This window comes from Antechinus flavipes, chromosome 1 (assembly GCF_016432865.1).
Source record: "Antechinus flavipes isolate AdamAnt ecotype Samford, QLD, Australia chromosome 1, AdamAnt_v2, whole genome shotgun sequence".
NCBI lineage: Eukaryota > Metazoa > Chordata > Mammalia > Dasyuromorphia > Dasyuridae > Antechinus > Antechinus flavipes.
Window position 1 is genome coordinate 48,918,990 of NC_067398.1, and position 1,065,017 is coordinate 49,984,006.

Sequence of the window (1,065,017 nt, forward strand, 5' to 3'; positions counted from 1 at the left end):
AAGTTATATGGATGGTTCAGTGGTATGTATGATATGTATTCCCTCCTTTCAGGTATCATCATCAGATGATGATAATAAAGAAAACATTTATGTAATCAGGTTTGCAAAGAGCTTTACAAGTGCTATTTCATCTTATCCTCACAATGGTTTTGTGAGATATAGATACTTCCATTTTACCAATGAGAAAACTGAAGTAGAAATTAAGTGACTTGACCAGGGTTACACAGCCAGTAACTTGGATGAGGTTGAATTTGACCTTGAGTCTTCTTAGCTCCAATTGTTCTATCTGCTGGCTGCCACTGAACCAGTATGAGCCAGAAAAGTGTTTGAATTTGGATCTAAGAAACTAGAAGCTCCACCCCCAATTCTTACCAACAACAATCACTTACCAGCTCTCAGAATATTCTCTCATTTCTAAGATGAGAATGTCCCCTGTGGCCCACAGGAGCCCTTTGCATAAAGTTCTCCTACTCTGGACTTAGTTGGAGTCCAGATTCATTCTGAGGGTGGCCTGATCCCAAAGGAAGGGGATAGGGCTTCTCAACCTCTGACTCCAAATGTCCCCACCCAAGTTCTGGGCAAAATCTCCCAAATCATTTCACAAGCATGTACGGAGCACTTACTGCCAGACCATCTTGCCCAACACTGGGGATGTGAAGAAAAAAAATAGTCCCTACCCTCAAGGACCTCGTTCGAATGAGGGGACAACAGGCATATAAAGGAGCACACAGATAATACACACAAAGTAGATGGAAGGGAAGAAGGTACTGGTAGTGGGGGAGGGGAGGTCCAGACTAGGAAAATTGGTCCAGACAGAAGAAATGGCCTTTGATCTCAGTCTTAAAAGAAGCCAAGAATCTCAGTAGTGAAGGGGATGAGAGAGCATTCTAGGGATGGGGAACAGCATAGAAATGGGTCACAAGCAGCCAGTATGACTGGATCGAAGAAGGTGTGGGAAGGAGTAATGTGCAAGACTAGAAATATCACAAGGGATCAGGTGGATCAAGTGCTTTAAAAAACAAACAAGAGAATTTATATTTGGTCCTAGAGTTAATAAGGACCAACCACTGGGCATTACCAGACTTGCACTTTCAGAAAATCACCTTGACATTAGCATCCAAGATAGATTAATTATAGAAAGGAAAAGCTGAGACCAGGAAGCCATCCAGTAGCCCAGGTGAGGGGTGATGAAGGCCTGAACTGGTGTGGTAGCAGTATAAGTGGAGAAAAGTGAAGTATGAAGAGAAAGTAACTGGTTTGAACCGGGACATGATGAAGAAATGAATTCAGCCTACCACCTTATGAGAAATGAAGAGATGGCTGGCAGGAGTGAGGAAGACTTATGTATAACCTTTCCTAGGCTGGAAGTCAGTAGGTGGCAAGAAAAGGACGAAGCTCAACAGCCCATGTCACTGCCAGAGATAGTGCTTGGGGGCCAAAGGCGAGTCCTGATACATTTGGCTTCCATTTGTGGTCTTGATGGACTTTCCCTCTGACCTCCTGGCTTTGAAGGTGTTCTTTGGGTGTGGGACCTAAATTTTGCCATCTTGTTTTTATGAATAATGGGAATTGGACTGCTAAATTAATCCTTGTTGCTTAAAAAGAGGTTATAAACCAAGAGAGAGGTAAGAGCTAGAGTAAAAGGGGTTGGGAACGATCACAATGATAGAAGGAAATCAAGCAGAAAGTAGGAGGTGAGTTATTTGAGGAGATGGTGTTCCCCTTTCATTAGGGACCTTGAAGGGCATTCATAGGCTAGAAAGTGTCCAGAGAAGGATACATAGGATGTGAAAGAATATGTCTATAAGGGTTAGTTGAAAGACTTGGAGATCTTCAGGTTTGAAAAAAGAGATTCAAGAGACACATAATAGCTGCCTTTGAGTAATTGAAAATCCTATGGGAGACAGATCGGACTTGTTTGGCTTGACCTGAGAAGGCAGAAGGAAGAGCAAAGGGTAAAAGTTACAAAGAAACAAATTTAGTGCTAGGGGAAAAGAAGACATCCCTTTACTCAATATTCATTTATTCAAAGTGCTTACTACATTCTAAGCACTATGCTAGGTGCTTTGGATACAAAGAAAAATAAAACAGTGCCCACATTCAAGAAATTGGGAGAAAAACTATCTAAGTGTAGATAAATACAAAAAATATATACAGAGTACAAGTGATCCCAGAAAAGGGAGGAGGGTATCAGGATAATCCTAATTGCTGATTCTTAAACTGAAGGCTAAAGGAACCCTAATACAAGAGCTTGTGTAAAGAAAGTTAGAGATTCTTTGTCAGAGGTAAGGATAATAGCTCCAAGGCTATGGAAAAGTCAAAGGAAGGGGGACATTTGGGTGTTTTCCTAAAGAAGAAAGGACTTCTGTCTTCTTTGGGAAGAAATAGGCAGAGGATATGTGATATTTGGGGAGTATGTTAGGGATTTTTGTTGTTTTGTTGAGGTAGAGGCTGAATTTGATGGCCATGGAAGTCACTTCTAATTCTGAAAGTCTGCAATTCTGAGACTGGAGTGTGATGAGATAGGAGGAGCAATTTAGAAACCTTGCAGAGAAGGAAGCTCCAGGAAAAGGACATTATTTATTTCTCTTGTTTTTCTGTTAGACATTAATTAATAAATAACCTAGGGTGCACCTACCTACCATGATAAAAATCAAAATGTTGAAAGAATCTATTCAAGGGGCAGCTAGATAGTGCAGTGGATAGAACACTAGTCCTGGAGCCAGGAGAACTAGGGTTCAAATCCTACCTCAGAGATTATGAACCTGGACAAATCCCACATAATCCCAATTGTTTCCCAAAAAATCTATTTATTTTTTGATTGAAAAATAAAGAGCAGAGCCGTCAGGTCTGTATGAGACAAATTTCAGTATTTTCTATGATTATATCTAGATCTCAATTGTGTGAATAATGAAATTCCTGAAGTGGTCACATTATTTTAATCCAAGATGTATATTTCTACTGAATTAGAACCAATAATCTTTTCTATTTATATAGTATATATCTTGTATATCTTTTTTTTGTTTGTTTGTTTTGTTTTGTTTTGTTTTGGCTGAGGCAATTGGGATTAAGTGACTTGCTGAGGGTCACATAGCCAGGAAGTGTTAAATGTCTGAGGTCACATTTGAACTCAGGTCCTACTGACTTCAGGGCTGGTGCTCTATCCACTACATCATCTAGCTGCCCCGATTCTGTCCTCTTTAGAATAAAAAAAGATAAGCTTTCTGCATAGGTTGGGAGCGGGGAAGTCATGTAAAAACAAATGATGTCCTTTGAAAGTACTTAGGCAACTATTGCCTATGACATCTCACTGTGGTACAGAAATGATCTTGTTTCCCCCCTCCCATTTCCAGGGACATTGTTTATTTTACATCCCCCCTCCCATTCTATGCAGAAAGCTTATCTTTTTTTAACAAATAATTTAAAAGAGAACCAAAAAAGTAGTTTAGCAATTATTTTTTTGGCAAAGTCCAGCAACTGGATATTAACTTATGCCAATAGTAAATGTACTATTTCACTCCCAAGATTCCTCATATCTGCAAAGAGAGGAGGAAGGTGCCTGTTATTATTTTTTTCTTTTGGACTAAGCTTGGACCTTGACTTTTTGAAGTCTTTGTCAATAGCAGACAATTACCCGACAGACAATGTAAACTAGACAAGGTTCAAGCGTGATGCACACTCTACCTGTGTCTGAAGAGAGGTTCAAACCAGCTCCTTTTTTTTGGGGGGGGGGTCAATTGAGTTTAATTGACCCCAGAGTCACACAGCTAGTAAGGAAACACAACTAATATGTGAGGTCACATTTGCACTCAGGTCCTACTGACTGCAGGGTCAGGGCTACATGCACTCTGCCTACCACCTAGTTGCTCCCCAGACAAGCTAATTTGTCTTTATGGGTTTTTTCCACTTAATAGTATTTTATTTTTTCTAATTACACATCAAGATATCCTTCAACATCCACTTTTGTAAGTTTTGAGTTATAAATTTTTTTCTCCCTCTTCCTTCCCAACACAGCAAACGTCAGATATAAGTTACATATGTACAATCATTTAAAATATTTTATATTAGTCATATTGTAAAAGAAAAATCAAAACAAAAAGGAAAATATCCCCAAAAGTGAAAATAGTGTGCTTCAATCCACAGTCAGTTTCTGGATGCAGATAGCATTTTCCATACAAAGTCTATCTGTCCTGGATCACTATTGCAGAGAAGAGCTAAGACTATCACCGTTGATCATCACACAGTTTTGCTGTTACTGTGTACACTGTTTTCCTGTTTCTGCTGACTTCATTCAGTATCAGTTCATATATGTCTTCCCAGGCTTTTCTGAAATCAGCCTGCTCATCAGTTCTTAAAGTATTCCAATACATTCAAATACCACCTCTTATTCAGCCATTCCCCAACTGATGGGCATTCAATCAGTTTTCAGTTCCTTGTCACCACAAAGAGAGCTGCTACAAACATGTTTGTACGTGTGGGTCCTTTCCCCTTCTTTTACAATTGATCTTTTTGGGATTCAGACCCAGTAGAGACACTGCTGGGTCAAAGGGTATGCACAGTTTTATATCCCTTTGGAGATAGTTCCAAATTGGTCTTCAGAATGACTGGATTAATTCACAACTCCACCAACAACAAATTAGTGTCTCAGTTTTCCCCTCCAACATTTATCACTTTTTCCTGTCATCTTAGCCAATCAGATTGGTTTGAGATGGATCCTCAGAGCTGTTTTAATTTGCATTTCTCTAATCAACAGTGATTTAGAGCATTTTTTCATTCGACTATAAAACCAGTTAATTTTGAAGGGATCCATCACCGGTTGATTACAGGATGATGGATTTCTCACCAAGAAATCACAAAGAAGGTGCTGGGCTGAGTCCCTAGAAATACAGATCTTTTAAAAGTACTTCAATAATTATAACAACTGACATGTATTTTGAGTTTTGCAAAGAGCTTTATCTCATTTAAGTTTCATAATAATGTTGTGTGCCAGGTATTATAGTTATCTCTTCTACATCAAGGGGATTAAGGATGCATTCCCCATGATCTGGAAAATCTGATAACAAGATTTGACCCTCCCTTTGGACCAGAGAAGTCTGAAGTATTATGATATTAAAAGATAAAAGTATGCTGATATTATACAATACTATACATATATATTTTATACATTTTTGAGTTCCTAAACTTTTTCTGTATCATCTGCTGGTTTTCCAGTGTTATCTTCAGCTTCTGAAAAACACTCCCAGACTCCCATTTAATTTCTTGTGCCAGCTCACAATATATCAAAACCACAATGGGGAAAGTCATAATGTGGAAGAGATAACTGTATAATTTCCATTTTATAAATGAAGAAACTGGGGCTTTGAGAGCAGGTATGACTTACTTCAGGATCCCACAATTAGTAGCATAGAAGGTGGTGTTCAAGTATACCATACTTTAAGGATGAGGATTTAAGGATGAGTAAGAATCCAGACAATGAGGGTTGGGGGAAAGGAAAATGATGTTCCAAGAACAGAGGGAACAAAATAGTGGAAGACTGAGAGAGCTGGGGAAAACTTCTCTCATGCTATTGTCCCTGTCTCTCTGGCCCAGCTGTTACCTGATCTTACACTGCCCTCTTCCAGCACTCTGGCATATTTCTGTTCCTTCCAAGCTCAAGCTCAGCTTTTATCTCAATTTCCTTAGCTAAAGATATCCTCTCTCCTCCAATTTTCAGGGGTCCCATTACCTGGTTCTCTCTTTACTGTCTACCTAACAGTTCATTTCTCAGTATTATCTCCATATTTCCTCAGTAAGATATAATGGCAGTAAAGGCAGTAACTATTGGTTTATCTCCATATCCCCAGCATCCAACATAATGCTTTATACATTATATATGATAGGACTGGAGCTGGAATTCATAAGAATGAGGCATTGTAGTGAAAAGAAACTTTTATTAATACAGATTCACACCTTCTCTGCAATTTAATATGTTAGGAAGAGGTGTCAAACATTGGTCCAACACCCATAGCACTATTCAAAACAAGCTAAACTAGATTAAAGTAATTGGGAAAATTGCGGGGAGGACTGGAAAAATTAAAGAAAACTGAGAAATATTAAACTAAATAAAAATACAACAATATATAATGTCAATATGTGTTTTTTTTTAAATAATAACTTTTTATTTTCGAAAATACATGCAAAGCTAGTTTTCAGCATTCACCCTTGCAAGACTTTGGGTTCCAAAATTTTTTCCCTTCCTTCTCCCATCCTCTTCCTCTAGACAGTAAGTAATCCAAAATGTTAAACCAGTGCAGTTCTTCTATAATATCTCCATACTTATCATGCTGCACAATATGTGGCTTTCTAAGTTAATATGAAATCCACAGGCCTCCTTATGGTTTAATGGTCACTATTTCCATTTAAGTTTGACACCATGGGTCAAAGTTACGGTGGGCATCGTGAGATTAAGCAATAGCCAGCTGAGACTTGATCCCAGGCTAACTCTATCCCCTAGGCTATGCTGCCTGTGCTATGAGTATTACCTGCAGTAGACATTTCATGAAAGTTTGTCAGATTGAATGAAGAAACTGAGACTGAGACAAAGTGATCTGTTCCAAGTTCCAAGGCTGGTGAGTCACAGAACCACATCTCCAGTTGAACTCTCCTGAAGACAAATCCACTGCTATTTTGACTCTCCTTTTCTGCTCATAGTGTCTGTAAGCTTCTAGGGACCAAAAAGGGAGTACAGACATGGCATTAAAAGGCAGCACAATCACTAGCAAAGCTTGTATTAGTTGGAAGGAAGGAAGCAATGTTCTATCATTATTTGATCCTGGCAGAAACCTCTGCCATTATGATTAAGACTTGAACTCAGGTCTTCCTGACTTCAGACCCAGCCTTTTATCCTGTATTACTTAGCTGCCAAGAAAGGTTCATAAAATTTAGCATGGCATCCTTGGGATAGGAAGTATATATTTTATATATTTTGTATATGTCTTATTGATTGAAGCAACTTATTCCCTCAACTTAACTTTGTTTTTTTTTTTAATTTAATAGTATTTTATCTTTCCAATTACACGTAAAGATAGTTTTCAACATTCATTTTTGTAAGATTTTGTTATGATTTTTTTCTCCCTCCCACTTTTACCTCTCCTCTTCCCAAGATAGCAAGCAATCTGATATAGGTTATACATGTATAATCATTTTAAAAATTTTCACATGAGTCATGTAGTGAAAGAAAATTAGAATAAAAGGGGGAAAACATGAGGAAAAAAGCAAAGAAGAAAAAATATGAAAATAGTATGCTTTAATCTATATTCGGTCTCCATAGTTCTCTCTCTGGATGGGGATGACATGTTTTATCCCAATAGACTTATCCTTTTACAACTCTGGAGAAACTAATTAAGAAGGTATTCAGCAAGGAAACTAACAGCACTAGAATAGAATGAAAGATTTTATAATATAGGCAGTTCTTTTTTGAATTTGAATTCCAGAGCTCTACTCATTTGAGATTATTTAAAAAAAAAAAAAAAACAGGAAAGAGCAAAAAGCCCTGATTCTATCATTGATAAGCTGCATTAATTTAGCTAAGTTACTCTCCTTGGAGCCCCAACTATACACAGAAAGAAGTTGTATTAGATGATTCTAATGTCTCTTCTCATTCTAAATCTGGCCATTTAGGGTAACTTCTTCCTTATGGAGTGGTAGAAATTAATGGTGTGCCTCTTCTATCCCTAAACCAGCCAACTTCAAAAAATACTTTCCTCCCCCTATAGTGCTAACTCTTGTTACTAGGCAACCTATTACTAAATTCAGAACAACTGATGTTTCAAAAGCTGTTTCTGATACTAAAAATGATTTGGGGCAAGTTATTCATCTATAAAATGGGATATGACTATCTGTTCTGCCTCTCTCTTAGGGTTTTAGTGAAGATCAAATTATGTGAAATCCTTTCAAGTCAATGCCATTTAGTGATCAAATGAAGGGAAAACTGGTCTTTTTTTTTTTTTTTAGCCTGGAAAAGACTCAGGAGAGAATATGTTAATGGAGAGATTCAGGCTAATTCTTATAGGCTTGTGATGGAGAGAGCCATCTGCCTTCAGAGAGGACTATGGGGACTGAATTTGGATCACAACAGTATTTTCATCTTTTTTTTTTTTTTTTTGTCATTTGCTTGCTTGTTTTTTTCTTTCTCATTTTTCCCCCTTTTGATCTGTTTTTTCTGTGCAGCATGATAAATGTAGAACTATACTTAGAAGAAGTGCACATATTTAATCTATGTTGGATTACTTGCTGTCTAGGGGAAGGGGGAACTAAGGAGGAAGGGAGAAAAATTTGGAAAACAAAGTTTCTCAAGGGCGAATGTTGAAAACTATCTTTACATGTATTTTGAAAAATAAAAAGCTATTATTAAAAAAGAATATGTTAGCAGTCTTCTTCAAATATTTGAAGTGCTGTCATTTTGAAAAGATTGTACTCTTGGGAGAAGAATTTGGAACACAAGGTTTCGCAAGGGTGAATGTTGAAAACTATCTGCATGTATTTTGAAAAATAAAAAAGTTATTATTAAAAAGAGACTATGTTAACAGTCTTCAAATATTTGAAGGGCTGTCATTTCAAAAAGAGATTAGACTCTTGGGAGAAAAATGTGGAACACAAGGTTTCACAAGGGTGAATGTCAAAAACTATCTTTGCATGTATTTTGAAAAATAAAAAGCTATTTTTGAGAAGAGAGAGAATATATTAGCAGTCTTCAAATATTTGAAGGATTGTCGTTTTGAAAAGAGATTGGATTCTTTTGGGTTGGCCAGAGGGAAGACCTGGAAGCAGATTTAGCTTTGTGTTATGGAAAACTGAATCTGAAATGTAAGTTTGGAAGGGATCTTAGAAGTCCATGCAGTCCAAACTCCTGAACTTAATAAGAGGAAATAGATCCAGATAGTTAATAGATTGGAGGCCTCTTGAACTACTCCTTTCTACTTCCTAATAACCAGAATGATGGCCTAGTGAAACTAGAAACCTTTTTCTCCCTGAAATCTTTAAGCAAAGGCTAAAAAACCACCTGCTTTGTGCATTGAAGAGGAGGGGTTTGTGTTTCTGTAATGGTCTGGACCAGGGGACCTCTGGAATCCTTCTAGTTTGGAGATTCTGGGAGGTAAGATTGGCACTTTATAAATCACAGGACTGAGGGAATTAATTGTGTGTTCTTAAATTTTTTTCCACTTTCCACCAGCATTTCCACCTGAGAAATTTTTACTTGGCCATAGATATTCAAATCAAACATTTAACGATAATAAATCATAATTTTAGGACCCTTGAATTCAATGACACCAGCCCCTATGGAGTCACAATCTCCACAATTAAGAAGCTTTGATGTAGTCTCTCATTTAAAACAATTATTGATGTTCTGTTTCTACATCACCTAAGTGTACTGACAATCCCTTTTCCCACCTCCTAGAAAATCATCACTTGTGACAACGAATTTTCAAGTTTTTCCAATTTTTTTAAAAACATGGATGGCGCTTAGGATGAAAAATGCTATCTACTTACAGAAAAAGACCTTGTGGATTCAACACAGAATGAAGCATACTTTTTAATTTTCCTTGGGGGTTTTTTTGGTCTGTTTTCTTTCAAAATATGACTTCTATAAAAATAAATTTTGCATGATTGCACATGTGAAATCTATATCAAATTGCTTGCTTTCTCAATGAAGGGGGATGGGAAGGAGAGAGGAAGAGGATTTGGATCTCAAAATTTTAAAAGATCAATGTCAAAAAAACTTTACATGTAATTGGGGGAAAAATTTTGAAAAAATTAAATGAATAAAGTAAAAACAAAACAAAACAAAACAAAACCCATGGTTTAATCTGCTTTCAGAGTCCATCAGTTTTTTCTCTGTGAGTGGACAGAATTTTTTATTATGAGTACTTCAAAATTGTGTGACAACAAATTTTAAAGAGGAAAAACTTCAGCAAAACTATACTGAAAAAAGTCTTGCCATCTTATACAGAGTTCCATACTAACAGTCCCCAATCTGGGCAAAAAAAGGACACAAGCCAAAAACCCGTATCAGTGTTTCCTAATTATCCTGTACATAGCTTGCTTTGATTACATGTTTTCTCCCCCATTAATCCAGGACTGCTTAACCCAAGAAATTGACCCTGGGCATCTAGATATATAATATAGGTGTACAAAACAAATATTTATTAATAACAAATCATAAATTTATTTTGAAACAGTTCTTTGATATACACATATCTATACAGTTTTACCATTTATTAAAGATGAAAATATTTGCATACTGAGATGGACATGCTTGTTTATTTTTACATAAAGAATTAAATGTTGGTTGAATATTGGATAACTTTTTACTGTTTTTTTGGCCACCCCCACATTTAGTGACTTGAACCCCCTACGGGATTGCGAGAGTTTCGGAAGGACAGGGATTCTCTGGCCCCTTTTTGTCCTCGCAGCACTTCGGCACACAGTAGGCGATTAATAAATGCTGCGTGACAGGGTCAGCCCCGTTATTGTTTACGAACAGGCAGCGCTGCTCTGTCTGCCCAACTAGTGACGCGACTCTTGGGTGGCCTTTGAGGGGGGGTTTAGGGCAGGCGCTGCTAGGTGACTCGGCCAGGGTCACACAGCCAGGCTGCGGTGGAGGCAGCTTGACCCCGGGGCTCAGGGACTCAAACCACTGCGGCTTTCGAAGGGCACCTTGTGAGCGAGCTCCAAGGTTGGTTGCACAACTTTTTCCAGCCCTTTGAAAAGACGCCTCTGCTCTTCGAACTTAGAGGCCAAGGTTGCCTGGTTGGGCCGGCGCACGCGCGCTCCCCCTAACGGCCTTCAACAGCTGGGCCGCACTCCCACCCCACCTCCCACCACCCCCACTGGGCTCAGGCGCACGCGCAACCCGCCTCCCTCCGAAGTTCTCTGCAGAGGTAGGCGGGGGCGGCCGTTCGGAGTGCGCACGCGTATTGCTGCCGGCTCCTCCATCTTCCGGGGGCGGGCGGGGCGCGAGCCAAGAGCGCGCTTCCGGCGTGGGCGGCGCAAGCGCGCTGGGTCGGGCGGGGGCCATGGCGGGGCAGGAGGATCCGGTGCAGCGGGAGATCCACCAGGACTGGGCGAATCGCGAGTACATCGAGATCATCACTAGTAGCATCAAAAAGATCGCGGACTTCCTTAACTCGTTCGGTGAGCACCTGGGAGGGGGAGTTAGGACTGGGAGGAGTCGCCGAAGCGACTGCCCCTTGCCCCCAACCTGCACTCCCTCTAGCCACACCCCGCCCTCGCGCCGGTCCTACCCCCGTGACCTCGACCCTGCGCCCCCCACCCGGGAGTGTGGGGCGCTCTTTGGCAGTCGGGTCCACCGGAGGCGATCCCTTCCCCCCACCTCGAGCGCTTCCGGGCGGAGGGCGAGAGAATCCCCCTGATCACTCCGAGCTGGGAAGCGGGGAGGTCATTGGTGAGGCCGGAGAGACCGAGATTGACAGGCTGCTGCCCCTGCCTCCCGGGGCCCCCAAACCGAGAGGGGGCGACGATCCTGTGGCCTCGGGACCCACAGCAGAAGTGGACGGACCTCCGAGGGGCCGGGGGCTGGGGGAGGGACGGGAAAGGCTCCTGGCTCGGAACTGATTCTCTAAGGAGCCCCCAGAGAAGCGGGCCATGAATGAGTCCGGGCACTTATTAAGCGCTGACTATGTACCAAGTCGTGGGGTCAAGGCTAGCCGGCTTGGGGAGTCAGATGGCTAAGGGCCAGCGGTCCCTGTGCCTCTGTTGTCTTTGCCTTTGAGCCCGAGGCCTTCCGTGGTGTTTCTGACTCCAAAGTCTGCTGTTTGCCGAGAATTCAGAGTGATGGGACACGTTCAGCGGGAGGCCTGGGCTTCCTGCAGAAGGGGGTGGGGGGTGTCTACAAAGACCTGCCCTGGGAAGCTTGTCGTCTATAAGGGGAGATTAGAAATTTAACTGTCAGCCTCCAGGACTAGTTAAAGTGATGCAAGTGGGAGCGGAAGGCAGAAATGATAGCTCCGTTTCCCGTGGAATAGGGATTAGACTTCAGCAATTCAGTTCTGCCGGACTGCAATAACCAAGAGCCTCGCCGATCTTGCCCTCAAGGAGCTTACATTCGATTGGGAGGATACAACATAAATAGTAGTTTGATGCGGCTTCACTGAGGAAGGGGCCCCTGAGTTGAACCTGGAAGGAACTTAAAGTTTCCAAGTAAGAGATGAGGAAGAAGGCACTGCAGGCATGAGAGTACATTTAGGCTGAAAATAAAATGAAGAATTTGGGGAACAGCCAATAGTCCCATATGTGGCAGGCATACATGGAAGGGTGGGCAATGTAGGATATTCTATGCTAGGCGGAGGAAGTAGTATTGGATCAGGGGAATAAAATGATCAGACTTATTATTTGGGCAGCTTATGTGATTGGAAATCAGACTGAATGGAAACAGAATTAGAAATATTCAAGCTGACAGGTGAGAGGGGCATGAGCTAGGATGGCAGCCGTGGGAGTGCAGAAGGAGGGAGTTGCAGTGGGGATAAAATTGGTCAAACTTACTTGTCAACTGATTGGACATGGGGCATAAGGCAGTGGAAGAGTTTAAAAGCCAATTGTGATGACATGAGTTTTATATGTCTTTAGCAGAAATAGAGAAGGTTGAAGGAGGGAGAGTTTTACTGGGTAAATATAAAATAATTTCATTTTGAACATATTCAATTTGCCTTATCAAAATAATATCCTAGTAGGTCAGTTGATAGTGTGAAATTGTGGAGTTGAAAAAGATTAGAATTAGCTGTATAGATTTATCATCCCAACAGAGGTAATTGAATACCAGGAAGCCAGTGAGATCACTAAGGGGGAAAGTGCAGAAAGATAAGAATAGGAAGACCTACTTTTGGAGAGGTGGGAAGTGAATTGCTTATTCAGCAGAGGAGTTTGAGAAGTAGTCGGGGGGGTAGGAAAAATGATGTCACCAAATCCAAGGGAGGAGTGTTTTTCTAAGTTAGAGGGAGTGAGTGATAGGTTAGCAATATCCAAAAATTCAACAAGATGGACTGAAAAAAGACCCTGAGATTTAGCATTTTGGAGAGAAGCAATTTCAATTGAGTGGTGAGGTGAAGAATGAATGGGTGGTGAGGTAGTGGAGGTGGCAGAGGAATGTAGCAGGACAGGATGGTGGAGATTGGGACATAGTCATAGGCAAGTGGAAAAGGATCAGTAGTTACTGAGAGCTTGGATGAACAGGAAAGAACTGGAAGAGTTGGAAGGGGATCTGAGATGGGCAGCTAAAGTGACTGGAGCTGGGGGAGGAGAGACCTGGGAGGACCCCAGGGCTTCTGAGTAGGGAAGGCAAAGGTACTGTACCATGGTACTGACCCACCCCACCGATCACTTTTCTCAATAAGGTACCGTCAGCCGAGAGATGGGATTGTGGGTATATGTATCTGGCTTAAAGAAAAAGGTTTGGAATATATCCTGTGTGTTGAGAGTCAGAAAAATAAAAGGATTGCCCTTTGGTTGTGAGTCTGATTTAAGATTAGATCACATGAATTTATAGTGGAGTCAGCACCCTTAAATAGCTTCCTCCAGTGGCATTTAGCTCTGGAGAATGAAGAAAAGGCAAGTAGATGGAGGAAATAGTTCAGGGTTGAATGTTGGCAGGGCCTGAAAAACAGGTAGACAATGGGGACAGTGCATATTTGAACTAATTACATATAAGATCAGGATTATGAGGGCAGGAAAATGAGGGCAGACAATGATGGAATTGGAGAACAGCAAGGAATTGAAAGTCCTGGAGGACTGAATAATTGGTTTAGGAGAAATGAAGTAGATCAGGAGATTATAGTCAGAGAAGAGAATGTCAGTTTAAAATCATAAAGTAAAAACAGGCAGAGATATAATATCAGTACTATGCCCCAAAGAAATCAGAGGAAAAGGACTCATATGTGGATGCAGATTGACTTTTTTTTTTTAATGGAGGAGAACCTTGGCCAATGAGACAATTTATTTTGCTTGACTACATGCTGGTAATAGCTTTTGCTTTTCTTGTGTTCTTATGGCAGAAAAGATGGGGAGAATAGAATTTGGAACTGAAAAATAAAATGGAATTGAATTTAAAAAGAAGAAGCACTTATAAGTGATAGTAAACTCTTAGGTATAAACATCCTAGAGGATGGCTAAGATAAAAGGAAAATTTAGATCATGGGTTAAGGAGGCCCAGGTCATATTAATATGCATATTGAAAATAATAGCACCTACCTGATAAGGTTGTTATGGGGATCAAATGAGATATCTATTAAAGTTCTTTTTATAGTGCTTAGTATGTAGTAGGTCCTATATAAATGTTTATTGCTTCTCTTTCCCCCACCCAGTAGGTCAGTTTGACCTAGGTATGACTTACTCTCCTGAGTTTCTTTACTTTGGAGAAAGGTGAGGAATGGAGGGTAAAGACTTCATAGACCTAGAGGCAGAAGGAACTTGAGAGGCCACCTAGTCCAACCCCCACATTTTACAGATGAGGAAATCGAGGCCCAGAGAAGTTAAATGACTTGCCCACAGTCACACAGAGAGTAAGTATCTGAGGCTAGACTTGAAACCAGGGTTTTGGATTCTTAGTATGTAATACTTTTTGTAGCTATCTCTGGTCTTGTCCTCTCTCTGTTAGACTACTTTAGGGCAGGATCTTGTCTGAGCTAAACTTTGTCTCTGCCCCATAGAAGGATACTTAAATGTTTGTTGATCAGTTACCATATTGGAAAGAAAGGAGAATTGTCAGGGTTGTAGATAGTCAGGTGGCCTTGGGAATGGTGCCTTTATATGTCCTGAGAAATCTAGGAAGTGGATGCTGCTATAGAAAGCATTAATCTCAGAGAGCCCTGCACCAGAAATCAAAAGGTTTGGGTCCTTCTAATCCTACATTGGCCACTAAGTAGCTGTTAGAAACTCCTAAGGCACATTATATTCCCTATTGGGGCCGGTACCTCCTGTAAAATAAGGAGTTGGGAGTAAACAATTAAAAAGGTCCCTTGTTGTAATGTTCCATGGTTTTTAGAATTGAAACAAGTTGAACATTCCTACCCAGTAGAGTTGAGTTTAAATCAACTTAGAAAGTTGAAGACTTTCTAACTTTTCATGTTAGTTCCTGACATCTTGGCCTTCCAGTGTCATTTGGGGAATTGAAACTAATACATTTCCTCACATCATGTTTGGACTCAAAAATTTCTTAAAGGCTGAAGAACTCCCATGAAAGATCAGAAGAATCTGATCCTTGGGAGATATAATTCTTTTTTTTTTTTTTTTTAAACAAGGAGACCTAGAAGATTGTTTTTTTTTTTTTAAGTCATGGTTACACACATAACTGTGCTTCCAAGCTGTCTGATAGTAAAGCATTTTGTATAAATCAAGAGGCCCTTTTTCTAAAATTTAATAATAACCTGACACTGCTGTTTGTCACATTTTATTCACCAGCCTTGTGTTGAAATTTAGCATCAGATGTGGTGACATGATTTCTGCACTGATGAGTGCTCAAATCACAGCCATTTTATTCTTAGTTGAAGTAGCACACCATATTTGCTAAATTTAGAAATGAAGAGTCTTATGACCAATTATATTTTAAAGAAAAATATAGGCTTTTATAGTTTGGACCTAAGATTTATAGTGGAAACATGTTTTAAAAGATCCATAAATCAGTAATTGTATACTTTGATTGCCTCCCCCATACTAAAAATGCTCTTGCTGTACTTGTCAGTTAAATGAATTTACCTATAAGAGTATATTTCGTTCTAATCCTTAGCCATCAAGATGGCATGACTCTGGGCCCAGTTTGTGTGCTTACAACTTGATGAAATATGGATTTTGTGATTGGGTGTGACAGATGGTTCAGGGAAGCAGTAGGAGGCCCCATCCCTTTTGAGAAGGTGGCTGTATAATGCTTTTATGATCCAAGAAATCATTGCCCTCTCCAGAAGGAAGGCTATTAGGGTCCCTTGCTTTTGAAATAGAAACCAATTTTCCAACCTAATTCTTGGCTTTCTGAGCTATATTCTTTCTGTTATAAATTAAAGATAATTTGAATAAATGTCTAGTGGGGCTTAGGAACAAGACAATAATTTCTACACATCTCTTTCTTCTGAAATGGATTTTCTGAGGAGACCACAGAACTACCAAATAATATGGTTGCAATTTATATAATGCTTTGAGATTTACAAACTTCTTTCCTCAGAGCAACCCTGTGAGCTAGAAAAATGAAGAACTGAGCTTTAGAAAGTTTAGAGGACTTGACTAAAGTCATATAGTTGTTAAATGTTAGCATTTGAACTCAGGTGTTAATACCAGATCCAATACTCTTTCCACTCTTCCCCCACAGGGGAAAAGTTTCTAAAGATCTAAGTGTGGTAGAATCTAAATGTTCTTCACCATCTTTGAACACATTCTAGATTAAGAGTGTCTTCTCTAAAGTGACCATCTGAGTTCCAGGTAGGATCTGACCAGAGCAGACCAGAGCTCTCTTATCCTGTACACCATGCCACTGCTAACACAGCCTGAAAAGGCATTGGCATGTTGGGCTTCTGTATCATGATGCTGTTTCCTATTGAACTTGCCCTTTTTCCTTTCCAATCCAGAGCTCATTTTCGTAGGCAGAAATTAGCTAAGCAGAATAAGGGTTGAGTACTTTTATCTTCTTTTTGTTATCCCTTAATAGCATCCCATTCATCTGTGCTTTCTTATCCTTTCTTATGAGATTCCTTGACTTTTTATTTGTTCTCCATTACCTCCCTTTTTTATCTTATTTTTTAAAATGTTCTATTGGTAGCTTTTGCATTATCTTCAATTTCTAAATGGCATTCCTCTCCCATCTAAAGAGCCATTCCTTGTTAGAGGAAGTAAAAAAAGGAAGAAAAAAAATCTACATCAGTTTGTTTCCTTTTTTCCTTACTTCAATTTGTTTTCTTTTTGCATTTTCAGAATGTAGTTCTTGAGCGCTTCCTCTCCCTCCAATGCTGACTTTCTTATGGCCTAAAATTTTATAGGGAACTTTCCTCTTATTTTGCTAAGACTTTTGAAGGCTGTCACTTAGAAATTCAGGAAATGGGTCAGACCTTGGCTCCATTTGTTTATGCATCATTTCTGTTTCAGTATCTAGCAGTCATACTCTACTAATTGATGTAAATTTGAAAAATAAATTGGGTCTTGAAATATAGAAGAAGAAAGGGGTGAAAAGAACACAGTTGAATTATCTGGAAATTCAGATTTGTACCTCTGCTCTGCCACTAAGTGGAACTATGACTATGAGAATCTTGGGTAACTCATCTCATCTTTCCGAGCCTCATCTTCCTCAGAGGTATCTTTAAGGAAGAGAGAGTAGTGGACTAAGGTGCTTTCTGTTCTTAAAAATAATCTTTCCATTGATTCTTCCGAGAACATTGTTCTTCTGGGCCCTACAATCTAGAGTTACTTGAGATTTATTATCATGAGTTTAAAAATGTCATCTTTCCCTCTCCTGTGCTATTTCCCTGTCCTTCCTTTATCCTCAGTTGCAGCCTTTAACTTGTGAGACTTCTCCTGTCTTGAATGCCCATTAACTCTCTTGTCTTTTGCCATCTTGAATAGGAATTTCAGTTGCCCCAAACTTGGTGGGGGGCATTAAACTGTGTAACTATTAAGATCTCTTTGCCCCTGGGCTTTGCTTTAAATGTGTGTTCTACCTGAGGTCTCAGTTCCTCTTTTTGGCTGGGAGGTGGGGCTGGGAGGTGGGGCTGGGGCCGGTTTGAGTCTTTGTGTTGTGATAATTGACTTTGAACCTTCCATATCCTTTTATTAGATATGTCCTGTCGTTCAAGGCTTGCAACTCTAAATGAGAAATTGACAGCCCTGGAACGAAGAATCGAGTACATTGAAGCAAGGGTGAGCCTGGCCAGACCTTTTCTTGAGAGGGGGCAGAGATGCCCAAGGGAAAAGCTTGTTTGGGAGTTCTGCAGGAGGGGGACTAGATGTTCCCAAATCCTCGTAAACTGAGTTGTGTCTATTTTTCTTTGACAGGTAACAAAGGGAGAGACCCTTACCTAGACCAATGCAATATACCTGCTGGACAGTCGCCTTGGAGAACACTAGCCTGTGTGGGAGAGGCGCCAGCAGACTCCAGCTCCTTCCTGACTCCTTACAGAGTGCCAGGGCTTGTTCTTGCTTTTCTGTTTTTTAAAATGTGGCCTTTGGGCTCTACCATTTGCATCTGTGGGTGTGTGGAGTGGGGGAGAAGTCCAGGGGGAACTCTCGGAAAAACAACATTGGGCATTTTACTTAAGTGACTTTTTTTTACTTGGAGATATTTGTCAAAATGGCTGAAAAGCTGGAAGTTTGGGACCCTCTTTAAGATGTCCTTATCCACCTCATCTTCAGTCCCTGTCCCCTACAGCTTCCCAGGTGAGAGATGGCCGAACAGCATTTCCACCAGACCCACATTGTCGTTTCGAGAAGGGCTTCGTGTTCACTGCCCATTGTTAGTGGGGGTGCTGAACTCCATGCTGAGGGGGAGCAGTGTTGAGGTTGTCCAAGCTGATGCCCTCCGTCAGGGCGCATGAGCTGCCATAGAATGTCCTTACTAATCCGCCAGATTTTCTGTCCTTTTAAAGGAGATGGGGCTGGGCTCTCACATGGCTGGAGGGGCCATTTTCAAAGTCGTTTTCTTTTTTGTCATGTGAGATGTCTCTGCCTGTCATGTTTTCCCAATAAACTTCTCAACTTTATCTGATTGATGTGATTGAACACATGAAGATGGAAGTAGATCCGGCACCGCCCCTGCTCAGAACAGGCTTCTCTGGGTGGTCTCCACAGCCACAGCCAGGGCTCAGAGCTTCCTGAGAGGGCTGTCCATGGTGCCATGGGAGGAGCTCGGAATTTGGAGTCTCAGGAAATGGGTTCAAATCCTGACTCTGACATGTGCTTATTACTGACCTCTGTCAAGTTACCTACCCTCTGATTTTCCAAATGTCAGGCTTTGAATTTGATATGATCCCTGAGGTTCTTTCCAAATCTAAATCAGAATGCAGCAGTGCTATTTCCTGAAGAAAGTCCCTTCTCTGATCTGAGACCTTGTGAGATCTTTTTATTAAACTTGGAAATAAGTCTAGTTCAGGGTAGATAGAACTTGCAAATGTTTTGTTTCGTTGTTGCTATTATTATTAAAGAAGCAGCTTGGTCTCACAGCCAGGATGTCCTGACATGTTAGTCATGTGATCTTAAGCAAGCCCTAAATTGCCCATTTCCTCATTTGGGAGTTCTCTGGACCAGTGAAATCACCAGGCCAAGCCCTTCTTCCCAAATACTGTTTAATTGCTGTTTGAAAATTACTAGAAGCAAAAAATTAACTTTACAGTAATTTTACTTCTTTATTCCTACCTCCTATGACCTTAGGAATTAGGTTGTGAGTGTCTAGTGCCACTAGTTCTAGGGGGTAATGAGTAATGCTAGCTAAGTCTATCTAGCAGGACAAGTAAGTATGTCACATATTCATGACTACCTATTTTAATTTCCTGTTGCCAGTATTTTACTTATAAACACATAAAAGACTTTAAATTTGTTTCCAGTGAACCACCGAGTGGTCTACTGTGTTCTGCTGCTAATAGTAACTCATTGAATATAAACAGAGTAACCTGCTCTGTTTTCTTTTCCCTGGGTTTCTACTAATTTTTCCTAGAATTTTTCAAAATAAAATACCCTGCCTGGGCCATCATTTACTCCCGATGCCCATCTTTCACACTTCTTGTGAGTAGGGATTTTATTTGAATTCGTATCCTCATGGCATAGCTTGGTGTTTGGCATATGGTAAATACATTTAATAAAGGCCTTTCCATTTATTCAAGTGACCTAAGACATGACTTGCCATTATGCCTGTGCCTATCTTTATTATTTGGGCAACTCGGTGGTGAAGAGGAAAGACTATCCATCTTGGAGTCCAGAGGACATGAATTCAAGTCTGGTCTCAGACACTATCTGTGACTTTAGGGCAAGTCAGTTCATCCTGTTTACCTCAGTTTCCTCATCTGTAAAATAAGCTGGAGAAGGAAATAGCAAATCATTCTAAGTTTGAAATGGGTTTAAAACAACTAAAAGTTTTCAAGGTTTAGGAGTTTGCCCTTAATAGACTTTTGCATGTTCTATTTCTGCTGTCTAGTGTCACTTGTTGGCAGCCCTGGTCATAGGACTTTTTGAAAGTCTCATTGCAGTTTTTAATTCTCCTGAAGTATGTCTTTTAAATTGGGTTTCCAAAAGACTTGTGTGCACTCTTAGATTCTGACCAGCTCTCCCTGGCCTGAAGGTGTTGGAACAAAGCCTTCCACCTTTAAAAAGGCCCAGCTTGATCAGGGCAAGGAAATGCTATCCTATTTGTAAATCACTTGGGAGTGTCCATGGGTGTTATGCTAAATCAATTTTCCTTACAAAATCCTAGGTTTTTCATCCTATTATTATTTTAGAAGAGCAGCCTTTCCACCAACAAATGATTATAATCAAATTGGACTTTTTACTGAGTCATAGTCCTATGAAAGTAGCAAATGAATACAAAGTGCAGAAATTCTTTCTTGACCACCTAGTGTAGTAGAAAGTTTCAGAGAACTGCCTTAAAATACTTGGATGGATGCTTTATTTTTCAAGAGATTTGGAACTTGGGAGTTTCTTTGCCTGAACAGTTTTTAACCCTTTGTAGATTAGAGGAGCCTTTAACCTGTTCTATTTTTCAAACATAAGACTTGAGCCAGACTACAGGAACGGGGAGAAATAGAATACCCAGTCATACAAAAGGACTAAATACTAACTTCTCAACATGTTATTACTCTGACTTCTGAATTTTTATATAAAGTACAAAAATAAGATTCTCATGGAAAATAATAAATTCAATGTTCTTTCAAAGATCTCTCCCAGAAATTACTTCTTTGATACAGATGCCCCCTAAAATATGTTCCCATTAATTGTATCCTCAGTCATCTGATTGATTCAGGAAACCATGTTTGACAGATTAAAAGTTGGAGATTCACTTGCTAATCCTAAAGAAATAATGGCCCTTCCCCTCTAAGATGAAATGATGAGAAAACCAAATAAACTTAGCTTCCTTCTCTAGAGAGAGCAACACAGGCACAACTACAAATAGTCGCCAGCTCCATTTGTCATCACTTGCTCTTAAAAAAAACCTAACAATTAGAATTTTATAGCCAGAACTGACCCTAATTCAAGGCTACCTAATGACTGGTCTCCAGGATACTTAGCCTATCTACAATTTGCAGTTATCTATCTTGCAATTTTTAAATCGGCTATTTAATTCTTTTTCCATAGAAATTACTTTTGGTATATTTTCTGGCACTCTGATAATCTATTATTCCCAAAGATGTATCTTGAAGAGGTTTTTTTTTTCTTTTTTTAAAGAAAGAAAAAAACTTTGCGAAGTGTAGCTCATTGTTTTCCTAGGGGAAGTCTTCATTTGAGAGAACACCACAAACATTTCCTGTTTTCAGTCTACGAGAGAAAGATTCAGGGGTGGAGTAGATATCTACTCTCTTACCTCCTTTGACTTAATGGAGCTAGTTTTATTAAATAACTCCAACCATAATTTGTAATTTCTGTCCAGATTTATCATCTATCAGGACTAGTCATCTCTATGCCTCATCTACCATTACTTTTTAAAAAAAATTAATTTTAATACACATTGCTTTATGAATCATGTTGGGAGACAAAAATTAGAACAAAAGGAAAAAGCTGTGATAGAGAAAAAGAAAAAAAGAATTGAACATAGCATTTGTTGATTAACATTCATTCTCCATAGTTCTTTTTCTGGATGCAAATGACATTTTCTATCCAAAGTCTTGGGATTGCTTTGGATATCATTACTTTTCTTTCAAACCCTTTTGATGTCCAGAATTAGTAACGAGTAAGGAAATTGGAAAGATTGTAGCCCCTCAGAACATGGCCAAATTTTGGAGGGCTAATTGATGTGGATTTTTCTTGAGAGATTTCTGGTTTTCCTTACATCTTGCACTTCAGAGAATCTCCAAATGTGTCAGGGAAATAAATTCTTTGTCAGATCTATTTAAATACTTCATGTAAGGCAGATTGGGTTTTTTGGGTTTAGGCCTTTCAGTGTTGCTGCACAGTAGTGAAATCACTACAAACTTAGTTCTTTTCACTAAGGTTTATTATGCTGTAACTAACTCATACTAATCTCTTTTGATTTGTGAACCAGAATGTCCATTTATTTAGACAACTTAAACAACCATGAATTCTAAACCCAGTTAAGCAGGTTTCTCATTCTGACATGTTCATCCAGGAGCTTTTGTAATTAGCTGGGGTGTGTTCCCCAAAGTGCTGTTGTCCCCAGTCCATTGTATCCAGATTTTTTATTTCTAAGACATTATTCTGTAGATAGGTCCCTTCTGCAAGCTTTTCCCAGATTTCACCTTAACTTGTCCTTGTTTTACATAACATTTGTATGCAGGGGTATTTTTGAAACTATCAAGAGCTTTCTTCAGTCTCATTTTCTTTCTTTCTTTTCTTTTTTTTTAATATAACTTTTTATTGACAGAACCCATGCCTGGGTAATTTTTTACAACATTTTCCCTTGCACTCACTTCTGTTCTGACTTTTCTCCTCCCTCCCTCCACCCCCTCCCCCAGATGGCAAGCAATCCAATACATGTTAAATATGTCAGTATATTCTAGATCCAATATGTGTATGCAGAACCAAACAGTTCTCTTGTTGCATAGGAAGAATTGTTTTCAGAAGGTAAAAATAACCCGGGAAGAAAAACAAAAATGCAAACAGTTATATTCATTTCCCAGTGTTCTTTCTTTGGGTGTAGCTGCATCTGTCCATCATTGATCAATTGAAACTGAGTTAGATCTTCTCTTTGTCAAAGAAATCCATTTCCATCAGAATACATCCTCATACAGTATTGTTGAAGTATATAATGATCTCCTGGTTTTGCTCATTTCATCTTTAGTCTATTTTCAAGGATTTTTTAAGCTATTGTGTACCAAGCACCGTGCTATGTGCTGAATTAGCTATTTCCTTGCCATTTGTCACCTCTTTTTCTAAAACAGGCCTTCTTGAGTCTTTCATCTTGACCTAGAAATCATATCCATTAACCCATTTATGCCCATGCTTTACTGCTACCTTTTATTCATTTCTATCTTCCATTTCTTACTATGAGATATATTCACACAGTTTTTACATTCATTGTCACTCACTTGGATTTGTAACTAAGAGGTCTTTGCCACCACTTCTGCTTTGAGGAGCCCCACAATCTGGTCTCAAATTTCCTCCAACTTTTTTGGTTGTGGAGATCACTCTTGAACTCAAGCAATTGTTTAACTATTGTTTCTACCTTTCAGCCAGATCTTAAACAAAGTGGGGAGGAAGGGGAGAAATCCAGATAATAGACTTTTCTCTCAAGGGGAGCCATAAAAAAATTCACTATTTTATATTTGACTTCAAGGGAAAAAGAAAAAAAAGACCCAGGTTCACATCCCTACTGCTGTCATATGACCTTTCTTCACCTTTCCTTTCTTTCGCTTTCATGTGTGAATTAGATAATTCTTACACCTATCTATCTCACACAATTGTGGACTTCACATAAGATTACAGATCTGGCACTTTTAAGAAGCTATAAAGCCTACAGCAATGAACTAAAGAAAACTCCCCTGTATTATTCATGTCTGCAGCCACCTTTATTTATTTATTTTTTAACAATTATTTTTGGTTTATTGATTTAAGTCAAAAGACAGAGATTTTGGCTGAGCAGGAGCATTTTTCTATTCTTAATTAGTGTCATGATTCCCTAGTTCTTATTGACAAGTCAGTTTCCCTAGTTTCAATGTTATTCTAATGCTGCTCTCCCTTAGTGTACTGTTTAATTTTCTACAAAGAAGCTCAATTACAGAGGAAGGAGGAAAATAGAAATATCCAACCCTTGTAGTCTGACAGTTTCCTCATTTGCTTGCCTAATAGGATGGATTGATTTCTGTTTGTTGGCCATGGAGAACTGGAGTAGTAAATTATGCAGCCACCTTTATTGGAAAAGATATAATGACTTGCCTAAAGTCATTCAGTCATCAATGAATAAAGGACTAGATCTTGCTTTTCCTAACTGCTCCAGGTTAGTAGACTGCCTGATGTGCAGATCTTCCATTTTCCTAGCCCAGAAGGCATTCAGTAAACAGGAAATTTCAATCATGTTCAAAGCAGCAGAGATTAAAAAAAAAATTTCTTTCTCCAAAGAGCTTAATGAAACATTGGGCTCTTAACAGTGAACCCTTGGAAGTCACCAGGGGTGAATGATGAGATTTTACTCTCTTACTCTGGAAAGGTAGGTCAGTACCAGTGATCTGATTCTGAGGGACTTTGAAGCATATCCTGAAACAGATTTGAAAGTCTAGGTCCATGGACCATCTGGCCTTGGGGAGGAGATCCTCTGGAGCAGGGGTGACCTTTATCCAGGGCTGTTTAAGCCTTCAGTAGTATTTTTTTTTCCAATTACATGTAAAGATAGTTTTCAGCATTTTTTTAAGATTTTGTGTTCCAATTTTTTTCTCCCTTTCTCTTACTTCCTCCTTCCCCAAGATAGCAAGCTATCTGATACAGGCCATAGGTGCACAATGCTTTTAAACATTAGTGGTGCTTAAGCCAAAAATGGATTATGGAAAGGAAAGGGTATTTGGCTTTTTTTTGGAGATTTTTGTTAACACTGATCCTCTGCTCCCTTGACTCTTTCTCCCTTCCTCCTTCCTACCCCTTTCTTCCCTTCCCCATTTCCTAATCCATCACCATTTTTCATACTGTGTGGTTCAGAAATGGTGAGGGGGTCACCATTTAATAAAAAAAGCTGGAGAGATCGCTAGAAGCAAAGCAGTTTATTATACATTCTCGGGAGAAGAGCCTCCCACCCATGGAGCAGACAATCTAAGGGAGGAAACACCTTCTAGGGCAGGTTAACACTTAATCCCTAAGGCAAATACCCTCTCCCACCACTGACCCTCATCCCCATTGGCTGAGGATCTTAAATTCTAAGCTCGGGAACTACCCAATAAATTGAACTTGATCAGTAAGTACATAGTTGCCCATATTTGACTGAAATAGGGAGAAACTGATGTCATGGGAGGATAGCGGGAAGGGGATTTAGGTATGCCCTTGATTCAATCTTCAAAGTCCTTCAGGCCATTGCAAACTCTAAAGTAGATGAAGCCTTACTCAATTTTCACAACTGTCTCGAAAGATCTCACCTCATCTCGTTCAAAATTCTTGTCACTAGACTGAAAAGTCATGTGATTAATTTTAAGGCCTTATAGCTTTTACATCTCATGGTTTCCCTACATTTGGCTCAAAGACTGTACTTAATGTACATCTAGGATTGATCATCAGTCATCAGGGATGCTATTGCATTTACTTTGTGTTTGTGTGTCTCTCTTAAATAAGTCCTCCATCTTAAAATGGGACCTCTTCCACTCTGGCTTATGGTGAGAAGATGACATCAGTCTCCTGTTTACTCAAACACTTCCTGCACAGGACATGGAGAAATTTTAAAGTGGGTCAATTCAGGCACAGAAGGTTGCCATAGAGATTGAGCCACAAAACCTTTCAGCATTTGCATGTCCGGCCTTGAGCTTTTTCTGCAAATGTATAAAGGGATATGGAATCTTTTTCCTTTCTGCTTAAGCTCCATGAGTATATATGTAAGGGCATCATCACAATCCTCCCCCTGGTCAAGAAGAGTTGGTCTATTCAATAACTTCACTTTTTGTGTCTGCTGTGCTCAGCTTTTAGTAAGCACTTTACAAATGGCAATGAATTAAAAAAGGGCTTTCATTGTGAAGTGCATGTGATAAACAAAAAAGGGCTTTCATTGTGAAGTACATTTGAAGTCTTCAGTTTCTTCACTTGGAAAATGGGGCTAGAGGTATTGGAATCTATGGACTATGTGTTCCATAGATGGATTTCAGGGCATCTACATACTTAGATGGGGGAAAATATTTTCATTACCCTTTAGTTTCCTTTGTAATCCTTAAACTATTAAGAAGGGTTCATAGGCTTCAGACTATCCAAAGAGTGCATGACCCCCAAAATATTTAAAACTCCCAACCTAGATCATCTGAAATATCACTTTCAGTTCTGAAATGTTGAGTCTGAAGAAATCACTGTATATCAAAGTTGAAGGACCTCAGAGGAAATGGAATCAAATCTATCTGAACAAAAATATTCTCTACGGCAGAGAGAATCATGGTTGAGAATAATAGAAAAGTTGGAAGCCTTGGGGAAGAACTTGAGATACCTGTCTGGGTGATCCAGTTCAGGATGTCAGGTGTTGTCACTGTCAAATTTCAAATAATGTCTAGATGTTATCCCCATCAACTGATGGATGTGGGATAGGAGCTCCCAGAGAATCTAAGGCTAGATATATAGATCTAGGAATTATCTGCATGGATATGATAACAGAACCCCAGGAGCTGATGATAACAGGAAACCAGATAGAGGGCGAAGACCTTGATCCTTTTGTGCTTGAGGAGGAATTGAGGGAGTTGGAGGAAAAACAGGCGCTCCTTTTGCAGTGTTTGAAGCAGCTACAGTGAGGAATAAAAGAGAAGAAATGTGTTCATGTGTAGGGGAAAAAAGGTAACTCCCTTTAGAGAAGCTCTAGTTAGTGGAAGACAGTTCCAACAGATGGCAGCATCTCTGTGGAAAAGTAACTTTTAACGGAGAAATAGAAGATGGGGGCAGGAGCCTCTTGGGGGGAGAGAACAGTTTTAGATAAGAAGGCCTATTTTTCTTTCTGAGAGTTGGAGATATAACAGATTTTTCAGCCAGGTTGCAATCCAAGAAAAGCAAATTTGACAGTCCTTTCAAATATCAGTAGAATGAGACTCTATAGAAGATCATATCCCTGAAGTGTAAAAAAAGATTTCCCTTTTTTTATTTTACTTTGTTATCCTGTCCTAATTAAAAGCATTGCGATTTAATTTGCTATTTAATTATGATGATAAAAAAAATGCTGTATATTTTAGGCATAAGTCTGTCAGAAATTTTTAAAAATTTAATATTAAATCATTTATAGCGTAGATGTCTGGCTGGCAAAATATTTCATTATACTTTTATTGTGCACCAAATATTTGGTGTAGTCTAAACAAGGACAGCATGCAGGCATTCTTCCTCAGCCTTCTAGTTCTGCACACTAAACCTTTTTCCCATTATACAGATCTGCGATGATATATTTTGTAGTATTTCTACACAATTTTTGTTGGTTATAGGTCTGCTTATATCTATCAGGAACTTCTCCATTGCCTTTTGAGAAATTACAACTTCACTTCCTCAAAGATTATGATATTTCCACAACTCCCAGGCATTTGATATCATAGAAGAATATTGATGTTAAAGAGATGGAACTAATTTAGGGAGAAATTTGGGACACTTTTCTCCTATTTGAGCACTTCTCTATCCGCTTTGCAGAATCCTCCTTCAGAGGTATCCATGGGTATCTCACGTGTGTGTACATATGTATGTATATATTGTTTCGTTGTTGCGTTGGTGTTGCTCTGTCCAAAAGTCGGTCGCTCTATCGATAGAGCATCTAGCTTCTCTCTCTCTCTGTCTCTGTATTTCTCTCCCTCTCACTTTCACTCACTCACACACACACAACCTATAACATTTCATTCAATCTGGAATTGAATCTTTTGGTTAGAAAGCCAAAGGAGACTACTTCCCACCTGGCCGGGGACTTAGAACCTCCATTCCCAGAAAAGTCCCCTTACGTAGACGTGTATGTGTATCTTTTAGTGAAAGGAGTTTCCACATTACATTGATGAAATTAGGACCAAGAAAACAACAAAAACCAAACCCAAACCGCACAAGTGATTGGGGGATTTTTATTTTATTGGAGCACTCCCAGTTGAATAATTTCTCTTTCCTTTCTCTGTCATCCCGCTTGATCAGAGTGAGGTAGTGCAATAGAGCTGGGGAATGTGATAGGAGCAAAAGAAGGAGGACCCCAAAGACCTCGGTTTGAATGTGCCACTTTCCAGCTCTGGGTTCTCCGGGAAGTCACATCCCCAGAGCTTAGTACAGTGCTCGGCACGGAATGAGGACTCCGTAAAAAAGCCAGGAAGGGAGGGCTTCATTAGAAGGGGAGCCCCTTCCGAGCAGGGTTCCCCCCTTTCTTTGTATCCGCGGCGCTTGGCACACCTCGGCACTTAAAAACGCTAGCTGGGTACTTCGCGGTGCCCGAGATTAAGCCTGAATCCTGCGGCTCCTGAGCTTCCGAGATGGCTTAGGAAATGCACTAACCAATGCACTGTTAGCTTGGGTCACTTAGTAAGGCTTTTTGACTTGAATTAGCTTCTGAGTCGTACAAACATGTGAGAAACAGGCTGCGGGGATCAAGGATCCAGGGCGAGCTCGAGAGCTTAGGGGACATCCAGCTTTCCGAGCCCAAAGCCTGCTTCTGACCCCGCCCCCGCCAGGCGGCTCCGCTAGCTCGGCCCACACGCAGGCGCCCTCCTGGGCGAGGCTCCGCCCCACACGTCAGACACGTCGGGACACGTCGGGACTCGTCGCTGCTGCGCTCCCAGAAGGAAGAAGCGGATTTGAGGGCCGGTGGCCTTTGAGACTTGCGGTCTGGCGTCACCTCCTCTCTCGCTCGGTCGCGCGGGAACGGAGGATGCCGTGGGAGCCACTCCAGGCGGTCTCCGGGCCGCCCCAGCTGCGCTCTGTGAATACCCGGCAGCCCTCCTGCGTGATCTTCTGTAACCGCACGCGCCGCCAGGTGCTCCCCTTCTGGGTCAACTTCGAGGGACACCCGACGGCCTACCCGCTGTTGCTGCCTGGCACCGGCCGCAGGATAAACAGCTACCTCGGTGCGGGGCCGGACGGGGCGGGTGTGAGCTTGGGAGTGGGACTGCGCGATCCTGAAGCCCGGCCTCTGGACCAGGGTGGAGTGAGGGGGGCCCGGGCCCCGGGGGCCTCCCCCTATTTGTAGCTGGGCTACAGAGGGCCATCCTTGCGAGCTTCTGTGCTTCCGGGCTCCCTGGTGCCCCGGCCTCGGGGAGCTCACCGTTAGAGCCCATGACAGTTTTCTATGGCAGAAAATGTAGTAGGTAGGGACTAATGTGCGCCGGGCTCCGTGCTGGGGAGAAAAGCTAGAAAGAGAGCGGGTCCTCCCCGTGGGGGGCGGGCACACGTCCACGCCAGCCGGCTTGTCACGTTGTACTTTTTATAAACATGAAGTAGTGGAAGGGAAGGTGGGGCGGGCCCGGATGGAGGCTTGCGGGAAGAGCTGTGGGGAGCACCGGGCGCAGCGGCTCTGACCACTCCTGCTGTGACCACCGTATGAAAGAAGGCTGGGGAGGGGAGAGGTCCTTTGTTCTAGTTTGAACCTAAGCCTTGGAGTGGGCTTTGAAGTATGTATTATGTTGAATTGCAAATTTTAAGTAGCTTAAGTGCTTCCGCGAGAGCTTAACTTAAAGTGCCTCGGAGAAGAGGGAGGGGGGCTTGTGTGGGCCCAGACCACTTGTGCCAGGATTGGGGCCTGCGTAACGGGGTGTTGCTCAATAAAAATAGGGAGGAAAGGGAGTAGCAGTTGTGCTAGTTGTTGGTCACGTTTGAGAGAACTCGGACTCCCGGTGGGAGATGGGCGATCCGATTTGGAGCAACCCGCCTCTTGTTGGTCAGTCAGTTTCGGCGGTGGCTGTGGCCCCTTTGTAGTTGGCCGTTCCTTTTCCAGGGCATTTTGCAGATGAGTCGGGTTGCCAGAATTAAATCACTCACAAGTGCCCAGGCAGCTTTTGAACTCAGATCTTGACTCAGACTCAGTCTTTTGAGCCATATAGACTTGTTTCGAGTCTAATCCTTGAGCCTGTGGGGTCCAAGCCCTGGAATAGATGGCTATGGGTGATGTGGAAGAAGGGCCCAGAGTCACAAGCCGGAGAGCCAAGTGTCTAGGTCAGCAATGTTGGAGAAGTCGGAGAACTTGTCGGCCATTTCATTTGGCAGTCAAGATATTAGTACAGTTGGAGAGAGCAGTTTAAGTTGACCAAGGCCCCCAGGCAGCAGCCAGATTGTTAGAGGTTGAGAAATGAGGGAGCCGTGAGAAATGGAAGCCAGGAGTGTAGACAGCTTTTTCTAGGTGTCTGACAGAAAAGGAGGAGAGAGAAGAGAGCCTGAGGCAGTGCTAGGGTTTAGTGAGATTACTTAGGGTGGGGACTTGCTTGGACTTGCTTGGCTCCGGGGTTGGGAAGGAGACATTGAGATAGCTCCACACCCCTCTCTGCTGTGGAGGCCAGTGGACAGAACTAGACCTATCTGGAGCATTTCTGTACTGACAAAAAGGATGGTTTTTTTTTTTTTAACACTAATTGCCGTCTCCCTGACTGTTCTGGACTTGTTGGTTAATTCCTCTGATTGCCATTTTCCTTTCTTAAGCGATTTTCCTCTGCTCTGCTACTTTTTGAACCTTTAAATTTGCTGCTTTTTATTTATTTATTTATTTTTAACGGGCTTTAGTGTAGTTCTTTCTTGTTGGTTTTTATTTTTAGCCTCCTTTATTCTTATGTAGTATTCCTCCCTGTACTTCTCTGATTCACCCATAATAGTAATCTGCAATTGTTTGGTGCTTAAGTAGCCTCTATTCTTATTCTTTATTTGAATTAGGGGAACAGCTTCCTATAGAAATTTTACTGGCTTCTTGCTTGTCCTTTCTTCTTGATGCCATGACATGAAAGTGTAATGGATTGAAGTGAGGAAGGATTTTGCAAAGTTACCTGTCTTTTCTTACTTTTTCCTACTTTACCTACTGTTCCCCTCCAAAGCCATGTAGGTCACATTATAGATCGGGAGGATTGAAGATGGCCTTGGATGTAGTGGGAGACCTTGGCCTTGTTAAGCTGAGGTCTTCAACTGGTCTCCATTTGACTGGGACAATGCTCAGTGATTAAAGGAGGGGAAAATATAACACAAGTCTGTGCAAGGATCAATGTTGAAAAGTTGTCCGTGCGTGTTTTGAAAATAAAAGGCTTAAAAAAAAAGTGCTTTCCTTTCACAACATTCCAGTAAGGTAGACAGTGCAAATATGATTTACCTGTATTTTACAGATGAAGAAATGAGCCTCGAAAGCTAAGGGAATTTCTCAGAGTATTTCAGAAATATTGATTGAGGAATCCAGATTTAGGGTTCTTTCCACTTTTGGAGTAGAAGCCCTTGGGAAGAAACACTTACAATTGCTTGTTTGCTAGGTATTGTTTTTAGAATTTTTCTGGATTGGATAGGATTGGGAGGAAGTGCTGGGGTTTGTGCCTGTCTCTGCTGTTTGACTAATTTGTTGACTGTGGGCTTGGGCTTTACTTTTTCTGAGTCTGACTACCTTATCCCCTTGTAATGCTGGAGAAACTGAGGCAGAATAGATTAAAGAAAAATTTGATTATTGGAGAGTAAATCCATTGACTGGATAGGACTCTCAAAGTATCTAGCAGTGAATGTCAGATACAAGAGTCTTTCATAGGGTAACAAGAACAATGACATAATGGGGGAGGCAACGAGAATGACAATGAAAGGGAGGTACCTTTCATTATTTCAATATCTGGAGAGGCTCCTGATATTCTAATGATGTCTAAAATGGATAGACCTTTATCCCATCAAACATTAAGAGGGAATGTTTATAGCCTGGGGTTTTGGAGCAGAGTAACTGAGGTAGGACAACTTCAAGGAGACTGTGGCATAACATCATAAGTAGGTTTTTGAAGTATCCCCCCAGATATTGAGTTTAAGTGATGTCCCCAGGCTCACCTGCACCAATGAAACAAATTGTTGACTTCATAATTAAGCATAGTCACACTTAACCAGCTTTTTTGCTTATTTTATTATAGGTCATTTTTGGTTATTCAGAGATGCAAATACGGGTGATGGACTTCTTGTTAACCAGACAGAGTTATTTGTGCCATCTCTCAACGAAAATGGACAGCCTGTTTTTGCCAATATCACACTCCCAGGTAAGATGTAACTTGCCTTTTTTAAAAGCTCCTTCTCTGCCATCCAGAACTTCTCCCACATAGCCCCTAGCCCTTTTTCCCTTCTTTTGAACGTATTTCTATGTTTGTCATGTTGTGTAAGACAAATCAAACAAAAAGGGGAAAAAACCATGAGCGAGAAAAAGCAAACAGACAAAAAAAGGTGAAAATACTATGCTTTGATCCACTTTCAGTCTCCATAGTTTTCTGGATGTGGATGGCATTTTCCAGCCCAAGTCTATTGGAATTGTCTTTTTGTTGTTGTTGTTGTTGTTAAATATCTACAAAGATATTTTTCAATATTTATCTTTGCAAAACCTTGTGTCCCAAATTTTCTTCCTCTCCTCCCCATCCCCCCTCTCCAAGACAGCAAGCAATCCTGTATAGGTTAATCACGGGCAGTTCTTTTAAACATATGTGTGCCCCCAAAAAAAAAAAAATTAAAAAGGGGAAAAAAAAGCAGGAGAAGGAAAAAAACCACAAACAAATAACAGTAACAAAAAAAGGTGATTTTGATCCACATCTATTGATCCCCATTTTCTATCTCAAGCCTATTGGAATTGCCTTGAATTTTACCTGGTTGAAAAAAGCCAAGTCTATCATAATTGATCATCACATATCTTGTTACGGTATACAATATTCTCTTAGTTCTGCTTATTTCACTTAGCATCAGTTAATTAGTACACACTTTCCAGGCTTTTCTGAAATCATCCTGCTCATCCCTTCTTTTCTTTTCTTTTTTTAAATAGCTTTTTATTTTTCAAAATACATTCAAAGATAGTTTTCAACATTCACTCCTGTAAAACCTTGTATTCCATTTTTTTTTCTCCCTTTCTTCCCTCCATCCCCCTCTCTGAGATAGCAAGTTAGTTAAACATGTGCATTTCTTCTAAACATTTCCACATTTATCTTGCTGTACAAGAAAAATAAGAACAAGGTGGGGAAGGGGAATAAGAAAAAACAAACAAGCAAACAACAACAAAAAAGGCAGAAAATACTATGTTGTGATTCACATTCAATTCCCATAATCCTTTCTCTGGATGCAAATGACACATCTTATGACTTCATCACAAGGATATTGGAATTGGCCTGAATTGCCTCATTGTTAAAAAGAGCCAAGTCCATCAGAGTTGATCATCATATAATCTTTTGTTGCTGTGTACAATGTTCTCTTGGTTCTACTCACTTCCCTTAGCATCAGTTCTTGTAAGTCTCGGCTAAGCCTTCCTGAAATTAGCCTACTCATAGTTTCTTTTTTCCTTTTTTTCAATATTAAAAAAAAAATAATTATTTATGTTTTACATGTATATTAACTAAATACATATTTCTTTATGAATCATGTTGGAAGAGAAAAATCAGAACAAAAAAGAAAAACACAAGAAAGGGAAAAAAAATGACCATAGTATGTATTGATTTACATTCCATCTCCATTGTTCGCTCTCTGACTGCAGATACTTTTTCTCCAAAGTTTATTAGGATTGCCTTGGATCATTGAACCACTGAGAAGATCCAAGTCTTTCATAGTTGATTATTGCATAGTCTTGCTGTTACTGTACAATGTATTGCTGGTTCTGCTTGTTTTGCTCAGCGTTTGTATAAATCTTTCCAGGCCTTTTCTAAAATTAGCTTATCATTTTTTATAGAAAAGGAATCTAATTGAATGAATGCCCATCAATTGGAGAATGGTTGGGTAAATTGTGATATATGAATGTTATAGAATATTATTGTTCTGTAAGAAATGACCAGCAGAATGAATACAGAGAGGCTTGGAGGGACTTGCATGAACTGATGCCAAGTGAAATGAGCAGAACCAGGAGATTATTATACATTTCAGCAACATTACTAGATGATGATCAGTTCTGATGGATGTGGCCCTCTTCAACAGTGAGATGAACCAAATCAGCTCCATTTGTTCAATAATGAATAGAACTAACTACACCCAGCAAAGGAACTCTGGGAAATGAGTGTGAACCACTACATAGCTTTTCAGCTCTCTTTCTGTTCGCCTGCATTTTTGATTGCCCTTCACAGGTTAATTGTACATTATTTCAAAGTCTGATTCTTCTTGTGCAGCAAAAACTATGGATATGTTTACATATATTGTATTTAACATATTTAACATGTATTGGTTTACCTGCCATCAAGGGGAGGGAGATGGGGGGAAGGAGGGGAAAAGTTGGAACAAAAGGTTTTGCAATTGTCAATGCTGAAAAATTACCCATGCATATATCTTGTAAATAAAAAGCTATAATTAAAAAAAAAAAAGAAAAGTAATATTCTATTACTTCCATATATTATAACTTGTTCAGCCATTCCCCAATTGATGGGCATCTACTCATTTTCCAATTCTTTGCCGCCACAAAAAGAGCTGCTACAAATATTTTTGCATATGTGGGTCCTTTCCCCTCGTTTATGATTTCCTTGGGATGCAGACCCAATAATAGCTCTTCTGGGTCAAAGGATATACCCAGTTCTATAATCCTTTGGGCATAGTTCCAATTTGCTTTTCAGAATGATTGAATCATTTCATAATTCCACCAACAAGGTATTTTTAAAAATAGATATAAAGCTTTTTATTTTCAAAACATAGTTTTCAACATTCACTCCCATAAAACCATGTGTTCCATGATGTTTTTTCTTCCCCCAACCCTAGATGGCAAGTAATCCAACATATTATTCTGTACATATATCCACAATTATCATGCTACACAGGAAGAATCAGATCACAAAGGAAAAAAATGAGAAAAGAAAACAAAACGCAAGCAAACAACAACAAAAATGAAAATATTATGCTGTGACCCACATTCAGTCCTCAGAGCTCTCTCTGGCTCTCTCTATCACAAGATCATTGGAACTGGCCTGAATCACCTCTTTATCGAAAAGAGCCATGTCTATCAGAATTGATCATCGTATAACTTCCAAAAATGCATTTCTGTCCAAGTTCTCCCACATCCCCTCCAACATTCATTATCTTTTCCTGTCATCTTGGCCAATTTGAGAGGTGTGTAGTGGTATCTCAGAGTTGTCTTAATTTGCATTTTTCTAATCAATGGTGATTTAGAGCATTTTTTTCATATGACTATAGATGGTTTAATTTCATCATCTGTAAATTGTTCATATCCTCTGACCATTTATCAGTTGGGGAATGACTTGTATTATAAATCTGACAGGGTTCTTTATATATGAGACCTTTACCAGAAACACTGGCTATAAAATTTTTTCCCCAGCTTTGTACTTCTTTTAATCTTGTTTGTATTGGTTTTGTTAGTACAAAAACTTTTTAGTTTAATATGATCAGAGTTGCTTCTGCAGATCATTCTTAAAGAACAATAATATTCCATAGCATTCATATATCATAATTTATTCAGCCATTTCCCACTGAAGGGCATTCACTCAATTTCCAGTTCCTTGCCACTACAAAAAGAGCTGCCACAAACATTTTTGCACATATGGGTCCTTTTCCTCCTTTATGATCTCTTTGGGATATAAGCCTAGTAGAAACACTGCTGGGTCAAAGGATACGCACAGCTTTATATTCCTTTGGGCACAGTTCCAAATTGCTCTCCAGAATGATTGGATCAGTTTGCAACTCCACCAACAATATATTAGTGTCCGCTTTCCCACATTTCCTTCAACATTCATCATTATCTTTTTCTTTCATCTTAGGCAATCTGAGAGGTGTGAGGTGATACTTCAGTGTCTTAATTTGCTTTTTTCTCATCAGTAGTGATTTAGAGCATTTTTTTTCATGTGACTAGAAATGGCTTTAATTTCTTCATCTGAAATTTGTTCATATCCTTTGATCACTTATCAATTGGGGAATATAACCCCTGGTTTAAAAAAAATGAACCCCATCCCTAGAAGATCACTTCCTATTGCTTTTCTTTTTTTTTTCACCAGATTCTTGCCCAGCATTGTCTAATATGCAGTGTGTCCCATTTCCCCATGTTCCACTGCTACTCTTCTCAGTCTTCATATCCTTTTTCTGTCTGGAGTTTTGGTTTGGGGTTTGACATTGTCAATCTTGTCTCTTTGGACTGGTCTTCTCTACTGAAAGATCATATTACTGTCCACTGAGTTAGTGTGGTTGGAGCCCAGCTTGCTTTAGGTAGTCTTGGATGTTTTCCTCTTAAGGGGCCATGGATATGGTCTTCAGATTTTTTACTGGTCTGGAGGGACTTGCACTTATATCCCAGACATTGCTTCCTTGTTGCCTGAGGCATCAGAAGCCCAGCCTATTGGGATGGGAGCACCTGAGTTTTATCAGAATTCCTAGCATCCTCCCTGTCTTTGTAGCCCAGAGTGGGGTTGCCATGGTGAATGTGGAGGCAGAAAGGAACAGTGTCTATTTTACTATTTTCATCTTTTTAAAAATCTCTGGTTGGTAAGTCAGTTTGTTTTTATTGTTTTTCTAGTCTGTCGCTATTTAATTTATGTCCCAGTTTATACTCTGAATCCCTCTGCTGGCCTGAGCCAGGTCTGGCTAAGACCAGGAGGCATTTCCCAAGACTGTGTCCTAAGTCTTTTTCTTTCTGTTATTTTAACCTTAGTACCAAATAAAATACACATTTCCATAAAACAGACTAGAACTTAAAAATGATTGTCCGTGAAACTACAAGTTTTTGTATTGTGTTACAGGTTGTTTTTCTTATTAAGTGTATAATTTTATCCTGTAGCTTTTAAAACTGTCTGGCCTGTCTGTGCTTGCTTTTTTCTCTTCAAAGCAGTTTTTTTTTTTTTTTTTTTAAGATGCCTCAATGACCTTCCATTTTCTCTTCATTTCCCACCCATCCTTCTAAAAAAGTAGAGGGGGTAAAGAGGAAAAATGTTGGTAATTGAACAGAAGGAATGCCAGAAAGAATATGAGCAAAAGTAGGACAAACTTGAAGGTTACTTGTTAAATTTCGAGTGGAGTGAGGAAGATGAGCTTTTCAATCTGGCCTTGGACGCTTCCTGGCTGTGTAATGCTGGGCAAGATGCTTAATTCTAGCTTTATTTTCCTCGATAGTAAAGTGAAGATAGGATAATAGCACCTACTTCGTGCCATAAGTCCTCACATTGATTCTGTCTTCAAATATGGGCTGTGTTCTACATCTTTGTCAAGATATCGATGTTTTAGAATAAGGGGTAGAAATAACTACATGGAGTTTCTTTTCCTTTATAGCCATGTATAAATCTCCAAGTGGTTGTCATTATTTGTTCAAGCTATTTTTTTCCTACATTTTCCTTTGTTCATTTGTCTCATTAGCTTCTTATTTGACTCATCATTTGTTGAATTTTATCCATTCACACTCTAAAAATAGATGCAAATGAACTGAGACACCTCACTGCTAGCCTCACTTAGCTTTTTATCTGAGGGATGTTTTTACATCACCTACCCAAGAGTTTGTCTCTAAATTTTATCTGCAAAATTTCTTTATCTACAAGTCCCTTTTTTCTGTTCTGTTCATCAGTCAAATTATTAGCATATGGTAAAGGACAGTGCCGTGTCTGAATTGCCAATTTGCTCTGTAGAAATTCCATTTTCAGGTACCTTTAAAAGCGCCTGTGTTTTTGTAGGTTAGATTTAAATAGCATACCAATGCTATGTGAACTGAATCCCTTACAATGAGTTGTCACTGAAGTTTTGTTTCCCTACAGTTTACACACTGAAAGAGAGATGTCTTCAAGTAGTTCGGTGTCTGGTCAAGCCTGAGGACTACCGGAAACTGGACATCGTGAGGTCACTGTATGATGATCTGGAAGACCAACCAGATATCCAGAAGGATCTTCGGAGACTTTCACTGGAGTACCTTGAGAATCAAGTGGATGGAGACTGAGAGGGGCATTCCTGAGTTTGTGCTGTGGAAGGCAGTGAATGGTTTTATCTAGCCATGGTACTGTGACCTCCTGTCCATTTCAGAGTATTTTGTTCTCAGGAAGTAAAATTTCATTCCAATGGTAGATCACATTTAAACTCTGTAATTGAGATGGTGAGCTGTCATTGGATTCTCTAAGCCTTGTGATGTTCAGGAACACAACATTCATTTTAATGAGTATTCTCCTCTACCTTCTGGTGACTTGACTATTGTTCAGTGGTCTAAATGCTCTAACTAATAAGATGCAAACTTTCCTTAAGAGGTATACCCTAAAATTTTGGACCAGATAACTGTTATAGTATCTTCCAGCTCTAAATATATGATCTACTCTGGTTTATGAAGTTAAGACTATGGCCTTAGAGGACTTTGGCTTAGTTTAACCCAGTTCTTACTCTGTAAGGCAGTATTTATTGTACATACATAATCCATTTATTTTCCTTTGTGGAAAATGAGGATTTATCTAGATGAGTTGTATTGGACCTGAAATATAGAATTAAAAAACATTTATATGAAAAAATTTATATGAGAAAATTATTTTATATGAAAAAAATCAAGAGGAATGTTTATGGGAGATGATTAAGTATCTCAGGATTGTTCATATTTTGTTGGGAAAAGCATATTACTAAATACTAAATAGCTTTTAATAACGAGTTATTTATTTAAACATGTTGGGGAGCTTTTTGTAGATGGGATTGTAAAAACTAAGATTTTCATTTTGTGAAGCAGTCACCTTTTAGAGGACACTTTTAGTAATTTTGTAAATTTTTTCAAAAAAACAGGACAACAGTACTGTGTGTTTCTAAACTGTGACTGTCTTGAATTATGGGTTGGTTTCTGCACAGTGAACAAAGGGGTGTTATCAATATTTGTATTTCATTCTAGCCTTAAGAAACGACTGTGAAGGCAAGAACTTCATAGAACTTTGAATATTGTTTGTAGTTCTCTTTTTTATGATACTATTCACTGATACCATCATATTTCACAAAGTACAATATTTTAATCATCCACTGTAATTTTTCTACCTGAGAAAATGCTTTTGTATTTGTTTTTATACTGTGAGTTTTAAAGGGGTGTGTGTCTGTATGTAGATGGTGAATTTACCTCAATTTATCTCTTATAACTTCTTTGTTGTGAATGTGACTTAATTTCATTAACTTCAGACCTTCTGAGAGACAATCCATAAAGGTTAATGTTGGATTTTCCCTTTCCCATGGTAATGGGTCACCAAATACTGACTGTTGGACCCAGAGTTCTTGTACTCTTAACTTATCAGGGAGTCAGAGTAAGAATCAAAGGCCAAATGAAATATCGAGAAGTCATTCCACCATAACTTCATCTTTAAGTCCTAGAGCACTTTGTTTCTAGTGTTTCCTAATCTTTCTCATTTTCTTTCGTGTCTAATTGTCTTTTTCTCCCTATGGCTTACAGCATGAGCTGAAGATACTAACTCCATGCATTTTAGAGGTGGGAAGTTTGCAGCACTGGTGGAAAGGGCAGAAATATGCATGTTAAAATGGGTAGGGATCATTTGGGGGTCTGAACCAAGATCAGTGAGTTTTTTTCTTAGTTTCCTTCTGACAGTGGGGCATGATGAGTTCAGGACACCGACAGGCTCTAGACAAGTCATTTAGTGGCCTCTGTGCTCTGGGCAGCTAGGACAGTGATAGGGAACGCCATGGCCTACTCTCTCATCTTCCAAGCCCTACGTCTTGCCTCCAGCTCAACTCTCCCCTCTCATATTCTCTTAAAGCCTCTATCTGATATTAGTCCTTCCTTTACAATGATTTTTTTTTTCTTTTGTGGAATCATACAGTTTAAATATAATTTCTGATATGGGCTGCCCAAGGAACACCGGCTGCCCGGCCATGTAGCATCATCTGTTTGTATTTCTGTGACTCTTATTGTTGTTTTTATTGAGATTGTTCAATTTTTGTCTTGTCTAAAATTTGACATTTAACAATACTGAGCAGAATAAAGAGAATTGGGTCCATGGACAGACCCTTCTTTTGTTCTTTTCATTGTTATAGTCATTATTATGCACATTCTTTTTCTGTTTCTGTTTATTTCCCGTGATTTTAAATCCTTCATATTTATATTCCATCCGAAGTAGTACTGTTTACAAACTGCATCTTTTATCTATCCATGAGCAACTGTTTTATTGTTTATTGTTTACTGTGACAAAAAAGTCACATTTTCTTTGGACTCTTAGTTACACTTAGCTCAGGACCCTATCTTTTTAACACACCCATTCCCATTCTTTCCCCACAGATTTCTGTAAATATGACATTTCACAGGAAGAGCTAAGGGTGTCTTGAAATGAGAAAGATTAGGAAATGCCAAAGACGGCAAATAAGGTGTGAGTATACACTTGTAAATGAAGGGGAGGCTAGAGATGAAGTGGGAGGTCTAGCCAGAGAGTAATGAAGGTCTGCTTTTCACTCAGCCTTCATGATGTCTGTGCTCTGGACAGACCGGTGGTTCTGGCTTCCTGGTACTTTGTGTCCTGTTCATTTCACTCAGCGTCAGTTCGTGTAAGTTTCTCCAGGCCTTTCTGAAACCATCCTGCTGGTCGTTTCTTATAGAACAATAATTTTCCATAACATTCATAACTCACAGTTTATTCAGCCATTCTCCAACTGATGGGCATCCACTCAGTTTCTAGTTTGTTGCCACTACAAACAGGGCTGCCACAAACATTTTGGCACATACAGGTCCCTTTCCCTTCTTTAGTATCTCTTTGGGGTATAAGCCCAGTAGAAACACTGCTGGATCAAAGGGTATGCACAGTTTGATAACTTTTTGAGCATAGTTCCAGACTGTTCTCCAGAATGGCTGGATGTGTTCACAACTCCAACAACAATGTATCAGTGTCCCTGTTTTCCCACATCCCCCCCCAAGATAATTCCGCATTATCTTTCCCTGTCATTCTAGCCACAGATTACATTTTTAAAAGCAGAATTGGAATGAGCAGAATATAGAGTTAGATGGTTTTATATTGGTATTTTCTGAAGAGCAAAGGGATCACTGTTAGAGGCCAGCACTAATTCAGGCCCTTTAGTGACTCAGAATGAGATCCTTGTAGATTTCCTTGTACATAGTTAACAGAAGCATGTTTGCTTAAGGCTACAGCAACTCCCCTGCCCATACTATCAAGCCTGAAGGAGGGGCCTCCAATTTCTATTTGATTTTTGTGTTTTGGATCCCAGGAAGCAGCATCAATGAGGCTCAAGCTATGTGTCCCAGCCAATTAAGACGGTGGAAGACTGAATACATTTTAAGGAAAAACTTAACAAGGGAGAGTGCCTGGCCGTACCAATCTTAATCTGTGCTACAAAAGCAGTCATTGTGCAAACTTTGGCACTGCTTAAAAGAAATTGATCCATGTGAACAGATCCAAGTACATGACTGAACAGAAGCAAATGAACACAGTATAATGTTGAATAAATCCAGTGACCCCCTCCCCTATTACCTTAACTGGGATAAAGTCTTACCATTCCAACAAAAAACCTGGAAAATTTGGAAAGCAGAATGGTCGAGTTGAGATAAATATCCATATCTCCCACCATATACCAAGATATGTACTAATTCCAACTGGATATATGTCTTAACAGATAAAGGTCATAAATTAGAGTAATAAAAAATGAAATGGGGACAGGTATGTGCGGAGAGTGACTGGGATGGCCTCTCCCCATGTGGACTCCTCCTGGGAGTCATGGTAATGTCTGATGGGAGTGACTTAGAGAGTCCTGACCATATATGTAGCCTCTTAACTGGCCAGTCTGCTAACCGTGTGATCAAGCCGCTCCTGCATTTGTCCATCACTGTTCTTTCTTCCTTCATAGGTGAAGGGCTTGAAGGGTCCAACCAGGAGACTTTCAGACAGACTGTCAGACAGCATCTGGGTTTTTCAATCAGCTCAGTGTCGATAACCTGTGGAGCAATAAGTGGAATTTGGGAATGACCTTCAGGATCCAGCCCACGGAGGCAAAGATGAGGATTTGTATAATTCTTGCCGCCTCTGAATGTGAGCTTGGTGGGACCAATGTTATATTTTAAAAATTTTGTTGAGTGGTTCCACTGCCCTTAGTGACTGAGATGGGATTTGGAATATTAGTTCCCATGGTGTTTATATTTTTATTTTTGCTATATCTTAGAAGTAAATATCCCTTTGTAAAAAATAAGTGATGTTAAATGGTTAAAGGGAACTGGCAAAAGTTATCACTGTTGACTAAAAAACTAGTTGAGTCTTTAAAAATACCCTAAAAGTCCTCAGTATTTTCCCTAGAACCTCAAAGGTGAAGTGCACCTGACCTGCCTCTGGGAGAATGATGTAAGAATTTTTACATGAATTTTCACAATTATACACAGGGCAAGAGGTCACGATCAAATAAGGAATTAGGAGGATCCCAAGAACAGAAGATAAAATTGATAATTTTCATGAAAGCAGATATACTTTTTTCATAAGTGAAAATCAATGCAGTTAAAATCAGAGGAAATAGTTAACATTTGCCTGCAGGAAAAGAATCTTTGCAGCTTTTTTTTTGGAAAAAGTTTTCATACTAAATCAGTGCATTGACAATCCATGATTCCAGAGGATCAAAGATGAAATATGCCCTGTGCCTTCTGCCAGAAATGGCTTGACTTATTGGGGTGGCCATGTGATTGCTGAGAAAAGGTTGGGTGTGAGAGAGGTTGTGGAAGTAGAAACTGCAACGAATAGAGTTTGAACCTCACAACATCCCTGTAAAGTAGGTATTATCTCCATTTTACAGATGAGGAAATTGAGCTACTTACTTAGCATCCCACTCAGAAATAATTGAGACAGAATTAGGATTTGGGTATTTTTTACTTCAAGTCCAGTGCTCAGTCACCTTGTCCCTAATTAGAAGAAATCATGTACTCACCCTGGGATTCAGGAGGCTGCCACCAGGGGCCTGGGATCCTAATGCCAATATTTTTGGTTCCACCCCTCAACTCCAGAACAACTCCAGGGAAATCTCCAAGACAAAATTTAGTTAGGAGCACTATCTTGTTCAGTCATTTCAATTGTGTCCAATTATTCCTGATTTGATTTGGGGTTTTCTTAGCAGAGATACTGGAATGGTTTGCTGTTTCCTTCTGGTCATTTCACATATGAGGAAACTAAGGCAGACAGGGTGAAGGGACTTACTAAGGGTCTCACGGCTAGGGAGTCTCTGAGGCAGGATTTGATCTTCCTGACTTCAGGCCTGGCACTCCCCACTACACCACCTTCTGCCTCTCGGGGCTTACCTAGAATCTCTCAATAGGAGCTAGGATTTCTGTAGCCCTTAAAGATTGCCAAGTGTTTACACATATCATCTGATCCTTCCAACCACCCTAGGAAGTAGATGTTGTCACCCTCATTTTACAGAGGAGGAAACTGAGACCTGCAGAGGTGAGGTCATGGACTCAGGCCGTGCAGCCACCATGTGCCTAAGGCGGCAGTCAGGTTTGGGTCCCCTGAGTGTCCCCGAGGCATGCACTGACAAACGGAAGAACGTCATCTCACACTCCTCATTACACTCCCTACCTTGGAAGGCAAAGGCCCGTTGTGGGGCTGTGGAAGGTACTGCTTTGGCCTCAGGCCTGCAGTCTCTGAGTAACTCGAGGCAAGGTCTGGTCAGTGGGGAGAGACTCCCTTTAGTTTTGGAGCTACAGAGTGGCCTGGGGTCATCTTCAAAAACTCCACATAAACCAGCTGCTGGCCACTCTTGAATTCAGGATGTTTTTGCCAACACTGGAAAGCCCATTTTAAAAAAGTTACTCTCTTTTAAGAAGTTTCTTTTGTTCTCATTTTAACAAACACCAAATAAGATGACCATATCCATATCCACAGTAGAGCAGAGAAAGAAATTTGACATTTAACTTTCAAAACTGTCGTACTTAGCTATGATGCTTTGTGTTCTCTTCTATACAGTTAAAAAAAACTTCAATGCTCTCTTCTTTCTTTTGCAATTCTGTTCCTATCTTCAGTCTTCTTTCAACTCCAGCTGAAAAAAACCTTTGTAATAACTATATAGTCAAACTAAGCAAATTCTCACATTGGTCATGTCCAGGTTTTTGTTTTTGTTTTTGACCAATCCAAAGAAAACAAGTCACCATAAACTTTTCAACCCCAATTTAAGGAGAGGGTAAAGAACAGACATCTCTTCAAACAATGCCCCATTTCCCATCGAACTGTACTCATTTTTGGATGATTGCTACATTATCTTGTAAAATCTAATTAGTCTTGGTACTCACACCTCATAAGTACCTGCAGTGCTTCTTATTGGAGGTTGCAGCCATGAACTCCTCATGCTCCATTTACTTAGAAGTGGAACAAGATGGATGTCTCAATTTCCACTGAGCTGCACTCATTTTGGTTTCTTTTGTTTTCATTTAGGAATTTTTTTTTTTAACTTTTCCATCATGTTCTTGTACCAAGTGACTTCTCTTCCCTCCCTTCACTCCCTTTTCCAACTTTCTTTTGTGTTTTGTCTTCCCTCATTAGATTGCAATCTCCTTGAGGACAGGGATTGTTTTTGTCATATTTATATCCCTAATGCTTAAAAATGTTTATTGACTTTGAATACTATATCCTGAAAAAAATTCTATGCTGCACCCTTCAAGATAGTGATAGTTAAATTGAACAGTTTGAGTGAAAAAGCTTTTAAGGATATTCCCTTCAAAATAACCTTCCATAGTTTCTGATTTTGTTTACTCTTAGGATCCATGAATCCAGCAGATTCTCTTCCATTCACTCATCCATTTCTCTTTGGAGATGTTAGTCAAATCAAATTTTTACTACATAGGGAGAAATCTCAGGATGCAGGTGCTGTAATGCATAGTGGATCACAGGTACACAGCTTACTTGGCAGAATCTAACTTGGTTCAGTTTAATTCCTAAATCTGACTTTATTCTTGGCACCATCTTGCTTTGTTTCCAGGTCATGGAGGCTATCTGAATCCCTTTATTATGGAGTAAACAAGGAATTTTCTAGGCATTGTGTGCCTAATGACACATCATAGATGCTTAAATGTTACATGACTACTATGCCCAGAATTTCTTGAATTTGTTTCATTTCTTAATGTGGTGAATTATTTTTATTTTGAAATTTTTTAATTGATGCATTAAAAAAAAGAATTATTAAATATTTCTCAAGATGTTCTCTTTTCTTTTAATTTGCTTTCAAATTCTAATAGTATTTTCTTTTTCAATTACATGTAAAGATAGTTTTCGATATTCATTTTTTTAAGATTTTGAGTGCCAGTTTTTTTTCTCTGTTTCTTCCTTACCTTCATCCTCCCAAGATGTCAAGCAGTTTTATAAAGGTTATGCCTGCAGTCATTGTTTTTTAACATATGTTCACATTAGTCATGTTGGGAAAGAAAAATCAGGACAAAAGGGGAAAATCATGAATAAGGGGAAAAAAAACCAACAAAAAGGTAAAAATAGTATGCCTCAATTCTCATTCAGTGTCCATAGTTCTTTCTTTGGATGAAGATAGCATTTTTCATCCCACATCTATTAGAATCGTCTTAAATCACTGTCCTGCTGAAAAGAACTACGTCTATTATAGTTGATCATCTTACAATCTTAATGTTATTATGTACAATGTTCTGGTTCTATTCACTTTACTTAGCATGAGTTCAAGCCTAAAATCAGCCTGCTCATCATCTTTTATAGGCTAGTAATATTCCATTATATACATATGCCATATCTTATTCAGCCATTCCCCAGTTGATGGGTATCCCCTTACTTTCCAATTTGTTGCCACCACAAAAAGAGCTTTTCCTCCTTTTATGATGTCTTTGGCATACAGACCCAGTAAAAGCACTGCTGTATCAAAAGATATACACAGTCTGATAGCTCTTTGAGTATTGTAAATTATTCACCAGATTGGTTGGATCAATTTACAACTCCACCAACAATGCATTGGTGTTCTAGTTTTCCCAAATTCCCTCCAACATTTATCATTATATTGTCATCTTAACCATTCTGATAGCTGTGAGGTATTATGTCATAGTTGTCTTAATTTTTATTTCTATAATCAATAGTGATTTAGAACATTTTTTAATCTTCCTGGATTTAATTTCATCTGAAATTTGTTTATATCCTTTGACCATCAATTGGGGAATAACTTGTAATTTTTACTCATTTCTCTACATATTTTAGAAATGAAGCCTTTATCAAAAACACTAGCTAAAAATTATTTCCTAGTGTTCTGCTTCCCACAGAAATCTTGGCCACATTGATTTTGTTTGTGCAAAACCTTTTTTAATTTAATGTAATCAAAATTTTCCATTTTGCATTTTATTTTGCATTAATGTTCTCTATTGTTTAGTCATAAATTCTTCTTTTCTCCAAATATTGGCTAGGTAAATTATCCCTTGCTCTCCTTGTTCCCCTTCTTTCAGTGGAATGTTTTTGTATAATTAATAAAAACATTAAGGTGGAATTGACCAATAAAATGACATCATCTGACAATATATGCAATGCTTTGCACCCATACTCTTTCATCTCAGTAGCAGGAAAATGAGGAAGAACGTGTGTTTCTTCATCTGTATTCTGGAACCAAGATTACCAATGTTGGTTGCCTTTTAGTGGCTTTTGTTTATATTAATTGCAGTGGTGTGTAATGTTCTCTGAGTTCTATTTTCTTTGACATCCAGTCCAATTCAGTTAACATTTATTAAGTACCTATTTTGTATCAGACATGGTGCTAAATGCTGTGGGTAAAATTAATAATAAAAGATAGTCCCTGTCCTCAAGGACCTTACAAATGGAGGGAGTCAAAACAAAAGAAGTTCAGAAAGGGAGCACTTGCTTTTTTTTTTTTTTTTTTTTACTTGCTCCCACACTGTACTGCTATGCATATTTGTTATACATTTAAGTCTCAGATAATAAATTCAATAAAGTAATCACATGTATTTAAATTAAAAATATTTGATTTTATCAAATATGGTAATTGTTTTAGCCTAACTGGAGATCATTAGTCCATATCCAAATAATGTTACCACTTCATGGTTGACTATTTAGAACCTAATAGTATGTATGAGATTTTCTAACCTTGCTTAAGTCAAAGGGTTTTAGGATTACCTGTTCTCTTTAGCTTCTAATCTTGATTAACTCCAAGATTCTGATCCTTTCTTACCCTCAATTTTTTTCCCCCCAGTCTTTGCTTTCAAGTTAATAGGAGCCAACTATTATGAGCTCTGTTTTTCAGTTTCCTTCTTGCCCATCCAGTGTAAAGCTGCAAGCTACCTTCCTAAAACATTGACCTTATCTATGGCTCCATATATCTTTCCAACTGAGGACAAAGGTTTTTTACTCACGGGGGTTGTCCTACTCTATAAATCATTATCCCAGTCATTTCCTCAAAACAGGAGATAGTAGGTTGTTAATAAGCTGGCTTGAGAGCAAAGAAGCAAAGGAGATTGAAACTTCAAGAAGTCATTTGACTTGTGCAGTAGTCAAACTAGTAAGCAGTAATAGATCCCTCACTCCGCCATTCCCTTCTCGGATTCCCTCCATCTTTGGGGTTCAATATTTTGATTCGCTTTCTGTTATGGCTTTTAGAGACGGCTTGGTGGCAGTGTTGCCCAGTCTGGCTCAGCTCAGCCAACTTCCTGGAAAATTGCAGCTAGTTAGCAAAGAAGCCTTTACCCTTGAGGCTCCTCCCCTGAATCTAGAAGCTTGGTGCCAGTTAATTTCTGACTCATACTGGGCTGAAGCTTTAGCCTCGAAGACATCTTGTTAACAAGTGGGAACTTACAACAGACCACAGAAAGCTCAACGCCCTGCTGTTAACAAAGGGGACACCCTGTTTGGTCTGGGAGGCAAGAACACATCTGAGGTCCCAGCAGGCTGATGGCTGGGGAGAGGAAAAAGTCTTGGCCATAGCAGACTGTAAACTACTGGAAGCAGGGAAAATGGCCTTGCAGCCACCTCTGCTGCCACCCCCACCTGCTCTCCGGAGCCCTCGGACTTCCCGATATATCTATCAGCTCCCTTCTTGGGTGCTGGAGGACTTCTGCCATAAGATGGACAGCCTGAGTGAATGGGACTGGATGCAATTTGGTGAGAGCAGTGTCAAGGGTCCCTGGGGTCCCTGGTGAGACTGGAGGAGGATGGGAATCCTGGGAATGGCTGGGCTGACAAGGTACCATGGTCTCAGGGGATTAGCTGATGGGCTCATCCAAGAGCACTCGCTCTATCTTCCTCAGGGAGCACAGGAGTTTGAATTGGAAGAGACATTAGTGATGGTCTAGTTCTATCCTTTCATTTTATAAAAAAGGAAATGGAAGCTTCCATAGAGTGGGAAAATGAGGAATCTGAAACCAAGAGAGGTTTTTAACAGGTAGTCCATAGAAGAGTAGCAATTTGAGCTCAGGTCCTCTGCCTTTTCGGCTCACAGCACTTGTCACTTCCTTATATAAGTTTTTTTCTTGTTTATTCTGCCTTTTAATTTTGTTCCATATAACACAATATCATGGACAAAACTTCAGAATGGTAATCATATTTGGGTTTTTAGCTTTTTGCTCCTCTATAATATGAGGAAGTTAAACTAAATTTTTTTTTTTTTTTTTTTGGTCTCTTTCATTTATAACGTTCTTTGATTTATTTGCCTGTCTAATGATGAATGTATCCATGGAGGCAAAGAGCTTTGTTCTCGAGTAAGGAGAATCTAGGTACAAGTCTTATGGCATATATATATATATATATATATATATATATATATATATATACTATCTAGTAAGTCTGGCCTGCCACTTAAGCTAGGCAACTCTGCATATAGTAGAGAGAGCCTTACATCTGAATGCAAGATCTGAGGTCAAAATCTACCTTAGACACTTCCTCACTGATTGTATGACTTATGCATAAGTTACTTAACTTTTTCTCAATTTGCCTATCTCTAAATGGGGTGGCAATAACAGCATCTAACTTACAGAACTAGTGTGAGGTTCAAAGGTGATAATGTAGGCAAAGTTCAAATGCCATAAAGTAGGTAAAGTGCTTTACAAGCCTTTACATAAATGCGAGTTGATATCATTATTGTTATTTTCTCCCAGACTATAAGTTAATATAACAACCTTTATTGGTGGTGGAAATTTTCTCCTCTGGGCCTTTCCTATTTGATAACATCATAAGTCTAGTCCAAGAAAAAGATATGTCTTAAGGTACTAGTCCTGTGATATTAGTAGGTATTTTTTTTTAGTGCTAAGTGCTGAAAAATTGTTTACTATTACTGCTTCGTATCATGGTAGGAAAAGGAAAAGAAATGAGAGTGTATACAATTTTGCTTCCCTTGTCTTTGGGAAAGGCACTGTAAATGTGCCCCTCTCTGTGCTGTTTCCCCAAGGATGGTGGGACATGAATTAGGTCTGAGGGGAAGTGAATCACAGACTTATGAGAAGAGAAACCAACCACCTTAGAATCTGGTAAAGATGTAGGCACTTGGTACCTTCCCATAAAGAAAAAAAAAGTACCCGAGAAACATCTTTCTTTCCTGCCTCTTAGATTTACCATACATTACATGGTATTTTGGTGTATAGATATAAACAAGGTTATCCAGAGTATTGAGGTTATCAGTATATAATCTGGGCAGCTAACTGACACAGTGGATGTAGAGTCAGGAAGGCTCATCTTCCTGAGTTCATATCCAACCTCAGACACTTATTAACTATGTGACACTGGGCAAGTCAGTTCATCCTGCTTGCCTCAGTTTCCTCATCTGTAAAATGAGTGAGAAAAGAAAATGGTAAGTCACTCCGGTATCTTTGCCAAGAAAACCCCAAATAGGGTCACAGTTGAAAGAACTGAACAACAATAATAATAATAACAAAGAATTAAGTTAGATAAGAGGTGGAACATCTTCTTTGGAAGGGTTATTTTATACCCAAATGTGTTACTTGTTAAAGACTCTGAAATCTCCTTAACTTGGGGTAAGGTGTGGGGGAGAAAGAGTCTTTAAAAATAGGCACATTTTGTACTCTCATTCTTGCTCATGTGTTTGGATGCTTGTGTATGTCCTTGGAAATGAAAAGAGTTTAAAAATTAAAAGAGACAAGCATCTCTTGGAGTTGGGGCTATTTTTGATGAAATGCTGAAGAGGTGCTGGATTTTTGTCTGAGTTGGGCTAGAATGCAGACTCTGATTTGCTAACCACAGAGTCTAACAAAGTTAATAAAGCTTTGGCTTCCTTGGATCATAGATTCTCAGTGAAAGAAGATCCTAGAGGTCACTGGTCTAACCCCCTTCATTTTTTACACACTAGGAAATGGAAAGTCACACAGATATATGCCAGATATGGAATAGAAATATCTTTCTGATCTATATCTGCCATATAAAAGGTATTTAATATATTCTTGTTAGTTATCCAATGAGGAGTTTGGATTAGTGATTTCTAAGGTTTCTTTGAGTCCTAATTCATCTTAGGAGTTTTTAAGCAATCCATTTTAACCCCCCATTCAGGGTGGAACCTTTTCTCCAGTGGCACTGACAGGGCCCAGCTTTGTTTAAAATAGCCAGTGTCAGGGAGGCAAGGAGATAGAAGGGATGGCTTCTCAGGGACATCCTGAGTTCTGTCTAGGACTTGTGAACTTTATGGAGGGAAATAAATTTTCTGTGCTTATGACCATGAGTGGGCACTTTTCATTTATAGATGAAAAAGAGGGATATTCAATGAAACTTTGTCTTGGGTTCCCAGCCTCAGCTAGGGTTCCATTCACAATTTTCCTAGATAATAATAAATTTATTATGCTACTGACTGGGGCTGAGGGAAACCCCATCACCCCCAATAGACGCTTGTTGAAAACTTCCTATATGTTAACTTTTTTTTTTTTCTCACTGTGCTAGTGCTAGGAATACAAAGGAAGGCAAAAATAGCTTGGCCCTTCTCTTGAGGAGTTTATCACACACCTAATTCTAACCTCCCTTGAGATTTCTCTCAAGGAAATAAAGTGCTTTCTTTTTCTTTTTCTTTTTTTAATAACTTTTTATTGATAGAACTCATGCCAGGGTAATTTTTTACAGCATTATCCCTTGCATTCACTTCTGTTCCAATTTTTCCCCTCCCCTCCCCCCCCTCCCCCAGATGGCAAGCAATCCTTTACATGTTGAATAGGTTACAGTATATCCTGGATACAATATATATGTGCAGAACCAAACAGTTTTCTTGTTGCACAGGGAGAATTGAATTCAGAAGGTATAAATAATCCGGGGAGAAAAACAAAAATGCAAGCTGTTTATATTCATTTCCCAGTGTTCTTTCTTTGGGTGTAGCTGCTTCTGCCCATCTTTGATCTGAATTAACTCTCTTTATCGAAGAGATCCACTTCCATCAGAATACATCCTCAAACAGTATCGTTGTTGAGGTATATAATGATCTCCTGGTTCTGCTCGTTTCACTTAGCATCAGTTCATGTAAGTCTCTCCAGTCCTCTCTGTATTCATCCTGCTGGTCATTCTTTACAGAACAATAATATTCCATAACATTCATATACCACAATTTACCCAGCCATTCTCCAATTGATGGGCATTCTTTCATTTTCCAGCTTCTAGCCACTACAAACAGGGCTGCCACAAACATTTTGGCACATACAGGTCCCTTTCCTTTCTTTAGTATCTCTTTGGGGTATAAGCCCAGTAGAAACACTGCTGGATCAAAGGGTATGCACAGTTTGATAACTAATAAAGTGCTTTCTTTAAGTGATTTAGTGACTTCTTGAACCCCACCCTTATGATTGACAAGGGCCCTCAAATCCTTGTGAGCCCTCTGATTTTCAGAGGACCATGCTGGAGGCTCCAGCAGATAGAATTCAAGTTCCTATCAAGAAATCATAGATTCACTCCTAACCGCTTCCCATCTCAATGACTGGAGCTCTTTCTTTACTGTCTCACTTCTAGCTTGGGGGGGGGGCAGGAAATGGGTTAAAAGAAATTATAGGACTTGTGGAAGTCTGTCAGGACTCGCGGTGTTCCTTTAAGATTCTTGTTCATGATAGCTGATTTTCCCGCCTTCGATGATGATATGACAAGTTTCCACAAAGAGGTCGGTGTTTGGGTGATTCGGGGCTAAGCCAGTAAGCTGGATTCTTGGCACATCATTTCCCCTCCCTGTGCTCTGAATTATTTCTTCACTTCTGGGTGGAGAGGAGGGGTGGGTGAGGCAGCTGAGCCAGTTACTGCAACCTAGGACCTGCCACATCAGCCTCCCCGAACAGGGACTCTTTTTCTGCCATAGACAGCTTTCAAGGCTGGCATGAAGAAGTCTCCGGCTACCCTTATTCCCACTGCCAAAGATAAGAGCTCGCTTTTGTTAAATGCCGTTTTTATGAGGATAATAAACATTATTAGTTTTCTCAGTAGACTCAATTTCCAGTATACTTTGGTTGAGCACAAGTTTTTAGAGAAGAGTAACAGGGTGTGTGGTCTGGTGGTGGTAAGGAGGTTGACTTGGAGCAAAAACACAGATGGGGCACCAGAAATTGGGTTTAGAATTAGCCTCAGTGAAGCCCTGGATTAGAATTCTGATTCTGCTATTTACAACCTGAGAGACCATAAATAAGCTCTTTCCCAAATAGAATTATATATAGTTGACATTTGTATAGAATTTTATCTCATTTATCCTCATCACAACCCTGGGAGATGGGTGCTATTATTATCCCCATTTTACAGATGAGGAAACTGAGGCACATGAAGGTTCCATGATTTGTCCAGAGTCATATAGTTTGTAAGTGTCTGGGGTAAGATTTAAACTAAGGTCCTGATTCAGCTGTCTATGTACTCTGCCATCTAGCTGGTGATTTAGAGGGCTGTGCAGAACAGTTAAAATCTCTTAGTCCCTGTCCTAGAGATAAGGGAATTAAGGTTCCTGGAATATGAAAAGAAGGAATTTGGTGAGTTAGAAAGGCACACAGAACTGGGATTATAGAATCTTAGATTCAGATTTAGAGGGAACCTTAGAGGCCATTGTATTTAAACCTCTAGTTTTCTTTTCTTTTATTGGGGAGAAAGTGAAAGTGGTAAAAAGAAGGGGATCAAATTATCATTAAGAAAATAAAGAAAAGAGGGTCATAGTTTTTAAAATTCACAGCAGAAAATGGAAAAAAAAAGCAGAATAGCTTTGAAAATTACATGTTGAATTATATTTAAAAGAAAAGCAAATTGTATAGAAGAGAGATTTTCAGTTTTATATACAATTCTTTTAAAATTCTACTCTGTATGCAAATGCTTATTGATGTTTTAAGTATGGAATAAAATAAGATATAAAATGAGTTAGTGATTGCTGGAATATTGGGAGTCCCATCTAAATAGAAATTCTCTGATCTCATAATTATACACTAAAGTATAAATATCTGATAAATTTATCTTTGTGGTTCCATCATTCAATAAGCATTTATTAAGGGTCAACTATGAAAAGTCTTGGACAAGAATTGGTAGAATGAGATGTTTTGGAAGGTTTGCAGTCTGCATGGGGGTGGGGGAGGGAGTCATCACTTTGATGTGAGTGGGTACTTTATTTTCTTGGTGCTGTTAGTGACTTTTTCATTTGATTATAACATAACAATCCTATGAGGTAGATCATGTAAATTTTTGGAATGGGCCTGGGATTTTGTTGGTATGGAGAACTCCCAGTGTGAAAACTACTTTTATCAATGCAGATCAGCCTTTTAGGCAGAGGTTTATAGTCTTGACAGAGTATATCTGGAAGTACTAACAGCTGTTAAAAAAAAAAAATCACTGGCAAAATTTGAATCCAGGACCTCTGACTCCTAAGACTGCTCTTTTCCATTGTGTACCACTCAGCCTGTTCTAGCCTCAGTTTTCTCACCTGTAAAGTGGAGGTAGTTTTTACTTCTCAGGGATGTTATGAGGATTCAGTGAAATAATATACCCAAACATTATCTTTGAAAATTTTTGTAAGCATTATATAAATCATGATGATGATAATTCCCTGGAAACTCCAGATTTTTCTCCCCAAGCTGAGACAATCTTTTGTGTCATAGTAAGAAAGTCTTCCTTTTAATTCTCTTTCATATTTTCCCCCAAACACATGAAATCAATTCCAAATCCAAACTGTGATCTTGGTTAAGGACTTAACCTTAATGAGCTTCAGGAAACTTTAAATAATAATAATAGCTTTTTATTTTTAAAATACATGCAAAGACTACTTTCACCATTACTATTCAATAATGTATTAGAAATGCTAGCTTCAGCAATAAGAGATGAAAAAGAAAGGAATTAGAGTAGGTAATGAGGAAACCAAATTATCACTCTTTGCAGATGATATGATGGTATACTTAGAAAACTCCAGAGAATCTATTGAAACGCTATTAGAAACAATCCACAACTTTAGCAAAGTTGCAGGATACAAAATAAATCCACATAAATCATCAGCATTTTTTATACATCATCAACAAAATCCAACAGCAAGAGATACAAAGAGAAATCCCATTTAAAATAACTGTCGATAGCATAAAATATTTGGGAATCAATCTGCCAAGGGAAAGTCAGGAACTATATGAACAAAACTACAAAACACTTTCCACACAAAGTCAGATCTAAACAATTGAAAAAATATTAAGTGCTTCTAGATAGGCCAAGCGAATATAATAAAGATGATAATATACCTAAACTAATCTATTTATTTAGTGATATACTAGACTCCCCAAAAAACTATTTTAATGACCTAGAAAAAAATAACAAATTTCATCTGGAAGAACAAAAGGTCAAGAACTTCAAGGGAACTAATGAAAAAAAATCAAAAGAAGGTGGCCTAGCTGTACCTGATCTAAAACTATATTATAAAGCAGCAGTTACCAAAACCATTTGGTATTGGCTAAGAAATAGACGAGTTGATCAGTGGAATAGGTTAGGTTCACAGGACAAAACAGTCAATAACTATAGCAATCTGGTATTTGACAAACCCAAAGACCCCAGCTTTTGGGATAAGAATTCATTATTTGACAAAAATTGCTGGGAAAATTGGAAATTAGTATGGCAGAAACTAGGCATTGACCCACACTTAACACCGTAGACCAAGATAAAGTCAAAACGGGTTCATGACCTAGGCATACAGAACGAGATTGTAAATAAATTAGGAGAACATAGGATAGTTTACCTCTCAGACCTGTGGAAGAGGAAGGAATTTATGACCAAAGAAGAACTATAGATGATTATTGATAACAAAATAGAAAATTTCAATTATATTAAGTTAAAAAGCTTTTGTACAAATAAAACTAATGCAGACAGGATTAGAAGGGAAGCAATAAACTGGGAAAACATTTTTACAGCTAAAGATTCTGATAAAGGCCTCATTTCCAAAATATGTAGAGAATTGACTCTAATTTATAAAAAATGAAGCCATTCTCCAATTGATAAATGGTCAAAGGATATGAACAGATAATTTTCAGATGAAGAAATTGAAACTTTCTAGTCATGAAAAAGTGCTCCAAATAATTATTAATCAGAGAAATGCAAATTAAAACAACTCTGAGTTACCACTACACACCTCTCAGATTGGCTAGGATGACAGGAAAAGATAATGACGAATGTTGGAGGGGACGTGGGAAAACTGGAACAGTGTTGCATTGTTGGTGGAGTTGTGAATGGATCCAGCCATTTTAGAAAGCAATTTGGAACTATGCTCAAAAAGTTATCAAACTGTGCATACCCTTTGATCCAGCAGTGTTACTACTGGGCTTATATTCCAAAGAGATACTAAAGAAGGGAAAGGGACCTGTATGTGCAAGAATGTTTGTGGCAGGTCTCTTTGTAGTGACCAGAAACTGGAAATTGAGTGGATGTCCATCATTTGGAGAATGGCTGGGTAAATTGTGGTATATGAATGTTATGGAATATTATTGTTCTGTAAGAAATGACCAGCAGGATGAATACAGAGATGCTTAGAGAGACTTACATGAACTGATGCCGAGTGAAATGAGCAGGGCCAGGAGATTATTATACATTTCAACAACAATACTAGATGATGATCAATTCTTTTTTTTTTTTTAATAATTTTTTATTGATAGAACGCATGCCAGGGTAATTTTTACAGCATTATCCCTTGCATTCATTTCTGTTCCGATTTTACCCCTCCCTCCCTCCACCTCTTCCCCGAGATGGCAAGAGTCCTTTACATGTTGAATGGGTTGCAGTATATCCTAGATACAATATATGTATGCAGAACCAAACAGTTTTCTTGTTGCACAGGGAGAATTGAATTCAGAAGGTATAAATATCCCGGGAAGAAAAACAAAAATGCAAGCAGTTTATATTCATTTCCCAGTGTTCTTTCTCTGGGTGTAGCTGCTTCTGTCCATCTTTGATCAATTAAGGCTCTCTTTATCGAAGAGATCCACTTCCATCAGAATACATCCTCAAACAGTATCGTTGTTGAGGTATATAATGATCTCCTGGTTCTGCTCATTTCACTCAGCATCAGTTCATGTAAGTCTCACCAGTCCTCTCTGTATTCATCCTGCTGGTCATTCCTTACAGAACAATAATATCCCATAACATTCATATACCACAATTTACTCAACCATTCTCCAATTGATGGACATCCTTTCATTTTCCAGCTTCTAGCCACTACAAACAGGGCTGCTACAAACATTTTGGCACATACAGGTCTCTTTCCCTTCTTTAGTATCTCTTTGGGGTATAAGCCCAGTAGAAACACTGCTGGATCAAAGGGTATGCACAGTTTGATAACTTTTTGAGCATAGTTCCAAATTGCTCTCCAGAATGGCTGGATGTGTTTACAATTCCACCAACAATGCATCAGTGTCCCTGTTTTCCCACATCCCCTCCAACATTCCCCATTATCTTTCCTTGTCATTCTAGCCAATCTGACAGGTCTGTAGTGGTATCTCAGAGTTGTCTTAATTTGCATTTCTCTGATTAATAATGATATGGAGCATATTTTCATATGTCTATAAATAGTTTCAATTGCTTCATCTGAGAATTGTCTGTTCATATCCTTTGACCATTTATCAATTGGAGAATGGTTTGATTTCTTATAGATTAGGGTCAGTTCTCTATATATTTTGGAAATGAGGCCTTTAGATGATGATCAATTCTGATGGACGTGACTCTCTTCAACAATAAGATGAACCAAATCAGTTCCAATTGATCCACATTCAGTCCCCATAGTTCAGGTAACTCTTTAAAACTAGTTATAAGGGTCAGCTAGGTGGCATAGTGGATAGAGCATCAGCCTTGAACAGGAGGACCTGAATTCAAATGTGGTCTCAGATACTTAACATTTCCTGGTTGTGTGATCCTGGGCAAGGTACTTAACCCTAATTGCCTCATTTTAAAACAAAAAACAAGCTAGTTGTAATTGAGTTGGATGTAGGAAGTTGCCAGAGAGAGGAAAGCATGGGTTGTTGGTGAATATTTTACATCATTAATTTGATAAACTTCAAAGTTGATGGAAGGCAAAAAAAAAATTTTTTTTCTTTCCTTCCTTCCTTTCTTCCTTCTTTCCTCCCTCCCTTTTTCCCTCCCTCTCTCCCTTTCTTCTTCCTTCCCTCCCTCCCTTCCTTTTTCCTTCCTTCCCTCCCTCCTTTCTTCTCTTCCTCCCTTCCTCCCTTTCTTCCTTCTTTCTCCTTCCCTCTCTTCTTTCCTCCTTCCCTCCCTCCCTCCTTCCTCCTTCCCTCCCTCCCTCCCTCTCTCCTTCCCTTCCTCCCTTTGTTCCCTCTATCATGTGCTAACAGCTCAAGTTGTTGTTTTTTAATAGTATTTTATTTTTCCAAAAACATGCATAGTTTTCAACATTCACCTTTGTAAATCTTTCCAGACTTTTCTGAAACCATCCTGCTGATTATTTCTTACAGGATAATAATATTGCATAACATTCATATACCATAACTTATTCAGCCATTCCCCACTGATGGGCATCCACTCAGTTCCCAGTTCCTTGCCACTACAACAAGGGCTGCCACAAACATTTTTACACATGTGGGTTCCTTTCCCTCCTTTACGATCTCTTTGGGATACAAGCCCAGTAGAAACTTCTGGATTAAAGGGTAGGCACAGTTTGATAGCCCTTTGGGCATAATTATAGTTCCAAATTGTTCTCCAGAATGGTTGGATCAGTTCACAGCTCTACCAACAATGCAATAGTGTCCCAGTTTTCCTGTATCCCCATCAATAATTATCATCATCTTTTCCCTGACAGCTCAAATTTGAAGTTTTTCATCCATGCTAGATATTGATGTATGTTAATGTGGTAGCTCTTGCAGTCTGTCATTAGATCAACATTTATTAATTGTTCCCTATACTAAGCTTTGGGGATACAATAAACTAATCGATTATTATTATTTAAAGTATAATTTTTATTTTAATTCATTGTATTTTAATTTTGGGTTCTGAATTATCTTTCTCTCCCCTGTTCCTTACCCATTCATTGAAAAGGCAAGAAATACAAAACCCATTACAAATATCCAATGAATATTTATTAAGAATTTACTACTAAGTTAAAAAAAATTCTCTATTCTGAAGGAACTTAAATTCTAATAAGGAAAACAGCACATAAAAAGGAGCTGTTGGCACTGCAAAGAAAGAAAAATAAATTCTCTTTCCCCTAAGGAGCTCACATTTTATTAAGGGAAACACCATACAAATGCTCAAGTGCAGATGAGATCTGCGTAATGGAAAGAAGTCTCAGAGTGAAAGCACTAGCAATGGGAGTTAACACATTTGCATTTTACCACGGACCTCCTAGAGACCTAGTAGCTTAACTTAAAGAAATAAATCCAAATGGCATTATTTCAGACTCTTTGGCAACTGAATGGGGAGAGGAAGATTTGATGGAGATGGATAAGAGGAATGACATATACTGCCTTCCATAGAGTACCATGCAGGCAGATACTTAGTCTTTCTCTGAGTAAAATCAGCTCTGTTTAGTTATCTAGATAAAGGTCATTCTACCTGGCAGGGGGCATGGCTGACTGGGAACTCTCTCTGTTTACTGTTTAGCCTCTTATGTGATGACTGACCAGACCCAGTTGAGGAAGATCAAGTCCATGGAGAGGATCCAAGGTGTCAGCATCACCCGGGAGCTGTTGTGGTGGTGGGGGATGAGGCAGGCCACAGTGCAGCAGCTCCTGGATCTCCTGTACCGACTCCAGCTCTACCGAGCAGCACAAGTCATCCTGGACTGTGAGTAACAAACAGGCACCCCTGCCCTGCCCTGGCAGGCTTAGTCATGCTGTGGCTGAGAGTGACTTGGATTGTCTTATTTCCCTCGTCAGCAGTTCCCCCAATTGCTCCTCAAGGGACACGACCATTTTCATCATCATTCACGTTGATAGACAAATGAATTCCTTCAATATAGAGGGGAGATTTGGGGTGTGATACCCTGTGATCTGGAAAACGTGTATAAGAATATTTGGCTCTTTCTTTGTACCAAAGAAGTTTGAATTTTTTCTTTTTCTTTTAATGGGTGTTTAGAGTAGCTTATTGCAAAATTTGGGTTATTTGGTCATAGGCTCCATATCATCTGTGGTTTTTGGAAAACTCCCCAGAATTTCTATTTAACTTCTTCTACTGACCATGATGGAGAAAGTCAATATGTGGAAAGGATAACTATAGTACTTTACAGTTTAAAGATAGTTTTTCTCAAACCATCATACATATAGACAGTGTGAATGGAGCATAGCAGTGAATTGCTTGGAAACACAGCTGTTGTTAAATTGTTTTCTCTCATGTTTGACTCTTTGTGACTCCTTTTGGGATTTTCTTGGCAAAGATACTGGAAAGGTTTTCCATTTCCTCTCCAGCTTATTTTGCAGATGAGGAATTGGTGATGAACAGAGTTCAGTGATTTGCCCAGGGTCACTCAACTAGTAAGTGTTGGAAACCAGATTTGAACTCATGGAGAGAGGTCTTCCTGACTCCAGGCCTGGTGCTCTTCCCACTGTACCACCTAGCTGCCCATCTAGCTTGTTCCCAAGATGAAAGTTCCCAAGGGACTCATCAATGGGAAAAGCAGTCTATTTTGCTTCTGTAGAAAGAGGCAAAAAGAATCTGCCTGCCCTTTTTGTAGTGTCAAGAAACTAGACACTGAGCGGTGCCCATCAGTTGGAGAATGTCTGAATAAGTTATGGCATATGAATGTTATGGAATATTATTGTTCTATAAGAAATAATCAACAGGATGATTTTAGAGAGGCCTAGAGAGACTTACATGAACTGATGCTGGGTGAAGTGAACAGAACCAGGAGATCATTATATATGGCAACAACAAGATTATATGATGATCAATTCTGATGGATGTGGTTCTTTCCAACAATGAGATGACTGATGCCTGTTCCAATGGTTTTGTGATGAAGAAAGCCATCTACATCCAGAGAGAGGACCATGGGAACTGAGTGGAGAACACAACATAACATTCTTGCTCTTTTTGCATTGTGTTTTCTTACTCATTTTCTTTCCTTTTTGATCTGATTTTTCTTATGCAGCAAGATAATTGTGTAAATGTTTATATATATTGAATTTAACATATATTTTAACATGTATAACATATATTGACTTGCTTGTCATCTAGAGGAAGTAGAACACAAGGCTATGCAAGATCAGTGTTGAAAAGTTATCCGTGTATATGTTTTGAAAATAAAAAGCTTTTAAAAAAAAAAGGAATCTCCCCAAAGCTAATAAATACTAGAGCCCTTTCTTCCCTTGTCTAAAGACAAGACCAGACCTCAGATCCCAGACCTTACTGCCCTTTTCTCTATCATTTCCAGTTTTATCTTCTGTATTTTTTCCACTAATTTAAACTCAGAGTAAAGGATGATGTTTCCAGGAAGTCATAGGTAAAATACATATATATTTCCTGGTTCTCTGTGTCTCTTCCATTAGCATAGATAAATGAGATAATTACATTAATTCATTGATGCTTTGGAAAATCCTGAGACACTGGCCCAGAAGAAGGAGATGTAGGAAGAAGGAGGGAAGGTTTCTTTTTTTCTTTTTCTTTTTTTAATTAAAGTTTTTTTTTTTTTTCAGAATATATATCTGGATAAATTTTGACATTTATGGCTACAAAACCTGTGCTTTAATTTTTTTCCTTCCCTTTTTCCACCCCTTTCCCAGTCGGCAAGTGATCCAATATATGTTGAACATGTGCAATTCCACTACATATTTTCACAAATTTCATACTGCTCCAGAAAAATTAGATGAAAAGGGGGAAAAAATGGGAAAGAAAACAAAATGCAAACAACAACAAAAAAGAGTGAAAATGCTATGTTGTGAACCACACTCAGTTCCCATAGTCCTCTCTCTGAGTATAGATATCTCATTGGAACTGGTCTGCATCATCTCTTGTAGCATCTGCCACCATGTACATTGATCTCTTAGTTCTGCTCACTTCACTTAGCATCAATTCATGTAAGTCTCTCCAGTCCTCTCTGAAATCATCCTGTTGATCATTTCTTAAAGAACAATAATATTCCATAACACTCATATACCATAACTTATTCAGCCATTCTCCAACTGATGGGCATCCACTCAGTTTCTAGTTCCTTGCCACTACAAAAAGGACTGATACAAATTGCTCTCCAGAATGGTTGGATTCCTTCACAATTCCACCAACAATGTATCAGTATCCCAGTTTTCCCATACCCTCTCCAACATTTGTCATTATTTTTTTCCTGTCATTTTAGCCAATCTGAGAGGTATGTAGTGATATCTCAGAGTTATCTTAATGATCAATAGTGATTTGGAGCACCTTTTCATATGATTATACATGGTTTCAATTTCTTCATCTGAAAATTGTCTGTTCATTTCTTTTGGCCATTTATCAATTAGAGAATAGCTTGAATTCTTATAAATTTGAGTCAATTCTCTAAATATTTTAGAAATGAGGTCTTTATCAGAACCTTTGGAGGTAAAAATGTTTGCCAGTTTATTGATTGAGGAAAGGTTTCTTAATGAGCCCCAATTAATACATGTGTAAGGTCATTGTGGTGCCTCAACAAGCTGCCATCCAGTTATTCTGATGCTCACATCTATACTGATGTGTTCATGATAGTTGTTGGAGTAATTTGTCACTGACCTCCACTAAATAACATAGTTAAAATTAATGAGTCTTCAAGAGAGAGAGGATGAACCCATGATTGTAATGATAGAGATTTTAGACATCCATCAAATAGATGAAAGTTTTGGGGTTTGGGGTTTTTTGGGGGTGGCGAAAACTTTTAGAATTCTTCAACTTATAATAAACCTGAAATTAAACAATTTTATTGATGAATTTTCAATGGCTATACCATCTTCTCCTGGAAGAGTCTATTAGTAACAAAGAAAAGCAGTCAAACAAAATTGGCCTATGTGAAGTGAAATGATGTTAAATAGTATTCATAATGTCATAATTTGGTCTGCCAATTTTCCATCCATTCATTTTATTTCTATTAATTTTTGATACCATAAAAATGCTGAAAGGAATATTTTGTATTTATATATATATATAAAACAGAAAAAATATATATAGGTAATGTAATTTTTTCTGTCTTTAATCTTATTGAGGATATATACCCATTAGTGGGACCTCTAGGTCAAAGAGAATTTAAACAGGTTTTTGACTTTTGTTATATGGTTCCAAATCTTTTTCCAAAATGGTTAGACTGACACATAGCTCTGCCAGCATTGAGTTAGTGGGTTTCTTCCTCTAATATGTTTTTATCTTTTGTCATCTTTCTTAATTTTCTGGTTACTAGGTGAAAACTCAGAGTCATTTAGATTTTCTTTTATCATTACTGATTTGGAATGATCTTTTTTATGTGGTTATTGAGAGTGTATGCAATCTTTTCTTTGAAAACTATTCAACTTTTCTTTGGAACTGGTGCCTTCTAGAAACCATCCCTTCTTGTTACCCAGGGGTTCACCTTCAGAAGGAGGAAGTTGTGTGTCCTTGGCCCCATCACCTACATTCTTTGAACCTCAGTTTTCTCTTTTGTTGAATGGCTCCTTTTTAACTTGTTGAACCAGCCCTTCTGCCTCCAGCTATCTCAGAGCTTCGGAATTCACAGCTGACCAGAATCACTTTATGTGCTCTGGAGAGACAATAATGGAATATTGATAGCGATAACTGACATTAAAGTTGTGCTTTAGAATCTGTATATGTGCTACAGTGAGTCCATAAACATTCATTAAGGGCCTGCCACTGGGCGAAATGCTGGGGTTGAAAAGAGAGACACAAGACAGCCCCCACCCTCATGGTCTGATGGGAGAGACAACACACAAACAACTGGGGACTGAGTGAGGTGATGTGCTATGGACAAGCTGTGTTGGAGGTGGTTGTTTTATCTGAACCAAGAACAACCTTGGGATAATGACGAAGTGGGGAGAGCAGTCTACTTTGAAATAAAAGTGTGGCAAATTCACAATGGCCATTCTCTTTGGCAAAAAGCAGGTTTATTTAGGGGCAGAGGTTACAGACAAAAATAATTGGTTAAAAAAAAAAAGGCATCAGGAGTAGCAAATACGAAAGAAAGTTGGGAGAGCATATAATTAGTAAGAAAAAGGCAAGTTCTCCAGGGGAACTCACAATGAACCAAGAGAAAGGAAATACTCCATGAGGGTAGGAGTAAGCCATTAACTGGCTGGGTAGTCTCAAAGGTTCCATTAAAGGGGAAACAATATGAGGGGAGAAAAGAATAGCTCATAGTGAACTTAGTCCTGAAAAAATTTAGCAAAGATATTCATCATGAGCAGATCTTTTTATAGGGGAAATACAGCCTTGGGGTTTCTCAGGAAAGTAAAGGCACAAACTTGGAGGGAGGATCAAGAGCTAGATGGAATATACTTGGCAGACCAGGTCCCAGACCTGCCTAAGATATGCTGATTTATATCTCAAAGATACCCAGAGTTGGGGATAGTCAATAGGGGTTAATAAAGAGTTCCTTCCTCATAATCACTGGATACAAACAGGATAGTCTGGGAATTTAATTATATCTGATAATAACTGGTTGGGTTTCTTCCTGATGAGAAGAGAGTAAATCACATCAATAATACTATGTTCAGTTTGCAGATGAGGAACATAAAATTCACAGAGATCAAAGGACTTGCTCAATTTATTTCATTTTAATATTGGGGATTTTAAAATTATTTATTTATTTTGGTGATGGTGGTGTTATTCAATCATATCCAGCTTTGTATCCTCATGGACTATAGCACGCAGGTCCTTCTATACTCTACTATGTCCCAAAGACTGCACAAAGAAGTGCTCAACTTCACTTTTTCCCTCACACCGTCCATCCATCTCATCCTCTGCCATTTCCTTTTCCTTTTGCCTTCAGTCTTTCCCTACATCAGATCTTTTCCCAATGAGTTCTGTTTTCTCATTATGTGGCTAGAGTATTTAAGCTTTAGCTTCAGTATTTGCCTTTCAGAATAGTCTGAATGAATATGGTTCAACTCAACAGATGTTCAGTGAACATCAGCTATGAGAAAACCATTCTGTAAGCCTTAAAGGACTATTAATCAAATATTTATTATTTTTTATTTATTTTATCTATTTATTGAGCACCTACTGTATACCAAACATTGGGCTACAAACTAGAAACACAAAAATGAAATAGTCCTATTTCTCAAAGAGATTACATTGTACTACACTGATCTTTGTATGTATGCATCCTGATGTGTCTGGTACAAAGATAAGTATAGACACAAAATATACAAAGTAAATACAAAGTAACTTGGGGTGGGTATAGGACTGGGGAAAGAGAATTGGGAAGATCTATGGGGGACCTCCTGGAAAAAGAAGTTTCTAAGCCGTGCTTTAAAGCAGTGGTGTCAAACACATTGCAGTCAACCTCCCTCATGTAACTGAACCGAATTAAAAAGTAATACAAAAGTATTTGACAAAATAAAAATTATAATAAAACATAGATAACATTATATATTAAAACTAAGTAAATATACAGCTACAGAATCCCTAATACAGATTAGTGATTATATTTCTATTTGAATTGAATAGCCCCCCTCTAAAGGGAGCTGGAGGTTGTGTGCAGAGGAGATCCAAGCATGAAAAGCAGCTTGAGCAAAGACAGAGATGAAATGACATATATGGGGAGAGGCAAATAGATAAATAGGGCCCAGAGTTACTAGCTTACCAGGGACTGGATTCAATCACAGATTTCTCTTGGCCTCAGGTCCAGCTATGTTTTAGTCTATTGCCTCATTGAATTATGGAATTTAAAATAGAAAAATAATTTATATAGCATCTAGTTCAACCCCTTTATTTTATTAGTGAGAAACACTGAGAGTCATTGATAGTAAGTAATTCATCCAGGGTCTCCTGTCTGCAACTTAGTCCACTTCTGTGTATCTCATTACAGTCTCTCAAGCTTCACAAGCTTAGAATAAAAACAGTCACTTCATCTATACTATATATAAAGAAGCCCAAAGACATCCTAATAATAATCGCTCATGATCTCGTTTTTATTCATTCATTTTTTAAAAAAAATACACATTGCTTTATGACTCATGTTGGTACAGAAAAATCAGAACAAAAGGGAAAAAACCATGCGAGAGAAAAAGAAGTAAACAGCATGAATTGATTTACATTCAATCTCTATAGTTCTTTTTCTGGATCCAAATGACAGTTTTCTATTCAAAGTCTATTGGGATTGTCAATCATGATCTCATTAAAATCTCATCCTTGAGAGAAAGGTGCTATTATTATCCCCATTTTATTGTTGTGGAAGCTGAGGCAAATGCAACTTGCCCAAAAAGGGACTTGCCTAAGATCATACAGCTAATGAGACTGTCTGAGACTGGGTTTGAACAGAGGACTTAATGAGTCAGAGCTCTGTCAGCTGGCACTGCCTCTTTCCTTACACTAATGAATACACTCTCAGGTTGGCAAGAGAATGCAGCCAGCTGTCTGTCCCCTGACAACCTGCCTTAATGCAGGCAGAACAGCTGAATGGCTGCTGGTTTGCCTTCTCAAAGGGAACCATGATATCAAGGAGGTAACACTATGTAGGGCTGGACAAGGTCTCACTTTCCCATCCAGAGACATCTGGGTCCAGTGGCAGGATCAGGAGGCCAGAGATAGCCCTGGATGTCGTGGGAGCCCTTAGCCTTTTTAAAATCTCTCCCAGATCTCACTTTGACTGAGGCCATGCCCATTGAGTGATTAAAGATAAATAAGAAATGAGACAGAAAATGCCCTCTGTTACATAGTCAAAAAAGAAAAGAAAAGAAAAAGAACAGGAAAAAAAGAAAGAAGGAAAATAAATGTAGGGGAGGAGTAAGACCCTTAGGGTTTCTGGCCAAAGCAGTAATATTACTTTGTTGAGATTGTTGGGAAAGGGGGGACTCCAAAAGTTCCCCAGACCACTGTTATGAGGTGTCTTAAAAGAATTTGCAGGCTTGAATCCATCTCCTAATCTAGGGGCAAAGTTTTATTGCAATAGTAATTATAACACCATTACAAAAAGCAGGCTAGAATTCTAAGGGAATTTCAGCAGAGAAACAGAAGAAGAGACTTTTATACAGTTTCTACCATAGTTAATGCTAATTCTATGGCTCAAGGGTAGGACTAGGGAGTAATGGTTCTCCCTGACCAGATTATTACTGACGATTACCAGTCAGCAATGATTTGAGGAGTGCTCTTATTGTCTCAGAAGTTTGATATATGGGAGTTTCCTAAGGCCAGAAGCTATGTGACTGAGGAGTAGTCAAACAGATTGGGTGTGGGGGTTTCCTGAGGCAGATTCCAAAAATAGAAGATTTAGGACTACTGACTTATTGTTGAACAGAAGCCCACCAAGGTCAGGGGACCACAAAATCATATTACATTACTTTCACTCTGACCCATACAATGACAATTGGGGCTTGACTTGGCACCTATTGTCGATCCATCAATCAGTCAGTGAGAGCCAGAGTGATTTGGGTTTTGTGACATTATTGAGAATCACTGAGAGGGCTGATTGCAAAGTTAGACCTGTGGCAGAGCATTCCGAACTCACATTGGTCTGGTCAGCCACAGTTGGACACACTGTAACTTGATTCTTACCTGGTGATGTCATTTTGGAGACTTAGAGAATAAAGAACAACCACCAACCATATTGGATAGTAGGCTGTTGCTGTTGCTTCTGCTCCCTAAATTTGAAGTAGTGTCTTTCTGGGGCATTTAGGAAACAGAAGGAATATGACTGCTTGTCAGAGTTGGACTACACCTTGGTACTTCCTTTTGGTGAATTGTGTGAGTTTCAAGTTAAAAGTCAGGTGATAGAAATTAGTGTTATTTCCTGTGATAGTGATGAGTGGATGTCATCAACATTGTGAGAATTGGATGAGGATTATGAAATTTAAATCAGAAAAAATAAATTTAAGAAATGTGGAACAAGGAACTTTGGGAGGGAAAGTATAATTGGGGTGGAGACTTGGAATAAGAAACATGTTGTAAAATGTAATTAGAGGTGAAGATTCAATCACACAAGTAGAAGGGAAGATGTAATTAAAGATTTACATAAAGGGTGATACTATAATTATATTTTACAGAGAATGAAAGAAGTTATGACCAAATAAGAGATAGAGAACATTATAAAATATAAAATAGGTACTTTTGGTTGCATTAAATTAAAAAAGTTTTGCACAAACAAAATCAATACAACCAAGATTATTAGAAGGAAAGTAGGAAGATGAGAAACAATTTTTACAGGCAGTGTTTCTGATAAAGGCTTCATTTCTCAAATATAGGGAGATAAGTCAAATTTATAAGAATATAAGTCATTCCCCAAAGAATTTGAACAAGCAGTTTTTAGATGGAGAAATGAAAGCTGTCTATAGTTATATTAAAAATGCCCAAATCACTATTTTAAAAATTGTTTTTTTTCCCCTAATTATATATGTATATTTATCTTTTAAATACACATTTATGGATCATGCTAGGAGAGAAAAATCTGAACAAAAGGGAAAAACCACAAGAGAAAAAAAGCAGAAAAAGAAAAAAAAAGTGAACATAGCACGTGTTGATTTACATTCAGTTGCCATCGTTCTTTCTCTGGATGAAGATGGCATTTTCTATCCCAAGTCTATTGGGATTATCTTGAATCACTGTATTGCTGAGAAGAACCAAGTCTTTCATAGTTGATCATTGCACAATCTTGCTGTTACTGTGTATAATGTTTTCCTGGTTCTGCTTATTTCACTCAGCATCAGTTCATGAAAATTTTTCCAGGACTTTTCTAAAATCAGCTTGTTCGTCATTTTTTATAGAACAATAATATTACATTACTTTTGTATACCATAATTTATCCAGCCATTCTTAACTGATAGCCATCTACTCATTTTCCAATTCTTTGCTCCCACAAAAAGAGCTGTTACAAATATTTTTGCACATATAGGTACTTTTTCTTCTCTTCCTTGGGATTACCTTAGGATACAGACCTAATAGTTATACTGCTGGACCAAAGGGTATGCACAATTTTATAATTCTTTGGGCATAGTTCCAGATTGCACTCCAGAATGGTCGGATCATTTCACAACTTCACTAACAATACATTAATGTCCCAGTTTTCCCACATCCTCTCCCATATTTATCATTATCTTTTCCTGTCATTTTAGTCCATCTGAAAGGTGTGAGTTGTTATCTCAGAGTTGCTTTAATTTGCATTTTTCTAATCAGTAGTGATTTAGAGCATTTTTTTATATGACTATAGATGGCACTAATATCATCTTCTGAAAATTGTCCATATCTTTTGATTCAAATCATTATTCAAATCACTCAACTATTCTGGAGAGCAATTTGAAACTATGCCCCAAAGGCTATTAAACGGTGCATACCCTTTGATTCAACAAAATCACTACTAGGTCTATATCCCAAAGAGATTGTATGAAAGGGAAAAAGACTTTTTTGTACAAAAATATTTATAGCAGCTCTCTTTGTGCTGTAAATAACTGGAAATTAAGGGAATACCCATCAATTGAGGAGTGGCTAAACAAGCTGTGGTATAGGAATGTATTAGAATACTATTGTGCTGTAAGACATGATGAGCAGATGGATTTCAGATTTACTCAGATGCTGAGTAAAGTGAGTAGAATCATTGTACATGTAATAGCAACACTGTATGATGATCAACTATGATAGACTTAGCTCTTCTCAGCAATACAGTGAGCTAAGATGATCCCAGAAGACTAATGATGGAAAATGACATCCATATTCAGAGAAAGAACTATGGAGTCTGAATGCAGATTCAAGCATATTATCTTCATTTTGAAGAGTTTTGGTGACTTTACCCTTTTGTTCTGTTTCTTCTCTTACAACATGACTAATGTAGAAGTATTACTATGACCCATATCAGACTGCTTGCCATCATGGGGAGAGGAAAAGGAAGGTAGGGAGAAAAATTTGTAACTCAAAATCTTATCTCTCCAAAAGAGTAGGTGTCATTTTTTTCCCAGTGAGCGCAGATTCTCAGGTAGATACAAACCAGGTTGCATTTGTTTTGAGACTCCTTCTGTTCCTTAGTCTGCCTCATGGAGGACATGAAACTTTTACTGTTCTATTATTGACTCCTTAGTAAGTAAACTTCGAAGATGGGAAAAGAACTGTTTCATAAAAGGAGGGGTAGACTGGCAGAACCTAAACATATTGTTACTTGATATTTGGGGCACCCCTCAGCCAATCCTGAAGTAGGCAACATCTGTTTTCTGGTTTTCCTCAGCTCTTTTCCAAAGTGTAATTCCTCCCCCTGTTTGCCATATGTAGGCTGCTTTTCCTGAGATGTCCAAGGCCCCTCATTCAAATTCGCTATTCATTCAGCTCTCTATTTTGTGTATCTATTTTATATACTTATATCTCTGCAGTCACATAAAAATTTATCAGGCTAAAAGAGATCTTGAGTGGAAAAAATTTTTAAAGTCTTAGATTATGATGATCTCTAAGGTCACTTTTGGCTGTAATTATAAGGTTGCTTCTGAACAAATCATATATAAAGTCATCAACTACAAACCATTTACAATTTGTTTAGAAAGTGTTCTTGATCAAAAGAAGAAAAAGGTTCCATCACAGTATGATTTTAAAGTTACAGTTTGGAACTTTTCTCTAGGTGTAAATGATTCCATTCTTTGTTTTCACACAGTATTTTCCCAGTAGCCCTACCATTGCCAATTTCTTTCTTTGGTGCCCTTCCTGTCAAGCATTCCCAACTTTTGGCAGTACAGAAAAACTACATGCTATATGAAAACAAAACTGCTAGATCACCTTCTGTTTCTAAAAATCACTAACATTATTTGCAGAGAAAAAGTAGTGTCTATTTTTTAAAAGAAATTTTTTAAAATTGTCTTCAGTTGGTATGTTTTGGGGGTGTCTTATTTTTAGGTAGTTACACTGTTAGGATGCTGTTTTCAGAACCTGAAAGTAATTTGTATAAGAAAGTGTTCTCAGAGTATTAAAAAACAAATTTCATCATTTGCATGATAACTCAGGCAAAATATTAACAATAATCTTCAGTTTGTTTCCATTACCTTTTCTGAACTCTCATCTATAAATAGTCAGATTTTGTAGCTATTATTATTTATATAGGGCAACTAGATGGTACTTGATAGTGCACTAGGCCTGGAGGCAGATCTAATTCAAATCCAGCTTTAGACACTTAATAGCTGTGTGATCCTGGGCAAGTCACTTAACTTTGTTTGCCTCAGTTTCCTCATCTGTAAAAATCAGTTGGAGAAGGAAATAACAAGCCACTCTAGTGTCTTTGTCAAGAAAACCCCAGAGGATCATGAAGAGTCAGTCATGACTGAAAAATGACTGACCAACAACAGTTCTGATCTCCAATCATTGTTTGCTACATGAACTTTTGAGTGGCCATAGCCACAGACCTTCCCATCAGGGAGTCCTCATATCTGAGTCTATTCCTCCTTTGGTCTAGCGGCTCGTTTGGTGAACGAATTTGTTTACAGACCTGGGGTGAGGTCCTGCTGCCAGGACCAGAGAAAAGCAAAGACATTGGCCACAGGTGGGATGAATCAGAGGCTTATGGACTTTGGCCAGATATCTCAGGGAGAGCCAAGGGGCCAGGACTGGGGAGTGAAAGGTGGGAGCCACAAGGGCTCTGTTTGTAGGTGCAGAGTGAAGAGAATGTCATTTTACTCTTCCATAGTTTCCATTAGCCTCATGGGCTTCCTTCCTTTTTTTTTTTTTTTCTTCCTGGAGAGGGCTGTGACCTCATTACTCTAGGGAATTTAGGATGGAATAGGGATGGGTAGGCTGAAAGGAAACAAGAAAGCTATAATGCTTCTTCCTGACCTTGACCCCTTTTTTCGGGGAGTAGGTGATCCTGACCTCATGCTCATTATCCAAGGAGAGTTAGATCATAGGAAATGTAGTAAGACATCTGCAGCCCTTCTGCAAACTCACTGCCCCAAAATCCCCTTGATTGAAAACCTGAAAATACCTGGAAAGTACCTTCGCTGGAAAATCATATAAAGCTTTTCATTTCCTTATTTGGAGCTCAGGCTTTGGTGTGGTTTGGTGTGGTGTGGTGAATGTGTGTGTATGGCAGTGATGGTCATCCTGTTCCTCTAATATTTGCATGAAAAGAGTCCAAGACTTAGATTCTTATAATCTAGGTAATTCCACTTTTATCTTATTTTGGAAATAGAATTATTGACAATTTGAAGAATGTAGACTAGGAATTCTTTTGTGTGTGTGTGCCTGGTGAAACCTGTGTACCTTTTTTTAAAATGATGTTTTTAAATATATAAAATACAAAGGAAACCATTTATATTGAAATACAGTTATCAAAACAAAGGTGTACAAAGAAATAAATACAAATTATATACAAGTTGAACACAAAATAATTTCAATATGGGAGAGGAATACTAATAACTGAGGAAAGGAAGAAAGACCTCCCATGGGAAGGGAATCTGGAGTAGTGAATGGTACAAAGGATTCCAAGAAGTAGAAGTAAGAGGAGGAACATTCCAGTTATTGAATTTATTTTTCAGTTATTTGGTCAGTTGTATTTGACTCTGTCTGACCCCATTTGGGGTTTTCTTGGCAGAAATCCTGGAGTGTTTTGCCATTTCTTCTCTGGCTCATTTTACAGATGAGGAAAAAGGCAGACAGGATCATACGGCTAGGAAGTGTCTACAGTGGATATTATCAGTGGAATATGAGGAAGGGGAAGGACATTTACCAGTTGTGTGATCTTAGACAAGTCACTTATCATCTCTGACTCCCCAAAAATCAGTTACCAAGGATTGGAGTTTGGACTTATACCTGGGAATCCCACCCTAACCTATCCCACTTTCTTGTATTTACCCAGGCTTTTCCCCATCTTTGTAACTCCCACATTGAGAACATCCTGCTCAAGTCCAATGGCATCTCTTCCATGAAGCCTTCCCTTACTGCTGCCCCCCAGAGTCATCTCCAACCCCTCAGATTTCTTGTAGCACTTGGTTTGAACCTCATCCAATTTCTACTTCCTAGGCTTTTGTGAGGACCCTTTCCTCTCCCCTATTATACCATATGCTTCTTGAGGGCAGGGGCTTTCCATGCATGGAGCGTCTAGGAAATGGCAAAATGGATAAACTGCAGGGCCTAGAGTCTGGAAGGTTCATCTCCCTAAGTTCAAATCTGGCCTCAGATACTTACTAGCTGTGTGACCCTGAATAAGTCACTCGCCCCTGTTTGCCTCAGTTTCCTCATCTGTAAAATGAGCTGGAGAAGGAAATAGCAAAACCACTCCATTATCTTTGTCAAGAAAATCTCAATGAGTTCATGAAGAGTCAACCATGACTGAACAATAACAGTAACAATAAAATATTGAATGGAATGGAATTAGATTGGGTACTGAACCCAATCCTGGTGTTTTTCCCACTAATTGGAAGAAGTCCCAACAAAACAGTGAGAGGGCAGGGGGTAAGTACCAAAAGCTGCCTCTTTCCATTCTCCTTGTCATTTTTTCTCCAGTCCAAATGTCATGAGCCAGTGTTTGGCCTTTAGTCTTGTCTTGGATCTGCTTTTCCCCTGGTATTTAGCTATTCAGCAAGTGGTCTGATTTGAATATTTCATAACAGAAGGAAGGTGGTTTTAGTCTCAAGGGACTTTTGACTGGATGAATCAGAAGAAACGTATTTGGGTTATAGCCAACAGACTGGTAGCCAGAACTCTCTTAGGAAATTTTCAGACATTTCTTTCCTGTTTCCTGTTTGTGTCACTGATCCTTCTTCTGATTGCATAACTCTTTACAGAGTTTCCAGATTTCTTCTTGAGAAGGGGAGAAATAACATTTCCTTCCTGAGGGTAAAATTTCATTCTATGGAAACTTTTAGCTAATTATGAATGAGAGTAAAATAATAATTTCATTATGTTTTGGCTGAAAAGTCTCCTAAAGAGCAGCAGGTCCAATCCCTTCATTTACAGATGTTATTCCCTCCATACTTTCATGAAGGGAAAGTAAGTGGTAGAGCTCAAATTTGAACCTAGGTACACTCATGCCTAAATATCTCATTCTGCTGTCTCTCTTTCACTAGGAAAAGTAAATGAAGGTGATAATAATGGGTGACATTTCCACAATATTTTGCAAATGTAATTTATTTATTAAACTATATTTTATTTTTATAATTTATTCCTTAAAAACTGATATAGATAATGTAAATATTATTTGTCCCATTTTCTTAGATGAGAGATCTGAGACACAGAAAGGTTAAAGTGATTTGCCCATGATTAGTCATCCAAAAGTATTGGATTCAAGTCCAGCATTTTTCCCATTATACCTTTATTCCACTTTCCATATTAGTACATAATTCAAGCATTCTTTATACATGTATGTTTTTTCTGGTTCTGAGACTGTGTAATTTTAGATAGGACCCTTTCCTTCTTGGAATTTCTCTTTACTTCATTTCAATGTGTTAACCATTCAGTCATCTTGAGATAGTATGGATTATCATTGTTCACTTGTGGTTTTGTTTGGCAGAGATACTGCAATGGTTTGCCAGTATCCAACTGGCAACTCCTTCTCCTACTCATTTTTACAAATGAGAAAACTGAGGGAAACAGGGTAATGTGACATGCCCAGGGTCATACCGCCAGTAAATGCCAAAAGCTGGATTTGAACTCAGATCTTCTGATTCCTGGACCTGTGTTCTATTGATTTCATGAAAACAAATAAACATGGATTTGATGTTAAGAGACCAGTATCTGAATGCTGGGTTCAGATTCAGTAGCTACATGTAGCCTTTATTATTTGTCATTTCTGAGCCTCAGTCCTAGCTGCATTTTATATCAAAAGATAGTTGTTGTTGTTTTTTTTTAGCCATGGCATTTAATGAAATGTTTAGGGGTTATGACTTTTGTATCAATGGAAAGAGGAAGAACTCATGTAATGAAGTCATGGCTCTTTTCTAAGTTTCTGTGCTAAGTACTAGGGAAAGGAAATGGAAAGATATTGCATAAGACAGTCCTATTTTCATGGAACTTTTAGCAGAGTAGGCACAAATGACACTTAGACAAATAAACATAATAAAATGGAGAACAGAATGCTTTATCAGTCAGTCAACAAGCATTCACTAAGTCCTCTGCACTGTCAACTGGACCAGAGTCTCTAAATTCTGGGTGACCAGAGCTGAACAAAGCAGACTAGAGACAGGAGAGCCAGGAATCAAACCGAAATTTAATTATCTTTCAGAGGGAGGAAAACCCTAGTAAGCAGAAGCCCCCTCCCTGAGAAGGAGGATTTAATTTGCTGGGGTTGGGGCCATTTAGATACATAAAAGGGGCTGGACCATAACACAATCATTCTTAGGTCTTGCCCAGGGTCACACAGCTAATAAGCGACTGAGGAAAGACTTGAACTTGGGTTTTTACAAACCTATAAAGTGAATACTTCAGTGTTCTTCTTCTTCCCATCTTACAGATGAGGAAATTGAGACTCATAGATGTTATTGTGAGAAGAGTGCTTTGCACTATGCAAATATACATCAGATATTTAAGACCAAAGAGCATAATGCTGTTCTTCCCCCTTCCCTCCATTGCCCTCCCTGTGCCCATCTCACACCTGGAATTCCTCTTCTCTCCTCTTGGAATCCCTGGTCTTTTTTAGGACTCAGCCCGGGCACCACCTACTAACTTTATTATTATTTTTTAGCTATTTTCTGAATGTATACATGTGGATCTATTGCCTCCCCCATTAGAATTTACATTCTAATTGCTCTTGGAGGGCAGAGATTATCCTTTTGTCCTTCTATCCCCAAGCCTGGCCTATAGTGGGTGCTTAATAAATATTGAGGGATGGTTGGTGCTTTAAGATTACAATGTACTTTTCCTTTCTCCTCTGAGGGGGCTATTCTAAGTATGATATTCCCATCTGTATCACACACATACTGTACATATGATATTTTAGATGAGCAAATATTTTAGTCTCAGGTGAAAGATGAACAGTTTATGGTGACACTGCCAGGATATATCAGAAGTGGGACTGAAGCTCATGGCTCTGGATCGGATTCTGGGTCCAGTGGTTTTCCCCAAAGGCTCCAATGAAGGACTTACGAGAAGGATTTCTCTTGTCATCTCCAGTACTTACTCATGCTGGGACTTCCAGTGGCTCATCTGATCTCTCTGGGAGTTCCGTTCTCATAGAACTCCTAACTCCCTTAATTCCTCTCCAAGAATTCAAGTCAACAGCCTGTGACCTTGTCTGCACTATTTGGATTTTCATCCAGAAACTTTCCTTCGGATTCAAAGCTCCAAAATGGGCTTACCCAGCTCAGGAGGGCCCAAGGAGAGCCTGCTCTGTGAAAATCCCTTTCCTTTCCAAAAGTCAACTATATACTAAACCCTTCTTGGTCTTTTCATTAAAGTAGACTCCCTAAGGATCACTGTCTGCCAGGAAGTGTTTACTTGGGCTAGTTGTTGCGAGGGGGGGGGGAAGAGGGGAATGTGTGTATATTGCCAAGAAAACCCCCAAAGGGATCACAAAAAGTAAAATAGTATTGAAAAAAAAAAAACCAAAACTGGGCATCCAGTGGCTCAGTGATTAGAGCACTAAGCTTGGAATCAGGAATATTCTTCATGAGTTCAAATCCAGTTTCAGATATTCACTATGTGACCTTGACCTTGAGCAGATTACTTAACGCTCTCTGCCTCAATTTCCTCACCTGTAAAATGAGCTTGAGAATGAAATGGCAAACCCCTCCAACATCTTTGTCAAGAAATCCACAGAATGGGGTCACAGAGAGTTAGATGTAACTAAAGCAAACCTAGAACAGCAACACAATTTCTTTTGAAATTGTCTAGAATTGAGATTCTTCACTAACTTAAAACATGTTCTATTTCTTCTTTCCCAGGATCTAGCATAGTGCTTTCTACATATTAGGCACTTAATGACTATTTGTTGAATGAAGACAGAAATTTCATGAAAGGGTCAAGAGTAAATTTTCCTTCTTAGGAAAGACAATAGATAGTTTAGGACTCCACATTTGTTATCGGTTGTCCCATCTGTAAAATGGGGAGAGATATTTATGTTTCCATGTTTCTAAGATTTTAGAACTGGCAGAAACCTTCATGAAGATCTAACATGATAGCTTAATTCATTCTTTTTTTTTTTTTTTAAAGCTAAAAATATTGAGACTCAGAGAGGAAGAGTGATTTGTCCAAAGCCCTGTAGTCCCCATAGCCCGAGGCAGACTTCAGACTAAGATCAAGGTCTTCTGACTTGTAGCTTTGTATTCTTTTCAGTGTATTCTTTTTCTGAACTGAGAGCTATTACACTTGTAGTGTGTGCTTGTTCTTTTATCTGAAAAGTTAATCATGCTCTACAGAATTAGGTAAATAGTGCCTGGGAATCAGATGTTGTTAAAGAGACTTAGAGAGCCAGTGTGTCAAGAGAGGACAGAGCCTTAGGCTTCTAATTCAGAGGCTCCAGCCTCAAGCTTCTACCCCCAGTCTAATCCTCAACTTACTATATTTATGATCCTCTCTGAGACTCAGATAGCAGCCCTCCAAGACTTGGATGGATTCCTGCCTCAGTGGAATGAGTTCCCCACAAAAACAAAATAACAACAACAACAACATTTTAATATATAATATAATAAAATAATAGTGGTTTAACATATACAATATATACATAATATTATATAGCACTTAAATGTTTGTTTAAAGTGCTTTATTAAAAGCACTTTTCAAAATCTGAGATCTTCAGGATATCGAAGTAAAGGTCTTTACTTCTAGTTCAATTTTCTCATTTATGAAAAAGTCTTGGAAAGGTGTGAGTGGCAGAGTTGGGCTTAGAACTCAGTCTCCTGGGTCCCAATAAGGGCAGTCTTTTCTCTTTTATCATTTGACTCCTCTTCAGTGATATAATGAAAACCCCTTCTATTTTCTCTCGGATTTAGGGGGCGCCGTTCCTGAAATTGCTAGTGCTTCGCATGTTCTTCCTGACTCTCTGCCACCTGAGAAGTCCTCAGTATCTTCTTCAATAAGAAAACCAGAGGAACTCCAAGAACAAGGCCCTACAAAACCCTCAGGATTGATTCCTTTTTCTAGTTCAGGTACTTCTAGGAACGGTATGTGGTGACCTAGGATGAAAGCAGGTTTTTGAGGGTGTGGAGTCCTTGGTAGAATCAACCTGGAAAAGGTCAGCTCTACATTCAGCCGTGCATTTCATAGTTACCAAGAGCGTCCTCTAGACAAAGTACTGGGCCAAATCCTCGACCTCACCCAGGAATTGGAACGAGGTGGATGATATAACCGTAATAACTAATCTTTTTTTTCATTTCTGAGAAGGTTACTAAATTAGTAATTTATAGATTATAGATACTATGCTTAGGGGAATGCTATAAATACAACTTAGATGTTTAGCAAAGAATTAGATTTAACATCTTATGATACTTTTGTTGGACACAGTGGAAAGAATACCTGACCTGAGGTCAGGAAGACTCATCTTCCTGAATTCAAATCTCTCCTCAGATACTTACTGGATGTGTGATCCTGGCCAAGTCACTTAGTCCTATGTGCTTCAGTTTTCTTCTCTGTTAAAAATGAGAAGAAGACATTTTTTTCCTTTTTTGATCTCATTTTTCTTGTGCAACAAGATAATTGTATAAATATGTATGCCTATATTGGATTTACATATATTTTTGCCACATTTAACATATATTGGATTACTTGCCATCTAGGGAAAGGGGTTGATGGAGGGGGGGAATTGGAACACAAGGTTTTGCAAGGGTTAATGTTAAAAAATTATCCTTGTATATGTTTTGAAAATAAAGCTTCATCAAAAAAAAAAAAAAAGAAAAAAGATAGATAGCAACCACATTAGTATCTTTGTCAAAAGAATCCCAAATGAAATCATGAAGAGTCAAACATGATGGAAAAAATGACTGAACAACTGAACTGATATTCTTGTGGTAAAGTTGAAGATGAGTGCACCAGAGTAGAGGTGTCAAACATGGGGCACTGGGCTGTGTATTCCAAATGGGGCTGAAATACGTAAGTGGGAAACACTTGGCAAATTTATTTGGTAAAATAGATAATGCTACATTTTCAAACTAAAGCAATATACAGCCGTAGTGATACTTATGTATACATTAGTGGCCCCGGTTTCCTTTTTGAATTTGACATCTAGAGAATAATGTAGTTAGTGTCTGAGCTAGAATGGCACAATAAGACTGATTCAGAACTCAGTGAGGAGTTGTTAGTGGTTCCATGGCAGCTCAGTGGCGTAGTGGATGGAGCTCTGGCCCTTGAGTCAAGACAGTCTCTAAATTCAATCCAACCTGACTCTTACTAACCATGTAACCCTGGGTAACTCACTTACCTTCTTTCTGCCTTGAGTTTCCTCATATACAAAATAGCCATAATAATAGCAATTTCCTTTTAAGATTGTGTGAGGATAAAAATAAGTCAGTAATTTGTTAAGTACTTTGCAAACCTGAAAGCCCTATATAAAGGCTAGCCCTATAAATTGGAAGGAACTCTGCAGTGGCATGTCCCAGGGATCTGTGCTTGTGAATTCTTTGCTATCTATCTAGGCAAACTGTATCTGTAGTCTTCCCCTCCATTTACCAATTTAGTAAACTTGATGGAAAAGAAAGGAAAGTTTAGCCAATATTGTTATTCCCATCAACCTCATTGCTATTCATCGAATTATATGCTTGACACTCTGGGTAATCAGTGGCTTAGTTAAGCATATAGACAACAGCCTTCTCATATTTGCAGATGGCACGAAGCTAGGAGGGATAGCTGGAACACCAGGCGCCAGTGTCAGGGTCCAAAGTTAGTTTGAAATCCTAGAGGATTGGACTGAACCCAATAAGATAAAATTTGTGAGGCATAATGCTTAAAGTCAGCAAAGTGCTTCACACATTTTATCTTGTTTAATCCTCTCATGACAGGGATGTGATCTGTTTAACCAAGTCATTGATATAAATGACAAATAGGACAAGGACAAGTACAGATCCCTGAGGTGTGCCACTATAATCTTCCTTCCAAGTCTGCACAGAACTGTTAGCAGTTATTTACCTCCTGAATTCAGATGGCAACCATTTCTGAATCTGTCTAATTATACAAGGCTCTAGTGTACATAGCTTCTTCTTTTTCACAAAAATATCATGAAATGCTTTATCAAGTGCTTGGCTAAAATGTAAAAACTGTTTGTAGCATTCTATGTCTAAGTAAGTTATGTCTGCAACATTCCCCTGATTTGCCTGTTTAATAATCCTATTTTAAAATGATTAGTAAGACCTGGATTTATAAAAACTATTTAAAATTTTTTTTTATTTCCTTTCTTGGTGGTTTACTTTAATAATAGTTTCTAGAATTTTGCCAGGAGTTCACAGCTTTATAGTCTGCTATTTCATTATTTGGTTTTGTTTAGAAAATGTGAATTAGAAATTAGGAAACATGAGGTCACATTCAGGGAATGGAGAGTAGTCCAGCTGAGCTGGATTGTAAATATGTCAAGAGGAATATTGGCATATAAGCCAAGGAAGGTAGGATGGAACCAGATTGTGTAGAGCCTTAAATACTAGGCTACCAAGATTGGATTTGGTAGCTAATGGAGAGCCAGTGATGTTTTTTGATGAGTAGAATGATGAAAACTGTACATTTTGAAAATGGTTTTGGCAGCCATATATAGACTAACAGAGGTAAGGGATTAAATGCAGGGAAATTGGTTAAGAGGCTATTAAAATAGCCCAATTTTGAGTCAGAGGATCTCTATCAAAATGATGATAGAGTTAAAAGGAAGAGAACAGATATCAGACATTTTTTAGAAATAGATTGGACAATGCTTGCTAACTGGTAAGATCCAAGAGATGATTGGGAAGGGGCTAGGATGTTGGATAGCTGGGAAAATGGTGATACCACTAATGACAATGGGGAAGGCTGGAGAAAGAACATTTCTGGGGGAGGTAGATGATGTGATCAACCTTAGATGTGTTGAGTTTGAGGTTCTGGTAGGTCATTCAAGTGGAAATATCCAAAGTATAAGTGGAAATGAGAGGCCAAAGTTCAAGTTAGAAGTTGGGATTGGAAGTATAGATTTGGGAGTCACCCAAAGGCCAGTGGGAAGATTTGAGATGGCCAAAACATAGTGTACTGAGGAAAAGGAAAAGAAACGTAAAACCAGAACCTTGAGAATCACCTATTTATAGTCATCTGGAAGAGGAAAAGGTCCTTGCAAGAGAGGAAGAAGGAAAACCAGAAAAGCACAATATCATGGAAACCAAGGAAGAAATCACTCTATAGCTAGAAAAAAAAAGTCAAGGAGAATTAAGACTGAAAAAAGACCATTGGATTTTGTATTTGAGTCTTTAGGGACCTTTAAGAACAAATTCAATAAAATAAGTTGAGGGTAGAAGGAATAGATAACTTTTGGGATCTTTGGTTAGTCTTAAATTTTTATTGGCCATTAGATGGGGCATTGGATAGAGTGTTTCTTCTTTGACAAATCCAATTCCATGTAGGCTGATGTGAATAAATATGATTTATATAGTCATATTTCCTTCATTCTTTATTTCAGGGCCAAGTCCAAGTGGATCCACAAAGCAAGCCCTACACATTCCTTTTATTGAAGAGGACCTCCCTCATTCCTTAAAAACAAATCCTTCTGCTTCATCAGATATGAAGGTAAAATTCCATTTTATTCCACTATAGCAGTTTTCACAGCTAATGTCATATGTTATTTCTCTCCACCAGAAACATTATTCTCAAAAAAATCTCACTAAGCCTGGCTTAAATTAGTGAGATGTCTGAGCCATATATTTTTTTTTTTAAAAGGAAATCAGTTTTGAGTATTTGGGAGTATATCACATAATTAAGATGACCCAAATGGAGGCCTCTAGAGGACCTGCTTTGATACCCAGATAAGAACCCATTTTTCAATTATCCAATTCTCCATGACTCCATTTGGAATTTTCTTGGTAAAGATACTTGAGATACTTTCCATTTTCTTGTTAGCTTATTTTACAAATGAGGAAACTGAATTAGACAAGGTCTTGCCTAGGGTCACACAGATAGCAAGTGTCTGAGACCAGATTTGAACTCAAGAAGATGGGTCTTCCTGACTTAAAGCCTGGTACTCTATCCATAACCAGTTCTTCTCTGTTCATTATTATTTACCATCATCATAATAGATTCTTCTTTGTTCATTATTATTACAGCAGAACCCAGGTCTTTTTACTCCTAAGCTAATCTAGTTCTTTATATCTCTATAATAAGGAGGCTGACATTATTGAATGATTCTCCAATCCTTAATTTGGAGATTTGAGTGATTATAAATTTGTAGAAAGTAGATCTTTCTTGAATAATTCTATCCAGTCTTTCTCTTAACTCACCGGCCTATTTTAAGAAAATCTCTTTTGTAAAGTTAAGCCTCATGAATTCCATGCCATACTAAATCAGAATTCTTGATAATTTCAAATGCTAACTCAATCATTGTCTGCAAATTATTGCTAAGTGCTTAGAAACAAGTTTTCTTAAAAACCTCTTCTTTGCAGTCTTATATTCCATTATTGATTTGTTTAAACTTTCTTCTTTTCCTCTTCCTCCTCCTCCTCTTTCTCTTTTTTTGCTACGTTTGGTCATTCAGCACATGAGTTCTGAATTAATAGTGCTTGAGTTGATAAGATTTTATAGCACAGTAGAAACTTGCTTAAATAAGATGATAAAGTTGCTTATTGGTATATTAGATTTATTAATAACTCTTTGTTTTGGCAGAAAAGACTTATTAACATCCAAACAAAACACCTGTACTAGGATGTTACAGTAGATCTAGAGGACTGAACTTTGGGAAGACCTGAGTTCAAATTCTATCTCAGATACTTACTCATTGTGTCAGTTGACCTTTCTGTTTCTTCATCTGTAAAATGGACATAATAATATCTACATTACTTGTTCAATTGTTCTCCAATTAATGGACATATATTTTGTTTCCAGCTTTTTATTATCACAAGAAGAAATGCTATAAACATTTTTGTGCACAAGAGTCTATTCTTGCTAACCATCTCTGGATAATTTAGGAAATTTCTTGCTTTATAATCCTAAATAGTTCTTTAGGATGGATTTCTAGATGATATCTTGAAAAGAAAAATCTTAAAAAGTTCTTAAAAGGATTTAGTCATAGGATCTTGGAGTTGGTCTAGTTCAACTCTTCATGTCATGATAGAGGAAACAAAAACTCATAAAAAGAAAATGATTTCCTCAGGATCACCATAGTAGTAAGTAGGTAGTATATCTTGGGTTCAAATCCTTATATTCTGACTCCAATCCAATGGGTTGTTTGTTTGTTCTCTCTTTGTCTTTCTCTGACTTTGTTCCTCTGTCTCTCTTTGTCTCTCTGCCTTTTTGTTCTTCTGTCCTTTTTTCCTCTCACTCTCTCTGTTTCTCTCTCTCTGTATATATATATATATATATATATATATATATATATATATATATATATACATACATACATATATATGTATATCTTTGTCTCTGTTTCTCTTTCTTTTTCTTTTTCTTTTTATGTCTCTCTCTCTTTCTCTGTCTCTTTTCTCCTCCCTCTCTTTCTCTGTCTCTGTGTCCTTCTGTGTGTGTGTGTGTGTGTCTGTCCCTGTCCCTCTTTCTCTCTCCACTGCTATCTCTGCTGGTTTGTGCTCATCAAATCTTAACATCATTTAATGATACTGACCTTGCGTTTTCCTCCAAGAGGCTACATTCTACAGATCCAGGAACATTCCTGGGTCAAGAGTCAGGAGATTGGGTCCTGTTCCTTTCTCTACTAATATGAGTGTGATCTTGGGCAAATGACTTCTCTTTTGTAAAATGACTAGGTTGGATGTGAGAAAACTGGGACACTAACACATTGTTGGTGAAATTGTGAACTGATTCAACCATTCTGGAGAGCAATTTGGAACTAAGTCCAAAGGGTTATAAAACTGTGAATAGCCTTTGATCCAGCAGTGTTTCTAGGGGGCTTATATGCCAAAGAGATCTTAAAAAAGGAAAAAGGAGGGCAGCTAAGTGGTGCAGTGGATAGAGCACCAGCCCTGAAGTCAGGAGGATCTGAGTTCAAATCTGACCTCAGACACTTAACCATGTCCTAACTGTGTGACTCTGGGTAAATCACTTAACCCCAATTGCCTCAGCAAAAAAAAAAAAAGAGAAAAGGATCCACATGTGCAAAAATGTTTGTGGTAGCACTTTTTATATTGTCTAGAAATTGCAAACAGTGGATACTCATCAATTGGAGAATGGCTAAGTAAATTATGGGATATGAATGTTATGGAATATTATTCTTCTGTAAGAAACAATCAGCAGGATGATTTCAGTGACTTATAGGAACTAATGCTAAATGAAATGAGCAGAACCAGGAGATCATTGTACATGGCAACAACAAGATTATATGACAATCTGGCTCTCTTCAACAATGAGATGAACCAAATCAGTTCCATTTGTTCAATAATGAAGAGAACCAGCTACATCCAGCGAAAGAATTCTGGGAAATGACTTTGAATCACAACAAAGCATTTTCACTCCCTCTGTTTTTGTCCGCTTGCATTTTTGATTTCCTTCTCAGGTTAATTTTACCTTATTTCTAAGTCTGATTTTTCTTGTGCAGCAAAATAACTATATGGATATGTAGACACATATTGTATTTAACATATACTTTAATATATTTAATATGTATTGGTCTACCTCCCATCTGGGGGAAGGGGTGGGAGAAAGGAGGGGAAAAGTTGGAACAGAAGGTTTTGCAAGGGTCAGTGCTGAAAAATTACCCATGCATATATCCTGTAAATAAAAAGCAATAATTAAAACAAAACAAAACAAAAGATTATATGATGATCAATTCTGAGGTTTTGTAAGGATCAATGCTGAGAAATTATCCATGCATAGGCTTTGAAAATAAAAAGTTTTAATAAAAAAATGAGTAGGTTGGATTAGATCATTTAAGCTCTAAGCATACCATGGGGTGACTGGTTAAGGTGTTTCACCCTCCTTGTGTGGAGAACAGGCTTCATGATCTGCTTATCTCTTGTTTTGGGATTCATAGAATTGCCAAAGCTACATTCCTCAGAAAAAATCTCTTGTGAGTTTAAATGGTGAGAGCCTTTACTGGACAGAAATGGAAGTGATCAAGGCCACCAATGGATTTAGTCAAGATAACAAAATCAGCGAAGGGAGTTTTGCTGATGTTTATAAAGGGCAACGACACAACATGCTGTATGCCTTTAAGAAGCTTCAAAAGGCAAGTATTTGTCTCCCTGATTGCCATGCAGGACAGCACTGGAGGGGGGAGGGCTGGGCGAGGTGGTGTTCAACACTGGACGTGCACGTGGGGAAATTGGTTTTTAAAAGTATTACATGTAAACTGTTTTCAACAGACTAGGTGCCCAAGAGACATATCCATCGAGAGTTTCTTCCACATGGAAGTCCAGATTTGTCTTAGGTAAGTGTTGGGTTGGAAATAGCTTTAATTAAAATTGCATATCTATAGTAGAGTCATAGAGATGAAGTCAAGTATAAACCTCACTTCATCTGACCCCTCTCTCTTACAAAGGAGGAAACTGAGCATTAGAGGGGAAAGTGGTTTATCCAGGGGACTGGAACCAGGCTTCTTGAATCCCTGTCATCTGTATTGTTTCCTGTGGTGTCATGCTGCCAAATCATTCAATCTAAATACTCCAAAAAACATTGGTTAAGCCACTGGCAAATGTTGCTATAATAACAACAATAAATATAATAACTATAACAATATATAATACATAACTATAATAAGTTTTAAAATTAATCTTAAAAATTAAGACCTATGAATCATATTTAAATGTGATTCTGTAATGTCCAGATTAACTCTCTGGAGGATCTCGGGATCAGCCCAAGTCCTTGATCTTAGTGAAGGAGGCAGGAGGGTCACGTGGCCGGTCAAAGATGGAGCCTGAGTCTGGAGTCTGGCGTCTTCTCTTGTGTCTGTGGCTGTCTGAGACTCCCTCAGATACTCAGTACGATTACATCCCTACAGCACCCTGAGCACACTCAGCCATTACATCACCATAGAGAACCATTATCTCAAACTGAGTAGGTGCTCAACCACCAGCACCATGCTGTCCTTGATTCAAGTAAACCTCTTCAGAGTTCTGGCCCTCTACACAATTCTAGACTTTTAATCTAAGGATTTAAAGCTATTCACAAGATTTTTATTTTTTATAGTGACTTGTAGTATTAGTCTCATTTTACAGATTGGAAGAGCAAGGCAGAGAAAAACCCAGTAACTTGCTGTGCTTGTAACAGCAGAATCACAGTAACTTTTTGAAGGTGAACAGCTGACTTGGCTGGATTGATATCTAGCTGAGAATGAATCTACCATTAAAATAGAATTTAGGGCTGGTAAGAATATTAGAAACATTCTTATTTTGCCTTTGACCTGTACTGGCCAGGGGGCTTTGGGCAGTTCTCATTTCTCAAAGCCTTTGTTTTCTCATATATCAGATGAGTCTAATAGTTGTAGTCCTTAGCTCATGGGATTATTAGGAAGTTCAAATGAGAGAATTAGCTGTAAAGTACTTTGCAAACCTTAAAATGCCATATCAATGTCAATGATTATTAAATGACTTAATCCCCATATAATTGTTATTAATACTAATAAAATCATAGTATTAATTAGTTTCATGTTTAACAATAAAATTGATGATTATCTATGTGGTCCTTAACAGTTTACAAAACACTTTACTTATATATCTATATACTTTACATGGAAGTCATTTATGTTCACATATTTTGTCTATATGTTCATTCATACTACAACTCATTAATGAAAATAGACTTTTATTTATTGCATTGTGGTTTACAAAGTGTTTTCTAGTCTTTGTCTCATTTGATCCTGTTAAGCAGGTGGTATCAGTATTAAGTTATAGATGATTAAGCTGGAGGTGGAGAGGAAAATAGATAATGACTTGCCCATAGTTACTTGGCAAATTAGCGGCAGAGGGAGACTAAAACCCAGGCCCCTTGACTCTGTCCAGTTCTCTTTCCACTGTAGTCAATGATATACTTCACGTATTTCTCTTCCTCTTGAACACTGCCAATCGAATGTTGTTTTTTTTTTCTTGAAGATAATAGCAGGATAAGATGCAAATATGAGTGTCCAGGACATCTTTCATTCCTTAGGATTTTCTGCACGTTGGCAATGGCTAGGGAGTGAGAGCCCACTTTGTAAAACTGGCTCAGTCTTGGGAAAGGGCTCCATAGGGTATGGAGTGTTGGACTCAGAATCAGGAAGAGCTGAGTTTAAATCTAGCCTTACATGCTTAACTAGATGAGTGACCCTGGGCAGGTCACTTAACTTATTTGCCCATTTCCTCATCTGTAAAATGGGGATAGTAATAACACTTGCTATGAAAAGAAAAACGAAATGATATGTATAAAGCTCTTTGTAAACCTGCAAGTCTTATATAAATGTCAGCTACCACTCGTAAAAGTTCAAAGTCAATTAAGGGCAGATTTAGATCTCCTCTAAGAAAAACTTCCTGACCATAAGAGCTTTCCAAATGAGGAAAGATGGCCTCCCTTGGGAGGTGGAGGTCTTTAGGCCATGCTCAGATGACTCCTTCTTGCTGTGGTGGTGTGGGAAGCTTTTTTTTTTTTCCTGTATAAATTGGACTAGATGGGCCTTTCCATCACTGAGATTCTGTCATACTGTAATGGAAACTAAAGAACTCGTGCCCTCTCATTCTCCACATGTGGATTGTGTTTGTTTTCAGGTGTTCTCATCCAAACATCTTACCCTTGCTCGGCTTCTGCACTGGGGAAGTGTTTCACAGCGTCATACACCCTTACATGCCCAATGGCTCTCTGGAGGACAGACTCCGCTGCCAAGTAAGGGCCTCTAGGCTGGAGTTTTGTGTCCATTGTTTCACCATCATTACTTGGCTTTTGTTTCAACTCTTAAGAAAATGTCCAGAGCATCACAAACCAAACATCATGCAGATGTTTTCCATTCACTCTTGTTACTGTCTGTGGATCCTCAATGGGTTGTGTTGTGATCTTTGTTGCAGAAGGAATATATCTATCAGTGACTCAGTCTCCAGGAGAAATATCCTGGTAAAGAATATTTATAGAATAAACCCCAAGAAAAATAAGGAAAGCAAAAATAGTATGCTTTGATTTGCATTCAGATGCCATCAGTTCTTTCTCTGGAGGTGGTTAGCATTTTTCACCATAAATCCTTCAGAATTATCTTGGATCATTATATTGCTGAGAATAGCTAAGTCCTTCACAGTTGGTCATCATTATAGTATTGCTATTTATGTGTAAGATGATTTCCTGGTTCTGCTTACTTCATTTTGCATCAGTTCTAAGTCTTGGATTAGATAATTTCTAAAGTCACTTCTAGCTCTGATGTTCTGTATTCTAAAGTCTTCAGCAGCACTAACATTTGGGGTTCTAATAATATGGGTTCTAAGGCTTCATTCAATTCAGGCAAGTCGGTGTTTTAAGGTTCCCTTCCAATTCACATATGCTATGTTTTGTTTTGTTTTGCTGAGACTATTGGGGTTGACTTGCCCAAGGTCACATAGCTAGGAAGTGTTAAGTGACTGAGGTCAGATTTGAACTCAGGTCCCCCTGACTTCAGGGCCAGTGCTCTATTATGCCATCTAGCTGCCCCAACATATTCTGTGTTTTATATCCCATGTTCTATGTTCTAAAGTCTCTCTTCACTCTAACCTTATATAATTCTATGAATTACATAGATACTAAGTACCTGAGGCTGGATTTGAACTCAGGTGTTCCTCTCTTCAGGCTTGCCATTCTATCCACTGCACCATAACACCTTGATGTTTTGAGGGACACTAAAGAAAGGAATTAGGATTGTTCTTATATGGATTTTACTTTTAGGAATAACTTACTTGATTATTATAAATATCTAAATTAACTATAATGAAGAAAGATGCTATCTGCATGATAAATAGAATTATGAATAGAATAATTTAACATACATATATATATTCACACATTTATAAGTGTATATATAGTTATGTTATTTGTGTCTAATAATAGCCATCTCTTGGGTGGGGGGTTAGGAAAAAAAAAAAAGAAACGTACATCATAATTTTGTTGTATAGGAAAGAATTAGAAAACTGCATGTTCTATTTGTAGTTTTATGTATTGTACTGTTATGGAACTGTTTATTTTATTCCATAAATTAAAAATAAAATTTATATTTCAGTTAAAGTAAAAAGGCCAGAAATAACTAATTTTCTTCTCTTTCTTTAGGACAATACTGCTCCCCTTTCTTGGGAACAGCGGATCAGCATTTCCTTAGGATTTCTTGAAGCCATAGAATACTTACATGGTCTCAAGATTATTCACGGTAATATCAAGAGGTGAGAAGATGAAATGATAAAATAAATTAGTGACTGTTTCTGAATTTGATTTCTTTAGTATCCTAATTTGGAATGATTTAATTCAGGGCAAAAGCAGTTTTAGGAGGTAATGCACACAAAGATAGTTTACAACATTCATCCTCACAAAATCTTTGTTCTAAATTTTTTCCCTCCCTTCCATTAGATGGCAAGTAATCCAATATATGTTAAACATGTGCAGTTCTTCTATACATGTTTCCACAATTATCATGCTGCATAAGAAAAATCAGATCCAAAAGATTTTCAAAAAATGAGAAAGAAAAAAAAATGCAAGCAAACAACAAAAAAAACCAGTGACAATACCAGGTTGTGATCCATATTCAGTCCCCACGATCCTCTATCTGGGTGCAGATGGCCCTTTTCATCACAAGACCTTCGGAACTGGCCTGGATCACTCAAGTGCCTTTTTTGTCTTGCTCAAAAGGATAACTTTTGCCTCTGTTTGATCTTCCATAGCTCCAATGTTCTGTTGGAAAGAAACTTTGCCCCAAAGCTTGGACACCCAAGGATTCGACTATCCTCTGATGATAAAAAATCCTCCTATACCATGATGAACACCCAGCTTTTCCAGGCCTTGACTGCATATGTCCCAGAAGATTTCATCAGAGTGGGACAGCTCACAGAAAGAGTTGACATCTTTGGCTGTGGAATAGTAAGTTTTCTGTTCTTTGTAGGGCTGGGCTCTGTCTAAGTTTCTTTCTCTTGCCTGCCTTGGACAGTGTGGCAGAGTGGATTGAGAGCTGGGCTTGACACCAGAAAGAATTGCATTCAGATCTTACCTTTGACATGTATTCGCTGATTGAGCTTCACTTTTATGTGCCTTAGGCAACTTAATTACTAAGTCACAGGTTTTTCCCTGGAGGGAAAGAATGGGGGGCAACAAGGTAATAATCAATAAGATTGATAGCTCATTCTCAATTCCATGGATGGTCCATGGCCATTCTTGGCGGTGTGTGGGACCGTTCGGGTGCAAGACCCCCTTCCTGATCCAATTAACTAATCATCAGGTACATCATCAGGTACAAAGAGAAAACATTTATTTAATCCCTGCAGGGAGAGGCCCAGACACACACCTGGGAGATATCCCATGCTCCCGCCATGTGCTCCTGGAACCTGACCTGCTTCCCACTTGTCCAGGCTTTAAAAGCAAAACGCTCAACCCTTCTCATTGGATAGACTAACAGGATGTAACCATCCTTGACCAATGATCACTAATGCCGGCTGCCTCCCACAGATCATGTCACTTCCTGCAACTTCTTGTATCTCAGGTTCAAAGTTCATTCCTCCACAGAGTAAATGACCTTCCCAGGGTCTCATTCTAGGAGCATGTGACTCAATATGAGAAATATATCATCTGATCAGTCCCGTTCAGTGGAAAATTTTGTCTGATCAACTTCAATAACGAATAGACCAGCATTCTCCTAAAGTGATCCCCTAGTGGTGGTCCTCCCCAGCGGCAGTTCACAGGAACTAGAAAGAATCTAGGGGCCGACAATAACAACAGCCGGCATTTATATAATACTTTGAGGTTTGTAAAATGCTTTAAATGTTACCTCATTTAATCCTCAAAACAACCCTACGAACTAGGTGCTATTACTATTCCCATTTGATAGATGAGGAAACTGAGGCAGACAGGCAGAGCTAATCAGTACCTGAGGCCAGGTCTTCTTGGCTTCAGGACTAGCTGCTGTGCACTGTGACACTTTGGAACACTGCACCAAAGTGCTTTCTGAAGGCCTGAACTGTGCTTTGTATTTCTGGGCATTCCCAACAGTGCAAGAAAAAAATGTATCCTCACCGGCATTTAATCATTGATTTGGATGGAAATGGGCCTACTAAATTTTAAAAAAGGGTTTTATTTGTGCCTTTTGTCTTCATGTTGTTGTCAGTTCTCTCCCAATCCTATTTCCTGTATTTGAATACTCCCTAATAACAAAATAAAATACTTAAGCAGAAACAAGAGATAACAATGGTAATTTGTGCAACATTTTGCCCTTGGACTCAGTAATGAGGAACATTTTGGAAGGGGAATCTCTCTGAAAAAAGATCTTTGTGTACTTTAAAAATCATATCCCACTGCCTACTGTATTGTAATAAGTCTTTGGCCATAAAGATAAAAGAACAGATCCAAGTTCTGGGTTCTTGTCTTGCTTTTGTTGTAACCTATGTGTGTCTTCCAGTACTGAGCTTTAATTCTATTCAGCAAGAGTCTGATGAATACTTAGACCTTGCTTAGGAGAAACCAAAGAGACAAGAGCCATGGTCTTATTGTCAAGGATCCAAAGGTTTTATTGGCACAGGCAGGTCAATTTTGGTACTATTTTACGAAATTTAATATATAATTAAAAAAAAAAAAGTTATACTTAATAGCTTACAGTTTTGCATGTAATTTTTTTGTTCCTTTAACATGAAAATATTTTTACTTATGAGTAAGTTGATTAAAATAGGATATTTTGAAAGTAGATCCCATCAGAGAGGTGAAACAAATAGATGAAAACAGATCACAATTTGGGATAGAAAATTAATAGTGCTGGTCTCAGATTTCACAGAACGGAGGCAGAAGGGTGGTACAAGTGAGACTAGGGCTGAGCCTCGAAGGCTGGGTGGGATTTGGTCAGACCAAAGGGAAGGAACCCAACATGAGAGTAAAGGCACAGAGATGGGTGCTAAGCCTGAAGCGCCTGGAGCAGCCAGGAGCATGACTTATTACAGAAGTTGGTGCTGAAGAAGGATAAGAGCTAAGATTGGCTAGCTAGACTGAGGACAGATTTTGGAGAACCCTGGGAATGAGGTAAGGAGTGTAGCCTGTAAACAGTGCCACTAAAGGCAGTGGGGTACAATGGAAAGACCATTGTTACAATTAGAAAACTTGGCTGCAAATCCTGCCTCTCTCACTTCCTACCTGTATAAACGAGTCTCAGTCTCCTGATCTATAAAATAGGTCCTTCTAGCTCTAATCTATGATCCTATGAAGATTTCTGGGTGGTGGAGTAACCTAGTGAAAGGAGTGCTTGAAGGAAAGGTGAGTCTGGGAGTGACGTTCAGTATGGATGGAGTCCAGCTTTGGTAGCCCCATGAACTACAGGGTTGGAAGGCCTTTTAGGGACTATCTTAGTAGTAGCCTAAGCACATAATAGTGGCGGGAGTACTAATGACTGTACCACCTAATTTCCATGATCATATACTGGGAATCAATGCAAATTCAGCAATCATACACACAGAGAGGCTATTATCATTAGGAATAAATGGTAATGCTCTTAAATAGACTATGTAGATAAACACACTCAAGACCCTAATACATTGTTCTCTCTAGGTGTTAGCAGAGATTCTGACTGGTATCCCAGCGATGGATAAAGAGAGAACTCCAGTTTATCTGGTAAGGCACTGAGCACTGGTTCAGCTGGTAAGGCCACGTTCATAGGCTACATCTCCTTGTGGGCCCATTAATAACCTTAGCCTGAGGCGGCCTGGGGATGGGCAGGGTGGGACAGAGAACACGTGTGTTCTGTCTGGGTCCCTCAGACATGCCAGTCGAAGGCTAGGGCAGTCTCAGTCACATGTGGAGCCATTTGCAGAAAACTCCTCGGGCTAGGTCTTCTCTTAAGCATTAAATACAGCAGAGTTCTGGCTAGTCTGATCTCTGAGGAATACTCATTACCTGTTCTTCAATTTAGTTTTTACTGATGTGCATATGTTGTGTCGTCTTATAGGACAGAAGCTCTTTGAGAGTTAGTTTTTGTTATATTCACAGTATCTAGCACTGGTGCCTGGAACATAAGAAGTACTTACTAAATGTTTGTTGGTTATTTGATTCTTAAATACCCTTATTCAAGGTCATCCCATATTTCTCTATCCTTTGTTTTGTTGGATTTCCCTATTACTGTGATAAGTTTAGAGGTTCTGGGCAAATGTATCCCCTTTCTGGGGCAACAGCTAATCCAAAAATCCCTGCATTATTGACTCAGCCTTTATATACAAAGGTCAGCACTTCATGGTGTTGCAGTGTATATTTCTCTGGTTTCTTATAGATTTTGTCTTTGAGCAGTTTCATTTTTTTCTTCCATTGGGATAGATAACCAAAACACTTCCTCTCCTTGGCTGGCACCAGTGTTGCCATACATTCTGTCTTAGGGCTATTAGCAAGAAGCAGCTCTTTCACCACCTAGATGGGAAGAAAATTGTTAATTTCTCTCCATTATTGCTATCCATAGATCTCCCCATTTGCCCCTAGCTTATAATGTAGCATTTTGGAAGGATCAGGATGTGGCTAGTGGTCAAACAGAAACTTCTTGTTGTCTAGAGCAGAGATTTTTTCACTGGTCTCCATGATGGGACATCTAGGGTTTTATGAAGTTCACTGGGTTTTGGTCGAATATATGGCAAGTAGAGTTTAGTTTTGGGAATTTTTATGAAATAGTTGAATTATTTCCATCCCTATACATTTTATATATGTGGGGGGATAGTATTTTTTTAAGGAGAGGAATTGTATTTATTTATTTCGGTTATATATGTGCATTTTTTTTACATATGTCTTTATGAATCATGTTGGGAGGGAAAAATCAGAACAAAAAGGAAAAACTATGAGAGGCAAAAAAAAAAAAAAAAAAAGAAGAAGAAGAAAAAGAGGAAATAAAACCAAACATAGCATGTATTGATTTACATTCGATCTCCAAAGAGGATATTATTTTTAAACATACTACCTTACATTTCTGTCTCTAAATTTTATTCTTCCCTTTACCCTGTGTGGTGGTAAAGGGCTCAAGGACAAATCAAGGACTGTCCCAGGAAGCGACCCTAAAAAAGTGGTGTAGGTAGAAAATTGATAACATTTGTTTTTCCATGATATTGAAGTTTCATAAATTGCTTTTTGAAAAAAAAAACTCTCAAAACCTGAAAATATTTGAAGTCCTTTCTGCAGATAGTTTGGGGGGAATTTGTGGTTAACCATTATCAGCTCACATGAGGATCTCTTCTTTCCACAGAAAGACTTACTCATCAGTGAAATCCCAAGCACCAAAGTCCCACTGTGCTCCAAGAACAAGTGTGTGGAGAAGTTGGCTGCAAAGGAGATCTGCCAGAAATACCAGGATGCCCGAGCCGGGCACCTGCCGGAGAAGTGTGCTGTGGACTTCGCCACAGCTGTCTACCTCTGCCTGCAGAAGAAGAGCCCCAGCCTGACGCAGGTAGGACTGGGGTCCTCCCCAAAAGTCACACTGTTGACCGGCTGGATAAAGGGAGATGGGACGACTTGTCTAAGGCCCTGCTCCTTGCACTACCTCACATGAGGAGCCGACCAGTGAGCGTTTCTCCTCCCCACAGGTGCGTGCTGCCATGGCAGAGGTGGAGCGGCAGGTCAGAGACCTCCAGGGACCCCGTGACGCCGGCAGTGACTGGAAATTGAAGAGATCGGGGAACACCCCGGAAGAAACGGATGATGTCGAGGATCTTGGCACAGAATGCTCTTCTTCGGATGACCATGACGAGAAGGGGCTCTGGGCAGGGTCAGAGTGCGGGGAGAGCTCACTCTATGTAGGGGCAGAGGCGGCCTTCTCAGGGCATCCTCCAGCTGGTAAGAGCACAGGAACCTTCTCCCCTCCTCCCCATCTCAGGATCACCCACCTCCCTGCTCCAGACTCAGCAGAAGGGGCCTTGTAGAGTCCCTTGCCAGCCCTGAGCGCTGCTGCCTAGGACTGCTAGAGAATCGTGCCCGAGAGTGGGGTCTTTAGGCCGTGAGGACGGTGAGGGCGAAGAAGTTTGTCTGCACTCCTTCTCCATTTTCATTGGGATGCCTTACTTAAAATTCCCTTCCCTACACATGCACCCAGGGCTCTCCTGCCTCTGTGGGCAGCCTCTGGTCATCCATCTGCTCTAGAACTGTTCTCCAGTCCTTTTTTCTTCTCCCTTTCCCTATGTGAAAAACAACTGTTCTTTGACCTATTACTATTAGGGCCTTCTAGGTAATTGGTTAAATTAGGCAAGCTAATTCTTGCTAAGGTGTTGATGACCGATCAGAAGGCTGAACGTCTTCTCTGGCCCAGATGACATTACCATTTTTACCAAAAATGTTCTATGCTTTAACCCAAAGGAGAGACACTAACAATGTCCACTAAAGGAAATTTTACCCAAATTAGGCCTACATTTAGATCCAACTTAATTTTTAATTCTTTAGCCTACCATGTTTTCTTCAAATTGCACTAAGATTTTTGGAACATCCTCTGGGTGTTTACATATGTGTGTAAGCATATATATGTGTATATATGTATACACACACACACATATGCACATACACAGCTTCATGCAGAGGCACACAAATATATATACATACACATATTTTACACACATATACATACATCCACACACATACGAAGTGATTTAGGTAGGGATGTGGATAGGACACTTAGCCACAAGAGAGATTAGAAACTGTCCAGTTATAGGGAACTGACAAGGGAAGGTGCTCATTCCACTTTTGGATAGATGTAATTGTTAGGAAGTTTTTCCTTTATTCAGATGAAATCCACCTCTCCATTTTTAATTCTGCCCTCTGGGGACATGAGGAATAATCTCAATCTGTCTTCCACATGACATCTCTTCAAGTATTAGTTTTTGTTCTTCAAATATTGTTTTGTTTTTATGATCCTATTAAGTCTTCTCTTCTCTAGGCTTATTCTCTAGTTTATATTAGGCAGTGAGCACCCTGATCAGATCATATCTGAAGCATTCTGGGCACCATATTGTACGAAGGGGCTGAATGAGCTGGAGAAAGTCCAGAGGAGGGCTGGCAGGAGGGACTGGCCTTGTGTTCATGCTTCATGGAGACTGGCTGAAAGAAGTGGAGAGTGGGATTTCAACAAGAGAAGAGTGAAGGGGGGGATAAAGGAGATGGAGGGGAGGGAGTAGGTTATAGTCTCTTCATGTAGCTGAAGGAATGTCAGGTGAGAAAAAGTTTAAGTTGGGTTTTTTTGGCCTCAGAGGGTAGAATAGGAGCGACAGGCAAACATTTTAAAGAGGAAGAATTTGCTTTTTTTGGGGGGAAGGGGGAAGGCAGTCAAGGATAGGTGACTTATCCCTGATCATGCAGCTAGTGTCATGTGTTAGAAGTTGGATTTGAAGTCAGATCCTCCTGATTCCAGGGCGGTGCTCCCCACTGTGTCACTTACCTTATGAATTTGCCTTATTTTAATGAAAACCTTCCTAAGAATAAGAACTTTCCCAAATGGAACAGTGAGTTTCCTTCCCTGGAGGTCTTCAGGCAGAAGCTGGAGTCAATTTGTGGAGAGGGTTGGAGGAAACCTCCTTTTTCAGGGATGACTTGCCTTGGTTAGCCACTTTATAATTACATGATCTTGAGTCACTGATGACAATTTTTGAGCTGGTGGGAGGAGGGAGGGGGAAGAGGAGTGACAAAATCTTTAAAAATGTGGATTTTCTCTTCTTTTGCTCCTATTCATATTAATTTCCCTTTGATGTTAGCAACAGAAAATTCTTGGGAAGTTGAAATCAATGATGCTAAGAAGAAATTGATGGAAAATATTTTGCTTTATGAAGAACAGCAGTTAAACAGCGAGGAGCTATTTGGATCTTTTAAGCCATAAATTAGGTGACAAATTAATATGGGGAAAAAGAAGTGAAAAAAAGAGACAGATTGGAAATATATGAGTTCTTTGTGGATAAAGACTTTCAGGACATAAGAGTGGGTGAGAGGATACTTTTCGTAGATGTGCTAAAGCTTCTGCTTTTAAAGACATAAAAATCTACCTGGTCTATTAGCCTTCCATAATCGGAAATCTGAGCTTTGAGCTTCAGAACTGAGATGATGGGAACAGAATGCTTGAAGGAACCTGTGAAGGGACAAGGAAACGATGGAACCTCCTGTCTAACTTTGGAAAAGTTCTCTGTATCAAAGAACACTACGAATTCAGGGAGTTTGAGTCTCATTAACCAGGGTACCTCTTGGTGAGTCACAAGCCCAGAATTTATCTCTGAAAACCCAAAATAGACCTGAACTTGATCTAGACTTCCTGGAGCACCAGAGCGGAACTGACTGGGTGTCCCCCTGATTCTGGAACGTTTGAGACTCTGCTGAACGTTGCCTCCAAGTGGGGCAGAACCAATCCAGCTGCCTTTTCAGAATGTGCAAGAATTCTTTCACTGCTCCTGGCCCTCATAACATGGCACCTGATTCCATATTACATGTGAACACTTTAGATGCTGAACATGAATCAAATATTTATTATTTGCTATTAGCTTTGACCTGTGCAACGGACGATCCCTCTACCTCTGCCCCCAAGGGACATTACTGATGCAAAGAAGAACTACACATTGTAGTAAAGATCTTTTATATTGAGAATAATATGTTATTTACTTTAGAGTCAGAGGCCTTGGGTTTGAGAGCTGGCTCTGTCACTGACCTCTGCCCTGGACTTCAGTTTCCTCATCTGAAAAATGAAGGCGTGGCAGTTGTAATTGCTAAGATCTTTTCCAAAGCCGGTGTTCTAACTCCTAACTTACTGCCTTTTGCAACATTTTGATATAGCATACTTTGAGAAGCATGGGGGCATGGTAGAGAGAGGGCTAACTAACCTTGAAGTTGGGAAAATCAACTCAGTCCCGGTAGATAGGTGAACTGTTAACAAGAGGGAAGTCACCCTAAGTGTCTCTGGAGACATGGTCTCCAAGCTGTTTTGATCCCTGTCAGCAAAAATTTTTGATTTCCCCAATATATATGTATTTATTTATAAATTGTATACATCTATAACTTATTCTATTATGTGGAAAGGGTTGTATGTAAAACTGTGAATCTCTATTGCATAGAGCTTGCATAGTTACAATAAATTCAACATGTATCTTTTAAAGATTTTCTGCTTGTCAGAATTCCTTCCCTGTGGATTATGTTCTTTTATATGCATTCTTTTGAAAACTTCTTTTAGAATTTTATTTTTCCAAATATAAGCAAAAAAAAAAAATACACAATGATCAATTCTGGTGGACATGGCTCTCATCAACAATGAGATGATTCAGGCCAGTTCAATGGCCTTGTAATGAGGAGAGCCATCTGCACCCAGAGAGATGAATGTGTGGACCATAATATAGCATTTTCACTCTCTTTGTTGTTGCTTCCTTGCATTTTGTTTTCTTTCTCATTTTTTTTTCCTTTTTGATCTGATTTTTCTTGTGTAGCATAATTATGGAAATATGTATGGAAGAAATGCACATGTTTAACATATATTGGATCACTTGCCGTCTAGGGGAGGAGATGGGGGGGAAGGGAAGGAAAATAATTAGAACATGAGGTTTTGTAAGGGTGAATGTTGAAAATTATCCATGTATACATTTTAAAAATAAAAAACTTTAATTAAAAAAAAACAAATATATGCAAAGATAGTTTTCAGCATTTAGCACCTTGTGTTCCAAATGTTTTTTCCTCTCTTCCCCTTTTCCTTCTCTCTAAGACAGCAAACAATCCAATATAGGTTAAAAATATGCAATTCTTCTGAACATATTTTCATATTCATCTTTTTATATGTATTTTTTTCTTTTCTTTTCTTTTTTTTTTTTTAGTGCTGAGGCAATTAGAGTTAAGTGACTTGCCCAGGATCACACTTTATTTGTATTCTTTAACAAAACAAAAACAAAAATTCCAGTGACCCTCTTTTTTTTCTTTTTTTTTGGGGGGGGGGACAAATATTTTGTTGATTTTCTCATTTCCCACCTACCCCACCCCAAGACAAAACATAAATTTTTTGTAATAATGTTCAGCTAGGAGCAGTTAGATGGTGCAGTGGGTAGAACACTGGCCCTGAAGTCAGGAGAACCTGACTTCAAATCCAGCCTCAGATATCTAACACTTTTTAACTGTGTGATCCTGGGCAAGTCACTTAACTCCACTTGCCTCACCTAAGTTGGGGAATGCTCTTTCTAAGTGTGGATAGAGGAAAGTTTTTCAAGGTGCATATCATTTTTGGACAACAAATTTACATGAAAATGGAAACATTTCTAAACTTTTGTTTTCAAAATGTTCTCTTTGGAATAAGAGTCTCTTTGAAAAAAACTTTTGGGACAGCTAGGTGGTGCAGGGGGTAGAGCACCAACCCTGAAGTCAGGACGACCTGAGTTCAAATATGAACTCAGATACTTAATACTTCTTAGCTGTGTGGCCCTGGGCAAGGCACTTAACCCCAATTGCCTCAGCAAATATATATATATATATGTGTGTATATATATACATATATATATATAGGGAAAAAAAGTTCTGTGTGGAACAAAAGATTTTCATTGATTCTGATTCTATTTTATAATTGAATCTATTCAATGTTATCCCCAACATGTTGTAAAATTGCCAAAGCTACATTTCTTTGTCTCTGAGTTTAGAAGTTTAGCTTTCTTCTCTGAATTAAATTTTTAGTCTCATAAATCATTTTAATCCAAAAAAAAGGGGAAAAAATTGTATTGTTGGGCTCCCCATGTACAATTAATGGAGATCTATCATCTTGCCAACAAGCCTTGTAAGATACACATGACTAATAGAAAATTTGTTATCTCTGCCATATTGGCTGTTCTTCAGTGGGCTGCTGTCCATGCAGGTGGGATACCACCTGTGAGTTTTCCATAGCAACAAAATGGAGGGAGATGTTGCTAGGCCTGAATTCCAGACTCAGACCAATTGTGTTGTTTTCCATCTTCAACCTTTTCTTATCTGTAAAATGAGGATCACAACAGCACCTACCTTCTGGTTGTGAAGATAAAATGAGATATTTGTAAAGCATTTTGCACCTCTTAAATCACCATCTGAATGCCAGCTACCATTTCATAATTTCCAGTAACTACTGGAGTTACTCTAGATGGTTTGGAGATAGGTAGACAGAGGCCCCTTCTAGGGTTAGGAATTAGGAAGACAAGAACAGTAGAAGGTCTCGATCTCTAGATCTTTCTCCAGAAAGGAGATCCAAAGTCCCCTGGTTGAGTAAGGGACAGACAGGCCAAGAGCTTGAGAGAAGAGTCCTTTCTTTTAATTTCTGATTTAAAAGGCTATCTTTGGCTCCAGGCTTTCTTCAGAGAGGCCCCTGGAGGGAGTGAAAGCTTTGAAGAACTGGTGCCTAGAGAATTTTCCAGTTTCCAAAATATTAGAAGGAGAGGCTCATACAAATGCCCAGGCCTCACACCCTGGGTTACTCTAGATGACCAAAATGGACCTTCCATTCACCAGGACTAGGTTATAGGGAAGTCTGTTTCACAAAGAGAGCCTGTATATTTTGGGAACTAAATTTTCTGTATGTTAGAAATATACTACACAGATAAAAAGAACTTAAGTATATGGAGTTGATTTTACAGAAAGACATGGCTGTGCTTATAGAAAATAAGCCTTTTATTTCCTATCCCAAAGCACGAAGCCCTCCCTCAGCACCCTACCCACTGAGAAGTTAATAGACTTCCTGGTCTTCCTTTTGCATGTTCCTCCTTGGTATGTTCCTTATCATATAACCCATGTCTAAAAATGGCAGAAAATGCCTCCTTTGGGGAAGAGAAATTAACTAAGTAAGCATGCTCACTCAGTGCTCCCTGTCACTTTTCACCCACTTCTTGTTTTTGGTTGATTTTTATCCGTTTATCAGTTCAGTGACTCCATATTTTGTTTTCTATGTGACCTTTCTCTGCGTCCTTTTATATGGAAATACAATTCCACAGGTTGCTCACACTATGTAGTGACCAAGGCACATTAGAATGTACCCCTATGGCAAATAGGGGATAGCAGAGTCCAGAAGATTTGTTGACTTCTAAGAATCAGAATTTGACTCATTGATTCATAGGGTACCTTCCTGCTGGGACAGAGAGGTGGCCTGGCAAGGTTCTTAATAAATGCTTGTTTCCTTCTTTCCCCTTCCAGCTTTAAATTCATGATGCTGTGTCTCAGAGCAGACCACCAAGATTACAAATCAGACTTATCTCTGTGCCAAGCTACCACAAAGCCCCAGGGCATGGAAGGATGAGGTTTAACAACATCACAAATTCCCGTTCTGTTTGTCACCAATGACTTTGTAAACCCCACTCATTCATCAGAAGATTTAGGGTTTGGCAGGGTATGGGACCTTGGCAAAATGATTTAGAGGGTGATTCTTTCAGTTTCTGCAGTTTATTCATTAAACTCAGATTTGTTGTTCAGCCATCACACATATTTTGAGCACCTATTATGTTCTAGACATTATAGTACTAAATACTGTACAGAGAACTGAGAGCATGGTCCCTGTTCTCAAGGTGTTTACAGCTTAGCTAAAGAGACACAAGATGTATAACCTTCATTCCAGGGTATTAGTTAGGAAAAATCCAAATTAAAATCTGGGATTTTCTTCCCTTCTCCTTCATGTGATTTTAACCTCCCCCTGGAAATCTGGGAAAATCCTGAGGTTATTATCACCTTGTATCTGTAAGTATTTCAATTAATTTCCAGAAAATTTCACTAGGTACCATTATGGAGGGTACCTCACCTGAGTCTTAACATAATACTGCTATAGGACATGCTGAATAAATGTTTGTAGAGTCACAGAATGTCAGGATTGGATGTTTGTTAGGGTTGGAAGGGCCTTAAAAGGTACATGGGCCAAATCCTCCTTAAAAGCCAATTCCAATGATCTTGTGATAAAGAAAGCCATTTCCACTCAGAGAGAGAACTGTGGGGACTGAGTGTGGATCACAACATAATTTTTACTTTTTTGTTGTTTGCTTGCATTTTGTTTTTCTTATTTTTTTCCTTTTTGATCTGATTTTTCTCATGCAGCATGATAATTGTGGAAATATTTATAGAAGAATTGCACATGTTTAACCTATAATGGATTACTTGCTGTCTAGGGGAGGGGATAAGGGGAAGAGAGGGAAAAATTTTTTAGAATACAAAGTTTTACAAGGGTGAATGTTGAAAACTTCTATGCATATATTTTGGCAATAAAAAGTTTTAATAAAAAACAAATCCTGTCTGAAAAAGAATCCTTTTTAGCATTTGAAGCCTTTCCATCAAGGAGAATCCATTACTTCCTGAGATATTACATTCCATATTAGAATTTTGAAAGGGGACAGCTAGTTGATATAGTGGATAGAGCACTAACTATGCAGTCAGGAGGACCAGAGTTTAAATCTGGCCCCAGTCACATAACACTTAACATTTCCTGGCTGTGTGACCCTGGACAAGTCATTTAACCCCAATTGCCTCAGCAAAAAAATAAAAAATAAAAATTTGTTTAAAGTCTATATTGGAACAGAAGTTTTTGCAAGGAACAATGTTGAAAAGGCTTTTGTTTTGTCAATAAAAAGCTATAATAATAATTTTTTTAAAGACTATAAAGAGAGCTATAATCTAACTATATCAAGCCCAAATTTGCTTTGGTACTTTCTCCCTGTAGCTTTACTTTTGCCTTTTTTAGGGGCGGCCAAATAGAACAATCCATCTATCAATAAGTGTTTATTAGGCCTACTGTGAGCCAGGGTGCTGTGGTAAATATGGGGAGGATACAAATGCTGCTCTTTGAATTTTCAGGAATCCTGATGCTAACTTCCATTCCCATGAGTTTCTAGAAAAAGGCTTCATTTTCTCCTCAGAGTTTTAGGGGTATCACTGAAAGTCTTTCTTTTTAAATAAAATAAATTTTTAATTGATGTTTTCTATTTCTTATATCATCATAGTTATCCCAAGTATCCCTTCTCTTACCTTCCCCTAGAAGTTGATGGAGGATTGTGGAATGACACTGTAAACAAGAAGGAAGTAATATGTTCACTGAGTAGCTGATAAACATATTGCCTTCCAATAAAGCTTTATTGGCCTGCTGGATATTTCTGGGAAGGTGAACTCAACTAAAATACCTTAAAAGAACCCAAGGAAGTAACATTGGCTGATGCATTTCACAACTAAATCCTGCATATCATCTGAATTTTTGTGGCTGCTGCTAGTGCAATCAAAGTCACCAAACACTAGAGCCCCTCAGCATTCACTGGGTAGAATTCTCTTTCTGATAAGAAAATATGAATACTGTGTCCCCTAGTGTCCCCTCTTAAAGTGGTTGCTAAGGCACAGACTGAATTTAAAACCTGGAAAAAGGAATTTTCTGTTCAGCTAATATTTACATAACAAACTTGGGAAGTAATGACTTGATGCTGCTATAATTAATAGAAATAGAGAAATCCGGGGAGGGGTTGTAGGAAAGGGGGTTGATACAAAACACAGTTGCAATGAGAGCTTCATGAATATTCTTTTTTAGGTTATTACAAAACATATGTATGGGTAAATTTTCAACATTGACCCTTGCAAAACCTTGTGTTACAAATTTTCCCTCCTTCCCCCAACTCCCTCCCCTAGATGGCAGGTAATCCAATACATGTTAAATATGTTTAACATGTTTTAAATCCAATATATGTGTGTGTGTGTATATACACACACACACACTGCACGAGAAAAATCAGATCAAGAAGGAAAAAAAACTGAGGAAAAAAACCAAAATGCAAGCAAACAACAACAGAAAAAGTGAAAATGATATATTCTGGTTCACACTCAATTCCCACGGTTCTCTCTCTGGGTGTAGATGGCTCTCTTCATCACAAAATCATTGGAACTGGCATCAATCATCTCATTGTTGGAAAGAGTCACATCCATCAGAATTGATCATCGTATAATATTGATGTTGCCGTGTATAATGATCTCTTGGTTCTGCTCATTTCACTTAGCATCAGTTCATGTAAGTCTCTCCAGGGCTTTCTAACATCATTCCCCTGATCATTTCTTATATAACAATAATATTCTATGACATTCATATACCATAACTTATTCAGCCATTACCCAACTGATGGGCATCCACTCAGTTTCCAGTTTCTTGGCAATACAAAAGGGCTGCTACAAACATTTTTGCACATTGGTCCCTTTCCCTCCTTTAAAATCTCTTTGGGATATAAGTCCAGTAGTAACACTGCTGGGTCAAGGGATGTGCACAGTTTGATAACTTTTTGAGCATAGTTCCAAATTGCTTTCCAGAATGGCTGGATCCATTCACAAATGAATTATTACTTCTTAAAAATAGAGGTAAACAAGGTTTTTTCATGGGTCAAAATATATATTCAAAGCTAGGGGATCCCATATTTTACTGGAACCCTTCCCTATACCCTCTTAATTGTAGTGCCTCTATTCTGTTATTTCCTATTATCTTAAATGTGGTTTTCTTTGTATATATTTGTTACTATTGTCATCTCCCCTCTTAGATCTTTGAGAACAGGGACTGTCTTTTGCTTGTTTTTGTATCTCCAGTGCTTATTGAAGTGCCTGCCATTTATTGGGTGCTTAATAGATCTTGACTGACTAACTGATCGATATTGTTTCCTTGTATTAGCAGCAGACACAAAAATTCATTCAAAAAACCTGTTCTATTTGCTTAACCTAAAATAGTGGAAAGAGCCCTGGCTTTGGGATTGGAATATCTCACCCTTGATACACACTATATATGTGACTTTAGGGAAATCATTGAATCTCATTTTCTTCACCTGTAAAACGAGGCTTCTGAGGTCCCGTTCCATTATTCAACTGAAACTGCTCCCCAGAATTAACAATGATTTCTTTTTTTTAATAGCTTTTTATTTTTCCAAATACATCCAAAGATAGTTTTCAATATTCACCTTTGCTAAACTTTGTGTTCCAGATTTTTCTCCCTCCCAAAGACAGGAAGCTATGAAATATTGGTTAAACATGTGCATTTCTTCTAAACATATTTCCATATTCATCATGCTGCAAAAGAAAAATTCTATCAAAAAATAAAAGAAGAAAAACATGAGAGAAGCAAACAACAAAAAGTGACAATGTTATGCTTTGATCCACATTCAGTCTCTACTGTTCTCTCTCTGGATGTGGATGGCACTTTACATTCCAAGTCTATTGGAATTGCCTTGAATCACCTCATTGTTGAAAAGAGGCAAGTCCATCATAGTTGATCATCACATAATCTTGTTGCTGTGTACAATGTTCTCTTTTACCAATGATTTCTTAATTCTTAATTCTATCAATCTTTTTTCAGTCCTTATACTTCTTGACCCATCTGTAATATTTGCTTTGTTGACTACTATTTCTACTAAGTATACTCTCTAGAATAGATTTTCATGGCCCTAATTTCTGTTGTTATTTCTCCTACCTGTCTCCTTTGTTGGTCTTTCCATTAAGCCATTACTACTAATTATAGGTGCACCTCAAGGCTCTATACTTGGCCTTCTCTTTTTTCTCTATATTATCTCACTTGGTGATCTCATAAGTTCTCATGGGTTCAACAATGATTTCTTTGCAGCTGACTCACATATTTATTATTCTACTTTCTCTTCTGTGCTCTAGTAATGGAAGATAATTGCATATTTCATATTTCATAACTTGCTTAGCCAATTGTTAGTCATTCTCCCCTGGGTTTTGCTATCATGAAAAGAGCTGCTGTGCATGGTTTTTTTTATGTTTAGATCCTTTTCTTCTTTCTTGGAGGGGTGGGGGGAGAAGAGAAGGGAATAGACTTAATTAGTTCTCTCATCTCAAGATCTCTTTCACACTCCAATTCATTCCTCAAAGTTTGCAAAATGATTTTCCTAAAGTATAGATTTGATCATGAAACCCAGGGGCTTCCTTTTACCCCTGATAATCCTCTTTTAAGAATATAAAGTTCAGGGCCAGCTAGGTGGCGCAGTGGATAGAGCACCAGCCCCGAAGTCAGGAGGACCAGAGTTCAAATCTGGTCTCAGACACTGTCTAGCTGTGTGACCCTGGGCAAGTCACTTAACCCCAGTTGCCTCAGCAAAAAAAAAAAAAAAAAAAAAAAGAGAGAATATAAAGTTCATCACTTGGCTTCTACTTTTCCAGTGTTCTAACACCTTTTCCCCTTCCATGGACTATACAATCCCATCAAAGACCTATTTGCTATTCTTTACATATAACAAATGTCTCATCTCCAATCTCTGTATCTTTGGGCATCTCTCTCATCCCTGAAATACCCTTTTTGGTCATCTCTGTCTCTTAGCATTCCTGAAGAGTCTACTCATTTTTATTTACTCCTATTCCAAACTATCAAAACAAAGGATGAAGAGCACTCCAAAGATAATTTTCCTTCAAGACTTAGTTCAAATGCTACTTTCTATATTAGGCTTTTTTTTTCCTTTAATATTCCCCCCTCTTTCCTTACAGCTGCTAATGCTTTCCTCTCCAAGGTTACCTTGTATATCTTGTATTCTGTACATATCTTGTGTTCATATTGTCTTCCTTATTAGAATGCAAGCTCCTTGAGGACAAGGACTGTTTTAGCTTTTTCTTTGTATCCCCTGCACTTTGCACAGTGCCTAACACACAGTAAATACTAAATATTTATTGTTTGATTTTGGTTCTACCAATTACTATGATTCTCACATAGAAAATCTTTTACATCAGACGAAACTACACATACATACATTTTAAGGGAAGGGAGAAGCAATAGAAGATCTTATAAAATCTTTAGTAAAAGTTCTTCATCCTTGGGCTGAGGCACTGTCAAAATGTATGTTAAACTTAACAAATAATTGATAAGTGCCTGCTATGGGATGCAGGGAGGTAAGATTAGCATCAGTAGTTAATAAGTAGTTTGGCATATCCCTGGAGGAACAAGGTGAACCTTTCTCTTCTAGCTGCCTCCAAGCAAGATGTGAACTTTCTAGACAAAGTACAAATTATCTTTGGAGTGCTCCTCATCCTTTGTTTTGATAATTTGGAATAGGAGTAAATAAAAATGAGTAGACTCTTCAGGAATGAATTCATATACCTGAATTATCTGGAAAAATTCAAAGACTTTGGCATCCAAGAGTCAGCACCAGAAGGTAGGCAGAATTATCTCAGCAGGGACCCATTTGTTCATGGAAGCCATTTACCCCATTTTTTTCCCTCTGGTTGTGAATCACTCTGACTGGTAGAGTCCTAAGTGAAGGTGTGACCCAAAGAAAGTGGTTTTCGAGATTCTGGAAATGGGGTAAGAAAAGAGATGTTGAAGGAGCTCGAGAATTTGGACTGAGACAGATAAGAAAAATGCCCACATTTCAAGGGGATAGCAGAAATTGAGAGAAGACTGACAGGAAGGTAATAGAGGAAATAGATTGGGAAATGGGAAGAAGAGCAGGGCTTTGGAGGAAGGACATCACGTGCATTGAAAACTGAACTCGGGACTCAGGAGCTAGGTTCCACGTCCCCAGTTCGGGAACTTATTTGGATCTTTTACCCCTCTCTATAACTCTGAGGGGTTTCTTTCTGGACTACAAGCTCTTTGAGGATGGAGACATTTCATCTTTGGAGTTACAGTACACAGCAGGTGCTGGATAAGTGCTTGTAGAAGCAAGTGATGTGACTGGAAAGCTGAGGAGGGCAGTAGCAGAGAGAAGTGGGGGATGGGGCAGCAGCGGAGAGCGGTACCGGGAGTGGGGGGCAGTAGCAGAGAGGAGTGGGGAGCCCCAGCAGAGAGGGATGGGGTGGAGCAGCAGTCGAGAGGGATGGGGAGTGGGGGCGGCAGCGGAAAGGAGTAGGCAGTTGGGAAGTAGCTGCAGAGAGGTTGAGGCAGCAGATGCTGCAGCGGAGCGGGTGCTGCCCGCGAGGGGCCGGGGGAATCTTCCTCCGCGCAAGCCCCTCTCCCCGCGAAGGGATGCCCTGGACAGCTCCTCACCCCTGCGGCGCTCCTCCCCCTCTTTCTTCCTCAGTAACTCACTTCCCAGCTCATCCAATCACCGGGCGAGCCTCCCCCGCCTGCTCACGCCCCTCTGCGCAGATTCTGGGGCAGGCCTGAGAGCCCGAGGACGCTGGTTCTCCGGGGCCGGTGCTGCGGAGCCCGTGAGAGCCGGGGACCGCGCGGGGGGAGGGGAAGAGAGAGGCAAAGGGGCGGGAAAAGGCCGGGAGAAAAAGGGCGAAGGGAGTAGGAGAGGGAGGACTACGACCATAGGGAGCCTGCGCCCCGAGCGCGGCCTAGGGGGGCGTGGAGGCAGAGCCTCGACCTGGCCATGCGCGGCATCGGCCACGCGGGGCGGCGAGGGACGCGCGCGCTCGGGCGCGTGGGAGGGGGAGGCTGGGCTGAGGGAGGCGGGATCGGTAGGCGAGCTTCCCCGGGCCACTGTCCATTCCTCGGGGCAACCCTACTGCTGGGAGCCCCGGTCCGTGTCCGGGCGGCGGCGGCGGTGGGCCGCCAGGGCTCCCAGCTTGTTCCCGCAGCCCAGGCAGCCCGCCCCTGGGCCGGGGTCGCCCTTGCGCGGGTTCTTGGGGCCCGGGCCACGGATAACCTGTTGGTCCCGCGTTAAACTTGCAGGTGCTCATGGCGTCCGATCGGCTGCGCAAGGTCAAGTACCAAGGGGGCAGTGGCTCCTACCCCAGCAAGCGCAGCTGCCGGGAGCGCGAGGCCGCCGCCGCCGCCGCTTCCTCCTCCCCCTCCTCCTCCTCCTCCTCCTCCTTCTCTTCTTCCTCCTCCCTTTCTTCCTTCTCCTCTTCCTCCTCCTCCTCCCCTTCCTCCTCCCCTTCTTCCTCCTCCTCCAGGACTTCCCCAGCCGCTTTGGACGCCAAACCTCCCCCTCCTCCCGGCTCCAGCCGGCAAGGCAAGGGCAAGCCTCCCCCCGGGAGAGGGTCCCGCGTCAAGGAAAAAGTGACCCCCAAATATATACCTGGCTGGAAGTCCTGCGACCCTCTTGGCCAATCCAACTCTTCTGATTCCTCAGGTGCAGGTGGGGCTAGCGGCCGCCCCCTGCCAGGCGAGAGGACCGAGAGCCTCCCCACTCCCCTACCTGGCGGCCCCTGCGTCCAAGAAATGTGCACCTTACGGCGCGGAGCTTCCCAGCGCAGGGTAAGTGACACGGCGTGCCTGTAGAAAACGACCACACTTTGGGGCCCTTGGAACCCTTCAGAGACAAGAGTCTACCTTCCCAAGGGTTTTGGAAGGAAGCAAGAAAAATGCCTTTATTAGCCAAGCATTTTACAGCTGTTAGCCCTTTGGAGCTTCATGGCAGCTCTAGCAGGAAGGCGCTATTGTGAGCCCCATCTTACAGTGGAAGAAACTGACACAGAGGTTAACCGGCGCGCCCAGGGCCACTGAGCTAGCAAAGTGCCCCATGCTGGGTTTGAATGCAGCGTTGCTGCTCAGTCCATCATGCAGTGGTACTTCCTCTGAGACAGAGTAACTGGAATTACTTTGGAAACAAAGTAATTAAGACTTCTGAACTCCAGCCACAAATGCAGAGGATAATTTAATTGGTGTTTACTTTTAAAGTTTGGGTACTTTGACAAGTTGAGCTTTTCCTTTAGAAAGATTGGACTCAGGGCTTGGTTGGCAGGCGTTGTGCTGAAGAGAGAAGTAGGGAGAGGAGAAGACCAATTTTTTTACAGTATTATTATTAGCATTTGGCCTTTTATTTATTTATTTATTTTTGGCCAGGCAATTGGAGTAAAATGACTTGCCCAGGATCACATAACTATTAAGTGTCAGTTATCTGAGACTGGATTTTGAACTCAGGTCTAACTCCAAGGCGCAGTGATCTGTCCACTGCACCATCTAGGTACTCCTTAGCATTTGGCTTTCTTATCTTTCTTGTATAGTGAGATATCTAGTTGCAGTAGATGGAGTGCCCAACCTAGAATCAGGAACTTGTGACTTCTAATCTGACAGTAGATGTGACTGGATAAGTCTTAACCTCTGCTTCAGTTTCCTCATCTGTAAAATAGTAATAATATATTAACAATACTAATTATAATAATAGCATCTACCTCCCAGTCTCATTATTGTGAGAATAAAATAAGGTAATATTCGTGAAATTCTTTACAAACCTTAAAATGTTTATAAATATTAGCTGTTATTATATAAAGCCTATATTGGTCTGTTTAACAGTCTGGGACCTCAAAGAATTGTAACCATCTGATCTGGATGGTTACTATCTGAACTGTAGGAACATAGATTTTCCTACTTACCTTGTAAGGTTGTTATAAAGCTTATTCTTTAAGCCAGAGGTGTCAGAGTTGAAGCCCTGAGGCTTCAGAGACAAAGAAATGTAGCTTTGGCAATTTTACAACATGTTGGGGATAACATTGAATAGATTCAATTATAAAATAGAATCAGAATCAATGAAAATCTTTTGTTCCACACAGAACTTTTTTTTCATATATATATATATATATATATATATAGGGGTTAAGTGACTTGCCCTGGGTCACACAGCTAGGAAAGTTGTATCTTGAGACCAGATTTGAACTCAGGTTCTTTTGACTTCAAGGCTGGTGCTCTATTTACTGTATCACCTAGCTGCCCCTTGTTTATATTTTTTTAAGGTTAAAATAAGGCTGTATTTTGTAGCTATTTCTTTTTTACTTTTCCAAGCTCATGAAAAGATAGTTTTCAACATTAACCGCTGGGAAACCTTGTGGTTTTCTTCCCCCTCCCATTTTCCCTCCTCCCCTGGACAGAAAGCAATCCAATTTAGGTTAAACACGTGCAATTTAGGTTAAGCACGCATATTTGATTAGAAAATATTTAACAAAATAAAAACACAGTAAAACATAATTACATTTTAAAACTGTTAGCATGGATCCTTCTATAATGTCCCTATTTCTTGCTAAGTTTGACCTTGGGGCACCTCCCCCTCAAATTAGAAAGGGTGGAAGGTGGATTTAATGAAGATTGTTTCTCTTATTTGATAATGCAAATAATAATCTTTGGCGGTAACCCTGGGTGGGGGTAGATAATCCCTATTTATTCCTTCCACTTGTTCCAGGAATGACCTGAACTACTTAGTTTAAAATTATTTGGGATTGAAGGACTTGGGTTAACTACATCCCACTTGCTGATCCCTTCCTATCAATGCAGCTCACTATATGGCCACCCACCAGGATTGCCTTTGCCATGAAATGTGGGAACAAGTAGGAAATTAAGAGAATTAACTAAGTGCATTAATCCAAAAAGGGTTGCCAAACACTTCTTGTTGAGTCTTCTGGATCCTCCTTCACCTGGCACTGCAGTAGGTACCATGTTCTTCCTCTGCGCCCTTCAGCATCTTTTTAATATTGTCTTACCCTGTACCCTTTGTTTGTCCTTTACTCTCAAAGAGGACAAGTGACATCATGAAGATGATATCTTGACCCCTATAGAGAGTGAGCTCCTTGAGGTCAGGAACTACCTTCATATATATCAGGGGCTGATAGGTAACTCAATGGATAGAGCACTGGGCCCAAAGTCAGGAATAACTGAGTTCAAATCCAGCTTCAGATACTTCTTAGCTGTAAGACCCTGGGCAACTTACTTCATCCTGTTTATCTTAGTTTCCTCATCTGTAAAATGAATTGGAGAAGGAAATGGAGAATTATTCTAGAATCTTTGCCAAGAAAATCTCATGGACAGTATTGGCAAACTAGATTGGTATCTACCATTTGAACAAGAAAAACTTTCTGATTTCAGCTTCAGTAAGTACTCTTATCTATTGCATACCTGCTTTGGCTGGCCTTGATTTCTCAATTGACCCTTGAGTACATGCATTTATCTTTAGGACTAAATCATTCAAAAAAATAAGTTTTTTTGATATCTCTTTTTAAAACATCATAATTTCCTGCAATATTCTTTGTCTTCCTAAAGTTATTTTATACAAATGATATTTTTTAGAAACAAAAAATATAAAAGAGGAAAAAAATCAGCATAACTGATAATAGCATTAACTCTGAAAAGATATGCAATTTGCATACTCATAGTTCTCTTATTTTTGCAGAAATTGATACAGATATTTTCTTATATCTCCTCTTTGAAGTCATGCTGATTCTTTCAATTTTGCAGCATTCATTTTTAATTGTTTTGTACCTGTTCTTTCTATTTACATTTGCCATAGTCATCGAGTATATTGTTTTCTTGGCTTTGCTTCATAAAGATATTCTCATGCCTCTCTGTATACAATATATTTGTCATTTTTTATAGTACAGCAATAATATATTACATTTATGTACGATAGTTTGTTTAACCTTTTCTCCAATTAATGGGTATCTACTTTGTTTTAAGATATTTGCTACTACAAAAAGTGTTGCTGTATTTTGATAAAATATGAGCACTTTCTTATCAGTAACCTCTTTGGCCATGAGAATGGTAAAGGAATCTCTTGGGCAAAAAGCTATGGGCATTTTAGTCACTCAATCACATATTTACAAATTGCTTTCCTAGCATTTTATGAATCTCAACCAAATGATATAGATAGGATAAGTATTATTATTCCAATTTTGCAGATGAGGAAGCTGTCACAAGATTAGTGAAGTAGCCTGCTTAGAGTCATACAGCTAGGTCAGTAGCAATCAAAGTTAGAATTTACATTTCCATGTGGATGACATTTATGTCTTTGTGGTACTTGAATTATTTCTTTCTGTCTGTTTACAATATTTTTCCTGGGTTTAATTTTCCTAGGAATTTGGGTTTAATATTCCTAGGAGTTTTCATTTTGGGATCTCATTTAGGAGGTGATCAATGAATTCTTTCAATTTCTAATTTCACCCTTTAGTTCTAGAATATCAAGGCAGTTTTCTTTGATAATTTCTTGAAAGATGATGTCTAGGCTCTTTTTTGATTATGCCTTTCAAGTAGTCTAGTCATTTTAAAATTGTCTCTCCTGGATTTATTTTCTAGGTCAGTTTTTTTCCCCCCCCAGTGGGACATTTTACATTGTCTTTTCATTCTTTTGGTTTTGTTTTATTGTTTCTTGATTTCTTATAAAGTCATCAGCTTCCCTAAATGCACGCTCAATTCTAGTTTTTAAGGAATGATTTTCTTCAGTGAGCTTTTGTGCCTCCTTTTCCTTTTGGCCTGTTCTACTTTTTAAGTTTTTTTCTTCAGTGAATTTTTGTGCCTCTTTTTCCATTTGGCCAATTCTGCTTTTCAACACATTTTCCTTATTGGCTTTTTGCACCTTTTTTTTTTTGCCATTTGGCTTAGTCTGTTTTTAAGGTATTATTTTCTTCAGCATATTTTTTATGTTCCCTCTTTTTTTTTTACCAAGCTGTGGATTTTTTTTTTTTTTTTTTTTTTATGATTTTCTTTTATCACTCTTATTTCTCTTCCCATTTTTCTTCTGTCTCTCTTACTTGATTTTCAAAATCCTTTTTGAACTCTTCCATCACCTGAGAGTAATGCATAATTTTTGGAAGCTTTGGATGTTGGACCTTTGACTTGTTATCTTCTGTGTGTTTTGATCTTCACTGTCACCATAATAATGTTCTGTGGTCAGAAGTTTTTTCTGTTGATTGCTCATTGTCCCGGTTTGTTTCTTGACTTTGTTAAAGTCTTTGTTTCTTGATTCTTTGTTAAAGTGGGGCTCTTCTGCTTCCAGGTTAGAGAGTTTGTTGTCCCAAGTTTCAGAGGTTTTTATACAGCTGTTTACAGACACATTTCTAGGGACCATAAGTTTTCAGTTCTTCCAAGCTGATGTGATCTAAGGAGAGGTCTTTACTCCTCTTTTTGCCCTGGATTTGTGAAGAGGCTTCCTGCTCTACTGTGGCTGAAACTCTGGGATGTGAGTGCTCCTTTTCCTGGGACTGCCCTCGGACTTTGGCCCAGATTTGAGTACGGGCAAAGAAAGCAATAGAGTGTCCTGCCTCAGTGCCATCCAGAGGCCCCTGTGATCTCTTCCTGAGCGGTTGCCCTTACATCTGTGGAGTGTGTTTCAGAAGCAGAGTCAGCGGCTCGCTCCTGGTTTTCTGGGGCCAGGGTTATGCTGCCTTGGCCTACCCTGAACTGTGCTGTGCTCTTAAAGGTGCAGCGGACTTTTCTTCCTGACCTCCTCACTTGTCTTTGGCTGGAAAATGATTCCACCCTTCTGTGGATTCTGCCTTTCTAGGAATCGTTTTATGGCCTTTTTAAAAGGTGTTCAGAGGGGTTTGGTGGAGAGCTTAGGCATCTGTCTGCCTTTTGTCTGCCGTCTTGGTTCTACCTCCATTTTACATCTTCTGAGTCTACGTCGTCTTCTAAATTCTCCATCCCTGTTACTCACTGCACCATTCTTTCTTTTCTAGGTTTTAAACTTTGAAATCATGCATGATTTCAACTTCTCTTTTTCCCCAATGTGTTAAAACCTATGATTTCTTCCTTGAGGAGGTACTTGTACTTTAAGATAAAATTTTCCAAACAAATGATTCTCTAAACTGGTACAAATGTATAATGTGTGAGTAGGAAAAGTCTTCAAATTGCTTCTTCTGGCTCTCCTTTCTTTCCACTAGCACACATGAAAAAGAACTGGAATCCAGAAAGAATTGGCAATCTGCTTCTGAAAATTGCCAGTCTTCTCCCTGACTTAGTTGTCTCTCCTCTTCCCTCTACCTTCCGCTCTTTCTTCCCTCCCCAACCCACTTCTGTGTATTCCAACAGTAACCTAATTGTCCTTCCTATTCCGATGTATTCTACACATCATCATTAAGTTTTCAAAAGCAATTATTTATCTTTTTAGAGATATCTGCCTGTCACTGCTCAGCTCTGCTTCATTTAAATCCAGTTCAAATGCTCCAACAACAGAAGTAAAAATTTAAAAGGCAAGACACCCCACCCCTTTCCTATTATTTTCATGTCTTCCCTGGTGGAGCATCAAATCGTGTTAGTATTTGTTGAAATGAAGCCAGATTGTTAAAGTTGTAAACTGATGGAACCATTCTGGAAAGCAATTTGGAACTATGCTCAAAGGGCTCCAAATGGTACCTTTTGGCCTGGAGTTCGTTGTCCCAAGTTTCAGAGGTTTTTATACAGCTGTTTACAGACACATTTCTAGGGACCTAGAGTCTGAATACCAAAGAAACCAAAGAAAAGGGGAAAGGATCTATATTTAAAAATGACAAGCAGGATAATTTTACAAATATCTAGGAAGATTTACATGAACTGATGCAGTGAAGTGAGCAGAACTAAGAGAACATTGTATATAGTAAAAGCAATATTATAAGATGATCAACAATTCTCATCAATATAGTCATCCAAGACAATTCTAAGGCCTTATGATGAAAAATGCTACCCACCTCCAAATAAAGAATTGATTGAGTCTAAATGTAGATTTAGATACTATTAAAGGTACTTTTAAAAAATTTTATTTTCTTGGGCTTTTTTTTTTTTTTTTGACCTATTTTCTTTTGTAGTATGGCTGATATGGAAATATTTTTCATGACTGAAACTTGTATAATCTATATCAAATTGCTTATTTCCTCAGGTTTAGGGAAGGAGTAGAAAGAAAGAGAATTCAGAATTTTTAAAAATGAAAGTTAAGGTTGTTTTTACATGTGATGTTAAAAACCATATGTAAAGAGAAGGGACAAGGAAAGCAATTTAAAATTCGAATTCTTGGCTTTTAGATAAAGCCTATAAAATAAATGTTGCTAGGCAAGATGACACCAGTTTTGGATGTGAAGGGGACAGGAACCACAGTTCTCATTAGAATTGTCTGTGGAAGAAAAAAAAAAAAGAACACACTGATAAAAAGTCAGTATAAAAGCCCCCCAAAATCCCACAAAACAAAAAAAAGCCATATATAATAAGTTAAAAAAAGAAGTGTCAAAAGAACACAACTTTTTTCCTATTGGAGATGGAGATTGTGGGCAGTTGTTGGAGTACTTAGTGTTATTAGAAGAAAAAATGAGAATTAACAACTCCTGTCACTTTCTCTTGGCTCTTTCTTTTTTTTGCCCCACCTCCCCTCATTTTTTTTTTTTATTTAAAGAAACAGAATAAGAAAAAAGAAAATCAGAAAAGGAATACAAAACAAAATAAAATAAAACAAAAGAAATATTATCATGTACTCTGCAAAACATCAGGGGAAATACAAAATATATAACAACAGATTACCAATTCATTGGTAAATTATAGTCACAAATGTCCATCTTTTCTTTACTTCCTTGTGAAGTGTTCTTTGGTTCTCTGCTGTGCACTTTTTTTACTTTATTTTTTTCTCCCCTTTCATCTCCCCATCCCTAAGCAGATTATAGTTAAGAAAGACTATATTTATACATTTGTAGATATGCACTTGTGCACACACACCCACCCACACCCACCCACCTCTCCACACCTACATACACATATCTTTTCTATCCCTACTGACCCTTTGCTTTAATTCTGCTCCTAACTTGCCTTACTATTACTTAAGCTCCCCCCACCCATGGATCCCTTCCTTGTCTTATTTCGTCACCCTTAGCTTCCCCCATCTTTATCTTCCTCCCTCATTTCTTTACAGATTTTGGACAGTGCCATACCCTTTATGGTATATATGTAGTGTTGCTTATTTAATTCATTTCTGATATGAGTAGGTTTTCACTATGAGTCCTTTCCCCTCCCCCACCCCCATGTCTGTATCTACTCTCTCATTTGTATGATATTACTATTTTTTACACTAACTCTGTCCCAGTCTTTCTTTTGAGCTGCCCTATTGTTGATTTTAATCTTACACATATGCTCTACATTTCCCATGTAAAAAAAAAATTAATCCATGTTGAGTTCCTTGAAATTAATCTTTGATATTGGCTCTTATATGTTAAATTTTCTTCTTTAATATAATAGTTCTCCCTGGGAGAAGGAGGTTTTCTGGAGGCAGCCTTATTTTCAGTTAAGAGTAAATAATCACCCAAAACGCAGCCAGGTGATGAAAGTTCAGATCTTTTATTGTCTCCAACATAGCCCGGTTAGCTTAGAGGCCTCTCTCTCTGCTTGGTTCCAAGAGCTCCCTCCGAATGTCTCCAAATCCAAGTCCTTCAGCCTCTGCCTCTGCTTTCTTCAGCCTCCGGCCAGCACAGAGATGGAATGAATCTCTTGTCTCCTTCACTTGGGGCTCGGCTAGCTTTCTGGCGAGTCTTTCAGACCAGCTTGGTCTCCGTGGGGGAAGGGCAGGAGCCCAGCCCCCACCGGGGTGTGAGATGAATCTGGTTGTGCCTCTGAGAGCCCTCTCAATCTTCAGCTCAACTCTCCCCGGGAGCCTCTGTCTGTTTTATATGAGAGAGAGGAATTGTGGGATGCCAGAGAGAGGGATTATGGGTTTCTCCCATAGTGCTCTCTGGCCCTAAGAGCAGTTAACTGTGTGACTCTCCCATACTTGTGAACTCCAACGAGTAAAGGTGTAAACACAAGCATTGTATCAATTAGTTCTACTTAGTACCTTGTTTCAGGTTCTGGCCCAAAACATCAACTCTAACGAGTTAGCAGTTTGTAAAGATTCCAACAGACACCTACCTACTTCTAACAAATGATTAGGCTTCCATAATATTTTGGGCTTTCACCATGGATAAAATTCTTATGATAGGAATACATTTTAGATTTTTTTCCTTCTCTTGTGCAGGTTGATCCCAAGAATGAATCCTATAGCTCTGAGCTTGCAGCTGAAGTCCCGAGTCATAATAATTCTGTGGAGGAAGCAGGGGGAACCCAGAAGACAAGGAGGAGAGTCAAAGACCAGGGGTCCACAGTGATTTACCTGAAGGCCCTCCAGGGCATTTTGGGGAAATCCATACCAAGAAAGAAGAAGAAAGAAGCTGTGGAGCCAGAGCAAAACCAAGATGCCAGCCCCAGAAGCGGAGAAGGACCTGGCAAGAAGAGCAGTGGGGTTTCCCTTCCAGTTAAGGAAAAGCAGCTTCACCTGTCAGAAAGCACCCGGGAGGAAGATGAAGCTGCCAGAGGGAGTCTCGGTAGCATCACGACAATTAAGGACTCTGAAAGCACCTCAGGTGAAAAGCCACCTGGGAACCTGAGGACAGTTGCAGAAAAAAGCAGAGAGTCCCACTCAGAAGAACAGAGGGTGAGTAGGACTCACGTTGTCTTCTTTTTCTGTTCTTTGATTAGGTGACATTGGGGTTTTTTAAGTCTGATATATTCAGTTCAACAAGCATACTATGTTCTAGCATCAAGAATACTACAAAGATAACTATGAAATATTAGTTACCCTCAAGGAACTTAGATTCGACTGGGAGAAGGGAACATTATGCACACTAATAAAGCAAGCATATACAAAATAAATGTAATAGAAGAGAAAAGTGTGTGTGTGTGTGTGTGTGTGTGTATTTGGAAAGGGGGAGGGCTGAATCAGAAAGGCTTAGAATAATAGGTAGCATTCCAACTGAGCCTTGGAGGGAGCATTCTGAGCATGAGGTAAGGGGAGAACCCTATGGAACATGGGATGGAATTTTCTTGTATGGGGTATAGCGAACAGGTAAATCTGGCCAGACTGTAAAGTATATGAGGGGTAATAATGTCTAAATCTGGAAAGGGAGACGAATAGGTGGAATAGAATTTTTAATAGACTGGTAGTTTTTTGTTTTGGGAGATGGTGCTGTTTTCCTAAGATTCTTGGGCTTATGTACCTGCTTTTAGCTATTTTTTTCCCCTAGTAAATTTATTTATTTTTAATACATTGTTTTATGAATCACATTGGGAGATAAAAATTAGAGCATAAAGGAAAAACCATGAGAGAGAGAAAAAAAACAAAAAAGAAGTGAGCATAGCATGTGTTGATTTACATTCAGTCTCCATAGTTCTTTTTCTGGTTGCAGATGGCATTTTCTGTTCAAAGTCTATTGGGATTGGTTTGGATAACTGAACCACTAAGAAGAACTAAGCCTTTAATAGTAGATCATTGCACATTCTTGCTGTTATTGTGTATAATATATTCCTGGTTCTGGATGGGACTGGTCTCTTGCTGCTTCAGTTCAGCTGGCTTGCCTGGGTATTAATCCCTACTTCAGGCCAGGCCTGATTTTGGCTGATCTGGCGGTTCAGACTTTTAGAATACCAATAGGACATCAAACTGGGTGTCTCCTTGACATCTCATACTCCCATGTTCTATCTGAACTTATCATCTCTTCCCCCCCAACCTCCCCCTTTCTAAACTTACTCCTAAGGCTGAAGACCTCACCATCCTGCTGGTCATTCAGGCTCACAGTCTAGATGTCATTCTCAATTCCTCATTCTCATTCCCCATCTCTAAGTCTGCGACCAAGGTTGTGAATTTTACTTTTCTAATGTCTCCTGTGTTCTCTGCCTTCTCTTCTCTGGCACTATTATTATACTCATGACCTTATCCCCAGACTGCTGAAATTGCCTGCTGGTCAGTCTGCCTCCAACAGATCTTCCTACTCCAGTTCATCCTCCTCTCCGTGGTCCAAGTGATCTTCCTAAAGGGCACATCTGACCACATGTTTCCCACTTAGTAAGCCTTGATGGTCCTTCTCATCTTCAGTATCAGTTATAAAATTCTGTTTGGCTTTCAAAGACCTTTTCTTTATAGATTCTCCTCTTCTATCTTTCCAGTCTTGCACCTTTTCCCTCCTCCCTCATACTTTTCAGTGTGATGACACTGTATCTTTGCTGTTCCTTGAATAAGATATTACATTTCCCAAATGGGTATTTTCAACAGCTGGCCTCCAGGCATGAAATGCTTTTCTTCCTCATCTCTACCTCATGGTTTCTCAGGCTTCCTTTGAGGCCCACTTATAATTCCACCTCCTACAGGAATCCTGTCTTCATTCCCCTTAATTTTAAGGTTTTCCCTGTTTATTCTTTCCCATTTATCCTTTCCATAGCCTATCTTTTTATATATATTTATTGACATGTTATCTCCCCGCTAAATTATGAGCTCATTTAGTGCAATGACTGGTACATAGTAGGTACTTAATAAATATTTATTGATTAAATGACATATGAGACCCTTGTCTAACACCTGAACGAAAGGTGGTTTAGCCACAGCAGAGAAACAGTATTTAACAATGATACATTATTCTCTCCTTTGCTTTACTTCTTTTTTGGATGTCCTAGTCTGTCAGAAGCTTGATGGAGGAACTTTTCTGTGTGCTGACTTGTTATATTTAGTCCACCAGGAAGCTCTGTGAGTGTCCTGAGCCAAAGTTACAGGGTCAATCAAATCTCAAGGATGCTTTCGATATCTTTTATGCAAAAACTAGCCTGGACCACATGGCCTTTATTCTGGTCTCTTTCAGTTGTTAGCATTTTCTTCCTTCCAAACACAGCTTTGAATTTTCTTATCACATATTCTTTTATTGGAATGTAAAGTAAGCTTCTTTAAGAACTGTTTAATTTTTGTCTTTGTGTTTCTAGTGCATAATTCAATGCCTGGCACATAGTAAATGCTTAAGATTGAACTGAATCAAATTTCTATCCTCTTTAAGGAGTCACCATCAAAAAGGGGAATTATGAAAGGTCATTCATTCTTCCACTGGTAGCAAGGATGGTGCTAGGCAGAATCTGACTATAGTTTTAATCCCAGATCTTGCAAATTTGCTCTGCTCTGTTTCATGGGCACAGACTACACATTTAGTTCTGTCTAGTTGTTTGTGAACTCCTACCGAGAAGAAAGATAAAGAGCATTTTTGTCCCTTGTGCCAGGGGGATTTGGTGGCCAAGAAAGTGAATGGTTCAATTACAAAGCCGTTCTCCTTAATTATAGTTTTTCTGCACAGTTAACAGCAATGTTGGGTAGTGAATAAATAGGATAGACATAGCTCTTCTCAGCAATACAGTGATCCAAGAAAATTTTAAAAGACTCATGATGAAAAATGCTATGCACATCCAGAGGAAGGAACTGATGGAATCTGGATGCACATTGAAGCATACTATTTTCTTTTTTCTTTTTTTTTTTTTTTTTTTTTGTGTGATTTATCCTTTTGTTCTGTTTCTTCACAACATGACTAATGTGGAAATATGTTTAACAAAATTGTAAATTTATAGCTTATCATTCTGCTTGTTGTGTTGGGAAGGAGCAAAGAGAGGGATGGAGGGGAAAAAAATTTTGGAACTCATCTTATTGAAAATGAATGTTGGAAAATATACATAATTGGGGAAAAAATACTATTTACATTATAGTCTATAGCATCATCTTCATGAAAGATAAGTAATTGTATCCATGATTATTTCTGTTGTCTTCCACAGCCTAAAGAGAGGGAGGTGGTGATAGAAAATCCTTCTTCAGAAAGTGACTGGTCAGATATGGAAGATATTCCCACCATTGGGTTCTCCCAAGAGGATTCTGTTTCTTTGAACATCTCTGTAGTTTCAGAACCTTCATCTTCCAGTACTGATTATGTCATGTACCCAGCTCACTTGTATGGCAGCCCCTGGTGTGACTATGCTAGTTACTGGGCTGGCAGCCCCAAGCCTTTCTGTTATCCCACCACCAACAGTATTGATGATGGTTTGAACGTAATGGGAAGAAATAAGAGCCAGCTCAGTGATTGCTCTGCTGAGATTGCGAACAGCAACTGTAGGAATGCTGCTGAGGACGGGGAAGTGGTGGAAGGGAGACTCCAAGAGTCCTCTCAGACATGGGAACAAGAAAAGGTGGGGGAGAAAAGGACATTCCGTGAAGAGGCGCCTGGCTTTTCTCGAGAGCACACGTCCGACTCCTCCTACCAGGGAGGCTGGGGGAGCCAAGGTTCTGTGGGCTTCATCGACACCCACTGTCACTTGGACATGCTTTATTCCAGGTTGTCATTCCAAGGAACTTTTTCAAAATTTAGAAAGATTTATAGCAGCTCCTTCCCAAAAGAATTTCAAGGTTGCATAGCTGACTTCTGTGACCCTCGTACCCTCACGGATTACCTGTGGGAGGATCTGTTGAAAGAGGACCTTGTCTGGGGGGCCTTTGGTTGTCACCCTCATTTTTCCCGATACTACAATGAACGTCAAGAAAGAAATCTCCTTCAGGCCTTGAGGCATCCCAAGGCTGTTGCATTTGGAGAAATGGGACTGGATTATTCTTATAAATGTACTTCTCCTGTCTCAGATCAGCGAAAGGTAAGGGGACACCTTTTTTGGTGGTTGTTTCATAAGCCTATACTGAATTGTGATGTTAATAGCTATAATTGTTTCTATGATAAATGTTTGCGTAGCACTTTTTATATATTATCTCATTTGACCCTCACAGCAACAGGCTGTCATATTTATCACAGGTGTTTATATCCACAATACACAGCCACTTGTGTGGGGGAACACCAGTCAAACCCAGACCGTTCGTTTGACATCAAATTCGTTATTCTTCCTACTGGGCCCTACTGCCCCTGGAAACTGGTCTTAGCAGCCATCACAATGTTGTACGTTCACTCATTTTACTTTGATAGCTGTTCTTTTTCTTTAGGGAAAAAAAAGGATTGGTGAAGAAAGGGAGGTGCTCACAATATGTATTACCTTCAAGGTGTATTCTAAACTGATACATTACCCTTACAGTTTCGTTCATTAGAGGCCTGGCAAGCTAGGGGATTGAAAAAGCTAGTCGTGTTTATTTTTCCTTTGGAGGATGCGCTGGTACCTGAATTAAATCACTGGAAGTTATTCTTTATTTGCAGTTCTTTATATTAAGAACAGTCACCAACACATTCAGTACTTGAGATGACTTGGGCCTTTTTCCTGAGAAGGTGTGCCTGTTGCAATGGATTACAGAGATGCAAGGGGCCTTTCAAGATCTAGTCTAGTTAGTTTCTTAGACTATAGCATCTTCACATTTTCCAAATGCTTTATATATCTTCTTTCATTTTATCCTCACAGCAGTACTGTGAAGGAAGTGTTTGGATATTTTTATCCCATTTTACAGACTAGGCAGCTGAGGCAGAACTTGCATCTGTTTTTTCCACTGCTATGAGGCTAGGTGCTATGAGAGCTCTGCCCTTGGAATCGGGGAGACCTGAGTTCAGATGTAGTCTCAAACACTGACTGGCTCCATGGACCTGCACAAGTCACAGAACCTTTGTGTTCCTCAATTTCCTCAGCTGTAAAATGGGAATAATAATTGCACTTACCTTCCAAGATTTTTTTGAGGATAAAATGAGATCATGTTTGTTAAGCACTTGGTGCGGCACTTGTCACTTAGTAGGTGCTATAGAAATACCAGCAATATTTTTACCCCACACCGCTTCTCACGTTGTCAGAGCGAGAAGGCTTAAGATCAAACAGTTAATGACAGAGCTGCTCAGTCCAGTGTTTTTTCCTGTTATTCCCTCTTGTTCTTTTTTTAAAAATAATTTTTTGTTGATTTTTCTATTTCTTACATCACCTAGTATCCATGTATTATTACTCCCCCTCCCAGAGAACCATCCTCAGTAACAAATAGTACTTTTTTGAAGAAAAGAATCAGTACAATTAATCAAGACATAGAATAAGTCTGAAAGCATATGTACTTCCCCTCACATTATATATGTATGTATGTATGTGTGTGTGTGTATATATATATATATATATATATATATATATATATATATATATATATATATATATGTATGTATACCTCCATGAAGGGGTAAGTTGAGATAAACTCATCTCTTCATTGAAGTCCTGCTTAACTTCATAATTTGTTACATTCACTTTTTTTTTTTTTTTTGCAAGGTAATCTGGATAAGTGATTTGCCTGGGGTCACACAGTGTCCATTGTTTGAATCTGTATTTGAACTCAGGTCTTCTTGACTCCAGGGCCAATTCTGTATCTGCCACCCAGCTGCCCCTGTTATATTCACTTTTGATTTTTTTGTGTGTGGTTGTTCTTCCCATTTACATCATTCTAGTCACTGTGCATATATTTTTTGCTTGCTTTACTTTACTTTGCTTATTTTACTCTATATAGATCATATAGATCTATGTTTTGTAAAGTTTTTCACATTCATCATTTCTTATTGTACAATAATATCCCATTGCATTCACGTGCCACAATTTGTTTAGCTATTCACCAATTCAGGGGCACCTACTTTATTTTCAGTTTTTTTGTTACCACAAAAAGTGCTGCTAGAAATATTTTGGAGTATAGGGGAACTTTCTTCTTGTTAATAGATTTCTTGTGGTATAAGCCCAGTGGGGTATGCTGAAGTCTCAAAAGGTATAGATATTTTAGTTACTTTTGTCATTTTTGTCAATTTGCATGATATGAGGTAAAACCTCAAGGTTGTTTTGATTTGCATGACTCTTATTGATAGTTTGGAACATTCTTTCTTCATATGATTATGGTTAATGGTTTGCAATTCTTTCCAGAACTGTTTGTTCATATTCTTCAACCATTTATCTATTAGGGAATGGCTGCATTTCTTTGTTCTTTAAAAAAAATTGGATACTCTTTGCATACTGTTCTGCCTAGTTTCAACTCCATGGAACAAGATGCCCTTTCAAGGTTAAGCTCATCACTTCTAATCTCAACATCATCATGCTGCTAGCTCAAGTCTTGACTGACATCATCTTCTTTAGCCCCTTCTCCCCCAGAAAAGAAAGATAAAGCCCTTGGAACAAATAAATATAGTCAAGCAAAACAAATTCCTGTATTGGCCATGTCCAAAATATGTATCTCATTAGCACCTTTAGTCTGCCACTAGAATTCCTCATCTTCATTCCTCTGGAATCATGATTGTTCAGAGTTTTTACATCTTTCAGAATTCATTTTCTATAGTTCTGGTGTTATAGTATAAATGAATTTTTTTCCTAATTCTACTCATTTTGTGAGATGTATCTGTCCATACATGTCTTTCTGGATTTCTCTAAATCTTTCTTAATTTCTTACAATATCACAATATTCCATTACCTTCATAAGTCATAATTGGTTCAGTCATTCCTCAGTTTATCACATCCATTTATTTTCCGCTTCTTTGCCATTACAATAAGAGCTACCATTGATGTTTTTGTACATATAGGACTTTTTCTTATTTTTTAATTTTTTTGAGTACAGGCTTAGTAGTGGTGTGATTGTATCAAAGGGTATGCATTATTAACAACTTTTTGGGCATAGTTTCAAATTGCTTTCCAGAAGGGCTGATCCAATTCACTTTTCCAACAATCAGTGTGCCTATTTTCTTATAGTTCCTCCAACATTTATTTTTTCTTTTTGTCAACTTTGCCATAAGATGGTTGTGAAGTGAAACCTTAGAGTTGCTTTAATTTGCCTTTTGCCAGTATTGATGATATGGAGTATTTTCTCACATAGCTATAAATAGCTTATATTTTTTCCCTTGAAAACTGCCTTTTCATATTTTCATATCTTTTGACCATTTATGAATACTCATAATTAGAAATTTGAATCACTTTCTTGAAAATGAAACAATTATCAGAGAAATTTCCTGCTAAGATTTTTTCCCCAGTTAGCTGTTTCCTTTATAGTTCTGGCTATTGGATTTGTTTGAAAGGTTTTTAATTTTATTTAATTTTTATATATTATATATATTTAATTTTATATAATCAAAACCGCCCACTTTATCTTCTGTGATCCTTTCTGTTCCTTGTTTGGTTATGAACTCTTTCCCTAATCACAGACCTGTGAAATTCAAACAAATTCATTTGTTTATGATGTGACATCTATTTAAATCACTGTCCATTTGGAGCTTATCTTGTTATGTGGTGTGAGGTATTGTTTTGAACCTAATTTCTGTCAGACTTTTGAACACTTTTCTTAGAAGTTTTTTTTTGCCAAATAGTTAATCTTTATTCTAGTAACAGGAGGTCTTTGGTTATGTATTTTATCTGTGCTACTAATACAATCCCTTTATTTTTTAACCAGTACCAGAGGTTTTGATGATTTCTATTTTGAGTTCTCAATTTGAGATCTGATATTGTTAAGACCCATTCCTGCCCACTTTTTTCACCTTTTGTCATGATTCTTGACTTTTTGTTTCTTCAGATAAATTTTGTACCCTCCCTCTCCCCCTTTTTGGTTATTATTTATTCTTTTTTCACTGGGTTGATTTCATGAATTTGATGATCTCCAGAAATTTATTTTGCAAGAAATTAACCTTGAAACTCCGATCTCTTTAGCACTTCCATCCTGGGACCCTCCCTTTTTCTTGGAGGGAAAAGTAGAAGTTGGTAGAAGGTGTTCCTCTTTTAAAGCTTCCCCCAAAATCTCTATTTGAGGAAGACATTGAAGACATTCACCTTATCATTTCCCAGCTGGCAGCTCTCCTGGTTTTTATAGTTTCCAGAAATGAATCATCTTGTAAGATGTTTATCACCTCTAACATACTTCTTCAGACCATTACCCACTTCAACTGCAGGGCTTCATAATGGTCATTCCCACCCACTCCCACTATTTTCAATTTCTCTTTCTGTTTGTTCCCCCTCATTACATTGTGAGCTCCTTGAGGGCAGGGGCTGTCTTATACTTTTCTTTATATTCCCCGTGATTATTAACACATTGCTTGGCATTAAATGTTTATTAATTGTCTCTGAGTGTAGGTCTATAAAGTAATTTTTTGGTGCTTTCTGTCTCTTTTAAAGAAGAATAAACAAAGAGGGGCAGGAGTGGAAGGCATTTCAGCAAACTCAAAAATATCAGTGGTCTAACTGTATGAAACATTCCACAACCAGTAGTTACCCCTGATCCTTAATATAAAAGGTGTATTTTCTTGTGTTTTTGCTGATGCTAAGCTTGGTTAGTCTAATGGCAAAATATTTGGTTTAATTTTGGATTTTTTTTTGGTGATTTACTGGTTTTTGTGTAGTCTCTTTATAAAAGTTTATATTTTTCTTTCACTTCTTTATATGTAAATTAATAGATCATTCCCTGATCAGTGGCATGCTTTTATTCTTAAGTGTGTTTCTTTAAGCTCTTACACCTAATTTTTTGAAGTAGGTCTTGGATTCAGAAGAAGAAATTAAAGCCATCTATAGTCATATGAAAAAAATGCTCTAAATCACTATTTGAGAAATGCAAATAAGACAACTTTAAGGTATCTGTCAGGTTAGCTTATAGGACAGAGGACAGGAAAAGATAACGATAAATGTTGAAAGGAATGTGGGAAAACCAGGATGCATTGTTGGTGGAGTTGTGAACTGATCCAACCAGCTACCATTGAAGAGCAGTTTGGAACTGTGCTCAAAGGGCTATCAAACTATCCAGCAGTGATATCCCTAAGAGATCATAAAAGAGGGAAAAGGACCCACAAGTGCAAAAAATGTTTGTAATAGCCAGGAACTGGAAATTGAATGGATGCCCATCAGTTAGAGAATGGCTTAATAAGTTATGATGTGTTAATGTAACAGAATACTATTGTTCTGTCCGAAATGATGAACAGGCTGATTTCAGAAAAGCTTGGAAAGACTTACATGAACTGATGCTGAGTGAGGCACACAGAACCAGGAGAACGTTGTACACAGCAAGATTGTGTGATAATCAACTATAATAGACTTAGCTTTTCTCAGCAACACAGTGATCCATGCATTCCAATAGACTTGAGATGGAAAATGCTATCCACATCCAGAAAGAGAACTATGGAGATTGAATGTGGATTGAAACATACTATTTTTACCTTTTCTTTTTGTTTTGTTTTCTTTCATTTTTTTCTTTCTCATGGTTCTCTTCTGTTTTTTTTTTTTTTTTTTTTTTTTTTTTGTTGTTGTTGTTGTTTTTTTTCTGAGGCAGTTGGGGTTAAGTGACTTGCCAGGGTCACACAGCCAGGACGTGTTAAGTGTCTGAGACTAGATTTGAACTCAAGTCCTCCCGACTTCAGGACTGGTGCTCTATCCACTGTACCACCTAGCTGCCCCCTTCTCTTTTGTTTTGATTTTTGTTTCCCAACATGATTCATATGGAAATAATGCTAAAAATGATTGAACGTGTATAACCTAAAAAACAACAAAAGAATTAGGTTTTAGAGGTTTTAAGTACTACTTAAAAATTCTGGTCATTAAAACATCTCTGTGTATATCTGTATATCATATTATTTTTTTAGTGGGATGGACTAAAATCTGCCTATCAGTCACTACACTGTAGGTCCTAGCTGTGTTTAAAGGTGTAGCTGATCTGTTTTTAGAAGTGTTATTTATGTTGGATGGAGCAGGTATCCCCCAAATAGCTTCTACATCTTGCTTTTTACCTTTCAGGTATTTGAAAGGCAATTGCAATTGGCTGTGGCTTTGAAGAAACCCTTAGTGATACACTGCCGAGAAGCAGATGAAGATTTACTCTCGATTATGAAGAAATTTGTGCCTGTTGATTATAAAATCCATAGGTAAAGACATATTAAGAACCCTGGAACTGTAATCCAGCTACAGTTAAAATTGGGGAACTTCAGATTCATGTTCTCCTGGGAAGATTTGGAATTTCCAAATGTTTGGAATTTGGGCCAAGGTGGGGGAATCAGGCTGTAGAAGGGTTCGCTCTTAAACATCACATCTGTGGCACGACGAGGAGGTGTTCATTCTTGCCAGAAGTACTTCAGTACATTTTCTGTTGACTATTTTTCTGTTTTGGGGTTGGAAAGTTCATTTCCCGTTTTTAAAAATTCATTTTTGATAAAATGCAGGTCCCTGGTTCTCTCTATAGGAACCAAACCAGCAAAAGCAGAGAGGAAGAACACCTCTTGGCTGCCCTTAGGAGAAAGTGAGAAAGGGTTCTCTGTGTTTGAGCACACTCCGGTGCAGTTGCAGAGTGAAAAGCGTCCAGGACTTTCTGAGTCGCAGATGGTCCTGTGGTGGTTTTCGTGTGGCTGCTCTCTGGCAGCGGGCACGCGGGTCTCTGACTCTCTGGCGTGGTTTTAACCCTTCTCTTGGAGAGACTTAGTTAACAGAGCGCGAAGGGGAGACCTTGGAGAGGTTGTGGCATCGAATAGGAAACCGAGCTGCAGGCTCAGCGTAGGTTAGTCATGGCGCTCTGAGCGAAGGGGAGAGGAAGCCGGTGGCGGAGGAGCTCATTCCCTCTGGCCTTCATCGCACACCTCGTGGCTGGTGTGGGCGCTGCCTCTCAGATCGGGCCCTAGGGAAGGCTTTAGCCAGGGCGCTTCTAAGGGCCTGTGTGCCTAAAGTGTGAGGAGGGGAAACTCAGGAAGAAGGCAGGAAAGGAGGAGGCGCGGATGGCCGTGAAGCGGGCCCGCTCACAAGTCTCCTTGGTGTGGCCCTTCCCCGCTCTGATTTCCTGCTGGGACACAGAGTTCCAGGACACGGTTAGTGAGTCTGTCAGGGAGAAGACTGACCGGCGTCTCCTTTTCCTCTCTCCCCAAGGCACTGCTTCACTGGTAGCTATTCTGTCATTGAGCCCCTGCTGAAGCACTTTCCCAACCTCTCCGTGGGATTCACGGCGCTTGTCACCTATTCTTCTGCCTGGGAAGTCAGGGAAACATTGAAACAGATCCCTTTGGAGAGGGTCATCGTGGAAACGGACGCTCCCTACTTCCTCCCTCGGCAGGTAGAGCTGTCTGTGGGGATCCTCGGGCGGGGAGATGGAAGCCGACCCAGGCGCGTTCCGGGGAGGTGGGTCGGAACTGGTCTTGCCCCACAAGGGCCGCAGAGAGAGAGCCCCAGGGACCTCTGAGGACCCCACTCTGGGACCTTGCAGATCTCTCCTTTTTGTTGCTCTGCAGAACCAAAAGGCCTAGGGGGAGGAGAAGATGAAGGGCAACCACTCTCTTCCCTTCCACCCACCTCCTGCTGCAGGCAGTGCAAAGTCCTACCCTGTAAAGGGTAGTCCAAGGAAACATGGGACCCTGCCTCTCACCCAGAGCCCCACATGACCTAGGACTCTCCCTGCACCTGCAGGTAAAGGGGTCTCTAAAGGGCAATCCCAAAGAGATCCTTGCTGGGGAAAGGGTGTGGGAGGGGGAAGGAGCGGCCGGGAATCTTAGTTACTTGAATGATTCAGAAAACAAACGGTTGTTCTAATCCCTTGGTGTCTTCCAGGTCCCCAAGAGCCTTTGCCAGTATGCCCACCCAGGTCTGGCCCTTCACACAGTTCGAGAGATTGCTAAGGTCAGAGGTGAGCCACTCTCCCAGACCTTGGCCACCTTGCGACAGAATACCAGCCGCCTTTACAGCCTTTAAGAGAAGGCAGGGGACCTTAGGGTTCCAGCAGTCTGCCCCAAATTGTATTTTCTAAAGTTCTGTCTGCATTTTTCCCAGTACAGAGAATGTAAACATAGGAGATTACCCTTTAAGCCAGATTTGCCTTGAGGTGAACTTTGTGGCTCACAGCCTTTCTCCTCCTCCCCTCACACTTTCAGGGAGACCCGGCCACAGGGCCCTGCATCGCCCAGTGTGCTTGGACTGTGACAGGGCTGTCTGGGAAGCCTGGTGGGTGCTGTGTCGGGGGAGGGGGCTTTTCTTAGCAGATTCACGGCTGGAGTTGTCAGGGTAAACAGGAAGCTGGCTTGCTAGCTGGCATGCCCTGGGGGGAGGGGAGCCTGCACCTGCCGGGGCAGAGAAGGTCGGGATGGATCTCTCCGCACTGTAGTCTGTGGTTAAGCAGCATGAAGTTTTTCAATAAAGTCACCTTCGTAATCAGGCCTGTATGGGTAATGTTGCTAATTTTCTGTTTAAAACACACTAAAACAGGAGCGTCCTTCTGAAGGAAACAAACTCTATGCGCCTGTTTGGAGACTTGTCTTCTCCTACCGCTCTACTGAGAGGCCTCTGAGAGCGTCCTCAGATAAGATGCCGCTTTTGGTCTGTGCTTGGCTCTCTCCTGGGCTCAATTATTGAGCGATAGAAAGGTGTGCAGATGGCCAGTAGTGATCGTCTCGGCTAGGAGACACTTGGAGGACACCCCCCAGGTTTTGCATGGGAGGAAACCCAAGGGTGAGTTTTGGGCAAATTTAAAAATGGTTGAGTTCAGTTCTCCATAGTGTCTGTCGATTGGTATCACTTTGGGTTGTCTTGGCCTCCAGTTCCCACCTTTTTCATAGAATATGTATTGGACTAGTCATGGGGATGAAATGTAGCTTCCGATGGATCTGTCTGTGGCAACTGCATTTTGTTCTCAAATCGAGTGGTGAATAACTTCTCCAGATGTTTGTGTCTTCTCAGTGGGTTTTTCCATGTGAAACAAACAGATTTGCTGTCTTTTTGTTTTTGCTGAAGCAGTTGGGTTAAGTGACTTGCCCAGGGTCACACAGCCAGGAAGTGTTAAGTGTCTCAGACCAGATTTGAACTCAGGTCGCCCTGACTTCAGGGCTGGGGCTCTACCCACTGCGTCACCAGCTGCCCCTGATTTGCTGTCTTTAAAGCATAGAGGATGTACTGAAGCCCATTCTGTCTCCTGAACTTTTTTGGGATGTCAATATCTCTTCCATCTCACTGTTAGACTGTGAGCCTGCTGGGCCAACGATAGTGTAGTTCTGGTTTTGTATTGTGCTTGGCCCCATTGTTTGGTGTTCACTTAAGGTGCGTTCATAATGGGCTCCCTAAAGTTAAAATGACTGGGGATTGTGTCATGTCCACTCTAAATTTAAAAAGATCTTTGATCTAAACCCCTCTTCAGTGAACAGATTGGTCAGGCCTAATTACTCTGTTACTTAAAAGAAAGTTCAGTTAGTTGCAATGAGCTAGCTTTCACTTTATTTCTGATATCTCAGAAAATAGGTCGAGTTGGAAATGTTGTTGATTTTTTTTTTTTTAAGTCATCACGTGTAGTATTTCCTCCTCTTTTTGGTGCATTCACCATTGTCAGAAGATTTATATTCTGTTCCCACATGTGCCAGCTTGTTTTTTACCATTCATTACCTACTCTGTTTCTTATTTTTATCATATGGAAAGTTAGAGTCGACCCTGATCTTCCTGACGGGATTTGGGAGCTAGCCCACTGTTTTAAAAATGCTTTTATTGTCACCCAAGTGAACTATGAATACTAACTAATCTCTACCAAATGCAAACTCACTGTTTTACCTTCTATTTAGCATTTTAAGGGAATTGCTCCCTAGATCTGAAATGAAATTCGAAATTGAGCAGGATTAAAACAATGAAATGAATAGAAGTTGGCATTCCCATGCATTTCCCCCTTCAGGGAAAGGTTCAGGATTATTGTTTAACAAATCCTGTCTAGAGTGTCGCTTAGCTTTTGGAGGTTGGCAATAGTGGGCATTCTTTTCAGCCCAGCTTTTGGAAAGGCACTTCTCTCAGTTGTGCTGCCAGCAGATCCAGCAAGTTTTCTGATTCATCTTTCCAAAAATAAAGTGATTCTTGAGCTGTCTTCCTTGTTTTCCATGTTGGTTTTGACTGCTCTAAGTTGATGTGCAGAGATGATACCTGGTTTTATAACTCAGGTTGGAATGGATGAGATAGCATTTCATAGGATTCAGAGCTGGAAAGAACCTTTTGAGCAGGAGTTCTTTTTTTTCCTTTTTTTTTTTTGAGCAGGAGTTCTTAATACTCGGAAGGTCTGGCAAAATTGATGGTCCTCTTATGCATAAATAGGTATAGAATTATAAAAGAAACCAGTTATATAGAAATAATGTCAGCATTTTTTTTCCATTTATTTATTTTACAAAAATGTTTTTTATAAAAAAGTTCACAGACCCTACATTAAGAACACTGCTTTATAAAACTGTCTAAGCCCTTCATTTTACAGAGGGAGAAACTGAAGCCAAAAGGTGAAATGAATTATCATAGTAAGGAAGGAAAAGTGGGTGTGGCTTTCTCTTTTTGTGTCAACTTTATATTACTGAGATAAGATCTTAGGACATCCTGTTAGAATTTTAGTTAAGCTTGAACAGGGACAAGAAGCATTAACCATAATTTATCTTAGAATAGTAAGGCATTAAAGAGAATCCTTTTCCCTGAACACCAGTCCAAGTTGGACAGATTCACATTTGTGATAGTGTAGGGGAAGAAAAATGGACAAAATAAGCTCCCATTTTCACCCAGGTGGTACCCTCTTTTCTGACTGGAGGTGATGTGGATGGAGAATATTTCAAAAAACCGTCTTTGTAGCCTTGTTGATGCCTCCTGAAAAGCATGGAAAGGACATTTTTATAAAAAATGATGCTTGGAATTATTGGCATCTCATTGAGGACATGCCAAAGCTGGAAGGGCCCTTAGAGATTATTGAGTCTGGCAGCCATGTTTTATGACAACCATTGGGAGAGTATTAATCTGCCCCAGGTTACGTGGATAGAAACTGGAGTGGGGACACCACTTGATTTCTCTACTGCTGGTGACCTTAAACTGTTTTATAAATTACTTTGGCTTATTACCTGAAATTCTGGTCTGTCCCTATTGGTTATGAGGGAAAAGAATTGGGGCGAAAGCTCGACAGAGCACTCTTGAGGTGGTTGGTGCAAGGTTTGGAAGCTGAACTTCGGAGCATCTTAGCTTGCCTACTTGGTGGCAGGATCAGGGCTCAGGCCCGAGTCTAGTCTGCTGTCCACCATAGCAGACCTCATTATTTAACCATTCTGTTGCTAGCTTTGCTCCCTTTTTGGTAGATCTGTGCCTTTGAGTCCTCATTCATAAAACAATCCATGGTTTGGGGCTTTTAAAACTTTAACTTTGAGGTTAATGGCGATAGGATTTAGAGCTGCATGAGACCTTAGAAGTCATCAAATGCAAGTTTCTCATTTTGTCTATGGTAGAACTTTAGAGAAGGAAAGAGATGAGCAAGCAGCAGAGGTAGAACTCAAATCGGGGTGCCCTGCCCCAGATCCAGTTATTTATGCCACAGTCCTGGTTTTCCCCCATTCCCTACCACATCTTACTCTCATCTCCACTTTGGCTACCTCACTCAGGTCCTGACAAACTGGACCCTTGGGCATCCTGAGGCCCAGGATAAGCATAACCCCAAATTGTGCAAGGTGCAGAGGTGGCTCAGCAGTCCTATAAGCACAGGTAGAATGGTTGTTGTGCATCCCAGTACCAAGGAAGGGCCTCTTTGTATCTTCTTCCTCCACCTTTGCTAGGATCCATTAAATTCTTTCAAAGGAATCCAGGTCATTCCACAATGATGAGACTTCAAATGCGGATCTCTTTGAGAGGGGGCATTTGATTGTTTTTCACATAACTAGGATGAAATAGACTAAAATTTTATTTTTTTTTAACAGAGAGCAGGAAGGTAGATGTTGATCAGTTGCTAAAACAAAGGAGGTTGGAGAACATGACCTTTTTTTCTGTTCGGTTTATGATTGATTCAGGCTGGGTGGTTATGGGGGAAAATATTAGAAAACAGTTCCTTATTCTTGGGACTAAGAGGATGGCTTGGAGTTACTGAAGCATGTCTCAGGCTGCTCAGCAACACAGTAGCTTCATTTACCTTATATAGTCAGCAGCAGGCTGGGGTCTTCAAGACCTGTACTTGGTTTATGGTGTCTTAGTAGATAAGAATGCTGGACCCTAGAGTAAGGATGACCAGGGCCAAATCCTGTTTCAGACAGTAATTGTGTGACTCTATACAAATCATGTAACCTTTGTGAACCCAAGTTTCCTTTTCCATAAAATGAGGTTAATTGTGATTGTTGTGAGGATCAAATGAAATCGTATTTATAAAGCACTTTGAAAACCTTAAGGCATTGTGTAAGTGGTAGTTATTACTAAAGGCCTGTATAGCTTGTGCGAGGGTCCTTTCCAGAGTGGGATGCGCCCCCAGTAAAGGTATAGAATCTTTTCTCATCCCCTAGACCAAAGCACTATTTGGAGATTCTGTACTCTAATGAATTTAGTGCTCCTTATTCAGGTCAAAAGTTTTGCAATCTAAGTTTGTCTTTGACCTTGTTCCCTCAATTTATTTCACTACAGACAAGTATTCTGTACAAGTTCTATTAACTTTCTTTCCTTTGGTGGTCCACTCTCCCCGCAAGTGCCCCAGATCTCTGTCCTGTTTCCCCATACAAATCTGTTCTTTGTCCTTGATTCAATCTCAAATACTCATATGGCTGTGATATTATCAATTTGGAAATTCCCTCCAGAGGCACAGATTGCAATCCTATCATGTCTGCCCTTCGCATGAAATTAATTCTTAACCACTTCCTTCTCAGAGTGCAACATAGGGGTTCTCCTAGCTGGAGTCCTTCACCTTCTGAAGTGGAGAGGGTATGAGTGGAGCATTTACACATTTCACTTGCCATCCTATCTGTCCTACAAGAGTACCCCATCTTTCCTCCTATTGAATAATTTGTGATGACTTCTTTTGATTCCTGTTTTGTGTTCCTCAATGTTATTTGTCATGGCCTGTTCCCTCCCTTCCCTGTTCCCACTTCCAAACTATTACCATCTGTGATATTGAGGTGTAAATGTAGAAACCTTCAAGATACCAGTTTCTTTGTTTTTGAACAGCAGTGAGGTCCTTAAGTTACAGAGTCAAATAAGCAACATCCTGTGAATAGGCAGGGTGTGTTTTGGACGATTGGAAGATGGTCTAACTTATATAGTATTTAAAGTGTATGTAGCATTTACTGAGTGTTTGAAGTTTGGTGGAGTGTTAGTGTTTAAAGGCTAAGGAAGTTCTCACAATCCTGGGGAAGTAGATCAACTATTATCCCTTTTTTTAAAAATGGGAGGAGGGGCTCAGATTCCTTCCATTGCAAAGAATGGAAACTCCTTCATAACAGATCTGTAATTTATAATCTTGAGGGTTGAGTGGGGTATTACAGTATGTATCAGATAAAGGACTTCAATCTAAGTCTTCTTGACTTTGACTGCCTCTATTATGTTACCATCCCCATTTAACAAAACTAAGTGAGGATAGTAGAGATGAAATAATTTGGGCAGGAACTCACCACTAGTAAGTGTATGAGCTGGAATTCAAACCCAGTTTTCCCTTGACTCCAAGTTCAGTGCCTTTTGCAATAAATCATTTTAGGACAGAGAGCTGGGAGGGCACTGGCAATTCCCTTAAAATCTAATCACATATGTGACCTACTTAGGCCACTGAGATTAGGGGCATAACTAATGGCTATTGAACAACAAAGCTCACTGGCCATCAAGTTCAATATTAGAAAAGCTTCAATATGGACTGTGATTTGCTGCCAGAAGATAGAGAGGGAATAGAAAAGTACAAGGAGCTAGGGTAGGTCAATTCTTTTTTCATTTGACTTCCATATAATTTCAGAGAAATTTATAGTCATCCCTTGTGGTCTGGTAAGCTGTGACATCAAAAAGACTTTCTCAGCTGCGGCTTGTGAATAGTCTGGTGAATAATCTAGAAACAAACCTGTGCACTCTGGAGAGTTCTAATATTTAAAAAGAATCCCACTCAAAGGGGATCCCATGTGAAAATACTCCCCACCTTTTGAATTGTTAGCCTCCGGTTAGGGTTTAAAAAAATTTGGATTTTATCTAGTTTGCACTGAATAAGCACTCCTCCCTCACAATGGAATATGTCTTCCTGATGCTATTGACCCAATGCTTAGATTCTTTCCCAAAAATGTACTTGTCTATGGTGAAATAAGTTCCCTTTTTTAGGTCTTGGACTACAATGGGAATTTTATTTCTCTCCCCAGCATATAGTTAATACACAGATAGAGGAAGTTGTCAGGGAAGCAAATATGAATGCAAAACTAGGAATGATGCATGTTGGTTAGAAAAATGTGTGGGCTCATCTTTCTCTCTCTCTCTCTCTCCCATGTCAGTTTTCTCCTGTATTTCCTGAAAAAGAAAGAGAAAGTAGGTCAGATCAAATAAAAATCCCCATGTGTAATTCAGCTTGCTGATGCAATTACAAAACAAACCAAAACAGCAGTTTCCTCTCTGTATAATAGCTATCATTTATAGAGTGTTGTAAGGTTGGGAAAGTACCTTACACATGATCTCTTTTGATCGGCATAACAACCCTTGAGAAAATACTACTATTGCTCCCTATTTACATATGAGGAAATGAAGTTGAGAAGAGCTTAAGCCATTTGCCCAGGCTTACACAACTAAGTGTTTGAGGTGGGATATGAACCAGGTATTCCTCTTCCCAAATTCCACATTCTTCTTATTTTACCAACTGGCTGTCAGATTAGAGAATGTTAATAAAGAGTGCTTTATGGCTGGTGAAGTGCTTTATGAATGATTTTATTTTATCTTTATAACAGTCTTTCCTACTGATGAGGAAACTGAGATGCCTCACAGATTATATTTGTTCAGGATTACAGTGTTTTAGGCCAAATTTGAACTTGGATCTTTTACTTCAACTCCAGTCTTTTCTCCATTTCACCATCTGACTGCCCAAGCAAGCACCTCAGTTTTATCTAGTTGAGAAGTGTAGGGACTAATCAAAATCACCCCTAACATTCACATAGTCCAAAGTGCTTTCACAGCTATCATCAGGACGCTTAGCAAAACTGTGAGCTTTTAATCACTGGACACATTGAAGTGGGGAAGAAGGTTGGATGGCTAGTATTGGATGGAATGACTTGGAAGGAATTCTTGCACTTGTGAATCTCCAGAGTCATCTTGGTCATTAGGACTCAGGAATAATAAAATCAGAGATCCAACAAAAAGTCCCAAAATTGGACAGGAAGAGGAAAAGCTAAATGAGTTATCCAAATGACTTTGAATTATAGCTTTATAAATGCTAATTATTGTTACATGAGTATTTGTATAATAAGTTTAAGCTATTTTTTAGAAAAAGAACTGGATATGCCATTTTATTGGTAATGGAACTCCAGAATACAGAAATTCTTATCATTCAGCTCTGCAATTTCTAGTCAGCTGCCTAGAGCCTAGGAGTGAGTTTTGGTGACCTATTCCCCTTAGTATGTATGAGAATTGAGCTCTATACCCTGGTCTTCCTGACTCTGAGGCTTTCTACTTACTTTTCCACCCTATCTCTTGAGAAGCTAGTCCCATCAATTCTTATTATCATTATTAAATATCCCAAAAATGAGCCCAATCTGATGTAAGGTTAAATTAGAGACTTTGATAGTGAGAACTGAGAGGCTAAACTTAAATTTTATCTGTTTCCTCATCAGTAAAAGGGGAATAATAATCACATGCTCTCTTCCTTATTTCACTGCGATGTTGTAAGGATAAAGTGATATATAATGGAAGGCAAAGTACAAAAGCACATCAGAAAAAATTGTTAAGAGACAGATGAGGGTGATGGAGCTGGACTGAGGCTACTCTTGGGAAAAAGTGCCCTCTGCTGGTATTGGATATAGCGTCAAACCCATCTCCCCCTACTCCCTCTTAGCTCCTCAAAACGGGATGAGGAAGGTAATTTTATTCTTAGGGCACAGCAAGGCAGGAACTGCCCAACTCAGAATTTTTCACCACTAGTCACATAGATATTTAAGGGGTATTTTCTCTAAAAGTTCCCTATTAAATAATGGCCTAGACATCCTTTATCTTTAAGAAACTTGAGGTATTTCAGACCACACCTGGCCAGGGTGCTGAAAAGATGATGCCAGACCTACTTCACAGTTTTGGTGAGAGCCACCCTGGCCCAAACTGTTCTTAAAACGAGAACCCCACCAGAGGAAGCTTATGCTAGCATTTATATAGAACTTTAAGGTTTGCAAAAAAAAAAAAGTGTTTCACACATGTAATCTTATTTGATCCTTTTTTTTTTTTTTAATTTGATCTTTAACCTTGACCACCTTGAATGAGAGGTGGTCTTCTCTACAACCCCCCTGTCTCACCAGACAATGGGAAATGCAGGCACAAGGTCAGATTCCTGGCGAGTATTTGGGCAATTGCATAGACTTGTGGCTTCCTTCTTTCCCACCCAGCCTTATCACATATTATTTTCTTCCTTGCATTCTACTCTAGCTACACTGAACAACTTTGTACCCCAAAAACCTTGGGCATCCTCCTATTCCCTTTATTTATTCACATTGTTTTCTGGTCCGAGTACCCTCTCAGCCCCAATTTGCCCAACAAAGCTCTCCTTTAAAACTCAACCAACTCATATGCCATTTCCTTTAGGAAATTTTCTCTAATTTCCCTTGATAAGTGAGGATTTCCCCCTGCAGACTTTGTACTTCTCTAATACATGTTAGGTATTGGTTGTGCCAAAGTTTTCTGTGTAATGAGTGTTGAAGGCTCTCAGAGAATATCTCTGTGTTCTTAAGTGGACTGGTGATCTGTTCCATTTCACCATCATGAACTTCTAGAAGAGGGCTCCTTATTGGTGGGAACAGCTTCCCCCCTTCTCCTTATATGTTTGTTTTATCCCCCACAATTGGCCTAAAAGCTTATTGAGGGAAAGAGAAAGACTGAAACCTTCTATTGTGCCCTGAGGCTTACACAGTGTTCTGTATTCTGTAGAAACTTAATACTTGAATGTTTAAATGAATGACCAAGGGCTTCAATTAACTTTCCTCCTTCCTCATCTGTGGGAGTTGAATTAGAAAATCTCTTAAGTTTCTCTCCAGCTCTAAATTTTGTGATCAAGTGAGATCATTACTTTCCTCCTTCCCCACCTGTTGAATTAGAAAATCTCTTAAGTTTCTCTCCAGCTCTAAATTTTGTGATCAAGTGAGATCATATGTATAAAATGTTTTGCAAACCTGAAAGCCTAAATAAATGCTAGTTGTTGACCTTATTTTGTTGTTATTGCTTTCCTATATTTAAGAAATTACCTTGGTTCTCTTCCAAAAGGATCTCCTGTAGTACCTTTTCCAGGGCATGACCATACTGACGATACTGAGCCTCTGCCACTTTAATTCCAATGTCAAAGGGAGCGTTGAACTATAGAAAGGAGCCCCCCCCCCCAAAAAAAAAAATAGGATTAGAGATAAATAGGACTTTCCTTGTTGCATGCTTCTTTTAGGAAGATTTCAGCAGAGAAATACTCTTCAAAGTCAGATTCTTTCTAAGAGCATGGACATTGGAGAGGGGAATATAGACTAGGGACACAGAAATCACTAACACTAGTATTGAAGCAGAAAAATGTTAGACTAGTTAAGTGTCTAGGACTCAGACACCTGAACTATTCTTCCTTCTTCCCTTCCATCCTAGGAGTCTAAGGCTTATCCCCCCTCAGACTTGTTTTCAGGATCAAGAAGTTAGCTAATAATGGCTTAAGCTGTCCACTCTTAAAGCACCCCCTACCCGTCCAACCAAGGCTATTCAAATTGTCTAAGCAGATTCTGGAAGATAAAGAAATCTTCAAATCAAAGGAATAAAAAATGGTGGAATTTCAGTCACTTTGACTATAGGTAGGAAATATATTTTTAAGCTGGGTGTTTTGCTTAGTGCTTTTGAAATCTCACTGAAATTTAATAATCAAGTCTTGGGGTGTGAGGTGTGAAATCTTTGACACCTTTTCTTAACTCTTTTCTCTCTTTGCTTATCTTTTTTTTTCACTCACCCTCCCTTTTTTTCTTTTATTCTTACCCAGATTGCTTCTAATGTAGCAGGATTTCTTGGCCCCTTGGTTTCCTTCTAAGCCAATGAAGATCCTGAGAGCTTGGTCTAGACTCCAAAATACTGAACAGACAATCTGGCTTTTTGTTACTGGTGACACAAATCAAGTCATTGAATTTGTGACTCAGTTTTTCTATTTCTAAAATGGAAAAAAATTAGTGCCCAATCCTTGCCAACGATGTCAGGAGATGAATTGGAGCTTAAAAGCGTCCAGTGTAGCCTTTTCTTTAAAAAGGAGGGGGAAAAATCTAGTTGTAGCTTTGTCATAGAATTATAGACTTAGTTTCAGAGCTGTTCTGATCAAGATCTCCTAAATCAAATATGGGATAGGGTGGGGGTAGAAATACCTTATACTGAATGCCTAAAGAATAGGGTCTTGTTCACCAGGTCTACACCAGATGCATAATACTCCATTGATTTGCTATCTCTTGGACATTCCTCAATGTCTAATGCCTTGATTAGTGAGCTGGTGTGCCATGTAGGAGCTGGTTTGATCCCTGGAGGTCCACATCTCCTGTCTAAACTCCCTACTGCCTTCAATTCCAATTTCTTGATTTTTGGAGAAGATTGATCCACATCAGTGCCATCCCACCATTATCACAGGACTTTGGAAGTTAGAAGTCCAAACAAAATGGCCTTTCTCGAGATTGGCAAATTTGTACTTTTTGATTCTCTCATTCTGAGGATTTAAAGTTGCAAAAATTACCTTTCTCTGCTGAATTCTTTTGAACTTTTGTACTTAACTCAATCCTATCCTAACTAATCTCTTCCCTCCTTTTCCATTGTACTTTCTACCCCCACATGCACATCATGAAAAAACTTCCCTTCAATCCTTAATGTCTCCATCTAGCTTTCATAGAAACCAGGGTGTTCATGGCTACCACACCATGCTGCTTGGCTCTTATTTCATGTCTCCCAAAGAGCAGTTGACTACTCCTTTCTCTCCATTGCTCCTTCCAGATTCTCAATACAGATTTCTTCCTATGAGCTTTACTTCATCTGTTTAGAGTATCCCATTCAGATTCTCTTTGCTGTGACTTACTTAAAACTAGAGTATTCTTCTTCTCAAGTTCAGTATATGCATCATTTACCTCAACCCTATCTTCTTACCCAAGGGATCCTATATACATGTTGGAGGTTCCTCAAAAATATTGGTCTCTGAGTTAATCAACTATCTCAGTTCCTGTTATCTACAGCTTTATTTTTAGCCATCCATAAAAATGGCCACTATTGATCTCTCTACCATCTCACGTTGGGCCACCTCTATTTTCAAATTGTGAAGTTTTACTCTCTGATCATAATCTCTTGTCCTTCAGTCTCCTGCCGAGTTACTTCTAAATCTGTGATGGATCATTTCTGCATTCTCTAGCCTATCACCAAATCCATCTCTCTTATATGGCCCTATTTTTCCCTTCTATGTGATTAACCCCATTATTTGTAGTTAACCAACTATACTTTTGATTCTTTTGCTTTTCCTTTGCTTTTAACAAGTGATGTGTGATTTGATCATCTCTTACCGTGTTTGCCTTCTCTGCTCAATCTCCTAAAAAGCTAACAGCTGGAGGAATAAAATCACATCACTGTGCTGACTGGGCCTACTGTAAATTAATTTTATTTCATCTCAATGGAACCCTTATTGTTGCATGGCAAAATGTGCATTCTCCTTTGTTTCTGTATACCATTCTCTACTCTGTGAAGTGTTCAAACCTTTTTTCAAAGCCCTACTGACTCCCAATATTCTCCCTGATTCGTGCACTTCCTACTTGAATGAGAAAATAAAAGCAAGTTTCCTCATGTCCCCTACTCCACTCATCAAAACTCCTCTATAATTACATCCATCCTCTCATCCTTTGCTCTTTTTTTCTGAGGAAGAATTGGTCCTTTTCTTTGTTACAGCCAACTGCCTGTTGATTCTTGCCTCCAAATACATTCCAGTCCCTGGCATTCTGAAAAATCTTCATTTGACTCTGCCCTCCATCTAACACAATCATCTCATCTCTCCTCACTCTTCCAAACTATGTGAAGAAGTTTTTTCTTTTTCTTTTTTTTTTTTTTTTTGGGAAAGAATTTCTAATGGAAACAAATAGCTCACTGGCTACTTCTGTTTCCTCACTACCCACTAATTTCTCCAACCCTCATAATCTAACTTTCCATCCTGTCATTTCTTAATTTTCTCTCCTAGATCTGTTCACCACCAAAATGTAGCAGCCTGTTCTCAATCCTCCTCCTCATTGCTTACTCTGTAGCTTTTTATCCCACTGACCATCCATTCCTACGGGATCCTCCCTCAGCTTTTGTGACATTCCTCTCTCCTGCTTTGCCTTCTCCTTGTCTGGCTGCTGCAGCTCAGCTGCCTTTGCTCAATCATCCTAGCAGCTCCTTCAGTCTTTTCTATCTCCTCTCTCCTTTGATGAGCTCATCTCCCATAGCTTCAAGGAGCATCTCTATAGAGATGACTCCCAAATCTGTGTGTCTAACCTTAATATTTCTCCTAGAGAGTTAACTCCTGCTGGATTCATCTACCTGGATGTCCCCTAGGATCTCAAACTCAGTATATATAAAGTTGAATTTACTATCTTCCCTAAACCTGTCCCTCCATCCAAACTTCCCTATTTTGCCCAGGTATACGGCCTTGGAATTGTTCCCTCTCATTCTCTGTAGCCTATCAGGTACCAAACCTTAACTCTCCATCTCTTAACATCTGTAACCTCTGCACTTCATTTAGGCTCTCATTGCCTTCTTCCTAAACAACTGTACCAGCCTCATAATTGGCATCCCACTTTCCGGCTTCTCCCCTGATTAAACCATCCTTTCTTCATGGCCATGAAAAGAATCTTCCTTAGTTAAAGGATCTGGTCATGTCATCCCCTCCTTAAAAAACTGCAGGGGCTTCTCATTGTCTTTGGGATAAAATACCAACTCCTAAACTTGGCATTTATAATAATGTCCTTCGAATACTATTGCCATCTACTTTGCCACACTCATTTCAAACTACTCTTCTCAAATTCTGTGTCCCAGTCAACTGGACAATTGTTTCCTGAACCCCTGCCCATACGTACATAAATGGCCTCTTGGCCAGACTATACCCATTCTCCATTTATATCTCCTGGACTCTTCGCTTTCTTAAAGTCTCATCCTTCCCAGATCTCTCCACTTGTTAGTTTTCTGTCTCCATAGTTTCCCTGTACCATGCTTATATGTGTAGATAGATCTCCTCTACCTCCAAACTCTATCCTCCAGTGGCATGTAAATGCTTTGAAGGCAGGAGCTAAGTAAATTTTTTGGGAGTATTATCAGTGACTAGCACAGTGCCTTGTACATAGCAGGCCTTTAATTAATATTCCCTGACTTGAACTAATAGCTTTTAGAGCTAGCTGGTCTCTGTGGAGTAACTGCTCAGCGTTCTGTGATTGTTGGTATAGCTGGGAGCAGAACACAGATCCGAATTGTGACAAACTTTCTGTCCTTGAGTAGGAGTGAAGCATTGGACAGTGTGCTTTCCAGGACCTAATTATTCAGATCAAATCATTTCATTTGTTCCATCTCCAATTGGCTTATCAAAAGCAATTGAATGAAAAGGAAGTATCCGGAGATTGGGATTCTAGCCCCACTCTGCCACTGACTCTGTGATCCTGGCCCTTCCTAGCTCTGGGCAGCAATTTATGGATTAGTTGACCTTTGAGACCTGCAACTCTGCCATTTTGTGTGTAGGTTAATGGATGTTAATGTTAATGGAGAATATGTTAATGGATGATGACTAACCATCCTCAAATGGAAAGAAAAATGCAATGAGTCCATCTGGCATTTAGTCGGAGTCCCTGGAAAGAGGCCTGATCAATAGCATTGTGTTATAGTGGAGCAAGAGAAGGAACGCCGAGCTAGGAACTTGGAGATGTGGCTTCTAGGTCTGGTTCTCTTGCTAAGTCAGTGGGTGATTGATTATAGCTTGTAGCCCGGTGGCAGGGACTCACATTATTGAAAAAAAAAATTACTATGCTAGAAATCTGCTGGTGCCCTCTGTAAAATAGCCCTTTCTTACTTGTGTGTTGTGTGTGTTTGTGGGTGGGGGTTAATGTTCGTTTGAAAGTCCCAAGAGCTAGAAGAGACCTTTGAGAATCACCTGGTTCATCCTACACATGGGGAACCCAAGGGGAAGAGCCAGGACTAGGAACCAGGTCTCTTGATTTCCAGTTGAACTTTGCAGTGAACGCTACCTCTTGAACCTAGCAATGCCTGGCCCTCCAAATGAGGTCCCTGAGAGCAGGGACGGGGTCCCGTAAGTACCTCGCTCACAGTGCCTGGATTCCTAACCCGTTCCTCCTTCCCCTGCGTCCTCTGACCATCATCAGATCAAGCACCAACCTGGATTTCCAAACCCTTCTCCACTCCTCCGGGCTGGCTGAAAGGGTCTTCCATGTCTCGGGGCTGAAGTTTGGCAGACGGCTTTTTGGATTCCTTCCGCTGTGGGAAAGACACACAATGTTCCTTCAGGGAAGGAGCCCCTCTGATTCTCTCCCTTGGGTTCCTTGGTGGGTGGAGCGGGGTGAGGGGTTTGGGAGGGATTTGAGAGGAAGCGGCTCAGAGAGGTTCGATGCCTTGAGAATATTCACACAGTCACAAGAGCAGAGCCGAGACAACAGCCCTTTATGGGTGAATACTGGCCTGGGTCTTGGGGTGCTCAGGGCTCAGGAAACTGGAGCCCGCCCAGGCCACATCAATCCAGAGCACACTGAGGAGGAGCAGGCTGCCGATGGCCACCTTGGGAAGCATCTTCTCGGAGGGGACAGGAAGCAGCCAGGGCCTGAAGAGAGAAAGGCAGCAAGACGGCATCTCCTTCCCACTGGCCAAGAGACCCCTGGGCCAGCCGTTCTCAGACTTCACCCACTCACGACCCCTTTTTGCCTGAGAAATGTTCACATGGTCCCGGGTGTATAGGTATATGTAAAATCCACATTTCCTGATAATAAATCCTAATTCTGTGATCCCCACATTCAGTTATAAGACCCTACATTGGGTCAGAAGCTGCAGCTTAAGCTTTGCCCTGTATGACTGCTCAGTGGGCAGCCAGCCTGGCCCCAGGACCCCCTACTCTCAGCCCCTCTTCTCTCCTTTGCCCCCACCTTCTGTGCTTACGGGCCAGTTTCTTTTATTTCTGCCTGATTTCTTTTAACTGGATAACCTATGTCCCTAGAGAGATTTGCACAGTGATAGAGTTAAAGCTGGAAGGGACTTCAGAGGTGTTCCATCAAGTCTGGGGTTCTCTCATTTTTCTTCCCTTCTCCCTGACTCCATTGTACAAATGCAGAAACTGAGGCCCTGGAAAGTTAAGTAAATGGCCTAAATCAATCTGCCAAAATATTCTTAGCAAGGCTGTTAGGCTGGCAGCCTCAGAGGGGAGGTTGAACCCAGATCATGGCTCTCTCGTGCTCAGGCACCATGGTAGGACTGGCACTGAAACTAGAGAATTTTTTTCCTAGTTCTACACAACAATTTCTCCAATCTTATAGCTTCATCTTCCAATCTTTAATAAACAACAGCAAAAATGATAGATAACATTTATGTAGCCCTTACAGTATGCCGGGTATTATCCCATCTAGTGAACCTGAAGGGTAGGTATTATAATCCTGGCGTTACAGAGCTAGGACCTGAGGTCACATTCGAACTCAGACCTTCCTCGGCTGTGGCTCCGCAGTGGCCTCTTGCCAAGGTGGTGTGAGCCCCCACTGGGGAGTGGGAGGATGTTTCTGGAGCCCTTTAAGGGTCACAAAACACTTTGCATGAGTAAGCTAACGAGTAGGGATGGTTCCCTTTTTGTGGACCCGTATCCTCGGCGCCCAGCCCAGCACCTGAAACACGATGGGGCGTGATAAATGCTTGTTGGTTAATTTAAACAAAGGAAGGGGGTGGGGGGGAAGTTTTTATGGCTTGAGAAGACAAGGCTAAGTCCTGTGAGATGATCGGTATGGAGGTCAATGGCCTCATAACCAGAGAAAGAGCGTTTGGGCCCGATAGGATTCAGAACTAACTTAATGTCAGGGGACCCAGAACTCCCCCCGACAGAGCCCACTTTAACTCAGGCTGGGCAGCCCAGGGCCAAACTCTTTCCTTCCGTCCTTTCCTTCCCTCCCGGGGGAGAGTGGCCCAGGATGTAAGGGAGGGGGCTCTGCTCTGCCCTGCTAAAGAGAAGCCGGGTAGCTCACACCCTGGGCAGGCCGGGGGGGTCTGGTGTCCAGGCAGGGAAAGGAGTCACGGGGCACTTTCCTTCCCAGAGGGAGGGTTACCCTGGGACCTCTAGGCCCGAGACCGGGCTGGTAAGGGGATGGGCAACAGCGACAAAGCCCAGAAGTGCTCTTTGATGTCCCCCTCCTCCTCCACCCCATCTTTGCCCCTAGTGCCGGGATTCCTAGTGATGGCTCTGCATCGTGTCCACCCACCAGTCTGTTTTATAGATCAGGAAATTCCCGGGGCAGGAAAGCAGCTTGGCCAAGGTCCGTGCCGTGAATTAAACCTGCAAAGAAATAAGCACAGGTAAACTGGTCAAGAAATCCTAGAATGGCTTTCTCACCTGCGGGATCCTGCCGAGGACTGGCCCCCTTCTATTCTGGGCTCTTATATAGCGGGACTAGAGTTTGTTCTAAGCCAACGCCCCGACTCGGCCCTGAGACGGGCGCTCTGCAGAGATGTTTCCTGCACCCTGGAGACTGCCCGTGCTCACGCCGTCATGGAAATCAGTAAGGGAGGCCAGGGGGTCTGGAGGAGGACTGGGCGGTGCGGGGGAGGCGTCCATTCCAGCTGTCACCAGAAAGCAGAAGGGGGGGGCGGACGTGCCATCCGTCCCTGGGAACCAGGACACCTGGACCCACTCCCATCTGGGCCCCCAACTTGCTTTATGGACTTTGGATCAGTCCCTCTTCTCCTCTGCAATCTAGTTGCTCCATCAGTTAATCCATCACCGCCTCCGTTAAGCACCTACTGTGTGCCATGTCCAGTGCTGAGAACACAGTCTAGTCTCAGGGAGCCACTTCTATCTAGTCTCAGGGAGCTACTTCTAACGCAGGGAACCTCGGCACAGGCAAAATGCAGACGGGGTGAATAGAAAGGAGCCTCAAAGGGAAAGCGCCGGCTCTGAGGAGGCCCAGGAGGCGTTGGGGGTGTCTGGAAGGGAGCCGGGAAGGCAGAGGGGAGAACAGGAGGGAGAACCAGGAAGAGATGGAGGGGGCTGGGGCTGAGGCCGTTGTGCCTGGATCGGAGCTGGATGGGTGTCCTGGAGACTAGGGGCGAGAAGGAAGGAGACCCAAGTATGGAAGATTGGGAAGGCTGTAAAAGGAAAAAGGCTTTTGTGTTTGGTGCCGGAGGCCGCGGAGCCACTGGCATTTACTGAGCAGGAGGGGCTGGGCTCAGACACCCTGGGCAGCTGAGCGGAGGGTGGATGGGGAGGCGAGGGGGATGGAGAACGGCCGGCCAGTCCAAGCAGGGCCCGGGACCTGGGCAGCCGAGGGGACTCTGAGTGTCCAGGGGAAGAACCTGTGCATCCGGACAACCCTCCCCTCCCCCCGCCCTGTCAAGTTTTTAACCTTCTTGGGTGGTATAATTTCCATTTTTAGTGCCAAGAAGTTACAGTGACAAAATAACAGTAACTAGTTTTTATATCGTGCTTTATAAATGGCACCTCATTATGTTCTCACAGCAACTCAGGGAGGGAGGTGCCCTTATCATCATCCTCAGGAGCCCCTTTTGGACCAAACAGCTGTCGGGGGTCTGAGGCTGGACTTGAACTCAGGTCTTTGCTTATGCTGCCAAATGACGCTGTTTGAAAAGTGCTACGGGGGCCAGCCAGGGGGCGCAGTGGGTAGAGCCCCGGCCCTGAAGTCAGGAGGCCCTGAGTTCAAATGTGACCTCAGACATTTAACATTTCCAGGCTGTGTGACCCTGCGCAAGTCACTTAACCCCAATTGTCTCAGCAAAAAAAAAAAAGCGGGGGAGTGGGGGGGCTATGGAAAGGCTCCAAGGCCGCCTGTTTCTGTAGAAAGCAGTCCTGGTGCCCCTTTGGTGCACGAGGCAGGATTGTCACAATCTTTTTTCTGCCGTTGTCAGGGGAAGGGGCGTGGCCTGGACTTGGAGGAGCTGGGTTCAGATGCTGCTTCCGCTCTTTGCTTTGTTGGCTAACCCCTTGGAGCATCTGACAGATTAATTTGATAGCGGGGCGGGTGGGGGTGGGGGAGGAGGCGGCCGCCGTGACGCCACGCGCCAGGCTGAACGTACACACGTCAGGTTGGGCGTGACTTCAGAGGACTTGTCAGGCGCCATTTATGGAGCCCTCGTTTTGTGGGTAACCGAGAGGAACTAGCTGGCTCAAGGTGGAAGTGGCGGGATTTGAATTCAAGTCTTCGGACTATCCAGTGCCTCAGGAAATAAAGGGCGAAAGCTGCAAAGGTTTCATAGGCTGAGGCTTTCAAGCCCCTCCTCTGGGACTAACAACGTCACCTTTCCTAATTATAGACTCGGGAAAGTGGGACCCTAAATAAGTATCCCCCGCCCCTCCCCGCCATGGCAGGACAGCTCCCACCTCGGGCTGTTTGTCCGTGTTTCAGAAGCACAGAATTTCGGAGCTGGAGCGGGATACATCTCTCCAACTGGACGAGAACCTTATCCCACCCTACCCTACCAGCAAGTGGCCGCTCACTCTTAGCTTGGAGACCTCCGGGGACGGGGAGCTCACTCCTTCTCAGGGCAGCCCATTCCTCTTTGGGGTGCTGAGGAAGTGTTTCATGGCCTCGGGTCTCCACTTGTCTCTGCGGGCTTCCCTTTTATAATGCGCTCTACAAACGCCACCTGTCCCATGGCCTCTCCCCAGTGCTCACTGACTAGCTGTTGTCATTGCTCCCCTCCCCCCCCCCCCCCCCATGAACCAGCCGCTTCCGGTTCTCTCCCTACCGGACCCATTTCCCCCGGTTCCCCCGTCCCGGTCCGCCTTCTCTCTTTCCGTGGTCTCAGTGACTCTTAAGGCTCCGGTGCTCTCTTTTAGGAAGGTGATTTGTGAGTCTCTGTGTATCTGACAGTTGTAACATCTTTACTGGAATTTCAGTTTGCACTTAGGGCTGAGGGACATCCCCACGTGGACGTCCCATAAATAGCTAGAACTCAGCATGTCCAAACCAGAACTATTAGTTTTTCCCCCGGACTCCGCTCCTCCTTCTGCTTTTCTTTTTTTTTTGGTTACCACATCCCCTCCCCTCTCTGCCAGACCCCGTCCCCAAATCAAAGATTTATAATCAGAATTCTCCCCTTTCCTTCGTTTCTTATACACAACCAGTCATCGAGTTCTGTAATTTTTTACCTTCTGGTAATAATAATAAAAACCCTCCATTTTGGGGGCCTATTCTCTCCTGGGGCGGATGGCTCAGCACCCCTGTCCTGCCCCCTCCTGGGATCTTCCATGCTTGCCGAGAAGTGGCTTCTGGGGCCCCATGTCTGTGACGTCAGAGGTAGAAAACCAATCAGCATCGGGATCCTCCAACCCTCAGCCGCCTTCTTCCCTTGTGGCTCCTTGGCGTTCTTCACATCTTCGGCAGGGGTGGGAGGAGGGCTCATGAAGGGCCCCAGGACCAACCAGAACACGTTTTCTAGAGCACTTGCCCGCCCGGGCTCAGGGCCTGGTGACCTTGGCTCTGCGCCAGCCTCCCCTTGCCCATCTCCAGGCCTTCTCCACCGCGCAGGACCATCCGGAGTCAAGTGACCGCTCTCCACCGAGCTGACCCCAGGCCGGCTGCGAGCCTCTCGCTTCCCGGGTGAGCCTTCCAGGGCAGCGGGCAGGGGGCAGTCCGGGAGCCGTTCCCTTTTTTGTTTCAGGCTGTTACTCCATGTTTTCTCTCCGAGTCCTGGGGCGGTAAGGGGACTGTGACCTCCTTGGTCCTGAACCTGACATTTCTCTTGGGGCCGTAAAGCTTAGAGTTAGCAATTCACTTAGCCCCGACCTTACCCACACCTGAGCGGGACAGGGAGCTGTGGGACCTTGGTGTCCATTGCTGACAAGGACCACAACAGAGGTCCTGTGACTAACTCAGATGGGAGCCTGCCAGAGGGCGGAGAGGTGGGTTCCGCGCTGCCTCCGACCCTGGGTCTGAGAGCAGAGACGGGTCACAACCCCTCTGAGTCTCAGCTCACTCCCCCATAAAACAAGAACGCTCGCGCTCACCGCACAGGGACCATTGTGAGAACCAAGAGATGGTTTATGAAAATGCTTTGCCAAAGGGTCTATGCCAATATCGGGCATTTTTACGATTCCCACTCTTGGTGACGGAGACCTAAGAAAAGACTTCAGCTGAACCTTTATTACCTTCCCCTTTCACCCTGTTGCTCCTGGGTATCATTGGCCCAGAGACAGCCCATGTAGGAAGTCAAGATGGCCCAAACACAAGCCCTTTGCTTTCACTGGCCCATGTTCCCTGTGAAAAAAACAAAAAAACAAAGTCTCCAAAGTCCCTGTGTCCCCAAATGAATGCAGAAGGTTGGAATGCAAAATAATCCTGGAGGCTGAGCATGATCATAAATAAAATGATTGCCCCTAATTGCTCAGACTTCACACAGAGCCGTAAACATTTAAGAGTAACCTTTATAAATAGCATCACTTGATGTTATGTCCCCTTCTTTCCAGTTACATAAACAGCATCTTCACTCGGGCCCTCTGGACCTTTCCCCAGGACATCTCTGATAGGCTCCTATCACAGTGATTATTTACGTTGTGTTCCAGTCTCTCCCTTCCCCAATTTCTTCTTTACCCAACTGCCAACCCATCCATCCTTCAACAAAACAACTCTTAGCGCCAGGTACTGGAGCCTGCCTCGAATGTGCTCCCCCATCACCTGAGCCTTTCAGAGTCCTATTCCTCCAAGCGCCCAAACTCTCCTTGAGAATTCAGTTAAATCAGCAGTCCTGGAGGCTGAGCACGATCATAAATAAAACTACTGCCCAGACTTAATACAAATTCATAAACATTTAAGACTAACATTTCTAATAAAGGTTGATATGCTGAACTCAAAATTTCTTTTTTTTCTGCTGGGGCAATTGGGGTTAAGTGACTTGCTCAGGGTCACACAGCTAAGAAGTGTTACGTGTCTGAGACCAGATTTGAACTTAGGTCCTCTTGACTCCAAGGCCGGGGCTCTATCCATCTCACCATTTAGCTGCCCCTGAAGTCAAAATTTCTAAAAAACCTGGAATTAACAACTTACAAAACAGATATTAAGATGAGGAAATAAAACTGGGAAGAGGATGGGTGGATATGTCATCCCTGTTGACCCATTTGCTATGGGGATTGTTCCAAAGAAGCTTTCTTTTCACTGAACCTCCCCAAGATGACCTTCCGTCCTATACTCTTATTCAATGACAGAATGCATTCATGTTCTATACCTGTACAGTAGAAGGTTACACGTAAAAAAATATCAGGACTTCTCAGGACTATTTCTATCTGAACTTCACATTAAAATAAGGAGAGAGAATAGTAGTAAAAGTTCACATTTACATAGGACTCAATAAGCTTTACACCTATAATCTCATTTGATCTTTTTTTTTTTTTTAAGCAACCCGGAAAGGTGGGTGCTGGTTTTGTTCCTACTTTTTCAGCTAATAGGCCCTTAGCTCCTCGTGCTGGAGAATGGGGACAATCAGGTACCATCGCCCTTGTATGGGGATTGCTTATTAGGATCCAGTGAGATAATCCATGTGAAAATAGAAATAAACCTTATCATTATTGGGTAGCCTCTTATCTCAGATTAGTTTATTAGATCATCCAGTTCTCCACTGGAGCTCTGAGGAGATGGGAATATACGGTGGGTACTTGGAATAATGTGAAAGACTGGCCATACAGAAGGGTCCAGCAAGAGCTGGCAAAGATGGGGACTTTAGAAACCAGAACCAGATGAAGGATGGGGAGTTCGCTGAGAAAGGTTGGGGGAAGAGGTCTGGAGCCACTGGTAAGACATGACATATATGGCTCACCTGCATATCCATCTGCCTGGGGCCAAACCTAGGCCAGAAACACTTGTCTTACAGGAAACAGGCATGGCAAGGCCTCTGGGGTAACTGCCCCCCAGCTGGGGAATGAATCCATCCTCTCTAACCATGGCGCACATCTCCCCAGCGTGACCACCAGTGTTGATTTTAGGTAAATACCAACCACTTTATCTTCATGGAAAGGAAATGCTTATGTAAGAATGTGGAAACTGCCCTAGTCACAGGGCCCATCCAGTCTGTGATGAGACAGGCAGGCAGCCAGAGAGCAAGTACCAGTAAAGGGGTGGGCTCCATGGGCCACAAGAAGGTGGCTTCTGACTCTCACTCTGATTTTCTTTCTTTATAAAAAGTACCCAGTGCAATTTCTGAGCCTGAGCTAGCTTTGAGAGAAGAAATACAGTGCAAAGATCAGAAATACAGATCTGATTCAGATCATCTGAGAGGAAGACCAGTGAGACTGAATGAAAAGTCCAGAGTATTGCATATTTTTTCTTTTCTTTTTTGAAATAGTTTATTTTTTCAAATACATGCAAGGATAGTTTTCAGCATTTACCTTTGCAAAATCTTGTGTTTCAAATTCTCCCTCCTTTTCCCCCTCCTCCCCTCCATTCCTTTCCCTGGACAGCAAGCAATCCAATATAGGTTAAACATGTATTGTCTATTCTTTCAAGAAATGAAGCTTCGTTACTTAAGTATTTTTGTTACTCCTCTGAACTTGACAAACACTGAATAAATCACGTCGAAGAAAGAAAGAGGATTATAGATGAATCTCTCTTAAATTGAACTTACTTTCACTTAAGTCTGCATAACTTCAACATAACAACTTCCTGAAGCTCTCTTGCTTGGGTTTTCTTCTTGTTTTCTTTCTGTCACTGTGCTTCAATGACTTTTATTTTTGGCAGCTTGACACAAAGCTCTCTCTTCCTTCCACCTCCCCATCCTCTTGATGGGGAACAAAAGGAAAACAAAAGCCTTGTTAACAAGAGTGCACAGCCAAGTCCAAAAATGTGCTCCTCATTCTGCGCCATGAGCCCATCAGTCACTTCTCTGTCACGGGGGGGTGACAGGCTTCTTCCTCAGCCCTCTGGGCTTGGGATTGATCATTGAAGTCCTCACAGTTTTCAAGGCTGTTTTTCTGCCTGAGATGTTACAGTGTGCATTTGGGGAGTTTTGCTCATTTCATGGGTGGCAGTTCGTGCAAGTCTTCCCAGACTTCACTGAAACACCCTTTTGTCATTTGTTAATTCCATTATGCATATGTGCCATAACTTATTTGGCTGTTTCTCAGTTGATGGGAACGCTCTTAATTCTGGGTTTTGCTCTAATAAAAAGAACTTTACTTCTTTTAAATATAGATATAATCAGTCAGCAGCTAGTTTGCAAGGGTCTAGCTCTTCTATTCCATTTTGGGTGTATGTGTCTGTGTGTCCCTTAGAGCCTGGAACAGGGCCCTATTCAGAGTTAGTGTTCAATAGGTCTGGTGATGTATAAGATACTCATCAATCCTTGTTGACTTCTTAATTCTTGTCTACAAGAACTCACTTTATTAAATTGGTGAGAATGATTTGTAATCTCTGGGTTAGCAGGGCACCAACCCCTAGAACAATGGATCTAGGTGCATTTTGGGAGTGTGGTGTGTGTGTGTGTGTGTCTGTGTGTCTGTGTGTGTGTGAAGAATACAAAATCTCTGGGTGCAGGTGGTTCTCTAATGTGGCAATTTCCTCCTCCTAGAAAGGGCAGGGTCCGAAAATTTGCTTCTGTCCTGGCTCAGATGCAATTTCAGTGTTTTGCTTTTTTCCTGTATGGGTCTCTCTGAAGATCTGAGTGTCCTCCAGTACCTCTGTTATTTCTCATTTCAATCCCAAAAGACAGTTCAGATGTGTGCAGTCCATCAACGCTAAAGGGTTAAATTGATGCTGTTGTTCATTGCTATTGCAACTTGGGAGCTGGGAGCATGACTCAAAAATAGAACAAAAGCTACATTTAGTAGAGCAATGAGAACCCAGAACAAGACTTTACAACTTGACAGGAAGCAGTCAGAGATGGCTTTGCCCACAATAGTCATTAAATTGTTCATATATAAATGAGGCAATGAGATCCATAGGCATAAAGAGATCACTTTAATAATCCACACAGGAAAAACAAAGTAGATTGTTCCATAAGAGAACAGGGAGCCTATTGAATTTTAGTTTTTACCTTGATAGCCATTCCCTATGGACAATAGCAGGGCTCAGAATAGAATATGAAGAGTGTGTTGAATCACATTTAGAAAATGATTTGATTTTTTAAAATCCCCAATTGATTCTCTGCTGCCAAAGCTCATCTTTTAAAAACCAGTATTATTCTCTCAAATGAGGCTGTAAATTATGGAATACTACAATCTCTCAAAGAATCAGATTTGTTTGGAGCAAGAAAGTGATAACATAAGGGATATACACAACATTTTCATCATTGCTGCCCATCAGAGGCAAGGGATTCGGAAAGGAAAAGATGGTCATTCTGTTAAGCACTGATTAAGCCCCTCCAAACCCCCAGGCACCATGGTAAGCATGGAAACTGAAAATGTACAGAAAAATTAAGACATAGTTCCTGTTCTGAAATGAAAGAGTTCACATTCTAACAGGAAGAGAGAACGTACAAATAACCATGTAAGTATAGGATATATACAATACAAATGGAAAGTAATCTCAAAGGGGAAAGCTCTGAAAGCTGGATGAGAAAGGACGCAAAAAAAGGCTTCTCATGCAAGGTGAAATTTGAGCTGAATCTTGAAGAGATTCCAGGCAGCTAGGAATTGGAGGTGAGGAAGAATGAGGAACAATTGGTGAAAAGGCATGGAGTCAGGATATCAATGCTGTTTTCAAAGAAGAGCAAGTTTACTTTCTGCAATCCCATGTTTATGTATTCTCATTTTTTTATTTTATGAGAAATACTAATTCCCTATTTTTTCCTCATTTTTTCACCCCCCCCCTTTTTTTTTTTTTTTGCTTAAAACCAACAAAGCAGAAAAACTCCTGTTCATACCCATTGTTTGTACAATTTGTCTCCTATGATCCTTGAAGATGCTAGGATTTTTTAAAGGACATATTTCTTCTTCTGAATCAGCATGGAAATAATCATGATTTAATAAATGCAGTCACTACTTCAAATGAAGTATGTCTAAAGTGCTTAGTTCTCCCTTCCCTTTCCAGGTTTCTCTTGCTTCCAGCATTTGCATTTCAAAGTTTCTGTTTAATTTTTGCCTTTTCACTAGAAATACTTAAAATCCCATTCTATACAAGCCCCCAAAAGTTATATTGAGTTCTTTTCTTTCTTTTTCAAAGATAAATCACCCTGTTGTAAGCCTTTATCTTTGGCCTTCTGGAATGCTGTGTATCAGATTTTTCTTGCCTTTCAAGTAGTTGCTAGTAAGTCTTTTGTGATCCTTACTGTGGTTCCTTGGTACTTGAATTAAAAAAAATTTTTTTTTCTGGTTGCTTGCTATTTTTCCCCTGACTTGTGTAACATGTGTGGTTTTTTTTTTTTTTTTGGTTGTTTTTAGCATAAGACCATTCAATAAGTGTGTGGGATGGCCATTCAGGAACCTCATACCTGTCTCTAGAGTGTGTAAATAATTGACCTACTAGCTCTTGCACTAGCTGGTCTAAGTTTATGGCCAAGGCCCACCACTACAACAAGATTACCATAAAAATCTTTTGAGATCTTATAGATAACCCTATTGTGGAGGAATATACTTCCCCTACTCACTGTTTTAGCTCTTGCTTTCCACTACTGGGCTTTCCATTTACATAAAACAAGCCACACACAATGATGAAACATTTAGTTCTTAAATATAGCCACTTGCTTAGCAATAAGGCAAAAGAAATAACAAAAAAATGTCACAGGTATTCAAATATAAAACTAAATGCAGAAATAACATATATCACAATCAGCACATGATTTAGGTCATGACTCTCCCATTTTTGCACTGAGTGTCGGTTGGGGAAAGTGGACACACTCAAGTTGCTAAGGAGTCATATGAAGAAAACCCAAGTGTTTTAAGTCATAAATCTGAAACTATAAACCGCAGCTTTTTCTTTTTTCCTAGAAACAGTCCATAAGTAAATATAGTTTCTGTGTTGAACAGATGCTTCCACTGATAAGCTGAGTTGATCCACATTGTATTTGACAAACACATAACTAGTCAGCCCATGGAGTGAATTCTCTATTTTTCTGTTTCTAAGCTGTTTCTTTGCTCAGCCGGACTCACTCATCTCGGCAACATGTGGCAATGTTGTGCTTCTGTTATAATCCTGACAGAGGCTCCCATGGGATGGGTCTCCTGCACAGCACACCTGAGTTCCCCACCTCAATCTCATCCAGGTATTGAGTTAATCTTGTCTCCTCTCTCCCACTGTGGACTCCAGTGCTTTGGGGAGAGCCAGGCTGTGTCTCCCTGCATGATGACCAAAGGGCTCTGCTTTTCTGCCCCTTGCTTCTGTCTAACCAAGGCCAAGTTTAGGATCTAGCTTCTGGCACTGGAGTGTTAGAATTGGCGCTGATCCGTCATGTCCTTATTCAGAATGCTGGCTGGCTTTAAGTCCATTGCACTCCTCCACTTCACTTCCATTTTGTGGCCTGGATATCCAAGTTTGTTCCTTGTTTCCTTGGGACCATTGTTTTGGCTCCATTTCCTAGCTTTCAGGGTTTTGTTTTTGTTTTTTTGCATTTATGTAAACTTGCATTCCTATTTAATCTCAAACTGACTCCATTGTCTTCTGGTTGTCTTTCTGTGTAGTTATGGACTGGATGGAGGGAATTATTTCTGTTTCTTTCTGTTTTCCTTGATCGCTGGTCTTTCTGGATCTTTAAAAAAATTTTTTTAGGTTTTGGAGAGCTGGATTTCTGTACAGCTTTTAATGTCACCATCTTAACCAGAGGCATAGCTAATGGTTTTTTGGATTTGTCTTAATGAAGTTAGAACAAAAGGGAAAAAAGAACCCATGAGAAAGAAAGAAAAAAAACCCCAAACTAAAAATAGTTTGCTTTGATCTGCATTCAGACTCCAGTTCTTTCTCTGGATGTGGATGGCACTTTCCATGCTAAGTCTTCTGGTATTGTCTTAGATGATTGAATTTCATAGCTGATCATTTACAATCTTGCTGTTGCCCTGTACAATGTTCTCCTGGTTTTGTCACTTCACTTAGCATCAGTTCATGAAAGTCTTAAATCCTGCTCATCATTTCTTACAGCCCAATAGTATTCCATTCCATTCATTCACAACTTGTTCAGCCACTCCCCAATCAGTGGTTTTCCCATTCTGTGCCACCATAAGAGCTGCTCTAATTATTTTTGCACATATGGGTCATTTCCCTTTTTGATGATTTCTTTGGGATTCAGTTTGAGGAGTGATATTGCTGAATCAGAAGGTATGCACAGAAATGTAGCTTTTTAAAAGTTGCCTCCAGGAGATAGAAATGAGGTCGGGTACAAGAGGAACACAAAAGCCCGGTCCAGCAGTAGATCTGGGGGGGACTGGGTTTTGCCGTTGGTTGCCTGGGGAGCCTTGGGCAGATGGCTTGATCTGTGTCTGTTTCCTCATCAGTAAGGTAGAGGAAATGGACTAGATGGTTCCTGAGGTTGTTCTAGCTCTTCCCTTGCTTCCTGCCCCCCAATTATGAGATGATCTTGGGAGGCAGCCACGACTCACTGCACCTTTATGGTGCCAGGTCACAGCCTCCAATACTGGTCCTGTCTCATGATGAGTGAGGAGGAGTTCAGCACAGGGAGCGCAGCTTCCTCTCAGGCCTTTTCGTCTCACAGCATTCTGCAATTCCTGCAAGGAAACTCAAAGGCCACAGGTTGGATTGCAGCGGGCTGCAGAACGTGGCAGGCCGACACATCCGGTGCAAAGGGAAGCATGCTAAATTTGGAGTCAGAGGAACTGAATTCAAATTTTGCCTCTGCTACCTGTGTGACATTGGAAAAATTACTCAGTCTTCCTGAGCCTCAAATTTCTTCTTTGTAAAATGTGTCATTTGGACTAAAGGACTTGTAAGAGCAGCTAGATGGGTTCCATCATAGTGTATAGTGCTAGGCCTGCAGTCAGGAAGACTCATCTTCATGGTTACACTGTGTGACCCTGGGCAAGTCACTTAGCCTTGTTTGCCTCAGTTTCCTTATCTATAAAATGAGCTGGAGGAGATAGCAACTCTTTCTAGTATTTTTGCCAAGAAACCCCCAAATGGGGTAACACAAGTTGAACATTTTTCTAATGACTAAATTACAACTAAAAATACTTCTAAGGAGGCTTCTATCTTTAAGTCTCTGATCTTATGGATAAATGGAAAGATGGCCCTGAAAAAACAAACAAAAGGGGCCAGAGGTAAGTGGTTAAAAAAAACCAAACAAACCAAAAAACCCCACTTGTAAAAGCATATTTGAAGCAGAACAAAATACAGCCTTGAAGGTTCTCCTTGGACAAGGTGTATCTCAAAATTCTACAAAGGCCATGAGGGATTTAAGCACAGAAATGGTAATGAGGCCAGTTGGGCTCCGAGTCCACACAGGTCATTCCCCTGTCATGGCGCAGAGGCAGTGATCCCTAAGACCTCACTGCCCACCAGAGTCCAAGTTAGAAGTGACCCTCAAGTCCAATGCCTTAACAGATGAGGAATTGAGGCCCATGGGAAGGGATGTGAATTGCCCAGCCTCCCCTGGCAGTAAAATGCAGAGGTGTGAATGCAGGCCCTCTGACTCCAGAGCGAGGGCTTTTCCCATCACACCATGCGGACACATGATCACCGATTTTGTTTTCTGGGAGGCTAAGAGGAGGAAGCCAGTAAGAGTGGCCCAAGCCTGAACCAGGGAAATACAGAGAACTGTTTCAAAATAGTGGGGAGGTAGCGGCCCAATGTGTCCTGAGGGTGAGCAAATCACCCAACTGTTCTTTAAGACAAAGGTTCTCAACTTGGAGTCTGAGAGTTTAAAAGATTTTATTGAGAGTTGTGTTTCAATCGAATTGGTTTCCTCTGTAAGCCGATGTGTTTTAGGCATTTAAACACTGTGCTGACATGTGTAAACTACATCAGAGCGCTTGCCATCTCAGGAAGTAAAGAGGGAAGGAAGGAGAGGGGGATAGAATCTGGAATTCAAAACTAAAAAAAGTTTACAAATGGTTTTAACTCATAGACCCCCACCGTGCTGAAAAGGAGTCTGTTTGCCCAGAGTCCATAACACCAGAAAGGCCAAGAAGCCCTGGGGTAAGACTATTAAAGGCAAGGCAGTTGCAGATCTGCACAGGAAGAGGAATCCTCCTCAAGCGGGAATTCCCAGTGCTGATGAAATGATAAGTCTTCATTTCTGAATAAAAATATTTTCAAAAGGAGAAAGTTCTAGGCCCCTTTGCTCCTCAACTTGACCTCATTCAGCCTCCAAGGTCAGGATAGTTGATTCCTCCTTCAAAGACCATTAAATAACTTCCCTTTTGGAAGGATGAACGATTGAAGAGCTATTAGTACCACAAATGATTTTCTGCCCCAAGTGAATGTGAACCTAAGGTGCCAGCCGTGTATCTTGCTAGATTCTTTTTCCTTCCCCTTCCCTCTCAACTAGTTATAAAACAAAAAAGGAAGTATGTGTTTGGTGTTATGTTATGCCTTTTATGTTCTTCTTAATTTGGAAATTTTGAGTTGTCAAGTTTCAGGTTCTCTTTTTATCCATTTCCCCACAAGGACACCTAAGCAGAGTTTGGATGTCGGGGTAAAATTTAATTTGATCAGGATTGCCAGTGGAGCTGAGGGGGCCTTGCCATTTCCACCAATTCCAGGGAACCTGCTCAGAATGCTTTTCTCTGGGCAATCATCCATTTAGTTCATTTTATTCTCAAACTAGAGTTAAGAAAGATAACTGGGAATTGACTCCATCTTGTGACTCAATTCTACAATTAGTTCAGTTCCCTTTCAATTCAGTCATGAATTTGAGTCCAATTTCTGTCTTGTAAGAACTTTTTTGCACTGCGTGACTGGGAAGCTAGACTACTACTACTGCCTGTTGAACTAAGGGTCTATTTTATGCCGACCAGAAACCCCAGTCAGATCCAAAGACTTTGGATTTCAGGTTTTCTGACAATTAAAAATCAAGCAACCTGTGGGTCATATCTGAAAACTGGCTCTGTCCTGATCATTCAGTATTCTCTTTTCCACACTGAATTGATTGTTTTCAGACATTCAGAAAAATGAGAGCCCTTTTTCTGATTTCAGGGAATTGTACCTGTTCACTCTCCCCTTTCCAACTCCAATTAGAAATCAGATTACCTGATCTTGTATCCTGATTTATACAGTTTTCTTTTAATGCACACAAATCTGTCTTGTCTTGTATTTGGGGTCTAGTGCTAAGCAGAGGCAGCTTGGGGCTGATTTGTTATGCAGTTGCCATGCACTGCTTAATAAAAGGAAATGCTTGGGAGCTTGAACCTCTTTTCCTAGTTATTTCAGATTTCACATAACCTGTGGGAAGTGGAATGGGTTGGGAATAATTTCAAATTGGTTCGATCCATTTTGTACCACAGATTGGAATGTATACAGTTATTTCAAAAGATCCACTATATCATGGGTGGGGCTGCTGCCTCCAAGGATGGGGACCAAAGCCTCCCCTCTCCTTAGATAAGAGGCTAGTTCCTATGTGGGGCCTGTGATAGGGGCCTTCTCAGCCAGGGCCCTGCCAGGTGTGTTCTGCTGCGGGATTCTGGAGAAATTGGGATGACTTTGGCAGCCTCAGACAGAGGATTCCAGTGGAGAACAACTGGCCCGGCCAATTGTCCTGCGGCTGTCTCATTACATTGGTCCAGACCTCCCCAAAACAATCACCAAGATTCCAACAGGAGGTATCAGCATGGGGTCGTGAGAACACGCCAGGCTACATTTGGACCTTCACTGTAAAGGGAGGCTTTGGTCCCGTGGCTGGTGGAGGTGCCAATTTAAAGCTGGTGGGTGTAGATATGGACAATGAGGTGGGCTCCTTCCCACACTTATTTACAAAGGGAAAAGCTCTGTTTTTCTTATAACCACATAGGAAGCATCCATGCTGTACCAGAAAGAGGCCTGCCTTTGAGCCAGGAGTGCTGTTTGAACCAGCCTCCGTCAGTTATCAGCCATGAGACTAAGCCTCAGTCTTTGTAAAATGGAGATGGTATTTGCAAAAGACCCCAGAGGGAAGTGTACAATTTACACGAAGTAACTTGACAGCATTTCCTCAATGGGAGTCGTTACACAGAATAGGGTCTGACGGCTAGACTGTGAAGCTGTTCCAAGTCTAAGTGCCCGCGGTTTATCCTCCTGGGTCTCCTGAGCCCTGGGTGCAGGGCTGGAAATGGAGGAGGTGGCTCTCTCAGTACTGGGGTGGCTGGTGGCTTCTGGCCGACTCTGGGGTGGAGCCAGGGCATCATCCCAGAACCTGAACTTTGGGGCTTAGTGGCGAGTCTTTTCTGAGCAGCAGGGAGAGAATAACAGATGAAATGTCCTTCAAAAAGCTCATGATAATGACTGTGTTCTCTCCTTTGGGTAGTATAGGACATAGGAAAGAGCTTGGGATTTAGGCTCTGGGTTTGGATTCTCACGTTTCCCGTTAGTGTGAGAACATGGGCAAAGCACTTTATCTTCCTAAACTCCAATTCCTTCACCTCTAAAAATGAAAATGAGAATCCCTCATATCTCAGGATTTTGAGGACCCAAAAAAGTGGCAGATGTGAAAGTCCTTTGTAAAATCTAAACCGATAATCAAAAAAAAGGGAATTATTGACTTTATTTAATTATTTTGAAAACAATCCCACCTCCCAACACAAACCCCAAATTCGAGGGGTACACAAAAGTAGCAGATAAAAAAAATATTTTAAAATGAACTACTTTGAAGACCATTTGTAATAATTTCTCTTAAAGTATAAGCGCTCCGAACCAGTCAAGTCAACTTAGAGACCATATCAAATCATTTTAAGGCAAATGATCAATACTGTGGTTGTATCTATTTGTAAGAACACGTGATCTTATTGAATTTAAAATCATCTCATTTCCTTTCCCAGTTTGAGGGAGCGTGTGCAGCAGCTGACCCGTGATGTAGCAGATCCAGAGGTCATGGCTGTGGATAGCTGCCTTCCGGCGCCCCGGCTGGCCGATTCCTTGCTGTGTCTGTCCTGCCAGCACCGCCTCGGTCACTGCTCATTTTGCTGGCCCTCTGTGATCGAAGACACCGAACCTTGGCCTTTGTTGACATCACTGATACACATCCACTGTCCATCAACTGATTCCTTCCACAGAGTAACCTGAAAGCAAAAGGCCTCATCATCACAAGGTAAGTGGTTCAAAAAAAAAAAAAAAAACCAAACAAACCAAAAAACCTCACTTGTAAAAGCATATTTGAAGCAGAACAAAATACAGCCTTGAAGGTTCTCCTTGGACAAGGTATATCTCAAAATTCTACAAAGGCCATGAGGGATTTAAGCACAGAAATGGTTCTATTCAGGGCTCTGCTGTGCTCCACATGTATGTCATGGGAGTCTGGTGAGAGGGGGAGGGCCTGGATCTTCCAGGTGAAAGTTTCAGGTGATAACGAGCTGCACAGGACATTTAAAAAGGACTTTCCTAATGACAGTAAGATAACTTACAGGTGATTCACAAAGCTGCTTCAACAAAATACAGAACACTTTGAAAGATACTGGTTTAACTATCCACAATGGACAGGACAAAAGCATATTGCTTAAAAAATATAAAAAACATCTATTAGATAAATGTGTAATATAAACAATAGCAGAAACAAAGTTTATAAAGTGCTCTGATAAAGGACAATGACACGACAGCTAGAGTATTGGCCTGAAGTCAGGATGCCCCAAGTTCAAATTCGACCTCAGATACTCACTAGTTATGTGATCTTGGGCAAGTAACTAAATCTTTCTGCCTCAAGTTTCCCCACCTATAATGTGGAGATCAAAATAGCACCTGCTCCATAGGGCTGTTGGAAAGAAGTATTTGTAAAGGACTTAGCCCGGTGTCTGGCACAGAGCAGATGAAATGTAAAGCTTAATTCCTTCCCTTCCTTGCATTATACACGTCATCCCATTTGGTTCTTCCCATAGCCCTGTGAGGTAGGGGGCTGACCATTTAAACCCTGCTGCTTTTCCTGGCACTTTAGGACATCTGCTTCCTTTAAATGAGGAGGAGACAGCAGAGCGCACAGGAGTGCAGAGAGCAGGAAGACCCAGTCCATGTCCCTTCTTGGCCCCACAGGATGCAGGAGCACGAGGCACGTCCTATCACCCCTCAGGGCTCTGGGCAGTCCAGGCTCAGAGAAGGGCCAGTGGTTCCACCCCTGGACTCACCCCCAGGTCCCCACTACGCACCTCAGAGAAGGGTTTCAGACACATAATAAGTTGCATAGGGAGCACAGGGATAGACTGGATTTGGAAAATAATGTCATACTCAATGACAAACAGCTCACCATTGCAAGAGCCCGTTTGTCCATGCTTTCAGTAACACTGACTACAAACTGGAGAATCACAGCTACGTGTAACTTCCAGGGGAGAAAGGCCCCGAATCCACGGGCCCATCCTGCAGTTCTCCAGGCCCTTCCTTCACCAGGCAGGCCCCTCCACTTTTCTATAGTTTTAACTGTCAGGAAGTTTCCCCTTCTATCAAATGTATGATTTCAAAATAACAAATTATAAGTAACATCAAGGACAATGGAGAGATGCACAGCGAGTGTGAGTCTGAGGATGTGCCAGTGTCAGTCCACAGTCACCTGGGATTGGCAAGGATCCACAAGATTGCCTCTAGCCCTGGTTTGTTCTTGGTGGAAGATTTTCTAGGCAAACAGTACCAAGCACTATATAGAACAAAGTATGAATTCAGGGTTTGTGATCCATTTGGTGAACAAAGTCATGAATCTTTTAAAATAAACATTTGAAAAAAATGCAATCTAAGGTTTTTGTTCCTTTTTTCTATTTGGTAGAAAGGAAGTGACCTAAAATAGCAGTGTAAAACTCTAGAGAAACAGGGGCCCAGGAAACCATAAGAAGGATCCCTGTGGACTGTAGATTGAACCAGAAAGTCATTTATTAACAGTATATTTTACTGCATATTTAATATGTTAAATATTTCCCAATAGCATTTTAATCCGGTTCTGGAAAGAGCAAACCAAAAAACATCTGCTTCCACAAGATAAGTTTAAGCTGCCATCCTCTAGGAATGGAAAAATTCAGTTTCTAATCTTCTCATTAAGTTTTTTTCTGGCCAATTCTAACTTTAATGACCTTTTTCCATTATGAGTTCAAAGTATTTTTTTTTTTTTTTGGGGGGGGGATCATTTTTCTGGTGGAAAGTTTGTTCAGTCTTCACAGACTCTAGGATGTTTTGCATCTGTGAGATGATCACCAGGCAAGTAAAGGGGGTTAAAAGGAGATAACCACTAAAATAATTTATTTAGCATATCATAGAGTGCTTTGTGAGCTCTTTGAGGTAGAAAATGGAAGGCTCAGAGAGGAACTTTACCACCATCAAGTCCAGGGGTTCTGAACCTGTGTCATGGAGCTTTCTGTCAGAATGTTTTAAAATTCCTAAAAATATACAGAAATCAACTATGTTGAAATAAATTATCAAAATATTGAAAAAAGTTTATGGGTCCTTGATATTGACTAATACTTCCCCCCTTTCCAGATAAATGAGTCTGTTATTATAGTGCTATTGAACTCTTGTTATTTAATGTTTCACATATGTGTATCTTGTTTGATTCCAAAAAGACTTCTGCCCCTAACTTGTACCTCTCTCCTTATGGGTCCTGCCATCACTCTGGTTTACTGAGCTTACAAGCCTCTCCAGCCACCTGCTAGTTCAAGCCCTGGATTATTGCTATGGTTCCTAATTTTTCTCTACCCTCTCCAATTCATCTTCCATAGCTGTGAAGTCCCAGTCTGGCCATGTCACCCCTGAGGAAGAAGCTCCAGTGGCTCCATCTTGTCTGTTGGACATGAGATGAACTCTCCTGTGGGGCATTTAAAGCCCTCTGTAGTGTGGCTTCAACCTTTGGATTAGGCCCGTACTTCCCCCCAACTCACCCCATGGTTCAGTTGGGCTGATCATTTGCTATTCTTCATGTTTTTGGTTCAAGTCTCTTCCTCTTTCCTCCCTGGCACCTTTGTGAGCCCTACCTCTCTTCAAAGCTCGATTTAAGTGTTACCACCTTCTGAAGATCTTTCCTGCTTCCTCCATTTGTTAATGTGCTCTTCCTTGTAAAAGGACTTTTAAGATTCTGCATTTATTCACCTGGATAAATCCTGTTCTCCTGCCCCTCACTCTCACAAGGACTGTCAGCTTTTTGTTCCTATCCCTAGCTCAAAGCAATGCACACACAGTAGCACTTGATAAAATACTTGTTGAATTTAATCAAGAACATGGCACAAGGAAGGAAGCAGAACTAAGAAAACAATGTTGCACAATAATGTCTTTCTGAAATTCAGAGTGTATGTTCTCCTACTCAATAATTCTGCACTTGGTATCTGGTACACAGAGATGCTTAATACATGTTCATGTGACTCCACAAAATGACCTGCAAGGGCTCTCCACATACAAAAGAAAGTCCGTCTATTTGGGTGAAAGGTGGCCTGGAACCAGGGAGAAAAGGGAGCCAGGGAGGCCCTCGTCCAGGCTCATGGTGCCACAAGCCTGTCTTGGGAAGTGGAGGGGAGGGAAGGAGAGAGAGTGACTGGTACAGAACCAGGGAGAAGTGGCAATCTCCAGGAGAGACCGATCCAAGAGAGGGACAGTCTGCGGTACCAGTGACCTAAACAAAAAAGCAGAGGTAGGAGTCTGGATCTTTGTGGTAGAGAGGGACAGTGTGAGCTCAGGAGAGAAGCCAGAGCTGCCCAGGAGTAGGACCACTTGTTGTGCATGAGAACTGATGGGACTGTCGGGCACCAACACGAGCCAGGCTGGGGCATGAGGAGAGGGCGAGAAGGGGACGAGGCTGTGGGCTGCACCACGAGAATGGAGGGAGAAGAGGAGGCTGAGGACAGAGTGTGGAGATCTTGAGTTCGGGGCTGGGAAGATAAGGAGCCAGTGTAAAAAAAGGACCATGTGTGAGAGGCAGGAAAGTAGTCTTTATAAAGCCCAGGGTAGAAACCATTCAGAGGAGGGGGTGGTCAACAGTGTCGAGTGCTACAGAGGTCTAGGAGGACAAGGGCTTAAAGATGGCAGATCTTAAAAATAACTTTGTTCCACTAAAAGTTATTGAGAAGATCATTTGGTTTTTTAAATGAATGTTTCCATGCTGGTTTCAGTAACAGACATCTGAGGTTTGACCCAGCTGAAGACCTACTTCTGCATAGCCTGCCCCAATTTTTCTGATCTGCAGCTACCACGCTACTCTGACCAGAGAAGTGGATCAACAGCACTCATGCTAGCACCAAGTCACAGTCTGTCTGGTATTAATCTTTAACTGCCTCATGTACGTATGGCGTGGCTTCTTGAGAATGTGAGCTCAATGAGCAGGAAGCACATTATATGTTGTATGTATAATAATACTTCGGTGTTTCTCACCTTGGATACAGAGAATATGCACAATTAAGGCTTTAATAAAGTTAAAAATTTGCCTTCTCAGTGTTAGTCCTCCTCTCCCCCCATCCCTTTGGTAGTTTCTTTTTTCCCTCACGGACACATCTGCACCCTCCTTGCTGGCTCTAGATAAAATAACGGGCATTGCCTCAGACAAACTGAATTGAAGATCTCAGCTTAAAAAGGCTGAGGTCTCCCACTACATCCTGAGCCATCTCTGGCTTCCTGATCTGTATCTGACCCAGAGGGAACTGGAGGAGAAGGCGAGGCAGGAGACCTTGCCCAGCCCTCCCTCTCTTGAATCCAGTTCCCAGCATGTCATGGCAGCCCTCCCTAATGTCCTGGTCCTCTGGGAGAATGAAGGACAGACAAGACAGAATCAGGAAGCCATATCTGGATTGAAGACCAATGCTGCCCTCTCGTGGTCAGAATCCAGATCCTCCAGTCTTGGAGGAGGCAGACATTAATTTCCATTTAGGTTTTTGTCAATTCAAAGTCTTTTCTAAACACAAATCAGCTCCACAAGAGGGAAACCAATGGGTTTCCATCATCCATGATGATGAGAGGGACTGTAGGAAGGCAGACAACTACAAAACGTCATTAATGGAGTTGTGCCTTGGTCCAAACATTCAGGATAAGCAAGAATGTCTTTTAATTGCGCAAACTTTTTAAATCTCAAGATCCCAGAGCTGTGCATATTCTTCAAGGTCAAAGATAAAAAAGCCTCATATAAAAAATAGTCACAGTGGCAGGATTTTTGTGGCAGCAAAAAGCTAGAAACAAAGTGGGCACCTGCTGACTTCATGTCTTAACTGTAAAGAGCATGACGGAATATTGTGCCACAAGAAATGGCCAATATGCAGAATTCAGAGAACCACGGGATGGAAGACTTGTATGAGCTGAGATGGAATGAAGGGAGGCAGAAAAGGAAGCACAACATACACTGTGACACAACACTCAAATGAAGCCAAACTCTAGGTAACTGTAATGTCCAATCTTGGACCTAGAAAAGAAAGAAATCTCCCTCTCTGCTTCCACAGGAGTGGGTGTGGGCCCCATATATATTATATGTATCCTATCAGTGGGTTCTGCTTCCCTGTTTTTCTGTATCACACAAATGTGAGTGTGTGTTTTTAAGAGTGAAATGACTGATATAAAAACAAGGCAGCAGTAATTTCTTTCTTAAAGAATCACTGATTTTTCCTTATCCCAATTGAGAGGCTTCTCAATGCAAGAGCTGCAGAGTTTCAAATAAAGACAGCACTCACTTTGTTGTCTCCTCCTGAAACAGCCAGGATGTTGGCTGTGATCGACCAGCTCACGTGCCACACAACATCATTGAACTTATGCAGTAATCTGGGAGACCATGTATTTCCAGAAGCATCATCGCAGGTCCAGATGAACACCCGACCGTCCTGGAGAAAAGTGCAGGTTAGCCTTGGGGCTCTGTGGATGGCGGGGAGCTTGAGGCAGCCTGTGCTGGGCATCTGTAGCACCCCCCTCATAGTGGGACAGGCCCAGGCTTTCACTGGGGCTATTACTCACTTCCCTCAGGAACTTAAATTTTAAAGGACAGGAAACCAAAAAAAAAACCAACCCCCAAAGACCCATCTTTTATGCTGACAGCCCAAACCAGTTTTACATAACAAAAATGGGTAAGTTTTCAAGCTCAGCTCACCTCTCAAAGTATCCAACCTCGGCCAATTTAAGACTTTTTTGCCCTTAGGTACCAGGCCCAACCTCCCTCCACTGCCCCAAAGAAAGCTTCTCTTCAGACAGGGCTACAAGAGCTTCTCCTATTTTTTCCTTTGTTGTAGCTGACTCCAGTTTTCCTCGGTACAGTCTGTTACCTCTAAGTTTATACAGATCAAAAAATTGGACAAATTTACTTCCCTGCTTATCTGTTAAATCCTTTTTACTCTTTATGAGAATTCTTTCAAAAGAATTTTCCCAGCTGATTTGAGTTTAACTGTCTAGAACAACAAGCTTTATTAAGCATTTACTATGTACACTGGGCAGACACCAAGGATACAAAGACAAAGACGAGATCAGTATTTTGTCATAAACTGAGGACAAAAGAGAAATGACACAAAGAAGAAACACCACATGTATTCTAGGTTCTGAAGGAAAATGGTCACATGTCTTGAATGGCACTGACTACTACCCTCCTGCTGCATACAGCAGGAACTCACCTGGGAGCAGCTGGCGATGGTGCTCGTCGGCAGGCCAATGGAGGGGGCCCAGGCTACATCTCGGACCCAGTCGCTGTGAGCTTCCAGCTTCTGATCCTCCTTCCACTGACCATCCTCCTCCTCCCTAAAGCAAAAACAGGAGAGGGAGTAAAGCAGCTCATGGCCTGCTTTTTTCCAGGTGATCACTGATGCTTCTCAGAACTGGACTGTACTCAAACCTACTGTTTTTTTTGAGTTGAATTCTGAACATTCACTTGGGGGATGGCGAGCTCTTTATTCTTTTGAGTATTAAGGTAGCACAGTACATGAGAACACTGGCTCTGGATATCACAGAGACATGAGTTCAAAACTTGCCTCCAACACCCAATAGCTACAAGACTCTAGGTGAGTCATTTCACCTCTATTTGCCTCAGACACTAAGGATATCTCTACCTTCTAGGGTGGGTTATGAAGATCAAATGAGCTAACATACTTTATAAAACACTCTGCAATTCTTAAAGAGGTATACAGATTCTATTACAATTATTTTGATTTCCTCCTCTCAATCTGTTGAAATTTACCTAGTGATTAGGTAAATATTACCAAATGTCTTAAGATTATGAAGATAGATTCATTTCAGAATCCTCTGACACAGTAAGGGTTTTAAAGGAAAACATCTGAGACATAACAAGGAGGCAAAGAAGCAAATCTTATTTAAAATGAGTTGGCTATACTAGCTGGTGTCTGGGGGAGCAGCAAGGGCTCTGTCTTTAAGACACACCAAAGACCTCAAGTTCCCCAGAGGGCCCACCTACTTCCATAGTTTGACCAGGTTGTCACAGCCTCCCGAGGCAAACTTCTTGATGTAGTTTGGCTTCTGCCCAGATGGCTGGTCTACCAGGCTCCCAGGTATGACAGCAGGAGCCCAGCTCACAGCATTGCAGCCAATCTGAGCAGAGAGGAAAGCAAGACGTTACTACTTGGCTTTCTATCCCACAAATCAAGAGGATACGTTCACTTGCAAGGAAAGATGAGCTACTCTTTGAGGAAGATTCAGAGCACAGACTTTCCTTAAATTCCAGAAGCCAATTTCATGAGATAATCCGACAGGATCTAACTCAAGAGAATATTTATTTAGTGCCTATTATGTGCAAGGCACTCTGGTGGATGCGGTAGACAAAGACAAAAACGGTCCTTGTGCCTAGGTACACATAAATAGATTAGTGTAGACATGACTGATTGAGAAAGGAGAGAGCACAACTGTGGAGCTCAGGAAAGGTTTCCTATAAATCTTGAGTTAAGCTAGGGACTCTAATGGAAGTGCATAGAGAGTCAAAGCAGAGAAATTATCCCAGGTTCTTTAGAATTTTCTAAATGGACACATAGTCCTCTCCTGGTAACAAGACTCTCAGGGCTTTTACATGAGGGCAAGGTTTGAAATGGATTTAGCAATCTGCAAAGAAACCAAGGTTTTGGCCACGTGCTTTAAGATTTCAGCTAAGCTTTTGTTAGTTGAATTTAGAGTAATGAAAATCTGAGCTTGACCTGTTCTATTCCCTTTGGTTTTCACTAGGGTTTGTGGCCGATTGCTTCTTGGACAATGTTCAAAGGCCTCGAAAAGGCAGTTTTCCAAAGATAAGCTTTCAACAACAATATGAAAGATTGTATCAAATCAACAATTTTAAGAGAAAGGCAAATAAGAACATTTCTGAGGCTTCACTTCTCTGCTATGTAATTGACAAAAATGACAAGATCGGAATGGGAAGTATTGGTGGGGCTATAGGAAAACAGATGACTCTATAAACTGGTCTAATCATTATGGAAAAAAAATTTGGAACAACACTAAAAAATTCAAATGTACATAATAAAGTATACTGGTACTTTCTTACCAGAACCATGCATCTATTCCTGTTTTGTCAAAGACAGGGAGAAGTCTTGTATATACAGAAACAGTTGTGGCACCTCTTCTGATTTCAAAACTCTGATCAATGCAGTGAACTATTGGGACTTCAGAAGACTTTTGGTGAGGCATCATTCTTCCTACTTCTCCATGGAAAAAGGGTGGCCATGTGTACAGAATGAGGAAAAATGTTCGGATGTGGTCAATGTGTGGATTTGTCTTTCTCAAATGTAAAAGGGAAAGTTCAATGAAGGCTGGGAGAAGAACAATGAAGTGAGCAGTGGTACATAAAAAAGCTTTTAAAAACATTTAAAAAGAAAAAACAATTTTTTGTTTTTTTCCGGTGTTTTAGCTTTAGTGCTCTGGAGTAGAGGGAAATGCCAGTGGCACACCTGGGTGCAGCACAAGGTCGCCAGCCTGTGGCACTGCTTCAGAGAGGCCCTGTGGTGAGCAGCTGACGCCAAGCCCCCTGCTAGGCCACTTGTGAGTCACTGCCTATAAGACTGGCACCACATGTTACCCAGGCTGATGGGCACCAGGCCCCAACTACTGGCTTGAGAGAATGACAATTCTCTATCATGCTGGCATCGGAAGTCCTCAGTCTCCTGGATAAACTTGATGAGAGAAAAGGAAACCTCTTTCCCCTGAGCTGGGGCCATGGTTGCCCCCTGCTACTCTGGAGCGGACCCACGTGCACCCTGCCTATAGCTCCGGCACTTACGGTGTGGGCGTTGTTGATCTTCTTCACTTCCCACTGTCCCTCGCCACTGTAGCTCAGCAGGGAAATGGCCCCATCGGAGCTGCCGCAGGCCAGGAGGAGCCCGTAGTCGTGGGGGGCCCAGCACACGGAGTTCACTGTTAGAGATGGTGACAGTGAGGGATAAAGAGCGTCTCAGGAAGGAGAATTAACCAAGACGCGCCAGAGAAAGTAACTAAAGGCCAGCCCTCGGGAAGCACTAAGAGTGGGACAGGAGAGAATGCCCGGCCCTGAACGTCTGGGACCACAGCACCACTTCTCGGCAGCTACCACCTTCCCCTCTCCCCCCTCCACCCCTCCTACCTGAAGAGTCATGTCCTGTGTATTCATATGTTTTCTCCCATGTGCCATTTTCTTCTTTCCAGATGATGACTTTCCGGTCATAGGAGCAGGAGGCTAAGATGTTTCCATACATAGGATGAGCCCAGGCCACTTGCCACACGGGGCCTTCATGACTAGGAGAAAGGTCCATAATTTATACATCGCCAAAAGTATCATCGCATTTTGGAGCTAGGAGGGTCCCTAGAGATAATTTTGTCTGTGGTTTCTGTCCTATGGATACAGGTGTGAATCAAATGTTATTTGTTCTTAGCTCTAACAAATAATATGGATGACTTTTTCAAATTTATGTAGATGCCATTATAATTGATAAAAAATGAATTTATTTTAAAGTGTTATCAAATTAAGAGAAGCCTCACTGAATGCTAACAGTATAATTAAATATGAGGAATGTAACATCTTTTAAAGTTATAAATGGGGTTTGAGGCATTGTAGTAAAGGACAAAGAGCCAGGGACTGAGAATCAAAGGCCCTGCATTCTCTCTTGACCTCAGTTTTCCTCAACAGGAGAAGGTTTGATTTAGATGATCTTTGAAGTTCCCTCAAGTTCTCAATCCATGATTTGATATATCTGATCTAGTCTGTCCCCTTTAATTTACAAATGCAAATACAGAAGCCCAAAGATATACTTATTTGTTCAAGATCTCACACAGGTAGTAGAGGGTAAAGTTGAGACTGTTGGTTTTTTTTTTTATTGTTTTGTTTTTTGTTTTGGCAAAAGGTAGATTTATTCAGGGAAGAGGTTAGACAAAATGAAAAGATATAATAGATGCATATAATATAAATATGAAAAAAAGAGTTGGGAAAGCATATAGTTAGAAAAAAGACAGGTTCCCCCACAATTAACCAGAAGAAAGGAAACCATTATCTGACAGGTTAGACTGAGCCAGTAGAGGGAAGACACTATAAGGGGAGATAAAGAGAATACCTCAAAGTGGGCTTAGTGAGATTATGTTTCTTGCTTTTCAGTAGGTAGAGGATCCCAGGTTTATAATTTGTACCATCCACTCTCCCTACATACCTAATTGGTTGCCAGATCTTTTTCACTCTCTTCCATACTTCTCCTATCTATCCCCTTCTCTCCATCTTACTAAAACTCTCATCACTTCTTACTTGGCCTATAATATAACAATCTCCCAACTGGTATCTGTTTTCAGCCTTTCCCCTTCCCAAATCATTCTACACATACTTAGTAAAACCATATTCCCACTGACTATGCTACTCACATATTCATAAATCTTCAGTGGCTTTCCGTTGCCTCTTAGATAAAACATAAACTCCTCACCCTGGCATTTAAGGCCTTCCACAATCTGGCTCCAAAAGACTGGAAGCCTTTTTTCTAGATTACACCTCTCCATGGGCTGGATGTTCCTGGATTACTTTCTGTTCCCTGAATGAACTGAATGCCATTATATCCTGTTTCCATGCCATCCATACCATAATCTCTCTCTGAATACAATTTGCTCTAATCTCTGCACCTCAGAATCTGCTCTTTCCTTCAAGCCTCATCCCAGAAGAGAACCATCTTCTCTGTGAAGCCTTCCTTAACCCTTTCTCCTGCTTCAATCTTGTCTTTACTTATCAGTTTACATGTTGTAACTGAAGTCCTCGAGGGCAGAGACTGTTTCATTTTTACCATTGTACCCCCAGTGCCCATCTGGTGAAGTGAATTGCTACGATGGCTCATGGGCTCCACTGCTTGGGCCCAAAGTGAGGCTAACCCCAGTATCATCAGCCTCTATTCCCTCTCTTACTGGAAGTTTCAAATCCTAGGCAGCTGTTCTCCCTTTTGTTTATTAGGCTAATAGCTCAACCTAAGCCACAAAAAATAAACTGATAATTAAATTATGAGTAGATTGATTTCTACTACCATTGATGTTCCTACTAGTGTTGGATCGAATACAGAAGAATTACTGTTGACTCTTTTCTAAACACAGGCATAAATACCAATTTGTTGTAAAGAATAGTAGAAAATAATACAAGATTTGGTACTAGCAATCAGTGGTAATTCTTTATTTTGCTTTATTTTTTAAAAAAATCATGAACTTAGCATTTCAGTTATAAATTCCGGAAATCAAGAACCCTCCTCGACTGTCTGAAGGCACATTATCCAACTTCATTGTGCCTTATTTTCCCCAAATGACTAACTCCTGCTTTATGAATCAGAGCATGGGATCACAGATATCATTCTAATGATGCCATTTCTTTTAAAGATTTTGAGATAATGCTGGAAATCACTTTGGATAAATAAGGCTTTTAAAGGCAGATAAGTTCTGTAGGATGATGACCTCCTCTACATTCTCTCTGATACTCAATAGATTCTGATAAAGCCTGGACTGTTATTTCATTTTCTAAAGTCTACTGTATAAGATCTGAGCAACAAAATCTTGTCTCTTCCCCTTCCTACTCCCACCCTCAATTTTTCTCACTGGATACACTCACCCTCTCAGGTCAGCAATAAGAATCTGACCCCCATTCCGTACATCAAAGATTTTGACAGATCTATCTGATGAGCAGGTGGCCAAGCGGGTGCCATAATAGTCCATCTGGGCATCATGCTGAATAGAGAACAGAGAAATGAAAAGAGATGTAGACTCTGTGGGTTTATTCATGATTACTAAGACAGAGATTTTAATTGAAAAAACAAAACAAAACCTCAAAACATTACTCAAACCAACTCAGTCCCAGAGAAATTAAGAAAGGAAGTCAGGTTATACTACATGAAAATTATAAACTTGTTCTCCAATATAAAATATTCTTCTTACAGTGACAAAGTAGGTTAAAGATACAGCTGAGATTAAATACTTCGAAGTCCCTTTATACCTTGTCAATTGAATACATAGTTGCATTTTTCTGGTGTGTATCCTGACCCCACCACAAGAAAGCTCTTGCGAGGGCAGAGATCCTGTCTTATACAGAGGACATAGATTCAAAATGTTTGATAAAAAGTTCCTGAATCTGAAAAGCAGGCTAGAACAGCTCTCATTCCTTCCTATCATCTTAAAACATCCAAATACCTTTGGTGTTCCTATCTTACAGAATGTTTCAGACACCATTAGAGAGAGAGAGAGAGAGAGTGTGTGTGTGTGTGTGTGTGTATACTGCTGTGCTGTTGATTTCAAGTAACTCTCTGCTTCTTGTAATAACTAGATTTTTTAAGATTAATTGAGTTTATTTATTTCATGCTAATATTCTGTCCCAGCTATTTAGTATAGCTGGACCTTAGGAAGTATCCCAATTCCTCTTTAAAAAATCAAGGTCCAATCTCTTATTTCTCCCAGGTTCTAGCCAAATCTGGATTCTAAGTCATTGGGCTAGAGAGTCTCCTTTCTGAAAATTGCTTTATAGCTTTCACAGACCCTGAATACGTGGCATCACAGTTAGCCAACAAAACAAGGGAGGTCTTGAAACACTTTCAGTGAAGGTTTGGAAAAAGAAAAACAACTTCCAATTACTGTGTGGTCTAATAGACAAATTGCTGAACACTGGGATGAAAAGTAACTGCCTCTATACCAATTCTTAACCTGGGATCTGTAAGCTTTCAACTGTAATTCAACGTCACAGGTTTCCTTTGTAATTTTTCATAGTTTTTTTTATGCATTTAAAAGCATTATTTTGAGAAGGGGTCCCTAGGCTTTTTTATCAGACAGGGGCCAAGGGGATCATGACACTTAACAGTTAAGACCTCCTACTCTATATTGACACAACAGCCTGTCAAACAATGGGAGCATTTCTGAAGAAGACTTGTTACTCTAAGAAAGGCTACAGCCTTCTAATGGTGAAATACCAGAGTTAGGCAAATTCTCCAAAAAACAAAAACATCTCTCCCCCCACATTTTGATTCATAAACTAACACATCAAAACTGCACAATTAAAAATAAAAATTGTGCTATCCCACAAGAAAGTCAGTTTTTGATTTGTTTCAGTAACTGTTAAATATAACACTCACAATCATGTCCTCATGGGAGGTATCCACAGTGTTAATGACCGACACCTAAAAACCAAACATGACATTAAATTAATAATGGCAATTAGAAGCAACCTCCTCAGAAATCAGATCCAATATTTCCATTTAATGGTCCCATTCCCTTTCAAAATGTTCTCAACATAAACTAAAACAATTATAACTTATGGTCATTTCCTCCATCATTAAGCTTCTGTAGCACTTTCTGTACAAGTTGGATCAGACTTCTTGCACTTTCCACTGCAGGGCCACAATCCTATTGGGGCTGCTACTTAACATCCCATTTCTGACTTAACATTGCCATTTAACACGAGTTGTGTTATCTCTGCTAAGTGGACTGGAGAGCACATCTGGATTAGGAAGACTACAAGATGTCTCAGTCTATGATGCTCAGGGCCATAGCTTTCTGTTTCTGACCACCCCCACAGGAGAACCATGGCCTCCTGTGAATTTCAAGGGTACTTTCTAACTCCTATAGAGCTTGTGACAGCTTCCCTTATATGAATCACTGCTGAGTGTGTGATCCTTCAAGGGTAAGCATTCTCCTCATTTGTGTTTTACATTTGCTCATCTATGTGCATGTTAGGTCTCCTCTTCAAAAGAAGGTTATGTTTCAAGAGGGGAACTTTTTTCCTTAGTTCAAACAATGCCTGGCCCACAGCAAGTTCTTAATAAATGCTTCTTGAATTGAATGGAATTCTCCAGTAACCTGAAAATTCTTTTTGGACAGGGACTGTAACCACAAAATATTATAGATATAGCAATTACTAATAATGGACTATCAATACTAATACCAGAAGCACTGAAGTATGACCAATATTAAAATATTATGAAAAGCATATATTTAGAAGATATTTTAATTTCATCCACTTCAACTTTTAAATCCACTAGAAAAATATAAGATTTAGTATTCTTTATTTAAAAACAGTGAAGGCAGAGGTAGGATATAAGCAAAATCTATAATAGTACCAAGTAAATGAATGGAATGAATAAATTTTTATCAATCTTCAAAAAACCAGAACCATGGGCCAATTCTTGAAGCTTACAAGAGGGAACTACAGAGCAAATAAAATAGCTGGTCTAATAATGAGTTGTTTTGGCCAAGGGCTTTCTCTTTTGCCTGGAATAGCCTTCTCCCCTGCTTTGACTACTGGTCTCCCTGGCTTTAAATTCCAATTAAAATTCCACCTTCTACAGAAAGCTTTCTCCAACTCCCTCTTAATCTTGGTGCCTTCTTTCTGTTAGTCATTTCTAATTTCTTTTGTATATGGTTTGCTATTTGCCTTGGGATTGTGACCTCCTTTGAAAGTAGAGTTTGTCTTTTGCCTCATTTTGTATTCCCAGCACTTAGAACAGTACCGGCACAAAGAAGGCACTTAAAAGTTTATAGATAATCGAAATAATTCTAAAGGATAAAAATACAATTTGAAATAATGGCTCCACTGATGGAGGACTCGATGCATTTTTATGGTTAAATTATGGATGTTCAGAGTTGATTCCTAAGCCTTGAAGCCTAACTGAATGCAGGGAAAACAAGGACCGCTTCCCACTGAAGTTGGGGCGGGGCGAGCAGCCTGGGAGACTCGCTGCTCCTTAGGAGGCACTGAGGCTCGGGGCCAGCCCAGCGCTGCTTCACGGCTCCGCCGATGGCCTGGACTTTGATAAACGCCACGAGGCAGGGCTCCCTCATAAAAGACGGGCCCGGCAATGCCCTTGGGACCCGAGGCAGAGAATCGGGAATCCTGGTGCTACAGGTGGCCTCTCAGGTCCCACCAAATGTTGAGCCAATTAGACCTGGCGACAAGGTCAGTGCCATCTTCGGGGCTTGGTGGGCCTGTTTCTAATAATGATTTTCTTCCAGGGCTACATCCGGGGCTCCAGACAAGGTATCCCCAAAGTCGTAGTTTAAGCTACAGAAGCCCGAGGCAGCACCAAGACTTTTGGGACGCCACAGATACTTAGCAGAAGCCATTTACTCCCCCTTGAGGCCTTGGGCTTCTCCCATCTCAGCTTTAGGACTAAAAGGCGTCCCATCACCTCCCAGGCCAGCAGGAGTCGGGTCTCTTACCTCCCCGCCCTCGCTCCGGGGCGGGGCTTTATCTCTGCCCCCTCCCCAGAGTTTGCCTCCACGGCTTGGTTCCCACATTTACTTTCCCGCTCCCCAGAAGGGCCATAAGCCCCGGAGACCTCGGTCCGGGGGTTTCTTTTGGGTCTTCAGCCTCCACAGTGGGGGGTTTCATCGGACGCACCCACGTCTCTGCTCCGCGGACCCCAGAGCGGCCGGGAGCCCCGTTTAGCTCAAATCCCTCATTTCAGAGGGTCAGCTCCGGGGGTCAGGGAAGCTTTCGCCCTGCTGGTCCCGGGCAGAGGCCGTCGCCCCGACATGGGGGCGGGCCCGGATCGCAGCGGGGTCAGGAGCCAGGCTGGCCGGCCTCCAGTGCTCAGCGGCTCCTAACACGGCCTGCGGGTTTCCTCACACTCCGGAGGGGCTTCAACTCCCGGCACCGGGGCTGGGGGGAGGCGGGAGAAGCGGTGCCGCGGACCCGCGCATTGCCTCTTACTCCATATCCCCTCCGCACCCTCTTCCCCATCCCAGGTCCACGCCAGGAGCTCTCATAACCCGGCTCGCCGAGCAGAGGACTCTTACCATGGCGGCGGCGGCGGCGGTTCCCGGGCTCGGACGTGGCAGCTCCTCCCGGCAGCGGCGGCGGCGGCGGCGCCCTGGACGGGTCACTTCCGGTGCGGCTGTCAGAGTACCCGGGAGACAGAGCCGGATTTGTCCAACCTGGAGAGACTTCCGGAAGAGAAACGGAGGCGGCGCACAACGATTCCGGGAATCTTAAGCAGGCGACCCTTCTGATGCGCAGGCGCCGAAAGTTTGACTCGCCAGCTGGGGCGGAATCTTGATTGGTTTCCATCGATCTCTTTAGCGATAATAGAGTTAGAAAAGAGGAATTTAGAACCTAGTAAGGAGCCCTAGAGGTCATGGACTCGTGGTATTAGACAAGAGGAAGGATCCGTCATGGGCTCATGGACTTAGAACCCAGGAAGGAACCTCAGAGGTCATGGGCTCATGGACTTAGAACCCAGGAAGGAACCTCAGAGGTCATGGGCTCATGGACTTAGAACCCAGGAAGGAACCTCAGAGGTTATGGACTCATGGACTTAGAACCCAGGAAGGAACCTCAGAGGTCATGGGCTCATGGACTTAGAACCCAGGAAGGAACCTCAGAAGTGATGAGCCGGCTCATGGACTTAGAACCCAGGAAGGAACCTCAGAGGTGATGGGCTCATGGACTTAGAACCCAGGAAGGAACCTCAGAGGTGATGGGCTCATGGACTTAGAACCCAGGAAGGAACCTCAGAGGTGATGGGCTCATGGACTTAGAACCAGGAAGGAACCTCAGAGGTCAAGGGCTCATGGACTTAGAACCCAGGAAGGAACCTCAGAGGTCAAGGGCTCTGGACTTAGAACCCAGGAAGGAACCTCAGAGGTCAAGGGCTCTGGACTTAGAACCCAGGAAGGAACCTCAGAGGTGATGGGCTCATGGACTTAGAACCCAGGAAGGAACCTCAGAGGTTATGGACTCATGGTCTGGTAACTCAGGAAGGAACCTCAGAAGTCATGGGCTCATGGACTTAGAACCCAGGAAGGAACCTCAGAGGTGATGGGCTCATGGACTTAGAACCCAGGAAGGAACCTCAGAGGTCATGGGCTCATGGACTTAGAACCCAGGAAGGAACCTCAGAGGTCATGGGCTCATGGACTTAGAACCCAGGAAGGAACCTCAGAGGTCATGGGCTCATGGACTTAGAACCCAGGAAGGAACCTCAGAGGTCATGGGCTCATGGACTTAGAACCCAGGAAGGAACCTCAGAGGTTATGGACTCATGGTCTGGTAACTCAGGAAGGAACCTCAGAAGTCATGGGCTCATGGACTTAGAACCCAGGAAGGAACCTCAGAGGTCATGGGCTCATGGACTTAGAACCCAGGAAGGAACCTCAGAGGTCAAGGGCTCATGGACTTAGAACCTAGGAAGGAACCTCAGAGGTCAAGGGCTCATGGACCTAGAACCCAGGAAGGAACCTCAGAGGTCAAGGGCTCATGGACTTAGAACCCAGGAAGGAACCTCAGAGGTCATGGGCTCATGGACTTAGAACCCAGGAAGGAACCTCAGAGGTCATGGGCTCATGGACTTAGAACCCAGGAAGGAACCTCAGAGGTGATGGGCTCATGGACTTAGAACCCAGGAAGGAACCTCAGAGGTCATGGGCTCATGGACTTAGAACCCAGGAAGGAACCTCAGAGGTGATGGGCTCATGGACTTAGAACCCAGGAAGGAACCTCAGAGGTCATGGGCTCATGGACTTAGACCCAGGAAGGAACCTCAGAGGTCATGGCTCATGGACTTAGAACCCAGGAAGGAACCTCAGAGGTTATGGACTCATGGTCTGGTAACTCAGGAAGGAACCTCAGAAGTCATGGGCTCATGGACTTAGAACCCAGGAAGGAACCTCAGAGGTCATGGGCTCATGGACTTAGAACCCAGGAAGGAACCTCAGAGGTCAAGGGCTCATGGACTTAGAACCTAGGAAGGAACCTCAGAGGTCAAGGGCTCATGGACCTAGAACCCAGGAAGGAACCTCAGAGGTCAAGGGCTCATGGACTTAGAACCCAGGAAGGAACCTCAGAGGTCATGGGCTCATGGACTTAGAACCCAGGAAGGAACCTCAGAGGTCATGGGCTCATGGACTTAGAACCCAGGAAGGAACCTCAGAGGTCATGGGCTCATGGACTTAGAACCCAGGAAGGAACCTCAGAGGTCATGGGCTCATGGACTTAGAACCCAGGAAGGAACCTCAGAGGTGATGGGCTCATGGACTTAGAACCCAGGAAGGAACCTCAGAGGTCAAGGGCTCATGGACTTAGAACCCAGGAAGGAACCTCAGAGGTGATGGGCTCATGGACTTAGAACCCAGGAAGGAACCTCAGAGGTGATGGGCTCATGGACTTAGAACCCAGGAAGGAACCTCAGAGGTCATGGGCTCATGGACTTAGAACCCAGGAAGGAACCTCAGAGGTGATGGGCTCATGGACTTAGAACCCAGGAAGGAACCTCAGAGGTGATGGGCTCATGGACTTAGAACCCAGGAAGGAACCTCAGAGGTTATGGGCTCATGGACTTAGAACCCAGGCAGGAACTCAGAGGTCATGGGCTCATGGTCTGGCAACTCAGGAAGGAACCTCAGAGGTCATGGGTTCATGGTCTGGCAACTCAGGAAGGAACCTCAGAGGTTATGGGCTCATGGACTTAGAACCCAGGATGGAACCTCAGAGGTCATGGGCTCATGGACTTAGAACCCAGGAAGGAACCTCAGAGGTCATGGGCTCATGGACTTAGAACCCAGGAAGGAACCTCAGAGGTGATGGGCTCATGGACTTAGAACCCAGGAAGGAACCTCAGAGGTTATGGGCTCATGGTCTGGCAACTCAGGAAGGAACCTCAGAGGTCATGGGCTCATGGTCTGGCAACTCAGGAAGGAACCTCAGAGGTTATGGGCTCATGGACTTAGAACCCAGGATGGAACCTCAGAGGTCATGGGCTCATGAACTTAGAACCCAGGAGGGATGCTTGCTTTCCTTGGTTCTCGAAGAGGACCAACATGACATCACTGTGTTAGTCTGACTCTGGCTGATCAGACCTACATGAACTCAGAATGAGCTGCCACATATCAGACATAAATAGTTCCTATGGACATTTGATGAAGCTTCTCCAACTTTTGCTTTTCTTCTGAGCTAATTCCATTCTGCTTTGCTTATAGCGCAGAGCACCTTTTCTGACGAGGGCACACCATGCCAGGCGTTCTGTGCCAGTGCCTCCCATGTTACACGATCAATTGTAAAGTTTTGAAAAGAGATCTTGAAAAATCATAAAAGAGGGGAAAGGATCCACATGTAGCTCTTTTTGTGAGGCAAAAATTGGAAAGGGAGAGATGCCCATCAGTTGGAGAATGGCTGAATAAGTTATGGTATATGAAAGTAATGAAATATTATTGTTCTGCAAAAAAGATGAACGGGCTGATTTAGAAAGGCCTGGAAAGATTTATAAGAACTGATGCTGAGCAAAACAAGCAGAACCGGGGATATGTTGTACACAGTAACAGCAAGATTATGCTATGATCAGTTATGAAAGATTTGTTACGTCTCAGTGGTTCAGTGCTCCACGGCATTTCCCAATAAACTTTGAATAGAAAATGTCATCTGCATCCAGAGAGAGAACTATGAAAACTGAATGTAAATCAACACATGCTATTTTCACTTTTTTTTTTCTTTTCCTTCTGTTTTTTTCTCATGGTTTTTCCCTTTTGTTCTAATTTTTCTCTCCCAACATGATTCATAAAGAAATGTATTTTTAAAAAATGAATGTACATGTATGTATAACCAGAAAAAAATAACAAAAAAAGAGATCTTGAGAGTGTCCTTGTATTGCTTTTTCTGACCATCTTGTGAGCACTTACCCTATGTGAGTTCTCCATAAAATAATCTTTTTGCCAATCATGCTAAAAAGCAGGGGAGCAATTTGGCATTTTGCATTTGGTATTTTGAGCTATGTGGCCAGCCCAATGGAGTTGTGCTTTCTGCATTGGAGTTAGAGTGCTTGGTAGTTTAGTTCGAAAAAGGACCTCAGTGTCTGGTATCTGAACCTACCGGGTGATCTTCAGAGTCTTCCTAAGACAATACAAATGGAAGAGATTCAGTTTCCTAATGTGGCACTAACATACTGTCCAGGTTTCACAGGCATACAACAGTGAGATCAATACAATGGCTCTGTAGATCTTCAGTTTGGTAGTCAGTCTAATATCTTTCCTCTCCCACACTTTCCTTCAGAGTTTCCCAAACATTGAGACATGCATGTGTCAATCTCATTATCAATGTGGACATCTCTGGAAAGTAGATTGCCACAGCATTTAAAATTTCAAAAGTATACTTTTCAAGCATTCAAAACTTCTGCATTTACTATAACTGATGGTTCCACGTAAGGATGTTGTGGTGTTGGCTGATGGAGGACCTGTGTTTTCTTGGTGTTAAACGTTAGACCAAAATTAACATAAGCAGCAGAAAATCGATCTATACTTTGTTACATCTCAGCTTCAGAGACTGCATTGAATGCACAAGCATCTACAAACAAAAAATCATGCACCAACATTCCATTTTAGTTTTGGCTTATAGCTTTTTCAATCGAAGAATTTGTCATCAGTGCAGTAGCTGACTTTGATTCCTTGTTTGTCCATGTAAGAAATCTCAATAAGTCTTGGCCATGTCCTTGGAGTATCTGTGATTGTAAGGAATCTCAATGAATGTCATCAGGTCCCTATACTGAGCACATAAGAATGTGCTTGCAGTTATTTGATAAGATACTGGGAGGCATAGGGAGAGCCGGCTACTTTTCTTTGTGCTTGATTTAAGACCTTCCTTTGAGCTTCAGCATGTGTTTCATCCTGGAAACCTGGCCAATTCCCTGAGTGAAACCAGCTGGCTTAAAGGAATGAATGAACTACTCTCCCTGGTGGAAGCCCCCATATTTGGGAAGCTGTTCTGTCCAGGGGATCATCTATCACTAATAAACTCGGCTCAGTGCCTTTTTTGTTCTCAGCCTATATACCCCATAGTGGGGTAGACACTTTGGAGCTTCATCCAACGAGGGGACGGTCTTGTCTGGGATTTTTACCCTCTTCAGGTGTATTCTGACCAGCTGCATAATTTGGGGCTCCCCCAGCCTGAAGAATCAGAAATTGATGTTTCCCGAATTGGTGATGATGTATGTTATGTGTCTGTTTTTGTTATTACTGTGGTAAAGGCGCCTGTAAAGTTGTTTCTCTATTACAAGTTTCCTTTTGTCTGTTTGAGTCAAGGTTCTAAGCAGCAATACACTTGTACGCAACCCTTTTAAATCTGTGCCTGTTGAATATAAATTCTGAACCTAGATTACCTTTACAATCCACATTGAAGATGTTTGATAACAGAGCTGAAAACATCATGCTAAAAAGCAGGGGAGCAAGCATGTTTTACTTCATTGGTGAGCACTGTCCAACGTTCAGAACCCGGGCAAGCATGCTATTGTGACATTGACCTACTATACTGATGGACTTCTCTGAGCAACCAGATTTTGACATAATTTTCCATAAGCCCTCATGACTCAGATCTATGAATGTTGTATACAGAACTCTGTTCTGCTCCTGGCATTTCTTCTGGAGTTGCTGGGTGGCAAACACCATAATGGTCTGCTTTTTGGTATCTTTTGAAGGCACACTGGCTCAAATAGAAATGGATCTGTGGCTGTTTATTAACTTAGGAAACCACAAATTATTATTACATATGTTAAATTGTATTTTTATTTATTTCAAATATCTCACACCTCTGTTCTAATCCTGTCTTCACCGAATGCATTCTCAAATCACCTGGGATTTGACAAGTGAAAAAAATCCTAGGACATTGGAAATTCTGGGCCGTTACACCACAAAATGAAATGACAAGGAGATAATTCTAGTTAATAGTGAAGGAAGAGAGGTATATGTGTATATGTATATATGTATTTCAGGGTGGGGTGGGATTGAAAAAGGAGACCAAGATCTGAAAGATTAGGGCACGAATTGGGATTAGTGGAAGAGCATCCTAGAGAGGAGATTATGCCTTCTTTGAAAGGAATAGATTTTGAGAGAAGAACCAGATCTGCAGAAGGAGAAAGTGCTTAAGAGGACTTAGCACAGGACTGAAGGAGGAATATAAGATCTTGAGATTGGAGATGCTGCTCTGAGAGAGGTTTTGGGAGACATGAGAAGTCCCCTACTTCCTCTTCCCTCTTCTCCTCAAAAAAAAAGAAGAATTCTACTTCAATAGAATAGCCCAAGATGCTAAGAATAAAGACTATAGTAATACTGAAAGCATCCTGGTCCTTTTAGGCTAAGCTCCATTATGTGCCATAGTCCTCAGCCTTGAAGTCACAGAAACTTGATTTCATTAGCCAGGACTGATTAGATTCTAGTGAATTGAATCTCACCAATCCAAAATCACAAAGAATCCCAATTGGCAATGGATTAATTCACTGATTAATGGGGTATATGTCTGGCCTGGGAACTTGGATTAGTTGTTTGTATAGTAGGCAAGTCCAGTCAGGATCAAAATTATAGATGAAAAATCTGTTCGTAGAGTTTCTTACAGAATTAGGCCAGAGAAATTCAGATGCACCTTAGATGTGCTATGGTAGAAACAGCAGCAGATTTAGAGTCAGATGATCTGGCTTTCAATTCTGGATCTGTTACTTAATGTCCGTGTGAACTAGGGCAACGTCATTGAAACTCTTTGGGCTTCAGTTCCCTCATTTCAAAATGAGAGGGTCAAATTAAATGATCTCTATGGTCCATTGTAGCTAGACATCTATGATCCACATTTTGATCTAGCTATGTAATCTGATGAATGGGGCAGCTAGGTGATGTAGTGGCCTGGAGGCAGAATGACTCATCTCCCAGAGTTCAAATCCAGCCTCAGACACTTATTCACTAGGCAAGTCACTTTATCTTGTTTGCTTCCATTTTCTCATCTGTAAAATGAGCTGGAGAAGGAAATGACCAACCATTCGACTATCTTTGCCAAGAAGATCCCAGAGTTGGTTGGACATTACTGAAATAACTGAACAACAGCAACAAAAATCTGACAAATTGCTTTCTCCAATATAGGTCCTGATGATATAGCTCCCCTGGGAAGGACTGAAGATCTTTACTTTCCAGATCTCTGATTCTCCTCTTCTGAGATTCTATAAAACTAGGACTTTTATCTTTTCTTTACGACTCTGGGACCTGAAGATACCAAGGTTCAGATGACTTTTCATTTTGTGAGAAGATTGATTTAGGTCAAATGAAAGGGAAAGAGGAGGTGAGATGTTTGGAAGCACAACTCTGGTAGTTTGTGACTCTCCCTTTGAGACCGCAGCATCCTTGAATGGATAGGCATCTATTCCCTTATTTATTGTCTCAATCTTGAGGAAGACTCAGCCATAATTCTTTTTAAAACTTCTTCATATCCCAGATAGCCTATGACTCCCATGGGTCTGTATGAAATTCTAACTTTCTTCCATAAATTTCATTTTGGAGCTGCAGAGAAGGAATGTGAAAGGAGAGCAGAAAAACAGGGAAGCTCAAGGTGGAATGTGATAATATGGGACAAGATAAAGAGAATGGCCAGAAAGAGAGCTAATATGCTAATGTGAGTGTGGAATTGGGCTGGGCTCAGTTTGATAGACAGAAGAATTCCCCTTAATGGATTCTGACTGCCAGTGTTAGAAACCCTTCTCTACTATCCCTCTCTCAAACCTAAAGTTTCTCAGCCAAGTGACTGATAAATTAATTAATGATAAAATAGTAATGGCTGATAATAGATTATTGTGTTAACCAGTTCCCAATCCCTTAAAATTTTAGGCTATTATTGGAGAGATTTGGGGCAGAGTGACATATTGCTGTCTTTCTCCTCTGCAGAGGATCAACCCTGTACAACATGAAATCTCTTCTAAGTCTTTTTAGTTACATTAAACATTAAAGTGAAGTCAGAAAAAAAAAAAAACTCCAGCAACACAAAACCAAACTGAATGAGTTTGAATTTTCCCAATCTTATTTGCTGGCCATTTCCTTTCATTGTTGTATTGTTCTTTTGCCAATCAACTCTTGTATCTTGAATCCATATAAAGAAAAATATTGGGAACAAGCAATGACTTTTTGACATCTTTCCTTTTCCCCTTCTTCATTTGTAGCTTTCATTCCCCCCAGGATAGCATCTAATTATTTCTTCAATAATCATGTCTCATGGGTTCTTAGGAAATTTGAGAACTTTGCTTCCTATTATGTATTCCAAATTAGTTTCTCTTCAGTTTCTGGGCAGTTTTTTTTTTTTTTTTTCTGGTCTCTTCATTTCAGGCTAAAATTAGGTCTATGAATTGAGTGCTAAACTTTTCAAGATTTCATTCACTTCAATTAACTTCCTTTAGAACTCTCCTTGGCTTTGTAAATGAGGTCTTAACGAATACTCAGGCCCTTATGTTGCCTTTTGGTGCCTATAATGGCTCTGACTCTGAGAGATTTTATCTTTGGTCCTAAAACCTAGGGGTAGCTCTGTCTTCCAGAACAGAGTTTCATCCAAAGCAACCATGTTTCCCAGTGTAATATCTAGCAACATCGACTCCCTGGAAAAGCTACCTCAAAGTCAAGATAAATCTGAGTTATTATCTATTCAAAACCACAGTAAAAAGCCCCCATTAAAAAGTTTCCGTTTAAGAATCAATAAGAGGATGCAATTAATTTAAAGCAAAAGCATTTAATGAATTAGCATAGTAAGAAAAGTACTAGTAGAACACTCTTTCCAAAAATCTGGGGCACTTGATTCCACAAATGCTATCTGTTGCAAGAGTGGATACACATAGAGGTCAAATATGGACACATATATAGAGAATGGGTCCAAGACACAAACATGGAGAGGCGTAGTAAATGTTAGAGTTGACTACAAATCCAACACACTTTCTACTGCACCAGGCTGTCTCTGTCCTTCAGGAGTCCATTGTTTGAGTTGATCAGTCAATGGTCAGTCAACAAGTATACATACAATATGCTAGACACTGCTAAACACTAAAGACATGAAGAAAGGCAAAAAGTACCTGTTTTCAAGAGCTCACAGTCAAAGGGGTTCTGGGTTCCAAGATTCTGAGAATTTTGAATGACTCTGTGAAATAGAAACTGACTAATTTAAGCTTTTTGGTTGGTTTACTTGGTGAACATGTCCTTAAACATTCATCTCTTTGCTGGAGGTTGCTAGAAGTTGAGATAGTATTAACCAAAGCAGGATTTATGATGACTTTTGCTTCACCAGGAATGAGCCAAAAGAGACCAAAAAGTCTGCAGGCTAATTGGAGAAGCATCTTCTTCATTCCCACTTGGAAACATGTCCAATATTCACTTGACATTCTTGGTTGTACTTCCCTATAATGTTGGGCTCACATATAGGCAGATAGACAGTTGCCTACTTGGTATGACTTCAGGGAAACCAGGAAAAACTCCTCATCTGAAAAATGATACTTTCCTGCTGGTTTGTTGGTTGAAGGGAAAGAACCCTGGGCCAGTGAGTATAACCCAAGCCCTCATCACCATATCCCTGAGCTACTGCAGAAATCTCCTAATTGGTCTTTCTGCCTCCAGTATCTTCCCTTTTCCAATGTATCTTTCACACAGATACCGAAAGAATATTCCTAAAGTATAAGTGTGATCTTGATATAACCTTACTTATGGATCTTTAGGGTGTTCTTGTTGTCTTTAGATAAACTCTAAACTCTTCTGTTTGGCATTTAAAGTCCTTTACAATCTGACCCTTGCCTATCTTTATAGATGGATATTACAACATAGTATAGTATGGGGCATATAGTAGGTGCTTAACAAATACTTGTTGACCGATTAACATTACTGCCTTAAGAGTCAGACTGGCTTATTTTCTCTCCCCCATTTCTGTTCCTTTACACAGGCTGGAATGCCCTCCTAGCTCACTTTTGCATCATGGAACCTCTAGTTTTCCAAGGCCTTTTCTGATCCTCCCAGTTAATGTCTCTTCTCTTTATTCTTTTGTATTTAAATTCATATAAATAAATAAATATATGAATTGGGGGGGGATATTTTTTGAGCAGAGATTGGCTCATAATATGCATTTAATTAGTACTTGTTGAAATCAACTGAATTGAATCGGAAAACTGGAGTCTGGTCTTATCTTTGTGACTATGTGATCTTGAGAAGAAACTTCATTGAATCTTTTCTCATCTGTAAAAGGATAGATAATCTCTATATCCAAAATCCTGTGATTCTGTGATGCTTACAGTGTCATAATTAGATCTTTGTTTATTTGGTTTAGTATCTCAGGTTACCCTCTAAATGCACATATTTTTCAGTGGATTACACTTTGTGAAGCAGCACTCATGAGTTTAGTAATCCTTTTCACTTCAGTGTGAATTGGTTCAATCAGAGCTTTTCCTGAGTTTAGGTCATAATAAGGAAGGAAAATAGTTTATGAAAGCTCCTGGTGGTTGTGTGTGGGGAGATATAATGGAGTTTTCTCTAGGAGGTAGCAAAAAGGCAAATGGGGAGGCTGGGAATCTGGAAACCAACTCTATTTCATGATGATTTTGCCCTTGTCTGTGCTATTCTTTTATTTGTCTGCTTTAACCATTTTTAAATTTCAGCACAATTCCCTAAATAGTAAGTGTTGAAGTTTCTTGGTTAAATTTTTAAAGAGTGTTATTTGGATCTACAAAGAGAGTATCTTATCGCTTCTAGTCAATTACATAACCTCTCTAGGTCTCAGTTTACTCATTTGTAAAATGAGGGGACTGGACTAGATGAGATTTAACATTTTTTCAGCTCTAAATTAATCAATGATCTTTTTCACAATTAAGGTTTAAAAAGTTCTTTAATCACAACAACAATCCTGTGACTGATACTCCACATGTTCTTACCTCCAATTTACAGAAGACTGAACAGCTACTGAGAAGCTTGGTAACTTGCTCAGGGTTATACAGCTAGTAGGTATTAGAATCAGAATTTGAACTCAAGTCTTCTTGTCTAGAATCCTTTTCCCACTGATTTTTTGCATTTGATTTTATCCCCTGGAGTTTCACTTCTCTCTTCTGTACAATGAAAACGTTAGACTAGAGGATTCCTAAAGTCTCTCCTAAATCCTATGATTTTAAGTCCAGGCTTGAAGATTTAGTTTATAAGCATCCTCAGGTGATCTTAGATTTTTAGCATCTGCTGAAATGACTTGCACATTAAAGTCCTAGAAAGTGTGCATCTGTGTGATGGGTAAAGACAGAGCCTGTTTCTGCTTCCTTGGTAGCAGCTGAGATCTCAGAGAGCACCATCACTTGGTGGCAGGCTTTTACCATGTTTATCGATGTGGATGTCCTCCATTATATTAACTAGCTCCAAGAGCTAGCCTTGACAGATGACTTCTGGGTTCACCCATTTTCCTTTCAGTGTCTTCCTCTCTGCCTATTTGCCTATCCCTGTGCAGTTTCCTTCTGGCCTGATCTCCCAGGATGTGTGCTTGTATATACCACCAATTCCTGGGAAGACCTTGTGTTCTGTACCTTTCCTTTATATCTTTCCCTCTCAAGATATTACTGCCTTCTAGTATCAAGTTTAATGATGCCATAAAGAGGCAGTGCCATATAGCAGAAAGACCACTAGATTATGAATCAGGATACTAGGGTTCTGAGCTTAGATTTATCATGTATATAGCCTGTATGACTTTCATTTCATTCTTGGATCTCAATTTCTTTATCTGTAAAAATTAACCAATAGTTGGACAGGATACAAAGTTATTAATGATTTGCTAAATTCGTTTGTGGTGGTTACAAAGTATAATGTCTTTCACAAGTATTAGTATTTTAACAGGTAACAGAGACATTTTAAGCCAGTAAATGAAACCCTCATTAGTTTAACAAAATTAAAAGAGACTTTTGGTTTTGAAAATATCTGTGTAAGGCTGAATGTCCCCGTTGACCCCACACTGATCCTGTCTCCTTGATAGTGTCTGGAGGATATCCTTTCGCTGAACACATAAGTGGTCTACTGACAACACTTCAGAGATGATTGGTTGAGTCAAGTGTACTCTGCATGGATAACATCATGAAGAATAGAAAAGAAAGAGAAAAAACAAAGAATTTTAAAAGCTTCATAGTAGATCACAGTTCACATAACCCCCTCCCTCTCTCTTCTGTAAAAATGGAAGGAAAAAAATATATTTTCTCATCTCTTCTTCAGGATTAGGATTTGTCAATCTAATCACACAGTATTCAGGTTTTTTTTCCTTTCCATTCTTATTGTGTATACCTTTACTTCATTTTTCATCAGTTTATATGAATCTTTCCATGCTTCTTGGTGTTATTTATATTCATTTTTTAATTTCACAGCAATATGTCATTATATTCATGTACTAAATCCTTCTCAAATGAGTGTTATCTTCCAAGCCAGTTATTTTAAGAGGCTAGGCTTCTGTTTCAGGGCGGCTGCAATAGATCAAATTATTTTGGAATAATCCCCTATTTGGGGATTGTCCTGAGGTCACTTTATGATCCCCTTGAGAAAATCAGTCTCAGTTTATAGAGCCAGTTGCTATCCTATTTGCTAGGCTAGACTCCAAATGACTTTTGTCCAAAAATTGCTCCTTGAAGATTTGCTACCTTTTGAGTATACTTAAAGCTACAGGCTTTAAAGTGTTCAAAGTGCTGGAGGCAGTTTCTAAAGAGAGATTTCCCATTATTTGTGACACAGTAGGAAGTGGCATCCTAATGGGGAAAAGGGTATAGTCTTCTATGATGATTATTTTGAAGGGAATGCACTTTTTTGAATGGTTGGTTTTAATATATTTGTTAAATTATAATTTGTAGTAACATTTTGTTTAAAGAAGTGCCAGGCAGTGTGGCACAAGAAAAGTTTTTTTTTCTTAAATTAGGTATTGTTTTGATACATTTTATAGTCATATTGAAGTTCTGGATAACCTTCCTCCACATATAGATTCCTCCTTTCAACAGCAGCAACAACAACGAACAGTTAAGTAAAACCAACCATCACATGATTATGTCTAATTGTATGTAGCACTCCATATTTGTAGTTTCCTACTCTATATTGAAAAAAAGTTAATTAAAAAAATGAAATGAGAATACTAAAAGAAAAAAATTGGAAAAAATGAGAGCTATGGAAGAAAGAATTTAAAAAGGAGTTAACAGTTTGGCAGAAGAAGTATAAAACCTTGCCTTAGCAACAGATTCCCTGAAAATTAAAAACCAATGACTCTATAAGACAACAAGAAATATTAAAATTGAAATTTTAATATTAATTTTTAAATATACATTATTATTAATTTAATAAATTACATTAAATAAATGTTAAATAGAAAAAGTAAGACATCTCATAGCAAAAAACAGCTGACCTAAAAAACAAATTTAAGTAGAACAAATTTAAGTACTTTCAGTATTACCTGAAAATTACAACCCCCAAAAAACTTTACACATCATATTTGAATAAATTTTAAGAAAATTGCTCAGATCTCTCACAATCAGAGAGCAAAGGGGAAATAGAATTTCCTGGTTCAACTCCTGAAAGAAATCTCAAAATAAAAATTTCCAGAAATCAAAATCCAGAGCCCCTAGTTTAAAAAAAAATGCTGCAAGCAGCCAGAAAGAAAACATTCAGGTACTTAGGAGCCACAGTCAAGATCACAAGTGATTTAGCAGTTAACCACTATAATGGAACCAAAAATATTTGAATATGATATTCCAGAAGGCAAAGGACATAGGCTTATAGCCAAGAATAACTTACCCAGAAAAAATGAATATAAAAGGACTTCTATGCATTCCCAGTGAAAAGACCAGAGCTGTGTAGTAACTTTGAAGTTTAAAAACAAGAGGCAAGAGAAACTTAAAATGGTAAAGACAATGAAATGATCATAAATTATGTTCAAAGATAAACTGGTTATGTTCTAATTTAGGAGATGGTATATGTGTCCCTTTTGAACATTGTCATTATCAAGGGTCATAAAGGGAGTCTAGACAAGACCTGGTGCTGTTATATCTTTATGATCTCAAGAAAAGAGAGAATACATTGAAGTGGGTGGAGGAAGAGAAAGGAATGTCAGTGAAAATTGTCCTACATAATCTGAGTATACAAGTAGAAGTCTATAAATATAAGGAAAAAGTGGGGAGTAACTGATAATTGAACCTCACTATCACCTAAGGTTAGGAAGAGTATACACTTAATTGAGTATAGAAATATATTTCGCTTAATAGAGAAATAAGAGGGAAAGGGGAGAAGGGAGAAAGGAAATTAGAGGGAGTTTAGAGTTAGGGAAAGGTTAGTTGTAAGCAAAAAATATCTAAAACTATATGAAAATATTTTTTAACTTTTCTGAGGTGGCAAGAATGAGAATCTGATGGTGTGCCCATCCACAGGGCACACCTTCAGATGAATGAGCAAGTTTTAGTATATGTACATGATGGAATACTATTGTGTTGTAAGAAATCAATCAATAACCCTTTATTAAGTGTCAGTTATGTCTCAGGCATTGTGCTAAATACCAAAAAATTGTCCCTGCCCTTAAGCAGTTAACATTCTAATGGAAGAGGCAATGTACAAACCCATATATACAAATCAGGCTAAATACAGGATAATTAGGGGGGAAACAATGAACAGAGGGAAAGTACAATAATTGAGAGGTAAGGAAGGGCCTCCTGTAATAGATGGGATTTTAGTTGGGACTTCAAGGAAGCCAGAGTTAAAGGGAGTGAGCCTTCCAGGCATGGTGGACAGCTAGAAAAAATGCCTGGAGACTAGAAATGAAGTATTTTGTTTGTGGAACATCCGGGAAGACAGTATTCTTTGACTGAAGAGTACATGGTAAGGAGAAAAGTGTAAGACTAGAAAGTTAGAGGGGCCTAAGTTATCAAGACCTTTGAATGCCAAATAGAGCATTTTATATTTGATTCTGAAGGTGATGGGGAGCCATACATAAGCATGGTGATGATGTGTCTGAACTATGCTGTAAAAATATTGCTTTGGTGATTACATGGAGGATGGATTGAAGTGGGGAGAGACTTGAGGTAGGGAGACTCACAGGATCTATACTCCTGTGAGCAGAAGAGAATGAGTAAAGGTGCAGCCAGTACTGGAAAGGGTGGTTAGGGAGGCATATTATTTGGGGGAACCAGGTTTCAGTAATAGCTAGTCGATGGAAAGAGTGAGAAAGGAAGAGGTTTAAAATGAAGGGAAACTTGTTGCTGCCTATAGAATGGGCATTCCAAAAGGCACATGGGAAAGGCTGAGTGGAGTTTATTTGAAATTTTGGGTTGAGGTGGATGGGAATAAGAATTCAAGTGTTGGGAAATGAGGTTTGTTGTGATGCTCTATTGAAGGCTCTTAATTGAGTGGATGACCCCTACTCTTCCTAATGGAATTTAGGATGCTACCATTAGCATCCAATTTCCATAATTGGAGATTAGACTGGAGGTAAGTGGAGCATGAGATGGGAGGCACATGGCCAGATGGTCAGGTGGGAGATCTCCCTCTGAAAGGGTAGATTTTAGGCAGGAAAAGAGCACAACAGGAGACAGAAATGTAATCTCTACAGAAGTCTGTTCCCCACTGACTCACCTCTTCCTTTTATGTCAAGGGACACACGTCCACTGGGGAGGTCAGACTGGCAGGAAAAGTTGGAGTTACCTTTTCCTAGCATGTATGGAAATTGTTGCTTTGGGGCAGATGGAAAACTTTCAGCTTCATCCCCTTGCCACTTTCCCTCAGGCGACATTCTGTGCTAAGCAGGAGATGGAAAGCTAAGGTAAAATGATGAAAGGAATGATTTCAGGGAAGCCTGAGGAGATGTACAAAGTAAGGCAAAATGCAATAAATAGAATCAGGAGAACGATTTATAAAATGACAACAATATTAAAAAATAACAATATTTTAAAAATTGAAAGACTTAGTAACTCTGATTAGCATAATTTAAAAGCATCTACTACATTCCAGCTTCAGTGGGAAGCATTTGAAAAAAACACATATTAACTCATTTGATCTTTATAACAACCGGGTTGTGTTTTATCTACTTCACTACCCAGTTGTCTATGAGGTCTGAGCCTGGAGTCAGGAAATCCTGAGTTCAAATTCCACCTCAAACATTACCAACTGTGTAACTCTGGGCAAGTCATTTAATCTGTTTGCTTCAGTTTCCTCAGCTGTAAAATGGAGATAACAACTCCCTCTCATGGTTGTTGTGAGGATCAAATGAGATAATATTTGTGAAAAGTATTTCCCATGCCTGGAACATAGTAGGTACTTAATAAATGCTTATTCCCCTCCTTCCTTATCTGTGTCAATTTGCTTCTTTCAGCAGAATGTAAGTTCTTTGAGTTCAGAGATTGTTTTGTTTCTGTCTTTGTATCTACATTTCCCAGACAATGCCTAGCATTTAGAAGGAGCTCAGTAAAATACTTGTCAAGATGTGTGGAACTGAACTAAGTGGAATTGCTTTCTCTCTCTGTCTTCCTCATCCCTCCCCAGCTGTGTCCAGGATTCCAACCTCAGTGTCCTGAGGACGCTTCTATTTCTATGTTCTGCTTAGAGCTAAGAAAAACAAATCGTTTTTTTTTTTTTTCCTGTGGCTTTTTGAAAGTGAGTGTATTTCTTAGGCATGATGCCAGGTGGATGAGTATGGAAATCCTGGGTTGCTATAACAATAAAGTTTGCTATAATTTCCCCCAGAACAGTTGCTCTGGGAGCTCCTATCTGTCAGCGGTTGATTCGCACCAAGCACCATCTGTAGCATGCGCCCCATAGAGCAATTTGAAACCCAATATTGGCCCAGTCCTTGAGGCTCTCCACCCCCTGCTCTGTCTCTATTGGAAATCCAAACGGTCCCTTTCCCAAAATAACCAAACTCCCTACTCTGGCATTCAAGGCACTCTACAATCTTTTCCAGCTCCATCTCTCACTGTACCCTTATATGCACTCAACTCTTTTCACTGTCCCCCAGTATGTCTTAAGACATTTCTGCTTTTAGTCACAGTATTCCCTCTCTCCTAGGAGAATGTCTTCTCTCTTCTTCTACAATTGAATTCTACCATTCAATTCAATTCAACAAACTTCAACTATGTACAAGGATCAAAGAATCATAGATTTAGGGCTGAATGGGTCCCCCAGTGTAAAGGGCTGGATCTCTGAGCAGATGCACTTAGATAACCAAGCACTTAGGGATAATTACTTATTGGACAATACTCTATTAGCATGTGCTTGGAAAATGGCCCGCCCCACCATTCTGTGCAGGCTTGATCTGTTGGTGTATAGAGAGATTGGAAGGAGGGATTGGAGGGTGGAATAAGAGTGACTGCTGGCTGGATTTGTGTGGCCATTCCTGTCATGTCTATAAAGAATAAAGATCAAGGACTTTTGCTTAGCCTGACTCCTGGCTGATTTTAAAGTATCCAGGATGCTAAGGCAGTCATCATACCCCAGAGCTCAATTAAGTATCAACTATGCACAGGATCAGAAGATCATAGATTCAGGGCTGAATGTGTCCTTCAGGGCTCATAGTCATCCACAATTAAGTATCAACTATGCGCAAGGATCAGAGGATCATAGATTCAGGACTGGATGGGTCCTCCAGGGCTTGAGGTCATCCAGTCTAACTCCCTCATTTTAAGATGAAGAAACTTATAGAGAGGTTAAATGATTTGCTAATAGTCACAGAGGCATAAAATGCCATTTCAGATCTTTCTGATTTCAAGTCCTAGCTCTATCCACTGTGAGAAAGGAAAAGAGAGGGAAAGGAATAAATATTTCTATAGCACCTACTATGTGCAAGTATGGTACTAAGTACTTTTTATAAATATCTCATTTGATGTGGAAATATGTTTAGAAGAATTGCACATGTTTAACCAGTTCTGGATTACTTGCTTCCTTAATGGAAGGGGAGATATGAAACACAAGGTTTTGCAAGGGTGAATGTTGAAAACTATCTTTATATGTATTTTGAAAAATAAAAATCTATTTTTTAAAAAAGAAAAAAATGTCATTTAATCTTCACAACCCTGGAAGGCAGGTGGTATTATTATCCCCATTTTACCATTGAAGAAACTGAGGCAAACATGTTAAGTGACTTGCCTAGAGTCACACAGCTAGTTTATGTCTAAGGCTAAATGTTCCTAACTTGGGCTCAGCACTCTATCTGCACCACCAAAACTATCTCTGCCACCATGCTTTTGGCTGTGCTAGACATTCGAGACAAAAATCAAAAGCTTAATAGTTTCTGTTGCTCGGGGAGTTCCTAGCCCTGAATCTTTGGTTCTTGAGCATCCTTGTGCCAAGCATCACCTGTAGCATGTGCCCCATAGAACAATCTGATCATTTAAGAAGCTTACTGGGGAAGCTTATTATTGAGCTTATTGTTTTACTGGGAAGATGCAAAATGTACACAAATAATTATAAAGTTAGTTAAAAGTAGTGGGAAAGGGAGAGGAATCGGAGAAAACTTCATGGAAGAGCTGACATCTGAGCTGAGTCTTGAAGGAATACAGAGATTCTAAGGAGAGATTTGGAAGAAGTGCATTCAGGAGTGGGGAGTAGCCTGGGGTATTGTACAAGTAATAGTATTATATAAAAGTGGGTAGGTAAGGGTCAATTGTAGAAAGTCTTAAATAACAGAATAAGAAGTCCTTATCTTATCCTAGAGTCTGGTCAAATGACTGTTCTTTATGGCGAATGGGTGGAACATAGATTGGAGAAGAAAGAGTTGAGAAGCAGGGAGACCCATTAGTAGACTAATGTAATAATAATTCAAATGAGAGAAGATGAGGGTTTGAACTTAGGTGGTGACTGTGTGAATGGAGCAAAAGGATGAGCTCCAAGACTTGGAAACTGATTGGATTTGGGGGATGAGGGAGAGAGAAGAATGAAATCTCAGTGACGTGGAGGATGGTGGTACCCTCAGTGGAAATGGGGGAGTTTGGAGAATGGCATCTTTGGGGTGGGGAAGAGAATGAGTGCTGTTTTTAGGCATGTTGAGTTTGAGATGTCTACTTGGCTTAAAAGAAAATGTATTTCCCAATCGGTTGTTGACGCAAGACTGGATCTCAGGAGAGAGATTTGACCTGGGTAAACAGTTTGGGGAATCATCTGTGTGGAGATGTTAATCATACGGATGGAAATGGATGGAGCTGCTGAGAAAGAAAGAAGAAAAAGAAGAGATGAAAACTCTGGTTAGCACTTTGGGGGAAACCCACACTTGGAAGGTGGGAGGTAGATAGTGATCTAGCGAAAGAGCCAGAGAAGGAAGGTTTGGAAGAGTAGGCGGAGAAACTCTAGAGAACATTGTCATGGGAGCCAAGAGAGGATCCAGTAGGAGGGGGAGCATGGATAACAGTGCCAGAAGTGTTAGAGAGGTCAGAGAAGATAAGTGCTGAGAAAAGGCCATTGGATCGAGCAATTAAGAAAGCATGAATAACCTTTGAACAAGCTCAGCTGAGTGCTGGAAGCCAGATTGCAAGAGGTTGAGAAGAGAGTGGGTAGTGAGGAAGTGGAGGCAGGGAGTATAGATGATTCTTTCTAGGAGTTTGAGAGTAAAAGGGAGGAAAGATTTAAGGAATATCTTGGTTTGTTAACTCTTATTGAGGTTTCTGTTAACATAGCAAGCAGTTACTTGTGAATCCCCCAAGCACTGACTCACATCTCAAAGAGATAGAGAGAATGAGATAGATATAGAGTTATTTATACATAACAACATATAGAGATATAAGATATATATTTTTGAGGTTTCAGTTATATATCTTATATATAACCATATACATGATTATATATAACACATATATATCTATTATATACATTGATTTACGTGTGTCTCTATGTGTATATATAGATGTATACATATATATAATATAAATGTACAGACATAAAATTATTATTCAATTGTTTCAGTCATGTCTCATTCTTTTTTAAAAAAATTAATTATTTTAAATACACATTGCTTTATGAATCATGTTGGGAGAGAAAAATCGGAGCAAAAGTTAAAAACTGTGAGAGAGAAGAAAAAAAACAGAAAAAAGAAGTGAATGTAGCATGTGTTGATTTATATTGGGTCTCCATAGTTCTTTTTCTGGTTGCAGATGACATTTTCTATCCAAAGTTCATTGGGACTGCCTTGGACCACTAAACCACTGAGAAAAACCGAATCTTTCATAGTGGATCATCATGCATTCTTGCTGTTACTATGTACAATGTATTCCTGGTTCTGTTTGTTTCACTCAGCATCAGTTCATGTAAATCTTTATAGGCCTTTCTAAAATCAGCTTGCTCATCATTTTTTATAGAATAATAATATTCCATTATCTTAATGTATCACAACTTGTTTAGCCATTTCCAATTGATGGGCATTACTAATTTTCCAATTCTTTGCTACCACAAAAAGATTTTCCACAAACATTTTTGTACACATGGGTCCTTTTCCCTTCTTTATGATTTCCTTGAATACAGACCTAGTAATGGCACTGATGGATCAAAGGGTATACACAGTTTAATAGCCCTTTGGGCATAGTTCCAGACTGCTCTTCAGAATGGTTGGATCATTTCAAAACTCCACCAACAATGCATTAGTATCCCAGTTTTCCCACATCCTCTCCAATATTTATCATTACCTTTTCTTGTCATTTTAGTTAATCTGAGAAGTGTGAGGTAGCATTTCAGAATTGTTTTAATTTGTATTTCTCTAATCAATAGTGATTTAGAGCATTTTTTCATATGACTATAGATGGCTCTAATTTTACCTTCTGACATTTTTTTGTTCATATTCTTTCACCATTTATCAATTGGGAAATGACTTGTATTCTTACAAATTTGATATGGTTCTTTATATATTTTAGAAATGGGATCTTTGTCAGAAACACTAGCTGGAAAGATTTTTTCCCCAACTTTGTACTTTCCTTTTAATCTTGTTTCTGTTGGTTTTGTTTGTGCAACCCCTTTTTAATTTAATGTAAACAAAGTTGAGCATTTTGCCTTTTTCTAATGTTTTCTAGTTCTTCTTTGGTCATAAATTCCTCTCTTCTCCAAAGGTCCGATAGGTAAATTATTCCTTGCCCTCCTAATCTGTTTATGGTACCATCCTCTATGCCTATATCATGTACCCATTTTGACCTTATTTTGGTTAGGGGTGCGAGATGTAGGTCTATACTGAGTTTCTGACATATTATTTTCCTTTTCCCCAGCAATTTTTGTCAAATAGAGAGTTCTTATTCCAGAAGCTGGAGTTTGGGGGTTTATCAAACACTAGATTACTATAAGCCTTGATTATTATGTTGTGTGTATCTAATCTATTCCACTAATCCACTACTCTATTTCTTAGCCAATACCAAAATTTTTTTTATTATCATAGCTTTTTATTTACAAGATATATGTAATTTTTCAGCATTAACAGTTGCAAATCTTTTTGTTCCAACTTTTTCCCTCCTTTCCCCCACCCCTTCTCCCAGATGGCAGGTTAACCAATACATGTTAAATATGTTAAGGTATAAGTTAAATACAATATATGTATACATGTCCAAACAGTTATTTTGCTAATACCAAATGGCTTTGATGACTACTGCTTTAGCCACCATCCTTACTCTTTATAACCACATTAGGGTTTTCTTTGCAGAGATATAGGAAGGGTTTGCCATTTCCTTCTCCAATTCATTTTACAACTGAATAACTGAGGCAAAGAGGATTAAATGATTTACTCAGATTCATACAGCTGGTAAGTGTTTGAGGCCATATTTGAACTCAAGTTCTCCTGACTCCAGGCCTGGCACTCTATCCATTGTACCACCTAGCTGCGCTAGTCTATTTATACCCAGATGTTAATAATAACAGCTAATTAGTTAATGTTAATATAGCATTTTACATATATTTCATTTGATCCTCACAATAACCCTCTGAAATTGGTGCTATTATTATTTCCTTCTTACAGATGAAGCAATTGAGCCACATAGATGGTTAAATTATTTGCCCAGAATCCTAAAACTAAATGTCTGAGGCAGGATTTGAATGTAGCTTTTTCTGATAGGTTTTCCTTCTTTCTGCTGCATCACTAGTTGCTTAAATTTTTAGTGACCTATTTCTCTAAATGAAACACAAGCTTCTCGGCTTGGCATTTAAAGCCCTCTACAATCTGCTTTCCGCCTAACTTTCTAGGCTCACTTCATATCATTCCCCTTTACAAATTCGAAGTTCTAGTCATGATGACGAGTTTTCTGTTTCTCTAACTCGGCATTGTTTCTCATACTTCGGTTTGCTGCACAGGCTGTATCTGATGGCTGGAGTGACCTCCCTCCTTTGAAGCTGTCCCAAGGCTCAGTGGAAGTGCCATCTCCTCTGGAGACCCTGGTGGAGTGTAAGGTCCTTAGGGACAAGGGCTATTTTTCATTTTCCATCTCTGTATTCCCATTCCCAGCATGGTCCCTTGTCCTGAAAGGAGCTCAATAAATTCTTGTTGAATTGAACTGTTGAATCAGTTGGGGTTCTAGACCAGATATCACATAGGTCAAGAGAATGTCTTTCCCGGGCTGCTGGGATCTTGGAAGCTGTAGCCACATTTTGTTTTTTCAAACATTACAGTTTGCCCATTTATTAATGCAATCCCACTTGCCCTTGTAGATTATTAGAGCTAGGCAGAGTTGTACCTGAGGCGGGGGAATGGGGCTTTGTTGCAAGCACTGGCACCTGGAGGTGGATACTAGTTCCTTACTGTGATAGTTCCACTGTTGTGTCTCATGCATGATCCTCTGTTGGATCAAGTTCCTCCAGACCAGAGGGAAGGCAACCCCAGAAGAAGGCTCCGAAGCTTGGTCACTAGTGACATAGGGTGAAGGAAAAGGGAAGGCCGTAGCCCAGCCATTCATTGTTGCATCTAAGATTGTACTGTCTCCCCTGCTACGAGTCTTCTTCCTAGATTCTTTGGTTGGTCAAACTCATATTCTCTTCCCTAATGGGATTATCCCTGTCCCTGTAATTTTCTGCCCTCCCTTTCTCTGTGTCTCCTGAAGCACTCCCTTATTTTCAGGTTCCTCTTCATTTGGATCACTTCCTCTCACATTCCTTCCATCTTTCTCCCTTATTGAAATCCAAGTTTTTCTTGAAGCTACAGCCTCTCTTTGTACCTGGCTGCTCCTTCTCTTACATCCCGTTGATCCTCAGGGCCGGGAGCTGAATTTGGGATGTTCATTGCTCCCACACTGAAATTCTTTTGCCACCATTCCCCAGCAACCACCTCTCCTCCTTGAGAATTTGCTCTGGCCTGTTCAGTTCCTTTTCCCTTGTGATCCATTCTAGGACATTGCTCTTCCTTTCCAGTAATTTCAGTTTTCTCCTACTCCCAGTATCCCAAACTTCTACTTCCTTATCTCCCCAGCAGAATAGAAATTCCCTGGTGCTGGAACAATTTCACTTTTGTTTCTTTGTCTTCAATGCTTTGCATAGTACCTGTGACACAGCTGGCTCTTAATGTCTGATTATTGATCGATTGATTTCTTTATTCATCCCTAGGAGATTTGACTGGCCTTGGCAATGAGAAGGCCTCCTTGGGCCTCTGAGATTGGAGCAAAGGAGACAAGGGGGAAGAAGTAACAGAGTGTAGGGGAGATGAGAGAGCTTGCACCAGTTAGTTTGATTTTCTTATTCAAGTAGGAGGTGAGATCATCTGTTGAGAGAGAGGGGGTGGAGGTGGTTGAAGAGCTCGAATTTGGAACAGTCACTGTGATGTGAGAGTGGATTGAGAGGGGAGAAAGAGTGATGGAAGAAAACAGGTTCCAGTTGAGATTAGGAATGTGAATGTGGAATGGGTGGAAGCGTGGTTTCTTCCAGGATTGTAGAACAGCTTGGGAGGGGGGTAGAGAAGGAAACTCTGTCAGTGACCCTGTTCCTGGCTTCGATTTCTTAGGCTGTTGAAGAGGATGTGGCCTGCACGGGTGCTCAGTCCTGGGAAAGCTATGTGTGACCCACTCAGTCTCTCACTGGAAGACTAATGTTATATTTGGGGTTGCATTGATCAAGAGTCTTATCTGATCTTAACATGTGCAGGAGGGACTCTTTGTTGGAGAAGGGTTTTTAAAGCTGCTTTTTGAACCTGGCAAAGCATTGAGCCTTATTAGGCCTTAACCTAATGAACTGATTCAGTCATGAATTTGGGCCCTTCTGGACCAGAACATCTACCCTTCTGGGGCCAGGGTGGTACCATAGGAACTAGACTGTCAGCTTAGCTGAACTTACTGGACAAGGCCCACATAGACTCAGTCATTCCAGTTAATTCCTCAAAAATTGATCACCACTGACCACCCGATACCACATGGGTACTGAGAAACAAGTGTTTCTGGTCAAAGCTGAAAGTATATTCCACTTAAAATGCCATTGCATGTGCTCTCTCTCCCCAAGAGTCTCTGCCTCCTTGGAAGCCTGCAATGAAATTCCTTGTGTTGGAGGAATAGAAAGAATACTGGACAGTGCCCAGAGTGATGGACCTTCTGGGGTCATGGAAAACCTGAGTTCCAATCTAGCCTCTGACTCTTCCTAGCTGTGTGACCCTAGGCTACTGACTTAATGTTTTTTTTTTGCCTCATTGATTCATCTGTAAAATGGGGATAATACTTTTCCTCTGCATTGTAATACTTTTCCTTTTGGTTGTAAAGAAAGTTTGTCGAAAACAAGTATTATTATAAAAACATGAGTTATGATTGTAAAGTATTGAAAGAATAGTGAACTGTTACTATTATTATTATTGCTATCGAGAAATTGTAAATTGATTCATCTGATGATTGGGCAAAACTATCAGAATCCATCTGGTCACATCAGTGTTAAATGCTAACAAGTTCCCTGGGTTGGAGACCAGGTAATTTTAGGGAAATTGTCCTACTTTTGTAATTGGTTCCCAGGGCTCTTCTCAACGATTATTAAAATACTGACATGAAATCTCACTGAGAAATTGCTTCAGGTCCTATATTTATCATTGGTTTCTCTGTGACAAGCAGAAGCCTTTCCACAGAACGTCATCTCTGGTACGTTTGAAGGTCAGATAATTAATTTTCCTCAGCAAGCCTCAGATTTGCAAAGGGAAAAGGGGCCCAAAGCACATTCGTGCCTCATTCACAAGGTACAAGCATCTCTTGGTTAACAGGAACTCACATCCCAGAGTTGCTAACCTGAGGAGTCTGTGAATTAAGCTGTATGTTCATTCTAGAGAAACTCCAAATTGGGGTGGGGAGCAGGGTAGTTAAGGCTCTGATTTGTGCCTAGAGTCCAAATCTCTCATTTTACAGAAAAAGAAACTGAGGGTTTATTCAAGGTCATAGGGAAGTAAGTAATGGAGGCAGGGTTGGATTTCATGTTTTGTGACTCTGAGTTTGGTGCACTTTCCACAGCACTGAGCCAAGGCCTAATAAAGATCAGTACCTTCCTAAGTGCAACAATGATTTGTGGAGCAGAAAGCAGCCTTAGAGGCCCTTGTCCAACAAAGAGTCTCTCCTGCATTTGTTAAGATTATATACAAGACTCCTTGATCAATGCAATCTTAGATATAATTTTGTTCACCAGCTATTATTTGGTTATTATATGATATAATAATAATATAATTGTTATATATTAACAACAGAATCTGATTATTATGTCAGGGAGGTGTGTGTTGACAAAGATTTTCCTGCTATCTGTACAGAGTCCACATGGAGGAGGGATTCCCTACAGAAATTGCCATTAATGGGCAAACCCAAGTTCCCCACCATACTACAGCCTGCCACCTGTAGCCACCGTATAGGGGGGCAGTCCTTGAGGAAAAGGGGTTTAGCATCCTTGCTACCCCACCCCCGCCAACTGCCATGTACAGGCAGGTAAATCCACGAGTCCTTGGGAACAACAGGACCTACCAGGTCACTGTCCCTGCTTCCATCTTGTCCTGTGATTAATAATCAGGAAAACGAGCCTTGTGGAGATGTGGAGAAAGGCAATTTCCTTTGCAGGAGCCTCAGCAGCCATGGTCATTGAAATTCTGGGAAAAAATGTCCTCATTACCAAAAGGCCTTGCCAAGTGGCTCAGTATCAGAAAGTGAGATAATGTTGAAAACAACATTAAATAAAATGGAAAACTACAAAGGCTAAGCCTCCTCTATGGGTTGTCTCTCCCTATTAGAACATGAGCCTCTTGAGGAGAGGGACTGTATTGCTTTTTTATTTATTTTACCATAGAGTAAGCGCTTAATAAATGCTTCTTCATTCGTTCATTCATTCACAGTAGAGCTCTTCAAATGTTCCTCTTTGCAGATATCTTCAAATGTCATCACAGATAAATCAATAACAATTAATTCTAGCCTCAGACACTACAGGACCTTTTCAGTGGAAGCCAAGGCCAGTTGAAGGAGACTGGCTTACTAATCCATATGAAAGACACCAAATGATTGAAAAATATATATATTGCACAGTTTATAACGTACAGCTGGATGAACTATTGACTGAGCTGAGCGATGAAATGCAGCAACTAGACTCTGGACTTGAAGTCAGGAAAAAGTAAGTTCAAATCCTAACTTTAGTCCTTACCTGTGGTCCCTACCTCAAAGGATTGTTGTGAGGTTCAAATGAGAAAATACACATAAAACACCTGCAGACTCCAAGGGGCTGTTTTTTCCTCTCTCTCTAAGCCATCTATATCCTATCTAATCCACTCCACCTCCCTGTAGCAGAGGATCTTAACCTTGAAAAATTGTAGTCATCTCTTATGAGCACCTTCTCCCTAGTTTTATATTTTGTTATTGTTTTTCAGTTGTGTTCAACTCTTTGTGACCTCATTTGGGATTTTCTTGGCAAAGATACTGGAGTGGTGTGCCATTTCCTTCTCCAGTTCATTTTACCAATGAGGCAATTGAGGAATAAGATAAAGTGACTTGTCCAGAGACTTACAGGTAGTAAGTATCTGAGGCTGGATTTAACCCATGAAAATGAGTCCTCCTGACTGCAGAAATCTAAAATAGTTACTTTAAATCAATTCAAAATTACCCTCTACTCTCTCTTCCTCCAGTTGCTTAAAAAGAGGTAGTTTTATCTCTTGACTGCCCTGATAACTCTTCTTTGGATCCCATCATCTTCCATCTTTTCTGGAAACTTGTATTTTCAATCATCTTCTCCCTTCCCCCTCTAGTCTTTAATATTTCCTTATTCACTGGTTTCTTCTCTGCTACTTACAAATGTGTCCATTACATTAAAGAATCATCACTGGATCTTGCCTTGCCCTCAAACTATTTTCCTATGTGTCTCTCCCTTTCACAGCCACACTCATAGATAAAAATCTTTCAGAGTGCTGATTGAGATGCATATTTTTTGGACGTGGACGATGTGGGAATTTGTTTTACTTAACTATTCATCTTTCTTAAAATTAATTTTTGTTGTTTTCAATTAAGAAAAATTGACCTCTCCCTTCTCTTCCTCCAATTGAAAAAGAAAAACAAAAATCTTGTTATAAATATGGACTAAACATTTAATTGATTAAAAAATTAGTTACGCTTATTGCTTCCATTTCCTTCATTTCCCACTTCTTAAACTCTTTCAATCTGCTTTCTGTCCCTACTTGATTCAAACTGCTCTCTCCAAAGTTCCCAATGCTTTCCTTTTTTGTTGTTGTCCTTTAAAATTTTTTTGGTTACTTCGGTGGTGATATGGATAGCGCACTGAGCCTTGAGTCAGGAAAGCTCATCTTCCTGAGTACAAATCTGGCTTCAAAAATTTCCTAGATGTGTAATTCTGGGCAGTTACTTAGCCCTGTTTGCCTCAGTTTCTGTATCTGTATCTGTAAAATAAACTGGAGAAAGAAACAGCAAATTACTCCAATATCTCTGCCAAGAAATCCTCAAATGGGGTCTCAGGGAGTCAGATGTAACTGACTGAAAAATGACTGAACAACAACAATTTTATTATCTTGTTTTTCTCTCACCTATATTTTTCTCTACCCCCAGTCTTCCCCATGCTCTCTCTCTCCCAGAAAGCCATCTTAGTGTCATTAGAACCAAAAAAAGAACTTAGATCCTCTTCAACAAAAAAAAAAAAAAAAAAAAAAAAGAGAGGAAAAAACCCAACTGCTCAGCAAAACTAATGAACACTTGGGAAAAGTCTGACATTATCTGCCTTTGGTTCCCCCCTTGCCAAAGAGGGAAGTGCCTTCTCATATCTTTTCTTTGGGGCCATGCTTGGTCAAACTAATTTCACAGTATTTAGCTTCAATTGTTTTGCTGTTATTATTGTTCCTCACTTTGCTGCAGTCATATAGATTATAGTTCTGGTTCTGTTTGTTTCTTCATAAGTTCAAGCAAGGCTTCTCATGCTCCTCTGAATTCTTAATATTCATCATTTCTTATGGTGCTGTAATATTCCATTACATTCTCAGACCTCAATTTCTTTAGCCATCCCCCAGTCAGTGGGCGTCTACTATGCTTTCAATTCTTTGCTACCATCCAAAGTGCTGCTGTAAATACTTTTGTGTATTTGAGACTTTTCTTTTTATCATTGACCTTTTTGGGGTAACAGTGAAATCTTTGGGTCAAAGATTATGGGCATTTAAGTCATTTTCTTTGCATAATTACAAATTGCTTTACAAAACACTTGGAACAATGAATGGCTTAACCAACAGTGGATTAGATTGCCTGTCTTTCCCCAATCCTTCCAACAATGACTGTTCCTATGTTGTTGATCTTTGTCTAAGATGTGGGCATAAAACGTCAGAGTTGTTTGGATTTTATTTCTTTTGTTATTCATGATTTGTGACATTCTTTTCTATATTTGTAATAGCTTGCAACTCCCCTGAGAATTTTTTTATTATATTCTATGATTAGTTACCTATTAGGGAATAACTTTTGACCAGTGATCTCTTAATTACCAAATCTGATAGCTTTTTCTTGGACCTCATCCTACTTGAACTCTGTGTAGCCTTGGCCATTATTACCTTCACCACCTCCTAGTAGGGGTCCTCAAACTTTTTAAATAGGGGGCCAGTTCACTGTCCTCAGACTGTTGGAGGGCCGGACTATAGTAAAAACAAAAACTTTGTTTTGTGGGCCTTTAAATAAAGAAACTTCATAGCCCTGGGTGAGGGGGATAAACGTCCTCAGCTGCTGCATCTGGCCTTCGGGCCATAGTTTGAGGACCCCTGTTAGATTTTCTCCTCCTTGGATGTAAGTGACTTTGGTATCTCTGATTGCTCTTTCTCAGTCTTTCTGGCTGGTTCATTGTTATCACGTCCCCATGGGCATGCCCAGGACTCGGGCCTATGTATGGGTGCTGCCCAGGACTCTGCCCATAGGTCCTATTCTCTTCCCTCTCTACAATTTCTCTCTTGATTTTCTCATCAGATCCAAAGAACTCAGTTATCCGTTTCTGAGTTTATCTTTTATCACCAGCCACCTATTCAGAGTCGCCAACTACACAGTTTGTAGGCATTTTAAATTTGTTGTTGTTGAGTTATTTCAGTTGTATCTGTTATTCTATTTGGGGTTTTCTTGGCAGAGATACTGGAGGGATGTGCCATTTCCTTTTGCAGCTCATTTTATAGATGAGGAAATTGAGGCAGACAGGGCTAAGTGATTTATCCAAGTGATTATCCAATCTAGTAAGTGTCTGAGACCAGAATCTCTCTGGGTCTCTGTTTCCTCCTCTGCAAATTGGAAGGATGATCTCTCAGGGACTTTCCAGTTGTAAATTCTAGGATCCAGTTCTCAACTCTACAGATTCTAGCTGGAACACTGAAACTGAGCTGAAACAGTCCTTCTCCCCTCCCTTAACATTCCCCTTAAGTCAAGTCCACAAACATTTGTCAAGAACTTGCCATATATGCTATATGCCTTATATTACTAGAAGCACTGTGCTAGGCACTGGGGATACATATATAAGCAAAAAGTCCCTGCCCTTATGGAGCTTATATTCTTGGGGGAGGAGCTGAAAAGGGAATGAGGGAAAAACAACACATGAAAGGGAACTGAAAAGCAGTGAGCAAGGGGGGAAAGTTCTGGTGGGATGGTGGTCATTCAGAAACAGGTAAGAGAGGGATGATGAACTACTGACTCGAGCCCTTCCTCAAAATGGAGGCTCCAGGAGGACCTCATTAAGAGGTCTAAAGGAGCTGAACGGTGTTCCAGGGTGAGAAGGCCATGGCGGGACTAGGGCAACTCAGTGTACAAACTGCAGCTAATCACTGAGGCCATATTTCCAAATTAAATTCTAATTCCACTGGGTTTTCTACTGCCTTAGGTGAAGCTCTTTTAGCTCTGACCTCAGAGATGAGCTTCTTTTTTCTTCCTTGGCTTATTTGGGCACATTTCTGTCCCAATTACAGATCTGCCATCACCTGTGTCAGGGTGTAGCCATATAATACCCAGAATAGTAAGAGACTAGATCATCTAGTCCCCAAGAAAAAAAAAGAGCAGAATGTCACAAATTCAGAGATATAAGATATATGCTTCCCTTCCTAACTTGCCACCTTTTCCAATTAAAATGTAATCTTTTGAGGACAGAAACTATCGTGTCTGTTTTTATTTGTATTGTCTATAACACAGATTGTGGCACATAATGAGCACTTTATTTTATAAAGTTTATAAGAACTTATAAGCTCTTTCTATCCATTCATCTATATCAGTTTATTTGTTTATCCTTTTATCATCTATTTCTGACTTTTTAAAAATAATTATTTTATTTACCTAAATATATACAAAGATAGTTTTCAACATTCGTCTTTGTGAAACTCTGTGTTTCAAATTTTTCTCTCTCCTTCCTCCACATTTCCTCTACTCGGGATAGCAAGCAACTTGATATAGATTATACATATGCAATTCTTCTAAACAAATTTTATTTCCTAGCTTCTTAAACTATGGTTTGTGATTCCATTTGGGGATCTCATAATTGAATGGGGGGGTTGGATAGTTATGATTTATTATCACTAAATGTTTGATTTGTATATCTATTTTATATACCTATTTATCTGCAGCCAAGTAAAAATTCTTGGGTGAAAAGGGATCGTGAGTAGAAAAAGTTTAAGAAGCCCTGATCTATCTATTATCAATTTGTTTATCTTTAATTATTTCTCTTTTATCTATTTATTTTTTATTATTTATTCGGAAGCTCTCTATTGTTTACATTCTGCCTTCTTTCTATTATCTATCTATCCATCCATCTAACCTATCCATCAATCTATTCTTACTTGGGAGAATCAAGGATTTGAAATATTGGAAAAAGTATTGTCTTTGGAATCCAAGGATCTGGGTTCAAATCCTGTCTCTGTCATTTACTACCCTTATGTCTTTGCACAAGTCACTTCATCTATTTGGTTTTCAGTTTCCTCATCTGTAAAATGAAGGGATTAGTCTAGATAATTTCTAAGATTTCTTCTAAGATTATATGTCTAATTCTGTGAATGCTAGTGCAAATGTCTTTCCATTTTGCCAAGACAACACAATTTATTTCCATTTTTCACTTTTCACTTGATTCTAAGACCTTTTGTTGTTGTTGTTCAGTTATTTCAGGCTCATTTTGGCTCCATTTGGGGTTTTCTTGGCAAAGAAACTGGAGCGATTTGCCATTTCCTTCTTCTGAGACCTAGCGCAAGAATATAATAGAGCTTTGCCACCTGCCTCCCCTCCTACTCCCTTTCTGATTGTGCTTCTTACTCTCTGGATGCATTTCACACCATTCTGGAACCCTTTCCCTAAGGTCCTTTCTTTCATATTTTATCTCTCTTTGATGTGTTTAATTTTCTCATTGTGGCCAGAAACTCTTTCTTTCTGTCTTTATTTGTATATTGATTGTGTAGTAGAAACACGGAATAAATGCTTACTAAATCCTCTTGCCTTATTTTCCCTTGCCTACCAACAGCCTTTCTGCCCTCAGTCCTGGGAACGTCTAGTTTCAAATTCACCATGTTTTTGCCTCAGAGATACAGAGGCAGGTTTTTGTCTTGGAATATGGATAGTGCTCGGGATGTCCTAGCCGGGACTGGAATGATTAGGATGATTTTCTGCCACTTTAGATAAGTAGTTTGTACCTTTGCACAGTCAGTTTACTTCACAAACCTGCCAGGAAGCTAGTCTGTCCTCAATTTGAATTAAGTAATACGGTGGTAGAGTTTTCAAATAAAGACACCTCAATCTTACTGCTGGGAAAAAAATAGGCCTTTCAGATGCTAAAATTTCCCAAAGTTAGGAAATAGCATCACTGATCCCAGAGGGGAAGTAAATTGTCCTGGAATAACCCCAATTGCCAAGAGAAAGCCAGCTCTTGGTAAAACTGTGAAGGCTGGAGCCTGTTTTTTGGGGTCCCTGCCTCCTTTTTTTTCTGTGTCCTTCCCCTGTCTCTATACCCCTTTGAGTGGTCTGTCTTCTCATGTTCCCAGGATTTCAAAGCTGCCCTTGTTTTTCCTTTCAAGGAAGAAACAAACTGGTGAGTGAGAATCCTAGAATGTGAAAACTAGAAGAGATCTTGGGGATAATCTAGTTTGGGGGTTTTTTAACTTTCTTTGTGTCAAGGACCCCTTTGACATTCTGCTGAAACTTATAGACCCCTTATCAACACATTGTTTTTCAAGGAATAAAATTTTTTAAAACATAGCATTTACAAAGGGAATCAATTACGCTGAAACAAAGTTATCAAAATAATAATAATTTTTAAATAGTTCAGGTCCCCAGGTAAAGAATCCTCGAATCTCATCTAACCTGTTCTCTTTCCATTGTGCCATCCAGTCCCCTTTGCAGGCAGGACTACTTGGATGGCTTTCTGCCCCAGCTGTCTGAGTTGGGTCAACAGCTTGGTGAATTTCCAAGAGATGGGGAGGACCCACTTGTGGCCTGGTGAGCTTGTCAGCCAGTCTCCAGGGTGAATGAGTCTAACAAGGAAGCAAACATTACAAAACCTGCTGTTTTGGTACCTTCATTGGCAAAGTCAGCAGGAAGAAAAGCACCCAGTTTGAGTTGCCCTTCTGTAATGTTAAAGCAACCGGTCAATTTGCTTAATTCAGTGGAAAAAGAGGCTCACCAATTCATTGACTTTATAAACACCTACCCAGCTAAAAACAAAACAAAAAACCTGCCTTTGAATTGTTTACCTCAGGTTGTGTGGCTACTGGATGTAGCCATGGCTTTTGGCACTGCTTACTCACCAGCACTGTGATTTTGAGCAAGTCACTTCTCTCTGGGCCTCTACCTTTGTAAAATGAATATTTCTTTGCTTTATTTTTAACGTCTCATAGGCTTTACTTTTTAAAAAGGCATTTATTTATTTTACAAGCATTTGTTCTCTCTCCCTTTCATTGTCCCCTTTCTTCCCTACCATGTAAAAAAAAGAAAGAAAATGAAAAACCTTATAACATTTATATGGTTTAGCAAAACCATTTTCCATATTGACCATGTACAGAAATGTGTGAATGAGATATTTTGAAAGGTCTCTTCTAATTCTAAAATGTATAAAATATCTTATAAATTAATATGTTATATAAATGTAATTATATATAAAATATAAAATAAACTGGCTTCAGGCTATCAGAATGACCTGCTATAATAATCTGAAAGTGGGGAAAAAAGTATTAGGTTTTATTTGGCAGTGGGATAGGATGGAGAATGGCCTTCCATAGCAGAAAGGTCATTAGGGAAGGTTCCATTGTAAAGCATTCCTAGATCCCCACTTTCTTTGGTAATATGTTTAATTAATTTCTTCCAGGTATTCAAATGGATCAAACAATGAACATATACATATATGTGTATATATAAAGCTAATCTTTGACCCAAGTTCAAGTTTTGCCTTTGACACATACTGACTTTGACACACACACAGACACACTTAAGTCACGATATTCTGAGAACTCTCTAAAACCATGATATATAGAAAAGGTGCTCATTTTCCTTGATAGAACTTCCTCATCTGGGAGTTGCCAATGTCGATGCAATTATAGGTCCAGTATTTATATCTTTCCACTGTTCTAGCTTCTGGGGATATGATAACAAATACGAAATAGTTCCTATCTTCAAAGTGCTTATATCCTATTAAAGAAGGTAACCTGTACAGATTTGAGTATAGATAAAATAATTTTCTTGGTGGATATCAGCATATGGAAGGATCAGAAAAAGCATTGTGAAGGAGGTGAGATTTGATACTTGCCCCTCTCCATCTTGTTCCAATCAGTAGAGATGACCCTTAAATAGATTGAGGGGCTGGTTTCCTATCATAGGTATAATACAGATATGTGGGGCTTTCTGTATATAGAGAGGCAGATGTCATGGATAATTATGATCTGTCTGGCCCACTTTTGCATATCTATACTACCAGCAACCTTAAGGGAAGGAGAGAAGACATGAAGAGGTAGAATCCAGGACCCAGAAACTTCAGAACCTGAGTGAGTGATCTCTCCTGTCTCTAAAAGGTATATCTATCTGCCGTCCTTCAAATATCTCTAGGGACACAATGTTTGGTGATTCAGAATGAAAGTTGCTTCCCGGATTGCTACTTAAGGGGAAGGGTAACTCTTAGCTTACTGTTACCAGTTTTTAGTCCCTTCCAATCAAATATTGGTCACACAAAAGACTATTATGAATAGCAATAGCAAGTAATCTCATTTATCTAAACAAATATGAAACAGAAATGGAAGAAATTCTACAAATTAGAATATTACTTTCCTCTCTCCCTCCCTCATGAGATTCTCATCTGGGAATAACATAAGTTCTCAGGTTAAAACAGAAAAAAGAGAAAAGTATCATCTTTTGAAGAGAGCCATCTACACTCAGAGAGAGGACTGTGGGAACTGAGTATGGACCACAATATAGCATTTCCACTCTTACCGTGGTTGTTTGCTTGCACTTTGTTTTCTTTCTCAGTTTTTTTACCTCCTTGATCCTATTTTCCTTGTGCAGCAAGATAACTGTATAAATATGTATACATATATTGGATTTAACATATATTTTAACCTATTTAAATGTATTGGATTACTTGCCATCTAGGGGAGAGAGTGGGAGGAAGGAGTGAAACATTTGGAACAAAAGGTTTTGCAAGGGTCAGTGCTGAAAAATTATCCATGCATATGTTTTATAAATAAAAAGCTTTAATTAAAAAAAGTATCATCTTTGGAAAATCCAATCTCAGTAGTCTAGGACTGTAAACCCTGAAGATCAAGTTAAGTTACATTAAGTCCAGTGATGGATTCAGGAGTTTTTTATATTTTCCCCTGTTGAGGAGTAGAATCATCCATAAGCACACCTTTGATGTTGTCTCATGACATGAAGTATCCCTGGTTTCTTGAACACTATTCCAGGGAAGCTTTTCTAGGTTGATAGAATCTGCCCGAATTTGAATTTGAGTACAGTGATTTAAGATTGTGTCTACTGTCTGAAGGTCAGCCTAGCTAAGTACATAGAGGTCTGCCACGAATAAGCTGGAAACCAGGCAATGAATCATTTGGCTCTGGCAACCCTTGAATTAAAACAAATATCCTTTAATCCTGTGTGTCCCTTTTCTATTTCTTCAGTAAAAGTGGCAGAAAAGGGGGCAGAGACTGCTAAAAAGGATTGTTTTTAGATTGTACACATTAACTTTTGGTATTTTAAATGGGAGCTTCTTCAGTTACCAATGAGTTGGTATACTACAGGAAGATATGAATCATATCAATATTGACCTTCTTACCATAAATGGAATCATGAGGTAATGGAAGAATGAATAAGCAAATTATGTTGTAATCCAATCAAGAAAGCTCCTGAGTCCCCACATTTGGACTATCTAAATATTACAATATATCGATTGGATACAAATAGATCTGATAGACAAATTGACCCTGCCTGGCTTTTGTTTTGTATTTTAATGTCCCAGTAGTAGGAAGGATGAGAGTATATGTCCAAGAGAAAGCAGATCTCTCCACTAGAAATAAGTGGCTCAAAGCACTTAGTGCAAATGGCATTTTATAATGAGGGATAGACAAAGACACACTGGTGAACTTCCAGAAATCACTAGTCTGAGATAAAGAAATTATCTTGTTTGTATGAACATGTCCATTCTATTTAAGTAAAGAGAAAGGTGCATTTTGAGTGACAAAATGCCCCTATTACTCTGTGATCCCACTCTACAAATTAACACTACTTACTCCCAATCGATTACTACTATCAATGTTACTCCTTGGGACTTGAATCCTGACCAGCCTGTATGATAACTAAAGGAGTTGGTAGAGTTGATTTTATTGTGTGATATCTTTAATAATAATAATATTTTTTAGCAAGGCAATTAGGGTTAAGTGACTTAACACAGTGTTAAGTGTCTGTGGCCAAATTTGAACTTGGGTTCTCCTGACTTTAGGGCTGTGCCATGTAGCTATCCTGATGATCTCTTAATAATTAAATTGCATTTTTTCAGTCCTTGTCCTTTGTAACTTCTCTATTGCATTTTGACACTGTTAACCACCTTTTCCATTTGAATTTTTTTCTGTGGATTTTTGTAGCATTATTTTCTCTTGATCTTTTCCCTATATATCTGATTGCCCTCTCTTAATTTCCTTTGCTGGATTGTAGCAGGTGAAAGAGGAAATGACTGAGAAAACAAAGATTTAAGCTTTAGAGTATATTAATTTATTAAACAATTCCTGGCAATTGCTCAACAAACCAGGAGCAGTAGCCTTCCTCAGTTTTGGCACTGGACCCCAAATATAGGGGGAGACAGATTTTTATACGTTAAAAATAATCAATCAAATATGGTCAATTAAGTAAAAGGAAATGACTAACCACAACACAATGTAAAGTAATCTGATTTCTAAATGGAAGAATGATTAGGGACTTTGCAAGATGGGAGAGGAATAGTGAACAAGTACAATTCCCTGAAATAAAAAAAAATAAGGGTCCCACTTTCCCCAAATGCCTTTGAATAATCAAAGGAATGTGAGAACAATAGCTATTTTCAGATAAGACATTGCTTAAGATGTATAATTGTGAAAATTACTTGCTCTATCTTAGCATCTGACTAGATTTATGGTCAGTATAACTTAGGTCTTTAGTTAAGGGTCTCTAAGTAACAGAGAGAGGTACTCTAACTTCCCAGACATATAGGACTAGGTTCAAATAATGTAATAAGGTCCTGTCACAATTCCTACAAGAGAATACAATTTTGTTTTTTTCCAGATGAGATAGAAATTGGACTAAATAATCAAATAGAAAGGAAGCTAGCTTCAGAATTGAGTCACAAAATGGAGTTTGTGTATTCACTCAATTCCCACCACCACTTGCTGCTCCAATCCTCTTAATTTCCTAGATTTGCCCTTTTTTATCCATGAGGTAGTGGTCATTCCTCACTGATCATGAGTCATAATCACAATTATATAAATCAAGTTGCAGATCATACTATTTAGAGATTGCTAATTTTGAGATGAGAGATTTACATGTCATAAAGCAACCAAGAAAACTTAAATTTAAACACAGTGAAATAACAGGATAAAGTAATAAAATAAAGATCATCAATTGACATGAAGTCTTCTTGTATCCTAATAATACCCTCACTGTTTCATTTCATATTTTGTCTTGAGTTGTTTATTCCTTAATCTTCTCTTAGACATTGTGGAATGCACCTTGTTCTCAGGGCAGCTCTGAAGGGAGCCCTGCTTCTTTGGTTCCAAATCACTTGTAAAGGCTCCTAGATAATTCTGCTATAATCTGCTAATAAAAAAAAAAGACTTAATATATAATTTAACACAATCTCTTAAATCTGGTTCTTCAGATTTGAAACTTCAGAAAATTTCAGTTTTAATATACAACATGCTGGGTTTTTTATTATTACCTAAACCTTGTACTTGACATAAGAATCTTCAAAAATTTAAAGAGTTTAACTGGAAAATGAACTCTCGTGTCTTTTAAATTATCATATAGACACTTTAAAATGGAAAAGCAATTTTGTTTTTTTTGCAACTATCAATGCATTTTTATATGTAAAATCCTTAATCCAATTTTAAGAACTTATTCCTAAAACATAAAGTTTGAATTTCCATGTTAGTTACATCTGGAAGCCAATCATATGTTTATGTATATAGTTTTTAGAAAAAACAGTCAAGTATTATTGCTTTCTTAAAATTTACTATTCCATTTAATTCAAATATTTTTACATTACATCTTTGTCTAATTGTCTTTTTGGAGGATATCATCCCAATATTATAACTTGACCACAAAAAAAGAGTAAAATTATTAGATTTTTTATACTCATATAAGATCCTGTATAGCATCTTATTTTAGTAACTCAGAAATGTTCCACTATCAATCAATTAATTAATAAACTTAGTATTGTACTTATAAAATTTCTACTGCCCTGATTATAAAAATTTTCTGTAAAGGGAAAAGGGGGGACATAGTTATGACAATGTCAAAATTTATCCCAAGAAGAGCACAGACTTAAGTCACATATACAATAACAGGAGAAAAACTTCCTTAGCTCTGATTCCAGGCATGAGTCATATCTTTCAGCCAATCATGTAGTCACAGAGTTTCTTTCTTTTCTTTCTTTTTTTTTATATAAAGATTGTATTTTATTTTATTTTATTTTATTTTAAATAACTTTTTATTGATAGAACCCATACCAGGGTAATTTTTTACAGCATTATCCCTTGCATTCACTTCTGTTCCGATTTTTCCCCTCCCTCCCTCCACCCCCTCCCCCAGATGGCAAGCAGTCCTTTACATGTTGAATAGGTTACAGTATATCCTGGATACAATATACGTGTGCAGAACCGAACAGTTTTCTTGTTGCACAGGGAGAATTGAATTCAGAAGGTATAAATAACCCGGGAAGAAAAAAAAAATATATATATATATATGTATATATATATTCATTTCCCAGTGTTCTTTCTTTGGGTGTAGCTGCTTCTGTCCATCTTTGATCAGTTGAAACTGAATTAGCTCTCTTTATCGAAGAGAACCACTTCCATCAGAATACATCCTCATACAGTATCGTTGTTGAGGTATATAATGATCTCCTGGTTCTGCTCATTTCACTTAGCATCAGTTCATGTAAGTCTCGCCAGTCCTCTCTGTATTCATCCTGCTGGTCATTTCTTACAGAACAATAATATTCCATAACATTCATATACCACAATTTACTCAACCATTCTCCAATTGATGGACATCCTTTCATTTTCCAGCTTCTAGCCACTACAAACAGGGCTGCCACAAACATTTTGGCACATACAGGTCCCTTTCCCTTCATTAGTATCTCTTTGGGGTATAAGCCCAGTAGTAGCACTGCTGGATCAAAGGGTATGCATAGTTTGATAACTTTTTGGGCATAGTTCCAAATCGCTCTACAGAATGGCTGGATGTGTTCACAATTCCACCAACAATGTATCAGTGTCCCTGTTTTCCCACATCCCCTCCAACATTCCACATTATTTTTCCCTGTCACTCTAGCCAATCTGACAGGTGAGTCACAGAGTTTCAAAAGCTAGACTCAAGATTAACTAGATGGGCAAATTGCCTATTCAGAAAGGAGATAGCACAATGGAGAAACTGAGTCAAGGGGTTCCCATTTTAGACTATGTCAAGGTCATTTCCCCAGCTTTCCATTGGGACAGACATATATCCACTTATATCAGGTCTCAGATTACAGCATATGCAGTTTTCTACTATTGACTTCATGACAAGACAACATCCCTGTAATCAAAACTCAAAACAATAGTAAATGGTAATTTCAAGAGTTTTTACCTCATATAGCAAAATTTCACTATCCATAGCTTAGGGCTTAAATATTATTAATTTCTCATGTTTCCTTAACAGTTACATTTTATTTATCCTTTACTTATAAATTAAAACTATTCACATTATAGGCTTTCAGATATACCTTTCAGACCCCTCTTTTTCTCATTTTAGGGAATTACATCTACTTTCCCCCTCCCAACTTGGAAAGTCAGTAATCATTCTTCCAATTAGAAATCAGAGTACCTAATGGATTCTAGTTAATTGTTTCCTTTTAGTTAATCAGTCTTATTTGATTGATTGTTTTTAATATATAATATAGATAATATATAAATATAATATTTATATAATAATATAATAAATATTATATAATAATAATATATAATAATTTCCTCCTTCTATTCAGGGTCTAGTGCCAGAGGAAGACTAGAGGTCTCAGTTTGTTGAGAAATTTCCATACATTGTTTAATAAATTGTTATTCACAGAAGCTTGAGCCTTTGTTTTCTCAGTCATTTCATCTTTCATCTGACATAGGATCATTATGCATATCTTACCCCTGAAGCATGGATTGTCTCCCATAGCTTTGTCTTGGGCTGTCTCTTCTCTCTACATTTTCCCTTGATGATCTCACGAGGTCCCACAGATTCACTCTCAGACATATATCCAACACTAGTATCTATCCTGAACTCCTGTCCCAAGTCACAAACTGCATGTTACTTTCAACTATATGTATATCTTGATCTTCAATAGAATGTAAATTTTTGGGGACAGGAACTATTTCATTTTTATATTTGTATCCGCTGGTGGCTAGCAGAATACTTGACATGTAGTAGAAGCTTTATAACTGTTGCTTGATCAATTCTTTTACATTATTAATAGAATCACAGATTTGAATCTGGAAAATTGGACCTGAAAGGTCTAATTCAGCCCCCTTATTGCTAGATGCCTGATTGCTGTTTGCCACTGACAGCATTTCAGGTCTATCTTTCACTTTTATGTCTTTATACAGGTTGCCCCCTTATTGCAATTCCCTGCCTCCTTCATCTGTTTTCTTGGAATCCATAGTTTCCTTCAAGACTATCCAAGTACCCCCTCCTACATAAAGCCTTTTCTGATCTCTCCCCTGCCTAAATTTAAAAAAAAAATTCTTTATTCTCTCACCTCTTACTTCCATATTTAAGTCCTTAAGGGTATTTAAGGGTGTTTTTGGTAATTGTTTCCCCCATCTGGCCCAGAACTTAATAGAGCCACTTACTAAATATTTGTTAAATTGAACTAAATAGAACCAAGTTATTTCACTTAGTTTTGTCCAGGGTCACACAGACAGTAAATGGCAAAGCCAGGCTTTAAAACAAGGAACTCTTGACTTCAAATTTAACACATTCTCCTTCAAGGGTCAGTCCTTTCTCTCCCTCTTGTAAAGAAGATGATTTAGTCTCAAGGTAAGGAAGAATTTCTGAACCAGTTCAACAACCAGCTTTTAATAGGTGCCTACTGTATGCCAGAAACTGTGCTAGAAATCTGATCAGTCTTCATGGGCTCAATTGTCCTCTCAATACAGATGATTCCTATATCTATATTCCCAGATGTAGTATCTTTCCTGAGGTTCAGTCCAATATCATTAATTACCTTTTGGACAACTCTACCTAGATATCTCTTGGACATCTTCAACTCGATGTGTTCCAAATGGAATCTATTTTCTTCCCTCCCTTCTCACTTTTAATCCCAACTCTTGCTCAAACTCAGCTCATTCTGAGCTTTAATACTGTTGATATAGTGTTGATTTGTAAAGGACCATGATACACTTCTATCTTCATCCTGTGTTATCTGTCCTTGTATCCATCTTCTAAACATAGTAGAGGAGGGGGTGGAGCAAGCTGAGATAGCAATTCACTTTTCTTAGTGTACTATCCGCTCAATATGTTTATACTGTGATAAACAACAAAAAAAAATGTAATTTTAGGCTACATTAAGAGAGACATGCTATTTCTGGCTAATGAGGTGACTTCTCTATCCTAGTAAAGCATAATTTGAGTATTATGTTCAGGTTCTGGACATTACCATTCTTCCAGTCACCCAAGTTCCCAACCCAGGGACCATCCTTGATACCTCATTCTCTTTTAACCCCATATCCTCTTGGTTGATAAATCTTGTTGATTCTGCATCCTCAACATCTCTCAAATCCATTTCCTGTTCACTCATGCCATAACCACTCTCTTTCATGCCCTCATAACTTCTTGCTGGAAGGATCACAATAATTTCTACTCCATCCATCTTCCACACAACAACCAAACTGATAGTCTGATCTTGTCACTTCTGGGCTCAAGAAGCTTCAATGGCTCCTCCTTGCCTCCAAGATAAAACAGACTCATTTGTTTGGTATTTAAATGGTAAATATTCTATTTGTTATTCTATCTTCAGTTTATCTTCTGAGGTTGATTGCATGTTCTTCACTCTCATGTACTCCATACATTAGTCTATTTGCTATATTCTCTCTCTATAGAACTTCATGTTTTGCCTTTGTGTTTTTGCATACTATTCCTATGCCCAGAATGCTTTCCCTTTTTACCTTCACTCCTGGAACTCTTACCTCCCTTCAAAACAGCTCAAGTGCTATCTCCTCCAAAGGGTCTTTCATGATTTTCCCAGGAGTTAGCTTCTTTCCCATTGAATCCCTGCTGAAATCACATTGTATTTACTTTGCATGCTTCCTCTTTTTACTTATCCGTGCACATGTTATATTCAACCAGTAAAATGTAGGCTCTCTGAGGGCAAAGACTGTCATATTCATATTTTTGTATTCTCAACACAGTGCTCTGAATATAGAAGGGATAGTATAAATGTTCAGAGATGAATTAATTGGTAAGTTGGAGAATGTCCAGAGTAGGGTAACAGGATGATGAACAGCTCTGACATTATGCCATCCAAGGATGGTCTGAAGGAATTGGTGAGGTGTAATCTGGATAAGAAGCCTTAAGGAGAAATGATACTGTTTTAAAGTATTTTCTCTGCTTGGTCCCAGAGGACACAACTACAGCATGTGGAATTTGCAAAGAAGCAGATTTAGTTTCAAAGTAGAAAGAGTTTCCAAATCAATTCATCAACCAACTTTTAGTAAGTGCCTACTGTGTGCCAGGCACTGTGCTAGGAGACAAAAAGACAGTGCCTGGAGACAATTCCTACTTATAAGGATCTTGTATTAGAATATAAAAATATGAACTATAGTAATGTACTTGAATAATATATTTGAATGATAACACCCGCACTATTCTTACATCTCAGGATTGTTGTGGGGATACATCTCTTTGTAACTTGCCAAGTGATGAGTCAGTCTCTTATAATCTTGGATTGTTCTTGAATGGCTTAATGTATGTCAGCCTTAGTACCATCTCTTGCTATAAAGGGGTTTGTTCCTTTATGCCAAAGATTATGTTTTTTATTTGACCACTATGGCTATCATAGAACTTGGCTTACATTAGGTTCTTGGGGAGAAAGAGGAAAGAATATTTGTTAAGGGCCTACTATGTTCCAGGCATTGTGCTTTCCAAATATTACCTCATTTGATCTTAGTGCTTAGTAATTATTGGATGGCTCGATCCATTTGAAAGTCTGTGCTTACATAGCACTTAAAATAACTCAAGAATTAATTGGAGGAAAAATGAACACATAGACTGTTGTTGACGATGGTGTGGGCAAGAAATAGAAAAGGGTAAGTGATTCTCTTCAAACATATCTAAATTGCTGTCCATCTGGTTATTCAAGTCGCAGCTAGTCATAATGGTCAGTGGCTAGACAAATCAATTAACCTCTCCGTGCCCTGGGCCATTCTCTAAAACTATAAATTAGGGGGTGGATTAATTGTAATTCCATGTTGTTGGAGGATATTTCCTCATAGAGTGTTCTTTATACTGCCCAAATCACAGATTAACACTTGAAAAATAAAATAATTAGACAAATGGCCACAGAGCAGAATTTAGGAGATATCCCTCATCCTTCCCCTCATTTCTGCTGTTAGTCTCTTTCCCATTATTGTTAACTAACAGCATGACACCAGCACCAAATACACAATCAAGATGGATCTGAGAATTTCTACCAGTTCAAACGTTACATAATACGTGGCTTTTTTTTTTTTTTTAGTTGAAATGTAAGCTTTGCAAACCAGAGAATGCTTTTTTAAAAGGTCAGCAAGGTTAGTCAATGTTTTATTTTCATGCATATTTATAAATGTTGAATTTCACTTTTCTGTTCTCGAAGTTTCCATGTGCTTGAAAACATGCATAATTCATCATCCTGCTCTTTTTTTGTAAGTGTAGAATAAATGAGCTGATTAAAAAATAATAAAAGGGGAGCTTGCTGAAGTTTCATGTCATGCACAGCCAACAGTGGGGCTTTGCCTCTGCTAAAACACCAGAGTAACCAAAGCTTTGCTTCCAAGGCATTCTGGGGCAATGGAAAGAGCAGTGGATTTAAAGCTGAAGGCCCTAACTTTGAATTTTGACTCTCCTTTATTAGATGTGTGACCATAACTAAGTAACTTCATCACTTAAGTTTCAGCACAGCAGAGACAATCATGCTGGTACTGCCTGACTCACAGAGTTGTACAAGTTATAAGGTAAAAGCTGTACAAGTTACAAAATGTAGCATCATAATAATAGCACCCAGCATTTGTATCATGATTTGCGGTTTGTAAAATGCTTTGCAAATATCATCTTGTTTATTTCTCACAACAAACTGGGGAGGTCGGTGCTATTACTACCTGAGTTTTGCAGACAAAGAAACTGAGGCAGGCAGAGGTTAAGCGATTTGCCCAGTGTCACACAGTTCGTGTCTGAGGTTAGATTTGAACTCAGGTGTTTCTGATTCATTCCTCTATCCACTGGACCATGTAGCTGACCTGTTTAGTCTTTAAATGTGAACTACTATTAATGAAAAGGAGATTCAAAGAAGGGATAGAACCACTTCTTGGACGAGAAGGGATGAGAATAATGGATGGCAGAGTCTGCTTTTAAAAAAGATCTTGATAAGTCTTAACGCAGGGCAGAATTTAATGAGATAAAATTGAATAGGAATAATGTGAAAGATACAGAGTCTTAGCCTTTAGATGGCACAGTGGATAAAGTTGGATTTGAGGTCAGGAAGATCTGAGTTCAAAGTCTGCTTTATTTGTATACAAGCTGTGTCACTCTGGGCAAGTCAATTTACTTTCTTCAGCCTCAGTTTCCTTATCTGTAAAATGGAATAATAAGAGCATCCACTTCTCCGGTTTGTTACAAGTAACAATGAGATAGCAGAGGTTCAGGGCTTTTCAAACCTTCAAGTGCTACATAAAAGCTAGTTAGTTCTTTCATGTGGCTTCAAAAATCCATTTCACAAACCCACAAACCCAGCAGATTGTCATATAAAATTTGGAGTCTTTGGTCCATTGCAAGCACAGCCTAAGTCTATGGTGTGATGCGGCAACCAAAGAAGCTAGTGTGATCTTAAGCTAAGAGACACAATGTCCACATATGGGGATCATCTGCCTCTAGAGTATCATGTTCAGTTCAGTGGTCAGCATGTTTTTGCTTTTTAGGAAGGGTATTGGTAAATTACTAGTTATAAAGTAGTCGAAGAGGAATAGAATGGGAAAAGGTCGGGGGTATTAAAGAGGGAAGTGAGAAGGTGATGGTAGAGGTGGTCTAGAATATTGCCATATTACCCCCAAACAGGTGCCTCCCCCTTTATGTGCTATCTTTCTCAATTAGAATGTAAGCTCCTTGAGCATAGGCACTATCTTATTTGTTTGTATCTGGAACCCAGTGCTTAGCACACAGCAGGTATTTAATAAATGCTCCACCTATCTAGTTACTTCTACTTCCCACCTCTCTCTCTCCTATCTATTTATTATCTAAATATCTATTCATCTACCTATCATCATCTAAATACCTTTCTATCATCTATCCATTTATTTATCATCTAAATACCCACCTAAATATCCATCATCTCTCTATCATATATTTATCCATCTATCATCTAAATACCCATCTAAGTATCTATCATCTATTTATCTGTCTCTGCCTGTTTACTAATACAACCTGTACAAAGGAAATAACTATAAAATAATACAAAGTAATACAAAATACTTTCAAGCAGGAAAATATTCTGCCAGTTGTGGGACTTGGGGGAAGAAACCTCTTAGGTAGGTAGTGATATCTAGCCTGGATTTAAAGGAAGTTAGAGTATGCAGGATGAGGTGGATATTAAGATAAAGTTCAGTCCAGACGTGCAAAGATATGCATCCATCTCTCCTCCTCCCGCCAAGTCTTCTTTTTCCAGTTTAAACATTCCCAATTCTTTCAACTGATCCCCATATGACATGGCCTTTCCTTTTCTGACTACCATTTCTTGAATATTTTCCATCTTATCAATGTCTTTAAACTATGGTGCCCCCAACTGAACACAATACCTCGGATTAATCCTGACAAGGCCAGAGTAAAGTGGGATTATCAATTAATTCTCTATTCCTGGAAGTTGTGTTACTATTAATGTAACTCAAGATATCTGACTAATTGCTCTATCCATTGAGCCATGTAGCTGACTTGTTTAGTCTTTAAATGTGAACTATTAATAATGAAGAGGAGATTCAAAGAAGGGATAGAACCACTTCTTGGAAGAGATGGGATGAGAATAATGGACGACAGAATCTGCTTTTTAAAAAGATCTTGACAGGTCTTAACATCTGTGACAAAATTAGCATTTGTTGTTGTTGCCACCTCCTACTGCTGATACACATGGAGCTTGTAGGCTCCTAAAAGCATCAAATCTTTTTCAGAACAACTGCTGACCATGTCTCTCCTGTCATGTATGGTGAAAATGATTTTTTTGTACCCTAGCATAATACTTTACATTAATCCATATTGAATTTTATATTAATAGATTTGGTCCAGTGTTCTAAATGGTCAGGATTTCTTTGGATCCCAACTCCATCATTTAGTGTCTTTTCTTTCTCTTCAGCTTTGTATAATTTGTAAATTGGTGACTCAGGTCCCAGGAAGCTAATTCTTCCCTCCCCACAGGAGGAGTCATTTGGAACCAAGTGTACCTCCATCACTGATATCAGTGTTAAACAGTATAGGAGCAAGTACAGATCCCTGGAGCACATTTCACTGGAAAGAGACCTCCTGCCATTATGATGTTAAGCCACCACCAACTACTTTTTGAGTCAGGCCATGTAATCAGTTTGAAATCCATCCAATTGTATCATCTTCTCACAAGAAGAGAATGTAATACTTTATTAAAATCTGTCTCATCAACTCATTGAGTAAATGAAATTCACCCAAAATTACCTGTTCTTGATGAAGACTTGCTGACTCTTTGAAAGCACTCCTTCCTTTTCTGGATGTTTGCTAAAGGTCTTTTTATTGATCCTTTCTAAAATTTTTCCAGGATTCAAATTCAAGCTCATTGGCCTATGGTTTAAAAACTGTTCTCCCCCTTTTAAACATCAAGACAGTTGAAAAAGACAGAAAATTAAATTTTGCTCTAAAACATGAAAATTATGGAAACCTCTATATGATTCTGTGGCTTTATTTCCAATTTGGGAGTCAGGTTCCTCTCTCCTTCCTCCCTGCCTTACCACTCCCCCTCTATCAATCTCTTTCTCTTCCCCCTTCTCGCTCTCATTTATTTTTCTCCTTCCCTCCTTCCCTCCTTCCCTTCCCTTCCCTCCTTTCTTCCTTTCCTCTCTCCTTTCCTCCTTCCCTCCTTCCCTTCCCTTCCCTCCTTTCTTCCTTTCCTCTCTCCTTTCCTCCTTCCCTCCTTCCTTCCTTCCTTCCTTCCTTCCTTCCTTCCTTCCTTTCTTCCTCCCTTCCTTCCTTTCTTCCTCCCTTTCTTCCCTCCCTCTCCTCCCTCCCTTCCTTCCTCCCTCTCTCCTTTCCTCCTTCCCTTCCTTCCTTCCTTCTTTCCTCCCTCCCTCCCTTCCTCTCTCCCTTCTTCTCTTCCTTCCTTCCTTCCTTCCTTCCTTCCTTCCTTCCTTCCTTCCTCTCTTTCTTCCCTCCCTCACCTCCCTCCCTTCCTTCCTCCCTTCCTTCTTTCCTCCCTCCCTCCCTTCCTCTCTCCCTTCTTCTCTTCCTTCCTTTCTTCCTTCCTTCCTCCCTCCCTCCCTCCCTCCCTTCCTTCCTCCCTCCCTCCCTTTCTTCCTCCCTTCCTTCTTTCCCCCCTCCCTCCCTTCCTCTCTCCCTTCTTCTCTTCCTTCCTTCCTTCTTTCCTTCCTTCCTTCCTTCCTTCCTTCCTTCCTCCCTCCCTCCCTCCCTCCCTTCCTCCCTCCCTTCCTCCCTCCCTTCCTTCCTCCCTCTCTTTTCCTCCCTCCCTTCCTTCCCTCCCTCTCTTTTCCTCCCTCCCTTCCTTCCCTCCCTCTCTTTTCCTCCCTCCCTTCCTTCCTTCTTTCCTCCCTCCCTTCCTTCCTTCCTTCCCTCCCTCCCTCTCTCCCTCTTTTCCTTCCTTCCTCCCTCCCTCTTTTCCTTCCTTCCCTCCCTCCCTCCCTCTTTTCCTTCCTTCCTCCCTCCCTCCCTCCCTCCCTCCCTTCCTTCCTTCCTTCCTTCCTTCCTTCCTTCCTTCCTTCCTTCATTCCTTCTTTCCTTCCTTCCTTCCTTCCTTCTTTCCTTCCTTCCTTTCTTTTTTTTTTCTTTCTTTCTTGGCAATCAGGGTTAAGTGACTTGTCCAGGATCACATACATAGCTTGTAAGTATCTGAGGCCAGATTTAAATTCAGATCCTCCTGACTCTATGGCCAATACTTTCTCTAATGTAACACCTTGCTGGTCTCCATAATTGGATCTTTCTATGTGAATGCTTTCTCTGTTTCACATTGTCATAAGCAACATACACTCTAGCCACACACAATGTCCTTATGCAAAGAAAACAAATAAGATATTTTCTAAGATCCACTTAAAGGAGTACTTGACCTAATCCCTTCTTCCCCATGAAAGTTCCAGATCATTTCTCAATGTATGAACTTCCTCCTGCTATGTTTCCTGCTTCTTCTGCATGATGAAAAGAGTGAGAATGGGATTTATGCATCTAAGGCTCCTTTTCATTCATCAAGGCCCTTAATAAACTGAACTAAGGAAACTAGGAAAAAAAGAGTTTACTTCACCAGCTGATATAGCTCTTAAAAGCTGCTCATCTGACTGAGTGCCTTGGAATCTGTCTCTGTTTAAGATCTGAATCCCAGCCCTGATTCCTGGTAGCCATAATATAGGCATCTTGCATCTTTGCTTTGTATCTCAACAAAAGACATCTTTTGTATCTCTGGTTACAGCAGGGAGAAGCTTGAATCACTCCCGTTATTGTGGTTGTATCAGAAAATATCAACTTAAGCACAGCCAAGCAGGGAAATCAACCAGCAGGCTATCACAGTAATCAAGGTGAGAGGTGATAAGGATCTGAATTAAAGTTGTGTGAATTGGGAGAAGGGCTTGTGTACAAGAAATATGGAAGTAGATATGGCAAGTCATGCTAACAGGTTGGATATATGGGGTGAATAGGAACCAGGAGTTGATGATGACTCTAGATAACCTGGGTGACTTGAAGTATGGTTCTGCCCTCAACTTGAAGAATGGTAAACTGCAAAGATGATGGTAAACTCAACAGTAATAGGCAAGTTGGGAAGATGGGAAAGTCTTAGGGAAAAGATAATAAATTCTGTTTTGGACATACTGAGTTTAAGATTGCTACAGGATGTACAGTTCAATATGTCCAAAAAGCACATGCTTGACCATAGTTCAGGGGAGAGACATGGGCTGAATTTATAGATCTGGGAATCATCTGCATTGAAATGATAATTGAATTCATGGGAGATGATGAATTCAACAAGATAGAATAGAGGGAAAAGAAAAGGACCAATGTAAAATTTACCCACAAATTTATAGTTGTACAAACTCAAACAAACAACTCTTTACAAATATTTGGAGGTTATTACTTGCCTTGGTGCACAAAAAGGTCTGTTTCAAGCCAAAAACAAAGAAAAGGAAAAAAGGTGAAGATAAAAACAAACAATGAAAAAATTTTAAAAACATATAAAGAAAAAAGAAAAAAAACCCCTGCTTTTTGAGGCAGACTGATCCTAAATGAACTCCTTGAGTTCATCATGGTTATCCCTTACCTTCAAGTAAGAAATCAAAATATTTGGTGTGAAAATTCTCCTAATTCAGAGGTTCTTGACATTATTATTAAAATTATATTTTATTTTCCTCAAATACATGTTAAACTAATTTTAAACATTTTTTAAAAAAGTTTCAAGTTTTGAATTTTATGTCTTTATTCCCTTCTTTTCCTCCCTCTTTTTCCAACATTGTATGAAATCTGATATTGGTTATACATGTAAAATCATGTAACACATTTCTATATTAATAATTTTATGTAAGAAGGCTCAGAAAAGAAAAAAAGAAAGAAAAAGGAAGAGGGGAAAAGTGAAAAACAGTATGCTTCATTCTGCATTCAGACAATATCAGTTCTTTCTCTGAAGATGGATAACAGTGTTTGTAATGAGTCCTTTGGGATTGTCTTTAATCGTTGTATTGCTGAGAATAACGAAGTTATTCACAGTTCATCACACAATATTGCTTTTACTCTGTACAATGTTCTGCTCACTTTATTTTGCATCAGTTCATGTAAATCTTTCTGGGTTTTTCTGAAGTGATCATGCTGGTTGTTTCTTATAAAACAATAAAATGTCACAATCATTTATCACAACTTGCATTCCCCAGTTGATGCACATAATCTTCATTTCAAATTCTTAGCTATCACAAAAAGAGTTGCAATAAATATTTTTGCACAATATTTTGTTGTTATCCCTTTTAGATTTTTTTTTGGGGGGGGTAAGAGAACTAGCGGTAGTATTACTGGGTCAAATGATATGCACAGTTTTATAGCCCTTTGGGCTAAGTCCCAATTTGTTCTTCATAATGGTTGGATCAGTTTACAATCCCATCAACAATACATTAGTGTCCCCAAAACCTCCCCAATACATTAGTGTTCTATTTTTCCCATATCCCCTCCAATATTTGTCATTTTCTTTTATTTGTCAAATTAGCCAACCTGATAAATGTGAGGTGCTACCTCATAATTATTTTAATTTGCATTTCTTTGTGATTAATCACAATGAATCAATAGTCATTTAGGACATTTTTTGTCATATGTCTATAGATAGTTTAGATTTTTTTCTGAAAACTGCCTATTTATATTTTTTGGCCATTTATGAATTGATGAATGACTTCTTTTCTTATACATTTGACTCAGTTTTCTATATTTTTGAGAAATGAGGCTTTTATCAGAGATACTGTGACAAAATTTTCCTGTTTTTTGCTTTCTTTCTAATTTTGGTTGCATTGGTTTTGTTTGTACAAAAAATTATTAAATTTATAATCAGAATGTGTATAATAAACACTTTTGATGTGGTTTCCTTATCAGAATAATGATTTTTTTAAAAATTCATAATGGAAGGAAATGTTAAATTTCAGTTAGAGGTTAATGGAAATGAAGGTGCAATTTTTTCCCCATCCAACTTCAAACATCTCATGAAATTTATCTAGATACCCATAGGCCCATGTTCTCAGGTTTGCACCCCTTCTAATGACTCTCTTTATCACAAATAATTTATAAATATCTCCAGTGCATTTTTAAAAATCATAGGACATTCTAAATGAAGGTTTGTACAAAACTTCTTTAATGGGTCCCTGCAATAGACAGGGCACCTCAAATTGCTCCAAAGACTCCCTGCAACATAGAGAACATTTCAAATGGAGATCTGAAGCAATCCTATGCTATAACAAATAAGCTAGCTAAAAGAAATTCAATAAACTCAAGAAAAGCCTTAAAGATGTATAGGGTTCCCAAAAAGGTATTAAATAGGACTGACTACTTGGGGCTTCTAGGCCATCTAAGAAACCTTATACTACAGACCAGAAGTCCATTAGGGATCTTAGATAAGCTGTCTGGATTCTTGACAAAATAGGGTAAGCAATCTATGTTTGCTCAAGAGTGAAATTAGAAAAAAAATTAATGGAGGAAAGTCCCCATTGACTACATTTCTAGGCACTAATATTCTAGTGCTGTGTCATCCATACTGTTGATACCAGCTCTTATGCTCATAATGGACACAGTAATATAATTGATATAGTAATGAATCTTTAACCATGCAAAAGTTATTTCAAAGCAACTGGTCTAACTTCACAAAGGGAACACATTGAAAAACTACCCAATTACAGTCTGAAAATAAACAAGTAACCAAAAAATCCTTTTTTCTCTTCTATTATATCCTTGCAATAGAAGGGAATCAAAGATTCATAGAACACCACAGATATATCTCAGGTAAATTCCCAAAGTGTAACTCCACCTTCATTTCCAAGAGTTATACTGACTGGAACCCATTCACACAGATTAAATGATTTTTGGGATAACTCTTACGGTTCAAAATACTCTGGTGTTTTAACTCTCCTAAGATGATAGCTTATAAGCTCTGATCTTGACTATCCTTTATCTTAGCCAAAAGACTCAATTAGTGAAAGATAAAGACTTCCTTTCTTCCTTCCTTCCCTCCTTCCTTCCTTCCTTCCCTCCTTCCTTCCTTCCTTCCTTCCTTCCTTCCTTCCTTCCTTCCTTCCTTCCTTCCTTGTTATAGACTGACTCTCCCAGTCTTTTTGAACTCTGACCCCACTACTGATTCTCATGAGAATTTTTACCTACTCCATTTCTGACTTGGGCTGCTTTGACTCTCCTTAATCAGCTTGCTTCTAGGGGCTTGCCATATTGGTACCAGATGTCATTTGGATGTGTCAGTTGGCTTTAGGCCACTATAATTTGGAACTCTCCAGTTCAAACCAACCAGCAATCTCAATCTCATCTAGGGGCAGGGATTTTAGAAATGAACAGCCATGCCCCGCTGCAGGTGTTTTCTAAAACTATAGATTTCAGAAGTACTGTCCATCTGCATGGTTGGAAAGAATTTCATATAAAAGGTCCCTATACTAAAGAAATCACATATTTGGACCAAACTATAGAAATGTGTAAATAGCAGGAGAATTTACTCAAAAATTAGAAATGGAATTTTATTACAATAAGTGACACATGTTTTTGTACCTAGATATGTTTGGTTTTTTAAAAAAAATCTCTACTCAATACTATCAACTTCTGTTGTTAGGTGCATAAGGATTTTTAAAATAAATATTTGTATTTTTTTTAAGTCCTCAAAAAGATAACACTAATCACCTTATGGTAGTCAAGTGGGGATAAAGGTAAAAATTGCAGAAGTAACTTAACAATTTCTTTGGAACATACTCTAAACCCTCAGATAGTAATGGGAACATTAGAATATTTTCTTCTAGCTGATTACAAATTTGTTTATTTTAAATGTTCTCTTGGGTATTTACTTTAAATCTCTACATTTATAACTGCCTATGTTATTTTTTCCCCCTATAGTTACAGTGCTTGCTCTCCTACAATCCTCAGGGATATCTTCCTGTTCTCTTTGATTTCTTAAATGGCCAATGGCTCTAAGCTGATATCTGCCAATTCCTTTTATAGCCCTGGGGGCTTGTCATCATTCTTTGCTGATTTGATGCATCCAGTTTGCAGAGTACTCCCCAACTATTTTTGTTAAAGTTTGATTTTCCATCTATCTATTCCAATTAGCATTTTCCTCCAGTCAATTGCTCCCATCTGATCTTTTCTCAATAGACTGAAATTTAAAAAAAACAAACAAAACACACACAACACTTATAGAATCCACCTTTTTAACCTCCTTAGTCATTAATTTTGCCTTCCCCCTTCTCCACCCCTCTAATCTTCCAAGGAAACACAATTTATATTTAGAGATGGTTTTTTTTTTTTTTGGGTGCTTTACGTTTTTTGCTAGTATTACCTCCTTTCAAACATTGACTTTCTCATTCTTGTCTTGATCATGAAGATGTTGTTTCTTTTCATCAATCAGTGATTAAAGAAACATTTGCTGAATACTATGTGGCCATCCTTTAAAAGTTATTAAAAGAGAGGTTAATTAAAAGAGGATTATAAAGTAATAAAAGGACAGCCTTGCTATCGTAAGGATCCAGATAAGATTGGATAACATGAATTTGCAAAATACCCAATCAGCGTGGTTGGAGACCTCTTTCCAGCTTTATTTATTGGCTGGTAAGCAAGAGAAGAGTAGGAAGATGGGGAGAGAGATACAGTGCTGAGAATTGGCAAGAGAAAAGTGACAGTAAAACAAGGGATAACAGATCCTAGGGCAGAGGCCAGCAGAGAGCTGAAATAGGTGATCTACTATTGGGTTGAGATTAGAGAGAAAGGAAAGTGAAGTCAAAAAGGGATAATTAATGGTTTGAAAAGTCTGGAGATATCCCTCCAATGGAAGGATTAGAGGCTTCATGAGCAAAGAACACATTTACAAGAGGAGAAGTGATGGGAAAGGTTGGAACAAAAGGGGATTTTGGTCCAATGTTGAAGTTTCTCATAAGGGAGGCGGAACACTTGTGAGTGATGGCAAGATCTAATGTACAAACATTCCTATATAAGACTGAAGTTCAGGGAAGGGACTTAAGGAAGTTAAGAGAAAGGGAGTCTTAGGTAGTTTGAGGGAGCCTTATAAATGGGTATTAAAGTTTCCTAGTATAAGGGCAAAAGTTGGTGAACAAAGGGAGATGATGAACTGGAACTGAACTCCTTGAGAAAGAAGGGGAATGACTTGAGGATGTGCATACAACAGCTAATTTGGATTGGGTGGACAATTTTAATATAAAAGTATAAAAAATGACGAAGAACAAGAATCAGAACAAGTAGTGGTTAGAGTTCTGGTCTTGGAGTCAGAAAATTCCTAGATTCGAATCATTTAACCCTTAATGGTTATATGACCTTGGGCAAATCAATTATCAGTTTCTTCATTTGCCAAAGAGGCTGATAATAGCACCTATCTCATAGGACTATGAAGATCAAAAGAGATAATGTATGTAAAGAGCTTTGAAAATCTTAGAGCACTATATGAATGCTAGCTATTTTTGTTATTACTAAGAGAATGACATAATATAACATGTAATTAAATGCTAGAATATGTGGGATCTGTGGGTTGGGGTTCTTAGGAAAGGCTTTATGGAGGAAGAGGGAATTGAGAAGGCTCTTGAAAAATGGGCAGAATTGAGATGATCAGAAAGAAAACGGAAGTCATGGGAGCCAGGAGAAACAACCTAAAAAAAGCACAAAGGTGAGAATGAGTGAGTGAATGTGGGTAGAGACATAAGTCATAAAAGATGAATGATGGGGAGGATTTTCTGTCAAGATGGCAAAATGAAAGATTCCAAAAGAGCCAAGTTGCTAAGATAATACTAAAAAAACCCCACAACAATAAAGACACCCAAGAGAAGAAAAATGACTTTTAAAAAGCACATGAATACAATATGAGAATCTACCAAAATAGAAAATGAGCAAAGCAAGATGAGCATGGACATGATTTAAAGGAAACAACCAAAATACTCCAGAATAACTAAATACCTAAGTAGAAGAAATAACACAGATTTTAAAAAAACCCAACACAATGCAAGATGTCCCAAGAGACATTCTCAAGTGGGTAAATGACACTTCTAAAGAATGTGAGCAAGAATTAGCACTGACAAGAAAAACTACAAAGGCATATAGACCTGCCTGTAAAAATTAAAGAAGTAAGCCAGAAGAGACAAGTTGGGCCCAGGTGATAGGAGCACTTTCTCAATACTGGACTGAGGAATTGAACTTGATTTAACAATCAATAGAAAGATTTTTTTTTCACCCTAAACTTTGACAGTGAGATAGTTCTTTGGCATCCCACTGGAATTTTAGGAAAATAATTGGGCAACAGAAGATTTGAAGGAAAAGACCTGTATTTCTTTGTGTGTATATCAAATAATACCAACAGTTTGTTCATTCAATCACCTTGACCTGAAATTTCCTTTTATGTTATCAATCTATCAATCATTCAGTCAATCAATAAGCATTTACTGAATGTCTACTTAGTGTATTAGGCATTGTGCTAGGTCTTATTGCTGTGCCTTGCCAATCTACTCCCTTTAGATAGATCGATTCCCAAATATATTCTGAAAGTGGTGAAAGACTCAACATACAATAGAGAAAAGCTTATTATTGTGTATATGACTTCTTATGGATTTGGAGCAATCTGCTTTAGTCTAGGCCCACAAAAATTTACTAAAAATCTGCCATTCATAAAGAATGAGATTATAAATAAATTAGAGGAACATAGGATAGTTTACCTCTCAGACTTGTGGAGGAGGAAGAAATTTGTGACCAAAGATGAACTAGAGAGCATTATTGATCACAAAATAGAAAATTTTGATTATATCAAATTAAAAAGCCTTTGTACAAACAAAACTAATGCAAACAAGATTAGAAGGGAAGCAACAAACTGGGAAAACATTCTTCACAGTTAAAGGTTTTGATAAAGGCCTCACTTCCAAAATATATAGAGAACTGACTCAAATTTATAAAAAATCAAGCCATTCTCCAATTGATAAATGGTCAAGGGATATGAACAGACAATTTTCAGATGATGAAATTGAAACTTTCCACTCATATGAAAGTGTTCCAAATCACTATTGATCAGAGAAATGCAAATTAAGACAACTCTGAGATACCACTACACACCTGTCAGATTGGCTAAGATGACAGGAAAAAATAAGGATAAATGTTGGAGGGAATATGGGAAAGCTGGGACACTGATGCATTGTTGGTGGAGTTGTGAACGAATCCAACCATTCTGGAGAGCAATTTGGAACTATGCTCAAAAAGTTATCAAACTGTGCATACCCTTTGATCCAGCAGTGTTATTACTGGGCTTATACCCCAAAGAGATACTAAAGAAGGGAAAGGGACCTGTATGTGCCAAAATGTTTGTGGCAGCCCTGTTTATAGTGGCTAGAAACTGGAAAACGAATGGATGCCCATCAATTGGAGAATGGCTGGATAAATTGTGGTATATGAATGTTATGGAATATTATTGTTCTGTAAGAAATGACCAGCAGGATGAATACAGAGAGGCTTGGAGAGACTTATATGAATTGATGCTGAGTGAAATGAGCAGGAGATCATTATATACCCCAACAATGATACTGTATGAGGATGTATTCTGACAGAAGTGGATTTCTTCAACAAAGAGAAGATCTAACTCAGTTTCAATTGATCAATAATGGACAGAAGCAGATTCACCCAAAGAAAGAACACTGGGAAATGAATATAAACTGCTTGCATTTTTGTTTTTCTTCCCGGATTATTTTTACCTTCTGAATCCAATTCTCCCTGTGCAACAAGATAACTGTTCAGTTCTGCACACATATATTGTTTCTAGGATATACTGTGACATATTTAACATGTATAGGACTGCTTGCCATCTGGGGGAGAGGGTGGAGGGAGGAAGGGAAAAAGTCAAAACAGAAGTGAGTGCAAGGGATAATGTTGTAAAGAAATTTTTTTATAAAATAAAAAAATAAAAATCTGCCATGTACAAACACTGGACTGGACACTGGGGATATAAAGACTAAATGAAAAAAAATACTCCTTCAAGCAGCTTATTAAAATGTAAGTTCTCTTACCCATTAATATAACTTTTAAATAAAAAGCTATTTTAAAAAAAGCTTTAATAAAAAAATGAAAAAAAAAGTAAGTTCTCTGTGTATATGTCTTCAGCATAGGGTTGGGGGAGGCAATGTCAGGCAACGCAATATATAAACTGAAGCAGATAACCAGAAATAGTTGAAAATAGAGATTAAAAAAATGTTCTGGAATAGATTTTCTACCTGAAAAATTGTTTGTATCAATGAACCTATATAGAACTGGGCCCTTTGAGACCCTGTAAAGAAATGGGCTTTGACCGTTGGAGCCTGGATAATATCAAGAATGACTTGGCTAATGTCCAGAATTCTCTGTCTTAGAATTCTTCAGATTTCAGCAGCTCGAGCCAATAATCCCAATAATGGCTGGCCCTTAATGGTATTGACTGCATTTCTGGTTTTGGCTCTCACATGGACATCAATTTAGGGTCTGCATTGCTAAGAAAGGCGCAGTGAGAGCGTATACCTAACGCTTCTCCAAACTGAATCTTAACATCTAAATGATTAATGAGCACATGCTGGAAATAGTACCTGATTTTCCCAGTGCCTGTAGGATGCTTAAAAAATCTTTTTTTTTCTTGCCTTTTCAGCAGTTTTAAACATTATGCCAAGATTGAGACGCAGGTTTTATTTTTGTTGTTGTTGTTATTAGGATATATCCATTACCTGTTATAAACAGATTTACAGTGACTTGGAACTACATCTCCTGTCTTTATATAAGTTTTATTTTTTTTTCTGGTTACAGTGAAAAGAGTACTGCCCTAAGAGACAGTCCAGAATCTAGTTTGTCTTGTTGTAACTTTTTGTGTGACCTTGGACAAATTATCTGAACCTACCTGCTTGTTGGGTTATTGCAATGATCAAATAAGATAATGTATATGAAAGCATTTTGAAAAGTTATAAAGCATTAGATAGATGCAATATTATTTGAATCATTATTGAATCTGAAATTCTTTAGCACATAAAAATTGCATAGGGCTGGTTATGTGCTTTTAGTCTCATAAATGTGTCATAAGGAGATATAAATTAGCCTAATATCTCTCATTATGTCTGAGGCCCTGAGTAGATTACTCTGCTCAGTCATGATGACCATGCTATGTACCCAGCATCCTATACAACAAGGACAAGTTACTTTTTGAATTTGGGACTGTGTGACTCTGAACAAGTCATTCTGTGAACATTAGTATCTTCATCTGTAAAGTAAGGAGTTTGGACCAATTAGCTCCCAGTGTCCCTTCCAACTCTGTATTTATGATTCTGTGACTTCTCACAGTATCAGAAAGTGTGACAGTCAATCACACAGCAGGAACCAATGTTAGACAGGATGTGAGTATTCCCAGTGGCTCAGATGTAATTGTTTGCACCTATAACTGAGGCTGAGGAGGGGCAGGGCTACAAATGTGAAGAACTAGGGAAAGGAGGGCACTCCTTATGTACTGGAAGAACTTTCTTTCCTTGGCCACCTTTTAACAGGTGTGTGGTCAGAGGTGTTCTCAGTGTAAGGGAGGACCCAAGTATCATCTTAGGGTGTGACATCAGAAGGATACTGCGAAGTATCCCAATTGAGGTTAGATTCCTCCCTGTCTAGGGGCTGGATTGCAGGGCACCCTCTGCCTTTCCAAGCCTTATATGTACATACTTTTGATAAGTTCATGACTTCAGCACTATCTTGGAGACTCTAGCTCTGACTGATTGTCTCATCTCTCATTTCACTGATTATCACTTGACTTTAGCAACTCTCTGTCACTGATTGCCTGGTCCTGACTCCCATCCACTTGACTGGTTCTTTTCTTGAAGCCCTGTATAGGTTTGCTCATTCTGGGTTTCCCCCCTCTCTGTGGCTAATCAGGGTAACTTCTGTCCTTCAGATCAGCCTGTAGGGACATGCATCTCAACCAGAATATCATTTCACATGGTAATTGTCCAAAAGCTGGCATATTTCGGGCTATGAACCAGCCATTTGTTCCTGCTGGGGACTTCTGGGAGAACAGAGCTGAGAGCCCTGGAATGCAGGAATGAGGTAACAGAGCCATCATTAGTGTGGGATGATTAGGATTTTGCCTTAGCTACTGATGCGGTGGGGAGGCTAAGAGGGGCACCCTTCCTCCTTATGAAGCACCCTTCTTTACACCTGTTCTAGAGTTCCCATGGCTTCTATCTTTCACTTAGATTTACAATCATGTCCTTGGACCTCCCAATAACCTACTCCCCGCCTCCCATAACTATTGCTCCTAGAATCCTGTCACTAGCATGCTCCTTTTTGGGGGCTCATCTAACCTAATGCAGAGTGAGGGTCAGATTCTTTGGGGGGTAAATTAGCCCCTCTCCCAGCATGAAGACAGGGAGATAGTGTGATAAAGTGGCAAAAACAATTGATTTTTAGACAGAGGATCTGGATTCTCTTTGTCACTTTCTGTGTTGGACAAATCCCTTCACTCATTTGAATATAATACAAGAGGGGTTAAATTAGATGGCATCTGAGGTTTCTTTTAGATCTAAATCTATACTATTACTGGTACCTACCCTTCTTCTGACTCTGCTGCCTCTTCCTTCCCTGCTGTGATGTCCTCTTCTTTGACCCTGAAATATTTCTGATCCAGGTACAAAATTTCTAATTCTGATTTGAGGTGTGTATGGTGGGGGGAGTTATCACCCAGCACTCAAAGATTCTTGGGACGCCAGTGACATGGATGAATGTAAGACTTTTCCCTGAAAGGAGAAGCTTAGACTCATCATTCTTGTATGATTAAAAAGATTGAACACTGAAGTGCTTGTAATAGTAAGGGACCCCTCTAGAGACCTGTTTTATTGCTCAGGATAGGAAGTATTTGAGAATTGTAGACTCTTTTGGGAATCCAGAAATCACTTTTGGCTGAAACCATTCTCCCTTGTTTTCATAGCATCTTAAACTTGAAGTATTTAAACATCCGCCTCTAATTTGTCTCAAAGCTTTCTGAGCTTCAACCCAAGGGTTTTTCAGGATGAGGTATGTTCTACCTCAGTTGGCAATATCTGCTAAAAACACCAAACTAGGCTAATCCTTTATTTTGCTAGGCGTATTTCTTTAATGCTTTTAATGTTTGTAAATGTTGTCCTTCTATATCCTCTTACTCCCATGATATAACTAGGCCACATCCTTTTCCAATTCTATATTTCCTGGATGATATTATTTTTAACATGTATTTTTTTAAAGAAAAATTCTGAATTAAACACCTTTCCTTCTTCTAGCAAATGAATATTTCTATATAAAAATGTAATGGGAATCTGCTTCATTTATTCACAGACGCTATTGATTTGTTCTACTGTTGGCTTCTGCACTCTCTCCATGTGGAGGAAGCAAGGGAACTATGTAGAACTTAAAAAGAGGATTATGTGAGACTACAAATCTTTGTTATATACCAGCTTGTTTTTTTTTTTCTTTCCTTTCCTTTTTTTTTTTTTTTTTTTTTAGAAAAAGTATGTAATAAATTCAACATGCTATTTGGAAAACTGTCCTGTTCATCTGTGTTTCCTTCTGAACTTCCTTCTGTTCTGTTTTGTGTATTTTAAAAATGCTTTATTGCTCCTCTTTTTTCCCCTTCTTTCTTTTTTTCCTTCTTTGGACAGTTTGGTGTTCTAACACTTACAGCTTATATAATGTCACCAGAAGAGCCTGGATATATACAACACATACAAATAGCTATACATATATATCCATATGCATGCATATCTAGAAATACCCACTTGCATATATAGCCATATATACCTTTGTATATATGCACGCAAGCATGTATTTTGGATTAAAAACAGCTTGGGTTTATTAAAAGTGGTACATATTTTCTCAGATGCAATCCAGCCTTCTGTCTTTCTCCTAACCAATTGTAAATTCAACTAATTGTCCATCCATATTGAATCCCTGTCCTTAACTATATATGTCCTGATGTACTAATGAATAGATTAAGCATTTACCTATATGTTGTAACACTAGACATTGGGCCTTTTGCATCCATTTGGTTTTTCCTTTGTGGAGAAGTAATCCTTCTTCTCTTAATGATCAAAATTATTTCTCTCACCTTTTAGGCTCAGCTCCTGTCCCATTGCTATTATGGATCATTGATTACTGTAGTATTTTCTCTGGGGCCTTTGGAATCAGAGGGCTGGGATTTGAATCTTTGCTGTTCTCTTTCCTGCTTGTGTAATCTTGTGAAAGTCATTTCTCTTATTTATGCCTCCCTTTTCTCTATCTCTTTCTCTCTCGTTCTTTTTTGTGAGACAATTGGGATTATGTGACTTGCTCAGGGTCACACAGAGGCCTCCCATTTCTCATCTTTAAGTGATTTTTGTTGTTGTTATTGTAGGCTGAGAAGACTTGGTTTGCATCATGCCTCCATAGCAATTGGCTGGTAAGTTGAAATATGGGTTACTCACACTCTTTGAACCTTGAATTTTCTCATCTGGAAGATGAGGATAACAATATCTGGATAATTCAGGGTTTTTGTGAGGTCTAACATATGGTGATGTATCTTTATTTCTTCTTGCGTATGCCTCCTTGAATGGAAATGGCTTTTCCCTAATCATGCTTGTCCTTCAAAAGTTTTACTCAAGACATACAATTTTATTTTTTCCTTATTCTTCCATATGCCCTTCTTTTTTTTTAAACAACTAGGATAAACCTTAACAATCATTTAGACCAAGTATCTATTATGAAATCTCTAATTTCCTTTGATATCCTTGTATTTAAAGGTAGCATGGTATATTTGATAAAAAACTAGCTTTGGAACCAGAAAAACCTGTGTTCGTGTCTTGCTTTTGACATACTGCTTGTATGAAAGTCATTTACCCTTTCTGACAACACTCTAAGACTATAAGTTGCCAAGTATGTGCTCATCTGCATTGATGGAAGGTATTTCCTTGCCTATGTCTTCCCTAGAAAAATGAAATTATAGGTCCAGTTCTTATTATCTTTGTATTGGGCAGGACTATAGATAACGACCCAGAAGACCCCAAACTGGATGAGATTAACCAGTCATATAAATTCAGGATTATCTATTTTTGTTTTGTGGTTCTATTCTTTCAGCTTTATGAATGAAAAATTGAAAACAAAATGAGTTTTATCTGAAATAATAATAATAGCTAGTATTTATATAGTGCCTATTATATGCCAGTTAATATCTTAAGCACTCCATATATAGTATCTCATTTAATCTTTTCAACAACCTTTGGAGGCAGGGGCTATTATTAATATTCCCATTTTACAAATGAAGTAACTGAGGCAATGAGGGGTTAAGTAACTTACTGAAGTTTCCATAGCTAGTAAGTGTTCAAGGTTGGATCTGACTCCAGTTCATACCCACTGTGCTCCTAGACAACTTAAAGTCTCAACACTCAAGTTCATTTAAATTATTAGATGTTTTCTCGTGGCATTACTCTTTTAAAATCTTGGTCTTCAATGTCTTGTTAAACCTTGATAGTTCTATTTCTAAAATCATTTTCCTTTATGCAGAGGAAGCAAAATAGTTAAGTAATTCTGTTTTCTCTTTGTTCTGTGTTAATATTATACCATCTGCCATAATCAGTGGGCTTATTTTCACTTCTAGCTTCAAACATTTCTTAAAAAGTGATTCTTGTTGTCCTTAACATTTTTTTGGTTCTCCCTTCATCCTCCTCTCTGCCAGCTAATTGATATAATTGTAGAAAGTAAGGGACAGATAACAAAAGTCACATGGCAATAATTTGCTGATGGAGTACTAAGATATATCTATGCCCCATTGTTCCATTTTTTAAAGTATGAAGGAATTTTCTGACTTAATTGGAAATACAATAGGAAAAGATTGTCTCTGAGCCCTGAACACCTTTAAAAAACTAAGCCAGTCAAACCCTTAAAAGACAGCTGAGGCTTCAATGTATCTTTTAGATGCATCCAGAAGGGAGCAGAAACACATATCATTTAAGAAGACCAGACACAGAGAAAGAAACATTGTAGGCATGAAATAGCTTCAAGCAGTGGCAGTAGAGAAGAGAGCCGATTGTGGATTTAAGAGAGAATGAGTCTCGGCGGCTAAGAGTCAATCGGCAGAGAGGAACGAGCCCTGGGAGCCCAGCAGAGGTTCACAGGGAGGAAAAGCATGAGCAATCCATGAGAAGAGAAAATAAAAATCATCAAGGCTTTGTGGAAGCATTAGTTATCTTGTTACATAAGTTTCCTACACATATGTTTCATTACCATTGAACTCTAAATTCCTGCTCATTGAATATATTGCATTTGTGGGAAGGTGCGCTCCAGGCTAATGCAGGGAATGTTTTGCAATTAATCTTTTTTATTTTTATTTATTTATTGATCCTCTGATGCTATTTTATTAATTGCCATAGTTTTGGGTTAACCATTTCTGTTGCTGATTATTAAAAGTAAGCCCATTCATGTAGACTCAGGAGCAATATTTTTAGTCATATGGACCTATACACTCCATTCCAGAATCTATGAGAATAGCCTTTCTCTAGCAAAGTAGCTCATAAGATACATTTAGGTTGTCTTTTTTTCTTTTTTGAAAGCCTCTTTTTAAAGTAATCTTTTCTGGTTAATTAATTAATAAAAGCTTAGTTAATAAAAACTTAATGAATACCTATTTCAGGTGAGAAACTGTACTAAGTATAGGGGAAACAAAGAAAGCAAAAGGCAGTCCTTGTCCTCAGGGAGCTTACAATTTAATGGTAAAACAATAAACTATATACAAACAATAACTATATACAAAGCAGACTATATACAGGATAAATGGGGGAAATCAATAGAGGGCAGAGATAAAAATTAAGAGGAGAGGTATAGGGAAATGCTTCTTGTAAAAGACAGGATATTAGTTGAGACTTAAAAGAAGCCAAGGAAGGCGGGATGCAGAGTTGAAGAGAGTGAGCATTCCAGGCATGGCAGACAGCTAGAGAAAATGTCCAGAGCCTAGAGATGGAGTATTTTGTTTGTGGAACAGTGGAGGCCAGTGTCATTAAACTGAAGAGCGTGTGGTAGGAAGTAAGTATAAGAATACTGGAAAGGTAGGAGAGGCTTAGAATGTCAAACAGCATTTTGTTTCTAATGTTGGAGACTACAGAGAGCTACTGGAGTTTGTCGAGAGGGGTGACATCATTGGATCTATGCTTTGGGAAAATCACATTAGTGGCTGAATGGAAGATGGATGAGAATGGGCAAAGATTTGAAGCAGGAGGACTTACCAGTGGCTATTGCAGTAATCTAAGTGTGAACCTATGAGGACCTACACCAAGGAGAGGGCAGTTTCAGCAGAGAGAAGGGACATATGTGAGACATGTTGCAGAGGTGAAATCAATAGACTTTGGCAATAGCTTGAATATGGGGGATTAGAGACAGTAAAGAGTCCAGGATAACTTCCAGATTGTGGGTCTGAAGAGCTGGGAGGAGGGTGTTACCCTGTATGGTTAAAGGGAAAGTTAATAAGGAAGATAAGAGGCAGCGGCAGTTTAGGGGGAAAGATAACAAGTTCTCTTCTGAATATGTTGAGTTTAAGATGACTAATGAACAAATAACTTGAGATGCCCAACCAGCATTTGGAGATTTAAGATTGGAGGTCTGCAGAGAGGCTGAGAAAAAACAATGGAGAAGAGGATGAATGACAGTATCAAAGACTGCAGAGAGGTTAAGAATATTGAGGATTGAGAAAAGACCCTTAGATCTGACGATTAAATCATTGGAAATTTTGGAGAGAGCAGTTTCAGTTGAATGATGAGGTCAGGTCAGAAGCCAGACCACAGAGAATTAAAAGAAGAATTGAGAGGAAAGGAAGTGGAAACACCTATTAGATGACCTCAAATCATTGGAAGCAGTGATAAGGGTTGATAGCTAACAAGGATGAAGGAAATGGGAAGGAAACCATATTACCACAGCAAAACTGCCAAAGTTCCCCAGAACTTTACCTGGCCATTCATCTTTATTCTTTCATACTCTATCCACTGTGCCACCTGTGTATTCCACCTTTATTATCTGTTACAAATACTAAGATGACGTGGTCATTTCTTCTCCCTCTCCTCCCCCTGCAAGATTTCTGGATACTGCACTTCACAAATGTTTTTCCCAGAGTGGTCAGAATTAAATCCAGAATAGCAATTCCCCCTTAAATCCGCTACATTCTGAAAGCTGGAACTGTTGGCTAGGCAACTCAAGAATTAATCATTTCCTCTACTTTTGGTGGAATGAAATGAACAAAAGATATCAGAATCATTAAAATCCCCCATTACTGCCCTATTTTGTCTTGCACTGATTTTCTATCTTATATTGGGAAGATAGTTTCCCTGCCTACAGATTCCTTCATTAAGCCTTCCCAAGACTACTTTGGTCAGTGTTGATCTCTCTATTCTCTGTGCTCCAATAACATTTAGTTTGTGTTTCCTATTTTTAAAATATTTAATAAAAATCTGTTAATCAAACATGGCTTTCTCTTTTCTAATTGTTTCACATATGGTTCCAGAAACATTCTGTTTATTGCCTGAGAATCATATTAAACTGAGTAAAGAGAAGTTCATGTCTGCTAAAAAAGAAAATGTGTTCTTAGACTAAAAAGAAGAATAGTGTTTATAATCAACAGTCAGGTGATATACAACTACTATATTCTGCTCTATTCAGACCCCATCTGTGCTCTATGTTTAGTACTGGATGGCACATTTTAGAAAGGACATTGATAAACTGGAAGATAGCCAAATGTCCATGACATCACATGAGGATTATTTAGAGTAATTAGGGACTTCTACCTTGGAGAAAAATTTGAAGGGACATTCCAGTTTTGTCTCTCAAATGTCAAAAGGGTTTTCATTTGGCAATCTTTCTTCCTTCCTTCTTTCCTTCCTTCTTTCCTTCCTTCCTTCCTTCCTTCCTTCCTTCCTCCCTCCCTCCCTTCCTTTCTTCCTCCCTCTCTCTCTCCTTCCCTCTCTTCCTTCCTGCCTTCCTGCCTTTCTACCTTCCTGCCTTCCTTCCTGTCTTCCTTCTTTTCTCTTTCTTTCTTGTCATTCACAGTTGATCACCATACAATGTTGCTGTTATTGTGTTTTAGTTCTGTTTACTTCATTTTATATCAGTTCATATCTTTCCAGGTTTTTCTGAAAGCATATGGCTCATTATTTCTTTTTTCCCCTCAATAGTATTTTATTTTTCCAAATATATGTAAAGATAGTTTTCAACATTCATTTTTGTAAGATTTTGCATTCCAAATTTTTTCACTCTTTCCTTTACCTCCCCTCTTGCCAAGACAGCAAGCAATCTGATATAGGTTATACATATACAATACTTTTGAACATATATCCATATTTGCCATGTTGTACAAGAAAAATCAGACAAAAAGGAAAAAACACAAGGAAAAAAAGCAACTATGCAAACAAACAAAAAACTGAAATTACTGTGTTTTGATCCACACTCAGTCTTCATCATTTTCTGGATGAGAATGGCATTTTCCAGCCCAAATGTATTGGAATTATCTTGGATCACCAAATTGCTGAAAAGAGCTCATTCTATCACAGCTGATAATTATATAATTTTGTTGTTCCTATGTACAATGTTCTGGTTGTGTTCACTTCATTTTGCATTAGTTCACGTAAGTCTTTCTAGGTTTTTCTGAGAGCATACTGTTCATCATTTCTTATGTCACAGTAGTATTTCATTACATTCACATTCCATAGCTTATTCAGCCATTCCCCAATTAATGGGCATTCCCTTAATTTGCAATTTTTTTTTGTCACAGCAAAAAACCTGCTATAAATATTTTTATACATATAGATCCTTTCTCTCTCTCTCTCTCTCTTTCTTTTTTAAATATCTTTGGACTACAGACCTAGTAGTGGTATTGCTGGGTCAAAGTGTATGTACAATTTTATAATTTTTTTAGGCATAGTTCCAGATTACTCATGGAGACATTTTCTAACAATTACAGCCTTGTAAGGTCTCAGGAGATAGTGGTTTCCCATTCATTATAAATTTAGTGGAGCAAACCAAGTACTCAGATGAGAAATTGAGTTAACTTGAAAGTCACCAATTTTCTTTTTATTAAATCCTGTTGGCTAAATGTTTTGTGGGCATTTTGAAATCAACATGCCTAAAATGGAGCCTAAGATCTTTCCTTCCAAACTCATCCATCTTCTTACCTTTCCCTATTTCCATTCAATTCAATTCAGCAAACATTCAGTAAGCATGTCTATGTCCCAGGAACTTTGCTAGACCACGGGTTATGAAGACAAAAACAAAACATGCCATCTATGAATTCAAGGAGCTTCCATTCCATGGGGGAGAAACTACATGTGAATAGAAAATTAAATGTAAAATAAAGTATAAAATAAAATTAAATATAAAATAAAGTTTGGACAAGGGAAAGTAAGACATTTGGACTGAGGAAACAAGATAGCCTTTCTGTAGAAGATAGCATTGACCTGAGGTTGATATTAGCTGGGTATTCAGGGAAGGAGAGATAAGGAAGAAATACATTCCAGGCAAGAGGGAAATATATCCTTTACAAAAATGACAAAGGCATGGAAATATCAAATAGGCCCGATTTTTAAAAGCCAAACAAAGCTAAACCTAGTGTCAAGAAGGAGACACTAGATTTCTTGTAACCCAAGTTTTTTACCCTGGAGTCTTTCTTAATCTTCATGCTCCTCAATTCATCATATAATTAATTGTCATAATTGTTCTACCTCCATAATAGACTTCATTCTCTACCTTGTAGAATACCTAGCTTCCTTTAAGATGTAGCTCAAATCACACCTTCTGAAAGAAATTTTTCCCTTTCGACCTTGTTTCTAGTGACTTCCATCTATTTTGTTTCTTGCATTTGGGATGTCTTTTTTGCCCTTGTGACAAATATGTAAACTCAAGTAAAAAAAGTTTCCCACATCAAAAATACCAAAACCTCTCAATCTACCCCTTGTGTACTCTTTGTCAGGAGTTGGACAACATGTGAGCCTTCTGGAATTATGTTTGGTCATTGCATGGATCAGAGTTCTTAGTTCTTTAAGAGTTGCTTTTTTTAAAAAAAACAATATTATTTTTATTGTATACTTTGTTCTGGTTCTGCTCACTTCATTCTGCATCAGTTCATAAAATCTCCCCAGGTTTCTTTGAAACCATCCCATTTATCATCTTACAATACAATGGTATTCCATCACATTAGTATATCACCATGAGTTGTTTAACTATTCCTCAATTGATGGACACCCCACTTACATTTCCAGTTCTTTACCACAAATATTATTATACATACAAGTGCTTCATATATCAATTTCTGTATATTATCTTGTCTATTTGAATGTAAGCTCGAGTGACAGGATCTTTTTTTCTATTCTTTTCTTTTTCTTTGTGTCTCCTTAGCAGTGTTCAGTATAATGCCCAGCCTTTAGTAAATACGTAATAAATGCTTGCTGTTTGATTAGATTGTTAATAGGATGGAAGCCTCTAGGAAGGGCTAGAGACTTCAATATAAGCTGCCATAAAAACAAATTCCAGGCACAATGGTTCCGTGGATTGCTACTTTATCCCTTGTCTCTGGTATTTCAGGGATTTTATAAATGTGAACTACTTATGAAGTTGATAAGCTTGGAGCCCCCAGGCTAGAGAAGAGATCTTTCTCTCTTACAACCATTGAGTGAAAGTAGCTATTCTATCTTAGTTCAGCTAGTCATAGCATTTCCCATCAACCCCTTCCCCCATCTGCTTGCATTCATGTATAAATAAGACATTCACAACAAGTGAATGTCATGATGAGAGGAAGATCAAATCCAAATAAAAGAACAAAGATTAACACAGCTAGGAGGCCTATCTGCATGGTTACAGACAGTGTTCACTCTTTCAGAGTGGTGAAGGGAGTGAGGAGATGGAATAGAAGGGAGAATTGGTAAGCAGTTTTTGAGCAGTTCTTACAAGGTGTTAACTCACTAGTCCTGTGAATTAATGCTTTTATTGTGTTTCCTGCAAAGCTGAGGCTGACAGTTTTCTGTGCTCATTCCCTTGTCTTGAGATACAGACTGTGTGACATAATCAAGGACCATGTCAAACTACTTCACTCCTTTCCCAGAGAAAATCAGTTTTCTCTCTTCCCTTCTCAATGCTTTTCAATTCTTTCACCTTGACATTCAATATCTGAAAATTCCAAAATGCTTCGCAAGTCCTTGGATGCTTCATCCTTGATACAAAAAAAAATCTTCTTTGCTTCGGCTATGGGGTTTTGGCTGTCATACATTATCTAGTCCAGCCCCCATATTTTATACCTATTTCTTTGCTCCCTTTTCACAGCATCCTAAAGTCTAATTTTTTGTCTGCATGCCTTTGTAGAAACTATACCTCATGCCTGTAATGCTCTTCCTCATTGCTTCTGCATCTTGGAATCCCTAGATAGTTTTTAGGACTCAGTTCAGGTGTCAACTCCTACAGGAGATGTCCTTTTTAAAAAAATTAATTTTATCATTCTTTTATTTCCATTCTGTTATTTTCTTTTTTTTTTATTTTCAATAGTATTTTATTTTCCCAAGTACATGTAACATTCACTTTTGTAAGATTTTGAGCTCCAAATTTTTCTCCTTCCCTCCCCCAAACAGAAAGCAATCTGACATAAATGATACATGTACAGTTATTTAAAACATTTTTATATTAGTCATATTGAAAAAGAAAAAAAATCGGAACAAAAGGGAAAAACCACGAGAAAGAAAAAGCACACAAAGGAAAAAGGTGAAAATATTATGCTTCATTCTTCATTTACTCTCCATAGTTCTCTTTATTCAAATGGCAGTTCAGGAAGTCTTTCTTAATCTTCCTTTCATCCCTTTGTTAATTCTTTTCTCTTATCTAAATGACTTTATATCATTTGTTTTTTTACTTGTGACTGCTTGGAAGGTAAACTTCTTAAAAAGAAAAAGACTGTTTTTTAAATTTTGTTTTGTTTGTCAATGTATTCCTAATGCCTGGAGGAAGGACTTGTTCACTTAATAAATATTTGTTAATATATATTTTTTTAATTTTTAAATTTTGTTAAATTGAAATAAATAGAATGAAGACCCAAAGAAGGAGAGTGGTTTGTCCAGGGTCACAGAGATAGTCGTAGAAGCAGGATTTTTAATCTTTGCCTCTAAATCCAACATTCTTTCCTTGAAGTCAGTTTCTGACCTTTCTCTCTTTGCTACACTCTTGGGATTGCAAACATGTCTACTATGTAGGTGACTCTCAGATCTATATTTCTAGTCTTAGTCTTTCTCCTGAGTTCTATGATCACTTGCTTCTTGAACATCTCTACCTGGATATCACATGAGAATCTCAAATTCAGTTGTGCAAAGTAGAATTCATTATCTTTCCCTCTCAGCCTCTCCCTCTCCCAAATTTCCCTGTTGAAGAACCCCTTGTGCTGTAGTCATACTCAATTTTACCTCCTTACAGCCATCAATATGTATGGTCAATTTGACTTCCAAAGCTGTTCTTTCATGCATCCCCTTCGTTCCCCTGAGAGCTACCATTCTAGTTTAACCCCCCTCATTGTTCACTATGGCAATAGCCTCTTTGTTGGATTCTAGTTTCCGTTGTTTCAGTCTGTCTTCTCTCTCATCCATCCTTTATTCAGCTGCCAAAAGAATCATCCCAAAGCACAAGTTTGACTGTGTCACTCCTTTGCTCCAGAAATATGACGGGCTCTTTTTTTGCTACTGGGATAAAGTACAAATCCTTCAGCCTGATATTTGAAACCTTTACAATCTGGCTCCATCTTACCTTTCTAGGCTTATTCCTCTTTACTCTCCTTTATGCACTATACACTTTGTCTGCACTAGCCTGCTCTCTCACAGGCACTTTCCCACGTTCAGAGGGCTTTCCTCCATATTCCCCTCTCCCCTGCCATGCCTTACCCCTACTTCTTAGCATCCCTCCTTCAAATCTGAGCTCATGTGCCTTTTTCTGTGAGCTGTCATTTGATTTCTTTAGTTTGGTGGCTTCTCCCTTCTCCTAAAATAATCATCTTACATGTTCACATATTGCATTTCTCTATCCACTTGTATTTCTTCCCACAACTCTCCCACCCCTGCCCCCAACATGAGCTCCTTAATGGCAGGGATTATTTTTCATTTTTTCTTTATTTCATCAGCAATTTAAATTTTTTTTCTTGTTTTAATTTTTTTGGGTTATACATGTACATTCATTTTTTACATATTTCCATGAGTCAGATTGGGACAGAGAAATCAAAACAAAAGGGAAAAAACACAAGAAAGAAGGAAAATAGTATCTTTTGATTCACATTCAGTTTTTGGATGCAGATGGTGTTTTCCATCCAAAGTTAATTGGGATTGTCTTGGATCACTGAGTTGCTGAGAACAGTTTTATTGTTGCTGTGTACAATTTCCTGGTTCTGCTGGCTTCACTTAGCATCAGTTCATGTAAATTTTTCCAGACTTTTCTAAAATTAGCCTGTTCATCAAACCAATACTATTTCATTATTTTCATAGATCATAACTTATTCAGCCATTTTTCAGTTGGTGGGCATTTATTCATCTTCCAATTCTTCCCTTCTACAAAAAGAGAGCAGCTATTCTAAAAAAAATTCACATTAGATGAATTCTCTAACCTCCTCTGCCCTTGTGAAATTATGGGGAGATATGGAGAGGAATCATACATGATGGGCAAGGCACAGATGGGTTGCTAGCTATATCACTGATGGGAACATTTATATTTATGAGATCATAGGTACCTCTGAAAATAGTGCCTTGTAAGCAGTTAGCCACTTGTTAAATGCTGTTGGTGGTCCACTTTTAGAGAAGTTATTGACTAGTCCAGCTAATTTTTAAAACAATTTGGAATTATGCCCCAAAGTTACTAAACTAAATACACCCTTTAACCCAGCATTATCATTAGATCTTTGTTTCTGAAGAGACAAACAAAAAGGAAAAAAACCCTTACGAACAGATATATTTGTAGAAGCACTTTTGAAATGGTAAAGAACTGGAAACTATGAGAGTGCCCATCAATTGGGGAATGACTGAATAAGCTCTGGTAGTGAATAACCTGGTATGTGATTTTGGGGTTTCAACTGATAAAAGTCATACTATTGGGGTGAAAGTCATTCCAAAGTGTGTATGTGGGGCTACTTTGAGAACACTGTGCTTAGCAAATAACTTTGTATGTGTCTGGGAACTGACTCAAACTGATCAGCACATGGCCTTGTGGGGTTCCAAATGGACTGAAAGCCAAAATAAGATTATAGTAACTAGGTGCAAGTTATAGCAAGACATAATGAGGACACTGTGACAGAAAATAATCTTCACTACCAATATGTCTACTATGAAACCTTGGGTGTCTAGGCTTGCCCTGGGACCCAAGCCCAAAATTAAAACTGCTAACTAAGCATATTGCAAATCCCTAATGACATATGTAATGATACTTTGCAGCAACTCCTCCCTTTGTTTGAATTCTATAATTATAACAGGACTTTTGGGGGATCTTTGTGGAGATCTACTGAATATTCTACACCCCCCCCAAGTTTGCATGGTGGGGATCTGAGATACAATGAATTGTCTGGCAGCTGCCCCCAGATACCCCCCATCACCATGTAAATAACTCATTATGATTATTAAACTACTTGCATAACCACTTCTGGCTGTGGACAATTGCAGGAGAGTAGAATCCCTGGCTTTGATTTTAGGGCAAAGAGGTGACTTAAAATTTGCTGCCATGGGACAGACTGCAAGACACAAGAGGTTTACAATGATAGCATGGCTGGGAGACCTAGTTATCCCTCAGGGAAAGAGAAGAGTGCTCCCCAGAGACAATTCAGAAAACAACATATAAAAACCCTGAAGTCTGAGGCATCACTCTGCACACCTGATATAATATAAACCACTAAAATGATGAGGAAGCAAAAGAGAATAAGCCCAACCACAGATAGTTACTATCAGGTTAGAAAAGATCGAGGTTCATACTCAGAAGAATATAGTGAAGTTAAAAAAGCTACTCCTTCAAAGAAAAATGTCGAATGATTTCAAGTCTAAAACAAGCTCTTGGAAGAACTTAAAAAAGGACTTCAGAGATAAAATAAAAGAGGTTGAGGAAAATTTGAAAAAAAAAATAAGAGCAATATAAGAAAATCCAGAATATTATTAAAATAAAGTAAACCAATTTAAAAAAAGATCCAAAAATTTAAGGAAGAAAACAATACCTTCAAAACTAGAATTGGTCAAGGGAAAGCTAATAAGATAAGACACTATGAAATAATAGAACAAAATCAAAAGAATGAAAAAAAAAGAAAAGAATGTAAAATAATTTCAATGGAAAAACTACTGATCTACAAAACAGATCAAGGAGAAACAATATAAGAACTATTGAACTATCTTAAAATTATGACAATAAAAAAGAATTCAGATATATTACCAGAAATTATTAAGGAAATTATTTTGAAGTTTCAAAATGAGAAGATAAAATAAAAATAGAAAAAAAATCTATTAATACTACCTGAAAGAGATCCCAAGATAAAAACTTATGGGAACATCATAGCCAACTTTCAAAGTTTCCAGGTTAAGGAAAAAATATTACAAGCAACAAGAAAACAGCAATTTAGGGGCAGCTAGATGACTTCCTAGCTATGTGACCCTGAGCAAGTCACTAACCCAATTGCCTCAGCAAAATAAGAAAAGAAAAAAGAAAAAAGCAATTTAAATATTATTGAGGTACAGTTAGGATAATACAAAATTTAATAGCTTCTACCTTAAAAGACCAAATAGCTTGGAACATTATATTTCAAAGAGCAAAGAAGCTGGATTTTCAGTCAAGCGTAACTTACTCATCACTCCTACTAGTGGATTGAAGGTAGTGGTGGGAGATTATGCAGTGAGCTATAGTGCTGACAATAAGGAGTAACAGCAAGAATAAGACAAGTTTGATTGATAGCGTATTCCACGATTGAAATATGGGCAGTATAGGTACATGGTCATGCTCAGAGACCAACTGATTCTGGAGTGAAACAACGCTGGGATTTTGCTGTGGCTGAGATCATTCTGAGGATGAGTGCAAAGGATTGCTGTTATGCCAAATTCAGAACACTGTCTGCTTGTTGGGCATTAGCTCTGGAAAACAATAGGTCTCCTAATATCTTGACAAAACTGATTCTCATTGGACCTGGATTAAAGAAGAAATAACATACATATCTTCTAAATTTATAAAGAAATAGGAGGTTGAGGATAATGACAAGATAAGGAAGATTTTAGAAGGTTGTATAGATCAAGAGGTAAGATAGTGAGGAATTAAAAGGATTAGGAAGAGATTCTTAGAGAGCTAGGGAGATTAAGGAATAGAAAGGTCAGGGGAGAAGGTAAAGAAGTTATTCTCAAAAAGTGTGCAAATTAGGGAGGTAGTAGTTAAATATAAATCTGACATGTGAGGAAGGATAGATTAGAAAGAGAGGTCAGAAGGATAATAGCGAGGAAAAATAGCATATAAGGAAGTACACAACTAGTAATTATACATCTTTGAATGTGAATGGGATGAATTTACCTATAAAATGGTAAATAAATAAAATGGGAAATGGATATCAGAATGGATTAAAAATCATAATCTGACAATAGTTTGTTTACAAGAAACACATTTAAAAATGAGAAATACACACAGAATTAAAATAAAGATCTGGAGAGGAATTTTTTATGCTTCAGCAGAAGTAAAAAAAAAAAATAGACAAAGCAATCATGATCTCAAAATAAAGCTACAAGAAATATAATTAAAAGAGATAAATAAGGAAGCCACCTTATAATAAAAGGTACATTAATAAAGGAAACAATATCAATACTAAATCTATATGCCCCAAACGCTGTAGTATCTAAATTTTTAAAGGAAAAGTTAAATGAATTACAAGTGTAAATAGATAGTAATACTGTAATAGTAAGGGACTTTAACCTTCCTTTCTCAGAGTTAGATAAATCTAACCAAAGAAATAAGAACAAAGTTAAGGAGGTGAATAGGATCTCAGGTGAGCTAGACATGATAGCTGTCTGGAGAGATTGAATGGAAATTGAAAAAAACCTCATTTTCTCATTGATACATGATACTTTACAAAAATTGACCATATTAGGACATAAAAACTTCATAGTTAAATGCAGAAAAGCAAAAATATTAAATACATCCTTTTCAAGTCACAGTGCAATAAAAATTGCATTCAATAAGGGACCAAGGAATTACAGATTAAAAAATAATTGGAGATTAAGTAATTAAATTTTAAACAAACCTATGAGATACAGCAAAAGTAGTAATCAGAGTAATATAGCTCTAAATGTTTATTTCAATAAAATAGAGAAAGAGAAGATGAGTGGATTGGATATGCAATTTTAAAAACCTAGAAAAAGAACAAATTAAAACTCCAGTTAAACAACAAATTGTAAATCTTAAAAATTAAAGATGAAATTAATAAAATTGAGTGTAAGGAAATCATTGAATTAGTAAATAAACCTAAGAGTTGGTTTTATTAAAAAAAATAAATAAATGAATTAATATGATTTTTAAAAAGCGAGAAATCCAAATCAGTAGTATTAAAAATAAAAAGAGTGAATATACTTTTAATGAAGATAAAATCAAAGCAATTACAAGGAGATATTTTATCTAATTATATGTCAACAAATTTAACAATTTAAGTAAAATGGAATAACATTTACAAAAATATTAACTGTTTAGAGTAACAGAAGAAATAGAATAGCTAAATAAACCTGTTTTAGGAAAAAAGTAAACAGACCTTAAATGACATTAAAAAAAATAAATCCACATAAATCATCAGCATTTCTATATATCACCAACAAAATCCTGCAAACAAAGATAGTAAAAGATACCCCACTTAAAATAACTTTAAACAATATAAAATACCTGGGAACATACCTACCAAAACAAACCTAAGAACTACATGAACATAATTGTAAAATACTTTTTATACAAATAAAGTCAGATTTAAATAATTGAAGTAATATTAATTATTCATGGGTAGGCAAAGTCAATATAATGAAAATGATGACTTTACCTAAATTAATCTACTTATTCAATGCTCTACCAATCAAATTACCTAAAACTATTTTACTGAACTTGAAAAATAATAACAGAATTCATTTGGAAGAACAAAAGTTCAAGGATATTAAGAGAATTAATGAAAAAAAAAGGTAAAGGAATTTTAACAGTACCAAATCTTAAACTATACTATAAGGCAATGATTATCAAAAGTATCTGGTACTGACTAAAAAAATGAAAAGCTAGATCAATGGAACAGTACAATATACAATAGCAAATGAGTATAGTAACCTTATGTTGAACAAATGTAAAGGTTTAAGCTTATGGGATAAGAATTTATTATTTGGTAAGAATTATTGGGAGAGTTGGAAAACAGTCTGGCAGAAATTGGGCATAGAACAATATCTTATACCAATTACCAAGAAAAGATCAAGATGGATACATGAACCAGATATAAAGGGAACATTCTAAGAACATAGAATGTATTATCTATCAGACTTATGGATGGAACAATTTACAAGTAAACAAGAGTTAAAGAGCATTGTGAAGAATCAAACAGATAATTTCAATTACATTAAATTTAAAAAAGTTTTGTACAAATAAAAACAATGTAGCCAAGATCAGAAGGAAAACAGAAAATTGGGAGAAAATTTTTATAGTTTTTCAGATAAAAATCTCTTATTTCAAATATATAAAGAATTCTATTAAATTTATAAGACTAGAAATCATTCCCAGAATGATAAATGGTCAAAGGACACGAATAGGCAGTTTTTCTACGAAGAATCAAAACTACATATAATCATATGAAAAAGTACTCTAAACAGTATTGATTAGAGAATTACAAATTAAAGCAACTTTGAAATAGCATTTTATGCCAATCAGAGGGGCTAAAATGGTAGAAAGGGAAAGCAACAAGTGTTGGAAAGGATATGGAAAAACTGGGGCACTAAATTCATTGTTAGTGGAACTATGAACAGATCTAACCACTTTGGAGAGTGATCTGAAATTATGCCCAAAGGGTAATAAAATTGTACACTCTTTGATCCAGCAAAACCTTTGGTAGGTCTGTTTCCCAAGGTGATTGAGAAAAAAGGAAAAGAAGTTGTGTTTGCTAAAATATTTATAGAAATTCTTTGTGGTGGTAAAGGTTGGAAATTGAAAGGATGCTTATCAATTGGGGAATGGCTAAATAAATTGTAGCATATGATTGTGATGGAATACTACTTTGATGGAAAATCTTGCATGAAATAAAGAAGAATGAAATGGGCAGAACCAAGAGAATGTTGTATACAGTAACAGCAACATTATTCTAAAAACAGCATTCAATGACTAAGTGATTTTGAATATTAACTCAAATAGAAAGGAATATGCTATCCACATCTAAAGAAAGAATTGTTAATAGTAATATGTATAGTATTGTTTTCTGTCTTTCTGTCTCTATCTCTATTTCTGTCTCTCTCTCACACACACATGCATATGTGCACACACATTTGTGTCTAATAGTAGTCTTCTCTATGGTAGGGTGGGGAAGAAGAGAACCCAAAAAACCTTAGAAGGAAGCAAGAAAAGCAGGATAGCTTTGAAAATGATCTATAGTATATATTAAATAGTTTTTTAAAGTAAACAATTTGAAATGGAAATTCATGGTTTTATACTGAATATTTTATATTGAATCTTTTATGTTGTGCTGTGCACATGAAAATTTTTCTTTTTTTGTATTGAAGTTCAAAATGAATAATAATAATAATAATATTCTTGTCCATGTGGATTGGGTCAGGCTGTAATGCACAGCCTGAGAATTAAAAGCAAACTGAGAGGATTGACCATGCTAGATAGTGCCTGAATGCTGTACACACACAAAGAGACACACATTTTTAGGTTGGACCTGGGGCTGCCTCATCCCAGCTTTTTCTTTCTTTCTCATTCTCCTTTTTTTCATCTACCACTTTATTTCTTCCCTCAGCCTGCTCTTCGACATCATCCTCTAATTTCCAGTCCTTATCATTACCTGGAGATCCCAAATATAGATACTAAGGTTCTACCATACATCCTATACTTTCTGTCTCTTGTCTCTGTCTCTGTTTCTATCTCTGTTTCTGTCTCTCTCTCTCTTATTTCAAATATAAAGAATTCTATCAAATTTATAAGAATAGAAATCATTACCACAACGATGTCTCTCTCTGTCTCTCTCCTCTCTTTTTCTCTCTCTCCCCTCTCTCTTTCTTTGTTCCCCTTTTTGCTATTTTATTCAGAGAGTTTATGTATTTTTATGATGACTTTTCCTTATCTCTCAATTGCTATTTTCCATTATCTCAAACTTTCTTGTAGTTTCATTAGTTTGTATGTTGAATGGACTCACTTTTATATTTATTCTGTGAATACTTATTTACAACTTGTTTTCCTTATAAGATGTAAGTTCCTTTCAGGTAAATTTTTATATCCCCGCAGGGCCTCAGACAGTGATGTAGGTGCTTAAAAAGTGCCTGTTGATAGGTTGATTCATCTAAGCCTGTTACAGTGGAAAATTTGAAGCTAGAATCACAGTCCCTAGATCTAAGTCCATCTCTTATGCTTACTAACTGTGAATTTGGGGAAATCCCTGGATCTCCTTAGCCTTCAGTTTGTTCAACTATAAAATGAAGAAATATGACTCTGTGATATCTTCTAGCTCAAGGTCTGTGATCCTATGTTACTTGTTTCCATGTGACTCCCAAACCCTAGACTCCAACCCATGAGTATTTTAACCAAGTATACTGTGTCTCAAGAAGAATTTAGCTTTCTGTGACTTATTTTTTAACAGTTTATATATATATATATAGCTGCTCCAACAATTTATATTTTTGAAGTACAATTAATAATTTTTAAGATTTTAGTTTTATTTTCTTTAGTTTGATGAACAAAAAAGTATTTTATTACTGTGCATTCAATAACTGTTCACCTTAAAAAAAATTATCCAGATGTCCACCCTAATGAAATGTGCTGTACATATACTTATGATTCAATCCTGGTCTCTCTTCTGAGCACCAGTCCAATATTTCTAGCTACTAGCTGGATATTTCCATCAGGAAGTTCTATAAGCATGGCAAGTCTAATATGATTAAAAGAGAAATTATCTTCCTGCCTGAAGTATTCTTCCTTATTGCTACTTGACCCTATCTAAGTTATACTAGAAACTATTAGACAATCTCTTATTCCTTTTCCCTGAACTCTCATTGCCCCCAACTTCACCCTAAGTCCAATCACTCACCAAGTGCTATTGATTCTTCTTTCATAATCCCTCCACAGCCATCCTTTATTCTATTGGGGATTTTAGGATTAATGTTAGGTTTCCCAAGTTAGAAGTGAATATCTTGCCAGATCCATCAATTAACCAATCAACAAACGTTTATTAAATGCCTACTATATACCAGGCCTACTATACTAGGTGTTGGGGATACAAGTACAAAGAGTGAAATGATGTTTCATCAAAATAAGCTTACATTTTCATGATGGAGACAGCAAAAACACATACAAATACACAAAACATAAATATAAAGGAAATAAGTATAAATAAATACAAAGTAATTAAATATCATACAGTTTGGGAGGGAGGATATTAGCAGGTAGGAGGATCATCAGGAAAGGCTTCATGAAGAAGATGGTTCTTGAGTTACATTTTAAAGGAATCAGAAAACTCTATGAGGCAGAGTTAATGTAAAACATTGTTTTGTTTTTGTACTTGCATCCTAAGGTCTTAGTTTCCTTATTTATAAAATGGGAATAATAATAATTGAACTATCTACCTTAGAGAGTTGTTCTCAGCTTTGCAAGCTATCAAGTATTATTAAAAAGGTGATTTCTTATTATAGATTCAAACAAAATGAAATGATAAAAATAAAACAGAAAGCTGACAAGAACAGATTGTTTTTTGGCACCTTAAACTTAAGCATGCAATTTAATACTGAGCTCGTAAGTGTATGCGATACTAGTGAGTTTATAACTATTAGGGAGTTACTATACCTAGAATCTAGAAAAGGAGATGAAAATAAGAAGGACCCCTGAAAAATGAAAGTTAAGAGATTTTAAAAAATAAAATAATTATTCACCATAATAATATAATTATAAATTATAATTAATTATTTTTAAATAATGAAGAAGGATAACACAAAAGGAAGACTTTATGTACACAGGCTCAAAATGAAATTAGAAATCACCAGCAGGATGAATACAGAGAGGACTGGTGAGACTTACATGAACTGATGCTAAGTGAAATGAGCAGAACCAGGAGATCATTATACACTTCGACAACGATATTGTATGAGGACATATTTTGATGGAAGTGGATTTCTTTGACAAAGAGACCTAACTGAGTTTCAATTGATCAATGATGGACAGAAGCAGCTACACCCAAAGAAAGAACACTGGGAAACGAACGTGAACTATCTGCATTTTTGTTTTTCTTCCCGGGTTATTTTTACCTTCTGAATCCAATTCTCCCTGTGCAACAAGAGAACTGTTCGGTTCTGCAAACATATATTGTATCTAGGATATACTGCAACATATCTAACATATATAAAACTGCTTGCCATCTGGGGGGTGGAGTGGAGGGAGGGAGGGGAAAAATCGGAACAGAAATGAGTGCAAGGGATAATGTTGTAAAAAAATTACCCTGGCATGGATTCTGTCAATATAAAGTTATTATTAAATAAAAACTTAAAAAAAAAAAAAAAGAAATCACCCAATCCAACTACCTCATTTTGCATATTAAAAAAACTAAGACTCAGATGGAACAGTGATTAGTTCAAATTTAAATTACTGAGACTCTAAATCCAATTCTCTTTCTATTATGCCATGATTTTTCTGTTCAAGCTTTGAAGCTATGTAGAATCAAGAAACTAGTCCACAAGTAATTAAATATTTATGCCCAAGGATGCAGCTTCATGCCACATGCTGTAGATGATAAAGATATACTTTAAGATGTAGTTGTTGCCCAGAAAGATCTTTCAATCTCGTAAGAACAACAGAACAATGAAAGAAAACAATCCAATTGTGGGCTCAGGTCATTGTAATGTCTGTTCTAGATAAATATTTAGATGTTCGATGGTCTGCCCTTCTGTTTGCATATCTAATGTTTTCATCCACTTGATTTTTCTTGTGTAGAAAGAGTGAATTCTTTAGAGGGATCCTGGATCTTATTTAGAAAGTTTAGCAATGTTTTCTGATTTGATGCTCTTAGAAGTATTTGTATTTCAAGGAGTATTTCAAGTATATCAATAGGGAATCTTCAATTTTAGCTCTGCCTTGGACATTCTTCATGAAAGTGAAGGGCTCACATAGATCTGATCTTGCTTACTAACTAAAAAAAAAAAAAATCACTTATTCCTTGGCTCATTGTGTCCCCCTGCTCTTTCCCAGTTTACCCAGGACAGTCAAGCATCATGCCTGTGATCCTGTTTCCTTTCATTGCTTTTGTTGTTCTTATAAAATCTAAGTAGAAACTGGGTTAGATAGATTGGAGGTAGCAAAACCAATTAAATGTCTATTGTCTTAATCCAAGATAAAGGTGATGGGGGCCCAAACTAAGATGGTAACTATGTGAGATGAGAAGGGAGATATATCCAAGAGATCTGGTGAAAGTTGAAATGAATGACAACATTTGACAACAGATTGAATATGTGGGTTGAGTGATAGTGAAGAGGCTGAGGTTGCAAGCCTGGGTGACTGGAAAGCTAATATTGTTCTCAACAGGTAAAAGAGTTTAGACAGGAGAGGCTGTAGGAGGAAAGTCAAGGAGGCTTATTTTGAACATAATGAGTTTAAAATGACCATGGAACATTGTTTAAGGTGTTCAAAAGAGAGTTACAGGAAACCAATTAGAGTTAGAGCCACAGATCTGAAAATCCTCTTCAAAAAAGATAATGGAACCTGGGAGAGTTGTTAAAGATCACCAATTGAGATAATATAGAGGGGAAAAAAAGAGAAGAGGGCTTAGGGCAAGAGCCTTGGGGAGGATGAAGGATGGAAAGAGAGGGAGACAATACCTAAAGTTAGTGACCTGAGTAGATAAAAGATAAATACAAGGTAGTGTTGGAAAGGAGAACTTTGATAGCTGATATCAGGAAAAGCAAAAGGAGTTGCTTGATCAACTAAAGTCTAAGCAGAAGTATAGAAGGGAGAATATTCTAGACAGGGGGACACAGCTAGTACAAGGCACAGAGATGGAAATGTAGTGTTGTATATGAGGAATAGTAAATGGTGAGTTTGGATCTTAGAAGAGGTGATATAAGAAGACCATAAAGACAGGAAAAGGCCTGAGGCTTTATATACTAATAGACGTGTTTATATTTGATCCTAGAACTAAAAGGGAGTCATTAGAGTTTACTAAGTAGGGGGATGACATAATCAGACTTTACACTTTGGGGAAAAAATTCGCTTTGGTGGCTGAGTGGAGGGTGGGGTGTATACATGCACACAAATGTCTATAATAAGTGAAGCAGTTGAAGGGTGTGCAAACAACAAGACTTGTGAACGAGGAACTGAATTCATTGAAGGTGGAGGGAAAGTTATTGGTATCAGTAAATAATGGCTACTGGAATCTGGATTAGGTGATGAATTTGGATTCCAAGGACCTTAAATAAGGAGATTGCTCAGTGATAGGGTTAGAAGAAGAGTCTGGAAGTGGCAAAAGATAGAAAAGAGGTATTCTGGCCCTCAAACTGCAACCATTGATTTGAGGGGTGAGGGAAAGAATGACAAAGCAGACAAGCCCTGAAAGGGTGGCTAGGGATACATTGTCACTGAGAGGAATCTGTGTCTCAGTGATTGCTAAAGGACAGAAGGAGTAGGGGAGAAAAGGAACCTTGTTAATTTTGGAGAATATGTCCCAAAGGGCAGATCCCGAGTGGGCATTGTTGGTAGGGTTGAAATGGATGAGAATGAGGGGCTATACATCTGAAGTTGGAATGTTTTTTTCCCATTTAGATCAATAATATCGATAGGATGGAGAGAATAAATGATAGGAGCATGCTAACATTTAGGAAATGAGTGCAGGTAGAGTATCAAAGAAGTATTGATTTAGGAAGATGATCAGAAGGCACCAACCTCACTTGCCTGGCAATGGCAGGCATGAGCAGGGGGTGGTACATTTCCAGCCTGGAGGCTCCTTGGTCTTGATAAGACATGATACTTATTAGTGTTGAGACCTTTGGCACATCTGGAAATCTAGGAAAGATGCAGGCAGTGGTGTTTCCCAGCTGGTGGAAACCAAAGGAAAATAACAGGAGATTGTATGTTCCAGCCCAAACTCAGGCCAGTTGATTTAAAAGAAAATCAACCAATACGCATTTATTAAACATCTTCTATGTCATCAAACATACAATGAGGAAAAAACATTCCCTGTCTTCAAAAAGCTTCCATTACATCAAATATTGAGATGTATAACTTCCCACACTCAAAACTAAAGAAACTTACTTCAAATAACCACTATCCACTTATTGGACCTTCATTTTTACATCATCCAGTTTAGAATCAGTGCTTTTAATTCCCTAGTCGTTCTCAAGTCAATAATTTTGTCTTTTCACCTAAGGAATTATGGCCTTCATTCAACACTCCTCAGGCTCCCTCCTTCACCTTCCTCAAGGTAGACAAACCCCTAGAGCTCACCCCTTGGCAGTCTCTTTACCAGTCACTGCTGGGAAATCCCAGGATTAAAAGTTGGTGGAATCACAGACCTAGAAGGGACCTCAAATATCATCTACTTCTACCTCTTCCTCTTACAGTTAATTTATCTTGGGCCGGGTTTCTTGAAAGGACTGGACCAAGGTCACATAGGTAACTGGTACCCCAATCAGGCACAGAGATCCCTGGGCCATGTTTATATGAAAAGGTCTACCCTTTTTCCCTGCCCCTGCCCTATACTCGGAACTGACAGTGAAAGTTGAATTTCTTTCTTTTCTTTTCTTTCTTTCTTTTTATAAATCCAATAAATAAATAAACAAGTAAACATGATTAATTGATGAAATGGAGGAGACCAAGGAGGGGAGGGGAGTCAGATGGCCCAGCTTCCTGGTAGAGCTCAGTTTTCCAGCTTCAAGGGGTAGCATGGAGGAAGCCTCTTTACAAAAAAGGTTCATCATTGTGTCGTTCCCCCCTCCTCCCTTTTGCCGGGCTCCCCCCTTTCTTTGGGAGAGTCCCGCTGGATAGGAGGGGTTGAGGGCAACCACCAATCTGGGGAAAACCTGCCTCCAGTTCCCAGTTCTATTATGTGGGAGTCTGGGCCCCCTCTCCCAAGATCTCTGGGAAGGATCCTCCCCCATATCCAGCCCCGTCCTTCCCTTCTAACTGCCAGGACATTTTTCAGGAGGCTACAGCGACTCTTGTCCACCCTTTTTCTAAGCCTGGGTCACAGGTGCGTGAGGGAAGCCTGGGATGGGGATGTTGTGGGGGCAGCATGGGCTGAGTGATAGGGCATCAGCATGGGGACTGCCCATCCATCATCTTTTCATCCTCCAGGCTAGGCCAGTCCAGGCCAGTGGTTGCTGGGACCCGCCCCTAAGTCCTCGGTACTGGTAGGGGGTGAGCCTGAAGCTCCAAAGCCTGCAGGGGGCTAGGGAAGTGGCGGTGGTTGGGGGCCGAGGGCAGCTGTGAGGCTCGATCCGGCCAACCTCAGCTCTCTAGCTCTAGGGTGGGGGAGGTAACCTCCTTCTCCCGTCTTCCTCCCCCCCTCCAACTCCTGCCCTATCTCCCGCCCCCCCCCCACTATCAGCTCCAGTTCTAAACACGTGGGGCCAGCTCGGGTTAGGGGGTGGCGAAGCTGGGTCCGTCAGTATTGGGGCCCTGTGGGGTCCTAGCGGTCCGCCCGGACTTTGGAGAGAGAAGAGAGCTAGGGAAGGAGAAAGAGTGAGAGGAGGGAGGGAGGACCCGCGTCAGGAGGAGGGGAGAGGAGGGGAGAAGAGAGGAGAGGAGAGAGCAGTGCGGCAGCTTGGGCGGCCTCGGCAGCGGCAGCGGGCGGCGCAGCGGAGCCCGAGCAGGAGGCAGCCTCGGGGGCGGACCCCCGAGGGGAGGGCGTGGGGGCGCGGGGCAGCGGCAACCGAGCCAGCAGCCCGTGGAGCAGCCGCAGCCGCAGCCGCAGTCGCAGCCGCAGCCGCAGCCGTAGCGTCGGTCCGCCGGTCCGCACGCCCGCCTGCCCGACCGCCCGGGCACTGGCTCAGGGTCCGGACGGCAGCCGCAGCCGCAGCAGCCCCAGCAGCCCCGGCAGCGGCCGCGGTACCGCCAGCAGCGGCAGCGGCAGCCGTAGCATCCCGCCGCCCGGAACCCGCTCAGGTGAGGCGGGGCGGCTCTCCGGAGGGCCCACGGGCTCCCGCCACGACCCCTGGCCGGCTCCGAGCTGGGGCTCTGGGGAGGGGAGGGCTTGCATCTCTCCTCCCTCTCCCGCCATGGTTGTGCCAGGCCGGAGCGGCCAGGGGAAGGGAGTCCGGCGCAAAGAGGGAGCGCGGTGTCAGCTGTGACCTTGAGCCGGCGGCAATGGGGAGAGCACGGCCAACAGCCGAGGCTGGGCTGGCCTGGGCTAGGGATGGACGGACTGACGGATGGACGGGAAGCACGGGCGGGAGGTGGATGGGAGGAAAGGCAATAGCCCCAAGGAGCTGGGGTTCCTGCTGCCTAGGCACGAGAGTGGGGGAGAGATTGAATTAGAGGAGGGGGTATTGGGGCGTCTTATGTGTCGGAAACTTTTCCAGCACCTGAGTCGCAGCTTGAAAAGGGGAGGAGTTTGGAAAAGGGTCGGACCAGGGACACTTACACGGAGTTGGGGGAGGGGGTAACCCCTTGTCCCTTCTCTGAGCTCAGGCTCAGGGGGACGTCACTGCACAGAAAGGCTTCGGTGACCCGAGAGAGAAGGAGACGGGCTCTTCTCTCGGAGGGCCACAGGAGCATCGGCGTCCACAGAGAGGGAGGAGACACCTCCAGCGTTCTGGCCGTCTCCCCCGCTCTCCCTCCCCAGAACCCCCTTCCCCGTGCTAGGGGGTGTCCGAATGCTTGCCTCGGCCGCCTGCCTTTCCCCGGGGATGGGGCGGATGTGTGTGTTGGCGGAGGCGTTCTCCCTGGTCCAGAGACCATGACCGCTGGCTCAGTGGCTCAGAGGGGAGATGCTCTCTGGCAGAAAGGAGCAGGGGCGGGACCTCGTCTCCGCTGCTCCTCGGAATCCTAGTCCTTGGCCTCTTCTGATCATCCCGCGGGACTCTATCCTCTTTCCCTTCGGAGTTTTGCGGGTTCCGTCTCGGCAGGGTGGGCTGACCCCGCGGGCTTTCTGCAGCTGGTTGGATTCGGATCTCAGATCCTCTGGACACATTCTCCCACCTGGAAGTCTAAAATTCTGTCCCTGCTGGGGTTTTTAGCTTCTCTGCATTGGGTAGCTGCAGTTGGAAATCTCCGCCAGGAAGTGAATTAGCTCCTGGGTTGTCAAGTCTGATTTTTTTTTCGTGCTGAATCAGAACCTTGTCCATTCCACAGGCCCTTGAACTTGTCGTTCATTAAAGCATTCGAGTTATTAAGAGCAGCTTGTGCCAGGCGCTGTCTTGCACTGGAGATGTTGTGCCCAACTGGATGTGAAACCTACATCCTCTGGGAAGGTGCAAATACCCTGAATCAAGGCCAGGGCCTGTGGATCTTTATCCGTAGGACTATAGAGCTGGAAAGGATCTAGATATCATTCTAGTTCAATCCTCTCTTTTAAGGAGGACGTTTTTGAGGCTCAGAGAGCAGAAGTGACTTTTTCCAAGGTCATTCAGTTAATTTGTCTGATGGCATGGGATTTCCCTAAGATAAGGTAAGTTGGGGGTTTGATTTGGCTGCATATGAAGCTTAGTGTTTTTTTTTTTTTAAAGCCTCCCTGTCTAGTAGGGATGGGAATGAAGACAAATCAAAGGGCATAGCTTAATGCAGGGCTTGATTTAGAGACATTCTAAATGGGGCAATATTAAAAAGTAAAGGGGAGGAAATAAGAGTAGGATGTCCCCTGACAGGAGACTACTGGATCAGGGAAATCCTGGCCAGCTAATGCTGTCTAGACTGTCTGGCTTATGGCTAAGATTGGAGTGCATCTCTATAATATGTACTCAGTTGCTTTGAGAATGAGAGATTTCACCCAAAATATTTAGGCCAAGACAACTTCCACCTCCCACCTTCCACCTCCCAAATAAATCAGAAAGCACATCTTGGCTTTTCTTCAAGAAAGTTAAGTCCTTCCATTTTCCATCTCCTTCCCCTCTTCAATAAGAAGTAAGGACAAAGTTGGGAAAGGCATGGAAAGAATCGCAGTTCCTGGATACGGTTTCTGGATCTTCCAGAAAGCCCAAACAACTGACCAATACTTGAATTTCTGGTTGTTTCCCCTCTTTATATTCAATTTAATGTCCTGTCTCCTTTTTGTCTTTCTTCCTTTCCTCCCTCCCTCTTTCTTTCTTTCTTTCTTTCTTTCTTTCTTTCTTTCTTTCTTTCTTTCTTTCTTTCTTTCTTTCTTTCTTCCTTCCTTCCTTCCTTCCTTCCTTCCTTCCTTTCTTTTTCTCTTTGTTTCTTCCATTTTATTATTTATTCCTTGACAGCTTTTCCTTTTCCCCCAGGGGAACCAAAACCAGGGATAATATTTGAGCATTGTGGACAACTGTATTGGGGGTTGATTCATAAGAAAGTTCAAGAAGGAATAGGACCTAGGCTCTCAAGGACAGGATCTAGGCAATTGGCTATGGTTGAAGTAGAGGACACATGAGACTGAAATTTATCTAATTCACCTTTGTTTGGTTTAAGCCTGGACTTCACCTTGGTCTTCAGTTTCTGATAATTTTATGGGTGAAGGCAGTGGAAAGTACTGATTTCTCTACTGAGAAGGTTGCTGTGGTCCAGGTGATATATATATCCCCCGGAGGATGGAGTGGAACCAAAGCTAGGAGAATTAGAGTGAAGATGGTGATTAATGTGACATTGGTGGATAGACCCCTTGGCCCATGAGAAAGCTCTGCTTATTCTGGTTAACTTTCTTTGGTTATTTGGTGTTGGTGATCTCAGTCTTTCAGGTCAGTGTCAGAATTTTGAGAAGAAAGAAATGTCCTTTGTCCAGAGGTTTCCGTCTCATTCAGTTTGGTGTGAGCTGCAGAGATTTATACATTTCTACTTATTTGTATCTAGATTTCCTCATCTGTAAAATGATGAGTTTGGAGCAGATACCTAGCTCTGAGTTCCCTTCCATTTCTAAATATCTCTACAGTTTAGACTTTTTAAAGGAAAGGAGTAAAAGAGGCAGACCCAGTCCTTTGATTTCTTTGGTATAAGGTTCTCTCTATTGCCAGAGATCAGCACCAGTTTAGTAACTTAGATCCCAGTGAGATTCCTGTTTCCTGAAACCAGTCAGTAGCTAAGAAGTACTCAATACCAGATCAGGCCAAATAGAACAACTTGCTTTTTAGTACCCATGTTAGAGATACCTAGATTCTTCCTCACTGAGAATTTTCTACACTAATGAAAACACAGGTCTAAATCCCACCCCACTCCATACATACATATCTACCTGTCTGTCTGTCTCTCTTATCTGTCTGTCTACACACACACACACACACACACACATATGCATACCATATACACATGTATATATGTATAATATATACATTAACATATACACTTATGTACATTTAAATATGTGTATCTGTATATATTTAAATCTCACCCCACGATATATACATATATATAGTATATGTATATAATATATACACAAATATATTATAGATCTATTTTAAAATTATGTGATGTCATTAGTGTTGATATTTCCTTCATTAACACAGATTTAAAGGCCTTCCCACCTTAGTGAAAGTGATAGGAGTGAATGGCTGCTAAGATCCCTTCTTACTCTACATGTATGATCTTATGATTCGCTGCAGCTGAGTCCAACCTTCTGGTTGGGAACTTCACTAAGTTTGTCCTCAGAATTCAGTCCTTGGACCTGGGCTTGTAGGATCGAGCACAGTGAGACTCTGTTGGCGTAGATCGTATTTAGGGAACTTTAGGGGGTCGAAAGACAGGTTTCTTTGTGTATATATTTGTATACGGCACTACTGTTTTTCATAACAACATTTCTGTGCTACCAACTTCAGTTGATCATGGATAAAGTAGATGGTAGTCCATGCAATTGGAGGAGGAGGAGGCAATAGAAATAGCAACCTTTCCCTTCCAATCCACTTCCTTAGTTCTGAGAAGAAAGATGCCTAGTGGGAGGGGAAGAGGTCTGTCCTTGACTCAGTGGGGATATAAAGAAAGGCAAAAGATAGTCCCTGTTTTTGAAGAGCTCACAGTATCATGGTATGTGTGTGTGTGTGAACAACATGCAAACAATTATGTACAAAAACAAGCTGTATCTGGGATAAATGAAAATAATCAACAGAGGAAAGACACTAGAATTGGGGGACAATAACAATTTATTTTTCTACAGCTCTTTAAAGTTTACAAAATGCTTTCCCACAAAAACCTTGGGAAATGTGGATAGTGCAAGAATTAATATTCCCTCTTTTCTGAAACTGATATCCACAAAATTTAAATAAGGAGGTTGAATTATTAGTAATTGTGTTAACTGGGATATGCACCCAGTCTTTTCTAGCTTCAAATCTAGCTTGCTCTTCACTACATCATGACTGCTGTGGGTGTGTCTGAGGGTTTCTCTAGGCACCTGGGGATGAGAGGAAGTGATGAAAAAATAAGTGTCTGAGGATACATAATGGTATATGTAGAACAGAAATCTCTGATGCCATCTGCCAGAAAAAGAAATATAGTAGTATTGGATTTGTAATTCAGAAGATCTGAGTTCAAATCCAGCCTCATACGTTGTTAGCTCTTTGACTTGTGGAAAATCAATAAACCTTTCCCTGCCTTAATTTCTTTCTCTATAAAAAGGGGTTAATGACCTTACCTACTTTATAGGGTTTGTTGTGAAGCACAAAAGAGATATCAGATATCAAGTACTTTGTAACACTTGAAATGATATGAAAATATTTATTATTATTATTATTATTATTATTAAAAACATCCCAAACAAGGCTTTGGGGAGTAAATTGCTATCTGGCAACGCTTAATTACTCTATTTTTCTTTTGGCTCCAGGATCTTTGTACTTTCTGGGGAAAGGGGATTTGATTGTTTAGATGGAAGTGAGGGGAATACTGGAGGTGGAGGGAGGTGAGCAAAGTTGAGGGATAATTGCTACTTGAGTTGTAATTATCAGCAATTATCTTTGTTCTTTCATCTTCCTGGTACAATGGAGACAGCACACAATCAGACAGAGCAGTGGGATTGTGTTCTAAAAGTTCACCTGTAAGTTGGCTTGTTTGGAACCTAGAAAACATTCTCCCTTAGAAACCATCTTATAAATGGTAGTTAGGTTCCCAGATGATCTGACAGAAACCTGAACTCCTGAGTGGGAGCATCAAGGTGTGATGGAGAGCTGACTTGCCAGTCTGGAGACCCGTGCTTTCCCCCACTCCCTGGACCTGACATTAACCTTGTGGTTTGGGACAAGTAATTTTGCTCTAATGGGCCTCAGTTTCCTTAGCTGTAAAATGAAAAGTCCAAAATCTTTGAGACCCCTTTCAGTCCTAATGGTCTGTTAATAATTTTATCTATAGAACTATAGTTCTCATGGAGAAAATGCAGCCTAAATTCCATGTGGGAAATCAGGAAACTGGGGAATCCATTTTTCTCTTTCTGCTCTCCCATGGTGAAAACCAGCTTTTTCTTTTCCTCTTCTTTCCAACATACAGGAGTTTTACATTTTCCCCAGCTTTGGTGAAAGGACATTCCTTTCTTCTATATCTCACCATCCCTTTTAGCAACAACTATTAAGACAGGGTATAGAGGTGAAGAATTCCTACAGGGAACTGTGGCAATACCTGTGTGACCTTGTTCAAGTCACTTAACTAACTGTTTTGGACCTCAGTTTCCTCATTTGTAAAATGAGGGATTCATCCCAGCTAGAAAGCACTTGCACAGTATTATTCTCCATGGAAAATTTGTTGTAATGAGGTAAAAAAAAAAAAAAAACAAAAAAAACACTCCTACTATGCTAACTTTTGGGTCTGGGAATAGAGAAAACCTTTTCTAATAGGTTTTTACCTTGATTTGAGAGGAAGTAGTGAATTTGCTAAGCAAATCGATTGTATTAGCCAGGAAACGTTAACCTACTTAAAGAGTATAGACCTTTAATGGCAACATTTGAAACAATGAATGTGTTAATTATAAATGCATTCTTATCTATTTGTTAAAACACTTATTCTCCAGCCTCTTTTTCCTGGGGTCAGCAGTGTGACTGCTCTTACTTGAAGATAATAAAATGGAATTAATTTAATAACATTGTATTACTCAGAACTTTCATTAATTCAACCCACCTTTTTCCCTCCCTCTCCTTCTCCATTAAAGGGAATTATTGAGGCTTTACTTATCAAAAAACCCTGAAGCCAGCAAAAAGAAGGAGAGAGAGAGAGAAAGAGACAGAGACAGACACAGAGACAGAGACAGACAGACACAGAGAGAGACAGAAAAAGACACAGAGAGAGACACACAGAGGGAGACAGAGAAACACACAGAGAGAGAGAGACAGAGACAGAGAGACAGAGACAGACAGAGAGGAGGGGAGGAGAGAGGAAAGAAGGGAGGGAAGGAGGAGAGAGGAGAAAAAGAAGGAAGGATGGTAGGAAATCTTGGAATCTTGCAACTTAAGACAAAGGAGCAGAGAGGTAAGAGAAAGAAAGCTTGGGAGGATTAAAAAAGAGGAAGGAGAATTCAGATCAAAGTCAGAAAGATGAGAGAGAAATGAGGAAGAAAAAAGGATGAAGCAGGGGAAGATCAGAGAGGAAGAGATAGAATGGAAAAAGAGATGGAATGGAAGAATGTAGCAAAAGAGAATATTATCATCTAATGCAATAGATGTCCTGGGGAAGAGGACAAATTTAGGACAAAATTAGCCTCTGACTTTATGGGATTTATAATTCTGGTAAGTAAGAGGCTAACACGGAAATAGATAAATATACTGAACAATCACAAACATATTTTAGAAGAAGTGTATGGATGAAAGTCAAGTCAATGTCAAGAAGCATTTATTAAGTGTTTGCAATTATAAAAACTAATATCATCATGACATTAATAATTATAAATGCATAGTTTATTATAATTATAATATGAATATATTTATCATATCACTATGTGCCAGACAATAGATTAAGCACTGTGGATACAAAGAAAGGGAAAATCCAATGTCTTTCTATTGGGAAACAACATGCAGACAATTGTGTACAAACCAGATATAGACAGGACAAATTGGAGATAATTAACAGGGAATGTAGTAGCATTCAGGGGGTTATTGTAGAAGGTGGGATTTTAGGTGGGACTTGAAGGAAGCCAGGGAAGCTAGAAACCAGAGATGAAAAGGGAAGGCTTGCCAGGCATGGGGGACAGTTAGTGAAAATGCACAGCATTGGAAGGTGGAATGTTTTATTTGAAGACAAAGAAATTGGTGCCTTTGGATCTCAGAATAGGTAGTATAGTGAAAATATAGTGTAAGGAGACTGGAAAGGGAGGAGGGGGTCAGGTTATGAAAGGTTTTGAAAATCAAACAGAATTTGATATTTGATCCTGGAGGTGATAGGGAGCCACTGCATTTTATTGAATAGGGAAATTGATATGATTAGATCTGCACTTGAGGAAGATTAATTGGACAGTGATGGACTAGAATGGGAAAAGATATGAGGCAGGAAAACCAATCAGCAGTCTATTGCAATAGTCGAAGTTTGAGGAGATGACAAACAAAATAATGATAGGTAAATAAAATTATAAAATGATTATACAGGTTCTGAGAATGAAGGTCTTTATATATTATTATATATTAATTATAAATTATATTTATATTATATATATTTATAATTACATATAATTATAAAAATATATATTGTATATTAATTTTCTAAATCATGATGACTATACTTTTCGGTAGTTCAGCATAAAGTGTGTATGTATAAATAATTTTACATAAATGATTATTTTTACAAAATCAACTAAATTTTTAGTTTTTTTCTTCTCGCTTTGTTAGAGGTCCCTTTTAGGTAATCATTTCCCCTGATTCCGCTTGCTACTTAAATTTTCCCTGAAATCAGAGGCTATGTCTGTTATGGTTACAATGGTTATATATAATTATATGTGGTTATAATGTGGTTATTATGAAAGCCACCACCAAGGTGTCTACCATGTGTATATCTGGCCATATAGGGTGTCATCTCACACAATCTGAGCCAAAGCTACTAGGTTTTATTTCCCAGTAATTGGGGACTGTGCCGCCAGGCTCTACTTCCCCCTTCTGCCTTCCCTCTAATGGCTAGGACCTCTAAGATCACCTCCTCTTTCCATCCATGTTTCTTGTGTGATGTTGTCTCCCATTAGAATGGGAGCCCCTTGGGAGCAAAAGTAAGGCTGTGGTTTTGTCTTGAACACAGTAAGTACTAAATAAATGCCAATTGACTGACAAGGCTGAGGTTTCTGTTGTTTTGTACAAGGGCTCCCTTCAACTTTTTTCCCAGGGAGTGTTCCCTTTGCCTTCTCCATCCACTGAGAGTCCTTGGTTATTGTGCCCCCTGTGTTGTGTGTGTTGCTTAGTGGGAGGCAGCAGAAGCTCTGGACAGAGGACTATGGATTGTCTACAGACTGGCAAGAGAAAGCCCCTTATGGCCCACCAGATATTGTCTACTCTTCAACTTGGCCTTCAAGGCTTTCTGCAATCGACATTTCTATCTTTATGTGATTCACTATCTCCCTTTCAGGTATTATGAACTAGACAGTATGGAATGTTTATCGTCCCTTGTGTTGTGGTTTCCTGTGTCTGTTCTTTCTTTTGTTCTCAATGTCTTCAGTACCTCAGCTACTCTTCTTTCCTTTTCTATCTCCATTTATTTAAGTCCTTTCCCTTTTTCATCCTCAGCAGTCATCTATTACATGAAGCCTTCCAGTTGAAAGTGAACTTTCCTTTATTTCAGATCTGGTATAACCTTTTGCATTTCATGTTTTCTATTCTGTTTTCATCAGTAGTTATTGCATTTTATAGTAAATCTCTCTCTCTCTGTATGTGTGTGTGAAAGAGACACACACACACAGACAGAGACAGAGAAAGATGCAGAGTGTGTGTGTGTGTGTGTGTGTGTGTGTGTGTGTGTATGAGAGAGAGAGAGAGAGAGAGAGAGAGAGAGAGAGAGAGAGAGAGAGAGAGCAGATGGAGAGAGAGAAAGACAGACAGGGAGAGAGACAGCAGATGGAGAGACAGAGACAGATAGAGACACAGAGAGATAGAGATAGAGAGAAATAGAAAGATTGAGAGGGAGAAAGATGGAGGGAGTATGTGTATGAGAGACAGAGCTAGAAAAAGACAGACAGAGAGAAAGAAGAGAGAGAGACTGAGACAGAGAAAGAAAGAGATAGATAAATGGATAGAAAGATAGAGAGAGGGAGTGAGTATGGATGTGGGGGTGTTCTTCCTACTTCTCTCCCCTACCATTAAAGTCTCCATTGGGCCAGAGAATGTGTATTAAATGTGATATCTAACCCTGAGGCTAACCCACTGAGTGCTGGATTTGTAGTCAGGAAGACCTGCATTTGAATCCTGTCTCAGATATTTCCTAGCCTTGCGATTCTGGGTTAGTCACTTAATTTTTCTGTGCCTGATTTTCTTCATTTCTAAAATGAGAATTTTATTAGTTCCTATCTTCCAAGATTGATTGAGGATCAAATGAAATAATGTATGTTGAACACTTTGCAAATTTTAAAGCATGTATACATGCTATTATTATTGTTACAAATTTTATTATTAATATTATTATTGTTATATCATTTCATCTCTTGTATCTAGCATCAAGCTTTATAATTAGTCTGTGTGTACTAAGTAATAATTGAATTAGTGACTTTTATGTTATCACCAATGTAGAGATATATAGGAAGTAGGATTTATAAGAACAATACAGGTAGCCCCCAATGGTTTACAAATGCAAATTCTCATGGACCTCAGTATTTTGCCAGCTGGTCTTATTGCCTTAGTCTGTGTTGGGCTAACCAGAAACTGGGCAAAGATGTTTTAAGTTCTATATGGCCTGGTCCCTGCTGGGAAATTAGTGGAAGAGATGATATCTGACCTTGTTCCCAGGTGCTTGAGCAGCAGATTAAAGAGGAGACATTTTGTTCTCCCTCCAGGAGTTTATGACTTGGGAGTTTGCAGAAATAGGAATGTGCTGAAGAATAGAGCACACCATAGGAGGAAGCAGCAAGGTGGGGATTTTGCTAGTGAGTTAGAGAAAGAATCAGGCTCATTTGAAACCTCTCACTCAATACAGTAAGGCATCTGGAAACCAGGGAAAGGGCAGAATAGTTTGTTTTTGGGGGATGTTTGTTGGGCCTGGAGAAGATTTGGGGAACGTGATCATATTGATCATAGATTCAGAGCTAGAAGGGACCTTGGAAACTTCCTAGTTCCTTGTTATACAGAGGGAGAAAACAGGCTCAGAGAACTTAAGTGATTTGCCCAAGATCATATAGATAGCAATGTTTATATACTATATATAGTATATAATATATATTAGTTGTTAATTTATCTATATATAATCGTGGTAGGATCTGAATTCAGGGTCAAAGGCAGCACATTTTATACTCTACCATGTTGCCTCTTTTGGTAGTGGTCTTTAAATATTTGGAGGCATGTATTTTTTTAAAAAATAAATATTTTTATCTTCTCCCTCATTACATGTTAAAACAGTTTTTAACATTTCCAAAAAGTTTTGAGTTCCATATTCTCTCCTTCCCATCTTTCCCTCCCTTTTCATAGTCAGATAAACTCCCCCATCAGTGGAGGGTTTTCAGACAGAGACTGTGGGATGTTCTGTCTGAGATGGTTTTTGGAGGGGGATGATTCCTGTGGTAGGTAGGAATTTGGAAGGAATAGCCTCTAAGCTCCCTTTCAAATCTGGAGCACTGCCCAGAATAGGGTGGGTCTTGAGGTATAGTTTAATTAAATGAAGGGAAGGAGACTTGGGGTGGGTGAAGCTCTGAGGAATTAGTAGGGAGTTGCCTTAGTTACATGGGACAGCAGAAGGAGAGTTCTGGGGCACAAGAGTGACAATCGACAGAAAGAAGAGTCATCTAGACTGGACAGAAGGTGTAGGATTGGGCTATGGTAGCTACTGAAAAGGGATGGGTATGTTAAGTGTTAGCTTAGGAGAAGAACTGAGGATAACAGCAGATTTTCCTCTAGGGGGTAGTGGGATGTCTCTGTGGAGACCTAGATGGTAGTTGAAGTGACTAGCTTGGCTATTGAAGTTAGTCTGAAGCTCACAGAAACAAGCAGTCAACAAATGTTATTCAGTTGGGTCTACTGCCTTCAGAGAGTCTGGTTGGTGAGATGAAAATGGTCATGAAATTCTGAGGAAAATAACCTAAAGCATTTATAGTGCCTACTATGTTCCAGGTTGTATGCTGGTTGTTGTTTAGTCATATTCATTTCTTCTGGCAAAGATACTGAAGTGGTTTGCCATTTCCTTTTCCAGCTTATTTTACAGATGAGGAAACTGAGGCAAACAGAGTTAAGTGACTTGCCCAAGGTCACACATTAAGTCACAGACACACAATCTAAGTAAGGTTAGATTTGAACACAGGAGGATGAGTCGTCCTGACTTTAGCATAGGCTTTAGCATTCTATCCACTGTACTAGCTAACTGCTCGCAGACAATACACATAGACTAGACAGTATTTTATTGTGGCAGGAGTTCAGGGAGGAAGCTTGAAAAATTCCCTTGAGCAAGAATTTGGGGAGGTGGAGGTCACTGTAAGTTAGGGGAATCCCAGGAATGGAGCCATAGGGGCATTCTTTAAAAAAAAAAAAATAATAGTTTTTTATTTTTCAAAATACATACAAAGATAGTTTTCAGCATTCATCCTTGCGAAACCTTGTGTTCCAAATTTTTCTTCCTCCCTCCCACTCTCCTCTAGAAGCAAGTAGTCTAATATAATTTAAACATGTACAATTCTTCTACATGTATTTCCACATCTGTCATGATGTGCAAGAAAAATCAGATCAAAAGGGAAAAAAAGAGAGAAAAAATCCCAACCAAACAAACAACAATAACAACAAAAAAGTTAAAATGCTTTGCTTTTCCATCTCAAATCTATTGGAATTGCATTGGATCACCTCATTGTTGAAAAGAACTAAGTAATCACAGCTTATCATCATGTAATCTCATTGTTACTATGTACAATTTTCTTTTGGTTCTGGCTCACTTCAGTCAGCATCAGTTCATGTAAGTTTTTCTAGGTTTTTCTGAAATCATCTTGCTCATTATTTCTTATAGAACAATAATATCCCATTATCTCAATATACCATAATTTATTCTGCCATTCCTCAACTGATGGGTATGCATCAGTTTCCAGTTCTGTTCACTACAAAAGGCTGCTACAAACATTTTTGCAAATGTGAGTCTTTTTCCCTTTTTTATGATCTCTTTGGGATACAGATGCATGGGGGCATTCTTAAACCTATTTACATGATAGTGAGGAGAGTGCCTTAGTGTAAGTAGTGTAAAGTGAGGATGGGTGGGTCAGATTATTAATGGAGAGCCTTGAATTTGATGAAGTATCAAAAGGGAGCTATTTTAGGATTTGAGCTTAGGGATGATATAAAGAATAGAATGAGAATGGAGAGGACTAGGAGTATATGGAAAAAAGCCATGGATTTGAAATCAAAGGATCTGAAATTTTGAACAATTTTCTCTTTATAATACCTTCATCCTTTCTGGCTTCACATTTTATATCTGTATAACATAGCAGGGTTGACTTAGATCAGGAGTCTGTGAACTTAGATGGGGAAAACATTACATCAATATTTCTTTATAATTGCTTTCTTCTATAATCCTACATATTTTATTTTGTGTATTAAGAACATGATTCTGGGGAGTTTGTAGGCTTTATCAGATTGTGAAAAGGGGCTATGACACACAAAAAAGTTCAGAATTTCTGATTCACTTGATAGTCTTTAAGGTCCCTTTAAATTTCAGATCTAAAGAATAATTGTAGGGAATCTGACTTGCAGAGAGACCAGTTAGGAGCATTGTAGTGATCTAGAAATGTAAAGCCAACTTGGGGACTGGACTTGGGGGGTGCCAATGATAATGGGATGTGAAAGGAGAACAGCCATTATGAAGGAAGAACAGATAATGTTGATTGGCTAAATAAATATAAAGAGAGGGTTGAGTCAGTATGAATGGGGAAAGAAAGAGATTGATGGTAAACCTTTTTAAACCAAGATGGTTTTGATGACTGTTGTAGTAATATAGTTTGAGGTCTGTAAGTGCTATTCTCTCTTAGCTTTTTTCACAATTTAACTTGATATTCTAGAGTTTTATTTTTCCAAGTGAATTTTGCTAATTTTTCAAGTTCTGTAAAATATCACTTTAATAATTTGATTGGTATATTATTAAAACTGCAAATTGCTTTTGATAATGTAATTTTTGTTATATTGGCATGGCCCAGTCATTAGCACTGAATATTCCAGTGCCATTGGTTGTTCTTTATTGCTTGAAGGAACACTTTGAAATTGAATCCATATAAGTATTTTATGGACTTTTTGTAGATTAATATTCAGAGATTTTAGGTATTTTATAGTTATTTGGAATGTCATTTCATTTCCATGATTGTGTCTTAAATTTTATTGTTATATATAAATGTTGTTGATGTTTTAGATTTTATTTTTTGGCCTCTGAATTTGCTGAAACAATTAATTTATCTTAATTGTATCTTTGCTGGCTCTCTAGGATTTTCTAAGTAGATTATTGTAGCCTCAATAAAAATTGTATCTCTTCTTTATCTACATTTGCATCTTGAATTTTTTTTTTCATTTTATTTCTGTTGCTAGTATTTCTAGAACTCTCAAATCATATAAAATGAATATCCTTGCTTTGCTTTTGTATAATTGGAAAACCTTCTAGTAGTTCCTCAGTGCGTGTGATATTTGTTTTTGGTTTTAGATGTCTGTTTTTATGAAATTTAAGCATAAATGACGATTGTACTTTGTAAAATGCTTTCCCTAAATCTACTGTGATGATCACACAATTTTGGATGATTTTGTTTTTAATATGTTTAATTATGTTGATTGCTTTCTTAAGATTAAACCATTCTTGGTTTCTTTGTATAACCTATTTAGTCAGGATGAATGATTACTTGGATAAATCAGTGTAGTCTATTTATTTAAAATTTTTGAATCTATATTCATAGATGGTCTCTGTTGGTCCATAATTATCTTTCTTTGCTTTATACTTTCTTGTTTTAGGCATTAGGATTATCTTTGTCTCATAGAAGGTAGCTTGCTTCCTTTCTCTATTTTTGAAATTAATTTGTGAAGCATCAGTACAAATTATTTAAAAATTTTGATAGAATCCTCTTGGGAATCTATCAGAACCAGGAACATTTTTCTTTTGTAGTTCCTTTAAAACTAATTGTATTTCCTTTTCTTTGATTGAATTATTTAAGATCTTTATTTGATTTTCTGTTTGGCTGCTTTTTATTTTTGAAAATGGTCCTTTATTTCTTTTGATTCTCAGTTTTGTTAACATATAACAGTATATAAAATTTTCTGTCCTGTTTTGAAACAGTTTGGATAAAGGTCTATCAATTTTATTAGTCTTTTCAGGGAACTAGATTTTAGTTGTTTTAACATTTCTTTATCTTATTTTTTGGTTTGCAGTTTTAAATTTTTTAATATACCTTGTTTTTTGCTTTTTTTTTTTGGATTTATTTGTTGGCTTTTTTATTTAATATTCAAAATTGAATATTTGTTTAATATATCCCTTCTTTTTCTAGTTTGTTAATATGTTTGTAGGAATATGATTTTTTTCCCCTTGAGGGCTGCTTTAGTTACATTTCAGACATTTGGGTATGCTGTTTCATAATTATATTTTTCTTTCACATAAATATTAGTCGTGTCTGTGATTTTCTTAATTCACTCTTTATTTAGGAATTCAATGGTAAGCTTCTATTTGGGTCAGTGTCTTTTGTCTGTGCTCCTTGAATGTATTACTGTTTTTATTGTGTTATGGTCTATAAATGATGAATCTGCTATTTCTGCCTATTTATTTTTGCTTGTAATATCTCTGTGGCCTAATACACATGGTTATTTTTTGTAAAAGTTTTTTTCATGTAGTGCTAAGAAATACATATGATCTTTAATAGTTTCATTTATAAGATGTCATGACTTTTTTAGTTCTAGTTTCTTTAGCAATTTCAATTTTATAGTTTCCCTATTGTTTATCATTCTGTTAGACTTATTTAAAACGAAGAGACTGACATTGAACTCTCCTGCCACTATTGTTTTATTGTCTGTGCTATTTTTGTGGGTCAGTTAATTTTTCCTTCATGAAGTTAAATGGTAGGGCTTTTAGAGGATGTCTGTTTACTCTTGATATTCTTTTGTTGTCTATGATTTGTTTCGGTGTAATGTAGTCTTCTTGCTTTTCTATTTTTAATTTTTGAATGGTTTTGTTTTGTTTGATATCATGATTAAAACTCTTATTGTTTTGGATTTACCTGATACATAGTATTCTTTGAATATGCTTATTTTAAAAGTGTGTTTCTTGTAAGCAAGTAGATTATGAAGTTTTGTTTTCTTATCCAGTCTATCAATCTTTTTACTTTTATTGGATAGTTTCAGCCATTCACATTTGAGTTATGAGATTTAAGTTTATATTTACCTCTGTCCTTAAAATTGCTCTTTTTCAAATGAAGATTTTTTTTCTTCTCTCCTTCTATAAACATGGTACTTTGTATCTTTAGTTATTTTATCTTAATCTACTTTGAGGAAACCTGAATCTCACTAGATTTCATCTCCTTATTCTCAGTTCTTCTATCCCTTCCTATTTATTACCTTGTTGTCTCTAATTTTGAAGTTTTATTTTACTTCTTAGTTCCTTTTTTCTTAATATTTAGTTATTTATTTTTTCCCCTCAAATAAAGCCAAGTAAAATCTTTCTCTCCTTTAACTTGTTTCATTTGTTTAAAAACTTTTTTTGTATTTTTTCTAAAGGAAAAAAAAAAGGATTTTCCCCACCCCCTTATTCTCTTCATTATTTATTATCCTTTTTTGTCTTTTCTCTACTTTTGTTCTTAGTTTTATGGCCATTATACTTGTTTAGTTTTCTTTTGTAAGTCTCTGCATTCCATATGAAATTAATGCTTCTAAAATACCCATTTTGAGTTCTCTCTTCTAAATTGTTTCTATATTTTTGCCTTGCAGATCTTTCCCTGTAACTTCCTTTTTCTGTTCAGCTTCACTCATAGAAATATCAATTTCTGCATGTCATAGGGAGGATATTGCCCCGTGGTAGGAATTTTCCTATGTTCCTGATTATGCAGTTTGTTGTTAACCTTTTCCTTTTCTGTGGTCATTCCTCCTCTCCCTCCCCTTTTGCCATGAAATTTTGTCCTTTGTGTCCATACCCTCCCACTCCTCTGGATGTCTGTTAAGCCCTTTTCCTGAGGCAGGATGAATCACTCTTTTTTTCTACACACCAGATCTCTTCAGATTATACATATTGTGAGATTTCTATCTCCCTTTATAGTTGATCTCACTTCCTCAATGTGTGCTTTCATCAGTGGTACCCCCTCCCATCACTGAAACAAAATTGCCATTTTAATCTTTCCCTTTGCCTCTTTGCCTATTCTCCTCTAAGGCTCTCTTCTTCATCTTTATATAATATTTTATTTTTTTCATATTAAAACAATTAAAAAACTTTTTGGATAAAGTTTTGAGTTTCAAATTCTCTCCTTCCTCTCTCTTTCCTTTCCTTTCCCCTCCCTGAGAGGGGCAAGCAATCTTATATAGTTTTTAAATGTGCAATCATGTAAAATGTATCCACATTAGTCATTTTGTACAAGATCTCTTCTTCTTGAGAAGATTACAGGAGTTACTTTCCCTTCATTATTAACTTTTGACTTGATTACAGTTTATCATCTATTTCCTCTGTTTTTCCCTCACTTCTCTACTATTATCCCCTCTCCAATTCTGTAGTTGTAACCTGTCCAATTGACCTGTAGGAAGTGTTTTATAAGATTTAGTCTGGGATGTTGCAGATCTGTATTTCCCTCATCGCTTCAGTTAGCCTTTGCCTTTTGCCCACCTCTCCTCTCTTACTCTTAGAAAGAAATCTCCATTGCTGTTTTGTTGTAGGGTTACTGTACTTGCTTACCTTTCTTGTATTTCTCTTGCCTGGGGTTCTCCTCCAGTTTTAAATCTAGGATCAAATGTGCTATTTCTAGACCCAGCTCCGTAACAAACTAGTTGTGTGACTTTGGACAAGTCATTTAAATCCCGGCCTTCATTTCCTCATGTGTCAAATGAGGGGGTTGGACTCAGGTCTCTTCCTGTTCTAAAATTGGCTCATGTGGAAGGGCGAGGCAGCTGTGTAGGAGTGGGAGTCAAAGATGACTCAAGATTTTGGGCCTGGGTGGCTGCAAGAATGGTGATGCTTGTTTGAGGGGGGAGAAGAGATGGAGGAAGGTGAAATGAGGTGAGGCAGAAACGGTGGAAAGGGAGGAAGAAGGGAAAAGGAGGGAGGGTGATGAAGGGATGACAAGACTGGAGAGGTCATCAAAGGGAAGACTAGAGCCCAGATGGTTTAGTGGTGGGGAATGAACAGGGGATGGCCTTGTTCCAGTGACTTTCACAACTAGGTGGTACAGTAGGGGAGTCTGAATCCTCTCATAGACATTTACTAGTTCTGTGACCCTGTCCAAGGGATGTAACCTCTCTGAGCCTAAGTTTTCTTAGCTGTGAAATGGTGATAAAACACTTATCTCAAAAGGTGGTTGTAAAATCTGATTAGATATTACATATGTGCATTTGCAAACATTAAAAGTGTTTTAGAAATGCTAGCGGTTATTATAATGATTATTACCTGACAATGTGAGAAATATATATATGTATGTATGTATTTAAAAGAGAGAGCCATTGAAACTCAGACTGATGTTTAAGACTTAGGGGGCAAGGGTTTGAAAAGAGTTCAACGATTGAAATAGAATTTACAAAAAAGTACTGTGAGCACCACAATTATGCTAAGGAATGAGGCTATGAAATCCCCTTGAAATCTATTTTTGGTGGCAAGGTTTTATAACCAGAGTCAGAAATTGAGTGGAAGTGTGTAGGAGGGTGACTCTGGAAGGTTTCCATTTTTGAGAGTAGGGGAAAGAATATTTTTAACTCCCAACTCTGAAGCTCATAGGGTACAGCTGGAGAGAAGTCAATTTCTTGTTCCAGGTTCCCCTCCCCACTGTCATGACACTCGGCTTATCTAAGACAGCAGTTGTACCCACTTAAGCATCTCCCTCAACTCTTGTCCTAGGTGGGGGGGAGTGATGGGCTGTTTCCAGCCAGGTAGCCTACCTGGTAATTTCTGCTCAGGTGATATTCAAGTTGAAATTGTGAAGGATTATAGATTCAGAGCTGAAAGAGACTTCAGGGGACCAGATGCCCAAGCCTCTGATTCTGAATCCAATGCTCTTTCCATTGCTTCTCACCTCTTCAGATGAAAGGACTGTGTGGGGGAATCTGTTTGGAGCTGAGCTTACCTATGTGTGTAAGTTTACTTGAAGAAATACTCTTTCTTTGGGAAAAGGTGTCTAGTGTGTCCTAAGTGCTGTGAGGCTGGGCAAGTGTCCTGGATCGGAAGGCCAATTTGTATTTTTAGAATAGGTTATTTGGGGATAGGAAAAATAGAAGCCTGGTAAGGAATTTGACCTTTGCAGCTAGGTGGAGTAGGTACCTTTTTCCCATTTTGCAAATAGGAAAACTAAGGAATGAGGCTGGTAGGTGGTGATAATGTCTGTTGCATCACCCAGCAGAACTAGGAAAAGCAAAATCACTGCTCTTGATGTAGCTCACTGGATCCTTTCCCTTCACTTGGACATGTAGGATTCAACATGCTCCCCATATGCCTCTAATCTGAGATCCATGAACTTTAAAAAAATGGATAAGCAAATTTCAATATATTTGATTTCCTTTGCAATCTATGTATTTTATGAATTTTAAAACAAAATTCTGAGAAGGGGTCATCCAGCTGTCCAAAGGGTCCATGACACCCTAAGGGTTGTGTCAGATTATCCTTGTCTATCAAACTTTTTCTTTCAATGCATGTGGAGAAGGACTCTCTACTGTAGCTTTTTGTATTGATTTGAATGAAGGGCAGAAGAGGTAATTGAAAACACTGAGAACCTGGCCCTGCTTGTCTCTTGAATCTTAGCCTGCTCCCTGATCTTGCTCTTACATATTCTATTTGTCCCAGAGTCTGCAGGAAGCCATAGGGTGAAAGTGGGAGGAGAAAGGGGAGAGAATACCTTGAGAGGAGGCTAAGATCTGCCCTTCTCTACTTTTCTTCCCATTCCTGGGAAAAGAAGTGAGCCAGCAGGGGATCAGGAATATAGGATGACTCTTTTTTTCTTTCCTTTTTCTTGGAGTTGTCTTTCTCTTTTAAATGAGATAATAATTTCTTCCTGGAGAAATGAGAGTCCAGGATAATGGTCCAGTATCCAAAGAACTATTTTTTTTACAACCTATATGAATTCTGATCAAAGATTTTCATTCCGCTTTTTAGTCATATTATAATAAATAATCCAAAGTGGAATTGGCAATTTTATTTTATTTAGCATAACAAAATTGTGTACAAAAGTCACTTTCCCTGGTACAGGAATTTTCTTTAAAAGGACGATTATTCAGTTTTTCTGTGTAGATAGAGGTTTCCCCTCCTAATTTTTTGCTGGAATGTTTCAAAATTTAGTTGTTTGTCCTTTGGTTGGTCATTTTTACTCAGTTTCCTACTCTGAAGAAAAAGTGAGGTGGAGAGGAGGTAGTTCAGTGTGAGAGAAAGAACAATGGGATTTGGGGTGAGAGGAGTTGATTTTGGATCCTGGCTCTCCTATTTAATTAGACTTAATGGTCTTGTATCATTTGATTCTCCTCATTGAAATCTTATTTTTCTTATTTGTAAAGTGAGCAGTAAATGAGGTGATCTCTCAGGCTTTTCAACACTTTGATGAGTTGATTTCTCAGGATCTATTACCTTTTGATGAATTGACCACTCAGGATCTGTGACCCCTTGATGAGCTGATCTCTCAGGATCTTTTGATTAGTTGATCTCTCAGGATGTGACCTTTTGATTAGTTGACCTCTCAGGATCTATGACCCTTTGATGTGGGGACTCTCAGTCTCCCCACCCCGCTTCACATCTTGGTAATCTCCAAAGTCCCTTCTAGTTACAATATTCTAAGATTCTGAAAAAGATTCAGGGCAGTTCATCTCCTATCTCTGTGCCTTTACTTGTCTATCTCCCATTCCTGGAAGATTCTGCCTCCATAGCCTTTTCCTGTCCTTCAAGATACAGCTCCAGTCTTACCTTCTGTTGCAGACTTTTCCCAGCCTTGCCAATGGCTAAGGCCTTCCTTTGTGACATTTCCTTCATCAATTCTGTCTGATGTAGTGTCTATGTGTGTTTATATTGTGTCCTTCATTAGTATGTGAGCTCCTTGACAGTTTTTTAAAAATATGTGCAATATTTTAATATTACAGTTTTTTACTTCTATTTTTGTCTTTCTTCATATATCCAGTGTTTAGTTGTATGGTGTCTGGCATATAGTAAATACTTAATAAATACCTGTTGACTGTCTGATTGACCTGGCCCCCATCCTTTTGTTAGACTCTGAACCGTTCTTCACCCTTATTTCTCCACCGCTCTCCTGGCCTGGATGGCACAGAGGAAAACTTAACATGACAGAAAGTCAGTTTTTTTTTTTCTATTATTTCCCCATATTTCTACTTTAACTCAAAGCCACAATGTTGACCTTTTGTAGTACAAACAGACCTTCAGCATAGAAGGGACAGAGGCTGGTTTAGGGGTTCTGATTTTCCATGGAAGCCACAGCCCTCCGTTGCTAGTTCTGTGACCTCACCTTGCTCACCCCATCTATTTCCCCGGCAGGTCCTTGCTAACATTTATTACTTGCCAGCAGAAAGGGGCCATGAGGTCGAATGCCACTTAGCTTCAGGCGGGTTCTCTCCCTCACTAGTGGGTTAGTCCAGAGCAGCACAGAACAGAAATAAATGAATCCCAGGCTGGGGAGAGGAGGGAGACGAGAGCTATGGCTATTTTCGGTTCTCCGGGGCTGTATCTGGGTTCTAACTTAGTTCCCATCTTTGAATATAAATTGAATTCGTGTTGCTTCAAGTTTTGTTTTGGCAGCAAGTTGAGGGCACAAGTTGGTAGGTAATATGTAAGTTTATAGGTTTAAGATTTAACTCCAAGATTCTTCGTCCAACTTACATGATTCATAATAAGCCTTCTGTTTATACAAATATAGCCTAGTTTTCTCCCACCTTTCAAGAAGAGGCAGGCTGCTTCCTGGAAAGAGCATTGTTTCTAGCAAGGAGGAGATTTGGAGTCTGGTTCAAGAAACTGTTGTGTAATCTTGGGCAACTTTGCTTAACCCCTCTGTGCCTAGAATGGGAGACTCAATAACTACTCTGTCATCTAGGAACAGGCAGTGTCTGGATGAAGGAATTAGAAGGAGAGATATGAAGATTTTTGGAAAGGAGACATTCACAACCCCAGTTTCATTGATGATTTTAACCATTAATGGGATGGTATATCCTTCCAGAATCCTCAAGTGGGGGTTTCTATTTCATTCTTCTCTCTTCTTCCTCAAGCCCTGCTTTCTGGAATTAATCAATCACAGGCCAACTTATCTATTCCATAAGCTATTCAGAGCTGCCATCTGCTTCCTTCTTGCCCATGACATGCTCACCCATTCTACTTCCTTTCTTTTATTGCTTCTCATGTGGAACTAATAGAGTAGCCTTTTAATTGGTCTCCCTGATTCTATTGTTTCCCCTTTCCAGTTTATCCCCTTTGCACAGACTGATATTCCTACAGTACACTTCTAACCATGTTACTTCCCGGCCTGGAGGGGTAGCCTAGTAACTTGCTCATGCCTCTTGGATAATATATGTACTCTTCTGAGAGCCATTTAAAGCTCATCCATAATCTGGCTCCTGGCTTCCTTTTCTTTACGCTGTTGCTGGTGTACTAATACGCTGTTTTTTTGGGACAAAATAATGATAGCTGATATTTAGGTAGCACTTTAAGGTTTACAAAAAACTATCTACATTTTCCCATTGGAACCTCTCAGTAAATCAGATGAAATATGTATCTTGTTCTATAGATAAAGAAACTGAGACTGAGTGTACTCATAGAAACTATAATAATAATAAACATTCAGCAAGTGTTTTATATTTGCTATCGCATTAGGTTTTCACAATAACCTTGTAATGTAGGTGTTGTGATCCTCATTTTACTGATGGGGAAACAGAAAGCAGACAGATGAAATGACTTTTCTGAAGTCACACAGCTTGTGTCTTACTGATCACTGTACCACCTACCTGACAGGGAGGATTCAAATCCAGTTTGTTCCTGGATTTCATACAGAGTTTAGTCCTCATTTTTTTTGGAAAATAAAACTTAAAAACGATCAGCAGAATGATTTTGGTGAGACCTGGAGAGATTTACATGAACTGCTGCTAAGTGAAATGAGCAGAATCAGGAGATCATTGTACATGGCAACAAGAAGATTAAAAGAAGATCAATTCTGATCTGATTTTTCAACAGTGAGATGATCCTGATCAGCTCCAATGATCTTGTGATAAAGAGAGCCATCTATACCCAGAGAGAGGAACTGTGGGAGCTGAGTGTGAATTACCAACATAGTATTTTCACTCTTTTGGTTTGCATTTTGTTATCTTTCTGATTTTTTTCCCTTTTCGATTTGATTTTTCTTGTGCAGCAATGATAATTATAGAAACATGTATAGAAGAACTGCACATGTTAAACATATATAGGATTACTTGTTATCTAGAGGAGGGAGTTGAGGGAAGGGGAGAAAATTTGGAACACAAGGTGTTGCAAGGGTCAATGTTGAAAAATTATCCATGCATATGTTTTGAAAATAAAAAGTTTTAATAAAAAAAAGAAAGAAAAAAAGAAAATAAAATTTAATTGGTTTTGGTGGTTAAACATCAGCAACTGATGTTTTTTGATATGTTTATTTTAACTTAAAGTTTTTTTCCCATATTAGAGAGGGGATAGTGAAGAGGGCATTGACTTAGTCTCTAACCTATCTTTTCAGATTTATTTGATGTAATTGTCCTTCATTCAAGGTGTCCCCAAGTCTTAGTATCGTTTTAAGCTATTACAGCTTAAGGCTTTTGGGATACCCTGTATGTTCTTTGTTCTAGCCACACTTGCATATTTGAAGTTACCCTCAACGTTACATCTCCCACCTCTGTCTTTTTGCACGGGCTGTCCTTCCTGCCAGGAATGAACTTCTTCCTCACTTCTTCCTCTTGGAATTCCTGGTTTCCTTCAAGGCTCAGCTCAAATTCTTCCTCCAGGGAAGCCTTTTCTGATTCACTCCTTCCACAAATAATTATACACCTGTCTAGGTGTCCACACTGACTTACTTACATGGTGTATCATGTTCCTTTTCCCCTGTTAGATTGTAAGCTCCCTGAGAGGAGACACTGCTTCCTATTCCTATTCCTAGGAGACTAACCTCCCATAGGATGTGCTGACTCTCAGATGAGAGAACTGCTTTTACCAGTGCTGGTCAGTAATCTCAGAACACTGAAAGATTAGGTGACTTTCCCAGTGTCATGCAGGTAGGACCTGGACGCTCTTTCTGGGCAGTATCTTTATATGTATACTTCTCAATCTGGACATGCAGTAGTATGTGCTTCCTCCTATAGGAAGCTTTTCCTCTTGCCCCCAGGACAGTGTCTTATATGTAGTAGGTGCTTAATAAATGCCTATTGAATTGGATTAGAAATCAGAGCCTAGGTTTGTTTCCTAGTAGAAATCATCAATATAGTGTCGCTATGTTTAGTGCTAGGGTTTTTTTTTTTTTTGTTTTTTTTTTTTTTGACAGCAGGGATTCTCCTGGCTGAATATAAGCTATTTGGTCATCTGAGGTCTCAGGTTGTGAGCTGGGAAACGGATGAAAAAGTCGATGTTTGTTTGGGGAGCTGCAGAGCCGGACCTCAGAATGTGAAAGCTCAGGAGTGAGCTGGACGCATTCTTCTTGAAGAGATCTCTCTGTGATACCTGCAAATGTTGAAAGGAAACACTCCAAAGGGTCCTGAGAAACACCCGGGCTGGGAGAAGCCAAAATGATCACATTCCATCTCCTAGGGAGAGATAGCCGTGGGCTTATTTGACTGTGGCCATGGTGCTGATATTTAAGCAGAGGACTGACGCTCAAGGGGCAGTGAGATTGGCCTGCCGGAGGCTCTGGGCATGGGGAGGAATGTGCTCCCGCTCACCTCTGCCTTCTCTAGTCCCTGGCTTCCTGAAGGCTCAGCTTGTGAGCCACCTCCTGCTGGAAAATCTTCCTAACTCCTGTATTCCCTAAATAATAGAAATAATAATGTGGTTATTCCTTCCATATCTCAGGGGTTAGGGGTGCAGCTCCCCCACAGTCTGGAAAATCTGCATTTTCTCTCCTTTTGTCCCAGAGAAGTCTGAATTATTATAGTATATGTCATTATATATATATGTATATATATACATATATTATAGTATAAAATAAAATATGTTGATATTATACACTATCATACATAAATCTTATGTATTTCTGAGTTTCTAAACTTTTTCTATTTTGTCTGCAGCTTCTGAAAAAGTCCCATTAAATACCCATTTATTTATTTATTTTGCTGAGGCAATTGGGAATAAGTGACTTGCCTACAGTCACACAGCCAGGGTCTGAGGCTAGATTTGAATTCAGATCCTCCTGACTTCAGGGCTCGTGCTCTATCCTCTATACCAACTAGCAGCTCCCCCCATTTATTTTCTTATGCCCACCTGAGACATATCAAAACCATGATGGGGAAAATCACAATGTGGAAGAGAGAACTATATAGAGAGGGATAGCGACTGGACATGGGTTTTCCTTGGTACTGGGGACTCTCAGATGAGGGAACTCCCTTTACCAGTGCTGGTCAGTCCTCTTAGAGCACTGAAAGATTAGGTGACTTTCTCAGTGTCACCCAGGTAGTGTATGTCATAAGAGGACCTGAACGGTCAGCTCTTTCTCTACTATGCCATGTATATCTCTCAATGGAAACGTGCAATGACAAAATGAAAATTTGAAGAAAAAATGAAAATAGACTCTGACCTCAAGAATCTTGCTTTCCATCTCGACCCATCCTTCGATGCCTTTAATATCCCTTTCACAGACTCCTTGACAAGAACAATACTTACCTCACCTGTACACTAAATTGTTGACCCAATTGGAGGCAGTGTGGAGCAATGAGTAAAGAGCTAGACTTAAGACTCCTGGGCAAGCCATTTTACCTCTTTATGAACCTGATTTCTTTACCTCTAAGATGGGAATAATAATAGCTGATGCTTATGAAGATCAAAGGAGATGTGCTCTGTAAATACCAGGTATTATTAGGTGGGACAGTGCTTTGTAACTTAGGGACTGTCTAGCACTCATCAATGAGAAAGAAAGAATGGAGAAATCAATGAGAAATGAAGCCCTCTGGAAAATAATGGCAAACCATGCACCAGTGTAATCATTTAATCAACAAGCATCTGTTAACAACCTATTGTGTGCCAGGCACTGTGAGGTAGCCTTTGCTATTTTGGGACTAGATACTAATGGTGGAGGGGAGGCTGAGTTCCAAGACTGGGTTCAAGCCTGGCGTATGACTGTTTCCTAATCATCTGTCTAAGACTATAAATTACAGAAGGGTTCCCACACTCAGAGTCACCCATTTCTCTTCTCTCTCACATTTCTATTTCCTTAGGACATCTCATTCAGTCATTTCAATGTCCCATGAAGTAAGTATAATAGATAGCCTTGTCTCCATTTTGCAGATAGGGGAGACTGAGGCTCAGAGAGGATTTTGTGAATTTCCAAGGTTCTCACAGCTGGGGAATATCAGAGGAGAGATTTTAATTCGGGCATTTTTTTTTTATTCTTAAGTCCACCCACTGTTCTTTCCACTAATTCTTACTGCTTTTTGATCTGCATTTCTTCAGTGCTTTTCCAAAACAGCTGCCTGAAAAGTGATAGGAACAGTTAGTAGACTAGTTGAATAACTGATTTTATGAGTAGTTCTCTCCCATCACCCTTTTCACTGAAATAATTTGCTAGTGATAAGAAAGTACAGCAACAGATTAGTAATACAACCTAGGGAAAGGCTGTTATTGGCATTTGGGCTTAGCTAAGCTAACAGAAGGACCAGAGGAGCAGTATTAACTGTATCCAGCAAAATGACTTCATGACTCGTTTCCAGAAATAACAAAATTCCTCTAATTCATCCAACACTGAATTCAGGAGAAATAGCTCATGTTTCTTCTTCATTTTCCCTCTCCTAGATCTGCTGGCTCTGAAAAGGGTTGGCTTTTTAAACACACACACACACACAAATAGACACAGACACACACAGAGCTAACGAAAATACCCATACTTGGGGATTGTCATTTTACTGAGAGTTCTTGTTAAAGGAGGAATGATGTTGCCGAGGTCAGTGCTAAAAATGGGGTTTGCCCGCATCAGTGCCCCATAGATAGGAACTGGGTTTATTCTGGGCCGTCTATGGAATGTTCATGGATTTGGGAATTTTCCAATGCAGCAGTGAGGACAAAGAAGAGAAACAACTGGTGTGTTCTTTACAATTCAGGTAGAAGGAGTATTTCTCTCTGTGTGTACATGTATGTGGGTGTGTATACATGTATTTGTATGTATATTTATATATGGAATGATCTTGGTCCAATCCATTCCATAAAAATGGGATTTCATGGTTTTAGACCCACACTGTGCAACATGTCACTGGGATTGACAAATTAAGAAAATATCGATGGTTATATGGTATAATTACTTTTAATTTGGGGGGCACTTTAAAAAAGAAAAAATACTGAGCCATACCAAGTCAGAGAAGTCTCAAAAGTCATCTTATTCAATACATAGGAATATAGTTGATATTCATACACATCTCACATGTATACACATCCTTGTTTTGGATCTGTGATTTTTATCAGTGATATCCCGGTATCAAAACTCCTTTCAAGAGTGCTGATGGACTACTCCTCTGTAGCTTACCATCTGAGAGAGTTTGCTTATGGCCCTGAGAAGTCAAACTATTTGTCCAAGGTCATGCAGCTAGTATATGCCAAAATGACTTTGAGGATGGCAGAGTGGACAGTTTTGGAAATGGGAAGATTTGGATGCAAAGTTTGCCTTTGGTACATAATGGCTGTATGACCATTGGAAAGTTTATTAGACTCTTGAGTTTCAGAAGAATAGCATTAGTTGAAGCTCTTTCAATAATGAGGCGTTTCTTATATGGAGCAGAAGTTGATTAATTGCTAATTTTCATTCTCCAACATGAGTATTCCTTATATTAATGAAATCATAGTTCTGTCTATGTCTCTATCTTCCTCCATCTTCTGCCATATCCATATATATGCACACCATAAACACACACACACACACACACACACACACATATACATAAATGTATATTTGTGCACAAATATATGTTGTTGTTCTTTAGTCATTTTTCAGTCATGTCTGACTCTTTGTAACCCCTTTTGGGTTTTTCTGGACAGAGAGATAGTAGGATGGTTTTCCATTTCTTTATCCAGCTCATTTTCCAGTGAGGAAATTGAGACAAACTAAGTTAAGTGACTTGCCCAGGATCACACAGCTCGTAAGCATCTGAGGCTGCATTTAAACTCAGGTCTTCTGACTCCAGGCCTACAATGTGCCAATTAGCTGTTTCCCTCACTTAAATCCAATTCATTAGCATGTTATGGTATCACCTCCCTGTTATCATGGTCTTCTGAGAATGAAGGACAAACAACAACAATAATAACAGCTGCCTTCACAAATAAGTAGTGAATATATGTCTCTCTCTCTCTATTTATATATACATACATACACACAAATAAACATGCAATATATATGAAAAATTTTGCTATACATTTACTTAAGCTGTATAATGACTTACAAGTTATTTAAATTTTCAGAAACTCAGTTTCCTCATCAATTGGATATGCAAAAAGCTATAGGACTTCAGAGAGTTATCTTAAAAGTCAAATTATATATATATTTGTAGCTCTTAAAGTACTGTGTTGTCTCTTTGTTGGCTGGTTATTACCATTATATTATGTTATAATTTTAATGATAGCATTATAATATTTAATATAATAAATAACATTTAATAAATATTTAACATATTGTAGTCCTTCTATAATTTACTTAAGGAAAATTTTCAGCTTGTTAATTTTCCTACTTTTAAAGTTGGAGTTTATTATTTGTAATAGTTTTTGTTTTTCTTGTTTTTCTTGATGAGGGGAAGGGAGGCAGGAGGAAGAGAAGGCCAATCATTAAAAATAAAATACAATTTTATTTTAAAATAAAAAAAAAATTTAAAAGATTTAATAAGAAACGAATTTTGCTTTATATAACTTTGGTTAGTGAATGGAATCTGAGCTGTTGGCATTTTCCCTTCCAAGGTTACCTTGTATCTGTTTTCGGTATGTTTTGCTTATACCCACATACATACATGTAACCTTCTTTACAATAGAACCTTTTTGAGGAAGAGGATCCTCAATTTTGATTTTGCACACTTACTAGCTGGAACATAGTAGGTATTAAAAAATAATTAATGGCTCATGTAATCATAAGATTTTGCACTTTACTCAGATCCTCACCTTTCCTTTTCATATAATTCTGGAGTTGGAAAACACCCTAGAGCTCTCTGTCCAGTGGACAAAAGGTCCTATATCTCAGAAGTCATTTAGTCTCTGCTGAACATCTCCAGTGACAGTGAAGTCATGGTTCAACTCTGTTAATTTAAATACAGCAAATATTTGTCAAGCTCTGACTTTGTGCAAATCATCATACTTCTTTTCTCCCCCTGCCCCCTGCCCCAGTCCAAGTATTTAAGAATCCATTCTATCCCTCTTTTATGTTTCTGCATCAGTTTCACTGTGGGAAGGCAGCATGCGCTGTTCTCCATGATGGTAATGTCTAATAGTTGCTAGTTGATCTCTGTGTTGTCTTTTTCATTTGTTCTGACTTCCTTTTCAGAGAACTAAGTGATTCTCCCACCATCTTTTTCCTGAATTAGGTGAGCAAGTTCACTTTCATATAGGTCATTCCCTTTTTCAGGAGGCATTTTTTTTTCAGAATAAAGTATCCTAATCTTTTATCACTGGTCTCATTCTATGCTATATTCTTATGATGCATCCATCCATCCATCCATCCATCCGTCCGTCCCTCCATCCATCCATCTATCCATCTATCCCTCCATCTATCTATCCTTCCAAATATCTTTCCACCCAACATTTATTGAACACTTGTTCAGCAGGAACTGACTGTATTTAGAAAAGCAGGAGTCTGATATTAGAAGACCTGGGGTAGGATCTGTCCCTGCTACTTGCTAGATTTATGAAAATCACCTTGGAAAGTCACTTTTCTGGGCCTCATTTCCCCAGGTCTGATATGAAGGGTTTGGACTAGATGGTCTCCTAGGACCTTTCCACTCTAAATCTCTCAATTCTTTGGAGTTGAATTTGGAAAATTCAATTGAGTTTGGAAAAAAGAGATGCATGTTTGTGTATATGTATATACGTGTGGTTATTGTTTTCACATATATGGAAGAGAACTTAGACTTATTCTATGTGGTTTTAGAAGTCAGGAAGTTATAGGGAGGCAACCCTGTAATGATTATGGCCATCTTCTCAAATCCATTTTTTCTCTTTGATAGTATTTTGTTTTTCTAATTACACGTAAAGATAGTTTTCGATGTTCATTTTTGTAAGATTTTGAGTTCCAAATTGTTTTTTTCCTCTCTCCCTAAAACAGCAAACAGTTTGATATAGGGTGTACATGTACAATATTTCAAATGTATTTCCATATTAATTATGTTGTGAAAGAAAAATTAGAACAAAAGAGTAAAACTACAAGAAAGAAAAGCGAACCTCAAATCCATTCTGAAAGCAGGCAAGGTATAGATTGTAAACCTCTTTGACTTTCAGAGGTGGCCAGAACTGACATAGACTTCCGTTTTGAGGAATAGTTGGATTGCTCAGTGTTCAAAGCACATTACAACTCTGTGCCTAAAAGTAGTTACACCATGCTGGCACAAATCTTCCTCTGCCATATGGACCTCAGAGTCTTTTGGGGCTGAAAGGTTGTCTAATACAACCCCTGACTGGATCGGGATCCGCTCTATGCTCTCTTTCCTGAAAAGTGGTCATCAGACTCTGCTCAAAGATTATTAATGATGGGGACCCCCAGCTAGATTTCTGCTCTTTCTGCTGCCCTCTAATGGCAGGGGATGGTAGGGATAGATAAAGAAAGCCAGCAGATGATGGAAGAGGAGAAATGTTGAGGCTTTTTATATATTAAGATACCCACAAAAACCCTTGGAGCATAAATAACAACATTGTCTTGACAGTGGTAATAATAGTCTTTATGACACTGGGGCCTTCAGTCCAGATTTGCTTCAGTAGTGCTCCCCTGCAAGATGCAAGGTAGTTTATTTCCATTATTAATTCATGTGACCTCTTCCCTGGCCTTTTAGAATGGCCATGCCATCTTAAAGAATGGCTCAGAGGGTAAATGCAGACCTAAGTGGTTTCCATATCTGCATAAGGAGGGCGAAGGCATTCATAATGGCTTCTCTGTGCCTGTTTAAATTGAGGCAGCAAGCTAAAACCTTTTCTGGGTTGGGGCCCATTATCTCTTAACTGCATTTCCCTTCCCAATCAAGCTAAGTGATCAATCATCCCGTCAGATTTAGCTGAGAAGTTAATGGCATTCCTTTTGGTTAGTAAGCATTTTGCGTACCATGGTTTGTGTAAAATAGGACTTTGCTGGTTTGGATGTTGTCTCTGACTGTAGCTGGGACAGTGAGTGACAAATGAGATAGGGGTGGCTATCCATTTTTGGTTTTGGTGTTGTTTTATTGTAATCTCAAACCAGATTATATACTTTTGTTGGGTTTCCCTGTGCGTCAAGGTTACCTGGCTTGAATTGACAATGATAAATGGTAACAAGAAACAGAGGTAGACTCATTTCTGAATAAATGTTGTAGCGTTCAGGACTTAAAATAAATTGTACTCTGTAATGGAAATTTTTTGGGAGGGGGAGGAGGAGAAAATATACTTTCATCCCTATTTCCTATAAAGACCCATCATAGAAGGATAAAGTCACTCATGTTTCCATCAGAATCATAGCATCCTAGATGCCTTGCTTTGCTATGTTGTTGCCCTTTTTTTCTGATGAGGAAACTTCAGCCCAGAGAAAGGACTCATGTTAAAATGGCAAAGAAAAATCAATTTTCTTGATTTCCAGTCTAGGTTTCTTCCTATCTAACAGCCCAGCACCTTTCTGGCATTCAGAGGGGACTTCAGATCCTTTTGACCCTTCCAGTAAATAAATCTTTCTGCAGATATCTGTTCCTTTCAAAGCATTTAGGAAGAGGAAAGTTTTAGATTGAATATTATTGGCACCTTGGTTCATTGGCTCACCCAGATATAGAAGTAGAATGTGCTTCTTCTTCTTCTTCTTCTTCCTCTTCTTCCTCTTTCTCCTCCTCCTCCTTTTTTTTTTTTTTTTTTTTTTTTGATGAGGCAATTGAGTTTAAGTGTCTTGCCCATGGTCACACATCTAGGAAGTGTCAAGTATCTGAGATCAGATTTGAACTCAGATCCTCCTGACTTCAGGGCTGGTGCTCCATTCACTGTACCACTTACTTGCCCTGAATGTGCATCTTCCAAGAGTGATGACTGTCTGCCTGGCCTCTGGGTTACAAGTCTGCAGAATATATTAAGATTCTGCTTTGGATCCAGGAGGCAGCCCATCCAGTTAGCTGGATATGTGTGCTGGTAGGGTTGAGGAGGCTTTCTTTGCTTCGTTTCTGGTAGGTCTCGTGTGGCACATAGATTAAATGTTAGATATGAAAGGGACTGTTGGAGAGCTCTTCCTCCATTTTGCAGAAGAAAAAATGAAGGTTCAGAGAGTCACTCAACAAATCTAGTCCTTTTCAGTTATCAAGATGGTAGAGTCCTGCTCTATCCCTTTCTCATTGGCTCTGCCATGATGTTTTTCTATTTCTGAGCACTGCAGGGCAAAGAGATTTCAGAAGACGTGGGCTTTTTTGGATCAGTCCCTTACTGATGATGGCTATCTTCTTAAATTCCTCTTGGAAATAGGAAAGGTATAGATTGAAAATAAGTAGACTTCCTGTGCTACCTCTTTATAATGCAGCTTGCCCATCTTTAAAATGAGAAGATTGGATTAGAGGATCTCCAAAGGTCTTTCCAGCTGCAAATTCTCTGATCCTGATGTTATTTGGAACAAATCTAATTTCAATGGACCTAATTCTTAATTGTGGAGTGTTTTTTTTTTTTTTAAGTTTGTAGATAATTGGAAACTCATGATGTTTCTTCTGTATGCAAAGCTAGACACCGTGGGAAAGAAGAAAAGTTTCATCTCATAGTCTAGCTGGGAGGACAGGGTAGGACACGGTATCCATGAGACTTGATTGGAATTCATGTCAATAGGACTTTTTATTAGGGACCATCTATGTTCAAAAGATCATGGTAGGTTTTGGGCAAGCAAAGACAAACACAAGAAATAGTCCCTATTCTCAATGAGATTACATTCTACTCAACATGTCTATTTGGCCTCCATGAAACCTCTGGTTGGACCTGTCAGAACTTGGATTCAGCTGCAGTATTTAAGAACCAAGGGATCAACAATAACATAAAGGAAGAAGAGGAAGTTATAAAGTGGAGCAGGCCATGGGATCAGGAAAGTATGAGCTTAAATCTAGGCTCAGATATTTACTAGCTATGTGATTCTGGGTAGGTCACTTAACTTTTGTCTGCCTCAGTTTCTTTACCTCAAATGGGGATAATAATAGCACACACATCTCCCACGATTGTTGTGAAAATCAAATGATATAATGTTTGTAAAGTACCTGGTACACAGTAGGCACTTAAGAAGTCTTTCTTCCCTCCCTTCCTTCCTTCCTTCCTTCCTTCCTTCCTTCCTTCCTTCCTTTTTCTATCTTTCTCTCTCTCTTTCTTTCTCTCTTCCTCTTCATCTTTCCCCTCTCTCCTCCCTTCCTCTTTCCCCTCTCCCCTCCCTCCCTCCTTCCCAACTTCCCTTCCTTCCTCCATTCCTTCTTCCTTCTCTTCCTCCCTCCCTTCTTCCCTCTCTCTTTCACATCTTCCTTCCTTCCTTCCTTCCTTCTTGTGCTGGAGCTCTGCCCCTAATAGGAGGGACCCAAAGCAGTGTGGGGAGCTCTCTGTCTTTATACCTGTGGCAATGCCGTCCCCTGTGGCCCTGACAGTGAGAGGAAACAGCAACAATGAGACAAGTCTGATTTACTGCAGGGCTTAATGATCGGAACATGAGTATCATAGTTGCTTGTTCAAGCTCAGAGACCACCTGATGCTGGTGTGTGAAACACATCTGGGATTTTGCTGTGACTGAGATCATCTAGAGGGTGAGCGCAAAGGATTGTCACACTCGAAGAGCTTGCTGGACCTTAGCTCTGAAAAGCAGGGTATCTCCTAATGTCTTGACAAGCTGCAGCCTTCCATTCCAATCTAGCCACCTTGTAAAACTCCCACAGACCTGGGGGCGGTGGTGGAGTTGGCCATGTGAGATAGATCATTATCCAGGAGAACAGGTACTTTGGCACTGAGCCTTCAGCAGGTATGCATGCCGTGGTTATCATAATGAGCTTCCTGGCATGTCCTTTCTACCTCTCCCTGCCCCAAACCCAACAGCTCCCTCCTGCTCAGTTTGGAACCCTGGGAACTCAAGGTGGGGATTAGCCAATTGTGCACCAGGAACTCAGTAGGAGGCGAGAAATCTCCTCCAACCCATTTCTGTTAGTGCAGCATCCATTTGCTTTCTGCTTGGTGACCGCAATTGAATGGCTTTTGAAGCTGAGCTGGTGAAAACAAGTGTCACTTTACAGATTTTGTATAAATCTGTCAGTGACCTTTAATAAAAATTTATGACCCTAATAATCTTGGTCAGTATTACTGTAGTCATATTACCACTCACAGGTCAATAATCAGCAAAGCTTTGCTGTGTAATGACAGAGTCCTGGGGAAATGCCAGAAGTTTGGCTTGAAGTGATGGCAGTGGGGTGAGTAATTATTAATCTGAACTGCTGAGAGGTGAATGCAAAACTTTTTTTTTTTTAAACACAGCACTTAGCACAAAATCCTAGAAAGATCAGTAGTCAGAGGATGGTCCAACTTGAAAGGCCATCAATAACTCCTCTTCTGGCTACAGAGCTTGATTTGTGAATATGTAAAAAGCTAGGTGGTGCAGAGGACAGAGCACCAGGCTGGAGTCAGGAAGTTCAAATCCTGCTTCAGATATGTACTAGCTTATGAGCCTGGGTAAGTCATTTAACTCTGATTACCTCAGTTTCCTCATTTGTAAAAATGGGCTGGAGAAGGAAATGACAAACCATGAAAATATCTTTGTCAAGAAAACCCCAAGAGGAGTCATAAAGAGTAATTGAACAGCAACAATATTTTCCTTTTTGAAATTTGCTTTCTTCACTCTTCATCACTTCATCTGAGTCCTTCCATGTGTTTCTGAAATCTTTCACATTCATGATCTCAATGGCTCAGTAATAATCCATTATGTCTATATACCAAAATTTGTTTATCTATTTTCTACCACTTTTATATGTTGAAAATCTAATCTGCTTGGGTGATATAATGATAGTAGATAAGGGACCTGTGTTGGAGCCAGGCCTCTGAATCTGCTAATGGGATCATGGGCAAGTTACTCAGTTCTCTAGGCAACTTGAGAATCCAGAGGGCCTCAAACTACGGTCACGGGCCAGATGCAGCAGCTGAGGATGTTTATCCCCCTGATCCAGGGCTATGAAGTTTCTTTATTTAAAGGTCCACAAAACAAAGTTTTTGTTTTTATTATAGTCTGGCCCTCCAACAGTCTGAGGGACAGTGAACTGGCACCCTATTTAAAAAGTTTGAGGACCTTATATAAGGTATAAGGGAGTGGCTCCTGATCTGCACTGATGGAGGGAATTTCCATAGTAGGAATTTCTTATATCAGGTGAAATTGTAGGTCTAGATCAAAATAACCTGAGCTTCCAGGAAACTCTTTTCTTTGGTTATAAAGTGTTGATTAAAGGGATTTTATTATTCTTTCTCTCTCTCTCTCTCTCTCTCTCTCTCTCTCTCTCTCTCTCCCCCCCCCCCCCCGAGGCAATTGGGGTTAAGTGACTTCTCCCCCATCACACAGCGAGGAAGTATTAAGTGTCTGAGGTCACATTTGAACTCAGATCCTCCTGATTCCAGGGCTGGTGCTCTATCTACTACACCACCTAGCTGCCCCCTCTTTTGTTATTCTCAATTATTAAAAAAATAACTAAGAATTTGCAGAAGGAAGAAAAGGAAGCATTTATAGAGTATTTACTATGTGCAAGGCACTGTGAGAAACATTTTACAATTATTATTTCATTTAACCTCTTGACAATCCAATCCAGGTGATGTTATTACCTTACTGTTATAGTTGAGGCTTGTTGTTCAGTCTTTTCGGTCATGTCTGACTTCATGATTCTATTTGTTTTTTTGTTTGTTTGTTTTTTTTTTTTTTTTTGGCAAAGACACTGGAATGGTTTTTGCCATTTCCTTCTTTTGCTCTTTCTGAAGTTGAGAAAATTGAGGCACACAGGATTAAAGTATTTGCCTTATATAGTACAGCTAGTAAGTGTTTGAGGCCATATTTGAACTTCTAGACTGGTACTCTACCTACTGTGCCTCTTGGTTCCAGGGTTATAGCTGAGGAAACTGAGGCAAACAGAGCTTAACTGACTTATGGAAGAGAACAGAGCTAATAAGAATCTTGTGGCTGAATCTGAACTTTTCTTCCTGACTCTAGGCTCAGAATCCCACCCTCCCTGCTGCCTCTGGTAACTGTGGTTCTACTTTGTGTTCCCAAACTCAGAAACTAGAAGAGAGTTCCTTTCTAGCGAAAGGAGCTGAAGCTATGTCCAGCTTCTGTTCTGGGCATCTATTCCACATGTTTGCATTTCTTTCTCTGCAGAAAACTCATTATTTTAACTGGTGGTGATATAATATGTTATCATGTAAGATCTTGAAAGGATTGCATGCACAGTTCACCATTAACACCGGGGATACAAGGGTGGCCTAAATTGCTTTGAGGAAGCATTGCCAACCCACCAATACAGAAATTTGCATGGATATTGCTAGTTAACTAACACACGCTGCTTTCCAGCGGCTAGGTTACCTTGGAATGAGGCTTCTTGGCTTGTGAGATCATCAAGGGCTTCTGAGAACTCCACAACTGGTGTGAGGAAAAAAATATTTTAGGGTTCCTCAGAAGAACCCCAAAGTTATCAGGATTTTTATTCTTCATGCAGGTAGACTGGCAAGCGCTTTCATAGGTGGTTTTTTTTTTTTTTTTAATTTTTGGCCCTTGCTTTTTCTGTCTCCTCAGACTTGAAGCTGTGAGTTGTCCTTAGTAGGGAATGGAATGAGAAAGAAAGGGAAAAAGCATTTATTGAATGCTTACTATGTGGCAGGTACTGCACTAAGTGATTTACATATATTACCACTCCAATGTGCCATGATCACTTTTAATATAGAAATGAAGAATGCTAGATTCTCTATTTGGTTAGCAGTAGGCTGCTAGGTGGTACCATATTGCACAGAGCCCTGGGCCCAGGAATAAGAAAGATGAGCTCAAATTCTACCTCAGACACAGTTAACTGTGTGACTCTATGCAATTTGCTTAAATTATTTGCCTCACCTTCCTCATCTGTAAAAAGGACTTAATAGCACCTACTTCTCAACATTTTTATGATAATCAAATAAGATAATATTTATAAAGTGCTTAATACAATGACTGGCAAATAACTGCTTAGGACAGCTAGGTCACAAAGTGGATAGAGTCAGGAAGATTTGTCTTCCGGAGTTCAGATCTGACCTTAGATACTTTCTAGCTCTATGACTCCAAGCAAGCCACTTAACCTTGTTCCCATCAGTTTACTCATCTCTAAAATGAACTAAAGAGGGAAATGGCAAACCACTCCAGAATTTTTGCCAAGAAAACCCTAAAAGGAGTCACAGTCAGACAGGACTGAAGTAGCTAAACAGCAACAATAAATGCTGATTCTCTTCTTCTCTCTCTCCTACCCCTTCTCTTGCTTCTCTAACAAAAGAAGGGAGATATTTTCTTATATTTCCTTTGAATTCAAATTTAGTCATTATAATTACATAGTGTTCAGTATCATTTTATTTTTCTCCCATTTACATTGTAAATCAGTATTGTTCTTCTGGTTTGACTTCATTCTGCGTCTATTCATGTGTATGTACCTTCCCATGTTTCCCTGAATTCCTCGTGTTCCTCATTATTTACACTGTATTGATATTCTATTATTTATTTACCACAATTTGTTGAGCCTTTCCTCAGTTACTGAGCACCTACATTGTTCCTAGAGCATTGCTGGCACAACAAATACCACCATGACTATTTTTGTATATATGGGAACCTTTGTTTACAGCACAACCCTTTAAATATGAAAGACAGAAAAAGAGAGAGAGAGAGACAGACAGAGAGAGAGAGAGAGAGAGAGAGAGAGAGAGAGAGAGAGAGAGAGAGAGAGAGAGAGAGAGAATTTTGCAGGTATGGGGACTTGATCCACAAGGCAGTCCTTTGTCACATTCTTTCCAGGAACAATGGTAGTATTGATTTTATTATTTATGTAGCTAATATTGATTTGATTCTGTCATATAGCCAGATGGATTAGTGCATAATGAATTTGGAGGTAGGACGAACTGAGTTCAAATTGTACTGCAAACACTGCAGTGACAAGTCACTTAACCTTTGATTGCCTTAATTTTCTTACCTATAAAATGGGCTTGCTAAATAATACCTGCCTCTCAGGGATTTTACGAGAATCAAATCAAATAAGATAAGCTATGTAAAGCACTTTGCAAACCTTAAAGCATGATAAAAATATTAATATTATTATTATGCCGAGAGCAAGAGAGTGGGTGGAAGGAAGATGTAGGCTTGGCAACAAGGTAGATGGCAGAATGATTCAGATGGATGACTGAATTACATGTGAACAAAGAGCTTTGTTTAATAGCATTATCAAACTGTTATTGTTACCCCAGGCATTATTGTGCCCACTTTGCAGATGAGGAGAATGGTCTTCTTGTCTCCCATGGTGTGGGATCAGGAGTTTTATTAAATTGTGTGAGATAGTTGGCTTTTTTTAAAGCCTCTCTATTGCACCATTGACTATCGTGGAGGTTGTGGTCAGCTCCTACTCTAATTTCTTTTTCATGTGAGGTATTGCCAAGTTAGAACTCTCTTTTCTGGGATTTCTATAGTTTTTTTTTAATCTAAAGCTAGAATTTTACTTTTATCTCCACTAGGTTAAATTTTGTCATCTTGGTTCTGGTCAATTGTGCACTGAAACTAGATTTTGTTCTCAGATAGCTTTACGTCATCTTAAGTTGGAAATCACTCTAGTTGGGGAGACAACATTACAAGGATCAGAAAATAACAGAAATATAAGGAGGCTGATCTAGAAGATCCAGTGTAAGGTCAGGAGATATTCGAAAGAACGCCTTCGAGGAGTTTACATTGGTTCTAGGGATCCACTGTCTCTCATGTCTATTTAAACAATAAAGGACAGGGCTGGATTTTGAAAATGCTAAATTCTCTTTGCTGTAAGTAGGACACTGGTAGATGTATGACTTGCCCAAAGTCATACAGTTAATGGACACAAATTGTTGTGAGGGTAAAGTCTGGCAATCTGCAAAATGCCCTCTTGCTACTATGTTATCAAGATGCTATTCTCATGATCATAACTGATACTTATATAACACTAGGTTTGCTACCAGCTTTACAGAATGATCTCACAGTATGTTGAAAACACTGAAAACTCTCAAGGGCTATGTAAATGAAGGGATTATGGTGATTGTATTATTGCTAACAACATTTATTAAGCACCTGCTGTGTACCAGGCATTATATTAGGCTCTGAGTTACAAGCATCTATTAAGCATCTGCTGTGTACCAGACACTTTGTTAGACTTTTGAAAAAAAAATCCCTACTCCAAGGATGTTACTTTTTATTGGAGGAGACATGTACATATGCATGTTTGTGTGTGTGTGTGTGTGTGTGTGTGTGTGTGTGTGTGTATGGTATGTGGGAAGGAGGTGGGCACTAATAATTGAGGATCAAGAAAAACTTATTGGCAGGAGTTCCTTGAGCTAGAGCTTCTATGAGGAGGAGGCAAGGAGCGAATGCATTCCAGGCGTGGGGGAATGACTATCACAAAAGTGTGGGGACAGAACTATATATGGACTTTGAAGAGATGGAGAAGGGGGATAATGTCTGAGTCCAGAAAAGGAGGATGAGACTGGGCAGGGTCATAAAAGCCAAACAGAAGAATTTCTATTGGGCCCAAAAAGAAAAGGGAGGCATTAGACTTTTGAGTTTAGGGGAGTAACGTGGTCACTGAAGATGAATCACTTTTGGCCTCTATGTGGAGGATGCATTGGTATGAGGAGAGACTCAAAGCAGAGACATTGGTAATATATAGGTGCAAGGTGATTAGTCCCTGATTGTGTAGATGTCTGGGCTGTGTTGGTGCTTAAGGTCCTCAGAGTGTGGCTTTGCAGTTGGGGGATTTGGGGGACAATCTTTAGATCTTGTACGACATGGCTCCTTCTATCCTATTCCTCGTCTGTGTGATTTTGTTAACTTGGGGGCTCCCTCTGCTGATACAGATGTCAACCCTTCCATGACTTATTAGATGGTCTTCAATAATAAATGCTTCTTTATTGATTGATTGATTTAAAAATTGCTGAGCCAAAAAAAGTCATTACCTTGCAGCCAACCTGGTAATGAGTTGCTCTGGATTTATTGAGGTTGGGCTGTGGATGGCAGACATATAATTTGTCACTAGGCTCAAACTTGAAGTCTTTCCAGCTTGGTTGGATCTGCTGGCATGGGCTTTCAGAACAGCTGAGGGTCACCTCCAAGCTGAGATAAGTCCCAATAAGGTGAGACCGTGGTGCTGGAAATGAAGTAGTGTCAATTGTTTTTCAACTATGCCTATTGCCAGGGGATGGAAGCCACCCCAGATTTGATAATGTGGTAATTGAAAAATTTGGTGTCCTAGGATATTCTCTATTGTTCTGTTTTTCAGAATTGCTTCATAGAGGGATCCTTTTGATTAAGGTAGTCCTTTGAGGCCCACAGAAATTGGCAAACATTTATTAAATCCCTCTTATGTGTCATGCAAGGTGCTGCAGGTACAAAGATAAAACAATACTTACTGTTAGGGAGCTCACATTCAAGCATGGGTCCTAGACTCATTGTATGTTCACATGTTACAGGTGCTTAGATATAGACAGTCTAACCCAGCACTCCCTTTTTATAGGGAATGTGTAAAGCATCTTGTGCAAGCCTATGCAGCTGGTTAATGGCAGAGCTGGGACAGAACCCAGTTCTTTTGTTTTTCAGCCTTTATCAGCCTCTCCACTTTGGTTCTTCCTTTCCCAGAGTTCTAAGAATTATGACTTGAGGTCTTCAAAATATATGAATCCATGTGGAGGGAAGAGGTTCCTATTTTATCTGGGAATGTTCTATTAAGATTAAGTACCTACTGCATGCAAAATACTGTGCTGGTGTTAGGGAGTTATGTCATAGACTGCTCCCAAAGTTCTGTAGCACAGATTTGTAAACTAGGGTTTAGTGCATTTAAAAAAAAATAACTATTTCAATATAATTGATTTAATTTTAGAACTTTATATATTTTATTTTATGAATTTAAAAATATTCTGAGAGAGGTTCATAAGTGTCCACACTAGAATGCCCAAGGTCCGGAACACACAAAAATGGACAAAATTCTTAGGTCTTATAAGACCTTTTGGCATCCTAATGTGGATACTTGTGTCAGGAGGTTTTAGTACCTTGGAAAGACCACTGGTTTGGGATCCAGGGATTCTGGATTTAAATCTCATTTCTGATACTTACTACCTATATAGTTTCTGACAAGCCACTGCACCAGCCTTGGTTTTACTTTCCTCATGTCCATAATGAAAGCATTGGACTGGATTTTTTTTTTTTCATCTCTAGAGTTGTGATTCCTATTAGCCTATAAATAATAGAGCTGTGTGTGTGTGTGTGTGTGTGTGTGTGTGTGTGTGCATGTGCGCACGAGAGAAAGAGAAAGAGAGAGAGAGAGAGAGAGAGGAGAGAGAGAGAGAGGAGAGAGAGAGAGAGAGAGAGAGAGAGAGAGAGGAATGAGGGAGGAAGGGAGAATGATGTAATCTCTACCATGGGAAGACTTTAAGCAGATGTTGACCATTCAAGCAGATGACTGTCAATTACATTCAACAAGGATTAAGTGTTTACAATGGACCACGTATTATGCCTGGTTGTAGTCATACAAAGGCAAATAAAGTAGTTACTACCTTTGTGGAGCTTACATTCTATTGGGGGTGTGCATAAATTTATGCAGATAAGTAAATACAGTAGATCAGCAAATAGAGCACTGGGCCAGGAAGAACAGAAGTCAAATCCAGATTCAGACACATCTTACCTGTGTGACCCTGGGCAAGTCACTTGATCCTGTTTATCTCAGTTGCTTATCTATAAAATGATCTGGAGAAGGAAATGGGAAACCAGTCTGGTATCTTTGCCACGAAAAACCCATACAGGATCATGAAGAGTTGGATACAACTCAGCAACAACATAAAGTAAATACAAATTAATTTGAGAAGGGAAGAGAGCCCTGTGAGGATCAAGAAGAGTTTCCTATAAGAGGTAGTCTTGAGGAAGGTGAGGATCTCTAAGGGGGAGGAGATGAGGAGCAAATGCCTTTTAGGCAAGGCTATTAGCATGTGCAAAGTCATGGAGGTTGGTGATAGAATATCAAGCTCTTGGAACAAGAGTAGACCACTTTTATTGAGTACCATGAAGGGAAGTCTTATGGGTTGTCTCCAAAGGCTCTATGAAACCTTTTTTGGGAACATTAGGTTACAGTGGGAACAATAACATGGTACCATTTACAGACCAGTCTTGCCAGGAGGAATACAAAGAAAGGCAAAAACAGTTCCTGTCCTTGAGAAGCTTACTTTCTAATATTCAAGACAACATACAAATAATTATGTGTATATGAGATATATACAGGGTGACTTGGAGCTAACTTAATAGGGAAGGCATTGGCTTTAAGGGAATGCCATTGAAGGTTCTATTCAGGATTTGGGATTATGACTCTTACTTTAGAGTAGTATTTCTGGATGAAGTCAACGGAACTAATTACTCAACCGCTCCAAGTATATGTTCAACCTGGATTAACTACTCCCATGTTCTTTGTTCTTGCCCCCTTTAATTCTGTATTAGTAGTCCAGTGAAGCCATAAAGCTACAAGTACGCCAGTCTGTGAGTTAGTAATAGCCTTTCTCATCCATTAGGACAAATGTTCCACTCACTAAAGACAAATGACATAGTATAAAAGAGAGAATGGAGACTGGATGATCTCTAAAGTCCATTCTCCTCTGATAGTTTCTGGTTCTAAAAAATCATTCTAAGTTCTGTTGACTCAGTTTAGGAAGTGGAGGAGACTTAAGGACAACCCTCTTGTGACTGTCATTTTGGTCTAGCTTTATCCCTGGTTTAGGAAATTCCCCAATCATCCACTGAATCCCATTGGTTCCAGAGAGGGAGAAAGAAAAGCATCCACAATGAGCAGAGGCAGAGGAAGGCTTCTCTTCTATTTTTCTTGTCTTTCAGGACCAATATTGTTGAAGGACTTCTGTTTTCCTCTCAGGAGTGGGTTGACCTGGATGATCTCTGAATTTCTTTCTACTCTGTAGTTTTGGGATTGGATAGAAAGGAGAAAGGAGAGAAAAGGTATTACACTAAAATGTAAGAGTTGACTGTATGCTTAGGGTCTTTATTCCCTTTTAGCTTCCATCAGTGGAACTACATGCTTTTCTCCCACCCAGATGTCTCCTACCCATTCCTTCAATCTCTGATGCTAGAGAGTCTCGAGGAGGTCACTCAGATTCTTATAACCAAGTCTTTCAACCTCAGTGTTATCTATGAATCCTCACTTATTCATTCCCTTTATTTTTGATTCTATCTTCATAATATCTATTGCATATTCCCCTTTCTCTTTCTCTACCACTGCCACCAGCCTGAAGTAAGCCTTCATCACTTTATGTTTGGATTATTGCAGTAATCTGCTGTTGGGTGGGTCTGCCTTCCATAAGTCTCTCCCTATTACAGTTCAGCATCCTCTCAGCTGTCAAATTTTTCTTCCTAAAACACAGATCTCACCGTGTTATCTCTCTAGTCTAAAATCCAGAGGCTCCTTGTTACATCCAAGATCATATCTGAAACTCTGATTGGCTTTAAAAGACTTTCATAATCTGTTATTCTCTTACCTTTCCAGTCTCTTACCCCTAATTTACTCCCCTTCCCACTTTATGACTTAGTGACACTGGCCTTCTAGCTGTTCCTTGCACAGGAGAATCCATTTCCTTTCTCGAGGCAATGTCATTGGCTGTACTCCCAGCCTGGAATCTTCCCCCTTTTCTCCATTTTCTGGCTTTCCTCAAGCCTAAAATCCTATCTTTTACAAAAAGCCTTTCCCTACTGCCCCCACCTCCCCCCTTAAAATGGAGTGCCTTCCAATGCTCTAAATCATTATTTGTTAGAGAAAATTTAAAAACTCTAATATATCACTTTCCACCTATTAGATTGGCTAATTTGACAGAAAAAGGAAAATGATAAATGTTGGTGGGAATCTGGAAAAATCAGGATACTAATGCATTATTGGTGGAATTGTGAATTGACTCAATTATTCTGGAGAGCATTTTCCATGAAACCTTTTGACCCAGTAGTATTGCTACTAGGTCTGTATCCCAAAGAGATAAAAAATGGAAAAAGACATATATATATATATATATATATATATATATATATATATATATATATATATATATATGTATATATATATATATACATATATATATATATATATAACATTTATAGTCAATAAATCCAAACATATTTTGGTTGAACAAATTATGGCATGTGATTATGATGGAATGCTATTGTGCTATCAGAAGTGATGAACAGGATACTCTAAGAAAAACCTGGAAAGACTTACACGAACTGATGCAAAGTGAAGTGAGCAGAACAAGGAGAATATTACACACAGTAACAGTAACAATATTATAATGATGAACAACTATGAATGACTTAGCACTAATCAGCAATACGATGATCCAAAATATTACTGGAGTACTTAACGATGAAAAATGCTATTCACCCCCAGAGAAGGAATTTAGAGATTCTGAATGCAGATTTGAAACATATTACTTTTCACTATTTTTTTCTTTATTTGTTCATGTTTTCTTTCACAACATGACTAATATGGAAATATATTTTGCGTGACTGCACATGGATATATCAGATTGCTTGTCTTCTCAACTGGGGGCAGAGGAGAGAGAGTAGAGAATTTGAAAAGCAAAATTAAAGAAATTAACATTAAAAATTATTTTACATGTAATTGGGGAAAATAAAAAAATATATAGATATAAGTAAAATAAATATATAAAATATAAATTAATTATAAATAAAATAAATATATAAGATGTAAGTATGAAATACAAATAAGATAAAAAAAACAAAAACCCTTGTTCTTTCCCTCTTATTGATTACCTCTAATTTATTTTGTCTGTGACTTGTTTATACATAATTGTCTACAGATTCTCTCTCCCCTTTAGACTGAGTTTCTTGAGGGCAGGGTCTGTTTTTTTGCCTTTTCCCTTAGCACTTAACATAGGATCTGGCTTATGGGTAGTTGCTTAATAAATGCTGGTTGAATGCTCAGGATCTTATGGCATAATGTAGCTGAAAGTGAAAGCTCTTTGAACATAGAAAGTGAGATGCTGCCTCTGCCTTAGGTGAACTAGATCCCTAATTGGCACATTTAAGGCTTCTATCTCTAATAGAGGAAAGAGCCTTGAAAAAGATTCAGGGGAATTGGGTTCAAATCCTGGCTCTGTTCCTTCTCGCTGGTGTAACTTAGTAATTCATCTCTCTAGGTCTCAGTTTCCTCATTTGTAAAATAGAGGTGCTGGACTAGATGATGTCTAAGGGTCCTCTCAGCTCTCAGTCTCTGATTCTGATTGCGTGATGCTGGCAAAAGCCCTTCCAGAGCCAATTGTCCCGCAGTCGGTGACACTGCCTTGAGATCAATGCTAAAAGAATGGAGATGCTCAGCAGGAGAGTTTGTGCAGACTTGTTCAGGAATAGTTATCTTCCCTTGGAATCTGTCTGATCCTGGGGAGCCCTGGCTCTGAATATACAGCATGACTGCTGTAGCCTGCCTGGGGCTGGCAAGAGACTGCTTATTCTTAGCCATTTGGGTCCTGCCTCTGATTTGAATCTTCATTTCCTTGAATCAATCAGTATTTATTGAACACCTGCTCTCCCTCAAGGCCCTAAGCTGGGCCCAGATTTCCCTGGACAAACCAATTTATCCAGAAATCTTTGCTGAATTGTCCTTATTTACTGTCTCCAAAGTTTAGGAAAATATTAACCCTATATTCTAGACCAGGTGAAATGAATGGCATTTTCTACTCCCCTTCCTCTATTTTTTATTTTTGGTTATCTCTCCTGTCTTTGAGAAGGAAGCAAAAGGAAAAAAAATCATAAAAAAACCCCATCCACCCACCCCAGGCTCACAAAAATGTTTTGGTGAAATAGGATTAGGTCTTAAGTCTCTGAAAAGCTTGTGGAATCATGCAATGTGGAGGAGAGCTGTTTAGCCTACATAGAAAACAGCATCACATGAATAAGAAATCATTCAGACCTTCAATTCATGTGATGCCCTGTTCTAGTTGGAGACAAGTCTGGAAGAAAAGGTACTGGAGTTTTTAATGGGTAAGTAGCCCAGTCCAGGCCCAACCGCTGGGTGATGTCAGGAAGCTGAGGGTTTTTTGTTTTTGTTTTTGTTTTTTTGATTGAAAGAGAAGTAAAAGAGATGGATAGAATGTGGGGGTGTCCCAATAATTTGCTCTGATTGGGTTAAACCCATCAGCCAACAAACGTGCTTCCATTGGCTTCTGTAGCCAGTCCTTTGTAAGTCCCTGTAGGGGTAGGAAATATGGTCTTTTGCCCTTGAGAGAGACAAGAATAATTTAACAAGTATGAAACCATAGGGAACAATAGGACTGTGTTGCATGATAAGGGAGAGGGCAATGTGGAGCAATGGAAAGAACAGTAAGAAGCATGAGACCTGGATTCTACACTAATTGGGTATTTGTGGGCAAACTTTATTCTTCTCTTTTTGAGCAGTTCAGATGGCAGAATTAGCATATGGGGGAGGGGTTGGTGTTTGCTTTGTTTTTGGCAAACTGTATGATCTGAGAAGATACAAACCATGTCTGCTGGTGACTAGGTGGCTCAGTGGATAGAGCCATTTTATAAATGGTCATTCCTTTCTCCACAATAGGTTTTTTTCTCATTATCCCTGAAAGCATTGTTCAAATTATAGCTTGGAGGTGACTTTGGGTTCTCAAAGGCTACATAAATGGATTAAAATCACTTAATCAATAAGTATTTATTAAACACCTAGTAGGTGCCATATAGATGTTATATATGTTTATAGATGTTAGATACTGAATGGTTTGAATCTGAGATTGACTTGACTTATTTGGAAAAAATTCCTCAGTAGGTTGACTGCAAGTGATAAAGCTTTTTTGACCACAACAATCCTTGAAGACCATTTTCCAAATCAGAGAGGTAATGATTTATATCAGTTGTGGGAATATCAACATTAATGAAATCAAAGGCTACTATGTATTATAGTGGATCTAACTTTCTGTGGAGCACATCTTCCAAATGTTAGGAAAAGAAAAGAAGGGGAAAACCATCTATTAAGTGCTTGCTATGTGCCAAACCCTGATAAATACTTAAAAAATATTATTTTAGGGGGCAGCTAGATGGTGCAGTGTATAGAGCATCAGCCCTGAAGTCAGGAGGACCTGAGTTCAAATCTGATCTCAGATACTTAACACTTTCTAGCTGTGTGATCTTGGGCAAGTCACTTAACTCCAATTGCCTCCGCAAATATATATATATATATATATATATATAAATTTTACTTGATTCTCCCAACTACCCTGTAAGGTAAGTACTGTTATAATCTCCATTTTACAGTTGAGGAAACTTGAGACAGAAGTTAAATGGCTTGCCCAGGATTTCACAGCTAGTTTTTACCCACTGCTGAGGTGGAATTTAAATCCAAATCTTCTTGGCTCCAGACCCAGTCTTCTAACCATTGAGTGAACTAGCTGCCTAGGAACTAGAATTGACCTGGCTTGGAGATTCTTCCCCACTTGATGGTTCTTAGATTAACCAAAAGGAGTTAGTTTAATATAGAATTTTACTCTCAGAAATTTAGATATTTTTGCTATATTAGAATGTGATTGTGCTTTTTTGGTGGATGACGCTTTCCCTAGAAATCCAGTCTTTATCTATTGGTTTTTATTCAGCACCCACTGGATAGGAAATTCCTAAACTGAACACTTTGGCCAATTCTTAGCTCTTGCTACTGGAGGGCACTAGAATAGTTAATCAAAGCCAGGAGATAACAGAAGAGTGATGTGCACTTGAATATAAAAGGCTTCAAGATTTCAATGGAGCTGTGATCTTACTGGTGGAAATATCTCTTCTAGTGACAATAATTGTAATCTTTCTGTCCCCGTCCTTCCTGTGTTAATCTCACCCATATCCCACAGTGAGCTCTTCCAATGTTCTAGAGAGTCTTCTTTGAATTTTCTTGATGTCATATGGATATCAGCAAAGTACATAGACTATCCAATGGCTATCTCTTTTTCTTTAATTTAAAAGTTTACTGCTTATTGATTTTAAACATTCCTTTTTTTAAATTTTGAGTTCCAAATTTCCTCCCTTTTTCCCACCTTTCCAACACCAGCTGAGAAGGCAAGCAATATGATCTCAATTATACTTGTGAAATCATGCAAGACATATTTCCATATTAGCCATATTGCAAAAAAAGTGAGAAAATTGAACTTCAATTTATACTCAGAATCTATCAGCTCACTTTTTGGATGTGGCTAGCATTTTTGTATCATGAGCCTTTTATAATTGTCTTGGATCATTGTATTGATTAGAGGAGCCAAACATTTCACAGTTGATCATTACAGCATTGCTGTTACTGTGCACAATAATCTTCCAGTTCTTCTCACTTTACTTTGCATAAGTTTATATAATTCTTGCCAGGTTTTTTTTCCTCTTGAAGCCATCCCTCTCATCATTTCTTATAGCATAATAGTACTCCATCATAATCATATGCCATAACTTGTTCAGTCATTCTCCAATTGATGAGTATCCCCCCAATTTCCAATTCTTTGTCACCAGAAAAAGAGTTGCTATAAATATTTTTGACATAAAGGTCCTTTCCTTTTTCCTTTTATCTCTGATACAGACTTAGTAGTAGTATTACTAAGTCAAAGGTTACATACAATTTTACAGCCCTTTTGACATAATTCCAAATTGTTCTCCAGAATGCTTGGATCAGTTTACTATCCCATCATAGTGTAACTATTTTCCCTTATCTCCTCCAGCATTTGTAATTTCTAATAGGTGTGAGGTACTACTTCAGAATTGTTTTAATGTGCATTTTTCTAATTAATAGTGATTTAGTGCATTTTTATATGACTATAGATAGTTTTGATTTATTCTTCTGAAAACTGCTTCTTCACTTCCCTTGACTGCTTTTTAAATTGGAGAATGACTCATTTTTTAAATAAATTTGAATCAGTTCTCTATATATGCAAAAAAATGAGGCCTTTATCAGAGAAACTTGCTGTAAATTTTTTATTTTTGATATTACTTCATTTTCCATGGTACTTTTAAACAAAATGTAATTTCCCTGTTTATCTCTTTTAATTAGGTTTATTTTTGCTTTTGTATTGTCTGAGATTATGATTGCTGTCTCTGCCTTTTTAACTTTAATTGAAGTGTATTAGATTTTGCTCCAGCCCTTTTTTAATTGTGTGTGTCTCGTGTGTCTCTTATAAATAACATCTTATTGGATTCTGGTTTCTTATCCATTTTACTATCTGCTTTCATTTTATGGGTGTGTTCATTCCATTCACATTGACACTTAGGATTGAATATGTGCACATACATATACATACATACATATATATTCTTCCCTCTTTGAATCTATTCCAATAAGAGTGAGGTTTAAGCATTGCCCATTCTCATTCCACCAATTTTTTTCCTCCCAATATAAAAGATCTTTCTTGAACACCTTTTTTATGTAAGAAAATTTCTCCATTCCACCTCTCCCTTCTCTATTCTCTTAGTGCATCCCTCTCTCTTACCCCTTCATTTTTTTTTTCCTGGAGATCATTCCAACATAATCAATTCACTCCTATGACCTTTCTCTATGTAAATTCCTTTTTAACAATCTTAAGTTCTTAAGCATAACATGAATCATTTTTCCATATAGAATTGTAAACAGTTTAACCTGATTGAGTCCCTTATGATTTCTTTTTCATGCTTACCTTTTTATCCTTCTCTTGCGTCATGTTTTAATATAGAATCTTCTATTCAGCTCTGGTCTTTTCATCAGGAATATCTATTTTTTCCCTTGAAAAAAATATTGATAGTATTCTTTGCCTAAAGATATATCATATCATTTCATGTAGAAGCCACTAAATATTATTTGAACCTGACTATGGCTCCATGAGATCTGAATTATTTCTTTCTGGTTGCTTGCAGAATTTTCACCTTAATTTGAGAGCTCTGGAATTTGTCTGTAATATTCATATTATCATTTTGGGGTCTTTTAAAGGAGGTGATTAGTAGATTTTAAAAAATGTTATTTTACCCTCTAGATCTTAAGATATCATGGTAGTTTCTCTTTCCAAATTTCAAGAAATATGTTGTCTAGTTTTTTTTTTTTTTTTTTTTTTTTTTTTTGATCATGGCTTTCAGGTAATCTAGTAAATTCTTGACTTATCTTTCCTCAGTCTATTTCCCAGTTGTTTTTCCAATGAGATGTTTCACATGTTCTATTTCTTTTGAGTTTGATTGTTTATTGATGTCTCATAGAACTATTAGCTTCTAGTTGACCAGTTCTAATTTTTAGGGAATTATTTTCTTCAATGAATTTTTGCACCTCTTTTTTCATTTGGCCAATTCTACTTTTTAAGAAATTTTTGTGTCTTTTTTACATTAGACCAATTCTGTTTTTTTCCAAATTATTTTCACCACTAGTTTTGTGCCTCATTTATCAAATTGTTAATTCTCTTTTCATAATTTTCTTGCATCATCTTCTTTTCTTTTCTAAATAATTTCTTTACCATTCAACTCATCTCTTTAACTCTTCCAGGAATTCTTGTTGAACTTCTGTTCAGTTAACATTTTTTTTGAGGCTTTCATTGTAACTGGTTTTTATGCTATTGTCTTCTTCTGAGTTTATGTCTTGGTCTTCCTTGGTCATTTCCATTTATCCTCCATATCTGTACTTGTAGTGGTCAATACATTCTTAGGAAACCCACACTAACTTCTAATATAGGACTGCTTTCCTTTCTAAATTTGCTTTCAAAAAATCTTGTTATTAATATAGTTTAGGGTTTTGTTAATGTTCAATATGTATTTTTGTATGAATAACAACTTTTCTCCAACTGATATCCCTGATCAAAAGAGCCTCCCTTCTTAGAAAGATGACAAATACCTATCTAAATTAAATTCCTTCTATAATGGTACTTCTCTCTTTCATTGATTTGGAGATAACAATTAAGTATTTTTGTTTAGCTGGATTCCTCCTACACTTTTCTCTACATAGAAGAACAAATAAAGCAGGATTCTGCTACCTACATTATTTAATATTAATGAGAAATTGAAAATAAGATTTGGAGGTCATAGAATCATAGAATTTTGAGTTTGGAAGAGATCACTGACAGTTGGTTGACTTGAATTCACAAGAAGAAACTTTTTCCTGAGGTTGTTCATCCATTTCTAGATGGCTCTGATCATTGGGAAGTTTTCTCTTTGCTTTTACTAAATTTTGTTTCTGTTACCTCCTATGTTGCTCTTAGTTTTGCACTCTGTTGCCAGGCAGAACAAGTCTGAGTTTGATACTCTGAGTTTTTCCATTTGACAATCCTTTAAAAATTTGAAGGTAACTATAATCCTTCCTTTCAACTCTTCTTTAGGCTTTATTCCCATAATAATGAGAATAACAGGCATTTTTCATTCCCTTAATACTGGAAAAAATGGAAGTGATATATGTTTATTGAACATCATTTTGTGCTTGGTCATTGTGTTCAACAATGATGGAGTTACAAAGAAGCAGTAGATAAGGAGATTTTTCCAAGTAACTTATAATGTATATGGAAACAGATGATAGAATTAGGAAATTATAGAAAAGATGGATACAGTTAAAAAGGGAGCTAATGTTACCTATAAATCCACTTGGACCAGGAATTTTTTTTCTTATAGTTCCTTTATGACATTTTTCAGTTTCACTTTCTAAAACGGGCTGTTCAAGATCTCCATTTGTTATTTTGTTAATATTTGTATTTTACATTATGTAAATGATTGTCTTAGTTTTAGTATATAATATAGACAGAAAGTCCTAATGATTCTTTTTCTTTTCCTCTGTTGTGAATTCAGCTTGTTCATTTTTAATTTTAGTCATTTGATTTTATTCTCTTAAAAAAATCAGATTTAGTAAAACTTTATTGATTGCATTAGTGTTTTAAAAGTATGAGCTTTGAAAAGGAAACTCTTAGTGAACAAATCTATAGCAACATATAAAAACTATTAACTATGATAAAGTCGAGTTTATATCAGGGATATAAAGATAGTTAAATACAAAAGAAACAATATAATCTTACTAAAATAAAAACAAAAACCCATGATTACATTGAGAGATGCAGGATAATGCTATGAGAATAGTATAACATTCATTATTGCCCCCAAATGCTGAAAATATAAAAATAGAAAGACCATTTAAAGTATGATAAATAGGTTCCTTAAAAAACCCAAAATCAAGCATTATTTTCTATAAATAAATAGTAGAAACTTTTGCAATAAAGACAAAAATTCTAAATTTGAAGTGATAGCTGTGGAATGAAATTAAAGGCATAGACATTGACAAAGAGAAGACAAAATTATTCCAATTTGTGATGACATGATTTATTTAGAAACAACTAGAGAGAAAATAATTGAAATAAGTCCACTACAAAGTAAATTCATTATACCAAGACCATTTCTATATAGCAATAACAAAAACTTAGGAGGAAAGATGGAGAAAACTGATTCAAAATTATTTAAACATGTCTAAAAATATATGGGAACTCATTCTGTCAAAACACTCTCAAAACTTATAAAAATATGATTACAAAATACTGTTCTAGAAACAAAGGAAGACAAGTAATTGGAGGAGTATTCATTGCTCATGGTTGAGCTGCACTAATATAGTAAGATAGTAAAAATGATTATATTATCTAAGTTAATTAGTATCAAACTGTCAATTAGACAAAATAATAGCAAAATTTATTTGGAAGAACAAAAAGTCTAGCCTCCCAAGGGAAATAATAATAATAAAAAAAAAGAGATTGAAGCATGGGAGGAGGAGGATGTAGCAATTCCATATTTCAAGCTATATTTTGAAGCAATTATTATCAAGATTATTTGGAATTTGTTAAAAGGTAGAAAAATAGAGAAATCTCTTTCAGAATGCCTAAAATATCTGGAAATTGGTCAAGACATTAACAAGTTACAAAAATATAATAGAAGAATTCTCTTTATAGGAATCAAGAAAAACTTAAAGTAATTGGAAAACTATTCATTGCTCGTGGTTCTATTGAACCAATGTAATAAAAATGTTGTGTCTAAATTAATTTGTAGTTATAATGTGATACCAGCCCAACTAACAACCAGATAGAATAATAGTAAAAATCATTTGAAATCAGAACAAGAAGTCAAACAACTTATGGGAAATAAAGAAAAAAATGGAATAAAAAGCATTTCCAAACTTCAAACTGTACTGTGAAGAATAATGATTAAAATTATTTGCTACTGGTTAAAAGATAATGAAACAAACTAGACAACAAAGAATCACAGCTAAGAATCACAATTAAACTCAACATCCCAATGTTTAATAAACCTAAGAATATAAACTTATTGGGGAAACATTTCCCATTTGACAAGAATTATTGGGAAAATGGGAAGGTCCTTTAGCAAAAAATAGATTTAGACCAGCATTTACACCATATATTATAAGAAGTTATAATTGATTATGCTAATTAAATGTTTAAAAACTCATATGTTAAAAATATAGCAAGAAAATTAGTCACTTTTTCCCAACCATGGATAGAATCCTTAATAAAACAAGAGATCATCTAACCCATAAAATAGGCATTTTTAATTACCTGATTTTGAGAAGTATTTGTATAAATAAAATTTATTCAGTTCATATAAGAAGGGAGACAATAATTTTTTCACCAAATATATTGAATTTTTAGATTCTCTGTGACCTCATCAGTTTGGAAGCTCCCTTCAAGGATGTATATTTGAACACATTCAAACCTACCTATCCTATGAAGCTCTTGTTCAATAATAACTACTTTGGAATTCCTTGTTGGTGATATATCAGATGTCTATAGATTTGATATTTAAGCTACATTGAACCACAAATATATTAGACCAAGTGTCATTTCCCAATAAACAAATGATCAAATTAGAGGTATAGATAATTCTCAGTTCTCTTCTCAAAAGAAGAAGAGCAGTACTGTGTTATGATGCATGTTTGTAGACTTTGGCAAGACTGAAGTTGATGGATCACTTGAATTCAGAAGTTTTGAGCTTCAGTAGGGATAAAGCCCATCAGATGTCTGCACTAAGTCTGAACCAATATAGTACTCCTTTTGTAATTGAGACACTCCCTGACCAAGTTGGAAGTAGAGCTGGTTAAAGCTTCTATGCTGATCCTTAGGGGGGTTGGACCCCTGAGTGGTCTTTACATTTTCAGCCTGGAAAAGATAGGGAGATCCAGTTTTGAAAAATAAGAATTGTAAACTCTTCACAGTCATATGAAAGAATCTTCCAAATCACTAATAAAAGAAATATATATCAAAATAATTCCATGGTTCTATCTCAGTTCAGTGAAGATGAAAATAATTAGGACTATTCCAGTATTGGAGAGGCTTTAAGAAGATTGGCATATCCAATGTACAATAAAATCCCTTGTGTTGGTATATCCCTATCAATCCAGGGGTGCTGGATTTGTGAATTGGTCCAGCCATTCTGGAAACTACTTTGGAATTGTGTTAAAAAATAGTGATTCAGATGTTCATATCTTTTGACCTAGAGATCTCACTGCTAAAGGGAACTCATGGAGCAAATGCAGCAAAGAAACAAAGACAAAAATGAGTTCAGATGGATTGGGGAATGCTGAAAAATTGTGGTATATGATTGTTTACAGTTGGTAGCCAGTTTCCACCAACTGCTCCTATTTATTTATTTTGTATATGTTCCTTTTTGACTCATCTGGGAATCCATTGTATGCTTCAATGGAATATAAGCTATTTGAGCACCGAGTCTGTCTCATCTTTGTGTTTAATTTCAATTATATGGCACAATTCCTGGTACGGAGCTTATGTGGAATAAATGCTTATTAATCACGTTTATTTATTGAATTTATCTTGCCCTTATTCAAGTACTATCTTGTGACATTTTTGCATTGATATCTTTTTTTTAATTATAACTTTTTATTGATAAAACATATGCATGGCTAAATTTTCAACATTGATCCTTGCAAAAACTTCTGTTTCAACTTTTCCCCTCCTTCCCTCTACCTCTCTCCCCTAGATGACAGATAGTCCCATATATGTTAAATATTGCATTGATATCTTGAAGCAATCCTACCCTCCCCCTTTTAAAAAATAGTTCTGACTTGCTCTCTAACCAACATTGTAAAGTAAGGCACTCCTCTCTGGGTCTTTCCAGACTCTGAGCGTCTTTTTCTCTCCTCCTAGATTGTATGTATGTTCTTTGAGCATAGGTGTCATATAAGATGTCCCCAAAATTTTAATGTGGTTTTAAGCTTGAGTAGCTTTAAACTGTAATAAGATTTTTGGGACACTCTGTATCTATCAGTCTATTATTACATCCCTTCCCACTTTCCACCTCTCCCCTGTATTACATCTAACAGGCTCTAAATAAATGTTTGTTGACCAATGGAAGAATTTATTTCCTTCTCCAGAGCTCATGCCTGGAGTTTTCACTACCCCTTCTCTGCCTGTTCAAGTGTCTCTTTCAAAGCCCAGCGTTAAGTCTCTTTTCCCCTAAGAAGTCTTCTCTGACCCTCGGAGCACGTAGTGATCTCTCATTTTGAGCTCTCATGGCATTTGTTTATTTCCTGCCCCACTCATGTTGGTACTTAAGCTGCCTTGTACTGGCTGTTTGTCAGCACATTTTCATATGTTCCCCATCTCCCCACCCTCCAAGTCTCCCAGTGAAATTGTAAACTTCTTGAGTGAAGGAACAGTGTCCTCATCTAGCCTCTTATATCTCTGAAAGGTCTTAGCCTAGGGCTGGGTACTTTGGGAGCTCAGTTAATTCTTGTTGAATTGAATTGCTCTAAGCAATAAACCCTTCTTGGGATGGCATATGAGGTAGGAACCAGCTGATTACAGCTGGGCTGGAAATGGGGAAGGAGAGAGGAAGGTGGAAGTGAGGAGGAATAAAGGAACATCCAGCCCTGTTATGGGCTTCTGCCAAATCATGATCACAGTTCTAGAGTTGGAAGAGCAACTACTCCAATCCCATCATTTTTAGATGAGGAAACTGAGGTAGAGGGAGGTGAAGTGACCTTCTTGAAGGTCATATAGATTTGTATCAAAAGGGGGATTTGAATCCCAGTCCTCTGTCCAGAGTTAGTGATTTCTTTGTTGTACCATGTTGCCACCATCAGATTGTAAAGCAGAACTTAAACTTTTTCCCCTCATGGAAATTTTTACGTGACCCCAGTTTATAGGCATATAAAATAGGAATACAAATAAAATATTTGCTGATGAGAAATCATAATCCACCACATTCAGTTACAAGACCCCAAATGGGGTCATGATCCACAGTTTAAGAAGCTGGGGAATAGAGGATGCTGGATTTGGATTCACTTCCCACCTCTGACACTTATATGACATAGGACAGACAAGTCTATGGACAAGAATAACGTCTTTGGGCCTCAGTTCCTACATTTGTAAAATGAGAGAAGTTGGGTTAGATGACCTATGGTCATCTCTGAATATATATGTTCTCATCCTCATTTGCACTAGCTACCTGTTTCATTTTGGACAACTTATTCATCCTCTTTGAACATCAGTTCCCTTATCTGTAAAATGAGCATGGGACCTGGCTGCCTTTTAGTTTCTCTGCCAAAATCTCTAACCCTGTGCTTATCTCTAAGAAATCTCAGTGTCCCTCTGGTTTTCCCATGTGGCTTCCCTTCTCTCCCCATGCCCCGCAATGGGAGGCCCTCCTGTTGCCTGGGTTTCCTAGCTCTTGCTGAGTCACTGTGTCTGCTGACAGATGTTGGCAGATGCTGGCTAAGTTGTTTTCTCTGTTCCTTCCCACCAGTAGATTTAAGGAGACATGAGTGTCTTTTTTGAAGGTACTGTTGATTAGTTGCATAAATGATGAGAAATGAGGATCTGGAGCAAAAGCTGCCTTTTCTACTAAGACTGGATAGCCAAACTGTTTCCCTGAAGTTCCTGCCTTAGGTGGGGTTTGGTGCCAGCAGGCAGAGGTGTGCTGAAAAAAATATTGGCATTAGAGTCAAAATGGAAATGCTGGCTTTCCCCTTTATTAGTTGCACAAATCTTATTAAACCTCATTTTTCTCTATAAAATAGGGCAAATAATTGTTCCATCTATCTCCTGCACAAAATTATAAGGATCAGAAAGAATAATGAATTGTAAGGACTTTGGACCATTTTTTGGGGGAAGGAGGATTGTGTCTGCAACTGTGGTTTCATTAGTGAAGGCAAAGACCTCCAAAGATACCAAATGTCATTCAATATAGTCTCTATAACTTATATTCTTGTTAAGTGACTTGCCCAGGGTCACATAGTCAATATAGATGAGGGTATGGCATGCGTTATTTCTTGCTTTAGAACAATAATAACAACAGCAATAATAGCTAACAATTAAAAAAGATATAATATAAGATATATATAATAAAAACTCTATACAAATAAATAAGATATATATTGTATTTAGGATGTCCAGATTGGTCCAAAGATAACATAATAGATGAGGCTGAAACCATAAAAAAAAGTCAATTATAATAAGAGTGATGATGATTGTAGCTACCATTTATAGAACTCTTTTAAGATATGCAAAATGCTTAATACATGTTATCTCATTGGATTCTCACAATAACTGTAAAGTAGGAATAGGGATGGGACTGGACTTATTGTTTCATTGATATAGGGAACTATCAGGAAGGAATTCCTGATACCAGGGATGATCAGTAATTTCTCTGCATGTGAGAATCTTAGAGAGTTGTCCTATGAGTCCAGAAAGGCAAATGACTGGCTCAACATCACATGAATAGGAATAGCCTGAAGAATTTCAATTCAGGTCTTCCTGTTTACAGGTCTAGTGCTCAATCCATTGTGTCACATTTATTAATCTGCTCCAGGAAGAGTTCTGTTCAGGAGTTCAAATCTGGCCTCAGACATTTACTAACTGTAAGACCCTCATCTAGTCACTTAACCCTGGTTGCCTCAGTTTACTCATCTGTTAAAAAGAGCAGGAGGAGCAAATAGCAAACCACTCCATGGCAAAATACTTCTTTTCCAGGAAAACCTCAAATGGGGTCATGAAGAATCTGATATGATTGAAAATTACTAAATAACAATAACAATAAATGTGCAAGTTTTAGGGTTTTAGGACTGAAATGATCTCAGGTATCTTACACTCTACTGAATATAACTAAATATAACAAATAAGTAAATGTGAAATATGAAAAAAACAAGTAAAAGAATAGTTTTGAGTGTGGGGAAATGAATAATTATAGGAAGTGGCTCTTGAATTGAGACTTGATGAAAGATAAGCATTCTAAGAGATGAGGATAAGGGGTAGTAAGCATTTTAAATATAGGGGACAGGCTCATGCAAAGGCAAGGAAGTGAGAGCTTTAATATCATGTCTGGAGAAAAACAATTGCTTAAAAATCATAGTTCTAGAGCTGACATAGGAAAACTTCTAACACCAAGTAAGTTTTCTCTGCTTCCACAAACATTGAAAAGTGGCTCACATATTCTACCTAGAGGGACAAGGAGGAGTATTGTTTGGTTTGAAGGCAGATTCATGAAAGGAAATCCAAGACCCCAAAAGGATGGGAAGCATGATACAGAGTGAAGATACTTGGAGGGACGAATCAGATAATACATCATTATTAAAGCAGATTAAAGCCCACCTGAACAGAAAAGTTAAATTGAGCTTAGTGAGCGGCCAGATCATAAATCTGGCATGGAGGAATGATATGGTGGTGATGTGTGACTTCAGTTAATTCTACATCTGCTCAAGCTAAAGGCAGAAGAATTAATAATTTAAAAAACATTATTGGAGTTCTGATTTTATCCATGTAGGAAACTCCTAGTGAGGGTATTCCTTTCATCAATGCTGATCAACAACTGCTCTGCAATTTATAGTCTTACAGAGTTAGCTTTCCTCTGTGATCAGAAGGTGAGATGACAGGAGGAACTGCTGTTCTGGACTAGATCCTAAGTCTTAAGAGGAGCCCTTGGAAGAAGGTGAATTGATAGAAACTTTGGAGAAAAATGCCCTCTCTATTAAGTTCGGCACCCTAGGTTTTGGGAGAAAATATTTCAGAGAGCTCAGATTGGGTGGAGAGATCTTAATAAAATTCTGCAGAAAAACTAAAGTCACTCCAACAAAGGAGAAAAGGGACAATTTCTTTAGAATCTTAATGTGGATGTATAGGGAACTTACCAATCACTTTAGTTTTTTTTTTTCTTTTTTAAATCTTATGTGGAAAATGGAAGCAAAAGCACGTGTTACAAGAGTAGTGTGAACCTGCAAAAAACTACAAGAAATGCTAAAGTTCAGAGGAATGTTAAAGACAATAAACAAGTTATCAATGGATTAGTATCATTATGGAGAAAAGAGCTCTGATTTTTTGCCTGAGGAATTTGTTCATGGTCCTATGCTAGTTACCAAATTGTTATCAAAGACTTAGATAATGACATAGATGGCATCTTATCAAATTTGCAGATGACACAAATGTCTAAGACACATAGCCAACATATTTGGTGACAGGAACTAAAAAACCTCAACAATCCTCAGTTTCCTCATCAGCAAAATAGGATTTATAATAGTATCTAATTCTCAGGGCTGTTGTAAAGAGTAAATGAGATCATAGTTATAAAATACTTGGCAAATGTTAAATCACCCTCAGTCAAAGACCACCTATAACTATATAACATATAACCATCAAACCGTAGCTGAACAAAATTTCTCTGGGTAGCATCCTCAACAAATGGTTGGCCATCTTCGAAGAACTCTGGAGAGGGTGGGCTGAAGCAAATAGGGTGATATGTACCAGAGATAAATGTAAAATTCTATACTTAGGTCCAAAAATTATAGCTTGATATGGCATAACATCATAGATGTAGGGGAGGAGGAGATCTAAGAATCCAACCTTGTCATTTTACAGATGTGGAAAATGAGTGATTTGTCTCAGAACACACATTAAGTGGCAGAATCAGGATTCGAATTTAGGTTTTGTGACTCCCTCGTTCAGAGTTCTTTGAACTATATACCACACTACTTCACCTGAGAAAGATGGCTTTTAGTGGGCTGTGTGTTAAGGTATAGAGGGAGGAGAATAAGAAGGGAAAAAAAATTTTTATTAAATAAATTAAGCAAACAAATAAACAAATAAATAACTAGAGAGATGAACAAACAAACAAATAAACAAAATACCTACTATGTTCCAGGCACTGTGAAGTGATTTACAAAATATGATCTTGTTTTATCCTGTGTCTACAGACAGCGCTGAGAAGTGGGTGCTGTAGCATTCTCATGTTACAGCTAGGTGGTGCCACAGTGCACAGAGCGCTGAGTCTGGAGTGGGGAAGACTCATCTTCCCAAGTTCAAATCCTAGTTTTGACATTTTCTAGCTGAGTGATGCTGGTCAAGTCATGTCCTCTCTGTCTGTCTCAATTTCCTGAGTATCCTAGTAGGATATTAGTGGCACTTACTTCCAGTTATTGTGAGGATCAAATGAATAATATTTGTAAAATGTTTAGCAGAATGCCTAGCATATGGAAAATGCTATATAAATGCTTATTGTCATGAAATACTTGTAGATTGATTGTTTAATAGTGAATTCAAATATTTGAAGACGTATTATGTGGAAGAATCATCAAATCTTTTCTGCTTCCCCCCAGAAGCCTTGGAGCAGTGAAGGAAGTGTCTGAGAAGTAACTTTAGGCTGGATGTCAGGAAAAGTTCATATTTATTAGAACTGCTTTGAGATGTAGCTATCTTCTCTTGAGGTCTTCAGGTGAAGATGGAATGACCACTTATTGGGGATGTTACCCAGAAGAATCTTGTTAACTTATATTTGATGGTTATATATTAAAAGTGGCCTTTGATTGATGATGATTTAAAGTTTGCCAAAAATTTTACAACTGTGATCTCATTTGATCTTCACAACAACCTGGGAAGTAGGTGCTATTATAATTCCTAGTCTACTCATGAGGAAATTGAGGTACCAGTTGGAGGGGACTTGCCTAGGGTCACATAGTAAGTGTCTGAAGCCGGATTTGAACTAAGGCGTTTCTAATTCCAGGCCCAGTGCTTTATCTATTGCACCCCTTAGTTCTCTATTAAGTCCCTTCCAACACTTTCCAACTCATCACTTCTGATATTCTGTGATGCTGTTAACCTGAGGCAATTTAAGTAGCCAGACAAGAAAAGCAACCTCATTACCCCACATTATCATACTCTGTTGCAGATGGTTAAGTGATAAGATTTACCAGCTTAATCAACGCAATGGATTTTGACTAAAACCCCAATCCTCCCTTGCAGTGTGATAGTGGTCACCACTGACAATAATCAAACAATTCACTGCAGGCTCTTAAAGGAGTTTCCCAAGAGGCTTTGTTATAAATGGATCATAGCATTAGTAGCTGGAAGGATTGTTGAAGATGAGTTTAGTCTAACTTTTCTGTTTAGAAATAAGGAAATGGAGACCTAGAGAAGGTTAGGGACAACAACCCAAGTTCACACAGATTCCAAGTAGCTAAGTCAGGATCTGAAACTAAGTCTTGATACCCAATTCAACACCGTTTCTACTTCACTGTGTCATATCCAAAACTTTTTGAAAAATGCCAACCTTAATGGAGTATGATTCCTTCAAGAGCGGGGCAATGCTCATTCACTTGTGAAATTTCTGATATTTCCTCCCAAAGGGTCCCATCTTTAAAAAATTGTTTTCCAATTAACAAGCATTTATTTTTTTCTTCCTTCCATCTACCCTGTTCCCCATTAAAAAACAATCAACCAAATTCTAGTAATAAATATGCATAATTGAACAAATTCCTTCCTGCATTGGTCATCTTGCTTAATACCATCTTGTTAATGCTTCCTTCCTAGGAAATCCCAGGGCAGGAAGATGTGATCACCTTGATGAAAGTGTGAAGAAAGGGCAGAGTTTGAGGGAGATTTATTGTGCTAACTAGAGAGCACTTGATACTTTCCATCATATATGTAAAAGTCTACCTGCTGGAGACATGATTGTGTTCCTTGGACCTCCGGTGCTTTGGAACAATTTTATTTGCCTTGGGATTGAGCTTAGTATTTCTTTTCTCATGGAGGCTTTTGGTGGTTGGGTCTGAGGTCAGCTCCTGGGAAATCAGAAAAACAGACTGGTTTGATAACCAGCAGCTTGGGCCTAATGCTCTTGATTCTGCATGACCTATAGAGAGTGACCCGGCTTAACCCACTTAATCGGGATTTAACAGGCAATCTGTGAGAATATTTATTTCACATTTTGGATATCCTGGAAGAGCAGTTGACTCAGAGGTTGGAAGAGATAGGTCATAGGATCCCGGATTGAGTGCTAGAAGGGACATTAGAGGTCACCTAGTCCAAGCTCCTCATTTTACAGGAACTTATACCATGAGAGGTCAGGTAACTTACCCAGTTTCACATAGCCCGTGTCTATTGTTCGTGCTTTGTTCTTGAACACCAGGGCATCAGGGAGCTGATGCCATGACATGCAAGTGAATTGGATTTAAGTAACCGTGCAAGGTCACCTGCCTCACTTTCCCCTCCAGAGCCAACTGGGTCCAGTGTCAAGCCCAGGATCAGGAAACTGCAGATGTCTCTGTATGCAGACACAGCTGGTGGCATTTGAACTCAGGTCTTTCTATCTTCCTGTTCAGCACTCTCTCCCATGTTATATAGTTTGTTTCTCTCTCAGCTCATCCTCTCACCCTCACCAGCCCGTTGTCCAGCCTGTCCTTTAAATGCTATATTTTGGTGAAGGAGGGAGGAAACAGAATTTGCCAACAAAAATGGCGACTACGCTACAATTTATAGCTTAAGAGAGTTGATTAGAGGCTTGAGAAGTTAATTGACCTGTCCAGGTTTGTGTCAGGGTGGAACTTGAACCCATGATTCTTCATGACTACAAAGCTATGTCTCTATTACTGGTCTCTGTCCAATCTATCCTTTACATCATTGCCAGACACATTCACACATGTCAGATTTCCTGTTCAAACCCTCTTCCATCATTCTTCTTTGACAGGCAGGTTTTTAGAAAGCTTTGGAATTAGCAGAGTCTATTTGAAACATGAGAACTGATGCTGGAATCTTAGAATGTGGATTCAATACTGCCTTTGATGCTTACTCCTTGTGCATCTGGGTCAAATTACTTAACATATCTAGCCTCAGTTTCCTCAGTGATAGCAGGAAAGAGAAGGATGGCCAAATGGTTTCTGTGATCTAGTTTTATATTTATGATTCTCAGACTCAGATAAGAACTTGCTGAGTGATCATGGACCAGTCATCTTTCCCCTCAGAACCTCATTTTCCTCATTTGTCAAAAAGGGAAATAAAACTCTGTGGGTGTAAATTCTGTGAGTTTTTATACTGTAGAGAGTTTTATGAAGGTCAAGGGAGCTAATGAATGTAAAGGGCTTTACAAACTACAGGGCACTGTAACGTCAGCTTTTCTGACTGATATATTCTACCTTATATTATTAGTTTTTTCTTTTTAAGCCATGCCCTGTCTTCCTAAGGAAGGCATTGCTTCACAGGTTTAGAGCTGGAAGGAAGTCAAAAGTTGAGTTGAACTTTTTCCTTTAAGTCCTGAAAATGAAGGCCTAAACTGATCAATGGCTTTGGTCTAGAACATTTAGGAGTCCTCAAACTTCTTAAATAGGGGGCCAGTTCATTGTCCCTCAGACTATTGGAGGGCCGGATTATAGTAAAAACAAAAACTTTGTTTTGTGGGCCTTTAAATAAAGAAACTTCATAGCCCTGGGTGAGGGGGATAAACGTCCTCAGATGCTGCATCTGGCCCGCGAGCTGTAGTTTGAGGACCTCTGGATAATATGGGAAATATTTAGGAGAGCTAGAATTCTACCCCAATTCTAAATGCAAGCAATTTTTTACTGTGTCTCTTTACATCCCCATGTAAGGACAAGGACCATTGGAATCACTTAACATAGTGTCTCAGACTCCTTTGGCAGTGTGGTCTAATCTGGAACCTTTTTCTTTTCTTTCTTTCTTTCTTTCTTTCTTCCTTCCTTCCTTCCTTCCTTCCTTCCTTCCTTCCTTCTTCCTTCCTTCCTTCTTCCTTCCTTCCTTCTTCCTTCCTTCCTTCCTTCCTTCCTTCCTTCCTTCCTTCTTCCTTCCTTCCTTCCTTCCTTTTTTTTTTTTAAAGATTTTTATTTTCAAAACATACGCAGAGATAATTTTTCTACATTGATCCTTGCATAGCCTTGTGTTTCAGATTTTCCCCTCCTTCCCCCCACCTCCTCCCTTAGATGGCAAGCAATCCAATATATGTTAAACATGTTAAAATATATGTTAAATCCAATATGTGTAAACATATTTATACAGTTTTCTTGTTGTACAAGAAAAATCAGATCAAAAAAGAAAGAAAATGAGTAAGAAAAGAAAATGCAAGCAAACAATAACAAAAAAGTGAGAATATTTTGTTGTGATCCACATTCAGTTCCCAGAGTCCTTTCTCTAGGGGTAGATGGCTCTCTTCATCACAAGATCATTGGAACTGACCTCAATCATCTCATTGTTGGAAAAAATCATATGGAACTCTTTTTCAATATTATTTTTAAATGTATAAGATAAAACAAAGCTTTACAAAGGAAGTCAAAGATTAGTGAAAATAAATGTTTTTTTCCCATCCAAATTCCCATCCCTCCCCCTTCTAGAAATACACATATGTATGTGTCTGTGTATATATATATATATATGTGTATACACACACACACACACACACACACACACACACACACACACACATATATATATAAACCCTAAATTAAAAAAAAATCCCGTGGAAAGGGACCTGTATTTGCAAAAATGTTTGTGGCAGCTCTTTTTGTAGTGGCTAGAAACTGGAAACTGAGTGGATGCCCATTAATTGGAGAATGGTTGGGTAAATTGTGGTTTATGAATATTATGGAATATTATTGTTTGGTAAGAAATGACCAGCAGGAAGATTTCAGAAAGGCTTGCAGAGACTTACATGAATTGATGCTGAATGAAATGAGCAGGACTAGGAGATCATTATATACTTCAACAGCAATACTATATGATGATCAATCCTGATGGATGTGGCTCTCTTCAACAATGAAATGAACCAAATCAGTTCCATTTGTTCAATAATGAATAGAACCAGCTACACCCAGAGAAAGAATTATGGGAAATGAGTGTGAACCACAACATAGCATTTCCACTCCCTCTGTTTTTGTCCGCCTGCATTTTTTATTTCCTTCACAGGTTAATTGTACATTATTTCCAAGTCCGATTCTTCTTGTGCAGCAAAATAACAGTATGGACATGTATACATATATTGTATTTAATATATACGTTAACATATTTAACATGTAGTGGTCTACCTGCCATTTGGGAGAGGGAGTGGGGGGAAGGAGGGAAAAAATTGGAACAGAAGGTTTTGCAAGGGTCAATGCTGAAAAATTACCCATGTATATATCTTGTAAATAAAAAGGAATAATGAAAAAAATATATCCCATGAAGTCTCCAGTTTAAAAAAAGTACTTTCTCATCCCTAGAAAGTTCCCTGTGCAGAATTGTATGATAGAGATGATACTTGACTAGTCAGTCTGAAGACATTTCCACAGCTCCCCTTTGCCCTCCATAGCATCCCGATTGGTTTCATTGACTTCCATAATCTTGCTCTGCTTTTCCTTCTGAATCTTCCCTGTCTCTAGGCTCCACTCCTTTTATGGACCAGAGGCAGCAATAGCCTTTCAAGCCATCTCTCTCTATTACTACTCTTTCCTTCATCTCATCCACCCTTGGTCTCTATCCTGCATGCTTTTGTTATTCCATTGCCTCTACTTAGGCTGTGCTTCCCTTCCTTTTCCTCTTTTTGTTTCTTCATATTTATCTTTCAGGGCCCACTTAAAATCTCACCTCCTCCAAGAAGATTTCCTTGACTCTTTAGCCTCAAAGTTCTCTCCTTCCTCCCAGTTCCTATACTACATACACTCTCTTGGGACACTGCAGGCCCTAAATGTTACTGCCCAATGTTTTTATTGAACTGATTAGGTGCTTTTCAAAGGGCAGGGACTGTCTTACATATCATATTTTTAATTTAAAATTTTTATTTATATCATTTAACATCATCTTTATTTCTTTAATATTCACTTTTCTAAGACTGAGTTATTTCAACATTCACTTTTGTTAGATTTTAAATTATATAATCCTCACTTCTGAATATATTCTTGGTTCCTTCTCTACCCAAAGAGCTATCTATCCCTGGTAATAAAAAAGGAAAAAAAGACAATATAGTCAAACTAACAATATATCAACCACATTTGACAGTAGATGCAAAATATGAATTACTTGTCCAATACTTGTTGAATTGGGAAGTGGTATGGTACAGTAAAAAGAATTATTAATTTAGGCTAGAGTATCTAGGTTCAAATCTTGATCTCTTAATCTCTGTGTGAGTTTGTGCAAGTTGATCAATCTTTACAGACCTAAGTTGCATCATCTGTAATATTATTTGGGCTAGAAGATTGTTTCCCTTCCCTCTCTTGATTCAATGCTCTTATTTATTAAAACTCACACCTCAGAGACTAGCTGGAGTAAAGTTCACTTCCCTTGGATTCAAGAATCTTAGTTTATTTTCTTACCTTTGACTCTTACCTTTGGTTTGACAACAGGAAAAATTACTTAGCCTCAGTTTCCTTATTTGTAAAAATAGGGACATTACTATTTCTAGAATATAATCAATCAATCTCTGCTTAACTAAGTTTTTCAGAGATAACTTTAGTATTTTACCTTCAAAAGGCTTGGAGAGATCCTGGTAAAAAGACTTCCAATGTAAAACTAAGAAGTGTCTCGAAGTAAACTGCTTGGAAAATATGAGTGTCTCTGACATATAGGAGCTAAAGTGCTATGAAGTTTGTTTCTTCTACATATTTATAATCTAGAAGGGGGTTATCCATAAGGAACCTAGAACTAATGATCAATTTAGATTAAGTAAGCAAACAGTAGAAACTGTTTAACATATCATTGTAGGTTGGAAAATTTAGTACCTGTTGTAAACCTAGCAAGACATGACCTGATAGTTAGAATTATGCATCAGAAATTAACTGTCTTTGTCTAAAGAATTAGTGGTCTTAGCTTTATCTATGATAAATCCCTTGCTAACTCTTATATTTGGTTATTACTTAACTTTTAATGCACATATTCTTTTTCCATGCAGGCAGGGCAAGATAAAGCAAGGTAACAAACATTTCTTAAGTCTTCCATATATCAGGTACTATGCTAAGCTCTAGAGATACAAATACAAACAAAAAAGACAGCAAGCTATAGATTTCTTGAGGGTAGATCCCATGGCTGGCAACGCAGTAAACAATAAATACTTCTTGTTGCTTTGTCAAATATGCCCAAGAATTCAACAAATAAACTCTTCTTAAAGGAGACCATTATCATTATTATCCTTAGAATCTGAGACGTGACATTGATTATCAATCCATATGGATCATTGATCTATAGTCACTTAAGTACTTAAAAACATTGTTTTTAATAGCTGTAACTCTCCTATATACTCCTAATATCCCAATTATATTGAATGAAGATCTCTTAAAATACAGAGAAACCCAGGAGAATGAATAAAAATCATGAGGTGTTTGATACTGCTGTGGGAGTATTCCCAAGAACCTTTGGATGGAAATACAAAAAATAAGCTGAGATGCCAAATTTATTACCAAAAGCAGTTATTTTCTTCACTTAGACAACAGTCCTCAGAACATTCAATATAAAAGAGTAATAGCCAAAGGGTGACTTTCCCCAGGACCATTACTGTCTGAACATCATTGAAAAAGATGTTAGAAGAATGATTTTAATAATGATAATGATTATGACACATGGCTTTACCATTCATTTTCCACTTCTTTTGTCTTGGATCTTTTTGGTTATTATTATTATCTTAACTAATAGCTAATTTTTATATGTTAGCTCTTTTTTAAGGTATGCATGCCTTACAGTAGATTATCCATTCCCTGATGGCAGGGACTCTGTCTTAATAGGACATTGTAGGGGCATCTAGGTGGTGCAGTGGTAGAATACCAGCCCTGAAGTCAGGAGGACTTGAGTTCAAATCTGGTCTCAGACACTTAACATTTCCTAGCTGTGGGACCCTGGGCAATCACTAACCCCAATTGCCTCAGGAAAAAAAAAGGTCATTGATTCTCCTGGAGCATTTAATATAGGGAAAGCCACATAGTAGGGCTTCAGCAAACATCTATTAAATACATACTTTAGTATAAAGTTGATGCTCAATAATTCATAGAATTATAGTTCTAGAAATTAAAGGGACTTCAGAAGTCATCAATTCATCTTATCATTTTTCAGGAAATTGATACTTAAGGTTGTTAAGTCATACAAGTGATTCCGAAGTGGTTTTCAAACCCAAATCCTTTGCCTGCAGTGGCTGCTGTGCACTGTGCTGTCTCCTCATTGTAATTGCTTCAGAGCCCAGCCCAGGAGTTTGAGACAAAGTGAATGGTCCTGAAACAAGAGGCCCTTCAGAGACAGCCTGGTCTTGAGGACTATTGAAATCTGAATGAGCTGGAGCAGAGGCAGGCTAGCTCCTCTGGGGGTTTTCAGATCACAGTGGCTCCATGTGCCTTCTGAGTTCTACAGGTTTGGCCTTGGGAGAGAAGGAAGCAACCTCAAGGGAAAAATGTATTTCTTCCCTTTCTCCTCTTCTGTCACCTTGCATCAAGTGCTGATCCCATGTGCCATTGTGCATTTGAATGATTAGAAGAGATTGAAATCTTATGGGAAAATGCTGGGGGACTTTAAGATGCTCCAATAGGTATCACTTGCAGCCTGGTTCTTTTGAATTCAAGACCCTGGATCCCATTTTCATTCTAGCAGGAGACAGGGATCCCTGCAGCCTTCGGGGGAAGGGAGCAAATACCTTATGGTCAGGGTGTGTTCATGCAAAGAGCAGTGGGTCCCAACACAAGCACATTCCCTGAGTGTTCCTTATGTTAAATTCCATTCTCCAACTGATAAATGTTCAAAGGATGTGAATAGACAATTTTTAGATGAAAAAACTGAAACCATTTCTAGTCAGATGAAAAGGCGCTCTAAATCACTATTGATCAGAGAAATGCAAATTAAGACAACTCTGAGAAACTACTACCCACCTCAGATTGGCTAAGATGACAGGAAAAAATAATGATGAATGTTGGAGGGGATGTGGGAAAACTGAGACAGAAATGCATTGTTGGTGGAGTTGTGCAATTTGGAGAGCAATTTGGAACTATGCCCAAAAGGCTATAAAGTGCATACGCTTTGACCCAGCAGTGTTTCTATTGAGCTTATGTTCCAAAGTGACCTTAAAGGAAGGAAAGAAACCTATTTGTGCAAAAATGTTTGTGGCAGCCCTCTTTGTAGTGGCCAGAAACTGGAAACTAAGTGGATGCCCATCAGTTGGAGAATGGCTGAATAAATTGTGGTATGTGAATGTTATGGAATATTATTGTTTGGTAAGAAATGACCAGCAGGATGACTTCAGAGAGACCTGGAGACACTTACATGAATGATGCTGAGTGAAATGAGAAGAACCAGGAGGTCATTGTACACGGCAGCAACAAGATTATACAATGATCAATTCTGATGGGCATGATTCAAGCCGGTTCCAGTGATTTTGTGATGAAGAGAGCCATCAGAGAGGACTGTGGGAACTGACTGTAGGTCACAACATAGCATTTTCATTCTTTTTGTTGTTTGTATTTTATTTTTCTTTCTCATTTTATTCCATTTTGTTCTGATTTTTCTTGTGTAGCAAAATAATTGTATACATATGTATACCTAGATTGGATTTAAGACATATTTTTACCATGTTCAATATATATTGCATTACTTGCCATTTAGGGGAGGGGGTGGGGGAAAGGGGAGAAAATTGGAACACAAGGTTTTGCAAGGATCAATGTTGAAAAACTATCCATGCATATGTTTTGAAAATAAAAAGCGTTAATAAAAACAACAACAACAACAAACCAAAACAAATCCTGAAACTTCCCCAGATACCATGCTCACCTCCATTCACCTCTGGTGCTTTTGTTTGTAACTCACATCTATCCTCTCCTGTTTTTAGCAAGTGCTCTAATAATGCTAATAATACCTCACATTTAAAAACCGCATATATTATATTTCTTTTTTGGTTCTCAAACTCTTATGGGGGAAGATAATACAGTTATTATTATCATCCATATTTGACAAATGAAGAAAATGAGATGTAGAGATGGTGAGTTATTCTCCCAGGGGTATATAGTTGCTATATAGTAAATGGGGAAGCCAGGATGAGAATTCAGAAATCCCGGACCCTGAGGAGTGGAATTGTCAGTTGACAGGGCAAGCTTGGTTCTCAGCTGTATATGCTGACTTAATACTCTCTATATTCTGGTAGAGTGATATATTCTCTATATCACTGCCTTGAGGTGCCAGTTGTGAGGGTGTTGCTCTGAGATTCAAGGAGAGACTTTTGTGGCAGAAGGACTTTTGTCTATTTTGCTGTCATTCTCACCTTCTCACTCCTATCCACTCCAGTCTGTTGTCAAATTTTCCCATGTCTACCTTCATGATATTTCTTGTATATGTCTCTTTCTCTGTAGCCACATAGATGTCACCTGGTTGCAGGCCATCTTCACCTTACATTTGGACTGTTGTAGTGACATTCTAATTGGTCTCCCTGCCTCCAACTTCTCCCCATTCCAGTACCTCCTCTCCTAATCTTCCAGGATGATCTTCCTTTTTAAAAAAAATGAACTAAATGAAAAATGAGAAAAAATAGAATAGAAAAAAGACAGAAAAGGAAAATAACAAAACAAAACAAAACAAAACATTGTCATGTGTCCAGCAGAACATCAGGGAGGAGTCAAAATATATGACAAATTTCCATTTCAAGAAAGCATATGTTGTAATAGAAGAAATTATATTCACGAGTGTTCATCTTTTCTTTGCTTCCTGGTGGGTTATTTTTTTGTTCTCTGCTGAGCAATTTTTACTTTATTCTTTTTTCCCCTTTCATTTCCCTCACCTCCCCCAAGCAGGCTACAGTTAAGCACAGATATATTTATACATAATACATATATATATGCATATACATACACATTTAGACTCACTCATAGATCCACATACATATAGGTAATCTATATACACACCCATATAGACCTATATGCATATGTACTCACATGCATATGCATTTAACAATATGTAAACATGCACCTAAAACAATAATAATATGACTGACATATTTCTTTCTTGATTGAATCTTTAGGTTTGATTTTAAGATCAGTGATTACTAGATTTACTTTTTTTTTTTTTTGTGGTAAATTCTACACTCGATTCTTGTTGTAGTGTTTCTATATTTCTCTTATTTTCTCTCCCTTATAACTCTTGTACTTTAATTCTGCTCCTTAACTTACCTAGCAATTACTTAATCCCCCCCACCCATGGATGCCTCCCTTATCTTGTTTCCCCTCCCTTTCCTTCCCTTTGTCCTATTCCCATTAATCTATACCCCTATCTAGAATGATCTTCCTAAAGCTCAAGTCAAACCTAGCTCAGCATAGTTTATAACCTCTCACTTCTTAGGGGCACATACGTTTGTGTTTCCTAGCATGAGACTGACCTTGCCTCCTAATTTCTTCTAAATTATATCTAGTTAGTTCTGGTGTTCTTTGAGAGGACATGTTGTCTAAGCTATGGTGGACATACAATGGATTACCTATTTTGCTGCATGAGTTAATTCAGAATCACAGATTCTCACTGCTCCTGATTTGGTCTGATTAGGGCAGATCATGTTCACCTTTCTCTTATATAGTAGGTTTCTACTAATGTAGTGTAAGACTACATTAGCATTTTAAGTTGCAATGTTCCATTGCTATTTATACTGATTCTGTTGTTTATTGAAACCTCCATATTTTTTCAGCATACTCTATTTATTGTTTCTTTCTTTCCTTTCTTTCTTTCTTTCTTTCTTTCTTTCTTTTTTTCTTTCTTTCTTTTTTTCTTTCTTTTTTTCTTTCTTCTTTCTTTCTTTCTTTCTTCTTTCTTTCTCTCTCTCTCTCTTTCTTTCTCTTCCTTTCTCTCTCTCTCTCTTCCTTCCTTTCTCTCTCTCTTCCTTCCTTTCTCTCTTCCTTCCTTACTCTCTTCCTTCCTTCCTTTTTTCCTTCCTTGCTCTCTTCCTTCCTTCCTTCCTTCCTCCCTCTCTCCCATCTTTCCTTCTTTCCTTCCCTTCCTTCCTTTCTTTTATTTCTCTCTCCCTCCCTCTCTCCCTTCCTCCTCTTACTTCTCTGCTCCTTTGCCTTAAGTTCCAAGATTCTAGCATTTCCTACCATCCTTCTTTTTTTTTCTCCTCCCTTCCTCCTTCTGTCCCTCTGTCCCCACCTTCTTCCTTTCATGGATGAAGCAGTGGACCTGGCATAAGAAAAACCTGACTTCAAATCTTATTTTATTACATTTTTTTGTTTCAGTTTTTTAAAATAGTGTTTTTTCTCCAATTGTATGTCAAGACAATTTTTAGTATTAATTTTTACAAGATTTTGAGTTCCACATTTTTCTCCTATTCTTCCTTTCTTTCCCTCCCCTATTCCTTAAATGGTAGGCAATTTAATATAGCTTATACATATGCTATCATGTAAAACATATTTCTGTATAAATCACAGTTGTGAAAGAAGAAATGAATCAAAAAGAAAAGAACTACAAAAAAGAATAAAGTGAATGAAAAAAGTATGCTTCAACTGTATTCAGAGTCCATCAGTTCTGGGTGTAAATAACATTTCCTTTCTTGCGTCCTTTGTACTTGTTTTGGATCATTTGGCTGCTGAGAAGATCTGAGTCATTCATAGTTGATCATTGTACAGTATTGCTGATATTGTGTACAATGTTTTTATGCTTTTATCATTTCAATTTGTATAAGTTCATACAAGTCTTTTCAAGTTTTTCTGAAATCTGTCTATTGGTCATTTCTTATTGCACAATAATATTCCATTACATTCATATATACCATAGCTTATTCTGCCATTCCTCAATTATAGTCATCTTCAATTTCCAATATTTTGCCACCATGAAAAGGACTGCTGTAAATGTTTTTGTACATATAGGTCCTTTCCTCTTTTTAATTATCTCTCTGGAATACAGACCTAATAGTTGTATTGCTGAATCAAACAGTCCTAGTTTTATGGCCCTTTGGGCATAGTTCCAAATTGTTCTCCAGAATGGTTGGATCAATTCACAACTCCACCAACAGTGCACCAGCATCCCAGTTTTCTTACATCCTCTCCAACATTTATAATTTTCCTTTTCTTCTCATTTTAGCCAATCTGACATGTATCTCAGAAGTAGTATCTCAGAGTTATCTTCATTTGCATTTCTCTAATCAAATGTGATTCAGAGCTCTTCTTCATTTGCCTATAGACAGCTTTGATTTCTTTGTTCTGAAAACTGCCTTTTCATAGCCTTTAATCATTTATCACTTGGGGAATGGTTTGTATTCTTATAAATTTAACTTAGTTTTCTCTTTATTTGAAAAATGAGGCTTTTATGTGACATACTTACTATAAAGATTGTTTCCCAGGTTTCTGCTTTTCTTCTACTCTTGTTGCATTGGTCTTGTTTGTTACAAAAGCTTTTATTTTAATATAATCAAAAGTATCTATTTTGCATTTCATAATGCCTATAACTTACTTAATTTTTCCTTTAAGAATGTGGATGCTACATATTTGGTGCATATATATTTCATGTATATATATGTTTGTTCTCTCTTTCTTTTATCCTTTCCCTCTTCATCTTGCTTCTATCATCTTCTCCAAGCTGCCCTTCCTTCTGTTAGTTCCCAAGCCCCCTTTACTTCATTTCCTCCCCTCCTACTTCCCTGAAGGTAAGATAGATTTCTAAATTCAACTCATTGGCCAGTTCCAATGGTCCTGTGATGAAGAGAACCATTTGCACCCAGAGAGAGTACTGTGGGGACTGAGTATGGATCACAACATAGTATTTTCACCTTTTGTTGTTGTTTGCTTGATTTTGTTTTCTTTTTCTTTTTTTCCTTTTTGATCTGATTTTTCTTGTGCAGCATGATAAACACAGAAACATGTATAGAAGAGCTTGCCATCTAGGGGAGGGAGTGGGGGAAAGGGAGGGAAAACATTGGAACACGAAGTTTTGTAAGTGTGAATGTTGAAAATTGTCTGTGCATATGTTTTTTTTTTTTTCTTTCAAGTATTTTTTTTTAATTTTTATTTAATAATTACTTTATATTGACAGAATCCATGTCAGGGTAATTTTTTTACAACATTATCCCTTGTACTCATTTCTGTTCCGATTTTTCCCCTCCCTCCCTCCACCCCCTCCCCCAGATGGCAAGCAGTCCTATATATGTTGGATATGTTGCAGTATATCCTAGATACAATATATGTTTGCAGAACCGAACAGTTCTCTTGTTGCACAGGGAGAATTGGATTCAGAAGGTATAAATAACCCGGGAAGAAAAACAAAAATGCAGATAGTTCACATTCGTTTCCCAGTGTTCTTTCTTTGGGTGTAGCTGCTTCTGTCCGTCATTTATCAATTGAAACTCAGGTCTCTTTGTCAAAGAAATCCACTTCCATCAAAATATGTCCTCATACAATATCGTTGTCGAAGTGTATAATGATCTCCTGGTTCTGCTCATTTCACTCAGCATCAGTTCATGTAAGTCTCGCCAGTCCTCTCTGTATTCATCCTGCTGGTCATTTCTTACAGAACAATAATATTCCATAACATTCATATACCACAATTTACCCAGCCATTCTCCAATTGATGGGCATCCATTCATTTTCAGTTTCTAGCCACTACAAATAGGGCTGCTACAAGCATTTTGTGTGCATATGTTTTGAAAATAAAAAGTTTTAATAAAAAATTTGACTATGTATATTATTCTCTCTTTGAGCTAATGCTGATGAAAGTAAGGTTCAAGCAATGCCCATCACCCATCCTCCCACCTTTCTCTCCACTCTAATAAGTCTTTCATGACTTTTCATATGAAATAATTTACTTCATTCTACCTCTCCTTTTCTTCTGAACCTAGTGTTTTCCTCTTTCTTATCCCTTAATTATTTTTTATTTGATCTTCTCAAATTCACCTTATACCCATATCCTCTGTCAAGATATGGATGTCCTAATAGTTTTGAAATTTTTAAGAATTACAAGTATCATCTTTCCAAGTAGGAAGGTAAACAGTTTAGCTCTTTTGAATCCCTTATGTTTTCTTTTTTCACCTTTTTGTCTTGGGTCTTGATATTGAAGATCAAATTTTTGGCTTATTTCTGGTCTTCTCTTTATGAAAGGTTGAAATCCTTTTATTTCTTTGAAAGAACATTTTTTCCCCCTTGATGTATTATTCTTAATTTTGCCAGGTAGGTGATCTTGGGTTGTAGTTTTAACTCTTTGCCTCTAATCTTTTAATATTGCATTTGTTAAGTCCTATATAATCCTGATTGTGGTTCCCTGATACTTGACTTGTTTCTTTCTTGCACTTGTATTATTTTTTCCTTGACTTGATAGTTCTGAAATTTAACTATAATGTTCCTTGGAGTTTTTATTTTGGGATCTCTTTCCTGAGGTGATTGGTGGTTTCTTTCAATGTCTATTTTATCCTCTGATTCCAGGATATTAGGAGAGTTTTCCTTGATAATTTCTTGAAAGATGCTGTCCAAGTTCTCCTTTTGATTATGGCTTTTAGATAGTCAAATGATTCTGACATTGTTTCTCCTGGATCTATTTTTTGAGTCAGTTGTTTTTCCCATGAGGAACTTTACATTTTTCTTCTATTTTTTCATTTTTTTGGATTTGTCTGATTCTTGCCCAATTCTAATTTTTAAGAAGTTATTTTCTTCAATCAGTTTTTGAACATTCTTTTCTAGATAGCCAATTGTACTTTTTTCGAGTTGTTTTTTTCAGATATCTTCTGAATGTATCTTCTTTTCCATCTGACCAATTCTACTTTTTCAGCAGTTATTTTCTTTTTCCAAGTTGTTGACTCTTTAAAAAAATTCTCTTGCATCACTTTCATTTTTTTCCCAATTTTTCTTCTATTTCTATTATATAATTTTAAAATCTTTTAAAAATCTCTTCTATGAGTTCTTTCTGGGCTTGAGATGACTGTTTTTTTGGGGGGGGTTTGTCCATAGATAATTTGACATTGTCCTGTTCTGAGTTTGTGTCATCTTCCTTGTCATTATAATAACTTGTGGTCAGATTCTTTTTGTTGTTTTTTTTGCTCATTTTTTTTTTAATAACTTTTTATTGATAGAACTCATACCAGGGTAATTTTTTTTTTTTTTTTACAACATTATCCCTTGCATTCACTTCTGTTCCGATTTTTCCCCTCCCTCCCTTCACCCCCTCCCCCAGATGGCAAGCAATCCTTTACATGTTGAATAGGTTACAGTATATCCTGGATACAATATACCTGTGCAGAACCGAACAGTTTTCTTGTTGCACAGGGAGAATTGAATTCAGAAGGTATAAATAATCCGGGAAGAAAAACAAAAATGCAAGCAGTTTATATTCATCTCCCAGTATTCTTTCTTTGGGTGTAGTTGCTTCTGCCCATCTTTGATCAATTGAAACTGAATTAGCTCTCTTTATCGAAGAGATCCACTTCCATCAGAATACATCCTCAAACAGTATCATTGTTGAGGTATATAATGATCTCCTGGTTCTGCTCATTTCACTTAGCATCAGTTCATGTAAGTCTCGCCAAGCCTCTCTGTAGTCATCCTGCTGGTCATTCCTTACAGAACAATAATATTCCATAACGTTCATATACCACAATTTACTCAACCATTCTCCAACTGATGGGCATCCATTCATTTTCCAGCTTCTAGCCACTACAAACAGGGCTGCCACAAACATTCTGGCACATACAGGTCCCTTTCCCTTCTTTAGTATCTCTTTGGGGTATAAGCCCAGTAGAAATACTGCTGGATCAAAGGGTATGCACAGTTTGATAACTTTTTGTTGCTCATCTTTTTTAACCTTCCCCCTTTCTTTTAAATTTGAGCTCTGCTACCAGGGTAGGAGTGTCTCAGGTTTCTTATGTCAGGACTTGTAGACCAGTGGTGCTATACTGATATTGTCCCGAGGTATATGGAGGATTCTCAAATCTGGTGCTGTGCTGAGGGGATGGGGTTGTGGGTGGTTGGTGCTACTAGAGGGTTAGGGGTCTGGCAATTTACCTGATGCTGAGCTGGGGAGAGTTGTAGCAATTTGCTGCTTATATTGCCATCTTGGTTCCCAGGAATCACACCCTGCTTTCTAAACACTTGCCTTATACTTGTGCAATTGATTTTTTGAATCCCAGATACAGCACTTTCATTTATCCCTCAAATTTCACCTTATTTGATTTGACCCATTTTTCTAATTGTTGAGATATTTTGGAATTTTGACTTCAATATCTATGTTGTAACTATCTTTCTTTCCCATATGGTAGTAATATCTTACCTTCAAAATTAATTACAAAGAAATTCAGAGATAAGTAAAATTTCATTGTTGATCAAGTCTTTGATTTTACCCCTGTCTTTCCTATATCCTTTTATTTCCTAATTTGTCTTCATTATATTGATGTTATTTCCTTACCTCAACCTCTGTGGACAGACTTTGATAAACTTCTTTACACTGAAGGGTAACAGAAATTCGAGTTAATGCAATGTCTTTTTTTTTTCCCCCTGTAGAGGTGGTAGTTGCATTTTGATAGGAAAAAAAGCTTTAAGCCAAAGAAAGAAAATTCCATTAGCATGATTATCATCATGAGGACATACATGCCCTGGGGAGGCTTTTTTTGGGGGGGTGAGTGGGTGGGAGCAGTCTTATTGGTGTCTTTATCACAAGTGTATACTTTTACTTACACAGGAAGACATAGATGGATATATATTCTTTCCTTGGAGCAACCCTAAATCTATCTGGCTTAGAAATCTGTCATCATGCTTTGAAGCAGAGGGATTTTGCAGACATCTGTGGAGTATCTTGATAGCCATCCCAGCCTGTGATTTTGGGATCCCCAAAAGGATAGTCTTTGTAACTTCTATACACTATGAAGGGCAAAACTGAATGTATTCCTCAGTGAAAAGCTTCTGGAGAGTCTATTTTATCTAAGTAAGATTTATTCTATTGATCAGAGGCAAGAAGGCTGATTTTGTTAAGCTTGGGCTAGTTAATGGAAGCTGTCTTTTGGTTATAGAAAAGTCTGTGTTGTCCATCAGTGTGGAAAAAAAAATGTACCCGCAGCCCATTCTTTCTGATCACAGAGGTAGATTTTCCCATTCAGTGAAAGATGTGGTCTGTGGTGGAATCACTGCAGCATAACTAGTCAGGAGAGTTAGAATAATGTGATGAAAGAAATGCTGCAAGAGGAGGCAGAGAACTTAGCATCTATTCTCCTCCTCCCTACCCCTCCATCTGGCTTTGTATTGTTGGGCAAACTCATTTAACCTCAGTTGTCTCATTTGTAAAAGGGGGATAATAATTACTTATTTTAATGTTCTGAAAGAGGACTGAGACTGATGCCCTTTTGGAAGTAGGCAATCTGATTCTATGTCATTCTGGGGCACTCTCTTAATCATGGTCACAGATCATAATGCTACCTTGGTTCTTTGTGCTTCATTAAAACCATTCTGGATTTGGAGGTAGGAGAATTGGGTATGAATTCTGCTTCTGCTATTTTCTACCTGTGTGATATCTTGGAAGATAAATTCTCCATCTTTTATCCTCATTTTCCTCAAAGAGTCATGTAATAGGAAGAGAAATGGTTTGCAGTCAGTGGATTTGGGTTCAAATACTAACTTGGACATAATCTGTGTGACCATGGCCTCAGTTTCCTTATCTCTTTAACAAAAGATTGGATTGGAAGACCTCTAAGGTCTCTTATTAGTGCTAAATCTAATAAAAATATGAACCCTAATCCCATCCCTTGTTGGTAGAAAGAGGTAAGGTTAGAATGGGAGAGGCAAGATGTTTATAATAGATAACTGGAGTATCTGTCCAGAAAACATTCAGGCTGGTGTCCCTTCCTCCTTCCTTTTCTTTCTTTCTTTCTTTTTTTTTTTTTTCCTCTGACTCTGGCTCAGCAACCAGGACGGCCAGATATCACAGGAAGTAAGTAACTAAGTCTCCAGATGCTAAGGGAGGAAACTTCACTTGAACAGAGGGAGTCCGGACCTGCAGATACCTCTGTTTCCTCTGTGGCCTGTAGCTCTGGGGGCTTCCAAGTCTTGGCTGCCGCAGTGCCATAATATGGAGACTTCTTTCCCAGCTGATCACCAGGGGGCTCAGGAGAGCAATGCAGACCTCTTCCATCAACTTGTCAGGCCCGGCCTGAAAGAACAGCCAGTCTGTTGGTGAACAAGTGAGAGGTAGTTTGTTTTCCTCTGGCACTGGCCTGCATCAGCACTGTAGTGAATAATTAAATCCTGCCCAGCTAAGCTCAAACCTTGTATGTGGTGTTTGAGAGACATGCTTTTAAGCTGCTTGACATTTACCTTTTACCTTATTTCTCAACCTCCTCTTCACCCTCCATCTTTTGCCATAGAACCAAACTGATAGGATTAGAATATTTAAAATGGAGGGAATCCTTGGTATCATAATCTAAAGGTCAATTGGTCCAACTGTTTCATCTTATAGACCTTATAAAGACACTGAGACCCAGAGATATGAAATATTGTAAGCTCATAAACCACAAGATCATAGAGCCCTTCATTTTACAGATAGGGAAACTGAGGCCCAGAGAGGTTAAGTGAATTTACTGAAGGTTCACAAATCATAGTTTGTAGATCTAGATCTTAAAGGGATTTTAGGGGTTATCTAGTCCAGCTTTTCATTTTATAGATTAGGAAAACTGCAGTCTAGAGATATTAAATGATTTGCCAGAAGTCACAAGGGAAGTAAGGGACAGAGACAAACTTTGAATGGAGGGTTCTTTTTACTAATATGCTATCTGAATTGAACTAAAATTTTTCAGTTGGGTTCTCAGTTGGCTTGAAAATGTTAGAGCTGGAGGAGATCTCGGGGGCAGTCTAGTCCAGCCCACTTACTTTACAGAGAGGTAAACTGAGGCTTAAGGAGGGAAATGATTTATTTAATCAGGGTCATAAAGCCATCATAGCCAGGAATATGACCCCGTTCTTATTTGGTACTCCTCTTACAGTGTTCAACTTAAATATTTCCTTTGCTGGATTGCAGGCCAATCTTTTATCATTCATATCTCCTGGACCTGGGATGATATTTTAGCTATGTCATGAAAGTGCTAAGGGCAAAAGATGTGGTCCCATGGAATTGTCTCTGTAGGAAAGAATAACAGGGGAATTCAGGACAAGGTATTTAAATCCTCTTGCCATCTTCTTGACAATGTTGTGTTCAATTCTAAACCTGTCAGATTTGTTATTTTTAAAAAGGGTGGTGTCAGAGCAGTGTTTGGAAGAGAGATGTTTTTGTGCCTACTTGTTTAGATTATAAAAAAATTCAGATTCATTTTGTGAAGGCAAGACATGGAGTTCATGGTAAATGGATTCACCTGTGTTTATTTTAGAGGTCATGTGTAAGAATGAAGGCTTGCTTTCCCTGCCTGTCATTTTACCTGATGAGACATGGAAAGGCTCCTTAAAATGCCTCTGTATGTCCCTCATTGAATCCACAGAATTGCAAACTCTTGGAGTAGGAAAGATCTCAGAAAACACCTAATTTGTTCCTCACTTGCACAAGACTCCTCAATTTCATATCTAACAACTGCTCAATCAACGTTCAGTAATACGGAATCCTGTGCTCTCTTCTCCAAGGCAGGCTGGTCCACTTTGAGAGTGCTCTAAGTGATAAAAACAACAACAACCCCCACCCCCCCAACCTCATGTTACCAGGAAGTCTAAAGTTGCCTTTGTGCAGCTTTCACTTATTTCCCTAGTTCTATTCTCTCAGACAAAGAACACCGAGTCTATTCCCTTTTCCACACAATGGCCATTCAAATGTGCCTGACTTCATGTCTCCATGAACCATAACATGTCAGTCCCTTCTATCCTCTGTTATCTCTTGAAATCTGTCCAAATTTATATTTGTTATTTCCATGACACTATTTGCCCATCTCATCCTCTGCTGTCCTAGGAAATAGCTAATATATCTCTCCTGAGTCTTCTCTTCACTAGACTAAAAATCTGCAGTTTCTTTAATTGCCAAATGGTAAAATTTGAAGGTTGAGGTATGGAGAGCCAGGAGTGGACCTTAAAATCTCACTATTAAGGATTCTTCTAGGTTGGAGATTCTTAAACTGCAATGTATGGGATGAACTTGTGCAAAGTGTCAGATATGGGGTCATGGTGATTTAGGTTTCAATTGTGCCTCTCATAATATATTGACCATGTACAAGTCACTTAACCCATTAACCTTATTTTTCCAGGCAGCTCTAGGGCCAGATGTTTGGGTCTATCATCAAAAGAACTTGTTCTGAGAAAATGGGCTCCATTTTCTTGATATATTCTCTACTAATCTTCACCTCAGTGTTAGCCCAATGGCCTCTTTGAAGAACTCACTTTGTCATTTGGTGGAAAGGGTATATAATATTAGAGAAGGAGGTTCTAGGGCCTGGCTTGGCCACTAATCAATAGTGTGAGCTTGGAAAAAACATTTCCTCTGGCTGAGATTCATTTTCAAAATAGGCGTGGAGCTGTGGGAATGGAGGCAGTCTCTACATCACAGGCACAAACCCCAAATGCCCTGTTATTAACTCATATTTATTTAGCATTTTATATTTTAAAAACATTTTTTATTCACATCAACTTTCAAAGTAGGAAGTGAATGTAATGTTATCTGCATTTTATAGGTGAAGAAATGGAAACCCAGTGGGGTAAAGTGTTTTGCCCAAGGCCATCTAGCCTAGACAGCTCTAGGGTTTGACCCAAGTTCTTTGGATTCACAGTCATTATTGTTTTTTCTGCCAAATCATTAAAAAAATTTTTTTTCCAGCCAGGTCAACAGAAGAGAAACTGAGAAAGATTCAATGAAGTTGGCAAACTCAGTTTTAACTTTGCTTTTCCTGTTCGTCCATTGATGGGAAAAGGCAGAAAAGCTTTTCTGCTTCTTCAGTTCTCAGACTATGTCTCAGTTGAGATTCAATTAGCCTGAAGGACAAAAAGGTTCTTTCTACACCTACAGAAGTAGCAGCTCTTGCTGTTAAAAGCGGGTTGTCCCTCCCGAAGTTTGGATTCTGGTATCCATGGGTCTGACTTCAATTAGTCTTTGGCCTGAACGGCTAGAAACTCAGCACATTCTCTTTCCTTCATTGCTAAACCCAATTTTCGAAAGGAGAGCATTCTGACATTGCTGAGATTGCTTCTGTGTCCAGGAGTGCTGAAAGTATTCTGGCCTGGCAGGATTACTGAAGCTTCACCTCGGGCAGTAAATGAGGGTCTAAATGTGTTTCCAATATGGACATTAAGAGACTTAGTTCTTCAACTTCCCGGTTTAATATACATATGTCTATAAACTGTAAGAGGATTTTTGCTTGAACATATCATAGAAGAATTTTGTTTAAATGAATTTATGCAAGGGATTAGTAGGCTGGGACCTTGGGTGCTTTCTGACTATATGGCAAAAGGAAGATGAAAGGGCTTTTTAAAGTGATTTTTTAAAGGAAGAATTTTTAGTAACACTGCCTTTTCTGAAACACAAAAGAAGACTGAGAAGTCCCAGAAATACAAAATTTTCAAGCTGGAAGGGATTTTAAGGCTCATATAATGCATCTTTTTCATTTTATGAATGAAGAAACTGAGGCACATAGAAGTAATGTGATTTCCTTGAGATAGTAAGCTAGACTCTATAGTCCTTGATTTCTAATTTTCCATGACATGGTACTATCTTCTCCTTTTAGGGGCATTAGGGGCAAAATCAAAAATGAAATATTTGTGTCCTTGAGCATTGATACATGTTGCCGTTGCAGATTACAATTTTCTTCATCTCATACTCTGGGATTCATTTTCATGGCCTTCTTTTAAATCCTCTACGAAGGATCCATCCAATGCATCAATGCAGGTATCTTCCCCTGCTTTTTTTTTTTTTTTTTTTTTAATATTGTCAGGATACCAGTACAGCCCTTGAATCCATTATTTCGTGTCTCTCTTTTGTGCCACTTGACTGGTCTCACCTCCTTTTGTCAGTTACACGCATTTTTAATGGTGTCTGATTTGTCACTCTCACCATTTACCTTCGATCACCTCTAATCTTGATTCTTTTGAAGATTGTAGAGTTCCATGATTCACAGCCTATTAGCATCTCTGGGAGAATATTAATGGAAAAAAGTCGGTCCTTTGTGTGTCAGAGCAGCTTAGTTGGAAGTGCTAGCTAGTTTCTCAAATGTGACCCAGCATGATCTCCTCCCATTCAATTCTGGGTTCATTGTCCATCATCAGTGTCTGTCTAAAATTGATGCACTGAAGGATTGACTTAATAATTGTCCATCCATCATAGCCTCCTCCCCACCTTCTGCTTATAAGAAGAGGGACACTCAAGCTAAGATGCAGTTACAGAATTTACAAATAGCACCTGGGACAAGAGTAGATTAAAAAGAAAATTCAATAAGATGATATGATTCATGAATCATATGGCTGTCAGAGTAATATTTCTAAAGCATAGGTTCATCCATGCAACTCAATAAACTGATGATTCCCTATCACTTCTGGAATCAAATAAAAAACATCTTTGTTTGGCATTTACAATCCTACATGCGGTGTTTCCAACTTACCTACGCAGCCTTATCATATATCTTCTCCTTCATGCCCCTTGGCCAAGCCAAACTGATCAAGCTGTTTTTCAAATAGGACACTCCAGCTCCCATCTTTGTACATTTGTGCTGGCCTGGAGTCTATTTCTTTATCCCCTTTGCTCCCTAGCTTCCTTCAAAGCTCAAGTCACATACTTTAACAGGAATTGTTTCCTAAAAGATCCAAGAATTATTTTCTGAATTATCTTGTATTTCTTTTGTATAGATTGTAAACTTTTTGAAAATCAGGGACTATTTTTGGCCTTTTTTGGGGGGATATTTGGGGAGGGGTATCCTTAGAGAACAATCACAGGGGCCTTTTAATTTTCACTTTCTCTAATTCTAGGCTGGGAATTTGAATGGGGGAAACTCCATGTTCCATCTCCCTTGGTTCTCTGGCCTGAGCTCCTCAGGAGGAGGGGTCAGCAAGGCTTTGGGGGAAGGAGACACATGCAGAGCAGAAAAATCTCCATCAAAACCCACAGCCTCTAGATGATTGCTTCTCCTACCTGCTTATCAGCCCATCTCTGGAGATGCACATGAGTCTGTTTCCAGAATCTCCCCAGGGTTTATGTGAGTCACTGTTGTGGGACCTGGATCATTGAAACCTTCCTGAGGCATTCCCCCTCTATCCCCCTCCACCCATTCTGGAATTCTCAGTCCCCTGGATCTCCAGGGTTGTCTCAGGTCTAGTGCCAGAAATTCTCTCCTTGTGCTTATAGCAGATTGGAAATGTGAGGGGGATGGAGCTCATGGGAATACTTGGAATACTCTGAAAGATACTCTGAAATATCCTTCAGATAAAGGGGCCAGGGCCCTTCTACCCACCAAAACCCAAATCACCAGCTCCCCCATGGCAGTACCTGCAATGATAGAGTCTGATTTTGTTCCCTGAGAAGGGAAAAAGGAGGAGCTGAGCCCAGTTTTTGGTTTAATTTAGTTTTTATCCTGCTGCTGCTTTAGATTCAAGGTAAAAACTGGGGTTTTCCATCTTAGCTTGAGCCTAGGGGCGCCTCCCTCTCTTTTCTCTCCTATGCCAGGCTATATTAGGCAGGAAGGGCCAGTTGTCAGGTACAATAATTTTCCCTCTACCCTAACCCCCCATCTCTTTAGGCATGAGTCTGCTTCTGTGCCAGGAGTCAAAGACAAAGCTTCAAATCAATTTTTTTGATTCATCACAAATTTATTTAACTCCTACTATGTACCAGGGACTTCAATGAGAGAAAAAACATTCAGAGGTTTTCAGGAAATTTATATTCTATTATGAGAAACAATTTGTAATATGTCAAAATAAACAGAACAAATGCAAGATAATTCTTAAAAGTTTCTCCCCTTGAGATGTTTTAGATTGACATTGAGTCATTTTCAGTTGCATTTGACTCTTTATGACCATTTGGGTTTTCTTGGCAAAGATACTGAGGTTTGCCTTTTCTTCTCCAGCTTATTTTAGACATGAGAACACTGAGGCAAGTGGGGTGAAGTGATTTACCCAGCACCATACAGCTCATAAGTGTCTAAGACCAGATTTGAACCCATGAAGATGACTCTTCCTGCCCACATGATCAGCACTCTATTCACTACACCGCCTAAGCTGCTCAAACATTTTAGGTACTTAAATGGTATAAGATGGGAGAGCATCTGACTTGAAGTTTGAAATTTCCTCAAGTACTTACGATCTATGAGTGACCTTAGGCAGGTAGCTTAGTCTCTTCCAGGTTATATTTCTTTACCTGTAAGATGGGGATAATAAGAGCATTTTCCCTATTTCACAAAGTTATTTGTAAGAATAAAATGACATATGTGGATAAATATGTTTTACAAATCTTAATGTGCTAGGTAAGGGTAGCTATTATTGTTATAACTATAAGATACTGAGAGGAAACAGCAGGTATATAGCTATGTAAAAATAAGTTGTGTGCAAAATGAATATAATAATAATAGCTTGCATTTATCTAACTCTTTATGGTTTGCAAAGCACTTTAGATGTTTTATTAGATCAGATGTGAAGCAGATGTGTCCGGGTTTATCTTATTTTGGATTCATTAGCCCTGATTGTGCCCTTCCCCAGTCCAAAAATCTTTGATGACTTCCTACTACCAGAAGAATTAAGTTCAAATTTCTTATTCAGTATTAAAAATTCTTCCCATTCTTATCCCAAACTGTCATTTCAATCATTTCTCGGGCTGTATTAATGCTCTCCTTCAGTCGGGCTGGTCTATTTATTCTTCATTCTGTAGTCATGTCTGCCTCTGAACCTTCTCTTAAGCTTGTACCTCTTCTTCAGTATCCATTCTGCTTTTTAAAAAAAATCTGAATAAACCCAGTAACTCCTTGGAGGCCCTATTAAGTCCTTCTTCCTCTATGTCGTCTCAGTCCTTAGGAATGTATCTCACCCTCCCTTAGAATCCTGTAGCCCTTGGGTTCTTGTAGGCTGCCTTATCTCTTGGGTTGTTAGCAAATTTTCATAGATTTAGAAAGGCCTTTCCAACCTGTGATCCTATGAATATCAACATTGGGAGGTGCTTTAGGTATAGTCCTATAATATAGTATTATTATGTATGTAATACATAATAATAATAATATAGCCTCTTTTAGGGAAAACTGAGTCTCACAGTGAAAATCCATAGTTTGTATAGGGCATTTCTTATATGTGGAGGGGAGAAATGGATTTTTGTTTTTGTTTTTGTTCCAGTAGTTTTTCCATGGCCCGCAGGTATGCTAGGTGGAGCAGTGAATGGAGCTCTGGGTCTGGAGTAGGAAAACGAGTTCAAATCCACCCTCAGAAACCTATTAGCTATGTGACCCTGAATAAAGTATTTAACCTTTATTTGCTTCAGTGTCCTCAGCTTAAAATAGGGATAATAAAAGTACCTATCTTTCAAGTTTGTTGTGAGAATCAAACGAGATGTTTGTAAAGTGTTTAGCACAGCACCTGGTACATAGCAGGGGCTTAGAAAATGCTTATTTCCTTTTTTCTTCCTTCTCCTAGCAGAACTGTTTGCACATAGTAAGGGCTTTATAAATATTTCTGGAGTAAGTGGTTCCTTGGTTTTGGGAACAGGTATCTGCATTTTCTTAACTGGCATCTAAAAGGTTAAGCTCTTACATACAAAAAATGTGCCTCACCTCACAACCTCCCCCAGGAGAGAGAAAGGCAACACATTTATTATTTCCTTATCTCAGGCCTCTCTCAGGTCTGCTGCCTTCTGCTTATTACTTTATTGAAAGGAGTTCACAATCCAGAAAAGAAAATTCTGATTTTTAATGGATGAGATCTTCAGGGTAGGGTCCACAGACAACTAATGAGATCTGTCATGAAAAAACTTTGCTTCTTAACTGTTAGGTTTACTTAGACTCATAGAATGTTAGAGCTGAAAGGGATAATCCAACCTCCTCAGATACATATGGAGAAACTAAGGACAGGCTGGGAAGGGAGTGAGAAAGGGGGAATGGTCTCTTAAGCTCTCTCTTCTGCTAGTATTTGAAATTCCACTATTAAAAGATTTACTTCCTTTTTGGCCCCCACTAATGGGTCCTTGGGGTCAAGCTAGGGGATGGGGGGAGAGGGAAAGTACCATTAGTCACTATAAGCTTACTACACTGGAGAGAGGTTTAGGTGATGGAGAGAACAGGGAGTCTGTGAGGGGAGAAATGAGATGCCTCTGATTTAGCCTCAAGTTGGCCTTGTGGACAAAATGGGCAATGGATTGGACATGAGGTAGCACATTGAAAAAGCCTTATTTTTGAGGAAGGAAAATTTTCTGTGCATTTAAAGAGGTTTTGATGGTGTCTCTGTATCATACAATCATATTATATATTTAATTTAATGTAAAAACATTCTAAAGAAATGTTTATTAAATAAACGTTGTTTACAAAGCTGTGCTAGATGTAAAGTTTCCATAAGACATTGTCCCTGTCCTCAAGAAGCTTTGTTCATCAATAATCCATAGTATTACAGCTATTCAGGAAGATTTTGATAGAGACAGAAGAGTAAAACCTGCTTCTTCTGTTCCCTGTCCTGGATTAGTGGAATCTTTTACCATATGACCACCATTACTGCCAATTTTCTCAAGCCATGATGTGACCCCCAAATGTTCTGATTCAATGGTGCTTTCTATGTATAGTGTGGATATCAAGTTCAACCACTTGCCCTTTAATTTCTATGAGTCACATTCAAAGTGCAAAAACTTCTCTGTCAAGCTACCTCTCCCCACTCTCTCATCCCAATTTAGCTCAACTCTATCCTTTGCCAGTCCTTGTGTTCTGTTCTCCCCTTGTCCTATGCCATAATCTACTTTTTAAAAAAATACATATTAGGGGCAGCTAAATGGTACAGTGGATAGAGCACCAGCCCTGAAGTCAGGAGGACCTGAGTTCAAATCTGATCTCAGACACTTAACATTTCCTAGCTGTGTGACCCCTGGGCAAGTCAATTAACCCCAATTGCCTTAGCAGTAAATAAATAAATAAAAAAATAAAAAATAAGTTAAAAAGTAAATATTTTATTTACATACAAAAATTTTAAACATTTGTTTTTATATTTTTTTGAGTTCCAAATTCTCTTCTCTTTCTTTGAGAAAGCAATCTATTGCTATTATCTCTGACTAATAGCTTCTCCTATTTGCAAATATCTTCCTCTCATATTCTTTCTGGCTTCCTATGCTCATTTCAATTCTGAACTCTGTAGTCCAAGTGCTGCTCTCCTGCTTGGAGATTTCCATATTTGTAATGATGGCCACATGAATATTTTTGTCTTTAATTTAAAAGTTTCCTCATTATCCATTTTCTTTCTATCTCAGCTATAGACAGACACGGTAGATCTGTTTTGTCCACTAACTCTACCAGCTCCACATTTTGAATTCTGAAAATTTTCTCTCTTGTTATATTCGTCTTTTCTTCTCTTTCCCCCTCAGCTTCACTTTTTCTAAATCTATTATTCGTTCTTAACACAATCTCTAGCCTTTCTATTTCCTCTTCTCCAATTCCATCATTCCTGCTGTCTACAATTTTCTTCTTTTACAGTCATGACCCGGTAGTTAAGTGGTTCCATTATGTACTGACTTAAATCTCTTACTCCTTGTCCAAGCAAAATCCATATCCTGTCAGTAATATTTAACCTTGGCAATATTCAGCTCTGGGTTACTCTTCAATTCACCTTATTTCCTTCCTCTACAATCTTTTCATTGTGAAACACATCTGTTCCTATGGATCCAATGACTAGTTCTACATTTATATATTTCAAATTCTAATTTAAGAGCTAATGTGTCTCCTTAACTCCAGGCCAATGTTATCAATTGCTTTCTGGGCACCTTAGCCTAATAGATTGTGACAACTCAGATTCAAGATTGTCAAATTATCACTCATCATTCTCTCTCTCAGACCTACCCCTCTTCCAGATTTCCCATTTCTATTAAGGAATGTTACCGTCCTTGTAATCATCCATATTCATAATCCCTGAATTGTCCTTAACCTCCCTCTCTCTCATCCTTACCCTGCAGAGGCACCCCCTCATGAAATCCTGTTGATTCTCCTTCCACAGCATCTCTTGGGTTAGCACTGATAGTCTTAATTCAGTCCCCTGCTTTTTCTTTTCCCAAACAGTCCTACAAAATAATCCAGCAGAGCCCTTGCTCAGATACAGATCAGGTCAAAGCTTTCATGCCCATCAGCAGTGAGATCAGGCCCATGAATGGTTGCTGTAGTTCAAATCTGGGTGAGATGCAGTTAAAAAAGAGACAAAAGCCAAAGCACTCCTTATTCCACAGAGGTAGGAGTGTGTGTGTGTGTGTGTGTGTGTGTGTGTGTGTGTGTGTGTGTGTGTGTGTGTGTAGGGGTGGTGGAGGAGCAACAAATACATGGAAAAGTCAATAAAAAAAGCAAATAATGGTATAATTGGGTAGGTGGGTGGGAGATGAAGAAAAGCTTGATGTTAAGAGGCGGCTCTTGAGCTGAGACTTGAGAGCAGCTTCTAAGAGGGGATTCTAAGAAGCAGAGATGAGTATGGAGAGCTTTCCAGGAGTGGGATGAGGTGTGAGGCAGGGCCATCTATCTGAAGGCACAGGGATGGAAGATGAAATATCACGTGCTGGGAACAGAAAGTAGGTCCAGTTTGTCTAAAATATGGAGTTCATAAAAGAGAGCAATGTAAAAGAAGTCTGAAAATAGAGGATTGAGCCATCTTGTGGAGAGCTCTGAAGGTCACACAGAGGAGCTGGCTTTTTATTGGAGAGCAAGAGGGAACCACTTGAACTTGTTGGATACAGGTGTGATGAGGTCACATTTATGCTTCAGGAGTAGGACTGGGATTTGTACCTAGACATCCTTCTATCTTTCCATTTGCCATACTGCATTGAGTTGGGGAAGGGAACAGGAAGAGGGTGCCCTTCAAACCCCTGTGATTTGTTCCTTACGGATGACCTTTTCTAGATGGAACCTGAAAATCCAGCTTTTCCTATGGATTCTTGTCTTTCTGCTTCCCAGAGGCAGAGCAGTCAGGACAAAGCTCTCTTGATCAGAATGTCTGTAACTCAAACTGGGTCGTTATTTATTCAGCCTAATCTTCTGCCCCTTGAATGCTCTTGAATGGCCAGCTTCCTTAAGGGATATTCTTCAAATCCCAACTCATGAGGAAAAGTAATCTGGAAACCTAAGGCCATTCTAACTGGCTAGTTTAGTAGATCCTCTGGGGGCTGGCCGCCATCCAAAAAAGGTACTGTCCTTTTCTAGTGTTTCAAATCAGGGACACCTTTTCTCTTCCACTTTACAGGCTGTGAACAGAAACTCCTGCATTTCTTTATCTCTCAATTTGAGTGTGGCTTCAAGGGCATTCTCTGGGCTGGTCTCATCCATTCATCTGAATATTTATGGGGCACTTACTATGTATAAGCTCTGATAGGAGTCACGAAGAATAAGAAGGCTCAGTATGGGCACTCCTTGAGTGCCCATATATAATTTAGTAGGAGAGATCAGACATGCATCTGGGGACTTTTTTTTTTAATTCTTCTTTAGTGCTTGGGAAAAATTGAGGGAAATTTTGCTTTTCTTTAGCTAGCAGTGAGAGAAATCACTATTCCCTTGACTTTGGTGCTTCTAGGGCACATTTGTTGTTCGTTCATTCCAGTTGTGTTCAACTCTTCATGATTCCATCTGGAGCTACTGGAGTGGTTTATCATTTCTTTCTTCAGCTTATTTTACAGATGAAGAAATTGAAGCACACAGGGTGAAGTGACTTGCCCAGGTTCATACAGCTAGTACGTGTCTGAGACCAGATTTGAACTCAGATATTCCTTAGTCCACTACCAGAACTATCCACTGGGATTCTATTAAAAGGGGCTGCAAAGTCTTGGGATGCTCTGTGCTGGGCCTTTGATGATCTGATTTGGCTATCCCAGCTTCACTGTGTGATCGGGGGCAAGAATTTAACTCTTTGAGTCTAAGACTTCTCACTTGTAATTTTCCATATTTCAAAGGGTGGTTGTAGGGGAATGTTTTTGATACTAAAATGCTCTAGGAGTATAATTGAATAACAGAGATATAATTATCACTGTGTTGGAAAATTGTATGAGAGTTCAGATGACATCTACTTTCAAAACCACTTTTTTTATAGTATGTAGTGTGGCAGAGCATGTGCAGCCTGGCATAATGACCTGAGTGTTGTTCCTGGAGTCAGGAAGTCAGGTTCAAAATTGACTTCTTACTCTTAATTGCTAAATGATCTTGGCAATCTTACTCAGCCTGTTTTTCCACCTGTAAAATGTAGTGTAATATAAAATGTAAAAAGTAATACCAGTATTACTTGTTTTGTAAGGCTCAGCCGAGATGTCTACAAAGTGCTTTGTAAACCACAAAATGCTAAATGAATATCTCTCCTCCTTCACATTTCCCTCGTGCTCCTTTTCTTTTTTCTCCTCTTGTCCTTCTCTTTTTTCTTTCTCTGCTTCTTCCTTTCCCTTTTCTTCCTCCTCCTTTTCTCCTTCCTCTTCCTCCTTTTCTTTCTCTTAATCCTCCTATTCTTTCTCCTTTTCTTCTTCTTAAAAGTCTTCTTCCTCCTCATTTCCTCTTCCTTTTTTTCTTCTACCTGTTTTTCCTCCCAGCACCACCATCACCACCACCACCACTACCACCATCATCATCATCATCACCACTATCAATACAACTATCACCACCATCATCATCACCATCATTATCACCACTATCAATATAACCACCACCACCACCACCACTGCCACCACCATCATCATCATCATCACCACCACCACCAATACAACTACCACTACCACCACCACCATTATCATCATCATCACCACTATCAATACAACCACCACCACCACCACTACTGTGACCACCATCATCATCATCATCATCACCACTATCAATACAACCACCACCACCACCACCACACCATCATCATCACCACAATCAATACAACCACCACCACCACCACCACACCATCATCATCACCACAATCAATACAACCACCACCACCACCACCACTACTGCGACCACCACCATCATCATTATCATCATCACCACTATCAATACAACCACCACCACCACCACACCATCATCATCACCACTATCAATACAACCACCACCACCATCATCATCACCACAATCAATACAACCACCACCACCACCACCACTACTGCCACCACCACCACCATCATCATCATAATCACCACTATCAATACAACCACCACCACCGCCACCACCACCACCATCATCATCATCATCATCACCACCACCAATACAACTACCACTACCACCGCCACCACCACCATCATCATCATCATCATCACCACCACTATCAATACAACCACCACCACCACCACCACCACTGCCACCACCACTGCCACCATCATCATCATCATCACTACTACCAAAACAACCACCACCTTCACCATCCACCATCACAAGAGTAGTCTATGGGCCATGGTCTCATTACTGTCTATTTAGTCTTAGGCACATCACTTCTCTGGGATCCAGTTCCTCATTTGTCAAACAACAGGATTGGATTAGATAATTTCCAATTTTAAGCCCATGATCCTATAATTTTAAACTTTCTCAGTGGTGACTTTAATTGAAATTCAAGACTCTGATTGAAATTCAAGCTGAGCAAGACAGAGCTCTACCACCAAAGAAGCTCAAAATCATATTACATTTAAATCATTTGGTAAACACCATTTATCCTTAAAAATAGACTGAAATAAAGGGCAGGGACCAGTCAGTGTTCTAGAGTGATGGGTTCCAGGGAGGTTTGCTTCTCATTCCAATAGCATCACTCTGAGAATCATCAATTTTGTCTGGGAAAGTTGTGCTATGTGTTAGAACTCATTGCATTTGGTTTGTAATTTAAAAATATATAATTTTATCAAATATATGTAGGCTTTCTTAAACAAAGTTCAAAAGGCCTACATGCTACCCTATGATAATTTTGCTCAATAGAACTGACAGATTTATGGCTTCCTCTTTGAAATAAATCACTTATTAGGTTATCATTAAGTGTGATAGAGACAAATGGAATGGTTGTTGTCGTCTAGACATTTAAGTCATGCCCTACTGTTTGTGATCCCATTTTGGGTTTTCTTGGCAAAGATACTGGAGTTATTTGTCATTTCCTTCCCAAGCTTGTTTTACAGATGAAGAAATTGAGACAAACAGAGTTACATGGATTGCTCCGGGTCATAGAACTAGTAAGTGTCTGAGGCCAGATTTGAATTCAGGAAGAGTCTTCTTCACTTCAGGCTGGGTACTTCAGGCTGTGCCACCTGACTACTCTAAAATGCAACTGTACTTAGAAACAAAACAGAGACTTCAATGGATTTCTATCCAGTCTGAGATTATTGATCTCTAATTCCCTGATGAGTCTACTCTTTTTAACTATAAATTTTCTGGGTTGAAAGGGATCTTGGAGGCTAATCCATAACTCTCTAGGGAATTCTATTGAACTTGTCAGAAGAGGGCATTGGATGACCATCTTTCTCATCTCATCATCTTCCCTCATTTTGTGATGTGACATGTTATCCTAGGTGGAAGTTAACTTCTGATAAGTCCATGTCTTTTAGGCCAATGCAGAGAGTTTGACTTCTGGAAACATTGCTTGGCAATTTTGACTTCACTTGGAGTTGGCTAGAAATAATTAGTTCTAAGGGATTTCAATGGCAGGGTAATTTTTCAACAGCTGGTTCTTTTGGCAGGTGGTTCTTCTCTTTGGAAATTCACTATCTAATAAGGGTTTGGTTTCCAGACTGGGACAAAAGGAAGCTTTTTGTTATTGTTCTCTTAACTTCCTCCCAGGAGAGACAAAACTGGAGAAACTTGGGTAGGACAGGAAGAGATAAGAGCACTAGAATTGATGTTACTTCAGAGGATATGAACTTTCTCCCATTCTCTATTGGTGCACAAGGTATGGGTATCTCTTCATAAAGAGAAAAGAGACCTTGTGGAAAAGTGGTGTCTAAGATGGGATTAATTTTTCAAAGTCTCTTTCCCCATGAATTTATCTTTTCAATGGTCAATACAGTTCAATTATTATTTATTGATTACCTCCAATGTATAAGATTCTAGGGATAAAAAGACAGAAAAGGAAATGGCTCCTGCCCTCAAGCTTATTTTCTATAGAGGAGCTACAACACGTACACAGAATGCTCTATTTGTACATGCATATACTCACACTCAGCATTCACATATACTCCGGTGAATTGGCAGGTTTCATTAGTAATTAGCATATAGGCTGCTTTGCTTTGCAAAGGATTTAGGTAGAAATTTTTTTTTCAAAACACATTTTTCTGCAATCTGTTGATATGGTTAATTTGTTGTGAGCACATTTTCCCCCCATGTGTTTTAGAGCAAAACTAGACTTGAGGTTGACCTGGTTCATTGTCATCATTTCTGAATCATCCAGAGTACAGATTCAAGAGGTGTGACTGTACTTTGTAAGTCAGGTTTCTACCGAGAAATGGGTCTTCAGGATTATCAGGGGATCATGGCCACCACAGTGTCTGATGCCTAGTATCCTTCAGCAGAGAGTCTGGTATGGCGAATGGGACCATTTCTCTTAGAGGTCTTTCAATTCCATGAAGGGAGTTCTTGTCCAAATTGCCAAGGCAAGATCTCTGCAATAGAGAAGGAATCAAATTCATGTTACCTTCAAAATTATGCTTAAAAAAAGAAACTTAAGGGGAGCATGAGACATTTCCTTCTACCCCTCTCCCCTAGAAGGTGTTGTTTAGTTCTTTCTGTGACTGTTTATGGGGTTTTCTTGGCAAAGATTTTGCTTGATTTGCCATTTACTTCTTCATCTCATTTGATAGATGGAGAAACAGGCAATCAGGCAAGCAAGGATAATACAGCTAATAAGCGTTTGAGGCCAGATTTGACTTCAGGAAGAGGAACTTTTCTTGTTCCAAGCCCAGTGCTCTATCCACTCTCCCTCTTCTACTAGTTCTATAATTTCAAAGTTTTGTCATTTCACACAACTTTTGTAGAAGTTTTGTAGAAGATAGGAACATATTTTATTGAATGTGGACCTTGAATGTGGAAGGTACCTAATTAATTTCTGAATGAATGAAATCTCAAGATAGATAAAGCAAAACACTCAAATCTCTATCTCTAGGCTTGAGTCAGTGCTGGCTGATACTCATTAGTGAGGGCACAGCCTGCTAGTTGGGAATGCTGGAAAAGTTGACTCAGAGCATCCAAGTCTGTCTGTGGTCTTTAGGTTCTTAGAATCCATCCTAGCCTTGCTGAATTCCCATGTTTCCTGGACCAAATTAGACTTGATCTTTAACCCAAAGGGACAGAATTAGAAAGATCAGTGCAGACTGCAGAGAGGCAGATATAGTTCTGGATATAAGAAAACATGGTAATAAGATTAGAGTTGACCCAAAGTTATACCTACTTTTATAAATAGTGAATGCCCTGTCATTGGAGGCCTTCAGAGAGGAGCCAAATGATTGTTTTTACATGATGGATCAGAGGGGATGCCTTTTTAGGTATAGTTCAGACTAGTTGGCCTATGAAGTCCTTCCCCTAATGATGTTTTAAAGAAAGAATATATTTACAAAGCAAACCAATTATATTGAAATATAGATGTAATTTTTTTGGTCTATGGACTCCATGCTAATATTGTTACCTTATTATACATCACTTGACGTCACACATTCTATGTGGTCCACCCAAAGTGGCCCAATTGTTCCTTATGTGGGGCACACCACCTTCCCTTTTGGTACCTTTTCACTGACTGTCACAAATGCCTGGAATGCACTCATTGCTCACTTCTACCTCCTATGCAGTTCATTTATGCCAAATATATGCATGTTGTCTTCCACAGAGGGATTGCAAGTTTGAGATCAGCCTGTTTCTTTCTGTCTTGCTTTCCCAGCAAGTAGCACAGTGTCTGACATGATAGGTGCTTAATAAATGATTATTGATTGAAAATTGAGATTCCTGTTCAAAAATGAATTAGACTAGATGGTTACTGAGGGCCTTTAATTCTCAAATTCTGTGATATTAGAGAATATCAAAGATGGAGTTCTTTGGTTGATGGTGATACTTAGGTGCTGTCATGGGAATAGAAAAAAAAAATACCTGTGTGTTCTGGGACTTGCATTTAGATGAGCTGGGTTGGAGTGATGTCTAAGGCTTCTTAGATGTGGGATCCATCTCTGAGCCCCAGTTTCCTCATTAGGAATGAACGAGATAAAATGAGATCTTTCAAGATAGTTGTGAAAATCAAGTAAGGCTTCATCTATTTCCAAGTTTGAGTAGGCCTGAAGGACTTTAAGGTCAAGGGCATACTTAAGTCCCCTTCTTGTTATCCTCCCTATTTCAGCCAAATATGGGCAACTATGTACTTGTTGGCCAAGTTCAATTTCTTGGGTAGTTCCCGAGTTTAGAATGTAAGATCCTCAGCCAATAAGGATGAGGGTCAGTGGTGGGAGGGGAGATTTGCATTAGGGATAAAAGCGCCGACCCTACCCCCTACGGTGCTTCCTCCCTTCGACTGTCTGCTCGATGGTGGGATGCCTGATTCTTGCGAGAACGTAAATAAACTTTGCTTTGCTTCTAGAGATCTATCCAGCTGTTTTATTAATGGTTTCTGACCCACACAGTTTTGGGGGCTCGTCCGGGATTACACTACTTGTGGTGAGTAGGTGAACCCTTGGGGTGCTGGCGGGGTGGCGCCCTGCCCTGATTTAGGCAGCCTGCTAGCGTCCAGGGCTTCTCCTTACTCCCCAAGGAAAGTGGGCCCGAAGTGGAGAAACTCAGAGCAAAGCAAAGGGAGAAACTCCGCGGTAAAAATCCCGACCGGTCGGTGGAGGACAGATATCAGTCAAGCAATTTGCTGCGCAGCAACCCAGAAAAGGTAAGCCCCCTGTGAGGCCCTGAGTCTTAAACTCGGAGGGGTCTCTGGACAGGAGCCTGTGAGGCCTGGAGTCTTAAACTCTGGGTTTCTAGACAGGATCAGTTAAGCCCCCTGTGAGGCCCTGAGTCTTAAACTCGGAGGGGTCTCTGGACAGGAGCCTGTGAGGCCTGGAGTCTTAAACTCTGGGTCTCTGGACAGGTAGGCTTGGCTAGGCCTTCTAGGATGACTGGAGTCAATTGGCAACAATTGGCGTGTTTGGGTGTTTTTGGAATTTAGACTCCGTCCAAATTCAATGGGTGTGGCCCAGTCCCAGCCAGCCCTCGAGGAGAGAAATGAGAAAAATGATCAGAGAATACCGGTAGATAGTCCCTTGGGAAACAAATTAAGTAATTGGAACAAACTGCCAAAATATAAAGGAAAAAGCAAGAAAAAGATGATAAGGTATTGCTGCTTTGTCTGGGGTGACAAAGATATTGGTGGAGGCACTATTTGGCCTAAATTTGGCTCCCTTGAAGATTGGGTGTGCCAAATACTGAATTTGTATGTTAATAACAAAGAACCTGTTAATCCAGAGGAGGTTCTATATGCAGGACTATGGCTTTCCGGGGCTTCTATAAGAGTGGAAGTGTAAAGGACACGAAGGAGGAAACTTTAAAGACCCAGCAATGGGACGCATTGTTATCTCTCCCTCCTCCATACTTACCCCCACCCCTAGAAGAAGCCATGGTCTTAGGATCTGAAAGGTAAGAAGAGGACTTAATCCCATCAGCTCCTCCAGGGCTCCTCAGGGCACGGGAGGATTTAATTCGATTGACCCCACCTGGACTCCGAAAAGAGTCATTCTCCTCTTTAAGAAAGGAATTAGATCAAATTCAAAGAGATATCCGAAATCATCCTTTGCCGGGAACTAAAACCCCAAGTCCTAAATTATATCCCTTAAGAGAGGTTCCTTCGGCCCAGGGAGGTATAGGATTTGTGAATGCTCCCCTGAGCACCGCAGAAGTCAGGGCCTTTAAGAAGGAAATGAGGTCCTTGATAGAAGACCCCACTGGACTAGCAGAACAGTTTGATCAATTCCTGGGCCCTAATCTTTTTACTTGGGGAGAATTTATGTCAATTTTGAATGTTCTCTCCTCACTAGAGGAGAGAGGACTAATTAGAGGTGCATCTATGAAGGAGTGGATCAGGAGAAACCCTCCAGCTGCAGGAGTAGTTTGAGCTAACCAGAAATATGGTTAGCAGATCCCAATTGGGATCATAATCACCCTATACATCGGGGAAGTATGTGGGATTGAGAGAGTGTGGCTTCTTTCCTTTCCCTCCCATGGGTCCTGACTGCAGCAGGGCCACGTGGGACCAAGGGAAAGAAACTGCTATTTGGTGAAAAATATAGATTATTAAAACAAAATGCTGGTAGTTTACCTTAGGGGAGGTTGGGATTGTATCTCCCTACTTAGATGGTGTGTGTTCTAGAGGTATTGGGTAATTTGTAACTGAGCTATGCCTTAAAATTTGTCATCTCTGTTGGGCAATTATAAGTTTTATGAAATTTGGTTCAGTTATTTGAGAATCTTGGAAGTTTTAAGTTTTAAAGACAAGAGACAAGAAAGATTGATTTGCAAAAGCAATCAATAATTTAAATGGAGCATCTAGTATTGGTTTGGGAGTGTTTAACTTATGTTGGAGAAGGTTTAAGCAAATAAGCTTTGGAAGGAGAGAGATGGGACAGGAAGAGATGGTGGGAGAGAAAAAGAGAAGAAAATAGCTCTCCAAAAATGGGGAAGAAAAAGGCAAATTCCCTCGTGAATCTGCCATTTGCCATGGGAGAAGGAGATATAGCCCATGAGGTTGGGGCCTATCTTGAGCTGGCAGATTGGATCCTGGGGAAATGGCACCCTAAAAAAGGTTAATTGAGATAAGTTAGGGTTGGGAAGCATGGTGGAGTGTGGGAAGAGTGGCCACATGGAGAAGGGACCCTGTCAGGTGATCTAATCCCCCTTCTCCATTAAGTATAGTGGCTACAACACCTTGCTGGTTCGGCTATCAATTGCTTCTACTGTAAAGGAACAGCCTATATTTATATGGTATTAATAACTGAATATTTTATTTTATTTTTTTTAAGTCTGCTCTAAGAAGTTTGTTGGAACTATAAGTTATCTGAAAGTGATTTATTTCTACTAAGATTCCATCTGTCTAAAGCAAATTATTTAATGCTTATTTACGTGCATGGTAATCTCCTTGTTTAAGGAAGATGATAAAAAAATTACTAGAGCAGGATTTTAATTTGATCTGATAATTTGATAGTGTTATTTCCAAAAATTCTTTATTTTAGAATGAAGAGAGTATTGTTATATCTGAAAGATTTAAGTTTCTTTTATGTGGAAATGGATGCACAACATGTGATTTAGAATTGTTTTTCTTTGTATTTGAGTATTTTAAAGGCAAATGATCTGAACTATCTACTTAGGTAAGAAAGATAGCTGTATAAGCTGTAAACCCTTTAATGTGATTCTTGAGAACTAGATTCATCTGAAGCCCTTGATTAATAATTGCTGTAGAAGATAAAGTCCTTTGGCACTGCAGCTAATATTTGCTGGGAGTTTTGAATTCAGGTGTGACTGCATAGGTCAAAAGGTGGAATGGTTAAAACTTAAGGACAGTTACCTGAAGTAAAACTGCATTAAATAGATATTTTAATTCGGGGCCAGAGTTTGGTTGCTGCTATTAATCTTTTAACCTTTTTACTTCCTGGGGCTAGAGTTTCTTTATCTAAAGGTTTACTTCACCCAAGTACTTGGAGCCGCTCCCACCTTGCCTTTTGAGAAAGCTGGAAATCTCATTGCCCTGATTAGGCTAAGGTTTAGGCCTAGAGCCTTTTACATTGTGTGTTAATGAAGGGCAGGGCTATCTCTGGAACCCTAATCCTAGGCCCCTGATTTACTTATCAGATTTATATTGTCAGATGCGTTTTTCATGTTTTGCATGATCATGGGGGGAGCTATATGGGAAGAGAACATTTGACACCCGCACAATTCCCCATTAAATAGTGGAGAAAATGAAATGAAGGGGAATTCACTCTAGGTGAAGGGAAGGAGGCTTATAGGATCAGCTGCCCATGTTGCATTGCTGGAGCAAAGGCTCCTGACCAGTGGCTTTCCTTTCTAAAGTATTAGATCCGGTAGCCAAAGGATGGCTGATCTGTGTAGCAGCAGTAGCTGCTACCACTCTCTTGCTAGAAGAGAGTAGGAAGCTCACCTTTGGAGGCAGTATTAGAGTAAGTCTCTCACACCAAGTAAAAACTCTTATTAAATCAGAGGGCTGGGAAATAGCTCACAGATTTCAGAATGTTGTAATGTTGATAATCTTAACCCTGCCTCCTGTCCCCAGGAACAGAACCACCCCTGCAGAGGAATATTGTTGTTAAGAGTTAAATCGATTTTCAAATGAAAGTAAGAGGATTCACAAGACTCTCCAATGCCTGGGGGAGTAAATTGGTTTGTAGATGGATCCTCTAGAGGGTAGATGGGAAAAGGAAAAATGGGTTTGCTATTGTGAATGGAGATAGGACTTCCACTGTTACTATGTAATGCCAGAGAAACTGAGGCAGGAGAGAGATTAGAGAGTTTTTAATATTTTATTAATGGGAGAGTAAGATTGACTGGACAGGACTCTCGTCTCAAATTATCCAGTCAGACAGAGATAAAGATATACTGGGACCAAGGAATTCATGTTGGTCCCAGGTCTGGAGGAGACTATCATCTCAAAGAATTCAGCGTCCAGCATCCACAGCCAGCCGCCATTCTCCAGCAATGAATGGAGAATCTCTAACCTTTATATACCTTTTAGAGACAAAGAAGAGGGAAAAAGAGTGGGAAAAGCCCAGCTGGAAAAGACTATGAATTAAAAAGGAACCCAGAGATAAAGATGTCAGTGAAATATCTTGGAATATTTTAAGGGATGTTGTAAATTTCTCAAAGACAGAAGATAATCAGGAAGTCTACTCTCTTGTTTATCTTACTTGGGCTAACAATTTATATCCTTAGACTAATTGGTCCTCAGCCTTCATGGACCAGAGGGAGATTTACAGCTTAGGGGAGTAATTAGGGAGACTGAGACAAGGGAAACTTGTACAAGGAAACTGAGTCAGGACAGTTAAAGAAAACTGTGGCATAACAACTAGAGGCAGTCTGCCTGCCCATTGGTCGGCTCAAACTTGTGAATTGTATGCCTTAAACCAAGCCTTGAAGTTATTGAGGGACCAAGATGGGGATATATATATATATATACTGATTCGAAATATGCTTGGGGTGTGGTACATGTATTTGGAAGGATTTGGGAGGAAAGAGGATTTGTAAAGAGTAAAGGAGAAGAACTGGCCCATTATACACTAGTTAGAGAGGTACTGGAAAACATTCTGGCCCCTAGGAATGTAGCAGTAATACATATAAAGGGACATCAGATGGGAAGCTCTTTTGAGGCAAGGGGAAATAGATCAGCAGATGAGGAGGCCAAGGGAGCTGGAGACCAGGAGATTTCTCATGATGACTGTGATACTTGTACTTCCCCCTAGTCTACCCTCTCCCAGTTTTACTAGAAGGAAAAGAGAAGGCCTTGACTCTCGGAGCAGTTGGGAACTCGGAAGGACGATGGCTCTTACCTGATGGCAGAGAGGTACTGACCAAAGCAAGTATGAGGCAGGTCCTTCAGCAACTGCACCAGGGCAGTCTCTAGGATGTCCAAAACCTGTGATGCTGTGCTGACAAGGTATGTTCCCCTGGCCTATATACAATGGCCCGACAACTGGTGGATGGCTGTCTTGTTTGTCGAAGGACTAACAAGGCTGCTCAACGCCAGATCCCAAAAGGGGGACGACCTCCGGGAATCAGACCATTCCAAAGCATCCAGGTGGACTTCACTGAGCTGCCACCAGTGGGTCGCCTCAAATACTTGCTGGTCATAGTGGACCATCTGACCTCATGGGTGGAGGCATTCCCCTCAGCCTGAGCAACTTCCTCGACAGTAAGGTCTTATTAGAACCAATTATTCCTAGATATGGAATAGTGGGGAGGATAGACTCGGATCAGGGAACACATTTTTCTGCCCAGGTGTTGCGGAATGTGATCAAATCACTTGGGATCTCCACACCCCTTGGCATCCTCCCTCTTCTGGGAAAGTAGAAAGGATGAACCAGGAAATAAAATGGCAACTGACTAAATTATGTTTAGAGACCCAATTACCTCTTGCTCTGGTCAGAATCAGAACCAAGCCATGTAGAGAAATTGGGCTTTCAAGTATTGTACGGTCATCCTCTCTAGGCTTGTCCTATGGGAAACTGGGACCCTATCAGAGACAAAAGGATTTATTTCTTAAGAGGTGTTAAATCACTGCTAAGACATTTACAAGAATTTCAACAGAAGGGTTAATAGCTCAGACTCCTAGGTTTCCCTCTTCATAGAATTCAGCTGGAGATTGGGTGTTAATCCATTCCTGGAAGGATGAGAAGCTGACTCTGCTGGGATGGACTCTGATGGACCCTACCAGATAATAGTGATCTCTCGGACACTGCAATTCGCACCCGGGAGTGAGGCTGGACACACCACACCAGAACAAAAGGACCTGTGGCGCCACCTTTATCTGAGTGGACAGTTGAAGATGGGGAGACCTCAAATTACATTTGAGGAGGGGACTTCCACTGAATGGGACACATTCTGAATCCAGTGCGCTGTAATTGTATGACTTTTCTTACATTAATTACTTTGGGAAATTCTCATGGGGTTTTCCTGAGCTTTGGGGTCTGCCTATTTCCTCATGATAGCCATAGAAACCAGACCTTTATCTTCCAGAGATGAGAACCAGCTTCTCCTGCTTATGCAGAATATAGGGAGAACTTTTAATTTATCAAATTGTTGGATCAATTGGTGGATCCCAACGACTGAGCTAATGGCCATGGGAACTTATACTTTTTAAGCCCCGCCTGGATCCTTAAATTCATAATGGGGCTGATTTTTGGAACTTAGAAGAGAAATATCAGTGGCCATTGATAGAAGATAGGATTTGTTAAACAGGGAGCTGGGAAAACAAGGACTTTTTCTTTCCTTATCTTGTAGTGGACACAGCAGTTGTCAAATGGACATTGCAGTCGTCATTTGGAGCTCTTGGGAGCTCTGGCACAATTCCTCAGGAATTGCTGTGGATTGACAAAGGACTTCCTTTGTCTGCTCTGTCTCTAGGAGACACGAGGGAGGCTGCAAAGATTTGGAAAACTTAAATTTTTACTTGTCTGACATCAATGGGTTGGTATCATGTCACCGCAGGGACACCTGGGAAACATGGGATTGTTTCCCACATTTTGGAATACCTCTAACCCAATAGGTCAATGGCCAGTTGCCAGTTGTAGGAGGAAGGATCAGGGTTTATGGAAATGTCAGTATGTCACCTTTGTAGGGGAAGATCCTCTAGGGATGAGGGACCAGCAATATTGCCCTTTTACAAGGAATAGTTCAGACATATTTTTGAGGGAACAACCTATTCTAATGGGTCATTATTAGATCTGTGGCTTAACTGCTTATACTCTCCTACTTGGACTAATAAGACCAAAATTTTTCTTTCTTCCTGAATAGGCAAACGATGATTTGGGAAGAGAGAAATGGGGTTTAGACATCTCCATTGGAGAGGTATACCTCCAGACTGGAGATGCAAATGGTTGGGGTGATTCCTGGCCTCTAGAAAGAATAGAGTATGAGCCAGCCACTTGGGCTCAAGATGGAAGTTGGGGATATAGAACCCCAATATATATGTTGAATAGGATAATTAGACTTCAAGCAGTTGTAGAGATTATTACTAATCAGACGGCTGAGGCACTAGATCTTTTGGCTGACTAAGCTATTCAAACCAGAGAAGCTGTTTTACAACATAGACTGGTGCTGGATTATTTGTTAGCTGAGGAAGGGGGAGTCTGCGAAACTGAATTTATCAACATGTTGTATAAAGATTGATGACAATGGAAATGTAGTAAAAGAAATCACTAAGAACATTAGGAAACTTGCTCATGTTCCCGTACAGACCTGGACCTCACCGTTCAATACTTCTTGGTGGTCCTGGTTTGGAGGAAGCTGGTGGAAACAGCTCCTTTGGTTTGGCCTCATAGCACTCAGCAGTGTTATATTGCTCCCTATTTGCATACCTTGTTTGATCCGATTAATAACCAGAATAGTCCAAACCTCATTATCTAGAATGATTAGGTTGGAAGAGAAAGCTGAAGGGTCTGTTAGATTGATGGTGTTAAAAGGACAAGGATGGGAACCAGTGGTCCAGGGGGGCAGGCAGGAACCAGAAGGGGATGAGAAATTCGATAGAGAATGTGAAGTTATGCTACAAGAATTTGAAGAGATCTCAGTGTATAAATAAGAGGGGGGACTGAACGAGATAAAATGAGATCTTTCAAGATAGTTGTGAAAATCGAGTAAGGCTTCATCTATTTCAAAGTTTGAGTAGGCCTGAAGGACTTTAAGGTCAAGGGCATACTTAAGTCCCCTTCTTGTTATCCTCCCTATTTCAGCCAAATATGGGCAACTATGTACTTGTGGGCCAAGTTCAATTTCTTGGATAGTTCTCACGTTTAGAATGTAAGATCCTCAGCCAATAAGGATGGGGGTCAGTGGTGGGAGGGGGAATTTGCGTTAGGGATAAAAGCGCCGACCCTACCCCCTACAGTGCTTCCTCCCTTCCACTGTCTGCTCGATGGTGGGACGCCCGATTCTCGCGACAACGTAAATAAACTTTGCTTTGCTTCTAGAGATTTATCCAGCTATTTTATTAATGGTTTCTGACCCACACAGGAATAATATGATGTTTGCATTCTATACCTCACAGTGCTGCCATGAGAGATGTGCTTTGCATATTATTAAATGTTATATAAATGTGAGCTATAATTATTTATTTATAGGTAGAATGATGTAAGTGAAGGGCTTTCATCTGTTTGCTAATGTAGATGAAATTTTAACAAAGGCGACATCCTAGAACCTGGGTCCCCTTAGCCATACTTCACATCAGGGGCTGGGGTCTCCTTTCTACCCTAATTAAAAATTCAATAGCTTGGACGGATAGCTCATCAATATTTCACCTTGCACATTCCCCCCAGGAGAAGTCTGTGAAACTCTTGTTGAACCAGGTCTGTCTGGGAAGACCCTAAGGACTCGATACTCTTGTCTAAATGGGTCATAGGTATCTTGTTGACAGGTGTGTAATGGCTAGTCTTGAAGGTGGGTGGAGGGGGAGGTCTTAGCTCCTGGGAGTGGAGGGCAATGAGTTTCCCAGTCATTGGATGGGGGTTGGTGGGGGAGGGAGGAATCACACATAATAGGAGACTGAGACTAAGCTATCTGCATATCAATGTCATGGTGGAGTAAGTGAGTGAGTCTCTTTGAGGCTCAGAGCTACTAAATGACAGGTCAGAGAAAAAGCAAAGCATTTGCTAAATAATAAATAAGTAAATACTCATTAAATAAAAATGGGGTAACTCTATACATCCATCCCCTACACACCATTGGTCATCCTAGGCCAGGCTATTTATTTTTGTTCATGTCCTAGTCATTAAACCAAAGGGGACAGGATTAGGATAGGGAGGCCAAGAGGTCAAAACTAAGGCATAGTTCCTGGGGGATAGAAAAGTTATTCTGGACAGGATGAAAATGAGAACCAGGATGAGCCCACCAAAGGGAACTGGAGAACAGATTACATCTATCTATCTATCTATCTATAAAGCTCAGATGGAGCTGACAAAGATGGTAGTGGGTGTCTTGGAAAGGTCTCTGACTTTGAAGTCAAGTCCTTGCCTCTGCCTCTTAATTAAGCTGTGCGATCTTGAATTAATCACCTCATGTCTTCAAGCCTCAGTTCCCTATTCTGTAAAAAACAAAGTGCACAGGTTATTACCTCCATTTTAAAGAGGAGGACACTGAGGTTCTGGAGATTTAAGTGATTTGCACAGCTAATAAGTAGCTGAATCTGGCCCTGAACTTAGCTTTCCTAATAATAATTAGAGACTCACTCTTTCCCTTCTAAATTGGAATGGACTGCCTCAGGAAGTAGCAGCTTGACCCTCAATGGGAATCTTAAAGCAAAGCTGGATGACCACTTATCCTGTATGTTGTAGATGGCTTCCCTGATCCATTCCAACTCTGAAATTTTATGACTCAACTATCTTTAAAGTCCTTTCCAGCTTTAAATCTCCGATCTCAAGTCAGGTTACCATGGTGTTTTTAACACTCTGTTGGATGCTTCAGTCATATTTCTTTTTGACCCTACCAGCAGTGACTTTCTGGAATTGAGTTCTTTTATGCATCATCCAGAGATTTTTGGAGAGCTCACTTGACATTTACCTATTACTGTCTGTAGGTTACCCCCAAATCATAGGCTTTGTTAATGCTTGATTCAGACATATTTCTTCTTAGGAAGGGAAAGAAAAGGGACTGACTGGTTGTATTGTCTGCCATGCTCTGGGATGGATGTGTATTTTTCTTATAGCTGTAGTACCCAAATAGGCCCCCCTCATATGTGAGTGCCCAGAAAATGATGCCATTTTCAAGGCACGTGTTTCACAGCATGTTTCTATGTCAGTACCTGTTCAAAACTATAGCTCATGAATGGTAACCCATTTCTTGACTTTTATCAGCCAATTAGATAAGAGCAATTAACTTTTTTTTTTGGTCATGGGCTCCTTTGGTAAGATCATAAAGGAAATGAATTCTATTGAAATATGTATGTTGAAATATTATGCCAACTTCTGAAATGCTTAATGAATATACTATTAAGTGCATTGAAATATAGCAATCAAAATATTAAAGAAGACAGTTAATCAAACTGCATAGCATCATGATAAGATCTGTGGACAGATAGGATGCTACATCTGTGAAGGAGGGCGAATTCCCAAAGAATCCATGTGAACAGGGAATACGCAAATAAAAAACATGTAAGATGAGAGAATACACACAAAGAACATACATATAAGAAACTCCTATTGCCAGGGCAGCTCATGCCTCCAATGCCGTGTAATCCCTCATGGATTTTTTGCTCCACTCTCTGCTGTATGTTACCTCTACTGTGCCTCTTTGGTTTTTATTGGGCATTGCATTGTCTATACTGTTGGACTAGTCTCATGATTGTTGAACTATTTTCTGCCACCATCTATTAATTCTTGAAATATTCAGCCTCTTCTGGTCTCCGCCCCCCTCCCCTTTTAACCATTTGATGAGATGTAGTGGTTAGTAAGCCCTTCCTTGACAAAGAAAGAAAAGCTAAAGTTATTTTGATGTATAGCCCAAGTCTAGGAGCCAAAATATAATAACTAATAGAAGCTAGCCAAAGTTTTTATATTGTCTTTTATTTATTTTGGACAATTTTATTCTGATGTTGATTCTCCCAAAAGTATTGGGCCTCAGATAAGTAATGGACTTGGGGTTTGGAAATTCCATTGAACTCCTGCTAAAGTTCTTATTGTCAGTCTGTGTCCCTGTAATACATTTGGGAGATTGCACCTCCAACTCATTCCCCACCTACATCCTCAGAGCTGTGTGAGGGATGGGATCACCTCCCACCATGTTTCTGTTCAACATGCAAATGAACCTGAAGCAGTAACAAAATCATTGCTTTTTGATCTAGTTCAAGTCAACATAAGCATCAGTTCTATCCCTATTTAATCTTTATGCAGCAGTAGCAGCAACAACAATAATCACCTTGAATCAGGAAGATTAGTTCAAATACAACCTCCCAATAGCTATGTGATCCTGGGCAAGTCATTTTATCACTATCTGCCTCATTTATCTCATTTGTAAAATGCAGATAATAATAGCACCCACCTCTCAGGATTGTTAATATAATATTTGTGAAGTACTTTGGAAACCCGAAAAGGGCGTATAAATATTAGGTGTGATGAAGAGGATTTATTATTTACATGATACTATTTTCACAATATTTTGGGAAACAGAATCAGAGAGATTCAGTGAGTTATTCAAGTTCACATGAATTGTAAGTGGGTAACCTAATTTTCTTTGCTTTCTGTTGCTAAAATCAACTTTCTGCCCTGGTTTTTACTTTTCCTACCTTGCTTTTTCTTATGTTCTCCCATGCTTGACTCCTTCTCTGACCTCCCCTATTTCTGTTGAGGACACTACAACCTTTCTGTTCACCTTGGTTTGCTCCTTGCAGTGACCCTCACTTCTTCACTTTTCCTTAGCCTCTCTAGTCAAGCAGTCGTCAAATCATATTATTTCTTTCTCCTCAATATCTGTCTTATCTGTCCCCCTTCTTGCCTTTAATTGTTCTTTGATCCTCATTTTTCATCTGGGTTAGTGTAATGGCCTCCTAACTGATCTCTGTTTCTAGTCTCTCATTTATCTCCCAAACATTGGCCAAAGTAATCTTTCTAAAAAACATTTCTCATTATGCCATTATCATCTTCAGGGCCTTAAAAATTATTTAATTTAGTATTGAAGAGAAGAAGGAGCAGCTTGGTGGTACAGTGGGTAGAACCCAGACCCTAGTGTCAGGAGGGTCCGGGTTTAAGTCTGCCTTAAGACACTTACTAACTGTGTGATCCTGGGCAAGTCACTTAACACTGATTACCTCCAAAAAACAAACAAAAAAATAAATGAATACCAAAGAGAAGAAACTGAGACTGAAAGAGGTCAAGAGAATTATTTAAGGTCGTAAAGGTAGCAATTAGAAAGGTTAGAATTTGAATTGATGTCCTCTGAGTCAATGTCAGGAAGGAGAACTGAACTGGAGGACCAACTGTGTAAATGGGAATAAGATACCTAAACCTCTCCAGAACTCTCACCTGAAAAACAGGGTTTTTTTTTGTTCAACCGAACAATAACCAAAAAATAACTGCTGATGTCTCTTCCATTTCTATACCTATGATTCTTTCATTCTACATCTATGATCCTTTCACCATTATTCACCAGTATTCTTAATATTTACTGAATTCTTATGTGATGTGGGAGATGAATTATGGTATGGCATAATGGGAAGATCCTGAAATGTCTGGGCTTCCATTCTGGCTGGGGGAGGGAGGGAGGGAGAGAGAGAGAGAGAGAGAGAGAGAGAGAGAGAGAGAGAGACAAAGAGAGACATACACATAGAGACAGACAGACAGAAAAAAATAGGAGGAAAGAGAGAGAGAGGTAGAGAGAAGAGAGACATATACAAGAGACGAGACATGAGAGGAAAGATAGAGACACAAAGTCAGAGAGACACAGAGAGACAGAAAAAGATATTGAGAGGGAGAAAAAGGGGAAAAAGTGTGTGAGAAAGAGAGACAGAGACAGAGACAAAGAGAGAGACAGACAGAGACAAAGAGAGACAGAGAGAAACACACAGAAAGAAACGAGAGAGAGAGAGAGAGAGAGAGAAGAGAGAGAGAGAGAGAAAGGACTTTTTCCATGAATAAGAATGTTTCCCCTACTGTACAATCACTCAGCCTTTTCTTGAAGATTTCCAGGAGCAGGAGCCCATAGATCTGGAGTCAGAAAACCTGGATTCCAATCCTGCCTCTGTCACTTGCCTCTTGAGAGACCTTAAAACAAGACACTTCTTTTCTAGGAGTGGTGGGTGTGCTAGACTAGACTTCCTGAACCCTATTGTCTTGATATTGTCTCCCCTGATACTAATATTGTCACTAATAAGTTACTCAGGTCTTCCAAGCCTTGAATTCCTCATATTTAACATGATGGCTCCTCATGTTATTTCATGGTCTTGTTAGGGATTCTGGATGAGATGATGCATCTCAGCAACTGATTCAAATGCTGTGCAAATGTGGGTTCTCCTGGCAATATTAACCATTGTCTCTTGCTGGTGTTGCCACTAGGGACACTGGGAAATTGGCCAAATTATTCTGTTCTTGGTACAAATATTTAAAAGTGAGAGGTCCTTTCTCTTCAAGTCAAGCCGGATCTACTTTAGTTTAGTTTGCTCTCCCATGACACCAATCATTTTCCATGTTGTATTTGTGAAGTAGAATATAAGCTCTTTAAGATCAGGGACTATTTCATTTTTGTATCCCTTCTGCCTAACTCAGTGTCTTGCACTTAGTAGGGGCTTAATAAATCCTTGTTGAATTAAAGTGAATCATTTCCATTTCTTTGCTCTCTCCTATTAGTTTACAAGCTTCTGAGGTGAGGGATGGTGTCTTATTTGTCATTGTCTCCAACAGTGACTTTGTACCTAGTCAGTATTTAATAAGTGATTGTTGGATGAAAGAGTGAATAAATAATAAAGGGATGAGTCTGGAGTCTCACTTCCAATAACATAGTCTTCACATTCTTGTTTGCAGGTTGCAGTGTACCTGGAGATTGGACACATCGGGGAAGGATCCAAGACACCAGGTGAGAGTTAGAGGAGCCGTTTCCCAGGAGGCCATCGTAACTTGGAGCAAAATCCAACTTTTGCTTTATAAAAACTTCATTCATTCTGTATTCATGTCTTCATTCTTTGTTTGAACAAACCAGTTTTTATTGAAAGAATTGAGCAAGATAGAAGATGGGTAATGGCGGTGGGCTTGGCCCTTGCCATAAGCAGAGTGGGTGGCCATCACTTTGGGTATGATTTAGGGCGAGTGTCAAATACTCTTCCTCCAATCATCCACTAGCCTGCCACCCTCCCCCAAATCTACTTTTAGAGTCATTCTTCTGGGTTAAGACAGTGAAGGCTTCTGCAAATAGGTTATCTGGGATGAGTAATGTTATACCATCATTACCCATTTACTCCCTGGTAAGGATCAATTTATCAGATAATCTGTAGCAGAGAGAGAGGAGAATGGGAATGAAATCCAGATTAGGTAAATTTTGACTTTGTAATGCTATGTGGATGGAAGGGCTGTTGTGGAAGAGGAGGAAGGAGGGAGCTTTGACTTTGAGGAATAGAGATTCACTCATGTCAGTCTGACTTAACTGTTTTTAGTGAGGGCCTAATCATGACCATTTTTTCTCAAGTATTGGATGGGCAATCTTCCCTGCAATATCTGTCAAGCAGGCCTTCTCAGTTTCCTGTGAGTCTCTGGAGTCCATAGACATTGCATTATTTATCCTCATTGAAAAACCTCCTTGCTGTCAACAGCCAAGTTCCTCACATTCCCTTTAAGAGACTCAAAGACAGAACAGACTAGATACATGTTTTTCCCCTGTGTTAGGTTAGCTTTGTGGGTATCTTACCTAGTTCAGAATCAAGTGTGGAAAGTAATTGGGGCGAGTGAGCCTTCACTTCGAGTCTTTAAAATTTAAATGATAATTTTAGAACTATGGTAATGTTAACTTTGCAACTGTAATCTTTAAGAGGTGCAGTGGGAAGGCTTTATCACAGAATTGCCAAGGCTGGACAGTGCCTTGGAACAACTAATCCAACCCCATTTCAGAGAGCAGGAAACAGGAGCCTGGAGAAGGTGAATCACTTTCTTTAAGTCTTTAAATAGAGTCCTAGGATTGGGGTTAGGAGACAGGCTGTCAGGTCCCTGCAGATTCTGTGATCTAGAAGAAAAGTCGAAATATGGCCTTGATCTTTGTACCAGAACTACCCATTGCTGGGTGTGTTCTTTTGTGTCCCAGATAGTGAAGTAGGGCTTCTTTTGCTTTTAGTGCACACCTACTAAATAAACATAGAGGCAACAGTGTATGGTGGAAAGGGTACAGGATTTGAAGCTATAGGATGTGTGCTTAGATTTAAAGTCTCCTATTGTTATCTTTGTTTTTCTGCAAGTCTCTGTATTTTCCCTAGGCTCAGTTTCCTTCTCTGTAAAATGTGGCCGTTGGACTAGATGCCCTCTAAGGACCTTCCTAGCTTTAAATCTGTAATCATTCAGTCTCTGCTTGAAAACATTAAGGGATGGCAAATTCTCATGCTACTTGGCTATAGATTAATTGTTAGTGTTTCCTAACAGTGGCCAATATTCTTTCTATTGTTCTGAGGGAGAGGTGAGGTTCTCACTGTTTATTAACCTTTTGGGGCTTCACTGAGTTGTTCCTTCAGTAGCGTGACAGAATCATGCTCTGTGTTTCCCCACTCTGATCATACCTTCTAGACTTTGTGCTGCAGAGGCATGGCCTTGGTGACTCTTTCCCCCAGGGTCAAATGTTGGGGAACAGTAACAGGGACTGGACTTGGATTTCATCAGTATAGAGAATTCCCCCCGCCAATGCAGCTCTCGCTCTCTACAAAGTTAAACTCCTCTTCCAGGATCACACAGCTACTAAGTAGCTTCTCCTTCTCTCCATCCTTCTCCTTCCCCGGCAAGGCTGTCTGCCCTGGAGCCATGTCCTCATCACACTGCTGGGTGACTAAGGAAGAAATCATGAAGCGATGGGAGGAATTTCTATACTGGGAGAAACTGTCAAGATTTTATAGGGAGTTTCCATGTAAAGTACTTACTGAAGATAAAAATATCTCCCCGAAGACACATTCAGGAGCTCTTGCTACCACCCTACGCACATCTCTGGCTTTTCAAAGTGCTATCTCATCTCCCATCTTACTGGATCCTCCCTCCTAGCAACTTGGTGGAGGAGGCAGGGCAGGAATTATCATTCCTCTTTGACAGCAAAAAGAAAGGAAAGCTCAGAGAGTGGAGTTATTTTTCCAAGGTCACACAACCAGGGAGTAGCAGAGCTGGGACCCAACTGAATCTCTTGTGCCTTCTGGACTCTGTTCCCTCTGCTTCTGGCTGTGTCTCCCATACTAACCTCAGCCTGAGGTAGAAGGGACAGGTTGGCTGAGAGAGTTTTCTCTTGAACACAGTGATTCGATTTAGAGTGACTGTCCTTGCTGGACACTCATATTAGGAAGGTTATCTATAGCACAGGTGGTTATGGGAAAAAAGAGACCCAAGGCTCAGATCCAATGATCTCCGCACAGGGGATTCTTAGTGAAGAGGATTTAGCCTTTTTTTCCTTTTCCTTTTCCTTTTTTTTTTTTTTTTTTTTTTTTTTTTTTAGTTTGGTCTCTGAAGATAGAACTAGAATCCTTATGTGGAAGAAACAGGGATTAAGATTTTAGCTCAGTCTAAAAAAGACATTTATTATTAGTATAGTAATTCACAAAAAGGAGTTTAATTATAATTATGACATTTAAATTAGCATTGCTGCATGGGGTCATTCTCCCCTTACCAATTTGCATTTGCAGGTTTGAATCCTCCAGAGAGGCAGCTGATAAATCATGTTCTAGTGCTAACCTTTGTAAGTAAAGCCCTCGCTGATGTGCTTCCATTAATGTTCATTGAGTTGATTCAGTGAACTCTTAGAATTTAGTTAAATGGAATAGCAAGAGTAGTAGTTATACATTATGCCTAAAAAGCCAGGTCATGCTCTTATCAATATATGCAGTGTTTGAGGAAAAGTCTGGGTGCAAATGGAAAGCACACTCACAATGAGATGTGCCGTGAACACCTACAGCTGAAGCAACTCAGAATTCTGAAACTGCAGGATCCCAAAGTCCCTTCTGCCTCTGTAAATGTGGGTCTGCAATGTCTTTTCATGCCTCTAAACCATAATACACAAATTTACTACCAGGCATAGTTCAGTGCTTTATGGATGGTTCTGCTATTGGGTTGGGATGACCTGGGCTAATTCCTCATGGAGAACAGCATTTCAGTTGGAAAGGTTGATACCCTGGACTTGCTCAACTGTTTTTAGGATGGGATACTTTGGGCCAGGATGAGCTGTTCCTTTACTCAATTAGGTTTACTCTTTGTTGGAAGCTGTATTCTCTGACACTTTTTATGTCTTACTCAGCTGAAGCCTTCAACTTAATGTTTTATTCGTTCAGAAAGGGCAAAGATACTTAGCTTACGTTTGGCAGAAGCTATTCTATTTTTAGTATCTTGGATGGGCTCAAACTTTTTTTTTCCTTTTTAGGAAGCAGATAGTAATGCAGAAAACTATAACTTTTCCTTTTCTTGATATCTCTTCCTGGTTCAGGGGTAGACCCCTAGTGAGTTATCTCATTTTAATTCACAGTGACCACCCAGTACATTTCCTAAGTATTTTTCTCAACAGACTATGGCCATTTGTCCAATATTCACCAATTAGCTTTGGAGTTCAGGATTCCCCAATTATTTAACTCTTAAGTCTCTCCTTCTGTCCACATGCAAATGAGTGGCTGGTGAAAAAAGGTATCGAGGCAATCTATGTCCTGCATGCAAGTCTGTTTTCTCTGCTGCTTTCCTGGCTTTGCAAATTAGTTGCTTAAAGACCCACAATTTCTCTGTCCCCTCTACTTAGAAAGTATAAATTTGTTAAATTCTGAAGGAGACATCCCCTTAAATTTATATACTACTTCAAGATTTGGGAAATGGGCTGTCTTGGATGATTGCAAATTCCCATCACTGGAGGTCTTCAAGTAGAGACTGAATGACTGTTTACCAGAGATTCAATAGAATTCGAAATATAAGTTGGCATCTGCATTTTGTTTTTAAGATCTAAGTTTATAGGTCATGTGGTGTAGTGAAAAGAACATAGATTCTTATGTCAGAGGATCTGAGCTCAAATCATACCTCTTCAGTTTACTACCTGAATGTCTTTGGCAGATCACTTAATCCTGATAAGCCTCTTTTTTTTTAACCTGAAAAATGAGGATATTGGTTTGGGTACCCTCTTAATATCTCTGATTTTATAATTCCATTAATTCCTACATCTCTTAACCATTCCCCAGTAAGCTAGGACTTTAATCTGCTCTTCTCCTGGACCCATGGGGTTATTTTTGCTCCCCCAATATTCCTTTTCTATCAGTTTCCTCATCTTGTTTATTGGAGACACTGGGTATTTCAGTGGCTAGGGTGCTGTTGTTTAGAACCAGGAAAACTTGAGTTCAAATCTAGCCTCAGACACTTACTAGCTTGGTGACTCTGGGCAAGTTGTAACCTTTACTGCTCAATTATAAAATGGGGGTTTATGATAGTACCCACTTCTCAGTACCTAATTGTGAGAATCAAACGAGATAATATTTATAATGTTTAGGATAGTGTAACATAGTGTTTCATAAGTTATTATTTTCTACCTTTTCCTTTCCCTCATGCTTGCAAATGGAATTTTTTGTTTAGTTTTTTCTTTCTACTCATTTATTCATTACCCTTGCTTAGAGCTTCATCTCCTCCCACCTGTGCTATTGTAACAGTTTCCTAATTGATCTCCCTATGTATCTACCCTCTTCCCTACATCAATTTATCTTTCACACAGCTGCCAAAATAACCTTCTTTCCCTCCATTTTCCCATTAACTTTTTTAAATTAAAGTTTTTATTTTCAAAATATATGCATAGATAATTTTCAACATTTAGCCTTGCAAAATGTTATTTTCCATTTTTTTTCTCCCTCCCTTTCCTCCTCCCTAGATCTTCTAGATAGCAAATGATCCAATATATGTTAAACATGTTCAGTTCTTCTATACACATTTCCACAATTATCATGTTGCACAAGAAAAATCAGATCAAAAAGAAAAAAATGAGAAAGAAAATAAGATGCCAATAAACAACACCAAAAAAGGTGAAAATACTATGTTGTAATCCAGACTCAGTCCCCACAGTCTTCCTTCTGGGTACAAATGGCTCTCTTCAGTACAGGATCATTGGAACTGGCCTGAATCATGTCAGTATTGAAAAGGCCATCATAATTGATCATCATATAATCTTGCTGTTGCTGTGTATAATAATCTCTTGATTCTACTCACTTTACTTAGCATCAGTTCATGTAAGTTTCTCCCAAGCCTTTCTGAAATCCTGCTGATCGTTTCTTATAAAAAATATTTCATAACATTCATTTACCGTAACTTATTCAACCATTCTCCAACTGATGGGCATCCTCTCAATTTCCAGTTCCTTGCCACTACAAAAAGGGCTGCTACAAGCACAATGTTTACCATGTTACCAACCATACTCAGAAATCTTGAGACATCTGCCCTTGTTTCTAAGAAAGTTTCACACTCGTTAGCTGGGCATTTAAAGCTTTCCATTTTTTGATTTGATCCTACTTCTTTTCTTTCTTTTCTCCTCTATACATTTGATATTTTAGCCAAATTAGACTCTTAGCTGTTCTCTAATGTCATCCTATATTCTACTCCCTCAGTTCCCATGTTTGGAATATACTCTATCCATATCTCTACCTGTAGAAATAATTTCCCTTTAAGGGAAGGATGCTCAAGTTTACCCCCCTCCATAAGACCATTCTTGGAGTTTACCCCATTTCAAATAAAAGATTGTTGTCTGTATCTCTACTTTGCTCTTAATCTATTCTTCATAATGTCTTACTAGTATGCATTTCATCCCTTTTATTAGAGTATAAGCTCTTTGAGAGTTTATAATTTTACAAATCTTACAAAGACTGTACCATTTTTCATCTTTATATTAATCAACTTCTCAAAAAGCATTTACCAACTGATTAACATATGTTAAGCACTATGCTAAGTGCTTGGAATACAAAGACAAAGTAAAAATTCTCCCTGCCTTTGGAGATCTTATATTCTAATTGGAGTTATATGTGCTTATAGGTATATACAAAACACATATAGATTAGACACAAAGTCAATTTAGAGGGGGAGATATTAGCATTTTGGGAAGACCTGGAAAGACCGAAAGAAATGTTAAATCTGAGTTTTTTTTTTTAATTTTTAAAATTAAAAAATGTTTAAATTAAATTGATTTTTAAAATGCTGAGTTTGTAATGAAAGTCAGGAATTCTAAGAGGTGATGAGAAAGAAGAGCATTCAAGTTCTGGGAGACAGCCAGCATGAGAATTACAGGTGAGAGATGGAACATTGTATATGGTGGAACAGTAAGACAGTTGACTGGACCACAGCATAAGTGAAGGGAAGTAATGTGTAAGAAGGCTGGGGAGTTAAATTAACATAAGGGTATAGAGGGTTTAAAATACCTAAAGTTTGTTTTTGATCTTAGAGATACATTGAGCAAAAGCTGTAATTTCATCAGTGGGAAGCAGCATGATGTTGTGCAAAGACCACTGTGTTTGGAAGGGTTTATATGACCTTGAACTTCCCTTTTCTGGACTTAGTTTCTTCATTTAGAAAAGAAAGGAGGGGCAGTTAGGCGGTGCAGATAGAGCATCACCCCTGAAGTCAGGAGGACCAGAGTTCAAATCTATCCTCAGGCACTTAACACTTCCTAGCTGTGTGACCCTAGGCAAGTCACTTAACCTCAATTGCCTCAGCAAAAAAAAAAAAAAAAAAAAAAAAAAAAGAAAAGAAAAGAAAAAAGGGATTAGATTTAATGATCTAAAGACCTGTTCATGTCTAAATCCTGTGATTCCAGGGTCAGTAGCTTAAGATTTAAATAACTTTAACCTGTCTAGATTTAAATCCTATGATTTAGTTACAGTTAGGAAATATTCAATAACTTGGTTGACATTCTAGATGAGTTGCAGTCATTGTAAAAATTTATTATCTATAGGCTAATCTGAAGATCACCATTTTTACTCGTAGCCAGACTGGGGCTTGGACAACTGACCTATCCTGCGTCACATTAATTTGTGATTAATATAGAATATAGAATTTAAAATGTAAAAAAAAAAAGAAGAAAATGAAATATCACTTTAAAAAGTTTAAAACAAAGAAAGAAAAACCCCTTGGATTTAGTTGTGATTGGTAGAAAGTGCAGTCCAGTTACCAAATCTCATCTCTAAAGCTAATTAGGTGTGAGAAAGAGGGGATAAGTTATTCACCTTCCCACTAGCCCCAAGAAGTTCTCTGAGACCATAGATAATGGAGAAGCCGCTGATCTTCATCACTGGAGGGAGTTTGCACTCCAGGAGCTCCCTGTGTTGATAGGGTCTGAAACAACAACAAACTGAATTCAGATACGGGGACTTTGCATGGTAGAAATTCCCTCCCCTGATTAAGCTTGGCAACCTTGTCTCAGATGCCATTGGACCTGGCGTAGGAAGACCTGAGTTCAATCTGGCTCCTGACACCTATTAGTTATGTAACCCTGTGCAAGTCACTTAACATGTCTCCCTCAGTTTTCTCAACTTTCAAATGGGAATAAAAATAGCACCTCCCTTCCAGGGTTGTTGATCAAATGAGATCATATTAGTCCTTAGGTACAGTGGGACACATACAATTGTTTCTGGGCAGCTAGTTGGTGCAATGAATAGAATGCTGGGCCTGGAGTCAGGATGACTCATTTACCTGAGTTCAAAATTGGCTGTAGACACTACAGTATGAACCTGTGTAAATCAATCACCATTTGCCTCCGTTTCCTCATTTATAAAATGAGCTGGAGAAATAAAAGGCAGATCTCTCCAGTGTCTACCAAGAAAACCCCAAATGAGGTCTGAAGAGTTAGACAAGACTAAAAATGACTGAAGAGCAACAAAAAATGTAAATATTCATTCCCTTTCCCTTTCTTTCTTACCTCTAACCTAGTCTTAGAAATTGCACTGACAGAGAACTCTGCCCTAACTATATTGCTAGTATATTTAAGGCTAAAAGGATTCTAGATCTACAATTAGGAAGGAGGCCTTTTAGTCTGAATTCCTCCTTCTACACTTAAGGAAACTGAGGCCTGTTGGCATTAAATGACTTGTCCAAGTTCATATGGAGATAAAGCATCAGAGGTGTGATCCCAGCATTTTATATACCGTGGCAAGACTTAAAACCAGGTGTTCTGGACTCCAGGATTGTTATTCTATCCACTGTGCCACCCTCTCTTTTAAAACTACCCCTGCAATCACATCACAAAGACCAACAGCAGAGATGGCATAGGATAGAGCTAGGGAACTTGGTGTTGTCTTTCTTGATGACAGGAAGGCTTATTTGATAGGAAAGAATTTCTTTCAATTCTGAGCTTTCCTCCTGGGCTCTGCCCTGGAGGTCAGGAAGGATTGATGGAGAACTGAACATATTTGTAGCTGAGTTGTACAAGATGAACAAAAGTCATTTGAGTAAATGTATCCTCGTTGGTGCAGGACAGCACATTAATTTTTTGTGTGTGATTTTTTTTCCTCTGCTGCACCTCATCAAGCTAAGATAGCTTTCTTCTTTTTTTTTTCCCCTTGGGTATTTTTTTTATTAAAGCTTTTCATTTTCAAAACATATGGATGGATAATTTTTCAACATTGACACTTGCATAGCCTTGTGTTCCAAATTTTCCCTACTTCCCCCAACCCCTTTCCCTAGATGGCAAGCAATACAATATATGTTATACATGTTAAAAATATATGTTAAATCCAATATATGTAAACATATTTATACAATTATCTGGCTGCACAAGAAAAATCAGATCAAAAAGGAAAGAAAATGAGTAAGAAAACAAAACACAAGCAAACAACAACAAAAAGAGTGAAAATGCTATGTTGTGAACCACACTCAGTTCCCACAGTCCTCTCTCTGGATGTAGATGGTTCTCCTCATCACAAGATCATTGGAACTGGCCTCAATCGTCTTTCTGAGATAAGCTTTCAAACCAGCACATTTTATAGTTGAATAAAGTGCTAGGTCTTAAGTGTATCTCCAGTAGCCTCATTACAAGCATAACAGTACAATTAGTAGACAAAACAACAGGAATTCATTCTGGTTCCAAATACTTTTCTTCTTCCCTGCTTGGATTTTATATTTTGAAAGCTCTTCCTTCCAATCCTCTTGAAGATTATAAATATTTGGTAAGATAACATCTATTAACATGTGCTCAAGATTTTGGGGATCACATCCAAGTGATTGCTGCCCACAGTTAAATATGTGAAAATGGTCTGGTTCCAAGATATTGTACTTAGGTAGGTAGGTGGTGCAGTCGACATTGAGACAAAATTCAAATTTGACTTCAGATACTTCTTCACTATGTGACCCTGGCCAAGTCACTTAACCTTTGCTTCTCTCAGTTTTCTCATTTATAAAATGGAGGTAAAATAGGATTGTTATGAGGGCCAATTGAGATAATATTTGTAAAATGCATTGCAAATGTCAAGGAACACTAAATGCTGGTTATTATTTTCATTGTAATTATTAATATTGGTATTTTTCATCTCAACTCAAAAAAGATAGTAAGATGTTGATATATAATTTTAGATAGTTAGTTGTCCAGTCATTTCAGTCATGTCCTACTCTTTCTAACCTTTTTTTCAGTTTTCTTCACAAAGATATTAGAGTGATTTGCCATTTCCTTCTCCAGATCATTTTTACATATAAGGAACAAGGTTAGTAAGTATCTAAGGCCAGATTTGAAGTCAAGAAATTGTCTTCTTGACTCCAAATCTGATGGTCTATTCACTGTGCTATCTAGCTACCCTATAATTTTGGTTATTAGGTCATATTTGCAAGGTATTTGGTAGGCCCTAAAATTTTATAGCCTGTGGCTTACAGCAGCCAAAATTGTCTACAGTTTCTACTATTTCTTTGCATGGTTGATATTAATCACCAAGTTGGACTCCTTAAGAATATACCTTGGTAATTTCTGGGCCAATAGCTTAGTCTTGAATTGCTCTCTAGTGTCTCTCTGTTTGCATAGACATCCATGTCACTCAGCTATTTGTTCAAATCTTATTTGTTGACACATTGGATGATTTCATGTAGCTATCACCTATAGAGTGCTTTTTAATTTCACCTTCTATCTTGGCTGTTTTATAGGTTTCATCTAGAGGTAAACCATGTTCAATTTCATTTGACAAATTCTATGATGTGTACCTTATTAGCCTTTATGATTGCTCTGTGAAATGATTTTTTGGTTCCAAAACTCTTTCTATAGGTTTTGGACTTATTTTTTATCTTCTAACATCAATCCTCCTTTCCATTTTGGTGAATAGTGTTAACCTTTCTATAGTTAGCTTATGGGGATTGTTTTGGTGTCTTATTAATACCACATGGATTTTTTTTGGGGGGGAAATTTTACTAAACTGTTATAATTTTACAGTAACTAAAAGAATTATCATGTAGATGTCAATTGCTACACGTTCTTCTTATTTACCTTTGATTTTAGGATGCCTGTAAATCTCTTATCATGGTTAGCCACAGTCTTCTCCTTGATGTCTTTATGCTTGATGCAAATTGCTTGGAGGAAAACAAGGTATTTTTAGGTATGATGTCCAACTATTGGTTCAATATGACTTTTAGATTAAAGCTTAAAACTTCTAGTTTATCATTAAGAATTTTATAGTTGTGTCCAAATGCCATTTTAATATCATTGGAGATGTCCCATGAGAAAAAGGAGCTATTAAATTCTTTTTGGTTGGAGGCATAGGGCTTGTTTCTATCCTTGTACATTAAGCAATTAAAGATGTTTTCCTTCAATGCCTCTTTTAATTTTACAGTCATACTTAGTTTTATTCCGGAGAGATGATGATAAACTTAAGGCTAGGCAAAATCTCAATGAACTAAATTGATCATCATCGTTACTAACATTTATATAGTGTTTTATGGTTTCCAAAGAACTTTACATATGTTATTTCATTTAATCCTCACAATAACTCTGTGAGGTAGGTGCTATTATTATTATTGTTGTTGTTGTTGCTTGAAGAACTGGAGTAGGGAAGATGAAGGGAATTATCCCAAGATACACAGTGAACCAGCATCAGGGGAAGGATTTCAACTTAGGACTCACTCTAAACCTAGTTCTCTACTTATCCCACACCACCCAGTTATTACAGTCTTTTCCTCTCTCAGTTCTTTGGTCTCCCTTTTTCCTCTTCCTATTCCTCTGTCTTCTTAAGTAGACAAAAACCCTTTCAAGATCAAGAATCATGTTTTATACTTTTTGGGGGGGCATTTCCAATAGGGCCCTACCATACACATTATTACTTAAGTGCTCAGTGGTTGTTGGTTGTTGTCCTTTGTACTTGAAGAAAACCAAACAGCATGTCTGACTGTGGCTAATCAGACTAATACCTGTTTGTAATGCTCTGCCATAGGTCAGACATAAATAATCCATATGAACACTTGGGGTACATTCTCTAATTTTACACATCTTGTATTTCTTTTGGGCTAATTCAACTGTGCTTTGTTCATAGAGCACAGAACCTTCTCTGATGAAGGCATGTCATGCTGGGCGGTCCTGTGCCAGTGTCTCCCATGTCATACAATCAATTCTAAAGTTCTTAAGAGAGACCTTGAAAGTGTCTCTCTTTTTCTGACTACCTTGTGAGCACTTGTCCTGTGTAAGTTCTCCATAAAATAATTGTTTTTTGGCACATGTACATTTGGCATTTGAACAATGTGGACATTTCAGTGGAGTTGTGCTCTCTGTGGTAGAGTTGGAATGCTTGGCAGTTAAGTTCAAGAAAGGACTTCAATGTCTGGTATATTATCCTATCAGGCAATCTTCAGAATCTTCCTAAGACAATTTAAATGGAAGCAAATCAGTTTCTTGGCAGGGTGCTGGTAAACTGCCCAAGTTTCAAAGGCACATAATTATGAGATCAGCACAATGACTCCATAAATCTTCAACTTTCTGGTCAGTCTAATACCTCTTCTCTTCCACACTTTCCTTCGGAGCCTCTGAAACTCTGAGCTAGCTCTGGCAATCTCATTATCAAACACTGCTTTATTAGCTATGCTGTGTTCTAGCTGACTTTTTGCTTCAATTTGCCTTTAGGAAAATGACCTCATATAATATTAATGCATATTATGATGTTAATGTATTCATTTCTTATTCCTTTTATCAGAATATATTTGAGAGACAGCATGGTGGGGCAATCAGGTAGAGCAGTGAATAGTGTGTTGGGTCAGGAGTGAAGAAGATCTGAGTTCAAATGAAGCAATAGACATTTACTAGTTGTGTTACCCTGGGCAAGTCACTTAATCATGTTTACCTCAGTAAACATATGTACATAAAATATATGTAAAATCTATATAAAATGAGTTGGAGCAGTACTTTTCCAAGTATTCTAGTACTTTTGCCAAGACAACCCAAATGGGATCATGATGAGTCAAATATGATTGAAATGACTAAACACATGAACACACATGGTGTGGTAGACATATTTAGAGTCTTGAAGACCTAGGTTCAGGTACTATCTCAGACGCTTAACTGTGTGATTCTTGAAAAGTCACTTAACTTACCTGTTGTCCTAATGTTTTTATTTGTAAAATGAGTGAATTGGACTCTGTGGCCTCTAACTTTCCTTCCAACTCTTAAACATATCATCCTCTAATTTGAGTCTTCCTTTGATATGACAGTATCTTTATCTCACATGAGAATAGAGTATGACATGTGATATTAATTAGGAGATTATGGGGGCAATTACTTCTTGGGGAAAGTCTTGTGGAATCTAGGTATAGAGCCAAGCAAACATAAACCAAAAGGCAGTTCATTATTAGTACTTTCTCAGAGTTCTGAAATCCAGTAAATTAAATAAATATAAAACACTTTTGCAAGAGTGCAGATTCAGCACATTAGGTTAAAACTGGATGGGGAGGCAAGACCCTGACAGTAGTGGAGAGCTGACTTTTTGGTATGTTTCATCTTGTTTTCCCAATGTGTTAGCACTTTAGGCCAGCTTTGTACATTTCCCAGCCATATCCTGCTCAGAGAAACCATCATTGTATCATCACAATAAGCTATACCATGTAGTAATAAAAGTTTTTGTTAAGTACAAGTTTGTACTTGATTTTCTGTGTACTAAAATCATTTTAGTAGCATTGAATATTAATTTACACTTGGGTAAATTTACATGATGTCAGAACTCCCTTTGAACCGTTAATTTTGGATAATTATTATATTAGGGTAACATTAATATTTTTGTTCTGGGTCAAAATGCCCCTATTTGGGACTTTGTGTGCTCCACATAATGATATTTGGGAAACATTCTATTTAGCTCTGAAGGTTCATATGCAGAAAAAAGACCCATTTGCAAATGGAGTAGCTATTGACAACTAAGATCAGGAGACTGTGGCAATAATAGTGATGTAAGTTGATGAGGTCATAGACCTGCTTTTTTTTTTGACTGAAGAATTAGAAAGGAAGGGGGTAAATAGAAGGGGAAATTGATAGTGTTTGGTGACAGATTGGATGTGTTCTACTGAGAGGATGAAAAGTAACTGTAAGGCTCTGAAACTTTATGAAGCTAGTAATCATGTTGAAAGAGTAATCTCACTTTACTCAAAGAGAGGATGTTCTCAGATGCATATATTTGAGTGGATGCTGCCCAGATATTACTTCACAGATTCAGCCTTGCTTATGTCCTTCAGTGGTCCTTGTGCCCAAGGATTTATTCAAGAAATTCTAAGCATGACCTGGCATGTAAGATATTCCGAGGGACAAATGATATAGACACATAGGAAAAGCCACATAAGGGCAACATACTACCAACAAAGAGGATTCATCACTCTTTTCCTTTGAGATGAAATTCTCAAGAGTATGATGGTTCAGCCTCTGAACAGCAGCCCAGAAGTACTGGCTCTCCTCTTTTTTATCTGCTTATTATAGGCAGGCTGAGTGCTACAATGGTTCTTGTTATTACCCAAAGCTCTTATTTTCCAACACCATAGCTCAACTGCCTTGCTTTCCTTTTTGTGCTTACAGAAATAACACTACTGAAGAAAGGCCTGAGAGTGTATGCAGTATAATCAGCAAAAGTTGGAACTTCTCAATTTTTGTTTTTGCCTGTATTATAGCTTATATACACACACCACTATCTTCTCTTCCTCTGCCGTCAGCAGCAACTGTTGCATTGAAAGAATAGTTTATTTACCTAATATGCACAGGTGTCAAAATGCCTGGGGCTTAGATGAATCAGCACCTTGGCCAGTGATCTTCTCTGGGGATCGGCTGGCCTCGTCAGCACCATGGCTAGCAGCCAGCTTGCTGCTTCAGACAGCCTAGGGGACATTATTGTTCCTTAGTGATCATCTTTATTAAAAATTCTTTATTGTTCTCTGAATATAATCACCAACACCTGACAGTTATATAAGACTTTAAACTTTTCACATCTGTTATTTTATTCCCACAATAATTCTGTGAGATTGGCAAAGCAGACATAACTACTTAAGTTGAAAGTAAGCTTCTAGAGGACAAGGATTGTTTTATTCTCATCTTTATATTCCTAATGTAGCATTTTAAATGTATTTTATTTGTTCATTTTTCACTGGTGAAGGAATCTCTTGGTGAGTAAATTTCTTCTCTTTGTCCAAACTGACAGCTTCTTTGTAGTTTAGAATCTTTTATGTTGCTGGGGGGGGGGGGCACTCAGAATTTGTCTTTCTCCACATCACACAGGCAGAATGTTTCAGGGCTAGGACCTGAACTCAGGTCTTGACTCTGAGCCTGGCACCTTATTCATTATGCCATATTTCTACTTCTTATTTTTATGCATAGTAAATATTTAATAAATGTTTAATTAAATCAGAGAGAGATAAAGGTAGAGAGATTATTGTCGCAACTATTTCAGAAATGGAATCATGGACATAGGACAGTTGCATATGATAATATCATTGGATAGAAGCAGCCTTTTGTGAAAAGGAAGATTATGGGAGTTGTGGAGTTTATTAACTGGGAAGCCAACATGTACTAAGGCATAACCATTTTGTTTTAATTTGAATACTTAAATTTAAAAGAAAACAATCAACCTTCACAGTAAATATATATATTTAATTGGTCATTTTGTGTAATTTTTAAAAGCATATTTCTTTGTTTTTTTATTTTGAAGAAATTTTGTTTTAATGGGTAGCACCTATATTAGGACCAACATGGTGGTGCCTTTTGCAAAACTCCAGTGATAGATAAGTCGATTATTCACATTGGTAAATAGATTTTGCTTACTCTGGTGAAAAAAGGCCCTTTACACTTAAATACTCCCTTGGTCTTTTCCTCCTGATCTCTTTCCAAACTCCAACATCTGATTATTCTCACTTTTCTCCACCTTTTTTTTCTTCATGAGAGAGCACTACTAAATGCTGCTAGAGGAAACCATACAACAACATGGACTTAAATCCATTATGTATTTACACCATCATATCTCAACTAGGGTCTTACTGTTGCACAGGAATTTCTTTAATCTTTTCAGATTGATTCATCATTTCCATAGCATCTATTACAAATTTCTCTCGAGTCACCTATACTGTTCCCTTCCTCCCTTCTCAGAAAAAGACCTTGCTTCATGTTTCATCAAGAAAACTGAGTTATGTTTTGACTGTTTTCTTTTTAATTCCAGATCTCAACCCTGCTTCAACATCACCTCTTCTTCTTTCTTTCTTTGGTCCAGTCTTAAAGGATGGGTAGTTCTACTTGAATTTGTAAATGCTATATTTGTGTTTTTAAAAAATCATTTCTTCCATTTTCCCTGGGATCTCACTCCCTTAGATCATATTTTTGTAATTTTTAATCTTTCTTTAGTCATTGGCTCATTTGCTACCTTGAAACACATTCAGATATCCCACACCATTAAAGAATCTACCATCTCTTCAAGCTATTGCTCTCTCTCCTTACTTTCATATCTACACACCTAGAAAAAAAACCTGTATAAAATCATTACCTTAATTTCTGTACTTCCCATTTGCTTCTCAATCCTTTACATTCTAACATGCCCATGTTGCCAATGATATCTCATTAAATTCACTAGTTTTTCTCAACCCTCCTTTATTTCTCTGCAGTGTTTGATACTATTTCCTCCTCCAGATGACTCCTCTTCCTAGACTTTCCCTCTTCCATGAATTTTCAACTTTTCTCCTGGTTCTCCAACCTGAGTAGCATCATCTTTGTCTCCGGCAGCTGGGTGGCACATTCAATAGAGAGCCAATCCTGGAGTCAGGAAGACTCATTTTCCTGAGTTCAAAATCTGGCTTCAGACACTTATTAGGTGTATGGCCCAGAGCAAATCACTTTATCCTCTTTGCCTCTATTTTTCATCTGTAAAATGACCTGAAAAAACAAATGGCAAACCACTTCAATATTTTTGTCAAGAAAACTCAAAATGGGGTCAGGAAAAGTCAAATGTTACCATACTGTCTTTTGAAGATTTTTTTTTGATTAATTAAGGCAGCTAGATGGTTTGGTGGATAGAGCACTGCTGGACCAGAGGCAAAAAGATCTGGATTCAAATTCAGCCTCAAGCACTTATTAACTGTATGACTTTGGACAAGTCCATTATGAATATAAATACCTGTAAAATCTCACATATTTTATTTGGTGAAATAGTCATCAAATAAGTCGAAAGTAAAATTCTTCTACCTGTAAAGTGGGACAGTAATTGCATTTGCAAAACATTTTGCATATGTACATATATAAATGCATACTATATACACACTTTTACAATATAAATTTATACCTATGTTGTTTATAAATGTCCTTATAAATGTATGTATATTGGTATATATAAAGACACATGCCTACTTGTGTGTGTGTGTGTGTGTGTATGTGTATATATGTATATAAACATATATGCACATTCATATATGGCTATATAAATGTGTTGATTGATAATTAGGTCATTAAGACCTAGGCCAGACCATGAAAATTCCAGGGATTGTGGGGGTGGGGAGGCATGTCAGTAAGCAAAAGTTGGCATCTGTGGGTTTTTGAGTCAACTTAAGGCTCCACAGTTGAAACGTACACTTTTTCATGAGATATTTCTTCAATATCAACAACTGCAGGCCTTTGGGGCAAGGTCATGCATATATAAGGGTATTCATTCTCTTCAAGATCAGATCTGGGAATCATCAATATCTTTGCTGATCCCATGTGCTGTGAAAATAAAGTATTTATAAGGTAATATCACCAAATAAAATATGTGAGGAGATTTGACAGGCATTTATAAGCACATTTGAATTTAGAAGTACAATATAATTTAGATATTATCTGGGTAAGGACAGTTAAGTAATTTGCTGAAAGTCACACAAGCAGTCATCTGAAATTTGAATTCAGGTCCTCTGGCACCAAGTCTGGTCTTCTTTCTACCATCCCATAGATAATCATAATTTCACCAATGAATAAGGAGACCTTATTTCTTCCATTAACCCTTCTCTTGGCCATCAGAAAGAGGGTCAGATCCAGAAGCTTAAATGTACTGGTTAAACAATTGTAGTTTTTGGTCAATTCCTTAGAATTTTGGGGGTTTCAGCACTTGCTCCTTGAGTTCTGATTTTTCCTATATGTAAATCTATCTGCTTCTCTTGGGTTCTGGTGTAGCTCCTGGAGGGATCTGAGTGGGAGGATGTATGGCATGGTAAGATGTGTGGTTAAAGGGGTTGAGCCAAATAGAATCCAGTTACATAATCCTCTGCAGTCATTTTGAGAGGTGTCTTATGATAGTTCATGAGGTACGACACAGCTCCATCTAGGGTTTTTTTGGTTGTTGTTATTTTTTGGTGGACTTGTAGCCTGTTTCTAAGGAAAGAACCTTAGAAATCAATGGGACTAAGTTCCGATGATGAGGAAAATAAGATCCAAAGAAATCAGGTAGGTCTCTCAGAATTCTTTAATGCTGGTCGTGCTTCAGTCTGAATCTCCATCATATACTCTGTAAGAGCAGCAGACACCAAGGACAATGGAGAAATTCTAGTAATAATGCAGAACTGGGAGGAAACCAGCATTTTTGATTTATATGAATAAATACATAAAATTCTAAGATGATACAACTTTGCCCTTTTTTATTGGACCTGGTTCACTAGGAAATCCATTCAGGTGGATTGGAGACCAAGTGAGCTTTCAGTCTGCAAAGATAATGTCTTTCACCTGATTTTTCAAGGGAAAAAGGCAGGATTAAGTCAAATTGTGCCAATTCTTTGTGAATCTAGTGGCAGATTGCCCTGGGAAGAAACCCTAAGGAAAAGTTATGTCTAGAAATCCATCCTCAACTCTGAATCTTTCCTTTTGGCTAATATGAAACTGTTTTGTGTTAAAGTGGTCTAGTCTCTTACTATTAGTGCAAAGAATCCTTACATATAGAAGGAATGATGCCAGTTGGGATTCCAGTCATTGGTCGGAGGGGCTAGAAGCAGTGAAGACCCTCCCCCTACTTTAAAGTCTGGCTCAATTGGACTTCTCATTATTCTTCTATTGTAAGATTCTACCTCCTGTCTCCATATCTTACCTTGGTCTGTGGTGCACTCTCTCCTCAATGCCGTCTATTAGAATCCCTAACTTCCTTCCAAGTTTATAAATTACCTCTTAAATGAGACTTTAGGTTCTGGTGTAGCTCCTGAAGGGATTGAGTGGGAGGATGTGGGAGAATTTCCAAGTCACCAGTCTCCAATGAGACCTCTAAATGAGACTTCCTCCAGCTGCTATTGCCCCCTAAAATATAGTAAATATACATTTATTTTGTATTTAATTTTGAAGATTCACATGTGTATATTTTGTTTCCCTGATAGAATGTAAACCCTTGAGAGCAGAGACTTCCTTCAGCTGCTATTGCCCTCTGAAATATAGTAAATATACATTTACTTTGTATTTATTTTTGAAGATTCAGGTGTATATTTTATTTCCTTGATAGAATGTGAACCCCTTGAGAGCAGGGACTATTTAATTTTGACTTTGTATCCTAACAAAATGTCTGAATTACAAACTTACTAAATGCTCCTTGGTTGGTTGATTGAGCTAGAGAAAGGTATCTTGTAGATTTTTCTCTTAAGGCAACATGTTATCTGGCAACATAGAGAGGAGTGTCCCTGCTTACCATTGGCCCTCTTTTCCCCTCCCCATCAAGGCTAGTTAGGTCAGGACTGGTCCTGGAACTTCTGAAATCCTAGCACAAGATGCCCATGCACTGTAATTCGCTAAGCCTTAACACATTTTATTTTATTTTATTGAATTTTTATTTGATAATATTGTTTTGGAAAAACCTCAGACATTAAATATCTGTTTTAGATGGGCTAAAGGGGAGGAAACAAGCATGTACACTGAGGCCCTGTGTTAACTGAAGACCGGAGAAGAGGGAAATTGCAAGCGTTCCTACATTCAAAAGCTCAGTGTGTGAAGAGGAAGTATAGGATCGGTTAGGAGACACAAGCCCACGAAGTATTGATCTTGGGATTGGCTGTGAGAGGAGTGAGCTTTCTTCCTGTCTGAAAGTTCTCTCTCTAGAGACTAAGATGTGTGCCTCGTGCTGACCACTGACATTCACATAATAGACTGTCCAGTGAAACTGATTGGATTCTGCAACTAGCAGTGTTTGGGAGAAAAATGCCATGTTTTCTTTGACCTCTTTTTTCCTTCCCTTTCATCTTTCTCCTAGTTTCTTTTTCATTGTTCAGTTAAAGCCCAGGGTTGCCTCATATGCTACTATACAAACATTCTTCTTTGAACTATTTTTTTGGGAGTATTGTGAAGCAATTGGAATTAAGTGACTTTCTCAGGGTCACATAGCTAGGAAATGTGAAGTGTCTGAGGCTGGATTTGAACTCAGGTCCTCCTGACTCCAGAGCTGGTGCACTATCTACTAGGCCATCTAGATGCCTCTCCATTGAACTATTAAATAGATGTCTGGAACTTTTAGCCATCTGGAAAGAAGAACCACATTGAGAGGACAACTAAGAAGAAACCTTTCCTTCCAGGATGAGCAGCGACAAAAATGGGCAAGAAGAGGCAAATGTTCTTACCTAGCCTGTTATTTACAGCACTATCTATGACTTTGGGCAAGTATGTCATCCCTTTCAGGCCTCAATTTTTCCATTTATAAAAAGGAGTTGGATTGGGTGACCTAAACACTCTTTCAGATCCAAATTCCTTTTTTTTTTTTTAAACCTGAGTTATTGTGATATCCTTCTTACTAATCATCCTTCACCCTTGCAACCCTTCACAGAAGGGCCTAAGTCATTTTCCTAATGCTTTGATCTTAATATACCACTCTTCTACTCTAAAACCTAATGTGGCTCCCCATTGCTTCCTGGATAATATTTAAACTTTGGAATTCAAAGCTCTCCATGATTTAGTTTCAATCAGCCTCTTTGGTTTCTCTTCTCTTTTTTGTCCTTTTAAAGGAGATATTTGTAAATCACTCAGCATGGCACATAGTAGGTACTTAATAAATGCTTGTTTTTTTCCCTAACCCTTTCTTGTATTTTTTTAAATCTCTGTCTTTGTTCTTTCTCTCAGCATAGCTAGAACAGACAATCTTTGTCTGCTGAATTCTTTCCTTCTTCCAGAGGCTAACTAACATAGGTATTACTTCACTCATAAAATCTTCCCTGAACCATCCCCTTTCTAACTTCTTTAAGGTAATGATGACCTCTCCTTCCTCAGATTTCTCATAGCACTTGGCAAGAGGCTTTCCCATGCACTTGACTCACTCACTCATCTATCACTTATTTGTCTGGCTGTCAGGCTTCTCAGTTAGATTGTGAAATTCTGGAGAGTAGAGGTTGTATTAAAAAAAATTCTTTGTATCTTTGTATTTGTACTTTGCAGGTAGTATGGACTTTAAGATAACCATTGAATGGAATTATGTTTTTTAAAAGGTAAAATAGTGACTTATGTACAAACTTTGTTGTTTGGCTCATGGACCAGAAGAGATGGTCCCAATGTCTCCCAAGTTCCAAATTTCTTCAGTGTATGAGGCTTATCTTTCCTTGGTTAACAGTAATAACAGTTGAGTCCCTTTAAGGTAGAAGTTAAGGATTATTGATTTAATCATTGACCCCATGACAGCAGAAGTGGTAATTCTGATTAGAAGTAGAGAAGAGAGGCAGTGTGGTACAGTGGGTGGGGAATTTAACCTAGAGGCAGAAAGACCCAAGTTCTTTGGTATGACCAATTTTGTGACCCTGGATTGGTTGCTGAATTTCTCACTGTCCTGGCAACTCTTTATTTTATTTTATTTTTTTAAATAATTTTTTATTGATAGAACGCATGCCAGGGTAATTTTTACAGCATCATCCCTTGCATTCATTTCTGTTCCGATTTTACCCCTCCCTCCCTCCACCCCTTCCCCGAGATGGCAAGAGTCCTTTACATGTTGAATGGGTTGCAGTATATCCTAGATACAATATATGTGTGCAGAACCAAACAGTTTTCTTGTTGCACAGGGAGAATTGGATTCAGAAGGTATAAATAACCCGGGAGGAAAAACATAAATACAAGCAGTTTATATTCATTTCCAGTGTTCTTTCTCTGGGTGTAGCTGCTTCTGTCCATCTTTGATCAATTAAGGCTCTCTTTGTCGAAGAGGTCCACTTCCATTAGAATACATCCTCAAACAGTATCATTGTTGAAGTATATAATGATCTCCTGGTCCTGCTCATTTCACTCAGCATCAGTTCATGTAAGTCTCGCCTGGCAACTCTTTAAAAGCTATTTGTTGCAGAAGAGATGCTTGCCAGCATTAGTGGAGGGAATTTCCTCACTTGGAGTTCCTTATCCCAATAAAGTCACAAGTCCAATAAAACAAATAAACAAAAAAGAAGTAAGGAAAACACCATATCCAGAAGTGAGAGAAAAGTGCCAGTAAATCATAGAGAGGCCAGAAGGTGGGAGAGAAAACTCTCTAGCTTGGACAAGAGAGCAGTCTGGGAACATTCCATAAAGGGGCAGGCAGTTCTCAGTATGTAGACTTCACTATACAGGTGGCTATTTATTGCAATAATCCTGCAACTATCCAAAATTGGTTAAAAATAAGTTCTGTCATATAACAGTTCACATTTTTCTAGAATGCATCAAGTTCTACAAAGCTCTTTTCAATCAACAAACCTGTGAGGTGGGTAGAATAGTGGATGTTATTCTCATCCCCCATTTAACAAAGGAGGAAACCTGGATGCTTTAGAAGCAATAGTGACTTGCCCGGGCTAACTTAGCTAGTAAGTGTCTGAGTCAGTATGTGCTTTGTACTAAGGGAGAAGAGGTGATATTCTTCATTGTAGGATGGTTTCCAATAAGAATGGTTAAAATGAATGAATGAATGAATGGAAAAACATTTATTAGGTTCTTGCAATGTGCAAAGCACTGTAAATTAAATCTGAAAGGTTTAGTCCTTAAGGGGTTAACCTTCACTCCTCCAGAAACCCTCATTGAACCAGAACACCAATGCTACAAGGTACAGAACATTTTCATTTTCCAGGGATGACTTTTGGTTTGGCCTTCATCGGGGGAAGACATATTTCTGAGTGAGTTACATACTTGGATGGATTCTACACTTTTTTTTTTCTTTTGGAGCCCCGAAGAGACTTGTAGTAGCAAGAATTATTGATGCTGAGAACCTTTGCGCTCGCGTTTCTGCCAATGCTGCAGTCCTCAGCGGAGGCGGCTGCGGCGGCAGATTCCCATCAGCCTCACAGGGAATTAGGAGGGCTGCATTTTCTCCTTCACTCCTTCAAGCCCCTGGTCTGTCTGTGGAGCTGAGGGAGGGGAAAGGAGAGGAGAAGAGAGGAGAGGAGAGGAGAGGAGAGGAGAGGAGAGGAGAGGAGAGAGAGAGAGAGAGAGAGAGAGAGAGAGAGAGAGATTGAGAGGCTCCTGCGGCCAAGGATGTGGATAAGCTCTGCTGTGCAGGGTAAGTGGAGATGTGGCCGATTGCTACACCCACCTGGGAAGGGGGGCTGCTGGGTAAGAATAATACCCCCCAGAAAGAGAGTGGGGGAAAGGAGGTTGAAGCTGCTTATGTTTCAACTGGTTTTGCCGGCAGGGGGAGGTGGAAATTGTTTGGGAACAATGGTCTGGTTCTATCACTAAGGCAGTGTGACCTTGTAATGACCTTCGGGGTCTCAGTTTCTGCCTTTGTCAAATGAGGGATTAGGATAGAATGATACAATTCAATTAAATTCAGCTTGGCTAGCATCTCTTAAGGCCCTACTCTGTGCAAGGGACCTTACCAGGGAATCCAAAGCCAAAAATGAGACAGTTCCTGTCTTATTTAAGTTCCCTCCCAGCTCAAACATTAGATCTGAGTACACATTTATTGTAATTTTATAGATGGCCACTTGATTTTGGCTCATACACACTTTGAGTTAGTGTAGCATTTTGTTTAATGAATGTTTATGTTATTTCCCACCTCAGAGGGGAGGCCTTGGAAGGAGTTTGTTTGATGTGGTTTTACCTTGTGACTGTGAAACCTATAGTACTCTCATCAGGGATGGGTACTGAGCCAGGGTTGGACTAATGTTTTGTTTTTTACAATCAAGGAGCTTAACATTTCCAAGCAGTTCTTTCACACCAAACATCAACTGAATACCTACTGTATATTTGCATTCTCCTTATGCTAGGTGAAAGCACTAGAAGGGAGCTTGAGGTCCTTCAAACCTCTGAAAATTTCTGGATAGGCAAACTGAGGCTCAGAGAAGGGAGATATTTGGTTTAAGGTAGCTAATGATAGATCCAGGATCCCAGCCTAATTTCTTGGGATTCCAATTCTAGCTTTCTTTCTTTTGCATCATGCTACCTTTTGGAGACTCTATAAATGGACTCCATAAATACTTAAGTTAATTGGATTCCATGTTGGCCAGCAGTCTGATAGGTGTGGCCATTTTTGGCCCAGACTTAAAATTTTCTGCTTGTTCTCTGGGCAGCTATTGCAAAATATCAGTTCTGGGGAACTAAAACAACTCCAGGGCATAGTAACCCTCCATCTGATAGAGGGCACCATATAACTTTTCCTGATTGGGGGATGATGTGGAAACCAGGGACTGTGGAACTGATAGAAATCATATAGGGGATCTTGAAATGGAAACTGGGAGCCATGAGATGGAATTGGGGGTTCTCCAACCCCAACTCCTAGACCAGGACATAGCTTTCAGATTTGGATAAAATTGAAAAAAGAGGAAGAATGGAAAAGGATTCATAATCCCTTGCCTGCTCTAACTCTTTATATTTCTCTAATTCAATTCAATTCAGCAAAATTAAAAAAAAACATTTTGTGTCAGCTCCTTGGGATAAAAAGATGAAAAACAATAGCCTCTGCTTTCCAGGGGGCTAAAATCTATAATAGTGATGAAGAAGGAAATGTGTAAAAAAGCATAATGCAAGGCAGAGTAAGTAAGATAGGGACAAATGAGAGGGACAGTGTTCTCAGAGACAGAATAAAGGGGGAATTTGGGAAAAAGCAGGACAGGCTTCATGAAGGAGGAAACATTTTCTATTCATTTGTATTCTAATTCTTTGTCTTCTCCTTTACTAGACTCTTAAGCTTCATGAAGGTCTTATACTAATATATTCTCTCCTTTTCCCCTCTTGAATTTGGTGTTAATGGTATTGATCATTTATAATTATTGTATCACAAAACATGTTTGAAATGGTATACACACATGTGTGCATAAATATATATGTGTATATGCATACACACATATATACATACATAAGTATGTGTATATATGTATTTTACACTCATAAGAACATGGTCCCTCAAGAGACTTAGAGTTGTTTTTGTCTGAACCTCTGATTTCATTACTGTACGGAACTCTCCGTATGGAAATTCCCTTCAAGATGGCAGATAGGCAACTCTTCTGCAACATATTCTTACCTGTTGCACTGGAGAGTTAAAAGACTTGTTCTAAAATATCCTACCTATGTTGCAGAGGCAAAATTTGAACCCAAATCTTGTTTTCAAAGCTCTCCCTTTTTGTTCTACTTATTTTCCCCAGTTGCTAAATAAATCTTTTAAAAATGGTCTAGGGAATCCTTCCCTCCCCATAGATAGCCACCTCCCAGCCCCAGACTCAAGCCAATTTCAAGGTAAGGTGACTTCAGCTACCTAAAATAAGGCCCCAGGGTTTGAAACGTAGATGAGTCTATTTTACAGTAAAAACAAAGAAAGGGGAAGTCTGTTTTAACCCTGGGTTTTTATCTCCTCTCATGGGATGCTGGGAAAGAGAAGCCAGCAGGTAGGTTCTTGGAATTTTCCTCAGTGAAAGAGAGAATGAATATGCTGCCTAGGAATGCTAAGATGAAGGGAAATATTCCTTCTTCATCTTTCTGGCACTGGTTCCTGTGGAGGTCTGCTACAGAAGATGAGCCTTGCAAGGCAAGGGGCTGCCTGGTGACATCCTTAGCAATTGATGCCTGGGGTTTTCCCATAAGGTAGAATCACCTCTTTCCCTCAAGCTTCACCTGCTCCCTCAGAAGCTGTCAGGCTTTCTGGAATTTTTATTAAGGATTTCAGGGCCCTGGAGATACATTTCTGAGCTAACTGTGACAAGTTACCCAAAGAGAAACTTAGTCATTCTGCTTTTTATTTAAAGGTCTGGCAGGAATTAGCAAAAGATCACCCAGGAGGCAAAATCCAACTTCTGTCTCTCATTAGTTGTGTGACCTTGGACAAGGTACTTCTTTCTAGGCTTTGGTTTTCCCCAGCAGATAAATGCAGCAGTTGGACTACACGAATTGAAGTTATAACAGTCTATGATTGTATGAAATGTTTTCCTACTTTAAAATTTGGAGTAATTATTGAATAGGGAGAACATATACAAGCCTAGACTAGGGGTCTGGAGCTTAGCTTCTAAGAGCCCTTCTGCTGATGATCCTTCGTTTGAGGATGATGGGCTATATAACTCTCATATTTTATCAGCACTGGGTCTGTGGTTGGTGATGGCAGCAAAACACAGAAATAAGACTGTAAACTGGGACCCCAAAAGTCAGGGAGTAAGTGAGAGTCTGGTTTGAAAGTAGATCAATAGTCAGGAGTTCAGAAATACACAAAAATGTCTCAGTGAATTTACGGCTTGTGAACTATATGAACTGACAAGAACAAGGAGGATTCTAAAACTACAATTCTTGTATAAAGTTAGCCATATCAGCTGAAACCTTCAGGGTTAGAGGGCAGCTAGTAGCTGTGAGCATCGTAAGGTGACACTTCTCCTTCCCTCCTTATTCCAAGGCTATTTCAGTTAGGTGTGAGCAAGATAAGAAGGATTACTGTGATAGTTCCTGACCCTTGACATAATGTAGAGAGAAACCAGCCTCATTAGGAGGTGATTTTTTTAATTAAAGCTTTTTATTTTTCAAAACATATGCATGGACAATTCTTTAACATTAGCCCTTGCAAAACCCTGTGTTCCAATTTCCCCCCCTTCCCCCCATGCCCTCTTCTAGATGGCAAGTAGTCCAATATATGTTAAGCATGGAAGAAATATGTTAAATCCCATATATGCATACATATTTATACAGTTATCCTGCTGGACAAGAAAAAAAGAGAAGCAAAACAAAATGCAAGCAAACAACAACAAAAAGAGTGAAAATACTATGTTGTGAACCACACTCAGTTCCCATAGTCCCCTCTCTGGATGTAGATGGCTCTCTTCATGCATATGTTTTGAAAATAAAAAGCTTTAATAAAATTAAAAATAAAAAAAAAACAGAAACCCAGTCTTAATGAGCAGATCCAGAAGTAAAATATAGTTTAGGCTAGGCTCTGGGGAGTAAACCGATGAATTACAAAAAAAGAAAAGGACTTTGTATCATTTAGGGATAGGAAGAGATCATGGTCCATACTAAATTTTTTTTTCTCCTTGTTTTCCTCTTGGGTTTTGTGCATTTGGGGATTTCAGATTTTGGCTTTTTGAGGGGGTAGGAGGTATCATAGGCAGCTGTAATGTTCAGGCTAACTTTCTGGAGGTCTTTGGAAGGGCCTTGGTCTCAGCAGGATAAACACCACAAGAATGGACAAGAATAGAATCCAAAGTCTTTATTGTCTCTTTCACAGTCTGTCTGTCATAGACTGACCCAGTCTCAGTCTGACCTAGTCTCCTCCAGCAGTCTGACAGTCTGCCAGTCTCAACCAGTCTCCCTCTCTATCTGAGTCTGACTTTGTCCCTAGTTTAAGTACTCTATTACAATTACATCATTACAGCATACTGAGTATATGTGAACTAGAGAACTATTATATCACCATACTAAGTAGTAAGTATATATATGAACTAGAGAAACATTATCTCATCAATTCCATTGAGTTAACACCTTGTTTCAAGTATACTTCTCCAGAGTTCCCTTTCTATAGGCAGCAATGGAGATGTTTGAAGTTGAGAGAGTGAAATTGATCCTTAACGGTGGAACACAACATGTCAAATAACATCTATAGTTCCTCTCAGCTCAATTCTTCTATTGCCTCATTTAATGTAAACAGCATGCCATTAGATAATTTTAAAAAGTGGGTATTGACCTAAACAAATAGATCCAGAGAAACCCTTTTTTAACCTAAGATTTGTGGCAATCAAATTGATGAGATTATGGGCCATTTTCAGAGATGGGGAAATAGCCTTGTTATTCAGAACCCTGGTAATGGGATTTTTTCTTATAAAAAAGGAAAAGAGTTGCTAAGCAGATTGATAGTTTAACAAGCCTACTTTAAAACAGGTTTTCAGAGACATCATTTGCATTTTAACAATGAATGTGCAAATTATAAATGGTTCCTTATCTATTTTTAAAGCACTTAGAGATTCTTTAAGACATATAATCCTGTCTTGCAACCTCCCCCCTCAACATACAGTCAGCAGTGACATTCTATAGGTACATGAGAGTAGGAAACTGCATTGTTTTAAAGGTGCTCTATTACCATGTCTTATCATCAATTCAGACTAGCATCTTTTTCTTCTCAATTAGAATGAATTAGGGAGGTTTTTGCCATGGACTTAAAACTTTGAAGTTAGAATCAGGGTGAGTCACCCGTGGGTTTAGAGAGCAGAGAGGGAGGCAGGAAAGGAGGAAGAAAATTGAGAAACTCAGATAGAGGGATGAGGAGGAGAGAAGGATGAAAATGCAGAGTAAAACTTAAGTGATATTCTGAATGTCGCCTCCTTGGAACTATACCTTCTGGGCTCCTACGTAGTTATATCATTACCTAAGTGTGTTGTTGACTAGGATTCTCTCTAAACCATATTTGGATGGTTTATGTATGGAGTTTGTGTTTACTGGCCAGTCCAATGATACATTTGGTTTTGTTAAAAGTATTTAAGTACAATAGCAGTTTAAAGGAAATGCTAATGTAATATTCCAGTCACAAACCTTGAATTGATTCTCTCATAAATTCATATGTGCACAGTGGGAAGAATTGATCTTTATGGAGATCACGTATGGGGCATCCACATGTAGGTGACTAGGACATTTACATGAAAGGATATACATATTAAAAATGTATCTGATCAGAGCAAAGGTATGAAGGTTAACTCATGTCTCCAACACTGAAAAACTGCTCTGAAAAATAAAATAGCAGCTTGAAGTGAAGGAATAGAGTAAATAGTGTAAGAAGCGGGGAGTTGGAAAAGATGTAGAGGGACTGAGAAGGAAAAAGCAGGAAAAAATTAAGTTGGGGAGACCAATAAGTCAAAAGGGGAGAGGAAAAGGCTAAAAGTGTAGATCACTGAAATGGGATATGCCTCAGTTAAAATAATTTTAATGTCCATAAATAATAATATGTGATTTTTTTTTTTTACCTTCATGAATATGTTCTTAAAATAAAAGCATGGAGAGAAACCATGGGGGATGGTAGAAAGATTGGGGAAGGAACAAAAGACAAAGTATATGATGAAAGGATATGGCAAGGTGGGAACATTAAAGATAAACCAAGTGGGACAGTGCACTGGCCTGGGTCTTAATTCAGCTTCTGTCATCAGCTCACTATGCAACCTCAATCCAACATGGTCCCTTTCTGGTCTTCAGTTTTCTTGTTCATGAAATGAAATGGTTGGGTAAAATCAGAGACTTCAAAATTGGTGGATACCTGAGGTGCTTGCAGCCCCCCAAATTGTATTGTGTACTTCTTTTTCTGTGTAGACAAACGGATAATCATTTCGATAAATCTTTGTTTGAAAAGAAACAAAGATCTAGAGAATGTAGTAGAAATAGATTAGTGGCCAATCTTTACCTCCCCTCCCCCAACACAGTTTAAACTAAGGATCGCCCTGAAAATGCCTTCCAGATTTGAACTCCTATGATGTCTGTTACCCCATTTCTCAGGAGAATGGGAATGCTCCTGGGTACTAGTTACCATAGATAACTGTCAGTCTGAGCAGGTCTAGTTGAGATGGTCCAATTTCTGCCTGTTTAACTATTTGTAATCTCTCTAATGCCATATAAATTAATTGCCTCCAGAATGAATAACAGGGGCACCCAAAATTTGGAGGTTGGGAGTGCAAGTGAAGGAAAAGAAAATGTTTATTTCTACTACCTTACCATGGGGCTTCAGGAATGGGTGGGCTGCTGATGTTGGGTTAGAGTGAGTAGAGCATGATCTGAAGGCCTGACTTTGTTCTAAGAAGGGGAAACCAGGAGTGCCCTTTGCTGCACCCTTCCACCCCTTCCATTGGAGCTCCTTTTCCTTGAAGTCATGATAATAATAATAAAATAATATATCTTTCTCAAGACTCCTGGTTCCCTTTAAAAGCAGCCAGCCTGAAAGATAGTCAGTCACATCTGACCTCAAGCACTAATTGGCTTGTAAGCACTTGATCTGTGTCTCCTAATGGGCAGGAGGGATTCACAACTCATTCATCATTCATCCTATAGTCAACAAATATTTTGGCACCTTTGTGCCAAAAAAGGAGGAAAACAAGATGATCTCATTTTACAACCTCCCAGTCTTTACTATGGGGTTAGATGGTGAAGGGTCTCTTTGGTACAGGTGCACATTGGTCTCTAGATCCTCTGCTGGTGGCCTTCCCTCCCTTTTGGTATATAGTCAGAAGCTCTTGGTCAGATGGAGAGTTACTAAAGATTGATTATGAGCAAACTGTGCCCAACATTTAAGACCAGGAAGAGCAGAAGCACCTCAGAGATGACTATCTTCACTTAAGTCCCCTTGCCAATCCATGGAGTGCACACGTGCCCAATGAGGGAAACTTCTTCTACTAATACAGAACAACTTTTCTTTTGCAACGTGTAGTCTTAAAGAGTTGCCCAGGACAGTGGGACTTGTCATTGTTCACACAATTATTATGTGGCAGAGGTGGGACTTGTCCCAAGGTCTTTCCAATTTAGAGACCAACACTCTCTCATATGCCATGTTTCCTTTCCTCTTTAGGAAAGTTTTCTTCTGGAAAATATTGGAAGGACTGGCCACTTTTCCTGGGTTACTCTAAGCCTCTGATATCATCTAAGTAGTTTCCCCACCACAACCTCCCCTCTGGGTTCACCTTGAAGAGGGTAATAGTTAGCATGTCAGGGCAGTAGTGGGAGATTTAGAAATTTGAATGGTAAATAATTGAAGTTTATCTGGTTTCTGAAATTAGAGGCATGTGGGTAAATCTGCTACAGTTGCTTGTAAGAGGAATCTGCTTTAAACCATGAATGAGGCTTTTGTATGTCCTCACTCATTTCTGTGTAATCTGTGATTCCATTTTAATGAAATACCCAGCTGTTTGGCTCCACTGGACTCCTGGTATCATGTCTGTGCACACTGGCTCTGGGGCATGTGGTTGATGGGGACAGGAATACTTGGTACCTGACTCTGCTGAGCTGTTCTAGGTCAACCTCATTCACTTTGGTTTTCCCTTTGGTTTCTGTTAGTAAAGGACACAGATAGGCAATCAGTGATCTCTGTCCCAGAGAATCTTCAACAACTGGCTAATGTCCAGAAATAATCTAATGTCCAAAATTATCCTTTGGAGGTCTGGATAATGTCCATTATAGTGGAAAATTCCCAGTTAAGAAAGTGAATATGACATTAATTTCATTACTTCTTTTTTTTTTTTTTTTTTTTTTTGACTGAGTCGTGGGTGAAGGATTTCTTTGTTTTCAACTGAGATCCTTAGTAGGACTCAGTAAAGAGTTAAGAGTTATAGAGTATCATATTTGGAGGTTGCCTTAGAATCATTTATTGGAACATCTTATTATTCAAAGGAAGAAAAGATGAGATAAGGAAAAGTGACTTTTTCAAGTTCATTCATGCAATAAGCCAAGTCTAGACAGACCTTGAGTCCCAGGGGGCTGTTCTTTCCAACACGCCACCAGTCTGCAATGCACTCTCTCCTTACCTCTGCTTTCAAGTTCTGGTTCTCCCACCTCCTTTAGAGATCAGCTCAAGTCTTCCTTCCAAGGGAACTGATTTTTCTGATTCTCCTAATTGTATTGCCCTCCTCCTACCATTACTTTGCTTTATTTTGTATCTATTTATCTGGGTTTGTGATGTTTTCTGTGAAGATAAGCTCTCAGAAGCGGGTTTGCTTTGTTTTTGTCTTTATAGCTATCCTCTCTCAAATAATAAATACCTAATAAGTAGCTACAAATTGATTGATGGGTCACTAGTGAATAGCACAGTAAATAGAGCAATGAACCTGACATCAGGAAGACTCATTTTCATGAGTTCAAAATCCAGCCTCAGATATTAACTGCTTGATCTTGTGTAAGACGTTTGCCTCAGTTTCCTCATCCATAAAATGAGCTGGAGAAGGACATGGCAAACCACTGCAGTATCTTTGCCAGAAAAACCCCAAATAGGGTCACATAGAAAATGATTAAAAATGATTAAACAATTGCTTGATAACATATATCTCTTGCATTTTTTATTTTAAAGGATTATTGAGGTATTATTTTTACATCTCTTTCATTTTCAGATATATCCCTTTCCCTTCCTCTACAGAGAAAGTTACTCCTGCAGGAAAGAATAAAAAGAGAGAAAAAAAGACAGTTCAGTTTTCAACCTACATACTGCTTTCATTTTAACCATATTATAAGTTAGGTAGTGCAAATACAATGTTTTGCAGAAGACATAAATGAGGCTCTGAGAGGTTCAATGATTTACTCATGGTTACCCATCTAATAAGTGTTTTGGGATGAGATTTGAACTTGCGTCTCTGCAGTCCAGCCCTCCATTTGCTGCATCATGATGTCATCCAAGAGACTGGTAGTTTTCCCCTTTTTCCTCTGTGAGTTTCATCTTTTCTTCCTCTGTACAATAAGAGGCTCCAATAAATGTCTCTAATTCAACTTCCAGGTATGAACAGCTTTTGATTCTGTGTTCTGATGGAGCTGTTTATGTAGGCAGCCAGCATCCAACCCCCCTGCAGTGCTAATCTCTGCTTCTCGCCTCTTTTTTGAGATCCTATCTAATGGGTATGTGCTACTGTTTGGTGCAGAGGCATTTTTTGCTCAGTAGGGTGGAGGGCACATGGTGGAAGGGATCTAGAGAGCAGCTTGGATTTCAACACTGACTCAACCCTATGCCTAAGCTTGTTCTTTGCCCCTTTCAGCTTTCTACTCCAGCATGTGGCTTGGATACATTTGGGAAAGCATGAATAAAAACCACTGAGATCAGTTATACCCTTAAAGAATGCTCTCTATGTCTTAGCTCTCTGATTTTTATGTGCCAACCATAAGAGAGGTCAGCATTCTTATTACTTGGGGGTAAATATTTTCCAGGTTTCTCCCCTTTTTTGTTCACATCCCATTTAATAAGGTTAAGTGACAATTTTTATATATCCAGTGAGTATACTATTCATAAGGGTTTTCAGGGAAATCACTCTGGCTCTCATTGATTGGGAACAAAAGGTCATAGGCCAATTTGGTTTTAATTTTGGCCCTGATTGTGATGTTCTCACCAGACTCTGAGAGCATTCCCTTTCTAGACTGATTCCTTAAAAAAAAAAAAAAAAAAAAAAAAAAACTAGGTAAAAGAAGCCATTCTCTGCCTTCTTTTTACTTAGCTTTAATCATTGAATGGGCACTGTCTCAGTCAAAATAGCACTTGTTGAAGACCTTAAGCTTAAAAAGGCCAAGGTCTCCCATTTCACCTATGGCCATCTCCAGTCCTCCTGATCTATATCTGGCCACTAGACCCAGATGACTCTGCAGGGGAAAGTGAAGCAGGTGACTTTGCCCAGTCTTCCCTCACTTAAATCCAGTGCATTTACATGCTATGATATCACTTCCCTGATGTCAGGGTTGTCTTTGAGAAAGAGGATAAACAACAACAACAACAACAACAGGAAGGGCCAGTGGAGATAGACTCCCAGTTGTGGGATCCTCATTTCTTTAGGGAGTAAAAGTCTTCCAGGGAAGACGTGGAGACCAAGATGGGTTATGAAGAATGAGGAAGATTTGGAAAGGAGGAAGAAGGCATTCTAGATGGAGGGAAGAGTCTAAGTAAAAGCTCAGGGGTAGGAAGCAGTAAATAAGGCATGAGGAAGGAAGGTATGAGCTGCAGGTGAATTTATACAAGAGAAGGAAGTCCCCCAGGGAGCTAAGACTTAATCCTGGCAAAAGCCCCTTTATTTTCTGGGGTAAAAAGAACAGAAAGGCCCAAACCAACATTTTTATGTGACCCTCTTAACTGGAAAACATACAGATTATAAGATCTACTTCTCATAGCTTTGTCTTGCCAGATGGTCTTAGAAGTGAGCAGGATGTAGAATTGAGAAATCAGAGTTTTAATTTTGTCATTGAAACAAACTGTTTGACTCTGGGCAAGTCATGTAGCTTTTTCAAATGAATGGAATGACACTTATTAAGTACTTAATATAGACAGAGAGGCAGCTAGCCCAAACATTACACTTCTGAATTATCATTCTGGATCAAAATGAGATAAAAGAGGGATCTGGTAAAGAATTAATTTCAAAATGTTCTTTACTTGAGCAAAATTAAAAACTAGAGAATGCAGTGTATCTGTTCTCCAAGTCAATAAAAATCAAATGCCTATACATTAAATTCCATTTTCTCTCAAGTGGAAATAGACAGTCACTATAATGTTTTTGAACCTTTGGCTTCTTTAGTGTCCTAACAGAATTTGTCTCCTACCAAGCCCCCCAACTCCTTCTCTCCCATCCTTCAAGGTCTTAACCAAACTCCACTTCTTTATGGCCATCTTAACCCTTTTGGATCTTTAAGATACCCCATATTTTCAATCAGTTGGTTCTTAGCATATATGCAACTTTGCTTGTATTGCTAGTTAGCTTTTTTGGTGATAGCTCTTGTTGCCTCAAATTTCCAGGGGCCAGGGGAAAGGGAACCAGATTTTGCTGACTTTTTGTATACTCTTAATACCTTTAGCTGGCACTTTATCACCATTTGTTCACAGATTGGTTGATTTTTTTTAAACTCCTAAGCCCTATTAAGATTCTTTTGGCTGGTTTCTCTCTCTTTTTTAAGCTAGGAATTAATTTCTAGACTATTTATTGCCACTTGAAGACTGCAAAAAATCTATTTTTCCATTTTGGGAGTGTACATTGCTTGAGAAAAAAATGTGTGTGTGTGTGTGTGTATGTATAGGAGAAACAAACAGAGATAGAGAAACAGTAAGATATTGAGAGAGAGGGATAAAGATAGAAGGAAAGAGAGGGACAAAAGGAGGAAGAGAGAGAGACTTATTTTGAAGCAACCCTTTGAAAATACTGTGTTTGAGGAGAAGAGTTTCTGTGTCTTTGAGGCTTTTCTGGATTGTTACAATCTTTATCTGGGAATTAAACCTTTCTCAACTATGTGTTTCTTTTCCTCTCTTGGGTAGACGCTAGTATCACACTGTAGGCTTTGGCTCTCAAGGGACAGCAGTCAAGAGCCCCATCAGAAAGTGAGTCAAGTCCCTACTTCAGAAGGCTGATTTTCTCTTGAGTCTAAATGGGAGAACTGTAGCACAGTTAGTATTTAGAGGAGCTTGGTGGGATCAGTTTTTCCTTTTGAGAGCCATGAATGCTTTCTGAATAATCAAGGCTATATGACCAGTTCACTTAATATTGGGTTACCCAATAGTTTGATCTTATATTACTCTCCCTTGCCTTCTAAGGGCCTAAGCCATTGAATTCCTCTTGTGAACAACCCTGATCTGTGAAATCCCTTCTGAAAGATGTACATATACCACACATATGCCATATACATACATCCAAATCATATAATCATTTAATTTAATTAGGCTTTGTTGTTTGTCTTCTCAGCTAGTTTTTAATGGGTCTATCCATACCATATACATATATATATACACACAGATATTTAGATATATGAACATGTGTATACATAGATATATGATCAAAAATCTCCAACAAAATATATTTTCTTTAAAAACTCATCAAATGCCAAGCAGCATCTTATTGCCTTATAAGTTTATCAATTATCGGGAAGCTCCATTGATCGATCATTTTGAGTATTATTTATATATTGTAATTTGTACATGAAGGGGAAATGTCAAAAAAGTATGTATTTGGGCCCAGTGTGAGCTTAAAGCTGTACTGCTTCTTAAGTTGGGATGAGGTCTTTCTGGGAGCCTTGCTTTAGCTGGAAATCTGACCTCAGCTGGAGGGGGCACACCGGGTATTTGATAAGGGATATCAGGAAGGAAAAAACAGGAACTGAAACCACAGAATCCAGTCATGGATGATACAGTCACAAATTCAGGGGCAATTGGTTAGGTGTCTGGTAATCAGGATCCACAGAATACTAACAGACAAAACCTGAAATCCAGAAATTCAAGATGGGAGAGTCATGCACAGCACAGTTCAGACTATGGACTCCGGTCCTAATGGTGGACTTTTTGGTCAGTATTTTATCATTTCATATATGAAGTCCTACTTTTTACTACTGATTTGTTGTATAAAGTTGAGCAAGTCATATCTGCTCCTTGGGATTTGTTGTTGTTTTTTTTTAATCTGTAAAATATGGAGTTTTGACTACATGCATTTTAAAGTCTGTTACAATCCTAAATCCTCTAATTCTAAGTCAGATCAGGATTTTTTAAAGCCTTTTTTGTGTCATGTATCTCTGGTGAGGCCAATGGAGACTCTTGTCAGAATATTTAAATAGTCAAAGAGAATATTAATATTGAATTTCAGTTTGTTATAAGTAAAAATAAAAATATAATCTTATCCAAATTCATGGATTTCATGAAATCTACCTATTGATCTTTGGGTGGATTTCCTAAATTCTACTCACAAATCTGTGAGTGTCTATAAACCACAGGTTAATAACTCTGAGACTAGATGATCTCTAGAGCCCCAACTCACCCATTGATGTAAAAATCCTGTGCAATATTGTGATTCCTGAATCCAGGATCATTTTGGTAAGCCCATGAAACTCTAGCCCTTTTGAGGTCCCACTTGCATGGAAGGGAAGCAATAACTTTGGAACAGTATTATAAAACACTTTTAGCCTGATCTTGACAAGGGAGAAGATAGTATTAGACCTGACAGTTTTCACCCAGTAACCACTTAGAGCTCTCCAGGGTCCTGATCCTGATCTCTCTTCAAGATCAGTTTTCTTTCTTTTTTTGAAATGGGATTTCTAAATATGTCAAAGTGGGTAAACACTGTGGTCTTAAAGGGCACTGGTAGTCCATGATCAGTGACATTAATCTCTAACATTTACATGGTGTTTTAATGTTTACACAGTGTTTTATATTCATATGCATTGTTTCATTGAAGCATCAAAAGAACTCTGTGAGATTGGTATTGTTTTTCCTATTTCACAGATGAAGAACTTGAGGCTCAGTGAACTAAGTGATTTGTCTGGGTCTACACAGCTAGTGCCGGAGATATTATTCAGACACTTTTTTGGCTCTCCACCTCAAATCCTTCTCTTTCCCCATTCTATGATGTTGTCCCTTGAATGTCAGGAACTAGTGCCCTATAATCAAGTTATTATCCCAGTGACTTAGCATTGCCTCTGCAAAAAACCCTCCCAGATAGCAACAGATAATGAATGTCAGTCTTCTGGCCTTGTTTCTGAGGGCCCTCACTCTGTGGACTCTGGGTTACTATAAACTTTGACCTTTTCTCTGAATTTAGTTCTCCTTAACCTCCTCCTATTTTCTGCTTCTAATGTATTAGCTTATGCCTTGACCAATACAGGTTCATTCCAGGATGCTGTTTGCCAGTCCCTTGGTGCTAATGGGCCTGGGATTCTATCTCTAAGATGGAAAATTAGCTGCCATATTGGGAGTTCTAGGAGGGTAGAGGGTAAGTAATTCTTACTTATCTTTCTGCTCCCCTGTAGAGCCTCAGCAGAATTCTGTGTATAGATGAGATGCTTAGTCAATGGCTGGCCCCTGTAATTGCATTAAATGTTGACTTGCATGTAAGAGGACCTTGGAGATGAGGTGAACTGATTTTTAAAGGAAACTTTTAAAGCCCACTCTGGGATAGGGAACATGTTGTTCCTTGCCCCCTGTGATGTTGGAAGAGGAAAGTGGCCCCTTCCTTCCCAATTTAAATACATTTGTTTCTTAGCAACCACCTGCCCACAGCCTGGCTTTTTACTACTCAACTTGCCATCAGCCATAGAAAGCTACTCAGAGCCTGCTCTCTAAAAGGGCAAGAACAAAGCAGTTCCAGAACAACATAACAGGATTTAAAAGCAAAAATTTAAAGTGGCTTACTCACCTCCCTTCTCTTCCCCAACTCCTGCCTCCCTTTCCCAAGGCTGGGCTTTGTGGGTTGTTAGCAGTAGCACTTTCTGGGGAAACAGTTAAAGTTATTTCCTGGGCTTGAGGAGCTGTTCGTATTTACTAATAGAAGGTAAGTGGTCTGAAATTTTCTTATTTCCAACTTTATAAATACAAGATGGGGAAGCCATGGCTGGACTGTAGTGCATCTGAAAAGGACATGGGATTTTTAGTGGATGGCAAGCTTAACATGAGTCAACAGGATCACATGACAACAATGTGAACTAGTTCTTAGGTTGCGTTGCGAGACATGGCATCTGGCAATAATGAGCTCATTTTCCATTCTCTGTTCTACCCCTGCTCAGCCTACTCCAGAGAACTGTGTTCAGTTCTAAGGGCAACATTTTAAGAAGATCATTTGAAAAACTGGTGAATGTTCAGAGGAAATAAACCAGAGTGGTAAAATATCTGAAGTTAACGAAATCTGAGAAACTGAGGGAATGCTTAGCTTATAGAAAAGAAAGGTCATTGGAACCAGCTAGTCCTCTTAGAGTTTTTGAAGAAACACAGTATGGAAGAAGACATATCTAGAAGCAATAGGTAGAAGTTATAAAGAGACAAATTTAGGTTTGTTTCAACTACCCAAGAGTGAAATGAGTTGTCATGGTAAGTGGTAAGTTCACTTTCATTGAAGGTCTTCATGTAAAGTCTAAATGACCATATGTTGGATGTGTTGTATTCTTTTGGGAGTCTAAGTTGGACTAGGTGGCATTTAAAAGTGACTTTCACCTCTAAAATTCTCTGGAAAAAATTACTCCACCCAATTCAATACAACAAACATTTATTAATCCCCAAATATGTGCAGGGTAATGGACATTCTGGATTCTGGATTCTGGATATGATAAATAGTTGATACCATCCTGCAGAAGGACAAGATTCTAGAAATGCAGAAGTCCAGAAGGGCAGTCAGGTGGGAAATGGATACATGACTTTACTGACTTTGACTGATTACTGGGAATTCAAAGGCAAAAACAAAATAGTCCTTTGTTTTATATTTGTATCCTTAGAAAGTCCTGATTGATCTCTTAGTTATGTACAAACTACACTAGTCGACAACAAAGTGAAGCCACATCGATTCCTCACTTTAGTTCTTTCCTAGTTGCTCCCTGCATTAGCATATAGGCATTTAGTAGGAGTGGGGAGGTAGGCAGTTATGTGGTTTAATGTTAATAATCTCACGGATGTACAACTTTGCTGCCTTATAGACTCACTGTTAGAAACCATAGGTAAAGAAACTTTTTTAATGTTAAACATGGTAAAAATGTTAAATCCAATATATTCATACAAGAAAAATCAAATCAAAAAGGAAAAAAATGAGAAAGAAAAGAAAGTTCAAGTGAACAACAACAAAAAGAGTTAAAAAGCTATGTCATGATCTATCCTCAGTTCCCACAGTCCTCTTTCTGGGTTTATATGGCTCTCTTCATCACAAGATCATTGGAACTAGTCTGAATCATCTCATTATTGAGGAGAGCTTTGTCAGTCAGAATTGATCATCATATAATCTTATTGTTGCCATACACAATGATCTCCTGGTTCTGCTCATTTCACTTAGCATCAGTTCCTGTAAGTTTCTCCAGGTATCTCTGAAATCATCCTGATGATCATTTCTTGTAGAACAATCTTGTAGAATGTTCTTCCATAACATTCACATACCCTAACATTTTCAGGCATTATGAGCATCCACTCAGTTTCCAGTTTTTTGCCACTACAAAAAGAACTGCCTCAAACATTTTTGCACATGTGGCTCCCTTCCCCTCCTTTAAGATCTCTTTGGGATATAAGCCCAGTAAAAACACTGCTGGATCAAAGGTAAAGAAACTTTTTGTAGAGTCTCTTGGCAATATGAAGAAAAGGGGATTGAAAGGTACTTGTGGTGGCTGAACAAAGACTGGAGAATAGTTTTGAGCACTCCTGGAGAAAATGCTTAATACTCCTTCACTAATGTCCCACTCTGCCAGCTTGTGATGGGGATGGAAGTGAAGCTGGCTTCTTTAGGACTGTATCTGATCTCTTGTAGGTCTTAAAAACACTTTGGATGTGAGACTTATGATGAGTTATATGTCTTTTATCTGTGGGTGAGCTGAGCTGAGATTGAGGAGGCTCACTGCCATGTTGGCTTCAGGGAGATAAAGTTTTGGGCCAGAGGAGCCCTCATATTGAGAGTGATGGAGAGAGTTCACCAACCAATGAAATTTCAGATTCAAAAAGAGTTGAAATAAGAGGGAAATGAAAAACTCTACATTTCCAGTACAGAAGGTGATAAAGGAAAGATTTCTCTTTGATGAAATCCTTCCCCTGACCCCAAGCTTATCTTTGACCCATTCTCATTTTAAGAAAAAATCTTAAAATTATCATGGTCTTATATTTATTTAAACTTGTGAAATGGAAGGATATGTCATATTGCCTTAGTTTAGTGATTCTTTATCATTTTCTCCACTTACTTTATTTATCCTTGCCTCTTCTATCTCTCAGTTCTTATTCTTGAGAACTAATAACAATAATAATTAACATTTCCCTAACTTTATAAAGTTTTTATGCAGTGAATAGAGTATTGGGTTTGGAATCAGGAAGTCTTGTCTTTCTTAGACAATTACTGTGTTACGCTGAGCAACTCACTTAACCCTAGCTGCCTCAGTTTCTTCATCTGTACAGGGAAATGGCAAATAACTTTTGTATCATTGCCTAAGAAAATCCCAAATGAAGTCACAAAGAGTTGGACATGACTAAAACAATTGAACCTGAACAACAAAAGTTTTCAGAATACTTCATGTATATTATCTCATTTGACTTTCCAAGAGTCTTGTAAAGTAGTTGCCCATATTTTACAGATAAAGAAACTGTGACACAGAGAGATTAAGTAGCTTGCTCAGGGGTCACACAGACCCAAGAGTTTGAAGCAGTTTTTGAATCCACTTCTCCTTGATTCCAAGTTTAGTAGTCTATCATACCACCTAGATGTACAATTATTGAAGCACTTCTACATTTTAAAAATCATATTTGACATTCATAGAAAATACAGTTCTACTCTAGCCAGGGCTACCTGTTTGCTAGCTCTTCTCCAAAAGTGATGAAAATGAATCTGAGAGTTTCCATGACTTGAAGCCAAAAGTCATGTAGCCAGTAAAAGAAAGCTCCAAGTCCAAAACCTTTCTCTTTACCATTCTGCTTCTTTGTTTACATTTAGAGACCTAACGGAGGAAAGTGGAGTAAGGGAACACCTTAAGGAATCAAATTTGTTAAAAGTAGAAGGGAAAATTCTTACATAATCATACATTCATTGCTTGCAAATGTGATTGCTAACTTTTTTCTCTTTAGTCAGCTAATATTACTCCATGCTTAGTTCATTTTCTCCTTCTTCTTCTTTTTAATGGTTACAGGTAAAATCTGAAGAAATATAGAAAGTTCTGTGTAACAAAGCTATTTCTGTCCCCCTTGATATGACCCACAATAAGTGTTTTGTTGCTATGGTCACTGAAGACTCTTTCTGACAAATGCTTTCCCCATCCTCCCCTATGGACAGTACTAAGAAGCACCTCGCAGGATGAAAAGAAAAATATGTTGGAAACCTCATTTCATTATGCAAATGTGGGCTATGGGCAAGTGGTTCTGGACCTGGAGAAGAATGACCATCTCTTAAAGGGATGAAAGACCCAGCAATTAGATCTTATTCAAGTCAAGTCAAGCAAGCTTTTAAGTGTTTACTGTGTGTCCATATGATGCTCAGGTCTAGGAACAGAAATAGAACAAAAAGAAAGCCATTGACTCTCCTTAAGGATAGAGAAAATAAAAAGTAGCTTAAAAGTGTATGTGGGAGGAGCTGCTACCTGGAGGATGGTGGAGAATAAAATTTGGAGAAGCAGGAGAGGCATAAAGGCATGAACCCGGGAGACTGGTCTGGACTCATCCTTACAAAGGAGATTCTGGAAGGAACTGGCTGACCAGAGGGAGGGCTGTAGGATTTGTGGACTCTTGCAGTGAGAGAAGGATAGAGATATTTCCCCCTACCATTTAACAGTTGTCTGATCTTGGATAAGGAATATGAATGTTTTTCCGTTTTCTTATTTGCAAAATGAAGATGATAATTTTTGCATATTGTATAATGCACAAAGACACCCTGGTTCTCATCAAGAGCAGGAAAGGGTTAGAAATCAATTACTTTGAGAGCAGAGATGGAGTCTTTTTTTGATCTTTGTGTACCCAGGACCTAACACAGTGCCTGGCACATAGTAGGTGCTTCATGAATGTTTGTTAATTTGTTCTCTGATGGGGCCAGGTTGTGTGGTTCTCCCCTATAGCACAAAATTAAGGAACAACTCATAAAATAAACCCTAAGATTTCCAGGAGAGCAGGACAGGGAGGATGGGGAAGTTTATCACTTCCTCCCTTTTTCCATTAAGTTTGTAACAAGCCAAATCACTTAACTTTTCTGTATTTTCATCTGTAAAATGAAGGGGTCCCTTCATTAGGTTTTTAGCTGAGTGATCATAGACAAATCACTTAATCTTTTTGAATTTTTCTTTCTTTTATAAAATAATAATACTAACTCTACTTGTCTCATAGAGTTGCTGTAAGGAAAGCCTGCTGTAAATCTCAAAAAAGTCATGTCTTGTTCAGTTATATCTGACTCTTCATAACCCCATTTGGGGTTTTCTTGGCAAAAATATTGGACAGGTTTGCCATTTCCTTCTCCAGCTAATTTTAGAGATGAGAAGACTGAGGCAAATAGTGTTAAGTGACTTGCCCAGGATCACACAGCTAGTAAGTTTCTGAGGCCAAATTTGAATTTAGGTCTCAGAGACTCTAGTTCTTCTAGGATATTATAAACTCAGCCTTCTCAGGATTTCTGTTGTAGTGACTTCCTGTGTTGGAAAGTTCTTAAAGGGGTTTTAAAATCTTTAGCCATGGTGCTTTACAAATCAAAGAAAAATGAAAACTCATTCTTAAGCCTGTGAAACTAGTAGTGAAGGAACAGAAAAGAAAGTAGTGGGCGATAAAGAAATATAGGTTTCTGCCCATCTAGAAATCTTAGTATTTATATCTATTAAATCATATGAGACTGTTTTATGCATATACCAAGGGTTTCCTTGATGAAAAATGTGATTGTTTTATAATTAACCAAGCAATAAGCACTTATCAAGAATGGACTATGTGCCAGTCACTGTGCTAGCCACTAGGGCAACATAAACAAACGAAGCAGTTTTTCCCTTCAAGGAGCTTACATTCTAACAGAGGAGACAATGATAATTATTCCTGAACAAACTGAAGCATTTCAGTATTGACTGTAATTCTTACTGTAATTGAAATCAGAAGACACAAAGAAATTGAATTTTAATGTAAGGATGGTATGCTAATTTTTTTGAAGAGAAAATTGGTTTCATTATGTTTCAAAAGTATTGAGAGAAAATTTTCATGTTGTTGCTGTGCTAGTTTCTCTTATAATTCTTATAATGAACAGAAGCAAAAAGACTACCAGGCAGATAATTTAGCTAATACATCAACAAAGGATCATTGATTAAGAGCTAGATGGGATCATAAAATCCTGCTGTTCCAACTTCCTCTTGCAGATGAAATTTTTAAAAATTATGCAGATTTTGACAAAATTCTGCTTATCAAGGCAACATATAACTTGCTAAACTTCAGTGTAAAGGTATATACAAAGGATAATGCAAAAATATATAGAAAATATAGTTGATTGTGCCCAATAACAAAAAGATTGTGATGATCAACTATGACGCACTTAACTCTTCTCAGCATTGAGATGATCCAAGACAGTTTCAGTAGACTTGAGATGGAAAATGCACCCAGAGAGAGAACTATGGAAACTGAATATGGATTGAAGCATAGTATTTTTATCTTTTTTGTTTTTTATTTGCTTTTTCTTTCTTGTGTTTTTTCCCCCCTTCTGGGTCTGATTTTTCTTGTACAAGATGACCAATATGGAAATAGATTTAAATGTATTGTATATGAACAACTTGTATCAGATTGCTTGTGGGAAAGAGGGAAAAATTTGGAACACAAAATCTGACAAAAATGAATGTGGAAACTATCTTTACATGTATTTGCAAAAATAAAGTATTATTTAAAAAAAAGAAAGCATGGTTCAGGAATAATAAATGGAAGAGATCAAAGATTTATAAGCCATTCAGAAATCTCATGACCTTTTAAATACTTTGTTCAAGAAGAGGGTACACAGAGTTTGAGTCAGAAGGTATCAGACATATGAAGTACTGAAAAATATCACAAAAATGAACTCAACTGTTTCTAGATGAAGAAGAAATGACTGTCGATTATGACCATTTCCTTTCCCCTCTGTTTGGAGTACTGGATGGTAGTGTGCTAAACTCCTCTCAATGTCTTCCTTTATAGCAGTAGAAACTACAACTCAGATCACTCTACCTTTCATCTGCTGCCCTTCCTGGTTTCAGCTTCACTTTATGAAACAAGATGCCCTTGCTCTGAATACTTTATAGTCCTGTTCCTCCTCTATGTTTTCCTGCTTCCTGGTTTTTTTTAAATTTTGTTAAAGCTTTTTATTTTCAAAACATATGCATATGTAATTTTCAACATTTACTTTTGCAAAAACTTATGCTCCAATTTTTTTTCCCTCCTTTCCCCACTATATATAATCCAGTATATGTTAAACCTGTGCTATTCTTCTATGCATATTTCCACAATTATCATACTGCACAAGAAAAATTAGATTAAAAGGGAAAAACAAGAAAGAAAATAAAATGCAAGCAAAATACAACAAAAAAGGGTAAATACTATGTTGTGATCCACATTCAGACCCCACAGTCAGAAGACTCTGGGTACAGATTCCTGCCTTCCTTTTTGTTTTGTTTCTCTCTTTAGAATATAAGTTTGTTGAGGGCAGGGACTGTCTTTCTTTTTATTAATTGTATCATTAGCCCTTAGCACAACATCTAGCACATTACAGACCTTAATAAATGTTAATTGTATTGTATTGCTGACAGGTTGGTTCATTCCATTAACTGGTTAAAGTAAAGGTCAAAGTAAAAATCACATTAGCAGAAAGGATAAAAATAAGAAGATATTTTATATAAATATTACAGTACCAGTTAAATTGTACCAAAAATGTACAATACCAAATAAAATTACAGTACCTAATAAAATATGCTGATGCTGCTGAGAAATTGGAAATGGGTCAAAGTAAAAACATTGACTTTGAATATCAGCCTCTCTTAAGACAAAGTTTAATTAATGAAAAGCTGTTAATTCAAGAAGAAGGTCCCAGAAATGACTCCAAGGAGCTGCAATCATCCAGTGTTTCTGGGATATGAAACATAAGGACAACACTGATTTGAAACGCAAGTTCATTTATAAAGCATGAAGGGGGGGTTATAATAAAAAACATCGCCTTTTAAAACAATGAAAAATGATGGAAGAAAAACAAGGTTGGAGAAAATTTAGCATGGGATCCAAGTAAGCCAAATCATCCAAGGAGAATTTTTAGATGAAACTGGCAAACAGAGCCCAAACTGAAACAAATCTACTAGCATTTCTATAGCAATCTATTCTCATTGTCAATGACATAGAACTAACAACATCAGCCAGTGTGAGTGCTATATGAGAAAGTGGGAAGGGCATTAAAGATAAAATTGGGAAGAGCAAATGGGACTGGACTAGTTATACACAGATGAAATTGTAGCTGGAGGGAACATACTTTTGAAGGCACTGATTTAAAGATATGTCAAAGAAGGAAAGAAAAAAAATATAACAATAATGGAAAAGTGGAAAAAATTTTCCTAGATGGTATTATTATCTTCAAAAAAGATATCTGAGATGACATCAATGACTACAGATTTTATACCTTTTTCATATTTATCAAAACTTTATGAATATATTTTATGCATGTGCCAAGGTTTCCTTGATGAAAAATGAGATGATAACAGGTAGGGTTTTTCAAACCATTCTTCTCTAGGAGACCGCATTTTCACAATCTCATAATTGACTGAAAGACACATAGAATACATGCTTTTCTTTTGTTTATTTTTTTAAGTGTTCGACTTAAAGGTATTTGCCTATGCATATGTCAAAATAACATAAGCTTGATTCCTGGATAGCTGCAATCATAGAGGAGCTAACTGTTTAAAAATCTATCAATATTGACTGAGAGAGACAGAAACTTTTCATTATTATAGAGGTTGCACTGGATAAAGTTTGAACAGAAGAAAAATACCTTTTAGATGATGAAGTCCTTCAGATTTTTTTAAATGGACAACATAGTTGTATCAAATTTTCTCAGTGAAATTCATGGCCACTTAGTTGAGATTAGCCTAGTGATCCACACAGGAAAAAAACCACATCAATAAAGAATATCTATTGTTTGGATTATGACTGTTAGATGGACAGGCTATTGGTAATAAATCTGGATCTAGAATAATAGGAAGATAGTGGACTAATCATATATATTAGAGATAGAAGGAAACGAATAATATATAGAGAATGTTACCCACAAAATATCAATTAATCTAGGGTAATCTATTCCTCACAAGTGTTGGCAAGAAAGACACATATGGGAATGTCTGGTCAAATACCATAACATCCATCAGTAATGTTATGTAGTTAAGAGTCATGGAGTGCTGGATTTAGAATAAAAAACTAGGATTCAAATCCTACCTCTGCCAACAAACTGCCTGTAAGACCTTGGGCAATTCACTTTAACCACTCTGAACCTCAGTTTCCCTGTGTGTAAAATAAGGAAATTGGAATAAATGACAGCAAAGATCCCTTCCATTTCTAAATCTATACTTTTACCAAACTCTGAATGAGAATTGTTTCATTAGTAACCAAAAGGAATTTGTGTTATATGAGAAAGTGGAAAGGGCATTAAAGATAAAATTTAGATTTTAGATGAAGTACTCCCTTGCCCTCATCAAGTTTACAGTCTAGTAGTATTTCTTAAGTCTTCTCAAGATAACTGTCTACAAGTAGAATTTACTTGCTCACTCTCTGATATTCTGTGATCTTATCATTAATGGGAACCCCTAGGGGAGTATCTACTCTACATCACAGAGGGAGTATCTACTCCCTCTACCAATGAGGAATTCATCTATAATTCAGAATCAAGAACTAGAAAGATCCTCAGATGACATTTAGTCTAAATAGTCCATTTTACAGATGAGAAAAGTGAGACTTGGGGAAGAGAGGAAAGAAAATGAAGGAGAAAGCTTCCTGGGGCAGAAGCTAGGCCCTTTAGCACAAGAGAACTTCCACCATGAACAAAACATTTATTCTCTTTTTTATATATAGCTTTTTATTTACAAGATATATGCATGGATAATTTTTCAGCATCGACAGTTGCAAAACCTTTTGTTCCGATTTTTCCCTTCTCTCCACCCCCTCCCCCAGATGGCAGGTAGACCAATACATGTTAAATATGTTAAAGTATAAACACATTTATTCTTTGGGGGTTAAACTTGGTCTTCTTGGGGAGGGGTATCTTCTTAGGAAATGTAAACCACTCTTGAGGAGAAAGTTTCTAAAGTTTTTGTATGATTGAATGTTTTTCTTTTGTCCTGCTCCATGTTTGAAACAGTTAAATTATGTCTAGTAAGGAAGGCTTGAGATGGGAGGGCCACAGAGTCTGCTGGGTGGGGAGGGGAGGGAGGAGAAGGTGGGCTTCTTTTACCTTTTCATGTGTGGTTCTGCCCTGCAGATCCTCCTTGGCTCTTCTTTCCTCTCCTGAGAGCTGAGCTCTTCACTAGAGGCTGTTTCATAATGAAAGCCTGGGAGCACTAGGAAACTTTCTTTCTGGACTTAGCCTGTTCCTTGTGAAGTCTGATGAGAAAGTATGAGCTTTGAGCTAAGCTAATCCCTTTTTATTGGCATACAGAACCAGCTGGGCTTTGAATGCAGGGTTACTAAGTTTCTTATAAAAAAAGCAACCCCAAGACCCCAAAACAAGATCATATCCAGCCCCAAGCCCCAAACTACTCCCACTCACTTTTTTCTTGTGGTCTAGCTGGCCTGGGACTGGAGAATAATCTTTCATCTTCATGGTATCTGTGTTTGAGGAGAAGAGTGAGGCAAGAAATTGGTGGTGTTGGAGTGAGATAGGAAGAGTTACTGGGTTGAGCATCCCTCTTTTCAGGTGATTTTCTGATGTTTATCACTTGTGTAGAACATGGCTGCTGGAGAACTGGAGGAAAGAGTATTCTATTTAAACCCCAACTGTGTAGAATGTAATGTCCTTGAGGACAATGACTGATTTATTACTTATGTCTGGCAGCAAGCATTTGCCTGATGCATTGTAGGTCCTTAAGATTGCTTATTGATTAATTTATTGATTAAATTCCTTCCCAAGCTGCTTTACTAGACTTCTGTTGGGGCAGTCTCTGAGTTTTAGTTTTCTCATTTGCAAAATGAGGTTAATAATGACTTTACAACCTGAAGTATCTTGGCTTAGTGGCTGAAGAGAACTAGTATTGATAGTCCAAAAGACCTAAGCTTTCAAGTCTAATCTTTGACTTATATGAACAATGCACAAATCATTTAACCACCTAGTACTTCCAGAGAGTTGAAATGACGTTGTCTAGTTTCAGAGGATCTGGTTCATATCTTGCCTCTGATATTTACTGCCTATGGGGAAATCACTTAATCCTCCCTTAGTCTCACTTTCCTCATCTATAAAATGGGCTATTTAGACTAGATGTCAACTGAGGATCTTTCTTGCTCTAGATTCTAAGTTATAAATGAATTCCTTATTGGTAGAGAGAGTATCTACCCTGGGAGCTCCCATTACTGATAAAATCACAGAAAATCAGTGAAAGCAAGCAAATCCTACTTGTAGCCAGTATCTTGGGGAGACTTAAATACTACTAGACTGTAAACTTGATGAGGTATTTCATCTGAACACTGTATCTTTTCCATCAATGAGCATCCTGTGGCCAGAACCCTATGCTTCCAATCTCTGCATTACTCTTCTACAGACATTATTCTCCAGCCAATTCACTTGTATTTTCCAGACTGAGATTTAATCATAGAAGCTGCCAAGTATGTGCTTTCTCACATATTCTCCCATTTAGTTTTCACAATGACCTTTAGAAGAAGCATTTTTATTTGGGGGGCTTTTTATTAGGTAGTTAAATGACTTTTCCAGGGTTGCATTGCTCATAGGTGTCAGAGACTGAATTTGAGACCCCGGATCTGACTCTGATTCCAATAAAACATACAAAAAGAAACCAAAACAAGGTGATGTGGACTCTAATGTGGTGCTAGAGTCTGGGAAGCCAAAGGCAAAGTCAGGAGGGGAATGAAAATTGGGCCTCTCCTCAAAATGGAGACTTCTATAAGGAATTCTCCAGGGGAAAGAGGGGGCCAATATGTCAGAAGGGGCTGTTCTAGGATAAAGAAGCTCAGATACTAAAGGAATTCTCTTATTGACACATAGCAAATATTTAATAAATGCTTGTTGCCTTGGGGAGAACATAGGAGTTCTTCAAGCCAGAGAAGAATTTGGGGGCTTAATTTCAAGTTAGAGAGTGAACACCTATAGATAATAAGGAAGCTATCTCTTGGTGGCTGTACCACTAACTAGCTATTTGATTTTGGGTATGGAGAGGAAGTTTGGTTAGTAGCAAGAACATTTTGAATCTTGAACCAGAAGACTCAGATTCAAATTCCTGCTTACTACCTGCATAACTTTAGGCAAGTTGTCTTACCCCTCTAAGACACTAATATGTGGGGGACGGTTTAAATGACTTCTAACAGCTCTTTCAGCTCTTAATTATGTGTTCCTATGATCATATCACTGGAATCCTTGCAAACATGAACTATAAAATCAGTTTCATACCATTTAAAAGCTCAAATGAGCTAATAGAAATCAGAGCACATTGTAAATAGTAAGTCACTGGGCAGACAGAAGAGTCTTTTATTGTCAAAGTTAGCAGAGAGATCATTGAGAGCTTATGTATGGGGTCAACTCACTCTGGTGTGGAAGGACACAGATTCTATCATATTTAGCCCCTTCCATGTGGTGTGCTCAGCATTAAATGGGGATTTTTTGAGTGTTGGGCCAGCCCTGTGCTCCCCTCTGCCTTCTCTGCCATCAAACTGAGACCTCTGATCTTCCCATGTCCCATCTGCCAGCCTTCTCAGTCACTGTAATGCACTCAGGCCAAGCCAAACGTGGTTTTCATTACTTTTCATTTCTTTCCTGCTACCGGCAAGCAGCGCCCATGAATCCCTATGGATATTTGTTCCCAGTCTCCTCCTTTCTACTTTTATCAGTCCCGCACCAACTCCAAGTTACTGGGCCTAGAATTGCCTGAATTTAAGATGCTGAACAAATCCTCTGTCTGTTTTAATTGCTAATCTCTCCACGTTTTCCCAGGTTTAATCTGAGTTTGCAACTCTCAGCTCCCAGCCCAGTAGTTACCTCCTTCTTCCTGAGCGCTGAAGCTCTTTCATTCCCCATCTGTTGCAATGCTTATTTCTAGGCATTCACTTTGGAGCCCACTCTCTTCTCTGTCCCTACCTCTTTACTGCTAAGGACTCCTTTGCTGTCTATAGGATAACACTTCTATTTGCAGGTGGCCATATGGGACACAGAGACAAGGCTTTCCTTCAAGCAGGGAGGCAACACAGAATCACATAAAGATTTTAGGACTGGAAGTTTGGACACATCCTTTCTGGCAAAGTTTTGCAGCGGATAAAAGTTGGATTTGGTAGGGAGATACGAGTTTGAATCTTGTTCCAGATTACTAGCTATGTCACTCTGGGCACATTACTTACCTTTCAATCTTATTTTCCACATCAGTAATGTGGGGATGATGATAATAGAACCTGCCTCACAGGGTTGTTTGAAGTTCAGATAAGATATTTATAAGCATCTTAAATAGTACAAACCTTAGAGTTCAGTATAAAAGCTAGATATCATCATCATCATTATTATTACTAATAGTCCCAATTTGACTATCTATGTTACTTCAGGCAAATCACTAATTTCTTATCACCTATTATATTATAATCACAGTCAAAAGAGGACTGACTGTGAGACCTGTTTTGATTATAATGTGTTCTGGTTCTTTCAATATTAGGTTTTGTTTAAATTTATTGCATGGGAACCGAGAAAGAAAGAAGCTTTTACTATGTTAGGAGGAAACCCTTAAAATTTGGGAAGAGGATGAAGAATGAGGGAAAGAGATAGAGAAGGACTAATTAATTGTAGAATATGAGAACCAGGAGATTGCATGTTTTGGAAATCAAGGAAAGGAAGAGTGTTCAGAAGGATGAGGTGTTCAGAAGGATGAGGAAGTCATTGATTGATAAATGTTGCAAAGGTGATAATTGGAAAAAAAGATAATCAGAACTGACAAGTAGGTCACCATGACCTTTGAAAGATCAGTTTCACTTGCATGGTAGGGATGGGTGCCAGATTGCAGTAGGTTGAGCAGAGTTGCTAGTGAAGAGTACACATGTTGGGTGTAGACAACTTTTCCATTGAATTTAACAGCAAATAGTCAAATAAGAAAAGGAAAGTAATTGGTTGGGATAATAAATAAAAGACAATAAAACATAGATAATGTTTGTATATGATTTTCTAAGTCAGTACATAGCCCACAGGGGTCCCTATGTATGGGTGAGTGGTTTCTATTTTATTTTAGTTCTATTTGATACCATCGGTGTTGAATCTTACTGAAAATTGACTCAATAGTAGATCTGGGAGATTTAAGTCCTTCTCATATTCTCACCCATATGGCATTGGATACCATATAAAATATAAAAATAAATCAGGATCCCTCTTGAACTAGGACCAAAATCATCAGATTGAAAAAAAAGTTAGGTCAACCCCTTCATTTTTTTTTCTGTCCAGGGTAAGCTTTTTGATGGCAAGGACTGTTTGCTTTTTATCTGTATCTGCAGAACTTGGAATTTCCCTAGTACATAGTAGCCATTGAATACATTCTTCTTGATTGGTTTATTGGGGAAACTGAGGCCCAGACCCAGGGAGGGGAAGTACCTTGCGGAGGAGCACCTCCTCAGTGAGTGACAGAGTCAAGTATTGGGCCCTTGTCTTCTGACTTTCAGATCTGTGCTAGAGGGTGACATGATGAGATTATAAAGAAGGCAACTTTCCCTTATGACATGAGCACCAAGTCCACATTCTTGAAAGCTCTCAAAGAGCTATAAGAATGTGACTTGTAATGCCACAGATCCTTTGTACTTGTGGGAGCCTTGTCAGCACGTAGTAAGAGGGCTAGAGGAGGATTTGTTGCAAAGTCATTCGCTCTCGTGGCCTAAGTGAGTTAATAGAACTTTAATCCTATCTGGATGGGGAGATGCAAATTCATATTGCTGAAGTGAGAGCTCTTTCCCAAATGCAGTTCTCTAGCCTCTTCTGGGCTAACTTCAATTCAATTCAACAAATATTCATTAATAACCCTGGTATGAACAAGGCACTTGGTACACAGAGAATAGCTAGCATTTATCTAGACTTTATTTAATCTATTATCTGATTTGATCCTTGAAACAACCTTGTGAAGCAGGTGCTATTATCACCCCCATTTTGCAGATAAGAAAGCTCAAGCCCATAAAAATAAGAGACTTGTCAGGATCACCCAGCTAGTAAGTATCTGAGTCTTCATTTGAATTTAGATCTTTCTGATTCCCGGTCTTATGCTCTACCTTGGGTCCTGTCAACTTGCTAGACCTCATGATATTTATTTGCCATCTGAGCTGTTTCCTATTAGATCTGAGACTTTGATCAAACTTGCTTCTGATTTCAAAAGATTGTAACCTGAATTTATTTTGTCTTTGTCAAATCCCAATTCAATTAAAGTCAGCAAAGGAAGGGGAATGAGAGAAGAAAGACCAATGGGTACTGGTTAGTAAATCAACAAGCATTTGTGAGTGTTTACTGTGTGCCAGACATTATGACAAGCACTGGGAATACAAAGACAAAGCAGAAATAGTATACATTCTAATGGAGGAGGCAACATATTTATGTATATATACATATATAAAAATGAATATATAGGATACTTACTAAGTAGAGGGAAGGTCAGTTTTATTTGTTTGTAGTTTGATATAATTTTACATAAGTTATGTAAAACCTTTCCATATTAATCACAGTCATGAGAGAAAATACAGATCAGAAGGAAATAATTATGAGAAAGAATAATTTAAGTGAAAAAATGCTTTCATCTGTTTCATGATGATTTGTTTCAGACTCCATCGATTCTTTATCTGATTATGGATAACATTTTCTTTTATGAATTCTTTGTACTTGTCTTGGATTCTTTTGTTGATGAGAAGAGCTGAGTCAATCATAGTTGTTCATCACGTAATGTTGCTGATACGGTGTATAAGTTTTCCTGGTTCTGTTCATTTTACTCTGTATCAGTTGTACAAGTCTTTCCAGGTTTTTCTAAAATCTGATTTTTCATCATTTATTATTGCACAATAGTATTCCTTTATATTTATATACCACAGCTTATGTATTCCCCAACTGATGGGCATCCCCTCAATTTCCAATATTTTGCCACCATGAAAGGGCCGCTATAAATGTTTTTGCACATGTAGATACATCCCTCTTTTTATGATCTCTTTGTTTACAGGCCTAGTAGGGGCATTGATGGGTCAAAGAGTATGCACACTTTTATAGCCTTTTGGGCATTGTGTTCCAGCTTTTCAGATTGCTCTTCAGAATGGTTGGATGACTTCAGAACTCCACCTATCTTAGTACATTAGTGTCCCAATTTTCCACATCCTCTGCAACATTCATCACTTTCTTTTTTGGTTATATTTACCAATCTCATAGATGTGTGGTGGTATCTCGGAGTTGTTTTAATTTGCATTTCTCTAATCAAAAAGGATTTAGAGCATTTCTTCATTTGTTTATAGACAACTTTGATTTCTTCACCTGAAAATTACCTATTGATCATTTATCAACTGGGGAATAGCTTGCATTCACATAGATTTGATTCATTTTTCTACATTTTTAAGAAATGAGGCTTTTATTAGACATACTTGCTATAAAGATCATTTCCCAGATTTCTGTCCCCTTCTAATCTTGGTTTTTTTTATTTGTACAAAAGTTTTTTTGAATTTAACACAATTAAAATGACTTGTTTTACATTTGATAATACTCTCTATTTCTTGCTTAGTCATGAATTTCCCTCCTTCTCATAGATTTTACAGGTAGACTATTCCTTGCTCTTCTAATTTGCTTATGGTGTCCTGTATTCTATTTACCTCCTTAGTTTCTTTTTTGTTCATTTTTTTGGTTAGATTTATCAAGTTCTGAGAAAGGACAGTTGGGATCCTCCGATAGTATAGTTTTGCTCTCTATTTCTTCCTATAACTTGCTTAACTTCTCTTTTAATAATTTCAACATATATGTTGAATATTGATATTACTTCATTATCTATAGTGTCTTTTAGCAAAATACCCTTTCATTCCTTATCTCTTTTAATTAGGCCTATTTTTGTTTTTACTTTGCTGAGATCAGGATTGCTAACTCTTTTAAAAAAAACTTTAGGTGATGTATAATAGATTCTGCTCCAGTCCATTAGGACCTTTATGTTTGTCTCTCTGCTTTAAATGTGGTTTTTGTAAACAATATTTTGGAGGATTCTAATTTTTATTCATTATGTTATCTTTTTAGTTGTTTTATGAGTTAATTGGAATTAAATGATTTGCCAAGGTCATGCAGCTAGTAAGTGTCAAGTATTTGAGGCAGGATGTCAACTCAGGTCCTACTGATTCTAGGGCTATACTCTATCCATTGCACTACCTAGTTGCTTCTGGAAGGTCACTTTAAAGGGTAAGGATCTAATATCTGGAAGTGACTGCAAAAGAGTTCCTGTAAAATGTGGCATTTGAGCCAAGCCTTGAAGGAAGCCAGACATTTTGAGAGGCATTGGTGAGAAAGAGCATTCTAATATAAAATCAGAGATGAGAGATAGAACATCTTTTGTGATTAATGTGTATGGCTGGTCTGTAGATTATGTGGATAGTAAATGCTAGAAAAGTTTAATTTGATTTTAGAGGTAGTGGGAAGCCACTGGAGGTTATTGAGTGGGAGATGATGTAGTTAAGTTTAAACTTGCCTGAAGTTTTGAAGGAGAATCACAAAATCTCAGTGCTGAAGAGAGTTTATCACCTCTCTAGTCCAATCTATCTCCAAATAAGAATGCTCTATAAGTGATCAACCACTTTTTCTTGAAGACCTTCCATATGCCCCTACCTCTCACCTCCAGAAACAATACATTCTATTTTTGGAGAGTTGCTATTACAAGTTTTTCTGTGCTACAGAATCTACATTTACCTCTCTCTAGCTTTCACCCATTCCTCCCAGCTCTGTTCCCTGGGATCAAGCAGGAAGAGTCTAATCATTTCTCACTAATAAGTTTTTGTAAGTATTGATCTTTTTTTTTTTTTTTTTTTTTTTTTTTTTTAATGATATCGCCATGTGAAGGAAGTTTGGGCTGAATTCATCCAATTTCCTCTTAGTTCTCTCATTTGAATTGAAGTAAAAGGACCAAAAAAGGATCTTTTAGTATAAGGGCTCTCCAAAATTGTTCCCTAAGGGGCTGTTTTCAAAGAGAGTCAATGTGAACATTGTGAAAAGAGTAATAAACTTGAAATCAGGAAAGATTTGCTCTCAAATCCTACCTTAGAAGCTTACTAAATTGTCAAGTTATTTAAGATCTGAGCTCCATTTGTGAATAATAATTAACACCTGTAGTAGAACCATAGTTCTAGTTCTGGAAGAGTCCTTAAATAATTGGAAAACTCTAGCTGGAAGGAATCCAATTCCCTCTTCTCCCAACTCTGCAAGGTTTCCAGATGAGGACAGACCAGAGAAGGTAAGGAGTTTGCTTGTAAGTTCCTGTTTTCCCTGTTGATTTACTTACTCATATTCAAGATCTTTGTGTTTTCTTCTTCCCAAAATCTTTTATAATTTTTGTCTCCTTTCCTCCACCTTATTTTCATCTATTGCTCACTTTATGAACTCCTTCTCAATGTGGTTGCCTTCTTTTACAGTGGGCAATTCATGGTTCCCCAATCTAGGTCTCTGCCTCAGGTGACTTTTTTGGATGATCAAAACTTGTCCCAGCTGGATGCTGTGCTTTCCCCCTCAGGCTTCATGTAATGCTTCCATGATCGCTTGCCCCTGCAATCCCCTCACCTTGCTGTCTTGTCCTGATGTTTTATCCCACTCCCTCTGTTCCTTAGTTTTTTGGTCTAGAACATGTAGTTCCTGATGATGCTACAGGATTGCTCCCTTAGGCACCAGAAGTTCAAAGTTTAGAAACACTAGTCCCAGGCAGACTGGTGCACTAGGACTGTGGCTGGGCTGACTTACAGCTAAGGCAAATTTCCACACCCTGGAACTGGAAACGTGAAACATGGCACTGCAAAGGGGGCAGGAGGTTGGGACTGTGATTGGTGTGGGAGTAAATTTTGTTGTAAGCTTGTCATGTCCTTAGGTTTACCAGTGTAGCCTCACTCCTGGCCACACTACTAGAAGAGGAGAGATGCTGACCGAGCATAGGGTCAGTGAGCACCAGCTCATGGTTTTTGGTTTTTATTCAATTTTTTGGATTCAGGGTGTCCTAAACTAATGAAGACAATTGAAGTTGCTTTTTTGGTGCATTGTACTGCAGAAATTCGAGGGATCAGAGAAAATATTTAGTCCTCCATCTTGTTGCTCGTGTGACCCAAAGGTCCAACAGTATTCTTTTAAGCAAACTGAGTGAGCCAAAGGAGGTATGAGAGAACCACTTTCCCCAAAGACATCAAATATGAGCTGTGTCAACTGATACTAGCATTGAGATTTCTTGTCTAAATAAATATCGATTCACTCCTGTTGTGTACAGTTTCCAAGCAGCTTTTGCAGGCTGGATGAGGTCTTGGGCTTCCAGGTTTAGACTAAGCAGGAACCAAATAGGTCATCTTGTTTAACACCTCACTTTACAGATAAGGTAACTGAGAACCAGAGAGATTCAACCCATGGTTGAACCCATATCTCAAGTGAAACTTGAACCCTGGGCTTCTTAACTCCCAAGTTCCTTTCTGCTTTCTTTGTTAAACTATAATGTCTGTCTTGATTATAGGGATTCATTGCCACAAACTTGTTTGGAATCGGGCAAGGATGAAAGCCAAAGTCAATTGAGGGTATTTAGAAAGGATTTTGTCTTCAGATTCTCCAAGTTATAAAACATTTTAATATTTAATGATGTAAATTAACAAACTCTGAAAGCTTTTATGGATCATGAAGGGTTTAAGGTTGTATATTCTGCATTGAGAGAATCTAAGTTAAAAAATTAGCTTTCAAAGCAGATCAATTAGGGGCTGATTGTTTACTTCAAAACTGCAGTGAATCCTTTTTATTCTAAATGGCAAGCTTCTCCAGTGCATTTAAAGATTTATTTGATTTACATGTCACTTACTTAGAACCAAAGTCTTAGAATGTGAGAGCAGCATGGAAAAGTAGAAATCTTAGGCCTGTGCATCTGTCCATTGTGTGAAGTGCACTTGATTCCACAAATGCATTATCTTGGGGTCATTTTCCACTCATCTTTCCTCCTCCCCTTTACATCCCATACATCTGCAACTTGTATGTATTCCCTTTCAATGTGCCAACTGCATTTGCATTTTTTCTATTGCTGCACCTCTTCCCAATTACAAAAGCTCAGGACTGGAAGTTATAATAAAGATTATTAAGCTTAAAATCTAAATCAATGTGAAATTCTCCTTTATGTCCCTGAGGGTTCGTGGTAACTGGAACACTTCTAGCAATGAAGAACTCACTGTGGAAAGGAGTTGTACTGTAATGGGAACAGCCTTAGATGGCCCCAGAGGAACCAAGTCCATGTTCATGCTTCCTGCTTGACTTGGAGATGATTGCATTAACTTTTTTTTTTATCAGTTTCCTCATTTGTAAAATTAGGTGATTGGATTAAACTTTGAAATCTTCTGCCAGGTCTGTATCTAGAATTCTATGAACCTTAAATGCATCTGTTCCATCACTGGTCAGATATCATAACTCGGAAGTTCTTGATATTGGGCTCACTTCCCAGAAATTTCTGCCCTTTAGTTCTAATTCTTCCCTCTGACTGCACAAGTGATCTTTTTGGTTAATACCTCTTAGTTGATCTTTAGGCAATATGGTAGCTTTCTCTTTGCTCCAAAAAGGATTGTTGAACCCAAATGTTAAGGTTGGAAAGGGGACCCCAAAAGTTTGGGGTCATAGACCAGTATCACGAGGTATCTCAAAGAATTTGCAGACTTGAACCCATTTCCTAGTAAAGGGGAAAAGTTTTATTGTAATTGTAACAACATTACAAGCAGAGTAAGTTCCAAAAGAAAACAGTAAGGAAACAAAAGCAAAGAGACACATTTATCCAGCTTTCTAACACTGAGATGCTACTTTTGTGGTTCAGGGTAAGAGCCAGAGAGTGGTCTTCGGAGTTTGGTTCTCACTGACCAACAGCTTATCAATCTGGCATTTAGCAACGAATTGAAGAGTGGTCTATTCACTATTGTCTCAGGAGTTTGATCTGTGGGACTATCTGAGGCCAGAAGCTATCTGACTGAGGAATAGTCTATTCAGAATCAGACAGATTGGGTATGGGAGTTCCCTGAAGCAGACTCCAAAGCCAGAATATTTAGGACTGCTGACTTATTTTTTTTTAATTTAAATTTTATTTTATTTAATAATAACTTTGTATTGACAGAATCCATGCCAGGATAATTTTTTTACAACATTATCCCTTGCACTCGCTTATGTTTCGTTTTTTCCCCTCCCTCCCTCCACCCCTCCACCCCAAGATGGCAAGCAGTCCTATATATGTTAAATATGTTGCATTATATCCTAGATACAATACATATTTGCAGAACCGAACAGTTCTCCCGCTGCACAGGGAAAATTGGATTCAGAAGGTAAAAATAACTCGGGAAGAAAATCAAAAATGCAAATAGTTCACATTCATTTTCCAGTGTTCTTTCTCTGGGTGTAGCTGTTTCTGTCCATCATTTATCCATTGAAACTCAGTTAAGTCTCTTTGTCATAGAAATCCACTTCCATCAGAATACATCCTCATACAATATCGTTGTCGAAGTATATAATGATCTCCTGGTTCTGCTCATCTCACTCAGCATCAGTCCATGTAGATCTCTCCAAGCCTCTCTGTATTCATCCTGCTGGTCATTCCTTACAGAGCAGTAATATTCCATAACATTCATATACCACAATTTACCCAGCCATTCTCCAATTGATGGGCATCCATTCATTTTCCAGTTTCTAGCCACTACAAACAGGGCTGCTACAAACATTTTGGCACATACAGGTCCCTTTCCCTTTTTTAGTATCTCTTTGGGGTATAAGCCCAATAGAAACACTGCTGGATCAAAGGGTATGCACAGTTTGATAACTTTTTGGGCATAATTCCAGATTGCTCTCCAGAATGGCTGGATTCGTTCACAACTCCACCAACAATGCATCAGTGTCCCCGTTTTCCCGCATCCCCTCCAACATTCATCATTATTTTTTCCTGTCATCTTAGCCAATCTGACAGGTGTGTAGTAGTATCTCAGAGTTGTCTTAATTTGCATTTCTCTGATCAATAGTGATTTGGAACACTCTTTCATGTGAGTGGTAATAGTTTCAATTTCTTCATCTGAAAATTGTCTGTTCATATCCTTTGACCATTTATCAATTGGAGAATGGCTTGTTTTTTTTATAAATTTGAGTCAGTTCTCTATATTTTGGAAATGAGGCCTTTATCAGAACCTTTAATTGTAAAGATGTTTTCCCAGTTTGTTGCTTCCCTACTAATCTTGTTTGCATTCGTTCTGTTTGTACAAAGGCTTTTTAATTTGATATAATCAAAATTTTCTATTTTGTGATCGGTAATGGTCTCTAGTTCATCTTTGGTCACAAAATTCTTTCTCCTCCACAAGTCTGAGAGATAAACTATCCTATGTTCCTCTAATTTATTTATAATCTCGTTCTTTATGCCTAAGTCATGGACCCATTTTGATCTTATCTTGGTATGTGGTGTTAAGTGAGGGTCCTTGCCTAATTTCTGCCATACTAATTTCCAGTTATCTCAGGACTGCTGACTTATTACCAGAACATAAGGCACCCCCCCCCCAAATCAGGGGACCACAAAAATCATTGTTGTCTCCCCTAGAAGCTATATTACATCACAAACAGTGATAGATAAGAAAAAAACATTTGACAAGGACCATTGTTCTTTCTAATTGAAGGAATAATGAGGACACTAATAAAGTAATAAGAACTATTTATTCTATAGAGTGCATTATGAAGGTATTGAGGAACCTGTTAAATCCTTATCATTGTTGTTTCTCAGCATTGGCAGTTCTGTAATCTTTTGTGTCAGTGGCTCCTTCCCACTTTGAAGACCTCTTACTTTTTTGATTTGTTGCCTCTACTCAGATGACCTGGGAATAGCTATGTCTTACACTCCCCACAAGGGTAGCCCTCAGACTACCTTATAAGCACTCAGGCTCACAGAGCTATAAATAAAATAGTGTTATTCACAAATTGAACATAGAAAAGACTCACTTATTTTTGAGCTTGTAAAAAGTTAAGAATGACCCTCATCTTTTTCACTTATACAGTATTTGATTTACAGTATTGATGAGACCCTTCTGTACCCAGGCTCTTCTCTGGATCCCTTTTATACCACACCCTCTTTCTCTTATAGGTTTTTTCCCCAGGTGCTAACCTTTGTAGCTTCCCTGAATGAGATAATGATTATTTGCACGCTTTGCTCTCTTCCAAGGTCTGCTTTCTGTGGCACTGCTCCTTTATTAGCTTCCACACTTCTTTCATAATTTAACAGGTCCCAAGAGGACCAGCCTTCAGCAGTTGCCCTCTGGAGCTCCTGCCTTAGAAAAGTGTGGATCCCATAGTCCCTGCCTTCCCACAGAAAGGATTCCACAGGGGACTAAAGGAACCCACAATAAATGAACACTCAAATGAATTTCTTTTTATATCCCATGTTTGTTTATACTGAATCAGAACCCTCCCCTCTTCCAAGTTTCCCAAGCTTTCCTCTCTGGTTACTACTTCCTCCTGAGCCTGGGGTTGAAAGGGATACTTCCAGCCTACTAAACGCTTGTCTTTGCTGTGCTCATCTTTCTCTGGTAATTAGGCTGGGTTATTCTGATGCCTTGGGGGCTGCTTCCTAAAAGAAAAAAGAAGTTTTAGGGGAGAATTTCCCTAGAAGTTCTCATTATAGCTTTGTGCTCTAAGAAGGATGATTTTTCAGTCAGTTACAGTTAAAAGGCCTTTTCCTCAATGATAAAGCATTTCACTTTCTTGTTGATAGATTGAGGAAAAGCATAGATAGATCTGTTTTTTCTGCCTCATGTTTCTTATACTGGAGTAATTTCACGGATTTAAAACCAGAAAAGTAAGGTGACAAAAATGATGTACTGGATTTCTCCCTTCCCATTTTGAGATGGAAATGGAAGAAATTGTTTTCTCTATGTAGGTTGCCTTTTGCCAGTGGATACTCCCCTTCTTTGAAATAAGAACCTTCCTTGATGCCAACTGAGATCTCCTTAAGTCGGGGTCCTCAAAGTGTTATATGAATTGAAGCCACTTGTCATTTCCCGAAAACCTGATTTGGACAATAAAGTCCTTGGACAGTGTCAGGGATGGGTTTGCCAGGAAAGGGAGACTATGAAGGGAAGGCTTTGTGTGTGACACTGTGGGGTCAGGAAGAGAGTTATGACTAGAAGTTTCTCTCTACCCCAAATTTGAATCCAAATAATTGAGGAAGAGAGTAAAAGACTTGAAGATTAATTTGTACATTCCTATCCTAAATACAGAAGACTTTCATCTTGTCCAAGGAAACAAAGGGTTAAATTAAAGGCATATAGTTTTAAGAGATTTGGATTTGGGAAGCAAACTTTTAGGAGGGAGAAGCATAATTCTTGAGATGGAAGAAATTTAGGGATTACCTATTCCAACTACTGCATTTTACAGATAAAGAAACTGAGACACAAAGAGGTGAAATTTCTTCTCCAAATCACATAGATGGCAAGGAGTAGAGAGCTGTTATTTGAACCCAAGTTCTTTGACTGCAAGTTTAGTGTTCTTTTTCCTGTTCCATTAAAATTCAAATTTAATCATTTATGAAATTCTTGCTATTATTAAGACTGTAAACAGGGGTCCTCAAATTTTTTAAATAGGGGGCCAGTTCACTGTCCCTCAGACTGCTGGAGGGCCAGACTATAATAAAAATAAAAACTTTGTTTTGTGGGCTTTTAAATAAAGAAACTTCATAACCGTGGGTGAGGGGAATAATCATCCTCAGCTGCCGCATCTGGCCCGCGGGCATAGTTTGAGGACCCTTGTGACAGGTACTGGCTTTACAAATTCAAATATGAGACAGTTGCTGTTTTCAAGCAGCTTATGTTTTATGGAGATGATATAATGATCAGAGGATCACTGAGTTAGAGCTGGAAGAAGGTTCATTGAATTAATTTCTTTCATTTTATAAAAGAGGAAATTAAGCTTTATGTGATTACCCAGAGTACCAGAACTTGCATATGAGGCAAGAGTCAACCCATATCCTCCTATCTCCATAATCCATTGCTTCATTCACAATGTCACACTGCCTTTCTAAGTGACTTGTCTCAGGTATCCATTAATAGTAAAAATTATTCACTGGAACAAATTTTGTAAATTACACTCATATCTTTGGTATATTTGACAGATGGAGAAACCATTGAGTGCACAGGGAAGTTTGTAGTTCATTGACAAATATTTCAAGTGTTTATTTTGTGCCAGGCACTGTGCTAAGTGCTGGACTACAAAGAAAGGCCAAAGACAATCCCTTGCTTTCAAGGAGCTCACAGTCCAACATAGAAGAAAACATGCAAATAATTAACTACAGCCAAGGAATAACAGTATAAATTAGGAGATAATCACCAGAGAGAAGGTGCTAGAATTCGAGGGGATGGGAAAAGGCTTCTATTAGAGGGTGAGATTTTAGCTAGCTCTTGAAGGGAGCCAGGAAGTAGAGATGAGGAAGGAGAACATTCCAAGCACATGGGGCTGCCCAGGAAGGTGCCCAGGGTTGCCAGAATTCACACATCTTGGGGTAGGGCAAGAGTCAGTTCAGATCTTTGGATGCTTCGGCTCATTGATTCTATATCCTGTGCTGCCTCTGAGCCTGGAAAAGCCTTCCAGGCAGATGTTCTGGAACTACTAGGGACCAGCATAGCCTAAAGCAGGAATTCTGGCCAAAGCTTTTAAGCCAGGTGACTTTTCAGTAGGATTTGTAGCTGGCCCTGGTCTCTGGTTTCTATATTCTGAAATTTTGCTGAGGATGTACTGGTCATGGCAATATTAAATAGCTGACACTTATGCAGTGAGGTTTTACACACATGATCTCATTTGACTCTCTGTTGGTATTATTGTCATCTCTGTTTCACAGATGGGAAAACTAAGGCTGGGAGAAGTTAAGTGACTTGACAGGCAAGAGTCACACAGCTGTTTCTACTAATTCTTAAGTTCAGAACTCTTTCCATGATGTCTCATGGTTCTCTTAGTAACTGGTAATTGAAAATATGAATTTGCAGCAATTTGAGAAGTGTGGTTGAATAATAAAAAGGTAGAAGGAGACAGAATACTTGCCCTGTTAAGTCTGACCCTAGCCCATGTGTGTGTGCATACATGTTTATATATACGTGTGTACATATATATGTATAGTATATGTATATATGTATGTATATACACATATATCTCAAGACCATGAATAAGTCACATCATTTCTCAGAGTTTTAGTTTTTTCATCTGTAAAATGAGAATATTAATACTTCTACTACTCACCTTATAGGATAGTTGTGGAGAGAGTACTTTGCAAATTTTGAGGAGATTTGTTCCCCAGAATCAGAAGGGACTTCTAATTCAGGATCCTGATTTTACAGACTAGGAGGCTGAAGTCCTTGGAGTTTAAGTGATCCAAGGTCACAGAAAATAGTTAATGTCAGCAGTGGGATTCAAACCAGGCACTCTGCCTGCATAGGCAGAGTTATTATCATTGTACCATGAGAATAATACCTATCCTTTTTAATCATTGGTATGACATTGGTATGACTGGTTGACAGCATGTAGCTTTAGCAGAAAAGGCGCCGAACTGAGAAAGAGTCTCGTTTCAGCACCAATACCATAGGACCGAGGACCAATTACTTTCCATCAACATATAGCCAGTTCCTCATCTATAAAAGGAAGCAGTTGCGGCTACGTGATCCTGAGGCATCTTCAGTCATTAATATCTTGGAATTCTCTGAGTCATCTGTTAGTGGAGAGAAGGCTCTTTCTTACCTTGCCCAATATGGGCATTTGAAAATCTAAGCCAATTTCTGCTCCTTGGATGTGCCTTGCTTCTGAATATTTCCTGCTCTGGTGGGAATCATCCCAGTGGGATGCTGTGTGATCAGTAAAGAGAAGGTGAAAATGACCTGTCCTGGCTTCATAGGTATAGTGTGGTATATGATAAAAGGCTAATAGAAATGGTAGATTCTGGGAGTGAAGAGGGGGACCATAACTCTTCAATAGAAGGGACAGTAATGATTTTTTTCCTGGAAAGCAATTTGGAACTATGCTTCAAAAGTTACTAAATTACACCCATCCTTTGAGCCAGAGATACTATGACAAGTACTGTACCCACATTTCCATTAAGATGTCCAATCTCTAGACAACGATTGTGATGAGAGCATTGGATAATCAGAACTGTTCATGGTTGTATAATTCCTGTATATAAATTATTTCCTTTGAGACTTTGTGGTCAGAAATGGAGGTAAGTGCTACATCCATTTAACAGATAAGGAACTGAATCTCTGAGATTTGCTGTGACTTGCCCACAGTGACACTGCTATTGCTGTGGCCCATCTCTGACTCATATTCAGTTCTTCTGACTCCCAAAAGAATTCATCCTTTTTTTTTAAACTGCATCATAAGCACTATATACAGGGATGTCTGGTATGATTTGAGAACCATACAAACAAATCATTTCCTCTTCTAAGCACATTTTGTCTTCCTTACTAAAATTCTCAACTTCTCAGTTTATACTTCATTGCCAGCATTTGGGTCAGGAAAAATTGGATTCAAATTTTGTTTCTGACACACTGTCTCTGTCACCTATGGATAAGTCATTTTTTCCTCTCCAGGTTGTTAAGAATAGATGTTGCAGAACAGGAACCAGTCTTCACTGAGAGAAGGAAACTCCTTGTTGAGTATTCCCTTTATAAAATCACAATCTGGAACCAGAGCAAAAAAATTGTGCTTGATACTGTGTTAGATTCAAAGATAAAAATGAAAAATCCCCTGCCCCTAAGAAACTTACTTATTATTAGGTAATAGGTAATGCACACTGCAAAATGTCCTGTTTGTGTCATACAGCTAATGTTTGTGTACTGATACATAAAGCAATTTCGGGAGGAAGAGAATCCTGAGTGTTGGGGAAAATAATCTGAGAAGGCTTTGAAGGAAGCTAGGGTTATAGAAGGGAGCATTTTCTGGTTATGTGCAAAGGCATGAAATGGAAGATGGGGGGAACTGCCCCAACTCACTGGGCTAAGGAAACCTTTTGAGATAATTGTATTTCCACTGCTTCCAGTCATCATTGGTTCTGAACCAGAAAGGACCTTCCTTTCTGCAAAAATGCAGTCATTTTTGCATTGGCCAGAAATCCTGAGGGTCTTCTCATACCAGATTCATTCATTTATTTGTTTGTTTAAATGTTTTTTAGATTGTTTAGTTTAATACTATAGTTTGTAACTGAGGAAACTGAGCCTAGGAAAGGAGATGGGTGACTTCCTTCAATTCACATGAGCAGTATGAGGCAGAGCTTCTTTAGCTATAAAATGCTAAGCAGAAGGTGGAGCTTCAAATATCAAATGAAGAGAATTATATGCCTCCAAATTACACTTTTTGATAGTGACAGGGAAACCAAAAGTGGGAAAGAAAGAAAAAAGAAATTAGGTGATTGTTGAGTCAAAGAACATTAAAAATCTCAGCTAGGGATCAGCAATCCTTCTGTTTTACAGATGAGGAGCCTGAGAATTGATTGGTCCAAAGTGAAAGAGCTGGAATTAGAGAGTTTGTCCTCTTCTCTTTAGAACCTCCATTAGAAAAGGAGGAAATGTGGATGCGTAATATAAGGGTTAAGTCAAAGCACATCCATATCTAAACATCTCTCTAAAAGTTGAAAACAAACAATTCCTTCGCCTTCCTCCTCTGGAGATTTGACAGAATAGTCTGGCGCTCAGCAGTTGGAGAAGGTTTGAGTGTGGCTGGAGTCAGGGGGATGGACAGCTCCTGGACTGGAGGCCTTGGAACTAAGTGAATTGGGAACGGGCGCAGGAGTCCTCCCTAAGTAGCACTCTCTTGAGGAGTTCCCTTGAATCTAGGGGAATTCTTCTTTTCTTAAATGGACCTAGACAAGTATGTGGTTTCCTGGAGCTTGCCAGGAAGAAGACTGCTCTTTTGTGCAGAGTTTTGGCTGGTGAGACAAGGACTGCATTATCTCTTTGGCCCTGGCTAGCTCTCCTCCCCTTGTGCGTGATGCTTTTTTTCTGTTTTTCCTGATAAAGGAGTTTTGTTCTCCTTAATAAAACAATCCATTTTTAAGTCTAGCGAGTTACAGAGAACTAATTAAGAGATGGGGCTTCCACAACATAAGGCAGGCTTCTGGTTTCCGGAACTCTGTCTGGCCCTCTTTGCCTTTGGGATTGTGGCTTTGGGTGTTGGTATAACTCTGGGGGACCAGGAACCGGTTTTTGGCTCAAGGGTGGGGATGGCACAGTGTGCCATAAGCCCTCGGGGAAGCTTGGGTCCTCGTCTGTGAGTTGGTGAAGATTAATTTTGAAGCTGAGCTTTTTTCTTTTGGATACCAGAAACAACTACTTCCTTCTCTTCCTCAGCTAGATGACTCAGTGAATAGAGCTCTGGGCTTAGAGTCAGGAACCTCCCTCTTTCCTTTGCTCCCTTTGTCCACATAAGGATCATACTCTTATCTACAGATGCTCTTAAAGCTTTTTTTTTTCTTTTTTTGTAACTCTGAACCTTTCTAAGATATCTTGACATCTAGTAGTTAGATTTCTTTCTTAAGGATCAGATCTTAAACCCGATCCAATCTGATTGTCGTTGGTCACCAATAGGTCCTAGGACAAGCCCCATTTGGTCATTGTTTGGGTCCTGACTGACTCATATCTGCATTGGCCAGAAATCCTGAGGGTCTTCTTATACCAGATTCATTCATTTATTTATTTGTTTAGATAATTTTTTTGGACTCAGTAAAAGTCCATTCTTTGCATCAAATGCTATATAGCCTTAATACTCATTGAGTGCAGCCTGAGTCAAACTGAGACCTGTTGAAGACCTCAGCTTAAAAAGGCCAAGGTCTCCCTTTGCATTCCAATTGTCTTGATTTATATCCGGCTACTAGACTCAGATGGCTCTAAAGGGGAAAGTGAGGCAGACAACCTTGTACAGCCCTTTCTCATTTAAATCCAATTCACTTATATGCCAAGGTATCACCTCCCTGATGTCATGGTTCTTTTTGAGAATGAAGGACAAACAAAAACAGATACTAAAACCATATGATCCTGAGCAAATCACTTAATACTTGGATTAAAATCCTGCCTCAGATACTAGCTGTGTGACCCTGAGCAATTTATTATGTACTACTTATGTAAAATGGGGATAATCACAGCATCTACTCCCAGGGTTGTTGTGAGGATCAAATGAGATAATATTTGTTTATCAAATGTTATTAAATAAATTATAATATTAAATTAAAATATTAAAGCACATAGCACAGTGCCTGACACAGAGTAGGCATTTAGTAAATGAGTTTCCTTCTTTCTTTCATAAACAATCATCGATTTATAGTTGGAAGGGACTTTAGATAGACCAATGAATCTAACTTTCTCATTTTATAGATGAGGAAAGTGACTAAGGCAGAGATAGGTTTACTTACTTGCTTGGGGTCATACTGAGCTAGTAAGTTTATGAGACAAAAATCAATCCAGATCTTCCTGATCCAAGTCTAGTGTCTGTCCCACCTACACTATGTTGTCTCTCAAATCTGGTAGAAAGAATTGAGACTGTGAGTGAAATCTTATTACATGTTATTCTCTCAGATCGTCTTTCTCCAAGCTGAAACAAAAATCCAGAGAGAATACAGTGCAGCCAATAACCTGGACTTTTGTTCTTGCTTTATCTACTTGTTCCCCAAAAAAGTGTTTCCCGAGCACTTAAGTGCTTATTCCTGTGGTAGGCAATATGAGTTGTCAGTGATCAAGACATGATCCTTGATCTAGTCTGGGAGATGATGAGCATGATGAGGATTTGAATCCAGTTCAAATACTTTAGACTTACCTCTAAGTCCAGCCCTTTATCCACTATATTCTCAGCTCTATGATGGTGAGTGTTTCACTCCCCAAAGCCCCTCTAAGGGGGGAGGAATAACTACCAATTCTAGATGGCCTAGAAATCACCCTCATCACTGAAGTAATAATTGTTGCTCTCATCTTGCTAGTGTTTTATGGTGACGCTCTCATTTGAGCTTCAGATCCCCTCTGGGAAGTCACAGTCCTCAGGGCTACACTTTGAAGGTCTTCCAGCACTATCCCACGCTTAAACAAAAGTTCACTCTAATGTCGCTGATACGTGGTCTCACCCCAAATCTGCTTGAAGATGTTGACTTGGAAATGTTGAGCCCACTACTTCCCCAGAATTCCATTCCAATTCCAGACAATTTGAAAAGCTCCCTTTATATTAGGCTCCAATGCAACTTGTCCCATTTGCTTCTTCTTTTGCCATCTGAGGCCAAAAAATTTTGTCTAATCCCTTGTTCTTTTTAATATTTGAAGCCCTTTCTCATGGGCCCATATTTCATCCAATAAGAAATTCCTGATGTGGAAACTCTCTGCTGATGCAGATGGCCCATTTATCTGCTACTTACAGTCCTCAGCAGTTGCCTGGGGATCCTGAGAGTTCCAATGACTTGCCAGTAGTTATATAACTAGTATTTTCTTGAGATAGTTAGCTCTTAGATTCAGGTCTTCCAGAAACTTAAAGCCATGCTTCCAACCATTGGACTATGCTACCTCTCTTTAAAAGCAAAACTTAAATCACTCACTTTTGATAATAGTTGTATATGTATAGAGATTATAACCCAGAGCCTGGTTTAATAATACCTGATTTATCTTTAAAAACAGCAAATACTAGAATTTTGTATATCTGCATGGGTATGATTTCAGAACTGTCAAGATAGAAAGCTGCATGTTTTCTGCACTATTGCTGCTATTCCTCTTACCATTTTGGAAATTACCCTCAGAATGACATGTGAAAAACTCTAGAAAAATCACCCTATACTCCACTTTAATGCTTTATTTTTGAGGGGCCCCAAATTTTACTCCTCTTCTCCTTATTATTTGGTTAACAAGAGTAACTAGCAATAATCATACAATTTAAGATTTGCAAAGTATTATCCTCTATCCTCACAACAATTCTGTCCTTCATTTTATAGGTATGGAAACAGGTTGAGAGAGGTTGTGTTTGCCCAGTTAGAATCTGAGGCAGGATTCAGACTCAGCTTTTCAAGTTTTGTGCTTTACATACTATGTTACCCACATTCCCAGTGACTTCTGATTATTTAAAAAAGTCAAATCTTTTCTCTTTTTAAGACCTCAGTTCATTTATCTATAAAATGAAGGGCTTGAGCTAGAATCCAAAAATGTCAGCCTTATGGTGAGTAGGTAAAATGTCAGCAAAAACTCCAGAGTGCCACTGATTAAAATGTAATTGGGAAATGTTTAACAAAATAAATGAAAAAAAAAAACAAGATAACATAGAGAATTCTAGCTTGTGATTTTCTATGTGTGAAAGGTAGAGATATGGACTAGATAAGAGGTTCTTAGCCATTTTTGAGTCATAGTCCCTTTGGGGAGTTGGATTGAGCTTATATTTTGTTTCCTACATTAAATGAAGAAAATAGTAAATTTCAGTTAGAGTTTAGTGAAAATAATTTTTTTTCAATTCTCTATTTTTTCCCCATCCAAATTCATAGACCTTGTAAAATCTATCCATGGATACCTTTGGGATGGGGATGTATCCTGTGGACCTCAGGATAAAAATCCCCAGTGGTCTCAAAAGTCTTTATAATCCTTTCCAGTTCTTAACTCCTATAATTCTAAAATGGGTCATTGCAACCTAGAACCTCGCTAACTTTGACATTTTTTCATCTAAAGTAAAAAGCCCAAATAGAACCCATAATTTTTGAAGGACAAAACAACTTTTTATCAAAGTTTATAGGTTGAATTATCCCACCAAAAATGCCCCAGGGAACTAATTTACTATGTGTTAACTTTAAGAAATTTTTTTGGTGTCATTAATTTCTTCTTTTCCTGGCAGCTTCCTTGGTTGACCCCTCTTTCTATGATTAACTGGGAAGTCTCTGCCTGCTTTTGTAGGAGCAGGTAGAGTGTCCTAATTATTGCTCAGTAGAAATGGTTTCAGTTGGGTTTGAGACTCATGTAGGAAATTAATGAAGATCTCTACTTGATGGTGAGGATATTCTGGTGACAAGTGCTCTACGGAACATTCTTTGGGGAGGAGAGAAGGCAGTTTCTGCTCACAATGTCTGTCATATTGGGCACATGCAGAAATTGCCCTGAATGACTTCCCCAAGTGTTTCAATCTTCTGGGCACACAGCCCAGGGAGATCAGACAGAACGATCATGCTCACAGCAGCATTTTTGCTGATAGGTAATAACTAGGAATTCAGTGGATGCCCAGTGATTAAAGACTGGTTGAATAAATTGTAGTATATGAATGTAAAAGAGTGTTATTGCCATGTAAGACAATTAAAAAAAAATCAAAGGTATTCAGGAATTTGTTTGCTTCACATTTCATCCCATTGGTGTATCAATCTATGTGATTGATCCTCACAATAGCACTGTGAAGTTCGTGGAAACAGGTGATGTTGTGTCGCCAGGACCGCCCAGGTAGTGAATGGCTGAACTGGTTCTGGCCCATTGGTCTTTGAGTTCCCATTTTAGTATTCTTTCCAATATAACTTGTGGTCTGTTTCTACTTTCTTCCTCCTCAAAGAAGACTGTACTTTAAAAATATCTATTTTTAAATTTTTTTGCTCAGGAAAAATCAGAAACATTTAAATTCATAAAGCATATAAGTTTTTATTAGATAAACTTCTGTTATTTAGCTTTTGCCTTTCTTTGTACCCTTTGTATCCTCACACACAGTAAGCATTTAATAAATGATTTGTTGACTGCCTAGAAAAGTATATATTAACTTGAATGAAGTTCAAGTTAACAAAATCACAGAATTGCCTACTTTCCTCATTCTTTACATTTCCATTTATAGAAATTTATAACATGTAGTTATACCTCCCTTTCCCTTTTCTTAACATGGATGGATTTACAGAAAGCTCCTCCAGTTTGAAGTACTTTGTGGATCAGAATCCATTTTTAAAAAGAGCTTATGTGCATCAAGGATGGATCACCAGATAACATATTAATTTCAATTCATTTTATATTTATCATATAATATATTGTATATTCATTTTATATTAATATTGTTATCTATTTTAGAAATGATACATTGTTCTGCTTAGTTTTATTATTAATTTCATTTACATTATTATTGTTATTGTGTCTGTGATTTCCTGGTTGAGTTTATTTCATTTTCTATCAGTTTACAGATGTTTTCTCTTGTTTCTCTAAATTCTTTATGTTTGTTGTTAATTTTAGTGCAGTAATATTCTATTCATATACTGCATTTCTTAATCATTGGATACATGCTTTGTTTCTAGTTATTTCTTTCCAAAAAAAAAAAAGGGCTGCTAGGAATATTTTGGTATAAATGAGAGACATTCTTGTCTTTGATCTCCTTGGCATATGTGCCCAATATTGGGATTTTTTGTGGTTAAAGGATATAAACTTTTGTGGTTTTTCCCCCACATAGTTTTTCCAAAATGATCAGACCAATTCACAGCATCACCAACGGTGCATTAGTGTGAATATCTTCTAACATCCCCTCCAACTGTGACTATTTCTATCTTTTTTCATCTAGCAAGAGACATTAAATCAAACAGCATACCAAAGTAAGGAAAAAGACTCTCCCCAGGAATATACTTTTTTGTAGCTTACTATACCTTAAAGGAGGGTAATTCACACATGGAAAACATTTGACTAGTAGAAATATAAAAAGATTTGATTATGGCTATTTGCTTAGAGCTGTTGATACCCTCTAATGATGCATTCCAATCTGCTAGGTGACTCCTTTGTCTGTCCTTATTTTCTGATAATCAGCTGCTATTCATCTTCCTTTCTGTAGAGGGAAGGGTCTCCACTGTTTTGGTTGTTATTGTCGTACATAACCCCAGGGCTAATTTTAGCCCTTTTGGGATCTAGACCTAGCCAGCAGTACCAAGTCAGCTAAAGAAGTTTTCAGGCATTCTTAAGAGTCTTCTGTGTTTGCTTTCTTTCTTTCTTTTTTCCACCTGGGGTTTTCCAGTCTATTTTCTTATTTGGGTTGTGGCTCAAAAATTCCTTTTTACTTTCATCACACCCTTAGGTCAGGAGACTTCCATGAACTCTTCTTGCCAAAGGCATTAGGTGAAACTATGATGAAGGGATTTCTTTTAATTCACATAATGCCTGTGATTATCATGCAAAAAATTCAAAAGCAAGTATCAGTATAATGACTGGGATTAGTGGAGTGTGCAGCCTTCACCTTTCTTTTAGGAACAAAAAGTGATATCTTCTTTACATGATGGAGACCTCTTGTTAGAAACAACCCTATAATGGGGATATAGAAATGATTTTAGGACTCTTGCCTCAGGTAGGGTTGTGCTGTTTTGCTTCTTCCTGTAGATGGGGCAGATAAGTGAATTAGCATTTTGTCTTTCCTTCTGGAAGCTGGGATGGTGTTTAGTTTTTAGCTCAGTGTTGTCTCATTGACTGTTCTGGCTCAGTTGGCCATCTATCCAAACTGAACATTTCTCCATCAGGAGGGAATCTCTTTGTCACAAAATTCCTGACACCAAGGGAGCTGTGGAATGGGTTTGGGAATTTGATAAGGAATACATAATTTTCCTTGTTCTTGGTCCTTAAAGGAAGGAAGGAAGGAAGGAAGGAAGTAGGGTTTACCTGAAGGGACCCCTGTTTCCAAACAGTCACTGCCTGGATCAGATAAAGTGAGAAGGAATCTGATGGCTAATTTTTCTTGCCCTAGGAATCTGCTCTGGGGAAAACTGGAAGGCCAGGTAGCCACGCCTGGTTTTCTCAATAACCATCCTTTAGATCATTCACTGTTGCTGAATTTTTATTTATTTATTGTCCTCTTCACATTGTAAGAGACTTAGGAAGAGCTTTATTTGGTGATAGAAGAGAGAATGGGATCAGTAGGCCCTTGATTTAGAACTGGAAGCAATCTTAGGGACCATATAATCTGTCCTCTTCATTTTGTAGATGTAGAAAGCAAAGTAACCAGTTATATGATTTGCCCAAAGTCACACAGGTACAAAAAGTGGGGGATCTAGGTTTTTTAATTCCAAATCTAGACTCTTTCTATTGTTTCACACTACCTAAGCAAAAGAAAAGAAGATGTTCTTTTGACTAGTTATAAAAAATAATCTATGAATCCCTTTCCTTCACAAAGCCACATTGAAGCTTATATAGAGAAGGGAGCAAGCATTTTAAAGTGGCCTCTATATACTAGGCATATACTTTACAAATATTTCATTTGATCCTCATAATGACCATAATATTTATTATGATCCTCATTTTACAGTTAGGGCAACTGAGGAATATAGAAATAAAATGAATCATTCAGTATCACATAGCTAGTAATACCTGAAGTTGAATTTGAACTTGGGTGAGATCTTTGAAAGCATGGGATGTCTTACTTTTCTATTTTCCTAACACTTAACCCAGTGGTTTGCACAAAATGAATGCTTAATAAAGCTTTCCCCCTTCCCCTTTCACTCCATTCATTCATTCATTAATTCATTCTTCTTCAGATGAAGATCCCCATGTCCTTTGGAGAGTAGAGTGTTATTCCCCCATGGTTCCTTATGCAAATCTCTTCTTGAAATCAGGGGTGTGTATTTATCAAGCACCAATGATCCCCCACTTTGTCATGCATAAATTTCCTTCTCTCTCTTCATACAAGACAGAGTGGGAAACCTTCACCCTAATTCCCTTTAGGAACAAAAATTGATGTCTTCTTCACAGGATAAAGAGCTCTTGTTACAAGGAATCCAAAAATGGGGATATAGAAATGATTTTAGGACTCTTGTTCTTCCCTAGAAGTCATCACTAAAATCTAGGATAACTACATATTGGGTATGAGGTAGAGGGAAATCATTAAGCAAAGGCTAGATGGTTGGGGGGCAGTAAAGATGGGGTTGGTGCCTCCAAAATCCTCTCAACTTCAAGACTTGAGATTTGAAATTCTTTGATATTTTCCACTTGGGGATGGCTCAAATTATTTTGAGTTTTTCTTTACATCAAACTTGCATTTCTAACTTTTGACCACTGTTCTTACTTCTTCCTACTGGGAAGAAACAGGACAAATTCAATTTGTCTTCTGCATGAAAGTACTTCAGATACTTGAAAACAGCTATTTATGGCCCTGAGTCTTCTCTTCTTTTGGCTAAACATGCTAAATTCAGTCCAATACCTTCATTTGAGAGAACAGCAAATAGGAGCTGGGAAAAAGTAGGTCATTCTCTGGAAGTCCCTAAATAGAACCCTGGGCAGGGTGTTGAGAGAGAAGCCCTAGTCTTGTTTTTGCTGTTAACTTGCCAAGTGACTTTGACTAAATCACTCCTTCTCTAAGTATCAATTTCTTCATCTGTAAAATAGATGAGCTTCAAGGTCCCTCCCCCTCTCAATCTCTACTTTTGGATAGCTCTCATTGCTAGGAAATTTTCTTTGATATCATTCCCAAATCCATCTCTCTAACTTCTGCTCATTGATGCTTGTTCTGTCTGCAGGAACCAAGGAGAAAAATCTAGGGCCCTTCTACTGGGCCTTCTACCGGAAAACTCATCAAACACTTGATTCTGTTGTGTTCCTCCAAGGAATCTCTTCTCTGCTCAAAACATTTTAAGTTCCTTCATTCTCAAATGATATAAAGTGAAGGTCATTCACTGTCTTGGTTGATGAAGCTTATAAATGATATTCTTTTAAAATTAATTTAAAAATAATAGCTTTTTATTGTCAAAGTACACGCAAAGATAGTTTTTAACATTCACCCTTGCAAAAACTTGTTCCAAATTTTCTCCCTCTCTGTCTTCTACCCCTTCCCCTAGACAGCAAGTAATCCAATATGTATTAAACATGTGCAGTTTTTCTATACATATTTTCACATTTATCATGCTGCACAAGAAAATTCAGATTAAAAAAATGAGAAAGGAAAAAAACCTAAACAACAAAGGTGAAAACACTCTGTTGTGATCCACACTCAGTTCCCACAGTTCTCTCTCTGAATGCAGATGGCTCTCTCCATCACAAGTCTATTGGAATTGACCTGAATCACCTTGCTGCTGGAAAGAGCCAAGTCCATCACAGCTGATCATTACATAATTTTGCTGTTGCTGTGTACTATGTTCTCTTGGTTCTACTCACTTTATTTAACATCAGTTTATAAAAGTCTCCAGACCTTTCTGAGATCATCCTGCTGATCATTTCTTCTAGTAATGAATGATCTTAAAAGGTGATGCCTACAATTGGGCCCATTGCTCCAGATGTATCTGGCTCAGAGATGAGACCAGTGGGATTATCTCCACCCTTATTCTAGGGACTAATCTTTCCTTAGTACGGCCCAAGATCATATTAGTACTTTTTTGTTGTCTGCTATATTGTACTGCTAACTCACATAGAACTTGAGTTTTTAAAAATCCCCTAATGTTTTTTTTTTCCAGACAAATGACTATCTAGCCATGTTTTCTCCATCTTGTCCCTAGGAAGTTTTTTTTTTGATCCTAAATATGACTTGACTTTTATCCCTATTAAATTTCATCTTCTTAAATCCAGCCTAGTCTCCTAGCCTGTCAAGACCGTTTTGGAACTTGACTCATTCTTCTAAGATGTTAGCTCTCCCTTCCAGTTTTGTGTCATCTGAAAATTTCATATTTATGCCATATATGCCTTCATCCAAGTTACTGATAAAAATTCTCCAGGAAGCTTCATAGAGTGGGAAGAGGTATGAAAACTTAGGTTTGGATCCTTCTGGCTCTGCTGGTATTTGGAGCAAGTCTTTTCTTTCCTTAGCCTCAGTTTACCATCTATTGGGCTAGAACAGGGGTTCTTAATCTGGTGCCCACAGAGTCCCAATGATTCTGAATGTAGATGAGAAAATTACATCAGCATTTTCGTTTAACTGGATGCCTTTGTAAATCCCTATATTTTATTTTATGCATTAGATTAACAACATTTTTTTCCCTCTGAGAAGTTCATAGGTTTCTGCGCAGACCAAACTGGGTCTATAACAAACTAGGTCCTTTCCTCAAAGGGAACCACATTAACCAAACAAAAATCTGGAGGAAATAGAAAATTATTCTGCTTTCCAATTCCTTTCTTCTGCCAAGCCAGGGAACTTCAATGTCCTTCTTATTTCCTAACCCACAACTGGAAGAGAATACATCATCTCTTAGTCTCAAGCAAGGTGGGAGCCTCTGCAGGGCAGATTTTTCTGAATTTATTGCCTGCTTGCCTCACATGCTTCCTGGTTTTAGCTTCACTCATTCATTAGCAGAGTTCAGAGACCCAAATGAGTCTGAGATTCTGAATGTATGTGAAACTTCATTCCTTCAGTTTTCTTCTGGGTTACAGGGGGCATGGGAAAATGTCTTGGAATGTCTCTGTCTCTCTGTGTGTCTCTGTCTCTGTGTGTGTGGCTCTCTCTGTAGCAGTGTCTCTGTCTCTCTCTCTCTGTCTCTCTCTATCTCTGTCTTTTAAAGTCCTTAATAATCTGGCTCTGTCCTAGCCATTCTAGTCTTCTTATACCTTACTGTCCTCCACAAGCTCTGAGATCTAGTGACAATGGTCTCCTGCTCCTTCCTTGCATATGACATTCCATTTCTTGACTCTGGAGGCAGTTCCCCTGGCATCCCCTATACCCAGAAGGCTCTTCCTCCTCATCTCCACTTTCCTGACTTCTTTCACATCTCAGTTAAAGTTCTGCCTTTTACAAGAAGCCCTTCCCAATTTCTCTTAATGTTAGTGCTTCAGGGCCATCTCCAGTCATCTTTATCAATATCTGGCCAGTGGACCCAGACAACTCTAGAGGAGAAAGTGAGGCAGGTGACCTTGCCCAGCCCTCCCTCCCTCAAATCCAATTCATTTGCAAGTCATGGCATCACATCCCTGATGTCATGGTCATCTTTGAAATGAAGGACAAACAGCAACAATATTGCTAATGTCGCTCTCAATTATTTCCTATTTATCCACTGTATATCTTCTTTGTACAAATCCATTTGCATGTTTTCTTCTTCTCGCACCTTTAGATGATGAGTTCTTTGAAAACAGAGAGAGACAAGATAAGGAGACATGACAGACAGACAGACAGAGGGAGAGGAGATGTGACAGACTGAGGAAGAGGAGATCCCACAGACAGATAGAGGGAGAGGAGATGCCACAGACATTTTTCCTGTAGTCTGATTGTTCTTAAGTCATTTGCATAGAGAACCCATTTCTCTTTTAAATTAGTGCAAACATAAAAGTAGAGCCTCAATTTTCCCACTTGTAAGATGAGAAAATTGTATTAGGTGACCTCCTAAATCCTTAGGATTTAGCTCTGGATTCTATGATCCTTTGAACTGCACTTATCTTTCCAAAACCTAAAAATTTAATTTCAGATTTTCCTAATGAAAACACCCATAGGATAGCATGATTTTTGAAAGAGGAAGGGATTCATGAAGATTTTAAATCATGAGATCTGAGTCTTGAGTCTGATTCTGATACCAACTTTTGTGTTGGGGGAAAATCACTTAGTGTTTTTGGGTCTCAGTTACCTCATCTGTAAAATAGGCATATAAGTAAATATAAATAGCTATAAGAAATGCCTCTTGAAAGGGAAACACTTTTTAGACTATAAATTCCAGAAGTATCTCTTAAAGTCCAGTTTAGAAGATGCTGTGCCAGGCTTGGGTGACATGAAAATAAGTGTAACCATCCTGCTTCTGCTTCTTTTTTTTAAAAAAATTATTTAATTTTTAATTTATGAGATAAAACAAGAATTTCTGTAACATAGTACAATTAAAAAAGATTGCACATGAAAATTCAAATCTATTATATACACCTTGCTATTCCATTTAAATATATAATAAAGTTATCATGTAAATTTCTTTCTTTTTCTTTAATTTCCCTCTCAGCCCCTTCTATTTTGTTGAGGAGGGGGACTTTTAAAGGAAGGTTATAATATAGACACAGATCATTATTATACAAAGCAGGGTGTGATCAGGAAACAGGAGCAATTTAAACCAAGTATTCTAGAAAAATATGAGGAGGAAGAGAACCCATTTAGTTGAGATAAAATCTGAGAAGGCTTCATAGAGGAGTCAGCTCCCAAGCTGAGCTTCGAAGGAAGAAGTGAAGAATTCTGAAATGTAGAGAGGAAGGAGGAGGGATTTTCTCTTATTAATTTCAACATCACAGCAAAACTGCTGTATTCAGAGGTGGAGCCCTGATTCAGGAAGCAATTAACATAGATATTCAATCAATTATTCATCATATTACAGATTTGTGGCTGAAATCAAATTGTTCGCTTAATATCTTTATTTTCTTTTAATTAACCCTAATCTGAAAGAATAGTTAAGGAGTTTTCATATTGAAATATTTGCTTTAATTAAACTATAAATACCACTTTGGGTTGCTGGCTCCCAGAGAGGGCTGGCTGCACATGGAAGAGCTTATTTCTGTGGTATGGTTGGGAAGGGGGATCTTTGGAAAACTTCTGTGGAAAAAAGTCCTGACATGATTTTTTGTGGACTATACTTGTGATTTTAGGGTGGAAGCAACTATGGATATGGGAATTCTTTTTGCCATAAATAATCCATTCCTTCTGTGGTAAACTTTGCCCTTTGGGGGTTTCCTAGTAAATTGTACACAATCCCTTGAGAGCTTCACACTTTAGTGTAAATTTGGTGAGAGAGGAACACATTACTGAATCTCAGGATTAAGGGTTTTAGAAGGGAAATTGAAGATAATCTAATCCAATTTCCTCATTTTATGAGAAGGAAACTAAGATCTTGAGCCGGTCCAAGGTCACACTGGTAAGAGTTTAGGATTTGGAAACCATTGGTCTTTCCTAGGACATAAACTAAGACTTTCTTAAAGACTATAGACTTCTGGGGAGGATTCTGGGAAGATGGCAGAGTAAGTTGGTAAATTTTAAGCTCTCCTGATTTCCCCCACTAATAGAACAAATTTGCTACTTAGGGCAAACATAAACTTGTGAAGAATCGAGAAGACTTGGGGCAGAACTGGGGTCCACTTGATACAACCTGAAAAGATCTGAAGAAAGATCCCAGGCTGGGGATTAACCTGTTTGAAGTGCAAATACCTCTGGGCTAGCTCCTCAGAAACACCTAGCAGGGACCCCTTGGGTTAGCTGGGTATGGCAGGAGCCTTTTTGGGAACCAAGACTTTCACCTCCCTGACTGTTTGTAGATTTGGGGGTTGAGTTCGGGAAGACTGAGTGAACCTTGACTGATTGGGAATGCCAGGCCTAAGTGTATGAGACAGTTCTGAGTGAGAAGGAACCAACGCCTCTGAGTGCAGACAGAGATAGTGGGGCAGGAGCACTGATGACTTGTAGCAGGATGGAGCCTTTGGTTTGGGGTTCCTTGTCAGAGTGGAGAGCTGAAGAGAAGCTTGAGGCACCATCCCCCACCCCACAATTAGAAGTGCTTATACTAATAACTCTTATTTAAAAAATGAACCAGCAAAAGAAGAAAGAATCCCATAATTGAAATATATTATGGGACAGGGAAGACTGGGATTTATCTTCAGAGGAAGCTGCTTTACTTAAAAAAAAAAAAAAAAGCTTCTACTCCCAAACAGAACATGAAATGGCTCCCCGTCCAGAGAGGATTTATAGAAGCACTCAAAAAAGAATTCAAAAATCAAATGAGAGACATTGAGGAAAAACTAACGGGAAAAAAAAAATCAAGAAGCTTATGGGAAAAAGTTAACTAACTAGAAAAAGATGTACAGAGTCTCAAAGATGAAAATGATGCTTTGAAAATTAGAATTGGGCAAGGGGAAGCCAGTGAAGATATGAGAGACCAAAAAATAACAAAACAGATCATAAAGAATGAGAAAATAGATCAGAATGTGAAATATCTTCTAAGAAAAATGACAGATCTGGAGAACAGATCAAGATAAGAAAATATAAGAATAATAAGACTGCCAGAAAGTTCTGACCAAAAAGAGAACCTTGACACAGTAATGCAGGAAATAATCCAAGAAAATTGTCTTGGAATTATAGAACATGAGGGGAAAATGGAAATAGAAAAAAATCCACTAATCACCATCTCAAAGAGATCCTGTGTGGAAAACACACAAGAATATTATTGCCAAATTTCAAAAACCTCAGATCAAAGAGAAAATTTTGTAAGAAACAAGAAAAAAAAACCAATTCAAATATGCTGGAGCTACAAGTAGAATTGTACAAGACTTATCAGCAGTTACAATAAAAGATTAGAGGCCCTACCAACAATCAAAAGAACTAGGCCTGTGGTTGAAAATATCCAGCAAAATTATCCATAATCTTGAATGAGAAAAAATGGACATTCAAAACTGAACTTGGGAGACTTCAAGAACTTTTTGGAGGCAGTCCAGAGATCAACATCCTTGTACAGATTTATGTGATCTAAACCCCTTCCTAAATATGACTCCTCAAATCCTTCTCCCAGAACCTGTCTTGTTTCTCATACTTTATAGAAAACTGAGCTGGATTCTTTGGGGAGATGAGGTCCCCTGTTCTGGTACGAGTGCACCCGTGATTATTCTGCTTTCTTTGGCTAATGTATTTATTCCTAAAACTTTTTTTTTTTATTGCTGCAAATGTAAACTTTTTTTTTTTCATTTCTTACTCTTCCTGCTTCACCAAGGTACAAGAGAGGAATATTTGAGGGTAGATAAAATTGATTTCATGCCTCAGCACTTTGTCACATGCTTTGGTCTTACAGGGAAGATATTTGCTAAATTGAACTGAACATCTTTATACTTCTGACTCTTTTCTTAGGCCAGACATGACTTCCTCTTGTTATATTGACTGACAAATGAGAACATTTGGGTTTCATCCACACAAGTGTCACAGAAATGACTTTTTGAATTCTCATTGTGTTTAGAAGGGATTGGGATCCATTGATCTACCATCTCCTGCAGGAACACTGGAGAAGGAAAATGTCAATTACATCCTTTTTTAAATCTATGATCATACAATCCCATAATCCTTTTTCTTTTCCCCATTTGCCTCCTCCATAATTTTATCCAGGTGAAATCAAGCTAAAGGAGTATCAAAAGCATCTTAGAAGAGAAAAATAAATCAGGTAAAGGCAGCATGGTGGTGGTTGGGGGAATAAAGCAATGATGGAGCCTGGTTTCTTTGGTGAGCTCTCTCTCTCTGAGGAGGGAAGAGACGGAAGGAAGAGACAGAGGGAAGAGAGAATGTTTCATTCTGCCTCTCAGCAAAGGCTATTTCAGCTCAATTAAGGAGAAACTTAGCTTCTTCCCTTTCTAGTTTTCAGGGATTGATGAGGAAGTTGTGTTTCCTTTAGTAGGCAGAATCTCCTAGCAGGCTTTCTACTTTACTAAGAAGATTGGGGGCATCTGTGGAGAAAATTGAGGCCATCCATTAAGAAGACTGGGGCCATTTGTCTTGAGTGCGTTCATCTAACATCCCCCACACTTGAAAGTCTCTCACCCATGCTCTTCTCTTCTGCTTTGATCTCAGAGGATGAGGTGGCCCTCCTCCTCAGCAGCCTTGATCCCATCCCCTCCAGTAGTCTCTGTGACTTGGCTCCATTAATCAATTCCTCTTTCTCATGCTTATCTGTAGTCATTCCCTCTCAGGCTTTTCAGGCTTCCTATGAACAGACTCAATTTTCCCTTGATCTAAAAATAAAACATACAAACTTTCTTTTGCCCTGGATTTCTCCCAGGTGGCAAGTGGCTTAATTACCAAGCCCACATCTCTTTCTCAGTCCTTGTTCTCTCTTTTTAAATAGTTCTATAGTATTTGAAACCATTGATTTTCCTCCCTATCCCCGCCTTCTGGATACCCCTTCTGCTGGATTTGGATTTTAGGGGGTTGATCTCTTCTCATTTTCCTCCTGCCTATCTGATCCTTTCATCTCAAATCTCCTTCACCGAATTATCATCTTTTACTCTTATAAGTGTGGCTATCCTATAGGAAGGTTTTGTCATAAACTTCCTCCTTCACGGTTATGAGAAGAGAGAGTGGGAGAGGAAGAAAGGAGAGAAGGTTTGGGAGAGACAGGGAGAGGAGAGACTGGGAGAGACAGGGAGAGGAGAGATGGGGAGAGATGAGGAGAGAGGGGGAGATGGGGACACAGACAGAGAGGGACAGGGAGAGATGGGGACACAGAGAGGGATAGGGAAAGACGGGGACACAGAAAGGGAGACAGAGAGGCACATTGAAAGGGCCAAACCCCTGGAGTTCCTAATACCTCTACTGCCTGCTTAGATGAGGTGGGGGTCAGGGGACAACAGGATATAGAGCTGTTTTGACAAGAGGAAGTGTCACATTTTTCTCAGAGAGGTAATCAGGGGAGGGGAGAGCATTAGTGAATAAGAGCTTTGAGGTGGGGAGAAAAGATAGTTTATGAGAGATGGGCCTCATTTTTTCAGTGAAAGAGATAGTAAGTACCACTGGTGTCCTAAAATTGCCTGTCTTTATCTCTTAGTGAACTCATAAAATCTTTTTCAGCCCACCTGCAGCCTCCTATGTGGCTTCCATTTTATATGTATGAAGATGCATTTTTGAATTTAAGTGTACGAGTTTACCTTTCACTTTTAATCTTTTTTGTAGTTGTTGTTGAGGCAGTTGGGGTTAAGTGACTTGCCCAGGGTGACACAGTTAAGTGTCTGAGACCAAATTTGAACTCAGATCCTTCTGACTTCAGGGCTGGTGCTCTATCCACTGCACCACCCAGCTATCCCCTTTTCTCTCGCTTTTAATCTTAATAGATTTAGCCCAAGGTTTTTGCCTGTGAAGACCTTTTGGATCCCTATACCTGTCATCTGTTGCATCCCTTCCTAGGTTTGTGCCATCAGAGAATTTCTTAATTATGTTATCTAAGTCTTCAGTATGCTTATTGATGAAGTGAAAGAAAGATAATGGAAAGGGATAATGGAGATCAAACTTCAAATTTAAGGTCAGAAGAGCTAGCTCTGCCATTTGGTATCTCTTTGATATGCCTTTGATATAAGTAGCAGAGGGCAAAGTATAAATCCCTAGGCACTCAACTACAGACTTCCCTCCAAGTTGATATGAAACAATTTTAGAATTTAATTTTCATGGTTGCCAGTTTTGTCTCCAAACTTGTTATCTACTGGTAGACAAGGCCGTGTACCAATGGAAACAGAGAAACAATGGAAACCAGTTTGGATTAATCAAATATGATTAATCAAAGATGAAGAGAGGACAAAGATGTGAATACAAGTCATTCGTCTTGGAAGTCTCATTGGGTTAGATCTGGTTCCTGTATGGATGTCTATCTGGAAACATCAGGGTTTTTTTTAAGGCTTCTCTCTATTTGTTGCCAAGTCATTTTTAGTTATGTCCAATTCTTTGTGACCTCATTTGGGGCTTTCATGGCAAAGAGACTGGAGTACTCTGCCATTTCCTTCTCCAGCTTCCTTTACGTATGAGGAAACTGAGGCAAACGGGATTAAATGATTTGCCCAGAGTTCCATAGCTAGTACATGTTTCAGGTCAGCCCTGCTGTCTATCCATTGAGCCACCCACCCATCTTGAATGGTATGGTTAAAAAGAAGTCTTGAGTTTTGACTCTAATTCATGATCTGCTTGTAAGCCTACCTGTGTGGCCCTGGGCAAGAATCATGGAAGCTCTCTTTTAGTTTCCCTCATTTCTAATATGAAGTAGTTCCACTAGGTGACCTCTAAATTTCACAGAAATATTTTACAACTGGAAGGGACTCTAGAGACCATCTAATTTAACCCTCTTATCTTTACAGCCTATGATCTGATGATCTCTGAAATGTTACTCTAAGTCAGTGGGAACATCAGAATTGGTTTGCAATAATCTGATTACAGAGAGTTTTCCAGGAATACAGCTTGGGTGTAAAATACCTATATAGAGGACACAGATCCCAACATGTTAACTTGCCACAGAATTCCTAGGGTCTTACCCAAATTGCAGAGGCAAAGCCAGAAAAATGGAGGTCAGGGTCATCATGTATTGGAAGTACGATGGATACCCCTTCATTTTCTTTCAGGGGATGTACGTCCTTACTCTTTTGTTCTATGTCTACCCATGCTGAGGTTAAAAGAGACCATAGGATTTAGCACTGGAAGTGACTTTAGAAATCATCCAATAAGACTTGCTGATTTTTATCGAAGTGGAAATTAAATGCCAGAGAAGGAAAGATCCTAATGATTTTAGATAGTACAGTTAGAAATCTTCAGATCCAAAACTGCAGCATCTACTTCATATAATGGATACTTTAGTTATCCAAAAACATAATCTTTATTCTGAGTAGAGTATTTATTCTGAATTCTTGGCTGGGGCAGCCCTAGGGGCTGTTCCCTCTATCTCTTGTCCTTGAGCCCAAAGCCAGATTTAAAGATCTAGTCCCCAATATTCTTCCCTCTGGTGCCTTTAATCATTATACCCCTTGTAGTAGAAGGTGTCTCCCAAGTTAAAAGAGTATTCTTTTTCTTCCTTGTCTTCCACTGAGAAGTCTTGACTGTGTAAAGGCTTATAAAGCCTCTTCTTTCTTATCCCCTACCACCTAAAAAACTACCATTTCTCTATTTTCTGATTTTAGCATCCAAATGCTAACACTATTGAGGCATCCCACTCCAGTATTGTCATGTCTGCTCCAGTGTGGGGCACACTGGTTGTGTTTTTAGTGACACAAACAAACAAACAAAAAAAAAACAGTTCAAGATCCCTGCTCTAATGGATTTCTATTTTTGATCAATATTGGAGGTGGGGTAGGGAAATGCTACCCAAGGGTTGATCCTGGTATAAAGATTTTCAGTAAATTTCCAAAATGGTTTACCTCCATTCTAGACTGTGATTTGGGAAAGAATGAAGTATAGATCAGTTCATTTTTATTTTGTAAGGAAGTAGGGACAGAGAAAAGTCTTAAATGGATCTGTTCATTGACCTAGTATTTTATATTTAGACTTGGTTTTCCACATGTAAGCATTGACTCTGGAAATTTGGAGGATCCAAATGTATTCTCTCGGGATACAGGAAGCTGTGAAAGATTCTTTAGAACTGAACCAGTGGGATATAAAGGGTGGGTGAAAGGTTATTGAGGCAACAGAGTCGTGGCTTTAGGAAAACTATAGGTTTAGTTCAGATCTAGAGTTAGAAAGAACTGAGTTCAAGCTGGCTTCAGGCACTTCCTAATTATGTGAGCTTGGGCAAATCATATAACTTGTTTGCCTCAGTTTCTTCATTTGTAAAATAAGTCCGAGAAGGAAATGGCAATATCTTTACTAAGAAAACCCCACATGAGGTTTTGATGAATTAGATGGGACTGAAAAACAAGTGAACAATAATAGCTAGCATCTAGTAGGTGGTTAATAAATGTTTATTCCCTTCTCCCTTCAAGGGATCCATGGACTTGGATGGGGAAAATATATTTTAATTTCTACTAACTTCTAATTGAAATTTAGCATTTTCTTCAATTATGAATGGAGGCAACAAAATAGTATTCTGAGTTGGGGTCCATAGACTTTATTAGATTGCCTAAAGGTTCACAACATAAAAAAAAAGATTGAGAATTCTTGATCTACTTCAGTCCTCTTAGTTTACAAATGAGGAATAGAAAAGTGTATTTGACTTTCATAAAGTTGGATTAGTTAATGAAAAATCTGAGATTTTAACCCAGGCTCTCTGAGGCTAAAACCAATACTCTTCCCATGACCTCACTAATGAAGGGACCTTTTGTAAATCATTTCCAAATCTTTCTGCAAAATAAAGATAATAAAACTCGCCTGAAGCCCATAACTGGAATACCTCAATGGTCACTTGAAGGAATTTTCTCTTATCATTTTGACTTTTTATTGGTTCTGTCCTGGGCGGTGGGAGAAATTAGGCTGAGGAAGAAAAGACCAATTTTCAAAGCAGCAACTCAATTTTACATCCCTTTGGCACACCATAATTCTGCTATCATCTCACTTTTCTTATTTTGTTCTGTTTCATAGCACCTCTTTATTTGGGTGAGTCCAGGTGTGTCATCCATCATTTCTTTATTCAAGTCTAACCAAGCCCGCAAGGATTTGTTTAACACTTAGTCTGTACCAGGCACTGTGCTAGTTCAAGGACATCATTCTAAGGGGGGGGGCCCATAGATTTTATTAGATTGCCTAAAAAGTTCACGATACAAAAAGATTGAGAATTCCTATTAAGTCCAAAGCCTCTTAATGAAAGATCAGGGACTGTAGAGGGACCACTGGAAAGGTGAAATTTGGAAACTTGTAGTAAAAAGACCATTGGCATGGACCTCAGGAATGAATTCTAGTCTCAGCTCTGCCATTATTAAGATTTATGACTTTAATCAAATCATGTTCCCCCTTTGGGTCTCAGTTTCCCCTTCTTTGCAACCAGGGGATTGGGATTTGAAGCTCTCAAAGATCCCTCTGAGTTCTCATATCCTGTTACTCTGGGTCTCTACCAACATTTTCAGTCTTTAGAAGTGAATTTTAAAAAAAAGAATCTGATTTCCAGTAAAAAACAAAAATAAAAACCATGGCTGTCTTATCACAATCAAAGACCAATTCAGGATCTGCCTGATGAGGACCCCTCCTTCTCCCTCCAAGGGGATCATTTCTCTTGCAATCAGTTACTGGAAGGTGGGTAGGGATAGGTCTATACTCAGGACTTTTGAAAATCAATAGTCAAGAATTTAAGTACCTACTCTAACTAGTGACAAAATCCTTTTAGGTACTACAAGAGTTGAATTTTTCCCTATGAAATGCAAGTTTTCAAGTATTTGAACATTGGAGATCTTTTAGGTTACCTGTGAGCACATGTATTTGTCTTACATTTACTAACTACTCTTCCCTCCCTCCCAATTTCCATGTTGGAAACTACCCCTCCTTCCCCCCTCCCCCCCTTAACTATATGTTGCCTAGAAAGCATTTGGAAAATCCTGCCTTGTAGGTGTTTGCATATTGAATAGTGGAAAATACTGCAAGTGGAAAGAGATCATTTTAGGGTTGGGAATAAATGTATAAGGCTTGATGTCCACTGTAGAGTAATTTAAATGGCTATTAAGGAATGTGGTCTGATCTTATCAGGGAAGTCATGCATGATTCTCCAGTTTAAAATGAAGACCAAGTGTAAATGAGACAGTTTCTTCTGAAGGTAATTTTTACCAAGGAAGGCCAGTTTGACATGAAGATAAGTAGAGGTCTGGTTAGCTTGTTTCCAGTAGTGGAAATGAAGGGTTTGAGAGCAGCCTTCATCTTGAATTTAATCAATTACAGGAGCAGGGAATAAACTCCCTCACCCACCTTTATAATCTTGGATGGTAAAAAAAGACGCAGGGCAGTGTTGGACTTTGGTTGAGACCTCATTTCTAATCCCCTACTTGTGTGAACCTTGCTGATCCTCAGTTTCCTGATCTGCAAAATGTAGATAGACAGTTTCTATAATAGTTATCGCAAAGGGGATTTGTGGGGGCTACATGAGATTGTTTGCAAAGCATTTGCCAATTTTAAAGCACTAAATATAAATGACAATAGTAGTTATTATCATTACTCCTATTTTTCCTTCTTTCCCTTTCCTTTATTTTATGTTCTTCTTATATGTATGCATGGTGGAGGTTTTTCCTTCTTTCCCTTTTCATTACTCCATCATCTTCTTCTTATATGTGTGCATGGTGGAGGTAATAGTGAAATTAATTTTTTTCTCTTCTGTAAGATCACTCAAATTTCCTTACCATTGTAGGCTGCCTTGTAATCTCCACTCCTCTCCTGGGGAGTGGGGGGAAGGCTGAATGCTCAGTTTTGTTTTGAGGATCCCATTCCATTAAAAAATGTTTTTCACATGTGGGTGGCCACAGTACTCCAAAGTCATGATTTGAAGCTGGAAGGAGATCTTTGAGGACACTGAATCCAAACCTCTCATCTTAAAGGTAAGAACATTCAGAGCCAGATGAGGTGAAGTCTTCAAGCTCATAAGTGTCTGGAAGGTAAGATTCAGATGTAGGCCTGATTCCAAAGCCAGTATTTCCTTCTCCTTCCTCATTCTCTTTCCTCTCTTCCTTCATTCTTTGCTTCCCTCTTTCCTTTACCCTTCTTCTTTTTCTCCTTTCCTTCCTCCTTTTACATACCTCCTATACATACCCCTTACCATCTGGGTTATGATGGTCAAACCACTTAATCTCTCTAAAGCTCAGTTTCATTGGCTGCAAAATGAAGCTATTAGACTGAATGATCACTAATACTTTTTCAGCTTTAAATCTATGACTCTCCAATGACTCTTGGATTTGATGATTCTAAGAATGGAACTAGAACATCTTCTTTCTCCCTTCCCTTTCTCCCCCCCCCTTTTTTTTTTTTTAACCATCCAACCCTTTCTCCTTTCCTTCATTTCTTCTTCTCTTCCCCTTTTCCCTTCCCCTTCCCTGTTTTCTCTATTTTCTTTTCACAGACATTATTATAATAGACTGAATCTGTTAAAAAAAAATAACAGGCTTTCATTATCTCTTCTCCTCTCTTTTGTCTCCTTTTCTTCTCCCTCTTTTTCTTCTTCCTCTCTCTTTTCTCTCCCTTTCTTTCTTCAATACTCCTCCCTCTTGTTTCCACCTTCCTCTCTTTCCACTCTTTGTGTGCCCTTGCAGACATTATTCACTTGATGCAGGTTCTAGAAACTGAACTGTAGATTTTCTCACAAGGGAACAATAGACAAGAGTCTACCTTTGGTTTGGATACCTGAGGAAAAGAGAAGGAATCAAGTTTTTTTTGAACATCCTGACTTATTTTGTCCCTCCTATCACTCCTATTGGTGGCAGTTAGATCCAGAAGACTCTATTCATGCTTACAGATAGGAAGATTCAACTAACTGAGTCTCATTTACTAGCTGTGTAATTCTGGGCAAGTTACTTGAACCCTGTTTGCCTCAGTTTCTGTAAAAGGAGTTGGAGAATGAAACGCCAAATCACTCCAGTATTTCTGTCAAGAAAACCTCAAAAGGGATAAAAAATAACAGAAAAAAAAGCACACAACAACAACAACAATAATATATTAGTATATACAAAACAAAAAAATGTTTTTCTCCCCAAGGGGAGGCATCTGGAGCTCCCAGGGAAGGAGAGTGAAGAAGAGGGAAATCTTGTTGAGCTGATTCTTGAAATAAATTAAGGATCCCAAGAGTCATCTGAGATGAGGAAGAAGTTTCTTTGGGCTGATTGGGATTTTATTTTCAGTTTTCATTCGATTAGAGATGGGAAATTTTTGCTTCTGTTTCTTGGCAAGGGACCTTTTGATCTTGTATTTGGAGGGATGACATGGTGATGAGGTGGCCATAATATATGTGCCATTATGGTGAGAGGAGCAAAAAGCTTTTGTTCTCATCCCCCTACCACATCCTGCCAGTATGAATGGCTATTCCTTAGTCCCCAACTTATTAAATTGTAGATCATGATCTCATATAGGTGCTTGTAACTGAATGTGGGAGTCATAAAATTATGATTTATTAGAATTAATGTTTGATTTGTGTATCTATTTTATATACCTATATACTGGGATCATGTAAACATTTCTCAGATGTAAAAGAGTTGCAAGTGGAGAAAGTTTAAGAAAGCTTGCTTAGATAGAAGCTTAGATTTTTTTCTACATGGCTCCAGATACAGGACCAATGGGTAAAATTTGCAGGAAGGCAGATTTGATTCTTAAAAAAGAAGAAAAAAAACTTCCTAACAATTTGATTTGTCCAATAATAGAATAGTATTAAACTTTTTTCATGGGAAGAGCTGAAGCAGAAACTGAATGGACACTTGTAGGTATATTGTGGAGATGATTCCTTTGCATGCTGGGAGGTTGGAGAGAGACAACGTGGAATGGTAGACAGAGTCTGGGGTTTGGTATCAAAGGATTTGGGCTCAAATCATTACCTTTCTCTACTATTTACCACCTGCATTATCATGGTCAAGCCACTTAATCTCTCTAAGCTTCAGTTTCAATGTCTGTAAAATGAAGCCTTTAGTGTCTCTGTTTAAAGTGGACTGATGAGCTAGCTAGTGTGGATGGCAACCTTGTACTGAGTTTGGAGAATGGGTAAGTATGAAGGCCTAAAGGAGTGCCTGTACAGTGAGAATCATTCAATCCTGGACTGTGCCCCTGATGGTGATGGTAGGATTTTTCTTCTCCTTTCCTTGGTTTTAAAACTAGAAGAAGTCTCTTGTCAGAGGATGGAAAACCTTGATGACCACTTGAAACTCAATAAAGCCTTAATGTTTCATATTTCAAGGATGATTACTCCCTGTAGTGATGCAGTTGCAGCTCATGCTAAAGCTAAAAAAATTTAATCCTCCATTGGCATTTAATGATGAGTCTCTCCAAATTTTCCAAGGATATTCCTTGGACAGAGAAACAAACAGAGTCCATTGCCAGGCTCATGTTTGAAGCCTTCCCAGCATGGTAGAATCTGCCAGTTCTTGGAATCCCTGCCATAGTCTTCAAGATTCTATGGTTCCTCATGATGAGGCCCTGGAGTAGAGTTTATACTGTGATAAAACCTTAAATACTCTACCTCCTCTCTGCCACATTGCCATTTTCAGTCCCTACCAGGAGATGACAACTGCAATTGTTATAACCCTCAATTGTTGCAACAAAATAGCAATACTATGGCGTGCAGGTGTGCTGTGAAGCACATGAGCGCTGAACCCTGGAAGAGGATAGAGGAAGGCTAGGGGCAGAGACAAAAGCAGATTATCTGTGAAGAGTGGGGAGGATGGTGTGGAAGCTCAAACGAGAATATGAGACATCAAGGACAGGAGAAAAATAGGGAAGCACAGGTAGAAGTAGAGGAATAGAGATAGAGGATTGGAATCAACAAAGGAGGAGACATCGGGAAGGTTAGGAAAATTGCAAAAAGGGAGGGAGAATGAGAAATATAGGCAGAGAAGAGAAATGAATGGGTAAAAAAAAGCAAGGGGAGACGGAGCATTAAGATGGGGAGAAGAGAAAAAGAAGGGAGAGAGATGGTGATTAAAGACAAGGGTCATTACCATATGTACCTAGGTGTACCATATGCCTCTAGGATTTATTAATAGAATCTGGGAGGTGGAAGAGAATGTATTGGTCACCCAAGCAGGCAATCCTTATCCCTAGCAGATGGTCAGCCAACTTTTGTCTGAACATTTCCAGTGAGAGAGAGAGCTCATTATTTTGAACGGTAGAACTCTATTAGCAGATTCTTATGTCAGGCTAAAATCTGCCTCCCTGTAACTTTGACCTACTGGGTTTGTTCTCCCCTCAGAAATTATACAAAACCATAGTATTCAACCCTGCAAATATTGGAAGACACCTCCCTTGTTTTTCCAGTCCCCCTTAACTCACCTATATCTTGTCTTCTCCAGACAAAACTATTTGTTTCTTCAATTGTGCTTCATAGGATAAGATTTTCAAGTGACTCCCCCCCCCCCATCTTGATTTTCCTATCTTTACCTGTTCCCAGGTGGTTATTGATACTCATTACATATGGCACCCTGGATTGAATGCACCATTTCTGCTCTAGTCTGACTAGGGGAGAGTACAGAGCCATTAGCTTGCATTGATTAGGCTTGGGATATTTCGAGAGGCAAATGTCTCCATTGTAGCAAATAGTATCTTTGTGATGCTGGAAAAGTCACTTAATCTGTCAGTTTTGGAGACATCTCTTTAAGACTATATAGTCTTTGCAGTGAAGGCACAGATCTGCGTTGGTGGAGGGAGTTTCTGACCTGGGATTGACTCACCTGGGAGTGAAATCCCAAGTCCAATTCTAGCCATACCACTTCTATCAGTGCAGCCTCAAATCGTATTGGCTTTTTCTAGGGACCACATTTCATTGTTGGTATGAGGATTGCTGAGTAATGGAAAGGCAAAATTTAGTGAGAAGCCTTGAGTTTTAGTCTTGGATTTTTAATTTCTAGTTGACTTGGAATGAGTCTCTCAAACTCTCTCAATTTTATTTTCCTCATTTGTAAAATCAGCATGATAATAACTTGCTCTATCTAACTTGCAATTGTTGTGAAGAACAAATGAGAAATCATCCTTACATAAACCCGAGCTGTTCTTAGAGATCTTTCTCCTATTCCCTTGTTTCTTATCTGGCATATATTGTCAGATACGCCTATTCCTGGCAGGCAGGGTATCCTATTTCTAACTTCTTGGGATGAGTGCTCCCTAAGGTTCTGGCCCTTTGCCTTTTCATTCTTCACATTCTCTTTGGCAATCTCATTCACTCTCAAGGCTTAATTGACCTCCTCTGTGCAAATGAATCTTAAATCTTTTGTCTCCAGCTGTGACCTCTATTCTGTATTCCAGACCCTTATTACCAGTTTCCTATAAGATATTTCTATTTGGACATTCCACTGGCACCTAAGACTCAACAAAATGAAATTAACTTTGGTGAAAGTACTTCATATCACAAAAAGTGAAACTGATTACATTTAACAAGTCTTCAACCTGATCCATTTAGACAAGTTACTGATGTTGAGATATGGGGGCTAGATGTGGAATAAATGACATTGACATCAATTATAATTCTTCTAGGCAGAAGTTTAACAAATATAAATCAATTGTCATATTTAGGATACCAAGAGAAGCTAAAAACTGCCATAGTCAACAAATCCTTAACCTATTTTGCTGAGTGGAGAGAAGTGGCAGCAAGGGCCAATACCATTTTAGACCAGTGGTATCAAAATTGTTGCAGGTTCCATATTGACTTAGAAATCCACAAAGTTGTATTACCTATGTTGTATTGTATTTTTTAAAAAAATTGTTTTGTAAGACATTCTCCAATTTCATTTTAATCTCCTTTAGGTGATACTCAATAGCTTTGAGTTTGACATCTCTGGTTTAGATTATAGACTCATTTAAACAATCTTGCATAGAAGGATGGCAGAAGATTTTTAATGCTATCATCTCATAAAACCCTGAAAAAGAGACAAGAGGGGAAAAAAGCATTTTAAACAAAGCTTAATGAGAGACAGACTTTCCCTTCTGAAATAGTCACTTAGAGATCAAATTGAAAGGAGAACAAATAGGTGAAAGGTGGAAAAGATCTGGAAACACAGATTTTATTCAAACTCTTTTCACCATCAAACACAATAGTTATCTTGTGTGGACTTTTGCCATCATTCTGCCTGATAAGCTTCCAAAGAAGGCAAAAGAAAATGTCAATGAAGAAGACAAAGATGGGAAAGGCAGCCTGATGAGATCAACCACATGTTGGGGAATTTGAGGCAATTCCGAAGGAGGAAATGATAATAAAATTATGGTAAAAATTTCAGATGGATGTTAAAATTACAAAAATATGATGGCCAGTTGAATGTCAGTAACCAGCAAAGAAGTCAAACGGTATTTTTTTCTGTGAAATTTTGTGAGTATGACATACATATTCATCCACAGCTTTCTTGAAAGATGATCAGAGGGGAGAAAGCAGACAAGTAATAAAGGTATGGAAGTTTGGAGGCAGAAAGAGTTCATATTCAGCTACTAATATCGAATGTTTGAGGGAAAGGAATAGTATTTATATAGCACCTACTATTGTCCAAGAACTATGCTAAATGATCTCTAAGAATTTTTAACAAATATCTTATTTGATCTTTACAACAACCTATAAGATAGGTGCTATTAATATCCTCATTTTACAGTTGAGGAAACTGAGGCAAACAGAGGTTAAATGGCTTCTCCAAGGTAGCATAGCTTGTAAATATCCAAGGTCAGAATTGGACTCAACTCTTCCTAATTCTAAATTTAGTTCTCTATTCATTGAACTACCTAGATACCCTCTGGAACCCTGGGCAAATCATTTAACTTTTCCTAGCTACAATTTCTTCACTGTATAATCTGAAATTGTACTCAGTGGGCTTCTAATGTCCCTTCCAGCTCTTAATTTATGATCCCATCATCCTTTATTCCATAGTAGATGGCTTTTGTCATTATATAATTGAAACTGACCTAGAGAAATCAAAATGTTGTGCTGATTGTTATCATCTCTACTCTCCCTGCACTCCTCATAATTTCTTGCTATTTACTTTGGATTGAGTTATTAGTATATATGCTGCTTCACCCTCCTTACCTTTGCCCTCCCCAGGAGAAGGACTGAAAACTTTTTGAGGGCTGGGACTATTTGGCTTTTAGTATTTGCAAGCACAGCTATTCCTTCTGATCAGGTGTTCAATAAATGCTTGTTAAAATAAATTTAGCTGACTATAAAAAATTGGCACTGAAGATCTAAATAAAACTTTAAAGACTTTCCTCCAACAATATGACTTTCATGCTCATATCAGAAGGATAATAGAGTCTTGGAAAGACCTAACAGAGAGAATCTTATTCAAGAACGTTCTAATTATGAAAATCCAGTGAGGCAGAAAGCTGGGGGATACTTGTTGGCTGAAGGTGTCCAATCCTGTCACAGAGGAAATCCAGCTCAGAGTATGCCTTAAAAATAGATGCTTTGTGAATCCCAGTGGCACCTGGATATTGTACTTAATAGTATAATTGTACTTATTAGATTGAACCATAGAATAATGCAGAGTTTTCCAGATGAGATCTACAACTTCTCACTAGAGTTTGGTCCAACTCTCCATGTTTGGGAAAACTAATTGGATAAAAAAATGCTGATTTGCCAGAAGATAATTTTAGTTGAACAGCCAACTAATAGAGCTTTTCCATTAATACGTACACATGTACCTAGATAACACACACATAGACACATACACATATTGGGCAAACACTGGAAATGGACAATAAATAGGTTACGAGGGTTGAAGAAGAGAAGAAGGGTAGACTGGATTCACTCTGGGCTACTATAAGGTTCTTTAAGTGACCCTAATATTTCTCCTAAAACAAAGGCTCTTTAATTCCAGTTTCTTATGTTGATGGTGGATGACTTTGAATCATGGGAATTCTTCAGTCTTTGAATAATTGAAGTTAAGAATCACCCAAAAGTCAACAGAAAGGCTCATATAACACATCATCAACAAGAAATTAATTACACAGGAGATGTGATGGAAAGTATATCATCAAAAGAATATGATTACAATAAATCATAATTCATGGACTAAAAGTGTACAGAATAGACAGATGAGGATGGGTTATAATATGATTAGAGGAAGTATCCATATCTATGAAATCCCAGCTGCCTTGGAGTATTTGGGTTATGATATGTTAGGGTGTAATTGCCTTTATGACATATTCATTGTATATAGCTAGATTTCTTCCTATAATATTGGGACAAATTGGCAGGTCCAAAAATATTGTATGAATACAGTATTTTAGAGTACTCAAGTGTCACCCCTTCTATGAAGTCTTCTTTGATCTGTCCTTATCAATAATGATCAATAATGGCCTTTCTTTCCTAGGCTTTTTGTATAGCCTATTGTCTTGTACCTCTCTAATATACTTTATATGTAATGTTGCATATCATGAGGCAGGCAGCAATGGGAGGAGTGTAATACTTACAGTCTGATGTTGAAGATTCAGATCCTGGCTTTCTACCTGTGAGAGCTGGAGCATACATTCTATGGGCCTCTGGCTGGTTCTTTCCCAGTCCTTAGCAAACTGCTGTGTATATCATAGATATTTAACAGATGATTGTTGAATGCAATTTTAAAAATTGGTCTATTAAGATTTCAGGATTGAGGAATGGAAGTGATCCAGAGGCCACTTAAATCCAGAGTTTCTTATCCATTTTTGTGTTATGGATCCCGTTGACACCCTGGTAAGACCTATGAACCCCATCTCAGAAGGATGTTTTAAATGGTTCAAAAATAAGAGAAAAAGGTCTTGTTATAATAAGAGAAAAAGTAATTGTTAGACACTTACCATAAGCTGTCTTTCATTCTTTCATTTGCTTGTGTTTTCTCTTATCTTCTCAACTAGATTGTAAACTCTTAGAAGGAAAATCCTATCTTAAACATTCTTTTTTCCCCCTATATATATAGCAGTGCTAGACATTTGGTAGGCTCTGATAAATGCATGTTTTTTTTTTTTTTGATCATATAAAATAATGTATGTCAAATGCTTTGCGAACTTTACCATGCTATAGAATTATTAGTTAGTTGTTTTGTTTGCACCATTATCTGATTCCCTTTTTTTTTTGGGGGGGGGGGGGCTGGAGTTCATGCAAAAACGATCCATTGAAAAGTTGTTAGGCTGCTGTTATTTTTTAATATTTAACATTATTTAGATTTTTACATGTGGGTAAAATGAGTCTTGAGATGTCATCATCATCTCTATGTTCTCTTAGGAACTCTATTTTGTTATCTTTGTTAACTTTGTGGCATCTGTACATTTAATAAAGGTGCTCTCTCTACCTGTATCCAAATCTCAATAAAATGCTATGTTCTGACTTGAACTGTATAGGAAAAGAGGGAAAATATGGATAGATGAATTGAAAGTCAAGTTGGCACGCATTTATCAAGTGCTTACTGTGTGCCAGGCACTATGCTAAGCTCCAAAGGAAGAAAATTGGGATGAGAGAGAAGGCAATGGTCAAAGCAGAAGTTAAAATGTCCTGAGTAGTTATATCCTCTGCTTTTTTCTGTCTTCTCTTTCTTTTCTTCTCCCTTCCTCTTCCTCTCCCTTTGCCCCATCTTTGACAGCTGCCAACGGGCTGATGGATACATAGCAAGAAGAAACCCGAGAAGATAGCGGGGCTGTTATATCTCTTGCTATGCAAAGGGCATGGGTTCTCGTCCTTCTTTCTACTATGGCTTAGATGAGCTTCGGGTCAGACTATGGGTAATTCATTGCTTCCATGTTACTTACAATGTGGAATTTTGTTCTAATTACACTCCCCCCTTTTTTTTCTTTAAAAAAGAGTTCAGAGTAACAAGTAAGGCACAAAGATAAATCCTATTATATTTGGAAGACTGGTGCCATTGGCTTTTGAATGCCTACTTTCCTTGGATCTTATTGGAGAGCTAAGTGCCTATCTTCACTGTTACACAAATATTTCCCAGCCTGCTCTTGAAATCTGTAAGTGCAGGAAAACCTCATTGGGAATAGGCTAGCTTCACCCCATTAAAAAAATACTCTAGGCCCAAGTCACATGCCCCATCTGTTGCATCAGTACTTGCAGAAAATCTCCTTGGACCCTAACATCACTGTGCCCCAGGAGATGCTCCATTTTTGAGGAAGGAGAGGTTCTGGCAACCCTCTTCAAATGACAAATATGTGGCTATTTGTTAAAGGCATCAAAGACAGACAGCTGCCTCCATTTTCTCCTTTTTCAATTCTTTTTCAATTTGTCACCAGAAAGCTTCAATTAGCTGTTAATGGTCATTAACACCTCCCTTTAACATCTTTTTTAAAAAAAATCTCCCCTTTATTAGGGACCCAGGACTCTGCATTCATCAGCTTTGAGGCGAGGAATATTTGAAACTGACTGATTCTGAATCCTCAAAGCTGGAGGATTTCCTTCTTTTAAGGGTTACCCTTGGCCCCAACACCAGCCAGCCTTAGATTGTGATTCCACTGAAAATGCTTTTCACGTGTTTGTTCTGAGGCACAGCTGTTCCCTTTGAGCCTCTCCCGTGTTATTATCTACCGAGTTTCTATATCTTATTGTGAAAATTTAATTGCCTCTTGTATTGAATGGGTTCAAACCAGCTGTTCAGGTTTTGGAAGTCAGTGCTAAATGTTCCAAGATCAAGAGGACTGGCTTTTTTTGAGAATGTCTTAAAATTTAAGAACTTTTCTCTTCCCAGTGGGACCAAAATCACCATGCTAAGCATCTGAGTGCTGAACAGCAGTCTATATTAAAATTGCTTGTTTCCTTCTAGTATTCTCTGATCAGAATGATGCTCTGAATTTTGTTTTCCTTACAGGGGCAAGATAGGGTATCGATAATGTAGCATCCCCAGGAGGGCAGGTGGCCAGATGGCTGCTCATAGGCCTTTGTGGTCTCCCATCCTAGGGTATCTTTCACTGTACACTTCCTATGTACTCCATCCCCTTCATAACTCTCTGGGCATAAATATGAATTTAGGATTTAAAGGGGCTAATCTTGGTGCCCTTGACTTACAGCTGAAGAACAGCCACGTGGAGAGATTGTGTGATTTGCCCGGATTCACAAGTGTTGCCAGTATCACAATGGGGATTTGAGACCAGATCCTAGTCCGGTAGCTTCAAATCCTTTGCTCTTTACATTATACCACCCTGTGTCTTGAGTCATGAGGCATGAGGTTTGCAGTGCAGCAGAGGCTGAGAATAAGCCCATCTCTGTTTGCTCTTATCATTTTCTCCATGGATTATGAAAGTCATTTCATTGATTGTTTTTATTTCAGTTTGGGTGAAAGAATTTGGGGAATCTGAATCACAGAATTTGAGGTTTGGAGGGAATTTTAGTGTCATCCAGTCTACCTTACACACCAAAAGAATCCCCATTATTAATGTCTTTCTTAAACTGTGACGATCATAACGGAAGATAACATTGTAGATTTGATCTCATTCTAACACTAGACAGAATCTATGATGTGCTAAAAATTCCATGAATCTTTTAAATTTATTTTTATTTTTTATTATAGCTTTTTATTTACAAGATATATGCATGGGTGATTTTTTAGCATCGACAGTTGTAACATCTTTTGTTCTAATTTTTCCCCTCCTTCCCCCCACCTCCTCCCCAAGATGGCAGATAGACAAATCAACTAATTTTTTAAATTAAAGCTTTTTATTTTCAAAACATATACATGGATAATTTTTCAACATTAACCCTTGCAAAATTTTATGTTTCAAATTTCCTCCCTTTCCCCCATCCCCTCTCCTAGATGGCAAGTAATCCAATATATGTTAAACATGTTAAAATATATGTTAAATCATATATATATATATATATGTACATATATATATATTTATACAATTATCGTGCCGCTGCACAAGAAAAATCAGATCAAAAAGAAAAAAATGAGAAAGAAAACAAAATGTAAACAACAATAAAAAGAGTGAAAATGCTATGTTGTGATTCATATTCAGTTCCCACAGTTCTCTCTCTGGGTAGCTCTCTCCATCACAAGATCATTGGAACTGGCTTGAATCATCTCACTGTTGAAAAGATCTATGTCCATCAGAATTGATCTTTGTATAATCTTGCTGTTCTTATGTACAATGATCTCCTGGGCCTGTTCATTTCATTTAGCATCAGTTCATGTAAGTCTTCCCAGGCCTCTCATAACTTATTCAGCCATTCTCATGAGGTTTTTTTGGACTTCTTATTGTGTCGTCCCAGCTCCATACTGTGTGCCATTGTAGGATCAGTATAAGACAAAATCTCTGTCCCTCAACATCTTACCAAACAGTAAGGAAGAATATAGGAGAGAAGGAAATTAAAGGGTTAATGATTAACAGAGCTAATAAATGCTCAGGAAAGACTGAGGATGGGGCTATGTGCCAATATTAGAGAAAGCTACATGAGGTGATAGGATTTAAGCTGGAATGGAAAGGATTTGAATAGAAAAAAGGGGCAATTCAGGTGGGGAGAGAAGCAAGAGCAAAGGTATAATTGAAGGAATCACTACCTTGTATTTGGGACAGTGAGAAGGGAAGTGTGACATGGGCAATTGATCGTTTTGAAAAGTAGTAAAATCTAAAGAAACATAAGTAGATAGGCTCAGAAAGGAGAGATCTTTGAATGCCAGAATGAGGGTTTGGAAGATAAAAGATTAGCTCTTTATTAGGTAATTCTTTGTTTAATAATCTACCATATACATAACAGTCTGAGTGATAAAAAGATAAATAAGATAAATCTTTCTCTCATGGAGTTTAGTGGAAAAGTTTTATAATCCATGAGATCTGACCAGTCTGTGATTCTTTAGTATTCACAGTCAAAGTCAAATAACTAGTCTGCTGAAGGCATTTCTTCAAAAGAATTGTGAGCTAGACATATTGATTCCTGACTATCCTTTTCTGTTTTCTTTTTCCAGTCTCTCAATGGCCCCATTCTCCAAGCACCCAATACTCTCTTGTCTAGTCCCTCTTGTCTGGGAGGAAAGTAGATCAAACTTATTTATATCAAACATTAGTAATAGTTTATATCGACCTCAGAAACATTTCTATTTAAGGAAGGATATGGGGATCAGACAAGGCTTAGCCAAAAGAATATCTCTCAAGTGGTGAAGTGTTGTGTATTCTGTATGTGTGTGTACATATGTATGTTTGCCTGTGTCCCTCAAATCACGTCGCATTGGCAACTTTATCCCCAGTACTCAGGCAATAAGAAACCCAGAGAAGGTCAAATAATAAAATAAAAAGAAAGAAATTCTGAAACTGAAACTGGACATCAGAAAAGAGAGCTTTAGATTCCCTGGGGCCAAGGAGGACAAATCAGAGGAGGGAAATTTTCTTGCTTTCTCCCTGGGCCTTTCATAGGTTCATATGGACATCTAGTAAGAGGTCTTTGAGACCATCTAGTCCAACCATCCAATTGTAGAGATGAAGAAATAGTCTCACAGAAGTGAAGTCTAAGATATTAAGGAGGAAAATCATAATTTGAACCCAAGTCCTCTGATTTCAGATCCAATTTTCACTGTGTCATTCTGTTTACTTACCTTTCTTGGGTTATAGGACAGGGTAGAGAAAAGGTACAATGACACTTGCCCATGGCAAAGTTGTGAAGTTGTTGAAGTTGGTCTTTCTTATGCTTCCTATTCAGCACTCTCCTCTGCCCTCCTGCTGCCTCTCCCTCAAATCTAGAACTGGAAGACAATTCAGAGGCCATCTATAAAATTCCCTTTTCTCCTCATTTTACAGATGAGACCTGGGGAAGTCAAATGACTTGCCTAAGGCCACATAGATAAATGTAGCTTGGTTATGAACTCAGATCCCCTGACTTGTTGGCTCTATGCTCTTTCCTTTTTAATAGCTACAGGCATTTTATAATAATGAATTCAAGGGACTCCTTCTCCTACTAGCATTTTATGAGAGATCCTTGAACTGCTGAAAAATATTTAAGATAAAAATACCTGAATTCTGAAATGTAAAATATGAGATGATCTTTGGGAGGCATTCTTTGGCAAGGAAGTTTTCTTGGTCCTCTTCAGTGGAAATGTAAGTCACAGCCTCGTGCCTATGTAGCTAAGGCTGGCCTTCCATCTTTGAGTATGGCAACCAGTTATCCAGAGGTGACCATAAAAGTTTCTGGGTTAAACCTAATTCCTACTGCTTGCCTTGGACATTAGGGATGTGATGCCATGACATGAAGGTGAATTGGATTGAAATGAGGCAGGGCTGTGCCAGGTCACCCCTCTCACTTTCTCCTCCAGAACCTTCTGGTCCAATGTCAAGATATACATCAGAAGGGGAGATAGCCCCAGATGCAGTGGGAGATTTTTTTTAAACTAAAGACTTTAATAGGTCTCAGTTTGTCTGAGACAACCACCCATTCAGTGCCTCGAAATCTGCCTTTGAGAAACCTATGTTCTATATTATATCCACTTGTTATCAATTAAACTTAAGCAATACTTTTGATTTCTTGGGGAACAGAACAATGATTATCATCATAAATGGAAAGAGCATTGGATCTTGGATTGAGAGGATTTGGGTTCAAATTTCGTCTCTACCATTTGTGTAAACATGGGTGGGTCATTTAATTTCTCAGGGCTACATTTTTCTTCATCTATAAAAAGGGGGTGATTGAATGAGATGATCTCTGATTTGCCATCTAGCTTTAAATCTGTGAGTAAAGGAAATAAATGCTAGTTCTAGATATGGCCTTCATGCAATTGAGAATGAGCTAATCCTAATTTCTGAACCAAGAAAAGACTGCCTGCCACATTTTGAATGCCAAAGGGTTAGTAATTGACTCAGCTTCTAAGAGTCCAAAATATGTTTCTAAAACCCAAGTTACTCCTTCACACATATGGAAAACCTTTAGAATTCCAAAGGAAACTGAGCCTTCACTTCAAAAATAAACTACAGAGTGTGAAAATGAAAACAGACCAACTCTGTCCCCATGTGGAAGGGACATTTCTAATCTGCTATGCAAGGAGATTATCATTTTAAAGGGCAGTGTTAACTTACTTTGCTACCCACAGCTCAGATGAATAACAAGTATGATATAAAATGGATTTTTATCTGAACTGAGACGACTGTCTCTTTTTTGCCTTCTCTCTTACCTGAAATCTCTACTTACTCCCCTCCTCTCTTTTTTCCTTTTTACCTTTCCTCTGAGTCTCAATTTTTACATGCTTTGCAGTAAGTTATCAGGTTTTGATTCATGAAGGAAGACAACTTGGGGCAGCTAGGAGGTTTGGTGGATAGAGTGCAGGTCTAGAGTCAGAAAGACCCATCTTCCCAAACTTAAATTTGATCTCAGATACTTACTAGTCGTATGACTCTGGGCTAGTCACTTAACCCTATTTGCCTCAGTTTCCTCATCTATAAAATGAGCCAGAGAAGGAAAAGACAAACCATCTTTGCCAAGAAAACCCTAAATGGAATCATGAAGAAAACTTCAAAGAGTTGGATATGACTCAAATAATGGAACAATGACAGTAGAAATTCAATTTGGCTGGATCAATTAGGATAGAATTTATTTGCATTGTATATTATTGGGCTTGGAGTCAGAAAGAGCTGAGTTCAAGTACTGCTTCTAATCCTGTATATTCTGGGCAAAGTAATTTAACCTCTCTCAGATTTTTTCCCTCATCTGTAAAGTGAGGGGTAACTAGGTAGTGCAGAAGATAGAATTTTGACTACGGGACCTAGAAGATTGGACTCTGAATCCTGCTGTAGACACTATCTGTGTAACCCTAGTCAAATAATTTAATCTCTTTCACCTTCGCTTTTCTCATCTATAAAATGAGGTGATTGAACTCAGTGGCTGCTAAAATCCCCTCAATGCAGAATCTATGATCTGTGAAATCACTCAATCTTTCTAGAGGTTTTATTTCTTGATCTGTAAAATGGGATCTTATAGAATTATATATTACAGAATACATAAAGATACATAATTATATGAAGTAGGTACAGGGTGCAATACTTAGCATTCCAGGTTGTTGTGAGCTTTAATTTGCCCTTTACAAATCTTGAAACATTGACTATGTCATTGTCAGCTATTTGTCTTCAAGAAATAGCATTTTCATTATTTTAGATGGTTAGAAAAAGAACTGGGCTGCTCATATGGGGAGGGTAAGCAGTGACAGATGGACTGCTCATGCAACGTAAAAAAGCTTCCAGCATATTGGATAGATCCTCTATGGCGCATCAATGGAATGGTGTGGATAACAATCACATTAGATCAGTCATGGCTGCATCTCAATTCATACCGAGGGAGGGATTGCCCACACCAATTAGGTAACTGAAATGCTGACATATCATTAGGATTATTTGGTTCAATCTGTAAATAGATCCATATGGCCACATACTCTCTTGATGCACATCCCCTCCCATCTGTGGCTTCGTATCGTGAGTAATTCTTGTTTATACCTTTATAGAAATACTCTTTAGGCATTAGAGACCTTCCTCTTTTCCTTTTAAGAAGCATTATGTAATATTGGTTGTCTATCTCTCATCTTCTGTTCTTGACATTTGACTGGCTTATATCCTTTTCTCTAAGAGTATTCATCTGGTACAGTTACCAGATCTTATTTGGTAGGCGATCACTATTAATAACAAGAATGACAATAATAATGGACATTTATATAACATTTCAATGTTTACAGAGTACCTTAATCAAATTTTCTTATGACCATTTTTATCCTTAATGATATTTTTGACACCATTTAACTTAATTAAATCCACTGAATATTTATGAAACAATTTCTAGGTTCAGATCTCTGCCCTAGGTAGTGGAAATAGAAATCAGTCTTTCTGTTTGGTGGGTAGAAAGCTTGAAAGATATTCATTCTCATCTCAAGATCTCATCTGTATTTATTAGGTACTGAGGCCTTAGGGGCTAACTTTAGTGCTTCCTCCTCTCATTAATGAAGAGTCCAGGGCCCTCTCCAGTTGTCCTGATCTATATCTTGTCACTGAAACCAGATGGCTCTGGAAGAGAAAGTGAGGCTGATGACTGCACAGCCCAATTCATTTGCACATCATAACATCACCTTTCTCATGTCAAGCAAGAGCAAAGGACAAACAACAACTGAGGAGTCCACATAACTAGAGAAATACTAGCAGATTGGTTCCATTTTGTCTCTTTGTTCTCTTCCTTTTTGGTTGACCTGGTTTATGTTGATCTCATGCCAACCTCCCTATAGACTTGTTTTCTCTGTGGTTGCTTTTCACCTTTTTATAATGAAGCTTTGTCAGCCACTTTGTTGTATCCATTTATCTTCTTTAATTCACAGAGGCAGTTTCCTTAACTTATTCATTTTCATGTTTTTTTGAGGCAGGGAGTGGGAAGAATATCTTATTTGTTAGCTCTATTATAACACTATCATTTTCCTAATTTAATTTTTATAATTTTGTGTGGACTTTGACCTTTGCTGGAAAGAGCATAACAAAAGTAATAATAATACTAACATTAATGCTATCTAATATTTACATGGTACTTTGATGTTTACAAATGATTTTGCATTTATTTTCACATTGGATTCCCATAACAACATACCTGTGAGATAGGTACTATTTGTTATCCCCATTTTACGGATGAAGAAATTGAAATAGACAGAAGTTGTGTCTTAGCCATGTCCACACAGCTGAGGCAAAATTTGGCCAGGGGTCTTCCCGATTCCCTGTCCAACACTCTATCCTTTATTCTAACTAGTTATATCATAGACACAGACGAATGATTCTGAAATGATTGCTATATTTGTAACCAAGCAGGCTCTGTACATGATGCCCTGATTTCACTTTTTGTGATGTAGTTTCATACTCACTCTACTTCCTAGTTTCTTTTTGTGTTGAAATGTCATAGATGGTCACTGGGGTCTCTTCCAATTCAGAGATTCTATGACTCTTTGATTTTCTTCATATTTAAGGCTTTTGAATAGTCTATAAGACTTTGTGTTCTTTCTACTTTTGCCCTTCAGCCTTATTTTCCAGCATAAGATAGTGGGTTTTTTTTTGTTTGTTTGTTTTTTGTTTTACTTCATGACAGTTTGAGACATCAGAAGATGAGTTGGTGGGAGAATTTGATTGCTAAGTTTGTACCTTTGGCTCCTGCTGTCAAACATACAGACACATGTTTTGCTGTCCTATAACTAAAATATTTCCCCATGCTATTTCACATGTCTTATTGTTATATCAGCCATATGCCTGAGCCCCTTGAATACCTCAAACCTTCTAGAAAGTACAACATTGTTACCGATTTCCCATTTAAATTAAAATTTGGGCTTATTTTTTATATTCCTATTTTCTTTATAGCTAATAATGCCAATTTTTCTTCATCACTGGAAAGACAGATCATTTATTAAACACTAGCAATGTACCAGACATTATATACTAAGAAATGGGCATACAAATACAAACAAGCAAGATGTTTCCTGTCCTCAAGCTGTTTACATTCTGAGGAGTCACAGAATGGAGCTCAGGGATGTGAACATATGTACTTCACATGATGTAGAGAGGTCTAAAAATGGTGAGAGAATTAAGCCCCAGGAAGAGAAGTTAAATGCTGGCTTATCAGAACCAAAGCACTCAGGGTTTACCAGTAGGGACAAGGTGAAGATGCTGGTCGAGTTAGAAGCAATATAGTTTGGAAAGGCTGCAAAGTGGTGAGAGGACCTGCAACTCCGCAAGATAATAATTACCCACAACCCCCATCAGATACTTTCCTCACAATGCCCCTATTCAGTTTGTAGTGCCATTATGACTTAAATTTTTTTTTGATACTATTTGTTCTTAGGTTACTTTTCCTCTTGGAACTTATCACATTTTACTTCCCAAACCATTCTTTGTAACAAAGAATTTTTTTTAAAAATTTAAAAAAAAGAAAAAGAAAAAACAACTTCAAGAAGCAACTACTACATCAAAATAATCTAATGGCATTTTTACATTTTTGTCTGGAGATGAGTTTCTTGCCCTTATAATTACACAACATTCAGGATCCTCTTCCCCCTTTCTATTTACATTGTTGCCACTGGGTATATACTTTTCCTGATTTGGTTTCCATTCTGTATCAATTTATATAAATCACTTCATGCTTCTCTGAAGTCATCATTTTTTCATTGTATTGTAATATGGACATTATAACAATGTTCCACATTTTATTTATTTATTTCTTAACTGACAAGTATCTCCTTTATTTCCACTTCCTTTTCATTCCCCCAAAATTGTTGCTCTGAATGTTTAATATGGGATACTTCTTTTTGTCTTTGACCTTTGTGACTCATATGTCTAGAAGTGGGATAGCTAAGACAAAGAGTACAGAACTTTTACTCACTTTATAATTCTTAATTGCTAACAAGGAAGTTTGGACCAATTTGCAGCTCTACCAACAATGTTATCAGTGTACCTGTTTTTCTATAGTCTTTTCAACATTGATTCTTCCCATCTGTTGTCATCTTTACCAGTCTGATGGGTTCAAGATATTTGCATTTCTTTACTCTTAGTGATTTGACACTATCTTTCATAGGATTGATATAAATACTATAAGTGTCATCTCTATTTTGCAGAGGAGAAGCCAAGTCACTTGCCCATCATCTTTCATAATGAGTGTTTTGCTGAGATTCAAAGGCAGATTTCCTGATGTCTAAGTCACCAAACTGAGACAGACTAGCCTAGTAAAAAACAATGTGTCTAACTAGAAGCTGAGAAAGGACAGATTATTCCCTCCAAGAAAAGGAAGTTTCAGGGGGCATCACCTTTCCAGGTCAGAGAGAAGGTAGTTCCAAGACTTGATAAGCCCAACAGAGAGCTCCATCTAAGGAAAACTTCCAGCAATATGGTTTCCAAGGGAAATGATAACCTGAGAACCATGTACAAGGAACCTCTGAAAATCTTTTTTAGTTACTATGGCTTGAGCAGACTGACAATTAAATAGTGCCCTCATTCACACAAACTCTGTTATAGTTGAAAGTACTATTTAATCTAAACAATAATTTAGTCTTTATTAGTGAATCTGTTTGGTGAGGAAGTGTTCAGAAACCATGGATTACAATGTCATAACAATTAGTCACTGGGCTTCCCCCTCCCCGCCATGATGACACTAACACGATTTTCTAGTCTGATGTATAGATAAGCATCTTTATGGGAAACTCTTCTGAGTCTGGCTTGGATCAGTGATAGTTTCTGAGTTGGTATCTTTGAGAGTTCAGAGGAATTGGTTCATTCCTTTGGCCCTTAGCATGGCTTGGAAATAGCCTGTAGATTTTATAGATTGACAATGATTTTCTGATAGAACTGATGAATGGGAAATGGGATGTGTCCAGATTAGAACAACAATTATTTCTGAATATACCAAGCTTTTAGATTAGACTCAAAAATTATGAGTAATAACACAAACTATTTGGTGTACCTGATAGGTTTGTTGCTTTCATCACTGGTGGGACCTGGGAGAAAGAAGTCTCTATATTTGTTTCCCAAGAGATAGATCCTCATGTTTCTATTTCAGAATGGCCAAAGAGATATTTTATGGAGCATCATCATATTTTGCCTCATCTAGGATCATTCCTCTAATTGCCTCTACCTCTGATGGATTGGATTTCCAGAGGTCTGCTCCCTACTTTTCCCCCTCTTGGCTCTAGATATTAACTTGAGTGTTTGAGAGAGACTTAAGAGCCCCCATCAAGTGTGTTCTTCATTTAATACCAGCAAATCAAATTTAAAATTAGGTTTCAGAAACTAATATTTACTAAAGGCATCTAGTAAGAACAGTTTGTATATAACGAATACTCCAAAAAAGTCTGGAATTTCCCACCAGGACACTCAGAGTATAAGGAAGGATGGATTCACATATAGGGAGCATGTGAAGTCCAAGTTAGCTCCCTGTTGACCTCAACATCAGCCAAAGTCAGGATCAGCAAAAGTCCTTGGTCTTTAGGGGGAGAAGTAAAGGAGATGGACAAAACTCCATGAGGCTTGCCACCCACCTCCTCTCTCCGACTTGTCCTCCTGCAAAGTGAAACTGGCTTGTCTTACTCCACCCCCTAATCCCACCTACAATTGTCTGTATACACCAAAAGATCAAGCCAGCACAGAATAGTGAGAAGGGCCATTTTCCAAGCATGTGCTAATAGAATATTGTCCAATAGGTAATTAGCCTTAAGTGATTGGTTGTCTGATTCCTGTGTACCTAGGCAGAGTTTCAGCCCTTTACATCTCCCACTTTCTTTTGTTTTACAACACAGGTGGTCATGCCATCCCTGACTTCTCAGGGAGGTGAGAACCCCCAAAAGGAGGTGATCATGCCTTCCCTGATTTCTCAGGAAAGGAGGTGAAAACACTAAAAAGGAAGTGATCACACCCACCCTGACTTCTCAGGAAAGGAGGTGAAAGCACTAAAAAGGAGATGATCACACTCTCCCTGACTTCTCAGGAAGAGAGATGAAAAACACCAAAGAGAAGTGGGGAGTCAAGCCAGATATTGCTAGCGGGTTTCTGGGTTGAAGGGTCTTACTAGAAACAGGTATACACAAACCCATCAGCATGGAAGGTATTACATAAGCACATAGCAATAAAGCAGAGGGTATCAGTGATGGCTTTCCCCACAGCTGGTGCGGGCTCAATGTGGTGTAACAAACATGAATTGCATATGCAAGTAGTGATATAACAAACAATTTAAATCAACATGTTGTTGTAAAAGATTTCCAGAAGTGCTAGAAGGAGGATATGTAAACAACAATCACATATACGCCTTCTTCAGCAACCAAGAGATAGTCCAAAACCAATCTATTGTCCACTGCTTCACATGAAGTCCTGCAATAGTCTTTTGTGTTAGGGAATCCAATGATTCCTGCAGATTTTGAAGTCCTGCAACAGTCTTATCATTTTTCAGAAAATCCAATAATTCCTGAGGGTTTTCAAGTCCTACAACAGTCTTATCATGTCTCAGGGAATCCAATGATTCCTGAGGGTTTTCAAGTCCTACAACAGTCTTATTATGTCTCAGAGAATCCAGTGATTCCTGAGGGTTTTCAAGTCTTACAACAGTCTTATCATGTGTCAAAAAATCCAATAATTCCTGAGGGTTTTCAAGTCCTACAATAGTCTTATCATGTCTCAGGGAATCCAATGATGTTGGAATTTTTACAAACTGCTAACTCATTAGAGTTGATAGATTATTGATCTGCTCTTACAAGAAGATGTTTTGGGCCAGAACCTGAAACAAGGTACTAAGTAGAACTAATTGATACAATGCTTGTGTTCACACCTTTACTCCTTGGAGTTCACAAGTATGAGAGAGTCACAAAGTTAACTGTGTAACTTTGTGAATTCACACCTCCCTTAAAGCTCTTAGGGCCAGAGAGCACTATGGGAGAAAACCCATAATCCCATTCTCTCAGAAGAGTCATATATATGCCAGTGAAGAGTGATTCGAGAGAATATTTTCCACTTGGCTGGCTGGTGACGGAAGAAGAGTTTTCAGAGGAAGAAGCTACGAGTTGAAAGTTCAGCGGAAGATTGAGAAGGCTCTCTCAGAGGCACAACCAGACTTCTGTGGTGGCTGGGCTCCTGCACCTCCCCCACTGAGACCAAGTTGGTCTGAAAGACTCTCCAGAAAGCTAGCCAAGCCCCAAGTAAAGGAGACAAGAGATTCATTCCATCTTTGTGCTGGCTGAAGGCTGAAGAAAGCAGAGGCAGAGGCTGAAGGATAGAACCTTTGGATTTGGAGACATTCGGAGGGAGCTCTTGGAACCAAGCAGAGAGATAGGCCTCTCAACCAACCAGGCTATTTTGAAAGGAGAAAATAAACATTTGTATTTTTACCAGCTGGCTGCATTTGGGGTAATTATTGATCTGAACTGATACTAAGGCTGCCTCCAAGAAAACCTTCCCCGAGAAACCTGCCCACTCCCCCAGAAAGAACCATCATCATATATTATATATTTTAAAAGAAGAGAAAAGAACTCCAACACAATGATTCCTGAGGGTTTTCAAATACTACAGCAGTCTTATCATGTCTCAGAGAATCCAGTGATTCCTGAGAGTTTTCAAGTCCTACAACAGTCTTATCATATCTCAGAGAATCCAGTGACTCCTGAGGGTTTTCAAGTCCTACAACAGTCTTATCATGTCTCAAAAAATCCAGTAATTCCTGAGGGTTTTCAAGTCCTACAACAGTCTTATCATGTCTCAGAGAATCCAGTGATTCCTGAGGGTTTTCAAGTCCTACAACAATCTTATGTCTCAGAGAATCCAGTGATTCCTGAGGGTTTTCAAGTCCTACAACAATCTTATGTCTCAGAGAATCCAATGATTCCTGAGGATTTTCAAGTCTTACAACAGTCTTATTTCTCAGAGAATCCAATAATTCCTGAGGGTTTTGAAGTCCTTTAACAGTCTTATCATTTCTCAGAGAATCCAATGATTTCTGAGGGTTTTCAAGTCCTACAACAGTCTTATCATGTCTCAGAGAATCCAATGATTCCTGAGGATTTTCAAGTCCTACAACAATCTTTTCATGTCTCAGATAATCCAATGATTCCTGAGAGTTTTGAAGTCTAACAATTTTTGATGTCCATGAGTCAAATGCCATAACTGCCATGCTCTTTCAGTGGTGGGCACAGTAAGCAATGGAACCACCCGATGTTTCTTGGGTCTTCTCCTTTGTTTCAAGGGTCTGCTCCATCTCTCACCAATGGATAAGGTGAATACAGCTCGTTGGCACCCATCTGATTCCTTCTCCATCTATAGAGATATAAGCAAACCCTCTCCCCCAAGCAGTTAACCTATCTGGTTCCTTCCATTCACCACTTTCTGGGTCCACATCACCTGGCGATTATCTAAAGATAGAGGAGCTGCTCGCACTGGATACTGCCTTTCCAATGGGTTATAAAACCTGTCTGCCGGAGCCAGTGCATCTTTGTCAAAAATCAAGAAGTTAATAGTATAAAGAGCTAGATTTAGAAGTTCTCTAGTAACTCTAGAGTTACTCCCCCTCTCTTTTGTTTTTGGAGGAGTGTCTTAATGTCTCTGTTTCTCCTCTCTACTATTACCTGTCCTCGAGGATTGAAGGGTATGCCAGTAGTGTGTAACATCTTATACTGTGCACAAAAGTGTGCAAAATGTTTAGCAGTATATGCAGGTCCATTGTCTGTTTTTATTGCTTGTGGCACACCAATAATTACAAATGCTTGTATAAGGAATTCAGTGATCACTCAGGCAGTCTCTTTTGCTGCTGGTATTGCAAAAGTAAATCCTGAAAAGGTGTCTACCACAACATGGATTGAAGACAGATGACCAAAAGATTTATAATGGGTCACATCCATTTGCCACATTTCATTGGGTCTTAGACCATGAGGATTCTTCTCTGGAGGCAGTGTAGGAGTGTGGAAAGGAAGGCAAGCTGTACAGGCTTTTACTTTGCTCCTAGCTTCCTCTCTTGTTATTCCAAATTGTAAAGGTAAAGCTCAAGCAGCCTGATGATATTTAGAATGAGATTCTTGGGCTTCTTGAAATAAAGGAGTATTGGCCAACATAGTTAGAAGGCTATCTGCCTTTGAATTGCCATCAAAAATAGGACCTGGAAGTCCACCATGAGAGTGGACATGCAAGATGTAAATCTTACCTGGATGCTTTCTCACTTGCTCTTGAAGTTCCTTAAAGAGCTGATATATATTAGAGGTTATGAATTTTATTTGGGCTGTGGCAATTCTTTGTACCACACTTACTGAATAGGCCGAATCAGATATTATATTTATATCTCCTGGATAATAAGTAAGAGCTAGATTGATTGCATACAATTCATTCTGCTGAGTGGAGTTCTGACTACTCTCTTCATAGTTAAGTCATGAGAGTATACAGCACAAATATGTTTGGATGCATCTGTAAAGATAGTTGGTCCTTTAAGAGGAACTTTAGAAATTTTTTCTTCAAGAATCCATGACCAATTATGTAATAGTCTAGTTATCTTTAATGGAGACCTGTGTATAAGATTTGGAGCCGAGGCCAATAAAATGTGCCACTCTGGGATGGTTTCACAGCACACATTAATTTGTGCATTAGTATAAAAGGTGTATATCTTTTAAGGTCTTATCCCAGATAATTGTACTGCTGGCTTAATGGCCTATAATAAAATTCTAGCCACAAGCACTGGGTAAGGAGTAAGGCTTTGTTCTGGTTGTGCTGGGAGGTTCACCCACTCTGTCATACTGTCTCCGTGATGAAGGACTGCTGTAGGTGCCTCTTTTGTAGCAAAAACTGATATTTCCAAGGGTTTTTGAGTGACTTTCAACCACATTGGATAAAGCCAGTTCAACTTCTCTCAAAAGCTCTTGGGCTTCTTTTGTAAGCTGGCGTGGTGAGTTTAAAGCACTGTCTCCCCTTAAAATGTCATATAATGGTTGTAATTGATAAGTAGTCACATCTATCACTGATTGTATTCATTGGATATCTTCTATCAATTTCTGAAAGTTATTTAAGGTGTTTAGCTTCTCTGTTCTTAAGGAAAGTTTTTGTACTGTAAGTACCTTAGGATATACTTCATATCCTAAATATTGAAAAGGAGTGTGTCTTTGAATTTTTTCTGGAGCTATATGCAATTTGTAGTATCTTAGTGTTTCTATGGTCTTTTATAGACATGCTTCTAACATTTGTTCCTCAGGTGCACATCCCAATATATCATCCATGTAATGTAATAACATTACTTTTGGAAATGTTTTTCTTACTGGAATAAGAGCAGCAGCAACATACTTTTGACACATAGCAGGGCTATTTTTCATTCCCTGCGGCAAAATTGTCCATTCATATCTTTTATAAGGCTCAGCTAAGTTAATGCTGGGCACTGAAAAGGCAAATCTTTTCATATCCTCTTTATCTAGAGGGATAGAATAGAAACAATCCTTAATGTCTATAACCCAAAGAGGCCATTTTCTAGGCAATTGAGTAGGAGATGGAAGTCCAGGCTGAAGAGTTCCCATAGTTTCCATCTGTTCATTTACCTTTCTTAAATCAGTCAATATCCTCCATTTCTTTTTTTACAACAAATACTGGGGAATTCCAAGGACTTAGAAAAGGTTGTAAGTGTCCTTGGTCAAGTTGCTCCTGTACTATATCTAATAAGGCCTGAATTTGATCACTAGCTAAGGGCGACTGTTCTATCCACCCTGGTGTATCATTTTTCCATTGGATAGGAACAGGTGAAAGAGTTGGCAGGCTTTCAACAGCAGCCCTACCTAAAAACCAAAGTATTCATTTGTAATCCTAATTGTTGTAAAATGTCTCTTCCCCACAAATTGATGGAGATGTTTCAACTATAAAAGGAGTAAAAACTCCTGTTTTGCCTTCAAAAGTCCATCTCAAAGGGATAGTACTAACTGCAGCTGCTATTGATCCTCCTACACCAGACATGTAGATGTCTGTCTTAATCTTTGGCCAGTGACTAGGCCAATTGGTACCTCTAATGACTGTATGATCTGCACCTGTGTCTACTGATCCTTCTAATGGTATGCCATTTATATAGATAGTGAGCTTAGGTCAGTCAGTTGTCATGGCTGCTGTCCAGAATATTCCTGAATTCTGTTGCTTGGAATCAGAATCTGGGTGACCATCACCAGGTTGCTTATTAGGAGTCTGTATCAGTAAATCTGATGCTACTACTTCTCCTGGGTGATAAGTCACACATTGTCTACCTGTATTAGTAACTGAGATATTATCTACACATTCCCCAGTTTCCCACATCAGGATATAGATGAACACTGTGTTTTGTAAGTACTCTCAGGAGGTGAAATGGTCAAACCTTTGTGCCTGGAGGCAAGGGATCCATAGGCCAGAGAGGAACAGATTTCAGCTCTTCAGGAGGTATCTCAGTTGTCCCAGCTGCATACAACTCTATTCTCCCCAATTTTAATCCCTTCTCCCATCAGATTGCTTCCTGGCTGATTGGTCATGTCTGGGTATTGAACTAATAAAGGCTCTCTTGATGTGGCTGCCATCATGCCCCAAGTATTTTTTGTTTTGGGCCCTGGGGCTGGACCCCCCTCCTGTTTCCCTGAATCAATCTACATTCTAATGCTCAATAGAAACCTCTGTTGCATTTTGGACATGGGGTTTTGGGTCTTGTTCTCTCACCCTGTTTTCTCACTCTGTCTCTATGCCAACATTGAGCTTTCAGATGCCCTACTTAACCACATTGAAAGTATTGACAAGTCTCTTTGGAAGGCCCTTGCCAGAAGGAACGCTGTCTTCCCATGTTGGGATTTTGGGAAGTCTGCATTATAGCCTGGCTATAAAAGGCATTTATGCCCACTGTGGCACAGTGTCTTATGATCTCCTCTAAAGGAGCATCCTTGCATAGTCCTAGTATAATTCTTTTACAATCCTCATTAGTATTTTCTTTAACAAGTTGCCTTATCATAATGTCTGTTACTGCATTTTCACCATTAGTTCATATGACAGCTGTCTGCAAATGTCCCACAAAATCAGTAAAGGGTTCATTTGGCCCTTGTATTATTTTTGTGAAGGCCTCTCCCTTGTCTTGCTTACCTGAGATAACATCCCATACTTTGATAACAGCAGCAGCAATTTGCTCATATGCTGCTATGGAGTAATTAATCCATACTGAAATGTCTGCATAAGAAGCTACACCTGTTAGTTGGTCACAGGTGATTGATGTATTAACTCCAGTTTGCCTTTTTCGTTAGGCTTGTATCCTACAGAGCTCACTATATTCAGAAAGCCACAACAAGCTTTGTCCAGGTTCTAGGCATATCCTTGCTATAGATTTTCAGTCCCTAGGGGTTAAGACTTCATAAGCCAAATTCTGTAATAACATCTTAGCATAAGCTGATGTAACCCCATAAAGAGTGCAAGCTTCTTTTAGGTCTTTGAGGATTTCTAGATCAAAAGGAGCGTATTTTCTACTTTCTTTACCTGAAGAGTTAAACTGCTGAATCACAAGATACATTCTATTCTCAAATCAGCTATAACCTTCCCTTCTTCTGTGGCTTTAAGTAGTGCCTTTTGTAATCTAGTCATAGGAGGGGGTGATTCCTGGGGGGGAGGTGCTGGTAGTATCACTGCCCCTCCCCCCACTTCTCCTCCCTCCATCCAGAAGATGGAGTTGATGGGGTTGTGTCAAGGACCTGCTCTGGTGTAGGCAGAGTTGAAGCTGAGCTGTGAGAGAAAATCACCATGCCCTTCAACCTCACTTAAGTCCTCAAGCCCTCTGGCAATATTGCCATTAATCAGTCCTTTGTCCTTCTCTTTTCCCTCACACTTCCTCATCTGACTGTTCTTAAAACTTTTCTTTTTTCTATAACTTGCAGGATTCTTTAAGGCCAATTGTATTATGTTGTATATATAGCATGTTTCCTTGGAAATTGAATCAGGACCTTTATCATTGTAGTATTTACATAGTTGATCTCCTACTAGTTCCCAATTATCTGCCCCCATATCTTCTTCCTTTAAGAACCAAGGGGATGTGAGTTTTAATGTAGCCAAGAGTGTAGCAATCTGCTTCCAAGTTACAATTAAACCTTGTCTCTTGATCAATTAAGTATGCTTTCTATAGCATCCCCTCGGGGTGGGGTGGGCACGGGGATGGGGAAGAATCTTTCTCCAATATCTGCCCCATTTCAGCCAGAAAAGGTTACTAGTTTAGCCCTTAACAAAGTAAGTTCCCTGTTTGTCTATTAAAATATTCACCCTATTTCCTGGTCCCCGGGGACTTCTTCAGTGGAATAAGGGTCTTTGGTCCACACATTGGGTACCAAATGTGAAGTCCGAGTTAGCTTCCTGCATACCTTAGAATCAGCTGGAGTCAGGATCAGCAAAAGTCCTTGGTCTTTATGGGGAGAAGTAAAGGAGACAGACAAACCTCCACGAGGCTTGCCACCCACCTCCTCTCTCCTCCTTGTCTTCCTGCAAAGTGACTCTGGCTTGTCTTACTCCACCCCCTAATCCCTCCTACAATTCTCCATTTTCCAATCATATCTTAATAGAGTATTGTCCAATAGGTAATTAGCACTGACTGCTGGGTTGTCTGATTCCAATGTACCTATTCAGAGTTTCAGACCTTTACAGGAACACATATAGCAAAAGGGATAATTCACAACTGTAAGATGGATAGAATTCTTTTGTTTTTCTGTAGAGTTCTCAAGAAGTTCCCTTTAGGTGCAGCTCTCTCTTGGACTTGTGGAGTTGCCTTCTCTCTGCCCTGGAAAGGTCAAATTCCCTGAAGATTCTTCTCATAGCATCTCAGCTTTCAGCTGGACACATTGTTTACTACTAGTCTCATCTGTTTCATGGCCCGATATGGTCAGCGGTGGTAGGGAGCAGGAGAAGGACATTTTGGGCTCCCTGCTCCCATTCCCTTTTGCTCCCCTAGTGTAGAGACAAAAGATTTGCCTGCACGTGTTGTTCCCAAAGCTTTTTTCTTCAGATACTAGAATCTCTACTTTGATCTACATACGTCCAGAAAACTGTCTCCTCATTTTTTCAAGCAATTTCCTGTGCTAAGTAATGTCATCTGATTTATCTAATTTCTCAAAACCCTTCACTCCTTCCAAATTGATTAAGGTCTTGTTCTTATCTAATTTATCCTTTTAATTGGTTGATTGATTAAATTAATGAGAAGTCTAGGCTTTCTGTGATTACATTAATTTGGATAAGGGCTTGTGGATTATCCCATATCCCTTTACATAGTGGCATCATGGATTTAGAGCCAGAAGAAATCAATAAATCCCACCTTCTCATTTTCCAGACGAGGGAACTGAATCGTAGAGAAGTTAAGTGAATTGCCAAAGTTCATACAGCTAAGGAGTAATTGATATAGGGTTCAAACCTAGATTTTCTTCCAAGTCCAGCACCATATAAACTATATATCTCCTGGAAGGGTATAAGAGTCTTTTGTTCCTTACAGCCTCAGCTCCCTCATCTCTAGAGTGAGGATTTAATAACAGCATCTACCTTTAAGAAATCAAATGAGATAATGTATTTAAAATGCTTTGCTATCCTTAAATCATTATATGCATGTTAGCTATAATAAGGGTACTTATTATGTAGGGTGTGTGGGTTTGGTTTATATATGGTGATCTGTCCCTGTCCTTACATGGTTTTCCCCACCTCCAACTTCTACTGCCTAGGGATAGCTGTGCTGATATCCATTCTTTTCCCCCTTCCAAAATTCCTTTTTTTCTCTAGTTTTTTGTTTGTTTGTTTGTTTTGCAGAGCTTAGTGAACTGGATCAAAAAGTGACTTGCAATCTCTGGACATCTTTCTGGGGAGGTGTTGTCATGTGGCAAATGCCAGTAGCATTAGAAGTTAGAATACTTGGGTTCTGGGCTGGAGAGGGGCTGCCACTAAATAGGTAGTTAACCTCAGTCCCCACCATTCATTGGCTTTGGAGACACAAGTGGACCTTCCACTTTATAAATAGAATCAGCTAGGGCTCAAAGAAAGTGATTAATTATCCTGTGATCAGATCTGAGATTATGCACCAGATTCTGTGATTCCAGATTCTACACTCTCCTTATGTTGTACCATTCTATTTTGTCTTAGCTCCTTATTTTTTTAATGGAAGGGAATAGGACTTGATGGCATTGAAGTCCAGGGCCTATATGGCTCCAACCTTCAAAGTCCTGTGAGTCAAGAGGCTGCAAATGAAAGCCCAGAAGCATCTGTGGAGAGTATTTTAAGGTGAAACAGCAGAGGAGTTTGTAAAGTCTTTTTATAAGTCTTCCGAAGTTCACACTTCCCAAAGCATCTGTGTTCTCACCAGACTCTTTATTTACCTCAGTACCAGCGACATTTTGAGTCCTTCTTTGGCAGAATGGGTTAGACAGGAGAAGGGCAATTCAGACCAATTTGTAGCTCCTCTTGTGTGAGTTTGAACAAAGCAACACACTGATTTTTCTGCTGAGAAATGATTGTTGATCCTTGATGTTGAGGTCTGTCTGCCTACATCTTTGTGGCTTATAAATAGACCTGCAGGAAGGCAGGAGTTGGATAAAAGCAGAATTGCTTTCTGTGGTCATTAATGATTAATTTTTCCAGGAGTGGGGAGTAGGGAGAGAAGAAATTGATTGGGAGAAGACTGCATTTTTTCTCTTACCCTTTTATGCTTCACATGCACTGAAAATGCACAGATGAGGTAGTGAATGGAAACTGGAACATTTGAAAGATCCTTATAACCATGACATTAACACACATACACACGCACACATTATTGCCTTGATTAGGTAATTTTTTCTTATTAAAGCTTTTTATTTTTCAAAACATATGCATGGACAATTCTTTCACATTAGCCCTTGCAAAACCTTGTGTTCCAATTTTTCCTCCCTTCCCCCACGCCCTCCCCTAGAAGGCAAGTAGTCCAATATATGTTAAACATGGTCTAAATATATGTTAAATGTAATGTATGCACACATATTTATACAATTATTGTACTGCACAAGAAAAATCAAATCAAGCCAGTAAAAAAAGAAGTAAAATAAAATGCAAGCAACAACAAAAAGAGTGAGAATGTTATGTTGTGGTCCTCTCCTATGGCTCTCTTCATCACTGAACAATTGGAACTGGTTTGAATTATCTCATTGTTGAAGAGAGACTAGGTAATCTTTTAGCAATTAACTTCCTTTTAAAAACAACCTAGGTATGGAGGGATTATGGAGGTTGGGGAAGTTCCTTTTGGTTTTTAATATCTTTTTGATGCTTGTTATTTTGATAGTATCACTGTTTCATCCCAGTTCTCTCTTAGAGAACCTTCTTCTTAGAACCCTCCCTTATAATAAAGAAAAAAGTTAAATAAGTCAGATGCACATATTGAAAATAGACAGTGTATGCAATTTTTTAATTGTTTTTTTCTTATATATAAATATTTTATTTTATTTTATAATAACTTTATATTGACAGAATCCATGCCAGGGTAATTTTTTTACAACATTATCCCTTGCACTCGCTTCTGTTCCGATTTTTCCCCTCCCTCCCTCCCCCCTTCCCTAGATGGCAAGCAGTCCTATATATGTTAGATATGTTGCAGTATATCCTAGACAGTGTATGCAATTTTTGATACCTGTAAGCTACCATCTTTCTATTAAAATGAGTGGAATGTTTTGCCATCGGTCCTTTCAAATCAAGATTGTTTATTTCATTCATCTGAATTCTGGTCTATTTTAGTGTTATTTCTTTTACATCTTGTGATCCTTGAGTATAGTATATTCTTCTTCCCTCATTCTGCACCTGTGAATACAGGTTTCCCCAAATTTCTCTAGATTGTTCATATAAAGAATTCTCTTATTTGTTTCTTTAAAGGAATTCCTAGATGAATTCCTATTTTTGTTTCTGAGGACACAGTAGTATTCCATTGCATTGATGTGCTCTGGTGAGCTTGTTTACAGCCTGATTTGACATTTAAGGATGTCTTGGGTGGGTGACTGAAAATGATGTGGCTGTGTAGACCATTCTCAGAGTGGACCATTGTAGACTTAGTGGAGGTCAGATGTGGCAGGTTTGTCTGACCTATGGGGAGGGAGGGAAACAGGGGAATGACCTCACAGATGTATGAACCATAGATCATGAGATGTGGAAGGGAACTGAGGGAATCTTGTAATTTTAATTTTACCCATGAAGAAATCAAGATATTCATGTCATTGAAGTAGATACAAGTCTCCTCCTGTAGAAATTGAGAGGACCAAGGGATCCACAAGATCACAGGAGCTAGAGCTGAGAGAGACCTTAGAACTCCAATATTCTCATTTTATAGATGAAAAAAAATTTAGAAAAAAAGGAGCTGGCCTAGGCCACAAAGATGGGAAATAGAGAAGTGAGAAGGTAAACTAGAGTATTTTTTTATGTGAAATCTAATGCTTTCTGGTATAAAGTTTATACCATACTGAGATGAAACCCTTCCTCCTGGAATACTCCTTCAGATAAAGACAGAATTTACATCCTTAGAAGTATCCCTGTAATTATTTCTTCCACTTGTGACAAAATTTCTAACAATGGAGTATGATTGTTATGTGTCAGAAAGTAATATAAGCATCACTTTCCACATGCCCTTCCGTCTCTTGCTTTTCCTCTCATTTCTCTCAAATTTCTCTCTCATTCATTACTATAGTTTGTCATCTCCATCATCTCAGTAATGTATTTCTTATTTATCTCTATATATCTCTTGTCATCTTTTTCTCCCTTCCCTCTTCTTCCTTTCCTTATTCCCTTTCCTCTCCCTCTTTCACTTCTTCCTTTACTTTTGCTCATTCCTGCTCTCCTTTTTACTCTTCCTTTCCTCTTTCTTTCACTCTCCCTTCCTGCCTTTCTTTCTCCCTCCTTCTGTCTCTGTCTCTTTCTCTTTCCCTCCTTCTCTCGTCTCCTCTCTCTCTTCTCTCTGTCTCTCCCCTTCTCTCTGCCTCTCTGTCTCTGTATCTTTTTCTCCCTTCATCCCTTTCTCCCTCCCCCTTTCTTTCTGTATGAGCACTACAAAAACCATGGAGAGGCACTGTAAGTCATGAATCCCTGCTATCCAGTGACTACTAGAAGTTAGGAAGGTTTTAGTTATTATTGTTTTGTGGTATGGGCTGAGGGGTGTGTATGTGTAGGTTTTAGAGGCAGATTTCACTTTTCTCTGGCTTTCTTACTGTCAGCCATGCATCTGATCAGCTTCTTTGTGGATAATCAGGTGGACAGGCTGGGGTTTCAAATCTTGTGGTTGCTGGTGATTGGTAAATGATAAGACTAGAGTTAGCATACTCCAGGGTATGGAAGCCAACGGAAACAAATATTATTGAAGGGGAAGCAGGATACAGTGGAGAGAATTTTAAGAGTTTGATTCACTCCAAATTGGATGAGCATTTATGAATTGCCAGGTGCCACATGGTTATAAAAACAAGGGGAAAAACAATGCTGTCCTTACTCCTTTGTTGTTGTCCTCCTGTTGATAGGTTCGGTCATTTGAGGAGTCCTCGTGACAGCTATGTTCATCTCTAAACCTGCTCTAGCCTTGACTCACCAGATTACTTGCAACCATACACTCTGTTAACGAACTCGTCATGTATGCTCTTGTGATATCAAGTCTCCAAGTTGGGCTGGTTTTGCGTCTAGGCTCTGACATTTCCTCTCTGTGACTGTGAGCAAAGTTCTTTGAGTCTTGGTCTTATCATCTGTAAAATGGGCTTATGGATATTTGTATCACCTCCCTTATAGCATTTTGAAACAATGAAGTAGACCTGGAAAGCATTATGGTACAATAGAAAGAGCAGTAATCTGGAATAAGAAATTCTTGTTGTTCAGTCTTTTATTCCGTCATTTCCAAGTCTCCAGGATCCCATTTAGTGTTTTCTTAGGTCCTGGACTGGCTTGCCATTTCTGTCTCTAGCTCATTTTATAGATGGGAAACTGAGGCAAAGTTAAGTAGCTCGCTCAGGGTCATACATTAGGAAGTGTCTGCAGCCACATTTGAACTTATGAAACTGAATCTTTCTGAATTCAAGCCTAGAGCTCTGTGCACTATGACACTACCTAGAAGTCCTGTGTTCAAATCTCATCTCTGCTACTTGCTGCCTGGGTGACCTTAGGAAATCGCTGAAATACCAAGCAGTTATTAAGCTCCTATTATATACCAGGCACTATGTGTTGGCTGTATAGTGATGAAAATGAAGATAACAGGGAGATGACATTGTATAGAGGGGTCTGATGTGTAATCATGTCATTTAACCTTTTTGTATCTTATATGCGACATCTGTGAAATGAGAGAATTAGACTAGATGGCTTCTGGGTCCCTGACTTTAGATTTATGATTCTAGCCATGTGATCTTGGACTCTTCTCAACGTCAGTTTTCTAATCTGTGAACTGCTTGAATCCTTTATAACTTTTTTTAGGTCATCTGTTTCTTTTGTCTGCAGGATGGCAGCTGGGTCCCCCAACAGATTCGTTCTGGCACTGGTTTTGCATACATCTTTATAAATGATCTGGGCAATCAGATCTTCATGTTTGCAGATGACTTTGTGAGCTTGTGAAGTCAGAGCCAATGAATTCCTGAACTAGGCAATGCTAAGCTTATGGAGACAGGTCTTAGGAAGATTTTACAAGGTTGTGGGAGTGGGCTGGAGAGAGATGAGAGGGCCTCATTGTGGACTAGGGTAAGAGAATGTGTTTGGGGGAAGCCAATCCCAGCTATCTCTTGTGGTCCAGTAGACTCTGTGATATGGCCATGGGAAGAGTCACCATGGAGTCTTATCTTGTAGGTGTCTGCTCTTAGTCAATCAGGTCAACAAAATGCTGGCAGCATCAAGAAGGGAATTGGAAATGAGATGGGAAATGTTATTATCCCTTTGTAGGAAACTATGATGCCTTGGAGTCATTTTTTGGGAACCTGCATGCAATTGTGGTTTGTTTCAATTCAATTTAAGTGTCTATTGTTGTATTTAAGATATTGTCCTGAATGCTTAGGTTACCAAGACAAAAATATTTTTTGTTTATCTTTTTAAATTTTATTTGTTTATTTAATATTTTCCTCCAGTTACATTCAAAATAATTTTTTTTTAACATTTGTTTTTAAGATTTTTGACTTCTAGGTTCTCTCCTTTATCCCCACTCACAATTAAGAAACCACATGTAAAGTTATATAAAACATTTTCATAAAAGTCAAGTTGTGAAAGAAAACAGAAAAATTAAGTTAAAAAGAAAGAGAGAAATAGAGAATGTTTCAGTCTGTATTCAGACACAATCAGTTCTTTCTCTGGGTATGGATAGGACTTTTCATTATAAGTTCTTCAGAGTCATTGTGGATGATTGTACTACTGAGAATAGCAAAGTCGTTTACAGCTGGTCATCCCAGAACGTTGCTATTACTCTGTATACAGTATATTTTACTGACAAAAAATATGAAATACTGCCTTTTCTCAAGGCGTTCTTTACATTTGTAAGATGGTAGGCTACATTAGTGTTTTTTGTGTTAAGAGTTTTTTAAAAATAATTTGAATATAGAGAGAACATTAGCAATCTAGGGGATCATGCAAAGCTTTGAGGAGAATGGGGCATCTGAGTGGAGTCTTGAAGAAAGACAAAGATTATGAGAACTGGAAATGAGATGGGCACACATGCCAGGAATAGGAGATGTTTATGCAAATATATGGGGGAAAGAGATGGAATGCTGACTTTGCTGGTGATTTAGAACAGAGATACATACAAATATGTGGCTGCCTGTGGCTCACAATTCTCCTGAGTGTAGCCCAAACCAGATTAAAATGCAATTGGGAAATATTTAACAAAATAAATAAAAATACAACCCCAAATAGGTAACATTACTTTTCATAACTGAATCAATATGTAGCTCACAGGGATGCCCATTTCTGTGTATGTGATCCCCATTTCTATTTGATTTCAACACCAATAATGTAGAGTATCAGAAGGGGCTCAATTGAGTCTGGAAAAGTGAAAGTGGGTGGAGGTTATGGTGGGTCATAAACATTAGGCAGAGGAATTTATATCAAGTAGTGATGCTGTATCTCCTGACTCCTATTTTTCAAATCATAGAAGGTTAAATCTGGAAGGATCACTAGGATGAATATCGGTCTAGAAGAAGAGGTTTATATGTATTTATATATATATATATGTATATATATATACACACATACACACACATGTATATAAGGTGTATATATACGTATATATAAAGTATACCATGTTACAGAGGAGAAAACAAGCCAATTAGAAATATTTTGTCCAGCATCACGTGGCAAATTAGAATGATTGTCTAGCCTGGAACATGTCTCCTGTCCTGTTTGTTCAGTACTCCTTCCATGGTACTGTTCAAATTAAATGGTCAGTTTCATCTTTTTATTATCATCATTAGTGATTTATAAGCAACGTTGGACCTTTGAGAGAAGGTCCCCTGTAAGCCATTCCAAGAGCAAATGGGCTTGGAGCTATAGTCTTCTGAAAGAAGGAAGAGAAAAACAATCCTGCACTTTTGGAATATCATGTTTAGAAAGCCTATTTTGTTTAAAACAATAGCTCTTGGTGAGATCCTCTGAGTCTTAGCAACTACTCAGTACATAGTAACAAGCCCAGGGATTTTATAGTTATATTTATTTACCAAACAGAAAATAGTATTTCTAAAAGAGAAAAATCAAATCCCTTCCAAATAACTGCAAGCCCTGCCCACAAAATGAGCAACTCATCTAAGTTCTTGCTCTTGGGCAAACTCTACCATATGATAGAGGAAATAGTAGCACAATTACCACCATAACATGTTATACCATTGAGTCTCAATCAAGAAGAATTTTTTAAGCTCCTACTATGTAACACTATGCAGCTAGGGCTACAAAGACAAAAAATGAAATGGTTGTTCTCCTCAAGGTATCTATATTCAACCATGGGAGGGGTTGTAGCAGTGGTATATTTCTCTTCCCCGCTCATGTATGTATGACTGATTTTTAAGTTTGAACTGTATTATTAACATTTTATCCATCGCTTTTTAAACAAGAAATAACACCTTCATTTGTAGTGTTGCCTGATTTCTGCAGTGTAAATGCTCACTTTAAATATTTAACAATTGGCCCTTGAACACTCCTATATAGAAGTACATACAAGATGTATTTAGAATAAAGTAATTTTGAGGAGTCTTGGTGACATGATTCCATAGGGAACCAGGAAAGGCTTCTTGTGAGAGGTGGGACTTGAATTGAGTTTTGGAGGAAATCAGGAATTTTCTACAGCTCAATCAAGGAGAGAGAAGATGCTAGGCAGAAGGGACACCTTATCCAAAGACATGGAGATGGGAAATGGAACATTGCATGTATGGGATGGTAAAAAGTTCAATTTGGTTAAACCAAAGAGTTTGTGAATCTAGACCAAAATGAGTATTCTAGTATTCTCCCAACCCCAAGTTTTCTGGATCCATGTATAGTTTGTTTACTCTTTGATATTTTATTCTCCCATAAGAAGTAACCTAGGCTGTTAAATTCATACATTAATATTTTGGTGGATCTCAACAATGTTAGTACTCCTTCCAACCCTGTGGCTTCCATCTGACAATCTTGTCTTTATCTTTCAAAGGATAGCTATCCAATTTGGAGTCTTTCCTCTTAAGCTTTTAACATTCTCTAAGTACTAGTGTAGCAGTTAGATTGTTATCCCTTGCCTCTAGTACAAGTTTCCCATCTCTATATCATTAATTATCTTTTGGGAAAGATCTCTTACTCGGCTTCTTGGGTTCAAATCACTACTGGTCATGTGCTGCAATTTGCTTATAAACATGATATAACTCCCCTTTGGGTCACCCACAATTTTTAATCTTCAGAGATTATCACATTTCTTGTTCCAAGGACCTACAGCATCACCAGAAGAATAATTTTTTTTTTTTTTTTTTTAGGAAAGATAAGGTTCCCCCCCCCCCCCTTCATCTTTGTCTTGTCTTCTGACATACAGGCATAGAACTGGATGGGATCTTATTAAATTTAATCCCCCCATTTTATAGATGAAAAAACTGTACTCATGGAAGTTAGAGAGTTGGCTGTGGGGTAGATATCAGATGCAGAATTTGGAACTCACCTTCCTATTTCTGGTGCACATTACTATTGTTTGTCTTTTTTTTTCCAAGAGGACCGTGACATTAGGAAGGTAACACCATTACATGCAAGTGGATTAGATTTAAGGGAGGGAGGGCTGTGCAGGGTCACCTGCCTCACTTTCCCCTCCAAAGCCACCTGTGTCCAGTGGCAAAATATGGATCAAAGCAACTGGAGATGGCCATGGATGAAGTGGGACACCTTGGCCTTTTATAACTAAGGTCTTCAACGCATCTCAGTTTGACTGAGGTAGTCCCCATTCAGTGATTAATACTAGGTAACAATTGAAGCAAAAAATTACCTCTTTCACCTAGTCCAAAAAAAAATAACACTTTATCCATGATAATGGCAGCTATTATTAATCTATGATCACTGCAGAAGCGCCCTCTGCTGACAAGGTATAAGAGCCCTACTGGGCCATTTCAATGGGAATATTTGGATTATCCGTGAGAACCTGAATGAGAAGGCTGGCCTTGTGAGTGGAGATAAGATCTGTCATAGTTATGGAAGCAATATGTGAGAAACAAAAAGAGACAAGATTTGGAACTCTAGTGACTAGAAGGATGATGGTCCCCTCAAAACACATTAAAGAATTAAGAAGAAGAGAGGGATTTAGAGGGAATGATAAGGACCTCCGATTTAAGCATGTTGAGTTTGCCTGTGGGCTGTCTAAGAAAAACTATCACAGATGATTGATGGACCATTTAACTTCTCCACTCCTATCTGATATCCCACAGAGTTAATAGTCAGCTGATGTGTACCCCACCCTTCTCCATTCCAAAGGAATCAGTACCCTACATGATGTGGGACTGAGGGAAGGAAGAATCTTAACACAGGACTTTCAGAAAGCTTAATAATCCTCCTTCAGAATACCCTGTAACTATTAAGCCAACAAGCTTCCTACAAAAATGGAGCTATCAATGGTCACCCTGCGTAAGACCCACAATGGATTCCTGCCTCATAGCCTTTTGCCTCACTGTGTGAGCAACGAGCCTTAACTGTGGGTCAAAAAGCGGGTATCCAAGAGAACTTTGTTGTCAGGCTTGGTTTTTTCTTTTGGAGAATATAGTGTTTATGGGACTGCTGTAGGATATGACTGCAAATAATTGGGCTGGGACTCTGGTTTTTAAAAAATGATGAAGAAAGAGACCAGAGGCATATACAACATCATTAAGCACTGTGGATTAGCTCTTCGACTGATTTGGAGGAATAACTATTTTGTCCTGTACCTTCTACTGGGAGACCTCTATGTAGTTTAGTGGGTAAAGAACTGGATCTCCAGGCAAGAAAACATGAATTTGAATTCTGATTTAGGCATTCATAATATCTTCCTTCCTTTCTAGTCTTTGTAATCACTCTCTCCCGGTTCTCCTCTTCCCTCTTAGCATCCTTTGCTAGATCATTTTCCTTGTATGGGTAGACCCAAGGAGCCAGTCATGTGCACTCAGTATCCTCCTTATCATATCTCTGTTTTTAATTATTAATTCCCTAACATACACAATCAGCCTTCATCTCTTTCCTGTGATCCAATCCTATGCCATTAATACAAACTGGATATTTTCTTCAGGCTAGGTACTGATTTGTTTTGATTTTTGTATCATCCTAGCTTAGTGCCTTTCACATAGTAGGTGCTTAAAAAATGCTACTTGCATGAATGATTGAAATGATTTCTCTTCTGTCATAAATAACAATAAACATATGAAACTACTGTCTTTTTCTATAATGCTTCTATTTCATGCATTTTTTCCCCTCTGGAGTTGCTTTTGATGTTTATTTTTGCCCAGGATCATCTAAAAGTGATAGTTATGTTGGGGAAATGGGGAGCTCCTGTACAACTGCTGACCCAGAATAGGTGCTTAATAAGAACTAATGGACTATGATTGACTCAGACAAAATTCTTCTGACTGCCAGCTAAAGTTACTTTCCCTGGTGGCCACTCATTGGGAAGTTATATCTCTCTGATCAAAGGTCAAATCCTGGAAGACTGAAACTTGAGGACAGGGACTTTTAGAATCATATCTCCAGGGCCTTCCATGTAGTAAACACTGCACAACTGCTTGTTGACTAATCGACTGATTTGGAGGAATAACTATTTTGTCCTGTACCTTCTACTGGGAGACCTCTAAGTAGTATAGTGGGTAAAGAACTGGATCTCCAAGTAAGAAAACATGAGTTTGAATTCTGATTTAGGCATTCATAATCTGTGTCATTTACCTCTCCTACTTTCAATATTTTTATCTGCAAAATGGGACTTGGGATTACTGTAAAATTCTAATATTATAACATATACATACATGTATGCGTGTATATATAATATGTGCATATATGTAGATGTATATTTGTGTGTATGTATGTTTGTATATGTAAATATATATGTATATATGTGTGTGTATATATATATATATATGTATATATATATGTGTGTATATATATATATGAATATATAAAACCTCTCCAGTATTTTTGCCAAGAAAACCCCATCACAGTATTGGCGTGCTATGGTCCATGGGTTATGAAGAGACAGACACGACTGAACAGATTGAACAACAACAAGAATAGAGATCACTTTGTCGTGTTCAGTCCCATGTAAATATTAGTTATTACATTATTACTCCAGTGGAAAGTCTTGGTTAGCTCAGGAGTTTGTGACGATGGCTCAGGCATCCCAGGGATTACACAACCACACTACATCTCCCAACCTGAGCACATCCCAGGATCTCAGGGCCTCCCACACCATTTCTCTGGACTCGAGACAATCCTCTTGTGCAGTTTTCAAAGGTTAGGTTATAATCACTTGCTGGTGAGGGGGTTAGTCTAATTAAAGATATTCACTCCACACTCCACTTAGCACAGACTGAAAAGAATGAGACGCTGCTCTCCCTTTTCTATAAGTAGCAACTCCATGGGCCTCAGCTGTCAGAGTCCTTGATAATACCTAAATGCTTTCACTCCTACACAGCCCCCCTCCATCCACTGTAAATGCAGTGAGTCATGGCCCGGGAGCATAAAGACTTTCGCTCCTATTATGCAGCAGAAACCAGAATCTGCTTGAATTTCTGCAGAGCCATCTTTGGGATCCCTGACGAGCTCTGGTGGAAGTGTGGCCCCCTTGTACTTGTAGTAAAGTGCTCAGTCAACCTTTTAAATGGATAGTTTGCATTTGGTTACAGAGAAAGGCTAGTAAATATGAGACTTTTCATTCCTCAGGGAATGAAATAATTGTAATTGGGAGTAATTATGTTCAATTGCTGGGCTGGAAGTTGGAAGTCAGTTTAAAAAAAAAATCAATTTCTAAATATAAGGCATCCTAAAAATAGAGATGAGTTTTATAGCAAAACATTTCCTTTAGAGCGGTCCCTTGTTTTTAGACCCAGGCAGAGGGAAGTACATTTGTATAATTTGTCATTTCTACCCTCCATTCCCCTCCCCTTCAAGGGCCTCACCTCCCATTTCCTGAGGATGTAAAGGTACTTCTAACTTTGGGAAAATCTTGGCAGCCTCAGTGAATGAACTGAGATTTTCTAGATCATATGTTGTAGTGGAAAGAATTCTGGTTTGGGGATCTGAAGAGCTGGATTCAAATCCCAGCTCTGCCTCTTATTAGCTATGTGACAGTGAGCTTGTAATTTAACTTCACTGGGCCTCAGCTTCCTTATTTGTAGAAATGAAATAATTAGATGAAATCACCTCCGATACCTCTTTCAGCTGTAAATCTGTGTTTCTAAACTGATGACTTCTTGCCTGGAGAAAAGAAAACAGAGAGGATGTATAATCATTGCTTTCCAATATCCAAGAGATTGAATACACATAAATAAGACATTAACTTTATTCTGAGTGTGGAAGTTAAAGGAAAGTTAAGAATTAGAGCTATTCAAAATTGGATTGGACTACCTTGGGAGCCTATCTCCAAAGGCCTTTATGGGAAGCAGGCTTACTATTCTAAGATTTCATTCCTCTGCTTAGAAAAATTAATAGCTCTCTATTTCCTCTAGGATAAAATACAGACTGGTAAACCTGACACTTGAGGTCCTTCACAATCTGACTTCAACTTTTTTTTCCTGTGTTTACATTATTTCACCTGTGATGGCCAAGCTGGACACCAAGCTTTATATTCCACCTTCTCCCATCTTGGCAATTGCATCAGCCAACCTTTTTCCACACATATGTTCCTTCTCCTTTATCTGCCTCTTAAGATCTCTATTTTTTTTTTTTTTTTGATTTATCTCAGGGTCCACCTTCTCCATAAATTAATTCTCTGAGTCAGTAGTGGGATCTGTCATCTTCTATTCTTATCTGGATATGGGCTCTATCCCCTTCTTCCCAACTAGAAAATAATCTCCTGGAGAGTAGAAGTCATTTCATTTTTATTTGTGTGTCCCCAGCACTTTACGAGTTTGATAAATATTTGTGGAATTGAGTCTTTGAAGCTCACTACCTATGTGGCTTCACCCAAACTGCCTCAGTTTTTTCATTTGTATTAATAGTCACTGAGTTCTTTTTTCTGCCCTTTTAAAAAATTCTGTGAATGATCACTCTGGAGGATTGGAGGAGTGGGGATTTTTCCAATGGATAGGTAATTGGTAGATATTAGACCAGAGATTTATAACCTTCTTAGTTTCATGGAGGACTCCTAAATAATTGAAGGAAATGTTAAATTCTAATTAGTGAAAATAATGATGCATTTTTCCCATCCAAATTCACAGATTTCTCCTCCCCCCCCCCAAAAAAAAATCTATTCATGACTCCCATGGGTCCTGGTTAAGAATCTTGCTTTAGAGAATTTATGAAGTGCTTTTAAATGCTGAGTATATATGATTCTCCAAATTGAAAGACAAACATGTATATGTTGCAGCTGTCAGAATGTTTTGGCCTTTCCCACTGATAGCATAACTCACTTAAAAAGGAAGGATTTATAGTCAATCTGCTGCTGATTTTCCTTTTATAAAATAGAACTGCCTGTGGGTTTTTTTCTCAATGAATTCACTGAATGAACCATTGTTTTGGTCCATATCATGAACACACTCCCTGCTCTTCAGTTTGACTAATTGTCCTCTTGACTAATTAAGAATCATGAATAGATCCAGATGAGGTTACCCTGGGGTGAAAATGAAAAGCATTTGCATTATCATTTGAGTGGATTTTCATGCCCTCTAGATCACTCTCTGCTCAGTAGAATGAATGACTTTGGTACCTTTACAAATTCTGATAGAAGGAAGCTTGGCAGACGCAAAAGACTATCCCCAGATCCATCCTTGTGTCTGGCAAGGTCTAGGGGGCATTTTTCAATGTACCCAGCTATTGTTTATTAATTTTTAGTTTGTAAATTTCTTCACAGGATCATAAAATTTAAGATTATATATGTAGAGCTGGAAGTCATCTATGTCTAGTCTAACACCCAAATTTTACAGAAGAGAAAACTAAGTTTCAGAGAGGTACACAGACTTAGTTAGGGTCACACAGTCCTTTACCACCTAATTCAATGCCTTTTCTACTATAGCAACCTTTTCTCTGTGTGGAAATTTATCTTTAGCCTCTTTTCTCCCTTTTCTAATCACACATACAAATATACCCCCTCTGACCCCACAAACTCATGGCCCATTTTGACTAGGTGTTTCTAAGGAAAGAACCTTAGAAATCATATTCCCTTATCTAATTTTTTTCAGGAGTATATATTTTCCAATTAATGTAAAGATAGTTTTCAACATTCATTTTTGTAAAACTTTGTGTTCTAAATTTTTCTCCTTTCTCTTCTCTTCCCCCTCTCCAAGATAGCAAGCAATCTGATATAGGTTAAATATGTCCCTCACCTCATTTTATTTTTTGATTTGTTTTATTAATCAAAGCTTTTTATTTTCAAAACATACGTATGGATGATTTTTCAACACTTACACTTGCAAAATCTTGTGCTACAAATTCCTCCCCCCATTTCCTCTCTAGATGGCAAGTAATCCAATATGTTAAACATGTGCAATTCTTTAAATGTTTCCACAAATATTGTGCTGCACAAGAAGAATCAAATCAAAAAGGAAAAAATGAGAAAGAAAACAAAATTCAAGTAAACAACAACAAAAAGAGTGAAACTGCTATGTTGTGATCCACATTCAGTTCCCACAATCCTTTCTCTGGGTGTAGATGGCTCTCTTCATCAGAAGATCATTGAAACTGACCTGTTTCATCTCATTGTTAAAGAAAGCCATGTCCATCAGAGTTGATGGTCATATAGTCTTGTTGTTGCGGTCTATAATGATCTCCTGGTTCTGCTCATTTCACTCAGCATCAGTTCCTGTAAGTCTCTCCAGGCCTTTCTGAAATCATCCTCCTAATCATTTCTAACAGAACAATACTATTTTATAACATTCATATGCCATAACTTATTCAGCCATTTCCCAACTGATGGGCATCCATTCAGTTTCCAGTTTCTGGCCACTACAAAAAGGGCTGCCACAAACATTTTTGCATGTGCCTTACCTTATTTTCAAGATGACATTGATATTAAATAAAGTGACTTCTTTGGGGCTAGGATTCAAACTCAAGTCTTTTGGCTCCAAGTAGACTGTTCTGGCCACTCTACTTTTTTCAAGTTGAAGGAGGGACACCTTTAATAAGAGTCATTCTTCAGACCTCTAGGATCTGGGCTGGGGTATCACTCCTTTCTTGAAATGTGGTTTGTGACAAAGTCCCCACTGGTTTCAAACATGACTATTGGCTAAATTATAGGCTCCATTCACTCAAAAATACACTTGGCTGGATGGCAATCAGCATGGTACTAGTCCTTGAGTTTATGTTATAAGAATATTGATTAAAGAAATTAGTAAGCTGGAGAGGAGAAGACTTGGGAAACTGGATGCATGTCTTCAAGTATTTATCAAATGGAGAAAGGATTAGATTTGTTTTGTTTGGACCCAAAAGGCAAAATTAGGAGTGAAAATTATAAAGAGAGTGATTTGGACTACAGGTCAGAAAAAAACTTTCTGCCCGTTAAAGTTGTGGAATGGAATTTTTGGAAAGGTGGTATTTCCCCTTCTTGAAAGTCTCCAAATTAAGTTTGGTAGGTCACTTTTGGGATATGTTGTAGAGGGGATTCCTTTCAGATATGGCCTGGCCTTGATGGCAGTAGGAGTCCCTTTCATATTTAAGTTCTGCGATTCTGTGATTGAACCAAACATAATGCTATTAAAATAAATTCTCTTGGTTGTTAAATTATTATTGTCTTATAATTTTATTATGATTAAATTATTATTAAAGTAAGACTATTATCCTATTGTCAAATTAATGTTTTGCAGAGGAAAATTAAGGTTGGAGAATTTTAGGTTTGCAAAGAACATCAGAGGACATTTAGATACCTTTTCTCCTCAACCTGATGCAGGGATTTTCAGAGCAGTGATGTGACCTTTTTTATATCATGGATCTTCTTGGCAGCCTAATGAAATCTATGGATCTTTTCTCAGAGTAATGTCTTTAAAATAATTGAGGGAAATGCTTAAATTTCAGTTAAAGGTTAATTAAAATAAAGATGTAATTCTTTCCCTTCTCCTTCACTCCCCCATCTTAGTTCAGACTCCTTAGAAATCTAAGTACCTACTCCCTGGGTTTATGGACCATAGATTAAGAATGAACTCCTATTCTTGATGAACTCAAAATAGAAGGAGGGCATGAAACCATATGGAAGAATCTATTTGGACTACATATTGACAGTTCAAAAATGTTAAATGTTTCCCAATTAAATTTTAATTTTGTTTGGGCTTTATGAGGAATTGTGGAACCCTGTAAACCACCTATTTGACACCCTTGATTATTTAGTCTTTAGTTGAAAATTTCTGTTCCTGGGAAGCTCCTTTCCTCTTGAGTCATTGAACAGATCTCATTTTCAAATGAATTCAAATCAACAAATATTTGTTAAATGCTTCTTAGATATAAGAAATAGAAAGATAAAAAAAAAATCATGTAGTCTCTGACTAAGGTAGAGTGGAAAGCATATTAGCTCTGAATTTGGAAGACCTGGATTCAAATCCTTTTTCTGATGCTTAAACATGGTTGATCAAGTAAATAATTTAATTATCTGGTAAATGACAAAGATGGACTAAGTGACTTTTGTGGTTCCTACCAGCTCTTCATCTATGATCTTCTGATGAATTTCAAGAAATTGATAAATGTCAAGAAAATATAAAATTTCAAGAAATTTATAATCTGATAGGAGTCATGGAATATGTGCAAAAATAGGTATGCAACTGAGTTTGGTGGTAAGTGAGGTAAAGTAGAGATCATGCTGAGGGAAAAGGGAAGACTTCATGAAGAAGCTGTTACTTAGAACTAGTCCATGAAGGGAGAAAGATTTCAGTAGTCAGAGATTGGAAGAATTGTTATTTGTCCTTTGTTCTTGAATAAGACCATGTCATCAGGAAGATGACACCATTACATGCAAGTGAATTGGATTTAAGTGAGTAGGGCTGTGCAAGGCCACCTGCCTCACTTTCCCCTCCAAGGCCATCTAGGTGCAGTGGCAAGATATAGATCAAGATGAATGGAGATGGCCCTGGATGCAATGGGAAACCTTGGCCTTTTAAAGCTAAGATCTTCAACAGGTCTCAGTTTTGCTGAGATTGCAACCACTGAGTGATTAAGGTTAGGTATCATCTGAGGCAAAGAATCTCCTCTTTCACTTAGTCAGAAAAAAAATCAAAATAAGTAAATAAATAAATCTGGGAGGGGAAGACCCTCAGAGTTTCTTGCCAGAGCAGAATTGATTTCTACTTATTTTCATTCTGAGTCAATCAGGACCTAAATACTGACCAAATGGGATTTGGCCAGGGATCTGTTGGTGGCCAATCAGAGATGGGAAGGGAGTGAATATAGAGCATCAGAGATAACCTAAGTGAAGACAATTTGAATTTGAGAACAATCAGTATAGTTTGGAACCTGGAGTGTGTGGAAGTAATAATGAATAGGATAGAAAAGAAAGTTAGAGGTACCATATGGTACCTCTTCAAAGCTACACTGAGAAATTTATATTTTACCTGGAAGGTGACAGAAGACCACTAAGGCCTTTTCAGTGATTTCTACTTTGAAAGGATCATTTTAGGAGCTATATGAAGATGGATGGGAAAGAAGGTTGTACAGGAATGTAGGGAGACTGATTTGGTGGCCACTACAAGACTGCGGGTGAGAGGTGATGAAGGCTTGACTAGATATGGAAATGGGAAACTTCATTGAGAGTGTAATTTGATAAATGATGAAAGATAGTGGGTGACTCATTCTCCACTGGCTAGAACCCTCATTTACTTTAGATTCCCGAGGTCTTATAAGAGAGAGACTTTGGAATAGACATTGGTTGGGTCCAAGAAAGGAGAGAGTGATTACAATGCACTTCAAGTCAGCTTTCCTTCTTGACATAAATAGTTGGTTTAATTATTTTATCTCAGTAGTTTTTGAGGGAAGCTCTGGCTTCTGGCACATTAATTGCCAATACTGCTTTAAATACATCTGGCTGCAAGAACAAGACAGAGCACCTTCTGGGATCACTGGGCATAACCATGCCATGTCACTAGTATGGACTCTCTCAGTACTGGGACCTAGCCCTGATGCTTGGTAATAGGATATAATTGTAATAATCTATACTTTGGTCCTGAGGGCAACTTGTCAGGGCAGAAAAGATGAGGTTCCAGGGGTAGAAGTTTAATTAGTCTGAGGAATCTGGCAGATGATGTCTATCGAGAATTAGGTTCAAGGACAAGCTCTTCGCAGATATAGGGGAAGATTTATTGTGAAACAGAAGGAGCTCTTGCATAAAATACTGTAAGCCTGAGAGGAGGAAAGAAGTATAGAGTACAAAGAATTGTATTTAAAGTGGATTTTGGTTTAGGAAACTTGGGTTTGAATTTTGGTTCTTCAACTGAGAACCTACGTCCCAGGGCAAATGTTTTAACTTCTTGGGGTCTTAGCTTCTGCTTCAGTAAAATGAAGGCAGTAGTTGTATCACTTAATAGAGAATAGGGATAATTTATTTTGAATTAAAAAAGTATTTTAGGAGATCATCTATTCCTACCCCGTTATTTTATAGATAATCTCTCTAAGGATCCTTTCAGATCTAAATCCAATATTCTTGTGCTCTCTGGAGTTCATTTGTTACCTTTTCCTTCCTGTTGTATTAAAGCATCTCACCCTTGTCTGCCCAACTAGACTATAAGCCTTTGTGGGCAGGGACTGTATCTTATCCCTCTTATGTTTCTGGTATCTAGGAAAGTGATTGCTGTCCTGTCAAAGTCTAATAGTTTGTGGTGGTGAGAATAATAATAACCATGGTTCTGGAAGTGGTGGGAGCAATTTGGTTTCCCCAGGAAGCCAGATGGAGATGAGGTTGAGGATCAACCAGTGGGAAATATGGCCAATTTGCTGACCACAGAACTATAAAGGCTCTTAAGGGCTTATTCACAAAATATTCAACATTGAATGTCAGGCAAAAGAAGATTAGATTGTAACCTCTTTGAGGACAGGGACTGTCTCTTTTTGTATCCTTAGCATTTATCACAATGCCTAGGGTACTAGATGTTTAATAAAAGTTGGCTAATTGGTTGATTGGATTAGCTCCTAAATTATACTTTTAAAAATAGATCAAAGGTCATTCTATTTTTAAGGTTGCCACTCTCTTCCAAGGTTTCTTGATCTTTTGGGGCAAATTTATCTAGAGAATTTTTTTGTGTATTTCTAAAGACCCCAACACAGAAGAAATAGGCCAATTTACAAATGGAGTTGATTCACAATTCCCTTTGCTAATTGCTAACCTAGGCCAGGTGCGGAGAAAAGATTAATTTGGGGCTTAGGATATAATAAAACTCAGTTAAAAATAATTAGAAACATTAAAGAAGGCCCACCTTTTGGTAAATTAACAGATGGTGAGTTATAAAACAATGAAATCAATTTAGCAGATCTTTCCTGGAAGTTACTCAAACTCACTCTTTTTTTGAATTAGTTTTGAACTCTTATTTTTCACCTTAAGTGAAAATGTTTTTTATTTTGTGTTGTTTTTTGTTCTGCCACATTTTTCAAGATAGCTGTTCTAAGCCTCAGTTCCTGGGTAGTATTTTATTGATGGGAAGGGTCGTTTGCAGATGAACTGGTTTTTTAATATGACTCTTAAAAAATTTCAGTATTTAATTTTGCAAATATATGTAAAGATAATTTTCAACATTCATTTTGTAAGCCTTTGTGTTCCAATTTTTTTTCCCTGCCTTCTTTATCTTCCTCCTCAAGACAGCAAGTAATCTGATATAGGTTAAATATGTACAGTTCTTTTAAACACATTTCCATATTTGCCATATTGTACAAGAAAAATCAAACCTAAAGGGAAAAAAACCATGAGGAAAAAAAAAGTGAAAATACTATGCTTCAATTCACTCTCTATTGTTCTCTCTCTGAGTGTGGAAGACATTTTTCATTCCAAGTCTATTGGAATTACCTAGAATCACTACCACATTGTTGAGAAAGGCCAAGTCCATCATATTGATTTTCACATAATCTTCTTGTTCCTGTATATGTTTTCGTGGTTCTGCTAGCTTCACTTAGCATCAGTTCATGTAGGTCTTTCCAAGATTTTCTGAAATCAGCCTGCTCATCATTTCTTATAGAACAATAATATTCCATTATCCTTATACCATAACTTATTCAGCTATTCCCCAAGTAATAGGCATCCACTTAATCTCCAGTTCCTCGCCACTACAAAAAAGGGCTGCTACAAGCATTTTTGCACATGTGGGTCCTATTACCTTTTTTATGATCTCTTTAAGATACAGACCCAGTAGTGAGACTGTTGGATCAAAGGATATGTGCAGTTTATGAACATGATTCTTAACATATAACTTACATGTCACAAGATAACATTCTCACTCTTTTATATTATAACAGGACAGGACAGATTAAACTTATGGAATCTCAGAGTTTTAAGGCTCCTCGGATTCTAGAAATGAGAAGATAAAGAACACAAGACTATTAGATCTGAGAGAATCCTTTGAGGCCATTGAGACTTGTTCCTTACTTGTCTGGAATAGGGCTTCTTAAACTTTTTCTATTCACAATCCCCTTTTTGCCTTTTTTACATGATTCGAAGTGTATAGATATAAAAAATAGCTATACAAACCAAATTTTTACTGATAATAAATCATAATTTCTCAACTCCCACATTCAGTCATGAAACTCCATATGGAGTCACAACTCACAATTTAAGAAGCTGGGGTCTAGAGGAGGAAATTGATCTCATAATGTGTAGTAACTTGTCCAATGGCACTTCTTGGTAATCAGGACTCAAATCTGGAACTCTTGACTGCCAATTAGTCACCAACAAGCCTACTGTGTGACAGGCCATTCTAGTTCTCCAAATGAAACAATCCCTATTCTATTTAGTTTCTTAGTAGAACAACAAAGATACATGAAAATATTCAGAGAATAAATATAAAGAAAACAAATATGAATAAATACAAAGAAGCTAAATATTAGTTAGTCTGAGGTGGAAGGGATGTAGAAAATTAGTGAATGAGGGATCAGGAAAAGCCTCATTTACAAAGTGGTACTTGGGAGTGTCTTGAAGGAAAAGGGATTCTGTGAATCAGAGGGGAGAAAGATGTCTATTTTAGTCATGGGTGATGGCAGCCAGTTCAAAGGTATGGAGATAGATGATGGATTGTCACATGTGAAGAACAGAGAGAAGGCCATTCTGGCTGGGTCCAGCATGGAAAGGGAATAGTGTATGTAAGAACTGCAAAGATAGTATGGGCAAGATTGTGAAGGGCTTTCAAGGTAAAACAGAGGAGAGGAATTTGTATTTAATTCTATAGGCAATAGAAAGTCACCAAAGTTTATTGAATAAGGAAAGATAGGAATAAGGATAGATTTAAGGGGATAGAAATTTGAGGAATATAGCTAAATTAGGAGTCTAACAGTTCTGGCAAGAGCTGATGAAGATCTGAACTAAGACGATGGATGTATGAATGAAGAAAAAAGGTTGAATGTTAGAGATGTAGGGGAAGTAGAAATGGTTTTGTAACTCGATAATTCATTTGTGAGATGAGGGAGAAAGGCAGAAACTGAGAATAATGCTTAGGTTATGAACTTGAGGGCCTGAAAGGAGATGTTGACATTTTTGACAGAAAAAAAGATGTTTTGGAAGAGGGAGTTGTTTTGAGAAAAAAATAATGAGTTTTCTCTTGGACATGTTGAGTTTCGGATGTTTTGGGATATCCAGGTACAGGACAGAAGCATAGGGAAGAGGCTTTAACTCAATATATAGACCTGGGAGTCATCAGTGATTAAACTTATGGAAGCTGATAAATGAGGATTTTAGAGAGGGAAGAATAGGGGACCTAGGACAGAGATTTTGGGAACATTTAAGGGTATGCTGGATAATGAATCAGCCATGTGCACTGAGTGGTCAGAGAAGTAGTAGAAGAAATCAGAGAAAGTATCTAGGAGGAGAGAATGACTAACGGGGTCAAATGCAACTGATTATTTGAGAAGGATGAAGCCTTCAAATGCTATTTGGTGCTTGGATTTAGTGATTGAGAGATTGGTAACATTGGTATGAGCATTTTCCCTTGAGTGATGAAGTCTGAAGCCAGATTTCAAAGAGCTGAATAGGGAAAGGAGAAAAAAAGTGTTTGCAGCAAGAGTAGCCACGTTTTTCTAGAATTTTGTCTGAGAATGGGAAGAAAGATATGGGATGATAGTTTGATGGAACAGCATGTCAAGGGAAAGAGCCCCTTCATTTCTAGAGACTGGAGAAAAGAAAGAAAGAGGAAGTGATTCTGTCCTGAGTTATTTCCATTGTGTAGTGTTGCCTTGCTCAGCATCAATTTGGCATTGTAAAAAGAACAGACTTTTCAGAGGGGGCAGTGAGAGAGAACACAGTTTGAAATAAAATGAAGAGAATACACACCGCTTAGGAAGTTAGGCAAAGGGACCTTGAACTGAAAACAGGTTGTATGTGAAGCTGGATGCAACTATCAGAGTGAAGCATTTCAGAAAGACTCTTTTCCAAAAAAATGAAGAGAAGCTAAATTTTTTCTGCTACAAAATCTTAGTTTTAATAAAATAAGATAGCAAAATACATCATTATAATCATATAGTAATTGTTATTATATAATGTATTAATTATACATTATATTGATATGTCTGCATAACATACACATCATATAATATATTAACATAACCAATATAATTGATCTAATTGTATTTAGCATATCATAACTAATCATACAATTATATTTAATATAATTATAATTAATATGTTAAAAAAGATTATGCAATTATGCATGATTATAATTTATAATTATATGTGGCATATAATTATAATGAACATAATTACAATTAATATATTAATAGTTACTTGTAAGGTTTACAAAGCATACATTATATCATTTGACACACACAATAACTCTGTGAGGTGTAGGCATTCTTATAATTTCCATTTTAATCCTATGTAGTAAGCATCCTTATAATTTCCATTTTAGAAATGAGTAAACTGAGACAGGCCATACCACACAGCTGAGGCAGAATTTGAACAAAGTTCTTCTGGACTTCAGTTCTAGCACTCTATCTATTAGGCCATCCACATGATCTTCCTTTTCTGCTGTCAGGTAATGTCCGCTGCTCTTTTGAAGCCCATCCCGACTGTGTTTCCCTATAGGGATGACCTACAATAAACCAAAGACAGAACATAACATAAAGAGGAGGGAGGGGGGTCGGGTTTCCGAGGCTTCAGCTACAAAGCCTTCCCCTACTGTTGTGGACAGTGATTCCTCCTTTATCTTACTAATCATATAGTCTGCCTGAAAGATTTGCACAGAAATAATATTGAATTCTTTCATGTGTCCTGGTTTTATGTCCCAGCTACATAGACCTCAGATGCAGCTCATTGACTCAGTGGAGAAAGGGCCATGCCTGAGTGAGAGAGACTCATCTTCTAGAGTTCAAATCCAGTCTCAGACACTTACAAGCCTTGTGACTCTGGACAAATCACTTCACCCTGTTTGCCTCAGTTTCCTCATCTGTAAAATGAGCTAAAGAAGGAAATGGCAGCCCACTTCAGTATCTCTGCCACAAAACCCCGAAATGGGGTCACAAAGAGTCAGACATGACTGAGCAACAAGACCCCATGAGACAAGGTTGGTACACCTGCCATGCTCTTTTCTGTGGTCAGCACTTGACCTGTGATGTAGCAGGCCCTTCAAAACAGAAAACTGAACATGGATTTGCCTTTGGGATCATAGGATCATAGGTGGAAAACGTGGGAGGGGGTCTCTGAGGACCTTAAGCCCAACTCTCTCATTTTGAAGATGAGGAAATTAAATAGCCTAGGGAAGCAAAGAGACTTGCTCAAGATCACTTCTATAGTGAAAGATCCAGGATTCCAACCCATAGTCTTCGCCTTCCAACTTAGTATTTTGAACAAAATTTAGGATGATTTGAACCCAGACCCTGTGACTCCGGTGAAAGAAGGAAAGGAGAAAGGCAGAAAGGAAGGAAAAAAAGAAGGATCCGTGTTACCCAACTGGCCAGTTCCAGTTTGGGTCCCCAATGAGGTAACTCACAGAGATTCATTCTTGAAGAGGACCATGATATCAGGAAGATGATACCTAGATGATGAAATGTATAATAAGTCAGTCAATAAACATTTATTGGGCCTATATATCAGATACTTCCTAAAGAAAAAGGCAGGATATGATGAACTCAACAGAGATGTTCTTACCATGGGCTATGGGAAATTTTCAGGTGATGGGATTCCATTCAAATCAGAGATATCAGGAAAGGCAGCCTCATTAGACGGGGTGACTCCCCTCTGCGTGAGCCTTTGATGGGATGGCTTCCATTGGGGGGAAGGTGGGAGGGGAAGGGAGAGGATTTCATTTCAGTTGGTGGAGACCGTGGGAACAAGGGCACAAAGACAGCAAAGGGTAGAATTCGGGCCAGAGTAATATGAAATCTTAAGTGGATAGAATCCACTTAAGCTTATATGGATGTATGTATGTATATTTTTAAGGACTGAAGTTATGGGGATATGGAAGGGATTGATGGAAGAGATAGTTGTTACAGAAGAGAACAAAATGTAGAATCTTGGGAGATATGCAAATTTTAGCTAGGAGGAGAATAATTAGAAAAGGACACAACTGGAAGTTGTAGCTGTATCTTGAATATCCTGGAACATACATCCTTTTCTTCAGTAAGAATTGAATAGACCCTGGAGTTCTCTGAGTAAAAGAGTGATGCACTCAGATTTTCTTAACTCCCAGGTCCAGCTTTCCATCCACTGTGATACCTAGCTGCTTAGAGCATTGCTTTTATAAGCATATATGGGCAATGGTGTGAACAATGAATTGGAGCGAGAAAGACTGGGGGCAGGAAAATCACGTAGAAACCTTTTTTCCAGTAGTTTAAGGGAAAAGTAATGAAGTCCTTGTTTAGTGTAGCTGCCCTGGGAATGGAAAGAAAGGACAGATAAAGGAGTTATTTTGTGTATATATAAACAACAGAGACTTGACAACTGATTAGATATGGGAAATAAAAGAAAGAAAGCCAAGATTTTAGACATGGGTTCTGGGAGGATTGTTATATCACTGACAGAAAAAGGAAAGCTGAGAGGAAGTTCAAATTTGGGAGCAGGAAGATCAGTTAATTTTGAGGCAGACATGGGTGAAGACTCCTAGTGGGTGATAGTAGTATGAGAATTGGGCTTAAGAGAGATACCAGAGTTGACTATTTAGATATGGTGGTTATTTTTAAGGCTTGAAGTTATGGGGATATCGAAGAGGTTGATAAGGAAGAGATAGTTGTTACAGAAGACAAGAGAGCAAAATGTGGAACCTTGGGAGATATGCAACTTTTAGGCAGGAGGAGTATAATTAGGAAAGGACACAAGGGGAGAGAAACATACACAGAGAGACAGATAGACAGATAGAAGAAAGACAGCTACATAGAAATAGAAAGATAGAGACAGACACAGAGAAAGAGGGAGAGACAAAGACAAAGAAACACAAAGAGGGAGAGATGGAGAAATAGAGAAAGGAGGAAGAGAGGAAGAGGAGAGAGAAGGCATAGGAAATAGGAGAGAAAGAGATAAAGAGAGAGACAATAAAAGAGATAAAAAGATAGAGACATAGAGAGAGAAGACAGGGGAGATGGAGGGTGAGGAGGAAGAGGACAGGGGAAATAGGAGAGAAAGAGAGGCAGAGGAGACACAGAGAAAGACGGATATGGAGAGAGACAGAGATAAAGATACACAGAAATGCAGAGATTCAGAAAGAGACAGAGAAATGGTGATAAGTTAAGGATTGGCAGAATCAAGGAAAGGTTTTTCTATGATGATCAATTGATTAAAGATTCTAACTCTTAGATAGTGTCAGCTAAGGTAAGGAAGCAGCTGCCATGACTTTCACGTCTAGAAAAAGATTCTGACATGAATTATGAAAGGGTCTAATTAAGGGAGCACCTTGGCAAGACAGTACTGATTAGTCCAAATTTCTCTACACGGTGTTTACATTTTGTTCTACTTCAATGAACAAAACAAAAGAAAAAAACCCCAAATCTCCAAATATTAAATGCTATTTTTAGCCGCTTAAGTTGATTAGGTATCAATGGAAAGAGAGCCACACAGGAAGAGAAATAAAAGAAGGAATAAATGGAAAGGAAAAAAGAGAAAAAGGAAGGAAAAGAAGAAAAGAAGAAAAAAAAGTAAAGAAAGAAAAGAGGAAGGAAAGAGGGGAAAAAGGAAAGAAAAAAGGAAAGAAAAAAGAAAGAGGAAAGAAGGATCCTTTTTGTTATTTCTATCTAGTGCTGTGGGGACTTGGGATTCTGCAGCCTGTGAGGAGGATACTGCAGTAGCTTTGGATATTTGGAGCCTGTGCCAAATCAACAGCTCTTTCCCTACCTGAGCTACTGTGGGTGTGATTACCCCCTTTGCCTTAAATAGACAGTGGCTTGCCCTCCGTCAGGACATAAGCACAGTAGGGTAGCTTTATGAAGAACAGAAGGACAGGCCCTTTTCCTAGCTCTCTCTGCTTGGTGCATAGTAGGGTTCCTGGAACATTTTTCTGGAGACCTGAGTCACATCTCTGTGGCATCTGCTCCTGAGTGCTGTTCCATCAGAATCATAGAATTTCAGAGTGAGAGAAGCCTTGGGGATTAGCCCATTGAACCCTTCATTTTCAGAAGGGAAAATGTGACTTATTCAAGGTTACATGGCCAATCATTGGCAGAACTGGACTAGAATCCCTAGTAGTTTCCTGCCTTCCTTTCCAGGGTTGTCCCTGATACTTCTTGGCTTTTTGCTCCCCACTGGTTGGCTTGATCTTAGAAGTACAGTAAGCTCAGCATTACCTTTCATATGTTCCTTCTATATCAAATGTAAAACTGGAAGCCTGACCCTACTTTCAACCTTGGAAAGCCTGTCACAAGTGAATACTGTGCTCCTGGCCTGGAGACTCCATAATAGGGACACAATTTTATTCTGTCCTTTTGGGTTCCCCACCATTCTAGGCTAGCTACACTAAGGCATGCCAGAAGCCTCTTCATTTTGTTGTCTTTCCTTGGAATGCTTTTATATTACCTAGTTCAATCCCTTCTCACCAAGAGTTCTCCCCTCCTTTCCAGAATCATCCCATATAATAAATGATTAAAGAAAAAAAGGAATTAAAGGAAAAAATCAATAAACTAATCTGGACATTGGAAAAATTTGACTTTATATGAAATTCTTTATACTTGTAGAACTTCCCTGGCCTCCCACCCCATACATATCTCTGCAGAGGAGAAGGATCTTTTGTATTTCTTATTCTTCTTTTCTTTTTTTATTTCTTCTTTTTTGGCCTTCTTGTTCTTTTTTCCTTTTAAAAGTTCATTTTAAAAATCAATATCTTTGCTTTTACGTCACCTGAAATTTCCCTTGCATTCTTTCTCCTCTCCTCTCTCAGAAAACCATTATATATAATAAAGAATTTTTTTCAGGTACAAAGAGAAAGGAGAAAAATCTACCAAACTAATCAATTCACAGAAAAAATAATAGAAGTAATGCAGTTTTCTATACTCATGGATTCCTAGTCTCAGCAAAGGAGAGAGGGGGGATATCATCTCCCATCTCTTCTTTGAGAGCTGGTACTTCTTCATAATTTTGCAACATTCACTTTTTATTAGTTTGTGATTGTTTTTTCTTGTTGTAATCATGTGTGTTGTGTGTTTCTTTCTAAGATATACTTAATTTATTGTTAATCATTTCATATAAGCTTGTGCTTTTCTGTACCCATCATATTTATCACTTCTTAAAGCACAGTAAAATCCCATTGCCTTCATATACCATAATTTTTTCATTCCCCACTCAATGGGCATCTACTTGTTTTAAACTCTTTGCTACCATAAAACTGTTGCTATAAATATACTTTAAATCTGATACACTATTTTGGCATACATAGGGTCTTTCTTTTTGACAGTGACTTTGTTTGGCATATATTCCTAGTGGTAGAAATCAGTGGGTCAAAGTGTATAGACATTGTAGCTATTTTATTTGCAAAATTCCAAATTATTTTGCAGAAATGTTGCGTAATTTATAGGTCTTCCAACAATGTGTGGAATGCATCTCCCTCTCCTTATCAGCATGATATAGTGGAAAGGTCACTGTGTTTGGTATCAGAGAATCTGGATTCAAATCTTGGTGCTGTTACTATATATGGGACTGGACAGTGATTTCATATCAAGGACTCTTGATTTTCTTATCGGAAAAATGAGGGATTTGGACCAAAGGACTTTGATTCTATGTAATTGCTTTTACTTATTTGAATTCTACTTTCTACATGAAGTCTTTTTTTTTTTTTTTTTTAATTGTGCCAAATCTCCTTGATTTCTAAATGCCCTGCAAAGGGGGTTTTAACTTTAGTCCATAAAATTAAACTTTTTGGGATACTTTTATTAATTTAATATTATATAACACAATATACAACATAATCTGATATATTTATGCATTTAAAAACATGATTCTGAGGGAAGGTTTTCAGGTTTCACCAGGTAGTCAAAGGTCCCCATGACACAAAGGAGGTCAAGAACCCCTTCTCTATAAGAGGCCATAAGGAATTCATCAGGGTCCACAAGTGGATTTTGAAATCTTCCCAGTTCATCCAATTGCTTCTGCTCGATTTCTTTCTTTGCTGGGAATCTTAGAAATGAGAGAGAATGGAGACTACAACCAACAAGAGATAACCTTTCCCTGATCCTTGAAGGAATTTTATTTTCAGCATCACCTATCACTGGTGATCTCAAGACTTCAGGAGAGTAGAAAACACAACAAACTAGTTATACCATTTGACCTTCTCATACTCCTTTCAAACCTCCTTTCTATAAATCTTCATTCAAGGATATATTTGAGATTTTTGCCTTATAATATTATATACTTATAATATAAATATATAATTTAAACAATTTGACACTGAATTATTTATATAGAACCTTATATTATTTACTAATCCATGTATATTAGTTTTATCTCTTCAACTAGACTTGAAAATTCACTAAAGTAGAAGAAATTGTATTATCTTTATCAATCACAGAATTGCCACCCATGTAGCTAGCAAATACATGATTGATTTTCTCAAAGATCCTTTTCTCTTTTCCTCTATTTCTGTTGCTCTTTCTAGGGGCTGTAGGCTTTTCTTGGAGGAAGGGAGATGGAAAACCATCCCTGCTTCATTAAGTTGCTGTTATCAATTTGTTTTGCGTCCCAAAGTCCCACGATCAGCCTCCATTTCCATCCTAAGAAATATCCTGTGATTTCAGTTTTTGTCCCTAAAGGGTTCACCATTTCCTTGGTGCCTCTAGTCTATTATAATCTCTATTTTTCCTAATCTAAGCACTATATTTGGAATCAGAGTCTTTGACTTTGAATACAGTTCTGCTTCTTAAGAGACTATTTGATTATACCAGATCACTTAATCTCTCCTAACTTCAAATTCCTCATTTGTACAACTGTAAGAGAGGGTTTAAGTAGAGGAGCTCTAAGGTCCTTTCCAATTGTAAACTCTCTTGTTCTCTATGGATCCATACATATAGTCCTGTCCTGTCTGGTCTATATATGAGATTAGAACAGATTGTTTTTTGGATAGTTCTGTGATTTCATTAATGAGATGCTCTATCCAGTGGTAGCGATCAATCCCTCGCCATATAACTTCTCATCCTGAATGACTTGTCTACATCTTTCAAGAATTTCTTCCTGGGGGATTAGCCAACATGCTTGGAGCCTTCTTCTAGGTCTCTTGACATTGTTTGAATATGAATGGAATACATAAGTTATCCTCTTATTATCCCTTAACCTTAGTATATGATTTGCCCACCTACTTTTCTGGTCACATATCCCTTATGACATTAGGGAATAGGAAAAGAAAAGGCTGCCTCTTGCTTTGAATTTCCCTCACCCTTTAACCCTGGAAAGGGACAGGTTTTTTGGGGGGGCAGGGTGACCCAGTGACTGTTCAGTACATGGCAGTTTGATATTTCAGTTCTACTGAAAGTAAATATTTCTGCCTTTTAATTGGTGTGTGGCAGATGGTACAGTGACAATGAGACTTCGCTTTTGGTTAAAAGAACCAGAGGAAGCCAATAGTGATAGCTGATGGAAAACCATGTCAAGAGCGTGACTTTAATCTTGGAATTCCATGGAAAATTGTGTTGTTAACAGACAGGAACAAAAGTATTAGCTGGAGAAGTTGGTCTTAAAAGCCCCGCTGATCCCTCTTCCTGTTCTTGGCTTCTTTTGAAGGTCTATCTTGTGGCTTGTTTCCAACCAGCCTTGTTCTCATCCTTTAAGAAAAAATTCAATAATTAAAAGATTAACAATTTTTTTCTTCCTGCTCCATCACCCATTCAAAAAAAAAAAAAAGGAAGAAGAAAGGAAAGAAAAGAAAGCATTTGTAACAAATATACCTGATTAAGCAAAACAAACCCCAGATTTGGTCATGTTCAAAAAAAATGTGGCATTTTCCACACCTGTGTGTTAGAATGGGTTAGTACATTTCATCATTATATTCTAGAATAGCGATTGATAGTTGCACTGATCAGAATTCGTAAGTTTTTCAAGTTTGTTTGTCTTTAAATATTATTATTATATGAATTATTCTCATTTCATTCTGCCTCAGTTCACATCTCTTCCTAAGTTTTTTGGAAACCACACCTTTCTTCATTTCTTACAATGAATAGTATTCCATTACATTCATGTATCATAATTTGTTCAGTCATTCCCCCTTTGATGAGCACCCCCATAGTTTCCAGTTCTTTGCCACTATAAAAATAGCTTCTATAAGTACTTCTGTACATATGAAAGTAACAAGTAAAGATAATTTGCCATTTTTGCCTCAGCCCAGCTGCTTGGTTTGCTTCCAGAACATCCTGCCCCATCCAAGATATGCTGATCACCTGAAATCTCATCCTCATGCTGATTGGCTCAGTTTGTGATGCTCAATACCTTCTCAACTCAGTCTCTGATTGGAGGATTGGAGGGTGGAGCACTGAACTCCTCCCCAAACTTTTCTTTATAGAGGACTGGGATAGGAATCTTTCTACTCTATCAGCACCTCTGTCTGGTTTTGACTCTGGGAACGTTATGTTCCAGGATTGGCTTCTTCTTCTCCTACCCCCTTTTTAGCTTCCTTTTTTGTCCTTATTTGATTGTAAGTTCCTTGAAGGCAAAGCCTGTTTTTATTTTTCTTATTTTCTATTCTTGTATCTTCTTAGTGCTTAGCACAATATCTGGCACATAGTAGGCACTTAATGAATATTGAATTGAATATTTTCTTTGTTTTGGGGGGGTATGCTTTCTTCCCTTCTATGATTTTACCCAATAATGGTTAATTGGTCCCGACTCTTGGGGGTAGGCTGATTTTCACGAGGATCTCTAGAAGACACAAAGCCTTGGAGTCCCAAAGAATGATGGTGGTATGGTGTAGTGAGAAAATTAGTGAATTTGGAGACAAAATCCCCCAAATCCTGCCTCTGCCATTTACTGTGTGTGTGAGCTTGGGAGAATCTTAATTACTCAGACCTCAGACTTTTCAGGTGAAAAATTACAGGGTTGAATTTGATGACTTCTAAAGCCCCTTCCAAATCTAATCTATGATTCCATGAAGATGGGATGAAAACAATAGGGAAAAGTAGATATTCTAGCTATTCAGGGAGATGATGGTAGAGTACAATATAGTATAAAGTTTCCTATTGAGAAATAGGAGATTTGGTTCTAATACCAGTCTTTGTTTCTGCCATGCCAAGTGAAGAGTGATATTTTCTGACCCTGGGTAGAGCTGTTTCATGGAGTGGGGGGATTTCTGACTTCCCCTTTACTTAATAGTTTTGCTCTTTGGTGAACTCCTGCTCCAATAAGGATTCTGGGATATATTATTGGGGTTCATAGTCCTGCAGATGTGAACTTGGGGTTTTAAAAAAGCGGTTCCATAGGAGATGTGAATTTCTTAGGAATGGGATACTGGGTACAGTTTGTGAAAGTAAAGGGAGCATATCCACTAAATGAATATCAGTGACAGGAGACTGGAGAAGAGCAAAAACTCACAGCTTCCTAATTGGGTTCACCAAATCCAGTTATTCCTTCCACATCACTAGGAATTTTTTGGCTCTTCCTTTCTATCAGAGGAGAAGTCTGAATTTTATCTTTTTCTCTTATGAGGTGGCTCAGTACCTTATTATAAAATTTGGATTGATGCTATGCAATATTATAATTATATGTATGCATTTATTCATTGCTTAGTTGTTGTCTTTCATTCCTGAAGAGAACCAAAATGGCAACCAAAATGGCCTTATTATGGTTGATCAGATCAACATGAGCTCACAATGCACAGTCACAGGTTGAACTCAAATAGTTTTTATGGAAAAGCATGTCAAGAGTGTGACTTTAATCTTGGAATTCCATGGAAAATTGTGTTGTTAAGAGACAGGAACAAAAGTATTACCTGGAGAAGTTGGTCTTAAAAGCCCCACTACCCCTTGTCCTGTTTTTTGGGATAGATTCTTTAACTATACACAACTGATGTTTCTTCTGAGCTACTTTACTTCTGGTATCTATTATATAGTCTAAGTGGGCAGCTATGTGGTTTGAGCCTGGAGTCAGAAAGATATCTTGCTGAATTCAAATTCGATTTCATACTTCCGAGCTGTGTGACCCTGGACCAATCACCTAATCATTTAACCCTGTTTGTCTCAGTTTTCTCATCTGTAAAATGGGCTGGAGAAGAAAATGGCAAATCACTCCAGTGTCTTTGCCAAGAAAACCCCAAGTGGGGATTCACAGAGAGTTGGGCGTGACTGAACAACTCTGAGTAGTGCTGAAAAATATACAGAAATTAATAAGGTAATCCCTATCCTCAAGAAGCTTATTCTCTAATTAAGGGAGATAGAATAAGTCTTTAAATTCATTTAATACAAAGCAGAGTAACAAACATTATAGAAGTTATACAAAGTACTGGAATAATAATAACTTAAATTTTTATAGTGGTTTAAAGGTAACATTTTGGGAACTCTGTCATTCATGGGTAGCAAAATAACTGCTTCTTGTTTGAGGCCCCATGTGTCAGCACCCAATCAGAATTATTGCTCCTATGTTATTACTTATACTGACTTATTTAGAAAAACATGAATTCAAAATGAGAAATTGAATCAATGTGACAGACAGGAAACAAGGAACAATTCTCTTCCATACTCTGCACACATGGGGCCACTTTCTCTTAAGCTACCGCAGCATCAGTGATAGGGCATAGATGCAGAGAATACATATGACTAGGGAATATCCATGGAAGCTCTTTCTGTCTCCATCCTTGAAACCTTGAAGTATGAAGTAGAATATAACAGGAGCCTATCTGGATAGAATACATGTTTTAAAAGTATAGGTATTAGGTGTATAACCTATATCAGATTGCTTGCCATCTTGTGGAAAGGAGAGAGAGATGGGAGAGAGGAAAAAAATTTGGAACTCAATCTTATAAAAGTGAATGTTGAAAATTATCTTAACATGTAATTGGAAAAAATAAAATGCTATTAAGAGAGAGTATACATGTTAGGTATGAAAGTGTCTAGGACATATGGGTAGGATGAGTCCATGTAGAGATATTGTATCTAAAGTACATGTGTGATCAGGGCAGCAAACACCTTCAACACTGCCCACTTACTCTGTGTAAATAATCGAATTATTTTTGGTTATTGTCTTCTGGTTATTACACCTCTACTACTACACATCTACTCTACTTGGTCTCTTGCTTGCCAAGTTGCTCCCTGTTACCATCTCCTAAGCTTCAGTCATTCAAGGCAATCTGTTGTTCTCTACTTCCATCTGCTAGGTGTAGTGGTTAGAAATCCTCTCCCTGCTGTGGGCTTGCTGATAAGCTTTTAGCACATGACTGATCCAATAAACCTAGTTAAGTTAAATTCAGAATATCCTGCAGTAAGATGAACTTTTTTGATTGTATTTTCCCCCTGGTGTTTCTTTGAGATCACTGGTTCCAAATATCTAAAATTCCCTCTCTAATACTTTTCTTTCTTTCTTCCTGCAATTGTGCCTGGGATAAAGTTACCCAGACTTTGTCCTAGGTCATGGAAAGCTAGAGAGTGCTGGTAGACCATAAGTTCATTGAAGGCAGGCAGTATTCCTTTTTCTCTTCTTGTTCCCAATACCTAGCACAGTTCCTGGCACAGCTGAGGCATTTAAGAAAAAGACTTGATTGATTAACTATTATTCCTTTATCAGTTCAGGAACAACTGACCATTATGCCTGATTAGTTCGAATATTCCATTATGATAAGATCAGGTGAGCTACTTGTGGATGGTCCTTTAGTAGCTTGAAAAATCCCCAGTGGCATGAAGTGTCATTGAGTGGATATTTCTCTTATGGAGCTGTGTCCTGTGATCTTTTTTTCCCTAGGGACTTGTGCTCAGGATCTGGTATACAAGATTTTATTGAGCAAGGCTCTGACATCATTTATTTTTTCTTAAGTTGATTTGAGAGAACTTTAATTTTGATGCTATTAATCTTGGGCTTCCACATAGCTAATTTTGATTCCACCTGCTTGTTTCTCATTTTCCCTGTCCTCTTCATTTCCCCACCTTTTCCCTTTCCATTTTTCTCTGCCTGCTTTCTCTTTTCTTCCTTGTCTCTTTTATTTTGTCTCTCTTCTCTCTTTGTGTCCACTCTTGGATCCCCATTATTGACCTCTTCCTTCCCCTTTCTGTTATTGGCATCAAGATTCCTAGACATAGTGTTCCCTGTATATTCTTAGATATGGTGAAGACTCAAAAATTACCTTTAAATTGGGATCAACAATCAGGAAGGAAAGGAGGAAAGAAAAGGAGGTCAATGTGAATAAAAGAAAAAAAAATCTGAGTAATATAATATGACTGAGTAAATGCAATTATGGTTCAAATTAGAGAATCTTCCCAAGTGTTATAACAAATAGAGAAGAATTAATTCATAATAGGGAAATTATTATTTGTAAATAGTGCCATGAAATTCTCTACTCTTAAGTAGTTTAACATTTCTCTGGTTAATAATATCAATTTGCTTAGCAACACTCCATCCCCCCCCTCCCCAATATCCCCTACCCCTACCCTTTTCCCCATAGATCCAGGTGAAATTTCCCTTATAAGGGCTCTATTTAAAGAAGTTATTTTCCAGAGTCAAGAAATGGCCCAGAACAGAAGTGCTCTGTTCTTCTGATTACTGTAATTTCCATTAAAAAATGGTTTTTCTGGCCCTTGTCCAGGTTAACAGTTAATAAGGAAATCCCCAGATGATGTGCTCTCTTCATCACTGGAGGTAAGAGAAATGGAGAGCAGAGCCAGGCAGCTGTAGATGGTCTGTGTTCTGTATTCAAGTCTGAATAACCCTACAATGGCTCTCTATCTTGACAATGACCACATTAAGCCAAAAAATTCAAGCAGCAAAAAGGAGGAGGAAGAGGAGGAGAAAATAGAAAAAAGAATAAATAATATGTATTTATCCTTCTAGTCTTCCTTAGGTCTCAGAAGTCCTTTTCTTCTCACTAATTCACTTTCCAGAGTCAGTCTTATTTGGAATGTCCATCAGAACAAAGCCCCTAGCTTCTCTACATCTTGTATTTCAGGAATAAATGTTTACTGCATACATGAATGAATGATTGATTTGGGTTCAAATTTTATAGTACACATGGGATCCTGACAGTATCCCTTCCTCTTATTCTTCTTAAATCTTCAACTTCCTCCTCAAAGAGCTTCAACTCCTATCTCACTACAGTGAAGTCTGATTTGTTTTGTGTGTTTCTCTCTCTGGAGAAAAGTAAATGGAAATCCCGGGGCACTCCAGCCCTGAAGAAGATCCTTTGACAGAGGTGTAATGGAAAGATTGCTGGATCTGGAGTCAGGAGACTTGGGCCCTAATCCCTGTCTGACCACTTACAGCCAAGTTTCCTTCAGCAATCCTTCACTCAGTCAACAAACACTTATTAAGTGCTTAACTATGCTTAGCCCTAGGGATGTGAAGAAAAATAGAAAACCGTCCTCTACCTCCATGATCTTAGATCCTAATGGGGGAGATAATATGTACAAAAATAGGTATGTACAAGATATATACAGAGAAGATACAACATAACCTTACAAGGAAAAGCATTAGTAGTTGGAAAGAATGAGGTTTCCTGAACGAGATACAACTCATCATTCTAGTCTATTGGGCTTCATTTGGATTGTGTCCCTTTCATCCTGCATGTCTGCTATCTCCTCTAAATTTTTGTTATCTTCAGATTTGAAGGTAATGGTCGATTTCAGTCTTGAAGAATTCTGAGACCGTAGGTGAAGAGGAGAGGGGGTTCTGGGCATTGCAAAGGCACGGAGATGGGAGATGGAGATGGGTTGTGTAAGAGGAACAACAGATTGGCCACTATATCTGAACTGTAGGGTATGTGTCACTTAATTATCTTGGATATATGAGTGACACTTTGTTTTTCTGAAAAGGTGTCTGGATCTCCTTTACCTTCCTCTTTCTGCCCCTTCCCTTTCTCTCCCCCTAATCTCCCTAAGACTGGGAGCAGTTTAGCTTCTGAATTCAGGCCTTATTAAGTTTTACTTCATGGGTAAGACTTGACTCCATTCTGACTATGTAGACACTGTATGTTTCTGTCTCTCTCTTTATCTTTCTGTTTTTCTCTGCCTCTCCTTTCCTGTCATTTTAATAATAACTGATCCATTATCTATCATTATTATCTTTCCTCCCAAGCCAGCTCCTTCTCTTTGACTTTGTCGTTCCTGTCAGTGACTCCGATGTTTGAAGCCTTGGTATTAGATTTGATTCTCCCCTCCTTCTCCTCCTCCCACATCTCCCATCCAATCAGCTACTCAGTTCTGTTGATTTTATCTCTGTGACATCTCTCAAATTCATTCCCTCTTTATTTCCACTGCAGCCAGCCTCGCCCTCATTACCACCTGGCTGCCTGATTACAATAACTTCTTGATAGACCATCTTGCTTTTGCTCATTTCTCTCATCACACACCGAATAGCACAGTCACAGGCACCTCAAAAACCCTTTAGCCCAGGACTTCTTAATCTGTTCTGTAGATCTGTGGATATATTTCAGGGGGGTCCATAAATTTGGATAAAAATGATTTTTTAATTTTTACTAACCTCTAATTGAAATTGAACATTTTCTTCAATAATTTTTAAATAATCTGAAAAGGATTCTATAGGCTTCTCTAGATGATCAGAAGGCTCCATTGTACAAAGAAGATTTGAACTCCTGATGTAGTTTGACCTCTACCTACAGAAGAATCCCTTTTGTAACAATAGTTATAATAACTAGCATTTTATAGTTCCTGAAGACTTGCATGGTATTAAAATACATATGCCTTCTCATTTGATTATCTCAAACGGTCAGATAGCTTTTCCTTGCAAATCACTAGTGAGAAGGAGTCTACTGCCTTTTGAAGCAACTTATAATACTTTTGGAGGATTCTGCCATCAGGAAGTTTTTACTTTCATTTGTCCTAAATCTGCCTTGTTATAACTTGCACCCATCACTTTCTAGTTCTGTCTTCTGGGGCCAAGCAGAACATGGCTAATTCCTCTTCCATATGACAGTCTTTCAATTAATGGGAGATGTACCCTTTCCCTCTTTCCCTCTCCATCACATTATTCTCTTATCCCGATTAAATATTGCCAGTTTATTTAATTGATATGTCTAATGGCAAGATCTCAAGGCTGTTTGTTCTCCCACTCTCCTGATTGCTCCTTTGCTTATTCTTCAGATTGTCAAAGCCCTTGTCAAATAAGGCCTCCAGAAATGAAAAAGAAAATTCTCTTTTCCAGAGAAAAGAACTCTTCATGGGTTCTAACCAGGAGTAAATACATGAAAACTTTTGGCATCCTTGTTCTGGATACTGTACTTTTCATAAGGAAAACTGAGACAGCTTGTTGGGCTGCTTTATCTCACTCTTGACTCATTGAGCCTGCAATTCCTCAAACCTTCAGATCTTATTCAGAAAAATTGTTGTCAAAATGTTCCCCCTATCCTGTATCCTGTGAAGTTGATTTTTTGAATTCTAGTGTGGGATGACATACTAATTTCAATTAAATTTTAGAGTTATCCTGTTATTCTATCCTATTGAAGTCATACTACACATTAGCTATCCATCCCAGATTTGTTTTCTTTAAATTGAATAAACCTTCTTATCTTTACCTTTTCATAGATCATTGATAAAAATATTAGATGTCATAAGGAAATGAAAAAAGCCTTGGAGCACTTCATTAGAAACCTTCTTCCAAATTGAGAATGGACTATCTATTAACTACCCTTGATCTCTGAACACTTAGATGTGCGATTCTTTAGTCCATACCTCTCCATCTTATTTATAAGATTAGCATTTTGTCAAATGCTTGCTGAAATCTAGACAAATTATAGCTACAGTTTCCAGATCTTCCAATTCAGTAACCCTGTCACAAAAGGAAATGAAGTTAAGTCAGACATGATCTTCTCATTAAAACCATGTTATGATCTATTACTATCTCCTTTCTTATCATAGGTTTCAGCTCCTTATTACCCATTTTGTTCAGTGTTTTCCAATCCAAGAATCTTTCTGCTTGACATAGGAAACAAGCAAAGTTAGAATTAAGTAATTCTTTCTTATCACTGACCCATTATCAATGTTCTATCTATTTTGAGCAAAGATCTTATCCCTTCTTTGACTCAACTTTCCCCCAGAAGAACTTGAAAAAAATCTATTTTTGTTCTTCCCATTCTTTATTAACCTTAGTTCATTTTGGGCTTCAGCACTCCTTAATGTATTCCAATAGGACCATACCACACTTTTGTATTCACCTTCCAATATCTGATTTATCTTTGTACATGTCATTCCAACATCCAATTTGAAGAATGAGTTGTGTATTCACATAGATCACTTTAGATAATCCTTTCTTCCCTTGTTTTCCCCATTAAGGAACTGATTGAGACTGAAAACTTTTGAAATCCATGAAGAATCCTTCATTTACAAAAAAAAAAAAAGAAAACTTGGTTAGGAAGATATTTGAGCTAGTTCAAGTAGACAGAGTTCCATTGGGAGTCTCCTTAAAGTTGCAGGGTTTGAAGAAAGCTTGATTCCGTTTGATAAAAATGGTCCCATCTCTTTCATTAGATCATTCCTATTTCCTTCTTCTTGATTCCCCCCATATCCCATTCATTCTCCCCTAACAGTAACTTTGTGTTTACTTTAAATTTGCTCCCTTATATATACATTGTATTCTCCAAGGTAAGCTCTTTAAGAGCAGGGACAGTTGATTGTTGTTTCTGTCTTTAATAAATGGAATAGCTCATAGTAGGTGTATAATGAATGTTTCTTGAAGTGAATGAAAGGTAACATAAGTATTATTATCTCTTTATAATCTCCCCCCTTTTCAGTTACACAGTAAGGTTGAGAAAAAAAAAGACTCATCCAGGGTCTCAAACTGTATATCTCAGAATTTCCCTCTGTCCTCCCCTCTCCCCCCTAATCTTTTCTTGGTTCACTGCAGCATGTCTCCCATATTTCAGAAATCTTCCATACAATCATTGTCTAGCTCTACTTCTCTGAAGTATCTCAGGATACTTCAATTCAAGTCAGCAGGCATTTTAAAAATGCTTAATATGTGCAAGGTGCTATGTATGAGGAATCTAAAGACCAAAGAAAACCAGTTTCTGTTATTATTCTGTATTATCAAATCCAGCTTGAAATCCATCTATTTCATTGAATGGCTATTTTTTTTTTGATTGGGATATTTAATTGGGCTTAATTTTGCCAGCTATATTAATTGATATATTTCATTGTACCACACAGTCATAACTTTTGAGCTTAAAGGTCAGAGGATCATTGATCCAGGTAGTCACTGCGTATTTATTAATCATGTGCTATGTACTTGGGACTGTGTCAGCCACTAGGCAGACAAAGAAAAGGAGCTCACGGTCTAATGAGGATGGAGGAAACAAGATGAAAATAGCTATGTTCTAACAGCTCTGTAGGCTCCAGAGCTGGAAGATAACTCCAAAGTTATTTAGACTCACTCTCTCATTTGATAAGTGGGGAAACTGAGGTCTGAAGAGGCTAAGGGATATGACCAAGGTCACAAAGAGATAAGTAGATTTTAATACTTTGCCATAACACTTTTGTATGTGTGTTCCACTTATTTTGTAACCAGTCATTTACTATACATAGACTTCTTGTCTTTCCAGGCAAATGGCAAATACCTTGAGGGAAAAAAAAGAAACAAGATTTGTACAGTTGCATATTTTGCGTCACCTGTAGTTATTTGCACAATATGTTACATATACGAGCCATTTAATATTTGTTATTTAAGCTGATTCAGGTGACTCATTGAATACCTGACCTAAGTGCTACCATCTGACACTCTCCACTGTCCCCTTCTCATTGAATACTCTGCTAAATGTGCTCTTTCTCTGCCCTTCAGCATTATACTTGTATCTCCAGTATAGCCGTCGACATATTACAGTCATTTGGATGAATGACACAAACGCACGGGGCACTTTAAAGCTTCCAAGTGATGTCATAGTGCATAGAGTGCTGGCATTGGAGTCAGGAAAACGAGTTTGAATCCTGCTTTAGACACTTATTAATTATGTGCCCCTTGGCAAATCATTTCATTTCTCGGTGCTTCAGTTCGTTCATTTGTAAAACGGCTATTTTATAAAATAAACAACAATAATGCCTACCTCCTGGCATTGTTGTAAAGATCAAATGAGATAAGATTTGTAAAGTGTTTTGTAAACCTCAAGGTGCTAGAGAGGTGCTGGTTATGATGATGGCATCACTTCCTTTTCTTTATTAAAAGTTGATTTAGAACAGAAAGCAGTTTCTCATTCATCACTGTGTTCTTCAGAGCTTGCAGCTTCATACCTGACACATAATGGGAGCTTTGTTGACTTAACGGATAAGTTTGTCCCCTTGGGACTTTTTCTGGAAATATGGTTAATCTCTCTCTGTTCTGATTCTTCTTTTAGATCTGAAGCCAAGAGACTCCAATCCCCTGACAAGGACCTGGCTATGAATCTTGTCTTCCTGTTTCTGAAGCCCTCCTTCTAACTTGGAAACATTGAAGGGTGAGTCTTTGAGTGGGCCAAAAGAACCCATGGGTCTCAATTTATTGGGTTTGAATCAAGTCTGGATCTACAATTGAATGAAGCTTGCTAACTCAATGGAAGACTTAATTTGGTATCATCTAACAGAGCTGCTGCAGGGGAACATGCATTAGGGAATGGCCAGATTGCTGGTTTTTTAAGACTTATCAGCATTGTAAATAACACCATGTAAATGGTGGGCATGAGAAAAGGGCAAGATAGGCTCATTCTCCAGTAGTGGGGAAGGTGCAACATAAGTGTGACTGGGAGGAAGGAGATGTGTTAGGCTAAGGGTCAGTCTGCCATGAATCATACAAAGGACAGTTGGGTACTTAAGAACACAGGGCAGAAATCAGTAAGAAAAATTGTGATGAGCTCAATCTCCTCTGTACTCTGTGAAGGAGATACATACATACACACAGAGAGACAGATGGACACACAGAGAGAGACAGACAGAAAGAGAGAGACAGACGAACACATAGAGAGACAGACACACAGAGACAGATGGACAGAGAAAGAGAGACTGACACACAGAGATAGATGGACACACAGAGAAAGACAGACGGACAGAGAAAGAGACAGACGGACAGAGAGAGAGACAGACAGACAGAGCCAGACGGACACAGAGACAGACAGACACAGAGAGAGGCAGATGGATAGAGAGAGGCAGATGGACAGAGAGAGAGAGGAAGATGGACAGAGGGGGGGAGCAGACAGACACAGAGAGAGGCAGACGGACAGAGAGAGAGGCAGATGACACAGAGAAAGAGAGAGGCAGATGAAGAGAGAGAGAGAGAAAGAGAGAGAGAGAAGCAGATGGACAGAAAGAGAAAAAGAGGAAGATGGAGAGAGAGAGAGAGAAGCAGACAGACACACACACACAGAGGCAGACGGAGAGAAAGAGAGAGAGAGAGAGAGAGAGAGAGAGAGAGAGAGAAGAGAGAGAGAGAGAGAGAGAAGTAGACTAGAGAGAGAGACAGAGAGAGAGAGAGAGAGAGAAGAGAGAGAGAGAGAGAGAGAGAGAGAGAGAGAGAGGCGGACGGACAGAGAAAGAGAGAGAGAGGGAGGGAGAAGTGCAGACAGTCAGACCGACAATCTCACACTTGGGCATCTCTCATTTTGCTGCCCTTTCAGTTGTTACCCTATGATTGGGCTTCACTAGGGTGTTTTCAAAACTTTTACATAATTGCCTCAATTTCCTTCTTGTTCTTTTGCCAAATACTGAAATAGGGAACATAAACATGGATGTTGGGCTTGGAGTGGGCTGGAAATTGGGTTAAAGTAAAAGCATTTCTAAAGCCAGCTAACTAGATCTACTTGCTTGTTCACTGCACTCAGGGTGTTCTATACCCAATCTTTAATGCCTTTGCACAACCTATTCATGATGTCTAGTGACATCTCTCCTTCAGTGCCTCAGAGCATCCCGAGTTTCCTCTAAGTCTCATCCCACATGCCATCTCCTGGGGGAAGCCTTTCTCGATCCCCTGAGTTTAGTGGTATCTAAGTCAGAGATGGAAAACAAGAAATTAATGTTATCTGTGTTTATTTTGTTCAACGTTTTCCAAAGACTTTTTGGTCTCGGACTCTCACAGTTTGATATATCTGCCTTGGTTCACTGAATCTCAGAGTTAAAGAGGAACTTGAATCCTCAGTAGCCATTCAGTATCTCTTCACATGAAAGGACTCCCCACCTATTTAATGCTGGACACATTCCTAGTATTCCCTTCCTTTTCCACCAGTGATCCCATATCTGCCTGTTTACAGGTTACAACTCTGAGGGCAAACACTTTGGGCTTTGTTTTATTTATTTATTTATTTTTATTATTGTTTTTTGGGCTCCATCCTAGCACTTAGCATATTAACTGGCAAAAAAAAAAAAAAAGGCACTTAATGCATTCTAGTTGGATTGGATTGGATTGGGGAGGGAGAAATCGGAAGTTCTAATAATAACAATAATGAAAATAGTACTTCACGGCAATAATCTTATTTGTCCTCAGGGCAGTCTTGTGAGGCAGGGATGATTATTACCCTCATTTCACAGATGAAGAAATAGAGGCTCAGGGTCACATAGCTAGTGTCTAGCTTGTGTGATGGTTGATTTGTGTCCTTATTTTAATGATTCCAATTGTTGACTCATCTTGCTTCCAATGGATTACTTTAAAATGTTTTGAAAGTCATTGGATTTAAAAGTACAAGAGGCTTCAGAGATCATCTTATGCAGGAGTTCTTAATCTAAGATCCTTATATTTTAAAAAATATTTTGAAAGCTGTAGTTGAATGCAGTTGGTTTTGTTTTACTCATATATTTTAATTTATCCAATTAAAAACACTATTTTTGATGAAGAGTCATAGGCTTAATCACACTGTCAAAGATGGATCCAGGGCCCCGTGAAAGGTTAAGCCCCCTGATTTAATATAACCCTCTCATTTTAGAGAAAGGGAAATCAAAATTCAGAAAGAAGGAAATAATTTGGCCAAAATCACACAGGTGGCAAGTAGGAGATGCAGGAATTGAACCCAGCCTGCTAATAAATCAGGGTATCTTAACATTATATTAATATTACGAATTATTAATATTACTACAACTGCATAAATGTCACTCCTCCTATTTCTGTAGTATGCACATCGGGTTTCACCATGGGATCCCGTGTCTTTGGTGTCAAATACAAATGAAATTTATTTTTTAAAAAGGGCTTAAATCGCAGAATGACAACTTTGAAAAATGGTGTGCCCAAGATCTAACTTTGTTCCAGCTGCTAAAAGGAAGAGGCATTTGGGAAGTGTTTGGAAATTGGGATTGTTATGTATTGATGTCCACCTGCTGATAATAATAACTGGTGTTATTTATAAAGCACTTTAAACATTACAAAATGCTTTTTATATACAATCTCATTTAAGTTTCACAACATCCTCTTTAAGGAGGTACTATGGTTATTATCGCCATTTTACAGATGAGCAACTGAGATCCAGAGAACTTAAGTGATTTCCTTACAAATCACACAAGTAGTAAGTATGAAAAGTGGGATTTGAATTTGAGTCCTAATGGTTTCAAGTCTTAGCATTCTTTCAGCCCAACATGGCTTTTCTTTAGAGGCCTTGAGTGACTTGACAGTCCAAAATAAATATCTATGTACTTTGAGAGTCAAATTTTCTGATAGGAAAATCTATAATCTTAAAATAATAATTAACATATGTCACTTCTATCTCTTTGCCTGCCATATCCCAGGATACTGCCTATCTTGCTTACCTCTAGTTCCAGCTCTTAGCACATCACTTCCATGCTTTAAAACCCTCTTTGGCTCCCACTAACTATCTAAGGAATCAAGACCACATATCTCAGCAAGACATTTGAAGCTCTCTGCAATCTGGCTCCCACCCACCTTTGCAGCCTTAGCTCACACGCCTCCGCCTCAAATGCGCCATGTTCTAGCTAAACTGGGCTCCTTGCTGTCCCCTGCACACATCCCACTCTTTCCTGCCTCCCTGTCTTTGTTCACATTGTTCCTTATTCCTGGAATGCCCTCCTTCCCATCCCTGCCTGCTGATGTCATCTCTACTGTTCAGCTGTCACCTCCTCTAGGAAGCCTTCCCTGATACTTTTCATCTTGCTGGGTGAGTACAAATGGGATCCCTTATTGGATCTCATAGCCTTGTGCTTTACTCTTTTCCAATGATATACTTTGACATTTTTTCCTCATATGTTATTCCCTTCTTTGAGATGATCGATCCCTTGAGGGAAAGGAACTTGCTTTATTTATCCTTTTCTTCTTCAGCGTCATGAACGGTGCTTTGAGCATAAATTATCAGCTCTTTGAGGGCAGGGATTTTGTATTATTTATCGCTGGATGTTTGGTAATGCCTTAACTCCACTGCAAAGCTTATGAATCATAGATTCATCGTCTTAGAACTTGAAGGAAACCTTGAAGCTGAGGCTAAGATACGCTAAGTGACTTTCCCAGGACTACTCGGTGAGTATCTGAGGTGGGATTTGAATTTAGGTCTTCCTGTCTCCAAGCCCAGGGCTCAGTAAGCCTTCTAGCTACCTCTAGCAGGCACTTAATAATATCCAAAGAGATGAGGTTGGTAGGCATGTATAAGTGTGCCAGGACTGCTGATTTAACTGGAGTGGTGTAGATAGGGAGGTACATGTGTCTTATTTCCCTCATGCTTCCTCTCCTTTAGACTCTCTTCATTCTGGCCAAGCAAGACTATTCATTCTCCCCATCCTCATCCCAGCTCCTAGTCCGGGGCTTGCTTTGTCCCTCTGTGCCCAGAAAGAACTCTGCTGGAGACCCCTTCTTCGATTCCTTCTCCTGAAATAATCCCTTTCTTCATGGCTCAGGTGAGCTGCCACATCTTGTATGAAGCCATTTTTAGTCTTATTCCAAGACCTGAAATTTCTCACAGTACTTCCTCTGGACTTCTCCTTTGTTTAGCTCACATTCTCGTTTTTGTTATATTTATTGTTCATGTTTGATCTCCCCATTTGGGGAGGGTAAATCTACTCATTATAAGAGTGTAAACTTATCGAGTAAATCTTCCCTATGAGGTTCTAAGCTCATTGAGGGTAAATCTCTCATTATTAGACTGTAAGCTCATTGGGTAAATCTTCCCTATTAGACTGTAAACTTGTTGAGGGTAAATCTCCCCTATTAGATTTTAAGTTTGTTAAGGGTAAATTTCCCTTGTTGGGCTGTAAGCTCATTGAGAGTAAATCTCCCCCTTTAGTCTGTTAGTTTGTTGTGAGTAAATCTCCTCTGTTAAAAACTTGTTGAGGCTAAATATTTGTCCATTGCATAAGTTGGGGAATGGCTCCAGGAAAGATGACCTCCTTGAGATTATCTTCAACCTACCTTGAGGCAGCCAGATGATTAAGTGGGTCAGGAAGTCAGGAAGACCAGAGTTCAAGTTCTACCTCAGATAGTTATTAGCTGTGTGATTCATGGGCAAATCATTTGACCATTCTTAATGCTAGTTTCCTCATCTGTAAAATGGGGATAGTAACAATACCTAACACATAAGATTGTGGTGAGGATCAAATAAATTAAATCTTTGAGACCCTTAAAATATATATAAAGCTGTTGTCAAAAAGTTTCCCTAAGGAAAAGTTTCAGCTTCATGATGAAATGCACAGTACTCGTTATATAGAAGGATCTTTCATTGCAGAATATATAATGGATTGCTGATAGATCAGTGCTAGGGGAGCTGCTTGTGGACTAGCAGTTAAGTGATTTGACCATGTTCCCATATCTTGTATGTATGTATGTGTGGGGGAAGGAGGTCTCATAGGTCTCTCAAGAGCTAGAAAGGACTTTAAGTTTCCCCTCAGCCAATCCTTTCATTTTGTAGAGGAGGAAATGAAGTTTAAAAGAATGAAATGACTTGGCCAAGCATCATACAGCAGAGATCTAGAGTCTGAGCCCAGGTTCTCTGCCACTTTCTCCATTGTACCACCCTGCGTTTGTACCTGGGTAGATGTTCTTGTGGCTCCTGAGCTAGTAAGATTGCCGAAAACCAAACGCTCCTTAAAAGGAGATGCATGAGAGTTGGCCAGGACTATTGGGGAAGGGAAGGAAGTTGGTGGGTGGGGATGGACCCGTTTTGCAACAGGACATTCCACCCATCTTGGGCTTGACGCTTTTCTTAGATCTGTCCTCCCCCTCTCCTTTTTATGGTTCAGACTTATGGTTTCACTGATATAAGTGATATCTACTATGAAAACTTTCTTCCTTCTTGCACCTCAGTTATTGAACTTTGACTTAGAGAATTGCCTGAGATCCTCAGAGTTTTTGACTTGTCGATTGTTATGTATCGGGCAGGATTTGAATCCAGGTTTTCCTGACACTGAGGCTATTTTTATTTTATAATATTTATAGACTACCTATTATAGAGTGGCTAGTAAATGCTTTACTATTATCTTATTTGATTCTCATATCAACCCTAGAAAGTAGGTGCACTATTATGCCTCAGGTCAATTAGGACATGCAATTAGGACATTAGGATAAAGTACTGGATCTGGAGTCAGAAAGCCTCATCCTCCTGAATTCAAATCCTGCACCACTCACTCATCACATTATTTGTGTGACCCTGGCCAAGTCACTTAACCTTATTTGCCTTAGTTTTCTCATCTGTAAAATGAGTCAGAGAAAGAAATGGCAAACCCTTCCAGTATCTCTGCTGAGAAAACCTTCCATAGTGGGAACTTAATAAATGCTTATTCTATCTCTCCAATTGTGAGATGAAAATAGCAGTGATTGCACTATTATCCTCTCAGGGCTGTTGTGAGCATCTAATGAATCAAGGCATGTCAAGTTCTTTGTAATCATAAAGTGCTCTGTATCTGTTGAGTTACTAACATTAACACAGTCAAGATTTTCTTATTAAAGGTCACTTCAGTTCTTAATCTAGCCACTGAAAACCACTGAGCCCTTTAAGCTGGCTAGTCTTCATTTTCTCTATCATTTTGTTTATGCCATTAATTTTTTCAGGAAACTTTCCTTAGTAACAAACATTTATGATGACTAGTGAAGGTCAGCTTGTCAGCCCTTGAAGGAAATCCGCAAAGTGGATTTCCTAGAGTGGCTTTCCTGAGTACAGTGGCCAAGATAAACAGATCCTAGAAGCTCAGTGCCCAAAGGGGCCCTAAAGATCATCTTTCACAATACCCTCATTATCCAGATGAACGTAAACTCAGAGCAGAATTGACTTGGCCAGGGTCACACGGTTAGTAAATGGAGAGCTGGGATTTGACTCCTGGCCTGCAGTACTAGTATAAGATAAAATAAAACCCTTTCATTCTATCCTCTTCACTTTAGAATTAATGCCTTCTCTTTGCTTGTTGATCAAATTAGTAGTGGAAACCTATTGTGAGAGAACTAGCTAAACCATTTCTGAGAACAGACTGCTTTCAAGGCCCCCTCAAGAATTTTCAAAGTACCCATTTACTCACAAACAAAGGATGTGTTCATTATAAAGGGTCGCTGTCTATTCATTAAATCTGGACCTCTACAGGCCGACTCTAGTCCAGTGGTCCTCTTAGTACCTGAAAGTAAAGACTAAAGCAATATTAAAACAAACAAACTGGTTTGTCACTAATTCTTACTGCCCCCAATAGTCCAAACTCATGAGGTCTTACTGCAGGAGCAACCATTTCATATACTTCTCTGATTATAACAATGTAGTCTCTGGGTAGAAGATGTACTTGAGTAAATGAGGTGAGACTCTTTTTGTTAGCACTGAGCAGAGATCAGTTAAAAAGAGGCTCTGGAGAAAGGAGAAGGTAAAGAGACAAAATTCTTCAGAGGCAGGTTTTGCTTTCCTCTTTTAATCTACCTGAAATGAAGCCTTGGAACTTCTGGAAGCCATTTGAAATAGAAAGGCCTCTCTGATCCCCGAGTTGACAGCCTTCCATAGTTACCATGGTCCTATTCTGAACATACAGGACCTCCCAGGATACACCTATGCTTTCCCTTACAGCCAAGATGCTTACTCTTTTCTTTTGGTATTGGCCTTCAATGCTAACCAAAAGGTTTTCTCAGCCTTTGATCATGTGTTTTCTCTCTCCCCAGTAAATCTTTCAGGGCAACTGCATTCTTTATATCTTTCCAGTGGGGAGTATTGAATGTTCAGGAGGACTTAGTGAGAGGGTTGCTCATCCAACTTTGGTGTCCACCTGATACACCCAACTCTCACCTGTGGCTCCAAGAAGCTGTAGTGTGCATACCGTGGTAAATCATTTCAGCAGATATACTACTCAACTAGGTCCTGAAACCCATGGGTGACTTAGGCTGATGAATACCCCAAGCCTATGAAGACTTTCTCTTGTGAAATGGGCAGATGGGAATAACTGGTTCCAAGGCTGTGAAGATGACTGAAACAGGCTCTGTAGAGAACTTAGAGCCTGGTTTGGCATCAGACACGCCAAGGTTGCCCTTTGCATCCCAAGCAATCATCAGGCATCCCAACCTTTGTCCTGCCACTGGTCTTTGATGATTTAAGAAGAGAAGGTGGGACTGACCCTCCCTCACAAGAAGTCAAAACATCACCAGTCATATTGTTGGACCTCTTTGAAAATGAAGGACAAAAACAATATCTTTCTAATATAGAACTTTTTAGAAGACATTTATTATGCATCTACTATTGGCAAGTGTCTTAGTTAATAAACATTTATTAAGCACTTAAAGATTAAATAGTTTTGCTAAGCTTAGTTGAGCAAAAAATATGATTTATTTTGGTTAATAAAACCAAAATAAGTAATAAAAAATCCCAAACAAAAGCCAGTTCTTGACCTTGAGGAACTTCTGATAATCTAAAGGAAGAAGATAACCACAAAAGGAAGCTAAATAGGAAGGAAGGAGGAAGATATCACTTCTCCTTATCGATGGCATGATAGATAAATCCAGAAGAGTACAGCCAAGATGTGGCTAAGTTGTGTGGCTTCCTTGAGTGGAGGGTCTGAGTGGAACTCTCTGCCTTCTGATTGTAGGAGAACAGTCCCAGGAGCAAAGGGCAGTAGAGCTGAACTCCAGGACTAAAGTGGTCTTGCAGAATGAAGTAGATCCTGAACTATGATGGAGACAGCCAATGGAATAGAGCCAAGAGGGAAATAAGAGAATCATTGTGCTATGATTTTAATTAATTGGTCAATAGGTGTTGATTAAATAACTCTTAGGTGCCAAACACTATACTAGACACTGAGGGGACAAACACTAAAAAGACAGTTCTTGCCCTCAGGAAATTCACACTTTACTCAAATGATACACCAAGGGCATAGATAAACATATACAAGTTATACAGAAAATAAATATACAGTGTTTCAAGAGAAAAGGCCTTCTTGAATGAGGGGCATTTCAGCTGAGCTTTAAAGAGACCTGATAAGCGTTCTTAAAATGAATGGCTATGACAATTCATTTCCTGATATGTTGGATGCTAATTTTTGATTCCAGGGTATTCAAAGATTAATCTGTCTATTCTCAAAACCACATCTAAACATTAAAATTTGATTGATAATCATTGCTTTCAATCTGTCAACTTCTCAAGCAAATAGACTCTGGCTCCTTAGTATACACAAGACCTTGTGCTGGGCACTGGGGGCATCCAGAAAGAAGACCTGCCCTCAGGGAGCTCTCAATACAGCCCAACTGTTGGAGGCAAAACTCATATGGACATTTCAAAAAATGACAGTTGAGGAAAGGACAGAATTAAGCTTTTTAATCAACTTAATAGATATTAGTCAAATACCTATTATGAGCCAGTCACTGGAGATATAAAGAAAAAAATGAAATGGTTAATGCCCTGAACAAGCTAATATTCTCCTGGGGACTTGTGGAGGGAGAATGTATATATGAAATGTACACGTATACATATGTACATATATGCGTGTATAAAATAACTACAAAATGAATCCAACATAATGGGAAGGGAGAGAAATTAGTTGCTGAAGGTGACAGGGGCATCATTAAAAAGCTTGTACCAAAAGTACTGCTTGAGTTGAGCTTTGGAGGAAGCTAGGACTTCTAAAAAGCAAAGATAAAAGGACAGAGGGGACCGCTGGGACAAAGGCTCTGAGGAAGGAGATGAAGCAGCCTTGTGTAAGGAATGGCAGCAAAGACATTTGGTTCTCTCTTGTTTGCTCAGAATGGTTGCTCTCTTGTGCTTCTCACAAAAAGAGATTGTTCATATTTGTCCAAGTCATGCTGCCCCACCCTCTCCATCTCACTTTTCAGTGTTTTCTTCTTTTTCTTTTTTTGGAATATGAGCTCTTTGAGGACAGGAATTATCTTGATGGCTCCTGGGTCTTCAGTATAGAACCTGGTATACAGCAGTGATCAATAAATCATCTGTCTATTTATCTATCTATATCTCTATCTTTTTTTCTGATTATCTATTATTTTTTCTATCACCATCAACCCATTCATTTAATCTATCTATCCATCTACCTTTCAATCTATCTGTCTTTCAATTTTTCTGACTAACTTTCTGCTTAACATCCATCCATCCATCCATCCATCCATCCAATCTCCCTATCCATCCATCCACCTTTAAATCTACATTTCTAATTCTTTGATTGTCAGTTTTTCTACCTACTTATCTATCTCTATCCATCCATACAATCTGTGTATCCTTTCATTTTTCAATCTATCTCTCCATTTGTCTGTCTCTCCATCCAATCTATCTATATATCTTTTATATTTTTATCACCTTGAACAGTGTCAGTTACATAATACCACAGCCAGAGACTGATTGATTATAGACTATCAAAGGTGGAATAAATTTCAAAACACAAACTTCTAGAAAATTATACCTTATAACTAAGAATGTCAGCACTGAAATGAATTTTGAAGACGCCTTCTTGGGCTCATTTCTCATTTTGCCGATGAGAAAACCAAGCCCATAGGGGAAAAGTGGTTTGTACAAGGTGGCAGAGGGCCAGTGACTCCAGAGCCACTGCCATGTTCCTTACAACACATGCTCCAGAAAAGTAGACAGTCACAAGGACTATATAGCAGGGGAAAACTTCCCAGAGGAGATGAGACTTTTTTGGGAGAATTGGTAAGATTCCATAGGTGAATGTTGTGACCAGAGGTGTGAAGAGGTACTGCTTGTAAATGAGGGAACTAGAGGGGCTTAAAGCTGGATTGGGAGGATGAGGGAAAATCCACTGTTGGGGACATGGGATTGATAACCAGAAAGATGCAGCTAAGTAGTATAGTGGTTAAGTAGTCAGGCCTGGAGTCAGGGAGATCAGAGTTCAAATCTGGAATCAGGCATCTACTAGCTGTATGACACTGGGCAATCTATTCATTTCAATTTCTCCATATATAAAAAAATAGCACCTGCCTTCCCAGGGTGAAAAATCAAATGTGATAATAATTATAAAGTGCTAGCACAATGTCTGGCACATAGTAATCACAACATAAATGTTAGTTATTGTTATTACTATTATTAACCCTCACAATCACATTCTATCTTATGGTATCATTTAGCTCTAATATTCAATGTTAGAAAGATCTGTGTTCTGGGATCCCTTTCACCTCCCTTCTACCTCCATGCAATATGTACTCCTTAGAGTCTGATGATAGCTGACCCTTGTGTGACCAGAAACACATAGAAATCTGTGGAGCTTGTGAGCCTATTCTCTTATAAGTAGAGACTACTGTTGTATTTGATTAATAAGGTTGGCATAATTTCAACTTCTATCTTATTCTTGGGTATTTTCACTGTCCCCTGTAGCCTGGCAATGCAGGAGATGGTCTGAATGGTTTCTAGTTGCCAAACTTGGACCAGCCCACTGTGGGACACAGAAGTCAATGAGGCCAGACAAAGGAAGACATTGACTTGAGATTTTTCCCCACTTGTCTTTGGGCTGGGCTAGGCAGATTTATCCATATACTGTACATAGCTGTGCCTTTGTCTACAAGAGATGATTTGAGACATGAGAAAATTCTCCTGTGGGAGAAAAAAAACACTGATCACTATTTATCCAGAAGTAATTGATTTGGTAACCTTTTCAATTTGGAATATAGCTAAAAATCCAAAAAAAGAGCTATGTCAGTTACTCAGAAGCCTTAAAATATTTTATTGATAGATTTTGTTTTTCCATTGTCCATATTTCTTCCTGTTCGCTTACCTTTTCTCCTCTCTGAGAGCTAGAAGTTTTCTTTCTATGTTAAAAATGTCTGTGCTTTAGAAGTCATATTCCTTAGTCATTGGGAAGTACCTCAGGTTCTCATTCAGAATTAATTGATTCTTATTTTACATACAATTCTAATATTCATGGTTACCCTATTTCCTAGCCATAGCAGTTTAATAGCAGCATATTAGAAGGATGAGACCAGCTAAATCTTAACAGACAGTAGGAAAAAGTGATGGCAGTTGACAGTGAGAGAAGAATTAAACAAAATACAAAAACAATTTAAAAAGAAAATAAAAAATAAAAAGCAGGAAATTTTTTTTTAAAAGTAGACACAAGAACTCAAAAAATTTAATGTAGCAATAAGAGATCCTTTAAGATATTGCTATATCCTAGTACAGTCTGTTAATTGATGACTCCACTCCCTCCTTCCAGCCAAGTCAAATAAGAAAAGATCAAATTGAATTCAGAGTACTTTTTTTTAACAAGAAAGTAGGAAATGTACTTTAAAGTTTTGTTTTCATTCATGGGTCAAATATAAAAATGATTTGGCTGTTAAAAAGTTATGCTTCAATTATTTGGTGAATTCATCTATGTGAAACAGTTCATTCTCTGATGATACAGATAAGTGAGGGATTATTGTACAGAAATTAGTGTGTTTAGCTTTTGTGTGGGTTGAGGAAGGGTGGAAGGGCATATTATGGGACAATGAGAAAGAGTTATAAGACCATTAATAATTGGAACATACCTTAATGGCTGCTGATTCCAACCCCAGCATTTTATACAAGATGACTCTGAGGACAGTTTGCCCGTAGTCACCCACTTGTAAAGTGTCTGAAGTGGGATTTGAACCCTAGGCACAGATAGGGTAGGAGAAATGTGCTTCCTCTTTCTTTTCCTATTAGTCCTGAAAGGCTTCCTAGAGGAGATTCATTGTTACTGTAACAAGGACCTTCCCTCCCCCATGGGCCCATCTAGGCACCTTCCTGGAGTCTCTCCAGTGACTGGCTCATGTGACCTGTTCCCATTTGACTTTTCCGTTCCCTGGGCCTGGCTGAATTTATAAAATAAATCTGAATCCCTTTCCTCTGCTCTCATTGTTCATAGTGTACAGTCCTGAATTACAGTAAATCCTTAGAACAAAAGAAGTTCCAGGTAATGGAGGATGAAGTCATTTTGCTGATAGGATCAGAAACATTATTTGAACAGTAGCCCGGGTTAAATGAGAAGGAAATCGAGGGAACTGAGAATTACCCCATCAAGCCTTGTTGTCTTTGGCAGGGGCAAATGTTTTGCCAAGTTGTGAGCCTGGGATTTATGGTAGTCGCACTTGGCTGGCACCCGTCCTTCACCACGTTCCCCTCCCGGCGCTTCGGAACCAAAAGGAAGAGGTGGAGGCAGCTTTTCTTGATCTGGTCGCCTTGTCCAGAGTGGCCAAGAACTCAAGATCTGTCCCTATCCAGAGAGAGACCCGGAGACTTGTGGCTGATGTCAGATGATTCTGGGTGTGAGTCTGGGGCTGTATCTTATTGAATGAAACAGAGTGCTGGGGTGCTTACTCCTAGATTTCCTTCTGGGGTATGAGTGTAGGGGTCAGGTGGTGGCTTGACCTGCAGAGGAGATGGGCTTGTAGTGAAATGTCCTTCACACTGGCATGCCAAATGGATTGTTGTGATCAGGGCATTATGTTCATTGTCTGTGAGGGACTGGGGAGAAATTTCTAACTCTACTTGCAGATAGGTTCATGGGCAGTTTCACTTCAGAGAGCACTGAATGGCATTTCTTGGACAGTGGCCTTGCTCAGTCATGCCCTTAAAAGGCTAGAGAAGAAACCACAGCAGCGGGGTGAGGAGTGGGGGGAGCAGAATCCTACTGAGGTTCAGTCTGGATGTGAGCTCTTAGACCATAGAATCTGTTTTGGTTTCCAAATCTCAGAATGATAAACTGGGAAGGGACTTTAGTGATCTCTTGTCCAACTCCCACATGTTATAGATAAGGAAGCTGAGATTCATAGAGAAGAGATTTATCCAGTGTCACACAATGACTTATTGTCCCAGATTTGAAGTAGGAGGACCTGATTTCAAATCCCAGTCTTATCATGCATTGTTTATTTCTTCATGGGAAAAATGAAGAGGTCGATGATTTCTATAGTCCTTTTTGTCTCTCAGTCTATTCTCTTATGATTTCAGATCTCTTGGCTAGTGCCGGTTTAGTGTTTGTCACATAATAGACTCTTAATAAATGTAGTTTAATTGATTGACTGATATCGCATCGAATGCTACTTAAACTAGAGGCATCCGCTGTCTCATTGAGTCTCTCTCAGTGAGTTTGCTCCTTCTGGTGATTGATTGAAGTGAAGGAAGGCAAAAAATAAAACTCAATATTTGCTGCTTGGACTTTTCTTTTGTAATTATTTCCTTTAGTTCAGTTATCCAAGACACTGGCTAAAGCACCAGAGACTGGTTAGAGAACCTCTGACATTTACTAGCTATATGGCTATGGACAAGTACTTTAATCCTAGATATCCAAATCACACAATGGACAGAATGATGGATGTAGAATCTGGAAAACTTGAGTTCAAATCCAGCCTCAAACACTTAGATGTATGATTCTGGGCAAATCACTTTACCTCTGTCTACCTCAGTTTCCTCATTGGTATAATGAAATAATATTTGTAAAATGCTTTGCAAATATTTTAAAATAGTGTTTTATTTTTCCAATTACAGTAAAGATAGTTAACGATCATTTTTGTAAGAATTTGAGTTCTGTTTTTTTCTTCCTCCCTTATCTTCTCCTCCCCAAAACAGCAAGTGATCTGATATAGGTTATATATATGCAATCATTTTAAACATATTTCCACATTAGTCATGTTGTGAAAGAAAAATCAGAACAAAGCGAAAAACCATGACAAAGAAAAAGCAAACAGAAAAGGTGTAAATAGTATGCTTCGATCTTCATTCAGTCTCCATAGTTCTTTCTTTGGATGCAGATCACATTTTCCATCCCAAATCTATTGGAATTGTCTTGTGTCACTGTATTGCTAAGACCTAAGTCTGTCATTGTTGATCTTCACTAATCTTGTTGTTATTGTGTACAATATTCTCCTGATTCTGCTTACTTTACTCAGCATCAGTTCACGTAAGTGTCTCTAGATCTTTCTGAAATCATCCTGCTCATCATTTCTTACAGAACAATAATATTCCCTTAAATTCATATGCCATAACTTATTCAGATATTTCCCAACTGATGGACATCTACTCAGTTTGAAGTTCCTTGCCATCACACAAAAAAAGTTGCTACAAACATTTTTGTACATGTGGCTCTTTTCTCTCTTTTATGATCTCTTTGAGATTCAGACTTAGTAGTGATACTGCTGGATCAAAGAGTATGCACAGTTTGACAGCTCTTTGGAGACAGTTCCAACTTGTTCTCTAGAATGGCCAGATCAGTTCACAACTCCACCAACAATTGTTTTGCAAATCTAAAAGCATTATATAAATGCTAGCTAGTGTTATTAACAAGTTCTTTGTGCCTCAGTCTCCTCATATGTATGATGGGAGCTAATCAGAGTTGCAGGGTTATTACAGTTTTGCCTCAGAAGAGATTCAAGAAGATAATGCGTGGGGAAGGCTTTGCCAGTGGAATGGTTGTGAGTCAGTGTCTGTTACTATCGTCATTATATCTAGGGCAGACCAGTAAGTTCCATGGTGCTCTCTAATCACAAGCTACTCAACTGTGGCCTGAGGCTCCCTTGACCCTCTTGCTCTTCCACTGGGTAGGTGTCTTTTTCTTCAAGCTCTGCTTATAGGAATTATGGATGCAGTTGTTTTGTACAGTTGGTATTAAACTGCAGAAATTGGTGTTCAGGAAGGAGTGTCTTGCTTGGTGATTTAATGTCTGAATTTGCCTCAACTCATCAGAACACAGACTTTTTTTGGTCCAGGTGAGGGAGGGTGACTTTTTTTTTTTTTCACCTATCTGATTTTGTGACCATTTAATTCTCCTAAGGGCTTGTGGGTAAGGGACTATGTTTGATTCTTGGGATCTTTGCCTTTTTACTTGAGGAGGAAGTTTGAGCCCAATGCAAGGATTTGGGGATGTAGATTCCCCAAGAAAATATAGGTCCTTAGAGACAACAGTGGGTAGTAGAAAGAATACTCCTGCATGTGAGAGCTCTGGTTTTGAATCCTACCATCCATACTTATTAGCTATGTGGCCATGGGCAATCACTTAACCTCTCAGAGCCTCTGTTTACTCAGCTGTAAAATTGGAATGATTGCTGCACCCACTTCACAATGCTTTTATGAAAGTCGTGAGCCATGATATCTAAAAGAGGCTACATGGAATAATTGACTAAGAGTTAGGAAGTCCTGGGTGCAAAACCTTGCTTCCAACATCGATTATCTGTGTCAAGTAATCTCTCTGAGCTTCATTTTCTTTATTTGTAAAATAAAAAGATTGTACTAAATGGCTTCTTAGGTCTCTTCTACCTTTAAATCTTTGGTCTTACATAGTCCCCTACCAAAAAAATATAGCACTTTAATGTTTGAAAAATACTTTTCATGTATTATCTTATTTAATCTTCTCAACAGCCCTCTAAAGGATAAACTATTCTGTTTATAAGAACTATACTGTTTATAAGAACTATTCTGTTTATAAGAACTATACTGTTCTTATTTTATAGATAGGGAAACTGAGTAGTTAGATGACTTTTCCAAGGTCACACAGGGATTAAGCATCTGAAACAGAGTTTGATTTCAGGTCTGAGTCCAAGTGCAACACTTTACTATACCACTTTGATACTCAGTTTACCTGTCTGTAATATAGGGATGATGATAGCACCCACCTCATAGGGGAGTTGTGAGTTTCAGTTGAGTTTTGGTATCTAAAGGAGGCCATTGGGAATAGTAAGTAGAGAGCTGAAGTCAGGAAGGTCTGACTTCAAATCCCTGTTTATTTGATGGCAGGTATGTTCTTTAATCCCTCTAAGATTGTTTCCTCCCTTGTAAGGAACAGGAGCTGCACTAAATGCTATATCATTGTCAGCTATTATAAGCTTTCCTATGGTCATCATGGTTTCATTTTTGTGTCTATCTTCCCAGCCTTTCACTGAGTTCCTGACATATATTAGGTATTTAATAACTATTTGTTTGCTTAATTATCATTTAATTCTAAAAATAACTAGATGACAATGCTTTGCACAGCTCTAGAAGGTAAGTAGAATATCCCAATCCCCATCTTACAGATGAAGAAGGAGAACCTGAATATTGAAGTCATTTGTTATTGGTCATACAGCTATTAAATGGCACTGAACCTGTTTTCAAATCACTGAACAAATGTTTGAGGGAGGAGAAACAGAGAAAAATCTCTTCATCTAGTACTGTTCCTGAACTCAGACAAAAAGAAGTGGACTCATCTTGGTTCCTTTGTGATTAGCAGAATCCATCTTCTGAGTGTGCCTAATGAGAGCAGTTAGATCATAGGATGCTGCATTGGGAATTAGAGGACCTGGGTTCAAATTCAAATTATGTACTTTACTAACTGTGGAACTCTGGGAAATTCAGTTAATCTCTTCACTCTGCATTTTCCTCATCTATAAAATACAGAGATGGGAGAAAAATGACTTCTAAGGTCACTTTCAGCTGAAAAATCTATGTTCCTCTAAATCCTACTTCCCCCACCTCTAATTCTATGATCCTTATAATTAACAGCCAGATGGATCTGGAAGAGGAGGCATATTATCACTTCACAGAAATAGTTCTGTTCAACTGGCCTGAGAATTGGGGAGATTTATGGCAGGCACTCTCTCTATCTTTCTCTCTTTCAGAAGGAAGGGAACTTGGATCCCTTGAGACTCATGCCTAGAATTCAATACACTGCTTTCTTTTCCCATCATCTTGGAGCCAACCTTGCCTTTTGTTTCAATAACCTGCTGTCAGAGATTATGTATAAATAGATTTGTATCCATAATTCCTCCCAGGGGAGGGATTATCCCTAGTATTTGTATAATTCCATTCTCTTCCCACCCCCATGTTTTTCTCAGGAATTTTGCTGACAATAGCTGACATTTAAGATGCATTGAGGTATTCTGAATGGAAAGTTGGCTGTGGAGTTAAGAAGACTAGGATTCAAGTTCTTCCTCTGATTCTTACTGCCTATAACTAGACCTCTCAGTGACCCTAGAAACTCCCCAAGCCTCTGCGTTGCAGAGAAAGCTGTCGTCTTAATTATTATAGAGAATGCTTTACCTTATACAGGTGAAATCACAGATCTGGGGGAATAAAATAAATTAGTGCCATTTATATGGGGTATTCCCAAAGGCTTAGGGCACTTTTAAGCTCATTAAAGTTTAAAACTACCTTAAGAAATTTGGGACACCAGGTATAGTGCTTTAAAGTTTGTGAAATATTTTATGGCAAGCATTTCATTTGAGCAAGTACCTTCTTGAGGCAGGTACCTCAAATATTTATTATTCTTATTTTTCAGATGAGAAAACAGATTTATAAAGTGACTTCTCAGGATCATCTAGCTACTGTCAGAATGGGGATTTGAATTGATATTTTCTGATTCCAAACCTAGTAGCTCTCTACTATTAAAAACTTCTTAAACTTTGCCCACTTACAAGTGGAATTGCAAAAGGGGTTAAATCCCTTTTTTGTCCAAGAAATTTTTACATGACCCCCAATATATTGGTATATAAAATAGGCACACCAATGAAACATTTACTGATAATAAATCATAATTTTGCAATCCCCACATTCAGTTATGAGATTCCATATGAGGCTGTGAACCACAGTTTAAGAAACTATGCCATATTCTTCCTTTCCAGTCTGCATCTGGAGTTATTGTTCCTACTAGGATTCCTGTCTTTTGATAATATGTAATATGATAATATATAACTGAGAATATGTCACTTTATTGCATGTATTGCTCTGATCTTGTAGTAACTACATTCTCTTCCAGAGGAATCCTCTGAAGGTTGGAAGCACTGGGAACAGTGGGTTCAGTCTTCCTGTTCCAAATCAGATTGGATTCCTCTTGGAGGCCTTTTTCTTTTAGGATAATAGTTAATGCAGAAAGGGAAGTTTGAGAGGGACTTGAATAAGATCTAGTGGTTTTTGCAAAGTCTGTTTCATGACCTTACTTGTATTCCCATAATCATTTGGCCTTGGCTCCTATAAGTTGGAAGTATATGATATGAGAGATGGAAGGGACTCTGGAGGCCATTTAGTCTGATTCCTGCTTTTTCAAAGAAGAGTTTGAGGTAGGTGGGATTTTTGCCTAAGGTGTCTCTGTCTCTCTCTGTCTCTGTCTGTTGTCTATTCGTTTCTCTCACACACTCACAAACACAAACATACACATGCACACACACATAGTTATTGACAGTAAAGTCAAGACTAGAATCTGGGTCTCCTACTCTGCCATTCAGGGTCTATTCTCTTTATCAAGCTTCCTCCTTTCCTGTCTCCATGTGTTGGTACACAAGCACCACATCTCTGCATATGAATATGCAGCCTCAGTGTGTGTCTTTATGGTTCACTCCCTGCTGCAGACATACATTCCTTCTCTGATGTCTGTTTTCTAGAGAAGCCCTGTCATCTTCCCCTGTCAAGATCTTGTTGTTTTTGCTCCTTGGGCTCCTTATTCAAACACTTCCCTGTCATTCACTGGGGTGTTAATTAGAAACCAGTTTTCCCACTGTACTTGGTGCTCATGGGCCAGGGACTTTCAGTATTTCTTGATCTCCACCCCTCATCTCCCTCCCAGCCTTTCTGCTGCCTTATCTTTTCTTTCCATTGGCAAACTTGCCTTCCTGACCTTGCCCATTTGTATATCTTCCAGAATGGGGGACAAGGAGAATACTCGGGCAAGACCCAGTGATTAACTGGCAAGTCTGGCCAAGATGTGATTGGGGAAGTGCCTCAGGAGGCAGCATGAGGTCATGGCAAGGACACTGAGGCTGGGATCTGAGAGACCTGGGATCCAGTTCTTGAATGTTCATTACCCAGCTGTGTGGCTTCAGACAATTCACTTTGGGTCTCAAATCCTTGCTTCTATAATTGGCCTTAATGGTCTACAAGTAGCCTTCTTAGATCTAGGAAATATAAGACCAGTATATGACAAAGGCCTAGATTACTCAAACTGGTAGGAGTTCCTGAGAAGGAAAGTGAATTAATTGGTAGCTTTTGACCTTCCAGTAATTTGGAAGTTATTCTTTTCCAAGTTTATAACTTGGCCAGCCTTTGAACTTGGACTTTTTTCATAAAAAACTACCCTTTGATCAGCCTGTCTGTTCATAGTTGAAGTTAAGCTAATTTCTTTCAACCTTCAAGACTTTTCAGTTACTAAAAGGCAATTTCTCCTTTTTCATAGCTTTGATTTTATCCAAGTTGTTGTTTTCTTCACTCCTGCCTTTTCAAATTTGAGCTCTGTGAGGCGAACACACACACACACACTCACACACACACACACACACACACACAGCCAAATAGATGCAAGGAGGGTATGTGTAGAGAGGGCCTCTCCTGCTACCCAGACAATGGGATGGAAATACATATCAGTGCCTCGGAAGCTAGTTTTAGAAAGTAAATTTTGACAATAATATGAGACTAGGTTATCTCTGTCCTCAGAATTTATCATTTGTGTTTACTATATTAGTTCCCTCAGAAAAAACAACTGAATTTCCCTTTTGAGCCATGATTATTATAGTAATTATAATAATAATTATGTAATATATGTTATATAATAATAATAATGTCATAGGGTTTCATGATTTAGTGGAAAGTCAGCCTTAGAGATGAGAAGACCTGATTTCGGGGTCTGCCTGTGAAATGCTAGATGCAGGTGTATAGATATTAATTAAAGGGAAGGTATGTAATGCAGTGGATAGAGGGCCAGGCCTGAAATCAGGAAGACCCAACCTGAGTTGGATTTGGCCTCAGGCACTTACAAAGTCATTGTGTGATTCTGAGCAAGTCACTTAACCCTGTTTGCCTCAGTTTCCTCCTCTGTAATATGAGTTGGAGAAGGAAATGGTAAACCATTCCATTATCAGTCATAAAGAGCTAGACATGGCTGGACGACAGAAGACATAATCTTTCAGGGGCCCCAAACATCACTCTGAGATTTACTAAGCATTTACTCATCTGTGGAGGAGTTCCCCACACTGATGAAAGAAGAGATGTAGACCTTCACTGCTGCCTCCATCTAATCTCCTTTCCTAATCACAGGGCATCTCATTAGCTGTTTTATCCAGATGGGACTTTAGCTGAGGCTTGGAGAAAAAACGTCTGGAGCTCAGAGATAGATGAGGAAGGAGAATGCTCAGCGAGCCTTTCAGTTGGTTTCTTCCTGCTCAGGATCTAGCATTTAAGTAGAGAGAGAAGCTCTGCCTGAATCTATGATTGTGGGGCTAAATGCTGGGGTTTGCTCCCTGGAAAGGTTATTTTCAATGCCTTTTTTGCTGGATGGTTTCCAAATGAAAACTCCCAATTCCGGAGAACAAAGCAGACTGAACTAGAATGCCAGAGCAGGAAAAAAAACTTTGAATTTTGAATCTAAGTCCCTCATTTTCTGTCTGAGGAAGCTGGTACCCATAGACTTTGGATGACTTGACCAAAATCACATCAGCTGTAAATAGCAGAGTTGAGATCAAACCCTGGTATTCTGATGTTAAATTTTACCCTCATTTCTCATTGCACTTTGAGTCTCTCATTTCCATCTTTGTCATATTCTGTCTTATGTAAATTCAGTTCCACTTAACAAACTTACCGTATTAATATTTAGATACTTAGGCTCCCTGATTCAGATGTAAGCTTCTTGAAGTCATGTTTCTTTATTCCCAGTTCTAGCACAGTGTAGGTGTATACGCTGATTACATTGTACACCTATAAGATATATTGTAGGTGCTATGAATTGAATTGAAGCAAATATACTCTTTTGGATATGACTGCTTAGTACAAGCAAAAGATTTTGAATTCTGATCTTCTGGTTTACCACCAGCATTCTCTCTCCTCATCTATCTTTGAGCTCCTGACGCTTTTTCTTCAAATCTCAGCTAAAGTTCCATCTGGATAAATCTTGGACAAATCATATAAACTTTTTTGCCTTCAATTTCTTCATTTGTGAAAAGAGGCCATGTTGGACTAGGTGATCTCTGAGCCCTTTCAGCCCTAGGTCCTGTATCTTCTAGGATGCTGCCTTCATTAGCTGCTTGGAAAAGTGAAAGCAGGCTTCTAGACATGTGTTTGACTTTGCCATCAAAGCAAAACTTCCCTTGCATTGGGGTTGACAGTTCAGTACCTTGAAAAAGGGGCACCTGATCCTTTTTCTCCAGAGGACAGAAAGATCCTAGTCTGTTGAGATAATTGTCTCTACCAGTGGAATGAGTGGCATGGGCTCTCCTGGAGCCTGGGAGGAGGCAGATGTCAAAAGGAGAGGAGACTCATTACTCTATGGCAGGGATGGCCTCTTGGGTAAGTCTCTGTGTTAATAGGAATCATCTTCTACATAAAGCTTTTCCTGTTTGCTCCACCTTCTAGTGTGCTCTCCTTCCCCTATTCCAAATTTATTTTCCATAGACTTTGGGTACATTTATTTATGTACCCATTGTATTTTCCAATGGATGGTGAGTTCCTTGAGGGTAGGACTGTTTCATTTTTAGATATTGGGCCCCAGAATTTGATAACAGTGCTTTTTACATATGTGCTTTAAAAATGCATTTTGACTAAATATATATGTTGACCTGTAATTCTCTAGTCAGTTACCATGTCTCATAAATTCTACCTATTATCACATCACATCTATCCCTTATCCTCCCAATAAATCTACCATCATCTTTCCTTTAGACTATTGCAACTGCTTCCTAATTTGATGTGCAATCTCCACTGTCCATTCTATCCTTAACATAACCATCAAAATAATCTTGCTAAAGATACCTCTGACGTGTAATTCAGTCTTTTGCTAAAACATCCCTTCAGGCTTCCTATTTATTGCCTTTAGGTTAAAATATAAGTTTTTCAGATTGGCATTCAAAGCCCTTGACTATCTGGTTCTTTCCAGATTTATTTAACAAAGTATGAATTGCAGCAAAAAGTTAGATATAATTTCCTAAATTCAATATGCTATCTCCCACCTCTGAGCCTTTGAATGGGGTTTTCCCCCATCTACAAATGCACTGTCTCATCTCTTGAGATTCTAAGTTTCACTTTTAAGACCCAGTCTATATATAGTTTCTTATGGGAAATCTATCTAATCCTTTAGATTCTGAGTGTTCTCTCCCTCTTCAAATGATCTAGTATATGCTTATCATTTTTTTACATCCTGTATCACTCCACTAGATTAAACTCCTTGAAGGGAGGGGCTGATTTTTGTTTTATCTTTGTGTCCTTTGCTTATAGCATAGTGCCTCTTATATAGTTGGAATTTAATAAGTGTTTATTGGATTAGATAGTACTTTTGAAGAACTTTAGCTATTCCTAAAGCAGAAGACTCCCAGCCTTCCTCAGTAATAGTTAGGATGCTCCAGCATAACTTTGACTTCCCTGGATTGGGATGAGGAGATGTCACCTTGGAGGAGATACCAGTACAACAGATGGCGGTGATACTGGCCATTCTAATGAATTATGAATTGTTACTCTGTTAATTTTATACCTGAGGCAAAACTATAAAATTGCACCTTCCTTCCCACCCTCAATCCTAACAGCATGGTATGCTGTATATCTGATATGTTTTTCCCTGCCCCATAGTTTTGTGTGCTCAAGACATATGCCTTAGTTGCATTAGCCTAGTTTGAGCCCGAGTAGACATACTGAAATGGAAGAAATTCAGAAAATTTTTTGTTAAATGCTCTTTTTTTTGGTTAATGTACTGATAATTATTGACTATAATATGTGCACATATGTTTGTACATGTGTATGATTAAAGCATTTAATATGAATATTACTTTTATGGAACTGTGCTATATAACAACCTTATCTAATTTAAAAAATAGATGCCTTTTGTTTTTTACTTCAAAGTTATTTGGGATATTACTCCTATCTGTCTTGAGCCTTTCATTGTTAAAAAGAAAAAAAATAAGTCTGGCCAGTTGACACATAGTCATTGTCAGACTGTGTGCAGCAGTCCATACTTATAGTCCCCCATCTATACTGAAAGGAGGATAGTATATTTTGTCATATATTCGCCAATATATAATATATAATAATTGATCATTATAATTATTGACAATTTTGATTTCCTCTTAGTGATTACAGCAACAACAGCATTAACAAAAACATTCCTATAGTTATTTGCTATATTATTCTCTTGGTTCAGCTTGATTCTCTCTATTAGCTCATAAAAGTCTTCCCAAGCTTCTCTGAATTTTTCATGTTTCTTGTTATGGCACAGTAATATTCCATTAGATTCATATATTATAATTTGTAGCAAGCTCATCTACCTAGTTTGGTCAAGAACTAGGAAATTTGCATTAAAAAGTCCCTCTGGGTGGCTAGTACCTTGGCATTTGAGATTAGTTACCGCATTCTCTCCATATACTCTCTATCTTCTAATTGCCTACTGATTTATATGTTGTATCCCCCATTATACTATAAGCTCCTTTATTTATAATGAATTAAAATTTAAAATGTAAAAATTTTTTTTGACTCTCCAGTACTTAGAACTTGAGCTTGATACATAGTAAGCTTTTCATAAATGCTAACTGATTGATTAATGGTTGTTATAAAGTTCCTTCCCCCAAACCCCATTCTCTAAAGTTCATTTATTTTACTCATTGGAGAGCCCTATAAGCCCCTTTCCTGGACTTAATTACTCATACTTTAAAAAGAATTGTATTAAATCTGGTTGTCTGTTTTCCTAGCCCACCAGAGATTAGAAATAACAAATGAGAAGGGATATTCAGAAAAAGACAATGAGAAATGTTGCACCCTACGGCATAAAGATATAACCATTTAACAAGGAGAGTAAAACTATTAAAAACAAATCCCAGAATTTAAAAAGCACATGGGAAGCAGGACATTCAGTGTAGAACAATCAGCTTTCTCTACCCTAGTAGGACTTGAGAACATCTCCCTGTTTCTTTTAGATTGTACCTTGAGAGTTATTGCTTTGAGGAGGATTTTCCTTCAGGAGAGATAAGCAGGGAATTGTGTTGCTGAGGTCACAGCCACACAGGAACATAGTTCTCAGGTAGAGAATCATAGTATTGATAAGATAGCAAGATCATAATGGAAAGAGAACAGAGAGCCTTACTTTGAATCTGAGCTCTTCTAAGATTTGGATGTTCTCTGGTTTCTTCATGTCCTGCTTCTCCTTTTGATCTTGAACCATGGATCCCTCACTGAGTACAATTAAAAAAAAATCCATCCAGACTGACTAAGACCTCCATTGAACTGCTCTTTGACCACCTTGCATCCCCTGTACTTCCTCTGCCCTTCCTATTTCCTGCCCTCCTCCCCGACTTTCCACTTCAAGGTCTGGGAACAATAATGAAATAACAGAATACATTATTCCTGGAAAAGACAGGTCGATCAGTTAGTTACTCAGTGGTTTCATTCACCATTCTTCTGACTTCCCTGCCCCATTCCCAGTTACCACACCCCTATATAGATTGTCTTCTCATTTTAGAGTTTGAATTCCTTAAGATCAGGGCCCATAATGCCTCATGTATTTGTCTCTTTGTCCTTCTTACAATCCCTGGTGCATAATAAACACATGATCAACTTCCATTCATTCATTCATTTGTTCATACATTCTGCTTCCTGATTATGTGACCTCAGGTAAGCCTGTTGTCTTGTCTAAACCTCAGTTTACTCTTTTGTAAAAAGAATCAGTTTGGCTGAATGACTCTGAGTTCTCTTCCAGCTTGATCATTTGATTCTATAAAATAGCTAAAGAAATTGCTCCTCTTTTGGGGGTAAAGACACCCAGAAACCAAATAATTTGATTGTCACCTTCTGATACTACCCAATTACTTTATTGCCCTTATACAACTCTCATAAGTGGCTTGGAATAGTCTGTGAGAATTTATTATATGAATTTAATACCATGTAAAATCAGACAATAGATTATACTATATCAATAATGTAGGCAGCAGAAAAAAAAGTAGACAGCAGGTAAGGTTTGATTGGATAGCAAGTAAAATTTTGTGGTGGGGATATTTTAACTCTGCCATTTCAAATTCACTATTTAGGCTGCCCTGAAGCCCCACCAAGTCATGTTACTTAACACTGAATCCCTTTCTTTAGGTATAATCAAATGAACTTTAACAATAAGGTTTTGTGAAAACAAACTCCAGTTTAAAGAACTGTGTGATTCTTCATTAACAGAATCTAAAAAATAGATTCTATTTTAAAACTTTTTTTCCTTCTAAAAAACATACAATTTATTCAGAATTATTGGCAACTTGCCAGTGATATCAAACCCTTAGTTCTGATTCTGAGGAGTGTGGTAAAGAGAATGTTGGACAGAGAGGTTAGAGAGCTATGTTCTAGTCCTGGCCTGGCTGCTAACTTTGGGATATAATGTGTCATTCTGGAAAACATATTAGATTTGGAATCAAAGCTTGCTTTGGATCTTGGCTCTGTGACTTAGGGATTTGAATGAGTCACCTTTCTGAGGCCCAGAGAGATTTCCTTATTTGCAACAGAGGGTGTTGTGACTAGATTTCTAAGGCAGTTCAGTCCAGCTCTAAATGTTATGAATTCCCTGATCCCTATAAAATAATGTCTGCTCTTCCCTTGGTTCCTCCTTTGGAAAATAAGGCAGTTGAGCCCGATGACCTAAAAGTCCCTTTCGGCTCCCAGCCTCTGGTTATATGCTTCACTAGGTGCACCAAACATGCCTCTGTTAGTTTCTGACACAGACAGGCCATTTTTCCTCTAAGGGCCTGAAGCATTGGAACAATTGAGCTAATTCAGGACCTCAGTAAATCATTGTAAATTATTGCTAATTAAGCTAGGGTTGTCATCTATTTTCTTGGAAAACATCACCCAGGTTTCCTTATCTTCCACTGATATCTCCTCATATTTCAGGGTCTAGGAATCTACTTTCATTGGGTTTCTCAGATTCTTTAAAAAAATCTTATTGCTGTTTTTAGTAGCGAGAGAGGGAGGGCTTTGGAGGGTGGGTCAAGTTGATATCATAGGATTTGGAGCTGGAAGGGACCTTAGAAATCATTTCACCTAGCCTTCTTATTTTAAAAAGGGGGAAATGGAGGCTCAGCCGGGCAACAATCATTTGCCCAAAGATACACAATAAGGAACTAAGGTGTGATTTGACCTGTAGACTTGAGAATCCTAATTTTTTGCTTTTCCTTGTATGGTGCATAATAGTTTCTGGGGAGAGGGAGTGGGCTAGGGTGCTCAGGGATGTCTTCCTGAGAAGATGGTACTTTACCCAAGCCTCAAAGGCTAGGCAGGAGAGGAGGAGAGTAGCATTTCAGGTAGTAGGAATGACACGAACAAAGGCATAGAGACGCAAATGAATGTGATGTGGCTGACCTATGGGTTGGCCCTCCTGGGTAGAGGCAGACACCATGGGGTAGATAGCAGACTCCCACAAATCTGTCCCAAAGTGCAATGTTGTCCTGGAGAGTGGGCAGCTATTATTTTGGGTTTGATTGAAAGGGGCCATTAGAATTTGTATTGTCTTTATAACTTTTCTATTTCCTGGTTCCTTTAGATCACAAATATCCCTGTAACACTTTACAACCAAGAGATAGCAAGTCTCTGAGGAGGGATAACAGACTGATGGATAAGGAGGAGCAAATAGGATGGAAAGAAGCAGAAGGATACCCTCTTAAGGAAGAACGGGGGGAAATCTCCCAGTGGTACTAACAATTGACAATTTTCCTATAGACTACGCTCATGCTTTTTAGTGGGAGTCATTTCATTCTTTTTACTTATATTTCCAGTACTTAGCATAGTGCCTGATATTTAGTAAATGCTGATTGCTTGATTGATATCAAGGATCATAGGCTTGGGAGCTTCAGACACCTTAGAGATGATTTAGTCTAACCCCTAACTTGTTCATTTTATAGATGAGAAAGGCCCAGAAAGGGAAGTCCTGCTGAAGGTCACACAGTGATGAAGTGTTAAAATCAGAATCCTAACCTATTTCTTCTGCCCCCAAATTAGCTCCTTTTGGGTTGATTCTCTATGAGGCAGAGAACATTGGGTTTCTCTTGATTACCAGTAGAGGTCCTGTGAAGATTGGTGGACACAGCTGGGATTTGTTTTGTCTGATCTTCACTGGCTCTGGAGCCCAGGGATTTCTCAGCTGAGGACATGTGGGTGAAGAAGCCAACGTGTTATTGTGATTTCTTCGGTAAGGGCCCAGGGCCAATGTGATATCCCTTCGTGGGAGGGATTACAGGAAATCTTCCTCCCTCTTTGCCCTCATTGTCTATTGTTTCCTCAATTTATCATCTTTTTCAGAGTAAAAAGACTCCTCCTTTATTGGCCCTGACTGGGACTCTTCCTTCTGCTCCTCATTTTCTGTGCCTTAGATGTAGGAGGAAGTAGTGAGCTCCCTGAAACTACAGAGCCTGCATTGATACCAGGCAGGAGTAAGGAGTAGAGGAGAGGATCTTATTGGAGGATGGATTACATGCTCTCTGAGGTCCTTTTCACTTTCTAAGAGCTGTGATTCTGTGATCTTTTCCCTTCCTGCTGCTATAGGAGTCTTCCTACCGGCTTCATTCTGAGTCATTGGCTGTCATGGCTAAAGCTTCCTTCCCAGGCTCTCCATCAACACCTTCATTTTCTGCCATCTGAAATGCTAGTTTTCTTCTTTCCCCAGTCTGTCGTGCACATCCATCCATATCAACTCTTTTTGTCCAAAAGTACTAGTTTACTCATCCTCCCGTTGTGCCCTCTGGAATTTCAGTTCTCTTATTATTTTACTGCTCTTCATATAAGACCTTTATTCCCCCTTCTATCCTGAAATTATTGTGTATTGCATTTTCAGCTTAGGTGTTGTTTGCCCTCAATTGAGGGTTAACTCCCCAAGGGCAGGGACTACTTTTGACTATTCCTAATCCTTAGCTCGTTGTCTGTCTCATAGTATCATCTAGAAGATATTTAAAAGCTTTCGGAGGGGCAGCTAGGTGGCGCAGTGGAAAGAGCACTAGCCCTGGAGTCAGGAGGACCTGAGTTCAAATCTGACCTCAGACATTTAACATGTCCTAGCTGTGTGACCCTGGGCAAGTCACTTAACCCTAATTGCCTCAGCAAAATTAAAAAAAAAAAAAAAGCTTTTGGAGTTAAGCTGAATTGAATTCATGATCTTTAGCAATTCATTCATAATAAATAATGCACTAAAAACTCACAATTTCTAGAGTACTTGACAATAACCGATAATAAATAGTTGATTAATAATAGCAATATCAGCACTTCAAAATCTACAAAATATTTTTCACATTAGTTTAATTTGAGCCTCACAATGACTCTGTGAGATGTGTTACAGATATTATCACTCCTATTTTATAGATGAGAAAAACTGAGACTCAGAGATATGAAACTACTTGCCTGTAGTCTCACCTCTAAAAAGTATTTTTATATGTACACTTTTATATGTAATGAAGAAAAAAACTTTCTTTATAGCATTCCTGTGATGTAGGCAATATGTATAATATTGTTCCCATTTTATAGATGGAGGGCAGAGAGCTGAGGTTCAGGGAAGGTTAGTGTCTTGCCCTTCATCATGGATGTCAGAGCTGGGCGTTGTGCCAGCTGCTTAGTCACAGAGCTGGAATTAAATCCCTGGAGAGTAGCCCTTTTGCTCCAGTTCTCCAAAACTTTTTTGGAGAGACTTTTTCTCTTTTTTTGAAGAAACTTCTGGAATGTTGTAAGAGCCTCATATTATCATTATCTGCTCATTATCTGCCTTTATCTGCCTTCCTCATTTCAGAAAGGAATTGAGTTTGGGAGTGGATAGAAAGATAGCTTAGAGTGAAGCTGGGGTACAGAGGAGGGGGTCAGTGAGAATAGTTTGAGTTGATTGGCCAGCAAGAAGAAAGCTAGAGGAAAAGTGGAGTGCACATGGTGAAGGGGATGTCAAAAGAGGGATGTAAGAAGGGAGCAGGAGCTGTCTATAAATACTATGTGCAGAGGGGTATAATAAATAGGGCAGTTATGTATGTTAGTCATTGAGGTCAGAACAAGAAGTAATAGCCTTTCGCTGAAAAAAAGGATACTAGATAGAAGTTGAGAACTATTTAAAAAAATATAGGTGAGCAAAGCAGGCAGTAGCTCAGGGAGGACATGGAATTGCTGGTCAAGGTGAGAGGGAGATTGGCAAAGGAGTAGGGAGGAAAACTATAGGATTTTAGAGCAGTTAGGATCCTGAGAACATAGAACAGTAGTATTAGAAGGGACTTGAGAGTGCACAGGATTTTCAGACCAAGGGAAAATGAGAAAACACAGAATATAAAAACTGGAAGGAGTCCTAGAATATAGAATTTTAGAATAGAAAAAGATTTGAGAATACAGTGGGTCAGAGTTGGAAGGGTCCTTAGATATATTAAAATCCAACTCCTTTGGCTTATAAGAAAGAAAACTTTTTACAGAGAGAAAATGGCTTGTTTATGATGACCTGGATGGTCAGTAACAGAGATGGGCCTTAAACTCTGATCCACAGCTCATCTGCTTTCAAATACCGCCAGTTTTTCTTGGAGTGGTTCCACTATTCAGGTTTTTGGAATCCTGAATAGCTAGAATGGTTCCTTTCCATAGGCTGAACTTTCATTTTTGTGTGTACACCTATAAAGAGATTGAGATAGATCATTTACTAGATCAGCACTGCACCAGACATTATGTTAAGTATTAAATATGTGGAGAAATGCCAAAACATGATCCCTGCCTTCAGGAAGCTCACATTCTAATGGGAAAGAGAACCTGCAAACAAGTCTGAATGTAAAAGATAGATCTAAATCTAGATTTATCTATCTATCTATTTATCCATCCATCCATCCATCTATCTGTCTATCCACCTACCTATATCTATAGTAAATGATAAGTTGTCTTAGAGGGAAAGACACAAGCAGTGAGGAATTGTGGGAAAATAGAAAGGGCCCTTATAGAAAATGAAGCATAAAGAGATGAGACAATTTGTCAAATTCCAGAATTCCAAAGAGTTATTAGTCCATCCAATTCAGCCTTTTATTTTACGTTTGATAAAACTGAGACTTAAAGGGACTTGTTCAAGGCTTCATAGCAAGCGGGTGCCAAAGCTGAGATTAGAACTCAGACGTTTAGCATACAACCAGACTGATACTTAAATGTTTTCATTTGCAAATGTTAGATTGGGGTCTCTAAAGATCACAATAGTATGTGAAGGTGAGAGAGGACAGGCTTCATCTGTTAACCAAGACACTTTAAACAGTAGCCCTTTAATTTTTTTAATTCTAGCATATCACTGTACTCAGTTTGCTGTGGACCAGAGTGACCCAGCCTGGAATTAGTCTTAGTATAAACAATCATGGTGAATCAGAGCTGATGAAGTGGTCATGCTATTTCTCATTTACTTGAGATGTTTTAAAGGACTCCTCTGGGTACTAGTGCTTGAGCTGACTTTTGCTGTTTATTATTCCTGGCTTGAGGATGAGTAGGTACAGTGTGGGTATGACATAAAAGCATGCAGGATTGTGTACTATCAGGTTTTTGAAGAAACATGCCAGAATTTGTCCACTCAATGAGCACAAGTGCTCTTTAAATGTGACACCTTCCCATCATGTCTCCTGCTGCTCAGATCAGCTTAGGAGCAATATTCCAATCCAATATTCATCGGAACAATGGGTGGCATCTGTACAGCACTTTAAGGTTTACAAAGTGAAATACACATGCTAATTCATTTGATCCTCACAATAATTTTGTGTGTTGGGTGAATCTAATAATAAGTGGGGCTATTATTATTCACATTTTTACAGATGAGCAAATTGAGGCATACAGTGGATATGTGACTTGCCCAGGTTCACATAGCTAAGTCAGTGTCTGAATCAGGATTTGAATTCAGATTTTCCTGAGTGCAACTCCAATCCTCTATCCACTGGGCCACCTAGTTGCTTAGATCTAACGCTAGAAAGGGGCTTAGGGACCCTCTAGTCTAACTCCTTCTTTTCATATGTGGGGAAACTGAGTTTCAAAGAGTAAAACCATTGATATGCCCATTGAGGCATGTAGTAAAAAGAAGCAGAAGCAGATTTGAATCCAGGTTCTGACCTTAGGGTCAGGGATCTTTCTCCTGTTCATGCTGTTTCTTTTGGGAGGATTGCCTTCAGAGACTATTTACCAAATACCCTGAATAATCAAATGTTTGCTTTCCAGTTTGTTTTTTTTTCCCTGCTTTTCTTTTTTTTGTTAAAGCTTTTTATTTTTAAAACATATGCATAGATAATTTTCAACATTCATCCTTGCAAAAACTTTTGTCTCAATTTACCCCTCTTTTCCCCTACCCTCTCCCCAGATGCAAATGCTCAAATATATATTAAACATGTGTAATTCTTCTATACACATTTCCACAATTATGCTACACAAGAAGAATCAGATGAAAAAGGGAAAAAAAATGAAAAAGAAAACAAAATGCATTGCTTTCGAATTAACCTTGATTTGAACACAAAGCAGTATGACCAGCTCTATCAACATTTACCTACCCTCTATTAATTGAACTGAATCCTTAATTGACTTTTATCTGTCTTTGAAATTTACATCCTTAGAGGATGGAATTTTGCTGTTCAGTGAGGATATTCTATATTCCAGCATACCTTCTTTCTACTCCCTGACCAAAAAAAAGAAAAAATTACCTCAAGCTCTAAAGCCTTTTTCCAAAAAAGTAGGTTTTTTCCCACAAGATCTTAAGCAGTAACAGACTTATGGGACTATATCTATTATTTCCAAGATGTGCTGTGTGACTAATGCTTTGAGATTGTGTGTGTGTGTGTGTGTGTGTGTGTGTGTGTGTGTGTGTGTATGTGTGTGAATGTGTGTGTGTGTGTGTGTGTGTGTGTGAGAGAGAGAGTAATAGTCAGTGTCCAATAACTATTGCTGAGTCCATTGTGGGGTTCTTGTCGCTGATGGTTATATCCATTCTTTTAGGAAGAATTTGACTTTTGAAGGTAGGCAAAAACCATTTGGGGCCAAGTTTGATGAGAACTGCCTAAAAATGATAAATGATAACAGCTGCTAAAGGTTCCAGAACCAGTTTGTGATGTACTCTATAGGAGGTAGTATAGTGGTTATTGTTATTGTTGGTCATCCTTTGTTTGAGGACCAAAGGCATACAATGTACAGGTCATAGGACTGGGCTTTGAATGCCACTTGTGACAGTCCCTGTTTGACTTCGGGCAAGTCACATAACTCTCTGGCCCTCAACTTAATAAAGTGAGTCTGGATCTTCTGAAGTCTTTTCTAGTTCTTGATCTCTGATCATCTGAACTTTCAAAGCCAGTTTATGAATGACACGAGAAAACTCAGTTCCTTGTTTCCTAGTCTCTTCACCATACTAAGTCTTGGATAAAAGAAAATGTTTCTATTATTATAATTTAATTATAAACATGATCAGAGACCATTTTATTCTATTTCATGCCATTCAAAATTCCATTTTGAGTGAAAGGAGGTTGGAGGAATCCCTATATGGAGTAAGTACTTACCTGCTGAAATTATGTGTTTGAACTGATGAATCTATTGCTTCTTCCCAATGACCCCATCCTTTGTTTTGTAACCACAGTTGGTCTTTGAATCTTCTCGTAGCATTTTTTGGGCTACACAATTCTCACCAAACTTGATCCCAAATGGTTTTTGGTTGTCTCAAAACCCAAATATTTCTCTAGAAGATGAAGATTTGCCATTCTTGGGGATAAACCTCTCTTCTTACCCACAATTGCCTCAGGTTCTGAACCTTTGGGGCCAGATCTGATGAGGATTTCAGCCCACCTCTCAATCTTAGTACTCTTTATGCTCATTTTTGTGAATCTTCTCTAGGAAGTTTTCGCCATCACTATTCTTTTCTCTCAACTTCAATAGCAATTTCCAATCTATGTGGCAGTTAAGCACTTAACTATATTATGTCTGTTGCTATTCAGAAAAGGAAATGAATAGAAAGCTGGAAGTTAGAATGACTTGGTTCACATTCTACCTTTGGCACCAGCTGTGTGGCTGTAAGTAAATCACTTAATTTCCAGGTAAATAAATGAAAAAACAAACTCATTTATTAAGTGCTTACTAAGAGCTAGGGATCAAAATAAAAAATTAAGACAATCTCTTCTCCCACAGAACTTACATCTTAAATTTTATTTTTGTTCTTGGATTTTCTTTTTCCCTTCAACTCTTCCTCTACCTATTGAGAATGCAAGAAATACAAACTCCATTACGAATATGAAGTCATGTAAAATGGAGCTCATGTTCAAATCAGAGAAGAAAAAGCACAGAGAGGGGTTTTCAGCTAGTCCTTTGTTCCTAAGGCTAGAGCTGTACAGTGAATGATAAAGACCAAGGCTTCCAAGCATTTGCTGATGGCAGTTCCTTGGATGGCTAAAGCCTGGTGGCATCTCTGTCAGCTTCCTTGTACTTATTTCCCAAAGTATTAATAATAATAATAATAATGATAATAACAATAATAATAGCTGACATTTATATAGCATTTACTATGTGCTAGGGAGCTGTAAGAAGCAGAGAATATAGAACAGGACCTAGCATTATGAAGACTTGAATTCAAACCTGATCTCAGACACTTTCTAGTTGTGTGATCCTGGACAAGTCACTTAATCCTTAAATTAAGCCAGAGAAGAAAATAACTATCATGTGCCAGGTACTGTATTAAATGCTATACAATGATCTCTTGTAAGAATCTTACAAAGTCATCCTGAGTCCAGGCCCAGTGCTCAGTCCCCTGTGCCACTTATTTTTTCCATTTGTATTAGTGAAGGGAATTTCTACATTGAGACTTTTCCAAGTTGATAAACTCACAGGGCCATACATTTAGAGAGAAAAATATAGGTCTTTTACTTTTTATATCCTGTTCAATAATAATTTCATATAGATATAAAACCAAATCACCCATTTAAATGGTGAACTCCTTGTTAGCAAGACCCACATCTTAAAGAATGGCATCTGGTGTTTACATAGCACTTGAAAGTTTATAAGATCTTTTATGCTCATTATCTCATTTGAATTCTCTCTATGTGAGGAGGTACATTAGATATTGTTGTCATTGTTTAGTCATTTTTCATTCATATTCAACTCTTCATAACTCCATTTGAGGTTTTCTTGGCAAAGATAATGGAGGTTTTGCCATTTCCTTCTCCAGCTTATTTTACGTATGAGGAGACTGGGGCAAATAGTTTTGACTTGGCCAAAGTCATACGGCTAGTAAGTATCTAAGGCCACAGTTGAACTCAGGGAGAAGAGTCCTCCCGACTCCAGACCTGGGACTCTAAACACTGTGCCACCTACTTTTCCAGTAACAATGGGCATTGTTATTGTTATTCTATAGATATCCTCCCGACTCCAGACCTGGGACTCTAAACACTGTGCCACCTACTTGTCCAGTAACAATGGGCATTGTTATTGTTATTCTATAGATATGGAAACTGAGGCTCAAAGAAGTAGGGTTGAATAGCTAGTAAATGATAGAAATTGGATTTGAACTCTCATATTTCCTGACTTCAAGTTAGTTTTATTCTGTGCCACAATGACTCCAAGAAAATGTATGCATGTGCATATATGTTTGTATATGTGCATACATAGTTTTATTTGTTCATAGTTTCTTTTTGCTTATTTTCTTGGTTGTTTTTTTAAATTTATTCATTTATTTATTTAAATTGCATAAGAGAGAATTCAAAATATAAATTAATAAATTTCCATTTTAAGAAAGCCTATATAATAAATAGTACATATTGTATTCAGAGCTGTCCACCTTTCCTTTGCTTCCTTGTAGGTATTCTTTTGTTCTCTACCATATACTTTTTACTTAATTCTTTTTGGTTTCTTTCTTCCCTGCCTCCAGCTAAAATTAAGCTCACACATGTGTTATATACACATATATACACACATGTATGCATATACACATGTATATTCATATTTCACCATATACACATGTATATATACATACATGCACACATATATAGACACATAAAATATGTGTGTGTATAATATATGTGTATAGATACAAATACATAATACATAAATATATGTATATGTATGTATATATATACATATTATATATATATATTCATAGTTTCTAGGATAAAACTGGATACTCACACATGCTTAAAAATGAAATCCTCAAGCTGGAAGAAAGCTTAGAAATTACTTTGATCAGAAGTGCTAAACATGAATCAAACATCACTTTTGACTGGAGCCCAAACCAGAGTAAAATGTAATTGGGAAATGATTTTAAGTAAATAAAAAATACAATAAAACACAGATAATATTACAGTTAAAAATTAAGTCCAAATGCAGTCTGATCCTTATTCAGTGTTACCTATTTCTATTTGAATCTGACACCCTGACCTAGGACTTCCCCCACCTCTCAATTTTACTAATGAGAAAACAGAAGATTAGCCTTGGGACCACAGCCTTAAAACATAGTTAGCTTTTGTTTTTATATCACCTTCATTTTCTGCTATATCCCTCTCCATTCCCCTACATAGCCACTCTTTATAATAAGGAATTTTTTTTAAAAGAGGAAACAAAAATTAGGCCAGCAAAATGAACTATTATCAACTGATTCTCATGTTATATTCAATATTCCATACCCATAGTCCTCCACCCTTTGCAAGGAAGAGAAAGAGGTACATTTTCTCATCTTGTTTTAGGGGCCAAACTTGGACTTCTTAGACATTTAGCAAGCACTCAGTCAAGAAACATTCGTTAAGTTCCTACTATGTACAAGGCACTGTGCTAAATGATGGGGATACAAAAAAAAAAAAAAGCAAAGATTACTTACTGCCTGTACAGTAATCACCCCAACAGCTTGGAGGTGGTGGTTAGGCCAGGTGTATATGTTGATTCCCTGAGGGGACAATTTTGTATTGTATAATGACATATGGCAAATTGCCCCTGAAATATGGTCAGATTCTTCCCCCTTCCTATCAAGGGAAATGTGAGGATTTTTCCTCGAAGCCTCTATGACATTCTACTGTCCTCTAGCAGACAATTTCAGAGTTAGAAGAGAATTTAGAGAACATCTGTCCTGTCTTCCATTTTTGCAGAAGGATTTTGGTGGACAGTATCATAACTTGGGGTATTAGCTGTCTTTTCAGGAGGGATATCTATGGCTTCTACTTTGGGTTTAGATCCAAAAGAAAAATCTCCCCTCCTTTTTTTTTTAAAGAGAGGGAAGAGGGATTGTTTTCCCTCTTTCCACCAAGGGATCTGAGGGACTGATATAGAGGGAATGAGTCATTCCTAATTAGCAATCTGAGCACTGGAGGAACACATTGGTCAGAGCTTTTTTCCCCTTCTTTTCATGCACCTCATCCTTTCCCTATTGATTCAAGGTTTGTTTGACCCCAATCCCTCTGGAGTGTGATAGATAATAACTGCTACAGGTGCAAGATGCTAAGGGCTTCCACCTCCTTCTCCCGTCTTAAAAATATTGCACTTGGCTAATAGCCATAAGTACATCTTATCTGCCAGATGGCACCATTTACAAATGGAGAATTTGATACTGGGTTCAAGTACTGTGGCTCTGTAGAGAGATTCTCACTGGGGAGCCACCACTATTTAAACATAGAGGTTTCTACCTGGAAGGAGTGAGGCAGTGTGGTGATCCTGGAAGCTTAAAGCCTGATCTGGAAGGGAATCTCTCCTTTGTGAAGTAAATTGGTATGGCCCATGATCAGTCTTGTGTGAAAGTAGACATAATCATCCATGTGGCTTGCTTTTAGGGGTATCAAATAAACCCTTCTTCCTCTACTCTTCTTTAGCAGGTTTCTCACCCTGATAGATCATTCCCCAGCTGTAGACCTTCAATTGGCCAATACCTCCTAGAATTTCCATTCTAAAAAAGCATCAAGACTAATCATATTCACCCCTTTATTTTTCTCCAGGTTCTGCCTCTTTTCTAGTTCTTTTTTGTGTTATCTTTTTCTCATTAGAATGTAAACTCCTTGAGGGAAGGATTGTCTTTTTGTATCAATTTGTATCCCCAGAACTTAGCACAATACCTGGAACAGAGTAAATGTTTAAGAAATGTTTGTTGACTTGAGTTGACCCTGCTGCCTCTAGTTTTGTCCTCTCCCCCCAATAAGTTGATACATTGCAGAGCTTGTCATATACTAGGCATTGCATAATGCTTGTTGATTGAATAATCAATGAAGCATTTGAGATGGATAAATCTGAGCTTGAAGTTAGGAAAACCTGAATTAAAATCTGGCCTCAGATATTTATTATGTGACCATGGGCAAATCACTTAAAAACCCCTCTGTCTGATTCTGTAAAATGGAAATAATAATAGTACCTATTATTGTTGTTATGAAGATCAGTGATTTAGTCATTGTAAAGCATTTAAACCCAATAGCTAGCACATAGTAAGTCCAAAATAAATGTTAGTTATTATTATTAGTTGTAGTAGTAGAGGAGGCGGAGGAGGAAGGGGAGGAAAGGGAAAAGGAGGAGGAACAGGAGGACAAAAGGGAAGAAAAAGAAGAGGAGTAATTTTTCCAGGACCTAGCACATGGCTTAACACATATTAGATACCACATAAATGCTTGCTGATTGATCAATGAGGCAACTGGGTGTGGAAATTGATAAAGCTGGGCCTGGAGTAGGGACTTAAGTTTAAAGCTGGACTGAGATACTGTGTGACTCTGGACAAGTCATTTAGCCCCTGTTTGTCTTTGTTTACTCATCTGTAAATATTGATAATTATAACATCTACCTCAGGTTATTGTGAAGAACAAATGAGATGTTTGAAAAGAAATAAGCCCAGTGCTAGCACATTATTGTTATTGTTCAGTTGTTTTTTAGTCAGTCTGACCTCCTATTTGGGACTTTCTTGGCAAAGGTACTTGTATAGTTTTGTTTTTTCCTTCTTCAGATCATTTTACAGAGAAGGAAACTGAGGGAAGCAGAATTCAATGACTTGCCTAGGATAATATAGCAAGTAAGTATCTGAAGCTGGATTTGAATTCAGGTCTTCTTGACTGTAGGCCCAACGCTCTTATCTACTATACCACTTTGTTTCCTTCCTTCTTTCTGTGATTCCTTCAATGTGCATACTTCCTCTGCCAATGAAACTTACAACCTACTCAAGCCTTCTTGTTCCATTTTGCTCTTGTCCTCACTCTTCCATAAACCCTCCATTAAGCAACAGTTTCCAATCTTTTTTTTTTTTTTTTTTCCCTATGTCTAATTTTTTCCCTACCTTTGGCAATCTGGTGAAACTTGTGATTTCTCATAGGTTTCTTTCTCAAAATTGAATTGTAAAGGTAGTTAAAAAATGTAGAGATTAATAAAGGGAACCAATTATTTTGAAACATAGTTTAAAAAGTTCATGGACCTTAAGTTAAAATCCCTTTGCCCTAGTGTATCTATCCCTATGGTGAAGGCCTGTCTCTAGGATTTTAAAAAAATATGTTTGTAGATACTGAGGTGATACACTGGGTGCCCAGCTATTATTCCTTGCTATTGTACTATCATGGCCCTCTCCTTTTCTTCCTGACCCCTCTAGTGTGCTCATCACCATTGGTGATATGTTGGAACACACTTGTGCCATACTTACTCCCTATCATAATGCCAAGATTCACCTTTATAAAAAGCAAACTTGCCTCGCTCTGAGCAGAATCAGTAAAGAGGCAGATTTTAGTTCCAGAGAAGGGAAACTTACCAAGGGCTGTTGTTCAGTCATTCTAGTCTTGTCTGACTCTTTGTGACCCCACTGGAGTCTTCTTGGCAAAGATACTGGAATGATTTTGCCATTTCCTTCTCCAGTTCCTTTCACAGATGAGGAAACTGAGGCAAACAGGGTTGAGGGACTTGCCCAAGGTTATATAGCTGATAGATGTCTGAGGTCATATCTGAATTAAATTTTCTGCCTCAAAGTGCCTCTATATGCTATTCTAACTTATAAATCAGCACTGTGTCTTCCTGATTTCACGTCTGGGGCTCTATCCGCTGTAGCTGCTTTTTTACAGAGCTCCCCCAAAGGAAAATACGTGGGCAGCTAATGGTCACTTACATTGAGGATCTGTAAGTTTGTCAGTATAACTCCCCCCACCCCATTTTATAGAAAAGTGAAATGAGGCTAAGGCAGGTTAAATGACTTGTCCAAGGTGGATGGATATGAGAAAGGAAGAGAATAAGAATTTATATAGTGCCTGTGTGCCAGATATTGTGCTAAGGGCTTGACAAACATTTGACCCTGTACCATCCTGTCATTGGCCTCCGGTTTGGAAATGGCAGATTTAAACTACAGTTTTTTGACCATGAGCTCCGAACTCTGACACCATTCTCTGCTGTCTGCAGTGAGACTCTCACCACGGAAGCCCTAATCATCCTCAGGGCTGCTCTAGAAATTAATTCGCTAGTGTTCACCCTCTCAACTACCTTGCGTTCAATTACTTTGTGTGTACTTTTATTTATTAACTTTCTAGTTATAATGTATATGTTTTTAACATGTATTTGTTACATTGATTCTTATTTTTGTACATTGTTACATCCTCCATTAGGATATAAACTCCTTTTCAGGAGGGATTGTTTCACTCTTTGTGTTTGTATCCATTGCACCCAGCACATAGCAGGTGCTTAATAAATGTGTGTTGATCGATTAATTGATTGAGGTATCACTTAAATCCCTCTGCGATCCTTTACAACCTTGAAATTCAATGGCTTTATGATTCCATTCTAATTTAACAAACATATGAAGCTCTCATGTATCCTCCTGTGTGTAAGGGGAAAGGCAGAATGATGTAGCTATTAGAAGCTGGAGGCAGGATGTCCTGAGTTCAGGTACTGCTTCTTACATATACTGATTGTGTCACTGGATGAGACACTTCAAGTCTCAGTGTTCCAGGCAACTCCATAAGATTAAATTACTTAGCTGGGAGTTCCCTCTTCTGATGAAGTCTTAGGTCTAGTCTAAAAGAAAATGTGATAAGTTTTGGGCCTGCAGAGATGGCTGTTTTCAGCTTTGGCAACTTACTCACTATGGGTATGCCCTCCATTGAGGGAGATTTCCACAATGAAATAAATTTTTGAGAACTGCTGGGCCTGAACAATCCGTCACCATATGACCATTCTCTGATGAGTCTTGAACCTTAGCTAGGCTGGTCCTCGGATGATAGGTGTAGTCTCTCACCAGGCTCAGAGATGAAAAATGATTTAAAGAATGACACTATCTTTGTCCCCAGGAAGCTTCTGCTCTTTTTAGTCTTGAAGGCTTCTTGATTTTTCAAAAGTTCCTATGGAGAACGTTCTCTGTAATCTTCAGCCTCTCCCAAGTGCTTATTTTCTTCATTTTAAAGATAAGGGAATTAGACTAGATGATTTCTAAGACTGGAAGTAACTCAAGACAGGAATTCAGGGAGCCAATTTCCACTTTTCTTCCTGTAAGTAGTTCCTAGCACATAGTAGGTGCTTGATATAGATTTATCAAATTCAACTAGTTATATGACTCTGAATATCACATCAAATCTGTTCCTATTATATTTTAAGATGGTATGGAAGAAAGGAATTCTTTCACTGGAAATTCTATAATTTTTTTTTTTAAACCAACAAAGGCTGCACCTGCAGTATTGTATTCTGTCACCATAACAAAGCTTAGGAAAGACACTGGAAAACCAAAGGAAAACCAAAATGATGGTGTCAAGTCTCATTCCTATGAAGATTGGTCAAAAGAACAGAGGTTATATGATAACTATCTTTGAGCATATGAAGAATTATCATGAAGAAAGCAGACATTTTTTGCTTGGGTGAAAGTTACAAAGAGTTTTATTTAGGTCGGATGTTGGGACAAATTGCCTCACAATTGGGACTGTCCCATAATGAGATGGACATCCTCAGGAGAAAGTGATTTCCTTTGTCTAGAAGTCTTCAGGGAGAAGCTAGAGGAATATTTGTTGGGTTCTTTTTTGGGTATGGGTTGGATTGGGTAGCTACAAAGATCACTTCCAAGTCTTAAATTCTGTAATAAAGCAGAATTGTAACAAGTAAATCCTTGTTTAGAATTTCAACAATGATCATAGATTTAAAGCAGAAAGCCCTCCCTCTCCTTTTTTAAATTAAAGCTTTTTATTTTCAAAACATATACATGGATAATTTTTCAACATTGGCCCTTACAAAATGTTGCATTTCAAATTTTCTCCTCCTTCTTCCTACTCCCTTCCCCTTGCCAAAGATGGCAAGTTAAGTGACTTGCTTCAAGTCACTCATGTATTAAGTCAAAGGTAGGATTTGAATCTACATGTCTGACAGCAGAGCCAGTTCCTTTTCTACTGTACCAAATCTTCTGCCTCAAAGTGCCTCTATATGCTATTCTGACTTAAACTAGCAAGTCAGCACTTCAGGATCTGTGCTCCTTTCTCAACTACTTCGAAGCTTCTTAAACTATGGATCACAACCCCTTCTAGGGTTGTGCAACTGAATATGGGTGTCACAAACTTATGATTTATTATCAGTAAATGGTTGATTTCTATACCTATTTTATATATCTATGATACCTGGGATCACATAAAAATTTCTTGGGCAAAAACGGGAAACGAGTGGAAAAAATTTAAGAAACCTTGATACTCTTCCCAGAGACCTTGAGACATCATCCTCTTTGCCCCTGTTTGGGAAAGATCAGTAAGGGAAAAGTAGACGACAATCAGAATACCACCCATGCTTATGGCCCTTTTCCATTATAAAGCATTTTCTCATCCATTATCTCATTGGCTACTGAAAATTAATCTGGAAGACAAATACTGCTAGTATTATTTATTATCCAGATTTTTACAGGTGAAGAGAGAGACTCAGCCAATATTAAAGAGCCATTAAAGGTAGACCCAAATTGTACTTCTCTCCCTAAGGTGTGGTAGCATTGAGATTGGAACATGGTGGCTGACTGATGGATAGCTGCAGAGCAAAAGGGAATCTGTGCTAGGAAGGTTAGGAAGACAGCACGGTGACTTGGAATCTGGAGGACCAGGCTTTGATACTATCTCTGGGATGTTGTGTATGATGTAACTTTTGTGAACCTTACCTTCCTTATCTGCCAGTCAGGGATTACAGCACTTGTACTACCCACTTTGAAGGACTGTTGCTAGGATCAAATTAGAAAATATTGTGAAGTGGAAAGGAGGTGGGAGGAAAAACTGGGAAATCTTGGCAACCTCCAGATCACATCAAGGAGGTGTTTTCTGGACCTGGTTTGTGAGACACATACTTCTGGAGGACGCTGTTTGGGGGGATGATATGGAGTCTCTTTCCTTTGCAGGTCATGTGGGGGAGAGGAGAGAGTCCCATGCACATGAGTGTGGAAGAATGGAAGACTGAATTAATGGATCTCTTTGAGGCTGCTTTGATCCCTCCAAGAGATCTGAAGTGGACTTTTAGGGTTCTGACCCTTACTAGTTGGGTGGTTCTTGTTTAGAAACTTAAATACTTATAGCCAGTGAGCCTAGCTTTGATTGTGACAAGTCATTTTAATCTCTCTGCATCTCATTTTACCTCCTCTATCAAATGAGGGGATTAAACTTGATAAATTCTGAATTTTCTTTAGCTCCAAATCGATGATCTATTACTTCTCTGAGCTTCAGTTTTCTCATCTGGAAGATGGGAATGTTTATGCCACCTATGTCCCAGAGAGGAAAATCAGTTTGTAATCCTTAAGGCACTATTTATCTGTGCAATTATTTTTGTCACTTTTTATTGGTGAAGGAAGAAGCCACAACTGCCATGTGGCGAGAACATCCTGTTCTCGCAATCACCCCAGCAGGACAGAGATGGGTGTTTTGGAGTCTTATCTGGGGCTTTCAGGATATGAAACAAGCACACACATTTGTCAGGAGACATTTGGCATCCCTCTCTCCCCAGCACACCAGAAAGACATGTTGTGATGCCAGAAAGGAAAGGCAATTCTGTGAAAAGGGATGAGGTCTACCACTGCAGAACAGGTACCTGGAATCAGCGGAGTCTGGCTAGCTGCCCTCCTTTCACAGCTGTGCTTCGGATCGGGGAGCCAGAACACAGCTGGGGCTCAAAATAAGATGTCTTTTAAAAAACAACAACAAACCACAGACCAGAAAAGAAAATCAACTCCAGACATGCTAGGACTTTTCTATCCAAACAAGTGTTGTCTTGTTCAAAGTAGACTTGCAGGAAGGTTACATACTCTCCACCACGAGGATGTGGAAGTGCTGCGAATACATCATTCTTTAGTGATGGGCCAAAGAATTCCTCTGAATCTCGTCAATGGTGGTACATTCTTGCTGATGGTGTGGGGTTAGATTTCAGGGAAAGCTGAAAGCCACCCAAAGCTAAATGGTTAATGAGAAAGTGGATCCAGCTTAGGGGCAAAAACTTAAGAGTGATTGAGAAAAGAACAAGATCCACTTTCTTTCATGGCTTATAAGCCAATTCTGGCAATGGTCTCCAAAATGTTTTTAGCAAAGACAGCAACTTCTGAATGACTGTGAACCCCCCTTCTCCCCATTACAATCTTCTTTCTCAAGGGGACCAGGGATGGTTAGGTAGACAAAGCATTTATTAACCCTTTCCTATGTGTCAAGCTCTTTGCTAAACACTGGGGATAGAAGTAAACCAGACAGGCTCTACCCTCTTACATTCTAATAGGAAGAAGTCAAGAAGCAGGAGGGATAGTAGGCTTGTGGCTGTGTGCTTGGCAACTGGTGGTGAGAAGGGGAGTTGCAGATCTGATTTTGGACAAAATAAGGTGAAAACTTGTTATCAGAGGCCAGGGTAATTTTTGGAGTGAAGTCAAAGGTTGGGGGCAGACAGAGGTGAGGATGGTGGCTGGTGTTGAGGTGTATGATACAGAGATAACACTAAACTTCGTTGCAAAAGGCCTGGATTTGAATCCTGCATCCAATTTCAATCATGGACACAATCAAGTCATGAAACCTCTTAATTTCCTCATCTGTAAAATGGATATATCACTACTTGTTGTTCTGCTTTCCTTACAGGATTACTGGGAAGAGAATTCTTGGTAAACCATAGAACACAGTCAAAGTTTTCTATCATTTAGATATTGATCTGTGCCTTACAATCAGCTCCATTGATGTACGGGCACATGGAGGAGTGGGAGTGGTGAGAGAGAGGCTGCATAGTGCCCAATCAGAGAACGCATAATAAGTTGTAGGAACTTAGAGTGTAAGAGTTGAATGGACTTTAGAAATTATCTAGTTCAAGCTCTTTGTTTTACGGAGGGGAAAAATGAAGCCTGGATGGGGAATTGACTTGCTTGTGGCCATGTGAGTATCAATAGCAACACCCGAATTTGAACCCAAGTCCTCTGATTCCAAGGCTGGAATCCAAAAATTCTTTCTACTTTAGCACTGTGATTGTTTTGGTAGAGTTCTTCATTCCTTAAGGGTTTCTCATTGGTTGCTGGCTAAAGTCTAGACTCCTCAGCCTGGGCATTCAAAGTTCATCATAATCTGACTCAGCCTACCTTCTCCATTCTATTTCCATTTGCTCTAATTCCCCCTTCAAAGTCTCAGTCATACTCTTGCTTGCTTTGGTGTCTTTGTTTATGCTGAATTCCCCTCCTCCGTTACTTCTCCCTCTCTCCTATCAACCCCCTTCCATTCCTCCTTCCCAACCTCCACTCCTAAGTTAGGTGGCACTGAAGACCTTAGTTTAAAAAAGCAAAGGTTGCCCACTGCATCCAGGACCATCTCTAGTCATCCTGATCTATTATCTGGCCCAGATAGTTCTGGAGGGGAAAGTGAGGCAGGTGACCTTGTACAACCTCTCCCGTTTCAATCCAATTCACTTGCATGTCATGGCTTTACCTTTCTGATATCGAGGACAAAATAACAATGGCATAATAAATAGAATACTATATTTGGAGTCAGAAAGACCTGAATTTGAATCCTTCCTCAGGCACTGATTAGTTGTACGAGTCTGGACAAGTGTCTTAATTTCCATTTGCTTTAGTTTTCTCTTTTGTAAAATAAGAAGGTTAGACTAGAGGTTGACCTCTGAGATCTGTTCTAGCTAGAAATCTATGATCCCTGAATTCCTTACCATTCATCTCTATCCTTTTTGATTCTCCTCATTGATCAAAATCTCACTTAGATTTTAAGGTTTTAAGGATTTAAGGTTAGATTTTAAGAATTCAAGTGCCACTTCAAGAAGAAGTCTCTGTCGCTGTCTCTGTGCCTCTTTCTGTTTGTCTTTCTCGCTCATTTCTGTCTCTCTCTGTTTCTGTTTCTCTCTGTCTCTCTCTGTCTTTCTCCCTAGCTCTTCATATTCATATTTTTCCTGTATGTATATATCTATGGCCAATTACTAGTACTTCTGTGATAGGACTTAGCCCATTCTCTTTTATTTTACTTTGTTTGCCATTTAAAACAGTTCTCCATAATCAATCTCCAAACTATCTTGTCAGATGAATTACACATCATTCCCTTTCATGCACTCTGTCCTTCAGCCAGACTGGCCTCCATGCTGTTTCTGGATATACCATTCTATCTGCTGCTTCTGGTGCTTTTGTTTAAGCTTCCCTCAATGTTTGGAATGTTCTTCTCTCCTAACCTCTATCTCTTTGAAACCTAATTATCCTTCAAGGCTCATCTCATGTCACCTTCCTTGAGCCATCTGAATCCAAATTTAGTGTTCTAAAGATTAGAACTGTGTCTGACATAGTTGTTGTTTGTCCTTTGTTCTTGAAGAGGACCATGACATCAGGGAGGTGACGCCATGACAAGCAAGTGAATTGGATTTAAGTGAGGGAGAGCTGGACAAGGTCACCAGCCTCACTTTATCCTCCAGAGCCATCTGGGTCTAGTGACCAGATAAAGCTCAGGATGACTGGAGATGGAGATGGATGCAATGGGAGCATCTGACATAGTAGATGCTTAATAAATATGGAAAAAAAGAAAAAAACTTTTTCCACAGGCCTCATGGGAGGGCATGTCCACTGTTCTCTATTGTTTACTGCATCCACTGCCTCTCTTCTCTCTTGGAAAAGAGAATCAAGAAAGGGACTTCTGACTTATTTTCAAGTTCTTTCTACCTGAGAATATTCCAGAGTTCCAAGGCCCCAAAATTAGGGGGACAAAGGGAAAGCCTCAAAAAACAGAGCTGAGAGTCTTGTGTACTGGTCACAAATGATCATTCCACAAGGCACTGTGGAAGTGCTGAGGACACAAGATAAAGCAAGTCAGTCTTTATCCTCAAAAAGGCTTCTAACATTCCACTGGGAGGAAATGACATGCACAAGAATAGATAAATAGAAAAATATATAATAAATGAACAGCAATTTTTTTGGATGGGGACAGAGCACTGAATACTAGGGAGATCAGAAAAAGGAAAGAAGACTATAGGTCCAAAAGTATTTACAGTTACCCAAAAGTTAGCACAGTCCATTAGCAAGCAGTCTTCGAGGGACAATAAGTATTTTGGTGGAAGGGAAACTTTAAAGTTGTAAAAGATTTGAGAATTTAAAATAATAGAAATGAAAGGATGTTAGATGTAATTTAGTTCAATCCCTTAATTTCATTTCATTGGTAATTTTAAAAAATGGCAACTTTATTTTCATATATCTCTCTTCTCTCTTACTCCATCAAGTTATCCCCTATAGCAATGAATAAAAAAGAAAGAGAGAGGAAAAAAAGCAGTTCAGCAAAACCAGATTAATTTTTAGCTCTGTCTTTCAGAGCCAAGTTTGGTCATTATAATTATATAGTTCATATTTGCTGTTCTTTCTATTTCTGTTGTTATAGTCATTGTATTTATTGCTTTCCTTGTTCTCCTTACTTCACTTTGTATCAGTTCATTTAAGTCAGTCACTTCATTTTTCAGAAGAGGAAACTTCTACCCTAGAGGGAAAGTGTCTTTCTCAGGGTCACATCACTGGTTAATAAAGGAACTAGGGCTAAAACCAAATCCTAGTCTTTTGCTTTAGTTTCAGGTCTGTCACAGTCTAACAGAAATTAGCATTTAAAGTATGAGTGCTTTATTCCCTTATCTAGAAAATGGGTCTCCCACACAAGCTCTTGGTGCAGGAATGGGCATGTATTGCAAACTCAGTAAATATCTGGTTAAAAAAAAAAAAGAATGGATCAAGGAATTTTAGACTCCTTCCCTCTTTTGTCCCCTCCCCTTCCTTCTCCTCTCCCCTTCCCTCTCCTTTTTCCTTTCTTTCCCTTCTACTCTTCTCCTCTCCTCCCCTCCTCTTCCCTCTCTCCCTTCCCTTCCCTTTCCTTTCCTCCCCTCTCTTCCTTCTTCTCTCTGCCCCTCTTTTCTCCCTCCCCCCTCCTCTTCTCTCCTTTCCTTTCCTCTGCTTTCCTCTCTTTTCTTCAGTGGCTCTTTGAAAGTAAAATGAGCTACAGGAATATATTCACTCTCATTATTTGGATAGTTTTGCTTTCAAAGATGGGAGACCATAGAAGTTGGGATCTACTCATTGTCACATAGGATCAAGAGTTGGAAGAAACCCTATATCTCACCCTTATTTTACAGAAGGTACCAGCTTGAAGGAGAAGAAGAAAGGGAGCTTAAGAAATTTATCCAACTTCCCATAGGTCCTAAGTAACAGAGTCAAGATTTAAATGTGGGCCTTCTGAACTTCAAGCCCAGTATTTTTTTGCACATAAAGGAGAAGGAGAAAGGGTGGATTCTAAGATTATAATGCAGGGAATGTTGGTCTAGAGGAAAACCTAAATCAATCAGATAGTAAATATTGATTAAGCACCACTATGTATCATAGTACCAAAGCTTAAATCTGAAAGGGATCTCTGAGGCTATGTTGTCCAAATTCATTTTGCAGGTGAGAAAACTGAGACCTGGAAAAGTTAAGTGGTGCATAAAGATACATTGATAGTAATTGCCAGAGGAAGGATTTGAACACAAGCCCTTTCACTCCAAGGTCAGTGTTTTTTCCACTCTAACACACTGGGAATACAATATGACAAAAATAGTCCTGACTTTGCAGAGCTCATATTCTACCAGGAAAGATAATATCTCTTCTCCCCTACATATATTCATAAACACACATGTATATGAATAAATACATACATGTATACACATGTTTGTACATATATACACAAATACACACATATGTATGTGTCTGTCTGCATGTACATACATATATATGATAAGAACATAGAAAGGAGGCACAAAGCAACCTTAGATGGGAAGGTATTCTTGACTGAGGGATCCAAATTTCTGTAACTATACAAATACATATAACTTTGGAACTGGAAAGGACCTCAGAGCTTGGCTTAACCAGCCCCTCTCATTTTACAGATGAAGAAACTGAGTCCTGAGGGAGATTCACTGGATTGTCTGAAATCGTACAACTTAGTGGCTGAGTCCAGATCCAAATTCAGGGTTTGTAGTTCTAGTTCTAGTACTGCCCCCTATTTGTCAGTGTCTAGATCTGTTAACTCTCATGTCCTTGGATTATTTTTATTTAACACATTTATTAAGTTCAGGTGAAGCTCAAGCTATCATGCGAGTAATTGGGAAAGAAATAAAGAAGACATGACATGCTATTGCCAGTAAGGAACTTACAATTTAATGGAGGTGGGGAAGAATGTGGGTGGTAGATGCAGATGTTTACAAATAATTCTGTTTGAAGCAGGGTAGTCACTGCATAGGAGAAGAAAAGAAAGTGCTCTGAGAAGCTTAAGAAAATGTGTTTCTCTCTCTCTCTCTCTCTCTCTCTCTCTCTCTCTCTCAAAAGTTTAGGATGTTACTGAGATTGAGAATCTGGATGACTGAGTGATATTTTCAATAATAACAGGAAAATTAAAAGGGAGAGATAAAGTCTGTTTTAGACATATTGAATTTGAGATATCTACAGGACATCCAGTTCAAGAGTCCAAAGAGATGTCTCTCTGTTTCTCTGACTCTCTCTTGTCTCTCTCTATCTCTCTTTTCTGTCTCTCTGTTTCTCTGATTCTCTCTTATCTCTCTCTATTTCTCTTTTCTGTCTCTCTGTCTCTGTATTTCTGTCTTTCTGTCTCTGTCTCTCTCTTTTTTCTCTTTCTCTTTCTCATGGCTGTGTATGTGTATGTGTGAGAAGACAGGTTTCGTAGACAAAGTAAAACCTCAGCTTCAGCATTAATAGTAGGGACAAATTTTAATAGATACACAATAAGAATGTAGGTTTTGGAGGAAAAGAATCTCCTTTGCCAACTTCTGGCAAATGCTACCCTGGGTAGTGTTGAGTAAATCATTTAACCTACCAAGGCCTGCAATTCCTCATTTATAAAATGTTGGAGGTTTAGAGTAGATGGCCTCTGAAGTCTGGTCCTTCCATTTATGATTTGGACAACTCATGACCTTGGACTAAGTCATCTTAGGCTTTGGATTTCAAGGTCCATCTATAAAATGAGGGAGTTGACCTTGATGGTCTGTAAGATCTTTATCTATCCTAAATTTAGGATCCTATTATCCTATAACCTTGAAGGTCCTTTCTTTGGCTAAGAGGAAGACTGGGACCTTGGGACTCTCTTCCAAACATGGGGGCAGCATTAACCGGCTTAGCGATTGGCAAGAAAAGGATGAGAATGGAAGGTAGGGGGAGGCAAGGAGTATTCTCATCTGACGAGAACAAAGGCAGAAAGGGAGTAATGCGAGATAAGGCTGGAGAAGTGGAGCTTGGCTTCAGACTGCACAGAATCTGGAATGGCAGGATCAGACATAGATTGTTTATTCACTTGGCAATGGGGAGCTGTGAAGGGCATTTAAGCAAAGTTGGTTTGTCTGGGCCTGTCTGTGCCTGTAGAGAGGTGTCTGGCCTGCAAAGCATTTATATGAAGACGGGAAGGGAAATGAAAACATGGGAGACTCTCACTTCTAGATCCTGGAAAGAGTAATTTCCAGGGATTCATTATGTTACTTTTGAAAAATAAAACAATTGGATTGATGGAGAATCTTCATCTTAATGTGAGAGGAAATAAAAACTTATCTAATTGGATTTAATCACTATTCCTTTTATGGCTACCTCACACCTGGTGTCCTGAGCAGTTGTCATTGTCTACTACATTGAGTAAAATGTATTGAGTGGAGAACCATCCAGGTGAGTTCAGGTGTCCTCTCTATCCTGTGCTTAATACATATTCACTTCCTTTTCACTTCTCTAAGAATCTAATCCTAGAAGAAATTATTGACACCTCAACTGTTCTATTGATTTGACAATGTCATGGAATTATAAGGTACAAAGGGGCCTTGAAGGTCACATCGATCAACCTTCCAATGTGAAAGTTGAATGAATTAACAAATGAATTTACAAACAAAGGCACTGTGCTGGGCTCTGGGGTAAAAATATAAAAATGAGACAATTATAGTCCTCCAGGCACTTCCATCAATGGAAAAAGCCTTTCTCGAGCATAGAATCTGAGCTTTACAGGATCTCAGTTGGAAGGGACATATACTAGAGCCCAAACTAGAATCATTTCTCTGCTGCTGAGTAGTGGTTCCATGGCTTTTGTTTGAATACCCTTCACTTCCTGGGCAGTTCATTTCATTTTAGGATGGCTAGCTCTAAGTGTTAGAGGGTTTTTTTTTTTTTTTCTGATATCTAGGCTCAATTTGTTATTCCTAGTTCTGTTCCCTCAGCCAAAAGGACTTGTAGAATGATTGAACTGGAGGGGAACCTGGAGGCCATCTGAATTTGAAGCATGAGTTCTTTTTACATCGTCTCCCAACTATGCATTCAAACCACAGGGAGTTTGCCATCTTCCATGTGGGGCAGCAATCCTTTGGTAGATATTTTCTCATCTTAAGCCCAAATCTGCTCCCTATGATTTTCAGCCTTGTGTTTATAGCCACTGAGATTGTCCCCCTTTTGATGTGAAAATTGTATCTTCCAAAACCAGTCCTTTAGGAGCCCCTTAAGGAGATGATGGTGATGGTTCTAGCAGCAATTATGCTGCTAATACAAATCAACAACATTTTTGATAGCAGCTTGCATTTATAAAGTGCTATATAGTTTACATGTGTAATCGATGTTTATTAAGCACCTGCTTTGCAAAAAGAACTAGCTTTAGGGCTGGGGATTCAAAGATAAAAATGACATCCCTTGCCCTCAAGGAACTGATATTCTAGTACATGGTTAGAATGAATCTTATAATATGTTTTGTGCCATTTTTTGACCTTGAATCTTTATCATCAGTACAGTGCCTGGCGCAGAGTAGTAAGTAAGCATTTATAAAGTTCCTACTCTACACAGCACTGTTTGAAGCATTTTAAAAGACAAATATCTTGTTTGATCCTTACAACAACCCTCTAAGGGAGATGCTACCATTATCTCCATTTTACAGTTGAAGTAACTGAGGCACACAGAAATTAAGTGACTTGTCCAGGATAACACATTTTAAAAATTATAACTTTTTATTGACAGAACATATGCATGGATAATTTTTTTTTATTTTATTTTTTTTTAATTTTTTTTGGGATAATTTTTTTACAACATTATCCCTTGCACTCACTTCTGTTCCGACTTTTCCCTTCCCTTTCTCCACCCCTTCCCCTAGATGGCAGGCAGTCTTATACATGTTAAATATGTTATAGTATATCCTAGATACAATATAAATGTACAGAACCGTACAGTTCTCTTGTTGCACAAGAAGAATTGGATTCAGAAAGTTAAAATAACCTGGGAAGAAAAACAAAAATGCAAGTAGTCCACATTCATTCAGAATAACACATTTAGTAAATGTCTGATCCTGGATTTGAATTCACATCTTCCTGACTTCAGGGCCAACATTGTCCACTGCACCACTGGGATAGCTCTGGAGGTGGCTCATAACCTCTAGGTGAATGTTAGAATACTGGTCCTCCTCAAATGAAGAAACTTCTGTGAAAGGTAGCATGAACTCCAGCTTTAGGATAATCCAGCAGCAGACTATTTCCTGGACTGGAACAGACAACCTCCTATGACTAGGGTTTGGGGCTGGAGGTAGCCTAAAGAGACAAATAAAATCAGCCTGCTGCTCAGAAGGTGTTTCTCTTCTCTTTCCAATCTATATTGAGCCCTCTTCTTGCAGATAGCTCTTGGCCTTTTCTCCTTATTCCATGCTGGATGGCATTTGATTGGAGAGAAAGCTCATTAAACATGGTTATCCGCATTTTATAGATAAACCAACTGGAGGCCCTGAGAATTGGAAGAGCCCATCCAGAGTTACATTGGGAATGTCAGAAGTCAGGATGCAAATCACTGTCTTCTGGACCCACATCTTCACTCTCTTTCTGCTCCCTCATTGATCTAACAAACCATGTTTACAGAGCACTTGAGGGTTTTTAAAGCACTTTTCTTATAGCTCTGTAGGATAGCTAGTGGGAGGATGGATAGTTCTATTTGGCAGGGGAGGAAAATGATTCTGTGTGGGAGTTAATGGATTTGTCCAGGTATCCTGACCTTCAGCCCCATCCATATTCTTCCCTTGAAATGAGGCTGACATTAGAGTGTCAGCTTTGGAATTAGGAAGACCTGAGTTTTACTTCGCTTTGGACAATTAGTAGATGTATGACTTTGGGCAAATCACCTACCTCCTTTCCTCATCTATAAAATCGAGAGTTGGACTCTAATCCCCCTAATGTTCTTTCTGTTCTAAATTTGTGATACTGTAAAAGTCCAAAAAGTATTCTTCAAATTTAAGTTCTGATACTATGGGTCTATGTGTGTAATGGGATCAAGGGAAACTTGGGCTATGGGAAAATTACTTAAGTTCTCTGAGCATTAATGTGACCCTGAATTAGCCATTTCATTTATCCTAAACCTCAGTTTCCTCTTCCATAAAATAGAGTTGATAATAATACTAATGCTTCTTTTTTCGAAGGATTGTTCAGGGAAAGTGCTTTACAAACTGTAAAATGCCTTACAAATGCAAATCATTATTGTTATCATAATAACACAATCTGTTGAGTATATGGATAGTCTTATACTGTTTGTCCTTGAATTGCTCCTTGTATGTTCTTGCTCTGGCTCTCTCAACTCAGAATCATAGAGTTCTACATAAACGACCTAATCCAAGGGTTTTCAGTCTGGGATCCATGAACTTTTTTTTTTTTTAAAGCACAATTTATCAACTGTACATTAATGCAGTTGGATTTCTTTGCAATCCTATGTGTTTAATTTTATGCATTTAAAAATATTATTCTGAGAAATGTTCTGTATAATTTATCCAGCTGCCAAAGTGATCCAAGACTTCCCAAATGATTAAGAATCCTTGATCTGATACCCTCAGAGCATGAAACTAAGACCCACATCATGGGCAGGCGCCCAGAGCTCTTGACTTCCAGTACAAGTTGATTCCACAAATATTTATTAAGTCCTTAATTTGTGCAAGATAATGGAAATAGAAAGACAAAATGGACAAAAAAATTTGCTCTCAGGAAGTTTACATTCTAATAGGGGAGAGGGCCTATGACATGTTAACATGAACATTTGAATAGGAGGGATAGAGCACCAATAACTGAGGATGTCAATCATCCAACTGGGCCCATTTTTTCTTGAGCTGATAGACCAACTCTCTCTGGGATTTTCTTGGCAGACAATTTGACAAAGAAAGGTTTTTCCGTTTCCTTACCTAGTTTTATGCAGGCAGGGGTAAAGTGATTTGCTCAGATTCATACAGTTCATAAGTATCTGAGGTCTTATTTGAACTCGGATCCCAAGGCCAAGGTTCTATCCACTGTACCACCTAACTATCACAGGGCTTCCCATAGGAAATGGCAAATAAGCCATACTCTGAAAGAAGCTAGAGATTGATCTAATAGGCAGAGTTTAAGGGGATGCGTTCCATGCAGGGGCAGGGGAGGGGGGAAGCCTGGGCAAAGCTTTGCTTGGGGATGGAATGCTGAGTTTTGGGAAACAATAAGTAGGCTCATGTATGACTGTGTGAAATAAACCTGGAAAGATTGGCCACTGGAAAAAGTCACAGAGAAACAGGTTGACTCATAGAGTTATGTGTTGGATTGATTACACATAAGAAGAAAAGCAAGATTTATGTAATGGAAAGTCAGAATTTCATGTAAAATTCTTTCCGATTGTAAACAGCATGTGGAACTAACTCATTTGAGGTTTGTTAACTTCAGAATCAAAATAAAATTAAAGTTAAATAATAAAGATAAGTTGGAATTAGATTGTTAGGGTTAAGATATGCCACATAAGAATTGGCTTTGTCTTTGGAGGTAATGGGGAGCCTTTGAAGATTCCTGAACAGGATGAAGGGCAGAAGATAAGCCTTCTACTTTCTATCTCCCACAGAGCTAAGGAAAGACTGGATACCATAGAGGCTCCAAAAATATTCTTTGAATAAGATTGAAATCCTTTCCTTCTGCTACCACTCCCTCCCTTCCATCCTTTAGGTACTAATCTCACCCTCCTCCCCCAAATCCCTCTCCTCAGATCTGTAGTTTTCCTTTGGACAGCCCCTTGCACAAGCCTGAGTCAGCCCCCTTTTGGCATTTTTCCAGCTTCCTGAAGGAGTGATTCCTATCCTACCCTTCTCAACCTTCTTGGAATCTGGACACCTTATCTTTTAATATCCCAGAATTACCCCCACAGCTGTCCCTCTAGCTCCCTTCCTAACTATGAGTCTTGAAAAGATCAGAGGATGTAGATTTCTCTCTTTTTAATGGAAAGGAGCCCCAATGAAAGATGGATTTGGACTCATTTGTGAGCAGAGGCTTTCTAATCACCAAAGCAATAGAACAAGCTCACAAGGATGGGGAAGGGGCTTGAACCCATTACACACACACACACACACACACACACACACACACACACACACACACACACTTTGGATGAAGGAACCAAAGATGTTTAGCTTTGAGAAGAGAGCCTTCAAGGACGATGGTAATTGTCTTCAAGTATCTGAAAGGTTGTCATGAAAAAGAGGAATTAGATTAGTTCTATTTGGTCCCAGAAGGCAGAGCAGCGAGCCAGGTTGCAAAGGAGGAAAACTGAATCTTGGTGTCAGAGTAAAAACCTTGCTAATGTAATAATAGCTAACATTTACATGGTGCTTATTATGTTCTAGGCACTGCGCAAAGTGCTTTACAATTATCATCTCATTTGATCCCCACAATAACCCTGGGAGATAGGTGCTGTTCTTATCCTCATTTTACAGATGAGGAAACTGAGGCAAAACATGGTGAAGTGACTTGTCCAGAGTCACATAGCTAGTAAGTGAGGCTGGCTTTGTGTTCAGGTCTTTCTGAGTCCAGCCTGGTGCTCTCTCCTCTCAGCTAATCTAAAAGTGTCCCTGACTTGGTGGTCTTTATAGAGAGAGGGGGGCAGCCAGGTGCTCCAGGGAGACAGTTCAAATCTACCTTCAGATTACTTACTAGCTGTGTGGCTCTGTGTGACCCACATAATGAAGACAGGACTCCTAGGAGAAGACCTTGATGTTGGGAAAGATTGAAGGCACAAGGAGAGGGGGACAGCAGAAGGTGACATGGATAGTATCAGAAAAGCAACAAGCATGAGCTTGGATAAACTGAGAGATGGAGGATGATGGAAAGGTTCTTTTAATCTGCTTTAGTGGGCCTGACCCTGATTGAGATTAGGAATATTCTAGAATGGGAGAAAATCCAGATAAGATTCTCTATCTTAACCAGGATTTGGCCATTTCTTCAGTAGCCTGATAGGAGTGTCCTTCCTCCCAAAGCTCTTTCTGGGCACTTGTACTTTCACCTTCTTGGACATAAGGGTCTGCCTTCTCTGAACAGTATCTGAACTTCAGTTTGAATTTCTAATCGGGTTTACCTTTTCCATCCATTCCCCCAGCCCCTGTCCCATCATAAATTGTTAGAGCTGCAAGTGACCTTAGAGATCAGCTAGTTAAAACTCACTGAAACCCCCTCATTTCATAGAGGAGGAAACAGGATCAGAGAAGGAGACTGGTGTGTCCAAGGACACACAGCTGCTTAGTGGATGATCTGGGAACCCAGCCTAGGTCACCTGATTCCTAGCCTGGGATTTTTTTCCCCCTTTCTCTCCTACTGCATTGAACTGAGCTTGGAGACCCAGCTGTCTGCCAGCTATTTGAAGATTTCAGATAAACTTCCCTGCACCAAAATGATATCTGCCTGTATCCTTCCAGGAATATTTGGTCTTTGAGCAGAGGAAAAAGGACTTACCCTGCAGGAATGGGTGAGCAGCGATGGAATTCCCCTCCTGCCCCACTGACCTGTCCCCGGCAACCTGTGCCCTTGTGACATTGTGTGTGTGTGTGTGTGTGATATTTGGTGTCCCCACACTGAGTAAGCAAGTGCTTGCTCTGCCTACATGTGAGACTGCTTTAGAGCAGATTCATTTAAAAAAACAGCTACAGAAAGACCTTAGCCTCTTTCCCAGGGCAGTGCCCTTACCTCCATCTGGCAGCATTATTTACTCCACTCACCTTTTCCTCACTTCCCTCTCACCTTAGCCATCCCGAAGCCTTCCTCTCCAGCTTGATTTAGAATCTCTCCTAAGTAGCAATAGGTTGTCACTGGCTTGGAGATGGAAGGAAATCAGCATCCTCTGGGCTGGGTGGGCCCTGCAGCTTTCTGGGGTCAGGGCTGGAGCAAATGGAGTTGGAGCCAAGGCAGACTCTCCTCCCGGCAGAGGGGAAGCTCTCTAGCCTGAGGCTATCCCCTGAAGCTACCCAGTGAGGCTACCCCTAGGGTGCAGAGAGGGCTTATGAGTTCCTCTTTCCATAGGAAGCTGCTCTGATTGAAATCTGGTTAAATTAAGGCATGGGAAGCTATCTTGAAGAAAAAGGATAAAGGGGACACATATTATCACTAAAAGGCAAAATGTAGCCTCAGGACAATTTGTGGAAGTCATTGTGTGTATTGGAAAATCCTTTGGGTTTGAGTTCTGAAGGCCTTGATTCAAATCCTGCCTCAGACACAGCAGTTGTATGTCCCTAGGTGAACCTTAGCTTCTTCCTCTCTAAAATGGGGTCATTGGCTTTTAGCTCTTAAATTTTTGATCCTGTGATACAGATGATGGTTTGGCGTTATAGTTAGGACTGGGATCTGGGAGGAATAGGGTTAGATGTTTTCTGATATGAATCTCCAAAGTGTTTTTTTTTTAATCCACTAACCCCAGTTTTTTTTTTAATCTGGGTCCTCTCCCCAGAACTTCTCGTCCCATTGATCACTTTGCAGTCACCATGTGAGTCCCCCACAGTGGGGTCTCTCTGGAGCCACGGCTCCCGCTTCCCTTCCGCCCAAGCTATTGGCCACCATCCTTGGCCAAGATCATATGTGGTCATGCAAGGATCACTCTGTGCCAATGTGGCAGTGGGAGATACTTGTATATAGAGTCAGGGCTCCCTACATTTGAATTGTGGCTTAGAGTTTTACTACCTGTATGAACTTGGGAAATTTCTCCTTTCCCCAGTCCTTGATTTCCCACATGTAAAACGGAGGGGCTGGATTCATTGGTCTTCCGACTCTAATGTTCTATGACACCTTGATGCTTTCTCCCTGTGTGACCTTGCTTGGAAAAATCACTTTGGGTCCCTGAGCCTCCAACATGGTGAGGTTGACCTCCATGGCCTCCGAGGTGTGGAGTCTACTTCTGTGTCCTCAGATAGCCACAGCCCCCAGAGGATGCTAGGGAGGGAATGCAGTGTGGGGCAGAGAAAAGGAAGCTAGCCGGGCCATGGAGCTGGAGTGTCCTCTGCCTCTCTCATTGGCCAGGTGAGCGGATTTGACTGATTAGGGATCTTGGCTGTTCCCTCCCGGCTGCCTTCCTTGTCTCCCTCCCTCCCACCCCCTCTTCTATATTGCTTCCATTTTGGTGCAGTGCAGACTTTTGGTTTTAACTAGCCGAATTGATATTCTGAGCAAGCCTGTGAGCAGGGATGACAGAGCTTCTCCAAGCATATGGGGGAGCTAGCTGGGCCTGCAGCTGCCCGCTCTGTCCGTCACGGAGTCTGGCTGGCCCCAAATGCCTCCCAACTTTAAAGGAACAGAGAGGAATTTTGGCTTCTCCTCTTTTCCCCCTTTCTGTCACATTCTGTGGGCCATTGTGGGATAAGACAGCTTGAGGCAGGCCACCTGTTTAAGAGCAGAAAGAAACAGCCCAACCAAAATCACAGAGGGGCCACTGACCTTGGAATTCCTGCTTCTTCAACTTTCTTCTTTTCTCTTTCCTCTCAAACCCCTTGCCCCTTCCCTTTTTCAAGGAGTCAGATCTGCTGTTGGTGAAAATGGGGAAAGATTAGACTCTGTGCGTTATTGTGGGTGATAGACCCCCCAAGGGGCTCAGGGATGTTTGGAAACGAAGTCGGGGCTCAGCCTGTTAACTCTTCACATGAAGTGTGTTTCATCCCCTTTACTCTTCTTCCTTGCAACAGGTATTCAGGCAACCTAAAAGCACATGGTTTCTTGCAATCTGAGGAAACCCCAGGGATCAATGACTCTGAAGCAGCCGAGAGCTGGTCCCTCAGAGAGGCTTCCTTTCAGGCCAGAGTTGCAGGGAATCCTAGAACCTTAGAACAGGAGAGCTGGCTAGGGAGAGTTTAGGGGCCTGTCCACTAGGGTTCCTTTCCCTGATGTTGGTGCTCCTGGCACCCAGCTGATGTGGTCAGTGGGACTGTTTTTTTGCCTTAAGGGAAAGGGAGGCAGTTAAACTGTATGTGGGCACATCCGGCCTCTGGGGCCATTTGCCTGGTGGCTCTAGGTCCTGACCACTGGAAGCGCATTCAAGCTCACACCAATACATCTCTCTATGTATGGCCCCTGGATCCTAGCAATGGTCCTGCCTACAGATGCCTGGGAAGAGAAGGGGATTGGGGGAGATTGTTTGTGCTCAGCTCTGCAGGGTCAGAAATAACTGACCAAGTTGGTCAGGAAGAAGGTGGAGTGGTTTTTAAAAAAAATTTTTTTTTTTTAAAAAGAAACTGACTTCCCTGGGAAAACCATCTGGACCTCCTTCTCCCTCACCCAGACTCATTAACCAGGCAGGCCTTGGGGGGTCCCCTCCTGTCCCCAACCTCACTGCCTCCCTTCCTTCCCCAAAAGATCACAATCGAACCTGACAGTCCTTGTCCTTGACGGTTTCTCCCACTTCTGGGTAGGTGGCAGATTCCTGGGAGTTTGCCATCTTCTCTGTTTGTTGTTATCCCAAGGGACGTATTAAAGGAACAAACAACAACATGGTGGTTGATTCCACCCCCCTCCCCAATCCCCCTACCTCCTGCTGGAGACAGCTTTTTTTTTTTTTTTTTTTTTTTTTTTTTGCCTTTACTACATCAGCCGGGTTTCTTTCCCCCTTCCAAGTGCCTTAAGCTGAGGGCAGAAACATCCCCTGAGATTGCATTTTGCTGGTGAGATGCTCTCATAAATATACCAGCTCCCTCCCCTACCTGCTTCATCAGGATGGTACAGTCTGCAGAGGGACTCCAGGCGGCTAGCCCAGCCTCTCACCGCCTTCCAGATGCGGTACAGTGATTATTCGGCTGGGCAACTGGAAATCCTTTTGGATGGGTGATGATTTCTTAGCCAAGTAAGTAGCGACATCCACAGCATGAGAAATAAAAACCAAAGCTTTCCCCTCTTCCCTTCCCCCGCCACCTTCTCTTTTTATTTCGAGGGGGGAGGGGGAGGGGGATGGTTTTTGGGGGCTTGTTTATTTAGCAGGCTGTTTCTTTTGGAATCGGGAGCCGACGCGGGGAAGTGTGTGTGTGTGTGTGTGTGTGTGTGTGTGTGTGTGTGTGTGTGTGTGTGTAACAGGGGTGACAGCGGCTTAATCTGATAGAGGCTTTGGGTCTGGGACCTGGGAATCTCTGGGAAGGCAATGCACATTTACATGGTGTTACGCAAGGGTATAGCAGAAGGGCAAGGTTCTCTCCCAAATAAATAGCACTTGGGGTGAGGTTGAAAATTAGCCGCGGATTGCAGGGCAATAGGGGTTTTTGGCTAAAAGTCACAGGGGTTGCTGCAGGTTTAGCTTTTCCCCGGAAAGCAGTTTTCCTAAGGAGGGAACCCAGCACAGGTGAGCTTTGCTGGGAATCTGGGGATACTGGGAGTGTGATTAGCTGGGGGTTTTATTTTATTTTACTGGGGTGGGGGGTGGCTCGGGGGTTGGTTTTGTGTCATGTATATGGTGTCCAAGAAAACCTCGGGAGGGATGGTCTTGCTGGGCAACTTTCCCAGGGGCTACTGTGGACAGTTGTGGCTTGTCACTGGCCAAGGGATCGGCACCTGTGGGGGCTCAGTGGCAGTGGTGGGGTTAATGTGCTTGGAAAGGGATCACTTTGCACCATTTATGTTGCAGGGTGTAGTTAGAGAGTGAGCCTGGGCTGCATTAAAATTGGATGCCTTTAGGAGGATGCTGGCTCATAGTTGTGTCTTTGGAGGAGCTCGATACCCGCACAGATGGAGGGGACTCATGGGCTACTCTGCTGAGTTCTTTTCCAGCCTCTTGTGAATTACTGGCCGGGGCCTCCCCCTCCCCTGGCTGCTCGGGAGCCTTTCGCAAATGAACATGTAGGGGCAGCTTCAGCTTTCTGCATCTGCTTCCCTATCACCCCGGGTCATCAATTTTCAAACTCCAAGCAGGGCTGTCACCAGGCACCGAGGAGGAGCTTGCTGGCTTCCCCCCTGCTTGTTACGTAAAAGACCCAGCAGCCTCTTCATCCACTTGGGAGCCGGGACTTCTCTGTTTGATGTGGATGCTGCATCAGCTCAGGGTCTGGGTCTGGGTCTGCTCTGGCTCTGGCTCCGTCCCCTGTGATCTCATTTACCTGCTATCACTTCCCCACTCCTGAGCCCCCTCCCCCATCCTGCAAGCTGCAGGATTTTCTAAGCCATTGCCTGTTACTTCCTCTGACTTAATGAAATGGGAACTTTGAGCCATCTCAGGAGCTTGGAAGTCTGCCGTCTGGAAGGTAAGTCATGGGCTTGCTGAGCAAAAGGAAGGGGTCTTGCTTTGGGGCTATCGATTGTGGGGGGGAGCTGATCTACAATCCCTTTTTATTATATGAAAGCTGAACTATTTATTGAGTAAATCCATGAAGAATGGAAAGAGCTGATATATTCAGGCTTTTTAAGGGCAACGCGTTGGTATTCTATCAAGAAGAAATTTGCCTTTGACTTGGGAAGTTAGAGGGGCTCGGGAACTCTGACCTAAGATGGCCTTGGCATTTGAACTTGGTGAAGAGAAGAGTTAATGTTGTAAAGGGCCTGCCCCTGCAGATGGAGGAGAGATGTGCTGGGGGGGTGGGAGGACTGCTGGTGTCCGGAGGCTGGCTGGCATCTGCAACCCCCTCTGGATGTACACACATTAGTGCAGCCTTGGCTACACACCTGTGTATTAATGCATAAAGCACGGTAGACCCACCTTCCTGTAGGTGTGTGAACGCTGCCCTTGTTATGGCACACACAGGTACACATGAGCCTGTACGTGCCTTCCATGAGGGCTTGCACCCTTTCCCATACATTTATGAACACAGAAGCACAAATGTCCCTTTCACCTTGGTTCTCCTCAGTCCTCTGCATTATGTCAGTGAACATTTCAGACTCTCGGGGGGAAAAAGCGATCTTATGGTTCAAGCCAGTTGAAACCCATCCTCCCAGCCTTGCCTTAAGCAGGAGGGCACTGGAGATATTAAGCTAGGGCAAGAGCTGCTGTGCATGGATGATGGGGAGGGTGTGGTGCACCTGCATTCTTGGGGAGGCTTGATTTGGCCCCAGGGACTTTCTATCGACTGAGATTCTGTGGGAAAGGGCCTGAGCTGCTTTTTTCTATCTGCACATGGATAGTCAGTGTCCATTCCTGGTGCATTACCCCCCCCCCTTTCCACCCCCGTTGCCTTGCTTGAGGATATGGACAGTCTCCAGAGCCTGGTTAGTGTGGCACCTGGCAAGGCTCAGACCAGGTCCCCCTGGGCTGTCCCCAAACTTGCTGCTTCCAGAGGTTCGTGCAAAATGCTCTACTGTGGAGCACCTGGGACTGGGCTCCCTGGAGATACCTGATTGCTCCGGATTGTCTCTAGGCTAAGCTTGCTATTAGCCTGCCCAGAATTCTACTTGCCTTTCCTACCAATTACTTGTAATGATGCTGATACTTCTTAGAATTTAAGGATCTTCCCGCATTACTTCCCCCCTTCACCTTACTAATCTTTCCCCCTTATCTTTCCCTTTTAGTTGTACTCTTCCCCTCCTTTTCTCTGCTCCCCTTCTTGTCCCTTTCGGGGACCTGCAAAAGGTGACATGTAGAATTTGCCATAGACTAGATCCCCAGATGTTCTAGGTGTAAATGGGTGAAAGCCTGTACAGTCCAGTCTGGCCAGAGACTAGGGAATCCCCACCCTGTTGAGGACGGTACTTTCCAATTTTAATCTATATCTGTTTGAGAGAAACATGACTTTGTAATTTTAGGCTTTCTTTCTGTTCTGTTCTTCAGCCAGAGCCCCAACCTCCCCTAGCTCTCCCTTTGGAGCGGGAAAGCTAGATATATTCCTTTAGTATCCAGTGGAGAGCATCTGTGTATCCAGCCTCTCTAGGGGGGCCAGGGGTAGGGGAGGCAGAACTCCAACTCCTCCCAAGTTGCTTTTTTGACAGATATTTCCAAGAAGGGGACATGCCTTTTGGCATCACTAATTCATCAGAGCAAGAAGAGACCTGAGAGAGAACTGGACCAACCCAACCCCATGGGGAAACTGAGGCCCAGAGAGATGGCTTTACCTAAGATCCTGCAGTTAATCAGTGGCAGACAGCTACAAGTAGAACCCAGGCTGTCGGCTTCTGACTACTTTTTCTCCTATCATGTGCTGCATGGGAAGGAACAATAAACAAAGAAAACATTCTCAGAATCATAGTACATAGAGCTGGATGGTACTGTCTAGTGCCTCATCTGGTCCAACTATGGATTTTATAATTGGGGAAACTGAGGGCCATGAAGGTCACATGATTTACTCAAGGTCACACGGCGTTAGAGCTGAGATTCAAGCCCAAAGTCCCCCAACTTTAGATGCAACATTCCTCTGTGACTCGTGTAGATTATTTGTATTTCTTAATTCATGGTGGGGTCAGAAAAGTTATCTGCTTGGTCTGTCAAAGGAGAGTTAGCCATCTTTACACAGAAGCAAAGGAAGTGAATGACCCCATGTGTAAGGAAAATGCCCCCTGGACAAAAAACCCAGTCTCCAGATCTGAAATTCCCTTTATGTCTTGTTAAGAGAAGTGATGTGGCTTCACGGACAGAGTGCTGGGGGCAGAATCAGGAAGCTCTGTATTCAAATTTTTCCTCGGCCACAGTCACCGGCGGCATCTTTTCCTGTATGTCACTTAACCTCTGTTCCTCAGTGAGAAAATGGATCCAATAATAGCATGTTTCACAATGAGCTGTGGGGAGAAGAAAATAGAGAAGGCACTTTGTACACCTTAAAGTGCTATGCAAAATACCATAGATATTTCATTCCCATTTCCATAAGCTTTGATGCTGTGGAAAATGTGAATAAGTTTAAAAGGTTGATGAGAGCAGGGGATGGGGTGGAGTTGGTTGTCTTATGTTAACCTATCATCAGTCATATCTCGTGTAAGAAGGAGTAGGCTCTGGAGAAAAGATCTAGAGGAAGGGAAGGGAAAGAGGAGGAAGTCTCTAAGTGTCTGAAATAGGAGAAGCCACTTGTTGAGTGTGGAAAAAGAGAGCTGGATTTGGGCTCAGAGCAGATGGGTTCAAATCTTGATTCTGCTACTATCTACCACCTCTGAGACTGTGGCCAAGTCATTAGTCATTTTGGTTTCAGCTCCTTTATAAAAGGCAGGAAGAGGATTAGACTAGATACCTTTTAAGACTTCTTCCCTCCCTCCTTTTCTCCCTCTCTCCCTTCTTCTCTTCCTCCTCCCTCTCTCCCTCTCTCCTTCTTTTTCTTTTTTCCTTCCTCCCTTTCTTCCTTTCTCCCTCCTTCCTTTCCTCTCTCCTTCCCTCCCTCTCTCCTTCCCTCCCTCTCTTCTTCCCTCCCTCTCTTCTTCCCTCCTTCCTTTCTTCCTCCTTCTTACCCTCCCCTTCTTTCCTCCCTCTCTCCCTCCATCCTTCCTTCTTTTCCTCCTTCTCTTCCATTCTCTTTCCTCCCTTCCTCCCTTCTTCTTCTCTTTTTCTCTCCCTCCCTCCTTTTTCCCTCCCTCCTTCCCTTCTTCCTCCTCTCTCTCCCTCCCTCCTTCCCTCCATCTCTCCCTCTCTTCTTCTTTTCTCCCTCCCTCCCTTTCTTCTTTCTTCCCTCCCTCTTTCACCTTATTCCCTCCTCTCTCTCCCTCCCTCCTTCCCTCTATCTCTCCCTCTCTTCTTCTTTTCTCCCTCCCTCCCTTCTTCCCTCCTCTCTCTCCCTCCCTTCTTCCCTCCATCTCTCCTTCTCTTCTTTTTTCTCCCTCCCTCCCTTTCTTCTTTCTTCCCTCCCTCCCTTTCTCTTTCCTCCTTTTCTTCCTTTCTCCCCTCCTTCCTTTCCTCTCTCCTTCCTCCTCTCTCCTTCCTCCCTCTCTTCTTCCCTCCCTCTCTTCTTCCCTCCTTCCTTTCTTCCTCCTTCTTACCCTCCCCTTCTTTCCTCCCTCTCTCCCTCCATCCTTCCTTCTTTTCCTCCTTCTCTTCCATTCTCTTTCCTCCCTTCCTCCCTTCTTCTTCTCTTTTTCTCTCCCTCCCTCCTTTTTCCCTCCCTCCTTCCCTTCTTCCCTCCTCTCTCTCCCTCCCTCCTTCCCTCCATCTCTCCCTCTCTTCTTCTTTTCTCCCTCCCTCCCTTTCTTCTTTCTTCCCTCCCTCTTTCACCTTATTCCCTCCTCTCTCTCCCTCCCTCCTTCCCTCTATCTCTCCCTCTCTTCTTCTTTTCTCCCTCCCTCCCTTCTTCCCTCCTCTCTCTCCCTCCCTTCTTCCCTCCATCTCTCCTTCTCTTCTTTTTTCTCCCTCCCTCCCTTTCTTCTTTCTTCCCTCCCTCCCTTTCTCTTTCCTCCTTTTCTTCCTTTCTCCCTCCTCCTTTCTTTCCTCCTTTTCTCCCTCCTCCCTCTTTCCTTCCTCCTCTCTCCTTCCTTCCTCCCTCCCTCACTCCCTTTCTTCTTTCTTCCCTCCTTCCTTCCTTCCTCTTTCCTTCCTTCCCCACATTCCTCTCTCTCTTCCTCTTTCCCTCCCTCCCTCTTCCCCTCCCTTCCTCTTTCCCTCCCTCCCCATATTCCTCCTTCTCTTCCCCTTTCCCTCCTTCCCTCTCTTCCCCTTTCCCTCCTTCCTCCCTCTCTCTTTCCCTTCCTTCCTCCCTCCTTCCTTCCTCCCTTCTTTCCTTCCTTCCTGTTCTCATCCCTTCCTCTCCTGCTCCTTCCTTTCTTCCTTCCTTCCTCCCTCCTTCCTTCCTTCCTTCCTTCCTTCCTTCCTTCCTTCCTTCCTTCCTTCCTTCTTCTCTTCCTCCTTCCCATTTCTCTTTTTCTCTGTTCCCCTCTCTGTCTCTGCTGTTCTTTCTTTCACCTTTTTGAATATTTTTGAGTTAGAACTGCTCTAAGAAATCAGTTCAACTTAATTCCCTTCTCTTCCCCTCATATTACAAATGGAGAAATTGAGGCCAGAGAGAAGTGACTTGCCAGATACCAAATAGCTCATTAGTATTAGAGTCTGGACTAGATTCTCATGCTAATAACAGAGTCTCCTAGTAAGCAAACACTGTCTTTCACAGGATGAAAATGATGAATGAATCTCTTCATGTGGGCTCTATCTATAAACTGACACAGAAGAAAGGTGGGGGATCCTTTGTCCTCAAACAAGAGTTGGGGGCTCTAAAGGGAAGCATCTCTACCTTGGTCCTCTTGGAATTACTGCTGAGTTTGATGGCAGCCACAAAGCACAGGAAGACTTGAGTGACTCCTGCCTTAGACAATAGCTAAGTGATCCTGGATACATCTCTTAAGTTCTCTCTGCCTCGATTTCCTTAACTGCAAAATGAGGATAATAATAGCCACCCAACTTCCAGGATTTTTATGAAGATCAAGTGAGTGATATTGATAAACACTTGACAAACCTCAAGGTGCTATGTAAATGGCAGATATTCTTATTAGTCATTCATGGTCAGAATTGAGGTTGGACTAGACACATCCTTTGCTAAGTGACCCTAGGGTTGGGAGCTGTTGAGATGTATGGGCAAGCCGGCAGGAAAGGGGTGTATTCAGAATGGGAGGGCAGCCCTTGGGCCATGTGACAGGCTCGGCTCTGGCTCTGCTCTGTTCACAGGCGGTTCAATGTGAATCCAGCAGGCGCATCCCTTGGAGAGTGGGAATAACTGGGGCCCCTCCTCCGTGGGTTTCTGCTATTCACGTGTCTATGGCTCCCAGCTCCCTTCTCAGGGAATTTGACTGGAAATAGACAGTAATGTGGGTGTTTAGAGAGAGCCTCCGTGCTCTCGTTCTGATCTCGTTCTTGATCTCATTCCCACTGCTCTCTTCATATCCCATTTAGCGTTGGTTGCCATAGCTATTGAAGCCCAGATTGATTAATATAGCCTTATCCTCAGAGCTACAAATGGAAAAAAAAAAAAGGAAAAAACCCTGCGACAACAATAATATTTAGTGACAACTTTTGAGAGGGAGCGTAGCGGAGGAGAGTGCCCAGTGGATGGCGCATCTTGATGTAGCCAGGTAAGGAGGGTGGAGAACCTTGTACGTTCTGCTAGGTGACCTTGGGGCAGCTGCTTCCCCAGAGGTAAGTGCTGGGCTCTGTGCCCTGGCTTGGATTCCCATCGAAGCTGCTGTTTGCTGAATAGAAGGGGTCCTGAGCTACCCAAGCTGCTCCTACTCTGTTGGAGTCTGGCTCTGCTGGTGCAGGGCCAGACTACACAATGAATCATAGATTTAGTGCTAGAAGAGATTTTGAGAGGCCATTGACTTTAACCCCCTCAATTTATACATGAAGTAACTGAGGAAAACAAAGTTAAGTCATTTGCTCTGAGCTATATGGCTAGTAAGTATCAAGTATAGGCTGAACCCAGCTTTTCCTGACTGCAAGATCAGTGCCTTACCCATTGCACCATATTACCTCAAAAGACTTAGCCTCGGTATATTCTTAAACTGGTCTCACTCTCACATCCCAATGATAATAGGAATCTTAGTATCTTTGTACAACTGGGCCAGTAACTCACTCAGCAATCTTCTGGAAGCCCCTAGACTTCTTTGGACCTTTGTTTCCTTTTCTGCAAAGTTAGAGGGTAGGGATTTTTATTGCAGTGAAAGGATACTGGTTCTGAAATAAGGGCCCCTGAGTTCAAATCTCAGTTTCATCACTTACTAGCCATATGACTTTTACCCCTTTTTGGGTTTTACTCGGTTTCCCAATCTGGAAAATGAGCAGTTCGACGCGGATGACCTCTAAAATTACTTTTAGTTCTAAAATTATTTTTCTGTGAGAAGGTCCCTTCCAATTCTTATGTTATATGTGTCAATAATGAGTGAAACAAATTATCAAGAATATTGATATGTCAGTCAATAGTCAGTTAGTCAGTTGGGCAGGCAGGCAGTCAACAAGAATTTATTTATTTAGGGCTTACCACGTGCCAGGCATTTGGTTAAGTGCTGGGGATATAAAGAAAGGCTAAAGACTGAGACACTGCTCCCAAAAAACTCAGATGCTAATGGGGGAAGTATAAGATATAAACAATACTTGCAAACAAGATACAGACAAGATGAATTGGAGATAACCAAAAGAGAAAAAAGGATTTGGGTAAATGCAAGGGTTTTCTAGATTTCAGGTTCTAGGATTATAAAATTATTATTAAGGGGGATCAGGAAAAGCTTCTGGTAGATGGTAGGGTTTTAGCTAGGGCTTGAAGGAAACCAGGGAGGCTGGAACAAGCAGTGAAGTAGAGGATTCCAGGTCTGGGGGATAAACTCCCCAAGAAAGGAGATGAAGAGCATCATCTCCTTTGAAATCATCATTTTAGAGACGGATAGGCTCATTATGTTGCCACTACTTAAGGCATTGTAGAGATTCCTCTTTGGGAATGACCTTCAGAACTGGACGAATGTTCTTTTTCTCTTGGATAACATTACTGCTAAAAATCTTTGCCTTTGAAGGAGGGATTTGCTTTTTATAAAAATCCAAGAGCAATTCAGAGCTAAACCTGAGTAATAACATGGTGAAATCAGGCTGGGAGAGTTCTCTTTTGAGTCCAAATGAATTGTGACTACCAGGTAATAAGACTGATTTTCTCCTCAGTCAGCTCTAAAAACGATTCCCAAAGATGTCTGGAGCAGAGGCAGTCTCTGTGGAAGAAGGGCAAAGCTGCTGGAATAGGATAGAGCTCATTTGGATGGCTAAGCTCTAGTCTGTTCAATAAGTAGTCTCATTACCTTGCAATCATATCTACTACTCAGAAAGGAAAATCAGATCCAATGGAATTGAATTTCCAAATTTTGTGATGGGTCATACAGTCATAGAGAACTAGCAGGGCCTTCAGGGATCATGTACCTCTCCCACCTCATTTAAAAATATGTTTTTATTGGTATGTCTTATTTTTACATCAATAGTGTATTTCTCCCTTATCTCAAAGAGCTATCCATATAGCAAAAAATAAAAAAAAGGCAGTCCAGGAAAACTACACAATGAAGAAATCTGACATTTTATGCAGTGCTCCCTTCCATAATTCCAAACTCCTGCCAATCTTCTGTATTCTTGGTCATTACACTTACACAGTATTCCCTTTCCATCTTTATATTTCTATTCCTGTATTCATTGAATATGTTGTTTTTGTGGCTATCTTTTCTTTGTAATGAAGAGGGAACCTGAGAAGCAGAGAAATTTAAATTATTCAGTCCTTTAGGAAGGAATCCCTAGGAATGAGATCCACATTCTATGACCTCATATCTTTTGCTCACTTAATGGTACCAGTTTGGTTCTCTTTACTGGGGGATTTGCAAATGTGGGGCAGGGCTGGAAGCTCTGAGATCATGGATCTGAGATGGTGACTTGAAGGCCCCAGAATCTTTGGAAGCTTCAAGCTGCTGCTCAGCCTTCATGACACCAGTTAGCTGGTGCCCTCCTTGGTCTAAGAACCACCACAGATTTGGTTTCTGCTTCTATTAATGATCTCCAAGCCCAAGCTTCTGCCAGTCCTCTTACTGCAGATTCTAATGCAAATGACTGTGCCGCCATATTGTTGGGTTGATTTGCTCTTGTTTTGGAGAATTAGAATAGAAACTTTGGATTTTAGAGCTAGAAAAACCAAGAGCCAATGTCAAGATCATTTTATAGATGAGGAAATGGAATGATTTACTCAGGATCATAAGTTGCATTGGAAAAGAAACCAGAGATCATCTAGGCTATCCCTCTCATTCTGCAAATGAGGGCAGAGAGGCCCATTGAGGGCATGTGAAGTGACCAAAGAGATAGTTGTAAAGTAGCAATAGTAGGTTTTTGGATTTCAAATCCAGTGTGGTTTCCAATGAACTATGCTACCTCTCTGTTTGTCTCTAGTCTCCCCTACATGTCCTTTCCCCTTCCCAACCATTCCTTGCCCCCTAACCCTTTTTAATGTTAATTTTCTGGGCCATCTGGTCAGATGATTCTGTTCTTTTTCCTCCTTTGAGGGTTTACCCTAGCAAATGACTCCTAGGTGTCTCAGATTGTAGACTTATTTGGATTGCAAGATCCTCCTTTAGTTTGTGAGCCAGGGACTGTCTTTTGGCTCTTTTTTGTATCCTTAGGCCTTAGTTCAGTGCCTGACTGTATAGTAGGTACTTAATAGATCTTTTATTGTCTGATTGATTATTACTTCAGTAAAAGGTCAACAGTCAACCCCTCTACTTAAGCCTTTTCTTAAAATTTTAGATTTGGAAATAACCTTAGAGATTACTCATTTGTACCCTTTCTCTTTACAGAGAGGGAAACTGAGTGGTGGACAGGTGATGAAATAGTTCAGTCCTTGATTTTGAGCCACTGGATAGGGAGTCAAACCCCACCTTTGAAGTCTTGCAATCTGTGTGATCTAGAATGTGTGACCTAATCTCACAGTTTCCCTATAAAATGAGCAGTTTGGACGAGAAGATGGGATTTAAGATCCCTTCCAACTCTAAGATATGTAACAGCAGGAAAATTAACTTGTCGAAGGTAACAGCATATAGTAGCAGAAACCGGATTAAGGCTGGGTATCCTGATTCCTTTATTTAGCTAGTTTGTGGCAGAAAGGGGATTTAAAAAATCATTATTCCATGTTGGTCTGAAGCTCCATTTTTCTGTATTAGCCAAAGCAAATTCCTCTCCAGTGCTGTGAAGGTGCCTGGGCCAGAGTGGGAGGGGGTTCGGCCCAGGAAACCAGTTTGCTGGAAGGCAGACAGTCTAATCTACTGCGAGTTTAAGACTTCAAGAAGGAATTAGGGCACCCATTACAGGTTGTTTGTTCTTCCTTTTTAGTTTCTGCATGATCATGTGACTTGAGTGCAGTGGGGGGAAAAAGTGTCTGGCTGTTCTCTGGCTCCCAGGCAGTGGCCAAGGTCAGCAGAGCAAAGCTGCGGGCTTCCCTTGGCTCTCTGCAGTGGCTGCAGTATTGACACAGCAAAACTCTCCCGAGGAGAGAGCAAAGCCACAGCTGGCCCTCTGGGTTCATCCTTGGCCAAGAAACAAGTGGGAAGCTGGGAGGCAGGAGATGGGGGTTCTAGTCTCACATGTGTCACTGACTTGATGCTTGACCTTGGACAAGCTGTTTCCTTCCCTTAGGGGGTGGGGAATCTTAGGTTTATTAAAAATAAGGGGATGTGGACTGGAGTGATGACAGGTGCCTTCCAGTTCTCTGATTCTAGGATTATAAAATTGCTTGACAATTCTCAAGACCCTGAAACTTAAGGAAGATCCTTTTCCCTAAAGGAGAAAGTCTAGAATGGTAGGGGAGTGGGAGAGTTGGGGGAGTGTGAGCCACAAGAAGAAATAGAGGTCAGGGTTGCAGTCAAACATTATCTCCGGAAAGCAATGATTAATTGATGTAAGTAGATTAAGGATACAAATCCTTAGAGAACAACAGCATTTATTCAATTACATAATATATTTTAGCTTGAAATGAAAATGTTTCCCCCTCAAATTTTCATTTTAAAATTTGGTATATACTGGTGGTGTGGGAGAGAAGAAAACATCAAATATTGAGAATTTGCTTTTTGTACAGCAATGGGCGAGGCTGTGAATTCAAAGGAATGGATTTAAATCATACTTGCTACAGATGTAACTTTGGGCAAATCATGTAACCTGTTTACCAGTCTATAAAACGAGAGAGTTGGAACAACCCCCTCTAGCTGCCTCTGCTCCTATGAAATCCAGAGTCAAAGACATTGTCCCTCCCCGCCATCCCTCCAAAAAACCAGATGTGGATTCAAGTCAACTCGATAAGCGTGTGGTACCTTTTTTTGTGTGTGTAGGCATTGGACATACAGAGATGAAAATCAGTCTCTCTCAGCTCTCTAGAATCTTACGTTGTACTTGGAGGGAACAAAATTAATAGACACACATTAATGCTAAATACTCAGAAAACAATTTGGAGGGCAATAACAATTGGTAGAATTAGAAAAGGTTTCTTCTATAGGCTCTGGAGGAATAGGATAAAAGATATAAGACTCATACATGGGAGAAATTAACAAATGGCATAAAGTAGCAGTAAAAGGATGGGGCAGATGATATAATGAGTAATTATGTAGGGTGTAGGAATTATGGGGGTGGGGGGAGATCCCTGTGGCTGAAGCAATTATATGAGGCAATATTCATGGAGGAGATGGGTTTGGGTTTGAATTGGCAGAGGAAATGAAAAAGGGCATGCTTAAGTGGTGATAATGGATTGTAGGCTGATAAATTTATAGATGGGATGGACCTTAGTGGTCATCTAGTCCATTTCCCTTTATTATCATAGATGATAGTATGTTAGATTTAGAACTGGAAGAGGCCTTAGAGGCACCTGCTCCAGCTTCCTCATTTTTGCAGATGAAGAGGCTAAAATATGGAGAGGTCATATGAGTAACAGGGTTAGGATTCAGCCCAGGTTTCCTGATTTCTCCAATCTACTATTGTTCCTACTGATGTGCCCCGAGGGTGATCCCTGTGTGGGTCCTCTCCCTTCAATATAGTATGAGGCTTTGAAGGATTGCATGTCCTGCCAATCTAACTCATAACCTAGAAGGCTGGCAGTGGGGGGAAAAGGAGCCGAAGTGTCTAGACTTGACACTGTATTAGTTGCTCTCAAGGACTCTGGGAAAGAATTCTGTACCCAGAGTCAATTCACATTGACTTGAAACAAGAAAAAAATGTTCTGGGGCCCTTTGGGGGTAGGGATTTTCTTGTTATAGGAAAGTGATGCTTTTGTTCATTTTAGCAAAGACTTATGAGGAGATAATGGAGGATAAAAGGACCCGGTGTGCTATGGTCCACGGGGTCACAAAGAGTTGGATGTGACTAAATGAATGAACTACAGATTGGTGTATTAGAATGAAAAAATAGATGAATAAAAGAGTGAAAAAGCATTTATTAAGTGTTCTCTATGTGCCAAGTTCTATGCTGAGCACTGGAGAAAAAGGGAAGACAGCCCCTGACCCCCAGGAGCTTACATTCTAATGGGGAAGATAAAATATGTAGGAGAATTAATAATAATAATAATAATTTATCTAATGCTCTGATCTTTGTGTGAATCTATACATATATTTATATTTTATTTGATCCTAATAACAACTAGGAGAGGTTTCTTATAGAAAAGAAAATCTAGATGAATGGAAATGATTATACAAGTTCACATAGACCAAGGCTAGAGCCAAAGTCATCAGTTCTTCAGACCAATACTCTTCCAGTTCTATGTGCCTGTGTCAAATGGACTTTAGGGACATTTGGGCTCCTGAATTCCCTCAGACATTCTCATTGTTTTTCCTCACCTACCTTCTCCTGTCTTCCCCAGGACCAGGGGAATATCACGAGAAAAACACAATTGAAGAGTTCCTAACAAGGGCGTGTTGTTATGACCTTGAAGGATAAACTACATGTGTATATGTGTATATACATATGTATAAGTGTGCATGCAATGCATGTGGACATGTATATATATATTTATATGGGTGCACGTGAGTCTTTTATGTGTATGTAAGCTGAAGAAAAAAGTTCCTTGTGCACACATGTATGTGGACATGTGTATGTCTGCTTGCATGCATGCACATGGGTGTTTGTGTTTGTATGTTGTCTGCAAGTTAATGAAAAAGTTGGACATTTTTTGTGCCATTTTAAATCTACCCATGGTTGTTGTTGATACAGGGAACTGAAATACTTTATGTTGTCTGGGAAATTTCCTTTCTGATCATTTAATTAAGTTAGATACCCCAAATGGGGTTTTCTATCAAAGAGTCAGACATGATTGAAAAACAACTGAACAACAACTGAAAGCATTTAATCAGTGGCTACTATATTCCCGGCACTGTGATAAGTAGGGAGGGCTTAGAGACTAAAACACAGCAGTCCCTGCTCTCAGGGAGTTTATATTCAACTACAGGCATGTAGCAGTCATACTAATAAGTAAATGCAGGTACAACATGAAGAGGGGAGTGAGGTTAAGTGAGTATCTCTTTAGACTGGCTGCCAGGAATCAGGCATTTCTCCATCTGCCCAAGCTCCCTGCAGAGAGAACCAATATATTAGAACCATGGAACCTGAGTGTATAATAGAAAGAAACCTCAGAGGTCATTGACAATCTAGTCAATGAATAGATGATTTATTTTACTGAGGAGAAAGCTCTGTAAGTATTTTGTTACTGGGTTAGAGAACTAACTGGCCAGTTAGGGATGACAGAGATTTTTTGGCAGAGAAAAGGATATGGATCCAGTCCATTTTTTTCTACTTTCAAAGCAAACTGAGCTTTACTTATCCTATATATTGCCCTTTAATGGGTTTTCAGACTGCTGTCATGATTGAATCTCTGAGTTATTTTTTCCTGTTATTTGCAGTTTTAAGGACAGAAATGTATTTTTTATTGAAATTATTCCTGAAAATGTCCCTGTAGTATCAAAGAGATTGGTCCTTTGGACCATTGGAAATGGCTAGCAGGATGGAATACCAATCAGCGCGTTAATATTGAACAACTACTGTGCTCCTACTCAGTACTAGACCCTGTGGGGGGATGTAAAGGAACAGGCCACATGTCTTGCACTGATGGGGCTTACAGTCTAACTTCAGAGACAGATTATCATTCAAGAATCACAGAATGCTAGAACTGAAAGGAACATCAGAGGGTACCAAGTTGAACTCATGAATGAAAAATAGCATTTATTCAGTGCTTTCTAAGCCCCAGGATTTATGCTAATGGCTGGGGATTCAAATGCAAAAGGTAATTCAGTTCCTGTCCTCCAGGAACTTACATGCCAATGGGTGAGATAAAATATATTGGCCAGTGGTGAATGATGATGACCATCATTGAAATAGCATGACAATCTTAGAAGTTATGATAATTCTCTTTTTTTTTTTTTTTTTTGACATAGAGGATGAGTGTTCATCCAAGTTTTACTTGGAGATCGCCATTGGAGAATGCAACATATGACTTTTCTGGGCAGATCATTTCAGTTTTACATAATTCTAAAGTGTTATGATAATTTTCTTTACATTAACTTAAATCTACTTCTTTCCATAAAGACCTCCTGTCAGGGAAACACATTCAGCTGTGGGATAACTCAAATCATTCCAGCCTCTATGTGACTCTTAGCATCTTCCATTCATTACCTATTTTTCTACCCTATGTGTATTAAGCAAAACAAGTCTAAAACCGTTAGTTTGCTATGTTGGCTGAGACTCTATAAAGAGAGTTTATTCAATACCCTAGCTTCATTTTGCTGAACCTTTCTATGCCTCCAACCATCCATTACACAGTGATGTCATGTTGGTTTTCTTCAAGAACAAATTCCAACCTACTTCTTCCTTGTCACCTTTATTATCCCTTCTGTTCTCATCTTCCTTCATGTACCTGAAGCTCCTGAGACCATTGACCATTCTTTCCTTCTTTATGCCATTTCTGCTGATTTCTGTGACAACACAATTATGATTTTCTTCCAGGCCTTCAAGTTGCTTCTTAGCTGTCTCCCTTACTGTCTCCTTCCCATCCTACTTCTATACCTTAAAATACTCTGTAATTTTGACCTTGTCCCTCTTCTCTATACTTTCTTTCTTGGTGACATCATCTTCTCCCTTAGCTCTAATTATCACCTTTATGCAGATGACTTCCAAATCTATATCTACACCACTGGCTTCCATCCAGAGCTGCTATTTCCCTTTTTCCAACGCCTCCCTGAATATTTCCATTTGCATGTGCCACCAGCATCTTAATCTCAACATGACCAATTCTGAATTCACTCTCTTCCCTCCCCCTAAAATTCTTTATTTCTGCTAATAGTACTACCATTGTCCTGACCAATCAGACTATGACCTCGGAGTCACCTTTGACTCTTTCCTCTATCATACTCCCGTATCTAATTTATTTTCAATTTATTTCCTGTTGGTTCTTCCATTGGCAATAACACTTGGGTCCACCCCCTAATTTGCATTTTTACTGAACCATCTGTTCTATTAGGGGGCCTCCAATCTCAGTGTGGAGAATCTCTTCTTGACTGAACCATTTAATAGTTGGATCTCCCTTTCTTCAATTTTCTCTTATTTCATTCTTTTCATAGTTGCTAGGGTTATTTTTCCTATTTTATTTCTCTGATGATGTCACTTGTGTACTAGATAAAACCTCTATTGACTCTCTATTGTCCACCAAATAATACAAACTCTGGAGCCTGGTATTCAAAGCCATCTACGACTTGTCCCACCTTTCCAGCCTTATTGCCTACTATTCCTTGTTCTTTCATTTTTGGTTAAACTGAATGAAATAAGATTCATTTCCTATCATCCCTCTTTTGTGCTTATGCCTTTGCTCAATCTCTCCTCTACTCCTGAAAGGATTTTCCCTATTCCCATTCTTTCTTTGGATTCCAAAGAATCCCCTCCTTCCTTCCTTTAAGATCCCTGGGTTCAACTATCATTGTTATGTAAATGTGTCTAAATTGACATAGCTAGCCCTTTTTTCTCTCTTGACTTTCAATTCTGCATCACTAACAGTCTATTGGGTATCATCTGAATATCCATCTCATAGACATCTCAAACTCAGTATATTCAAAACAGAATTCATTATCTTTCCCCCTAAGCCCCTCTGCCCTACCAACTTCCCTTTTTTGGTCAAAAGCACTAAATTCACTATAATCTTAGCAGCCATTCAGGTTTGTAACCTCAGAATCATTATTCTTCATTTTCCCTCCTCCTTCTGCCCCATATCTAGCAAGGTTACCAAGTTTTATTGGTTCTATATCTATAGCATTTTTTTTTCAAATTTATCCACATCTTTCCATCCATACTTTGACTCTCTTAGTTCAGATTGCCATCACCTCTCACTTGGATTGCTGTAAAAGCCTGATTCATTGGGCTCCCTATTAAAAGGCTGCCCCCAGTCCATCTTTCCCAGAATTGGCTAAATTGCTATTATTGAAATATAAGTTTGACCATGTTCTTTCTTCCCTTCCTCAAGAAACCTCTGTGGCTTCTCATTCCCTTTAGAATAAAATAAGAACTTCCTTTGCCATTCAAAGACATTAATAAGAATATTCCCATTGATCTTTCCAGATTAATGTTACTCTCCTTCATTCATTCTACCTTTCAGCAAAACAGGTTTATTGGATGTTTCTTGTAAATTGCATTTCATCTCTCACCTCTCAACCTTTGATTAAGCTGTTCCTCATACTTGGACATTCTCTCTTTTTATCTCTGACTTTTAGAGCCCATGATGCCCTTCAAGGGACAACTCAAAAGCATCACCTCCTATAGGAAGTCTCTCTTAACTTCTGCCAAGTTGTTATTGTTCTCCTCAGAAATTGGAAAGTTTTAAAAATTTGCTATTTATTTTTTTGTGCATGTATTGTTTATCCTCATTGAAATGTAAGCCCCTTAAGGACAAGGACTGTTTCATTTTTGTCATTGAATCTGGAGTCTCTGAGCAAAGTGTTTGGCATATAGTAGGTGCTTGATAAATACTTGTGGAATGAAGTTGAAGCCACAGCTTGGGTACTGTATCTTCTAGTTTTCTAAAACATTTCCTATTGAAAGTGATCTCCCTCTCGCACCTCTCCCTCCTCTCCCCTCCATATCTCTGTCTCTGTCTCTTTCTTTCTGTCTTTTCTCTTTGTCTCTGTCTCTCTCTGTATCTTTCTCTGTCTCTCTGTCTCCCTCCATCCCTGCTTCCCTTTTTCTTTCTGTCTCTCTCTGTCTCTCTTTCTCTCTGTTTCTCTGTTCCATTTTATCCATGTTGCCTAGTCTTTGCTCTTATCAAATTTTCACTTGTAACATATTTCTATATTTCTTCCTTTATCATTTCTCACCCCTATCCAGTAGACTAAAAAACTTCTTGAAAGCTACATTTGTTCATATCTTTCATTCTTGTATACCAGTGCTGATTATAGTTTCTTGTACATGATGAGGGTCTGCCTGTCTAATTTAGAATTCTAAGCAACAGAGATGACCCTCTCTACAATCTACCCATTACATACTTCCAGGTTTATGTCACTGTTCACAAACAATTGCCTACCAAATAATATATACTACGCTTTTTGGGATCTATCTACAAGGTTCATTAATATGATCAAGAATATCCACACTATCAATAGCATTAATACTACTGATGGTTCAAACACATACAGAAAGAATTGAAAGAGACATATGCTCATAGATTTCCCTGTTATCCAGGAATCAGGGTTGGTTTTGGTCCTAAGGGATGAGGCTTGAACCTAACAGGTCCAGACAACTTCCAGACTTCATACTGCTTCTCAGAATCTGGACAGGGTTACGACTAACACCTTTTATACCCAAGAGTACAAAAGGAACTGGATCCCTTTAAAAATGTACCAAAGTAGGATATGTGAGACTGAAGTCATCTTGAATTACTTCATTCATTACATTTGGATAAGTGAGAACACAGGGATTAGGAAAAAATGCCTTTGGAGTTGGGGTATACGTATGGACCCTTCTGTCATTCTAGTTTCTCTTTCATTGTGTTCCTTTTGCCCTATCCCAAGGGAGAGGGCCTAGTCTGAGTAAATGGTGCCCAGCATCCATATCCATTTTCTGCACCATTTTGGCAAAAGCACTCCTGAATTTCCTGACTCTAAAGACCACCTAATGAATTAGTAAAAAGGCCAGATCATTCATGAAAGAGACTAAGCAGGGAACTGGCCTACAGAGAAAGTACTTAATATATGTTTGGTAGAATCAACTCAAAAGATTAGAACTCTCAATCTGACCATAACATGGAGGAGAGGCTGGAACCTGGAAGCAGAGAGGACCACTATATAAATAATCTAGGACCAAAGTGAAGCAGGTAGGTCTGCTCAACCTGAGCCAGTTCAAAGGGATAATGGAAGGAATGCTTGCTCTAAAGAAAGAGAATTTGAGTTTAAATCCAGGTGTTTTCTACCTGTTCTACCTTAAGATAGCACATAGTCTTCCTGGGTCTCCATGTCCTCATGTACAAAAAGAGGGGATTGGACTAAATCAGGAACTCTTATTTAACTTGGGGTCCATGGATAGATTTTAAAGGACCTGTGAACTTAGATGGAAAAAAATTACATTTTAAATGTCAATATTCATCCTGTGGATTTATTCTTTTTAAAAATATGATTGTGAGAAGGGGTTCATAAGCTTCACAAAATTGGCAGAAGGGACCATGACACCCTAAAAGTTAAATACTCCTGTACTGAATAGTCTCTAAAGTCACTTCCAACTTCATGATCCTATGAGAGAAGGGGATTTTATGAGAGACATTTAGAAGGGAAAACCAACCAGATTGCGTATGTGTGTGTGTACCTTAGTATTTTTATTTATTGGTATTTTTTGTTAGGATTATTGACTTCCTTGCCTGGAGCTGCTGTGAGGAGGTGAGTGTGCCCATGGCCCTAGGTGTGTGTGTTCTCCCTACATGCCAGTTCCCTGCTTAGCCTCTTTCATAAATGATCTGGCCCTTTCATTAATTCACTAGGTGTTCTTTAAAGTCAGGAAATTCAGGAGTGCTTTTGCCAAAATTGTCCAGAAAACAGAGGCTGAGTATCATTTACCCAAGTTTGGAAAAAAGAAATGGAGGCATTTGTATTGTGGTGAAATCCAGCCAGAGAGGAAGCAAAAAGAGGAAGAAAGAAGGAGAGAGTCACAGATATCAAAATTTAGGCAATGGAACTGGAAGAGAGCTGAGGGATCATCTAAGCCAAACTCTAAACTATAGGCGGTGCATGGAGCAGGGAGCCTGACATTTAGGGAAACTTTGAATTGGGCTTCAGGTACTTACTAGCTATGTGATCCCATGCAAATCACTTAGTCCTGTACTTCAACTATAAAATGAGGATAATAATAATAGACTATCATAATTGTTTCCAGGATCCAATGAGATAACAATAAAACATTTAACATAGTTCCTGGCACGTAGTAGACACTTAATAATGGTTTATTTCCTTTCTACTTAGGAGAAAACAGGCTGAGAGGGGTAGGGGCTAGCGTGACCAAGATCACACAGGTGGATTTAGGTCTCCTGACTCCTATTTAGTGTCCCTTTTACTTTATTTCAAGTTGTAGATAGACAGGGAGTACAGAAGGCTTCATTTTAAGTGGCCTAACTCCATCATGTCCTTTGGATTTGGCTCTTGGTTATATAACTCAGCTCATATTGTCGCATTTAAAAAAAGCCAGTACATTAAGCTTATTGGGCTTGTCCCCTTACCCTCTTCCCACTCTCACCCCAAGGGAATGGAGTAGTCTGAGAAGGACTGCAGCCCCAAATCTCTGATAGCCTATGAAGCACGCCTACGTGTATGTCCTCTCATCACCTCAAACTCATCATGTCCCAGAATGAACTTATTGTCTTTCTCCAACTAGATGTTTTCCCCAACAATGTCATTCTGGCCCCATGATTCTTCTGGACTTCCAAGGCTCTTTGATAACCTTCATTCTCTGTAGCCAGTTCTCTGAATAAGTTCTATCCTTTTCTCCTTGAAAATAACTCTTCCATTTACCTTTTTTCTCTATTCCCATCACTGTCACCCCAATGAAGGCCCTTCTTTCCTCTTGCCTCCTTTACTGTAAAACCTTTCTAACTAGTCTTCTTGCGCACCCCTGAATTCCTTCCAACGACTCTAGCATGTGCTGGCTGAGATGGTCTTCTCGAAGGCACTGTCTGTCTGCAGAACTCATTGACTCGATAACGTCGCCCATGTGTTCAAAAATCTGCCATATTTTTTATGTTACTGCACCAAATTCAGATTGATCTTTCTAGATGGGGGCCTCCATAATCTGACCTTTGTTTTCTAACCTTAATGCCCATGATTGCCAAGCAGCTATCACATACTCTACTCAGACTAGTTTTATTGTTATATTCCAAATCTACTATGTTCCTGTCTTCTTTGTACCTTTGTCTGGCATGCTGTCCCTCCTCCTCCATCTATTTCTATATCCTCCCCATCATTCTTGACCGGAAGTTTTTTTTCCCCCTAATTTTTTTATTATAGTTTTTTATTTACAAGATATATGCATGAGTAATTTTTCAGCATTGGCAATTGCAAAACCTTTTTTCCATCTTTTCCCCTCCTTCCCCCACCCCCTCCTCCAGATGGCAGGTTGACCAATACATATTAAATATGTTAAAGTATAAGTTAAATACAATATATGTATACATTAGACCACAAGTTTTGAACTTGTAGTACACAGACTCCCATTGTATTCATGGATTGTTTCAGGAGTCTATGACTTGAATGGAAAAATTATGTCTTCATTTTTCAATTGTATCTAACTGCTATTTCATATTATTTTCAATTATTTAATAGCATTATTCTGAGAAGGGGTACATGGACTCTCAAAACCCCATTCCCATTCATGAAGGATCATAGATTTAGTAACCTGTCCAGGATTGTCCAGCTAGTGAGTGGCAACTCTTTGCCTCATTGGAGTAAGAGCAGGGGTTGTGGTGGTCTAAGCACCCAGAGAAACTGAAATAAGAGCCCCACTGAGCAGCCAGTGGGAGTCTGCCCTACCTCAGTCTTGGGTTCTGGGCAATTCTGTTGGCACCAGAGCTTGGAGAGAAGAGAGAGCAGCCCCTGCCCATTTATAAACTGGGGCTTTGTTGCATTTTGTTTGGATTTATTGTTGACTTTATCTTTATAGCCTTAAAGAACCCTTAATTATAGGTTTGCAGCCAGGCCTTAATAGCAGCAAATATCTGCTGATTAGGGATGCAGCCGATTGAAATTCCCAAGGCTTCCTACCCTCCTTCCCTGGCCTGGCCTGGCCTGGCCCCTGAGCACAGTGTTGGAGTTCCAGAGATGGCACTTTGCCTTCTTTTGGACCCAGTATGCTCATTTCCATCTCTGCACCCTGCACATTCTCTTCCTGTTTCTGTCTCTCTGTTTCTATCTGATTTTGACTTTCTCTGTCTCTTCTCTTTCTCTGCCTTTTTTCTCTGTTTCTTCTCTTTCTGTCTCTTTTCTCTGTTTGTTTGTCTCTGTCTTTCCCTCTGCCTCCGTCTTTCCTCTATCTCCCTATTCCTATCTCTGTTTCTCTGACTGTTTCTGTCTGTTTCTCTGTCTCTCTTTTTCTATTTCTGTCTCTGTCTCTCTGTTTCTCTTTGTTTCTTTCTCAAACTCTTTTTGTCTTTGTCTCTAGCTCTGTTTCTGTCTCCCTTTCTTATTCTCCTTTTCCCTCTCTCAATCTTTCTTCATTTCTGTTTCTATCTCAGTTTCTGTCCCTCTATCTCTTTCTCTCACAGGCACAGAGGCTGGCTTCTGAGAATCTGTAATGTCAGTGAAGATAAACAGCCATATTAATTCTCAAAACATGAGAAACTAGGCTGAGAGCATGGAAAACTTTGAGTGAATCAAAACTCCCAATCAATAAGTATTGATTGAATTTGAGCTGTTCTTTTTAATTCAGTCCCACATTTATTATGCTCCCACTGTGTGCCTGGTACCATGCTTAGGACTGAGGCTGCAAATATGGCAATAAAATGTTGTTTACCTTCCAAGAATTTACACTCTCCCAGATGATGTGCTTTACATTGTACTTTAGGGAAGCCCAGAAGTAATTGCTTCCTCTCTGTCCTTCCTGAAAGGTTTTCTACATATGCAATCTAGTGATGAGAGTCCATGTGGGGCAGTGAGATAAATGAACATTTCCTCGTAGATCAAGAAACCTGTTTTTTATCTTGGTCTCAAGCTCAAGCTCACTGTCCTTGTTCATTTAATTTAATTTTATAGTGCCTCAGTTTCCTTCTCTGTGAATTATGGTTAGGTATATAAACCTCAAATCAGAAACTTTTTTTTTATTCCCATATTCCAGTTCTCCCCTGAGTCTGGTAGAAGTGGATATTTAATAAATAGTTGTTGATTTGAGTTGAATGATGAGAATTTTTTTGTTAATTTTTTGGTTTGTTTTTATAGACAATAGTTGCCATGGCAACAGTTTGTAAACTGCTATGGCTTACATAGTCAGCTTTGACTGTGGAAGTATTTAGAATTGGAAGGGACCTTAGAAAATTGTTAGTTCAGTTTCCTCTTTTTACAGAAGAGAAAACCTAAGGCCCTCAAAATGAAATTATATGCCCTAAGATATACAAGTATTAAGTGGCAGAACTAATGTTTGAACCCAGGACCTCTAACTGTTTACTAGTTAGTTGATAGCTACCCTCCCATGCTAGATCCTATTCCCGAGGACAGTTTTGGTTTTAAATTCTAGCTCTGAAATTAATTTGTGATTCTTGTGCTAAGGGATTTCCTGCTGATTCTCACCTGTGTTAGGCCTTGTCTATTTATGGCTCACAGGCTGAAAGTTTTAGAGCTGGAAATGACTTTAGAAGTCTGACTTCTTCTTGTATATGAAAGGTAAGGCCAATAGAGGGTGAGTGTTCCAGCCACAGTGGGATCCAAGGATCATACGTCTAAACTGGCCATCTAGTATCATTCCCCTCATTTTACAGATAAGGAAATTGAGACCCAATTTTCTGGGGTAGCTAGCTAGCAAAGAGGATAGAGAGCTGGACATAGTCAGGAAGAGCTGGATTTCTAGCCTGCCTCAGACATTTATTTGCTATGTGATCCTAGGCAAGTTATAACCTCTCGGTGCCTCAGTTTCCCCATCTAGATATATTGGATTTGATAGTCTCTAAGGTTCTTTGCAGCTTTTAATTCATAATATTATGAGCTTAGGAGACTATCTAAGTAACCACAGGTAATGAGTATCAGAGGTATGATCTGACTTCAGAGCTATAAAGAGTCCTTTCCACCACATTGAGCAGGAATTCTAATTCACGTCCTTTGCATCTAAATTCAATATTCTTTTTACTCTATTGCACATATTTTCTTTCCCCCTAGACTGTGAATTCTGTGAAGACAGTAACATTATTGCTTTCCTCCTTGTATCTCTGCCAGCATCATCATCCAGAACCCCACTTATGCATGGTCTACATTTGACTAATGCTTGCACAAGGAAGGGAGTAAGGTAGAGAAGGCAGCCCAGAATGGACACTCATCCCTTGTCTCTGCAAAGACATCACAGGCTCTTTCTCCACTTTGCTGCCAGGCCCACGAGAAGGGACAGGAGGGGGAACAGATGTCCAGTATCTCCAATGCCAAATGTGGGTTGAAAAGGCAGCGTGTTTAGAAAGAAGAGAGCAGATATGAAGGGCTTTTTAGTCAATAACCAGCTCCAGCCAGCAGGCCTGTCCCAATCCTGTCAAGGCAGCAGAGACCAACCAGGGCTGTCGCCCTAGGGATTGAGAAGCAGGGACACGCTCACTGAGCATCCCCTTCTGTTCTGATAGAAGCCATTCCGGGTAAACAGCATCAAGGGTGTGAGGCCACGCTGAAGAGAACCCTGGGTCGCCACACTTGCCAACTACTCCAGACTTTGGTGCCCCTCCCTTTGGAGGATTTTAGCTAGCTTGGCCTTTTGCTTCCAAATTTGGTTGGAAAGTTGATTTGTTTAAGGAATCCTCAAATGTCAGAGCTGGGAAGGAGACTTGGAGAGTATCAAATCCAACCCTTCTCCTCACTTACCCCAGTCCACTCCCGAGAAACCTTCCCCTGAGACCTTCCTCTTTTCATCAGTGGCTTCTTCCCTGGGACAATATTTCTGGAAGGACCCCAGCCCCTGCTGTAGAGGATTACAGAACCTCTTCCTTTTCCTTTGAAACCCCATTTTTTGCTTGCTTATATTTGTATGCTCAGTTGTATCAAAGTGATTGGCACATTGTAAATGCCCAATAAATGCTGATTTGATGTTTCCATTCATCCATCTGACCATCTGTCTGTCTGTCTACCTCTATTATCTATCCCATCCATCTATCCATTTGTTTATCTATTCTATCATCTATTTATGATACATTTCTGTCTCTTTCTCTCTGTGTGTCTGTATCTCTGTGCATTTCTGTCTCTTTACCTCTTTCTGTGTGTCTCTTTCTCTGTCTCTATCCGATTCTTTCTCTGACTTTATTTTTCTCATTTGTCAAAGGTCAAATAGCTACTTAGTATCAGAACTAGATATAATACAGGTTTTCTGATACCCCCAATAATTTTAGGAAGCTACTATTTTAAGTATTATTATCACCATTTCCTGAAGGAAGAAACTGAGATAAAGTGAGATTCCGTGACTTGCCTCCAGGGTAGGAAGCAGGATTTGGTCACATCCTTGTGTACTCTGATGGAGGAGGTCATTTGTGCTGGATGTCTGAGGTCCATATCCCCAGACCATTGGGTGAAGGTTATGTCTAAGGTAAGTATTCTCCTGGGCACAGCCTGTGGAGTTGCCAATGTGGATATCTGAGGCAGAGCCAGGGCTCAGGGGACTGCTGCTTAGCAGGTGGATTCCTTTCCTTCCCCAGGGCATCTGAGTCTCTATTCCCCCCAGACTCATTTGTGGCTTGGCACAGAAGGCCCAGTAAGGTACGGCCTCAGATGTTTGTTGCTGCTTTGCTCTTTTGCCAGGAAGACGGTGCTAGTAGTGACGATGAAATCTCTGGGACATTGGAGTCAAGGGATATCCTAGGATAATAGATTTAGAAAAGGATGTCATCTAGGTTTACTCCATTCATTTTACAAATGAGGAAACTGAGGTTCATAGAGGTTAAGTGTCAAACGACTCGTGCAGGACCATCCATTTCATAAGTGAATGATGTAAGATTCAAATGCAGCTCTTCCAGATTCCCAGTCTGATGCAGTCAGTCAGCTATCACATGGCACCATAAGGAGAGCATTTCTCTTGTCCTAATTATGTATACATGTCACGACTTGGGATGAACTGAAGGGGGTATGAAGGGGAGAACTTTTGACTTTCTCCTCACTTCTCCTGTGTCCCTTGCCTTCTCTGAAATCCCTCCATTTCGGAAAAGTGAGTCCTTAGGAAGGTAATAAGCAGATGATAGAATATAGATAGATATTGTAATACTGTATTTTTATCAGAGACTTGGTCCCAGGGGCTTGAATACGTGAGAGGCCTGAAAGAACTCAGGGAAAGAATTTGGGAATCAAAGGATCACAGATTAAAAGATATAATGGGCTTTAGAATGCTTCTGATCCAACTAGAGAAAACTGAGACTCAGAGAAGAATCATAAATTTAAAGTTCAAATGGATTGTAGAAGTCATCTGGCCCAACTTTTGCATTTTACGGGTAAGGAAACTGAGGTCAAATAACTTGCCCAATAAATAATAATAAAAACCAATCAATTTATATTTATTAATAAATACACATTTATCAGACATAGAATATAAATAATAGCAGCTAACATTTATAGAGTTTTAAAGTTTGCAAAGCATTTTATATATAACATATTATCTTATTTGCAATAACTCTCTGAGAGAGGGTAAATGTTTTTCCTTAGGATCTAACTCAGTTTCAATTGATCAATGATGGACAGAAGCAGCTACACCCAAAGAAAGAACACTGGGAAATGAATGTAAACTGTTTGCATTTTTGTTTTTCTTCCCGGGTTATTTTTACCTTCTGAATCCAATTCTTCCTGTGCACAAGAGAACTGTTCGGTTCTGCACACATATATTGTACTTAGGATATACTGTGACATAGTTAACACGTATAAGACTACTTGCCATCTCAGGGAGGGAGTAGAGGGAGGAAGGGGAAAAGTCGGAACAGAAGTGAGTGAAAGGGATAATGTTGTAAAAAATTACCCAGGCATGGGTTCTGTCAATAAAAAGTTATAATTATGAAAAAAAAAGTTTTTCCTTGGGTCACACTGTTAGTAAGTTCCTGAAACCCACATCTACACACAAGCTAGAATTCAGGACTCTAAACCTCCTATTGTTAACCTCTCTTGCCTTATCTGCAAAAAGCTAAAACACATAGAGATCTCTCCTTAATGCCTGCAGGGAAGCAGGTTGCAATATAGATAGTTTTATTAATAATAACAATAGTGATGTTTTCAATCAGTCTATAGAAGATGAGCTTACATTTCAATTCATATTTAATTTAAAAGGCAGTTATTTTATCCACTTTTGTAAATGTCTGTACTACATTATATATAAAAGAACAATAATCAGACAGCAGGCATTTATTAGCCCAGTAATGAGTTAGATTCTGGAGATACAAAGATGAAAACAAAAAGTTCCTTCCCTTAAGGAGTTTAGCAAGTAGCGACTTGTTTTCCTGACAGTTTCTGTGGGAGAGAACGATTAGTTAAGTCACCACTGTCTGTCCTCATGGAGTTTGTAATCTAATAAAGCTATGAAACATAATAATAAAATAACTCATGGTTGGAGAGACATAAACAAAAGATTGTGTGGTTCTAGTCAGAAAGCATTTATTAGGCACTCACTTCTGTACCAGGCACTATGTTGTAAAGAAAGGCACAAATACAATCCCTCTATTTAAGGCACTCCTATTGGAATGGAGGAATAATAATGTAAAATATGATATATGCCAGATACAGTATATATTGAGAAGATGGAAACAAAGTTGGCCAGGAGAAGCAAGATACAGTGTATACTGAGAAGATGGAAACAAAATTGGCCAGGAGAAGGTCAGAGTAGCTGAGTTCCTGGGAGAGGCAGGAGCTCAGAAGCCTCATTCCAGAAGGTGCAATTTGAGTGGAGTGTTGAAGGATGTCAGGGACTCTAGGAATTGGAAGTGAGGATATTGCTGAGAAGTACAAGGTGTCAGTTATAACAACTACAAGAAAAACCACAATAATAAATGACATTTCTGTAGCGCTTTACAGTTCAGAAAATACTTGACACACATATTTTAATGAGAGGGGCATGGTGGGCCCAGATGCTTTGGAGAACTCTCCTAACCTCTCTCCACCCATTATAATGTGAGCTATCTGAAGGGAAGGACTTTTTTTACTTTTCTTTCTATTCCCAGAGCTTGGCCCCATGTCTGCACAGAGAAAGTGCTTCATAAATGTATTTTGTTTTGATGAAGGGTTCCGTAAGGCAATGGTGGACTGACATTATTTCTCCAATAGTGGGGGCTGTGTTGCCCTGCTTTTCCACCCAGATTTAGCATGGGAATTTACAGAAGGACCTGTCCTTCATGAAAGTGATGTCAGATCATTTATCTCTATCACTTAATCCAAGAAAGCCAGAGGCTGTATGCAGGTTACAGCTGGCACTCAGTGGCCCTTTGGGTTTCATGCAGAGAGTAGGTCCTAATGAGTGAGCGACAGATTTATCATCTCCATTTTCAGCTACCTTAACTTCCTGTTGAGAGCACTTTTGGTAAGTCAGGTCTGCTTATGAAACCAGCCCAGGGCCTGGACACTGCAGGGTCTCCTTCCTGAAAGTGTGTTCAAGTGAGTGGGCCCTGTGAACACTCATAGAACAGGAGAGGGAGGTGGTGTAGTGGTGGGAGTGAGTGTGAAATAAGTCCAAGGCTGGTGAATATGTGGGCATGTGGCTCCCTCCTTGGTATCCACATCACCCACACCGAATGCATCATTGTCCTGGAGAACTGGGTTGAACTGCAGAGATCTAGAGACCAAATTCCGCACTCAGGCGTTTTGAATTGCTTGATGTAATGGAAAGGACACCAACCCTTGAGAAGTCATAGGATCATGGGATTAAGAGCGGAAAAGAATCTTAGATAACATCGAGTCTAACTCCCTTATTTTAAGTGGATAAGGAAAGTAAGGGTCCCAGGAGAAAAAGACCATGACTTGTAAGGTGACTTGTACAAGATCATACAAATAGTAACTAACAAAGCCAGAATTAGAATCTAGGTCTTCTGGATCTAAGTTTAGTGCTCTTCCCATGGATACCACTCTCAAAAGATAAGGATTTGAGTCCCAGTTATATTGTTTAGCATGTGACTACAGTTAAATCACTTATCCATTCAACTCAGGTCAACTCAACAAATGTTTATTAAGTATTTACCAGATGGAAAGCATTGTGCTAGACCGTGGAGATGCAAAAATCAAAAGAAAATAGTCTCGGGCCTCACAAAGCTTCTAATCTATTAGGACTTAATTCTCTGGATCTGTAAAATGGGAACAGTATCAGCCAATTTTACCTGGTTGTTATGAGTAAATTTACTAGATTTCCACCAGGAAAGCATGTCTTATCCAGACTTGACATCTCCCCTAATAACTGGTTGGTGCAGTGGTCTATGTATAATAGCTGTTTTGGAAACTTGATTAGAATTTTATTGAATCAAACCTTAAAATGCCATATAAATGATTTGCATTCTCATTATTATTACTACTACAGTAGGCTGCTTTCCTTTGGTCTTTATCAGGAAATGCATGTAGACCTGTGAAATGTTAGGTGACATAGTAGATAGAGTACTGGTCCTGGAGTCAGGACACCTGAATTCAATTCCAACCTTGGACATTTTGCTGTGTGACCTTGATCAAATTATTTAATCTCTGTTTGCTACTGTTTCCTCAACCATAAAATGGAGTTATAACAGCATCTTGTATGATGATAAAATGAGATAATATTTATAATGTGCTTTGAAAACTATAAAGTATTATATAATTGCAAGCTATTATTTTTATCGTCATTCAGACATATCTGAACAGTTTCCCACATGTGATAACTCAGGCATTATTATAATCATCAGATACATTGCCAATGGTAACAAATTAACTTAAATCAATCAATCAACAAATAGATTTGTTTTATTTTGTTTTCATTTAATAACATCTTTTAATTACATGTAATGATAGTTTTCAACATTCATTTTTGGAAAATTTTGAATTCCAATTTTTTCTCTTTTCTTCCTTCCCTGCCTTGCTCCTTCCCCAGTACATGTACGATCATGTTAAACGTTTAGTTATGTTGTGAATGAAAAATCAGAACAAGAGGGAAAAACCATTTTAAGGGGAAAAAAGTGAAAATAGTATGCTTGGATCTGCATTCAGATTTCATAGTTCTTTCTTTGGATGTGGATAGAATTTTCCATCATGAGTCTTTTGGAATTGTCTTGCATCATTGTATTGCTGAGAAGAATCAAGTTTATCTTATTAACAAGCATTTTTCAAGCACTTCTCATGTGCCAGATACTGTGTACTAGAGATACAAAAAAGAAGCAAAAGCAGTTCTTGCCCTCATGGAACGTCTATTTTAATGGGGGAGTCAATGTATAAAGCGGTCTCGTGGTAGAGTACATGGGTGATAACCTCAGAGAAGAAGGCATTAGCAGTGAAAGGTGCTGAATTCACTCTCCTGCAGAATGTGACATTTGAACTAAATATTCTGAATCTTGAATATTTGAGGAAGCCACTGAAACTAAGAGACAAAGGTGAGGATGAGGGACAACCAGTACAAAGGCATGGACACTGTATTCTTAAGTGGGAGAGCAAGTAGACCAGTATAGCTCCATGAGAGAATGCAGTGAGGAGAGTGATATTAAGAAGAATGGAAAAATAGTAAGTTATGGTTGATGTTAGGAAGAATATTAAAAGCCAAGCAAAATTTAAATTTGATATGAGAGAAGCCATTGGAATTTACTTTGTGGGGAGGTGGCGAGATCTATACTTTTTTGGTGTGCAGTGTCTACTTTGGAGTTGGGAGAGGCTTGAGGCAGAGAGACTACTTAGAAACTCTTGGAATTGCAGTATATTAGGATGCTGTTTGGATGAATGGAGAAGGTGGGAATTATGGAAGAGATATAGAGAAAGAAATGACAAGATTTGGCAATTTCTTAGATGTATAGGATGTGGGAAATAGAAAAGAATATAAATAATCTATCCTGAAATGTTCTTAGGCCATTCCCTACCCTGTTCTCATTCTATTTTTTCTCCTATGTCTTTTCTTCCCATTAGAGATTTTCGCACACTCTCTAGATACAGATTTGGCTTCCGATGACCTGGTTTGAGTACCAGCTTTGTTATTTTATCTGCGTGTTGTTGGATTAGCCTGTCATGTTTCTGAGCCTCAATTTCCTAATTTGTAAAATGACCCATTTGCACCTAATGACTTTTAAATTCCTTTTAGTTCTAAATCTAATTGTTCTTCTTGTCCCCTGCTTCCCAGTGGCTAAGGGCCCCTTTTTATTGTGCTATCCTGGTTTTGACCCTCTCTCTGAGTTTGGGTTTGGGAAGTTCTGACTGTGTGCCAAGTTATCTTGCCTGGACACAGCTACTGCCCTGAGAAGAGTCTTCTTTCAGGAGTCCATGTAAAGCCATCCATCCAGAACCCCTATTCAGCACTTCATTGCCCAGAGATGTCCCACCAGGTTCTCTATAAATGGTCTCAGACTTATCCTCCAGAAACTCTGCATCCTCAGACTGAAAGTCAATTGGCTGCCCAAGGGGAAGCTAGAGCTCTGCTTCAGCTCAGCTTCTTCATCTAGAAAACCCTCTAAGGTTGCAATTAATTTTTCTTTTCCCATGGCTTTCAGACTGAAGATGATTCAACATCCATTTTGAGAACTGGAAGGGATTTTGGAGATCAATTGGTATAGCCCCTGTATTTGACAAATAAGGAAACTGAGGTCTAACTGGTTTGTCTTGGGTCACACAGGGAAAAGAAACAAAGGTAAGACCCTCTCCTCCCCCATAAGCCTTTGATGTTTCTCTGAGATGTGGGTGTCATGTTGGTTTTTTTCCTCTCCTCCTTCACTTGGGAGCATTGGGTGTAGGGATGAAGAGGGTAATTTAGCTTGCCTTCTATGATTCACAAGGGCCAACTTTAGAAAGCTTCAACTAAGAAGAATAGGAGAGAAAAATAAAAGGACAACTTGATAGTTCTGTAGAAATACTCTGGTTTATGAGGCTTTCTGAGTGTTGGTGAGTGTGTGAATAGGGAGGAGTTAATATATCTGGGATGTTGCCCATGATAGTCCCAGGCTTCTGCCTGGGAAGAGATTAGCCTGTCAGTCAGTCACTTTTTAACTCTGTTTCTTTCCTTTCCCCACTGTCTCAAATTCATCCTTTCCTTGAGACCCTCCTCTGCTCCAGCCCCCTTCTCTCCAGTAAATAGCAAGGCAGCTAAATGGTACTGGATAGAGTGCTGAACCTGGAGTCAGGAACATCCGCATTCAGATGTAGCCTCAGACAATAGCTGTGTGACCTTGGGCAATCTCAACTACAAAACGGGTATTTTCTAGCATTGTTGTGAGGATTAAATGACTTAATATTTGTAAAGCACTTTGTAAATCTTAAAAAGCTTCTTCTTAGTAATACTATGAACAGAGATTTTACTTGAGTTTTGCTACAGAGCTCTTGTCATCTCTCCTATATTTATAAGAGCAGTGGTTATAAAACTATCAAACAGCCTTGAATGCCATCCCTCCCCTTCCTTTACAATGGAGAAAAAAGAGACCCATAGTGTTCATTAGGTTATAGACTCTGGGCTGAAGAACTTCAGAGACCATCAAATCTAGGTCCTCTTTTTAAAGAGGAAGAAACTGAGTCCAGCCAAAATTAAGTGACTTCAAGATCACATTGGGCTTGAATGCAGACTTGGGATTTGAACTAAGGTCATTTGACTTCAAAGCTATGACTCTTTCCATGTTGTCTGTTACTAGAGGTTGTTCAGTAAGGAGCAGATATAGAATTCCAAATAGCCCTTGTTCTAAATCTAATTATCTCTAGAGAAAGCTTTTTCTCCTATCTGCAGAATCCCAGAATTCTGAGGTGCACAGGACCTTTCAACCATATACCTGTTTTCCCGAGCAACATTTTGCTTGGACCAGACCCATCTCTTTCCTTCTGACTCAAATTTTGTTTTCTTCAAGAAACTATACTTAACCTAGAACCTGAGCAAAGAAATGCAGGTATGGTCTGCACCAAGCTGTGGCTCCCCAAATAATTGTGGGACACAAATGTGTGTGGGGACCAGGGGAGAAAATAGAGTGGCATTTCCAGCTGCAGGAAATATACCCCAAATGCCCAGGTGTGATTATTTACTATAATAAAGTGGAAGGAGCCCTGGCTAGGAGGGACCAGGTCCAGGCTTTACTTCTGGCTTTGACACTATCTCGTCATGTGACCTTGGCAATCTATTTCCCTTCTTTGACCTTCAGTTGCCTTATTTTGTAATTTGAGATTGAATTAGGTCCCAGTATCATTATTTCCATCTGACAGAAATAGAGGTGCATTTAGGATTAATAAGTTGAAGTGACTTACCCAAGATCATTTGATTAATAAGGGGTAGAGTTGGGACATCTTGTATTCCAGGATGTTCTTTTCCCAACACCACCATTGATTCCCCTTTCATAAAAACTCATATTCTCCTTTCTTATGCCTAAAAAGTGATTCCAGATGGACCGTGGAAGTGATTAGAGTTTTCTTCCAGGACTCTATGTAGCTTCAGCCTGCCAATGTGGGGGATGCTAATGGTCAGGATATATTGAACTATAAAGGAGCAGCAGTGGATCCTGGATCCTGGAAGGGTCCTTGGAGACCAACTTGACCAGTACCTTCATTTTTACAGATGAAGGATCTCAAGCCCCAAAGGGAAAGTTGCTTTCCTAAGATCACAAAGGTATTAAGTAGCAGAAGGGAGATTTGAACCCAGATCCTCTGATTCTCAATGCTGGGTTCTTTCCCGTGTATCTGGAATGGGAAACTAAGAGTCTCTGGCAGTCCACAAATTAATGGAGATAAGCAATTGTTGACTGTATCTAGATGTAGTTGCCTGCTAAGAACATTTCTCTCTGTAATATTTCTTTATCCTTGACCTTTCTAGAAGACCCCCCCAGGATTCCTCCCGACCTAATTTCTGTTTCCCTTAATATTCTTTCCTCATTCTCTCTCTCTGTGGGCCCTCCCTTGGGCTCTGGTGAGAGACCAAGCTAATCAGCATTTAGTTGCAGCCTTGTCCAACCTTGAATACCAGAATGTCAAAGCTGATAAGGACCCTAGAGATCATTTTTGTTGGACCCCTTAATTTTTCAAATGTAGAAACTGAGGATGACAGAAAGTAAATGAATTAGTTGTCCAAGATAACAAGGAAAATTAGTGGTAGAGATGAGACTAGAAGCTAGTTCAATGTCTGTCTCTTCATTTTTTCATAAGATAGGCCTTCTCCCACCCATGTATGTGTATCTGTTTCTATCTATATCTATGAAATCTCCTTTCATCCACACAATCATAGTCTGAAATTGGTACTTTTATTGTTCCCTTTTGCAGATGAGGAAACTGAGATTTAAAGAGATTAGGTCACTGGGTTCACATAAGCTACTATGTGTGTGTCTGAGGCATAGTTTTGAATTCAGGTTTTTCTCACTTGGAGTCCCACTCTATAGCTTAAGTCTACATTATCTAACTGCTTTGAGAAGGATAGTAGAAGTTTCATGGAAGGTGACTTAATCCAGAATTGGAAAGATGGGTCAGTTTGGATAAGTAACTGGGGTTAGACTTGATGATCTCTTCTATCATAAGCTTCTAGCTTTAAAAAGGTCTGTGATTCTACAAGTCTGTAATTTGATGGTTCTAAGCTATTAAAGCCACCTCCCACTAGCTTTGTAAAAATCAATTTGTATGTGGTCAGAAAGGAGGAAACAGAAAGCACATGATTGAAAAGGCCTTATAAATCGGAGCTGCTCATGGGAAGGGGGGGGTCCATTTGTGTGGAGACAAAAGCCAGGACTTTTCTTCCCTGTGATTCAAAGATTGCTCTTCATTTCCTTCATTATCATGAAGGGTCACCTTTATCTACCTCAGCAACCATATAGATCAGCTTACACATGAACAAAAATCCATTTTACTATAGATATGACAGTTGTTCACCTAGTTTTTGCTGCTTTAATATTTGCAAAGTGATTTCCAAATATCATCTCATTTTATCTTGGTTTTGCCTTTTGGAGGCCAAATGGATAGTCTGATGACTTGAAATTCAGATCCTAATCCGGACATCTCTAATTGTGTGACTGAGGTCAAGGTGCTGAATTTCAATTTCCTCAACTGTAAAATGTATTTAAATGATACTTGTGCTACCCCTTCACAATCTTGTGAGGAAAGTGCTTTGTGAAGATGAAAATATAGAAATGTGAATTGTTAAAACACTGCAGCAACTCATTTTTGGAAAGTCTCTTTATAAGATAATTGACTTCAACTCTTTAAATTTGTATCTGCCCACTTAATTATTCACCTTATTTGCCAGAGTGGGTTCTCAACAACTTTAACTTTTTCTACTCTCTAGAGATACTTAAGCTATTTAAATAAATGGGCTCAAGGCTCTGAAGACTGTTTCCAGAGAGGCAGCCTCATAATGTGCTGAGTAGTGGTTTCCTTGTTAGAATTAGTGTACAATTAGACAAATTCATTTGGAGTGTTTGCTCCAAAAAGAAAAATCATCTCTCTCTTATCCAGTCTGTCTACCTGATATACTTTATGATGCATAGTGTCCAACTTTGTCATCTTTGCTACCCTGCTTGAGATTGAGTCTCTGATTAATGGGTAAATAGGATAAAATTTAATTTCCTCTTAAGTACAGGCTAATCATTTATGGTTAGGGTATTTGGTGTCTGAAATAATTAGTTTTACATTATTCTTGGAAAAAACAACAACCGAGAAATGTTATTTCTTGTTGCCAAGCATCAGATTAGCGAAATTGGACTACAACTGTGACTTCTGGGAGTGCTAAAAGCTTTGATAAATTAAAGGATTTAACCCCAAGATATTCCATTTACCAACGGTGTCTGCTTGTCTTTGTGTCTCTAAGTCCTGAGAGGAGAGTCTTGGCTAGATTCTGGCTGCCTCTATACTCTTTACTTCATGTTTCACTTTTCACTCTTACTGCTTACTACATTGGCAAGGGGCTTTGGTTCTGCTGCTCTTTTTGTTTTTTGTTTTTCCATTGTAGATTGTGTGCGTGTGCATACACGTGTATAGACATACGTATGTAAAATTAACTGGACTGCTCTATATATGCCTATGTTAATCTCATTCTATAAAGCCTGTTATTGTATAAAATTGTTCTACCTGTTCTGTTCATATCACTGTACATCAATTCATGCAAGTCTTCCTAGGTTTCTCTGGAACTATTCCTATTATCATTTCTAAGGCATAAATTCCATGTCATTTATATACAACCATTTTTTAAACCATTCCCAAATTGATGGGCACCTCCTTTATATTCAGTTCTTTCAACCCTTTTGTTGCTGAAAATCATTGTGTGCCCATGACTGGCACATTTTGCAGGTCTAATAAAGGATGATAACAACCAGAGATGCTCACATCTGTAGAGCACTTTGCAGTTTTCAAAGTACTTTTCCTATAACATCTTATTTTCACTTTACACTTGAAGAAATCAAGATTCAGAAGAGCTGTTTGTTGGATTCAATTTAACTCCATTATTTTTAATCAATATAGGTACCAACTAAGAGTATAAAACATAATCCATAGCCAATTATTTTCCCATTCTGTTTGATCCTTTCTTTTAGCTTACTATAGATTTTCTAGTGAAAATCTAGCAGAGTATTCTTTTGTATTTCTTTTGATGTGTTTATTCTCACTTTTCCTACATCACTGATCTCTTTCCTTTTCTGGTCATATTCATTCTTAATTTTGTGTTTTATACATTTCTTGCATGCAAGTCATCATTGAGATTTATGGCTGCCTGCTTACAACTACCTTGCACCATTCCATTGCTACAGACACAAGGAGAAGAAATTTTCGTCCTGTTGTTTAGACCGTTTCCTTTAAGCAATATCATCTCATCATTCTCTTCCTCCCCTATTTTAGCACAAAATATTAGAGAGAAACAGGAAATAAGGAAATTAAGTAAATGGTGAATGTAGGAATGAGGAGAGTTGTATTCAGACAAAACCATCCAGTGTAAGGAGAGTGGAGCTTGCCTCTCTGTGTGCTCTGGTTAAAGTCATTTTCTGAAAGTTACATCAAGTGATAAAAAGTGAACAGAACTAGGGAAACATTGTACACACTAATAGTACACATTGTACTTTATTGTACAATAAAGAATTGTTAGTGATTTAATTACTCTCAGAAATGCAATGATCCAAAACAATCCCAAGAAATCATGATGAATAATGTCTTCAGATTAATGTCTTTCAAATACATACCAAAGCATATTGTTTTTCACTTTCTTTTTTTTTTTAAATTTGTTTTTCCCCACCCAAATGACTAATGCAGAAATTTCTTATATGATTGCACAATTATAAACTATATTAGATTGCTTATCTCAAGGAGGGGAGGAAAAAAAAGGGAGCTACTAGGAGTCAAAGAGTTAACAGTTTAGAAGTTCTTGCAATGAAATGGTGCCTTAGCTGCAGAAAAGTCACCTCTTACAAGTCACTCTCTAGTCTCCTCTATAGGGTGTGGTTTGTTGCTGATATGAACATAGAACCCCTTCAATCAGTCTGTAGCTCTCCTTCTATGAGAAATGTGTCCTAATAGCTTCTTTCCTTCGTCAGTGTCCATGAAATATTGGATATTCTTTTTTTTTCAAAATAAAGTCTCTTACCATGAATTGTATGTGGTAATGAAGACTGAGAAATGAAATTGCTCTTTTCTCCCTTTTCTTCTTCTTTTGGGCTTTTCATCCCCACCCTCTTCCTTCTTGCTCATATGGCAGATGGGAGGCCTAGTAAAAGTGCAAGGATGAGTGGGATGAGTGATGGTTGCTAACTCTATTTCTATTGACCTTTTGCTGTACAGTCTGTTTTGAACAGGAGCACTTTCTCAAATCGGAAATGATAAATTATGTCTCCCTTGATCTTGATCCAGCTAGTAAAAGAAAGCAGGTTAAGAAAAGGCAGAGCTACAGAGGGCAGTTCACTTCCCTTGTCAGAGCCTCAATATTCTAAGACCCCTGCAAGTGTTAAATACTATTCTGTGTCAGTTATGCATGCATGTTTTTTCCTCCTTCAAAATTTTCCAGAGGTCTTATCCTTTGGAGATACAAAACTCTAGTCATTTTGCTTAGGACTCTAGTGCTTGAAAAGCACATCTCAGTCAACTAATCTCACCCTCTCACTTCACATATGAGGAAAATGAGCCAAGAAAGATAACTTTGATTTGCCCAAGGTCACAGGTAGTAAGCATCAAAGGTGGGATTTGAAACTAGATCCTCTGACTCCAGATTGGTCTGTTCTTTTTCTATGTTATGTTGTTTCTATTATTTACATAATGATTGCATCCTAGGCAGCCTCTGGCCTATTCTAATTTATGGATTCTTTCGGGGCCCCTGCCTATCAAAATTTTGTCTTCCTTCAGAATCCATGCCCTATCCTGACAGAGATAGGGAGACTGAGAGACAAGAATTGTACTCCCTCCCTTCCCCACCAAAAAAACACCCAAAGAAGGTGATGCCATTTATGACAAACACATTATTGTCTCTTCCCTTTCTTCTCTATTGGCTGGTAGTAGATGGGAAAGTCAAAGTGATAAAGGATCCATAATTATTTAACTAAGAGAAAAATATGTCCCTATACAGACATCAATAGATCATGATCATATGAAGTAGTCAGTACCCTTTTCCATGATAAATCAGAGACTAGAATAAGAAGGCCCTTTAAGTTTTCTTATACTCATTTCAGGGTGGGTTATCCCTGGGCCTACCACTTCAGAGATAATAAAGCCCCAGAGGGCAAAAATTTTGTATAAACAATAGCAGCTGTCCAAGGTGCTGATATTGCTTCTGTGGTCTTGATCTATATCTATATTTGGCCACTGGACCCAGATGGGTCTGGAGGGGAAATCGAGGCAGATGACCTTGCACAGCCCTCCCTCACTTAAATCCAATTCACTAGCATGTCATGGTGCCATCTCTCTGATTCACAGTCCTCTTCAAGAACAAAGGCCAAACAACAACTTCCTTCAATTTGACTCTTTAATTCTTTGAAAAATTCTCAGCAATTCTATCTTTGTAGCTAGACTGCCTTTTGAACCTTGCTCCACCTTCTGTGATCTTGATTCTGACAAATCTCCCCTAGCTTCTGTGGATTGTCATGAACCCTACTGGCTTGCTCGCGTGACCATGAATTTTAGTTATGCCTCTTGACTTTCCCAATTCTCATCTTTTCTAAAGTTTGTCATGCTGTAGGCATTACTTCTTTTTCTTACTCCATGTGTCCTAGCCTATCCTAGCTTGTTCCCCTTTGAATTTGAATAAGCACTGTTCTGTGGACTGAGACTATAAGAAGGGCTAAGTAGTTAGTTGTCAAAATTAACACTCTACTAAGGGTATCTGAGTTCTGATCCATCCTCCACCATTTTTCCCTTGAAAAGGTTTCCAGATATCTTTACTAATATTCTGAAAACCATTTTATTGTGTGACTTTCCTGCTCAAATACCTTAATGACTATTGCCTACAGCGTCAAGTTTATATTCTTCAGTCTGGCTTTCAGCATTTTCCTTATGCTGGGCCTGATCTACCTGACCAGACTTCAGTTTTCCTCTACCACACACCCAGAACTCTCTCCAGTTTGATATCTTCACTGTACTGTCAACATGACCTTCTTTAGAAAGAATAAGGTTAAGTAAACCAAATTAATACTATGATGATTGTATAGAAACTCAGAATCTTGATAAAATCTTTTAGAGAACTGAAAAATCAAGATAATTTTCTATTTTATGTTATCAGATTACTTATTAAAAACTTTTCACCTTTCTCTATGCATATCAATAAATGATATGCATAAATGATCTGCTTTCTTGTACTCCAACTTAGACATTTCTGCCTGCCTTCAACTTCTAACTCTATGATTATTTGAAAGGAATTTAAGGAGTATATGATGGTATCTGAATGTTATGGAATACTAATGTGCCTTAGAATGATGATGGTTTTGATGAATCCCAGGAAGACTTGCATGAATTGATAGAGTGACATGAATAGAACTAGGAGAACATTTTATACAATAACAATATTGTAAAGACAAAGATTTCAGAACTTTGATCAATCAAATGACCAACCAAAAGAATAGAAACATGCTACTCTCTTTCTGAAGAAGATGTGGACTCAAGGTGCAGATAAAGCTATAGACAGATAGAAATAGATATAAAGAGTAAAGAGACTAGGTTGGCTGGAGTGGAGGCCAGATGTTAGCAAACAATGGAGGGGTAATGGAAAGGATAAATTCAAATAGGGAGGGTGGGATGAAATTGTAGAAGACTTTGAATGTTAGGAAAAGGAGGTTCAATTTTATCCTGTAAGCATAGGGGAGACTTTGCAACATTTGAATGTGGGATTTTAAACATCATAGAATTTCTTCAAGTTCCTTGGAGGGACATCATCATATCCCAGTATCTCCCAACTCTTGAGGTAACATTTATATTTCATCTTATAGGCAGGTGACTCTGTCACCAAAAAGCTTTTCCAATGGATAGGGTTGTGCTGTTTCCTAGTGGTCATAACTTTCCTTTTAATGTTTTATTGAGGCAATTGAGGTTTAGTGACTTGCCCAGGATCACACAGCTAGTAAGTATTAAGTATTTGAGGTGGGATTTGAACTCAGGGCCTCTTGAGAGCTGGTGCTCTATTTACTGCACCATGTAGCTGCCCATTTGATTTTCTTTTAGAAACAGTGAGCCAGACTTAAATCCTCTCTGTTTTTTTTATTAGAGGAAAGAAATACATTGACCTTAGCTGAAGAAGATACTTTTACAGCAAAACAGCAAAGAATCCTAGAGTGTTAGGTAACATGGTGTAATAGAATGCACTGGGATTAAAATCCCAGAACAAAAGAATCAAAAAGTTCTGAGTTCAGTTTCTGCTTCTGATGTTTACTAAGTAGGCAATAATGGATAGACCCCTTAGTCTTTCTGAGCCTGTTTTATTAATTGGTAACTTGGGAATAATAACACTTGCAGTGTGCCTAGTTGTGAGGATCCAGTGTGATTCTGTCTCCTTCCCTTTCTTTCTCTCTCCTTTCCTCCCTTCATTCTTCTTTCCCTCTTTCCCTCCCTCCCTCTATCTTCTTCCCTCTCTCCCTTCCTCCCATTCTCTCCCATCTCCCTCCCTCCCTCCCCATCTCCTTCCTTCCCTTACTCCTTCCTTCCTCTTTCCTTCCTCCTTCCTTCCTTCTTTCCTTCCTTCCCCCTTTCTTCCTTCCCCCTTCCTTCCTTCCTTCCTTCCCCCTTCTTTCCTTCCCTTTTCCTTCCCCCTTCCTTCCTTCCTTCCTTCCCCCTTCTTTCCTTCCCTTTTCCTTCCTTCCTTCCTTCCCCCTTCCTCCTTCCTTCCTTCCCTCTTCCTTCCTTCCCCCTTCCTCCTTCCTTCCTTCCCCCTTCCTTCCTTCCTCCTTCTCCCTTCCTTTCTTCTCCCTTCCTCCTTCCTTCCTTCCTTCCTTCCTTCCTTCCTTCCTTCCTTCCTTCCTTCCTTCTTTATTTCTTTCCTTCCTTCCTTGATTCTCCTGGTGGTCAATGCTCTTTATCTCCTCAAACATGTATAGATTATATTTATGATAGAATATTATTTATCATATTATAATAATTATGTGTATTTGTTATATTATATATAATATATAATAAATATTATTCTGTTTAAATCTTGTATCCCTTGAACAGAATATATCAACAAATTTTTAGAATATAAACACCTTGAAGGCAGGGGCTGTTCTTCATTTTAGCTTTGTATTTCTAGTGGGAAGAAGACTAGCATATAGGAGATGCTTAGAAATCCCTTTTAAATTAATCTGAGTGTTTAAGCTGATTCAGTCCTATTTTCTAAAAATATACTATCCTCTTCTTTGGACCTTGTATTCCTTCCTCTCAGACTGAGAAGCAGTGCAATATAGTGGCTAGAGCTCCAGACTTGAAATCAGTAAGTTGTTGTTTTTCAGACCTTTTGGTTTCATATGACTCTTTATGATCTTGATAAAGATACTGGAGTGGTTTTCCATTGCCTTTTTCAGATCATTTTACAAAAGGGGAAGTTGAGGCAGAGAGGGATAAATTACTTGCCCAGGGCCGCACAGCTAATAAGTGTCAGAGGCCATCTTTAAACTTAACTCCAGGCCCAGTGTGCCACTTAATTGCAGGAAGACCTGATTTCAAATCCTGCCTCAGACACTAGCTAGCTAGATGGTCCTAAGCAATCTGCCCAACTTTAATCAGTCTTATATCTTCATCTATAAAATAGTAATGATAATAGTGGCAACCTCATAAAATTGTTGTGAGGATCAAGTGAGAAAATGTATGTAGAATACTTAGCAAATCATAAAGCAATATATAAATATTATTGTTATTTCAAAAATCCCATAGCTCCTGAAAAATCAAATCGGAGTTTCCAAGGTCATGTTCTTTTGTAAATGATTGGGGAGGGCCCTGGATTGAAGCTGGCTGCTTGTTCTGCTCAGTTGATTTGGCACTGTTGCCTTTCCTTTGGACCTTAAAGCTATTGTACACGTCCTAAAAATAACCCATGCCACTTGGCATTACTACTTTGTGACTAATGTCTGAGTCCCATCATCATGCAATTAGAAAACAATCACCTTTCCTTTGCATTTTTGATTTTTTGGGGAAAAAAACAAACCAAAAAGGTTTGACACATTTAGAAGAATGCTTTATATTGTATCTTAGGGCAAAATTTCTTCCCATTGGAACACATCTCTGCCATCAGAGTGAAAAAGATGAAAAGAAATTCTCTGTACAGATTCCCTTTCCAGGAATCTCAGTAAATGCTGAAAAATGTTGGCTACTTTTTCTTGAATATAATATACTCGATACTTTTACCCCCTTGAAATGAAAAAGAGAAAAGAGACCTGGGGGAAACTGAGGCATTATGGTTTAGTTGAATGTGATATAGGCTGCATAAGTTAACATCTTGGATTAAGGAAAAATAAGATCCTGGGTTTAAATCACCTTTCTTCTACTTTCTTTTTTAGCATCAAATGTCATCATTCCCTCTTTTTATTTTCAATTGATTTGATTCTTTTGTACTTGCTGAAATCTTTCAAAGGAGTGGACAGGGAGGGGCAGGAGATTGTGATATAGAGCAGCTGAAAATTCCTAGCTTGCTTTTTAATATCATTCTAGGTGTGTCATTTAATTTCTCTTGGCCTCAGATTTCTTATTTGTAAAACAATGAAACCGAACTAAACAAGGTTGCTGTCAGTTTTAAATCTGTGACTTAGTTAGATGTTCAGTGGGTAGGGCACTGGACCTGTAGTTAAGAAGGCATGAGTTTAAATGCAGCTTTAGAAACTTACAAGCTCTTTGATCTTGAACAATTTACTTCTTTCTGCCTTGGTTTCCTCAAACTTACAAAGCTGCTGTGAGCATGAAAGGATAAAATATGCTTAAAGGCTCTGTCTCTGGTTTGTGATAGGTACTTAATGTTTATTCTCTTTTTCTCTGTATATTTGTATCTGAACCGGCCTTAGACTTGTTCTAGTCCCCAGTAGTTTCTTGTCTGAGCCTCCCTTCTCCCCCCCAAGATCTGTTAATCACCCAGAGTAACCTTGATCAGGAAACAGAGAAGGCAAATTAGTTAATATAGTCTGTCTGGTGCTGTTGATGTTTTGTTTCTATTCTAGGCGTGGAACCCATTTCCTCAATCAATCTTAGAACTTAGAAAGTTTTTTTTAGAAATGGAAAGGGTCCTTAAAGATTTTCTAATCCAACCCCCTGTCTCATATTCTAGTCTTGGAAACTGATTTGAAGGCTGGGGGGGTTGGAATCTATAATTGATTGATCAGTAAGCAATCACTAAATTCTTTCTTTACTCTGGTCTGAGGAAACAAATCTAAAAGCAAGCAGAGTCCTACCTTCTATGTCTTTTTGACTGGAAATTATAGCATGGAAGTGGCCAAACTTGCCTCCCCAACACCCCTGGCTTCCAATATCCCACTGACTTTCACCTGGCTCTTTCTTATACTTCAGAGTTGCAGAATAGTAAGGCATTGGATCATGATGGACAGATCATGGAGTTAGCCATTGGGATACTTGGTTTTGAGTCTCCACTTTGCCCTCAGTCAGTAAGCATTTATTAAGCATATTCTGTGCCAAAAATTGTGTTAAGTGCTAGGGATTCAAAGAAAAGCAAAAGGTGGTCGCTGCTCTCAAAATCCTCTTGGTCACATTCTTATCCTGAGCCTCTGCTGTCAAATAAATGCACTGGAGTCAAGGATCCCCAAGTTCCATTTAGTTCTGAAATTCTGTAGCTTATTGTCTGGGACATACATTATCACTCAAGCGCAAGGCCCGGATGTTTTAGGATTTGGCCTGGAAGTCAGGGGATGTGTTGCTATCTGTTCACCATTGCCAAAGACTGGGCCAGGGATTTGGCCAAAGCGTGTTTCCCTCTTGCCCTCTGTCTGCCTGCACCCACCCCGTCTCTCTACAGAGAGCATCTGGCACCTAGAAGGCTTCATTTCAGGAGGCTGGTTCCCAGCTGTCTCCTTTGGATGGACTTTAGAGTTATGACCCAGCTGTCTCTTGGACTTGAATCAAGCCCCTCTGCCTAGGTCCCCTTCTGGCCTTCTGTATCTCCAAGGAGCCAGACTTTTGTTATTTCATATCTGGGCCAGGCAGGTCCAGATCTTTATAAGCAATGTGGACAGAGTATAAGAACTGGGCAGATTCATCTAAACGAGTCCCTTCCAGATCCAGGAGCTGAGATTCAAAATATTACTGTCATGTATCTCAAATCACACAGTTAGATAGTTCTAGGACTAAAACTCAGCTTGCCTGACTCCTAGTCAGTCTGGTGTCTTTCCATGATATCCCTAGGTATACTGAAAGCATCTTATTTGTCATTCCTGGAGCCATCATCCTGGCCTTGCTTTTCCTGCTTATGGCACACTGGAGGCCTAATCCTGGCTCTTTCCCCCAAGCCCCAGAATAGCTGGGCACCATATATTCAATGCCAGGAGCTGGTGGGTCTGTCAGGGTAACAGATTTCTGGAAAGGAGCTGTGTGACCCCTACAACTCTCTCTGGGCCACTTGGTTCAGTAGCCTAAAGCCCTCATTGCTGGCCTGAGAGATAGCATTTTATGAGTCAGAACTTATTGATTGAAATGTTGCCTGTGTGCCCAGCCCTCTACTGGGCACTACGTGGATAATGCAGATAAAACAATCCCTTTAGAAAAAACAAATGGAGAATAATTTTATTACATTATATGATATTTTTCTATGTATAATAAGAGGTCAGAAGAGAAAGAGAGACAGACATACAGAGAGAGAAAAAGAGAGAGAGAGGGAGAAAGAGTGAGAGAGACAGAGAGAGAGAGACAGAGAGAGAGAGAGACAGACAGACAGACACACAGAGAGAAAGACAGAGAGAGAGAGAGAGAGAGAGAGAGAGAGAGAGAGACAGAGAGAGAGAGACAGAGAGAGAGATAGAGAGAGACAGAGAGAGAGAGACAGAGATAGAGAGAGAGAGATACACAGAGAGAGAGACAGTCATAGAGACACACACAGAGAGAGACAGAGACACAGACATAGACACAGATATAGAGAGAGACAGATATAGAAAGAGAGACAGAGAGAGAAAGAGACAGAGACAGAGAGAGAGAGACAGTCAGAGAGACACACACACAGAAAGACAGAGAGAGACACAGACATAGACAGACAGAGAGAGAGAGAGAGAGAGAGAGAGAGAGACAGAGAGAGAGAGAGAGAGAAAGAGAGAGAGAGAGAGAGAGAAATGAATGAACTCTAGAATAACTAAGGAAAATGGAGATTAGGATTTGAGCTGAACCTTAGTGGTGGGTAGGATTGGGAAGGGAGTGGATGTATTCCAAGTGAGGGGAAAAAGCATATAAAATGATGCAGAGGTGAGAATGAACATGGGAAACTTTGCAAAGAAATGAGCCTGCCTGAAGTAGAGGGTGAGTATTGAAGAATCCCAAAGGGCAGCTTTAACTAGCTCACATCAGTCCAGTGTGTGACGGCCTTGGAAGGCAACCTCAGCTCTAACGATCTCTTTCTCAAAGGCTTTGCAATTTGGGACCTAAACTCTTGGTCCTATGTGATCAGTTATTTAGTAGGGTATATGAAGGAGGAAAGAGAAGGGGATGTCTCACTCTGGAAGGTTTTTTAACAGCTGGGTTGTTTCAGAAAGGATTAGTGAAGGAAAGTTTGGGAACTAATTAATTACCAGGCATTTAATAACTACTTACCAGTCAAAATAAAATGATCAAGCTGGAAGAGATTACAGAACATAGAATTCCTGAACTGAAGGAGGCCTTAGAAATAAAATGTTAGAAAATCAAATTTTCAAAAATTAACCAGTTTTATTTTTTATCACTTTCTTTGGTTTTTAATGTCACTCTCATTTCTGAATATATCCTTTCATTTCCCCTACATAGTGAGCCATCTACTGTAACTAAGAGAACTCCCCACTCCCTACTCCCTGCCTCCAATCAACTCATCAATCACATTCAACACTGTAGGAGTGTCCTGGAACCAGTTTATACTAGCTTTTAAGAGATAATTGTTAAATTTTCAGGGTGGAGATTTCCATACAGATATCAACAAATGGTATAATCAGGGCAGGATTTAATGTTTTATTGATTGTCTAGACTCAAGAGAGCAATGGAAGAAATTTTAATAATGCCAATTAAATTTAAATGTATGTTGAGTATTTTTTTTGGGAAGTCAATTGTTAAACATTTATCATTTTTGTTTGAATAAATTTGAATGAATTTATCACTCTTGTTTGACAGCATACACAATATTCTTCAACCTTAGTTCAAAATGGCCAAAGTGGCAGGAGAAATGTTTAGACCTAAAAGGGACTTTAGAACGTAGAACCTTAACTGTGAATGAAGACTTAGAATATGGAACATCAGAGATTCAAGGGACCTTGGATCTTCTCCCAGTCTAGCCCTCTCATTTGACAGAGGAGGAAACAAAGGCCCAGGATAAGTGACTCGGTCATTTATGGGCTAGATAGCAAAATATGTTTAACAGTCTTTGTCTTCAATGAGCTAACAGTTTAATTGGGGAGACATTGAGAATAGACAGTAAGAGAAGACAGTATATGTTGGGGGTCAAGCAATTTTGCAGTATTTAGAGGCTTATAGGAGGATGAAAAGTCTTCCTGGGGACTTGATTTGGACTTTGAAGGATAGCATTTAATGTAGGCAGAGACAGAAGGAGAGTATTCTGATAGAGGGACAGAAAATGTCCAAATACCCATGTTCCAAGGTCTAATGTTCATCATTATCATTGATTATTTTAGTGGTTCTTGTTCCCTTTGTCATTGGTGCAAAAAAGATTCAAGCATTTCTTCCCTTTGGGTTTCTCAGTCTACAAAAGGAAGACTGTGGATGACCCTTATGCTCTGTTCTAGGTGTAAAATGATCTGCATCTTGTTGCTTTGACTTGTCTAGGGATACTTACTGGAGTGTGCTGAACTTAAATGTCTAGTTGAAGGGCCTGTCCTGTGTCTAGCTGGCTCCCCTTTGTCTTTTAAGAACTCGGTAACCCAGAAGGGAAAGAGACCTTGCATGTATGCATAGATTCAGCTGAATTTTCATGAAGCCAAGTTTCCTTGAGAGAATATTTTGAGTCAGTACCTATTGGACCATGAAGAAATGTTCTCTGCCAAAGCTGGGGAGCCAACTGAGGCTAGAGAGCTCCAAAAAGAAAATGACTCAGAAGGTGGAAGAGCAAACGGCATCTTGAGAAGAAGCCCCATTGTTTTCCAGTGCTGGCTTGGCTCCAGACTCACCGAGTGATCTTGGCTGAGTCCTAGCACCCCTCCTTTCATTTTCCTCTTTGGACAGAATGTGATGGTGACTCAGGGACTGTTTTAAGAGGTGCTCTGAAATTACCCACCAGCCTGCTGTCTGTCCAACTGATTCTGCCCAGACTGGAAACTGCCAAGGATCTTGTGACCCTGTCTGATCCATGATTTGCCCTTAGGTTCTGTGTCTCTCTCTGCCTCCGTCTGTCTGTCTCTCTTCTTCTCTGTGTCCATTTGTCTCTCTCTCTGACACTCAACACTCAGCTGTTTTCTCCTTTATAACACATATTATAAAAATCGATCCATATAAGTTTAAAATAAAATAAATAATATGACCCAATATAGAACATACGGTTATATATCATATCTCTTTCTCTCCATCTCTACCTATCTTTAATTACAAGGGGGGCAGTGTGACATAGTGAAGAAAAAGCCAGCCTCAGTTAGGAAGACCCGGGTTCAAGATGTGCCTCAGACCCATACTAGCTGTGTGATCTTGGACAAGTTAGATCAGCATTCAGTGATCTCCCAGGAAATTCTCAAAGATTAGAAATTGCAGAGTAGAAGCTGAGTTATTTTGTGGTTGAAATCACAAATCTGGGACAAAAGCAACATTGATTATAAACAAACAAACAAACAAATAAATAAATGAAAAACTACAGAACACATCTGGAGCACTTTTAAGTTCATAAAACTCTCTGGGAACTTACTTTCAGTCATATTTTGCAGATGAAGAAACTGAGGCTCAGAGGGACAAACTGGTAGCTATACAATTTTTAAGAGTTAGATATGAAATTTGAACCCAGATCTTGTGCTCCCAATTCAACATTCTTTTTACCATAACATGCTACCTCTCTAGAAATAAAGAAATGAGAATTTTTTCATTTTTTCTCAATATTTTATTTTTCCAAATTCATGTAGAGATAGTTTTCAACATTAATTTCTGTAAGACTTTTTTCTTCCTCTATCTCTTACTTCCCTTCTCCCCAAGATAGCAAACAATCTGATATAGGTTAAACATGTGCAGTCTTTTTAAGTGCATTTCCATATTTGTCATGTTGTGCAAGAAAAAGCAGACCAGATCAAAGCATAGTATTTTCACCTTTTTTTGTTGTTGTTTGCTTGCTTGCTTTTTTTTCTTTCACCTTTTGATCTGATTTTTTTGTGCAGCATGATGATTACGGAAATATATTTAGAATAATTGCACATGTTTAACCTATATTGGATTGCTTGCAGTCTATGGGAGGGATTAGGAGAGAATGGAAGGAAAAAAATTTAGAACATGAGATTTTGCAAAGGTGAATGTTGAAAATTATCTTTACATGTATTTGGAAAAATAAAAAGCTATTAAAATTTTAAAAAAGCAAAACAAAAATCAGACCAAAAAGAAAAAAAATCCTGAGGAAGATAGAGCAAACAAACAAACAAACAAACATGAAAAATACTGTGCTTTGATCTACATTCGGTGTCCATAATTCTCTCTCTGGATGTGGGTGGCAATTTCTAAGGGAATAAGAGATTGAACCACTTATGAAACCATCAAGACATTTAGAGTGTTGGTCAGTGTTTAATGATTTGATTTCCAGTAGAGAAAATACTTATTCCAGATATAGTATCAGATTTGGAATGAGAACTGTTCTTCTCTCTCTTTTCCCTATCTGTGGCTAAAATGCAATAGTGAATCACACAGTTCTTTTCCTGCAGGAGGGACCCCTCTACTCCACCGAGAATACTATAAGAATATCTCAGACACCCCTTTACATCATCACATTACAATCATTTCAAGGATGAGGAAGGGGAGATCATTGTACACAGTGCTCTCAGTTTCTTTATCTGTAAAATGGGAGAATTGGATTAGATGAATCAAGAGTCCATTCCAGATCTAAATCCCTTAAATTGTGTATTTCTCTTCCATCTCTCCACTTGTATTCCTTTGCCTGTGCTTCTTCTTTTTGGCATCTTTCAAGCTCCTTATTTCATTACTTCTGTCTCTGTTTCTCTAGCTCTGGTTCTCTGTCTTCTTCTCTTTAAGTGACTCTTTGTCTCTGTATTTCTCTGTGTCTTAATGTCTGCATCTCTGTCTCTTTTCTGTGAATTCATCCTCTTTGGTTCTTGTACATTGTTCTTTGCTCTGGATATAACACATCAGAGGAATGAGAGGAGAGAGTCTGTAGCTTCCTTTTGGAACCAAAGTACATTTCCCCATGCATCCAGGATCCTGGTTCTGAATGTCCTACATGAGCCTGGGCTGGACCCGGTCTCCGCCCTCAGTTCCCAATAGTGAAGGGGAGAAGTGGGGCAGGTGCAAGGACTGAGGGGTGGAGGGGAGCGGGCCTATCATTACCATCTGGCTATCGCTTCCTAGGAGCAGGGCGCTGTAACCCAGCACCTTCATGAAATATTACTGATTGGGTGCTAAGACTGAGTTTTGCTACAAGGTGAGTATTTTTGCTTTTGATTTTTGGCTATTTCTTTGTTGGGAAGTCACCTTCGGGCTCTATCCCACTGGTTCCCAGTTGCCTGTATTCAAGCCCAGGTTGGGTTTCTCAGCAGGACCCATCTGCAGATTTGGTCAGCGATTCAATTCAGCAGAAATATAAATAGAAGCCGGGGCATCGGGCTCGGCGGGATAATTTTGCCTTTTGCCTGGTTGCACAGTCCCTCGGCCCTCTGTCCAAGCTTGGCCCCTCAGCACGTCCTCAGGTCAGTATCGGATGTGGCGCCTCCATGGTAACCTGGGGGGTTGTGTGTCCCTTGGCAGCGTTGATGCTCAGGTTGCAGGGGGGGAATGGGGAGGAGAAAAAAACATCCCAGGCGATGTGAAATCAGAGGTCCTGGGGAAAGGTCACCACTCTGGCTGGGTAGCCTCCTTCCCTTCAGTTCATGGAGAACTGGTTCCAGCTAAGCAGACCATCGAGGGGAGGGAGCCTGACTAGTTTCTGTGGTCATTCTTCATTGTTTTCCTGGAGGTCCTTCCCTCCTGCAAAGGGATGTAGGGAATTCTGGAGCTGGGGCTAAACAGGTAGTCCTGGGGAAAAGGTTGCCAGGGCTACAGGCCAGAATGTACTGTCTTGCCTCTACTGTATTTGCTCCTGATTCACCTCCTGAGCTTTGATCATCAGGAGTTCTGGCTTCTTACTCTGGTGCTATCACCACGGGGTGATGCTGACAAAGGCACTTGACCTGTATGGCCCTCAGTTTTGCACTATGGAGGAGGAGGGGCTTTGGGTTGAGAAGAAGTGTCCGATTAGCCCTGCTGGGCATTTTCTATGACAAGAACCCAGAGCTTTCCCATTTGTTCCTCGAGCCAGTGACTCTGGTGAAATTGTAACCTGTGAGGGATGTCCTAAACCATTCCCTAGCAACAAAAAGGTGATAGCTCAAGGCAGCCTGGGGTGTTATGGAGCCCTCTGCGGCTCTCAGGATTCGTGTCTGCTTTCCCTGGGGTGACAGTGGCCTTGTAATCTAGCCCGTCTTCAGAGAGGAGGGGAGGGGCCTGGGGAAGCTGCCTTCTGTCTGGCCTCAGTTGTGCTAGTGGACAAACAAAAGGGTGAGCCTGTGTGGCCCAGGACTCTACGGAGAATGATTTCCCCTCTCCCCAAACCTAGTGTGAAGATTTAAGGGGGAGATTAGCCTGGGATATTTTTACAGGCTGGTAGCATGTGGTCGGCTTCAGGGAGGGGGAAATTGGAGCCACATGCTGCTAACTGATCTGGTGGTTGTCACAGTAAGTTTTTTCTAGGCGTTCTACTGCATCCCTTGGAGTTTACATAAGAGCAGAAGTGGGCCTCCTTCCCCCCAATCCCATAAGCCCTTTAACCCAGGGTTTTGTCTCTAATGGAAGCCACAAGGGATGGATTGTTTCTAGACATAGTCGTCCTTTTTGGTATCAGCCTGAGAGTGGGAGATACCCTCTGGTATCATAATTTTGCTTTGTAACCCTTAGAATCTCTTTCAGTAATTCCTTAGTTTCACAGATTCATCTATCTAGGGCTGAGAGACCTCACAGCCCATCTAGTCTAACCCCCTCAATTTTGCAGACCCAAACAATAAGATTAATAGAAATAAAGTGACTTGCCCAGGATCATGCATGAATGTTGTAAGTCACAAAGTCAGCATTTGAATTTCAGCTCTGTGATTAAAATGTCACCATTTAGTGAAAATTTTCTTTGAAATATCTTTATATCGCTTTAGTACGGGAGTGTAACTTAGTAAGTTTATCAAGTGGGGCAACTAGGCAATGAAGAAGATGGAATACTAGCCCTGAAGTCAGGAGGATCTGAGTTCAAAGCTGGCCTCAGATACTTAATACTTACTAGTTGGACAAGTGACTTAACCCCAATTGCACCCCCACCCCAAGGAAAAAAAAACCCAGTAAATTTATCAAGCTAAACTTGTTGTATAGAGGAGGCAGTACACTAGAGTACAATAAGCTTTGGACTGAGAGTCAGGAACATTCACTTTTACTGTAAGCTTTGTCTGGTCTCAGTTTCCTTAGCTGAAAAAAAAAATGAAGTTGGAGCTTCTGAAAAAGAATTTTGCTAAGTATGTCTTAAAGATCATGCTCACCGAGTTTTCCTTGTCCATGTAATTATTTGCTTCTGCTGCCAATTAGCATTGTGATTTTGGCCAAATCCTTTGCCACTCTGTCCCAAAAGAGAGTTTGTTTAAACGGTATTGCTAAGAGCCCTTTAAGTACAAAAGCTTCTGATCCATTGAGTTCAATTCTGAACAACAAATATTCCCTCATATGTGCATATGCTGGGAGCTGTGGCTAAAGAAGCAACAGCCCCAGTCCCCAACTTTGTAGAGCTTACATTCCGTGGCATTTTAAGGCAAGATTTCCTTTTAGGAAAACCTTCCACAATAAATTAAACTTACTTTGCAAGATCTAGGATCCTCCCTTGTTTTTGATTTTGACAATCATGTAGAGCGTATTTTTCACCTAGCTTTTAGAGTACAGAAATAAATCTCACTAGGCAATATTTACTAGAACAGACCCCCTGTCCCCTAGAGGGCTTTCTCAAAAATGAGTCTCTTTGGCAACTTGTCTGTCCTTTGGCACTGTGGACATTTCTAAAGACAGGTTACCCAGGTTGGCCAACAGTTCAAAAACATTTCACCCTTGAGTTCCTTCCGATCTCTTAGGTAGATACCATCTGGTTCCAGGGCTTTACCTATACCTAGCCTGTCAGTGAGACTTAGTCATGTCCTGTGACTCTGTGCCTTTTGTTCTTATGTTACTGCTTCAAAGGGCCAATCAGGAATGGGAATCTCCTTAAAGTCTTCCTTCCAAAAAAAGGGAACCAAGATGTTGATTATGTCCCTGGAAGCCCTCTTGTTATGGTCCTCCTTGTGCCTTATGCATCCTTACCATGCAGTGAATACATATTTGGGTGTCCAAAATATCAAGTGAACTCGTGGATTAAAACACCATCACCACCATATCTTGTACCTTAGGTTTTTTTTTTCCTTTGCTTAGAACATCCTTGGATATGAGTGACCATCTCTCATCCAAAAGAAGGTTGAACTTAAATTTGTTGGGTTTCAATTCAACTTAATTAACATTTGCTAAGTGCTTACTACATTCTAGGCACTGTGCTAGAGTTACAGAGGATTCCAAAGAAAGAAAAAAGTTTATAGAAAAAAGAAAACAGAAGGTTACAAATCTACAATTACAAAGAAAGAAAATGAAATGATCCCTGCCCTCAAGAAGCTTATGTTCTACTCTCATAATGGGAAAATGGCTCTTTCTCTGCTGACTCTGGAAATAATTCTCTTTCTCACTGAAGATTCCAATCTGTGTTCTAGGCAATAGATTCTAGACAAACTAATACCCCACAGTTCTCTAGAATGATAAGGTATAGAATCTGATGCACTTAGCATTATCACTCCCATTTTGTAGAAGGGAAAATAAGAGCTCTGAAAGTTTACTATTTACTCTATACTTTTTGATTGGAGAGGCATAGAATCATCAAATCTTGGAGTCAGAAGACATGAGTTTGAATCCCAACTTTGACTTTCTGACTGTGGGACTAGAATAAGCCACTTAAAATGTATAGTTGTAAATTTTTTCGTTTCTATGGCAGGTTGAGACAGTTTTTTTTTTTTTTTTTGTTTGTTTGTTTTTTTTGCCAATTCATATGATCTCTCAGTGCTCTGGGTACTAAGCCAGTAAATTCTATAACAGTTATTTTTCTAATTTGATAGAGTTTTCCATATCAATGAAACCATGGGTCCTATTAAAAGCTGTTTTCCTTTTGGTAGTGTCTATCTCACAAGGCTGTTGGAAGGATCAAAGGACATCTGCATATGATGTTTTGTAAAACTTAAAGTTCCTTGTAAAATTCAATAGTCATTATTTTTATTCATTTATAAAATGGGTATCTTGACAATTGTATTACCTAATTCACAGGATGATGGGATAAAAACAGTTTGTTTTTCTCATAAAGTATCATATGGCAAAAACTGTCACTCTCATTTTTGCATCCCCAGTCTTCTCTTTCCTGGATGAATGACATTTAGTGACATCACCAGAATGAAGGGGTATTCTACCAAACCACGTGGCTGAGTTGGGAGGAGGGAAAGGAGTAGGAGGATAATTAGAGTTTCCCTTTACTATCTAACCCTGAGCTAATTTTACAACTTCCTTGATTGTTTCCCTTTCTCCCAAACTTAACTTTTTATCCTGGCCAAATGGCTCATAGTAGAGCTTCCTGCACACCTCTTTGTGCTTGAAGTAAAGGATTCCTGGTCACAGAAATTCCATTGTCCTTCCATTGTTTAGTGCTATTTTCACTTTCTTACTTCTTAATGGATCCAGAAACATGTTTGCCAGCTCTGTCCTTTGGAAAGTTTTCTCAAGCCCACTGTATTGCATGTGAGATAGCAAACTAGATACTCCCAGGTTGTTAGGCCTCTACCACTTTTGGTGTATTGGATTGGATTAGGAATAAAAAAAAAAAAAAGTTAGGTTCAAATATGGATTCCAACATCTATAAACTGTGTGACCATTGGCAAGTACCCTTAACATCCCTGAGCCTCAGTTTCTCCATTTGTAAAATGAGTATTAGAGTTGGGAGATTCACAAGATATTTTGCAAACTTTAATGAGCTATTTAATAACAAAAGTTTTTTTTTCTTCTATCTAGAACCCTAAAAAATTTTAGACTTGGTATGTTTATAGAACTAAAAGAGAGCTGAGAGATCATCTGCTATTATAGTTTCATTTTGGAAAGGAAAAAGCTAAGAGTGGGAGTGTTTTTTAGGGTTATCAAGAAAGTTCCTTCATTTTAAAGCAAAGATTAGGAGCCTCTCCTGACTCTCATCCAATGATCCACCTCCATTTGCAAGATTTATGGCTGGTTGTTAAAATACTCCTTTGATTAACTAGCTTTGTTCTGAATGTGCAGCTCATTAGCCTGAGGCTGTTGAAATTCCATTAAGCTCTGAAGGAGAATGTTTAGTGGGGTTGTTTATTTGGCAGGGTTGTTCAGGGCCTTCCTTTAAATGTACTTTTTCTCCCCCACTGGGGATGCTCTGGGCTTTTCATCAGGTTTAGCCTAGCTTCCCAGTTTTCTCCTCTTTAAGTTTCCCTTACACCTGGACTCCCTCACCCAGTGGATGCAGACTTGGTACACACTCCCATACAGATCTATACGGATATATCCCTTCCTTACAGATTTAGAGCTATATCCCTATTGATGTTGCTCTTCCTTCTTCCCTTCTCATTGAGATCTCTCTAGCCCTTCCTTGTGCACTTTTTTTTCTTTTTCCTGCATAGAAATGGCCTTTTTCCTTTGCTGGTACACTCCTTAATTCATGCTATACCTCCTCCCCTTCACGATTCCCCAATCATCCAGGTGTACATACCACACAGAGTTCCATTATAATATCCCCTTTATTTAGTCTATAATGTCATAGATTTTTAATCCCAGAAGAATGCTTTAAGATAATTTAACCTACTCTCTATGTTTTAGAAATGAGGGTCTCTAAATCTCAAAGGATGAAAGTGACATGTTTTTATTTATTAGTGGAAGTTTCAGATTAGAATTTAGGTAGATTAGAACACTGTTCTTGAGAAGTTCTTTTCCTTTCTGAATCTAGTTTCTAGCCTAAAATACATTTTCCTTTCATGGTATTTTTGAATTTTATTTTTTAATTAAATATGAATTCTCCTTCTCTATGGACAACTTGCATTTAAAAAAAAAAAAAAAGAAGCAAATAATAAAACTCTCGTAACAATGTGCATAAATTTCCACATTGTTCATGTCCAAAATGGTATTCTTTCTCAGTACTTCTGTTTTCAGCTTAGTTTATATAATTTCTTGCTTTTCTATTATACAATAATAGGAAAAAGGAAAAAAAAGGTTTTTATGAGTGTTCTAGAGTTACCTCTTCTGTTTATATCGATTTTTTTTTTTTTCCAGAATGCATGGGTAGGTCAGCCCCAGTCCATTCACATGGGAATTGGCTCACCTTAAAATATGAGAAAGCAGAAGGATCTAGGAATCTCTGCTCTAGTTCTCCATGGATATTAGATCTTAGAAGAGGGGGCCTCCATCAAGAGAGACTATGAAACAGAATAATTAAAGGACTCAGTCCTTTTCTGGGCTTTGCATTTATGTTGAGGTTTGCAAAAGCATTATCCTGCTATCACCTTGCACCTTTGGCACTCTCTGCCTAGGGGAGGCTGGGGCCAGGAATAGCAAAGTTTTCTAGGTCACAGCAGTTGGGAAACCCAGCAGGGCCTGGACTTGTTTACACCTTTACTTCTGCTTTGAAGCCTGAGGTTATATAGAAACAGTCTTTCCCCTATTGCTCTGAGGACTTGAACCTTAAATCATTATATGATTTGGTCTCTTCCTCAACAATTTTCTAGAAGAAGGAACAGAGGCAGTCATTCCTACTGGGCATCACTATTAGGAGATTCTATGTCGCTCTGGTAAAGTTGGCAAACCTGACTTTAAACACAGTAGTAGATGGTGGTGGTTTAGGTAGTAATGATTTTGGAGATATCAGGAAAATCCTTTTATGATGAACGCCCCATTCCATGTCCTTATTATTGCTGCCTGAAATTCGATGAATTTCACACTTAAAAAAAATAAATCTGGGGTAAACATTGCTTTTTTTCTAGAGTCCTAGTTGAACTGTTGCTTATCCCCTTGAAAGGGTTAAGTCTCCATGACCCCAGTAAAAGTGACGCTGACAGCTTTCTTCCTGCCTAAGATGGTATGAAAAAAGTAGCTCTAGGAAGATATGAGTTAGGAGAGACACTGAACTTTGCCAAGAACCCAGCTGTATAAGCTTTAGTTTGAAAGATATAGGATTTGGAACTGAGGGACTTTGTTTCTATGCTGTCTAGGTTACTTATGTGGTGACCTTGGACAATTCACTTAGAACCATAGATTCTGCAATTCTAAGAGTTGGAAGGGACCTTGGGAATAATTTTCCAAATGAAGAAACTGAGACTCAGAAGGATTAGGGAAAACAGGGTTGACAGTAATAGCACATTGTAGAGCTGACATTTGAACACAGACCTTCTACTTCACAGTTTAACACTTTACTTTTATTTCCTGGTCTTCAGTGTCCTTATGTATAAAACAAAGTAATCAGAATAGATGCTCTCTTAAGGCCCTTTTAGACTAAATCCAGGAGTAGGGTTGTACCTAGTTAATGACAAATCAAGGCAGTTGCCATGAGTCCTGGATGTTAATGATTGGGCAGTTAGTTACTCAGGAAGATGTCTGGGTAAGGCTGCTGGTGATGGATGTCCAGATGTTATTGTTACCTGTGTACAAGTATGAAGCTTATAGGATAACTGCATATCTATAATTATATCTATATCTATAGGATATGTAGCTATATTTAGATATAGATATATTTTATATCTATATCTATCTCTATATACTATATATATCTACACACACACACACACACACACACACACACATACATACATAGTTATCCTAGAAGCTTCATACTTGCACATAAGTAAAGTTAATAAGACTGCCAGCGACTATTCGCCAATGGTCTCCCCAGATTGCTCTCTCTCCTCACTTTGGCTGTATGTTTTCTCTGGTTACCTTCAGACTCAGTTCAAAACCCACTTGTGCTGGAGGCCATTCTTAGTGGCCCAATCCCACTCCAGTACCTTTCCTCTGAAATTACCTTGAATTGTAATATATGTTTGTATGTACACACATATGTTTGTGTATATAATATATGTGCACATACATGTATATGCACATCTTATATATACATGGTAGTTATTTTCATGGTGTCTAATGCGAGCTCCTTTTGGAGGGTACTCTTTTTGCCTTTATATCCTTAGCATTTAGTATATACTTAATAAACGCCTGTTGGCTGATTAACTGTCCCACCCATCAGACCATCAGCTGACGTTTTATAATCTTTCCTTCTCCAAGACCTCATTTGACACCCATTTTAACTTAATTCCCTTAATAAGCATCGTAGAGATAGAGACACTATGATTTGCCTTGACTGTGAACCCTCAGGAAAGTCACTATAGAAAGATTATAATTGGATCCAATTTCTTTCTCTACATGTCATTCAGAACATGAGTCACCTCTAGATTTCTGAGATGGCCAGGGATGAGAAATTCAACACATGTTTATTAGATACCTAAAATACTGTGCTAGACATCAGAGAAGATACAGAGTTTTGCTTCTTCTTGTTGCTCAGTCGTTTCAGTCATGTCCGATTCTTTTTGGTCCCATTTGGGGTTTTCTTGGCAAAGATACTGGCGTGTTTTGGCATTTCCTTCTCCAGCTCCTTTTATAGAGGAGGAACTAAGGCCATGATTTGTTTGGAGTTGAATGGCTAGGAAGTGTCTGAGATCAGATTTGAATGCAGGATTTCCTAATTCCAGGCCCAGTGTTTTGTCCACTGTGCCATCTAGCAGCCCCTAATCTAATTAACTCCTTCATTTTAAAGATGAGGAAACTGAGTTTTAGAGAGAATACGAGACTTGTTTAGTGTTACATAGATTGTAAGTGTCAAAGGCAGGATATTATTTAGTCTTCCTGACTTTGCCCCTTTTAATATATTGTAAATATCTAAAGCCAGATTTGAATTCAGGTGTTCCTGACTTTAGACCCAGTGCCAGGCCATTGTACCACCTGCCTGCCATACAAAGTTTAGACAAGACATGTTCTGTTCAAGGCCTACTAGAGATGATTTAGTTCTATTATTTTTCCTTTTATGGAAATAATGCACATTTAGATAGCATTGTTTGGTTTGCTAAGAATTGCCTTATGTTGTTCCTATGAAGTAGGTAGTATAAGGTGCTTGAGGTTTCTCTATTGGTCTGGACTTGTGATTTTCATGAATGCAGGGAACTTTACATAAGGACAACCTCTCTACCAGTGCAGATTACAGACTGTTTGTCAACTTATAACCTTGTGCTCATTGAGAGACTGAGTGACTAATCCTGGGTGATCCAATAGGGGACAAGGCAGAGCTTGAACCTGGGTCTAGTCACCTCATCCATACTACTTTGCTTCTCTTTCAGTGTTAAAATTATTTCCCCCTTTTACAGGGAAGAAAATTGAATTTTATAGAAACAAAAATCTAGGATATGGTGCGGATGAAAAAAACTATAAAACACATCTATTATAATTCCCTCAATTTTCAGGGGAGAAGACTGAGGCCCTAAGAAGTGAAACCATGTGGCCAGTGTTATTTGGGCATTATTGGGCTCTGCTTCCAGATCTTCTGATTCTGAATTGGACATTTTTCACCATGAAGCATATATATCACAGAGCTGGTCAAATACCAGAGCTGAGACTCAAATTCAATCCTTTGGTCTCCAGATTCAGGTCTTCCCAAAACTTGTTGCTTCCTGAGCGAGTTTATACTGCTCTCTCATATGCAAGGCAAGCCTCTGTTCCAGCCAAATAGGGGCTCTCATTGTGACAGCTGTTGCTTCCTTTCCTCCCCCCTAACCCCCACTACTAACCCTCCTGGTAGATGAGGGCAGGGCCTGGGAATGTTGTATCTCAGACAGAAATTCTGGGAGTGACTTGACTGGGAGCCAACTTTCATCCCAGGCCAGTGATCCGCTGGTGGCTTAACAGATTGAGAATCAGACTCTGGTTATCTTGAGTCCACAGCAGTACATGCAGAATAACCAGAGCTCTACAGAAGGTGTCCTTCTTTCTTCTGCATACTCAGGAGACACAATATACTTATACTGGGTCAGGGCAGCTGTCCCAGTGATAGCATGGGAAACATAGCGCTCTTGATGAATGACTAGGTCACTAGATACTGTGGGGACTAAGTTCATCATGGTACTGAATCCTAAAATACATGTCCCCATCACATCCAGAAATATTTGGATATATCTATTAGGTATGAGAGATCATATGAATTGCCAATTGTATACAGAGTACACAATTATAGGGATAAAAAATGGTCCTCTCCTCATGAAGTTTATAATCTACAGTGAGATGCAATGAAAATGTTTATCAAAATTTGAGGAAACGGAATACACTAACTATTCAAGGGAATAAGGAAGGCTTCTTATTAGAAGCAATTATGCTGAATCTCAAACAAAGCACACGGATTTAAGAGGAGAGCCAATGGGAAGTGGCACTCCAGGAATAATCTATACCATTTTAGTCTAGGTTTTAAAAAAAGCATTTTGATAATTATTGCAATAAAATTTGTTTCCTCTGCAATTCTATGTATTTTATATGCATTTAAAATATTCTTTATTCAGTGAACTATCCATAGGCTTTACCAGACTGCCCAAGTAGTCCATGACACACAAAGTGGATAAGAACTCCTGCTTTTAAAATGATGATGATGACGTGATGTAATGCTGTAAAGTTCCTTCTTGCCTTATCTTGACTTGACTACTTATAGGAACCTGGGAAATATGTAAGGCAAAAGTTATTACCCCCATTTTTGCAAATAAAAAAAATGGGGTTTAGGTAGATTAAATGATTTGTCCACAATGATATGGTTAGCAAATGGCAAGGTCAATCCTGAAAACCAGAGATTCAGATTCCAGCCCCGATGATCTTTCCACGTAGTCCTACTTGCCCTTCAGTAAACTTAGAATATACTATCACAGATCCCCAGTAACGCAGTGGATTCCTATATTGGTTCTTCTGCTTGCCTCTCCCAGGTCCAGATAAAAAACCTGCCTGCCACTGTTTTGGCTCAGTGCAGTGCTGTGCTTTTGGGATAGTTGGTTTATTTATCTGTGTCACCACACCCATTAAAACACCTGGTATTTGATGGTTTCACTCAACTAGGGCATGGACTATTTCTTTTTTGTCTTCGTATTTTCAACATCTACAATTCCGGGTCCTTAGTAGGCACTTATTTAGTGCCTACTAAGGCACTGGTGAGGGGGAGGAGCCAGCCTCAGCACCATGGTCAGCATCCTATTCTGTGTTCAGTCCCTTGCCTTAGCACCATGGCCAGGGGTTTGGTTGCTCTTGGTAGATCTCACCTTAACCCATTCCAGTCTCTTGCATATACTCTGAAATTTACCATACTAATCCTTACTTATTTTGTCCATCCCCCCCCCCCCCTACCGCCCAGTTTGTCTTCTCCCCCTCTTTTCCACTTAACATATTCTGAAGAAGACACTGATGGCCCACACATAGTTAATTTTTTTTTTTTTAAGAACAATATTCTTACCGTAGAAATAGGTCCTAACATAATTCAGAGGAGCTAGTTCCCTGTTATCTGGGGGGGTAGTCAAACAAGATTTTACAGAAGAGATGGCACTTGAGCTGAGCCTTGAAAGATAGCTAAGGCTTGGGGTTAATGTAAGATGTTGTCGGCAGAGAAAATCTGTGGGTCAAGATAGAAACAATCCAAGATAGCTTTTGGGAACCGTCAAACCTGATTTGCTCAAGTAGAATGGAGGAATAATAAAAAGCATAACTGGAGCCCTGTTTTATTCTCTCTTTCTTTCTTCTGGCCTTAGTCAAGAATTCTTCGCATTAGGTTTTAACAGCTCTAAACAGTCCCTGAATGGACCTGGCTGGCCCCCTGTTTATCTCTTCCCTAGGGAATGCTGAATTAGCATCTGTCCCTCTGCAGATGGCTGGTGAACTCAGCTAGTGTTCCCCCTCCCTTCTGTCACCAGGATTTGTGTATGGGTTCGGCTGAAATCGGGAGTGTTGTTCTGTGTTATTTTTAGAAATTGCACCATCTGTTCAAGGTGCTGTTTGGATTTTATTCATCTTTGCAAATGGCCGATGGAGAATGATGCTGAGTCAGGAAAATGGCCACACTATGGTAGGAAGGTTTTGGTGCTGGTGGCAGAGAAATTATTACGTGAAAAATGAACTGGGCCCAAATGGATAGGATTTGTGTCAGCCAATGCTTATTTTCATGACACGTCTTGGCTAGAAAAAAGCCTTTTTTGGAAGACAGCTTTCTTTCAAAGAGCAGCTATTCTCAGTGATCCTAGAAATGAAACCAAAGAGGTTCTCCTGGTTGGAGTAGTTGAAACTGTGATGCCCTAACAACCAGGCATTCGATGCCTTGGTGATGCTCAGTTGAGAATGACTGACTATGCTGATGGGAAAACAAACACAGGTATAAGATCTGAAAGAGTTAGGAGGGATGGTTAAATATGAATAGTAATCAAAATAAAGGACCACCCTTCCTACCTTCTCCTGTTCATCCAAACTCAATATTTTTGCCTTAGAGAGACATTCTAGCTGGATACTGAATGAGTGAAGATGAGAGGTGGGAAACCAGAGAAGTTTTAAGGAACAGAGTTATAAAGTAGTGTTAATGAGTTTTTTATAGAAACCATAAGGGCCACATTCCTGCTAAGTCACCCATATGAGGTTATTTTGACGTCTCCCTTCAACCAATGCTGCTCGATTAAGCCAAAACATCTTTGCTTTGTTGCATTACCTGACAGTCTATTAATTGCCTTTAGGTTCGAGTACAACCATCGGACACTTTATAACCTGACTCCAACCTAGTGCTCCAGGATTATGGTACATGGGGTCTCCTTTAAATACTCAGCATTCCCTTTAAGCAAATCTACTTGCTATTTTCTAAGCCATTGTAATGAGTAATGAGTAATGCCAGTAATGAGGATGCCATTCCTAGAAAATACTTTCTCTCTACCTTTTAAATCCCTACTTCCTTCAAGGCTCTGTCTGGTAAATTCTTCCTGCTTCTTGCCAGACCTATGTGGATCTTCCTGTTACTAATACTCTCCTCCCAAAATTACTTTGCCTTTATTTTGTCTGTAGTTTGTATTTCCTCAGCTTTATTGACTTTTGTAATTTTTAATTTGTATACCTGTTCCTCTCTCACCCACCAATGGAACCGAAGCTCCTTGAGATCAGAAGCTATTATGTCTTTTGTCATTATATTCCAAGTGCCCAGTGCTGTGCCTAGTGCATAGCAATCCTTCCGAGAAATGCTAGTTATGAGAATGGAGAAATAGCTATTCTTGTAGTTTAAGTAGCTTCCAGTTACTCTGTAGAGAACAGAGGAAGGGAATTTTCAGACATTTATACATTAGAAAATGAATTAATTTTATTGGATTTCTTTTTACATATCTGGCGGTTGAGGTTAGGGCACTTGAACACTAAAAACTTTGTGGGACAGGTAGGGAAAAATCAGAGGCAATTTTTCAAAGGGCACTGTGGGGGAGGACACCCAAGACCAACATTGCTATTTCTATAGCTTTTCCCAGGATATTTCAGTTCAATTTCATGTTGTTAGCATGACAGGAGAGGTCCCCTGACTTTTGTTTTCTTTTTCTTTTTCGATTTTCTTTTTTCCTTTGACCTCTCCTTATTCCCCCATCTCTTTCTTACATTGAAGGCTAAGGATGTGGATTATTTGATCCTATGGAAACAATGACCAATTGTGACTGTGTAGCACCTCAGGGAAGTCTGTGCATTAGCCACAGTCACTAGGCACTTAGAAGATCAAGGGCAGTGAGTGCCCTGAGTTCCACTCTGAAAAACGGTAAATGAACAATAGAAAACGGCAGTGTCAGAAATATATCCACCTGGGATTCTTCCTTTGACATAGGGTCTTTCCTAGGACTAACTTTGCAGAGAGGGAGAGAAGGAATCTTGTTGACTTTCTTACAAGCTTATATTTCTTCTAAAAGTGTTGACAGTAATGAGCAAGAATCTCAGAGTGTCCAGAAAGTCCCCTTTCCTAGCCTTCTTGTCTACTTTCAGTTTCTGACATTGTCCCTGCTGATCTGATTTCTGCTTCTGAGGGCATGATGTTTTCTCTTCTTTCATGTCTCTGAATTTCTGACTTGTATCAAGGTGATGGATTCAGTTATTGAAAGGTTCTTTTTTGGGCTGAAGATCAGTGGCAAAACTGTGTAGAAGGCAAAATTTGTTTTTAGACCTTTTTAGATTGCTTTCAGAATTTGAACTCTGTCATCAACTAGCTGTGTATTTTTTGGAAACCTGCCTGTCTTCTCTTTTCTGTAAACTGATAACATGATTCACATTAAAGAGTCAGCATCTTAATATGCTTCCTCTCCAAGGAGTATCTGCATTTTAAAATATAACTCTAGGAACAAGACAGTGACCATATATAGGAATGAATGACTAATTCTGGGGACTCAGAAACAGAGATGGATATTGGGGGATATTTTTTGAGGCAATGGGACTTTCCAAGTCGTCACTGAATGCAGGTGGCTTATGTAAGGCTATCCCAGAACAACCTTTTAGCTGACATTCAACCTCCCCCCCCAAACCTCTACAATGGGATTTATCCTTGGTCTTGGGCCATGGGGCCCTCTCCATTAGCATCAAGTGCACAAGGACAGCTCCCTCTGCTCCACACTCTCAGACTCAGGTGTTGAAACAGAAGGGAGGCATCAGGAGAGCCCAAGACGCTCTGCTTGTTTTTCTGTAATGAGTCAGCAGGCAGACAACTGCAGCAGAGCCTGTTTTTGATCAGTGCCTGCTCAGAGCTGAGCTGAGTTTTGCTTATGTGAGACCCAGAACTTTCCCCCTTTTCTTACTCTGTTCAAGTCAGCTTCACATTTCTATCTTTGGTCATTATTTGTGAACTGATTTTTGCCATACAGAATGTCTTTTGGATTATTTCCTCCCTTTTGGATTATTATTTCTCTAAATTATTATGTTGCCACAGAATTGATGGATTATAATCACAGCGGCAACGTCATCAACAATACCACCATTGCTACTACCACTAGCAGACCCTCTAGCACCCTTCAAAACAGTTTCTTCACTACTAACACCCTGTGAGCACAAATATTATATCTCCATTTTGTAGATGAATTAATTGAACTAGAGAATTTAAATGATTTGTTCAAGTGTACAGAGATGGCAAAATCTGAGCTAGGAAGGGAACTCAAGTCTTCTACCCATAAGTCTACTGCAGGTTCTAATCCATGATCTTGTTCCTCAAGGCCCATTAGTTGGGTCTGATGGATCATGAGATCTCAGACTTAGTCTTTACTTATTCCCAAATGACATAACTATGCATCACGGTAGAAATGGATCAACAAGTCTACTTCAGTGAAGATCTTGTTAATTAAGGGACAAATGCAGAAGCTGAACATTATATCATGTTAATATTAGCTCATTTCAATTTATATAGTACTTCAATGTTTTCAAAATGCTTTACATTCATGAGCTCTTCTGAACTTCACAACCAACCCAAAGAAATGGGCCAGGCAAAGATTATGAGCTCTTTTTGAATATGAAGAAATCAGGGAAGAATATGAGGTGACTTGCCTAAGATCATACAACTATTTCTAGATTAAGAGATTAGACCAATTATCTACTTCTGTTCTGCAGTTCACATTTTATCTTTCTATCTCACAGAATGTACAGAATCTAAGAATTCAGCAGCACTTGAGAATCTATTTAGTTATAGAACCATAGATTTAGACCTTAAAAACATCTAAAAGTCAATTAGATTCAGTCCTTTTATTTTATAGATGAGGAAAACCATGCTCACAAAGGTTGAGTATCTCCTGGGTAGTTAGTGAAAGAGCCAGATTTCAGTTCAGACTTTCTGCCTCTAAAATCCATGGGTCTTTCTGGAATAGCAATTTTTCTTTCAGATCAGGAGTCTCCTCTCCTTTCTACCATGTGCCCAGTGAGTGGTTATCTATGATATGTTTGAATAACTCCATAGAGTGGAAACCCATTATCTCTGGAGGCAGTCTCATTGTTAGGTATTCCATGCATCAAGCTTAAATTTGCTTCTTTAAAGCTTCTAGCCATTTTTATTCCTAATTCCACCCACTAGGGCCAGATAAACTTGCTCTAATCCTCTTTCTGTATGATATACTTAAAGACCACCATCATATCTCCTTTTACTTTTTTCTTTTTTCTTCTCTAGGCAAATATATTTATAGTTCCTCCAACTGATTTTCATGTAGTCCAGTGTTAAGACCCTTTACCATCTGGTTTATCATCCCCTAGATATTCTCCAGTTTATAAGTATTCTTAAAATGAAGCATCTGGAATTGACTATAGTTCTCCAAATATAAAGCAATGGGACTATAATCTCCCTCATTTTGGACACTCTGCAGTTTAAGGTTACATTCACTTTTATAGAGGGAAGGAAGGAAGAGGAGCTATTTCAGTATAAAGTTGATTCATATTGAGTTTACAGTCCACCAAAATAATCTCTCTTTTTTTTTTTTTTTTTTTTTTGACAATCTGATGTCTATCTGTGCTTCTTCCATCTTGTACTTGTGAAGTTGCTTTTTTGAATCCAAGCATAAGACTTTACATATATCCCATTCCATTTGATATTATTAGATTTGGCCGACTGTTCTAGCCTGTCAAGAAATTTTTGGATCCCGCCTCAGTCATCCAACATGCTGATTATCCTTCCCAACTCTGTACCATCTGCAAATCTGATAACCATGCCATCCCATCTATGCCTTTATGTAAGTCATTGATAAAAATATTAGATAGCATGAGGCCAGGGACAAATCTGCTAGAAAAGCCTTTCCAAACTGACACTGAATCATTCATGACTATGCTTTAGGTATGACCATTCAACCATTCTGAACCAATGTGAGTCTGCTATTATCTTGTCCATCATAAAGTAGTGGAGTAGATAAAACTAACTCCTAATTTTGTTTGGAATTAGGAAGACCTGGGCTTACCTCTCCCTCCTCAGATGCCTACTTAATACTTGCATCATCCTGAGCAAATCACTCGGACTCTTCATGCCTTTGTTTTATTGTCTGTAAAATGAAGCCCTTGAAATAAATGGCTCCCAAAGACTTTTGTATCTCAAAATATATGATTTTAGGATCTTTATTCTCTCATGAAAATTAATTGAGGAACTTTGTTGCATATTTTGTTAAAATTTAGATAATTTATAGTAATAGCCATATTTTGACTGAGCAGTCTATTCCTTCTCCTAAAGGAAATGTAGCTTATCTAGTATGAGATATTCTTGATGAAGTCATTGCTAGTTCTTTGTGATCATTATTTCCTTTTCTGAATGAATTATTCTTATTGAACTTGTTCCATAAGATTTGAGAAATGATTGAAAAGCAATTTCAAAGCTAGGATATTTAAGAAGATATTTGTAATAAATAGTCACAGATCTCCAAGACTAGGACCCAGGCAGGTTTCTATATTTAAGTCTCACTTTTAGGGATCAGGTAAGCATTTAGTAAGCACCTGCTATATGTAGAGTATTAAGCAAATTTCTAGAGGAAGTACAAAATTTAGTTGAGGCAATGTCCTTGCCCTCATTGAGCTCAGTGCAGAAAGACATTTCTTTCTTTCTTTTGACAGTTACTAAAATGGTAGATCAAAGGAATGTTACTATTTCTTGAATTTGGCAAATCATATGATAAAGGAAAAATGAATTAATGTATATAAAATACTGTGTAAATCTCATATTGAGGTGCAATTCTAGTTATTATTATTAAAGTTCTTATGGAAAAAATGGAGAGCTATGTGAAAGAATATAAGGCAGATGCATTTAAAAATGATTGAATGGCCAGACTTACCAAGTAATTGTTAATTTTTCAATTTCACCTTGGAAGGAGGTTTCCAGTGGAGTGCCCCAGGGATCTGTGCTTGGCTCTATGCTGTTTAATTTATTTTTAGATCATTGACTTGATAAAAGCATAGATGGCATGCTTATCAAATTAGCAGAGGAGATGCAGGAGAGAGAGAGAGAGAGAGAGAGAGAGAGAGAGAGAGAGAGAGAGAGAGAGAGAGAGAGAGAGAAAGAGAGAGAGAGAGAGAGAGCGCGAGCTGGATAATAGAGTTAGACCTGAGCACTAGGTTGAATCTAACATGAAATTCAGTGGGAAAATAAATGTATAGCTTTACATATGGGTTAAAAAAAGTCACCCTCACAAGTATATGAGAAAGGGAGCTTAGCAATTTGTTTGAATAAGATCAGTATAGGGATTATTGATTTTCAAACACAATACAAGAAGACACAAAAAGGTAATGTGGGTTTTATTAAGAGAAAAATAGCTTTAAGGAAAAAATAAGGAAGCATCAGTCACTTTTCACTCTGTCCAGGAAGAGTCATCTTCCTGAGTTCAAATCTGGCCTCACACCCACACTGTCTGTGTGATCGTGCACAAGTACCTTCCCTGTTTGCCTCAGTTTCCTCATCTGTTGAATAAGCTGGAGAAGGAAATTGCAAACCACTCCAGTATTTTTGTCAAGAAAAACCCAAATGAGATCATGAAGAGTAGCATATGACTAAAAAAATAACTGAAAAATGCAATGAAAGGCCAATTATCTGCGATATCTAAAATGGGAATAAGTTGTGTTCTCCCTCTTTAGAAGATTTCAGAGACTAGATGATCACTTCTCATTTATATTGGAGTAGAGATTCTTTTCAAGTAGTTGTTGACCTGAATTCCATTCCTATGCTAAGATTCTTTGCTTCTGGGACACCAACAAAGATAAGTGTATTCTATAACATTAAATAAATACATTAAAGGTCTACAAAATGCAATGAGATTATAGATTCATAGAGTCTTCTGGATAGAAGGTAACTCGGAAACTATTTTGTCCAAAACATGCCTGACCAAGTTTCCATTGCTTCAGTGCTATGTGAGGTTTGAGAAGAAAGGCAATTACTGAACTGAGGGTTGAGTGATTATATTCTTGAAGATTCTTTATTCTCGAGCAAATGGCATTGATCCTGGCTTTCTGCCTTGGCCATATGGCTGCAATGACCCACAACATGGGAACCACCATGGTTATTTCATGAGCATAGTGTTAGGAAGTAAAATGATTTATTCAGCTCTGTAGAGTGAATCCCCAAACCTCTTTTTCAGTCGACTGTTCCATGTATCATCAGATACCTAACATATCCTGTCTAGAAATATTTGGGGTCTTTATTCTCGCCAAGAATGTAATTTGGCAAAATATGAACTCTTGGTCCCATGAGGCAAACGGATGCTGACTTTGAAGTTCTGGGCTATCCAGCACCTTTCTTTAGGATGTTACCTTTGAAATTTATTCTTTCTTTTCTTTTTTAGATTAGATCTCCCTATCTCCTCAAGGTTAAAATTGCAGTGACCATGAACCAAATCCCAGTGCTATTGGTTAGATGCTTTGACCTTTTGTTTTTTCAATCTGGGCTGGTTTGTCCCTCCTTCAGTTATCTCATAGTCCTCTGGTCTCAGAACCTCTCTGTATTAATTGCTCTTACTGCAGACATCTGATTCATTTGAGCACTGCCACCCTTAGACCTCCCTAATTCAAGCTTGCCACCAGTCTCAGCTTCTCCTAGTAGCAGGGATGAGAGATGTGTGACACTGAGACCATTGATGACTTCCCCTATTTTTATTTCATTCTATTCCCACTCAAAGGGAAACAATACTATAGCAGAATTTCTGCTTTCCAGGAGAACAGGAATAATGAAATAAGGAGTTTTCAACTTGTCAAATCCAATTATTTAGCACTTGAAGGACATTTTTACTTACAAATAATGCTTGATTTCCAGGGCAACCTAATTAATTAATAATATACATATTTATCTAAAACCACAGAATATGAGTTGTACAAGAATCTCAAGTCATTTAGTTCATTTTTCTGCCTAATTCAAGAATGCCCCTTATTATAGTCTAATCATCTTGTCATTTTTTGAATATTCCTCCATGACATATCATCCTAAACTAGTCCCTAATTCCAGTAGGAAACAGGGGGTCTTATCCTCTTCTACTCCCTTGGTGGTCACCTTAAGCAAATCACTTTACCTACTTCCATCATATTTTTCTTATCTATATAATAGGGAGATGACTCTACCTAATTATTTTCTAAGGTGATTGAGAAAATCAAATGAGAAGATGAAATTTAAAGAAAAAAGTTTTGTGGAATCATAATGATTTTTTTTTGACATTCATCTACCACCACAGTTCCTCTCTGATAACTCCAACTTGGAGATGATTTTGGGTTCTTAAAGGCTGACTCAGTAAAGTGCAGTATATTGTAAGTCCGTTAAATCTTGGGAGCTTTTGAGAAACGAGCCTGATTCTGTACTGAATATTACCATCCAAGCTTAGTTCAGAAGGATTCATCACCAGAGTTGGATATTTGATAATTTTTTTTTCCCTAGCCACAAAAACATGCAAAGATGGTCTAAAACAATTGGTGGCAATTTATTTCAGAGGAGGAAACACCTATATCTATGGAGTCATGAGTCTTTGAAGTAATGAAACGCTTTCCCTAGTAATAATAATTCTATCTTTTTCACAAATATTTGATTTCCTTATGTTGCAGCACAAATCCATTTTTATTAAGGTATTATCATTGTTAGAATATGTGTTTTCTTTGTAATTTTCCCATTCAGAAAATGTCATGATTCTTTCAAATATAATTTTTATGATAGTCTATTCTGCTTTATTTTTATTCTTTTTTCCTCTGAAATAGAAATAATAAAAACTTCTGCAAATATAGTTTTATTATATGTCTTTTTTCCAATTCACTTAGTCCTTTATAAATTTAGATATGACAACAGCTCATGCATATATATTTAACAATGATATTGTTTTATTGTTTATGGTGCCTTAAAGAATATCATAGCTTTCTTGTTTTTTTCTTTTAATGCTGTGGATTTTTATTGTTGCCTTATCTGAAATAATGATACAAACTCCTGCTTTTAAAAAATTGCCTGCTGAATAGTAAATTTTTGGGGAGGCTTTCATTTTTATTCTGTATGCATTTATATTTTGAATGTGTCTTTCTTAAATGTGGCAAATTGTTGGGTTTTGTTTTCTTATAGAGTCTTACCTTTTATGTTTCTAAAACTGTTCTTTTTGAAGATTGTCATTCTGGTTATTATTAGCAGTTAGAATAATTCAAAAAACTGATGCCATTATATTTCTTTTATGAGAAAGAGATTTGACAAAGAATGGTTTTTTGTTTTGTTTTGTTTTGTTTTGTTTTTGCTGGTGTATATGTTTAACTTCTCTATTTATCAGGTTGACCTGAATTAGCACACCATGATCTTTTAAGATTATATAGAAATAATCTCTCACCTGCTCTGTGTAGGTGGCAAATGAGTTCTTTCTTTTGCTTTTGGGGTTATTGACTTGAACTCAATCTCTCAATCAGATTGATTCCTGAAAGAACCTTCTCTTCCTATTTTGGGTTCCCAGAGATGCTTAACTGAGTGTATGGTTTTTAAGGAATATATAACCTTAAAATAAAAAAACTACCCCTTTCCCATATTCATTCCCTGGAACTGGATAGTTGAGAAGGGGGACAGGTCAATGTGACCTAGAGTTACTATGGGTAGCTTTCTGGAGGAGGAACTGAGTTGGACATTAGGATTTGATTATGGAAATATCTGAAGTAGGTGAAAACCAGATGAATAAAGGTTTGAAAGGAGAATGAAATGTGATGTGGGCCAAAGTCATTTCAGAGACATTTTGATTAAATAAAAGACCCAATGTGGATTTAGGTTTCATTCTAGCTTTAAAACCCAGTCCAAAAAAAATTTATGGCATAAGAAAGTTTTCCAAAATTGTTCAAAAAAGGGAGATTAAAACAAGAAACCAACAACACAGAAAATAAATTTAGGAAGTTAGGAAATTGGAAACTCCAAGCTTGCAAGGGAAACTTGTGACATTTGTCAACAGTTTATCAATCTAAGGTCATTTTAATATACTTTAGTCATTGTCTTCCAAAGGTAGCATGCTATGTCAATAATAAGAAGAATGAAGCTGTTAGGGATGGAAGTCCACTGATATGGAGGGGACCCAGGAAATAACTTTATATCTCAATACTTGTAGTTATCTGGGGAGGCCTGATTTGGTAGCTTCTTAAAGAAAATCTTCCATGGCATGTCTCTAAGATCTTGAGTTTGTCCCTGTGCATTCTAATTTTTTAATAAATGCATTAGATCAAGGCATAAATGGCATGTTTATCAAATATATGGTTGAATAAAGCTAGGAGGAATAATTAATGTGTTGGATGTTAGATGCAGGAATAAAAAAAAAATCTTGGAATAAAACTTTGAACCAAATTTAATAGTATGAAATTTAATTAGGAAAAAATGTAAAATCTTAGATCAGGATATTAAAAAAGTGATTTTAGCTACCTTCCTTTAGATCAGCCTGCCACAGCATTCTGCCTTGTAATGTCTTTCTCCTTACCACTTCCCCAATGCCACATAGTATCTCCCCTAACTCTCTTATGCTTCCCACTCCACTTCTCCTTTCAACTAACTAACTCTTTTAGGGTGCTAAGTCCCTTTCAGGATTTAGCCCACTAGCTAAAGGCATGCTACAACATCATAGGGTACTCATTTCTACTGGGTAATCCTGATTTCCACTGAGGAACTTGTCTTTCACATGCTTTCCCGCTCTGTTTCCTATTTACCATTCCCCATGTCTCTTGTATCCCTTCATTTTGTCTGAAACCTGTTGCCTGAATAAATCCTAAAAGGTTGGAGTCATAGACTGATATCCTGAGGTATCTCAAAGGAATTTGGATGCTTAAACCCATTTCCAAGTCAAGGGACAAAGTTTATTTTAATTGCAATGCCAATGGAAGCAGGCTAAGTTCCAAAAGGATTTAGCAAAGAACCAGGAGCAAGAAGAAAAATTTATAGGAAAAGATAGAAACTGATAAGCCGTCACTGATAAGCTAATTTTATGGCTCAAGTGTCTATTTCACCATTGTTTTAGGAACTGGGTTATCACTGACCAGAAGATAATCTCTGTTTGCAGGACTATCCTAAAGCCAGAAAACAGTGAATAATCTTGGTTTGAATTTGAGTTTCTGGGATACTGTTTGGAAGGAGAGCAGCTTGAGTAGAGAATTAGTGTTGAATGTCACATTGCAAAGGAGAAGTGAATATGATGAAGTAGAGAGGGAAGTGAAGTCTTCCAGGATGTTTAGCAGCCAAGGCGAGGAGAGTTACATGATAACATGAAGAGATGACAGAGTCAAGCACTGCCTTTATTTATTTATTTTTTGGGTTAGGAAGACCTGAATGTGATAGTAGATGATGAGAGGGGAGCCAACAGAGAGAAATTTCTCAGATACAATGTACTTGGCTTTAGATTAAAAAAAAAAAAACAGCAAAATTCCTCACTATGTTCTTCTTCAGAAGTTAATTCAGAGGATTAACAGTACCGTCAGTGAAATTGGAATTGTTCCAGTGGCTAAACAGATAAGAGTGATGATTAATGAATCTACATCAACTCAGAGAGAGTTCTGTGGAATCCCATGGTAGCTCTGTCCTTGGAGGTGGTAATGGACCATTCAGGTATGGCAGCTGAGAAAACTACAGTGATCACAAGTTGAGTTATGAAAATAAGTCACCAGGACAGGGAAGGGGATAATGCTGATGTCTTGTATCCCTCCAGAAAATAATGAGGTGTGCCAAGTGGAAAGTGACTAAGAGGTTATTAGGCAGTCATCTCTTATGAACATTATTTAGAATAACCAGAGATATTGAGCCTGGAACTGAGAAAATTTGCTGGAATGTTGTCATGAATCTATGTTCAAGTATTTGAGACTATCACATCGCATTTGAGCAGTAGTTCTGAAACTTTTGTTCTCAGTATTTTTATGTTGTTAAAAAACCATCGAGGATCCGTTCAAAGAGTTTTTGTTCACATGGGTTATATTTATAGCTATTTACTACATTAGGAATAAAAAATAATTTTGAATTTGTAGGATTTTTAGAGACCCCAACAATTCTTTGAACTATACTTTGAGGACCACTGCATTTGAGTGATGATAAGTTTAGTTTTTTTTTTTTTTTTTTTTGGTCTCATAGGGTAAAATCTATGGGAGCCATGGATAGAAGTTGCAAGGAAAATTAAAGTTCAGTACAAAGAAAAATCGCTAAACAATGCAGAAATGGAGTGGGTCAGAGGCAGTATTCACCCCTTCCTGGAGGTTTCCATATGAAGTCCCGGTGACCACTTGCCATTAAGTCATAAAGAAGCATCCTACATAGGTGTGGGTCGAACAAGATGGTCCATTTTAGCTTTGAGACTCTGTGATTCTTTGGAGAAAGGAAAAGGGATAAGAACATAAGAAAGAAAAGCAGTGTTTTGAGAGGATGACCTGTTTGTTCATTTTAAATAATCCCATTACTGAGAATTTTCTAATGGATCTCTTGCTTTTCATCTTTAAGAGGTGAAGCAACAGTGAACGATATGGATATGAAAATAAAAGACAAGCTAAATTGTGATGTTTACCCAGAGACCTGACCTCTTACCTTGCTGGTTGTGCACTAATGTGAGCTTTTCTGTCCCTCTCTCAGCAGTTAGCTTCTTTGGCAGGCCTCTCTTCCCTTTTGCTTTAGAGTCAACTCCTATGGGTCCAGGGCTATCCTTTCCCATCAGGCATGATAAAAAAAGCAGAGAATAAAGGGACTCTCTGATAGGATTAGAGCCTACCAGCCTCTTCTTTAACATCACTCTTATAGAGTCAGAGAATCATCAAAAGTCAGAGTTGAAAGAGACCCTAGAAATCCTCTCGTTCACTGTCCACATTGGAAAGATGAGGAAACTGAGAATCACAGAGGGAAAGTGCCTTGCTTTGAAGTCTTTTAGAGAGTTAGTGTTAGAGCTAGAACCTTAACCCACGATTTCTGACTTCTAAACCAAAGCTTTTTCTCTCTGTCACCCTGACTCTGAATTATCAGATTCTGGACCTAGACTATCTGATAATGATATATTTGAACTGAACCCTGTGAGGTATTATCAATATTAATACCCCATTTTGCAGATGATATAACTGAGGCTCAGGGAGACTGTAACCTGTTTGTGGTCATTCAGCTGGGAATTTTCCCAATTAGTAATTGATCCTATGACCTTCCTTATTCTCAAGTCTGATTCTTTCCCCATTATTTCTCAGAATGTATTATTGGATATTTTTTTTCCTGCTGTTTAGATGGACTTTTAGTCTTATCTTTTCTAGTCCAGCTCCATTCCTGCCTATTCTCTTACAAACAGCTGATTACTTTGACAGGACACTGACTAGAAAGGAAAGGGAGCTTTCATCCTCCTTTGCTCAAGGAATAAGCTTTTCTTTTCTCTGCAACTTCAAAGGACTTTGGGTAGGAAAGAAAAGTGCATAATTGGGGGCCTCCCTGTTTTATTATGACTCATTTATGGGATATTGCCTGCTCAGTGTCAGTTTAGTTTGGAAACTTTTGGTCTTAGCATGGAAATCTTAGACTCTTTCATAAACATTTATTAAAATGATTACAAACAGATGAAATGAGCTGTAGAAGATGGCTTGTAAGTTACACGCAGACCAGAGAAGACTGAATTCGAGATCCCTGATTTTTCTACCCATATAGCACTTTATTGTGTGGATTATATCCCTTTATGTCACCAAACAGGAAAAACAACTTTTGATCAACCAATCAATTGATAAACATTTATGCGGATAGTATGTATTTGGCATTCTGCTAGAGCATAATAATCCCTGCCCTCAAGAACTTACATTCTATTAATGAAATCAGATGTATATGAATGTATAAGTAATTTCAAACTCTATACTGGAGCAATTGCAGCCAGGTGGGTGGAGCCTCCTGGGAGCTTTAGCTGGGTTTTTCAGGGGCTTAATTAATGATTATAAGAGGTAGACATGAGGAGGGAGTATATTTCAAACAGTCTAACCTGTGTAAAGTTACAGGAATCAGAGATGGACTATTATGTATGAAGAATAATAGCAAGGACAGCTTGATTGGATTGTGGAATGTATGATGGGAAGTAATGCTTGGAAAAGTCAGCTGACCCCAGATTAAGTGTTTTAAATGTCAAAAAGGTGTGTTTATATTCCATCCTATTGTTGATTGGATACAATTGAAGCTCTCTTGTCCCATTTCGCTAGGCCTGATATGCAGATGATAGTCCTGACTATACTTAATCCCTCGAGCCATGCTTGAAATCTTATAATTGGTTGGTTCCTGCACCAAGGTCTCTGCTTATGCAGTTCTCTAGAGCCCAGGGTTATTTCCTCTCCATAATGAATGCTTTTTGATATGACTTTAAAAAAAAGGAAAAAAAAAAAACTCTGGAAAGAATTATGGAACTACCTTTATATGCAAAGGGTGAGAGTTTTAAGAATTTGAAGATGCTATCTGGGACCAATAAAGGGTAGGGGATTGTGGATCGACTTTGACAGGCATTCAGGACTCCTGGTGTTTCTAAATCCTTAGGTCACTTTCTAGGAGTGGCTGCATTGGCTAATAAGATTAGGGCCTGTCCAGGGAAGAAGCAAATTAGAATGATCCAAGGAATTCTCAAAGGGATAAGAAACAGGTTAGGAGTAATTATAGGATGATAAAATTTCAGAGGTGGAAGATCCCTTGGAGATAATGCTGGGGAAAGTGCTTAGTAACGATTTGATCCGTCCAAAAGGGATTGCCATAGTCCAGAACCACTCCCTTATTTTCGAGGGCAGGAAGCTGAGTCCCAGAGGAGTTAATGAAGTTGGTTTCAGGCAGAGCTTGCCCTAGAAGTCAGTTCAATGCTACTGATCTTTCAATGCTTTAATAAATCCTTGGCAAAATGAATTACCACCCATCTATGTTTTATCATTCTCTGTAATTCTTGGTTATTCTTTGTAATTTTAAAATTTTGAATTCTTCCTTTCCCTCATCCCTCCTTCCTCACCCATTGAGATTGTTGTTTGTCCTCCATTCTTGAAGAGGATCTTGACTTCCTGGAGGTGAGGCAATGACATGCAAGTGAATTGTATCCAAGTGAAGGAGGGCTGTGCAAAATCACCGATCTCATTCTCTCTTCTGAAGAGTGGTCCAGTGGCAAAATATAGATCAGGGCAACTTAGCCCTGAAGTGCTAAGTCACACATTGAATAAAATACCCATTAAGATAACAGGAAAGACAAAACACATTCTACACATGTATAATCAAGCAGAACAAATTCCTACAGTTATCCTCCGCCAAAAATATTTCTGTCTCAATGTATATTTTGATTCTGTCACTCCTTTGAATGGAGGTAGATAAAATGTTTCATCATAATTCCTTTGAAGTTGTGATTGATCATTGTGTTAATCAGAGTTCCCAAGTGTTTCAAAGTTGTTTACTTTTACAGTATTATTATTATCATATGAATTCTTCTTCTGGTTCTATTCATTTCATGTTGCATCACTTCATAAATGTCTGTCCAAATTTTTTCTAAAACTATGCCATTATTTCTTAGAGAAATAGTCATTTCTATATCATATAGAGTATGCCAGATTACATATATATCATACATATACTATAACTTCTTCAGCCATTCCCCAGTTGATTGACATTCCCTTAGTTTCCAATTCTTTGCCACTACAAAAGAACTGCTAGAAATAATTTTGTACATTTGATTCTCTTTCTTTTATCTTTTTTAGGGTGGCATTGCTAGTCCAGTAGGGTAAGTGAAATTTAAAAAAAAATTTCTTTTCCAATGAGGAGCCAGTATGCTGAGAGTTTTCTTTTGGGTCTTCTAATATTACTTAGATGAAAGAACAAATCTTGGGCTGTCATTCTCACTGTGTGACTGCTCCACCCCCCTTTCTGATTTTAAATGTTCCTGTAGATGTCATTCATGCTGTGCCTTACACATGCCTTATCTTTCTTATTTGAAATTGGGGCAACTCACTTGACTTTTCTCAGACTCAGTTTCTTCTTCATCTGTGAAATAACAACAATAGAATCTATATCCCAGGATTGTTATGAGGATAAAATGAGGCAACACATATAAAGCACTTGCAAACCTTAAAGCTATAAATATTATATATGCTACCTAGCAATGCTAGCATATTATTTCCCCCATTAAATTGTGAGCTTCTTGAGAGCAGAAACATCTTATTTTTGTCTTTGTTCCTCTGCTTAGCATGGTTTGCACCTAGTAAGTACTGAATAAATTCTTTCCTTTATTCATTCCTTTTTTGAAATCACTTAGAACTTAGTTCTTGGCATCTAGTAGCTGCTTAATAAATGTTTATTCATACTGTTTTTATTATTATCCTTCTATAGCATTTTTACATCTCCTTTCCTCCTTAAGTCTTTCCCATCACTTTAGAGGTATAATTAGGCAGTTATTAAATACCTACTCTCTGCCAATCATTGTTCTAAGTTTTAGATGTACAAAGCCCCAAACTCACTAGTCTCTTCCCTCAAGAAGTTTTAGAATTTAGGGATCTAGTTTTTTTGTGTAAGGTAGCTTCCTTGAGCCTCTTAGGATGAGTTGCCACCAACTGACAATCATGGAAGGACACAGAACATCTTCTGGGATGCTTTTCCTGAGCCCTTTCAACTGAGCAGTCAAAGTGAATATTAGTATGAAGTCTTCTTTAGCATGTGATGCTCCTTCCTCATTCACTCAAAAAGCTATTTTAGAACCTAAGTCAATAGAATTCTGCTGTCCTACTTACTCTCCTCCTAGAGCATTAGCCAACACCCACAAAATGAGCTTTCCTGGCCTGAAAATAAGTCAACACGATAAAATGGCAGCCAGAAAAGTCAATGCAGTCTTAGGTTATATTGAGAGAAGGTGGTCTTGGGACAAGAATACTCATGGTACTCTTTCCCTGCCAGGCCAAATCTAGAGTCTCATGTTCAGTTCTTGGTACCATATTTTAGAAAGGCCATCCGTAAGTAAGCTAAAGAGTATCCAGAAGAAGGCACTTGATGGTAGAAGACCTTAAGATCTTTTTGTATGAATTCTTTGAAGGACCTGGAAATGTTTAGTTTAGAGAAGAAAGGACTGCAGATGTGTATGGAAGGGTTGATATCTGTGTTGAAGATTGAGATTTGTTCACAATTTAGTTGAGAGACTATGTCAACTTATAAGGAATAGTAGGCAGTAGATGCTAGATGTCAAATGGAGGCAATAGAATGACTGCCAGTGTTATAGGAACTCAAAGGAGAAAAAGTTGCTGAGTGCAGTGTCAAAGAAAGAGCCCCAGATTTTGGAGTCCAAGGGACCTGATTTCAAATCCCAACTCTGCTGCCTTTACTTTTTAAAACAATATTTTATTCCTCTATCTTTACTTTTTAAAATAACATTTAAACTATCTTTACTTTTTTAAATAATATTTTATTCCCCCACCCAATTACAAACTAAAATAAATTTTGACATTTAAAAAAGTTTCACGCTGAGTGGATGCCCATCAGTTGGAGAATGGCTGAATAAGTTATGGTATATGAATGTTAAGGAATATGATTGTTCTGTAAGAAACAATCAGCAGGATGATTACAGAGAGACCTGGAGAGACTTACATGAACTGATGTTAAGTGAAGCGAGTAAAATGTTTTGTTTTCATTGTAATTTTTTCCCCCTTTTTGATCTGATTTTTCTTGGGCAACATAATGTTTAGGAAAATATGTATAGGAGAATTGGACATGTTTAACATATATTCATTACTTGCTGTGTAAGGGAGGAGGTAGGGGTAAGGGAAAAAGTAAGGAAAAAGTTGGAACAAGGTTTTACAAGAATGAATGTTGAAAACTATTTATGCATATATTTTGAAAATAAAAAGCTTTTAAAAAAGTTTCATGTTATAAATTCTACTCCTCCCTCCTCATCCTCCCAGCCACAACCCTGAGAGAGTAAGCAATTTGATATAGGTTTATACATGTGCAATGATGTAAAACATTTTTCTATTATTCATTTGTAAAAAAGAAAGAGGAGAAAAATAGTATTTTTTCTGTGTTCATTCTGTATTCAACATCAGTTCTGTCTGTATTCAGTCTGCATTCAACATCAGTTCTTTTTCTGGAGGCGGATAGCATGTTTCATCATAAATTCTTTGGAATTATTTTGGATCATTGTATTGCTTAGAATAGCTAAATCATTCATCGTTCTTCATCATACAATATTGCTGTTGTGGTGTACAATGTTCTTTTGGTTCTGCTCACTTCAATTTGCATTGGTTCATATAAATCTTTACAGGTTTTTCTGAAATCATTCTGCTTGTCATTTTTAATAGCACAATAATATTCCATCACAATCATATACCACAACTTGTTCAGCCATTCCCCACATCCCCTCAATTTTCAATTTTTAGCCTAAAGAACTGCTAGAAATTTTGTATTTTTCATACAAATAAATCCTCCCTTTCCCTTCTTCCCTCTTTCCCTTTTCCCCTCCCCTCTTTTACCCTCTGCTGCTTCTTCTTCCTCTCTCTCCCTCTCTTCCTTTCTTTCTGTTTCTCACGTCTTTGGGATATAGACCTGGCAATGGTATTGCTGGTTCAAAAGGTATGCCAGTCCTTTGAATGTACTTTCAAATTGCTCTTCAGCATAGTTGAATCAGCTCATGGTTCCACTAACCTTAGTATTAGTATCCCGGCTTTACTAAATCCTTCCAACATTTGTCATTGTCCTTTTTTGTCATAGTTGCCATTCTGATAGCTTTGAAGTGGTACCCCAGAATAGTTTTAATTTGCATTCTCTAATCAGTGGTGATTTAGAACATTTTTTATGTGACTAAAGATGGCTTTGATTTCCTTGTCTGAAAACCGACCACTTAGTAATTTGAGAATGATTTGTATTCTTATAAATTTGCCTCAATTCTCTATATAGTTGAGAAATGAAGGCTTGTTATCAGAGAAACTTGTTGCAACTTTCCAGTTTTCTGCTTCTGTTCTAATTTTCGTTGCATTGGCTTTGTTTGGGCAAAAACTTTTTTACTTTTATATAATAAAAACAATCTTTTTACCTTTTATAATGCCCTCTATATCTTGCTTGAATCCTAAATTCTTTCATCCGTAGATTTGACAGGGAAAGTAGTCTATTCTTTCTTAATTTGCTTATGTTATCACTCTTTATGTTTAAATCATGTATGCATTATGACTTTATGTTGGTATATAGTGTAAGATACTGGTGTATAGCTAGTTCCTGTTATATTGTTTTTCCATTTTTTGTCAAATAATATTCCAAAAGTTTGGATCTTTGGATTTATCACATAACTAGACTATGATCACTTAAGTGATTAGTTTCTAGGTTCCCACCCTCCTAGAGAATGTAATTGCCCTTTGATTCACAAATCCTGGTCCCTTTGAATTCCAATAGAAGATCCGGACCTGTCCCAGTCCCATCCGGATCTGAGCCAACTTTGGGGCTACACCCAAAAGCCCCTCAAGCTAAGTCTACTATTATAAAAAGGCCATGCTGGGACTCCCTCTTTGCAGAGATTCCAAATATGCTAGCCATGTGAGTACCTTCTGTCCACTGGAGCCTTTGGCCAGTGCCCTCCTTATCTCTATCTTCACCTATCTCCTTACTTCCAAACTCAATAATAAACCTCTCTTATTAATCTAGCTCTTGGGCCAATAAATGCTTTTATTGGGAACTCTCTACTAGACCCCATTTACCGCTGTATCCTTGCGCCAAATCCAAGGGGGTTGCAGGGGAGCTTTGCTTGACTCCCTATACCCCAAATCTGTCACTAGACCTTTTCCTAATTTCATTTAGGTACCCCAAATCTAGACCTCAGCATTTGGTTCCCTGATGAAACGGACACTGGAAGCTAGATAATTTGGCGATCAAACTGAACCCCAACCTTCTGGGGCACTCAGAACCAATCTGGGTTTTGTTCAGGCAGTATTCTTCCGGGAAGAATCTGCATTCTTTCTTTGGTCTCACTCTTATCTCTAAAGGTAGTGGGGAGCATATCTGTGTTCCGTCTCACCCTACTTGTATATTGGGTGAAAAGGCTTCTATTTTTTACAGATAGCAGGACCAGGCAATCCGGAACTCTGGATAAGGTAAAAGACTTTTTTCATTTCCTCCTTATCATGCAATGAACACCCAAAGCCCTCGGGTCAGGCTTGGGTCGTTGTTGGGAGCTCTAAGCTCTGGCACAATTCTTTAGGAATTGGTGCGGATTGACAAAAGGCCTTCTTTTGTCGGCTCTCTGTCTCTAAGAGATACGAGGGAGGCTGCAAGGATTTGGAAGAATAAAAGTTTTTACCTGTCCACAATCTAGGCATTCCCCAGCCTCTAAAATCTTTCCTGGAGCAGGTGCTTTGCTTGAGGAAACTCTCTCTGTCCAAATCCTTTCAAGAATTAAAGGCCCTTCCTTTGCATCTCAATGCATTTCTAATCTATTTTCATCTCCATAGTCCTGCTCTCCAGCCGGAATTGTTGAGAGAGGAAGTGTCTCTTTAACACTCCTTAACCAAGGAGACACATGGCCGTTCTGGGGATCCCACCCCTCTCGGGGGTCCCAGGCCAGCGCTCTCTTTGCTCTGTTCTGGGGAGATAGCCGGAGGAACTTAAAGAGGAGCTGTGTTTGAGCCCTTCTCCCGCGCCACTGTTAAATGCAATGGAGTTTCTAGTGGTCAGGCTGTAGCCAGGAGGAGAAAGGTCACTAAATTGGGATGAGTTTAGAGAATGTCTCTGCCCACGGCAGCTACTCCCTAGACAGGGGTAAGCAGTCTTCCCTTCAGGTTTTGCTCTCCCAGCAAGATTTGGGGGCTTAGATGAGCTGCCCCGCCATCAAGTTCCAGCGTGGAATTGCCAGAGGAGCCCTTGCCATCACGCACCAAGCTGGGTAAGATGGCATCTCTTCCTCCCCTCCCCTCGTTCTGGTCTTTCTTCCCCCTTCTTCCACGGAGTGGGGAGTGTAGAACTCGAGGCCTGTTTCAGACCTCTCCCATATGGCTTGGCAACATGCCGTTTAAATGCTCCTATCCTTCCCCTTCTGGGGGTTACTGTACAGTGGGGAGATTGGGGACTCAATCTAAATCTTCTCAAATCTCCGGAAAGGTTTTCCCCAACTTTTAAAACAGAACTTTGCTAGCAATTTGGACAAGCCCCTTCCCAGACCTTTACCTGGCTCTTACAGCCGCAGCTTCCAGCCCTCAGGAAGTGTGCTCGTCCCATACATTTTAAGTGGGACTCAGTTTCCCTGATTTGGTCATCCTGCATTAACTGTAGAAGCCTCAGAATGATGCTTTTGCATGCTCACAAGGCTGTCTACAAAGACAGGATTTTAAACTGCTCTAAGGTTTTTTCTTAGCCTCAGGGCACTACTTAAAACCTTTTCTTAGCTGCTTGTGCAGAGATAACCTAGGTAAACCAGGCTAGGTCTGTCTCATATTTTCCTACCTAACCCTACAGGTGGGAACTCTTTTGCTCCTAATTTTTAGTCCCAAGACCTTTTGCTCTTAGCACACGGTTCTATTCTTTTCTGGATTGGCGTTCTATGTCCCTGCCAACAAATAAAAGTTTTTTTTTTTTCTGGGCTCCAACCCTGGCCAGGTTGCAGCTTCAAGAAAGACCTTTGGAATGATGGCTGGGGAATAAAATTCCAGGTCAAGGCAAATTAAATTCTTTAGAAGATGGCTTTTTTTTTTTTTTTTTCTTTTCTCCCCTCATTCCTTGACTGCAGCAAGAAATGAGTTAATGGGAGAAACTGAAGCCATTTAAGAATTCAGTGAATACCTTTAAGAAAGAAGTCTATCTTTCCTGTGTGCTTTTCTCAAGTTCTCTAGACTTGTTCCCTGTTTTCCCTCCCCCATTCTTTGAGAAGTTATTGAGGGACTAAGATGGGAACCTAGAAACTTAATCTTTCCCACATCAGTGTAATTAATTGTTCCACTTTCCACTACTCTACATCTTTTCCAGTACTAGATTGTTTTAATAATTACTGCTTATAACACAGTTTGAGATTTGGTACAGCTGTATCACCTTTACTCACATTTTTTCCTCTTGATTCCACTGATGTACTTATCTTTAGTTTTTTCATGTATTTTTTCTAGCTTTATAAAATGTTTTTGTAGATTGATTGGTATTAGATTAAGTTTGATAGAATTGATATTTTTATTATATTGGCTCTGTCTATCCACAAGCAATTAATGTTTTCCAGGTTGTGTAGTTCTAAATTTATTTGTGTGAAGTCTTTTGTAATTGTGTTAATAGAGGAGCTGGGTTTGTCTTGTCAGGTAAACTTCCAAGTATTTTATATTGTCTACAATTAAATTGAATGGAATTTCTTTTCCTATTTCCTGCTGCTAGATTTTGTTAGTAGCAAGACTGACGATTTATGTGAGTTTATACTCCAGTCTCCAGCAAGTCACTTAACCTGCTTTCTGGGTCTCAAGTTCCATATCTGAGAGGGTCAAACTAGATGACATAAGATGGTTCTCTTCTCAGCCAGCCTCTCTCTGTCTCACTGTAATATCCTATTTGGGAAGCACCCACTGACCTGCACAAATCTTTCCTTTTTCCCCTCATCAAAACTTACTTGACCTCTCTCTCCTTTCCTCAGGGCCCCATTAGATAATAATAAACTCTCTAAAGAACTAAGCTGAGCTGGTGGGTTAAGGGTTGAAGATGTCTGAATCATTTCCATCACTGTCAATTTCTTCCTATGTGGCTTTTAGCAAACCCTGCTCTGTTCTTCAAGCTCTTCAATGAGAGAGTTGGACTAATGACCTCCAAGATCTCTTTTATCTTTAAATCTTTTTTTTTTTTTTTTGATACTTCATATATGATGCAGAATTAAGAAAACTTTCAGAGGGAATTTCTTCAGACTGCAAAGGAATACTTTGAATGAATAGAAAAACATTTAGTGCTTTCTGTATACCAGAAATTTCTGGTAACAGAAATAGAAAAGTGAGATAGCTCTTGCTCTTTATATCCAGGAGTTACTCAGCTGTGGGATCCTGAGCCCCCATTTGGTAGCTCTGGGGAAATACGGAGAAGTTACACAACTCTGCTCGGAGTTGAATTCTTCAATAAAAGTCATCACTTATAGCTTAGAATACATACAGCATATCATGGCAAGGGAGATCTGAAAAGATCTTCCTCTTACCTCTGTTCTCTTGTATAGTTCTTCAGTCCCTTGCACTGTGTCAATAACCAAGAGATGTGTGCCATGATTTAGAGTGACCTTATGCAAGTCACTTCTTTCCTGGCATTAATTTCCAAAACCCTACAATGAAAGGGCAGAACCAGAAGGTGCTTTCTAGATTTTAAGTTATAAAATTTAGTCATCTGGAAAATGAGAGATTTGAATTAGATGATGGAAGGATTGTCAATGGAGGGTAGGAAAGGATCTCAGAGGTCAGATCACCTAACTCCCCTCATTTGATAGCTGGGAAGTGTAGGTTAAATAGGTTAAATTACCTGCCTAAGATCACACAGATGATGTCACCAGGTCCTCCGACTCCAAATTGAGTTTTCCATTTATTATAGTTACTCTAAGGTACTTTGCAGCTTTAATCCATGATGATTTTGTGGATAACTGGTAGGCCTTCTCCCTGCATTTTCCTGGAGATATTAAACCTACGCCCCCCTTTTCTTCTGTTGGTAACGCCTCAAAGGCATCTCTTCCCCCACCTCCACCCCCACGCTTCTCAAGGCTTCAGATCCAGTTTTATCTAGAACAGCCTCCCAGGAACAGTGACTCAATCACCTCTCCTTCCTCCTTTCCATTGAAAACCCATGGGTACTGCCTTTTATTCACCAGGACTTTGAGTTTAGCTTGTTGCCAGGGAAAACAATTTCATTAGCCAATTCCCAGCAAGATGTTAAGGGCTGATAATGCCTTAACGTGCAGTTTTTCCCCAGGCATTTTGTAATTTTATGGAGGAGTCCTAAGGACACAAAGAATGAAATACTGTGAATTTCAGGGGCCGGGATAGAATGTCAGTGGACATTTCCTTTTGTGGGGGAGGGGGGAGGAGAGCACACCCTTCAAATCATATATGGATAAGTAATCACCAGTTCCCTGGGCAGACCCCTAATTGGGAAAACAGCATGTGAGAAGAAAGGTGCTAGTAATTAAGAATACTGGGTTCCCTAGCTAACTGTTTAATCAGGGATAAATGGCCTCTGAGTCTCAGTATCTTCATCTGTAATAGTTATACAACTCATCTCATCCAATCGGGATAAAAAAAATTCGCATTAACCCTCAAAACACTATAGGAATGTGAGCTGTCATTGTACATGTGTCTTGATGTTTGACTGGATAACATCTAAAGCCCGTTTCATCTCTCCTGATTCCATGAAAAGAATACTGGATTTAAAATCAGAGGACCTGCATTTGCAGCTTGCTATGTCACTTGAGATTTCTATTTTTATTTATTTTTTGCTTTTTGCTTTATGCTGAGGCAATTGGGGTTAAGTGACTTGCCCAGGATCACACAGTTAGTAAGTGTTAATTGTCTGAGGCCAGATTTAAACTCAGATCCTCCTGACTTAAGGGCGGGTACTCTATCCACTGCCCCACCTAGCTGCCCCCACTTGATATCTCTCTCTAACAAGTGACTTTCCTTCTCCGGTCTACATGTTCCCCATCTGTAGAATAAGGGGCTGAGTGAAGCCAGATGATCTCTACAGTCCTGAATACTGGGATTCTATTATCCTGCTGTATTAGCTTGCTCTACATGCTGGGTATTAGGAGGTGATTTCAAAGGTCACTCAATAGTTGTGTGACTTTGGACAATTCACTTTCCATTGCCCCCTTAAAAATGATGCATTTGGGTGAAATAATTTTGGTGGTTGCTCCCCAAATTCAGTCTCTTTTCAGGCTAAGTGACTTCTGTGTGTCTTTGCTCACAGGCATTCATCTCTTCTCTTATTTTTGCCAAGTAGGGAGGCTCTAGATTTTGCAGTGGGATTGGCCCGGACTGGCCTAGAGATGGGTGTTCCCAGTAAGCTTCCTATGGGGGTCCTGGCCTTGATGTCTGACTGTAGAGGGGATGTTCACAGTCACAGAGCTGTAACTGCTCATTTCCCCCAATTGCCCCTTGCTATCGGCTGCTGTTTATTAGCTTATTTTTCAGAGCCACCAGACAGGCTAAAGTGCTGTAGGAGAAATTACAGGATACTGCATCGGCTGCTTTCTTAGCTTTGCAGCTAAGGACAATCAAGGAAAAGCTTAGGAGCTGTCCAAGTCCTGGTAGCTGTCAGAAAGAACTCCTCTTCCCTGCCTTCTCTCCCCAAACTTCACCAGCAGCGCAGCCATGTTAGTTTAAAAGGGGGAAAGGGAGCTGCTAGGTCTCTCTATCCTCAGCTATCTTTCAGGCTTTTAAATAAGGGGTTTCTTAATCTTTTTTTTTTTCAAGCACACTTGGGTAGTCTGCTGAAACCTGTGGACTCCTCAGAATAATGAATAAATGAATAAAAAAGCACCTAATAAGAACTGCAGTCTTTTTAAGTGCATAAACTTCAATACAGAGGATTATAAAAGAAATCTAGTGGATTGAAGGGAGGTTACCCAAATATTACCTTAAAAAATTCATGAATACCAGATTAAGGGCCTCTGATTTAGAGAGTAGTCAACCTTGGGTCATTAGACTGGAGGTTCTTCACATTTTGTTGTGTATGTGATGAAATCTTTTGGATCCTATCAACTCCTCTTCAGAATAATATTTTTAAGTAATTGAAGGAAATGTTTAATTTCAGTAAGAGGTTATTGAAAATGAAGTCATAATTTTGTCCCCAAAGTTCTTAGGCTCTTTATAATCTATGCCATGGTATTAGGTCAAGAGCTTTCACTTTAGGAAAAAATAGCAAGTCTTAATTTGCTTATAAGGTGTACTATTTCCTCTCCCTCATCATTTTCTTTTCCATCTCTGAGTCTGAAATCCACATAGGTGTGATTGATGTCATACACTGCATGAAAGCATTCTGCTGCACATACTCTCCCACATACACTTATTTTTCTTTCTCACACATATCCAGGTGCTCAATTCCAGGCACCCCTTTCCCCCATGCACATCCTCTTATTCACATACTTTCTTTCTGAGAGGTCACAGAGCACCTCCTGCCATATAGATGAGTCCAATAGACTCAGGCTTGTCATTCAAACATTTATACACTCACAAAGAAATATTTGTGCTCTCAGCCTGACATAAGTGGAACATAGTTCCACACACCCCTGGGTGCTGATGCCCTGACAAACAGATATTGCACATTCATTCATATTTTTCTCAGCTCTCCACAAACACTGGCCCATGAAGATATACCCATGCACATAAATTCACATAAAAATCAAAACATTAATAATCAAAATAAATACCATTTTAAGGTTTAACGAGATTGCTAAATGCTATTGCATCTAACCACACTGCCTATGTACACAGATGTTCTCCTGATCAGGTAGACATGAACATATATACTTCTCTACATACATGAACAGACATGATCTCAGAGATTCCTTTCCTGTCACAGATATACTTTTTTATATGTAGATGACAAAGTTTTAGCAGCTTTTTTTCTCCAAAAAAAAATTCTGTCTCATTTTCCTTCTGTGGAACTCTCTGGCCAGTGCTGGACAAATGTTCCTTGAAGAGCTGAGCTGCGATTTTTCCTTCCTCAAAAGTCTGCAGGCATTTGCTGCTTGGTACAGAGGCCTCAGCTGGCCGTGTCTCTGGGATGCACCCGGCTGGTGATCCTGGCATCTGCACTGAGCCTCATAGTTACCTTTGGCTGCCCTCAGGACCACATGGTGGTTGGGGGAGGATGAGGGTTTGAGTGATTCCTTCTCTTGACTTTTCCTGTGAGCTCATGAAAGATGTGAGCTTCTGGTTGCACTATTTTTCCATATTCCTCAGTGACTTTGGGGCAGTGTTGAGGTCATTGCTCACCTCTTGCTGCTAGGAGAACTTCTGCAGCTCTCCTACTATTTTCCAGATATCTTCCTTGAATTGCTCACATTCATTCTCTCAAGACTCACACAGCTTAGAAAATTGGCTTCCCCCACAAGGAACCTGGTTTGACTGCTCTGTCCTAGTAAATGCCTTCTTTTTTAAATTTAAAAATTGATGACACTGAAGGCTCTGCTAGCAAGGAAAAAGTGGACAAGGAAAGTCATATGTCTGTGTGAGAACAGGCTGAAGACATTAGGATTCATATGTCTGGAGTCTCCAAGCCTCAGCCACATTCAGCAAATTTCTACTTGCTCCCAGATTGGATTCACGTGAAAAGGTGATAAAAATAAGTAGGTATTTAAATACAGAACATCTTAAAACAGAAATGCTGGGCATCAGGAAGTTATTTTTAGCACAGGATTCATTTGCAAATGTCACAGCTAACATCCCTCACTTCATTTTTGAAAAGTTTCTTTTTCCTACTTTTTTTTTTTAAATCCTTCCTTCGAAAGATGTTTCTCTTTGTTAAGTTAACTAAGGAAATATTACTTACCCCCCCCCCCCTTTCTAATCTAGTGTTTTTATTAAGGCTTTTCAACTTATTCTTGAGGCACAGAGACATAATAATGCACAGTCATTTAAATGCTAATAAGAGGAAATAGAAATGCATAAATCCAGTATGGTCAGAATATTCTTGGAGATTCTGAGATGCTTAGAACATTAGGTTTGGAAGGGAGGGAGACAAGGAGAGAATAAACATTTATAAAGACATTTATAAAGCACTTACTAAGTGCCAGGCACTTTGCTAATGCACTTTTACAAATAGTATGTCATATATCTTCACAACAGAGGCTGCTGTTCTCTCTACTTTAGAGTTGAGGAAATTGAGGTAAACACAGGTTAAATGACTGGCCCAGGATCATGCAGCTAAGTATCTGGAGCTGGATTTGAACTCAGGTCTTCCTGATTCTGATCCCTTGACTCTAGCAATTGGGCCATCTAGATTGTGCACGTTCTCACAGAAATGAAGACCCAAGGTCCAATAACTGGTTTGGGCCAGAGTTCTCATGATGTACTCAATAATAGATTGCATCCTGGTTCTAGATTCTGGGGCAGGGTTCAAATGGTGAGAGCACACTAGTTCTAGAGCCTGGGCTAGAGTTCTAATGGCACAATAATAGACAGCACATTTATTCTAGAGCCGGGGTCAGAGCTCTAATGGTACAATTATAGACAACACTGGTTCTAGAGCTTGGGCCAGAATTCTAATGGTGTAATAATAGATGGAATACTCTCTAAACTCTGCTGAAACTGTGGTGTCTGGAGCAGAGCATAATAAACCAGAGGTGATAGTGCTATTCTATTGTGCCCTGGCTGGATCCCATCGGGATACTGGATTCAGCTTTGGGCATCATAGTTTAAGAGAGTTTAGTATAAGAGATTTAAGAACATATGTTTAAGTTCCAGCTCAGATCCTGTGTAATCTGGAACAAATGGTTTAATCTCTCTGTATTTCAGTTTCCTTAAAATAAGAAGTCTGATTTAATAATTTCAAAGTTCCCATCCCATACTAAATGTAGGTTGCCATGATCTCTGAGCAAGTAAGTGAAAGTTTGTCTTGTGGAAAGGGATAGTGATTAAACTAGAAATTTTTTTCTGTTAAATGGAACTCTACCAATGCAGAAAAATGCCTTCTCAGCAACTTGTAGTCTTATAAAGTTGCATAGAACCCAGCGACCCCATATGGGGTCATGTAACTGAATATAAGGGTCATGAAAACATGATTTGTTATTAGTGTTTGATTTATGTACCCTGTTTTACATATATATATGTACCTATGTATCTAGAGTCACGTAAAATTTTCTTAGGTGAAAAGGGGTCACAAGTGGGAAAAACACAAAAAGTCTGGACGTAGAACACTGAGAGGTTAAATGTCCTTGCCCAAGATCATATGGTATATGTCAGAGGTGGGTCTTGATTCCATGTCTTGGCTGTGAGGATAACTCTTGGTCTGCCATTTCCATGTTGCTTATGTAGAAGAAGAATTAGTTTTGTTATCTTTGGATCCAGAGGATAGAACAAGAGATAATGATAAGAGATAAAGAGATAATACTATCGTATGTGGAAAATGACACGTGTAGGTTTTATTGTTATCTTTGGATCCAGAGGATAGAACAAGAGATAATGGATAGTATGTGGAAAATGACACGTGTAGGTTTTATAATATAAAAAAAAAAGTGGTCCCAATTAGAGCTGTCCAGAAAACAAAAGAATCCATAGGGGAAGTGGTGGAAGATTTCCCATCTCTGGAGATCTCCAGGCCCATTCACTGTATTGTAGAGGAAAGTCCTTTTTTCTGGAATGAGTTGGACTTAATGGCTTTTGAAGATCCCTGTAACTCTGACATTATGAGATTCGATGACTGTGAAATTCTTTTTTTTTTAAGCTCAGATTTGGAAATTGAGGCTGATGGAAGGTTGAAAAGGTAAAATTACTTGTTTAAGGTCACACATTGAATTAGTAACAAAGAGAGAAGATTGACAGGATAATTAGGAAGGGAAGGAGGAAAAGGACAAAGGGGAAGAAATGGGAACCAACAAGTGGGAACCAATGTAGGGTCATGGACTTTAGAGTTGGAACATACCTTCCAACCTGATTGCGTTTCTAGTTCTAAATATCTGCACCTAAATCTTTCCTGCTTTTTCTTCTACACCAAAAGACAAATTACAGTTCTAGTCCTTGAGGGAATTACAGTGATAAGTAAGATGAAACCCCATCCCTCAAACATTTCACAAGAAATATGGTTCCATAACAAGCTCCCTCACCTCAGGTCTCATGACTGTCGTAGACCTAAAGTGCCAAAATGGCTTTGCAGCTTAGGTGATGTTAAGAGCAGTAGACTTCGAGAAAGGAAGATCTGAATTCAAATCCTCCCTTAGAGACTGGCCGTGTGATTCTGCCTAACTTGAACCTCTCAGCTCAGTTTCCCCATCTGCACAATGAGGATAATACCTCATTAGGTTGTTGTGAGGATCAAATGAATTAACATGCAAATCTTAAAGCATTATATAAATTTTTGTGATGAGTGTGGTGATAATGATGACAATGCTTGCAGAACTGCATTTGAGGATTGTTATTTAACTTTATATGTAGCAACACCTTTTCTCTCTGGAGAGCAGGATCAATATTTCATACATCTTTTCACTTATCATTGAACTTTGGGTGAGGATTTGTAAACAGGATTGTCTTGATAAATATTTCAGGATAGAGTAGAGTAGAATATACTTAAACAGAGGAAAAACACCATGTAATATAACAACAGTAATAAATAATGTTTACAGATTATACCAGTTATAGAGTTTTATTTATATATATAGATATCTATATACCTATATAGATATATACATGTATATATATATCTGTGTACACACACACACACACACACAGACACAGAATTACACCAGATGTTGTACAAAATGCTTTATAAAGATTAAATGACTTGTGTGACACACACACACAGAATTACACCAGATGTTGTACAAAATGCTTTATAAAGATTAAATGACTTGTCTAGAGTCATACAAACTTTTAGGTGTCTGAGGCCATATGTGAGCTCAAGCCGGGACTACCTAACTGTCATAAGATTCCTCTGAGGTCTTGAAGGAAGATTTGTATTGGGGGGAGGTGTCTATAGGCTATATTAGAGCTAAGAGATTCTAGTTAGGGTAACCAGTTTAGAAGATTTTTGAAAAAATTGCCACCTTGACTGACCTCTTGCTAATTTTCCTTTGCTCAGTATAATCTCTGATCTCTGGCCTGAGGAGTTTCTGTTTCTCAAACAGAATTTTCCATCTCCTACTCAGTCTTTGCACTAGATGCCCTGTCCTCCCTCCTCTCCCCATCCCCATTTCTTGTCTTTGTCTCCTGGATTCTTTGGATCCCTTTAAGTATTTTTTTTTTTCTTTCCCTGAGGCAATTGGGGTTAAGTAACTTGTCCAGGGTCACAGCTAAGAAGTATTAAGTGTCTGAGACCAGATTTAAACTCAGGTCCTCCTGACTTCAGAGTTGGTGCTCTATCCACTGGGCCACCTAGCTGCCCTAAGAGTCCCTTTAAGTCTTAAATCAAATTCTACTTTCTACAAGAGGCCTTTCTTCACCTCTCCTCACTGCTAATCGTTTCCCTTTGAAATGATCTCAACTTTATCTTGTCTATATCATGTATGTACAGGCTTGTTAATGTTGTCTTTTCTATTAGAATGTGAGCTTGAGTGCTGGGACTGTGGATTTAAAATATATATATAATTTTAAGTATTTTTTTAATAGTTTTTATTTACAAGTTATATGCATGAGTAATTTTACAGCATTGACAATTGCCAAACCTCTTGTTCCAATTTTTCCCCTCCTTCCCACCATCCCCTCCCCTAGGTGGCAGGTTGACCAATACATGTTAAATATGTTAAAGTAAAAATTAAATACAAAATAAGTATACATGTCCAAACTGTTATTTTAAAAATATTTTTAAACTTTCTCTGTATCCCAAGAACTTCACCTGGTGCTTAGAACCTAGTAAGAACACCTATTTGTTGGTTGTATTTTATTTTATTTTTATTAATTAATTTATTTTTTGCTGAAGCAATTGGGGTTAAGTGACTTGCCTAGGATCACATTGCTAGGAAGTGTCAGGGGTCTGAGGTTAGATTTGAACTTGGGTCCTCCTGACTTTAGGGCTGGTGCTCTATCCCCTGCGCCCCCTAGCTGCCCCTGTTGGTTGAATTTTAGAGGGGATTTCTTTCTTGTATGGTTTTGCCCAGGTGACAAAATTAGGTCCCTACGAATTTGAGGAAGGGGTGAGTCTAAAAAGATATTTTAAAGGAAGAAATACACCATAATGGAGAGAAAAAGAACATTAGATGAGGAATCAGAAGACCTGTGTTCTATCCTAGCTCTTCTACTTACTCCCAGTGTACTTTATTCTCTTGGGCAAGCCATTCAATCCTATCTTAACCTCAGTTTCCTGATTTGTAAAATGAGAGGGTGGGAATTTAAATTGATCTCCTAGCTTAGGAGTGTGAAGTGGACAGAAACTAATCACTCTTTGCTTTTAGCTGCTGCTTGTCCAGGTGGTATTTATGCAAGGATTGGTTTGTGACTGAAATGATTAAGCAGACAAACTCATTTGCATATAAATGGGGTGTTTTTCCTAGCGGCTGGGACTCAGGGCAATGACTTGGACTTGATTGGTTTTGGCATTTGGGCCCTGAAGACCTTGTCCCAGTGGCTTAGGGGAGGGAAAAGGCAATGTAGAGATACTAATAACAATAGTAGGCCACCATTTATCTAGCACTTTAACTGTTTGCAAAATGCTTTACATACATGATATCACTTTATTCTCATAATAGCCACGTGAAGTTGCTGCTATTTTTAAAAATAGGACTTGTGATTTCATTGTTTTAGGGAACTCGGAGAGAAAAAACTCTTTCTACCAGTTTTTGGCAGGGAGAAGTCACTGAAGAAATGTTTTTAAATTGGTTGAGTTGATTGTTTACTGATTCAGTTCATCTACATGGCAATTTTATAGGTTTAGCAAGTTGCCTGGCTGCTATTTTTATCTCCCTTTATAGAGGCTAGATTGAGTGACTTTCCAGAGTAATGAAGATAAAGGTAAAAACGGTATTTGAACCCATCATCTTGACTCCATCTTCAGTATTCTGTTGGACATCCCATGCTGCCTTTCCAGGAGAATGGGAAGAGAGACTGGTTATCAGGCCATCTGAGGGCTGGTGTACTCTTCCTCTCATCAGCACCTCAGTTCTTTTTTTTTTTTTTTTTTCTAAAATGAAGGGATTGAGCTAGTTGGTGTCTGAGGTCCTTTCCTGGCCCAAGATTCTTGGCTCCATGATCAGTTGTTGAGTTCTATCCATATGTATTACTGGATACTAAGTACACAGTTTTCTTAGAGTTGTCTAATGCTGAAGTCAAGTCACTTAAGAAATGCACAGTTTCAAATTGTCCAATAACAACAACACACAAGTATCTATTATCCTAGCCCCTATGCTTAGTGATGGAGAGGGAAAGACAAAAATACAAATTGCAATAATTCCTGCCCTTATTGGGCTTACATTTTATCGAGGATGGAGGATTAGAACATTTATATAGAAAAGTAATATAAGAGAAGAATAATAACTGGAGGGAGAGTAATCAGCAAAGATTTCTAGAATTAGAGTGTGAAAAAGATTTCTAGTAAGAAACAAAGGATGGCACAAAGAATAAGTAAGGACATAACTTCCAGAGATATGGGATGATTTGCACGCAAAGGTGTGATGATAGGAGAAGACCTGACAGATGCAGAGAGAAGCAAGTAGTGTAACTTGAGTGTAATAAAGATGTAAGATATTGGGAAAGATTATTTCTAGCCAGACATTGAAGGGCTTTGAATTTTAAACTGAGGATTTTTAATTTAAATCAATAGGGAGCCAGTGAAGCTTCTTGGGTAGGTGAATAATAGTATCCTCTTTGCTTTAGGAGGATTATTTTATGGTAGCTTATGTATAAGATGGATTGGAAAAGGGAAAGATGGGAAACAGAAACTAATTAAAAGGCTGCAATAGTTCAAGCCAGAGGTAACCTGACTTCTGCATGTGCATATCCAGCAAAACTATAACTTTTACAAAGCCTAGAATAAAACAGTTAGGGTGGCAGGATGACAGTGGCAAAAGATAGTTCAACTGCATCCAGGTTCCATTCTTCATCTGTCACTATAAACCACAAAAGTCAGCAGAAGGTTTGAAACAGGGAAATGACATTCTCTGTTGGAAGTAAACCTCCTTCTCTTTCCCATGGAAGAAGTATACACCCAATGTCAGCATCTTTGGATAAAGGTCCAGTTGTTTCACTCTGGTTATAGCTCTTACAACTAGGGTATGACTGACAGCAAATGCTTATGTCTAAAAACTTAAAAAAGAGTCTCTGAAGGTATTGATGATGATTCTGAGAAAGGGAAAGCTCTTGTAAATCTAAATTTAGGCCAAGAAAAAACACGTTTTATGAAAGGTCAGTTATCTAGACCAATGACTGAGAGGGGAAAACAGGCTTCTGGTGCTCAATTGGAACTGTCTTCCTTCTGGAATCTTTCAACCAACCAGTTAAAATTAATACCATTAATACTGATCCTCATTACTTTTTTGGGTTCAATTTAGACCATATGTGCCCAAAGGATTTGGCATCTCTGGTTTGCTATAGTTCCTAAGGAAAGCAGGGTTTGGAACATCTGGGGAATGTGCCATTGGTAGTATTTTATGTTATGGTCCTTCCCAATTTTGTCACAGAAAAGACATGAAATTAACATTTCTTCTCCCTGAACATCTTTCAAAACTTTTGGAAGAGATAAGGTCTTTCCATCTTCACACTAAGCCTTTGTGCTTTCTCCAGCCAGTCTTCTCATGGTATGGTTCTGCATCCTCTCATCATCTGGTCCCTGTCTGAAAATGCTGTAGCTTTAATCCTTAAGTGGAGAAGGCCAATATGGAAGAGGTAAAAAATAATCTGGACAGGCTTTGAAAGATGGGTATTATTTGATTGGCTAGAAGCTAAGGATTCTGTTATGTTTAGTTTCCTAGGTCATAAACTTGAGTTTTGCTCAACCTGACCAGCAATCCTACTCCTTGGAGATAGTCTGGTATAGTGGAGATATCACTATCAGTGGAAAGATCACCATTTTTGGAGAAAGAAGACCTGATTTCAAGCACCACCTCTGACACGTTACTTCTGTGACCATGAGTAAGCTACTTATTTCCCCTCTTCCCCATTAGCCTCATTTTCCTTATCTGCAAAAGGATGTGGTTAGACTAAGTGGGCTCAGAAGCCGCTTTGTTTTAGTTCTATTGTCCTATCATCCTATCTCTCCTTGCCAGGCATTTCACAATCCACACTTTCCTATTTTCTACCTTTACCCATTCTTTATAGACTTCTGCCTTTCTTCCTTTCTTAAAAACTTGGTCTTCATCTATCTCATTCATTTAAGGCTCATCCTTCCTCCTATATCTCACACACTTCTTTACCTCCTATTCTTTCCCAGTCACTGTCCTGCCAATTACAGGTAAATGGACAATGACATAATTGGCGTTGAGAAGACCTTGGAGAGGGGACTATTAATCAAGGCTATACCCCCTACCCCCTCTTTTCCACTGGCTATGGGCCATCCAGACTCAGAAATTCTATAGTATCTCGTCCTCTTTCTTTCTGGATATGGGGTAGGAGGGCAAAGGAGGTGAGGAAAAGAGATGTTGAGATCCTCCAAGGGAAGGGATGTAATGAAGATTTGGGTGGATATCTTCCTGGATCTACTTAGAACTCTGAGAGGCAAGGCTAGGAACAAATCAACTCACTTCCTTAGAGCCTTATTTTCCCGGGCCTGGATAATATGCCCTTCAGGCTTTTCTTTACAAGCCTTTTGGGAGCAAGAGGATAGGAGTTCATATTTGATCTGTGTGTTTTCTTTCTGGAACCACCTGGAAGCTTAGAAATCTGTCTTCTTCTAAAACTCATCTCAAACTTCAACTTTGGGAGGAGACCTTTCTTGGGTCACCTCAGTCACTAGTACCATTTTCATTAAGATTATTGTCTATCTACTCTGCATTTTGTAAATATCTATTTATGTCCATTAAACGTAAGCTCCTCGATCTGGCCCATTCTAAATAAACATTTAGTATCTATAGGATTATAACTTTTGCATCGGAAGGGACCTTAAAGTTCATCTAGTCCAATACCTTAATTTTATAGATGAAGAACCTGAGGCCCATGGAAGGTAAATTAGTTGCCTTAAAAAGTTTTGAATGTCAGAGGTGGGATTTGAACCCAGATCATTCGATTCCAGAGCTAGCCTTTTTTTTGTTTTGTACTGGCTTGTTGATTGATGGAATGGAATGTACCTGAAACTCCTTGAGAGAAAAGAGGAAGACAGAGAAAATAAAAGAAAGCGAATAAAAAGCGAGAGAAATGGAAAGGAAAAGGAAAAGAATAAGAGAAAATATATGGGGAGAAAGAAAGAAAAATGGAAGGGAGGAAAAATGAAAAGTTTTGGCTTTTCTCTGTCCATGCGTCCTCTCTGGGGCACCTGTGTTGGCTGCCTCATGCCCATCCCTAGAACATGTGGCATGGTGCCCCGTCCCTAGCTCTCAGGTGTGGCTGAAACCAGGGGAAGGAGAGAAAGCCATTGCTACTTCCAGGCTCTTTGTCACCCAATGCTTGCTGTGGCTGGCAGCAGGCAGGTATTCGGTGTCCCCTTGGGGGATTTGGTTCTTGGGCTGGCAAGAGCTGCAGATACATTTATCTGACTGCTTTCCAGGCTGGCAAGGGAACGGCCTCTGAATTTTATTCTTCTCTTTCCCTTTTTCATTCCTCTCCTTGGACTGACAAATAGTTCCCATAATGGACCCAACCCCAAGGAATGGGGGCCCAATTACTTTCTTGGCCTTGATGGGTCTTGTGGGACTTTTTGGAGCTTGTCAGATGAGAGATTGATAGAGCAGCGAACTAGATCTCATGCTGGAGGCCACGAAGCTGTTGGACTAATGACTTCCTTATTAATATGCATGAGCTGTCTCATTTAGCCAGTGCTCTTGGGACTTGATTAAAGTAAGGAGGACTGCTGCTGTGGGAGAGGCCGGTGTTCGACTCAGTTGGCTGTGCCTTCTATCCTGGAGAGAGCAGGGACCATGTCAGTCTGGTGGGGGTAGAGTTAGACTTCTCTGAACAAGTTATCCTTTTCTCCCTTTCTTCCTTCCTTCCTTCCTTTTTTTTCCTTCCTCCCTTCCTCCCTTCCTCCCTTCCTCCCTTCCTCCCTTCCTCCCTTCCTCCCTTCCTCCCTCCCTCCCTTCCTCTCTTCCTCCCTTCCTCCCTCCCTCCCTTCCTCCCTCCTTCCCTCCCTCCCTCCCTCCCTCCCTCTCTCTCTCTCTCCTCTCTCTCTCTCTCTCTTTCTTTCTTTCTTTCTTTCTTTCTTCCTTCTTCCTTCTTCCTTCCTTCCTTCCTTCCTTCCTTCCTTCCTTCCTTCCTTCCTTCCTTCCTTCCTTCCTTCCTTCCTTCCTTCCTTCCTTCCTTCCTTCCTTCCTTCCTTCCTTTCCTTCTTTCCTTCCTTTGTGTGTATGCGTAAGAGAGAGAGAGAAATATAAAGATAAAAACCACAGGAGAGTATTTGTTTGACTCCTGGAGATACATGTGGGAAGAATATGTGGATATGGGGAGCTGCTGCATTTATGGGAGAGTATAAGTGGGGGATGAATGAATGGCTGTTCATAGGGATGAAACATTCATAAGAGAGATAGAGAGACACGTACACACACGGAGGGGGTGGGGAGGCAGGGAGAGAGTATGAATAGTATGTCGTGCAGGACAGATGGGCAGACATGCTTGTGGGAAGATGAGCATGGGGCAAGGGAGGTACACGTGTGTGAGTGTGCAGGTGGGAAAAGGTAAAGAAGATGGCTTCCTAGCCAAAGGCAGCCCCCTCTTGACTTGTGCCCTGTGTTTCTCCCTGTAGGTGCCGGGAAGGGGCCATGACCATGTAGACGCCAGCCCTGGAAGTAGCGGCATGGGCAGCGCTGAATGGGGACGCCTGGGTCTGCAGTCTTGAGACCCACCACTACTGACCTTCGAGCTGGGATCCCTGCGTGTCGAGGTGTTCCTTCCCGAGCTTGTTGCAGCCGCTGCCGCGCTGGCCCTTCTCCATTTTCTCCCTTGGAATTGGAGCCGACTGCTCAGAGTTGCTAAAGTTGCTTCCTTCCCGAAAGCCGTATAGACCTATACTCTTAATTGGGAACCTGCTTCTTTCTTCCCCTGCCCTGAAATAAATAGGTTACAAATAATAACAACCCTTGGATCTGCCCAAAGTGGAGCAGGAACCTCAGCAAAAATGGGAGACATGACCAACAGCGATTTTTACTCCAAGAACCAAAGAAACGAAGCCAACCATGCAGGCGAGTTTGGGTGCACGATGGAGGAGCTCCGCTCCCTCATGGAGCTTCGGGGGACAGAGGCTGTGGTCAAAATCAAGGAGACCTATGGGGACACTGAGGGGATCTGCCGGCGTTTGAAGACCTCGCCTGTGGAAGGTAGGTACCGCCCCCTCGGAGCCCTGAGCCGTGGACCCTCGGATGCCCTCAGAGGAGTTCCCCCTTTTTTATTTTGAAAACTAGGGCTGGAACGAGAAAATCTGAGAACTGGGGAGCCTCAGAGGTGGCGGTGGGGAGCTGGGAAAGAGCAAAAAAGGTGGTTCACCCCAAAGAACCAAGATACCGGCAGAGATAGCCTGGCTGGATGAGACAGTGACCGCCCCCCGAACACCAGACGCGGGATGGCACGGGCGGCGCGGGCACAGTATCCCTTAGATGGAGGAGCAGGGTTTGCAGGCTGTCAGCTAGACAAGGAGAGAAACCGAAACCTTGTTTTCCTCGTCTGATCAGTTCCTTTGACATGAAACCAACCCTTTGGTGTCATTATTTCAGTGGCCAGCTGTTCACTGGAAACCTGGTTGTGCTTCAGGAGCCTCTGTTTTCATGTCCCCTGCTCTGTTTGTCTCATGGGCACGTGTGGCTCTACCCCCACCCCCTGGATCCCTAGAAACAGCTGCTGCATTGCCCGTCTCCCCCCCCTTCCCCCAATCAGCGCCGCCCTGAGCCCCCACCCGATGTCGTTACCTTGCAGGGGGGGCCAGAGTGCATCAAAGGGTCTTAGTTTTGTACCTGCTTTAAAAAAGTCTTGATTGTATTTTAAAAATGGAAGCTTTTCTCTCCCTCTCCAGGATAGCTATATCCCTAGATTTTGCTGGGAACCCTTGTGAATTCTTGAGTCCCACAGTTGCCGTATAGATTGAGGCAGGTAGGAAGGGGCAAAGGCCTTTCATAGAAAGATAATACCTTGGCACCCAGTCCATTTAAAACCTCTGGGGTCCATCGGGCAAAGAAACGCCCCTGTTGCTTTCCCGCAGATGTGGGATTCTTTTCGATTCCTGAGGAAAACACCATGGCCGTTGGCCAAGACATGGGTCGGTGCTGAGTCTGGAATAGGTAGAAATACCTCTTTGGACTTTGTTATGTTTGGGACGAGTTATTCAGAACCTGGGGAAAAGGAAACGGGAGGCGGGGAGGTCTGACTTTGTTACCGTGTGCTTGATCCACCATCGAGCTGTATCCAGAAAAGGGAGATGAGAGTTTTTGCTGCATTCATTCCTGATCAGACTTCTGCACACTTTAGGAAGGGCACAGAAGGAGAAAGTGAGAGGAACAGATAACACGCCACACAAAGATAAGTTGAAAGAACTGGGGATGAGATTTTGCTATCTGCAGCTCTTTGAAGGACAGTCCTGTTGAAAAGGGCATTGGCTGGTTCGGCTTGGTCCCAGAGGGCAGAACTGGGAGAGATGGCTGAAAATTTACCGAGAAGGAAAATACAGAAAAGGAAATTTAAAATTGATAAAAAGGAACGCTCTTTAGCAATTATAATTGTTGGATGGTGCAATGGCTTCTGGGGGAATGGGTTCCCCATCAGTGAACATATTCAAACAAAGGACAGATGATCACTTGTTGGATGTTTTAAAGGAGTTCTTACTAAGTATTGAGTAGACTAGATAGTCCCAGAATTCCCTTCCAATTCTGAGATCTGGAGATTCTGTGAAGCTACAGTTTCCTGGAAGGGGAAAAGGGTTGAGCTAATGGTCTCTAGGAATCCTGGTATTCTAGGAGTTGGGATGAAACAGATAAGGGGATCCTAGAAGGAAGAGATGACTTTGCAAGTCTATGGGCTGGTTTGCACTTTAGGTCAATATAGTAAGAAAGAGTCATTGTGGCGTGGGACTGAATCTGGGCCCTGAGGGCTTAACAGCAGGGCACAACTCCTGGCAGGTCTTACTGAACTGGAAAGACTCAGAAATGTGCTTGGCAGCAGGGAGCGTGTCTGTTGTCTCAGGATGGACTCTGACTTCAAGGGTTCTTCTCTGGATTGGCCACAAAGTTCCAGCTGGAAAATCTCACAAAGGCTATTTTCCAGGACCCAGAGAACTGGTGATTTGGGAAGAGGACCCAAATTAAGGAGCCTAGGAGGTTGACGATAGCATGCAGTGGTGGACGGTGATGTGGCAGAATGGAGTGAAGACCTGAATCAGACACAAGAGGACCTAGGGAAAGGGTTTGTTGAGTCAGAAGCGGGTACAAAGCTTAGGATGGAATAAATGGATGAAGAAGAAGGCTGAAGCCCCAGGTTTAGCAAAGGGAGGGATAATATAGCAGTGTCAGTGGCCCAAGTGTTGGAAGCCTTTTCATGGTGACTTGTTGAACTCTTTCCCTTTTTGATCCTTGCCACGCAGGAACTTTTTGCTCGGTGTGAATTGGTCTGTTTCTGCATGGGCAGCTTCCTCCACGTCTTGCTCAGAAGTCAGATTCCTAATTACTGAAGAGGAACACCAGTCAAGTTCTATTTTCAATGTCATAGGCTCACTGACTTAGATCTAAGAGGGATGTTGGAGACCATCCAGGTGAACATCCTCATTTAAGAGATCAGTGGCAATTGAGGAACAGGGAACTGAAGGCTTTTGTTCACGATCACCAAGGTACTTAGGAGCCAGTCAGGGATTGCAATCCAGGGTCTCTGGCTCCAAATCTGGCATTGCCTTTACTGCTTTGCACTCCTCTCTTATTCTAGCCTTCTTGGGATAAATGGGACCTGAGAGGAGGGAGATCAGTGTGATGGGTGAAGATAGTGGTTGAGAGACATCACTGGGTTTAGCATCTGAGGCACAGGATTCAAATCCTGCTTCTGCTACTTACTCCTTTTGTGTATTTTACCTCTCTGCATCTCAGTTTCCTCACTTGTAAAATGAAGAGTTAGACTACACAGTGTCTACTATTCTTCCTGTTTCTAAAGCCTATGATCATAGCATCATAGATTTAGGGTTGGTCACTCTTATGGCTTTGACCTTTATCACCTGAGGGCAAAAGGGAAAAGGAATGGATGTGGAAGTGCAGGATCTATGTGACTTGCTATATAAATAGGGGAGGACATTCTCTACAGTTCCAAAGGTCAGAATTAAGACTTATTGGTAGAATATCAATATTTCATCTCAAAATAAGAAAATTTAATGATTCTACATCACAACGATATTTCCATGTTTTGACTTCAGATTATATTTAATTTCATAAATACTTTAGCATTTAAATATTCTCTAATTGTCTCCTATGCATCAGTTATTACAATCACATGGTTTAGGGTTTAAGCAGGGGTCCTTAAACTATGGCCTGCAGGCCAGATGCAATAGCTGAGGACATTTATCCCCCTCACCCAGGGCTATGAAGTTTCTTTATTTAAAGATCCACAAAACAAAGTTTTTGTTTTTATTATAGTCCGGCCTCCAGCAATCTGAGGGACAGTGAACTGGCCCCCTATTTAAAAAGTTTGAGGACCCCTGGTTTAGAGTAAGAGGGAAGCTTAGGGACCATTTAAGTCAATACCTTCATCTAGGAGAAGTGACACATTGAGAAGGGAAGTGACTTGTCTAAGCTCACACAGGCAATGGTAACCAAAATAGCTCATTCCTTTAGAACTTAACTTAAGAAGCCTAGACAAGTGCTGGTATTCCCATGGATGAGAAAACACAGCTAGTGAAGGTCAGAGCTGGGATTCAAACCTGGGACCTCTGGCTGCAAATCCAGTGTCCATTTCATTGCACTCTACTGCCTTTAATGATTTGCGAATATTCACATAGTTAGTAAGCATTTAGTTAGGACCCTGCCCTATTTTCTCGTATTTCTGTCTTTCTCTATATGTATGTATCTGTATGTATCTCTCTCTTTCTCTGTCTCTGTCTCTTTTTCTCTCTCTGTCTCTCTAACTATGAACCCCATAACAATAGGGCATGTGCCATATAATTCTTTGTATCTTCAGTTCTTCTTAGCCCTTTTTAGGATTCACCCAGCACAGAACTAAATGTATAGTAATTTATCCAGTAAATACATACTGATTGAGTAAAGTACTCCCTGGGCATTTGCTGTATCTGCCTGATGGGCAGGCCATTGCTAGAACTGCTGAGAGAACTCAAGTGAGAGGTCACAGAGGCTGACCAGAAAACTCCAGTTTTGAGTTGGAGATAGATCAATCAGGAAAGGGAGATTTTCTGCCATCTTAATAGTAACAATCCAAATAATGCTATTTAGTTCATAAAATGGTTTCTTCAAACAACCCTGGGAAGGAAGTAGTCCAAGGATTATCATGCCCATTTTACAGATGAAGAAATTGAGCCTAAGAGGTCAAATAACTTGACATGGCATTGTAGCTAATAAATGTCAAAAGCAAAATTCAAACTCGGGTCTCCTACTTTCCTACTACCCCACACTATCTCCTAAGCCTCAGTTTCTCTTTTGGTAGCTGCTTCATTAAATGGCTTTCTCTTTCCCTCTTGATTTTCTGTAAGGAAATGGCCATCTTTCAGCCCAAAGCCTTGTTTTCTTTGTGACTCAGACCAGTGACTGCCTTCTTCTAGGTAAGAAAATCTCTCAGGGCAAGGTGACATAGATATGTAGAGCCCAGGGCTCTTGAATAAGGGTTGAAGGGAAGGGAAGGAGGCTGAGAGGGCCAGGGCAGCTGGTATCTCTTTACATTCCACCTGCCTTTGGCCTTTGTTGCCCTGGTTATTTACCAGATCCGGCTGCTCTTCCTCCCCTGATGGAGCCTCCAACCTGCTCTTCATCCACCACCTCTTCTAGCCCCTTTTCCTTCTCTCTGCTGCCTTCCACCTCCCAAGTGTGTTTCCTGCATCTTTTTTCAGTGGTCATGATTTTGACTGTCAGCTCATCCACAAGTGTCAGCTAACGATAGCTTATAGTGTTCCTTGTCTCAGGGATATTTGTGTTTTTTCAGCCTCTGGAAAACAGAACAGTCACTAACTCAATCCAAAAGCACTTGTTATGCTCATTTTGTGTACCGAGCATTGTACTAAGTATTGCAATAGCAATAACAAAATAGTCTTTACTCTCAGATAACTTACATTCTGTTGAAGGTGTGCAATGCATAAATGAGGAAACAAATTAATGATTATTTGGGACAGAAGAAGCAAGCAGTAAAAGTAGATCGTGCCAAGAATACTCAACTTTAAATCATAAAGGCCTGAGTTGAGATCCTACTTTTGACATTTACATGGGACCTATAACCTTAGAAATCCTCGGCCTATGTTTAAATCACTTAATATCCCCAAATCAGGGCTTGGTGTCAAAGATCTCAAGTTTAAATCAATTACTCTCTTTGGGAACTTGGGTCTGTTAACTTCTCTGGGACAGTTTCCTCATCTGTAAAAAGAGGGGATTGAATTAAATAGTCTCTAATGTTCCTGCTGAGTCTAAGGTTATGGTCATTATTATATGATGGGCAAACAGAAATTCAAAAAGAGGCAGATCTTTGCCCTTCATAGATGATATAGATAGAGATAGAGCCCAAATGCAAATGAAGGCTTTCTCTTTCCAATTCTAGTGGAAATACTAGGTGGAAGGGGAAAGTAAGACTGGAAAAGTGGTTTGGAACCTTATTGTGAATGCCAGTTACTGGGATTGATTAGAGGGAAAGAGACATTTTGAGAGAGAGATTTGGAGGAAGGAGGGCAGGACCTGAGAGTTTTGACACCTCTAGGAGAGGGAGAAACTGGAATTTTGGAAGAGGATGGGTAGCTGGTACTCTGAGACTGTGGAGGGACTGCTCTTTAGAAGGTGAGATTGAGAGGGGGTGTCTGGGGGAAGACTTTGAGGGTTGAGGTAAGGATGCTTAGCCTGTGATGAAATGGCCCTTAAGTACTACCCACTGATCAGCTTTAGGGCCTAGGCCAGCTTTTTATGAGTCCAGTTCAGCTTTCATCCTTTTTTGAATTCTGGGATATCTCCATGAGTTTCACTGTTGCATATTCTGTGAAATATTTATATTAGCTTTTCCAATTTGCATTTTTTCAGTAAATCTAGATGATGATGATGATGATAATGATGATGATCATCATTTTAAATCTAGTCCTCATGGTGAAGAGATTGGGTAAAATGTTTTATTTACATCTAGGATGTGATTAGGAAGCTACATCCCCTTCCTTCCATCACCAACACTGTTACAAAAAAGTTTCCAAACTTATCTCTGAAGTTGCAGCTTCATAGGATCATTCTTTAATATATAAACTTTGCCTTCTCTCTTCAGGCTCATTTAAATGTAAATCCATCTTGGACAAAAATACATGAATTCCTCAGTATTTTCTAAAGTTATAAAGAGCTAGAATGAGCTGAATCACTGTTTTTTGAAATGCTCAGGACTTTAGTGACCATTATTTTACAAGATTATCTAATGTAGCCATTTTGTTTTTATAGATAAGTAAACTGAGGACAGTGGCAATGATTATTAACTTTTTGGAATATTTTTAGTAGAAAAATTATATGAAAACACTGAATACCTGCAAGGATAATGGACTTCTAGTTTTAGAATTGGAAGGAGTCTTTAGAGGTCAACCAGTCTAAACCTCTCATTTTACAGAGGGGGAAACTGAGGCTCATAGTTTAAGTGATTTAAGTAGAAAGCAGCAGACCTTTGATTCAAACAAAGGCTCTCTGTTGCTAAATTCAGTATATTTTCCATTGCACAGGGATGAAGTGGGGATCGAGTACTGACTCAGGCTCTAGAAAGAAGCACTGATGACAAACAGCTCACTCCCCAGTCTTGCCAAGGGTCAGCCCTGCAGAGCTATCCAAGGCCAGGGCAAGAGCCAACATCTATCTTGGGATCACTTAATGGATTTAAGGAGCAATATGACCAATGACATATTTATGATCCAAGCTAGAGAATGTAAACATTTAATAAAGTTCTCAGATATAACCTGCCACAAGCGCTTTCTTTACCACACAGCTGGATGCTGTAGAGTATCCTTGTATAGCTCACTGGGGAAAAAACCCTCCCTGAACTCATGGAAATACAACCCCAAAAGGACATGCTAAGATTGTTCTGCTCATTTATGGAATTACTAAAAGCAGCCAACTTCTGCCCCTTCAGGAATGGCTAATCCTATTTCCACAACCCTCTTCTTCCCCAAGATTCTTTTCATGATTGTATACACTCCGCCTGTCATGCCCAAAGAATTAGACATTAATTTATTCCCCTCCTCCCCAGCTAAAGTAGATAATAATTACTTAATAGGTACTTAGGGGAAGGGGAAAGAGAATAAGTATTTACATAGGGCCTACTGTGTGCCACACATAGTGCTAAGTGCTTTTTAAAATTATTTGATGCACACAACAAAAAGTATTTGGTGCATACAACAACTTTATGAAGTAGGTTTTGCTATCCCCATTTTACAGTAGGGGATACGAGGCAGACAGAGGTTGTGACTTGCCCAGGGTGACATAGCTAATAATTGTCTGAAGTGGGCTTTTAATTCAGGTCTTCCTAATGCTAGGCTCAGGGCTCTATCCCTTCTGCCTCTATCCATAGAATACTTCAGTGGGTCCATGAGCTCACTGATGTGGCTGTTCCCTCCTAGGGTACAGATTACAACCTGTTCATACCTTTTCTTCCTGTTCAGCTCTTGTCTAAGTTCTCCTCTGAATTTCCTCAAAAAGGCCCCTCAGTGTACCTCTATTATTATTATTATTTCTAGGTGGGTATCAATGCCGCACTCAAGTTTTCCATCAGTTATCCTTTGTTCTCCTTCTCTGATTGGCCCACTTCCATATCTGGCCAGACATAAATCTCACTATATGCTATTGCCAGGAAACTGTAACATGTCCAAAGCCACATAGCTTGCAAATTCTTATTTCAATGCAAGTTTCTTTGACTCCATTTCCAGGGCTCTCTCAGAGGTTCTTCCATCTAGAAAAAAATTTGTTTGGTGCTTTATTATATCTGTTGTATTATAATGGAAGACCTAGAGGCATTCCTAAATAGAAGAGGAGGAAAGTAGGGATGCCACGAGAGAAAGACATAAAGAGATGCTGAAAATTACTTTATGGAAAAAAAATATTATCAGCTTTAGGAAATCTGTGAGATATCTAGAACTTAACAAAGAGACAAGGCAATATGTAATGGGTGCCACATGGGAAGCCCCTTCCACCAATTCAGATTGTGACCCTCTATGATATAACTTTGAAAATACGTCCTAGGAAGATGCCCGAGTTAAATGTCCAGGGTCACATAGTTGGCAAAGCTTAGGAGTTGGATTTGAATCCAGGACTTTCTGAGACCAAATCAGCCATGCTATTTGCTATGCTATGGTGTCACTGATTTATTTTTAAAGAGTAAACTATAAAGTTTCAAACTTCAAAGGGATGGAATATAGCTAAACAAATTTCACTCTTGGAAAGAGTAACAAATTTGGAAATTGAGACCTGGGTTCAGATTTTACCCCCAGCCAGAGACTCCACTCTAAGGTATACAACCAAGCTAGGTCCCATGTGTATTAACATGCTGGCAATATTTTAACTACTACCAAATTTAGCAATGAAGAACTGGAAAGAAAGCAGCCAGATGCTTAGGCAAATTGGGTAAACATCTATATTAAAGCATCTATTATCTATATTAACATTGATTTTTTTTCCAATTTTTTGCTATTACATAAAGTACTCTTATGAACAAATCGCAGGCCATAAGTGTAGTAGAATATTATTACTAGACTATAAAAAACAGTGAATGATAGATGTAGAAAAGCATGGGAAGGTTTAAATGAACTGATGCAAATGCAGGAAGCAGAATCAGGAAAACAAAAATGCAAATGGGAAATGATGGCAATGAAAAAGAAATTGAAATGGAATATTTCAATTATACCAACCAAATTTGGCCATAAACTTAGGCACCTAGGTGGCACAGTGGATAGTGACTTGGGAATCAAATCCAGACTCAGATATTTATTAGCTTATGACCCTGAGCAAAGTACTTAATTTTTTCCTCAGCTTTGTAAAATGAAAATCATAATAAGACCTGCTTCCCAGATATGTTGGGAAGATCAAATGAGAAAATATTTGTAAAATACCTTGTAAACTTCAAAATACTAAAATTGCTATTGTAATTAATATAGTAAATACATGTGATGTCATAGGCATTATTATCTATTATAGATATCATCATCATCATCATCATCATGTAATCATTAAAAATATATGTCAATGAAATTTACTTCCTTTTTTACAGAAGGGTGCTACTATGGGTATGGAAAATTGGCTTGAATGTCAGACCAGTTTTATGTGTTAGTAAGTTTTAGAGAATGAATTTTTTCTTCCTCTTTAAAAGTCTTTGTGATATGGGGTAGCTTGTTAGGAAGGAATAGGAAAGAAATATATGAATAAATGTAGAAAATAGAAAAAGAAAACATAACAAGATTTTATAAAGAGAGTTGGGACCAGAGGTTCTCGGAGGTCCTAACTGCAGATCTATGACCAAAGGGGAAAAAAATCTTGGGAGGTGGGAAGGGAATTTTTATTATCCTTATTTTTACACAAAAAGATATTGAAACCCATAGAGGTTATAACTTGCACAGCGAACAGTTAGGATTATACAATAGATCATCTGACTCTAGGACCAGTTTTCTTTGCTCTACACTATACTGCTTCCTTTCTTCCCATGTGGAAGCATGAATGTTTGTAGGTTAGAAAGTGGAGGAAGAGCCATCATTTCACATATGGGCTAATAAATAATATTAAAAGTTCACTCAACTTTATATGCATTGTCTCTCTTGAGCTTCATAAATATTACAGGAATAATTATCCCTTTCTTACAGTGGTGAAAAGTGAGTTCAAAAACAAAAAAATGATTTGCCCATTATGTTATAGTAACTTTCCAAAGTCATTTTGAATCCAGCTTTTCCTGACTTCGAGTCCAAAATGCTCTCAACCATTCAGTGTTTTCTCTCATGGGAACAGCTTTCCAGAGGAGATAAGGTCATAAATTCTGAGAGATGGAAGAGAAACAATTTTGATAGAAGGGAATGAATTGGAAGGAGCTGTCCGAGGAGCCTGTGCTCTCCAAGAATCTCGAGATCATAAGATCATACATAGATCTAGGTCTCAAGAGAACAGTAGAAGCTGTCAACTTCAATCTTTTCACTTTCCAGATGAGGAAACTGAATCCCAGGTAAATGAAATATTTTGCCTGAGGTTACACATGGTTAGTGATATGCTTAAGTTTGGAGAAGGAATTGGCAAACCATTCCAGTATCTTTGCAAAGAAAACCCAAATGGTGTTAGACATGACTAAACAACTGAACGACAACAACAAATACTTATTATCTAATAGAAAAAGTCCGAGACTGGCAGTGAGGAGACCTGCATTTTAGTATTGATTCTGTCATTATCCCATTTGTGACTGTGGACAATTCACTTAATAATCTCTAGAATTTATGTAGTACGTGCTATGTGCCAGGCACTGTGCGAAGCAATTTATAATATCTCTAAAGATTTAAGAAATTTCTATTATATTAGAGAATGCTCCTGAAACTTTGGAGGCATTTGGTTCAGTGGAATGTAGAACTCATCTTCCTTGCTAGAACCCTTCCTGAGACTGTTAGGTTTGGTTTCCTTCAAGGAACATATGATGGAGAATAGAGGAGATAGAGAAGAGTATCCTGAAATTCTTGTTTCCTTCCTCTTGGGGTTCAGCATTTATGAGCTAGACTATAGAGCCATTGCCTTTACCTAACACACACACTCCCTCTCTCCTCCTCCTCCTCCTTCTTTTTTCTCTCTCCTTCTCTCTCTTGGACTCAGAAAATATCTTATACATACAAAGGTCTTGATAGTGTAATGGGCTTATATAATTTGAGGTAACATTGGGAAGGGGGTTGTTTTTTAATTTCTCCATCAATTTTCTTTATTTCCAAAGGTTTGTTTCAGTGGAATCACTGGGCTAGCTCAGAAAAAAAGTTATTTTGAACCCTGATTAGTTTGATAGCTAAATTACACTGTGATGTTAATGGTTTTTTGACTCGACATTCTTATGGGCTTGTTTCTGACATTCCATGCCTCTTATCTGCTGATGTGAGGAAAGAGCAGGCTGGTTTGCTGGATTAGGACTCATGCTGTATGAATACATTCATAAGCATGCATAAATTAGCTGTCCTGTTCACATCAGCTAATTTTAAGCAGAAGATCTCAACAAATGATAGATAAATTAAAAAGAAATGAGAAATTACCTCCCAGTGACAGACATTTTTAGCTTCTTGAAGTGGAGAAGTGGCCCTCAGTTTTCTCACTTTGAGAGTGATGAACAAACTCTTATTACATCATATTAGATGTTTTGTCCCTATGGAAATTCTGAATTGGGGGATACACCTTGGTCTGTCTAGTCTTACTATAAACTTTGTCCTGTGGGGGCATATAACTCCATATATAAGACATGGTCTCTCTGCCTTCAAGGATCACTAGAGATTAAGTGGCCCACCACTCTTGTTTTAGGAAGCAAGACACTAAAGCCAACAAAGTTAAGCATCATATCGATGCTCGTTTAGCTACATCTCCCTCCCCCTCATTTATATGGAGCTTAAATTTCTGTAGTACCTTAAATTTGATAAATTCCCCCGCATTATAAACCTGCAAGGTAGATGATATACATGTTCTTTTCCTTTTTAAAATAGCATTAGTAGTGCAAATTGAAGAAAAAGAGATGTATTCCTACTCACCTGAAGCTTACTACAAGTTTTACTAGATATTAATACAGCAGCCAATGATGGCACAAACTCATGCAAAGAAGGTAGAAGAGATATAGTTGTTCTTCATTTCACTGAGACCCAGATTATTCCTGGGCCTCGGTTTTTGCCTGGTGTAGAACAGCAGAATCCCCAGAAAATTAAATTAATCTAATTTATTGATTCTAGATGGCCCAAAGATGTTGGTGCTAGGAGATTTTATATGTTGAAAGGCAAAGAGTGCATTGAATACTCTGTTACAGGATAAGCAAATTCCAGGTGCCTTTGAATACTTCAAATAGGAATAGGTCTTATAAGCTTGAAGTTGGAAAATGGAGTCAAGGATTGCCCTTATGGCTATTAATCAGTTATATTAATTACCTCTCTCTTCTTCTATTTGAGCAAAAGAGTCCAGGTTTAGTAGAAAATTAGCCATCAGAGAGATCAAGCAGTTTATCTGAGGTCACTCAGGTATTAAATGTTGATTGGACTTGACCCTGGATTTTATGAAACTAAGGTCATTCTATTTATAATAAGACCATAGCATAGTGGTTAGAGCTCTGGGCTTGGAGACAAGATTTAAATTGCAATCCTGCCTTGGACATTACATAGATATTTCACCTCTTCAGCCTCAGTTTCACCATTTGTAAAATGAAGATATTAGACTTAACGATCTCAGGTCTTTTCCAGTTCTGTGATTTCTGATCCGGTCCTAAGATCCATTATGATTTTATGATCTCAAGACTTAAACTAATTCCTCAGCATATATAAAATAATACAAGGTGGTAGAGCAGGCATTAAATTGATTCCAGTGACATGTTAAAATATCATGAATATTTATCAGTGCCATGGGCAGTCACGAAGTAGTCTGTTATCAGGAAAAACCTCAAAAAAGGATTCAGGGTTTGCAGCAGGTTTTGAAGGATGGATAGACTAAAAGGTCAGAACTCTCTCAGTGATTGCATGCACTGAAGGAGTTGGGCACACGGCAGACTTTTATCTATCCACAAAAAAATGCAGGTCTGGTGTCTGAGATACCAAGAGGACTTGAGCCAGAGGTAGAGCTTGGCGCCCATGGTGCTCCTCCATGGATGTCCTAAGAAGCTCACTGTTAGATGCACACTTTGAAAATGGTAGTGTTTTACAGACTGCTGTTTGGGTGTCCACATTACTGCATATTTCATGATAGGCACTTGCAGAAAAAGACACAGGGGAGGGGAAGACATTGATACTCTTGAGTGTTGTGAAAGACAATCTCACATTAATTTTGTAGGAATCAAGCTGAAGTAAAGAAGCATGCCTACTGTGCGCATCTCTGTGTGTGTGTGTATGTATATGCATGCACATGAACTTGAGCATCTCTAGTGGGAGAGATGGGAAAGGGACTTTTTTTTAAAATAGAAATTTTGCTCTTTACAAATACATGTACATACACATTTGAAATATATCTCTTTGTTTATAAAGATATATTGAAATGTAGAAATGTATATTAAGTATAGTGAATAGAGAGTTGGTCTTCAAGCTAGGAAGATGGGTTCAAGCCCTCCTTTTGACACATACTGGCAGATTACTTGACCTGTCAGTAGCCAAGATTATTAAACCAAAGAGAAGGTGCTGACTGCTCTGTTGGAGGGTGTTTCTTCCTGTGGGAGTTTCTTATACCAGTGACATCACAGATCAGGCTCTATCCCTTTATACCAAGCTTCATGCTCCTTTTAAATAAGAGAGTCAACAAGATTGCCTTTAGACATGGCAAGGCCTTTCTATTAGAAAGCTCCATCATGTTGAATTTGAGTATTATCAATTCCAAGTGACTATGCTTTGTCCAACTGGTGTGTGGAACCACAGAACAGGACATGTTGAGGCTGTGTCTCTTTGGAATTCTATTTAGAGTTTTTGTGTAGAAAGGAAGGGGGAGGGAGAGGATGATAACCCAGGTTTTCAAATACTTTGAAAGGTGCAACAGTGAAAGTGACTGGATAAGACCCAGTAAATCAGAAGATCCAAGAGACTTGAGAACCTTCATTGTACTTATCATATGGGAAAAATGGTAGGCTTTCAACTGAAGTGTTTAACAAAACCTAAGCCAAAAGATCTTGTCCAAATATGAATTTTACTTCAGATACACAATAGCTAGATGACCTTAGGTTTTCCATTCCTCAGTCTCCTCCTGTGTAAAATGGAAATAAAAACAATAATTTTATCTCTTAGGGATATTAGGAAAGAGTTTGGCAAACCTAAATGGACTACAGTAAGGGGAATTCTTGTTCTTGATTCTCTTCCAGTGCCTCATGGTAGCATGGAGGTGACCTGGAGTATTTAAAACATGTAACAGGGTAGTAGAAGTTGTGGCAAGTTTCCCTGTGCTGGAAAGGCTTGGAGTGGGATTTCAGTAACAGACTGAGTTTGTTTTCTGAAGATCAGCTCAGCCAAATCCTTAGAGTTCCTCCCCAGTAGAGGATTGTTCCCCAATAAATCTGCCAATAGTTGACATTTTTTGGCCATGATGACTTGGCCAAACAAGAACAGAACAAAATGTTGTTCAGTCTCGTGTGGTGGCCTTTGGTAGGAAAGGAGCAGAAGGTATTAATACTCATGCCCTGTTTGCTGGTGCCATTAATGTGTGAGATGCCCAGTGACCAAGGAGCATACTAGAAGATTCTCAAGAGGCATTTAGAAGCAATTAAATGACAACTAAACAGAGTAATAGACCTGGAGTGAGGAAGACTTGAGTTCAAAAACAGCCTCTGACATTTTCTGACTGGGTGATTCTGGGCAAGTCACTTAAAATCTATCTGCCTCAGTCAACTCATCTGTAAAATGAGAAAAGCAGTAATGCTTCCCTCCTTGGGTTCTTATGAGGATCAAATTAAATCAAGTCTGTAAATTGCTTTGTAAATCTCAAAACACTATATAAATGTTTAATATTCTTCTTATTATAAATGAGATGAGAAACCAGAAAGAATTTGCAGCTAAATGAAAGGATGGTCGACAGGTTCTCCAAAGAAATCATAAAAAAATTGGTGGAATTGGCTTTACCAGGTAACTTTGAGTAATCTACTCATTGTATGTACTTACAAATTGACCCTCATGAAGGTAACATAGCTGGGGACTACTATCTATTGCAGATGATGAAGAGGGAGAGAAGTTCAAAAAAGAACTTGATGAAACCCAGGTTAAATCTACTTTATTTTGGCCTTTGATGGCATTAGTACAAAGATGGAAACAAGTCACGATGGTGATAAATATATTGGAAAATGTAGGCTTGGACCCAGGAATGAGAGAGGCCAAAAACCTGTGGACGAGACAGAAGCCTCATAACTGTATATCACGAACTTCCTTTGTCAAAGAATTGGCAGGCTCGAAAGAAATGGCCCCAAATAGATTGATTATATTTTAGTAACAGGAAGTGATTCATTAGCGGTATGGGATTCATTCTGGAATCACCAGTTTGTGTACAGTTGTATATACTGACTTGGAGCAAAGGTTGAAATGACTTTACAGCTAGAAGAAAATAAAATATGCTGTGTGATTAAAATAACTCATTGTGTTCAAACATCTTTATACAAGTTATTACTGTTGGAAAATAGAATATGGATTGAGAAAAGATATGAATACAGGAATAGAGACTCTAAACCTGTGATATCATGATAGAGAACTCCCAAGTGAGAAAAATCCCCCCACCAATGAAAAGGTTTCATAGTTTCCTAGAACTTTGAGAATTGATTTGCTCAGGGCTACAAAATAAATATATCTTAAAGGCAGGACTGTGTGCTTCTGAATCTCGCCCTTTCTGGTTTCCTTTGCAAGTTTAATTGATATAAATAAATTGATTGTAATTGATAGAAATCAATTGTCCTTACAAGGAGACTAAAAGAACCCCCAAAATCAATAAATATTTGACTTCCTTGCTAAGTGGAGGGAATGAGAAATAGAAAATATTCATTAGATACTTATCCATGACAAATGTAGTATAAATATTATCAAATTTGATCCTCACAAAAAACCTGGGATGAAGGTGCTGTTGTTATTTCTATTTTATAGATGAGGAAACTTAAATAGATAGAGGTTAAGTGACTTGCCAGGACAAAACAGCTAGTAAGGCATAGATCTTTGAAAATAGATACAAAAACGATAATTGGAAATATATATATATATTTGGGACACAAAATTTTGCAGAATTGAATGTTGAAAATTTTCATTGATTATATTTTGAAAATAAAAAGCTATTAAAAAAATTTAAAAAAGAAATTAGATGCAAGAAGTAGCAGAGTTGTCTAACATGGTTTACAAAAAATTGCTAGTCAGAGATCTGTGTTTTCATTTTGGCTCCCCCACTTATTTGCTTTGTGACCTGATGCAATTCACTTAGCCTGGTCTCAGTTTCCCCATTTGTAAATGAAAATGGGATCCTTGAATTAGATGCTGTTTACATCTCTTCCAGGTTTAAATGGACAAAATAAACAGTCCTACCTGGTTTATGTTTTATAACAGAAGCAATAATCCAGCAAAGAGGATTAGCTGAAGGTGCCCCAGAGCCAAATCAGAGGCCTCAGCAATTTTTGCTTTGGAATAGTCCTGGGTCATTCTTAAAAAGATGGGAAGGACACAGGTTTATAATGTGACTGCAAAGACAAGAGGTCTCTCCCTTTTCTTAGTCCACCAATCTCCACTTGTCTATCTGGGGTTTTGAGAAAATGTTGTTCCAAAATTTTAGATAAGATACTTAAGAGTTGACAAATCATGATCACCTCATTGAAGCAAGGGGGAGAGAACCCCTATCTAGCCTCCTGTAGGGGTGGGCTGGGGGATGGAAGGCCTGTTAGCTCTGTTGTGAAAGCTGGAAGGGAATCTCCTTTTCCAGAGGAGGAAATTGAGTCCTGGAGAAAACGCAGCATTTCTCAAGGTCTCTCAGATTGGAGGTAGTGAGCAGCCTTAAGAACATGAAATCAGTAAACGAGTATTTATTATATGTTTGCCATGTGGCAAGCTTTGGTGACTAAGCATTGGAGATACAAAGAAAGGCTTTTTGATAATCCCAGATCTCAAGGTGGTCACAGTCCAATGGGGGAGACAATGTGCAAACAACAAAAGACGATGTATTTAGATATATTAGAGAGAATCAGTGGTGGGAAGGTGCTAGCTTTAAGGGGGTTTAGGGAAGATTTTTGACAACAAGTTGGACTTTGGTTGAGATTTAAAAGTAATCCAGGAAAGGCAGGAGGCTGAGATGAGGTGGGGGAATGAGATGAAGGCTACAAAGCAGGATTTGAAATAAGGTCTCCTGATTCCACCTAGGTTTTTTTTGGGGGGTGGGGTGGGGTGGTCAAAGCAATTGGAATTAAGTAACTTGTCCAGAATCACACAGCTAGTAAGTGTTATCTGAGAGTGGATTTTAATTCGGGTCCTCTTGACTCCAGAGTTGGAACTCTGTCCACTGTTCCTTCTAGCTGTCCTTTCTCCAGCTTTTTCCACTGCAAATACACACTCAGTTTCTTCATTTGTGAGCTGGGGATCATAATTTCTTCTCTGCGTATTTCCCAGGGGTGGGGGAGGACAGTGTGTGTGCATTGTGAAGATCAAAAGAATTTTGGAAAGTAGGAAACAGTACACTGACATTGTTTTGCTATTTAGTAATTTTCAGTCATGTCTGACTCTTCATGAACTCTTGTAGGGTTTTCTTGGCAAAGATACTGGAGTGGTTCACCATTTCCTTCTGCAGCTCCTTTTACAGATGAGGAAACTGAGGCAAGTAGGGTAGGGGCACACAGCTAATGAGTCTCTGAGGTTGGATTCGAGTGTTCTTGTTCTTGACTCTGCACTTAGTACTCTATCCATTGTGCCATCTAGTTGCCCTGTAAGGGTGACTGTAATTTTATGTCCTTAGACAAAATGGGTTCATGAGCTGCCTGAATTATTTCTTGTATGTGTGTCCTGGGTCATCCTTCTCAACCTATAATCCTGCTCACTATTGCCAACTTGATGCCCATTTCCCAAGGTCCTTATTTTATTTTACTCTGGGATGATATGTGGGCAGGGCGGGCATCCTCCTTCTCTTTGCCAGTCACAGGAGAGGCTCAGAATGAGGATGGTAATTTATTTATACATTCCTCCTGAGCAGCCCCACCTTTTCTTCCCACTCTCTCCATGATTTATTTTACCTGCACCTGGCTTTACCAAGACCCCTGTGGTGTTTTCAAAGCCAGTTATTTATAGATGGGTGGAAATTTGCACCTCAGTGGGGAAGACTGGGGCTGATGTCACACATACTTCCTCCAACATAAGACCCGGAGGCCTGAGGGAGGATTCTTTGGAAACTTCTGAGTGCCAGGCGACCCTAAGAACCATTCCTTGCTGGGAAGGCTGCCTTCTGCTTTTGATAAGGCTATTTGCCCTTTATGGAGCATGTGGGAAGGTTCCATCAGGATGGACTGTGTCCTAGGAGTCCCACAGATACCCCAAGTAGTACCCATGCAGGCTTCAGGTTAAGTACAAACACCTATTTTTTTCTGCCTGATTTTCAGTATTCACAGTTGGGCTGAGTAGGAGGGAATCTATCTTCTCTAAAGGCAGTTCCTAGTGAATTGTCTTTTTAAGGCTATATCTCCCTAAAATACTTGCCTTATTTTTTTTTATCTTTATTATTAAGAGGGACATTTATTATTTTAAAGTTAGAAAAACATTTTACATCTAGAGGCTAATTGGCACGGTAGATAGCATACTGGTTTTGGAATCAGAAAAATTTGAGTTCAAATATTGCTTTAGATCAAGGTCTGATGTGTGACCTTGAGCAAATCACCTTCTTAGTTTTATCTCCAAGTTTTGTGAGAATCAACTGAGATAAAATATGTAAAGTTCTTGGAAAACTTTGAAGTGCAATGATTTGTTTCTCCTCCTCCTCCTCCTTTTATTTCTTCTACTTCTACTACTTTTCCTCCTGATTTGATCCTTCAAACAATACTATAAGTTGGTGCTGTTACTCACCATTTTTCAGTTGAGGAAACGCAGACTCAGTAACGTTTAAGTGTACTTGCCAGGAGTCTCAGATACGAAGTGTTTGGGATAGGATGCAATTTACAGCATCAAATTAATAACCTTGCGCTTGACAAGTTTTGGGTTTAAAAATTCATTATTTGATAAAAATTGCTGGGAAAGCTGGAAGGCAATCTGGCAGAAATTGGGTATAGACCAATATTTTACACCATTTATCAAGATTTCCACACAAATCTTCTTGATCCACATTCAGTTAAGAGTAGAAGAAAAGAATAAGGAGATGGCTTAGGGTTCTTTTTTTTTTTTTTTTTTTTGAAGTAGAAATAAACCTGGAAGGTAGTAGTCATGGCTGACTTATTAGAAGCCCTGGGAAGGAGCTATTAAAAAGGTCTAGTTGAAGTTAGCTATCAGAATCATGTAGAACAACTATAATTAGAACAACCAGATAGTGGCAGGACAGTTAGGTGACTTAGTGGTCACAGCTCTGAGCTTGGATTCAGGAAGACGAGTTCAAGTCAGACTTATAGTAGTGTATGATCCCAGGGAAATCATTTAACCTCTTGTCTACCTCAGTTTCCTCAACTATAAAATGGACATCATGCTATTATCTAATTTTAGCACAATGTGTGGCACATAATAGGTGCTTAATAAAAGCTTCCTTTTCCTATCTCTTCCCGGACAGGAAGTTGTTGAGTGGGATTTGCCTTGTGACTTTGCTGCCTATTATAGTCTCCAAAGGAGGAAGGTCTTTCCTTGTCCTTCACCAGGCAAGGGTCTAGTATCTAGATGGTTAAGAGTCAAGCATAAAGAAAATAATTAAAAGAACTAGAGGAAATAAAAGAAAAGGATGAAAAGAACTGAGCAGATGTGAAGTTATTCTAATTGAAAAAGACATTGTTAATTGCAAAAGGAGACTTCTCAGGGGCCAGAATTCTTGTTTTCAAATATTTAAACTGCCATCATGTGGAAGATAGAAGACACTCATATGTGGTTCTGGAAACCAGAACTAGGATCAGGGTGGGTGGAGATTACAGGGAGTTAAATTTCAGCTCAGTGTAAAAAATTCCCCTTGAATAGAACCTAAACTTTTGAAAGCCAGGTCTGTTGTGTTTCTCCTGTCTCTGTATTCCCAATCATGGAACACAGAATCTCGCACATAGTAAGTCCTTGAACAATGCTCATCTAAGTGGATGATGGGAAGCACTTTCTAACAATGGGAGCTGCCCAGTAGTGGAATAGACATGGTCTTGAGAGGCAGGGACCTTCATTTTATTGCAATATTTCAGCAAAAGCTACATGGGAGGGATACTTAAGACAGGGTATTCCTCTAGTCCAGAAGGCTGGTGGAGCATTCCTTCTGGGGGAAAATTGTCCATGGTTCCATTCTGTGATTTTAGAAGTAACAGCAATTTCTCTCTGGTCCCTGTGGAGGGAAACAACAATGGGCTAGTTCCAGGCTGAGCAGATGATTAGAAATACCTGGACCAGCTATGGAGTGAGACAAATCAATTTGTGACCAACAGATGATGACAGCTAAATCATTTCTGTGATTCCTTTATGACCCTAGTTGACCTTAATACCTGGACCAGCTATGGAGTGAGACAAATCAATTTGTGACCAACAGATGATGACAGCTAAATCATTTCTGTGATTCCTTTATGACCTAGTTGACCTTAATACCTGGACCAGCTATGGAGTGAGACAAATCAATTTGTGACCAACAGATGATGACAGCTAAATCATTTCTGTGATTCCTTTATGACCCTAGTTGACCTTATGCATACATGATTTCCTTTATGTTGAAATTTCATTGTCACCAGGTAGCTTGTCTCATTTTGCTGAAACTCTCCACTTTACTCACACTATCTTTTTACATGTATTCTTTCTGAAAGATTAGTTTTTCCTTTCCACATCAGATCACAGATCTAAAGCCAAATAAAATAGAGTTCATATAGTCCAACCTCTCATTTATAGATCTCAGGGTTATCAATATTGATTTGCTCAAGGTCACACAGGGGGCAGAAAATGAATCCTGGTTCCATGTCTCCATGTTCAATTCCTTTTCAACTTTACTCTGTTATGTATGATGAGATCTTGTTTGACTTAGGTCATCTATATAAGAGCATAAGCTTATTGGATGCTCTTTACAAGATGGTGTCTTGGAGCTTTGAGGAAGTGGAAGGACTCAAGTTGATTTTTTCCAATGAATGTCTTAAAATGCATATTCTTTTATGTGACTTTCCCCTTCATAATCCATCCCATTTATAGTCCCCCCTTCCTTGTTGCTAGCCCACTGAGAAATTTGAGTCTTAAAGCAGAATAGAGCGATAGTGATTATTTGGTTTAAGTTAAAAATTAGAAGTAAATCTCACAGTCCTTTATGAGTTAATTCTCAAAGTCCACAGAGGATAATCCAGGATCAGGATGGAGGTCATTCACTTGAATAAACAGGTACAAAGGGAAAAGCCATAATCAAGTCAGTGGAAATCTAAGGTCATTGGGCAGAGGCATAAATCACTCTCCCATCCCAGCACTTTTGGTATTATTTTGTCTGTTCCTTTAAAATTTCTCCTCTCTCCCTTATTCCTACCTCTACCCCCATTTTCTCCTGATCCCTTTTCCAGAATCTCACCTTCTCTAGAAGATGTGCATATATCCACTTCCTTGGATGTAGGAAGAGTTGGGAGAGGGGATACTGGAAAGGAGAGAGATCTTCCCTCTACTCCTGCTAGCATCTTCATTTTCATCTCCTAGTTCCTTGACATGGAGCTCCTTAAGGACAGAAGTCTACTTTTTCTATTGCATTACCAGCACATAGCATAGCATTTTGCAAACAGTAAGTGCTTAAAATGCTTCATTCATTCATTGCTATTTTGCTGTGTCAACCTAAAAGAGCACTTAAAAATTCTCCAGACAACTCTCTAAGATCTGGAGTTTCAGGGAAAGTACTGACTTGCATTGGTAAAGGAAACCTCTGTACCTGGGAGTTCCCCAAAGCAAGCACAGCTCAGAAATGATCCTCTCTATCTCTTATCTAAATCATGGAGCCTTTCTCTCAGAACAGGGAAGAGGGGAAGACTTCAGAGAGGATCTGGGACAAGGATAGAGCCAGACTCCATTTGCTCTGTCATCCAATGACTAGAACTCGTAAGACACAGTCTCCAATGCTATCATCAGGCATGAAATGTAGGGTGGAAGGAAAGGAAGGAAAGAGGGATGTCAAGATCAAGGTGTGATATTTCAGTCATTCTTCAGTGTCCCCAATGTTTTAGTTCAGTTTTAAGCTATTAAAGTTTCACAAATATCTTGGTTGATACTCACAGCAATCCTGGGAAGTATGTGTTATGAAGATCCCTATTTTCCAATGGAGGAAACTAAAACAGATAGAGGTTAAGTGACTTTTTAAGTGTCTGAGGTTTGATTTGAACTCAAATTTTCCTGACTCTAAGCTCTGTATTCACTCCACTGCAAAAATCTCTTTCAAAAGGTCCTTGAGTTCCATTGGGGAATGTTCTCTGTAAAAACTAATGAGTTGCCCAAATCATCTCCACTGTTTGAAAGCACATCAATAAGGTTTGTAAAGAATCATATCAATGAATGAATAAAGATTTGTTAATTACTCAGTACCAGGTAATCTGCTAGATGCTGAAGGATCCACACAAAAGTGAGACAGATTCTGCCTTCAAGAAGATTATATTCTCCTGCAGTTTTCTATTTATATTTTGGAAGACCCAATCCTTTTATTGCCCAAGTCGCTTAATGATGGGAGGGACCATGCTCACAATATATGAATGGCAGAATAGAAACATGAATCGAACACATGAACAGACAGTGGCATGAAGGAGCTGTCCAACTGTTGGCTTTCCTGGTAGTTTTGTTCAGGAGATTAATTTTCTCCTCTGTTGAATACTTCTGTAGGTGGCCTAGTTCCAGGATAATGGGATCATAGAATAATAGATTTAAAGCTAAAAAGAGACCATCGTTTAGTTGAGTCTCCTCATTTTGCAAATAAGGAAACTGAGACCCAGACTGGTTAACTTGCCCAAGGTCTCATGGATAGTAAATAACAGTACTGTTATTTGAACCCAAATTTTCTAACTCCAAATTCAATGCCTCTTCTCCTCAATGTCATCTTCCTGATGGTTCTGTTTCTTTGTATCTGGGAATACAATGACAAAAAAGAAACAATCCCTGCCTTTATAGTTGAGGGAGGAAACATGTATCTATATCGATGTACACAAAGTATATGCAGAATAGGTAAAACATTTTTGGATGGCAGTTTAATGATGAGCAGTTTGTGGAACCAAGAAATGTCTCATGTGGAAGGTATTACTCGAATCTTTCTCCTTAAAAGAAAGAAGGAATTCTGAATAATGGAAGTGAGGGAGGGAGGAGTGCATTCCAGGTATGGAGGCAACTAGTGCATTGATGTAGATACTGTACCATGGATGGAAAAGAGCTCTAAAGCCCATTTGCTGGACTATCATATGTGTGGAAGGGGCTCTAAAGAAATTTGTTAGTGAGGACGACAACCTGTAATAGCTGTGGACGGCTTTTATTATTAGGCCTTCATTTGTCAGGTTGAGTAACAATGGCTTCAGAAAGAGAAATAACTAGCCAAATAGCTCCCAGCTTGGTAGAGCTACAATTTCAATTTCAAAAGTTTCCTTTTAGGGTTCTCTCCATAATATTCTGCTGCTTTCAAGAGGGGCATCTTTAGCTTTAACTTTGCTTCAGGACTTCTGAGAAGGAATAACCGGGTAAGTTGCCCTGTGTAATTTGAACTGTATTCTCCATTACCTGTTGTTATTGGCTTTTGGAATGTGCAGCTGAAATTCTGAGCAATGAATGATAGATGAATAAGCCAGAGTGACTAGACAGGGCTGGTATCAGATCTGTGTTCTGGGAACCTGTGAAAGTTCTACTGAAGAAAAGGAAGTCATAAATAATGGATGGATCTGCAAATGGGTTGAGGAGGTCAGCCTTGGCCTATATAGCTCATCCTGCCTGCCTTCTTTTCCCTTCCCCCTTCATCTCCCCTCCTACACAGTATTGTTTTTCCCCATACTCATTCCCACCTCTGACCCTTTGATCATCTTCTCCTTACGAGTGATCCAGTTTTCCCCTCATTAAACACTCAATCAATAAGCATTTGCTAGATGCCTTCTATGTGCTAGATATTCTGCTAGGTTCTGGGAATGCAAAGAACACAAAACATAGACTAGCCCCCTAGAAGCTTACATTTTAATAGAACAAGCAACATTTGTTGTTGTCCTGTCTCATCTGACTCTTCATGATCCCATTTTGGGATTTTCTTGGCTGAGATGCTGGAGTAGTTTGCCGTTTCCTACTCTAGCTCATTTTATAGATGAGGAAACTGAGGCAAACAGGATTAATTGACTTGCCCAGGATCATATTGCTAAGATTTGACTATGAACATGAGTCTTCCTGATTCTAAGCCCAATGTGCTATTCACTGCACCACCTAGCTGTATAGGCAGTTATATACCTATACATTCATATCTATCATATACCTTGTATAGATACAAGGTAGCCTGAGTGGGTGGAAGGAGACACCCAGTAGATGAAGGGTGTGGGTTCCATGAAAGGTTTAATACAGAAGATAATGCTTAAGCAAGTCTTAAAGGAAATTAGAGGTCATTCCAAGTATGGCAGATAATAAAAAGGGGAAATGGAATATTATCTTTGAAAAAGTTTATAGGTTAAATAACTGGCCCAGAGACTATATGGATAGTCTGGTTAAGTCTGGAAAATTAGGAAAAAACCGTATTATGAAAAAAACTTTGTGACAAAAAAGTTTACATTTGATCCTGTAGATAATAGGGAGCCACTGATGTCTATTGAGTGACATAGTTATACTTGTGCTTTAAGAAAATGGCTTTGTTAGATATATGGAGGATGGATTGAGATGAGGAGAAATTCAAAGCAGGGAGGTCAGTTAGGAAGCAATAGGTTGTTGAGGACTTGATGAGGGCCTGAGTGAGGGTAGTAGCTCTTTATGAGTGGAAAAGTATTTCAGTGATATTGTGGAGGTAGAAATGACAATGATTTAGCAACCGATTGTCTATCTTAAATGAATGAGGAGTTGAGAATGGCTCTGGCATTGGGCTGGAAGAATAATGAGGAACAGAGGTTCTCCTCAGGAGAGGGATGTGATGATGGGGATAAGATAAGTTTTGTTTTCAACAGTTTCAGGTGTCTCTGGGACATCCAGTTCCAAATGTCCAATAGAAAGTTTGTGATATGCGACTGGAACTTGGGAGAGAGACTAAGGTCAGCTTTAAGGCCCATTTCAAGTCCTGATTACTCTAACCCCTATGGATCAATCCTTAAAGCATCCAAATAATTCATGCAACAAAGGTTGCTGATAGCCCCGCTATGCTTACCAGGCCCTGCTCTCAAGACACTTATGATCTAATTAAGAAGGAGGAAGTTACACACATACCAACCAATTAGCCAATGCCTAAGTGCCAAGTATGTGGGATACAACTAGATGTTACAGAGCTTGGGAGATGAGAGAAATCCAGCCCAGTGAAAGACTTATTGAAGGAACTAGAGATGTTTAGGCAGAAGGAGAGAAGTCTCAGAGGAGGAAGAATTTGTTATCAAATATTTAAAGGATTGTCACTGGAAAGAGAAATATTGAGGGTGGAGCTCTGTGCTTTGGTAGATATTTGATGCACAGGATGCCTTGGGAGGTCCTTTTTACTTCTGAATCTCTGTAATTGTAAAATAAGAACATGTTTCTGGAGCTTCTGGAGCTAACTTTAGTTCACCTCTCCTTTTTTTAATTCCCCTCTTCTTACCTCTCCTCCTTTTGTAGTATAGGACCTTTCAAACCTCCAGGTGGAGTCCAGATAAGTAGTGATAGGGGAAGGTCATGAGAAAAAGGAAATTCTGCTTCAGACATTGAAAGATGTGGGCTGAAGCTATCCTCGATATATTTTCTTCTTGCAAGAAAATGATCAGACTTGGGTTTAAACTTTAATCATGGAAGATTATGTATCTTTGATCATGGACTAATCAGTCAAAACATCAGCAGGCCTAGGTAGTGACGTGGAATCCACTCATTTGAATTAATTGATATCTGGATTCTACATCACGACAATTAGGATTTCTGAGAATGGGGATTTAGAGACTGGCATGAAGCAGTCAGCATTCCTCTTAATGTCCTATGAGATCTAATTACCCAGGCAAGGTGAAATTGCTCAGCAAATTATCACCTAGCTTTGAATAATCATTTGGGTTTTTTTTTACTCCTATAGTTACATGGCACACTGTATACAGAGCCTCTCATGTTCTGATGACTTTTATTTTCTGGTTTCTGTAGCCGTTAGCAATTTGATTTGATCTTGTGTAAGCCGCCCCCTCCCTTTTCTCTCTTTTGCTCACCCCCAAAAGCTTTTCTAAATCATCCTACTGAGTACAGTTACATGGAAAGCCAGCCAATCATCATTTCCCACCAGCAAGTTTGGAGCAGTAATGAGCCAACAATAGGGAACCAGCGGGATCTAATTGAACATTCTAAGCCATCATTGTGACCTAGGGGTTGGTGTCCTTAACCTTGTTCTGGCTTTTATTGCTGAGTTATGGGCCCATTGCTGGATAATGGGGGCTAAGGGAGAGGTTCTTAGATCCTTTAACTTATATATATATATATATATATATATATTTTTTTTTTTTTTTGCCCATTCCTGGTTGTAAGTTGGTATTTCACTGCACCTGCAAAGTGATGATCATCCATGACCTGATCCTGCAGTCACTTCTCTGAACTTTACAAGCTCCCAATAGATTTCTGAAAAATTTTAACTGTACTTTTTGAGTTATAAAAACCTTAAAATGAATCACATTAGGTGAAACAGAGTTTAAATAATAGACACTTCCATTTTTATTAGTGGAATTGGGCTCATATTATTCTACTCTTCTTCATTTTAAAGATAAGGAAACAGACTTTGAGAGGGAAAGGGATTCATTCAGGGATGCTTGGCAAGACCTTGAACTAGAACCAATAAAGCTGGCACCTCAGCCCTTGTCATGTGTTTTTTTTTTTTTTTTTTTTTTAACTAAGGTCAAATTTTAACAATTCAATTAAAAATATTTAACCTTGACTACCTTACATGACAGTGGAGAGAACAATGAGCTTGGAGCTAGGAAAATCTGAGTTCAAATCCAGTCTCACATACAAGCTATATGATTCTGGACAAATGACTTCACTCCCCTCAGCCTCATTTTCTTTATCTGTACAATGGGGATAATAGCAATTGTGAGAATTAACTGGGATAACATGTAAAGTTCTTTGCAATCCTTAAAGATCTATATTTGTACTTGCTATAATGATTATTATTAATAAAGGTACATAAAATATGATTACAAGATTATTTTGATGCATTGAGTTTCCTCCTCCATAAAAACCAAAAAAAAATTCCACAAGTCTGGCAAAACAACAGGACATCCAGATTTGAGGTTTCTAGGTAGCCAGTTGTGATTCAGATGGTATGATTCACTTATGGGGAAAATGGCAAATCCATTCAAACAAAGGGCAGGGAAAATTTCACAAGAGAAGGTTAGTAAAGATGAAGCTGTGGTTCCCGCAGGAGAAGGGAAGCAAAGTTAAAGATACAAGAATACCAGGAATTTATAAAATGGGTTCAGAAAGCAAAGGCGTATTGAGAAAAATGCGTAGTTTTGAAAGAATTACAATTCTTCAAAATAGAGAAAGAGAGAGAGCAGATTTCAGTAAGGAAGGAGCAAAGTTAGAATTTTGAAAGTGAGCAGAAACATTGTGCTTAAGGGAATTATTCATGTCCCTAAGCTGCCTACATTGGAATGTCAGAGTTAGAAGGGTCTTTAAGCATAGTCAGAGCTTAAAGGGATTTAAGAACACAGACTAGAGAAACTGGAAGGAAAACATAGAGATCATTCAGCCTATCTCTTTTTCTTTTCATTGTTTAGTCTTTTCAATCATGGCCAACTTTTCATGTGCTCATTTTGGGGCTTTTTTGGCATAGGTACTGGAGTAGTTGGCCATTTATTCTCCAGTTTATCTTACAGTTGAAGAAACTGAGGCAAACAGGATTAAGTGACTCACCCAAGTCACAAATTAGTATCTGAGATCAGATTTGTACTTAGGAAGATGATTCTTCCTGACTCCGTGTTGGGCACTCTATCCACTGTGTCACCTAGCTTCCATGTTTCTCTTATTTTACACATGGGACACTGAGACTCATCCAAGGTCACATGGAAACTTGATTGTATCAGGATGCAGAACTCTCTATCCTGGGTTCTTTCCTCTTAACTGGACAGTCTGCTGGGCTTTTAAGAGAGGAACAAGAATAAGACAAAAAACAAAGATGGGAGGTCAAATCACTGAAAGAGCCAATTTGGGATAAGAAGGCAATTTACTTTGAAGAGGACATGAAGGGACATTTTATCATCAACTAGGTCTAGCTAATGGGTCCTTCTCAGCCCTGTTAGCATAAGGACCATCTGATGAGAAAGTCGCAGACTGGCAGAAAAACAAAACAAAATAGAACACACGTTTTTCTGCTAGGAAGGGTTTCAGATTAAGTGTTCAATCAGTAAGCATTTATTAAGGGTCAATTATGTGCCAAGTGTTGGGCTAGACCCTGGGGATATAAAGACCAAAAAATAAAGCAGTTCGTGCTTGCAAAGAATTTTCATTTTATTCAGGGAGACAACACATATATGCAAATATATATAGAACAAATGCAAAATAAATATAAGCTAGAACACTAGCTGTTAGAAGACACAGAAAAGGCTTTATGTGGGAAGGTGGTATAAGAGATGTATTTCAAAAGAAGTAGAATAGAGTTATAAAATGATGAGATGGAAAGACCTGAAGATGAGAAGTGTATGTGTGTATGGGAAGAGAGAGAGAGATACATACATAAACACACACACCCACACACACACACACACACACCCACAGAGAGAGAGAGAGAGACATAGACTGACAGACACACAGACAGAGACAGACAGACAGACAGAGAGGGAGGGGCAAGAGATGAGGGTCCTGAATGAAGCTTTGAGAGATGGCCATATTTAGCGGGTAAGAGGATGATGGGCAATCCAACATGGAGTTTGAAGAACAGTAAGAAGATAGGAAGATAACATGGATTAAGGGAGTAAGGAATACCTAGGTTAAGGGATGGGGTTGACTGGGTCAAATGCTACAGAGAAATCAGGAAGAATCAATAAAAAAGGGGTGTTTGGATGTTGCATTTAAGAAGTTGATGGTAACTTTAAAAAGAGCATTCTCAGTTGAATGAAGAAATCAGAAGTCAAATTGTAATATGTTTAAGAGTGGGAGGTGAGGAAGTGGAGAATAAATGTAGGCAGCTCTTTGCAAGAGTAGATGTGAAAGGGAAAGATACAGGATCTAGTATGGCAACCTGAGGGGATAGCAATCTCAAGCAAAGATATTTTTAGGAATAGGGGAGGCCTAGGCATGTTTGTAGGAAGAGAGGAAAGAATCACTGGACAGAGAGATTGAAGATGAAAGAAAGGGAGAGATGATTTAAGGGGCAAATTTCTAGAAGAGAATTGATAGGGTAGGACCAAGGACAGTGCTGGAACAATGAATTATACATCACATATTTGAAGTTTATACATAATGTTTTGCTTAGACTTACATGTTTAATTATAATATGAACCATGATAGCATAATTTTCTGTCTGTCTTGGCTCAAAAGATAGTTGAATGCAGTTATTTCCAAAATGTTAAAATTGACTTTTATACTTTTATTCATTCATTTATTATTATCAAAATTTTCAATTACTTTACTGGACAACATGTTAGGACAATCTACATTGGGTTAGCTAATGACCAACATCAAAAAGATCTCTGAACACTGAATTAAAGAAAACTCAAAAAAAAAAAACCCTCAAAAGCCCAGTCATCCCATTCCCTTACTGAGTTAACATTAAATTTCTAGAACAATCATGATATTTAAAAAAAAGTATGGATTTCATTTATGAACAAAATTCCCAGGGAGGAAATATTCTACCAATGCAGGTTAACACTTACTCTCCAACATGTTTCAGATAGTGACCTAGGGCACTGAGGGACTTGTCTCTGATCATACGTGTCAGAGACTGAGTTTGAATCCATCCCATCTGAATCAGGAAATAACAACCTGGTTCTTTCTTCCTTCCTTCCTTTTCTTCTTTCTTCTCTCTCCCTCTTTCCCTGTCTCTGTCTCTCTCTGTCATACAGCTAATAGGTATCTGAGACTGGGTTTGAAATCAGGTCCTCTTGATTCTAGGACCAGCTAAGTAGGTGTTTTTAATGACATTGAACATGGAATATTAACTTCGATTCAGTATGTCTATTGTATGTATAAATATTTTCTCTAGACTTGTGATTTCATTGGTCTAGTCCAGTAGTCAGCACACTGTCTAGAAGGCCATCTCTTGTTCTCTGCTTGGGGGAAGCTAAAAATGGCTTTTACTTTTTGAAATAATTTTATTGTGTTTAAAAATGTAAAAACCAATCTTACCTTACAGGGGCAGGCTAAGGGCTGTAGTTTATTGAATTCTAATTTGGCAACTCTCCAAGGAAACTTCCTACAATGAGGGAGACTGTCAACTTGTCTGTAGCTTAATCTTAAGAAAGTTGCCTGGGGACCTGGAAAGACTAAATGACTTGTCTGTGGTGACACAGCTCTGTGTATGAGCCAAGACTTGAACCCCTAAAGCAACAGCCCTTGACTCACTGTGTCAAACCATCCCTCATTGGTACCCACATATACACATTCATAAAAGATACTTTTTATATATGCATATACATATGCATATATACTTTTGAAACCATCTATAAAATGGCTTCAACTTATTTTCTAGTCTCACTGGACATTGTTTCCCATCTAAATGATGAGCTCCTTCCTGATTTACTTTCTGTTTATCCTTCCTTTCCCATTTTGGTACCTTTGAACTGGCTGTGATGCATGCTTGGAATTCACTCCTTCCTTAACTATTTCACAGTGGCTTTCTTTTCTTTTAATATATATTCAGGTACCATCTTCTGTAGTAAGCCTTTTCTCATCCCTCCAAATGTTAATGACTTCCCTCCTAAACTACTTTGTATTTAAATACTATATATTCATATTTATTAATTTTTAATTTATGATATGTATATGCATACAAACACACATATATACAGATTTTATATCCATGTGTATATACCCATATATATGAATACATACACATATATATAGATACATACAGATAGATATTTATATCTATCTGTATGTATACAAAAATATGTATATGTATGTATACATAGACATATATACTTGTTATCTGTTCCAAAAGAATGTAAGCTTTTTGCAAGTAGGAAATGTTTTTAGTTTGCAGTTGCATTCCTAGTACCTTGCAGTGTATGTAACACATATTTCTACTTAACAACTATTTATTAATTTGCTTGCAATCTGAAATTTAGTTTCATTTTATCTAATATTGTATCGATAATTCTTGTCTGTGCCTTTGTTAATGGAGAGACCTCAATGACACCTGTTTTAGTGAAAGAATAATATGAAAGAGACCTAGGGGCAGCTAGATGGCTTACTGCATAGAGCATAGACCCTGGAATCAGGAGGACCTGGCTTCAAATCTGTCCTCAGACACTTAAAACTTATTAGCTGTGTGACCCTGAGCAAGTTGCTTAGCTCCAGTTGCCTCAACTTCCCCTTCTTCCCCCAGGGAGAAAGGGAAGGAAGAAAAAAAGGAGGGGGGGGAATAAAAGAAGGAAAAAAAGGAAAAAAGAAAGAAAGAAAGGAAGGAAGGAATAAAGGTAAGCGAGCAAACTTAGGACATATACTGTTAGAACTGGAAGGAATCTCAGACATAGAATGTTAGAAGGTACAATGTCTACTCTAGAAGGAATCCCAGAATATAATTGCAAGGGACCCTAAAACATAGATGCCAGATCTTGAAGTGTTCTTAGAACCTAGAATGCCAGATTTTGATGTGGAATATGGGATGTCAGAACTGGAAGGGGGTCTAGAGAACAAAATATCAGAGCTAGAAAGGACCTTGTCAGAGCTGGACAGATCCTCGAACATGAGATGTCAGAAAAGGAAAGGATCTTACATCAGCGCAGTTACGACATTGTTGTTATTCAGTCACTTAGTTTTGTCTGACTCTTTGTGATCCCATATGGGGTTTTCTTGGCAAAGATATTAGAGTAGCTTGCCATTTCCTTCTCTAGCTCATTTTCACAAATGAAGCAGTCATGACACACAGAGTTAAGTGACTTGCTCGGGGTCCCTCAGCCAGTTAAGTATCTGAGGCCAGATTTTGAAATCAGGTTCTGCTGATTCCAGGGCCGGCATTCTGTCCCTTAGTACCCTGCAGTTATGATGCACATTTGCTATTGGTTCACCACTTGTTTCGTACATGATGGTTCTTATGGCTGAATTAGAATGTACTGTGTCAAGCTTGAAATATATGTGATCTAGGAAGAAAAGCATTATCCCTAGCAGTTTGTGAGCTTGAGAGAGGATGCTGCATTCATGTAAATGTGTCTTCAGGGAATCATTCCAGCTATTAATAGAACATCAAGGTCCCTTTGCACTTTGGCATCTTTTTCCACATTTATCACTGGAGAAACTCCTTCTATTGATAACCTTGTTTTACATTTATGACTTCAGAGAAAATCCTTATCTGTATTTCTTTCTGACGAGTCTCGACCAGTCACCTCGATCCAATTGCCTTGCATTTAGGCCATCCTAGCAAGGCCTGTCAAGGAAGCAGCCTGAGCCCCAACCATGATCAGTTTTCCACGTGTGTGAGAAAAACAACCCAGATAACATGGGGACTTTATGTTTTTGGCTGTAAATGTTCTAGAATGAAATCTTTTGCTTTTATGTCACTTTGGGCTTGATTTTCATCTCTCCATCTTTTTATCGTACAGACTGGCAAGTTCAATTCAGGTTACTAAGCATTTATTTATGAAGCTCAGCTCTCTGCCAGACGCTGTCCTAGGACTAGGGATAAAATGGCAAAAATGGAAATTCCTCTAATAGGGAAATAAATTTTTTTTTGGGGGAGGTGAAATTGTATGAGGAGGAGGAATAATATAAATATAAATTAAATGCATATTTATGTGCACTTAATTTCAAGAGTGGAAGGTCCTGATATTTGAGGAGACCAGAAAAGGCCTCCTGTGGCAATTGAATTGAGTCTTGAAGGAATCCAGGGATTTAAAAATTAGCAGTAAGAAGGGAGGGAGGATGCTGGTCATGAGAGATATACTGTGCAAAAGCACCAAGCTGAAAAAGAGAATCTTGTGTTTAGGGAGCAATAAGTAAGCCATTCTGTCTAGACTTGACATCTAGACAGAATGATGAGGAATAATGTGAAAAACTTGACAGTGACAAACACTTTGACAAACACTTGCCTCTCTGTTTCATGCCTCACTTGCTACTATTAATTGGAGGATCATCTACTGTTATTTTGTTATTTCTTCAATGAATGTCCTTAGTTTTCAAAAGTGAAGATGGTATTTAAGTTCCTTACTTCACAAGGTTGCCATATGAATGTAATTATTGTTTTTATAGCTCAATCTAACTAGTGTCCCTATATTTTCATATTGGTCATTTTGGTTTGTGAGCTTGGCCAAACTCTTTATTTATTCAACAAATACTCATTCATCACCTTGTATCTGTAAGGACCCTTGCTGGTTACCATGGATGATTAAAAAAATGAGACATAGTCTCCTATAGAAGGGGATGGAATATTTATATTATAAAAACTGTATGACATATGATGAGATTAAAGGTCACCAAATAAAGTGCTTTGGGAACTTAAAGGAGAAAGAAGTCACTTCTGGCTGTTGGGAGTCACCTAAAATGTCATAGAGGAGACGATATCTGAACTGAGTCTTGAAGAATGATTACTTCCAACTGTGTAGGTAGGGAAGGGTATTACATCACAAGATAAGGGAATGGTATGAGTAAAGGTGTGGAGATGGGAAAGTGTTTCATGTTAAAGAAAAGACAAGGTATGTGGTTTGGATAAGTTGTAGGATATTTGAGAGTGACATAGGAGAAAAGACTAGATTTTGAAAATCAAAGTCTAGACACCTTTGTCAGATCACAAACCTAACATGGAGACCTGGTCATAGTAGGGCTGAATTCCCACCAGCAAGATAACTGCTTGAATTCTTTCCTTGCTCAAACTTGAGTTTCTCCTGAATGCTTCACTCATTTAAATGAAAATTTCATTCTTCCCAAAGTGAATATTCTAGACCCAATTTTGGTGAGCAAGATGATATTGTTACTAAATAGAAATTAAAGAACCATTAATTTGTAATAGAAAAGTGAAAAGAAGCTGGGCCCAACCTGCCATATTCTCTAGATTGTGGAAGAGCAGCATGTCAAAGGGGTTAGGGCAAGAAGTAGCATGCTAAAATCTAGGAGATATGGGGGATGGGAAGCACTTAAAAATGATGACCACAGTAAATCAAGTCAAATTAATAAGTATTTATTAATATAAAGAAAGATGGAGCAGCATATAGAATGCTAGGTGTGCATCCAGGAAGACCTAAGTTCAAATATAGTTTCAGACACATCTTAGCTGTGTGAACCTGAACAAATCACGTCACCCTGTTTGCCTGTTTCTTCATCTGTAAAATGAGCTGTGAGACTGAGATACTGTGATTGATTTGCACACATACATATATATGTGTATTTGTTCTTTTTACTGTGAGAATCATTTCATTTCAATAGCTTCAAAATAATATTCTATTACCTTTTGGTCATTTGAAAGTTGACTTTCTTTCTGGCCTATTCTCTTATACTTCTACCCATTGATCTGTTTATTTTCTATTTTGAAGGCTCATTTTTCTACTATTTTTGAGTGTATGAGTGTGTCAGTTGATAAGAGCATTATAGCTTTAGAGTTGGAAGAGACTTCAAAGACCATCTAATTCATCCCCCTCATTGTGGCCCAAGTCACACAATTAAGCAACATGCATTTATTAAGTGCCCACTGTGTGATAGATGTTCTACTAGTGTCTATCATTGGGACTACAAGTGCAAAGATGAATTTAATCCTTGCCTTCAAGGTGGGTATAGTCCACTTTTATCATACATTGTATTCACAGATAAGTGGTTAAGATAATGGCGCAACTGACAGAAATGGAGAAACAGTAGGACTCAGTGGTGGGAGTGGGGTTGGAAGGAGGAGATGAGACATCCTCTAGAAGTAGAGATTCAAGAAGAGATCAAGGCTGAGAGTGTACATTTAGGAGTGGTGGTTATTGAAAATGGAAGAGTGGTCTGCTCTTTGAAGACTCTAGTATAGAAGATCAATACATTGCTCCATCAGCCTCCTTTCAGAAAGGAAAATGTCTGTTCACAGTGAGAATTATTGAAAAGATTCACAACTCCAGGTTTTGGCTAAGACAGAAGAAAAGTAAAAATAAAGCATAAGTTGTTCATAGGTTGGCTTTGGTCAAAATTAGGGACATACCCAAGGCATTTCTAGCTTCTTTTTCATAGAAATGGAGTACTATGGGAACATGATCCTTCTACTTTTAGTCCCTGTGTAATTTCAGACAAGTCACTTCACTGGGCTTGCAAATGTCATTCTCCTTGGTAGAGCTCTCTGTGACTGAGGGTCTACAGCAGGACACTTTTGGATTCCAGAGTTCACAGACCTTACAGTGGAAAGACTTGAACCTGGATCTTCTTTGCATCAAAGCTTATTTTCTACCTCTCCACGCTGACTCTAATTTTATTTTTCTTTTTTCCTTTTTTTCTTTTCTCTTTAATTTATGGAATAAAACAAGCATTTCTATAACAGTACAATAAAAATTATGATTACATATGAAACTGCAAATCTACTATGGAAAACTTGCTTTTTCTTTCAAATATGCAATAAAAATTATCATGTTAAATTTTATCATGATAAAATTATCATTCCTTTTCTTCCCACTCCCATACTAGTGTTGGCTATCAAAAAGCAGAAATATATATATACATATATATATATTAAATGTGTGTGTAATATATATATACATATATATATATACATATATATATATATACACATATATATATGTAAGAAAGCTAGAAAGAGACAAAGACAGAAATAGAGAGAAATTATTTTATATATACTTCTTTTTTTTCACTTCTTTCTCTGGATGCAGATTGCATCTTTCTTATGTCCTTTAGAATTAATTTGAGTATACAGTTATTCATCACCCTATTCTATCATCATGATCATCTTATATTAACCATGGCCTGCCTATGGCCTTAGGGCTTCTGTAGATTTAGCAGTACCTCTTCTGTGGCTCAGTTTTACCAGATAACTTCTTTTCTGTGTTGCTCAAAAAGGTTACAGTTAACCTTTCTGTTTTGCGGGAGTTTGGAGCATGACACCCCACCCCATCTTCTGGAGAATCTATTTAAAATTTTTTTGGCTCTCCAGAGAAGGAAGTCTGAATTATTATGGTATTAAAAATAAAATATGTTGATATTATACAGAACTATGCATATAATTATGCATTTCTCAGTTTCTAAACTTTTTCTCTGTCATCTGTTGCTCTTTGTCATCTGCAGTTCCCACAAAACTCCCCCAAAATTTCCATTTGATTTCTTATGCTGACCTGTGATATATCAAGACTGATGTGGGGAAAATTGTGATGTGAAAGGGATAACTGTGTTTTGCTTTTCCACGATCCCTACTTCTGTCACCTATTCTGATTGACGCAAATCCAGTACAGCCCCTTCTTCCCACCTGTAACTAATAGCTAACATTTGAATAGTCCCAACTGTGTGCCTGGCACTGTGCTGAGTGCCTTACTATTATTATCTTATTTGATCCTCACCACCAACTTGAGAGAGAGAGAGAGAGAGAGAGAGATAGGTGCTATTATCATCATCCCTATTTTTTAGAAAATTTAAATTAAGTGACTTGCTCAGAGTCATAGAGCTAGTAATGTCTGAAGTTAGAGTTGACCTCAAGTCTTCCTGATTCCAGTCCCCAAGCTCTCTTCAGTTGTCACCTAATTGCCCCAATGCTATTCCTTCTCTTAGACACACAGAACATCAAGATCATCCGGTCCAATACTGGTCATAGTAGGGCTGGTTTAACACAATTTTTAACACAAAATGTAACAATGACACTTAGAAATCTATTGAACTTTGACATTTAGAGACCTGGAGCAGCTGGTCAGTTAGATTGGAATGGGATTCAGGAGTTTATACCTTTATATATTTATAGGGGGAAGAAGGAAAAGGAGGAAGGGAGAACAAGGAGAGGAAGAAGAGAGAGAGAGAAAATATAGTCCCATATTAGAGGGACTCTAGTCAGCAAGGAAATTTTCCCTTCTCAATTGAGAGGAAAATATATTTTCTAGAGGAATCTACCTATGAATGTTTTTATTTACTTATAATTTACATGTAATGGTTCCATTAGTAACCAGTTTTTTAGAGGAACAAGTACAGATTTTTATCAGAAACACATTTCCTCCCGTTGTACAATACCAAGATCTCTTCATTGAACTTTCTAAACAGAGCTTAAACAGAAAATTTCGTATTTTTTAAATCAGAGATTGAAAGTGATTTTGCCCCAGATTGACGTCAATTTAGTTGTTGTAAGTTCTTTTCCAAGTAGATTCATTGATTTTACCCATATGTTTCTACGACTGTTTCTGCGATTGTTATCTCAGTGTGAGCTTCATTCAGTTCTTTCATTTCCCAAATATTTTCTGAGCATTTACCATGTATTTAGCCCAGTTCTAGTTTTTATTAAGGGAGGGGAATATAACATGTAGGGTCCTTGGCTTATAGTCATTTTGATTAGAGCGTGTGAAATATATGGATAACAGCACCAGGTCGCAAATGTTAAGTGCCATGTAAGTGATACAGACCATCAGAGTGCTGAGGTGTATGTACCATTGGAGTACTGAGGAGAGATCATTGTAGATTTTTGCCAGAATGATTTCCTGGATAATGCCTGGATTTTAAATGAACCTGAAGAATGAACAAGATTTCGATAAGTCAAATGGTGAAGAATGAACAAGATTTCGATAAGTCAAATGGTGGGCAAAGGGCATTCAAGATGGGCAGGTTCAAGATTGGATGGTTTCTCAGAAAGAAACAGATAAGATTTCTGATGATATATGTATAGGCTGATCCTGACGAGTCTCCTTTTGGGTTTCATGGCTGATGCCCTTTTAGAATTAGTCAAACACTGAGACGTGGACCATTGAATGCCTTTGAATGACCTGCCTACAAAAGCCAAGTCAAGTGAAGATGACATAATGCAGCTTTTTTCTAACCTTGAACCTTGAAAGTCAACATTAGCAAAGGGAATTTGTGCCACTGAGAATGTTCACCTTTCCTATAATGATCTTGCTTGTGCTAAATACTGGGTCTGTGACTCCTGGCAAGTGGTGTAATCTCTTTTGTTCCTACTTTCTTCCTCTTTAGATTAGGGGGTAACTAGGTGGTACAGTGGATACAGCATTAGCTCTGGAGTCAGGAGGACCTGAGTGCAAATCTGTCTTCAGATCCTTACTAGCTTTGTGATCTTGGACTAACCCTGATTACCTCCTCTCCAAAAAAAGAAAAAAAAATGAAGAGTTAGACTAAATGACTTCTAGGTATTTCCAGATTTGAAGGTCTTTTGATTTTCCTCCATGTATGAATGAAAAAATATGGAGTAGATGTCTATTGTTTTCTAAGCACAGTGGAATAAAAATACAAAAATAAAGGTACTTACCCTGAAGAATCTTATGGGAGCAAACAACACATGTAAGGAGAGTGGTGACCAGGGAAGAGCACTTTTATCCAATAAATTACAGAATGGTGAGTAGGGGCAAGGAAAACTCATTTCTATGGCGCCTCATAGTGAGAAAGCAATTTATTTGCATTATCTCAAAGGATCCTCATGGTGGCCTGTGATATTGGAGGTACAAGAGTTATTATCTTGTATATAAATGGAAGCACTTAGCACAATAGGCCTGGAGTCAGGAAAGCTTATCTTCTTGAGTTCAAATATGGCCTCAGACACTTAACTAGCTATGTGAATCTGGGCATGTGACAAAGCTTTGTTTGCCTCAGTTTCCTCATCTGTAAAATGAGCTGGAGAAGGAAATGATGAAATACTCCAATATCTTTGCCAAGAAAATCCCAGATGGGGTCAAAGAATCAGGCATGACTGAAATTAAAAAAATAGCAACAAATAGCCCATGGAAGAAGTGATTACACCTTGAGAAGGGGGATAGCCTTATGAAAGGGATAGATTGAATGACCTTAAAGAGTTATCTCAGTCTCAGGATCCTAAGAAAAAGCTTGGTATAGTGGAAGGAACATGGTACTTAGAATGTGGAGACCCACACTGGCTCTTAACACTATTTAGCTGTGTGACCATGAAAAAAATCTGTGCCTCAATTTCCTGCAAATTGGAGAAAATATCATTTTCCTTCTGTATTCAAGGCCAAATTCTTTGTAAATTGTAAAATGCTAAAGGAATCTGTGTGAATTATGGTGATGGTGATGACAAGTATCCACCTATTTAATAATAGCCCACTCATCCTTCTGGGCTGAGCTCAAGTACTGCCTTTTTTATGAAGCCTTACTCCATCTCCATGAGATTTGTACACATTTGCTCTTATTTTAAGATGCTATAATGATAATAATACTAGGATCCAGGAGTCCCTGGATTTGAAACTTAGCTTTGTTAGGTACCACTCCTGTGACCTTGGTTGGACAAATCACCTAAACTCCCTGAGGGTAACAGTTTCCTTAGCTATAAACCAGAGGGCTGCCTTCTATGACCTCCAAGGCCTGCTGGGGGACACTTAGGTAGCACAATGTAACAGTAGACTCCAGATCTTTGCCAAGAAAGTCCCAAATGTGGTCACAAAGAATTGGACACAATTGAACAATACAACAAAAAGGCCAGTTAGATGCATGATTTTAGGCTGGTAGACAAAGAGCCAAAGGGACCTCAAGAGAGCTTAATTTGGTTGTCCTGCTTACACAGTAATATGTGGGATTTGAACCTGGGTTCTCTGGCTCTTAATTTATATTGTGTCTTATCTACTCTGCTAGACAATTAGGACCTTGAGAGTTGGGACAGTAATACATAGGTAGGGCAGTAGATAGAAAACCTAATTTCAAATCTTGACTCAGATCCTTAGTAAGTGTTGACCCTGAGTAAGTCAATTGACCTTATCTACCTCAGTTTCCTCAAATATTAAAAAAATATAAAATATAATAGCAGTACCTTCCTCCCAGGGTTGTTTGAGAAGTAAATTATAATAATTGTCAAGTGCTTAGCACAGTGACTGGCACATGATAGGTGCTATATATACATGTTCATTTCCTTTCCCATTATCAACTTTACCATGGTATTTTGGATTACATATAGTAAGTTTTTTAAAAATAAGTGTTGAATAAATGAAGATAGAATAAGTTAAGCCCCCACACTGAAGCACTGTTAGCTGCCTCTCTCTTTCAGTCCAGATGTTAGCTGCTCCAATTCCAGCTGCTCCTTCTCACCCTCCTGGGGGATGATCAGTGCATCTGGAAGGGCCTTAGAAGAAGAAGAAGCTGTTCTGGGGAAGCTCATCCTTCTGCTTAAAACTGCCCAATCCTGGAGCCGGCTATACAAATGAGCACCCATACCGTGAGACTGACTCCTTAATGATACTGAAAACAGATAGTGCCTTTTACTTAATTAAGACTCTCCAGGAGATTCTGCCCCAGACAACAACTGCATCCACTTGGAGACAGTCAGAGACAGCCGCTGGGGCTGCCTCTCTCCTAGGTGCTGAGTGTCACTGGGAGGAAGCAAGCCGTCTTGGCTGCCTGTTCCTCCGCCCAGAGCCTGTGTGAAGTGCTCAGGGCATGTGAGGCATTTGGCTCCAACAGCAGCATCTCGCTCTGGTGGAGTTCCCAATCTCTCTACTGATAGACAGGCCCCGTGGGTTCATTCCAGTACAGCCCCTTCTTCCCACCTGTAACTAATAGCTAACATTTGGATAGTCCCACCTGTGTGCCTGGCCCTGTGCTGAGAGCCTTATTATTATCTCATTTGATCCTCACCACAAACTTGAGAGAGAGAGAGATAGATGCTATTATCATCATCCCCATTTTTTAGAAAATTTAGATTAAGTGACTTGCTCAGAGTCATAGAGCTAGTAATGTCTGAAGTTAGGGTTGAACTCAAGTCTTTCTGATTCCAGTCCCCGAGCTCTCTCCAGTTGCCACCCAACTGCCCCAATGCTATTCCTTCTCTTAGACACACAGACTGTCAAGATCATCCGGTCCAATCTTTCCATGTTACACAAAATTTAACAATGACACTAGAAATCTATATCTATTGAACTTTGACATTTAGAGATCTGGAGCAGCTGGTCAGTTGGATTGGAATGGGATTCAGGAGTTTATACCTTTTCAGATGATAAAAGCAAAGTGCTGCTTGGGGCAGGGGAAAGGTATAATTTAACACAGAATGAATTGTGTGTGAATTGTCTAAAGATACCAAGTCACTAATTTTCTGGCCCTCTTAATCATCTTGGTCCTATCACCTTCTCAATTCATGTTGGCAGAGCCAAGCTAAAGTTAGCCCTACCCAGAATAATGGAGCTGGAACTAACTTTGGAGACTATCAAATTTAACTCCATTCATTTAGAGAGAGGGAAGCTGAGGCCCAGAAAGCCAATAAAGAGCTGGATCTACAGTTAGAGGATATGGGTTTATAGCCTGCCTCTGAGGGTTTCTGTAGCCATGATCATGACCAGCTTATTTGATTTTTTTTTTTTTTTTTTTTTTTTTTTTGGTTTATAGGTAAATTGGATTAAATGAATTTTAATGACAGCTAAATGGTGTAGAGGATTGAAAGCTGAGACTGGATTTCTGAATTCAAATTCAGCCTCAGACATATACCAAATGGATGCCATTGGGAAATCAATCAAACTTCAGTTTTCTTAAATGTAAAATTACAGTAGCAGTTTTCCTGAGTGGCTTGTCCAAGGCTAACCAGCAAAGTAGATAATGTGAACATATGCCCTGGATTTCCAGACCAAAGTTTTCTCCTTTGCAATGTGAGAGGCAAAGTCTCTCAAATGTGACACTGGGCTACAACTTTCTTTCAGTGAATTTTCACATTCTATTTGGAAAAAAGACCCTCATTGTACTTTATTTTAAATCTTGGAAGTAGGAAGCGAACTTCTTTATGGTGTATTTTCTTAAGTCTATTTCCTAATATGATCGGAAGATATGGTGAGCTGGCTCTGTGGACTTTAGTTTGCTTTGGATTCCTAAACACACTTTCTCTTGCAAATGAATGAATAGTTGGATGGACGGATGGATGAAAAAAACCCATGGATTAAATGTTTACTATGTGCCAGCCTGAGGGGGAAAAACAATATAAAATGGTGCTTCCCTGCAAGGAACTTACATTTTTCTTCTTTTTTTGCTGAAATATTTGGGCTTAAGTGACTTGCCCAGGGACACACAACTAGGAAATATTAAGTGTCTGAGGCCAGATTTGAACTCAGGTCCTCCTGACTTCAGGGTTGCTGCTCTATCCAGTGCACCACCTAGCTGCCCCTGGAGCTTGCATTCTAATAGCATATTCTATATAATTCTATAGTAAAATATTTAATTTTACAATTTTTAGTTATTGATACTTTTTGGTTTTTCATTTCCCAGGATAACTACTTCTTCCACTCAAACCCTTTTTTATATGTAAGAAAAAGAACTAAGCAAAACCGACTAATAAAAAAACTACATGTAATACAATACAACATTCTGCACCCATAGTTTCCCACTTATTTAGCGAGGACAGATAGTTATACTTCATCATTCCTCCCTTGTATCAGTTTTGGTCATTGCAATGAATATGATCCCAGTTACCTTTCTGTGTATAAATTTACAATTTTTGGCAAATTTTTTCACTTTCCTCAGATAATGTATGGTGTGATGTATAGGGATAACCTGGACACTCTACGCCTAAATAAGGAGAATAAATTCTGCCAGATACTACTAAGGTGGTGTGGATATGAGACTGTCCCCGCCCTGAGCTAGCTTACCAAGCTTGTCACCCCAAAGATCCCTGTTTTGGGTCACATCAATTTATAACTAGGGGAAGAGGTGAAAGGCAATGTGCTCCCATGTCAAGTGAGTTAGGAATTCAGGGAATAGGATAGTGTGATGTGAGTGGGCATACACTTGCATTCTGCATTTTCTTGGAACTTCCTGGTTACATACAATTCGCTCAGTATTATTCTACTTATCACATTTAAAAGGGACCTTAGATGGAAAGAAACAAACATTTATTAATTAAACATCTACTATGTACCAGGCACTCTGCTAAATGCTTTACAAATATTATTTTTATTATTACAACAAATTTGAGAGGAAAATGTTATTAAGAAAATTCAAGTTAATTGACTTGCCCAGTGGTACTCACTTAGTAAGTGTCTATGGCTAGATTCGAACCTAGGAGTGAGTAATTTCAGTACCAGTCGTCAATCTACCGCACCATTTAGCTATCATTAAAAAAAACATTTAGTCCAACTAGCTTATGTCACAAAAAAGCAAAATGAAATCTGGAGTGGGGCAAAGGCTTGCCAAAGATCTTGCTGATTACTGTCATAGCTAGGTCTAGAACGCAGATCTCTCACTACAGTCTAGTTCTCTTCCCACAATAATTCTCCGGAGAGCAAGTTTGGGGGTCTACCCACAGATTTATAAATGGGAGGCACTGATACTGATAGAATGCTTAATGTATCTCTTGATATTACATTTAAAATATTAGATCTCACCTAAGATTTGTTTTCCCCATTAGAAACCAGCCATTTAAATTAAAACAGAGACTCCTCTCGCCAGTGAAGTTGGGTATTATATAATGAGATGGAGATTGAAGGATAATTGCAGAAAGGAATTACTCAAATCTAGCCTCAGATATTGACTAGCTATTACTCTGGACAAGTCACTTAACTACCTTGATTGCTTCCAAAAGCAAACAAACAAAAAAAACAAAATAAGAAGCTTCCTTCACAATTTTGTGTTATGGATAGACTGAGTCTTTTTCTTCAGTTTAAAGATGCAGTGAGTCCCACAAAGTTGGACTGACCTGCTGAAGGTCACCTAGCAAGTACATGGCAGAGCCAGGAATCAGCCAGCCAGCCAGTTAACAAACATTATTTAGTCTTCCTATATATGAGTCTCAGTATTAAGAGCTTAGTATGCAAAGAAAATGAAAGGCCTCAAGGGGCTTACGTTCCAATGGGGCAACAATATGGAAATACTTAGGTACATACCAAATAGCAAACTCAAGTCTTGCAATTCCACATCAAGTATTTTTTCCTACCACATTCAGCTACTGGCAAACACTGAAGAGTTGTGACTCAATTTTTTTGCTGTGTGTTTTTTTTAAATCAAGGTACTTGGTTTTGTCATATCTCTTCACCTCCAAACTCATTGATATGGATAAAAGAATTTTCAGGGTTGAAAAGAAGAAATAACTGTGAACTCATTTTCACAGATATATTTGAGCTTTGTCCTTTCTCCATAGAAACCAGGCCTGACAGAATGCTTCTCTTTGAACCCATTGACCCTCCTGTTTCCTGACGAGGAGGCTAATGCTTTCCTTGACTATCTATTTTTTCTTTCACTATTTTGTCATTTGAAAGAGAGAATTTTCAAGAAGTGATGTAAGACTTTGGCTCAAATCCAACATAAAAATCAGCAAACATTTATTAAGTATCTGCTGTGGGTCAGGCATTTTTCTAGGGGATGCTATGACAAAACAATCTTCCTTCCCTTAAAAAACAGATCCTATATTTCCCATGTCATTAACTACCTGACCCACTTTACTTACTTGGGCAAATTCCTGGGGGGGGGGGTTATTGGTGCAATGGGTAGAGAAGAAAGACCTGAATTTGAATTTTTCCTCAAAGTATCATTTTATCCATTATATGACACTCATTCTAATATGTTAGCTCCTAAGACCTAAGTATGCTTGAAAAGAATAATAATTGCCAGCATTTATTAAAAAAAAAATGCCCTAAGATTTACAAAACACAAATGAACAAATAAACAAACAAAAAAAAAAAAAAACCAGAGAGAAAATAAGCATATCTTACAACAATCCTGAATGGTAAGAGCTTCTATTATATCATTTTACAAATAAGGAGACTGAGGTTGAAAGGGGTTGAATGACTTGTTTGAGGCAGGATTTGAATTCAAGTTTCTCTGACTCTAATACTGTCAGTGCACCACAGTATCTATTTTATGGATTCATATCTTCGTCAGTTCCTTCTCAATACTTGTAGTCCATGATTATTGCCATTCCCCTTCTCACTGCTCTGAATTTATCCTTTGGCCATATTGTGGAAGGGATGAGTTCTTTAGGCTACTCCTATTTTGGCCTTTTGGCTTACAGTTCAGATCCAGGATGATTTCAAGTAAAGACAAAGATATGAAAATTGGTGTTGTTCAACTCCATCTATACCCTATTGTATGATTGAACTATCACGCCTCACAAAAGATTATGGTGTTAGTGAAAATAAATAGACCAAGAAAGAGACTACTTTGCCCTGTGGGACTGACCTTCGCCCTCTGGACCTTCTGCTTTTGGTCCTGTCTCTCATTACTCTAAGGCTTGGCGAGCCTTTCAGAATTAGACTGGTATGGAATCACTGAAATGAAATGTGTCATTTGCCACAGTTCATCAGCTTTGCTGGTTTCTCTTTCCTAGAATTCTATGGACACAAGTCAAAAACTGGGGTGAAAGTTGGCATGAAAAGGCAGAAGGATTTCAACCCATTTTTTGTTTTTGCATTATTGTGGAAGAGTTTAATGAAGATAATATAGACATAGAAGTGACTTGTAGTTCATAGGATTGTAGATACTCAGAATTGGAAGAGATTTTAGTAGCCATGCAATCCAACGGTTTGGAAGAACTCTACTCTGGATAGGTTAGTATCTTGCTCAAAGCATCTGACAGATCTCTAACTTCAGATCCCTTGCTTTTTCAACCTTCCAACACTCAACAGAGAAGCTTCTTGCTCTCACTCAGTCAGTTTTTCTGCTTTTGAGGAATCTTGCTTATTTGGCCTTTATCCCCAGGACACACTTCTTGTCTTTTGTTAGTTGCTTTAACTTGGTAAGTCATCTTTCCTTCATGAACTCTTTAGTGTGCTAGGAATAGACCTACTGGAATGTGAGGATGCCCTTATCCAAACTGAGTGGTGGTAGGCAATTATGGATAGGAAATGGTAAAACTGAATTTTGACTGGTAGGAACAAGCAATATTTAGGACTCTGTTATTTGGCCCTTGACCCATCTTCCTCTATGTGATTCACCAAGAGGTCTCCTTCCTTTCCCTAATTTTCTTGGGTTCTAACCCTTAGATTAGTCTGAGAAATCTCCCAATTTCTATGAACACTGAGGAAGCTAATTTTTTCTGGTTTTTCTCAGATCTTACCTTTTAGCTCATGTTGACCTGCTTTTCTGATAGCTCTTTGCCATCCAAGTCTCTCTAATTCAGTAATATTTAATTTTTTATGTGTTTTGGATCGTTTTGTGTGTTCTGGACTCTTAATGGCACATGAGTCAGCATGGTATTATGGGCAAGAACACTGAACAAGGAATTAGGACAGTATGATTCCAGTGTCTTCTCTAGTATTCTCCTTCTCTATGGACCCCTTGAAAACTATCTGTAGATCTCTTAGAAGTCTATGGATCTAAGATTAAGAAGTTTGATTCTAATAATCCATCTCTTCCTGGGGACCACTTTTCTGAGACTTCCAATAAGAGCTATGATTCTTGAGTTAAATGACCTGGGTTTTTATTCTGCTTTTGATTATTTTGTAGTCTCGAGTAATTCACATCTGCTCCCTTGGCCCAAGTTTCCTCATATGTAAAATGAAGAAAATAGACTAAATGATGAATTCCCTTTCAGCTCTAGATTTATGGTGTTATGAGCCCACTTGTCTTCCTTTCTGCTCCAAGTTAACTCCTTACCTCTCATTTTCTTTTCTTGCTCACACATGCCTCTGCCTTTTGATGCCTGGGTTCTGCCTGTTCATTTTTATGATTACAATAAAAACAACCATTTACATTGCCACTTGAGATGTGCAAAGTGCTTTATATATATATAAAATATATATAGGAGGATAATTGGCTATGATTGTATTTGTAGACACAATTGTAAGAGGAGAAGTATTTGGACAACATTAGGAGAAGGCTATACTCTGGTTGTGTATGTTTAGTATTAGGTGTTCTTTTGTCCTTGAAACACAGTGAATCTAAATTTCCTGTCCTTGGGCACCATAGTAAAACCATCATTATATCATCCCTATAGCCTTATATTTTGGATGATATTGACAGCAACATGACTTGACATTGTGTTTAGAGAGAACCATTTCTAAAGTGATTCAAGAACATTTGAATCCTTTTTTTTAACCAAGAAAATTCTCCATGTATTTTCTCAAAATGTGAGCAATTTCTAATGAATGCTTATGTTGAATATGAAGTGGATCCTAATGACCTTGAGTCAGCATGGTGCATGAGCAGGAACACTGAACCAGGAGTTAAGATTCTAGGATTCTAGTCAAGGATTTAATATGAACTCATTGTGGGAATATGAGAAAACTACTTATCTCACCTTCCCGGGACTCAGCAACTCATCTAAATAATGGAACTGGAAAGGGAGATCTCTTCTAGCTTTAACATTCTACCATTCTATCAGGTTCACATAAAGGCACATAGCTTGAGATTTGTCAACTTATCTGGAGGTCAGTGGATGCATTGAATCCTAAATTAATCCTAAAGAATTAAAGGGAGTAATGTGTCTTCCCTCTGAATACATACATACACACACACACACACACACACACACTCTCTCTCTCTCTCTCTCTCTCTCTCTCTCTTTCTCTCACATACTCACATTGGATATTGACCAACACTTTTAGTCAATTGGTGAATATTAACTTTATACAAAGTCTGGATAAGCTTACAATGGTTAATCAAGAGAGAGAGAGACACAGAGAGAGACATACACAGAGAATGACAGAGGCAGAGAGAGAGAGAGAGACACAGAGAGAGAGAGAGACAGATAGGAACAGAGACAGAGAGACAGAGGCAGAAAGAGACAGAGAGAGATAGTGAAAGACAGAGACAAAGAAAGAGAGACACAGAGAGACAAAGACAGAGACATAGAAAGAGATAGAAGGAGACAGAGAAAGAGAATGTGAGCCATCACCATCCATGATTCTGCTCCTCCTGGTCTCTTGTTCTCTGCTAGCAAAACTTATTTAATCCATGTTTGCTAAGCAGCTCTTGTTTGAGCCAGCCTTAGGTACTGCCATCTTCTTTTCATAGCTGCCACAGTTATTTTTAAGTGAGGGGCCTTGTATTTGTTTGGAGTTGCTGACAATTAAGAGCCTCCCTCCCGAGTAGATGTCTCTCTCTCGCCTTTTAATTTGTATTTGGATCCAGAATTATCCCAAGCAGATGTGGTCGTGTCTGTGAGAAACATGCCAGAGCCAGCCATCCAGCCGTCTGATTTTTGGCTGCAGCTGCAGTGCTGGAAATGCTGCTGTCTGCTGGGCTGTTAATATGTCTCTTCTTGGAGTCAAAAAGGACTCACACTACTTTTACTTTTTTGCGTCCTTCATGCATTTACAGCTCAGGACCCCCACTGCTCTTGCTTCGAATACATAGTGCCTGGAGTATAATTCCAGGGGCTTGCTCATGTTCTAGCACTCCTGTGGTCAGACAGATTTGCTGATGGCTTTGGGGTAGCAGGTATACCCTTGACTTTGTAGAGAGGGCTTTAGAAAGAGAAGGAATAACCAAGGACTGTGAAAATCAACTGTATAACCTATCATTCTTCCCCATAACACTACATGACTGATTTGTTACCACTGTGTTCACGGGGATACTTTTTTTCTTTTAAAAAATCTTTTAATGGTATGCTGTTTTTTCTAAATACTTGCATTCACCTTTGCAAAACCTTGTGTTCCAAATGTTTCTCTCTCCTGTCCCACTTCCCCTTTCCCCAAGACAGCAGGCAATCTGATAGAGGTTAAATGTATGCAATTCTTCTAAAGATATTTCCATATTTGTCATGCTGAACAAAATAAAAATCAATTAAAAGGGAAAAAAAAAAACACGAGAAAGGGAAAAAAGTAAGCAAACAAATAACAAAAAGGTGAAAATAATATGCTATGATCCATATTCATTCTTCATACTTCTCTCTTTGGATGCAGATGGGTTTTCCCATCACTGGTCTATTGGAATTGGCCTGAATCATCTCATGGTTGAAAAGAACTAAATTCATCACATAATCTTTTTACTATGTACAATGTTCTCTTGGTCTTCTTATTTCATTTAGCATCACTTCATGTAAGTCTTTCCAAGTTGTATAAATATTGGAACATATCTTCTCTAGGTAGAGATTCAATCCATGAAACCCACTGGGAATTACACCTTAGGATAGTTCTTAAAGAGACCCTCATGTTTAGTAATACATAATCTTCATTTTTGAGGTTCTTGTGGTTCTCTTAAGTTCTGAGCTTCTTCCAGGGCTCATCCTAACTGTTCTCAGTGCAAGACATACCGGAAACGAGGTGGAGGTGCTTTACATGTCACAACAGGTCTTGGATAGATGATTGGATGGGTTGTAAAGCATGGTGTGGGGTCTGATCCCAGTTGTACATGGTAAGCCATTTGTGTTTGGGCTGGTGGACTCATCATTCAGGACAGCATGTCCTCAGGGTTTCAGTTCTAAACCTTAGTGAATTATATCTCAGAAAAGCCAGAACTCTGCAAGAAAAAAAGTGGTAGGACACATGGTAAGGGAGAATGGTGGGATAGGAAAGTCACTTAGCCTTTCTAATTCTCAGTTTCCTCATCTGTAAAACAAGGATTTGAATAAGATAATTCTAAGTCTATCCCATATCTTATCACTGAGATATCTAGAGAAAAATAAATACTAATAATAAAAACATTGACAGTAATAATAATAACTAGTATTTATGTCAAGTTTTACACTTTACAAAGCTCTTTGTATTTTCTAAATAAGCGTAGAGGTAACTTAATTTATTCAGATAAATTCTTTCTGATTCCTTGAGCACTAAACTTTGGAATGGTGATTGAAAGAAATTAGTCCTTTGAATATATCACAGAGGAATGTTACCGAACTAAGTATGAGGAGACCTAAAACCAGCTTTGGCTCTGCTACTCATTAGCTGCATGACTTTGTATAAGATACATCATCTCTTTGATTCTTTGTTACTTACATACAAAGGGAGAGGTTTGGATTAACTCATTGGATCATAGACTTTGGACTGGAAAAAACATTAATGGTGTCTAGATTTCTAGATTTGTTCAAGTTCACGATCAAGGAACATGGTTACATCCAGAATTGGTATCCATGTTCTTTTTTAGCTAAAAAATCTCTTACAAAAGAGTATTTAAAAAAAGAGAGATAATGGAGATACTGTGTTGCCCTTTCAAAAGACTTCTATATTCTTTCAGGTTTTTCAAATGTTCTCTAATTCTTTGCTGCACATAAAAAGTTGGAGCTTGACTGATTATCTCTTCCCACTTACTAGTATTTACTGTGCTGGGGTGATGACATTTCTTGATTGAATCAGTCAACCAGAACTAAATGTGAACAGGTCCTCTACACCTACTTTAATCAATCAAAGTCATTGAGTGATAGACTTGGTCAGGATCCAGGGATTGGTATAAAAAGGAAGAGCTATTTCATAATCAGAAAAGTTTCTGAGGATTTAGAAATGGAAAAAAAGAGCTGGGAAGAACTAACAGCTGAGGGATCTTTAGCAAAGGAAAAAGAAAAGGCTGAGCTGTGGAAAAGAAGGGAGAACACTGAGAAAGACCATCTGACCAAATTGTGTCTCCAGAGAAGACTCAGTCTGTGCCACCAGTTGTATTCACCTACTCATGCTCTGAGGAAAGTTCCAAAAAGGCCTGCTTCTTTTCTAATTTTTCTCACCATGAGCTTATCCATAAACACTGTAATGTAAAACCTGCTGCTTCTTTCCCCAAACATTTCTTACAATATTTGTCTCAAACACAAAGAGATCATGGGTATACTAGAGACAGCTATAAATGTTAAGTTAGGTAGAGAACCAACCTCTGCTGAAATGTTAAGAAATGTCCTAATTAGAGATTTAGAGAGATTTTGGTTATATTAATATATTAAAATAAACTCCTTAAAGCCGAAGAAGAGAGAACCACATGGACCTTAGAGGTTATTATATTACCGTCTGGTGTAAAATAATCTAATTATTGTAAGAGAGTATTACATACACCAAAAATAGAGCTTGAGGTCATGTGACCTAAAGAGTACTGGGAGCGAAATTATGTGAAATACTTCCCTAAACAACATTCACTTTACAAATACATACTTAGTGGCTAACTGTTGGAGGCAACATGTGCACATATAGATCCTGTATTACGATGTAGCACAGAGCCTGCTATGGCATAAATAACTAGAATGAATTGAAATCATTAGAGAGGACATGCTGGCATAATTTCATGCAAAATGAACTTGAGGAGAAGCCTGACGTGCCAATTTTTTTTTTTTTTGTAATGAGTCTGTGTCATCCCATTATCACCTTGGTGGTCCCTTTGGGACTAATTTTTTCCTGAGTGCAACAGATTCAGGCAACAAACACTTATTTAGTTCTTACTGTATACCAGGGACTGCTTTAAGTAAGTGCTATGGATGGAAAGAAAGACAGAAACAGTTTTTACCCTTGAGCATCTTATGTTGTAATGAGACATGACTAAGGAACTAAATAGATACATAACAGATAAATGGACAGAATAGATAGAAGACAATCTCAGAGGGGAAGGCACTAGTGTGAACGCTCCCAGTATGAGCAGAGTGTTATTTTATAATCACAACTCATTTTTAGGGCTCTTGTTCCCAGCCTGTTAGTGGGACTTGCTGTTAACTTGTTCATTGTCACAATGTTGTTTGAATTGATAGTGATGAGCTGGGTCCCTAGGAACTGAGTGTTGAGTGTGATTACTGTACATTTATTTAAGAGAGTGTCAGTGATGGATGAGTGAGGAAAGAGCTGGGAAGTGCCTCAGTCACTTTTATGGAATCTTTCTGGATGAATAGGAGGCCTCTGGACCTCTCTCTTCCTTAGGAAGAAGTCTTGAATTTGAGCCAAGAATTCAGTTCCATATCCATTATCCTAAGTAATGAAAAATGTACCTCCTTTACTGTATCCCCTTGAAAAGGAAAAGCCCTCATGTCAAGAAAAATCCTCACCCATTTACCTTCTGCTTGATGTATGATAAAGTCATTGTAATCAGTCCTTAGGACTGTTTTGAATCTAGTTGTAGTTTTTCTCATGGTTTCTCTTTGCCTGATTTTCTGTCCCTACTGAATATTACCCACAAGTTCTGTACTCAATACAAGAGAAAGAGCCTTATCTTTGGAGTCAGAACCTGAGTTCAAATCCTACCTGTGAAACATGTTACCTGATCAGAACTCTTAAATTTCAAGACTCAATTTCTTCATGTGTAAAATGAGGACATTGGACTGGATGAATTCTGAGGTTATTTTAGCCTTTCTTGATATAGTGCCTAGAATGTTGGATTTGGATTAAGGAAGACCTGGATTTAAATCCTGTCTTAGTCACTTATGACCTGTATGATCTTGGTCGTGTCAGTTTTCCAACTTAGCCTTAGTTTCTTCATCTGCCAAATTAACCATTTGGACTAGATGGCCTCTAGGGCTGTTCCAGCTCTAAATCAAAAATCCTATGATCAATGATCTTATGACTTGAGAGACAGAGACACATACAGAGAGAAACACAGAGACAAAGACAAAAAAAGAGACACATAGAGGTAGAGGAGAAACAGAGAGACAGGGAAACAGACACAGAGAAAGACATATATGTGTGTGTGTGTGTGTGTATAGAGAGAGAGAGAGAGAGAGAAAGAGAGAAATATTCACAGACAGACACACAGAAAGATACAGAGACAGAGAGATAGAGGGTCAGAGAGAGAGACAGAGGCAGGGAGGGAAGAGACAGACAGACACAAACACATACACAAAGACAGAAAGATACACACACAGCGACAGACAGACAGCACAAAGACACACACACAGGCACACACAGAGAGAGAACTCACTGCTTCCCAAGATGATCCATTCCACTGTTGGAAAGCTTTAATGATTTAGAAGCTTTTCTTTAGGTCAGGCCTGAATTTGCTATTTGAAATTTCCACTCATTTTCCCTAATTTTGCCCTACTGGAGTTAAGCAAAGCACATCAAATGCCTTTTCTTTATGACAGTCCTAGAAAGTCCTTGCAGACAGCTAGCATATGTCCTCTCAACTTTCCTCCTGAAGCTAAACATTTTCAGTTTCTTCAGCCAATCTTCACATTGTGTTATCTTGAGATTTTTCAACATCTTACTTGTCCTTTTCTAGCAGGGAAGGTTTTCCAATTTATCAATACCCTTAAAATGTAGCATCTAGAATTGAACATCATAGTCATTTAACTAGTGCAGAGGACAGTGGGATGATCACCTTGGTGGACCTAGACTATTATGTGCTGTGCCTCTTTCTGCTTAGATCACATTCACTTTTTGGGCTGCTGTATCTTCTGTTGGCTTCTATTGAGCTGGTGGTCCCTTAAAGCTCCCAGATCAGTGGTTCATGGCAGAGCCATTTTTTGACATACAACATTTAAACTGGTACCAAAGAAAAACTCTTGCGTAATTGGACCTTCAGACTTATTAGCAAAATCTTGCAGTCCCTCAACCTCTCTTTCCCTTGTCCCACCCCTTATCTTTTTGTTTGTTTGTTTGTTTGTTTCTTCCCTTCCTAAGAAAGGGACAGAGTAAGCTAGCAGCAACTGCAACAAGGGACTCCCCAGAATGCCTCGTGGTGACTCACTGGTATGTGTCCACTATATGGGATTCCCCAGTGCAGCCAAATTCCCTATGATGAATTTGTAAATTCAAATGATTTTTAAAAATTTAGTTGTAATACTTCGCATCCATCTCTATTCATTTTTTTTAGTTTCACCCTAATGTTCTAGCCTGCCCAAATCCTTATGAATCTAGTTTATCATTCATTGTGTTAGTAATCATGATGCATCACAGATTGGATAGTGAATAAATGACAGTGCCTCCCTCTTGCCTCTGAGATAAAGTATACTCTCTTTTGCCTGTAAAGTCCTTTACAGCCTATCTCCAACTAATCTTTTCAGCCACATTGGACATTGCTTTTCATTCCTGGACAGGAAAATCCCAGGTGGTCTTCTCTCTTCCTCATACATGATATTCCATGTTCTATCTTCCTGCCTTTGCATTGACTCCCATTCCTGGAATGAATTTTTTTTTCTTTCCTTCATCTCACAGAGTCTCTCCCTTCCTTTAAGATGAAGCTTAAGTGCCATATTTTGCTTGAAGTTTTCATTATTCCCTTCTGCTGTGGAGGAATCTCCTTCTTTCCTCTCAAATGACCTTATATATTTTGTATATATTTATTCATTTTACATTTATATTGCATATATATGTATTTATATCTGGTTCTCCACCCATATCATGTACGTATAAATTTGTGTGTATGTGTTTACATCTGTCTATCTTTCCCATTTGTCTGCCATATAGTAAATATTCAATAAATGTTTGCTAATTTACCTTTCTTTTATCCAGATTATGGATAAAAGTAATTAAAAACTTACTGTCTGGCACAAATCCTTGGGATACTACATACAAATTGATATCAGTCCATTAGTGACTTGCTTAGGATCAGGTTGTTCACCCAGTTCTAAGCCCTTCTAACTATACTCCCATCTCTCATTATATTTTCTCCAAGAGTGTTTTGGAAATCACTGTTTCACCAGGGAATGGCTAATATTCCAGTTTAGCCAGAGTAAAGAATTTGTAAACACTAATAGTTTGAGATGATGCTATCAAGGAAGACAAGACTCAAACTGTGGCTGATTTTAAGAATCAGGCTTGAGAGTTTGTATGTTGTACCTTCCTCAAGATGCTGCCATTTTGTGATGCTGAACTAAAGTACTATGTAGCCATGGCACATGACCTGGCTTTAAAGTCATGGCTACTACTAGGTCATCTATATTAATATGATGGTTCCTCACTTCAGTCTGAGCTCATCTCATCTGACTCTATGCCTAGCTTTTCTATAGTATTTAATTTGAAATAAAGATGTTACTTAAGCATATCTAAAAGCTACAATTTTCCAGATGTTTTATTATCATGTGAAGTATGATGCGGGGAAATTTGGTTTTCCATACCTTGATAACATTGCCATTGAATAACTTCTTTTGAATCACCTTTCTTCATATTGTCACAACTTTTGTTTACTCTTCCCCTGGCCAGCAAGAAGTAGAAGGCAAATAGATTTGAGATTCTCTCACCAATCACCAGAACCTGTATGTTAAAAGTTCTAGTTTAGGGTAGATTGGTAGTCAGACATGAACAAGTTTAGCAAAAAGGAGAAAGGCTCTTCTTGGCTTGCTGCTTAGCACCATTTGGAAAAGTTAGGATACTTAGTAATGTCTAGTTCATTGTTAAATTTCCATTGTGAAGTTTTTTTTTTTTTTTGAAGAAAATGGTCATCTGTTCTTATTGATCTCCTCCATTCTATGTAATTTCTACCTAAACAATAGTATTTAATTCTATTTTTATCCTATATTGGGCTTTCAAGGTAAGTTTTTTTTAGTAGCTTCTTGTTTTTGTGGAAACTGGGAGATAATATGGACTGGACCAGTGCTTTCATTAACATAGAATGACAGATAACTTCCTCTCCTATTCCTGGTTGACAGTTTTTCTACAATCTATAGTCTTAGAATTATCTAGATCACTGAGAGATTAAATGACTTATCCAGAGTCATATAGACATTATGTGACAGAGGTGAGACTTCTGTCTTCAAGGCCATCTCCATCTTTTATGCTATACCTTTCTCATGCCCAAAGACCCTGAATTGGTTCTTCTTAATGTAAGTTGAACCATTGTGAATTCTTAGATCATCAAGCATAGGTTTCCAGATCTAAAGTATTTATTTAGTATTTGGAGATAATCTTCCCTATTTCTTTCTTCCATTAGGGCAAATAATTAAGAGCTAATACAGAGAGACTAATTTTAGATGCCTCTTGATGTCACACAATTAAAGAAGAAAAAATCCAACAATGCCTTTCATTTTTTAATTAAAACATTGTTGGCCCTTCAGGATGCCCATAGCAGAAGCCTTGGGGGAAGTTATTTGGTTTCTTGAGGATGCACACTTAATTACTTTCATCTGAAATTTCATAAGGGCCTTTGAGATGTGGATAAAGAATAGACAAGAAAGTTGGCTGGCTTGAATCAATAACTTGTAATGACTTAATAAGGACTGGGTCAATATTGTCGCTGAGTAGGAAGCTTTAAGGTTTATTGAGATGTTGCCTCTGATTACCTTATGACCCATAGGGCACCACATCACCTAGTAAGCTGTGGAAGTCAGACTATAAACATTTGACCAGATTCTTGATTACTCACATGAGCTCTAGACTGTTAGTTCTTGAGTACTGGAGAATTGCTCCCTGAAGAGTTCTTCTGTGCCTCCTTTGGGGTTCTCTGATCAATGGGATGATTAATGGTTTGGGGGGGGTGTTCTAATATAAGAGTTCTTAATCTTTTTTGTATCACAAGCCCTTTTGGCAGTTTAGAGGAGCTTGTGGATTCCCGATAGTTTTCTTATTTCCTCCTACTTCCTATTTTCCAACAGAAAAAGGAAAGGAGTATCTACAAATTCAAAAATAATATTTCAGGTCAAGGTGATAAATTAATATTTAAAAATTAGCATAGGCTGGATATTCTGATCTTGCCTGAGTGACTTTGCTCATCTCATTCCCATTCCCTATCTATGTAACTGCTGATGAGAATCGTGCCCTTTTGTTGGCTATGGTGAATTTGGCATCTTTCTACCTGCATTTTTAGGACTGAGTTCATTGGTACATTTTTCAATTTCAGATTGACTCTCAACTAATTAGGAAGCTTCCTGATGTCTTTGTAGGCTTCTGATTCATAACCCATAGCACTTGTAGTCCCTTTGACACAACATTCTGTAGTGGATAAAATGCTAGATCTGAAGTCAGGAAGACTCCAGAGTTTAAATGTAACCTCTGAAACTTTCTAGATGTGTGATCCTAGGCAAGTCACTTTATCTCTGTGCCTCAGTTTTCTATATTATAAAATAAAGTATTTAGACTCAATGACCTTTTAGGTTACTTTCAGTTCTAAATCTATGATCCCATGGGCTTGTTATCCTTTCCTAAGTAGATATAGCTCACCTCAATCAATCAACCAGTCAACCAATAAGCACTTGCTAGGTCTAGGTACTGTGGATACAAAGAAAAAAATGAAACAAGACTTTGCCTTCAAGGAGCTTCCATTCTACCTAGAAAAAGAAACATTTACACACACACATACATATATGCATACACGTATGCATTGCAACACACAGAGATTGACTTGGTAGAAGGGTTACAGAGGGAGGAAGGCCCTTGCATCTGGGGTACTTAGCAAGGTGTCTTGTAGAAATGGTGCTTGAGTTGAATCTTAAAGGAAAATAGGTGTTCTAAGAGACTGATCTCTCACCAAGGGACCAAACAAGGATATTTATTCACATGTTCCCACCTCAAAATCAGAGGAACTGATCCCCACAGAGGCCACCTTTAAAGTTTGACTTTCTCATTTTTGAGTCTTTTGTAGAGGTTTTACTTTTCATTATCTGTTAAGGGAGGGTAGTGGTCCTGTCCTATCTACCTCAGACAGTTGTATGGATAAAATGAGAGAAAATGCTTTGAAAAGTATAAAACTCCATGCAAATTCCAAAGCTCTTCCCCATCAATATTATTATTACAACTTTGCAGTAGGAAAAATGATCTGATTGTAAGAGAGGTGGTGTTAGCTCTAAAATTTAACTAGCATGACTCCCTACCAACTGTTCCCATCACTTTGCCTGCATATACTATAAATATTTAACTAATTTTCTCTGTTTATTTGATGTATTTCCAAAATTTCTGCCTGTTTTATTATTAGATTGTGTCAGAATACACTTCAGGCCACTATCTCCTAAGCACTCATCCCTCCAAGCATGACCGTATCCTAAGTTTACTGGCTCATGTTGGCCCACAGTCTGGGACCAGTTTATCCCTGACCTGGGAAGAGATGTGCAGGTACCTCCTGAGTGAAACTTTGCCTCTGGATCAGTGCTTTGATTGATTGCTGGAACCATCATCAGCTAGATCCTCCTAGAGCAAAAGCTCCCAGTTTTCTTCCTTCACCTCCTATACTTGTTTTACTCTGGCTATGACTTTGCTATGATTTTTCTGTGCTTTTTGATTCATTTTCTACTATCTTCCTGTTCTGTTGCCTGCTGTGACTCTTGATACCTTTATTTGGGCAATACATCCTTCCAGTTTCTGCTTCATTTCTTCTTCTTGATCCCGTGTGACATTGTAGGCTTTAAGAACTCAGAGATCATGTCTGTTTAATAGTTTGTTTTTGTTTTTTCACAGTGGCCAGGGTAGATGATCCTATTATATAATACAAGCCCTGAATGAAGCTAAGGTTCTGCTGGCAAAGGTAGAGGTAGCCAACTTTCAATGGGATCTGTGTAGCCATGGACAGCACCAGGTTCTGAAGTAGGGTTTGGATGCTACTTCCTATACGAAATCTTTTCTGATTCTCCTATTATTTTTTAGTGCTTTCTGGATCAACACTTTGCCATGTATGGAATGTTACTTCTTTATCTTCACTTTTTATTCTTGTCTTCCATTTCCTTAGCTTCACCTCTGTTTGCCTTAACTTTCTCATCTGTGAAATGGATGTAATAATAGCACATACTTCCCAGGATTGTTGTAAAGATCAAATGAGGTAGTATTTTTAAAGGGCTTAGCACAGTATTTGAAGCATAGTAAGTGCTCTATAAATATAAACTATTATTGTTATTAATTACATGTGTACATGTTGCATTCCTGAAAGAGAATATAAAATTCTTATTTTTCTTTGTGTCTCTAACATAATTCTTGGCACCTTGTAGATACTTGAGACATTTTTGCTAAATTGAATCCATGGAGAAAGGTGTAGATTCTCCTGCCAGGGCTGACATTTTAAGATGATAATTATATGCATAAATGTTGCTATTTAATTTTAATTTTTCAAGTAGCCTTGATTTTTTTTTTTTTTTTTTTTTACAGCTTCTTCCTTCACAGGTGCAGATAGCAACTCCTCATAGTACCCATTCTTCACAAGTTGCTTTGACCAAAAAACTTCATCATCTAATAGTTAAATTCTGAGGATGGGTGGGAAACAAGCACTTATTAATCATCTCTTGTGTATCATGCAGCTAGGTGTTATGGTGGTTAGGAGCACTGAATCTGGAGTTAGAAAGACCAGCATTCAAAGTACTCTTAGACATTTTCCAGCTGTGTGACCCTGAGCAAGTCACTTAATCCTATTTGACTCAGTTTCCTTATTTGTAAAGTGAGCTGGAGAAGGAAAAGGCAAATTACTGCAATATCCTTGCCCAAAAAATCCATGGATCATTGGTCCATAGGATCACAAGGAGTTGGACACGATTGAAGAACTGAACAACAACAAAATGTACCAGATACTAAGCTACAAATATTATCTTACTCAATCCTCTCCATAACCATGTAGGGTGAGTGCTGTTATTATCATCATTTTACAGCTGAGGAAACTGAGTCAGACAGAGGTCAAGTGTCTTGTTCAGATTCACATAGACACGGTAAAAGTTTGAGGCTCAATTTCAATTCTGTTCTTCCTTACTCTATACTCAGGCCTCTATTTGTTGCACAACCTAGTTTCCTAGGGATGATGGATGAACCACTCTGAGCATTGGGAGGCTGATCTTGGACAGCACACACATGTGATGTACCATTCTAGAAAACTTTACAGCTTGGTGGGACATTGTCTCACTGACCTTGAGATCCCCTTGAGTTATATCCAGACAATAATGACATAGTAGAGAACTGCCTTAAAGAAGATTTTACTTAGTAGAGCAGAATAATAGATTTGGACCAGAATTTGGAAGAAAGGGAAAATTCAGGTCACATCCGCAAATATATATAAGATGTCCCCAAAATCTTACCTTAGCCATAAGCTTCTGAACCTTGTACCATACTAAGACTCTTGAGACATCTTGCCTAATGTATATCCTCAAGGAGTTTATATTCAACTGGAGGATAAAATGTATATGATAATAAATAAATATAAAACATATGCCAAGTATTATGGAGTAATTTCAAAAGATATAGTGTTATAGTCATTGAAGATGGGGAGAATCAAAAGAGTATGTAAATTGTGAGATAGGATATGAAATGCTCATGGAGTTATACTTTTCATTATAACCATTTGAAGCATATCCTAGGTTGCTTAAGGAAAAAAAATTGCTTGTAAATGAACATATTAGTAATGACAATAACAATATTTTAAAATAATAATAGCTAACATTTATATAGTACTTTGAGGTTTGCAAAACGCTTGACATAAGTTGTCTCATTTTCTCTTCATGACAATCCTGTTAGGAAGGTACTGTAATTACTCTCAGATCACATATTAACAAACTGAGTCAGGAAAAGAGGAATTATTTCCCAGAATCATAAAAAAGTGTCTGAGGCAAGATTCAAATACAGAATTAAAAAAATACTGGCTTAGAGTCCAGAATTCTAGCTCCTCTGCCTTCTAGTAACCTTATTATCTTGTAGCTATATTCCTTTAAAATTTGGGAGTCCAGAGAGGGTTGACTGGATGAGAAATGAGCTTTGAAATGTTCTTTCTGGTTTCCCAGGGTTGCTATGGGTCATTCTCTGGGGCTAGCTCTTTTTGGTCCCCAGAAACAGAAGGTGCTTTGGGAGCAAGTAGGCTCAGGAGGTGGAGCCCTCTCTGCACATTGGGAGTGAATGGTTTGTTTTTATGCTAAAGCAAAGCAGCAGATGGAGAGTCTGGGGGAACTGATTATTATGATTATTTTTTACTTGAAATAGTTTACTCAAGCAAAGGAACATCCCAATTAGCCAGACAATGGGCACTAAATATAAGTCAGGATCTGCTGGCTCAGAGGCTTTCTCCTTTATGGCATGTTTGTTACCAAGATGCCCCAGAGTACAGTTCTAAGAGTCTTGGAGTCATATAAGCTGGAATTGAGGGGATTTTAGAGATCATCTAGTTCAGCTCTCTCTCCAACACCACCTCCCTCCACCCCCCCCCCCCCATATGAAGGATTCCCATCGACAGAATCCCTGATAGCTAGTCATCCAGGATTTCCTAGAACATTTCCAGTGACAGGAAGTTCACTATGTTCTTGGCTTTGCTTCTTACTAGCTGTGTGTTATAAGCAAGTCATTTCACGATAGTAGACCTCAATTTCCTCCACTGTAAAATGAATGGTTACGACTAGATTATTTCTACAGTCTCTTCTGTCTCTAAATAATAATAGCTCACTTGTATATAATGCTTTCAGTTTTGTTAAGTCTTTACATATGTTATTTCAGTTGATTCTCACAACAATGCTGTCATGTAAATGCTATTATTATGCCTATTTTTTAATTTTTTTTTCAGTTGAATCTGACTCTTGTGATTCCTCTTTAGGTTCTCTTTGCAAAGATACTGGAGTGGTCTTCCATTTTCTTCTCCAGCTCATTTTACAAATGAGGAAACTGAGGCAAATGGGGTTAAGTGACTTGCACAGGGTCACATGGTTAGCAAGTGTCAGAGGCTGGATTTAAACTTTGCTTCTTGACTGCAGACTTGATGTTCTATCCATTGTACCATCTAGTTGCTCTATATTTATTTTATAGATGAGGAAACTGAGTCTGAGAGAGATTAAACCACATATCTAGAAAGCCATTTCTCAGGTATCATTCAAACTCAGATCTTTTTGATTTAAAGTGCAGCAATCTGTTCACTGTACCACTGTATCTTTAATCTATGATTTCATAAGGTATTTTATTATATTGTTAGACAGCTCCAATGTTTACATAGAACCAGATACTCCCCTATAAGTTTCCCACTATGTACCTGAGCCTCTAGTTCTCCTCTATGCATCTACATAGTAATCTATGTAGATTTGTTCAGCCATTTTTGGAATTGACGGGCATCCCTTCAGTTCTTTGCTATAATAATGAAAAGAGTATAAGTATTTTTGTACATATAGGTATTTTTTCCTCTTTTGTGTCTAGACCTCCTAGTAGTATCCCTAGATCAAAGACTTAATTGTTCCATTTAGGGTTTTTTTTTTCCACGGGAAAATTGGAGGGTCTAATTCTATTTTGATTTCCAGAATGATTGGACCAATTTATGGCTTTACCAACATTGTATTTCTGGGATCATCTTCTTCTAGCCCTTTCAATAATTCTTCATTTTCTTTTCTTTTCTTTTTCTTTTTTTTTTTTTTTTTTCTTTTTTGTCATGAGCCCTCAATCGATTGGATATGAAATAGAAAATTCAGTTGTTTAATTTGCTCATCTTTCATCATTAATGATTTTGAGCTTAAATTTCTTCTTTGCGATATGATTGTTTGCATAGGATCATTAGATTTAGAAAAGGATTTAGAGATGGTCTAGTCCAGTTTCCTTTTTACAGATGAAGAAACTCGGGTTCATGGGGGGAAAGGGACTTGCTCAGCATCACACAAGTACCAAATGGCAGAGTTAGGATTTGTAGTTTGGTTCCCTTATTCCAATACTCTTTTGTGTGACTTACCCTCAAGGTCACACAGATACGTGGTTACAGACTTGGGGCAGGGCTCATACCTAGTGATCCCAAACCCCTACGCTTTTCCATTGCCAAGTGTCCATTCCCCGAATCACATCATGTAGGTATCTATACTCCAGCTCCTCTTAAGGCATAAGACCTCTAGCATTTTGTTTGTATTGGATGCAAGTGGCTTATTTTCAGCAACCAGGGCAGCTGAAAATCATGCCTTTATCCCTTCTACCTCTGTCTTCAGATTTGGCTTGGAGACCGGGCTGTCACTTCCCAGAGTGGTGCTATTCCTGGCCAAAGTCATTTGGGGGAGAAAGAGGGATTGTTCAAAGGAGCTCTCCCTCCTTCTGTTTCCTATCTATTCTGTTTGTAATGATACCACCTTGCCTTTTGCCTCCCCAGGGCTGCCTCTGTTTGCAGAGAATAGCACCAGGGAAGGGCTGTGAGGATGAAGTAATCGAATGGGGGTCCAGCCTTCCCGGGCCAGATCTATCAAGGCTGAGACGGACCTTGGCTGGAAAGGTCAGGGTTTGTTTGGTCCTGTGAGCTCCCCAAGGAGACTATTCCTCAGGCTTCCAAAAGCACTTTGGCAGATATTAATTGGAGTGAGCCATGAGGACCAAATTTTTCTTGCAATTTAGCAGATACAGAGAATGCCTTTAAGGACCACTTTTCCGGATTGAAATTAACAAGAAGAAATTGAATGAGCTTGGGAGTGGGGATCGGAGGAGAGTGAAAAGTGTGGAGAGAGAGGAACTTAGATTAATAATAGGGATGATGATGATAGCTAACATTTATATCGTTCTTACTATGTGCCAGGCACTGTGTTAAGTGCATTTTATTTTCATACCAACACCCTGGGAGGAAGTGCCATTATTTTCCCTCATTTTATAGATGAGAAACTTAAGGCAAACATTTTTTTCAGTTTAGAGCACATTATTAACATTTCCCCATCCCTTTAAGTCTGGATGAGTAATAGATCAATAACTAAAGCCTTATTTGTAGCATTTGCATGTTCTCCTTGAAAATAGCAATCATCTTGAGCTTTTGTTAGAGCTGACTCCTATACACCCTTGGCTTAGGCTTCATGGGCTTTTAGGTCCCTTTCAGCTATAAAATCCATGGCAATCTGATCATTTTCCACATCTTTAAAATGAGAGCTTTTCTAGGCAAGATGAACTTGCAGCTGTACCATCTTTTGTAAATCTTTGTTTTAACTTTACCAGCTGTGGGATTCTAGGCATGTCACCTTGACCACAGTCCAAGCTTTACTTACTACCCTTTGTGAAATGGACAATTCCTACTACTCAGAGTTCTTATGAGAAAATCATTGTACTTGAAAATGCTACATAAGTGAGTGATCATTGAAGTCTTACAACTAGCAACAGCAGGGATAAATGCTGTGTCCTGAAATTGGGCTAAAAACTCCTTGTCACAAGTAGAGGGTAATAGAGAGTGGTTTAGCTTGGTAACACTTTATGTAAAAAAATACCAATAGATCATTGTTGAAGGACACATCCCAAACATACATCATGTGGTCCTGTATATTTGCTTGAAAAAAAAAAAAAAGAAAGGGCACAAGCTACCAAGAGAACTCATTTCCTATCTGGGATAGCTCTGACGGAGGAAAACCTTCGAAATCATTTAGTTCAACTTTTGCATTCTTTTACAGAGAAAGACCCAGAGAGATTGAGACTTATTTCATTTTGCACAAGTAGTGTGAGATAGAACTGAGCTTTAAAACCAGGTTTCTTGACTTCAAATTCAACTATATGATATGGTTAAAGTCATCTATGATAATGTTAGTCTGTACACTTTAGAGTTTTTTGTTGTTCCCTGAAAAATACAGCAGAGAATATGATGCCCTTAGTATGTTCTGATCAATATAGAATACAGGAGGGTGGTTCTTTCCACTCATTAGGACCCTATTCTTCTGTTGTGTTAATTTCAAGTTCACAGGTCTTTATCGCAGTCACTAAAATGATCACAGTCCTATAATGTGTCAGTAGAAATGTGCTGTTGGTATGGCAGGATGAAAACATCTTGTTGTCAAAAGGTCTTTCGTTGAATTTTCCTTTCCTTCTATTGATATTTTATTTTTATCCTTGTGCCAAGGACACAAGGACATAGCATCATGCTGCATACACATTAGGTAAATGATTGATAAAAACTTGTTGAATCGAATTGAATGTAAGAGAAAGTCCATTTTATAAATGGACAAGCGAGACATGAAAACAAATGTGATTTAGTGATGTAATACAATAATAATAATTAGTAGTAATAATATCTAGCATTTATATAGCATTTAGTATGTGCTGAGAATTATACTAAGATGGAACAGGAAAAAATTGAAGATTATGATTTAGAGGTCAAATTTCAGTCCTATTGACTGTTTCTTTTTTCTAGAACTCATTTTCTTTTCTGATGAAAAGAAGGGTTTTGGAGTCTCAAATGCCAAAAGTATAGGATTGTAAGTTTTAACTACTCTGTGTCCATCCCCTTGCTAAAACTCTGGGGGATGTATGACCTCAGGAATTCCAACCTTACTAATTTTATAAAAAATAGACTGCTGGGATCTGTAGGACTGGTATATACCAGTGGTTTTTAAAGTGTGGTACAGAGCACCTTGGGAAGTCTCTAAAATGCTTTCAGAGAATATATAAATTCAAAATTAGTTTTTATTTCTAATCTATAAATAGAACCCACATAAACAAAAACTCTTTGGATAGATGCTCAATAATTTTTAATGGTATAAAAGAATACTGAGAAGAAAAGTTTGAGAACTACTGGCATATGCTGTCTGAATCTATCACATATTTATCCATCTATCCATCCATGTATATATATATATACATGTATGTACATATGTATCTATTGATCTATCATCTATCTACTAAAAAGTAACATCTTGCATAGTCTGTAGAGAATTCAGAAGCACAGAATTTCAGAGTGGAAGAGGACCTTAGGCATCACATAGTCTCATTAATACCTGAACAGAAATCTCCTTTACAATAACTCTATAGAAGTGGCCATCTCTTTTTGAAGATTTCTGGGGAAGGAGAAACCACACAAAGAAGTATAGGTATACTGTACATGCTAGATTTTAAATCGAGAAGATTTGGATATGAAACTTAACAGCTGTGTAACTCTAGGCAAAGCTGCTCACTTTTTTGGAGTCTTTTTTAATCTGTCAAAGAATCATAAAAGCACAAATGAACCTACTTTATAGTTTTGTAGTAAGAACCAGATGACACCCTGTATGTCAAACATTGTGAAAATCTCAAGATCAGTGTAGATAGCTCATTCCCCTAGGACACTCCTGCCAAACAGGTGCTATTCTGAAAAACTGCAACAAATGGCAGCTAAAGAACTAAAAAGAAATTTAAGGAATCCACAAATAAAGAAAAAAGTATAGTATCTTGTAATGAACTTGCCTGTGTTTGGTATTGAGAAAAAGCATGCTTAGAAGAATATATTGAAGAGAGTGATTCAATCTGGGAAGGGCATTGTCATTACAATTCTCATAGTGTTTAGTTTTAAGACTTTCCTACCTTGTATCCATCATGGTGGGTATGCTCATCCCTTGCTTCAGCGGGTTGCCAGTATGTAATATAAAATGTAGACTCCTTGAGGAGCAGGGACTATTTAAATTTCATTTTTGTATTCCTAACAGATGGAATAGAATCTGGCATATAGTAGGTGCTTAATAAATATTTATTAATTGATTATTCACTTGAACCAGAAGTAGAAGGGTAAGTGATATAATGAAGATTGGAGTCAGGTTCAATCTAGAACTGCCTATGTGAATTGTGCCATGTGAATTCTTAATCTCCTGTTGCCATTTTTTCCAAATTAAGAGCTTTCTCTGGTCCTATCAGCTCCCCTTGGGTGCCAGAAGTAGCGAGGCTTCTTTTTCTGTTAAGTCATATATTCCTCATGGGCTGACTCATAGGTTCCTGTTTTTCATTGGAGGAATACCTCAGGCTTAGCTCCATTTCAGAGCTGAGATGAACATCCTGAGGACAATGGCAGACCCATCTTCCCCTGACTCAGGTTACATTCTCCACTGACCTCCCCAGGGCACTGGCTTTGATGAGTCATCAGCTCAGGTATTCCTAGACTTTTGGAATTTCCCAAGTCCCTTAGTTATTTTATAGTAGAAAACATTTTAAACATATAATCAATACTATATATACCCACCACGAGCTAATGGGAGGGTATTGCCTTAATACCTTTTCTCCCTTCTTTAATGGAACTCCAGGCTCTGTAGAGGCTCTTATCTTAGCAGTTTTAGACAAAACATCATGGAATTGTTGACTTAAAGGAAGAAGGGAGTTTAGTCTAACCTTATTTTATAAATAAGGAAACTGAGATGAAGGGAAATCCTTTGCCCAGTGTGACACAGGGATTATTGGGAGAATTGAGGATTGGATCCAGTCTCTCTGTCTTGTGATGTGGCTGAATGAAGACTTTAGCTGGAGATGGAGGACATTGGTCATAATCCCACTTAGACTCTTCAACTAGCTTTGCATAATTTATTTTTCCTCTTGGGTCTCTGTTTCCTCATCTCTACAATAAGGGAATTATGCCAGGTGACCTCTAAGATCATTTCCACCGCTAAACCACGTTTAGGACTTTGTCTGCAGTACCATGCTAACCTGATGCAGTGGTTTGCAGCTTTGTAGCTCAGTTTCCTTGCTCAATATGGGAAAGAGGAGGCAGGACAAAAAGATTTCTTGTAAAGCTAACTTAAAGAATGAATCTCAGCTACCTCATTTTGAATTTCCAGATGTCAGCTATTCTTAAAGGGCCATATGTATAGTTCTTTTTAACTCCAGGAGATCCTTTGACTGTCACTTTAATACATGGGTAACTACCTTGTATGTTATGTTAAAGGTTGTGTACCACTTTACAAACATTATCTTATTTGATCCTCCCAAATTTCCTGGGAGGTTACATGCTCAAATATTGATTGCATGACTACCTCTTTAAATCATGGGCTCTCAGAGAGGTGAATGGATTTTATTTGCTTTTAAATTAAATTAAGTTAGTTGTTTAATTTAAAATGTATTTTATTTTTTTCCTACTGTGACAAAGGGGAAAAAACCAAAGTTCCCCCCATATGTCCTCCTCCAAACAATCATTTCATAATCAAATCCCAAACCTTCATTTTCCCCCTTAGCATTTGTAGCATGAACAAATGGCATCAAGAAAAATTCTTATGTTAGCCATGTCTAAAAATGCCTGGTTCATTCTGCCTTTTGAATCCATCACCCCTGTTAGTTCACATTCATCACTAATCCTCTGCACATGGATAAGAGTTCTTAAATCTGTGATTAGATTTTCCCAATGTCATAGAGGATTCTGGGGCTAAATAAGGGTTTGAACTATATGACTTTGAAAGACTCCACCCAGATCAAAGTTTGACTTGTCCAAAAGTTACCCAGCTAGTCAGTGCCAGATTTGGGATGAGAATCCAAGGCTCCTTGATTTCAAATTTAATGTTCTTTTCCACAATGCTTTACTCCCTTTATTTAGAAAATTATAAAAAATGAAAAAATACATACAAGGGAAAAAACCTCCAAGAAATGATCTTTCTTCCCAAATAGTCACACTCCATAATCAGATACAAACCCTTCATTTTTGCCATTTTCTGTGAGCTCCCCTAAGTTTATCTAGAGGTATTTGACACAGCATATTAATTTTTAATATGCTAAATGGTGAGATGCACTGTAATCTAAATTGAATCTCAAAATGCCATTAGTTTTTCCCGCTGTTCTCTGTTGTTTATGCTCCCAAAAATAGGCTTGTTAATTTCACAGCTAAGTAGTGAGTTCATAGCATCGGCAGTACAGCCCAGTGATCAGGATAGGGTTGCCTTGAAATGTTTGGCCCTCAGACAAGGACAATATCTACAAATTGCTTTTTAGACAGTCTATCTTCTGAAGTTCTCTTGGAATCTAGAAAGGCTAGAGATGATGATGATGATCCTTTATATAGTGCTTTACTGTTTGGAAAACACTTTACATCTATTATTTCCTTGATCTCTATAAACAACTCTATGAGTTGGTACTTTTATTATCCCCATTTTGCAGTTGAGGAAAGTGGAATTAAATGAGATTAAATAATTTGCTTAGGGTCATTTTGTTGTTATTTGTTGTTTGTTCTTCATTCTCTAAGAGGACCAATGACATCAGGAAGGCAATGTCATGATTTGCAAATGAATTGGATTTAAGTAAAGCAGGGTTGTTCAGAGTCACCATCACTTTCTCTGCCAGAGCCATCTGGATCCAGTGGCAAGATATAGATCAGGATGACTAGAGATAGCCCTGGATGCTGTAGAGTCATCTAGCTAATAAGTGAGAAAAAATGTGAACCCAGAGCTTCAGGGCTACACATCCAGTACTATTTGCTATGTTACATTGCTGATTAGAGTTCTGAATTTGGACTTGGATACATAGGTCCATTCTCAGAACAGCACTCTCCAATGTCTATTGAAATTTCTTTGGGGGAGGAGAGGAGAAATATTTAAAAAAAAAAAAAAACTTTAAGGGGACTCTTCAGTTTCTCTTTCTGGTCCTCTCCTGCAGTAATTACTTGCAGAGGCTCATATTTCTACACTTCTTTTAAAATTTACAAAGTGCTAGTCTCACAAAAATCCTTCAAGGTAGGGGCTACAGATAGTATTTTCCTCATTTTATGGATGAGGAAGTTGAGGTCTAGAGAAGTGTTGTATGTTGTCTACACTGAAGAGAGGAGACAGTATCACATCCAGTATTTCAAATTTCTGTCTCCTTGGTCGATGTTCAGGTCTTATTTTCATTACATAATTTTATTCATTGATTAATATCTTTACTGGCATGAGTGAAGAATCATTTATTAAGCCCTGACTATATGTAATACACTGCTAAGTGCTGGAAATACAAAGCTAAAAGATGAACACAAGTGAAATAACTGAATAATAACAACCGTTTTCCTAGCATGAACTTAGCCTGGTCCCTTCCTACCTTTCAATCTGCTTATATCTCCCTCCTCTCTGAGTACTCTCTACAATCTAGCAATTCCAACCTCTTTGTTATTCCTCCCACACTACCCTTCGTTTTCCCAACTGAAGCCTTTTCCCTGGCAGTCTTCCATGGTTGGAATTCTTCCCCTCCTTATTTCTTCCCCCTAGCTTGACTTCCTTCAGATCTCAGCTAAAATCCCTCTTTGCAAGAAATTTTCCCCATTCAGTACCTTCTCTCTGAGATTACCACCAATTTATTCTGCCTATCTCATACAAAATTGTTTGCAGTTTACCACCCTCCATTAGACTGTGAGCTCCTTGAAGACAGCAATGTATTTGCCTTTCTTTGTATCCTCCATCCTTAGCACAGTGCCTGATGCATTAGAGGAGCTTGGAGAATGTTCATTGAATTGACTTCCAGGACAATCTTGTGAAGGGAAATATCTCTGTGTATGATCAGAGGAGGTTTGTTTGCAGCCCCTTTCTTCTTTTATGTGCTGATGAGATTGGAGGGAGAATTTTTCCTCTGTCCTCATCTACTGCTGCTTGGAAAGGCCTTTTGCTTAGTGGTAAAGAAGGTTCAAATTTGGATTTCATTTGAATCGGTCTCTGCTTACTGTTAAATCTTCCTCCTGGCCTCTTTGAGTTTCTCATTTGGGGTCTGAATGCTCAGATCTAATCAGTCTCTGATTGTTTTGTTGTTGTGGAAACCATTTGGCAGGTTACTTTCCTGGGGGTGGGACCAGCAGAACACACAAATATTTTTGTTCCGTTCAGCTGTTATTTCTGAGAAAACAGTGGTAGGCGGGAATACTCTTTGCAGAAAGAGGGCTAGCTGGAGGCCCTGGGAAGTGGGAACAATGGCGGACTTGAAACAAGGAAGAGATGTGGCTTCTCAGCCTGGCTACGCATACTGGCTCACCTGTGTGGCTCTGGGCCAGTCTCAGGGCCCCAGACTCCACATTTATGAATATCAGCTAAATCTGCCAGCCTTCCAGGGATATTAGAAGACGAAGTGAACATTTATAATGATAGCCGCTCCCATTTTGGGACACATTTCATGTATACATTTTTATATAGATTACGTCACAACAATCCTGTGAGGTAAATGCTATTATTAATCTGTGTTATAGATGAAAAAAAGTAAGGTCAAATAACTTGCCCAGGGTATTCTGAACAAAATATTCATAAGTGAGTGCCTGCCCACAGGAGAGGATTAGAAATATATTCATAATTGGTAGATAAAACTGAGACTGTCAGAGATTCCAGTTAGAGAAATACAATCCTGATAGTGCAAAAAGTTTTTTTTTGGTAACCTCTCTCCCCCACCTACTTCACCTATTGATAAACCTATTGTTGATCCATAGATGAGGTTAAATCTCCTTTCCAAAGAAGAGTGGCTGAACTCTTGGCATTTTTTCCCAGGCTATTAAATAAGTCAATTAAAGCTTTATATTATGTTAAGGCTTCTTGGGAAACCCTTTACATAAACACTGACTTGGACAAAGCTAGAGATAACCTGCTTATCAAGCCTGTAGAAGACAGAAGACTAAGGATAGACTGTACTCTTGGTAGCAGCTCTTAAAAGATCAGAAAACTCAGCCAAATTGAATGATATTGAATTTCATTAGGAGAAATAGAAAGCCTAATAGTCTATGGCAAAATCCAGTTGTTTTGCTTAGTGGCAGATATTTTTCTTTTTCATGTGACTCAGAAGTATTCTAGTTTCCTTACCTCTTGCCCAAAGTTGTCTAGTGAGTTAATGACACCCAGTCCTAAGGTGCCATCCAGAAGGGAAATTGCGTTGGCTTTGGGGTCCAAGGACCTGGTTTAAAATCTCACTTCTGATATTTATTAACTTTATAATTCCCTGGCCTCCATATATTTATCTGTAAAATGTGAGGTTTGGACTCTATGACCTCTGAGTACTCTGAATACCTTTGAGTCCAGTTGTAGATATATAATTTCTTTCTTTCTTTTGCTGAGGCAATTAAGGTCAAGTGACTTGCCCAAGGTCATGCGGTGAGGAAATGTTAAGTGTCTAAGACCAGATTTGAACTCAGATTCTCCTGACTTCAGGGTTAGAACTCTATCCACTGAATCACCTAGCTGCCCTTTAAACATATAATTTCTGAGGAGAACCCAGGACTCCTATTTCTCAGTCCAATGGTATCTTCATTATACTTCACTTCTCATTGGGTGCTCTTTGGTCATCCCTTGCCTGTATTTGGGGCTGGGAATCACAGGCACTAGTTAATGTCTTAAGGAATTTTATCTTTCCATATTACTTTAATCAGATTCACTTTTTTTTATTTGTTCACAGGTTTGCCGGGCACTGCTCCAGACTTGGAAAAAAGAAAGCAGATTTTTGGGCAAAACTTTATACCTCCAAAGAAGCCAAAAACGTTCTTACAGCTAGTTTGGGAAGCGCTACAGGACGTGACTCTTATTATCCTGGAAATTGCAGCCATCATCTCTCTGGGACTTTCATTTTATCATCCTCCTGGAGAGGGGAATGAAGGTAAGGGTGGATTGTTATTGTTGTTGTTGTTAGCAGCACCTTATCTGCTGAGAATCATTTCACAGTCTGAACTGAAAGGGGTTCTTAAAAGATCATGAAGTCCAAATCCCTGATTTTAATGAGGAAGAAACACAGTCTTGGAGGCAAATGATTTCCCCAGATTCATAAAATAAGTCAGCAGTAGTCCAGTCTTCCAAATAACAATGAAAGAAACAAACATTTATTAAGTGCCTATTGTATACTGGGCACTGTGCTAAGCATTTCACAAATATTTTCTCATGAAAAAATCTTTGAAGGTAGGGACTATTATGATATTACAGTTGATGAAATTGACTTACTCAGGGCCATATATTTAGTAAATGCGAAAGTCAGATTAGAACTTGATTTTCCTGTTTCCAAGCTCAGAACTTTATCCACTGGTCCACCTGGTTACCTCTAATGCAGTTATTGCTCCCTAGTACATAGTTTCCAAAGCCTAGATTGGTCTTATACTTGTGGTTAGCTCCAACTCTGCTTGCCTTGAGAAGTTTTGACCAGAGCATGGAGTTTTGGGTCAAGGTGCCACAATCTGGAGAGTGCCCCAGAATACTCTTATGATATGCTCTCCCCAGTTCTGTGGCTGCTGCCTAGGTGATCTCCTTCATGCCCCAGTCTGTCTCCTTCAGGTACAAAAATTCCAAGTTACTGAGAATTAGTCTGGTAAAATCCTAATTGCCTTAACCATCTGCAAGGGAGTCATCTCTGCAGTATTTATATAGGTGATTAATTGTTGGCTATTGTACCGCCACACGGAAGGGCACTACACACTTTTTCTTTTACAGCTATGACATTCTATGGTTCACTCATTTCCCCACTGTATCTTATATTCCTCAGAGTCTTTCTGTTGGTTGGCTCAGGCTAACTCCTTTCTCTCTTTCTTTCCTTCTCCTCTTTTCTCCTTTTTTTTTTTTCTGTCTCTTTTAACTGGACATCATATATATTTTTAAAAGTAATAATAGCTTTTTATTTTTCAAAACAACTGCAAAGACAATTTTCAACTTGTGTTCCAATTTTTCTCTCTCCCTCCTCATTTCCCTTCTCTCATGGACATCCAGTAATCCAATATACATTAAACGTGTAATCTTCTAAACGTTTTCACATTTATCATGCTGCACAAGAAAAATCAGATGAAAAGGGAAACAAATGAGACAGAAAAAAACAAGCAAGTAAATCATAACAAAAAGGTGAAAATACCATGTGGATACATTTAGTCTCCATAATTCTCTCTCTGGATACAGATGGTTCTTTCCATCACAAGTCAATTGGAATTGCTTTGAATCATCTCATTGTTTAAAAGAACCAAGTCTATCACGGTTGATCATCACATAATCTTGTTTCTATGTACAATGTTTTCTTGGTTCTATTCACTTCATTTCAGCATCTCTTCATATAAGTCTTTCCAGGCTTTTCTGAAATCAACTTGCTCATTGTTTCTTACAGAACAATAATATTTCATTACATTCATATGCCATAACTTATTCAGCCATTTTCCAACTGACATCCACTTAGTTTCCAGTCTGGAAAACATGTATTACTGAAACTAAACAGTTTTAAAATTTTCTTCATGAAATTAAAGATTTTTACAACAGGAATAGATCACAGCAATTATCTAAATGAAGTAATATTTGCAAAACATACATTGCAATGGAGACAGAGACACTTGTGGGATGCTAAACCTCCCCAAAGATCCCTAATGATACCTTGGACTGAGGGGGCTGAAACAAAAAAGGCTTTAGAATTATGGAGATTAAAAAAACAACTGAAGCATCATTCCCATATAGATTAGTTGTTGAAATGTTGGTCCCCAAGTTTAGGGAATAAGGAAGATTTAGGAAGCAGAACTAAAAATCAGAAAGCCAGGCCAGTGACAAAATGGCCTTCTGGAAGTTAAGGAAGGCAGCAACAGGAAGCAGTAGTAGAAACAGTAACTAATTATTCCCAGAGAGAACATGGGGAGTCAAGACATAAAACACTCAGTGATGTCCAGAGGGAACTGGAGAGGGCATATCTATGGGGGAGCAAACTCTGGCTTCCCTCTTTTAGCATCCTTGCCAAGGCAGTGTTGTAAGTCACCAGCACTGCTGAAGTCTTTCTGGGGGAGGCTTGCTCACTGATAGAGATAGCTACATTCCACAGATGGGTTTTATTCTTTATAGCTGTATTCCCAGAACTTAGTACAATGCCGGGGACATTGATTGATTCATTTCCACGCATCTGTGAATTCCATGGTGAAAGTTCTGTTTGCTTCCACTAATTTGCAAATAAGACTGTTTATGTTTCAAGCCTAATGCTCTGTGCTTGCAAGGGGAGCTGGTGACCACCTTTGGGGGTAGGGCATGTGTCACATTCTACAGTGCCAAGATTATTTGGATGAGTGCGGTGAGCCTGGGAATTGAAAGGTCCCTAACATGTGCCAGATTCTTCCTATCTGAAGGGATCCTTTGCTACAAGGGCTGCATTACTGAATTAAATTTATTGATTAGAATTTCATGTTTCTTGAACTTATCTTAAATCATAGTAAAATGTGTTGGCTTTTAGTTGTCTTTCAATGCAACTTTAAATGCAACTAAATGAAGTGGCAGTTTACTTTTGGGTGGTCCTCAATTGATTTTCCCCAGGAATCATAGGCACTCAATAGAGAAAATGTTTCTTATCTAGTCTTTTATTTTTTTCTCTCTGCCAAGGAGATCACACCTCATATGCAGAATCCATTATACTGATCTCTGTTCTCAAGAAGCAACAGCTTAACTTTTCATTTTTTCCTCTGCATTATCTCAAATATGGATGAGTATTCTTCTGTCAAAGTCTGAGAATCACCTTGTGAATGGTTCCCATCACTACATAGAGCCATGGCTGCTCTAAAAATTAGCAGTGGGTTAAATGCTACCTCTTTTGTTTCTTCTAGTCATCTCTATTCATCACCTCAGAATCATCCTCAGTTCTTCCTTCTCACTCATTTGGTGTTAGATCCAATCATTTGACAAACTTTTTAAAAGTCTGCCTTCACAGTATTTCTCACATCCATCTTTTCATCCTTTACATGGTCACACTCCTAGTTGAGGTACCCATAGCCTCTCCCCTGGCTTTTTGTATTTGTCTCTTTATTTACCTCCACAGGCTGACCTCATGTCTTTCTTGTACTTCTTAGAATACTGAGGACAGGAATTGGTTTTTATTTTGCTTTATAGCTCCAGCCCCAAGTCTTGCATTTTGCAAAGTAATGGAACTTAATAAATGAATGTTGTATTGTATTACATTGTATGTATGATTTTTATTTATCTAGCTCTCTAAAACAAAATGTTTTACAGATGTCATTTCATTCAATCCTCACAAGTCTGTGAGCAAAACATGGCTTCTTTTATAAAAGAAGAAATGGAGGCTGAGAGATATTCACTGACTTAGCCAGGGTCACAGAGCTAGTTTGAGATCAGATTCAAATTTATATCTTCCCAATTCCAAGAACTGTACTCTAACTGTACCATTTCATTGTTTTATACTGTGTTATCTTGGACTGCAAAACAAAGAGTTGTCACTTCCTGAAAGTGGTGGAATTTTCATTGAATGTTAGGCAATAATCATTTAAGAAATACTTACCATGTTCCAAGCATTGGGCTAAGTTCTTTTAATAAACATTTATAGTATATTAATCATTTCATTTCATATTGAATATCTTTAAAAGATGGCTGAGATTTAAATAGATGAAGAGATGAAGGGAGGGCATTTTAGTCACCAAAAACTGTTCAAGCAAAGGCAAAGAGAAAATATCAATTTATCCCCAATGCCTCTCCATCTCCTTCGTCTTTTCCCCCTTATCTTCTGCTATAGTCAACCTTTCTATCACACAATCATTGTTCCCTCAAGTTGTCCAAAGCTTTTGAGTTTTTCTTTCTCCACCCAGACCTTCTTGCACTATGTCTCATTTTTCTAAGCCCTGCTGATCTGAAAAATTAATTCCAGTTAAGGTGTTAATGCCTGTTAATGATTCAATGTCTTTACTGTACTTTGCCTATTCACAGGTTCATTTCAGTGGATATTTTCTGAAAGTGTGGATGATAATTTTTTTCCCCGAAGTCAAGTCATAACTATGGCTGGGGTAGAGTTCTTTGTAGGTTAACTGCAAAGTTAATGTCCCTCTCCCCTACAGCCCATGGGACTCATTTAAATTGAGAGGAGTTGAACTAGACGATACCCGGTATCCTTTCCTACGTGAGCACTCTATATTCTAAGATCCTTTCAGCTTCTGCCACTCTTAAGTTCTGAAGTTCCTTCTAGCTATAATATTCTGTGATTTTAAAACTTGCTCTGCCTTTCAAACTTACACAGACTTGTATCATGTTATTATGCTACATAACCTTTGCTCACCCTAGCCTTTCCATTCTCCTTACTGTTCCCAGAACTGGTATGTCTATTTTTGCATCCAGCCTTTGATTATATAAAAATTCCAACCACTCCCAAATCTCAAAATACTCTTCTCTTTGGGGGCAAACCTTTCCCTTCCTTAACTCAAGTCCCATTTCCTCCAAGAAGCCTTTCCAGATCATCCCAGGTGCTGGCGGTCTCCTTATTCTTTGAAGAATAGCATTTACTTTCTAGACTACAGATCTAACACTTGGCACGAATAGCTTTTGTTAAGCTAATTTTTTATATGCTTAAGTCTTACAAAGAATTTACAGCTTCACTTTAAGCAACTTAAGCAGAGCAGGGATCCTAGCTTATACCTTTCTGGAGCCCATACAGTACCTGAGCCCACTATTGGGCTCAATAAATCTTTATTAATTGATGGAAACAATCCACAACTGCAAAGAACTGTCCAAATCAGTGGATGAGACAAAATGATTTCTAAAGTCCCTCCTGATTTTGAGATTCTATGATGATTTTGTAGTAAGGTGCAGCCATTTCAATTTCTTCCAAGATTTTCAAGTATTCCTGAAATGTGTTGTCTTATGGACCGGAAGTATTTTAGGTTAGTGAATTCTAGTCAGTTCTAGAAAACTGAAATGAAGCCCTTTTATTTCCATTAATACCATTAAATTTTATCATTTGGATACAAATCTTACCCAAATTTATCCTACAGCTCTTTGCCTTACTAAATAGAATTTAACCTTTTTTCCTGCTGTCATCATCATGACCATTAATTACTATACAGAGCAATAGCAAAATGATGCCCTCAGTAGCTATTGATGTATGTGGAATAACTCCCCTCTAGCCTCATTGGCCCCAGACTTTTTCCCCCAATTTATGTCTCTTCTTCTCCACTGTCAAGATGCCGTCACATATCACTCTTCCTAGGAGTTTCTTTTCTACACAATTCATAGCTTCTAATATTGCATCCATGATAACTTAGAGAAAAGCTGAAGGTTACCAGAAAGCCTCTAGAAAAGTATGACTAAAACAGTCTCAGACTGGATTTGGAATCAGGAAAAACTGGGTTATAATAGCTATATGACCATAGGAGTATAGTCATAAGTCAGCCATAGGAATTGATCTCATTATGTCTCATTTTTCTTATCTTTAAAATGGAGATAATTGCTATACCACTTCTCCTATGGGGTTATTATTTCATTTAAATAAGTTAAGATATATAAAGTATTTGGCAAACTTTAAAACAGCATTTCTTTGATTTATTCAGAATACTTGTTTTCTTAAGAATACTTGGATAATTTTCTGTCAAACCACCCATCCATCCACCCATCTATCCCCCCAACATATATATTTATCCCCCCCAACACATGTGTGTGTATGTGGATTTCCTTTGTAATCCTTTCTATTTTATTTTACTTCTTTAAGAACATCATTCTGAAAAAGGTCCAGAGGCTCCACCGGAGGGGTCATTACACAAAAATGGTTAAGAGCCTCTCCAATAAAACATTATATTGATGGCAGTAGTTACTATCACCACTCTTATTGCTATTGGATTCACCAGGTTTGACCTGAGGCTGCTCAGCTGGTTGCTTTTTGATTAAAGTTTGCAGACTCAGTGGTCACTTTTTCCTTCTCGGGTCACAGTCATTGTTTATTTTGGGGCTTGGCATTTTTTCTGGCTGTTTGAAAGTCGGCTGGTCAGATAAATGGATTGTTGCTAGCTTATAAGAAGGCTAATGCCTTCCAAAGCTCTCTGTGGCCTCCAAAGTGCTTGCTGCAACAACTGTGGGAAGTCAGCAGGACAAGTATTATTTCTTGTCACCATTTTTACCAATGAGGAGACTCAGCGTTCAAGAGATTAGGTGACTCATTGAATTTCACATAGCTGGTAAGTAGAAACATCTGGACTTGCATCTGAGGCTGACCCACTGGTCCAATGTTTTTTTCTATTATATTATATTCTTTTCCCCTGTATTTTTGCCTGTCTGTTTCTCATTGTCTCTTCCAGGCTCTGCGTCTTCCTGTCTCTGCCTCTCTTTTTGAAGGGGTTCTTCAAATTATACACACACACATCCACACACCCACCCACAATATATAGTATATGTACACATAAATACACATGCACATAGATATATAGGAAGTCCTTCTATCATGACCTTTTCTCCCTACCCCTAAGTTAGTGTTCAAGGGCATTTCAACATTCCTCCCTCCAGTTAGTTTACATTTATTTTATACATAGGTTATGTATACTGAATGTCCCAAAAGTCTTAATACAGTTTAAAAGTTTTTTTGGGAAGAAGGGAATGGAACTGAGGGAGAGACACAGTATTAAACTATTAAAGCTTTAAATTGCTCTAAGACTTTTGGAATACATTGTATTTGCTTATCTCTACACATGTTTTTCCCTCCTGTGGAGTGCAAACTTTTTAACTGTTTTCCTTTTTGTCCTGTAACCCCAGGATATGGTCCAGTACTTTGAGTTGAGAGGACAGCGATGAGGCCATTGCTGAAGTGTTGACCCTTTTGGGTAATTAGGATGGCTTTATCATTTATAATAGATGGAGAACTAGTTGAGGACCTTAAAGTTCATCTCCTTCATTTTACAAATGGAGAAACTGAGACAGAGAGTGGTAAAATGATTTGCCAAATGATTTAGACAACCAGTAAGTGTCTGAGGCCAGATTTGCTCAGGTTTTCTTTACTTCAGATCCAATATCCTAATCACCTACCTAACTTTCTCCTTTACTACACTATCTTGACTCTCAAAATAAATCATTTTTTTCAAACAGAAAAAAAGGTATTTAGCTTTGAACCACAGATGCACACTAGCATCCATGAAATGCACCAAGTGGTGAAGTTTTTTGTGGACGTGAGGGGTATTGGTTATTTTGATCAAAAAAAGTGAACACCTAAAAGCTGCCTCTCCGCTCACTGAGAGCCATTGAAATTTCTTTTAACTCCATAAAAACTCCTCAGCAAATGTTTTCTTTTTAAGAGCACATTGCTAAGAACTAAAGGCAAAGGAGTTCTCTTTCAGTGCTGGGACCTATTAGCACACAATCCCAATTCACCTGAAGGTTTTAGCGGATGGCAGTTTTTCAGATGCTATCTGTCGTTTCCCCCATTATACACACACACAAAGTGCCTTGGAGGTTAGCCTGGAATTAGACACTCGGTGATGGCCAATATAATTCTGCCACCTCAAAGAAATCAGCATTTCAAATCTGTCAGCTAGACACTGAATGCAAAATGAATTCCAGGAAATTCTGCACAAGAAATAACACAGACTCAGTTGGTGAAAGCTGAAAGTGGCTATTTATAATCCCACACAGCTCTTGGTCTTTGAGGTCTGTTCTGAAGGAATTGTGGGATGCCTTTGCTTCAAGTGAATCCCAGGAGCTGGATGTAATCATGGCTACCCCACATTCATCACTACCATTGATGATGGTACCACTGCCATTAATAATGATGGGGGTAATGATAATAATAGCCACTGTCCCATTTTGTGTCTGCAGTAATGATCAGAACTCACATTTCTGAAGCACTTAACTTTCACATTTCACTTCCTTGGTTACCACAAAACCCTGTGAAGATGGTTGATGTATTACTATTCTTGTAGGACAATTAGATAGAGAAATGGATGAGACACTAGACCTGATGTCAAGTTTGAATCCTTCCTCAAAGACTTCTGAACCATATCATGGGTGAATTACTTCTCTCAGGCTCAGTTTCCTCATTTGTAGAATGGGGTTAGCTAGGTGGTCCACTGGATAGACTGCTGGATCTGGGATCAGGATGACCTGAGTTCAAATTCAGCTTCAGATATTTGCTAGCTGGGTCACCCTGGGCAAGTCACTTAATTCTGTTTGCCTCAGTTTCTTCATTTCTAAAAGAAGCTGGAGAAAGGAATGGCAAACCATTCTAGTATGTTTGCCGAGAAAACTCTAAATTATTATCATCATCATCATTATTTTATAATTATGTAATTATAATTAATTATTACAATTTTCAGGGCATTCAGGGATTTGAGGTGAAATATCCAAAGTCATACAGGGCATACATAGTCCAAACACTACCAGCATCAAAAACTGAACCAAAATCTACAAGCAGCAAATTCTATATTCTGTCTGTAACAATGTGCAGTTGGAGTAGGCAGGATAGTATTGAGACAATCTGTAGTTTAAAGAGATAAAGTCACACAGCATGCTTATGGTAGAGCTGGAACTAGAACCTGGATCATCTGCACCATGAGAAGCAAGCAAACAACAAAAAATACAGAGAGAGAACTGATGAAGGAGGGTCCTAAGAGACTGCCTTTTATCCACCATATATAAAAAGCAGACGGAATATACAGAGCCGGTCTGGAACATACTCCCTGTACATATTCTCCATCTTCCACTTCCGAGCTTTTGTCCAGCGAGGCTCACCCCACCCAGGAGGCCCTGCCCCCTTGCCTTTGCTGCTTGGAACCCTCAGCTTCCTCCCAAGCTCAGCTCCATGCCCATTCTTGTAGGAGGCCCTTCCTGACTCTCCTCCTTGAGTGCACAGTGCTCTCTCAACCTGATTACTTCTTATACTTTCTTCCTGCTTATCATGGCACATAGCATACATGCATCCTGGGGGAAAGCTTTTGTTTTTCTGTTTTTGTTTTTGTCTTTGAACTTTCTTTGCCTCTTGTTCTGTTCAGTTACTGTGCAGACTGGTATTGCTAGTCCTTCAGCATAAATAGAATATGTTCAGCGTGGTGCCAGGAGGTGCTTATTAAATACCTGGAGAATGGAATAGATTCAGCCTCCATGATGGTACCAGGGAGATTGAAAAATTTAGTCCAATCTATGTTTGAGAGATCTGGCCAGCTTTATGACTATACTTGCATATAGTTCAGCTCAATGACATAAAACATGCAAGATACACACACACACATGTTTGTGCACACACATGTACATACCAATCTGCACGCATGTATATATACACACGTGTGTATGTATGCACACAAGTATTCCTACGTATACATGTGTGCAATACACATATATATATATATATACAATATGGTACATATATATGCGTGTGACTATATGAGCACACATTTGTATTTATATATGTATATATAATGTGTGTGTAGTGACTATCTGCTGTATCCTCAGTACTGTGGGCAGAGTCAGACACAGAGAGAGACAGAAACAGAGAGATGCCGAAGTGGAGGGGTGGGGGAGGAAAGGAGGAGAGAGAGAGAGACAGAGAGAGAGACAGAGAGAGAGACAGAGAGAAAGAAACAGTGATAGAGACAGAGAGAGAGAAAGAGGGGAGGGGAGGAGAGAAAGGGGGAAGAGGGAGAGAGAGAGAGAGGGGAAGGGAGAGAAGGAGGGAGAGAGGAAGGGAGGTGGGAACAAGGGGAGAAGAAAGGGAGAGGAAGAAGAAGAATGGAGTAGAAATTGGGATAAAATAGCTAATATTTATGTAACATTTTAAGGCTTGCAACATGTTACATTTGTTCTTGCATTGGATTCTCAGAACAACTCTGAGAATTGGGTATTTTACAGATGAGAAAACTGAGGCCAGAAGGGTTAGGTGAGTTGCCAGAGTCACATAGGCAGTAAGTATATGATATGAGGCTTGAATTCAAATTTTCCTGACTTCAAGGTCAGTACTCTATACAGTACCTCACCTAAATGTCTTTGTTTAAAGTAAAATAATCCCAATAACTGGCATCATTATTAATAATAGTTATAAATAGTGTTTAAGATTTGTAAAGCAACTTATCCTAGCAATTTGATCCTAGCAATAACTCTGAATTGTTACTGTTATCTGCATTTTACAGATGAAAAACAACAACAACTACTGAGCAATAACAGTCAAGTGGCTTGTTCAGAGTCATATAATTAAAATGTGTCTTAAGTAGGAGAGAAAAGAGTTATTGCTTCCCTTTATACTTTGATTAAAAATGCATGTGTAGGGGCAGTCAGGTGATATAATGGATGTGAGGATCTGAGTTCAAATCCAGCCTCAGACACTTACTAGTTGTATGATCCTGGGGAATTCTCTTTATCCTGATTGCCTTCCCCTACAAAAAATGCACATGATTGTTTTAACTCTAATTCAGAGCAAGTCTATACTGTTTAACTTTTGTCTTCCTACTGTCTATGGAATCTTCAGAATGCCATACTTTGGCTCCTGAGTATCTCCTATATATGAGACACACATGTGAGACACAAAAGGTTAAATGCTTTCTAATGCACTGCAGATATTGGGTTGAAAAGAGGGTCTGTGGACTGGCCTCTGAATTTAGGTATTAGTTGTGTGCTAGGGTCATTGAAAGTTTTTGAAGAGAGAAAATCTCTAGAGATTGATTTTTAGCATAAAGGAGCAGTCCTCTAAGCCTGAGCTGTAGAGGGCAAAGAGGGGCTACTGGGTAAGTGGTCCAAAAGAAGTCAGGGATGGAGTTACCACAAGAAGAGAACTGTCATGGAAAGAACATAGTGTCAGGGAAACTGAGGATGGAAGAAGTTTCAAGGAATCGATTGTACAAACACTTATTAAAGACCAACAATGTGCAAGACACCATGTGAGATGATGATGTGAATCCAAAGCTGATTTCTGCTTTTTTGGCCCCTACTCCCACGGAATCTATGTCAGATAGAACTGAATAGTTGAGAACGAGGAGGAATGGGGATGAAACCATTGATCAATGAGGTGATGGCATTTGGTTTGGTGAGAAGTTGGATTTTGGATAGAAGAAAAAAGGAATGCAGATGGAGAGAAAATAGAAGTAGATTGTATGGACTGGATATCCCATTTGAGGTAGTTCTACCCAAACAGGATAAGAAAGAATAATGGGCATTGAAATTAGGTAATTTTCCAAGGAAAAGGAAAACCTATAAATGCCTAGGAGCATTGTAGTGAACAGAAAGGAACACTGATTTCAGGGTGCACAGGAGCAAAAATTTAAGACTAAAATGAACCTTAGAGGCTATCAAACTCAACCCTCCTCCCCATTTTAGAGATGAGGAAACTGAGTTCCAGGAGAGCTAAATGAATTGCCCAAGGTTACATGGCTAATAAATGTCTAAAGTAGGATTTGAACTCAGGTCTTCGAAGTCTAACATCCTATCCCATCTGATTTTCTAGGAGATTTGGGAAGTGGGGAATTGAGGTGGGGAGGTCTATTTGTAGCTCTGCCATTAATTAGTTCTGTGATCTTGGGTAAGTTATTTGACTTCACGGGCCTTCAGCTTCATCAACTGTAAACACTTTAAATGTAAACACTGGTTTCTTCAAAAAGAGTTGGAGCAATTATGCCATGGCCTTTGAGCTTTAACAAGTGAGAATTTCATTCATCCATTAAAGAATGTTTTTTGAATGCCTACATTAAGCTGGAAAAGGAAATGGCAAACCACTCCAGTATCTTTGCCAAGAAAACGTGAAATGGAAGCATGAAGAGTTGGACATGATTGAAATGACTCCACAACAACGAGTCCTGACTCAACAGTAGCAGCGTCACTGAATCCTGACTCAACATCGAGAACTAACTCAACAGCAACAACATCAAGTCCTGACTGAACAGCAACAACATCAAGTCCTGACTCAATAGCAACAACTATACTGAATCCCGACACAACAACATTGAGTCCTGACTCAACAACAACAACAACATCGGATCCTGACTCAACAGCAGCAATGTCACTGAATCCTGACTCAACATTGAGAATTACTTCAACAGCAATAACAACATCAAGTCTTGACACAACAACAGCAACATTGAGTCCTGATTCACCAACATCAAGTTCTGACTCAACAACAACATTGAGTCCTGACTCAACAATAACAACAGTAACATTGAGTCCTGATTCGCCAACATGAGTCCTGACTCAACAACAACATTGAGTCCTGACTCAACAACAACAACATTGAGTCCTGACTCAACAACAACAACATTGAGTCCTGACTCAACAACAACAACATTGAGTCCTGACTCAACAACAACAACATTGAGTCCTGACTCAACAACAACATTGAGTCCTGACTCAACAACAACAGCAACATTGAGTCCTGATTCGCCAACAACATTGAGTCCTCACTCAACAACAACAGCAACATTGAGTCCTGACTCAATAGCAACAACACTTGAGTCCTGACTCAACAGCAACAACTATACTGAGTCTTGACACAACAACAACAACAACAACAACAAAAACAACAATAACATTGAGTCCTGACTGAACAACAAAAACATTGAGTCTTGATTCAACAACACCGAGTTCTGACTCAACAACAACAACAACACTGAGTCCTGATTCATCAATAACAACGAGTCTTTGCTCTCATCACTTTGCAATTTAGTTGCGGGAAGATCCACACAGACATGCGGAATACTTGGAGAACAGACCTTGAGAAAAGCATCACGGCACAGGATGCAAAGATTTTGGAACTGGATGAACTGGATTCAAATCACAAATTGACCTTTGTGACCTTAGACCTCAGTTTCTTTGTAAAATAAGTGGATTAGACTAGATACAGCTCCAAATATATTCTTCTATGATGTTTAAAACAATACATAAACACGGGAAAATGATATAAAATAAAAGTGGATGTGTAAGTGCTCCTAGTCACAGAAAAATTCATGTTCACAAATTTGTGGTGATTTCCATCTGGACATGTGTCTCAGACCTGTGCTAAACATTATAGGGGAGTCAGGGTAATCCAGTATCCTATAATGCATGATCAGAAAATTTGCCAAACATTTTAGCATTTGAAGGATCTGTGATTTTTTTGGTGTGGGCATTCTCTTTACTAATGCATATGACAATTCCTTAGTAACCTAGCTAGTTTTGGGGATTTTGGTTGAAAATTATACCCCTTCTGGTCAATCTGGTGATGAGCCTCTTCAAAGCTTAGGTTGGTTCTTAGATAGGGGACATAAGTTATCATTAGGCTTGGGATCTATATTCTTTCATCTTGGTGGGGACCAGTCAGAGATAATAATAGGGTAATAGTCTAGAGTTAGAAAGACATTTAGAGGATTTTTGGTCTAATTTCCTCATTTAAAAAATGAAACTGAGCTCCAGAGAATTGAAATGCCTGATGTAAATGATAGAGACAGAATTCAAACTCAGGTTTTTGAACTCAAAATAGATTAATTTTTCTCCTTTACTACATTGCTGCTTTTTTGGTATAGTCTTTGAGAACATAAGAGAAGGTCACCTCCCTGCCAGAATTAGATTTTGGAAAGGATTTCAAGACAGGCCCTAAGATAGATATTAGGAGAAATCTGGTATCATTCTTAGGACTGGTCATTCCTTCAATTTCTCCAGTTCCATGTCATAAGGCAGCATGTGATGAATTGCCACAGCAGCAGAGACAATAAAGGCTGCAGCAGTTTACCGAGGGCTGCTCCATCAGATATGCCCTGATATCTCCTGCTCACAGGCTGCCGCCTGGAACTCAGAGAAGTCGGAGACATAGCTCATGCCCTTAAGGGCCTTCTTGCCTAACTGAGGAGATGAGCACTGCACACACAACAAGATAGCACCACCAGTCGTATCTGGTGCCTGCTAAATGAGTGGTTCTGACAGCGAGTTATCAGAGGCTCACACTTACATGGGAACGTAGGAGCCAGCCAAGCCGACTCGCGTGTGAACAAAAATCCCGTCCACGGCATACCTGGCAAGCAGTCATCAAACTTTTGCTTGAGGCCTCCTTCTACTGATGTGGAACCTGCCAGCTCCTCAGGCAGCTTGTTACCTTCTTGTGTAGTTATAATTATTAGGAAGTTTTTCCTTATCTGAGATCTAAATTTATCTCTTTGAGTTGTCCCTAGCTCTGCCCACAGGGATCACTTAGAAAAAGTCTGTCCTTCATCTAGGTAATGGACCTTTAAATATTTGAAGCCGGCCAGCAGATTCCCCCAAGCCTTCTCTTTCATAGACTGAACATCCCTAATTCCTTCAAGTGATCTTCATAAGGCAGCATGCTGGTGCATGGATAGACTACTGGGGTTGGAGTCTGGAAGATCTGAGTTCAAATGTAGCTTCAGACACTTAGCTAGTTGTGTCACTTCACCTCTGCCTACCTCAGTTTCCCATATATAAATGGAAGTAATAATAGCCCTTCCCTCCCAAGACTTGTTATGAGAATAAAATGAAATAACATTTCAAATCTTAAAGCATTATATAGATGCTTCTTATTATAATGATGATGGATTTTAACTATCACGGCTGACCTCCCCCGAGTTTATTGATACTTTCCCTAAAATCTAGAGCCTAGTACTTTCTACTTAGTTTTTCTTGAGCCCTTTAAGTGCCCTCCCTCCCTAAGTATCTAGAATTTATTTAGTTTTTACTCTGTACATAGCCATTCTTTATATTCGTCTATGGACATGGTGTCTCTCTGATAGAAAACAAGCTCTTCAGAACAGGGATCATTTCAATTTTTTGGTCTTTGAATTTCTAGCTCCTGGCACAGTGTCTGGCATATGGTATGGGCCTAATAAATGCTCTTCTTCCTCTCTTTCCTTTTCTTCCTCCTTCTTTTCCTCCTCCTCTTCTTCATCCTCTTCCTCCTCCTTTTCTTTTTAGCCTCATAGCAACATAGAAGGTAAATGTTTTTATGATTCCCATTTTGTGGGCAATGAGACTGAGGCAGAAAAAGGTTAAGAGAAAAAGTTCAAAAAAGCTAGTGAGTGTCAAAGACTAGATTTGAACTCAGATTTTTCTGGCTCCAAGTGCATTATTCTGTTGATTGTACCACCTAGCTGCTTTCCTGTTAATTATCTCCAGATTTGATAAGCATGCCATCTCTGCCTTTATTCTAATCATGACAAATGATGTAAAAGTTTTGTTCCTGTAGTATTGTCCTGATCTATATGTAGATATGGCAGATAATTGATGTATATTCCAATTAGACTGTAAGTTTCTTGAATGACTTTGTCTTATACATAGTTGTTGATTTTTCAGCTATGAGAAAAACCTATGTTGACAGCTGGTTCATTGAGCATTTTATTGATGAAGAAACTGAGATACAGATGGAAGGAAGTGACTTGGCAAAATTAGCCAGATTGATGAATTAACAAACATTTATTAAGCACCTGCCACATACTTGATAACTGACTAGTGTTTTAGCTGGGATGACTGTGGGCTAGGGATTTTTTGGTTGCATATTTTTTCCACCACTCTGGCTTCTGCTTATCGAATTGTATCCATTTTACAATTCCCATCTCTGTTTGGATCTATCTTCCTTTTCTAATCCTTATTAATAATTGATGATTATATACTATCTCAAGTTCTATTTCATGTATGTTATTCTTATTTCCTCAATTGTATTATAATTCCCTTTGTTCAGGGATTATATCTTATTTGTTACATAGCATAGGGCAAACTTGTCTCACTTTCAAATGGGCCTATGAGTGTATCTATTTCTTCCAACAATAAGAATTTTAGCACATCTGGGTCTGGCTATGCTTTGTGAGTAAGGCAGTAAGACAATACATAGAATACTGGACCTGACTCCAAATCTAATCTCAGATAGTTTTTAGCTGTGTGACCATGGGCACGTCACTTCAATCCTGTCAGTCTTCTCTGTAAAATGGGCATAATAATATCTGTATGTTATAAGATGTTATAAGAAACAAATGAGATGTTTACAAAGAACTTAGCAAATTTTAAAATACTATGTAAATCTGTTTTTATTATTATTTTTTATCAATGCTAGCTAAACTAGCCATTTAAGTGGTAGAATAGAGCATTTAAGTGGTAGGTAGAATTCTGACTCCTTTTTACCCACAAATTTTTTTTGTGTCCTTGGGTATATAGGTATATAAATATTTATTGATAAGAAATCATTATTTTTTGATCCGCACATTCAGTTACAAGACTCAGTTTGAAGTCTTAAACCAGTTTAAGAAGCTGAGAACAGGAGAGCAATAAACTTGAGAGTCAAGAAAACCTGAGTTTATATCTCACCTCAAACTTTTACCAGCTATATGAGGTTGGGCAAGTTGCTTAATCTCTATGTATCTTAGTTTCTTTATCTGTAAAATAAGAATAATAATATCACTTTTCCTTCAGGATAGTGATGATGATGATGATCATGATCATCATCATCCAGGGACTCTCATGAGCTCTTCAATTTTTCTGAACATGAAGAGAATGCCAATAGAGTAGATGGGTCTTCCATCAGCTCACCACTCAATGACTCCATCTTCTTTTTGTTCATTCATTTCTTCAATGACATCTTCTATACCTCCTCACCTCCATAATTATTTGTTTATAATCTTGTAGCTTGCTCACATGCTTACCATAGGAATTTCTATTACTCTTTGGGTGACCCTCAAGTTTGACATCAACTGACTCTTCTAAAACACTTTTTAAAAGGTTTATACAAAGCGCATTTCTCACAGTGATTTCTGTGAGGTCAGTGGTACCAAGAACTGTCACCCCCATTTTCAGGTTAGAGACTAAAGTTCAATAGATTACCTTGGGCTGCACCAAGCTAGAAAATGAGCCAGCATTCAAACCCATGTCAACTGACTCTATCTTCTGCTTTTTCCACTAACCTATGATGTCCACTGAGCCTGGAAATTTAGGAAGTAAAGAAAAGAAAATCAGCATCTCCCCTTCTGGTGAGGGATAAAGAAGGAACAATTCTTCTGAGTCTCATGAGGATGGGGATGGTTCAGCCAAACTGGTCGTCTTATTCCTTACACATGACCCTCTATCTCCAATCTCTAAGCCTTTGCACTGGCAGTCTTTTATGCCTGAATATTCTCCTTCCTCACTGTTCCTTCTTAGAATCTCTACATTCCTTGCAAACTCAGCTCAAAAACTGCTTTCTTCATGAAATTGTTCCTTATGTCTCCAGTTACTAATCATGCAACAAACATCTATTAAATGCCTATTGTGTGCCAGACATTGTATTAATGCCTCCTGCCATGCAAAAAATTCTATCAGATATGTTGTATATTCTTTTATATGCCCATTTTGTTTGCCTATGAGAAGATGTAAGTCTCCCAAGGGCCGTCAGTAAAGTTTCCCTATGCTTTTGCCTTCCCAGTGCTTAGCTCAGGGCCTGGTACAGAGAAAGCATTTAATAAATGCTCACTGATTGATTTGAGTTGGTGGAGAGATGAATGGTAAAAATGAGTTTGTATTTTTGAGAGAAGTTGTAATTTGCCCTGCATTGTACGTTATCATTTTGTCCTCTATGGTCACTAGTCTGCACTATGTAGTCCAGTAAATCATTAACACAAATAAACACTTCTTCTCATCTCCTATCCTTTCCCCTAACCTCCTTTGGAAACCATGACTTTGGATATCCAAATGAAAGTATCTCCAGTCTGCTTGGGAGCTGCAACCCCAGCTGAGATCCATTGCTATGGAACAAGCCTTCTGGTGGATGTCTTTAGGTTTGGAATGCATTTTAGAGCTTCCCTATAGATGGCAGGTAGAGTTGGATTCATTTAAAAAAATTAAAATGCTGCAGTAGGCGGGATGAGATTTTCCCCGAGAACTTTGGAGGGGGCGTCCAATGGCACAAGGTGTTCCACTTTTAAAAATAGCAGCCTGGAGGTGGGGTGAGGCACAGAAGAGGCTAGGTTGGCAGTATACTCCATCGAGAGAAGTCAGGACACATACAGATGTTCAGAGTCTTCCTATTTTAGACCTTTTTCTGATAATACTGTCTGATTGGTAATTACTGCATTTAGCTCAGGACTGAATGAATTCCTCTCAAAATTATTGGTCTAATCAGAGCACAGCCCTATAAAGACCCTTTATAGCCTCCCTGCCAATGCTCTGTGGGAAGGCTGAGTTGTCATTCATTGCTTTGGCATATATTACTATGCAGATTTTTTTCCTTCTCAATTCCCTGAGGTGACTATTTATCCCTTGAGTATTCCCCAATTCTACTTACTGTTTCCTATTGGAGAACATGGGAACCAGGATGCCAGAGGAAACCCAATAGTGGAGAATGCTCTATCACTCTAGGATACCCATCCTTCCATGTGGTGCTATGCAAAGAGATTTTCCTATTTATTTCCCCAGTTTCTCAATATGGTATCTTGCTATTAGAGGTTCATTCCTCTGCCTACTGAAGACTTCTTGGATTTAGGACCAGAGATTTAAAGTTGAAAGGGATCCAAGAAGTCATCCCATCCAAACCTCTCATTTTACAAGCAAGGAAATTGAGACCAGGAGAAAGATTAAGTAACATGCTCAAAGCCACATATTAAGCAGCTGACAGAGGATTTGAATTCAGTTCTTCCTGACTCCAAGTGTGGTGCTCAATCCGAGCCATGAAGAGAACATGAAAAGATAATCCAAATCAACAAGGGCAGAGATTTATGGTTTCAGATGGTGGATATAAAAGCATATTTAATTTCTCTTCGTTAAGCAGCAGCGATCTATTTTTTTCGTTCTAAAAAAAGAGAGTTGAATGTTGTGTGTTTTGTCCATCACTGTTCCTCCATCTGGTGGTTTTGCTTACTTGTTTCTAAGGAAAAATATTAAGATGTTGTTGGGAAGTGATTGTTATGTTGTCAAAACAAAATGCAAAATGTAGCCATAAGATATATGGGATGTATCAAAAAAAGCTCCAGGGCAAGCTCCTCTGGCTTCATAATTTGTTTTATCAGAGCCAGCCTTGGATGTAGAACTTTCTTCCCTTGATGTTCCACCTGCATTTTATTAGTGTAGGAATCATTCAAGAGAAGTCATAAGATGCCATGAAAAATCAGAGGCCTCTTCATGCATATTCACTCTCCTCAGTAGGATGAATGAAGCAGGTTGATTGTTTTTGCTTTTCTTCCTGACAGCCTTGGTAGTCAGGTATCCTGAGACCCTATAGTGCTTCTAGAAAACCCAATTAAAGAACCCTCCACTCCTTGCCTCTCAGATACTGATTTCTCTAAGTAATTTTCTAGACCCTTTTCCTTATCTTCTTTACTTATTAGCTCTATTTCTCTGTCCAAGTCACTTACCTTCCTCAGCTGAACCTCTGTTTTCACATTTATAAAATGGAGGTATAGTAACACTTCACTGAATTATACTGAACCTCAAATAAGATGAAACATGGAAAGGGCTTTGCTTTGTAAACATTAGCTTTATTTTTCATTGATATCATCATCACATTTAGTGGTGTTATACAGGCTGTTATTATCCAGGTATGCATTGTCCTAAGAAGTACGTCAGGACAATTTATTTCTTCTTTCACTAAGGGGATTCCCTTAGAGTCTTCTTCCTTTTTTTAAACTGTCAATAAAAGACTAATCATTTACCCTTCTCAGGGCAATTTGTAGTTTTTAGTAAGGGCTATATTCTTGTAATATTTTGACTTGAGAGAATGAGATAGTCCTGAATGTTTGGATTTTTATACAATGTAGCAAACCCAGCAGAGGAGTTTCTGTTATAACACAAAACTGTCAGAACTGAAATGGATGCTAACCATTACCTCTTCTAAATTGAAGTTCAAATTGAAAATACAACTTTATTTAATGCCACTTGCCTATTGCTCACGTGATAGAACCTGTACCTGTAGTTCCTTCCACATCTTTATTCTTTCCCACTCCCATTTATCAATTAGGAAGTTCTTTTTTTCCTACTGGAAAAGTCATGCTCATCTCCCTTTCCTCTCCACTTGCCCCCACCCTCCATTCTGCTGTCCATGGTGCTAGTCCTGTTTTTTTTTCCCCTACCCCTTTCTCTTTATCACACCCTTGGGATTCTGATACAAGATTTCCTATGACTGAGAAGGTGGAGGTTTCACGAAAGCACAATTAACTTATTTTGCTTATTAAAAAGTTCCTTTTGTAATTAGCCTCCAGAGGAAATGAGAGGCAGCCTGATGTTGTGGAAACAGTACCAGTTTCAGAGATCACCCAGAATTCTAACCCTAAATCTCCTACAAACACAGTGTGTAAGCTTGGGCAATCTTCCCTTCTCTGGATCTCACTTTCTTCCTCTGGCTAATGATATGAGCTAGAACAAGAGTTGTTTGAGGTATAGAAACCCATTCTTGAGATAATCTAGACTTTCCTGTACAATAATAATAACTAGCACTTAAATTTGCTTTAAATTTGCAAAGCATTTTAAATATTTATTAGTTGACCCTCAATTCCCTCTGAAGTAGGTGCTGTTGTTATTCCTATTTTACTGCTAGAGAAAGTGGGGTTGAGGGAATTTTAGGGACTTGTCTATTATCATACAAATCTCTACTAAGTATCTAAAGCAGGATTATATTCATGTCTTCCTGATTTTAATACCAACACTGTTTGATGTGCCTAGAGGCATTGTAATGATCCCAAAGTATCTTTTGATTCACTGGTAAATGTTATAATGATTTCAGTTGTGTTTAAGTCATTTTTCAGTTGTGCCTGATTCTTTGTGACTCCATTTGAATTTTCGTTTTGCAAAGATACTAAAGTGGTTTGCCATTTCCTTCTGTCATTCATTTTATAGATGAGGAACTTGAGGCAAAGAAGGTTAAATGACTTGGCCATGATCAGTGTTACACAGCTAGTTAATGTCTGAAGTCAATTTTGAATTCAGAAAGAAGTCTTCCTGGCTCCAAGCCTACCCCTTCTCCATTACACCACCAATCTCCCCAAGTTTTGCTTAATCTTAAGTAAATTGTAATTAAAATTCTTTAAAACTTGGTAAACCATGCATATGTTTAGCTTTCTGCCTCAGCCTTTTTGAAAGCAATATTGGGTTTTTTTTGGCACCAACAGGAAATGAGAAACATGGTAAAGCAATATTTGTAATTCTGTAATGTTGAATTCATAGCTGTGATCTTTGGAAAGGGAGCCAGGAAAGCAACTTGGTTCTCCAACAGATGTTTATTCGCTGTATTTATCATCTTCTCTTCAACATACACAATTCAACATTTGCCACTTGCCTCCTGTGGACAAGACCCTGTGGTAGACACTATGGGAAATACAAAGGCAAATGAGATGAACTAATTGTTCTTGAGGAGTATTTTTAGATTGATGGAGAGAAAACTAGTTCTTCCAAAGAATATAAGGAAATACCATTAAACAGACATAATATTGTGGAAGTTTAGGTGAAAAAGACATATTGGAGATGCACATTAGGGAAACTTTTGAATTGTGTTTTGACTAAGATAATATAATAGTTGTCATTTATATAGTACATTAAGATTTGCATACGTTATTTCCTTTGAGTCTCACAACTACCTTATGAGAGACTTGGTAGTATTGTGCACTCATTTTGCAGATGAGGAAGCTGAGGTAGAGAGATTAAGTGAGTGGCACAAAGTCATCACACACTAGTGTCAGAGACTATACCTGAGCCCAGGTCTTTTTAATTTTAAGTCCTACACTACATTTGCCAAGTTAGGAAAGAAATAAACAGAGATGAGAGGGGAAGACATGCTAGGTGGAGGAAGTAGCATGTGAAGAAAGACATGGAAGCTGAGGACGCCCAGAATATATCAAATTATAGGCCAAGAGCATGTAAGGTACTGTACTAGATACTCTTGGGGATACAAAGATGAACTAAACCATCTCTCCTATCAGTAGAAGAAAGATAAGATCTATATAGGCAAATCATTGAAATCTTCTGGTCTTGGTTTAAATCTAGGATTTAGAATTCTTCTAAATCTATGATCCTATTCATTATCAGGGTGACAGCATGGTACAGCATGGTACAAGAATTCCACTGGCCATGATAGGAATCACAGATTCTCAGACTTGTAAGGAACATAATATACCCATCCCATACCTGAATAAGCATCTTCTTTACAACAACTTAAGAAGGAACCTATCAATTTCCCCTTAGACTCCTAGTGAGGGAGAACCCACTCCATCCCCTTTTGGACAATTCTATCCAGATTTTCCTTACATCAGACTGAAGCCATCCTCTTCTCACTTTGCACCCACTGCTCTTAGATTTGCATAAGTCCTTTCTAAACTTTTGGTGTTTAAAACTGCACAGTACTAGAGGTGTGGTCTGACTAGGTAGAGTACATGGTAGCTGTCACCTCCATTATTCCTTAAGTCAGTCTAAGAGCATTTTTTTGAATTATGTCTCATTACAGATATTGATTTTGCAAGTTGTACAGCTCCTAGATCCTTTTCCCTTAAATTGTTGTTAATTCTTTACTTGTGGACTTATCCAATGAATTTCTTGAACTCAAGTATAAGAATACATGTTTTCCAATTCTTCAGTCTTACTTTATTAGCTTTGGTACTTTTTTTTTCTAGCAGTGGAAGGATCAGAATTTAAGAATGCCTTGATACTCATGGTCTTTTTAAATGTTAACCTTGTGGGATTTTGGATCTTGATTCTCTCTCTAATGTATTCTCTTTCCCTCAGTTGCATTTAGCCTCAGATCTAGTAATGTGTGCCCTCTATACCTTCATACAAGTTACTGATAAATGTCAAACTGAATAGAGCTAAGGATCTAGTGGTCTTCAACTAGAGATTTGTCTTTATATTGATGTTGATAACCACTCTTTGGGTGATAACCATGCTAAATCCCTCTTAGGACATTCTCATCCATTTTACAGGGATCTCAGGAAAGACTTTTTCATACACATTGCAGGGATTCAGATATCCTAGGTCTTCAACATCATCATCAATTGCCCACCATTTAACTCTGTTGGAAAAAGAAAATTATGTCAATTTGCTAAGTTTGCTTATGACAAACCCATGTTGTCTCTTAATGACTATTGCTTCTGGAATGTTTATAAATGTTGATAAACATTCCCTCTAATACATTCTTGAATTTTCCTAGGACTTAAATTCCAGTTCTGCAGGCTTTATTTTGAAGAATCTATTTTGTTACTCTTTTTGAAAACTTGACTATGCTAATATTAATTTTAGAGTAAATAGGTATTTTCTACCATGGAGTCAAGATTGGGTAGTTTTTGGTGGAGGAAGTAATATACAACATTGTTGCCAGTGTAGCTGACTCCATGTCATATATACAACAGTAAAACATATTTGGACCAGTCATTTACCACATAGTTTGTGCTGTTTAAACAGCTGCCTCAAATCACAGAAATGGCTGATCTAGAAAAGCTGTTAAACTGGTCAGGAAATAAGAAAAGAAACTTTTGAAAACTGATATAGTGGCCTTTGAACAAAGTATGACTCGTCTGGCCAGGTGTCAGTCAGTGAGTCAGTAAACAAGCAATTGTTATACATTAACTATACTCTAGACTCTGTTCTAAGTGTTAGAGATACAAAGAAAGATAACAAAACAGTCTCTGCCCTCAAGGACCTCACATTCTAATGGATGGAGCCAAGATGCAATAACTATCTACATATAATACATGTGTAGATGGAAAGCAATCTTAGAAGGAAGATATATGAGAAGGTAATTTTAAAATGAGATGTGTACCTTATTTCCAAACATTTATTTGGTACTTTTCCTGTTATCATCATTTATTTATTGTTTGCCAGAGCTGAAAGGAGCCTAAGGAATTACCCTGTCTAGCCCCTTTCATTCTATAAGGGAGAAGTGATTGCTGGCCGCCCTGTAGGTGTGTTTTCTAATGCTTTGGTCAGTCTAATTTTAGATTTTGTCAGTCAAGAGTTCAACATTGATCTTGCAGACAATTGTAAAGTCTTATAATGTTCTTTGCCAGAAATTTTTCTCTAGTTCTCAGCTTTGATTTCTCCTACGTTGTATGCTACTACTTCTCATTATAGCCTGCCTGCTCACCATAAATCACTCTTCTTTCTTTCTTGGGGCAAAATTGGGCCCCTGGTCCAACCACAACTCCTTTGGGGAATGTTTTTGAGGGGATAATTTGTACTTTTGTGCTTCTATCCTCCTGTGCTTAAAAGCTTAATTGCCCTTCTGAGTCAGGCATCTGTGGTTAAGAAGTTTTCCTAAACTGTTCCCCTGAATAATTGGAAGGAACACTTACTTGGCAAATAAATAGCATCTCCTTGAACTATCGAAGGTGAGCAGCCCTTAAGACAAAAGCATGATGGGAAGAGCATGAACTGGAAGTGAGAAAAGATGGAGTTTTAATTCCAACTTGTTGCTAGTTTTGTGACTTTTGATGTGCGTATAGGATTTTAGAGCTGGAAATGACCTTAAAGGTAATCAATCATATTCTTACTTGATAAATGAAAACACTTCTGCAAATTACTCTCAAATTCTACCTTGGACATTTACTAGCTATGTTACCTTTTTTAATCTTTGTAAGTCACAGTCTCATTTATGAGTTCCCTTTTTAGTATTAAAGAGAATAGCAGCATAGCCTAATGAAAAGGATTCTGTATTTGGTATTTATTACCCATGTAATCTTGAGTAAATCATTTAACTTCTCTGGATCTTATAAATAAAATGAATAGGTTGAACTAGAGGATTTCTAAGATACTTTCCATCTCTAATAATTTGCTCCCCATCATTTTAAGAAGCTGATGAACAAATCAGGTAAGTAACTTTCTCAAGGTCTCCCTATTATGTAAACAATAAATTAATTTTGGGGGACATTTAGTTTTCTCATCTGTGAAATAGGAAGGAATAACCTGGATTATTATCAGGGGAAGATATAATAAAAGATGTGGAATTACTAAAAAAAAAAGTTATGGTCTTATGTGTGTGCTAGGTATGATCAAGAAGTAGCACTTACTTAGCTTTTACTATTGGTGTTTAACCTTTGAGAAGGGCAAGATTCTTTTTGGTAGGCTGGTCAGTTTGGGTCACTTATTTTCTAAGTTATTTTTGTCTTATTTTGGTGAACTAAGTTACATTTATTGATCTCTTTCTCTTATTTGATTTTATTTATGGTTCTTTTTCCCTTTTTCCATATAGGGTGTGCGACAGCCCAAGCTGGGGCCGAAGATGAAGGAGAGGCAGAAGCTGGCTGGATTGAAGGGGCCGCCATACTTCTTTCAGTTATCTGTGTTGTTCTTGTCACTGCCTTTAATGACTGGAGCAAGGAGAAGCAGTTCCGGGGTCTGCAGAGCCGAATTGAACAGGAGCAGAAGTTTACCGTGGTCCGGGGAGCCCAGGTGATCCAGATTCCAGTGGCAGAGATCGTGGTTGGTGACATTGCCCAGGTAAAATACGGTAAGTTTCCCAGCCCTTCCCCTCCAACCACCCCCCCCTCAGAATCTCTGTTGTCTTCCACTCTTTCATAGTTTTGGTGCTTGACTTAGAGTTTAGGTGATGTGGGGTGGGCCAGCCTGGGCATCTAGGTCAAGTCTTGGTTGAAGAGAACAATATCAGTGTTTGATAAGTCCAGTATGGACATGAAGGCCAATGAGCCCAAAGGTAGGTCTTATCCTATGGGGAAAGGATAGGAAAGAAGAGCCAAGGTTCAAGATCAAGCAATGGGTTGAAAAGACAATCACTGGAAGTGTGGTAAAAAAATCTAGATAATCTAATCATTGATTGAAACCTAGGAGAAAGCATTAGAGGCCATTTAATCTATTTTACAGATGGAAAAACTGGCAGAACTGATAAATTCTGAATGCAGTTTGAGGCATACTTTTATAATTTTATTTTTGTTTTATTTTGTTTGTGTTTTCTTTTACATCAGCCTAATATGGAAATATATGTTGCATGACTTTAAAAAAACAATCTATTTTCTCCTCATTTCTTATACTACAATGATAGTCTATCATATTTATATACTGTAATTTTTTGAGCCATTCTTTTAATTGTTGAGCATCTCTTTACTTTCCAATTTACAGCCATCAGAAAAAGAGCTTATGTAAACATTTTTGCACATATAGTCTCTTTTCCTATTTCTTTGATCATTTTTGGGTACAGGCCTAGCAGTGGTATATTTTGGTCAAAGGACATATGTTTTTTAGTATCTTTTTTAGGCATAATTCCTAATTGCTTTCCAAAATTTTTGTTCCCATTTATAGGTCCACCAATAGTACATCTGTGGTGCCTGTTTTCCCACAGTCCCTCCAGCACTTATCTTTTTCCTTTTTTATCATCTTTTCCAATTTGAGACAGTTCTCAAGGGAAGAAACCCAGGATATCTATAGTCATGTTAAAAAAAATGCTCTAAATCATTACTAATTAGAGAAATGCAAATTAAAACAATCCCTCCCCTTTTCTAAGTCAGATACTCCTAGGAATATCAGTAATAATAGGCAATTTAGTTAGCTCTTTAAAGTTTTTGAATCATTTAACATATATGCTATATATACATATAATATCTCGTTTCATGTTATAGAATTTAAACTGGGAACACTATTTGGTAAGGTGGGAGGAGAGAAAGATCTAAAGGCAGCGGCAAAAGTCTGGTTAGAGATACCCACAGAATTTTAGATTTGGAAGAGATTTTATTAACTATTTAATTCTAGTCCAGGGGTGGGGAATGTCCAGCTTCTGGACTGTATGAGGCCTATGAAGTCTTTTGCATAATTAACCATAAATGATGAGCTGAAGGCTAGGTATAATACTCTCCTGCTGTTTTCGTTCTATAAATTGAAAATTTTGTATAGCCTGTGAATCATGTTCTAAATATCCAAATGACTCTTGGCAGAGAAAAAGCTTCCCTACCTCTCTTCTAGTCCAGTAGTACTACAAAAGGAATCCTTCTCTGCATATTTTACCTAATTTTCTGGCCCCTTGATCCAGATAAACTGATGAAGATATATAATTCTAGGATTTACCTCTTCAGAATAGAAATGCCAGTCAATTAATGAGTATTATTAAGTGCTCACTAGTTGTCAGACTGTGCAAATAAGTGAAAATTCAAATAAAAAGCAAGAACCATGGCTGCTTCTCAAGGAGCTTACATTCTAATGGGAGAGCTGATATATAAAGATCTAGATCCATGTAGGAAATATAGAAGATAGATGAAAGTATTATGAAAATAGGAAGTTCATTGGCATGTATAAATATTAGTTATGATTATTGTCATTATTATTCTAATGGGGAGACATTTAAAACACAAGGTAGCTAAAATGCATTTAAAAGAGAAGTCACTTTACAGGAGGAATAAATAGCAGTGAGGGGGACTGGAGAGGCGATCTGCAGATGATGCATTAGCTGAGTCTTGAAGGAAATCAGGTAGTCTGTGGGATTAGGGAGGGAGGGGAGCATTCCAAGTTTGGGACATCTAGTCCAAAGGTGTATCCTGGAGAATATATGACTAATTATTTAGGACTTATGGTGATCTGTAGATCAGAGATGAATACCTTTTAGATGGGGGCAAGTAAGGCCAGGAAAGTAGCTGAAAATTCTTTGCCTCAGGTGGGGAATTCAAGTAGAAACTTATGATGCTAGAGAGCTAGAGAACAGCTGGAATTTCTGTAGTCTAAATGTTCTGTGGTCTAAATGTTACAACAGAGCGCTTACATATTGAACTGGAATGGGTTATTGTGGGGCTCTCTTGCAGAGTCTCTTAAACTGGAGTCCCTAAACTTATTTAAAAAATATTTTGATAACTATTTTAGTATCATTGATTTCCTTCATAATCATCTGTATTTTATCTTATGGATTTAAAACCTGGATTTTAAGAGGGATTCATAGTCTTCCATTAGACTCTTCAAGAAATCCATTATTCAAAAAAGGTCAAGAACCTTTGTTCTGCTAGGAAAGATCTTGATTCTGTGGTCAAATGGTACCCTGTATTCCATTAAGGATAGTGCATTCTTTTGGGGTAGGAGGGCCAGTGTTTTCAAAGAAGGATTTTCACTCACTTTCTCATCTTTGTTCTGCCTTTGTTCCTTTAAACAGGTGACCTACTTCCTGCTGATGGGATCTTCATCCAAGGCAATGACCTTAAAATTGATGAAAGCTCTTTAACTGGGGAGTCTGACCAGGTCCGCAAATCAGTGGACAAGGACCCCATGCTGCTTTCAGGTGAGATGTAGTGATACTCCGTTTCCACTGTAGAAATTTACACATCATCCTCTCTTCCCACAATAATTGACTGGATAAAAATTCTTCCAGTCCAGGAGATGTTGTTATCTCGGTTTGTCTCAGAGTCTGTCTCCTACCTCCCCTGTCCCTTGTGCATAGGGAAATGGTATAAAGTCTTGAAAAGACAGATCATTAGTTTTGAATTCTCTTTCCCTAGTTTAACCAAAATGGAGGAATTCATTCTACTGAAACTTGACTTGATTCATTAAATACCAACTCCTGTTTCACTTTATGAAAAGCTGAACTTTGTTCTCATTTCTCCCAAATGATTTGATGTTAAAGCCAGGAAGGAATGAGAATTGTGCCTCCTTCTCTCTTATATAAACAGGAAGCAGGTATTTCCTCTGGAATGTGATGGGGTCTGGCTGCTGGGTTATCTTGGTCTGACCTGACTATAGTTTAAGCTTATTTGTTTAAAATGGGAGAGTCAGAACCTAGAATGTTAAAACTGTTAAATCTGAAAGGAATCCTTGAACATAGAATATAATTACAACTTTTCAATCTGAAAGGTATCTTAGAACCTAGAATGTTTAAAAAAAAAAAAAACCCTGAAATTTGAAAGGGATCTTAGAACCCAGAGTGTTAAAACTGTGAAATCTGGAAGGGACCTTAGAACATAGAACTATTAGATCTCTTTATTTTTTGGGAGACAAACTGGGGTTAAGTAACTTCCCTAGGATCACTAGAACACAATTACTAGATTTCAAAGGGGCTCTTAGAAATAGAATATTGCAATATGGAATGTTCAAACTGGAAGGAAACTGAGAACATAGTGTATTTGGACAAAATCTTTTAGATTTGGGAGGAACCTTAAGACACAGAATATCACAACATGGAATGTCCGAGTTAGAGGGGAGCTTATAATATAGAATGCTCTAATATAAAATATCATAACAGGGATTGTCAGAGCTAAGAGTAACTTTTGACCATGGAATGCTAGAATGTAAACTGTTGGCTTTGGAAGGGACCTTATAACATGAAATATTAAGAGATAGAATATTGTTAGAAATAGAGGGATACTTTAGAAGATAGAAAATTATAAGTGAAAAAGACCTTAGAAAACAAATTGTTCAGTTCTCTTATTTTATGGATGAACTGAAACTCATAGAAATAGTGACTTTTCTAAAGTTACATGGAGATTCCTGGTAGGATTGGGGCTCAAACCTAGATTTTCTGCCTTAAATCAGTGTTCCTATTGCTGAACCTACTGTGGTAATTTCTTCTCTCTGGAGATTAGGTGTGTTGTAGTTTTCAAGTGCAATTGGAGCCAATCAAGATATGTCCAGCTGACCAGGACTTTGTGAGGAAAAGTTTACCTGGGGTCAAGATGGCTATTGCCTTGAATCAATAATTTTTATTTTCAAAGGACTTTTTGAAACATCAGAGTTGTAGTGCCTTTTAAAAGGGAAGAGCGTTGAAGAATTAAAGAGTAGAGTAGTGAGTAGGTGAATCTCCAGTTGAAGTCACAGCTATAGTTTCTCCCATTTTGTACTTGATTTTTTTCTTTCTATTGCTTGTCCAGTCCCTAATTATTTTTATTTGTATTCTCATAACAGTTTCAACCCTTTCTTTTCTATCCTATCCTATACACAGTTAGCTGATTACTTGGAAAAAATCTCATTTTACCATACTTCCTGCTCAGAAACCCTGCACCCCCCAAACTATTGTCTAACAAAATCATAAAAGTAAAATTATCTTGACTTTCATTCAGAGTCTTATTTATCTGGTTCGGACCTAGTTTTCCTCACCGTCCACTACACCAAGCATTTTCTAATCTAACTAAACTAGTCTCCTCATTGTTGTCCACTTATGTCATGGTCTTTCCCACCCAGTCTATGAAACTCGCCTCTGCCTAGAATGCTTTCCTCTTTCTTTTTCTCTTGCCTGAATTCTCCTTTCTAATCTTCAAGCCTAGATAAAATCCTCCCTCTCCAGAATCTTTATCTACCTCTGCAGCCCCAGGTGATCATACCCTACTCAGAAGTCACTAAGGGTCTTTCCGAATCACTTAATTTATGGGACCTTTAGGGACTTCTACAGTATCTCTACCTTGTATGAATCCAAGCTATCCAGCTAGTGTAAGTTCCTGTGCTTTCCCATCAGCCATGGTAGGTGCTAAACAGTCTGTTGATGGAGATGATGGGGAAGTAACAGCCAGGCCTATTGAGTACTCTTTCCTTTCAGCCTGGGATGCTCAGGGTTGATGAATATAAATGACCTTACTGGGAAGAAAATAATGTTTTATGATGGGGAAAGAGGCCTGGATTTGGAGGCAGAGGACCTGAGTTCAAATTCTGCCCCTGCTTCCCACTTAATTATCATGAGAGCTCTGTTATTTAATAATCACGTGAATTTTGACACATGATTACACTTCTCTAGCCTTCAGTTTCCTCACCTGTACAATGGGGATAATTGTAATTATGCCATCTACCTTGTTTAGGTATTAGAGAAAAGCTTGGTATATCTGAGAGTGCTATAGAAAATGGGGATTAATATGCCTTTTCTTTTGTCATTAAGTGGGAGGAGTCCTCTGAACCAATGATTTCTTCATTGTAAAGAACTCCTGGTGTGGACTTCTGTAGCTACAGATCAATTTTTTTTTGTCATTTATAATCTTGGAAATTAATCAGGGCACTGAGAGATTAAGCAACTTTTCCAGGGTCACCCGGCTAGCATGAATCAGAGGCAAGACGACTATCCAGGTATTCCTGATTCTAAGGCTGATCTTCTGACTACTGCATTGTGTTGGCTCTCATTAATATAACAAAATATCTGTAAAATAAAGTGGGATGCACTGGTCAGGGGCATTGTTTTAAGATCCTTTTCAGGTCTTAAAACTATGATCCAGGAGCTTTCTTCCTAAAAATAGCAGTCATGGAAGGACTATTATCGTCTCATTGACTCGTAGGAGTGAGTGATAAGATCTGGGTGTTAGGAGTCACATCATTTGTTCTAGGCTTCAGAGTTGATCAGACAAAGATCAGCTTAGCTTCCTGAGGTCAGCAAAGGCCCAGCTGAGCCTTCTGTCTCTGAAGCCCCCGTCCTTAATGCTATTCTATTGTATCCCAGCTCACTGGCCTCCAGTGGTTGAGCAGTTACATTATACATTCTGCTTCTCTTCTCCTTCCCACCCCCAGGAGCAGAGCTTTTCCACTCACACAAAGGGATGGCATTTATTCTTTCTCTCTGTCCCGAGGCCCCTCCATGAATTCTGAGAGCACTGTAGGCAATGAAGATGTCACTCCCAGGGAGGAATAGAAAAAAGTAGGGCACCAGATTCCCTTGGCATCTGCGCTCAGAGAGAAAGTCAGAGTGCTTTGGACTTCTCATCAGACTCAGTAGGATTTCTGACCAGACTCAATGAACCTAACACTCATGCTGTTGATCATATTTTTGAGTCCTGCTCATAGGTGGGATGCACGCACTCCTGGCTGGCTCAGTGCTTTCTTTAAATTTTCACCAATGCTGTCCCTCTCACCCATGGACTGTTCTCGTTATGCTATCCAAATTCTGATCCGTAATCTGAGGCCCATTTTTAGCACTCGTTCTTCCAGTCATTCTTGACCATTCCAGACCAATAATCTCTTCTTTCTTTGAAATCCCATCACAATTCCAATGATTTATTTGCCTTAAAATCCAAAGCAGAAAACAATTTTAACATTGTTAATAATTACTTTCATGTATGTATATCTTGCCTTCCCAGCAAAGGACTTTAAATTGAGAGTGCAAACCTACTAAATACTTTATATACATGATCTCATTTGGGCTTTTCAACAACTCTGTAAAGCAGATGCTGCTATTATCCCCATTTTACAGAGGGGGAAACAATCAATCAATAAACCACAGAGTGGATCGATGATAAGTTCTTGACCATATAGCTAATATATCAGTAGTCAGAGGTGAGATTTGAATCCAGATAGCTCCTGACGCCCAACATAATACTCTGCAATAAAATCCCGTCTTTGTTGCATAAAGTAGGACACCTAAATAATTGGTGAATAAATTAATTTCTGAATTTCTTGAGGGCAGGGGCACCTTATCTTGTGCTTCTCTTTCCCAACCTAGACTAGGTCACAAAGCAAGTGTTCTTCAGTGAATGTTGCATCAAATATGTCTTGTTTGAACTCATGTAAAGCTATATTCAGACTATTCTACTCTTATTTTACTTTAATCAGTAAGCAAACATTCTGTTGAACATTTACTATGTGCCAGGTAATTTTTTAGGATGCTTCACTGTCCATGGGAGAGGGTGGAAAGGATACAATGAAGAAATAATAAGTGCCATGGACACATTTATTGGATACTTAATATAGGACAGGCATTGTGCTAAGCACTGGGAATTCAAGAAGAGCAAAAACATTCTCCTTGTCCTCAAAAAATTCCAAGTCTAAAGGGGGAAGACTACATGCCAATAAAAAGGTACATACAGAGTAAATGGGAAGTGATTTCAGAAGGAAAATCCTTCTGCAAAAAAGTTTGTAAATTACTTTGTAGATAGTATTATCTTATTTGAGCCTTAGAATAACTTCAGAATAAATATGAAAATAATTTTGATGCTCCCACTTTACAAGTGACAAAACTGGGGGTTCACAGAGTTTAAATGACCCACTCATGGTCACATAGCTATTAAGCATAGTATTTGATAAGCATAAGCATAAACATAAGCATTGATCGTCCTATCTCTTAAGTCCAGCATACTATCCAAAACCTAATGCTATCTCCCCATTCCTGGCCCGTCCCACTTTTTTTTCCTTCCCTATATCTCTCAGGAGTTTAGGAGACGTATTCATGCCAACAAGTTATAATGATATTAGCATTTATATAATACTTTAGAGTTTGCAAAGTACAATTCATATTATCCCATTGGATTATAGTCTAGCGATATTAAAAGCAGGGCTTAAGGTGCTGACATTGTCTACATTTTAGGAACTGGCTAGGGTTGGTGGGAGATTGGAGAGAGATGTATTTAGAATCAGTCAGATGTTAGAGCAGGGAAAATTCTTAGAACTCATTTGATCCAAACCCCTTGTCTTACAGTTGGAGAAAATAAGGCCAAAAGAGGGCAAATAACTTGCTAAAGATTGCACCGCTTGTTAGTGTCGATTATTGCCAGGGCTGGAATCCAGGTTCCCTGACCTCAAGACCAGTACTCTTTTTTTTTTTTTTTACACCACACCTCATATAGCTCTAGAGAGAGAGGGAAAATATTCTCACTGGGCAATGCCATGTTTTGCTTGTTCAGAGTCCTGGACTTCTAATCTCCATTGTGCAATGAAAGACTGTGAGCAATTGATATGGCTCTTGAAAGGTTGTCCTGGGCCCTCTCTTTGAGTTGCAACAATAAGGAGCTCCAATATATTCTAAGCCGTCTGGGATCCTTGGCTCTGGGGCTTTGCCTGACTGGGTAGCTGAGTGGCCCCATGCCAGGGCAACTCAAAGTGCAGCCAGTTCCCTTTCTTTGAATATCAGTAGGCAGAGTTCTTCTGATCAGGGATACTCCAGCTCAAGTGCAACAGGGAGAAAAATAAATCCTTTGTGCTAATTGGCCATCCTGAGATTTAAAACAGGAACGCCTTAAAAGTCCTGAAAGCCCTGGTAGAGAACTCTCTATTTTCCATTTCTGATTCAATGAAAGTTGGGAGAGAGGGGTCCCAGAAGGATCAGCTATACAAGTGATAACAAACAGGCAAATTTCACGTTAGCCTGGGGGTGCCAGTAGATGTACTTTTCTTGTAATAGGCTAATCCTCACTTCAGGGAGACTTGATAATTCTTTGTGACTCTCTTCTCCCATCTCACCTGCAGAAGGATTTTTTAAAAAAGAAAATCTTCCTGACCATTCTTTCCATTGTCACCGTCATTCAGTTTAAATATCATCTATTCATTAAACACCTACTATGTGCGGCACTGGACTTAGAAGGATTAAAATGAAACAATCCCTTTCCCTTAAAGGAAAGAGTCCATGGTGGAGGTGGGATATAACAAGTAAATACAAGTCAGTTTATGGAAAGAGGTAGCATTAATAGTAATAGAGACTAGATATGTGATTTCAATGGTCTAATAAAGTTCAGAAGAAGAGACTCCTTCTTTCATGGCATGTGGGCACCTAAACAATTTAATTGCCCAGAGTACCAAGAGGTTAGCTGTCTTGGCCAGGATTGCATAGTCAGTATTGTAAGAGTTATGATTAAAAGTCAGGTATTCCTATTTCTGAGACTGGCTCTGAATTCACACCACTATGCTATCTCTCAATGCTTCTGTTAAAGAGGCAAAAATATCGCAGAAGAAAATAATCTTAATCAAGAGTCAAAAAACTTGAGTCTCTGCTCTGCCTCTGACTAGCTGTATGTTCTTAGGCAAAGCATTTCTTCTTTTTGGGCTTCTGTCTCCTCATCTGTAAAAAGGCAGGCTTAGAATGACTAATCTCTAGGACTGCTTCAACACTCTGCCGTTCCGTAATTTCATTTGGTGACCCTCAAGCCATTGGTGGCTGAGATATTTTCAGTGATAAGTATCTTTCCTTTCCTGAATCTGTTTCCTCATCTGTAAAATGGATAAACTTAGAAATATAATTTCCCTCATGTAGCTATTATGAGAATACTTTGAAAATCCCCAAATTATGATGATAATGATGGCTACTACTATTATTAAAAGTAATAATTATTAAGTTGTAACCGTTGAAAGTTATGATAATAGTAGTCATCATTATTGTCATTGTCACCAATTTAGAAATAGTTGTAGGAGTAACAGTAGTAGTAGTAGTAATACTGATGAGTAGTAGTAACAGAAGAAAGAAGAAAAGGAGGAAAAAGAGTAGTAGGAGAAGGAAGAACAGTCATGTGATGGTGATGAATACAGGGATGGTTATATGGCCAGGAAGGCTTCCATCTTGGATTCACTAACTTTTTAATTCCCCCTTCCAAAAATCATGACATCTTTTATAACATTGTTCTATGCTGTAAACCTATCACTCTGAGGAATTGAAACTGGGTGATTATTGATCTCTGAAAGAGTTCAAAATCAATGGAGAGATTCTTTCAAATAATGAAGCTCACATCCCATCACTATTTCAGCCTGTGTATTATTTACATGTACTACCTTAGATCTAAAACTAGAAGAGACTTCAGATACCATGTGGTACAGCCTCTCCCCATTTTATAGATGATAAAACTGAGAGAGATCAGTGATTAGTCTATGTCACTCAAGTAATAAGGAAAAGAATCAGGTTTTGAACTGGATTTATTTATTATGAGTCTGGACTGGAGGCCTTTTTCAAGGTCAGCAGCTCATCCCCTGGGATCCCTAAAATGCTTGTATGTTCAAGGAGTTTGTGGATAGTTTTCAAGCGGGCTGTGAACTTGGATGGAAAAAACAGTCAATTTATCTAACTCTAAGTTAGCATTTCCTCTAATTATGACTAATATAAAATAATATAATAATTATGATTCTGATAATTAAAAATCATTATTCTGAGAAAGGTTTCTTGTATTTTACAAAACTGCCAAAGGATCCCAAGGCTCTAAAAAGATTAAGAGCTCCTTCCAAGGATATTTTTACATTGCATGGACACCACATGGCATCTATGGAACTCCACTGCAAATGAATTAGGTAGAAGAATAAGTAAGTAAATAAGCCCAGTTGCATTTGGGTAATTACTTTTTAGTATACTCAGCTTCACTAAGGAATAAAAGCCTATTGTTTTAATAGTCATGTGCTACTGGAGATGTTGTCTGGTTTTGAATTTGAATTTACTACTACAATCATCTCTGAAGAATCGAAGCAGTGGGAAATCTCAGGGGAAAAAGAGAAATGCATACTGGGTGTAATTAAACTACCATGTTGAGATGATACATATGCAAGATGTGGTATACTTAATATTACTGAAAAAAAATGCTCTGATTAATAGAGGACAATGGCCACTTATGTGATAAGAGCAAAGGATAATAAAGGAATAGCTGAAATGCCTTTTAAAAGAACATAAATTACACCAGTGTGCTTAAGTGACTTATCCAAGTTTAGTCCAGAGAAATAGCAAAACCAGAACCCAGTTTCCCAACTTCTAACCCAAAGCTCTTATTATCAAGGCTACATCACTTAAACTGAATTGCAGTGCTCTTATTGAAAGTCACAAACCATCATTCTTCTGTTATGATATCCTTTCTCCACCCCAAACTTAGGCTCATCTTGGGGAAGACATACTTGGGGCCTATAACAGATGGCACATTTCTTTCTGTATTTGAGGGAGTTTAGGATTCACTTGGAAAGCCAACCAAGAGGGATAATTCATGTCAAATGCCTTTTCCCAATGTTCTCCTTTTTTTTTTTTTTACTTCCTTGAATCAAGATTATGAGCATTACAAATAATCCTCAGAAACTTGGAGGAGACCAGAACTTGCTACTGCAATAAGAGTTCTGTAGGGATGGTGAAATTATTCCTGATTCCCCCTGTCTTATTGTTCCACAGGAAGGTACCATGGTATGGAAGAAAGATTGCTGTATTTAGAATTCCAAGGCACAAGTGCAAATCCCTGTTCTGATACTTAACCTCTCTGAGCATCAGTTCCCTCATCTATAGAAATGAAAGTTTGAATTAATTTTCTCCAAGGTCCCTTCCAATTCTAAATCTCTTAAGCCTTCGAAGCCAAAGCTATAGATAGTCTGCTACAGGGACTTATGATGTTTTTAATTTTCAGCAAAGATTTGTTGATAATCATAATAGCTGTCATCTAGAGACTTCTTTACAGTTTGCCAAGTATTTGGCACCAATCATTTCATTGTTTCCTCAACCCTGTGAAGGTCTTGTAGTTATTATGGTCATTATTGCCATTTTAAGATTTAGAAAGGTTAATTCATTTACCCATGGCCATATGGCTTAGTCTTTCTTTGGGGCATCTGAAGTTAGGCTTACATACCTCCAAGTCCAGCAGTATTCTTCCTATAGCCCATGATCCTGGGAAAGATGATTCATTAGCTAGGAAATAGAATATATTTCATAATCTCATGTTTGGGAAGGGACCTCAGTTACTATCTATCCAGTCTTTTCTGGGTATGTACCACATCCCTAACAAGTAACATTGAGCATCTCCTGAAAAAGCTCTAGCAATGGGGCTCACTACCTTCTGAAATAGCTCAGTTAGTTTTGGAGCAGCTTTCACTCTCTTAATATGTCCCTTATATCAGATCTAAATTTGTTTCTCTTCATTGTACAGGATGGATAGACACTTGATAAATATTTGTTGAAATGTTTATTGAGGAAGAGGGTGGTGTTTTAGGACCTTAAGAAGTCCAGCTCCTCCACAGATACTCCAGTAAAGTCTTAAAAATGACCTAGAAGGAACAATGGTAATTGTCCTAGAAGGAACAATGATAATGGAAACCATAGAAGATCTCTGTTGAGCCCTTCTAGTCAGGCCAGGAGCACATAAAAAGAATTCCAGTATTTTGCAGAAGCACTGAGTGGGGGTGTTCCAGGAGAGGTGGAAGGCACAGTGTGAAAAAATCTAACCTTACAGCAGGGATAGGGCCAAATCAATGACCCGCATGGTAAAATGGAGTCCAGGGGCCTAATTTGCAATTGCAGTAGAAGAGACAGACCAGTAGCCAAGGGTCATGGTTTATTCCAGCATCAAGGCAACCTTGGTTTGAACCTTAAAAGGAAGTTAAATAATTCCCATCAAATCATAGGTCCTGATCTTAATCACTGAATTCATGATCAAGTAGGACTCATACATACCAGTCAGGAGTATGGGAATCAATTTTGACCCAAACACCAGCTCCTAACCTAGAAGCTGAGGCTGGAAGAGAATATAAAATTTAAAAAAAATGCTTAGCGTAACAAATAAATACTTTGGACTGGGAGCAATCCAAAAGAGAGTAAATATGTGACCAGTTCAAGTAGAATCTAAGACAAAAGGATGTCCTGGTTATAAGGACTAGATGAAAGAAATGAAACAAGTGATACAAAATGGAATAGACAGGGAGGGGAAAATGGCAAGGAGAATTAGTACCTAAGAATCAACTGCAATAAAACTCACCCAAGAATTGAATTCCTAGAAAATTAGAATGAACCAAAGAGAAAATCATCATAAGCTGTGAGTGACTCAAGGGAGAGTGGAGAAATGCATGCTGGGGAGTAGTAGCTACGCTGCAGTGTTTTTCCAGGAATGATATTTGGGTGAGACATGGAGAAATGACTCAAGACATTAAGAAAGAAATATTAAAACAAAGCCAAAAATTGACTCCAGGTCTATTAACATTTCTGCTCTGCAATTCTGCCTTCCCTTAGCTGGATAGAGGTATAAGGAGAAGCTATTCCATTCATTGGAACAGATTTGAGCATCAAAGGGAACAAAGGCACCAAGGTTCTGGAGAGATCAGAATGAGATCAGTGAAGAGCAGTAGTTTAGGTTGGGTGAAATGTTGTGTAAGTGAAGGGGACAGTTGTGTGATAAAGCTGAAAAATGGACTGGAGCCAGGTTGTGAGGGACCTAGATGCTGCTTAAGTAAGTCATAACATCTATCAGCTTTGGTTTTGTCTTCTCCCAGAGTGAAGGTTAAATGAGATAATATTTATAAAGGGATAAAGCAAATCTTTAAAATGCTATTTGATAGGTATTGTTACCATTATTATTTGAGTTGATTCTCCACCCTTATATCTCTGGTGGTCGAAGAACCTTCCCCTCTCCAAATTGTCCAAAAAAAAAAAAAAAAAAAAACTCTGGATTAGGATGACCACTTTTTTCTTGCTCCTGTATTAGTAACACCTTAGTATGTTCCCCTTAAGGTGGAGAAAAGGCAAGAATCTCCCAGAGGCCCAAGCTCAGAGATGCACGGGGATGGCTAAGTAAAATAAAGCAACAAAATGAGGTCTGATTGAGAAATCAGGTCATTTGGTGCCTGAAGAAAAAACCACTCAATCATATTCTCTTCCTTATCACTGAACACCTAGATAGGGCTGGATTTCCACATGGCAAAACCTAGAGAGACATAGAGACCCCAGTTTTCTGAGCTCTGAGGATCTACTCATGCACTGAGAGAAGTCTTTGGTGAAAAGGATTGTTTTACTTTCTTTGGGGATATTATAAGCATTTTCCACCTTGGGAAAAACCTACCTAGAGTGAGGGAAGGAAGTTCATTTTCAAGATACAATCATTGCACCTCTATGGGTCTTGGTCTCTCATCTGTAAAAGCAAGGAGTTGTGCTTGACATGGGCAGTTTCATGTCTTTCTTCAAATCCTCTGCATTTAGCATAATATCAAACATACAGCAAGTGCTTAAACAATTCTTGTTGACCAACTGGCTAACTGGGGGAAGGAGCTGACTTTATTTAATCAGAAAACTTGTACTGCTATTCACTAGCTGTGTGACCTTAGGGAGGGAATGAGAAAGAGTAGATGAGAAAGCTGGATTCTGTGAAAAGTTCAAATCTCGCCAATAACACTTGCTAGCTATGTGACCCAGGACAAGTCACCTAACCAATGGCCAGAGTAGGTTTACTATTTGCATTGATGTATGGAGTTTCCATGCTAGAAGTTTCTTACTGGACCAAATCATGGGTCCTAAATGTATGAGGCAGAAATCTGAGTCAGCAATTCACAACTGTATCTCTATACATGAAGCATCTTCAAATTTCCTCCCAGCTCTGAAATACTTGGGTTTTATGATTCTAACTCATGCTTTAAATATTCTTAATCTATTTTTTTACTGTTCTCTTTTAGTCTATACCTGCCCCCAATCTCTGCCACTCCACACCTTATTCAGCACAAGCTCCCAATGTTGTCTAAGACAACTCTTCGCACGTGTTATATTTCCTATTGAATAAAATTCAAACTCAAACCTACTATGAGCTACTTGCCCTAACCAGACTTTTTTGCTCACCATTCATTAAACATATTCTTCCTTTTCCTACCTTGAGTCATCCCGTTCTCTCCACCTGAATTCACTTTTTCTTTTTCTTAATACTACCAGTCTCATCTTTCTCAAAAAATTACATCCATCTGTTAAGGGCCTAAGGCGCAGGTCTGACCATATTACTCCTCTCCTCAAAACCCTTATTGACTCAAGGATAAGATACATATTCTTTTATTTAAGGCTGTCTTCAGTCTTTCTCTAACCTGTCTTTTTTTGTTCTATTACTTCAATTTATACATCTAGAATTGTAGCTCAACTGGATTTTGATCTGATCCCTAAATGGATGAGTCTATCTTCTATCTTAATGTATTTACTCAGCCTGATGTTACTACCTAACACATTGAGTCTAACCCTCTACAAATGGAACAAAAAGAAGATCAGTATGTAGATTTGTTTGTGTGTGTGTGTGTGTGTGTGTGTGTGAAAAGTTATGTAGTGTGGTGGCATTTGTTCCATTTTAAAATGCATATCCCCTAGGGAGGAGTAACAGAATGTGTCAGTCATACTGTTAGGTAAATCTGCCAACAAACATTTACTGATCATAAGCAGTACTCCAGGAGCGGTCCTAAGTACTGAAAAATCTATGAAACAGTACCTACTTTCAAGGCGCTTACATCCATGAAACAGTCCTTACTCTCTCTTTTTAAAAAAAATTATTAATAGCTTTTAATTTTCAAGATGAAACAGTCCTTACTCTTAAGGAGATTACATTCTATCAGGGAATCAACTTGTTGATATATAAATAAATACAGGTAAGAGTATAATAGAATGTAGTCAGGGAGGGAAAACACTTATTGGGGGGGAGGAGGATCAGGAAATGCTTCCTATACAGAGAGTTCTTAAGCTGTGTCTTGAAGGAAGACAGTGATTGGTGGAGAAATAACCAGGCTACATTCCAGGTATGGGGTCACAGCTTTTGCAAAGACAGAGATGTGGAAATAAGTTAATAGACCTTTGTTTGAGGAGAGATCACTTCTTTGTGCTTATCTTTCCATTGCACTCCCACTTTCCCATTTGTTCTTATGCTTTCAGTCAGATGGAAAAACCTAGTTGCTTAAATCATCTGTTGATTTGATGGAAAGTGTGAAACCTATGTTCTAGGAAGCTATAAGTAGTTTTTTGGGGGCTACTCTTTTTAGTCCTCTGTATCAAATGAGTCTTCCATGAGCTGGCTCTAATAAAGTTTCACTTTGCCTAGGCTTGAGACATTGGTGAGATCCCCTTTGAGATACATGTGAATTGATAAAAATGTGATTTGTAGGTCTGATTATGTTTGGTGGAAATTGGCCATGGTTGCCAGTTTTTGCTTTTTCCATCCCTTCTTCTAGATCTGATAGAAAAAAGCCACATCATCAAAAGGTTTGTGTAACCTCCAACTTTAGTTGAACAGAAAAATAAGCTATATTTAATAATAATGGGCCTGAAAATTTTGTCAAATACTTCCCTTTGTTTTCTTTTTTTTAATTTTAAGAGAATTCAAGGTGATCATGGATTATTCCTTTGGTACCTGAATTTTGTCTTTCTTTGGCATGGATAGAATTTCTCTGTACATCTGAGGAGTAGGACAAATTAAAAGACCCCTGATTATAGTACAATCTTTATCCTGAGTAAGAACTATGTCTCAGCTTCTGACTCAATTCCCTTTTATTCTGTGGCTTGTAGCTGTGTGGGCCTCTTTGTGTATCACTGGAGATAATCTGGGAAAGTCTATGGGCCCTTTCTTAGAATAATGTTTTTAAATGATTAAATTATAACATAAAAATTAAAAAGGAAACTCATTAGTGAATGGATAAAGATGATGCTTAACTTTTCTTGTAAATTGAACTAAAAGAGAAACAACTCATAGATCACAAGAAACATGGACTAAGATATATGCTGTTATATCTCACATAAAGAATATAGTGCTTTTCAAACTGTAAAGTATTCTAATAATGCTAGGTTTTATTATTGTTGTTATTAATAAAGTGTGATTCATCATTTTCTCACATAAATAAAATTTGATTAAGAGAAATGAAAAAAGCATGTTGAAGGGCCAATTGGTGTGGTAAGAAGAGCATGGAGCCCCAGTGTCAGTAGAAAGAAGGGTTTGTATTTCTTGTGTGAGCCTAGACAAGTCACTTAACTTCCATGAGCTTGTTTCCCTCTCTGTAAAATTAGATTAATCAGTTATAATACATATGATTCCTCACTCCCAGTAGAATATAATGCCTGGAGAATAAGAATTTTTCATTTTTGTCTTTGTTATTTCCAATGGCTTACACAGGTAGATACTTCATCTAACTAGATATTTAATAAAGACTTGTTATGTTATGTAATAGTTATTCACCTTTTATGAGCTAATCCGTAAAGTGTTTTGTAGTCATTAGTGGCATTAACACCAATGGCAGTTGTGATTCTTATGGGACCCTTACAGCTGACACGAACAGTGGGATCTTTGAGAGGAGAACTGAGAGTCTCAGTGGCTGCAATCATGTTTACTTGGGGTGAGGTCAAGGGTTGGGTTGGGCAGGTTAGCAACAATGCTAACTTGACTCTCCTTTCACTTCCCATCAGGGACCCATGTGATGGAGGGCTCTGGCAGGATGCTGGTCACCGCTGTGGGAGTGAACTCTCAGACTGGCATCATCTTTACCTTGTTGGGGGCTGGTGGTGAAGAGGAAGAAAAGAAAGACAAAAAAGGTAACTCCCCTCCCTCGTCACTATTGTTCACGAGTCCAGCCTGTGCCATTCTTTTAGGAACTTGGCTGGGGGCAGCCAAAGAAATGCTTTCCACAGTATCATCCACACTCAAATACAGGCAGATGCCTTCAGTATTTACACCAGCTGTGTCGTATTCTGTCCTCAGGCAATGGACTCTCTCTTTCTCTTTCTCTCTTTTTTTGTAGTAGGTTTTTTTTTTTTTTTTTTTTTGTCTTGTCATGTCATATCATTCAACCCACCCAAATTTTTTTTTGTTTTTATGTGCCAGGTGGGATTGTTGATATCATGCTTCTGTACTGACCCATTATTCTCTTTAAGGATATCAAGAAAGGAGACTGCTGTCTCTATCTATGCCTTTTGGGTTGAGTGAAACTACAAGGTTGTCTAAATTCTTCCTGGTTTCCACTTGACCTTGTATGCTATGCATATAGTACTGATTAATCACTCCCAGTCCACTCAGATTGAACAGAAATGGCTAAATGTATATTTTCTCACAACAGCCAGAAGACATAACCCAAACTTGTGATTTCTCAGATAATGATGCTTTGGATGCCAATGATCACGAACTAGGCTGAATCAATGCAGATTACTGTAAAGGGGAGATCATCCATCATAGGGAATTGAGACACAGAAAGGATTTGGAGTGAGTAGGTGATGTCAAAAAGTAAAAATGATAGAAATAGATCACTGCCAATCTTAGAAAATCCTGAAAAATTTGCCCATCCTCCCTCTTGGTGGCACTAGAACACATGCAGCTGGATCAATGGTGACCTTGATTGTCTGGGAGTAATCCAGGACATGGGAAAGAAACCATGAGTCAAGGTCTTGATGAATGAATTCTTGCTAGCTCTATTTAGGACCATAGGCCTCCAAGTTGTGAGAAAATTTTAAACTTAACCCTCTCTCACCTTCCAAAGAAAATATAAAATAGTTGCTGAGTGACAGTGTCTGTGATGAGAAAAAGCTCTGCCCTTCATGTCCAGCAACTAAGGATCATTTTTGTGTATACTAAGGCTTCTCCATCTTCAGATACCCAATTTCCTGGTCTGAATTCCAGACTATTTAAAGTTAATTATTTCCCAGCTGTTTAATATATGATCTCAGAATTCTGAATTTTTCTTAGGGAAAATTGTTTTTGAGTATTATTCCCAATTGCTTTCTTTACTCACAAAGTTTAGTAAAACTTTCACATTTGGATGTTATAAGATTCCAGTTGGAGACCTGACAGAGAGGATCTTAATAAGATCTTTTATGGCTCCCTACAGAAGGATGAGTTTAATCACAGACAGCCTACCTTCTCCCTTTTTGTCATCTATCCAGGAGTGGGTAGTTCTCTGTGATCACTAGCTATATTTGAAACCCAAGAGGTGGTCCAGCTGTGTCTAACCAGCAGGGCTAGAGATTTCAGAAAGAAGGGCATGAGTAGCTTTCTGCTTGAAAGAAGACATATAGAGTGACTGAGTCCATAGTCCATATACTGAGGAAGCTAAAACACATAGTCATCACTAAACCAGTACTTTTTTTCCTGTTTTCCTTGGCATCCCTAAAGTGAGCATCACAGAACCTCATTTTAATAAGAATTTTTGAATGAAGAACATCCATTTTGAAGCTTGGATGAGACACTCCTTTTTGGACCTTAGTTTGCTTCTCTAAAATGAGGGGGTTAGACTAGATGAACTCTTGGGTTCCTTCTGTCTCCAAATTTAGGGTCCTATGTTCCTACCCTGTCCTAGGAAGTTTATTACTAGAAATATTCAGTATTTTCCTACAGCATGAAGAATTGCAAATCACCCATTCCCTAAAGGGGGGTGAATCTAGGCTCTCATAGGGATGTGTCCTTTCCCCGTTCTTGAGCCTATTTAACTTAGTTCTGAATCATGAGAATGAAGACATGCTGAGGGCAGGGGTGGGACTTAGAGAAGTTCATTGAGTCAAGAAGCTACAAAAGACTTCCTTGGGACATTCAGAACTCCACACTACTACCTCTAGTCAACTCTAAAATGTCCATTTCTTCAGAAGCCTGTCATCAATTTCAGTTTGAGCCAGGTGTGTGTGATCAAGTATAAATGTGTATGCATATGTTAGAAAGAGAAAGTGCATGTGTATGGGTGTGAGACATAAAGTGTGGGTGGGGAGAAAGAGAGAGAGAGAGAGAGAGAGAGAGAGAGAGAGAGAGAGAGAACTGTCATATTTCTCCATCATTAATATATTTTAAAAATCATCACACAGGTGTGACCAAAGTGGATGGCCTTCAGCTTCCAGGTACAGTAAGAAATACCTCAGGGTAGCTGACATTTTTAATAGTAGCACTGTCCTCCAGGGGATGCAGGATCATATTTACAGAATCCGCACATAAACACACCATGCTACAAACCACTACTCAACATTAGACAAAACAATTCAGTGGTACATGGCTGATCATGCTATATATTCTACCAAAAAATATAGGAACCTAAATACATGACCATGCCACGTGACAGTCTCACCTCATATCACCATATTGCACGTCATAACAATACAACAGTATATATGTACCAGCACTGTAATAAACCATATAACACCATATGGTATAATATGCTACCAAAATATGACACACCACAATATACTTTCACATCATAACACCACCATATAGTGTGACATAACCCATATTCCACTATGGAGTATCACATATTGCTATATAGTAGGAGATACCACATTACAAATCCACATAACATCAAACCATCAACCACATTACCCTAATTCAGGGGTCCTCAAACTATGGCCCACGAGCCAGATGTGGCAGCTGAGGATGTTTATCCCCCTCACCCAGAGCTATGAAGTTTCTTTATTTAAAGGCCCACAAAACACAGTTTTTGTTTTTATTATAGTCCGGCCCTCCAACAGTCTGAGGGACAGTGAACTGGCCCCCTATTTAAAAAGTTTGAGGACCCCTGCCCTAATTTATGGTACATGAACATTCCTCTTGTGATTAACTTTGCCAAAGTGAGGAATGGAATAAGATGTAACTTTGGAATTCTTGATGTTTTTGAGAATTAAAATGGAGTGACCAGAGCCAATCAACATATTGAAGACATACCCATTACATTTTGTTTTATTTTACTTTATTTAGTGAAATGCAACATCACCTTGTAGATTAATCATTAACCTTAGGATCATTGACTTCTTGGGTCTTTAAAACTCCCTTTTTTGGGTCTTGGTCAGAAATTCCAGGAGTGGACTGGCTTCCTTGTGATAATGGCCTGTCCTGACAAGGTGTTAGCTGGGACTGAACCGAGAGCACTAGATCACAGTTAAGCTACTCTCGATTGTTCAGTTATTCTGGGAGTATGGATCCCATCAACAGACCCGGGAATGTGTCTCCTAGTGGTGGATGGTGTTGTTTCTCATATAGTTCCACACCAGGAAGGCTGACATACATGGAACTCAGCCAAGCTGGGTAGTTGGGGAAAAGGGCATTCCATCTCTAGGTGACCCATTAGAGTCCCACTCCAACTAGAACAATCCTAAGCATCTCTGGCAGAGTGGGACTCAGTCCTATACAATTTCCTTTCCAGCCGTCACTGATTATCTTCCCATATTTATTTTCAAGATATTCATTATATGAGTTGTCCCCCTGGCTTTTATAACATTTTCGTGATGGCATCTCATTTTCCTAACATTACGTTACTTAATTTTCAGCCAAGTTTTTTTTTTCCGCTCAAGAGAACAGAACCATATTAATTCCATGAATGTTGCTGTTTTGTCATGTGAATTTGTTCATGTTATTATTATTACTACGTACTATTCTTTTTATCCATTATTACTCAGTAGATTCTTCCCACCCCTCCCACCCTCCTGCAGCTACAGATGGTGCAGCAGGTGCAAATACCACCGATAATGCAAATTCCAGCTTAGTCAATGGTACGTCAAGAATACTGAGCTTTTGGGTTTTCTTTGGTGGACTTCTCTTCCAATTCTCTCTCTCTCTCCTTTCTCTTTCTTTCTCTGGGCTCGCCTACTCTTCTCAACAGCACACGTGGTGTATGTGCATGTGTTATCTTGGGATAGTGCCTCTTCTTTTCACTCTGACAGTAGCTTATAAGAGGGGCCACGCTACTCTCAACTCTCAGGGTGAGGTCACGCCCAGCGAGAGCTCAGCCCGTCCTGAGAGCCACCTGCTTCGCAAAGGATGCCCGTCTCCTCAAACGGGCCCTCGGTGCCCCTTTGGCGAGGTTGTGGCTTTGGAATGGAGCAAGGGGAGAGGAGGGTTGATAAAATTGACTTCAGTATTTGGTGAAAAAACTTCACCAAACCCTTGTGATCTTCTCCCTCCAACACATGCTCCTTTCTCCCAGCGTGACGCTCTCATAAGCCTACTTAGTCTCACCATGGCTTTGGGAAATCAATGGCCCGGGGTCAAGAATCTGGTTCTGAAGCAACACGACCACGCCGTGGGCCGCTCTCGGTTCTGATTGTCGGCACCCATGAGCATTTTACATGAGGGAGAGATGCCTTTGTTCATCTGTTTGCCCGTGCTTCTGGCTTGGCCTGAGGGTTAAGCATCAAGGGCTCTGGTCCTTCACTCCAAAATACAACCTCAATGAATTTTGATATTGTCTTACTTACAGTTTCATGACCCCATCCTGTGGCATGCTGATACTTTAGCCAGAACCTTTCTTCATAGTCTTTTCAATCATGAATGGGTAGACACTTTAGCTTAGGCCCTGAAGTAGCTCTTTCTTTTATTTATTTCTCAATGATTCTGGACTAGCATTATCTGCTGTTGGCTGTGCTGTGCGGTGTATGTTTCCTGAAATTCTGCATTCTTTTAGAGCACCTTTGGAGTAAGGGAGGGGGGAGAGACCGGGGGGGGGGGGAATCTGGCTTGGTTTGGGTTGGTCTTGGCCTTGACCTTAGTGGGTAGGGCTCAGGAGCTTCGGTGCACACCAGGAATGAAGCAGGGGAGCTTTGTGGCAGGTTGGCGGTGGCCTTTGTGGCAGGTTGGCCTTTTTGTGAACTGGCCAAATGATGGGATTGGAAATGGGGCTGAGGGAGATGGCTCATGGGAAGTGTGTTATTAGACTGTTAAGCAAAGCTGAGTTTAAGGAGGATGCTAAGATACCCTAGTGCTGAGCAGGATAAAGCAGATATTCTCCCAGGTATCTCCTATTTTTTAAAACAAGATCAGTCCTGTTTCCATTCTGCTTCCTACATCACAGGCAACACAAGCTATAGGATTTGTGGGATACAAACGAGGCTGAAGAAAAAGGCTTCCTTCAGCTCTCTCATTAACATATTCATTGTCTTGAGCCTAATCAGACCATGTTTGCCCTCAGGAAATCACCTGCAACATTCCAGCCACATCTTATGGAGAAATATATCTGCCATGACGCCTTTGAAAGTGTCTGATGAACATATACAGGCCATTGCAAGGCCAGGTGGGAGGGATCCCTGTGCAGAAACACTGGGTCCTCTGCACAGGAATTTTGGCCGGCTGCCCAGTATTCACTCAATGCAAACTCCTTGAGAGAGGGCAGCTGTTAATTAGCTTCCTCCCTCAGCATTACATCATGTAGAAGAAGGTGGGGATGGGTTGCTTTGACTGATTCAGGCAGCCCTGCTGTGGATTTCAACTGGAAGGACATAGTAGAAAGCTCTGAGAAAACTCTACAAAAAGTTTAAGAGCAGTTCAGTCTGCGTCAGGGAACAAACGATTTTCTCTTGAATTTCCTGACAAGAGGGGTGGTAATCCATGTCAGAAAAGAGCTGTAACCAATCCCATGATGCTCTACTCATACCTCTGTAAAGGAATGAAGATTTATTGTGATTACTTCCCTCCTCCCACCCCTCTAGGAAGGGAGCTCCCTTCATAAGCATAGTTTCCTGAAAGGATGTTAGCCCTAGGAAGGCAAGAGGAAGCAAACAATCTAGGCTTCCCTTTAGCCTTAACACCTCCCTTCTTAAATGAGATGCGAGGGGGGAAGTTGGGTCTGTGACATACACTCTGTCAGTGGCAGTTTAGTGACAAAATTACTCTTGGAGAAGCCCACTTCCAGGACAAGAAAGTGAGAATCCCTCTGGTGCTGAAGGGCAGCTCAGTGGCTCCTTAAAGAAACGTGGCCCCTGGAGACAAGAGGGAAATGAAGGCTTTGTGGTTATATTTAGAATGCTATTTTGGGAGTTGATCTGAGCTCATCCCCTTTGTGACTGCAGTAAGCTGTGAAGTCTGGTTTCCTGGTTGGGAGTGGGCAGCTGTTCAGTAAGGCTTCAGTTAGAGTAAACTCACCTTGAATTTAGGGGCTATGTAGGGTGGTGAGTGTGGTAAAAGCATGGGAGGAAGCTCTTGAAGCTGATAAAAAGCTTAAGAAACAGAACATCACAGAGTAAAAGCTTTACAGGAAGCTCATTCTCATGGGGGCAATTTACAAGCTCCAACTCAATCTCTGCTCCAGATCAAAGCTCATAGAAAAAGAAGTTATTTCCTTGATTCTTCTCTCAGAGACTGCAGTACTTCTTACCACATTATGGCTTAGCAAAATAGCATGAAATTCCTCCTTAAGGGAATGTCTGTGGAGGGCAGTGCACCCATGGGTGGAGACCCAAATGCTTGGGGCATGAGCTGTGGCTTTGGAACCAGCTTAGGATGGATAGTCTTGGATGAAGGGAGAATCAGTAGTGGTTAGTGTAATACTCAGAGGATAGTAATTGGGATCTGCAGTATCACGTCTCCCCCTCGTCCCAGCCTCTTTCTGCTTTTAGCTTTCTACTGTCATGGATCAGTTCCACTGTCTTTTCTTTAAAGGCCCAAGACCATACCTTTATGTTTAAGGAACTGAGAGTAAAGGCCTGAGCTTCTTGATTTGTGGCTTTGGGTAGTATAATGGATTTGAGGAAGGAGAGCAATCCATTTGTCATGAAAACTATTCAGGATAAAAATGTTGAGCTTCTTAATACAGAGGGAGAGTGTTAGAGGTGTAGATCCTAATGTAAATTAGTGGAATTTTCTATTGGACACCTTCCCCTCCTCCTTCCCACAAATATACAAATGCTGAATTTCCCATTAGTGCTGGAGACAGCAATATGACCTTGATGCCCATTGTGGGATTAGGCTATTTGACCTGAGTAGTCCATTTTAGTATCAAGTTATGCATGATGGGAATGCATTTAGACAATGGAAAAAGTGACCCACCTCTCCTAAGATTCTCTTGCCTGGAGCTGTCCAGCTTCCAGCAAGAGATATTTCCTTTACTTCAAAGCTCAAGTTTTCAAATCTTATGCAATTTCCTATGCTAATTTAATTTTGGTTTTCTAACTTTAAAAGTTTTCTTCTTATTTGAGCTACACAGACTCATGGAACTGGGTCTGTGTCTGGCCTTATTCCAGGGATAATTGGAGGCTCCCTGACTTCTGCCCCCTTGTATTGTGATGTTTGTCTCTCACCAGGCCCATATCCCTGTCCATTGTTTCATCGACAGTCATAGATCACAAAGAGACCTCTTCTTCTGTCTCAGATTAGACCCAGGGTCTTCCTTCTTGTAGAGCTTGGCAGTGTTGGGAGACTGACCATTTTGGTTAAATGGGAACTGAGGAGTATTGTAAATAATAAGCTCCAGGTTTTTTGTAAAATGGCTTCATTTTAAAGAAAGTTCCTTCAAGCTCCCATTTCCATCCCTAGAACAGCAAATGTTTAGTAATATTCACCTAACCATACATATGTCCCCCAGCCTCTTATCCTCTATCTTCCTGAAAGAACAGGTTTGCTGGTATTTTCATGGTTATGTAGATAGCATTGGAATTAAATGATGAAATTAATGAATTGGTCTTAATAAGCACATGGTTATTTAATCAGAAACTATGCAATGCCAACAAAGGCCCTTTGTGCTCACTAAAATCATGCGTTGAAGTCCATTCTTCCTCGGTAGGTTTAGTATGTTTTTTTAAATCCACGATTCTTTTAATTCACCCCAGAAATTGTTTATATTAAAAGGATGGCAAGATCTAGAGGAGGGAATTTTCAAAGGAACCAAAGCAAATTCTTTTCCTGAACTCTTTGATGACTGACTGGGGATTTCTGGAAGGAAGTGGAAAGGGAAGGCGAATGCTTGATAACAGATGAGAACATGTCAAAGGATTCCAGTGTCTCACTGATAGATGAAGTACATCAAAGTTTTTCTCTCTTTGCATCATCCTTAGTGTTTTGAAATCATACACAAGTCGGGGAGGTTTCCTTTCATATGACCTCCACGAGTCAAACTATGGCTCTTTCCCAGTAGATTTGACCATTAAAAAAAAAAGGAATTTCCAAGTCTCACCTGGGGACTAAGTGATGACCTCTTACAATTGTAAATATTTAATAAAAATGTATTTATTATCTTGGAAGTATTTTGTTTTACTTTGGGATCAGACCTAGGTTTTCAACTATATAGGAGACTTCTGGTGTGGAAACCCCTTCTAGTTATGCGGATAGACATTTTCTTTGTGACTTACTTTCTTAGAGAATTGCCTTGTTAAATAACTTATCCAGAGAGTCAGACAGTTGGTATATCATAGGCAGGACTTAACGCCTTTTCATGTCCTCCTAAACATGTCCTCTCTCCCCCATTCCATGCTACCTCTCTCCTTAGAAATTAGATAGGCAATATCATTTTGAGTTTTATAGATGGTAAAACTGAGACCCAGAGCTTACTTGCCTTATCCAAGGTCTCATGACACAAAGTGCCAAGACCCAGAATTCATGTCTTCTGAATTCTGTTCTGATGGTATGTTCAATGCATATGTACTTCTTATGCTTTATTTGTTCTATCTCTGTTGAACTAGTGCCCTTGAGGACAGAAAAGAAAACAGTTTTCAATAACTTGTCCCTAATTTTCTTTCCCCTATCTTATCTCATAGAAATAACTCTTAACAAGGCTCAAGCAAAGGCCAGCATGGCATATTTCTTAGCATTCAGACATCAACTCTGCTATTCCTGAAGTGCTCTTGTATCTCAGTCTTCTGGGATAAAGAAACTACTTCCTTTCTTGTTCCTCTTCCTCCTCCTCTCTAGTGAGTTGTAATTGTCTTTTGGGAAATAGAATTCCTTGGGCAATTGATCCCTTCCAAAGATGAGCAGCTTGAGAAACCAATTAGCAAACCTGCACTCCCTGTATTCTGATTATTTAGTGGAGAAAGTATAGGAATGTTGTATCACAGATCTAGAACCAGAAAGGAAACTAGACAACAGATAACTCAAACCCTCAATTTATAAATGCGATAACTGAGAAATTGAGGGAAGAAATGACTTGAGGAAAGTCGGAGGTACTGAATAGAGAAGTCAAGGGGATGATGAGCAAAGTGATGTCAGCTCGGTACCTTTTTTGGACAGTACCATTTGGAATGGACTAGCCACCAAACACTGAAGAAAAAGGCTCTTTCCCCCTTTTTGGTTTTGAAGAATGCCAATAGAGATAGTCACACAGTGTCCTTTTAATGCCTGGATAACTAAAACATTTCCCTTATGGCAGATTTTGTAAACTGTCACAGAGGCACAGACATTGAAATCAATTAAAGTTAAAAAGTTAAATGGCAAAGTAATCCCTTGAGTTTTTATCCTTTCAATTTTTAAATTTATATCACTTTTTGACTAGGGGAAGCTGTGTGGCACAGGGGGAAGGTGGAAGACTAAGTTCAAATATCAGGCCTGAGATTTGGTAGTTATGCCACTCTGGGCAAACCTCTTCCCCTTTCTGGTCCCAGCACTCCTTGTCAAATGAGAGAGTAGGACAAGGTTGTCTCTAAAGTCTCTTTTTGCTCTAGGAAATAGTTTTCAGGAAATTAGAAAAAGGATATATACAAATGCAAGGAGTTAAGAGATTTAACATGTAATTGATTAGAATAGTTTGTGACAGTTGAATTTTAAAATAATTTCTTTGTTTTGTAGCTCATTGAATAGTTTAAAAAAGGTCAAAACCCCTCTTTTGAACCATAATCTCTTCCTTCTGGTCTATTCCAATTTTCACTTCTGTGACCATATCCTAATGGAATGACCATCTCACCCAGACTACGTAGTCTTTCACCCTCTTCTCTTCATGAGGAGAGTCTATCTCATGAGCCTTCCTTGATATTAGTGGATCAGCCAACTGGAGAATGTGTGTTCCTTTTATCTAGGTTGATATAAGGCCTTGGATTTGTTTGTTTATATACATCTTGACTTTGAATGTGTTCTGTGACCCCAGGCTTCCCAGACACTTTTCAGTCATATTGTCTGGTCCTCATATCAAATTGTTCCCATTTTGATGATCTAATTTGGCATCTCCTTTAGTGTTCAGGCTGCATCCAGTGAGAATTTTGACATTTTTCCTTGCTTTGAAACATGTCAGATAATACTTTAGTCTCCCTTCCAAGATTCAGAATATGACAAGCATTTTGCAGTTTAGAGAATAGGAGAATGGTAGGAACCTGTTGTGACAAATGAGCCAGCCATGGTGGCAGTAGACTCCCCCGCCCCTCCTCTCCCCCCCGCCTGCTCTGACCCACCAAACTTGATGGATTAAAAAGTAGAAGCAATCCAGGCAGCAATTGCTCGTGGTATCTTTAGTGCTGACATTTTCTGGACAGCTGTCCACTCGGTGACAAAGTAAACCCACAAAACATCATCATCATAGCTGTTCATTGGCAAAGTCATGCCTGAGATAGACAGAGAAGGTTGTATGTACAGGAAACTCTTGATTATCCTTTGGCTAAATGGCCAGTGTGTGTGGAATCTTCTGATGCCTTGAATCTATTACATATACATGTATGTATATGTACATGTTATATTCATTGTGTATATATGTACCTGCATATATTTTAATTCTCCATTGACTTTGTCATCATCCAGTTTCATTGCTTATGAGTTAATGTCAAAGGGCCTGAGGAAACTAGGAAGGAAAGGGGAAATCTCAAGCCAATCTCTCTGAGTGGAAGTTACACCAAACACCATGCTCTGAATCCAGTACTAATTATATTTCTCCAAACCATAACTCGTCCCAATTTAGGAACAAGACCCCTAAATAAATCAACAACCACAATGATAAAAATCTTAGAAAATGAAATATGCCTGCTTTTCTTTTATCAGACAGATGATGAATTCCACAATTTGTTTCTGTTTTTGCCTTATTTGTCAGGAAAATAAGAACTATTTTTATTGTCCAAATGTTATATTACACTTAATTCAGAGGCCTGAGAGTATTTATTCCTTCTTTTTCCTTCATATGAATCATGATCTATTTTCTCTTTGTCTTACCTTGCTCTATGATTTCATCTGTAAGCTACCTTAAGTCCTTTTGGAGGTAGATGGCATACTATCCTTAAGTAAATAAACTTGGGAAAACTTTTTAGTTGCCATGGGGATATTTACAGGTACCTGTATATTATATTAGGGATAAGGATATACTTCACATGAAGCTCTTATTCCCTGGATTATAGTCATCTCCTCCCAAAGAAAGCCATTCATAGACCCCATCTTAATTGGCAGATGTTGCATAATTCCACAGGGAATTACAATGGTTTCCATTTTTCTGTTTGGGACTTAGTTAGACAGGTATTCCCCCAAGTCATGAAAGAAGAGATGTCCCTGAAACCAGTTCATTACCCAGTCTTTGATTTAAATGTCCATCACAGTGTTCTGTTTGTGTGATGACCATATATTGTCTGTTCTTTGTTGTTTGTTAAAATTCTTTATCATGTAGGTAAAATGCAGGATGGCAATATGGACACCAGCCAGAGCAAAGGTAACCCTTCCATTTTAACCAGGTTGTGGTATGTGATGTGTGGTCCCAGCCCCCTTCCTAAGAATGTGAACTTCAAGGCAGAGTGAAAAGAGATTGACCTTATAGTGAAGGCCAATCTGCCAGACACATACATACCTATCTAAGGACGTGTAGCCTTTGTAGTGGGTATAGTTGTTACTTGGACTTGACCTGAAAAAATACTGACAATCCAAATCTGAGCCACATAAAAGTCAAGTTTCCCCAGGCCTCTTTTTTTTTTTTTTAACTTAGTTTGACTAGGGGCTCTGGTTGGTGTTCTGCAAGTTTTTCAGGATGGAAGCTGTTCATGGTCCAATGTGGTCCAGGGACAGTCAGTGTCTGAGAATCAACCAGGTATTCATGGTTAAGATTTGAGATTAAGTTTGGGGCTGAACAAATAGGATGGCAGGAAACCTGATCCTGGGATTAAAGGATAAGAAATAGCTTTCCTTGGTTTCTTTCATCCCTGGTGGCCATCACCTGATGTCCTAAGAGCAGACATGAAAGCTCAGCCTAGTGTATAGCACTGCTTTGGGGGCACAGCTTGAGTAAGTCTCTGTTCTCATCTCTGAATGAGAGAAGCATGGAAATTTGCTCTGAATGGTATGTAAATATATGGTTTTTAATATCTGATTCATGAAATAAGTCATTTTGAATAGAAGTCACTGTGTTGTGACCCCAAGCTAGTGATGCATCCATTTCAGAAGGAAGATGATTGTTAGGAAGTAAGTGGGGTTGGATACTTAGGTTCTTGATGCTTCCTAAATTCTTTGGGATATGAAAGAAGACCTAGGCTTTAGAATTGATCTCTGCTTTGAGCCCACTGAATACCAAATGTCTCCTTAAGAATCTATGCTAGAGCCCTTGGAGTTTTGGGAGATCATGGCCTTTGAACACTTTTTGGACAAATGATCTTGTCTTTATTAATGAAACTCATATCTCATGAGTTACATGGGTGAGATCAAGTTCCAATCATGTAGAATGGGCCCAATGACCATAATCTATGTGATGGAGTTTCTGAGTAGGATAGGGATGGGGAGGAACATGGAACATAAAACTCTCACCATTGGAAAACCACAATTGTACTCTGAGTTCTTTCAAGGTTTCCTAGAATATTATTGCCCAAGCATTGTGGCATCCATTGCTTTGCCCGGGGAGTCAATCACAGATTTCTTGAGAAAGTCTGTCTCTCCTCTGCCTGAAGACCACAATCTTCTAACCCAACTAGTGGATCTATATTGCTCTGCCCTGGAGGACTTCTTTATCCTACCTCCTGGCATTGGTTCCTCCATGCAGTTTCAGGCTCATTCCTGTTAGAGAGGGGGCAGTTCCTTGACATCACAGCTATGCAATAGAATGCGGTTCTGGACTTTAAGGTGATGGTATATGTTCTGCATTGGTAGCCAAACAACAGGATGGGGCAGCGGCCATGGAGATGCAGCCTCTGAAGAGTGCCGAAGGGGGAGATGGAGATGACAAGAAGAAAGCTAACATGCACAAAAAGGAGAAATCAGTCTTGCAGGGGAAGCTCACCAAGCTGGCTGTGCAGATAGGCAAGGCAGGTAAGTGTTCCAGCTGAAGGAGAGGGAAGGGACAAGGGAAGGGACACAAGGGAAAGAGAATAACACGCTTCACATCTGACCAAACAAATGTTGGCTTTAGTTCACTTCACTTTACCCTGGGTAGAATACAGTATAATGGGAAGTACAACACAGGGTCTTTTCTTATGAATTTTGAATCTAATAGGGAAGGAGGAACAAATCCATACATAATAATGATACAATGGAAAGTGGAATGAATAGTTAGTTAGAAAGTATTAAACACCTATGTGTAAGACATAGAGCTAGGCTGTGGGAGGCAGGCAAATGTAATCAAACAAATCAAACAAAGAAAAGCAGATGTAATCAAACTTGGAAAGAAACCTAAAGAGGGAAGAAGTGAACAAACAGTTACAGAAGTTACAGAAGTTACAGAAAGGCCCTCTATCATGTTTTATTCTAATATTATTCGATATCCAAGAGAATGGAAACACCTTGAGAGAAAGACTCCCATTTTTATATTTATATGCTCAATGTCTTGCACACTCTAGGTGCTAATAAATAATTATTTAATTTCTTTGAATCCTTATTATTTCAGCATAGTATAATTTGGTTACAATAATAACAAATTATTACATTGCTAGAGATCACATCCCTTGTTTCCAAGGTCTATATCAAATAGACCTGTAGCTCAACTCTCCATGGTGAAGTATGACACAACAAATAAAAGTGTTCTCAGTTCAGTAGGGAGAACATATAATTATTGTGTATATTTACATTTATTATAATCTCTCCCCGTGGGCAGTAAGCATCTTGGGGGCAGACACTTAGCTTAGTCTCTTTTTTCCTCCTCTGATCCCTGTATAGTGTCTTTTGCATAAAGTAGACTCTCAGGGAACATTTTTTAAAATTTAAATAAATGGCTAAAAGGCATATCTATCAACTTCTACCTTTGTTCTTTTTTCAAGACTTATATTTTTCCTATTGTGTTTGCCTATTGGCAAGTTTTACTGTTTTTTATGATGAGTACCAAAAAAATTAATAATACTATTTCTATGTACGATGTAAATGACTCAGTGTCCTTCTGTAGATGACATGTGACGTTCTCAAGGATAAGAGAAAATATATGAGGGAAATATGTATAACCATGGGAATTTCAATAAAAAGTACTTTGGATCAAGTAGTCTAATGCCTTTACAATTCAGGACAATGCAACAAAGAGGGGATTAAAAATAAGATCTTTTGAGTCAATATGGTTATTTTCACCTCACTGCATTGTCAGATGATCAGAACAATGTTACTTTGGATCATCTCTCAGATTGTGAAGCTTGCTTCTCAATATAGACCAGTTTATTGTATATTGATAAGATTTTTCCATTCTGAAGAAAGGAGTGATATTTTGGTATTTGTGAAGTTTTATATAGTTTTAAATTATTGAGACTTGTGAATCATCCTGTATAATAATGCACTTGTTGGTTGTAAACAAGTGGAATACCAAGAAATGAAGAGTTTACCTGTTTGGGATTAACTGGTAGAAGAGACATTAGTATCAGCACCTTGGAGAGCTCCAAATGGTGAGACTGTTCCTGGAAGGGAGTCTAGATCTTCTTGCAGGTATACTGTATTTTCTTGAAGTCCTGTATAACTCGGCACCTTCTTAGTTGTGTGCTACATTCAGATATGTCATCACTCAGTCAGGTTTTATTTAGCATTCATTTAACATTTATTGATTCAGTTTGTATCAAAAACTGTCAGGCTCTGAGCAGATAGCCAAATCTGAACTTGGTCAGCAATAGCTAGCCAAGTATTTTAAGGAGCAAAGAGGGGCACTAATCATAGATGGAGGGTTTGCAAAGTGCTCTTACAAAAGTGCTTACCCTTATAAATTGCTAATCATAGCTCTAGGCTTGGAAAAGAATTTAGAGATCATGCAGCCCAGCCTTCATACTGGTGAAGAATGGTGTTTTAAAGGGGTGAAGGATTTTTCTCAAGGTCACATGGATAATAAAAAATAGAACTGGGATTTGATTCCAAGCCCTCAAAATATTTTCCATTGTACCATGCCTTCCACAGATTGAATTATCCCAATTATACAGATGAGAAAAGTCCAGGGATCCCACTAATGGATAAGAAAACAAGAATGTAGGGTAAAGAGGCCATGTCTCCTGAAGATCTTTTATGAAAACCCAACTTTGTCCCTCAGGAACAGAATACTGTTTCACTCAAGTTAGCTGCCAGGGCTTTCCCTACTCTGCTTGACTCCACGAGGACATTACTTGTAGTGAAAGCTAAACACAAACTCCTTGCTTCTCTCCTCTTCGGCAGGTGCTGTCCCCCAGCTCTAATTATAGCAGCCGTGGTTTGGAGAACAGTAGCAAATTACAGGCTTTGCTGACTATATTTAAATGAGGAGCATTGTAACGATCCTGAGCTCAGTTTCCAGGCTCTGAACATGTAAGGCAGGGCCTGGAACACGTGGACTTTAAGGCAGAACAGCAGGGGGCCCTGCAGCTGCATGCAGAATCCAGGCATGGAGCCTTTCTGGCACCTGGGATGCATTGCTGCTGCTTGGCGGACCAGGATTCACTTGTCAAGTGCTGACTACTCAGCATCCACAAAGGAGTGCAAGTGTATCAGGCTTCCCTTTGGTGATAATGAACATGGCGATGACAAGCATTAGTCTTCAAAGCCCTCCCATAGCCTGACTTCAGTTTACCATCACAGCCTAATTTCCTTAGCCTTGGAGATTTACTAAGCATCTGCTTTCTAATTCTGCCGGGATGGACTTGCTAGCATCATGTATTCCCATTTCACACATGAGGAAGTTAAAGCTTAGAAAGGTTACATGACTTTCCCACAGTCACACATGTAGGAAGTGTTCTAGCTAGTATTTCAACCTATTTCTTTTCGGTTGAAGACCATTATTCATTCTTCCTATTTAGGTCCTCAGTACTAATTATACTTGGTTAACTTTTCCCCATATGTGTCCCTGGGAATTTGTGCTTCTGTCTTTATTTAGGCTGCAGTCTCTATTTAAATCCAACCTTTGCTTCAAACTCCCCTTCCTGCAAAAAGAATTCCATGATCCTAACAGCCTATGATGACCTCTTCTTCCTCTAAGCACCTAAAGGACTGACTGTTAGAAAATTATCAATTTATTGTTTCATATGTCATCTTCCTATCCAACTTGTGCATTGCTTAGCAGGAGTGATTTATAGCTTTTGGTTTCTCCTGCATGCCTTTGTCAAATATGTACACAAACATATACACATATACATATATGAACATGTGTGTGTGTATATGTATTGTGTGCTTTATATATGTACAGATGTAAAACTGTGCAAACTCTGAAACTCCAGTTATGTTCATTTATTTTTTATTATTATTGCTAGTTGTCATGTATAAACTTGAGAGATATAAGCCGAAGGTGAGAAGCTCACAAAATTTCTAGTCCAATCTCTTTCCCCATTCATAAGACCAGAATTTATATGATAGAGAAAGCCGTGAACTTGAATTTGAAATCAGAAAACTTGATTCAGATTCCTAGTTCTAGTGGAACATTCCTTCTTTAGGCAATCTTAAGCAAATCATTTCCCTTCTCCTTCAGTTTTCTTCTCTTTGGTAAAATGAGAGTGTTGGTCACTCCCATCTTTGTCATTTTCTGCATCCCTTTGACTTCACATGTATTTTGAAAAAAATTAAAAAGCTATTAGTTATAAAAAAGAAAAATCCCTGACATTATATGAGATGTTACTCATAGTCTTCTGAAACAACGTAACACCAGTGAGAAGCACATAGTGTCCTTCTCATTTTTTTGAGTAAAAATGTAATTTCATTGGAATAGAAAACTCCCAGTGAAGAAACTCTCTCTACTAATGCAAATTGGCAAATTTATCATCTTACAGAGTTGCCTGGGGGCATTCAGAGATTATGGAACTTGCCCAAGGTCACTCAGTTCATAATTTTTTTTAAGAGGCAGAACTTGAACTCAGGTCTTCCTGGTTCTCAGGCCAGATATCTTTTGACTACACTCTACTTCCATCCTCATAATAAGCACTTACTAAATATTTTTTTACTTAGTACCAAATGTTTTTTTTTTTTTTTTGGTGATGCTGTGTATCCAATGGTAGCTAAGAATATCAGAAACTTCTCTCTTGTGGAAACTTTCACTCACTGATCCTCATTATCTCCTAGGAAGCAAAATAGAACAAACTTTATCCCACTTATTTGAGAGGTTTGGCCCATTCTTTCAAGTATTACTGTCCCTCTACTGAGTTGAGCTCAGCACAAAATTGGTACTTAATAAATGCCTATCACATTAGCATTCAATGAGAACATGGTGCAAAGTACCCTTCTTAGGAAACCAGCCTTCCCAATGTGAACAGAGCCTTATCTAAAATCTTGTGAGCAGACTGCAGAAAAAACTGACTAATTCAAAGAAGGAGGCAGAAGAGACACTCTTGGAAGTCACTGAGGGACACATTCAGCAGAAAATATGAATAAATAGGAAATAATGAGGCTGTTGATTTAAAAACCACATCAGAGCTGCTGGCCACAAATGAATGTCACCTTAGGAGTGAGTGACATATCTGATACAGTAAGTATTGACTTCCATCCCAGTAACATTGCCATCATAAAAAATCCTCTTTCTGGAGCTGCTCTACCTCAGAGCCAGTTCATAAATCACACAGGAAAATGACCTTGTTTTGGGCTCCAAAGGAGATGGGAGAACAGAGGCACCAAGATAAATGTGAATCAGTCAATGACAGAGCTGGGATTGAAACTGAAGATTGACTGCTAATCCCAATTTGTGTGACTTTGAACAAATTGTTTCCAGTTTATAGATCTCTATAGAAGGGTGGACAAGACAATTCCTTAGGTCTCTGTGGATTCTAAAGGGCTATGATTCTATGAATCCCAAAGGAGGAGGCTGAAACAGAGCCATGTCATCAAAGTGAGTGACATGAATCTGCTATGTTTAGGTGAGGCTCCTCAGATGGGCTCTTCCAGAAAAAGGACTCACTTATTTCAAACAATTAAAAAATAAAGATCTATTTCTTTATAGATCTATTATTTCTGGATAATTTATATATGTCTGAAATACATACATGAAATGATAGCATGTGACATGAGGCTGTGAAGAACTACAAAAGTGATTACGTAGCTCAGGTCATAAATAGTACAAGAATTTAGAAATGAGGAACATTAATGGGAATGAATGGCCCTCAAAGTGGCTTTGTATTAAAAATAGGCTAAAGCTAAGTCTTGCTGGATTGGTAAAGTTTAGGAAGGAAGAACATTCCAAGTAAGATAGGACAATAAAATAACTTTTCATTGCTTAGTACACATTTCCAGATCCTTCTGGAATGAATCAAGGCAGGAAATGTCAGATTCACAGTCCAGAGACAAGCATACAGACTCCTAATCAGATGTTGATCTGGACTGGAAAGGACCTCCGAGGCCATCTAGTCCAACCTTTTGATTTTATAAGTGAGGAAACTAAGGCAAATAGAAAGAAATGAGTTGGCTAAAGTCATACAAGTTAGGAATTTAAACTTGACTCTTGTAGGACAGAATTAAATACTTTTTTTCTACTCCAGATAGAAGAAGATCCAGGAAATTAAGCTTCAGCTTCCTACCAGGAATCCTCATTGTCTCACTGCTGATCTAACTCTGCTTATTTAGGAGAAACAGGGCTCAGGACCTGGTTATCCTGAAAATACCCTCAAGTTAAGCTTTGGTTATAAGTCTGCCAATTTATTTTCAGCTTGAAAAATTAGAAACACTTAACACTTACTTACTGTGTGACCCTGGGCAAGTTGCTTACCCCCAATTCCCTTGCAAAAAAGAGCTATTTAGAATGGAAAATATATTAGGCAAGGCATTTTAGTTGTCCTCAAGTAGCTGAAGGGTCTTAACATGGAAGAGAAGTTTGTGCTCATTCCCAGAGGCAGATCTAGGAGTAGTAGCAAGAAATTGCAGAGAGGTAGATTTCTGCTTGGATCAAATGGCTGTGGATGTCATGAGTTGCCCATCTCTCAAAGTCTCCAACATTATGTTCTGTGACTACCTGGCAGGAATGTTATAGAGCAGTTTTCTCTTAGGTATGAGCTGGACTCCATAGCATCTGACTGTGTTTTAATGGTGAGAATTTGTGATTCATCCCTGGGTTGGTCCCTGATATCTCCTTTAGTTGCTCTTCTCCTGTGTTCCAGGCCTTGTGATGTCTGCCATTACGGTGATTATCCTGGTGCTGTACTTCACTGTGGACACCTTTGTGGTGAACAAGAAGCCTTGGCTGCCTGAGTGTACTCCAGTCTATGTGCAATACTTTGTCAAGTTCTTCATTATCGGGGTGACTGTGTTGGTGGTTGCTGTGCCCGAAGGGCTCCCCCTTGCTGTCACCATCTCTTTGGCTTACTCTGTGAAGGTAAGAGGCAGGGTAAAGACCCCAGTGATGAGCCAATCAGGTGATGCAGCCCCCTGTAGCACATTGTGTTTCTCATTCTCAGATGGTGGGCAATGGGGACAATTGTCTTGGGGCTTGGCAAGAGCCTGGGGTCACAGCAGCAGCTGAGAAGAGTGTGCTGATGACTGCTGTCATTCAGGGAGAGGGCATGTGAAGCTCCAACCCCTTCCCATAGAGCCTCTCCACCTGCCTTAGAAAGGAGCTCTGAGCATCATTTCTATAGCCCCTGCCTCAACTCTTGCTCCACAGAATTATTCAGCTCATCCTAGTATAATACTGGAACCCAAGGGTCCCCTTGAAGCTTGGAAGAGGTAAGTTGAAGACAAAATTAAATTGTTCTTCATAGAGCAAGGATTCAAGTTAGAGAAACTTGTGCCATCAAAGGTGGTGATGGTCTCAGTATCGAAGGAGCCTCCCCCCAAATTCAGATTCAAGAATGAGAGGTGCAGAAGTGTGTTTCTAAAATAATACGGGACAGCTAGTGAGTACAGTGGAGAGAGCACCAGTCCTGAAGTCAGGAAGATCTGAGTTCAAATCTGACCTCAATCACTTAATACTTGTTAGCTGTGTGACTCTGGGCAAGTCACTTAACCCCAATTGCCTCAGCAAAAGAAAAACAAGAAAAAGAAAAATGTCTCAATCTCCTTTGCCTTTTCATATCCTACCAAAAATAGGATCTTTGTCTTTTCATATCCTACCAAAAAATACAATTGTATCTTCCCGTTGTACATCTATCTTGTGATTCATTAGCCAAATGATAGACTCGATGGACCAGCATTTGTCTGAGTTGGCGATTGATATGACATTCAATTCCAGTTCTCTGCCCCAACTTCAATTCTGAGGCACAATATCTCCTCTGTTCATTATCCCCATTTTAACTTTATATTGGCCTTCATTTCACCTGGGTGGAAAGACAAATATTCTTGGAAAGGCAAAGAATCATGTCCCCGTTTTATAGAAAGGAATTTTCAAGAATCGTCCAAGTACATGGCAAGAGCCAGTTTCCTAGCTAGGACTTGGGTTTGGGTGCCCAGCTGTAATTTCATATGGAAAACAGATCTCTTGAAAGTTGCCAAAAAGAGCTGCCTCACTGTAAGTTATACACACCTTATCACTACCATTTTTAGGGTACACCAAATAAATAGAAGCTCCACCCCAAAGCCCCAAATTCCAAGAGTAAAACCTGACACATAGCATCTCATAATTAGAATTTTCGGGAGAATTCTTTTTAAAATTTTTAGCTGCCCTCCAAAATAGCAATTTATTATTGCAGTGGACCCATTTCTCTATTTAGTCAAATATGAAAGAGTTAGCTTGCCACCTGGGGTTGTTTTTCAGTAATTTAGTCCTCAAGCTAAAATGTTTCCAGGCGTATAATTGATGGGTAACTTACACAGTTCAAAACTCTTGTTTGCTGTCCTTTATCCATAATCCTTTTAATTATGGAAAACACTAATGGGGTCTGGGAGCTGTCCATGGCTGTGGTCCCTTCAAAGGAATGAGACAGCACAGTTGGGACTGTCATGATATGCCAGAGCTCAAGAATTTGCTGGTACCCAGACTCAATGTATTGATTGATGTTGGATATGGATTCTTTGAATTGAAGTCGGTCGGTCTGGATAGCCTGTTTCTCAAATGTTTGCCCATCCTTGGATCATATTTTCCTGTTATTCCCCTTCAGATCCTATCTCTTTAACATTACCAGTGTTCTTGACCCCAGGTATGGCTCCTACCTCTGATCCCTGTTGGCTTGGTATCTCATGCAAACTACCATAAGAACTACCCTTTTTTGGTCAATCAACTTATTTTGTCCTTGACTAGTCTCACAAACTGAATTTTTGTATTGGTCCCTCTTGGTCTGATCCTCTGGGAGGTAACCACTATTGACCAAGGTAGATTTTTCACTGTCCCACAGTATAGTATTTGCTTTCACTTAATAGGTTTGAATATGCAGCCCTCTAGAGGCTAATTATTTTCTCATGTTCTCTATCTCTGGAATTCTAGTATCCTTCCCCAAGTAGGTAGGGCTGCCTGTAAATAGTTATCTATGAGAGCCAAAAGACAGGCTCTCATCAATGGCAAATAACCAAAAAAGGACAGGATCCCACAAATTTTCCCCACACTAAAAAAAGGAAAATGTAAAATATTAAATGAATACCATAACATAATCAAATATTAATATATCTTGTATACATATATTTTGTTTAACATATATTTTAACATACTTAGCATGTATTGGTCTACCTGCCATTTAGGGGAGGGGGTAGGGGGAAGGAGGGGAAAAGTTGGAACAGGAGGATTTGCAAGGGTCAATGTTGAAAAATTACCCATGCATATATCTTGTAAATAAAAAGTTATAATAAAAATATTAATATATCTAATTTCTATCTTTGTTTCATAATTATTAAGAAAAGATGTCATTTAAAACAAAAATAAGTGTTGTCAACTCCAAGGTACAGACTGGTACCTTACTCATGACTGATTTATAAGTTATGGTGTGCCCACTTGTCCAGATCCTATACACATTACTACTAATCCCATAATAAATAGAGATTTTAATTATTTACTTGCTGTGTGTTTTTAGCTTGAGGGCCCCAAAGTATATAGGAAGATGGGGATGGAGGAACAGTGATTAGGAAGAAATGAGGAATTTAAGAAATACTTGAACTGGTAAACAAACTAACCAGTCAGTGTTTGAGGCTGATCCTAATGATGACTCTTTCCATAAGATTTTACACATTGTGAGAAAACAGACTAACTCATCATAAATTTGATTAGTCTGGGATCCTCTTCCCTTCACTTTGCTATAATGGACGCTATTTCTACACTAAGGCTCCTGCCTCTTGTCCAAAGCCAGTTGTGAGCCGGCTATGTTTTTCCTTCTCTTTCTCTCTCTCAGAAAATGATGAAGGATAACAACCTTGTACGGCACTTGGACGCCTGTGAGACAATGGGCAACGCCACAGCTATCTGTTCTGACAAGACGGGAACGCTGACCACCAACCGAATGACTGTGGTTCAGGCGTACATTGGGGATGTCCACTACAAGGAGATTCCGGAGCCCAGTGTCATCAACTCCCAAACCATGGAGCTGCTGGTGAATGCCATCGCCATCAACAGTGCTTATACCACGAAGATTCTGGTAAGTGAGTGGGGATTGCTAGTTGCAGCGGTCTGTGATACCCAGTGCATTGGAATCACTGGGCACATTTTGAAACATTATTCATCTTAAAACATCTTACCACTGGCCACGAGATACTCAAAACGATTTTTCAGTATCTAATTAAACCATTCCGTTGATGATAAATTCATCTTTTTATTATACTCTTGTTTAAGAATGGGGAACATTAGCTATGTCTTTAATGGCTGAAACTTAGGCTCAAAAGTTGTGCGATGGGAAAGGGTCAAACATACAGATGTTTACTTCTAGATGTTTGACATTAAAGAAACTAAACACATAGGTAAAGAATAAAGTGTTTCACATTTGTTCCAGATGTTTTTCTTCTATTATACTTCAGAGAATAATTTCTAATCAAGTTTCTAGGGCAGCTGTCACCTGTCTAACTTCCCTTGATACCCCCACTGCCACTCTGGGTATTAACACTTCTCGGAATCATATTACAATATAAATGAAGCCAGCACAAAGAGGCAATGAAATTGGAATGGGTCACTGAAAATAAGATGGTCTCTTCTGTTCTTCAGACACTGATGTGGGGAGGAGTGGCAACTGCACTGTGAGGAGAGCCTCCCCATATCCCTGGGGCCGAGGATGTGAATAAAATCAGAAAGTAGGTCAGCTCGGTATGCACAGAATGCTAATGAGGGAAGGACCCAAGGTGCAATGCAGAGAACCACAAGATGGTTCCCTTTGCAAAATAAGAATTTTAAAAAAGTGATGCACATGTTTACTAACTATTGAAGCAGGTCATTCTTATCTTCTTCTATGGACTTATCCTAAAGATATGGTGGACTAGGAATTTTCCTAAAGAGGGCCATTTGAGGGGAGTGAGAATTATGGAGAATGATTGAATTTCATGGAATGGAATGGTCTAGGAGTTAGAGGACCTGGATTCAAGCCCCAGCTCTATGACTAACTTGCTGGGTGCTGTAGTGTGATTTCCTTTATCTATCTAGTTCTCAGTTTTCTTATCTGTTCAATAAGTGGGTTGGACTAGATGGTCTGCCATCTAGCTTTAATGACAAGGTCAAGGTTACTCAAACAATCACAGTAGGAGCCTAAATCTTTGTGTACCTAAATCAAAAGTCTTTGTAGGCTAGAGTCACTGACACTGGATCCAGTATTTCACTAGGATTAAAATCTTGACTTTACAATTTATTAGCTTTAGGTATATCATTGAACCTCTCTGATTGACCTACATCACTGGTGCCAAATTCAAATAGAAGTTGATGCTTGACAGAACATTGATTTTAAAAACCACAAATTAACATTATCTATGTTGTATTGTATTTTTATTTATTTTATATTAAATTTCCCAAATACAATTTAATTTGATTCCTGGAAACAACTAGGTAGTTAGGCCACCTAGGGGCCTCCAAGCTTTACACTTCTGTCATCTTCTGTCCTAGATGATTATTTTAGAGCTCTTCCAACTTTAAAACTGTAGTTGTTTTGGAAACATTAATAGCAGAATGAAAATTCCTTTGCAATATCTCGAGTGACTTGTATTTAATTCATACAAAATAGTCTGAAGAAATAGAGTGATTTTTTTTTTAATGCCTGATGATAGTAATAATAATGCTAGCAATTGCATTTATACAGTACTTTGAAGCTTGCAAAGCATTTTGCATGTTATTTCATTTCAATTCTCCCATCAACTCTGTGAGATAGGTGCTATGTATTCCTATTTTACAGGGGAGGAGACTGAGTCTGAGAGAGAGGCTAAGTGATTTGCCAAGGATCACACAGCTATTAAGTTTTTTAGGTAGTATTGGAATTCAAATCTTACTCTCCATGCATTGTGCCATTTAGTTTTTAAAAAATATATATAATTAAAGGATTACTGAGCTAGGAATCAAAAGATCTGAATTTAAGTGTTAGTTCTACTAATAGGTTGTATGATCTTGGGAAATCCAATTAGTCAATTTTCTTCCTGAGATCTCTGTTCTCTCATCTCTAAAATTAGAGGGGTGAATCCCATGGTTACTAAGGTTACTTAGAACTCAGAGCAGGAAAGAACCTTATGGAGCATCTATGTCTCTTTTATATCAGAGTCTAAGATTTATGATAAGTTTCAATTGCTCTAAGAGAGACAGGGTGAGTAAGAACAAGAGTGAAAGAATAATGAATGAATGAAGAAGGAAGGGAAGGAGGCAAAGAAGGAAAAAACCATCATCTTGTGGGCTACCTGCACTACAGATGAGTATTTCTAAATTTAATTAGACTGGCCCATAGACATCAGAAATGGTGCCCATTGGCTTATTTATCCATACTCAGTACCTTTTTAACTTGCTGGACCCCCAACAGATGCTTTTATGACCTCTGGGAATGCAAGATCCCTCCTCACTATGGTATGATGAGGCTAAGCTGTAGCTGGTCAGATCTAGACCACTGGAAGGAGGGAGTTCCTACACCAATATTATAGGGGAATTTGTGTCATAATTGCAATATAATTTGGTTATCTGAGCATTTCAGGGATAGAGGTTTTTTTCCTGTACTTCATAATGCAGATATTTGTCTCAGTTCTCCTTTTCTGATGTGGTCTTGCAGCCAGTATCATGGTTTGTTGCTAAGAGGAGCAAGGCTTTTTAAAGGAAGGGTTAGAGCCATCTGGCCAGTGTTTTATTCCCATTTGGTTTCTGAAATGGTTTATTCAAGCTGAATTTTCTTGACAGTAGTGTTGAAGTTAGCAAAAAAAATTATTGGACTATTAAACCAAGAAGGAATTTTCAGGATCACGATTATGGTATAATCCTCTCATTTGCTGTTTTTCTCTCCTCCTTTTTTTCTTTTTTAAGTCTTTTAAAAACAGTACCTTATTTTCCCAATTATTCCCAATGTAAATAAAGTTTTCAACATTAATTTTTGTAAGATTTTTGAGTTTCAAATTGTTTTACCTACCTTCCCCCCCCCCCAAAGACAACAAGCAATCTGATGTATGTTATATATGTACAATTATGTTAAAATATTTCCATATTAGTCAAGTTCTGAAAGAAGAATCAGAATATAAGGGGAAAACTAAGAGGAAGAAAATGTGAAAGTAGTCTCCTTCAATCTGCATTCAGACTCCATAGTTCTTTCTCTGGATATGGTTGACATCTTCCAACACAAGTCTTCTGACCTTATATTGGATCACTGTATTACTGAGAAGAGCTAAATTTTTTATAGTTGGTCATCATACCATTGTACTGTGTACAAGGATTTCCTGGCTCTGCTCACTTTATTCAGCATCAGTTCATCTAAGTCTTTCCAGGTTTTTCTGTAATCTGCCTGCTCATCATTTCTTATAGTACAATAGTATTCCTTTATTCATATGCTGCTATGTGTTCAGCCATTTCCCAATTGATGGACATCCCCTAAATTTTCAATTCTGTGTCACCACAAAAAGAGCTACTATAAATATTTTGAGATAAAGACTGCTTATTTATAATCTATAAGATTATGAATACAGGGCTGGAAGGAACTTTAGAAACAATCTAATCCAAATCACTCATTTTACAGATGAGGATAATAAGACCTAATGAAAGGGTAATGAATTAATTAACTTACTAGTGATATGTATCTGGAAGAAAGTGAAAGATAATGAGTTTAATTTTGGACATATCTTTATAGATACCATTTAGATTGACATAGATACCTACATGTCCAGAAGACATGTAGGGATGCTCAAGTGGATCTTGGGAGAGCAATGAGGGCTGAATAGGTAGATCTGAGCCCTCTCTACATAAAGATGTAATTGAACTGAAGGGAGCTAAGTAAGATAGAAGAGAAGAGGATCCAGGATGGACTTGGCTTCAAGTCTGAAAGACCTAAATTTAAATCCTACTTCCGAAAATTACCAGCTTTGTGATTCTGGGCAAGCTACTTTTAATCTTTTTCAGGCCCTGAGTTTCCTCATGTGTAAAAGGGAGCTCCTAATGGCAGTTACCTTACCTGGCTAGTTTGAGAATTTAATGAGATTAAGTATGTAAATCATATTGAAAACCTTAAAGGGCAATAGATTAGTGAAGTTAATAATAATAATAATTATCATTGTTATTCAGAAAAATAGTTTATGAAATCCCTTCAAAGAGCCATCACTATAGAATGGGCTATGAAATAAGATATGTTAATATATCAGATGCTCTGACAGAATCTTGAGAGGGTGAAACATTCAGAGGAAGTGAGTTTCAAATCCTAAACCTGATGCTTATTACTTGTGTGACCAATAGTTTGGTCATAGAATTATCAGGACTTTTTTTTAAGTTAGTGTTTGAATCAGACAAGATACTTTACATTAATAATCCCTGCTGCTGGAGCTCTTGAGCTCAGGAGTTCTGAACTCTAGTGGGCTAAACTAATCAAGTATCTATATTTTGCCCAGACCTACTGTGGTGAGCCTCTGGGAATGATGGCCACCAAGTTGTCTAAGGCAAAGCAAACCAGTCCATATTGAAAATGGAACAGATCAAATCTCCCATGTTAATCTGCATTGGACCAGCTCTGTATGTAGCTCCTTCCAGCTTAAATGTGTTAGGAAGACCCAGCCTTTTAAAAAACGAAAAATGGACTGGTGCAAGGTGAATAAAGCAACCTAAGAAAAATGGAGAATTTAGAGACACATCTAAGCACTGTTTTCCAAGAATGGGTATAGCCTACTGTGATTGTTCCTAGAGGATAGCCAGTGTCCTCTCCAAGAAGACGTTGTTTTGATACCCTTTAGAAAACCCTTTAGTTCCAGAGTCACAGAATTTGGGGTCAAATCCTGATAAAGTCACGCAGCTTAGCTGATCTTCACTGTAAAAATAAGAGGGTGGACTTTTTATACCCCCAATTCCTTTCCAACTCTAGAGCTGTTGGTCTGTGTTCAAATCCCACTTCTGATTATTTGGAACAAGTCATTTCTCCCTGGGTTTCAGTTTTTACATCCATGAAATAAAGGAGTTAAACTGCCATTTTTATCATGAAAATCTAGAACTCATACAGACCTAATTATCACATGTTTTGGTGAAAGCCTTGCTTTGGCAGGCTGAGAGTCATTGATGTAGTTAGGCAACATATGTCTTAAGCAGAAGAAAGTGTTCATTAGCTCCATAATTTGAGTTTAGCCACCTCAACACAGGGAACTGGCATGTTCTTGTACCAGTTTTCATCCAAGCATTTGTCACATTGAGAGTATGGGCAATTTTGTCATTAGCCCTGTTTGGCAAAAGGTTCATGAATCTGGTAGACTTTAATCCCCAGAGGACAAGTCTCAGGATCCTTTACAAGTGGCTTATAGGTTTTTAGAGTTGCAAGGGATCTTACGTATCATCTGTTTTCAGAGGAGATAAACTGAGACAAAGAGCTAAAGTGTCACATGTGGGAACAGAAATGAATCTTTCAGTTGTAAAGCCAGCCTTAGCTTCTTCCACCATTCAGGAAGAACTACAATATTAAATAAAAGACTTAAATGAGAGGGCTAGTGGTATTTAGTGAAAACTTCAATATCTAAGGGGCTAACCCCGAGTTAGTTCACAGCTAGCCTCTTGGACATCTTGAACATAACAAGTGAACGATTGGGACATTTTCAATACTAACATGCAATTGTATAAAAAGGAGTTCTATAATTGAGGCTATAGTTCTTGACTGTTCCTCCCATGCTTATGAATCCTAACTTTGTTCTTCATCCTCACTATCACTTCTAATCCCTCTCACTTTTTCCCAGCCTATGACCCCTGCACTGGCCACACTTGCTTTCCTTCAGTATCTTGATCTTTTGGTCAATCAGTTCAACTTCATTCTCTGCTCTACACTAGAGTTCCATACTTTTTTATCCAATTGTTGATAATCCCTTGTCAAACTTTAACCATGGATTACTCTCTCTGCTGATTTTCCTCTGTTTCATGAGCTGTCCAAAAAAGATGGAGAAAATCATGAAGCAAGGCTGACTGGCTGACAAAATTTTGGTTACATCAATGCAACTGAGTCCTCACTTCCCCAAGGCAACATTTTTACAGTTTTCTAATCAGTTTACTGTATTGTGACTGAGGAGGCCATTCTAAACTTTCATTTCTCCTCAAACCTTCTATGGCACCCTTCTTCCACCTCAGCTGAGGACTTCCCTCATATTTATAAAAAATTTGCTTGCTTAAGATTTGCTGAGACTGTTCATTTTATATCTTTCAGACAACTTCCTTAATTGTCCCTTTCTCCTCTATTTCATATGAAGAAATGGTCTTTCTCCTTGCTGAGATGAGCTCCTTGACATACACAAGTTGTCCCCTTCTATACAATCTTTTCTACCAGATTTCTCCTTTCTTTCACTGACTACTCTCATTAATCTTCTGTCTCTCCTCTGTCTACTGATTGCCTCCTTGCTGCCTCCAGATATTCCCATATCTTTCCCATCCATCTCTTATCTGGTAGCTATCATCCTGTATTTCTTGTCCCCTTCATAGTTAACCTCCTTGAGAGAGCCATCCACACTTAATATGGATGTTGGGTAATATGGCTTTGGGTCTCACCATTCAACTAATGATCTCTCAATTGCCAAATATAATTGCTATTTCTCATTCCTCATCCTTCTTGACCCCTTTTTGGTATTTGAAACTGTCAATCAAATTCTTTTGCCTAATCTGTTCTTCTAACTATTCATGAAACTTTTCTCTCCTGGTTTTTCTCTCATTTGTCTGACTGATTCTTTTCAATCTTCTTCTAGAAAATGCTCATTAACTGTGGATATACCTCAAGGATTTGTCCTTGATTCTTTTCTTCTTTCCCTCTATACTATCTCACTTGGTGAACATATCTGCGCTTATAAATAAGGTCAATTATCATCTTTGTGCAGATAATTTCTAGATTTAAATAGCTAGTTCCAGTTTCTAAATTCTAGACTTATGTTACCAGTTGCTTCTTGGTCATCTTGAACTGTATGTCCTATAGATATCTCAAATTCAGTATGTCTAAAACAGAATTTATCTCTCCCTTCCAATTTTTTTATTTTTATAATAATAGCTTTTTATTTTTCAAAATACATGCAAAGGTAGTTTTCAGTATTCCCCCTTGCAAAATCTTGTGTTCCAAATTTTTCTCCCTCCTCTCCCCGAAAGCAATCAATTCAATATAGGTTAAACATGTACAATTCTTCTAAACATTTCCCCACATTTATCATGTGCATTACTTTTAAATATATTCTATAATTGTCAGGTGTGCAAGAAAAATGAGATCAAAAAGAAAAAAAGCATGAGAAAAAAGCAAACAAAGAAAAAAAGGTGAAAATACTGTGCTTCAATCCATATTCAGGCTCCATAGTTCTCTCTCTGGATGTGGATGACATTTTCCATCCCAAAACTATTGGGTTTGACTTGAATCATTGCATTGTTGAGAAGAGCCAACCCATCACACTTGACTACCACACAATCTTGCTGTTATTGTGTACAATATTCTCTAGTTATACTCATTCCATTCATCATCAATACATGTAAGTCTTTCCAGGTTTTTCCAAAATCAACCTGCTCATTATTCCTTATAAAACCATAATAAGGAAGGGCTAATTAAATGCTCTACAGATTTAAAAGGATTTTTTTTTTTTGTTCCCCTCATGTCTCTAGTCCAGATGAGTGGAGGCAGAAAGATGAATGTCTCTGATACCATAGGATACATCATTGAAGCACTTGGGAGAGGGAAAGCTCTCTGGTGGTCACTAATCAGTTCTTCATAGTTTTCAAGCTGTTTGGTTTCAATTAGGTTTGAATGGTCTAGCTTTCAATTAGGATTATGTATTTCCTTGAAAAGAAAACATAAACAAAAACAAAGCAGTTGTTTATTTCATCTAAAATTAATCAACTTTAACTCTGATTGCCTCCACTCTTAGAATCCTGATTTTGTTCTGTTTTCTAAATGGGCCGCAGTCTTGGTGGAATCTTTGGGAATTTAATCCCATACTGTTGGGATTATCACTACCACCATCACTACCAACAGTAACCATGAGAATAAGTATGGTGATGATAATAATTCTTTCTAAAACTCTACATTTTTAGAAATTTCTAAATTACAAGAAATCCATGAGATAAGTAGCACAGGGGCAGCTAAGTGGTACAGCAGGGCACCAAGCCTGGTATCAGGAAGACTCTTTGTGAATTCAAATCTATTCTCAGACTCATTACTAATATGATCCTGGACATGTCACTTAACCCTGTGTTACCCATTATCCTCAGTTTCCTTATTTATAAAATTTATAAAATGACTTAGAGAAGGAAATAGCAAATTTTCCAATATCTTTAATAAGGAAACCCCAATTAGGGTCATGAAGAGCATGATTGAAAAATGACTTCACAACAACAGAGTAGTGCACTACTCTACCAACAGTACATCTGAATACATATCTTTCCACAAACCCTCCAGCATTGACTATTTCCATCATTTTCCATATTTTTCCATTAAAGTCATATAGTAAATGATAGAGCCAAGTCTAAAATGATAAGACTGAGAACTGGAAGGGACTGTTGAGATTATCTAATCACAGGGCCTTGAGATCAAAGAATTAGAACTGGAAGGCAACTTAGAGACCACTGAATCCAACTTTATCTTATGGATGGGGAAACTGAGGCCAAGGTTACATTACATAAGCTGCTTTTGATTTTTATTAGTGTGTAATAGGATAAATGAAGTGACATTCTAGGTGAGTGAATGAAAGGAAGAGCTAATTATGAGGTGAAATCTCAGAATTGCTTTGCTTTTCATTTGTCTTTTGTTAATGACTTAGAACATTTACATGGTTATTAATAGTTTATAATTCTTCTTTTGGAAACTGTTTTATGTGTATGTTTGACTATTAGAAAGTGATATTTCCATTAACTGAGTATATATCTTGGAGATTAGACTCTTATGAGATATTAGATAAAAGAATTCCTCAGTTAACCTTCCCATCATGATCTCAAAATGGTTATGGAACCTGAATATTAAAGACCATATCATAAAAAAATAGAAAAAAACCAGATCAAGTACCTTTTAGATGACTAGGCAGTAAATTCTTAACAGAACAAAGGATAAAGGAGTATACAAAACATAAAATGCATAATTTTATTATGAAATTGAGAAAAATATGTGCAAACAATATAATATCCTTTTCTTTGAGTAGCTTGTGATAATATTTGTGAAGCACTTTGCAAATCTTAACATGATACATAAATATTAGCTATTACCATTATGATTATTATCATTTTTGGTTATTCAAAGTCTTCAAGTTAAGGCTTAATAACATTTGTTGGCTCATTTGTTTAGGGAATTCATTTTCAAGAGAGCCTTTGGACATAATGGTTCTATCTACCACTGAAATTCTAATTTTAATTTCAGTGATATGGCTATATGTGATGTTGCCATCTGATTTTTAAATTCTGCTTTCATTGACATTTGAATGACCTTACATTTCACTTGTTTTATTCCAATAAGGAACTTATAGAATCGGGATTGACTTGAGTGTGGCCAAGCCCAAAACAAGGAATTCTATTCTTTCCTTTTGTGGCAGTTATCTAGCAGAGAAGTTGAGCGTATGGCTCAGAGACCTGTGACACTTCCTATCCATATCTCATGCCTGACATTTGCAGTTTTTACCAACAGACATTCAGACAATATGCAGAATAGCAAAAGCATAACCCGTATGGGACATATCATGCCATGTGATTTATTTTTGGGAAATTTGGGAATTTGGGGAATTTATTTTGGTGATAGAGGCAGAAATACCATTCTGGCTAAATTTTATAGAAATATGGGAGAAGCATCTTAAATTTGATCAACTTTTCTATTAGGTATAACATTCCATTGAAAATTAAAATCTTTTACCATAACAAAAAAAACCCCAATAGCTGACAAGTATTTTTGTTGTTGTTGTTGTTGTTGTTGTTGTTGTTGTTGTTGTTTTCTGGTATAGGAAACTTACCAAATTTGATCCAGCTATTTACTTAGCAAGTTTACATTTATTAAAAGAGATAGCATATATATCAAATGATCAATTTTTGTTAATCAGATACCATCTATGAAGAAAAGTGTTAAGAAATGTGGTATAATAGGAAGAACAATGAACTTGGTGCCAGGAGAGCTGGGTTCAAATTTTGGCCCAACACTTATCAGTTGATAGCCATTTTCATTTCACATCTCTGTCTCTGTTTTTTCATCTGCAAAATGAAGACAATAACAATTCTATTACTTACCTCATAAAATTGTTTGCGAGGAAGGCACTTGCTTAAAATATAATAATACTGAAAAGTATAAAAATGTGAGTTATTATTGGCAGCAATCACAGCTAAGTGTTTAATATTCTGAACTAGAAATCCAATGTGTTTTGGTGCAAGATTAGCCATCCTTCTGGCTCAATGGTGATGAATTTTTAAAAGTTTTGGAACCTTTTGAGAGTTTGTGTGGAGTAGTGGAAAGGACAATACCTGAGGGACAGAAGTTACTAGTTACTCTTGCAAAATGAAGGGGTTAGATCAAGGATCTCTAGGATGTACAGTTGCAAAGAATCATGAACTCAGGATCTCAGGTACCATCTTTGGAATCTTATCTCTGTCCTGAGTGACCTCTAAGAAAGCATTCATCCTCTCTGATTCTCATTACCTGGAAAATTAAAGGATTGAAGATATGACCTCAATGGTATCTTCTAGATCTGGGTTGGGGATCTAATGATCCTATTATATTCTCTGGTATGATGGATGTTGACAGAATATCAGCTCTTCTCCCTCTCCTCAAATCAGTTAGGGAGAAGTCAAAATGAAGAAAAAAGGAATAGGGAAGAAAAAGGAAGAAGCATTTTTATAGTTCCTACTGTGTCCGCATCTATGCTAATCATTTTGATAGGAGAAGGACCTAATATTTATATAGTGCCAGAAAATTTGCTAAGCACAGTAATAATAGTAGGAAGAGGAGGAGGAGAAAAGGGGGAGAAAAAGGAGGAGGAGGAATAGTGGTAGTAGTAGTAGTAGAAGGAGGAGGAAAAAGATGAAGAGGAGGAGAAATAGGAGTAGGAGTCAAAGTAGTAGGAGTAAGAGGAGTAGGAACAGCAGCAGCACCTAAAAGATTTTTATAGTGCTTTATAATACAAGACTTTACAGGAACTTTGCTAGTCGTAGTAGTAGTCATAGTAGTAATAGGTTTAGTAGCAGCAACAACAGTTAACATTGATATATTGTTTACTATGTTCCAGGAACTACACTAACATTGTAGCAAAAGTAGTAGTAGTAGTAGTAGTAGTAGTAGTAGTAGTAGTAGTAGTAGTAGTAGTAATAGTAGTAGTAGTAGCAGAGCAGCAGCAGTGGCAGCTAACATTTATATTGTGCTTACTGTGTGCCAGGAATTTCGCTAAGTGCTTTGCAATTATTTTCTCATTTGATCTTCACAACAACCCTTCATTTTACAGATGAGAATACTGAGACAGAGGTCTTGCCAGGGTCACACATCTAGTAACTATCTGAGGTCAGATTTGAAATGAGTTCTTCCTAACTCCAGGTCCAGTGATCCACCCACTATGTTGGAATCCAAGAGATTCTAAGCATGTACCACTGATTGTAAGATGAAGGTTCCAGGTGGTAACTACTATGGGAATTCTGTAGTAGGAGAGATTTTTGTAGGCCTGGAATAGCCAGGAAAGGCATGAGGGGAAATGACAGCTGGGCAGAGGCTAGAAGAACTTGCAGAAGTGGAAACGGGGATAGTCATGGTAGCAAGTGATACTAGTATTTCTTTGAATCAAATAGAATGTTTCAAGGCAGTTTGACTGCACTTTCTTGTGACCTGACCTTGGAGTATTCCGAGGTGACAACCATTCATTTTGGGCTACTGGAAAATTATAGTGAATACCTTCTCCCTTCTTCAGGCAGCCATCCCTTATAACAACAAAGCTAAGCAACAAAACCAAGAAACACACCAATGGAGTCTGAAAGTGTATATGTATACACATGTACTAGTCTCCACCTTGCAAAGAAGGGAGGGAGGTACATTCTCATATCATCTTATTTGAGTCCAAATGGGTCAGTGGGAAGACTCAGTTTTCTTCACTTGTAAGTTATATCATAATTAGGGTGACTCATGTCTTATTCTAAAGGTCATAATATTTCACTAGAGTACATTTATATAGTGCTTTATGGGAACCATGTGAGATAAGTAGTGACAATATTATTATATTGGTTTGATTTCTGAGAATACAGAGGCTCAAAGAAGGGAAAAGACCTCCCTGGAGTTGTAGTTAGTAGAATCCTGCCTCTGTTCCTTACTGCTTTTATGATCTTACAGAAATCATTTCATCTCTCTGGGTCTCAGTTTCCTCTGCGAGAAAAATTAGATTCTTCCTACTCCCTATCCCTATTTCATTCTCTAGTTTGGTGACATCATTGAGTCTCGAGATAGGCCTGGACAATGGGAGGGGGGAACAGTTGTATGCAAGGGCAGCAATACCCAGCACATAGTAGGTGGTAATGCTCATTTGCTTGAATTATTTTTGTTGTTGGTGATTCTAAAAATAATTCATGGAATATTATTTGCATCTTCCCATAAAGCACAGTATAAATGGTAACTTGTTTTTATAATTGCTCTGAAACCGAGGAGGTGATTTAATGTGGTAGAAAACCATGATTCGGAACCAAAACAATTGGGGTTAAATTATGGGACTGCCATTGCCAATTCATGCCACCTAAGGCATATCACTTTGCTTTGATTCACTGGTTTCCTCAGCAATAAAATGTAGATAGTAGCTGTCTTCTACTTCTAAAGGCTGTTGTGACAGAAATGGTTAATTTTCAAAGTTGTCTTACAAATGTGAGCTGTCTTATTTGTAAAATAGGAATAATGCTTTTACCGCCTACCTCACAGGGTTGTTGTGAGGAAAGCATTTCATAAATAAATGGCAGTACCCTGTTAATGTGCGTTATTTTATTGTGATTATTGGTTCTTCCTTTGGATGTGATAAGTGGAGGCTGGCTTCTTTATGTAACATTGCAGCCAAATGCAAAATGGTAGTTCTGAAATTATTTTTGACCCTCCCACTCAGCCTTCTTCCATCAGCTGAAAGTCATTTTTTTCCTCATCGTCAATCATAACACAGCATATATATCTTGTACATTTTTTCCACATGCTTTTTAAAATGTAATTGATTTCTATCTCTTTCATTTTGAAATATATTTCTCTACCCCTTCTTCAGGCAGCCATCACTTGTAAAAAACAAAGCTAACTAACCAAACCAAGCAACACACCAATAGAGTCTGAAAGTGTATATGTATGTGTATATATGTACATATATATATATACATAGTCTCCCTCTGCAAAGAAGGGAGAGTGATACATTCTCATATCTTATTTGACTCCAAATCATAATTATCATGATTATACAGTATTTGTTTGTTTGTTTCTTTTCGGTTGATGTTCTTTTCATTGACATTGCTATAATGATAGTGTCTTGTTTACCTTGTTCTGCTTGCTTCATTTTACATCAATTCATCTATCTTCCTATATTTTATTATATTCTTCATATTCATAATTTCTTATAGCATTGTACTCTTCCATCATATTCATTCATACACCTTGCTTAGTCATTCTCCAGTCAATGAGCATTTACTTTGTTTCCAGTTCTATGCTATTAAAAAATACAGCTATAAATATTTTGCTACATGTATCTTTCTCTTAACTTCCTTGTGGTATATCTAGTGAGATCCTTGAGTCACAGGACATCAGCATTTTTATCATTTTCTTTAAGTAATTCCCGAGTGTTTTCCTGCATGACTGGACTAAGTCTCACTTTCCCAATGGTGTATTAATGTGCTTAGCTTTCCCCAACCCCTCCAACACTGACTGTACCCCTCTTTTGTCATCCTTGCCTAGTTGCTAAGTTTGAGGTGGAACATAAAACATATTCTAATCTATGATAATTATGTGTTTACTTGTTCACCTCCCTATTAGATTGTGAACTTCTTGATGGCAGGGTACATGTCCTATATCTTTGTAACTCTCCCTGTTAACTGTTCTCTATGTAGTAGATACTTTATAAATGTTTGTTGAATGACTCAGAATCATTTGGTGTTTCAGTTGGAAGGGACTTCAGAGGTCACTTGTTTTAATTCTTTAAGCTAAGCATCTTTTCTGCATTATACTTATTAAGTGGTTATTTAGTCTTTATTTGAAGTCCCTTCAGAGAATAGGAGACTGTTGCCTTTGAAAGCAATTCCAATTTTAGCTTGCTCTGATTTTGTCTTACAATGAACCTAAGTCTGTGTCTCTGATATTTTCACCTATTACCTCATTCTTCTAGGGCTCTCAAACCCTAGGTATAAACCTTTTTCAGATAATAGCTATTTGATGTCCCTTGTAAATCTTTACTTCTCCAGGCTAAGCATTCCTGGCTTATTTTTAGTAAATCTTCATGTGATGTGAGCTCAAGTCAGCTGAGTCCATCCTAGTCCCTTTCCCTGGATGGATCCTAACTAATAAATTCTGTTGTTAAAGTACACTATCCCGAACTGAAACAATATTTGAAATCTGACTGGGGCAGGAAACAATGGGAGTACCACCTCTATGGCTGGTACTAGAGTTCTAAAAACTATGTCTTTTCTTGTATCTTAGGGATAGGATTAATTATTTTGGTTGTGATATCTCACATGTTGAATTATGTTGAGTTGGCAGTCCTCTCAAATTCCCAAATGTTATTCTTAATCAAGATTCATCGATCTGTTGATAAACAGGAATTCAGGGGCCATCTACTGAGCCCTATCATTTTGAAGAGTCCAGGAGGTTAAATGATTAGACAAATATCACCCAGTTAGTAAAGTATGAAGGTGAGATTTGAATCCAGATCTTGTTTCAGAGCATGTATTCTCGCCACTGTACCACACTGAATCCTATTCTGTGGATTCAGTCTTGTGCTAGATACTAAAGAGGACATAGGAGAATATAAAATACTGTCCTTCTCTACAAAGAATTTGAAGACTAAGTGAGGAGTTATGACTCACTCCTAAAATAGCCAGAGAAAATTAGGTTCAGAACTAGATGATACTAATAGAGATAAGAAGAGAGCTAAGAAACTAAAAAAAATAAAATAAAATAATAATAATAAAAGGAGCAATTGTTTACATCCATACAGAAAGCAGAACTCTTTCTTGGGACCTGAATTATCCAATTAAAGGATCCAGGACCCAAAGGGTAGAGTTAAGCCAAAGTCCCTATCATGCTTCTCTGAGAAGGCATGGGACATGACCTCTCGTCCTATGAGCAAGTGGAGGCAGCTGGAAGAGGAAGTAGTTTCTGGCTGAAAGCTGCATTCAGCAGTTGCTGACAAGAGTCCCTTATGGCCCGAGTCATGTCACAGCATAACCAGAGAAGGGCAAGCAAGCTGAAGGAGCAGGCTTTAGAATCTTGAAATCTTAGCCTCAGAGAATCGCCGTGTCTCTCAACAACACATATATAGAAATGAGTGTTCCTTATTAGTAAGAGCTGGTCCAGAATTGTGGATCAAATGTTGGAAAGGTAGGAAAATTTGAATTCAGATTTTTTTTGTGATACTATTTGTGCACCTATGGATGGACAAATTACTGAGACTTGCTGAGCCTCAGTTTTTCATCTGTAAAGTGGGAAGAATAATACTTCCTGATACCTAACTTACAGAAATAATGTATGTGAGGTACTCTGCAAACCTGGAAGTATTGTACAGATTCCACTTATTTTAATTGTTTTAATTATTGAGAGTGATGGCATAGAATTGAGAGGCAGTAGAGCCATAATGAATAGAGAGCCAGCATTGGAACCAAGATGCTCTTGGTCCAACCTTGCCCCTAAAAATTCTGACAGGATGACTCTAGGCAAGTCACTTAACTTCCTGATTCTCTGGACAACTCTTTAGAACTATGAATGGCTGAATAGTTTCCTATCTGCAGTGATAGATGCAGCCCCTTACTTGGACCTCCCTCCATTGATGAGAACACAGGTCCAGTAATAAGTAAATACAGTATAAACAAGAATTTATGGAACAGCTAGATGACACAGTGGATAGAGCACTAACCCTGAAGGCAAGAGGACTTTACTAGCTATATGACTGGGCAAGTAACTTAACCCCAATTGCCTGACCAAAAAAAAAAGAAAGAGTCTATTAATGATGGTGATTATGGTGAGGTTGACTATGGAGCATCTCCTGGACTTACAATTAAAAATTCAAAGTTAACTCTGCCACTTACAAACCATGTGACTTTAGAAGAAGTATTGCATTTTAAAATTGATTTTGATTTCACTCTCTGCTCCATAGAATGTGCATGCCCTCAGTCAAGGCATTTCCTTTTTCTAGGCATCATCTACAAAACAAGGGAATTAGATTAGATGAGCTCTAAGGTCCCTCACAACTCTCAAATCCTGTAATTTTTTTGTGCCTCAGTTTTCTCATCTATAAAGTAGGGCTTCTACTACTTGTATCTCTCAGGATGTTTATGTCAGTGGAGGGAGTTAATTGTAAATTCTAAAAATGTTACAGAAATATGTTGTTATCATTGCTGAGTGCTATGAATTCTGGTAGAATGTAAGCTCCTTGAGGGCAGGCACTATTGAATTTTTTGTCTCCATATGTCAACTACTTTGCAAAGTGCCAGGCACGGGCTAGACAATTAATAAATGTTTGAAATGAATTAATTTGAATTTAATGGAACCTTGTGCTGTTTATATGTAAGGATATAGAAGAACTTCAAGGAGCAGTCAAATTGCTGAAACGGTAAAAGAATATATGTTATACTTAGGGACGAAATGCTGGGTGAAAAGGGCTTTGGAAGCCAAGTAGAAAACTTGATTCCTTAAACCAAAGGCAATTTCTCTTAAGATCTCAAAGACAGATTCCCTTTCAGCCTCCCTTAGGAGACCCAGTAGTGATGGAGAAAGTCCAGTAAAAAATGAGTGAACATGGCAAGCCAGGCAACAAAGATTATGCCACTTCGATCTAATAGTCTCCCTCTCAGCTTCTGTCTGTGCAAAGCCTATAAAACAATAATGTGGCAGACAGAAAACCTAGGCTCAAATCTCAGTCTGGACATTAACAAGCTATGGCTCAGGACAAATCACTTTCTTTAGGGCTCAGTTTGCACATCAACAAAATAATGAGTTTGAATGAAATAATTTCTGTGGTCCATTCCAATGATAAACTTTGTGAATCAATGAATAGAGAGAAAGAACATGTGATGCTCGAACCCAGAATGCACCAGGATTAGTGCATCCTATTTTTGGGACTTATTACAACTTCCTTGGACCTTTCTTTCCTAATATGGTGCTAGATAAACTTTAACGTCCTGCCAGCTCTGTGTCCTATTAGTCCTAGGTTCTTATGAAGGATAGAAAGTGTCAATGAGAGTTCAGAGGGATGTTCAGGAAATGCTCCATGGAAATAGTAGGATTTAAATGGAGTTTTTGCTGGAGCTTTTCATCCACTGCCTTCCAGAGTCCCTTGCCTTATGGTATGGACATGCCTAAGAAAATAGGGAAGGATTCAGAAAATGTTAGGAAAGAATTAGCGACCTGGTGATTATCAAGACCCAATTCCCTGATCTTTAGTACCTTGACCTTTTGTATAAACTGTGTCCAAAAGGTCAGACAATTTATAGTTCATCTTAATGCACAATATTCCTCAGGGTCATGCAAAGACAGACACATGCAAAGTCATTCAAATATCTAGACTCCCTAGAATTCCTCAGAGTTGCTACAAAGTGCACGCACTCTCTCTTTCTCTTTGCTCCCTCTCTCTTTGCCTCTTTCTCTACATCTATATTTCTCTCTCTCTCTCTCTCTCTCTCTCTTTCTCTGTTTCTTTCTGTCTTTCCCCCTTCTGTCTATGTATCTCTCCGAATCTGTCTCTTTTTCTCTCCCCATCTGTCTCCCATCTCTTTCTCTCTGTATCTCTCCCTCTCTTGTCTGTCTTTCCCTTTATCTCTATCTCTTTGTGTCTGTCTGTCTTTCTCCCTCTTTCTGTCTCTCTCTCCATCTGTGCCTCTTTGTCTTTCTATGTGTGTGTGTATGTTTGTCTGTCTCTATCTCTCTCCATTTGTCTTTTTCTCCTGTCTCCCCCCCCCCTCCATCTATGTATCTCTCTATCTCTGTGTCTTTCCCTCTCTCTGTCTCTCTCCCCCTCCATCTCTGCCTCTCTCTGTGACTCTGCTTCTGTCTCTCTGCCCCATCTCTCTCTGTCTTTCTCCATCTATGCCTCTTTTTGTTTTTCTGTGCGTTTTTCTTTCTCTTTCCGTTTATGTCTGTCTGTCTCTATGTCTCTCTCTCTCTGTATTTCTGTCTCTATCTCTTTGTCTCTTTCTCCCCCCTCTCAGTGTGTGTCTCTCCATTCCTCTCTGCCCCCTCTGTCTCTCTCTCTTTCCCTCTATATCTCTCTTTATCTTTTTGTGTGTCTCTTTCTCTCTCTCAACATCTATGTCTGTATATCTGTCTCTTTGTCTCTATGTCTCTCTCTCTGTGTATCTGTCTCTCTCTCTTTGTCTCTTTCTGTCTCTCTCTGTTTATGTATCTGTCTCTGTGTCTCTCCCTCTCTGTTTATCTCTTTCCCTCTCTCTGTCTCTCTCTTTCTCAATCTCTCTCATTCTCTCTCCCTCCCAAAAAAAACAACACAAGTCAACTGCCACAGTATTACTGGGGCACCTTAAACAACAGCCTAAAGATTCAGATTCTCTCTACCTTTATCTAGGCAGACCTAGAATAGTTGAGAGTTCAGTGCCCTTCTTAGGATTATTAAGAATAGCTACTGCCTCTCTGCTCTATATATCAACTGCCTTACTTCCTGTGTGGAGCACGTGATTATGTCGTCCTTAAAGGCTCACCATTCCATTCTCTTTCCAGTGATTGGAGGAGGAAGGTGACGCTGTCTCACTAGGTGAGCCTGTGCTGATTCACTGACTCCTCCTGAGCCAGTATGCCTGAATATGTAAATAAAGCCTAATATTAGATCTGCACCCTTTGGTGCACCCCTGTCTAGAACTCTCTGTATGATCAGCCCGTCCTTTTCACTATAGCAAAGGGCTCATCTGTATTAACAGCCACTCCAATACATTCCTTTGTATCTTTAGGGTTCTGCCGGGAGGGGTATTCTGCTGACTCCTGCACCTTCTTCTCTTCTTGAGGCCTCTCAAACCCAGGTGGAGGCTTGAACTTAAAAAGTTTTCTCTACTGGGAGCTTCTTCTCACTCTGGTGTCCAAGAGCCCCTCCACTGCCATCCTCACGGTGAAGAGGACGCTGGTCAACCGCGTTACCTTGACTCAAGGCTCCAGCTACTGGTGTGGGATCTTGGGAGGGGTTGAAGACTCGCCCCCTAACCTGACTCAGAGGGGCGATTTTACAACCCTTCCCACGATTCCGCTACCAAACCCAAAGAAAAACTTCACCGCTTCACAATTGCCCTGTAAGTCAGCTCTGGGCTTTTGAGAATCTGTCCCCATTATTGGATTCTGGGGACACCAGCTTGAAAGGCAAACAGCTGTGTGTGGAAGGTAACAAGGCGAGTCATTGCTTGTAATAATTCATTATCCTCTGAACTTCAAAAAAAGTGTCCAAGTATTATTGATGTTGGAAATAAATAAGGGAAGATGATGGGGAAACTGGTTTCTGGGTATCTGTGATGGAAAGTATGAGAAGCAGTTCTTCTGAGTATGTGAAAATAGCACGGTTTGCAGAACCCACAGTATACAAGCGGCCTTTTTAAAAAAAGATGTTTTTAGATGTTTAAACAGGGGTGTGCTGGAGTCAGCTTGAACTGGCTTGAGAGAGTGCTGTTAAATTTTCAGTGTGAACAATTACACTTCAGAAATCACCAAGTGCTACAAATCAAAGCTTGATTTTTTTAAAAAAAAATTCTATTGATTTTCTGAACTTAAAGTAATGGAGAAAATGTTTGTAAAAGTCTGTTGTTCTTTCCTACAACTTGTTAGGAAAGCTAGTTAGTTAACTAACTTTAAGAAAGTTAGTTCTTTCTCCTGCTTCTCCATAAGTACTTTTCCTTTCCCCTTCCTTCCCTAACTCTGATGTGGCTGTATCAAGGGATCTCAATCCAAAAGGGCCATTTGAATTTCCTGATTGTGGGTTTTTGGTGGAAAGAAGTAACCTCTTTGTACAGGAGTTTGGTCTCTTGAAAGTCACGTGGTTAGAGTAGGTGGGATCATCCTGAACTCACGGTTTGGGGTTTTCCCTGCACAAGCAGGCCAGCCAATGGGTATGGTGTATGTTCGTCATTTGCTATATTGTTATGTGAAGTAGTGTGATTTTTGACCATGTGGAAACTCCCAGTATAGAAACCCCCTCTGATATCCTCAAGCTAATAAAATAATGGTAGCTAATTTCTCTATATCAGCCAACTGGATAGGGCAGCTATCTAGACAGTCCTTTCTAGGGTCCTAGATCTCCTCTCCCTCTCCACCAGGTCCTCAGGAAAGGTTCTACCAATACAGAGGCATGAGTTGAAATATAGGATTTTGGGAATATTTACTAGCACATTTTATAGAGATTCCAGAAAATTTGGTGAACAGTGAGATTGAAGCTAATTTAGAAGTCCTTTAGATTCTAGGCTTGAGAAATTCTTATTTTCAAATAAAGTAATTGGATAACTAGAGTTAGGGAGTAGCATGGTGAGATTGATTTGGTGGGAAGATCATTTTAGCAGCATAGGAAAACAGTGAGAACCCAGAGAGCAATTGGGAGACTTCATTTCCAAGCTCCCAGTGTGGAGCTTTGTAAATCCCTGACCCCTCCCTTCATATATAAGGAGTGAAGGAATGAGGGAACAAGGTTCAACATAAGCCACAAATGACCCAAAGCTGCCTGGTCCAAAAGAAAAGAACATTATTAGGAGTGAAGGAGAGGAAGGAGAGAAGTCAATCAGACTGAGGTCTCTGCAGGGAAATAGTCAATAAACATTTATTAAGCCCCTACTACATACAAGCACTGTGCTAAACTCTGGGGATACTGACAGATATTCCCTGCCCATGAGGAACTTACAATCTAACATGAGCTCCTTTCATAAAATTTCTATGTAGAGTAGAGGTCATAACAGAGTGCCAGGGAGGACTAGTCAGACGTCATGGCCCACCGAAGCCCAAAACAGCACTTCCAGAGCCATAGAACTAGGTCTGTATGGAGGATGGCCAGGAAAATCATGGCAGAGGAAAGTGAATTATAAAGTGCCCAAGTCTGACATTTTGTCTCACCTGAGGACTCTGTCCAAGACTGTCATTTTCTGGAAGCTAGACACATACTCTCCATCCCCAACCCTTTACCCCATCCCCTTTGCTTAGCTGCTGTACTGCTGGAAGTGTATACAGCTAACAGCTCTTCTGAAACCTTAAATAAATTGTGTCTGCTATTTTACCTTTGTCAAATATGTCCTTAGCTCCCTCCCTGGCCTGCCAAAGTACACAAATAAATGACTGAGTCACACTGACCCTTTATTAAAACCATGTCATCTTTCTCTGAATAAGCTGTGATTCCTTCTGGGTGCAGTGATCTAAATCTTGTTATTGATGACTCCATAAACTTTCCAAGCATGGAAATACCAATTACCAGTTGATCATATCCAAAGTTAGAGCCAGTTTTTCTGAAAGGTTTTATTTACTGAAGTAGCTCTCAGCAAAAAACTCCAAGAAGAAATCAGAATCCAGCAACACTTAGCATCAAAGAAGACTTGGGTTTAAATCCTGACCCTGTGATAGGGAGTATCTTCCTTAACCTTGAGGAGCTTCCATTGTTTCTAATCTATAAAATGGGATTAATTAGTGGCTATACCCCAGGGTAGTTGTGAGAGTCAGATGTGATCCTAAATGTAAAGCCCATTGTAAACTTTAGAATACTGTAGAAATGAGTCCATTATAACACTAAAGACTTCGCTGCTTCCACCACTACCATCACTACAACTATTACTACCATTACCATTACTACTACTACTACTATCATCACCACCATTACTGCTCCTCTTCCTCCTCCTCTTCCTTCTCCTCTTCCTTCTCCTCCTCCCCTTTTCTCCTCTTCCTTTTCCTCCTCCTCCTCTTTCTTTTTCTCCTCCTTTTCCTCCTCCTTCTCCTCTTTTTGCTACTCCTCCTCCTGCTACTGCTCTTACTACTACTACTACTGTTACTACTGCTACAGATACCAACCTGCTTGGTAGTGAGAGGTTTCTCCTTGGATTCTCCCTATAGCAATGGGAGCAAAGGTCCTCAAAAGCACTTAAAATGCTAGAGATTTGAAAGGTTCAAGGGCAGATTCCTCCCTACCATTGACTTGATAAAAGATACAATCCATGGAAGTGAGAATCAATGAAGGAGTTGAGGGCAGGCAAGCTGAGGTTTGGATGCAGCCAAAGATCAAATGTAGTTATTGTCAAATAGAAGGAATCTGGGAGCAGAAGCTCCCAGCACTCACGTTGGAGATGATTCTTCATGCATGACTTGGGCTGTTGGCGTAATCAGTCTGCTGGGACATAGAGGAAGCTTCTGATTTCCATAGAGTTTGCTTTCTTGTTTCTTACCATGTGAGCGGCAAGCAGCATGAGTCTGTGTTCACTCAGCCACATCATTGTTGCTGTCTTAACTTCCCCAGCTTGATGGGAATTGTCATGCTGCTCTGTTACATAATTACACCCAGCCATTCAGCTTGCAATGATTAGATGGCTTTCTGATTAGCGAGTGATGGAGAGAGATGTCACTTTTTTCTTTTTTCTTTTCTCTATGAAAGAATAAAGTCAGACTAAATAATGTTGGCTAGATGAATGAGAGGTCTTCCTGAAGTTGTACCTTCATGTGGAACTTATAAATGTAAAAGCTTGAAGAGACCTCATAGAGCATTCGGTTCAAAAGCCTATTTTACAGATGAGGAAATAGAGATCCGAGGGGAAGAGTAAAGGCAATGTTAAAGTTTCCTGATAATTTTTCTTGAATTCATTACATGATACCAAGCACTCGGCACTTATAAATTTCTATCTACTTCAATTTCATGGAGCAGGATCGATACTGTAAAAGATGCTCAGGCTGTTTCTTTTTTATTTTTTTAAGTTCTTTTTTATTAAAGCTTTTTTACTTTCAAAACATATACATGGATAATATTTCAACACTGACCCTTGCAAAATCTTGTGTTCCCAATTTCCCCCCATTTCCTTTTTCCTCTTCCCCATGTTAAAAATATATGTTAAATCCATATATATATATAGATATATAGATATATCTATATGCATATATAGGTATAGATATTATATATATATACACACACACACACAATCATCTTGCTGCACAAGAAAAATCAGATCAAAAAGGAAAAAAATATGAGAAAGAAAATAAAATGCAAGCAAACAACAACAAAATGGCCATGTTGTGATCCACACTAAGTTCCCACAATTCCTCTCTCAGGGTATAAATGGCTCTCTTCATCACAGGATCATTAGAACACTCAGGATGTTTCTCGAGAGGCAATGTGGCTCATTGGAAATATCACTGAACAGAGTCAGGAGAAACCTAAGTACAAATCCCAAGTCTGATAGACACTAGATTAGTGACCCTGGGAAAGCCATTGAATTCAAGTCCAAGGTTCTTACTCTTCAAAGTGAGGATAATGAAAGCCTCAGCCTCACAGGGATATTTGGAGGAATAAGTGAAATATTATGCAAGAGGTCCCTGTGAACATTAAAGTACAGGTAATTGTTTATTGTTTTTCAGATGATTTAAAAATCTTCTCAAAGATGTTCATTTGTCGCTTACAATTTCATTTAAGGTACCCACTCAGCAGTGGCTTTTTGATTTCCATTTAAATTAGAAATTAAACTGGAATTTAAATTTCTATTTACATTAAATTTATAATTTTCCATTTAAATAGAAAATCCATGTTTGTGTCTTGTTTGGCCTTGTCATGATGTCTGATTTTAGTAATGGTTTGTTTAACAATGGGAAGAGTCCCTCTGGCGAGGGCGATCACTTTGTCCTGGAGTGTTGACATTTGATGGCTGGGGATGGTTATTTGCAATATTGTGGCAATATAGAAATTACAGACCTTGACATCCAGTTAGCAAGAGTAATTAGGTGAAACAAGGAATGCTCTCATACCCCAGGTGCTCCTTCCCTAGATTGGATCAAACTTCTTGATTCTGTTCCTCCTTTCACACAACCACACGTGTACACATACTCTCATTCTCTCTCTCAATCTCTCTCTCTCTCTCAATCTCTCTCTCTCTCTCTCCCCCCAGCCCCTTCCCTCACACTTCTTGGGCTCTGGAACAGATATATTTTAAGTTGTTTCCTTATTTACCTTAGTGTATTGAAGTTGCTAGTTACGACTCTGAGTCCCCAGAGTCCCCAGAAGAGCCATATTAACTTTTTAAACAAAACTTTGAATAGTTAAAGAATTTACCTCTATTAGTCAATCAACTATTAAACTTTTAAGTGTCTTCTATGTGCCAAATATTATGCTTGGCACTATTAAATGCCTAAGTCAAGGATCACAAAGCACAGATGGGAAGCCTGCACTCCCTAATTCTCAATGGGGCTAACAGCAAATTCAGTGAAAATGAAAGTTGAAGATTAGATTATTGGAACATCATGCTATTACATAGTCATTTGGGGTGATTGGAGAGCATAATGGCTCAATCATCAGTTAGTTGGAAAATTCTGTTTCTTAATACATTCTATACTGATTAGTTGAAGTTTGTCCACTGTGGCAAGTTAGATCCCCCAATAAATCAATGGCAGAGTCAAGGATTGAAACTCAGTTTTGAAATTCAGTTCTTCTGACTTCCAAATCCATCGCTCTTACTACAATCTTTGCAAATGACACTTGATTCTAATTTGACTGTAATTTGATTAAAGAGAATGACTAGTCTCTTCTGTCTTCAATGTTGGACATTTTACTGTCTATGAAATTCTGAAATGCTGTCTATTAAAGTCAACAAGCATTATTAAGTGCTCACTCTGTGTCAGGCATGGTGCCGAGTCCTGGGAATACAAATACAAGCAGAAAACCTTTTCTCAGAGGAAGATCACAAATTAGAGGTGGAAAAGAAATCTGGTCCAACCTCCTCATTTCACAGTTGAAGCAGAAAGAAAGACAGCCCCTGACCTTAAGAAGCTTACATCCTAATAGGAGAAGACAACACAGTGTGAAACTTTTAGGAGAAAAACTAGGGACGAGGTAGTCGCTGATGAAAATGATGGAGGAATTCTACAGAGTAGGGGCTAAGTCAGAAACATAACTTGAAAAGGAGCAAAGATATGGTTGATTTGGGCACTTTGCTTAAATTTGAAGACCTAAATCTAAAAACATCCATCATCTTCAGTGAGTGACTATTTCCTAGGTCTGAGAGTGAGCAGACTCTCTGAGGATCTTAAGTTGGAGAATCTTCAATCCTTTTCAAAAGAAAAGTATCCTTCACTTTATGAAGGATAATAGAATAAAGAGGTTGATGTTTTCTTAAGTTCCTGTTCTGATGGGCAAATAAGCAATCGAGTATTTTTCATAATGTGTGAAGATTTCTATTGTCTTTCTCTTTCATTAGGAAAATATGAATGAGGTCATTTGTGTATAGACAAAGGAAGAAAACAAAAGGTTATCTCTTATTCACACAAACATATATACTGTAAATATTTTACATATTTACATATACATGTATTTATATGTATACATATATTTACATGTGTGTGTTTATCCATACACACATATATGTATAAAAGATGCTTCTTTTGTGTATTTTTAAATACCAAAAATAATTCCTGTTTCCTGACTTTTTTTTTGCAGGGAATATTGGTCCTTTTGAGGCACAAGGCAAAGAATGCCACATGTGATACTAGAAAGCATGCATGCTTTGTCTTCAGTAAGGCAGCATGGTTTGGTAGACAAAGAGATTTTAGGTTGGAGGACAGAATTAGAGCCTACTTGTGTAGCTCACAGAATGATCTTAGGCAAGTCACTTAATCTTTCTGATGTGAAATGAGTGAGTTGGGTACCCTTTCAATATCCCTTTTACCTCTGAGAGAAGGCTTTGCTATCAGTCATTTATAGTTGAGTATAAATTCATTCCCATTCATAGAATTTTGAGTTAAGGAGGTCTTAAGTATCATCCAACCTGGCTGATTGGAGACAAGAAAGCCCATGAGTTGAATTCAATTGCCCATAATTACATAGTTGATAAATAGGTGAATCAGGTTTTGAGCCAATATCTTCTAAATCTAAACCCAGTTTGCAAGCCACTGAACAAATAGTACTTTCTGACTTTCTGGAATCTTACTGAGAACTGAAACCTATAGACTTATGGAAAAGTGATGTCAGGCATTAGCCAGGATCTGGGGACAAGGAGAAAGTCCTCAATCTAGGGTCCCTTTCCTGCCTTCTAAATGTGAAGTCACCTTCATTGCCTCTGTGTATGGTCACATTGTCTGAATGGTTTAATTTTCTAATTTTCTCCTTTTTGAATGACTCCTGGAAAGATGTGAGTAGCAGCCCTGGTAGGCTCTGGTATGCCAATAAATCCTGAAACTCTCCCAGGGCTAAGAACTAAGTGGAAGAAGACAAAAAATCCTCCTGGAAGTGACTTCAATGAAAAACAATCAAACATCTGGAGTTTGGTTTTATCTCACCTGCCTTTGCCTGCTGTTGATTTTATTATAATTCTTCCCATTCAGCCACCGAATTAGGAAGGAGGGATGTGTAATGAAGGAAGGAGCCTGTTTATAATGACAGCATAGCTTTCTCAGTTTCCTAATTCAAGACATTTAAAAACACAACTACTCAAGCCAGCAATAAGGTGGCAAATCTCTGAGTTTGGCATGGAACTGTGAATTCTGCTCTTTTAAAGGGCTCTCAGATGTATGGTGTCCGGAAATGGAATGATTTTTTCTTCCTTTTCTTTTTTTCCCTTTTCTTCCCCTCCCCCCCTCACTTTTACACTGAGAGTTAGTAACATACTATGCAACTTGTCCCAGACTGAATCAGTTCATTCCTTCACTCCCTTCCCTTCCATTTCCTGTTTTTGCCAAGGGAACCTCCTGAGATTATGTCTCACTCTGACCTTTTATAGCTAGCCGATTCTCAAGTCCTCTTCACTCTATCCAATCCCTCCATTGTAGTACTGCTCCAGAGACTCGTGTATTTCTTAATTTACCCATCCACATGCCTAGGTTATTGTAATAGTCTCCAGATTGTCTTCCCCCTTCAAAATTCTTCCTCTCTTGAACTCATCATTTTTAGAGGGAAGAAAACCGCAATCTTTATGCCCTTAAAATAGATATGTCAGACATTTTTCAACATCCCAGTGATGTCCTTTCCTCCTTCTCATCATACACAATAGAATCAATCAAATGACAAGTATTTATTAAATCCCTACTATGTTCCAGATATTTTGCCAAACACTGGGTATCAAATATAAAAATAAAATAGACCTTGTCCTCAAGGTGTGTATATTCGATTGAGAAGATGCAATACTTTAACAAGTAAATCAATACAAGATACATCAGATACAAAGTTCTTGTATCTCAGATTTAGGCGATACTAAGAACTGAGAGGATATTGAAGAAGATGTCACTTGAATTGAGCCTTAAAGGGAGCTGGGAGTTCTAAGAGAACACTTATGGGATGGAGGTGAGGAACAAGATTGTCCCAGGCTGAGGGAATCTTCCTTTGTAACAAAAATGTCCAGTTAAAAACAAATCAAGCCATTGGCTATACCAACCAATGTATGTCTCATTCCATACCAAGAGCCCACCACATTTCTATCAATCCATTCTTCACACTTCTATGAGAGTAATAGTCTTTGAATATAAATCTGACCAGCCCTACTCAGTGACTCCCCCTGGCCTACCAGACAAAACCCACTCGTATTTATTAGGAGGCCAGAGCTTGAGAAGGAAACTTCAGATCATGGAGCCCAACCCTCTCTTATTATAGATGGGAAAACTAAGATCTTGATTTTATCAAGGTCACTGAGTGTATCAGAGGCAGATTTCTGCTTCTACTTTTTTCACTCTGTCCCCCTTGACTGCTCCCTGTCTCTTTCTCCTGATTAAAAAAGGGTTTCATCTTTCCCAGTGGCCTGGATTTTTCTACTAACTCAGGCCTAATGGGAGAGTATTGGGCCCATTACGGTATGATCTGGAAACTAAACCGTGCCATCTTTTCTCTTAGCCACCAGAAAAGGAAGGCGCCCTGCCCCGCCAGGTGGGCAACAAGACTGAGTGTGGATTGTTGGGATTTGTCCTGGACTTGAAGCAAGATTATGAACCTGTGAGAAGCCAAATGCCTGAGGAGAAGCTGTACAAAGTATATACTTTTAATTCCGTCAGGAAGTCTATGAGCACAGTGATTAAGATGCCTGATGAAAGCTTTCGCATGTATAGCAAAGGGGCATCAGAGATTGTCCTGAAAAAGTAAGTACTCAAAATGTATGGCCAACTTTTCCTATTCACAGTCAGTCCTAGAACTGGCAGGAACCTTTAGGAGGCGATCTAGGCTATCCTCATTGCCTTTAGATAAATAAAAAGAAGTCTAATCCTGCAGGATAATTATCTTTTGATGGATTTTTAAATCTGTAGCCCATTAGAGTAGAGAGAGAGACCTTAGGAGTAATCTAGACCAACCCAATTGGGAAAACCAAAGCCTAGGAAATGACTTGTGTAACATTCTATGGTAAATTGGTGATTGAGTCAATATTAGAACCCAATTCTGCAAACTTCCCAATCAAATCATTGTGAAAGTCTTTAGAATAAGAAGGTTCATAGATTCTCTCTTTGGGTTTTGTTTTGTTTTGTTTTGTTGTTGTTTTTTGATATAGGGTGTTTAAGGAAGGTGTGGTATGATTTACTGTTGGTATTTGTTAGTGGTACCTTGCTTATGATATAATTAAGAATAGAATAGTGGAAAGAATATGGCACTGGGATTCAGATTCCCCAGGTTTAAATCCTTGCTCCTCTGTTTCCTCATCTTTCAAATGCCCAAGGTCAGCAAACAAGTGAGTTGCAAAGCTAGAATGAAAGAGCAGCTCTTGATTGTTATCCTAGGCTTCTTTCCCCTTCTCAAAATGACTGACTCATTTCCAGAGAATAACATGGGATCCCAAAGATCTGTGCCTAGTGGTTCTGCAGGTGGTCTTTTTCTAGCAGGGGGTATAAGCCAGAGAGTGATCATCCACTGCATTCTTTACCTGTAGCATGTCGAACAGTGTGGAGCGGTGGATAGAACACTTTATTGGGAGTTAGGGAACCCAAGTACCTTAATGACTTTCTACTTGTGTGGCTTTAGCTAAACAAAAGTTTCTCTAGATCAGAGTTTTCTTTTACATTGTGGCTTGCACAAGATTATAAGATTAAAGAGTTAGACCTAAAAGGATCCTTTAGACCCTGAGAAGGGACCTGTTAAGGTCCCATTTTACAGGGAGATGAACTGAGACCACGGAGAGTCTTAAGTGACCCAAAATCTTACAGGTAGATTCTGTCATAAGGAAACATGATGTAAGTAGATACTGTTAACCCATAAGAAATAGATTCATGATGTCATTGGCAGAGAGAAAAAAAATTCTCTACTAGAGGAAATTGTCATCTTTTTGGCATCTTAGAGTTTTAGAAGTTTTACTGGAGCACAATTAAATGACTTAGGTGTCAAACTCGCTGTCCTGGTTCAGAGGCCCATTTGCTACCCACCAAACCACATTCCCTCTCTTATCTTAATCCTTACACTAAGTCCATAGAACAATACATTCCCAGGAAGAAAGAAAATGCCTGAATTATATATATATATATATAAAATTATATTGGCAAAGATCTGATCTTATTGTATCCATTTAAGGATGGGAAAAAGTAAAGCATATAGTTGGGCTCACATCTAGTACAAAGAAAAACAGTTCCCTAAAATCCTCCAAAAGAATAAATAAATATTTATTAAGCACTGACTATACTCCAAATACTAGGGATAGAAAAAGCAAGACTTTGAGTAACTTATGTTAAAACTCTCATTAATCCCATTTTTTCAATACTTCCAAACTGATCAGCTAATTGAGTTATTGTCTGCCTTTCTTTCAGATGCTGCAAAATTCTCAGTGCATCTGGCGAGGCTCGAGTCTTCCGACCTCGAGACCGAGATGAAATGGTAAAGAAGGTGATTGAGCCCATGGCCTGCGATGGCCTCCGAACCATCTGCGTAGCTTATCGGGACTTCCCAAGTAGCCCAGAGCCTGACTGGGAAAATGAGAATGATATCCTCAATGATTTAACCTGTATCTGTGTGGTGGGCATTGAAGACCCCGTGAGACCAGAGGTAGGTACCATCTTTCACCCAGATTTTTTTAGGTTTTATTGGGACACACTCCTGAGGCAGAGCAGTGAAAGAATCCATCTTACTGATTGAGTACATCTGCCAAGGGCTTTGACCATCTAGTCTGTATTTTAGGAGGGAGCATTAGCCACCCTTCTCTTCACAGCCAGTGAACTAAGATGCTTTATAATTGCTCTATTCCTGCCTCACAAATGCCACCCACAGAATGATTCATTGAAATGTCACAAGTAACTTGTCATTTACTTCCCTATCAACCTTCTTTTATAATACCTTGACCCTTCTGTCATTTTTTGGTTGGCATTAAGTACTTACTTTTGTATTGTTGAAAAGATCTCATCGTTGGTAGACATCTCCGTAGTTGAGCAGAGCAGTGTATGAGATGTGACTATAAAATAATGAGAGTGGAAACAGATAATGTTGCCATCCACTTTGAGAGCTGTCCCCTTCAGCTTTGGGTAACAATACACTTTATCCAGTGATATTGCCATTGCTTAGAATGTTTTTTTAGAATTCCTCTATAGTAATTCTGAGGAAACAGTAAGATGACAAATTTTTATCCTTCAGAGTTGGATTTGATTTTGAAAAGGTCCAAAAGTCATGTAGGCGAAGGATCACTTTGGGAAATTCTGGTAATGGTTCAAACTAAGTTGTGATCATCACATAATGAAACTGACTTACATTTTTTGTTTGGTAAACTCAGTTTTACTCGAGAAGACTTCAAATATGAGTCTGGAAACCTTATTGGAATGAATATGTAATCCTTAATAACTGCTTTGAAGGGCAAAACCCATAGAGATGCTGGTTTGTCTGTAAAATAGCTAGATGTGATTTGCTCAGCACTTTCCTGATGAGCTCCTGATTTTAAAATACAATCATTGCAACTTCTTTTTCTTGGATTGTGTGTTATGTTATTCGGTAGTAATTAACGATGTTTGTACAACATAGTCACAATTTAATCATTTTAGCACTGGTCCTGCCAAAGGATCACTTAGTTGCAACAAGTGATCAGTAAGGGGGTAAGGAAGAGGAATGACATAATGTGAACCATTAGTGTGGTTCACAGAGTTTATGTTGGTAATCTTTGAAAGAATATAGCAGTAAAATGTTACGTGACCTTTGATTTGAACTAAATAGAATAAATTAAACATTGAAATGATTAAAAGATTCTTAGAAACATTGCAAGAGTGAATTTGAAAGATAGAAAGATGTCAACAACTTATTTCCACTTGGACAGAGATCTGTTCCCTTTATGTAGCTCAAGACAGTTAAAGTCATGGTTCATCACTCCTGAAGACTTTTGTGTAGCTTCCTCCCCCCCACCTCCACCCCTGTGTGTATGTGTGTGTGTGTGTATATATATATATATATATATATATATAAAAGACATATATGTAGAGGCAGGTTTTCACAGTTGGATTATAATATGATCTCAGATCACTCAGACAAGAGTGAGTTTGAGAGGTGGTATGATGCCAACAATAAACTGATAATGTGCCAATCAATAGTGTCCAACTGATTAAAGCGAAAAACACTTCATCTAGCTCCTGGATGAAGCAGAATGCTGTTGCTTATTTTTAGACAAAAAACAAAACAAAACAAAACAAAAAAAACCAAACAAACAAACAAAAAAAAAAAACTAGGAAATGCATCATGGTTATGCTGGTCTCTCACAGGAACTACCTTTCTCTCTGCCATTAGAGTAGCTTCAGCCAAATTTGTATTTGCTCCCAGAAGTGCCAGTAACTAGAGAGCAAGAAGGCACTATTTTGCAACTGGGTCTAGTTTGGAAATGGTCTCTTATCCCAGGTGTATGCTTTACTATCCCCAATAGTGCTTTCTTACTCCTTAGATAATTTTGTATTTACTCATCAGTTTACCTGTTCTTTCTCCTAGTAGAATGTAAGTTCTTTGAAGACAGGGTCTGGTTTTGTGTATCCCAACATCTTGCACAAGAAGAAGCCACTTAAAAACTTCAGTTGCATTGGTTTGCATTGTATTGCATTGAATTTCTTCACTGGCTCTGGGTCTCTCATTGTTATCATACTTCACATGGGATTACTCCAGAGATTAGTCTAGGACTGAATGTTAGGACTTTGAGTATATAACTTCTTTTCCTCCAGTGGAATTCTGAACCAGGAAAATCACAAATACTTGGGCCACATTAGCAATAGGGCTAGCACCATGAGAACTGCTTCTTTCAATTCTATGGATGGTAGTTACAGGTTTCAGAATTATTTCACTGAAGGAACATCATATGTTGATTCTTTTGCCCAGGTGGGTTCTTCAGAATTTTAGACAGCTGACCTCTTGGATTAGGAGCTCTAAATCTACTCTTAAAATTTGTCATACAATTTCCTCTAAAAATTATTATGGTACTTTAAAGAGAATGGTAGTATAAGCTTCATTCAAAAAAGCAATGATAACCATGAGAAATCAAAAATCTTTTAAATAATTAAATTCTGACCATAACAAGAATTAAAAAAACAAAGAGTTCCTAAATTAAGATAACTTTTAAGATCTATGCATGTAATATGCATGGTTGTATTTTTTTTTAAATAAGGAGGATTTTTTAAAAATTGCAAACAAAGTTCACTTTCCTGATGAGCTCCTGCCAAAGGATCACTTAGTTGCAACAAGTGATCAGTAAGGGGGTAAGGAAAAGGAAGTGGTACTTCTGCTAAGACATGAGCAAATATGGACCCAGTTTTGAAAGAGAATGTCTCCATATAGAGTGTAAAGGATAAGCTAATGACCTTGGTACTGATGGCTTGTTTCCTGACTTATTAAACAGATTATAAATATTTAAAAAAGAAAGAAAAAGTTGAGCAGTATGATTTGATGTCAATTGGCGAAGAACAATAAGTGTGGTGGTGATGTTCTTTGTTCAAGGAATTACTCACATAATACTTGAGTCTTCTATATACAGAGCACAACATTCAGTGAGTTGGGAGATATTATAGGATGACCCATAAAGCCTTCATAGTTAATGTATTCATCGCTGAAGTAAAGCAGGAAATTTTAAAAGTCTATAAACAATGAGTAAAGGAATTTTTTGTTTTTGTTGTAAAGAATATATTCTTCAGGCATCAAAATTAGAGTCAAAAGTTTTATGAACATTTGTAACACTTGGATTTATAATTTAGTAAACTGGTAAATTTGTGTATTTCCACAGATCATTTGAGTAAATCTGATAACTCATAGAAAAGATAGAGAATTATGAATTTTTATGATAACACGGTTAATTGGAATTCAGATTAGTTGAATTATCAACCCCAAAGTATTGATTAATGGCTTGATATAAACCTGAAAAAGAGGTCTCTAATAGAAGTTTCCTCATGGTCCATTCTCTATGAGAATTGTTGATTAAGGCATAAATAGACTATCAAATTTTTTAAATTGTCTGGGAAAGTCTTAAGTTGGTGACAAAATGATGGTTAAAACCAATCTTGGTAAGCTAGAATGATGGGACAAATATAAGAAATAAAATGCAAAATGGAAAGTGGAACATATTTGATAGGAGACAGTCAATAGAGAAAAAAATTTGTAATGGTTGCTGAACTTGGACAAATGTGGAAATAAGGAATCATGATAAACATAAATTTCTATTCTTCCTCGGTAAGGTAGATGGTCATCTAATTTACTCTGTTTTGATCAGATTCCATCTTTGTGGTTGCTTTTCAGTTCTGATCACAATATTTTGGAAGGAATTTTGACAACCTGGGGAAGATTGCCATGATGATGTCAGTTAAGGGAACTAGTTGGTTAGCATGGAGGAAAAAAATGACTTGGAGGGGGGGAATCATTGTCTCTGTCTATTTGGAGGGTGGTCATATGGAAAGGTGAGGTTTACTTTGTGTGTCCTCTGAGAAAAGAGCTAAGATCAGTGAGGGTTAGTTTCAAAGGGGTAGATTTGGCTATGTATAAGAAGGAATTTTTAACGTGTAGAGCTTGCAATAAACAAAATGGCCTTCCTTGAGAGGTGAGGTTCCTGCCACTGGAGATGTTCTAGAAACAGCTGGGTATCCATTTTTGTTGTACAAAATATTTCTCAAAAAAAGAAAGGAAAACATTTCTGTTCAATATAGGTTCACCTTGATGACCTCTGAAATCCTTTTTTTCCTCACTAATATTTTGTAGATTTCAGAGTTGTAGTTTTGAAAAGGGACTTAAGAGATAATCTGGTCTAAGTCTTATTTTACAGATAAGAAAACTGAGTCCCAAAGAGGTAAAGCTAGTGCTGTGGACAAGGAAATGCTAAAAAGCGGAATGGGGGTCCCTGTCCAAATCTTCAGACTTCGAATGTGGTGCTCTTTCCACTACGCTCACTTCCCCCGATTCTAAATCACCTTATATCCTCTCTGGAATTTCATTTCCTTCTGAGCCATAGTCTCTTAGTCCTTTGACCAAGCAACATTGAATTTATCATTTAAAGAGTGAATCAAACTAGTATTTTAAAGAACTCAATTTTCTGATTTAGAAAAAAGAAAACAAGCTAACTGCCTTATTAAATAAATTATAGGAGGTGTTTGTTGGTTAAAAAAATTAGACTCACTGAATGTTTGATTCACAGGATCATTAAAACCATAGGATACTAGAGTTGAAAAGGACCTTTGAGATCAATTTGGTCCAACCCCTTCATTTTACAGGTGGGGAAACTGAGGCCATGAGAGGTGACATGCCTTGCCCAAAGTCACACAGCAAGTTGGTGGCAGTGCCGGGACTAGAACCCAGGTCTCCTGACTCCCAGGCCAGTGTGCTTTTACATGATTGTTTCTGAAATAGAACAGATCAAAGTCCTGTGCCTCTTAGACATTAGACTTTTACTTGGTTCGAAGCTTGGAGAGATCTCAATTTTCCATTAAGCCTTATTCAGAGAGAGGGAAGTAGGAGGGGGAGGGAGGTGAAAATGTATGGGATCCCTTGGAAAATCATGCGTTTCCCCTTTTACCCATCTGTGAAGATTTTTTGTTCCTTTGACTGTGTGCGCATCCTCTACATATATGGGATTAGTGATGCTGCTTTTAAGAAAATAATTTGTGTCTGACTCCTTGATATATAACCATTCTCTTCTACTGCTGTTTTTATTGCCCCTGAGATAGTGTTTTCCTATCTAAGTAGAATCTTGAAGCATCACAATAAGGACTCTTAGAATGCTTTATTTCTTTTCAGGTATTCAGAATTTAAGACATCAGTGCACTGAAATAAATAACACTGGAAACTCATTTGGTACAAAATGGGTGATCTTGAATGTATTTGAAAGTTTGATTTTTGCAAATTAAGTCATATTTTCCCATTGTCTTCATTATAATTTCAGATATGCATACCTGTAAACCATCCTCTTCCACCTCTCAAAAAAGGGAGCAATTTCAGAAGAAATGGACAAGAGAGGGGAAGAAAAAATGGATGTATATTGTAACAGCCCTTTTTTCAGTTATATATTCATATATTCAAATATTGAAATGAATTTTTATTCTCATAAATTTGTATGATGAAGCTCATGCTGCATCCATGTTTATCTTGTAGAGCCCACCTGTAAGCAATCATGTTTTTAAAAGAAAACTATGTCAGTAGTAGTAGAAGCAGTAGTAGTAGTAGTAGTAGTAGTAGTAGTAGTAGTAGTAGTAGTAGTGGTAATAGTGGTAATAGTGGTAGTAGTAATAGTAGTAGTAGTAGTAGTAGTAGTAGTAGTAGTAGTAGTAGTAGTAGAAGAAGAAGAAGAAAAAGAAGAAGAAGAAGAAACTGTAGTGGTGGTAATAGTGCTGGTATAATAATAGTATTGTTTTAAATACATAATTATATAAATACAAATTACATAAATTCCAGATAGTGGTACTATTACTACAGCCACCACAATTATTATTACTACTACCATGACTACCACCACCACTGTTGCTGCTGCTGATGATACTACTACTACTTTACTACTGTTACCACTACTACCACCACCACTACAACCACCAGTTCAGCTCCTGCTGCTTTTACTACTATCACTGCTACTACCACTACCACCACCACTACCACCAACTAGCATTTATGTAGAGCTTTCAAGTTTGCAAAGTGGTGTACAAAAGTTGTTTTATTCCCCCAGCAAGTCCCAGAGATAATTACTTTTATTATTACCATTTTATAGATAAGGAAACTGAGGTGAGAAGTGATTAAATGACTTGCCCAGGGTCATCCAGATTTGAATACAGCTCTTCCTGACTCCAAGTTCAGCAGTCTATCCACTGTAATGTATCCACCACATTAACAGTCATTCTATGTCAGGTCATGTAGTAAAACTGAAATCATAGATTCCTAAGAAAGGAAAAGCATTATCTTTAGAGTATAAAGATTCTTTTGAGGATGGGTTATTTGGATAACCTTTCATCTGTGTCATTTTCATGGGGCCATCAATTTAGTGACCATCTAGTACAACCCCTCTCACTTTCTAGAAGTGGAAACTGAAGCCCCAAAAGGTGACTTGTCCAGTAACACGTAGATAATAAGTAATAGAGCAATAATTTCAACCTAACTCCTGTGGTGCCAAACCTAACTCAGTTTCCATTGTTATTTCTAATCAACCCTCCAGTAGCTTTTTTCCCATACTGGTTAAACACCTTTAGTGGAAATGCTCAGTGAAAATGCATAATTTCAGTCATTTTCTATTCTTTATTGATTTTTAAAAAAATAAATCTTTGACTTGCTAGAACCAAAACACAGGCTTTCTCCTTACACAAAGTTTCTACTTTCCACGTTTTAGAAAATTAATACCAGACAGAACCACAGAATTTTGTTCATTAGCCTGCTCCTTATTCACATCAAATGAGGCATTAAATAAGATATATGTCTACCAAAGTTTTCAACAGCATCATGAAGTATCTCATATATAGAAAGGAAACAAAAAAGATTCTCTTTTGGTATTGTGACAGTGTAGTATGGTGAACAGAGATGGTATCTTGGATCCAGGAAAACCTGATTTTGAGTGCCTCTGACACATATTGGCTGTGAGATCTTTGGTAGATCATTTACATTCTCAATGCTCTAGGCCAGTGTTGTCAAAATCAGATAGAAACATGGGCCTCTTGTGCAGGAGAATTCCTGTGAACCATGTATTGACTTAGAAAAACCACACACTTACATCATCAGTGTCTTGTTGCATTTTATTTTGTTGTTTTGTTTATTTTGTTAGCTATTTTTCATTGCATTTTAATCTGATTTGGGCCACACTTAAGAGAGTTGTGGGTGGAATAGATCATATATTTGATGTGTAGGCAACTTTTCAAGATCATAAGTTGCAGGGAAGGTGCCAACCTATATTGGTAGAGGAAAGTCCTTACTGGCAGTGCTCTGTGCCACTGAATCATAAGTCTGATCTCTATTCATATCATTACCGAGGATCTCAGAATGGTCCCGTTTTACTAAGGGCATTATAGGCAGCCATAAAATTTTGCAGTGTTTCCTCTGGAAAATATGTGATTATTCAAAAGAGATCAGACACTTTCTACTCATCCTGGAAAAACAAAGAAGATGAAAATGCTCTTATTCAGATTATGCCGTCTTACTGTTGTATAAATCCTTCATTCATTCCAGGAACATATGCATTTTGAACTGATTCTATAGCTGGACAATAATCTAGAGCCAGACTTAAGTTTGTTGGTTGGTTGGTTGGTGCCCTTCATTATTGAAGAAGACTAAAATGACATTATTATGTTAGCATCAAATTACAGTGTTTCCAGCTATGGCTGATCAGACCAACATGAGCGCGGAATGCTCTTCCACGGGTCGGGCACAAATAGTCCATATACACATTGGAGGTGGGTTTTCTAAATCTGGGCATCTTGCATTTCTTTTGAGCCACTTTAGTTCTGTTTTGCTCAGTGCTTTCATTGATGTAGGTATGCCATACTGGGTGGTCCTTTGCCAGCATTTCCCATATCACACAATGAGTTCCAAAACTCCTCAGAGACTGACTTAATTTACATTTGGTAAATTGAGAAATGCCATGATCTTAAAAGAAGCAAAAACACCAAAGCCCCCACTAGCAACATAAAAGAGTTGGTGAGTTTAAATTGACAGAGGTAGATGGATAATTTATGCATGTGAATTGGTAGAAAACACCATCAGAGGGGTTTATGACTGGAAAAAAGGAGCCATGTAGGGAGAACAAGTACTCAGCCTTAGTGTTCCATTGGTACCTTCAAAGTAAGACCCAAAGGAAGGCTTTAGTCACATTATGGGGATCTTAGATCTTTTCAAGAGGATTTATATAAGGACCTGGATGATTATCACCTTGGATTTGTTGGAGTTTGGAGGTATAGCAGTGGAAGCAAGTATTGTCCTGATGAAATAATATGTCCATCTTCCACAGATCCATGATTTCATTGATATGGCTATTTCTTCCTATGCTAACAGATGGAAATCCACGAATAACTTCTTCTCTTATGTAAATCTTGCTAATATCATTCTGTAAATCTTCCATTAAGAATTTATATGTGGAAATATGCTGGTGTCTCTTAATATTTCTATCACTCTTGATCACTGCACTTAGCATATTCTCAGGCATGTAATAGGTACTTAACAAATGCTTGCTCCTTTCTCCCCTTTCCTTCTTCTCTTCAAACCATATGTACACATGTGATTATGGCCTTATCAGCAATATGTTGCAATCTACTTATACCCCCATGCTACTATCCACTAACATTTGGTTTGTCTGAAATTTAAATTTTCCTGAGATTATATTCTATGTTTTATAGCTGTATATGGACTTTTATAGCAGGGTGCCATCTAGCTCGTTTCCTATTTATTGATCAATCCATCTCATCTTCTATTTTCTGTGCCTGCCTAAGGTAAACTCAATCAAACACTTTCATGTCATAATGTAGTTTAGAAGCAATTTTTTTAACCCTCTTTGTTTTCTCTGTATGGGTTGTTAGGACCTTTTTCTTTTGATTAATCACAAATGTAGTTGAGGAGGTCCTAAAATGCACCCAACAACAATGAAATCAGCCTCATATTACCTGATAACAGAAGCATTTGGCACATTTCTTTTTTCAACTTTAAGAAATACTTCTTGTCCTTGAACCTATAAAATTGGAAGACTACGTGGCATTCATTTTGAATGATTTTGTGCTGTGAATTTAGCTTTTTGCATATATTTTCTAAAAACTGGGAATTTGGAAGATATTTGAGGCTTCCCAGAACCACCTTCACTACCACTCCTTCTCATGTTCCCCTCTCAATAATGCCTTGGTTCTAAAATGAGAATTATTGGAAGTCCAGAGAAATTTACATCTTCTACTGTTGAGCCAGTTGACTTGAAAAATTTGGATTTCTGCAGTTCCAGACACAGTGATAGAATTTCATCCTCCCCAGCTCTCCAATCCCTGCCAAGACTAATCGACAAGGGTGATCAGTGGTTAAGCACTTGTTCCTTTACTTTCAATAAAGCAAGATCTTTCCTACTCTTCAGCTGCTTAGTTCAAGCCTTCAGGGGATCTCCTGAAAACCAGAGGGACTATTTTTGCAAAGAGAAAACCAATTATATATTTACTCTGCAAAATTAGGTTGTAGGGTTTTTTAGGGGGAGGCATAACTGTGGCTCCCAATGGCCTCTGCCTCATTTTGGCAGCAATAATTGCTTGCTGCATTTGTTTTTCATTCATCTCCACATCCTAACCGTTTATGCCCTTTTAGATTAAAAATTACTAAAAGTGAATTTGTGTTGAGTGAATGAATTCTCAAAGGTACTTTGAAAGATGATCTTATTTGCTACTAATACTGTCCTCAGGGCCTTCTTCAGAAAAATCAAACTGAGAGGACTTTTCATGATGGTGGGGATAGGGAAAAGAAGGGAACAAACATTTATTAAATGCCTACTATGTGTTAAGCAATTTACAAAAAATTGATTCACACAACCACCTTGGGAGGAAGATGCTTTTATTACACTCATTTTATAGTTGAGGAAACTGAGACAGAAATTATGCCATGTGTCCAGGTTCACACAACTTATAAATATCAGAGGTTTAAGTTCTTCCTGACTCTCAGTCCAGCCTCCATTCTGGTTGTTTTGGTGAGGGGTAGAAGGAGATTGTTCTCACTGATGTTTGGCAGAGATACAAGGAACTTAAAAATACCCCCTACTACAATGACATGGTAGAGATCAGGATTCAAAAGACTTGTAATCGAATACCAATTTTATCATCTTGGCCAAAGCTCTTTCATTACTAAGCTTCAGTTTTCTTGTTTCTAATAAAATAGCTAATATTTAGAGCTGGGAATAGTGCCTAGACCTTTGGTTTCTTTAAGGACTCCCATGTAAAGGCATTCTTCTAACCAATGCAACTTTTCTTGGGGAGGGGTTCCTAAAACTCTGAGGAGTAGGTGACTGATCATGCAGCTGGTGTATATCCAAAGTAGTCTTTTCTTCAAGGCATAATCTCCATCTGGATGGCATTCAGTTCCCTAACCTCCATTTCTCTTTCTTAACCTCTAAAATGAGAAAGTTAATTCAAGGGATCTTAACCTTTTTTTGCATCATAATCCCCCTTTGTCATCTGAAGAAACCTATGGGTGCCTTCTCAGAATAATATTTCAAACGTAAAAAAATAGATATGTAAGATTACAAAGGAAACTAGTTTTAGTCTAAAATGCAGTTATAAAAGAATCAAATTGTATAGAGAATCAAATTAAAAGCCTGTCCCACTAGATAGCAATCTCTGGATCAGGTGCTCTCCAAGATCCTTATGAACTCTTGATGTCATGAATCCAACATTTTAGAGATCAGAGGCCCACATACAAATCATTAATCTTTCACTTCTCATGGATATTCATTCCATCATAGAATATAGAACTGGACCTGGAAAAGGCCTGAGGTCAGCTGTTCTAATGCTCTCCTTTATAGATGAGACAACTGAATTCTGCAAAGATTAATTGACTTGCCCAAGGTGACAAGTATTAAGTGGTAAAATCAAGATTCCAACTTGACTCCAAATTCTGTTCTCTTTCTGTGGTGCTTCACTGGCTCACACTATGGCCAAGTGATAGGACTACTTCATCCTTTAGATTAAATTCAGAATTCTTTTCCAAGATCTGTTTAGCTTCCTCTTATGATTTTACAGCTAAGAATTACTGAGGGAGGAACAAGGACATGCAAACAATATGTTTTCATTTTTTGCCAGCACTCTTGAGTAAAAGTCGTATAATGTCTCTGGGCCTTAGTTTACTCATCTGTAAAATGAAGAGAAAAGGAGATGTGAAGAAATATTATTAAAGCACTACTATGTGCTGGGAACTGTGCTAAGTATTTTATAATCTTTTTTTTCATTTAATCTTCACAATAACCCTGGGAGGTGAGTGCTGTTATTATCCTGATTTTTACAATTGAGGAAACTGAGGTTAAATGGCATGTCCAGAGTCAGGTAGTAAGGTTCTGAGGCCAGATTTGAACTCAGGCCTTCTTGACTCCATGCCACTTTATCATTGCCTCTGGAAGTAAACTACATGATCTTTAAAGTCCTTTCTAGATTCAAATCTATGATTTCCTTAGAATACTCTTGATGTTTCCTCATCACTACCAATAGAGTAGATACATTGGAAAGAACCCAAGATCCAGAAATGAAAATCTGGATTCATACACTTGACTATACACTTATGAACTGTTTGACTCAGGTGTGAGTCAGGTAACTCATTTCGCCTTGGTTTCCTTCTCTTTAATAATAATGGTTGCATTTGCATAGTGCTTTAAGATTTCTCAAATGCTTTTCATGATCATCTCACTTTACTCTCAAAATGCTCCTTTGAGGTAGATGCCACAGCTATTATTTTCCCAATTTTTCCATCCAAGAATGGTAAGAGAACTTTAGTGATTTCCCCAACATGCTCTGCCTAGGAAGTGTCAGATAGAAGATTTGAATCAATATTTTCCTAACTGGGGATAAGGTCTGCCAAGTCTAGAGATGTGAAGAGTCCTCTCCCAATAGTTCATAATGGAACCTGGAAATTGGATTTTTTAACTTTCATTCCTTCCTCACTCTGTGTTCTGTATTTTACAATAGCTTGCCTCTTATGAATAAACCCTAACATTAAAGGACGACTAAGGGGGATGCATTGAACCTTTTTTATGATGGAAAATGATAGCACACATTGCATTTTATTGAACAAAAAGAGACCAATTTATGCATCTTCTCTCATATTCTTGTTCCCACATAATCATTGCAATCTTGACAACCAAATACCCACAAAGAAAATTAATTTGAAACAGAAGAAAAAATACATGTTGAGTAAAATAATTAGAATCAGTACATAATTTACACAGTAACCACAAGGAGAACAATAACAATAAAGGTGATAACTCTGATCAATACAATAGGCAATCATAACCTCAGAAGACTGAGTGATGATCACATGTGCCTCCTGCCCCTCAGCGTACCAACCGCAGGTATGGAAGGAGGCATACGTACATCCTCCTATATGGCTGGTGCGTTGATTTGATTTGCTCTGTGCCACTTATTGTTACAAGGGAGTATTCTGTGGGGGCTTTAAACTGAGCTGCCTTTGTAAAAAGAGGGCATCAGGTTAGTTAATCTCTTAAAAGTTATTTCCTTTTCTGAGATTACATGGTTCTGAATGTGTGCGTACATTTCTCCACTATTCAATGGCTATGTATATGTCCTTTGTCATTAATCGTTTGGGACTATATTCTCAGTCATAGATGGACAGCAAGAGGAAATCATCAGGCAAGGAGAAGACGGAACCTGCTGCTTTTTATTTAGCAGCTTTGTTTTCTGATTCCTTCATATAGAGTAGGAGCCATAAATCATGATGATACTTCAGCAATGCCCAATGGTGTTGGGTTCATGCTGTGTAGTATAAGAGACTTGTCTCTTGGTGAAAACTCTACAGCCCCAACTATAAGAACCCCTTATTTCTTCCAGAGTCCCTTCCTGGACGTTGTTCCTCCAAAATTTTATGTTTATGTCCCTTAGTAGGGCCATAGATGAGAACCGCATGTTTCCCAAGTATTTCACCCCCATCCCATATTTCCAAAGAATTTCATTGAAGGATGATGAATAAGTATCAGAATGTTAACCTGAAATAATCCACCACTTGAAAGAGGTCAAAGAGAAATGTGATAACATGTAATGGAAGGGTCTTAAAGAAATTTGGAGCATTTGTACTCAACCAAAGCAATAATAAAGAATGTCTCTTTGGGGGCAGCTAGGTGGTGCAGTGGATAGAGCACGAGCCCTGAAGTCAGGAGGACCTGAGTTCAAATCTGGCCTCAGATACTTAACACTTCCTAGCTTTGTGACCCTAGTCAAGTCATTTAACTCCAATTGCCTCAGCCAAAAAAAAAAAAATGTCTTTTCTCTTTAAATATGTGCTTTCTCTCCTCCTAACACAAGTGTGTAATGTTAGGGTTCTTTTCACTACTTAGCAGAGAATCATGTAAAATGCTCCAGAACTGACTGGAAATCTGGAGTCTAGGATCACAGGATTATAACTTAGCAGCAAAAATGAACCTCAGATACTTACTTTTTCATTTTACAGGAAACTCAGGCTTGAAGAAGATTAAATAAAACTTTTCAAAGGCTACATAGGTAGTTAATCTATCAGACTGATGATTTGAACACAATAATTCTGACTCTAGGGGGCAGCTACATGGGGCAGTGGATAGAGCATGGACTCTGAAGTCAGTAGGACCTGAGTTCAAATCTTACCCCAGATACTTAACACTTAAAGGTGGGTGATGGCCTTCAAACCTTCTGCTTATAGGTGGTATAATACTGATTTCCTTTAAAGCATCTTGCTGGAATTTGGAGGGGCTTAGAGACTTTAGGAGATGAAAATAGGAGTGAGAAAGCCTGCATCCCAGGTTGGAGAGAAAATATAGATAAGCAAAGGTAGGGAGATAGTAGAAAGCAAGATAAAACTGGAAGATGGAGACAATTTGATTGAACTGTCATAAATGTGAAGGAGATGACTAGGAGATAAGGTTGAAAATATAGAATGGAGGTAGATAGTGTCAAGCCTTAAATGTCAGAATCAAAGTTTATCCTTTATTTGGTAGACCATGCATTAATGTATAAAATATTGAAGCATTCAGAATGCTCAGAGCATTGAGTACCAGAAATAGCCATCAGAGGCCTTTGAGCAGGGGAGTGATATGATCAATAGTGGCATAAAGGGTAGATTAGAGAGAGGAGATGCTGGTATCAGGAAGACGAGTAAGGGGGCTATTCTAGTAGGTTAGGTGAACAAAGATGGTGGCAGTGAGAATTGAAAGGATGGGACATGGATGTATGGGGACTTGGTATCTGATTTATTATGGGGAATAAGGGAGGGAGATGGCAGAATTGAAGATAATTGTGCATGTCAACAGAAAATCATCTTGGTTACAAAGTTCCTGTGCAGCTGACCAGTTTTTTTTCCACTGCATTCTAGCTCCCATCTAGGAGGTTTTACGACATTTCTCCCCATGCTTTTCCATGCAACATATCTAGTTTTTAAAGAAAAGAAACCTTCTTAGGTTGTGTGGTTTCTCCATAGTTCTTTTGTTTTAAAGGATGTCCTGGGCTTGGCAGCCCATCCATAGTGGTGCACCAAGGTTTTAGACAATTCATTTAATGACTTGCTGTCAGCAAGAAAATGACTACAGGTTGTCAGAGTTGTGTGTGCTTTTTGTATGTGGTTGTCCATCAGCCACCAACTTCCACAAGGAGATAAGTCTGTTTATGATGAACAAATCCCATTAGGAGTCAGGAGATTAAGGGAGTAGAGTGGTATCGACCACCAGCCTGTTGGCCTTGCCACTGATGGGCCTAAGTGTCCTTTTTAAAATGCGGAGTTTGGATTAGAAGATTTCTTCTTTTTTAGCTCTAAACCACAAACTCTGAGTCTAACCAGCAGCATGAAGTACTGGATGAGATAGTTAACTTGGAGTCAGAAGGACATGGATTTGATTGTACCTCAGACATTTATTAATTTTGTAACCATAGGCAAATTACTTGATTTTTCTGTGCCTCAGTTTCCTTATCTGCAAAATGGGGGCATTGGGCTCAATGGTCAACAAGACTCCTTTCCAGGTCTGTAATCTATGATTCTCTGGTCTTTGGCAGGTAATCCACAGGTTTTTTTTTTTTTAAACATCTTAGGGATTCCTTGACCCCAACTTTAGATTACCATGGGGCTCCAAGGTTACTCTGCACCTGAGAAAGGAATCGTTATCCCCACCACTTTCTTCCCTTCCCCCTAATCCTAAGGATCACCCAGCACATGAAGGCCCAGCCTTTCTGGAGTTCCCTCCTTGGTGTTTGGTCCAATAACCTTTTATTGCTTGAGGGTCATTTATATCTCATGATGTTCTTGTCTTGGCTCCAACATCCCGCAGGTCCCAGAAGCCATAAGGAAGTGCCAACGAGCAGGAATCACCGTCCGCATGGTCACTGGGGACAATATCAACACTGCCCGGGCCATTGCCATCAAGTGTGGTATCATCCACCCTGGGGAAGATTTCCTCTGCATCGAGGGGAAGGAGTTCAATCGGCGAATCAGGAATGAGAAGGGAGAGGTAACTCTCAGCTTGGGCCACTGAGGAGATGGACTGTACTATCAGCCAAATTGTAACCAGCTGACCTTGGAGTGAATTGTAACCCACCCTTGGATAACCTTTTTTATGCCTTAGTTTCCATATCTATAAAATGGAGAATTAAATAATAGAAAGGGTGCTATCTCTGGAGCCAAGGACCTGGATTCAGATCTCAGCTTTGAAACCTAATACCAGTGTGATTAGGAGCAAATCCTCCATCCTTCCTGAATCTTAGTTTTTTCCATCTGTATAATGATAGGATGGGAGTAGGAAGTTCTGAGGTCTCTAGCACCTCTGAGCTCTAAGGGTCTTCATAGCGCTAATGTTCTGTGATGTAGAGGCTTATCACGACGTTACCACATGCTCAGAATCATTGTACATCTCTGCCTTCATCCGCTAGGCTCAACCAATATTATTGAATGTGGGCTTTGCTAACCACATGGGAGCCACAGAGGGTTAAGGGTATTCCTCATGTTTTTTCCTCTTTTGTCTGTCATATCAGCCTCCACCTTTGCCTGTTTCCCTCTTCCATATCACATCCCCTGTTAACAAGACCGAGATTAGATATTACCCACCTTGATTAGCCTCAGGGACCCCAATCTAGAATCACAGAACCTGAGAATTAGAAGGGGTCTTCTCAGCCAGCTAGCATAAACCATACCTAAAAAGGTTCCCATCTATAATACACATGCCAAGTGGTTGTCCAGCCTCTGTTTAAAGACTCTTGGGAGAAGGGAATGTACCCCCTCTCCAGGAAGCCCTATTCTACTCCTGGCAAGCTTCAATGGTTAGCCGTTGTTTCCTGATGAGAAGATCAAATCAGCCTCTTCAAAATTTCTACCCATCACTCTTGGTTCTACCCAGAGGGGTCAAAAAGAATAAATCTCATCCCTCCTCCACTCAACAGTCCTTCAAATGCTTGAACATACAAATCCCATTCCTCCTGAACCTTCTTTTCTCCAAACTAACCACGCCTAGTTCCTCCCCCCATTTCTTATTGGACATTGACTTTTAAGGTTCTTCATTCACCTGATCAACCTCTCTCCCTTTTCCAGATTGAGCAGGAACGAATAGACAAGATCTGGCCCAAACTGCGGGTCCTTGCTCGCTCCTCCCCCACGGACAAACACACTCTGGTCAAAGGTAAGGCATTGGATGTGGAGGCTTAGTTCCAGGGAGGGTCTGAGCTAGTGGCCACATCTGATCCAAAATGAAACCAACAAAGTGGTTCTGTTTCCATTTTGCCAGTCTCAAGACACGGCAGGAGGGGGGGTCGGGGAATGAGGATATATTGGAACAGATTCACGGTACATTGGAGTGATAATGATATCATAATCTTCATAGTTATAGAAAACCCTCTAAAGATAATCACTTGGTCATTCAACAAACACCGTTGCCTCTTATTTGTCAGACACTGGGCTATTAGGCACAGTGAATGATACTAAGACAAAATTAAAGAAGTCTTTGTAGACATAAGGGACCTTATGTCTACTGGGAAAAATATAGTAAAATGAAGGAATTTTATTCTTGACTCACTCAAAACTTTGTACTGGATATAGGTTGAGGCAGAATAGAAAACATAATCCTAACTAGGTAGAGATAGTGAGATCACGTGGTGCAGTAGCCACCCTTTAGAACCACAATTCCTGAGTTTTCAAACTGTGATGCTGATGACCATTAGGACTGAGGACAAGCTACAATCCTTCCCTTGGTCTCTTTTTCCACACTACAATATGAGGAAATTGGAACCAGGAGATTTCTAAGATTCCCTCCAGTTCTAACTTTCTAGAATTTTATGACTTTCTCTTTAGAGACTTTAAATATAATCAGAAACAGAAAAGTTAATCCCATCAAACCCTCTCTTCCCCCCTCCATGTACAGTTCCTGCACTGCTGTATAGCCAAAGGAAGGAGGTTCTTTTGGAATGCTTCCATTCCATAGGGTGGCAGAGGAAAGGCTGCAGTGGAGTACTGTTTGAGTCTCCATAACTTTATCTTGGAAGTCACTCCAGATCCTACCTTAGTGTTTTACCTAAGCAAGTCATTTCACTTCTTACAGTTTCATTATTCTCATCCATAAAATGGGTGGACATATTATTTCCTTGCTTGGGTATTATGAAGACTAAATGAGATATTAGCTGTGAAATTGTTTGAAAAGTACAAAGAGTAGAATGACACTGTAACAGAAGGCATTGGGATACAATTCTGATGTCAATGGACCTGGGTTTAAATTTGTGTTCTGCCATTAAGTGTCTGTATGATTTTATTTTTTTTGGCTAACAGCTAGTAAGTGGTAAGTGTTAAGTGTCTGTGGTCAGATTTGAACTCAAATCCTCCTGACTCCACACAGCCAGTGTTCTGTCTACTGCACAACCTAGCTGCCTGAGGCTTATGTGATCTTGAAAAAGTCACCTCACCTGCTTGGTCCCCACTTGTTGAAAGAAGGGATTGGACTCTTGTCCCTTCCAAACCTGAATTTGTACTTTTATGAATATCCTCCAAAAAGATTTTTTTTTCCCTTAGTTTCCTCAAGTCCCATGTGTGTTTGAAATCTAAAAAGAACAAGGGAGATTTAAAAAATTCATTGCATTATATCTATAGAAGAGCCGAGAAGCCACATAAAGCTTGTATAAGGAGTTACAGGTTATTAAGAGCATTGGATTTAAGGGATCTGGGTGTATCTAGGTGGTGCAATAGATAGAACACTGGGTCTGGAGTCAGAAAAATTCATCTTCCTGAGTTCGAATTCAGCCTTAGATACTGACTATGTGACCCTGGGCAAATTACTTAATCTTGTTTGCCTCAGTTTCCTTATCTGTAAAATGTGCTGAAAAAGGAAATGACAAACCTTTCTAGTGTCTTTGCCAAGAAAATCCCAGATGGAGTCATGATGAGTCTGAAGTGACTGAAAAATTACTAAACAACGATGTTGTATTGTATTTTTATTTATCTTATTAAATGTTTCCCAACTGCATTTAATCTGGGCCTTAGGCATATTTGACACTTCTGGTCTAGAGGATTCTGGATCTAGATCCCTGCTTGCTTTAGATCTACAATCTCTTGGTCATATAAGTGACTATTGTTGAAGGCAGACTTGACTTCTAGCATGACATTCTCTTCTTTGTATCTGGCTGCCCCAATCCCATTTCTCATACTAGGTAAGTCCCTGAGCCTCAACTTATTCCTATGTAAAATTGTAGAAACTGGATTAGATGTCCTAGTCTTGTGATTCTGTGAATAGACAGCCCTGTTTGAAAGGATTGGGTTCCATGCTTGGAATGTGGTCAGGAGACTCCTGAAATGCCTCAGTATAAATATCACTAGATCTTCACATTTGATCACCCAGCAGGTTTACTTTTGATCTTCTTCCAGTCTATTCGTCATGCATGTATCTGAAGCATAACTTATCAGCAGAAAAGGTTTGCAAACCCCAGTGGTACTGCTGCATGAAAGCTTTATTGTTTTGCTCCAAAGGGTGAAATTCAGGGTCTGACTAGTAGAGACTTTGATCTCAGTAAAAAGTCGAAAGGGCTTCCCTTGGATAAGGAAGAGGCAGATACACCTTCTGACTCATCTGTTCCATGTTTTCTTGTTGGGAACCTGAGCTTCCCGTCAAGCTGGTGTGAACCATTGTCTTTGAAAGCACTCGATTTGGAATCCGTGTCTGGGTTCAGTTCTAGGCCTTGCTGTTGACTATTTATGTGACCTTGACCAAGCCACTGAACTTGGTCTAGATGGCCTCTGAGGTCCCTTCCAAACCTAAACCTGGGTTCCTTCATCTGTAATTTAAGATTATGAGCCTACCCAACTATGTCATTGTGAATAAAATAAGCACGTCTTATGTGCCAATCCCTGTCCTAAGCACATGGAATGCTGGTAGAAAAGTTACTATTCTCTAATTCTAATAGGGATAAACAATATATATATAGGAGGAGTAGCTGCAGGGCAGATGGCAAAGTTCAGTTGTCCTTAGGATGCAGCCGCAGCCTGGGATCTAAAGGACATGATGGCAGGCAGATGATAATAAACATAAAAGTACTTTGTAAAATGTAGAGCACTCTGTATTTGCCCCAGACTTTAACAATCCATGACTTCTTCTGGGTGTAAGAATACAATTTCCTTTTATAGATGGCAAATGATCAATATTTTCATGAGTTTTTATAGGAAAATAAACAAACATAAAAACATCCCCTAGTGGCCACTGGTGATTAACCTCTCTAAACTTACCTAGGATGATCTTTAGAAAAAACAATTCCAGCTCGGTATAGCCTTTCCAAGGCCTGAGTTTCTTCCATTAGTGTAACCTTTGAGAGACCAGAGAATATCTATGGGAGAAAGCACCAATATCCTCCAGGCTTTCAAAGGCTACACTTATTCATCTTGAAATGATTGTGGTGCTTGGGAGAGGCCTTGAGATGGCTTTGACCCATTTCTACCACAAGGTTTGATCTTCTAGCTCTGAGCTCTGAGACCAAAATGGTTCTGTCCTATCGAAGTAATCAGACCTGAAAAAAATGGATCATGACTGGGAAATATATTGATGTCCCTCCAAAGAGCTTAATATTGGGTAATGGGGGATTGACTTGAGGGTCCAATAACTTGTTTAATGATTCACAGGACACGAGTCCTCATTAGGTCCATGATAATTTATGAGTCAATCTCTGAGTTGAATCTATTGATCTCTGTGACAATTGTTAATAGACCAGATCTCTCTTTCCTATCATTGTGTGTCCTATTCTTTCCTATCATTGTGTGAATATTCCTATTCAGTTGTGTGTCCATGCTAGCCAGTAAAGAGTCCTGTAGATCAGGGATCATTATCCTCCCTCAAATTCCATTTACAATACATTTATTTAATTAGTCAGTCCATCAACAAGAATATATTAAGCAACTGCTATGAATCAAACACTTGGCTGAATACTGGGGAAACCAACATTAAAAAAAAAATAGTCCCTGCCCTTAAGAATCTTATATTCCAAATTGGAGGAAACATATGGGTGTGGATGTGTGTGTGTGTGTGTGTGTGTGTGTGTGTGTGTGTGTGTATATATATATAATGTATAGCCAGAGTCCAAAGCTGAAAAGGATCACAGATCAAGTACTGTAGGGCTGGATTATTTGCCAAAGCATATAGAGAGGGTCTGATATATGGCATAAGATCTTAGCATGAGGCCTAGGAGGTTCTTAAAGGTCACTTGGTCCACCCTTCTTATTTTGCAGATGAGGAAAATGAGGCAAAGTGAAGGTTACATAGCTAATAAGCACCCGAGGAGGATTTAAGTTTAGGCCTTCATAACTCCAAGTCCAGGGGTAATGTCAGAATCAGGATTCATGATTGGAACCCACATTCTCTGTTTCCAAATCTGCTGTTCTTTCTGTTAGGAAATGATGCCTTTCTTGTTCTCCTTCCTGTGGTTAAGATCCCTGGGCCTTTACTATCCCCCCGTATTGTCATATTGTGACTGAGTCCTTGTACATCATGGTTGGTGTTCCTTAAAATACCCACATAAAAAGAGGTGTAATTAAATAAAGCACAAGAACATTTGCAAATTTAGACTCTGTTTTGTTCCCATTTCTAAAGAACCAAACTATATATAGATCTCTTTTCAAAATCATTTTCAGACTCATTCAATCTGAACTCATCATTCTTTAAAGAGACCAATAGGATGGCAGAACTGGAAGGGATTTTTGAGTTCATCTAATCCAGTATTCTCATTTTAGTAAATCTTTTGTAATTATAGTGATGAACAAATTGGATATATGTGTGGGAGGGGGAGAGAGAAATGACTTGCCCAAGAACACCTGACTAATCAGTGGCTGAGTTGGAGCAGAAGGTGGGTATTCAGATTCCTAGTCCCACTGCATACTAGATCACTCTTCCATACAAGGGTGATGCGCTAGAAAGAACAGGAGAATGAGAGACTTAGCTCCTACCCTTAGCTTTTCTGCTGTCTCTCTGGGTAACCTTGGGCAAAGTAGGATCACTTTTTTTCTTGAGACTCTTGAGGAGTGTGGTGGACAGGGCTTGCCTCATGTTCCTTGCTTATTCCAAGTCTTTTCCTTCCCCACAGGCATCATCGACAGTACCCACACAGAGCAGAGACAGGTCGTGGCTGTGACTGGGGATGGAACTAATGATGGGCCAGCTTTGAAGAAGGCAGATGTTGGCTTTGCCATGGTATGGACGAGTGGTCATCCAAACTTTATGAGTCACTTCTCATATCTTCAGAGTAAAACACTGGGCATAAGTGGGTACAGAATGATCCAATGTGATTCTTGACCTCAAAAAGCTTGTACTCTAACTGGGGACACAAAACTAATGTATTTAGAGTAATTAGAAAATTCTGCAAGAAAAAATAGTCTGCTACAGACCAAAAATATAGACCTGGAGATAAAAGATAGATAGATGGAGGAAGGGAGGAAGGAAGAAAAAAAGGAAGAGAAAAATAAAGAAAGAAAAAAAGAAAGAAGGAAGGACAGAAAGAAGTAAAGACAGATAGATGGGTAGTAGATAGATAGATGGAAGGAGGAAGGGAAGGGAAGAAGGGAGAAAAAAGAGAGGAAGAAAAAAGGAAGAAGGAAAGAAAGATATACACATATATACATACAGGTTTACATGCATACATGCATACCAAGAAGCTTGGAATCTTTAAAGAAGTAGATTTTGAGTTTTGTCTTGAAGGGTAGGATCACATTTGGGGAAAGATATTCTGGGTGAGGAGATAGCAAATGAACTTGATTTGTATATTGATATAGGGCAAAGAGTCTTAGAATTAGAAAGTCTGAATGAAACAAAGAATGAGTGTGAGGTGATAATGAGAGAAAAGTTTTCATAGGCTAAGTGGAACCCAGTTGTGGAAGAATTTGTTGTCTAGTTATTATTTCATTATTGTTCTCCTATAATTCAGTCAGCAAACATTTATTGAGAGTCTACAATGTGCTAAGCACTGGGAGTGAGAGAGAAGATTTAGATAAGACATAGTCCCTATATTTGGAGAGTTTAGAGTTCAAGACTCTAAAGGGTGTGTCAAGTCTTCCCATAGCCATCCTAGTACCAAATGCAATGAGGCCCTTGTTCAATGTTTTCTCATAATGGTGAGAGAAATATAAATGAAAGCAATTTCATGAGGCTGCACTGATGAAGTGTCCATTTAGGTAAATATAGTATGTTAGTCATTGATTTAACAGAAGCAGGCCTTCTACCTTTGGAAGACAATGTTTAGATTGAATAAAGGCAGGGAGATGTGAAGAATATATTTAAGTATATAACAAATATATTCAAATATTCAGATTATTCTTAGCTCATGGATATGATACCTTTGGAGAAGTAAATTGTCAAAGGGAGTGCAAAGGTTAGTGATAATTCTTAACTCTATTGATTTATTCAGAGGATATAGAGTTTAGGTATATCTATCTCCTGCTTGCACTCAGAAATGCTAGGGCCCCGTAGTAGTTGAAGAGAGCATTCTCCCCAAGACAGAAATGGGATCCTTGAATCTCCCAGTATTTAAATTTGCTAATGCTAGGGCTGAAGACTGCCCATGGTCCCCACAATTTCCTAACATAGAAACATACCTTCTTCAGGGGATTCTCCACTGTTCACTTGGTCAAATTTTGTATTCATCAGTTGGACATTAAAGGAGATAGGAGGAGCTCCTAATTCTGAAATGCCTTTGTTCAGAATTGTTGATTTATAAGAACAGAAACTGAGTTTGAGACCAAGCAAGATATTGGGTTTTTTGGTGGGTTTTGCTAGTTTCCTTTTAAGAAAATAGGTGTGTGCTTTGAGAGTCGGTACCTTTCCATATGTATTGGACAGATAGGTACATATGGCAGAAAAAATGATATAGCCATGTATGGGGTTGAGTGCTTCTCTGTGGGTGGTAGTCATGGGAACAGTGGTATGTTTTTATGTGGAGCCAAACATTTGAATGTAGCGGTGTGCATGTGTCTGTGTGTATAGTTCATTATTACATGCACATAGGGGTTGGGTAATGCAGTCAGGTGTGCATGTATGTGTGCACATGTATAGGTTACTGAGCATGTCTATAGGCTTTTACAAAACATTGCTTGCTGGACTGCAGCAGGGTGATCTTACAGCTAAGAAAGGTGATAGGGCAATAGTCTTACTGTTCTCTGCTCTGGTCAGACCATTTCTTGAGATCATGTTCATTTCTGAGGGTCCCATTTTGGATGGATGTTGATAAATCTGAGAGAATCCATTGAAAGGTGACCTGCATAATGTTGGGCCTCAAATTCATGCAGCATGAGGAATGGTTGGAGGAACTGGGGATATATAACCTGGAAAAGAATAGAGTTAAGAGAGACATGATATATTTTTGCTATGTTTAACATGTATTGGGTTACTTAGTATCTAGGAGAAGGGGTGGAAGGGAAAGAGGGAAATTGGAATACAAGGTTTTGCAAGAGTCAGTGATGAAAAATCATCCTTGCATATGTTTTGAAAATAAAAAGCTTCAATAAAAAAGAAGTTTGAATAGAATGGATTGAGGAATTAATTATAAAACAGAGAGAGACACACACACACGATGTCTATTTTCAAGTATTTGGAGGAGGAATACGCTTTTCTTCTTGGCCCCAAAAGGACAAAAAAGAACAATGTATAGATGCAAAAAATAAAATTTTTGAGTATTGATGGTCAGGGAAACAAATTCCTAACAATAAGTGCTTTCTTTTAGTAAAACTGACTGCCTTAAAGAGATAGTAGATTCCCCCTTAGTGGAGGCTGAAAAAAGGTTTCATGACTACTTGTGTTATAGTGATAATTCTTGTTCAGGCATGAATTGGGTCCCTCTGTAACTGAGAATCTATGGTCCTGACCCATGCCTCTGTGGGGTGTATGTCCCTCTAAGCGTGGAAGATATCAGTTTCCAGCAGAAGTTCTCAGATTCCCGTAGCACAGAGGTCTTTTCTTGCTTCCCTGCATGTCCCTGATCATCCGTCCCTAATGTGACTTGTTCTCTCTCTCAGGGAATCGCTGGTACTGATGTTGCCAAGGAAGCTTCGGACATCATTCTGACAGATGACAACTTCAGCAGCATTGTCAAGGCAGTGATGTGGGGCCGCAACGTTTATGACAGCATCTCCAAGTTCCTGCAGTTCCAGTTAACAGTCAATGTGGTAGCTGTCATTGTGGCTTTCACGGGTGCTTGCATCACACAGGTAAGCTTTGGTCATGTTACCATGCCCATCCTCATCTGTTAGGGGACTGGGAAAGGAGACAGAAACAGTGCAAACAATGCATGGGCTGTTATTGTATTTCTTAATACCCCCTTTGGGTTCTTTTTAATTCTTTACTACAGTTGGTCTAAGTGTAAAAGAGAAGGGTTTGGGGAAATTGAAGCACCATGGCCAGAGTGATAATGTCAGCTGAGAAGGAAAAAAGGAAACAGAAGTGGGCCAAGGACTTAATCCCACTCCTTCCTTTAGTAATGAACTATCTGACAACAAGACTCCATCTTTGGAATGTGCAATAAAAGTATTATTCTACTTTACACTAATAAAGGAGGAATATAACTCTTGGGACAGTTGGAATTATTTGGAATGATTATCTCCAACATTTGTGATATTTGAGCACTAAACAGTGCCATTCTCTCTATGGCACTGAGTTTCTCACATTTACTGACTACAGGTGAGATGTTCTGGTTCAGATTGAAACCTGACAGAGCCAGCCATGTTTGAGGAGCTTTATTTTCAATCGGCTGCACATTGTTTTTAACAAATTTGGTGTATGGAAAGATACTAGGGAGTTTGAGAAAGGACTATGAATGAAGAGGGTCCATAGTGCTATTTGTATTCTCTTCTGCTTGGGGAGTGAAGACGAGCTGAAAGTTCTTGTCAGCAGGTAGAGATCCTTGATTCAAAACCTTTAAACCCCATATCAAGAATCAGCCGGTAAGTCATTAAATGAAATTGAGAAGTAGCTTCAAAGGGAGAAGCAGGATCAAAATGAGAACTCACAACTAGGTCTGAAACCTTGACTCATGGTCAATAAAGTTTACAGACTTCAGAAGTTCCATCCTCAATAACAAAAGAGGAATTGAACCAGATGGAAGTGTACTCAAATAGTCACACTCAAAGAACGGCTTCACAGGCCTTCTGCCCTCCACATTCCCCCAAACTTCCTTTAACTAGAGAACTTCCTGTGGTACTCCCATTTTTATTAACTTTCATTAAAATCTGTGGGTAGACACTGGGAGTCTGGAGAATTGGAGGCTAGTCCTGATTCTGCCTCTTACCCTTTATTTTAGTTCAGTTAAATCATTTAATTTCTCAATTTCATCATCTCTTAAATGGGAATGATAATATCTCCCTTGGGGATATTAGTAATAGTTGTGAAAGTGCATTGAAAAAAATTATGTTAAGGAAATTTGTCATGGAAATCCATTAAAAAATTAGTCTTGTGTGAAAAAAATTACTGGCTGCCATTTTATTTTGAGATGATGAAGTGACTTTTAGCTCTAATAGAAACTGTCTTCATTCCTTTTAATTACTGTCTAAAATTTAAGGGGAAAAATCATTTTAAAAAATGTATTGGAAATCAAAATATTTTTCCATATTAGTGTTACAAAATATTTCCTCTTGCTAAAATTATTATTGATATTTTGAGTGAAAGCAATGTGATGGAATATAATTCATCATTGTTGACTATCTTTATTGAACAAATTATGATGTTTTCATTTCAAAATCTTTCTGGTTTTACACTAAGTTCATATCTTTTTAATATCCTTTAAATCCCTAGATACATCCCTAAACCCACTTCAAGGCCCATTCGTACTACATTGTTTTATAAAATGGTGAAAGTAAATGAACAAGGGAGGATGCTAATATCAATTCCTCTGTGGTAGGGAACTTCCACTTCCCTCAGGATACCACATATACCACATTACTGATATACAAATTGAATTAGTGCATCAAGGACAATCTACATATTAAATGTTAGCAAAGCTTAACTTTTTTAAAGCTACAAAATAAAACCAGATTTAATATTTTCTCCTTATGCCTCAATGAATTTTTTGTACATTGTAGGTCATATGCATCTCACCTTGATGACAGTTGACCAAGAACATTAAAGTGACCCTTTATACTCTTAAAAAATCTTTGAGAGCTCCTGAGGATTGTGTCGACCATATTTTGTACTATAAGAGAAGTCCTGTGTCATTGTCCAATTCTTTGTGATCTTTTTTGGGATTTTCTTTGCAACCTTATTTGGGATTTTCTTTGCAAAGACGTTAGAGAAGTTGGCCATTTCCTTCTCCAGCTCATTTTACAGATGAGGAAACTGAGGCAAACAAGGGTAAAGGGCTTGCCCAAGGTAATGCAGGTCCTAAGAAAGTATATATCATATTAGAAATTAAAACATTATAGGATTACAATGAAAATAGTTCTGATCTCACATATCCCCTGAAAGGGCTAGTGGAACTCCACAACTGCTGAGCTGAATGTTAGAAGAAATTTGTTCTCCTGTTTTGCTTTATGCTACATGTTAGACACAAAGCAAGACTGACTGATCAACCATCCAGGGCATTCCAAGGAGCCAGATCATGTTGGCAAGATCGCGAGAGATTCTTTCAATAACTGTTCCTGGGTGTCTACCAGAATTCTCAGTTTTCATGGCTTTAGTACTGAATTTAGCTATTTTTAATGTCTTTTCCAGCTCTAACATTGTCTGAAGGTCATTTCCCACCCTAACAGTACATGTTCTAAAGTTCTTTCAACTCTAATGTTTTATGTTCTAAGGGCTTTCTTTGCTCCAGAATTTGGATGTGCTAAGATCTGTTCAAGCTCTAACACTGCATTCTAAGTACCCTTTCAGCTACAATATTCTTTGAAAAATCACGTTGTGGTCTTTTCTGGGGACTGTGTTACCTCTGCCTAAATCAGTGCCTGAATTATTCCTACAGCCATCTAAGGCTCAGAACTACAATTTGTCCCAGGCCAGACTCTCCAAGCAAAGTTAGCATCTGGTTGGCTCCTTTCTGAGTCTCAGCAGGACTATTCCGGACTCCTCCCAACCTCCTGCCCTCACCCCAGCCCCTTCTGTAGGGACAGCACAGTCCTGCCTGAGCAGATCAGTTTTTTCCTCTCATTAGGAGTACCTCTCTAGGTCTGTGGATAAGCAGTGCCCTCTAGTGTCTATTCCAATATTTACATGTTAAGAAACCAAGGGCTTTTTGTTTGTTTTTATTTTTGTTTTTGTTATTGCATCTAGACATAGTCATTGTTAAGCCTTCAGCTTCCTTGTGTATGTCTCAATTAAACTCAAAGCTTTTCTTGTTTGTGTCCACCTATACTAGTACACTGTGACCAACTCAGTCAATAAGAAGCAGGGTGGAAAGAGATCTGGGTTTGCATTTGTAGGAGATGAGAGGCAGCATGGTGAGGTGGAAAGAATGCTAGACTGACAGAGTATGGGTTCAAAGTTCAGCCATTCCACTTGCTATTTATTGTTTAGGACAATTAATTTATCTTCAATGGGTCTCAGTTTCCTGATTTGTAAAATGGAGGTGGTGCTACTTTTATTCACTCTCTTACAGGATTGTTATGAAGAAAGTTTTAGAAACTATAAAGTTCTATAATCTATAAAGAATGCTGATGCTATCTCTATTGTTCCATGCTATCCTTGAAAATCTTAACTACCCTCCCCAGTTTATTGATTGAATCAAGGAGGAGTCTAAAATCTGGTGTTGTGATTGAGAAGGAACATCTCTTTGTTCCAGTTAATTTACAATTACAAATTAATTAACTAATTTACAATTAGTATGTATAGAATGCCCTGATGACCAGTATCCAAAGACATAAGACTCCACTGGATTACAGCATTCACTGGATTACAAGATTTAGAGCTGGGTGAGATTTTAGAAAATTCCTCCTTCCATTTTAGGATAGATCAAGTTGAACCACAGAAAGATGAAATGACTTACGCACAATGACACAGCTAGTATGAGAACCAGAATTTAGGTTCTGTTAGTACCCCCCTCCCATACTTTGCCCACAGCCATCACACAAGATAACAGATCTTAGGCAGGAAACCAGTTTAGCTTCAGGGAGAATATCATTTTAAAGAAAGAATCTCAGGCTTCACTTAGCCCTCCTTGATTTCCTTGAGTATGGATCTGACCATGTGACTTTGACCCTTTTACTTCCTATCATCTCTAAAATAAAAAAGAAACTTCTGTTTAGTTTTTAAAGCCCCACACAATCTGATCCTAACCAACCTTTCCAGACTCATTGGACATTAGTATCTCTCATCCACATATGGAGCCAGTCAAACTTGTTTTCTCCTTGTCTTTGCATTGACTGTGCTCCATGATGAAAATACACTACCTCATTAACCCTGCCTCCTGGAGTTCCTCTCTCTTCCTTTAAGAACCACCTTGAGCACCATTTTTTCCCTGAACCCTTTTCTGAGTACCCTTCCTTTTAAATTACCTCATATTTAACTAATTCATATATATTCATATTGTTAACTTCATGTTTATATTGTGTGTGTGTGTATATGTATACATATATGTACATATATATACACACACACATATATATCAATAACAGTAAGTGTATGGATAGATGTTATGGATATATATATATATATATATATCACACACACATGTACTTGTTATCTCTACCACTAATATATCAATTCCTTGAGAGTAGAGATTATTTCATTTTTTGTACATGTCTCCTTAGCATCTAGCAAATGCTTGACACATTGTTATTGTTGTTTAATAGTTTTACTGACTCTTTGTAACCTCAATTAGGATTTTTCTCAGCAAAGATACTGTATCTCGTGACTCTTGTCTCTCACTGTGTCTCTGTCTTCTGTTTCTCTGTCTCTCTCTTTCACACACACACACACACACACACACACACACACACACACACACTGCTGATGGAAACTGCTATATTTTATTCTGTGGAAGGGGGGCTGGTAATGGGATATTCTCCTACTCAGAACTATCCCAACCTGGTTCCCTCCATGCTGTGACTGTTCATTTTTCTTTCTTTTCCAGGACTCTCCCCTAAAAGCTGTACAGATGTTGTGGGTGAATCTCATCATGGATACCTTTGCCTCCCTGGCCCTGGCCACAGAGCCACCAACAGAGTCTCTTCTGCTGCGTAAGCCATACGGCCGCAACAAGCCGCTCATCTCCCGCACCATGATGAAGAATATCCTAGGCCATGCAGTCTACCAGCTCACGCTCATCTTCACCCTGCTCTTTGTTGGTAAGTCACTGTGTGGTCCTTTGTAATGCTTAAGTTTTGTCCATCTCAATTATAAAATCCTCAAGTCATGGACTCAAAACATTATGACCTAAGACTGAATTCCAGAGGTAGAAAGGGATCTAGCCTTTTTATTTAGCCCAATATCCCTATTTTACTGAGAAAAAACTGAGGTCTAGAAGTTCAGTGGCTCACTCAAGCTTTGCAGCAATGTAAAGGTTCCCTTGATTCAATAGCCATCCAGAATGGCTCTTATGTCTTGGATTTAAGTATGATGAAATGAAAGCAGAAAAGAAGGAAGGAGGAAGGAAGGAAGGAAAAAAAGAAGAGAGAAAGCAAGCAAGCAAGCAAGAAAGACAGACAGAAAGAGAAAAAAGAAAAGAAATGAAAAGTTTTTCAAGACCTAGTGAAATCCTCTAAGGGCTACCTGTTCTCTTAATTGCTTTCCTATAAATCCATTAGTGTTTAAACATATTCACTGAGAAAGGACCAAAAAAGTCATCATTAATGGTTTGATATGGGTTGAGAACACCAAAAAAATTTAACTCAGATCCCTCATAGTGAAGAGGTAGTGACTGGATCTCAACAGCAAAGCCAGTGAAGCAAAAGCTCTGGCAGGTGTTAGCATACTTAAAAGGCTTTTGAGTAGCGACTCAGAAACAGATTGGAATCTTTTATTTAAGGACTAAGCTGGCTGATTGTCAGAAGTCTCACCATCAGTAAGCTGGCAATTTGGCAGTGAACACTTTGGCCATGTCACTCCATGAAACAAAAGGAAAATCCGATATGGTTCTTGGTTCTGTGAGTGTCCCCTCTGCTTCTATGATGAAGGTAGCAAAATCATGGGAAATAAAGGGCAGAGGTTGCTAAAGATCACCTTATTTTTAAGCTGTCTATAATTCTTGGCTTAGCTCGAGATTCAATTGGGATATCCTTATCCAATTACTAAGTCACATCCTACTAGAGGAAATGACTCCTGTAAATCTTGACAGTCTTTATATAATTGAAATCAAAAGAAAAAGGGAAGTTACAGTGGAAAGAAACTTGTCTGACAGGTTCATCTTGTAAAAACAAATTGGAAAGTTGATGGAGTTAGTTTAATTTTAGTAAGAAATGTCACTTGAGAAGGCATTTTGGTCATCTCAGTGCAAGAATTTCTGATGTATAAAAAGACCATTATGAAATTACAGCTTATAAGAGGATGAAGAGAAGAAAATCTCTATAAGAAACTTAATAAGACCCTCCAAATTAAGTGAACACAGATTCTAGTTCTTTATGACTTTAGAGGAAAAGGAGGAATAGATCAACAGGATGAGAACATCTTCAATCAATAAGAGGGAGGGAGAGGGGCCAAAGGCTTTTAGGCTACATAAAAAATCTTCTCTATGTTAGGCACAATTATCAAGAAAAGAATTAGAAGGTGCTAGACAGGGAATTGGAGAACTTGATTGAAATTCATTTTGCCTATATTTTCACATACAGGAAATAACTCAGTAATTTTTTTTATGTGGGATTCATTCCTTTATTAGTTGTCTGTATATAGTCAGACAATAAATTTGTTAGAGCAAATATCAAAATTAGTGCAAAGCTAGAAGAAAGAATAAACATGAATAAGATCTGACATGCAAGTAAAACCATTTAATAACAAAAAGGGAATGTGGACATAATGGAGCACATAGACATACACTATGATAATTTCACATACAAGTTTAACTGATACAAATCAACTATCGTAACAAGAAGATCAGGAAGCCTAAAAAGTACTCTAGTCATCAGATTGATTTAGTTGCCAAGAGAGCTATGACAGCCAAGTACAATACTAACTTTAGTTCATAGACTCATTTCTAAAACCTCAAGGAGGAGGATGAAATACTCGGAGCAATATTATCTCATAAAATAGAAAGAAGCTGTAGGAGTAAAACCAATTTAGAAAAAGTTTGGTAAGAGAACCAACTGAGAAAAGTTATCATAAGGGTATTTAAGGATAACAATGGAAGGAACAAAAACAAATGAAAGAAAAATAGAAAAGATCTGCATTTTTATAACAAACTTTTCTACCATTAAAACAGTAGCACCTTCATACTTTGACATTACAGTCTTGGATATGTTTACATGGAAATTAAAAGTGACATCAAGGAGAATAAATATGATAAAAGCAGCTGAATTAGGCCAAGGGAGATAGAGGGAATTTTTGCTGGAGGCAATACAAATTTTTAGAATAATGAGAGCTCACTTCTCAAAGTATTGGTAAGAGAAGAAACCCAAAGTATGGTGAAAATTTCACTCCTTGTTAATATTTATAAAGATTAACGAGAAAATGAAAAAAAATATTGATTTGCATACCTGTTTTCACAACTTTATAAAAAGGTTATATAAAAATTTATGTTTATCATAATCTATACATTAAGTCTACTAGTAAACAACAGTCAGACTTTAGCAAAGAATACTATAGAGTATACTGTATATTTGCCATCATAAAATTGGCTGAAAGTTTTAAAGATAAGATCCCACTGTATGTAACTGTTTATTGACTAAAAAAAGATTCCTTCAGTAAAATAAAACAACCACTTGAAAAGTTTTCTTCCAGCAAGGAAGAACAAGAAGTTCTCTTCTACCTATACATCAAAATTTTTCTCTACTACTTAAAAGATATAGGAAAAGAGATCATCTTGATCCTAAATAGCAAATGGTACATAAAATAGAGGGTCATATGCTTATCAAAGGTGTTTCCTGCTGTTGGAGTTCATTCACTGCAGAGTCCAAGCTAAAGAAGGATTCTCTAGGGATAGTGAGTTTCTTCAAATATTCCTGTTTATGGGTGGATGATGCTACAACCATTTAAGAGAGCTTGACTTAACCATCCAAATAGGGAAAACCAAGACCAAGAAGTTCTGTTGTATAGATTATGACACATAGTTGTATAGATTATGACATATAGTTCAATGGACAAGATTTCTAGATCAAAATTCATCAGTTCTTCCTCGCCATTTCTCTTTCCCCATATATACATATATACCCACATATCTTTTATGTATTATATATACGTGTGTGTGTGTGTGTGTGTGTGTGTGTGTGTGTGTATCATGACAGGGAATACTATGGACAACCACTTGGATGCAGAGTTGAACAAGAGGAGAGTGGGCAGGATTCCCTCTGGGAAATTGCAAAGCTCCTTAAGTGATCCCAAACAGAATTCTCCTTGAAACAAAGTATTGACTTTTTAATACCAGTATCCTATCCATGTTGTATGCTTAGGAGTCTTAAAGAAATATAGTTTCTATAGAAATAAAAATGAAGCAATAGTTGGACATTTGGTAGGTATGAGCAGGTTGCAGCATGAAACACATGAGTCATCTTGAAAAAAGCATAATAAAGGATTTCATTAGGGAAATGTATAATCAAAAAACATGAGGTAATCATAGAATTAGAAGGAAGGATAGACCATGAATAATTTGCATGTTCTACTGGTATTCTCAAAATGTTGATATGTCAAGGAAGTCTCTTAATATACAAGGAAGTCTCTTAATACTACTTTCAAAGAATCTATGGAACATGATACATAAGAGTTGCCTAAAATGAACAGAAATACTTTGACCCACAACTTCAGTAGGAACATCCACACTGCTAAGATCCATTGAAGCAACTGAGGTACTAATGTAAGAAGTATCTCCTTTGAAATGTATAGAAGTTTAACTTGCAAGCACACGAGCATTTTTATAGTTCCCTACTGATAACACAAAGAATAATGTGCAATGAGATAAGAAAAAAAGTTTATGAACCACTTTTGTAAAAAGGCTTATTTTTATATATCCTTCTCTTACATTCTTCCCTCTCCCTTCCTCTTCTTATCACTATTCCAATACCTATATAGACATTGTAGAATAGACAAGTAGAACTAGAGAATATTAGCACTTAAAGGGATCTTAGAGACCAGTCTAAATCCTTAATTTTATAAATGAGGAAACTAAAACTAAGAAAAAGTAAGGCTATTGACCAAGCATGTCTTTGAGGGCTCTTTGGTTTTATTTGCACTTCCTTTTCTATAGGTGAGAAGATGTTTATGATTGACAGTGGACGCAATGCCCCTCTCCACTCCCCTCCTTCTGAGCACTATACCATCATCTTCAATACTTTTGTCATGATGCAGCTGTTCAATGAAATCAACGCCCGGAAAATCCATGGGGAGCGGAATGTGTTCGATGGGATCTTCAGGAACCCCATCTTCTGCACAATTGTACTGGGCACCTTCGCCATTCAGGTAACAGGACCCTGGGGCATCCTCATTGGAAGAACGTCACCTGGCGCCTGCCAGCAGGAAGTCCCAATCTCTGCTCTGAGAGATGAAACTTATCCTTCTCCTGGTGATGGGTTTGTGTCTCCAATTTTGTCTCCAGATAGTCATTGTGCAGTTCGGGGGGAAGCCATTCAGCTGTTCTCCTCTCCAGCTTGACCAGTGGATGTGGTGTATATTCATTGGACTAGGAGAGCTTGTCTGGGGTCAGGTAAGCTCTTCTTGGCAGGTTCCTGTTCTCAGAATGGAACACAAGCAAGCAGCCACTGTCTCTTGTAACATACCCCTAGTTTCCTTCAAGGTTCAGCTCAAATGCCATATTCTACAAGAGTCCCTTTTGGATCCCCCCAGATGTTACCACAACTTCCTTCATATCTGTCCAAAATGATTTAGTAATTATTTTGCATTTACTTATTTGTGACTATGTTGTGACCTTCATCACACTCTTAACTTCCACACAGTTTGTGAATTGTTGAGAACTGGGACTGTGTGGTGTTTGACTTTATGCCCCAGAACCTAGTATGGTACCTAATAAATAGCGTGCACTTAAGAAATGCTCGTTGAATTAGGAAACTGAATTGCAGAGGCAGCATTAAAAATTTGAATTCTCTGACTCCAGATTCAGCTCCTAACATCATATCAAACCTTAGGTAGATCCCGTCATCCTTTTTTTGAATGAGATAGGATGGGTGATCACCAGGTCTCTTCCAATTCTGACATTCTCTAATTCTCAGTTACCACAGTCTTCTCAAACCAACTCTTTTCTCTCAGTTCCTTGCTTTTCTCATCCCTAAGTCCTGAGACCTGCTATCTCTTAGCTTTGTGAGCATACTTTCCCCACCTGAGGATATTTTCTAATACAGAAAACCTGGAAGAAATGAGAAATTCTAGACACCTGAATTTAGGTCCTAAGGGGTGTTATTCTTGTTATGGTTTTTGGGAGGAGGTGGGATGAGTCAGAGAGGAACCAATAGGACATTTGATTCACTGTTATGGAGAATTCCTGGTGAAGAAATTCCTACTGCTAAAGCAGATCAGTACCTGTTTTGCAACTTATAGTCTTAGAGAGGTGGCTAATTAAGTGACTTACCTGGAATCATATGCAATAATTGTCAGAGGTAAGAGTCTGCCCCATTATGTTATGACTGATTACTTTCAAGAATCATCCTTGAAGTTGGGACCTGAGGGGGTTCCAGCCCAGTTAGCATAGAAAAGCGTGACTGTTCAGTATCCCAAAGTGAAAGTTATGTTATTGAAAGGTTTCAATGAAGGGTTACCCCCAACCCCTTATTGTAAACCTTATCCCTCTGTACAAAAGGTAATTGGAAACATCTATGTCTAACATAGAATCAGGAGGTCAGACCTTTTTGTCAGTAGCCCCTATCATCTCCTATCCACCCACAGCAAATCTCTCGCTTTTTTTTTTTTTTTTTTTTTTTTTTTTTTTTTGCTGAAGCAATTGGGGTTAAGTGATTTGCCCAGGGTCACATAGCTGGGAAGTCTTAAGTGTCTGAGGTAAGATTTGAACTCAGGTCTTCCTGACTTCAGGGCTGGTGCTCTATCCACTGCCCCACCTAGCTGCTCCCTCCAGCTGTCTTCTCTACCCCCACCCCCCCCACCCCAGCATGTCTTTTAAGTGAATATTCCATACAGTGCTGGGTATTCCACAAGTGTGGAAATTATTATCTTCTTCTTGTAGCATTGAGATCTTGTGAAATTCTCTCTCTAAAGGGGGGCCACTGTTAGCTTAGAGGCTTCTGCCCAAACTGAGCTATAGAATTGACTGTCAAGCTTTTCCTTCTGAACCATAGACAAGTCCTGTGGAAACCCTGGGAAAAGGGAGCTGCATCTCTCTTGTTCTTCTGAAGAAGATGACATTTTGCTTTCAGGACACTAGACTTACTTCTTGCCATGGTGGACAAATTTTAAGTTTTTGACTCATGGGACTTGCTTGCTGGTATTGCAGATTCCATCTCTAAATGGAAGGAATGAACTAAGTAAAACATAATGAATCTCAGTCCTTTGAATTCTTCTTTTGCAAAGATAACATAAATATACCATATACACACACCTTGTCAACCAGTTAATGGAACCATCACCCTCCTATTCTCATTTTCAGCTTCATGCCTTTGCCTGTTCTATTATTCCTACCTGAGGTATCAGCCTTCCTCTCCTCTGCATATTCAGAGTGTCCTGGGCTTGTGATCCTAATATAATCCATATATACAATATAAGCCACATCATAGATACTCATCAATTGAGTAAGTGAATTAGCACAGTGCTTGGCACATAGTAGGGCTTAATGAATGTTTTTTTTGTTTTTTTTGACTGACTGGATGAGTAAATGAATGAATTGATTAGTAGATGAATTAATATTCACCAATGAACAAATGTGCCTCTGTTAAGTTCTTCATGTCTCTTTTTAGATCATTGCCACCATCCCAACCAGCAGGCTCAAATTCCTGAAGGAGGCAGGACGGCTCACTCAGAAAGAGGAGATCCCCGAGGAAGAACTCAATGAGGACGTTGAGGAGATTGATCATGCTGAGAGAGAACTTCGACGTGGACAGATCCTGTGGTTCCGTGGCCTGAATAGGATCCAAACTCAGGTATGTAGAGTGTGGCCAACCAAGAGACATTCTGGGTGGGAAAGGAGCACTCCACTTTATACCAGGGCACTGCACATGAAGGCTTCTGGCAAAAGCAAGTGTTTGGGAGGAGTATAGGTGGGAGAAGTGAGAAGAGGAAGGGTCATTTTAGCCAGAGTCCTGATAACCAGACTCCTCAACAGGGTGGTAAAATTTTTCTCCTTCCTACAGTAATAGTCCCCAGAGCCATAGTCATCCTTCTGGAATTATTAGAGAAACGGCCATATTACTGCCCTTCCTTCCTCCCCTACACCAACTGGAATTCATTTTCCCAAGTCACTCAATCCCCAGATCCTATATAGTGAGATGTCCCCATTTCTGTGAGTCCATCTGCAGTTCTGAGAATAAGGCTCACTCCAAAACAAAGTCACTGTTTTGTTTTATTTATATTTTTTCCATATTGGAGTGGCCTCCTCTAATGATATTTTGTCTTCTTGGTTAATTAATCATCTCCAGTTTATAAGCAATTAGAGTAGGCATGAAGAGCGGGGAAGGAAAATAGCAATAAGTAAAGTGGATAATGAGCTCAGGGGAGGGGGCAGGAGTTCCTCAGTAAGTCTGGGCAGGATTGAGAAGCCTGGGGATAGGGCGGGGCTGGGGGAGGGAGGGAGTAACTGCTTTCCCCCAAGTCTACTTTAGCTGACCAGCAGTTTTCAGAGGTGAGTGTTCAATCCCAGTCTTGCTGGCCCAGACTGGGGTATCTCCTGGGTGGACTTGACAATGCTTGCTTGGAGTGGGTAATTGGACACATCTAGCATCTCTTACCCACAGAGGCTTTTACTACAATGAGGAAAAACAAAGAACAATCAGATGCCTCTAAACCAATCAGGAGATGCTCTAACCCAGCCCAGAGCCCTTTGTAGGCTCCTTCATCCTTTCCAAAGTGTTTCTTTTTCATTTGACCTTCACAACAATGGTTCAAGGTCAACATATGACTTACCTTCCCACAGCAATGGGCATGCACACACATCCAGAAAACACTCAAGTGCAAACCCACTTCTCATAAACATGCACAGACACAGAAGTAGGCCGCTAAGTGGCTCGGGAGATAGAGTAATATTCTTAGAGACAATAAAATATGAATTAAAATCCTTTTTACTTGTTAACTATTAGGAAAACCTTGTTCAAATCTGGCCTTAGACACTAGTCATATGATCCTGGGTAAGTCACTTAATGCTGTTTGCCTCAGTTTCCTTATGTGTAAAATGAACTCTCTGGTATCTTTGCCAAGAAAACCCCAAATAGGGCCACAAAGACTTAGACGACTGAACAATTTCTGTGTCCTTCGCCAACCTACTCAATGTCTCTGAATCTCAGTATCTTCATCTGTAAGAATAGTCTACAAGGTCCGATCCAGCTAAACTTAAGTCAAGATTTCTAATTCTACTTTCTCATACAAAAATGTACTTCTGAATCACATGCAGAAACACAACACAAACTTACAGAAATGCGTATGTATTCACATGTATTAATGTGTATATGCACACACAGAGACATAGTATATATGATTTTTTTTTTTTTTTTTGCAATTGCTCTATACATATTTCTACAAATATCATGCTGTCTAAGAAAAATCAGATCAACGAGGGAAAAATGAGAGGAAACCAAAATGCAAGCAAACAACAAAAAGAGCAAAAATACTATTTTGTGGTCCACATTCAGTTCTCACTGTCCTCTCTCTGGGTGCAGATGGCTCTCTCCATCACAAGACCATTGGATGAATCACCCCATTGTTGAAGAGAGCCATGTTTATTGGAAGTGTGTCATCTTGCTGTTGCCATGTAGAAGGATCATAATGTATGATCTTTGCACATGCAAAAATATTAATAAGTACATATTTACATATACTCATAAATCCACCCATAAATAAATTCCCATGTAGAGAGGGTCCTTGTGCACATAGTGCTGAAATACACAGATGCCTGTATATACAGAATATTCATTGTTGTTGGGTTCCTTCAGTCATGTCTTTGTGAGTCTATTTGGGATTCTGGAGTGGATTGCTATTTCCTCCTCTAGCTCATTTTACAGATGAGGAAACTCAGGCAAAGTGGGTGAAGTGATCTGCCCAGAATTACACAGATAGGAATTTTCTGAGGCCAGATTTGAACTCAAGAAGTTGAGTCTTTCTGACTTTAGATCTTGTGCTCTATCTACTGCATCACTTAGCTGTCCTTGCAGAAATTTATGTAACTTATGTGTATGTATTAAAAAAAAATCATGTGACACATTACACAAACTCACATTTATAAATATACTCATGCATTCAATATATATCCATTTCCAAACATGCTTATATACGAACAGAACCATGCCTACATCCACCAAAACATACTAGAACCTCACTTGTAGAAATGCATCTGTGTATATACCAGCAAAAACTCATATATACATGTGTCAAAATTTATGTGTAGTGCCCACAAATGTAGAAAAATGCTTCTGTGAATAACTTACTTCACCAGGTTATTGTTGAGATTCTGAATGATTGGTTGTTTATCCATGCAAAGAATTTGGGGACCTCAGATGGGAATAATAGACAATATACCAAGCCACATAGTCAATGTGGTCCACTAGAAACAGTTCTGCATTTGGAGGCAGAAAGAACCAGGTAGCAAAACTTGTTCTGATGTTTATTAGCTCAGTGACCACAAGCAAGTGGCTCAATTGGGCTTCAGTCTCTTCATCTACAAAATTGAGATAATAATTAAACTGCCTACCTCAAAGGGGAGTAAGCAAATGCTTTGTCTTTATCAGAACCTTTGAATGTAAAAATATTTTCCCAATTTATTGCTTTCCTTCTAATCTTATCTGCATTAGTTTTGTTTGTACAAAAACTTATTAACTTAATATAATCAAAATTTTCTATTTTGGGATCAGTAATGATCTCCAGTTCTTCTTTGGTCACAAATTCCTTCCTTCTCCACAGATCTGAGAGGTAAACTATCCTATGTTCTTCTAATTTGTTTTATAATATCATTCTTTATGTCTAGATCATGAACCCATTTTGGCCTTATTTTGGTATATGATGTTAGGTGTGGGTCATTGCCTAGTTTCTGCCTTACTAGTTGAGGAAAATGCTTTGTAAAGCTTAAAAAGCTCTAGAAATATAGCATGCGTACATGTCTATCATACATAGCAAACACTACCATCTACCACCCATAGAGGATGGGTATAGTTCTTGGTACAAGGCATCATTACACACTTCTTTTCTTATAATCAATCTCAAGTCACTACCAGAGCATGGCCAAGTTTGCTCATCGAACACTTTTCCCCTCAGAAGTCAGAGCTTGTTTCTAAACAATTCCACTCTCTCTCCCAGACGGGAATAAAGGGGTTATGTGAGGGGCTCTAAAGATGGAGACAATAAAGTTTCCTAGCCTCATAGTCTACAGAAAGGGGAGAAATGGTGAATGGTCTCCTCAATTCTGTGTCTCAGCCTTATATGTCTCAGGGCAAATATTTGTTAACAAAATCCAATCTCCAAGGATCTGAGAGGTAAACTATCCTATGTTCTTCTAATTTGTTTTATAATATCATTCTTTATGTCTAGATCATGAACCCATTTTGGCCTTATTTTGGTATATGATGTTAGGTGTGGGTCATTGCCTAGTTTCTGCCTTGGAGAGTGAGCAGTCTGGATATCCAGGAACTGGAAAAGTGAAGGATGATCAAGAGAACTAGTGGTTCTAAGTTTGATTCTTTACCCGATACCTCAGTTGCTTCTGGGAGGTCTAGGGTACTTACATCTCAGTGATCTCCCTTGATCATTTTTAAGGCTGCAAGGGCAGTGTGAAATTACTAGTGGAAAGACCCCCTGGTCTTGAGACTTCAAAGGCCTGGGTTCAAAGCTCAGCTCTATCTCTTTCTACCTGAATGAAACTGGGTGAGTTGATTGACCTCTCTGAACCTTGGGTTTGTCATAGGTAAACTGAAGATAGTAGCACTATCTATTGTCTCCATCTTCCAGGGTTGTGGTGAAGCTTGCCAGAGATAATACTTATAAAATATTTTGTCAACTTTAAAATGATGTGTCAGTTATTATTGACACTAGTAGCCCACCTTGTATTGAGGAAAGGAGACAATTTGTCTGGTAGACCTTTTTTTTTTTTGTATCTCTCCTCTTCCATCATAAGTATCTGATTCCAGTAGATAAGCTTATTATAGTAGATTAAATCCAAGTCCACAATATGTTGTGCCATTTCAATAGCTAAAGTTCAATTCACCTAAACCACAAATCTTGAAATGACCAGGATATGTCTGTTGGGGGGTGTCTGGGGTAGTCTCATTTCCTAAATGGAGATGAAGCAATGGGGTTCAGTGTTGGAGATCCTAGCAAGGGGCTCACTGTAGTCTGTCCCCATAATTTGCTCGCTTCACACCATGAGGAAGAAAGTGGGTCCAAAGTGTACATTCTTGCAGTTTCCAACCTTCTCCAATACCCTCTTATTTAGGACCTCTTTCTTTGACCCACAGGCTTTATTTTAGTTACCCTTGGGAAACGGGGGAAGGAAAAAGTTCCTGTTTCCTCTCCCCACCTTTGCCTCATTAGGAGAAAGAATCACAGTTTACAGGAGAAACCAACTAAAACAGCCTTCTCAGCTGGGGGAGCTTCCAAAAGGGGAAGGGGCTAAGCAGAAATTCCTTAAGGCATTTTAGTTTGTGTTTATTTATTTTTTAATTTTTTTAAATTTAAGTGATATTATTATTATTGTTGTTGCTGTTGCTGGTGTTATTGTTGCTATTATTATTATTATTAATTATTATTATTATTATTATTAATTATTGCTCTTATTTTGGTTGTCATGCCTGTCACTTGTGTAGCCGTTGTGTCCACCCTTTTCGCAACTTGTCTCGTTCTCTCCTCCGTTGCAGATTGAAGTAGTCAATACTTTCAAGAGTGGCGCTTCCTTTCAGGGGGCTCTCAGGAGACAGTCCTCCGTCACAAGCCAGAGCCAGGATGTAACCAATCTTTCTAGCCCTAGCCACGTATCGTTATCCAATGTTCTTTCCTCTCCTACCAGCACACCTCCTGCTGCAGCTGGGCGTGAGTGTGAATTCTTAATGCCTCCAATTGCCAGAGATGCCAACTCTCTCAGTGGGCAAGGGGTGGGTGGGTGGATGGGCAGGGGTTCCTAGATGGTTGGGAATCTCAATCACAAGGAATAGTCAGTCAAGGGGTCATCACAGTCAGCAGTGAGTTGCAGTTGATGGACAGAGTATATAGCTGGGGGAGCATAATCAGCGACAGGGAATGTAGTTGATCATGGGGACCATCCAGTCCTGGACTCAAATATCATTTCTTTCTGTCCTGTTGTTGGGGATAAAGTAGAATCCATTCTGCCAGAAAGAGAAATAGGACATATTTCCAAAATTCCAGTTCCTAATCCCTTCCTTGAATTGGTATTGGACTGAGACTGATTTCCCTCAGGTCATTGAGCTGTGATTGGGCCTGGTCCCAAAAGCTTATTGGTCTGTAACTGGAAGGTCCCTGTGGCCCAACTAAATTCCTCATCTTCAGTTTGAAGATAGGGACAATGATTTGGTTAGTCAGTGGTGATTTTCAAAATTCTCATTAAGCATCACTAGCAAGGAAGAGAAAGAGGTTGAAGAGAAGGAAAAGGAGCATGCTTATGTTCCTTTTCCTTCTATGGAGCTCAATGTTCTTGCTATCATATAGACAAAGGCAGAGAAATAGATTCGCATATGATGTTTGAGATTCATATGATGTTGAGTATTGGAAAGTCAGCCTTAGTGACTCTAGTTTTCGTAGTCAGAGTGACTTGGTTCATCTCAGTTCCTACACCTCCAGTCTTCATCTCTATTGTCAATAAAAATATGAGTCAGTAGAGCCCTCTGTAAACTACTGTCAATTCTTTAGCCTCAGAATAAGAACCTGGGTGCATTCTCCTCCCAGATAGTCCTGGTGTGCTTTGAGTCCTGGCCCTTTTGTTCAATGAAGACAGCACTGGTCCAGAGAGGAAGTCATCAGTGTTGGCAGGAACCCCAAAGATAGCTTCATTCTTGTCAACTCTACCATTTTATAGAGGAGGCCCCAGAGCAAGGTCTGCCGGAGGTGTCAGGGTATTTAAAATATTTATCAAGTAACGGAAATATGGCTACTCCTGAAGACATTTAAGAATACAAGCAGATTTTAAGTACAAATCAACTGAGGTAGTTTTAAAAACATAAGAAATCTTCTTTCCTATACTGGGATCTATCCTATGGCCCTTCCAGTCCAAGATTTGCTCTCACAGAGTACCCAAGGACAGGATTATCACACTTGGTATCAACTTCTTGATTTCAATTCTCTCATAATGTTAATACTGCAATTGTTATTGATATGACTGATAATAATATTACTTCCCTTGAATGAGCACTTTCACATCTCTACTCTGATAAGATTTTGTGAGCCCTTATGGACAGCTTCCAGATAAAAGATGTCCCCAAACAGTCCAGCTTCGCATAATAATGCTTTAGGGATCAGTCATCCCCAAATTTATTCAATAGTTCTTTAAACTCTGTATATTTTCTATCTTCTAGTCATTTTCTTTTTTATGATAGCTTTTTATTTTTCAAAATGCTTCATGTATTTGCATGTCATTCTTGAGTAGGAGCCATGCTAATCTTTTCTTTATCATTCCAATTTTAGTATGTGTGCTGCTGAAGGGAGCATTCTTTTTCAAAATAAATGCAAAGATATTTTGCAATATTCACTCTTGCAAAACCTTATGTTCCAAATATTTCTCCCTTCCTCCTCCTACCCCCCTCCCCTAGATAGCAAGTGATCCAATATAGATTAAACACATGAAATTCTTCTAAACATATTTCCACATGTATCACACTGACACAAGAAAAATTAGATAAAAAATGAAAAAGAAAAAAAGCAAGCAAACAACAACAACAGAGGGGAAAATACTATGTTATGATTTACATTCAGTCTCCATAGTCCTCTTTCTGGATCCTGATGGCTCTCTCCATCATGAGATTCTGATCCTTTTCTATCCACCCGATCTAGACATTTTCTGGAGTAAGTGAAATGAGTTCTTATTTGCATGTCCAGTGATGATATTGATTTTAATCACATCCCTGCATCCATCAGTCTTGCTTGAAAGACTTCTTCACACCCTTCTGCAGCAACTGCCTTATCATCTCAGTCAATTTCAGTCTTCTTTAGGTTGTTCTTCAGCTCTGTTCCAACTTCCTTGGGATATGGTAATCATAAGTACACCTCCAATTATATAGGTGGTCTATACTGTGATACACAATAAAGAAATGGATGCCATTCTCTTATTCTTTTCAATCCCTTTCCTTTGTTGGACTTTTGGGTCATAGGCATATAAATGACCTGATATATTCTGAAAATAGTCTATAAAGTAATTTCTAGTTCCCTGCTAGGCTGTGATCACTAGCTCTTGATGCATTGTCCTGTAAGTGAAGCTTGATTTTTTTTTTCCTACTTTAAATGTGCCTTTCATTCCTTGCTTGCTGTACAATCTCAAGCAGTCTTCTTGGTGGCACTGTGAACAGAGTTCTGAGTGTAGAATCAGATGATCTGAGTTCTAATCCTGCCTCAGATATGTAGTGACCATACTCCTGGGTAAATTTCTTAATTTCCCTGGACCTTAGTTCCCTCATCTGTAAAATGAGGGAGTTGGGTTTGATGATGACTAGGGTTCCATCCCACTCTAAAGCTACATCTTTAGAAGTAATGACGCAAGATCCATCCCTGTCACCTACAGGATATTTGAGCTATTTGGAGTTTTCTTGTATGCCCTGTAGGTGAGAGGATGCATTTTCCTAACGTCTTTCCTAGTGGTATCTGACACTATAAGGTGAACTACACATGGAACATGGGATTCAGATCTCAAAGGTCCCTTCTAGCTCTGTGGGCCTATGGGACCTTAATAACCTATGAAAAAATCTTCCTTCAATTTGTTCCCATCATCCTGCCATTTTCCACCTAAAGAGAGGACCATCATATGACATTAACCTAAATTTTTCACTATGCAAGCTTTTTCCTCCTTCATATCCTTTATATGCATTAAATATGTCCAGATCCTTGGAAACTTTAGTGTTTATGATTTCTCAGCTCAAAAAATACCCTAGCTTTCCTTTCCATGACAGATTGATCTTCTTAATTCCAGAGTGACTCATGGTTTTGATGTAGAGCTTCATTCAAAGATTGTAACAATTTACCAAAGCTAGAGGTAGTACCCTTAAAACAACTCTAATTAATTAGAAAGAAACGATTGCCTTTGAGAAGAGATATTTTTTTTTTTTTTTTTGCTTCCCAAATGAGTTTTGTTTGCTTGAATGTTCAGGGATCTTACTCTTTACTAGAGATCCCCACCATCCTGATTAGTATAGAAACGAGGTTCACTTTTTTCTCAGAAACTCTTCTTGAACCCTTCTTATGAATATGGCTTCAATGGACAATTTGATAGTCATTCAGTCCAAGTACTAATTCATGGGACCATAGTATTTTAGATTGAATCTTAGAGATCCTCTAGTCCTATCAGTTTCATTTTGGAGCTGAAGAAATGCAGATCCAGAAGAAGGAACTTGTTTAAGGTGACATAAGTAGTGACTATAAAGCCTGGCTTCAATGTAGTTCTGACTCAACATCCAGTCTTCACACTATTTTTTTCTAGCAAGTCATACTTTTAGGCCAATATTTCTAACTTTTCCTCTTGATTTCAATAGTATCTCCTCCTTCATTTAAGTGAGTCTTTTTTATTTTCTCTGATCATGGCCCATGAGCTTCTCAAGGATAGATAGGCTTTACCTTAAAGCATATCCTCTCACTTATAGGAAAGGATAAGGCCATTGGACAGAAAACTTAAGAAGAGGAGAAGGGCTCTACTTTCACTAGCACTTTCCTGGGAGGTGATGCTGTTAATTCCTGAAAGGGGATCCAGATTCTAGAGTAAAGAACAGGAAGGAGGGAAGCTTTAGAAAGCTAGAGAAGGTTTGGAGCTGAGTCTTTTTAAATGTAACCTCATTAATATAATTTTTTACATTAAACAAAGTTTATATTCAAATGTATTTGCATTACAGAATCAAATAGTTGAGACTAAGCCCTTGCTCCCTTCTTTTATGTTGGATGTTTGAAAGTTGACGATATCCACTAAAGCTTATTCTTTATGTTCAAATTCATTTGATGTTTGTCTCCAGATGCTTAGGAAGTCCTTTGTACCCTAATTTCCTGATGTCACAATTCACTGTTTTTCCAAAAAGCTACCAAGGAGGGAGGGAATGGCTGGCAGAATGATATAATAGATGTAGAGCCAAACTCAACTCGGGAAATCCCAGATTCAAATCCTGCTACAGACATTTCCAGTTGTGTGACCTGAAACAATTTGGACTCCCATGTCCTCATCTTAAGATGAGGAAGTTGGGTTCTAAACTGGTCCCTTCTAGCTCAAAATCTCCTATCCTTTCCACCAATGATCTCAATGATAAATATTTGTCATCTGCAGGACCATTAGGCCAGGCAGGAGTCTTTATTTTAAGCCTTGTACTATGAGTCACCCATATCTTAGTAAGTTTCCCAGTGGATTTTGATATCCTAAGGCAGTATTTTAAGCTACACATGGGCCAGAGTGTGTCCTATTGTTTTTTATTCCCTGCCCAACTCCCCATTTGGGATAGAAAGCATTACTGCGAGCCCATATTTTTGCAGGATGGCTCTGCTTTTCCAGGTAAAAGATGCTAAATACACACTAGGATGGTCCAGTCTATTCCAGACCCATATCTTTATTTAGGGAGAAATATTCCTTATGGGAAGCCAGAATAACATTTTATACTTCTTTTTGTCCTTCTATCTGATTAATCCCTCTTTCCAACTTCCCTTCAGAAACTTATATTTTTGTTTACTCAAGTTTTTAACACTTAACATTAAAGCTTAGCCTCTTTCATATCAGCAACCATATTTGTAGCATGCTTTCAAAAAACCTGCCACTTCATAGGCGTCTAATGAGATTCTGATCAGAATACCCTAAGTTAGAATCTAGCACACGGAAACTCTCTGCTACAAGGAATTTGGTTATTTTCCTCCGAACCTCAAATGCACCCCGCCTTGGACTAGAACCCTTCCTGCCCCCTTTGCCCCACTAAGATTCCCGATTCAGAGTGTAGCTAGGTCAAAGAGTTGGCATCTCTTGGGAAAAAATAAAATACAATAAAAATTGGACCTCTTGTTTGCGTTTTGGTACTAATCACTTATGGATCTTTCGCTAGCGTGAAAAATGACTTGCTTTTGCAGTGCCCTCCTCCTCTCTACTGTCTGAATATTCAATGTGTTTGTTTCCCTAGAGGGCTAGAGAACCCTGGACTGAGAGTTCAGCAAGAGAGAGTGAAATTAAAAGAGGTTGTGAGTCTTTAACTTGAGCCTGACATGAATGTGAACCAATCCCAAGACATTTGGCTTCCTTGAAGCCGGGTAAACATTCGAGTATAATCTCAAATGCTCCCTGTTGAGCCTGGAAGAGGCCTGATGTATTTCACTGCAGACGAAAGGGTTGAATCTCACTTTAATTTCTTCAGATGAGCAAAGGAAAATTAGAAAGCCCTGAAATTTCTCTTCTGTCTTCACCTGGCCCGTATCACCATGATCCATGTGATATATATATATATATATTTTAAAAATTGAAATCTGATTTTCAGCATGTGGGAGGGAGATGAAGAGGCTTTTCCCCCTTTTTTCCTCCCATTTTTTTCATTTCAGCCTTGGAGAAGACCGAAGTGGAGACTTGAGCCAGCGTGGCAGGATGCTCCTAAAGTCTTGTCCCCATAGTCTTGTCCAGAGCAGTCCATTCTTTCTGTTGTCTCCATCCCTGTGGAAGGAGAGGCCTGCATCTCATTGTGTGTGTTCCCCATCCCCTTCCTACCTGCCAGCCAGCTTTGTCAGTTGCAGATCAGGCCAAACTCTTTATAGTTCACAGGGATGGGAGCTCTGGCCCTTAACCTTTCAATTACTTATTGATAGATACCTATCAATACCAGAAGGCATTTCTGACTTCAGAAAGTCAGGAAATGCCATATCTAGTCAGTTACTTAAGTAGAACAGGCAGCTAACAATAAGATTTTTTTTCTTCAAATGAGTGGTATAGCATTCTAGCTATCCTAAAGTCAGATTTTGTATAATACCCAACTTTTGACATAGCTACCAATCTGAAAGTTAGAAGGGCTCCTGTCAGGGTTTTGTCTGACACTAAAACTAGCCCCTTCTCCTCTCAGACACAGTTTATTCTTACTCAGCACTCAGTTGAAAAATCCCAAATGGGGTCACAGAAAGTCGGACATGACTAAAATCTGACACCTCAATTCTAACACATTTTATTTTATGATTTCCCTTCCTCATCAGATAGACAAAAATAAAAGGGAATCAAATAATGAAATCTTAAAAAGCAAATACAAAAGTAGGCTATTTGTTATTGTGCAACAGAATAACCTATTTGCCGAAGAGTGACTCTGAGACATATAGAACAAATTAAACGATGCTTGAGAAGTCAGGGAAGCATGCAATTACCAAAGGAAAAAAATATCAAAAGTAGTTAAAGCAAAGTTACAGCAGTTATGAGCTTAACCTTCTAATTAGCTAGAAAATTTACTCATATAGGGGAGCTCAAGCTCCAATGATGCCCAATAAATAAGTTTTTATTATATTTTAAGTAGGGCCTTTTAATCTAGGACTGAAAATATGATCTTACCCATTTCCTTGTCTCCACACAGGCCTCCCATCAAAAAAGGCCAACACTGTTGCTCCTTTGAGGGGGTGTTTTGACAGTGCCATTAAATCTAAAAAAAAAAAAAAAAAAAACACATTATGAGCCATGGATCCCAAAGTATTGGACTTAGTATTGTTCTACTGCCCCTATCTCGCTGCATGAACTCTTCAATCACTCAATGATATTGACTGGGTTGTTTTTTGTCTGAATTTGGTGGTGGGGAAGAAGGGTTAGAGTTCTCCTTTTACAAAGCAATCTTAGTGAATTGGGAAAATGACATTTCCCACAAAGGGAATCCTGCCTTTCCTCCCCACTTCAACAGAATAGACTATATTAGGAAACATTCACTCCTAGTTCATTCACTATTAGGAATCATCCAATCTAGTCCACTTGCCCAAAGTCATATCAGACTACCTGTAGCAAGTTTCTAATGGATGCTTATTGACTGACTTATTGATTCATTGATTTGATTTTTGTAGTGTTGTGGAAAGTACACTGACTTTAGAGTCACTGGTTCAAGTCATAATTCTACCACTTCTCAATCATGCGCAGCTCTCTTATTTTTCTGAGACTGCGTGAATTTATTCAGGAAGACCTGAGTGACAGTCCTACCTCAGACACTGTTAGCAGTAGGAACCTGGACAAATCACTTAATTTCTCAACCTCAGTTTCTCTTTTGGTAAAATGAGGAAATAACCATTTTTAAGTGCTGTTGTAAGGATCAAATGAGACAATGTATGGAAAATACTTTGCAAATCCTTAAGGACTATATAAATGCTATTATTAAATGATTTATTATATCATTAAATAAAAACATTTCACAAAATTCTTCTAAGGAAAGTGCTTCATAAATTATAATGTGTTTATCTAAATGTGAGCAGCTACAGGGAGTAATTTTGGATTGATAGCTCAATAATAATAAAAGCTAGTATTTATATGGTACCCACCAATGTTGCAGACACTGTGCTAAGTGCTTTATAAATATCTCATTTTGATCTGTACTACAACCCTGGGAAATGGATACTATTATCCCCATTTTATAATTGAAGACATTAAAATAACTAGAAGTTAAGTGATTTATTTAGTGTCATATTGCTAGTAGTATCTATGTCTGATTTCCATATACATATATATATATATATATATATATATAGAGAGAGAGAGAGAGAGAGAGAGAGAGAGAGAGAGAATTTAAGGTCGGGGCTTTGAGCTTGAGGTCTGCCTAGAAAGAGTTCTAGAAATCTTGTCAGAGGAGAACAAGTCATTAAACATTAGTTGGGATGACTTGTATATGTAATATTGGATGATATCTTAAGATATGGTCCACTGCCTGTTATCTTCATTAATAAAAGATATGCAGAAATAATCATCATTTTCAAATAATCACTTCACTGGGTAATTCTCCCTAAAGGCCATCACAACAGGTGACAGTCCTATCTCCACCATTAACTAGCTGTGTGACAATTGATGACAATTGATTTCCCTGGTCCCCTAAGCTTCAGTTTTTATATCCATTAGAGGAAGGGCTTGGGTTAAATGGTTTCCATTGCTCCCTAAAGCATTGCCTGCTTTAATAACCTGTTATTCTACTTTGAATTTAGTTCACTCAAGTCTTGAATCAAGGAATCAAGGTTGGCCCCTCTAGCCAAATTACAAGAGAAGGAAATTTATTCTAGACTCCCCATCCACTCATACTTATGACTTTACTTGGCCCTGAACTGTCGGTTTCATGGTCAGAAAGATTTGATGCCATTTCCCCAAAGACTTGATTTTTATTAACCAGAGAGAAGTTGACCCATTGGAAAAGTCTGACTCATAGATAATTTGGAAGCAAAAAGTATTGCTGACAGTTTACCTTAAGGAGATTAGGAAATATAGTGACAGTATAAACAATAGATTAAAAAATTTTTTAAATTAAAAAAATTAACTTCATTAGCATAGTTCAGAGCTAAGACACAAAAATTGAAAGAACGTGACTCAATCCTGTGCAATCCCCAGAATGATATCTTGGGGCTGGGTAAAGGATTTGGCCAAAAAAAAAAAAAAAGTAAGTGAATAAATGATTACAAAGCCAGTTGAAATGAAAGGCCAGAATGTTGAGTCTATACTCGAGTGTTTACCTCCCAAATGCATGAAGGCAAAGACCAAGTTGGAAACAGACCAATCTCTGTTCACATTGTCTAGGCTTCCAAGCGTAGCATTGGTGTGGCAGTTCTGTGTGTCTGTGTGATTATCAAACTCCCTTCTGCCGTAGCATGATTCTTCCCCTGAATGTTGTCTGCTTGGCTCCCCCGTGCTTCTGGCTGCCTCTGGTTTTCTTCTCTGAAAACTGTACGTCTGGTTTGGGTTTGGTTATTTTTTTGTTCTCAGTTTGGCTCTTCCGTGTTGTCTCCCATCTTCGCCCATCTGTCTCAATATTTTGTTCTTTTCTGTGTGTGGAGTGTGATATGTTATATGTTGTATAGTTTCTTTCACAACGATGTTTAGTTTTCTGTTTTTGTTTTTGTTTTTATTTTTGAAAAAAAGGTTTGGTTTATTTTTTTAAGCCGACCCTATTTTACTCACATCTGAACCTGCCCCCTCCCAGCCCCATGCATGGTTTCGACCTGTGCATTGAAATTAACACAGCTTGGTCTTTTACTACTAGGTATGGGCACCTACCTGAGTGGATTTATGCTTTCTTAACTCGTGCTTCCCATCAGCTCTTTGATGGTTTGCGACTCGAACTATTCTGATGTTGCAGTCACATATGTTTGCACACATGTGCACACACACAACTCCCAAGCGAATGCACAAAACTTGAGCCCATTCCTTCCACCCCATCCCATCGATGCTCCTAACATTCAGCGACTGGATTCCAGCCATCTGCTGTGCCCTAACCCCTTCTGCTGTGCTCCTCCAAAGGCCCCCCTCAGCCTGTTAAACCATTCCCCTCCCCTAAGCCCTATCTAGAGCTTAGTGCTTCTGACCCATTTCCTAATGTTTCCCTTCCAGATCCGCGTCGTGAAGGCATTCCGTAGCTCTCTCTATGAAGGTTTAGAAAAACCTGAATCTAGAACCTCCATCCATAACTTCATGACTCATCCTGAATTTAGGATAGAAGACTCTCAGCCCCATATCCCCCTCATTGATGACACTGACCTGGAAGAAGATGCCGCTCTCAAGCAAAATTCGAGCCCGCCATCGTCATTGAACAAGAACAACAGTGCAATCGATAGCGGGATCAATCTGACCACTGACACGAGCAAATCAGCTACCTCTTCTAGCCCAGGGAGTCCTATACACAGCCTGGAGACATCGCTTTAGCGGGAAACATTCACATCTCAAAACAAAAAAAAAAAACAAAATATACAAAATAAAACAAAAAACCCACAAAAAAACAAACAACAACAACAAAACCAACCCATAGCCACCACCAACTCAGAACAAACCAACCCAGAAAACTCAACCATGAAACAGCACCAAGAAAACAAAAATAGACAAAATGGGAGGAAAATATATCTCCACCCAATAGAACTTTTCTCTGGCTGAGAAGCTGTTTGAGCTCTTTGTCCCTTTGAGGCAAGTGACGGGATCCCTGATGTGGGTTCTTGGGAGTGAGCAATAGCCTGATGTGCCCTTTCTTGCTCCCGCCCAAACACAGACCACCCACCACCTTCCTGCATGGACGTACTGTACCCTTCTCTTGTTTATTATTTTTTTTCCTTAGGCAGGAACTGCAAAAACAAAAAAAAGAAAAAAAAAAGAAAAAAGAAAAAAAAAGAAAAAATAGGAAAAAAAAGACTCCTTTCTGAGGCTTATTTATCCAATTCACTGGTCTGTGAGTTTTTTGAACTGCTTGTGTGGCATGGTCTCAGTTGTAGAGATTAATTTAAATAACTTTTTGAAGTTGCGGAAGCTTAACTTGCACAGTAGGGTTATAACAATGGGACAGAAGAACTTCATAGACACTAATGAGATTATATCCATTTCTTTGTATCTATATCAACGTATACCTCATCGAGAATGTATACGTCCATATAGATAGGTAGATATATATGTATATCTATATACATGGATATATAAAGTTTTTTTGCTGGCATGTTGCCTTGTTTTTGCTTAAATTGCTCTATTTTAACTTATTTATGTCTTAAAAGAAGAATGTAATTTGTTTACAAACCTGTAGATAAACGTCCTTCACTATTTGTAGGGTTAAGAACACTTCCTGCTGAGAGAGTATAAGGACTGCTCAGCTCATCAGATACTCCTCTCAGATTGCATCCTCGATGTTTTACGACAGCTCGGCTCTGATTTTTTGCCTGCTCTTTTTTTTTTGTTGTTCAGTAATGTAGCTCCTGCTGGTGAATGACAAAAGAAGCCAAAATATAACATATTGGATGTAGGAATATGCTCCACAAACATGGGGTCATGGGACTGGAAGCTTGACTCTGTCAGGGGAAAAAAACCACCATGTGCAACAATCAGGTTTATTTTTTTGTAAAAAAACAAAAAACAAAAAACAAAAAACAAAAAAAAAAAACACAAACAAGTAAATAAATAACCAAATTTCTCAGCCCATTTTCGGTATGCCCCTCACTGGCCAGAGGCTACCTTGGTAGCCATTATATTACAATGGCTTCCATGGAATATATATATATATTTTTTTCCACAAGACTCTCCTTCTTATGAAACTCCTTTGAGTTTATTGAGAGACTTAAAAATAAGTTATATTTGGCTTTATATGGAGATCAAGGTAGTGTTGAAATATTATGAACTCTTATTGTGTTGATTTTTTTTTTTTTAGTCACTTAGAAATTGATTTTCTTATCATTCGCAGCTTACGAGCTGTTGGCATTTTTGAATGAGAATTACTACAGCTTGCTGCTTTTTTTTTTTTTTTCTTTTTTTTAATTTTGGAAGAAAACTATCCGTTTCCCCCCATTCTACCACCCTGCACTATTCAGATCTGAATGAACTTTATGATATGTATATTGAAAATGTGCTCTGTGTGATTTTTAAACAAAGCTTGTCTTCCTGTAATCACAATATATACTGTAGCCATTTAACAGTACGTCCTGCCTTCCTGCAAGGGAAGCCGTTCCGAAAGTCTACAGTATCACAGGTGAGAAAGTTTTTTGTAGTTCTTCTCTCCTTCTCCCCCCCCCCCCCCCCAGGATGGTATCAGCACTAATAATCAACTTACTATGAGCTTCTTGAATTGCTACGTCAGCCACTTGAATGCTAAGCACTTTGTGGGCCACGGCTTTTTTTCATAAAGAACTTTTGTATTTAATACAAAGTTTGCTTTGAGACTTTTCAGCACACAGTCTTTTTTCCATAAACTTGTACAGTGCAAAAGACATTTTGAATACATAACACGGTTGGTGATGTCAGATGTGTCAAGGAAAAGCAAAGCATTTCCGACTCACCTGAGAAATTAATTTGTTCTGCTGACCCCACCCACCCTGCCATCTGTCAGGCCCCTTCTCCGAGCCTAGAACTTGGCAAACCAGACAAAATCTTCTCTGCATCCCGGCCAAGAAGGAGCATTTTCTTGTGCAGATGGCCAAGATTAGGTAGAGCCCTTCCCAGCCGGGGTGGCCAGTCTCTCAAGGCTGCTAGCGGAAAAGCAATGTATCCGATTTGCAGTCAGCCCCCCGTCTGGTCTAAACTGTCCTGTACAAGAGGCCTGTGCCTAGGACAGCAGGGCCTACAAACCCCTTTCTTTTGAATCGAGAACAGGGTCCCCATGTCAACTGTAAACAGACTGGCAATGAAAGCAACGCTAATTGTCTCAGGATGGCAACTTAGCGAGGGTTTCATTTTGACACTGTAAATGTGGAACGGAACCTCAGCTTTCATGTATTGGATTGGGGGGGGGATTGGGGGTCCTGTTCTTTGTTTTACTTATGAGGAAGGGGGAGGGTGTTGGTTGGATTTACACATCTGTGAAATGGGTCTGTTCTGGAACATGATTTAGTTTCTCTGTCTTAATTGCGATGAGTTATTTTCCTTTTCCAAAGCTCTCCCAACCTCCTCTTTCCTTCAGTAATGCTCGTGTTTACCCGGGAAGAGCACTAAACCATTAGGGAATCATTTTGCGGACTTGGATTAGCTTCTCACCTGTGACACTTTTTCTCCCACCCAGTGGCTTCTTGTAAATCGAAGTGCCCATACCACACTGGGCTTCTCTCCAAGAGAAATCAGAAATCTGGGTAGGTTTGGAGAATTGGTAGTAGGGCGGGTTCTGGAAAGGAGGGGCAGAAGTCCAGGAGAAAGTTTGTCAAAGTAATATCCAATTTCGCAAATACCTAAAGTTCAGTCTTGCAAACCCGGTCTCCTTTCCCACTTGGCCTTCTCTTGTTGGGAACAATGGCTCCAAATAAATGGCGCATGGAGATCACGGTTGGTTGAAGCTCACCACAGTACATACATCACCTGCATCCTGCCCTCTGTCCTTGGCCGCATGGAGTTTGTGTTCAACAATAAACAATATCCTGGTACATTTGGCCATCCATCCCATTAGGGGGTAATAATTTATGTCCATTCATCTGTTTTTATGAATTTTTTTATCTAGACAACAATTGTAAATAAAGAACTCACCGTCTCTGTTCATTTACTACTATGCAACGGCTATGCTTTCTCTTACTCTGGTTCATCAGATTCCTACAATGTGGTCCTGGAATGTTTGTGGTTTTAAAAAAAAAAAACAACAAAAAGAGTAAGCTCTGTGACAAATTCTTAACTAGTTTAGAACAGAATGAGCCAACTGGACTCTTAACTTCCTTCCTTTACCTTTTCCTCCCTGTCCACTATTGAATTTTCTACCCAGGTGCCCCAGGTAAAATTAACAATCAACAAACTGCTAAAATCAACTCCCACGGTAGCATGAACAGCTATGGTCTAAGCTTGCATCTTCTGTTGTGTATTGCACCAACCCCCCATGCTCATATGCATTCTATTCTGTTCCCTCCCATGGGTCTGAGAACATGAGCTGTCATTCTGTCCTGGAGGGATGTGGCTGGTGAGAGCTGGAGGAAGTCATGGAGCTAAGGTATCGTGGTTCCAAGCCCCATCCCACTCTTCCCCAAAATAGCTCCCTCGAGGGGGCCATATTTTCCATGCAGCAAGGAGTCCCACCTTGAGAATGACATTGACCCTAATGACGTGGCCTCCTTATATATTTATATATGTCAGGAAGCTGAGAAATGCATGAAGTCTTAGGAACAGAGAGGAACGATTTTGTTTGGCTATGGGTAGCACCTTTGCTACACTCCCAACAGAATTCTCATTGACCTCAACCACCTTCTAAGGGCTAGGAAAGTTAAGATGACACAGCTATTGATGGGAGACTGCTCCACTGAGGATGAGGAAGGGCTCTCCTGCCTCTTGAATGGAAGCTCTGATGTCCCCTTGGAGTAACCCCTTCACCCTTTGCTCCACATTACCCCCTTCCCCAGGAGAGACAAGAGAAGCTACTTTCTTGCCCTCCCTCACCTGGGAGATTCGGGTACCAGAGGGTAACTCTCCATCCTCAGCCTCTGGTCCTCTTCCTGTCAAAAATGCACCTCCCAGTGAGGGCTGGGAACTTCTCCCTAGCAATGACTAATATCTGGCTGGAACACCTTGTGTTCCCTGGGTCCACTTTCCTGTAATAGAGGAGCAAGAAATGAGACCCAGAGATGGTGAAGAGTAAAAAAGGTATTGAATTCTGTAACCAAAGACCTTGCCATCTACTTCTCTTTGAAGTCAGTGGGAAGAAACCTTGGTTCAGACAGGAAATTTCTGCTTGGCAAAAAGTTTCCTCCTGCCAGCCCCTGTCAATTTCCCACTCCCCAAAATAACAATAAGAATAGTAAGAATATAAGCCTTCCCTGTGTGTGCTTACCGTTTGCACACCCTTTTCAGATATTCTCAGATTGTTTTAAGATGCTTACCCTGTGTGTGCATTTGTTTGCACACCCTTTTCAGATATTCTCAGATTGTTTTAAGAGGTCTAAAAGCTGCTAACTTCTTGATCAGATCCCCCTAGCCTCCCCAAACCCACAGGGTCTGCAGTCTGGCATGTGCTCAGGCCTACCATATTCCTCCTGCACTCACCATATCCCTGCCAAGGCCCTGCCTAAGACCTGGCTGGGCTTTATTAAGGACCAGAGGACAGCAGTAAGCTTAGGCCTCTTCCACTGTCCAGAAACCAAGCTGCTCTCGTTTTTATTTCCAAACACCAATCACCAAGCCAACAGTCGCAGTCACTAAGCCCAGCTTCCAGCTCGTCCCGGGTCCAAGCCTCTCAGCATGAGGGGCACGTGGGGGGCCTCTGCCTGGCTCCCCAAGGGACAATGACCGATCCCCAAGCTGGCGAGCGCCTGAGAATTTAATGTCTGTCGTCTACCCCAATGCCATGGAAATATTGTCTTCGCTACAGTTTCTGTAGTTTTGTAACTAAGTGGCTCTCTCTCTTTGACCTTTTGCTGGTCGCCACACTTTCATAAATATTGTATGTATATTTTTTATAATCAATAGTGTAAAGTTCTCTATACAGATTCCAATGATCACAGACCAGTTTCAAAGAGCTGTTGATGCTTCGTGGGATACTTTGGAAAACATTTGGTTTTGGAAAAAAAAAATGTGCTTACACTGTAATATCTTTTATTTTTCTGTATCCTCCTGCCTTGCTCTTTGTAATAGTGTGTTTGTCCGCCTTTTCAACACTATCCGAAGCAATAATAATAAATGCACAAGTGGAAACGCAGACAGAGACACATGTGGCCTAATCCTCTTCAGATACCCTATGGTAGGGCAGAGTGGTTGCCCTCGACACACGGCCTCCTTGGTGTCTGTGGCCCTCTGCCCCCTGACTTTGGGAATCTCTTCCTTTCCCCACGGAGTACACCCCATTTCGGGTGGCCTGCCCCTTCAGTGGCAATGTCAGGGTCCCCAATGGGGGTGGAGGTCACATATAGATTGTGAGAGGAAGCCAACAAGCGGTTCTCTCTCCTGCCCCCCAAAGAACTCCCCTCTCCTTGTAATAGTGCTTGAGATCCCTCCATTTCTCTTCCCTTCAAATTTTAGAGGATTAGTCTTTAAAGGATCCCCAGGAAAATTAAACTACTACCTTGGAAAGAAGGTCAAGTTTTAGACATTGTCATTCAATGCCTCTGTGGGAGTTAGCCTGTTGTGTCCATACTTGTGAGAATGGAGCCTAGGACCCGATTCTGGCAAAGCAGAGATGGGAAAAAGGATGATGAGGGAAGATGGGCAAGTACCAGAAATAGATTTGACCAGTCACACAGACCATAACTAAAGTTATCCAGTTATTTTAGTTAGATTCCCAAGACTGCCTATTTGACTACAAGGCACAGGATGTTAGCGTCCACATGTTAGGTCTGTCCCACCTCCTCGTCCCTTCTCTGCCAAGGAGGAGAAACCCTTTGGTAATCCCAGGCAGACAATAGCTCAGGCAGGTGAGTGTCCCCTCTTGTTTTTCCCTGTCCATCCACAGAGGGGAAGTGTCAGAGAGAGCATAAATTGGAAGGGAAACATTTCCAGAAAAGATGGCTAAGCCCATTTATCCTGAGTGGAAACTTGAGATAGGTAGTATTCTAATATTGTTTGGGGGCCCCTATGACTCCAAAAGGACTGACTTGGAGACACGCATTTTAACAGGTAATACAACAGACTGATTTCTTGACTAGCCAAGGTTCCAAACTTGTCAGGTCTGAGAAAAAGTATTCAATCCTGGCCCCAGGCCCAGTCCATGAGAACCTCCAATCACTCTCTTAACTCTATTTGCTAGGAATGGTTCCAAATGCGGCTGTTCCTATTTGGAGATAGGGTTGAAGATTGTCATTTAGAGAGTACTCTGAGAACTAGGGACCAATTTTACCACATGCCCCATCATACAACACATTTATTTAGGTTTAGCAATCAACCAAGGAAATCATAAAAGGGAAAAAGTTGAAGAATAACCTGTTTGAGTTCTTAAAAGATAGGGATGAGTGGTTACAGAGATATTGCCAGGTAGGCAGGTAGGCAATTCCCAACCTATATTGCCTTGATGGTGGGAATGTAATGGGGATTTCTGGATAATCAAAAGCCCATAATGTGCAAAGCACCCTGATAAGCTTTGGAGAGGAAGCAATGAAAATTTAGGCAGCTGACCTCAAGGAGCTTACAGTCTGTCTATGTGTGACTTTTTTTTTTAAATACACTAACTAATGGTAGATATCGTCTCCTGAACTCCCTAAATCCTTGGATTTAGAGCTGAAGGCAACATAGGTTCTCTGGTTCGACTCTCTTTTTTGACAGATGAAGAAATTAAGACTTAAACAGCTTCAATGATTTGCCCACTTTTATATAAATTGTAGATAAAAGAACCAGGATTTGAATTAGATTCTATAATTCTATAGCCCAGGGTCATTCCATTATATGACACTGTCTCCCCTTAATTTACCATCATCATCATCATCATCATCATCATCATCATCATCATCATCCTTATTTACAAATGGGGAAACTGAAATTTAGAAATTTTTAAGTCAATTGTTTATAGTCACACTAGGGAAAATTAAATGAGACCTCCTAATTCTCAAGTCAAGTGTTCATTGAGTAGTTTAATGAAATTATATAGTTTATGCTTTAATGAAATGTGCCAGAAGCATGATTCTAAGAGTATCTTCTTTATCCTCTTCTTCAGGGGGGAATTGAACCATACCCTGAAAATACAGGTTGTCCTGGAAGCCCACAAGATAGTTAGAGTCAGTATTGGAGGCAGGGTGGGATCTGAAGAGAGGAGATTGACTAGTTTGGGATTCATGATTGAGTTCTCTTTGTGAGTTACAGGGCAGTAGTTTGGGATGATTACAGGGAAACATACTTCTCATGAACTGCAGATTGATGGGGCGTGTATGCTTGTGAAAGAATATATTTTGTAGAAGAAAATTTAGGGTTAGAAGAGATAGGAAATGGGGCTAGGCTTTTGAGGATGCCTGTAGTAGAAACTAAAACCCTGTCCCTAAAGTAGGACTTTTCCTTAGAGCCCCACCTTAATCTTCTGATATTTGTGGAGCAATTATCTTCTAGTTTGACCCTTCCAACAGGAAGGAGATTGATGCCGGTCAACAAGTACTTTTACTTAGACACTGCTAAGCAGTAGGGACCCAAAGAAAGAGCAGGCACTGTGCAAACAATATTCACATTTATGTACTGGGGTAAATAGGAAGTAATCTCACAGAGAATGCACTGCCAGTGGGAGGAGAAATGTGGAGTCAGAGTGAGAAGTCAACAAAAGGCATAATATAATGAAATAGCCATCATCATCATCATCATCATCATCATCATCATCATCATCATCATCATCATCATCCTTATTTGCAAATGGAGAAACTGAAATTCAGAAAGGTTAAATCAATTGCCTAAAGTTACACAAGTGAAAATTTAATGAGGTCTCTGAATTTCCAATTTCCAAGTCAAGTTTTCTTTCTATCACACCACTGTGTGGTTTTATAAAATTATATACTCCATGCTTTAAGGAAATGAATCAGCGGTACTACTGTTAGTGAAATGTTCCTGATGTATCATTTCAACAAACCTTTCAGGTGCTCTTTGTACCATACCATTTATTTAGAGGCCAAGTGCTTATATTCTACATAGAAAACCCATACCTTCCTACTGATAACTTCCTTTAAATTGAGAGTTAGGATATCTGAATACCGCACAACCTACACAACAAAGCGAAAAATAGAATTGGTTATATGCAAACCAAAGGAAATTACTGATTTCCTGTCCAAGTCATTTGTCTGTATACAATTACACCATTAACTATTTAGAGCAAAAATAAACACCAATACTAAATTAGAGGAAATGATGAATAATAAAAATGAGCCAAGATGACATTCAGTTAAATTAGCATCATTCTGACTTATTTATTTTTTTAATAAAACAAAAATTTTAAAGATACATTTATTCCATGATCAGTACAGACCATATGAATATCAAACAAGCTAATTCCTCCAGAGTTTGGCCAAAACAGAGGCATCAATATTGTACTCTATTGTGGGTATTTATAACACATAATCTTGTGAACAATTCAAATTATAAATTTTAAAAAATAAAGTGAAAAACATTCTGGATCATGGTGGTAGAATATAGGTAGGAATGGCATCCTTAATAGTGAAAGGAGATGCCCAAGATCTTGGCTGTGGAAAAGCCCAGCCCTTCCTGGGCTCAAACAACTCAAAACAGATGTGAAATTAAAAAAAACAATAACAGAAAAACCAAAAATACACTCTCCCCATTTTTTTTAAAGAGAGAAATGCAACTTTATGTTTTTGCAATTAAAAAAATATAGACTAATAAAAGATGAAATTGAGTAAAATATAAGCAGGGGTTTTGTGTTTTGCATTTTAAAAAAATTTTGTGTGTTTTTTTAATTTTGATTTTTTCTTTTACACCAAGTTTGGTGGAGTGATCAACAAACCTCAAACAAATATACATCAACTATAGCCGCTTTCACATACTACCCACAATGCAGATTAATGGGACGTGTATGCTTGTGAAATAATGTATTTGTGAAATTTGAATTCCTCCATTGCCATAGCTCAAAAAAGAGACTAAAATACCCATTCCACACATAAGCAGTGCCTTTGTGTCTGAAAAAATTTTTTTTAAATTAAAAGAACAAAAAGGAAAAAAAATAAAGGTAGAAAGGAACTGGCTTTAGAAAATAGTCTTACTCCCAGGCAAGACTTCCCCCACACATTCTATGATGACCATTTCACTACAAATGGCCATGATTACTCACACACTTGGACTAGACTTTTTCACAAGTGAACACTAACAGAGAATGGCTCTCAATTAAAGGCTTGAAGAGGATGAGGGTTGGGTGGGACTCTGTTCAAGGCAAGTCCAGTGATTAGGACTTTACACAGCTGGAAACTGGTTCCAACTATTATTTCCCCTCCCTCCCGATAATAACAGCACAGGAGGGCTTCTGCTCTCCATGGGCTACTTTTGTAACTCCCGGACTTACACTGTGAAACAGAGATGGTCAATCTGACCTATTTAAATAGGCATTAAAAATGGGAAGTAAGGAACAAAGATGTTCTTACATTGATCACCATCCTTCCTTCTAGAACACAATAGGGAATTTTTTTTCTCTTAAAAGCCATTTGGATATTTATAACATTATTAGCAGGCCTAACAAATTATTCACTTATAGAACTCACACAGAGGTAGACTATTGTTCTTAACTTTTAGCTTATTGTTGTCTTAGCAAAAGATTTTGTGGGCCTTATTCAACCCATGGACTGAATGTTCGCCACCTCTAGGAGTTTAACAGATATGAAGCAATAACGAAATCTACAAGAACCTCAAAACTATGTCAGCAAGTAAAAATATTCTTTTTGCCAAACAGGGAGATATGACAACTAAAAGAGCACCAGTTTACAATAAAAATCCATTTGTAAAATTTTACATATGATGATGAGAAAAGATCAGGTAACACAATGGATAGAGCAGAATGCCCTGAGTTCAAATTCAACTCCAGAAATTAGCTGTGTTATCCTAACCAAGACATTTCATTTGTCTCTGCCTCAGTTTCCTCATCTGTAGAAAGGGGATAATAAAAACACCTACCTCCAAGGTTTGCTCTAAGAATCAAATGAGATATTTGCAATGTGTTTAAACCTTCAAGTTCTACATAAATTCTACTACTATTATTAAGATCATAAACATATTATTATGATCATAAAAGATCATAAGATCAAAAACAATTATTAAGATCCATAAATTCATGGAATGAAAATTTTGAAGGAAAAAATGAACTTACAGACATCTTGTTCTAAGACTCAATTAAGGCACATTATCCTGAGAGCATTTAAGGATGAAACAGGAAGAAAGACAAGAAAGTAAAAATGGAGATCTGTCAAGATTTCTATTACTTTCTTATTTACTTTATCAGTGATAATGGATTTCAAATCTAATCTTGTGTTTGATGGAATCTTCCTGATGGAGCAGAAGTATCAATAAAACATTCACAAAGATACTTCATGGCATCATCAATCTCGAGATGGAAGAGACCTCTGATAATACTTAGGACAACACTCACCTTTTAAAAGCACCAATTTTCTCCTGCTAATACTCTCTCTGGAACACCTTCCCCCTCTACCTCAAATCTTTTCATCCTTCAAGGTTTTTCCTCCAAGAAGGCTCCTGTGGCCATCTGGCACCTTGTGCTGTTTCATGTTTCAGCACTTTAAAAATCCATGTTAGAAATGAAAATTTCAGACAAATTCTTGGAGTAAGTGAAGAAAGACTTTATATGCTTTTTGCTAGAAGCAGACGCTGTACCCCTTTAAGAGGGCACAAACTCAGTTTACAGAGGCCAGAACCAGCCGTTATATTCCATAATCTCATCCTGTCTCCTCATCTCCATTTTAAATACACTAAAGTCTAGCATATAATCGATCCCAATTCAGCCATGGCTTCTTCAAAACTTAGATGGACTTAGATGGGATATAGTACGTTAAAATCTGATCTCAGGCATTTACTAATTATACTTACCTTAAAGTGTTCCATAAATGCTAGCTATGATTAATATAGTGGGAAGAAAGAAGGAAAAAAAATGCTAGAAGTTCTGTGTTGGAATCGTGCCTCTAACACATGATCTCAGAATCACTAGGTCTTAGTTTCCTCAACTGTTTCCCGAACAATATAACTTTCTGTGATCCTGTGGGTGCTCCATTAGTACATCGTAGTTGAAAGAATCCTAAAAAGTTTTTTTTAACTGCCAAAAGCCGATTTCCCTTCCTTCTCTACTCCTTTTGTTTCCCCGATTCTCCTGATCATCATCCAAGGGAAAGGAAGAAAACCATCAAAATTCAGATACCTGGGCAATTTTCCCTTCCTTATGACCTACTAGGAGTCCCAAAAGTCTTTGTGTAAGTTTAAAAGCAGAAGGCTGCACTAAGACTTTGGGGATACCTTTTATCATGTATTGAATGTGAAGAAAGCAACATTGTATCACTGAGCAATTTGTTCTTAGTCAACCTCTTAGAGAACAACGAAATACACTAACCCAGAGTCCCATGATTCTTAGTCTATCTATCTCTTGCAACATACACATACATTGGAAGTTCCTGGGCCTCCATCTCCAGTGATCCTGAATGATTTCCCTCTTGACAGTAATAAATAGGACAATCCTAGGAGGACTGAGCAACGCAGAAATGACAATGGTGCAATATTCCCAATGACCACAAGGTGACAGCCTATACCAACACAATTTGGGACCTTTACAAAGGCAAGACAGAAAAGCTCTATGGGCTCTGCTTTCAGGCTTTAAAACTGGAAAATAGTCATATAGTCTAATGTCCACATTTTACAGAAGAGAAAATCAAGGCCCATAAAGGTGATGGGATTAACTCAAGATCATAGAAAGAATGCCATAGAGGCAACTAGATGATGCCGTGGATAGAGCACTGGCTCTGGAGTCAGCTGGACCTGAGTGCAAATCCAGACTTGGATTTAGCTGGGTGACCCTGGACAAGCCACTTAATCCCAATTGCCTTGTTAAAAAAAACACCAAATGAAACAATGACAGAACTCAAATTTTGAACCCATAGTCTGTGACTCCATCCTATCTTTTTATCACTGAAAGTAGTGAGGGCAATAGATGAGGAAAGAGGGAGTTCACTCATACAAATTATAAAATAATCTTATAAGAATCCAGAGTCCTCTGAGTATCCTATTCCCCCAGAGCTTAGCTGACTGTCAATTATTCTACTCAGTTCAACAAATATTTATGAACCACCTACTGTGTGATAGCCTCTGAGGTTATAAAAAACAAATATTTCATGCACTCAAGAAAATGACATCCCCTTGGAAAGAAGGAATAAGCACATATAAAAATACAGTATTTTCTATCTAAGTTATTAACTAATTATAGACAAGGAGCTTACATCCCATTGGGAAGAAATAATAACCATATATAAAAATACAGAGTAAATAAAAGTTAATTTTTTATTTAAGATGTTAACTAATTATAGACAAGTCAAGTCAACAAGCATTTATTAAATGCCTGCTATATACCAGGCTGGATATATAAAGAAGAGTAAAAAAGTCCCTGTTCTCAACTTTCCCAAAGTTTAAAGAGGGAGAGAACAAACAGAAAAAAAATGTACAATATTTTGCATGTATATAATGTATAACTTGTACATTATAATTTGGGTATATTATCAGAGAAAAGGCATGGAGAATAAGGAGAGATGAGAAAAGCTTCTTTCTAAAGGTAAGACTTTAGCTGAGACCTGAAAGAAACCAGGAAAGTCAAGTGGCAAGAATGAAATAATCAGTCCTAGACATAGTGATAATGCTCAGAGGTATGAGATTATGTATCTTTGTTTTATTAAAGTTTTTTTTACTTTCAAAATATATATATGGATGATTTTCAACATTTACCCTTGCAAAACCTTGTGCTCCAAATTTTTCTCCTCCCTTTTCCTCTACCCCTTCCCCTAGATTCAATATATGTTAAACACATGTAATACTTCTATATACATTTCCACAGAAATATCAGATCAAAAAGGGGAAAAAATGAGAAAGAAAATAAAATGTAAGTGAAAATATTATGTTTTGGTTCACACTCAGTTCCCACAGTTCTCTCTCTGGATACAAGTCTCTCTTGGCTCTCTTCATCATAAGATCATTGGAACTGGCTTTAATCATCTTATTATTGAGAAGAACCATGTCCATCAGAATTGATCATCCTATGATCTTATTGTTGTTGTGTACAATGATCTCCTGGTTTTTCTCATTTCACTCAGCATCAGTTCATGTAAGTCTCTCTAGGTCTCTCTGAAATCATTCTGTTGGTCATTTCTTATAAAATAATAATATTCCATAATATTCAAATACCTTAGCTTATTCAGCCATTTTCCAACTGATGGGCATCCACTCAGTTTCTAGTTTTTTTTTCCACTACAAAAAAGGGCTGCTACAAACATTTTTGCACATGTGAGTTCTTTTCCCTTTTTTATGATCTCTTTGGGATACAGACCCAGTAGAGACATTGTTGGATCAAAGAGTATGCATAGTTTGAAAGCCCTTTGGGCATAGTTCCAAATTGCAGAGATGAAGTATCTTGAACAAGCACAAGTCATCCAGTTTCACTGGATTTCCAAGTACATTGAGATGAGAGAAGTATAAAAATATTGGAAAAGCAAGAAAGGACCAGACTATAAAGAGCTGTGAATTCCAAACAGGGCAGTTTGTATTTGATCCTGTAGTTAATAGGGAGCTACTAGAGTTTGTTGAATGATTAGACTTGTTTGTACTTTAGAAAAATCAATTTGATAGCTAAGAGGAGAATGAACTGCCATAGGGAGAAAATGAACTGAGTAGAGTTGGGGAGCCCAATTGGAAGGCTGCTGTGGGAGGTGATGAGAGCTTGCATCAGGATGGTGGCAGTTTCAGAGGAAAATATATCTAAAATGTTCCAGAACATAGTCAAATATGCAAAGCAGGACTTGGCAACTAATTGGATATGGGAAATGAGAAAGTGAAAAGTAATGGATGGCACCTAGCTTGTAAGTCTGGGCAACTGAGAAAATGGTGGTATCCCTGAAAGCAACAGGGAACTGCCAAAAAGGGAAAGATTTGGCAGAAAAAGCAATCATATCATAAACTCTGAGTTCAGGGTGACAATGAGATATCTAGTTTGAGATGTCCAATAGGCAATTAGAGGTGCAAGACTAGAAGTTAGGAAAGAGGTTAGGGTTGGAGAAAGACTGAGAATCATCTGGCAAAGATGATTATAGAATCTATGGACTCTAATGAGATCTTCAAGTTAAATAATATAGAGGCAGAAGATAAGAAGGCCCTGGACAGAGCTTTAGGAGATCGCCACTATTATCAGGCAAGACGTGAATGAAGTCTAAGATAGAGATGATGGAAACATTAATTTTTACAATGGAAATCCTTTGACTCATAGAAAAATCAATTAAAGATCACATTTACATGTTTTCATAAATACATACACACACATATATGCATATATTTAGATCAGCTTGAGATGGAGCTAAAGACCAATAGAAATCAACCAATAGATCAACAGGTACTTTTGAAGTGCCTATTTTGTACCCTGGTACAGTTCCTGAACTGTGTTAGTGTCACAAAAGCAAAACTGAAGATTTTTTCCCTTAAGAAGAAAAGGAGGAAGAAAGAAAGGGAGAGAAAGAGAGATAGAGTTAGACAGATGATGATGATGAAGATGAAGAAGAAGATGATGATGATGATAATGATAATGATATATGTATTTATTATTCTTCCTGAGAGACAATGCGGAGAAGTGAAAATAGTGTTGGATTTGAAGTCAGAAGAAAAATCAGAATGTGGCTTCAGATACATTTTAGGTCATGAGAATTAAATCATGAGCAATCATTTTCTCTCACATCAAGTTTTCTTGTCTTCAAACTAGGGATTAGAATAGTTGTCCCACAATCTCATGGGTTTATTGAAGGAAAATATTCCATAAACTTGTAGGCCTTGTATAAATGTGTGTTATTATTATTATGTAGAGATAGATTTCAAAACTTCAAAGATATGCAATTTCAGTAACATGGTAGCTCTTCCCACAAATGAAACAGATAGCAACTCCAGCCCCATTTTAATAAAAAATCTTCATGAGCTGCTGGGAACAAAAAGTTTGCCACTCAATTAATCAGAAATATTCATTAATTGTGTAGTATGTGCTAGGCAATGCGCTATGTTCTGAGGAAAGAAAGGGGGGAAAGTGATCTCTGCACTCAAATAGATCTTATTCCACACTATGGTTCCTCACATGACAGACACATAGTCATACAGGCTGAAAATTAACTATGGTTGCAACTCATGGGTCATTGTAATCTCTGGAGAGTTAAAGGTGAGGACCACCCAGAGAGTTGTGGGCAGGTGCATTGTGGGCATAAGTGGGTTGTAGTGAATTCCAGAAAAGTGATGGACCGTATGCCATATAAGAAATGTACAATTGAAAAAAGGCATAAAGTTAGGGATAACTAATAGAGAGCCTCCTTGCTCTATCACGATCCTCAAAATATCAGGGGATTCTGAAGAAGGCCCTCAGTACTATAAGCCATATTGTCCACATATCCAAGATGGACATGTGGGAAGACATGGAAAGAAACTGTCAAGATGGGCAGGCATAGGTTGCAATCTATACTGTTAGGGAAGACTCATTACTGTGATCATAGTTCCATGGGTGATGTAAGTTCCCAGTCTGTTTCTGCTTTGTCCTAAACTCTTGTTTCTTAAGTTTAAATGAAGTTTCTTCTGCTTCTAGCATTCCAGGTTATTTGTCCTAAAGACTATGCTCACTGCCTCCAGCCATTTTCTGATTTTGTTGAAGTGAACTAAGGTCTCAACTTAACAAAAAATAACAAGGCTCTACTATATGCTTTGCACGCTGTTAGGCACTATATATGCAGAGGGTTGGGAGAGGGAAAGCAAAGAAAAAGAGTTCACATTTATGTAGGGTCTTACAATTTACAATGTAGTGCCTTTAAAACAATCTTATGAAATTTTTATTAGTGATTTTAAAAAGAAATATTTGTTGATGTGTCCCTGTTCTACAGATGAACAATTGGAAATAATTTAATTAAAATCCCAAAATAAATTAGTGAATCTATAACAAGAACATCAGTTGGAGGAACTGGGAATATTTAACCTAGAAAAGAGGAGGGACTCCTCTTTGGGTAATTGAAAAGCTATCACATGGAAAAGGGATCGGATTGGCTTCTTTTATACCCAGAGGGCACAATCAGAAACAAGAGGCAGAAATTTAGGTTATATTCCAGGAAAAACTTTTCTAAAAGTGAGAAGTGTTCCTAAGTGGAGTCTTAAGCGTTTCCCCTCCTTAGAAGTCTTTGAGCAAAAAGTCTGATGAACACTTGTCAAGTGTGTTTTAGCGGGGTATTCCTTTGGAATGCACGATTTCCCACAAAGCTAGAATTCAGATACATCTCCTATTTCTACATCTGGTTCCCTTCCATTACAACTCAGCATCAAAACAGATGGGTCCCACTCTTGATCTTTGGGGAGTCTTGCTGTCCAGGCAAAAAGGTAGCACAAAGTCATACTTCTCCAGTCATGAACAAGACAGGCCATACAACCACACTACATCATTTGAGAGGTCATACAAAAAAAGTGAGAAGAGCTCTTCACTTTTGAAATCAGGAGACCTGGATTTGCCCCCTGGTTCTAATTCTCACCTAAATGGTGGGAAAGATGGAACCTCAGAGTTGTCAGGAACTTTTGAAGCCATTTGGTTCAACTCATACTTGACCAAGATGATCTTCTACGGCACTCTTAATCATGGACATTTAGTCTCTGCATAAAGACTTCCAGAGGGAAGTTGTTTTCTTCCAAATCAGTTGTGTTACATTTTTGGAGGATATCTCTAATTATTAGGAAGGCTTTGCTTACTTTATTTAAAGTCTGTTTCCTAATCAGTAAAATGAAAGGCTTGGACTAGAGTCCAGGGTGAGGTCCTAATCTGGGGATCATGTACCTATTTTTTAAAAATAAACATATTTTGCAAACTATTTCAACATAAATACTTTCCCTTTTTAGTCTTCTTATTTTCTTTTATGCATGTAAATACCTAATTCTGAGAAGGGGTCTGTGATTCATGCAAGTTAAGAACTTTGAGCTAGAGAATCTCCTAAGCATTCTCCAGTTCTAAATCAATGAACTAAGCAACAAATAAATGCCCCAGAAGAGTTCTGTGGAGGGAAAGTATAATAATGATTCCCAAATCCCTAGTGTGACTCTTGCAAAATTACTTTTTCTCTCCAAGTCTTGTTTTCCTAATCTATGAAGTGGAAGAGCTATATTTAACTTAAAAAACCAAATCAAAATAAAAACAAGCAACAACAAAAATAAGCCATCTCTGAATTTAGGGAGGTGAATTTAAAATCTGGGAGAGGAGATGCAGAAATTAGTTTCTCTATTATCCAGATGGCCAGTCCCCAAGCCACTCTGTGGTTTATATATATATATATATATATATATATATATATATATATATATATATATATATATATTCATCTCTAGAAATCTCGAAGTCCATCAGCATCACTCAGGGTCATCTGCAGAAATACTGTGGGGGAAAATGAAATATGTTGTTACGTCATTTCCAATTCCCTCTTTTCATTCCCAGTTTCCCTTGCCTCCCCGCTTGGTCCCCTCTTCACCCTTCGTCCTTCCAGTTGTTCTTTCCCCAATCCTGCCTGTTAAAGACTGTTCTTGGGGAAGAATTATCTATCTACAATCATTGATATTTGAGAACACCCCAACGTCCCTGTGTTACCACTTCCAGGGACCCTGGTGCTTTTACCTTTCTCTCATATTTTGTAATGAAGGACATTGGTCCCTATTAAAGTGATCTTCAGACTCAAGGAGCATGTTGGGAAGGTATTTGAACACAGAGGGAATAGCACTAAGAATATACCATATAGGTAGAAATTTTCTGCCATTATGATATGGTAAGAGACCTGAATTCCGAGTTAAAGAGGTTTAGATTGGAATCCTGGTGCTACCAGCTCTTCACTGCTTTAAGGCTTCATCTCCACATCTCTTCAATGGTCTTCACTTTTTTTAATACCCTCATTGCTTAGCACTAGATACTGGAATACAGTAATTGCTTAATAAATGCTTTTCATAGCTATAAAAATAAATGGACAATAAGATTGTAGATTTAGAGTTAAAAGAAATCTTAGATGTCATTGAATCCAATCCTCTCATTTTACAGAAGAAACTGAAGTACCAAGTAGTTTAATTAAAAGGATGCCCAGACAAGAAGTGGAATGACCAGGATTACAATCTGACACAAATCCATTACCCTGAGCTGTCTTGTTTTATTTCTAAAGTCTTTTCACAAGTTTAAGTTCCTTATTATTATCAGTAGCTTGCCAACTACATTCATGATGACTTGACTCAATGACCTTTTGGAGCTAGCTTGGCTCACTGTCTGGGTGGGCACTAGGTCCCTAATGTTCTATCATAGTGCAGTGACCTAAAGACAATTTCTGTGTGGGAGGCTGTGTGTATGGGAATTCATCAGTGATAAGCCAATGAGGTGCTGGTCAGTGAGAGAGGAGGGGAGTTGTACTGAGCATCACAGCTGTTGCCATAGAGACAAGGAATCATGGGATGCCCAGGCTGGGGAGCATGCCCAGTGAATGAATAAATGTGGCCCATTTTTCTCCCTTTGTTTGGTGGGCTCTCTTCAGACTTCCTGCTGTCAGGCACAGCTGTGGAGACTGCTCTATTTGCATGCTATCGAGAGCTGGACCCAGCCACCTGGCAGAGCTGTGTGCTGGGTACTGTGACTGCTAACACTGAGATTAATGCCGGGCAAACAATCCGGACTTTGTTTCTGTGGGAAAGTCCAGCCTCCCAGGAAAAGGACTTTCCTCCAGCCCCCTGTATAGGGGATCACTTCTGTTTAGAAGGAAGGTCTCCTACAAATCACAGGACCCAGTGGTCACAAAGACCGGCTTTCCTCATTCTTAGGGGGGGATGTCTTGACCTGTTTCACTACTCAAAGTAGCGATGTTTCCATGAAAAAGCACTTCTGCCTACTTCCCTCCTTCCTTCCTCAGCTCCTGCCTTACTGCTCTCTGGCCGGGGTCTGAGCTTTGTCAGCCTCCATTATGGAATGGTCTCATGGCCACCAGTCTGGGGCTGTTTGGGATGCAAGTCTTTCAGCAAGAACCTGAGGGGCTGTGTGGCTACTGTCCAGCTGGCTGGCATCAGTGGGTGGCCACGTGCCCAGCCTGAGCAATAAGCCTGACTCTGGCTCCCACAGCTCACTGGGGTTGAGGTGCTAGCTGTATTATGAGCCATGAACCTCGAGCTGATGACCCCGGAAGAATGAGGACTCTATTGGATTGGCCCAGAATCAGGCTAAAGGTTCCTTGCCAACACAAGGTAGAGGTCATTGATTGGCATAGAATGTGCCTTCCTGAGTGTTATACGGTTTCCTTTTCTTTTAAAAGATTTAAGGGTCTGGAGCTCTAAGAATTAATTAACATGGATCCCAAGAAAGGGGAGGCTGTGGGCTTATCCTCCCTAAGAATCATGATACAGAGGCTAAGTAACTATGTAATGGGTGTGCTGTGTATGGAGTTTTTTTTTTTTTTTTCAGGTATAGGTTGGTCTAGATGGCTGCTGTGGTCCCTTTCAGCTCTGAGACTATGTCATTTTGCTATAGCATTAGTAGCAGATATTGGGAGTTTTATGTTATCTATTCCAAAATATTTATATTTCAAAAGAGATTCTTGTAAGCAGTGGGTCATGACCCAAATGCCGGATTCTAATGACCATTCTCAGTTCTATAAGGGAGAAAGAAGAGAGATTTTAGGGAAGGCTATCTTTGGCCATCAGACACCATATTAAATCACAATACAAAATATAGTAATTCACTAACATACAAGACTCCCTGAAAACAATGAAATGAGGGATCATGCTACTTTGAATAAGACTAAGTTTTAAAAAATAATCTATAAAGCTTTAATTCCAGTCCTTAAAACAATATACTTTCCTACTCAGTAACCTTCATTGGTTCCCATGTTACATAGAGAATAAAGTCCAAATTTGTCATCCTGACAGCCAAGACCTGCAATCTAACACTAATGCAAACTCTATACTTCTCAACCAAATCTGGCTACCTCATTTTACCTGAAAAGTCCTTACAACTTTGCTTCTACTATAAAACAACCTTTGCTTCTCTATACTTAGAAGTCAAAATCTTTAGTGTCCCCAGAAGTGCTTCAAACCTCATTTCTGGCACTTAGTATATACTTCCTACTACTATTTAGCATATTGAAGTCAAATCCCAACTCTGATCTTGTATGATCTCGTATGAATTATTTGACCTCCCTCAGTCTCTGTCTCTCTAGTTGTAAAACACAGCTAACACTATTGACACTGCCCATCTCACAGGATTTGGGGAAAGCACTTTATAAATCTTAAAAAATGACAGAAATATGTCACTATTATCTTTATTAATGTAAATATTAAGCATTTTGAGGGCAGAAACTACAACTACCTTCCTGATCACCACTAGATATGATCACAGAATCACATAATTTCAGTCATAAGGGTCGTCCTCATAATTCATCTAGTACAAAGAATGTCCCTCTATATCTACACAAAGATCTCCTGTAATATATCCAACTTGTGGTAAATCACATTCTATTTAAGGACCTTCAGCAATGGGGAGCTCACTACTTGTCAAGGAAATCCATTCTACTTACAGACAACTTAAATTTCTAGAAATATGTATGTGTTTTTTTTTCTTTCCTGACATCAGAACCAGATGTTTTTTTTCAACCTCTACCCACTATTCTGAGTCCTCCTCTTTGGAATGTGTAGACTCCTTATGACGAAGTGAAGGTATTACATATATCACTGTCTGACTCAAAGACCTTCAATGGCTCCCTATTGAAGAGGCATGAATGCCAGAAGACGGCATGAGCTTGCCTAGGATCCCATAATTCATCAGCTGCATATCTGGATTCACCCACCAAGGTTCTTTAGTTCCAAAGACTTAGGCCCCACTCTTTCTTCTTAATAAGACATAAATAAATGACTAAATCTTTTAAATAAGACTGTTAGTTGAATTCAAAGTTTCTTGATGGCAAATATAAGTCTTTTAGCCAATGTTTCTGGGCTTGATTTAACAAATTACCTCAATGGAAGAGTTCTGAAATTATTCTTAATTTTTCTTTTGGGGTTTAGATATTTTTAAAAATGGTGAAAATGTTTATCCCCATTGCATAACTGAGACCTACGGGCATGGATTTTATATTTTCTCTGAGGTCCCAGTAAGTTGTTAAGTCATTAAACTTCACTAGATACTTCCCAACATTAAGGAAAGTAAGAATTTATTCTCATTTCCTAGCCTCACCTCCACATTCTTAGCTTAAACTCAATGAAACATGGTCTAAGATGTCCAAATCCATCTTAACCCCACCTTTTCATAACAATCAGGATTCTGAGACTGGTAAAGCTATATCCACAATCCCATTTTGCAGATCTGGCAATTGAGGCTCAGAGAGCTTAAGAACTTATCTGTGGTTCCACAGTTAACAAGTGTTGGAACAGGACTCATGGCCAACTCAGTTGGTTCCTACCCCAGCATTCTTCCACCATATTGTAATTCCGAATGGTCTCCCTTTCAACAAGAATGACATATCCTGGTTCAAGCCAAGAATAATACCAAGAAAAGGCAAGGGGGAAACAGATACTAGGAAATATAAGGTGGCTGAACCTGGAAAGTCTTATCAGTTAACACACAGAAGCAAAATATTTCAAATCAAAATAATGAATTTAAAGGATTTAAATGATCCAGCACAAACACATAGAATTTAGGGTATTACACATATCACTGCCTGGCTCAAAGACCTTCCTAATGAAAAAAGGCATTTTTAATTGTGCCTCCAGGATATAATATAAATTTCTCAGCCTGATATTTAAAGCCCTCCACAATCTGGATCTAACCTGTCTAATATTTTGTCATATTCATATCCCTCATGAATCCCATGTTTCAGCTATATTGGAGATATTAATTGTTTCCTAAATTCAACATTTCAGTTTCTGCTTCCATGAATAGCTCTCAAAATGTCTTCCTAAATTCACTATCTCCACTTCTGAGAAGCCTCAGTTGCTTTCAACTCTTAGTTCAGGTGCCACTCCTTTATGTACAGGGTTATTGTGTATGATTGGGGGTGAAACAGATAGACAAACACAGAGGCAGAGAGAGACAGAGGCAGAAAGATACAGAGAGAAAAAGACACAGAGAGACAGACAGATAGACAGACAGAAACAGAGACAGGGGCAGGAAGGAGGAGAGATTTTTTAAACTGGAAAGAGATAGTTTTTTCACTACCTGGGGCTTGAAATCAACTAAAGAGATTTTTAGGGAAAATGTTATTTTTCAAAGGCCCCAAAACAGGGATAATATTGTCCTGTGAGCTCAAACCAAATTGAATTCTCCTAGTCTAAGAATGAGTTAGTCAGTTGGCAGGACAAGAGGAAGGAGCTTTGGCAGGGAAATTTCTCTCTAAACCTCTCTTAGGTAGTTGACAGAAGAAGAAGAAGAAGAAGAAGAAGAAGAAGAAGAAGAAGAAGAAGAAGAAGAAGAAAAGAAGAAGAAGAAGAAGAAGAAGAAGAAGAAGAAGAAGAAGAAGAAGAAGAAGAAGAAGAAGAAGAAGAAGAAGAAGAAGAAGAAAAGAAGAAGAAGAAGAAGAAGAAGAAGAAGAAAAGGAAGAAGAAGAAGAAGAAGAAGAAGAAGAAGAAGAAGAACAAGAACAAGAAGAACAAGGAAAAGGAAGAAGAAGAAGAAGAAGAAGAAGAGGAAGAAGAAGAAGAAGAAGAAGAAGAAGAAGAAGAAGAAGAAGGAAGAAGAAGAAAAGGAAGAAGAAGAAGAAGAGGAAGAAGAAGAAGAAGAAGAAGAAGAAGAAGAAGAAGAAGAAGAAGAAGAAGAAGAAGAAGAAGAAGAAGAAGAAGAAGAAGAAGAAGAAGAAGCAGCAGCAGCTCATTGCCTGTGGAGTGAAGGCAGCTAGTATAAGTTCATGAGAGACAATTGTTAAATGTTTAGTGTAAGTCTTTCCATCTTGGAAATGAGCAAACCCAAGCACTTGAGATCAAGGTTTGATTGTTCTAATGATTCAATTATTGAAGGTATCCTAGCACACTCCTGAGCAGAGACTCTAACTGAGAAAAGGTCACACCTAAAAGTACCTGAAGGAAGGAGAGTAGAAAGTATTGCTTTGTTCACACAAGGTTTTGTTCACAACACCCCAAAACAGATAGCTGGTTTTCTTGTTAAACCAAATATTTCTAGCCCTTTGCCACTGTCACATTGTACTATATTTATTTTTATACATTATAGTTCCCTAATAGATTGTAAAACTCTCTTAGAGAAGAAATTGTTTCATTGCTATCTTTTTATTCTGTCCTTGTCCACAAGTAGGTACTTAATGTGTTGCTGAATTGAATTTATTGAACAAATATGAACAAATATCATATTCAAACACCTCTAGGAGGTGTGCAGCATACAGATCTGATTAAGAATGAAGATATTGGGACGACTAGATGGCATAGTAGATAGAGCACCGGCCCTGAGTCAGCAGGACTGAATTCGAGGCAGGAGGACCTGAGTTCAAATCAGACCTCAGACACTTAACACTTCCCACCTGTATGACCCTGAGCAAGTCACTTAACCCTAATTGCTTCAGGAAAAAAAAAAGAATAAGAATCTTTGCTCCCCACTGAGCCTATAATGAAATGGGCAGGGTAGTGGAAAGGAAGGGAGGAGTAAAATAATTACACATATTACACTGTGCGAGCAAAATGTGATATTCTCATGAGCCATTGATCTAACTTATCAACAGCGATTCCTTCCAATGGTACATATGACAATCTGATTATGCTTTCTCATTTTTGTACCTGTTTTCCTTAAATTCTCCATACTCAACATGATGAAGACCTTTCTCTGATTCATTTATTATTTTATGGATGGCAGGATGACGCTCAGGCTTTTCATTTATTATTCTTTACCCTTGTTGAATTGGATGGCACTTGCATGTACCACTTACCATCTGTATTCAACTGTTGCCAGGGTCATAACATTCAAATATTCAACATGGCCAATGGGAAAATCTCATCCAGGCATTTCGGAGGTACCACCCACTCCCCTGCCCATGACCTTTCTCCAGATTCACATAGTGTGTTGCCCTGCACCCCTCTAAAGCTATCGGAATACCCAGAACAAGTGATGTTCTGTAGAAAAGTATTCATGTAAATTTTTTATTATCCTACTACATTATAAAGTTCATGAAAGCAGGACTATGTTATTACCTAAACTTTGTCTTCCAGAGGTGCAGAGTGGTAGCTAGAGGCAGTCAGATGGTACAGTGAATAGAGCATTGATCTTGCAATCAAAAAGACCAGAGTTCAAATTTTCCTTAGACATTTACTAACTGTGTAACCCTAAGCAAATCACTTATTTTGTTCAATTTCCTCAATTGTAAAATGGAGATAATTACAACACCTACCTCCCAAAGTTGTTATAAAGAACTTAGGACAGTAACTGGCACATAGTAGGTGCTTGCTTAAATGGCTTTTGAAGTTCTGAAAAGCTCTTTTCCTTCCTTCTCTATTGCTTAGAACAAATCTCCATACATAGTAGGGGCTGAATAAATAGTTAATAATTTAATAAATGAATTCTGCTTTATGGCACCTTCTGTAAGGGTAGAGAAAGATGGGTCCTTGGGAGTATTTTGAGGTCTATAATTGAAGAAGACACTTAATATTTTTTGGATTTTACTTTGACAGTGGTTTCTTCTTCTCCCTGTCCCTCTTTTCCTTTTCAAATCATCCATTTTGCCAGACAAATATCTTTGTATTTAGAGACTATCTTGGGCCCTGGGCTTATCCCTTGGACATAGGCCCACTATTTTATTAGGTTTTTGAATTAGGGTTCATTTACTTAGATTCCCTCACTAGTATTAAAAAGGAAATTCCCTTCTTCTACCATTTCTAAGCTAGCCTGTGGCAAACATTTCACCAAGCATCTCCATACTGAATCTATTTTTGTACTTTCACTTTTACAATGCTCTCCCTCCCTCCTATTTCTCTTCCTCTTTGTCCCCATCTGTCTCACTCTCTCTCCTCTATGTCTCTCTTTCCTACCCCTTTCCTCTCCTCTCTTTACCACCCCCTTTTTCCCTCTTCTCCTCTCCTTTGCCTTCTCTTTTATCTTCTCCCTTTTTCTCTTCTTTCCTCTCTTCTCCTCTCCTCTACCCTCTTTTCCTCTTTTCTTCTCCTCCCTCTCCCTCTCCCTCTCCCTCTCTCTCTTTTTCTCTACTACCCTATCTTTCCTCTCCTCCCTTCTCCCCTTCCCTCTCTTCTTTTCTATAGTACCTCTCTTTCCTCCCTCTCTTTCTTTCCTTCCTTCTTTCATCTCTCTATTCTCTATTTCTTGTCCTCTTTATTTCCCTTTTCCTCTTCCTTTTTTATCCAGATCATTTAAACGTCCACACATCAATAATAGGCAGCTCCATTTATATTCCTTGTTCCTTATTTCTTTTTTGTACCTTTTCCCCCCTGATCTACTCTTCTGGTCAGACATCAAATAACTTCATTATTCCTGGGTCAGAATTATGATGGAGTGAAAAATCTCCATATATTCAGGGTCCAAAGGTCCATGTTCCAACTTTGGCTCTACTACTTAGTAGCTGTGTTAACTGGGACAAGTCCCCTGATTCTTTCTGGACCTAAATTATCATTTTGTAGAAAGCAAAGAAAATTCATTTGTAAGCTTCAAAACTGATCAGGATCTAGCTATCATTCACAGATGAAATCTCTAGAGTTTATCATGATTAATCTCAGTGAAATTTTCACCACTATCTTCATATGAGTAAGACCATTAAATATCAGCCCTGAAAGAAAAGAACTAACTTTAACCAAACAAACAAACAAAAAAGCACTGAAAAAAGTAGACTTTAGCAGTTGAAGAGAATAATACCCCAAAAGTAGTTTTGAAAATCAGAAAACCATTTTCCATTTTCATGCAGTCACTGGGTCACTCAACTAAATGGGGAAATGAAAGCTTATGTGTCAAGTCCATAACTTCCACCAACCTAAGCAAGACTTTTCTTCTTCCTCCTCTATGTGCAATTACACTCAAGTTAGCAGATGTGGAGTCAGTCATGGGAAGATTACTTGTTAATTGAACCAAAGATGCAACTCACTAATTCCCTGACAGTAGCAATGAAGCAGAGTCATCTCTAACGGTTTTCATTACAAACTGTTGGGGTTAAAAGGATAATAATTGGGAAGATGAGCAGAATGTAGGCAAAGGAACAACTGGGCAGGACAAGTCAGACTCAGACTGGAGAAGAGATTTATTCATGTCAGAGAAATCTAGGCAGAATACATAATTTCCTATTTGATGTAATTTCAAGAGTTCTAAGAAACATTATCAATAATACTCCCTCTCCAAAAGGGACCCACATGTACAAAAATATTTATGGCAGCCCTTTTTGTAGTGGCAAGAAACTGAAAACTGAGTGGATGCTCATCAATGGGGAATGGCTGAATAAGTTATGGTTTATGAATGTTTTGGAATATTATTGTTCTGTAAGAAAAGACCAACGGGATGATTTCAGAGAGGCCTGGAGAGACCTACATGAATTGATGCAAAGTGAAATGAGCAGAACCAAGAGATCACTGTACACTCCAAGAGCAAGATTATATGATGATCAATTATGATGGATGTGGCTTTCATCACCAATAAGACTTGTAATGAAGAAAGCCATTTGTACCCACAGAGAGGATTGTGGGAACTGAGTGTGGATGACAACATAGCATTTTAACTCTTTTTGTTGTTGTTTGCTTGCGTTTTGTTTTCTTTCTAATTTTTTTTCTTTTTGATCTGATTTTTCTTGTGCATATTTGTGGAAATATGTATAGAAGAATTGCACATGTTTAACATATATTGAATCACTTATCAGCTAGGGGAAGGGTTGGGACAAGGATGGGAAAAAATTAGAACACAAACTTTTGCGAGGTAAATGTTGAAAATTATCTATATATATGTTTTGAAAATTAAAAAAAACTTTAATTAAAAATAAATAATACTTCCTCTGCACACCAGAGTCCCTGAAATTTCACCATTAGAAAGTTTTTGAGGGATTTTAAAGACTAATTGGTCTTTCAATGTCCCCTGTGACAACAGGAACAACCCATAGTAAGGCCTGCACTTCTAGAAGATCATTTTAGAAACCAAGTGGAAGATAGACTGGAATGGGGAGAGACTTGTGGCAGAAAGACAAAGCAGTAGGCAATCACATTAATGCAAGCAGCTTACTTCTCTGATATATAATCAGACATTCTGCCACTTTCCTTGACCATGGCCTTTAATTCTCCCCCAGTTTATTCATCTATGGAATATAGAGAATGTCTGCTTTCTAATGTCTGGTGATAGAAGTAGTGGTTAGATCAGGGTAGAAAAATTATGGAGGTTCCTTAAACTGTCCAGCATGAAGTATAGCTTCCACATTGACTATCAATCAAAGTTTTGTATTACATGGTACTGGCAGAGTCCAGGGGATGAGCTCAATCAGGAGAAAGAGAAGGGTATATAAGAAAACCAAGAGAGGGTATATGGCCCTTCAGAAATATCTCTATGAAATAAATTTCAGGCCAGAGAAATGCATGAGAAGTCTATCTGTATGTATGTATGTGTAAATGTGTATATATATGTATGTTTATAAATATATATATATATATAATACATATACATATATGTGTGTATGTCTATGCCTGTGTATCTGTACATCTCATTAGAAGTTAATATATATGCATATACATACATAGACATCTATATATCTCTCTCTATATATTTTTCATTATATACCTTGAAAACCCACAACTGAGTTGTGTGAAATAAAAGTAGAGAGAAGAGTAGCTCTCAGTAAATATAAATAAAATAATCTGCTAGTTCTACCCCAGATCTTTCTAAGTCCCAGTTCTTAGACATGTCAGAGATACCCAAGTACAACTTTTTCAGAAAGCGTTTGGCTTTCTGGGAATACCATTCACAAGAAAGTGCCCAAAGAGAAGGAGATAGACTTTAGGCTCCTGGGACAAAATGGATTACTCTGGGAGCTAATGTAGTGCTGACCAAAGCATGGGTATGTTCTTGAGTTAAGGGCATATCAAGAGGAAGGCAAAAAATGTGTCATCAAGACAAATCAGTACACTGGATCACTTGGGTTCAAATTCTGGCTCTGTTTCTGACTACTGTATGTCCTCATTCAAATTATTTAACATCTCTGGGCCTTGATTTCTCCATTTTTAAAATGAAGGATTGCTCTAAACGAGTATATTCTGGTTCTAAATTCTGTAAATGGTCCTCCTTGTCTATATCCTGCAACTTTCTTCATCTTCTTGACATGAGTTGGATTTAGAGGATTTTAAATGACTCTGGGGAATATTTTGAGTAGTTCCAAGGATCCCTAAGTCCTATAGTCTTCCGAGTGTGGTCTCTTATTGTCTCTCATTTTGAGATTGATTTTCTATCTCTTTCTTTGTATTTCTTCTCCCTGTATTTCTTTCTCTATATGTTTATACATATTTGTGTTTATGGTGCCAGTGGATATATTCCCTTTCCCGACTGCTGAAATGGATCTTTTCATCCCCAAATCCTAGGCTTTGGGAATTCTGTACATCTCTGTCCCCTCAAAATCTTAGTTTAAAAACTCCTACCAATAAATTTGTCTTTAGAAGTCAGTCAAGGGACACGAACGTAAATATCACAGAAAAGGAGAATACCTTAAGATTTATTAATTGTTAGGGAGATGACCATATTTTATATAGTGCCTGCAGAAATTCCATTAAAAATTCCTCTAATGTATAGAGGAATTGCATATATTTAACATATATTGGATCACTTGCCCAACTGGGGGAGGGGAGTGGGGGAAAAAGGGAAAAACTAGAACACAGGGTTTTGTAGGGGTAAATGTCAAAAATTATCCATCTATATATTTTGAAAATAAAAAACTATAATTTTTTTAAAAGGGGTCTTTCTACCATTTAGAACAGAGCTTACACTGGGGATAGACTGCCTGCCTTGGGCTGTTTCAGTAACCATCACTCATAGTAGGTAAAATTTGAAGGTCCTGTAGTCCTGCAAACAAGCAAACAATTCTTTCCCCATAGATTATATGCCAAGGCCTCTGCTAGATGCTATGAAAGACATAGAGAAATTCAAGAATTGATTCCCAGTCTTGGATAGCTTGTCTGTCTAGAGGACAAAGAATCAACCCAGAAGCACTAAAACAATAATAGGTCAGGCAGGGAATGCTGCTTGTTAACTGATAGTCTGCTAGCAAGGGTTTCACAAAAGGGAAGGATATGGAAGGATTGGATCAGTAATAAGAGACTTCAGAGAGTACATCGCACTTATTTTGAGCTTTGAAGAATAGTTCCTATTTAACCAAGATTGGTGTCTGGCAGGAGAAGCCACCAGTATGGAAGATGGAGCGAGAGGAAGGCAAGGAAGGAGGAAGGATGATCTTGGTAATGAAAGCAGCATCTTTGATCTCAGACATCTAAAATGGTTCAAATTCAGGAAAGATAATGTTGGAAGAGGGAAAATATCAAATGCCTGCTCAATATATGTCAATTGCTTTATAAATATTTCATTGGATCCTCACAACAACTCCATGAGGCAGGTATTAAGAGTCTCATTTTATAGTTGAGGAAGCTGAGGCAGTCAGTGGTTAAATGATTTCTCTATGTCACATAGCCGGTAAGTGGCTGAGACTGTATTTGAACTGACATCTTCTTGATTTCAGACCTAAGTCTGTATTTGCTTCTGAGTGTTCTGGGACCAGATTGCGGAAGATATTAAATGTCAAGATTAAATTTTTAGAATGCTTTTCTATCAATGGATAGCTGTTGAGCTTTTTTTAGCAGGATAATTATATGAATTTTATATTTTTTCAAGATTATTCCTGGAATTAGGAATAGCAGACAATTGTTGCAGTGATCCAAGCCTGGGGCACCAAGGATTAGAACTAAGAAAATGTCATGAAAGAGGAAAACATGGATAGGAGCAATTAGGAAGAGAAAGGAACTAAACTTTATGGTTTATCATGAAATGATGATAATATTTTTCCAGCATCACAGTCAGTTGTAGTCTTTTTTTCCCAAAGAAAACCAAAATGACATCATTACTATGTTAGAGTTGAGTTCCAGTGTGTCCGTCTGTGATCAGACAAATATAAGCTGGAATGTTCTGATACAAGTTGAACACAAGTAGCCCTTAACATTTGGGATGGCTTCTTAAACTTTGCACACTTCAGTTTTATCTAAGCTAATTCAATTTTGCTTTGCCCATAGAGCATAGCACCTTCTCTGATGGGGACATGTCATGCTGGGAAGTCCTGTGCCAGTGTCTCCCGTGTGGCTCAGTGAAGGTGTGCTGGGCCCATAATACAGAGGATAATATATTAGAACTATCCTCTGCTAAAAAGGAAGCAGTAGCAGGGCAGATGGCAAGACCTGTTGGTCGTTCATTCCACCAAAATAGAACTGTTTTCTTACATCTCTTTCATCCAAGTTATATAAATAGCCAAGTAGCCTGCATCAGTTCTAAGTAGCCAAAGACTTAAGAGGAATGCAAGGGGGGAGTCTGTCACTCAGTATTGGTTCCTTTGCTCATTCTGCCATTGACTTATCTGGGGCAAATGATTTCTCCTTTTTGGGTCTCAGTTGCTGATCTAGAGCATGTCTAAATCTTAAGTCCATTCCAACTTTCAAATTATGTTTTGAGAATCATTGCATCTTAGGATGATAAGAGAGCTTCAAGGTAAACATACACGAATAAAGATGATCTCTGTGTCTCCAACAAATGGCTACTCAACTTAGGCTTAGAGTCCCCTAGTAATGAAGAATTCACTATAAATTCTGACCAGATGATGAAATCTTCGTAGTGAGGAAGTTGGCCTAAGGTGAGAATTCCTCTGGACCTTAAAAGAGCTCTATAGAATCCATTATATGTCTGTAGGAAACAGATGTAGAGTAAGTCCTACAGTTTTTTCCCCTGTCCTTCCCCCAGCCCTTCCTGTCCTAAATTCAGGCATGTAAAAATTTGAAGAGTTGAGTGGAAAACACTGCTTCTTTTTCCTTTTTCCTACCACCCCATTCTCCTTTAGCTTTTCATCATGAAAATTATACCTAATTACCTTTAACTATATATAACTGGGCATTCATTCCACAGGATTTGTTTTGTTTTTGTTTTTTAATGGGGAGAAGAGAGATTTCAAAGAGGCAGGCTTTCAATTGCTTTTTATATGTAGGGCCTGACTGATGAAGTATGACATGAAATGAACCACTTAAAGAGCCACCAGCACAGACTGAAGCTACTGCTCATTGTGTCTAATATCATTGACAAGTAAATTTTAGAAAACCTCTATTTTGATTTCTTCTTCTAATATTAGCCATTAACTGACTGAGTGTTGTTTGAATATTATACAGGCACAGGCAGAAAGAAAGAGAAGACTTGATTGGAGATAGACAATCTAGTAGAAATGTCTGTATCATTTGCTCCTATTTTCTTTATACCTACTGTTTCCTTCTCTCATGTCTCCATTTTTCTCTGTTGAATTCCTACTCATCTTTACTGATCAGTGTGAATGCCATTTATTCCTTAGGCAGTTCAAAATAGCCACTCTGACCTTTCCTTGGGCACTGACCTTGTTCTATTGTGTGATATGTATGTATGTTTGCAATATATCTACTCTATTGTCCACTCCTTAAGTATAAGCTGCAAAAAGGCAGAAACCTGGCCTGACTATGGTTACTTCTCTCCACTTATCCCTTTCAGGAGTCATAATGTCCACTCAATTGTCCTGAATTTTCTGCCTATGGAAAGATCATCAGTGGCTTTCTTTACTCTCACTCAATTTTTCCCCATATTTCTTCTCTCTTATTTTTTAACATTTTATTTTGAAAATTAATTTTCAGTTTAAGATTGCCTTAAAGTGGTTTAAAAAACTTAGATGTAGATCCTAGAGCTCAGAGCCCCCTCATGGTTTCTTCTTAGACATTTCCCAACTAGAAAGAGATTTGGAAAGTTTCAGAAAAGAAAATTCAGTTGTATGATCTTCAAGGAGAAGGGAATAGAAATTGACATTAAATTCAAGAACTTAAAAAAACCTCAGAATTTGTTCCTGGGCATTTTACGTTCAAGATCCCTTAATCAATATTATAGTCTAGGAGATGGCATTGTGCCTTCCAATACTTACTACCTGACCATAAGACATTGTAATGAGCATCAGTGGATGAAGTGGAAATTGTTGTTTGTTATTTTTTGTCCTTCATCCAGGAAGATGATATCTTGACTTGGAAGTGAATTGGATTTAAATGAAGAGAGACTCATTCTCTCCTCCAGCGTCATCTGGGTATGATGACAAGATATGATCAAGACAACAAGAGAAGATCCAGGAGACAATTAGAGGCTTTGGCTTTTTTGAGCTTGCCTAAGGTAACATCCATTCAATAATTAAGATTAGATAAGAAATTAGGCAAAAAATAGCCTTTTTTACCTACTCAAAAAAAAAAATCAGGATGGGAGAGGAAGACACTCAGGATCTTTGACCAGAACAGAAACAATTGCTATTTATATTCACAAAACCCAAAGGACCAGCTGAGGCTTGGAGCCCAAGCTCATTATTGGCCAATCAGTATGAGCAAGAGTGATATAGGTTTAAGGGATAGTTAAATAGTTCCAATTTTGACAATTCCTTTCCTGACTTCAAGTCTCAAATAAGATTTATCTTCTATGGGAAGATAACCCCTTCTAATTGTAGCCTTCCTTCTTATAATTATTTCCTATAACTTATTTGTACATATTTGAGATTGTTTACTGACTCTCCTTTAGATTGTGACCTCCTTGAGAAAAAGCACTTTGTTCTGTCTTTTTTTTTTTTTTAATCCACAATGCTTAGCATAGTGCCTGGCACATAGGAGGTACTTAAATGTTTATTAATTATTGTAGTTATTACTATACAGCTAAAAAAATAACCACAGCATCTTGATTTTCCATTGTACTCTTAATTTCACTATAGTCTCTGGTCAAAGTGTAATGCCAGGAAAACTGAGGCAAGATAGAGATTAGAGAATTTTTAAATTTTTATTCAGATTTCTGAAAGGGAGAGATTGTGTGGGGGCATATTGCCCCCAGAGCTGATGTCTCACAGCATCCAGCAGCAAATGTATGTTCTCAATGACATATATATATACACACATAGCTCCAAGCTCAGATAGCTAAACAAAGACGGGGAATCCAAACTCTGGTGAGTGGGAATTGATGGGGACCATCAATCTGGTTCTGACAGGTTGGAGGTAGGACCATAAATTCTAACAAATTGGGAGTTAAGGAAGCATCCAACTAGAGCCAGAATTGGACTTAGAAGATACCAATTAGGTATCTGACATAAGACATCTGGAGTTTTATCTTTTGGAATGCCAGATCTCCATAGCCCTAATTATCTCAGTTCTAATAAGCAGAAAAGGGGAGTTGCAACCAGGAAAACTGAGGTGGAACAATTTAGGGAACCTGAGGCAGAACAATTAGGGAAACTGAATTAGGGCAATAAAAGGAAACTGTAGCACAAAAAAGGAGGCTTTCCTCAAGCCCTTTGCCCCACGGACTCACTAAAACACTTCGTTTGACTAATTCTAAGGAAGAAGCATGAAGACACCATTCAGTAGGATATATGTTAAATTTGGAATCAATGGACATGAGTTCAAATACTAGTTCTGCTATTTACAACCATCCTTCATTTCAACTTAATCTCTTTTGTCCTTTATTTCTTCAATCATAAAATGAGAAGGTTGGATCAGATCAGTGCTTCTCAAGCTTTTTGATCTTAAAATTATTAAATTAAAATTATTGAGAATCTCCAAGAAGTTTTTTATGTGGGTTATGCCTTCTGATGTTTATTTTATTAGATATTAAAATAGATTAGCATTATAAAATACTTTTGACCTTACTAAGCCCCTGAAGGAACTGCAGGAACTCCCAAGAATCCTTGAACTTTGAGAACCAGTGAGGAAATGGTCTCAAAGCCATAAACCAAGTCTGAATCAATGCTTTCATGACATAATGCCTGTACTTTCCTGATAGAATTATCAGTTTGAAAATATATTAGAAAAATCTCCTTTGTCCTGATGAATACAATTTGTGGAAGGACAATTATTTCATCCTCTGTCTCACTTCCAAACAACCTGACATAGGGGCTACATAGTGTTATACAAGACTGATCTGACCCTTATGTTGATATTTAGGTCTCTACCTTCCTCACAATCGGGAAGGATTTATGGCATAGGTAGTTTAAATGGTTCTCTTTTACAATAGACTTGGCCCCATCACCTTTCCCTGGATCCTATAGCCAGCTCATGCCACTGTTTCTTCCACCTCCTCCTTATGCCTGGCCCAAGGAATGGTGCATAATAAAATTTATTTTGTAGAATAAAGAGAATTCATAGCCTTTCTAATATCAATCCCCCCATATCTTTCACCTTAAAAGTGGGAGAGCATCCAGAAGAGGGCAATCAATATAAGAGACTCCAATTCAGGCTATATTAAGATCAGTTGGAAGTGGAGATATTTAACGATCTAGCATAGTACCTAGAATATAATAAATAATAAAGAAATACGGATTAATTGAATATAGAAGATTTAAGTGGTACATGCTAGCTATTTTCATGTGTCTGAAAGTTTGCCAAGTAGAATAATTATTAGACTTCTCTGTGAACACAGATATCAGAACTTGGAGCAAGGTATGAAAATGGCAAAGGTGCAAATTTAAATGCAAGAAAATCTTTTTACCTATTAGAACTTTCACTGGACATCTTCAAGCAAAGGCTAGATGATCAATTGTTGGGAATGCTACAGTGGAAATTATTTCTGGTATAAGTTGACTAGATTTGATCTTGGAATTGAAGTCTCTTCCAACTCTTTTGGTTGCTAATCCATTTCTGTTTCTAGAGTAGAAATATACTCACCAGAGTAAGATTTTCTCAGTTTTATCCTCTACCTATACAACCATCAAGAAACCAAGGTCAGTGGAGCCAAGATAGTGGAGAAGAACCAGAAATTTGCTCGAGCTCTCCCAGTTTCCCTCATAAAACATATGAAATCAAGCCTCTGAACAGAGTCTAACAGAATGAAACTACTCTCCAGCTCAAGATAGACTGGAAAAACTTCAAGAAAGGTCAGTCTCACTGGGGTGAAAAGGGTTTTCAGCCCAGTTCAGATAGACTCTGGGAAAGCTGGTAAGAGAATCTTATTCATATCAAATTAGCAACTAGGACCTGCAGTCCTGGCTCCATAGAGGAGCAGACCAGTGGGACAGCTTCCAGTCCCAGCTCAGAAGGCAAACTCTGGGAAATCAGGCTGTTTCCTGAAAAGAGCAGGCAAAGCTATCCCCCAGCAAACTCAAGAGGCTCGTGTGCTCAAAGCCAAGACTCAGAGCTGTAAGGCAGCTTGGAGAAGTACAACTTTTACCCCAGAAGCAGAACTCATCCATAAAAATAAAAAGAGAAGAAATACCAAAAAAGGAAAGAAAATGAGCAAGAAACAAAAGGAATCTTGACCATAGAAAGCTACTATAGTGACAGGAACAACCAAAACACCAACTCAGAGAGGGACAAAATGCTCAGAGAAAGTCTCAAAGAATGACATGAATTGGTCTCAAACCCAAAGAAGATTTTTGGAAGTGCTCATAAAAGACTATAAAAGGGCAAATAAGAGAGGTAGAAAAAATGAGAAAAGGAATGAGAGGTATGCAAAGAATAGTTAACAGCCTGAAAAAAGAAGGAAAACAATTGACTCCTTTAAAAAATACAATTGGCCAAAAGCAAAAACAAAACAAAACAAAACAAAACACTGAGAAAAATAATATCTTCAAAAGTAGAATTAATCAAATGGAAAAAGAAACATAAAAGCTAACTGAAGATAATCACATATTAAAAACTAGAACAGGGCAAATGGAAGCTAATAACTCTACAAGAGAGCAAAAATCAGTCAAAGTAAAAAGAATGATCTCATTGGAAAAAAACAGCCAACCTGGAAAATAGAGCCAGAAGAGACCTGAAGGCTATGATCAAAGAAAGGGCCTGAATAACATTCTTCAAAAGATCATCAAGGAAAACTTCCCGATATTCTAGAAACAGAAAGGAAAATACTTATTGAAAGAATCCATCGATCACTTTTGGAAAGAGATTCCACAAGGAAAACACCAAGGAACATTGTTGTGAAACTTCAGAACTATAATCTCCAAGAAAAATACTGCAAGCTGCCAGACAAAAACAATTCAAATATCAAGAAGCAACAATCAGGATTACCCAAATTCTGGTAGCTTCTATAATACTTTATACTATATACTATAATATTGGAGGGTCTGGAATACCATATTCTGGAAGGCAAAGGATCTAGGGTTACAACCAATAATTAACTAACTACCCAGTTAGATTCAGCATCATCTTTCTTTCTTTCTTTTTTTTTTTAAATAATTTTTTATTGACAGAACCCATGCCAGGGTAATTTTTTACAACATTATTCCTTGCACTCACTTCCAATTTTTCCCCTCCCTCCCTCCACCCCCTCCCCCAGATGGCAAGCAGTCCTATACATGTTAAATAGGTTACAGTATATCCTAGACACTATATATGTGTGCAGAACCAAACAGTTCTCTTGTTGCACAGGGAGAATTGGATTCAGAAGGTAGAAATAACCTGGGAAGAAAAACAAAACTGCAAGCAGTTTCTATTCATTTCCCAGTGTTCTTTCTTTGGGTGTCACTGCTTCTGTCCATCCTTGATCAATTGAAACTGAGTTAGAGCTCTTTGTCGAAGAAATCCACTTCCATCAGAATACATCCTTATACAGTATCATTGCTAAGGTATATAATGATCTCCTGGTTCTCAGCATCATCTTTAAAAGGAGACAATGGATCTTCAATGAAGTAAGAGACTTTCAATAATTTCTCTGAAAAAAAAAGAACAAAACTGAAAATGTAATAGACAAACACAAGTAAACAGGGGAACAATATGTATTATTTAAAGATTAAAATGTCTATATTCCTAGATGGGAAAATGATATCTATAACTCTTGAGAACTATATCTGTTACTGGGATAGACAGAGGAAGCATCACATGGACAGTAAGGGTGTGATGATGAATGGACTCTGATGTGATGATATTAAAAAAAAAATTAAGGAATGGAAAAAGGCCTGTAATGGAAACAGAGGAAAGGGGAGGTGTAATTGAACAAATTAAACCATCTAATGGCATAAAAGACCTATTACAATCAAGAGAAATAAAGGAGGGGATAAGCATTGTCTGGAGCTTGATCTTATTAGTTTGGGCTCTAAGAGAGAATAACTTAATCATTCAGGTTGGGTATAGAAATTTATCTAACTGTATAAAGAAGTATGAGGAGAAAGAAGAAAATAAAGAGAGGTGTAGGATAGAATGAAAGGCAGAAACACTAGGAAAAAAGGTTAAGAGAAGCAGGGAAGGGGTGATAAAAAATAAGGCAGTGATTAAGGTGGGTTAAAAAAATACTAAGAGAAGGTGGGAGGAGGGATAGGAAATAAGGTAGTGAGTGGGGTAGGTAAAAAACATTACTAAGGGTGGAAAGAGATAAAATGATTTTTCCTTAAAATAATAAAGCAGTATCTATCTAAAACCAACAGCAAGAATTATTTATAATGAAGAGAAACTAGATGCATTCCAAATAAAATCAGGGGTGAAACAAGGATGCCCATTATTCCCACTATTATTCAACATTGTATTAGAAATGTTGGCTTTAGCAATAAGGAAAGAAAAAGAAATGAAAGGAATTAGAATAGACAATGAGGAAATAAAACTATCACTCTTTTAAGATGATATGTTAATATGCTTACAGAATCCTAGAAAGTCATCCAAAAACCTATTCAAAACAATTAACAACATTAGCAAAGTTGCAAGATATAAAATAAACTCTCACAAATCATCATAATTTCTATATATTGCTGACAAAGCACATCAGCAAGAGATAGAAAAGAGAAGTTCAATTTAAAATAACTGTAGACAAAATAAAATATTTGGGTGCCTATCTGCCAAGACAAACCCAATAACTATATGAACACAATTATAAAACATTTCTCATACAAAAAAGTCAGATCTAAACAACTGGGAAAATATCAATTGTTCATGGTAGGCCAAGCTAATATAATAAAAATGACAATTCTGCCTACATTTTTCTACTTTTTCAGTGCTATGCCAATCAAATGGACAAAAATTATTTTATAGAACTAGAAAAAATAATAATGTAACTTATGTGGAAGAACAAAAGGTCAAGAATATCAAGGGAATTGATGAAAAAAAATACAAAGGATGGTGGCTTAGCAATAACAAACCTAAAACTATATTATAAAGCAGCAGTCATCAAAAACATTTGGTACTGGCTAAAAAATAGAGAGGTAGATCAATGGAATAGATTAGATCCACATGACACAATAATAAAGGCTTATAGTAATCTAATATTTGATAAACCCTCTAACTCCAGTTTTAGAAATAATAACTCACTCTTTGACCAAAAAAAATTCTGAGAAAACTGGAAAATACTATGTTAAAAACTCGGCATAGACCCACATCTCATATTCCATACCAAAATAAGTTCAAAATGGATACATGATTTGGGCATAAGGATGATACCATAAACAAATTAGAATAGTACGACATAATTTACCTATCAGATCTTTGGAGAAGGGAGGAATTTATGACCAAAGAAGAACTAAAAAACATTATGAGAGGCAAAATAGACAATTTTGATTACATTAAACTAAAAAGATTTTGTGCACACAAAACAATGGAAACAAGATTAAAAGGGAAGTAAATATAAATCTGGGAAAAAAATCTTTACAATCAGTGTTTTCAATAAAAGTATCATTTCTAAAATACATAAAGAACTATGTCAAATATATAATACAAATCATTCCCAAATTGATAAATGGTCAAGAGATATGAACAGACAATTTTCTGATGAAATTGAATCCATCTCTGATCACATGACAAAATGCTGTAAATCACTATTGATCAGAGAAATGTAAATTAAAACAACTCTGATGTGCATCTCACACTTCTTAATTGGCTAAGATGACAGGAAAAGATAATGATAAATGTTGAAAGGAATGTGGAAAAACTGGGACACTGATACATTGTTGGTGGAATTGTGAAATGATCCAACCAGTTTGTAGAGCAATTTGGAACTATGTCCAAAGAGCTATCAAACTGTGCATACCCTTTGATCCAGTAGTACCACTACTGGATTTGTATCCCAAGGAAATCATAAAGAAGGGAAAAGGACCCATTAGTGCAAAAATGTTTGTAGCGGTTCTTTTTTGTGGTAACAAAGAATTGGAAAATGAGTAGATGCCCATCAATTGGAGAAATGGGTAAATAAGTTGTGGTATATGAAGATAATAGAATGTTGTTATTCTGTAAAAAAATGATGAGCAAGCTTATTTATAAAAATAAATGTAAATCCTGGAAAGATTTACATGAAGTGATGCTGAGTGAAACAAGCAGAACCAGCAATACATTGTACATAATAACAAGAATGTGTGATGATCAACTATGAAAGACTTGATTCTTCCCAGTGGTTCAATGATCCAAAGCAATCCCAACAGATTTTGGACAGAAATTGTCATCTGCATCCAGAAAAAGAACTATGGAGTTTGAATGTAAATCAACACATGCTATGTTCACTTCTTTTTTCTGTTTTTTTTCTCTCCCATGGGTTTTCCCTTTTGCTCTAATTTTTCTCTCCCAGCATGATTCATAAAGCAAAATGCATTAAAAATAAACAAAATAGAATAAAAAATAAAACCCAAAATAATCCAAGACCACATTTGTATGACATTGAGACATCAAAGAACTACTTCAAGGGAAACATTTAGGAGTATTGACCATGATTGTCATGATTTTTTATAAAAGCTAGACGATGCAAAATAATTGTCATAATGATGAAGAAACTAAAAAAAAGCTTAGAAATTGTTTCAGCAAGTCAACCAACACTTGACCTCCTGGACAAGCAGAGAGATATGTCTGCCAAGAGCAATTTTTGGAAGAAACAGATGGGAGATTGTTAACAATATTGCCTCATAAAACAATATAAAACAGTTGGGGGAAAATGAGCCTGGAGAGAGCTTGACTTGAGAGCCAGCTAAGCTCACTTACCCTAAAAGTATTTGGAAATGAATGTGAAACAAGACTTACAAATAGATTTGAAATAGAATAGATGTGCCAGCATTTCTATATAATTCTATACTCCTCAGTGATGATGAGTGAGCCAGAAACTATGAATTTTTCTCTCTTTTATGACTAATGAGTTTCTTATAAGAGAAAGTAGAAATGAGAGAATGAAAGTGGTAAGAATGGATATACCTTTATATATATAGCAAAAGCTCTGCTTAAGTTCATACAATTTTAAAGATACTCAAGAATAAATTTTCAAAATATCTCAATGTAAGATTCCAAGGGTAGAAAAAATGGACAATATTGCTATTAAAATAGGGCAAATAAGGCATGAAAAATTGCTCTCCTTTATACTTACCTTCTCATTTCTATAAAATTTTTATGAGAAGGATTTATTCATAAATTAAGGGAATTGGAATGACAGAGGCACTCATGGTTCCAAACCATGCAGTTGACCTTCCAGATGCTGAAGCTAATTTCACTGTTCACCACCTGCTAAATTACTGTTTATTTATTTACCTTTCCCCAAGACTTCTTAGGAGGTTTTTTAAAATGGATTTAAAAATATATTGTAAAAGGGGTTAAAGAAACTTTAATTCAGTTGCCTGGAGAAGGATACTTATAAACTGTGGAGTTCCTTCAGAAAAATATATGTCTTTAAAAGAAGAGCTTTGTGACTATAGAGATGGCAACACCTGCAAGTGGAAAGATAGAAGAATTCTTGTACAAGCACCAGAATTCTGGGGTCAACTTTTCTGAAGAGATAAAATGCAGTTTCTAATTGATGAATCAGGGACGGAGTCAGGATGTGGAGGTGTGCACTCAAACTTTATCTTCCTGTATTATTTCTGAATTATGCAGACTAATTAAGGGTGACAATGGGATTCACTGGCTTTTGACCTCAAAGGCTTTCCCCACTATAACATCAGGAAACTGAAGCAAATGGAGTTAACTGTGATTATTTGGCAATAGAAATGAATTGAAGAACATTTCTAATAAAGCACTTAGAGAAAAATGGAGGAGGGTGATTGCAAGTTTATTACATGCATCTGTAGAGGATTTAGACTCATGAGACTGAGAATGGGGGCAACAAGGTATCATAGAGCACCAGGTCTAGAATTAGAAAAAATCATCTTGATTCATCAAATCTGGCCTCAGATTCTTTCTAGTTATGTGACCCTGGGCAAGTCACTTAATTCTGTTTGCTTTAGTTTGCCTTACTTCTGTAAAACGAGCTGGAGAAGGAAAGGGCAAATCACTCTGGTATCTTTACTAAGAAATGGGGTCACAAAGTGTCAAACTGAAAAGTAACTCAACAACAACAACAACAGAGAGAACAGAATAAACTCTTTTTTTATAACATATTTTATTTTATAATAACTTTATATTGACAGAATCCATGCCAGAGTAATTTTTTTACAACATTATCCCTTGCACTCGCTTCTGTTCCAATTTTTCCCCTCCTTCCCTCCCTCCACCCCCTCCCCTAGATGGCAAGCAGTCCTATATATGTTAGATATGTCACAGTACATCCTAGATACAATATATGTTTGCAGAGCCGAATAGTTCTCTTGTTGCACAGGGAGAATTGGATTCAGAAGGTAAAAATGACCCGGGAAGAAAAACAAAAATGCAAATAGTTTACACAGAATAAACTCTCTTTTAACCATATGTGCTTTCACTCTTGGAAGGGCATTTGACTGACAAGGTAGTTCTACAAGTATAGAAGACTATACTGGTACCTATGAGAAGTGAGACTCATAAGATAAAGAAGGAGAATATCTTTGCTTTTCTATGAACTCCATATTGAGTCCTTTGTGGGTTATATAGTCTGTTGCATAAAAGAAAGCCAATCCTATATTCCATTTAGTCATTAGAGCTGGGGGCTCTTTTATAATTTTTTTTTGGTAGCAACTTGGATATGATTTCTGTTTTGATGTTCCTGGGGGAGATCCTAGATGGTGGAGGCAAAATGAACTAATTTCTGATGTTCTCAGAGAAATTCTGGGTAGAAGTCAAGTGAAATGATATGTGACATGCCCCTAAGGTTGGATTTAGTCCATGTAAACTCAGAGCTGGAATTCTGGACCACATGTTATGTCCATATTAGTCAATCATGATTTCCCTTTACAGCAATTACTCAGACCTCCTTTAGATTATGTTTTCTTAGGTGTTGAACAACAACATTCCTTGCTAAAGATTTAAATTTGTAATTTGATTTGATCATTTGGTCAGATAAGTAGCTAATATATCTTACTCTTCACTACTTGCCTACATGATGATATTTATTTGGAAAACCTCCATAACATTTAATGCATCTGAAAATGTCATAAACTACTTTGAGAAGTACTGAATTCTCTGTCACTGAAAACATTCAAGTAGAGCTTAAATTACTCTTTGGGGAGATTCTGTAGAGAAAATTCTTCCTCAAGTATTCATTTGAAAAAAAATATTTCTAAGAGCTTTAATAACTGAGATTCCGTGATTCTTTAGAATCCATATCCCCATCCCTAACATATATTTCTCTCTCAGAGCTGTTAGGAAGAAAATTCTTACCTTTTCTGTCAATTATGTAAGATCATTTTCTCTTTAATATTCAAACTTCCCCTCCTCCACTTCTAAAACTGCTTCAAAGGGCAGCTTTAATATTGTTCAAAGGAAAGCAAATATCTCTCTCTCTTTTTTTTTTTAAACAGGGGAGAAACAGATAAAAATATTTCATTCTCCTTAGGTATTAGCTGCCACACCACAGAGCCTCCTAATCCCATCTCTAAATAACTATCGATCAAATATGCAGCTGTAATGGGTTAGAAAGTAAAATGTTACCTGGGGGGCTTAGACAGGTATAGAAAATTGTGATGACTGTTACCTGAACTTACTTCAAAAGAAAAATAATCAGAAATGAAGTTGACATTAAATCAACTGGGGACAGGAAAGTGGGAAATTTATAACATTTTCAAGTTCAAATTACTAAGCTCCAGGGGACAATCAATCCCCTACCCCCATTTTTTCCTCTAAGTGTTTTATTAGAAGTGCTTTTCAATTGATTTCTATTGCCAAAGTAGTCAGTCAAAGTCATACTGGAGAATTATATTTCTTTTCTTCTAAAATTTTGGGTAACTAAGTGATGCAATGGATAGAATGAAGTGCCTGGAATGAGGAAGATTCATTTTTCTGAATTCAGATCTGCCTTTCAACACTTACTAGCTTTGTGACCCTAGGCAACTAACTTAACCTCGTTTGCTTCAGTTTCCTCACCTGTAAAATGATTTGGATAAAGAAATGATAAGCCACTCCAGTACTTTATAAAGAAAATCTTAAATTTGGTCACAAAGAATCAGACACAACAACTTTTAATGATAACTATAGATATACAAATACAGGAATAAAACAAATACAGGAATAAATATAAAATAAGAAAAAGGAACAAAAAAATGGAAAAAAAACTACATGTATAACCCCATTATTAATAACCATTTCCACAAAGATTATAGATGTTATTACTATATTTTAAATTTATAATTGAATTATTTAAATTAATTCTTGCCCCGAACTTAACAACAAATAAAATGAAGATTTCAATATGCAAAGTAAAACAGGAAAAAGGATTGTAAGCAGAACAATATATTTCTTACATATAGCTTTCTTTTTTTTTTTAAGTATCATGAAGACTGTATTCTCATTCTCAATATTTTGTCTCTTCTTCAGAATTTGAGGCATATCTCTGTCTACTTAGGATCTTGTTCCAGTGCTCTACCAGTATCTCAGTTCCATTTAACCAATTTGCCACAATGAACTTTTAAAAAGAGATATTTACTACAAAGATATAACAAGGGTCAACTCTCTTATATATCATGCTGCTTCTGTGGGAGAATGGGCTCAAAGATGTCACTTTTTATACTCACTACATCAAACTCATTTTCAAATGTGGCCTGGTGTATGGCTAGATGAGTTTGTTTTTCTGCTCTTTCTGAGCTGATGTAGTTGAGTTGCTCAGGGTTTCACTCCTCATCATTTCCTGACAAATTCATACATAGACTTCAGTTCCTCAACTCTAGTGGTTTGCTCTCCCGCTCTTTGGAAGCTCAGAAAACCTAAGCTATTTCCAACATCTTTACTGAAATGCAAAGAGGCAAAGAATAGAGGTCTATACTCAGAGTCCATGTGTCAGCTCCCAATGGAGAAAGCTTGCCAAAATACTGCTAAGCAGGAAAAAAGACCAACCTGGGACTAGATTTTGGATATACCTCCATATAGTAATATTCTAGTTATGTAACTAATTCACAGTCCATACTTCAATAGTATAGCAAGTCAGAACTAGCTACATAGTGTCTATGCAAGCCTCTTATATGACAAGTTCTCCAAGTTAGTTATGTAGCCAATTCACATCCATACCTTCATCAGAAAATGAACAAATCAGGACTAGCTATATAGTGTCTATGCATACTCCAGATCAGGGAACAAGACTCTTACATGACAAGTTCTCCAAGTTATATTAGCCTCCTGCCCATTACCTAAGTATATATACCCAACATAGAATTTCAAAGCTATCCAGGTTGTCTGTCTTCCTCTGACTTTCTTTTCTCATTTTAAAATGCTTTAAGAATCCTCTATTCTATTTCTTTTTTTGGCAGAGGTGGGGGAAAGGTAACCTTCTTAGTCTCCCCATCCTGAATTTAAAATGAAAATAAAAACCTTGTAGCCAGTATGCATCACTGAACCAAATAAATATGCACACTGAACACATCAAAAAATTCATCATCTTGAGTCTATTACCTCTATGTCCTTATCAGTCCTTTGATACTGTGGTTGGTATTTACATTAATCAGAATCTTTATGTCTTTCAAAATTTATTTTTAAAATGATGTCCTTATTGTATATACCATTCTCTGGATTCTGCTCACTTTCCTCTGATTCAGTTCATTCAAGCCTTATTCTTGAAAGTATCCCTTTCATCATTTCTTCCAGCACAATAATATTTCATTGCATTCATATACTGTAATTTTTCCAACTTTCCCCAGTTGATTGATAAGCACCTCTTTCACTTCCAATTCTTTGCTACAACAAAAAGCACTGTTAGAAGTGCTTTCTCCATATATGTCCTTTTGGTAATACAGCTGAGTTCCAGGATTTAATGACTTTGGGGGCATAATTCAAAATTGATTTCCAATATGACTGGAGCAAATCGTAGTCCCCCCCACCAGTGCCTTAGGATATAACATAGAGATAATTAATCTTCTCAATGATTCATTTCATTTATGAATCATCTATTCCTAAAATATTTTAAATGTAGCATTTCAATAAGATCCTTTTCTTTTTTTCCTAATAATTGCTTCATTTAAGTTATATGTTTCTTGTTTTGCAAACTTGAGCACTTTTTAGATTTGAAAGGAATTAATCCATCTCTTTAATATTCTTATTTTTGTTGGTGTTGCAATAGTATGCAACATTCCGTAATAACTTCTTTTATTTCTTCATTATTCATCTTCTCATTTCTAATATTGTTCATTTGGATTTCTCTTCACTTCTTTTTTGTTTACATTAACTAATAGCTTATTTGTTTCATTGGTCTATCACAAGCACTTCTTTGTTTTATTCATTTGATTATGTTTTTATGCTTTTAACTCCCCTAATTGCTTCTTTTTTTAGACTTTCTTTATCTGTACTTTTTTGAGACACATTAAATTGATTGATTTTCAATTTTTAAAAATGTGAATAACTTGTTAATCTCTATTTTTTTAAAATAAGTATCTAGGGAAATAACTTTGCCTTTTGTTGCAACCCACAAATGTGATATGTTGTATTATAATTTTCATCATACTTAATATAATTTTATTGGTCTCTTAGATGCAATAAAAATTATATGATCTTTGAGCCAACAATTCTTATGCAAATGTTAGTCTTCACTTATGTCTGCATCTTTGATCAAATTTCCCTCATTAAATACCATTTTAATGTGTTATAGTCTGGAAAAGTAGTTTAAAATTTATGTTTTTTGGTACTACTTTTAAATTTTTTTTATGTCTTAGAGTTTGATCACTAATTACAAAGGTCTCTTACATATTTTGAATAACCAACAAATTTCTCAGTGAAACTATTTAGTTTTTCTGTTATTATTGAATCATTTCAGTCATGTTCAATGATTCATGATCTCATTTTGGGGGGGAGGAGGGATACTTGGAAAAGATATTGAAGAGGTTTGCCATTTCTTTCTCCAACTTATTTTACAGATTTGGAAACTGAGGTAAACAGGGTTGAGTGAGTTGCCCAGGGTTACACAGCTATTGAATGTCTGAAATTAGATTTGAACTCAAGATGAGTCTTCCTGATTCTAAGTCCAGCACTCTATCCACTGATCCACTTCTTTCAGTTTTTCTGCATAGATATCAAATCTAATTTCTTTCCAATATTTTGCCCAATTCTTCAACTGTTCGGTTCTGCACACGTATATTGTATCCAGGATATACTGTAACCTATTCAACATGTAAAGGATTGCTTGCCATCTGGGGGAGGGGGTGGAGGGAGGGAGGGGAAAAATCGGAACAGAAGTGAATGCAAGGGATAATGTTGTAAAAAATTACCCTGGCATGAGTTCTATCAATAAAAAGTTATTTTAAAAAAAGGGAAGATAGGTAGAAAGAAGGAAAAAAAGCATTTTAAGTACTTACAGTGTGTAAGACACTGTGCTAATTGCTAGAGAAAACAACAAAAAGGACAAAAAAAAGTCAAGGAGAGCATAAAGAATGAACTAACTTAATTATATACAGAAATAGTGTAACTATAATAATGGAAGATTTCAATTTACTCCATCAACCTGAGATAAATTTAACCAAAAAATAAATACAATTTTAGAAAAATTAGATTTGATAAAGCTCTAGTACTTCTTGAATGGAAAGAGAAATGAGTGTTCATTTTTTCAGCTGTACATAGCATCTTTACAAAAATTTATCACTTCTCAAGACTTAAAACCTCAAAAACAAAGCCAAAAAAAGCAAAAATATTTTATATATCAACAGCTGATAATAATACAACAAAATTATTTTTTGTTTTGTTTTTTAATTTATTTTAAGTTATATGCATGAGTAATTTTACAGCATTGACAAATGCCAAACTTTTCATTCCAATTTTTCCCCTCCTTCCCTCCACCCCCTCCCCTAGATGGCAGGACTACCAAGACATGTTAAATATGTTAAAGTATAAATTAAATACAAGATAAGTATACATGTCCAAACTGTTATTTTGCTGTACAAAAAGAATCAGACTCTGAAATACTGTACAATTAGCCTGTGAAGGAAATAAAAAATGCAGGCGGGCAAAAATATAGGTATCGGGAATTCTGTGTAATGGTTTTTAGTCATCTCCCAGAGTTCTTTCGCTGGGTGTAGCTGGTTCAGTTCATTACTACTCCATTGGAACTGATTTGGTTCATCTCATTGCTGAAGATGGCCAGGTCCATCAGAATTAATCATCATATAGTATTGTTGTTGAAGTATATAATGATCTCTTGGGCCTGCTCATTTCACTCAGCATCACTTCATGTAAGTCTCTCCAGGCCTTTCTGAAATCATCCTGTTGGTCATTTCTTACCAAACAATAATATTCCATAATATTCATGTACCACAATTTATTCAGCCATTCTCCAATTGATGGGCATCCACTCAGTTTCCAGTTTCTGGCCACTACAAAGAGACCTGTCACAAACATTCTTGCACATACAGGTCCCTTTCCCTTCTTTAGTATCTCTTTGGGGTATAAACCCAGTAGTAACACTGCTGGATCAAAGGGTATGCACAGTTTGATAACTTTTTAAGCATAATACAACAAAATTATATTAAAAGTGTCATTGAAAATGGATTAAAATGAATGAAAGACTAAATAACCTAACTCTAAGAGATTTGTAGATCAAAGAAGAAATCATAAAAACAAGTGATAATTTCATTGAAGATAATGACAAGACAAAATACCAAAGCAGTTCTTAGGAGAAATTGTATATCTCTAAACACTTTTATTAACAAGAAAGAGAAATAATGCACTAATGAATTTGAAATGCAGCCAAAATACTTGAAAAATGACAAATTAAAAGCCACAAGTAAGAATGAGATAGAAAATTAAAAAATCCAAAGACTTAGAAAATTGAAAATGAAAATGAATAAAGTAAAACTAGAGCTGTTTTCCTGTTTTTAAAAATAAGTAAGTCATTAGCTACAGCCAAGTGACCAGAAACAAAAATGAAAAAGAAAAATTAAAAACAAATGAAAAAAATAAAAGATTATTATAAATTATTTTTCCCAACCATGTGCCAATAAAACTGACAATTTAAATTAATAAATTAATATATAAAATTTTTATCTACATTAACAGAACAAAATACAGGGAATACAGGGAAATAAATACAGGGATTTTTTAAAAAATAAGAATAGCTTTATATTTTAAAAATACATGCAAAGATAACTTTCAAGATTCACCCTTGAAAAACCCTATGTTCCAAATTTTTCTCTATCCCTCCCCATCTCTCCTCTCCCCTAGACAGCAAATAATCCAATATAGGTTAAACATGTGCAGCATAAGAAAAATCATATCAAAAGAGAAAAGAATGAGAAAGAAAAAGAAAAAAAAATAAATGACAACAAGAACAATAACAAAAAAGGTGAAATTGCAATGCTGTGATGCACATTCAATCTCCATAGTGCTTTCTATGGATGTGGATGGCTATTTTCATCACAAGTCTACTGAAGTTGCCTTGAATCACATCATTGTTAAAAACAGTCCATCACAGTTGGTCCATCACAGTTGATCATCACATAATCTTCTTGTTGTTGTGTACAATGTTCTGTTGTTTCTATTCATTTCACTTAGCATCAATTCATGTAAATCTTTCCAAGCTTTTCTGAATTGCCTGTTCATCATTTCTTATAGAACAATACTATTCCATTACATTCATATTCTATAATTTATTCAGTCATTCCCCAACTGATGGGCATCCACTCGGTTTCTGGTTCCTTGCCAATACAAAAAGAGCCACTACAAACATCTTTGCATATGTGGATTCTTTTCCCTTTTTATGATTTATTTGGAATACAGACCCAGTAGAGACACTGTTGGTTCCCAGTTTTATAGCCTTTGAGGCCTAGTTCCAAATTCCTCTCCAAAATGGCTGGATCATTTCATAACATCAACAATGTATAGTATCCCAGTTTTCCCACATCCCCTCCAACATTTATCATTATCTTTTCCTGTCATCTTAGCCAATCTGAGAGAAGTGAAGTGGTACCTTAGAGCTGTTTTAGTTTACATTTCTCTAATCAATAGTGATTTAGAGCAGGATACAGGGAATTTATATAAGCCATTTTTAGTGGAAGAAATTAAATATATATATAAATGAACTTCCAAAGGAAAAAATTCTAATTCCAGATGGAATCACAGATTAGTTCTCTCACACATTTTAAAAACAATTAATTCTAATATCATATAAACTGCTTGCAAAAATAAAAATGAAGGAATTCTTCCAAATACCTTCTATGATACAGATATGACCATCACACCATAGAAGATCAAAATAGGAAAGATATATAGACCAATATCCCTATTGCACATAGCTACAAAAATGTTGAATAAAATATTATTGCTGTTCAGTCATGTCTGACTATTCATGACCCAAGGACCATAGCATGTTAATGTTGTCCATGGGTTTTCTTGGCAAAGATATTGGAATAGTTTGCCATTCCCTCCCCCCACCCAAAGGATTAAAGCAAACAGGATTAAGTAACTTGCCCACATTCATACAGCTAGTAAGTTCCTGTGGCAGATTTAAAGTTAAATCTTCCTTACTCCAGGCCCAATATTCTATCCACTGAGTCACCTAGCTACAAAGATTATACAATGTAACTAATATATATTTATATGAGAAATTCAAAGTTAGTTTAATATTTTTTTAAAAAATAAACTCCATTAACCCAATCAATAACAAAATCAAGAAGAATAATCTGATTATATCAATAGAAGTGTGTGGAAAAGCTTTTGACAAAACAACAAAATGCTGTTAAAACAACAACTTAGAAAACATAGATAAATGAACCTTTTCTTTAAAAATTTTGATAGTATATAATAGAAACCAAGAGGCACCATTATATGTAATGGAGATAAACTAGAATCTTCTCCAGCAAAATCAAGAGTGAAACAAATTTGTCCATTGTCACTATTTCAATTGGATGTATTACTAGAAATGCTGACTACAGCAATAATACAAGAAATAGAAACTAAAAAAAAGGAAGGAAATAAGCATTAATTGCCTACCATGAAATAGGCACTGTGCTAAGAACTTTACAAATATTATGTTATTTGATACTTCAAATAATCCAGAAAGATAGATGCTATTGTTATCTCAGGTTTTCCTGAATTTAGACTCAATATTGTATTTTATTGGGCTACTTCGCAATCTAGGGATTGTTATAGGTAAAGAAAAGCAAAGCAAAACAAAATTATCAGTTTTTGTTTAATTTAATTTTGTATAATTTAATAATGTAATTTTATATAATTAAAAACACTAAAAATTAACTAAAATTAAGTGAAATAATTAATAACCAGTGAATTTGTAGCATATTAAATAAATGCACACAATTAAAACCCAGAGCAAAGAAATAAGAAATACCATTTATTACAAAATGTTTAAAACACTTTGGAGTCTATCTACCAAGATACAAGATATATACAACTATATGATTAAGACTGCAAACAACTATTTTACAGTATTAAAGACATACTTAAATAGTTGAAATAAATAAGCTGTGTATATATAGAATGCATAAATAGAATAAAATATCAATACTTGCTAAATTTATTGGAGTATTTAAGATTATATAATTCAAACTATCAAAGGATATATTTTATAAAACTAGAAAAATAATGATAAAAAGGCAAAAACAAAAGAATTTCAAGGAAATAATGAAAATAAATGAGAATGAAAGAAGTCTAGAAGTACCAGATTTCATTCTACAAAGCAGTCATTAAAAAAAAAATTGGAACTGGTTAAAAGAAATAGATTGATCAGTGTAAGCAATTAGGTATTTAACATCCAGATGCAAATATAGTTAATACCCTAGTTTTCAACATACATTAAGAGTTCAGTGGTTATTGATCAGAACTACACAAATTAAGACAACTCTGAGATACCACTATACAACTCTAAGACTGGCTAAGATGATGAATGTTGCAGGGGTATGTGGGAAAACTGGGACACTACATTAATACATTATTGATGGAATTGTGAATGGATCTGACCATTTTGGAGAGCAATTTGGAACTATCCTCAAAAAGTTATCAAACTGTGCATACCCTTTGATTCAGCAGTGTTTCTATTGGACCTATATCCCAAAGAAATCGTAAAGGAGAGAAAGGGACCTACATGTGCAAAAATGTTTGTGACAGTCCTTTTCATAGTGGCAAGAAACTGGAAACCAAGAGGATGCCCATCAGTTGGAGAATGGCTGAATAAATTTATGGCATATGCATGTTATGGAATATTATTGTTTTGTAAGAAACAATCAGGGGATGATTTTAGAGAGGCCTGGAGAGACTTACATGAACTGATGCTAAATAAAATGAGCAGATCATTGTACATGGCAACAACAATATTATATGACGATAAATTCTGATTTATGTGACTTTTTTCAACAATGAGATAATTCAGACCAGTTCCACTGATCTTGTGAGGAAGAGAGCCATCTACACCCAGAGAAAGTACTGTGGGAAGTGAGGGTGGATCACAAAATAACATTCTCACTCTTTTTGTTATTGTTCATTTGCATTTTGTTTTCTTATTCATTTTCTTTCCTCTTTGATCTGATTTTTCTTGAGCAACAAGATACTTGTATAAATATGTTTACATATAATGGATTTAACATATATTTTAACATGTATAACATGTATAGGAATGCTTTCCATCTAGGGAAATGGGGGGAAATTTGGAACACAAGGCTATGCAAGGATCAATGTTGAAAAATTATTTGTGCATGTTTTGAAAGTAAAAAGCTTTAATAAAAAATAAATTTAAATTAAAAAAGACTTCAGTGATTAAGATAAGGACTCCTTGAAAGGAAAAAGGAGAAGTGGAATGGTATGAATAATCTTCCATAAAAAGAGGACAAAAAAAGCTTTTACTGTGAGGGGGAAAAAGGGAGGAAAGAGGGAGTGAACAAACCTTCAGAGTAAGACTCAAAGAAAAATAACATACACACTCCACATGGGTATAGAAATCTATCTTACCCTACAGAAAAATAGGAGGGGAATTGGACTGGGGAAAAGGGGAGGGTGATAGAAGCGAGGGTATATTGGGGAAGAGAGTAGTCAATAGCATAATACTTTTGAGGAGGAACAGGATAAAAGGAGAGAGAATAGATGGGGGAAATATAGTTAATAATATTTGTAAAAAATAATCTCAAAGAAAGTTTCTCTGATAAAGTCTCATTTTTCAATCATAAAGGGAACTAAGTCAAATTTATAAAAAAAAAAGTCATTCCCCAAATGATAAGTAATAAAAAAATAAGCTATGCCCAAAGGGCTATAAATTCATGCTTATCATTTGACCCAATAATACCACTACAAAGCATGAATCATAAAAGGGATGTTTTTTTTTTTTACAAAAGGAAAAGTATTTATACATACAAAATATTTATAGCAGCTTTTTTCTCAGGGCACAAAAAATGGAAGCTGAAAGGATGCCCATCAATCAAGTAATAAGCAAATAAATTGTGGTATGTGATTATGATGGAATATTATTGTTCTATGGGAAATGACGAGCAGGATGCTCTCAGAAAAATCTAGAAAAGCCCTCCATAAACTCAGGCAAAGTGAAATATACTGTGTACAATGTAATAGCAATGTTCTGGGATGATCAATTTCAAATGACTTTGTTATTCTCAGCAATCCTCGACTCCTATGAAGGGCTTATGATGAAAAATTCTATCCAGGCCCAAAGAAAGAACTGATTATGTCTGAATACAGATTGAAGAATTCTCTCTATTTCTGTTTCCATCTCTGTCTATCTATCTGTTTCTCTCTCAACTTTATTTTTTTAAGGAATTTATTTTTCTTTTCAAGGGGGATCTCTGTTTTCTTTTACAACATGACTTTTATGGAAATGTTTCACATAACTTCACATATTCTTTCTTACTGAGGATTTGGATAGGAATAAGGGAGAGGATCTAGAGCTCAAAGTTTCAAAAACAAATGTAAAAATTGTTTTAAATGTAACTGGGGAAAAATAAAAATATTAATTACATTAACTAATTTTTAAAAAGATAAGGGCTCCCTATTTGACAAAAACTGAGGAAAATCAGACAGCATCCCACACCTTCCAGTAAGATAATTTCTAAATAGATTAATAGAGAAAATTTTTCTATCTCTGGATAAGAAACATGGTTAAAAAAAGGATATAGAGGAATCCAGATGATAAAATGGATTTTGATTTACGTAAAATTAATAAAAATTTTTGGACAAACATATCCAAATTAAAATAGGAAAAAAAATAACCAAGAGAAAAAAATCAATTTCTCTGATAAAGGTTATTTTAAAGATAGGTAACTTAGGTAAGTGACACCAGGGAAAGGGTATAGGACCTGAAATTAGGAAGATACATCTTCCTGGGTTCAAATCTGGCCTTAGACACTTAAAAACCGTGTGACCTGTATAAGTCATTTAACCCTGTTTATCTCAGTTAGTAAAATGAGCTGGAGAAGAAAATGGCAAGTTGCTCTAGTTATCTTTGCCAAGAAAATCCCAAATGGAGTCACAAAGAGACTGAAATGACCAAGCAATAAGAAATAACATATTTATATATAGAACTGATTAAAATTTATAAGAATAAGAGCTGTTATCCTTGATAAGTCATCTAAGGATATAAATAGATAGTCCTCAAGAGAAAAAGCCCAAGCTATCTATAGCCATATATTTTTAAAATGCTCCAAATCAACAATATTAGAGAAACTCAAATGAAAGTATTTATGGGGTTCTACTTCATATTCATGTGAATGGCACAAAAAGAAAAATAACAAATGTTGGAGGGAGCAGGTACATGGATGCACTGTTGGCATCCTAGTGAATGAGTACCACTATTCTTGCAAACAATTTGACTTTACGTAAAGTGTATTAAAAAATGCATTCCTCTAGCTAAGCATTGCCAAGTCTATATCCACAAAAAGAGATCAAAGAAAAGATATAGATAGATAGATAGATAGACACAGATATATATTTGTGACAAAATGAGGATCTAGGATATACTGACCAGAAATCCAGTCTGAGCCATAGATAGATGTGAGAAGTTTTCTCATAATTGTACATCTCAAGCAATCTGAAAACTGGCCCTATACTGGTCAATAAGTTATTGTTTGTACAATCAATTTATTAAAGACAGTTGGTAAGACCGGGACCCTCTTTTTATGTTTCTGGGAATTGCACCTCTCCAATTGCTCTCTCCAAACTTGGAAAGTCTCTAATCTTTCCTTCAAGTAGAAATCAAATGATATTGTATCCAGATTGTTTCCTTTTAATTTAATTAAGAGGTCTAATTTGATCAATTGTTTTAATGTATAAAAATCTGTCTTCACTTGTATTCAGGGTCCAGCCTTAAATTGAGGAAGACATTTGGTCCTGATTTTTTAGGCAAGTGATGTGTATTGCTTAATATATCAATACACTCAGAAACTCAAACCTTTGTTTCCTCAGGCATTTCATTTTTCACCTACCACAGGTAGAAGGAAAGAAAAAACATTTCTATTAATTAAAAATATCAATAAAAAAATCAAGAAGTGAGGAGGGGCTCCAGATTTGGAATGCTGCAAGCTCTTTCAGATGAAGTCACTGGGTTATTACTGTTTGCTTTGCTATGGGAAGCTTCTAATGGAACATGGTTAATCTTTAAAAGTTTGTAATGTAAAAACAACACATATCAATAAAACTTTTTAAAAAAATGAAACTTATTGCAGATTTTTCCCAATTACCTGTTTCCCTTCTAACTTTAACTGCATTAATTTGTTTACATAAACTTAAAATTTTATATAATCAAAATTATATAGTTTACATTCTACAAAATTTCTACCAATTATTTCCTAATCAACTCCCCATATTCATAGATCTAAAAAGTAATTCTATTTTGTTCCTCTAATTTGTTTATTTTATCTTTTATAACTAAGCCATATATCCATTTTGAGTTTATCTTATTATATAGTGAAAGTGATATCTAATTCCTTTTATAATGCTTTCCAGTTTTCTCAGAGACTTTTGTCAAATAATGAGTTGTTCTAATAATCTGGTTTTCTTGATTTATCAAATACTATGCTATTGTCCCAAGGTTTGCCTCTCCCCTCTTCAAAGGACTTTGGAGCTGCTGCATCACTCTACTTATACTCTACTTATATTCTCTCTTGTCTCAGGGATCTGGGACTGCTTTCTGTATTGAGTTCTATATGGTTCCTCTCTGCTGCTGGATTCAGTAACCAGTCCTGAGCTGGGATGTACCATGGTCTCCCTCTTTTCACAGAGATCTCTGGTCACTCCATGTAAGTAAGCTTGTCTGAGGTCCTCACCTTGATGGGGGTTTGCCTCTCTCTGGTTTTTCAAAAAAAATATTTATAATTCTTAGATTTATTTGATTATAACATTTCTTCAAGCAACCATCTTAGATTGGTGAAAAGAGCATTGCTCTAAGTTCAGAGGAACTGATTTCAAATTCTACTTTTGAGGCTTACTGTTCTTGTGACATTGCTCAAGTCACTTAATCTCCCTATTGGTATCATCATCATTCCTTTTGTTACCAATCTCCAGGAGAAAAAAAAATTATCTGTATCTACTGCCTCCACTTCCTCACCCACACTCACTTCTCAGTCCATTGCAGCCTGCCTCCCAATATTCTCTCTTGATTAAAACTATTCTTTCTAAAGTTATCAAGGATTTCTCAAACCCTCAAACTAAAGGTGTTTTGTTTTCAGTGCTCATTCTCCTTGTCCTGTCTACCCCTTGATCATTCTCCTGGTTACTCTCTCCTCTCTTTTGTTTCCTACTCTTTCTTGGTTCTCCTATCTGGTAAGGCTATTTCTTATTAATGGCCCTTATTATATCATCATCTGTTCTGAGCCCTCCTCTCTTCCCTCTCTCATCTGCTCGATAGGGTTTAAGTATCATCTCTTTGAAGATGGCTTACAAAATTTTCAATTTAGCATCAAACCTCACCTTAAGCTCAATTCCACATAATGGATTGCCTTCTGTGCATGCACTCTTAAATGTCTCAAAGACATATCAAAATCAACCTTCCAATCTCTTTCTCTGAAAACCTTCCCTTGTCCCTAACTCTACTATGCTTCCTGATAGGGCAAGCCCACTCTCCCTAGATCAGGACATATCACTTGTTTCCTGGTCTAAAAGCTCAATTATTTTTCCTCCCTCCAGTCTCACCTACCCCTGATATATTTCCATCTTGGTATCAACATATTCTTCCTTAGGCACAGATCTAACTGTACAAACTCAAAAATCTTCATTTATATCCTTATTGCCACCTCTCCCCAACCCCACTCAGCAAACTCTAGTGGTTTCCTATTAACTCCAGGATCAAATGTTTGCCTTAGAAAACCCTTCAAAATCTATTTCCCACATTCCCAGTCTTCTTCCATTTACTTCTCTCTTTAATACTCCATGTTCCAATTATATTGACTTCCTCACACTTGATACTATTTCTCAACTCTGAGTATTTTTTACTGGTTACTACTAATGCAATAAAGCTTTTCCTTTTTTCCCTCCTTCATTTTCTGGATTCCTTCATGTCTCAGTGAAAAATCTCACCTTCTCCAAGAAACTTTTCCAGAGCTCCTTCAAATCTAGTGCCTTACCTTTAATTTATCTTCTATAAATCTTGTATGCTCTTAATTGTTTTGTCAACTGTACCAGAACCAATCTCTACCAATGGGTGGCTGGAGACATAACAGAGCAGGCTATAGATAGGAGGATCAGGATACAAATAGAAATTTAATTAATTTTAGAGTGAGGAAAATAACTTTTGCAAATAGAAGTCCTCCATCCTAAAAAGCAGGGTTTAACATACTGAACCAAAGGCAGGTTTTATGTATCACAAGTAGTCTGAATTATGACAGAATCATTTTTAGATCTTAAATTACTTTTCCCATAGGCATTGTGAGAACAGTATTGGCTCGAGTCTTAATGTGCCCTTCCTGTGGGACATAGAACTAGAGTTCTGTAATGGGACTAGGAGTGCAGTACCTACCAGTGACAAGCAACAGGGATTGTGAACATGTGGTGGATGGCCCTGGGAAATGGGGAGAGCTAAATCCCTCAGTGAACATCTGGTGCTGGTCCAAGCAATACACTGCCAGAACATGATATCATCCTGAAGGCAAAGGATTATTGTTATATCAAGTTCAGGACACAGCCTGCTTGTTGGATCTTAGCTCTGGGAAAGCTAAGTATTTTGGGTATTTCCCAAAATATTTTGACAGTTAGTAGGTTCTCTCCTGCTCCATGAGAGCAGGTCTATTTTGTCCTATTTTCTGTATCTGCAGCAGTGCTTGATACGTAGTAAATGCTTAATAAATGTTTGTTAATTTACTACTATAAAAAACAAATTCCTCAGACTGACAATTAAGGTAATCTATTCTCTTACCCTCCATTTGACTTTCTTGTCTCTTTAATTATTTCTATTTTCCAAAAAATTGGACCATTCCATGAGATTTTTTGAGTTGAATATTTCATCAATCCCCATCTATGTATTTACATAGATTTTTTGTATCTTAAATGCACTTTATTCTTACCTCCACAAATTATCTTAACCTTCCTTGCAGGCTCAGCTCTGGTATAAACTCCTTTGAAAATCCATCTTTTCTTTATTTACCAATTGTTCTCTCTCTCCTTTTAATGTTCTTATGTAATATTTACCTATGGATTGCTCTAATAATACACAAACTCATTGAAAGCAGGCATTGTCTCAATTTTTATCATAGTTTTCTCAGATCTAGCACAGTGCCTTTGATATGTAAAAAATTCTCTAAAAGTATAAGCTCAATTGAATTAAATCAAGTTAAATCATTCTTCTGGCTCCCTCCCTTGTTGTTATCCAGTGATTTGACTGTTTGTGACCAATTTAATATTTCCTTCACCATTTCCTTCTCCAGATCATTTTACAGAGGAAGAAACTGAAGCAAGCAGAATTAAATGACTTGTTTAGGATCACATAGTTATTAAGTGTTAAAAGCCAGATTTGAACTCAGGAAGATGAGTCCTGACTCCAGGTCCTTCACTCCACCCACTGGAGTACCATCTAGCCACCTGACTCCTTAAGACAATTTTAAGACCTAAAACCACTATGGTTTTGATAAACTTTTATAACTTATACATTGAATTCAGAGTTTTACAGCTTTTCCAGGCTTTGATTTGTACATTAAAAATTTCTACCTGTTCTGAGCTTACTAGAAATTATCTAGATTTTTGTTCCCAAGCTTATTTGTACATCAAAGACCACAGCCATTTTCTCCTTTTTTTGGTCAAAATCATACAAAGTTATAAATTATGTTATCAACCTAGTTTTCATTTGAGTTTCAATAAATCTTCATTTTTTTTTGCCTCCCAAGCAATGGGTTTTTGCTTCTTACAGATAGACAAAATAAAGCTGGATAATTGGAAAAACTCACTTCCTTAACCTATGTTTTGTTCAGGTTCAAATTAATTTTCAGGGTAAGCCAGATGGGGTCTTGGGAATTTCTGCTCTCAAGTCAGGCAATTTTTTGAGAAAACTCTAATCTCAGTTCCAGATATAAAAGTCAAAAAGGGAACAAACCTTAACATTTGCCTGAAGATACTTTGATTATCTTTTTTTTTTTTATCAGAGTCTTGTGCCTATAATTGAAGAGGTCAGCCTTCACTTGTCAGAGAGAGGTTATATTTAAGATGACTAACAAGCATATCTGAAAACCGGATGCTAAAGAACAATTAATGCCCATCAGAGACTTTTATTCAGCATTTACTCCAAGACAAGCCCAGAAGAAAGTTTCCAGACGCAAAGAGGAGCAGATCCATTGTTTGACTAGAAAAACAAAAACAAAACAAAAACATTTATACATTAATGAAGAGACTAATCATGCAGTTTTGAGTGAATGTGGACCCACAAAGTCCATTAAACCTGGGGTAACTATACTGGGGGTCCTTGAGTAAGAGGGAGATATCTCAGGAGCTCCAACTCTCTTTTCTCATTTTGGGTGAGTAATCTAGGGCAATTTGAATGTCACTTCCTTTATAAGAAATGCTTTTCTTCCTAGAGGCTTTCAAAATCCTGTCTTTATTCATGAAACTAGCATAGGATGAAAATGTCTAAATGAATTAAAACTGACATTTCTCCCTGTGGCCACCAGATGGATTCTATTGAACTATATGTTAATACCCTCTGTTTTACAGATAAAAAAAACTAAGGCACAGGGAGCTGGAAGAGCAAGGTTGTATATTGAGTTTTTAGGAGATCTGGACCTGGACAGCTAGAACTCATAGTAGTTGGAACATCAAAGTTAGAGTTAGAAGACTTGAATTCAAATGTGACGTCAGACATTTACTAGCTGTGTGACCTTAGGAAAATCACTCAATCCTGTTTTTTTTTTTTTTTTTTTTTCAGTTTCTTCATCATCAAATGAGCCAGAGAAGGAAATGGCAGACCATTATTAGTTTTTGCAAAAAAACAAAACAAAACAAAACAAAAACAAATGGATCACAAAGAGTCAGACAAGACTGAATAACCAACACAAAAGCAGGTATAGACCTCGAGAGTCATTAATTAGCACAGACCTCAAAAGGAAGAAACTTTTGTTTTAAACATGTCAATATCTCAAGGATCTTGTTGACAGTAGAATTCCCAATTCAAGAACTTTCTCCTCCAGTGTAACTTGCAACCCTTCTATTTTTTATTTTTTCTTTTTTTTTTTTTTTTTTTTTTTTTTTTTTATTTTATTAAATTTTTTTATTTAATAATTACATTATATTTACACTCATTTCTGTTCCGATTTTTTTTTCCCCTCCCTCCCTCCACCCCCTCCCCTAGATGGCAAGCAGTCCTTTATATGTTGGATATGTTGCAGTATATCCTAGATACAATATATGTTTGCAGAACCGAACAGTTCTCTTGTTGCGTAGGGAGAATTGGATTCAGAAGGTATAAATAATCCGGGAAGAAAAACAAAAATGCAGATAGTTCACATTCGTTTCCCAGTGTTCTTTCTTTGGGTGTAGCTGCTTTTGTCCGTCATTTATCAATTGAAACTCAGTTAGGTCTCTTTGTCAAAGAAATCCACTTCCATCAAAATATGTCCTCATACAATATCGTTGTCAAAGTGTATAATGATCTCCTGGTTCTGCTCATTTCACTTAGCATCAGTTCATGTAGGTCTCTCCAAGCCTCTCTGTATTCATCCTGCTGGTCATTTCTTACAGAACAATAATATTCCATAACATTCATATACCACAATTTACCCAGCCATTCTCCAATTGATGGGCATCCATTCATTTTCCAGTTTCTAGCCACTACAAACAGGGCTGCTACAAACATTTTGGCACATACAGGTCCCTTTCCCTTCTTTAGTATTTCTTTGGGATATAAGCCCAATAGAAACACTGCTGGATCAAAGGATATGCACATTTTGATAATTTTTTGGGCATAATTCCAGATTGCTCTCCAGAATGGTTGGATTCGTTCACAACTCCACCAACAATGCATTAGTGTCCCAGTTTTCCCGCATCCCCTCCAACATTCATCATTATTTTTTCCTGTCATCTTAGCCAATCTGACAGGTGTGTAGTGGTATCTCAGAGTTGTCTTAATTTGCATTTCTCTGATCAATAATGATTTGGAACACTCTTTCATATGAATGGTAATAGTTTCAATCTCATCCTCTGAAAATTGTCTGTTCATATCCTTTGACCATTTATCAATTGGAGAATGGCTTGATTTCTTATAAATTTGAGTCAGTTCTCTATATATTTTGGAAATGAGGCCTTTATCAGAACCTTTAACTGTGAAAATGTTTTCCCAGTTTGTTGCTTCCCTTCTAATCTTGTTTGCATTAGTTTTATTTGTACAAAGGCTTTTTAATTTGATGTAATCGAAATTTTCTATTCTGTGATCAGTAATGGTCTCTAGTTCATCTTTGGTCACAAATTTCTTTCTCCTCCACAAGTCTGAGAGATAAACTATTCTATGTTCCTCTAATTTATTTATAGTCTCGTTCTTTATGCCTAGGTCATAGACCCATTTTGATCTTATCTTGGTATATGGTGTTAAGTGTGGGTCCATGCCTAATTTCTGCCATACTAATTTCCAATTATCCCAGCAGTTTTTATCAAATATTGAATTCTTTTCCCAGAAGTTAGGGGCTTTGGGTTTGTCAAACACTAGATTGCTATAGTTGACTATTCTGTCTTGTGAGCCTAGCCTTTTCCACTGATCCACTAATCTATTTCTTAGCCAATACCAAATGGTTTTGGTGACTGCTGCTTTATAATATAATTTTAGATCAGGTACAGCTAGGCCACCTTCATTTGATTTTTTTTTCATTAATTCCCTTGAGATTCTCGACTTTTTATTGTTCCATATGAATTTTGTTGTTATTTTTTCTAGATCAATAAAATATTTTCTTGGAAGTCTGATTGGTATAGCACTAAATAAATAGATTAGTTTAGGGAGTATTGTCATCTTTATTATGTTCGCTCGGCCGATCCAAGAGCACTTAATATTTTTCCAATTATTTAAGTCTGACTTTATTTGTGTGGAGACTTTTTTATAATTTTGCTCATATAATTCCTGACTTTCCTTTGGTAGATAGATTCCCAAATATTTTATGGTATCAACAGTTATTCTGAATGGAATTTCTCTTTGTATCTCTTGCTGTTGGGTTTTGTTGGTGATGTATAAAAATGCTGAGGATTTATGGGGATTTATTTTGTAGCCAGCTACTTTGCTAAAATTATGAATTATTTCCAATAGCTTTTTGGTAGAATCTCTGGGGTTCTCTAGGTATACCATCATATCATCTGCAAAGAGTGATAGTTTGGTTTCCTCATTGCCTACTCTAATTCCTTTTATATCTTTCTCGACTCTTATTGCCGAGGCTAGTGTTTCTAATACGATATTAAATAATAATGGTGATAGTGGGCAACCTTGCTTCACTCCAGATCTTACTGGGAAAGGTTCCAGTTTTTCCCCATTGCATATGATGCTTACTGATGGTTTTAAATATATGCTCCTGACTATTTTAAGGAAAAGTCCATTTATTCCTATGCTCTCAAGTGTTTTTATTAGGAATGGATGTTGGATTTTATCAAATGCTTTTTCTGCATCTATTGAGATGATCATGTGGTTTTTGTTTGTTTGGTTATTGATATAGTCAATTATGTTAATAGTTTTCCTAATATTGAACCAGCCCTGCATTCCTGGTATAAATCCTACTTGGTCATAGTGTATTATCCTGGTGACAATTTTCTGTAATCTTTTTGCTAATATTTTATTTAAGATTTTAGCATCAATATTCATTAGGGAGATTGGTCTATAATTTTCTTTCTCTGTTTTCAGCCTACCTGGTTTAGGTATCAGTACCATATCTGTGTCATAAAAGGAGTTTGGTAGGACTCCTTCAATCCCTATTTTTTCAAATAGTTTATATAACATTGGAGTTAATTGTTCTTTAAATGTTTGGTAGAATTCACATGTAAATCCATCTGGTCCTGGGGATTTTTTCTTAGGGAGTTGATTGATAGTTTGTTCTATTTCTTTTTCTGAGATGGGACTGTTTAGGATATTTACTTCTTCCTCTGTTAGTTTGGGCAAGCTGTATTTTTGGAGGTATTTTTCTATTTCATTTAAGTTGTCGAATTTATTGGCATAAAGTTGGGCAAAGTAACTCCTAATTATTGCTCTAATTTCCTCTTCGTTAGTGGTGAGTTCTCCTTTTCATTTTTAAGACTAACAATTTGATTTTCCTCTTTCCTTTTTTTAATCAGATTTACTAAGGGTTTGTCTATTTTGTTGGTTTTTTCATAGAACCAACTCTTAGTTTTATTAATCAATTCAATAGTTTTTTTACTTTCAATTTTATTGATCTCACCTTTTACTTTTAGAATTTCAAGTTTAGTGTTTGACTGGGGGTTTTTAATTTGTTCCTTTTCTAGCATTTTTAATTGCAAACCCAATTCATTGACCTTCTCTTTCTCTATTTTATACAAATAGGCCTCTAGAGATATGAAATTTCCCCTTATTACCGCTTTGGCTGCATCCCATACATTTTGGTATGATGTCTCATTATTATCGTTTTCTTGGGTGAAGTTATTAATTATGTCTATGATTTGCTGTTTTACCCAATCATTCTTTAGTATGAGATTATTTAGTTTCCAATTATTTTTTGGTCTACTTCCCCCTGCTTTTTTGTTGAATGTAATTTTCATTGCATCGTGGTCTGAAAAGGATGCATTTACTATTTCTGCCTTACTACATTTGAGTTTGAGGTTTTTATGTCCTAATATATGGTCAATTTTTGTATAGGTTCCATGAACTGCTGAAAAGAAAGTGTATTCCTTTCTGTCTCCATTACATTTTCTCCAGAGATCTATCATATCTAGCTTTTCTAGTATTCTGTTTACCTCTTTGACTTCTTTCTTATTTATTTTCTGGTTTGATTTATCTAATTCTGAGAGTGCAAGGTTAAGATCTCCCACTATTATAGTTTTACTGTCTATTTCTTCTTGCAGCTCTCTTAGTTTCTCTTTTAAGAATTTAGATGCTACCCCACTTGGTGCATATATGTTTAATATAGATAGTGCTTCATTATCCATGCTACCCTTTAGCAAGATATAGTGTCCTTCCTTATCTCTTTTAATTAGGTCAATTTTTGCTTTAGCTTGATCTGAGATCAGGATGGCTACCCCTGCTTTTTTGACTTCACCTGAAGCATAGTAGATTTTGCTCCAACCTTTTACCTTTAACCTGCATGTATCTCCCCGCTTCAGGTGTGTTTCCTGTAAACAACATATTGTAGGATTCTGGCTTTTAATCCATTCTGCTAACCGCTTCCTCTTTATGGGGGAGTTTACCCCGTTCACGTTTATGGTTAGAATGACCAATTCTGTATTACTGCCATCTTGTTAACCCATGCTCTTTCCCCCTTCTTTCCCCTTTCCCCCCCTTCCAAGTATTAAGCTTGTGAGCACCCCTTGCTTCTCACAGCCCTCCCTTTTTAGTGTCCCTCCCCCCGCCTTAGAGTTCCTCCCCCTATCTTACCCCTTTCCCTCCCAGTTCCCGTATTCCCTTCCGCTTAGCTTATTCCTTCCCTTTCCACTTTTCCCTTCTCACTTTTCAATGAGATGGGAGAAGTTTCACCATAGATTGAATATGTCTTAAGATTTTTCACTTAAAGCCAATTCTGAAGGCAGTAAGATACCCACTATATTCATCCCCCTCCATTCTTTCTCTCAGATATAATAGGTTTCCTATGCCTCTTCATGAGATGTACTACCCCCACTTTACCCTTTTTCTGGTACAATGTCCTTTCCACATCAATTTCTAGAACAAGGTATACATGTATTCTTTATACATCTATATAGTCAAAATATAGTTCCCAAGATTAATCTTTACCTTTTTAGATTTCTCTTGAGTTCTATATTTGTAGATCAAACTTTTTGTTAAGTTCTGGTTTTTTCATCAGAAATAGATGAAATTCGCTTACTTCGTTGAATGTCCATCTTCTTCCCTGGAAAAAGATGCTCATTCTCGCTGGGTAAGTTATTTTTGGTTGCATACCAAGTTCCTTAGCCTTTCGGAATATCATATTCCAGGCCCTTCGATCTTTTAATGTGGATGCTGCCAGATCCTGGGTGATCCTTATTGTGGCTCCTTGATACTTGAATTGGGTTTTTCTAGCCGCTTGCAATATTTTTTCTTTCACCTGAGGGTTCTGGCATTTGGCCACTATATTCCTTGGTGTTTTGATTTTAGGATCCCTTTCAGTGGGTGATCGATGAATCCTTTCAATGTTTATTTTTTCCTCTGTTCCTATGACTTCTGGGCAGTTCTCTTTGATGATTTCCTGGAAGACAGTGTCCAGGCTCTTTTTTTCATCATGTTTTTCTGGGAGTCCAATGATTCTCAGATTGTCTCTCCTGGATCTGTTTTCCAGGTCTGTTGTCTTCCCCAGAAGGTATTTCACATTTTTCTCCATTGTTTGATTTTTTTGGATTTGCTTGACTGATTCTTCTTGTCTCCTCGAGTCATTCAATTCCACTTGTTCAATTCTGATTTTCAGTGAAGTATTCTCTTCACTCACTTTTTTAAAATCTTTCTCTAATTGTCCAATTGAGTTCTTTTGTTCTGTGGAATTTTTTTCCATTTCGCCAATTTTGTTTTTTAGAGAGCTGTTTTCTGTTTCCAGTTCACTAATCCTATTTTTCAAGGATTTTACTTCTTTATCCACTCTCTCTTTAACTTTCTCCAGGCTCTTTTCCCATTTTTCTTCTAGCTCCCTTGTGAGAGCCTTTTTAATCACTTCTATGAGGTTCATCTGTGCTGAGGAACAGATGATTTCCTCCTTTGGGGAATCACCTGGGGACTGCCTGTTTTTAGTCTCCTCAGGATTTAGAGTCTGCTCTCTATCTGTATAGAAGCTGTCAAGGGTTAAAGTCCTCTTCAGCTTCTTGCTCATTCTGTCTATTAATCAGAGATACACTACCAAAGAAAAACAGAAAAAACTGGAGTCTTTCTTTGGGGGGGGGCTGGGTGTGTTATCGAGCTTCCTCTACAGACTGCAGGTGGCAGTGGTGAGGCACTAGCAGGACTGTGCTGCGCCTGCGCTCTGAGATCCCAAAGCGTGCTGAGTCACTGAGGGGGGGGAGGGGGGGGGGCCAGGTCCTGAGAGACTCCAGCTGTTTGGGGTTGTATTCTTCAGCCCCGGTGTTTTTAGCTTCTCTGCTGGGCTGTTGACTTGCTGCAGGTTCCAAACCTGTAGCGAAGCTCTCCCCGCAGAGACGGCTACGATCACTCCACCCCCTCTCAGCTTTGCTCCCGTGCTCTCACTGCCGCTGCCCGCCGCCTGCGCCCGATCTAAAACCGCCCCAGCCCTCCAGTAAAGACAGACCTTTCTTGGCGGATCTCAAGGATGGCTTCTCTTGGTAACTATTTGTGGGTTTTTTTCAGTCAAGCATTGATTCAGAGGCTTGTAATGAAGTGGATAGTGAGAGAAAGCGCGGAGCTTATGCAACTGTGAGCCTCCTCTCCGCCATCTTAACCGGAAGTCTCTATTTTTTCTTTATTAATTGTTTTATTATTTCTGGTTACACATATATATTAGCTTTTTAAATACACATTTCTTTATGAATCTTGACAGGAGAGGAAAATCAGAACAAAAGGGAAAAAACACAAGAGAAAAAAAGAGGAAAAAAGAAGTGAACAAACTGTGTTGATTTATGTTCAATCTCCATAGTTCTCTTTCTGGAGATAGATGATGTTTTCTATCCAAAATTAATTAGGATTGCCTTGGATCACTAAATCACTAAAAAGAACCAAATCTTTCATAGTGGATCATACAATCTTCCTCTTACTATGTATAATGTGTTCCTGGTTTTGCTTGTTTCATTCAGTATCAGACTTGCAACCTTTTTATAACTTAAAATTTTAGAGGATGAGGGTCTAAACCCAGATTGTTCCAACTCCACAAGCAATATTCCATCCACTAATCGAAGTGGTCCCTCTTTTTGTAATATACTATAGGGAAGTTTTCTTTAACAATTTCTGAAAAATGGTCATCGGGCTTGGATTTTCTAAAGAATATGATGATTTCAATTATTTCTCTAAGCTCTGTTCTTTAGTTTTATGATCCTTGCTTAAAAGACTTTAAAACCCTCTCCCAACTGATTTACTCTTGAACCTCCTTTTGCTAATTGTTCTTCCATTGCTACCACTCTAACTTCCAGCATCACCACTTTATTACTTGCTTAGCATGGCCATGTTTTTCTTCACAATTTCCTCCTATTTCTCCTTTTCATTGTTTTTGCTATCATTTTGTTGGGTTCTATTTTTACTACGACAAGAGCTCTCATTACAGATTTCATGCCTTTCTTTATGAACTGTGATTTCTTTTTTATATTCTTTTAAATGTTTAATATCTAATTTGATTCATCATGCTAGATTCAGCTACATTGAGAGGCTGATGCTAAAGTTAATTTATTCCTGCTTTCCTTCTTGTACCTTCTCTTTGGAACTTAATATCTGTAGTATTTGTTTATTGTGTCAGAAGATTTTTTCATCTCCTGCTTACTGGACTTTGATCATTTTCTTTTCCTTATCTGAGAAGCTCTTAGCTTTTTGCAGCTCCAGATTCACTGAATTGGGTCTCAGGGGCTCTAAATGCAGCTCTAGTAGGAACTTCTGAAATTTGAAAAATTGAACTATGGGAACTGGGAGAAAATATTATTGCATTGTTTGAACCTAATCCTACATGTCTAGGAAGCTGGACAGCCTGTACTTGTTTCTTAGAGGTCCTTGACTAAATGACTTAGGTTATGCTGACTAGAAACCCAGTCATATTCAAAGATTGATACATGGAGTTTTCTCATAATTATACATCTCAAGTAACCCATGTATCTTTATTGAAAACTGGCCTTGAACTGATCAATCAATCATTATTTTCCATGTTCATTTGCTTGTTTACAGACATTTGAGGCAGGAGTGGGACACCTTTTCTGTCTGATTTCCAGGAATTGTACCTGTTCACTCTCCCCTACCAACTTGGAAAGTCCTTAGTATTTCTTCCAATTAGAAATCAGATCATCTAATATTGTATGTACACTGTTTGCTTTCCTTTAATTAAGTATTCTTATTTGATCATTTTTAATATACAAATATCTGTTCCTCCCTGTATTCAGGTTTTAGCCCTTAAGCCAAGGAAGGGTACTGGCCCTGAATTGTTAGCTATTTGGCATGCATCGCTTAGTAAATCAATATGTTTAGAAGCTAGAACTTTTGTTTCCTCAACCATTTCATCTCTCATCCTCCATAGCATCTCAAACTAATTGAATTGCTGAATCCAAGGAGCAAAAAGTAATGGTTTGATATCATCTTAGAAATAAATCTTTATTGGAGTATTATGCGATTATTTGGTCTATATTGAGTTATTTAGCATTTTTATTAGATATTTAGATACAAAACATGGTTGATGTGAGGTAAATTGTCCACATGTGACAAAACTAAGCAAGATAACTATCAAATTAGATGTCAAAGACAGGATCTCAAAATATCTGGTTTTTAGGCCAAATCTTTTTAGATAGAATTCAATAGAAATGTATGTGAATTCTACGTACATCAACTTCACAAGCACAAGATAGATGGAGGTCTGGTACTGCATAATTTATTGAAAAAAGACCCAGAGATATTAGTAGTTTGCAAGTGTGGCAAGTGTCAGCAGTACACTCCGGGAGCCACAGAATCTAAGATGATTTTAGGCTGCATTCAAAGCCTGCAAATAGGAAAGTACTAAGTTCTCTATACTCTGTCTTGTTTAAACAACATTTAAAGCAGTATGTTTCTGTTCTGGGTACCACTTTTTTATGAGGGCATTAATAATAGAACACACAGTCCTGAGTTCATAAGTTTGAAGACCTCTGTTTCTATATCCTCCTCTCACCTCCATTTTTGAATTGCTCTTCTTTCCACATGGAGACTTCATCCTCTTTCCTTTTTCCACCCTGCTCCTCCATCTCCAACACATACTTCAGTCTCCAGGGAGCAAGATGCTTTCATCTCATGCTTTCCACCCTATATCAACAAGGTTCTTAAGCTCCTGACTCATCTATTTCATCCCAGGTCTATGATGTAAAATGTCATCTCACAATTTCATTTCCTACTCTCTCTAAAACATAATCAAAGGTCTGAATCTTCTCACTCAGTTCAGTTAACATTTTCTGCATGTATTACTCCATTGGCCTGTTTTCCTAACGGTGTGTGACCTCTCCACAAATACCAGCCCCTGCTTCATGGGTGCATTTGTTAATACAAATTATTCTCTGACACAATGTTAAGCATAATCAGAAATAAATTTGGGCACAGTATCCACCTTTCTGGATTCCAAAGCATATAGCTTTCTTTTGTATATAAAGATAGCTTTGAGGGGAAGAAAAGAATTTTTTCTCCCACAATCTGGAAAGAAGAAAATCTCTTCTCTGCTTCCTCCCTCTCCTATCTCCTTCCTGAAGAATCCTTAGAGAACTTCTTACGCAAGAGAAATCCAATTGTATCTCTACCTATTGACATGACTTTTAGTGACAGACTTACATCATGGAAGCAATTCTGAGTAGTGAAAAGAATACTGTACTGGGAATCAGAAAACCTGAGATCAAATTCCAGTTCTACTACAGATTGCCTGAATGTCTTGGGAATTTTGTTCTTCAGGATGAATTTACTTGGGAAAGGAGAGGATTGGCCAAGATGATCTATGAGTACCTTAAAACTCTAAACCCTATTATTATGTTTTCAGCCAGCCTTTAAAAAGCAAACAGAATCTTATTTCCACACAAATAGGAAGGTATTAAAAAGGTAGTGATGTCTTGGCAATTGATAGAAAGCAAGTGGTATGACTAATTTTGGGGGATTTGGAAGGAGCCCAAACACAGTTGTACAAAGGAGTTTTAACACCATCTTATCAGTGTATTTGATTTACTAAGAACTTCTGGAAAGATAGTAGAGTAAGATCTTATGAGTGACTCCCTCCTCCCTGTTCTCACTAAATCTAGTAACCAAGAGAAATGTCCGAAGCAAAATGTGTGTTGTGGGAGAGGTTGGTTAGGAGAGTTGAGGGAGGTGTTCAAAAGCTATAGGCTTCAAAACCAATAACTACATTCAGACTTCAGTGGAAGTCAAACTTCCAAGAGTTATAGTTCTCCTCTTCTCCCTTCTATTTTCTCCTCCACAATGGAAGACACTGCTTTCATTCTAAACATGTCAACAATATCTAGAGACTTAAATAGGCATGAATGACTCATCACTAATTTCTTTCTAATAGCTGGAATAATTTTGTGAAGATGAATAAGAAAAGGAGACAAGGACTCATCTGGTAGTCATACTTCATCTGGACTTGAACTAGAAGGGATATCTGGACTTGAACGAGAAGGGATAAATGCCATGTGGGAACTGAGTTGTTTTGAACCTATCTCCCATTCCCTCAGATTGATGTGGGGTAGCAGCTAGGGAGGATATAGCAATAATTCTAAGACTACACATCAAGACCAAAGTGTGCTAGACTAAAAGGTTGTTGTAGATCCAGTTTACTAGGATTTCAGCAAAATATTTGCCCTAATCTGTGCTATTAGAGAGATATAGGTGCATTTAAGTAGATTTAGAATTGCTTAAATGGTCAAACCCAAAGATTAATGTCAACTTGGTAAAAAGTCTCTAGAGGATTTCCCCAGTTATCGGTATTGGTCCCAGTTACTGGTATTGGTGCTATATTATTTAATATTGTTATAAATGACTTGGACAAAAGGATAGATATCATGCTTATCAAATTCACAGGTGATATAAAACTAAAAGATTAGCTAACATGTCAGAAGCAAAAGGCAGGATCCAAAGATCTCAAAAGGCTACAAGAGTAAATCTAATAAGATGAAAGGGAATAGGTATAAATATAGTTTGGACAGCATAGTACAGTGAATGACTGAGTCAGAAGACAGGGTTCTAGTCTCAACTCCATCATGTGATGTGATCTAGATTTAATCTTTGGACTTCATTTTATTCATCTGTAAAATGGGGGAATTTTATTAGATGACTTTCTTCCAGGTCTAAATCTATGTTCTTACATGGGAGTTAAAAAATCAACTTGATGAGTATAAAATTAGGAAGAAATATAATCAGTACATAAGGTGAAAAAATAGTTTTTGGTTTCAATAGACCATAAGCTCAATAGGATTCCACATAGAAGACAACAAATTTAATGCACTTTTAAATGACATTAAGAGGCAAATTATACTTATTAAATCTTTGGAGAAGGGGGGACATTTTGATCAAAGAAGAACTAGAGAACATTATGAAATTAAAAATGGATTACTTTGATTACATTAAATTAAAAAGCCTTTGCACAAACAAATCCAACACAAACAAGATTAAAAGGAAGTACAAATCTGAGAAAATGTTTATAACCAGTTTTTCTTATAAAAGTCTTATTTCTAAAATATATAAAGAACGGAGTCAAATTTATAAGAATACAAGTCATTCTCCAATTGATAATTGGTCAAAATATATGAACAATTTTCAGATAATCAAATTAAAGTCATCTATAGTCATATGAAAAAGTGCTCTAAATCACTATTGATTAGGGAAATGCAAATTAAAATAACTCTGAGACACACCTCACATCTCTCAGATTGGCTAAATTGACAGGAAAAGATAATGATAAATGTTGGAGGGATATGGAAAAACTGGGACGCTAATACATGTTGGTGGAGCTATGAACTGAAATTTGGAATTATGCCCAAAGACTATAAAACTGCTCATACCCTTTGACCCAGAAGTGTCATTACTGGGTCTGTATCCCAAAAAAATCAAAAAGGAGGGAAAAAGGATCCACATATATAAAAATGTTTGTAGCAGCTCTTTTTGTGGTGGCAAAGAATTGGAAAATGAATAGATTGGGGAATGGCTGAAAAAGTTGTGGTATATGAAGGTAATGGAATAATTATTCTATAAAAATGATGAAGAAGCTGAGTATAGAAAGGCCTGGAAAGATTTACATGAACTGATGCTGAGTGAAACACGCAAAATCAGGAATAAGTTGTACACAATAACAGCAAGGATGTATGATGATCAACTGTGAAAGACTTCTCAGTGATTCAGTGATCCAACGCAATCCCAATAGACTTTGGACAGAAAATGCCATTTGCAACCAGAAAAAAGAACAAAGGAAACTGAATGTAAATCAACACACGCTATGTACATTTCTTTTTTTCTGTTTTTTTAATCTTTCCCATGGTTTTTTTTTTTCCCTTTTGCTCTCCCAACATGAATCATAAAGCAATGCGTATTAAAAATAAATAAATTTACTAGAAAAATATGCCCATTAATTGGGGAATGGCTGAATAAGTAATGGTATGTGAAAGTAATGGAATACTATTGTTATATAAAAATAATGAACAAGCTGATTTTAGAAGGGTCTGGAAAGATTTTTATGAATTGATTTGGGCAAAACAAGCAGAACCAGAAATACATTGTACATAGTAACAGCAAGATTATGTGATGATCAACTATGAAATATTTGGTTCTTCTCAGTGGTTCAGTGATCCAAGGCAATCCCAATAAACTTTGGATAGAAAACTCCATCTGTATTCTGACGGAGAACTATGGAAATTGAATGTAAATCAACACATGGTATGTTCACTTTTTCTGTTTTTTTTCCTCTCTCATGATTTTTCCTTTTGTTCTGTTTTTTCCCTCCCAACATGATTCATAAAGAAATGTATATTTTAAAAAGTTTACATGCATATATAACCAGAAAAAATAAAACAATTAAAAAAGAGAGGCAAACTATTTAGGACCAAATGATAAGGCTGCAGATGGGGAATTGTGCTTAGTTCATGGCATCACAGTTTAGGAATGACATTGCATAAACAAAAAGTGCCCAGGGTGTGTATGGTGGGGGGCAGCCAGGATAGTGAAAGACTCTGAGATCGTGGCATATGAAAATTGGTTAAAGAGAGTAAGGATGCTTAGCCAGAACCAGATGACTGTCTTCAAGTATTTATAGGGTTGTTACATGAGAGAGATTAGATTTGTTTTGCTTGGTCCCAGAGGGAAAAAGAAGGAAATGGAAGTTGACCAGAGGCACATTTTAGTTTGATATAAGCAGAGGTGTCCTGGTAAATGTTTAACAACCATATGCTTCAACACACTTTTAAATTTCATCTGTATTATTAATACTTTAAATCAAGACAATCAAAAAATGATAAATCAGGCCCTGAGTTATTCCATTTTCTAATACAGGACTTCTTAAACTTGTTCTGTTTGTGACCTCCTTTCACCTAAAAGTAAATAAGCATAAAAAAGTTGTGCAAATCAAATATTTACTTATAATAAATCATAATTTCATGACCCTCACATTCATCTGTGCAACCCCACGTGGAGTCATAATCCACACTTTAAAAAGCTTTGTTTTAAGCTGTAAATGAGTACCCACATTGAAATTTTAAGTCAGCTCTCTTACGACAATTGGAGCTGATTCCATCATATCTTTAGGTGTGAAGAAAATCTTCCTAAGGGCTGTTGCTATCCAAAGGTGCAGTGGGCTTTCTGTGGTAGTGGGATTCGCCTCATTAGAGATAATAAGGCAAGGTTAAAGGGTCACTTGTTTACTATGATGGAAAAGAGATTCTTAGGTTACTGGGGTCCTTTTGGAGCTGGACATTTTGTAATCCTGTAATCTCTTTCATTCACTCAATAAATCAACAAGCATTTTGCTAAATGTGCCAGATTGGATATGCAAAAACAAGTCTCTGACTTCAAAAATCTCACATTTTAATGAGAGAAATAACTCTAATACATGTAAAGGTATACCAAACCTGTAGAAATGAGAAAAAAGTTATCTGGGCAAAGGGAAAGCAGAAGCAGCTCTGAGGACTGGCAGAGGCTTCATGCAGAAGATAGTGCTTGAGCTGAGCCCTGACAAAAATCAGGGATGAAGAAGTGAACAGGGACTGTATTCAGCCAGTAAAAAGGTATAAAATTGGGTATAAAAAAGGTATAAAAATGAGAAGATCAGTTTGGCTACAACATAGAGTGCATGGAGGAGAGTCAGGTATAATTAGATAGGAAAGTAGGAAGTGATCAGGGAGCACTGTGTATTGGCTCCCAGAAAGTTGGCTATTCTATTCTTTATTCAAGGCTCAAATCAAATGTTATTACATTTCCTTTTATTACTTCCTCATACACAGAAAATTTTGGCCTTTTTTGTTTTATGAAAATTTTTGACAATCTATGAACTTCTCAGAATGATGTTTTTAAATCTATAAAATAATACACATAGATTTTGGTTATAACTGATTATATTGTTATGTGTTATATTTTATAAACTAATTGTATTGAAATGAACCATTAAAATTTTTAAAAAACAAATTTGTGAACCACAGGTAAAGAACACTTGTTTCACACTGACTTCATACTACTCCTTTGTTTTTTGTTTTTTTTTTTTTAAATAACAACCTATTTTGTATTATCTCTATGTGTGTCTTATCTTTCATACTAGATTATTCATTCAACAAACATTTGAATCTACTAGGAAAACAGCCAGATGGTGAAATGGATAGAACAGAGAGAAGATTCTGAGGTTTTAGGGATGGTGGAATCATTTTGAGCTAGGGTGAAAAAGTGGAATTAGGAGACTCTTCATGGAAGAGCTCCGACTTAAGACTTTGGAGACAGGTAAAAGATGCCCCCAGATGCATATGTGAATGAAGTTAGAGACTGGATGGTAAATATTATGTCTTATACAGTTTTGTTGGCCTTTGGGTGACTAGTATATATTAGATACCCAGAAAATAATTGTCAAATGAGTGCATCTTGATGAAAGATTGTTTATCACAGGCCTGGTCTCAAATCTTTCTTTTTTAAATTTGCAGTCTCTTAAAATATTTTCTCAGTAATATTTTATTTTTCCAAATACATTTAAAGATAATTTCCAACATTTCTTTTTGTAACATTTCATATTCGAATTAATTTCTCCTCCTTCCCTTATATTACCCCCTTCCCAAGGCAGTAAGCAACCTGATATAGGTTACACATGTACAATTCTTTTAAATATCTTTCCATATTTGTCATGTTTATGCAAGGAAAATCAGATCAAAAGAGAAAAAAATCACAGGAAAGAAAAAGGAAACAAACAAAAAAAGTGAAAATTGTATGCTTGCATCCATATTCAGTCTCCATAGTACTCTCTCTCTCTGGATGCAGATGACATTTTCCATGCCAAGACTATTGGAATTGCCTTGGATCACTGAATTTCTGAGAAGGGTTACGTCTATCATAGTTGATTATCCTAAAATCTTGCTGTTACTATGTATAATTCACCTGGTTCTACTCACTTCACTTAGCATCAGTTCACCAAGTCTTTTCAGGCTTTTTTGAAATCATTCTGCTCATCATTTCCATAAGACTATTCCATTACATTTATATACCATAACTTATTCAGCCCTTCCCCAGTTGATGGACAGTCACTCAAGTTCTAATTCCTTACCACTACCAAAAAAAAAAAAAACCTGATACAAACTTTTTTGCACATGTGGGTCCTTTCCCCTCTTTATGATTTATTTGGAATATAGACCCAGTAGGAACATTGCAGGATCAAAAAGTATGCACAAATTTATAGCCCTTTAAGAATAGTTCCAAATTGCTCTACAGAATGGTTGAATGGTTTCACAATTACACCAACAATGTATTAGTTTCCTTATTTTCCCATATCCCCTCCAACATTTATCATCATTTCCTGTCATCTTAGTCAAATGGATAGGTATAAAGGGGTACCTCAGAGTTGTCTTAATTTTCATTTCTCAAATTAATAGTCATTTAGAATATTTTTTTTCAAATGACTATAAATAGCTTTAATTTTTTCATCTGAAAATTGTTCATATTCTTTGATCATTTATCATTGGAAGAATGGTTTGTATTCTTATAAATTTGACTCAGGTTTCTATATATTTGATAAATGAGGCCTTTATCTAAAACATTGGCTATAAATTTTTCCCCCAGCTTTCTGCTTCCTTTCTAATATTGGCTGCATTGATTTTGTGTGTGCAAACCTTTTTTAATTTAACATAATCTAAGCTATCCATTTTGCATTTCAGAATGTTCTCTAATTCTTTCATAGCCATAAATTCCTCCCTTTTCTACAGATCTTACAGGTAGACCATCTCTTGTTCTCCTAACTTGCTTATAACATCACCTTTTATGTCTAAATCATAAACCCATTTTGAGCTTCTGATATACTATTTTCCAATTTTCCCAAAACTTTTTTTGTCAGATAGTAAATTTTTATCTGAGTACAAATCTTTTTCAGTCATTAGTTATATGTTCTTGAACCTCAGTTTATTCAGCTGTAAAATGGCAGCTAACACAGATTTAGAAGGTGGTCTGTGGATGGCAGCATGATCTAATGATAACTTGAAAGAGTTATGGAGGATCTTAGACCAGTTGAAATTATGGTAAAGGACCACTAATCAGATTACAGGGTCTTAGGGGTAGGAATTCAAGTTCTAGGTGGAGGAAAGAAGAGAAAGATAAGGAGGCTAGAGCATGTCATGGAGATGGCATTCAGAAAGACACTATCTTGGGACTATATGTTCTGGTTTTCCCCCTATATCATGAAGGAGGATCAGATAAATTCTAAAGTTTCTTCTAGTCTTATAATTCTTAGAATGTATTAAATATCAAATCTTTAGATCTTACTACTAAACCTTCCCAAAGCAATGAAGGGTTGCCTTGAAGAGCAAGGACATCAGACATGGCCTAAGTGTGTCATTGTAACAACCCATTAATCTTAGAGTTCTTCCCATTCTATAGTTGAGGGGTAGCTGGTGGTGCAGTGGGTAGAGCACTGGATCTAGAGTCAAGAATATTCATTTTGAATTCAAACACTAGCTGTGTGACTCTGGGCAAATCACTTAACTCTGTTTATCTCAGTTTCCTAACCTATAAAATGAGCTGGAGAAAAAATGACAAGCCATTTCAGCATCTCTGCCAAAAAAATCCCAGTCACAAAGAGTAAGACATGACTGAACAACAACATTTTATAGTTGAGGTTACAGGATAGTTTGTAGACTTTATTGATGGATAGTAGTAGAATGTTAGGCTCCCAAAGAGAAAGACATTTTTTTTCTGTCTTTTCTTTACATCTTCAGCATCTTTGCCTGCCTCTTTGTGAGCATTTTTAAAAAGGCTAATTAATCTATTGATGTTTTGTAGTTCCAGAAACAATTACAGACTGACCAGTAAATGTTACACTTCTGATATAGCCCAGGGTATTAAATCAACATTTGGCTTGACCAGCCATCTATATTGATGAAGGCTTTTTAGTAATCCTCTGACTTTGAGAAGCACTTTGGTATAATATATAATATGTCATTAGTTGGACCTAGAGTTGGGAAGATCTGGATTCAAATTCTGCCTGTACTGTACTACATGTACTACTTGTCACTGTGGACAGTCATTTCACTAGTGTGACACTTAATTTTCTTAGCCACAAAATTGGAATGATAACACTGCCTGTAGTGCTTACTTCACAAGCTTATTATGGTACTAATTTTGAGGCTCTTCCCATTGCAGAGTCATTATATTACATCCAATTGGCTTAGTCCTAATATTTTTACTTTATTTTACTATTTTGAAAATAGACTCACTTATTCAGTATTGTTCAGAGTCACTTCTGGAATTCTCTTCCTGTTGGCTGTCAGTCCAAATCTCAGCACAGTGATGGCGGGTTGCACATGCTGGCCAACAGGTACACAGTTTCCCTCTGGAGTTCCTTCAAAGCTTCCAGGTTGATGCTAGATGGTCTTGGGGCTGCAATTACACCCCATAGGAACCTTTGCCATTCTGTGTAGTTATCACTATTCTTAGTCTTTAAAAGAGGGTTAAGAGGGAAATTTCTCAACATTTTTCCTTAGTCCAGTCTGATGAAGAATCTTTTTGTTGAAACTCTATTATTACATTGTCATTAATGAACAAGCCTCCTACATACAATCAAGTTGAAAACCTGAATCTCCTTGCTTGGTTTCAATCCATGAATATATATAAAGGATCTCTTGTTACTAGCTTTATAGTTCTTTCCAAAGTAGTGGCTACAATTAATTTTACTTTGCCTGATTTTTTATACATATCCTGTTCCTCCTTGACTTCTCCATCCTTTCTTTTTTAAAAAATGGCACTCTGATCATGGCATTCAATTTCAATAGCATTATTCAATTTTCTAAATATTCATAAAGGGCTGTTTTTTAAGTTTTTCCCTCAAGTGACTTATTGTTTATCCAAGTAGTGGTGTTTTTCTTTCTTTCTAGGTTCCGGCACAGTGTTTAGCATATGGTAGTCACAGTGGAAAGAGCCCATGTCCTGATTTCACTAGCTTTATGATTGTGGGTCAGTCACTTACTATTTCTGGACTTTAGTCTCCTCTTCTATAAAATGGGCACTTTAAAATAGATACTTTGAAAAAGTACCCATGCATATGTTTTGCCAATAAAGTTTAATAATAAGTTAGCTATTATCAATAGTTCCTTTGTAACCAAAACAGAAAGCCTTTCCTAAATCCTTTAGTTATTATCTTTCCATCTTCTCTTACACATTTACATGATTTGTGTTCATCCAGTGAAATAAAAGGACCTTGGGGTCAAAGACTAAAATAATAATCAAGTAAAGAAATAGCTATCTATGTTTTCCTTCTCATTTTATAGATAGGTAACTGAGGCATAGAGAGATGTTCCCAGGTGCCAGATGGGGATCTGAACCATTCAATTATGGCACAAGGTTTTAGTGAAGGTCTTTATCTTTGTGCATTCAGAACTCAGTCAATCTGTTGTCTCACACTTTTGACCCATGACTGGACAACTCCTCTGAGAGTCATTTGTGTCTCTGATGATGAGTTTTTGTAAGTATATCATTTTTGGTAACTTACACCCACTATGGGTCTTCCCTTTGGGTTAGTCATTTTCTCCTGAGAAACATGGTATTTGCTTGTCATGTAGACTAGCTAACAGCAGAGGGCAATTTAAGGCAAGCCTGAGCTCTCTTTGGCTCTTGGAAAACTGACTACCTCTCTTCCCTTAGCTCTGTATCCTTGGATTTGGTATCTCTTCTCTTATTGATATGGATGAATACTCTTCAATCTGATTATGAGTACATCCTACTTGGGAAACTCCTCCCTTTCCATCTATACCTAGAGTGTGCTACCCATTTATTCAGGTTTCCATGCATCAGCTGAACAGGTGTTTAAAGGAATTAAATAAATTACAACAAAACATCAAAATGCATTTTAGAAATCACAGCTATTTCAGTTTCACTCTCACTGGCTTCTGTTGGACTATTCAAAGAAATACTGTTCCAATGCTGTATTCAAACTTCCCTACTCCTGCTGGTCCAGGAAAAAGGAACCATCAGGCAATCACATACCCAAATCAGTGTAAATATTCTGGGCTTAATCCCAATCTTCATTTTCTCTCTGATGCTATTCACCATATGAAAGCTGGAAGAATACTTGAGCCTTTCCCCCAAGAGTCTCCAAGGGCTCACTCATTAGTTTGTCTAGAAACCTACTGGCTTTTCTTGGTGAAACAGACATCCACCACTATGACAGATGAGATAAATCAGATTAGGGTTTTCCCATAAACAATCTTCCAAATACTTCTCTTTATAGATATCATTGCCATGATTCAATCAAGCCCTGCACATTAGGAAATTTTTTTTAGACTTCATCTAGATTTCCCTCCCTGTTTCCTCAGCTATTTCTCTTACTTCTGCTACCTGGAGCCAAATAACAGATTGAATCACTCACCTACCTGTCAAAACTAAAATATTTGAAAATAGTCCTTATGTGCCTGCCAGATAGGGGAGGGGAAGAAGGGGAAAATTTGCAACAAAAGATTATGCAAGGGTCAATGTTGGAAAAATTACCCATGAATGCTTTGGAAATAAAAACTTTAATAAAAAAAAAGATTAAAAAAAAAGAAAACAGTCCTTATGATTACCTTCATCCCAACTTTTTTTTTATCTTGTCCAGATGAAACATCCTATTTGGTAAACTAATCTTCAAATAGTATGGTTTCCAATCCTTTCACCATGGGAGGAGGTCACTCTTTTTTACACATGTGCTGAATTGTTAACTCCTTTTATAAAATGCAGCACTAAACTGAACACTAGGCTTTAGATTTGATCTGATCACAACAGAGTACAATAAGATCATCATCTCCCTTTATCCTGGAGTTCTTAACCTAAAGTATATGAACTTGATTAAAAATATTTTCATACCACTATTCCAATATAATTGGATTACTTTATATTTTGTGAATTTAAAAGCATTGCTCTGAGAAAAGGTCTATGAGCTTCTCTAAACTTCCAAAGGTATCCATGACCCAAAAAAGACTGAGATTCCTTGTCCCATCGTAATATTGTTCTTCCATTAAATTGATTTAAAATTGAAATACATTTTCTGGATGTCTCGTTATCTTAGTAACTCAAATAAAATTTCCATTGCAGTCAAGCCAAGTCTTTTTTCTTTTTAGCATGACCTGTTTTGAAATCATAACATTTCATTTTCTATTTATTCACTTGATTTTTTTCAAACTAAACTGCAGAACTACATTTATCCCTGTTAAATTTCAATTTATTGCATTCTGCCCATTGTTCTAGCCTGTCAGTATATTTTTGGATTCTGATTTTGTCATACAACATGTTAGCTATCCCTGCCAGCTTGATGCCATCCACAGATCAGAGAAACATGCCATTGAGTTCTTAATAAAAATGCTGAAGAGATAAACACTAAGGATAGATACATGGAGAATTGTTCTAAAGACCTCCTATCATTCTGACATCCCAGAGATGGATAGAATCCTAGATGTGGAACTAGAATAAACCCCAGGGACTATTTAGCCCAACTTTTATTTTATGGTGAAATTGAGGCCTAAGGAGGTCAAAGGATTTGCCCAACATCATACCAGTAGAAAATATTAGAAATGGGATATATATCCATGTTCAGACTCAGAGCTTTTCAACCATTCCTCAGTGCTTCTGCCTAATACTCTTCTCAAGCCCACATATATCCATTTTGTACTCATGAGAAATTTATCAAGAGGAAACTTGTCAAATGCTTTGCTGAATTCCAGGTGCATGATGTTTATAACATTCCCTTGATCTACCAAACTAGTAACCTTGTCAAAAATAAAGATGATGTTAATGTGACCTGATTTCTTCTTCATAAACCCATGCTGTCTTGTGACAATCATCAATTCCTTTTGTAAATATTCACAAGTTATCCATTTAATAATGTATTTTAGAATTTTGTCGGGAATTGATGGTAAGCTTATGGATTTATAACTTGAAGAGTCCTTCTTTCTTTAATCTTCTTTTTAAAATGTTCCAATTTCTGTATTTCTAATTCTATAATTTTCTAAGTTCTAATTCTATAATAAGGTATCCAGATGGCACAGAAGATAGAACTCTGGTCTTGGAATCTTCATGCATTCAAATCCAGCCTCAGATACTCACTAGCTGTGTAACCCTGGGCAAATCACTTAACACTATTTACCTTCGTTTCCTTATTTATAAAATTATCTGGAAGAAGGAAATGATTAACCACTTCAGTATCTCTACCACAAAAACCCCAAGTGACCCCATAAAGAGTTGAACATGATTGAAATAACCAAATAGCACTAATAATAGTATAGTAACTTTTGAATTCTTAATAATTTTCCCCTATTTTTTGTGGCTACTCAAATATCACATGTTAGAGTTCTCAGTATCCTGGGATGTAGATTGTGTGGATCTATCTATTGCCTCAAACTCATTGACAGCAGACAAATGAGAATTCATTTACTGTGTCCTCACTTATCTTGAGTTTTAACCATTAACTCTTATGGCTTTATCTATTTTTTTTGTCTGGTGTCTCTTGTTTATCCACTATCTCTTGTTTTTACCACATCAACTATTTTTACTTCCTCCATGAAATACCATCCATCATTTTAGGGAACACAAATAACATTGCATAGTTTTACATTCTCTTTATGATCTCTTACTTTTGTCCCATCAATGTCGAGTTGTTCAATCTACCCAAATCTTCTTTTTATTGCAATATAACAAAAATCATTTTGATTATACATAATATTCATAGCCTTAATCTATTCTGACACTGTACATTCAGAACTATTAGGATTATCTAAGAATAGGATCATTCTTTGCCCTCAAACTTTGCTACCATCCTTGCATCTATCTCCAGAAAAAAAATCTCATTTAGTTAATGAGTTTCATATGTCTCCATATGAGTTTCTTTAGACCTAGGATCATGGTGGAAGCTATGCTGTTCAGGAGAAAGTGATATATAATAAAGATACTATAAAGGTAGAAACAGCAAGACTTAGCAATAAGTTAAATATGGGAGAGGAAGGAGGTGAGATAGAATGAGAAGTTAAAAACAGAACTGAAGTGACAAGTCTGTGTGATGGCAACACCAGTGATTGTCTCAACAGTATTATGAAAATTTGGAAAAGTATAGAGTTTGATAGATTGCTTATAATATTAGATGAAGTCAGGGGAAAGGTTAGGTCTGGAGGAAAAGACCTTGGAAACAATTCATAGAGATGAAAATTGAATTTTGGGAGCTGAAGTGAAGCTCAAGTGAAATAGTAAAGAGGAAGAAGAAGAGAGCCAAGGACAGAGCCATAGGGGACACTCATGGTCAGGGGACATACTATGGAAAAAATCTAGTAAGGAAGAGAAAAAAAGAACTGTCATTCAAGGAGGATGAAAATTAAAGGAGAGCTACCAGGAAGAGAATGACTGATAGTGTTAAAGATGGCAGAGAGGTCAAGAAAGATGAAGATTAAGAGAAGGCCATTATATTTGTTTATTAAGAATTCACTGAAAACTTTGAAGAGAGCAATTTCAGTTGAGTAATTAGGGCATCAGATAATAATCCACAACCACACACAATAAGAAGAATCAGCAAAGATTATGAAAGAAATAGTAAAATTTTGTTACTGGTAGGTATGTTTTAAATACATATATGCATACATATATCCATACACATATGTGTGTACATACATAGATATGTAAGTATGTTATATAATTTATCAAGTATTTGAAAAGCTTTATATTGGCCAATGTATCTGGATTATGAAATATGTGAAGGGAATTAAAGTGTAAGGAGACTGAAAAAAGTAAGAAGGAGCCATGTTATGAAGAACCTTATTATTTTTATTTTTTAAAGCTTTTTATTTTCAAAATATATGGATAGATAGTTTTCAAAATTCATACTTGCAAAACTTTGTTACAAATTTTTTCCCCCTTCCCCCACCTCTTTCTCTAAATAGCAAGTAATCCAATATATATTAAACATGTGCAATTCTTCTATACATATTACTACAATTATCTTGCTGCACAAGAAAAAAGCAGATCAAAAAGGGGAAAAAATGAGAAAGAAAACAAAATGCAAACCACCACCAACAAAAAGTGAAAATACTATATTGTGATTCATATTCAGTCCCTATGGTCCTCTCTCTGCACGCAGATGGCTCTCTCCATCACAAAATCATTGTGTTGAAATCTCATTGTTGAAAAGAGCCATGTCCATCAGAATTGATCATAGTATAATCTTGTTGCTGTGTATAATGTTCTCTTGGTTCTACTCACTCCATTTAGCATCAGTTCAGCTTAGCTGATATCAGTAAGTCTCCTCAGGCCTCTCTGAAATCATCCTGCTGATTGCTTCTTATAGAACAATAATATTCCAAAACTTCATAATTTATTGAGCCATTCTCCAACTAATGGGCATTCACTCAAGATGAAGATCTTAAGATACCAGATAGAAGAGTTTATATTTGATACTGGAAGTCATAGAAAGAGAATGTAATTTACTGAGCAGAGGTAATTTCTTTTTTTTTTTTTTTTTAATAATAGCTTTTTATTTACAAGTTAAATGCATGGGTGATTTTATAGCATTGACAATTGTCAAACCTTTTGTTCCAATTTTTCCCCTCCTTCCCCCCATCCCCTCCCCTAGATGGCAGGATGACCAATACATGTTAAATATATTAGAGTATAAATTAAATACAAAATAAGTATGTCCAAACCATTATTTTGCTGTACAAAAAGAATCGGACTCTGAAATACTGTACAGTTAGCCTATGAAGGAAATCAAAAATGCAAGCAGGCAGGGAATTCAATGTAATGGTTCATAGTCATCTCCCAGAGTTTTTTTCACTGGGTGTAGCTGGTTCAGTTCATTACTGTTCCATTAGAACTGATTTGGTTCATCTCATTGCTGAAGATGGCCAGGTCCATCAGACTTGATCATCATATATATTGTTGTTGAAGTATATAATGATCTCCTGGTCCTGCTCATTTCACTCAGCATCCGTTCATGTAAGTCTCTCCAGGCTTCTCTGAAATCCTCTTGCTGGTCATTTCTTACAGAACAATAATATTCCATAACATTCATATACCACAATTTATTCAGCTGTTCTCCAATTGATGGGCATCTACTCAGTTTCCAGTTTCTAGCCACTACAAAGAGGGCTGCCACAAACATTCTTGCACATACAGGTCCCTTTCCCTTCTTTAAAATCTCTTTGGGATATAACAGTAGTAACACATTAAAAATGATGGCAGCTAGAATAGAAGCTAGTTTGGAGCAGGAAGATACTTGAGGCAAGGATAACAATGAGAATATTGTTTTAGTCTAGCCAAGAGATCTTAAAAGAAAGGATATATATGTGTATGTGCATATATAATATACATATTATATATACACATATTTGTATATGTAAATATGTATATACATGTACATATATACTCATGTTGTAGTATACTGTTATATATAGTGATATATATGTATGTATACACACTCACCTCATACATACAAGAAAGCAGAAATGACAAGATTTAGCAAAGAACTGGGTATATAAGGTGAGTGAGAGTAAGGAATCAAAGATGATACTGAAGTTTTGTGCCTAGATGACTGGAAACATGGAGGTTCCTTGAGGAAGCTTTGGAAAGAAAAATAATAAGTTTCTGTTTTGGACACATTTGAGATGCTTATGTTATTGAGTGACTATAAATCAGGAAATATGCTTTTGCTAGTCATTTGTTTCAGTTGTATCCAACTCTTCATGATCCCATTTGTGGTTTTCTTGGCAAAGAAATTGGGGTAGTTTGCCATTTCCTTCACCAGTTCATTTTACAGATGAAGAAACTGAGGCAAATAGGGGTAAGTGACTTGCTGAAGGTCACATAACTAGTAAGTATCTGAATTTGATTTGAACTCAGGAAGACAAGTCATCCTAACTCCAGGCCCTGAACTCTATCCATCAAGCCATCCAGCTGCCAGAAAATAAAGTTTGGTAAATAGATGTAGGAGACATCTGCATAGAGATAAATGGGAGCTGATAAGATTCCCCCACAGGGCAGGAAAGACTGAAAAGAAAGAAGACCTAGAACAAAACTTGAGAGATACCTATAGAATGCAGAAGCAGCAAAAAGGTCTGTGAAGGAACAGTCAGACAGGTGGGCAGAGAGCCAAGACAGTACAGTATCACAGAAATGCTGAGAAGAGAGCAGCCCAAAAGGAGGAAGTGATCAACATTTTCAATCATTACAGAGAGATTTAGAAGGATGAAAAATGAAAAAAGGCAATAGAACTGATAGTACAAAATTATCCATTAACTCTGGAAAGTTGAATTTTCAGTTGAATGATTGGATTGGAAATCAGATTAAAGGGATTTAGAAGAGAATAAGAGAAAAAAAAGTAGAAGCATTCAATGGTCAATGACTTTCTGAAGGAGTCATGATAGAGAGGAGAGATAAAGGATAGTAGCCAGCTTGGAGTTACATGAGGAAGAAGCAAGATGGGGCTGCTCTCAGAGAATAGCCTCATTTTTTCCAGTGAAGGTCCTTAGCTATGGAAAGGATTGAAAAGAAATGACAAGATTTGCAGCAGCTGCTATAGTCTTTGATAATGAATTGATCAAGGAAGAGTAGAATGATGATATTGCTTAGTTGAGATCATCTAAGAAAAAATTGTAGTGGCTCCAGTCAACATCATATAGATCATAAAATACTGGAAGAGATCTCATTTTAGAGATGAGGAAACAAGTCCAGGAAGATAAGTGCCTAGATGTGGGTCATCCCAGCAGAAAGAGTCAGAAGGAAAATTGAAAAGAGTTCCTTCTGGATTCTTAGAGTCTTGCCTCCAAATGAAATGCCTGTAGAATAAACATGTATAAAGCTTTCTAGGGCATATATAAATAAATCAAAGCAAGACAGTCCTGTAACCGATTATGTGCTTTTCATTTATTTAAAAAGCCCTGGGAAAGACACCTTCCAGGATAGGGACACAAATTGTGGGAATTGGAAAAAACCTCTAGGGAGCAATAAGGGACTGGGCAGAAGATTGGCTGAGAGTGCCAGAGGAACAGAGTTTGATGTATGTGTCTGAGCATGCCAGAAAGCTAACTAGAAGTTTGTACACAGTCCATTGTAAGTAAAAATCTCAAAATAAATGGTCAAAGAGCTTTAAGTATGCATCAATTTATGTCTTGAACTGACTGTGCGTTCTGCAAAGAACTATCCCTATTGATATATTAAGTGATGTTCAAGGATACAACCTTCAGTTATCTAAAAAAAAAAAAAAAAAAACCAAACACTTCCTTTCCAGTGATATAAAATATCTTACTATGTTAACATTCCCTTTAGAGAATCAGTAGATTTTAATTGGGATACTAACTCAGATATCTACTGTAACCAGCTAGGTAGCCCAATAAATAGAGAGTATAGCGCCTAGAGTCAAGAAGTTCAAATCTGAACTCAGGCACTTGCCAACCTCAGTTTCCCCAAATGAAAAAAGTATTAATAAAAAATATACTTCACAGGTATGCTATCTTTTTAAAAAAAATTATTACAGCTTTTTATTTACAAGATATATGCATAAGTAATTTTTCAGCATTGACAGTTGCAAATCCTTTTGTTCCAACTTTTTCCCTCCTTCCCCTCACCCCTTCCCCCAGATGGCAAGTTGACCAATACATGTTAAATATGTTAACATATAAGTCAAATACAATATATGTATACATGTCCAAACAGTTATTTTGCTGTATAAAAAGAGTTGGACTTTGAAATAGTGTACAATTAGCCCGTGAAGGAAATCAAAAATGCAGGCGGACAAAAATAGAGGGATTGGAAATTCTATGTAGTGGTTCATAGTCATCTCCCAGAGTTCTTTCCCTGGGTGTAGCTGGTTTAGTTCATTACTGCTCTGTTGGAACTGATTTGGTTCATCTCATTGTTGAAGAAGGCCACGGCCATCAGAATTGATCATCATATAGTATTGTTGTTGAAGTATATAATGATCTCCTGGTCCTGCCCCTTTCACTCAGCGTCACTTCATATAAGTCTCTCCAGGCCTTTCTGAACTCATCCTGCTGGTCATTTCTTACAGAACAATAATATTCCATAATATTCATATACCACAATTTAGTCAGCCATTCTCCAATTGATGGGCATCCACTCAGTTTCCAGTTTCTGGCCACTACAAAGAGACCTGTCACAAACATTCTTGCACATACAGGTCCCTTTCCCTTCTTTAGTATCTCTTTGGGATATAAGCCCAGTAGTAACACTACTGGGTCAAAGGGAATGCACAATATGATAGCTTTTTGAGCATAGTTCCAAATTGCTCTCCAGAATGGCTGGATGTGTTCACAATTCCAACAACAATGTATCCGTGTCCCTGTTTTCTCACATCCCCTCCAACATTTTGCATTATCTTTCCATATCATTCTAGCCAGTCTGACAGGTGTGTAGTGATATCTCAGAGTTGTCTTAATTTGCATTTCTCTGATTAATAATGACTTGGAGCATCTTTTCATATGGCTAGAAATAGTTTCAATTTCTTGTCTGAGAATTGTCTGTTCATATCCTTTGACAATTATAGAATGGAGAATGGCTTGATTTCTTATAAATTAGAATCAATTCTCTGTGTATTTTGAAAATTTGAAAAGGTTTTATCAGAACCTTTGACTGTAAAAATGTTTTCCCAGTTTATTGCTTCCCTTCTAATCTTGTCTGCATTAGTTTTGTTTGTACAAAAACTTTTCAAATTGATATAATCAAATTTTTCTATTTTGTGATCAATAATGATCTCTAGTTCTTCTTTGGTCATAAATTCCTTCCACAGGTCTGAGAGGTAAACTATCCTATGCTCTTCCAATTTATTTCCAATCTCATTCTTTATGCCTGTGTCATGAACCCATTTTGACCTTATCTTTATATATGGTGTTGTGGGTCCATGCCTAGTTTCTGTCATACTAATTTCCAATTTTCCACAGGGCTGTTATGATGATCGAATAGGATCACATGTTTATTAGCCTAGTATAGAGTAGGTGTTTAATAAACATTGGTTCCCCATTCATGAGAACGTTTCTTAGCTTCTCAGAAGCTGTTTCCTCCTTTATAAAATGGAGATAATACTTGTGTCAACTATCTTCTGGAGTTGTAATGAAAGAGTTGTATGAAGTTTGAGAGCTAAAATCATTAGTCTAGCCTCTCTCATACTAGAGAATACCCCCAAATGATAACATCTACATCTTTAACACTAAGTTGAGAGAGACAAGATCACTGGGACAAGATAAAGGCAGTAGACAATGTCTTGGGAATCGTCTCGAGATCCTGTAGGTGAAAGGCAGGCGGCAAGGAGTTGAGGGAGGGCTGCGGGCTGAACTCTGGTCTCCATCCACTGTACTGGGCCCACTAAGCATCTTGGAAAAGATCTCACTCTGCTCCTTTTACTTCTCATTGCCAGCTCCCTCAGACCTGCCCCCCCCCGCCCCGCCCCCACCAAAGGTGGGTGTGTAGGGAAGCGAGAGAGAAGGAAGGGCCGTAGTAAATGAGTAGAGACAAACTGTTCAGGCCACGGGGCTGCCGCGTTCTCCGGTTTTGCCGAGAGGGGATTCGGGGGCGGGGAGCTGTCCTCTGTATCCTCTCCTCCCCGTTCTTCCCTCTTTCCCAGGACAGGAAAGGGGCCGATCGCGAGCAGGGCCCAGGTTGAGGCTGGGACCAATTTGGGAGCGTCCCGGTGCAGCGATCCAGAAGGCTGGGCGAGATGGTGCATGTGGGGACTAGAGGCAGGGGACTGGCCTGGCTGGCCGCCGCTCTCCGCGGATGAAGCATTGCCGGCAGAGTGCGCTGGGAGCAGCCACATCCGTGGGTGAGAAGCTGAGCCGCCCGAGCCAAAGCTGGGGAGGGCGCGGAGGAGGGGGAAGAGAGGAAGGGAGAGTAAAAGGGAGGCCAGAGAGCGAGTGCGCCCGCCCCCGCCTCCGCCGCCTCTCCAGGACTACCCCGCTAAGCGAAGCCGAACCCAACCAAGCCAGCAGGAGAGGCAAGCGGAGGCGAAGGAAGCAGAGGGGAGACAAGCTAAGCCGAGCAAGGCTGCCCACCCCGGATCCCCAGTGAAGGGCTCGGGCCGTGCACTCCCTGGCTTCGCCAGTTCCTGTGCCTACCCCCGTCCCTGGCACGGTATCCCATCCTGCCAACTTGTCTTCTTCCCCCGCCGCCCATCTGCCCTCTCCACGCCTCCCGCCCTCCGGGCCCCCTCCCCCTTTCCTCCTCTCTCCCCCCTCCTCAGTGCCTCCAGAAAACCCAGCCCTCCCGGGGCGGCCCCGCAGTGCCAGGGACCCGGGGAGCCACCGCCGCCTGCGCGCTCTTCTGATCTGCCCTAGCCCAGCACGCAGGCTTCCAGTCCGCCCTCCCGTCCCACGGTCCGTCAGACAGTTCCACCATCAGTCAGTTAGCCCGGAGCCATGACCGCCGAAAAGGCTCTGCCCATAGGCAACGGGAAAGCGGCGGAGGAGGCGCGGGACCCCGAGGCCTCCAGTGCTAGCTTGGTGTCCAGCCGCGACAAGAAGGTTCACGAGCGGGGCCACTGGAACAACAAGGTTGAGTTTGTGCTGAGCGTAGCGGGCGAGATCATCGGGCTGGGCAACGTGTGGCGCTTTCCTTACCTGTGCTACAAGAATGGAGGAGGTGAGGGAGGGGCGCGCGCGGCAGGGGAGGAGGGTTCGGAGGCTCCGAGTTAGGATTCTACCCTAGCTGAGCCAGAGGCGGGAGGGAGGGGGCGGCGGAGATGGGGAAGAGGTGACCTGGGAGGAGGGGAGGTGCCCGCCAGTTGGCCCAGCGGGGACGGGACACTCAGCCTCGGGAACTGTCTTCGGACTGGCAGCTTTTCTACGTGAGCGAAGTTTCCGTGTGTGTGTCGCTGAGACTTGCACACCTAAGAGGGACATTTGAATGGCATGGTTTACAATTAGGAGCCCCCAACTGCACCCTTCTGATGAGTTTATACAGCCCAGCGCAACGTAAGCTCCTTGAGGACAGACTATTCCATTTCTGTCTTTATCATCTATGTCTAGGCATTTAATTAATGTCTGACGCATTTAATAAAAGTTTGTTGCTTTGGATTGGACTGTGACGTTCACTTCTGAAACTCATCTTACTTTTGAGGATGAGAACACACACTTACGCTTGAAACCAGGACTTTTATTTATTTATTTCTATATTGATGGTACAGAGACACTCACACACTTCATACTTTGGGGAAATTACCATCTTGGCCTGCCTGCAAATATCTCTTGAGATTTCAGTAACACACCTCCCCAGATATTGTTTGGTCATCGAAATAACTGTTTGGTTTTAGATAATATTTATAAAAAAAAGCAGTGTACCTCAGGCCCTCTCCAAAGACTGAACAATAAAACAAATACACACAAATTCATTTGCTAACTCATTCAACTGTGTTAATTTCATATTAGCTATGGTCAGTCCCCAATCTTCCTTCCAGCACCACCCTAAATAAAATCCCTACCTGTATAAGCCTTCGTAATAAAGTGGATCACTGTATTTGAAAACATGCTAGAGGAGTTTTAAGATCCCTCAGAATTTTACTATACAAAGTAGAGGATTTGAGCCTAATTGTTGCCTCTGATGTTTTTAATCTGTGTGACCTTGGGTAATTCACTTAAATTCTGCTGCCCTTAGTTTTTTTTATTAGTAAAATAAAAGGGCCCTGCTGAACCCAACTGACCAAGTAATATCAAAGATAACATTTGTAAAAAGACTTTGCATTTCTCGGGGTGATGTGTATATTTTCTAGTAGTGAAAGAGTAAGGCAGTCTGGTGCATTAGTATAATTAATCAGGGGGTAAGCATTTATTAAGTAACTGCTGTATGCCAGGCACTTTGTTGAGCACCGGGGACCACAAAGAAAGTCAAAGAAGAGTTCCTACCCTAGAGGAGCTCACAGTCTAATGGGAAAGACAATATGAACAATTATGTACAAACAAAGTATAGACAGGTTAAGCAGGAAATAATCAGTAGAGGGAACGCACTAGAATTAAGAGGAGTCGGGACAGGCTTCCTATAGAGATTTTAGTTAGGACTTGAAGGAAGCCAGGGAATTCAGGAAGCAGAGATGAGGAAGAGCATTTCCACAGGGTAATAGCCAGTGAAAATGGTGAGTCTAGAGATAAAGTGTCTTGTACAATAGAACCCTGGACTGAACATTAGGAGACCTGAAGTGCATTCATGACACTGGTAGCTTTATTATTTTGAACAATTGATTTGACTTCTCTCGCCTTGGCTGGTATTTCTAAGCTTTCTTCTAACATGTTAGGGTTATGAATCGAGGAGAGAAATTGACTTTAATAGGCATATTGCTGAGCTTTCATTTCCTCAGATCTGCTCACCTTATGACAGGGAATGAAAGAGAAGGAACTTTAATTAAGGGACAGTAGCAACAAATGGTTCCATTTGTCTCTGTCCCATTTCACTCTCACCACCCAAAAAGTGGTTCAGAATCTCAGCAGTTGTGAGGGAAATATCCCAGGGAGAAAAAAAGGAACTTCTGATATCCCTAGTGTTTTTTCCCCTTGACCCTAGGGAAGCTTGTGCAGTCAATTTTGGTAATCTACAACTAAGTGGATATTCCTTAGGTAGTTTAAATAATATGCCTTTCCAATAACATGTATTACTGTTTTTCAAATGTATGTAGATGTTTTGATAAATAAATGTAAATTCATTTAAAAAATTTCATAATTGAAAATAGCCTTTTGTTGTCCTGAATTTTTCAATATAATATAAATATAAAACTGTTATGAAGAGGTCCAACTTTCTTTTTAAACACTACAATAAGGTTTACTACTCATTTCTGCCCTAGAGAATAGAAAGAGTAGCCAAAGCATGTCCACAAGATAGATTTCCCTTCAATATAGAAAGGAGGGACCAGTTGACTACTGTGTTCTTTACAAAAAGCCTCGCCACATATCACATCATGCTAACTTTGTAGTCCAAAGAAGTGGTTAGGTGGGTGTTACCTTGAGGGATTTGTCCAAGTCTCTTCCTTCAGTTAGTCTCAGCTTTTTCATACATAAAATGCTGAAGTTCAACTAGATAGTGCTTTTTAAGGCCTCTAACTATTTCAACCTTCTATGTATAGCACTGTGGGGATAGTGTAATGAGTTTTAGCAAGTCTTGCAACAGACACCCACAACAAAAGTAAAACAAGATTTTATTTTTTTATTAATAATCTTAATTTGTTATTATTTAGCATCAATGTACTACTTAGAAATTTCTCTGGGTCTATCTTTTTATTTAGCAATTATTTATAAGGATCTTTTTAGACTGCACAGTGATGGTGAAAGACTAAAGTCATCAGGATCAGTAAATTCAAGCCAAGAAAAAGTAGATAATTCAGAGTCACAATTGAGTTCCAATTGAGCCTCAGACACTAAATGTGTAACTTGGGGAGAATCACTTAACCTGTATGTCTCAGTTTCTTCATTTATAAAATGGTGCTATCTCACTAAGTTATTATCAAATGAGATATTTATAAAGTGCTTGGCAAACCTTAAAGCACTATATTAATACTAGTTATTATAATTGATTTTTACAATTATTTTCAATATATTTTCCTTAATTACATGTTAAAAATATTTTAAACATGTTTTTAAAAAAGTTTTGAGTTCCAAATTCTATTCTCTCCCTCCCCCCCTTCTCTCCTTGCTAAGACAATCAGTACTTATTAACTATTTGAACACACTTCAGATCTTAATGAACTTAGACGCCCATCTGATAGAATATTCATCCTAAATTGCCTCCACCTTCATCCAAAACTCAAAATTTGCTTGCATGATTTCTATAAGATAAGGCCCACAGGATGTTCTTCTCACTTTGTTATAGGGACACTGCCTTAAAACACACACACACACACACACACACACACACACACACACACACACACTTCAACCCAGCACATTCAAGTGGCTCATTTTGCATGTAGGATGTTTTTCATCTGCCCAAAGTCTCTTTCTCAAGGTTCTTTCTGTGCCAATGGAATGGTGAGAACAGAAGAGAAGGGCCACTTCTTGGTTTGAGCTGTTTTCTTTGGAGACTTGCATAAATAGAGCAAGTTGATCTGAGGCTGCTCAGCACTGGTAATGAGGGGGCTTTAGCAGTATTTGTATGAGAGCTAGGTCTGAAAAGCAAAACTGCTATCCTGTCTTCTGCTGTGAGAAAGCTACTGCCAATGCTCAGATTCTACATGCTGAATTGTCCAGTTTGGTATCATGTTGAAAATCTGTCTCAAGATAGGAAATTCTTGAATTCAGGTCCTGCTTCTCTCTCTGTCTCTGTTTCTGTCTCCGTCTCTCTGTCTCTGTCATTCTCTGTCTCTGTCTTTCTCTTTGTCTGTCTGTCTTTCTGTTGCTGTCTGTCTCTCTGTCTTTGTTCCTCTGTCTCTCTGTCTCTCTGTGTGTGTCTCTCTCTTTCTCTTTCTCTGCTTCTCTCTGTCTCTCTTTCTCTCACACACCACACACACACACACACACACACACACACACACACACACACACACAAACGCACGCACGTGCAGGCACTATAAGACATGGAGAATCCCTTCATTCCACAAAGATTTCTAAGACTTAGTTACAGATGTCTTGTCAATTTAAGTAAATGAGGGAAGCTTCCAATAACAAAGACATCAAATATCTGAACCAAAAGAAAATTTTAAAACATTGTTTTGGGCACATAATAACAAAACATTTAACTCATCTTTTGCCAAAATGACTGCCTGCAGATTTTCTGATTTCTGAAATATGTTCTATAACACTTTGCTATGTGAAGAAAAGGAAGTTGATAAGCAACCAATTAGAAAAATCTTATTTCGATACTTTGGTATTCACTGCCATAGCAGGTTTTTTAATACTAGCATAAAAATACAGAAGGAAAAGTTTCATCGAAAAAAGTCCAATGGTATATTGTAGTAAAAAAAGCTCTGATAGTGATCCAGGAGACCTCAGGTCAATCACCAACCCACTTACTCCAACGACACATTTCACTATTCCAGGTCTATTTTTGCTCATCTATAAAAGCAAGGGATTGGATAAGATGGTCTCTAAAATCTCAACTACCTCTGTAACAATGTATGTTTCTAGTGATTTTGCTTTTAAGCTAATAACCCCAAATCTTCCCAAAATTGTATGTATATATACACACATGTGTCCTCATACACACACACATATACAGATATGTTTATGTATACACACGTATACACATATATATGTACATATATATATTATCTCGGATGGGTTATCAGAAGAACCTTTTAAATATGCATTCTCAGACAAAGGGCTTTGGTCATATTCAATTTGCAAGATTAGGTTAGGTACCAAATGTCAAGTGATACTTTACTTTTAAAAAATTACATAATGATTCAATGTTAAACCATCTCCAAAAATGAAACCAAAATAAACCAAAAAAAATTTTTGCTCAGCAAAGAGATGATACTTATCAGATATTTTTTGCTACATTTAAACATTGGATTTCCTACATTTAAACAATGGATCTCTTTAGCAATTCAGTATTATTCTTGCCTAATGTGAAATGTTGAAATGAGTTAGACCACTGAAAGATTCAGAGACTAAGTGAAAAAGGTTTTTTTTTTTTTTCCCATGAAGGAACTACTGCCTGCTTAGGCAGCTAACAGCTATCTAGATAAATCATGTAATTGACAGGCATTTATTATGCACCTATTATATGCCAAATGAAGGTGATACAAAGATAAAAGGGAAGCAGTCCCTAAATCCCAAGAAGATTACCCACCTAGTTAGGTAACACTTAATACTAATCAGTTTACAGGAATGAGGGAGGCAGAAGGATCAGTAATTTCCTTAGTAGTTCCACAAAATACAGATTACATGAACTCTCCAGGGTTCTGTTGTTATTAATTAATCACATGTGGAATTTGAATTTAGTTCTTCTCCTCTCTAAGCTCAGCATTTTATCTGCTGTACCAAGATGCTGCCTCCATACTTAGAGATTAAACTCTTTTTAAAGGTGATTTACTTTAGTATACTGCCATTTTAAAGGAAACTTTTATATTACAGGCAAAAATATATTGTTATTGGATATGTTTTCACTGTTAACAAGGAAAGAGGAAGATTTGGGAGAAATTTAATACCAATTGGACTAAACTTAATTCACTTTGGTTATTTTAATTTATTCCAAAGATGAAACAATACAAAGAATACTAGAGAGACAGCCAGACAGACAGACACAGAGACACAGAAACAGTGACAGAGAAAGAGACAGAGATAACGACAGAGACACATAGAGACAGAGAGAACAAGAACCACTATTTCTTTCCTTTAACTATTGATACATTTTTTTTTCTTTAGCAACATGCTCATTTCTCAATTAACCATACTTCTTTCCCCTAAATCCTTCCTTGTAACAAGACAAAATACTTAAGGAAAATGTATTAACAAAACAACCATGTCTGGCAGAATTTGCAACATTCCATTCCCATCGTTTCCCAACCTCTCTATGGAATGTATTTCAGCATCTGTTCTCAAGGACCAAAATTGGTCATTGCAATTTATCTGAATTTGATCTCCTTTTATTGTCATTTTAATTCATATTATTTTAGTCACTGTGTATATTATCTGTCTAATTCTGTTTAATTCACTTTATATTAATTCATGCTATATCAGTTCATACAAGTCTTCCTATGTTTCTCTGAGTTCTTCACGGTTGTGACTATAGTGATATAGCAATTCATTACATACATTCTCCAAATTTCTGCATCTATTTCTCAACTGATAGGCAATCATTTTGTTTATAGTTTTGATTTTTGAGGGGATTAGGCTGCCACACACACACATACAAACACACACACACACACACACACAACTGTGACTATTTTGTTACATACATGGCCTTTTTCTTTCTCACTTACCTCTTTGGAATACATGCCCAAGTGGGTGAGTCAAAGGATTTCATTGCCCTATTCCAAATCTACAAATTTTCTTTTTTTAAACAAATATTTTTGTTTTATTGTTTATACTTTAAACATTCTTTTCTTTTTAAATTGGGCTTCCAAATTCTCTCTTTCTCCCCATCTTATCCCACCCCCACTGAGGAGGTAAACAATATATCAGTTATATATATGAAATCATGAAAAACATTTCCTATATTAAAAAAAATAAAAGTGATACAGCGTTAAAATTATACTTCAGATTCAAAGTACATCAGTTCTCTTTTTAGAGGTGGATAGCATTTTTTTGGTCATAATGAGTTTTTTTGAATTGTTTTGAATCATTGTATTGATCAGAGTAGTCAAGTCTTTTACAGTTGGTCATTATTATAACATTGTTGATACTGTGAACAATGAAACATAGTTCTTACTTTACTTTGAATCACTTTATATAAATCTTGCCATGTTTTCCTGAAACTATGCTTCTTATCGTTTCCCATAGCACAATAATGCTCCATCACAATCACATGCCAGAACTTATTAGTCATTTCTCAGTTGTCAAACATTTCCTTGATTTCCAACTCTTTGGATAAAGATAAAAAAAGCTGCTTATAAATATTTTTATACATATAGATCTTTGACCATTTTCTTTGACCTCTTTGGGATACAGACATAGTAGTGGTATTGTTGGCTAATTCCAAATTTTTCTCCAGAGTGCTTAGACTAATTCACTACTCTAACAACAATCCATTAATATGCCATTTTCCCCTTATCCTCTCCAATATTTGTTGTTTATGATTGTACCTTAGAACTCTTTTAATTTGTCTTTCTCTAATCAATACTAATTTAGAGCATGTTTTCATAAAACTATAGAGAGTTTTGATTTCTTCCTTTGAAAACTGCCTGTTCATATCCATTGATCATTTAACAGTTTAGGGAATTACTCTAATTTTTATTCATTTGATTCAATTCCACACTTGATATATGTTTGAGAAAGGAGACCTGTACGAGAGAAACTTCCTGTAAAATTTTTTGATATTATTTCATTGTCTGATTCCTTTTACAAAATTTAGTATTTCTAATTATCCCTTTTAATTAGATCTATTTTTGCTTTTGCTTTGTCTAAGATCATTATTGCTACCTATTTTTCCCTGCTGAAACATAATAGATTATGCTCCAGCCCTATATTTTAACTCTGTGTGTGTCTTTCTGTTTCAAGTGTCTCTCTTGCAAACAACATCAAGTGTTTATGATCTGATTTATAACCCATTCTGCTATCGACGTTTTGTGGGTGAACTCATAATTCACAGTTATGATTATTGTGTTTCCCTCCATTCTATTCTATTCTGTTCATACCTCTCTGTGTCTTTTTTCTTGTCTCTCCTCAAAAGTATGTTTTGTTTCTAACCATTGCCTCCTTTAATCAGTCCTCCCTTTGATCATCTTCCTCCTTCCTCTTATCCCCTTCTGCTCCTATTTCCCTATTGGGGAAGTTACATTTTTTTGCCCACAACTGAGTGTATAGATGTATGTGTAGATTTTCCCCTATTTGAACCAATTCTGATGACACTGAGCTTCTAGCACTGCCTGCCTTCCCTCCCTCCATATTTCCTCCTCCACTGTAAAAACTCTTCCTTGTACACTTCTTTTAAGTGAGAAAAAGTTCTGAATTCTACCTCTCCTTTCCTCTCTTTATGCAGTATATTGATCTTCCTCATCCCTCCACTTGTTTGGGATATTATTCCAACATAATCAACTCATATCTATGCTTTCTGTGTATGAACGCCTTTTAACTACCTTAATATTGATGAAATCGTTGAGTTACATGTATCATCTTTCCATATAGGAATATAAACAGTTTAACTTTATTGAGAACCTTTTTTTATCTCTTAATGCTCCCCTTGAGTGTTGTGTGCAATTTTCTATTCGGTTCTGGGCTTTTCAGCAGAACCACTTGACAGTCCTCTATTTTATTAAAAATTCATTTCCCCTGAAGGATTATGCTCAGTTTTCCTGAGTAGTTATTCTTGATCCTTTGCCTTCCAGAACATCAAATTCCAAGCCCTTTGATCCTTTAGTGTGGAAACTGTTAACTCTTGAAATCCTTACTGTAGCATCACAATATTTTTAATTGTTTCTTTCTGATTGTTTGGAGAATTTTCTCTTTGATCTGGGAGATCTGGAATTTGAGTATAATATCCCTAGAAGTTTTGACATTGGGATCTGTTTTATGAGGTTATTGGTGGATTCTTTCAGTGTCTTTTCTTTCTGGATCTAAGGAATAAGGGCAGTTTCCTTGATGATTTCTTGAAATATAATGTCTAGGCTTTTTCTTTGATCATGGCTTTCAGATAGCCCAATAATTCTTAAATGATCTCTCCTTGATCTCTTTTCCAGGCTAGCTCTTTTTTTTGAAGAGATATTTTACATTTTCTTCTTCTTTTTTCATTCTTTGTTTCTTAATTTCTTATGGTGGTATTAGCTTCCACTTTCCCAATTCCAATTTTAAGGAATTATTTTCTTCAGTGAGATTTTATACTTTTTTCATTTTGCTAATTCTGTTTTGTTTAAGGACTTCTTTTCTTTGGTGAATTTTATGCCTCTTACCATTAGGTCAATTTTGTTTTTAAGATTTTCTTTTAAGAGGTTTATGCCTCTTTTTTTCTTTTACTAAACTATTAATTTTCTTTTCATACTTTTCTTGCAGTATTCTTATTCTCTATTACTCTTATTCTTCTTTAATTTTTCTAGGAATTATTGTTGGTCTTGAATCCAATTAGCATTTTCTTTGAGACTTTGTTTGTAGCTGTTTTTACATTTTTGTCTTCTTCTGAATTTGTGCCTTGGTCTTCCCTGCCACTATCGAAGCTTTGTATGGTCAAATTCTATTGTTGTTGTTTGCTCATCTTTTCAGTCTATTTCTTCACTTTAAACTTTATGCTAACATTCTGCTTACCTGGATGTGACTAGGCACTGTCCTAAGCTTCAGGGGTTTGTTGCTGCTTTTTTCAAAGATAGTTCTGGGGGTGAGAGTTTTTGGTGCTTGTCTGGGAGAGGTATAGTCACTGTTATCCTGGTCAGCACTCTGCTCTTTACCCAGGTAGGGTTTCTGATTCCCTGCAGCCACAAGTGCTAGCACTCTTTTTGCCTTGGAATGTGACCAGGGTCTCTGCTCCTTTGTGTTGGACCCCCATCCTCCCTCTCAACCTTGGAACTGCAACCCACAACTTTGTATGGGCATTAAAGTTGCCAATCAGTGGCAACTGTACCCAGTGCCAGTATGGGATCTCTTATAATCTCTTTTTGAACAGTTGTCTGACTCCCTCACTGTCTCTAGGCGAGAGTTCTTAAAGCTGTTGCTGCTGTTCTTAGGGCTCTTGCCACTTTGTTTGTGAGCTCCAGATAGGTTTTCACTCTGGTGTTATAAACTTCTGCTGAACTTCTATATTTCCTTGGCCAGGAAAAAAAGTCCTGTCCTGCCCTTTCATTTGAGTTTTATTTTAAAGTTTTTTGGAGGAAAATGTTGAGAGAGTTTGGCTAGGTTCCTTCAAATCCTCCATCTTCTACATTTTTGCTTTTTTCCAAATGAATTAAAATCCAGCTTTTTTTTAAAATATTTTTCTTTCTATGGGAACCCCCATGGAAAGATATTTAATTATTTTATGTCTGATCAATGCCATAACACACAGCCCTCTAAAAGGCTTTTCTTATGGAAAAGATCATTTGTGATTAGTTCACTTCCTGGGTAAAACTAATCTTTTTAAAATCAAGAACATTTGAGAAGGGAAAGAAGATATAGTTTTTCAGGAATGTGTGAAGGCATACTCATCACTCAAAACTTCAAAATATGTGGAAGTAGATTCTAGAAAATGTTAAATTTTGAAGTAGTTTTAGTAAACTGATATCTTTGGCTTGTATTTATTTATTTTTTGCAGGAGCTTTCCTGATTCCATATGTGGTATTTTTTATATGCTGCGGAATACCTGTGTTTTTCCTGGAGACAGCCCTGGGACAATTTACTAGTGAAGGGGGCATCACATGCTGGAGGAAAATCTGCCCCTTATTTGAAGGTAAGTTTCAGGAGCAATCATATATGCATATGTACACATATGTATACATACATATATATGCAAGATTATGCATTTGTCCATGTATGTGTGATTATATGTATTTTTGTAGTGTATGGTTTTGTATTTAATCTGGTATTATGATTTCATTGGGATTACTTTTAACATGAAAAATCCAAAAATACTGCTCTTTCATTCCTACATAGGCCCTACCAGTATGTAGTTAGCAATCTTAGGGGATGCCAGTGATACTGGGAGGTTAAATAACTTCCTTATGGACCTACAGCTAGAATGTATTAGAGGCAGCTTGCTTGTACATTAGCTAAAGAGCACACTTTGGACCTGGGTACATGATATTTCTTTGTGTGTATATGTATGTACTGTATGCTTATCTCAGACCAAATGCACACATATGAACATGTAGCCACATATTTGTGTACATATTGGGCATGTGTCTGTAAGTATGTGTGTGTTGTGTCATTGAAACCTTTCCATATTTTATCCTTTCCAGTTAGCTATTCTCCAGTCGGAGAACAAATGAATTGTTTCTAGTCATTTTTACTGTTATGAATAGGATTACTGTTAGTACTTTAGCACAAGTAGGTCCCTATTTCCCTTTATTGCTATTATATATCCTGAGGACTGGAAAGGAAGAAACAAATGCTGTAAGATATAGGATTGACTGTTTCCTGAGTCTAAAGATATTTACAACTTTACTTTCTTGGGGAAAAGAATTTATGCCATCATAATAGTAGATGGTTTTGTCTTCTACAATTTTTGTTCCTGGCTTCTACCCCTTACCTTCATACCTAATGATTATCTTCATAACAAAACTCTATTCTGTCAATGGATCCATTTCTTGGTACCCTTAACCACAGCTTTAACTATGTGTGCCTATTTTCTCTTGGTTTATAGAGATGCCACATAGTTGGTCCTTAAAAATTTCTTGAATGAGTGAATATTATATATATAATATATATATATGTATATACATACATATATATGCATGTGTGTGTATATATGTATATGTGTGTGCATTTAGCTATACTATATGATGTATAAGTAATAAAAAACTCCTCCTCCCCTCCTCAGGAAAAGTTAAGTTTTTAAGGGTGAGAATTATGCATAGTATCTTGCTGATAGCAGGCATTTAATACATTTTTGTTGAATTAAATTGAATTGAATTGAAATTAAATAATTTGAATCAAATTAAAAGTGTGAAACTGAGAAACCTGACTGGGAGCTTTGAGAAGGGTGAAAGAACTGACTGACTGACATCTGTTTCTCATATTTATTCCTCAGGTATTGGCTATGCGACTCAAGTGATTGAGGCTCACTTAAATGTATACTACATCATCATTCTAGCTTGGGCTATTTTCTATCTGTTCAATTGCTTCACCACGGAGTTACCCTGGGCTACCTGTGGGCATGAATGGAATACAGGTAGGAACCAAAAATCCTCTCTCAATGAGCCCAGGATAATTCCCTATTGCCAGACTGGAATATGGTATAAACTGGAAAATATTCTGAGGGACCTAAACAAGATGGTGGAAGTCCTCGAATTTGTGTAATATGAAATGGGATATATTTAGCCTGAAGAAGATGAGCTAGGAGAAGAGAAGCATGAGTTTTTTCCAAGTATTTAAAGGATTGTAATACGTAAAAGATATTAGACTCCTTATTGATTTGTCTCAAGGGCAGAAATTGGAGCAATGTGTGAGACTTGCAGTGGGGCAAATTTAGGTTTCACAGAAGGAAAACTTTCCAATGAATAAGGCTATTCAAAAATAATAATTCTTGGAAAATTGTGGGTTCCCCCTCATTTGAAATCTCTAAACGATGATTGAGTGACACTTTTCTAATGTATCATAGAGTGGATTATTTTTCAGGTATGGGTTGGAATAAATAACCACAAAAATGTCTTCCAACTTTGAAATTTTCTAATTCTGGAAGAGGAAATACATTTTTAGACTTTCTTAAAGAGAGTGCTTAGGATGAATTCTAAAGAAATCAGGGGAATCTAAGAGTCAGAGTTTGTGAGAGAAAACATTTTAAAAGTGGGGACAATGCATGAAAAAGCATAGGGAGGAGAAATAGTGCATCGATTGTGATGTCAAGTTGGCCGTTGTGGAGTACATGAAGAGGGTAAAGTATTAAATTATTTGAAAGATTGTAAAGAGTTTTAAATGCAAAATAGAAGACTTTATATTTGGTTCTTGAGGTAACAGGGAACCCCTGAAATTTATTGGGAAGGAAGATGACATGATGAGATCTGAACTTTAGCAAAATCACTTTGGCAATAGTGTTGACGTTGAACAGGAGAAGGGAATGACTTGAGGCAGGGAGTGCAATTGAAAGTCGATTGCAAGAGTCCAGGCAAGATATGGAAAAGGTTTGATCTGGGTGATTGCTATGGGAGTGGTTAGAAGGAAAGAGATATAACAGAGATTGTCTACAATTAATTAGATATGTAGTCTGAATTAGGGGGAAGAGCTGAAATCGCAAATTTAGAGACTGGAAAGAAGGTGGTGTCATTGATTGTAACACAAAAAATTGGAAAAATTGTTTCAAACATGCTGTTTGGATACCTATGTGACATATGTGACCAAGTGAACAGGAGATAGTTAGAAATATTGTCTTTTGGGAGGGAGATAATGCTTGGATATAGATTTGGAATTCATTTGCATAGAGAAGGCAATTGAATCCATGGGAACTATTGGGATGGATGTAGAGAGAAAAGAAAAGAGGGAGAAAAGTGAAGAGGGAGTGGGCTTGAGTAGATAATGATTCAGGAATAAAGACTGAAAATGAATAGTTAGAGGAGACAGACAGATAGACAGACAGGCAGGCAATTAGATAAAGACAGAGAGAGAGACACAATGAGAGAGATATACAGAGAGACAGAGAGAAAGAGAGAGACAGAGATATAGGGTGAGACAGATAGATGGAAACAGAGACAGATAGAAAAGAGTAGAATCACAAAATGTTAGAGAGGAGAAAGTATCCAAGAAGAGATCAATGGTGACTTTGCAGAGAACAGTTTCAGCTGACTAAGTCTGGAATTTAGAAATGCAGAGGGTTTAGAAGGGCATGAGAGGAGGGGAAGTGGAGGAGGTGCCATTTTATCCAACCAGACATTTCTCATGATGGGCACTGTCCAAAAGATCACCAGGAAGTTTATGAAGAACAGCTTGCTCCCTGCCATCTGTTGCTGATGGTGAAGAAAAATTGGAAATCTTTCTGAAGAACTTAATGAAATGCTCCAGATTAAATCAATATATATTTTAATTACTCAATGACTTCAATGCAAAAATGAACATAGAGGAGGATGAAAAAGATGTTGGGTTCAAGGTTAAGAAATAAAAGAGAAAAGAAGGAAAAGCATTAATTAGATATCTATTCTGTGCCAGGGTTTATATTGTCTTATTTAATCCTCACATAAAATCTGGGAAATATATACTATTATAATTACCCCCATTTTGCAACAGAGGAAACTGAGGCAAACTTTTCCCAGGTCTCATAGCTACTAAGTCTTCCTGCCTTCAGGGAAACTAGGTGGTGTAGAGGATAGAATGCCAGGCCTGGGAGTTAGGACTTTTTAGTGTTATGAGTTCAAATCTGATCACGATTATTATTAGTGTCATGATTCTGGGCAATTCACCTAGCTTTATTTTCTTTAGTTTTCTTATTTGTAAAATAGGCTGAAGAAGGAAATGGCAAACTACTCTAGTATCTTTGCCAAGAGACCCCAATGGGGTCATGAAGAGTTGGACAAAATTGCAATTAAACAATAACAACTTTCTGACTCTATATCCAGTGAGATACCAGGTCTATATAAAATGACACATCTACATATTATGACTATGTTCTTGGAGTAAACTTGCTTTCCTTAAGGAGATTCAAATGGCTTATCCCCACTCTCCCATCCTAGGTACTGTTTATGCAATACAGCTGAGGAGGGGAGCACAGAATAAATAGCTGCTCGAGGTGTGTTTCTTCAACCCCTAAGATCCTTATTTTGGATAGTTATATTTCTAGAGGATCCATGGAGATTCATGGAGGAGCCATGAGTCTCACAGGATGGGCAGGAATAAATCGATTGTGATCTAGTGTATTGGAAGAAATAACCACATCATTGAGATCATAGATCCATTTGAGAGTATTTGAGGATGGATCCCATTTTTCAAAATGTTTGAAAAATGCTGGACATGGTGAAAGCTGAATATCAACAAAAAGAAGATAAATCAGTCCTATTAGATTGGATGAATAGAGGGAAGAAATCATTTTACAGATGTCATGGATTTAGAAATCATTCCCAAATCATCTGTCTTTGTGCAATTAGTCCATTACCTTGTTAGAATGAAGGAAAGAAACAAATATTTATTAAGTACCGACTAGTTCTAGGCATTTTGCTAAGCCCTAGAACAAGCAAAACTAGCACTAAATTAGAAGAAAAGATTAAGGGAGAGGAAGTACAAGTTTCATCCAGCTTTAAACAAGCTATTAAAGACAAACAAGTGGAAATTCCTAAAGAAAAATAGATCAACGTGTACCATTCCAATTTCCTCTGAAAGTTTACCTGAGGCAAAGCAACCATTGCAAAGAAGAGACCAAAAGCAAAAATATGCAGACAGTTTGGTGCAAAATCTAATTAAGCCAAGTTGTCTTGATGAAAATGTGACCTCTGTATCTGGACTCTGAACATCTTAGTCCCTAATTTGCTATATAAAGATGTATAAATGGTACTAAATAAGGCAGGGTAAATAAAGCAGCAACTCAAAGATGTTTGCTACTGTGGTTGAAGATATTCAGTAAAAAAAAAATGCCCCTATAGATGATGAGACACTTCAGTGACTCCTTATTGGACATGATATTGCATTGGTTGCATCAGGCTAAGGAACAACAGAGAATCTCCTACATAATATCCCCAGGCACTCTAAAGCAGATAATCAATTTTTTTTATGTCATGGATCCCTTGGGTGGCCTGGGGATGAAATCAATGGATCCCTTCTCAGAGTAATGCTTTTAAATGTGTAAAGGGAAATTCAGAGGATTGCAAAAGAAAAGAATTATATTGAAATAATTGCCAAATATTTAAAAAACATATAGTTCAAAGACTGCCATGCTAACAACTCCTATTTTAATGAGTTCATGCTCACAAACCACATAAGAAAAGTGGAAGAAGGAGCAGTTGAGTGGTGCAATAGATAGAGTACCATCCCTGAAGTTCAATATACTGAGTTCAAATACTTCCTCAGACACTAGTTATATGGTTCTGGGTAAGTCACTTAACTCTGATCTTCTAAAACAAAATGAATGGTGGATAGAGCACCAGCCCTGAAGTCAGGAGGGCCTGGGTTCAAATATGTCCTCAGATACTTAACTTGTCCTAATTGTGTGGCCCTGCTAAGTCATTTAACCTCAATTGCCTCAGCAAAAAAAAAAAAAAAATGAATGAAGACAGTAACTGCCCAATTGATTCAGTCCATTAATTTCTTTGTCTTTTGTGGATACTACAATGGACCATGGAACTGAGTCCAGAATTTAACAGACTGAGAGAACTGGATGACATTTTTAATGAACTCCAAGTCCACTCTCTTTTTGGAGGTACCATGGTGTAATCAAATTGGTTTGGAGTCAGAAGAGCTGAATTTAAATTCTGATCTGACGCTCCCTGTGTGACGTCAAAAAAACTCACTAATTTGTCTGGGCATCAGTAAGGTGGGGGATGAGTCTGGGCTAAATTACCTCTCCTGCTCTAGATCTTTGACTCAATAATTTGATAATGAGATAATTCCTCACATAAAATATTTGGGAATCTATCTGCCAAAGGAAAGTCAGGAACTATATGAGCAAAACTACAAAACACTTTCTACACAAATAAAGTCAGATCTAAACAATTGGAAAAATATTAAGTGCTCTTGGATAGGCCAAGAGAATATAATAAAGATAACAATATTACCTAAACTAATCTATTTATTTAGTGCTATACCCATCAGACTCCCAAGAAACTATTTTAACTGACCTAGAAAAAATAACAACAAAATTCATGTGGAAGAACAAAAGGTCAAGAATTTCAAGAGAACTAATGAAAAAAATTCAAATGAAGGTGGCCTAGCTGTACCTGATCTAAACTATTTTATAAAGCAGCAGTCACCAAAACCATTTGGTATTGGCTAAGAAATAGACTAGTTGATCAGTGGAATTGGTTAGGTTCACAGGACAAAATAGTCAATAACTTTAATAATCTAGTGCCTGACAAACTTTTGGGATAAGAATTCACTATTTGACAAAAACTTCTGGGAAAACTGGAAATGAATATGGTAGAAATTAGGCATGGAGACCCACACTTAACACCGTACACCAAGGTAAGATCAAAATGGGGTTCATGATTTAGGCATAAAGAATGGGATTATAAATAAACTAAAAGAACATAGGATAGTTTATCTCTCAGACTTGTGGAGGAGGAAGAATTTGTGACCAAAGAAGAACTAGAGAGAATATAGAAAATAGAAAATTTTGATCATATCAAGTTAAAAAGCTTTTGTACAAACAAAGCTAATGCAAACAAGATTAGAAGGGAAGCAATAAACTGGGAAAACATTTTTACAGTTAAAAATTCTGATAAAGGCCTCATTTCCAAAATATATAGAGAATTGACTCTAATTTAAAAGAAATCAAGCCACTCTTCAATTGATAAATGGTCAAAGGATATGAACAGACAATTTTCAGATGATGAAATTGAAACTATTTTTACTCATATGAAAGGGTGTTCCAAATCACTATTGATCAGAGAAATGCAAATTAAGACAATTCTGAGATACCATTATATACCTGTCAGATTGGCTAAGATGACAGGAAAAGATAATGATGAATGCTGGAGGGAATGCAGGAAAACTAGGACACTGATGCATTGTTGGTGGAGTTGTGAATGGATCCAACCATTCTGGAGGACAATTTGGAACTATGCTCAAAAGGTTATCAAACTGTGCATATCCTTTGATCCAGCAGTGTTATTACTGGGCTTATATCCCAAAGAGATACTAAAGAAGGGAAAGGTACCTGTATGTGCCAAAATGCTTGTGGCAGACCTTTTTGTAATGGCTAGAAACCGGAAATTGAATGGATGATGTTCATCAATTGGAGAATGGTTGGGTAAATTGTGGTATATGAATGTTATGGAATATTATTGTTCTGTAAGAAATGACTAGCAGGATGAATACAGAGAGGCTTGGAGAGACTTACATGAACTGATGCTAAGTGAAATGAGCAGAATCAGGAGATCATTATACACTTCAACAACGATACTATATGAGGATGTATTCTGATGGAAATGGATATCTTCGAAAATGAGAAGATCCCAATTCAGCTTCAACTGATCAATGATGGACAGAATTAGCTATACCCAGAGAAGGAACACTGGGAAATGAATGTGGACTGCTTGCATTTTTTTTTCTTCCCAGATTATTTTTACCTTTCTTAATCCGATTTTTCTTGTGCAACAAGAGAACTATACAGAGCTATACATCTATATTGTATTTAAGATATATTTTAACATGTTTAACATATATGAGACTGCCATCCATCTAGGGGAGGAAGTAGAGGGAGGGAAAGGAAAACTTGGAACAGAAGTGAGTGGAAGGGACAATGTTGTAAAATTACCCATGCATATGTTCTGTCAATAAAAAGCTATAATAACAAAAAGACTTTTTCAGTTTGTTCATTTGTGCTTATCAGATAATTCTGTTTAATTTCTATTTTGAGGTTTTATTCACAATGAGTTATTGATTTACTGTATTGGAATATAAACTCCTTTCAAGTTAGCATTATTTCATTTGTTATTCTTATATCTGGTACCTCATTCCTGGCATCAAATATAAGCTGAATAATATTCATTAATTTCATTTATTTATTATTCTTCCTTTGCTAATTTGTTCCATGGATAATCGTTTCTATTTTTAACCAGTAATACCAAAAGATCAAAAAAAATTACATTTTATCAGCATTTATTACTTCACCATACTTTACTTAAATAAAGTGATAAAATGTTTTATTTAGTTACTTTAAAAAATGAGATAATTGCTCAGATTTCTTCCAACAACAAGTCTTCAATTCTGTCATATTGGCTGATAGGTACTTGATTCTCTGGACTTGGAGTGAGAAAGATCTGAGTTTGTAATTCTCATTCTGCTACTAACTTGCTGTGAGTCCTTGGAGAAGGCACTTGCCCTCAATGAAATTCAGTTTCCTTTTCTTTAAATATAACAGTAGATTCAAGTTCAGTGTTCTTCCCACTATATTAAGCAGTTCAGTGACAGATATCTCTTTTCCCTTAATCCTAATTCTATACCATTCATATACCAAAACTTAATCCAGCCCCTTTGCTAACTGGAACAATCAACACTTTTAAGTCCCCATGCTTTCCTGGAATTTATTGTCATGTTTAACATTTTGTTGTTCAGTCATTTCAGTTGTATCTAACTTTTAATTACCTCATTTGGGGTTTTCTTGGCAGAAATACTGAAGAGCCTTGTCATTTCCTTATCCAATCATTTGACAGATGAGGAAACTGAGACAAATAGGGTTGAGTGACATGCCCAGGGTCATATAGCTAGAAAGTGTTTGAAGCCAGATTTAAATTTATAAAAATTAGTTTTTCTGATTCCAAGCCCAGTGGAAGAAAAAAAAAGGAGGAGAAGGAAGAGGAAGAAGAGGAAGAGGAAAAGAGTTAATTGAGGGAATCATAAAAGGCTTTCTATAAGAGATGATGCATGAGTTAATTCTTGAAGGAAGCCAAGGGTGCATTGAGGAAGTACTGCAGGCTTTGGGTTACATCCTAGAAAATGGAGTTCAGTTTCAAAAATGCAAATAGGCTAGTTCAGCTGGAATGGGATGCATGTAAAAGGAAGTAACATGCAATAATCCTGGAAGAATTGGCCTGTGCCAGGTTGTGAAAAGTTTGAATTGCTGAATTGCTACAAAATAAGGCTGAACTGCAAACTTAATAGAAAATCTTCTGGCCATGAGACAATTGACATTATATCACAGTATCCCCTAGGCACATCATTCTTAGTGTTCCTTCCATCTCATCTCACCTTAAAGAATCATTTGGGAATTGGCAAAGTGGATAGAATGGAAAAAAATATAGTCAGGAAGTTCTGAATTCTGGGTTTACCTTAGCTATTTACTAGCAGTATAATTTTGGGTTCTATGCCTCAGTTTCCTCATCTGTAAACATAAGGATAATTAATAATAGCACCTGCCTCATAGGGCTGTTGTGAGGATCAAATGGACTAATATGTATCAACGGGTTTCACAAACCATAAAATCTTCTATAAATGCTTTTATTGTTGACTCTTTTGAGTCGTCTGACTCTTTGTGACCCCATTTTGGGTTTTCTTCTCCAAATAATTTTACAGGTGAGGAAAGTAAGGCAAATAGGGTTAAGTGAGTTGCCATGGATCACACAGCTAATAAATTTCTGAGACCAAATTTGAACTTAATGAAGATGAGTCTTCCTGACTCCAAGCCCAGTGCTCTGTGCACTATGGCACCACTTGGCTTTCTTCTATGAATGCTAATTATTATTGTTACCATTGTTGATCTCATGCACTACTCTCCCAGGGGGCCTCAAACTTTTTAAATAGGGGGCCAGTTCACTGTCCCTCAGACTGTTGGAGGGCCGGATGATAGTAAAAACAAAGGTTTTGGGCCTTTAAATAAAGAACCTTCATAGCCCTGGGTGAGGGGGATAATTGTCCTCAGCTGCTGCATCTGGCCCGGGCTGTAGTTTGAGGACCCCTGCGTGACACAAATTGTTCTTCCAGTCTCCTTTTTGAACCTAACAATTGAATTTACAAGTATTTGACTTAAAATATACCTTGGACTTACTCACTTAGGTGTGTTCTGTAAGCTTGAGAGCAATGGCTATTTATTTCTGTAAATATATCAGGCCAAGGAACACCAAAGTGTTCTAGTATCATGCACAGAAATAAAGAGATTATTGAATTGAATTCAGTTAAATGGAATGGCACAGTCTCCTTTTGGTCAGATTATCCAGAGTCAGGCAGCTAGTCAAAGACCCTTACTTTCTCCCTGGCCAGGCACATTCTCCTCAATGAAGTCAGTATGCTTTATGAGATCATTGTTGGATTTCCATTGCAGATCGCTGTGTGGAGTTCCAGAAGTTGAACATGAGTAATTGCAGCCAGGTGTCCCTCCAGAATGCAACCTCACCTGTCATGGAATTTTGGGAGTAAGTATGATCAAGAACTCCCTTCTCCCTTTTCATCCTAGGAATGTTTTATCTCAATATCAAAGAAAATTGGGGAAATTGGAAATTGGGGAGCCAGCTTAGCAGGATATAGGGAGCTTATCGGAGCCCCACTGTTTTTTCAGGGCTTCAGGACCAAATACCCTTCTTTCCAGAGAAAATAACTGGTTTCTTGTGTATAGGATTTTAACTGGAAGCCCAAAGTCTCAGATGTATGTTTTTTTTTTTTCTTACTCAATGATAACCAGTATCGTTGGGTGTTAAACTTAGAAGGGTTTTAGTAAAATGTTGAGTCACCATCTACAGTAATCTTTGAGTCCAAAAATATAAAATCTGACCCTGTTTACATTTCTTTTCCCTCTATTTGCCAGGAAGTTACCAAGATTTGAGGGGTCTTTTGATGTTAAACTTCAAGTCAGCCTTTACATTCTCCTCTTTTACCTTTATCAAGAGGCTTCTCGATGTCTTTAACAGAAAATAGAATATTTAAAACATAGTAATCAATGAGTAGATTTACTCTCTAGAAGTGTCATAAATGGAAGCTTAGATTTGGAGTGAAAAGCTCTGGGTTCCAATCTTGGCTCAGTGGCTTACTATGAGATCTTCAATAAGTCATATTATTTACTTGATACTCAATTTCCCACATCTGAAAAATATAATGGTTGGGCTAGATGACTCCTTTCTGACTCTAAAATCCTATGTACATGTACCTATAGAGAAGACTGAGAAAAGACATGACTATTGATTTTGAATACTTGAATTCCATTCAGAAGATTACACAGACTAATTCAATAAATCAATTTATATCAAATGTTTCTTATGCACAATGATAATGAAATAGTTAGCATTTGCATTTGGTTTAAGATTTATAAAGTGCCTAATATATGCAAACTCTTTTGGTCCTCACAACTATTCTTTGTGGTAAGTTCTGTTGTTATCCCCTTTTTACAGATGAGGACACTGAGGATCACTGAGGTCACATAGCTAGTTTCTGAGGCAGGATTTGAACTCAGCTCTTGACTCCAAGTCCAGTACTCTATCCACAATATGACCTAATTGCTTCTACCAAGGTCCTATGGTAGAAATGGTAAAAGATGTGAAGACAAAAACAAAATGTATATTTTGGAGTTATGTTTTTATCTTAAATGCAGCTAGATGATAACAATAGAAAGAGTGCTGAGCATCAGAAAGACCTGAGTTCAAATACTGCCTCAAACATTTATCTGACCCTAAATAAGTCACGTAATTTCTATTTATATCCATTTCCTCATATGTAAAATGGGTGTAATAATAGCATCTACCTCCCAGTCTGATGATGAGAATAAAGTGAAATAATAATTGTAAAACATTTTTCAGATATTAATGAGATGAAGACCAGTCATATATCACTACTGGAAAAAACAAAACAAAATAGCTTTGGCTTTAGATACCTTTGTCTGCAAAATGTCTCTGCTTTTTAGTATTCTGTATAGATTTTCCATAGCTTTCCTTCAAAGAAGCAAGCATCTTTAAATTTCATGGCTGTAGTCACCATCTACAGTAATCTTTGAGCCCCAAAATATAAAATCTGACCCTGTTTACATTTATTTTCCCTCTATTTGCCAGGAAGTTACCAAGATTTGAGGGGTCTTTTGATGTTAAACTTCAAGTCAGCCTTTACATTCTCCTCTTTTACCTTTATCAAGAGGCTTCTCGATTCTTTTTCACTTTCTGCCACCATAGTATCATCTGCATATCTAAGTTTGTGGATATTTCTCTTGGCAATTTAAATTCTGGTTTATGATTCATTCAGCTTGGCATTTCACATGATGCACTCTGCACATAAGTTAAATAAATAAGGTGATGACAAGTTTTCCAAATCTTAACCAATCAGTAGTTCCATATTCATTTCTAACTGCTGTTTCTCGACCCTCATACAGTTTCCTCAGCACACAAGTAAGATGATCTGGTGCTCTCATCTCTTTGAGGATTTGTCACATTTTGTTAAGATCCATATACTCAAAAGCTTTAGTGTAGCCAATAAAGCAACAGACATTTCTCTATAATTCTCTTGCTTTCTCCACAATCCAGCAAATACTGCAGTTTGGTCTCTACTTCTACCTCTTTGAAAACCAGCTTGTTCTGGTATTCTCCATTTACAAATTGCTGAAACCTGGATTGCAGAATCTTAAGCATAAACTTTGTAGTGAGTGAGATGAATGCAATTATTTGGTAATTTGAACACTCTTTGGTATTGTCCTTCTTTAGGACTGGGACATAAACTGATTTTTTTCAATACAGTGGTCACTGTTGAATTTTCCAAATTTGCTAGCATTTTAGTGCAGAACTGTTAACAGCATCTCTTAGCAAATTCTAATTTCGAATAGCTCAGTTGGAATTCAGACATCTCCACTAGCTTTATTGTTAACTGTGTATGTATAAAATTGTCAACTGTGTATGTATAAAATCTTATCAAATGACTTTTTGCTTTCTTGCTTTTCTTTTTTTAAAGGTATTTGTTCCTTCCTCCTGTACAATAGTGAGAACCTCTGTCCTTAGGTCTTTAGACATTCTGTCTACTGGATCTGATCCTTTTTTAAATTTTTTAAATTATACCTTTTTATTAACAGAAAGTTACAACATTGTCCCTTGCCCTCATTTCTGTTCTAAGTTTTCCCTTCCTTCCCTCCACTCCCTCCCTAGATGGCAAGCAGTCTTATACATGTTAAACATGTTAAAGTATATCTTAAATACAATATATGTGTACTGGATCGGATCCCTTAAAACTATTCCTTACTTCCATTTTATATTCATAAGATATGTTCTTTATGTCATACTTATATGATCTGATGGTTTTTCCTACTTTCTTCAATTTAAGTCTACATTTTGTAATAAAAAGCTCATGATCTGATCTATAGTCTACTCCAGGTTTTGTTTTATCTGACATATCGCTTCTTCACCTTTGGCTGCAAAATATATACTCAATTTAATTTCCATATTGACCATCTGCTGATGACCATGTGCAGAGTCATTTCTTGGGTTGTTGAAAAAAGAGTATTTGCTATGACCAGCAAATTATCTTGACAAAACTCTATTAGTTTCTGCCCTACTTAATTTTGTACTTTAAGGCCAAATTTGCCTGTTATTCCAATTATCTCTTGATTTTTGAATTTAGTTTTCCAATCCACTATTGCAAATGTGATATCATTTTTAAAATTATTCCTAGAAGATGTTGTAGATCTTCATAGAATTGATCAACTTTGAACTCCTTAGCTTCAGTGTTTGGAACACACATTTGTATTATTATGATGTTGAATGGGTTGCATTAGATATAAACAGTTATCATTCTGTAACTTTTGAAATTATACTCCATGATTGATTTTTTCACTGTTTTATTGTCCAAGAGGGCTATTCAACTTCTGCTAAGAGATTCTTGCCCACATTAATGTGTTTAATGAGCACCTGAATTAAATTTACCCATTTCCATACATTTAAATTCATTGACATTTTAGATGTCCATATTAAATCTTTTCGTCTCCTGTCTGACCACATCAGCTTACTTTGTTGCATAAACCTTGTATTCCGAGCCATTATGCAATATTAATCTTTATAGCACCAGACTTTCTTTATATTATTGGTTGCATCTACAGCTGAGCTTGCTTTAAGTTTTGATCCAGTAACTTTATTAGTTCTAAAGCTATTGGTACTTGTCCTTGGATCTTTCTCAGCAGCATGTTAGACACCATGCCTGATTTCCTCAGTAGGTAAAGATTATTCATTTGTTCCCTACTAGCCTACTACCTAGATCCTAGCATCTAGATTACTCACTTTCCTTGAGCCCTTTTCTAATCCAAATATTTTTTGATGGTCTTCCCCCATGTATGCTGGGTGAAAACAGTTCTTTAGGAGGGTAAAAGCTAATTGTTGCTCTTCTCAGCAGTTCAAAATTAATGCAATAACCCTTTGGTTTCATTCTTGATTGTAGTGTCCTCCGTTTGGGACCATGCCCAATTTATATCCTCTTCTCTCTCTCTCTCTCTCTCTCTCTCTCTCTCTCTCTCTCTCTCTCTCTCTCTCTCTCTCTCTCTCTCCTTATTTGTCTCAGTCTCTTATTCTCTTTTTTTCTCAATATGTATCTATATTTTCTTTGAATAGAGTCTTTCACATGTTGTTCCTCCCCCTCTCCATTAAACTGTGAACTCTCTGAGAACAGAAAATATCTTTTTCTTTTTATCTGAATCCCTTCTGCTTAGCATAATGCCTAGCACATACCTGCCACTTTATAAATAATAGTCAAGCTGATGATTTTTGTGAGTTTCATTTTCCTCAAACAAGTACTTGTACTATCTACCTGAAAAGACTGATGGGAGAATGAAAGGTAAGAGTTTATATGAAGCAGAGACAGAACCTGGGACAGCACAAATAATACTGGAGTAAGTGTCATTCATGTACCCCCTTATTAATTTTTTAATCTGAATACTACCTTCTGAGGGTTGAGACTCTGAGATAGATCAAGACTACTCCTGAAGACACCACCTTGTGGAAAAGAGGGAGGAGCTTATGTAGAGTTAGAAGAAGCAGATTATTTAGTAACTTCCTATTTTAATTGATTCTTCTTGCTATTCAGTATTAAAACCTGTTTCTTGAATTCCTGCTTCAAATTCATTCAATACCTTCCAAATTCAGCTCTTATTGTTTGTCCTTTGCTCTCAAAGAGAACCACGATATCAGGGAGGAGATGCCGTGACATGCAAGTGAATTGGATTTAAGTGAGGGAGGGTTAGGCAGGCCCCTGCCTCACTTTCCCCCCTCAGAACCTCGTGGTTAGATATAAATGAAGATGACTAGAAATGGCCCTGGACGCAGTTGAAGACCTTGGCCTATTTAAGCTAAGGTTTTCAACAGTCTCAATTTGCCTGAGACTATACTCATTCAGTGATTAAGGATAGGTAGCAGTTATAGCAAAGCACCAGACTCAATATCCTAGTTATGGTTCTTTGTGGTGATTTTCTTCTTTTAAATATAATATATAGATAGTTCTCTCTGGGAGAAAGAGCAGGTTTCTGCGGGAGGTTTTCTGGAGGCAGCCTTAGTATCAGTTCAGATCAATAATTACCCCAAATGCAGCCAGCTGGTAAAAATACAAATGTTTATTTCTCCTTCCAAGTCTTCTTAGAGGCCTATCTCTCTGCTTGGTTCCAAGAGCTCCCTCCGAATGTCTCCACATCCAAAGATTTTGTCCTTCAGCCTCTGCCTCTGCTTTCTTCAGCCTCAGCACAAAAATGGAATGAATCTCTTGTCTCCTTCACTTGGAGCTCGGCTAGCTTTCTGGCGAGTCTTTCAGACCAGCTTGGTCTCAGTGTGGGAAGTGCAGGAGCCCAGCCACCACAGTGGTGTGAGATGAAGATGAATCTGGTTGTGCCTCTGAGAAAGTCTTCTCAATCTTCTGCTGAACTCTCCATTTGTAGCTTCTTCCTCTGAAAACTCTTCTAACTGGCCCCTTTGAAGCTCTATTTATTTGAGAGAGAGGAAATGTGGGATGCGAGAGAGAGGGATTATGGGTTTCTTCCCAGAGTGCTCTCTGGCCCTAAGAGCTTTAAGGGAGGTGTGAATTCACAAAGTTACAAAGTTTACTTTGTGATTCTCCCATACTTGTGAACTCCAATGAGTAAAGGTGTGAACACAAGCATTGTATCAATTAGTTCTACTTAGTACCTTGTTTCAGGTTCTGGCCCAAAACATCAACTCTAATGAGTTAGCAGTTTGTAAAGATTCCAACAGTTCTTTAGTAAAATACTATGTAAATGTGAGTTATTATTATTGATAAATTTTGTTATAAACTCTCCATAGGCAGGGATAGCAGTGTGTGTGTGTGTGTGTGTGTGTGTGTGTTTAATTCTCTCTTCATTAAATGAATTATAGTATTTCATGCAAATTATCAATTAATGCCTGGACAATGAAGAAATATGTACAGAGTCTAAAAAACACCAGTTGCTGTTTTTCCTAATAATTATTATGTTTCAGAAATAATTTTTTAAAGTATTTTTTTCCTTGCCTCAACTAAATTCTTCCTATGATGCTTCTTTGTGGTGAAGACTTGATTCTGGCCTCTCAAAGGATCTTTCAGAAGAGCACATGCTTTCTCAAGTTTTTTTCTTTTACAAATAATATTTGATTTTTTCTAATTACATGTAAAGAGAATTTTCAATATTCATTTTATAAGATTTTAAGTTTTACATTTCCCCCCCCTTCTCTTCTCCTCTCCCCAAGATAACAAGCAATCTGATATAAGTTATATATGTGCAATTTTTTTCTCTGTTTATACTTTAATTTTTTTCCCAGTTACATGGAAAAACATTTTTGGCTTTATATATGCATATTCATTATTTTTACATATTTCCAAATGGATCATGTTGGAAGAAAAAATCAAAACAAAAGGGAAAAACCATGAGAAAAAACGGGTGAAAACAGTATGTGTTTATTACATCCAGTCTCCATAGTTCTCTCTCTGAAGGCAGATTGTGTTTTTTATCTAAAATTTATTGGGATTGCCTTGGATCACTGAACCAGTGAGAAGCATCAAGTTTTTCATAGTTGTTCCTCACACAATCCTGCTATTGCTGTGTATAAATATATGTGAAATCTTGTAAACATATTTCCATAGTAGTCAGGTTGTTTAGAAGAAATAGAAGAAAAAGGGAAAACTACCAAAAAAGTAAAAATAGTATGTTTTATTCTGCATTCAGATTCCATAGATCATTTTTAACATATATTAGACTACTTGCCATCTCAGGGAGGGGGTGAGGGAAGGGGAGGAAAAATTGGAACACAAAGTTTTTCAAGGGTTAATGTCAAAGAATTATCCCTGCATGTGTTTTGAAAAATAAAAATCTTTCATTAAAAATAGTGTTTCAAATGCAAAAAAGCCTATTTTGTGGTATAAAGTTTTATTTTTTTTTCTTTTTATAGTCTCCCACTAAATTATAAGCTTCTTGAGAGTAGAACATGTCATTAACCTTTCTTCATATCTTATGTGTTTAGCTTAATAAATATTTATTGACCTTAAAAAAGATTCCATAGATCTTTCTCTAGATATAGGTGTCATTTCCCATCATGAGTCTTTGGGAATTGTCTAGGATCATTGTATTGCTGAGAAGAGCTAAATCAATCATAGTTGATCACTGCATAGTATTATTGTTACTGTGTACAATATGCTCCTGGTTCTGCCCACTTCAGTCAGCATCAGTTGATGCAAGAGTTTCTAGGTTTTCCTGAAATCCATTTGTTCATTATTTCTTATAGCACAATTATATTCCATTAATTCATATACCACAACTTGTTCAGCCATCCCCAACTGATGGGCATTTCTTTAATTTCCAATTCTTTGCCATCAACAAGAGAGCTTCTATAAACATTTTGTACATATGAGTCCTTTTCCCTTTTTATGATCTCTTTGGACTACAGACCCAGTAGTAACACTCCTGGTCAAATGATATGTACAGTTTAATTGCCCTTTGGGCATAATTCCAAATTTCTCTCCAGAATTATTGCTTTGTCAAGTCTTAAACTGGTTGAGCTTCCAAGAAAGGCTGAGCAGAGGACTTTGTATTATTGGCTCTGATTTCATAACTACCACCTGAGGAAGAGCCTGGCTAAATTCAGAAACTCATCAGTAGCACCAACAGATATTTGGGGGGAAACACAGGAATGTGTGGAAGATTCAAGATTTATGATGGCTGGGGGAGTGCCCAAAGCCCTGAAATCTCAGATATCTTAAGTACTGACAAATGTTTCCAAATAATAATTTTATGTTTATAGCATTATATAGATTATGCAATTCTTTGCCCACATCTTCACAAGATACATGATATCTTTTATTGTGAGAATTGAGGAAGGATAGGGGGGAGAAGCGTGTCTGATGTTAAAATTGCATTGGAGCTCCCAGTGTAATAACTTCCTCTATTAATATAGATTAGCAACTCATCTGTTATAAAATGTGGGGATATTTAGAGAGTGAATGACTTTCCAATACTCATAAAACAGAGAATGGAGCTGGAACTTGATTCCAGATTTCCTGACTTCAGTTTCAGCATGCTTCATAATGAGATTTTCATTCATCTCCAATTCTTTATAACCCCATATGGGATTTTCTTGGCATAGATACTACAGTGCTTTTCATTTCTTTCTCCAGATTATTTTACAGGTAAAGAACTGAGACAAAGAGGATTAAGTGACTTGCCCAGGTTCACACTAGTTACTAAGTGTCCAAGGCCAGATTTGAACTCATGAAGCTGAATTTCCCCTGACTCTAAACCCAATGCTCTATCCACTGTGTTACCTAGGTGCCCTTTTTTGTGACACTAAAGGTGACGTCTTTATATAACACAAATGCCTTTGTTAATATTGATCTTGTAACACTGCTGAACAGTAAAGTCAATTTCTGTAATTTCTTTTCTATAAAATTTCTTCTGGAGATGTTCTTGACTGTACCTCAGTAATACAATGGATCTATGATCTTATCCATTTGGAAGCTCTTTTTAATAATTCAGATTGCAAGTCTTCCATGTCTGTTCATCCTGCAAGCTCATCTGTGTCCATTTCTCAATTTGATTCATAGACTACTGGTGTCATCTCTCATATTTTCTTGACATTGTGATGAAGATAGTAATCACATATGGAAAAGTTCATCAGTAACTTCTTGTCACATGATCAGCTTATCTTCTTCCCATTATATTTTGATGGTATTTTTACATCATTTCCTTTTATAATTCTTCATTTATAATGTAAATTAGATTGCTTATGTCCACCATACACCTCCAATGCTCTCTGAAAAATACTCAGAGACTAGAGTAACATGACTCCTTCCTCAGACAATAACAATAGAAAAATGTTGGTATTAAAAAAGATGGATCTCTGTTTAGATAGAAGCTTTAAGTCACTAAAAGAAATTTGAAGTTTCCAAAAGGCAATCCAAGTTCCTTTTTTTCTTATTCATTTTTGACTCAACTTATTTTTCATTTGACGTGTCTTCCAAGTTATGTGAATTTATCAATTTCAATAGGTTGTCTGAACTACTATATATCATGCTTTACACAATAGACATTTTTCATCCACCTGTTTTTTCTTACAGGGGTAAACTCCTTTTGAGTGATTATACCTCTCATTTAAGATGCTCTGCAATGTTTCAAAAGAACAGAAAGTCATTCACAAAGACTAGCATCTGGAATATCTCACCATGTACATGTGGTTCCTCTTTGACTTGGATTTGGGGTGGGATTTTTTCCATGTTGGTGATAAGCAATTTTGGGGAAAATACCTCTCCTTATTTTAAATTTGTTTTTGTTGTGTCTTTTTTTTTTTTTTTTTTTTTTTTGCTGAGGCAATTGGGGTTAAGTGAATTGCCCAGGGTCACACAGCTACTAAGTGTTCTGAGGCCAGATTTGAACTCAGATCCTCCCGACTTCAGGACTGGTGTTTTATCCACTGTGCCACATAGCTGTCCCATCTTATTTGTTTTTAATAACCATATTATACAGATATCTTACAGGGAATAATGTATAATTTTGGCATAATTCATCAGAGACATCTTTTTGAAGGAGAATTTTTAAGATTATGTTTTGCTCTCCCAATTTAAATGCTTCTTTATGATCACCAAATAATAAATGAAGTGGAATCAGTCAACAATTAATAAGCATTTATTGAGCTCTCACTATGGGTCAGGCACTGTGCTACTCTCTGGTACAGATAGCTTTTTTCTGTCTTTCAAACAATTGTGTGGTGCTTGAGTTTCGATCTACTAAGGGATATAATTTTCTAAAGTTTGCCTGTTTCTTTTTAAGACTTCCATCAAGAAGGGTTACAATGCTTTAAAAGATATTTTCAAAACATTTTATATAGATGGAAAAATAGGCAGATGTCATTTGTTATAGATAGTGTCTTGGTTGCATCTTTTGTACAAATAAAATCTGAGATGAATTTTATGCCCATCTCCCAATTTTGGTATCTTTTCTTCCATCAGATCAAATGAGATAATATATATATATATATATATATAAAGCACTTATCACAATGACTTGGACATAGCAGAGACTTATAAATGATAACTATTTTTATTATTACACTTTGAGAATCTATCAATTCTTCCTATTTTACATAGACCCAAACATGGATCCCTGCCATATGCGCTTGGTATAATCCAAATGTTTTTATGTTTTTGCTTACTTTAGTGACATATTTACATCCTCTAAAGGCACATCCAGGGTGACAATATTAAAATCAATATGCAATGATGACATATTTACTTCCTCTAAACGCATATCCAGGATGACAATATTAAAATCAATATGCGATGATTTCATTGTCTTTGATGATGAAAATTTACTATAAGAAAATCTCTGGGAGTCTTTTTCCACTTTTCATCTATTTGCTGTTCTTTTTTTCTATTTCATCCATTAATGCTCTTGAAATGATTTTATTTAATTGAGTCTCTTGACCAAACTTTCTTTAAAGTGATTTCTCTTCACTGATTGCTATTTTGTGAAGAAATACTGCTCATAATCTACTGTTATCTTCTGTAAAAGTTTAAAAATAAGTTTGTGTGAGTTTCCTCAGCTGCCATATTCTTATGCTTGGCAAGTAGAGCAATTGTTTGCTAATTAAGATCATTTTTGACTACTTTTTGTGGCAGTTGGTTTATAAAACTTATCTATCAATATAAAAAAGTGATATGTGTGTGTGTGTGTATGTGTGTGTGTGTGTGTGTGTGTGTGTGTGTGTGTGTGTGTGGCAGCTCTGTTTGTTGTGGCTAGAAGCTGGAAAATGAATGGATGCCCATCAATTGGAGAATGATTAAGTAAATTGTGAATGTTATGGATGTTATGGAATATTATTGTTCTATAAGAAATGACCAGCAGGATGAATACAGAGAGACTTGGAGAGACTTACATAAATTTAGTCTCACTCCTTATTTCCTGAATCATATTTTTTTTAAATAACTTTTTATTGACAGAACCCAGACCAGGGTAATTTTTTATAACATTATCCCTTGCACTCACTTCTGTTCAGATTTTTCCTCTCCCTCCCTCCACCCCCTCCCCCAGATGGCAAGCGATCCTATACATGTTAAATGTGCCACAGTATATCCTAGATACAATATATGTGTACAGAACCAAACAATTCTCTTGTTGTACAGGGAGAATTGGATTCAGAAGGTAAAAATAACCCGGGAAGAAAAACAAAAATGCAAACAGTTTACATTCATTTCCCAGTGTTCTTTCTTTGGTTGTAGCTGCTTCTGTCCATCATTGATCAATTGAAACTGAGTTAGATCTCTTTGTCAAAGAAATCCACTTCCACAGAGTACATCCTCATACAGTATCGTTGTTGAAGTATATGATGATTTCCTGATTCTACTCATTTCACTCAGCATCAGTTCATGTAAGTCTCTCCAAGCGTCTCTGTATTCATCCTGCTGATCATTTCTTATAGAACAATAATATTCCATAACATTCATATACCACAATTCACTCAACCATTCTCCCATTGATGAGCATCCATTCATTTTCCAGCTTCTAGCCACTACAAACAGAGCTGCCACAAACATTTTGGCACATACAGGTTCCTTTCCCTTTTTTAGTATCTCTTTGGGGTAATAGCCCAGTAGTAGCATTGCTGGATCAAAGAGTATGCACAGTTTGGTAACTTTTTGGGCATAATTCCAGATTGCTCTCCAGAAGGGTTGGCCTGAATCATATTTTCAAACATATTTTTCCTGTCCTAACTGTATCTACCTTTGTCTTAAAATCAAATATCAACATGTATGTTAATTTGTTTTGAAAGCCTTATAAAGTTCTTCATAGAACTTTGCTGCCTCTTTATCCTTAGTGAATGATTTTAGTGTAACCTACAATTACTTTCAAGTTGGTCTTTATGTACAATAAATAATGCATTATGAAGTGACCAAATGCTCTGTGAAATGTTTCTTTTTGCTTCTAAACACATAATAAGACTAAATTTACCAACTTCTTCATTTTTCCCTATGAGGAAAATACATGATCCATCCTTTCATTTAGCTTCAACTTCCTTTTGCATTCTTGTTTCATTTATAGTAAAATTTTCAAGATTGATAGAATTAATTTCCTCAGGAGTATTTTCACCATAGTCATTAAAACTCTCACATATAGATATGAATGGCTAAGTTAGCATACACAGGTTGTCTAAAGTAATATAATTCGTTGGAATGTCTGTCTCCTTTTTTGCCACATTACCACTATCATTTCATTGAACGGGTTACTCATTTTACTTGTTAAAGCCTCAGTAAATGGGGTAACCACCAGCTGTCTTTTAGGGCAAATAATGGATTTTCTTTCTTCCACATGTATTCACACTATTAAAAGTTACAACTATACAAAATACAGTCATTGTTTCTAGCTCAATGGAAATATGCATAGTGAGTTGAGATAATGTGATCATTTCAAGGGATTCAGTATTCTCATTAATTGGAACTTTTATGTTGCCTATTTTATGGGATTGTGGCAAAGTGCTTTGAAAACTTTAAGATTCTAGAGAAAAATGTGTTAATGTTATTGAGAAATTTACCTTTTATCAAAGCTTCAAGAGAAACTTGGAGTGATCTCAGGAAGCAAAGCTGCTTAGACTTTGTTCCAGAAGTTGATGTCATTCATTAATGTGATGCCTCAGTGCTATGGCAACAGGGTCAGGTTTTGTGTACTTTTGGTCAGTCATTCCTGAAGCCCCATCTATAGTGGGGGTGGGGAGGGAAAAGGTATAATCATAAGACTTTGGTATCTAATTCAGGTTATTTTTACCAGCCAGGTCAACTGTGTGTCAAATGTTATCATACTGGATTGTGACTAAGAATTTATTCTTTTGCATTGCAACTAGTGGTTACTATAAATATATTGACCCAAGGGAAGTCAATGAATAAATCAATTAAGCAACACACTTTTAAAAAATAGTGATGTACCTTCTACTTTGTTCAACATGGGAGATATAAATAAAAAGCAAAAATAATTCATGAGTTTATTTAGGTACAATTCCAACAAAGGGAGACAATAGTCACATAGACACATACCAAATACTTACAGGATAAATAGAAAGTAAGGATAAGGTAGAAGCAAATGGGGAGGATGAAAAAAAGCCTCTTGCAGAAGGTGGTATTTGAGCAGAATCTTGAGGGATGCCAGAAATTCTAAAAGGTAAAGGTTGGGAGCAACAGTATAATTGGTAGGGAGGACAGCCAGGGCAAAGGGATGGCAATATGGGATAGCATATCATATGTGAGAAATGGCGAATTGGCTTGTATAACTGGAGACTGGAAATATAGCAAAAACTAAGTTGTGAAAGATATAAATGCAGAGGAGTTTATATATGATTATAGAAGTAATAGTAAGTCACTGGATTTCATTGGAGATAATGTGGTCAGATTCACTTGATTTTTTCCCCAATTTTCTTTAATTTTAGTTTTTAAAACTACTGACACATTTTGTTTTTACATTAGAAACATTTAGAGATCAGTCCTCTTTCATGAGAGATCTCCAAAACAAAGTAATACAATAAAGTAAATTTAATAATACAATGACCTCATCTGAAAGTGAATTTCATCATTTTGTATCTATAGCATACCATCTTCCACCTCTCTCCTTTTTTAAAATCAAAAGGAATCTATTTTTCTTTCTCTAACACCACTGAGAAAAAAGGAAAATATGTTTATTAAAAGAAATATGCATAGCTAAGCAAAACAAATTCCCTCAAGATTATGTAGAAAAAATACATATCGTATTCTTTATTCCCAATCCATCATCTCTTTGCAATGGATAGCATGTTTAATCTTTGGCTGTCTGGAATTCTGAGCAATCATTATATTGATCTTAGTTCTTGCAGTGGAATCATACCCACATTTAAAGGAAATCATGTTGGTAACTGTGTGAAGAATGGACTGCAGTAAAGGTTAAATTTGAGGCAGTGGGACCAATTAGAAAGCTACTGAAATAATCTAGGAAAAATGAGATGTCATATAACAAGTGGAAAGAGTCCTGTATTTTGGCTATAAGTTTTCTCTCTGACAAGTCCCTTCTAAGGCATTATGCTTTACTTTCCTTATCTACAGAATTATGGTTTAATTGATTTCCCATGTACCTACTATGTTACAGGCACCATCATAGTTATTGGGGATACAAAGAGAAAAATAAAAACAAGTTGGATCTCTGAGGTCTCTTTGCTAGTCAAGTTTTCTGTTCTTCCTTGTGTATCTCTAGGTGTGGAAATTCTTTTTGAAGTATCACAGAGGAACTGAAGCTCAAATATGCAGAGAGCTGAAGGACTACTTAGTCTAAGCTAGGCAGTTAGATTGAACAATGAATAGAGTATAGGCCATGAGATCAAAAAGATCTTCATTCAAACACTGTAATTCTGGGCAAATCACTTAACCTCTCATTTTTCTTATTTGCCAAATGGGGATAATAACAGCATGGTGGTTGTAAGATATGTAAGGCAAGATTATTACATAAGATATGTAAAATAGATGAGATAATATTTAAATGGTGCTTTGGAAAACTTAATGTACTATATGAATGTTGGCTAGCTAAATATTGAGAAAGGAATCATGTTTATAAACCATTTAGCAATTAGTTATCAAGCCTCTGCTTGAAAATCTCCAAGGAAGGGGAACTCCTTACCTGTACATGCAGTCCATTTTCCTTTTTGTAAAATACTAGTTGTTAGGCACTTTCTCCTGAAAAATCATCAGTTTTCCTTTGTGTCACTTTTATTGATTACTCCTTTTTTTTTTTTTTGCATTCTGCATTATTACTTTGCCTCCTCTTCATGGTTTATTCTTTCTTTTTTGGAGGATAGATGTTTTCCTTTTATCTGGTAAATCCTCCCCTTTTTTTAAGATTGCCACATTTTTCTCTTTCCTTCTTCCTCTTTCCTGATTGGCAGCAAGTCATTCGTTCAATGGATAAATATTTATTAAGCATCTAATGTGTGTCAGGCATTTCGCTAAGTGCTGGGGACAGCCAACTAGATCTGACTGTTTCAGTGATGCAATTCATAGTAGCCAGGGCAGGGAATGCAATACCAAGATCCAGATACATAGCATATGGAGATTCCTAAAAAGTTGAGAGATATATATGTTACTCCTTAAACAGAGAGGCTTCTGCAAATTGATTAGGAGACTTTTTTTCATTGCCTGGGGAAGCTAAATAGTAAACATTTTCTTAAATTTATAAATGTAAAATGTATTTTTAACTTATCATTTTTAATATTCTTTTAAATTTTTGAGTTTCATAATTTCTTTTCTTCCATTGTGAAGATAAGCAAAATAATATCAATTGTACATGTGAAATCCTGCAAAGCTCGTTTCCATATTAGTCTTTATTCAAACAAACAAACAACAAAAAAAGAAAGCGAGAATATTGTAATTCAATTTGTTTTCAGAGTTGTATACATTTTTTCATCATGAATCCTTTGGAATTATATTAGAACATTATCACTAGAACTAGAATAGAATAGCTAAGTGTTTCACAGTTGATCATCATTACAACATTGCAATGATTTCCCAGTTCTTCTCACTTCACTTTGTATCATTTCATTTAGGTCTTGTCATGTTTTTCTGAAACCAATCCCCTCATATTTCCCTCAGTATAATAGGGCTCTGTCACAATCATATGTCACAACTTGTTCAGCCATTCTCCAACTGATTAGCATCCCCTCAATTTCTAATTCTTTGTATCCAAAAAAACTTCTATAAATATTTTGGTACATGTAGGCACTTTTCCTTTTTCTTTGATCTCTTTGGACTATCGACCCAGCAGTGAGAGGTATGGCTGGATCAAAGGGTAGTTAGAGTTTGATAACCTTTTGGGCATAGTTCAAATTCTTCTCCAGAATGGTTAGACTGACTTACAACTTTACCAACAATTAGTATATCTATGTCCCAGTCCCCTCTAACATTTGTCTAAGGCACTATTTTAATCAATAGTGATTTAGAGTACTTTTTCATATGACTGATAGAGATTGCTTTAATTTCTTCTGAAAACTGCCTGTTCATATCCTTTGACCATTTATCAATTGGGGAAAAGATCTTATTTTGTGAATTTCATTCTGTTCCCTATATATTTGAGAAATGAGAAACATTTACTATAAAAATTTTTATAATACTTCACTATTTATAATATGTTTTAGCAAAATATAGTTTCCTTTTTTAATTAGGTCTGTTTTTTGTTTTTGCTTTTCTGAAATCATGATTCTTACCCCTGCCTTTTTTACTTGCACTGAAATAGATTCTGATTCAGCCCTTTATTTTAACACTGTGTCTTTTTGTTTCAAGTGTGTCTCTTATAAATAGTATATTGTTAGATTCTGATTTCTAATATATTCTGCTGATTTCTAATCCATTCTGCCATCTGCTTCCATTTTATAGGTGATTGTATCATCTCATTCCCATTCATATTCCTCTTTTTTTCTTTCCTCCCTTCTTTTCTCCCTATATTTTTCCCTCCCAGACATAGTATTGGGCATACAAAAAAGGCAAAAGGTAGTCTTTGCTCATAAAGAGATAATAGGAAGACAGCATAAAAACAGCTATGAACAAACAGGTCACGTACAAGATAAATTGGAAATAATCAGTAGAGGGAAGGCAGTGGAATTAAGATGAATTAGGAAAGGCTGGTTAATCTGACTTAGTTGGACTTTATGGCTGAGTCTGTCTTCTGCAGATATATTTTCTTCGCCATCAAATTTACTGTTTTATAGAGCAATTTTTCTTACCATTCCCCACCATCTCCTTTGTAACATTTGAGTTTATATGCTAAGCAGCTCTTACCTTAACTTCCACATTTCTTCTTCTTGTCAAGGCGATAAGTTGGGGTATTTTTGGGACTTGGCTTCCTTATTGTATCTAGTACTTTACACTGATTATTCTTTTATAGTAAATAATGGCAGTCCATGTCACCATCTTTTCCTTTGTGCCTTTTATCATTTCTGGATGTCAGTAACATGATTATAATAATAAAATTATGTTTGTTTTATAAGGGAAAATTTTTTATATAAAAAGTTTTTTTTATTTTCAAAATACATGCATAGTTTTCAGCATTTACTCTTGCAAAATCTTCTGTTCCAAATTTTTTTCTTTCTTTTCCCCATTCCCTTCCTAGATAGCAAATAACTCAATATATGTTAAATATGTGCAATTCTTGTTTATATATATATATATATATTTCATAATTATCATGCTACACAAGAAAAGGAAAAAAATGAGAAAAAACAAATCTCAAGCAAACAACAATAAAAAGTGAAAATACTATGTTGTGATCCATACTCAGTCCCCACAGTCTTCTTTCTGGGTGCAGATGACTCTCTTCATCACAAGACCTTTGGAACTGGCCTGAATCACTGTTGGAAAGAGCCATGTTCATCAGAATTGATCATTGTATAATCTTGTTGTTGCTGTGTATAATCTTCTCTTGGTTCTCCTCACTTCACTTAGCATCAGGTCATGTAAGTCTCTCCACGCTTCTCTGAAATCATCCTGATGATCATTTCTTACAGAACAATAATATTCCATGTACCATGGACTTATTCAGCCATTCTCCAATTGATGGGCATCCACTCAGTTTCCAGTTTCATGCCACTAAAAAAAGACTGCTACAAATATTTTTGCATGTGCAGGTCCTTTTCCAATAGGGAAATATTTTCGATGATACTACCTTAACCCAAAACAGTAAAATGCCAGCCATTTAGAGAAAGGGGGATGGTTCTGAGTTTTGATCCAGGCTAGTGCCCTTTCAATCTCAGCACAAAGGCTCCACTGTTGATATGTAAAGATATCACTTCTGAGAATTTATTGTTTTCTCTATGATTAGATACTGTATCTCCATGGTGATACATGAAGAATTGTCTATGAAAGGTTCTCTACTATTTCCCTTGGTGTTCATTGCCAGCACCATGGAGAGCGTGCTGGACTTGGAATCAGTAAGATGCCATTTGAATTTCATCTCAGACACTTATTACCTATATGCTTCTGGCCAAGTAATTTCATCCCTTTCATTCTCAATAAGTAATAAAATAGGAATAACATTAGCATTTATCTTACAAAATTATAATGTGAATCAAATTAAATAGTTTCTATGCAAAGTATTTTACATACTGTGAAATACTATAGAAAATGATCATTAATCATTATTACAACTGATGATAATAATTTTGGGAATGCACTTCCACTATCGCCTTCAGCTCTGCAATTGTTCTGTATTGTCATACACTAACACTTGTTCTTAGCAACAAATATAACAGCTTTTTCTAGTGTCCACCTTTCTATCTATTAGAGATAAGTGAAATTCCATCACTTGATGGAAAAAGGGACCTTCCCTGTATTACTAATCAATCCTTTCAAAACCATACAAGGTTTTGCTTAATTTTTAGAAAGGTAGCTTAAAAGTATCTTGTGGGAAAAGATGACAACACTGGGAGGTTAAAGATGTGGAGTTGAGTTATAGTTCTGCTATAGGATCTTGGCAACTCCTTTAAACCCTTTGAGACTTAGTTCCCTTATGTGTAAGATGAATGTAATTCTATTCCATTTGACTTTCTTATCAAGCAAACTTTTAGTGAACTGTAGAACTTAATATGACTGCGACCTCTGATGATAGAAGGTGAGTTTGAGTTAGCCATTCATATTATCAATTCAATTAATATTTGAAGAGTAATAGTTTTCATGCCCCAATTTTTATTCAGTTTTGGCCAAAGGACTTCTACAGCTGTGATAAAGGGACTTTGTAATTCTAAATCTGGAAAAAAATCACAGAATGACACAAAGTGAGGTGGGATAAAGAATATTTACCATAAAGGATATTTAACTCTGGTTGTCCCATAGTCCCACTTTCAATTTTTAACAGAGCCATTGAGGAAGCCGTTTGTCACAGCAGATATTGAACTGAACCTGAACTAGGGAAAACATGAATTCAATTCCTGTTTCTGACACCTATTAGCTATGTCATCATGAGCAAGACTGGGTTCAATTTTTTCATCCTTGAAGTGGGAATAATAACACCTGAAGTACTACTCTTTTTATTATTATTATTATAAAGCTTTTTATTTTCAAAACATACACACAGATAATTTGACATTAACCCTTGCATAACCTTGTATTTCAGATTTTCTCCTCCTTACCCCCACCCTTACCCCTAGATGGCAAGCAATTCAATAGATGTTAAACATGTTACAATATATGTTAAATCCAATATGTATAAGCATATTTATATAATTCTCTTGTTGCACAAGAGAAATCAAATAAAAAAAAGAAAATAAATGAGTAAGAAAATACAATCCAAGTGAACAACAACAAAAAGAATGAGAATGTTATGTTGTGCTCCACATTCAGTCTCTACAGCCCTCTCTCTGGATGTAGATGGCTCTCTTCATCACAAGATCATTGGAACTGACATCGATCATCTCATTGTTGGAAAGAGTCATGTTTATCAGAATTGATAGTCATATAATATTGATGTTGTCATGTACAATTATCTCCTGGCTTTGCTATTTCACTTAGCATCAGTTCATGTATATCTCTCCAGGCCTCTCTGAAATCATCCTGCTGATCATTTCTTATAGAACAACAATATTCCATAACATCCATATACCACAACTTATTCAGCCATTCTCCAACTGATGGGCATCTATATCTACTCAGTTTCCAGTTTCTTGCCACTACGAAAAGGGCTGCCACAAACATTTTTGTACATGTGGGTCCTTTTCTGAAGTACTACTGTTCATGTGATTATTGAAGAGGATCAGATAATGCAAGATTATATAAAGTACCTTGCATAGTCATAACTATTCATTTTTGTAAAAAATGCTACTTTCTGATAAACTTCAGTTTCACAGAATTGAAATCAGAGAATCTCAAAATATAAAGACATCTCTGATGTTATTTAGTCCAATTCATGCTTGAAATCCTCTGTAGCAATTCAGACAAACTCAACCATTGTTTGAAGACTCCTCATTCCCTCCTCAATCAGACCATGTTACTTTGGAAGAGTTTTCATGTTAGCAAGATTTTTTCCTGCTCTTTACCCTATGTTTGCCTCTTTATAAATCCAAATTGTTGATTCTTATTCTATCCTTTAAAGGAAGTAGGACAAATCCAATTCTTTTTTCCAATTTCCACTTTCACCAAGTGGTGAAAACATCTGTTTCATCGCCAGTTTTCTCTTTAATCAGGCTAAATATCTCAAAGGCCTTCAACTCATCTGGCATGAGCTCAAAGCTATCCACTATTCTCTTTGATCCTCTCTGGACACTATCTAGCTTATCAAAGTCCTTCCGAAAATGTAGCATCCAGAAATAAACATAACAATCCAGGTGTGGCTTGAAAGGGACAAAGGTCACAGGGATCATCCCCTCCTTATCCCTAGAAGTCATAGCTTGCATAATGCAGCCCATATTTTCATTAGTTTTATTGCCTGTCATATCATGCTACTGATTCATGGAAAACTTTCAGCATAAAACCTTGGGATCTTTTGCAGACAAACTGCTCTCTAGATACTTTCTCTAATTGGTCCATTTCTATAACATGAAGACATTAACCCATATGAGCTCCAACGTTCTTTTCAGTTCCAAATGCCATAATCAATGTCTTATAAAATATGATCAAATTTCCATGTGTAATTAGTTTGATGGAAATAAAATCCTATCTCAAAAATTGGCATGAACCTCTGGAAATTATGTAGTTAGGATGTTAAAGAGGTTTCCTCATTTACATATAAAGCAAATCGAGCCTAGAGAGATGAAGCCACTTGCTATAAGTCACCCAGGAAGTTAGTGACTAAACCAGAATGGGAAATGAGATCTCCTGGCTCCAGGTTGAGCATTCCTTCTGCTGTTAAGATTGTGTCACTCGAGAGATCTGTAATTTCATTACTATAGGCCTTCCTTCTTTAATGGTATTCCACTTTTGCTTCTTCCCTCATCTCCTGTGCATTAATCAATGGTTTTTGGCATATCTGGTCCTTGGAAACAGATATACAGTCTATCACTAGCCCCTTCTCCAAAATTTTGCTCATTTGTTATAAAGTACGAGATTTTCCTTTATAGATTTTGCTTTCATGAAAGCAGAGTCATATCCAGACCACAGTGAAGTATCAGGGATGAACTTTCTGCAGTCCCATTTGTTCATCCATCAGAAATGTCACTTGGTCTTATAGGAGTTCTTAATACTTTATAGTATAGTCCTCTGTGGTCAGTTATTAGAGATGGCAGATATGATAAATGCTTAAAATCAATATTCACAATGTCCAGAAAGATGGTAGCTATACATATACTTATGTAACTATCAAAGTATTATTCAAGTCTAGATCTCTGGGGGGGTCCTTCTTAATTCTAGTTTAAAGAGTATAACTAGAGAGTTGATATTTTCAGGATTAGTCAGTCCCTGTCAATCATGGTGTGACCCTCCCTTCTTTCCTTATGCCTCCACATGTAAATAGTTCTTGAAAAAGAATTGTTTGAAAGATAGAAAGATCCAAAAGTTCTCCTTAATGTAAGGGCTTAAAAGAAGGTAAGTCTGGGTTATTCTCTCAGGTTAGACCTTCCCAGTGACCTCTTTCCTAGAAACCAAGGTCATGGTCTGTTGATCTCCTGTTATAAAAGGACTATTTGCACTTTTCTGAAGAGGAAGGCAAGACAGAGGGGTTTTCTCCCTGGCAATTATTTTCACAATTTACAGTTTCAGGGGAGGTAGAGAGAGATGGAGGGAGAGAAACAGAGACAGAGACACAGAGAGACAGAGAAACACATGGAGAGACAGACAGAGAGAAAGATAGAGAGACAAAAAGATGGAAACAGAGAGAGGGAGACCGAGATGGAGAAATGGAGAGGGAGACAGAGAGAGGGAGAGAAAGACAAAGAGTCAGAGACAGAGAGAAAGTGAGAGAGAGAGAGAGAGAGAGAAAAAGAGATAGAGAGAGAGAGACACACACACAGACAGAGACACACAAAGACAGAGTCACAGAGAAAAACAAAGAGAGACACAGAGAGGGAGACAGAGATAGAAAGAGAAATGGAGAGGGAGACAGAGATAGAGGGAGAGAGAGAGACAGAGATAGAGACAAAAAGACAGAGGCACATACAGAGACACATAGAAAGAGATAGAGAGAAAGGAAGAGAGAAACAGAGACAGACAGAGACTCATAGGAGAGAGAGAACACTTGGTTGCAGAAGTGGAGAAAGGGGGCTCGATCAAGAGAATTTGTGGAAGTGAAATCAATAAAGTTTAGTCACTGATTAGATATGGAAAATATTAGAAAAGGCAAGTCAAGGATGACCTCAAGGCTGTGAACCTGAATGATTAGACTATTTGGAAGAGGGGAACATTTTAGCCAGACAGAGGTGCTGAAGCCAGTTTCTGCCAGAAAGCTGCTCATTCAATCTTCAGAGTAAGTATTTATCTCTCAGATATTGGCAAACACTATAGATTAAGATTTGTTTTATTATTTGGTTTATTGTTTAGATTTCAGAAAGTGATAAGGGAAATGTTAAAAAGTAAGGATTAAATTTTATAAAATTGGAACAAAAAAAAGATGGAAACAAGGGGAAGAAAAATGTGCTAATTTACAAAAAATGTAAAGAGAGGAAATCTAGTAGTCATGAATATAGTTGAGTTAAAAAAAATCAGACAGACATAGAAAATGGAGGTGGTAAGGTGAGATCTGTTAATCTGAGAAAAAAATGGTTTTTTTGGTATACTGAAAGTTCAGTTCCACAATTAATTAAAGCAGCTAGGAAAATTAATCTTAGCTGAATTAAGAAGGAAATAATGTCCAGGACTGGGAAGATTATAGTCCTGCTGTTTTATATTCCAATCTCTGCTTTCACCTTTCTACATGAATGCATTGCTTTTTACCTTCTTATCTCTTTTCCCTTCTAAAATAACCAATATATCTCCTGATTTTTTTTTTTTACTTAACTCCTCCAATCCCTCTGAAAACATAAAAATCCTGAAGGGATAGTTATATTTTCTTCCTTTATATAGAATGTTAGCACTATATCATATGGCCTCTTCCAACTGCTCAAGTAAATTTACTTTTCTAGTCTTACATTTGCATCACAAAGTATATACTCACCTCTGGTCTTTTTATTAGATATTATCAAAAGTTCTCTATTACATAAATGTTTTTTCCTCTTTAGGACTGCATTTAGTTTTGCAGAGTATTAGTCCATGGTTTTGTTTTGGCTTTTGGAATACTGTGTTCCAAGATCTCCTTATTATATGCTTGTTTCCTTCTTTCCTCTCTCTACCTTAATTTTCTTATCTCCAAAATAGGATGATAGTAGCACCTACCTTCCCAGGGTTTTTATGAGGATTAAAGAAAATAATATTTGCAAAGTGTTGTGCAAACCTTAAAGTATTATACAAATATCATTATTATTGCTCATATACTCATTACTATGATTATTATATAATATCAGGTTAATCTTCCCAAATCAGAATGTGCATCCAATCACTTTCCTCCTCTTTAATTTCCATTCATAATATAGAAGAACAAATTCTTTGGCTTGACATTCAAGGCTATTTAGAATTTGCTCACAAAATTTATCCAAACTTAGCTCCTACTATACCTTAACATATCCATTCTATTTTAGTCACACTGACCTCCTTATTGATATGGCCAACAGACTTAACTCATGCTCTCTGAATCTTTGGCTTTTACATCAGTATGACCCTACCATTCCATCTTAAAATAACATCTATGCCTCAAAGCACAGAACTGTGTATTTATATGGATGTGTATATATATATATATATATATATATATATATATATATATATGTACATATATATATATATATATATATATATATATATATAATCTTATAAACATTCTCATTTGATCTTTATAAAAGCTCTGAAATGCTTGTGCTTTGAAATATTCATTTTACAATTGGGGAAGTTGAGACAAACAAAAGCAATTTGCCTAGATCCCATAAGTAGTAAGCCTCTGAGATGAAATTTGAACTCAGATCTTCCTGACAGATAAGAGAGATAAAGAGGAAGAGAATCAAAGGTAATGCCAAGATTTTGAATTTGAATTACTAGGGAATGTTGACATCTTTTGAAGAAAGAGGGAAGTTGAGATGAGCAGGTCGTTTTGTGGAATGATGTTGAATTCTGATATGCAAAGTCAAGTTAACAGTCTAGGTGAGATAATGTAGCCAAAGTCGAGAGATACAAGATAAGATATTCTGGTGCAAGGTAAGTCACTCCTAAGAATTCATAACATTGTGCCAAGTCTTGGGTATAATGCCACCAAGAGTCAGGGATATTTGGACTCCCATCTAGCCAGGTAATTCCAGACAAACCCTTGCTAATTTTCTTCTTGCCTTTTCTATATATATATAGTTTCCTAAGAGTTTCCTTACTATTAGCGTGAAGAAGTCCTCTTTCCTGGGGATTGCAGTATAAAAAAGGAACAAGGAAAAAAAGAAAGAAAGAGAGAAAGAGAGAGAGAGAGAGAGAGAGAGAGAGGGAGGGAAGGAAGGAGGGAGGGAGGGAAGAAGGAAGGAAGGAAGGAAGAAAGGAAGGAAGGAAGGAAGAAAGGAAGGAAATAAAGAGAAATAGAGGAAGGGAGAAAGGGAGGAAAGAAGGAAGGAAACTCTGAAAACTCATTAGGCAAGGAAAGTTTGCCAATCTCATATGTTTTCATTTTAAGTAACTTTGTGGCAGTTGTGGAAGAGGTTTCTATTTCCCTTTGGAGTAGGATTGACAGAGGGAGAACAAACAACACATTGGAAGGTGTTGGATACATAGTCATAAGATACTGTATTAAAATTTGAACTGTCATTTATAATCATGTGATCTTTGGAAATCTATTTAACCTTTTTGAGCTTTAGTGTTCTCTGCTATAAAATGAAAGGGAAGAACTAGATGATCTCAAAATTCCTTTTCATCTCCCACTCTATAATTCTATATAGCTACATATTTTTCTAGGACTCTGGGATTCTGGGGAAGGTATATTTTCCATGTGTGGTCACAAGGTGGTGCAATAATTCCACTGACCCCAGCCTCCCCAGGAGAAAAATAACTTGGTTTGGAAGCTGGGAGTTTATTGATAATTCCAGGAGGCTCTTGGAAAATCTGGGACAACTGGAAAGTCTTAGGAGCAGGGTAAAGTGAGAAGCCTCCTCCATCCCCTATTTCTTTCCCCCTTTTTTTCATGGGGAACTTGAAACCCCTACCAACAAAAGGAAGAAAAATATATAAAGTTGCAGCCCCACTAGATGAATGATTTAAATATGGGGTACAATGAAGCATCTAGGACTTCTGAGAGAGGCATCAAGTGATAGAGATTACTTCAGTAGTTGAGAGATCAGAGAAAAACTCTTGGCTACTTCTTGTATTTTTTCCTTAGGTTATCCCTTGATAGTGATCTAAGAATAGTTGGGAATGTAGAGAAGCATGAAATATGAGAAGGAAAACTGAGGAAGACAGATGTTCACTAGAGAATTACAGTGACTTAATCATGGATGGTAGGAAGGATCATAGCAATGGAAGATCATTCCTTTTCCTACAGGCAGAGCCTCTGAGGATGGGAACCTTTGTCTGTTTTTGAGAAGAATGAGAAAGAAAAGGAGGAAGAGGAGGAGGAGGAGATAGAGGAGAACGTAAACTACTGAATGGATAGCTCTCCATCTGTGACCCTCACTTCCTCCTGTCAGCTCTCAGCATACTGTTTAATGTTCCCTGTTGTTTCATGCTTTTTTTCTTTTTCCATCTGTCTCTTCCCATTTGGAGGACATATGATGAGGTATAAAGAATCATAGGGTAGATGGGTATCTATGAAATTGAATCCAGGAGCATTTCACTTTTCCATCCATTTTGTACCTTGTCCACTTTATCACATTTTGCGGGGGAGGAGGGAGAGTGGGTGTTGTGTGAGAATTGACCCTAAAGGAATTGTTCAATACAACCTATAAGCTTATCCCTTACAATTTCAAAGCCAATCACCTTATACTTTCTAAAAAGGAAGAACCTGGATACTCTACCAGCAAATGAATGTTAATATTACAAGCCAATTAATCTAGTCTATATCATAATCTCCCAAGCCCTTCTTCCAGATCATTAGTCTCTTGGTTGGTACACCTGAAGAAGAAAAGCAAACCCCCATCTTGGGTAGCATATTATACCTTCCATGCTTTTTATAATACACTATTTAATTTGATTCTCAATAGTACAACTGTAATAAAGATTTAATTTTTTTTGAATGCATAACTTTCTTTTCTAAATATAGTATTTGTCTGCCCAAACCTAAAGAGTCATCCCTTATAACAAAGAATATAAGAGAAAAGGGTGGAGGGGGCAGTTCCATGAAACTAACTAATATGACAAGTCAAACAGTATGTTTGCATCTATACTACATATACATATACTACACACATGGTCCCCCACTTCTCCAATGGAGAGAAGGTTCTTTTCAGGTTCTTACCTCTTTTTCAGGATCAAGTTTGAATATAATAATTCTACAGTGTTCAACCTCTCCCTTTTCATTCTTGTTCTTTCCATCTAATATGGGTTCATCTTTATATATATATATATATATATATATATATAATTTTTCTGATTCTCCTCCCTTCACTTTTCATTTCAGACATTTTATTAGTCTTATCACGATTCTTTTTACTCTTCGTAGTTTTGTATAGTGTCATAATATTCCACAACATCCTTTGGCCAGTGTTGAAATGAGACTTAGAAGTCACTTGGGCCAATTCCTCCATTTTAGCATTATAATCATTTGTCACAGTTGTCAAAGTGATGGGCATCTAATTTGTTTCCAGGTATTTTCTGCAACAACAAAAATTGCTATTGAAAATATTTCTAATCTGTTTTTTTTTTAATTTCCCTGGAGCACAAGTCTAGTCATAAGTTTTCAAAGTCAAAAGGTATGGGCACTTTCTTAGCATAATTCAGAATATCTTTTCAGAATGATTTAGCTAATTCATAGATCTTCTGATAATGTGTTAGTGAGCCTGAATTCTCCTGACTTCTTCAACAAGTTACTTTAGGATGATTGCACAAGGTCAGTTTTATGATCCCTTTTTGACAAGAGAAGGTACTGATAGAATAAAGACCATTTTCAAATCCAGCTACTGGCAGAAACAAGACTGGTATTCCAACCTGATGAGTTCTTATCCAGTGTTAATTCTGCTAGTCCACTAGCTTCCTGTTTTACGGAACCTCTGTTTTCTTTTCTCTAGGGTTTTCTCAGGGCAAAACTATTCTTTTTAAATTAACTCTTCTTTTGCCTAGTACAATCCATGAACCTGAGCACATAAGTCTTCAGGAGAGAATAAATGGGCTTAAAAATCAATCAGAACCATTTCATAAATAACTAAAAGTTTAATTTAAGGATTTGATCCCCTTATTTTAGGTAAATCACATCAACAGACAAGGAATTAAATGCAAATTGATAAATCAAATGCAGTATGACTTTAAAAAATTTTAACAATGTCTTATTTTTTCATCCCCTTAATTTCTCTATTTCTTCCAGGGAATCAATAAGAGAGAAGGGATTAGAAGTGGAGGGAGCAGTTCCACAAAATTCAACAATATACCAGTTAGTATGACAGTATATATATGTCCACCTCCATAGGTCCTCAAGGCAGGCAGATTTTTATAGCTCCTTTGGGGTCATGTTCAACCATTATATCTACTTATCATTCAATATTAATTATTATCGATGTCTTTTCCCTCTACATTTTCTGTTTTTTATTGTATACATGTCATATATTATACACACACACACATACACACACACACACACACATATATATATATAAGTATATACACACACATACACATATATATCAAGGTTTCTTAAACTTTTTCCATTCATGAGACCTTTTTTGCCCAAGAAATTTTTGCATGACCCTAAATATACAGTTACATAAAACAAACATGCAAACCAAACATTGTAATAAATTATAAAGAAACTTATTCTAAAGCACTTCATATCGTTTTATCATTTATTAAAGAAAGAACAAATTTGCATATTAATGAGATGGATGACTTGTTTATTTTTATATAAGAATTACATCTTGCTGGAATATTTGATAGCTTTTACTGTTGCCAAATTTTCCAACCCTCACATTTAGTTACATGATCCCATATGGGGTCATGATCCACAGTTTAAGAAGATTTGATATATATGTATGTGTATACATATTACATTGGGTGCATATGTGTAATTGTGCATTTTGTTTTCTTAGTTCTTCTTGCTTTACTTTCTATCATTTCCCATATCTTTCCAGTGCTTTCCACTGCTCATATTCACAGTTTCTAATAGTGTAGTTATAGTCTAATACATTTATTAGTACCACAATTTGTTCGACCATTCCTTAGTTGATGGGTTCCTTTCAAGTTTTCAGTTCCTTGTTACTTAGGAAAAATATTGCTATAAATATTTGAAAGTATGTTGTATCATCATTCTTCCTATGAACTTCTTTGGAATATAAAACAATATTATTTTCAAAGCAAGAACCTACAAAGGTTTAAGCAAAGAACCACTTTCAGATATACTGGGATGGCGTCATAATTCCAACTGAGCAAATTTATACCTAAAGACACATTCTGTGTTATTCAAGGGATAAAATCATGTTGATAGACATCTGAATAAATCATAAAACCTGGATTTTATCTGGAATCTGGATTCTGATTCTGGAAACAAAAGTGTCTCTTTTGATGAAATAAAAACCCAGGGAACATTAAAGTAGACCTAAATTATGACTGTTTTCTTTTTAACATTTCCTATAACAAAATGGGTTATATACAAGAATTCTGGACAGGATGTTAGAAAGCCTGAGTTTTTCATTCAAGCTCAGCCACAAATTGGATTGTGACATTGAACAAGTCATTCTGCTCTTCTAGGTCTCAACTTCTTTGTCTGTAAAAGAGGAGGTTAGAGCAAATGATCTCTAATGCCTCTTCAAAGTCTAACATTCTGTATTCTAAGGTCCTTACAGGAATAACATTATAATGTTGTTCTTCCCATTTGTCTGTTCTAAATCCCTTCTAATCCTGCTATTCCATATTCTAAAAGTCCCTCAGTCCTGCCATCATATTATTCCACAATCTGACAGAACGGTTCCTTTATTAATAACTCAGAAAGTTAGTATTTCTAGACACTAACTACATCCCCCAGATTTACACCAGAAATAGATTTCTTTAATATAGTTGACTGACGAGACCCTTAACTTTATAATAAATGAAGATCAGATTTAACTAAAATATAAAGAATAACAGTGCTGATTTTCACTCCACTAGGATTTAGAATACTTTTCGTTCTGAGAACTCATTTGCAGCCCTGGCATTCATTTGTTAATGGTGTCACTAGGAGGGAAATGGGATACTGAATTGTTACACCCATTTTATAGACAGAAGGAAGAACAGATGAAAGGAGTGATTTATCCAACAGCTCATATTGAGGAGATGGCAAGAAGAAAAGCAGAATCTAATAATAAGAGATCCTCAGAATTTTAGAATCACATTGGATCTTATCATTATCTAGTCCAGGAATTTTGTGTCATGGACATAGGTGAAGCCTTTGGAACCCTTTTCCGAATAACATTTTTAAAATAAATAAAGAATAGCTATCATTTAACAGCTCTTCAAAGATTGCAAAAAGTTTTATTTATTATTTCACTTGATACTGAACATGCATGGCTTTCAAAGGAAACAGTTATATTAAAATAATTTTCAATTATATTGAAAAATTTTCAAGATGATTAAAAAAAACTTTACAGACTGCACAATAAGAATCCTTAATCTATTCCAACCCCCTCTTTTATAGAACATAACTGAGGCTCAGAAACAGGAAGAAATTTGCCCAAGATGATATAGCTCCTTAGTAATAGAGTCAAGATTCGAATGGAAGCAGCTGCCTGACCTAGACTCAGGAAGACTCATCTTTGTGACTTCAATTTCAGACTCATATACTTACTAGCCGTGAGACTCTGGGCCTGTTTGCCTCAGTTTTCTCACCTGTAAAATGAACCAGAGAAAGAAATGGAAAAATCCTCTAGAATCATAGTCAAGAAAAACCCAAATAGGATCAAAAAGAGTTGAAAACAAGTGAAATCACTGAACAACCACAACATGATTAGAACGCTTGTCTCCTGAGTCTTTCCTTAGTGCATTATAGGTATAGTCTACCTCAGACAGTTAGCAAGGAAAGTAGTTAATCTCAAGCTTCTTCCTCTGGACTGGATGACAAAGTCCCCAGAAATGTTTGGTTCCCTATTGACTAAGAAATTGTGCTTTGTGAACGCATCCAGGGCCATTGTGGGGTTTGCCCAGATAGACCCCATCTGGTCTCTGCCATCCCTGGGCCAAGGAGTGTTGTAGCAGTGTTACTGTGGGGCATTCTTTTACAGGATGCCATTGGCAGCCAGCTCTCCTTGCTATTCAGGAGTCTACTCTGGCCTGGTACATTGGGAAGGATTATTAAGGAAGCTTTTTCCCAGTGTTATGTTCCCTGAGTCCCTGGGAGTTCAGGGCCACAGCCATGGGGCTCTCAAAGGCTACCCTTGTAGCAGCCGAAACAAACCCACTACCCCCTCCCCTGGCTGTTCTTTTGCTCTTGTTGCTGAGTTCCTAAGTTGAAGTGGAAGTTGCTAACAGAAGAAAATATCTTGAGGATGTTTTCAAATAGTGTCTGATCAAATAAAAGAGTAATTTGTCTTTTTTAGCTTGTAGGAATCTAATTTCCATTTCATTGCTTCTTCAGGCAGGGAGGGGAATGAAGGAAGCAAGGACAATTCAATCTAAAGTGGGCAGCATACAAAAGTCGGATGTGAAAAAAAAAACAAAACAAAAAAACCCCAACAATCCCACATCCTGCCCCATCTCCCAGTAAGACTGCTTTCCTTTATTTCTTGGGGTTCCCCACTTTAGCTAGTTTTCAGTATTCTATTTCCAAAAGGGGAGTACAAGAAACAATATCGTGCATAACTCTTCTGTCTTATTCTGGTTTTTTTGTTTGTTTGTTTGTTTTGTTTTATTAACAGATTGAATTCAGAGTTTCCAGCTGTAAAGATAATGTCTATCTGCTGGTATCTGACTATAGAGCTGCAGCTTACTCTGAGGTTTTTTGTTGCTTTCAGTCTGGGAGGTGGCCAGTCAACAAAGGATGATTGATGGAGGGCACGTGGGAAAAGAAGTGAGCTTCGTTCACAATGAGAGACTGTGCCGGGAAGTGGGGGGATCAGGCAAGCAGGATCATTCCTTCAACCTTGCAAGGAGATTCAGTTAATCAGTCAACATGCATTTGTTAAGTTGTTTACTGGGCTTTGGGAACAATATTAGGTGTGAGACAAAAGAGAAACAGAAAATCTTATAATTTACTTCGAATAGATAATTTCTTTTTTTAAAGGCGTGTGTGTATATATATATATATATATGTAATATATATATACATATATACATAAATATATGTATATATGTGTATGTATATACACATATACATAGAAATAAATAAATAGAAAGATAAATGATGGATAGATAGAGACAGATGTATAGAGAGATAGCTAGATAGATGGGGGAAGAGAGATAGAGAGAGAGAGAAGAAAGAAAAAACATGATAGTTGTAGGTTATTTAGGAGAAAGGCGCATTAAATATTCTAGCTCTTAAGAAACTGGAACCATCTTTTCTTGAAAATTCAGAAGCAAATGTTCTTATTCCTTTCAATTGTCATTCACTCATTTTATAGTTATGTCTGGCTCTTTGTGATCCCATTTTGGGTTTTCTTGGCAAAGATCCTTGATGTGATTTTACCATTTTCTTCTCCAACTCATTTTCTAAAGGAGAAAACTGAGGCAAACAAGATGAGTTACTTGCTAATTGTCACACAGTCAGATTTGAACTCAGGGAGATGGGTTTTTTACTCTATCCACTGCTCCATCTAATAATCCTTGTTAATCCTATTAGCATGAATTTAGCATCCTTTGACTAAGTAACTCCTATGTTCAGAATACTCTTGCTAATTCTGAGAGAGATGAAAGGATTAAATAAAACACCATTTCTGACCTCAGGAATGGTGCTCCCTTGTGTTCATTCTATGAGGCAGTCTAATTCTCTCCTTGCCTTTGCCCAGACCACCCTCTATCTTCAGTGCACCCCATCTCCTTGTCTCCAATTCTTAGAATTCCTCATCCCACTAGCTCAGCTTAAGTCCCACTTCCTATAAAAGGTCTTTCCCAATCACCTTTCCTTCGACTGCCATCCCCAGAAATTATCTTGTATTTAAAGTATATTTTGTATGTTGAAATGTAGTATTGTCTACATATGGTAGAGTGGGAAAAGTGTTGGCAGAGGAGTAGAAGGACCTGGGTATAAATCCTGCCTCTGAAAGTCCTATATATAAGACCCTGGGGAAGTCAATTTGAACCCAGAGCATCTTCCTTCAGATTCAGTGCTACTTCCATTGCCTCTTCAGAGCTCAATAAAAAAAAAATCATCTCGCTTAAGACCATCACACTCAAATAATTATATCCCTTTATTTTCAATTAAGTACAATGCTTTCATTTCTTTTATTTCTGTCCAGCTCTTCTTCTTAGTGAGTATAATTCTCATAGCCAAAAGGTACAGGAACCTCGGGGCCACGGCTAGAACTGGAGACAGGATGAAAGGGGATGGTCTAATTTTTTCATCCCCCTGTACATAGTCCAGTGTTTTCTTTTTGTTTTTTTAAGAGCAAAAACTGGCCTGATGTCTCTGATCTAGGGGCTGGGGGTGGGGAAGGGGCTGGCAGACCAACATTAATTGGAATCATTAAATAATTAATACAGAATGAGGCCAGGATCTGACTCCCAGGGAGACAGACACCAAGAGAGACTTTCCAGCAAAGCTCAGACTCAGCTTTCTCAAAGAAGGTTCCCCCGGCTCGGTGCTGATTGACATAATTTTGGGGAGAGGTTTGGCACTCTGAATGGGGCTCATGGAGCAAATTTGGAGGGGATTTGTTTCTCAGACAAGCAGCCGTTTGGTGCTATTTTTCTGACACAATTTGGAGTGTGTTGTGTTTTCCTTAAATGGAACAAAGAGTTCAGGCTCAAGGTTGTGTGGGGGGCAGAGAAGGAAAAGCAAGCTGGTGGTCTTTTTTTATTGGTCATATCAAAAGAGTCACCTTTCTCCAAAAGAGCCAGCAGATGGGCTAAGTCTATAGAGATGCCGTTGAGTTCTCTGTATACTAGTTGTTTAGATGGATTTTCCACCAGCATCTCCTGTATCTGATACAGGAGCCTAGAGCTCTGTGCTTTTCCAAGGGGTCATTGGAGGTGATGGTTATTGATGATCAGGGGGCTTGACCAGAGGTTGCCCTTCTATCTCACAGTTCCAATGCTCTCCACAGGCGCAGAGTCCTCGCCATCTCTGATGGGATCGAGCACATTGGTAAACTCCGCTGGGAGCTGGCCCTCTGCCTCCTCGCTGCCTGGACCATTTGCTATTTCTGCATTTGGAAGGGGACCAAATCCACAGGGAAGGTAAGGGCCAGCACGCCAGGCACCCAGCTGTTTGCAGAGGTCAAGTTGGAGTCATGTCCATCCTCCTCATCCCAGCAAGGTCTGTGAGCACCAAGAAAGACCTCGTTGCAGAGGGTCAGGCTGGAATCTTCCCGACCCCAATGAGACATGGGGGCTCTATTCTTAGCAGCCATCTCTACTTCACTTTGGCAATCCTGCTGCCTTGAACCACAGAGACCTGACAAAAAGTAGTGAATTTGAAGAACCTTCATATCCTTAACATTTATATGCCCTTAGACAAAGAATTTGCCTCCTGGGACTTTAGTTTGTTCATCTGTAAAATGACTTAGGGATGAGGTCTCTTTTAAGACTATACTGCAAAGACAGTGCCAGCCAACATTCAGAGTTTTTTTTTTTTTCCCACCTGGGAGCTTCCCATGTCAAGAAAATCCCCAATCCAAATCTTATTCTCACTGTCAGTAATCAAACATTCGCTAAGCACTTATTTATCTTGTGCTGGGAGCTGGATTAAAGACCCAGGGAAAGTTAAAAAATAAAATAAAATAGCAACTCCTGCCCTCAGGTACTTTGTGTTCTAACAGGGGAGACAACATGTAAATAATTGGGTACATGAGATATATTCAGAATAGATGGATGATAACCTCAGAAGATAAGGGTCCAGGAATGGCCTCCTGAAGAAGATGGGCTTGAGCTGAAGTCAGATAGTTAGCAAGCATTTATTAAGCACTTATGTGCTTAAGCAAAGAAAGCAAAAGGGAGTCTCTGTTCTAAAGAATCTCACATGCTAATGAGGGAAAGGGCATGCAACAACTATGTATAAATAAGATATATGCCAACTAGATAGGAGAGGCTCTGAGAAGGGAAGAATTCCTTTTTTTTAAATTTTATTTAATAATAACTTTATATTGACAGAATCCATGCCAGGGTAATTTTTTTTACAACATTATTCCTTGCACTCGTTTCTGTTCCGATTTTTCCCCTCCCTCCCTCCACCCCCTCCCCTAGATGGCAAGCAGTCCTATATATGTTAAATATGTTGCAGTATATCCTAGATACAATATATGTTTGCAGAACCGAGCAGTTCTCTTGTTGCACAGGGAGAATTGGATTCAGAAGGTATAAATAACCTTCTTTGAAAAACAAAGATGCAGATAGTTCACATTCTTTTCCCAGTGTTCTTTCTTTGGGTGTAGCTGCTTCTGTCCATCATTTATCAATTGAAAGTCAGTTAGGTCTCTTTGTCATAGAAATCCACTTCCATCAGAATACATCCTCATACAATATCGTTGTCGAAGTGTATAATGATCTCCTGGTTCTGCTCATTTCACTTAGCATCAGTTCATGTAAGTCTCACCAAGTCTCTCTGTATTCATCCTGCTGGTCATTCCTTACAGAACAATAATATTCCATAACATTCATATACCACAATTTACCTAGCCATTCTCCAATTGATGGGCATCCATTCATTTTCCAGTTTCTAGCCACTACAAACAGGGCTGCCACAAACATTTTGGCACATACAGGTAAGGGAAGAATTCTTTAGCAGGTGTCATGATGTGGTGGCTATAGCCGCGGACCTAGAGTCAGGAGCAACTGAGTTAATATTTCATCTTGGCACTTTTTAGCTGGATGACTTTGGATATGTCACTTAACTGTATTCTACTTCAGTCTTCTTATCTGTAAAATGGGAATAATAATAAAAGCACCTGTTTCCTGGGGTTGTTGTGAAGATTGAAGAACAATATTTGCAAAATGCTTAGCACATCTTAAAAATGTTAGTTATAACACTGGGAGAAGGACTCCTGCAGAATATAAGATTTGAGCTGAGTCTTAAAGGAGGAAGCTTTGAAGGGTGGGAGACAGTTCAAAAGCAGAGAAAGAAGAGATGGAGAATCTGTTTGTGGAATAGTAAGGAAGTCAGTTTATATGAATTTAGAATCCCTGGTGAGAAGTAAAATATCACAAGGCTAGATAAGTAGAAAGGCACCGAGCTATAAGGCTTATCAACAACTTTAAAATCCCATAAGTGTATGATCTAAAAACCTACACTTTCTCCTAATCATAGGGGCATCATGATGGGTTGTGATGTTCAGGAGTGAAAGTGGCAGGGTGTAAAAATCAATCAAATCAAAAGTTATTGATCTCCTGCTGTGTACTTAGTAAATAAATTATAAGGTCCTTGAAGGGAGGAGTTTTCCTTTTTTATGTACTTTGTATCTGCAGTACCTGACAGAAACTGCTACATAGTAGGCACAAAATAAATCCTTGCTAATAATTGTTCTAACCTAATATATTTACCATCAGGTATATAGCATTGTATTGAGCATTATGGGAAATACATAAGGATATAAGATGTCCCTGTCCTCAGGAGCCCAATTGAGATAGGGAAAGAAAAGATTCCTGAAGCAGTTAGTGAATATAGCAAGAACACATGAAGTCAGTTAGGGAAAGGGAAGGGAAGGGAAGGGGAAAGAAAGGAAAGAGAAAGGAAGGGAAGGGAAAGGAAGGGAAGGACATAAGTATTTATAAAACTGCTAATATGTGTCAGGAATTGTGTGAGATGCTTTACATATATTATTTCACTTGGAATGTTGAGTTCAAGGGTTACAGGAAGTAATCTTTAGAGATGACCAGTTTGTTTTACCGATAATAAAATGGAAATTCAGAATTACACTCACTTCTAAAAACAAATATCAGAACTTGAATACAAACTCAATCACTCAAACCCCCAATTTAGTCTGCTTCTCTAATAGCTTTGATTCAAAAGAATGGAGTTTTTTGTGGTCTATAGTTTCATGGAGGAGGTGGACACTGGATGACCACTTGTTAAATAGGATTTTGAAGGGATTTTCATTCAAGTTTGCATTGGACTAGTTACGTTCTGAGGTCCTTCTCTGACTATGACAATCTCTGATTCTAGGCCTTGATGTGGATCTTGGAGGTGAGCAAGGAGGACATACTGTGTAGGGCAAGAACCTGATTCTAGGTTCTGAAATAGGAAAGAAAAGGAAATATCAGAAGGAGAGTTACACCAACCAGTCTGGCTGCAGTTGAGACAAGGATGCTGGATAGGTTATGTGGGACCAGATCCTGGGTCTCCTTAAAAGCCACATAAAGAGCTTTATATGCTTGCAGTGAAAGAGAAGCTAGTGAAGGAGAAATGGCAGAACATTAACTTATATAGTGCATGACACACTTCTCAGGAAATAGTAACAGAGTAAGCTCAGCTAAAAAATAATCTCTGTCCTCATGAAGTTTACAATCTACTGGAGGAAAATAACATGTAAAAAAAAGACTTAGAGGACTGAAGATGTGGATAATGGGCATATTATTTATCTTCAAATATTTGAAGATATCTCATGTGAACAGGGAATTAGATTTTTCTTGTTTCCTGGGAGTAGAGTTAGGAATATGGGTAAAAGTTGCAATGAGATAGATTTAGTCTTAACTTAAAGAAAAACTTCAAAAGTAGAAGGAACCATCTGGAGAAGCAACAGTAGCAGAATTAGCAGCAGCAGCAGTAACAGTAATAATAATAGTGGTAGTGGTGTTGGTAGTAGTAGTGGTAGTAATAGTATCAAGAGCAAGAGTCAAGAGAACCTGAGTTCAAACTCTGCCCTTAGTCTTTCCTAGCTGTATAATCCTGGGCAAGTTACTTTATATCTCTCAGCTTCAGTTTCCTCATCCATAAAATGGGAAAAATAATAGAACTTACTCCTTGTTGTTATGAAGATGAATGAGATAATTTAAGTAGTGTATTTTGCAAACCTTAAAGTTCTTTATTAATGTATTGATTTTGTATCACTGTATTTTATATGCATTGATATCTATACATGTCATCTCCCCTTTTAGAATGTAAAGTTCCTGAAGGCAGAGACTTTTACTTTTGTCTTTGTAGTCCAGGGCCCAGCATAATACTAGCACATAGTAGGTCCTTAATAAATGCCGATTAATGGATGAATGGATTGTTTGCGGGGCAGGGTGGGGGGGCAGGGAGAAGGAGATAGAAAAGTATGCACTTTAAAATTCAGTGTAGTTTTTCACTTGATGTAGAGAAAAAGGGAAGGGTAGCCAATGTTCAAACTCTACTTAATATACTTTTACTGATTCAAAGATGGGCCCCCTAGCTTTCTCTTCCAGCCTTTCACTCACCCATGAGATGATGAACAAATGAAATAAAACTATAGTTCTACTTCCCTTCATCTTTTCCTTAAGATTGGTCTCTAAAAACTTTCTTTACTTCCCATCTGCCCCTTGGCCCATCTTCAAATTTTCTACATTCCTCTAAAGTGGCAGAGTGCAGAACTGGGTTCAGATTTTTATTCAAAAGTCTGTCCAGTAGAGAAACAGATGGGGATATAGTAGCTTTGGGCTGAGCATGTGAATGACTCTTTGACCAAAGCCCAGACACCTTCAGGCAGACTAATTACCAAGAAATATGGGCCTCATTGGTGTGTAACATGAGGTTATGGGAGGCAGGGCCATGCCCAGTGACTTAGAAAAGGTGAAAGAATGGTTCCCTTGAAAGTCCTGGGCTGCCTTTCAAGCACAGAGCATCCTAAGAACCTTCAGAAGGCCACAGTCCAAAGGAGGTCAGCATTTTTCCTCAAACAAAAGTGTCTCTGACAAACTTTCTGCCTTTTTAGAACTGCATAGATTTTTAGATGATTCCAAGTAGAAGAGAACTTAGAGATTACTTAGAACAAAAACCCTCATTACCACTCATCAGGACTAGTGCAGTAAGGTTCTCATTGAATTCCTAGACTCAAATCTTGCTCCTCAGCTGCCATCTTCCCAATTCATCTTCCATTTAGTAGCCAAAGAGGTTTTCCTCAAGTGCAAGTCAGCCATGTCACCTACTTGGAAACATATCTCTTGAATATATTTAGTTATTCCATGTTCTCTCCCTCATTAAAACGTGAACTTTTAAAAAGGTATGAACTAGTTTTGCCTTTATTTGTATCCCAAGAATTCCTAGCACAATGCCTAGCATATGGTAAGCTTTTAAATGCTCATTGACTAGTTTAGCTAGATCAAACACCTTTAATTCATAAATGAGAAAAAAAACTGAGGCCAGAGGAAAGGAATGGACTTGTCTAAGATCCCATAGCTAATTAATGATAGGACTTAAGGTTAGTGTTGCTGGCTCCCAATGACAGTGCCTTGTCATAAGCATTTACTGATTCACTCCCCTCAGGGTTTGTACTAGGCAGGCCATTCTCCTCAAGGTTCTGATGGGAGAAAGTCAGTGAACAAGCTAGTGTATTTTGTGGAACTGAAACCCTTCTACTTTGATAAAGTCCTCTTGGATCCTAATCAGCCAACATTTGAGAGAGGAAAGATTGTTTGTCTCCATGCCCATCCCCAACTTCTTGATATAATGACTGGGAACCTGTTCTATTGAGCCAAGAAAGGATTGCAAGTTTTGTTTCTTAAGTGTTATCTTTCTACTTGATCTGCCAGTTCTATTGGTCAGTAACAGAAATTCTAAAATATGGGCATCTACCCTGTTGTCAAGATCTCTGGTCCTTTGTGGAATGTCCTGAGAAGTGCTGAGCTCTCTAAAATCACAGGTGTTAGGACATCAAGGGACCTTAGAAATCATCCAATTCAAAAGTGCTTAAACAGTGGTTTGTGACGTCATGTAAGGTCTCATAATTGAATGTAGGGCTCAAAAATTATGATTTATTGTCAACAAATGTTTTATATGTAAAGCTACTTTATATTATTATACACCAAGGGTTGTATAAAAATTTCTCAGCCAAAAAGGAGTAACAAGTGGAAAAAAATGTAAAATTCCCTGTCAATCAAATCAATCAAGCAAGCAATAAGCATTCAGTAATCATTTACTGTATGCCCAACTCTGTTCTAGACTCCTTAGAGAAGTCAAAGAAAAATCTGGTTCTATACTCAAGGATTCTGTTGACTTCTACTAAGGGAAGAAAAAAATATATATATATATATACACACACAGATAGCTCAACCTCCTCCTCTTCCAAATGAGGGATTGAGCCTAACGAGGTAGGAAAGGTAAAAATTTCAAATATCTCTGTCAGGGTGCCTGAAAATTTACCATTAGGGATGTATCCCTTTGCATTTTAATAGGTTTCTGCCTGTTAAAAAGACAAACATATCAGTATGAATTAGCTTAGCCACATCACAGATTTAGAGCTATAAGAAACCTTAATAGTTAACTATAGTTTAAGCCTCTTATTTTATATGTGAGTGGCTCAGAACCAATTTGGGTAAGCAATGAGAGGTGGGATAGATTATTCTAAGTCAGGGCTTCTTAAACTTTTCCCACTCGTGATTCCTTTTCATCCAAGAAATTTTTATATGATTCTGGGCATATAAGTATGTAAAATAGATCTACAAATCAAACATAATAAATCATAATTTCATGACACCCACATGCACTTGTGAGATGGGGTCTCAAGCCAGTTTAGGAATCTGGGTCCTACCAATAGAACATTGTACACAGTAACAGCAAGATTATGTGATGATCAACTATGATTGACTTTGCCCTTTTCAATAATACAATGATCCAAGACAATTCCAATAAACTTGGGATGGAGAGAATCATTCCATCCAGAGAGAGAATTATGAAGACTATGGAGCAAAGCATATATTTTCACCTTTTGTTGTTATTGTTGTTTGCCTTTTCTTTCTTATGATTTTTCTCTTTTGTTCTGATTTTTCTTTTACAACATGACCAATATGAAAAATGTATTTAAAACGATTGTCCACATATAACCTATATCAGATTGCTTGCTGTCTTGGGGATGGAGGAAGGAAGAGAAAAAAAATTGGAACACAAAATATTACAAAATACATGCTATTGGAAAAACAAGATATTATTAAGTTTAAAAATGAGGAGAAAGAGGGGAAGAAGGAGAGGAGGAGGACAAGGTGAAGGAGGAGGGGGAGGAGAAGAAGAAGAGAAGAAGAAAAGTAGTAGTAGTAGTAATAGTAGTAGCAGTAGTAGTAGTAGTAGAAAGAAGAAGAAGAAGAAGAAGAAAGAGGAGGAGGAAGAAGGGAGGGAAGAAAGAAAGAAGGAAAGAAGCAAGAAAACTGGGTTCTAGATTACATTGGCAAAACTAAGACTCATGTATTTAGCAGTATAATACTGTAAAAGGAATAATGGATTGTGTCAAGAGTACCTATCCTAGCTCTTCTTCTTCCTACCTATGTGACCTGGAACAGGTCACCCTACCTTCTCTGCTTCCTTATCCTCACTAATTCTCCGTTATTTATCTCTAACTTGAGGGAGCTTGACCTTTAAGGTCTCTTCCAACATTAAGTCCCTGTTATGACTTATCTAAGACATGCTAAGGTATTTTTGCAATTTAATAGGCTGTTTCCAGGAAATGGCAAACTCAAAAAAAAAAAATCTAACATGGTATGACTGTGACAGAAAGCAGATGAGTTATTTGAGGTTGGAGGATCATTTCTACAGGATCTCCAAAGTCCCACCATGTAAAAGTTAAGGTGAGCTTGGCAACTAACAGTGAGGAAGACATTTCAGCAGCTCTGCTAGGCAGCAAAGTCAGAGACAATCTGATAGAGTATTGTGATTCTTTGTCCCCAAACCACTCTTTCACCTTCTCCAGGTCATTGGGTATGTATGGCCTTGCCTCCAACAGTCAGAGAGGTCCATCTTTCTTGATATTGTTGTCCAGCCTCTATTATAAAACTGACTCACCTTCTATAATATTTAAAATATATAGGGTGCTTTCTAACCAACAAGCCTTGCTTGGGATGGGATGGAAAGTTAGTACAACTGTTATTACCCCCAATTTGTGTGAAGGAAACTGAGATTTTGGAGGAGACTGTGACTCACTAGACTTTCTGATTTTATCCAATAGGATTTCCTCTAACAGAAAGTCTCTTCCTTGGGGGAAATGGCCTAAATGATGTCCAGAGGGGCATCCTTCAGAAATTAGTGACCACATTGCCAGGGAAACTGAAGAAGGCCTGTTCAGACAGTCACAATCCTGAATTGTGCTCCTCTATGCCCCCTTCTTCAGCTGGTTCCTTTTCTTTTCTCCCTTCCTTTCCTAGTTCCTTCCTCCTTGTCCTCCTGTCTTTCCCTTTTCATTCAATCTGAGTGATTTACAGATTTCTCCCACTTCTCCCTCCTTCCTCATTTCCTGGTTTCTAGGAGGGAAGGATGCTGTTCTTATAATTGAACTCTCCCTCTCCCCTGTGCCCCTTTAAAGGAAGCTACAGGATAAATTCTGTCTCTCTGCCTCACCCGATCTCTAAAGCTCTGGATCTATTCTTTTTTTGAATTCTAGGACATCAAAACCGCAACCTAACAGTTACAAACAACCATGAATAGATTTCCTTTTCTT

General features: G+C 38.5%; 8 protein-coding genes, 3 long non-coding RNA genes and 1 other non-coding gene across 28 annotated transcripts in view; 7 read left to right on the forward strand and 5 right to left on the reverse strand.

Annotated features, from left to right (window-relative positions):
- The first annotated feature begins 11,018 nt into the window (after positions 1-11,018).
- On the forward strand, positions 11,019-18,725 carry BRK1 (BRICK1 subunit of SCAR/WAVE actin nucleating complex). Its single transcript, XM_051982065.1, has 3 exons — positions 11,019-11,172; positions 17,804-17,886; positions 18,022-18,725. Exons 1-3 carry the CDS (start codon positions 11,055-11,057, stop codon positions 18,046-18,048), a joined length of 228 nt encoding a protein of 75 aa, XP_051838025.1. The 5' UTR covers positions 11,019-11,054; the 3' UTR covers positions 18,049-18,725.
- Positions 18,726-27,874: 9,149 nt separating this feature from the next.
- Positions 27,875-39,885, forward strand: VHL (von Hippel-Lindau tumor suppressor). Its single transcript, XM_051982113.1, has 3 exons — positions 27,875-28,865; positions 31,869-31,991; positions 37,650-39,885. The coding sequence occupies exons 1-3, from the start codon at positions 28,670-28,672 to the stop codon at positions 37,826-37,828; spliced, it is 498 nt and encodes a 165-aa protein (XP_051838073.1). The 5' UTR covers positions 27,875-28,669; the 3' UTR covers positions 37,829-39,885.
- Positions 37,809-97,584, forward strand: IRAK2 (interleukin 1 receptor associated kinase 2). Of its 3 annotated transcripts, none has more exons than XM_051982086.1 (13): positions 37,809-37,885; positions 58,857-59,039; positions 77,225-77,380; positions 80,854-80,960; positions 84,367-84,561; positions 84,698-84,762; positions 87,071-87,185; positions 88,584-88,693; positions 89,189-89,384; positions 92,046-92,108; positions 93,715-93,915; positions 94,052-94,301; positions 96,203-97,584. In XM_051982086.1, exons 1-13 carry the CDS (start codon positions 37,867-37,869, stop codon positions 96,322-96,324), a joined length of 1,782 nt encoding a protein of 593 aa, XP_051838046.1. In that variant the 5' UTR covers positions 37,809-37,866; the 3' UTR covers positions 96,325-97,584. The 3 variants fall into 3 exon arrangements, with proteins under 3 accessions (XP_051838046.1, XP_051838057.1, XP_051838036.1); XM_051982076.1 differs by lacking the exon at positions 37,809-37,885 and adding an exon at positions 47,577-47,948; XM_051982097.1 differs by lacking the exons at positions 37,809-37,885; positions 77,225-77,380 and adding an exon at positions 47,576-47,948.
- A 10,016-nt stretch (positions 97,585-107,600) lies between these two features.
- On the forward strand, positions 107,601-161,870 carry TATDN2 (TatD DNase domain containing 2). Of its 4 annotated transcripts, XR_007951204.1 has the most exons (7): positions 107,603-108,567; positions 117,038-117,493; positions 120,637-121,500; positions 127,549-127,676; positions 128,665-128,848; positions 129,097-129,198; positions 129,340-129,432. XR_007951204.1 is itself a non-coding variant. In XM_051982142.1 (6 exons), the coding sequence occupies exons 1-6, from the start codon at positions 108,046-108,048 to the stop codon at positions 129,036-129,038; spliced, it is 2,169 nt and encodes a 722-aa protein (XP_051838102.1). In that variant the 5' UTR covers positions 107,603-108,045; the 3' UTR covers positions 129,039-129,190. The 4 variants fall into 4 exon arrangements, 3 of the variants coding, with proteins under 3 accessions (XP_051838111.1, XP_051838102.1, XP_051838089.1); XM_051982142.1 differs by lacking the exon at positions 129,340-129,432 and having other exon boundaries at positions 129,024-129,190; XM_051982129.1 differs by lacking the exon at positions 129,097-129,198 and having other exon boundaries at positions 107,610-108,567; positions 129,340-129,941.
- GHRL (ghrelin and obestatin prepropeptide) lies at positions 135,818-149,502 on the reverse strand. 2 transcript variants are annotated; one of them, XM_051982183.1, is made up of 6 exons: positions 149,054-149,502; positions 146,151-146,224; positions 144,379-144,517; positions 144,079-144,177; positions 138,930-139,038; positions 135,818-136,008 (listed from the first exon to the last, which is right to left on the reverse strand). In XM_051982183.1, the coding sequence occupies exons 3-6, from the start codon at positions 144,484-144,486 to the stop codon at positions 135,989-135,991; spliced, it is 336 nt and encodes a 111-aa protein (XP_051838143.1). In that variant the 5' UTR covers positions 144,487-144,517; positions 146,151-146,224; positions 149,054-149,502; the 3' UTR covers positions 135,818-135,988. The 2 variants fall into 2 exon arrangements, with proteins under 2 accessions (XP_051838143.1, XP_051838135.1); XM_051982175.1 differs by lacking the exon at positions 149,054-149,502 and adding an exon at positions 148,400-148,624.
- Positions 161,490-178,247, reverse strand: SEC13 (SEC13 homolog, nuclear pore and COPII coat complex component). The gene is made up of 9 exons (XM_051982164.1): positions 178,080-178,247; positions 175,418-175,462; positions 173,911-174,026; positions 171,433-171,584; positions 171,094-171,227; positions 169,288-169,421; positions 168,494-168,617; positions 167,570-167,716; positions 161,490-162,022 (listed from the first exon to the last, which is right to left on the reverse strand). The coding sequence occupies exons 1-9, from the start codon at positions 178,080-178,082 to the stop codon at positions 161,912-161,914; spliced, it is 966 nt and encodes a 321-aa protein (XP_051838124.1). The 5' UTR covers positions 178,083-178,247; the 3' UTR covers positions 161,490-161,911.
- On the forward strand, positions 161,956-166,346 carry LOC127551944 (uncharacterized). The gene is made up of 2 exons (XR_007951209.1): positions 161,956-162,051; positions 164,648-166,346. It is a non-coding gene; the product is annotated as an uncharacterized LOC127551944 (long non-coding RNA).
- Positions 178,248-178,592: 345 nt separating the features above from the next.
- LOC127551950 (uncharacterized) lies at positions 178,593-181,985 on the reverse strand. 2 transcript variants are annotated; one of them, XR_007951215.1, is made up of 7 exons: positions 180,765-181,985; positions 180,379-180,593; positions 180,121-180,335; positions 179,564-179,778; positions 178,962-179,434; positions 178,707-178,792; positions 178,593-178,659 (listed from the first exon to the last, which is right to left on the reverse strand). It is a non-coding gene; the product is annotated as an uncharacterized LOC127551950 (long non-coding RNA). The 2 variants fall into 2 exon arrangements; XR_007951214.1 differs by lacking the exon at positions 178,593-178,659 and having other exon boundaries at positions 178,680-178,792; positions 180,765-181,984.
- Positions 181,986-263,571: 81,586 nt separating this feature from the next.
- ATP2B2 (ATPase plasma membrane Ca2+ transporting 2) lies at positions 263,572-917,560 on the forward strand. 10 transcript variants are annotated; one of them, XM_051982295.1, is made up of 28 exons: positions 263,600-263,647; positions 373,907-373,958; positions 532,324-532,422; positions 688,909-689,076; positions 691,835-692,405; positions 764,101-764,298; positions 789,481-789,738; positions 792,373-792,498; positions 807,022-807,147; positions 809,398-809,430; positions 811,009-811,068; positions 818,856-818,897; positions 820,319-820,477; positions 826,669-826,883; positions 829,822-830,064; positions 858,212-858,453; positions 860,101-860,335; positions 875,724-875,903; positions 876,977-877,064; positions 881,992-882,098; positions 884,912-885,103; positions 889,951-890,164; positions 894,208-894,419; positions 894,556-894,663; positions 896,879-897,061; positions 901,973-902,148; positions 907,415-907,469; positions 911,824-917,560. In XM_051982295.1, the coding sequence occupies exons 5-28, from the start codon at positions 692,207-692,209 to the stop codon at positions 912,133-912,135; spliced, it is 3,963 nt and encodes a 1,320-aa protein (XP_051838255.1). In that variant the 5' UTR covers positions 263,600-263,647; positions 373,907-373,958; positions 532,324-532,422; positions 688,909-689,076; positions 691,835-692,206; the 3' UTR covers positions 912,136-917,560. The 10 variants fall into 10 exon arrangements, with proteins under 10 accessions (XP_051838215.1, XP_051838233.1, XP_051838244.1 ...); XM_051982255.1 differs by lacking the exon at positions 907,415-907,469 and having other exon boundaries at positions 263,572-263,647; positions 901,973-902,144; positions 911,824-911,947; XM_051982229.1 differs by lacking the exons at positions 901,973-902,148; positions 907,415-907,469 and having other exon boundaries at positions 263,617-263,647.
- On the reverse strand, positions 584,599-592,498 carry LOC127551995 (uncharacterized). Its single transcript, XR_007951218.1, has 3 exons — positions 592,223-592,498; positions 591,298-591,383; positions 584,599-585,147 (listed from the first exon to the last, which is right to left on the reverse strand). It is a non-coding gene; the product is annotated as an uncharacterized LOC127551995 (long non-coding RNA).
- On the reverse strand, positions 903,667-903,773 carry LOC127546036 (U6 spliceosomal RNA). Its single transcript, XR_007949904.1, has one exon. It is a non-coding gene; the product is annotated as a U6 spliceosomal RNA (small nuclear RNA).
- An 84,182-nt stretch (positions 917,561-1,001,742) lies between the features above and the next one.
- Positions 1,001,743-1,065,017, forward strand: part of SLC6A11 (solute carrier family 6 member 11) — a 174,873-nt gene continuing 111,598 nt past the window's right edge. Inside the window, exons 1-5 of the mRNA XM_051982320.1 lie at positions 1,001,743-1,002,508; positions 1,012,727-1,012,861; positions 1,014,161-1,014,301; positions 1,023,023-1,023,113; positions 1,056,531-1,056,663. Of these exons, the coding sequence (XP_051838280.1) occupies positions 1,002,286-1,002,508; positions 1,012,727-1,012,861; positions 1,014,161-1,014,301; positions 1,023,023-1,023,113; positions 1,056,531-1,056,663 (723 nt within the window). The 5' untranslated portion in view covers positions 1,001,743-1,002,285. The remainder of the gene's footprint in view (positions 1,002,509-1,012,726; positions 1,012,862-1,014,160; positions 1,014,302-1,023,022; positions 1,023,114-1,056,530; positions 1,056,664-1,065,017) is intronic.

What these genes read in the sequence shown, in the direction of transcription:
- BRK1 (XM_051982065.1), top strand. Translation starts at nt 11,055, where the DNA reads ATGGCGGGGCAGGAGGATCCGGTGCAGCGGGAGATCCACCAGGACTGG. An exon ending in GGACTTCCTTAACTCGTTCG is followed by an intron (nt 11,173 to 17,803) that starts GTGAGCACCTGG and finishes TCCTTTTATTAG; the next exon opens with ATATGTCCTGTCGTTCAAGG. An exon ending in TCGAGTACATTGAAGCAAGG is followed by an intron (nt 17,887 to 18,021) that starts GTGAGCCTGGCC and finishes TTTCTTTGACAG; the next exon opens with GTAACAAAGGGAGAGACCCT.
- VHL (XM_051982113.1), top strand. Translation starts at nt 28,670, where the DNA reads ATGCCGTGGGAGCCACTCCAGGCGGTCTCCGGGCCGCCCCAGCTGCGC. An exon ending in CAGGATAAACAGCTACCTCG is followed by an intron (nt 28,866 to 31,868) that starts GTGCGGGGCCGG and finishes ATTTTATTATAG; the next exon opens with GTCATTTTTGGTTATTCAGA. An exon ending in TGCCAATATCACACTCCCAG is followed by an intron (nt 31,992 to 37,649) that starts GTAAGATGTAAC and finishes GTTTCCCTACAG; the next exon opens with TTTACACACTGAAAGAGAGA.
- IRAK2 (XM_051982076.1), top strand. Translation starts at nt 47,801, where the DNA reads ATGGCCTTGCAGCCACCTCTGCTGCCACCCCCACCTGCTCTCCGGAGC. An exon ending in GAAGTCCAGATTTGTCTTAG is followed by an intron (nt 84,763 to 87,070) that starts GTAAGTGTTGGG and finishes GTTTGTTTTCAG; the next exon opens with GTGTTCTCATCCAAACATCT. An exon ending in AGAGAACTCCAGTTTATCTG is followed by an intron (nt 92,109 to 93,714) that starts GTAAGGCACTGA and finishes TTCTTTCCACAG; the next exon opens with AAAGACTTACTCATCAGTGA.
- TATDN2 (XM_051982129.1), top strand. Translation starts at nt 108,046, where the DNA reads ATGGCGTCCGATCGGCTGCGCAAGGTCAAGTACCAAGGGGGCAGTGGC. An exon ending in GCGGAGCTTCCCAGCGCAGG is followed by an intron (nt 108,568 to 117,037) that starts GTAAGTGACACG and finishes TCTCTTGTGCAG; the next exon opens with GTTGATCCCAAGAATGAATC. An exon ending in CCCACTCAGAAGAACAGAGG is followed by an intron (nt 117,494 to 120,636) that starts GTGAGTAGGACT and finishes TGTCTTCCACAG; the next exon opens with CCTAAAGAGAGGGAGGTGGT.
- GHRL (XM_051982183.1), bottom strand. Translation starts at nt 144,486, where the DNA reads ATGCTTCCCAAGGTGGCCATCGGCAGCCTGCTCCTCCTCAGTGTGCTC. An exon ending in CTGAGCACCCCAAGACCCAG is followed by an intron (nt 144,178 to 144,378) that starts GCCAGTATTCAC and finishes TCTTTCCCACAG; the next exon opens with CGGAAGGAATCCAAAAAGCC. An exon ending in CCTTTTGGAAGAGAACCAAG is followed by an intron (nt 136,009 to 138,929) that starts GTAATTTCTTAA and finishes TTTCTTTTTCAG; the next exon opens with GAAATACAGGAGAAAACTGA.
- SEC13 (XM_051982164.1), bottom strand. An exon ending in AGATCAACAACGCCCACACC is followed by an intron (nt 169,422 to 171,093) that starts GTAAGTGCCGGA and finishes CTCTCTGCTCAG; the next exon opens with ATTGGCTGCAATGCTGTGAG. An exon ending in AACCTGGTCAAACTATGGAA is followed by an intron (nt 168,618 to 169,287) that starts GTAGGTGGGCCC and finishes TTTTTGCTTTAG; the next exon opens with GGAGGAGGAGGATGGTCAGT.
- ATP2B2 (XM_051982295.1), top strand. Translation starts at nt 692,207, where the DNA reads ATGGGAGACATGACCAACAGCGATTTTTACTCCAAGAACCAAAGAAAC. An exon ending in CGGGTGCTTGCATCACACAG is followed by an intron (nt 885,104 to 889,950) that starts GTAAGCTTTGGT and finishes TTTCTTTTCCAG; the next exon opens with GACTCTCCCCTAAAAGCTGT. An exon ending in TGGGCACCTTCGCCATTCAG is followed by an intron (nt 894,420 to 894,555) that starts GTAACAGGACCC and finishes TTTTGTCTCCAG; the next exon opens with ATAGTCATTGTGCAGTTCGG.